The following is a 1,153,433-nucleotide window of genomic DNA, read 5'->3' as shown; positions in this document are numbered from 1 at the left end:
TGGGGGCACAAGAAATAAATATATAATTCATCATCTATATTCATACGCTAATCAAGTTTGTCAGTTTTATTACGTCCATGCAACCTACATGCTAATAGGTAAAGATAGGTCCTAATCCCACCCAAGTATGTGTAGACTAGGTTCATTTTCCCATGCTCTGCTCCAGATGCGACGCAGAATTTCGGCAGCACCTCCCCGCTGTTCTCCTGATACACGTCTCGGCAATAAGCAGAGAGGATGTGTACTCGGAGAACAACACGGGAGGCACTGACGAAATTCTGCATCGGATCCGGAGCACAGCATACGGGAAAACAAACCCAATCTACACATACTCGGGCTGTCCATGGATAATGTTGGACAATTCAAAAGGATGGCGGTTATAAATATGCAAAGAAATGCATATTTATAGATGTCACCCTTTCGAACGGGAGACGCATACTGGTCACGCATACTCATGATTGAAGAAACCTATAGCTAGCAAGTTTCATCGGCACGAAGACCGGGACAGAGCAAATTAAGGGGGTAGGAGGAGAAGTCATTTGTGCTCATCAACAAACGCAAGGGCGGAGCTCGTCCAACGCATGTGGAGGTCGTCGAACAACTACACATTGAAATTCACACGGTCAACACAAATACGATGTTTTTATAATTAACATAATCGGAAAATATGTGACCTAACTCATAATTTACAAAACTATGACCTCGTGGGCCTCTGGAAGGCCGAAAAGCACCTTCTCGTTCAAAAGAAGGCAGAAGAGGTGCCGGGGGTCGGGGCTTAGTGGCGTCGGGAGTTAGTGCCGTCGAGGGTCGGTGGCATCGGGGGTCGGGGGGTTAGTGGCGTCGGTTGTGGGGGGTCAGTGGCGTCGGGGGTCCAGGGTCAGTGACGTTGGGTGTCAGTGGCGTCGAGGGTCGGGGGTTGGTGGCGTCGAGCGTCGGGGGTCGGGAGTCGTGGGCCGAGGGTCTGGGTCGGGGGTTAGTGGCGTCGGGGGTCGAGGGTTAGTGGCGTCGGGGGTCGGGGGTCGGGGGTCAGTGGCGTCGGGGGTCGATGGTCGGGGGTCAGTGGCGTCGGGCGTCAGGGGTCGGGGGTCGAGGGTCAGTTTCGGGGTGTCGGGGTTCCCTTTTCCTCTTCTTTCTTCTTCTCCACTCTCCTCTTTTTCTTCTTCTTCTTCTTTTCTTCTTCTTCTTCTTCTTCTTCTTCTTCTTCTTCTTTTTTCTCCTCCTCCTCCCCTCCTCTTTTTCTCCTCCTATTCTTTTTCTTCTTCTTCTTGTTCTTGTTCTTGTTCTTCTTCTTCTTCTTCTTCTTTCTCCTCCTCTTCCTCCTCCTCCTCCTCCTCCTCCTCCTCTTCTTCTTCTTCTTCTTCTTCTTCTTCTTCTTCTTCTTCTTCTTCTTCTTCTTCTTCTTCTTCTTCTTCTTCTTCTTCTTCTTCTTTCTCCTCCTCCTGCTCCTCCTCCTCCCCCTCTTCTTCTTCTTCTCCTTCTTTTCGTTCTTCTTCTAATTATTTTCTTCTTTTCCTTTTTTCTTTTTCATTTTTTTCCTTCTGCTTTTCCTCTTTTTTTCTTCTAACCTAACTAACTAACCTAATTAGCCTAATAATCTAACCAAATAAACTAACTAAATTACCCTATATATAATAAAAAACTAACCTAATAAACTAAATAAAGTAATTAACTTTTTTAAAAAGAAAAAGAAGAAGAACTCATCGCGGTGGACGACGGCAGGGGGGGCAGGGGGCGCGCGGCAGGGGGCTCGCCGCAGGGGTGGGTCGCCGCGGGGGTGGGCTCTCGCGGGGAGGGGCTCTCACAGGGAGGGGGGCGCTGTGGAGAGAGACAGAGCGAGACAGTGGCCGGGGGAGAGAGAGACAGTGAGGAGGAGGGGGTTAACGGCCGTTATAGGGCGGCCCCTTTTCCATCCGCCCCCGACGGCAAAGGGCCCCATGGAAGACGACAAAGGCCCCCGAACGGCAAAGGCCCCCCTGATTTCGGACATGGCAGGCATGGGACCCACCCATCCTCTTTGCCGTCTGCCCTTGGTCTCTTTGCCGTCCGCTGGCAGACGGCAAAGGGCCGACACATGGCAAACAATATTTTTGCCATGTGTCAGTCCTTTGTCGTCTGCCTTGTGTCAACTGATGGCAAAGAGGTTCTTTGCCGTCAGCCAGCAGACGGCAAAGAACTGGCTGACGGCAAAGGGTCAGGGCTCATAGATAGAAAGGGATCCTTGATACTTCTCTCTTTGATAAGGGTTCCTTGAACATGAAATAAGAGTTCATTTAAATTTCTCCCCCTTAGATGGTAGGTGAGGGTTCATTGAATGTTCTCCCCCTTTGATATGGGTAAGAGTTCCTTGGACTATCTCCCCCTATGTTAGGGATCCTAGATGATTCTCCCTCTTATATTGTGGGATCATTTAGGTTTTCTCCCCCTAGAGAAGTTTTCTCCCCCTAGAAAAATAATGCTAAAACTGATTTTGTTTCTTAAAATTCTCAATAAGATCTTAGAAGGAAATGAAAGATGGGATCATTGATAAGATTTCTCCCCCTAAGGCAAAAGTCCAAAATATTTCAAAAAAACAACGGCAATGATAATATCGGAGTCACCGAGGCAAAGTGGTTCGGTAGAACCGAGAATGAAAATCAAGCCTCTAGGACAAATCGGTTGGACCGAGTTTCACACATCAGTGAGACCGAGTTGCAATGAACATCAACTCCCTAACTGAAAATAGATAAAAAAAATCTAAAGATACCAATTGAGAAAGGAAATCAAGACAAGAAACAATACCAAATATTTCATTTTTTTATTTTGAAATATACATACATATAGATGATAGTTGAATGGTTCCAAGAAGGTATGCAATGAAAATTGTGAACCATACATGAATCTCCATCTAGATGTGGGGCGGTGACTATGTCATCTCTATTAGAGTATTTGACTTGAGTAGTCAAGCAAGAATGCTTGATCATAGGGCATACTCATTGTTAAGCACAAAATGGGGTTACCATTTTTTGATTAAGCTTTTTAATGCATTCATATCTCTTGAGTTGCTTTACGTCATGACTTGGTGCAAAGCTTTATCAAGAATATGAGTACATACATTCGAATGATGTTGATGATGTGGCATGTAGGTGAACTTGTCGTGGATGCTCCAAGTTGATGAAGATCATCTTGAGTTGGGAGCTATCCTTGTTGTTTTGGTTCACTTTTCACCTACAATGGTTAGTCATGCAAGGAAGGACATAATATATCCAAATGACATGAGTGAATTTCATTTTCATACAATTCTCAAGGATATGATTTTGTTGTCTTCTTCCTCCATCTCCGAAGAAGGGATTGTTGATACTTGTCTATGTTAAGATTGCTTTTGATGTGAGTTGATGGCAATCTTGTGAGGTGTATTTCTTCCAAGTACCTACAAAAGGTTAGAGACAATACAAGGGAGCATAGTTTTCCAAGATATAAGACAGTGTCAAATCAATAGCATCAAGGAATAGAAAATCAAGTTCATTCCCTTGCATGCATCTGAGTGAGTCTAGCTCAAGTTTGAAGCATCAACGATGTTCAACTCACTCCTCAAATGACAAAATACTTTCTCACCAAGTGGTTTGGTAAAGATACCAGCTAATTGTTTGTTGGTACAAACATGCGTAAGATCTATATCTCCTTTACCAACATGATCACGAATGAAATAATGTCGCACTTGATATGTTTTGTTCGAGAATGTTGCACAAGATTATAGTAAATTTTAATAGCACTTCCATTGTCACACAATAATGGAACATTTCTAACATTAATGCCATAATCCTTAGGAGTTTGAGTCATCCATAGTAACTGCGCACAGCATGATCCGGCGGCTATATATTCAACTTCAGAAGTAGATAAGGATACAAAGTTTGTTTCTTGGATGACCAAGATACAAGAGATCTCCCAAGAAATTGACATGTACCCGAGGTGGATTTTCCATCAACCTTGTCTCCCACATAGTCCGAGTTGGAATAGCCAACAAGATTAAAAGAAGACCCCTTGGGATACTGATGACCCACAAGTATAGGGGATCAATCGTAGTCCTTTCGATAAGTAAGAGTGTCGAACCCAACGCGGAGCAGAAGGCTCTGATAAACGGATTTCAGCAAGGTAATAATAGCAAGCACTGAAAGTAGCGGTAACAAGTGATTGTGTAGCGAGGTGAAACGTAGCAAGCAAAGAGTAACAAGTAACAAGTATTAGCAACGGTGCAGCAAGTGGCCCAGTCCCTTTTGTAGCAAGGGACAAGCCTGAACAAAGTCTTATAGGAGGAAAAACGCTCCCGAGGACACACGGGAATTTCTGTCATGCTAGTTTCATCATGTTCATATGATTCGCGTTCGTTACTTTGATAGTTTGATATGTGGGTGGACCGGCGCTTGGGTACTGCCCTTACTTGGACAAGCATCCCACTTATTATTAACCTCTCTCGCAAGCATCCACAACTACAAAAGAAGAATTAAGACAAAGTCTAACCATAGCATTAAACTAGTGGATCCAAATCAGCCCCTCACGAAGCAACGCATAGACTGGTGTTTAAGCTTCTGTCACTCCAACAACCCATCATCTACTTACTACTTCCCAATGCCCTCCTCTAGGCCCAAATATGGTGAAGTGTTATGTAGTCGATGTTCACATAACACCACTAGAGGAAAAGACAACATACAACATATCAAAATACCGAACGAATATCAAATTCACATGACTATTATTTGTAACATCCCAAAATTATAAATTTTGGAATGTTAATATAATTATTAGATTGATTGTTTGTTTGTTTGCTGAGTGACTGAAACTTGTGTGAAATTTGAAACTTTTCAAAACTTTTGAATGAGAGGGAATAAAATGACTTTCCCCTTCTCCGGTGAATTCAAATTCAAGCTTTTAAAAACAAAGAGAGAAGATGACATGACTTCTTTGATTATAAAGAATTTGAACGGAGATATTTGCATTGAGTTCTTTTGCATTTCCTAGCGCGAGAAAAGCCCGGAGAAAAATACTCTATTGCACGCAAGAGAGAGAGAGAGCGGAGGAAAATGACACTCCAAAACTGCGGGCAATTTATTGGAGTGGAGATAATATGACTTCTCCCCTGTCGAATTAACGTGCATAATGTTTTGAATATTATTGGAAGTTATCTCACTGGGTTTGGAAACTTTATAATCTTTCAAATTATTTTAGTGGGGTTTTTAAATGTGCTTTGTGTGGCCTATTGCATAAAAGCTATTTTCAAAAGTTTGCATTAGGTGGAACTAGGTTTCCTTTAGTATTTATTAGGGGATTTATTTTAATATATATATATATATATCTATATGTGTATATAAATATATATATTGCTATATGCGTATGCATTTTTTTATATACATATGTATATTTTTGTGTACGTATATCATTATTTTTTTTCTGTTTGTTTTTCTTAAAAAAATATATTATTTAGTTTTACATTTTGTGGTATTTAAAAAAAATAGAAACCAGCTGGCCAGGCCGAGCCAGGGCTCAGCCCAGCCAGCACCACGTACCAGCACCGAGCCTAGCTCCCCACGTCTCTTTCCTTTCTTCTCTCCTCTCCTTCCTTCTTCTCCCAGCAGCCCGAGACCTGCACCACCACGCAACGATTTCTTTCCCAGTACTCCCTCTCCTCCTTCCTTTCTACTCCCTCCACCCAGCCTATATATACCCCCCCCCTCGGCCACCCCTTCCCAACCCTAGCCGCCGCCGCCTCCACGAGCTGCCGCCGCCACGAGCCTCGCCGGAGCAGCAGCAGCAGCCCGAGGCTGCCACCTTCGGTAGCCCTGGGAGCCACCTCCCCGGAGCCCCGAGTCCCCCGACCGCCACCCCGCGGAGGAGAAGGACCCCGGCGTCGCCTCCCCGACGCCACTGCCGCCCCGGAGCTCCCCCTCCCCCTCGCCGGCGACACCATCTTCTCCCTCGCCGGTGCAAGCACTGCCCAGCCACGGTCAGCCAAGGTAGCTCCCTCCTCTCTCTTTTATTCTATGTCCTCTTTTGATAGCCATTAGATCTTAAATGGATGGTTAGATTAGAACCCAGAATACCCCTTCGTCCAACTCAGAAAACCAACGTTTCTTTTGTTCACTTAAGATTTAGCCAGTGGTTTTGCTAGCCTTAGGACGTTTGCTCCAAACCAAGAAACAAACGTTCTCCGCAGCCAACCGTAGCTTGCCACGTGTACGCCTTTGTAGTACTAGTTAGCTGCAGTTTTTCTGTCAAAAATTACAAAAACAGCAACTTTCAATCTTGTTTTGGCCACAACTTTTTATCCCAAAGTCCAATGACATTGATTCTTTTTCCAGTAGCTCACAAATTTCTGTAGTTTTTAAAAATATATAATTTGCTATGTTTGAAAATTTTAAATATAAGTTACATCAGATTTAGTTTAAACCTTGTTTTGCCTATTCCAGGAGTTTAAAAATAGCTTTTAATTTGATTCTTTTTGGTACTGATCACTAGTGATCTTAAGTATCAGTGGTAAAAATTTCAGATTTGTTTGAGTATTTTAACTCCTTATTTCATGTGAAACAATTTCTGTTTCACCGATTTTAGGTTTTCGGCTAATTCATTTTTTCTATCTTTGTTTTAAAATATTTTCTTTATTATTTCAGAAAGATTATTATTGTTTGTTTATGTTAGTTAACAGTAGTTTTTCAACAAGGTTTTATTTTATATTTATTTGTTTTCATGAAATCATTTCTAGCTCCGTAGTAACGTGCGATTGTTTTCACCGTTGTTTCAAATCCCGTTTGGGAATACTTTCAAAAGATTTTGTGAAAAACACTTTACTTTGTCTTAGTTAGATTTATATATTAGTTCTTTGTTAATATTTTCTGTTAGACAAAACTATTTAGTGTTTGACGTAGTAGAAGACTCCCTAGTCTTATTTGAAGTTTCTCTCGGATTTCCTATTCGCTCTCTCTTTTGTTTTGATTGCTAGAATGATTGCTAGTATGAGTGCTTATGTGAATGATATGTTTGCTATATAGATTTCATCGGAGAGTGACGAGTAGTCTATCAAGTTATTTTCTCGAGGAATTCTTCTTCGTCAACATCATAGGCAAGTCACTTTGATCATACTACCACCTATGTTTTATGCATCATAGTTCTACCATCCTATGCCCAATTGCATGCTGCTTAGGTACTTGGAAATTTTAGTATATATTGTAGTATCATGTGGTAGGCACACAACAACCCCGATACTTGGCCCCAGGACGACAAATTTCATATTGCTATGCTTGAGTAAACGGGAATTCGGTTGAGTGCATAACACGAGTGATGCGAGGTTGATTAATTAATCAAGACCGGTTAAGACAAGATTTTCAAGACCTCAGATGCAATGCAACTCTGGGTGAAGGACGGTTGATCGGCTCCCTGGAGAACCCAGTGGATGACCCGGGATGCTGGAGAGGCCATGACATCCTGCGGAAAGCTTCACCCAGGCTCAAAGAGACGGACGGATATTTTCAAGACCCTAGGCTTACCTGCACAGCCACAAGTCATTATGGGCTCTGGCTTGGTTGGACAACGCGGCGACTCTGGACAGGCAGTGCTAGCAGATGTAGAAGAACGGTAGGATTGGATGGGCACCGACAGGGATTCAAAGGGACCCGTTGAAAGACCATGTTTTGATCATCCGGTCTTCAAACACCCTGAAGTGCGAGGACATACACGGAGGCGATCAAATCTTGTGGGGAACGTGTGCAAAACTCTGCAGAGTACTCAAACCTAATCGATTAGCCGTGTCCACGGTCATGGACAACTTGAGCCAAAGGAACTGAAGTTATCTGGATTTCTCAACACCATTTAATATATTTGATGAGGGTAATTATTGACAACTCGGGTACGAGAACTGGTTGGCGGAACCATCTCGTTAACAACCAACCTTCATAGTAATATTTTGCTTTTAGCCTCTCTTGATGTAGGAATTTTTTTTTGCTTTACGCTAAAACTTATAGCCCCACCTGCCATATATGCATATAGTATAGATGATTACTTTTCACCCCTCTCTTATGTGACTTGCCAGCATATTCAATATGCTGACCTACACGGCTGCAACGTCTTATGTTGCAGATATTTTTCTTCGACGAGTAAGAGTACGATTCAGGGTTACAGTCTACACTCAACTTGCCGTTGGTGTTTATTGGGACTCCACTCCCTTGACTGCTTCCGCTGAGATATTTAAGGTATATATCAGTTTTACGCTACTTACATGTGATTGCACTTTGATATATACATTGATGTACTGTGTGTGCCAGCATACTGATCCAGGGATGGCACAGATACACAGAGGCTTGACTCGTCTTGAGTCGGGTCGCTACATTATTAACATGACTTATCCCATGTCCTCAGGAACAAAAGTAACTACTCACAAAACATAATCATAATCATGATCAGAGGTGTAATGTATAGCATCAAGGATCTGAACATAAACTCTTCCACCAAGTAATCGAACTAGCATCAACTACAAAGAGTAATCAACACTACTAGCAACCTTACAAGTACCAATCGGAGTTGCGAGACGAAGATTGGTTACAAGAGATGAACTAGGGATTGGAGAGGAGATGGTGCTGATGAAGATGTTGATGAAGATGCCTCCCCTCCGACGAGAGGAGTGTTGGTGATGACGATGGCGACGATTTCTCCCTCTGGGAGGGAAGTTTCCCCGGCACGATCGTCCTGCCGGAGCTCTAGATTGGATCTGCTCAAGTTCCGCCTCGTGCGGCGGCAAAACCACGAAAAAGCTCCCTTCTGATTTTTTCTGGACCAGGACGCTTCATATAGCAAAAGAGGGGGGCTAGTGGGCCGTCAGGGAGCCCACAAGCCCCCACTCCGCCACCAGGGGGAGGCGGTGTGAGGGCTTGTGGCGCCCTGGCAGCCCCCCTGCAGTAGTTCTTTCACCCAGTATTTTTTATATAATCCAAAAATATCCACGTAACTTTTCAGGGCATTTGGAGATGTGCAGAATAGTGGAATAGGATTTGCTCCTTCTCCAGTCCAGAATTCCAGCTGCCTGAATTCTCCCTCTTCAAATAAACCTTGCAAAATAAGAGAGAAAAGGCATAACTATGGTACCACAAGTGATATAACAGCCCAAAAAGCAATAAATATCAACATGAAAGCATGATGCAAAATGGACGTATCAACTCCCTCAAGCTTATACCTCGCTTGTCCTCAAGCGAAAACCAAGTCCAATAAACATGTCCACATGTTTGGGGACGAAGGTGTCAATAAAACATAATACGGACATGAGGGCATCATGATCACACAAAGGACAACAATACATCATAAAGATTCTTATGGGAAAGTAACAATTCCTTCACAGAGCAAAGCATGAAGCAAAAAAACTTACCAAGAAGTAACCAACAATAAACCATAGTCACTGAAGCAATTGCAATTTATCACAACATCAAAAAGAGTCAAATAAGAGCTTGTAAGGCAAACCCACATACTCAATCATCTCTTTTGTTTCCCACAATTGTTACAACTCACGTGGTACTCATGGTGTCGAAGTTTCAGCTGGACACAGAGGAAGATAGGGGCTTATAGTTTTGCCTCCCAACCATTTACCTCAAGGGTAAAGTCAACAACAATAAAGCATAAGTACTCAACTCCAAATTTATATATGAATATAGATCTTTCCCAAGCATGTGACGGTAGCCAAGACAAAGGCAAAAATAGGGAATTGGTGATGATCACCATGACTCTTACAAGGGCAAAAAGTAAAGGTACAAGATAGGCCCTTCGCAGAGGGAAGCAGAGGTTGTCATGCGCTTTTGAGGTTTGAATGCGTGTCCTCTTAGTGCGGAGGAACATCACTTTATATTGCCTCGCGTGATAAAGAAATTTATTATGCAGTCTGTCTCTTTTATGTCTTGCTCATCACAGGTTCGTACAAAGCTTATTTTCCACACACTAATAGATCATACATATTAGAGAGCAATTTTTATTGCTTGCACCGATGACAACTTACTTGAAGGATCTTATTCAATCCATAGGTAGGTATGGTGGACTCTCATCGCAAAACTGGGTTGGAGGTTTATGGATGCACAAGTAGTATCTCTACTTGGTGCGGGAGTTTTGGCTAATATGAGGTGGAAGAAATCGTCACATGCTAAGGGATCTCTAATCATATAACATTGTTTGGAACCAAGCAAACACAATTCATTATGTTGTCTTCCTTGTCCAACATCTACTCCTAAGCATGTAATAGTTTGGTGAGTGCTCACAATTGTAAAAAGTGTCTAAGATGATATATTTATATGTGAACCTCTCTTTCCTTATTACTTGTTATGAATTGTAACAATGACTGAGGTCTGTGTTGATTTATTTTCAACAAGTTTCAATCATCATACGTGTCATAAGTGAAGTTATCACTTTCCATAAGATCGTCTCATGATATTTCATGCTATCGTTCTTTTCATACTTTTGATCATGGCACAAAGAAAAGCCCTTAACTGAGACACTCTTTATTATATAGCTCGTAAGCTCGAATACATCGGGGGAGAGACAAAAGCAAAAGACTCAAACTAAACACTAAAGACTTATTCCTCTAAAAGAAGAAATAAAAATTGAAAAGGAAAGAACTAGAACAAAGGTAAAAGCAAAAGATATAAAGGTGATACGATACCAGGGCAACTCCCCCAAGCTTGGCAGAAGCCAAGGGGATTGCCCATACCAATGCTTAGTTGTCTTCCTTTGGTGGTGATGGTGGTGTAGTTGCTGCCGCCTTTGATTCCGAGAGAGCTATCAATCTTTGATTTATACCTTTGAGATCTGTGACATGGTTTTCCAGCAAAACAACTTCACGAGAAAGAGAAATATTGCGAGCACGAGTTGTTTCGCAAAACCTCAAGAGTTCAATCAAGGATGGAGACAACACGTGGAGGAAGGGTTGGAGAAAGTCTACCCTTTCAACGTCTTCAATGTTGAACATGGGTTGAACCTCCTCCCTAGCTTGGGTTTTCTCCTTAGCTTGGTCCCTCGCTTCCGTAACTTCTACTCTTTTCAGATCAGCATCTACTTCCTCATGACTTGGTGAAGATCATTCTCCCCAACAGATTCCTGAGACATCTTTGCTCTAAATTTGCGGCAGACAACAAGCTCGAAACGAAAACAGAGGAAAACTGCGCGATAGGGAGATCAAAACCTTCGGGCGACTATATATTGATTTTTCTGGGCCAGAAGGAGACCTCCGCAAGAAAACAGAGTCCGGGAGGCACACGAAGTGCCCACAAGCTTGCCCTCCGCCACCAGGGCGGTAGGGGGCGGTGGCAGGGCTTGTGGCCGCCTCGTTCACTCGCCGGACTGCTTTTTATTTTCCTAATTTTCCAAAAATTCCAAAACGGAGGAAATTTCCTATTGGAAAAGCATCGGAGTCCAATTTCTTACCAAAACAGATACGTCTTCGTTTTCAAGGTCTGAAACAGGCTGATAAACATCCCTTATGTACTCCTCGGGAGTTATGACATTGATGATATTGGTCTCAACATTTATGGGAGTACCAGAGATGTAATGCTTGATTCTTTGCCCATTTACCACTCTAGGAAAATTTCCTTCCGTGTTATTGATTTTGATGGCATCGGAACGATATACTTCCTCGATAACATATGGACCTTCCCATTTAGAGAGAAGCTTGCCTGCAAAGAATCTCAAATGAGAATTGTATATCAGGACATAATCACCTACATTGAACTCTCATTTCTGTATTCGTTTGTCATGCCATCTCTTAACCTTTTCCTTGAACAACCTGGCATTCTCATATGCCTAGGCTCTCCATTCATCTAATGAGCTGATATCAAACAACCACTTCTCACCGACAAGTTTGAAATCAAAGTTGAGCTCTTTGATTGCCCAATAAGCTTTGTGTTCCAGCTCAAGAGGCAAATGATAGGCGTTACCGTAAACCATTTTATACGGTGACATGCCCATAGGATTCTTATAAGCAGTCCTATAAGCCCATAGTGCATCGTCAAGTTTGCTAGACCAATTCTTTCGAGATCTATTGACGGTCTTTTGTAGGATCAACTTGATCTCCCTATTACTCAACTCCACTTGACCACTAGACTGAGGATGATAAGGATATGCAACTCTATGGTTGACATCATACTTAGCTAGCATCTTGCAGAAAACACCATGAATGAAGTGTGAACCGCCATCAGTCATCAAGTATCTAGGGACTCCAAATCTTGGGAATATGACTTCTTTAAGCATCTTAATAGAGGTGTGGTGATCAACATTTTTAGTGGGGATAGCTTCTACCCACTTACTAATGTAATCCACAACAACTAAGATGTGAGTGTAACCATTGGAACTTGGGAAGGGTCCCATATAATCAAAGCCCCAGACATCAAATGGTTCAATGACAAGTGAATAGTTCATAGGCATTTACTGACGCTTACTGATGTTCCCTATTCTTTGGCATTCGTCACAAGACAAGACAAACTTACGGGCATCCTTGAAGAGAGTGGGCCAATAGAAACCTGATTGCAATACCTTATGGGCAGTTCTATCTCCAGCGTGGTGTCCTCCGTAGGCTTCAGAATGACACTTCTGCAAGATCTGTCCCTGTTCATGTTCAGGCACACTACGTCTAATAACACCATCTACTCCTTCCTTATAAAGGTGAGGATCATCCCAAAAGTAATATCTCAAATCAAAGAAGAATTTCTTCTTTTGCTGATAGGTGAAACTGGGTGGTATGTATTTGGCTACGATATAGTTTGCATAATCTACATACCACGGTGCACTATGTGAAGTGCGGATGACAATTAATTGCTCATCAGGAAAGCTATCATCAATAGGTAGTGGGTCATCAAGGACATTCTCTAGCCTAGACAAGTTATCTGCTACAGGGTTATCAACACCCTTTCAGTCAACGACGTGCAAATCAAATTCCTGTAGCAGGAGAACCCATTTTATCAGCCTAGGCTTAGCGTCCTTCTTCTCCATGAGGTACTTAATAGCAGCATGATCAGAGTGAATAGTGACCTTGGAGTCAACTATGTAAGATCTGAACTTTTCACATGAAAACACGACTGCTAAAAATTCCTTCTCCGTAGTGGCATAGTTTCTTTGGGCACTGTCTAGAGCTTTACTAGCATAGTGAATGACATTCAACTTCTTGTCAACTATTTGTCCTAGAACAGCACCAACAGCATAATCACTAGCGTCACACATGATTTCAAAGGGCAAGTTCCAGTCAGGTGGTTGAACAATAGGTGCGGTTATCAAAGCCTTCTTAAGTATTTCGAAGGCTTCCTCAAAATCCTCATAAAAAACAAAAGGAACATCCTTCTGCAAGAGGTTGGTAAGAGGCCTAGAAATCTTAGAGAAGTCTTTAATGAACCTTCTATAGAAACCACCATGACCTAGGAAACTTTGTATACCTCTGATATCTGTGGGGCAAGGCATTTTCTCAATTGCATCAACCTTAGCCTTATCAACTTCAATGCCTCTTTCAGAGATTTTGTGTCCTAAGACGATACCTTAATTAACCATAAAGTGGCACTTCTCCCAATTCAAGACGAGGTTGGTTTCTTCGCATCTGTGTAAGACTCGATCAAGGTTGTTGAGGCAATCATCAAAGGAAGACCCGTAAACGGAGAAGTCATCCATGAAAACCTCGACAATCTTTTCACAAAAGTCAGAGAATATAACCATCATACATCTTTGAAAGGTGGCAGGTGCGTTACATAAGCCAAAAGGCATACGTCTATAGGCAAAGGTACCGAAAGGGCAGGTGAAAGTGGTTTTCTCCTGATCAGATTGTGCAACAGGTATTTGCGAGAAACCTGAATAACCGTCTAGAAAGTAGAAGTGTGTGTGCTTTGATAGCCTTTCTAGCATTTGGTCGATAAACGACAAAGGATAATGATCTTTCCTGGTTGCCTTGTTCAGTTTCCAGAAGTCTATCACCATCCTATAGCCGGTAATAATCCTTTGTGGGATTAATCCATCCTTATCATTAGAACGACGGTGATACCTCCCTTCTTAGGTACGCAATGTACTGGACTTACCCAATCACTATGAGCAACATGATAAATGATTCCTGCTTGCAGAAGCTTTAATATTTATTTTATAACGACCTCTTTCATCTTAGGATTTAATCTCCTTTGATGATCAGCAACTGGTTTAAAGTCAGGATCGGTTTTAATCTTGTGCTGACATAGAGTAGGACTAATACCCTTAAGATCATCAAGAGTATATCCAATTGCAGCACGGTGCTTCCTCAGAGTTCTTAGTAACTTCTTCTCTTCGTGCTCTAAGAGGAGAGCACTAATAATGACAGGATATATCTCCTTCTCATCAAGATAGGCATACTTAAGAGTATCAGACAACTATTTAAGCTCGAAAACAGGATCACCTTTTGGTGGGGGAGGATCCCCAAGCAGTTCAACAGGCAGATTATTCTTGAGAATAGGATATTGTTCTAAGACAATTTTATCTATATCATCTCTCTCCTCCATATGCATATCATTTTCATGCTCAAGCAGATATTGCTCTAAAGGATCCGTAGGAGGTACGACAATAGAGGCAAGAGCAATAATTTCATCTCTACCAGACGACTCTCTTTCATGGGGTTGTCTTCCAAACTTGGAGAAGTTAAATTCATGAGACACACCCTCGAAACTTACTATGACAGTCTGCTTAATGCAATCAATGTGAGCATTGACAGTGTTGAGAAAGGGTCTACCGAATATGATGGGACAAAAGCTATCTTGTGCAGTACCAAGGACGAGGAAATCAATAGGATACTTCGTCTTACCACACAGGACTTCTACGTCTCTCACAATTCCCAGAGGGCAGATAGTGTCTCTATTAGCTAGCGTAATAGTGATATCAATGGGTTCTAACTCAGCAGGTGCAATCTCATCTTTGATTTCATCATATAGAGAACGGGGTATTGCACTAACACTAGCTCCCATATCACATAAACCATGGTAACAATGATCTCCTATCTTGACAGAAACTATGGGCAGGCCAACTACAGGTCCGTGCTTGTCTTTCGCGTGAGGTTTAGCAATTCTAGCGGAGTCCTCACAGAATTTGATAACATGCCCATCTATGTCTTTGGCTAATAGATCTTTGATAATAGCAACATTAGGTTCAACTCTAATTTCCTCAGGGGGTGCAAGTGGTCTAATGTAACCCCTACGTATCACAGTTGGAGCTTTAGAATAATCCTTTATCCTAGCAGGGTATGGTGGTTTCTCAGTGTAAGCACAAGGAACAACAAGATCACTAAAAGCAATGATTTTCTCCTCAACTAGATTGGTTTTGGCTATGTTGCTTTCTACAGGAGGATGATATTTAAACCACTTCTCTTTGGGAAGATCAACATGAGCAGCAAAAGATTCACATAGAGAAGCTACTATCTCAGAGTCAAGTCCATACTTAGCGCTAAAATCTCTAGAAGTGTTTGTCTCAACAAAAGATTTAACTCAGTCAAACTGGAAATACATACCTGAATCCTTACCTTCCTCCAGCTCCCAATCTTCAGAGTTGCATTTGATTCTTTCCAATAAATTCCACTTGTGATCAATATCCTTCTTCATAAAAGAACTGGTACACGAAGTGTCAAGCATGGTATGATCTTCATGAGAAAGCCGAGCATAAAAGTTTTGAGTGATGATTTCTCTCGAGAGCTCATGATTGGGGCATTAATATAGCATTGATTTAAGCCTCCCCCAAGCTTGAGCTATGATTTCCCTATCACGAGACCAAAAGTTATAAATAAAGTTTCGATCACGATGTACTAAATGCATAGGATAGAACTTTTGATGAAGTTCCAATTTCAACCGATTGTAGCCCCATGATCGAGTATCATCACATAGCCTATACCATGTCAACGCGTTATCCTTCAAAGATAAAGGAAATACTTTCTTCTTTACCTCATCCTCGGGCAAACCTGCAAGCTTAAATAAACCACAAACTTCATCTACATAGACTAGATGCAAGTCTGGATGTGAAGATCCATCTCCCGTGAAAGGATTAGCCAGCAGTTTCTCAAGCATACCCGAAGGAATTTCATAAAAGATATTTTCAGTAGGTACCTCAGGTTGAGGAACAACTCCTCGTGCTTCCGTTCGTGGTGAAGATACCCCGAACAAACTCCTCAAAGGAACAGTTTCCATAGTGACAAGTGACAATAAATTTCAGCACATAATATAAATGTTTCCTTACCAATTTCCACTTACCAAAGGCGCTTCACTGCCCGACAATGGCGCCACAAAAGAGTCCTGATGACCCACAAGTATAGGGGATCAATCGTAGTCCTTTCGATAAGTAAGAGTGTCGAACCCAACGCGGAGCAGAAGGCTGTGATAAACGGATTTCAGCAAGGTAATAACTGCAAGCACTGAAAGTAGCGGTAACAAGTGATTGTGTAGCGAGGTGAAACGTAGCAAGCAAAGAGTAACGAGTAACAAGTAGTAGAAACGGTGCAGCAAGTGGCCCAATCCCTTTTGTAGCAAGGGACAAGCCTAAACAAAGTCTTATAGGAGGAAAAATGCTCCCGAGGACACACGGGAATTTCTGTCATGCTAGTTTCATCATGTTCATATGATTCGCGTTCGTTACTTTGATAGTTTGATATGTGGGTGGACCGGCGCTTGGGTACTTCCCTTACTTGGACAAGCACCCCACTTATGATTAACCTCTCTCACAAGCATCCGCAACTACAAAAGAAGAATTAAGACAAAATCTAACCATAACGTTAAACTAGTGGATCCAAATCAGCCCCTCACGAAGCAACGCATAGACTGGGGTTTAAGCTTCTGTCACTCCAGCAACCCATCATCTACTTACTACTTCCCAATGCCTTTCTCTAGGACCAAATATGGTGAAGTGTTATGTAGTCGACGTTCACATAACACCACTAGAGGAAAGGACAACATACAACATATCAAAATACCGAACGAATATCAAATTCGCATGACTATTATTAACATGACTTATCCCATGTCCTCAGGAACAAAAGTAACTACTCACAAAACATAATCATAATCATGATCAGAGGTGTAATGAATAGCATCAAGGATCTGAACATAAACTCTTCCACCAAGTAATCCAACAAGCATCAACTACAAAGAGTAATCAACAGTACTAGCAACCTTACAAGTACCAATCGGAGTTGCGAGACGAAGATTGGTTACAAGAGATGAACTAGGGATTAGAGAGGAGATGGTGCTGATGAAGATGTTGATGAAGATTCCTCCCCTCCGACGAGAGGAGTGTTGGTGATGACGATGGTGACAATTTCCCCCTCCGGGAGGGAAGTTTCCCCGGCAGGATCGTCCTGCCGGAGCTCTAGATTGGATATGTTCAAGTTCCGCCTCGTGGCAGCAGAGAAACCATGAAAAAGCTCCCTTCTGATTTTTTCTGGACCAGGACGCTTCATATAGCAAAAGAGGGGGCTAGTGGGCCGTCAGGGAGCCCACAAGCCCCCACTCCGCCACCAGGGGGGTGGCGGTGTCAGGGCTTGTGGCGCCCTGGCAGCCCCTCCGGTAGTTCTTTCGCCCAGTATTTTTTATATAATCCCAAAAAAATCCACGTAACTTTTCAGGGCATTTGGAGATGTGCAGAATAGTGGACTAGGGTTTGCTCCTTTTCCAGTCCAGAATTCCAGCTGCCTGAATTCTCTCTCTTCAAATAAACCTTGCAAAATAAGAGAGAAAAGGCATAAATATGGTACCACATGTGATATAACAGCCGAAAAAGCAATACATATCAAAATGAAAGCATGATGCAAAATGGACGTATCAGATACCATATGCCAAAATTTGGTGTATGTATTAGGTATCTCACGATTCTTTTAACAGTCAATAAATGACACTCTTTGGGTGCCGCTTGGTATCGGGCACACATGCAAACACTCAACATGATATCAGGACGGGAGGCACATAGATATAGCAATGAACCAATCATTAATCAATAAACTCTTCGATCAACTGTTTGTCCTCCTTAGTGAGGTCAATATGTCCACTAGTACGCATGGGGGTTATCATACTGATACGTCTCAAACGTATCTATAATTTTTGATGGTTTCATGCTATTATCTTGTCAAACTTTGGATGTTTTGCATGCCTTTTATATATTTTTTGGGACCAACTTATTAAGTTAGTGCCAAGTGCCAGTTCCTGTTTTTCCATGTTTTTGACCCCTTTCACAGGAGATTTTGAAACGAAGTTCAAACGGAAGAAAATCCCCGAAAAGATTTTTTCTGGAACGGAAGAAGATCGGAGAACTTGGGAGCCAAGCTAGAGGAGCTCTAGGGGCCCCACAAGACCCCACCCCGCGGCCAGGGGGCCGCGCCATCCAGGCTTGTGGGCCCCCTGGAGGTCCCTTGACCTAGGTCTTTCGCCTATATAATCCCATAAATTCCAGAAAAAAATCAAGAGATCATCGCAATCACTTTTCCGCCGCCGCAAGCTTCTCTCTCCGCAAGATCCCATCTGGGGCACGTCCTGGTGCCCTACCGGAGGGGGATTCATATACGGAGGGCTTCTTCATCAACACCATGACCTCTCCGATGATGCGTGAGTAGTTCACCATAGACCTACGGGTCCATAGCTAGTAGCTAGATGGCTTGTTCTCTCTCTTGGATCTTCAATACAATGTTCTCCATGATCTTCATGGAGATCTATCCGATGTAATCTTCTTTTGCGGTGTGTTTGTCGAGATCCGATGAATTGCGGATTTATGATCAGATTATCTATGAATCTTATTTGAGTTTCTTCTGATCTCTCTTATGCATGATTTCATATCCTTGTAATTCTCTTCGAGTTGTGGGTTTTGTTTGGCCAACTAGATCTATGATTCTTGCAATGGGAGAAGTGCTTGGTTTTGGGTTCATACCGTGCGATGACCTCACCTAGTGACAGAAGGGGTAGCAAGGCACGCATCGTGTTGTTGCCATCAAGGGTAAAAAGTTGGGGTTTTCATCATCGGTTTGAAATTATCCCTCTACATCATGTCATCTTGCTTAAAGCGTTACTCTGTTCGTCATGAACTCAATACACTAGATGCATGCTGGATAGCGGTCGATGTGTGCAGTAATAGTAGTAGATGCAGAAAGTATCGGTCTACTTGTCTCGGACGTGATGCCTATATGCATGATCATTGCCTTAGATATCGTCATGACTTTGCGCGGTTCTATCAATTGCTCGACAGTAATTTGTTCACCCACCGTGATATTTGCTATTATGAGAGAAGCCTCTAGTCAACACTAGGGCCCTCAGGGTCTACTCCACACCATATTTTCAGCCTTACACTTTTTACTTTGTTGCACTTTCCGCCTTCAGATCTCACTTTGCAAACAATCTTGAAGGGATTGACAACCCCTTTGAAGCGTTGGGTGCAAGCTTGCTTGTGTTTGCGCAGGTACTCTGGACTTAAAGAGGCCCTCCTTCTGGATCGATACCTTGGTTCTCAAACTGATGGAAATACTTACTGCTCCTGTGCTGCATCACCCTTTCCTCTTCAAGAAAAAACCGACGCAAACCAGAGAAGTAACAAGAAGAATTCCTAGCGCCAAGGAATGACTTTTGTTGCCGCAACAGAAGAATTTCTGGCACCGTTGCCGGGGAGGAAGATTAATTCAAGAACTCATCCAAGTAGGTGTCGCAAACTCATCTCTCGCATTTACTTTGTTTGCCAGTTGCCTCTCGTTTTCCTCTCCCCCACTTCACCAATTTGCCTTTTTCGTTCGCCTTTACGTTCGCCCTTTCGTTCGCCCTTTTTCTCGCCTGCTCTTTGTTTGCTTGTGTGTTGCTTGCTTGCTGAAGTCACCATGAATGAAAACACCAAACTTTTTGACTTCTCGAATACTAATAATAATGATTTTATTAGTACTCCGATTGGTCCCGCCACTAGTGCGGAGTCATACGAAATCAATGCCGCTTTGCTGAATCTTGTTATGAAAGACCAATTCTCTGGCCTTCCTAGTGAATATGCCGCATCCCATCTCAATACCTTCATTGAGCTTTGCGATATGCAAAAGAAAAAAGATGTGGATAATGACGTGATTAAATTGAAGCTTTTTTCCTTTCTCGTTGCGAGATCGCGCAAAAACTTGGTTTTCTTCTTTGCCCCAAAATAGTATCGATTCTTGGGATAAGTGCAAAGATGCTTATATATCCAAGTATTTTCCACCGGCTAAGATCATCTCTATCCGTAATGATATCATGAATTTCAAGCAACTTGACCATGAACATGTTGCACAAGCTTGGGAGAGAATGAAATTAATGATTAGAAATTGTCCCGCTCATGGCTTGAGTCTTTGCATGATTATTCAAATCTTTTATGCTGGCTTGAATTTCGCTTCTAGAAATATCTTGGACTCCGCCTCAGGTGGAACGTTCATGGAAATGACGTTAGGGGAAGCCACAAAGCTCTTAGACAACATCATGACGAACTACTCCGAGTGGCACACTGAAAGGTCACCTACTAGTGAGAAGGTACATGCTATAGAAGAAATTAACTCGTTGAGTGCTAAGATGGATGAGTTAATGAATTTGGTTGCTAGTAGAAGTGCTCCTTTGGATCCTAATGATATGTCTTTGTCTTCTTTGGTTGAGAGTAGCAACGCTAGCTTGGACGTTAATTTTGTTGGTAGGAATAACTTTGGCAACAACAACACTTTTAGAGGAAACTATGTTCCTAGGCCTTTTCCTAGTAACTCCTCTAATAACTTTGGCAACTCCTACAACAATACTCATGGAAATTAGAATAGATTACCCTCTGATCTAGAGAGTAATATCAAAGAGTTCATCAACTCTCAAAAGATTTTCAATGCGTCCATAGAGGAAAAACTACTCAAAATTGACGATTTGGCTAAGAGCGTGGATAGGATTTCTTGTGATGTTGATGCTTTGAAAGTTAGATGTGCTCCTCCCAAAATCAACATGGATGAAACTTTGAAAGCTATGCGTGTCTCCATGATTGAGAGCCAAGAAAGAACCGCCCAAATTCGTGCTAGACATGAATGGCTTAAAAAGGCGTGTTCTCGTGATGAGAATCACGAAGATCTTAAAGTGCTTGGTGTGACTCCCATTGAATCTTTGTTTTCTTGTGTCAAATCTAATGATTATGGGGATGGATATGAATCCACTTTGGCTGAAAAGTTCCCCAATGATTTGGAGTCCATCTATCTTGATGCTAAAAGCATTAAAAGTGGAGTAGAAGACGTTAAAACATTGAGTAGTAATGAACTTACTACCGTGGATTTCAAGGAATTCAATTATGATAGTTGCTCCTTGATTGAATGCATTTCTTTGATGCAATCCATGCTTGTAGCCAAAATAAGGCCTTTACCAATCATATCGTTGAAGCTATGATAAAAGCTCTTGAAGAGAAACTTGAATTGGAAGTCTCTATCCCTAGAAAGTTTCATGATGAGTGGGAACCTACCATCAAAATCAAAATAAAAAACTATGAGTGCAATGCTTTGTGTGATTTGGGTGCTAGTGTTTCTGCGATTCCAAAGTCTTTATGTGATGTTCTCGGTTTTAATGAGATTGAAGAGTATTCTCTTAATTTGCATCTTGCTGATTCTACTGTCAAGAAACCCATGGGAAGGATCAATGATGTTCTTATTGTTGCAAATAGGAACTATGTACCCATGGATTTCATTGTGCTTGACATTGATTGCAATCCTACATGCCCCATTATTCTTGGTAGACCTTTCCTAAGGACTATCGGTGCTATCATCATTATGAAGGAAGGGAATATTAGATTTCAATTTCATTTAAGGAAGGGCATGGAACACTTTCCTAGAAAGAAAATAAGATTGCCTTATGAATCCATGATGAGGGCCACTTATGGTTTGAGCACCAAAGACGACGATACGTGATTCTATCGCTCCTATGCCTAGCTAAGGGCGTTAAACAATAGCGCTTGTTGGGAGGCAACCCAATGAATTTATCTTTTAATTTCTGTTTTGTTGCGTCCACGCTTTCACAATTCTGTTGTGATTGTGTTTTTTGTGTTTGAGCCAAGCAAAGCCTTTATGACTAGTCTTGGTAATGGTTGTTTGATCCTGCTGGAATAAGATACAAAATTTTCGCTCACGAGATGATTTTTCATTTTTATTCAGAAAGAGATTTTGAGTTGATTCTTCTTGTTGCTGATTGATATGCGTTTTCCCGAGGCCATCGTAATTGATCAGATTTTTGAGGTACCACAAGTATACGAAGTATACAGATTGCTACAGACTGGTCTGTTTTTGACAGATTCTGTTTTTATTGAGTTGGTTGCTTGTTTTGATAAAACTATGGTTAGTATCGGGGAGTACTAGCCATGGAAAAGTGAGAATACAGTATCCCATCATCAATATAGATGGAATTCAAGTTTGCTACAGTACCAAAAGAAGTGGTAGTTTGTTTTCTTGTACTAATGTTATCACAAGTTTCTGTTTAAGTTTTGTGTTGTGAAGTTTTCAAGTTTTGGGTGATGTTCTCATGGACAAAGAGATAAGGAGTGGAAAGAGCTCACCTGGGAAGGCATCCCCTCTTTCATCTTCAATCCATCGGTAACATTACTTGGAGCTATATTTTTATTCACCACATGATATGTGTTTTGCTTGGAGCGTCTTGTATCTTAGGAGTCTTTTATTTTTGTTGTGTCACAATCATCCTTGCTGCACACCTTTTTTAGAGAGAGAGAGACATGCACTCATCGTGATTTTGCTAGAATGCTCATAGTGCTTCACTTATATCTTTTGAGCTAGATACTTTTGCTCTAGTGCTTCACTTATATCTTTTGAGCTAGATACTTTTGCTCTTGTGCTTCACTTATATCTTTAGAGCATGGCGGTGCATGACTTGGTAGTTGGCTTATGCTATGAAAGTAGTCCCAAATGTGCTAGGTACCCAAAGAGGATGCAAAAACCTCCATCTTCATGTGTATTGAGTAGAAAGAGAAGTTTCGATTCCTGTCAATTAGTTCTGAGACGTGGATTCGGTAATATTGGGAGTTATGTTAGTAGGGCGTTGTGAATCTAGAAATACTTGTGTTGAAGTTAGTGATTCCCGTAGCATGCACGTATGGTGAACCGCTATGTTAGGAATTCGGAGCATAATTGATCTATTGATTATCATCCGTTGTGTTGAGGTCGGGATCGCGCGATGGTTTACACCTACCAACCCTTCCCCTCGGAGTATGCGTTTAGCACTTTGTTTCGATTACTAATAAAAACTTTCGCAATAAGTATGTGAGTTCTTCATGACTAATGTGATCCCATGGTATAGATGCACTTTCACCTTTCACCATTTCTAGCCTCTCTAGTGCCGCGCAATTCTCGCCGGTGCACAAACCCACCAAATTCCTTCCTCAAAACAGCCACCATACCTACCTACTATGGCATTTTCATAGCCGTTCCGAGATATATTGCCACGCAACTCCCATCGTCCGTCTCATGACTTGTGCCGTCACTCTCATATTGTCATTGTATGATCGTAAGATAGCTAGCGAGATATTTCAACGTCATACGCATGCTAGATCGTTGCAAATCCCGGCACACTGCCGGAGGCATTTCCTATGGAGTCATCATCATTGTGATCTTTGAGCTGTGAGTAAATAAAAGTGTGATGATCATCATTATTAGAGCATTGTCCCATGTGAGAAAAAAGAGAGGCCAAAGAGCCCAAAAAAAGAGAAAAAAAGAGGCCTAAGAGCCCAAATGAAAAAAAGAAAAGAGAGAAAAAGAGAGAAGGGACAATGCTACTATCTTTTTCCACACTTGTGCTTCATGTTAGCACCATGTTCTTCATGATTGAGAGCTTCTTGCTTTGTCACTACCATATACTAGTGGGAATTTTCGTTTTATAACTTGGCTTGTATATTCCAATGATGGGCTTCCTTAAAATTGCCCTAGGTCTTCGTGAGCAAGCAAGTTGGATGCACACCCACTAGTTTCCCTCTTGAGCTTTCACATTCTTATAGCTCTAGTGCATCTCTTGTATGGCAATCCCTACTCATTCACATTGATATCTATTAATGGGCATCTCCATAGCCTATTGATACGCCGAGTCAATGTGACCATCTCCTCCTTTTTGTCTCACAACCACCACCACACTCTATTCCACCTATAGTGCTATATCTATGGCTCGCGCTCATGTATTGCGTGATAGTTATAAAAGGTTTGATAAAGTAAGAGTGCGAAAACAATTACTTGGCCAATTCCGGGGTTGTGCATGATTTACATTAGTTGAGTGAGGATGATGGAGCATAGCCAGACTATATGATTTTGTAGGGATAACTTTCTTTGGCCTTGTTATTTTGAAAGTTCATGATTACTTTGATAGTTTGCTTGAAGTATGAATATTACGGATCTAAACATTCATGTCACGTGAAAGAAGTTGCAAAGGACAACTATGCTAGGTAGCATTCCACATCAAAAATTCATTCTTTATCACTTCCCTACTCGAGGACAAGCAGGAGTTAAGCTTGGGGATGCTTGATACGTCTCCAACGTATCTATAATTTTTGATGGTTTCATGCAATTATCTTGTCAAACTTTGGATGTTTTGCATGCCTTTTATATTTTTTTGGGACTAACTTATTAACTTAGTGCCAAGTGCCAGTTCCTGTTTTTTTCCATGTTTTTGACCCCTTTCACAGGAGATTTTGAAACGGAGTCCTAACGGAAGAAAATCCCCGAAAAGATTTTTTCTAAAACGGAAGAAGATCGAAGAACTTGGGAGCCAAGCCAGAGGAGCTCCAGGGGCCCCACAAGCCCGCACCCCGCGTCCAGGGGGCCCGCGCCATCCAGGCTTGTGAGCCCCTTGGAGGTCCCCTGACCTAGGTCTTTCGCCTATATAATCCCATAAATTCCAGAAAAAATCAAGAGATCATCACAATCGCTTTTCCGCCGCCGCAAGCTTCTGTCTCTGCAAAATCCCATCTGGGGCACGTCCTGGTGCCCTGTCGGAGGGGAGGATTCGGATACGGAGGGCTTCTTCATCAACACCATGATCTTTCCGATGATGCGTGAGTAGTTCACCATAGACCCACGGGTCCATAGCTAGTAGCTAGATGGCTTATTCTCTCTCTTGGATCTTCAATACAAAGTTCTCCATGATCTTCATGGAGATCTATCCGATGTAATCTTCTTTTGTGGTGTGTTTGTCGAGATCCGATGAATTGTCGATTTATGATCAGATTATCTATGAATCTTATTTGAGTTTCTTCTAATTTCTCTTATGCATGATTTCATATCCTTTTAATTCTCTTCGAGTTGTGGGTTTTGTTTGGCCAACTAGATCTATGATTCTTGCAATGGGAGAAGTGCTTGGTTTTGGGTTCATACCGTGCGGTGACCTCACCCAGTGACAGAAGGGGTAGCGAGGCACGCATCGTGTTGTTGCCATCAAGGGTAAAAAGATGGGGTTGTCATCATTGGTTTGAGATTATCCCTCTACATCATGTCATCTTGCTTAAAGTGTTACTCGGTTCGTCATGAACTCAATACACTAGATGCATGCTGGATAGCGGTCGATGTGTGAAGTAATAGTAGTAGATGCAGAAAGTATCAGTCTACTTGTCTTGGATGTGATGCCTATATGCATGATCATTGCCTTAGATATCGTCATGACTTTGCGCGATTCTATCAATTGCTCGACAGTAATTTGTTCGCCCACCGTGATATTTGCTATTATGAGAGAAGCCTCTAGTGAACACTATGGCCCCCAGGGTCTACTCCACACCATATTTTCAGCCTTACATCACTACAACAGGAACCCCCCTTCTGCAACGCATCAATGTGTTGTCGAATGTCAATATAAGTGTTGCTAAGGTCCACACCAACGGATTTAGATGCGTTGCCATAGGTGGCATTGGAAGAGGCTACAACAACACATATACATGCGTTGGTAAACAACATGATTAAGTGTTGTAATGTAGCAACGTATAGAATTAGACTACAACAACAATTCAGATGCATTGGTGGTGATCCCACAAAAAAGGCACTATAATACCTAGAAAAACCGACACATTGTTTGAAATGAATGGCGACATGTATATCGACGTCTAGAAATATTATGTCAACGTTGATAGTGTATAGGAGACACAACATAATAATGAGAAAGATCGTGTATATTAAAGCAACTCGAATGTTTACAAAGGACATGATTCAGAGATTACAATATGTGAAAATATATAGTAGTATGATTCTTCTAAAAAATAATGTTTGCAACATTGAGCCAAAAATGAACCTAAACCATAATCTTAAACTATCTAATAGTAGCCATCTTCTTGACCTTGCAATCAGCTTGTGAGCCATGCATCAACAATTTATGTTGGCAATCTATAGAAACAAAGAAATGAGAACAATAAGGTACGATCAAACAAAATAAGGCCAATAGGGCAGTAAAATCTAAACAACGAGCAACATACAAATGTTGAAGCGCATGCTATAAGTAATTTTGCTATATCTCCTATAGTTTTGACCTTTCTACTTGTTGTATAGACTTATGAGATTTAGCTACTATAACATCGACCCGCATTACCATCAATAAGTTACCAAGTTTGACACCCTCAATTTTAGTTTTGTATTTTCTGTCACTACTTTAGTGTGTAGCAAGAGAAAAAAATGTTGCTTTGCAAGATGAGCAAGAACTATAATACACATTCATATCACACAACTGCAATAAACATTCGTATCGCAAAACCTAAAAGCAATAATAATTTGTTACCCAACCATGTTCGTCTCCAAACGATATAGGAATGCGCATACATTATCTGTGGTTGGATTTTTGTTTGATGCTTGCATCTCCATATCTTAGAGAAAGATTCACTTCTGATACAATGTGTTGTATACCTGAACACATCAGTTGTAGTCTCATTTCTTTGAACACACATGTCAAAGGACGAACCACAATAATAATCGTCCCATCATCCAAAAAGTCATCACCTGTTATAAATTTGTTCAAAACTATTATTTACAGTCTCGAACCATAGCACTAAACTCCAAAGATAGGGAAAACACAACAATGTCTTACATCTTCTATTACCCTTGATATTTGTCTTCTTATAAACAGGCCAGGCACATGTTAATAGACTTAAGCACCTCATAGAAAATAAAATGAAGGTATAGTGGAGGTACATGGCCAAGAAAAATGTATCTTTCAGACTAGGCTATTCTCAACAAAAATGTATATATAAATGCAGGGATTTTAAAATTTACAAAAGTACTAGAAGTTGGGACAAAATAGTAGAAAGCTAAACCGAGATGTATATCGTAGGCACTAGCTAGTATCATTATTCAGAAACTCAAGACTTGCGTACTAGGAGAATGAACAAACACACATGTTGGTTGAAGCAAAGTCAATTTCAGAGCCTGTGAGAGAAGCTGAAATTAAGGATTATATAGTAACCAGAAATATTAGGACGTATACATGCATTATTCATATAGTATTAGACATGGTGTGACAAGGACATCGGTAACGATTCATAACATTGATAAGAAGATATATTTTTCTCTCCTTGAAATAAACATGATGTCGTAGATTTATGTAAATCAGAGGCAATGAAATCAGTAAGGATTCATAGCACATTCAGATTGTGCAAATGATACTAGCTAGTGTCATTATCATTGAGAACCTCAGGGTTTGCGTAATAACAGAAAGAAACATACACATACACACATGTTAGCTGAAGAAGAGTTAATTTCAGAGCCGATGAGGGAAGATAAAATTAAGGACCAGACAATAAGGGCATCTCCAATGCAAAATGCTTACACATGCGCTCAAGTAATTATGGACAATTTATTCACGTTTAGTGTCCATCTAAGAGTCTCACGCTCCAACACAAACACCATCTACATGCGCTACAGAATTTGTCTAGAGCTCATGTCCTTCAACGCATGTAGGTACCTTGGTGATTTTCTCCCCTAATAATAAAGCACCCAGCGCTTCTGCCATCCGTCGTGGGTCATTTTGCAGAAAAGCCCTCGCAGTTTCAATTAATTAACCCGCAGTCCAATTTTAAGTCAGAACGAACCGTTTTCTGGCGTTTTGCAGAAACTCCTCACAGTTTTAGATAATCAACCCGCGATCCATCTTTTAGTCAGAGCCGAGCCGTTTTTTTTCATTTTACAGAAAACTCCCTAATGTTTCAGGTAATCAACCCGCCGTCCCTATTTAAGTCAGCCGAAACGTTTTTTGTTCTAACAAAAACAACCCTGACTTTTCAGTTAATCAATCCATATTTTATCTAAAACAAAATTATCCATATCTTTTAAACCGTAACTCCGATTTTAACATGTTATATATGAACATATTTTATCTAAAATAAAATTATCCATATCTTTTAAACCGTAACTCCGATTTTAACATGTTATATATGAAATTTGATTGAAAAAATGTGTAGAATCTAAATAGAATGTTATTTTAGCTGTTGAATACTTCTTAAATATTATTGTTGATGCAAACTTAATCTGTAGTGCACGGTCTTTTTTTTCTCTCTTTCCGACGACCATACGAATTGCAATAAATATCCATTAAATTAAAACCAAATTGAGAGGAAAGAAAACATCGTTAACCACACATGCACACCTTTGGAAAATCTCGTGGGGAGAAACAACATATTTCTCATCTTATTCCGAGTTATTGTACATTCAAACGCGTTTTCGTTGTGTGAGCGCTGAGGCTATCGTCGACAACACAAATGTGATGCCATGTGAAAATATATTACGTTCAAAGCGTGTGTTATTTTCTCTTCCGTTGCAACACACGGGCTTTTTTGCTAGTAGAATATAAAAGATCTATTCCCTCTATCCAAAATTACTTGTCATAAAAATGAATACCAATGGATGTATCTAAAAATAAAATACATCTAGATACATTCATTTCTATGACAAGTGTTTCCGGACGGAGGGAGTATGTACTAAGTAGTGGATTGCATGGAATTTTTAGCGCCTTTGGTAGCGCCCACTGCTAATCAAACCATTGCGCGAGGGAAAAAAGCGCTTGAGCGCCTGATGGCAGGATTTGCGTCGACGCAAAGTTGAATCCAGGGATCGAATGGGAAGCCGACATAACGACTGGGAAATCTGTCCTGGCGCCCAGCCTTAGCGCCCTCGTTGGACATGCCCTTAAGAGAAATATTGGGATGAGAAGATGCATGTGGTTATTGTGCACATAGTATTACACAATGTAACAAGAAATTCTTTAAGTATTCATAATACTGGTACGAAGATATTTTTTCTCTCCTTGAAATAATCATGATGTCATAGATAATATTACTCAGTACACACTGATTAACACATAGTAGAAACAGTGTTCTTAACTGGCCACGTGCTCACAACTAGGATATCCAGAGATACTATCAGCTAATTTAACTGATCTACAAGGGTCACCTTCACAAAAAGTATTGATTAATTATCCACGCACATAGCGGCAAGAAAAATTAAAGCCCGAAACTAAAATACCTAGAAAGGTAAAGTGGGATTCTTGGGCCTCCAGCAAGGTCACTCGCCATGACGAGTTGTTGTCCAACCTTCATCTAATTTCAATGCATAAATGACGATAATGATGAACACAGACCATGTTGGGATGTCGATTCCAATGAAAGCGAGCACCAATAGCAATGGATCAGGTAAGTGATCAATGTACCATAGATCATCTCCACAATGGCCTGCAAACAATCATTGATGGCATGATGGTCATAGCACACAAAGCCCGAGAGAAGGTAAGAGCAGAGGGGAAGAGTGCCTTACTGAACCATCCCTGTCAGAGTATAGGTAGCCGAGGTATAGAAACACCTTCGATTCCTAGCCAACAACCACGAGCGTAGAGAAACGGGGGGTATTTCTCGACGAGGCGCCGGATCCACGCCTGCGACCATGGCGCCTGGGGTTTCTGTGACGGACCGTGCAGGGGCGTGAGGACGTCGCAATGGTGTGGGATCAGAGGTGAACTGTATGGGGGGGGGGGTGCGCCGGTGAGGAGCGGCGCAATGGAGCGCCGGAGCTGCCTGGAATCAGTGGTGGCGGCTGCAGCGTTGTGTTGATGGAGATCGGATGATAGATATGAAACGGCGGAGAGAACAATTTTTTTCCATTCTCTCGTTGCGTAGTATTTACACGAGGAGGTGGAAGTGGGTTGGAAGAGGTTATCCTTTCGTGGGAGGTGGGAGATGCGGGTTTAACACAAAACAACACAAGCTGCTTCTTAGTTGCTGCCCATGCGTTGCAATATGTAGGTTTTTGTTGTAGTGTACACTTTTTACTTCGTTGCACTTTCCACCTTCAGATCTCACTTTGCAAATAATCTTGAAGGGATTGACAACCCCTTTGAAGCGTTGGGTGCAATCTTGTTTGTGTTTGCGCAGGTACACTGGACTTGACGAGGCCCTCCTTATGGATCAATACCTTGGTTCTTAAACTGAGGGAAATACTTACTGCTCCTGTGCTGCATCACCCTTTCCTCTTCAAGGGAAAAACCGACACAAACCAGAGAAGTAACAAGAAGAATTCCTAGCGCCAAGGAAGGACTTTTGTTGCCGCATCACATACCTTTACACTCTTGCATATTGAACTTCCTGATTAAGTCCTTGGCGTACTTGGTTTGATAGATAAACGTACCTTCTCTCGATTGTTTGATTTGCAATCCAAGGTAGAATTTCAGCTCGCACATCACTAACATGTCATATTTCTCTGACATCAACTTTCCAAATTTCTCACTAAAATGTGGGTTAGTGGAACCAAAGGTAATATCATCCACATATATTTGGCATACAAATAGTTCACCGTTAACTCTTTTAGTGAATAAGGTTGCATCAATTTTACCAATTTCAAAACACTTTTCAATGAGAAACTTTGTTAGACATTTGTACCAAGCTCTAGGGGCTTGTTTAAGGCTATATAAAGTTGTACGAAGTTTGTAAACATGATTAGCTTTCTTAGGGTTCACAAATCCGGGAGGTTGTTTGACACAAACCTCCTCCTCAATTTCACCATTTAGAAAAGCACTTTTGATATCCATTTGGTAAATAGTAATATCATGGTGATTGGCATAAGCCAGAAGAATGTGAATGACTTCAAGTATAGCAATGGGGGCATAAGTCTCACCATAGTCCATACCTTCAACTTGCGTATATCCTTGGGCAATGAGATGCCCCTTGTTGCGTGCAACTTTTTCAACTTCATCTTGCTTGTTCTAAAACACCCCCGTCTTGTACCAATGATATTTTTCTCACCTTCGGGCTTTTCAACAAGTGTCCACACTTGATTCCTTTCGAAATTGTGTAGCTCTTCGTGCATGGCATTCACCCAATCCGGGTCTTGAATGGCTTCTTCTACCTTCAAAGGCTCAACACTAGAGATGAAAGAATAATGCTCGCAAAATTTAGCTAAACGATATTTAGAGCGAGTAATTCTCCTGGTTTGTATGTCACCAATGATTTGATTCAACGGATGATATTTGTCCACTCTTTCTCGAACTCGTGATAGCTTATTCTTGTTGGATGGTGGAGCTTATTCATCATCATCATCTTCTTGCACGTTGTCGTTGACGGTGTCAACTCCTTGAGGTGGTGGTGAGGAAGGTTGAGGTGGATTATTGCTACCTCAAAAAGATCCCCAGCAACGGGCCGGAAATACTTCCCCGGCAACGGCGCCACAAATAGGCACGTTGTCGGGAGAATATTCTTGAAGATCCTCCTCCCCGGCAACGGTGCCAGAAATACTTCTGCTACCTCAAAAAGATCCCCGGCAACGGGCCAGAAATACTTCTCATTGTTCTGCTGTGTATCGCTTGCAACGACGCCAGGAAGTAGTTGTGTCGACGACACCAGGAATCCTTCAGCTACGGCTACGCCTTAAGGGACTTCCTAGGCAAGTATGCAAAGGATTTCCCCCGTGGCCACGGAGCCTTGCGTTGGTGTTCCCTCGAAGCGGAAAGGGTGATGTAGCACAGCGACGGTAAGTATTTCCCTCAGTTTGAGAACCAAGGTATCAATCCGGCGGAACAGTATCTCAAGATCCTGCACAAACACAAAAGCTTGCACCCAACGCTATGAGGGGGTTGTCAATCCCTTATAGATTGTTTGCCAAGTGAGAACTGAAAGCAACAAAGTAACAAAGCAAAGTAAAAGCGGAGATGTAAACGATGGATGTGAATAGACCCGGGGGCCGTAGTGTTTACTAGTGGCTTCTCTCATGAAAGCAAGTAGACGGTGGGTGAACAAATTACTGTCGAGCAATTGATAGAACTGTGCAGAGTCGTGACGATATCTATGCAACGATTATTTCTATAGGCATCACGTCCGAAACAAGTAGACCGATACTTTCTGCATCTACTACTATTACTCCACACGTCGACCGCTATCCAGCATGCATCAAGTGTATTAAGTCCATAAGAACAGAGTAACGCCTTAAGCAAGATAACATGATGTAGAGGGATAATCTCAAACCAATGATAAAACCCCCATCTTTTTACCCTTGATGGAAACTGCTTGATGTATGCCTTGCTGCCCCTACTGTTACTGGGAAAGGTCACCACATGGCAGAACCCGAAACCAAGCACTTCTCCCATTGCAAGAATCATAGATCTAGTTGGCCAAACAAAACCCAAGACTCGGAGAGACTTACAAGGATATCAAATCATGCATATAAGAAATCAGCAAAGACTCAAATATATATCATAGATAATCTGATCACAAGTCCACAATTCATCGGATCTCGACAAACACACCGCCAAAGAAGATTACATCAGATAGATCTCCATGAAGATCATGGAGAACTTTGTATTGAAGATCCAAGAGAGAGAAGAAGCCATCTAGCTACTAACTACGGACCCGTAGGTCTGAAGTGAACTACTCACGAGTCATTGGAGGGGCGATGATGATGATGAAGAAGCCCTCCACCTCCAAAGTCCCCTCCGGCAGGGTGCCGGGAAGGGTCTCCAGATGAGATCTCGCGGAAACGGAAGCTTGCGGTAGCGGAAAATTATTTTTGAGGCTCCCCCGATTTTTTGCAGAATATTTGGGAATATATAGGCGCAAGATCTAGGTCAGGGGGTGGCAAGGGTGGCCACAAGCTTGCCCACCGCCGCCTCCCCCCTGGTGGCGTGGTGGGAGCTTGTGGGCTCCCTGGGACCCGCCTGGCTTGGCCCAAAGGCTCCGTGGTCTTCTTTCGTTCAGGAAAGAAATCATTTTGGGGTTTTTATTCCATTTGGACTCCGTTCCAAAATCAGATCTGAAAAGAGTCAAAAACACGGAAAAAACAGGAACTGGCACTTGGCACTGAATTAATAAGTTAGTCCCAAAAAGATATAAAAAGGTACACAAAACATACAAAGAAGGCAAGATAACAGCGTGAAACCATAAAAAAATTATAGATACGTTTGAGACGTATCAATCATCATGATGTACTTCTTCTTTTTCGCCATGTCGTGTACCACTTGTGGATACCTCCATGTCATTTTGTGGTTCAACTTGACACGAAGTAGGGGCTTCCACTTGAGTTGATGAAGTACTTTCCTTCACCTCCATGGGACGAATCTTTTCGATAGGTAGATCTTGGATGGCTTCCGAAGGTTCCTTATCTCCTACATCTTTTGGCAATTGTTCGACTTGCGAACCATTACATTCATCAAACTTCACATCTACCGTATCTTCAAATTTTCAAGTGAAGCTGTTGTAGACACGGTAAGTGTGAGAGTTTGATGTGTAACCAAGTAGGAAACCTTCATGATATTTAGGAGCAAATTTAGCGCGGCGATGCTTATCAAGAATGTAGCACTTTGAGACGAATACTCGAAAGTATCCAACTTGGGGTTTGTTACTGGTGAGTAGCTCGTATGCCATTTTACCGAGAACCTTGTGTAAGTAGAGTTAGTTTATGGCATGTCAAGCTGTTTCCACGGCTTATGCCCAAAAGCGTCTTGGCGTCTTGTATTCGTCAACCATCATTCTAGCCATCACTATGAGAGTCCGGTTCTTCCTCTCAACAACTCCATTTTGTTGAGGTGTGTACATCACTAAGAACTCATGTGAGATACCTTCTTCATCAAGAAAATTATCTACAATAGTGTTCTTGAACTCCGTTCCATTGTCGCTCCGAACCTTCTTGATCTTCACTTCAAACTGATTTTGAGCTTTCCGATCGAAGTTCTTGAAGATCTGTTGTACCTGCGACTTATCATCAAGAAAGAATACCCATGTAAATCTGGAAAAATCATCAACAATGACTAGACCATAAGAATTTCCACCGAGGCTCTTGTAAGCATTGGGACCAAAAAGATCCATGTGTAGCAGCTCGAGTGGCCTTCTTGTAGTCATGATGTTCTTCACGGCATGACTTCCACCAACTTGTTTTCCTGCTTGACAAGCAGTACAAAGTCTATCTGTGTCAAAGATAACATCTCTAACACCAAGAATATGATCACCTTTGATAATCTTGTCAAGGTTACACATACCTACATGTCCTAACCTTCTATGTCATAACCAACCTTTAGATGATTTAGCAATAAGACATGTACGGGGTTTGGATTTTTTTATTGAAATCAACATTGTATAGGTCACCTCTACGGAACCTAGTAAAGACCATGTTACGATTATCACGGCAAAACACTTGGCAGTCAACTTCCGTACATAGCACATTGAAACCAAAATCTGCTAGTCTAGATACAGAAAGAAGATTGTAACCAAGGGATTCAATAAGCATGACATTTTGAATAGAACTATCATGAGATATGGCCACCTTACCAAGACCAGGTACCTTACCCTTGGAGTTGTCTCCAAAAGTCACATACCTTCGAGGTCCATGGTTTGGTGTGATCTCATGGAACATGTCTTTATCTCCGGTCATGTGATTGGTGCACCACTGTCGAGAACCCACTCCTTTCCACCACCCATGTAGCCTCTAAGGTTAGCCATAAGACTAAGGTTCCTCATGGTCTTTTCATACTCGATGTCAAACTCTTCATCTTCATCGTAGTAGCCATGCTCTACATTGTCGTCGTCGGACAAAATACCCTCGCCATAAGAAACAAGAATTTCATGAGAATTTTGACTATGACAATGTTCATATTTATGCATACGAATGACTTCAACAATGACATAGATAATGGTAATGACATCTCCTTTGGCACGCATGAGGTCAGGAAGATCAAAAAGGCATTTATCTAAATTGGGATTGGTTGGCTTTATTTTGTGAAATGGAATGCATTTATGTAAAACGATCTCAAGATTTTTGAGAGAATAATCGGGATATCTTTTTGATAACCCACAAGTATAAGGGATCGCAACAATTTTTGAGGATAGAGTATTCAACCCAAATTTATTGATTCGGCACAATGGGAGCCAAAGAATATTCTCAAGTATTAGCAGCTGAGTTGTCAATTCAACCACACCTGAAAGACTTAATATCCGCAACAAAGTATTTAGTAGCAAGGTAATATGGAAGTAACGGTAACTGTGGCAAGCGTGACAGTAGCAGTCTTGTAGTGATTGTAACGGTAGCAACGGAAAAGTAACTTAGCAAAGGTCAATATGTGGAAAGCTCGTAGGCAATTGATCAGTGATGGATAATTATATTGGATGGCATTCATCATGCAATAGTTATAAGAGAGGGTGATACAGAACTAGCTCCAATTCATTAATGTAATGTATGCATGTATTCCATCTATAGTCATACATGCTTATGGAAAAGAACTTGCATGACAACTTTTGTCCTACCCTTCTGTGGCAGCGGGGTCCTAATGGAAACTAAGGTATATTAAGGCCTCCTTTTAACAAAGAACCGGACCAAAGCATTAACGCTTAGTGAATACATGAACTCCTCAAACTACGGTAATCACCGGAAAGAATCCTAGTTATTGTCACCCTAGGGGATGGGGATCATAACTCGTAGTAGGTGTGTGTAACTTGCAAGATAGGATCAATGTCTCATATATATTCATGAAAACATAATAGGTTCAGATCTGAAATCATGGCACTCAGGCCCTAGTGACAAGCATTAAGCATAGCAAAGTCATATCAACATCAATCTCAGAACATAATTGATACTAGGGATCAAACCCTAACAAAACTAACTCGATTACATGATAGATCTAATCCAAGCCATCACGGTCCGGCAAGCCTACGATGGAATTAATCACGAACGACGGAGAGCATCATGAAATTGGTGATGACGGATGGTTAGTGATGACGATGGCATCAATTTCCCCTCTCCGGAGCCCAAATCACGCTCCAGATCTGCCCTCCCGAGGAAGAACTAGAGGTGGCGGCGGCTCCGTATCGTAAAACGCGATGAACTCTTCTCCTTGATTTTTTTCTCCCCGAATAGGAATATATAGGAGTGGAAGGAGGTCGGTGGAGCCACAGGGGCCCCACAAGCCAGGGGCACGACCTAGGGGGCGTCCTGCAGGCTTGTAGCCAGGCGGTGGCCCCTCTCCGGTTGATTCTTTTGCTAATATTTTTTATTAAATCCAGAAATATTCTTCATAAATTTTCAGGTCAATCCGAGAACTTTTATTTCTACTCAAAAATGACACCAAGGAAATTATGCTGAAAACAACGTCAGTCCGGGTAGTCATATTCTAATCATGCAAATTAGAGTCCAAAACAAGGACAAAAGTAGATATGTTGGAGACGTATCAACTCCCCCAAGCTTAAACCTTTGCTTGTCCTCAAGCACTTTAGTTGATAAACTGAAAGTGATAAAGAAAAACTTTTACAAACTGTGTTGATCTTGCTGTTGTAAATATGTCTAACTGATGTTCAGATTTTCAGCAAAGATTATAGTCTAACCACATTCACAATAACTTTTAGGTCTCATATTTACTTATATCAATGGCATAATCAACTAGCGAGCAATAATAATAAGTCTCAAATGACAACAATTTTATCAAAACAATCATAATACAATATGATATAATGGTATCTTGCTAGCCCTTTCTAAGACCGCAAAACATAAATGTAGAGCACCTATGAAGAACAAGGACTAACTAGACATTGTAATTCATGGTAAAAGAGATCCAGTAATACTCGTACTCAATATCAATTAGTAACAAAGCATACAAATGACGGAGGTGCTCTCTAACTGGTGCCTTTTGATAAGATGAGGATGACTCAACAGTAAAGTAAAATAGATAGGCCCTTCGCAGAGGGAATCATTGATTTACAAAGGTGCCACAACTTGAGCTTTTAAAACAGGGATGAATCAAAATTTTGGGTGATATGCCTTCATTGTCAACATAACAACTAAGAGATCTCAATATTTTCCATGCTGGATACATTATAGGTAGTTACCAAAGAGAATAGTAAAGTTTTTACTCCCCCTCGACCAATCGATCACACTTCACGGTGGGTCGTATCCACGGGTACTGTCCATACAAACAACAATCCCTGGGGAGTTTTGTTTCATTATACTTTGATTTGATTTTTGAGCATGGAACCGGGCATCTCGAATACCAGCCACTTTCTCGTCAATGATAGTGAATCAACACACATCGTGAGAATAACCTACCTAACATGGAAGATACGGACACCCCCTAGTCACTACATGAGCGATTCAGGCATACAAAACATAATATTTATTTGAAGATTTAGAGTATGGCACATGCAAATTTACTTGGGACAGCAGGTAAATACCACATATAGGTATGTATGGTGGACTCATAAGGAACAACTTTGGGTTTATGGAAGTGGATGCACAAGTAGTATTCCCGCTTAGTACAAGTGGAGGCTAGCAAGATACTAGGAAGCGACCAAATAGAAAGCAACAACAGTCATAAACATGCTTTGAGATTAACCAACTGTTATGACCAGAGGCCCAGTTAGCCAAACTGGCCCAATTATTCTAATAATATTAGGGGCTTAACCCAGTTTATTATAGCCTAGGGAACTTATATATAGTCATGTAATCAGCGCTTTTGAGATTAAGCAAATATCAATCTATTTTGATCGGCTCCAACTAGGAGCCGGTGCCCTAACCCTAGCCGCCTCTTCCATCGCGCCGCCCCCCATCCGTGCGAGACGGGGCCCCTGCGTCAGCGACCACAGCCGATCCCGTCTTTCCCCTACAACCTCCGGCCAAGACCCGGTAGAACCCTAGTTTCTACCAGTTTGGTATCAGATAGCTTCGGTGCGATCATGTCTTCGCCACTGATACATCTCTGTCGTATCTACTTTTCCGAACTCTTTTGCCCTTGTTTTGGACTCTAATTTGCATGATTGGAATGGAACTAACCTGGACTGACGCTGTTTTCAGTAGAATTGCCATGGTGTTGTTTTTGCGCAGAAATAAAAGTTCTCAGAATGACCTGGAAATCTACGTGGATTTTTTTGGAATATATAAGAAATACTGGCGCAAGAATCAACTAGAGGGACGGAGCCAGGAGGTCACAAGCCCACCAGGCCCGGCCCCCCTGGCCGGGGCTGGCAGACTTGTGAGCCCCTCGGAGCACTGCCGCCCCCAATTCCAGCTCTATATAACCTCTTTCGTCCAGAAAAAAAATCAGGGAGAAGAGTTCATCGCGTTTTAAGATACGGAGGCGCCGCCACCTCCTGTTCTTCCTCTGGAGGGCAGATCTGGAGTCCGTTCTAGGTTCCGGAGAGGGGAGATCATCGCCATCGTCATCATCAACCTTCCTTCGTGGCCAATTCCATGATGCTCTTCACCGTTCGTGAGTAATCTCATTGCTGGCTTGCTGGACGGTGATGAGTTGGATGAGATCTATCATGTAATCGAGTTAGTTTTGACGGGGATTGATCCCTAGTATCCACTATGTTCCGAGATTGATGTTGCTACTACTTTGCCATGCTTAATGCTTGTCACTAGGGCATGAGTGCCATGATTTCAGATGTGAACCTATTATGTTGTCGCCAATATATGTGTGTTTTAGATCCTATCTTGCAAGTTGTACTCACCTACTATGTGTTATGACCCGGCAACCCCGGAGTGACAATAGCCGGAACCACTCCCGGAGATGACCATAGTATGAGGAGTTCATGTATTCACCAAGTGTTAATGGGTTGGTCCGGTTCTTTATTAAAAGGAGAACCTTAATATCCTGTAGTTTCCATTAGGACCCCGCTGCCACGAGAGGGATGGACAATAGATGTCATGCAAGTTCTTTTCCCTAAGCACGTATGACTACATACATAATACATGCCTACATTAGATTGACGAATGGGAGGTAGTTACTTATCTCTCCGTGTTATAGCTGTTACATGATGAATCACATCCGGCATAATCATCCATCACCGATCCAATGCCTATGAGTTTTTCCTACTGGTCCTTGCTATGTTACTTTGCCGCTACTGCTGTCACTGCTCCTACTGTTACTCTGTTGCCACTGCTGTTACTTTGCTGCTACTGGTTACTGTTGCTACTGCTGCTATCATACTACTTTGCTACTGATACTTTGCCGCAGACACTAAATCTTTCAGGTGTGGTTGAATTGAAAACTCAACTACTAATACTTGAGAATATTCTTTCGCTTTCCCTTGAGTCGAATCAATAAATTTGGGTTGAATACTCTACCCTAGAAAATTGTTGCGATCCCCTATACTTGTGGGTTATGAAGACCTTTTTCTGGCGCCGTTGCCAGGGAAGCACAACTATATTCTCTGAGTCACTTGGGATTTACGTCTGCTGGTCACTATGAGGAATCCGATAGATCCAAGAACTAAAGTCTTGCCCTCCACTACGAGGACCGGTAAGGAACTGCCATCTAGTTCTGCACTTGATTCACCTTCAGTTATGATTAAGTTTGCGACATCACCTCCTGCTAGAAATCTTGATATGTCGCTTGTGCTTGATGATGCTACTTCTGCTGCCCATGATGCTTGTGATGATGCTATGCCTGATACTACTTTTCCTGATGATGCTATGCTTGATACTGCTTTGCCTGATGATGCTATGCTTGATACTGCTTTGCCAGTAGGTGCATTCCTTGATGCACAAATTGCTAGAGTTTCTGCTAGATGTGATGATACTTCTGAAACTGCTGATACTATTGAAGTAGAACCTGCTAGTTTTCCTGCTAGAACTTGCTCTCCTAGATGTGAATTGCCTGATATGCCTGAGCGTTATGTTATGGAGGGAGATATAGCTGAGGATTTTCTTGCATGTAAGGATAGCTATGATGTTGAGAAATTACCGCTCACGTGGAAAGAAAAATCTCTGAACGCTAGGATGAAATATGACCCGAAGTTTGCTATTTCGCCTATCTTTGTGACCGATAAGGATTATGAATTCTCTATCGACCCTGAGTTAATCACTCTCGTCGAATCAGATCCTTTTCACGGTTATGAGTCTGAAACGGTTGTAGCCCATCTTACCAAACTGCACGATATAGCCACCCTATTCACTAGTGAGGAAAAGATTCGCCACTAATATATCCTCAAGCTGTTTTCTTTCTCGCTAAAGGATGATGCTAAGACCTGGTTCACTTCTCTTGCTCCTGGTTGTGTGCGTAGCCCCCAGGACATGGTCTACTACTTCTCTGAAAAATATTTCCCTGCCCATAGGAAGCAAGCTGCCTTGCAGGAAATATACAACTTTGCTCAAGCTGAAGAAGAGAGTCTCCCACAAGCTTGGGGGAGGCTCGTCCAGCTACTGAATGCTTTGCCTGACCACCCTCTTGAGAAGAATGAAATACTTGATATCTTCTATAATGGACTTACCGATGCTTCTAGAGACCACCTAGATAGTTGTGCTGGTTGTGTTTTTAGGGAACAGACCGTAGAACAAGCTGAGATCCTATTGAATAACATCTTGTGCAATGAGAACGCTTGGACTATTCCCGAAACACCTCCTAAGCCAACTCCGAAGAAAAGAGGTATTCTATTCCTCAGTCCCGAAGATATGCAAGAAGCTAAGAAATCTATGCGAGAGAAAGGCATTAAATCTGAAGATGTCAAAAATCTACCACCTATCAAAGAGATCCATGGTCTTGATAACCCGATACAAGTAGTAGAAGTAAATTCTCTGCGTAGGTTTGATGAGAGTGATATTTGATACGTCTCCATCGTATCTACTTTTCCAAACTCTTTTGCCCTTGTTTTGGACTCTAATTTGCATGATTTGAATGGAACTAACCTGGACTGACGCTGTTTTCAACAGAATTGACTTGGTGTTATTTTTGTGCAGAAATCAAAGTTCTCCAAACGTCCTGAAAATTGACGGGGAGCAGTTTTGGAAAATATCAAAAATATCTGCGCCAAGCTCCACCTCAGGGGGTGGGCCAATGGGCCACAAGCCCCTGCTCCGCCACCACCCCCCTGGTGGCGGTGGGCAGGCTTGTGGGGCCCACACGGCCCTGCCGCCCCCAACTCCAGCTCTATAAGTTGCCTTTCATCCCAGAAAAAAAAGAGAAGTTTTCGTTTGTTTTCGATACGGAGGCGCCGCCACCACCTGTTCTTCATCTGGAGGGCAGATCTGGAGTCCGTCTTGGGCTCCAGAGAGGGGAAATCGTCGACATCGTCATCATCAAACTTCTTCCCTCTCCAATTCCATGAAGCTCTTCGTCGTTCGTGAGTAATCTATTCATAGGCTCGCTGGGCGGTGATGAGTAGGATGAGATCTATCATGTAATCGAGTTAGTTTTGATGATGATTGATCCCTAGTATCCACTATGTTCTGAGATTGATGTTGCTACTACTTTGCCATGCTTAATGCTTGTCACTAGGGCCCGAGTGCCATGATTTCAGATCTGAAATTATTATGTTGTCACCAATATATGTGTGTTTTAGATCCGATCTTGCAAGTTGTAGTTACCTACTATGTGTTATGATCCGGCAACCCCGAAGTGACAATAACCGGAACCACTCCCCGTGATGACCATAGTTTGAGGAGTTCATGTGTTCACCAAGTGCTAATGCGTTGGTCCGGTTCTTTATTAAAAGGAGAACCTTAATATCCCGTAGTTTCCTTTTGGACCCCACTGCCATGGGAGGGATGGACAATAGATGTCATGCAAGTTCTTTTCCCTAAGCACGTATGACAACACACGGAATGCATGCCTACATCACATTGACGAACGGGAGGTAGCCACATATCTCTCCGTGTTCTAGCTGTTGCATGATGAATATCATCCAAACAAATCACCGACCCATTGCCTACGAGTTTGTCCTACTGCTGTTACTTGTCTTGCTCTGCTGCTGCTGCTACTACTGTTGCTACTGTTGTTACTTGTCTTGCTCTACTGCTGCTGCTACTACTGTTGCTACTACTGTCGCTTGCTACTGTTGCTACTTGCTACTGCTGTCACTACTGTTGTTCCTTGCCACTTCTATTGCTCGTTACACTGCTACTACCTGCTACAGTGTTGATTCGCTAGACGTTGACAGGAACTGACAACTTCCGTCAACGCGGCAACAGAGGCGCCATTGATACAATCGTTAGGAATAGTCTGCCGTCAACAGATCATTTCTGACACTGTTGTTATCTTATTACTTTGCTGTTACTACTGTTCTTGCAAATACTAATCTTTCAGGTGTGGTTGAATCTGACAAATTCAGCTGCTAATACTCGAGAGTATTCTCTCACCTCATGTCTGGTAAACCAACAAATTTGGGTCGAATACTCTACCCTCGAAAACTGCTACGAACCCACGTGCTGGTGGGCCGTCAACAACATTCTTCTAGTTTCATTACTGGGGAGTGCTATCAGCATTCTTCTGGTGCCGTTGCAGGAGAAGGTTTGTTGTCATAAGCATTCGTCTAGCTAACACCAGAGATTGCAGATCAACATTTTTCTGGCGCCGTTGCCGGGGAGGTATTGCTATATTCTCTGAGTCACTTGGGATTTATATCTGCTGATCACTATGAAGAATATGAAGGATCCGAAGACCAAAGTCTTGCCCTCAACTACGATGGGAGGTAAGGAATTGCCATCTAGCTCTGCACTTGATTCACCTTCAGTTATGAGTAAGTTTGCGACTTCACCCCCTGCTAGAAATCTTGACTCGTCGCCTGTGCTTGATGATGCTATGCTTGATACTGCTAGAGATGCTATGCTTGATACTATGCCTGATGATACTGTGCTTGATACTGCTAGAGATGATATGCTTGATACTGCTAGAGATGCTATGCTTGATACTGCTTTGCCTGATGATGCTAGAGATGCTATTTTGCGTGATGATGCTATGCTTGATACTGGTAGAGATACTCCTTTGCCTGATGTTCCACTAGGAGTGTTCCTTGATGCTCATATTGCTAGAGTTACTGCCAATGCTCGTGATGCTCCTGAAACTGCCTATACCATTGAGATAGAACCTGTTTTTGCTCCTGCTAGATCTAGCTCTCCTAGATATGAATTGCCTGATATACCTGAGGGTTTCGTTATGGAGGGAGAGATAGCTGAGGATTTTCTTGCGTGTAAGGATGCCTATGTCGCTGAGAAATTACTTCTCAAGTGGAAGGAAAAATCTCGGGAAGCTAGGATGAAAAATGACCCAAAGTTTTCCACTTCGCCTATCTTTGTCACCGATAAGGATTATGAATTCTCTGTCGACCCTGAGATAATCTCTCTAGTCGAATCTGATCCTTTTCACGGTTATGAGTCTGAGACGGTCATAGCCCATCTTGCCAAACTATTTGAAATAGCCAACCTTTTCACTAATGAGGAGAAGATCCGCCACTACTATATCCTTAAGTTGTTTCGTTTCTCTCTAAAGGATGATGCTAAAGCCTGGTTCACCTCACTTGCTCCTGGATGTGTGCGTAGTCCCCAGGAGATGGCTATTACTTCTGTGAGAAATATTTCCCTGCCCATAAGAAGCAAGCTGCCTTGCAGGAAATATACAACTTTGCTCAACTCCAAGAAGAGAGTCTTCCACAAGCTTGGGGGAGGCTCGTCCAGCTACATGATGCTTTGCCTGATCACCCTCTTAAGAAGAACGAGATACTTGATATCCTCTATAACAGACTTACCGATGCCTCTAGAGACCACCTAGATAGTTGTGCCGGTTGTGTTTTTAGGGAACGAACTGTAGAACAAGCTGAGACCCTACGGAATAACCTCTTGATTAACGATAATGCTTGGACTATTCACGAACCACCTCCTAAGCCAACTCCTAAGAAAAGAGGTATTCTATTCCCCAGTCCCGAAGATAAGCAAGAAGCCAAGAAATCTATGCAAGAGAAAGTCAATAGATCTGTAGATGTCAAAAATCTACCACCTATCGAAGAGATCCATGGTCTGGATAACCCGATACAGGTAGTAGAAGTGAATTCTCTGCGTAGGTTTGATGAGAGTGATATTCCTTTTGATAAACCTGCTAGCCTATGCTTTGATGAATTTGACAACTTTGTTGCCAAACAACATAGTTTCAATGATTAAGTTAGCAGACATTTGGAACAAAGTGCTCGTATGCTTAGCCTTCTAAGTGCTTGTGTAGACAGAAATGTCAATGCTCTGAAGCTTCTGAGTAAACATGCCTCTATGATTACTACTCAGGTAGAACAAGTACTTAAAGCTCAGAATGACTTGCTCAATGAATTAAATGACAACTCTGTCAGAGTCATTACTAGAGGAGGCAAAATGACTCATAAACCTCTCCTGAAGGTCATCCTAAGAGAATTGATCAAGATTATCAAGGAAACAATGCTGATACACCCAGTCATCCTAAGGAGAAGAAGAAGGATGATAGAAACCTGCATGCTAGTTCACCAAATACTATCACACCTAAAGAACCTAATGGTATTTCTGCGTCTGATGCAGGAACACAATCTGGTGATGAACATGAACCTGGTGACAACATGGACAGTGATGTTCATAATAATGCTCAACCTAGCCATGATGAGGATGTGGAGATTGAACCTACGGTTAATCCTGATAATCCACAACCTAAGAGATACGATAAGAATCACTTCACTACTAGGAATCATGGTAAATAAAGAGAGCCATGGGTTCAGAGACCTATGACCTTTCCTCCTAAGCCATCCAAGAAAAAGGATGATGAGGATTTTGAGCGCTTCGTCGAGATGATAAGACCCATCTTTCTGCAGATGCGGTTAACTGATATGCTCAAGATGTCTCCGTATGCCAAGTACTTTAAAGATATCGTAACTAATAAACGGAAGATACCAGATCATGAGATCTCCACCATGCTTGCCAATTACACTTTCAAAGGTGGAACTCCTAAGAAACTTGGTGATCCCGGAGTGCCCACTATACCTTGCTCAATTAAAGGAAACTACGTAAGAACTGCCTTATGTGACCTTGGAGCCGGTGTTAGTGTTATGACGCTCTCTCTTTATCATAGACTTGAGTTGGATAAGTTGACACCCACTGAAATTTCTCTGCAAATGGCCGACAAATCAACTGCTTTCCCTATCGGCATTTGCAAGGATGTGCCTGTTGTGGTTGCTAACACCACTATCTTAACAGACTTTGTTATCTTGGATATTCCCGAGGACGATGCCATGGCTATCATCCTCGGAAGACCCTTTTTAAACACGGCAGGGGCTGTTATAGATTGCAACAAAGGCAATGCCACTTTCCATGTCAACGGTAATGAGCACACCATGCACTTTCCGAAGAAACGATATCCAGTACATTGCATCAATGCTATCGAAAAGACTTCATCGATTCTCATTGGGAGCTTTGAATGCCCTATTCCTCGTGTCAAGATGAAGTATGATTTGCTTGTTGGGGAGATACATATCCCCATTGAGGTGACTTAGTGGCTATTCGAAAATTCTTCGTTCTCTCTTGTGTTTCGAGAAAGTTTTGTCATAAGGACTTGACCAATCCCATTGACGGATTTCTTTCGATGACCATGAAACAGATGAATCAAAGAGTCACATACCTCTATTTTGAGTTTTCCTTTTCTGTTGCTTAGAAGAAAAATGATAGAATTAGTTTAGCTTTTCCTATTTTCTATTTTAGCGTCCCGGAGAAAAATACCTCGAAAATAAAAGTTCTCTGATGGTCCTGAAAATTTAGTATGATTTTTTCTGGAATTTTTGAAAATTTCTGGGCCTGAGAGCTGGCCTGGGGGCCTGACCAGTGGGCCACAAGCCCTTGCTCTGCCACCACCCCCTGGTGGCGTGGTGCAAGCTTGTGGGGCCCACATGCACCCCTCCACTCATTCCAGCTCCCAGCCTCTTCTTCCACCTCCAGAAAAATTGTTTCGCAGCTCAAATCCGTGTTCTTGCTCATTTGGCTATGATTTTCGATCTCCTTGCTCAAAGCACCATTCTCCGAACCGTTTTGGGCAAATTACTCCTTGGTAAGTGACTCCTCCATTGGTCCAATTAGTTTTTGCTCTAGTGCTTTATCCTTCGTGTATTCTTGCTACCTTGGTGACCCTATTCTTGAGCTAGAAATGTTGATTTTAGCTGGTCCCAAGTAGTTTTAGCGCGTGATACGGTCTCTAGGCACTAGTGGGAGTAGTTGCTACAAGTTGGGTTAATCCTTATTCACTTTTCTTTCGAAGTCTCTAAAAATTTCAGAATGTTTTAGAGATAGAAAAAGGAAAAGACGAGGAGGTTCTTGAGAGGCTCTTCAAGCTGTAACCCCAAGGAGGATGAGAAGAACCACCCCAAGTACGTAGTCCCTCGAGTCACAGAAGTTCGAGCGTGTGAGTGGCCAAGTGATGAATTTTTGCGCGCCGCCGGACTTTATGAAGACTTTTATTACTTGGTGGAGAACGCAGGTCTTACTGTGTTCGTTGAAGATAAGTGCCCACAATACCACCTCCTCAACAATATTTTCGTTCAAAGCTTCAACTTTTATCCGAGGAAGAATCCTCCCATGGTTGAGTTCATGATTTATGATGTCCCCCAGTGCATGACGCTGCAGGATTTTTGCAATGTATGCAAATTACCTTATGTTGGGGATATCCGTGACCCTCGTCCATGGGACTTGGAGGATTTCATTGGTTCTATTGCTGTTGGAGAGGAGAGAGGAGTGTCTCGCGCTAGAATTGCTAGCATACATTTTCCTGTGCTTCAGTACTTCTCACTATTTGTGGGAAAATGTTTGATTGGCCGTGGGGAGGCTGGATCACTTAGTTCTCCAGACCTTGCGGTTTTGCGCGAAGGCCTTTATAATGATAAGACTTATAGCTTGGGCGATATAGTAGCTCAACGGTTGAACCTGAACTGTTCTAAAGGTGTTGTCTATGGAGGTATCTATGCTACCCATCTTGCCAGACACTTTGAGATACACATTAGACTGGGAGAGGAAGGAGAGATGCTTCTCCCTCAGAGATATCTGGATTATGACAGCATGGTTCGCCATGATTTTCTGGATAGAGATGCTAGTAGACGGATGATTTATAACCTGGTGTTTAGTCAGGGTACTCGAGAGACTAATACTTTGCCTGCTTCTTCTTTGTTTGATCTTCATGCAGGCAGGTACACTATTATGCCCACGGACATCTACGCATATTGGGGCTTTGCCCAACCACAGGCGCCCGTGCCCGAGCTGCCAGTCGAGTACGAGACGCCAGTTTATCAGTGGGAGCCAGAGGAGCTCACACCGCAGTGGCATCCATAGTTTGCTCTGGAGTATCCTGGAGCTGGCTATTTCCCACCTTGGGAGTAGACCAAGCTAGACCAAAAGCCTAAGCTTGGGGGAGTACGTGTTCTCACCGACTTTACATTCATGCTTATGCTTTCACTCTGTTATCCGGTGATTACACTTTGCCACTGTATTATCCATGCTAGGTTCTTTTCATTTTCTTGTTTTCTTGTTTTGTGTCGTTTTGAGAAAACCCAAAAAGTTTTTTTTTTCTTCTTTTGCTTGTTGGGAGCTTTCCCGTGTAAATAGTTCTCTTTTTCTTTGGGTCAAGGTAGAAGATATTGGTTACAATGTTTAGTGGTTCTTACATGCTTACCTGTTTAGCTTTCAAAAGAGCCATATTACTTTGTCTTCTCCTTTGTGTTTGCCTGCAGATTCAGCTTAGTTCAATGCGCTTATTATAGTTCACATCGTTCGATCGTGCAAATGAAAGGCAACAATGATGATATATGATGAAGTGACTGAGACTGAAAAGCTGGTATGAACTCTATCTATTTTGTTTTTGTAAATATGACTAGCTTGTCGACCCAGATTTAGCTTTGTTGTGAGAGAACCATGTTTGCAATGACAACTTAGAGATCATAATTTCTGATGCCATGCTTATTTAGCTGAGAGCTTGTAATGGTTTGTCTTGAATACCAACATAGATTTTGAGATGACTATGATGTAGTATGATAGGATGGTATTCTCCTTTGAATGTTTCAAGTGGCTTGACTTGGTGCATGTTCATGCATGTAGTTGAAACAAAATCAACATAGCCTCTATGATGTTCATATTCATGGCGATTTATATCATGTTCATGCTTGCATTCAATGTTAGTCAAACGCATTGCATCTTGATGACTGTTGTCGCTCTCTAGTTGGTCGCTTCCCAGTCTTTTGCTAGCCTTCACTTGTACTAAGCGGGATTACTGCTTGTGCATCCACTTCCATAAACCCAAAAGTTTTTCCATGAGAGTCCACCATACGTACCTATTTGCGGTATCTACGTGCCGTTCCAAGTAAATTTGCACGTGCCATTCTCTAAACCTTCAAGAAATAAATCTGTTTTGCATGCCCGAACCGCTCATGTGGTGACAGAGGGCTATTGGTGTCTTCCATGCTAGGAGTGTTATCCTCGACTTGTGTTTATTCACAGTCATTCACGAGAAAGGGGCCGGTATTTGGGATGCAGTTCCACGCTTAAATCGAAAACATAACTGTAAAACAAGACTCCCCCCGGATTGATGTTAGTATGGACGGTACCCGAGGATTCGACTAGCCGTGGAGTGTGATTGATTGGTGGTGGGGGAGTTAAAACTTTACTTTTTTGTTTGGGAACTGCCTATAGCATGAGTAGCATGGAAGGTATTGAGAACTCTTGGTCATTGCATTTACAATGAAAGCATGCCACCCAAAATTATTATCTCTGTTTTCAAAGCTTGAGCTCTGGCAGCTCTGCAAATCAATGCTTCCCTCTGCGAAGGGCCTGTCTATTTATTTTCCTGTTGAGTCATCCTCCTCTTATATAAGCACCAATTAGAGAGCACCTCTGTCATTTTTATGCTTTGCCTTTGATTGATCTTGAGTATGACTATGACTCGATCTTCGTTGCTATGAATTACAATGTTTAGTCAGCCCTTGATCTTTGAAAGTGCTGTGCATTTATCTTTTGCGGTCTCAGAAAGAGCTAGCGAGATACCACCTATTCATATTGCTTCATGCTTGTTTTGATTGAAGTGTTGGTATTTGAAACTCATTATTATTTGCTCGTTAGCTGATTATGCCATTGATATTAGTTTACCGTGAGACCTTTGTGTCATTTGCTTATGTGGTTAACTTGTGATCTTGCTGAAATTCTGGTTATGAGTTAGACATAGTTGCAACAACAAGATCAAACAGAGTTTGTTAAAGTTTTTCTTTCTCTCTCAGTTTGTCAACTGAGTTGCTTGAGAACAAGCAAGGTTTTAAGCTTGGGGGAGTTGATACGTCTCCATCGTATCTACTTTTCCAAACTCTTTTGCCCTTGTTTTGGACTCTAATTTGCATGATTTGAATGGAACTAACCTGGACTGACGCTGTTTTCAACAGAATTGTTTTGGTGTTATTTTTGTGCAGAAATCAAAGTTCTCCAAACGTCCTGAAAATTTACGGGGAGCAGTTTTGGAAAATATCAAAAATATCTGCGCCAAGCTCCACCTCAGGGGGTGGGCCAATGGGCCACAAGCCCCTGCTCCGCCACCACCCCCCTGGTGGCGGTGGGCAGGCTTGTGGGGCCCACACGGCCCTGCCGCCCCCAACTCCAGCTCTATAAGTTGCCTTTCATCCCAGAAAAAATAAAAAGAGAAGTTTTCGTTTGTTTTCGATACGGAGGCGCCGCCACCACCTGTTCTTCATCTGGAGGGCAGATCTGGAGTCCGTCTTGGGCTCCAGAGAGGGGAAATCGTCGCCATCGTCATCATCAACCTTCTTCCCTCTCCAATTCCATGAAGCTCTTCGTCGTTCGTGAGTAATCTATTCGTAGGCTCGTTGGGCGGTGATGAGTAGGATGAGATCTATCATGTAATCGAGTTAGTTTTGATGGGGATTGATCCCTAGTATCCACTATGTTCTGAGATTGATGTTGCTACTACTTTGCCATGCTTAATGCTTGTCACTAGGGCCCGAGTGCCATGATTTCAGATCTGAAATTATTATGTTGTCACCAATATATGTGTGTTTTAGATCCGATCTTGCAAGTTGTAGTTACCTACTATGTGTTATGATCCGGCAACCCCAGAGTGACAATAACCGGAACCACTCCCGGTGATGACCATAGTTTGAGGAGTTCATGTGTTCATCAAGTGCTAATGCGTTGGTCCGGTTCTTTATTAAAAGGAGAACCTTAATATCCCGTAGTTTCCTTTTGGACCCCGCTGCCACGGGAGGGATGGACAATAGATGTCATGCAAGTTCTTTTCCCTAAGCACGTATGACGACACACGAAATGCATGCCTACATCACATTGACGAACGGGAGCTAGCCACATATCTCTCCGTGTTATAGCTGTTGCATGATGAATATCATCCAAACAAATCACCGACCCATTGCCTACGAGTTTGTCCTACTGCTATTACTTGTCTTGCTCTGCTGCTGCTGCTACTACTATTGCTACTGCTGTTACTTGTCTTGCTTTGCTGCTGCTGCTACTACTCTTGCTACTACTGTCGCATGCTACTATTGCTACTTGCTACTGCTGTCACTACTGCCGTTCCTTGCCACTGCTATTGCTCGTTACACTGCTACTACCTGCTACACTGTTGATTTGCTGGACGGTGACGGGAACTGACAACTTCCGTCAACGCGGCAACGGAGGTACCATTGATACAATCGTTAGGTATAGTCTGCCGTCAACAGATTGTTTCTGACACCGTTATTATCATATTACTTTGCTGTTACTACTGTGCTTGACGATACTAATCTTTTAGGTGTGGTTGAATCTGACAAATTCAGCTGCTAATACTCGAGAGTATTCTCTCACCTCCTGTCTGGTAAACCAACAAATTTGGGTCGAATACTCTACCCTCGAAAACTGCTGCGAACCCACGCGCTGGTGGGCCATCAACAACATTCTTCTAGTTTAATTACTGGGGAGTGCTATCAGCATTCTTCTGGTGCCGTTGCAGGAGAAGGTTTGTTGTCATAAGCATTCGTCTAGCTAACGCCAGAGATTGCAGATCAATATTCCTTTTGATAAACCTTCTAGCCTATGCCTGGATGAATTTGATAACTTTGTTGCCAAACAACAGAGTTTCAATGATTATGTTAGCAGACAATTGGAACAAAATGCTCGTATGCTTAGTCATTTAAGTGCTTGTGTGGACATAAACGTCAATGATTTTAAGCTTCTGAGTAAACATGCCTCTATGGTTACTACTCAAGTAGAACAAGTACTTGAAGCTCAGAATGACTTGCTCAATGAGTTGAATGACAATTCTGCCAAGGTCGTTACTGGAGGCGGTAGAATGACTCAGGAACCTTTGTATCTTGAGGGTCATCCAAAGAGAATTGAATAAGATTCTCAAGGAGTTAGCACAGACGCACGCTAGCAAGAAGAAGAAAGATGATAGGAACCTGCACGCTAGCAACCCTGTTGCTGCTACACGTGAGAGTCCAAACGATGCCTCTATTTCAAATGCTGAGACACAATCTGGTGATGAACATGAGCCTAATGATAATATCAATAGTGATGTTCATGATGATGCTCAACCTAGCAATGATAAGGATGTGGAGATTGAACCTGTTGATCTTGATAACTCACAACCTAAGAATAGGAGATACAATAAGAATGACTTCGCTGCTAGGAAGCATGGTAAAGAAAGGGAACCATGGGTTCAGAAACCTATGCCCTTTCCTCCTAAACCGTACAAGAAAAAGGATGATGAGGGTTTTGAGCGATTTGTTGAAATGATTAGACCTGTCTTTCTGCAAATGCGTTTGATGGATATGCTCAAAATGTCTCCGTATGCTAAGTACATGAAGGATATTGTGACTAATAAGAGGAGGATACCTGAGGTTGAGATTTCCACCATGCTTGCTAACTATACCTTCAACGGTGGAACTCCCAAGAAACTAGGTGATCCCGGTGTGCCCACTATACCTTGCTCCATTAAAGGCAACTATGTTAGAACTGCTTTATGCGACCTTGGAGCCGGTGTTAGTGTTTTGCCTCTCTCTTTATCGTAGACTTGAACTGGATACGTTGACACCCACTGAAATCTCTCTGCAAATGGCCGACAAATTAACTTCTTTCCCTATCGGCATTTGCGAGGATGTGCCTGTTGTGGTTGCTAACGTTACTATCTTAATGGACTTTGTTATCTTGGATATTCCCGAGGATGATGCCATGGCAGTCATCCTCGGAAGACCCTTTTTAAACACTGCAGGGGCTGTTATAGATTGCAACAAAGGCAATGTCACTTTCCATGTCAACGGTAATGAGCATACGGTGCACTTTCCGAAGAAACAATATCGAGTACATTGCATCAATGCTATCAAAAAAACTTCATCGATTCTTATTGGGAGCTTTGAATGCCCTATACCTCCTGTTAAGATGAAGTATGATTTTCTTGTTGGGGATATACACATCCCCATTGAGGTGACCTAGTGACTATTCAAAAATTCTCCGTCTTCTTTTGCGATTTGAAAAAGTTTGTCAAGGAGACTTGATCAACCTCGTCGACGGATTTCTTTCGATGATCATGAGACGGATGAATCGAGGAGCCAGAAACCTGTGTTTCAAGCTTTCACCTTCGGTTGCTTAGAAGAAAAATGATAGATTTAGTTTAGTTTTCCCTGTTTTCTGTCTTAGCGTCCCATAGAAAAGTACCCCGAAATAAAAGTTCTCCGAATGTCCTGAAAATCAAGTATGATTTTTTCTAGAATTTTTGAAAAATACTGAGACGAATAGCTAGTCTGGGAGATGCGCCAGTGGGCCACAAGCCCAGGAGGCCCGGACACCCCCCCTCGCCAGGGCTGGCAGGCTTGTGGGCCCCACATGCACCCCTCCACTCATTCTAGCTCTCATCCACTTCTCCTACCTCCAGAAAAATTCATTTCGCAGCTCAAACCCGTGTTCTTGCTCCTCTTGCTGGGATTCTCGATCTCCTTGCTCAAAGCACCATTCTTCGAACTGTTTTGGGGAAATTACTCCTTGGTAAGTGACTCCTCCATTGGTCTAATTAGTTTTTGCTCTAGTGCCTTATACTTCACATATTTTTGGTGCCTTGGTGACCATGTTCTTGAGCTTTGCATGCTAATTTTAGCTGGTCCCAAGTAGTTTTGATGCATAATATGGCCTCTAGGCACTTGTGGGAGTAGTTGCTACAAGTTTTGTTGAGCCTTGTTTACTTTTCCTTAGAATCACTAAAAATTTCAGAAATTTTCAGAGATAGAAAAGGGAAAAGATGAGGAGGTTCTTAAGAGGCTCTTCAAGTCGTGACCCCAAGGATGATGGAAGTGAGAAGAAGCTCAAATATCCGGTCCCTCGAGTTGCAGAAGTTCGAGCGTGCGAGTGGCCAAGCGATGTGTTCTTACACGCCGCCAGACTTTATGAGGACTTTTACTACTTGGTGGAGAACGCAGGACTTACTGCCTTCGTTGAAGATAAGTGTCCGCAATACCTCCTCCTCACTAATATCTTCGTACAAAGCTTTAACTTCTATCCGAGGAAGAATCCTCCTATGGTTGAGTTCAAACTTTATGATATCCCCCAGTGCATGTCACTCCAGGATTTTTGCAATCTTTGCAAATTACCTTACATTGGGGATATTCATGAACCTCGTCCACGGGACTTGGAAGCTTTCATCGACACTATTGTTGTAGGAGAAGAGAGAGGAGTGTCTTGTAGGGTAACGTAGCATAAATTCAAAAAAATTCCAACGCATATTCAGATCTTCCTATGGAGAGACCAACAACGAGAGAGGGGTGAGTGCATCTTCATACCTTTGAAGATCGCTAAGCGGAAGCGTTGCTAGAACGCGGTTGATGGAGTCGTACTTGCGGCGATTCAGATCGCGGTGCGATTCCGATCTAGTGCCGAACCACGGCACCTCCGCGTTCAACACACGTGCAGCCCGGTGACGTCTCCCGCACCTTGATCCAGCAAGGAGGAGGGAGAGGTTGGGGAAGATCTCTGGCAGCACGATGGCATGGTGTCGATGGAGAGACGAGGTCTCCCGGCAGGGCTTCGCCAAGCACCGGCACAGAGGAGGAGAAAGAAGAGCAGGGCTGTGCCGAGGGAGAGGGAAAACCGTGTGTAAAACAGCCCCGAAACCCCCACTGTATATAGGAGGAGGGGAGGGGGGTTGCCACCCCTAGGGTTCCCACCCTAGGAGGTGCGGCAGCCCCTCCAGATGGGAGGTGCGGCGGCCAGGGCAGGGGGAGGGGGTGGCGCACCCCTAGGTGGGCCTTAGGCCCACCAGCGCCTAGGGTTTCCCCCCTCTCCACCTCCCGCGCCTTGGGCTGAGTGTGGGGGGTGCACCAGCCCACCTAGGGGCTGGTTCCCTCCCGCACTAGGCCCATCTAGCCTCCCGGGGTCGTGGCCCCCTTCCGATGGACCCTCGGGACCACTTCCGGTGGTCCCGGTACGTTACCGGCGACGCCCGAAACACTTCCTGTGTCCAAAACCATTCGTCCTATATATCAATCTTTACCTCCGGACCATTCCGGAGCTCCTCGTGACGTCCGGGATCTCATCCGGGACTCCGAGCAACTTTCGGTAACCTCGTATAACAATTCCCTATAACCCTAGCGTCATTGAACCTTAAGTGTGTAGACCCTACGGGTTCGGGAGACACACAGACATGACCGAGACACCTCTCTGGCCAATAACCATCAGTGGGGTCTGGATACCCATGGTGGCTCCCACTTGCTCCACGATGATCTCATCGGATGAACCACGATGTCAAGGATTCAATCAATCCCGTATACAATTCCCTTTGTTTGTCGGTATAGAACTTGCCCGAGATTCGATCGTCGGTATACCTATACCTTGTTCAATCTCGTTACCGGTAAGTCTCTTTACTCGTTCCATAGCACGTCATCGTGTGACTAACTCCTTAGTCACATTGAGCTCATGATGATGTTCTACGGAGTGGGCCCAGAGATACCTCTCCGTTACACGGAGTGACAAATCCCGATCTCGATTCGTACCAACCCAACAGACACTTTCAGAGATACCCGTAGTGCACCTTTATAGTCACCCAGTTACATTGTGATGTTTGATACACCCAAAGCACTCCTACGGTATCCCAGAGTTGCACAATCTCACGGTCGAAGGAAAAGATACTTGACATTGGAAAAGCTTTAGCATACGAACAATACGATCAAGTGCTACGCTTAGGATTGGGTCTTGTCCATCACATCATTCTCCCAATGATGTGATCCCGTTATCAATGACATCTAATGCCCATGACCAGGAAACCATGATCATCTATTGACTAACGAGCTAGCCAAATAGAGGCTTGCTAGGGACACATTGTGATCTATTTATTCACACATGTATTACTGTTTCCTGTTAATACAATTATAGCATGAACAATAGACGATTATCATGAACAAGGAAATATGATAATAACCATTTTATTATTGCCTCTAGGGCATATTTCCAACAAGTCTTGCGCTAGAGCTGCTAGCATACATTTTCCCGTGCTTTAGTACTTCTCACTATTTGTGGGAAAATGTTTGATTGGCCGTGAGAAAGCTGGGTCACTTAGCTCCCCAGATCTTGGGGTCTTGCGCGAAGCCCTTTATAATGATAAAACTTATAGCTTGGGCGCTATAGTAGCTCAACGCTCGAACACGAAATGTTCTAAAGGCATTGTCTATGGAGGTATCTATGCTACTCGTCTTGCTAGACACTTTGAGATACCTATTAGACTGGAGGAGGAAGAAGAGACTCTTCTTCCCGAGAGATATCTAGATTACGATAGCATGGTTCGCCATGACTTTCTTGATAGAGATATAAATAGAAGGAGGATTTATAACCTGGTATTTAGTCAGGGTACTCGTGAGACTATTACTTTGGCTGCTCCTTCTTTGTTCAATCTTCATGCAGGCAGGTACATTATTATGCCCTTGGACATCTACGCATATTGGGGCCTAGCCCAACCACAGGTGCCCGTGCCCGAGCCACCAGTCGAGTACCAAACGCCGGTTTATCAGTGGGAGCCAGAGGAGGTCACACAGCAGTGGCATCCTCAGGCCACTCCGGAGTACCCCTGAGGTGGTTATTTCCCTCCATGGGAGTAGACCAACTTAGGCCAAAAGCCTATTGGGGGAGTACGTGTTTTTCACCAACTTTACATTCTTGCTTATGCTTTCACTTTGTTCGTCAATGTTCACACTTTGCCACTGTATCATCCATGCTAGTTTATTTCTTTTTCTCGTCTCCTTTTCGTGTGTCTATCAAGTTTGAGAAAACCCAAAAAGATTTTCTGGTTCTTCTTTTGCTTGTTGGGAGCTTTCCCGTGTAAATAGTTTTCTTTTTCTTTGGGTCAAGGTAGAAGATCATGGTTACAATGTTTAGGGGCTCTCGCATGCATACCTGTTTATCTATCAAAGAGCCCTATTATTTTGTCTTCTCCTTTGTGTTTGCCTGCAGATTCTAGCGTAGTCCAATGCACGAGCACTCTTATTATTGTTCACATCATTCGGTCGTGCAAGTGAAAGGCAATAATGACGATATGTGATGAAGTGACTGAGCCTGGAAAATCTGGTATGAACTCGATCTATTTTGTTCTTGTAAATATGATTAGCTCATCGTTCCTGATTCAGCTTTGTTGTGAGAGAAACATGTTTGCAATGACAACTTAGAGATCATAGTTGCTTATGTCATGCTTACTTAGCTAGGAGCTTATAATGATTTGTCTTGGATGCCCACATGAATTTTGAGATGACTGTAATGTAGTATGATAGGATGGTATCCTCCTTTGAATGATTCAAGTGGCTTGACTTGGCGCATGTTCACGCATGTAGTTGAAACAAAATCAACATAGCCTCTATGATATTCATGTTCATGGTGATTTATGTCCTACTCATGCTTGCACTCAATGTTGGTTAATCTCAATGCATTTTGATGACTGTTGTCGCTCTCTAGTTGGTCGCTTCCTAGTCTTTTGCTAGCCTTCACTTGTACTAAGCGGGAATACTGCTTGTGCATCCACTTCCCTAAACCCAAAGTTGTTCCATATGAGTCTACCATACTTACCTATATGCGGTATCTACCTGCCGTTCCAAGTAAATTTGCATGTGCCACTCTCTAAATCTTCATGAAATAATCTGTTTTGCATGCCCGAACCGCTCATGTGGTGACAAGGGGCGACCAGTATCTTTCATGTTAGGCGTGTTATCCTCGATATGTGTTTATTCACTGTCACACACGAGAAAGGGGCCGGTAATTGGAATGCCCAGTTCCATGCTCAAATCGAAAAGATAATTGCAAACAAAACTCCCCCTGGATTGTTGTTGGTATGGACTCTAATTTTCCAAACTCTTTTGCCCTTGTTTCGGACTCTAATTTGCATGATTTGAATGGAACTAACCCGGACTGACGCCGTTTTCAGTAGAATTCCCATGGTGTTTTTTTTTGCACAGAAATAAAAGTTCTCGGAATGACCTGGAAATCTACGTGGAATTTTTCTGGAATATATAAAAATACAGGCGCAAGAATCAACTAGAGGGACGGAGCCAGGAGGTCACAAGCCCACCAGGCCCGCCCCCCTGGCCGGGGCTCGCACGCTTATGAGCCCCTCGGAGTTCCGCCGCCCCCAATTCCAGCTCTATATAACCTCTTTCATCCGGAAAAAAAATCAGGGAGAAGAGTTCATCGCGTTTTACGATACGGAGGCGCCGCCACCTCCTGTTCTTCCTCTGAAGGGCAGATCTGGAGTCCGTTCTGGGCTCCGGAGAGGGGAGATCGTCGCCATCGTCATCATCAACCTTCCTTCATCGCCAATTCCATGATGCTCTTCACCGTTCGTGAGTAATCTCATTGTAGGCTTGCTGGACGGTGATGAGTTGGATGAGATCTATCATGTAATCGAGTTAGTTTTGACGGAGATTGATCCCTAGTATCCACTATGTTCTGAGATTGATGTTGCTACTACTTTGCCATGCTTAATGCTTGTCGCTAGGGCCCGAGTGCCATGATTTCAAATGTGAACCTATTATGTTGTCGCCAATATATGTGTGTTTTAGATCCTATCTTGCAAGTTGTAGTCACCTACTATGTGTTATGACCCGGCAACCCCAGAGTGACAATAGCCGGAACCACTCCCGGAGATGACCATAGTATGAGGAGTTCATGTATTCACCAAGTGTTAATGCGTTGGTCTGGTTCTTTATTAAAAGGAGAACCTTAATATCCCGTAGTTTCCATTAGGACCCCGTTGCCAAGGAAGGAATGGACAATAGATGTCATGCAAGTTCTTTTCCCTAAGCACGTATGACTACATACGGAATACATGCCTACATTAGATTGACGAACGGGAGCTAGTTACTTATCTCTCCGTGTTATAGCTGTTACATGATGAATCACATACGACATAATCATCCATCACTGATCCAATGCCTATGAGTTTTTCCTACTGGTCCTTGCTACGTTACTTTGCCGCTACTGCTATCACTGCTGCTACTGTTACTCTATTGCTACTGCTGTTACTTTGCTGCTACTGGTTACTGTTGCTACTGCTGCTATCATACTACTTTGCTACTGATACTTTGCTGCAGACACTAAATCTTTCAGGTGTGGTTGAATTGACAACTCAACTGCTAATACTTGAGAATATTCTTTCGCTTCCCCTTGAGTCGAATCAATAAATTTGGGTTGAATACTCTACCCTCGAAAACTGTTGCGATCCTCTATACTTGTGGGTTATCAGCCGCCGCCCACCTCAACCCTTCCGCTGCCCTCCACCACCGCCACCCCGATGACCACCACGACCGGCGCTCCGCAACTTCCCGTGCCGCCTCTTCTGCTGCGCCGCTTCCTCCTGTCCTCACCCCGGAGGAATTGACCGGCGCGATCCGCGACTTGGCCACCGCCGTTCAGGGTATCCGGCTATACCTGGCCGCCCCCTACGGGCCGTAGCCGGTGGCGCCACCACCAGACCGTGTCGGTCCGTCGTGGCTGCTGTGGCAGCCGCCACAGCTGGCGGCAACCGCCGCGCTCGCCTGGCTGCTGCAACCAACACTGCAGCTGCCTCCGCCACCCTCGGTCGGGCCGCTACAGCCGAACCTGCAACTGCCGCCGCCGCCACAAACCACCTCTGAGCCGGGCCCTACCTCTGCATGGGGGGGTGCCGATCCACCAGCTCAGGTTTCCCCCCTCGCCATCGTCTCTATCGGCCTGGTTGACCGGGTCATCAGAGCCGATGCACGACGGCCTCGGCACCGCCGCACATCCAGCCGTCACCGGCGCCACCCCCGCAGTACGACGTGCCCTCCAGCTTCGCCGGCCCTGATGGGTACCCGGAGTCGACCCCTGCACTACTCCACGCCGGCGAGACATACTGCCAGGGTGGCCCGACCCACACGCCGCCACGCTTCGCCAAACTGGACTTCGCCACCTATGACGGTGATACGTCTCCAACGTATCTATAATTTTTGATGGTTTCATGTTGTTATCTTGTCAAACTTTGGATGTTTTGTATGCCTTGTATATCTTTTTTGGGACTAACTTATTAACTCAGTGCCAAGTGCCAGTTCCTATTTTTTCTGTGTTTTTGACCCTTTTCAGAGGAGGATTTTAAACGGAGTCCAAACGGAACGAAACTTCCAAAAAGATTTTTTCCGAAACAGAAGAAGATCGGGGAACTTGAGAACCACGGCAGGGGGTCACCAGGGACCCCACAAGCCCCCTAGCCGCGGCCAGGGGGGCCCGCGCCTCCCAGGCTTGTGGGCTCCCTGGGCCACCTCTGCCCTAGGTCTTTCGCCTATATATTCCCAAAAATTCCGGAAAAAGTCAGGAGATCATCAAAAGTACTTTTTCGCCGCCGCAGGCTTCTGTCTCCGCAAGATCGCATCTGGGACACGTTCTGGTGCCCTGCCGGAGGGGGGATTCGGATACGGAGGGCTTCTTCATCAACACCATGACCTCTCCGATGATGCGTGAGTAGTTCACCATAGACCTACGGGTCCATAGCTAGTAGCTAGATGGCTTATTCTCTCTCTTGGATCTTCAATACAAAGTTCTCCATGATCTTCATTGAGATCTATCCGATGTAATCTTGTTTTGCGGTGTATTTGTCGAGATCCGATGAATTGTGGATTTATGATCAGATTACCTATGAATCTTATTTGAGTTTCTTCTGGTCTCTTATATGCATGATTTCATATAATTGTAATTCTCATTTAGTTGTGGGTTTTGTTTGGCCAGCTATATCTATGATTCTTGCATTGGGAGAAGTGCTTGGTTTTGGGTTCATACCATGCGGTGACCTCACCCAGTGACAGAAGGGGTAGTGAGGCACGCATCATGTTGTTGCCATCAAGGGTAAAAAGATGGGGGTTTCATCATTGGTTTGAGTTTATCCCTCTACATCATGTCATCTTGCTTAATGCGTTACTCTGTTCGTCATGAACTCAATACACTAGATGCATGCTGGATAGCGGTCGATGTGTGGAGTAATAGTAGTAGATGCGGAAAGTATCGGTCTACTTGTCTCTGAAGTGATGCCTATATGTATGATCATTGCCTTAGATATTGTCACGACTTTGCACGGTTCTATCAATTGATCGGCAGTAATTTGTTCACCCACCGTAATACTTGCTATTTTGTGAGAAGCCTCTAGTGAACACTATGGCCCCCGGGTCTACTCCACACCATATTTTCAGCCTTACACTTTTTACTGCGTTGCACTTTCCGCCTTCAGATCTCACTTTGCAAACAATCTTGAAGGGATTGACAACCCCTTTATAGCGTTGGGTGCAAGCTCGTTTGTGTTTGCGCAGGTACTCTAGACTTGACGAGATTCTCCTACTGGATTTATACCTTGGTTCTCAAACTAAGGGAAATACTTACTGCTCCTGTGCTACATCACCCTTTCCTATTCAAGGGAAAACCAATGCAAGCTCAAGAGACGACAGAAGGTTTTTGTCGACGTAGCAGACGGCACTGAGGACCCCGTGAGCTAGCTCAACCAATGTGACCAGTTTTTTCGGTGTCAACGGACGCCAGTTTCGGATCGCACCTGGCTTGCTTCCTATCACCTCCGAGGCACCGCACAAACGTGGTATTACGCTCTCGAGCAGGAGGAGGGCAGCATGCCTTCATGGGAGCGTTTTCGCGAGCTCTGCCTCCCACGCTTCGGGCCTCCGATCCAAAGGAGCTGGTTGGCGGAGCTTGGCCGCCTACCCTTCACCTCCACGGTGCAGGACTTCGCCGACCGCTTCCAGGCCTTGGTGTGACGACTCGCCAGCGGGCCGAGCTCTTCGTCGAGGGCCTCCCCGACCATATCCACATGGACGTCGAGATGCGCGGACCACAGGACATCCAGACGGCCGTGTACTATGCCCGCGCGTTCGAGCAGCGGGCGGTGGCTATGCGGCAGGCGTTCCCAGCCGAGGCACCTCGCCCACCCCCTCAGCCGGCTATGTCTGCACCCAGCCGGCCTGCCCAGTTGGCGACAAGGACGCCTGCCACTGCAGCAACTCGACCATTCCGTCGGCTAACCCCAACCGAACAAAACGAGCATCGTCGCCAGGAGTTATGTTTCAACTACGATGAGCCCTACGTGCCAGGCCACGTCTGCCCGCGCCTCTTCTACCTCGAGGCGGACGACTATGTCGCAGAGGATACAAGTCCCTCCTAGCTTGCCGAGGCGGCAACCCCGGCGTCAGCCACCGCTCTCGTGGTCTCCCTGCATGCCCTTGCTGGCATACGAGGGGAAACAACGATGCTGTTGCTAGTGACGGTTAATGGGGAGCGCCTCTTAGCTCTCCTAGACACGGGATCTACACACAACTTCCTGCCCGCGTCTATTATGCGTCGCCTGGCCCTTCAACCGACGGGTGGCGAGCAGCTCTGAGTTACCGTGGCTTATGGTGACCGTCTCCGCTGCCACGGAATTGCGCAGCAGTTTCCCATCCTCATCGGCGGCGAGTCCTTCGCCATCACGTGCATCGTCATCGACTTGGGCGACTACGACTTCATCCTCGGCGTCGACTTCTTGCGGACGCTCGGACCCATCCTTTGGGACTTCGACGCACTAACCATGACTTTCTGGCGTCAAGGGCGCATGGTGCAGTGGAAGGGCGAGGGTGGCACTTCTCCTGCAGTTCCCTCTCAGCTGTCGACCACCATAGCACACTCCGAGCCGCCCCTGTTGGCTCATCTCCTGCAGCGGCACGGCGACCTTTTACCGATGCTCCTTGTTCACAAGCCCGAGGTCTCGTGGAGTTTCTGCCTCGATTACCATGCTCTCACTACCACGACGACGAGGATCAATTTTCCTATACCGGTCGTGGAGGAGCTCCGGGAAGAGCCGCCAGGGCCACGCTTATTCCCTACACTCAACTTGCATTCTAGCTACCATCACGATCACTTCGAGTTTTTGTGATGCCTTTCAGTCTCTCCAATGCGTCGGCGACATTCCAGGCCTTGATGCACGATGTACTTCGGACCAGCTCAACCCTCTGAAGGCGCCTTGGGAGCAGCTCAAGGAGTTCCGCCAACATTTTCTAGATGTCTAGCTCGAGGACGAGCTGTTTGCGTAGGCGGGGAGAAATGTTATGACCAGAGGCCCAGTTAGCCAAACTGGCCCAGTTATCCTAATAATATCAGGGGCTGAGCTCAGTTTATTATAGCCTAGGGAACTTATATATAGTCATGTAATCAACTTTTGAGATTAAGCAAAGATCAATCTATTTTGATCGGCTTCAACTAGGAGCCCGTGCCCTAACCCTAGCCGCCTCTTCCATCGCGCCGCCACCCCCATCCGTGCGAGACGGCGCCCTGCGCCGACGACCACAGCCGATCCCCTCTTTCCCCTACAACCTCCGGCCAAGACCCGATAGAACCCTAGTTTCTACCACCGACATTGAATGCAAGCATGAGTAGGATACGAATCACCATGAACATGAATATCATGGAGGCTATGTTGGTTTTGTTTCAACTACATGCGTGAACATGTGCCAAGTCAAGCTAGTGAAATCATTCAGAGGAGGATACCATTCTATAATACTGCATCACAATCATTTTAATATGCATGTTGGCACTCAAGACAAACCATTATTCACTCCTAGATAATTAAGCATGGCATAAGTAACTATAATCTGTAATTGTCATTGCAAACATGTTCAACCCATAACGAGTTGAATCTAGAACGATGAGCTAATCATATTTACAAAAACAAAATAGGTCGAGTTCATACCAACTTTTCTCTATCTCGGTCACTTCATCATATATCGTCATTATTGCCTTTCACTTGCACGACCAAAAGGTGTGAATAATAATAATAACAGTGCACGTGCATTGGACTAAGTTGGAATCGGCAAGCAATAACTCAAAGGAGAGGACAAGGTAATATGGGCTCTCTAATAGATAAACAATAATGCATATGAGAGCCACTCAACATGTCATCGTGGTCTTCTCATTATGACCCAAAGAAGAAATAAAAACTATTTACACGGGAAAACTCCCAGCAAGCAAGAGAAGAACGAGAATTTTTTTTGGGTTTTCTTTTAACACTAGAACTAAACAAACTAGAAGGTAAAGCTAGAACTAGTTTTTTTTTGTATTTTATCAAAGTTAATAAAACACGCAAAAATAAAGCAAAAAGAAGAAATAAACTACCATGGATGGTACAATGAAAAAGTATGAACACCGACAACTAGAATGAGTGTGTTAACATGAATGTAATGTCAGTGAGAAATACACACTCCCCCAAGCTTAGGCTTTTGTACTAAGTTGAACTAGGGCCATGGTTGGAAATAACCCTCTCCTAGATACTCTGGAAGGTACTACAAGTTCCACTGGTTTGCGAGCTCTTGTGGCTCCCACTGAAAAACTGGAGCGTGATACGGATCAAGGGCTGGTGCAGGCTCATGAGTTATTGTTGAGGAAGTCGGTGATGCCTGCATTCTTTGCTAGATAATAGAAATCTTCATAAATTCCGACCGCCCTTAAGAATGCCTCGCTTGGCCATTCAGATGGTCGAACCTCCACGGTGCGAGGATATTGTATCTAGGCTTCTCATTTTCATCTTCTTTGAAACCCTGGCTTGAAGAGCCTCTCAACAATCTCCTCATCATTTCTTTCTTTGAAAGATAACTCTAATTTTTTTAGTGACTTCAAATAAAAATAAACAAAACTCAGGAAAACTTATAGCAACTACTCCCACAAGTGCCTAGAGGCTATATCATGCATCAAAACTACTTGGGACCCTACAAATTTGACATGCAAGTTCAAGAACAGGGTCACCACAGCAGCAAAAATTGGCAATATATAAAACACTAGAACAAAAACTAATTGGACCATTGGAGGAGTCACACACCGATGAACAATCCCCTAAAACAGTTTTGCAAATGGAGCTTTGAGAAAGTGTATCGAAAATGGGTGCAATATGAGCTAGAACACGTGTTTGAACAATGGTGAGATTTTTTATGGAGGAAGACAAACTGGATGGGTACTGGAATAAGTGAAGGGGCCCCACGTGGGACCCACAAGCCATGGGGCGCGCCCATGGGGGTGGTCGTGACCTGCAGGCTTGTGGCCTACTGGTGCACCCCTCTGATGTATTCTTAGTGCCACAAATTCTTAAATATTCTAGAAAAAATCATACTAGATTTTCAGGGCATTCTGAGAACTTTCATTTTCAGGTCATTTTTCTATTACACTGATAAAATAGAAAACAGAGAAATAATAACATTTTTACTAAATTGAAACTAAAGAATAAAAAATAAAAGTTGGGTACAGAAGGTTGTGCCTTCAAAATTCATCCATATCATGCTCGTCAAAAAGAATCCATCAATAAGGTTGGTCAAGTCTTATTGACAAACTTTTTTCGAATGACATGGAACCAGAGAATTTTCGAATAACACTAGGTTACCTGAGTGGGGATATGCATGTCCCCAACAATAAGTATATCATATTTCCTCTTGACTGTAGGGAGAGGGATTTCAAAGTCTCCAATAAGAATCGTTGAAATTTTTTCGATGGAGTTTATACTATAAACTTGAGGTGGTTTCTTTGGAAAGTGTACCGTATGCTCATTACCATTAACATGAAAAGTGACATTGCCTTTGTTGCAGTCAATAACAGCCCGTGCAGTATTGAAAAAGGGTCTACCAAGGATGATCGACATACTATTGTCCTCGGGCATATCAAGAATAACAAAGTCTGTTAGGATAGTAACGTTTGCAACCATAACAGGTACATCCTCACAAACACCGATGGGTAAAGTAGTTGATTTATCAGCCATTTGCAGGGAGATTTCAGTAGGTGTCATCTGATTCAAATCAAGTCTATGATATAAAGAGAAAGGCATAGTATTGACACCGGCTCCAAGATCACATAAGGCTGTTTTAACATAATTTCCTTGAATAGAGCATGGTATAATAGGTACTCCGAGATATCCTAGTTTCTTTGGTATTCCACCCTTAAAATTATAATTAGCAAGCATGGTGGATATCTCAGCTTCTGGTATCTTTATTTTGTTTGTAACAATATCTTTCATATACTTAGCATAAGGAGTCATTTTCAGAATATCAGTCAAGCGCATACGTAAAAAGACAGGTCTCAACATTTCAACAAAGTGCTCAAAATCCTCATCATCCTTCTTCTTGGATGGTTTAGGAGGAAATGGCATGGGTTTCTGAACCCATGATTATCTTTCTCTACCATGCTTCCTAGCAACAAAGTCTCTTTTATCATATCTTCTGCTCTTAGGTTCTGGGTTATCAAGATCAACAACAGGTTCAACCTCCACATCATTATCATTACTAGGTTGAGCATCAACATGAAAATCATCATTAATACTATCACTAGGTTCATGTTCATTACCAAATTGTGTCTGAGCATCAGAAATAGAGATGTCATTTGGGTTTTCATGTGAGTCCACCACAGGTTCACTACCAGCATGCAAAGTCCTATCATCATTCTTTTTCTTTTTATTAGAATGACCAAGTGCATCAATATTAACCCTGTGAGAATCTTGCTCAATTCTCTTAGGATGGCCCTCAGGATACAAAGGTTCCTGAGTCATTCTACCTCCTCTAGTCACAACTCTAATAGAATGATCATTGTTCTTACTAATCATCTCATTGAGCAAATCATTATGTTCCTTAAGTACTTGTTCTACTTGAGTAGTTACCATGGAAGCATGTTTACTAATAAGCCTAAGATCATTGACAATTCTACTCATATTTTTACCCAAGCGATCAAGCATGTAAGTGATACGTTGTTAGGGCATAGTTTATGCCTAAGTAATTTTGGTGATTGATGACAGTACCGCAAAGGACTAACCATGTGTGTTAAGATTTCAGATAACACATGTCAATGGCACAAGACGACTCGCCCTCTCTTTCCATGGAACAGAAGCACGGTGTACTCTACGATTCTCTTTCTTTGAGTCATAGGAACGCCATACTATTAAGAGGGGACCCGTAGTGGAAAGGTTTGGGTGGAATCAATTTTGCACGCACACACTTTATCTCCTTTCCCCTTACCTGCAACTTTGGAGTGGCTCCCGCCTCTGTGTTTATCTCTCTAAGCAAATGGTCCCTCAGCGGTAGTACCGTTGTGCCTAGCGGTAGTACCGCTAGTGCTGGCGGTAGTACCGCTGTGCTGGCGGTAGTACCGCCCCTAGTCAGCGGTAGTACCACTCCAGGAGCTTAGTACCGCCTTCCTAGCGGTTGTACTTCGACAGACCTTTTTGCGAAGATTTTCTTGGCGGTGGTTGGCCCGGTAGTGCTTATGCACTACCATGGGCCCAACGGTAGTACCGCTGCAGCCAGCGGTAGTACCGGTGGAGTGCCAGCGGTAGTATCGCTGCAGCCATCGGTAGTACCACTAGGCTCGGGCTGTGAGTGGGAGAACGGTTGGATTCCCCCCCACTATATAAGGGGTTCTTCTAGCTATGGAACCCTACCTCTGACCCTCCCAAGCTCCATTGTTGCTCCCTAAGCTCAAAAGTGCCCGATCTCTCTCCCTAGCCAATCAAACTTGTTGATTCTTTAGGGATTGGTTGAGAAGGCCTAGATCTACACTTCCACCAAGAGAAAAGTTGATTCCCCACCAATCCCTTGCGGATCTTGTTACTCTCGGGTGTTTGAGCATCCTAGACGGTTGAGGTCACCTCGGAGCCACATTCCATTGTGGTGAAGCTTCATGGTCTTGTTGGGAGCCTCCAAGCTTTGTGTGGCGTTTGCCCCAACCTTGTTTGTAAAGGTTCGGTCGCCACCTTCAAGGGCACCTATAGTGGAATCACGGTACCTTGCATCGTGTGAGGGCGTGAGGAGAATACGGTGGCCCTAGTGGCTTATTGGGGAGCATTGTGCCTCCACACCGCTCCAACGGAGACGTACTTCCTGTCAAAGGGAAGGAACTTCGGTAACACATCCTCGTCTTCATTGGTTCCACTTGTGGTTATCTCTAACCTTTACTTCGTGTATGCTTATGTTGTTGTCTATCTCTTACTTGTAATAATAGTTCTTGTTGTTAGCTTCATATAGGTTCACCCCGTTGTTGCTATTTTTGTGAACCCGTATGTTGCTTACTCTAACTTGCTAAGATTAATTAAAAAGTGGTCGTTGCCTATTCACCCCCCCTCTAGTCAACCATATCGATCCTTTCAATTGGTATCTAACCCACATCTCTTTATTAAGGGTTTAACCACCCGAAGAGTATGGAAGATGATGAGGGAGTTCCCCGTGCACAAACCGAGGGCATGGACTTGACGTCGATCACAAGGGATGACTTGAATACGGCTATGGCCGCACTCAAGACGTCCATGACGAACGAGGTCAAGACCATGCTTAAAGAGTTAATTGAGGGAATTAAAAACTCTCCCAAACCGACATTGGTGGTTAAACCCACCACCACGGATTCGGAGGCCAATTCTGTCAGGGAAACGACTAAAGGTATGTAACCTTCCCATCCTCTTGAAAATGATGGGAATGGGACGTATGCATCTGTTCCACCACCCTTAGTCCATGGAGGACCGGTTCCAACAGCGCGTCTTAATCCTGTTGGTCCTCCTCCTAAGCTTGTAAAAGGTGATTTTGCTAACTAGGTATTTTCTATTAAGTCTCATTTGAATCACAGCTCAACAAATTTGTGGACAATCATCGAGCAAGGATATTATCCCCATGATCCAAGCAACCTCACTCCAAGAGAAGATGCGGACAATCAATACAATCACTCTGTTTTGTTTATTCTCCAGTCCGCGGTGCCACCTGAAGATCTTCCTCACTTGCGTCCCTTCACTTTGGCCAAGGACTGTTGGGAGCACATTATGGTGTTGTACAAGGGCAGCTCAAGAATTCGACGGTCCAACTATGAAGTGATCTTGATAAGGCCGATGAGTTTGTGATGAAGGAAGACGAGGACCCCTGTGATCTCTATCGGAGGGTGACTGCTATTGCTGTGGCATTCAAGGACCATGGGAGCAAGGATGTGGATGATACATGGGTCAAGCGCATGTTTCTCAAAGCCATATGCCTTTCAATAAAGCCATGTCATCTGTCATTCGTCAGCGACCAGACTTCCACTCCTTGTCTTCCAGTGAGGTGTTGGATGAATTCATTGCAATGTCAATCATGAACGAAATAGCTGACAATGCACTTGCTCGTGTTCGCTCAAAGACAACTTCACCCAACCTTGCGTTAAATGCAAAAGCAACTTTTGAAGAAGAAGAAGAGGATGAGGAAGAGGAGAGCTGCCCTGAAGACACGAAGTTTGCCTATCATGAGCACATGGCTCTTGCGTCAAGGCAATTCTGGGGCAACAAGAGGAACTCAAGACCCACCTTCACCAAGAACAACTTGAGTGGGTTCAAACCCAAGCAACGAGTGAGGACATGCTATAACTGTGGTAACGTGAGTCACTTCGTGGCCGAATGTCCCTATGAGAAAAGGGAAGACAACGGGGGCAAGCTCATTCGCAAAGACAAAACCAAGTCATTCCGAATCAAGAACAACTTTGTGAAGAAACCTCACCCAAAGGGCATGGTGGCGCTTGAAGAGTACCCTTCCGATGACGATGATGATGATCATACAATGGCAACGATAACTGTTGCTATTGCCACTCCCTCTCCCCAGAAGGTGTCTCTCTTCAACGCCCCCAACGAGAACCACATCACCAAGTGCCTCATGGCAAAAGGTATCAATCAGGTAACCCCCGTCATTAAGACCAACATCGCTACTGCTCCTTCATTCTTAAATTGTGTTGATGATAGTGATGTTGGGGAACTTAATGAACATGATCTTGACAAGTTTCTGTGCACTATTAAGGGAGAATCCAAGAAGCACTTTGTTGCTCTCTTGGAACAACTGGGTGAGGCCAATGACCTCATCGAGTCTCATGAGGAGACCATCTCCGAGCTTCAGGGACATAGTCGTGACTATGCCGATGAAATTGCTGAATTATCTATTGCTCTAGAAAAGGAGTGCACTCTTCGTTTGGCTCTTGAGGAGTCATACAACGATGATTGCGCTAAAATGCAAAAGAAACTAGATCATGATACTGTTCTTACTCGCATGCTTAAGTCTAAGAAGTATGCTCTTGGGGTTGGCCATGATAGACTCAAAGTGGAGTTTGACACACTTGACAAGGCTCACAAGGTCTTGAAAGGTGTTCATCTCTCTCTGAAAGAGTCTCATGATCAAGTCCAAGCAAAGCTTACCAAGGAGATCTCTACTTGTCCTCCCTTTGTGTTAATTGATAATGCTTGTACAACTAATCCTTGTTGTGAGCATGTACATCTTGTGGAGGAAAATGCCAAGTTAAAGGAGAAACTTGAGAAGGGCCTTGTGGCATGCATACAAGGTGAGAAGAGCCTGAATGACCTCTTGAGCAATCAAAAGGGTGTTGTAGGAAAGGAGGGACTTGGACTTACCTCCAAGTCAAAAAGAAAAAGGAGGAACAGGAACAAACGATCCCTTACCCTGATGGACATCTTTGTCAAAGAGGGCGAAGGGACTCAGGAGGTGAACAGGAACAAGGTGGACGATGGTAACGTCAAGAAGGGCAAAACCATTCCTATTAACATAGCCAGCAAACTCAATTCTTCCTATGTCTTATGTCGTGCTAGTGATGGGCATGTTTACGCCAGATTTGTTGGTTCTTACTATGAGTCCATTGAATGGGCTATTTAGGTTCCTAAGACCCTTCTCTCTAACATTAAAGGACCCATTAAAAAATGGGTACCTAAAACCAAGCCTTGATCTATTGCAGGAGTTTGCTTCCGGTGGGGTGTCATGGTTGCTCGATAGTGGAGCAACAAATCATATCACCGGAAGCAAGGACTTAGTGGTGGATGTGCATCCTTCTCCATCTATGCCCATCCATGTCAAATTCGCCGATGCATCCCCGTCAAAGGTATTGGGATTTGGTAAGGTGGTCATCTCTCAAGATTTATCTATTGAGAAGGTCATGCTTGTTGAGTCTCTTGCCTACAATTTACTTTCGGTTCGTCAACTTGCAATTATGGGTTTTTCCACATTCTTTAATCTTGATACTGTGGTCCTCCTGTGGATCAAGACACTTAAAGTAGCCTATGTTGGATATGTCGAAAATGGTCTTTATGTGGTGAACTTCTCAAAGCGACCCACTAAGACTGCGACGTGTTTAATGGCTAAAGTTGATGTGGGCTGGCTTTGGCATCGCCGACTAGCTCATGTCAATATGAGATCTTTGCAAAGCCTTCTAAAAGGGACCATATTCATGGACTAACAAATGTGAGTTTTGCTAGAGATCGTGCTTGCAGTGCCTGCATTGAAGGAAAGATTCATGAAACTGCTCATCGTCCAACGACTCTCATTTACACTAAGAGGCCATTGGAGCTCCTCCATATGGATCTTTTCGGCCCTCCATCATTTGATAGTCTTGGAGGTAGAAAGTACTGCTTGGTGATTGTTGATGACTACTCAAGATACACCTGGGTATATTTCTTCAAAAGGAAGAGTGCGACTCAACAAACTGTCATCAACTTTGCTAATGAAGCTCAACATCAACATGAAGCAAAGATCTTGATGATTAGAAGTGACAACGGCACCGAGTTCAAGAACTACACCTTGGATGAGTTTCTAGGTGATGAGGGAATAAAACATCAATATTCAGCACCATATACCCCTCAAAAAATGGCCTGGCAGAAAGGAAGAACCAGACCTTGATGGATGCTGCAAGAACAATGATGGCGGAATTCAAATCTCCATATACCTTTTGGGTAGAGGCCATCAACACAACATGTCATGCGTCCAATCGGCTCTATATCCGCAAAGGCTTGAACAAGACTCCATATGAGATTCTCACTGGAAACAAACCCAATCTCAAGTACTTCCGGGTATTCGGTTGTAAGTGTTTCATTCTCAAGAAAGCTGCACGTTTAGCTAAATTTGATTCTAGAGCACATGAGGGCATCTTTGTTGGTTATGCTACAAACTCTCATGCTTACCGTGTCCTCAACAAGTCCACCGGACTCATTGAGGAGACGTGTAACGTGGAGTTTGATGAAAATAACGGCTCCCAAGTGGAGCAAAGTGGTCTTTGTGATGTAGGTGATGAAATTCCTCCCCAAGCCATAAGAAGAATGGGGATTGGTCAAATACTCCCCATTGAGGAACCCCCTTGTGGCCAAAGGAGAAGGACAATGCTCTACTCAAGTGGAGCCATCACGCCCACAAGCCCCACACGCTTGCGATGAACAAAGAGAAGACTCTCAACAAGATGAACAAGCTCAAGGTCAAGATCAATTGCCCAACAATGATGATGTGTCCCATGATACTCAAGCCCTTACCCAAGGTTCCGAGCCTGCTCATCATCAAGATCAAGTGCAACCACAAGATCCAGACCAAGTAGAAGCACAAGATCAAGATCAAGAGCAACCACCAGTACAAGGACAAACAAGTGAACCTGCTCAAGTCGAAAGTCAAGATGATCAGGATACTGTCTCGCAATTCCCTTCTGCAGCACCAACAACCGGTGCCAAGGGAGGTTCAAGACGCAAGGGCAAGCAAAGTAAACAAGTCGATGCTCCCCAGTTATCCAATGAAGAACTCTTGGAGCATCGAGCAACCAAGATTGCGAACAAGCTGAGAGTCAAGTCACATCTTATGAAGAATGTACTTGGCAGTTTAAAAAAGGGAGTATCCACCCGTCAACAGATTTGGAATTATTGTGAGCATCACGCGTTTGTTTCGTATTGTGAACCTCAACAGGTACAGGAAGCGCTCGATGATGAGGATTGGCTTATGGCCATGCATGAAGAACTTAACAACTTCGAGCGTAACCAAGTCTGGGATTTAGTGCCAAGACCAAAGGAGGAACATAATGTCATCGGGACCAAATGGATATTCAAAAACAAGCAAGATGCCAATGGGATTGTGATTCGAAACAAGGCAAGATTGGTGGCTCAAGGCTACTCCCAAGTCGAGGGTATCGACTACGGTGAATCCTTTGCCCCTGTTGCTCGTCTAGAATCTATTCGCATGTTGCTTGCATTTGCTTCTCATCATAATTTCAAATTAAAGCAAATGGATGTGAAAAGTGCCTTTATTAATGGTCCTTTAAATGAGTTGGTCTATGTCAAACAACCCCCGGGATTCGAACATCCCAAGCTCCCCAATCATGTGTACAAACTTAATAAGGCACTCTATGGCCTTAAACAAGCCCCACGTGTGTGGTATGAGTATCTTACTGAGTTGTTACAAGATCGTGGGTTTGAAATTGGGAAGATAGATGCCACTCTTTTTTACTAAGAGGGTTAAAGGGGATTTGTTCATATGCCAACTATATGTTGATGATATTATTTTTGGTTCTCCTAACATTTCCTTCAATGAAGAATTTGATGCACTAATGACCGAGAAATTTGAGATGTCCATGATGGGAGAGTTGAAGTTCTTCCTCGGCTTCGAGATTAAACAAGGCCTAGAAGGGACCTTCATCAAACAAGCCAAGTACACTCAAGACATGCTCAAACGGTTCGAGCTTGAAGATGTCAAGCCGGTCAAGTTCCCCATGCCAACAAGATGAAAGCTTGACAGTGATCCCAATGGTAAAGCAGTGGATCAAAAGGTATATCGCTCCATGATTGGATCCCTCCTTTACCTTTGTGCATCTAGACCAGATATTATGTTGAATGTAGGGATATGTGCACGGTTTCAATCCGCACCAAAAGAAAGTCATTATATGGCTGTTAAGCGAATCTTTTGATATTTGGCTCATACCCCAAACTTTGGTCTATGGTATCCCAAAGGAGCAAACTTCAACCTAGTTGGCTATTCTGACTCAGATTGGGAAGGAGATTGTGTGGAGAGGAAGTCAACTTCTAGAGGATGCCAATTCCTTGGTCGCTCACTGGTAAGTTGGTCTTCAAAGAAGCAGAATTGTGTCTCACTATCATCCACCGAAGCTGAGTATGTGGCAGCTGCAAGTTGTTGTGCACAATTGCTATGGATGAGGCAAACTTTAAAGGATTACGGTGTCACTTGTGATAAAGTGCCTCTTCTGTGTGACAATCAAAGTGCTATCAAGATTTCCCTCAACCCAGTGCAACATAGCAAGACCAAGCATATTGATATTTGCCATCACTTCATTCATGTACATATCAAGCTTGGTGATATTGAGGTTCACTTCATCCACACTGAAGAGAACTTGCAGATATTTTCACTAAGCCCCTAGATGAAGCAAGGTTCCGGGAGTTAAGGCATGAGCTAAATATCATTGATTCAAGTAATGTGGATTGAATCTAGGCACCTTGCACCTCACTATGCATTCGAGCTTGTTCTAGATGTAGGCATGGACATAGGGGGAGTGTTGTTCTCTCAATGAACTCTTCCTCCCCCCATTATGCATAAATTAATCTAGTCTTTCACTTTAGACATTACCAAATGGCACTTGTGCTTCAAAGACGAGCGTTGGTCATGAACCCAAGGATAATTCTTCGCGGTGTCATACCTTTGTCTCAAACATAGGTGGCCTCGGCCACCGCCCCCACCTTTCTCTCATATGGAAGAAAGGATACAAAATGACGAGTCAGTATATCTTGCTGGTGCTATCTTCTTATCTTTCACTGACTTGTCGTTTGCCCACGTCTTTCTCATCTCCTATGTCTCGTTGTGCCATTTGCAGCAGTACTACCGCCAGGACCCCAATCTACCACGACCTAACTAGGACTTTAGGGCTGTCTCAAGGGGGAGCGGTACTACCGCCAGGACCCCAGCGGTACTACCGCTGCAGGCAGCGGTACTACCGCCAGGTAGTGGTACTACCGCCAGGACCATAGCGGTACTACCGCTGGCCCGTACCCCTTGGACTATATAAAGGAGGGGGAGCCCATTTTTTCCTGCCCTCTTTCTTCTTCCTCGTGGCTCTTCCCTCCCCAACCCCGAACTCCCCTTATTTGGATATCTATCTGTGGAGCCCCTTCTCTCCGTTGAGTTGGAGGGTTTGCTCCACTCCTCCTTCCTACACCAAGTGCCATGGACTCCGGTAAAGCTCCTCCCTTTATTCTCTTGGTTGGTGTTTTCTTGTTCTAGGGTTAGGAGCATTGGTGATTTGGATCCATGGCTATGGTTGTGCTTTGTTCTTGGATGGAACGAAGGAGATATTCTAGGGCAGTGTAGGTCCTATGATTCATTGCGTTTATATTGCCATGCTCTAGGTTCTTCATGTTTTAGATCAAGCACTTCTTCTCTTATTTTGGATTAGATCTAAAACTTGAATTCTCTTGACTAGGCATGTCTTTATCTAGATGATTCTTGAGATCCTCATGTGTTTAGGGCTATGGTGGTTTTTGTAGTGATTATATACAGTACCCATGGCCCTCGTAAATCCAATCTAGCTGTTTCTATGGGTCTTTTTTTATTCAGATCTCAAAGTCAACCCCCTAGCGGTACTACCGCCCGGGGTAGCGGTACTACCGCTAGGACCCTAGCGGTACTACCGCCAGGGGTAGCGGTACTACCGTGAGGAGGATATTTTTTTCTTTTCATTTTTCTTGGCAATGTGAGTTTACTTTTATGCCTCTTTTTGTTCATTGCCTTGACTCCTTCTGTCGCTCTTTTTCGGTGTGTGTCTTGTGTGTCACAGGTGGTGCTCGCCGCTCGAATCCTCCAAGGGACACCTACTCGAAACAATATCGCATTCAAGAGACTCCAGAGGGCTCCGCCACTTCCAGTCTGCAACCCAAAAAGAAGTCCTTCAAGAAAGCAGCTCACAAGGACAAGGGGGTCAACGTTCGCACTATGCCCCCTAAGGATTTTCTGCGGTTCCGCACCAAAAATCACTATCTCAAAGATAAGGCTGTGATCAAGGATATCGAGCATGTTTGGTCACGGGATCACTGCAGGATCTATCGCGACATCATCAAGAACTTCAGGAAGAGTTTTGTTCCAGTTCAGTGGATTGACTTGGCTCACCTTCAGCGGAACCCGGATTACTTTGGTGATGCTCTCTCTTTGATTGACAAGCTTGGCATTAAGGAGATCATCTCCTTCAAGAAAGACTTTGATCGAGATGTTGTCGCCCAATTCTATGTCACTGTTCACTTCTCGCCTGATGAAGAGCGCACCATGATTTGGATGACTGGTACTCACAAGATGACAGGTTCCTGGTCTGAATTCATGCAGTTTCTCAAGGTCGACTTTCAGGGAGCTGACAATCCTATTGGGTCGCGTCCTCATGCTCCAACTTCCACTGATAGGGCCCTCGCCGATCTTCCGCAACACTCTCTTTTCTCGCATTGGCAACTTTGACGAGGTGCATGGTTCTCTAGCTCAGATGCTTCTGCTTTGCAAGGAGGCTATGACTAAGGACTTTGCCCCTCTCAATATTTCTGACGTGATGTTTACTGAGCTCTGGAGCTGCATTATGAACCGCAAGGTTCCCATCTACGGGCCCTACTTGTTTGCCTATATTCGCCAGAAGTGGCACGACACCTATTTGATTGAGGAGTTCCACCTTCAGGCCGATTACTTTGTGCACGATCCTATCAGGCTCCGCATCAAGGACAAATGGGCCAACCCATCCACTTCGTCTCAGCACATGGACACTAACACAGAGACTGCTGCTGACAGAGGCACCGCTTCTCAGTCCCACTCTTCTGCTATGCCATCTTGGGCAGTGAAACTGAAGGATAAGATGAAGACTCTCTTCTGTATGCAGGCCAAGGGACAGTATCAGAAGGAGAACCATCAGAGGCACAAGCGTGTCCTGAGGACACTTGATGTTGAGATCTCAAGAGGCTCAGAGGACGACATCACTCCAGAGTCTGCTTGGATGCGGGCTCAAGGTTATCAGTGGTCTGATGCAGAGTAGGAGGCGTCTGAGGAGGACAATGAGGAGGAGCAGGACGATCCGGATGCCACGGACGGGTCTGGGGCTGATGAGGATGAGGATGACCACCTGTGTCATTAGGTGTGCCCCTTTTTGGCGTCTTGTGCCAAAGGGGGAGAGAGTCTGGGAGCTGGATTTGAGATTCGAACTTTTCTTAGCTTTGCTTATCTTATCGTGTTTGCTTTGAACTTGGTTTGCTTTTATTTGTTTCTTTGCTTTGCGTGATGTGAGACTTGAACTAGTGTGAGATTTATTTCCATCATATGCTGTGAGTCATATGCTCCTTATTTTTATATATCACTATCTTTTATGTTCACATGCTATTCACTATGCAAATCCGGTATTGTCATCAATCCACCAAAAAGGGGGAGATTGTTAGGGCATAGTTTATGCCTAAGTAACTTTGGTGATTGATGACAGTACCGCAAAGGACTAACCGTGTGTGTTAAGATTTCAAATAACACATGTCAACGGCACAAGACGACTCGCCCCCTCTTTCCATGGAACACAAGCACGGTGAACTCTACGATTCTCATTCTTTGAGTCATAGGAACGCCGTACTATTAAGAGGGGACCCGTAGTGTAAAGGTTTGGGTGGAATCAATTTTGCACGCACACACTTTATCTCCTTTCCCCTTACCTGCAACTTTGGAGTGGCTCCCGCCTCTGTGTTTATCTCTCTAAGCAAATGGTCCCTCAGAGGTAGTCCGTTGGCCCTAGCGGTAGTACCGCTAGCCCTAGCGGTAGTACCGCTGTGCTGGCGGTAGTACCGCCCCTGGTCAGCGGTAGTACCGCTCCAGGAGCTTAGTACCGCCTTCCTAGCGGTTGTACTTCGACGGACCTTTTTTCGAAGTCTTTCTTGGCGGTGGTTGGCCCGGTAGTGCTTATGCACTACCATGGGCCCATCGGTAGTACCGCTACAGCCAGCGGTAGTACCGCTAGAGTGCCAGCAGTAGTACCGCTAGGCTCGGGCTGTGAGTGGGAAAATGGTTGGATTCCCCCCCCCCACTATATAAGGGGTTCTTCTAGCTGTGGAACCCTACCTTTGACCCTCCCAAGCTCCATTGTTGCTCCCTAAGCTCAAAAGTGCCCGATCTCTCTCCCTAGCCAATCAAACTTGTTGATTCTTTAAGGATTGGTTGAGAAGGCCTAGATCTACACTTCCACCAAGAGAAAAGTTGATTCCCCCACCAATCCCTTGCGGATCTTGTTACTCTTGGGTGTTTGAGCATCCTAGACGGTTGAGGTCACCTCGGAGCCACATTCCATTGTGGTGAAGCGTCGTGGTCTTGTTGGGAGCCTCCAAGCTTTGTGTGGAGTTTGCCCCAACCTTGTTTGTAAAGGTTTGGTCACCGCCTTCAAGGGCACTTATAGTGGAATCACGGTACCTTGCATCGTGTGAGGGCGTGAGGAGAATACGGTGGTCCTAGTGGCTTATTGGGGAGCATTGTGCCTCCACACCGCTCCAACGGAGACGTACTTCCTGTCAAAGGGAAGGAACTTCGGTAACACATCCTCGTCTTCATTGGTTCCACTTGTGGTTATCTCTAACCTTTACTTCGTATATGCTTATGTTGTTGTCTATCTCTTACTTGTCTTAGTAGTTCTTGTTGTTAGCTTCATATAGGTTCACCCCGTTGTTGCTATTTTGTGAACCCGTATGTTGCTTACCCTAACTTGCTAAGATTAATTAAAAAGTGGTCGTTGCCTATTCACCCCCCCCCTCTAGTCAACCAGATCGATCCTTTCATACGTCTCAAACGTATCAATAATTTTTGATGGTTTCACGCTGTTATCCCGTCATCTTTGGATGTTTTATGTACCTTTTATATCTTTTTTGGGACTAACTTATTAATTCAGTGCCAAGTGCCAGTTCCTGTTTTCTGTGTTTTTGGCTCTTTTGAGATCTGATTTTGGAACGGAGTCCAAACGGAATAAAATCCCCAAAATAATTTTTTCCCGAACGGAAGAAGATCAGGGGGCTTGAGGGCCAAGCTAGGAGGGCTACAGGGGGCCCACAAGCCCCCTATCCGCCACCAGGGGGGCGGCGGCCAGCAGGCTTGTGGCCTCCCTGGCGCCCCCTGACCTAGCTCCTTCGCCTATATATTCCCTAAAATACAAAAAAAATTAGGGAATCCTCAAAAACACTTTTCCGCCGCCGCAAGCGTCCGTTTCCACGAGATCTCATCTGGAGACCCTTCCCGGTGCCCTGCCGGAGGGGACTTTGGAGTTGGCGGGCTTGTACATCAACATAATCGCCCCCCCCAATGACTCGTGAGTAGTTCACTTCAGACCTTCGAGTCCGTAGTTAGTAGCTAGATGGCTTCTTCTCTCTCTTGGATCTTCAATACAAAGTTCTCCATGATCATCATGGAGATCTATCCGATGTAATCCTCTTTGGCGGTGTGTTTGTCGAGATCTGATGAATTGTGGATTTGTGATCAGATTATCTATGGTTTATATTTGAGTCTTTGCTGATTTCATATATGCATGATTTGATATCCTTGTAAGTCTCTCCGAGTCTTGGGTTTTTTTTGGCCAACTAGATCTATGATTCTTGCAATGGGAGAAGTGCTTGGTTTTGGGTTCTTACCGTGTGGTGACCTTTCCTAGTGATAGTAGGGGCAGCAAGGCATAGATCGTGTAGTTGCCATCAAGGGTAACAAGGTGGGCTTTGTCGTAGATATGAGATTGTCCATCTACATCGTGTCATCTTGCTTAAGACGTTACTCTGTTCTTTTGGACTTAATACACTAGATGCATGCTCGATAGCGGTCGACGTGTGGAGTAATAGTAGTAGATACAGAAAGTATCGGTCTACTTGTTTTGGACGTGAGGCCTATAGATATAATCATTGGCATAGATGACGTCACGACTTTACGCGGTTCTATCAATTGCTCGACAGTAATTTGTTCACCCACCGTCTACTTGCTTTCATGAGAGAAGCCACTAGTAAACACTACGCCCCCTAGGTCTATTCACACCTATCGTTTCCACTTCGCTTTTACTTCACTTTGTTACTTTGTTGCTTTCAGTTCTCAATTGGCAAACAATCTATAAGGGATTGACAACCCCTTCATAGCGTTGGGAGCAAGCTTTTTGTGTTTGTGCAGGCACTTGTGATACTTCTTCACTTGAACGATACCTTGGTTCTCAAAACTGAGGGAAATACTTACCACCGCTGCGCTACATCACCCTTTCCGCTTCGAGGGAACACCAACACAAGGCTCCAAGGCCATGGGGAAATCCTTTGCATATTTTCCTAGGAAGTCCGTAAAGGCTTTGTCGTAGCAGAAGGATTCCTGGTGCCGTTGCTACAGAGAATCAAGACGTCTCTCGTCAGCACGTGTTTCTGGCGCCGTTGGAAGGTCTTTTGTTGCAGTAGCAGAAGTATTTCTGGCGCCGTTGCCAGAGAAGGAGAGATCTATCCAAGTAGGTCTCACAAACTCATCTCTTGCATTTAATTTTTTGCTAGTTGCCTCTCATTTTCCTCTCCCCCACTTCACATTTTCCGTTTCCATTTGCCTTTCTCCTTTGCCGTTTTCTTTTGCCTTTGTCGTTTTCCTTTGCCCGTTTTCTTGCTTGCTTGTGTGCTTGTTTGTTTGTTGAATTCATCATGGCTGAAAACACCAAACTTTGCGACTTTTCGAGCACTAATAATAATTATTTTATTAGTACTCCGATTGCTCCCGCCACTAGTGCGGAATCGTATGAAATCAACGCAGTTTTGCTGAATCTTGTTATGAAAGAGCACTTCTCTGGCCTTCCTAGTGAAGATGCCGCATCCCATCTCAATACCTTCATTGAGCTTTGAGATATGCAAAAGAAAATAGATGTGGATAATTACGTGATTAAGTTGAAGCTTTTTCCTTTCTCGTTGCGAGATCGCGCAAAAACTTGGTTTTCTTCTTTGCCTAAAAATAGTATCGATTCTTGGGATAAGTGCAAAGATGCTTACATATCCAAGTATTTTCCGCCGGCTAAAATCATCTCCTTACGTAACGATATCATTAATTTCAAGCAACTTGATCATGAACACGTTGCACAATCTTGGGAGAGGATGAAGCTTATGATTAGAAATTGTGCCGCTCATGGCTTGAGTTTGTGGATGATTATACAAATCTTTTACGCTCGCTTAAATTTCGCTTCTCGCAATATCTTGGAATCTGCCTCAGGTGGAACATTCATGGAAATCACGTTAGGAGACGCTACAAAACTCCTAGACAATATCATGACCAACTACTTTGAGTGGCACACTGAAAGGTCACCTGCTAGCAAAAAGGTACACGTTATAGAAGAAATTAACTCACTTAGTGCTAAGATGGACGAGTTGATGAATTTGGTTGCTAGTAGAAACGCTACTGTAGATCCTAATGACATGCCACTATCTTCTTTGATTGAGAGTAGCAACGCTATTTTGGACATGAATTTTGTTGGTAGGAACAATTTTGGCAACAACAACGCTTTTAGAGGAAACTATGTTCCTATGCCTTTTCCTAGTAACTCCTCTAACAATTATGGCAATTCCCACATCAACTCTTGTGGAAATCACAACAAATTACCCTCTGATTTACAGACTAATATCAAAGAGTTCATCAACTCTCAAAAGATTTTCAATGCGTCCATAGAGGAAAAACTACTCAAACTAGACGATTTGGCTAAGAGCGTTGATAGGATGTCTTGTGATATTGATGCTTTGAAAGTTAGATGTGCTCCTCCCAAGGTCAACTTGGATGAAACTTTGAAAGCTATGCGTGTCTCCATGAATGAGAGCAAAGAAAGAACCACCCAAATTCGCGCTAGGCATGAATGGTTTAAAAGGGTGCGTTCTAGTGATGCAAATCACGAAGATCTTAAAATGCTTGGTGTGTCTCCTCTTGAATCTTTGTTTTCGCGTGTCAAACCTATTGATGAAGGGGCTGGATATGAATCCACTTTGGTTGAAAAACGCCCCAATGATTCGGAGTCCACCTATCTTGATGATAAAGGTGTGAAGAGTGGAGTAGAAGAAATCAAAATTTTGGGTAGTAATGAAACTCCCACTTTGGATTTCAAGGAATTCAATTATGATAATTGCTCCTTGTTTGAATGCATTTCTTTGATGCCATCCATTGCAAACTCTCCACATGCTTATAGCCAAAGCAAAGCTTTTACCGCGCATATCGTAGATGCTATGATGAAATCTCTTGAAGAGAAGCTCGAATTAGAAGTCTCTATACCTAGAAAACTTCATGATGAGTGGGAACCTACTATCAAAATCAAGATCAAAAACTATGAGTGCAATTCTTTGTGTGATTTGGGTGCTAGTGTTTCCGCGATTCCAAAGTCTTTATGTGATATTCTTGGTTTTCATGAGATTGAAGAGTGTTGTCTTAATTTGCATCTTGCGGATTCTACTGTCAAGAAACCCATGGGAAGGATCAATGATGTTCTTATTGTTGCAAATAAGAACTATGTACCCGTGGATTTCATTGTGCTTGACATAGATTGCAATCCTTCATGTCCCATTATTCTTGGTAGACCTTTCCTAAGGACTATTGGTGCTATCATCGATATGAAGGAAGGGAATATTAGATTTCAATTTCCTTTAAATAAGTGCATGGAAAGAAACTAAGATTGCCTTATGAATCTATGATGGGGGCTACTTATGGTTTGAGCACCAAAGATGACTATACATGATTCCATCACCTTTTGCCTAGCTAAGGGCGTTAAACAAAAGCGCTTATTGAGAGGCAACCCAACGAATCTATCCTTTTTCTTTCTGTTTTGTGTTTTCCACACTTTCAAAATTATGTTATGATTGTGTTTTTTGTGTTTCTTTTTGCGTTTGTGCCAAGCAAAACCGTTATGATTAGTCTTGGGGATGATCGTTTGGTAATGCTGGAAAAGACAGAAACTTTCTTCTCACGAAAAGAATTTTCATTTTTTTGTGTAAGATCTTTTGAGTTCATTCTTTTTTGCTTCTGATTTCTACACAAATTCTTCAGACTGTAGTAAATTTTCAGAATTTTTGAAGTACCAGAAGTATACGAAATATACAGATTGCTACAGACTGGTATGCTGTTAACAGATTCTGTTTTTGTTGTGTTGGTTGCTTATTTTGATGAAACTATGGATAGTATCGGGGGGGTATTAGCCATGAAAGATTGAAAATACAGTAACCCAACATCAGCATAAGTAGAATTTAAGTTTGCTACAGTACCTAAGGATGTGGTGGTTTGCTTTCTCATACTAATGTTATCACGAGTTTCTGTTTAAGTTTCGTGTTGTGAAGTTTTCAAGTTTTGGGTGAAGTTCTTATGGACAAAGAGATAAAGAGTGGCAAGAGCTCAAGCTTGGGGATGCCCAAGGCACCCCAAGAGATTCAAGGATGCCGTAAAAGCCTAACCTTGGGGATGCCCTAGGAAGGCATCCCCTCTCTCATCTTCAATCCATCGGTAACGTTACTTGGGGCTATATTTTTATTCACCACATGTTATGTGTTTTTGCTTGGAGCGTCTTGTATCGTAGGAGTCTTTTATTTTTGTTGTGTAACAATCATCCTTGTTGCACACCTAGAGAGAGAGACATGCACTCACCGTGATTTTGTCGAGCTTCACTTATATCCTTTGGTAGACAATTCAGCTCACATGTGCTTCACTTATATCTTTTGAGCTAGATAATTTTGCTCCATGTGCTTCACTTATATCTTTTAGAGCACAGCGGTGCGTGGCTTGGTAGTTGATCTATTCTTTGAAAGTAGTCTCAAAAGGGGTAGTTATCCAAAGGGATACGAAAACTTCCACCTTCATGTGCATTGAATAGTTAGAGAAGTTTGATTCATCTCAATTAGTTTTGAGTTCTGGTTGTGGTAATATTGAAGTTATGCTATAAGGTTTTGTGGATCTAGAAATACTTGTTTTGAAATTAGTGATTCCTTTAGCATGCACGTATGGTGAACCGCTATGTGATGGAGTCTGAGCATGATTAGTCTATTGCTTGTCATCCTTTGTGTGGCGGTCCGGATCGCGCGATGGTTTATACCTACCAACCCTTCCCCTAGGAGTATGCATTGAATGCTTTGTTTCAATTACTAATAAAACTTTTGCAAGAAGTATATGAGTTCTTCATGACTAATGTTGATTCCATGGTTTAGATGGACTTTCACCTTCCACCATCACTATCTTCTTAGTGCCGTGCAACTTTTGCCGGTGCACAAAGCCCACCATTAGCCTCCCTCAAAACAGTCACCATACCTACCTACTATGGATTTTTCAAAGTCATTCCGAGATATATTGCCATGCAACTACGACCATGAATTGTGACACCACGTCTACATTGCCATTGCATGATCGTAAGATATCTAGCATGATGTTTCCATTAATGTCTATGCCATGCTAGATCATTGTCACGGTACACTACCGAAGGCATTCCATATAGAGTCATCGTTGCTCTAAGTTTTGAGTTGAAAGTGTGATGATCATCATTGATGGAGAATTTTCCCATGTGAGGAAATAAAAGAGGCCAAAGATGCCCACCAAAATAAAAAAAATAAAAAAAAGAGGCCAAATAGCCCACCAAAAAAATATATAAAAAAAGGAGAGAGAAAGAAAGAAGGGACAATGCTACCACCTTTCCACACTTGTGGATATTAAGCACCATGATCTTCATGATTGAGAGTCTCTCGTTTTGTCGCCACCATATAGCTAGTGGGAAATTTTCATTATATAACTTGGCTTGTATATTACAATGATAGTCTTCCTCAAAATTGCCTTAGGTCTTCGTGAGCAAGCAAGTTGGATGCACACCCACTAGTTTTCTTTAAGAGCATTCACATACTCTTAGCTCTAGTGCATCACTTGTATGGCAACCCCTACTCATTCACGTTCATATCTATTGATGAGCATCTCCATAGCTCATTGATATGCCTAATCAATGTGACCATCTTCTCCTTGTTTGTCTTGCAACCTCCACCACACTCCACACCACTTATAGTGCTAAAACCATGGCTCACGCTCATGTATTGCATGCGAGTTGAAAAAGTTTGAGAAAGTGAAGGTGTGAAAACAATTACTTGGCCAATACCGGGGTTGTGCATGATTTAAATTCGTTGTGCAATGATGATAGAGCATAGCCAGACTATATGCTTTTGTAGGGATAACTTTCTTTTGGCCTTGTTATTTTGAAAGTTCATGATTACCTTGCTAGTTTGCTTGAATTTTTATTGTTTCCACGTCAATAGCAAACTATTGTTTTGAATCTAATGGATCTGAACATTCACGTCACATAAGAGGAGTTACAAAGGACATCTATGCTAAGTAGCATGAAAGCATCAAAAATTCATTCTTTATCACTTCCCTACTCGAGGACGAGCAGGAGTTAAGCTTGGGGATGCTTGATACATCTCAAACGTATCTATAATTTTTGATGGTTTCATGCTGTTATCTTGTCATCTTTGGATGTTTTATGTACCTTTTATATCTTTTTTGGGACTAACTTATTAATTCAGTGCCAAGTGCCAGTTCCTGTTTTTCTGTGTTTTTGGCTCTTTTCATATCTGATTTTGGAACGGAGTCCAAATGGAATAAAATCCCTGAAATAAAATTTTCCCGAACGAAAGAAGATGAGCGGGCTTGAGGGCCAAGCCAGGAGGACTACACGGGCCCACAAGCCCCCTATCCGCCACTAGGGGGGCGGCGGCCAGCAGGCTTGTGGCCTCCCTAGCGTCCCCCTGACCTAGCTCCTTCGCCTATATATTCCCTAAAATACAGAAAAAAGGGAATCCTCGAAAACACTTTTCCGCCGCCGCAAGCTTCCATTTCCGCGAGATCTCATCTGGAGACCCTTCCCGGTACCCTGCCGGAGGGGACTTTGGAGTTGGAGGGCTTGTACATCAACATCATCGCCCCTCCAATGACTCGTGAGTAGTTCGCTTCAGACCTACGGGTCCGTAGTTAGTAGCTAGATGGCTTCTTCTCTCTCTTGGATCTTCAATACAAAGTTCTCCATGATCATCATGGAGATCTATCCGATGTAATCCTCTTTGGCGGTGTGTTTGTCGAGATCCGATGAATTGTGGATTGGTGATCAGATTATCTATGCTTTATATTTGAGTCTTTGCTGATTTCTTATATGCATGATTTGATATCCTTGTAAGTCTCTCCGAGTCTTGGGTTTTGTTTGGCCAACTAGATCTATGATTCTTGGAATGGGAGAAGTGCTTGGTCTTGGGTTCTTACCGTGTGGTGACCTTTCCCAGTGACAGAAGGGGAAGCAAGGCACACATCGTGTTGTTGCCATCAAGGGTAACAAGGTGGGCTTTGTCGTAGATATAAGATTGTCCATCTACATCATGTCATCTTGCTTAAGGTGTTACTCTGTTCTTTTGGACTTAATACACTAGATGCATGCTGGATAGCGGTCGACGTGTGGAGTAATAGTAGTAGATGCAGAAAGTATCGGTCTACTTGTTTTGGACGTGATGCCTATAGATATAATCATTGCCATCGATGATGTCACGACTTTGCACGGTTCTATCAATTGCTCGACAGTAATTTGTTCACCCACCGTCTACTTGCTTTCATGAGAAAGCCACTAGTAAACACTACGGCCCCCGGGTCTATTCACACCTATCGTTTCCACTTTGCTTTTACTTCGCTCTGTTACTTTGTTGCTTTCAGTTCTCACTTGGCAAACAATCTATAAGGGATTGACAACCCCTTCATAGCGTTGGGAGCAAGCTTTTTGTGTTTATGCAGGCACTTGTGATACTCCTTCAGTGGATCGATACCTTGGTTCTCAAAACTGAGGGAAATACTTACCACCGCTGCGCTACATCACCCTTTCCGCTTCGAGGGAACACCAACGCAAGGCTCCAAGGCCGCGGGGAAATCCTTTGCATATTTTCCTAGGAAGTCCCTAAAGGCGTAGCCGTAGCAGAAGGATTCCTGGTGCCGTTGCTAAGGAGAATCAAGACGTCTCCCGTCAGCACGTGTTTCTGGCGACGTTGGAAGGTCTTTTGTTGCAGTAGCAGTAAGCATTATGTTCCAATTGTCTACTAACATAAGCATTGAAATATTCGTGCTTAACAATGAAGTTATCAAATTCATCCAAGTATTGGCTAGGAGACTTATTATAAGGAATATCGCCTTCATCACATCTACGGAGAGATTTTACCTCTACTACCTGTGCCGGGTTATCAAGACCATGTACTTATTCAATAGGTGGTAGATTCTTAACATCTTCAACTTTAAGACCTTTTTATTTCATAGATTTATTTGCCTCTTGCATATCTTTGATACTAAGAAATAGAATACCTATTTCCTTCGGAGTTGGTTTAGGAGGTAGTTCGAGAATAGTACAATCATTATCATTACTCAATATATTATTCAACAATAGTTCAACTTGTTCAATAGTTCGTTCCCTGGAAACACAACCAACACAAGTATCTAGGTGGTCCCTAGAAGCATCGGTTAGTCCATTATAAAAGATATCAACTATTTCATTTTTCTTGAGAGGGTTATTAGGCAAAGCATTAAGTAAGTGGACAAGCCTCCCCCAAGCTTGTGGGAGACTCTCTTCTTCAATTTGCACAAAGTTAAATATTTCCTGCAAGGTAGCCTGTTTCTTATGGGCAGGAAAATATTTTTCAGAGAAGTAATATATCATATCCTGGGGACTACGCACACAACCAGGAGCAAGAGAATTAAACCATATCTTAGCATCACCCTTTAATGAGAACGGAACAACTTAAGAACATAGTAATAACGAATTTTTTCCTCATGAGTGAATAGGGTGGCTATATCATTCAATTTAGTAAGGTGTTCCACAATAGTTTCAAATTCATAACCATGGAAACGATTAGATTCTACCAAAGTAATTAACTCAGGATCAACAGCGAATTCATAATCCTTATCAGTAACATAGATAGGTTAAGTAGCAAACTTGGGATCATGTTGCGGTCTAGCATTCAAAGATTTTTTCCTTCCACTTGCATATCAATTTCTTAAGATCATCTCTATCCTTACAAGCAAGAAAGTCCCAAGCTACTTCTCCTTCCATAACATAACCCATAGGTATATTAGGCAATTCAAATCTAGGAGAGCTAGATCTACCAGGTGTACCATAGTGTCCAGTTCCAATAATTTCATCAGATTCAGCAATATCATGAGTTTCAACATTCACTCTAGCAATTTGTTCATCAAGAAATTCACCAATTGGCACAGTAGTATCAAGCAAAGTATCATCATAACCATCTGCTACTGCGACAACAGACCTTCCCTGGTACGACACCAGGAATCCCGCTGCTACGGCTACGCCTTTAGGGACTTCTTTGGCAAATATGCAAAGGACCTCCCCGTGGCCTTGGAGCCTTGCGTTGGTGTTCCCTTGAAGAGGAAAGGGTGATGTAGCACAGCGGCGGTAAGTATTTCCCTTAGTTTTGAGAATCAAGGTATTGAACCATTAGAAGATCTCGTCAAGACACAAGTACCTGCACAAACACGAAGAGCTTGCACCCAATGCTATGAAGGGGTTTTCAATCCCTTATGGATTGTTTACAAAGTGAGAACTGAAAGAAACAAAGTAAACAAGCAAAGTAAAAGTGAAAGTGGAAACGATAGGTGTGAATAGACCCGGGGGCCATAGTGTTCACTAGTGGCTTCTCTCATGAAAGCAAGTAGACGGTGGGCGAACGAATTACTGTCGAGCAATTGATAGAACCGCGCAAAGTCGTGACGTTATCTAAGGCGATGATTATATCTATAGGCATCACGTCCAAAACAAGTAGACCGATACTTTCTGCATCTACTACTATTACTCCACACGTCGACCGCTATCCAGCATGCATGTAGTGTATTAAGTCCAAAAGAACAGAGTAACGCCTTAAGCAAGATGACATGATGTAGATGGACAATCTCATATCTACGATAAAAGCCCATCTTGTTACCCTTGATGGCAACAACACGATGTGTGCCTTGCTTCCCCTTCTGTCACTGGGAAAGGTCACCACACGGTATGAACCCAAAACCAAGCACTTCTCCCATTGCAAGAATCATAGATCTAGTTGGCCAAACAAAACCCAAGACTCGGAGAGACTTACAAGGATATCAAATCATGCATATAAGAAATAAGCAAAGACTCAAATATAATTCATAGATAATCTGATCACAAATCCACAATTCATCGGATCTCGACAAACACACCGCCAAAGAGGATTACATCGGATAGATCTCCATGAAGATCATGGAGAACTTTGTATTGAAGATCCAAGAGAGAGAAGAAGCCATCTAGCTACTAACTACGGACCCGTAGGTCTGAAGTGAACTACTCATGAGTCATTGGAGGGGCGATGATGTTGATGAAGAAGCCCTCCAACTCCAAAGTCCCCTCCGGCAGGGCATCGGGAAGGGTCTCCAGATGAGATCTCACGGAAACGGAAGCTTGCGGCGGCGGAAAAGTGTTTTCGTGGATGCCCTGATTTTTTCTGGAATTTTAGGGAATTATTAGGCCAAATACCTAGGGCAGGGGAGCGCCATGGGGGCTACAAGCTTGGTTGCCCCGGCCTCCCCCCTGGCCACGGCAACAGGGCTTGTGGGCCCCCTGTCGGCCCACTTGCTTGGCCCTCAAGCCTCCCGATCTTCTTCTGTTCTGGAAAAATTTATTTCGGGGATTTTATTCCGTTTGGACTCCGTTCCAAAATCAGATCTGAAAAGAGTCAAAAACACAGAAAATACAGGAACTGGCGCTTGGCACTGAATTAATAATTTAGTCCCAACAAAGATATAAAGGTAAACAAAACATCCAAAATTGATAAGATAACAGCGTGAAACCATCAAAAATTATAGATACGTTTTAGACGTATCAAGCATCCCCAAGCTTAACTCCTGCTCGTCCTTGAGTAGGGAAGTGATAAAGAATGAATTTTTGATTCTTTCATGCTGTCTAACATAGATGTCCATTGTAACTCGTCTTATGTGAGGTGAATGTTCAGATCCATTAGATTCAAAACAATAGCTTGTTATTTACATGGAGACAGTAATAATTCAAGCAAACTAGCAAGGTAATCATGAACTTTCAAAATAACAAGGCCAAAAGAAAGTTATCCCTACGAAATCATATAGTGTGGCTATGCTCTATCATCATTGCACAACGACTTTAAATCATGCACAACCCCGGTATTGGCCAAGTAATTGTTTTCACACCTTTACTTTCTCAAACTCTTTCAACTCTCATGCAATACATGAGCGTGTGCCATGGTTTTAGCACTATAAGTGGTGTGGAGTGTGGTGGAGGTTGCAAGACAAACAAGGAGAAGATGGTCACATTGACTAGGCATATCAATGAGCTATGGAGATGCTCATCAATAGATATCAACTTGAATGAGTAGGGATTGCTATACAAATGATGCACTAGAGCTAAGAGTATGTGAAAGCTCTTAAAGAAAACGACTGGGTGTGCATCCAACATGCTTGCTCACGAAGACCTAAGGCAATTTTGAGGAAGCCTATCATTGGAATATACAAGCCAAGTTATATAATGAGAATTTCCCACTAGCTATATGGTGGTGACAAAACAAGAGACTCTCAATCATGAAGATCATGGTGCTTAATATGCACAAGTGTGGAAAGGTGGTAGCATTGTCCCTTCTCTCTTTTTCTCTCATTTTTTTGGTGGGCTCTTTGGCCTCTTTTTTTTTGTTGGTGGACATCTTTGGCCTCTTTTTGTATATGGGCTTTGTTGGCCTCTTTTATTTCCTCACATGGGACAATGCTCCATCAATGATGATCATCACACTTACAACTCAAAGCTTAGAACAATGATGACTCTATATGGAATGCCTTCGGTAGTGTACCGTGACAATGATCTAGCATGGCATAGACATAAATGGAAACATCATGCTAGCTATCTTATGATCATGCAATGGCAAAGTAGAAGTGGTGGCACATGTCATGGTGGTAGTTTCATGGCATATCTCGGAATGACTTTGAAAAAGCCATAGTAGGTAGGTATGGTGGCTGTTTTGAGGGAGGCTAATGGTGGGTTTTGTGCACTCGCGAAAGTTGCACGGCACTAAAGAAGATAGTGATGGTGGAAGGTAAAAGTGCATCTAAACCATGGACTCAACATTAGTCATGAAGAACTCATATACTTGTTGCAAAAGTTTTATTAGTAATCGAAACAAAGCATTCAACGCATACTCCTAGGGGAAGGGTTGGTAGGTATAAACCATCGCGCGATCCCGACCGACACACAAAGGATCACAATCAATAGACTAATTATGCTCAAACTTCATCACATAGCGGTTCACCATACGTGCATGCTACGTGAATCACTAACTTCAACACAAGTATTTCTAGATCCACAACACCTTACTAATATAACTTCAATATTACCATAACCACAACTCAAAACTAATTGAGATGAATCAAACTTCTCTAACTATTCAATGCACATGAAGGTGGAAGTTTTCATTTCCCTTTGGATAACTACCCCTTTTGAGACTATTTTCATAGCATAGATCAACTAGCAAGCGACGCACCGCCGTGCACTAAAGATATAAGTGAAGCACACAGAGCAAAAGCAACTAGCTCAAAAGATATAAGTGAAGCACATGTGTAGCGACCCGACTCAAAACGAGTCAAGCCTCTGTGTTTCCTGTGCCATCCCTGGATCAGTATGCTGGCACACACAGTACATCAATGTATATATCAAAGTGCAATCACATGTAAATAACGTAAAACTGATATATACCTTAAATATCTCAGCGGAAGCAGTCAAGGGAGTGGAGTCCCAATAAACACCAACGGCAAGTTGAGTGTAGACCGTAACCCTGAATCGTACTCTTACTCGTCGAAGAAAAATATCTGCAACATAAGACGTTGCAGCCGTGTAGGTCAGCATATTGAATATGCCGGCAAGTCACATAAGAGAGGGGTGAAAAGTAGTCATCTATACTATATGCATATATGGCAGGTGGGGCTATAAGTTTTTAGCGTAAAGCAAGTTTTCTCCTACATCAAGAGGGGGATAAAATCAAAATGTTACTACAAAAGTTGGTTGTTAACGAGATGGTTCCGCCAACCAGTTCTCGTACCCGAGTTGTCAATAATTACCCTCATCAAAATATATTTAATGGTGTTGAGAAATCCAGATAACTCCAGTTCCTTTGGCTCAAGTTGTCCATGACCGTGGACACGGCTAATCGATTAGGTTTGAGTACTCTGCAGAGTTTTGCACACATTCCCCACAAGATTTGATCGCCTCCGTGTATGTCCTCGCACTTCAGGGTGTTTGAAGACCGGATGATCAAAACATGGTCTTTCAACGGGTCCCTCTGAATCCCTGTCGGTGCCCATCCAATCCTACCGTTCTTCTACATCTGCTAGCACCGCCTGTCCAGAGTCGCCGCGTTGTCCAACCAAGCCAGAGCCCATAATGACTTGTGGCTGTGCAGGTAAGCCTTGGGTCTTGAAATTATTCGTCCGTCTATTTGAGCCTGGGTGAAGCTTTCCGCAGGATGTCATGGTCGTCCCCAGCATCCCGAGCATCCACTGGGTTCTCCAGGGAGCCGATCAACCGTCCTTCACCCAGAGTTGCATTGCGTCCAAGGTCTTGAAAATCTTGTCTTAACCGGTCTAGATTATTTAATCAACCTCGCATCACTCGTGTTATGCACTCAACCGAAATCCCGTCTACTCAAGCATAGCAATATGAAATTTGTCGTCCCGGGGCCAAGTATCGCGGTTGTTGTGTGCCTACCACATGATACTACAATCTATACTAAAATTTCCAAGTACCTAAGCAGCATGCAATTGGGCATAGGATGGTAGAACTACGATGCATAAAACATAGGTGATAGTATGATCAAAGTGACTTGCCTGGTGATGTTGACGAAGAAGAATTTCTCGAGAAAATAACTTGATAGACTACTCGTCACTCTCCGATGAAATCTATATAACAAACATATCATTCACATAAGCACTCATACTAGCAATCATTCTAGCAATCAAAACAAAAGAGAGAGCGAATAGGAATCCGAAAGAAACTTCAAATAAGACTAGGGAGTCTTCTACTACGTCAAACACTAAATAGTTTTTGTCTAACAGAAAATAATAACAAGGAACTAATATATAAGTTTAACTAAGATAAAATAAAGTATTTTTCACAAAACTTTTTGGAAGTATTCCCAAACGGGATTTGAAACAATGGTGAAAACAATTGCAAGTTACTAAGGAACTAGAATTGATTTCATGAAAACAAATAAATCTAAAATAAAAACTTGTTGCAAAACTACTGTTTAACTAACAGAAACAAAACTTAATATTTCTGAAATAATAAAGAAAATATTTTAAAACAAAGATAGAAAAGGAATTAGCCAAAATCCTAAAAGAGGTGAAACAGAAATTGTTTCACATGAAACAGTGAGCTAATATAATCAAACAAATCTGAAATGTTTACCACTGATAAATAAGATCACTAGTGATCAGTACCAAAAGGAATCAAATTAAAAGCTATTTTTAAACTCCTGGAATAGGCAAACTAAGGTTTAAACTAAATCTGATCTAACTTATATTTGCAAATTCGAAATATAGACAAATTATATGTTTTTAAAAACTACAGGAAATTTGTGAGCTACTGGAAAAATAATCAACTCTATTGGACTTCGGGATCAAAAGTTATGATCAAAAGCAAATTGAAACTTTCTCTGTTTTGGAATTAAAACAGAAAAAGGGAAAAAAAACTGATTTGTGGACAGGGGTCCACATGGCATTTTCTAATTGGCTAAGGGGGTGAGTACTGCGGGGATAACTAACAAACGACCGCCATTTAACTAATTCGCTTCGGCTAAACTTAAGTGAAAGAAAAACCGATCGGTTTTTATCTAAAAGACCGAAGGGGTAAGTACCTCCTAATCTACACCGTTGGAAATAGATCTAAGGGCTAAACCTAAAAAAACAAGTAAAAAAAGAAAGGAGGGAGGGACCTTACCATGGCAAGGAAGAGCTCCCTCGCTGGCACTGGTGGCCGATGGGGTGGGGCTTCGGTGGGGGGGGTCGCCGGCGAGGGGTGGGGTGGCAAGGGGGCGGTGGGGCTCCAGGGAGGGGAGGGAGGCGAGGTGGAGGGAGGGCTCCACGGGGAGGGGCCGAAGGGTGAGAAGCTCCTGGCGATATGGGGATGGGCAGTAGCTCCGTGGGGATGGGGAGGGGCCGACGGGAGGGTGGTGGAGGAGGTGCAAGGAGGTGGCGAAGGGTGCAGGGAGGTGGGGTGGTGGAGGACTCGGCAGGGAGGGGTGGGGAGGTGCAGGGGCGTTGGGAGAAGCTCCGGTGAGCTCACTGGTGACCGACTCCGGCGAGGGTGGCGCACGAGCTAGAGGCGAGGAGAGGGGATGGTTTCAACGGGAATGGAACGAGGAGGTGCAGGGGGTTCTTATAGAGGCGACGGGAGGCGCTGGGAGGGAAGGTACTTCGCGAATCCCGGAGGTGGAGATCCTCTGTCCATGGATGGCAAGTTCCTGTGACGTGAGGGAGAGAGGAGGAAGAAGATGATCTTCTTGGTCCAGTGAAAGGAAAGTGCTTAATGGGCCAGCAGGTGTTTCCTAATAAAAGGGATTCCTTTCCTATTTCTAAAACTAGGAAACTAAAACGATAAAAAGGAAATCAAATCAATTCGGAATAAAGAGTTTTTTATATAATAAAATTATCAGAAAAATAAAATATAGATGATGGGCATTTTTCCACGGCAAAAATAAAAACTTGAGAATAATTTATTTTCACAAAATTTCCCAAAAGGTTTATTTTCTCTTGCAAATAATTTTCAAATGACCCTCTAAGTTTGAGGGTTCAAGTAACTTTCAAAATGCACGTGGGTTCGAGGGTCATGTTCCTCCTCTCTAGAATTTATATCCCGGCATTTCTTGCACGAAGAAAACGAATGGAAATGCAAAAGAATTCAATGCAAATATCTCCGTTCAAATTCTTTATAGTTGAAGAAGTCATGTCATCTTCTCTCTTTGCTTTTTTTAAAAGATTGAATTTGAATTCATCGGAGAAGGGGGAAAGTCATTTTATTCCCTCTCATTCAAAAGTTTCGAAAAGTTTCAAATTTCACACAAGTCTCAATCACTCAGCAAACAAACAAACAATCAATCTAATTATTATATTAACATTCCAAAATTTATAATTTTGGGATGTTACAAACTACCACACTTAAAATGAATCTCGTCCTCGAGATTCGAAGAGGCTAGAAAGAAAGGTTAGGGTTTTGGGTCTTTTAACAAATCCAATCTCCGGCAAGGTGGGATGCTACAACACTTAAAATGAGAGATACTAGTCCCTTAAGATTTTAACAATCCTCTGGGGTTTTGGCAACTGACATCGCACGGTCTTCATATTAAATCCTTTGGTGATGCTCTCCCGTTATATTCATAACGTTTCCATTAAAACGAGGGTCCTTCTGTTGATATAAGCTTCTTCCTTTACTGGGTCTTCTTAGGTGATAGTCTCGTGATCAATTCTCAATAACCTATCGATGATTCTCATGGTGGTCTACCATTTGTGGTTATCCTGCAGAGAGAGGGGTCTTGGTTTCATTCTCACCGTAAAATTTCCTACGCGTGACAACAAGTGCCATGTACATGGGCTTTTCTTATACCACTCTAAGGCTTAAAACAAAGCTTCAAAGAACGTCGTCTCTCACTATGGGTAAGTCTCTCAGATTTACCATTCCGAATAGCAAGATAAATGATAAGAGTAAGTCGTCATGGTGATCAATCCATTCCGCACCCAAATCATTTCTCTGTATAAGGTTTAGCGAATCTCGCATTCTAACACTTGGGCATCCTCACAAGCGTTGCTGAATTTCTCTCGTCCACGAACGAAGTTCGGATAATCCATTGGTTCTGCAAGCTGAACGAAACATCTATCGTATCTTCACAACTCTGAGGTTTTCGTATGCTCCTAAGAAAACGTTTGCTGATCCATCATAGTTTGTTTCCATAAATCATATTCATTTCATAATCAATCCTTTATTACATCCTTAATTCATCCTCAAAAACTCCAATTCAAAAGTACTCTATTACAAATGCTGCCATCCACATTGTTCGGTATGGTCGAGCATTTCTGCCAACTTTATTCATCTGCCTCTCTTGGAGGTACTTTAGTTCCACTCGAACTTTCCGAGGTGCTCCTTGAAATCATCCATCTTTTGCTTCATCATGGTGGTCATGAGCTTCATCTCCATCATCTCTGCATGCACTTCACTCAGGTATTCCTGGGTATGACGGAGTCTTGCTTCAAGTATTTCTCCAATCTGACGTATGGCTTCCATGGCAGCTTCACGAACAGCATCAAAGAAGGTTGCTCGTGGTACACGTGAAATGAAAAAGTATTGCCCCATAGTCTTTGGACAAACTCCTTTCACATGGTGGAGATGTACTTCCACATACCAAAGTTCTACTCCACTTTCCATGAATGGGTAGCCTTTGTAGACTGCATCACCTTCAAGATGAATGTGCTTCATCATGTCCTTCAGGATTTTCGGGTAATCATGATCATTGGTCAGGGTCATGATCGTTTCTGGGCCCTTGAGGAATGACTCGTAGAGAGTTGCCATCTGCAGGTGTCAGTAAATAGGTACTCACAGGAATGTATGTGTCTCCTTGGTAATCATGGTACATTCCTACTCAGTGGATCCTGTGGGTTTACCGATTACTACCACACTTAAATGAATTATAATCATGCCTGCATAGACCATATTTTCTCTTATCCTCCTAAATGTTCAGAGATCTTTGCTCGTAGAGAAGCAACGCATACATTTTCAACATAGGAAATCGTGAGACAATAAATTCCATTTATTCATGATGTCATTACAATCTCAGGAACTTCTGTTACAAAAAATTTCACTCCGTGATCTCATGAAAAACAAGAGTTCTTCAGATTACACTAATTGCCACGGTCAAAACTTAACTACTCCTTTTTAGCTTTCTTCCTTTGTGGACAATCGCTAGCAAAATGTCCTGCTTCCTTGCAACGAAAGCAATTGAGTTCTGACAAGTCTCGAGGCTTCTTAGCTTTTGCTTTTGCTCCTAGGATTTCCGGCTTCCTTCCTGAGCACATGTATTTGTGGTGGCCAAATTCCATACACTTGTAACATCTGACATGACTCAGGTCTATGTATGCAGAGATTTGGCTCTTCCGAGGGTACTTTTTCTTCTTTCCGGACTCCTTTATTTTGGCCAGTTCTTCTATTTCAAGTGGATCAAACTCCACTTCTTCCGTCGGGAAGTTTCCCATATACTCTTGGCTTCTCTTCATGCAGTCCTGTGAATAATGTCCTTCTTCTCCACATGAGTAGCATGCATTGGAGAAAAATCTGGTCAGACCTTGTCCATCAGGGTCTTCAATATATTCGTTCATCACCGGTTCTTCTAGAATCTTCTTCTTGAGGGTTTCCTTCACTCCTTCTTTCTGCTGCTTGACAACTTGTTGCACCTTGGGGTAAATGTGACACTGAGCTGGGTAGTGGGTGGTCCCTTCACAAAGGAAACAAGTCACCTGACTACTTGGGCACTCCTCAGCTGGGTGATTTTCTTCACAATGAGTGCATCCATCCTTGTGTTCTTCTTGGGTGTGTCCTATTTCTCCACAGATCTTGCATGCACAAGTCTTCTCCTTCGGATTGTCATAGCACTTCTGAATAAGTCGGGATCTTAACAAAGTCTTCTTGAATTCGTCCCAAGTTTCTGCTCCACTAAATCCTTGTATGGCATGGTGCATTTTCCACCATATTGTAGGACTTTGGGTAAAGTACTGGAGAGCGTGTTCCACTTCATACTTCCTTGAGATCAAGTTGCTCCCGAAGTGGTTCTCCATGTTCTGAATCCATATTTCAGCTTCCAGTTGGGTCATTGGTCCAGAGACTACAAGTCCAGCTTCATACTCCATCTGCTAGGGTTGAGGTTTTGGGGATGAGACGGGTAAGAGAGGGAGGGAGATACACACAATACAAACAATATTTTTGAGAATAAGTTTTATTTGTGGCCGTCGGAAAACACATACCAATGACGGCTCACTAATCATCGTATCTAACGTGGGTATATAACAGGGGTTTGGACTTCTAATGGTCATATAAATATTCGAACGCTTCAGGGTCTTTGAGCTCTTTGGGTCTTGAGAGTCTTCTGTTGGTGTAGCTTCAATTCTTCAAACGCGTGGTGAAATCCTCTTTATTTTGAAATAGAACTCCGTTGATTCTTCATGAGGTCAAAGGGGAAAGGGCATTGTCTAACTATCTGAGGTGAGAGGGAACATTCGATGAAATCAGAAGAGATGAGAAGTAAAAGGTGTTGTTGAAAATAAATTTTTTGAGAGATCCTTTCCTAAGAAATTTCCAGTTTCTAGAGTCACGTCCTATAGTCAACATGTGCTCTGATACCATTTCTGTAGCGACCCGACTCAAAACGAGTCAAGCCTCTATGTTTCCTGTGCCATCCCTGGATCAGTATGCTGGCACACACAGTACATCAATGTATATATCAAAGTGCAATCACATGTAAATAGCATAAAACTGATATATACCTTAAATATCTCAGCGGAAGCAGTCAAGGGAGTGGAGTCCCAATAAACACCAACGGCAAGTTGAGTGTAGACCGTAACCCTGAATCGTACTCTTACTCGTCGAAGAAAAATATCTGCAACATAAGACGTTGCAGCCGTGTAGGTCAGCATATTGAATATGCCGGCAAGTCACATAAGAGAGGGGTGAAAAGTAGTCATCTATACTATATGCATATATGGCAGGTGGGGCTATAAGTTTTTAGCGTAAAGCAAGTTTTCTCCTACATCAAGAGGGGGATAAAATCAAAATGTTACTACAAAAGTTGGTTGTTAACGAGATGGTTCCGCCAACCAGTTCTCGTACCCGAGTTGTCAATAATTACCCTCATCAAAATATATTTAATGGTGTTGAGAAATCCAGATAACTCCAGTTCCTTTGGCTCAAGTTGTCCATGACCGTGGACACGGCTAATCGATTAGGTTTGAGTACTCTGCAGAGTTTTGCACACATTCCCCACAAGATTTGATCGCCTCCGTGTATGTCCTCGCACTTCAGGGTGTTTGAAGACCGGATGATCAAAACATGGTCTTTCAACGGGTCCCTCTGAATCCCTGTCGGTGCCCATCCAATCCTACCGTTCTTCTACATCTGCTAGCACCGCCTGTCCAGAGTCGTCGCGTTGTCCAACCAAGCCAGAGCCCATAATGACTTGTGGCTGTGCAGGTAAGCCTTGGGTCTTGAAATTATCCGTCCGTCTATTTGAGCCTGGGTGAAGCTTTCCGCAGGATGTCATGGTCGTCCCCAGCATCCCGAGCATCCACTGGGTTCTCCAGGGAGCCGATCAACCGTCCTTCACCCAGAGTTGCATTGCGTCCAAGGTCTTGAAAATCTTGTCTTAACCGGTCTAGATTATTTAATCAACCTCGCATCACTCGTGTTATGCACTCAACCGATATCCCGTCCACTCAAGCATAGCAATATGAAATTTGTCGTCTCGGGGCCAAGTATCGGGGTTGTTGTGTGCCTACCACATGATACTACAATCTATACTAAAATTTCCAAGTACCTAAGCAGCATGCAATTGGGCATAGGATGGTAGAACTACGATGCATAAAACATAGGTGATAGTATGATCAAAGTGACTTGCCTGGTGATGTCGACGAAGAAGAATTTCTCGAGAAAATAACTTGATAGACTACTCGTCACTCTCCGATGAAATCTATATAACAAAAATATCATTCACATAAGCACTCATACTAGCAATCATTCTAGCAATCAAAACAAAAGAGAGAGCGAATAGGAATCCGAAAGAAACTTCAAATAAGACTAGGGAGTCTTCTACTACGTCAAACACTAAATAGTTTTTGTCTAACAGAAAATAATAACAAGGAACTAATATATAAGTTTAACTAAGATAAAATAAAGTATTTTTCACAAAACTTTTTGAAAGTATTCCCAAACGGGATTTGAAACAATGGTGAAAACAATTGCAAGTTACTAAGGAACTAGAATTGATTTCATGAAAACAAATAAATCTAAAATAAAAACTTGTTGCAAAACTACTGTTTAACTAACAGAAACAAAACTTAATATTTCTGAAATAATAAAGAAAATATTTTAAAACAAAGATAGAAAAGGAATTAGCCGAAATCCTAAAAGAGGTGAAACAGAAATTGTTTCACATGAAACAGTGAGCTAATATAATCAAACAAATCTTAAATGTTTACCACTGATAAATAAGATCACTAGTGATCAGTACCAAAAGGAATCAAATTAAAAGCTATTTTTAAACTCCTGGAATAGGCAAACTAAGGTTTAAACTAAATCTGATCTAACTTATATTTGCAAATTCCAAATATAGACAAATTATATGTTTTTAAAAACTACAGGAAATTTGTGAGCTACTGGAAAAAGAATCAACTCTATTGGACTTCGGGATCAAAAGTTATGATCAAAAGCAAATTAAAACTTTCTCTGTTTTGGAATTAAAACAGAAAAAGGGAAAAAAACTGATTTGTGGACAGGGGTCCACATGGCATTTTCTAATTGGCTAAGGGGGTGAGTGCTGCGGGGATAACTAACAAACGACCGCCATTTAACTAATTCGCTTCGGCTAAACTTAAGTGAAAGAAAACCGATCGGTTTTTATCTAAAAGACCGAAGGGGTAAGTACCTCCTAATCTACACCGTTGGAAATAGATCTAAGGGCTAAACCTAAAAAAAACAAGTAAAAAAAGAAAGGAGGGAGGGACCTTACCGTGGCAGGGAAGAGCTCCCTCGCTGGCACTGGTGGCCGATGGGGTGGGGCTTCGGTGGGGGGGTCGCCGGCGAGGGGTGGGGTGGCAGGGGGGCGGTGGGGCTCCAGGGAGGGGAGGGAGGCGAGGTGGAGGGAGGGCTCCACGGGGAGGGGCCGAAGGGTGAGAAGCTCCTGGCGATATGGGGATGGGAAGTAGCTCCGTGGGGATGGGGAGGGGCCGACGGGAGGGTGGTGGAGGAGGTGCAAGGAGGTGGCGAAGGGTGCAGCGAGGTGGGGTGGTGGAGGACTCGGCAGGGAGGGGTGGGGAGGTGCAGGGGCGTTGGGAGAAGCTCCGGTGAGCTCACTGGTGACCGACTCTGGCGAGGGTGGCGCACGAGCTAGAGGCGAGGAGAGGGGATGGTTTCAACGGGAATGGAACGAGGAGGTGCAGGGGGTTCTTATAGAGGCGACGGGAGGCGCTGGGAGGGAAGGTACTTCGCGAATCCCGGAGGTGGAGATCCTCTGTCCATGGATGGCAAGTTCCTGTGATGTGAGGGAGAGAGGAGGAAGAAGATGATCTTCTTGGGCCAGTGAAAGGAAAGTGCTTAATGGGCCAGCAGGTTTTTCCTAATAAAAGGGATTCCTTTCCTATTTTTAAAACTAGGAAACTAAAACGATAAAAAGGAAATCAAATCAATTCGGAATAAAGACTTTTTTATATACTAAAATTATCAGAAAAATAAAATATAGATGATGGGCATTTTCCACGGCAAAAATAAAAACTTCAGAATAATTTATTTTCACAAAATTTCCCAAAAGGTTTATTTTCTCTTGCAAATAATTTTCAAATGACCCTCTAAGTTTGAGGGTTCAAGTAACTTTCAAAATGCCCGTGGTTCGAGGGTCATGTTCCTCCTCTCTAGAATGTATTTCCCGGCATTTCTTGCACGAAGAAAACGAATGGAAATGCAAAAGAATTGAATGCAAATATGTCCGTTGAAATTCTTTATAGTTGAAGAAGTCATGTCATCTTCTCTCTTTGCTTTTTTTAAAAGATTGAATTTGAATTCACCGGAGAAGGGGGAAAGTCATTTTATTCCCTGTCATTCAAAAGTTTCGAAAAGTTTCAAATTTCACACAAGTCTCAATCACTCAGCAAACAAACAAACAATCAATCTAATTATTATATTAACATTCCAAAATTTATAATTTTGGGATGTTGCAACATGTGAGCTGAATTGTCTAACCAAAGGATATAAGTGAAGCTCGACAAAATCACGGTGAGTGCATTTCTCTCTCTCTAGGTGTGCAGCAAGGATGATTGTGACACAACAAAAATAAAAGACTCCTACGATACAAGACGCTCCAAGCAAAACACATAACATGTGGTGAATAAAAATATAGCCCCAAGTAGCGTTACCGGTGGATTGAAGACGAAAGAGGGGATGCCTTCTCGGGGCATCCCCAAGCTTAGGCTTTTACGGCATCCTTGAATCAACTTGGGGTGCCTTGGGAATCCCCAAGCTTGAGCCCTTGCCACTCTTTATCTTTTTGTCCATAAGAACTTCACCCAAAACTTGAAAACTTCACAACACGAAACTTAAACAGAAACTCGTGATAACATTAGTATAAGAAAGCAAACCACCACTTCCTTAGGTATTGTAGCAAACTTAAATTCTACTTATGTTGATGTTGGGTTACTGTATTTTCAATCTTCCATGGCTAATACCCCCCGATACTATCCATAGTTTCCTCAAAATAAGCAACCAACTCAACAAAAACAAAATCTGTTAACAGCAGACCAGTCTGTAGCAATCTGTATACTTCAAAAATTCTGAAAAATTACGACAGTCTGAAGAATTTGCATAGCAATCAGAAGCAAGAAGAATCAACTCAAAAGCTCTTACAGAAAACAAATGAAAATTCTTTATGTGAGCAGAAAGTTTATGTCTTTTCCAGCATGACAAAACGATCATCCCCAAGACTAATCATAACGGTTTTGATTGGCACAAACGCAAAAAGAAACACAAAAATCACAATCATAACAGAATTATGAAAGTGCGGAAAACACAAAACAGAAAGAAAAATGATAGATTCGTTAGGTTGCCTCCCAACAAGCGCTATTGTTTAACGCCCTTAGCTAGGCATAAGGTGATGGAATCACGTATAGTCATCCTTGGTGCTCAAACCATAAGTAGCCCTCAGCATAGATTCATAAGGAAATCTTATTTTCTTTCTAGGAAAATGCTCCATCCCCTTCTTTAGGGGAAATTGAAATCTAATATTCCCTTCCTTCATATCGATGATAGCACCAATAGTCCTTAGGAAAGGTCTACCAAGAATAATTGGACATGAAGGATTGCAATCTATGTCAAGTACAATGAAATCCACGGGTACATAGTTCTTATTTGCAACAATAAGAACATTATCGATCCTTCCCATGGGTTTCTTGACAGTAGAATCCGCAAGATGCAAATTAAGAGAACACTCTTCAATCTCATGAAAAGCAAGAATATCACATAAAGACTTTGGAATCGCGGAAACACTAGCACCCAAATCGCACAAAGCATTGCATTCATAGTTTTTTATTTTGATTTTGATAGTAGGTTCCCACTCATCTTGAAGTTTTCTAGGTATAGAGACTTCTAATTCGAGCTTCCCTTCAAGAGATTTCATCATAGCATCTACGATATGTACGGTAAAGGCTTTGCTTTGGCTATAAGCATGTGGAGAGTTTGCAATGGATTGCATCAAAGAAATGCATTCAAACAAGGAGCAACTATCATAATTGAATTCCTTGAAATCCAAAGTGGGAGTTTCATTACTACCCAAAATTTTGATTTCTTCTACTCCACTCTCCACACCTTTATCATCAAGATAGGTGGGCTCCGAATCATTGGGGCGTTTTTAACCAAAGTTGATTCATATCCAGCCCCTTCATCAATAGGTTTGATACGCGAAAACAAAGATTCAAGAGGAGTTAGACCAAGCACTTTAAGATCTTTGTGATTTGCATCACTAGAACGCACCCTTTTAAACCATTCATGCCTAACGCGAATTTGGGCGGTTCTTTCTTTACTCTCATTCATGGAGACACGCATAGCTTTCAAAGTTTCATCCAAGTTGACCTTGGGAGGAGCACATCTAACTTTCAAATCATCAATATCACAAGACATCCTATCAACGCTCTTAGCCAAATCGTCTATTTTGAGTAGTTTTTCCTCTATGGACGCATTGAAAATATTTTGAGAATTGATGAACTCTTTGATATTACTCTCTAAATCAGAGGGTAATTTGTTATGATTTCCATAAGTGTTGTTTTAGGAATTGCCATAATTGTTAGAGGAGTTACTAGGAAAAGGCCTAGGAACATAGTTTCCTCTAAAAGCATTGTTGTTGCCAAAATTGTTCCTACCAACAAAGTTAACGTCCAAACTAGCGTTGCTACTCTCAATCAAGGAAGATAGTGGCATGTCATTAGGATCTAAAGGAGCGTTTATACTAGCAACCAAATTCGTTAACTCGTCCATCTTAGCACTAAGCGAGTTAATTTCTTCTATAGCGTGTACCTTTTTGCTAGCAGGTGACCTTTCAGTGTGCCACTCAGAGTAGTTGGTCATGATATTGTCTAGGAGTTTTGTAGCGTCTCCTAACGTGATTTCCATGAACGTTCCACCTGAGTCAGAGTCCGAGATATTGCGAGAAGCGAAATTCAAACCAGCGTAAAAGATTTGTATAATCATCCACAAACTCAAGCCATGAGCGGGACACTTTCTAATCATTAACTTCATCCTCTCCCAAGATTGTGCAACGTGTTCATGATCAAGTTGCTTTAAATTCATGATATTGTTACGTAAGGAGATAATTTTAGCCGGCGGAAAATACTTGTATATGTAAGCATATTTGCACTTATCCCAAGAATCGATACTATTTTTAGGCAAAGAAGAAAACCAAGTTTTTGCGCGATCTCGCAACGAGAAAGGAAAAAGCTTCAACTTAATCACGTCATTGTCCACATCTCTTTTCTTTTGCATATCGCAAAGCTCAATGAACGTATTGAGATGGGATGCGACATCTTCACTAGGAAGGCCAGAGAATTACTATTTCATAACAAGATTCAGCAAAGTTGCGTTGATTTCATACGATTCCCCACTAGTGGCGGGAGCAATCGGAGTACTAATAAAATCATTATTATTGGTACTCGAGAAGTCGCAAAGTTTGGTGTTTTCATCCATGATGACTTCAACAACAAACAAGCACACAAGCAAGCAAGAAAACCGGCAAAAAGGCAAAAGAAAACGGCAAAGGAAAATGGCAAATAGGCAAAAGGAAACGGCAAGGGAGAAAGGCAAGTGAAAACGGCAATGTGATGTGGGGGAGAGGAAAACGAGAGGCAACTGGCAAAAAAAAGTAAATGCAAGAGATGAGTTTGTGACACCTACTTGGATAGATGACTTGATCTCTCCTCCTTGCGCCAGAAATTAGCACATTGAAGAGAGACTATTCTTGACTTGATCTCCCCGACAACGGTCCCAGAAATCCTTCTGCTACTGCGACAACACACCTTCCCTGGTACGGCGCCAGGAATCCTGCTGCTACGGCTACGCCTTTAGGGACTTCCTTGGCAAATATGCAAAGGATCTCCCCGCGGCCTTGGAGCCTTGCGTTGGTGTTCCCTTGAAGAGGAAAGGGTGATGTAGCACAGCTGTGGTAAGTATTTCCCTCAGTTTTGAGAACCAAGGTATCGAACCAGTAGAAGATCTCATCAAGACACAAGTACCTGCACAAACACAAAGAGCTTGCACCCAACGCTATGAAGGGGTTGTCAATCCCTTATAGATTGTTTGCAAAGCGAGAACTGAAAGCAACGAAGTAAACAAGCAAAGTAAAAGTGAAAGTGGAAACGATAGGTGTGAATAGACCCGGGAGCCATAGTGTTCACTAGTGGCTTCTCTCATGAAAGCAAGTAGACGGTGGGTGAACAAATTATTGTCGAGCAATTGATAGAACCATGCAAAGTCATGACATTATCTAAGGAAATGATTATATCTATAGGCATCACGTCCAAAACAAGTAGACCGATACTTTCTGCATCTACTACTATTACTCCACACGTCAACCGCTATCCAGCATGCATCTAGTGTATTAAGTCCAAAAGAACAGAGTAACGCCTTAAGCAAGATGACATGATGTAGATGGACAATCTCATATCTACGATAAAAGCCCATCTTGTTACCCTTGATGGCAACAACACGATGTGTGCCTTGCTGCCCCTTCTGTCACTGGGAAAGGTCACCACACGGTATGAACCCAAAACCAAGCACTTCTCCCATTGCAAGAATCATAGATCTAGTTGGCCAAACAAAACCCAAGACTCGGAGAGACTTACAAGGATATCAAATCATGCATATAAGAAATCAGCAAAGACTCAAATATAATTCATAGATAATCTGATCACAAATCCACAATTCCTCGGATCTCGACAAACACACCGCCAAAGAGGATTACATCGGATAGATCGCCATGAAGATCATGGAGAACTTTGTATTGAAGATCCAAGAGAGAGAAGAAACCATCTAGCTACTAACTACGGACCCGTAGGTCTGAAGTGAACTACTCACGAGTCATTGGAGGGGCGATGATGTTGATGAAGAAGCCCTCCAACTCCAAAGTCCCCTTCGGCAGGGCACCGGGAAGGGTCTCCAGATGACATCTCGCGGAAACGGAAGCTTGCGGCGGCGGAAAAGTGTTTTCGTGGATGCCCTGATTTTTTCTGGATTTTTAGGGAATTTATAGGCCAAAGACCTAGGGCAGGGGAGCGCCAGGGGGGCACAAGCTTGGTTGCCATGACCTCCCCCCTGGCCACGACAACAGGGCTTGTGGGCCCCATGTGGGCCCACTTGCTTGGACTCCCGATCTTCTTCCGTTCTGGAAAAAATTATTTCGGGGATTTTATTCCGTTTGGACTCCGTTCCAAAATCAGATCCGAAAAGAGTCAAAAACACAGAAAAAACAGGAAATGGCGCTTGCCACTGAATTAATAAGTTAGTCCCAGAAAAGATATAAAAGGTAAACAAAACATCCAAAGTTGACAAGATAACAGCGTGAAACCATCAAAAATTATATATACGTTTGAGACGTATCACCATCGTGCATGGCAGAAGTAGCATCATCAACTACTTGCGACATATCAGATTCAGTAATAGGTGGTGGTGTCGCAAATTTACACATAACAAAAGGTGAATCAAGTGCGGAGCTAGATGGCAGTTCCTTACATATCCTCGTAGTTGAGGGGTAGATCTTGGTTTTAGCGTCTTTCAAATTCTTCATAGTGATCAAGAGATATAAATTCCAAGTGACTTAGAGAATAGAGCTATGCTCCCCGCAACGGTGCCACCAAAAGGTCTTGATAACCCACAAGTATAGGGGATCACAACAATTTTCGAGGGTAGAGTATTCAACCCAAATTTATTTATTCGACACAAGGGGATCCAAACAATATTCTTGAGCATTAGCAGCTGAGTTGTCATTTCAACCGCACCTGAAAGACTTAATAGCTGCAGCAAAGTATATAGTGTTGGGGAATGTTGCATGGGAAACAAAATATTTCCTACGCACACGAAGACCTATCATGGTGATGTTCATCTATGAGAGGGAGATTGGATCCACATAACCTTGAAGATCGCTAAGCGGGAAGCATTAAGAAACGTGGTTGATTTAGTGGTCCAGCTTCGTGATTCAAATCATCGTCGTCCCACGATCCGTTCCGATCTAGCTCCGAACGGATGGCACCTCCGCGTTCAGCACACGTACAACTCGATGATGATCTCGTCCTTCTTGATCCAGCAAGAGAGACGGTGAAGTAAATGAGTTCTCCGGCAGTGTGACGGAGCGCCGGTGTTGGTGATGATCTATTCCTGCAGGGCTCCGCCCGAGCTCCGCAGAAATCTAATCTAGAGGAAGAACTACGAGGTGTAGGTTTGAGTTGCACGTCACAAAGTTGTGTCTCAAAAGCCCTAAACCTCTGGTATATATAGGAGGAGGGGAGAGGCAGCCTTGGGAAGCCTTGGTGCACCAAGGAAACCCTCCTTGGGTCGGCCGAAGTGGGAGGGAGGAGTCCTTCTCCAATCCCACTTGGATTAGGACTCCTTCCTTATTTTCCCACCTCTTTTGGTTTTTCCATGTTTTCCTCATGGGATCTCCTTGGATGACTTTGTCAGCCCATTATAACTTATTGTACATACAATAAACCCACGTGGGCCCCTTGGGGCATGGTGGGCCCACCCAGTAGGCCCCCGGAACCCATTCATCACTCCGGGTACACTGCGGGTAATGCCCAAAAACTTTCCGGAATCCAAACACCAACTTCCTATATATAAATCTTCATTTTCGGACCATTCCGGAAACCCTCGTGACGTCCGTGATCTCATCCGGGACTCTGAACAACCTTCGGTCACCAACACATGTAACTCAACTATACTAAACCATCATCGAATCTTAAGTGTGTAGACCCTGCGGGTTCAAGAACTATGGAGACATGACCCGAGACACATCTCGGTCAATATCCAATAGCGGGACCTCGATGCCCATATTGGATCCTACATATTCTACGAAGATCTTATCGGTTGAACCTCTGTGCCAAGGATTCATATAATCCCGTATAACATTCCCTTTGTCCTTCGGTATGTTACTTGCCCGAGATTTGATCGTCGGTATCCCTATACCTATTTTAATCTTGTTACCGGCAAGTCTCTTTATTCGTTCTGTAATACAAGATCCTGTACCTCATACTTGAGTCACATTGCTTGCAAGGCTTGTGTGTGATGTTGTATTACCGAGTGGGCCCCGAGATACCTCTCTGTCACACAGAGTGACAAATCCCAGTCTTGATCCATGCTAACTCAACGGATACCTTCGGAGATACCTATAGAGCACCTTTACAGTCACCGAGTTACGTTGTGATGTTTGATACACACAAGGTATTCCTCCGGTGTTAGTAAGTTACATGATCTCATGGTCACAGGAATGAATACTTGACACGCAGAAAATAATAGCACCAAAATGACACGATCACATGCTACGTTTATAATTTGTGTCTTGTCCATCACATGATTCTCCTAATGATGTGATCCTGTTATCAAGTGACAAGACTTGCCTATGGCCAGGAAACCTTGACCATCTTTGATCAACGAGCTAGTCAACTAGAGGCTTACTAGGGACAGTGTTTTGTCTATATATCCACACATGCATTCGTGTTTCCAATCAATACAATTATAGCATGGATAATAAACGATTATCATGAACAACAAAATATAATAATAACTAATTTATTATTGCCACTAGGGCATATTTCCAACAGTCTCCCACTTGCACTAGAGTCAATAATCTAGTTCACATCACTATGTGATTTTAATGAATCCAACACCCATACAGTTCTGGGGTTTGATCACGTCTTGCTTGTGAGAGAGGTTTTAGTCAACAGTTCTGAACCATTCAAATCTGTATGAGCTTTACAAATCTTTATGTCATCTTTATAGATGCTGCTACTATGTGCTATTCGGAAATATAGCAAATATCTACTCTACTATACGAATCCGTTTTACTACGTAGAGTTATTCGGATTAGTGTCAAAGCTTGCATTGACATAACCCTTTACGACGAACTCTTTAACCACCTCCATAATCGAGAAAAACTCCTTAGTCCACTTGCTATTAAGGATAACTTTGACTGCTATTTAGTGAATCAATCCTGGATCACTCCTTGTACCCCTTGACATATTCATGGCAAGGCACACATCAGGTGCGGTACACAGCATGGCGTTTACGGCTAAGGCATAGAATACGACCTTCGTCCATTTTCTTTATTCTGCCGTGGTCGGGCTTTGAGTCTTACTCAAATTCACACCTTACAACACAGCCAAGAACTCCTTCTTTGTTGATTTATTTTGAACTCCTTCAAAAACCTATCAAGGCATGCATTTTATTGAAGGTTGTATTAAGCGTTTTGATCTATCTTTATAGATCTTGATGCTCAATGTTCAAATAGCTCTATCTAGGTTTTCCTTTGAAAAACTCCTTTCAAACAACCCTTTATGCTTTACAGAAATTCTACATTACTTTCGATCATCAATATGTCAACCAGATATGCTTATCAGAAATTCTATAGTGCTCCCACTCACTTCTTTGGAAATACAAATTTCTCATAAACCTTGTATAAACCCAAAAGCTTTGATCATCTTATCAAAGCGTATATTCCAACTCCGAGATGCTTGCACCAGTCCATAGAAGGATCGCAGGAGCTTGCATACTTGTTAGCATCCTTAGGATCGACAAAACCTTCTGGTTGTATCACATACAACCTTTCCTCAAGGAAACCGTCGAGGAAACAATGTTTTGACATCCCATGTGCAATATGTCATAAATAATGCAACAACTGCTAACATAATTCCAACAAACTTTGAGCATCGCTATGAGTGAGAAAGTCTCATCATAGTCAACTCTTTGATCTTGTCGGAAACATGTTTGCGACAAGTCAAGCTTTTCTCAATGGTGACTTTTCACCATCATCGTCTGTCTTCCTTTTAAAGATCCGTATGTACTTAATAGTCTTATGACCATCAAGTAGTTTTTCCAAAGTGTGCTGATACGTCCATTTTGCATCATGCTTTCATGTTGATATTTATCGCTTTATGGGCTGTTATTACACTTCATGGTACATTACTTATGCCTTTTCTCCCTTATTTTGCAAGGTTTACATGAAGAGGGAGAATGCCGGCAGCTGGAATTCTGGCCTGAAAAAGGAGCAAGTTTGAGATACCTATTCTTCGCAACTCCAAATGCCGTGAAAAGCAATGAGGATTTATTTTTGGAATTTATAAAAAATACTGGGCCGAAGAAGTACCAGAGGGGTGCCAGCAGGAAGCCACAAGCCTGCTAGGCACGGCCTCCCCCGTGGTCGCGCCTAGGGGGATTGTGGGCTCCCTGGTGGCCCTCTGGCCTCCCTCTTTTTAGATAAGAAGGGTTTTGTTCCAGAAAAAATCAAGAGGAGGCTTTCGAGAGGAATCGCCACCGCCACGAGGCGAAACTTGAGTAGAACCAATCTAGAGCTCCGGCAGGACGATCTTGCTGGGGAAACTTCCCTCCCGGGGGGGGGGAATCGTCTCCATCGCCATCACCAACACTCCTCTCATTGGAGGGGACTCGTCACCATCAACATCTTCATCAACACCATCTCATCTCCAAACCCTAGTTCATCTCTTGTAACCAATCTCCGTCTCACGACTCCGATTGGTACTTGTAAGGTTGTTAGTAGTGTTAATTACTCTTTGTAGTTGATGCTAGTTGGATTACTTGGTGGAAGATTATATGTTCAGATCCTTGATGCTACTCATTACCTCTCTAGTCATGAATATGATTATGCTTTGTGAGTAGTTACTTCTGTTCGTGAGGACATGGGATAAGTCTTGCTATAAGTAGTCATGTGAATTTGGTATTCGTTCGATATTTTGATGTGTTGTATGTTGTTTTTCCTCTAGTGGTGTTATGTGAACGTCGACTACATAACACTTCACCATTATTTGGGCCTAGAGGGAGGCATTGGGAAGTAGTAAGTAGATGATGGGTTGCTAGAGTGATAGAAGCTTAAACCCTAGTTTATGTGTTGCTTCGCAAGGGGCTGATTTGGATCCACTAGTTTAATGCTATGGTTAGACTTTGTCTTAATTTTTCTTTCGTAGTTACGGATGCTTGCGAGAGGGGTTAATCATAAGTGCTATGCTTGTCCAATTAAGGGCAGTACCCAAGCGCCGGTCCACCCACATATCAAACTATCAAAGTAGCGAACGCGAATCATATGAACATGATGAAAACTAGCTTGACAGAAATTCCCATGTGTCCTCGGGAGCGCTTTACCTCCTATAAGAGTTTGTCCAGGCTTGTCCTTGCTACAAAATGGATTGGGCCACTTTGCTGCACCTTTGCTACTTGCTACTTGTTACTTGCTCCTTGTTACGAATCATCTTATCACACAACTATCTGTTACCGACAATTTTAGTGCTTGCACAGATTACCTTGCTGAAAACCACTTGTCAGATCCTTCTGCTCCTCGTTGGGTTTGACACTCTTACTTATCGAAAGGACTATGATAGATACCCTATACTTGTGGGTCATCATCTACACTTTGTTTTATATACGGATCCTCTCTCGGATTTAATGGCCTCCAGCCATTTGTCGGAATCCAGGCCCACCATCGCTTCTTCATAGCTCGTAGGTTCATTGTTGTTCAACAACATGACCTCCAAGACAGGTTTACCGTACCGCTCTATAGTAGTACGTGACCTTGTCGACCTACGAGGTTTGTAGTAACTTAATTCGAAGCTCAATGATCACCATCATCAGTTTCCACTTCAGTTGGTGTAGGCGCCACAGGAACAACTTCCTGCACCCTGCTACACACTGGTTGAAGTGACGGTTCAATAACCTCATCAAGTTCCACCACCCTCCCACTCAATTCTTTCTAGAGAAACCTTTCCTCGAGAAAGGACCCATTTCTAGAAAAAAACCACTTTGCTTCTGGATCTGAGATAGGAGATGTACCCAACTATTTTGGATATCCTATGAAGATGCATTTATCCGCTTGGGGTTCAAGCTTATCAGACTGTAGCTTTTTCACATAAGCGTCGCAGCCCCAAACTTTCAAGAAACGACAGCTTAGCTTTCTCCAAACCATAGTTCATACTGTGTCATCTCAACGGAAATACGCGGTGCCCTATTTAAAGTGAATGCGGTTGTCTCTAATGCATAACCCATAAACGCTAGTGGTAATTTGATAAGAGACATCATAGTATGCAACATATCAAATAGGGCGCGGCTATGACGTTTGGATACACCACCACACTATGTAGTTCTAGGTGGCATGAATTGCGAAACAATTTCCACATTGTCTTACCTGTGTACCAAAACTCGCAACTCAGATATTCATATCTATGATCACATCATAGATAGTTTATCCTCTTGTCACGGCGATATTCACTCTGAAATAGCCTTGAACTTTTCAATATTTCAGACTTGTGATTCATCAAGTAAATACTCATGTATCTACTCAAGTCGTCAGCGAAGTAAGAACATAACGATATCCACTGCGTGCTTCTGCACTCATTGGACTGTGCACATCAAAAATGTATTACTTCCAACAAGTTACTCTCTTGTTTCATGTGGTATGTTTTGCATGTCTCGAGTGATTCAAAAATCAAGTGAGTCCAAACGATCCATCTACATAGAGTTTCTTCATGCGTTTGTACCAACAGGTATGGTTTGCATGTCTCAAACGTTTCAAAAATGAGTGAGTATAAAGATCCATCAGTATGGAGCTTCTTCATGCATTTTACATCGACATGACTCAAGTGGCAGTGCCACAAGTAAGTGGTACTATCATTATTACTTTGTATCTTTTTGGCACCAATATTATGAACATGTGTAACACTACGATCGAGATTCAATAAACCATTGAGGGTAATTATTCAAGCAAATAGAATAACTATTATTCTCTTTAAATGAATAATTGTATTGCAATAAACACGATCTAATCATGTTCATGCTCAACGCAAACACCAAATAACAATTATTTAGGTTTAACACCAATCCCGATGGTAGAGGGAGCGTGCGATGTTTGATCACATCAACCTTGGAAACACTTCCAACACGTATTGTCACCTCGCCTTTAGCTAGTCTCCGTTTATTCCGTAGGTTTCATTTCGAGTTACTAATCACTTAGCAACCGAACTGGTATCCAATACCCTCGTGCTGCTAGGAGTACTAGTAAACTACACATCAATATCATGTATATCAAATATACTTATGTCGACTTTGCGAGCCTTCTCATCTACCAAGTATCTAGGGTAGTCCCCCCTTAGTGACCGTTTTCCTCATAACAGAAGCACTTAGTCTCGGGTTTGGGTTCAACCCTGGGTTTCTTCACTAGAGCACCAACTTGTTTGTCATTTCACAAAGTATCCCTTCTAGCCCTTGCCCTTCCTAAAACTAGTGGTTTTACTAACCATCAACAATTGATACTCCTATTTGATTTCTACTTTCGCAGTGTCAAACATTGCGAATCGCTCAAGGATCATCATGTCTATCCTTGACATGTTATACTTCATCACTACACTCTAGCAGCTTGGTGGCAGTGACTTTGGAGAACCATCACTATCTCATCTGGAAGATTAACTCATCTTAATTCAAGCGATTGTTGTACTCAGACAATCTGAGCACATGCTCAACGATTGAGCTTTCCTCCTTTACTTTGTAGACAAAGAATCTTGTCGAAGGTCTCATACCTCTCAATAAGACCACGAGCATGAAATCTCAATTTCATCTCTTAGAACATATCTTATGTTCCGTGACGTTTCAAAACATCTTCGGTGCCTTGCTTCTAAGCCATTAAGTCTTACGCACTGAACTATCACGTAGTTATGAAAAAAGTGTATGTCAGATGTTCGCAACATCCACGAACGATGCTCGAGGTGCAGCACACCGAGTGGTGCATTAAGGACATAAGCCTTCTGCGCAACAATGAGGACAATCCTCAGTTTTACGGACTCAGTCCACAAAGTTGCTACTTATCATCTTTGAACTAAATTTTCTTTAGGAACATATAAAAAAAGTAGAGCTATAGCGCAAGCTACATCATAATTCGCAAAGACCTTTTGACTATGTTCATGATAATTAGTTCAATTACTCATATTACTTAAGAACTCCCACTCAAAAAGTACACCCCTCTAGTCATTTGAGTGGTGCATGATCCAAATCCACTAACTCAAGTCCGATCATCACGTGAGTTGAGTATATTTTCAGTGGTCAACATCTCTATGTTAATCATATCAACTATACGATTCATGCTCGACCTTTCGGTCTCTTGTGTTCCGAGGCCATGTGTGCACATTCTAGGCTCGTGAAGTTTAACCTGAGTGTTCCGCGTGTGCAACTGTTTTGCACCCGTTGTATGTGAACGTTGAGTCTATCATCACGTGGTGTCTCGAAATGATGAACTATCGCAACGGTACACAATCGGAAAGAACACAATTTCATCTTGAAATTTCAGGGAGGGATCACCTTATAATGCTACCGTCGTTCTAAGCAAGATAAGGTGCATAAAAGGATTAACATCACATGCAATTCATAAGTGACATGATATGGCCATGATCTTGTGCTTCTTGATCTCCATCACCAAGGAACTGGCATGATCTTCATCGTCATTGGCGCCACACCATGATATCCATCATCGTGCTACCATCGAGGTTCTCGTGCTATCTATGCTATTACTACTAAAGCTACAACCTAGCAATATAGTAAACGCATCTTCAAACACAAACACTAGTTTAAAGACAACCCTATGGCTCCTGTCGGTTGTTGTAGCATCATGTGCAAGTCGATGTTAACTATTACAACATGATCATCTCATACATCCAATATATCACATCATGTCTTTGGCCATATCACATCACAAGCATACCGTGCAAAAACAAGTTAGACGTCCTCTAATTTGTTGTTGCATGTTTTACGTGGCTGCTATGGGTATCTAGTATGATCGCATCTTACTTACGCAAACACCACAATGATGATGTGCAAATTGCTGTTTAACCCCTCTCCAAGGACCGCCTCGGTCAAATCCAATTCAACTAGAGTTGAAGAAACACGCACCCGCCAGTCATCTTTATGCAACGAGTTGCATGTTAGTCGATGAAACCACTCTCTCGTAAGCGTACGAGTAATGTCGGTCTGGGTCGCTTCAATCCAACAATACCGCTGAATTGAGAAAAGAATAAGGAGGGCAGCAAATCAAACATCAACGCCCACAAAAACTTTTGTGTTCTACTCGGTACATCTTAACCTCTCTGGAGGGAAACAGTCGTACGTTTCCGGGTGCATTTATTAGCATTTAGAGCATACGTTACATGTAATGTACGCATTCAATCCCCACTACTCCACCCCTGTACCGGAACCGTTGTGGAGGGCAGCGCACTCTATATAAGCCGCCCTCCCCCACTGGTAGAGGGGTTAGCAAATCATTGTATTCCATATTACACTCGACAACAAGCTCCGAGAGCACTGAGATGTAGGGCTGTTACCTCCACCGCAGAGGGGCCTGAACTCATACAACCTCGCCGTAGCTAGGACTCTGCCCATCTCATTCGTACCCTACACATCTACTGTCAGGCTTATACCCACGACAGTTGGCGCCCACCGTGGGGCAGGCGTCTAAGCGACTTCCGGCGAGTTTGCGACTACTTCCTTTCGTCATGTCGTCCGGTGGAGATTCGAGCATGGGTCACCAGATCCTCTTCGGCGCTCTCTCCTTCTTCGTCGACGATTCGGCATGGCTTCAGGATGCGCCCCTCGACGTCGAGGCGCTTCCCCGTCGCAGGGCTACACACTTCCGTGCCGGCGCTCGCGGCATCCTTCTTCTCCAACAATCGACTCCGGTGTCGACCTGCACCGCCGCCACGTGCCGCAGCAAGCGGTCCTGCCGTCCGCGGCTCCAGCGTTGGGTGCTACACGCCCAGGCGCGCCAGAACGCGTCTTCGCAAGTGGCGGTTCTTGAGTCCGTTGTGGTTGCCCCGCCGTCCCAGCGCTCGGACTCGGTTCCGACTGAGTTTCCTTCCGAGTATGCGGGTCGCGGGCCCGCAGCAGAAGTACACATGGCCAACTCCCATGAAGATCCCCGTCAGGCTGGCCGGAACGAGCACGAGATCGGCGAAGCGTCCGGCGTACGTCGTCCACCTCGCCGTTCCGCTAGTCGGCACACTCAGCGGAGCAACGTGGAGCTGTTCCGCACACCCCTCCTCAACTTGGCTGCAGCTGCCAAAATAGCCGATTCCCTCCAGCCGACTGATTCAGAGGCTGGTAGAGGGATCGAGCAGATTCGAGCCCTGTTGCACATGGTGCAGCAGCAGAATTCGGCAGTCTCCCAGTCGCACAACCGGATCTATAATAGTTCCGTCCACGTGAATACGCATCGGTCGGTTCATAGCCCTGGTTCCCATCAGCGCCACAGGGGAGGCAGTCGTTCCATGATTCACGAAGATCGTCGCCGCTCACGCACCCCTCCGTGAGGTGGGCCCTATGGGTCCCGACATCATGATGATCGGCGTTCAGTCGGCAACACTTACGACCCAAGACCCGACGCAAGAGGACGTATCGCCCAGCGAAGAGTCGACAGAGGTCGAGCCCACCGCGATGGTCGCGATATCGACCGTCCGAGTGGAAGCAGGGCCACCGTGTCTGGTCCCGAGTGTTTCAGTCGAGCCATCCGTTTGGCTGACATCCCTCCCAACTTCCGATTGGCGACGGGAATTAGCAAGTTCATAGGAGAGTCCAAGCCAGAAACGTGGCTGGATGACTACCGAGTGGCAGTCCAGATCGGAGGAGGGGACGACCATGTCGCCATGAAGCACCTCCCTCTGATGCTCGACGGCTCGGCGCGAGCGTGGCTGAACCAGTTGGCCCCCTCAAGCATCTACAGTTGGGCAGATCTGGCCCGAGTGTTCATCAAGACCTTTGAAGGGACGTGCAAGCGCCCCACTGGCCTTGTGGAGCTCCAGCACTGCGTCCAGAAGCAGAATGAGCCCCTGCGTGACTTCATCCAGCGCTGGACAACTCTCTATCACACAGTGGAGAACGTCACCGAGCATCAAGCAGTCTGCGCCTTCAAGGCAGGCGTGTGGTACAGGGATCTGTACCTGAAGTTCGGTCGAACAGGTGACATCTCCATGAGCAAGATGATGGAGATAGCAACGCGCTACGCGAATGGCGAAGAAGAGGACCGCATCCGAAGCGGCAAACACAAAACAGTCGCTGATGGCGATGGGGGCAACACTCGAAAGCAGAAGCAGAAAGCTCCGACCGCTCCGCAAGCAGAAAGCTCCGACCGCTCCGCAAGCAGAAGCTGCAGCCGTAACCAATGCCAAGTTCAAGGGCAAAGGGAAGGCGCAGTTTACCCCCAAGAAGAAGCAGTTGAATAATCCCATCTTGGACCAGCCTTGTCCGGTTCACACGAAGATGGACGAAGAAGGCAACCCCATATATGCGAAGCATACCACTCGACAGTGTCGCCTCCTGATCCAGGGGTTCACCGAAGGGCAACCAGGTGAGAAGGATCATGAACAGGATGAGGAGGATAAGGAGGATCCGTTCCCCCAAGTCCATGCAACCCTGATGATCTTTGCTGACATCGAGAGCAAGAGCCGACTGAAGCTGGTGAACAGAGAGGTGAACATGGCCACCCCTTCCAACCCCAAGTTCCTCAAATGGTCTCAGACGGCGAGCACCTTCGACCAGTCGGATCATCCGGCACATGTACCCACCCCGAGAAGACAGGCCCTGGTCGTCGACCCGGTGGTAGAAGGAGTCCGACTGCGCAAAGTCCTCATGGATGGCGGGAGCGGCTTGAACATCATGTACGCCGACACCCTCAAGGGGATGGGCATCCCGATGTCCAAACTCAGCGAGAGCAGCATGCAGTTCCACGGAGTCGTCCCTGGACGGAAGGCCAAATCACTCGGCCAGATCGCGTTGGACGTCGTTTTCGGCTCCGACAAGAACTTCCGCAAGGAAAAGCTGACGTTCGAAGTGGTTGACTTCCAGAGCGCTTATCACGCAATTCTGGGTCGCCCAGCGTATGCGCACTTCATGGCCCGTCCATGTTACGTATACCTGAAGCTGAAGATGCCAGGCCCGAAGGGCGTGATCACCATCACAGGAAATCGGCAGCGGGCTGAAGAGTGTCTGCAGCAGGGATCAAGAATCACCGACCAGCAGATGGCCGTCCTCGAGCTGGACGAGTACAAGAAAACAGTCGACCCCGCCGACCTGATGCGCTCAAAGAAGCTAGCTTCAGAATCTGCATTTCAGTCGGCGGGGGAGACGAAGAAAGTCAGGATCCACCCGACGGACGCCACTGCTGCCCCGACGAACATCTCCACCACCCTCGATCCTAAATAGGAAGCCGAGCTCACCCAATTCCTCCGTGAGAACTGGGACATCTTCGCATGGAAACACTCTGACATGCCAGGTGTACCCAGGGAGTTGGCTGAGCACCGACTGCACGTGGATTCCACGACTCGGCCTGTCCGGGAGCACCTGCGCCGGTCCACCGCGCACAAGAGGAAGGCAATCGAAGAAGAGGTGGCCAAGCTGCTGGCAGCCAACTTCATTCGCGAGGTTCACCACTCCGAGTGGCTCGCCAATGTTGTCATGGTGCCCAAAAAGGACAAGTCGCTCCGAATGTGCATCAACTTCAAGCATCTCAATAAGGTCTGCCCGAAGGACCATTTTCCGCTCCCCCGCATAGATCAAATTGTCGATTCGACTGCGGGTTGCGAGCGTCTGTCGTTTCTCGATGCCTGCTCGGGCTATCATCAGATCCGTCTGTATGGTCCCGATGAGTTAAAAAGAGCCTTCATCACCCCATTCGGGTGCTTCTGCTACATCACTATGCCATTCGGTCTGAAGAATGCAGGAGCTACCTTTATGCGCATGATCCAAAAATGTCTCCTCGATCAGATCGGTCGGAATGTGGAGGCATATATGGATGATATCATAGTCAAGTCACGCAAAGGTTCCGACCTGCTGACTGACTTGGCAGAAACATTCGCCAACCTTCGTAGGTACGATATCAAGCTCAACCCCGCCAAATGTTCATTCGGCGTTCCCAGCGGAAAGTTACTCGGTTTCTTCGTTTCCGAACGAGGGATCGACGTCAACCCCGAAAAGATCGGGACCATTGTCCGAATGGAGAGGCCGGTCAGAATACACGATGTTCAACGACTCACAGGTTGCCTAGCGGCTTTGAGCAGGTTCATCAGTCGACTCGGCGAAAAAGCACTTCCTCTGTACCAACTCATGAAGAAATCAGATACTTTCGAGTGGTCAGATGAAGCCCAAGTCGCATTCGACGACCTCAAAGTCCTACTTTCCACCCAGCCGGTTCTTACTGCTCCGCTCAGTAAAGAACCCCTTCTTCTGTATATCGCGGCTACAAATCAAGTCGTCAGTATTGTTCTTACAGTCGAACGAGAAGAAGAAGGCAAAGCATACAAAGTTCAGTGGCCAGTGTACTACGTCTCTGAAGTCCTGACTCCTTCCAAGCAGAGGTATCCCCACTATCAAAAACTTATCTACGGGATTTACATGACTGCGAAGAAGGTGACCCTTTATTTCCAAGACCACTCGGTGTTTGTCGTTTCTGATGCTCCATTGTCGGAAATTCTCCACAATCGAGATGCGTCAGGCCGAGTGGCGAAGTGGGCGATGGAGATGCTGTACTACGATATCAAGTTCGAGGCCAAGAAAGCTATTAAGTCTCAAGCTCTGGCTGACTTCATAGCAGAATGGGTAGAACAACAGCAACCGACCCACATCTACTTGGCCCATTGGACAATGTTCTTCGATGGGTCCAAGATGTTGAATGGCTCCGGCGCTGGCGTTGTGATCATATCACCAAAGGGCGACAAGCTCAAGTACGTGCTACAGATACACTTCGATTCCTCCAACAACGAGGCAGAGTATGAAGCTCTCCTCTACGGGTTGCGTATGGCCATCTCACTCGGCGTCCGTCGCCTGATGGTCTACGGCAATTCGGATTTGGTGGTCAATCAAGTGATGAAAGAGTGGGACGTCAGGAACCCCACCATGACCACATACTGCAATGCAGTGAGGAAGCTTGAGAAGAAGTTTGAAGGTCTAGAACTTCACCAAGTTCCAAGACTGAAGAACCAGGCAGCTGACGAGTTAGCAAAACTCGGATCCACTCGGAGACCAGTCCCGAGTGACGTCTGCCTCGAGCACCTCCACCTTCCCTCAGTCAAAGAATATCCTTTTACAGAGGAACCAGTACAACCAAAGAGTTCAACAGATCCGACTGAAGTCGATGTACCTGATGTGGTTGATCTGGCCATGGAGATTCTGGCTGTCATTCCCGATTGGACTGTGCCGATCATTGCATATATCTTGAGGCAAGAACTTCCAGAAGACGAAGTCCAAGCCAGGCAGATAGTCCGCAGGTCGAAGTCATTCACTGTCATCGATGGCCAATTATACAAGGGAAGCGTATCGGGTGTTCTTCAACGATGCATCTCCCCAGAAGAGGGACGGCTGATTCTAGAGGATATTCACTCGGGAACCTGCGGTCATCAAGGTTCTTCGAGAGCAATCGTCGCCAAGGCGTTCAGAGCCGGTTTCTTTTGGCTGCAGGCAAGCGAGATGGCTAAAGATATGGTCGACCGATGTGAAGGCTGTCAGTTCTACTCCAACAAGTCCCACAAGCCGACATCTGCGTTGAAGACGATCCCTCTTGTGTGGCCGTTTGTAGTGTGGGGATTAGATACAGTCGGCCCATTCAAGACAGGCCAAGGTGGATACACACATCTGTTGGTGGCAGTCGACAAGTTCACGAAATGGATCGAAGTGAAGCCCATCAAGAAGCTCAACGCCTCAACGGCCGTCAAGTTTGTCAGGGACATCATCTTCAGATTCGGTGTACCTCACAGCATAATCACAGACAACGGGACAAACTTCGACTCGGACAGATTCAAAGGTTTCTGTTCAAGACAAGGCATCCGAGTGGATTTTGCTTCCGTAGCACATCCCCAGTCCAATGGACAAGCAGAGCGGGCAAACAGACTTATTTTGCAAGGTTTGAAGCCCCGACTCCTGCGAGAGATAGGACATGCCGCTGGTGCTTGGGTTACCGAGCTACCTTCAGTGCTTTGGGGACTTCGCACAACCCCGACTAGATCGACAGGGCGATCGTCCTTCTTCCTCGTTTATGGAGCAGAAGCGGTCCTTCCGAGTGACTTGCTTCACAATGCGCCATGAGTCGAACTCTTCTCCGAAGCCGAAGCAGAACAAGCAAGGCAAGACGGAGTGGATCTCCTGGAGGAGGAGCGCGAGATGGCACTAACTCGCTCGACCATTTATCAACAAAATCTGCGGCGTTTTCATGCACGCCACGTCAGAAGTCGGACGTTCCAAGCAGGCGACCTGGTGCTCCGAGTGGATCAACAAAGACCTCACAAGTTGGCTCCGGCTTGGGAAGGACCCTTCATCATCTCCAAGGTGCTGAACAACGGAGCATACAGACTCTACAACATCGAGAGGGAGACACACGAGCCGCGCGCATGGAACGGAGATCTCCTGAAGCGCTTCTACACGTGACCGTCGACTGAAGCGATGTAAAGAACAAGTATTGGCGAAACAATATAAAGCAGATTGAGTTTTTTGCAGGTTCAAAGTTCTTCCGCGGTCCCAGACTCCGGTCTCAAAAAAAAACTTAGCTGCGATCTAGAATCGCCTAAGTATTAACTTTCTCTGAGTGTGCACTTAACGTCACACTCGGAGGCTTAGCTACGATCCAGCATCGCCTAAGTATTAACTTTCTCCGAGTGTGCACTTAACGTCACACTCGGGGGCTTAGCTGCGATCCAGCATCGCCTAAGTATTAACTTTCTCCGAGTGTGCACTTAATGTCACACTCGGGGGCTTAGCTGCGATCCAGCATCGCCTAAGTATTAACTTTCTCCAAGTGTGCACTTCACGTCACACTCGAGGACTTAGCTGCGATCCAGCATCGCCTAAGTATTAACTTTCTCCGAGTGTGCACTTAACGTCACACTCGGAGACTTAGCTGTGATCCAGCATCGCCTAAGTATTAACTTTCTTCGAGTGTGCACTTCACGTCACACTCGGGGGCTTAACTGCGATCCAGCATCGCCTAAGTATTAAACTTCTCCGAGTGTGCATTTAACGTCACACTCGGGGGCTTAGCTGCGATCCAGCATCGCCTAAGTATTAACTTTCTTCGAGTGTGCACTTCACGTCACACTCGGGGGCTTAGCTGCGATCCAGCATCGCCTAAGTATTAACCTTCTCCGAGTGTGCACTTCACGTCACACTCGGGGGCTTAGCCGCGATCCAGCATCGACTGTTTGCCTTTGGCTTCACCAAGAAACGCCAAACAAAAACTCGAATCAACATTGCAACAGAAGAGCAAAAATCGGATTCCACAATTCTCGCAAAGATAGCTAACTCGGTGCGTATCAAGCTTACCCGCACCGATTTAAAAGTGTGATGGCCAACAGAAGTGGCCAAAGTACCTTACAGATAAACACTCGGCATACCGAGGATAAAGTTTCTTACGCGTCAGCTGGGCCGGCGCCAGGACTGGAGGGCTCCACGAAAGTGTCCAAGTCGATTCCGTCAGCGATGCGGGTAGCACTCTCAAGGAACGTCTCCATGAAGTCTTCGAATCGAAGCTTCTTCGTGTTGGCGACCTTCAGCGTCTTCAGTTTTTCCTCACGCACCTCCTTGCAATGGACTCGGACCAAGGACAGAGCAACATCTGCACCACAACGAGCTGCAGATTTCTTCCACGACTGCACTCTGTTGGGAATCTCCTCCAGTCGGGTCATCAGGTTCTCCATCTCCTGCCGCGACTCATCTTCTGGCCGATTCGGCTGACGACTTCTCTCACTCGACCGATGAAAGGACCAACTTTGCCCACGCGGATGTGCGCACGGAGCAGATCCCGATTGGCGTCGTCGCCGAGTGGAACGTTCTCAAGAATCGAACGCTCCACGTCAGCCGCTTCAGCTTCGGCGTCAAAGCAAAAATCTGCGACAATAGGACAAACAGACAATAAGCGCCGAGTGTTACGCGCATAGCACAACCACTCGGAAAAAGAAGGACTTACCAGCCAGACGCGTCATCATCTGCCGAGCCCAGTCGCTGACATATTTCTCTTGTGCTCTGCATCATTTGTTCAGCACATCCATCTGACTCATCAGCGCAGTCCTCTGTTTCCCCATCTTTTCCACTTCCTCCGTCAACACCTTGTTCACTTCACGCGCCTGCTCCAATGACTTCTCCCGTTCCGCCAGAGCATCCTTCATGCCGGCCATTGCAAGCATGGCCGCATCAAGTTCACCAACGAACTGATTCCTCTCCGCCTTGAGAATCTCATAGGCTGATCCCATTTCACAGGTTTTCTGCCACCAAACACCAAGAGACAATCAGAAAGTTCAACAGTTAAAAGTCTAAGTTCTTCAGACCCCTGCCGACGCAAGCAGTCGACAGCGGTCTCGGGGACTACACCCAGTGGGTTCACTAAGAGTGACCCCACTGGCATGCAGCTCAAGCAGGCCTGCCCTATTGAGATGCATGTTATCACCTACGCCTATGAGGCAAATGCTACCCACCTGAGTACAACTTACTCTCGTAGACTCTTATAGTAAATGCACTCCGAGTGCCACAACTGCTAGCAGCCGGTCATATTATTTACAGACACGACCAAAGCAAAGACAATATGTATAAAGACAACTGTCGGTGCAAGCACTCGACAGAAGTCTCGGGGACTACACCCACTGGGTTCACTCAGAGTGAACCCATTGCAAACAATAACTGCTATTCAAGAACATCCAGTGGGTTACAGGAGAAAAGTAAATACTTGCTAGACCACTTACTCGGATATCATCGCGCAGCTCCAAGCTCCGCTGGTACAAGGCCGCAACGGAGTCGTAGGCCCTCTTGGCTTTTCCAGCCATTAGCTCCGCCTGCACCATAGCCCCCTTGGCCACTCCCACCTGCTCCTCCGGAAGACTTGGATGCTGAATTCAGCATTCGACGAACCTGGAATCGTCGGAGGTTCCTGAGGCATCCCAAGGTCCGCCCCAGTCGGCTCCTCATCCACCAGCACTGGTTCAGTCTGTGGCAGCGCCTCAGTCGGCAGCACGTCGGCAGCGAGAGCGGCAGCAAGAGGAGCAGCCTCGAGAACAGGCTCCACAGCTGGGTCGGCTCTCCCCTGATCGCCCTCATCCAGGCAAATCGCCCCTGACAGACCGAATGACACGAGGTCTGAGAAAAAGAAAGAAGCACCTGACTGGGACACGATAGTATAAAACACTCGACGTCCCTACAACGCACCTAGCTGGGACGAGACGACGTTGTCCGTGTCCATGGGGTCGTCTTCCTGACGCGCCGGAGAGGTGGAAGAAGTAGCGACCCTGTCGAGTGAGACCCATTCGGCCAGTAAACAGAAGTTCACCCGGATATCAGAAAGAATTGAAAGCTGAGTACACTTACGTGGAGGTGACAGGGACAGCAACCCTCATTCGCGGCAGAGCCTTCCGAGGCTTAGGCCCACTCGGCTTGGCCGCCTTAGAAGACTGAACCGCAGGCTCAGCGGCGGCATCCCTGGTCCTCTTAGTGCTTCGAACACTCGGGACCGCCGGAGCAGCAGGCGGAGCACTCGAAGACGCAGGAGAAGCCGAGGGGACGGCGGGCTCGTGTCGGCGCTTGGTCTGATGCTCTGGGTTTGGAGGTGGCGAGTCTTGCTCTTCGTCTTCTTCCTCCTCCTCGCTGGTCTCCTCCTCCGATTCCCCGCTGTCGGAGACGTATTCGGCGCTCTCCATGCTGCCCTCTTGGCTGCCTTCTTCCTCTTCCTCCGCCGGATTCCCGTTCGAGACATGGGAGAACCAGTTGGTCCACTCCTGCATAAATTTCAGTCGGCAACATCATACATCACACAGAGATATAGACAAACGACAAGAATTGGAACAGTTCAGTGCACTCGGCAATGTCACTCACCTGATTCGGTGGAGGATGATCCGCGCTGTAAGGCCTCACTCGCCGAGATCCTTTGGGATTCTCGCAGGGGCCCGTGATTTGGAGCACCCACGAGGTCACCCTCTCCTCAGTCACGGCCACCACGTTGGTCCGAGTGGAGTCCTCGGGGCCTGTGTAATGGCATGGTCGCGAGCCTGCAGAGGCTGGATCCGTCGACCAAGAAAGACCTCCAGCAAGTCTATGTCGGTGACCCCCCTCCTGACGACGTCCTCGAGTGCCTCAACCAAGGGCTGGACGTCATTCTTCTCCGCCCTCGTGAGCGCGAGTTGCTTAGGTGGGGCAGGCCGATCCAGACTTAAGGGAGGCAGCCCTGTCGAAGCATTCGGACAGGCGATATCCTGGCAGTAGAACCACGTCGATTGCCAGTTCCTGACCGACTCACATAGCTAGAGAGCAGGATAACTGCTCTGACTCTTTTTCTGGAAACCTAGACCCCCGCAGAGCTGGAGAAGATGTGTTTTATCATCTGACTGACTAAGTCGTTTGATGGTCTGGGATCTAGCAGAAAATATGTGCTTGAACAGCCCCCAATGGGGGGGACAGCCAATGAAACACTCGCACAAGACTATAAAGGCAGAAAGGTGGGCGATGGCATTCGGAGGGAAATGGTGAAGTTGGGCACCGAAGTGATTCATGATGCCCTTGAAGAAAGGATGCGGGGGCAAAGAAAAACCTCGATAGACGTGGCTGAGGAGCAAGACGCGCTCCCCCTCCCGGGGCGCCGGCTCGACCTCGTTCTCCGCCGACAACCTCCAGGACTTATGCACGATCATTCCATGCTCCACCAGCTGCAGCAGATCCCCCTCCGTCACCGTGGAGGGGAGGAAATCGCCTTGAATCCACCCCGCCGGCAGCGGCCGCTGTCGCGGCTGAGCAGGCGCCGCCGCCTTGCCCTTCTTCTTCCTCGCCTCCATATTGTTGGTCTGACCCTTGGTCATAGAGGCGACGGCGAACCCTCGGGAGGAAGGAGAAGGAAGGAGTGTAGGAGCGCTGGAGGTGGCGAGGAAGACGAAGCAGGCGAGAGCGAAAGATTCGGCGAGCGTAACGAAGAAGCCTCGCCGCCCAGATTTAAATAGGGTTCCGACTGGGCCACTGGCGGGTGGCCCCGAAACCTTATCCGCCCGACCGGCCGCGGCGATATCAGTGGAGGAGTTGAAGGCGCGAGAATCGAGGCGTCAGGCGCTACTCGAGTGTGCTGGCATCATCCCCGCTGAGCGCGTGGAACCCGAAATTTGAGATCCCGGAAAATCCGCCGCTGTCAGTTGACCAGTCGCGTCAAAAGATGCCGCGAAAGCACTCGGCTTCCGACAGTCTATTTCGCGAGCACTTCCACTCGGATCGTTGGTCAGAAAAGATAAAATGGATCGAGGCAAGCAACGCCCAAGCCAAATCTAATCCAGTCGGATCCAAACTTCAAGCACCGCTTCGTCGTTCCAAACCCAATCCATTCGGGGACTAATGATGGGGTCATAGTCCTAGGGTAGGGTCATAGGCCTGCCATGCAGGTCCTACCCAAGGACTACCCCTCACAAAGGACAGGGCCCTTAGTCAGTCCCGACTGAATTAAGGAGTCCCCATCATCCAGTCGGTAACAGGTCCTCAATCATCCAGTCGGAGACTAGCATTCGGAGGATACCAAGCTAACCGACTGGCTACACTCGGTACATCGTAACCTCTCTGGAGGGAAACGGTCGTACGTTTCCGGGTGCATTTATTAGCATTTAGAGCATACGTTACCTGTAACGTACGCATTCAATCCCCACTACTCCACCCCTGTACCGGAACCGTTGTGGAGGGCAGCGCACTCTATATAAGCCACCCTCCCCCACTGGTAGAGGGGTTAGCAAATCATTGTATTCCATATTACACTCGACAACAAGCTCCGAGAGCACTGAGACGTAGGGATGTTACCTCCACCGCAGAGGGGCCTGAACTCATACAACCTCGCCATAGCTAGGACTCTGCCCATCTCATTCGCACCCTAACATCTACTGTCAGGCTTATACCCACGACAGGCCCCACAAGCCAGGGGCGCGACCTAGGGGGGCGCCCTGCAGGCTTGTGGCCAGGTGGTGGCCCCTCTCTGGTTGATTCTTCCGCCAATATTTTTTACTAAATCCAGAAAACTTCTCCATAAATGTAGAGGTCAATCGGAGAACTTTTATTTCTGCACAAAAATAACACCAAGGCAATTCTGCTAAAAAGAGCGCCAGTCTGTGTTAGTTCTATTCAAATCATGCAAATTAGAGGCCAAAACAAGGGCAAAGGAGTTTGGAAAAGTAGATACGTTGGAGAAGTATCACTTTTCTCTAAGTTTTTCCACATATTGTGAGCACACTCAAAATTTTGCATTTGATTAAGCACATTACTTGGCAGTCCTCTAATGATTATATTTATAGTTTGAGATTACCAAGCATATCAAGTTCTTCATCATGAGAAGGATGCAAAGGATCAATGGGAGGCTCATAGGTATATTTAACACACTTGCATAAATGGAATTTATCAAACATATCAAGCATTTCATGTTTCCATTGTCTAAAATATTCCCCATCAAGACACTCTAAACCTAATATTCCTCCAATGGCGATTAAACCAAGGTTTAGGAGACCTTGCTTTGATACCAATTGAGAGATCGAGAGAAGAGGTGTCTAGAGGGGGGTGAATAGACTACTTGCATAATTAAAATCCTAGCCTTTTCTTAATTTAATGGTCCACAGATTTTAGCGATTCTAACAAGTCTAATGCACCCTACACATGCTAGTCAACAAATATGGCATCGGAAAGTAAAGACTTTGCACATGTAGTAAGGAGTAGAGTTTAGGAAGATCAAACGCGAAGAAGTTGACACAATGATTTTTGGCATGGTTGTGATAGGTGGCGCTATCGTACGTCCATGTTAGTGAAGACTTCAACCCATGAAGGGTAACGGGTGCAAGAGTCGACAGAGGGCTCCACCCACAAGGGGTCCACGAAGAAGCGGCCTTGTCTATTCCACCATGGTTTCTGTCCACACATGACTAGCCTCACTAGTGGTAGATATTAACGAAGTAGGCGATCTCCTTTCCCTTACAAACATCTTGGTTCGACTCCACAACACAAAGTAGGAGGCTCCCAAGCGACAACTAACCAATCTAGGAGGCACCACCCTCCAAAAGGTAATAGATGTGGTAGAATGATGAACTCCTTACTCTTGTGCTTCTGAAGATAGTCTCCTCAACACTTAATCACTCTCTCTCAGATTTGGCATGAGTAGGAGAGATTGATCTTGTGGAAATCAACTTGGGGAGGCTAGAAATCAAGGTTCAAATGGTTGGAATGGAATCTCTTGATCTCAACACATGAGTAGGTGGCTCTCTCTCAGAAAAATGAATCTGGCAATGAAGTGTGTGTTCTGAGTGCATCCTCTGCGAATGGGAGGTAGGTGGAGGGGTATATATAGGCAGCACACAAAATCCAACTATTACACCATGATTGACCAACTCAGTGACACCAAAGTTACAAACTCGGTGGTACCGACTTGCTCAAAAGGTAGCAACTTTGAATCTCGGTGGAACCGATATACACAACTCGGTGGCACCGAAAAGGTGACTAACGATCAAATAGAGTGGTAGTGAATTTTCTTTGAGGCGAGGAATGAAATGGCTTAAAGCCACCACACAACCTGCCAGTTTTTGTACGAGTTTTTACTCCGTCGGGATCGCTGGCTGGGATAGAGCTTGGATTTTTGCCGGATTTGCTTTTATTCCTCTATGGGAGACGATGAAACCAAGGAGTTTGCATGCGAGAACGCCGAAGTCACACTTCTCTGTATTGAGTTATATGTCATATTTTCGGAGATTGTCAAAGGTTTGTCGAAGGTCGTACACTATATGACTGACGTGTTTAGTCTTGATGACCATGTCATCCATGTATGCCTCGACTGTTTTGCCGATTTGTTTTCCTAAGCATGTCTGAATCATGCGTTGACATGTGGCGCCTGCATTTTTACCCAAAGGGCATTGTGTTGAAGCATAATGGCCCTTAGGGAGTGATGAAAGTAGTTGCGGCTTGATCGGATTCCTTCATCTTCATTCTATGGTATCCGAAGTAGGCGTCAAGGAAACATAGCGAGTCGTGTCCGGCGGTGGCATCAAAGAATTGGTATTTGCGAGGTAAAGGAAATGGATCCTTAGGGAAGGATTTATTGAGATCTTTGAATTTGACGCATAACTGTCAGTATTTTTTCCTTCTTCGGAACCATGACCAAATTTGTGAGCCACTCGAGGTGTTTGATGTCTTGAATGAATCTGACTTCGAGCAATTTTGCTAGTTTGGTACCCATGGCTTGACGCTTGGGCTCGGTGAAGCGACATAACGTCTGATTGACGGGATTGAAGCCATTGGTTATGTTTAAGTTGTGCTCGGCCAAACTTCATGGGATTCCTGGCATGTCTGAAGGGTGCCAGGTGAATATATCCCAATTTTCTTGTAAGAAAGTGTGCAATGCTTCATCGACCGCAGGGTCGAGTTGTGCTCCGATGGATGTTGTTTCTTGGGATCTGTCGGGTGCACTTGAAATTTGTTTATTTCGTCAGCGGGCTTGAAGAATGTAGACTTGGTATCTTGCTAAGAATTACATCGTCCTTGTCGACCACCGATGGTAGTTCGGTGAGCTTCTCCGCCCCAAGGGTTTCTTGAAGTGCCTCGAGAGCGAGCGCTGCAATTTTATTCTCGACTCGCAGATCCCTATCCAGGTCACTTGTGAGGGTAATGAGACCGTTGGGCCCGGGCATTTTGACTTTCATGTACCCATAATGCGATATGGCCTGAAATCTTGTGAAGTCCTCCCATTCCAAAAGAGCGTGATAGCTGCTTTTAAAGGGGGGCAATATGAAAGATGAGTTCTTCGAACCTCTAATTCTCGTAGGTGCCGAATACCACATCAAGGGAGACTCGGCCTGTGCACCTCGAAAGGTTTTGCTACTCCGTTCGACGAGATATTTGTCGAACTGCATTTTATCTAAAGTATCCTCATAAATCAGGTTTAAACCGCTGCCGACATCCATCAGTACCTTGGATAGTTTGAAACCATCTATAATGGGATTGAGGACTAGTGCGGGAGGTGTTCGGTTAGAACGTATTCTAGGCTGGTCCTCCTCAGTAAAATGTGTAGGCATGTTTGTCCGGGAGTTTGTTGCTGCCACCCGAGTACGTGTTCGGTTTCTCGAAAAGCTCTTTTCCTTTGATTGTCTGAGAAGAAAGTTTCGTAAATTGTGAGGACGTCGACACTATTGTGTTGCAGTTCAGATGAATGCTTCTGTAGTGGTCAGGTCCCGAGGATAACCTCTCCTCTTTTGGCCACCTGTCTGATGACCCAACAAGCTCGAAGGATGTGAGTTGAGTCAGTGTTGGGTAATGCAGAATGTATAGGACATGGGTTGTTGATGACCCACAAGTATAGGGGATCAATCATAGTCCTTTCAATAAGTAAGAGTGTCGAACGAAACGAGGAGCAGAAGGCTCTGATAAACGGTTTTCAGCAAGGTAATAACTCCAAGCACTGAAAGTAGCGGTAACAAGTAATGGTGTAGTGAGGTGAAACGTAGCAGGTGAAAAGTGACAAGTAACAAGTAATAGCAACGGTGCACAAAGTGGCCCAATCCCTTTTGTAGCAAGGGACAAGCCTGAACAAAGTCTTATAGGAGGAAAAACACTCCTGAGGACACACGGGAATTTATGTCATGCTAGTTTTCATCATGTTCATAAGATTCGCGTTCGTTACTTTGATAGTTTGACATGTGGGTGGACCAGCGCTTGGGTACTGCCCTTACTTGGACAAGCATCCCACATATGATTAACCCCTCTCGCAAGCATCCGCAACTACGAAATAAGAATTAAGACAAAGTCTAACCATAGCATTAAACTAGTGGATCCAAATCAGCCCCTTACGAAGCAACACATAGACTGGGGTTTAAGCTTCTGTCACAATAGCAACCCATCATCTACTTACTACTCCCCAATGCCTTCCTCTAGGCCCAAATAATGGTGAAGTGTTATGTAGTCGACGTTCACATAACACCACTAGAGGAAAAACAACATACAACATATCAAATTACCGAACGAATACCAAATTCACATGACTACTATTAGCATGACTTATCCCATGTCCTGAGGAACAAAAGTAACTACTCACAAAGCATAATCATATTCATGACCAGAGAGGTAATGAGTAGCATCAAGGATCTGAACATAAACTCTTCCACCAAGTAATCCAACTAGCATCAACTACAAAGAGTAATCCACACTACTAGCAACCTTACAAGTACCAATCGAAGTCGCGAGACGGACATTGGTTACAACTGATGAACTAGGGTTTGGAGATGAGATGGTGCTGATGAAGATGTTGATGGAGACGAGTCCCCTCTGATGAGAGGAGTGTTGGTGATGACGATGGCGACGATTTCCCCCTCCGGGAGGGAAGTTTCCCCGACAGGATCGTCCTCCCGGATCTCTAGATTGGTTCTGCTCAAGTTCCGCCTCGTGGCGGCGGCGCCTCCTCGAAAAAGCTCCACCCTGATTTTTTCCCGGACGAAACCCTTCATATAGCAAAATAGGGGGGCCAGTGGGCCACCAGGGTGCCCACAAGCCCTGTAGCCGTGGCCAGGGGGCAGGCCGTGGCTACCAGGCTTGTGGGCCCCTGGAAGCTCCCCTCTAACACTTCTTTTTCCAAGTATATCTTATATATTCCCAAAAAAATCCACGTTGATTTTCAGGGCATTTGGAGTTGCACAGAATAGAGGACTCAGACTTGCTCCTTTTCTAGTCCAGAATTCCACCTGCCGGTATTCTCCCTCTTCAAATAAACTTTGCAAAATAAGAGAGAAAAGGAATAAGTATGGTAACACAAAGTATAATAACAATCCATAAAGCGATAAATATCAACATGAAAGCATGATGCAAAATGGACGTATCAACTCCCCCAAGCTTAAACCTCGCTTGTCCTCAAGCGAAAACCAAGATCCATAAACATGTCCACATGTTTTGGGATGAAGGTTTCGATAAAACATAATACGGACATGAAGGCATCATGATCACACATAGAACAGCAATACATCATAAATATTCTTATGGGAAAGTAAAAATTCCTTCACAAAGCAAAGTATGAATCAAAAACCTTACCGAGAAGTAGCCAACAACAGTCCATAGTCATTGAAGCAATTGCAATTTATCATAACATCAGAAATAGTCAAATAAGAGCTTGTAAAGCAAATCCACATACTCAATCATCTCTTTTTTTTTCCACAGTTGTTACAACTCACGTGGTACTCATAGCATCAAAGTTTCAGTTGGAAACAGAGAAAGATAGGGGCTTATAATTTTGCCTCCCAACCATTTACCTCAAGGGTAATGTCAACAATAATAAAGCATAAGTACTCATCTCCAAGTTGATATATGAATATAGATCTTTCCCTAGCATATGACGTTCACCAAGATGAAGACGGAATAGGGAATTGGTGTTGATCACCATGACTTTCACAAGGACAAAAGGTAAAGGTACAAGATAGGCCCTTCGCAGAGGGAAGCAGAGGTTGTCATGCACTTTTGAGGTTTGGATGCGTGTCCTCTTAGTGCAGAGGAACGTCACTTTATATTGCCTCCTGTGATAAAGAACTTTATTATGCACTCTGTCACTTTTATGTCTTCCTCATCACAGGTTCATATAAAGCTTATTTTCCACACACTAATAGATCATACATATTAGAGAGCAATTGTTATTGCTTGCACCGATGATAACTTACTTGAGGGATCTTATTCAATCCATAGGTAGGTATGGTGGACACTCATGGCAAGACTGGTTTGAAGGTTTATGGATGCACAAGTAGTATATCTACTTGGTGCCGGAGTTTTGGCTAATATGAGGTGGAAGCAATCGTCACATGCTAAGGGATCTCTAGACATATAACATTGTTTGGAATCAAGCAAACACAATTCATTATGTTGTCTTCCTTGTCCAACATCTACTTCTAAGCATGTAATAGTTTGGTGAGTGCTCACAATTGTAAAAAGTGTCTAAGATGATATATTTATACGTGAACCTCTCTTTCCTTATTACTTCTTATTAATTGCAACAATGACTGGGGTCTATGTTGGTCTATTCTCAACAAGTTTCAATCATCATACTTGTTATATGTGAAGCTATCACTTTCCATAAGATCATCTCATGATCTTTCATGCTATCGTTCTTTTCATACTTTTGATCACGACAAAAAACAAAGCCCTTGACTAAGATACTCTTTATTATATAGCTCGCAAGCTCGAATACATCGGGGGAGACACAAGGCAAAAGACTCAAACTAAACACTAACGACTTATCCCACTAAGAGAAGAAAGTAAAAGCTGAAAAAGAAAGAACTAAAACAAAGGTAAAAGCAAAAGATATAAAGGTGATACGATACCATGGCAACTCCCCCAAGCTTGGCACAAGCCAAGGGAGTTGCCCATACCAATGCTTAGTTGTCTTCCTTTGGTGGTGATGGTGGTGGAGTCTTTGCCTTTGATTCCAAGAGAGCTATCAATCTTTGATTTATACCTTGGAGATCTGCGACATGATTCTCCAGCAAAACAACTTCACGAGAAAGGGAAATATTGCGAGCACGAGTTGTTTCACAAAACCTCAAGAGTCCAATCAAGGATGGAGACAGCACGTGGAGGAAGGGTTGGAGAAAATCCACTCCTTCAACGTCTTCAATGTTGAACATAGGTTGAACTTCCTCCCTAGCTTGGGTTTTCTCCTTAGCTTTGTCCTTGGCTTCCGTGACTTCTACTCTTTTCAGATCAGCATCTACTTGTTCATGAACTTGAGGGAGATTATTCTCCCCGACATATTCATGAGACACCTTTGCTCTAAATCTGCGGCAGACAACAGGCTTGAAACGAAAACAGAGAAAACTGCGTGATACGGAGATCAAAACCCTCGGGCGTATATATAATTATTTTTTCTGGACCAGAAGGAGTGCTCCGCATGAAAATGGAGTCCGGGAGGCACACGAGGTGCCCACAAGCCCTGTAGCCGCGACCAGGGGGAGGCCACGGCTACCAAGCTTGTGGCCGCCTCGTGCGCTCTCCGGACTGCTTTTTATTTTTCTATTTTTCCATAAATTCCGAAACGGAGAAAATTTCCTACTGGAAAAGTTTTGGAGTCCAATTACGTACCGAAACACATACCTCTTCGTTTTCAGAGTCTGAAACAGGCTGATAAGCATCCCTTATGTACTCCTCTGGAGTTATGATATTGATGATATTGCTCTCAACATTTATGGGAGTACCAGAGATATAATGCTTGATTCTTTGCCCATTTACCACTCTAGTGAAATTACCTTCCGTGTTATTGATTTTGATGGCACCGGAACGATATACTTCCTCGACAACGTAGGGACCTTCCCATTTAGAGAGAAGCTTGCCTGCGAAGAATCTTAAGCGAGAATTGCATAGCAGGACATAATCACCTACATTGAACTCACGTTTTTTGTATTCTTTTATCGTGCCATCTCTTAACCTTTTCCTTGAACAACTTGGCATTCTCATATGCCTGGGCCCTCCATTCATCTAATGAGCTGATATCAAACAACCGCTTCTCACCGGCAAGTTTGAAATCGAAGTTGAGCTCTTTGATTGCCCAATAAGCTTTGTGTTCTAGCTCAAGAGGTAAATGACAGGCCTTACCGTAAACCATTTTATACGGTGACATGCCCATGGGATTCTTATAAGCAGTCCTATAAGCCCATAGTGCATCGTCAAGTTTTCTAGACCAATTCTTTTGAGATCTATTGACAGTCTTTTGTAAGATTAATTTGATCTCCCTATTACTCAACTCCACTTGACCACTAGACTGAGGATGATAAGGAGATGCAACTCTATGGTTGACATCTACTTAGCGAGCATCTTGCGGAAAACACCATGAATGAAGTGTGAACCGCCATCAGTCATCAGATATCTAGGGACTCCGAATCTTGGGAAAATGACTTCTTTAAGCATCTTAATAGAGGTGTGGTGATTAGCATTTCTAATGGGGATAGCTTCTACCCACTTAGTGACGTAATCAACAGCAACTAAGATGTGAGTATACCCATTGGAACTCGGGAAGGGTCCCATATAATCAAAGCCCCAGACATCAAATGGTTCAATGACAAGTGAATAGTTCATAGGCATTTCCTGATGTTTACTGATGTTCCCTATTCTTTGGCATTCGTCACAAGACAAGACAAACTTACAGGCATCCTTGAAGAGAGTGGGCCAATAGAAACCTGATTGCAATACCTTATGAGCAGTTCTATCTCCAGCATGGTGTCCTCCGTAGGCTTCAGAATGACACTTCTGCAGGATCTTTCCCTGTTCATGTTCAGGCACACAACGTCTAATAACACCATCTACTCCTTCCTTATAAAGTTGAGGATCATCCCAAAAGTAGTGTCTCAAATCAAAGAAGAATTTCTTCTTTTGCTGGTAGGTGAAACTAGGTGGTATGTATTTGGCTATGATATAGTTTGCGTAATCAGCATACCACGGTGCACTATGTGAAGTGCGGATGACATTCAATTGCTCATCGGGAAAGTTGTCATCAATAGGTCGTGGGTCGTCAAGTACATTCTCTAGCCTGGACAAGTTATCTGCTATAGGGTTATCAGCACCCTTTCGGTCAACAACGTGCAAATCAAATTCATGTAGCAGGAGAACCCATCTGATTATCCTAGGCTTAGCATCCTTCTTCTCCATAAGGTACTTAATAGCAGCATGATCGGAGTGAATAATGACTTTGGAGTCAACTATTCTAAGATGTGAACTTTTCACATGCAAACACGACTGCTAAAAATTCCTTCTCCGTAGTGGCATAGTTTCTTTGGGCACTGTCTAGAGTTTTACTAGCATGGTGAATGAAATTCAACTTCTTGTCAACTCTTTGTCCTAGAACATCACCAACAGCATAATCACTAGCATCGCACATGATTTCAAAGGGCAAGTTCCAATCAGGTGGTTGAACAATAGGTGCGGTTATCAAGGCCTTCTTAAGTATTTCGAAAGCTTCCTCACAATCCTCATAAAAAACAAAAGGAACATCCTTTTGCAAGAGGTTGGTAAGAGGCCTAGAAATCTTAGAGAAGTCTTTAATGAACCTTCTATAGAAACCAGCATGACCTAGGAAACTTCTTATACCTCTGATATCTGTGGGGCAAGGCAATTTCTCAATTGCATCAACCTTAGCCTTATTAACTTCAATGCCTTTCTCAGAGATTTTGTGTCCTAAGACGATGCCTTCATTAACCATGAAGTGGCACTTCTCCCAGTTCAAGACGAGGTTGGTATCTTTGCATCTCTGTAAGACTCGATCAAGGTTGCTGAGGCAATCGTCAAAGGAAGAACCGTAAACGGAGAAATCATCCATGAAAACCTCAACAATCTTTTCAAAAAAGTCAGAGAATATTTCCATCAAACATCTTTGAAAGGTGGCAGGTGCATTGCATAAGCCAAAAGGCATACGTCTATAAGCAAAGGTACCAAAGGGGCAGGTGAAAGTGGTTTTCTCCTAATCAGATTGTGCAACAGGTATTTGCGAGAAACCTGAATAACCGTCTAGAAAGTAGAAGTGTGTGTGTTTAGATAGCCTTTCTAGCATTTGGTCGATAAACGGCAAAGGATAATGGTCTTTCCTGGTTGCCTTGTTCAGTTTCCGAAAGTCTATCACCATCCTATAGCTAGTAATAATCCTGTGTGGGATTAGTTCATTCTTATCATTAGGAACGATGGTGATACCTCCCTTCTTAGGTACGCAATGTACTGGACTTACCCAATCGCTATGAGCAACAAGATAAATGATTCCTGCTTCCAGAAGCTTTAATATTTATTTTCTCACGACCTCTTTCATCCTAGGATTTAACCTCCGTTGATGATCGACGACTGGCTTAGAATCAGGATTTAATATTGTGCGGACATAGAGTGGGACTAATACCCTTAAGATCATCAAGAGTATATCCAATAGCAGCACGGTGCTTCCTCAAAGTTTTTAATAACTTCTTCTCTTCGTGATTCGAGAGGTGAGCACTAATTATAACAGGATATATCTCCTTTTCATCAAGATAGGCATACTTAAGTGTATCTGGTAACTGTTTTAGCTCGAACACAGGATCACCCTTTGGTGGGGGAGGATCCCCAAGCAGTTCAACAGGCAGATTATTCTTAAGAATAGGATATTGTTCTAAAACAATTTTATCTATCTCATCTCTTTCATCCATATGCATATCATTTTCATGCTCAAGCAGATATTGCTCTAAAGGATCCGTAGGAGGCATGAGAATAGAGGCAAGAGCAATGATTTCATCCCTACCAGACGACTCTTTTTCATGGGGTTGTCTTCCAAACTTGGAGAAGTTAAATTCATGAGACACACCCTCAAAACTAGCAGTGACAGTCTGTTTAATGCAATCAATATGAGCATTGACAGTGTTGAGAAAGGGTCTACCAAATATGATGGGACAAAAGCTATCTTGTGCAGTAGCAAGGACGAAGAAATCAGTAGGATACTTCGTCTTACCGCACAGGACTTCTGCGTCTCTCACAATTCCCACACAGCAGATAGTGTCTCTATTAGCTAGCGTAATAGTGACATCAATGGGTTCTAACTCAGCAGGTGCAATCTCATCTTTGATTTCATCATATAGGGACAGGGGTATTGCACTAACACTAGCACCCATATCACATAAACCATGATAACAGTGATCTCCTATCTTGACAGAAACAATGGGCAGGCCAACTACAGGTCCGTATTTGTCTTTCGCGTGAGGTTTAGCAATTCTAGCGGAGTCCTCACAGAATTTGATAACATGCCCGTCTATGTCTTCGGCTAAGAGATATTTGATAATAGCAACACTAGGTTCAACTCTAATTTCCTCAGGGGGTGCAAGTGGTCTAATGTAACCCCTACGTATCACACTTGGAGCTTTAGAATAATCCTTTTTCCTAGCAGGGTAAGGTGGTTTCTCAGTGTAGGCACAAGGAACAATAGGATCATTATAGGCAATGACTTTCTCTTCAACTAGATTGGGTTTAACTATGTTGACTTGTACAGGAGGATGATACTTAAACCACTTCTCTTTGGGAAGATCAATATGAGCAGCAAAATATTCACATAGAGAAGATACTATCTCAGAGTCAAGTCCATACTTAGCGCTAAAATATCTAGAAGTGTTTGTTTCAACAAAAGATTTAACGCAATCAAACTGGAAATTCATACCTGACTCCTTACCTTCTTCAAGCTCCCAATCTTTAGTTACGTTTGATTCTTTCCAATAAATTCCACTTGTGGTCAATATCCTTCTTCATAAACGAACCGGTACAAGAAGTCTCAAGCATGGTACGATCTTCATGAGAAAGCCGAGCATAAAAGTTTTGAGTGATAATTTCTCTCAAGAGCTCATGATTGGGGCATGAATATAGCATTTATTTAAGCTTCCCCCAAGCTTGAGCTATGCTTTCCCTGTCACGAGGCCAAAAGTTATAAATATAATTCCGATCACGATGTACTAAATGCATAGGATAAAACTTTTGATGAAATTCCAATTTCAACCGATTATAGTCCCATGACCCAGTATCATCACATAGCCTATACCATGTCAACGCCTTATCCTTCGAAGATAAAGGAAAGACTTTATTATTTACCTCATCCTCGGGTAAACCTGCAAGCTTAAATAAACCACAAACTTCATCTACATAGATTAGATGCAAGTGTGGATGTGAAGATCCATCTCCTGTAAAAGGATTAGCCAACAGTTTCTAGAGCATACCTGAAGGAATTTCATAAAATATATTTTCAGTAGGTACCTTAGGTTTAGGAGAAACTCCTCGTGCTTACGTTCGTGGTGAAGATACCCCAAAGAAATTCCTCAAAGGAACAGTTTCCATAGTGACAAGTTACAATAAATTTCAGCACAGTATATAAATGTTTCCTTACCAAAGGCGCTTCCCTCCCCGGCAACGGCGCCAGAAAAGAGTCTTGATGACCCACAAGTATAGGGGATCAATCGTATTCCTTTCGGTAAGTAAGAGTCTCGAACCCAACGAGGAGCAGAAGGCTCTGATAAACGGTTTTCAGCAAGGTAATAACTGCAAGCACTGAAAGTAGCGGTAACAAGTGATGGTGTAGTGAGGTGAAACGTAGCAAGTGAAAAGTAACAAGTAACAAGTAATAGCAACGGTGCAGCAAAGTGGCCCAATCCATTTTGTAGCAAGGGACAAGCCTGAACAAAGTCTTATAGGAGGAAAAACGCTCCCGAGGACACACGGGAATTTTGTCATGCTAGTTTTCATCATGTTCATATGATTCGCGTTCGTTACTTTGATAGTTTGACATGTGGGTGGACCAGCGCTTGGGTACTGCCCTTACTTGGACAAGCATCCCACTTATGATTAACCCCTCTCTCAAGCATCCGCAACTACGAAAGAAGAATTAAGACAAAGTCTAACCATAGCATTAAACTAGTGGATCCAAATCAGCCCCTTACGAAGCAACGCATAGACTGGGGTTTAAGCTTCTGTCACTCTAGCAACCCATCATATACTTAATACTCCCCAGTGCCTTCCTCTAGGCCCAAATATGGTGAAGTGTTATGTAGTCGACGTTCACATAACACCACTGGAGGAAAAACAACATACAACATATCAAATTACCGAACAAATACCAAATTCACATGACTACTATTAGCATGACTTATCCCATGTCCTCAGGAACAAAATTAACTACTCACAAAGCATAATCATATTCATGACCAGAGAGGTAATGAGTAGCATCAAGGATGTGGACATAAACTCTTCCACCAAGTAATCCAACTAGCATCAACTACAAAGAGTAATCAACACTACTAGCAACCTTACAAGTACCAATCGGAGTCGCGAGACGGAGATTGGTTACAAGTGATGAACTAGGGTTTGGAGATGAGATGGTGCTGATGAAGATGTTGATGGAGACGAGTCCCCTTTGATGAGAGGAGTGTTGGTGATGACGATGGCGACGATTTCCCCCTCCGGGAGGGAAGTTTCCCCGACAGGATCGTCCTGCCGGAGCTCTAGATTGGTTCTGCTCAAGTTCCGCCTCGTGGCGGCGGCGCCTCCTCGAAGAAGCTCCGCCCTGATTTTTTCCCGGACGAAACCCTTCATATAGCAAAAGAGGGGGGCCAGTGGGTCACTAGGGTGCCCACAAGCCCTGTAGCCGCGGCCAGGGGGGCAGGCCGCGGCTACCAGGCTTGTGGGCCCCTGGCAGCTCCCCTCTGACACTTCTTTCGCCCAGTATATTTTATATATTCCCAAAAAAATCCACGTTGATTTTCCGGGCATTTGGAGTTGCACAGAATAGAGGACTCAGACTTGCTCCTTTTCCAGTCCAGAATTACAGCTGTCGGTATTCTCCCTCTTCAAATAAACCTTGCAAAATAAGAGAGAAAAGTCATAAGTATGTTACCACAAAGTATAATACCAGTCCATAAAGCGATAAATATCAACATGAAAGCATGATGCAAAATGGACGTATCAGTTGCCCAATAGTTTATCAAGTGCGATTGGGGATTTATTCTTATGTGTACAAAGCTATCTAACAAGTACTTTTCAAGTTTTGTGTGGATGAAGTTTTTGAGACTTAGGTGAAACTGGGATATAAGTGCATTAAACGAGATACAAAAGCTCAATATTAGGGATGTCCAAGGCACCAAAAGTAAATGTTACAAGAATTCTCAAGCATCTAAGCTTGGGGAGGCTACACATCCCACCTCTGTTTGTCAACAAATATCGGTTATCCTATGTTGATACTAAGTTTTTATTTGTTCACATGATATGTGCTATTCTTGAAGTGTGTTTTGTTTTCCCTGTTGTTTGAAATAAATATAAGATCTGAAAAATATTTATTAAGAGAGAGTCCTCACATAGCTACTCAATTGTTTGACTACTCATTGATCTTCACTTATATCTTTTGAGAGTAGTTTGATGTTTACTCTTGTGCTTCCCTTATATCCTAAGGGTAAATTATTGATACATCTCTAAAGTATCTATAATTTTTTATTGTTCAATGATGATATATTATCATTTTTTGGGTATTTATTTACCAATTTATATTATTTTTGAGCACTAAATTATTGACCCAGTGCCTAGTGCCACTTGTTGTTTTCTACATGTATTCACTTTTCAGGTTTTCCATACCAAAGGAAGCCCAATTGACGTGAAACTTTTTGGTGATTTTTTATGGACCGGAAGAAGACCGAGGAGTATCGGAAGAAGGTTGGAGGCCGCACGAGGGGCCCACAAGGAAATAGGGCGCGACTTGGGGGCGCACCCTGATGGCTTGTGCCTCCCTAGTGGCCCTCCCAACTCCGTTCTTTGGCTTATAAATTCTCTTTTACCCTAGAAACAACAAAGGAGTCCCGAAACACTTTTTACGACACCACAAGTCTCTGTTCCGATGGGAGGCCATCTAGAGCTCTGTTCCGACACCTTGTCGGAGGGGGATCAATCACAAAGGGCCTCTTCATCAACCTGGTTGCCTTCACGATGATGTGTGAGTAGTTCAGCATAGATGGGTCCATGGTGACTACCTAGATGGCAATCTCTCTCTCTCTTTATCTTCAATACAATGATCATCGCATCTTCGCTTTGATCCACATGATGTAATTCCTTCTGCACGGTGCGTTTGTTGGGATCCGATGAATTGTGGGCTTATGTTTAGATTATTCATGATAAATATTTGAGTCACCTATAAATAATTATATTTTTCTTATGTGCATGATTATGATAGCCTCGTAATTCTCTTCAATCTATTGAAGTAGTTTTCCCAACTACATTGATATTTCTTTGGCGAGAGAGGTGTGTTGTAATAGGTTCAACTTGGCGAATTTCTATATCCCAGTGATAGAAGGGGACAAGATGCGTCTTTGTGTTGTTTCTACTAAGGATAAAATGATGGGGTTTATTCATATTGCTTGAGTTTACTTTGTCTACATCAGGTCATTGTTCTTCATGCATTAATCTGTTTTACTTAATACTCTAGATGCATGCTCGATAGCGGTCGATGAGTGGAGTAAGAGTAAGAGGTGCAGGTAGGAGACGGCCTATTGTTTATGGACGTGATGCCTCTATACACAAGATCATTGTTTTGAATATCGCATAACTATCCGTTTTTCTGTAAATTGCCCAACAATAATTTGCTTACCCACCGTATGTTATTTTTCATGAGAGATGCCATTAGGGAAAACTATGGCCCCCGAGTGTATTCACAACATATTGATAAAACCTTCAATACCTTGTTGCCTTTTACTTGTTTTATTTTTTCTTTCTATCTACAATTATCTAAACACCTTACTTGCTTGCAAATCACAAGAACAAGAGGATTGACAACCCTCCTGCCCGCGTTGGGTGCAAGGTGTTTGTTCATTCATGTGCAGCCATTGAAGACGGTTGTGGTTGATATTCCTATTGGTTCAATAAACCTTGGTTTCATAACTAAGGGAAATACTTACCCACATTGTGCTGCGATAACCTGTTCCTCTTCATGGAAAACCCAACACAGGTCACAAGTATCAGGAAGGATTTCTGGCATCGTTTCTGGGGATATCATCACCAACTACCAAGTAATTCCTTCATTCACTTTTTCCTATTTTTATTTTTATTTATATTTAGCTTGTCTCATAAAAAATAACAAAAAAATATTTACCTTTCCTTGCTTAGCTTGTCACTAGGTTGCATCTTCGCTCTCTAGTTTGCTTGAAAGTTGCTACCATGTTTGAATTTGAGAAAGTTATTGTTGAAAATGCTAATGAAGATAACACTAGTGACTTGGATGAACGGGGAGTAAAAGTTATTGATTCCACGCATGACACTCCTATGGATCAAGTCCCTACCACTAACACTCACACAACTCTAAATTCTAAAATTTATCATGTGGGTAATGGGAACCTTATTGGAAAGCATGTCATCCAAGAATTCTTTGAGAATTCGTTAGCTTCCCCTCTCATTAAAAGATCTATACTGAAGGAAACAAATTTTTATTTGGATGCTATCACCATGCTTATATTGAAAATGGAAAGAAAATTTGTGCACCTCCATCCTATGCTTCAAAAGATATTCTTGGGACTCTCTAGCTTGCATGATCCCGAGATAAAGAAATTTTCCACCACCATGCTTATGCATGAATTTGACTATATTTTGTGTGAATAAAAGGAATTTTTTATCTTCTACGGAATAAAACTTGAATGTCCTCCCATAGAAGATATTCTCCATAATAAAGACGCTATGCGTAGGTTGGAATCTAATGACTATCACGTATTTGACATGAATATGATGAGGAATATGCTTCTCGAAGAGTTAACACAATATTTGTTTCTCCATACATGTGATAAAATTTTAATGGATTGATAAAGAAATTAATGAAGGGTTTAGTGAAGATTGGCAAGAAAACACTATTAGGGAACCTAATAGTGATGAAATCCATGTCTTATATGAAGAACCCTTAGATGATAGTAATGTTAGGAATGATTGTATAAAACCCTTTGAGTACTTAAATACTTCAACCAGGTTGTACAAGGGTGGTTTATGAAATAAAAAATTTGAGGAACTAATTTTGAAAGATATGAAGGGATCCAACACTTGAAACTATGCAATATGAATAGCTAGGGGCATAAAACAATAACGCTTGTTGGGAGGCAACCCAATAGTTATCTTTTTTTTATGTTGGTTTGTGATAACATGGTTATTTCCTATGTAATGATTGTGTTTTTATGTTTTCATTAGTGTTTGTGCCAAGTAAAGCCTTTTCGATGATTTGCATGATGAGTAGAATTGATACGGTGCAAAAGCAGAAACTTTGACGTCTAGCGCATAATTTCTCTAATTTTACTGGAACATCTTTTTAAACTGAAATGTTTACACGGTAGTATTGCCATACAAATTCCTCAGGTCGTTCTGATTTTTAAGAATTTTTGGAATTACATAAGTATATGTTCATTACATATTACTAAATATTGTTTTGTTTTGGTCAGAATTTGTTTTTGCTTGTGTAGTTTGCTTGTTTTGATGATGTTATGGATTGTATCACGGGGTATAAGCCATGGAGAAGTTACAATTGAGTACCCTATGTTAAAATAAAATAAGAATCAACTTATAATAGCACCAGAAAGTATTTGATATATTGCTTATACTAACGGATCTCACGAAGTTTTGTTGAGTTTTATGTGATTGAAGTTTTCAAGTTTTGGGTATTATCCCGATGGACAAAGGATTCAGGAAGAGAAAAATCCTAAGCTTGGGGATTCCCGAGGCATGCCAAGGTAATATTCTAGGAAGACTTAAGTGTCTAAGCTTGGGGATGCCCCGGAAGGCAACCCCTCTTTTCGTCTCAATCCATCGGTATGTCACTTGGAGCTATGTTTTTATTCATCACATGATATGAGTTTTGCTTGGAGCATCGTTTTCTTTTGTTTGCTTTTACTTTCAGTTTGCCACAATGCTACTTCTCAAACAACAACGCCAGAAATTGACACGTTGACGGAGACTTGCTTGCGTTGGTTTTTCCCTTGAAGAGGAAAGGGTGATGCAACACAGGAGCAGTAAGTATTTCCCTCAGTTTGAGAACCAAGGTATCGATCCAGTAGGAGGGTCTCGTCAAGTCCACAGTACCTGCACGAACACAAACGAGCTTGCACCCAACGCTTCAAAGGGGTTGTCAATACCTTCAATATTGTTTGCAAAGTGAGATCTGAAGGCGGAAAGTGCAACGAAGTAAAAAGTGAAAGGCTGAAAATATGGTGTGGAGTAGACCCGGGGGCCATAGTGTTCACTAGAGGCTTCTCTCAAAATAGCAAATATCACGGTGGGTGAACAAATTACTGTCGAGCAATTGATAGAACCGCGCAAAGTCATGACGATATATAAGGCAATGATCATACATATAGGCATCACGTCCGAGACAAGTAGACGGATACTTTCTGCATCTACTACTATTACTCCACACATCGACCGCTATCCAGCATGCATCTAGTGTATTGAGTTCATGACGAACAGAGTAACGCTTTAAGCAAGATGACATGATGTACAGGGATAATCTCAAACCAATGATGAAAACCCCATCTTTTTACCCTTGATGGCAACAACATGATGCGTGCCTCGCTACCCCTTCCTTCACTGGGTGAGGTCACCACATGGTATGGACCCAAAACCAAGCACTTCTCCCATTGCGAGAATCGTAGATATAGTTGGCCAAACAAAACCCACAACTCGAAGAGAATTACAAGGGTATGAAATCATGCATAAGAGAGATCAGAAGAAACTCAAATAAGATTCATAGATAATCTGATCATAAATCCACAATTCATCGGATCTCGACAAACACACTGCAAAAGAAGACTACATCGGATAGATCTCCATGAAGATCATGGAGAACTTTGTATTGAAGATCCAAGAGAGAGAAGAAGCCATCTAGTTACAAGCTATGGACTCGTAGGTCTATGGTGAACTACTCACGCATCATCGGAGAGGTCATGGTGTTGATGAACAAGCCCTCTGTATCCGAATCCCCCTCCGACAGGGCACCAGAACGTGCCCCGGATGGGACCTTGCGGAGACAGAAGCTTGCGGCGGCGGAAAAGTACTTTCGATGATCTCCTGATTTTTTGTGGAATTTTTGGGGATATATAGGCACAAAACCTAGGGCAAACGGGCCTCAGGGAGCCCACAAGCCAGTGGGACGCGGTCCCCCCTAGCCGCGCCTTGAGGGCTTGTGGGGTCCCTGCTGGCCCCCTGCCCTGATTCTCTGGCTGTCCGATCCTTTTCTGTTCCGGAAAAAATCTTTTTGGCAGTTTCATTCCGTTTGGACTCCGTTCAAAATCCTCCTATGAAAGGGGTCGAAAAACATGGAAAAAATAGGAACTGGCACTTGGCACTGAGTTAATAAATTAGTCCCAAAAATTATATAAAAGGCATGCAAAGCATCCAAAGTTTGACAAGATAATAGCATGAAACCATCAAAAATTATAGATACGTTGGAGACGTATCACACAACCATTCTTGCTGGATACATCTATTTGAGAGAGATACCACATCATCACAATTTATTAGAATACTCTATGTGCTTCACTTATATCTTTTGAGCTTAGTAGTTGCTCTAGTACTTCATTATATCTTTTTGAGGACAATAGCGTGTAGATTTTATAGAAATAATATGCTCTCGTTCTTCACTTATATTTGTTTGAGAGGTAGATAAATAGTAACGGTAATTTGCATGGGTCATAAGACTAGATAAAAAATAATGGGTATTCAATGAGTGATAATTGAAACCATCATGTAGCACGTATAGAGAAATTGTGGGTTAATGATATTGATGAGGTGATATGAAAAAGGTGTGAGTGCATTATTATTAATTCAGAGAGGTGTTGATATTAAGAGATGTTAATCTTCTTCTTCATCCAAAAAATTAAAAGTGCATGGTGATGGTGTGTGAGCATTTCTATTTCTCGTTGAAATCCTAGTGTTGTTTTGAGTCGGAGTCGTGCGATGGTTAATATCCACCAACCCTCACCCTCGGGGCATGCGAGTAGTACTTTGATTTGTGATAAAACTAATAAAACTTTGCAATAAGTACAGGAGTTCTTCATGGATAATGTGACACCATGGACATACAAAATCTCACCTCCTCATATATGCTAGCCTCTTCGGTACCATGCATCGCCCTTCTCACCTTGAGGATCGGTGCAACTTTCATCGGTGCATCCAAACCCCGTGACATGACACGCTCTCTTGCACATAAACCTTTTTGTATCCGCCTCAAAACAGCCACCATACCTACCTATCATGGCATTTCTATAGCCATTTCGAGACACATTGCCATGCAAATGTCATCATCAGTTCACATGACTAGTTCGTTCATCATCATAATGCTTTGCATGATCATACAGAGTAGAAATAGTATTAGTGGAAAAGCCACCGTTCATCATATTTTTGATACATGTCACGCTAGGTCTTTGCACATCCTAGTACACTGCTAGAAGCATTCATGCGTAGTCATATAGTCCTATCAGTTTTCATATTGAGTTTTAAGTAAATAAAAGTGTGATGATCATCATTATTAGAGCATTATCTCAGTGAGGAAATAAAAATGAGGGAGGCCAAATGAGCCCACCATAATAAAAAATGAATGAGATAAAAAGAGAGAAGGGAATTTTCTACTATTCTTTACCACACTTGCGCCTCAAAGTGGCACCTTGTTCTTCATATAGAGAGTCTCATGTTATATCATTCATATGCTAGTGGGAATCACTTTTTCATAAACTTGGCTTGTATATTCCGATGACGGGCTTCCTCAAATGCCCGTGGCCTTCATGAGCAAGCAATTTGGATGCACACTCCACTTAGCTTCAGTGGAGCTTTCATACACTTATAGCTCTAGTGAATCATTTGCATGGCAATCCCTACTCCTTGCATCAATATCTATCTACGGGCATCTCCATAGCCCGTTCATACGCCTAGTTGATGTGAGACTATCTTCTCCACTTTTACCCCTTTGAAACCTACCACCATATTCTATTCCACCTTTATGTCATGTCCAATGGTTCACGTTCATGTATTGCATGAAGAATAAAAAGTTTATGCCTATTAAAAAGTACAATCCAATTGCTTGACTTGGTCACCATGGTGCTTGACATTTGTATTAATGTGGTGAACATGGAGCCATGTCTTGCTAATATAATAAGATGGATAGGGGTAAAACAACCTTTGAGGATCCTATACTTTAAAAGATTAATGATTTTGCTGATTATACCTATAAGTATTGTTGTGTTAATATTTATTAGTTCATCGTTTCTTAATGAGCATACATGCATAAGGTTACATCATGGATAGCATGTCACATCAAAAATTCTGTTTTTATCATATACCAACTCGAGGACGAGCACGAATTAAGTTTGGGGATGCTTGATACGTCTCCAACATATCTATAATTTTTATTGTTCCATGATAATATATTATCATTTTGTAATACTTTTGGGATATTTATTTACCAATTTGTATCACTTTTGAGCACTAACCTATTGACCTAGTGCCCAGTAACAGTTGTTCTTTTCTGCATGTTTTTCACTTCTCAGGTTTTCCATACCAAACGAAACCCAATTGACTTGTAACTTTTTGGTGATTTTTCTAGACCAAAAGAAGACCCAGGAGTGTGAAAATAAGGCTGGAAGCTACATGAGGGTCCCACAAGCCAACAGGGCACGGCTTGGGGGCGCACCCTCATGGCTTGTGCCTCCCTCATGGCCCTCCCGACTCCTTCCTCTGCTTATAAATTCTTTTTTACCCTAGAAACACCAAAATGTGTCCCAAAACACTTTTTGCACCGCCCCAAGTCTCTATTCTAACGGGAGGTCCTCTGGAGCTCCATTCCGGCACCCTGTCGGAGGGGGATCGATCATGGAGGGTCTCTTCATTAACCTTACTGCCCTCATGATGATGTGTGAGTAGTTCACCATAGACCTATGGGTCCATGGCCAGTACCTAGATGGCAATCTCTCTCTCCCTTGATCTTCAATACAATGATCATCGCATCTTCGCTTTGATCCACATGATGTAATTCAATTTGTTCAATGTTTGTTGGGATCCGAAGAATTGTGGGTTTACGTTCAGATTATTCATGAGAAATAGTGGACTCTCCTGTGAATAATTATATGATTCTTATGTGCATGATTAGGATAGCTTCGTAATTCTCTCAATCTATTGAAATAGTTTGCCCAACTAGATTGATACTTCTTCGGTGAGAGAGGTGTGTTCTAGTAGGTTCAACCTGGCGAATTTCTATATCCCAGTGACATAAGGGGACAAGATGAATCTTTGTGTTGCTGCTTCTGAGGATAAAATGATGGGGTTTATTCACATTGCATGAGTTTACTTTGTTTACATCATGTCATTGTTCTGCATACATTACTTTGTTTTACTTAATACTCTAGATGCATGCTGGATTGCGGTTGATGAACGGAGTAATAGTAATAGGTGCAGGTCGGAGTTGGCCTATCTGTGACATGATGCCTATATGCACATGATTATTGTCATGAATATCGCATAACTATACGATTTTCTATCAATTGCCCAAGAGTAATTTATTTACCTACCGTATGCTATTTTTAATCAGAGATGCTATTAGGGAAAACTATGCCCCCTGTGTCTATTCAAAAAATACTGATAAAACCTTCAATGCCTTGCTGTCATTTACTTTTTTTTATTTTATCTTGCTATCTACAATTATCTACACACCTTACTCACTTGAAAATAACAAGAACAAGAGGATTGACAACCCTCTTTCCCGCCTTAGGTGCAAGTTGTTTATTCTTCTGTGTGCAGCCGCTGAAGATGGTTGTGGTTGATATTCCTATTTGTTCTATAAACCTTGGTTTCATAATTGATAGAAATACTTACCCACATTGTGTTGCGATAATCTATTCCTATTCACGGAAAACCCAACGCAGATCACAAGTATCAATTATGAATGAATCATATATCATAAACCCAAAATCATCAATGTGCTTTACGCTTAGTAGTAGTTTCACATTTGGTTTAAAAAGTAAAATCTATTGAAGTTTGACAATCACAATATTGGACATACAAGCAATTCATGAATGGTTAGTATAAGAAAGAGAGTTTTTGCATCCAAATATATTATCTAGGACATCTTTTATGTTTGTGAATACCCTTCAATTATTTTCAACCTTGATCAAATTGTTAAAGTTGGACAAGGAAGAAAACATAATGGTTGTGTTTGGGTATATTTGCATGGAAGTTCTATTATTATGGATCCTCCAACATGTGGTTATTGTTTAGAAACTTTTGCTAGCCAAAACTTCGTACGCAGTAGAGATACTACATGTGCATCCAAATCTTTGAGCCAAGTTTCTTCCATGATAGTCCACCATACCTACCTATATATGGTATTTCACTGGCATTCCAAGTAAATTTGCATGTGCCGCCTCTAAAACCTTCAAATAAACATCTATTTTGTGTGCACGTACCGCTCATGGAGCGATCGGGGCGTTCAGTATCTTCCATGCTAAGCGGGTTATTCTCATGATGAGTGTTTATTCACTTGTCATTGCATGAGAGAGTCTAGTAAAAAGTATTCCCATTCCTTCATAATACAATAATAAATGAACAAGAACTACCCCTAGAAAGTTGATTGTTTGGAGGCACCCTTGGATACGGCTAGCCATGGAAAGTGTTTCAAATGTTGAGGGGGAGTAAAATTTCAATTCTATTTGAGAACCGCCAATAATGTGATTAGCATGGAACATATTGAAATTGATTGTCGTAATATTGATAGGAAAGGCACACCACCCAAAATATATCCATCTCTCTTTTAAACAATCAGCTCTCGCACCTTTGCTAATCCATGCTTCCCTCTACGACGGGATAATCTATTTAATTTTATGTTATTTACTTTCATGTTACTTATTTTTCATGTTGAGTCAACTTGTTATTCCAACCTATTGGCAAGAAGATCCAAACACATATATCCTGTCAAATATATTTGATCATGATTCATTATTGTTGACAATTATCGATAAGTACATTGGGAGGCAAAACATTAAGCCCCTATCTTTCTATGTGTTCCGTGGATATTGTTTATTCTAAAAATATGCTTTGAGTATTAGAAATCATAGAAGACTATATGATAATTGAATATGTAGATCTCTTACTTAGACTTTGTTGAAAATAAGATGCTTTGAAATTGTTTGGTGACTAAGAACATAGGTTGGTTAGTTTCAAAAGAATGCATTGTTTGAACCATAACATGTGAACTGATTGCTACTTTATCACGGGAAGTTTTATGATAAAACAACTGATGTTTATGATGCTAGAAAAATGATTGGAATTATCATTGATCAAACTTATATACTATGCTAGCATTCACACTTCGTAAATTATTTCTTTTACCATTTACCTACTCAAGGACGAGTAGGAATTAAGATTGGGGATGTTGATTCATCTCCAACGTATTGATAATTTATGAAGTATTCACGCCATATTTACCCATGTTTGCAATACTTCTATATGGTTTTGATGTACTTTATATGCTTTAATTAGAACTAATCCGGACTAACGTTGTTTTCAGCACAATTACCGTTGTGTTGTTTTTTATGCAGAAAATAAAAGTTCTCAAAATCGTCCGAAACTCTTTGATGTTTTTTCTTGAAGAAATAAGAAATATTGGAGCGAAGAACCACCGAAGGGGGCACCAGGTGGCCCCAAGCCATCCGGGCGCGACCCCCACCCCCCCCCCCCCCACCCCCGGAATGCTGTGATAGCTTGGGACCACCTCGTGGATCCGTGTGATGTTATTCCAACGCTGAAAAATCCTATATACACACAAACCGTCAAAAATAAACCTAGAACTTCCGCTCCGCTACCGCAACTATCTATATAGAAGAAATCTCATCCGGAGCCTTTTCCGTTACCCTGCCAGAGGGGGCAATCCTCAGCGGAAGCCATCTTCATCATCCCGGCAGTGACCATGACGAGGAGGGAGTAGTTCACCCTCAAGGCTGATGGTATGTACTAGTAGCTATGTGTTTGATCTCTCTCTCTCTCTCTCTCTCGTGATCTTCAGATTTCACGATCTTGATGTATCATGGGCTTTGTTAATATAGTTGGATCATATCGTGTTTATCCCTTGCTATCTTGATGTGATGAATTTAATCTTTCCCTTTGAGATTTTGTTATGTCAGACTGAATATTGGACTTGAGATCACTTTATGTATGTCTTGCATGTGGATACCCGTGGTGACAATGGGGTGTTCTACTGATTCACTTGATATATGTTTGGTACTCAACTTATGAATTCCTGAGGTGACATTGGGGTAATCTATGCATAGGGGTTGATACATGTTCTTGTCCTACTTTCTGTGATAGAAATCTTAGGGTACTCTTTGAAGTTCTCTGTGTTGTATTGAATATGATGAATCTGAAATTGTTTGATGCATGTCGAATAATTAACCCATGATACTTGAGGTGACATTCGAGTATCTAGGTGACATTAGGGTTGACTCATATGTATCATAGGTGTTATTATAGTATGAACTCTAGGGTTGTTTGTGACACTTATAGGAATACCTCAATGGATTGTTCAGAAAGGATAACTTTGAGGTGGTTCGCTGCCTACAACAATTTCTTCTTGTGTTCTCTGCTAATAGGAACTTTGGATTGATTCTTTTTCACACGTTGAGGGATAATCATATGATTCTATTATGTTAGCAATTTTGACAGATTGCACTAGTGAAAGTATGAACCATATGCCTTATTTCCAAGCATTTATACAAGGTGTTGCTCGATGTTTGCCACTTGCTACCTTGCTGTTTTTATATTTTCATATTACAAAAACCTATATCTACTATCCATATTGCACTTGCATCACCATCTCTTCACCGAACTAGTACACCTACATAATCTGTCATTGTATTGGGTGTGTTGGGACACAAGAGATTTCTTGTATTTGATTGCATGGTTGGTTGAGAGAGGCCATCTTCATCCTACACTTCCACAGATTGATAAACCTTAGGTCATCCCCTCGAGGAAAAAATGCTACTGTCCTACAAAACTCTGTGCTTGGAGGACCAACAAAGTCTACAAGAATAAAGTTGTGCTATAGACATCATCCGACACATAATAATAGGTTTCTTGTAGTCCTCACATACAAGAAATTAGAACATAGTGTGACACATAATAATAAGTTTCTTCATACTCCTCACATACGACAAATTAAAACATATTATATAGCTTGTGAGTAATTTCTTCGTATCCGTTTGGTCGGTCCTTCACGATGGCAATGTTCACTTGCTTGAGAAACCATACCGAGCTCAAAAAGTTCTCACCATCCACATGACATAACATGTGGGATGATTTTACACTACTAGGGAAAAGCTTATACACAGAATCTTACGAGGAGCACATGTTAAAACAAAGCGCTACTGCTAATTACCCGTAGGTAGTGCATGTGAACCGCGCTACAAATACGTGTGTAGCAGTAGCGCATGTTCTTGGGAAGCGCTACTACTAAAATTCCCACTACTAAGCCGGTAGGCTACGAATAGCAGTAGCGATCTTTGAAAACTCGCGCTACCGCTGAGATTATTGCAGCAGCGCGTTTTTTGAGAAAAGCGCTACTGCTAATGAAAAAATACAATGAAAAACAAATAGAAAAAGTAAATGAAAATGAAAGAAATGGAAAAGTAGAAAGGAAAAAATAAAATGTAAAGAAAAAGAAAAATAAAGGAGAAAGGCATAGTAGTAGCTCTATTTAGAACATGTGCTATAGATAATGTAGCAGCAACACGTTTTGTAAACCCCCGCTATAGAAAGGGAAAAGTAAAAAAGAAAAGAAAAAGGAAAATAAATAGCTATAGCAGTAGCGCGTTGTGCAAAAAGCGCTATAGCTAACTTAGCTATAGCGTTGTTTGTCTACACTTAACCCCCGTGCGGTTTCTCCCCCCCCCCCCCCCGGCCACCACTTCTTCCCCAAATCTCGTGCCCCATTTCGCTGTCGTCTCCCCACTTCGCCGTCGTCCCACTTCGCCACCGTCTCCTGCCCACGTCGACGCCCCCGGAGCCACCAGAGCCGCACGCCGTCGATGCCACCGAAGCCGCCCTAACGCCACCGGAGCTGCGCGGCCTCATCAACGCCACCGGAGCCGCCCTCGCCTCCACCGGAGCCACCCTCTACGCCCCTGCCTCCCTCGCCATCACCGGAGACGCCCCTCCCTCCCTCGCCGCCACTTCCTCCCTTGCCACCACCGGAGCCATCCTCTGTAAGCCCCCACCCCTCCTCTCTCTCTCATGCATAGCACAAACTAGCTAGGTTAAATAGTTTAATTAGGTTAATTATCTAGGTTAGTGCAAAATTTTAGTTAGGGCTTTGACAGAGAACTAGCTAGGTTAACTAGTTTAATTAGGTTAATTATCTCGGTTAGTGCAAAAATTCAGTTAGGGCTTTGACATAGAACTAGCTAGGTTAACTAGTTTAATTAGGTTAATTATCTAGGTAAACTAGGTTAACTAGCTAGGTTAACTAGCAAAAATTATTTGGACTATGGACCTGAATCTGGTCCAAATTTCATTCAAATGAAATTTGAATTATTTGGACTATGGAAATTTTGGTGAGGTCAGAAGGCTTAGAGAAATGGAGTTACTTTGCAATTTTATTGGGTTCTGTCCTAGGCAGAGAAGGGTTAGGGAAAATAATGTGTGTGTGTGAGAGAGAGCAATAGCTAGAACAGAATTTGGGTTTTGTCCTAGGCACAGAAGTGTTTAGTGAGGTCATTTTGCAAAGGTTTTTGATTTTTGAAAAGACCACTATTTTTCAAGGAAAAGAATTTAGGCAAGTTTTATTTTAAAGATGATCCCTTCCTAGAATTTTAGCTTTAAACAAAAAACAAAAGCATTTAGTTAAAAATAAAAAACAGTAGCTATGGCATTTAGCTATAAGCAAAAAAACAGAATTCATGTTATATGATATATGTCATTAATGTTCATTTGCATATTCCATTATTGTTGATTATATCTTTTCATTTAAGTGGTCATGTTATATCTTTTCATTGAAGTGGTTCGATTGTGCCCAAGTGGCCTTTTGTTGTTTGCAGGGAATGATTCCGAGTGGCCTATGTTTTGCCGGAGTGCTGATTCATTTCCGTTCCGACAAATTTCAGGCGCTCTATTTGTCCAGTTTGTAGCAAAGGTCATGCGAAATTTTCCATGAATTTCGGCATGACTTGTGCTACAAATTAGGAAATAACGAGTGCCCGAGATTTGCCGCAATGGGAATGAATCAACATTCCTGCAAAACATTAGCCTTTTTTATGTCATTATTCATTTTATTAGGTCTAGAATTAATTGACTAGATTTAATTATAGGAAACATGGCTAGCAACGATGAAGGACAGGGTTCTAGTGATTGCAACGTCTACGCAGCGGCAGACGCATATTTGAACCTTCTCGATGAGAAACGGTTGTTGCAGTGCCCACCTATCACATCCGAGACTGAGACCGACATCGAAACTGATGACCCACAAGTATAGGGGATCAATTGTAGTCCTTTCGATAAGTAAGAGTGTCGAACCCAACGAGGAGGAGAAGGCTGTGATAAACGGTTTTCAGCAAGGTAATAACTACAAGCACTGAAAGTAGCTGTAACAAGTGATGGTGTAGTGAGGGGAAACGTAGCAAGGGAAAAGTAACAAGTAACAAGTAGTAGCAACGGTGCAGCAAGTGGCCCAATCCCTTCTGTACCAAGGGACAAGCCTGAACAAAGTCTTATAAGAGAAAAAACGCTCCCGAGGACACACGGGAATTTCTGTCATGCTAGTTTCATCATGTTCATATGATTCGCGTTCGTTACTTTGATAGTTTGATATGTGGGTGGACCGGCGCTTGGGTACTGCCCTTACTTGGACAAGCATCCCACTTATGATTAACCCCTCTCGCAAGCATCCGCAACTACGAAAGAAGAATTAAGACAAGGTCTAACCATAGCATTAAACTAGTGGATCCAAATCAGCCCCTTATGAAGCAACGCATAGACTGGGGTTTAAGCTTCTGTCACTCCAGCAACTCATCATCTACTTACTACTCCCCAATGCCTTCCTCTAGACCCAAATATGGTGAAGTGTTATGTAGTCGACGTTCACATAACACCACTAGAGGAAAAACAACATACAGCATATCAAAATACCGAACGAATACCAAATTCACATGACTATTATTAGCATGACTTATCCCATGTCCTCAGGAACAAAAGTAACTACTCACAAAGCATAATCATAATCATGATCAGAGGTGTAATGAATAGCATCAAGGATCTGAACATAAACTCTTCCACCAAGTAATCCAACTAGCATCAACTACAAAGAGTAATCAACACTACTAGCAACCTTACAAGTACCAATCGGAGTCGCGAGACGGAGATTGGTTACAAGAGATGAACTAGGGTTTGGAAAGGAGATGGTGCTGATGAAGATGTTGATGGAGATGCCTCCCCTCCGACGAGAGGAGTGTTGGTGATGACGATGGCGACGATTTCCCCCTCCGGGAGGGAAGTTTCCTCGGCAAGATCGTCCTGCCGGAGCTCTAGATTGGATCTGCTCAAGTACAGCCTCGTGGCGACGGCGAATCCACGAAAAAGCTCCACCCTGATTTTTTTCCGGACGAAACCCTTCATATAGCAAAAGAGGGGGGCCAGTGGGCCACCAGGGTGCCCACAAGCCCTGTTGTCGCGGCCAGGGGGTAGGCCGCAGCAACCAGGCTTGTGGGCCCCTGGTTGCTCCCCTCTGACACTTCTTTCACCCAGTATTTTTTGTATATTCCCAAAAAAATCACCGTTGAAAGGTTCCACAAAGTATAATAATAGTCCATAAAGCGTTAAATATCAACATGAAAGCATGATGCAAAATGGACGTATCAACTCCCCCAAGCTTAGACCTCGCTTGTCCTCAAGCAAAAACCAAGACCCAAAACATGTCCACATGTTTAGGGATGAAGGTGTCGATAAAACGTAATATGGACATGAGGGCACCATGATCACACATAGAACAACAATACATCATAGAGATTCTTATGGGAAAGTAACAATTCCTTCACAAAGCAAAGTATGAAACAAAAACCTTACCGAGAAGTAGCCAACACCAGTCCATAGTCATTGAGGCAATTGAAATTTATCATAACATCAGAAAGAGTCAAATAAGAGCTTACAAAGAAAATCCACATACTCAATCATCTCTTTTGTTTTCCACAATAGTCACAACTCACGTGGTACTCATGGTATCAAAGTTTTAATTGGACACAGAGAAAGATAGGGGCTTATAGTTTTGCCTCCCAACCATTTACCTCAAGGGTAAAGTCAACAATAATAAAGAATAAGTACTCAGCTCCAAGTTGATATGTGAATATAGATCTTTCCCATGCATATGAAGTTCACCAAGAAAAAGGCTAAATAAGGAATTGGTGAAGATCACCATGACTCTTACAAGGGCAAAAAGGAAAGGTACAAGATAGGCCCTTCGCAGAGGGAAGCAGAGGTTGTCATGCGCTTTTGAGGTTTGGATGCGTGTCCTCTTAGTGTGGAGGAACGTCACTTTATATTGCCTCCTGTGATAAAGAATTTTATTATGCAGTTTGTCGCTTTTATGTCTTCCTCATCACAGGTTCGTACAAAGCTTATTTTCCACACACTAATAGATCATACATATTAGAGAGCAATTTTTATTGCTTGCACCGATGACAACTTACTTGAGGGATCTTATTCAATCCATAGGTATGTATGGTGGACACTCATGGCAAAACTGGTTTGAAGGTTTATGGATGCACAAGTAGTATCTCGACTTGGTGCGGGAGTTTTGGCTAATATGAGGTGGAAGCAATCGTCACATGCTAAGCGATCTCTAATCATATAACATTGTTTGGAACCAAGCAGACACAATTCATTATGTTGTCTTCCTTGTCCAACATCTACTTCTAAGCATGTAATAGTTTGGTGAGTGCTCACAATTATAGAAGGTGTCTAAGATGATATATTTATATGTGAACCTCTCTTTTCTTATTACTTCTTATTAATTGCAACAATGACTGTGGTCTATGTTGGTCTATTCTCAACAAGTTTCCATCATCATACTTGTTATATGTGAAGCTATCACTTTCCATAGGATCATCTCATGATCTTTCATGCTATCGTTCTTTTCATACTTTTGATCACGGCACAAAACAAAGCCCTTGACTAAGATACTCTTTATATAGCTCGCAAGCTCGAATACATCGGGGGAGACACAAGGCAAAAGACTCAAACTAAACACTAAAGACGCATTCCACCAAGAGAAGAAATAAAAACTGAAAAGGAAAGAACTAAAAACAAAGGTAAAAGCAAAAAATATATAAAGGTGATACGATACCAGGGCAACTCCCCCAAGCTTGGCAAAAGCCAAGGGGATTGCCCATACCAATGCTTAGTTATCTTCCTTTGGTGGTGATGGTGGTGGTGTTGTTGAAGTAGTCTTGAGCTTGTCTAATTTCCACTTGAGCAAAAAGTTCTGCTCCCTCAGATCATCATTTTCCTCCTCAAGCTTCAACACTCTATGGCAAAGTTCCTGCTTACTCTCCTGCAAGAAACGAGAAGGGATAAACAAGGTCTTAGGCTTCTTCCTTTGGTCAGCGAGGCTTGACTTCTTGAACTCCACATGAGTGCGTCCAAGTTGGGGTAGAGGAGCCTCCTCTTCATCGGAACTCGTTTGTTCCTTCCCCTTGGGCTCATAGTCCTCTTCCTCGTCAGTGGTCCAGCCATAAGGTTCCAAGTCCCCATTAATCCTGGAGTTAGCACGATCATCGGCCACATAGATCGCTTGTTCTGAATGAGAAGAAATCTTGACCTAAAACTGCGGCGAACAACAGGCTCGAAACGAAAATAGAGGAAAACTGCGCGATACGGAGATCAAAACCCTCGGGCGTATATATAATGATTTTTTCTGGACCAGAAGGAGTGCTCCGCAAGAAAACGGAGTCCGGGAGGCACACGAGGTGCCCACAAGCCCTGTTGCCGTGGCCAGGGGGAGGCCGCGGCAACCAAGCTTGTGGCCGCCTCGTGCGCTCTCCGGACTGCTTTTTATTTTTCTAATTTTCTAAAAACTCCAAAACGGAGAAAATTTCTTATTGGAAAAATTTCAGAGTCCAATTACTTACCGAAATAGATTCCTCTTGGTTTTCAGGGTCTGAAATAGGCTGATAAACATCCCTTATGTACTCCTCTGGAGTTATGATATTGATGATATTGGTCTCAACCATCCTAGGAAAATTACCTTCTGTGTTATTGATTTTCATGGCACCGGAACGATATACTTCCTCGACAACGTAGGGACCTTCCCATTTGGAGAGAAGCTTGCCTGCGAAGAATCTTAAACGAGAATTGTATAGTAGGACATAATCACCTACATTGAACTCTCGTTTTTGTATTCTTTTGTCGTGCCACCTCTTAACCTTTTCCTTGAACAACTTGGCATTCTCATATGCATGGGCCCTCCATTCATCTAATGAGTTGATATCAAACAACCGCTTCTCACCGGCACGTTTGAAATCAAAGTTCAACTCTTTGATTGCCCAATAAGCTTTGTGTTCCAGCTCAAGAGGTAAATGGCAGGCCTTACCGTAAATCATTTTATACGGCGACATGCCCATGGGATTCTTATAAGCAGTCCTATAAGCCCATAGTGCATTGTCAAGTTTGCTAGACCAATTCTTCCGAGATCTATTGACGGTCTTTTGTAAGATCAATTTGATCTCCCTATTACTCAACTCCACTCGACCACTAGACTGAGGATGGTAAGGAGATGCAACTCTATGGTTGACATCGTACTTAGCGAGCATCTTGCGGTAAACACCATGAATGAAGTGTGAACCGCCATCAGTCATCAGATATCTAGGGACTCCAAATCTTGGGAAAATGACTTCTTTAAGCATCTTAATAGAGGTGTGGTGATCAGCATTTTTAGTGGGGATAGCCTCTACCCACTTAGTGACATAATTCGTAGCAACTAAGATGTGAGTATACCCATTGGAACTCGGGAAAGGTCCCATATAACCAAAGCCCCAGACATCAAATGGTTCAATGACAAGTGAATAGTTCATAGGCATTTCCTGACGCTTACTGATATTCCCTATTATTTCGCATTCGTCACAAGACAAGACAAACTTACGGGCATCCTTGAAGAGAGTGGGCCAATAGAAACCTGATTGCAATACCTTATGAGTAGTTCTGTCTCCAGCATGGTGTCCTCCGTAGGCTTAGGAATGACACTTCTGCAGGATCTGTCCCTGTTCATGTTCAGGCACACAACGTCTAATAACACCATCTACTCCTTCCTTATAAAGGTGAGGATCATCCCAAAAGTAGTGTCTCAAATCAAAGAAGAATTTCTTCTTTTGCTGGTAGGTGAAACTAGGTGGTATGTATTTGGCTACGATATAGTTTGCGTAATCAGCATACCACGGTGCACTATGTGAAGTGCGGATGACATTCAATTACTCATCGGGAAAGTTGTCATCAATAGGTCGTGGGTCATCAAGGACATTCTCTAGCCTAGACAAGTTATCTGCTACACGGTTATCAGCACCCTTTCGGTCAACAACGTGCAAATCAACTTCCTGTAGTAGGAGAACCCATCTGATTAGTCTAGGCTTAGCGTCCTTCTTCTCCATGAGGTACTTAATAGCAGCATGATTAGAGTGAATAGTGACTTTGGAGTCAACTATATAAGATCTGAACTTTTCACATGCAAACACGACTGCTAAAAACTCCTTCTCTGTAGTGGCGTAGTTTCTTTGGGCACTGTCTAGTGTTTTACTAGCATAGTGAATGACATTCAATTTCTTGTCAACTCTTTGTCCTAGAACAGCACCAACAGCATAATCACTAGCATCGCACATGATTTCAACGGGCGAGTGCCAATCAGGTGGTTGAACAATAGATGCGGTTATCAAGGCCTTCTTAAGTATTTCGAAAGCTTCCTCACAATCCTCATCAAAAACAAAGGGAACATCCTTCTGCAAGAGGTTGGTAAGAGGCCTAGAAATCTTAGAGAAGTATTTAATGAACCTTCTATAGAAACCAGCATGACCTAGGAAACTTCGTATACCTCTGATATCTGTGGGGTAATGCATTTTCTCAATTGCATAAACCTTAGCCTTATCAACTTCAATGCCTTTCTCACAGATTTTGTGTCCTAAGACGATGCCTTCATTAACCATGAAGTGGCACTTCTCCCAGTTCAAGACGAGGTTGGTATATTTGCATCTCTGTAAGACTAGATCAAGTTTGCTGAGGCAATCGTCAAAGGAAGAACCCTAGACTGAGAAATCATCCATGAAAACCTCAACAATCTTTTCACAAAAGTCAAAGAATATTGCCATCATACATCTTTGAAAGGTGGCAGGTGCATTGCACAAGCCAAAAGGCATATGTCTATAAGCAAAGGTACCGAAGGGGCATGTGAAGGTGGTTTTCTCTTGATCATATTGTGCAACAGGTATTTGCGAGAAACCTGAATAACCGTCTAGAAAGTAGAAGTGTGTGTGTTTAGATAGCCTTTCTAGCATCTGGTCGATAAACGGCAAAGCATAATGGTCTTTCCTGGTTGCCTTGTTCAGTTTCCGGAAGTCTATCACCATCCTATAGCCAGTAATAATCCTACGCGGGATTAGTTCATTCTTATCATTAGGAACGACGGTGATACCTGCCTTCTTAGGTACGCAATGTACTGGACTTACCCAATCACTATGAGCGATAGGATAAATGATTCCTGCTTCGAGAAGCTTCAATATTTCTTTTCTCACGGCCTCTTTCATCCTCGGATTTAATCTCTGTTGATGATCAGCAACTGGCTTAGAATCAGGATCGGTTTTAATCTTATGCTGGCATAGAGTGGGACTAATACCCTTAAGATCATCAAGAGTATATCCAATAGCAGCATGGTGCTTCCTCAAAGTTTTCAATAACTTCTTCTCTTCGTGACTCGAGAGGTGAGCACTAATAATAACAGGATATATCTCCTTCTCATCAAGATAGGCATACTTAAGAGTGTCTAGTAACTGTTTTAGCTCGAACACAGGATCACGCTTTGGTGGGGGAGGATCCCTAAGCAGTTCAACAGGCAGATTATTCTTGAGAATAGGATATTGTTCTAAGACAATTTTATCTATCTCATCTCTTTCATCCATATGCATAGCATTTTCATGCTCAAGCAGATATTGCTCTAAAGGATCCGCAGGAGGTACGGCAATAGAGGCAAGAGCAATGATTTCATCCCTACCAGACGACTCTTTTTCATGGGGTTGTCTTCCAAACTTGGAGAAGTTAAATTAATGAGACACACCCTCGAAACTAACAGTGACAGTTTGTTTAATGCAATCAATATGAGCATTGATAGTGTTGAGAAAGGGTCTACCAAATATGATGGGGCAGAAGCTATCTTGTGCATTAGCAAGGACGAAGAAATCAGTAGGATACTTCGTCTTACCACACAGGACTTCTACATCTCTGTCGGGACCCCGATCCTAAGTCATAGGAATCCAGCCTGTAACACATCGCATCTCTTTGCGGTCTCACGCACGGTTATCCCCACGGCTGCAGCCTTACCTTAGCCGGGACCATTTGCGCCTTTTGACTCGCGTTCGCAATTGTGTCGCTGGCAATCCAGTGACAGAGAACCCGGATCGACATGTCTAGTCATAAACCAAAGCGGCAGTTCCGCACAGGGACGGGCATACATGACCCAGCAAAGCAGGTGTCGGTCACCAGCGAATGTAGACGGTCGTAGCAAGCTACAAGGACTCCATTACATCGCGTGACATTTCCCCAGCGGGGACAGACACAGCAGCTAAGAAGGACACATGCCGGTCAACCAATGTGTCCGAAGCAGTAGCGAACTACCATGGCTCGTTGGATCACAAAGGGGCATTTCCATGTAAGGAATGCTACTAAAGCCTACGGCTAGGTAATCGAACCCCATACATATCAAGTACAACACACGTACGCATGGCATACCGATATGTATAGATACATCGATGGCATCACAACATAACCATAAATATACAAACTTTATTTAGAAGGCTCGGAAGAGCCACACACATAATATTACAAGGTAGGGGTCTCACGACCCATCATCACAAGTCATACACATAATTCTTACAAACCAGCGGAAGAGTAAGGTTGTCTGAGTACAGACAGATGGAAAGATAAAGGCGCATGGCCTGACTATCTACAGACCCACCCTAGGGCCAGATCGTAGCTGGGATACCAGCTACTCGTCATCGTCGATGTCTAGGTAGAACCCTCCATTAGGGTCATTAACAACCTCTGCAACAAATTATTAAGCAAACGTGAGTACAGAGGTACTCAGCAAAACTTTAGGATAACTATCTACTCATGCAATGTATCAATAAGGAATTGTGGGGTTTCATGCGGAAAGCCAGCATTTGACTCGTGGCTAGACAACTTGCATTTTTAAATAATTTTTACAACTTGATTTCTCGCACACGAGTCCACTAACACCACAACAATACTCCATCGTGGAATCATGCCGTCTCCATACAGAAATGTCGTCCACGACACTCACGCTTATCTTGACAATTTTATGAGTAGCCATTAAAGTTATCTATGAACAACATATGTCTCCAAGTAGTCCATATCTGCGGACGCGGCTATTCGAATAGATCATAACCCTGAAGGGGTTTACTTCTTCACACACGCTCTCGCCACTTATCGTCATGTGCACGTCATGCACCTCGGCAACCTTCAAGCGGAAGCCCAGCGAGGGAGTCGGCCATGACCGTTAACCACGCTAATACTTAGTCCAGGTCTATCGCCTATCTGAGGGTAACCCGCACGGAAGTCCAGCCGAGGTTTCCGCCACGGACCCAAATGATGTGCGCAGGGTTCCCAAGCCCACCATCCGGGTGCCACTTGGTACACCGTGCCACTGCCTACCGCATCATAGCCCACCTCTAAGGTCAGCGCTATGCACGGCGTCCAGCATGACTATAAACACCAGAAACTACTTGCAACTCCTGGACCGAGTACTAGGCGATTAATAAGTCGAGCAGGGTCATATTTCAGGGCCCAGCATGTGGTAGTATCTCATCTTGTATTACATACACGGAACTCAGTTCCTAAGGATGGTTCCAATGAAACAACCTCCTACATAGCCTTTCACTGGTACCTTTACCAAATCAGGTTCAACACACAACCTTTACTTACTGAACACATTCTCGCAATTCTGTTCATCACCCAGATGACATACCATTCACAACTCTAAGCATAGCATGCATAGCAGGATAAGGTACATCATGGCTCAAGCATCTACCAGGTATGCTATGTTGCAAGGTTCAGCTATTTACTGTGACAAATACATGTCATGCAAAGGAAGTGGGTTCAACTAATGTGGCAAAAGCATTCGAAGCATTTGATCCTAATGCAATAAGTAAGTGCAGGAGCGAGAACATGGGATTTATCGGGATGATCAAAATGGTTGCTTGCCTTATTGCTCAGCAGAGGGACAATATCCGTCAGTCGGATATTCGGTGGAATCCGGAGGAGTGGAGCCTACCGATAGAAATGACATCAATCAATAACAATCATATCCAACAAAATGATGCACGAGCATGGCAGGAAGATGCAAGGTGGTATGCTAATATAGCTACCATTTATTAAGTTGAAGTTGATTTGATTCGGGATTCAAATTATTACTTCGAACGAGGTATTTTCAAATACCCTTTTAATTGATTCGACCTGATGCTCAGATCATCTTGTTTTAGCATGCATGGAAATGGTATGATGGGTTGCTGGTTGTTATTGAACATTGTTTGATCATAGCATTTGAAGTGGAATTCAAATGATTTTCAAATTCCAATTCCAAAGCATTTATTAAATTTAACCTATTCATCATTTTACATGTTTGAAAATATGAAAATCAGATTCCTTGGATTTTTCTGATACTTTTTCATATATAAATTATTTTCATTGGAGTTACAGATTATTTTCTATGATTTTTAGAAGTTTTGCGCATTTTTTGGAATTCTTTTAAATCAGAAACTCTTTACTGCATCAGCATGACATCAGCAGGTCCAATCTGGCCATTGAAAGTCAAACTTGACCAGTGGGACCCGGTGGTCAGTGACTCAGGCTAGATTTTAAATTAGATTTAAGTTAACTAGTTAATTAACAGGTTAGGACCCACCTGTCGGTGTGTGATTAGATTAATTATTTTTATTTTTATTAACTCTAATCATCCAGAGGCTGGCCCCACGTGTCACTGGCTCAGGCCAGCTGAGATCCACCGGCGGCGAGGTGGTTCTCGCAGGCGGTGAGCCTCCGGCAACCACTGAAACGGCGCACAGACAGCCAAACTCCGCGTTGAGTGCACCAGAAGAACGCCACGACTCGCGCAGGTCCATTTTTCCACTCAGGCGAGGAAGATCTGGCCGGAGAAGGCACCGGCGACGAGCTTGGCGGTGGCCGAAGCTCGGGCATCGTCGGGCTAGTCAAATCCGAAGGAGAAAAGCACGGGACTGAGCACCTACGACATCTACTCGGCGGCCTGAAGCTACTGGTGGCCTCAGAAGGACGAGCCGTTCACCGGAGAGCAACCAGCAACGAGCTCCCGCGGCAGATCTCGTCGGGCTCCGGTGAAAACAGAGCTAGAGGAAGGGATCGATGGGGAAAAGTGAGGGGAAAGCTGCGCAAGCTCACGGGGAGTGCAGGGGTAGCGCTAGTTTGCTCGGGGGTGGCCTGTAGAGAGAGAACGTCGGCGACGAGTGTCGGTGACCCGAGGAAGAAGACGGTGGCTCCTCGTCGACTCACGGCTTCCTGGCGTCGGGCTCGTAGCTGGAGAGCTTCAGGAGGATGTGGTGGAGCTATTGCGGGGCTCGGGAGAGAAGGAGGTAGGCTAGAACGATGGCGAGCTCGAGCTGTGCTCGGGCTCCAATGGCGGCCGAGAGGAAACGAAGCAAAGGGGGAGAATGAGGAGGGATTGGGCTCGGGCACGTCTGCGGGGAGGTTATCCTCACCTTGCCAGCGCACCGAGGCGTCCAGGCAGGCAGGGAGCTACGTGGAGGCGCCGGACGTCACGGCGGCCAGCTCCTGCTGCCCACTAGCGAGGAGGAAGACGACAAAGGAGCTGCTGGGCTGGGCTGAGGTGAGCGACACGTAAGCTCTTCTTCATTTTTTCTGTTTTGTTTTCTGGTTTGCTAACTAATTTGATTTGCTATTTATTTTAGCTCCAAAATAGTTTATAAAAATATTTTGAACACACCATAATATTAGTTGGAATATTTCCAACCATTCCTGAAGTTTTCAACATTTTTGAAAACTTAAAAGTTTTTGAATTCAAATTTAAACTTGAATTCAGTGGCTTTTTGCATTCAAACAAAATTCCAAATCTGTTTTAAAAATAGTTTTCTTCCCTGATTATTTGTTTTCATGAATTATCAGAAAAGTTGAACTTTTCTTGAGGCCATTTTGGGTTCATTGATTTTGACAAGTTTTTGAATTTCCTTTAAATTCAGAAGTGGCTAGGGTTTTTGGGTTTTGCTTCACCACTTGCTTTGATCTTGTTGCAATTTTCTTGGATGCAATGCAAAGAAGATATGAGCACAATGCTAAACCTTGGTTAGGGTTCCACGGATGTGAGAACTCACCCCCACTCAAAAGAATCTCGTCCCGAGATTTAGAAGTCGTTGGGAATAGCGCGGGATACTCTTGTCGAAGACGATCCTCTCTTTCCCATGTTGCCTCCTTTTCAGAATGATTTGACCATTGAACTTTAAGAAAGTTGAGGTTTCGACATCGAGTGGTACGCTCAGCTTGATCAAGAATACGCACAGGGTATTCTCGGTATGAAAGGTTATCTTGGAGATCAAGCGTTTCGTGGTCCACTTCACGGATAGGATCCGAAAAACAACGCCTGAGTTGCGAGACGTGGAAGACATCATGAACCTTGGAAAGATGCGGAGGAAGTTCCAACTGGTAGGCAACGTATCCTCGTTTGGCAAGAATGCGAGAAGGACCAATGTAACGAGGAGCCAACTTGCCCTTGATACCGAATCGATGGGTACCCTTCAAAGGTGTAACCCGGAGGTAAGCCTTCTCATCAACTTCAAAGGTCACAGCCTTATGATGACGATCATATTGGCTCTTTTGACGAGATTGGGCTATTTTCAACTTTTCACGAATAATGCGAACCTACTCTTCTGCATCCTGGATCATATCCGGGCCAAAGAGTTGTCTCTCTCCGGTTTCTGACCAATTAAGAGGTGTTCGACATCTTCGTCCATAGAGAACTTCAAAAGGAGCTTTGCCCAAACTTGATTGATAACTATTGTTATAAGCAAATTCGGCGAATGGAAGGCACTTCTCCCAATTCATACCAAACGATATAACACAAGCTCGGAGCATATCTTCTAGGACTTGATTACTCTTTCTACTTGACCACTTGATTGAGGATGGAAAGCAGTGCTAAAAGATAAGTGAGTCCCCATAGCATCCTGAAAACTTTCCCAGAAATGAGAAGTAAAGATACTCCCATGGTCTGAGTTAATCTCGAGGGGAACACCATGAAGAGACACTATTCGAGAGATATATAACTCTGCTAGCTGGCTAGCTATTATACTCTCACGAACTGGAAGAAAATGAGCTACTTTGGAGAGATGGTCAATGACCACAAAGATAGCATTATTTCCTTTCTTGGTCTTGTGAAATCCAGTAATGAAATCCATACTGACTTTATCCCATTTCCATTCAGGAATAGCTAAAGGTTGAAGGGTGCCAGCAGGCCTTTGATGTTCTGCCTTAACTCGACGACAAACGTCGCAGTTAGCAACGAACTCAGCAATTTCTCTCTTCATCCTAGTCCACCAAAACCTCTGGCGTAGGTCCTGATACATCTTAGTACTACCAGGATGAATGGTGAGAGGAGAATCATGAACTTCCTTAAGGATTAACTGCCTTAGATGTGGATTCTTAGGAACCACTAGACGATTCTGGAAGAACACAACACCTTGATCATTCATGGAGAATTCATTAGCTTTTCCGCTATTAATATTCTCCTTGATCCGTGATATACCCTTATCACGCTTTTGGCCAGCTATAATTTGATCCTTAAGGGTAGGCTTCGCCACCAGGGTAGAAAGGAACCCTTGAGGAACAATATGGAGATTTAACTTTCGAAATTCCTCATAGAGATGTGGTTGACCTCGTTGTAGCATCAAATTGTTACAATAAGACTTACGACTTAGTGCATCAGCCATAACATTGGCCTTCCCCTGGGTGTAAGTTATCCCTAAGTCATAATATGTGACCAACTCAACCCACCGTCTTTGCCTCAGATTCAAATCCGACTGGGTGAAGATATATTTCAGACTTTGGTGATCAGTGAATATTTCGCAACGATTACCAAGAAGGTAATGTCACCAGGTTTTAAGTGCATGGACTACAGCTGCAAGCTCAAGATCATGTGTGGGATAATTATCCTCATGTGGACGCAACTGTCGAGATGCGTATGCAATCACATGACGATCTTGCATGAGAATGCAACCTAATCCTTGTCGCGAGGCGTCGCAATAGATAACAAAGTCCTTAGAAAAATCTGGTGGTAGCAACACAGGTGCGGAAGTCGGGCGTCTTTTCAGTTCCTGAAAACTATGCTCACACTGTGGTGTCCACTCGAACTTTTTATCTTTCTTGAGGAGTTCAGTTAGAGGCTTTGCAACCTTGGAGAAATTCTCGACAAAGCGGCGGCAATAGCTCGCTAGACCAAGAAAACTCCTAACTTGCTTAACCGATTCAGGTTGAGTCCAATCATGGACACCTTGAACTCTCTCGGGATTGACAGCAATACCCTTACCAGAGATTACGTGACCTAAATAGGTCACTTCTCGTAACCAAAATTCACATTTTGAAAACTTGGCATAAAGGCGATGCTCTCGAAGTTTCATCAATACCAGGCTTAGATGCTCGGCATGCTCTTGTTCGTTCTTCGAGTAGATGAGAATATCATCGAGGTATACCACGACGAATTTATCCAAATACTCCATGAAGATTGAATTCATCAAGCGAGAGAAGGTGGCTGGGGCATTGGTTAAACCGAAGGACATGACGGTGTACTCGTATTGGCCATAACGAGTGACAAAAGCCGTTTTTGGAATGTACCCGTTCTTGATCTTGATTTGATGGTATCCCAACCTCAAATCCATTTTTTAAAAGACTGAGGATCCAGCGAGCTGATCATACAGGTCGTTGATCCTGGCGAGCGGATACTTGTTCTTTATGCTGACCAGATTAACTAGTCGGTAATCTACAACCATTTGATCCGTTCCGTCTTTCTTCTTGACGAAGAGGACGGGACAAGCCCAAGGAGAAGAGCTAGGACGAATGAAACCCTTATTCAAGGCCTCATCTAGTTGCTTCTTAAGTTTGGCTAGCTCCAGAGGTGCCATCTTATATGGTCTTCTGGCTATTGGAACAGTTCCCGGAACAAGATCTATCACAAACTCTACATCTCTGTCAGGTGGAATTCCTGGAAGTTCCTCTAGAAAAACATTCGGGAAGTCACGGACTACCGGAATGTCTTCAAGTTCTGGAAGAGGGTTGGCATTGAGGGAATAGAGTTGGCATTTGGCAACTCGAGTAGAGACATTGACTATCTCACCCGAGGGATGGGTAAGTTGAACATCTCTGGTATGAGTATCAATCTTGGCATAGTGAGCTGACATCCAGTCCATACCCAAGATGATATTAATATCCGAAGATTTCACGGCTATCAATGATGCTAGAAAAACTAGCCTGTCAACTAGAATTTCATTGTCATAGGTTATCCTGGAGGTTTGCCACTTACTTCCAGGGGTTTGGACAACCAATGGGATTGGCATATCACAGAAAGACATGTTATGCAACTTTGCATAACTTTCTGAAATGAAGGAATGAGAAGACTCAGTGTCAAAAAGAACAGACGCTGGGTGATGGTTAACAAGAAGCATACCCAGTATGACGTCGGGATCCTCTGTAGCTTGTTGTGCTGAAACATAGTTCACACGGCCACGTGCAGGAGTTGGCTTCACATAGTAAGCTTTGCCCGACTTGCCTTGCCCGACGGACTTTCAAGGTTGCTTGGCACCCACATTCTGAGGACACTCACGGAAATAGTGCCCTGGTTCTCCACACTTGTAACAGATCACCTGATTGGCACGTGGTGCTGCATTGCTAGCTGGACCACCATAGGTTTTTGCCGGAGGGTTGGTTTGATTCGTCTGAGGCGCCACATAGGATGGCCTCGGAGTGTATCTTGGCGGCAGAGAACTGTTTGGAACCCACAGCCTGCGTTTTGGAAACGCGGAACCAGACGACAAGCCAGAGTCACGGGAGTGCTTCTTTGTGGCTTCATAGTCGGTATGACCAGTCTCAGCACTGATCGCCTTGTTGACCAGGGCTTGGAAGCTTGTAGACTCATGGAGGCGCAAATCACGACGAAGCTCAGGGCTCAGACCCTTACGGAATCTTGCTTGCTTCTTGGCATCAGTAGACACCTCCTCTATTGCATAGCGGGCGAGGTTACCGAACTCGCGGCTATAGGCATCCACGGTCAACTTTCCCTGGGTGAATGCACAGAACTCCTCTCTCTTTCTGTCCATCAGGCCCTCTGGAATATGGTGCAGATGGAAGGCTGCACTAAAGTCTGCCCATGTGGCTGCTGGTTCAGCAGGACGCACAGTTTCAAAGTTCTCCCACCACAGATTGGCGGGTCCTTCCAGAAAATACGCCGCAAAGGTCACCTTGTCGGCCTCAGAAACATTCGCAGAGCGAATCTTACGTGAAATACTGCACAGCCAATCATCAGCGTCGAGGGGATCGACGGAGTGATGGAACTTTGGAGGATTTAGCTTCACAAAGTCATTGAGGGACACTGCAGCATTCCTAGGCTGACGAGCCGTATTTTTCTCAATACGCTCTAACAGTCAGTTGGTCTCCCTTTTCTTTCTCTCTGCCTCAAGCATAACTTTTGCCAGAGAGGGCGGGTGAGGCAGTTCTTCCTGCGACGCTTGACTACCCTCGCCTTGCCCATGAGCAAGGGCACGGTTCAACCTGGTGAACACCATCCTGACAAACAAACTCACAGCTTAGACCAATATCCTCATCAATACTAGCTGTGGATTAAGAATGCACTGAACACATGGAATGCGGAAATGAATATCCGAACAGCATCGTAACAAGCAACTACTATATATACACCATGGTCCATACACACCATTACATAGTTCAGTACAACCTTAACCGAAGAGCAAACTACTGAAGTTATGAAACTACTCCTCAGAGGCTTACAAGCTTCCTATACATTATTTATCTGTGCCTCTGGAATTCATTTCACAACACAAGCATACTTCACAAGTCTCACAGGACTATGAAAGTACAGCTACTACCATACTATCCTTCCACTCACGATTCAGGCATCCGCATAGAACATCTCATAAAGATTGCCTCCATGGCCTGGAAGCTCAACCTGCGGATCAGGAAATACTCTAGCCTGAGATCCCTGGGATCCATAAGGACACGGATGTGGCCTTGGTCCCCTGACTGGTGGTAGTAGAGGTCCCCGAAGAGGGGTGACTCCTCCTATAGAAGGCCAGTCAACATGAGCCGGAAGATGGGTTCTAACAGGGTTCAGCATCTCCATATCTCCATACCCTGTCTGTACTACTGGTGCCAGTTGCGTCAAAGCCGTCCACAGATGGGCACATGTAGCATAAAGCTCCATCGGGAGGGCACGAGCATCCCTGTCTCTATTCTCTAGCATCTCAGAAGTGGACTACAGCAACGGATCCTCCATAGAGGAATCAAATTAGACCCCGCTGAGGTACCCTTCTTCACCTGGCTGAGAGGCAGGAACATAGCAGAACTCTGAATTCTGCAGCAGTGCATGTATAGCCCTCATGGTGGTCAGCATTGAATAGGCAACATCTTGTACTGCCATGTCAACAGTGACTCCAAATCCATAAGACCAATGGATTGGCTCCTCGGCTCAAGGGTAATTGGGAATACCCTAACAGTGCAGAGGCACTGCCTCTGATTAAAATCCCGGTACTGCTCTTCCACTGTGTACTCTGGGTACCAGCGGTAACCGGACACTGACATCATCCTGACTAGCATGGCCGTATGACCTAGCACATCAATGCACCTAGTCAGACGAACCACCTGACGAGAAGGACGGCCAAGTATCTAAAAATAGAGAGTAATGCAAAAGCATTAGAGCTCTGAATGCAAAATTGGACAGCATAACGGCTGTAAATGCTCAAAAAATATTTTGAGACAACCCAAAAATAGAATAGCGTAACCACTCAACTATCAAGTTCAATTCTCTGATCATCAAACTTACTTCCTTTTCCTAGGGATAAAAGAAACCCAAAATAACTCTTGACCCGTTGTGCTAAAATCTACCGATCAGAAACACGAGCCTAAAAGAAGATGAGTAACCTAGTCCTTAATCCCAGCAGAAAAGACGAGGATGACCAGAATAGAATAACTTGAGAAGAGAACAAGAGTCTTACGTTCCCTTCCACAAACAATTCCCTTATATTTAACTAAAGCAATTCTAGACTCAACTTCGACCAGTTTGGCTTAGTAATCCTCCAGTCAGTCTGGCTCTGATACCAACGCTGTCGGGACCCCGATCCTAAGTCATAGGAATCCAGCTTCTAACACATCGCATCTCTTTGCGGTCTCACGCACGGTTATCCCCACGGCTGCAGCCTTACCTTAGCTGGGACCGTTTGCGCCTTTTGACTCGCGTATGCAATTGTGTCGCTAGCAATCCAGTGACAGAGAACCCGGATCGACATGTCTAGTCATAAACCAAAGCGGCAGTTCTGCACAAGGACAGGCATACATGACCCAGCAAAGCAGGTGTCGGTCACCAGCGAATGTAGACGAGTCGTAGCAAGCTACAAGGACTCCATTACATCGCGTGACATTTCCCTAGCGGGGACAAACACAGCAGATAAGAAGGACACATGCTGGTAAACCAATGTGTCCGGAGCAGTAGCGAACTACCATGGCTCGTTGGATCACAAAGGGGCATTTCCCTGTAAGGAATGCTACTAAAGCCTACGGCTAGGTAATCGAACCCCATACATATCAAGTACAACACACATACGCATGGCATACCGATATGTATAGATACATCGATGGCATCACAACATAACCATAAACATACAAACTTTATTTAGAAGGCTCGGAAGAGCCACACACATAATATTACAAGGTAGGGGTCTCATGACCCATCATCACAAGTCGTACACATAATTCTTACAAACCAGCGGAAGAGTAAGGTTGTCTGAGTACAGACAGATGGAAAGATAAAGGCGCATGGCCTGACTATCTACAGACCCACCCTAGGGCCAGATCGTAGCCGGGATACCAGCTACTCGTTTTCGTCGATGTCTAGGTAGAACCCTCCATTAGGGTCATTAACAACCTCTGCAACAAATTATTAAGCAAACCTGAGTACAGAGATACTCAGCAAGACTTTAGGATGACTATCTACTGATGCAATGTATCAATAAGGAATTGTGGGGTTTCATGCGGAAAGCCACCATTTGACTCGTGGCTAGACAACTTGCATTTTTAAATAATTTTTACAACTTGATTTCTCGCACACGAGTCCAGTAACACCACAAAAATACTCCATCGTGGAATCATTCCGTCTCCATACGGAAATGCTGTCCACGACACTCACGCTTATCTTGACAATTTTATGAGTAGCCATTAAAGTTATCTATGAACAACATATGTCTCCAAGTAGTCCATATCCGCGGACGCGGCTATTCGAATAGATCATAACCCTGCAGGGGTGTACTTCTTCACACACGCTCTCGCCACTTATCGCCATGTGCATGTCATGCACCTCGGCAACCTTCAAGTGGAAGCCCAGCGAGGGAGTCGGCCACGACTGTTAACCACGCTAATACTTAGTCCAGGTCTATCGCCTATCTCAGGGTAACCCGCACAGAAGTCCGGCCGAGGTTCCCACCGCGGCCCCGAACGATGTGCGCAGGGTTCCCAAGCCCACCATCCGGGTGCCACTTGGTACACTGTGCCGCTGCCTACCGCATCATAGCCCACCTCTAAGCTCTGCGTTACGCACGGCCGACAACATGACTATAAACACCAGAAACTAATTGCAACTCCTGGACCGAGTACTAGGCGATTAATAAGTCGAGCAGGGTCATATTTCAGGGCCCAGCATGTGGTAGTATCTCATCTTGTATTACATACACGGAACTCAGTTCCTAAGGATGGTTCCAATGAAACAACCTCCTACATAGCCTTTCACTGGTACCTTTACCAAATCAGGTTCAACACACAACCTTTACTTACTGAACACATTCTCACAATTCTGTTCATCACCCAGATGACATACCATTCACAACTCTAAGCATAGCATGCATAGCAGGATAAGGTACATCATGGCTCAAGCATCTACCAGGTATGCTAGGTTGCAAGGTTCAGCTATTTACTGTGACAAATACATGTCATGCAAAGGAAGTGGGTTCAACTAATGTGGCAAAAGCATTCGAAGCATTTGATCCTAATGCAATAAGTAAGTGCAGGAGCGAGAACATGGGATTTATCGGGATGATCAAAATGGTTGCTTGCCTTGTTGCTCAGCAGAGGGACAATATCCGTCAGTCAGATATTCGGTGGAATCCGGAGGAGTGGAGCCTACCGATAGAAATGACATCAATCAATAACAATCATATCCAACAAAATGATGCACGAGCATGGCAGGAAGATGCAAGGTGGTATGCTAATATAGCTACCATTTATTAAGTTGAAGTTGATTTGATTCGGGATTCAAATTATTACTTCGAACGAGGTATTTTCAAATACCCTTTTAATTGATTCGACCTGATGCTCAGATCATCTTGTTTTAGCATGCATGGAAATGGTATGATGGGTTGCTGGTTGTTATTGAACATTGTTTGATCATAGCATTTGAAGTGGAATTCAAATGATTTTCAAATTCCAATTCCAAAGCATTTATTAAATTTAACCTATTCATCATTTTACATGTTTGAAAATATCAAAATCAGATTCCTTGGATTTTTCTAATACTTTTTCATATATAAAATATTTTCTTTGGAGTTACAAATTATTTTCAATGAGTTTTAGAAGTTTTGGGCATTTTTGGAATTCTTTTAAATCAGAAACTCTTTACTGCATCAGCATGACATCAGCAGGTCCAATCTAGCCATTGAAAGTCAAACCTGACCAGTGGGACCCACTGGTCAGTGACTCAAGCTAGATTTTAAATTAGATTTAAGTGAACTAGTTAATTAACAGGGTAGGACCCACCTGTCAGTGTGTGATTAGATTGATTTATTTTATTTTTATTAACTCTAATCATCGAGAGGCTGGCCCCACGTGTCAGTGGCTCAGGCCAGCTGAGATCCACCGGCGGCAAGGTGGTTCTCGCAGGTGGTGAGCCTCCCGCAACCACCGAGACGGCGGAGGGGCTCGGAAACGGCGCACATGCAGCGAAACTCCGCGCTGAGTGCACCAGAAGAACGCCACGACTCGCGCAGGTCCATTTTTGCACTCAGGCGAGGAAGATCTGGCCGGAGAAGGCATTGGCGACGAGTTTGGCGGCGGCCGAAGCTCGGGCATCGTCGGGCTAGTCGAATCCGAAGGAGAAAAGCACGGGACTGAGCACCTACGGCATCTACTCGACGGCCTGAAGCTACTGGTGGCCTCAGAAGGACGACGGCGAGCTCGAGCTCTGCTCGGGCTCCAATGGCGGTCGGGAGGAAACGAAGCACAGGGGGAGAATGAGGAGGGATTGGGCTCGGGCACGTCTGCGGGGAGGTTATCCTCGCCTTGCCAGCGCACCGAGGCATCCAGGAAGGCAGGGAGCTGCGTGGAGGCGCCGAACGTCGCGGCGGCCAGCTCCTGCTGCCCACTGGCGAGGAGGAAGACGACAGAGGAGCTGCTGGGCTGGGCTCAGGTGAGCGACACGTAAGCTCTTCTTCATTTTTTCCTGTTTTGTTTTCTGGTTTGCTAACTAATTTGATTTGCTATTTATTTTAGCTCCAAAATAGTTTATAAAAATATTTTGAACACACCAGAATATTAGTTGGAATATTTCCAACCATTCCTGAAGTTTTCAACATTTTTGAAAACTTAAAAGTTTTTTAATTCAAATTTAAACTTGAATTCAGTGGCTTTTTTGCATTTAAACAAAATTCCAAATCTGTTTTAAAAATAGTTTTCTTCCCTGATTATTTGTTTTCATGAATTATCAGAAAAGTTGAACTTTTCTTGAGGCCATTTTGGGTTCATTGATTTTGACAAGTTTTTGAATTTCCTTTAAATTGAGAAGTGGCTAGGGTTTTTGGGTTTTGCTTCACCACTTGCTTTGATATTGTTGCAAGCAATGCAAACAAGGTATGAGCACAATGCAAAACCTTGGTTAGGGTTCCAGGGATGTGACAGTCTCTCACAATTCCCAGAGGGCAGATAGTGTCTCTATTAGCTAGCGTAATGGTGACATTAATGGGTTCTAACTCAGCAGGTGCAATCTCATCCTTGATTTCATCATATAGGGACCGGGGTATTGCACTAACACTAGCACCCATATCACATAAACCATGGTAAAAGTGATCTCCTATCTTGATAGAAACAACGGGCAGGCCAACTACAGGTCCGTATTTGTCTTTCGCGTGAGGTTTGGCTCTTCTAGTGGAGTCCTCACAGAATTTGATAACATGCCCATCTATGTCTTCGGCTAAGAGATCTTTGATGATAGCAACACTAGGTTCAACCCTAATTTCCTCAGGGGGTGCAAGTGGTCTAATGTAACCTCTACGTATCACAGTTGGAGCTTTAGAATAATCCTTTTTCCTAGCAGGGTAAGGTGGTTTCTCAGCGTAGGCACAAGGAACAATAGGATCACTAAAGGCAATGACTTTCTCCTCAACTAGATTGGGTTTAACTATGTTGATTTCTACAGGAGGATGACACTTAAACTACTTCTTTTGGGAAGATCAACATGAGCAGCAAAAGATTCACACAGAGAAGCTACTATCTCAGAGTCAAGTCCATACTTAACGCTAAAATATCTAGAAGTGTTTGTTTCAACAAAAGATTTAACGCAATCAAACTGGAAATTCATACCTGACTCCTTACCTTCTTCAAGCTCCCAGTATTCAGAGTTACATTTGATTCTTTCCAGTAAATTCCACTTGTGGTCAATATCCTTCTTCATAAAAGAACCGGTACAAGAAGTGTTAAGCATGGTACGATCTTCATGAGAAAGTCGAGCATAAAAGTTTTGAGTGATAATTTCTCTCGAGAGCTCATGATTAGGGCATGAATATAGCATTGATTTAAGCCTCCCCCAAGCTTGACCTATGCTTTCCCTGTCACGAGGCCAAAAGTTATAAATATAATTCCGATCACGATGTACTAAATGCATAGGATAAAACTTTTGATGAAATTCCAATTTCAACCGATTGTAGTCCCATGATCCATTATCATCACATAGCCTATACCATGTCAACGCCTTATCCTTCAAAGATAAAGGAGAGACTTTCTTCTTTACCTCATCCTCGGGCAAACCTGCAAGCTTAAATAAACCACAAACTTCATCTACATAGATTAGATGCAAGTCTGGATGTGAAGATCCATCTCCTGTAAAAGGATTAGCCAGCAGTTTCTCAAGCATACCGAAGGAATTTCATAAAAGATATTTTCAGTAGGTACCTCAGGTTGAGGAACAACTCCTCGTGCTTCTGTTCGTGGTGAAGTACCCCGAACAAACTCCTCAAAGGAATAGTTTCCATAGTGACAAGTAACAATAAATTTCAGCACAGTATATAAATGTTTCCTTACCAAATTCCACTTACCAAAGGCACTTCCCTCCCCGGCAACGGCGCCAGAAATGAGTCTTGATGACCCACAAGTATAGGGGATCAATTATAGTCCTTTAGATAAGTAATAGTGTCGAACCAAGCGAGGAGGAGAAGGCTCTGATAAACGGTTTTCAGCAAGGTAATAACTGCAAGCACTGAAAGTAGCGGTAACAAGTGATGGTGTAGTGAGGTGAAACGTAGCAAGCGAAAAGTAACAAGTAACAAGTAGTAGCAACGATGCAGCAAGTGGCCCAATCCCTTTAGTAGCAAGGGACAAGCCTGAACAAAGCCTTATAAGAGGAAAAACGCTCCCGAGGACACACGGGAATTTCTGTCATGCTAGTTTCATCATGTTCATATGATTCGTGTTCGTTACTTTGATAGTTTGATATGTGGGTGGACAGGCGCTTGGGTACTTCCCTTACTTGGACAAGCATACCACTTATGATTAACCCCTCTCGCAAGCATCCGCAACTACGAAAGAAGAATTAAGACAACGTCTAACCATAGCATTAAACTAGTGGATCCAAATTAGCCCCTTACGAAGCAACGCATAGACTAGGGTTTAAGCTTCTGTCACTCCAGCAACCCATCATCTACTTACTACTCCCCAATGCCTTCCTCTAGGCTCAAATATGGTGAAGTGTTATGTAGTCGACGTTCACATAACACAACTAGAGGAAAAACAACATACAGCATATCAAAATACCGAATGAATACCAAATTCACATGACTATTATTAGCATGACTTATCCCATGTCCTCAGGAACAAAAGTAACTACTCACAAAGCATAATCATAATCATGATCATAGGTGTAATGAATAGCATCAAGGATCTGAACATAAACTCTTCCACCAAGTAATCCAACTAGCATCAACTACAAAGAGTAATCAACACTACTAGCAACCTTACAAGTACCAATCGGAGTCGCGAGACGGAGATTGGTTACAAGAGATGAACTAGGGTTTGGAGAGGAGATGGTACTGATGAAGATGTTTATGGAGATGCCTCCCCTCCGATGAGAGAAGTGTTGGTGATGACGATGGCGACGATTTCCCCCTCCGGGAGGGAAGTTTCCCCGGCAGGATCGTCCTGCCGGAGCTCTAGATTGGATCTGCTCAAGTTCCGCCTCGTGGCGGCGGCGAATCCATGAAAAAGCTCCACCCTGATTTTTTCCAGGATGAAACCCTTCATATAGCAAAAGATGGTGGCCAGTGGGCCACCAGGGTGCCCACAAGCCCTGTTGCCGCGGCCAGGGGGCTAGGCCGCGGCAACCAGGCTTGTGGGCCCCTGGTTGCTCCCCTCTGACACTTCTTTCGCCCAGTATTTTTTATATATTCCCAAAAAATCACAGTTGATTTTCAGGGCATTTGGAGTTGCGCAGAATAGAGGACTCAGACTTGCTCCTTTCCAATCCAGAATTCCAGCTGCGTGTATTCTCCCTCTTCAAATAAACCTTGCAAAATAAGAGAGAAAAGGCATAAATAAGGTTCCACAAAGTATAATAACAGTCCATAAAGCGTTAAATATCAACATGAAAGCATGATGCAAAATGGACGTATCAGAGACCAGCGCTGAGACTGACATCGGTGCCGAGACCGGCGCTGAGACTGACACCGGCGCCGAGACCGACGCTGAGACTGACACCGGCGCCGAGACCGGCACCAAGACTGGCGAAGCTGGTATAGAACCGAAACCAAAGAGGCAACGGCACCCAAACCAGCTCATCTCTACTAGACTGGTGGTCACGGAGGTGGATGGCAGCAATTTTGAGCCAAAAGAGCCTGCGGAAGCACGCGCGTGCTTCGCCAATCAAATAAGTTGCATCCTACGGGAAACCGCCACCATCAATGATGTGAAACTATGGAAGATACCATATATGAAGCAGTCCCTCCTAACGAAGCTGCACCAGGTGTTCTTGTTCCCGGGCCGGGATGAAATCAATTATAAAAATCCACATAAAAGACCCGACAATGAAGAAGATAAACAAACGCGCCATGGGCTAGTTTAGCGGCGCGTTGTCCGCCTGGAAAGTAAGGGTGAAAGCAAGGATCATCGACAAAAAGGAACCCTAATCCGAGATTGTAAAGGATAATCTGACAATTACGGAAGAGCAGTTTGAAATATTCAAGGCAGCTTGCCTTGCCGAAGCTGCCAAAGAAAAGCTGTAGTACATGAAGGGGCTTCAAGAGAGGAACATGGGGTGCCACTATTGGAAATATGCCCTAGAGGCAATACTAAATTGGTTATTATTATATTTCCTTGTTCATGATGATCGTTTATTATCCATGCTAGAATTGTATTAATTGGAAACTCAAATACATGTGTGGATACATAGACAACACATTGTCCCTAGTGAGCCTCTAGTTGACTAGCTCGTTGATCAAAGATGGTCAAGGTTTCCTGGCCATAGGCAAGTTTTGTCACTTGATAACGGGATCACATGATTAGGAGAATGATGTGATGGACAAGACCCAAACTATAAACGTAGCATATGATCATGTCAGTTTATTGCAATTGTTTTTCTACAGGTCAATGTATTTGTTCCTATGACCATGAGATCATGCAACTCCTGGACACCGGAAGAATACCTTGTGTGTATCAAACGTCGCAACGTTACTGGGTGACTATAAAGGTGCTCTACAGGTATCTCCAAAGGTGTCTGTTGGGTTGGCATGGATCAAGACTGGGATTTGTCACTCCGTGTGATGGAGAGGTATCTCGGGGCCCACGTGGTAATACAACATCGCAACAAGCCTATCAAGCAATGTGACTAAGGAGTTAGTTACGAGATCTTGTATTATGGAACGAGTAAAGAGACTTGCCAGTAACGAGATTGAACTAGGTATGGAGATACCAACGATCGAATCTCGGGCAAGTAACATACCGAAGGACAAAGAGAACAGCATACGGGATTAACTGGATCCTTGATGTAGAGGTTCAACAAATAGAGTTCTTCATAGAATATGTAGGAGCCAATATGGACATCTAGGTCCCGCTATTGGTTATTGACCAGATAATGTCTCAGGTCATGTCTGCACAGTTCTCGAACCCGTAGGGTCTGCACACTTAAGGTTCGGTGACGTTTCGGTATAGTTGATTTATAGGTGTAGGTAACCAGAAGTTGTTCGGAGTCTCGGATGAGATCACGGACGTCACGAAGAGCACTGGAATGGTTCGGAGGTAAAGAATGATATATGGGAAGTCCTGCTTTAGTCACCGGAAAAGTTTCGGGCTCATCGGTAGTTTACCGGGAGTGCCGGGAGGGTACCGGGGGCCATCGGGAGGGGTGTCCTGTCCCGAGGGGCCTTATGGGCTATGGGAGGATATAAACCATCCCCTAGTGGGCTTACATAAGCTCCCACTAAGGCCCATGAGGTTTGAGAGGCAAAAACCCCAAAGGTGGAAAGGGTTTCCAAGTGGAAAGGAGGAATCCTACTCCTAGTGAGATTGGAGTAGGACTCCTCCACCTCCAATTTCGGCCAAACCTTGAGGGTTTGAGGCTGCCTCCTCCCCTCCCTCACTCCTATATATAATAGAGGTATTGAGGGTTTTTGGAACACAGAAAACAGCCACGAGCTCCCTCTACTTCTCCCTAGATCTGTTCTTCCTCCAGATCGGTTTCTCAGCAGCGCTTAGGCGAAGCCCTGCTGGAATAGATCCACCACCACCACCATGCCGCCGTGCTGGAGAACTCATCTACCTATCCTCCCCTCTTGCTATACCAAGAAGGTGGAGATCGTCATCGAGGGGTAAGTGTGCTGAACGCGAAGGGGCCGTCCATTCGGCACTAGATTGGGATGGATCATGATGGGATCGCGAGACGGATCGTGATGAGATCGCGGTACGGGCTGTGATTTGGATTGCGAAGATGTTCCACTACATCAACCACGTTATATATGCTTCCGCTTAGCGATTTACAAGGGTATGTAGATTCAATCTCCCTCTCGTAGATGACCATCACCATGGATAGGTATTGCGTGTGCGTAGGAATTTTTTTGTTTCCCGTTCAACATTCCCCAACAGTGGCATCATGAGCTAGGTTCATGCGTAGATGATATCTCGAGTAGAACACAAAAGAGTTTGTGGGCGTTGATGTTCGATTTGCTGCCCTCCTTAGTCTTTTCTCGATTCGGCGGTATTGTTGGATTGAAGCGGCCCGGACCAACATTACTCGTACGCTTACGAGAGGACGGTTTCATCGACTAACATGCAACTTGATGCATAAAGATGACTAGCGGGTGTCTGTTTCTTCAAATTTAGTTGAATCGGATTTGACCGAGGCAGTCCTTGGAGAAGGTTAAATAGCAAATTGCATATCACCGTTGTGGCTTTGCGTAAGTTAGATGCGATCATACTAGATACCCATAGCAGTCACGTAAAACATGCAACAACAAATTAGAGGACGTCTAATTTGTTTTTGCAGGGTATGATATGGCCAAAGACATGATATGATATATTGGATGTATGAGATGATCATGTTGTAATAATTAAATATCGACTTGCACGTCGATGCTACGACAACCGGCAGGAGCCATAGGGTTGTCTTTAAACTAACGTTTGTGCTTGCAGATGCGTTTACTATATTGCTAGGTAGTAGCTTTAGTAGTAATATCATAGATAGCATGACAACCTCGATGGCGGCACAATGATGGAGATCATGATGATGGAGATCATGGTGTGGCACCGATGACAATGAAGATCATGTCGGTGCTTTCGTGATGGAGATCAAGAAGCACAAGATCATGGCCATATCATACCATTTATGATTTGCATGTGATGTTAATCCTTTTATGCACCTTATTTTTCTTAGAACGACGGTAGCATTATAAGGTGATCCCTCACTAAAATTTCAAGATAAAATTGTGTTCTCCCCGACTGTGCACCATCGAGACAGTTCGTCGTTTCGAGACACCACGTGATGATCGGGTGTGATAGACTCAACGTTCACATACAACGGGTGCAAAACAGTTGCACTCGCGGAACACTCGGGTTAAACTTGACGAGCCTAGCATGTACAGACATGGCCTTGGAACACAAGAGACCTAAGGGCCGAGCATGAATCATATAGTTGATATGATCAACATGGAGATGTTCACCACTGAAACTATAGTCAACTCACGCGATGATCGGACTTGAGTTAGTGGAGTTGGATCATGCGTCACTCGAATGACTAGAGGGATGTCTACTTTGAGTGGGAGTTATTAGTAATATGATTAGCTAAACTCCATTATCATGAACATAGTCAAAAGGTCTTTGCAAATTACGTTGTAGCTTGCATTGTAGCTCTACTGTTTTTGATATATTCCTAGAGAAAATTTAGTTGAAAGATGATTGATGGGGTCATAGTCCTAGGGTAGGGTCATAGGCCTATCCTACAAGTCCTACCCAAGGACTACCCCACGCAAGGGACAGGACCTTAAGTATGCCCGACTGTATTAAGGTGCCCCCATCATCCAGTCGGTAACGGGCCCAGGATCATCCAGTCGGAGACTAAGACTCGGAGGACACCGGACCTACCGACTGGATACACTCGGTGCGTCGTAACCTCCCTGGAGGGAAACTGCCGTACGTTTCCGGGTGCATTAACTAGCATTTATAGCATACGTTACCTGTAACGCATGCATTAAATCGCCACTACTCCACCCTTGAATCAGAACCATTGTGGAGGGCAGCACACTCTATATAAGCCGCCCTCCCCCACTGGTAAAAGGGTTAGAAAAACATTGTACTCCATATTACACTCGGTAACAAGCTCCAGGAGCACTGAGACGTAGGGCTATTACCTCCACCGTAGAGGGGCCTGAACTCATACAACCTCACCGTAGCTAGTACTCTGCCCATCTCATTCGTACCCTACACATCTACTGTCAGGCTTATACCCACGACAGTTGGCGCCCACCGTGGGGCAGGCGTCTAAGCGACTTCCGGCGAGTTTGCGACTACTTCCTTTCGTCATGTCGTCCGGTGGAGTTTCGAGCATGGGTCACCAGATCCTCTTCGGTGCTCTCTCCTTCGTCGTCGACGATTCGGCGTGGCTTCGGGAGGCACCCCTTGACGTCGAGGCGCTTCCCCGTCGCGGGGCCACGCACTTCCGTGCCGGCGCTCACGGCGTTCTTCTTCTCCAACAATCGGCTCCATTTCCGGATTACACCCTCGTCACTCGCCGCAGTAAGCGGTCCCGCAGTCCGCGTCTCCAACGTTGGGTGCAGCATGCCCGAGCGCGCCAGATCGCGTCCTCTCAGGTGGCAGTTCTGGAGTCTGTTGTAGTAGCCCCACGCTCCAAGTGCTCGGACTCGGTTCCGACTGAGCTTCATACCGAGTATGTGGGTCGTGGGCCTGCAGCAGAAGTACACATGGCCAACTCCCATGAATATCCTCGTCAGGCCAACCGAGGTGAAGTTAGCGAAGCATCCGGTGCACGTCGTCCGCCTCGTCGTTCTGCCAGCCGACACACTCGGCGGAACAACGTGGAGGTGTTCCGCACGCCTCTCCTCAACCTGGCCGCGGCTGCCCAGATTGCCGATTCCCTCCAGCCGACTGATTCAGAGGCAGGAAGGGGAATCGAACAAATCCGAGCCCTGTTGCGCACGGCGCGCAGCAAAATTCGGCAGTCTCCCAGTCACATAATCGGATCCACAATAGTTTCGTCCATGCAAACACGCATAGATCGGTTCACAACCCTGGATCTCATCAGTATCGCCGTCGCTCATGCACCCCTCCGCGGGGTGGGCCCTGCGGGTCCCGGCATCATGATGATCGGCATTCAGTCGGCGACACTTACGACCCAAGACCCGACGCAAGGGGCCGAAGCGCTCAGCGAAGAGTCGACAGGGGTCGAGCCCACCGCGATGGCCGCGATATGGACCGTCCGAGTGGAAGCAGGGCCATCGTATCTGGCCCTAAGTGTTTTAGTCGAGCCATCCGCTCGGCTGATATCCCGCCCAACTTTCGATTGGCTACGGGAATCGGTAAATTCTCAGGAGAGTCCAAGCCCGAAACATGGCTAGACGACTACCGAGTGGCGGTCCAGATCGGAGGAGGAGACGACCATGTCGCTATGAAGCACCTCCCTCTGATGCTCGACGGCTCGGCCCGAGCTTGACTGAACCAGTTGGCCCCCTCAAGCATTTACAGTTGGGCAGATCTAGCCCGAGTGTTCATCAGAACCTTCAAAGGAACGTGCAAGCGCCCTGCAGGTCTTGTGGAGCTTCAGCACTGTGTCCAGAAGCCGAATGAGCCCTTGCGCGACTTCATCCAGCGATGGACGACTCTTTACCACACGGTGGAGAACGTCACCGAGCATCAAGCAGTTTGCGCCTTCAAGGCAGGCGTGCGGTATAGGGAGCTGTACTTGAAGTTTGGTCGAACCGGCGACATCTCCATGAGCAAGATGATGGAGATAGAAACTCGCTATGCAAATGGCAAAGAAGAGGACCGCATCCGGAGCGGTAAACACAAGACAGTCGGCGATGCCGACGGAGGTAACACTCGGAAGCAGAAACGAAGGTTCCGCCCACACCGCAAGCAGAAGCTGCAGCTGTAACCAGCGCCAAATTCAAGGGTAAAGGGAAAGCGCAGTTCACCCCCAAGAAAAAGCCTTTCAACAATCCCATCCTGGACCGGCCTTGTCCAATCCATACGAAGATGGATGAGGAAGGTAACCCCATATACGCAAAGCACACCACTCGGCAGTGCCGTCTCCTGATCCAGGGGTTCAGCGAAGGGCAGCCGAGTGAGAAGAATCCTGAACAGGATGAGGAGGACAAGGAGGATCCGTTCCCCCAAGTCCATGCAACCCTCATGATCTTCGCTGACGTTGAAAGCAAGAGTCGACTGAAGCTAGTGAACAGAGAAGTCAACATGGCCGTTCCGACTGCCCCCAAGTTTCTCAAATGGTCTCAGACTGCGATTACCTTCGATCAATCAGATCATCCAACACATGTCCCCACCCCAGGAAGGCAGGCTCTGGTCGTCGACCCAGTGGTGGAAGGAGTCCGACTGCGCAAAGTCCTAATGGACGGCGCCAGCGGGTTGAATATTATGTATGCCGACACTCTCAAGGGGATGGGCATTCCGATGTCCAGACTCAGCGAGAGCAATATGCAGTTCCACGGAGTCGTCCCAGGGCGGAAGGCCAAATCACTCGGCCAGATCGCATTGGAGGTCATCTTCGGCTCCGACAAGAACTTTCGCAAGGAGAAGCTCACGTTTGAGGTGGTGGACTTCTAGAGCGCTTACCATGCAATTCTGGGCCGCCCGGCATATGTGAGTTTCATGGCACGACCGTGTTGTGTGTACTTGAAGTTGAAAATGCCCGGTCCAAAAGGCGTTATCACCATCACCGGCAACCGCCAGCGAGCCGAGGAGTGTCTGCAAGAGGGGTCGAGGATCGCCGACCAGCAGATGGCTGTACTCGAGCTCGAAGAGTACAAGAAGACAGTCGACCCCGCCGACTTAATGCGCTCAAAGAAGCCAGCTTCTGAGTCCGCGTTCCAGTCGGCGGGAGAGACTAAGAAGGTCAGCATCCACCCGACGGATGAGTCTGCCGCCCCGACGAACATCTCTACCACCCTGGATCCCAAATAGGAAGCCGAGCTCACCCAATTCCTCCGTGAGAACTAGGACATCTTCGCATGGAAGCCATCTGACATGCCGAGTGTACCTAGGGAGTTGGCTGAGCACCGACTGCATGTGGATCCCGCTGCTCGGCCCGTCCGAGAGCGCCTGCGCCGGTCCGCTGCGCACAAGAGGAAGGCAATCGGAGAAGAGGTGGCTAAGCTGCTAGCTGCCAGATTCATTCGCGAGGTTCACCACTCCGAGTGGCTCGCCAATGTAGTCATGCTGCCCAAGAAGGACAAGTCACTCCGAATGTGCATTGACTTCAAGCACCTCAATAAGGTCTACCCGAAAGACCATTTTCCGCTCCCCCGCATAGATCAAATTGTCGATTCGACTGCGGGGTGCGAGCGTTTATCATTTCTTGATGCCTACTCGGGTTATCATCAGATCCGTCTGTATGGTCCCGATGAGTTGAAAACAGCTTTCATCACCCCGTTTGGGTGCTTTTGCTACATCACCATGCCTTTCGGTCTGAAGAATGCAGCAGCTACCTTTATGCGCATGATCCAAAAATGTCTCCTCGACCAGATCGGTCGCAATGTGGAGGCATACATGGATGATATCGTAGTCAAGTCCCGCAAAGGTTCCGACCTGCTGACTGACTTGGCAAAAACATTCGCCAACCTTCGTAGGTACGATATCAAGCTAAATCCTGCCAAGTGTTCATTCGGTGTTCCTAGCGGAAAGTTACTCGGTTTCTTCGTTTCCGAACGAGGGATCGATGTTAACCCCGAAAAGATCGGGACCATCGTCTGAATGGAGAGGCCGGTCAGAATACACGATGTTCAACGACTCACAGGTTGCTTAGCAGCTTTGAGCAGGTTCATCAGTCGACTCGACGAAAAAGCACTTCCTCTGTACCGACTCATGAAGAAATCAGATACCTTCGAGTGGACAGACGAAGCCCAAGTCGCGTTCGACGACCTCAAAGTCCTACTTTCCACCCAGCCGGTTCTTACTGCTCCGCTCAGTAAAGAGCCCCTTCTTCTGTATATCGCGACTACAAATCAAGTCATCAGTACTGTTCTTACAGTCGAGCGAGAAGAAGAAGGCAAAGCATACAAAGTTCAGCGACCAGTGTACTACGTCTCTGAAGTCCTGACACCTTCCAAGCAGAGGTATCCCCATTATCAAAAGCTTATCTATGGGATCTATATGACTGCAAAGAAGGTGGCTCATTATTTCCAAGACCACTCGGTATCTGTCGCTTCTGATGCTCCGTTGTCAGAAATTCTCCACAATCGGGACGCATCAGGCCGAGTGGTGAAGTGGGCGATGGAGATGCTGTACTGCGACATCAAGTTCGAGGCCAAGAAAGCTATTAAGTCTCAAGCCCTGGCTGACTTTATAGCATAATGGGTAGAACAACAGCAACCGACTCACATCTACTCGGCTCATTGGACAATGTTCTTCGATGGGTCTAAGATGTTGAATGGATCCGGCGCTGGTGTTGTGATCATATCACCAAAGTGTGACAAGCTCAAGTATGTGCTTCAGATACACTTTGATTCCTCTAACAATGAGGCAGAGTATGAAGCTCTTCTCTACGGATTGCGCATGGCCATCTCACTCGGCGCCCGTCGCCTGATGGTCTACGGCGATTCAGACTTGGTGGTCAACCAAGTGATGAAAGAGTGGGACGTAAGGAACCCCACTATGACAACCTACTGCAATGCAGTCAGGAAGCTGGAGAAGAAGTTTGACGGTCTAGAACTTCATCATGTTCCAAGACTGAAGAACCAAGCGGCGGACGAGTTGGCGAAGCTCGGATCCACTCGGAGACCCGTCTCGAGTGATGTCTGCCTCGAGCACCTCCATCTTCCTTCAGTCAAAGAAGATCCCTTCACGGAAGAGCCAGTACAACCCAAGAGCGCAACAGACCCGACTGAAGTCGATGTGCCTGCTATGGTTGATCTGGTCACAGAGATTCTGGTAATCATTCCCGATTGGACTGTGCCGATTATGGCATATATCCTAAGGCAAGAACTTCCAGAAGATGAAGTCCAAGCCCGACAAATAGTTCGCAGGTCGAAGGCGTTCACTGTCATTGACGGTCAATTGTATAAGGAGAGTGTTTCAGGCGTTCTCCAACGTTGCATTTCCCCAGAGGAAGGGCAGTTGATCCTAGAGGATATCCACTCGGGAACCTGCGGCCATCATGCTTCTTTAAGAGCAATCATCGCCAAGGCGTTCAGGGCTGGATTCTTCTGGCTGCAGGCTAACGAAATGGCCAAAGCTAGAGTCGATCGATGCGAAGGCTGTCAGTTCTACTCCAACAAGTCCCACAAGCCAACATCTGCACTAAAGACAATCCCACTTGCGTGGCCGTTTGCAGTTTGGGGATTAGACACAGTCGGACCATTCAAGACAGGCCAAGGAGGCTACACACATCTGTTGGTGGCAGTCCACAAGTTTACAAAGTGGATAGAAGCCAAGCCCATCAAGAAACTCGACACCTCCACAGCCGTGAAGTTTGTCAGAGACATCATCTCCAGATTCGGAGTGCCTCACAACATAATCACGGACAATGGGACAAACTTCGACTCGGACAGATTCAAAGGTTTCTGCGCGAGTCAAGGTATCTGAGTGGATTTTGCTTCCGTAGCACATCCGCAATCCAATGGACAAGCTGAGCGTGCAAATGGACTTATCCTTCAAGGTTTGAAGCCACGACTCTTGCGAGAGATAGGACATGCTGCTGGTGCATGGGTAACCGAGTTACCTTCAGTACTTTGGGGCCTCCGCACCACCCGAACAGATCAACAGGGCGATCACCGTTCTTCCTCGACTATGGAGCAGAAGCGGTCCTTCCGAGTGACCTGCTTCACAATGCCCCGCGAGTCGAACTCTTCTCCGAAGCCGAAGCAGAACAAGCAAGGCAAGATGGAGTCGATCTTCTAGAGGAGGAGCGCGAGATGGCACTTACTCGCTCAACAATTTATCAGCAAGATCTGCGACGTTTTCATGCACGACATGTCAGAAGCCGCACGTTCCAGGCTGGCGATTTGGTGCTCCGAGTGGATCAGCAAAGACCACACAAGTTGGCTCCGGCCTGGGAAGGTCCTTTCATCATTTCAAAGGTGCTGAACAACGGGGCATATAGACTCTACAACATTCAGAAGGAGACCGACGAACCCCGCGCGTGGAACGGAGACCTCCTCAAGCGTTTCTATACGTGATCGCCGACTGAAGCAGTGTAACGAACAAGTTTTGGAGAAATAATATACAACAGTTTCAATTTCTTTTGCAGATTCAGAGTTCTTCCGTGGTTGCAGTCTACGGTCACACACAAAAAAAAAACCTTAGCTGCGATCCCGAATCGCCTAAGTAACACCTACCTTCGAGTGTGCACTTCACGTCGCACTCGGGGACTTAGCTGCGATCCTGCATCGCCTAAGTATTAACTTCCTCCGAGTGTGCACTTTACGTCACACTCGGGGACTTAGCTGCGATCCTGCATCGCCTAAGTATTAACTTCCTTCGAGTGTGCACTTCATGTCGCACTCGGGGACTTAGCTGCGATCCCGAATCGCCTAAGTAACATCTTCCTTCGAGTGTGCACTTTACGTCACACTCGGGGACTTAGCTGCGATCCTGCATCGCCTAAGTATTAACTTCCTCCGAGTGTGCACTTTACGTTGCACTCGGGGACTTAGCTGCGATCCTGCATCGCCTAAGTATTAACTATCTTCGAGTGTGCACTTCACGTCGCACTCGGGGACTTAGCTGCAATCCCGAATCGCCTAAGTAACACCTTCCTTCGAGTGTGCACTTCACGTCACACTCGGGGACTTAGCTGCGATCCTGCATCGCCTAAGTATTAACTTCCTCCGAGTGTGCACTTTATGTCGCACTCGGGATTAGCTGCGATCCTGCATCGCCTAAGTATTAACTTCCTTCGAGTGTGCACTTCACGTCGCACTCGGGGACTTAGCTGCGATCCCGAATCGCCTAAGTAACACCTTCCTCCGAGTGTGCACTTCACGTCGCACTCGGGGACTTAGCTGCGATCCTGCATCGCCTAAGTATTAACTATCTCCGAGTGTGCACTTCACGTCGCACTCGGGGGCTTAGCTGCGATCCTGCATCGCCTAAGTTTTAACTTCCTCCGAGTGTGCACTTTACGTCGCACTCGGGGACTTAGCTGCGATCCTGCATCGCCTAAGTATTAACTATCTCCGAGTGCGCACTTCACGTCGCACTCAGGGGCTTAGCTACGATCCTGCATCGCCTAAGTATTAACTTCCTCCGAGTGTGCACTTTACGTCGCACTCGGGGGCTTAGCTGCATCCTGCATCGCCTAAGTATTAACTTCCTCCGAGTGTGCACTTTACCTCGCACTCGGGGGCTTAGCTGCGATCCGGCATCGCCTAAGTATTAACTTCCTCCGAGTGTGCACTTCACGTCGCACTCGGAGACTTAGCTGCGATCCTGCATCGCCTAAGTATTAACTACCTTCGAGTGTGCACTTCACGTCGCACTCGGGGACTTAGCTGCGATCCCGCATTGCCTAAGTACTAATCTTCCTTCGAGTGTGCACTTCACGTCACACTCGAGGACTTAGCTGCGATCCTGCATCGTCTAAGTACTAATCGCTCCTCCGAGTGTGCTCTATACGTTACACTCGGGACCTTAGCACTGATCATGAATCACCTAAGTCCTAATATTCTACGAGTACACATTAAGTGTTCAACTCCAAACAGCATTCAAGCAAAAGAATAAGTGTTTTCATTGTGACTACCAGCAGTCTAGAAACGATAACGGACTCGATGCGGATCAAGCTTACCCGCACCGATCTAAAAGTATGACGGCCAACAGAAGTGGCCAGAATATCTTACAGACAAACACTCGGCATACCGAGGATAGAGTTCGATCATGAGTCAGCTGGGCCCGCGTCAGGACTGGAGGGTTCCACAAAGGTATCCAGGTCGATTCCATCAGCAATGCGGGTCGCAGTCTCCAGGAATGTCTCCATGAAGTCTTCGAATTGAAGCTTCTTCGTGTTGGCGACTTTCAAGGCTTTCAGCTTATCTTCCCGCACTTCTTTGCAATGGACTCGGACCAAGGACAGTGCCACATCAGCACCGCAACGCGCTGCCGATTTCTTCCAAGATTGCACTCGGGCCGGAATCTCCCCCAGTCGCCCCAACAGAGTCTCCATCTTCTCCCGCGACTCGTCTTCCGGCCAAAGCTCCTTCTCAATGCGGCCGAAGATTTCTTTCAGTCGGTTGATGAACGGACCCACTTTGCCTACGCGGATATGAGCCCAGAGTAGATTCCGGTTGGCGTCCTCGCTGAGTGGCGCATTGCCCTTCATGGATCGCTCCACGGCCGCCGCTTCAGCTTCGGTGTCACCACAAAAATCTGCAATAAACGAGCAAATAGAAATTACAAAGCGAGTGTTCGTCACAAGATACAATCACTCAACAAATCATCAGACTTACCAGCCAGACGACTCATCATCTGGACAGCCCAGTCGTTCACATACTTCTCCTGAGTTGTCCATCGTTTGTTCCGAGCAGCCATTTGATCATACACTTCGGTCCTCTGTTTCTTCAGCCTCTCCACCTCCGCCACCAATGCCCTGTTTGCCTCCAGTGCCTCCTCCAAGGATTTCTCTCGAACTTCCAGCGCGTTCTTCATGCCAGCCATGGCGAGCGTTGCGGCTTCTAGTTCACCAGCATATTGGTTCTTCTCAGCCCTCAAGGCTTCATAAGCGGTCCCCATATCACAAGTTTTCTACAACACGAAACAAAGGGTTATCAGCAACTTTCTCAATACACACTACGTTCTTCAGACCCCTACCGACACAAGCAGTCGACAGCGGTCTCGAGGACTACACCAAGTGGGTTCACTAAGAGTGACCCCACTGGCATGCACCTCAAGCAGGTCTGCCCTATTGAGGTGCACGTTTTCACCTACGCCTCCGAGGCTAAAGCTACTCCACCTGTGTGCAGTTTACTCTAGGGAACTCTTACCGCAAGAGTGCTCCGACTGCAGTAAGTACTTGCACTCAGAAATCTTGTCTATGGACACGACAAAAATAAAGACCAAATGTATAAAGACAACTGTCGGTGCAAGCACTCGACAGAAGTCTCGGGGACTACACCCACTGGGTTCACTCGGAGTGAACCCATTGCAAACAACAGACTACGACAACACCTAGTGGGTTACAAAATAAAAGTAAGTACTTACTAGACTACTTACTCGGATGTCGTCGTGCAGCTCCAAGCTCCGTTGGTACAAAGCCGCAACGGAGTCATAAGCCCTCTTGGCCTCCACGGTCATCAGCTCCGCTTGGACCATGGCTCCCTTGTCCGCTCCCACCTGCTCCTCTGGGACACACCGAATGCTGAATTCAACATTCGACGAACCGGGAATCGTGGGAAGATCCTGGGGCATCCCAAGATTCGCCCCAGTCGGTTCGTCGCCCACCGGCACTGGTTCGGTCGGTGGAGGCACTTCAGTCGGCGGAGCGTCGACGGCAGGGGCAGCAGCAGGAGGAGCAGCCTCAAGGACAGGCTCCACGACAGGCTCCGCGGCCGGGTCGGCTCTCCCTTGCCCGTCTTCGTCCGGGTGAATCGCCCCTGACAAGCCGAATGACACGACGATTCATAAAAAGAAAAGGATAGTACAGTCTACAGGAATAAAATACCCGGCTCTCTTACAACATACCCGGCTGGGACGAGACGACGTTGTCTGTGTCCATGGTGTTGGAATTATGCCCTAGAGGCAATAATAAATGTATAGTTGTTATTATAATTCCTGTATCAAGATAATAGTTTATTATCCATGCTATAATTGTATTGAATGAAGACTCATTTACATGTGTGGATATATAGACAAAACACCGTCCCTAGCATGCCTCTAGTTGGCTAGCCAGTTGATCAATGATAGTCAGTGTCTTTTGATTATGAACAAGGTGTTGTTGCTTGATAACTGGATCACGTCATTGGGAGAATCACGTGATGGACTAGACCCAAACTAATAGACGTAGCATGTTGATCGTGTCATTTTGTTGCTACTGTTTTTTGCGTGTCAAGTATTTATTCCTATGACCATGAGATCATATAACTCACTGACACCGGAGGAATGCTTTGTGTGTATCAAACGTCGCAACGTAACTGGGTGACTATAAAGATGCTCTACAGGTATCTCCGAAGGTGTTAGTTGAGTTAGTATGGATCAAGACTGGGATTTGTCGCTCCGTGTGACGGAGAGGTATCTCGGGGCCCACTCGGTAATACAACATCACACACAAGCCTTGCAAGCAATGTACCTTAGTGTAAGTTGCGGGATCTTGTATTACGGAACGAGTAAAGAGAGTTGCCGGTAAACGAGATTGAAATAGGTATGCGGATACTGACGATCGAATCTCGGGCAAGTAACATACCGAAGGACAAAGGGAATGACATACGGGATTATACGAATCCTTGGCACTGAGGTTCAAACGATAAGATCTTCGTAGAATATGTAGGATCCAATATGGGCATCCAGGTCCCGCTATTGGATATTGACCGAGGAGTCTCTCGGGTCATGTCTACATAGTTCTCGAACCCGCAGGGTCTGCACACTTAAGGTTCGACGTTGTTTTATGCGTATTTGAGTATATGGTTGGTTACGGAATGTTGTTCAGAGTCCCGGATGAGATCACGGACGTCACGAGGGTTTCCAGAATGGTCCGGAAACGAAGATTGATATATAGGATGACCTCATTTGATTACCGGAAGGTTTTCGGAGTTACCGGGAATGTACCGGGAATGACGAATGGGTTCCGGGAGTTCACCGGGGGGGCAACCCACCCCGGGGAAGCCCATAGGTATTTGGGGAGCCACACCAGCCCTTAGTGGGCTGGTGGGACAGCCCACAAGTGACCAATGCACCAAGAGAAGAAAAATCAAGAGGAAAGAAAAAAAAAGGGAAGGAGGTGGGAAGGGAGGGGGACTCCTCCCACCAAACCAAGTCCAACTCGGTTTGGGGGGGGAGTCCTCCCCCCCTTGGCTCGGCCGACTCCTTGGGGGTCCTTGGACCCCAAGGCAAGGCCCCCCCTCCCTCCTCCTATATATATGGAGCAATTAGGGCTGATTTGAGACGACTTTCTCACGGCTGCCCGACCACATACCTCCACGGTTTTTCCTCTAGATCGCGTTTCTGCGGAGCTCGGGCGGAGCCCTGCTGAGACAAGGTCATCACCAACCTCCGGAGCGCCGTCACGCTGCCGAAGAACTCTTCTACCTCTCCGTCTCTCTTGCTGGATCAAGAAGGCCGAGATCATCGTCGAGCTGTACGTGTGCTGAACGCGGAGGTGCCGTCCGTTCGGTACTAGATCGTGGGACTGATCGCGGGATTGTTCGCGGGGCGGATCGAGGGACGTGAGGACGTTCCACTACATCAACCGCGTTCTCTAACGCTTCTGTTGTACGATCTACAAGGGTACGTAGATCACTCATCCCCTCTCGTAGATGGACATCACCATGATAGGTCTTCGTGCGCGTAGGAAAATTTTTGTTTCCCATGCGACGTTCCCCAACACATGGGGTCATCCCCTTGGCGGACCGGAGAGGTTGTAGAAGTGGCGACCCTGTCAAGTGAAGCCCATTCGACTTGTAAAGCGGGAGTTCACTCGGGTAACATAAAAAGCCGAGAGTTGGATTCACTTACGTGGATGTGACGGGGATGGCAACCCTCATGCGCGGCAGAGCCCTCCGAGGTTTGGGCCCATTCGGTTTGGGCACCCTGGAAGATTGGCCTGCAGGCTCAGCGGGGGCGTCCCTGGACCTCTTCGTGCCTCCAGCACTCGGGACCGCCGGAGCGGCAGGTGGAGCACTCGACAACGCGGGGGGAGCCGAAGGGACGACAGGCTCATGTCGACGCTTACTCCGTTGTTCTGGTGGTGGGGGCGGTGAGTCGCGCTCTTCGTCTTCTTCCTCCTCCTCGCTGTCCTCCTCCTCCGACTCTCTGCTGTCGGAGACATATTCAGCGCTCTCCACGCTCCCCTCCTGGCTATCTTCTTCCTCCTCCTCCTCCGGATCCCCGTTCGAGACAGGGGAGGACCAGTTGGTCCATTCCTACATAAGATTCAGTCAGAAACATTAAGCATCACACAAGGATATAAATGAACGACTGAAATCGAAACAGTTCGATATATTCGGCTAATGCCACTCACCTGATTCGGTGGCGGGTTGTCCGCGCTGTAAGGCGCCACTCGGCGAGCTCCTTTAGGGTTCTCGCAAGGTCCCGTGATTTGGAGCACTATCGAGGTCACCTTCTCCTCGAGTATGCCCACCGCGACAGTCCGAGTGGAATCCTCGGGCCCTATGTAGAGCCACATAGCATGGTGGCGAGCTTGTAGAGGCTGGATCCGCCGACCGATGAAGACTTCCAGCAGGTCAATACCGGAGACCCCCCTTTTGACAACATCCACGAGTGCCTCGACCAAAGGCTGGATGTCGTTCTTCTCAGTTTTCGAGAGGGCGAGTTGCTTGGGCGGAGCAGGACGGTCTAGACTAAATGGAGGCAGCCCAGTCGACGCGTTCGGGCAGGCTATATCCTGGCAGTAGAACCACGTCGACTGCCAGTTCCTAACCGACTCACTCAACTGCAGAGCAGGGTAGCTGCTCCGACTCTTCTTTTGGAACCCTAAACCCCCGCAGAGCTGGAGGAGATGCGTCTTGTCATCCGACTGACTAAGGCGTTTTATGGTTTAGGAGCGGGCGGAGAAGATGTATTTGAATAAACCCCAATGGGGAGGACAACCAATAAAGCATTCGCACAAGACAATGAATGCTGAAAGGTGGGCGGTGGCGTTCGGAGGGAAATGATGGAGTTGTGCACCAAAATGATTCATGATACCCTTGAAGAAAGGGTGGGGGGCAGAGAGAAACCTCGGTGCACGTGGCTGAGGAGCAAGACGCGCTCCCCCTCTCGTGGCGCCGGCTCAACCTCGTCGTCCGCCGGTAACCTCCAAGACTTATGCACGAGCTGGCCGTGCTCTACCAGCTCCAGCAGGTCCCCCTCCGTCACTGTGGAGGGGAGAAAGTCTCCCTGGATCCATCCCGCTGGCAATGGCCGCTGCCGCCGCTGAGCAGCCGCCGCCTTGCCCTTCTTCTTCCTTGCCTCCATCTTGCTGGTCTGACCCTTGGTCATGGCGGCGATGGCGAGTTTTCGAGAAGGATGGGAAGGGAAAGGTGTATGAGCGCAAGAGGTGGCGAGGAAGACGGAGCAAGCAAGAGCAGAGGATTCGGCGAGCGTAACCGAAGGGTCTCGTCGGCCAGAGTTAAATAGAACACCGACTAGGTCGCTGGCGAGCGGGCCCGAAATCTTATCCGCCCAACCAGCCGCGGCGATATCGGCGGAAGAGTTGAAGGCGCGAGGATCGAGGAGTCAGGCGCTACTCGAGCGCCCTGACGTCGCCCCCGCTAAGCGCGCGGACCCCGAAATTTGAGATCCCGGAAAATCCGCCGTTGTCAGTTGACCGGTCGTGTCAAAAGATGCTGCGAAGGCACTCGGTTCCCGACAGTCCGTTCCGCAAAACACATTCACTCGGATCATTGGCCAGGAGAGATAGAATGGATAGAGGCAAGCAACGCCCAAGCCGAACCTAGTCCAGTCGGATCTGAGCATCGAGCACTGCTTTGACGTTTCAACCCCAATCCATTCAGGGACTAATGATGGGGTCATAGTCCTAGGGTAGGGTCATAGGCCTGTCCTACAAGTCCTACCCAAGGACTACCCCACGCAAGGGACAGGACCTTAAGTATGCCCGACTGTATTAAGGTGCCCCCATCATCCAGTCGGTAATGGGCCCAGAATCATCCAGTCGGAGACTAAGACTCGGAGGACACCGGACCTACCGACTGGATACACTCGGTGCGTCGTAACCTCCCTGGAGGGAAACTGCCGTACGTTTCCGGGTGCATTAACTAGCATTTATAGCATACGTTACCTGTAACGCATGCATTAAATCGCCACTACTCCACCCTTGAATCAGAACCATTGTGGAGGGCAGCGCACTCTATATAAGCCGCCCTCCCCCACTGGTAAAAGGGTTAGAAAAACATTGTACTCCATATTACACTCGGTAGCAAGCTCCAGGAGCACTGAGACGTAGGGCTATTACCTCCACCGTAGAGGGGCCTGAACTCATACAACCTCGCCGTAGCTAGGACTCTGCCCATCTCATTCATACCCTACACATCTACTGTCAGGCTTATACCCACGACAATGATAGTAGCAATTATGCGAACTCGGTCCATAAACTGAGGATTGTCCTCATTGCTGCGCAGAAGGCTTGTGTCCTTAATGCACCGCTCGGTGTACTGAACCTCGAGCGTCATCTGTCGATGTTGCGAACATCTGACATACACGTTTTCTGATGACTACATGATAGTTCAGTGTGTAATGCTTAAACGACTTAGAATTAAGGCACCGAAGACGTTTTGAACGTCACGGAACAAGCGAGATGTTCCAAGAGATGAAATTGGGATTTCATGCTCGTGCCCTTGTTGAGAGGTATGAGACCTCCAACAAGATTCTTAGTCTACAAAGTAAGGGAGAAAAGCTCAATCGTTGAGCATGTGCTCAGATTGTCTGAGTGCTACAATCGCTTGAATCGAGTGGGAGTTAATCTTCCAGATGAAATAGTGATGGTTCTCCAAAGTCACTGCCACCAAGCTACTAGAGCATCGTGATGAACTATAATATATCATGGATAGATATGATGATCCTTGAGCTATTCACAATGTTTGACATCACGAAAGTAGAAATAAAATAGGAGCATCAATTGTTGATGGCTAGTAAAACCACTAGTTTCAAGAAGGGCAAGGGCAAGAATGGATACTTCATGAAACAGCAAACCAGTTGCTGCTCTAGTGAAGAAACCCAAGGTTGAACCCAAACCCGAGACTAAGTGCTTCTGTTGTGAGGGGAACAGTCACTAAGGAGGAACTACCCTAGATACTTGGTAGATGAGAAGGCTCGCAAAGTCGACAAAAGTATATTGGATATACCTGATATTGATGTGTACCTTACTAGTACTCCTAGTAGCACCAGGGTATTAGATATCGGTTCAGTTGCTAAGTAACTCAAAATTATAGCTACGGATAAAATGGATACTAGCAAGGGTGAGGTGATGATGTGTGTTGGAAGTAATTCTAAGGTTGATGTGATCAAACATCGCACGCTCCCTCTACCATCGGGATTAGTGTTAAACCTAAATAATTGTTATTTGGTGTTTGCGTTGAGCATGAACATGATTAGATCGTGTTTATTGCAATACGATTATTCATTTAAAGAGAATAATGGTTATTCTATTTGCTTGAATAAATACCTACAATGGTTTATTGAATCTCGATCGCAGTGCTACACATGTTCATAATATTGATGCCAAAAGATACAAAGTAGTAATGATAGTACCACTTACTTGTGGAACTGCCGCTTGAGTCATGTTGGTATAAAATGCATGAAGAAGCTCCATGCTGATGGATCTTTGTACTCACTCATTTTTGAAACGTTTGAGACGTGCAAACCATACCTATTGGTATAAACGCATGAAGAAACTCCATGCAGATGGATCGTTTGGACTCACTCGATTTTGAATCGCTTGAGACATGCAAATCATACCACATGGGCAAGATGACTGAAGGCCTCGTTTTCCAGTGAGAAGGAACTAGAAAGTAACATATTGGAAGTGATACATTTGGATGTATGCAGTCCAATGAGTGTTGAGGCACGCAGTGGATATCGTTATGTTCTTACTTCACAGATGATTTGAGTAGATACTAGTGTACTTGCTTGATGAAACACACGTCTGAATTATTGAAAGGTTCAAGTAGTTTTAGAGTGAAGTTGAAGATCGTCGTGACAAGAGGGTAACATGTCTACAATATGATCATAGAGATGAATATCTGAGTTGCGAGTTTGGTACACAATTAAGACAAATGTGAAAATTGTTTCACATCTCATGCCACCTAGAACACCATAGTGTGATGGTGTGTCCGAACGTCATAGTCGCATCCTATTTGATATGGTGCATACAATGATGTCTCTTATCGAATTACCACTATCGTTTATGGGTTATGCATTAGAGACAACCGCATTCACTTTAAATAGGGCACCACGTATTTCTGTTGAGATGACACCGTATGAACTATGGTTTGGAGAAACCTAAGTTGTCGTTTCTTAAAAGTTTGGGGCTGCAATGCTTATGTGGAAAAGTTTCAGCATGATAAGCTCGAACCCAAAGTGGATAAATGCATCTTCATAGGACACCCAAAACAGTTGGGTATACCTCCTATCTCAGATCCGGAAGCAAAGTGTTTGTTTCTAGAAACGGGTCCTTTCTCGAGGAAAAGTTTCTCTCAAAAGAATTGAGTGGGAGGGTGGTGGAACTTGATGAGGTTATTGAACCATCACTTGAACCAGTGTGTAGGAGGGCGCATGAAGTTGTTCCTGTGGCGCCTACGCCAATTGAAGTGGAAACTGGTGATAGTGATCATTAAGCTTCGGATCAAGTTACTACAAACCTCGTAGGTTGACAAGGTCGCGTACTGCTACAGAGTGGTACGGTAACCCTGTCTTGGAGGTCATGTTGAACAACAATGAACCTATGAGCTATGGAGAAGCGATGGTGGGCCCGGATTCTGGCAAATGACTGGAGGCCATGAAATCCGAGAGAGGATCCGTGTATAAAAACAAAGTGTGGACTTTGGAAGAACTACTTGATGTTCATAAGACTATTAAGTACATATGGATCTTTAAAAAGAAGACAAACGATGATGGTGAAAAGTCACCATTAAGAAAAGCTCGACTTGTCGCAGAGATGTCTCCAACAAGTTCAAAAATTGACTATGATGAGACTTTATCACTCGTAGCGATGCTAAAAGTCTGTTGGAATTATGTTAGTAGTTGCTGCATGCCTGCATTATTTATGAAATATTGCACATAGGATGTCAAAACATTGTTTCCTCGAATTGTTTCCTCGGCGGTTTCCTTGAGGAAAGGTTGTATGTGATACAACCAAAAGGTTTTGTCGATCCTAGGGATGCTAACAAGTATGCAAGCTCCAGCGATCCTTCTATGGACTGGTGCAAGCATCTCGGAGTTGGAATATACGCTTTGATGAGATGATCAAAGCTTTTCGGTTTATACAAGGTTTATGAGAAACTTGTATTTCCAAAGAAGTGAGTGGGAGTACTATAGAATTTCTGATAAGTATAAGTGGTTGAGATATTGTTGGTCGGAAGTAATGTAGAATTTCTGGAAAGCATAAAGGGTTGTTTGAAAGGAGTTTTTCAAAGGAAACCTGGATAGAGCTACTTGAACATTGAGCATCAAGATCTATAGACATAGATCAAAACGCTAGATAGAACTTTCAATGAAATGCATGCCTTGACAAGTTTTTTAAGGAGTTCAAAATAGATCAGCGAAGAAGGAGTTCTTGGATGTGTTGTAAGGTGTGAATTTGAGTAAGACTCAAAGTCCGACCACGACAGAAGAAAGAGAAAGGACGAAGGTCGTCCCCTATGCCTTAGCCGTAGGATCTAAAGTATGCCATGTTGTGTGCCGAACCTGATGTGTGCCTTGCCATGAGTCTGTCAAGGGGTACAAAGAGTGATCCAGGATTGAATCACTGAACAGCGGTCAAAGTTATCCTTAGTAACTAGTGGACTAAGGAATTTTTCTCAATTATGGAGGTAATTAAAGAGTTCGTCGTAAAGGGTTAGGTCGATGCAAGCTTTGACACTAATCCAAATAACTGTGAGTAATAGACCGGATTCGTATAGTGGAGCAGTCATTTGGAATACTTCCAAATGACACGTAGTAGCAACATCTATAGGATGACATAGAGATTTGTAAGCACACACGGATCTGAAAGGTTTGGATCCGTTGACTAAAAACCTCTCTCACAAGCAAGATATGATCGAACCCCAGAATTGTATGGGTGTTAGATTCATTACAAACTAGATTATTGACTCTAGTGCAAGTGGGAGACTGTTGGAAATATGCCCTAGAGGCAATAATAAATTGTTTATTATTATATTTCCTTGTTCATGATAATCGTTTATTATCCATGCTACAATTTTATTGATTGGAAACTTAAATACATGCGTGGATACATAGACAACACACTGTCCCTAGTGAGCCTCTAGTTGACTAGCTCATTGATCAAAGATGGTCAAGGTTTGGCCATAGGAAAGTGTTGTCACTTGATAACGGGATCACATCATTAGGAGAATGATGTGATGGACAAGACCCAAACTATAAACGTTGCATATGATCGTGTGAATCTACTCCTATGACCATGAGATCGTGCAACTCCCGGACACCGGAGGAATACCTTGTGTGTATCAGACGTCGTAGCATTACTGGGTGACTATAAAGGTGCTCTACAGGTATCTCCAAAGTTGTTTGTTGGGTTGCCATGGATCAATACTGGGATTTGTCACTCCGTGTGATGGAGAGGTATCTCGGGGCCCACTCGGTAATACAACATCACAACAAGCCTTGCAAGCAATGTGACTAAGGAGTTAGTTACGGGATCTTGTATTATGGAACGAGTAAAGAGAATTGCCAGTAACGAGATTGAACTAGGTATGAAGATACCGACGATTGAATCTCGTGCAAGTAACATACCGAAGGACAAAGGGAACAACATACGGGATTAACTGAATCATTGACATAGAGGTTCAACCGATAGAGATCTTCGTAGAATATGTAAGAGACAATATGGACATCCAGGTCCCGCTATTGTTTATTGACCAAAGAATGTCTTAGGTCATTTCTGCATAGTTCTCGAACCCGTAGGGTCTGCACACTTAAGGTTCGGTGACGTTTCGGTATAGCTAAGTTATAGGTGTTGGTAACCGAAAGTTGTTCGGAGTCCCAGATGAGATCCCGGACATCACGAGGAGCTCCGGAATGGTCCTGAGGTAAAGATTGATATATAGGAAGTACTGTTTTGGTCACCGGAAAAGTTTTGGGCTCATCGGTAGTGTACCGGGAGTGTCGGGAGGGTACCGGGGACCATCGGGAGGGGTGTCACGCCCCGAGGGGACTTATGGGCAGTGGGAGGATACAAACCAGCCCCTAGTGGGCTGACATAAGCTCCCACTAAGGCCCGTGAGGTTTGAGAGGCAAAAAACCCAAAGGTGGAAAAGGTGGAAAGGGTTTCCAAGTGGAAAGGAGGAATCCTACTCCTAGTAGAATTGGAATAGGAATCCTCCACCTCCAATTTCGGCCAAACCTTGAGGGTTTGATGCTTCCTCCTCCCCTCCCTCCCTCCTATATATACTAGAGGTATTGAGGGTTTTTGGGACACAGAAAAACAGCAACGTGCTCCCTCTACTTCTCTCTAGATTTGTTCTTCCTCTAGATCGGTTTTTCAGCAGCGCTTAGGCGAAGCCCTGCTGGAATAGATCCACCACATCCACCACCACCACCATGTTGTCATGCTGGAGAACTCATCTACCTCTCCGCCCCTCTTGATGGATCAATAAGGCAGAGATCGCCATCGAGCTGTACGTGTGCTGGACACGGAGGTGCTGTCCGTTCGGCACTAGATCGGGATGAATCGTGATGGGATCGCGGGACGGATCATGATGACATCGCGGGACGGGCTGCAATTTGGATCGCGAAGATGTTCCACTACATCAACCGCATTATATATGCTTCCTCTTAGCGATCTACAAGGGTATGTATATTCAATCTCCCTCTCGTAGATGATCATCACCATGGATAGGTATTGCGTGTGCGTAGGAAATTTTTTGTTTCCCATCCAACATTCCCCAACAGCCACCACCTCGGAAGCCGTGATTACGCGGGGAAGAGCTCCATGTGGGCCAAGGAGGACGCGGAACGCGAAAGTCTGGGCATCCCAGACCCCTTGGCGGAGTTCACCGTCCCGCAGGAGTGTGACGTCCTCAGGGCCCGGTACCATTGGGACCCAGTGAAGAAGGTTTTTGAGACGGGCGCGGTCACGACGGAGTTCCTGAGACTGCTGGTAATTTTTAGCTTCTGATCAATTCAACTACATGTTTAGTCATATTTGTGAATGATCCTTGTTCCTTTTGCAGAGAGAGCAGCACAGGATCGCGGCCGAAAGTGACTCGCCGTCGATGGCGTTGGCGAGGCCCAAGTGGGGTAACCCATTCAACCGGGCCTTGAACATATTGAAAGGACTCCCGGTGGACACTCGGCCGTTGTATGGACGCGTGCACGGCGTCGGAGATGGTGCCACGTGGAAGAAGTACTACCGTGAGACCACGGAGGAGAGAAAGGAAAGACGGAGGTTAAATGAAGAAAACATCGACAAGAAGGTTGCGATTGCGGTCGCAACAACGGTAGCTGCCGCAAAACAGGAGATTGCAGCTTATGGTGTCTTGGTTCCGGATATCGTCAGTTGGGGTAGGCAAAATCCAAATAAAGAGGCAGCGGACTTTCCCCTTTCGAACTTCTTCGGGAGCAGCTCGACTAGCGTTGCACCAGCACCTGCTCCTGCATCGGCTCCCGCACCTGCTCCGGCACCAACTCTTGCACCGGCTCCCGCACCTACTCCTGCATCGGCTCCCGCACCTGCTCCTGCACCAGCTCTTGCACCGGCTCCCACGCCTGCTCATAGCAGCCCGTCCTCCGTCTCGGACGTGCTCGGCGGTGCTTCGTCTTTGGCTCAGCTCGACGACCTCACGGTACCTGTCACACCCGCCCTCTTAAATAAATGTGTAATCTCCCGTTTCCGTTGCCTTTCAGATGTCTCACGTCGCAGACATGTCTTTGCAGGCCGATGTTACCCCGTGCACCATATTGTACCCCATCAGCGGCCAGAAGGTGGACGTGGGGAAGGCCACGATAGTGAAGCCGAAGGAACACTTGTTCCACAGCCGTTCGATCCCCCTGACGTCTTCAAGGTTTCCGTGGCCAGTGTCAAACTGGGCCATGAGAATTTGCCTCCTCCGTTACTAGGGTGATACGACGAGAGACCCCGCGGCGGCTTGGCGATTGCAAGAGGTGGGTCCTGTTCTGGCCAAAGAGTCTGCTTCGTCTGGAGGCGGCCGGGAGCACGCCCACGACCACGCAGCCTCAGCAAGGTATGAACATCAACACCCCACCTACCTAATTAGCGTCGCGTGTCGTGTCGGGCAATAGCGGACGGGGTGAGGAAGAGGCTCCATTAGTCGCTGATGGCGTCACCGCCACCAAAGAAGCAATGCATGATATTGATGCCATCGATGAGGATAATGATCACACTCTACAATATCTCAATACTGGCGCCTATGACGATGGAGGATTGGTGGCTCAGCAGTATGAGTACTCAGGGTTTGAGCATCATGAGTCGGTGCCTGAATTGCCGCCTCCGGAGGCTGAACATATTATAGACGACCTTCTAGTAGCAAAGAAGCATAGGAAGAGAGCGAGGAAAGGCAACAAAGTTGCTTCTATGATCCAGCCGCCTCTGCAGCCTCGGGTTCAAGACCGTATACCTGTCATGGGTGCGGCGAAATACCATATCCCCGGTGAACCAATCCTACCTAAGGCAGCGTTAGAGGCCATATACGACAATCTCAGGAGACTTCATGACGATGTGCTGCGAAGAGAGAAAAGCCTGATCGCCTCGCAAAATCCAGGATACCCACTCTACGTGGTTAATGTGCCGCAGCAAAGGTTGTATGTCGACACATTCCCCACGGAAAAGTTCTTCCTTTGATTCGATTACATCTTCGACATGTTTCACGTGAAAAAGCTGGATTTTACGTTTGTCCGCCTTTTTTGCCTTGCACATGAACTACATCATTAGGATTGAGAAGATACCTTATATCAGTGTCGCTGACCCGTACTTCATGCACGACAGCTTCTTGGCAGTCTGCAAAGAGCACCGTGAGTACACGAGTAACTACATCGTCGATTTCATGGTCGGCAATAAGGACACGGAGACGATTCTCGTGCCTTATCATCCCATGTAAGTCATCTGCGCGGATATCCTTCCTTCGATTTCAATCATTTCATTTGCACGCGTGGAGGCTAATTTGACGTGTACTTATTTTGTGCTGTGACGGGCGCGCCGTCCTCATCATGCTTTACCCCCGAGTCTCCCACGCTCTTTACTTGGACTCGTCGAAGAACATGAAGAAAAAGGATTACACGCACATCAAGTCTATTCTCGACGGTGCTATCTTTACGTATGGCGTACGGGGTGGAGAGATCTCGCACAGAAAGACAAGGAACCGCGCGCCCTGCTTCGGCCATAAGACTGACTTCTGCTGCATCCAGCAACCGAGTGGTACTATCAGTGATGGATTCTATGTCTTACACCACATGTAGGAGTTCACACGGGATCAGTAGAACCTTCGCATGTAACCTAGATCCGGCAATGCCCATATTCTGCAATGGGCAAAGAACCTAGGAGATATCCCTGATCATCGACACCGAGTTGAGTCCTATCACATCCAGCGTGAACTTGCGCAAATCATCATGAAGGAGGTCCTCTAAAAAACAGGGATGTTCTACGAAGAAGGGCAAATGTCGCGGGAAGACGTCCGAACACGCGTAGCCGCTCAGCGTCTCGACCTGAAGCCTTTCACCGCGCTCAGGGACTATCTCCCTGACATGCATGGATGGCACGACATGTTGGAGTGATTGACGATATATGACTATGTGTCCATTTAGTCCATACTTTCTCTATGACGAAACTTTGAGTTATGCACGACGAAACTTTATTTGTGATGTAATTAATCTATCCTCCTCAACTAGCGAAGATCACTCTAGTTAGGGCATTTTTGGTACGATGAACTTTGTATGCTTATGATATGTTGCTTCTATTTTTGCCAAGTCTGTCTCTTTCTGTTGCTCAACTACATATGTTGCATATCATCAACTCATGTGACGATGCAGGTGCATAGATCATCGATGGCGAAGAGTGCTACGCCGGGAGTATACGACGAGTGGCCGGAGTGTCAGGCCCAGGTGTACCAGTTTCCGGTTTCCGAGCGACAGACAGTAGTTAGTTTAGGTTCACGCTAGTGCGAGAGAGGGATACAAACCAACGCCTCAAGAAGTACTACATTATGTATGATGAGACATGTTATGTAACTTGTATAGCTATATCGTGATTATGACGTGACGACATGATTTGTGTTGGATGATATGATGAGACTATTATGTGTATGATATGATGAGAATATTGCATGTTTATGATATGATTAGAATATTGTATGAAACCTGTACAGAAACATTGCAAATACGTAGAAAAAAAAAGATATGAGAAAATATAGTAGTAGCGCTCTTTAGCGTTGGACAGGAAAACGTTGTTGCTGAAGTAACAGTAGCGCGTGTCAAAACATGCTACTGATACACTTAGCAGTAGCGCCGGTACAGAAAGCGCTACTGCTAAGTATGGATAGCAGCAGTGCGCGTCAAGACACGCTACTGATAAACTTTAGTTATAGCGTCGTATCCGTAGCGTGGTTACCCGCGCTACTGATACACCAAATACCCACGCTACTGCTAGGGTTTTCCCTAGTAGTGTTATCATTCCCATCCACACCGATAGCAGTAAGGATTTGCCCTTCGTACTGACCGGACAGGAATGTACCATCAACAAACATCACAGCAGTATGCCGAAGTGGAATATCCACTAAGTTGTCACTCATATGTCCACTAGGGCATACGGGTGGATTATTCGATCTCTGCAACGCCTTAACAGGGTCAACTACTTCTGGTTCGTATCTATTAGCATCAACTCCTGTGATACATTTTCACACGATTTGGTCCACAATGCATGAATATTGACGGAATGTACTTCAGGATCCAACCCAAAACTAGTAGTCAAGCACTACTTCAACTGTTTAATGTCCAGTCTTTCTAGGTCTGGAAGTGTCATCACGTAATATTTATACTCACTAAGATCAACCCCCAACTCAGTATATCGAACATTACCAGGGCCATACTAAACGGTCAAATTAACCGATTCGGACATGTAAGACATTTTCATTTTCTAATCAATCAGAACGGAAAAATAATCTGTCCTAACACCCATAATTTTTCATGCACATGAATGTAACAAAACATAACAAAACTAGAAACTAGGGACGCTTATTAAGCAAACCATAACTACTATCAAAAAATACTAAACCATAATTAAGGGATAAAAACATAGAGTTAATGGTATACCCTTGATGCGTGCGTTTTCAGCTTCAATCCGTTGTCTCCCTCCTACCAAGCTCTTCCTCCTTGCAAATGGAGTTTGCGTCGACGACCTCCGCACGACCACCACCTCCCCGTAGCACGTGGTCGAGATCCTCCTCCTCCCCACGAACTACACCCTTATCGAGCTTCTCCTCCTTTAATAGACATGTTGCCCCCAATAGGCCTCCACCTCTCCTCTATCCTACCCACGCCTCCACCTCTCCTCAATCCTCCCTCGCACCTCCACTCCACCCCACACTCTACCCCATGGATAGATCGAAGGCTAGGCCGTCGGGAATACTTCTCCTCTAGTGGAGTTGGTAGGTGGGGCGTTTAGAGGGCGAAAGTTGGCTGGATCGAGTGAAAATGAGGAAGAACGGAGAGAGAGGAAGAAAGGGGGTCGGGAGGAAGAAGATGGTCGTGGGAGCCTTAGAGCATCTCTAGCATACCCCGTAAACTGGTCAAACCCGTAAAAGAACGAGGTGTTTACAGTTTCGGTCGGAAAAACGGCGCGGAGCACACCCGGTAAAACTTGTTTGACCCGTAAACTTTTTAAGGGGCACGGTAAATCCATCCGCAAAAACCTTATATGTGCAGTTTTGGAGGCAGTATACTGTTCAACCCGTATATTGGTCAAACCTCGTCGGAGCAAACGCACCGCCGTGGCCGGAACTGGATGGAATATACCTGGAAATCATTGAATCCATCGCCGCATGTCGGAAGAAGCCACCGCACACCGGAATTTGTCGCCGCCGTTCTGAATTGCGGCCAGCTCGACCTCCACTGCCGAGACGAGGCCGTCCACGGGCGGGATGGAGCAGGCCACCGGCAGCGTAAATCAGGGCGGGGAGCCACCAGAGAAGAGCGGGCAGGGTGAGGAGCTCGCGCGGCCACGACGGGGAACGCACACCGGCGGCGGGCAGTGTCGAGCTCAATCGGGGGCGGGCGACGCAGGGCTCCTCCACTGCATGCATGGCTGGGAACAGGCGGCGCCATGACGAGGCGGCGGCGAGGCGGGTGGCGCCACAACGAGGCATGCTGTGGTCGCAGACGGCTCACCGGGACGGGAGGAAAAAAAGAGAAGAAAAAAAAGGAGCTATAGTAAAATACAGTTCCATTTACGAGGTATGTTTTGTCCGGACAATTTCACACCATAAAAACGGTTTACGGTGCCCCTTATATGCGTTTTTAAGGGTCGGTTTTTATGGAGTTTGCTAGAGATACTTTTATGTTGAAGTCTTAGGGCCCTTGTTGGCCGAAGACTGCTCTTCAGCCGGGGGCTAGCTGTAGACTTGCTCTTCGGTCATGGGCTACACGAAGACGAGTTCTTCGGTCGCGGACTGGCCGAAGTTAATTATTTCGGCCGCTGATCCACCAACGGCCACTCCTCGACCCGTATCGGCCTCTCTTCGGTCGCGTCTAAACTAAAGACATCTCTTCGACCAATGGATGACCGAAAAGTGGCTCTTCGCACATAGCTAGGCTGATGGGGTCATAGATTCGAAAATTTTGATTAGAGCATATATTTCTCGAATTTGTTATAAAAAAGTAATATTTTAAAATATCCTTTGTAGTATCAAATTGTTGAACGTCGTGGATTCCTATTTTCTGGCAATTAAAGGCCCGAGTCAAGGTTCGACACTGGCATGTGGATCATTTGGATGCATAAAAATTCAAGCTTACCGACAACTCGTTTGACAGTATCAGTAGCAGGTAGTGTAAAAAACATTTTTATATTATGATACGGACGGAGTACAAGATGCTTAGGAAGGTGCTTGATAAATTAAGCCAAGTTTTTCTCAAGCATCAATGCTTATGTCTATAAAACCCTATACAAATAAGCATCGATACTTCAAAAAATTGATTATTTTTCTGAGCAACTCGTTTAAGTACCTTGCATTGTACAAGGCCTCGTTGGCAATGACTTTCCGAGCAGCACGCAGAATTTGATATCAAGCACGTAGAATTTGATGCACACAGGTGCTCAAGCCGTCATGATACACGTGCGCAGTTTACGCCGTTCATCGCACCTCGTTCTTCGTCATTTCCATCGCTGCCCCGCCATTAACTCCCGTCCTTTATCAGTGAAGAGCTTGTCGGGCCACTTTCCAAGCACCGGTACGGCAGTACACTTGCTTGCTGCTCACTACCTCTTTCCTCTCGTCTCTCCACAGTTTGGATTTAATGCTCGACGCAGGAAGCCATAGATCTCCCTTAGAACTGCGAGAACTTGCCTTCCTTGGTGCCCAACTAGCAACCACAGTCGGGCCATTTTCTCTGTTTCTTTGATCGGCCAGGTGCTTGCTGCTCTAGCTAGCTAGCAGTATGGCAATGGTAAAGAGATGCCTTTGCAGATCCGAGGAAGACTTCAGAGGTAACGGTCGAACAATTAAGTTATTTTCTAAGAGCACCTTTGTTTCTCTCTCTCTCTCTCTCTCTTTCTTTTACTGAATTATTGAGCAGGACTGTTGAGGACAACCAATATCCACCTTTTCTCCTACAAAGAGATCAGAAGAGCAACGAACAGCTTCGACCATGGCAACAAGCTAGGCAGAGGTGGTTTCGGAACTGTATACAAGGTACTAGTATTGTTGTTACCTCTTGGCGCTTGTTCGGTTAAACTGGGAAAAATCGAACAATGGAGACGTGTTTACATGCAGGGAACCTTCGGAGACGGCACCGCATTTGCCGCCAAGGTTCTATCTTGCGAATCTGAACAAGGGATCAAGGAATTCCTGACAGAAATCGAAAGCATCAGCGAGGCCAAGCATGCGAACCTCGTCAGCTTGTTGGGCTGCTGTGTCCAGAAGCAAAATAGGATCCTGGTCTATGAGTACGCGGAGAACAACAGCCTCGATCATGCACTGAAAGGTGGTTAGTTCACACCACATACCACCTGTATATCGGAACGTAGGGTCTCCACTCCACTGACACTTGGTAGCGCGTATTTCAGCTCTGGGTTCAGCGAGCGGAGCAACGATTCTCCCATGGAGCGTGAGATCGGGCATCTGCATGGGCACGGCCAAGGGGCTGAGCTACCTACACGAGGAGCACGAGCCCAACATCGTGCACAGAGACATCAAGGCAAGCAACGTCCTTCTCGGCAGAGGCTACAGCCCCAAGATCGGGGACTTCGGCCTGGCGAAGCTGTTCCCGGACAACGTCACTCATGTCACCACGCGCGTGGTCGGGACGACGTGCGTGAGCCCTTGTTCCTCCTCCAGAGTCCACACACGGAGCCGTTTCGTTTCCTGAGCCGAACAAAGACACCGGTGGTTGATGTCTGTGCATGTGCATGTCTGCAGTGGGTACCTGGCGCCTGAATACGTGGTGCACGGGCAGCTGACCAAGAAGGCCGACGTCTACAGCTTCGGGGTCCTCGTCCTCGAGATCATCAGTGGCCGGAGGGTCTCGGAGACGATTCGATCGGACACGTTCCTCGTGAGACAGGTTGTTTAGCTTCGGTTTTCCGATCCCCTGAATAGCGCAAATGTGTGCGCTGCTCATGTTGATCTTTTTTGCAGTGCAGGCATGGCTGCTCTACGAGCAGGGAAAGCCGCTGGACATGGTGGACGCCAGAGTCAAGGACTACCCGGAGGCAGAGGTGCTGAGATACATCAAGGTGGGCCTGGCGTGCACGCAGGCGGCGCCCAGCGGGAGGCCTACGATGCAGCAGGTGGTGAAGATGCTGTCGCGGCCCGCCGCGCTCCGCGTGCTGGAGATGAACTTTGCCGACCATGACTGCTCCGCTGCCATCACACGTCCTGGCATGAGCTTGTCGCCTCTTTCCTCCATGGCAACAACTAGTATGAATTCCGCCTCTGCCACTTACAGCCAAATTGTACCTAGGTAGATGGACTGGTTTTCGAAACAAAACCATGCTCTAAAAACGCCACTTTTGAAAGCACTGACTTTTGTTTCAGAGCATTGGGTATGTTTTTCGTACACAGAATTTTGTATGTACGTCGAACATTCAACAATGCTTGTTGCCTTTCCAAACAAATTATTTGTTGTGAAAAATGTTTTTTTTTAACTTTGTTTACTGTTTCTGGTTGGTGCATTCGCTCATAAGCAAAAGAACTAGTATTGCACACCCCTCGCACCTTAAAATTGCAGAAACCAACAGCATGCCCTCTGTGACATGCACCTGATTGACAAGGCCGTACGAAATTTGCGCAGCCCCAAAGCTTCGCCAAAATCATCTAGGACCACAGAACAAGCATTAATATCCAGCTTCTGTGGCATGGTAAATATCATCAGGTCATAAGCCAAGATCGATAACCTCTACTCAATCAGATCTATCTACACATTCATTCGAAGAGTGCATGAACATACAATGCAAAATTTCAATCAACGACAAAGATTAGCAATTTTGAAGATGGAGTTCTTATTTTTTCACAAAGGATGCCCATATTGATGATTTTTGTACTATAACTGCTTTTTAAGCATTTTCGAGTGTCCCCCTGCATCCCTATCACAGTAGATGCTTGTGGAACTTATGTTTATTTCCATTCCACTTTTTCCTTAAAAAAACTAGAAGACATTGGCAATAAAAAAAATCATGGCCTCTGGACCAAGATCTTTCAATTCAAATAAACAGCATACTAATAAAATGACTAAACAGAGAAATAATTAGCTACATGATGGCTAACCTAATGATAATTAAACACCTACTGGCATCATGCCACAACCTAAAATCTATACTACAGCCGCTGATAAAAACATAGCTCTACAACTTCAACCCCCATCTACAACCTTGTACAACATTCAACTGAACCTCCGCGCCATGGCAAATAAAGCCACCTGTGCTCATCGATCTGCCGGGTTCCATGGCAAATCCAAACTGAAACTGTAGCGGCTCAGAATATTGTGGCGTACCAACTGGGGTAGGACCACGCTAATACCATGAGGGCAAAGGTCTGCACGACTTACCAGCTCATCACCTTCCAATTTCTCTGCGCTTCGGAAACCATCTTGTTCCAGTAGCCAGGAAAGCCTTGGCAGTCCACCAGATGGAAGAATTAGCTTATAGGTCTCCAACTCAAAACCCCAATGTCCACACACATCCATTTTGTGACTCTGCTCAACCAAAATGGCCTTTGATCCTGGAATATGTACCATGGCAATACACATCCTTTCTCGAAAACACTGCTCAAGGAACATGGCCTTTGATTTCTCTGAAACTCTGCTCAAGGAACACGGCCTTCAATCCTGGAATATCTACCATAAGGAGGCCTATGCACTACCCGGGGGAAATCTGGCTTGAAGCGCTTATTATAATTAGGCGCCAAAGACCTGCAGACATAGTACACATCTAAGCATACGAAAATAGAACACAAAATGCATAGACGAGACTAAACAATGAAAGAAAACACAATGAAAACTTAAATTAGGAAAGCTGCGAAACTAATATGAACGATCATCATACCAGAACAGTGATTCATGCTAGTTTGATATATCTGAGTAAGCTAAGCAGCAATAATAATTCCTCACATTTTCTAGGCCTTAGCACGCTACTGCCACCATGATCCAACTGATAAAGATAAATCATGAAGAAATCATCTTTGTCTATGAAAGGACTTAACTAAGCATGCACCCGCACAGAGCTTACTTCAGGAACTGGACTACCACTTTGTTACATGCTTACCGTATGCATAGTAGTACTTTAATGGCAACAAATCTAACAAAATGTGGATACCATAGATACAAATCTAATTAGCCGAGTTAAAGTCTCCCAACTACAAAGGCAAAAACATCTAGCAAGTCCACCTAGCATCATAAAGTTCATTTAACACGTAGAGTACATCAAAAGCAAAGAAGGTACTTCTAATGACCAAACATTAGATATATGGCATGCAAAGGCCAACAAACAATCACCTTGGAGAGATAGACCTTTTCTGAGAAAGTTGACCAAGCATGGATCTCAAAGTTCCAAGAGCCTCATCAGCGGCCTACAAGATGTCAAAGTATGTAAACCTAATTCAGATATACAGCATGTGGCAAACAAAACCATAAAAGTTCTCAATTGATTAAGAAATGTGTTTACGCTGAAACACCGCAAAGTGAACCTGGGTCTACAGACTACAGGACCCCCGTCTTTTAAAGAAATGGTAAGCACATTTTAAAGTTGAAAGCAATTCTGAAGTTTTTAGACGCGCACATAGCTATCATAGAAATATAAATCCACTGCCCTAAAGCTTGCTACCAAAAGCAAGTGTAAAGAGCAGTAAACCCCACCTCTAAGAAACTTTAATACAATTTGTTTGGAACAGAATTTTTTGTGCGAGACGGAAGTATAGTTACATATCCAAACTTTTGTGACGTACTAATATTCAATCTGAACTTAAAACACACAAAAAAAACTAATTTCTTCACTATGTGAGGTATATAACCTGAAGCTTAGCTTCTTCCCATGTTATTCCAATTCCTTTGCCAAGAGTTTGCCCACCAACTTCTACCTGAATATCCAAAGGCCAAGCAGTTAAGTATGCTGCACAAGTTAATGTTATTTGTCCAAACACAACGTCTATAGTGGTAATCAACAAAAGAGAAAAAGCTACCTGACAAGCCTATCAGAAAGGAGCATTTCTATATAAGATCAGTTCTATACACAGTAATTAGCAAGGACAAAAAACTGGCTGGCAACCCTAATGGAGAGGAACATTTTCTATATAAGATCAGTCCTATAAATAGGGATCAGCAAGAGACAAGAAACTGCTTGAGATCCTACTGGCTCACAACAAAAGAATTATACCACGAGACACGCGCCAATTGTGCTACATGATACATCAGGGTGCACCAGATACTAAAAAACGGACAGGACTTCACACATTTCCAGCATGAAATAACTTGACTGCAATGTGAATACTTTATACTCCCTCCGTTTCTAAATATAAGTCTTTTTAGAGATTTCACTAGGGGACTACATACGGAGCAAAATGAGTGAATCTACACTCTAAATTATGTCTATATACATCCTTATGTAGTCCCCCTAGTAAAACCTCTAAAAAGACTTATATTTAGGAACGGAGGGAGTACAATAATGTGTATGCTGCCAACACTACAGATATCAGGACAAACAACTCGAAGAAACAAAAGCTGCTAACTGACCTGAGCATAAGTCTCCTTGCCTCCTGAACCATCTAGAGGACTTGGCCGAGCTTGGAAAACTAAGTTATATCCCTCCACTGTGCACTGCAGTATGTTTTCACACATCTTCATTACCAGTTTAATGAGCAGAGAGTCAAACGACCAATAAGCAGGTAGGTACTTACAAGTTGCTTAAGAGCAGCAATAGAACCTCCTGTTATTCTGGAATTGCTCTCCCCTGTTTTCATAAATCGGGATTCCTCTGAAGTGCTTGCAACTTGCAACATATCGTTCCTGGTATTTTCAGAGTATCCAAAAAAGTTTGGATTGCTACCGAAACCATCTTCGTTCACATCAGTCATCTTATTTGGATCAGACAACAGGTATTTATCTGCAAGTGAATTTGACACACCAAATCAGTAAAAAAGGTTGTCAATGTAAGAATGCGCCAGACGATGAGCACAACAACACTTGAGGGTCCGACTATTGACTATTCATTACCCTGGGTCCTTAAGATAAAAGAAACAAAGCTCTACCGACAAGTTATCATGCAATTAACTAAAATGCAAATTATTCACGTGCACATGCGAGGACAAGGCTATCCAGCACCATAATGTGCCAACTCATGCAACTTGTTGACCTGTTCCAAGATATTGGATGGTGCTAAAAAGAGAAAAATCAACTCCATGCAGAAGAACATATATGCCCCAAGTAAACATAAAAATAATTCAAATTTAAAATGAATCTCTTGGTTGCCATAACATACCATCTTATATTCGTGAAAACTAAACTGGACAGGTTAATGGAAATATGCAACAGCACAAACTTACTGGCCAAATTTCTTAAAGATATTTCCGCAGCTTGACGCTGTGCTTCTTTCCTTGTACTACCAATGCCTTCACCCACTTTTTCTCCCACTATCCAAACCTGAATAAATAAAGCACGCTCAAGCACACTAAAGTAATAAATAAAGCACGCTCAAGCACACTAAAGAAGTTCTGGTTCAGACAGCCGATGAGAATTGCACACAGTAATAAACTTTGGTGCGTGCTGAGAATTGTTAGTCTCTCTCCAGAGAATTATGTTATATTACAGGTGTAGGCAATCCTATGAGCTTTAAAAATTCAGATAGATTCAAGAGAGAAATTTGTTTTGTTATTAAATTCAAACGTGAAAAATATATGAACATACCAACCAAGAACTGAAGTTCCAACCTTACCTCAATAGAAAACTGCAATTCTGCAGTATCACATAATGTTGACCTATACTCCACCTAATTAAGGTAAAAAATAATAATCAGAACTGACTACTAGAATAGGTATTCAGAACCGGCCCTGTTTGATAACGAAGAATTTTCGTAGTATTTTTAGAATACTGCAGTTTTGGAGATTATCATAGTTTTATTTACAGTGAGGTGTTTGGTTGCCTCTAAGAATTGTGATTTTAAAACTGCAGTATTAGAAAAACTGTGGTTTTTTCTCTGCATAAAAAAAAGAACCCCAGACCTCTTTTTAAAAAACAGAGAAGGCAGCTAGCTAGCTAGCTACGAATGCATGCACCATCAACGGCTAGCTGGTAAATTTTACAGTAATATGTGGCGTAATCAAACGGTTTCTCTATATTGTGAATACTGCAAAAAATATTGTTATATTAAAACCATGGTATTTTCTATCTACACGTAAAATTACTGCAGTTTTTAATACTTTAGTTTTTTTACTACTTTGTTATCAAACAGGGCCTAATATTGGTAGCTCAAAAATACCTTAGATCCAGACTTCAGGGCAATCTCCTCTAGTATGCCAACAGAGGTACCTACATTCCGTGCATAGCTTTGTCCAGACTCAATCAAGTTGTTTCTCTGACCTGATGAAACATGCCAAGTTCAGTTAAGAACAGACCATACCAAAAGAATAATCCAATTTATTTCTAACATAATAAGATCAGTAAAGCACACAACAGACATAATGCCAAACATGACAAGCCGAGCAGTAAGTGTTAAACACAATGTTGCTGCGCAAGTTTTAAAGTCAATTTTGCTCCTCCCATTGTGGGTAAAATGAAATCAATTAAAATCATATGCAAATTTTTAATGCAGAAGCAGGGCCCTTTTGAATTCATATGTACATTTTGAAAACGAATTCAGGGTTTGTTTGGCATTTAAAATGCAAAAGTATGAGGTACTAATAGACCTGCACCCCAACCCAGCATCTGTTCTCACTTCTCAGACCAAAGGCAGTGATAAGCCTGATAAAGCCTAACAAAAGATAATGTTCTATACTGAGAATAATTCCAAATGATATATATTTCGTAAAATAACAAAAAAATGCAGAAAGATTCTTCAGGTCTTGACTTAATTTTACAGGCCATGACAGGCAGGACTGGCCTTTCAAGGCTATAGTTTTCTCATGCCCTGGCCAGCTGGCCTTGAATAATACTACATCCCTGATGCTAATCCAAAGGTTCTTGAGTTGAATTATGTAATTTGTAGCAACAATACATGAGTATGATAAAAGAAAAGTACGACCTGAAAATAGCATGCTGATCATGCACAACACACAGAAATTAACAATATCTTAAACTTTGTTCAATGAGTGCTGTAGGAGGACATGATAATTGCCCAATTCTCTTCATCACCCCATCAAACAAAAATCAAATTTCCAAAATGAGTGCACATACATACCAGGAAAGGATCTGTATCTTGGAGGTACATTGTTCTGAAGCATGCGGTGATCCTCAGTATGGGCTACCTGAATGAAGCAAATGTTTTGTCACCTCATGGTATAGATATGTCTTATTAGCAAACACATACATTGCACATATTTGAATCATCACCTACCTGAGAGGGAAACCTCTGGCTCTGATAACTAAATCTGTCAGAGGACACCAGGTTATTATCGCCACCATGGAAGTAAGATGGATGTGGTGGTTGCTTTTCATCAAAATGCATGGTATCAGATTCTGAAGGGAACCCAGCTGAGCCCCTGTTTGAATTATTTGAGTTCATGCCATCCTCAACTGGGAACCAATTCCCATGAGATTGCACCGGAGGAACTGAAACTTGCACAGGAGGTACTGCCGGAAGAGGTGGTGTAGGATCTCTTGTGTCTTGGCCATGTTGTAATATGAGAAGCCTTCTCCTTGTGTCAGGATCTAACTCAGACTCTGGAACTTCACCCTCTTCTCTACCTGGAGAAGCTTGCAGTGGATCTAAGAGACCTGGTTGAACGACTGGTTGGCTGAATGGAGGTGGTGGAACCTGATTGTTACTCAAAGGCATCATGCCAAGAGGTGGAGCAAATGGCGCTACTGAAGATGGAACAAAACTTTGACTAGGGGCTACAGGCATCACCAAGTTAGCCATTGTTGGATTCAAAGCACTGCCACTGCCAGATGCTTCCTGAAAACAGGAGAGAAGCACTGCCACATAAGTAAAAACAAGGCAAACATAAAAAACAAATCCACCCACAAAGTAGCATGCAAGGATATATGCAATTAATTGTAGTTTCCATTTTCTGTACAAAATGACACAAGAGAAGCATTTCAAGCTAAAACTATGGTATTATACTATTATACGGTAATGCATAGAGACACGGTTGGCTGTGAGAGGGGGTAGAAAGTAGAAACCCTACTTAGGGAGACAACGGGGGCAGCAGCAGCTGGTAGCTGGCTAAGAATGAAAAACAGTACGGGACTGTCACACGGGCTCCAGTGTGTCATAACTTTTTGACACATCATGATGGAAATTTGATTGACACAACTTAATTTGCTAAGTGATTCCATGATGGAAACATCACAATCCACACAAGCATAACCACCCTAAAAGCCACCTTAGGTGTTAGTTACCCTGATTTTATAGGTTTAGGTGAGTTCAACTGTTGAAGTAGGCGGTTTTGTAGTCCAGGTAGGTTAACTAGATGCACCCCATGGCTAAGGATGTAAAAAGGCAAACCTTCATTCTCCTCTCAACCTCAGCATCAGCCATACCATCAAAAGCCAGTGAATCTCTGTTCCCATTCACTACTGCAACATTCTCGTCCTGATGAAGATAAATAGAACTGTTAATTGCTGAGATAAAAACATGTAAACATCAGCTTTTACCAGACCCACCTCTGAAATCAAATAATTGCCCACATCCGGGGCTGATGAGATATCCTGTATTTCGTCCTCATAAAGAACACTGGTAATCCTTGGCAAGAGGCCTTCATCAAAGTCCCTGTCAATTGAACCATGAAGTTCTATGTTAAGAGGCCAGAAGGCCTCAGATGTTGTATAATAAGCACACACACAAAAAACGAACATGGCAGCCCAGAGTGGCCTTGGTTTGATAGTTGAGAATGTCATAACAGTTAAACTGAATCATATTAACAAATATGGCAATCTTACTTGAAGAAGCCGCCCCTAACATTACACGCGACATTTCTGGCAACACACAGAACTGGGATAGAACAGTTTGCCTATAGGAAAGACATCCATTAGTAACCAAAGAGTAATGTAATTTTGTATCGATACCCATCTAATACGACCATTACCTCAGCTTGAGGTGCATAGTATGGGGTGAAAGCAGGAACCACATGAACTCTAGATTGGTCTTTCTCATCCCAAACTTTCAGACGATCATCAATTACTAATGCCATTCCAGGATGGCAAGATCCATCATGGAAAACATTCAGCAAGGACTTTTTTAAGCCTAGAAATAATAAATAAGATATTAACTTCAAACAATGGAATGAAAAACAAACAACAAATAATGTGCGCAAAGGAGAATGAAAGCTTCAAAGATGCATCTGACAGCATCTAATTACAGGAACATCTGAAAGATCATACTGTGTATTAAGCTCTTAGTACTTGGTCCAGAAAGGAAACAGTTCACTTACCAGATTTTACACACACCATTCTGTCACTAAGTTGAACAGAGTTAATCAATTTTGAGTCTGGATCAAGCAATCTCCACATTTCTAAAGCATAGTCTCTCTCCGCCATTGTACACACATAGACCTCAAAACGCTTGCGGCCTCTTGCAATCAAGTAGCTTCGGAGATCCTCCCATGCTGGCCTTAACCGAACAAGAACACTCGTGTCCCTTATCTACAAAAATAAAACAGAATTCCGCCTGTCAGTTCTGGACTTTTTTTGCAACCATATAAGGCATGTAAATCATAGTGTAGAAACTTAATGATTTGCCAATATATAACACATGCAGATTCATTATAAAAACTTCCATGTTACGAAGAGAGAAAGCAGAAGCAGGTCCACAACATTCCAGGCAGTACAAATGTAAGACTCTTAAGAGGCCTGGTGTGCAACAGAAATCCAAATAAACACCATAAAGTAAACTAGAATTATAATGCATCTATAAACACCATATCTAAACTAGAATTATAATTCATCTACAAGCGTATTAAGAACTCCTGTTAACAAAGATGCAAAGCATATTTAAGCAACGGATCACATACCAAAGGATTTATTCTGGTCAAGATAATATTTTTCTCTTGTAATCTTATAACTGGGCGTGTCAATGATTGATGGTTATCAGACAATGGTGGAACAATCTCAGGTTGCACTTTATACATTTTTCCATCATCATAGACCTGATCACCTTCTATATACTGCTTTAGGATAGACTTATCATCTTGGTACCTCTTGATCTCTGCTAACATACCATTCATGCGTTGTGGATCAGTCTCATTACTCAGCTTTCTTTGAAGTGAATCAATTCTGTCCTCAAAAGACCGTGTGGTATTGGCAACAATCAATGTCTCATCAAGGTCAAACACAATACCGAGGCAGCGGAGATTTAACATGGTCAAGCAAGAATTATACAGACCAAAGGGCACTTTATAGCCCCAGAAACATGCATGGTTCATCAAGTTTCTCCTTGATGTCATTGCCACTAAATGCAATTCTTCCTCCCCTAACGGAACAACTGCAGTCTGCAAGCACAAACAAATAGAAGGAGCAATATTCAATAATAGAAGTATATACATATAAATGTATTTTTGGTAAAAACAGAAAATAAATAAAGGTAAATGGAATGTGGAAAATGAAGATGGGTATTTTAAAACAGAACAAACTAAGTATTTAAGTTCCTAGGGAAACAGGAGTTCAAGAATTTGATTCGGAGTTATTAAATATATATAATGTAAGGTTCCTATTCCTGCCTATGAAACAAACTTGCTAACCAAAAACTTCTCCTGCTGCTAATAACTCTGATATGTGATGTTGACACATTTTTTTACTATTTTTTGAAAGTATGATGATAATTACACTTGTGTGTCTCTAAGACAGTAAGTTGAGGATGCAAATATTCATATCCAAGCAACAACACCTCTCAACTTTAAAGCTAACACAAAACATCAACATTAAGCACAGATTCTGATAAAGTTTTTTGCCGTGAGAAACCGGCAGAACGTTATTGGACTGGATGCCTATGAAAGTTCATACGTCCTTGAAATTCTTTCCAAAAACGATAAATCAAAGTTCAAATTGAATTAGAGTGATCAACTGATTGTAGCAATTTTAGCAACTGATGTGACGTCCAAGTAATTGAAGTCCATGAGTATCAGACAAAATAACTGTTTCACAAGCCATAAGACTTTATGTTCCAACTCATCAGTAATCAAACTGGCAAGTTGAGATTCTATTTATGTAAGGAATTAAAAGCAAGTCCAAGTCCACAAAACATCGTGCCATAAAGTGATTCCTTCGAGTCAGTATCAGAAATGGAAAAAATATCAGGGCATTTTGAGTCATGAGTCCACTTCCTGTCAAAAAATCCTTGTCGGCTGACTTATTCACGAGTCCACATACATACATACATACATATCCATGCAGTAATAAATGTTAAGGTTATGTCCTGGTGAACTTGTCCATGCAAGATTAAAAAGATTTTTCAAAACGTCCATGTAATAAGATTAAGAGCTTTTCTTGAAATTTCATGTAAAATTAGAGAGTTTCCTTGAAACTTTCCGTGTAAAATTAGAGAGTTTCCTTGTAAGATTACAGAGATTCCTCAATCTGTTGTCGGTGATCTTTGTTTTTTTTTATGTCGGGGATGATTTAGATACCTTATTGTCCCTGAGGCAAGCAGCGTGCATGGCGACGAGTGGCGGTGGTGGCTCGTCGGCGGTGGGCGGCCTGGACTCCATGACGAGGCAGCGAGCCCCAACCGCCACGGTGTGCATGACGGCGAGCGGCAGGCAGCGCTCGCTGGGCGGGGAAAGGCGGTCCACGCGGATCTCTCGCGCCCACGCCGCCGCGCCCAGGTTCGTGTCGCCCTTGGGCCACACCTCCACCTCCCCAATGGAGGTGTTCCCGTAATAAACCATGGACTTGATCATTCTCTCCAACGAAACCAACAAAACAGACAAACAGATCTCGAAGGAACGAATCCCTTCCTCTAGGTTAAAAGTTTCGTTCGACGCGTCCGAAATCAAAGTGGCCTGGTTCACACACAGGTAGATCTGCAACTTGCAGATCTGTTCTTATCAAGCGTCCAGAACGAAAAAGTAGAATTGAGACGGATAGAGGGGGGAATAGATGCGTGCGCGTGTGGTCTTAGTAAAACGATGGTGCTTCAGATCGTGCCCGAACTCTTCACCGTTTCTAACCCAGATTTGGGGGTGGATTGGTCAGATCTGGGGGAGCGTTTCTAACCCAGATTTGGGGGTGGATTGGCCAGATCTGGGGGAGTTCGTGCGCTACCGCGTCAATGGCGGACGCGTGAGAAGAGGGGTGGAGGAGGCGGGGAGAAGCTTGAAACCCTAGGCGTCTGATCCGATCGAGGGAGAGGAGAGGGATTTATTTGGTAGGTTGCGGCGAAGGCCTGGTGGTGGTGGTGGTGCGTGGTGGGCAGAGGAGAGGCCGAGAGGGTGCGCGCGCGGGATATGGTGGCGTTAATTAAGCATCGGTTTTAGTTTTGCGCTTCTTCTATTCTGGACGAGAACACGAGGCTGTCACGTCTTGTGCGTCAGACAGTGGCTGCTGAGCTTTTTATTATGGTGGGTGGGTGGGTGGATGGGTGGGTAGTTGGGAGGGAGTCCCACGAACCACCAAATATTGGTGCTGAATTTTGCACAAAACGCCGGTTTTATAGGATTATTTCCTAATATAGTGCAGACGATATAGGTATACATATATATACACACGATACATATATTCATCCATATAAAATATGAACCCATGCACGTGCATCTTATCCGTATGAGTAACTTCGAGAGATCTTGAGATTAATAAAATCATCACAGAACGTCCCTTTTATTGAAGCACATCGTCGAATGACTTGAAATAAATTCAGAAATATATGAGCATCGGTGTTCAAGTCCTAGACTTAAACACTAATGAGCCGAGATACCATTGTCCTCTTATAACCATCCAATTACAACTTGATTCTCCAACTATCCTACAAGTCTGCTGCACGTAACCTCATATATTGATGTAATTCGTCATAACTATGTCTAATTTAACACTCAAACACGTTTATATGATTGTTAACAGGGGGCTCCTTGCAAGTGCGGCCAAAACAACCGGACCACAATAGCCAACACAATAAGATGGTCAATTCCCAAACCTTTAGTCCGACTAAGCTTAAAGTTTCTAAGATTAGTATTGAGTACATGGAAGATTTACTGAACTTTTGTATTTTTCAAAAATGTTAAATTTTAAATAAAAATTCAACAAGAGTAACTAAAATTGCAATATCACCTAAACATCTAGTCCAAATAAGAGTTGAGATATTTCCAGACTAGTGGTGGATATACTTTATGGTTTATTGAATTTTCCACATTTTTGTGAAAATATTGAATTTTGAACCAAAATTTCAATGAAACAAGTAAAACTTTCAATATCTACCAAACCATTAGTCCAAATGACTTGTGTTTTTTTCTAAAGAACTATCGGATACACGTGTTTTGCTAGATTTTCTTAAGTTTTTTGAAAATGTGAAATCTTAAGTGAAAAATTGAATGGGCAATAGAAATCGTGGTCCCAAGTCCTTGGTTTGACCTGTTGCTTGATGTGACCAATTTTCTTTGTCATGCGTTCACTTACAAGCAGGATTCACCCGTCAGAAAATCACATCAAAATACCTAAATACTTAATTAGACCTGACTGCAATGAATTACACCAATATATGATTTTTGTGCAACAAACTCGTAGAGTAGTTGTTATGTGCAAAATCAACACCAATGGTTGATGGTTTCTGTAAAAAAAATGGGTGGTTAGCAACATCTCCACGACTCCGGTTGCATAGACCATCTAATAAAAAAGACTTCAAAAATAGGAGTAGCCTTATGTGACAGCCCGAGACCGACGCTCCAGAAGATTCTCCTTTTATTCCATTGACGTCGTGTTATTATTTGTCTGTCGCATTCATCATCGCATTCATGCACATCATCTACATTGCATCGGCACTCCGTTGCCGCTAGTTTTCAAAACTTGCATCCGTTATTTCTTGTCGGCTGATGGGGTTATAGTCCCAGGATAGGGTCATAGGTCTGCCCTATAGGTCCTACCCAAGGAATACCCTTCATAGGGGACAAGGCCCTTAGACAGTTCCGACTGAACTAAGGACGCCCCCATCATCCAGTCGGCGACGATCCACTCGGAGCATATCTAACGTACCGACTGGAATCCACTCTGTACATCGTAACCTCCCAGGAGGGCAACGGTCATACGTTTTCACACACCATAACTAGCATTTAAGGCTTACGTTACCAGTAACGCCAGCGTTTACTCGCCACTACTCCACCCCTGTCCATCGGACCATTATAAAGGGCAGCGCACTCTATATAAGCCGCCCTTCACCACCGGTACAGGGGTTGGCACTTGCTGTAATCCCTACACCAACAAGAATGCTATAATACCACCTCAAAGGATAAAGGAAGAACAAATGCACTTGGAAATGCAAGAGAAATAATAGTTGAGGTTCTCCAACAAGAATCTTGAAGAAGACTTGAGAATAAATTGAAACCTTGATGAACCACCATGAAGGACCACCATATACAAATGAATGATACAAAGATATCAAGGTAGAAAATAATAAGATTATGGCCTTACCAAAATTAAGATGAAGCCTCACAAAAAGATACTTGAGAAAACTTGGAACTCCGGAAAAGAAAAGATAAGAACACTTGAGAAAAGGAATTGATATCATGCCACTCCGGAAGAAGAATTGAAATCTGTTGGAAGAAGGAAGAACAAGAACAAGAATTATGTTAAGCTCATCCTTCATCAAATTAAATTGATGACAAGCAACGGATTTAGCATACAACTTATTCTTCTTGAAATGATCTTGAAGAGACAGAGAGATAAGCACCATTTGAGGCACAATTGAAGGCAGCACCGGTTAGAATTCACAATTGAATGGGAACACCACGAATTAATGGAGATGCAAGATAACTAAGAGATCATGAGCCACCTGAAAGAAAACTAGAACAAGGCACCAGAATAACTGAGAGACGAACGAAGAGACAACAATTGAGAAGAATCGAGGATGAAAGCTAAAAGCTGAGAACGAAGAAGTCTTCTGAAATGATGGCCTTCGGAGGAAAGAAAAATAAAAACAACTCACAGAAGCACCGGATAGCACGAAAGGGATTACTCATGATTGACAACAAACGAGAGGATACACGAAGCTGAGATGACAGTCTTCACAAGAATGGAACAAGACTGAGAGAAACACTTCTTCGAATTTGCAAGCTGAGAATGATGACGAGAACAACACCACCAAGAATTAATGAGACACTCCGGAATAAAAAGAATGCAAGGTTGAGCCAAAATTATGAGAATTAACTCAAATAGATCTTGAAGAAGGGATATGACTGATGAAATTCATACTTACGTCATAGTTGAAAGAATTAGAGATCTCCGGGAAGGAATTAAAAGAGCCAGGAAAGATCCTGGGAAAGAACCTGTGGGTTATGGGCCCACTCAAAGAAACCACCGTTGAAGAGATTACTAGAACGGGAGATATTGCACCGGTAAAAAGAAAACTAGATGAGGTTGAGCACCTCGAAAGAACTAAAAGAATTGAAAACACGAAACTTCCGAGATATCTTCAACACTCCGGATGAAAAGAGAGGAATGAATAACCAAGATAGCCTGAAAGAATCTCCAACATAGGAAAGAATTACAATGATGAAAAGGATATGATGAACACGGACAATTGAATTAAATTCACCGGTAAGGATGACAAGAATGAATAAAGATGAACACGAATCTCCTGAGAATCTTCACAACGAATCATCGGTTATGAAAGAAAGAAGAGATAGCGGAAGCATCACTGAAATGAAATGCAGTTCGATGAAATCCAACCACTGAAGAAAAAGGGCGGGAGGGTGGGGAAAAACAAAGACAACTGGGGACGGATGAGATGAACTCCGGAATAAAATGAGAGAAAGATCTTGCAAATTGGAGAGGGTTGAATTCACTTAAGAGAAGCACACCGGTAGGAAAAGAATTGATATGACAACTCCGGTAGACAAGAATTGATTTGACAATTTGAACGAACAAAAGAATTTGCATTCCAACATAAAAATATGAGAACACCTCTTAAAAAGGTCTGAAATCACCACTTGACATCGAAGCAACTGAATTACCATATTTCAACAAAACAAAGGGTGCGGCTTATGAAACAAGCCAGAACAAACTCATGAGAAAGATTTCCGTTCGATATTTTCGTGGACAGGATCGCACGGGCTCGATTTTACAGTAGCCATCAAGTGCAAGGCAGTGCACCCGAGATACGAAGCGTCCCCGAGTCGTAGCAAGCTACAAGGACTCTTTAAGACACAACGTGTACCGCTGTAAGTCGACCGTGAACAAACGAATCCACTAGATGTCGAACCCCAACCTAACATCATGCATTTGTTGTAAGAATGCCCTATAAGTAACTACTTGAATTCCCACCTATGAATTCCTGAAATATCTGGTCATGCAATCTGGTACACGGATACAAGGAGTGATATCACACAACTCCTATACTAACCCGTCACTTGTATCACATCCGTCAACACACAACCAGAATCTTGGACCTTCATCTACAACAGACCCTCGTGATCACAACGATACAAAGTATGGCAGTACTCCCGAACAATCTGCACCAGTACTGGGGACATCGGGGTTATCTCGCCACTACTAGTATTGAAGCAATTACGAACATCCTTCGTTCTGAGATACTAAGAAATCTGAATGATAACGATGTGCTCAAGAATCCCCTGGAGCTCAACTCCCCGGAAGAAAATCAAGTCAGACAGGAGGCACCAAGACAGAACTCCGTCACATCGGCATCATATAGATTCCAACAGTATCCGCGTGATCCAAAAAAAAAATTTGAGTGGGAAGAGGAGTAGAGTAAATTATTACGTCAAGATTCCTCACCAGAGCATAGAAGAGGAGAAAAAAGAATCCTACTCTCCGATATATAACTAAGACTCAAATAGTTTTTCACTAGACTCGACTCGGCCAAGTTTGATCAATCAAGGGGGCTCCTAGGTCGGTCCTTGCTCTGATACCAACTTGTCACACCCAAGATGCGACCCTATCCTCAATTTGGCACGGGGGCCTCGTTAGGGATAGAAGCGCATCTCGTCGTGTCGCAAGAATGGATATCGTTACAAGTACATGTACTGAAAAGAAGAGATAAATAAAGAGTTGGCTTACACTCGCCACAAGCTACATCAGAGTCACATCAGTACATTACATAATCATCAAGAGTAAGAGCAGGGTCCGACTACGGACGAAAACAAACGACAAAAGAAGAACGACGTCCATCCTTCCTATCCCAGGCTGCCGGCCTGGAACCCATCCTAGATCGATGAAGAAGAAGAAGAAGAAGAAGAAGAAGAAGCAACTCCAAATGAACAATCAACGCACTCATGTCGAGTAACCTTTACATGTACCTGCAACTCGTGTTGTAGTAATCTATGAGCCACAGGGGACTCAACAATCTCATTTCCAAAGGTATCAAGACTAGCAAACCTTAATGGGTGAGGTATGGTTAAGTGGTGAGGCTGCAGCAGCGACTAAGCATATATTTGGTGGCTAAACTTACGAGTACAAGAATAAGAGGGGGAAGATCTACGCATAACGGACATGAACTACTGATGATCAGATGGATGATCCTGAACACCTACCTACGTGAGACATAACCCCACCGTGTCCTCGAATTGGAGAAGGAACTCACGAAAGAGACAATCACGGTTACGCACACAGTTGGCACGTTTTAGTTAAGTTAACTTCAAGTTATCTAGAACCAGTGTTAAACAAAGTTTCCACATTGCCACATAACCGCGGGCACGGCTTTCCGAAAAGATTTAACCCTGCAGGGATGCTCCAACTAGTCCATCACAAATTACCACAAGCCTCATAGAAATCCTCAATCACGAAGCTCGCGATCTCGTCGGATTCCCTAGTGGAAAACCTCAACTCTGAGATTACCCAAAGCATCACCGGAATCCCGATGCATAAGATATCTCGTCAAAGGTAAAACTAATCCAGCAAGGCCGCCCGACGTGTCGACGATCCCAATAGGAGTCGCGTACCTCGTTCTCAGGACACAACGGATAAGCGACGCGTACAAGTGCCAAACCTCGAGTTTCCTCGTGGTGGCCCCGCACAATGCTCTGTTTTGGACCAACACTCATGAGGAGCACTGGCCCGGGGGTTGATTAAATTTCCTCGGGTTAATTACTCCCTATGCAGTTTATTAGTGATTAGGCAAATGTAGTACCAAAGTTGGGCCTTGCCAGACCAGCTTTAATCTAAAACGAATTACCAAGGGGGTCCCCATAATGACCCCGATCGTGTTAGGAGCGCTCGTTTATGGAACATAACACCGGTAGCTGGAAACTAAGGGGGCAAAGGTGGAACAAAACACCAGGCTAGAAAAGGCCGAGCCTTCCACCTTTTACCAAGTATATAGGTGCATTAAATTATATAGCATTAATATGGTGATATGACAAGGAACCCATGTTATCACATGGAAGCATCTACACCTGCAACTAACAACGCTATCAACAGGGTTAAGCAAGCAGTAACATAGCCAAACAGTGGTTTGCTAGGTCGAATAGGTTGAGGGTAATCATGGCATTGTTGAGAGGTTGGTAATTAACATGTGGTAGGCAACGAGACATAAACGGTAGCAACGGTAAAACTAGCATGGCAATGATAGTAATGGTATCTGAGGAAATGATCATCTTGCCTGAGATCCCGCTTGGAAGAAGAACCACTCGGAGAAGTCGGCGAACCAACGTAGTCGAACGGGTCCTCACATTCCGACACGCTTGCGGAACTCTATCGAGACGGAGCAAATCGGAAACAAACATCAACACAAGTATTCACCACAACAAGAGCAAGACATGATGCATACCCTAATATGATGCATGAACAGTTCAAAGATGCAAGGCATGGCATGACAATTCACCTCACGCAAACACCACACATTAAGTGAAGCTCGATATGCAACGGGTTGCATATCGACGAAACCCCACGTTTAATTATTTAATTCACTCCCGTTTATTTACACGACAATATTAAATTGTAGTTAACATGGCAAGGGTGAAACGACGGTCCTACATGGCATCCTAGTCGGTTAACAAACGGAGCATGGAACGTAGCTACGGGAACAAGAGACGTGCAACACACGATATATATGCCATGAATGCTTCATGCATGCAAGTTACAACATCACCACGGCAAGAAGAGAAGGAAACAAGTGTCGCCACGGCGCGCGAGGGGGGACCATGGCGGCAAGAAGGAAACGATACCACGGCAACGTACCCATCCCGACACTCGACGAGATATCGGTGCCACTATATAGAAGCGTGTGCGGAAACGTTAAATAAAGGTGGGGTGTTCCCGATTACCGGGTTCCCATGTGTCGAGCACAGCATAGAGGGACAACGTGCAACGGTCAATCACACGGTGCATACATGCATTCAACTCAAACAACTCATACATTCGTACATCACTAGCACACGGTACACGACATGTCCCCTCGGTATACCTTTGAAGCGTGCATATCGGAGCGGAACGGGTCGTTGAAGGAGATCATCGATCGTCGTGGTCGTCGTGGAAGTAGTCGTACACGCACCGGTAGTTTAAGTAGTGGCACACGGTCTCATCGACGGTAGTCGTTCGCTCGGCGTCGTGGTTCCCGGTCTTCGGCGTCGGTAGTCGAACTCGGATTCCGAAGATGGTCGGGGTCATCGAGGATGTCGTGGTACACGCGGTCTTCACGGTTCCACAGCGCGGGGATGGGCACGCGGTCTTGGCGACGGTAGCACAAGCAAGCAACTAGCTAGCTAGCAGGCATGCAAACTACAGCAACAGAAGCTAAGCAGCAAGTAACTACATCTAACTGACAAAGCAACCAGCAAACAAATATGCGGCTAGCATCTAACAGCACATACAGAGAGCATGCCAAGCATCGAACAGTAGCTGGCCTCGGCAACGCAACTATCAACTACAGCCCGACAACTACAGAACGGCAACAACACGACAAGGCAGAGGAGGTCGGCACCTGCAGGGGAGCGCGGGCAGCAGCAAGAGCAACAGGCAACGACGAGCTAGCAAAACTAGCAGCAGCAGGAGCTGGCACAGCACTAGGCAACGGCAACGCGGCAACAGCAACAGGCACATGCAGCGGCTCGGCACACCGGCAGGGATCGCGGGGAACGGCAAGCAGCATCAGGCGCGACAGCAACAACAGCAGCAGGCGGCACCATCACAGACAGCAGCAAGGCAAGGCATCTACTCGGCAGTAGGCGACAGGGGTCCTGGAGGGAGCTTGGCGCGAGCACAGCTCCGGCACAGTAACTAGCAGCAGTGACAGCAAGCAGCTGGAGAGGCCATGGCACAGCGGCGACGACGGGGCCTCGGGCCGGGGTCCTGGAGGGAGCTCGGGACCTGCACGCACCGCGGCGAGCTCGGCTACCGGAGGCGGGGGAGGCCACAGCGCGGCAACGGGGCGGACGAGGCGACCATGCGGCGCAGGGTGGCGCTGGAACCAGCAACCGACGAGGACGAGGGACAGCCATGGCGAGCGGGGCCGGCAGGGCGCGGCGACCGGCGCGGGCGGCGTGGCGACCTTGACGGGGAGGCCTGGAGGCGAGGGCGCAGGCTCTTGGGCAGGGGAGGCCAGGGCGCAGGGAACGGTAGCACGGGCTCGAGGAGGGAGAAGCACGCGGCTGCAGGGCACCGGGCGGCGAGCGGGATCGAAGGGACGGGGAGCAGAGAGCCGGCTCGCGAGGAGGGAGGTGGCCGGCGGGGCTGCCGAGCACGGCGACCTAGGGCTCAGGAGGAGGAGGCCGGGCTGGCGCGAGAGGGGCGCGGCGACGGACGGCCAGTGAGGCGGCGTGATGATGGGAGGAGGAGGCGGCGGCAGGAGGGGGCGCTGGAGTGGTCGCTAGGAGGACGAGAGGCACGGGACGGGGGCGAGCACGACGCTAGGGTTGGAGGGGGCCTGGGCCTTGGCCTGGGTCCTCTCCTATTGGGTTTTTCTAAAACCTATAAAAACAACAAGTTTAACTAAAGAAAAAAAGGCTTTTAACAAAGGAAAGGAAAAATAATAATAATAAATAATAAAATGAAGAAAATGCATTTTCTCCTTTTAAAATAAACCCCAACTCTAAAAAAATAGATTGGGCTTTCTTTTAAAGAAATAAAGATGAAACCTTTTTAAGAATTAAAATAAAACCCTTTTCAAAAGAATTTAAAAAAATCAAAACCTTTTTTTTTAAGAATTAAAAATCAAAACCCTTTTATTTAAAGTATGAAATAAAAAGCTCTTTACAGAAGAAAAGAAAATGAGACTATTTTAAAATAAAACAAAAGGAAGAATAAAATAAAAAACCCAAGGGTTAACCCCACATTTAATAAAAGGACCCTTTTAATGAAAAGAAGAAGATGACCCCTTTTAAAATAGAGGTTTAAAACGGGAAATCTTAGCAACCGCAAAAAACAAATAAGAGAGGAGAGGAGAGGAGAAAAGGTTTTAAGTCCTCGGTGCAACGGGGTTTAGCGGTGGCTCTCGTGCAACCTCTCTCAACGCTCCAATAAAACAACGCCACTTACAAGGCACTAACACCCAACAACACGGCAACAAACAACACCGACAAAACACAGCTGACGTGATGCCATGCATGATGCAATGATGCAAACTACATGACGATGCAACGAATAAGTCTAATCACACGACGGAAACGGAATAGAAGGGGGAATCTTCTGGAACGTCGGCATCGGGCTGCCACAACTCTCCTACACTACAAGAAGATCTCGCCCCGAGATCCAAGAATGAAAGGGGGAGAGGATGAGAAAGAACAAGAGGTAAAAACTTAGTCGCTTCTTGACAAACGAGTGAAACCAACGATCCTTGAAAGTTGCAAGGCGATGAGGAATGATATGAGAAGGAAGCAAGAATTTACGGAAAATTTCGGCAGCACTTCGGTAGGAAAATGGGACAAAAAAAATCGATAAGAAGAGAGAATTACACAATATACACAACAAACAACTAAGTAGAGCAAGGGAACACCATGATCTTGGTAGAACAGCAAGATTGACCCAAAAGAGCAATAACACAAGGCCTTCGGACCAAGAGAATATGAACTAGCTCATACGGAAGAAGAGAATGAAGAGAGAATGACCACTACTAACTCAAATGAACTTGGCAAGCATCCTTGCGAGAAGAATTGGACGGAGTTGTTGGACAAACAACAACGAAAAGAACAAGATAGTAGTGGGCTTACGGAAATCATCACAACATATATGAGGTGACAGCCAACCACTAAAAGAAACAAGGGTTGATTGGGAGAAACAAGATGTGAACAAATCTTACACCAAGAGGATACATCGAGAACTTGGATTAATGACAAGCACCATGATAGCAACAATCCATAGGAAAGGCTTTAGGTGGACCAAGATAGCTCAATGAGGAAATCGTGGGTTGAAATCTCTCATGATCAGAGAATTGGTGGGTTTAATTATCTCATTCTTGAAATAAAATCTCTTCGAGACTCCTACACCAACAAGAATGCTATAATACCACCTCAAAGGATAAAGGAAGAACGAATGCACTTGGAAATGCAAGAGAAAGAATAGTTGAGGTTCTCCAACAAGAATCTTGAAGAAGACTTGAGAATAAATTGAAACCTTGATGAACCACCATGAAGGACCACCGTATACAAATGAATGATGCAAATATATCAAGGTAGAAAAGAATAAGATTATGACCTTACCAAAATTAAGATGAAGCCTCACAGAAAGATACTTGAGAAAACTTGGAACTCCGGAAAAGAAAAGATAAGAACACTTGAGAAAAGGAATTGATATCATGCCACTCCGGAAGAAGAATTGAAATCTGTTGGAAGAAGGAAGAACAAGAATAAGAATTATGTTAAGCTCATCCTTCATCAAATTAAATTGATGACAAGCAACGGATTTAGCATACAACTTATTCTTCTTGAAATGATCTTGAAGAGACAGAGAGATAAGCACCATTTGAGGCACAATTGAAGGCAGCACCGGTTAGAATTCACAATTGAATGGGAACACCACGAATTAATGGAGATGCAAGATAACTAAGAGATCATGAGCCACCTGAAAGAAAACTAGAACAAGGCACCAGAATAACTGAGAGACGAACGAAGAGACAACAATTGAGAAGAATCGAGGATGAAAGCTGAAAGCTGAGAACGAAGAAGTCTTCTGAAATGATGTCCTTCGGAGGAACGAAAAATAAAAACAATTCAGAGAAGCACCGGATAGCACGAAAGGGATTACTCATGATTGACAACAAACGAGAGGATACACGAAGCTGAGATGACAGTCTTCACAAGAATGGAACAAGACTGAGAGAAACACTTCTTCGAATTTGCAAGCTGAGAATGATGACGAGAACACCACCACCAAAAATTAATGAGACACTCCGGAATAAAAAGAATGCAAGGTTGAGCCAAAATTATGAGAATTAACTCAAATAGATCTTGAAGAAGGGATATGACTGATGAAATTCATACTTACGTCATAGTTGAAAGAATTAGAGATCTCCGGGAAGGAATTAAAAGAGCCAGGAAAGATCCTCGGAAAGAACCTGTGGGTTATGGGCCCACTCAAAGAAACCACCGTTGAAGAGATTACTAGAACGGGAGATATTGCACCGGTAAAAAGAAAACTAGATGAGGTTGAGCACCTCGAAAGAACTAAAAGAATTGAAAACACGAAACTTCCGAGATATCTTCAACACTCCGGATGAAAAGAGAGGAATGAATAACCAAGATAGCCTGAAAGAATCTCCAACATAGGAAAGAATTACAATGATGAAAAGGATATGATGAACACGGACAATTGAATTAAATTCACCGGTAAGGATGACAAGAATGAATAAAGATGAACACAAATCTCCTGAGAATCTTCACAACGAATCACCGGTTATGAAAGAAAGAAGAGATAGCGAAAGCATCACTGAAATGAAATGCAGTTCGATGAAATCCAACCACTGAAGAAAAAGGGCGGGAGGGTGGGGAAAAACAAAGACAACTGGGGACGGATGAGATGAACTCCGGAATAAAATGAGAGAAAGATCTTGCAAATTGGAGAGGGTTGAATTCACTTAAGACAAGCACACCGGTAGGAAAAGAATTGATATGACAACTCCGGTAGACAAGAATTGATTTGACAATTTGAACGAACAAAAGAATTTGCATTCCAACATAAAAATATGAGAGCACCTCTTAAAAAGGTCTGAAATCACCACTTGACATCGAAGCAACTGAATTACCATATTTCAACAAAACAAAGGGTGCGGCTTATGAAACAAGCCAGAACAAACTCATGAGAAAGATTTCCGTTCGATATTTTCGTGGACAGGATCGCACGGGCTCGATTTTACAGTAGCCATCAAGTGAAAGGCAGTGCACCCGAGATACGAAGCGTCCCCGAGTCGTAGCAAGCTACAAGGACTCTTTAAGACACAACGTGTACCGCTGTAAGTCGACCGTGAACAAACGAATCCACTAGATGTCGAACCCCAACCTAACATCATGCATTTGTTGTAAGAATGCCCTATAAGTAACTACTTGAATTCCCACCTATGAATTCCCGAAATATCTGGTCATGCAATCTGGTACACGGATACAAGGAGTAATATCACACAACTCCTATACTAACCCGTCACTTGTATCACATCCGTCAACACACAACCAGAATCTTGGACCTTCATCTACAACAGACCCTCGTGATCACAATGATACAAAGTATGGCAGTACTCCCGAACAATCTGCACCAGTACTGGGGACATCGGGGTTATCTCGCCACTACTAGTATTTAAGCAATTACAAACATCCTTCGTTCTGAGATACTAAGAAATATGAATGATAACGATGTGCTCAAGAATCCCGTGGAGCTCAACTCCCCGGAAGAAAATCAAGTCAGACAGGAGGCACCAAGACAGAACTCCGTCACATCGGCATCATATAGATTCCAACAGTATCCGCGTGATCCTAAAAAAAATTTGAGTGGGAAGAGGAGTAGAGTAAATTATTACGTCAAGATTCCTCACCAGAGCATAGAAGAGGAGAAAAAAGAATCCTACTCTCCGATATATAACTAAGACTCAAATAGTTTTTCACTAGACTCGACTCGGCCAAGTTTGATCAATCAAGGGGGCTCCTAGGTCGGTCCTTGCTCTGATACCAACTTGTCACGCCCAAGATGCGACCCTATCCTCAATTTGGCATGGGGGCCTCGTCAGGGATAGAAGCGCATCTCGTCGTGTCGCAAGAATGGATATCGTTACAAGTACATGTACTGAAAAGAAGAGATAAATAAAGAGTTGGCTTACACTCGCCACAAGCTACATCACAGTCACATCAGTACATTACATAATCATCAAGAGTAAGAGCAGGGTCCGACTACGGACGAAAACAAACGACAAAAGAAGAACGACGTCCATCCTTGCTATCCCAGGCTGCCGGCCTGGAACCCATCCTAGATCGATGAAGAAGAAGAAGAAGAAGAAGAAGAAGCAACTCCAAATGAACAATCAACACGCTCATGTCGAGTAACCTTTACCTGTACCTGCAACTGGTGTTGTAGTAATCTGTGAGCCACAGGGGACTCAGCAATCTCATTTCCAAAGGTATCAAGACTAGCAAAGCTTAATGGGTGAGGTATGGTTAAGTGGTGAGGCTGCAGCAGCGACTAAGCATATATTTGGTGGCTAAACTTACGATTACAAGAATAAGAGGGGGAAGATCTACGCATAACGGACGTGAACTACTGATGATCAGATGGATGATCCTAAACACCTACCTACGTGAGACATAACCCCACCGTGTCCTCGATCGGAGAAGGAACTCACGAAAGAGACAGCCACGGTTATGCACACAGTTGGCATGTTTTAGTTAAGTTAACTTCAAGTTATCTAGAACCAGTGTTAAACAAAGTTTCCACGTTGCCACATAACCGCGGGCACGGCTTTCCGAAAAGATTTAACCCTGCACGGATGCTCCAACTAGTCCATCACAAATTACCACAAGCCGCATAGAAATCCTCAATCACGAAGCTCGCGATCTCGTCGGATTCCCTAGTGGAAAACCTCAACTCTGAGATTACCCAAAGCATCACCGGAATCCCGATGCACAAGATATCTCGTCAAAGGTAAAACTAATCCAGCAAGGCCGCCCGACGTGTCGACGATCCCGATAGGAGTCGCGTACCTCGTTCTTAGGACACGACGAATAAGCGACGCGTACAAGTGCCAAACCTCGAGTTTCCTCGTGGTGGCCCCGCACAATGCTCTGTTTTGGACCAACACTCATGAGGAGCACTGGCCCGGGGGTTGATTAAATTTCCTCGGGTTAATTACTCCCTATGCATTTTATTAGTGATTAGGCAAATGTAGTACCAAAGTTGGGCCTTGCCAGACCAGCTTTAATCTAAAACGAATTACCAAGGGGGTCCCCATAACGACCCCGATCGTGTTAGGAGCGCTCATTTATGGAACATAACACCGGTAGCCGGAAACTAAGGGGGCAAAGGTGGAACAAAATACCAGGCTAGAAAAGGCCGAGCCTTCCACCTTTTACCAAGTATATAGGTGCATTAAATTAAATAGCATTAATATGGTGATATGACAAGGAACCCATGTTATCACATGGAAGCATCTACACCTGCAACTAACAACGCTATCAACAGGGTTAAGCAAGCAGTAACATAGCCAAACGATGGTTTGCTAGGTCGAACAGGTTGAGGGTAATCATGGCATTGTTGAGAGGCTGGTAATTAACATGTGGTAGGCAACGAGACATAAACGGTAGCAACGGTAAAACTAGCATGGCAATGATAGTAATGGTATCTGAGGAAATGATCATCTTGCCTGAGATCCCGCTTGGAAGAAGAACAACTCGGAGCAGTCGGCGAACCAAGGTAGTCGAACGGGTCCTCACATTCCGACACGCTTGCGGAACTCTATCGAGACGGAGCAAACCGGAAACAAACATCAACACAAGTATTCACCACAACAAGAGCAAAACATGATGCATACCCTAATATGATGCATGAACAGTTCAAAGATGCAAGGCATGGCATGACAATTCACCTCACGCAAACACCACACATTAAGTGAAGCTCGATATGCAACGGGTTGCATATCGACGAAACCCCACGTTTAATTATTTAATTCACTCCCGTTTATTTATACGACAATATTAAATTGTAGTTAACATGGCAAGGGTGAAACGACGGTCCTACATGGCATCCTAGTCTGTTAACAAACGGAGCATGGAACGTAGCTACGAGAACAAGAGACGTGCAACACACGATATATATGCCATGAATGCTTCATGCATGCAAGTTACAACATCACCACGGCAAGAAGAGAAGGAAACAAGTGTCGCCACGGCGCGCGAGGGGGGACCATGGCAGCAAGACAGAAACGATACCACGACAACGTACCTATCCCGACACTCAACGAGATATCGGTGCCACTATATAGAAGCATGTGCGGAAACGTTAAATAAAGGTGGGGTGTTCCCGATTACCGGGTTCCCATGTGTCGAGCACAACATAGAGGGACAACGTGCAACGGTCAATCACACGGTGCATACATTCGGTGCATACATGCATTCAACTCAAACAACTCATACATTCGTACATCACTAGCACACGGTACACGACATGTCCCCTCGGTATACCTTTGAAGCGTGCATATCGGAGCGGAGCTGGTCGTTGAAGGAGATCATCGATCGTCGTGGTCGTCGTGGAAGTAGTCATACACGCACCGGTAGTTTAAGTAGTGGCACACGATCTCATCGACGGTAGTCGTTCGCTCGGCGTCGTGGTTCCCGGTCTTCGGCGTCGGTAGTCGAACTCGGATTCCGAAGATGGTCGGGGTCGTCGAGGACGTCGTGGTACACGCGGTCTTGACGGTTCCACATCGCGGAGATGGGCACGCGGTCTTGGCGACGGTAGCACAAGCAAGCAACTAGCTAGCTAGCAGGCATGCAAACTACAGCAACAGAAGCTAAGCAGCAAGTAACTACATCTAACTGACAAAGCAACCAGCAAACAAATATGCGGCTAGCATCTAACAACACATACAGCGAGCATGCCAAGCATCCAACAGTAGCTGGCCTCGGCAACGCAACTATCAACTACAGCCCGACAGCTACAGAACGACAACAACACGACAAGGCAGAGGAGGTCGGCACCTGCAGGGGAGCGCGGGCAGCAGCAAGAGCAACATGCAACGACAAGCTAGCACAACTAGCAGCAGCAGGAGCTGGCACAGGACTAGGCAACGGCAACGCGGCAACAACAACAGGCACATGCAGCGGCTCGGCACACCGGCAGGGATCGCGGGGAACGGCAAGCAACATCAGGCGCGACAGCAACAGCAGCAGCATGCGGCACCATCACAGATAGCAGCAAGGCAAGGCATCTACTTGGCAGCACGCGACCGGGGTCCTGGAGGGAGCTTGGCGCGAGCACAGCTCCGACAGAGTAAATAGCAGCAGCGTAGCAGCGACAGCAAGCAGCTGGAGAGGCCATGGCACAGCGGCGACGACGGGGCCTCGGGCCGGGGTCCTGGAGGGAGCTCGGGACCTGCACGCACCGCGGCGAGCTCGGCTACCGGAGGCGGGGGAGGCCACAGCGCGGCAATGGGGCAGACGAGGCGACCACGCGGCGCAGGGTGGCGCTGGAACCAGCAACCGACGAGGACGAGGGACGGCCATGGCGAGCGGGGCCGGCAGGGCGCGACGACCGGCGCGGGCGACGCGGCGACCTTGACGGGGAGGCCTGGAGGCGAGGGCGTAGGCGCTCGGGCAAGGGAGGCCAGGGCGCAGGGAACAGCAGCACGGGCTCGAGGAGGGAGAAGCCCCGGCTGCAGGGCACCGGGCGGCGAGCGGGATCGAAGGGACGGGGAGCAGAGAGCCGGCTCGCGAGGAGGGAGGCGGCCGGCGGGGCTACCGAGCACGGCGGCCTAGGGCTCAGGAGGAGGAGGCCGGGCTGGCGCGAGAGGGGCGCGACGACGGACGGCCAGCGAGGCGGTGCGATGACGGGAGGAGGAGGCGGCGGCAGGAGGGGGCGCTGGGGTGGTCGCTAGGAGGACGAGAGGCACGGGACGGGGGCGAGCACGACGCTAGGGTTGGAGGGGGCCTGGGCCTGGGTCCTCTCCTATTGTTTTTTTAAACCTATAAAATAGCAAGTTTAACTAAACAAAAAAAAGGCTTTTAACAAAGGAAAGGAAAAAAAACAATAATAAATAATAAAATGAAGAAAATGGATTTTCTCCTTTTAAAATAAACCCCAACTCTAAGAAAAATAGATTGGGCTTTTTTCTAAAGAAATAAAAATGAAACCTTTTTAAGAATTAAAATAAAACCCTTTTCAAAAGAATTTAAAAAAAATCAAAACCTTTTTAAAAAAAAAAAGAATTAAAAATCAAAACCCTTTTATTTAAAGTATGAAATAAAAGCTCTTTACAGAAGAAAAGAAAATGAGACTATTTTAAAATAAAACAAAAGGAAGAATAAAATAAAAAACCCAAGGGTTAACCCCACATTTAATAAAAGGACCCTTTTAATGAAAAGAAGAAGATGACCCCTTTTAAAATAGAGGTTTAAAACGGGAAATCTTAGCAACCGCAAAAACAAATAAGAGAGGAGAGGAGGGGAGAAAAGGTTTTAAGTCCTGGGTGCAACGGGGTTTAGCGGTGGCTCTCGCGCAACCTCTCTCAACGCTCCAATAAAACAACGCCACTCACAAGGCACTAACACCCAACAACACGGCAACAAACAACACCGACAAAACACAGTTGACGTGATGCCATGCATGATGCGATGATGCAAACTACATGACGATGCAACGAATAAGTCTAATCACACGACGGAAACGAAATAGAAGGGGGAATCTTTTGGAACGTCGGCATCGGGCTGCCACATCAAAGGCCTGATGCAAGAGGGTATATCACACAGAAGAAGGTTGATAGAAGTTGAGCCCACCGTGATGGCCACGATAGAGACCGTCCGAGTGGAAGCAGGACCGTCGTTTCTGGTCCCGAGTGTTTCAGTCGGGCCATGCGCTCGGCTGACATCCCTGCCAACTTCCGATTAGCGATGGGAATCAGCAAATTCACAGGAGAGTCCAAACCAGAAACTTGGTTAGACGACTACAGAGTGGCAGTCCAGATCGGCGGCGGAGATGACCATGTTGCCATGAAACATCTCCCACTAATGCTCGACGGTTCGGCTCGAGCTTGGCTAAACCAGTTAGCTCCATCAAGCATTTACAGTTGGGCAGATCTGTCCCGAGTCTTCATCAGGACCTTCGAGGGTATGTGCAAACGCCCTGCTGGTCTCACAGAGCTTCAACACTATGTCCAAAAGCAAAATGAGCCCCTGCGCGATTTCATCCAGCGCTGGACAACCCTCTACCACACGGTGGAGAACGTTACAGAACACCAAGCAGTCTGCGCCTTCAAGGCAGGCGTTCGATATAGAGATCTATACCTGAAGTTTGGTCGTACAGGCGACATCTCCATGAGCAAGATGGTGGAGATAGCCGCGCTCTATGCAAATGGCGAAGAGGAGGACCGCATACGTAGCGGCAAGCATAAGTCAGTCGCCGACGGAGATGGGAGCAGCAGTCGGAAGCAGAAACAGAAGGCCCAATCCACTCCGCAAGCAGAGGCAGCAGTCGTTACAAACGCTAAGTTCAAAGGCAAGGGGAAACCACAGTACACCCCCAAGAAGAAACAGTCAGGAAATTCCATCCTAGATCAACCGTGTCCAATCCACACAAAGACGGATGAAGAGGGTAATGTCATATTGCCGAAACATACCACTCGGCAGTGTCGCCTCCTGATCCAAGGATTCGGTGAAGGACAGCTGAGTGAGAAAGACACCGAGCAAGATGATGAGGACAAGGAGGATCCGTTCCCTCAAGTCCATGCAACGTTAATGATTTTTGCTGATGTAGAAAGCAAAAGTCGACTGAAGCTGGTCAACAGGGAGGTAAACATGGCAACCCCATCCACTCCCACGTTCCTCAAGTGGTCACAGACTGCAATCACTTTTGATCAGTCAGACCACCCAGCACACGTACCCACCCCAGGGAGGCAAGCTCTGGTCGTCGACCCGGTGGTGGAAGGAGTTAGGTTGCGCAAAGTCCTCATGGACGGCGGCAGCGGCTTGAATATCATGTACGCCGATACTCTCAAGGAAATGGGCATTCCGATGTCCAGACTTAGCGAGAGCAGTATGCAGTTCCATGGAGTCGTCCCAGGAAGAAAGGCCAAATCACTCGGCCATATTGCGTTGGATGTCGTTTTCGGCTCTGACAAGAACTTCCGCAAAGAGAAGTTAACATTCGAGGTGGTAGACTCCCAGAGTGCATACCATGCCATTCTGGGTCGTCCAGCATATGTACGTTTCATGGCCCGTCCATGTTACGTATATTTGAAGCTGAAGATGCCTGGTCCCAAAGGTGTGATTACTATCACAGGCAATCGGCAGCGGACCGAGGAATGTCTGCAGTAGGGGTCGAGAATTGCAGACCATCAGATGGCTGTACTCGAGTTGGATGAGTACAAGAAGATTGCCGACCCCGCCGACCTGATGCGTTCAAAGAAGCCAGCTTCCGAGTCCGCATTCCAGTCGGCAGGAGACACGAAGAAAGTAAGCATCCACCCGACGGATGCCACCGTCGCCCCAACAAACATCTCCACCACCCTTGATCCAAAATAGGAAGCCGAGCTCATCCAATTCCTCCGTGAGAACTGGGACATTTCTGCATGGAAGCCTGCTGACATGCCAGGTGTACCCAGAGAGTTGGCTGAGCACTGACTGCATGTGGATCCTGCCGCTCGGCCCATCCGAGAACGCCTACGTCGGTCCGCCGCGCACAAGAGAAAAGCAATCGGAGAGGAGGTAGCTAAACTCCTGGCAGCCAAATTCATTCGCGAGGTACACCACTCCGAGTGGCTCGCTAATGTTGTCATGGTGCCCAAGAAGGACAAGTCTCTCCGTATGTGCATCGATTTAAAGCACCTTAATAAGGTCTGTCCGAAAGACCACTTCCCGCTCCCCCGCATTGATCAAATCATTGATTCGACTGCGGGTTGCGAGCGCTTATCCTTCCTTGATGCCTATTCGGGCTATCATCAGATCCGTCTATATGGTCGAGATGAATTAAAGACATCTTTCATCACCCCATTCGGGTGTTTCTGTTACATCACTATGCCATTCGGTTTGAAAAATGCAGGAGCAACTTTTATGCGAATGATCCAAAAATGCCTCCTAGAACAGATTGGTCGAAATGTGGAGGCATATATGGACGATATCGTAGTCAAGTCACGCAAAGGTTCCGACCTGCTGACTGACTTGGCAGAAACATTCGCCAACCTACGAAGGTACGATATCAAGCTCAACTCAGCCAAGTGTTCATTCGGCGTTCCCAGCGGGAAGTTACTCGGTTTCTTCGTTTCCGAACGAGGAATAAATGTCAACCCCGAAAAGATCGGGACCATTGTTCAAATGGAGCGACCGGTAAGAGTACATGACGTACAAAAACTCAGAGGTTGCCTAGCGGCTTTGAGCAGGTTTATCACTCGACTCGGCGAGAAGCGTTACCTCTGTATCGACTCATGAAGAAGTCGAATACCTTCGAGTGGACAGACCAAGCCCAAACCGCATTCGACGACCTCAAAGCCCTGCTTTCCACCCAGCCAGTTCTTACTGCCCCACTCAGTAAAGAACCCCTTCTTCTGTACATCGTAGCTACAAATCAAGTCGTCAGCACTGTTCTGACAGTCGAACGCGAAGAAGAATGCAAAGCGTACAAGGTTCAACGGCCAGTATATTATGTTTCCGAAGTCCTGACTCCTTCCAAGCAGAGGTATCCCCATTATCAGAAGCTTATTTATGGGATCTACATGACTGCAAAGAAGGTGGCTCATTATTTCCAAGACCACTCGGTATCTGTCATATCTGATGCTCCGTTGGAGGAAATTCTCCACAATCGGGACGCATCAGGCCGAGTGGCAAAGTGGGCAATGGAGATGCTATACTGCGACATCAAGTTCGAAGCCAAGAAAGCTATAAAGTCTCAAGCTCTTGCTGACTTCATAGCAGAATGGGTAGAACAACAGCAACCGACTCACATCTACTCAGCTCATTGGACCATGTTCTTCGATGGGTCCAATATGTTGAATGGCTCCGGCGCCGGCGTAGTGCTCATATCCCCGAAAGGTGACAAACTCAAGTATGTGTTGCAGATCCATTTTGATTCTTCCAACAACGAAGCAGAGTACGAAGCTCTCCTTTACGGGTTACGCATGGCCATCACACTCGGCGTCCGTCGCCTGATGGTCTATGGCGACTCGGATCTAGTGGTTAATCAAGTAATGAAGGAGTGGGATGTAAGGAACCCCACCATGACTGCATACTGCAACGCAATAAGAAAGCTCGAAAAGAAGTTCGAAGGTCTGGAACTTCACCATGTTCCCCGATTGAAAAACCAAGCAGCAGATGAATTGGCAAAACTTGGATCCACACGGAGACCTGTCCCGAGTGATGTCTGCCTCGAGCACTTACACCTCCCCTCGGTAAAAGAAAATCCTTTTACAGAAGAACCTGTGCAACCGAAGAGCTCAACAGATCAGACTGAAGTCGAGGTTCCTGCTGTGGTCGACCTGGTCATGGAGATTCTAGCTGTCATTCCCGAATGGACTGTGCCATTCATTGCGTACATCCTGAGGCAAGAGTTACCGGAAGACGAGGTCCAAGCTAAGAAGATCGTTCACAGGTCGAATTCCTTCACCGTCATTGATGACCAGTTATACAGAGAAAGTGTTTCAGGCGTCCTTCAGCGGTGTATCTCTCCTGAGGAGGGTCGGTTAATTTTGGAAGAAATTCACTCGGGAACTTGCGGCCATCATGCCTCCTCAAGGGAAATCGTCGCCAAAGCATTCAGAGCTGGTTTCTTCTGGTTGCAGGCAAATGAAATGGCAAAAGATATAGTCGACCATTGCGAAGGTTGTCAGTTCTATTCAAACAAGTCCCACAAGCCAACATCCGCGCTGAAGACAATTCCCCTTTCTTGGCCATTCGCCGTGTGGGGATTAGATACAGTCGGACCATTCAGAATAGGCCAAGGAGGATTCACCCATCTGCTGGTAACAGTCGACAAGTTTACCAAGTGGATTGAAGCCAAGCCAATCAAGAAGCTTGATGCCCTTACGGCCATCAAGTTCATCAGAGACATCATCGCCAGATACGGGGTTCCACACAGCATAATCACCGAGAATGGCACAAACTTTGACTCGGACAGGTTCAAAGGTTTTTGCGCAGGCCAAGGTATCCGAGTGGATTTTGCATCCGTCGCGCACCCCCAAACAAACGGACAAGCGGAGCGGGCGAATGGACTCATTCATTAAGGGTTGAAGCCTCGACTCCTGCGGGAAGTTGGGCATGCCGCCGGCACATGGGTCACCGAGCTGCCTTCGGTTCTGTGGGGCCTCCGAACAATTCCGAATAGATCGACAGGACTATCCCCGTTTTTCCTCGTTTATGGAGCAGAGGCAGTCCTTCCGAGTGACTTGCTTCACAACTCTCCACGAGTCGAACTCTTCTCCGAAGCCGAAGCAGAGCAAGCCAGGCAAGACGGAGTGGACCTTTTAGAAGAGGAGCGCGAGATGGCATTGATCCGTTCAACAATTTATCAACAAGATCTGTGGCGATTTCATGTGCGGCACGTCAGGAGCCGCATGTTCCAAGCAGGCGACCTGGTGCTCCGAGTGGATCAACAGAGACCACACAAGTTGGCTCCCGCCTGGGAAGGACCGTTCATCATTTCTAAGGTGCTGAACAATGGAGCGTATCGACTCTACAACCTTGACAGGGAGACGGACGAGCCGCGAGCATGGAATGGAGATCTACTGAAGCGCTTCTACACATAACCGCCGACAGAGACAATGTAAAGAACAAATGTCATCGAAGTAATACAAAGCGGATTAATTTCTTGCCGATTCAAAATTCTTTCGTGTTTGCAGACTCCGGTCTAAAAAACTAACTCCGAGTGTGCACCAAAAGTCACACTCGGGGACTTGCCTGTGACCCAGAGTCGCCTAAGTAAACAACTCGCTCCGAGTGTGCACTAAAAGTCACACTGGGGGACTTAGCTGCGACCCAGAGTCGCCTAAGTAAACAACTCGCTCTGAGTGTGCACGAAAAGTCACACTCGGAGACTTAGCTGCGACCCAAAGTCGCCTAAGTAAAAACTCGCTCTGAGTGTGCACTAAAAGTCACACTCGGGGACTTAGCTGCGACCCAGAGTCGCTTAAGTAAAAAACTAACTCCGAGTGTGCACCAAAAGTCATACTCGGGGACTTAGCTGCGACCCAGAGTCGCCTAAGTAAACAACTTGCTCCGAGTGTGCACTAAAAGTCACACTCCGGGACTTAGCTGCGACCCAGAGTTGCCTAAGTAAACAACTCGCTCCGAGTGTGCACGAAAAGTCACACTCGGAGACTTAGCTGCGACCGAGAGTCACCTAAGTAAAAACTCGCTCCGAGTGTGCACCAAAAGTCACACTCGGGGACTTAGCTGCGACCCAGAGTCGCCTAAGTAAAAACTCACTCCGAGAGTGCACCAAAAGTCACACTCGGGGACTTAGCTGCGACCCAGAGTCGCCTAAGTAACAACTCGCTCCGAGTGTGCACGAAAAGTCACACTCGGAGACTTAGCTGCGACCCAGAGTCGCCTAAGTAAAAACTCGCTCCGAGTGTGCACCAAAAGTCACACTCGGGGACTTGGCTGCGACCCAGAGTCGCCTAAGTCAAAACTCGCTCCGAGTGTGCACGGAAAGTCACACTCGGAGACTTACTGCGACACAGAGTCGCCTAAGTAACAACTTGCTCCGAGTGTGCACCAAAAGTCACACTCGGGGACTTAGCTGCGACCCAGAGTCGCCTAAGTAACAACTTGCTCCGAGTGTGTACCAAAAGTCACACTCGGGGACTTAGCTGCGACCCAGAGTCGCCAAAGTAAAAACTCGCTCCGAGTGTGCACCAAAAGTCACACTCGGGGACTTAGCTGCGACCCAGAGTCGCCTAAGTAAACAACTTGCTGCGAGTGTGCACCAAAAGTCACACTCGGAGACTTAGCTGCGAACCAGAGTTGCGTAAGTAAAAAGCTTCCTCCGAGTGGGCACACAAGTTACACTCGGAGGCTTAGCTGAGTCGCCTAAACAAAAACCACGAGCCAAAATCGTGTCAAAAAAAGAAAACTCGGCGAAAGAAGAGCAAAAGATCCGGTTCGAATTCAAATTGACTTCAACGATCAGTCGGCTCGGTGTGAATCAAGTTTATCCACACTGAGCCACGAATGTACCGGCCAATAGCAGTGGCCAAAGTTTAATACAAACTCCACTCGACATACAGAGGTAAATGCGCGTTCAGCATAAAGTCAATCAAGCATCGCCGGGGCTGGCAGGCTCCACGAAGGTGTCGAGGTCGATCCCATCCCATCTGCAATCCGAGTGGACGTGTCGAGGAAGGTCTCCATGAAGTCTTCAAATCGAAGCTTCTTGGTGTTGGCGACCTGCAACGTCTTGAGCTTGTCTTCGCGGGCTTCCTTACAATGCACTCGGACCAGAGACAGCGCCACGTCCGTGCCACACCGAGCGACAGACTTCTTCCATGCCTGCACTCTGCTTGGAACATCCTCCAGTCGAGTCATCAACCCCTCTATCTCATCCTGGGAGTCATCTTCAGGCCACAGCTCTTTGTCAATTCGGCCGACAACTCCTCTCAGGCGACCAATGAAAGGACCCACCTTGTTAAGGCGGGAATTCACTCGGAACATGTCCCGTTAGCTTCATCACCGAGTGGAACATTCGGTTTCCCAAGTGACCGTTCAATTTCGGCAGTTTCGGCTTCAACGCCCCGACAGAAATCTGCAAAGAAAAGACAGGGAGAAAATAAGCGCGGAGTGAACTCTAAAGTCAAAGAGCACTCGACAAGCAACTTACCACCAAGCAGTGCGACCATCTTCTTCGCCCAGTCGCCGACGTAGTTCTCCTGCGCTCTGCACCAAGTGTTCATTAACTTCAGCTGGCCCATCCATTCAGATCTCTCCTTCTTCATTTTTTCTACCTCGGCTAGCAGTGCCTTGTTAGTCCCCCGAGATTCCTCCAAAGATACTTCTCGCTCAGCGAGAGCCTTCTTCATGCCAGCCAGATCATTCGCAGCTACCTCTAAGTCGGCAGCAAGTTGAGTCTTCTCAGCCTTCAGAGCATTATAGGCCGATCCCATTTCACAAGTCTTCTATCAAAGAGACACAAAGGGAGGATCAGCCAGGTTCAACAAGGAAAAAGTCTCGACAGATTCTTCAGACCCCTGCCGATGCAGGCAATCGACAGTGGTCTCGGGGACTACACCCAGTGGGTTCACTGAGAGTGACCCCACTGGTATGAAGCTCGAACAGGTCGGTCCCATTGAGCTCCATAGCAAACCAACAACACTATGCGATTACTCTTACTCGACCCGAGTAACACTACTCTCGGGGACTACACGCAGCGGGTGCACTCGGCGTGCCCCCACTGGTACCATTCGAGCAGATCAGCTCTGATCTGTAGAGATTATGGAAAATACATATAAAGACAACTGTCGGTGCAAGCACTCGGCAGAAGTCTCGGGGACTACACCCACTGGGTTCAAACGGAGTGAACCCACTGGAAAATTGACCTACTATATCCGAGTATCTCGCCAAAACCCCCAGTGGGCACCAAGAGGAATGTAAACACTTACTAGCGCACTTACTCGAATATCACCCCGAAGCTCCAACTCTTCTGGTACAGGGACGCAACGGAGTCATATGCTCCCTTGGCTTCGCCCACCATCAGCTTCACTTGTACCATGGCGTCCTTGGCGGCTCCTACTTGATCTTCCGGGAGGCGTTGGGCATCATATTGAGTAGTCGACGGACCCGACGTAGCAGAAGGCGCCCTAGGTATCCCGAGCTCCCTGGGCATCCCGAGCTCTGCTCCAGTCGGCTCCGCCGTGAAGACCACCGTATCGGTCGGCGGCACGCTCATGGCGGGGTTGGCAGTAGGTTGGATAACCCCAAGGACAGGTGCGAAAGCTAGTTCCGACCTCCTTTGGTCGTCGTCGTCCAGATGGATCACCTCTGAAGGAAGCCCGACTGAACAAAATAAAAATAGAGAAAAAGATCAAGATCAAAGACAACACTCATGAAACAGAAATACAACTCTCGGAGTCGTGACAACGTACCTTGCTGGGACGTGGCGGCGTTATCAGTGTCCATGGGATCGTCACCCTGACGCGACAGAGAGGTAGCAGCTCTGTTGAGTGAAATCCATTCGACGGGTAAACATGAATTCCCAAAAAGAAGAGTCCAATCGGATATTGAAGGAAGATGGAAGAGCAAAGATACTTACGTTGAGGCGACCGGAACAACGATCCTCATCCGAGGCAAAGCTTTCGGAGGTTTAGACACGCTGGGTTTAGCCACCTTGGACGGCTGATCCACGGGCTCGGCAGAAGAACCCCTGGTCCTCTTCACACTCCGAGAACTCGGGACCATGGGAGGAGCCGGCGTAATAGCGGGGTCATGACGGTGCTTGGTTCAGTGTTCTGGTGGTGAGGGTGACGAGCTCTGCTCTTCACTCTCCTCCTCCTCCTCTTTTGTTTCCTCCTCCGTCTCCCTACTGTCAAAGACGTACTCGGCACTACCCGCGCTACCCTCCATGCTGCCTTCTTCTTCCTCGACCGGATTCCCATTTGAGACTGCAGAATGCCAGTTCATCCACTTCTGCACAAAACGCAGCTGGCAACGTCAGTCAGCGAGACAAGAAAAGCAATAAAACTAAGAAGGTTAAAAGCACTCGACAACATGTACTCACCTCATTCGGAGGAGGATTTTGGGCGTGGAAGGCCCTCACCCGCCGAGCTCCCACGGGGTTATCACATGTGCCCGTGATGCTGTGGACCCACGCACTCACGGTCTCCTCGCTCACGTCTTCAGGGTGGGATCGAGTGGTATCCAAAGGCCCCGTGTAATGCCACATTGCGTGGTCTCGGGCCTGGAGCGGATGGATGCATCGACCCAGAAAAGTCTCCAACAGGTCCATGCCGGTGACTCCCTTCCGGACGACGGCTATCAGCGCGTCGATCAAAGGCTGGATCTGGATTCTTTCTCCCTTAGAGAGCGCTAGCTTCCTGGGAGGGCCCGGGCGGTCTAAACTGAAGGGTGGTAACCCATCGAAGCATTCGGGCAGGCAATGTCCTGGCAATAGAACCAGGACGATTGCCAGTTCCTAACCGACTCGGATAGCTGAAGGGAGGGATAACTACTTTTTGTTTTCTTCTAAAATCCTAAACCCCCGCAGAGCTGGAGGATGTTTGTCTTATCATCAGACTGGCTAAGCTTCTTAACAGTTTGAGATCTAGCGGAGAAAACATATTTGAAGAGCCCCCAGTGGGGAGGACATCCTATGAAGCACTCGCACAAGGTGATGAATGCGGAAAGATGAGCTATCGCATTCAGCGGAAAGTGATGGAGCTGCGCCCTGAAGTAATTCATGATACCTTGGAAGAAAGGATGGGGAGGCAGGGAGAAGCCTCTGGCCACGTGGCTGAGCAGCAGAACGCGCTCCCCCTCCTTCGGCGCCGGCTCCATCTCGCCTTCCGGCAGCCTCCAAGACTTGTTGATGACCATGTCGTGCTCCACCAGCTCCAGCACGTCGTTCTCCCTCACCGTGGAGGGGAGGAAGTCCCTTTGGATCCAGCCCGCCGGCAACGCCCGCTGCCGCTGCTGAGTGGAGGTCACCCCCTTCTTCTTCTTCTTCGCCTCAAGCTTGCTGGTCTGCCCTTTCGTCATGGTGAGGGCGACGGATCCGCAGAGGAGGAGGGGAAGGAGGTGGCTTGAGGTGTGCAGGGAGTTGCGGGGGGGGGGGCGAGATCAATGGGAGGAGGACGAGCATCACAACAGGAAGGTCCGCCGGGAAGGCTTTAATAGGCCTCCAACTGAGTCACCTACAGGTGGGCCTAAGATCTTATCCTCCCAACCGGCTGCTGCAAGATTAGTGGAGGAGATCGCGACGCGGTAATCGAGGAGGCGAAATCTACTCGATGGCGATGTCGTCATCCCCGCTGAGCGCGCGGCAACCGAAATTTGAGGATCCCGGAAAATCCGACGCTGTCAGTAAGACCAGTCACGTCGAAAGATTCTGCGGAAGCAATCGGTCCCTCACGGTTCGTTTCGCTTGCATATTCACTCGGATCATTAGCCGCAGAGATAAAATGGATCGAGGCAGACAACGCTAAGATCACCTCAATACCAGTCGGCTCCAAACTCCGGACATCACTTCATCGTTCCAACCCCGATCCATTCGGGGACTAATGATGGGGTTATAGTCCGAGGGTAGGGTCATAGGTCTGCCCTATAGGTCCTACCCAAGGACTACCCTTCATAGGGGACAAGGCCCTTAGACAGTTTTGACTGAACTAAGGACACCCCCATCATCTAGTCGGCGACGATCCACTCGGAGCATATCTAACGTACCGACTGGAATCCACTCTATACATCGTAACCTCCCACGAGGGCAACGGTCATACGTTTTCACACACCATAACTAGCATTTAAGGCTTACGTTACCAGTAACGCCAGCGTTTACTCGCCACTACTCCACCCCTGTCCACCGGACCATTATGAAGGGCAGCACACTCTATATAAGCCACCCTTCAGCACTGGTACAGGGGTTGGCACTTGCTGTAATCCCTTAATACACTCGACACAAAGCTCCCAAGAGCACTCAGACGTAGGGCTTTTACCTCCACCGTAGAGGGGCCTGAACTCATACATCCTCACCGTAGCTAAGGCTCTGCCCATATACTTTCGTACCCCGTACTTCTAATGTCAGACTTATACCCACGACATCGGCTCTCTCTGTTTTGATTGTTTACCGTTTTGAGACCAACCACACTCGCACGCGCCGGCGACATCGTTAATATTTTGTTTTTAAAGGTGTTCAGAAAATATTCTTGGATTGGGTTGAAACTTGGCGTGCGGTCTTTATATGTCGTACGTAGGCCACCTGCCAATTTTCGTCGCAATCGTAGCTCGTTTGATACACGTACCGTTTATTATATAACGACACTATAATCGGTTTAAATTGTCGGACGTTCGATGTTTTAAAAACTCTGTCACGGGCTGTACCATTTCCCTCTCATCCTTATATAGCCCAACTACACAACCGATTAGATCCATCTAGCCACTTCCTCTGTTCGTGGTCGTTGGATCGCGATCGGACGGACGAGGTCCATCCCACCATAGACCAAACCCTATATAAGAACCACCCCATGGTGGAGCTCTCTCACTCCACTAGGGTTTCCCCTACCATTTTAGCAGCTGATACGTCCATTTTGCATCATGCTTTCATGTTGATATTTATTGCTTTTTGGGCTGTTATATTACTTGTGGTACCATATTTATGCCTTCTCTCTCTTATTTTGCAAGGTTTATTTGAAGAGGGAGAATTCAGGCAGCTGGAATTCTGGACTGGAAAAGGAGCAAATCCTAGTCCACTATTCTGCACATCTCCAAATGCCCTGAAAATTTACGTGGAATTTTTTGGGAATATATAAAAAATAATGGGCGAAAGAACTACCGGAGGGGGGCCACCAGGGCTCCACAAGCTTGCCCACCACTACCACCCCCCTGGTGGCGCAGGGCAGGCTTGTGGGCTGCCTGACGGCCCACTAGCCCCCCTCTTTTGCTATATGAAGCGTCCTGGTCTGGAAAAAATCAAGAGGGAGCTTTTTCGTGGTTTCGCCGCGGCCACGAGGCGGAACTTGAGCAGATCCAATCTAGAGCTCCCGCAGGATGATCCTACCGGGGAAACTTCCCTCCCGGAGGGGGGAATCGTCGCCATCGTCATCACCAACACTCCTCTCGTCGAAGGGGAGGCATCTTCATCAGCACCATCTCCTCTCCAATCCCTAGTTCATCTCTTGTAACCAATCTTCGTCTCGCAACTCCGATTGGTACTTGTAAGGTTGCTAGTAGTGTTGATTACTCTTTGTAGTTGATGCTAGTTGGATTACTTGGTGGAAGAGTTTATGTTCAGATCCTTGATGCTATTCATTACACCTCTGATCATGATTATGATTATGTCTTGTGAGTAGTTACTTTTGTTCCTGAGGACATGGGATAAGTCATGTTAATAATAGTCATGGGAATTTGATATTCGTTCGGTATTTTGATATGTTGTATGTTGTTTTTCCTCTAGTGGTGTTATGTGAACGTCGACTACATAACACTTCACCATATTTGGGCCTAGAGGAAGGCATTGGGAAGTAGTAAGTAGATGATGGGTTGCTGGAGTGACAGAAGCTTAAACCCCAGTCTATGCGTTGCTTCGTGAGGGGCTGATTTGGATCCACTAGTTTAATGCTATGGTTAGACTTTGTCTTAATTATTCTTTTGTAGTTGCAGATGCTTGTGAGAGAGGTTAATCATAAGTGGGATGCTTGTCCAATTAAGGGCAGTACCCAAGCGCCGGTCCACCCACATATAAAACTATCAAAGTAACGAACGCGAATCATATGAACATGATGAAACTAGCATGACAGAAATTCTCGTGTGTCCTCGGGAGCGTTTTTCCTCCTTTAAGACTTTGTTCAGTCTTGTCCCTTGATACAAAAGGGATTGGGCCACTTTATGCACCATTGCTACTATTTGTTACTTGTTACTTTTTGCTCACTATGTTTCACCGCGCTACACAATCACTTGTTACCGCTACTATCATTGCTTGTAGTTATTACCTTGCTGAAATCCGTTTATCAGAGCCTTCTGCTCCTCGTTGGGTTCGACACTCTTACTTATCGAAAGGACTACGATTGATCCCCAATACTTGTGGGTCATCAGGACTCTTTTCTGGCGCCGTTGCCGGGGAGTGAAGCGCCTTTGGTAAGTGGAAATTGGTAAGGAAACATTTTTATACTGTGCTGAAATTTATTGTCACTTGTCACTATGGAAACTGTTCCTTTGAGGAGTTTGTTCGGGGTATCTTCACCACGAAAGGAAGTACGAGGAGTTGCTCCTCAACCTGATGTACCTACTGAAAATATCTTTTATTAAATTCCTTCGGGTATGCTTGAGAAACTGCTGGCTAATCCTTTCACAGGAGATGGATCTTCACATCTAGACTTGCATCTAATCTATGTAGATGAAGTTTGTGGTTTATTTAAGCTTGCAAGTTTGCCCGAGGATGAGGTAAAGAAGAAAGTATTTCCTTTATCTTTGAAGGATAAGGCGTTGACATGGTATAGGCTATGTGATGGTACTGGATCATGGGGCTACAATCTGTTGAAATTGGAACTTTATTTATAACTTTTGGCCTCGTGACAGGGAAAGCATAGCTCAAGCTTGGGGGAGGCTTAAATCAATGCTATATTCATGCCCCAATCATGAGCTCTCGAGAGAAATCATCACTCAAAACTTTTATGCTCGGCTTTCTCATGAAGATCGTACCATGCTTGACACTTCTTGTGCTGGTTCTTTTATGAAGAAGGATATTGATCACAAGTGGAATTTATTGGAGAGAATTAAATGCAACTCTGAAGATTGGGAGCTGGAGGAAGGTAAGGAGTCAGGTATGAATTTCCAGTTTGATTGCGTTAAATCTTTTGTTGAGACAAACACTTCTAGAGATTTTAGCGCTAAGTATGGACTTGACTCTGAGATAGTAGCTTCTCTATGTGAATCTTTTGCTGCTCAGGTTGATCTTCCCAAAGAGAAGTGGTTTAAATTGTTGGAATTATGCCCTAGAGGCAATAATAAATATAGTTATTATTATAATTCCTGTATCAAGATAATCGTTTATTATCCATGCTATAATTGTATTGAATGAAGACTTATATACATGTGTGGATACATAGACAAAACACTGTCCCTAGCAAGCCTCTAGTTGGCTAGCCAGTTGATCAAAGATAGTTAGGGTCTTCTGATTATGAACAAGGTGTTGTTGCTTGATAACTGGATCACGTCATTAGGAGAATCACGTGATGGACTAGACCCAAACTAATAGACGTAGCATGTTGATCGTGTCATTTTGTTGCTACTGTTTTCTGCGTGTCAAGTATTTGTTCCTATGACCATGAGATCATATAACTCACTGACACCGGAGGAATGCTTTGTGTGTATCAAACATCGCAACGTAACTGGGTGACTATAAAGATGCTCTACAGGTATCTCCAAAGGTGCTCGTTGAGTTAGTATGGATCGAGACAGGGATTTGTCACTCCGTGTGACGGAGAGGTATCTCGGGGCCCACTCGGTAAAACAACATCACACACAAGCCTTGCAAGCAATGTGACTTAGTGTAAGTTGCGGGATCTTATATTACAGAACGAGTAAAGAGACTTGCCGGTAAACGAGATTGAAATAGATAAGCGGATACTGACGATCGAATCTCGGGCAAGTAACATACCGAAGGACAAAGGGAATGACATACGGGATTATATGAATCCTTGGCACTGAGGTTCAAACGATAAGATCTTCATAGAATATGTGGGATCTAATATGGGCATCCAGGTTCCGCTATTGGATATTGACCGAGGAGTCACTCGGGTCATGTCTACATAGTTCTCGAACCCGCAGGGTCTGCACACTTAAGGTTCGACGTTGTTTTATGCGTATTTGAGTTATATGGTTGGTTACCGAATGTTGTTCGGAGTCACGGATGAGATCACGGACTTCACGAGGGTTTCTGGAATGGTCCGGAAATGAAGATTGATATATAGGATGACCTCATTTGATTACCGGAAGGTTTTCGGAGTTACCGGGAATGTACCGAGAATGACGAATGGGTTCCGGGTGTTCACCGGGGGGGGGGGGGGCAACCCACCCCTGGGAAGCCCATAGGCCTTGGGGGTGGCGCACCAGCCCTTAGTGGGCTGGTGGGACAGCCCAAGAAGGCCCTATGCGCCATAGGAAGAAAATCTAAGAGAAAAAAAAGAGGAGGTGGGAAAAAGGGGAAGGACTCCTCCTTCCAAACCTAGTTGGATTCGGTTTGGAAGGGGAGGACTCCCCCCCTTGGCTCGGGCGACCCCCTTGGGGCTCCTTGAGCCCCAAGGCAAGGCTCCCCCTCTCCCACCTATATATACGGAGGTTTTAGGGCTGATTTGAGACAACTTTGCCACGGCAGCCCGACCACATATCTCCACGGTTTTACCTCTAGATCGCGTTTCTGTGGAGCTCGGGCGGACCCCTGCTGAGATTAGATCACCACCAACCTCCGGAGCACCGTCACGCTATCGGAAAACTCATCTACCTCTCCGTCTCTCTTGCTGGATCAAGAAGGCCGAGATCATTGTCGAGCTGTACGTGTGCTGAACGCGGAGGTGCCGTCCGTTCGGCACTAGATCGTGGGACTGATCGCGGGACGGTTCGCGGGGCGGATCGAGGGACGTGAGGACGTTCTACTACATCAACCGCGTTCACTAACGCTTCTGCTGTGCGATCTACAAGGGTACGTAGATCGAATATCCCCTTTCGTAGATGGACATCACCATGATAGGTCTTCTTGCGCGTAGGAAAATTTTTGTTTCCCATGCGGCGTTCCCCAACAGTGGCATCATGAGCTAGGTTCATGCGTAGATGTCTTCTCGAGTAGAACACAAAAGTTTTTGTGGGCGGTGATGTGCGTTTTGCTGCCCTCCTTAGTCTTTTCTTGATTCCGCGGTATTGCTGGATTGAAGCGGCTTGGACCGACATTACTCGTACGCTTACGAGAGACTGGTTTCATCGCTACGAGTAACCCCGTTGCTCAAAGATGACTGGCAAGTGTCAGTTTCTCCAACTTTAGTTGAATCGGATTTGACCGAGGAGGTCCTTGTATAAGGTTAAATAGCAATTCATATATCTCCGTTGTGGTGTTTGCGTAAGTAAGATGCGATCCTACTAGATACCCATGGTCACCACGTAAAACATGCAACAACAAAATTAGAGGACGTCTAACTTGTTTTTGCAGCGTATGCTTGTGATGTGATATGGCCAACGATGTGATGTGATATATTGGATGTATGAGATGATCATGTTGTAATAGATAATATCGACTTGCACGTCGATGGTACGGCAACCGGCAGGAGCCATAGGGTTGTCTTTAAACTAACGTTTGTGCTTGCAGATGCGTTTACTATTTAGCTAGGGTGTAGCTTTAGTAGTAATAGCATGAGTAGCACGACAACCCCGATGGCGACACGTTGATGGAGATCATGGTGTGGCGCCGGTGACAAGAAGATCATGCCGGTGTTTTGGTGATGGAGATCAAGGAGCACGTGATGATGGCCATATCATGTCACTTATGAATTGCATGTGATGTTAATCCTTTTATGCACCTTATTTTGCTTAGAACGACGGTAGCATTATGAGGTGATCTCTCACTAAAATTTCAAGACGAAATTGTGTTCTCCCCGACTGTGCACCGTTGCTACAGTTCGTCGTTTTGAGACACCACGTGATGATCGGGTGTGATAGACTCAACGTTCACATACAAAGGGTGCAAAACAGTTGCACACGCGGAACACTCGGGTTAAGCTTGACGAGCCTAGCATGTGCAGACATGGCCTCGGAACACATGAGACCGAAAGGTCGATCATGAATCATATAGATGATATGATTAGCATAGGGATGCTTACCACTGAAACTATACTCAACTCACGTGATGATCGGACTTGAGCTAGTGTAAGTGGATCATGAACCACTCAAATGACTAGAGAGATGTACTTTTTGAGTGGGAGTTTAGCAAGTAATTTGATTAAGTTAAACGCTAATTATCTTGAACATAGTCTAAGTCCACTTTGAATATATTTGTGTTGTAGATCATGGCTCACGCGACAGTCACCCTGAATTTTAGTATGTTCCTAGAGAAAGCTAAGTTGAAAGATGATGGAAGCAACTTTGTAGACTGGGCTCGTAATCTTAAGCTAATCTTACAAGCTGGGAAGAAGGATTATGTACTTAATGCTGCGCTAGGAGATGAACCACCCGCTACGGCTGACCAGGATGTTAAGAACGCTTGGTTAACACGTAAGGAGGACTACTCAGTAGTTCAATGTGCAGTCTTGTATGGCTTAGAACCGGGACTTCAACGTCACTTTGAGCGTCATGGAGCATATGAGATGTTCCAGGAGTTGAAGTTTATCTTTCAGAAGAACGCCCGGATCGAGAGGTATGAGACCTCCGATAAATTCTATGCTTGCAAGATGGAGGAGAATTCGTGTGTCAGTGAACATGTGCTCAAAATGTTTGGGTACTCAAACCGTCTAGCTGAGCTGGGGATTGAACTCCCGCAAGAGGCTATCACTGACATAATCCTTCAATCACTGCCGCCAAGCTATAAGGGCTTTGTGTTGAACTACAACATGCAAGGGATGAACAAGTCACCCGGCGAGTTGTTTGCGATGCTGAAAGTCGCAGAGTCTGAACTCCGTAAAGAGCATCAAGTGTTGATGGTGAATAAGACCACTAGTTTCAAGAGAAACGACAAAGGCAAGAAGGGTAATTCAAAGAAGAGAGGCAAGCCTGTTGCCAATCCGACGAAGAAACCCAAAGCTGGACCTAAGCCTGAAACAGAGTGCTACTATTGCAAGGGTATGGGTCACTGGAAGCGCAACTGCCCCAAGTATCTGGCTGATAAGAAGGCGGCCAAAGAAAAATCAGGTATATTTGATATACATGTTATTGATGTGTACTTAACTGGCTCTCGTAGTAGTGCGTGGGTATTCGATACTGGTTCTGTTGCTCATATTTGCAACTCGAAATAGGAACTGCGGAATAGACGAAGGCTGGCGAAAGATGAAGTGACGATGCGTGTAGGAAATGGTTCCAAGGTTGATGCAATCGCCGTCGGCACAGTTTCACTTCAGCTACCATCAGGATTAGTTATGAACTTGACTCATTGTTATTTAGTGCCTGCGTTGAGCATGAACATTATATCTGGATCTTGTTTATTGCGAGATGGTTACTCTTTTAAGTCAGAGAATAATGGTTGTTCTATTTCTATGAGTAACATCTTTTATGGTCATGCACCCAATGTGAGAGGATTGTTCATATTAAATCTTGATTGTGATACACATATACATAACATTGAGACCAAAAGAGTTAGAGTTAACAATGATAGCGCCATATTTTTGTGGCACTGCCGCTTAGGTCATATTGGTGTAAAATGCATGAAGAAACTCCATGTCGATGGACTTTTGGAGTCACTTGACTTTGATTCACTTGACACGTGCGAACCATGCCTCATGGGCAAGATGACTAAAACTCCGTTCTCCGGAACAATGGAGCGTGCCAGTGACTTGTTGGAAATCATACATACCGATGTGTGCGGTCCGATGAGCGTAGAGGCACGCGACGGATATCGTTATTTTCTCACCTTCACTAACGATTTCAGTAGATATGGTTATGTCTACTTAATGAAGCACAAGTCTGAAACATTTGAAAAGTTCAAGCAATTTCAGAGTGAAGTTGAAAATCATCGTAACAAGAAGATCAAGTTCCTATGGTCTGATCGTGGGGGTGAGTATCTGAGTTTCGAGTTTCGTGCTCACTTAAGACAATGTGGAATTGTTTCACAGTTGACACCGCCTGGAACACCACAGCGTAATGGTGTGTTCGAACGTCGTAATCGTACTTTATTAGAGATGGTGCGATCTATGATGTCTCTTACCGATTTGCCGTTATCGTTTTGGGGTTATGCATTAGACACAGCTGCATTCACTTTAAATAGGACACCATAAAAATCCGTTGAGACGACACCATACGAACTGTGGTATGGAAAAAGGCCAAAGTTGTAGTTTCTTAAAGTTTGGGGATGTGATGCTTATGTCAAAAAGCTTCAGCCTGAAAAGCTGGAACCCAAAGCGGAAAAGTGCATCTTCATAGGTTACCCAAAAGAGATAGTTGGGTACACCTTCTATCTCAAATCCGAGGGCAAAGTGTTTGTTTCTAAAAACGGAGCTTTTCTCGAGAAGGAGTTTCTCTCGAGAGAATTGAGTGGGAGGAAGATAGAACTTTATGAGGTTGTCGAACCTCTCATCCCTTTAGATGGTGGCGCAGGGCAAGGGGAAACCTCTGTCGTTGCGACGCCGGTTGAGGAGGAAGTTAATGATGATGATCATGAAACTCCGGTTCAAGTTCCTGTCGAACCACGCAGGTCGACGAGACCACGTGCTGCTCCAGAGTGGTACGGTAATCCCGTCATGTCAATCATGTTGTTAGACAACAATGAACCTGCAAATTATGAAGAAGCAATGGTGGGCCCAGATTCCAACAAATGGCTAGAGGCCATGAAGTCCGAGATAGGATCCATGTATGAAAACAAAGTGTGGACTTTGGAAGTACTACCTAAGGGCCGCAAGTCTATTCAAAACAAATGGATCTTTAAGTAGAAGACGGACGCTGACGGCTATGTGACCGTTTATAAAGCTCGACTTGTGGCAAAGGGTTTTCCACAAGTTCAAGGAGTTGACTACGACGAGACATTCTCACCCGTAGCGATGCTTAAGTCCGTCAGAATCATGTTAGCAATAGCTGCATTTTTCGATTATGAAATCTGGCAGATGGATGTCAAAACGGCGTTCCTTAACGGTTTCCTTAAGGAAGAGTTGTATATGATGCAACCCGAAGGTTTTGTCGATCCTAAGAATGCTACCAAGGTGTGCAAGCTCCAGCGATCCATTTATGGACTGGTGCAAGCATCTCGGAGTTGGAGCAAACGCTTTGATGAGGTGATCAAAGCATTTGGGCTTATACAAGTGGTTGGAGAATCTTGTATTTATAAGAAAGTGAGTGGGAGCTCTGTGGCGTTTCTAATATTATATGTGGATGACATATTGCTGATTGGAAACAACGTAGAGTTTTTGGAGAGCATAAAGGATTACTTGAATAAAAGTTTCTCTATGAAGGACCTACGAGAAGCTGCTGACATTCTAGGCATTAAGATCTACAGGGATAGATCGAAACGCCTGATAGGACTTTCACAAAGCACATACCTTGATAAAGTTTTGAAGAGGTTCAAAATGGAACAGTCCAAGAAAGGGTTCTTGCCAGTTTTACAAGGTACGAGATTAAGTAAGACTCAATGCCCAGCAACTGATGAGGATAGAGAGCATATGAGCACCGTCCCCTATGCTTCAACCATAGGTTCTATCATGTATGCAATGCTGTGCACTAGACCGGACGTTAGCCTGGCCATAAGTATGGCACGCAGGTTCCAGAGTAATCCAGGAGTGAATCACTGGACGGCGGTCAAGAATATCCTGAAGTACCTGAAAAGGACTAAGGAGATGTTTCTCGTGTATGGAGGTGACGAAGAGCTCACCGTAAAGGGTTACGTCGATGCAAGCTTTGACATAGATCCGGACGACTCTAAGTCGCAGACCGAATACATATTTATTCTTAATGGGGGTGCGGTAAGCTGGTGCAGTTCCAAGCAAAGCGTCGTAGCAGATTCTACATGTGAAGCGGAGTACATGGCTGCCTCGGAGGCGGCTAAGGAGGGTGTCTGGATGAAGCAGTTCATGACGGATCTTGGAGTGGTGCCAAGCGCACTGAATCCAATAACCTTGTTCTGTGATAACACGGGTGCCATTGCCTTAGCAAAGGAACCACGGTTTCACAAGAAGACCAGACACATTAAACAATGCTTCAACCTCATCCGCGACTACGTCGAAGGGGAGGACGTAAATATATGCAAAGTGCACACGGATCTGAATGTAGCAGACCCGCTGACTAAACCTCTTCCATGGGCAAAGCATGATCAACACCAGAACTGTATGGGGGTTAGATTTATTACAATGTAATTCGCATGATGATGTGAGGGCTAGATTATTGACTCTAGTGCAAGTGGGAGACTGTTGGAATTATGCCCTAGAGGCAATAATAAATATAGTTATTATTATAATTCCTGTATCAAGATAATCGTTTATTATCCATGCTATAATTGTATTGAATGAAGACTTATATACATGTGTGGATACATAGACAAAACACTGTCCCTAGCAAGCCTCTAGTTGGCTAGCCAGTTGATCAAAGATAGTTAGGGTCTTCTGATTATGAACAAGGTGTTGTTGCTTGATAACTGGATCACGTCATTAGGAGAATCACGTGATGGACTAGACCCAAACTAATAGACATAGCATGTTGATCGTGTCATTTTGTTGCTACTGTTTTCTGCGTGTCAAGTATTTGTTCCTATGACCATGATATCATATAACTCACTGACACCGGAGGAATGCTTTGTGTGTATCAAACGTCGCAACGTAACTGGGTGACTATAAAGATGCTCTACAGGTATCTCCGAAGGTGTTCGTTGAGTTAGTATGGATCGAGACTGGGATTTGTCACTCCGTGTGACGGAGAGGTATCTCGGGGCCCACTCGGTAATACAACATCACACACAAGCCTTGCAAGAAATGTGACTTAGTGTAAGTTGGGGATCTTGTATTACGGAGCGAGTAAAGAGACTTGCCGGTAAACGAGATTGAAATAGGTATGCGGATACTGACGATCGAATCTCGGGCAAGTAACGTACCGAAGGACAAAGGGAATGACATACGGGATTATATGAATCCTTGGTACTGAGGTTCAAACGATAAGATCTTCGTAGAATATGTGGGATCCAATATGGGCATCCAGGTCCCGCTATTGGATATGGACCGAGGAGTCACTCGGGTCATGTCTACATAGTTCTCGAACCCGCAGGGTCTGCACACTTAAGGTTCGACGTTGTTTTATGCGTATTTGAGTTATATGGTTGGTTACCGAATGTTGTTCGGAGTCCCGGATGAGATCACGGACGTCATGAGGGTTTCCGGAATGGTCCGGAAATGAAGATTGATATATAGGATGACCTCATTTGATTACCGGAAGGTTTTCAGAGTTACCGGGAATGTACCAGGAATGACGAATGGGTTCCGGGTGTTCACCGGGGGGGGGGCAACCCACCCCGAAGAAGCCCATAGGCCTTGGGGGTGGCGCGCCAGCCCTTAGTGGGCTGGTGGGACAGCCCAAGAAGGCCCTATGCGCCATAGGAAGAAAATCAAAGAGAAAAAAAAGAGGAGGTGGGAAAAAGGGGAAGGACTCCTCCTTCCAAACCTAGTTGGATTCGGTTTTGAAGGGGAGGACTCCGCCCTTGGCTCGGCCGACCCCCTTGGGACTCCTTGAGCCCCAAGGCAAGGCTCCTCCTCTCCCACCTATATATACGAAGGTTTTAGGGCTGATTTGAGACAACTTTGCCACGGCAGCCCGACCACATATCTCCACGGTTTTACCTCTAGATCGCGTTTCTGTGGAGCTCGGGCGGAGCCCTGCTGAGATTAGATCACCACCAACCTTCGGAGCACCGTCACGCTGCCGGAGAACTCATCTACCTCTCTGTCTCTCTTGCTGGATCAAGAAGGCCGAGATCATCGTCGAGCTGTACGTGTGCTGAACGCGGAGGTGCCGTCCGTTCGGCACTAGATCGTGGGACTGATCACGGGACGGTTCGTGGGGCGGATCGAGGGACGTGAGGACGTTCCACTACATCAACCGCGTTCACTAACGCTTCTGCTGTGCGATCTACAAGGGTACGTAGATCGAATATCCCCTCTCGTAGATGGACATCACCATGATAGGTCTTCATGCGCGTAGGAAATTTTTTGTTTCCCATGCGGCGTTCCCCAACATAAATATCATCCTCCTGTAGAAAGCAACATAGCCAAAACCAATCTAGTTGAGGAGAAAGTCATTGCTTTTAGTGATCATGTTGTTCCTTGTGCTTACACTGAGAAACCACCATACCCTGCTAGGATAAAGTATTATTCTAAAGCTCCAACTGTGATACGTAGGGGTTACATTAGACCACTTGCACCCCCTGAAGAGATTAGAGTTGAACCTAGTGTTGCTATTATCAAAGATCTCTTAGCCGAAGATATGGACGGGCATTTTACAAAATTCTGTGAGGACTCCGCTAGAATTGCTAAACCTCACGCGAAAGACAAGCACAGACCTATAGTTGGCCTGCCCGTTGTTTCTGTTAAGATAGGAGATCACTGTTACCATGGTTTATGTGATATGGGAGCTAGTGTTAGTGCAATACCCCGTTCTCTATATGATGAAATCAAATATGAGATTGCACCTGCTGAGTTAGAACCCATTGATGTCACTATTACGCTAGCTAATAGAGACACTATCTGCCCTCTGGGAATTGTGAGAGACGTAGAAGTCCTGTGTGGTAAGACGAAGTATCCTACTGATTTCCTCGTCCTTGGTACTGCACAAGATAGCTTTTGTCCCATCATATTAGGTAGACCCTTTCTCAACACTGTCAATGCTCACATTGATTGCATTAAACAGACTGTCACAGTTAGTTTCGAGGGTGTGTCTCATGAATTTAACTTCTCCAAGTTTGGAAGACAAACCCATGAAAGAGAGTCGTCTGGTAGAGATGAAATCATTGCTCTTGCCTCTATTGCCGTACCTCCTACGGATCCTTTAGAGCAATATCTGCTTGAGCATGAAAATGATATGCATATGGAGGAGAGAGATGAGATAGATAAAATTGTCTTAGAACAATATCCTATTCTCAAGAATAATATGCCTATTGAACTGCTTGGGGATCCTCCCCCACCAAAGGGTGATCCTATGTTCGAGCTTAAACAGTTGCCTGATACTCTTAAGTATGCCTATCTTGATGAGAAGGAGATATATCATGTCATTATTAGCGCTCTCCTCTCAGAGCGCGAAGAGAAGAAGTTACTAAAAACTCTGAGGAAGCACCACGCTGCTATTGGATATACTCTTGATGATCTTAAGGGTATTAGTCCTACACTATGTCAACACAAGATTAAAACCGATCCTGACTTTAAACCAGTTGCTAATCATCAAAGGAGATTAAATCCTAAGATGAAAGAGGTTGTTAGAAAAGAAATGTTAAAGCTTCTGGAAGCAGGAATCATTTATCCTGTTGCTCATAGTGATTGGGTAAGTCCAGTACATTGCGTACCTAAGAAGGGAGGTCTCACCGTCGTTCCTAATGATAAGGATGAACTAATCCCACAAAGGATTATTACCGGCTATAGAATGGTGATAGACTTTCGGAAACTAAACAAGGCAACCAGGAAAGATCATTATCCTTTGTTGTTCATCGACCAAATGCTAGAAAGGCTATCAAAGCACACACACTTCTGTTTTCTAGACGGTTATTCATGTTTCTCACAAATACCTGTTGCGCAATCTGATCAAGAGAAAACCACTTTCACCTGCCCTTTTGGTACCTTTTCCTATAGACGTATGCCTTTTGGCTTATGTAATGCACCTGCCACCTTCCAAAGATGTATGATGGCTATATTCTCTGACTTTTGTGAAAAGATTGTCGAGGTTTTCATGGATGACTTCTCCGTTTACGGGTCTTCCTGTGATGATTGCCTCAACAACCTTGATCGAGTCTTATAGAGATGCGAAGAAACCAACCTCGTCTTGAATTGGGAGAAGTGCCACTTTATGGTTAATGAAGGTATCGTCTTAGGACACAAAATTTCTGAGAGAGGCATTGAAGTTGATAAGGCTAAGGTTGATGCAATTGATAAAATGCCTTGCCCCATAGATATCAGAGGTATACGAAGTTTCTTAGGTCATGCTGGTTTCTATAGAAGGTTCATTAAAGACTTCTCTAAGATTTCTAGGCCTCTTACCAACCTCTTGCAGAAGGATGTTCCTTTTGTTTTTGATGAGGATTGTGAGGAAGCTTTCGAAATACTTAAGAGGGCTTTGATAACCGCACCTATTGTTCAACCACCTGACTGGAACTTGCCCTTTGAAATCATGTGCGACGCTAGTGATTATGCTGTTGGTGCTGTTCTAGGACAAAGAGTTGACAAGAAGTTGAATGTCATTCACTACGCTAGTAAAACTCTAGACAGTGCCCAAAGAAACTATGCCACTACGGAGAAGGAATTTTTAGCAGTCGTGTTTGCATGTGAAAAGTTCAAATCTTACATAGTTGACTCCAAAGTCACTATTCACTCTGATCATGCTGCTATTAAGTACCTCATGGAGAAGAAGGACTCTAAGCCTAGGTTGATCAGATGGGTTCTCCTGCTACAGGAATTTGATTTGCACGTCGTTGACCGAAAGGGTGTTGATAACCCTGTAGCAGATAACTTGTCTAGGCTAGAGAATGTCCTTGATGACCCACTACCTATTGATGACAGCTTTCCTGATGAGGAATTAAATGTCATCCGCACTTCACAGAGTGCATCGTGGTATGCCGATTATGCAAACTATTTCGTAGCCAAATACATACCACCCTGTTTCACCTATCAACAAAAGAAGAAATTCTTCTTTGATTTGAGACACTACTTTTGGGATGATCCTCACCTTTATAAGGAAGGAGTAGATGGTGTTATTAGACGTTGTGTGCCTGAACATGAACAGGGACAGATCCTGTAGAAGTGTCATTCCGAAGCCTACGGATGACACCATGCTGGAGATAGAACTGCCCATAAGGTATTGCAATCAGGTTTCTATTGGCCCACTCTCTTCAAGGATGCCCGTAAGTTTGTCTTGTCTTGTGACGAATGCCAAAGGATAGGGAACATCAGTAAGCGTCAGGAAATGCCTATGAACTATTCACTTGTCATTGAACCATTTGATGTTTGGGGCTTTGATTATATGGGACCCTTCCTGAGTTCCAATGGGTACACTCACATCTTAGTTGCTGTGGATTACGTTACTAAGTGGGTAGAAGCTATCCCCACTAAAAATGCTGATCACCACACCTCTGTTGAGATGCTTAAAGAAGTCATATTCCCAAGATTTGGAGTCCCTAGATACTTGATGACTGATGGCGGTTCACACTTCATTCATGGTGTTTTCCGCAAGATGGTAGCTAAGTATGATGTCAACCATAGAGTTGCATCTCCTTATCATCCTCAGTCTAGTGGTCAAGTGGAGTTGAGTAATAGGGAGATCAAGTTGATCCTACAAAAGACCGTCAATAGATCTCGAAAGAACTGGTCTAGCAAACTTGACGATGCACTATGGGCTTATAGGACTGCTTATAAGAAAACCCATGGGCATGTCACTGTATAAAATGGTTTACGGTAAGGCCTGTCATCTACCTCTTGAGCTGGGACACAAAGCTTATTGGGCAATCAAAGAGCTCAACTTTGATTTCAAACTTGCCGGTGAGAAGCGGTTGTTTGATATCAGCTCGTTAGATGAATGGAGAGCCCAGGCATATGAGAATGCCAGGTTGTTCAAGGAAAAGGTTAAGAGATGGCATGACAAATGAATACAAAAACGAGAGTTCAATGTAGGTGATTATGTCTTGCTATACAATTCTCGTTTGAGATTCTTTGCAGGCAAGCTTTTCTCTAAATGGGATGGTCCCTATGTTATTGAGGAAGTATATCGTTCCGGTGCCATCAAAATCAATAACACGGAAGGAAATTTTCCTAGAGTGGTAAATGGGCAAAGAATCAAGCATTACATCTCTGGTGCTCCCATAAATGTTGAGACCAATATCATCAATGTCATAACTCCAGAGGAGTACATAAGGGATGTTTATCAGCCTGTTTCAGACCTTGAAAACGAAGATGTATCTGTGTCGGTAAGAAATTGGACTCCGATACTTTTCCAATAGGAAATTTCTTCCGTTTTGGAATTTTTGGAAAATTAGAAAAATTAAAAGCAGTCTGGAGAGCGAACGAGGCTGCCACAAGGCCCCACTCCGCCACCACCCCCCTGGTGGCGGTGGGCAAGCTTGTGGGCACCTCGTGTGCCTCCCGGACTCCATTTTCTTGCGGAGGACTCCTTCTGGCCCAGAAAAAATCAATATATAGTCGCCCGAAGGTTTTGATCTCCGTATCGTGCAGTTTTCCTCTGTTTTCGTTTCGAGCTTGTTTCTGCCGTAGATCTAGATCATCATGACTTCCCCAAATGCTCCTAAGGACAAGATCTCCGAGAAGGTCATCAATCCCTACCTCACGGAAGTGATGAAACAGCCTCGATCTATCAAGATGAGCGAGGGGATGTTGCACATCCGTGATGTTGAGGGGCCTAAGAAGACCGGAAGTGTGGAGACGAGGCTCGAAGCAATGGAGCAACAAGTCTTCAAGTGCCAAGGGATGGTGGAGCGTGGACTCAACGCCAACCACACGATGATCACGGAGTTCACTAGCAATCACAAGATGGATGCCATTGATATTGGGAAACACCTCTCCAGGCTCTACGATAGGGTTGACCAACTTCAGGGCCAAATCTATGACCTGCATAATCAAAACTGTGAGTATGAGTACAGATTTAAATCAATAAGGTTGGCTATAGATTTGAGGATTCCGGCGACTCGTTCATCCTGCCATGATGGAGCACCTATGCCTTGGAAGACGGAGGATCAGACTACTCCGACAACACCACCATCACCACCAAAGGAAGACAACTAAGCATGGGTATGGGCAATCCCCTTGGCTTCTGCCAAGCATGGGGGAGTTGCCCTGGTATCGTATCACCTTTATATCTTTTGCTTTTACCTTTGTTTTAGTTCTTTACTTTTCAGTTTTTATTTCTTCTCTTAGAGGAATAAGTCTTTAGTTTTGAGTTTGAGTCTTTTGCTTTTGTCTCTCCCCCGATGTATTCGAGCTTACGAGCTATATAATAAAGAGTGTCTTAGTTAAGGGCTTTGCTTTGTGCCATGATCAAAAAGTATGAAAAGAACATTAGCATGAAAGATCATGAGACGATCTTATGGAAAGTGATAACTTCACTTATGGCACGTATGATGATTGAAACTTGTTGAGAATAAATCAACATAGACCTCAGTCATTGTTGCAATTAATAAGAAGTAATAAGGAAAGAGAGGTTCACATATAAATATATCATCTTAGACCCTTTTTACAATTGTGGGCACTCACCAAACTATTACATGCTTAGGAGTAGATGTTGGACAAGGAAGACAACATAATGAATTGTGTTTGCTTGGTTCCAAACAATGTTATATGATTAGAGATCCCTTAGCATGTGACGATTGCTTCCACCTCATATTAGCCAAAACTCCCGCACCAAGTAGAGATACTACTTGTGCATCCATAAACCTCCAACCCAGTTTTGCCATGAGAGTCCATCATACCTACCTATGGATTGAATAAGATCCTTCAAGTAAGTTGTCATCGGTGCAAGCAATAAAAATTGCTCTCTAATATGTATGATCTATTAGTGTGTGGAAAATAAGCTTTGTACGAACCTGTGATGAGGAAGACATAAAAGCGTCAGACTGCATAATAAAGTTCTTTATCACACGAGGCAATATAAAGTGACGTTCCTCCGCACTAAGAGGACACGCATTCAAACCTCAAAAGCGCATGACAACCTCTGCTTCCCTCTGTGAAGGGCCTATCTTGTACCTTTACTTTTTGCCCTTGTAAGAGTCATGGTGATCTTCACCAATTCCCTTTTTGCCTTTGTCTTGGCTACCGTCACATGTTTGGGAAAGATCTATATTCATATATCAACTTGGAGTTGAGTACTTATGCTTTATTGTTGTTCACTTTACCCTTGAGGTAAATGGTTGGGAGGCAAAAATATAAGCCCATATCTTCCTCTGTGTCCAGCTGAAACTTTGACACCATGAGTACCACGTGAGTTGTAACAATTGTGGAAAACAAAAGAGATGATTGAGTATGTGGGTTTGCCTTACAAACTCTTATTTGACTCTTTCTGATGTTGTGATAAATTGAAATTGCTTCAATGACTATGGACTATTGTTGGTTACTTCTCGGTAAGGTTTTTGCTTCATGCTTTGCTTTGTGAAGGAATTATTACTTTCCCATAAGAATCTTTATGATATATTGCTGTCCTAAGTGTGATCATGAAGCCCTCATGTCCGTATTATGTTTTATCGACACCTTCGTCCCTCAACATGTGGACATGTTTATGGAACTTGGTTTTCGCTTGAGGACAAGCGAGGTCAAAGCTTGGGGAAGTTGATACGTCCATTTTGCATCATGCTTTCATGTTGATATTTATTGCTTTTTGGGTTGTTATATTACTTGTGGTACCATATTTATGCCTTTTCTCTCTTATTTTGCAAGGTTTATTTGAAGAGGGAGAATTCAGGCAGCTGGAATTCTGGACTGGAAAAGGAGCAAATCCTAGTCCACTATTCTGCACATCTCCAAATGCCCTGAAAATTTACGTGGAATTTTTTGGGAATATATAAAAAATACTAGGCGAAAGAACTGCCGGAGGGGGCCACCAAGGCTCCACAAGCTTGCCCACCGCCACCACCCCCCTGGTGGCGCAGGGCAGGCTTGTGGGCTGCCTGAAGGCCCACTAGCCCCCCTCTTTTGCTATATGAAGCGTCTTGGTCTGGAAAAAAAATTCAAGAGGGAGCTTTTTCGTGGTTTCGCCGCCGCCACGAGGTGGAACTTGAGCAGATCCAATCTAGAGCTTCGGCAGGACGATCCTGCCGGGGAAACTTCCCTCCCGGAGGGGGGAATCGTTGCCGTCGTCATCACCAACACTCCTCTCATCGGAGGGGAGGCATCTTAATCAACACCATCTCCTCTCCAATCCCTAGTTCATCTCCTGTAACCAATCTTCGTCTCGCAACTCCGATTGGTACTTGTAAGGTTGTTAGTAGTGTTGATTACTCTTTGTAGTTGATGCTAGTTGGATTACTTGGTGGAAGAGTTTATGTTCAGATCCTTGATGCTATTCATTACACCTCTGATCATGATTATGATTATGTCTTGTGAGTAGTTACTTTTGTTCCTGTGGACATGGGATAAGTCATGCTAATAGTAGTCATGTGAATTTGGTATTCGTTCGGTAATTTGATATGTTGTATGTTGTTTTTCCTCTAGTGGTGTTATGTGAACGTCGACTACATAACACTTCACCATTATTTGGGCCTAGAGGAAGGCATTGGGGAGTAGTAAGTAGATGATGGGTTGCTTGAGTGATAGAAGCTTAAACCCCAGTCTATGCGTTGCTTCGTAAGGGGCTGATTTGGATCCACTAGTTTAATGCTATGGTTAGACTTTGTCTTAATTCTTCTTTCGTAGTTGCGGATGCTTGCGAGAGGGGTTAATCATATGTGGGATGCTTGTCCAAGTAAGGGAAGTACCCAAGCGCTGGTCCACCCACATGTCAAACTATCAAAGTAACGAACGCGAATCATATGAACATGATGAAAACTAGCATGACATAAATTCCCGTGTGTCCTCAGGAGTGTTTTTCCTCCTATAAGACTTTGTTCAGGCTTGTCCCTTGCTACAAAAGGGATTGGGCCACTTTGTGCACCGTTGTTATTACTTGTTACTTGTCACTTTTCACCTGCTACGTTTCACCGCGCTACACAATCACTTGTTACCGCTACTTTCATTGCTTGTAGTTATTACCTTGCTGAAATCCGTTTATCAGAGCCTTCTGCTCCTTGTTGGGTTCGACACTCTTACTTATCGAAAGGACTACGATTGATCCCCTATACGTGTGGGTCATCAGCAGCCACCGCCTAGAAAACCCCACCTGCTAGGCCAAACCCTCTAAATCCCGCAGCCCTAGCCTCCTCAGCCCATCTCATCCATCAGATCTTGATCTAAGGGCTCAGATCGCCCAGTTTCCCACCTACTGGACATGTCCGCGGTCAAACGGGACACATTCGGTGACCATAGTGCTCCCGAGTAGCCCCGCTGCACCGATCTCCTCCCGATCTAGAGACCATCGCCGCCCGATGCCCTTGCTGCGGCAACAAAAGTCCTTCCCTGGCACGTAGGAATTCTTCTTGTTACTTCTCTGGTTTGCGTCGGTTTTTCCCTTGAAGAGGAAAGGGTGATGCAACACAGGAGCAGTAAGTATTTCCCTCAGTTTGAGAACCAAGGTATCGAACCAAAAGGAGGGCCTCGTCAAGTCCAAAGTACCTGCGCAAAAACAAACAACTTGCACCCAACTCTTCAAAGGGGTTGTCAATCCCTTCAAGATTGTTTGCAAAAGTGAGATCTGAAGGCGGGAAGTGCAACAAAGTAAAAAGTGTAAGGCTGGAAATATGGTGTGGAGTAGACCCTGGGGCCATAGTGTTCACTAGAGGCTTCTCTCAAAATAGTGAATATCACGGTGGGTGAACAAATTACTGTCGAGAAATTGATAGAACCGCGCAAAGTCATGACGATATCTAAGGCAATGATGTAGCATATAGGCATCACGTCCGAGACAAGTAGACCAATAGTTTCTGCATCTACTACTATTACTCCACACATCGACCGCTATCCAGCATGCATCTAGTGTATTGAGTTCATGACGAACAGAGTAACGCTTTAAGCAAGATGACATGATGTAGAGGGATAATCTCAAACCAATGATGCAAACCCCATCTTTTTACCCTTGATGGCAACAACAGATAAATGGCTCGCTACCCCTTCTGTCACTGGGTGAGGTCACCGCATGGTATGAACCCAAAACCAAGCACTTCTCCCATTGCAAGAATCATAGATCTAGTTGGCCAAACAAAACCCACAACTCGAAGGGAAATACAAGGATATGAAATCATGCATAAGAGAGATCAGAAGAAACTCAAATAAGATTCATAGATAATATGATCATAAATCCACAATTCATCGGATCTCGACAAACACACCGCAAAAGAAGATTACATTGGATAGATCTCCATGAAGATCATGGAGAAGTTTGTATTGAAGATCCAAGAGAGAGAAGAAGCCATCAAGTTACTAGCTATGGACCCGTAGGTCTATGGTGAACTACTCACGCATCATCGGAGAGGTCATGGTGTTGATGGAGAAGCCTTCCGTGTCTGAATCCCCCCTCCGGCAAGGCACCAGGACGTGCCCCAAATGGGATCTTGCGGAGACAGAAGCTTGCGGCGGCGAAAAAGTGATTACGATGCTCCCTTGATTTTTTTGGGAATATTTGGGAATATATAGGCGCAAGATCTAGGTCAGGGGACCTCCAGGGGGCCCACAAGCCTGGATGGCGCGACCCCCTGGCCGCGGGGTGGGGGCTTGTGGGGCCCCTGGTGCTCCTCTGGCTTGGCCCCCAAGTCCTCCGATCTTCTTCCGTTCCAGAAAAAATCTTTTCGGGGATTTTCTTCCGTTTGGACTCCGTTTCAAAATCTCCTCTGAAAGGGGTCAAAAACATGGAAAAAAGAGGAATTGGCACTTGGCACTTAGTTAATAAGTTATTCCCAGAAAATAAATAAAAGGCATGCAAAACATCCCAAGTTTGACAAGATAATAGCATGAAACCATCAAAAATTATAGATACGTTGGAGACGTATCAGCCCGCCCTTCGCTGGAGCCCCTAGAGGTTGCCGCCTCACCGGACGAGGCCAGGACCTCTCCTCCCTCTCCTTCCTTCTCTTCCTCCTCCTTCCTCCCCGCCTTTCTCTCAGCTCTCTTGCCTCGTGATCTCTTCCCGCAGGGAACCGCCATGGATGGCCCCAAGTAGCTCCGCCCGACCCTCCTCGCATGGATCAAGGACCGCCGGATCTGCACGAGCCCGCGCTGACGGTGCAGCCCCCGCCGGCAGCTCTCCCTCCCTGTTGGCCCTGTTGTTTCTCTCGAGGCAGCGTCGTGGCCTCGCTCCAGCAGCGACGGGAGGGAGACGAGGCTCCTCGTTGTTGGAAATATGCCCTAGAGGCAATAATAAATTAGTTATTATTATATTTCTTTGTTCATGATAATCGTTTATTATCCATGCTATAATTGTATTGATTGGAAACTCAAATACATGTGTGGATACATAGACAACACACTGTCCCTAGTGAGCCTCTAGTTGACTAGTTCGTTGATCAAAATATGGTCAAGGTTTCCTGGCCATAGGCAAGTGTTGTTACTTGATAACGGGATCACATCATTAGGAGAATGATGTGATGGACAAGACCCAAACTGTAAACGTAGTATATGATCGTGTCAGTTTATTGCTACTGTTTTCTGCATGTCAATGCATCTGTTCCTATGACCATGAGATCATGCAACTACCGGACACCGGAGGAATACCTTGTTGGTTATCAAACGTCACAACGTAACTGGGTGACTATAAAGGTTCTCTACAGGTATGTCCAAAGGTGTCTGTTGGGTTGGCATGGATCAAGACTGGGATTTGTCACTCCGTGTGACGGAGAGGTATCTCGGGGCCCACTCGGTAATACAACATCACAACAAGCCTTGCAAGCAATGTGACTAAGGAGTTAGTTATGGGATCTTGTATTACAAAACGAGTAAAGAGACTTGCCGGTAACGAGATTGAACTAGGTATAAAGATAGGTATGCGGATACCGACGATCGAATCTCGGGCAAGTAACATACCGAAGAACAAAGGGAATAGTATACGAGATTATATGAATCCTTGACATAGCGGTTCAAACGATGGAGATCTTCATAGAATATGTGGGAGTCAATATGTACATCCAGGTCCCGCTATTGGTTATTGACCGGAGAGTGTCTCAGGTCATGTCTGCATAGTTCTCGAACCCGCAGGGTCTGCACACTTAAGGTTCAGTGACATTTTAGTATAGCTGAGTTATATGTGTTGGTGACCGAAGGTTGTTAGGGGTCCCGGATAAGATCACGGATGTCACGAGGGTTTCCGAAATGGTCCAGATACGAAGATTGATATATATGAAGTTGGTGTTTGGATTCCGGAAGGTTTTCGGGCATTGCCCGTAGTGTACCGGGAGTGACGAATGGGTTCCGGGGGTCCACTTGGGTTTATTGGATACTAAATAAGGCATAATGGGCTGACAAAGTCATCCAAGGAAATCTCATGAGGAAAAAGTGGAAAATCCAGAAGAGCTGGGAAATTAACGAAGGAGTCCTAATCCAAGTGGAGTTGGAGGAGGACTCCTCCCTCCTCTAGTCCGGCCAACACAAGGGAGCCTCCCTTGTGGCGCCAAGGCTGCCCCTCCCTCCTCCTATATATACTAGAGGTTTAGGGCTTTTTGAGACACAACTTTGCCATGTGCAACTCAAACCTATACCTCATAGTTCTACCTCTAGATCGGTTTTCTGCGGAGCTCGGGCGGAGCCCTGCAGGAATAGATCATGACCATCACCGGCGTGCCGTCACGCTGTCGCAGAACTCATCTACATCCCCGTCTCTCTTGCTGGATCAAGAAGGCGGAGATCGTCATCGAGCTGTACGTGTGCGGGACGCGGAGGTGCCGTCCATTCGGCACTTGATCGAAACGGATCGTGGGACGGATCGCAAGACGGTTCGTGGGACGGATCGCAAGATGGTTCGTGGGACGGATCGCAAGATGGTTCGTGGGACAGATCGTGGGACGGTTCGTGGGACGGATCGTGAAGACGTACCACTACATCAACCTCGTGTATTAGTGCTTCCTCTTAGCGATCTACAAGGGTATGTGGATCCGATCTCCCTCTCGTAGATGAACATCACCATGATAGGTCTTCGTGTGCGTATGATTTTTTTTGTTTCCCATGCAACGTTCCCCAACAGTGGCATCATGAGCTAGGCTCATGCGTAGATTTTATCTCGGGTAAAACATAAAAGATTTTGTGGGCGTTGATGTTCGATTTGCTACCCTCCTTAGTCTTTTCTCGATTCGGCGGTATTGTTGGATTGAAGCGGCCCGGACCGACATTACTCGTACGCTTACGAGAGACTGGTTTCACCGACCAATATGCAACTCGTTGCATAAAGATGACTGGCGGGTGCTTGTTTCTTCAACTTCAGTTGAATTGGATTTGACCGAGGCGGTCCTTGGAGAGAGGTTAAATAGCATTTTGCACATCTCCGTTGTGGTTTTGCATAAGTAAGATGCGATCATACTAGATACCCATAGCAGCCACGTAAAACATGGAACAACAAATTAGAGGACGTCTAACTTGTTCTTACAAGGTATGCTTGTGATATGATATGGCCAAAAACATGATGTGATATATTGGATGTATGAGATGATCATGTTGTAATAGTTAATATCGACTTGCACATCGATGCTACGACAACTGGCAGGAGCCATAGGGTTGTCTTTAAACTAACGTTTGTGTTTGCAGATGTGTTTACTATATTGCTAGGTTGTAGATTTCGTAGTAATAACATAGGTAGCACGACAACCTCGATGGCGGCATGATGATGGAGATCATGATGATGGGGATCATGGTGTGGCGCTGGTGACAAGAAGATCATGCTGGTGCTTTGGTGATGGAGGTCAAGAAGCACAAGATCATGGCCGTATCATGTCACTTATGAATTGCATGTGATGTTAATCCTTTTATGCACCTTATCTTGCCTAGAACGACGGTAGCATTATAAGGTGATCCCTCACTAAAATTTTAAGATAAAATTGTGTTCTCCCCGACTGTGCACCGTTGCGTCAGTTCATCGTTTCGAGACACCATGTGATGATCGGGTGTGATAGACTCAACGTTCACATACAACGGGTGCAAAACAGTTGCACACACGGAACACTCGGGTTAAACTTGACGAGCCTAGCATGTGCATACATGGCCTCGGTACATAAGAGACCGAAAGGTCGAGCATGAATCGTATAGTTGATATGATTAGCATAGAGATGTTTACCACTGAAACTATACTCAACTCACGTGATGATCGGACTTGAGTTAGTGGATTTGGATCATGCGCCACTCAAATGACTAGAGGGATGTATTTTTTGAGTGGGATTTATTAAGTAATATGATTAGTTGAACTAATTATCATGAACACAGTCAAAAGGTCTTTGCGAATTATGATGTAGCTTGCGCTATAGCTCTACTGTTTTTTCGATGTTCCTAGAGAAAATTTAGTTGAAAGAAGATAGTAGCAACTTTGCGGTCTGAGTCCGTAAAACTGAGGATTGTCCTCATTGCTGCACAGAAGGCTTATGTCCTTAATGCACCAATCGGTGTGCTGCACCTCGAGCGTCGTCTGTGGATGTTGCGAACATTTGACATACACGTTTTTGATGACTACGTGATAGTTTAGTGTGTAATACTTAATGGCTTTGAAGCAAGGCGCCACAGACGTTTTGAAACGTCACGGAACATAAGAGATGTTCTAAGAGATGAAATTGAGATTTCATGCTCGTGCCCTTGTTGAGAGGTATGAGACCTCCGACAAGATTCTTTGTCTAGAAGGTAAAGGAGAAAAGCTCAATCGTTGAGCATGTGCTCAGATTGTCTGAGTACAACAATCGCTTGAATCAAGTGGGAGTTAATCTTCTAGATGAGATAGTGATGATTCTCCAAAGTCACTGCCACCAAGCTGCTGGAGCTTCGTGATGAACTATAACATATGAAAGATAGATATGATGATCCTTGAGCGACTCGTAATGTTTGACACTGCGAAAGTAGAAATCAAGAAGGAGCATCAATTGTTGATGGTTAGTAAAACCACTAGTTTCAAAAGGGGCAAGGGCTAGAAGGGATACTTCATGAAATGGCAAACCAGTTGCTGCTCTAATGAAGAAACCCAAGATTGAACCGAAACCCGAGACTAAGTGCTTCTGTTATGAGGGGAACAGTCACTAAGGTAGGGCTACCCTAGATACTTGGTAGATAAGAAGGCTGGCAACATCGACAGAAGTATATTTGATATACATGATATTGATGTTTATTTACTAGTACTCCTAGTAGCACGAGGGTATTAGATACCGGTTCGGTTGCTAAGTGTTAGTAACTTGAAATAAAAGCTACGGAATAAATGAAGACTAGCTAAAGGCGAGGTGACGATATGTGTTGGAAGTGTTTCCAAGGTTCATATGATCAAACATCGCACCCTCCCTCTACCATCGGGATTGGTGTTAAACCTAAATAATTGTTATTTGGTGTTTGCGTTGAGCATGAACATGATTGGATCGTGTTTATTGCAATTATTCATTTAAAGAGAATAATGGTTATTCTATTTGCTTGAATAATACCTTCAATGGTTTATTGAATCTCGATCGTAGTGATACACATGTTCATAATATTGATGCCAAAAGATACAAAGTAATAATGATAGTACTACTTATTTGTGGCACTGCCACTTGAGTCATGTTGGTGTAAAATGCATGAAGAAGCTCCATGTTGATGGATCTTTGTACTCACTCATTTTTGAAACGTTTGATACATGCAAGCCATACTTGTTGGTATAAACGCATGAAGAAACTCCATGTAGATGGATCGTTTGGACTCACTTGATTTTGAATCACTTGAGACATGCAAAACATACCACATGGAACAAGAGAGTAACTTGTTAGAAGTAATACATTTTTGATGTGTGCAGTCCAATGAGTGTTGAGGCACGTAGTGGATATCGTTATGTTCTTACTTCAATGACGACTTGAGTAGATACAGGAGTATTTACTTGATGAATCACAAGTCTGAAATATTGAAATGTTCAAGGCTATTTCAGAGTGAAGATCGTCATAACAAGAGGATAAACTGTCTACGATATGATCATAGAGATAAATATCTGAGTTGCGAGTTTTGGTACACAATTAAGACAATGTGGAAATTGTTTCACAATTCATGCCACCTAGAACACCATAGTGTGATGGTGTGTCCGAACGTCATAGTCGCGCCCTATTTGATATGGTGCAGACTATGATGTCTCTTATCAAATTACCACTATCGTTTATGGGTTATGCATTAAGAGATAACCACATTCACTTTAAATAGGGCACCACACATTTCTGTTGAGATGACAAAGTATGAAATATGTTTTGGAGAAACCTGAACTGTCGTTTCTTGAAAGTTTGGGGCTGCGACACTTATGTGAAAAAGTTTCAGTCTGATAAGCTTGAACCCAAAGCGGATAAATGCATCCTCATAGGATATCTAAAACAGTTGGGTACATCTCCTATCTTAGATCCGGAAGCAAAGTGTTTGTTTCTAGAAACGGGTCCTTTCTTGAGGAAAAGTTTCTCTTGAAACAATTGAGTGGGAGAGTAGTGGAACTTGATGAGGTTATGAACCGTCACTTGAAACAGTGTGTAGCACGGCACATGAAGTTGTTCCTGTGGCGCCTACACCAATTGAAGTGGAAACTGATGATAGTAATCATTAAGCTTCAGATCAAGTTACTACAAACCACGTAGGTCCACAAGGTCACGTACTACTACAGAGTGGTATGGTAACCCTATCTTGGAGGTCATCTTGTTGAACAACAATGAACCTACGAGCTATGGAGAAGCGATGGTGGGCCCGGGTTCTGGCAAATGGCTGGAGGCCATGAAATCCGAGAAAGGATCCATGTATGAAAACAAAGTGTAGACTTTGTAAGAACTACTTGATGGTCGTAAGACTATTAAGTAAAGATGGATCTTCGAAAGGAAGACAGACGATGATGGTGAAAAGTCACCATTAAGAAAAGCTCGACTTGTCGCAAGGATGTTTCCGACAAGATCAAAGAGTTAACTATGATGAGACTTTCTCACTCGTAGCGATGCCAAAAGTCTGTTGGAATTATGTTAGCAGCTGCTGCATTATTTATGAAATATTGCACATAGGATGTCAAGACATTGTTTCCTCGACGGTTTCCTTGAGGAAAGGTTGTACGTAATACAACCAGAAGGTTTTGTCGATCCTAAGGATGCTAACAAGTATGTAAGCTCCAGTGATCCTTCTATGGACTGGTGCAAGCATCTCGAAGTTGGAATATACGCTTTGATGAGATGATATAAGCTTTTGGGTTTGTACAAGGTTTATGAGAAACTTGTATTTCCAAATAAGTGAGTGGGAGAACTATAGAATTTCTGATAAGTATATGTGGTTGACATATTGTTGATCGGAAGTAATGTAGAATTTCTGTAAAGCATAAAGGTTTGTTTGAAAGGAGTTTTTCAAAGGAAAACCTGGATAGAGCTACTTGAAACATTGAGCATCAAGATCTATAGAGATAGATCAAAACGCTTAATAGAACTTTCAATGAAATGCATACCTTGACAAGTTTTTGAAGGAGTTCAAGATAGATCAGCAAAGTAGGAGTTCTTGGCTGTGTTGTAAGGTGTGAATTTGAGTAAGACTCAAAAGCCCGACCACGGCAAAAGAAAGAGAAAGGACAAAGGTCGTCCCCTATGCCTTAGCCGTAGACTCTAGAGTATGTCAAGCTGTGTACCGCACCTGATGTGTGCCTTGCCATGAGTCTGTCAAGGGGTACAAAGAGTGATCAAAGATTGGATCACTGAACGACGGTCAAAGTTATCCTTAGTAACTAATGGACCAAGGAATTTTTCTCGATTATGGAGGTGCTTGAAGAGTTCGTCGTAAAGGGTTACGTCGATGCAAGCTTTGACACTAATCCGAATAAACTCTGAGCAGTAATACAGATTCCTATAGTAGAGTAGACATTTGGATTATTTCCGAATAACACGTAGTAGCAGCATCTATAAGATGACATAAGGATTTGTACATCACACGGATCTGAAAGGTTCAGAACCGTTGACTAAAACCTCTCTCACAAGCAAGACGTGATCAAACCCCAGAACTGTATGTGTGTTGGATTCGTTAAAATCACATAGTGATGCGAACTAGATTATTGACTCTAGTGCAAGTGGGAGACTGTTGGAAATATGCCCTAGAGGCAATAATAAATTAGTTATTATTATATTTCTTTGTTCATGATAATCGTTTATTATCCATGCTATAATTTATTGATTGGAAACTCAAATACATGTGTGGATACATAGAAAACACACTGTCCCTAGTGAGCCTCTAGTTGACTAGTTCGTTGATCAAAAGATGGTCAAGGTTTCCTGGCCATAGGCAAGTGTTGTCACTTGATAACGGGATCACATCATTAGGAGAATGATGTGATGGATAAGACCCAAACTGTAAACGCAGTATATGATCGTGTCAGTTTATTGCTACTGTTTTCTGCACGTCAATGTATCTGTTCCTATGACCATGAGATCATGCAACTCCCGGACACCGGAGGAATACCTTGTGGATTATCAAACGTCACAACGTAACTGCATGACTATAAAGGTGATCTATAGGTATCTCCAAAGGTGTCTGTTGGGTTGGCATGGATCAAGACTGGGATTTGTCACTCCGTGTGACGGAGAGGTATCTCAGGGCCCACTCGGTAATACAACATCACAACAAGCCTTGCAAGCAATGTGACTAAGGAGTTAGTTATGGGGTCTTGTATTATGGAACGAGTAAAGAGACTTGTCGGTAATGAGATTGAACTAGGTATAAAGATACCGACGATCGAATCTCGGGCAAGTAACATACCGAAGGACAAAGGGAATAGTATACGGGATTATATGAATCCTTGACATAGAGGTTCAATCGATGGAGATCTTCGTAGAATATGTGGGAGTAAATATGGACATCCAGGTCCTGTTGTTGGTTATTGACCGGAGAGTGTCTCAGGTCATGTCTCCATAGTTCTCGAACCCGCAGGGTCTGCACACTTAAGGTTCCATGACATTTTAGTATAGTTGAGTTATATGTGTTGGTGACCGAAGGTTGTTCGGAGTCCCGGAGGAGATCACGGACGTCACGAGGGTTTCCGGAATGGTCCAGAAATGAAGATTGATATATGATACGTCTCCGTCATATCTATAATTTTTGATTGTTTCATGCCAATATTCTACAACTTTCATATACTTTCGGCAACTTTTTATACTATTTTTAGGACTAACATATTGATCCAGTGCCCAGTGCCAGTTCCTGTTTGTTGCATGTTTTTTGTTTCGCAGAATATCCATACCAAACGAAGTCCAAACGTAACAAAAACTTACGGGGATTTTTTTGGAATATTTATGATTTTTGGGAAGAAGAATCAACGCGAGACGATGCACGGAGTGCCCACAAGCCGTGTCGCCGTGGCCAGGGGGTGGGCCCACGGCAGGCAGGCTTGTGGACACTCCTTAAGGCGGTTGGATCCCTTCTTTCTCTGCAAGAAAGATAATATCCGGAAGAAAATCGTGTTAAATTTCATCCCAATCGGAGTTACGGTTCTCCGGGAATTTAAGAAACGGTGAAACGCAGAATCTGGGAGCGCAGAAACAGAAGGACACACAGAGAGAGATCCAATCTAGGAGGGGCTCTCGCCCCTCCGCCGCCATGGAGACCATGGACCAGAGGGGAAACCCTTCTCCCATCTAGGGAAGAGGTCAAGGAAGAAGAAGAAGGAGGGGGGCTCTCCCCCCCTCTCTCCCGGCGGCACCGGAACACCACCCGGGACATCATCGTATGACGGCGATCTACACCAACACCTCCGTCATATTCACCAACATCTCCATCATCTTGCCCATCTATATTCAGCGGTTCACTCTCCCGCAACCCGTTTTACCCGCTACTTGAACATGGTGCTTTATGTTACATATTATTATCCAATGATGTGTTGCTATCCTATGATGTCTGAGTAGATTATCGTTGTCCTGTCGGTGATTGATGAATTGCTATGATTGGTTTAATTTGCTTGTGGTTATGTTGCTGTCCTTTGGTGTCCATCATATGATCGCGCACGTGGATCACACCATAGGGTTATTTGTATGTTGATAGGACTATGTATTGGCAGGCTAGAGTGACAGAAGCTTCAAACCTAGCATAGAAATTGATGCATATGGGATTGAAGGGGGACCAATATATCTTATTGCTATGGTTGGGTTTTACCTTAATGAATGTTAGTAGTTGCGGACGCTTGCTAATAGTTCCAATCGTAAGTGCATAGAATTCCAAGTAAGGGATGACATGCTAGCAGAGGCCTCTCCCACATGATACTTGCTATCGATCTAGTAACGTAGTCAATTGCTTAGGGACAATTCCGCAACTCCTACCACCACTTTTCCACACTCGATAGACACTCGTAGTTGTTTCTTTATCTTACCAGCCCCTAGTTTTATTTACGTGTTCTTTACTTTCTTGCAAGCCTATCCTATCACTCCTACAAAGTACTTCTAGTTTCATACTTGTTCTAGGTAAAGCGAACGTAAAGTGTGCATAGAGTTGTATCGGTGGTCGATAGAACTTGAGGGAATATTTGTCCTACCTTTAGCTCCTCGTTGTGTTCGACACTCTTACTTATCGAGAAAGGCTACAATTGACCCCCTATACTTGTGGGTTATCAAGACCTTTTTCTGGCGCCGTTGCCGGGGAGCAATAGCGTGGGGTGAATATCCTCCTGTGTGCTTGTTTGCTTTATCACTAAGTAGATTTATTTGCTGTTCTAAGTTGTTCTCTATCTTTAGTTATGGATATGGAATAGGAAATACCAAAAAAATTAGGTGTACTTGCTACTCATGGAGATGGGGAACCTTCTAAAACCCTCGAGGCTCGTTATGTGGAAAATATTATGCACTTCTTTAATAATCCTGAGAAATCCCCATTCAATTATATAATGGGATACACGTTGGATCAACATGAATACTTTAGGGATTATCGCTTGACTCAAAAAGGGAAACTTTTATGGGATCAAATCCATTTGTTGAAATGGTATGCTTGGGAACTATGCAAGAGATATGGTGTTACTTGTTGCTCTAGGATGAAGGCTCCACACCTTCCCTTTTCTTGTGAATTTAATGATCATAGAACCTTGGCTTCTTATGCTAATGGTATATATGATTACTATGATGTGGATCAAATAGAAGAGTTTGTTGCTTTTATGGGTGCTTATGAAATTGACGCTCTGTTTAAAAGGTGTGATGATAATGATGATGCTCCTTACCGATCTGAAAATTTGGCTATGCTTCGTTATTGTTATACTAATTATGAATATAATGCCCATATTGAACGATTTAAGGAGAAATCCTATGCTTCCCAAGAAAAGACTATTATTTTGGAGGAAACTATGGAAGAAGAAAATGCTGAAATTGTGAGCTCATTAGATGAAAAAGATGAAGAGGAGAGCGAATAACAAAAGGAGGAAGAGCGGACTAGCTACCCGTGTCCACCTTCTAACGAGAGTAACTCTTCTACTCATACATTATTTAATTTCCCTTCGTTCTTACCGAAGGATGAATGCTATGATCCCTTGGATTCGTTTGAAATATCCCTTTTTGATGAACTTGATGCTTGCTATGCTTGTGGCCATGATGCCATTATGAATGATGCTTATGAAGATGAGCTAGCTATAGTTACTTATGTTACACATGATGATTTTGATGAATATAATATGCATGTGCTTGCTGCTCCTACTTGCAATTATTATGATAGAGGTACTACATCTCCACCTCTCTATGTTTCCAATACGATAAAATTGCAAGAAACTGCTTAAGCTATGTATTGGCCTTTAATTGATGTGCATGAATTGTTCTTTTATGACACGCCAATGCATAGGAAGAGAGTTAAACTTCGTAATTGCATGATATATGTTACCTTGTGCTCACTACTAAATTTCAAATCATTGCTAATTAAAATTGGCTTTGATATACCTTGGGATCCGGGTGGATCCATTACTTGAGCACTTTATGCCTAGCTTAATGGCTTTAAAGAAAGCGCTGCCTGGGAGACAACCCGGAAGTTTTAGAGAGTCATTTATTTATGTTGAGTGCTTTTATTTAGTTTAAAAACAAAAAAATATAGAGGGGAACTTAAAACTTTTTCAAAAAGAGAAGTAATTGAAAGGTGATGCATTGTGGAAGTGAGGGTCGAACTTGAACACTTGTGTTCATGCTCATGGAAACAATGTAGATTTTTTCATGGAAGTTTCTCACAAAAATAATTATCCCCTTGTACAATTCCTTTGTGTTTCTAAAAATAATGTGCCAAGTAAAGCCTTTACGATTAGTTTGGGTGATAGTTGTTTGATCACGCTGAGAAAAGACAGAAACTTTCTGCTCACAAAATTAATTTTCATTTTTATTCTGGAAGAGATTTTGAGTTGATTCTTTTTGCTGCTGATTGATATGCAAATGTTCCAGACGTTCGTAATTTTTCTGATTTTTTGAGATATCAGAAGTATACGGAATATACAGATTGCTACAGACTGTTCTCTTTTGACAGATTCTGTTTTCTATGCATTGTTCTCTTATTTTGATGAATCTATGGGTAGTATCAGGGGGTATGAACCATGGTGAAGTTGGATTACAGTAGATATAATGCTAATATAAATTTAGAATGAGTTCACAACAGTACTTGAAGTGGTGATTTATTTTATTGTACTAACGGATCTCACGAAGTTTTGTTGAGTTTTGTGTGATTGAAGTTCTCAAGTTTTGGGTGAGAGCACGATGGATGAAGGAATAAGGAGAGGCAAGAGCCTAAGCTTGGGGATGCCCGAGGCACCCCAAGGTAATATTCAAGGAATACTCAAGCGTCTAAGCTTGGGGATGCCCCGGAAGGCATCCCCTCTTTCGTCTACAGTCTATCGGTAATTTTACTCACATCTATATTTTAATTCGTCACATGATATGTGCAAATGCTTGGAGCGTCTTTTGTGTCTATTTTTCCCTTTTCTTTTTTGCACCATGCTGGTACGAGATAGTCCTTGGTTTGCTTTATAGAATGCTTCTTATGCTTCACTTATACCTTTTGAAGTTTGGATTGCCTGTTTCCCTACACATAGAAAACCGCCATTTGTAGAATACTCTTTTGCTTCACTTATATTTGTTAGAGCGGGGCATATATTTTGTAGAAAGAATTAAACTCTCATGCTTCACTTATACCTATTTAGAGAGTTAATAGGACTTGGCCATTCACATGGTTAGTCATAAAATCCTACATAAAACTTGTAGATCACTGAATATGATATGTTTGATTCCTTGCAATAGTTTTGCGACATGAATATGTGATATTAGAGTCATGCTAGTGAGTAATTCTGTATTCGTAGAAATACTTGTGTTAAGGTTTGTGATTCCCGTAGCATGCACGTATGGTGAACCGTTATGTGATGAAGTCGGAGCATGATTTATTTATTGATTGTCATCCTTTGTGTGGAGGTCGGGATCGCGCGATGGTTAACTCCTACCAACCTTTCCCCTAGAAGCATGCGTGTAGTACCTTGTTTCGATGACTAATATACTTTTGCAATAAGTATGTGAGTTCTTTATGACTAATGTTGAGTCCATGGATTATACACACTCTCACCCTTCCACCATTGCTAGCCTCTCTAGTACCGCGCAATTTTCGCCGGTGCATTACACCCACCATATAGCCTCCCTCAAAACAGCCACCATACCTACCTATTATGGCATTTTCATAGCCATTCTGAGATATATTGTCATGCAACTACCACTGTTCCGTATCATGACATGTGCCACCACTTCCATATTGCCATTGCATGATCGTAAGATAGCTAGCATGATGTTTCCATGGCTTGTCAATTTTTTGATGTCATTGCTATGCTAGATCATTGTCACGGTACACTACCGAAGGCATTTCATATAGAGTCATCATTGCTCTAAGTATTGAGTTGTAAGTGTGATGATCATTATTAATAGAGCATTGTCCCATGTGAGGAAATAAAAGAAGCGAGCGAAGCCCATTTACAAAAAAGAGGCCAAAGATGCCCACTAAAAAAAGAGAGGCCAAAGAGCCCACAAAAAAAATGAGAGAAAAGAGAGAAGGGACAATTGCTACTATCCTCTTTCCACACTTGTGCTTCAAATAGCACTATGATCTTCATGACAGAGAGTCTCCTATGTTGTCACTTCCATATACTAGTGGGAATTTTTCATTATATAACTTGTCTTGTATATTTCAATGATGGGCTTCCTCAAAATTGCCCTAGGTCTTCGTGAGCAAGCAAGTTGGGTGCACACCCACTAGTTTCTTTTGTGAGCTTTCATACACTTATAAGCTCTAGTGCATCCATTGCATGGCAATCCCTACTCACTCACATTGATATCTATTGATGGGCATCTCCATAGCCCGTTGATACACCTAGTTGATGTGAGAATATCTCCTCCTTTTTGTCTTCTCCACAACCACCATATTCTATTCCACCTATAGTGCTATGTCCATGGCCCACGCTCATGTATTGCGTGAAAGTTGAAAAAGTTTGAGAACACTAAAGTATGAAACAATTGCTTGGCTAAAACCGGGGTTGTGCATGATTTTAATACGTTGTGTGGGGAAGATGGAGCATAGCCAGACTATATGATTTTGTAGGGATAACTTTCTTTGGCCATGATATTTTCAGAAGACATGATTGCTTTGTTAGTATGCTTGCAATATTATTGTCTTTATGTCAAATGATAGACTATTGCTTCGAATCACTCGTGTTTTAGTATTCATGCCATGATTAGATTATATGATTAAGATTATGCTAGGTAGCATTCCACATCAAAAAATATCTTTTTTATCATTTACCTACTCGAGGACGAGAAGGAATTAAGCTTGGGGATGCTCATACGTCTCCGTCGTATCTATAATTTTTGATTGTTTCATGCCAATATTCTACACCTTTCATATACTTTTGGCAAATTTTCATACTATTTTTGGGACTACATATTGATCCAGTGCCCAGTGCCAGTTCCTGTTTGTTGCATGTTTTTTGTTTCGTAGAATATCCATACCAAACGAAGTCCAAACGTAATAAAAACTTACGGGGATTTTTTTGGAATATTTATAATTTTTGGGAAGAAGAATCAACGCGAGGCGATGCACGGAGCACCCACAAGCCCTGTCGCCGCGGCCAGGGGGTGGGCCCGCGGCAGGCAGGCTTGTGGCCACTCCTTAAGGCGGTTGGAGCCCTTCTTTTGCTGCAAGAAAGATAATATCTGGAAGAAAATCGTGTTAGAATTTCAGCCCAATCAGAGTTACGGATCTCCAGGAATTTAAGAAACGATGAAACGCAGAATCTGGGAGCGCAGAAACAGAAGGACACAAAGAGAGAGGTCCGATCTAGGAGGGGCTCTCGCCCCTCCGCCGCCATGGAGACCATGGACCAGAGGGGAAACCCTTCTCCCATCTAGGGAGGAGGTCAAGGAAGAAGAATAAGGATGGGGGCTCTCTCCCCCTCTCTCCCGGCGGCGCCGGAACGCCGCCCGGGACATCATCGTGTGACGGCGATCTAGACCAACACCTCCGTCATCTTCACCAACATCTCCATCATCTTCCCCATCTATATTCAGCGGTTCACTGTCCCGCAACCCGCTGTACCCTCTACTTGAACATGGTGCTTTATGCTACATATTATTATCCAATGATGTGTTGCTATCCTATGATGTCTGAGTAGATTATCGTTTTCCTGTCGGTGATTGATGAATTGCTACGATTGGTTTAATTTGCTTGTGGTTATGTTGCTGTCCTTTAGTGCCCATCATATGATCGCGCGTGTGGATCACACCATAGGGTTAGTTGTATGTTGATAGGACTATGTATTGGCAGGCTAGAGTGACAGAAGCTTCAAACCTAGCATAGAAATTGATGCATATGGGATTGAAGGGGGACCAATATATCTTATTGCTATGGTTGGGTTTTACCTTAATGAACGTTAGTAGTTGCGGACGCTTGCTAATAGTTCCAATCATAAGTGCATAGAATTCCAAATAAGGGATGACATGCTAGCAGAGGCCTCTCCCACATGATACTTGCTATCGATCTAGTAACGTAGTCAATTGCTTAGGGACAATTCCGAAACTCCTACCACCACTTTTCCACACTCGTTAGACACTCGTAGTTGTTTCTTTATCTAACCAGCCCCTAATTTTATTTACATGTTCTTTACTTGCTTGCAAGCCTATCCTATCACTCCTACAAAGTACTTCTAGTTTCATACTTGTTCTAGGTAAAGCGAACGTAAAGTGTGCGTAGAGTTGTATCGGTGGTCGATAGAACTTGAGGGAATATTTGTCCTACCTTTAGCTCCTCGTTGGGTTCGACACTCTTACTTATCGAGAAAGGCTACAATTTATCCCCTATACTTGCGGGTTGTCAAGAATATTTAGGAAGTTGGTCTTTGGATTCCGGAAGGTTTTCGGGCATTGCCGGGAGTGTACCGGGAGTGACGAATGGGTTCCAGGGGCCCACTGGGTGGGCCCACCACGCCCCAAGGGGTCCACATGGGTCTATTGGATGCGAAATAAGGCATAATGGGCTGACAAAGTCATCCAAGGAAAGCCCATGAGGAAAAAGTGGAAAATCCAAAAGAGGTGGGAAATTAAGGAAGGCGTCCTAATCCAAGTGGAGTTGGAGGAGGACTCCTCCCTTCTCTAGTTTGGCCGACACAAGGGAGCCTCCCTTGTGGTGCCAAGGCTGCCCCCTCCCTCCTCCTATACACACTAGAGATTTAGGGCTTTTTGAGACACAACTTTGCCACATGCAACTCAAACCTATACCTCGTAGTTCTACCTCTAGATCGGTTTTCTGCGGAGCTCGGGCGGAGCCGTGCAGGAATAGATCATCACCATCACCGGCGCGCCGTCACGTTGCCGGAGAACTCATCTACTTCCCCGTCTCTCTTGCTGGATCAAGAAGGCGGAGATCGTCATCGAGTTGTACGTGTTCGGGACGCGGAGGTGCTGTCTGTTGGGGATGTAACCAGTGGATGACCCGCCCTAGTTGGGCCGGGTTATCCATTGGGCGATTCATCTAAACTTTTAGTTGGGCCTCGTTTGGGTCGAATCAAGGTCGTACGACGAGTATGGCTCTTGGCGGGTTTCCCAGCTTTGGAAGATGATGATTTAGAGACCGCAATGGTCACGAGTTGTAGAAAGGAAGGACTCCTTGTAAACCCTAGGGAATGGACCTATATATAAAGGCGAAGTCCTGGGGGACAGGGGTGGGGTTAGAAATCATCGAGTGCTAGGTTTATGCGAGTTACGCCTTCCTTGTAATCGAATCCATATCAATACACACAAAAGCAGGACGTAGGCTATTACCTCCTCCCGAGGCGCCGAACCTGGGTAAATCGCCGTGTCTCTCCCGCTTAACCCCTTTGAGTCACCACCAAGGTGCGATGGCTCCAGTATTAAGTCCTTTCACGAGGACATCTGCCGTGAAAAAACCACGACAGTTGGCGCCCACCGTGGGGCCTACGCACGGTGGAGTTGAGTTCTCAAAGGGAGCCCTACCAGGGTTTGGGAGTTACGCGACGACGCTCATGACTCGGAGCCGCCGCGGGATAACCTACATCGACAACCAGCGATTGGGACCTGAAGCGAATTCGATTGAATCTGGCTACAGGGTCCCCTTCGGCAAGATCAACATCTTCATTGGCATGATCGGATCATCCGTTTCTGAGCCGGACATCTCCACCGACATCGTCGAGCTGACCAGGTACGTCCGCCCAATCATAACGCAAAATTTAACTCGCCCGGTCTTTGTGGGGTTCACGTAGGGATCGGAGGAGCCAGAGCACTTGGCGACTCAGGAAACTACCCCGGTCAACTCGGATGATGAATCGTCCATGGGCGACTCAGATTCCATCCGGTCTCTTCATGGGGATGGTCTCGGAGGCTTGTCGCTGGCCATGGATCCGGAAGTCCTTGACCGAACCCGCCGCCAGATCGCCATCTACATGGCTGGGGCGACTCAGCCCACACAAAACCTTACTGGAGGCGATGGGACCGGCGAGACGTCCAGAAGTCCAGCCGCAGTCCTGGTGGATTTCGCGGCGGAAATCACGAGACTAATGGAGACTCCCCTCACGCCAGAGAATCAAGAGGAGGTAAACGCAGAGTTAGCAAAGCTCAGAGAGGCGGTGGCAAAGGCCCACCTGGATGCTGAGATGGAGTCCGCCAGGATCGAGACTCGACAAGCCCAAATTGCGGCCGAAAGGATGCGCTTAAACACTGACAACTGGCGGCTCGAGAGACAGCAGTGCGCGTCCGACGCCGTCCATCAGCGGAGACACCAGGGTCACCTGCCCCATGACCTCAATCCAACCCGTCTGTTCGACACTCCACGAACCCCCGGGATGGGAGCCGCCCCGGCAGGAGGACCGGGCCACCCACCCAACCTGCCGGTTCAGCCGATTGAGGGTCAAATTCCTCGTTTCCGGACGCCTCAAGGCCACTTCTCCAATCCGGTGGATAACGTGCTTGCCGCAACTCGCCACCTAGAGTCTCTTCCGATTCACGGCAACACCCCAGCTGGGATTGAAGCAAGGAATGCCATCAAGATGTTGAAGACGGCGATGGTTCAAAACGCCCAGTTCTCGCATAGCCTCGAGAGGTTGCACTCCACTCCTCAGGCAAGTTATACCAAGAGCAGGCCAGAGGACTAGCCTGCCGTAAACAGTGGGCCGCGACACTTCCCGCAGGACAACCCGCCCGAACGGAACCCGCCGGGCCGAGATCTCCCGAACATCCAAGACGCCCCGGCCCCCCTTGTCGGGGCGGAGGGCGAGTCGGGGTACCATGCTTGTCCCCGTCCCTTCGGAACGAAAGGATGCCCAAGGATTTTAAGGGACCAAGGAAAGTGCCTAATTATACACCAGACCTCGAACCAACGTCATGGATCGAGGGTTATGAGATTGCCATGGACATGCTCGACGTAAACGAGGCGGTTTGCGCCAGATACTTCACGATGATGCTCGAGGGGTCGGCACGCACTTGGTTGAAAAACTTGCCTCCCAATTCCATCCAGTCCTAGGCCGAGTTGAAAGAGCGTTTTATCAAAAACTTCCGGGGAACCTGCAAACGTCCGATGACGATTGTCGATCTACAACACTGTGTTCAGCGCCCGGATGAATCGACCCACCATTGGTCACGGCGGGTTGCAGAAATTATTCATTCGTCAGATGGTATTACGGCGGCTCAAGCTGTGCTTATCCTCGAGCACAATTGTCATTACGAGCCCTTAGTGCAGAAGTTGGGGCGACTCAAACGGAAGGTCCAGGACATGGGCGAGCTGATGGACACCCTCACTATATATGCCGAGGCCGATGATACTAAGGATCCCGGCGAGGATGGTAAGGTTAACTCACCCAAAAAGGGCGAGTCATCCAAAAATCATACCCGTTTCCAGGGGTGCAACCGTCACAATCAGGGGACCAATGGCAAACGTAGACCGCAGGAGGAGCCCTCGGACTTGGTCGCCAACACCAATGCTAATGACGGCAAAAAGAAGAATCGAGGTTTCAGTGGGAAAAGACCGCGGAACTATGAAGAGCTACTCAAGGGCCCTTGCCCACACCACGCCACGGCTGACGGCCCGGCGAGTCATTCTTGGGAAAACTGTTTCGTGATGCGAGAGTTTCAGGCGGAGGCAATCAAGAAGAGCCAAAACAAAGATCCAGACCGGCGCCAGGACCAACTCGCCGCGTCCAACCAAAGACAGAACCCCTTCGGTGGCTTTCCCGAACAGGGGGCTCAGGGAGGCCCGCAGCCAGGCGGCGGCCAGTACCCGGTGCACCACCAGCGGCGGTACAACCTGCCGGGAGCTTTCCAGCAGCCGCCTCCACAGGGGGCTCCGCGGGACCAGGATGATAATGGGGGCTTCCGCAGCAACCCCAAACAGCTAAGTAATGGGCAGTACCACGTTTGCACTACTAATGCTTGCAGGCGAGATAAAAAGGTAAGTCACCGGGCGTACATTGTATCTGAGCCGGCGATCCCCAGATATCTCCATTGGTCTGAGCAGACCATAACATGGAGCAGGGAGGATCACCCGCCAAGAGTAGATAACCCGGGCGATCTGGCGTTGGTCGTGGCTCCCCAAGTGGGGGGTTACACCCTGTCAAAGGTATTAATGTATGGTGGCAGCAGCATCAATATCCTATACTTCGACACCTTCCAGAGGATGAATCTATTGGATAAAGACTTGATGCCTTCAACCACGGTTTTCCACGGAATTGTCCCGGGCAAGTCGGCTTATCCCATTGGCCGGGTCAGGCTCACAGTGGCATTTGGAACTGCGCAGAATTACAGGTCGGAGTCTCTAATCTTCGAGGTGGTCAAACTGAAAAGCCCCTACCATGCGCTGTTCGGGCGACCAGCTTACGCCCGCTTCATGGCCCGCCCATGCTATGTCTACCTCAAGCTCAAAATGCCTGGTCCCAAAGGACCCATCACAGTTGATGGAGATAGAAGGATCGCACAGGAATGTGAAGAAGGGGATGCGGCTTATGCGGAAGTCGCTTGTGCGGCGGAAGAGCTCAAACACCATCGGGCCAATGTTGACCTGGCGGACATGTGACCACTCAAGAAGCCAACTACAGATTCTGAGTCGCCCCTCAAGTTCAAGCCGCGGATGACACTAAGACAATCAATTTCGTGCCTGGCGATTCATCCAAGCAGTTCACCATTGGGACGGGTCTGGACCCCAAATAGGAAAGCGCGCTCATCGAATTCATCCGTGAGAATCGAGACATCTTCGCATGGAAACCTTCTGACATGCCTGGTGTACCGAGAGAATTCGCTGAGCACCATCTTAACGTTGACCCAAAATGCAAACCTGTACAGCAGTACCTTCGCAGATTCAACGAGGAACGACGCAAGGCGATTGGAGAAGAAGTCGCCCGTCTTTTAGCCGTCGGGTTCATCGTGGAAGTTTTTCACCCCAAATGGCTGGCTAACCCGGTGTTGGTACTCAAGAAGAATGGCACTTTCCGTATGTGTATTGAATATACAGATCTCAACAGAGCTTGTCCCAAAGATCCCTTCGCTCTTCCCCGCATCGATCAAATCATTGACTCGGTGGCGGGATGCGAACGATCGTGTTTTCTGGACGCCTATTCAGGATATCACCAGATCAAAATGGCCGTAGAGGATCAGGAGAAGACGGCCTTCATAACCCCCTTCGGGGCCTTTTGCTATGTGTCCATGCCTTTCGGACTCAAAAGCGCGGGGGCGACTTATCAACGCTGCATCCAGAATTGTCTTCGTAACCAAATTGGTCGCAACGTCCATGCCTATGTCGACAATATTGTGATCAAGACCCGCTAGGGGGATACACTATTGGAAGACCTTAAGGAGACTTTTGATAATTTATGGGTATATCAGATGAAGCTAAATCCTACCAAGTGCGTTTTTGGTGTACTTGCAGGAAAATTGCTGGGTTTCTTGGTATCGGAGCGCGGCATCGAGGCTAACCCGGACAAGATCGAAGCGGTTACCTCTCTCGGAAAGCCGGCGAATGTTAATCAAGTTCAACGACTGGCGGGTTGCATTGCGGCTTTAAGTCGTTTTGTGAGTCGCCTAGGGGAAAAGGCGATTCCTCTTTATCAATTATTGAGGAAGTCCGATCGATTCGTGTGGACAAATGAGGCAGACGAGGCGCTCGAGGCCCTGAAACGCCAATTGGTTAACCCGCCGGTCCTGGCAGCCCCGACTGAAAAGGAGCCTATGCTTCTGTATATCGCGGCAAATTCCAAGGCAGTAAGTGTGGCTGTGGTCGTTGAAAGAAAGGAAGAAGGGAAGGAATACCCAGTGCAATGCCTAGTATATTTTATCAGCGAGGTGTTAACTCTTTCCAAACAGCGATACCCGCATTGGCAAAAACTGGTCTATGGGGTGTTTATGGCGAGTCAAAAACTTAAGCATTATTTCCAGGAGCACCCGATCACAGTGGTTAGTTTTGCTCCCCTTGGTGACAACATCCAGAATCGGGAGGCAACAGGGCGAATCGCCAAATGGGTGATAGAGCTTGGGTCTCATCACATACAATATACTCCCGGCACAGCTATCAAGTCCCAGGCACTAGTTGATTTCGTTAACGACTGGACAGAGCTACAGGCTCCGGAAGACCGGCCTGACCTTACCTACTGGACTATTTACTTTGATGGATCCAGGCAGCTGGAAGGCTCGGGAGCTGGTGTGGTGTTAGTATCCCCTCAAGGAGATAAGTTCTGTTACGTTCTCCGACTCATGTTTCCCTGCACTAATAATGCAGCGAAATATGAGGCTTTGCTTCACGGCTTGCGACTTGCAAAAGATATGAACCTAACACGAGTCAGGTGTTTTGGTGACTCCGATTTGGTGGCGCAACAAGTTTCGGGTACCTGGGACTCTCGGGATCCCATGATGGCGGCTTACAGACGAGCTGTGTCTGATGTGGCGGGTCATTTTCATGGCTATCAGGTGGACCATATTGACCGGTGCCTCAACGAGGCAGCTGATGCCCTCTCGCGACTCGGCTCTCAGAGAAAACCGGTTCCCCCTAATGTTTTTCTGGATATCTTGCATAAACCATCCGTGGTTCTACCCTCAGAGGAGGAATTGGCGATACCAGATCCCGAGTCTCAGCTCGTGGCGGCTCTCCGTGTCACTCCGGATTGGGTTCTCCCTCATCTGGCTTATCTCACTCGCGGCGAGTTACCCACCGACGAAGTTTTGGCTCGCCAGATCGTTCGGCGCAGCAAATCCATGGTCATCATTAATGGCGAGTTATATAAACGGAGCGCTTCTGGGGTTTTTCAGCGATGTGTTTCCCTCGAAGAAGGATGCACGATCCTAAATGACATTCATTCCAGAGATTGTGGACATCACGCCGGGTCACGTTCTTTGGTATCAAAGGCTTTTCTTCATGGTTTCTTTTGGCTGACGGCTCATGCAGATGGAGAAGACATAGTTCGTCGGTGCGAGGGGTGCCAACGTTATGGGAGGCAGGCTCATGTGCCGGCTCAAGAATTAAGAATGATTCCCATTACTTGGCCTTTTACAGTCTGGGGACTGGACATGGTTGGTTCCTTTAAAATGTCCTCCAACAAGAAGACCCACCTATTGGTGGCAGTTGATAAATTCACCAAGTGGGTTGAGGCGGAACCTGTTGGAGCTTGCGATGCGGAGACAACGGTCAAATTTTTGAAGAAGCTGATTTTCCGATTTGGATATCCGCACAGTATTATCACTGATAATGGTACTAACTTGTCCCAAGGGGCAATGCAGGATTTTTGTCGTCGAGAACATATCCGACTTGATATTTCTGCAGTCGCTCACCTGCAATCCAACGGGCAAGCAAAGCGGGCGAATCAGTAGGTCTTGCGAGGGATCAAGCCCCGACTCATGGTTCCCCTGGAAAGGACTCCAGGGTGTTGGGTTGAAGAGTTACCTTTGGTACTGTGGAGTATTCGGACCACCCCGAACTGGTCCACGGGATTCACCCCTTTCTTTTTGGTCTATGGAGCAGAGGCTGTTCTCCCTACTGACATAAGGCATGACTCTCTTAGAGTCGCCGCATATGTGGAGCAAGATAATGAGCTGGCGCGTCAAGATTCTTTGGATGCCTTGGAGGAGGCGCGTGACCTGGCTGCGGCCCGTTTGGCTATCTATCAGCAAGATCTGCGGTGTTATCATAGTCGCCGGGTTAAGAGTCGGACCTTTCAGGAAGGCGACTTAGTGCTTCGTCTAATACAAGATCGAGCAGGCATGCACAAGTTGTCACCCCCTTGGGAAGGGCCGTTCGTCGTCAGCAAGAACCTCCGCAATGGCTCTTATTATTTGGTGGATCTTCGGCCTAATCGACCGACCATGAAGGCTGAGTCAACTCGCCCGTGGAATATTGCCCATTTGCGGCCTTACTACACTTGAGCTCTTAAGCTCTACACTTTGTAAGTTTTTCAGTTTCGTTATGAAGTAATAAAATACTCCCCGACTTGGGGGCTTCTTCATTAAAAAGCAAATTGTGTCATCCTGTCATGACCTTATGAGCCGACGAAACCTGCATTTAGGGTGGGTGCACGAGCTTTCTGACTCGCCTCCCCCTGTCGCGACCTTATGAGCCGACGAAACCTGCATTTAGGGTGGGTGCACGAGCTTTCTGACTCGCCTCCCCCTGTCGTGACCTTAGGAGCCGACAAAACCTGCATTTAGGGTGGGTGTACGAGCTTTCTGACTCGCCTCCCCCTGTTGCGACCTTATGAGCCGGCGAAACCTGCATTTAGGGTGGGTGCACAAGCTTTCTCACTCGCCTCCCCCTGTCGCGACCTTATGAGCCGACGAAACCTGCATTTAGGGTGGGTGCACGAGCTTTCTGACTCGCCTCCCCCTGTCGCGACCTTATGAGCCGACGAAACCTGCATTTAGGGTGGGTGCACGAGCTTTCTGACTCGCCTCCCCCTGTCGCGACCTTATGAGCCGACGAAACCTGCATTTAGGGTGGGTGCACGAGCTTTCTGACTCGCCTCCCCCTGTCGCGACCTTATGAGCCGACGAAACCTGCATTTAGGGTGGGTACACGAGCTTTTTGACTCGCCTCCCCCTGTCGCGACCTTATGAGCCGACGAAACCTGCATTTAGGGTGGGTGCACGAGCTTTCTGACTCGCCTCCCCCTGTCGCGACCTTATGAGCCGACGAAACCTGCATTTAGGGTGGGTGCACGAGCTTTCTGACTCGCCTCCCCGTGTCGCGACCTTATGAGCCGACGAAACTGCATTTAGGGTGGGTGTACGAGCTTTCTGACTCGCCTCCCCCTGTCGTGACCTTATGAGCCGACGAAACCTGCATTTAGGGTGGGTGCACGAGCTTTCTGACTCGCCTCCCCCTGTCGCGACCTTATGAGCCGACGAAACCTGCATTTAGGGTGGGTGCACGAGCTTTCTGACTCGCCTCCTCCTGTCGCGACCTTATGAGGCGACGAGACCTGCATTTAGGGTGGGTGCACGAGCTTTCTGACTCGCCTCCCCCTGTTGCGACCTTAAGAGCCGACGAAACCTGCATTTAGGGTGGGTGCACGAGCTTTCTGACTCGCCTCCCCCTGTCGCGACCTTATGAGCCGACGAAACCTGCATTTAGGGTGGGTGCACGAGCTTTCTGACTCGCCTCCCCCTGTCGCGACCTTATGAGCCGACGAAACTGCATTTAGGGTGGGTGCACGAGCTTTCTGACTCGCCTCCCCCTGTCGCAACCTTATGAGCCGACGAAACCTGCATTTAGGGTGGGTGCACGAGCTTTCTGACTCTCCTCCCCCTGTCGCGACCTTATGAGCCGACAAAATTACTGTTGCTATTTTTCGTCATGGCATAGCCCTGAAGGTTTTAAGCCTTTTCTTTCTGATGCTTGTTGAAAATATCTATAGTTTGTTTGTTTTCACATATGCTATTCTCAAAGCTTAAGACAGGAGGGTGATAAGAATTGTTTCATCCATGGCAAATTAAGCGTTATAGAAGACTCTTATAAAGGCAGGTCAAATATTTCAAATCGCCTTAAGGGCGATATAAAGGTTCTTGCAAAAGGTATTATCAAAAACAGTACTGACTTACGGAAAAAGGACCTATTACATTGCTCTCAGGCCAAATTCAATAAAGTTTACTTTGCTGGCGCCTCGGGATCATCCTGATGTGAGCTCTGTCCGACTTCGATTTGCAAGTCACCCAATACCCAATTGCACTTGGCCAAAGCAGCAAAGTCATCTTCATCAGTCAGAATTGATGCCAAGTCTGCTTCCAAGTCGAAAGGATTCTTGGGTCGCTGAGGAGTTAGGTTGGTCGTCACGAAGGTTGGCGGGCTGGCCTTCTTGTTTCTGCTATCATAAGCCGCCTGGTATTTTTTTAAATCAAGGCTTGCGGCAAGTTGAGTTGCAGCCAGCCAAGAGTCCTTGACGACTCGCTGATAGTCCTCTTCAACAAATTCCGACCCATCGTCCTTGAGCTGAGGAAAGCCTGCGGCTACTTCTTCTAAGTTGATTTCTGGAGCATACGCCAAACAGCGACTCAGGGCAGTCAGAACACCTTTCCGGGCGGCTGACCGAGTTAACTCGCCAATCTGAGGGGGAAGTGTGGACAAGCAGCCAAGCACCTTCTTGATGGAAGTGATAGGTTCTTTGGTACCCATCACAACTTTAATAGTCAAAACACTGCCTGTGTACAATTGCTCTGTCAGCGTGTAAATCGCCTTCAGCATCAACACACAGTCTTCTTGAAGGTTGACGGCTCTCGCACCTGAATCATGATGATTAGCGACTTATCATAAGTGTTATTTAAAAAAAGGAGAGGAGGAGATCAAAGGTTTAAGTAAAGCTTACCAAAGACGGCTTGCGTCATGTTGGAGATATGACGCTTTAAGCCGGACAATTCCTGTTGTACAGTGGTCAGCCTAGCTTCAGCCTTCTCTGCTCTCTTCAAGGCGGCATTTTGGTCAGCCTGAGATTTTTTCAACTCGGCCTTGAGTTTTACCAGTTCGGCCAAGGCCAATTGACATTTTTCCTCCGACTAATTAGCTCGGGCGTCTTGTTGTCCAGCTAAGTTTTTCCTTAAATCGCCCAGCGCCGATTCGGTCTGAGCAATGTTTTCCTATTGAAAGTTTAAAATAAGGGAAAGTCTCAGAACTACTGCAAAGAAATATCCCTGACACTTGGGGGCTAATGTATAATTTTTTTCAGATGAAATTATACAAAAATCATGACTCGGCTCATCTTTTTACTGATGACCCGGCCCTTGGGGGTTACTGGTCGCGAAGTTTTTTCTAAATTTTCAAGACCCGGCTCATCTTTTTACTAATGACCCGGCCCTTGGGGGTTAATGGGAATAATATAGTATAACAAAATTTACCTCATGTTTGTTGTTTAACATCTGCAGCAGTTTTTTCTCCATCTCATAGCTCGTTTCCAGGCGACTTGCAAAACCAGAGCAGAGTTCCTTAAACTCCAAATTTGCATATTCGGAAAGTTTCGCCTTGGAGAGCCCAGACTCGGGAATGGCTTGAGAGGAGGATGCTACATGTTTGGACAAAACTGTCGCCGCCGGCTTAGAAAAGCCAGAACCATTAATAACCACAGCATCTGGGTCTTCTGTTGTCGTCAATGGGCTCAGCGGCTTAGGGGCATCCATTGTTTCCTTCGGCGACTCAGGAAGATCCACTTGAGTCGTAGGCTCAGTTTGATCCGGATTGTCTTGAGTCGGAGTTGATTCTTTCGTGGGTTCTGAAGTTGTGTCAGGAGTTGATCCACTGGTTTTCCTCTTCTTGGCCTGTGCCCTGAAAAAAAGGGAATAAGCACGTTAAGGAATTGAAAGCTCGTTATTCTCAAAAGTCAAGGCAAGGTTATCAAAAGACTTACCCCGGAACTCGAATCATTGGTGGAAGTGTCGACATCACTGAGTCGCCAGAAGTGGGAGGAGAGTTCTGTAAGAATTAGACGTCAATAATACAGGCGGGTTACAAGCGTGATCCAAAGAGACATGAAGAATGGTTACTCATAAGAGTACCTCGCTTGGTTTTCTTTTGTTCGTTGCTGGTAAGCCAGATACCAGATCGCCGGAGTGACTTCATGTTTTCCGATTTGAGGCATGCTGTGCTTTCTTCAGTAGGAAATTTGGGTCCAAATAAGCATTTGGATGTGAGAAGGGAACTTTCCCACAAATTCGCCTGGCCGGCTTAGGTGGAGAAGGAGATGAATCAGAGGAAATAGAAATTACCTCAACAGAGTCCTCCTGGCTTTCGTTATCTTCATTCTATTTCAAGGAAAGGGAGAGATATAAATACAAAGGTTAACAGTAATAGATGGCAAGTGAAAAGAGGACGAATTTTTACCTCCGAAAGTGCATCGCCGACTTGAGATTCGTCAACTTCGGATGGTTCAGCTACATCAGATTTGCCCTTACCCTTGGTTTTCTTTGAGGGCGGCTTGACATTTTTCATGGCTTGCCTTTTGGGCTTCCTGGACCAGAACTTATCGCCTTTCTGAAATGGCATATGTTACGAAATCACAATACAAATGAAGCATAAAGAATAAAGACCAAAGGCGGGTTAGGTTTGTTTACCTTGGGCGCCGGGTTGATTTTGCAGAAAGGCTTAAGGCCGATCTGGCCGCATTTTCCCGCAGGCTCGCCAGTGAGCTTTTTGATAATGGTAACAATATCCTTTTCCGTTAAAGCTGTGCGAAAATAGCATTGAGGATGATCCAAGGTGCCATGAAATTCACACATCAGGCCATCCCGGCGGCTCAGAGGGAGGATACGCCATTCAACCCAGCAGCAGATTAGGTCGACCCCGGTAAGGCCGTTGTTCGTCAAAGATCTTAATTCAGATAGTATTGGGATGAATTCCGATTCCTCCTCCTCGGTGAGCTTGTCTGGAAGCTTGAAGTTGGTCGGAAGGCGAGTTGGCCTATAACCCAGAAGCTTGTTCTCGCTAGCAGGAGACGTCTCTTGACAGTAAAACCAAGACTCGCCCCAGCCTTTGGGATGGCTAGGCATGGTGAGTGAGGGGAATGGGCTATCCCTGCGGTGCTGGACATTGACGCCACCAAGTTCCAAGCTGGGGCCGTTATGGAATTCCGTTTGGCGATTCAGATGGAAAAAATGCCAGAATAAAGAGAAAGAAGGCTCGATCCGCAGATAAGCCTCACAAAGAACTTGGAATTGGCACAAATTACTTATGGAATTGGGTCCCAGATCCTGGAGACGGATGTTCATGAAAGTCAAGGCGTCCCTAAGAAACTTTGATCCGGGCGGCTTAAAACCTCGCTCGAGGTGTTCAACAAAAACGATTATTTTCCCCTTCTTTGGGGTTAGGGAGATCTTCTCCGAACCCGGTGCGCCAGCCAATAACGTCCTGAGGATCCAAAGAGCCCGTTTTCACATAATCGGCTAATATGGAGTCATCAACCTTGGTAGGAAGCCAGTCACTCTTGAAGACGGCGCCCATGCTACAAATGAGTAAAGTATGATATTACATGCCTTGGACACCTACTGTATGGGATGAAATCAGTTCATTTAACCTGCCGAGTATTTTGATTAAGGAAAGGTTTGACTCGCCAGATCAAAGGGGCGAGTTGGGTCACTATGGCGACTTATGGAAGTGAGGTTATTCTCAAGGGCTACGTTCTGAAGACGGTAAAAGCGTTTCATTTGAAGTACCAGGAGATGAGGACTACAAACAACTTTTTGCAAACAGTAAATAAGGAATGGATCTACCAGACAGAAGAGAAAACCTAAAGAAAATGACCGGTCGCGATAGTTTATTATCGGATGACGCCCTTCGCTTGGCGGAAACATTATTTTCAAAGATTCACGAGTAAAGACGGATAAGTAAAAGTATTCAGAACATTAGCTATCCTACCAACGCTCGTGTTAATTGATTCAGAGCAGGTAGTGTCTATATGCAAGGAGCTTCAAGAACACGACAATGGCGGGAGTTCAAGCGGAAAGTGAATCTACTCCTAAAATTAGGTGGAGGCCTAACCTGATGCTGTCGGGGAAGAAGAGCCGATGGTGATGGGGTTTGTTGGAGAAGCACTGGCGTCCCGTCGGGCGAAGAGGTTTTCGGCGGCGGCGAAGTTCGTGGTAAATGGCGAGGTGACCGACGGCGAAGCAGTCGACGATGACGACGGCAGATGTGTTGGTTGCGGCGCAAGAATGGACGACGACGAAAGCCCACAGGCGGCACCGAAGCTCCTCGTGTGAAGGCCGAAAAGCACGGTCGGCGGAGGATTCCTCGGGGCGATGAGTTTTTCTCGCTGCGCCGGTGGGGAGGAAGGTGACAGGACTGGTAGGTGGGAAGCGCCAGTTCTGTCCCCCCTGGCCTATTTATCAAGGCAGGTGCTGGAATCGAGGCGCCATGAGCGGGAACCACCGGGGGGTAAAAGATTCGCTATAAATGTGCGCCGAAGATTTCGGGATAACAATGCGCTAAAGATCCGTTGGAGTTGTGGCGGTCTTCCCGAAAAAAGAGGAATAAGAAAAGGCCAGTTAGTAATGATCTGGCGACTTAAGGGATTTTCAGTGCCCAAAGGCAATGGCGGGTGTACAATTTTTTGACAGACGAAGAAAGGTAGGGAATGAATCGCCTTCATTGAAGCAGAGGTATTGGCATGAAGAAGAAAGGTTCAAGTCAATTCGGGGCCTAATGTTGGGGATGTAACTAGTGGATGACCCGCCCTAGTTGGGCCGGGTTATCCATTGGGCGATTCATCTAAACGTTTAGTTGGGCCTCGTTTGGGTCGAATCAAGGTCGTGCGACGAGTATGGCTCTTGGCGGGTTTCCCAGCTTTGGAAGATGGCGATTTAGAGACCGCAATGGTCACGAGTTGTAGAAAGGAAGGACTCCTTGTAAACCCTAGGGAATCGACCTATATATAAAGGCGAAGTCCCGGGGGAGAGGGGGGTTAGAAATCATCGAGTGCTAGGTTTAGGCGAGTTACGCCTTCCTTGTAATCGAATCCATATCAATACACACAAAAGCAGGACGTAGGCTATTACCTCCTCCCGAGGGGCCGAACCTGGGTAAATCGCCGTGTCTCTCCCGCTTAACCCCTTTGAGTTACCACCAAGGTGCGATGGCTCCAGTATTAAGTCCTTTCACGAGGACATCTGCCGTGAAAAAACCACGACACCGTCCGTTCGGCACTTGATCGGAACGGATCATGGGATGGATCGCGAGACGGTACGTGGGACGGTTCGTGGGACGGATCGTGAAGACGTACCACTACATCAACCGTGTTTATTAACGCTTCCGCTTAGCGAACTACAAGGGTATGTGGATCCGATCTCCCTCTCGTAGATGAACATCACCATGATAGGTCTTCATGTGCGTAGGAATTTTTTTGTTTCCCATGCAACATTCCTCAACACTTGCATGGGCCTCCTGTCCGAGCGGCCTAGTTGACCGACTCCATCCTGCGGCCCAGTGCGTGAGCGCCTCCTCTCGGCCTGCTGGGAAGCCAACCCTAGCCGGCCCGCTTCACCCCTTTTGGCCTAGGTCCAAGCCAGCGAGCCCACCTCCGAGCCTGGGTCCGAGGCCCACCGAGGTGAGCTCCCCCTCGCCTATCCCTCGCCCACGGGCATGTTTTGCTAAATTGCGCCCATGTCCTGTTTTGGGCCAGATCTAGATTCGACAATAGTTTTTTTTCTTTTACCTGCGATTTTATTTTATTTTCAGAAAATAGCATTACTTTAAAAACGCCATAGCTTTTAATCCGCGCGCCAAATTGCGACAAGTTATATATGTAACTTGGCCAGAATTTTGCGTAGATTAATATTTTGCAACTCTCATGCATATTTAAGGCTGTTAGTTGTGTTGTTTGCAACGGTTTGCGTGTCGACGTGATAGAAACGGTTTAGGTCGTAATTAATTAACCGTAGCTCCATTGGAGATGAGCCATATATGTAAATGGACTAGAACGACGCGTAGTTTCACGAGAACCACTTTTTTGCCGTTTAACAAACATAAAATGCGATTAGGACAAATCTGGACAGAATTAGAATGTAACACATGGGGTCATTTTGGAGATGTTATATGTCGTTTCCAGCCTCATTTAAAATGCCTAGATGGGTAGATTATTTGTACTTCACCCCTTGCCATGTTTAACAACATTTAATGTTATCGTGTTCCTAAACGAGAGTGAACTAAATATTTGAATGTGGAGTTTCATCAATAGGCAACTCGTTGCATATTGAGCTTCACTTAATGCGTAGTGTTGGACTGTTGTGATTTGCCATGCCTTGCATATTTGAAACTGGTCGTGCATCATATTGTTGCGTCATAGCGTGCATGTGTCGTGGTGCATATCGTTTGTTGATTCTTGTTTCTAGTTTGCTTCTTCTCGATAGAGTTCCGCAAGCGTGTCAGAATATGAGGATCCGTTCGACTACTTCGGTTCGTCTGCTTCACAGAGTCATTCTTCTTCCAAGCAGGATCTCAGGCAAGATGATCACTTCCCTAGATACCATTACTATCATTACCATGCTAGTTGTTTTGTTTCTATCGTTATGTCTCACTGCCTACCACCAGTTAAATATCAGCCTCCCAACATTGCCATGAAAACCTTCAACCTTTCTACAACCTAGCAAACCATCGATTGGCTATGTTACTGCTTGCTTAACCATTGGATAGCATTGCTAGTTGCAGGTGCAGTTGCTTCCATGTGCAAACATGGGTTCCTTGTTATATCACCTATTAAATGTTATTTAATTTAATGCACCTATATACTTGGTAAAAGGTGGAAGGCTCGGCCTTTCTAGCCTGGTGCTTTGTTTCACCTTTGCCGCCTTAGTTTCGGCTACCGGTGTTATGTTCCATAAATGGGCGCTCCTAACATGCTTGGGGTTGTTATGGGACCCCCTAGATTCTCGTTTCGGGATAAAGCTCATTTGGCAAGGTCCAGCATTGCTACTATATTTTCCTAACATAATAATTTTGTTAATACTGAAAAACATAGGGTGTCATGAACCGGAGGAGTAATTCAACATAATACAGGGAGGCCCAACATAATAATTTTGTTAATACTGAAAAACATAGGGTGTCATGAACCCGAGGAGTAATTCAACATAATACAGGGAGGGCCAGTGTTGATGGTGCTGGTCTGAAACATAGCACCGTGCGGGGCCAACACGGGGCAACTCGGGTGATGTCTATCAGGCCATCGTATGCTTCGCTTATCCGTCGTGTCCTGAGAACGAGATACGCGGCTCCTATCGGGATCGTCGACACGTCGGGTGGCCTTGCTGGACTTGTTTTACCTTTCTCGAGCGTCTTGTGCGAGGGATTCCGAGGATACTTTGGGCTATCTCAAGGTTGAGGTTTCCAATAGGAACCCGAGGAGATCACGGGTTTCCCTGATCAAGGTCATTCCGTCGCAGCATGTGGTAGTTTGTGATGGTCTAGTTGGAGCACCCATGGAGGCTTAAATCTTTCGGAAAGCCGTGCCCACCATTATGTGGCAATGTGGAAACTTTGTTTAACATCCGGTTCTAGTTAACTTGAAGTAAGCTTAATTAAAAACTTGCCAACTGAGTGCGGAACCGTGACTATCTCTTTTGTGAGGTCCTTCTCCGATCGAGGACTCGGTGGGGTTATGTCTGACGTAAGTAGGTGTTCATGATCATTCATTTGATCATTAGTAGTTCATGTTCGCTATGCGTAGATCATCCATGTGACAGCCTGATGACGAGTTGATGGATATACTTCTCGCCCCTCGTTGGTTACCCCAAGTGGAAGGTGGAGATGTAGTCAGCAGCAGATTTCCCTTACATGGAGACTGTAAGGTTTATCGAACCAAGAGGACTCCTAGGCTCAACAAGTAGGTGTCTCCCACCCTGGCTCTAGCAGAAGATGTGGACCTGCACACACAACAAATAACTTTGCTCCCAATGAGTACATAGAGGTTGTCAATCTCTCCGGCCTTGTAGTTTGCAAAGGATCAAAACACAAGCGAGAAAGTAATAGTGATTGCAATGGAAAAGTAAATGAAATCGGTAAATGATGGAGGTGTAAACAATGATGGTGATATGGACCGGAGTAACATGATGTTCAATAGTGATGTCTCTCTCCCAAAAGACGATAAGCAACTATGCTAGGGTAAACAAATTACAGTTGGGCAATTGAAAGAATTATGATCGCACCGCAATGCTAATTATGCTCCTTGATAGTTAGAGATTCAATAGTAATGGGCAGCACACCAAGACAAGTAGACCATTTATTCATCGACATCTACTTACTAATCATCCACCTTGAGATATATATCCAGAACATCTCTCCGGTATTAAGTTGCGAGCCCCACCCAAAGTGTAAACTCAAAGCAACGGACAACTTTATTAACGAACTATGCGTAAGGTAAACAATCCTCGCAATCGTGGTCACAAGCACCGTTGTTTTCTCCCTGGTGGCAACAAGTACATCCCCTAGTCTCATGTTTCTGTCACTCAAGCTAGACATCGAGGGGCATGAACCCACAAGCATGCATAACGCTCCCTCTTGGAGTTACAATCTACTACTTGGCCAAAGCAATAAATATCAAAGGAGAACATGCAAGAATCACTAAGGAACATAATATAAAAGGATAATCAAATATATAACTCATAACAATCTGAACATAATCTCATAATCCATCAGATCCCAACAAATCGAGCATAGCAATAGCAAGATAATTACATAGATGCCTTGATCATGTAGGGCAGCTCATAAGGACTAACCATTGAAGCACAATATTGGAGAGAAGACATCACATAGCTACTGGTCATGGACTCATGGTCCAAGGAGGACTACTCAAGACACGTTCGGGAAGCTTCCATGGCGGTGGAGAAGCTCCCGGAGGTTAATCCTCCCTCCGATAGGGTACCGGGAAGAGGTCTCTTGACGCTCCCGATCTCGGAAGCGCTGCGGCGGCGGAACAATGGAGAAATTCGTGATTCCAGAAAGTCTGATAGGGTTTCCTCTAGAGACTCTAAGTATAGGCCAAAGGAGGGCACCAGAGGAGGTGGGACCCACCCAGGTGACCTCCTGGCGCGGCCTAGGGCCTGGTCGCGCCAGCAGGTCGCCTAGGAGGCCCTTGGCCCCCTATGGCCCTCCTTCGGTGATCCGGAAGCTTCTGTTTCGCTGATTTATTTATATATTTTTTCGGGCTTCGGAAAATTGGGTAAAAGCCCCTGCAAAATAGACATCAGCAGACAGAAACTGGAACTGGGTGCACTGAGTTAGTAGGTTAGTCCAAATATGTGTAAAAAGTTATAAAAGTGTGGCAAAACATATAACAATGTCACCCAAAAGATCATGGAACAAGCAGAAATTATAGATTCGTTTGGGACGTATCAACAGCCCCAAGCTTAATTTCTGCTCATCCTCGAGTTCATAAATGATAACACAATAATTTCTATGGCGACATGCTAACACACATATAAGAACTTCAAAGTAAAGCAAGTAAGATATGCAATTCAAGTCAAGACAATGACAAACAAGAGTCTATATCTATTATTGAATTTAGCAAAGTAAGAACTTAAAGGTGCAAGAGCTCTCACTGTCCGTGGCTCGAATGTCTCCAAATGGTGTTTGCGTGCAAGAAGTGGGAGATGGGTTGAGATCATAATATATATATATATATATATATATTTTAATTGAGAATTCAATCTACTAAAATTTTACACTTGATCTCCTTCGGGATCTTATTTTGACTCATTCCCAGACCACTAGTCAGACACAAGTCAAAATGATCCTCTCCCTTTCGACTTTGAGCACTCATGCAATGGATGAGCGTAAGCAAGCTATGTTGGCACTTAGGTTGGCAAATAGAATAATGATGGGTAAGGAAGAGAAAAAGGTGTGAAAGGCTCACATCAATGAGGACAACCATAGGCGAGAGAAAGGCAAATGATAGATATGATGTGAGGAGTAGGGATTGCCATGTAACGGATGCACATATGAGCTAAGGTATGCTCTCCAATGGAACTAGTGGGGGTGCATCCAGCTTGTTTGCTCATGAAGACCTAGAGCTCATTTGAGGAGGTTCATCATGGGAATATGCAAACCAAGTTCTATAGTGTATGGGTCCCCACATAGTTATGCATGAATGATAATCTCTATGTAGTACCAATATAGCAATGGAGTACGTGTGTGGATCTTTCAAAAGGAATAGTAGTGTTGCCCCCTTCTCTCTTTTTATTTCTTTTTCTTTTTCTTTTTTTATTTTTTGTGGCCTCTTTGGCTCTTTCTTTTTATCTCTCATTTGTCCTCTTTGGGATCTTTTGTTTGTCCACTTTGGGATCTTTTCCTCACTTAAGGGCAACACTCTATGTTTTACATGAATAAAAAGAAAAATCACCACACTTTATAAGAAGTACTCACATAAAGACAAGTGAAAACTATCATGATGTATGCAAATGTATGCCTCTGCTAGTGTAGCAGGATATGTAATGATACTAGCGCGTCATGTAGCAGTAATAAGGGCAAGGCCCAACTAGCATGCGTCTCTCTGATCAAGCAAAAGCATGTATGACATGAAGATCAAGTCACGAGATGGTGGATGTTGCATGACAATGTATCTCGAAAAGGCTATGGAAATGCCATAATAGGTAGGTATGGTGGCTGTTTTGAGGAAAGATATAATGAGGCTTATGTATGACAGGGCGTATCATGTCATGGGTTTGGATGCACCGTTGGAGTTTGCACCAACTCTCAATGTGAGAAAGGGCAATGCACGATACCAAAGAGGCTAGCAAAATATGGATGGTGGAAGTGCCAACAATCGAATACTCACATTAGTCCGAAGAACTCATACACTTATTATCGGTAACTCTCTATTTAGTTAGGAGATTCACAAAGAGACAAGTACCCCGAGGAGGAGTGTTTGGGGGTTTGGTTATCCTTGCGCATCCTTGACTCATGGTAACGTGACGGTACTCTATGTATTCCAACCCCTCCAGAGGTTAGCGATCAATTTAGTAGCTAAAGTTCTCAACTAATTTTTAGTTTTTAAAAAACACACGGATTTCCCAAAATACGACACCTATCACTAATAGGCTCAAGCTCTTGGCACCAATAGTCCAAACATTACTCAAATCAATACCTTGAAACTATTGCAAGTTACTACTATACTTAAATAGCAATCTCAATTACCTAGTCATGCAAGACACGCAACTCAATGCAACGAGCCAACTCTCTAAACAAGATAAGCATGGTAACTCAAGTGAGTTCCAAAATCAACCTAAATAATAGCTCTTAAAAAGATAAGCATGAAAACTAAGAGCTAAGCATGACAGTACCTACGAAAAGATGAAGAACACACAAAAAAGATAAGAATGAAAACCTATGTTGTGTTCTAGAGTGGAATAGAGCGTGTCTCTCTCCCAAACAAGGCAGGCTAGGTTCCGACTTGTATGAACAGCAAACAAAACTAAAACAAAGTACAAAGTAAAGAGCGAGATGCCCTAAGCATAACACATATCATATGAAGTGATAAAAATATAGCATGGAGATGGACAAACTGGTCATTATTGATAGAGAAGGGGATGCACGGGGCATCCCCAAGCTTAGACGCTTGAGTCTCCTTGAATATTTCTTGGGGTGCATGGGGGCATCCCCAAGATGGAGTGCTTGACACTCCTGTATTGTGACAACCCGAGACCGACGCTCCAGAAGATTCCCCTTTTCTTTCCATTTTCATCGTGTGTTTACTTTATTTGTCGCATCATCATCGCATCATTCACATCATCCGCATTGCACCGGCATCCCGTTGCCGCCAGTTTTCAAACTTGCATCCGTTAGTAGTTGTTGGTTCTTGTCGTTGCCCGTTCTGAGCCCGACCACACACGCGCGCGCGTGCGGCATCGTCAAACCTTGTTTTTAAAAGTGTCTATAAAAATTTCTCTGGTTGTGTTAAAACTTGGTGTGCGGTATTATTTTAATATAGGTAGGCCGCGTGCCAATTTTCCTCGCAATCGGAGTCCGTGTGGTACCCGAACGGTCGACCGTAGCGGCACCGTATTCGGTCTATCGTCCGACATTTTTTGGTGTTTAAAAAGCACGTTGCCGGGTGCCGTTTCCCTCTCTTCCCCCGGCTAGCCTACTCTACACGGTCACTTAGCCATCCCCGCATTCGAGATCGTTCGATTCCTATCGCGTGGTGGAAAACGGGTCTGGATTCGGATAACCCTAGCTCCGTGTCTATAAATAGACAACCTCCCCTTCCATTTTTAGCCTCTCCCTAACCCTGCCTCGTTATCCGCGCCACCAAACCCTAGCCACAACCCCCAGCTCCCTCCTCTCTCCTCCTCAGCCGTCGAGGCCCGCTTGGCCCAGATCCGGCCCGCCGGGCCCGGATTGATAGAGCCACCGCTGGCTCCCCGCTCGCTCCTGTAGCCCGAACCCCTCGCCCGTGGTGCCCCAGCCAAGAGGAGGGCTCCTCCTCGATCTGGATTGGGAGGGAGCCTCGAGCTCGGCCTCCCTCGTCGTCCGCCGCGAGCCACACTTGCTCCTACGCCCCTCGGCAACCCGAGCCGTCGCCGGCTCTGTCTCAGCCGCCGTGTACCGCAGCTCGTCGCCATCCCGTGCCCCACCGCCATGCGCCGCTCACCACAGCTGCCCACCGCCGTTCGCCGCCCCGCGCCACCCTGGATCCGGCCATCCCCGCCGCCGCGAGGACCTCGCCCGGCCCTGCCCTGCCGGTTCGCGCCGCCATGGCCCTGGCCTCGCCCGACGGGAGGGAGACGAAGGCTCCTGCTCGAGCCGCCTGGGCCGCAGTGCCCGAGGCCAGCTTGGCCTCCCCACGGCCCAGTTGCCGCGCTAGCCGGCCTAGCTCGGCAGCGCCGCCTCGCCCCTAGGCCGAGGCCCAGCGCCATATCGAGGTCCGCCCTAGGCCTGCCTCGCCCTAGCTCCTCCTCTCCCGGGCCGAGCCCAAGGTGAGCAGCCCCGAGACCCCCTCTATCCCCCGCTTAAGCATCTCTTAGTTATCTTGCGCCCTCATATTAGGCCCGGTAGTTATATTTTTTAGGGATTTTCGGAATTATTAATTCCAGAAAATTGTCAGATTTTAGAATGCCCGTAGATTTTAAACCGTGTATCGGATCGCGAGGTATTGTATATGAAACTTGATTAGTTTTCCGCGTAGATTATTATTTTGCAACTTGCATGCATGTTTGAAGTGATTTGACTTAACATATGCCTAGTTTTGCGTGTTGTCTTAATAGGGGATTATCCCGTATTTATTTTCGTGCGTGTCCAGATTGCTCAAACCCCGTAGATGAAATGCTCATGTTTTTAGGGACCTTTTGCCATGTACTTTAGAGTAGTTGTTGGTATTTATACATGTAGTATTCCGTCGCTAGTTTGCTATATCATGTTTAGGACATATTCTCGCATATTCGTGTGGCGATATTATTATTTTGCAACCCCACATATTATATATGTTTTCGGGGTAGAAAACTCCATAGAATTTAACTGTGCATTTAGTTTTAGCTTTTGAGCAAGTTAGCACACGTGATATTTTGCCGTGTTGCCCTTTTGCTTATATTGTGGGATTTATTCTGTGCATAATTTGAAGGAGATGTCAACTAGAGACATGCCCTTGGATGTGTAGGCTAGACTCTGGTAATTATGGTTGCAATAGAAATCCATGTTTAGGTGTCATTTGCTTGCTCTCAACATGCTAGAAAATAGTGCTGATTTGGAGATGCTGAATTATTTCTAAGTCTGAAATCTGTTATATTTTGTTGCTGTCTTTCCATGAGTTTATATGGTGATCTGTAGCTCTTTTGAGGTTGGTGCAAGGGAGTTAGTTGTAGACTTTAAGATTCTCTAGCATGCTATCAATTTTCATGCCATTTGGAGTCCTCTAGCTTATAGTTTTGCTGTTGTCAATATGCCTTCAGATCAAAAACTGCACTGTCTAAAACTGATATTTTCACTAAGTCTGAAACTGTGTGTGAGATGACATTTTGTGAGCTCTTTTCCTAGTGATCGATGCTTCCATGCTAAATATTATTAGTAGTTTGTGTTAGTGCATCTTGCCCTCTACTGTCTCATGCCTTGGTTGAGCCTTTTGGATTTGTGTAGCTAGTTGTTCGAGGGCGTATAAAATGCTATGTGGCTGATTTTGGCAGATTGTAGTGATTTCTTGTTTAGCTCGTGTTGTTGAACCGTTGCTCCGTTTTGATCGTGCCCTATATGAAACTTGCTTAGAATCTCGTGTAGTTTCATATTATCTTGCTGGTTGTATGACTTGGGATGCTTGTGACTATCATTGCACACATATTGCATTCATGCCATCATATCTTGCAGTGTTCGTATCTTTTGAACCGTAGCTCTGTTGGAGATGTTCTCTATGTGTAAATTGATTGAAACAACATGTAGAATCATGTGAACCTATTTATTTTGCTGTTTAACAAATATTTAAAAGTTTTAGTTCAGATCTGGACAGAATTATAAATTAGCGTATGAGGTCATCTCAGAGATGCTATATGTCATTTCTGACCTCATTTAAAATGCCTAGATAGATAGTTTAATTATGCTTCACCACTTGCCATGTTTAACCACATTTAATAATGCCGTGTACCTAATCGAGAGTGAACTAAATAATTCGTATGTGGAGTTTCGTCAATATGCAACTCGTTGCATATTGAACTTCACTTAATGTGTAGTGTTTGAGTGTTGTGATTTGATATGTCATGTCTTGCATATATTCAGCTGATCATGCATCATGTGTGGATTGCATCTTGTCGTGCATGTGCCGTGGTGAATATCGTGTGTTGATTCTTATTTCTGGTTTGCTTCGTCTCGATAGAGTTCCGCGAGCGTGTCGGGAAGTGAGGACTGATTGCAATCTCTGGCTATGGCTAGACGAATGCTGATGACAACAAACCTTCCCCTGCAACAGCACCAGAAGAATGCTGCTAGCACTCCCCGGCAATGAAACTAGAAGAATGTTGTTGATGGCCCACTAGCGAGTGGGTTCGCAGCAGTTTTCGAGGGTAGAGTATTCGACCCAAATTTGTTGATTCGCCTATAGGAGGTGAGAGGATACTCTCAAGTATTAGCAGCTGAATATGTCAGATTCAACCACACCTGGAATATTAGTATCTGCAAGCAAAGTATCAGTAGCAAAGTAGTATGATAACAACGATGTCAGAAACGATCTGTTGACGGCAGACTATTCCTAACGATTGTATCAATGGCGCCAAGTTGCCTCGTTGACGGAAATTGTCAGTTCCCGTCAACGATCAGCGAATCATGATTGTAGAAGGTAGCAGCAGTGTAATGAGCAATAGCAGCGGAAAGGAACAACAGTAGTGACAACAGTAGCAGCAGAGCAAAACAAGTAACAGCAGTAGGACAAACTCGTAGGCAATGGGTCGGTGATTTGTTTGGATGATATTCATCATCCAACATCTATAACACGGAGAGATATGTTGCTAGCTCCCGTTCGTCAATGTGATGTAGGCATGCATTTCGCGTGTCGTCATACGTGCTTAGGGAAAAGAACTTGCATGGCATCTATTGTACATCCCTCCCCTGGCAGCGGGGTCCAAAAGCAAACTACGGGATATTAAGGGTCTCCTTTTAATAAAGAACCGGACCAACGCATTAGCACTTGGTGAACACATGAACTCCTCAAACTATGGTCATCATCGGGAGTGGTTCCGGTTATTGTCACTCCGGGGTTGCCGGATCATAACACATAGTAGGTAACTACAACTTGCAAGATCGGATCTAAAACACACATATATTGGTGACAACATAATAATTTCAGATCTGAAATCATGGCATTCGGGCCCTAGTGACAAGCATTAAGCATGGCAAAGTAGTAGCAACATCAATCTCAGAACATAGTGGATACTAGGGATCAATCCCCATCAAAACTAACTCGATTACATGATAGATCTCATCCTACTCATCACCGCCCAACGAGCCTACGAATAGATTACTCACGAACGACGAAGAGCTTCATGGAATTGGAGAGGGAAGAAGGTTGATGATGACGATGGCGATGATTTCCCCTCTCCGGAGCCCAAGACGGACTCCAGATCTGCCCTCCAGATGAAGAACAGGTGGTGGCGGCGCCTCCATATCGAAAACGCGACAAAAACTTCTCTTTTTATTTTTTCTGGGACGAAAGGGATCTTATAGAGCTGGAATTGGGGGCGACAGAGCCCCTGTGGGCCCCACAAGCCTGCCCACCGCCACCACGGGGGGTGGTGGCGGAGCCAGGGCTTGTGGCCCACTGGCCCACCCCCTGAGGTGGAACTTGGCGCAAATATTTTTCTGATTTTCCAAAACCGCTCCCCGTAAATTTTCAGGATGTTTGGAGAACTTTGATTTCTGCACAAAAATAACACCAAGGCAATTCTGCTGAAAACAGCATTAGTCCAGGTTAGTTATATTCAAATCATGCAAATTAGAGTCTAAAACAAGGGAAAAAGAGTTTGGGAAAGTAGATACGATGGAGACGTATCAAGGACCCGTTCGACTATGTCGGTTCGTCTGCTTCACGGAGTCATTCTTCTTCCAAGCGGGATCTCAGGCAAGATGACCATTTCCCCAGATACCATTACTATCATTGCCAAGCCAGTTTTACCGTTTCTATCGTTATGTCTCGTTGCCTACCACGTGTTAAATGTCAGCCTCTCAACATTGCCATGAGGACCTTCTACCTGTTCACAACCTAGCAAACCACTGATTGGCCATGTTATCATTGCTTAACCATGTGTTAGCGTTGCTAGTTGCAGGTGCAATTGCTTCCATGTGATAACATGGGTTCCTTGTTATATCACCCTATTAAATGCTATTTAATTAATGCACCTATACACTTGGTAAAAGGTGGAAGGCTTGGCCTTTCTAGCCTAGTGTTTTGTTCCACCTTTGCCCCCTTAGTTTCGGCTACCGGTGTTATGTTCCATATTTGAGCGCTCCTAACATGACCATGTTTGTTATGGGGAACCCTTGATAATTCGTTTTAGATTAAAGCTAGTCTGGCAAGACCCAACATTGGTTCTACTTTTTCCCAACATAATAATTTTGTTAATACTGAAAGCATAGAGCGTCATGAACCCGAGCAGTAATTCTACATAATATAGGGAGGGCCTGTGCTGATGGTGCTGGTCCAAAACAAAGCACCGTGCGGGGCCAACCCGAGGCAACTCGGGAGATGTCTATCAGGCCAACGTACGCTTCGCTTATCCATCTTGTCCTGAGAACGAGATATGCGGCTCCTATCGGGATCGTCGACACGTCGGGCGGCCTTGCTGGATTAGTTTTACCTTTGACGAATGTCTTGTGCATCGGGATTCCGGTCATGCTTTGGGTAATCTCAGAGTTGAGGTTTTCCACTAAGGAGTCAGACGAGATCGCGAGCTTCGTGATCGAGGATTTCTATGCGGCTTGTGGTAATTTGTGATGGATTAGTTGGAGCACCCCTGCAGGGTTAAATCTTTCGAAAAGGCATGCCCGCGGTTATGTGGCAACGTGGAAACTTTGTTTAACACTGGTTCTAGACAACTTGAAGGTAACTTAATTAAAATATGCCAACTGAGTGAGTAATCGTGACTGTGTCTTTCGCGAGCTCCTTCCCCGATCGAGGAGACAGTGGGGTTATGTCTGACGTAAGTAGGTGTTTAGGATCATTCATTTGATCACCAGTAGTTCACGTCCGCTATGCGTAGATCTTCCCCCTCTTTATTCTTGTACTCATAAGTTAGCCACCAGATAAATGCTTAGTCGCTTCCTGTAGCCTCACCACTTATCCATACCTCACCTATTAAGCTTTGCTAGTCTTGATACCTTTGGAAATGAGATTGCTGAGTCCCCTGTGGCTCACAGATTACTATAACACGAGTTGCAGGTACAGGTAAAGGGTTACTTGACGCGAGCGCATTGATTGTCCATTTGGAGTTGCTTCTTCTTCTTCTTCGTCGATCTAGGATGGGTTCCAGGACGGCAGCCTAGGATAGCAAGGATAGACGCCGTTTTCTTTTTTCGTTTGTTTTCGTCCATGGTCGGACCCTCCTCTTCTTCATGATGTTTATGTATTATACTGCTGTGACTCTGATGTAGCTTGTGGTGAGTGTAAGCCAATTCCATATATCTCATCTTTTCAGTACATGTACTTGTAACGATATCCATTCTTGCGAAACGACGAGATGCGCTTCTATCCCTGATGAGGCCCTCATGCCAAATTGAGGATAGGATCGCATCTTGGGTGTTACAAGTTGGTATCAGAGCAGTACCGACATAGGAGCCCCCTTGATTGATCGAACTTGGCCGAGTCGAGTCTAGTGAAAAACTGCTTTGAGTCTAGTTATATATCGGAGAGTAGGATTTTATTTTTTCCTCTTCTATGCTCTGGTGAGGTTCACGACTTAGGAATTTTAATTCAACTCCTCTTCTCACTCAATTTTTTTAGGATGACGCGGATATTTGTGGAACCTATATGATGTCGATGTGAAGGAGATCTGTCTTGGTGCCTCCTGTCTGACTTGATTTCTTCCGGGGATTTGAGCTCCACGCACATCGCTATCATTCAGATTTCTTAGTATCTCAGGACGAAGGATGTTCGAAATTGCTTCAATACTAGTAGTGGCGAGAGGAGTCCAGCTTCCCCAGTACTCGTGTAGAGAGTTCCGGATGTATCTCCATACTTTGTATCGTTGTGATTACGAGTGTCTCACATAGATGAAGTTCCAAGATTCTGGTTATGTATTGACGGATGTGATACACTGCACGGGTTAGTATAGGAGTTGAGTGATATATTACTCCTTGTATCCGTGGACCAGATTGCATGACCATAAATTTCGGGAGTTCTTAGGTGGGAATTCAGGTATTTACTTATAGGACAATCTTCCAACAAATGCATGATGTTAGGTTGGGGTTCGACATCTAGTGGATTCGTTTGTTCACGGTCGTCGTACAACGGTTCTCGTTGTGTCTTAAAGAGTCCTTGTAGCTTGCTATGACTCAGGGACGCTTCGTATGTCGTGTGCACTGCCTTGCACAGGATGGCTACTGTAAGGATCAAGCCCGTGCGATCCTGTCCACGAAAATATCGGACGAAATCTTTCTCGTGAGTTTGTTCTAGCTAATTGCAAGCCACGTATTGGAAATATGCCCTAGAGGCAATAATAAATTAGTTATTATTATATTTCCTTGTTCATAATAATCGTTTATTATCCATGCTAGAATTATATTGATTGGAAACTCAAATACATGTGTGGATACATAGACAAAACACTGTCCCTAGTAAGCCTCTAGTTGACTAGCTCGTTGATCAAAGATGGTCAAGGTTTCCTAACCATAGACAAGTGTTGTCACTTGATAACGGGATCACATCATTAGGAGAATCATGTGATGGACAAGACCCAAACTATGAATGTCGCATATTGATCGTGTCGTTTTATTGCTATTGTTTTCTACGTGTCAAGTATTTGTTCCTATGACCATGAGATCATATAACTCACTAGCACCGGAGGAATACCTTGTGTGCATCAAACGTCACAACATAACTGGGTGACTATAAAGGTGCTCTACAGGTATCTCCGAAGGTGTCCGTTGAGTTAGTATGGATTAAGACTCGGATTTGTCACTCCGTGTGACGGAGAGGTATCTCGGGGCCCACTCGGTAATACAACATCACACACAAGCCTTGCAAGCAATGTGACTAAGTGTAAGTCACGGGATCTTGTATTACGGAACGAGTAAAGGGACTTGTTGGTAATGAGATTGAAATAGGTATGCGGATACCGACGATCGAATCTCGCGCAAGGAACATACCGAAGGACAAAGGGAATGACATACGAGATTATATGAATCCTTGACACTGAGGTTCAACCGATAAGTTATTCGGAGGATATGTAGGATCAAATATGGGCATCCAGGTCCCGCTATTGGATATTGACCGAGGAGTACCTCGGGGCATGTCTACATAGTTCTCGAACCAGATGGGTCTGCACACTTAAGGTTCAATGATGTTTTAGTACAGTTGAGTTATATGTGTGGTTACCGAATGTTGTTCGGAGTCCCGGATGAGATCACGGACATCACTAGGTTTTACGGAATGGTCTGGAGACGAAGATTGATATATAGGATGACCTCATTTGATTGCCGGAAGGTTTTCGGGCATTACTGGGAATGTACCGGGAGTGACGAATGGGTTCCGGATGTTCACCGGGAGGGGGCCAACCCATCCGGGGAAGCCCATAGGCCCTAGGGGTGGTGCACCAGCCCTTGGTGGGCTGGTGGGACAGCCCAATAAGGCCTATGCGCAAGGGATAAGAAAATCAAAGAGAAAAGAAAAAAAAGAGGTAGGAAGGAAGGGAAGGACTCCACCTTCCAATCCTAGTTGGACTAGGATTGGAGGTGGACTCCTCCACCTGCTTAGCCAGCACACCCTTGGGGTCTTGGACCCCAAGGCAAGCCTCCCCTCCCCTCCTCCTATATATAGTGGAGTTTTAGGGCTGATTTGAGACAACTTTTGCCAAGGCAGCCCGACCACAAACACCACGGTTTTTCCTCTAGATCGTATTTCTGCGGAGCTCGGGCGGAGCCCTGCAGGAGTAGATCCTTTACCACCACCGGAGCGCCGTCACGCTGCCGGAGAACTCATCTACTTCTCTGTCTTGCTTGCTAGATCAAGAAGGCCGAGATAATCGTCGAGCTGTACGTGTGCTGAACGCGGAGGTGCCGTCCGTTCGGCACTAGATCGGAGCGGATCGTGGGACGGATCACGGGACGGTTCGTGGGATGGTTCGCGGGGCGGATTGAGGGACGTGAGGATGTTCCACTACATCAACCGCGGTTCTTAACGCTTCCTGTTGTGCGATGTACAAGGGTACGTAGATCCAAATCTCCTCTCATAGATGGACATCACCATGATAGGTCTTCGTGCGTGTAGGGCATTTTTTGTTTGCCATGCGACGTTCCCCGACAATGGCATCATGAGCTAGGTTCATGCGTAGATGTAATCTAGAGTAGAACACAAAGGGTTTTGTGGACGGTGATGTTCGATTTTCTGACCTCCTTAGTCTTTTATCAATTCAACGGTATTGTTGGATTGAGGCGGCCCGTATCAACATTATTCGTACGCTTACGAAAGACTGGTTTCATCGATTGACATGAAACCTCGTTGCATAAAGATTACTGGCGGGTGTCGGTTTCTTCAACTTTAGTTGAATTGGTTTTGGCCGAGGCGGTCCTTGGAGAGGTTAAATAGCAATTTTCACATCTCTGTTGTGATTTTTGCGTAAGTAAGATGCGATCTACTAGATACCCACTGCAACCACGTAAAACATGCAACAACAATTAGAGGATGTCTAACTTGTTTTTGCAGGGTATGCTTGTGATATGATATGGCCAATGACGTGATATGATATATTGGATGTATGAGATGATCATGTTGTAATAGTTAAATATCGACTTGCACGTCGATGGTACGGCAACCGGCAGGAGCCATAGGGTTGTATTTAAACTAACGTTTGTGCTTGCAGATCCGTTTACTATATTGCTAGGACATAGCTTTAGTAGTAATAGCATGAGTAGCACGACAACCCCGATGGTGACACGTTGATGGAGATCATGGTGTGGCGCCGGTCACAAAAATATCGTGCCGGTGCTTTGGTGATGGAGATCAAGAAGCACATGATGATGGCTATATCATGTTACTTATGAATTGCATGTGATGTTAATCCTTTTATGCACCTTATTTTTCTTAGAACGAGGTAGCATTATGAGGTGATCTCTCACTAAAATTTCAAGACAAAATTGTGTTCTCCCCGACTGTGCACCGTTGCTACAGTTCATCGTTTTGAGACACCACATGATGATCGGGTGTGATAGACTGATACATCCATTTTGCATCATGCTTTCATGTTGATATTTATTGCTTTATGGGCTGTTTTATTACTTTGTGGTACCATATTTATGCCTTTTCTCTCTTATTTTGCAAGGTTTATTTGAAGAGGGAGAATTCAGGCAGCTGGAATTCTGGACTGGAAAAGGAGCAAATCTTAGTCCACTATTCTGCACATCTCCAAATGCCCTGAAAAGTTACGTGGATTTTTTTGGGATCATATAAAAAATACTGGGCGAAAGAAGTACCGGAGGGGGGCTGCCAGGGCGCCACAAGCCCTGGCACCGCCACCCCCTGGTGGCGGAGTGGGGGCTTGTGGGCTCCCTGATGGCCCACTAGCTAACCCCTTTTGCTATATGAAGGGTTTAATTCCAGAAAAAAAATCATTAGGGAGCTTTTTCGTGGTTTCGCCGCCGCCACGAGGCGGAACTTGAGCAGATCCAATCTAGAGCTCTGGCAGGACGATCCTGCCGGAGAAACTTCCCTCCTAGAGGGGGAAATCGTCGCCATCGTCATCACCAACACTCCTCTCGTCGGAGGGGAGGCATCTTCATCAACATCTTCATCAGCACCATCTCCTCTCCAATCCCTAGTTCATCTCTTGTAACCAATCTTCATCTCACGACTCCGATTGGTACTTGTAAGGTTACTAGTAGTGTTGATTACTCTTTGTAGTAGATGCTAGTTGGATTACTTGGTGGAAGAGTTTATGTTCAGATCCTTGATTCTATTCATTACACCTCTGATCATGATTATGATTATGTTTTGTGAGTAGTTACTTTTGTTCCCGAGGACATGGGATAAGTCATGTTAATAATAGTCATGTGAATTTGATATTCGTTCGGTATTTTGATATGATGTATCTTGTCTTTTCCTCTAGTGGTGTTATGTGAACGTCGACTACATAACACTTCACCATATTTGGGTCTAGAGGAAGGCATTGGGGAGTAGTAAGTAGATGATGGGTTGCTGGAGTGACAGAAGCTTAAACCCCAGTCTATGCGTTGCTTCGTAAGAGGCTGATTTGGATCCACTAGTTTAATGCTATGGTTAGACTTTGTCTTAATTCTTCTTTTGTAGTTGCGGATGCTTGCGAGAGAGGTTAATCATAAGTGGGATGCTTGTCCAAGTAAGGGCAGTACCCAAGCGCCGGTGCACCCACATATCAAACTATCAAAGTAACGAACACGAATCATATGAACATGATGAAACTAGCTTGACAGAAATTCCCGTGTGTCCTCGGGAGCGTTTTTCCTCCTATAAGACTTTGTTCAGGCTTGTCCCTTGCTACAAAAGGGATTGGGCCACTTGCTGCACCGTTGCTACTACTTGTCACTTTTTGCTTGCTACGTTTCACCTCGCTACACAATCACTTGTTACCGCTAGTTTCAGTGCTTGCAGTTATTACCTTGCTGAAATCCGTTTATCAAAGCCTTCTGCTCCTCGTTGGGTTCGACATTCTTACTTATCGAAAGGACTACGATTGATCCCCTATACTTGTGGGTCATCATAGACTCAACGTTCACATACAACGGGTGCAAAACAGTTGCACACGCGGAAGACTCGGGTTAAACTTGACGAGCCTAGCATGTGCAGACATGGCCTCGGAACACAAGAGACCGAAAGGTCGAGCATGAATCGTATAGTTGATATGATTAGCATAGAGATGCTTACCACTAAAACTATTCTCGACTCACGTGATGATCGGACTTGAGATAGTGGATTTCGATCATGTACCACTCAAATGACTAGAGAGATGTACTTTTTGAGTGGGGGTTCTTAAGTAATATGATTAATCGAACTAATTATCACGAACATAGTCTAATGGTCTTTGTGAATTACGATGTAGCTTATGCTATAGCTCTACTGTTTTTATATGTTCCTAGAGAAAATTTAGTTGAAAGTTTATAGTAGCAACTTTGCGGACTGAGTCCGTAAAACTGAGGATTGTCCTCATTGCTGCGCAGAAGGCTTATGTCCTTAATGCACCACTCGGTGTACTGCACCTCGAGCATCATCTCTGGATGTTGTGCCATCTGACATACACATTTTCATGACTACATGATAATTCAGTGCGTAATACTTAATGGCTTAGAAACACGGCGCCGAAGACGTTTTTGAAAACGTCGTGGAACATAAGAGATGTTCTAAGAGATGAAATTGAGATTTCATGCTCGTGCCCTTGTTGAGAGTTATAAGACCTCCGACAAGATTCTTTGCCTACAATGTAAAGGAGAAAAGCTCAAATCGTTGAGCATGTTCTCAGATTGTCGGAGTACAACGATCGCTTGAATCAAGTGGGAGTTAATCTTCCAGATGAGATAGTGATGGTTCTCCAAAGTCACTGCCACCAAGCTGCTAGTGCTTCGTGATGAACTATAAACATATCAAGGATATGATGATCCTTGAAGTGATTCGCAATGTTTGACACTGCGAAAGTAGAAATCAAGAAGGAGCATCAATTATTGATGGTTAGTAAAACCACTAGTTTCAATAAGGGCAAGGGCTAGAAGGGATACTTCATGAAACAACAAACCAGTTGCTGCTTGCTACGACAACAAAAGTCCTTCCCCGACAGTGGTGCCAGAGATCCTTCTGTCGTCTCTTGAGCTTGCGTTGGTTTTTCCCTTGATGAGGAAAGGGTGATGCAGCATAGGAGCACTAAGTATTTCCCTCAGTTTGAGAACCAAGGTATCAATCCAGTAGGAGAATCTCGTCAAGTCCAGAGTACTTGCGCAAACACAAAAGAGCTTGCACCCAAAACTTTAAAGGGGTTGTCAATCCCTTCAAGATTGATTGCAAAGTGAGATCTGAAGGCGGAAAGTGCAACGAAGTAAAAAGTTTAAGGCTGAAAATATGGTGTGGAGTAGACCCGGGGGCCATAGTGTTCACTAGAGGCTTCTCTCAAAATAGAAAATATCATGGTGGGTGAACAAATTACTGTCGAGCAATTGATAGAACCGCACAAAGTCATGACGATATCTAAGGCAATGATCATACATATAGGCATCACATCCGAGACAAGTAGACCGACACTTTCAGCATCTACTACTATTACTCCACTCATCGACCACTATCCAGCATGCATCTAGTGTATTGAGTTCATGACGAACAGAGTAACGCCTTAAGAAATATGATATGATGTAGAGGGATAATCTGAAACCAATGATGAAAACCCCATCTTTTTACCCTTGATGGCAACAACACGATGCGTGCCTTGCTACCCCTACTGTCACTGGGTGAGATCACCGCACGGTATGAACCCAAAATCAAGCACTTCTCCCATTGCAAGAAGCATAGATCTAGTTGGCCAAACAAAACCCACAACTCGAAGAGAATTACAAGGATATGAAATCATGCATAAGAGAGATCTGAAGTAACTCAAATAAGATTCATAGATAATCTGATCATAAATCCACAATTCACCGTATCTCGACAAACACACCGCAAAAGAAGATTACATCGGATAGATCTCCATGAAGATAATGGAGAACTTTGTATTGAAGATCCAAGAGAGAGAAGAAGCAATCTAGTTACTAGCTATGGACCCGTAGGTCTATGGTGAACTACTCACGCATCATCGGAGAGGTCATGGTGTTGATGAAGAAGCCCTCCGTATCCGAATCCCCCCTCCGGCAGGGCACCAGAACGTGCCCTAGATGGGATCTGTCGGAGAGAGAAGCTTGCGGCGGCGGAAAAGTACTTTCGATGATCTCCTAATTTTTATGGAATTTTAGGGAATATATAGGCGCAAAACCTAGGGAAACGGAGCCTGAGGGAGCCCACAAGCCAGGGGGCCGCGGGCCCCCTAGCCGCGCCATGAGGGCTTGTGGGGTCCCTAGTGGCCCCTGCCCTGATTCTCCGGCTCCCTGATCTTTTTCTCTTCCGGAAAAAATCTTTTTGGAAGTTTCATTCCGTTTGGACTCCGTTCAAAATCCTCCTTTGAAAGGGGTAAAAAACATGGAAAAACAGGAACTGGCACTTGGCACTGAGTTAATAAGTTAGTCCCAAAAAAATATATAAAAGGCATGCAAAACATCCAAAGTTTGACAAGATAATAGCATGAAACCATCAAAAATTATAGATACGTTGGAGACGTGTCACTGCTCCAATGAAGAAACTCAAGATTGAACCCAAACCCGAGACAAAGTGCTTTTGTCATGAGGGGAACAGTCACTGAGACGAAGCTACCCTAGATACTTGGTAGATAAGAAGGTTGGCAAAGTCGAAAGATGTATATTTGATATACAAGATATTGATATGTACTTTAGTAGTACTCCTAGTAGCATGAGGGTATTAGATACTGGTTTGGTTCCTAAGTGATTAGTAACTCGAAATAAAAGCTACGGAGTAAATGGAGACTAGCTAAAGGCAAGGTGACGATACGTGTTGGAAGTGTTTCCATGGTTGATGTGATCAAACATCACACGCTCCCTCTACCATCGGGATTGGTGTTAAACCTAAATAATTGTTATTTGGTGTTTGCGTTGAGCATGAGCATGATTGGATCGTGTTTATTGCAATACGATTATTCATTTAAAGAGAATAATGATTATTCTATTTGCTTGAATAATTACCTTCAATGGTTTATTTAATCTTGATCGTAGTGTTACACATGTTCATAATATTGGTGCCAAAAGATACAAAGTAATAATGGTAGTACCACTTACTTGTGGCACTGTCGCTTGAGTCATATTGGTGTAAAATGCATGAAGAAACTCCATGTTGATGGATCTTTGTACTCACTCATTTTTGAAACGTTTGAGGCATGCAAACCATACCTGTTGGTATAAACGCATGAAGAAACTCCATGCGGATGGATTGTTTGGATTCACTTGATTTTGAATCACTTGAGACATGCAAAATTCATACCACATGGAACAAGTAAGTGACTTGTTGGAATCAAATGAATTTTGATGTGTGCAGTCCAATGAGTACTGAGGCACACAGTGGATATCATTATGTTCTTACTTCACTGACGATTTGAGTAGATACGGGAGTATTTACTTGATGAATCACAAGTCTGAAATATTGAAAACTTCAAAGCTATTTCAGAGTGAAGATCGTCGTGACAAGAGGATAAACCGTCTACGATCTGATCATAGAGATGAATATCTGAGTTACGAGTTTTTGGTACATAGTTAAGACAATGTGGAAATTGCTTTGCAATTCATGCCACCTAGAACACCATAGTGTGATGATGTGTCTGAACATCATAGCCACGCCCTATTTTCATATGGTGCATACTATGATGTCTCTTATTGAATTACCACTATCGTTTATGGGTTATGCATTAGAGAGAATCGCATTCACTTAAAATAGGGCACCACATATTTCCGTTGAGATGACACAGTATAGACTATGTGTAGCGACCCGACTCAAAACGAGTCAAGCCTCTGTGTTTCTGTGCCATCCCTGGATCAGTATGCTGGCACACACAGTACATCAATGTATATATCAAAGTGCAATCACATGTAAATAGCGTAAAACTGATATATACCTTAAATATTTCAGCGGAAGCAGTCAAGGGAGTGGAGTCCCAATAAACACCAAAGGCAAGTTGAGTGTAGACCGTAACCCTGAATCGTACTCTTACTCGTCGAAGAAAAATATCTGCAACATAAGACGTTGCAACCGTGTAGGTCAGCATATTGAATATGCCGGCAAGTCACATAAGAGAGGGGTGAAAAGTAATCATCTATACTATATGCATATATGGCAGGTGGGGCTATAAGTTTTTAGCGAAAAGCAAGTTTTCTCCTACAACAAGAGGGGCTAAAAGCAAAATATTACTAGGTTGTTGGTTGTTAATGAGATGGTTCCGCCAACCAGTTCTCATACCCATGTTATAAATATTACCCTCATCAAATATATATAATGGTGTTGAGAATTTCAGATAACTTCAGTTCCTTTGGCTCAAGTTGTCCATGACCGTGGACACGGCTAATCGATTAGGTTTGAGTACTCTGCAGAGTTTTGCACACGTTCCCCACAAGATTTGATCGCCTCCGAGTATGTCTTCACACTTCAGGGTGTTTGAAGACCGGATGATCAAAACATGGTCTTTCAACGGGTCCCTCTGAATCCCTCTCGGTGCCCATCCATTCCTACCGTTCTTCTACATCTGCTAGCACCGCCTGTCCAGAGTCGCCGCGTTGTCCAACCAAGCCAGAGCCCATAATGACTTGTGGCTATGCAGGTAAGCCTTGGATCTTGAAAATATCCGTCCGTCTCTTTGAGCCTGGGTGAAGCTTTCCGCAAGATGTCATGGCCGTCTCCAGCATCCCGGGTCATCCACTGGTTTCTCCAGGGAGCCGATCAACCGTCCTTCACCCAGAGTTGCATTGCATCATGAGGTCTTGAAAAATCTTGACTTAACCGGTCTTGGTTATTAAATTATTCTCGCATCACTCGTGGTAAACTCTCAACCAGAATCCCGTCTACTCAAGCATAGCAGTATGAAATTTGTCGTCCCGGGCCAAGTAACGGGGTTGTTGGGTGCCTACCACATGATACTACAATATGTAACCATAATTTCCAAGTACCTACTCAGCATGCAATTGGGCATAGGATGGTAGAACTACGATGCATAAAACATAGGTGATACATGATCAAATGACTTGCCTGGTGAGGTTGACGAAGAAGAATTTTCGTTCTCGGGAAATACGTGATAGAACTATTCGTCACTCTCCGATGAAATCTATATAATCAAACATAGTATTCACATAAGCACTCACAGTAGCAATCATTCTAGCAATCAATTCACAAACATCAATAAAAGTTGATGCAATCAAAAATCAATAAGAGAGAGCGGATAAAAATCCAAAGGAAACTTCAAAGAAGCTAGGAAGCCTTCTACTACATCAAACACTATATAGTTTTTGTTCTAACTGAAAATAAAACATGAAAATAGAAAAAATAACAGAAAACAAAATATAAAATAACTAAGATAAAAGAAGTAAAATTTACAAAACAATATTATTTTATAAGTATTTTCAAAATAGGAAATCAAACTAGCAATGCAATCAATTCGCAAGTTAGTATAGAACTAGAATTGATTCCATGCAAACAAATAAGAATAAATAAAATAAAATTTTGTTGTTTTTGAAAAGTTACTGGTAAATATCAGAAAACAAAATATAACTTGTCACAATTACAAAAAAAAATTAAGAACAATTAATACAAAAGAAATAGCAAGAAAACAAAAAAGGCTAAAACAGAATCTGTTTTGCTTAAAACCCTAAGTAAAGTTATTTAAAAAATTGAAACTTAAACTACTGAAATATATGAGCAATAGGAAACAGTAGCAAAAAGAATTAATTTAAAAGCTATTTTTAAACTCCCGGTATAAGCAAAACAAGCTTTAAATCAAATCTGATCTAATTCACATTTTATAAATCCAAACATAGCCAAATTATATATCTACAGAAACTACATAAAATTTGTGATCCAACGCAAAAAGAATCACCTAATTCGGAGTTATAGTCTAATAAATATGAATTTTCTAATATTGCAATTTTCTGAAGAAAAAAAACTGTGACGGGATTTCTATGAAGCTCACCGTGGCTGACACAGAGGAAGAACTCCGGCGAGGTGGCTGCTCTGGCGAGCTGGGGAGGTCGCCGGCGGGGTGGGGAATCGGCTGAGGAGTAGCACGGCAAGGGGTGGGGCGCTGGAGAGGCTCGGCAGGGGTAATGGGGAAGCGCCACGAGACCTACTGTACTCCGTTCTTGACAGGAAGATGAGGATGGTGGCGCCGTGGCTACGAGCAGGGAGAAGGCGAGGTGATGGGGAAAATGGAACGAGGAGAGTCGGGGCTCTCTTATAGGGGTGGTGGGAGGCGAGGGGAGGCAACATATATCGCGAATCGGGGGAGGGAAGCTTCCAGGAAGCTTCTGCCATTGCCTGGGAAGGAAGGGAACAATAGGAGGAAGAAGAAGGGGTATCTCGGCCTGATGCGTTTCCTAACGTGGCCCAAGTACATTCTTAAAATAAGAGATCTCTTTCCCTTTTTATCAAGACATGAATTAATACGATTAAAAGGAAATAGAATATCCTCGGAATATAGAGGTATAATATATTAAAATTTTCAGAAAAATAAATCCAAAAAGATGAGCATTTTTCCACTACCAAAATAAATACTTAAATTTTTTTTTTTAGAAAATCCCTAAATGCTTTATTTCTTTTTGCAAATATTTTCTCAAATAAATCTTGGGTTTCATAGCTCAAATATTTCAAAGAATATCCCCGGGTTTTGGAGGGTCATGTTTCTCCTCTCTTTTTCTTGCTTGACAAGATATGGTTCCGGCATTCCGTGAGTGAGGAAGAAACAAAATGCAAAGCAAAATCGAAAGGAATTCCAATGCCACCTTGATTCAAATTCTTTATAGTTGAAGAAGTCATGCTATCTCCTCTCGCTGATTTTTAAAAAAGATGAATTTGAATTCACAGGAAAAAGGGGAAAGTCATTTTATTCCCTCTCATTCAAAAGTTTTGAAAAGTTTTCAAATTTCACTCAAGCTTTCAATCAATCAAGCGAACAAACAATCAATCTAATAATTTTATTAACATTCCAAAATTTGGGATGTTACACTATGGTTTAGAGAAACCTAAGCTGTCGTTTCTTGAAAGTTTGGGGCTGCGATACTTATGTGAAAAGGTTTGAGTCTGATAAGCTCGAACCCAAAGCGGATAAATGCATCTTCATAGGATATCCAAAACAATTGGATACATGTCCTATCTCATATCCGGAAGCAAAGTGTTTGTTTCTAGAAAGAGATCCTTTCTCGAGGAAAGGTTTCTCTTGAAAGAATTGAGTGGGATAGTGGTGGAACTTGATGAGGTTATTGAACCGTCACTTCAACTAGTGTGTAGCAGGGTGCAGGAAGTTGTTCCTGTGGCGCCTACACCAATTGAAGTGGAAGCTGATGATAGTGATCATTAGAGCTTCGGATCAAGTTACTACAAACCTCATAGGTCGACAAAGGTCGCGTACTACTACAGAGTGGTACGGTAACCCTGTCTTGGAGGTCATGTTGTTGAGCAACAATGAACCTACGAGTTATGGAGAAGTAATGGTGGGCCCGGATTCCGACAAATGGCTGGAGGCCATGAAATCCGAGAGAGGATCCATGTATAAAACAAAGTATAGACTTTGGAAGAACTACTTGATGGTAGTAAGACTATTAAGTAAAGATGGATCTTTAAAAGGAAGACACACGATGATGGTGATAAGTCACTATTAAGAAACGCTTGACTTGTCGCAAAGATGTTTTCGACAAGATCAAAGAGTTGACTATGATGTGACTTTCTCACTCGTAGCGATGCTAAAAGTCTGTTGGAATTATGTTAGTAGTTGCTGCATTATTTGTGAAATATTGCACATAGGAAGACAAAACATTGTTTCCTCGACGGTTTCCTCGAGGAAAGATTGTATGAAATACAATCAAAAGGTTTTGTCGATCCTAAGGATACTAACAAGTATGCAAGCTCCAGCGATCCTTTTATGGACTAGTGCAAACATCTCGGAGTTGGAATATACGCTTTGATGAGATGATCAAAGATTTTGGGTTTGTACAAGGTTTATGAGAAACTTGTATTTCCAAAGAAGTGAGTGGGAGCACTATAGTTTTTCTGATAAAGTATATGTGGTTGACATATTGTTGATCAGAAGTAATGTAGAATTTCTGTAAAGCATAAAGGTTGTTTGAAAGGGTTTTTTCAAAGGAAGACCTGGATAGAACTACTTAAAACATTAAGCATCAAGATCCATGGAGATAGATCAAAATGCTGAAACAGAACTTTCAAATGAAATGCATACCTTGACAAGGTTTTTAAGGAGTTCAAAAATAGATCAGCAAAGAAGGAGTTCTTGGCTGTATTGTAAGGTGTGAATATGAGTAAGACTCAAAAGCCTGACCATGCAGAAGAAAGAGAAAGGACGAAGGTCGTCCCCTATGCCTTAGCTGTAGACTCTATAGTATGCCATGCTGTGTACCGCACCTGATATGTGCCTTGCCACAAGTCTTTTAAGAGGTACACAGAGTAATCAGGGATTAAATCACTGAACAACGGTCAACACTATCCTTAGTAACTAATGGACTAAGGAATTTTTCTCGATTATGGAGGTGGTTGAACAGTTCGTCGTAAAGGGTTACATCGATGCAAGCTTTGACACTAATCCGAATAACTATGAGTAGTGAAAAGGATTCGTATAGTAGAGTAGATATTTGGAGTATTTCTGAATAGCACGTAGTAGCAGCATCTATAAGATGACATAAAGATTTGTAAAGAACACACGGATCTGAAAGTTTCAGAACCGTTGACTAAAAGCTCTCTTACGAGCAAGACGTGATCAGACCCCAAAACTATATGGGTGCTGGATTCGTTGAAATCACATGGTTATGTGAACTAGATTATTGACTCTACTACAAGTGGGAGAGTGTTGGAAATATGCCCTAGAGGCAATAATAAATTAGTTAATATTATATTTCCTTGTTCATAATAATCGTTTATTATCCATGCTAGAATTGTATTGATTGGAAACTCAAATACATGTGTGGATACATAGACAAAACATTGTCCCTAGTAAGCCTCTAGTTGACTAGCTCGTTGATCAAAGATGGTCAAGGTTTCCTAACCATAGACAAGTGTTGTCACTTGATAACGGGATCACATCATTAGGAGAATCATGTGATGGACAAGACCCAAACTATGAACGTAGCATATTGATCATGTCATTTTATTGCTATTGTTTTCTGCATTTCAAGTATTTGTTCCTATGACCATGAGATCATATAACTCACTGGCACCGGAGGAATACCTTGTGTGCATCAAACATCACAAGTAACTGGGTGACTATAAAGGTGCTCTACAGGTATCTCCGAAGGTGTCCGTTGAGTTAGTATGGATTAAGACTGGGATTTGTCACTCCGTGTGGTGGAGAGGTATCTCGGGGCCCACTCGGTAATACAACATCACACACAAGCCTTGCAAACAATGTGACTAAGTGTAAGTCACTGGATCTTGTATTACGGAACGAGTAAAGAGACTTGGTGGTAACGAGATTGAAATAGGTATACGGATACCGACGATCGAATCTCGGGCAAGTAACATACCGAAGGACAAAGGGAATGACATACATGATTATATGAATCCTTGACACTGAGGTTCAACCGATAAGTTATTCGGAGGATATGTAGGATCCAATATGGGCATCCAGGTCCCGCTATTGTATATTGACCGAGGAGTACCTCGGGGCATGTCTACATAGTTCTCGAACCCGCAGGGTCTGCACACTTATGGTTCAACGATGTTTTAGTATAGTTGAGTTATATGTGTGATTACCGAATGTTGTTCGGAGTCCCGGATGAGATGAGATCACGGACGTCACGAGGGTTTACGGAATGGTCCGGAGACGGATATTGATATATAGGATGACCTCATTTGATTGCCGGAAGGTTTTCGGGCATTACCGGGAATGTACCGGGAGTGACGAATGGGTTTCGGATGTTCACGGGGAGGGGGCTAACACATTCGGGGAAGCCCATAGGCCCTAGGGGTGGCTCACCAGCCCTTGGAGGTCTGGTGGGACAGCCCAACAAGGCCTATGCACAAGGGATAAGAAAATCAAAGAGAAAAGAAAAAAAAGAGGTGGGAAGGAAGGGAAGGACTCCACCTTCCAATCCTAGTTGGCCTAGGATTGGAGGTGGACTCCTCCACCTCCTTAGCCGGCGCACCCTTGGGGTCTTGGACCCCAAGGCAAGCCTCCCCTCCCCTCCTCCTATATATAGTGGAGTTTTAGGGCTGATTTGAGACAACTTTTGCCACGGCAGCCCGACCACAAACACCACGGCTTTTCCTCTAGATCGTATTTCTGCGGAGCTCGGGCGGAGCCCTGCAGGAGTAGATCCTTTACCACCACTGGAGTGCCGTCACGCTGCCGGAGAACTCATCTACTTCTCGGTCTTGCTTGCTGGATCAAGAAGGCCAAGATCATCGTCGAGCTGTACGTGTGCTGAACGTGGAGGTGCCGTCCGTTCGGCACTAGATCGGAGCAGCTCGTGGGACGGATTGCGGGACTGTTCGCGGGGCGGATCGAGGGACGTTAGGACGTTCCACTACATCAACCGCGTTTCTTAACGCTTCCCACTGTGCGATCTACAAGGGTATGTAGATCCAAATCTCCTCTCGTAGATGGACATCACCACGATAGGTCTTCGTGCGCGTAGGAAATTTTTTGTTTCCCATGCGACATTCCCAACACTGCATTCTTTGTTTTGTTGGATATGGTAATTCGAGTTGCTTCGATGTGAAGTGGTGAATTTATATCCTTTCAGGAGGTGTTCTCGTGTTTCATGGGAATGCATATTCTTTTGCTCTATCAATTGTCTTATCAATTCTTGTCAACCAGAGTTGTTATGTCAATTCTTTTCAACCGGTGTGTTTCTCTTCAAGTGAATTCCATCCTCTCCAATTTTGCAAGATCAATCTCTCTCTTTTCTTTCCGGAGTTGTCTCATCTGCCCCAAGTTGTCTTTGTTTTTCCCGCTGTCCCGCCCTTTTTCTTCAGTGATTATTTATCATCCAAGTGTGTTCCATTTCATTATAGCTTTCGCTATCCTTTTCTTTTCTCTCTTACCCGGTGATTCATTGTGAAGATTCTCAGGAGCTTCATGTTCATCCTTATTCAATATTGTTATCTTTCCGGTGAATTCAATTCAGTTACCGTGTTTATCATATCCTTTTCATCCTTTAAATTCTTTCCCATGTTGGAAATTCTCTTCAAGCCTCTCTTGTCATTCGTCAATTTCTTTTCTATCCGTAGTGCTGAAGATATCTCAGAGTTCCTTGTTTTCAATTCTTTCAATTATTTCAAGGGCCTGACCTCATCTAGTTTTCATTTGTACCGGTGCAATATCTCTCTTTCTGAGCAATCTTTTCAACGGTGGTTCCTTTTTGAGTGGGCCATAACCCACAGGTTCTTCCCAGGATCTTATCTAGCTCTTGTAATATTTTCCATAGATCTCTAATTCTTTGCAACTGTGACGTAAGTATGAATCTCATCAGTCATATCCCTTCTCCAAGTTCTATTCGAATTAATTCATTCTTTGGATCAACCTTTCATTCTTCTTTATTCCGGAGTGTCTCATTAATTCTTGGTGGTGTTCTCCTCATCATTCTCAGCTTGGAAGACTGAAGGAGTGTTTCTCTCAAATCTTGGTTCATTCTCTTGGAGATTCATCATTTTAGCCTTGTGGCATCATCTTGAATTGTTGTCAATAATGAGTATTCCTTCCATACTATCCGGTGCATTTCAATGTTGTGTTCATTTCTGAATCCTCCGAAGGCCATCATTTTAGAAAATTCGTCGGTTCTCCGCTTTCAGCTTTCGTTCTCAAATTCTTCTCAATTGTTGTCTCTTCGTTCGTCTCTCAATTATTCCGGTGTCTCCTTCAAGACTCCTTTAGTTTGTGCTCTATCTATCTCCTCAATCTTTTCTAAAAGAATAAGTGGTACGCTAAATCCGTTGCTTGTCATCAGTTGAACTTGATGAATGATAAGCTTAACATAATTCTTATTCTTGTTCATAGTATTTTGAATTCTTCTTCCGGAGTGGCTCATGATATCAATTCTTTTCTCAAGGTGTTCTTCATGTTTCTTGTGGTACTAGTTCTCAATTTCTTCTTCGTTCATTTCTTGCCAATAGCTAGTTTCTATTCTTTCTAACGGAGGCCTTGCGATGTTGCTCTCTTCAATCTATCATCTTGTTGTATCAAGATCATGTTGTTCCCTTGTTCAATTTAGTTAGGTTGTTGTGAATTTTCTCAAGATCTGTCCATCTTTATCGAATTTTTTGTCCCCTTGTCCTACCGAAGTGCTGCCGAAATTTTCTGTGAAATCTTGCTTGTTTCTCGTATCATTCGTCGTCTCTTTGCAACCTTCAAGGATCGTTGGTTTCACTCGTTGTCAAAGAAGCGACTAGGATTTACCTCTTCCTTTCTCATCCTCTTCCCCTTTCATTCTTGGATCTCGGGTCAAGATCCTCTTGTAGTGTAGGAGAGTTGTGACAGCCCGAGACCAACGCTCCAGAACATTCCCCTTTTCTTTCCGTTTTCGTCGTGTGTTTATTTTATTTGTCGCATCATCATCGCATCATTCGCATCATCCGCATTGCATCGGCATCCCGTTGCCGCCAGTTTTCAAACTTGCATCCGTTAGTAGTTGCCGGTTCTCGTCGTTGCTTGTTCTGAGCCTGACCACACACGCACGCGCCCGCGACATCGTTAAACCTTGTTTTTAAAAGTGCGTATAAAACTTTCTCTGGTTGTGTTGAAACTTGGTGTGCGGTCTTATTTTAATATAGGTAGGTCGCCTGCCAATTTTCTTCGCAATCGGAGTCCGTCTGGTACCCGAACGGTCGACCGTAGCGGCACCGTATTCGGTCTATCGTCGGACGTTTTTCGGTGTTCAAAAAGCACATTGCCGGGTGCCGTTTCCCTCTCTTCCCTCGGCTAGCCTACTCTATATGGTCACTTAGCCGTCCCCGCGTTCGAGATCATTCAATTCCGATCCCGTGGTCGAAAACGGGGCTCGATTCGGATAACCCTAGCCCCGTGTCTATAAATAGACAAGCTCCCCTTCCATTTTTAGCCTCTCCCTAACCTTTCCTCGTTATCCGTGCCACCAAACCCTAGCCACAGCCCCCAGCTCCCTCTTCTCTCCTCCTGAGCTGTTGAGGCCCGCTTGGCCCAGATCCGGCCCGGCGGCCCCGGATCGCCTGAGCCGCCGGCGGCTCCCTGCTCGCTCGGGCAGCCCGAACCCCTCGTCCATGGCGCCCCAGCCAGGAGGAGGGATCCTCCTCGATCTGGATCAGGAGGGAGCCTCGAGCTCGGCCTCCCTCGCCGTCCGCCGCGAGCCGTGCTCGCTCCTGCGCTCCTCGGCTGCCCGAGCCGTCGCCGACTCTGTCTCAGCCGCCGTCCGCCGCCGTGCACCGCAGCTCGTCGCCATGCCCTGCCCCGCCGCCATGCGCTGCTGGCCACAGCTGCCCACCGCGTTAGCCTCCCCGTGCCGCCCTGGAACCGACCATCCCTGCCGCCGCGAGGACCTCGCCCGGCCCTGCCCTGCCGGATCGCGCCGCCATGGCCCTGGCCTCGCCCGATGGGAGGGAGACGAAGGCTCCCGCTCGAGCCGCCTGGGCCGCAACGCCCTAGGCCAGCTCGGCCCTTCCTGCGGCCCAGCTGTCGCGCCAGCCGGCCCAGCTGCCGCGCCCCCAGGCCGAGGCCCAGCGCCGCTCCGACGTCCGCCCCAGGCGTGCCTCGCCCCAACTCCTCCTCTCCCGGGCCGAGCTCAAGGTGAGCAGCCCCGAGACCCCTTCTATCCCTTCCTAAGCATCTCTTAGTTATCTTGCGCCCTCATATTAGGCCCGGAAGTTATATTTTGTAGGGATTTTCGGAATTATTAATTCCAGAAAATTGTCGGATTTTAGAATCCCCGTAGATTTTAAACCGTGTATCGGATTGCGACATATTGTATATGAAACTTGATTAGTTTTCCACGTATATTATTATTTTGCAACTTACATGCATGTTTGAAGTGATTTGACTTGCCATATGCCTAGTTTTGCATGCTGTCCTAATAGGGGATTATCCCGTATTTATTTTCGTGCGTGTCCGGATTATTCAAACCTCGTAGATTAAATACTCATGTTTTTAGGGACCTTCTGCCATGTATTTTAGAGTAGTTGTTGGTATTCTTGCATGTAGGATTCTGTCGCTAGTTTGCTATATCATGTTTAGGACATATTCTCGCATATTTGTGTGGCGATATTATTATTTTGCAACCCCACATATTATATATGTTTTTGGGGTAGAAAAATCCATAGAATTTAACTGTGCATTTAGTTTTAGCTTTTGAGCAAGTTAGTGCTCGTGATATTTTGCCCTATTGCCCTTTTGCTTATTTTGTGGGATTTGTTCCGTGCATAATTTGAAGGAGTTGTCAACTAGAGACATGCCCTTGGATGTGTAGGCTAGCCTCTAGTAATTTTGGTTGGAATAGAAATACATGTTTAGGTGTAATTTGCTTGCTCTGAACATGCTAGAAAATAGTGCTGATTTGGAGATGCTGAAATATTTCTAAGTCTGAAATCTGTTATATTTTATTGCTGCCTTTCCATGAGTTTATATGGTGATCTGTAGCTCTTTTGAGGTTGGTGCAATGGATTTAGTTGTAGACTTTAAGATTCTATAGCACGCTATCAATTTTCATGCCATTTGGAGTCCTCTAGATTATAGTTTTGCTTCTATCAATATGCCTTCAGATCAAAAACTGCACTGTCTAAAACTGATATTTTCACTAAGTCTGAAACTGTGTGTGAGATGACATTTTGTGAGTTCTTTCCCTAGTGATCCATGCTTCCATGCTAAATGTTATTAGTAGTTTGTGGTAGTGAATCTTTCCCTCTACTGCCCCATGCCTTGGTTGAGCCTTTTGGATTTGTGTAGCTAGTTGTTCGAGGGCTTATAAAATGCTATGTGGCTGATTTTGGCAGATTGTAATGATTTCTTGTTTAGCTCATAGTTGTTGTACCGCTGCTCCGTTTTGATCGTGCCTTATATAAAACTTGCTTAGAATCTCGTGTAGTTTCATATTATCTTGCTGGTTGTATGACTTGGGATGCTTGTGATTGTCATTACACACATATTGCATTCATGCCATCATATCTTGCGGTGTTCGTATCTTTTGAACCGTAGCTCCGTTGGAGATGTTCTCTATGTGTAAATTGAATGAAACGACGCGTAGAATCACGTGAACCTATTTATTTTGCTGTTTAACAAATATTTAAAAGTGTTAGTTCAGATCTGGACAGAATTATAAATTAGCGTATGAGGTCATCTCGAAGATGCTATATGTCATTTCCGACCTCATTTAAAATGCCTAGATAGATAGTTTAATTACGCTTCACCACTTGCCATGTTTAACCACATTTAATATTGCCGTGTACCTAATCAAGAGTGAACTAAATAATTCGTATGTGGAGTTTCGTCAATATGCAACTCGTTGCATATTGAACTTCACTTTATGTGTAGTGTTTGAGTGTTGTGATTTGACATGTCATGTCTTGCATATATTCAACTGATCATGCATCATTTGTGGATTGCATCTTGTCGTGCATGTGCCGTGGTGAATATCGTGTGTTGATTCTTGTTTCCGGGTTGCTTCGTCTCGATAGAGTTATGCAAGCATGTCGGAAAGTGAGGACCCGTTCGACTACGTCGGTTCGTCTACTTCACGGAGTCATTCTTCTTCCAAGCGGGATCTCAGGCAAGATGACCATTTCCCCAGATACCATTACTATCATTGCCAAGCTAGTTTTACCCTTTCTATCGTTATGTCTCGTTGCCTACCACCTGTTAAATATCAGCCTCTCAACATTGCCATGAAAACCTTCAACTTGTTCACAACCTAGCAAACCACTGATTGGCTATGTTACCGCTGCTTAACCATGTGTTAGCATTGCTAGTTGCAGGTGCAATTGCTTCCATGTGATAACATGGTTTCCTTGTTATATCACCCTATTAAATGCTATTTAATTAATGCACCTATACACTTGGTATAAGGTGGAAGGATTGGCCTTTCTAGCCTACTGTTTTGTTCCACCTTTGCCCCCTTAGTTGGGTTACCGGTGTTATGTTCCATATTTGAGCGCTCCTAACACAACCGGGGTTTTTCTGGGGACCCCGTTGATAATTCGTTTTAGATTGAAGCTGGTCTGGCAAGGCCCAACATTGGTTCTACTTTTTCCCAACATAATAATTTTGTTAATACTGAAAGCATAGGGCGTCATGAACCCGAGGAGTAATTCTACATAATATAGGGAGGGCGAGTGCTGATGGTGCTGGTCCAAAACAGAGCACTGTGCGGGGCCAACCCGAGGCAACTCGGGAGATGTTTATCAGGCCACCGTACGATTCGCTTATCCATCATGTCCTGAGAACGAGATACACGACACCTATCGGGATCGTCGACACGTCGGGCGGCCTTGCTGGATTAGTTTTACCTTTGACGAATGTCTTGTGCAACGGGATTTCGGTGATGCTTTGGGTAATCTCAGAGTTGAGGTTTTCCACTAAGGAGTCACGACGAGACAGCGAGCTTCGTGATCGAGGATTTCTATGCGGCTTGTGGTAATTTGTGATGGATTAGTTGGAGCACCCCTGCATGGTTAAATATTTTGAAAAGTCGTGCCCGCGGTTATGTGGCAACGTGGAAACTTTTTTTAACACTGGTTCTAGACAACTTGAAGTTAACTTAATTAAAATATGCCAACTGAGTGCGTAACCGTGACTGTCTCTTTTGCGAGCTCCTTCTTAGATCGAGGACACGGTGGGGTTATGTCTGACATAAGTAGGTGTTCAGGATCATTCATTTGATCACCAGTAGTTCATGTCCGCTATGCGTAGACCTTCCCCCTCTTTATTCTTGTACTCGTAAGTTATCCACCAAATAAATGCTTAGTCGCTTTCTGTAGCCTCACCACTTATCCATACCTCACCTATTCAGCTTTGCTAGTCTTGATACCTTTGGAAATGAGATTGCTGAGTCCCCTATAGCTCACAGATTACTACAACACCAGTTGCAGGTACATGTAAAGGGTTACTTGACGCGAGTGCGTTGATTGATCATTTGGAGTTGCATCTTCTTCTTCTTCATCGATCTAGGATGGGTTCCAGACCGGTAGCCTGGGATAGCAAGGATGGACGTCATTTTCTGTTCTCGTTTGTCTTCGTCCGTAGTCAGACCTTTCTCTTCTTCATGATGTTTATGTATTATACTGCTGTGACTCTGATGTAGCTTGTGGTGAGTGTAAGCCAATTCCATATATCTCATCTTTTCAGTACATGTACTTGTAACGATATCCATTCTTGCGAAACGACGAGATGCACTTCTATCCCTGACGAGGCCCTCATGCCAAATTGAGGATAGGATCGCATCTTGGGCGTTACATGTATCTTCTTTCATCATCTCCCATCGCATACTTGAAAACTCCCTTCATACGAAAATCATCATAAGCTGATTAGAGTGGTTAGTTCCCTTAATAAAATAATTCATTACCTTCTTCTTATGAATGCCAAAAGGTTTTTGCAAATAAAAAGCAAGCTTAAGATTTGCAAAACAATGAAAACACAAAGCATGGCCGAATCTATGAAAAACAGAACAACAGGTAGTAAATAATTTATTCGGGGCACTTCTGCAACTCAAATAGAAAAAACTCAGAACACATGACATAAATGCAATTATATAGAGCATGTTGTAGAAACAATTCAGATCAAAAAGATGATCTGGTTATTTTTGGCCAATTTTTCCGTCAAGCAGACAGAATCTGTTTCTGGACAGCATGTCACAATTTTTGAACTTTCTTGCAATCGAAGGCTATAACTTGGCACAAAGCTTAAAAAGAAAGATAAAATGATGTTGCTACAGTAGTAACAAGAATCAAGACCACTAAAACTGAAAGTAAAAAACTCCAAGTGAAGATAACAAGGGTTGTATCCCTAGAGCTCTTTCTTTATAGCCATAAAGATAGGCTTAACATTTTAATGATGCTCTCGTAGGAATAAGAGTTGTAGAACAAATGAGAGCATGAATAAGCAAATACCAAACACATTTAAGTCTAACATCCTTCCTATGCATAGGAATATTGCAATAGAATAATTCATTGAAGCACAAAGCAATAAGCATAGGAAGGCAAAACAAGTGCAACTTCAAAACCTTCGACATAAAGAGAGGGAACTTGATATTATTGAAATATCTACAAGCATATGTTCCCTTATCATAATAATTTTCAGTGGAATCATGAATAAACTCAACAATATAAGTATCACATGAAGCATTGTTACCATGATCCACATGGACTTCATGAAGAGGATAAAACTTGGAATAAAAGAGAGACTGCATCTCTTCCCAATCCCATAGGTGAGAATCATATAGTAGCCTATACCATTCCAATGCTTTTCCTTTCAGTGACAAGGCAAATAATTTCCTCATGACTCCATCTCTTGTCAAACCTGAAATCTTAAACAAGTCACAAAGTTCTGTAAGTTTCAACAAATGAATACTACGATTGACTGTTTCATCTCCCGCTTAACAATCATTCCTAATTATTTCAATTATCCCAAGTGGTATTTTGAATGGGATACATTCAGTAGGTGGAGGAGACTTCTCTACCACGGGTGTGGTAGAGCGGCCTTCCCCAAGCAGCGAACTAAGAGTGCAGTTTTCCATAAGCCTAACTAGTGAAGTCACACAACTTAGTGTTCTCAGAGGAACCCATAGCAGCAACAACAAAAAAGAACAAAGTAACTAATTTTTTGTGGTTTTTGGTATAAGACTCTAAAGAAAAAACTAAAAAGCAAACTAACAAGACTAAAAAGCAAAGGTAAAAGATAGCGTGCAACTCCCCTATCTTTAAGACTAGAGTCCCTGGCAACGGCGCCAGAAATTCGCTTGATGACGAGTTGATGGATATACTTCTCGCCCCTTGTTGGTTACCCCAAGTGGAAGGTGGAGATGTAGTCAACAGCAGATTTCCCTTACACAGAGACTGTAAGGTTTATTGAACCAAGAGGACTCCTAGGCTCAACAAGTAGGTGTCTCCCACCCTGGCGCTAGCAGATGACGTGGACCTGCACACACAACAAATAACTTTGCTCCCAATGAGTACAGAGAGGTTGTCTATCTCTCCGGCCTTGTAGTTTGCAAAGGATCAAAACACAAGCGGGAAAGTAATAGTGATTGCAACGGAAAAGTAAATGAAAGCGGTAAATGATGGAGGTGTAAACGATGATGGTGATATGGACCGGAGTCACATGATGTTCACTAGTGATGTCTCTCTCCCAAAAGACGATAAACAACTATGCTAGGGTAAACAAATCACAGTTGGGCAATTGACAGAATTATGATTGCACCACAATGCTAATTATGCTCCTTGATAGTTAGAGGTTCAATAGTAATGGACAGTATGCCAAGACAAGTATACCGTTTATTCATCAGCATCTACTTACTAATCATCCACCTTGAGATATCTATCCAGAACATCTCTCCGGTATTAAGTTGCGAGCCCCACCCAAAGTGTAAACTCAAAGCAACGGACAACTGCATTAACGAACTATGCATAAGGTAAACAATCCTTGCAACCGTGGTCACAAGCACCGTTGTTTTCTCCTTGGTGGCAACAAGCACATCCCCTAGTCTCATGTTTCTGTCACTCAAGCTAGACATCGAGGGTCATGAACCCACAATCATGCATAACGCTCCCTCTTGGAGTTACAATCTACTACTTGGCCAAAGCAATATATAACAACGGAGAACATGCAAGAATCACTAACGGACATAATATAAAAGGATAATCAAATATATAACTCATAACAATCTGAACATAATCTCATAATCCATCGGATCCCAACAAACCGAATATAGCAATAGCAAGAGAATTACATAGATGCCTTGATCATGTAGAACAACTCACAAGGACTAACCATTGAAGCACAAGATTGGATAGAAGACATCACATAGCTACTCGTCATGGACTCATGGTCCAAGGAGGACTACTCACGACACGTCCGGGAAGCGTCCATGGCGGTGGAGAAGCTCCCGGAGGTCAATCCTCCCTCCCACAGGGTGCCGGGAAGAGGTCTCCTGATACTCCCGGTCTCGGAAGCTTTGTGGCGGTGGGATGATGGAGAAATTCGCCATTCCAGAAAGTCTGCGAGGGTTTCCTCCCGGGACTCTAAATATAGGCCAAAGGAGGACACCGGAGGAGGTGGGAGCCACCCGGGAGACCTCCTGGCACGGCCTAGGGCCTAGCCACGCCAGCAGGCTGCCTCGGAGGCCCCTGGCCCCACTCTGGCCCTCCTTCGGTGATCCGGAAGCTTCTGTTTCTCTGATTTTTATACATTTTTTCTGGATTTTATCGGGTTTGGAAAATTGGGTAAAATCCCCTGCAAAATAGACATCAACAGAAAGAAACTGGCACTGGGTGCACTGAGTTAGTAGGTTAGTACAAATATGTGTAAAATGATATAGAAGTGTGGCAAAACATATAACAATGTCACCCAAAAGATCATGGAACAAACAGAAATTATAGATACGTTTGGGACGTATCATAGCCCGAGACCGACGCTCTTGAAGATTCCCCTTTTATTCCATTTTCGTCGTCTGACTTATTTGTGTGTCGCACTCATCATTGCATCATTCGCATTATCAGTATTGCATTGGCACTCCGTTGCCGTCAGTTTTGAAAACTTGCATCCGTTATAAGCTGCCGGTTCTCTTTGTTTTTGTCGTTTGCCATTTTGAGACCAACCATACACGCACACGCGTGTGGCATCATTTAAATCTTGCTTTTAAAGTGTGTATAAAACTTTCTCGGATTGGGTTGAAACCTGGTGTGCTGTCTTTATATGTGGTAGGTAGGCCACCCGACAATTTTCGTCGCAATCGGAGTTCGTTTGATACCCGTACCGTTTATTATATAGTGGCACTATAGCCGGTTTATCGCCGGACGTGTTGTCGATGCCGTTGACGTGCTGCAACCCTCATGTACGGACACATCTCTTTCTCAGGTCCAGTTACATCGTTTTCAATCTTGTTCAGACCCGCGGCTGTGTTTGTTCATTATGCGAGATCCATTGTTTTTAGCATAACCGAGTAGCCAGCCTTGCTGGTTAGCGTCACGCCTTTATATCCACGAGTTCGTGGGATCAAATCCCTAGTGCCCTCCTTTTTTTGCTTTGGACATATTCTTTTAGTTTTTTTTGAAAACCCATATAAAATCAACCATGCACCAGACTAAAAAACTTCATATATGTACAACGTGTAGAATATCACGTAGAATAACATTTTCCAACTGTCGTGCATATTTAAAACTGTTTAGCGTGTTGTTTGCATCGGTTTGCGTGTCGACGTGTTGAAAACGGTTTAGGTCGTAGTTATTTAACCGTAGCTCCGTTGGAGATGTGACATATATGTAAATGGACTAGAACGACGGGTAGATTCACGTGAACAACTTTGTTTTGCCGTTTAACAAACATAAAATATGATTAGGACAAATCTGGACAGAATTAGAATTTAACGCGTGGGGTCATTTCGGAGATACTATATGTCGTTTCCGTCCTCATTTAAAATGCCTAGATAGGTAGATTATTTGTGCTTCACCCCCTTGCCATGTCTAACAACATTTAATATTGTCGTGTACATAACGGGAGTGAAATAAATAATTAAGCGTGGAGTTTCATCAATATGCAACTCGTTGCATATTGAGCTTCACTTAATGTGTAGTGTTGCGTGTTGTGAATTACCATGCCATGCCTTGCATATTTGATCTGCTCATGCATCATATTAGGATGTGCGTCATATCGTGCTTTTGTGGTGGTGTTACCGTGTGTTGATTCTTGTTTCTGTTTTGCTTCGTATCAATAGAGTTTCGCAAGCATGTCGAAATGTGAGGACCCATTCGACTATGTTGGTTTGTGTGGTTCACGGAATCGTTATTCTTCCAAGCGGGATCTCAGGCAAGATGACCATTTACCTAGATACCATTACTATCATTGTCATGCTAGTTGTTTCGTTTCTATCATTATGTCTCGCTGCCTACCACCTATTAAATATCAGCCTCTCAACATTGCCATGAAACCTTCAACCTGATCACAACCTAGCAAACCACTCATTGGCTATGTTACCGCTTGCTTAACCATTGGATAACATTGCTAGTTGCAGGTGAAGTTGTTTCCATGTATTAACATGGGTTCCTTGTTATATCACCATATTATTCCTAATTAATTTAATGCACCTATATACTTGGTAAAAGGTGGACGGCTCGGCCTTTCTAGCCTGGTGTTTTGTTCCACCTTTCCCGCCTTAGCTTCGGCTATCGGTCTTATGTTCCATAAATGAGCGCTCCTAACATGCTTGGGGTTGTTATGGGGAACCCCTAGATTCTCGTGTTGGGATAAAGCTCGTCTGGTAAGGCCCAACATTGGTACTGTATTTGCCCATCATAATAATTCTGTTAATACTAAAAAACATAGGGCATCATGAACCCGAGGACTAATCCAACATAATACAGGGAGGGCCAGTGCTGATGGTGCAGGTACAAAATAGAGCAGCTTATTAACACTACCCGGGGCAACTCGGCGTTTGGCGTGGTAACCATCGCTCATCCGTCGTGTCCTGAGAACGAAATACGCGGCTCCTATCAGGATATCGGCACGTCGGGCGGCCTTGCTAGACTTGTTTTATCTTTCTCGAGCGTCTTGTGCGAGGGATTCCGAGGATGCTTTGGGTTATCTCGAGGTTGAGGTTTTCCAATAGGAACACGAGGAGATCACGGGTTTCCCTGATCGATGTCATTCCGTCGCAGTGTGTGGTAGTTTGTGATGGACTAGTTGGACCACCCCTGCAGGGTTAAATCTTTGGGAAAGCCATTCCCGCGGTTACGTGGCAACGTGGAAACTTTGTTTAACATCCGGTTCTAGATAACTTGGAGTAAACTTAATTAAAACTTGACAACTGAGTGCGTAACCATGACTGTCTCTTTCATGAGCTCCTTCTCCGATCGAGGACACGGTGGGGTTATGTCTGACATAAGTAGGTGTTCAGGATCATTCATTTGATCATCAATAGTTCACGTCCGCTATGCCTATATCACCCCCTCTTTTATTGTTGTACTCGTAAGTTAGCCACCTCAAATAAATGCTTAGTCGCTTGCTGCAGCTTCACCACTTAACCTTACCTCACCCATTAAGCTTTGCTAGTCTTGATACCTTTGTAAATGAGATTGTTGAGTCCCTTGTGGCTCATAGATTACTACAACACCAGTTGCAGGTACAGGTAAAGAGTTACTTTGACGTGAGCGCGCTCATTGTGCTATTTGGAGTTTCTTCTTCCTCTTCATCGATCTATGATGGGTTCCAGACCGGCAGCCTGGGATTGTAAGGATGGACGTCATTCTTTTATCGTTTGTTTTAGTCCGTAGACGGTGCATGCCCTTCTTCATGATGATTGTATGTATTGTACTGATGCGACTCTGAAGTAGCTTGTGGCGAGTGTAAGCCAACTCTTTATACTCATCTTTACAGTACATATACTTGTAACGATATCCATTCTTGCGAAACGACGAGATGGGTTTCTATCCTTATCGAGGCCCTCGTGCCAAAATAAGGATAGGACTGCATCTTGGGCGTCACAAGTTGGTATCTAAGCAGTACCGACCTAGGAGCCCCCTTGATTGATCGAACTTGGTCGAGTCGAGTCTAGTGAAAAAATTGCTTTGAGTCTAGTTATATATCGGAGAGTAGGATTCTTTTTCTCCTCTTCTATGCTCTGGTGAGGAATCTTGACGTAAGAATTTTACTTCTACTCCTTTTCTCACTCATATTTTTTTAGGATCACGCAGATATTTTTGGAATCTATATGATGTCGATGTGACGGAGTTCTGACTTGGTGCCTCGTATATGACTTGATTTCTTTCGGAGAGTTGAGCTCTAGGGGATTCTCGAGCACATCGTTATCATTCAGATTTCTTAGTATCTCATGACAGAGGATGTTCGAAATTGCTTCAATACTAGTAGTGGCGAGAGGAGTCCGGTTTCCCCAGTACTGGTGCAGATAGGTCCGGATGTATCGCCATACTTAATATCGTTGTGATTACGAGGATCTGAGATAGATGAGTTTCTGAGATTCTCGTTATGTGTTGAAGGATGTAATACAGTGGACGGGTTAGATGCTAGGAGCTGAGTGAAATTTTACTCCCTGTATCCGTGGACCCGATTGCATGACTAGAAAATTTCGAGAGTTCTTAGGTGGGAATTCAAGTAGTTACTTATAGGCCAATCTTCCAACAAATGCATCATGTGAGGTTGGGGTTCTACATCTAGTGGATTCGTTTGTTCACGGTCGTCTTACAGCGGCTCTCGTTGTGTCTTAAAGAGTCCTTCTAGCTTGCTACGACTCGGGGACGCTTCATATGTCGTGTGCACTGCCTTTTACATGACGACTACTGTAGGATAGAGCCCATATGATCATATCCATGAAAATATCGGGCGTAATCTGTGTCATGAATTTGTTCAGGCTAGTTTCGTAAGCCTCATCCTCTTTTTGTTGGAGTATGGTAATTCGAGTTGCTTCGATGTCAAATAGTGATTCATAACTTTACAAGAGGTGTTCTCATATTTTTATGGAAATGCAAATTCTTCTGCTCAATCAAGTTGTCTTTTCAATTCTTTTCAACCGGAGTCATCATGTCAATTCTTTTCAACCGGTGTGTGATACGTCCAAAACGTATCTATTATTTTTGATGGTTTCATGGTACTTTTATGCTTTTGATAATTGTTTTTATATTAAGTTTATGATTTATTTGGACTAACCTACTAATAGTTGCAAAAGTTCACAATGTTCTTGTTTTACACTTTGATGTGTAGGACTATCAAAAATAGAAAAGGAAACCTTGTTGGAGTGGGACTCCGACTTTCCTGAAATTTGTCCCCCTACATATTTTAGAGATCGACTATTTCCGCCTCGAAGATGACATCAAATGGAAAAAATAATAGATGCGAAAGTTGTGGGTAATTTTATTCTGATAATTCTAGACATAAAATTCGGCCCATTTGGAGTTCGGACGCTCCAGGAAAGCCTGTTTTACTGGAGGACAAATATTTGATTACAGGATTATGGGAATCGGTGACGTGATTGAGTCCAACTCTTACCATATTAGATGGATTCGGCCAAGCCACGACTTGGGGACCTCATTAGGGCTGAGAGGGTTCCTAGGAAGGTTCTAGAGGTTCCCAAGAGCCCTTGGATCAAAGGGGCGAGCTACGAGATTTACTCTTCCCAGGTAGCCGCCTTAGGGTGGAGAACCACCTCCATACCAGCACCATCTCCAAGGAAGAAGGGGGGCCAAGGGCCGCCACCCCAAGGGCCGTGGCCGCCGTCTCCTCTCCGGGCTGCATCTCTCCATCAACCTCTTGCTCACCATGGCCATGTGTGAGTAGTCTCCCTCGGGACTGAGGTCTTCTACGTGTAGCTATGTGGTCATCTCTCTCTCCCATGATGTGATCTTGATTGTGATCATAGGCTATGTTAATCTAGGGTGATCCCACGATGTTTCCCCTTCTTCTATGTATTGGATTGATGTACTTACTTGATATTATCTAGTATATTCCCCGAGACCATGGTGATAGCGATCTATTAGACATGTATTAGAAGAATATTTTCATGAGTGATTTCCTTTTTTGTGAATTATTGAAGATTGAGGGTCTCTTGGTGCTTGTCTTCGACTATCCTTGAGATATATTGTGGTGATTGGGTACTCTCTTTGGATGGCCGTGGTGACATTGGAAAATCCATAGATGAAAACTACGAACTCCGAGGTGTGCTTTTGTAGCCCTACATAATTCTTGCCCTCTCTTGATCACAAAGGAATAACCCCCAAGAACGTCTTCATTGCATGTTTTAGTGGAAATATCATGTGATTAGATTATGTTAATGTTGTTGGGAGTTGCCACTAGTTAAAGTATGAAGCCTAGGCCCTGTTTTCCACCATTCAACACCGTTTACTTTCAGTTTTTTCATGTTTGCTTGCTGCCATTTTTTATTTCAGATTTATATTACCTTGCTTTGCCACAACTATCACTCATATTTTACCATCTCTTCGCCAAACTAGTGCACCTATACAATTTACCATTGTATTAGGTGTGTTGGGGACACAAGAGACTTCTCATTTCTTAATTGCAGGGTTGCTTGAGAGAGACCATCTTCAACCTCTACTTCCCTGAGTTCGATAAACCTTAGGTCATCCACTTGAGGGAAATTGTTGCTGTCCTAAAAACCTCTGTGCTTGGAGGCCCAACATAGTCTACAATAATAGAAGCGTGCGTAGACATCAGTGTGCTTCTCTTCAAGTGGATTCAATCCTCTCCAATTTTGCAATATCAATCCCTCATTTCTTCCGGAGTTCATCTCATCTGTCCCAAGTTGTCTTTGTTTTCCCCGCCCTCCCGCCCTTTGTCTTCAGTGATTCAATTCTCATCCAAGTGCCTTTCTTTTCATTAATGCTTCCGCTCTCTTTTCCTCCGTATTGTTTCCGGTGATTCATTGTGAAGATTCTCAGGATTTCTAAGTTCATCATTGTTCATTCTTGGACTTTTTTCCGATGAACTCAATTCAAGCTTTCCATGTTCATCATATCCTTTTCATCCTCTAAATTCTTTTCCATGTTGAAAATTCTTATCAAGCCTCTCTTGTTATTCATCCATCTCTGTTCTATCCGGTGTGTTGAAGATTTTCAGAAGTTTCTTGTTTTCAATCCTTGCAATTATTTCGAGGTCCCAACCTCATCAAGTTTTCTTTATACCGGTGCAATATCTCTCTTTTCTAATTAATTGCTTCAATGCTGTTTCTTTTGAGTGGGCCCATAACCCACAGGTTTTCCCAGGATCTTTCGTGGCTCTTCTAATTTTTTCCCGGAGATCCCTAGTTCTTTTAAACTATGACGTACGTATGAATTTCATCAATCTTATTCCTTCTTCAAGATCGCTTCAAATTTATTTTTCATCGTTGGCTCAATTTTTCATATTCTTATTCCGGAGTGTCTCAGTAATTCTTGATGGTGCTTCTTGCCATCTTTCTCAGCTTGGAAGACCGAAGAAGTGGTTCTCTTAAATCTTGCTCCATTATTTTGAAGATTTTCATCTCAGTTTGTGTCTCCTCTCATTGTTTTCAATCATGAGTCATTCCTTCCATGTCTATCCGGTGCATTTTTGAGTTGTATTCATGTCTTGATCCTCCGAAGGCCATCATTTCAGAAGATTTCTTCGTTCTCAGCTTTGAGCTTTCGTTCTCAAATTCTTCTCAATTGTTGTCTCTTCGTTCGTCCCTCAATTATTTCGATGCATTGTTCAAGTTTTTCTCTCAGGTGGCTCATGATCTCTTCATTCTCATGTATCTCCATTCATTCTTGTTATCCCCATTCATTCCAATTCTTACCGGTGTCTCCATCAAGACTTCTTCAAGCTTGTGCTATGCTACTTCTCAAACAACAGCGCCAGAAATTGACACGCTGACGGAGATTGGGCTTGCGTTGGTTTTTTCCCTTGAAGAGGAAAGGGTGATGCAGCACAGGAGCAGTAAGTATTTCCCTCAGTTTGAGAACCAAGGTATCGATCCAGAAGGAGGGCCTCGTCAAGTCCAGAGTACCTACGCAAACACAAACAAGCTTGCACCCAACGCTTCAAAGGGGTTGTCAATCCCTTCAAGATTGTTTGCAAAGTGAGATCTGAAGGCGGAAAGTGCAACGAAGTAGAAAGTGTAAGGCTGAAAATATGGTGTGGAGTAGACCCTGGGGGCCATAGTGTTCACTAGAGGCTTCTCTCAAAATAGCAAGTAATACGGTGGGTGAACAAATTACTGCCGAGCAATTGATAGAACCGCGCAAAGTCATGATGATATCTAAGGCAATGATCACTCATATAGGCATCATGTCCGAGACAAGTAGGAATATACAAGCCAAGTTATAAAACGAAGATTCCCACTAGCATATGGTAGTGACAAAGCAAGAAGCTCTCAATCATGAAGAACATGGTGCTAACATGAAGCACAAGCATGGAAAAAGATAGTAGCATTGTCCCTTCTCTCTTTTTCTCTCATTTCTCTTTTTTTGGGCTCTTTGGCCTCTTTTTTCTTTTCTTTTCTTTTCTCTCCTTTTTTTGTTTTTGGGCTCTTTGGACTTTTATTTATTTCCTCACATGGGACAATGCTCTAATAATGTTGATCATCACACTTTTATTTACTCACAACTCAAAGATCACATGATGATGACTCCATAGGAAATGCCTCCCGCAGTGTACCGAGATGTGCAACGATCTAGTACGATCATGCAATGGCAATATGAGAGTGATGACACAAGTCATGAGACGGAACGGTGGGAGTTGCATGGCAATATATCTCGGAATGGCTATGAAAATGCCATAGTAGGTAGGTATGGTGGCTGTTTTGAGGAAGGAATTTGGTGGGTTTGAGTACCGGCGAGAATTGTGCGGCACAAGAGAGGCTAGAAATGGTGGAAGGTGAAAGTGCATCTATACCATGGACTCACATTAGTCAGGAAGAACTCACATACTTGTTGCGAAAGTTTTTATTAGTAATCGAAACAAAGTGCTAAACGCATACTCCGAGGGGAAGGGTTGGTAGGTGTAAACCATCGCGCGATCCCGACCTCAACACAAAGGATGACAATCAATAGATCAGTTATGCTCCGACTTCCTAACATAGCGGTTCACCATACGTGCATGCTACGGGAATCACTAACTCCAACACAAGTATCTCTAGATTCACAACACCCTACTAACATAACTCTCAATATTACCGAATCTATATCTCAAAACTAATTGAGAGGAATTGAAACATTTCTTTCTACTCAATGCACTAGAAGATGGAGGTTTTTTGCATCCTCTTTGGGTACCTATCACATTTGGGACTACTTTCATAGCATAAGCCACCTACCAAGTCACGCACCGCCGTGCTCTAAAGATATAAGTGAAGCACAAGAGCAAAAGTATCTAGCTCAAAAGATATAAGTGAAGCACTATGAGCAAAAGTATCTAGCTCAAAAGATATAAGTGAAGCACTAGAGCAAAAGTATCTAGCTCAAAATATATAAGTGAAGCACTATGAGCATTCTAGCAAAATCACAATGAGTGCATGTCTCTCTCTCACAAAAAGGTGTGCAGCAAGGATGATTGTGACACAACAAAAATAAAGACTCCTAAGATACAAGACGCTCCAAGCAAAACACATATCATGTGGTGAATAAAAATATAGCTCCAAGTAATGTTACCGATGGATTGAAGACGAAAGAGGGGATGCCTTCCCGGGGCATCCCCAAGCTTAGGCTTTTTGGTGTCTTTGAATTTGTCTTGGGATGCCTTGGGCATCCCCAAGCTTGAGCTCTTTCCACTCCTTATCTCTTTGTCCATGAGAACATCACCCAAAACTTGAAAACTCCACAACACAAAACTTAAACAGAAACTTGTGATAACATTAGTACAAGAAAACAAACTACCATTTCTTTTGGTACTGTAGCAAACTTGAATTCCATCTATATTGATGATGGGCTAATGTATTCTCACTTTCCCATGGCTAGTACCCCCTGATACTAACCATAGTCTCATCAAAACAAGCAACCAACTCAACAAAAACAGAATCTGTCAAAAACAGACCAGTCTGTAGCAATATGTATACTTCGTATACTTATGGTACCTCAAAAAATCTAAACAATTATGACAGTCTGGGGAAAAAGCATATCAATCAGCAGAAAAAAGAATCAACTCAAAAGCTCTTTATGAATAAAAATGAAAAATCATCTCGTGAGCGAAAAGTTTCTGTCTTTTTTCAGCAGGATCAAACAACCATTACCAAGACTAATCATAAAGGTTTTGCTTGGCTCAAACACAAAAAGAAACACAAAAAACACAATAACAACATAATTATGAAAGTGTGGACACAACAAAACAGAAAGAAAAATATAAATTCATTGGGTTGCCTCCCAACAAGCGCTATTGTTTAACTCCCTTAGCTAGGCATAGAAGCGATAGAATCACGTATCGTCGTCTTTAGGGCTCAAACCATAAGTGGCCCTCATCATGGATTCATAAGGCAATCTTATTTTATTTCTAGGAAAGTGTTCCATGCCCTTCCTTAAAGGAAATTGAAATCTAATATTCCCTTCCTTCATATCGATGATAGCACCAATAGTCCTTAGGAAAGGTCTACCAAGAATAATAGGGCATGTAGGATTGCAATCAATGTCAAGTACAATAAAATCCACGGGTACATAGTTCCTATTTGCAATAATAACAACATCATCGATCCTTCCCATGGGTTTCTTGACAGTAGAATTAGCAAGATGCAAATTAAGAGAACACTCTTCAATCTCATTAAAACCCAGAACATCACATAAAGACTTTGGAATCGTAGAAACACTAGCACCCAAATCACACAAAGCATTGCACTCATAGTTTTTGATTTTGATTTTGATGGTAGGTTCCCACTCATCATGAAGCTTTCTAGGGATAGAGACTTCCAATTCAAGTTTCTCTTCAAGAGCTTTTATCATAGCTTCGACGATATGATTGGTAAAGGCTTTGTTTTGGCTATAAGCGTGTGGAGAGTTCAACATGGATTGCATCAGAGAAATGCATTCAATCAAGGAGCAACTATCATAATTGAATTCCTTGGAATCCACGGTAGTAATTTCATTACTACTCAAAGTTTTAGTGCCTTCTACTCCACTTTTAATGCTTTTAGCATCAAGATAGATGGATTCCGAATCATTGGGGCACTTTTCAACCAAAGTGGATTCATATCAAGTCCATAATCATTAGGTTTGACACAAGAAAACAAAGATTCAATGGGAGTCACACCAAGAACTTTAAGATCTTCGTGATCTCATCACGAGAACACGCCTTTTTAAGCCATTCATGTCTAGCACGAATTTGGCCGGTTCTTTCTTGGCTCTCAATCATGGAAACACACATAGCTTTGAAAGTTTCATCCATGTTGATTTTGGGAGGAGCACATCTAACTTTCAAAGCATCAACATCATAAGAAATCCTATCCACACTTTTAGCCAAATCATCAATTTTGAGTAGTTTTTCCTCTATGGACGCATTGAAAATCTTTTGAGAGTTGATGAACTCTTTGATATTACTATCTAGATCAGAGGGTAATCGATTGTAATTTCCATGAGTATTGTTGTAGGAGTTACCAAAATTATTAGAGGAGTTACTAGGAAAAGGCCTAGGAACATAGTTTCCTCTAAAAGCGTTCTTGTTGCCAAAGTTATTCCTACCAACAAAATTAACGTCCAAGCTAGCGTTGCTACTCTCAACCAAAGAAGACAAAGGCATATCATTAGGATCCAAAGGAGCACTTCTACTAGCAACCAAATTCATTAAATCATCCATCTTAGCACTCAACGAGTTAATTTCTTCTATAGTGTGTACCTTCTTACTAGTAGGAGACCTTTCAGTGTGCCATTGAGAGTAGTTTGTCATGATGTTGTCTAAGAGCTTTGTGGCTTCTCCTAACGTGATTTCCATGAATGTTCCACCTGAGGCGGAGTCCAAGATATTTCTAGAAGCGAAATTCAAGCCAGCATAGAAGATTTGAATAATCATCCAAAGGCTCAACCATGAGTGGGACAATTTCTAATCATTAATTTCATTCTCTCCGAAGCTTGTGCAACATGTTCATGATCAAGTTGCTTGAAATTCATGATATCATTATGGAGAGAGATGATCTTAGCCGACGGAAAATACTTGCATATATAAGCATCTTTGCACTTATCCCAAGAATCGATACTATTTTTGGGCAAAGAAGAAAACCAAGTTTTTGCGCGATCTCGTAACCTGAAAGGAAAAAAGCTTCAATTTAATCACGTCATTATCCACATCTTTTTTATTTTGCATATCGCAAAGCTCAATGAAGGTATTGACATGGGATGCGGCATCTTCACTAGGAAGGCCAGAGAATTGCTCTTTCATAACAAGATTCAGCAAAGCGGCATTGATTTCGTATGACTCCGCAGTAGTGGCGGGAGCAATCGGAGTAGTAATAAAATCATTATTATTAGTATTCGAGAAGTCACAAAGTTTGGTGTTTTCGTTCATGGTGACTTCAGCAAGCAAGCAAGCACACAAGCAAACAAAGAGCAGGCGAGAAAAAGGGCGAACGAAAAGGGCGAACGAAAAGGCGAACCAAAAAGGCAAATTGGTGAACTGGGGGAGAGGAAAACGTGAGGCAACTGGCAAACAAAGTAAATGCAAGAGATGAGTTTGCGACACCTACTTGGATGAGTTCTTGACTTGATCTTCCTCCCCGGCAACGGTGCCAGGAATCCTTTTGCTACTTCTCAAACAACAGCGCCAGAAATTGACACGTTAAAGGAGATTGGGCTTGCGTTGATTTTTTTCCCTTGAAGAGGAAAGGGTGATGCAGCACAGGACCAATAAGTATTTCCCTCAGTTTGAGGACCAAGGTATCGATCCAGAAGGAGGGTCTCGTCAAGTCCAGAGTACCTGCGCAAACACAAACAAGCTTGCACCCAACGCTTCAAAGGGGTTGTCAATCCCTTCAAGATTGTTTGCAAAGTGAGATCTGAAGGCGGAAAGTGCAACGAAGTAGAAAGTGTAAGGCTGAAAATATGGTGTGGAGTAGACCCTGGGGGGCATAGTGTTCACTAGAGGCTTCTCCCAAAATAGCAAGTAATACAATGGGTGAACAAATTATTGCCGAGCAATTGATAGAACCGCGCAAAGTCATGATGATATCTAAGGCAATGATCATACATATAGGCATCACGTCCGAGACAAGTAGACCGATACTTTCTGCATCTACTACTATTACTCCACACATAGACCACTATCGAGCATGCATCTAGTGTATTGAGTTCATGACGAACAGAGTAACGCTTTAAGCAAGATGACATGATGTAGAGGGATAATCTCAAACCAATGATGAAAACCCCATGTTTTTACCCTTGATGGCAACAACCCGATGCGTGCCTCGCTACCCCTTCTATCACTGGGTGAGGTCACCGCACGGTATGAACCCAAAACCAAGCACTTCTCCCATTGCAAGAATCATAGATCTAGTTGGCCAGACAAAACCCACAACTCGAAGAGAATTACAAGGATATGAAATCATGCATAAGAGAGATCAGAAGAAAATCAAATAAGATTCATATATAATCTGATCATAAATCCACAATTCATCGGATCTCGACAAACGCGCAGCAAAAGAAGATTACATCGGATAGATCTCCATGAAGATCATGGAGAACTTTGTATTGAAGATCCAAGAGAGAGAAGAAGCCATCTAGTTACTAGCTATGGACCCGTAGGTCTATGGTGAACTACTCACAAATTATCGAAGAGGTCATGGTGTTGATGAAGAAGCCCTCCGTGTCCGAATCCCCCCTCCGGCAGGGCACGAGAACGTGCCCCAGATGGGATCTTACGGAGACAGAAGCTTGCAGCGGCGAAAAAGTGATTGCGATCGTCTCTTGATTTTTTTGGGAATATTTGGGAATATATAGGCGCAAGATCTAGGTCAGGGGACCTCCAGGGGGCCCACAAGCCTGCATGGCGTGACCCCCTAGCCGCGGGGTGGGGGCTTGTGGGGCCCGTGGGGCTCTTCTGGCTTGGCTCCGAAGTCCTCCGATCTTCTTCCGTTCCAGAAAAAATCTTTTCGGGGATTTTCTTCCATTTGGACTTTGTTTCAAAATCTCCTCTGAAAGGGGTAAAAACATGGAAAAAACAGGAACTGGCACTTGGCACTGAGTTAATAAGTTAGTCCCAGAAAATAAATAAGAAGCATGCAAAACATCCAAAGTTTGACAAGATAATAGCATGAAACCATAAAAAATATAGATACGTTGGAGACGTATCAAACATCCCCAAGCTTAACTCCCGCTCATCCTCGAGTAGGGAAGTGATAAAGAATGAATTTTTGATGTGGAATGCTACCTAGCATAGTTGTCCTTTGCAACTTCTTTCACGTGACATGAATGTTCAGATCCGTAAGATTCAAAACAATAGTTTGCTATTGACATGAAAACGGTAATACTTCAAGCAAACTAGCAAAGTAATCATGAACTTCCAAAATAACAAGGCCAAAGAAAGTTATCCCTACAAAATCATATAGTCTCGCTATGCTCCATCATCCTCACACAACTAATGTAAATCATGCACAACCCCAGAATTGGCCAAGTAATTGTTTTTGCACTCTTACTTTCTCAAACCTTTTATAACTATCACGCAATACATGAGCGCGAGCCATGGATATAGCACTATAGGTGGCATAAAGTGTGGTGGTGGTTGTGAGACAAAAAGGAGGAGATGGTCACACTGACTCGGTGTATCAATAGTCTATGAAGATGCCCATTAATAGATGTCAATGTGAATGAGTAGGGATTTCCATACAAGAGATGCACTAGATCTATAAGTATGTGAAAGCTCAAGAGGAAAACTAGTGGGTGTGCATCAACCTTTCTTGCTCACGAAGAGCTAGGGCAATATTGAGGAAGCCCATCATTGGAATATACAAGCCAAGTTATAAAACGAAGATTCCCACTAGCATATGGTAGTGACAAAGCAAGAAGCTCTAAATCATGAAGAACATGGTGCTAACATGAAGCACAAGTGTGGAAAAAGATAGTAGCATTGTCCCTTCTCTCTTTTTCTCTCATTTCTCTTTTTTTTGGGCTCTTAGGCCACTTTTTTTCTTTTCTTTTCTTTTCTCTCCTTTTTTTTGTTTTTGGGCTCTTTGGCCTCTTTTTTTATTTATTTCCTCACATGGGACAATGCTCTAATAATGATGATCATCACACTTTTATTTACTCACAGCTCAAAGATCACAATGATGATGACTCCATAGGAAATGCCTCCGACAGTGTACCGGGATGTGCAACGATCTAGTACGATCATGCAATGGCAATATGAGAGTGACAACACAAGTCATGAGACGAAACAGTGGGAGTTGCATGGCAATATATCTCGGAATGGCTATGAAAAATGCCATAGTAGGTAGGTATGGTAGCTATTTTGAGGAAGGAATTTGGTGGGTTTGAGTACCGGCGAGAATTGCGCGACACTAGAGAGGCTAGCAATGGTGGAAGGTGAAAGTGCATATATACCATGGACTCACATTAGTCATGAAGAACTCACATACTTGTTGCGAAAGTTTTTATTAGTAATCGAAACAAAGTGCTAGACGCATACTCCGAGGGGAAGGGTTGGTCGGTTAAACCATCGCGCGATCCCGACCTCAACACAAAGGATGACAATCAATAGATCAATTATGCTCCGACTTCCTAACATAGCGGTTCACCATACGTGCATGCTATGGGAATCACTAACTCCAACACAAGTATCTCTAGATTCACAACACCGTACTAACATAACTCTCAATATTAATGAATCTATATCTCAAAACTAATTGAGAGGAATTGAAACTTCTCTTTCTATTCAATGCACATGAAGATGGAGGTTTTTGCATCCTCTTTGGGTACCTATCACATTTGGGACTACTTTCAGAGCATAAGCCAACTACAAAGTCACGCACTGCCGTGCTCTAAAGATATAAGTGAAGCACAAGAGAAAAAGTATCTAGCTCAAAAGATATAAGTGAAGCACTATGAGCAAAAGTATCTAGCTCAAAAGATATAAGTGAATCACTAGAGCAAAAGTATCTAGCTCAAAAGATATAAGGGAAGCACTATGCGCATTCTAGCAAAATCATGATGAGTACATGTCTCTCTCTCTCAAAAAGGTGTGCAGAAAGGATGATTGTGACACAACAAAAAGAAAAGACTGCTAAGATACAAGACGGTCCAAGCAAAACACATATCATGTGGTGAATAAAAATATAGCTCCAAGTAATGTTACCGATGGATTGAAGACGAAAGAGGGGATGCCTTCCCAGGGCATCCCCAAGCTTAGGCTTTTTGGTGTCCTTGAATTTGGCTTGGGATGCCTTGGGCATCCCCAAGCTTGAGCTCTTTCCACTCCTTATCTCTTTGTCCATGAGAACATCACCCAAAACTTGAAAACTTCAGAACACAAAACTTAAACAGAAACTTGTGATAACATTAGTACAAGAAACCAAACTACCACTTCTTTTGGTACTGTAGCAAACTTGAATTACATCTATATTGATGATGGGCTATTGTATTCTCACTTTCCCATGGCTAGTACCCCCTGATACTAACCATAGTTTCATCAAAACAAGCAACCAACTCAACAAAAACAGAATTTGTCAAAAACAGACCAGTCTGTAGCAGTATGTATACTTCGTATACTTCTGATACCTCACAAAATCTAAAAAATTACGACGGTCTGGGGAAAAAGCATATCAATCAGCAGAAAAAATAATCAACTCAAAAGCTCTTTATGAATAAAAATGAAAAATCATCTCATGAGCGAAAAGTTTCTGTCTTTTTCCACCAGGATCAAACAACCATTACCAAGACTAATCATAGAGGTTTTGCTTGGCTCAAACACAAAAAGAAACACAAAAAACACAATCACAATATAATTATGAAAGTGTGGACACAAAAAAAACAGAAGGGAAAAAGATAAATTCATTGGGTTGCCTCCCAACAAGCGCTATTGTTTAACGCCCTTAGCTAGGCATAGGAGCGATAGAATCACGTATCGTCGTATTTGGTGCTCAAACCATAAGTGGCCCTCATCATGTATTCATAAGGCAATCTTATTTTATTTCTAGGAAAGTGTTCCATGCCCTTCCTTAAAGGAAATTGAAATCTAATATTCCCTTCCTTCATATCAATGATAGCACCAATAGTCCTTACGAAAGGTCTACCAAGAATAATAGGGCATGTAGGATTGCAATCAATGTCAAGTACCATGAAATCCATGGGTACATAGTTCCTATTTGCAATAAGAACACCATTGATCCTTTCCATGGGTTTCTTCACAGTAGAATCAGCAAGATGCAAATTAAGAGAAGACTCTTCAATCTCATTAAAATCCAGAACATCACATAAAGACTTTGGAATCGCAGAAACACTAGCACCCAAATCACACAAAGCATTGCACTCATAGTTTTTGATTTTGATGGTAGGTTCCCACTCATCATGAAGCTTTCTAGGGATAGAGACTTCCCATTCAAGTTTCTCTTCAAGAGCTTTTATCATAGCTTAGATGATATGATTGGTAAAGGCTTTGTTTTGGCTATAAGCATGTGGAGAGTTCAACATGGATTGCATCAAAGAAATGAATTCAATCAAGGAGCAACTATCATAATTGAATTCATTGAAATCCACGGTAGTAATTTCATTACTACTCAAAGTTTTAACGCCTTCTACTCCACTTTTAATGCTTTTAGCATCAAGATAGATGGACTTCGAATCATTGGGGCACTTTTCAACCAAAGTGGATTCATATCCAGACCCATAATCATTAGGTTTGACACAAGATAACAAAGATTCAATGGGAGTCACACCAAGAACTTTAAGATCTTCGTGATTCACATCACGAGAACACGCCTTTTTAAGCCATTCAAGTCTAACACGAATTTGGGCAGTTCTTTCTTGGCTCTCAATCATGGAAACACGCATAGCTTCCAAAGTTTCATCCATGTTGATTTTGGGAGGAGCACATTTAACTTTCAAAGCATCAACATCACAAGAAATCCTATCCACACTTTTAGCCAAATCGTCAATTTTGACTAGTTTTTCCTCTATGGACGCATTGAAAATCTTTTGAGAGTTGATGAACTCTTTGATAGTACTATCTAGATCAGAGGGTAATCTATTGTAATTTCCATGAGTATTGTTGTAGGAGTTGCCAAAATTATTAGAGGAGTTACTTGGAAAAGGCCTAGGAACATAGTTTCCTGTAAAAGCGTTGTTGTTGCCAAAGTTATTCCTACCAACAAAATTAATATCCAAGCTAGCGTTGCTACTCTCAATCAAAGAAGACAAAGGCATATCATTAGGATCCAAAGGAGCACTTCTACTAGCAACTAAATTCATTAACTCATCCATCTTAGCACTCAACGAGTTAATTTCTTCTATAGCGTGTACCTTCTTACTAGTAGGTGACCTTTCAGTCTGCCATTGAGAGTAGTTTGTCAGGATGTTGTCTACGAGCTTTGTGGTTTCTCCTAACGCGATTTCCATGAACGTTCCACCTGAGGCAGAGTCCAAGATATTTCTAGAAGAGAAATTCAAGCGAGCGTAAAAGATTTGAATAATCATCCAAAGGCTCAAGCCATGAGTGGGACAATTTCTAATCATTAATTTCATTCTCTCCCAAGCTTGTGCAACAAGTTCACGATCAAGTTGCTTCAAATTCATGATATCATTACGGAGAGAGATGATCTTAGCCAACGGAAAATACTTGGATATATAAGCATCTTTGCACTTATCCCAAGAATCGATACTATTTTTGGGCAAACAAGAAAACCATGTTTTTGCGCGATCTCGTAACGAGAAAGGAAAAAGCAATTTAATCAGGTCATTATCCACATCTTTTTTATTTTGCATATCGCAAATCTCAATGAAGGTATTAGATGGGATGCGACATCTTCACTAGGAAGGCCAGAGAATTGCTCTTTCATAACAAGATTCAGCAGAGCGGCATTGATTTCGTATGACTCCGCACTAGTGGCGGGAGCAATCGGAGTACTAATAAAATCATTATTATTAGTATTCGAGAAGTCACAATGTTTGGTGTTTTCGTTCATGGTGACTTCAGCAAGCAAGCAAGCACACAAGCAAACAAAGAGCAGGCGAGAAAAAGGGCGAACGAAAAGGCGAACGAAAAAGGCAAATTGGTGAAGTGGGGGAGAGGAAAACGAGAGGCAACTGGCAAACAAAGTAAATGCAAGAGATGAGTTTGCGACACCTACTTGGATGAGTTCTTGACTTGATCTTCCTCCCCGGCAATAGATCTCCATGAAGATCATGGAGAACTTTGTATTGAAGATCCAAGAGAGAGAAGAAGCCATCTAGTTACTAGCTATGGACCCGTAGCTCTATGGTGAACTACTCACGCATTATCGGAGAGGTCATGGTGTTGATGAAGAAGCCCTCCGTGTCTGAATCCCCCCTCCGGCAGGGCACCAGAACGTGCCCCAGATGGGATCTTGCGGAGACAGAAGCTTGCGGCGGCGGAAAAGTGATTGCGATCGTCTCTTGATTTTTTTGGGAATATATAGGCGCAAGATCTAGGTCAGGGGACCTCTAGGGGGCCCACAATCCTGGATGGCGCGCCCCCTGGCCGCGGGGTGGGGGCTTGTGGGGCCCCTGGGGCTCTTTTGGCTTGGCTCCCAAGTCCTCCGATCTTCTTCCGTTCCAGAAAAAATCTTTTTGGGGATTTTCTTCCGTTTGGACTTCATTTCAAAATCTCCTCTGAAAGGGGTAAAAAACATGGAAAACAGGAACTGGCACTTGGCCCTGAGTTAATAAGTTAGTCCCAGAAAATACATAAAAAGCATGCAGAACATCCAAAGTTTAACAAGATAATAGCATGAAACCATCAGAAATTATAGATATGTTGGAGACGTATCATGCTCATATCTTTGTCTATCCCTAATCTTTTCAATAAGAATAAGTGGTATGCTAAATTTGTTGATGTTCATCAATTTAACTTGGTGAAGTATAGGCATAAGATAATTCTTATTCTTGTTCATAGTGATTTCAATTCTTCTTTCAGAGTGGCTCATGATATCAATTCTTTTCCCAACTGCTCCATCTTTTCCTTTTTTCTTTATCCTTGAAGGTGGTGTTATAACGTTCTTGCTAGTGGAGGAGTCTCGAAGAAAAGTTGTTTCAAGAATGAAATATTTAAACCCACCAATTCCTTCAATCATGAGATATTTTCAACCCTTGATTCCTTCATTGAGCTATCTTGGTTTGGGTGTCACCTAAAGCTTTTCCTATGGATTGTTGCTATTATGGTGATTATTGTTAATCCAAGTTCTCCATTTAGCCTTTTGGTGTAAGAAGTTGTGTATATCTTGTTGCTTCCAATCAATCCTTGCTTCTGTTAGTGGGTGGTTGTCACCTCATTATTTTGGGATGGTTTTCGTAAGTCCACTACAAGCTTGTTCTTTCCGTTATTGGTTTGCCAACAACTCCATTCAATCCTTCTTGCAAGGCTGCTTGTCAAATTCAATTGTGGTAGAAGTTGTCATTTTCTTCTTCTTTAGTTCTTCTCGATGATCTAGTTTCTATTCTCTCGTTCAGGAGTTGTGGTGATGTTGTTCTCTTCAATCTATCAACTTGTTCTATCAAGATCATGTTCTCTCATGTCTTAATTTAGTTAGCGTGTTGTGAATCTTCTCAAGATCTTCTATTTTATCAAAAAAATAGTTCCCTTTTCCTACCGAAGTGCTGCCGAAATTTGTTTGAATTCTTGCCTGTTTCTCTTATCATTCTTCATCTCTTTGCAACCTTCAAGATTCATTGGTTTCACTCGTTTCTCAAAGAAGCAACTAGGTTTTACCTCTTGCTTTCTCATCCTCTTCCTCTTTTCATTCTTGGATCTCGGGTCGAGATCCTCATGTAGTGTAGGAGAGTTGTGATAGCCCGAGACCGACGCTCCAGAAGATTCCCCTTTTATTCTGTTTTCGTCGTGTGACTTATTTGTGTGTCACACGCATCATCGCATCATTTTTTTGAGTGTAAAACAGTAGGAAAGGCTCCCACTGCATGTATATATTAGACCAACATCTTTACATGTACACAAGTGGGGCGGGGGGGGGGGGGGGGTGGTGTGAGTGGTGAAGATGGGGGGGGGAGATTTCAACTTAGGAGGGGTCAACTAGAGGTGCAACAATGGTATCTATGAGTTGTATCTTGCTAGCAGGCACCCTAAACCTAAGATTGGAAAAGTCTTTTATGAACCTACGTCGCCAAGAGTCCAGAGAAGGGGTTACATTCTCAAAAGACTTGTTGTTGCGTTCTTTCCACATACTCCAAGCCGCCACGAGGAAGACCTCCATGAACATTTTTCGGGGGTGTGCCGTCTTCTGATGTTGCAGCTTATCTAGCCTATGTTGGTGAGCAACCCAGTTGATGTTCAACACATCCCAACATCGTTGGCTAAATCATCATTCGAAGAAGAGGTGTTCAAGCGTCTCCTCAACATGTTGACCACACAACAGGCAATCCAATGTAGACCCGATATTGTAGTGTCTTCTTTTGAGCATGTTTCTCGTGTTAAGCATATCCATCATCAGGAACCAGCCGAACACCTTGATTTTAGGGACACACTTTGACTTCCACAGCCAGCCAAACGTAGCGTGAGCAATGACCCCAAAGAAGCAAAATCGGTGATACGCTGCTATCGTGAAAGTATCAGCGCCCCAAGCACATTTCCATTCATCTCCACTAGGGTTGAACTCAATCCCTTGCATTTCCTGCTGCAACAGCTTGACTTCTTCATGGGCTTGTTCCGATAGCGGCAGCGAGAATATGCTTTGCAGCGAGTGCGTTCCCAGGAAGGTTTGGACCGAGGCATCTTCAGAACTAGCGAAAGAGAATGCCCTCGGAAATTTGTCGGTGTAGATGACATTGTTCCAATTGTCCTTCCAAAACAGAGCCGAAAGACCATTGTTTACCTTTACCTGGGTCACCCCTCGAAGCACCAGCCTGAGCTTAACGAGCACCCGCCACCAGAAAGAGCCACATTGATCCCGTACATGCGGTACTGCATTAGTATAATGTGTGTTCCAGATCAGCGATACCCACGTGATATCCCTTCGGTTATAGAATTTTGCAGCATTTTCAGAAGCATGACATTGTTCTGTAGCTTAAGGTTTAAGACCCCCAATCCACCATTTTCCTTGGGGCGGCACACCGAATCCCAGGCCGCTAGCGCATTGCTCTTAATCCCATCATTCGTCTTCTTCCTCCAAATACACCTCCTCTGAATCTTATGAAACTGTTCCACGATTTTCGGAGGGATTCTGAGAGTCCCCATCGAGAACACGAGCAACGACCTAATGAGAGAGTTCATTAGAGCTAGTTTCCCCGCGTACGACATCATCGACATGGCTGATGTGATCTTCCTCTCTGCTTTGCAGACCAGCGGTGTCATGTCCAATCCCATGGGTTGGACGTGCCAAGCAGGAGCCCTAAGTATGTGAACGGCATGGAAGCTTGTGTGCAGCCAAAGATCGCCTTGATGGTGTTGCATGCGTCGGGGGACATGTTTATGGGGACCAGTGTTGATTTTTGGTAGTTGATCTTAAGGCCGATGGTCGCAGCATAGTCATCGAGTATCCCTTTCATTCTTGTAGCTTGAACGGGACAAGGTGGCATGATAATGATGGTGTCGTCTGCGTACCGAATCACTGGGAAATCAGTATGACCCCTGGGATCGATAGGATGTGAAAGGGCTCCTTCACTTAGCGCTTTATTGAAACCAGTTTGAAGGAGATCCGCAGCTAGAACAAAAATCAATGGGAAGAGGGGGTCCCCTTGCCTGACACCACATCTACACGGAAACTGTCTTCCACGGATTCCATTTAACAGTACCGACGATTTCCCTGAAGAAAAGATGCAGTTGTTCCATCCAATCGACCTCGAATTAAATCCCATATGCTGCATGATCTTAATCATTGTTGAATGCTCAACAGTGTCAAATGCCTTTGCGAAGTCAAGCTTAAGGAGAACTATATCCTTTCGAGAGTTTTGGCATTGATGAATGTATTCAAATGCCCACGCCAAGCAGTCATGTATTGATCTACCCCTGAGGAAACCATACTGGTTGCGATGAACAATCTGCAGAACGACTTTCTGAAGCCGTTGCGCCAAAATCTTGGTGATCATCTTGAGGCAACAGTTAAGCAGCATGATGGGGCGATAGTCATTCACTGTCTCACGCGAACCCGTCTTTGGAATCATTGTTATATAGCCGTAGTTAAGGGACTCCAAATTAAGCGTACCTTTGTGAAATTCATCACAGAGATCATAGAAATCAGCTTTGATGATTGGCCAGCAAGCTTTCAGAAAAGCTCTGTTAAACCCATCTGGTCCTAGCGCTCGATCAGCTGGCATCTCTTTTACAACAGCATCAATTTCGGATCTTTCAAAAGGGGTAGTGAGGGCCTCAAAGTTGATCCCTAGTCGCAATAACGAAGCTAGATCAGAGCGTATGCGAGGCGATTTTGATGTACCCATCCTCTCTCTGTAGGTGTCGAACAACACATACTCTTTACCCTCGTGGCTCTCAACCACGATGCCATCAGTAGTTTTAAGTGTAGCAACACAGTTACGCCTCTAACGTTCAGTCGCCACCATTTGAAAAAACTTAGTATTTTCATCCCCGAATTTGATCCATCTGATCGTACACCTTTTGCTCGAGTAAGCTTTCTGATATTGCACCAATCTGATGAGGTGCTTTTTGAGGACATTCCTGAAGTTCTTTTCCGGTGTTGTGAGTGTCGTGGTTTCGTCACGGCATATATCCTCGTGAGAGAACTTAGGTGTGAGGCCATCGCAACCATGTGACGACTTGAAGGGGTTGGTCAGAATCGAGAGACGCGAGTTTACCCAGGTTCGCCCCTCAGATTGAGGTAAAAGCCTACGTGCTTCTTGTGCTTCATTGATGAAGATGAGGATCTTGATTACGAAGGGGCAGACTCGGCACCTCTAATCTCGTGGGTGTTTAATCTGTCTATCTCCAGATTTGTCTTGTCTAGACCTAAGTTGTGTATATTGTCCCTCTTGGGGCGCCTTACCCCTCCTTATATAGGTGGAAGGGGTAGGTTTACATGTAGAGTCCTACTAGGAGTAGGAATAGGACTAGTCTCTCTTGAATCCTAATCCGGGTCTTGTTTCCTTCTTGTGGGAGTCTTTCCTCTTCTTGGGCCTTATCTTGTGAGCCGGCCCTCCTGGCCTCTCTATGAGTCGCCTTATGCCAGGGTGCACGCTGGGCCTTGGGCCTTTGTCGTTTGTGTGAGTCGCGTGTTGGGTCATGTATGACCCGCCCGCCAGGTTACTGCTGAGTCGCCAAGTCTTGGCGGGTCATACTTCAAGCCGGGTTACACCGTGGGGTATATCCCCAACATCATCCCCCAGGTTAGGTTGAATTTATTCAAGGTAAGCTCATGAAATCAGAATAATAAATATGTCAAGGGACTAGCTTGCTCCACTGGCCGACTTGATTTATTGAAGTGGCTCTTTGAAAAATCCGGGTTTCTTCGAGCCGCCTTCAATCATCTCGTAGGTACGTGTCCTCCATAATACATATGCCACTGAGTCGGCCTCCAATGCTTTGGCTTGATGAAAATTTGGGAAATAAGAAATCCACACAATGTTGAATCAGCTTCTCTTGCTTCGACGGGTTATGATTGACAATGGCGGGTCATGATTGCTAATGGCGGGTCATGATTATTGGTGGTGCCCCGTCAAACAACTGAACTCCAATTGACTATGTCGAATTATTGGGGATAAAGAAATCTGTGTGATGTTGAGCCGGTCTTTCAATGCTTCAACTAGATAAAAATATGTTGAACCGGTCTCCCAATACTTCACCTCCATGACGAAATGAAATGTGCTCTTCAATTTTTTGATATATCCATATTACCTGTAGCCCCCAAGGGCCGGGTCATCAGTGTGTGATGGGCCGGGTCTTCAATTTGAACCTCATGATTAGTGAAACAACTTAGGCTGTAGCCCCCAAGTGTTGGGTTGTCTTGCGTGCGGCAACCTGGGACTTTACAAATTGTGATCTGAATAGTGTAGCCCCCAAGTGACGGGTCGATTGCTTGCAGCGACTCGGGACTTCCACGTTCTTCTCCTTTGAAAATAAACCATCATATGATGTAGCCCCCAAGGGCCGGGTCATTATGCAATAATGAGCAGGGACTTTGTAAATCTGACTATGTAAATTTGAGCGGCAATGTGTAGCCCCCAAGGGCCGGGTCATTATAAAAATGATGAGCCGGTTCTTCCTTGAATCCATACTTGATAATGACGATCCGGCTTACCTCCTTGAGGTAGCCGGGTCTGATGATGATGTGATGATTTGAAAGAGCCGGTTCTTCCTTGCAGCAACTCGGGACTATTCCTTCCATTGTAGAATAAAATCACATCCACTCCGTGAGCTGATGATGCCTTTGTGATAAAAGAAATCCTTGACCGTGGTTAGCAATGTAACCTGGCAAATATATCCTTGAGAAATCCATATGTTTGAGAAATCCATAAGTGTTGTAGTTTACTACAGAGCACAATGTTGAAGAAATCCAAGGGCCGATCAATTAGATGACTCGACATTATATGTGATAGGGCGGCTCTTCGACAATAGTCAATTCTTCCGAGCTGGCCTAAAAACCCCAATCATTTAACATTGGTTATGATAAACCATGATGAAAATCCAGCCAAATTGGCTATCCAAAGATTTATTTGCACCTGCAAGAATTTATGCTTTGACCCGGTTTGAAAACCGGCATGATATGTATTTATGATGCATGATGTAATGCAAGATGATGCATGTATATGACTGAATAGTGTTGGTTACACCATCGACGACTCAGTGAGTCTCGGCGGGTAAGACGAGCTCTCAAGGCTCTAGTGGTACCCAAAAGAAGTTAAGCCGTCTCAGTGAGTCACAGCGGCCGGCTCAGTGAGTCGCGGCGAGTTACAAAACTTTTTATGAAAACTTTATGGTAGTGCGACAAAGATAATCATAAAATTCGTCAGCTCGATGAGTCGCGACAAGACAAGACGAGTTTGCAAAACTCTAGTGTTACCCCAAGAAGGCTTTTGCAACAGTCTGAATTATTTAGACCGGCTGATCAGGCGCGAGTCAAGCTTCAGTGAAGCAGGTTCAGTGAACCAATGGTTTGTCTATTTTCCATGCGTTGGCTCTTGCCGGTACCTATCATGTTTTAACCAAGGCAAGTTCAGGGTCCAGAAACGGATTGACTCGCCAAGAGTACATGGGACCACAGGGCGATTTGTCCAACACACAGTCCAATATAACCATTGTAATGCGTTAATTTTTCGCTAGCCAAGAGGGTATTCAGGCTGATCTCAGTGAGAGGAAGCCCCCAAGTGACCTATGATTAAGGAAAAAAGCAGACATAGGATTGCAGAAGCGTATACGCTCTTACTGCAAAACGACTTGGGAGCTAGTAGCCCCCAAGTAAGTCGGTTTCATTCTCAGAATCATATAGGGCGCCCATGTTTGAACCGTGCAACGTGGCAACTTTGGTCCTCTTTGGCTTACCAGTACCCATGTTTGAACAAGTGCATCGTGGCGACTTATCCTCTTTGATACTGATAGCGTCCATGCTTGAACGACTTTTAAATCATCCGCCAATAAGGTCGGGCACCCATGTTTGGGCGGTCGCATCATGGCGACTTGTCTTCTTAGGCACCTTATGAATCACCCGCTAATGAGGCAGCAGCCCCCGGGACCGGCTTAACTTTCCTGTAAAGATCCGGATTTTTTGAATTATTTAGCCTGGTTGAATCTGCCGAGTCATGTCCATGTAGCCCCGAGTCTTAAGTCGACTCAAAGAGGCGGCTTGAGATTCTCCATAACTGATTGTGGCATAAACCGACATAAGGTTTGACAGTTGATGATGGATTTTTGACCCATGCTTAATTCTCGGGTGGTCTGGCTCTCGTGGTTCCACCAGGTCCACTGTCCTTTTCCTTTGCTGCTTGTTTGAACTGTCGGCTCTATGATGGCCGGCTCAAATTGTAGCTTCACCGGGAATGTTTCCATGATGAAAAACTCTCCTGTTTTTTTTTATATGTTGAAGTAAATAGTATTGGACAATGCGTCATGGGGATGGCGGCTTGCACGCGTCCGTCGGGCGGCTCGTATAGGCGAGCACTGCACCGATATGTTGATGTGGATTGGACCGGGGGGTACGACGGCTTGCACGCGTCTATTGGGCAGCTCGTGTAAGAGAGCACTGCACCGGCGGGTTGATGTCGTCCGGACCGCGAGGGCGGCTTCTTGCATCCGTCTGTTGTCTGTCGTTTTGACATGGACTCGAGAATCGGCCGTGGCGTTGTAAACCTCCTTGGTGCGCGGGCGTGAGAGTTGGTCGCGTCATTGTAAATCGGCACTGATGGCGAGTTGATCACTGCGTTGGAAACCGACGTGGACGACAAATTGACAACGCCGTTTTTAAACCGGTGTAGATGGCGAGTTGGCCACCGGGTTGATGTAGTGTGGATGGATTTCTGCACATGATTCACGCGAGCTCTATATCCACACTATTATATCGCCTTTGTAATGAGTAATTGTCCTGCATAGAAATAATATTGCAAACAAAGTAATTGTTCTCGGAAATAAAAATTACACTGACAGAATAAATAAGGTAGATAGCACCTCGTATTTATCACGGATGAGCGTCCGAAATTCCTGTGACATATTTGATATAGACCCGGCCGTGGGGCGGCGGTTCACGCGCACTCATTGGGCGACTTGAGCGGGCATACATGACACCGACGTGACGATGTAGACTGGACCGCGAGGGCGGTTTACGTGCGTCCTTTGAGCGGCTCGACCGAAAAGATATGGGAGTCGACCGCAACTCGAAAACCCAGTGCGGATGCAAGACGGCCACAACGTTATAACCCGGAGTGATCGCACGAGTTGGCCGCGGCATGGTTGATGTTTGACTGGGCTCCGTACGTGTAATAACGCCTCTTTCGCACTGAATAATTATCTTGCATAAAATACACGCTGCAATGCAGAGTAATTGTCTTGGATAAATAACGTGTGCTGGAAACATGGATAGAAAAAATAACACCTGATTCTTTTCGTGTAGCGTGCAGAATGCCATCGAAACTGTCTAGGCCTTCGCTCATTGGTAAGGGCATCTCCAACAGTTTGTTGGTTAGGTTGTTGGTAAAATATGCCATGTCATCAACCAACACCTTAACATACAACTACTCCAATGGGTTGTATCTAGTTTGCCCAATAAGATGTGATGTAATAAATAAGGTGCTCTCTCATTCTACATTGGAGCTTGTGCAAGGGTGTTGGTTAATTTACATACAACCTTGCTCTCTTTCCTCATTTATTGCATGACACATCATCAAAAATCCTATGTGTCAAAATTACCAACAACTATCTTACAACCATTGGAGATGCCCTAATCTTGTCGTCGTCATACGTTTTGCTGTTGATATGGCACGCATGCACATAGGTGTACTTCTCTCCATGTAGTGCGCATAGTTTTCAGTACACAGATCAATGAAACAACCCTGGTAGGTGTACTCTGGACGATACACCATTAATTTCTAGTGACATTTCAAAGAATACCAGCGCCTCATCTTCTCTCCGCATCTGTCTTTTCTCTGTTTTCCTTTGGCTGCATCATCCTTGCTCGACGCCATGTTTCCTCCGAGCCGCTGGTGAATCATGCCACCACCGGGCAATTGCTGCCATCGTTGGTCTATTTTCAACAACGAACACAAACTTCCTCGTTCCTCCATCATCTCCTGGCTGCATCGAAAACGGAACTGACACGAACATAGGCTCACACAAGGTTTGAAGTGCAGCAAGAAGGACGAGGCGAAGCCAGCCGGAGGCAGGGCGCATGGCGTGGCGGCTCCCAGCGTCTTAACTGTGCGGAAGTGCTGCGGAGCACGTTTAGCAAGGGTGCGGCAGACGCAGGAGGGGAGTAGGCGTGTTTTGACATTAGAGAGGCGAAGGCGAAGGTGGACGGCGACTCGCGCGGGCACAACACAGGAGGAGGTAGGCGCGCTCGACACGAGGAGGCGGTCGAGGTGGACGGCGGCTTGCGTGGGCGCAACGGAGGTGGAGGTAGGCATGCTCGACGCGAGGAGGCTGTCGAGGTGGACGGCGGCTCGCGTGGGCGCAACGGAGGTGTAGGTAAGCGGGTGTGCCGGCGATGTCGAAGAAGGCATCGGGAGCCGAAGATCGGCGATGACAGGCGGTTTGGCGTGCACGACGTGAGCTGCAAGGCTGAAATCTGAAACTAACTCATTGTGTTCGGTAGTTTTCGTGCCGCAACTCGGTTCTTTATCGAGACGTAAAAAGCACACCAGGTTGACTTCACGTAAATCCAATCGATCCCATTGACAAGCCACATCGTACCAAGTCAATTGATCCGGTTTCAGATTGGACCTCTAGTCGATTTTGTCATCCCGGCGACTAGGCGTCGATGCAACTATTGTAACCCTAATTTCTTGAACTCGTCTCAATCTCATATCTACTAGATCCAAAGCTTAATCGTGATTTTGACCACCAAACGATGAGTTTGCCAGCTCTTTTTCATCCGATCCATCGCGAGCTTCTTGATCCCTAAAAATTTTCCTTCAAGAAGACAATTTCATCGTGCGATCAGCCCCACGGTGGGCGCCAAATGTCGTGGTTTCGTCACAGCATATGTCCTGATGAGAGAACTTAGGTGTGAGGCCATCGTCACCATGTGACGGCTTGAAGGGGTTGGTCGGAATCGAGAGACGCGAGTTTACCCAGGTTCGGCCCCTCAGATTGAGGTAAAAGCCTACGTCCTACTTGTGTTTCATTGATGAAGATGAGGATCTTTATTACAAAGGGGCAGACTCGGCACCTCTAATCTCGTGGGTGTTTAATCTGTCTATCTCCAGATTTGTCTTGTCTAGACCTAAGTTGTGTATCTTGTCCCTCTTGGGGCGCCTTACCCCTCCTTATATAGGTGGAAGGGGTAGGTTTACATGTAGAGTCCTACTAGGAGTAGGAATAGGACTAGTCTCTCTTGAATCCTAATCCGGGTCTTGTTTCCTTCTTGTGGGAGTCTTTCCTCTTCTTGGGCCTTATCTTGTGAGCCGGCCCTCCTGGCCTCTCTATGAGTCGCCTTATGCCAGGGTGCACGCTGGGCCTTGGGCCTTTGTCGTTTGTGTGAGTCGCCTGCCGGGTCATGTATGACCCGCCCGCCAGGTTGCTGCTGAGTCACCGGTGAGTCGCCAAGTCTTGGCGGGTCATACTTCAAGCCGGGTCACACCGTGGGGTATATCCCCAACAGTGAGCGTTCTTTTGTCCTCGATCGCATCGATCTCAAGCAGAGCTTTGTTGGTGTTGTCAATGGCTACTTTGAGGCGAGAGATTTTTTTTGCTCCAGTGTTTTAATGCAAATCGGACCGCTTTCAGTTTCTGACAAACGATCGAAGCCGCATTGCAATCTTTGTCGTGCTTGATGGGTTTTTTCTATGCTTGTGAAACCGTATCCATGAATCCTGGGTGGGCAATCCAGTACGTTTCAAAATGAAAGTTTTTGTTTCTAGGGATGTTTGTTTGGATCACCAGGGAGCACGGGATATGGTCCGAGGCAGGGCGAGCTAGGGGGTGCACCAGGGTGTTGGGAAAGGACGAGGTCCAGTTCAGAGAGGTAAAAAACCAATCCAGTTGTTCTAGTAGGGGAGTTTGTTGCATATTAGACCAGGTGTACGATCTGCCCTTGATTGGAATCTTAGTCAACGCTTGCTCGCTGATGAAGTCATTGAACGTGAACATGTCTTGCACATCACCCCCAGGGAGGTTACGGTTTGCTGGAGCTCTTATATAATTGAAGTCCCCAAGGATTAGCCAATCTTCGGATGCATATATGTCAAGATCGAAGAGCTAGTTTGTGAGGAGAACACGTTGTTCCCCCTGACAGGGGCCATATGTTGAGCAACTTCCATTAATGAACTGATTGTGTTGATTTAAACTGAACCCCAAGGGCATAATCTTCTTCTATGAAAAGTATCCCCTGTGAACATATTGATGTTCCCGATCGTAACTAGGCCTCCTAATGCACCTCTAGAGGGGATATAGACGAATTTATCAAAGCGTTTAGGGCACAAAGATTTTAAAGTATCATCATCGAACACTGGCATTTTAGTTTCTTGCAAGCAAATAATAGAGCATCCGCCGTCACGGATAGCATTCGAGAGAGCTAAATGCTTTTTGGGAGAATTGAGACCACGTATGTTCGAACATAACACATTCCAATGTTTCAAAAGGACCATATTTAAAGATTAAGTTACAACAAAGACAAGCTTAAGCGTGATCTTCTTCAGATCCTGTCGCCTCTTTGAGTAGCTCACTAGCAACTAGCTCTTCTTCAGGGATGGCACAGAGTTGAGTCCCAATGGCTTGCATAGTGCCAATGGCAGTAGGGGGGCACATCCACCTCTAGAGAACGGGCACCATCATAGATTGAAATGTGAGGTATCACCCTGGGCTTGACTTTGGACTTGCTAACCCGTCCATCCGCCATAGGTTGAACCTTAAAGCCATCGTACTTGTTTGAGTGAGAGCTGCGGCGAAGATTAGTAGTGTCAACATGAGTCTTCATTTTACGTTTACCCTTCCGGGAGATCCTGTCCTCCCCGAGCTTAGCAGAAATAGTCAAACGTGACTGAATATCCCCGCCAATATCAACAGAAACCTCTGCCACTACACCCCCCGTGGTATGCTGACACACATCCATAGTTTGATTCAGGTTGAGCTCTGGGTCCACTTGGGTAACCATATAGTTCAGCCTTGGAGGCGTACTGTGCTCAGAAGATAATTCTTCGATCACTATGGTAGATGCTGATCTGGTCGATGGTAAGTCAGAGCAAGTGTTACTGAGGATCAGACCCTCCTCTCCAATTGCAACAACAAACCCCACATTCACACACTCATGTTTGAACCCATAGCCATTGATCCAAGGCCCTCGAGAAGCAATAAGATGTCGGGACCCCGATCCTAAGCCATAGGAATCCAGCCTGTAACACATCACATCTCTTTGCGGTCTCACGCACGGTTAACCCCACGGCTGCAACCTTACCTTAGTCGGGACCGTTTGCGCCTTTTGACTCGCGTATGCAATTGTGTCGCTAGCAATCCAATGACAAAGAACCCGGATCGACATGTCTAGTCATAAACCAAAGTGGCAGTTCTGCACAGGGACATGCATACATGACCCAGCAAAGCAGGTGTCGGTCACCAGCGAATGTATACGAGTCGTAGCAAGCTACAAGGACTCCATTACATCGCGTGACATTTCCCCAAAGGGGACAGACACAACAGCTAAGAAGGACACATGCCGGTCAACCAATGTGTCCGGAGCAGTAGTGAACTACCATGGCTCATTGGATCACAAAGGGGCATTTCCCTGTACGGAATGCTACTTAAGCCTACGACTAGGTAATCGAACCCCATACATATCAAGTACGACACACGTACACATGGCATACTGATATGTATAGATACATCGATGGCATCACAACATAACCATAAACATACAAGCTTTATTTAAAAGGCTTGGAAGAGCCTCACACATAATATTACACAGTAGGGGTCTCACGACCCATCATAACAGTCATTCAAGTTACAAGCCAGCGGAAGTAGATAAACTGTCTCAGTACAGACAAATGAAACTAGAAGGCACATGGCCTGACTATACTACAGACCCACCCTAGGGCCAGATCGTAGCTGGGATACCAGCTACTCGTCATCGTCGATGTCTAGGAAGAACCCTCCATTAGGGTCATTAACAACCTCTGCAACAAATTATTAAACAAACATGAGTACAAGAGTACTCAGCAAGACTTTAGGATAACTATCTACTCATGCAATGTATCAATAAGGAATTGTGGGGTTCATGCGGAAAGCCAGCATTTGACTCGTGGCTAGACAACTTGCATTTTAAAATAATTTTTGACAATTTGATTTCTCGCACACGAGTCCACTAACACCACAACAATACCCCATCGTGGAATCATTTCGTCTCCATACAGGAATGCCGTCCACGACACTCACGCTTATCTTGACAATTTTATGAGTAGCCATTGAAGTTATCTATGAACAACATATGTCTCCAAGTAGTCCATATCCGCGGACGCGGCTATTCGAATAGATCATAACCCTGCAGGGGTGTACTTTTTCACACACGCTCTCGCCACTTATCGCCATGTGCACGTCATGCACCTCGGCAACCTTCAAGTGGAAGCCCAGCGAGGGAGTTGGCCACGACCGTTAACCACGCTAATACGTAGTCCAGGTCTATCGCCTATCTGAGGGTAACCCGCACGGAAGTCCGGCCGAGGTTTCCGCCACGGACCCAAACGATGTGCGCAGGGTTCCCAAGCCCACCATCCGGATGCCACTTGGTACACCGTGCCACTGCCTACCACATCACATCCCACCTCTTAGGTCAGCGCTATGCACGGCCTCCAGCATGACTATAAACACCAGAAACTACTTGCAACTCCTGGACCGAGTACTAGGCGATTAATAAGTCGAGCGGGGTCATATTTCAGGGCCCAGCATGTGGTAGTATCTCGTCTTGGATTACATACATGGAACTCAGTTCCTAAGGACGATTCCAATGAAACAACCCGCCATGTACTACATAGCCTTTCACCGGTACCTTTACCAAATCAGGTTCAACACACAACCTTTACTTACTGAACACATTCTCACAATTCTGTTCATCTCCCAGATGACAGACCATACACAACTCTAAGCATAGCATGCATAGCAGGATAAGGCACATCATGGCTCAAGCATCTACCAGGTATGCTAGGTTGCAAGGTTCAGCTATTTACTGTGACAAAGACAGGTCATGCAAAGGAAGTGGGTTCAACTAAGGTGGCAAAAGCATTTGAAGCATTAGATCCTAATGCAATAAATAAGTCCAGGAGCGAGAACATGGGATTTATCGGGATGATCAAAATGGTTGCTTGCCTTGTTGCTCAGAAGAAGGACAATATCCGTCAGTCGAATATTCGGTGGAATCCGGAGGAGCGGAGCCTACCGATAGAAATGACATCAACCAATAACAATCATATGCAACAAAATGATGCATGAGCATGGCATGAAGATGCATGGTGGTATGCTAATGTAGCTATCATTTATTAAGTTTGTAGTTGATTTGAATCATATTCAAATATCACTTCAAACGAGGTATTCTTGAATACCATTTTAATTGATTCAACCTGATGCTCAGATCAACTTGTTTTTAACATGCATGGGAATGATATGTTAAGTTGCTGGTTGTGATTGAACAATGTTTGATCATAGCACTTGAAGTGGAATTCAAATGATTTTAAAATTCCAACTCCAAAGCATTTATTAAATTTAACCTGTTCATTATTCTACATGTTTGGTCGAGTAACATTTCCAAACATGTTTAAAAATGACATATTCAGATTCCTTGGATTTTTCTAATACTTTTTCATATATAAATTATTTTCATTGGAGTTAGAGATTAATTTCTATGATTTTTAGAAGTTTTGGGCATTTTCTGGAATTCTTTTAAATCACAAAATCTTTATTGCATCAGCATGACATCAGCAGGTCCAACTGGCCGTTGAAAGTCAAACCTGATGAGTGGGACCCACTGGTCAGTGACTCTGGTCAGTTTTGGATGAGTTTTAAACTTAATTAGCTAATTAACAGCACTGGACCCACATGTCAGTGACTTATTAGTTTAATTACTTTTATTTTTATTAACTAAAATCATCCAGAAGCTCGCCCCACGCGTCAGTGGCTCAGGCCAGCTGAGATCCATCGGCGGCGAGGTCGTCCTCGCCGGCGGTGAGCCTCCGGCGACCACCAGAACGACGGAGGGGCTCGGAAACGGCGCACAGGCGGCCAAACTCTAGGCGGAGTGCACCAGAGGAACGACATGTCTCCCGCAGGTTCATTTTTGCACCTAGCCGGGGCTGATCTGGCCGGAGATGACGCCGGTGACGAGCTTGGCGGCGGCCAAAGCTCGGGCATCGTCGGGCTAGTCGAATCCGAAGGAGATATGCACGGGGCTGAGCACCTACGACATCTACTCGACGGCCTGAAGCTACTGGTGGCCTCAGAGGGACGAGTCGTTCACCGGAGAGCTACCGGCGACGAGCTCCTGAGGAGGATTTCGTTGGGCTCCGGTGAAATCAGGGCTAGAGGAAGAGATCGAAGGGGGAAGCTTGGGGGAAAGCTTGCTAGGCTCACGGGGAGTGCAGTGGTGGCGCTAGCTTGCTCGTGGACCTGCACACACAACAAATAACTTTGCTCCCAACGAGTACAGAGAGGTTGTCAATCTCTGCGGTCTTGTAGTTTGCAAAGGATCAAAACCCAAGCGGGAATAGTGATAGTGATTGCAACGGAAAAATAAATAAAAGCAGTAAATGGTGGAGGTGTAAACAATGGTGGTAATATGGACCAGAGTCACATGATGCTCACTATTTATGTCTCTCTCCCAAAATACGATAAACAACTATGCTGGGTAAACAAATTACAGCTCGACAATTGACGGAATTATAAACGCAACGCAATGCTAATCATGCTACTAGAAAGTTAGAGGCTCAAAAGTAATGGGCAGTACACCAAGACAAATAGAACGTTTATCCATCAGCATGTACTCTCTAATCATCCACCTTGAGATATCTATCCAGAACATCTCGCTGGTATTAAGTTGCGAGCCCCACCCAAAGTGTAAACTCAAAGGAACGGACAACTACATTAACGAACTTTGCGTAAGGTAAACAATCCTTGCAACCGTGGTCACAAGCACACTTGTTTTATCCCTGGTGGCAACAACACATCGCCTAGTCTCATGTTTCTGTCACTCAAGATAGACATCACGGGGCATGAACCCACAATCATGCATAACACTCCCATTAAAGTTACAATCTACTACTCGGCCAAAGCAATAAAAAGCAATGGAGAACATGCATGAATTACTCAAGAACATAATATAAAAGGATAAACAAATATATAACTCATCACAATCTAAACATAATCTCATAATCCATCAGATCCCAGCAAACCAAGCATAGCAACAATACCTAAATTACATATATGCCTTGATGATGTAGGGCGACTCACAAGGGTAAACACTGAAGCACAAGATTGGAGAGAAGACATCACATAGCTACTGGTCATGGACTCATGGTCCAAGGGAAACTACTCAAGACACATCCGGGAAGCATCCATGGTGGTGGAGAAGCTCCCGGAGGTCAATCCTCCCACTGGCAGGGTGCCGAGAAGAGGTCTCCCGACGCTCCCGATCTTGGAAGCGCTGTGGCGGTGGAACAATGGAGAAACTCATGATTCCAGAAAGCCTGCGAGGGTTTCCTCACGGAACACTAAATATAGGCCAAAGGAGGTGGGCCCCACCCAGACGACCTCCTAGCGCGACCTGGACCCTGGCCGCTTGGGAGGCCCGTAGCCCCCCTCTCGCCCTCCTTCGGTGATCCCGAAGCTTCTGTTTCGCTGATTTTTTATATATTTTTCTGGATTTTTTCGGGCTTCGGAAAATTGGGTAAAAGCCAGTGCAAAAAAGACACCGGCAGACAGAAACTGGCACTGGGTGCACTAAGTTAGTAGGTTAGTCCAAATATGTGTAAAATGACATAAAAGTGTAAAACATGTAACAATATCACCCAAAAGATCATGGAACAAGAAGGAATTATAGATACGTATGGGACATATCAAGAAGCTCCCGGAGGTCAATCCTCCGATCGACAGGGTGCCGGGAAGAGATTTTCTGACGCTCCCGATCTCGGGAGCGCTGCGGCGGCGGAACGATGGAGAAATTCGCGATTTTGAATCTCCTGGAAGGGTTTTCTCTCGGAGAGGTAAATATAGGCCGAAGGAGGGCACCAGAGGAGGTGGGACCCACCCAGGCGACCTGGTGGCGCGGCCAATAGGAGGGCCACGCACGGAGGCTGCCTGGGCAGGCCCTGGCTCCCCTCTGGACCACCTTTGGTGCTCGTGAAGCTTCTGTCATGCTGATTTTTATATATTTTTCCCAGGATTTTTTTGGCTCTATAAATTGTGGTAAAAGTCCCTGCAAAAAAGACGTCAGCAGACAGAAACTGGCACTGAGTGCACTGAGTTAGTAGGTTAGTCCAAATATGTGTAAAAAGGTATAAAAGTGTAGCAAAACATATAACAATGTCACCCAAAAGAGCATGGAACAAACAAAAATTATAGATACGTTTGGGACGTACCATTTGCCTGTCGCATTCATCATTGCATCATGCGCATCATCTGCAATGCATCGACACTCCGTTGCCGCCAGTTTTCAAAACTTGCATCCGTTATTAGTTGCCGGCTCTCTCCATTTTCATCATTGACCATTTTGAGACCAACCACACTCGCACGCGCCCGCGACATCGTTAATATTTTTTTTTTAAAGGTGTCCGGAAAATATTCTCGGATTGGGTTGAAACTTGGCGTGTGGTCTATATGTGTTGTAGGTAGGCCACCTGCCAATTTTCATCGCAATCGGAGCTCGTTTGATACCCGTACCGTTTATTATATAGCGGCACTATAACCGGTTTAAATTGTCGGACGTTAGGTGTTTTAAAAACTCTATCACGGGCCGCACCATTTCCCTCTCCTCCCTACATAGCCCAACTACACAGCCCATTAGAGCCATCTAGCCACTTCCCCGTTCGTGGTCATTGGATCGCGATTGGATGAACGAGGTCCATCCCACCATAGACCAAACCCTATATAAGAACCACCCCATGGTGAAGCTCTATCACTCCACTAGGGTTTCCCACTAGCCATTTTTGCACCCACCCCCTAGAAAACCCCACCCGCTAGGCCAAACCCTCTAAATCTCGCAGCCTTAGCATCCCCAGCCCATCTCAGCCATTAGATCTTGATCTAAGGGCTCAGATCGCCTAGTTTTCCCACCTACCGGACATGTCCGCGGTCAAACTGGACATGTGCGGCGACCAAAGTGCTCCTGAGCAGCCCCACTGCCCCGATCTCCTCCCGATCTAGAGATCGTCGCCGCCCGATGCCCTGTGTCGTGGTTTTGTCACGACAGATGTCCTCGTGAAAGGACTTAGTGATGGAGCCATCGCAACTATGTGGCGACTCTAAGGGGTTGATCGGGAAACGGGAGATGCTGTTTACCCAGGTTCGGCCCCTCAGATTGAGGTAAAAGCCTATGTCCTGCTTTGTGTATATTGCTGTGGGAATCGATTACAAGGGTGCAGATTCTCCTGACCTAGCTCTCGATTGATGTTAACTTAACCCCTCAACTCTACAGACTCGCCTTTATATATAGGTCGAGGCTCTAGGTTTACAAGAGTCCAACTCTCCTTACAATTCATAAGCCAGCTTATCTCTAACTCGCCTTGTCTCCCACGCAAGTAAGCTTCTGGCGTCTCTTTCCTTACGTGGATCGTAAGTCACTTTCTCTGAATCTTGGGCCAACCATCTCTTCACAGCCCATCTTGTTCATCGAGGTAGAGCCACCATTATCCTGACCCGACCTTATAAGGCGGGTCTTATAACGGGGTAATATCCCCAACATTAGGCCCCACATTGACTTGAATTTATTCACGTCAATAAACCTCTCCTTAATTCTTGGCGGCTCACTTGAATCGCCATCTTACTTCCAACAGAAACATTGCCGGTTTGTGAACTTTTTTCGATTTTCCGCCACATGGAATGATGATGTCATTCACTCCGTCATCCCAGGATCTTCATGACGTCACCCAACGGCTCCTTTCGATCTTATCCATACAGTTCGAAAATCGAGGCACCATCGATTCCGAATTTGCAGTGCCTCCTTGTTTCCCGCGCGTGCTGTTTCCATTTCCCCCTTCGGTCCTTAAATACCGACGGGGAATCTTTTTTTACTTTTTAGCCTAGCTCATCTTCCTCCTCCTCGAGCTGCTCGACCCTCGACACGCCACCGCAGCATCTTCTCCGGCGATCCCCTCCAAAGCATGGATTCCTTCTTTGTTCATCTGTGCGCCCAACTTCGATCTTTCTCCTCCGCCAGTCGACACCGTCAGGTACACCTTTATATCCTTGTAAAGATCTACTCAAATCACGTGTCGTAGTTTGCCGGAGCTTCTCTAGGGTTCTTCGCACCTCCATTAGAAGCGCTAGTTGATGTACTCCTTTAGACGTAGCGAAACTCCCTTAGCAAGTAGTGGAAGTTGATGTGGGATGAATCTAGCAAAAACTTTAATGATATCTCTGCATGAAAAATCCATCGCCTTTTAGTTGTTGTCGCCGCTGTTCTTCATTGTTTTTATTTCATCCATAAACTTTTCTTTTCTGCACTGCTAGTAGATCCAAACGGTTATGTAGTTTTGATAAAAAGTTGTTCTTCCAACACTTAGCAAGATTCAATCATTTGGGGTCCTTCATGACCTAATGGCGACTTACCATGACATCGGCCTAGCCATTTTCGTGACTCGCCATTATCATATGCCCTCCCATTCTTAGGCAACTTAGAACATTGCAATGTCCCTTCTTGCTAGTCTTTTCAGAATAACCCGTCATTTATATCTATGCAGCTCACCTTTTTTTCCGGCTTGGGACATTATGTCAAAACCATCAAAATGCGACTGGTTACCTTCTGATATTGACGAAGCCGCCTTACAACGTTTTGTGTCAACGGGGATCTTGCTTCCTAAATAGGTGATTAAATGGAGGGCTCCTGCCAAAGAAACTCGGCCTCAACCCACCGAAGGGGAAGTAGTAGTCTTTGCAGACCACTTAGAATGAGGCTTCTAGCCCCCTGGCTCAAAGTTCTTTTGAGACGTCGTCAACTTTTCCAATCTCCACCCCCAAGATCTGGGTCCCAATTCAGTTAGTAACCTATGCCAATTCCAGGTTTATTGTGAAGCATATTTAGAAATAGAACCCACCATTTCTCTGTTTACAGAATTTTTTCTATTTAAATCGCCAAACGGAATGTTCTGATGGTCCTAGCTTGGAGCTTGGCGGATTACCTTCCAGAGGCGTTGTGAAACTGGCTTCCGTGCTGCCGCCTTACCGAGCCATCCTAAAGTTTGGGGAAAGACCTGGTTCTACTGCAAAAACACCGCTCCAGATAACGAGAATCCCCTACCAGGTTACAGATAAGATCACCTTCCAATGGACTTTCAAGTCCTCGAACCTCTGACTTCAGAAGAACACACCGCCAACAAATCCATTTGGCCCTGGCTGAGGGCTGTGAATGCCAATGGTTTGACTGGCGTTGACTTGATCCGATGCTGGATTGAATGGCGGATCATGCCTCTAAGTTGCCGCGAGGGTCTGATGTGTAGGTATGATGGTAAGTTGAACAATGCCCAACATTTCACGAAAGTCATGCTGGACACTGAAGAAATCAATAGTCTTGTGAAAAGCTATGTGGTGAAACCAAAGAGGCTTGCTCCAAAATTGGTGTAAAACTGTTCTGTCGTACCAACCCTGCTCCTGAGGTACATAATTTTACCTCTCATCTATTTGATTTGATGCCTTCTTATGTTCTTTGGTAGAACTAACTTTCACTCTTTACAGAAAAATGCACCCTTCTAGAAAGATAAGGTCGTCAAGCCACCTGTAAAAAGAGTGAAGACCCTTGCTAAGAAGAAGAAAAGCAAACCCGGCTTGGTCGAGTCATCCGTTGTGGGCGAGTCACCACATGTTGTAGACGTGTCTGAGGTAAATACCTGGACCGTCTCATTAAGGAATCATAGATCTGTTCTAACCATGTGCTTTAACTTCCAAGGATAAGACGGGGAAGTGATGCTGAAAAGGTTGAGGTAATTTCCATTTCTTGTGATTCAAGTTTTTCCTTGGAAAGACCTCAGAGGCGGGTTTGTAGGAAAGTCCCTATGAGTCACCCTGATGCTCACTTGGATCCTAACTTCCTTTTGAAAAAGGCCTTATATACTCCAAAACGCCACATCGTAGCTCTTCGGGTGATCTTATGGCGGGTTTACCTGAAAAAACATCCAGACGCAAACGTCGAACTGAGGTACTTTCTCATTTCCTGTCAATTTTTATTCATAGCCTTTGCCTACATTCATCAAACCCTATAACTATAACAGGTGTCTCCTCCTTCATCTGGTGAATCAACATCTTCCAAACTACCACCTCTTGTCCGTCTCCCAGGGTATGCCATCAATTGATGTATGCATTTTTCCTTATGATGTTCAATTAAGTGTGTCTTGACCTTTCATCTTTGTAGAGGTTAAGCTAAGAAATGGAAAACAGGTGGGTCAACTCTAAACGTTGACATGCCTGGAATGGATGAAGCAGATGTTCTTGTCCCTGATATTCCGGATGAAGATATTGGGGCTTATGCTGGTCCTCGTGAAGGCGCCACCACAGATAACATCCCTGATGCCCAAGTTACTCCATCCAGAACTGATAATAAGGTGGTGAACCCGAGTCACAAGGAGAAACTCAAGCCGCCAAGTTCCATTAAGTCAACCAAAGGTGCTTTACCGAAAGATGATGTTGTCGCTATCACTGGGACGGGATATACAACCCCTGTCCGCAATGTGTTGGCAAATCACACTGCCGGAGACGTCTCCACCAAGATGACGGCAGGAAAATCTGTACTTGACCTTCCAAACATCGAGAAGTTAAACTTCGAAGAGCTTCACGCAGGATATTTGAACCGCTTCGCGTCGAGCCAAGATTTTGAAGCCGGCTTAGTAAATATGATGAAGAGAAGATACGAGGTATTTATGGAACAAACTGTCTTATATATCTTCCTTTAGCCCCCAAGGGCGGGGTCATGTTCTTGAATATGAGTCGGATCTTGTGCAATAATCCTTGAAAAACTTCAACCTGTATCCCCCAAGGGCCGGGTCATCTTCGTGAAGATGAGCCGGATCTTGTGCAATAATCTTTGAAAAACTTCAACCTGTAGCCCCCAAGGGTCGGGTCATCTTCATGAAGATGAGCCAGATCTTGTGCAATAATCTTTGAAAAACTTCAACCTATAGCCCCCAAGGGTCGGGTCATCTCCGTGAATATGAGTCGGGTCTTATTGAATAACTTGTGGAAAACATCAACCTGTAGCCCCAAGGGCCGGGTCATCTTCTTGGAGATGAGCCAGATCTGACTTAATAATCCATGGATAGCTTTTAACATGTAGCCTCCAAGGGCCGGGTCATCTTCTTGAGGATGAGCCGGGTCTTACTTAGTAGTATTTGAAAAGCTTCAACCTGTAGCCCCCAAGGGTCGGGTCATCTTCTTGAAGATGAGCTGGGTCTTACTTAGTAGTCTTTGAAAAACTTCAACCTGTAGCCCCCAAGGTCCGGGGTCATCTTCTTGAAGATGAGTCGGGTCTTGCTTAATAAAAATGAAAAACTTATCTTCCCTGTTAGAAAAAACAAGTATATTGCTTGCAATATGCTTGAGACTTGTGTGTCCACCTTTAAAAGCAACCCCATAATATTAAGGTCACTGATCTTGCCTGTCTGATTTTGTAGGAGACAATTAGGCAAACTGACGTATCCCTAAGCGAGATGCAAAAGGGCCTGGGATGCCAACAACACGCTAGGGCCATCCTAGAAGAAAAACTCCGGGCCACGATGGCAGAGCTTGGACAAGTCAGAGGTGAATATCTGAAGTATAAGGAGTCAACCACGATGGAACAAGTCGCCCTTGAAAAATGAGCACAGAAAGCCAAGGGTCAACTTGCAGAAGCTACAACAGAATTGTCTGGCCTGCATCAGCATATCTCCAAGATGACCAATGTTATTTTTGGTAAGTATTTTATAAAACCTGTTATCTCTATGACAAGGGATAGGAGGTGCTCGGCGACGTATATATCCCTTGTTCCTTTGTAGGCCCTCGATCCGCCAACCTTCAAGATGATTCAGTTTTGAAGCTGAAAGCCATATACACTCTGACGGAGCAACTTTATGCTAGTGGCTTGCTGACTGTCAAGGTTGTGTGGGGAGATAAAGACCTAGTAAAGTACATCAAAGACATGCTGAGGCGACTCTCAACTATCGCTCAACATATAGGTGAAATAAGGAAATCATTTGCGCGCAAGGGAGTCATGGTGGCCATGAGCCGGGCACTGATTTGCAATCTCTGGCGTTAGCTAGACGAATGCTTATGACAAAAAACCTTCTTCTGCAACGGCACCAGAAGAATGCTGCTAGCACTCCCCGGCAATGAAACTAGAAGAATGTTGTTGATGGCCCACCAGCGCGTGGGTTCGCAGCAGTTTTTGAGGGTAGAGTATTCGACCCAATTTGTTGGTTTGCATGACGGGAGGTGAGAGAATACTCTCAAGTATTAGCAGCTGAATTTGTCAGATTCAACCACACCTGAAAGATTAGTATCTGCAAGCACAGTAGTAATAGCAAAGTAGCGAGTAACGGCAGTGTAACGAGCAATAGCAGCGGCATGGAACAACAGTAGTCCAAGCAGTAGCAAGTAGCAACAGTAGCAAGCGACAGTAGCAGCAGAGCAAAACAACTAAAAGCAGTAGCAACAGTAGTAGCAGCTACAAAGGAAGACAAGTAACAGCAGTAGCAACAGTAGTAGCAGCAGTAGGACAAACTCGTAGGCAATGGGTCGGTGATTTGTTTGGATGATATTCATCACGCAACAGCTATAACACGGAGAGATATGTGGCTAGCTCCCGTTCATCAATGTGATGTAGGCATGCATTCCGTGTGTCATCATACGTGCTTAGGGAAAAGAACTTGCATGACATCTATTGTCCATCCCTCCCGTGGCAGCGGGGTCCAAAAGGAAACTACGGGATATTAAAGTTCTCCTTTTAATAAAGAACCGGACCAACGCATTAGCACTTGGTGAACACATGAACTCCTCAAAATATGGTCATCACCGGGAGTGGTTCCGGTTATTGTCACTCCGGGGTTGCCGGATCATAACACATAGTAGGTAACTACAACTTGCAAGATCGGATCTAAAACACACATATATTGGTGACAACATAATAATTTCAGATATGAAATCATGGCACTCGGGCCCTATGGAACTCGGGCCCTAGTGACAAGCATTAAGCATGGCAAAGTAGTAGCAACATCAATCTCAGAACATAGTGGATACTAGGGATCCATCCCCATCAAAACTAACTCGATTACATGATAGATCTCATCCTACTCATCACCGCCCAGCGAGCCTACGAATATATTACTCATGAACGACGAAGAGCTTCATGGAATTGGAGTGGGAAGAAGGTTGATGATGACGATGGTGACGATTTCCCCTCTCCGGAGCCCAAGACGGACTCCAGATCAGCCCTCCAGATGAAGAACAGGTGGTGGCGGCGCCTCCGTATCATAAACGCGACGAGAACTTCTCTTTTTATTTTTCTAGGACGAAAGGGATCTTATAGACCTGAGATTGGGGGCGGCAGAGCCGTGTGGGCCCCACAAGCTTGCCCACCGCCACTAGGGGGGTGGTGGCGGAGCCAGGGCTTGTGGCCCACTGGCCCACCCCCTGAGGTGGAACTTGGCGCAGATATTTTTGATATTTTCCAAAACTGCCCCCCGTAAATTTTCAGGACATTTGGAGAACTTTGATTTCTGCACAAAAATAACACCAAGGCAATTCTGCTGAAAACAACATCAGTCCAGGTTTGTTCCATTCAAATCATGCAAGTTAGAGTCCAAAACAAGGGCAAAAGAGTTTGGAAAAGTAGATACGATGGAGACGTATCAACTCCCCCAAGCTTAAAACCTTGCTTGTCCTCAAGTAACTCAGTTGAAAAACTGAGAGAGAAAGAAAAACTTTGACAAACTCTGTTTGATCTTGTTGTTGCAACTATGTCTAACTCATAACCAGAATTTCAGCAAGATCACAAGTTAACCACATAAGCAAATGACACAAAGGTCTCACGGTCAACTAATATCAATGGCATAATCAGCTAACGAGCAAATAATAATGAGTTTCAAATACCAACACTTCAATCAAAACAAGCATGAAGCAATATGAATAGGTGGTATCTCGCTAGCTCTTTCTGAGACCGCAAAACATAAATGCAGAGCAATATCAAAGATCAAAGGCTGACTAAACATTGTAATTCATAGCAACGAAGAACCAGTCATAGTCATACTCAATATCAATCAAAAGCAAAGCATAAAAATGACAAAGGTGCTCTCTAATTGGTGCTTATATAAGAGGAGGATGACTCAACAGGAAAATAAATAGACAGGCCCTTCGCAGAGGGAAGCATTGATTTGCAGAGGTGCCAGAGCTCAAGCTTTGAAAACAGAGATAATAATTTTGGGTGGCATGCTTTCATTCTCAATGCAATGACCAAGAGTTCTGAATATCTTCCATGCTACTCATGCTATAGGCGGTTCCCAAACAGAAAAGTAAAGCTTTCACTCCCCCACCACCAATCAATCACACTCCACGGCTAGCCGAATCCTCGGGTACCGTCCATACTAACATCAATCCAGGGGGAGTCTTGTTTTACAGTTATGTTTTCGATTTAAGCGTGGAACTGGGCATTCCAATTACCGGCCCCTTTCTCGTGAATGACTGTGAATAAACACATGTCAAGGATAACACTCCTAGCATGGAAGATACCAATAGCCCTCTGTCACCACATCAGCGGTTCGGGTATGCGAAACAGATTATTTCTTGAAGGTTTAGAGAATGGCACATGCAAATTTACATGGAACGGCAGGTAGATACCGCAAATAGGTAGGTATGGTGGACTCTCATGGAAAAACTTTTGGGTTTATGGAAGTGGATGCACAAGCAGTATTCCGCTTAGTACAAGTGAAGGCTAGCAAAGGACTAGGAAGCGACCAACTAGAGAGCGACAACAATCATCAAGATGCAATGAGTTTGACTAACATTGAATGCAAGCATGAACATGATATAAATCACCATGAACATGGACATCATAGAGGCTATGTTGATTTTGTTTCAACTACATGCATGAACATGCGCCAAGTCAAGCCACTTGAAACATTCAAAGGAGAATACCATCCTATGATACTACATCATAGTCATCTCAAAATCTATGTTGGCATTCAAGACAAACCATTATAAGCTCTCAGCTAAATAAGCATGGCATCAGAAACTATGATCTCTAAGTTGTCATTGCAAACATGGTTCTCTCACAACAAAGCTAAATCTGGCTCGACGAGCTAGTCATATTTACAAAAACAAAATAGATAGAGTTCATACCAGCTTTTCAGTCTCAGTGACTTCATCATATATCATCATTGTTGCCTTCCATTTGCACGATCGAACGATGTGAACAATAATAAGCGCATTGGACTAAGCTTAATCTGCAGGCAAACACAAAGGAGAAGACAAAGTAATATGGCTCTTTGAAAGCTAAACAGGTAAGCATGTAAGAACCACTAAACATTGTAACCAATATCTTCTACCTTGACACAAAGAAAAAGAAAATTATTTACACGGGAAAGCTCCCAACAAGCAAAAGAAGAAAGAAAAATCTTTTTGGGTTTTCTCAAAAGGACACAAAACAAAAAAACAAGAAAACGAAAAGAAACTAGCATGGATAATACAGTGGCAAAGTGTAAGCACCGACTAACAGAGTGAAAGCATAAGCATGAATGTGAAGTCGGTAAGAACACGTACTCCCCCAAGCTTAGGCTTTTGGCCTAGCTTGGTCTACTCCCATGGATGATCCTGGCGAAACCCAAAGTCATAATGGGTGTTATACGGGAGTGCTACAGCCACTGCCTGAATAGCTGCCTCACGAAGTCGAGCAGCCGTCGCCTCCCTCTCATACTCCTCTGCCTCTCATATGGTTATGTAGTATCTTCGTTTTACCTGAAAGTCAAAGAAAGCAGGAGCAAGAAGGGTAATATGGAAAACACGCTGCCGGTTAAATATCAAGCGGTATAGGAGGGATCCATGATCTCTCTCAAGGAACTGGTAGCGTGTTAGAGCGACACGATCAAGGTAGGCTGTACAGAGAGGAGGGTCTTCTGGACGGATGGATACTCCCAGAAAATTTGCTAAGCGTGTAGCATAAACTCCACCAAAGAAATCCCCCGAGTGGCATTTTTATTCAGCCTCCTTGCTATAATAGCTCTCATATTGAAGCTCCTGTCACCTGTTACTGCGCTCTTAAGGATACTAAGGTCGGAAGCGCATAGGTGACAATGTGCACCCTTGCCGTTAATGCACCTACCTATGAAGAGGGCAAGGTAGTGCAAGGCAGGGAAATGGATGCTTCCTATGGTGGCTTGCGTGATACCTCTGGTTTCTCCAATAGTTATACTGGAGACAAAGTCTCTGACCGAAGACTTAGGAGGATCATTAAGACTACCCCAATTGGGTATCTTGCAAATCCTATTGAAATCCTCCAGATCCACGGTATAGGATTTATCGTACAGATCAAACAGTATGGATGAGTCACGGCGAGCTAAAAATTTAAATCTACGCACGAAAGAGGCAGTGAGCATAGCATACTGTTCACATTTATCTAAGAGGAATTCTTCTAACCCGACATTGCGGACAAGTGCATCAAACTCATCCTTGAAACCTGCTTCGATCATGAACTCATCGGAAGGCCATTCACATGGTTGTACCGGTGCATCCCTTAGTTGAAAAGGTTCGGGCTCCCGAAAGGAGAGACGAGGACCCTTCTTACTTGAGGAACCACCATGAAACTTCCTCCTGAACATAATTTCCTTATGCTGAAATTTTTGAAGTTCAAGAGAAAAGTGAATAAAGACCCACCACACCTTGTAGCAACTACTCCTACTAGTGCCTAGAGACCGTATCATGCGCTAAAACTACTTGGTACCAGCTAAAATCAACTTTTCTAGCTCAAGAACAGGGTCACCAAGGTAGCAAGAATTCGTGAAGGATAAAGCACTAGAGAAAAAACTAATTGGACCAATGGAGGAGTCACTTACCAAGGAGTAATTTCCCCAAAATGGTTTGGAGAATGGTGCTTTGAGCAAGGAGATCGAAAATCACAGCCGAATGAGCAAGAACACGGGTTTGAGCTGCGAAACAATTTTTTCTGGAGGTGGAAGAAGAGGCTCAGAGCTGGAATGAGTGGAGGGGGTTCCTGTGGGCCCCACAAGCTTGCACCCCGCCACCAGGGGGGTAGGTGGCGGTGGCAGGGCTTGTGGCCCACTAGTCTGGCCCCCAGGCCAGCTCTCAGGCCCAGAATTTTTTGAAAATTCCATAAAAAATCATACTAAATTTTCAGGACCATCGGAGAACTTTTATTTTCGAGGTATTTTTCTCCGGGACGCTAAAACAGTAAACAGGAAAAACTAAACTAATTCTATCATTTTTCTTCTAAGCAACGGAAAAGGAAAACTCAAAATAGAGGTATGTGACTTCTTGATTCATTTATTTCATGGTCATCGAAAGAAATCCGTCAATGGGATTGATCAAGTCCTTATGATAAAACCTTCTCGAATCGCAAGAGAGAACGAAGAATTTTTGAATAGACACTAAGTCACCTCAATGGGGATATGTATCTCCCCAACAAGCAAATAATACTTCATCTTGACACGAGGAATAGGGCATTCAAAGCTCCCAATGAGAATCGATGAAGTCTTTTCGATAGCATTGATGCAATGTACTGGATATCGTTTCTTCGGAAAGTGCACTGTGTGCTCATTACCGTTGACATGGAAAGTGACATTGCCTTTGTTGCAATCTATAACAGCCCCTGCAGTGTTTAAAAAGGGTCTTCCGAGGATGATAGCCATGGCATCGTCCTCGGGAATATCCAAGATAACAAAGTCTGTTAAGATAGTGGTATTAGCAACCACAACAGGCACATCCTTGCAAACGTCGATAGGGAAAGCAGTTGATTTGTCGGCCATTTGCAGAGAAATTTTTGTGGGTGTCAACTTATCCAACTCAAGTCTACGATAAAGAGAGAGTGGCATAACACTAACACCGGCTCCAAGGTCACATAAGGCAGTTCTTACGTAGTTTCCTTTAATAGAGCAAGGTATAGGGGGCACTCCGGGATCACCAAGTTTCTTAGGAGTTCCACCTTTAAAAGTGTAGTTGGCAAGCATGGTGGAGATCTCAAGATCTGGTATCTTCCGTTTATTAGTCACGATATCTTTCATGTACTTGGCTTACGGAGACATCTTGAGCATATCAGTTAACCGCATCTGTAGAAAGCGGGTCTTATCATCTCAACGAAGCGCTCAAAATCCTCATCATCCTTTTTCTTGGATGGCTTAGGAGGGAAGGGCATTGGTCTCTGAACCCATGGCTCTCTTTCTTTACCATGCTTCCTAGAAGTGAAGTCATTCTTGTCGTATCTCTTAGGTTGTGAATTATTAGGATTAACCGTAGGTTCAATCTCCACATCATCGTCACGGCTAGGTTGAGCATTATTATGACTATCACTGTCCATATTGTCACCAGGTTCATGTTCATCACCTGATTGTGTTTCTGCATCAGACGCAGAAATATCATTAGGTTGTTCAGGTGTGACAGTATTTGGTGAACTGGCATGTAGGTTTCTATCATCCTTTTTCTTCTCCTTAGGATGACTGGGTGTATCAGCATTGATTCCTTGAGAATCTTGATCAATTCTCTTAGGATGACCTTCAGGATACAAAGGTCCCTGAGTCATTTTGCCTCCTCTAGTAATGACTCTGACAGAGTTGTCATTTAATTCATTGAGCAGGTCATTCTGAGCTTTAAGTACTTGTTCTACCTGAGTAGTAATCATAGAGGCATGTTTACTCAGAAGCTTCAGATCATTGACATTTCTGTGTACACAAGCACTTAAATGGCTAAGCATACGAGTATTTTGTTCCAAATGTCTGCTAACATAATCATTGAAACTCTGTTGTTTGGCAACAAAGTTTTCAAATTCATCAAAGCATAGGCTAGTAGGTTTATCAAAAGGAATATCACTCTCATCAAACCTACGAAAAGAATTCACCTCTAATACCTGTATCGGGTTATCGAGACCATGGATCTCTTCGATCGGTGGTAGATTTTTGACATCTTCGGATCTAATGCCTTTCTCTTGCATAGATTTCTTGGCTTCTTGCATATCTTCGGGACTGAGGAATAGAATACCACTTTTCTTAGGAGTTGGCTTAGGAGGTGGTTCAGGAATAGTCCAAGCATTATCGTTGATCAAGAGGTTATTCAGTAGGGTCTTAGCTTGTTCTACAGTTCGTTCCCTAAAAACACAACCGGCACAACTATCTAGGTGGTGTCTAGAGGCATCGGTAAGTCCGTTATAGATGATATCTAGTATCTCATTCTTCTTAAAAGGGTGATCAGGCTAAGCATTCTGTAGCTGGACGAGCCTCCCCCTAGCTTGTGGAAGAATCTCTTCTTGGAGTTGAGCAAAGTTGTATATTTCCTGCAAGGCAGCTTGCTTCTTATGGGCAGGAAAATATTTCTCTCAGAAGTAATAGACCATCTCCTGGGGACTACGCACACATCCAGGAGCAAGAGAGGTGAACCAGGCTTTAGCATCATCCTTTAGAGAGAAAGGAAATAGCTTAAGGATATAGTAGTGGTGGATCTTCTCCTCATTAGTGAAGAGGTTGGCTATTTTGGATAGTTTGGCAAGATGGGCTATGACCGTCTCAGACTCATAACCGTGAAAAGGATCAGATTCGATTAGAGAGATTATCTCAGGGTCGACAAAGAATTCGTAATCCTTATCGGTGACAAAGATAGGTGAAGTGGCAAACTTCGGGTCATATTTCATCTTAGCTTCCCGAGATTTTTCCTTCCACTTGAGAAGTAATTTCTCAGCGTCATAGGCATCCTTACACGCAAGAAAATCCTCAGCTATCTCTCCCTCCATAACGTAACCCTCAGGTATATCAGGCAATTCATATCTAGGAGAGCTAGATCTAGGAGGAGCAAATGCAGGTTCTATCTCAATAGTATCGGCGGTTTCAGAAGCATCACGAGCATTGGCAGTAACTCTAGCAATATGAGCATCAAGGAACACTCCTAGTGGAACATCAGGCAAAGTAGTATCTCTAGCAGTATCAAGCATAGCATCATCAGGCAAAATAGCATCTCTAGCATCATCAGGCAAAGCAGTATCAAGCACATCATCTCTAGCAGTATCAGGCATAGTATCAAGCATAGAATCTCTAGCAGTATCAGGCATAGTATCATCAGACATAGTATCAAGCATAGAATCTCTAGCAGTAGTATCACAAGCATCATCAAGCACAGGCGACATATCAAGATTTCTAGTAGGAGGTGATGTCGCAAACTTACTCATAACTGAAGGTGAATCAAGTGCAGGGCCAGATGGCAATTCCTTACCTCCCCTCGTAGTTGAGGGCAAGACTTTGGTCTTCGGATCCTTCAGATTCTTCATAGTAATCAAGAGATATAAATCCCAAGTGACTCAGAGAATATAGCAATACCTCCTTGGCAGCGGCACCAGAAAAATGATGATTTGCAATCTCTGGCGTTATCTAGACGAATGCTTATGACAACAAGCCTTCTCCTGCAACGACACCAGAAGAATGCTGCTAGCAATCCCCGCCAATGAAACTAGAAGAATGTTGTTGATGGCCCACCATCAAGTAGGTTCGCAACAGTTTTCGAGGGTAGAGTATTCGACCCAATTTGTTGGTTTGCACGAGGGAGGTGAGAGAATACTCTCAAGTATCAGCAGCTGAATTTGTCAGATTCAACCACACCTGAAAGATTAGTATCTGCAAGCACAGTAGTAACAGCAAAGTAGCGAGTAACGACAGTGTAACGAGAAATAGCAGCGGCAAGGAACAGTAGTGACAGCAGTAGCAAGTAGCAACTGTAGCAAGTGACAGTAATAGCAACAGTAGCAGGAGAGCAAAACAAGTAACAGCAGTAGCAACAGTAGTAGTAGCAGCAGAGCAAGACAAGTAACAGCAGTAGCAACAGTAGTAGCAGCAGTAGGACAAACTCGTAGGCAATGGGTCGGTCATTTGTTTGGATGATATTCATCATGCAACAACTATAACACGGAGAGATATGTGGCTAGCTCCCGTTCTTCAATGTGATGTAGGCATGCATGCCGTGTGTCGTCATACGTGCTTAGGGAAAAGAACTTGCATGACATCTATTGTCCATCCCTCCCGTGGCAGCAGGGTCCAAAAGGAAACTATGGGATATTAAGGTTCTCCTTTTAATAAAGAACCGGACCAACGCATTAGCACTTGGTGAACACATGAAGTCCCCAAACTATGGTCATCACCGGGAGTGGTTCCGGTTACAGTCCCTCCGGGGTTGCCGGATCATAACACATAGTAGGTAACTACAACTTGCAAGATCAGATCTAAAACACACATATATTGGTGACAACATAATAATTTCAGATCTGAAATCATGGCACTCGGGCCCTAGTGAAAAGCATTAAGCATGGAAAAGTAGTAGCAACATCAATCTCAAAACATAGTGGATACTAGGGATCAATCCCCATCAAAACTAACTCGATTACATGATAGATATCATCCTACTCATCACCGCCCAGCGAGCCTACAAATAGATTACTCACGAACGACGAAGAGCTTCATGGAATTGGAGAGGGAAGAAGGTTGGTGATGACGATGGTGACGATTTCCCCTCTCCAGAGCCCAAGACGGACTCCAGATCTGCCCTCCAGATGAAGAACAGGCGGTGGCGGCGCCTCCGTATCGTAAACGCGACGAAAACTTCTCTTTTTATTTTTTCTGGGACGAAAGGGATCTTATAGACCTGAGATTGGGGACGGCAGAGCCGTGTGGGACCCACAAGCCTGCCCACCGCCACTAGTGGGGTGGTGGCGGAGCCAGGGCTTGTGGCCCACTGGCCCACCCCGTGAGGTGGAACTTGGCGCATATATTTTTGATATTTTCCAAAACTGCTCCCCGTAAATTTTCAGGACGTTTGGAGAACTTTGATTTCTGCATAGAAATAACACCAAGGCAATTCTGCTGAAAACAGCGTCAGTCTAGGTTAGTTCCATTCAAATCATGCAAATTAGAGTCCAAAACAAGGGCAAAAGAGTTTGGAAAAGTAGATACGACGGAGACGTATGAGACACTTGCTTATGCTCCAGAACTCAAGCCGGATGGAATAGCTGGTGGCTTCCCTGAATATAAGGATGACGGTTCAGAATTCACAGAAGAAGACTACACGCAATGCGTAAAGGACGTTCGCCCTGCAGCAAGCCACCTTGCTGAAAGCCTTGATCTCCGGAAATATCAATCAGCTTATGATGATGAAGGGAAACTATTGGGGATATTACCTGCGGTATGACTCGCCCTAATGGGCCGAGTCATGAAAGTGGCGACTCATACATACATGACCAATATAAGCCTTGGTTTGGGCCTGGGGCGTGTTGAGAGATCTTGTAAGAAGACCGCCACGGCCCATGAGCCGGATGGTTGTTCAAGGATGACAAAGAAGATAAACCGCCAAGGAGTTTCCCTTGACTTGACGAACACGACGACTTAGAGATAAGGAAGGCCACGATTTGTAACATGGCCGGGACTTTGGAAACCCTGGGGCCTCGACCTGTATATAAAGGTGAGTCTCTGGGACAGATATATTAGGTTTGAAATCATCGAGAGCTAGGTCAAGCGAGTTACGCCCTCCTTGTAAAAGAAACCACCATCAATATAGACAAAGCAGGACGTACGCTTTTACCTCTACACGAGGGGCCGAACCTGGGTAAATCTGAGTCTCGCCTCCACTCACCCCCTTTGAGTCGCCACCAAGGTGCGATGGCTCCTTCACTAAGTCCTTTCACGAGGACATCTGCCGTGACAAAACCACGACAGTTGGCGCCCACCGTGGGGCTAGCGCACGGTGGAGTTGAGTTCTCAAAGGGAGCCCTTCCAGGGTCACGAAGCTATGCGGTCGGCATCATGACGAAGAGCCGTCGTGGAAAATACTACATCGACAACTCGTAGTGGGGGCCTGAAGCCGATTCAATCGAATCTGGATACAGGGTCCCCTTCTGCAAGATCCACGTCTTCATTGGCAAGTTTGGTGCGCCCGTACCTGAGCCAGACACCTTCACCGACATCGTCGAGCCGGCCCGATACGCCCACCCCACCGAACATCGGGTCAGGGGATGCCACATTTTCGTTGGTTTTACGCAGGGAACCGACCTACCGGTCAAGCTGGCAGTCCAGGAGATCACCCCCGTTAACTCGGATGACGAGTCATCCATGGGCGACACAGATTCAATCTACCCTCTCTACGAGGGAAAACTCAGAGGGTTACCATGGGCGGCAAACTCTGAGGACTTTGCGGGACTGCATCGACAAGTCGCCATCTACATGGCGGAGGCAGCACCGCCTCAGCCAAACCCGGCGGGCAACAACAAAGATGGCGGGTCGTCGAAAGCTCTGGCTCAGGCCATGGAAGACTTGGCAGCAGAGACAACCAAACTCATGGTGATCGCTGTGACGGCGGAGAACCAGGAAACAATCAATGCCGAACTGGCGAAACTAAGGGAGGAGATGGCCAAGATTCAGCAGGCCATGGAAGCGGAAGCCGCCAGGATGGCAACACAGCAGGCCCAAATCACCATGGAGACAAAGCGTTTGAATACTGAAGGCTGGTGGCTTGAGCGACAGCAGCGTGCCTCCGATGCGATCCACCAGAGGAGACATCATGGCCACCTCCTGACCGATCTAAACCCGACTCGCCTCTTCGACAGCCCGCATACCCCCGGGATGGGACCCCATTGGCCTTGGCAGGCCGCTCCAGGAGACTCATGCGCCCCGTTTCTAAACACCACGGGGTAACTTCTCGAATCCCGTGGATAACATGCTGGTGGCAACCCACTACCTGGAGTCTCTCCCAATTTACAGAAACTCCCCGGCTAAAGTGGAGGCGAGAAACGCCATCGAGATGTTGAAAACAGCGGTGGTACAACATGCGCAATATTCACATAGCCAAGACCGGTTACACTCCACGCCCCAGGCGAGTCACACCAGGAGTCGCCATGATGACCTGCGTGCGGTAACCAGCGAGCAATGGCACCTGCGGCAGACCAACCCGCCCGGGATGCCCGATACATGGGCTCAAGATCTTGTGGATGCGGCATGAGCCGCCCGCCTGATGGAAACGGCAGCTGCTGTGGGTCAAGGCTATCCGGCTTACGCCCAGCCTCCTCGCACGTTGGTCGAGACAGGCGGCAGGCACGTCGGGGTGCCCTGTCTAACGCCCGCCCTCCGCAACGAGCGTATGCAGAAGGATTTCAAAGGACCAAGAAAGGTGCCCAATTAAATACCAGATCTCGAGCCACGGTCATGGATCGAAAGTTACGATCTTGGAATGGATATGCTCGATGTAAATGAGGCGGTCTGCGTTAAGTACTTCACCATGATGCTCGAGGGAACGGCGCGCACGTGGTTGAAAAACCTTCCGCCAAATTCCATCAACACTTGGGCCGAGTTGAAGGAACGTTTCGTAAAAAATTTCCGAGGAACCTGTAAACGCACGATGACCATCGTTGACCTATAACATTGTGTCCAACGCCCGGATGAGTCGACCCATCATTGGACGCGGCGGGTTGCAGAAGTCATCCATTCATCAGATGGCATCTGGGCGGCTCAGGCGGTACTAATTTTGGAGAAAAATTGTCATTACGAACCTTTGGTGCTGAAGCTTGGGCGACTCAATCATAAGGTGCAGGACATGGGCGAGTTGATGGACACCCTGAACAGGTACGCCGAGTCAGACGACACCAAAGATCCCGGGGAAGATGACGACAAGGTCAGCACCACCAGGAGAGGCGAGTCATCAAAAGGCCACTCCCAATTCCAGGGGCGGAGCAACCACAACCACGCAGGCCAAAGTAAAAGGAGACAGCAGGAAGGCGCCATAGACTTCGTCGCTAATACTAATGCTCGCAATGGGAACTAACGCCAGAAGAAAAGGGGCTTTAGCGGGAAGAAACCACCCAACTATCATGAGATTCTCAAAGGCCCCTGCCCACAGCACACCACCATGGAAGGGCCGCCTACCCACTCTTGGGAGGATTGCTATGTGATGCGGGAATTCCGAGCCGAGGCGCTCAAGAATGGTCAAGGAGGTGACCAAGGTGGGCGTTAGGAACAGTTCGGCTCGCTTCTACTTCTTGAGCTTGCGTTGGTTTTTCCCTTGAAGAGGAAAGGGTGATGCAGAAAAGTAGAGATAAGTATTTCCCTCAGTTTGAGAACCAAGGTATCAATCTAGTAGGAGTATCAAGATGAGGCACCAATGAACCTGCGCAAAAACAAACAAACTTGCACCGAACGCGATAAAGGGGTTGTCAATCCCTTCATGATTACTTGCAAGGTGAGATCTGATAGTGATGAAAGGTAAATAGATAAAAGTGCAGCAAGGTATTTTTGGTATTTTTGTATGTAGATCTGAATATATAATGTGTAAAATAGACCCGGGGGCCATAGTGTTCACTAGAGATTTCTCTCATGATAGCAAGTATTACTGTGGTTGAACGAATTACTGTCGAGCAATTGATAGAATCGCACAAAGTCATGACGATATCTAAAGCAATGATCATGCATATAAGCATCACGTCCGAGACAAGTAGATCGATACTTTTGGCATCTACGACTATTACTCCACACATCGACCGCTATCCAGCATGCATCTAGTGTATTAAGTTCATATCAAATAGAGTAACGCCTTAAGCAAGATGACATGATGCAGAGGGATAAATTCATGCAATATGATATAAACCCCATCTTTTTACCCTTGATGGCAACAACATGATGTGTGCCTCGCTCCCCCTTCTGCCACTAGGTGAGGACACCGCATGGTATGAACCCAAAACCAAGCACTTCTCCCATTGCAAGAATTATAGATCAAGTTGGCCAAAGGAAACCCACAACTCGAAGAGAATTACAAGGATACGAAATCATGCATATAAGACATCAGAGGAGACTCAAATAATATTCATAGATAATCTGATCATAAATCCACAATTCATCGGATCTCGACAAACACACCGCGAAATAAAGTTACATCAGATAGATCTCCATGAAAATCATGGAGAACTTTGTATCGAAGATCCAAGAGAGAGAAGAAGCCATCTAGCTACTAGGTATGGACCCGAAGGTCTGTGGTGAACTACTCACGCATCATCAGAGAGGCAATGGTGTTGATGAAGAAGCCCTCCGTGTCCAAATCCCCCTCCGGTAGGGCACGAGAACGGTCCCCAGATGGGATCTCCTGGAGACAGAAGCTTGCGGCGGCGGAAAAGTATTTTCGTGGCTCTCTCTATTTGTTTCGGGATTTTTGGGAATTTATAGCTGAAAGAGGTAGGGCAAAGGAGGCAAGGGGGGCCCATGAGCCTGCTAGGCATGCCCCCCTAGGGCGTGCCTAGCGGGCTCGTGACCTCCCACGAGACCTCCTGCCTTGGTTCTCAAGTCTTCTAGGTATCTTCTGTTATGGAAAAATCACCCCGCATGTTTTATTCCCTTTGGACTCCGTTTAATATTTTTTCTAAAAAAGGTCAAAAACACAGAAAAAACGCAAACTGGCACTAGGCACTGAGTTAATAGGTTAGTCCCAAAAATGATATAAAAGGGCATATAAATGCATATAAGACATCCCAAATTGATAATATAATATCATGGAACAATCAAAAATTATAGATACGTTGGAGACGTATCACACGCTCGGGTCACACCGAAGCTCGTTCGGTGGGTTCCCTAACCCGGGCCCGCAGGGCGGGTCACAGTCTAATGCCGGGCAATACCAGGTTCACAATCAACAACGGTATAACACGCAGGGCGTGTTTCAGCAACCGCCCCCGCAAGGTGATCCCCAGCGGCAGGATGACAATGGCGGCTTTCAGAAGAATCCTAAGCAGTTGAACAGCGGGCAATATCACGTGTTCACCACCAGCACTTGCAAACGAGACCAAAAAGTGAAACACAGAGCTTTTAGCGTGGTTGAGCCGGCGCTCCCTAGGTACCTCAATTGGTCTGAACATCCCATTATCTGGAGTAGGGAATATCACCCGCCCCGAGTTGATAATCCCGGCGACTTGTCTTTGGTGGTGACTCCCAGGTCAGAGGTTACACCGTGTCCAAAGTCCTTATGGATGGCGGCAGCAACATTAACATCTTATATTTCGATACCTTTCGGCGGATGAATTTCTCATAAAAAGACTTGATGCCATCTTCCACGGTCTTCCACGGTATTGTTCCGGGTAAGTCGGCATACCCTATTGGGCGAATCAAACTTAACGTAGCTTTTGGCATGGAGTATAATTATAGGAGCGAGTCCCTCATGTTTGAGGTGGTCAAGATCAAGAGCCCTTACCATGCGTTGTTCGGAAGACCGGCTTACGCTCGGTTCATCGCTCTCCCATGTTATGTTTACCTCAAGCTCAAAATGCCTGGCCCTAAGGGGACTATTACGATCAATGGGGATAGGAAAATAGCCCGAGAATGCACGGAAGGAGACGCGGCTTATGCCGAGTCAGCTCGCGTGGCCGAGGAGCTCAAGTTTCACCAAGACAATGTTGACCCGACAGATATAACACCACTCAAGAGACCCATAATCAACTCAGAGCCGACACTCAAGTTTAAACCGACGGATGACACGAAGGTGATAGACTTCACGCCTGGCGACTCAACCAAGTAGTTCACCATTGGTACGGGTCTGGATCCCAAATAGGAAAGCGCACTCATCGAATTCATCCGTGAGAATCGGGAAATCTTCACGTGGAAACCTTCAGACATGTCAGGTGTGTCAAGAGAATTCGCTGAGCACCATCTTAATATTGATCCTAAAATAAAGCTGGTTCGACAGTATCTTCGCCGGTTTAATGAAGAACGGCGTAAGGCAATTGGGGAGGAAGTCGCTCGACTTTTAGCCACTTGGTTCATCATTGAGGTTTTCCATCCTGAATGGTTGGCTAACCCGGTCTTGGTGCTCAAGAAGAATGGCACCTTCCGCATGTGCATCAACTTCACCGACCTCAACAGGGCCTGCCCAAAGGACCCCTTCGCCCTTCCCCGCATTGATCAAATCATTGACTCTACGGTGGGCTGCGAGCGGTTGTGTTTTTTGGATGCTTACTCAGGATACCACCAGATCAACATGGCTATGGCGGACCAGGAGAAACCGTCCTTCATAACCCCCTTTGGAGCCTTTTGTTACGTGTCCATGCTGTTCGGGTTCAAGAGTGCGGGGGCGACTTATCAACGTTGCATCCAGAATTGCCTGCACAGCCAGATCGGACGCAATGTTGACGCCTACATTGACGATATCATGGTCAGGTCCTAGAAGAAGGAATCACTTTTGGAGGACCTCAGGGAGACTTTTGACAATTTGCGCGTGTACCTGATGAGACTTAACCTTACCAATTGTGTTTTTGGTGTCCCTGCAGGAAAGTTATTGGGTTTTCTGGTGTCACAGCGAGGCATTGAAGCTAACCTGGATAAAATTGAAGTGATCACTTCGCTAGGCAAGCCGGCCAAATTCAAGTTTAGAGTCGCATCGCGGCTCTAAATCATTTCATATGTCGCCTTGGGGAGAAAGCCATCCCTCTTTATCAGCTTCTCAAGAAAACTAATCGTTTTGTTTGGACGGATGAGGCAACGAAGCCTTCGAAGCCCTGAAGCAACAGTTAGCTAAGCCGCCTTTATTGGCTGCTCCAATTGACAAGGAGCCTATGCTCTTGTACATCGCGGCCAATTCTAAAGAGGTAAGTGTGGCAGTGGTCGTCGAGCGCAAATAAGAAGGGAAGGAATACCCGGTTCAACAACCAGTCAACTTTATCATCGAAGTCCTAACCCGCTCCAAACAACGCTATCCACATTGGTAGAAGCTGGTCTTTGGGGTGTTTATGGCGAGTCGGAAGTTGAAACACTACTTTCAAGAGCATCCTTGTTGGGGCATAGTTTATGCCTAAGTAATTTTGGTGATTGATGACAGTCCCGTAAAGGACTAACCGTGTGTGTTAAGGTTTCAGATAACACACGTCAACGGCACAAGACGACTCGCCTCCTCATTCATGGAACGGAAGCACGACGCTCTCTACGACTCTCTTTATTTGAGTCATAGGAAAGCCGTACTATTAAGAGGGGAACCGTAGTGGAAAGGTGTTGGTGGAATCTATCTTTGCACGCGCACACTTCACATATTCTCCCTTGCCTTCATCTTTGGAGCGGCCCCCGCCACTGTGTTTCTTTCCTCCTTACAAAATGGTCCCCAGCGGTAGTACCGCTGGCCCTAGCGGTAGTACCGCTGGAATGCTAGCGGTAGTACCGCTGCAGCCAGCGGTAGTACCGCTGGCTGGCGGTAGTACCACCGCTGGTCAGCGGTAGTACCGCTCCACGAGCTTAGTACCGCCTGCCTAGTGGTTGTTCGTGGACGGACTTTTTTGCGAAGACTTTCTTGGCGGTGGTAGTGTTTTAGCACTACGAGGGCCAGCGGTAGTACCGCTGGAGTGCCAACGGTAGTACCGCTGCAACCAGCGGTAGTAACGCTAGTTGGCGGTAGTACCGCCCCTGGTCAGCGGTAGTACCGCTGGAGTGCCAGCGGTAGTACAGCTGCAGCCAGCGGTAGTACCGCTGGAGCTCGGGCAGAGAGTGGGAAAACGGTTGGATTTTTTCCCCCACTATACAAAGGGTTCTTCTAGCTATGGAACCTTATCTCTTACCCTCCCAAGCTCCATTGTTGCATCCTAAGTTCAAAAGTGCCCGATCTCTCTCCCTAGCCAATCAAACCTGTTGATTCTTTAGGGATTGGTTGAGAAGGCCTAGATCCACACTTACACCAAGAGAAAAGTTGATTCCCCCACCAATCCCTTGCGGATCTTGTTACTCTTGGGTGTTTGAGCATCCTAGACGGTTGAGGTCACCTCGAAGCCATAGTCCATTGTGGTGAAGCTTGCTGGTTCAGTTGGGAGCCTCCAAGCTTTGTGTGGAGTTGCCCCAACCTTGTTTGTAAAGGTTCAGTCGCCGCCTTCAAGGGCACCTATAGTGGAATCACGGTACCTTGCATCGTGCGAGGGCGTGAGGAGAATACGGTGGCCTTAGTGGCTTATTGGGGAGCATTGTGCCTCCACACCGCTCCAACGGAGACGTACTTCCTGTCAAAGGGAAGGAACTTCGGTATCACATCCTCGTCTCCATCGGTTCCACTTGTGGTTATCTCTATCCTTTACTTTGTATATGCTTATGTTTGTGGCTATATCTTACTTGTCTTAATAGCTCTCGTTGTTAGCTTCATTAGGGTTCACCTCATTGTCGTAATATTTGTGAACCCGTATGTTGTTTACCTTAACTTGCTAAGATTAATTAAAAAGTGGTCGTTGTCTATTCACCCCCCTCTAGTCAACCATATCGATCCTTTCAATTGGTATCAGAGCCACGTCTCTTTATTAAGGGTTTAACCACCCGAAGAGTATGGAAGGCGAAGAGGGAATAAACCATGGGCAACCCGAGGCCATGGACTTGACTTCGGTCACAAGGGACGACTTGAATACGGCTATGGCCGCCCTCAAGACGTCCTTGAAGACCGAATTCAAGACCATGCTTAAAGAGTTAATTGAGGGATTTAAAAGTTCACCCGAACCGGCTATAGTGGTTAAACCCACCGTCACCGATTCGGAGGCGAACTCCTCTAAGGAAGCGACTAAAGGTATGCGACCTTCCTCATCTCACAAAAAGGATGGGATTGGAACATATGCCTCAGTTCCACCCCCCATGGTCTATGGAAGATCCGTTCCCGCACCTCGTCTTAATCCTGTTGGTCCTCCTCCTAAGCTTGTGAAAGGTGACTTTGCTAACTTGGTATTTTCTATTAAGTCTCATTTGAATCACAGCTCAACAAACTTGTGGAGAATCATCGAGCAAGGATATTATCCCCGTGATCCAAGCAACCTCACTCCAAGAGAAGATGCACACAATCAATACAATCACTCTGCTTTGTTTATTCTCTAGTCTGCAGTGCCACCTGAAGATCTTCCTCACTTGCGTCCCTTCACTTTGGCGAAGGATTGTTGGGAGCATATTATGGTGTTGTACAAGGGAAGGTCAAGCATTCAACGATCCAACTATGAAGTGATACTTGATAAGGCCGATGAGTTTGTGATGAAGGAAGACGAGGACCCTCGTGATCTCTATCGGAGGGTGACCGCTATTGCTGTGGCACTCAAGGATCATGGAAGCAAGGATGTGGATGATACATGGGTCAAGCGCAAGTTCCTTAAAGCCATCATGCCATTCAACAAAGCCATGTCATCTGTCATTCGTCAGCGGCCAGACTTCCACTCCTTGTCTTCCAGTGAGGTGTTGGATGAATTCATTGCAATGTCAATCATGAACGAAACAGCCGACAATGCACTTGCTCGTGTTCGATCAAAGACAACTTCACCCAACCTTGCGTTGAAAGCAAAAGCAATGCTTGAAGAAGAAGAAGAAGAAGAGGAAGAGGAGGGCTGCCCTGAAGACACAAAGTATGCCTATCATGAGCACATGGCTCTTGCATCAAGGCAATTCTGGGGCAACAAGAGGAACTCAAGACCCACCTTCACCAAGAACAACTCGAGTGGATTCAAACCCAAACAACGAGTAAGGACATGTTATAACTGTGGTAACGTGAGTCACTTCGTGGCCGAATGTCCCTATGAGAAAAGGGAAGACAACGGAGGCAAGCTCATTCGCAAAGACAAAACCAAATCATTTCCGATCAAGAACAACTTTGTGAAGAAACCTCACCCAAAAAGGATGGTGGCCCTTGAAGAGTACCCTTCCGATGATGATGATGATGATGATACAGTGGCAACGACAACTATTGCTATTGCCACTACCTCTCCCCAGAAGGTGTCTCTCTTCAACGCCCCCAACGAGAACCACACCACCAAGTGCCTCATGGCAAAAGGTATCAATCAGGTAACTCCCATCATTAAGACCAGCATTGCTTCCGCCCCTTCATTGTTAAATTGTGTTGAAGATAGTCATGTTGGGGAACTTAATGAGCATGATCTTGACAAGTTTCTGTGCACTATTAAGGGAGAACCCAAGAAGCACTTTGTTGCTCTCTTGGAACAACTGGGTGAGGCCACTGACCTCATTGAGTCCCATGAGGAGACCATCTCCGAACTTCAGGGACACAGTCGTGACTACGCCGATGAAATTTCCGAATTATCTAATGCTCTAGAAAAGGAGCACACTCTTCGTTTGGCTCTTGAGGAGTCATATAACGATGACTGCGCTAAAATGCAAAAGAAACTAGATCATGATGTTGTTCTTACTCGTATGCTTAAGTCTGAAAAGTATGCTCTTGGGGTTGGCCATGACAGACTCAAAGAGGAGTTTGACATACTTGACAAGGCCCACAAGGCCTTGAAAGGTGCTCATTTCTCTCTGAAAGAGTCTCATGATCAACTCCAAGCAAAGCTTACCAAGGAGATCTCTACTTGTCCTCCCTTTGTGTTAATTGATAATGCTTGTGCAACTAACCCCTGTTGTGAGCATGTACATCTTGTGGAGGAAAATGCCAAGTTAAAGGAGAAACTTGAGAAGGGCCTTGTGGCATGCATACAAGGTGAGAAGAGTCTGAACGACATCTTGAGCACTCAAAAGGGTGTTGTAGGAAAGGAAGGACTTGTACTTACCTCCAAGTCAAAAGGTAAAAGGAGAAACAGGAACAAACGATCTCCCACCCTCATGGACATCTTTGTCAAAGAGGGTGAGGGGACTCAGAATGTGAACAGGGACAAGGTGGACTATGGAAACCTCAAGAAGGGAAAAACCATTCCGACTAACGCAGCCGGCAAATTCAATTCTTCTTATGTATTATGTTGTGCTAGTAATGGGCATGTTTATGCCAGATTTGTTGGTTCCTACGATGTGGATATTGAATGGGCTATCTGGGTTCCTAAGACCCTTATATCTAACATGAAAGGACCCATTAAAAAATGGGTACCTAAGACCAAGCCTTGATCTATTGCAGGAGTTTGCTTCCGGTGGGGTGTCATGGTTGCTCGATAGTGGAGCAACAAATCATATGACTGGAAGCAAGGACTTAGTGGTGGATGTGCATCCTTCTCCATCTATGCCCACCCATGTCCAATTCGCCGATGCATCCTCTTCAAAGGTATTGGGATTTGGTAAGGTGGTCGTCTCTCAAGATTTATCTATTGAGAAGGTCATGCTTGTTGAGTCACTTGCCTACAATTTACTTTCGGTTCGTCAACTCGCAATTATGGGTTTTTCCACATTCTTTAATCTTGATACTATGGTCCTCCTGAGGAGCAAGACTCTTAAAGTAGCCTATGTTGGATATGTCGAAAATGGTCTTTATGTGGTGAACTTCTCAAAGCGACCCACTAAGACTGCGACATGTTTAATGGCTAAAGTTGACGTGGGCTGGCTTTGGCATCGCCGTTTAACTCATGTCAATATGAGATCTTTGCAAAGTCTTCTGGCAGGGGACCATATTTGTGGACTAACAAATGTGAGTTTTGCTAAAGATCGTGTTTGCAGTGCCTGCATTGAAGGAAAGATTCATGAAACTGCTCATCGTCCAACGACTCTTATCTACACTAAGAGGCCATTGGAACTTCTCCATATGGATCTGTTTGGTCCTCCATCATTTGATAGTCTTGGAGGCAGAAAGTATTGCTTAGTGATTGTTGACGACTACTCAAGATATACCTGGGTATATTTCTTTAAAAAGAAGAGTGAAACTAAACAAACGGTCATCAACTTTGCTAATGAAGCGCAACGTCAACATGAAGCAAAGATCTTGATGATTAGAAGTGACAACGGCACCGAGTTCAAGAACTAAACCTTAGATGAGTTTCTAGGTGGTGAGGGAATAAAACATCAATATTCTGCACCATATACCCCTCAACAAAACGGCGTGTCAGAAAGGAAGAACCGGACCTTGATAGACGCTGCAAGGACAATGATGGCAGAATTCGAATCTCCATATAACTTCTGGGCAGAGGCCATCAACATAGCATGTCATGCATCCAATCGGCTCTACATCCGCAAAGGCTTGAACAAGACTCCGAATGAGATTCTAACTGGAAACAAACCCAATCTCAAGTACTTCTGGGTATTCGGTTGTAAGTGTTTCATTCTCAAGAAAGGTGCACGGTTAGCTAAATTTGATTCTAGAGCACATGAGGGTATCTTTGTTGGTTATGCTACAAACTCTCATGCTTACCGTGTCCTCAACAAGTCCACCGGACTAATTGAGGAGACGTGTAACGTAGAGTTTGATGAAAATAATGGCTCCCAAGTGGAGCAAAGCGGTCTTTGTGATGTAGGTGATGAAATTCCTCCTCAAGCCATAAGAAGAATGGGGATTGGTCAAATATTCCCCATTGAGGAACCCCTTGTGGCCGAAGGAGAAGGACAATTCTCTACTCAAGTGGAGCCATCACCTCCACAAGCCCCACACGCTTCCGATGAACAAAGAGAAGACTCTCAACAAAATAAACAAGCTCAAGGTCAAGATAAATTGCCCAACAATGATGATGTGTCTCAGGATATTCAAGCACTACCCCAAGACTCCGAACCTGCTCATGATCAAGATCAAGTGCAACCCCGAGATCCAGACCAAGTAGAAGCACAAGATCAAGATCAAGAGCAACCACAAATACAAGAAAAAACTAGTGAACCTGCTCAAGTCGAAGGACAAGATGATCAGGAGACTGTCTCACAATTCCCTTCTAGAGCACCAACAGCCGGCTCAAGACGCAAGGGCAAGAAAAGTAAACAAGTCGATGCTCCCCTGTTATCAAATGAAGAACTCTTGGAGCGTCGAGCAGCCAAGATTGCGAACAAGCTGAGAGTCAAGTCACATCTTATGAAGAATGTACTTGGCAGTTTAAAAAGGGGAGTATCCACCCGTCAGCAGATTTGGAATTATTGTGAGCATCACGCATTTGTTTCGTATTGTGAACCTCAACAGGTACAGGAAGCGCTCGATGATTAGGGTTGGCTTATGGCCATGCACGAAGAACTTAACAACTTCGAGCGCAACCAAGTCTGGGATTTAGTGCCTAGGCCAACGGAGGAACATAATGTCATCGGGACCAAATGGATATTCAAGAACAAGCAAGATGCCAATGGGATTGTGATTCGAAACAAGGCAAGATTGGTGGCTAAAGGCTACTCCCAAGTCGAGGGTATCGACTACGGTGAAACCTTTGCCCCTGTTGCTCGTCTAGAATCTATTAGCATGTTGCTTGCATTTGCTTCTCATCATAACTTCAAATTACAACAAATGGATGTGAAAAGTGCCTTTCTTAATGGTCCTATAAATGAGTTGGTCTATTTCAAAAAACCCCCAGGATTCGAACATCCCAAGCTCCCCAATCATGTGTACAAACTTAATAAGGCACTCTATGGCCTTAAACAAGCCCCACGCGCATGATATGAGTATCTTACTGAGTTGTTACAAGATCGTGGGTTTGAAATTGGGAAGATAGATCCCACTCTTTTTACTAAGAGGGTTAAAGGGGATTTGTTCATATGCCAACTATATGTTGATGATTTTATCTTTGGCTCTCCTAACATTTCCTTCAATGAAGAATTTGCTGCACTAATGACTGAGAAGTTTGAGATGTCCATGATGGCAGAGTTGAAGTTCTTCCTCGGGTTCGAGATTAAACAAGGTCTAGAAGGGACATTCATCAAACAAGCCAAGTACACTCAAGACATGCTCAAACGGTTCGAGCTCGAAGATGTCAAACCGGTCAAGTTTCCCATGCCAACAAGATGCAAGCTTGACAGTGATCCCAATGGTAAAGCAGTGGATCAAAAGGTATATCGCTCCATGATTGGATCCCTCCTTTACCTTTGTGCATCTAGACCGGATATTATGTTGAGTGTAGGGATATGTGCACGGTTTCAATGCACACCAAAAGAAAACCATTACATGGCTGTTAAGCGAATCTTTCGACATTTGGCTCATACCCCAAACTTTGGCCTTTGGTATCCCAAAGGAGCAAACTTCAATCCAGTTGGCTATTCTGACTCAGATTGGGCAGGAGATTGTGTGGAGAGGAAGTCAACGTCTGGAGTATGTCAATTCCTTGGTCGCTCATTGGTAAGTTGGTCGTCAAAGAAGCAGAATTGCGTCTCCTTATCATCCACCGAAGCTGAGTATGTGGCAGCTGCTAGTTGTTGTGCACAATTGCTATGGATGAGGCAAACTTTAAAGGGTTATGGTGTCACTTGTGACAAAGTGCCTCTTCTATGTGACAATCAAAGTGCTATCAAGATTTCCCTCAACCCAGTGCAACATAGCAAAACCAAACATATTGATATTCGCCATCACTTCATTCGTGAACATATCAAGCTAGATGATATTGAGGTACACTTCATCCACACCGAAGAGCAACTTGTAGATATTCTCACTAAGCCTCTAGATGAAGCAAGGTTCCGGGAGTTAAGGCATGAGCTAAATATCGTTGATTCAAGTAATGTGGATTGAAACTAGGCATGTTGCACCTCTCTTTGCATTCCATCTTGGTCTAGATGTAGGCATGGACATAGGGGGAGTGTTGTTCTCTCAATGAACTTTCCCTCCCCCCATTATGCATAAATCAATCTAGTCTTTCACTTTAGCCATTGTCAAATGGCACTTGTGCTTCAAAGACGAGCATTGGTCATGAACCCAAGGATAATTCTTCGCGGTGTCATACCATTGTCTCAAACATAGGTGGCCTCGGCCACCGCCCCTCCCACCTTTCTTTCGTATAGAAGAAAGGATATACAATGACAAGTCAGTACATATTTCGAGGTGCTATCTCTTTTTTACTTACTGGTCATTTGCCCAAGTTCTTCTCTTATCCTAGGCCGCGTTGTGTCATTTGGAGCGGTACTACCGCCAGGGGTAGCGGTACTACCGCCAGGACCCCAGCGGTACTACCGCTAGGGATAGCGGTACTACCGCCAGGATTCCCATCTAACACGACCTGCTAGGAAATTTTTAGGGCTGTCTCAAGGGGGAGCGGTACTACCGCCAGGACCCCAGCGGTACTACCGCTGCATCCAGCGGTACTACCGCCAGGTAGCGGTACTATCGCCAGGTCCACAGCGGTACTACCGCCAGGCCCGTACCCCTTGGGCTATATAAAGGAGGGGGAGCCCGTTTTTCCCAGGCTCTTTCTTCTTCCTCGCGGCTCCTCCCTCCCCTAGCCCGAAATCCCCCTTTTTTGATCTCTATTCGTGGAGCTCCTTCTCTCCGTTGGATTGGAGGGGTTGCTCCACTTCTCCTTCCTCCTCCAAGGGCCATGGATCCCGGTAAAGCTCCTCCCCTTCTTCTATTGGTTGATGTTCTTGTTCTAGGGTTAGGAGCATTGGTGGTTTGGATTCATGTCTTTGATCTTGTGTCCTGCTCTTGGATGGCATGAAGGAGATATTTGAGGGGAGTGTAGGTCCTATGAACCTTTGCCGTTTATTTTTGCCATGCCCTAGGATTTACATGTTTTAGATCAAGTACTTGAACTATTTGGATTAGATCTAAAACTTGCTCTCTCTTGCCTAGGCATGCACTTATTTCGGTGGTACTTGTGATTCTCATGTGTGTAGGGCTGTGGTGGAGTTCTTAGTGTTCATACACAGCCCATGCCCTCGTAAAAAAATTCGTGTAGCCATATCCATGAGGTCTATTTTATCTGTCAGATCTGAAAATCAAACCCCAGCGGTACTACCGCTAGGACCCCCAGCGGTACTACCACCAGGGGTAGCGGTACTACCACTAGGACCCCAGCGGTACTACCGCCATGGGTAGCGGTACTACCGCCAGGAGGATTCACTGTGCATTCTTTTCATGTGCTTGGCAATGAGTGTTTATTGTTGTGCCCTTTCCAGTTCTTTGCCTTGACTCTTTTTGTCGCTTCTTTTCGCTGTGTGTTTTGGTGTCACATGTGGTTCTCGCCGTTCAAACCCCCCACGGGACATGTAGTCAAAGCATTATCGCAACCCAGAGGCTCCCGAGGGTTCTGCCACTTCAGGTCTGCAACCCAAAAAGCAGTCCTTCAAGAAGACCGTGAACAAGGATAAGGGGATCAATGTCCGAACAATGCCCCCCAAGGACTTTTTGCGGTTTCGCACTCAGAACCATTATCTCAAAGAGAAGGCTATGATTAAGAATGTTGACCATGTTTGGGTAAAGGATCACTGCAGGATCTACCGTGATATTGTCATGCATTTCAAGAAGAACTTTGTCCCCGTTCAGTGGATTGACCTAGCTCATCTTCAGCGGAACCTAGACTATTTTGGTGATGCCCTCTCTCTGATTGACAAACTGGGCATCAAGGACATCATCACTTTCAAGACAGATTTTGACCCCACTGCTGTTGCCCAGTTCTATGTCACGGTTCACTTCTCTCCTGATGAAGAGCGCTCTATGGTGTGGATGACTGGGACTCAGAAGATGACCGGTACCTGGCGTGAATTCATGACATTCCTCAAGGTTGACTTCCAGGGAGCTGACACTCCACTTGGGTCGCGTCCTCATGATGCAGCTCCCACCGATAGGCCCCCCACAAAGGAAAGATTGCAGCAACTCTATGTGAGGAAGGGTCTACTTGCCAAGCATCTTTACATCATGCATCGGATCTTCCATAACACCCTCTTCCCTCGCATTGGTAACTCCGACGAGGTTCATGGCTCTTTGGCTGAGATGCTGCTGCTTTGTGAGGAGGCTATGACTAAGGAGTCTGCCCATCTTGATATTTCTGATGTGATGTTCACGGAGCTCTGGAACTGCATCATCATGCGTAAGGTTCCCATCTACGGACCCTATTTGTTCGCTTATATTCGTCAGAAGTGGCAAGATACTTATCCGCATGAGGTGCTCTATGTTCAGTCTGACTACATTGTGCACGGCCCGGTCAAGCTTCGCGTCAAGGATAAATGGGCCAACCCATCAACTTCCTCCCAGCACATGGATACTGACACAGAGACTGCTGCTGACAGAGGAACCGCCTCTCAGTCCCGCTCTTCTGCCATGCCATCTTGGGCCATCAAACTGCAGGATAAGATGAAGACTCTATTCTGTATGCAGGCTAAGGGTCAGTACCAGACGCACGTGGCTCAGAAGGAGAGCCGCCAGAGGCACAAGCGTGTTCTAAGGACTCTTGATGTGTACATCTCCAGCGGATCAGAGGACGACATCACTCCAGAGGCTACTTGGATGCAGGCTCAAGGTTACCAGTGGTCTGACGATGAGGAGGAAGACGAGGAGTAGGACGATCAGGAGGGTACCGACGAGTCTGGCGATGCTGAGGATGAGGAGTAACCACCTGTGGCGTTAGGTGTGCCCCTTTTTGGTGTCTTGTGCGAAAGGGGGAGAGAGTCTAGGAGCTGGATTTTCATTCAGAGTCGAACTTTGCTTTGCTTTGCTTTCTTTCGTGGTTTGCTTCGAACTTGGTTTGCTTCTAGTTTGCTATCGCTTGTGAGACATGAACTTATGTGAGATTTATTTCCATCATATGTTGTGAGTCATATACCCCGTACTGTCATATATCTCTATCTTTTTTTGTTCTCATATTTCTTACTGTGCAAATTCGGTATTGTCATCAATCCACCAAAAAGGGGGAGATTGTTGGGGCATAGTTTATGCCTAAGTAATTTTGGTGATTGATGATAGTACCGTAAAGGACTAACAGTGTGTGTTAAGGTTTCAGATAACACACGTCAATGGCACAAGACGACTCGCCTCCTCATTCATGGAACGGAAGCACGACGCTCTCTACGATTCTCTTTATTTGAGTCATAGGAAAGTCGTACTATTAAGAGGGGAACCGTAGTGGAAAGGTTTGGGTGGAATCTATCTTTGCACGCGCACACTTCACATATTCTCCCTTGCCTTCATCTTTGGAGCGGCCCCCGCCACTGTGTTTCTTTCCTCCTTGCAAAATGGTCCCCAGCGGTAGTACCGCTGGCCCTAGCGGTAGTACAACTGGAATGCTAGCGGTAGTACCGCTGCAGCCAGCGGTAGTACCGCTGGCTGGCGGTAGTACCGCCCCTGGTCAGCGGTAGTACCGCTCCAGGAGCTTAGTACCGCCTGCCTAGCGGTTGTTCGTGGACGGACTTTTTTGCGAAGACTTTCTTGGCGGTGGTAGTGTTTTAGCACTACCAGGGGCCCAGCGGTAGTACCCCTCGGGCCAGCGGTAGTACCGCTGGAGTGCTAGCGGTAGTACCGCTGCAGCCAGCGGTAGTACCGTTGGAGCTCGGGCAGAGAGTGGGAAAACGGTTGGATTTCCCCCCCCACTATATAAAGGGTTCTTCTAGCTGTGGAACCTTATCTCTTACCCTCCCAAGCTCCATTGTTGCGTCCTAGGCTCAATAGTGCCCGATCTCTCTCCCTAGCCAATCAAACCTGTTGATTCTTTAGGGATTGGTTGAGAAGGCCTAGATCCACACTTCCACCAGGAGAAAAGTTGATTCCCCCACCAATCCCTTGCGGATCTGGTTACTCTTGGGTGTTTGAGCATCCTAGACGGTTGAGGTCACCTCGAAGCCATAGTCCATTGTGGTGAAGCTTCGTGGTCTAGTTGGGAGCCTCCAAGCTTTGTGTGGAGTTTCCCCAACCTTGTTTGTAAAGGTTCGGTCGCCGCCTTCAAGGGCACCTATAGTGGAATCACGGTACCTTGCATCGTGCGAGGGCGTGAGGAGAATACGGTGGCCTTAGTGGCTTATTGGGGAGCATTGTGCCTCCACACCGCTCCAACGGAGACGTACTTCCTGTCAAAGGGAAGGAACTTCGGTAACACATCCTCGTCTCCATCGATTCCACTTGTGGTTATCTCTATCCTTTACTTTGTATATGCTTATGTTTGGGACTATATCTTACTTGTCTTAATAGCTCTCGTTGTTAGCTTCATTACGGTTCACCTCATTGTCATATTTTTTGTGAACCCGTATGTTGTTTACCTTAACTTGCTAAGATTAATTAAAAAGTGGTCGTTGTCTATTCACCCCCCCCTCTAGTCAACCGTATCGATCCTTTCAATCCTATCACGATGGTTAGTTCTGCCCCCCTCGGTGATATTATACAGAATTGAGAAGCCACTGGACGGATTGCTAAGTGGGCCATTGAGCTAGGACCTCACCATGTGCGATATACCCCTCACACAGCCATTAAATATCAAGCACTAGTGGATTTCATCAACGATTGGACCTAGTTGCAGATTCCAGAAGACATACCTGATCACACATACTGGACCATCCATTTTGACGGGTCTAGGCAGCTGGAAGGATCAGGGCTGGCGTGGTGTTGACTTCGCCTCAGGGTGACAAGTTTTGCTATGTCCTCCGACTCATGTTCCCACGTACCAACAATGCGGCGAAGTATGAAGCTCTGCTCCATGGGTTAAGACTCGCCAAACAGATGAATCTCAGCCGAGTCACACGTTTGGGCGACTCAGATCTAGTAGCACAACAAGTTTCTGGCACGTGGGATTCCAGAGATCCCTTGACGGCGGCTTATGGGCGAGCCGTGTCAGAAGTGGCGGGTCATTTTCATGTCTATCAGGTGGATCACATTGATCTCGACTTAATGAGGCGACGGATGCTCTTTCACAACTCAGTTCACAGCGTAAGCCGGTTCCCCCTAATGTCTTTTTGGATGTATTGCATAACCCATCGGTAAGGCTGCCTTCAGAGGAAGACTTGGGGGTTCCTGATCCTGAGTCTCAACTTGTGGCGGCTCTCCGTGCTACCCTAGATTCGGCCATCCCCTACATGGCGTATCTGGCATGAGGCGAGTCACCTACTGATGAGTTGTTGGCCCGCCAAAACATTCATCGATGCAAGTCCATGGTCATACATAAAGGTGAGTTACACAAGCGAAGCACTTTCGGGGTATTTCAAAGGTGTGTCTCTTGTGAGGAAGGGTTGAGATTCTTAACGAGATTCATGCAGGCGACTGTGGTCATCATGCCGGGTCACGCTCCCTGGTATCCAAAGCCTTTAGGCATGGGTTTTACTGGTTGACGGCTCATGCGGATGCTGAGGATATAGTTCACCGATGTGATGGTTGCCAAACATTTGGGCGTCAGATGCATGTGCCGGCTCAGGAATTACGGATGATCCCAATAACATGGCCATTTGCGGTTTGGGGGCTGGACATGGTTGGTCCTTTCAAAATGTCATCCAATAAAAAGACTCACCTGTAGGTGGCGGTTGACAAGTTTACCAAGTGGGTTGAAGCAGAACCGGTTAATAGGTGTGATTCAGACACGACCATCAAGTTCCTCAAGAAGTTGATTTTTCTCTTCGGGTATCCTCATAGTATCATTACTGATAATGGTACTAACTTATCAAATGGCGCCATGCAAGATTTTTTTGCAAGGGAGCACATCCGTCTTGACGTTTCTGCAGTTGCACACCCTCAGTCCAATGGACAGGCAGAGAGGGAGAATCAAGAAATACTGCGAGGAATCAAGCCCCGGCTTATGTTACCTCTGGAACGTAGCCCAGGATGTTGGGTTGAAGAACTGCCTTCAGTTTTATAGAGCATCAGAACCACCCCAAATCGATCTACTGGTTTTACTCCATTTTTCTTGGTCTACGGGGCAGAAGCAATATTGCCAAGTGACATCACACACGATTCGCCACGAGTCGCCGCTTATGTGGAACAAGACAACGAGTTAGCACTTCAAGATTCGTTAGTCGCCTTGGAGGAGGAGCGTGACTTGGCCGCGTCATGATCGGCGATTTATCAACAAGACTTGCGACGCTATCACAGCCGTTGGGTCAAGAGCCGAGCTTTTCAAGGGGGCGACTTAGTGCTCCGGTTGATTCAAGATCATACTCGTATGGATAAGTTATCCTCTCCATGGGAAGGACCATTTGTCATCAGCAAGAATCTCTGTAATGGTTCATATTACTTGGTGGATATTCGCCCGGATAGGCCAGCGACAGAGGTTGAGACAACTCACCCATGGAACATCGCCCACTTGCGGCCATACTATACTTAGAGCCACTGGCTCCTTACCTATGTTTACAATTTTGAATTTGTAATCTTTTATTTTATTTATAAAGCAATAAAGCCGATGCCCATGAACTTCAGTGTCCTTTGCCATTTCAGCTTCTTGAAAGCATGAGTATTTATTGTTCTAGAAGTCGTCCAAGCATGGACGCTATCATCATCAAAGAGCATAAGTCGCCACGCCACACTTATTTCAAAACTGAATGTTGATCCGCCAAAGAGGACCAAAGTAGCCACGCTGCACGGTTCAAACGTGGGCACCTAGCTCATGTTTTGAGAATTAAGTCGGCTTACTTGGGGGCTACTAGCTCCCAAGTCTTTTTGCAATAAGAGCGTATACGCTTCGGCAATCCTAGGACTGGTTTTTTCCCTAATCATAGGTCATTTGGGGGCTTCCACTCACCGAGTTCAGCCTGAATACCCTCTTGGCTACCGAAAAATTAACGCATTACAATGGTTATACTGGACTGTGTGTTTGACGACTCGCCCTATGGTCCCATGTACTCTTGGCGAGTCAATCCACTTATGGACCCTGAACTTGCCTTGGTTAAAACATGGAAGGTACTAGCGAGAGTCGACACATGGAAAATAAACAAACCATGGCTTCACTGAACCTGCTTCACTGAAGATTGACTTGCGCCTGATCAACCGGTCTAAACAACTAAAGGCTGTTGCAAAAGCCTTCTTGGGGTAGCACTAGAGTTTTGCAAACTCGTCCTATCCCGTCGTAACTCATCGAGCCGACGAACTTTATGACTATCTTTGTGGCATCGCCCAAAGGTTTCATAAAGTTTCTATAACCCACCGCGACTCACTGAACCGGCTTATTGTCTATAACCCGCCGCGACTCACTGAGCTGGCTTATTGTTTTCTCTGATAAAACAGGGTAAAGGACATTTTTTGTCAAGACATGATAAAGCATTGGGAAAGACGATTCATATTAATGAAGGCTGAAATTTCCAAACACCAGTCGCAAGGTACGGTTATCATACTGTTTTCCTGAATCCTAAGACTAATACATGGCTCACCAGGCCATACCGGGCATCATACACCGGTCAGAAAGGAATCAAAATGTTCTTGGAGAAGCAATTTCATGACAAGTTGGTTCAAGCCGCCTTCGGGTCATCCTGCTTTGAGCTTTCGCCGTCTTCGATCTGTAAGTCGCCCAGTTTCCAATTGCAATTCGTCAAGGCGACGAACTCGTCTTCATCACTGAACATGGCGGACAAATCAACGTCAATGTCAAAGGGATTCTTACGACATCGTGGAGTCAGGCTAGTAACTTCATATGAGGGAGGAGTTACCTTTTTGTTGGTTTCATCATAATCCACCTGGTATTTGCCTAAGTCCAGGTTGGCTGCTAGTTGAGTCGTCGCAGAGCGAGACTCTTTCACACAACAATGGTAATCCTCCTCGGTGAACTCCAATGCATCATCATTTAATTCATGAAAGCCAACAGCTACTTCCTCCGACTTAAGTTCAGGAGCATAGGCCACACACCGGCTTAGGGTGGTCAGTGCTCCTTTACGGGCGACTGACCTTTTTAATTCTTCTACTTGAGGCGGCAATGTTGACAGGCAACCCAACATGTGCTTGATGGATTTTATGGTCTCCTTGTTGCCCATCACAGCCTTCATAGTCATCATGCCTCCCGTGTATAACTGCTCTGTGAAAGTATAAATCGCCTTCAGCTTCAGAACGCAGTCATTCTGTAGAGTCGTGGCTCGCGGACCTACGCAGGACAAAACGAGATAATTAGCATTTATAATACGCTTTGCAGCACTTTTCAGAAAAAGGGAATTGACTCTTACCAAAGATAGCTTGGGTCATATTGGAGAAATGGTGCTTTAAGCCGGAGAGTTCTTGAAGAGCGGCTTTTAGTTTTTCTTCGGCTTGTTCCGCCCGCTTCAAGATGGCGGCTTGTTCATCATGGGCTTTCTCTTCAAACTTTTGGTGTTCATCTTTCATCATCTCCATGTCAGCAAGGACCAGGTGAAATTTTTGTTCAGACCTCACCCGAGCATCCTGTTGTTCGGCTAAGTTTTCTTTTAAAGGTCAAGGTTGAGTCGGCCCGAAACAAGGATTCCTGTAAACAAAAATTGGGGAAGCAAGTTTCAAGACCATTGCAAGCAATATCCCTGACACTTGGGGGCTAATGTATGACTTAATTATTTTTAAGTCATACCTTCATTCAAGACCCGACTCATCTTTCAAAAGATGACCCGGCCCTTGGGGGCTACAGGTTGAAGAAATTTTATATTCAAAGACCCTGCTCATCTTTCTAAAGTTGACCTGACCCTTGGGGGCTACAGGTTGAAGAAATTTTATATTCAAAGACCCGGCTCATCTTTAAAAAGATGACCCGGCCCTTGGGGGCTACAGGTTGGAGAAATTTTATATTCAAAGACCCGACTCATCTTTCAAAAGATGACCCGGCCCTTGGGGGCTACAGGTTGAAGTAATTTTATATTCAAAGACCCAACTCATCTTTCTAAAGTTGACCCGACCCTTGGGGGCTACAGGTTGAAGAAATTTTATATTCAAAGACCCGGCTCATCTTTAAAAAGATGACCCGGCCCTTGGGGGCTACAGGTTGGAGAAATTTTATATTCAAAGACCCGACTCATCTTTCAAAAGATGACCCGGCCGTTGGGGGCTACAGGTTGAAGAAATTTTATATTCAAAGATCCGACTCATCTTTCAAAAGATGACCCGGCCCTTGGGGGCTACATGTCAAAGAAATTTTATATTCCAAGACCCAACTCATCTTTCAAAAGATGACCCGGCCCTTGGGGGCTACATGTTGAAGAAATTCTATATTCAAAGACCCGGCTCATCTTTCAAAAGATGACCCGGTCCTTGGGGGCTACAGGTTGAAGAAATTATATATTCCAAGACGCGGCTCATCTTTCAAAAGATGACTTGGCCCTCGGGGGATACACATGGCTGAATAATGCACAAGTACGATTCATCATGGATGACCCACCCTTTCGAGGGCTAATGGGAGGATATATTCATAAAAATAAAGATGTCATACCTCATGTTTGACTCGCATCAAGTTGGCCAGACTTTTCTCCATCTCATGGCTTTCTTCCAGGCGGCTCACAAAACCAGAATATAACTCTTCAAACTCCAATTTTTCATAATGAGTAAGCTTCAGCTTGGTGATATCTTTCTATGCAAATGTTTGGGCATATTTTGGAGTATGTCTGGTTAACACCGCGGTTGCAGGCTTAGAGTAACCAGTGCCAGTAACAATGACTGCGTCTGGATCTTCGGGCGTCTTAGCAGAACTGGGCGGGTTGATGTTTTCAATCACCTCCTTCTCAGGCTTCAAGGCTCGACCCGGATATCAGGAATATCATCAAAAGTACCGCCATGGATTTCAATTGGATCTTCTGGAGCCTCTGGGATGGAGCCGCCTTTACCAGACATTTCAGCTACTTTGGGAGCTGAGGATGAGTCGCGTGTCTTCCTCTTCTTTGCTTGTGCTTTGAGAAACAAAGGTACCAATGTTGGAACAAAAAGCGTTGATGATTGAAAGAACATGTTAGTAAAGAAATCTACCCTTGAACGCGAATCATCGGGGGGGGGGGGAGAATCGACATTACTGAGTCACCGGACGAAGGAGGTGAGACCTGATGAAACAAGAATCCAATGAATGAATAAATTATGAGAATATTTTACACAAGAAGGAAAGGATGTTCGCGGAAACATACCTCGCTTTGCCGTTTTTGACCAATTGTTCTTTCGGGTAAGCCGGACACTAGGTCTCCAGAATGGCTTCGATTACGGCGTTTAGGTGTGTAACTCGCCTTCTTCAAAAGGAAATTGGGGTCCAGATGAGCATCCGGGTGAGACATAGGAACTTTCTTACGAATTCGCCTGGCCGGCTTGGGAGGAGAAGAAGTTGAGTCGGAAGAAACGGAAATTACCTCGACATCTTCATCCTGGCTCTCATAGTCATCGTCCTATAAACAAAAGGTGGTAAAAGCATAAGCACAAGTCAAAATGAAGCAATAAAGATGAGAATTTTACCTCTAAATGCTCTTCAACAACACGAGACTCGCCAGCGAGAGATGAATCTTTGGCGACAGCTTTGCCTTTGCTCTTCTTCTTCTTCTTCTTCTTCTTTGTCTTGGAGGGATGTTTGGTTGTCTTCTTGACGATAGTCTTGGGTCTCCGGGTCCAGAATGCCGAATCCCTCTGATTAAATATGATGGAAGGTTCAGGACTAGAAATATAGATGAGTATATGAAAGAGTTACGTTATGGAGCCGGGTTGTTTACCTCTGGAGCCGGGTTGGTGATGCAGAAGGGTTTGAGCCCAATTTTGGAGCAATTTTCAATAGGCTCGCCACATAGCGTTTTTATGATATTGACAATGTCTTCTTCTGAGAGCCTCGCATTGAAATAGCATTGGGGGTGGTTCAAGTCGCCATCATACTCAGACATCAAACCATTCCAACGGCTTAAGGGCAGAATCCTCCATTCTACCAACAACAGATCAAGTCGATGCGAGTAAGACCGTTGGTGGTGAGTGCCCCCAGCTTTCCAAAGATAGGAACGAATGTGGCTTCTTCTTCTTCAGTCAACTTTTTAGGAAATTCAAAGTCCATAGGTAGGTGATCTTCCGTGAAGCCCGACACAGGTTTCTCGTTGGGTGGAGAAGTGTCGCGGCAGTAAAACCAAGTCTTTGCCCAGCCTTTGGGATGGCTTGGCAAAGTGACTGCCGGAAACCAACATTCACGACGCCGCTGAATGTTGACTCCCCCCAGCTCTAAGCTAGGTCCATGGGAAAATTCTGTTTGGCAGTTTAGATAAAAAAAATTCCGATATAACAGCATGATCGGCTCGATTTGCAGATAAGCTTCACAGAAAACTTGAAATTGGCAAAAATTACTGATGGAATTTGGTCCCAAGTCTTGAGGATGAAGGCGGAAGAAATGCAGGGCGCCTCTGAAAAACTTTGAGTTGGGCGGCTTGAAACCTCGTTCCAAGTGATGAGCAAACATGACTACCTCTCCTTCAGCGGGTTGGGGAATTGTTTCCCCAAAGGCAGTCCGCCACCCAATAACTTCCTTTGGATCTAAATTACCCGTTTTTACAAAATTGTCAAGATAGGTATCATTGACCTCTGTTGGCAGCCAGTTGCATTTCGAGATAGTACTCATAACTACAAAAGGAAAAAGCAGGGCGGGTTGTCAGGAACTACGGAATGGCGACTTGCCAGCCAAAATGATCTATGGTGTATCTACTGGGATATTACAACTCGCCAGCTAAATGGTCTATGGTGTATCTATTGAGATATTACAACTCGCCAGCTAAATAAGCAACAATGTATCTACTGGAGTATCCTAACTCGCCATGGCAAAAGGAGACATTTTATGACTCTAAGAGGGTTTTTTCCTTAGGGATATTCTCGATTGGAGGACAAACATGTTTCTAACGTCAGGTGATAATTTACGGATCTACGGGCAGTGTCAATGGAAAAATAATGCTGGGTGGGGGTTTGAATGCAAAACAAAAATAGAGCGTAGGTCCATGAGCAACGAAGGAACGACGGATTAATAGGGAATGTAATAGGAACTACCGCCATTACAGTTTCCTATATGGGTCCACGATACCACATCCAAATGGGCTAAAAAGCAAGGAGGATGCGACGTTCATGGAGTTTGGGTGCTGACCTAAAAAGCATGCGGATTCGGATTGTCACACCCTGTTTTTCACCCCAAGTATTCTATGTTGCAAAAATCGGAGCTTGTTAAAACTTTTTCAAATAATGTTGTGAGTGCAATGTGAACCCTTGTTTGAGTGTGTGCTTGTTTGTTTGATGACTCAAATCTATGAAAACTTATTATTTTGCTCTCTTCAAAAACCCTTTCTCCTTTATATCAAGATCACCTTCATCATGTTGGGATACACTACTAGCTCATGAAGCCAAGTGGCACTTCCAACCAAAGTTGGTGATCTGATCCAAATATTATTTTCATTCATTAAAAATATTAATTGGTGATTTAAAATATTATTTTCCTATTTTATATCTATGTCTGTTTCTAAGGCCAGTAATGATATTCCCACAATGAAAATTGCTTTCCTGCCTTAGAAAATTCTGAGTAAATTCATGGAAGCTCAGAAGGACATACATTTTCCATATATAAGATTTTCAACCCTATTTTATATTAATATTATTTGAGTAAAACCCTGAAAACCATTTCTGTCTGTTTTAGCTTTTTGAGATGTTTCCAAAGGACATTATCTCAATAAAATCCCATAAAATTACACGAGCCCTTCCAAGCCATATTAGGTGCTCACCTAAAATATCACCTTGATCCAAGGTGGGAAAGTGCACTAATGAGCCCAAAACCCTCTCTGTCCAGAGTAGAGTTGGAACAACTCTACATTGCAAAGTTTCTCCAATAGAGTTGAAACTTTGCAGAGGTGTTTAACACCCCAAACGAGGACTCCACACCAAAGATGGGATTTGTGAGACTCTGTTTGGCCACACTCCCTTTGTAAAGGACAGTACTGGTCATTTTGAGACATTTGCAAGTTTACAAAGCCAAACTTGTCCAATGGAGCTCAGATTTGGTGGAACCCCATGTTTTTACCCCAAGGCCAAACCGGTTAAGTCTCATTTACACTGGTGGAGTGGAAGCACCCCAAGTCACTGTCGAACACCTACTGACAGGATGGTAAAAACCCTCCTAGCCACTGTTTTACCCAATGTCAAGGCCCCAAACTTGGTGGGTTAGAGCACCAGAACACCCTGAGCACCCAGTCAATCAGCCCCTCCCCAACTCCAAGCACAAGTGACAAGAACTCCAATTTGAGCTGCAGGGCAGTACTGGGAACACTAGTGTTCCTTGCTCCCTTGACCAGCTCGAGCTCCCACTAAACCTCAACGGCTAGGGACACTCCCAGCAACACTCAGGACATGGAGGACACGTCCCAAGTGCCCCAGAGCGAGCCAGCATGCCGTGGCATGCCAAAACTGCGCTCTGGCGCGCTACAGAGAGCCACCAGCAAGGGGACGACGCTCCGGCCGGTCCCAACCTCCCCAGTTATGTCCAAACGCTCCCCCGACAACCATTCAGGGCAAAGCTACCCCAGGGACCCTCTCCCCCTTGCGCAAGAGCTGATGCGACACGTGCCCATGCGCGCCCGACGCGGTCGAGCATGCACGGTTGCTGCGGCTCGACCCCACTCGCTTTCCCTCTGCGGCCGTTGCACCAGGAGGTCCTAAACCACGTCCCGAACCCGTGGTTTCACGGCCAGCACCTCACTGTGCCCGCACGTGCACCACGGTGAGTCACCGGCGCGCCCGAGTCGGGTCACCATCGATGGCCTATAAATAGGTCCCCCCGGCGCCCCAGCACCCTCCAAGCAGCTTCAGCACAACCAGTAGACACTCCCTAGCCAACCAATCGAGCTCGCAGAGCCCTGGTGCTCGAGATCGACCGAGGCCCCTCCGCCTCGGAGCTCCGGTCGATCTCCGGCTACACGTCGGCTCCTGCGCTGCCCGACCTCCCATTACACTCCCCTTGACACCAGGAACATTTCCCTAACTTTCCCGAGCGAATCCGTACCCCTAGCCCCTAGTTCAACACCAACCCGAAAAACTTCCGCCACGGGCACCTCGTCGCCGGCGACCCAGACCACCCCCGGTGATGTCTCGACCATGAGCAGGTAGGCCGAGGCACGAGGGACCCGTTCCCGTTCTTAGTTTGGCCTGAGGACGATGGCAGCCTCGCCGCCGTCCATCTCCACCTCTCTGGCTGGAGGTAGGAGAAGGACCCGACAGGTGGAGCCCACCTGTCGGTGTCCTGGGGCAGCCAGCGCGCGCAGCCGCTGACGCTGACCCCAGGGGCCCGCAGGTCAGGTTTGAACCTGGCCCGCGCGCGCCTGGTGGCCAGGCTTGCTGGCTGGGCCGGCTGGATCTGTTCCCTGGCCTTTTCCTTTTATTTTTAATCCAGTAACCTAAATGATTTTTATAAAAATATTTAGCCAGTAGAAAAATATAATTCTTCCACCAGTAATTTTCTAAAAATGAGTAGTATTTCATTCTGCTATAGTTGACATTTAACAAAAACAAAAACTATTTTGATATAATAAAATGATATTAAAAAGCACTTGTTTGCTTCTGTTTGCTTTTAAATAAATATGCTTAGCTAATAAAACTATAGCAAACATTTTCCAAAATAATAAACTAAATTTATTCAAGCCTTGCAACATTTTTAAAAGCACTTTGTGATCTATTTTAGTGAGAGCTAGTATTTATTTATTCCTTTTCCGACGGTAGAGTTACCGAGTGACGGAGGATCCGGAGCGGAAGACCTCGAAGACCCCGGATACCTAGCTGACCAAGGCAAGCAGCCCTTTTGCCATGACTTAAGTATATAATATGATGCATGCTAGTATAGCAAGTATTTTCCGTTGCATGTGATCACGATGCCGGTTCATCATTGATCTGATGGTACCGAAGGCTTCTTGGAAGCACTTGCATTGATGGGGCTTTGTTGATTACTCTGGTCGATACTAGCAAAGAGCCACATTACTAGTGGCGGGAGTGATCGGTGTCACTCTCGTGATGGGGCCGTGCCAGGTAGGACGACTATGCCATTATTATGAGTTTCAGGCACACCGTTGGTCCCTGCATGGTTGATACAGTCCAGAGTCGGTGCTCGTAAGATGTACAACATGTGGGCTGGGTATCAATCGAGTGGACCTCTTTGTCTAGTATCGTCAGGGGAAAGATGATGATCGAGTACTTACCTCGGGTATATGTGATATACCGCGAGTCGTGGATGACACGGAAGTTTCCCGTTTCTCGTGGGTCCAGCGTACTACCTGTGCAGAGTGTAAACTATTCGAATAGCCGTGTCCACGGTCAAGGACAGTTGGGTGGTGCTGCTTAAACTACGTCCAGTGTTTCCGCATAAACCAAAAGAGTGTGTGTGTGTGTGTGTGTGTGGTGTTAAAAAGGTGTTGTTATGATAATCACAATAATATGATCAAGTTCGGTGACTTGACATATAGGGTAAACCCGGATGGTTTAGCCCTCATTGATACCTTGAGGTTATGACAAGTCCGATGACTTGGCTTACAGGGTGAACCCGGTGTGTTCAACCCTTGTCAGATATGTCAATATCTGTAACCTATTCTTCAAAAGTAATTCTTTAACTTGTTGCATATACCTGATCATGCCACCACATTGCATTCCACTAAAGATACATGTTAGTGTTATTCCTTACCATATATATTCATATCATGGGCTGTTTGCGAGTACATTCAAAGTACTCATTGGCTTGCCACTAGTTATGTTATTGACCAGACATGGAAGGACCGGAGTTTGGCGATGAGTACGCCGTTGGAGACGAACCTGTGATCTAGGACGCTTCCAAGTCAGCATGCCTGTCGGTGTAGGCTTGATGGCATGGGCACCGCTCAGCCTTACGAGTTTCCGCTACTCGATGTATCCGTTTAATTGGGTTTAGGCCTTGCTCTTGAACCCGACCTTCTGGTCGTTCAATGTAATAATTTCGGTACTTGGATGTAAGACTCTATTATTCAGTATCTGTGTTCAGTGAACATTGATCCTTGGGGTTACTGGGCACGGCGAACTCGACTTGCTAGTCCGGGTCCCCACACAGATCTACTCTTAATGGTAGAAAGGGATTTACCTGAAGGAAGGTGATGCCGGGCGAGGATTGACGGAGTCCTACGACGGCAGCCGCGCCTTCGACAGGTTTGTGAAGCGACTGGACGACGATGAACTACGGCGAGGCTTCAGCGGCGACGAGGTGATCGAGGTTCGGCTGGAGAAGACGATGCGTCTGGAAGAAGAAAGTGGGGATAGGTGGCGTTGCCCTCCCACTCCCCCGTGGCTATTTAAAGGCTGAGGCAAGACAAGGAAAAGACGGCAGGTGCGGGAATCAAGGCGACGGATTGAAATCTGGAGATGATGGCGCCTAAATTTTCGGGATGATAAGATAAGGACGAAAAAGGATCCGTTGGCAGTGATGTCATTGGAATTCCTGGAATAGTGGAGAAGGTGACATCATCAACAAATGACCAGCGACTCAAGCAAATTGAGGAAGCTGGCGGCTTGTCATTCATTGAAGGAAAGATGGGAATGAGATGAGTCACCAAAAATAGGAGAGAAGATATGTTGGGATGAATAAATTCAAGTCAAACTGGGGCCTAATGTTGGGGATATAACCTGCGGTATGACCCGCCCTAATGGGCCGGGTCACGAAAGTGACGACTCATACATACATGACCAATATAAGCCTTGGTTTAGGCCTGGGGCGTGTTGAGAGATCTTGTAAGAAGACCGCCACGGCCCATGAGCCGGATGACGGTTCAAGGATGACAAAGAAGATAAACCGCCAAGGAGTTTCCCTTGACTTGATGAACACAGCGACTTAGAGATAAGGAAGGCCATGATTTGTAACGTGGCTAGGACTTTGTAAACCGTGGGGCCTCGACCTGTATATGAAGGCGAGTCTCTAGGAGAGATAGATCAGGTTACAAATCATCGAGAGCTAGGTCAGGCGAGTTACGCCCTCCTTGTAATCGAAACCACCATCAATATACACAAAGTAGGACGTAGGCTTTTACCTCTACACGAGGGGCCGAACCTGGGTAAATTTGAGTCTTGCCTCTGCTCACCCCCTTTGAGTCGCCACCAAGGTGCAATGGCTCCTTCACTAAGTCCTTTCACGAGGACATCTGCTGTGACAAAACCATGACAGAAACGCATGGCAACTCCCAGCTTCGCGCCTTTGGACTCAACACCTCAGCGCCGTAAGCCTCCTTTTGCCCCTGACGCTGACCCATCAACCATATTAACGGACAAAGCTGAATTTCATGCCTTAATGAATTGCACCTGGGATGTGGACAACTTCCAGATCCAAGACCCCGAAACCTCAGCACAGGATGAGCCGGTGGCGACTCTTGGAAGCTTCAGGCTGTAGAAGAGACTGAACCCGGTGAAATCTTGCCACCAGATTGTAACATAGAAAACCTCTGGCCTTAAAGAGCCATGTAATCGTTGTTTCAGAACATGCCCAACAACTTCTTTTGTCTATGCACGAAATTTTTAAATTTTCATGACATTACCTTTGTAATAGAAGTCGCCTTGATTGGGCGAGCTGAAGAAGTGTTATACTCCCTCTTTCACCACCACCTCTTTGGATGAGTTTAGTCTTTGCTATTGAATCTTCTACTTGAAAACATAATCAGCATATAAGGTGTAAAATGAGCCGGCTCTGTGAGTCACGGCAGGTAGATGGGCTTGCAAGGCTCTAATCATACCCAAAGAGGTTTTTGCAAAAACCTTTATGTCTTTAGACTGGCTGATCAGGCTCAAGTCAAGCTTCAGTGAAGCACGTTTAGTGAACCCATTGTTTGTTTATTTTCCATATGCTGGCTCTCGCAAGTACGTCAATGTTTTAACCATGGGAGTTCAGGGTCCAATACTTGGATTGACTCGCCAAGAGTACATGGGTCTAATGGGCGAGTCGCAAAACATACAGTCCAGTATAACCATTCAGTAATGCGTTAATTTTTCGCTGGCCAAGAGGGTGTTAAGGCGGGACTCAATGAGTCAGAAGCCCCCAAATGACCTATGATCAAGGAAAAACGAGCATAGGATAGCACAAGATAATGCTATTACTGCTAAACTACTTGGGAACTAGTAGCCCCCAAGTAAGCCAATTTTTATCGTTCATGATCATATATAGGCGCCTAAGTTTGAACCATGCATCATGGCACTTGATCCTCTTTGGCTTTACTGGTACCTATGTTTGAGTGGTCGCATCAAGGCGACTTACTCTCTTTGATACCAGTAGCGTCCATGTTTGAATAGCCTCCCCAATGGTGGCTTATCCTCTTGGGCAACTTAATTTTAATCAATAAAGACTCATGCTCACATGTGGGCTGAAACGGCACAGACCCCGAATTTCATGGGTGCCAGCTTTATTAATACGATGTAAAGAGTACACAATCATTGAAATATGTACATAGATAAGGAGCCAATGTCTCTAAGTATAGTAAGGCCGCAGATGAGCAATGTGTTGGGGAACGTTGCATGGGAAACAAAAATATTCCTATGCACACAAAGACCTATCATGGTGATGTCCATCTACGAGAGGAGATTTGGATCTACATACCCTTGTAGATCGCACATCAGGAAGCGTTAAGAAATGCGGTTGATGTAGTGGAACGTCTTCACGTCCCTCGAACCGTCCCATGAACCGTCCCACGATCCATGCCATGATCCTTTCCGATCTAGTGCCGAACGGACGACACCTTCACGTTCAGCACACGTACAGCTCGACGATGATCTCGGCCTTCTTGATCCAGCAAGAAAGACGGAGAACTAGATGAGTTCTCTGGTAGCGTGACAGAGTTCCGGTGGTGGTGATGATCTACTCCTGCAGGGCTCCGCCCGAGCTCCGTAGAAATCCAATCTGGAGGTAGAACTATGTGGTCTAGGGTTGAGTTGCACGTGACAAAAGTTGTCTCAAGTCAGCCCTAAAATACCACTATATATAGGAGGGAGGGGGAGGGGCTTTCCTTGAGGGACAAGCCCTCAAGGGGTGCACCGCCTCTACGGAGGAGGAGGACTCCTCCTCCAATTCGGTTTGGGGAAGGAGGAGTCCTCCCCTTCCTTCCCACCTCCCCTTTTTCCTTTTTCCTTTTATTTTCTTTTGGTATTTGTTTATGTGGCGCCATGGGCCCTTTGGGCTGACTCCACCAGCACACTAGGGACTTGTGGCTCCACCCTAACGCCTTGGGCTCACTCCCGGGTGGGAGAGGCCCTCCGGGTGAACTCCTAGAACCCATTCGTCACTCTTGGTACACTGCCAGAATTGCCTGACACTTTCCGGTGACCAAATGAAACCATCCTATATATCAATCTTAGTTTCCGGACCATTCCGGAAACCCTCATGACATCCATGATCTTATCCGGGACTCCAAACAACATTCGGTAACCACACATATAACTCAACTATATTAAAACATCATCGAACCTTTAAGTGTGCAGACCCTGCAGGTTCGAGAACTATGTAGACATGCCTCGAGGCACTCCCTGGTCAATATCCAATAGCGGGACCTGGATGCCCATATTGGACCCTACATATTATCAGAAGATCTTATCAGTTGAACCTCAGTGTCAAGGATTCATATAATGTCGTATGTTATTCCCTTTGTCCTTCGGTATGTTACTTGCCCGAGATTTGATCGTCGGTATCCGTATACCTATTTCAATCTCGTTACCGGAAAGTCTCTTTACTCGTTCCGTAATACAAGATACCGTGACTTACACTTAGTCACATTGCTTGCAAGGCTTGTGTGTGATCTTGTATTACCGAGTGGGCCCCTAGATACCTCTCCGTCACACGGAGTGACAAATTCCAGTCTTGATCCATACTAACTCAACGAACACCTTCGGAGATACCTCTAGAACATCTTTATAGTCACCCAGTTACATTGTGACGTTTGATGCACACAAGGTGTTCCTCCGATGCCAGTGAGTTATATGATCTCATGGTCATAGAAACAAATACTTGAGACGCAGAAAACAATAGCAATAAAACGACATGATCAATATGCTATGGTCATAGTTTGGGTCTAGTCCATCACATGATTCTCCTAATGATGTGATCCAGTTATCAAGTGACAACACTTGCACATAGCCAGAAAACCTTGACTATCATTGATCAACTGGCTAGCCAACTAGAGGCTTGCCAGGGACATTGTTTTGTCTATGTATCCACACATGTATCTATGTTTTCATTCAATACAATTGTAGCATGGATAATAAACGATTAGCTTTAAACAGGAAATGTAATAATAACTATTTAACATTGCCTCTAGGGCATATTTCCAGCAGTCTCCCACTTGCACTAGAGTCAATAATCTAGTCCTCACATCACCATGCGATTTACATTGTAATAAATCGAACACCCATACAGTTCTGGTGTTGATCATGTTTTGCCCGTGGAAGAGGTTTAGTCGGCGGGTCTGCTACATTCAGATCCGTGTGCACTTTGCAAATATTCAGGTCCTCTCCTTCGACGTAGTCGCGGATGAGGTTGAAGCGTCGTTTGATGTGTCTGGTCTTCTTGTGAAACCTTGGTTTCTTTGCTGAGGCAATGGCACCAGTGCTGTCACATAACAGAGTTATTGGATTTGGTGCGCTCGGCACAACTCCAAGATCTGTCATGAAGTGCTTCATCCAGACACCCTCCTTTGCTGCCTCCGAGGCAGCCATGTACTCCGCTTCACATGTAGAATCTGCTACGACGCTTTGCTTGGAACTGCACCAGCTTACCGCACCCCCATTAGTAATAAATACGTATCCGGTTTGCGACTTAGAGTCATCCGTATCGATGTCAAAACTTGCGTCGACGTAACCTTTTACGATGAGTTCTTTGTCACCTCCATAAACGACAAACATTTCCTTAGTCCTTTTCAGGTGCTTCAGAATATTCTTGACCGCCGTCCAGTGATCCACTCCTAGATTACTCTAAAACCTGCTTGTCATACTTATGTCCAAGCTGACGTCTGGTCTAGTGCACAACATTGCATACATGATAGAACCTACGGCTGAAGTGTAGGGGACGGAACTCATTTGTTCTCTATCTTCCGCAGTTGCTGGGCACTGAGTCTTACTCAATTTTATACCTTGTAATACTGGCAAGAACCCTTTCTTGGACTGATCCATTTTGAACTTCTTCAAAACTTTATCAAGGTATGTGCTTTGTGAAAGTCCTATCAGGCGTCTCGATCTATCCATAAAGATCTTAATGCCTAGAATGTAGGCAACTTATCCTAGGTCCTTCATAGAGAAAATTTTATTCAAGTAATCCTTTATGCTCTCCAAAAGCTCCACGTTGTTTCCAAGTAGCAATATGTCATCCACATATAATATTTGAAATGCCACAGAGCTCCCACTCACTTTCTTGTAAATACAAGATTCTCCAACCACTTGTATAAACCCAAATGCTTTGATCACCTCATCAAAGCGCTTATTCCAACTCCGAGATGCTTGCACCAGTCCATAAATGGATCGTTGGAGCTTGCAAACTTTCTTAGCATTCTTTGGACCGACAAAACCTTCGGGTTGCATCATATACAACTCTTCCTTAAGAAAACCATTAAGGAACACCATTTTGACATCCATCTGCCAGATTTCATAATCGAAAAATGCAGCTATTGCTAACATAATTCGGATGGACTTAAGCATCGCTACCGGTGAGAACGTCTCATCGTAGTCAACTCCTTGAACTTGTGAAAAAACCTTTGCCACAAGTCGAGCTTTATAAACGATCACATTACCGTCTGCGTCCGTCTTCTTCTTAAAGATCCATTTGTTCTGAATAGCCTTGCGGCCTTCAGGTAGCACTTCCAAAGTCCACACTTTGTTCTCGTACATGGATCCTATCTCCGACTTCATGGCCTCCAGCCATTTGTTGGAATCAGGGCCCACCATTGTTTCTTCATAATTCGCATGTTCATTGTTGTCTAACAACATAATTGATAAGACATGATTACCGTACCACTCAGGAGTAGTACGTGATCTTGTCGACCTGCGAGGTCCGATAGGAACTTGATCCGAAGTTTCATGATCATCATCGTCAACTTCCTCCTCAACCGGCGTCGCAATGACAAGGCTTTCCCCTTGCCCTATGCCACCATCCAGAGGGATTAGATGTTCGACAACCTCATCAAGTTCTATCTCCCTCCCACTCAATTCTTTCGAGAGAAATTCCTTCTCAAGAAAAGCTCTGTTTTTAGCAACAAACAATTTGCCCTCGGATTTGAGATAGAAGGTATACCCAACTGTCTCTTTTGGGTAACCTATGAAGACGCACTTTTCCGCTTTGGGTTCCAGCTTTTCAGGCTAAAGATTTTTGACATAAGCATCACATCCCCAAACTTTAAGAAACAAAAATTTTGGTCTTTTGGCATACCATAGTTCGTATGGTGTCGTCTCAATTGATTTTGATGGTGCCCTATTTAAAGTGAATGCAGCTATCTCTAATGCATAACCCCAAAACAATAACGGCAAATCAGTAAGAGACATCATAGATCGCACCATCTCTAATAAAGTACGATTACGACGTTCCGACACACCATTACGCTGTTGTGTTCCATGCGGTGTCAACTGTGAAATAATTCCACATTGTCTTAAGTGAGCACCAAACTCGAAACTCACATATTCACCCCCACAATCAGACCGTAGGAACTTGATCTTCTTGTTATGATGATTTTCAACTTCACTCTGAAATTGCTTGAACTTCTCAAACGTTTCAGACTTGTGCTTCATCAAGTAGACATAACCATATCTACTCAAATCGTGAGTGAAGGTGAGAAAATAACGATATCCGCCGCGCACCTCCACACTCATTGGACCGCACACATCGGTATGTATGATTTCCAACAAGTCACTTGCACGCTCCATTGTTCCAGAGAACTGAGTCTTAGTCATCTTGCCCATGAGGCATGGTTCGCACGTGTCAAGTGAATCAAATTCAAGTGACTCCAAAAGTCCATCGGAATGGAGTTTTTTCATGCGCTTCACACCAATATTACCTAAGCGGCAGTGCCATTAAAACATGGTGCTATCATTGTTAAGTGTAACTCTTTTGGTCTCAGTGTTATGTATATGTGTATCATCGCTATCAAGATTCAATATGAACAATCCTCTCACATTGGGTGCATGACCATAAAAGATATTACTCATAGAAATAGAACAACCATTATTCTCTGACTTAAACGAGTAACCGTCTCGCAATAAACAAGATCCAGATATAATGTTCATGCTTAACGCATACACTAAATAACAATTATTTAAGTTCATAACTAATCCTGATGGTAACTGAAGTGAAACTGTGCCGACGGCGATTGCATCAACCTTGGAACCATTTCCCACATGCATCGTCACTTCATCCTTCGCCAGCCTTCACTTATTCCGTAGTTCCTGTTTCGAGTTGCAAATATGAGCAACAGAACCGGTATCGAATATCCATGCACTACTACGAGAGCTGGTTAAGTACACATCAATAACATGTATATCAAATATACCTTATTTTTCCTTCGCCGCCTTCTTATCAGCCAAATACTTGGGGCAGTTGCGCTTCCAGTGACCGAGTCCCTTGCAATAATAACACTCTGTTTCAGGCTTAGGTCCAACCTTGGGTTTCTTCGTCGGATTGGCAACAGGCTTGCCGCTCTTCTTGGAGTTACCCTTCTTGTCTTTTTCGTTTCTCTTGAAACCAGCGGTATAATTGACCATCAACACTTGATGCTCTTTCCGGAGTTCTGACTCTGCGACTTTCAGCATCGCGAATAACTCGCCGGGTGACTTGTTCATCCCTCGCATGTTATAATTCCACACAAAGCTTTTATAGCTACGTGGCAGTGATTGAAGAATTTTGTAAGTGATAGCCTCTTGCGGGAGTTCAATCCCCAGCTCAGCTAGACGGTTTGAGTACCCACACATTTTGAGCACATGTTCACTGACAGACGAATTCTCCTCCATCTTGCAAGCATAGAATTTATCGGAGGTCCCATACCTCTCGATCCGGGCATTCTTCTGAAAGATAAACTTCAACTCCTGGAACATGTCATATGCTCCATGACGCTCAAAGCAACGTTGAAGTCCCGTCTCTAAGCCATACAAGACTGCACATTGAACTACTGAGTAGTCCTCCTTACGTGTTAACCAGACGTTCAAAACATCATGGCTAGATGTAGCGAGTGGTTCTTCTCCTAGCGCAGCATTAGGGACATAATCCTTCTTCCCAGCTTGTAGGACCAGTTTTAGATTACGAGCCCAGTCTACAAAGTTGCTTCCATCATCTTTTAACTTAGCTTTCTCTAGGAACATATTAAAATTCGAGGTTGCTACCGCGTGAGCCATTGATCTACACCACAAATATTTCAAAGTGGACTTAGACTATGTTCAAGATAATTAGAGTTTAACTAATCAAATTACTTGTTAAACTCCCACTCAAAAAGTAAATCTCTCTAGTCATATGAGTGGTACATGATCCAAATTCACTAACTCAAGTACGGTCATCACGTGAGTTGAGAATAGATTCAGTGGTAAGCATCTCTATGCTAATCATATCAACTATACGATTCATGCTCGACCTTTCAGTCTCATGTGTTTCGACACCATGTCTGCACATGCTAGACTCTTCAAGCTTAACTCGAGTGTTCTGCTTGTGCAACTGTTTTGCACCTGTTGTATGTGAACATTGAGTCTATCACACCCGATCATCACGTGGGGTCTCGAAACGACGAACTGTAGCAACGGTGCACAGTCGGGGAGAACACAATTTAGTCTTGAAATTTTAGTGAGAGATCACCTCATAATGCTACCGTCGTTCTAAGAAAAATAAGGTGCATAAAAGGATTAACATCACACGCAATTCATAAGTGACATGATATGGCCATCATCTTCTTCTTCTTGATCTCCATCACCAAAGCACCGGCCCGATCTTCTTGTCACCAGAGCCACACCATGATCTCCATCATCATGATGTCCATCAACATGTCGCCATCGAGGTTGTCGTGTTAACTATGCTGTTACTACTAAAGCTACGTCCTAGCAATATAGTAAACGCACCTGCAAACACAAACGTTAGTTTCAAGACAACCCTATGGCTCCTGCCGGTTGCCGTACCATCACGTGCAAGTCGATATTAACTATTACAACATGATCATCTCATACATCCAATATATCACATAACGTCATTGGGCATATCATATCACAAGCATACCCTGCAATAACAAGTTACACGTCCTCTAATTTGTTATTGCATGTTTTACATGGCTCCTATGGGTATCTAGTATGATCGCATCTTACTTACGAAAAAACCACAACGGAGATGTGCAAATTGCTATTTAAACTCTCCAAGGACCGCCTCGGTCAAAACCAACTCAAGTAAAGTTGAAGAAACTGACACCCGCTAGTCATCTTTATGCAATGAGGTTGCATGTTAGTCGATGAAACCAGTCTCTCATAAGCGTACGAGTAATGTCGGTCCGGGCTGCTTCAATCCAACACTACCGCCGGATCGAGAAAAGACTAAGGAGGGCAGCAAATCGAACATCACCATCCACAAAACCTTTTGTGTTCTACTCGAGATAACGTCTAAGAATGAACCTAGCTCATGATGGCACTGTTAGGGAACGTTGCATGGGAAACAAAAATTTTCCTACGCACACGAAGACCTATCATGGTGATATCCATCTACGAGAGGAGATTTGGATGTATGTAACCTTGTAGATCGCTCAGAAGGAAGCGTTAAGGAACGCGGTTGATGTAATGGAACATCTTCACGTCCCTCGAACCGTCCCATGAACCGTCCCGCGATTCGTCCCACGACCCGTTCCGATCTAGTGCGGAACGGATGGCACCTCCACGTTCAGCACACGTACAACTCGAGGATGATATCGGCCTTCTTGATCCAGCAAGCAAGATGGAGAAGTAGATGAGTTCTCCGGTAGTGTGACGACGCTCCGGTGGTGGTGATGATCTACTCCTGCAAGGCTTCGCCCGAGCTCCGTAGAAATCCGATCTAGAGGTAGAACTATGTGGTCTAGGGTTGAGTTGCACGTGGCAAAAGTTGTCTCAAATCAGCCCTAAAATACCACTATATATAGGAGGGAGGGGGAGGGGCTTGCCTTGATGGACAAGCCCTAAAGGGGTGCCCCGGCACTAGGGAGGAGGAGGACTCCTCCTCCAATTCGGTTTGGGGAAGGAGGAGTCCTCCCCTTCCTTCCCACCTCCACTTTTTCCTTTTATTTTCTTTTGGTATTTCTTTATGTGGCGCCTTGGGCCCTTTGGGATGACTCCACCAGCCCACTAGGGACTTGTGGCGCCACCCTAATGCCTTGGGCTCACTCCCGGGTGGGTGGGCCGCTCCCGGTGAACTCCCGGAACCCATTCATCACTCCCGGTACACTGCCGGAATTGCCCGAAACTTTCTGGCGACCAAATGATACCATTCTATATATCAATCTTCCTTTCCAGACCATTCCGGAAACTCTTGTGATGTCTGTGATCTCATCCGGGACTCCTAACAACATTCGGTAGCCACACATATAACTCAACTATACTAAAACATCATCGAACCTTAAGTTTGCAGACCCTGCGGGTTCGAGAACTATGTAGACATGCCCCGAGGCACTCCTCGGTCAATACCCAATAGTGGGACCTGGATGCCCATATTGGATTCTACATATTCTCCGAAGATCTTATCGGTTGATCCTCAATGTCAAGGATTCATATAATCCCGTACATTATTCCCATTGTCCTTCGGTATGTTACTTGCCCAAGATTTGATCGTCGGTATCCGTATACCTATTTCAATCTCGTTACCGGCAAGTCTCTTTACTCGTTGTGTAATACAAGATCCTGTGACTTACACTTAATCACATTGCTTGCAAGCCTTGTGTGTGATGTTGTATTACGGAGTGGGCCCGAGATACTTCTCCATCACACGGAGTGACAAATCCCAGTCTTGATCCATACTAACTTGACGGACACCTTCGGAGATACCTGTAGAACACCTCTATAGTCACCCAGTTACGTTGTGATGTTTGATGCACACAAGGTATTCCTCTGGTGCCAGTGAGTTATATGATCTCATGGTCATAGGAACAAATACTTGTCACGCAGAAAACAATAGCAATAAAACGACACGATCAATATGCTACGTTCATAGTTTGGGTCTAGTCCATCACATGATTCTCCTAATGATGTGATCCAGTTATCAAGTGACAACACTTGCACATAGCCAGAAAACCTTGACTATCATTGATCAACTGGCTAGCCAACTAGAGGCTTGCTAGGGACATTGTTTTGTATATGTATCCACACATGTATCTATGGTTTCATTCAATACAATTATAGCATGGATAATAAACAATTATATTTAAATTGGAAATATAATAATAACTATTTATCATTGTCTCTAGGGCATATTTCCAACACAATGTTCCAGGGGCGGGTTGTCTCTTCCTCCGTGGTTGGTTTGTCGGGGTGTAGATCTATTACGTAGTATGAGCCGTTGCGGAGTTTCCTGCTGACGATGAAAGGCCCCTCCCAATAAGGGAAAGCTTGTGCATACCCATATGATCTTGAATCAACCAAAGCACCAAGTCACCCTCCTGGAAGACCCGACTTTTAACATGTCGACTATGATAACGACGTAAGTCTTGCTGGTAAATCGCTGATCGTGCACCAGCCAAATCAGACTTCTCTTCCAGGGCATCCAAAGAATCCTGACATGCCTGCTCATTATTAGCTTCAACATATGCGGCGACTCTGGGAGAATCGTGCTTCATATAGCTTGGAAGAACCGCCTCTGCCCCATAGACAAGGAAAAAAGGAGTGTACCCAGTTGACCTATGAGGCGTTGTCCTGATACTCCATAACATAAAGGGTAGCTCTTGAACCCAACAACCTGGAGTGCGCCGCAAAGGAACCTTGAGTCGGGGCTTGATCCCACGCAATATCGCGTGGTTAGCCCGCTCAGTCTGACCATTAGATTGTGGATGAGCAACTGCAGACACATCAAGCCGGATGTGCTCTCGCTGAGAAAAATCCTTCATTGCCCCCTTAGATAAATTAGTACCATTGTCGGTGATGATGCTATGAGGGTAGCCAAAACAAAAGATCAGCTTCTTGAGGAATTTGACTGCCGTTTCTGCTTCAGTATTACTAACTGGTTCCACTTCAACCCACTTGGTAAATTTGTCAACCACAACCAGCAGATGTGTCTTCATGTCCGAAGATCTTTTAAATGGGCCAACCATGTCAAGCCCCCAAACTGCAAAAGGCCACGTAATGGGAATCATGCGCAACTCCTCAGGCGGCACGTGTACCCGACGTCTGAACTTCTGACATCGATTGCATCGACGTACTATGTCTTCAGCATCGGCATGAGCCGTGAACCAGTAAAAACCATGACGAAAAGCCTTTGACACCACAGACCGTGACCCGACATGATGTCCATAGTCGCCCGCTGATATGTCCCAAACGTATCTATAATTTCTGCTTGTTCTATGATCTTTTGGGTGACATTGTTATATGTTTTGCTACACTTTTATATCATTTTACACATATTTGGACTAAGCTACTAACTCAATGCACCCAGTGCTAGTTTCTGTCTACTGATGTCTATTTTGCACGGGCTTTTACCCAATTTTCCGAAGCACAAAAAATCCTGAGAAAAATATATAAAATCAGCGTACCGGAAGCTTCGAGATCACCGAACATGGGCCAGCGGGGGGGCCACGGGCCGCCCAGGCGACCTGTGGGCACGGCCTACCCCCTCGCCACGCCAAGTGGCCGCCTGGGTGGGTCCCACCTCCTCCTGTGCCCTCCTTTGTCCTATATTTACTCCTCCGCGAGAAAACCCTTCTATCACATCCATAATCGTGAATTTCTCCATCGTTCCACCGCCACAGTGCTTCCGAGGTCGGGAGTGTCAGGAGACCTCTTCCCGACACCCTGTCGGAGGGAGGATTGATCTCCTAGAGCTTCTCCACCGCCATGGACGCTTTCCAGACGTGCCATGAGTAGTCCTCCTTGGACCATGGGTCCATGACCAGTAGCTATGTGATGTCTTCTCTCCAATCTTCTGCTTCAGTGGTTAGTGCTTGTGAGATGCCCTACATGATCAAGGCATCTATGTAATTCTCTTGCTATTGCTATGCTCGGTTTGTTGGGATCCGATGTATTATGAGATTTTGTTCAGATTGTTATGAGTTACAGATTTGATTATCCTTTTATATTATGTTCCTTAGTGATTCATGCATGTTCTCCATTGCTATTTATTGCTTTGGCCGAGTAGTAGATTGTAACTCCAAGAGGGAGCGTTATGCATGATTGTGGGTTCATGCCCCTCGATGTCTAGCTTGAGTGACAGTAACATGAGACTAGAGGATGTGCTGTTGCCACCAGGGAGAAAACAACAGTGCTTGTGACCACGGTTGCAAGGATTGTTTAATTTACGCATAGTTCATAAATGCAGTTGTCTGTTGCTTTGAGTTTACACTTTGGGAGGGGCTCGCAACTTAATACCGGCGAGATGTTCTAGATAGATATCTCAAGGTCTATGATTAGTAAGTAGATGCTGATGAATAAACGATATACTTGTCTTGGCATGCTGCCAATTACTATTGAACCTCTAACTATCAAGTAGCATAATTAGCATTGTGGTGCGTTCATAATTCTGTCAATTGCCCAACTGTAATTTGTTTACCCAAGCATAGTTGTTTATTGTCTTTTGGGAGAGAAACATCACTAGTGAACATCATGTGACTCCGGTCCATATCACCACCATTGTTTACACATCCACTATTTACCGTTTTCATTTACTTTTCTGTTGCAATCACTATTAGTTTTCCTGCTTGTGTTTTGATCCTTTGCAAACTACAAGGCCTGAGAGATTGACAACCTCTGTGTACTCGTTGGGAGCCAAGTTGTTTGTTGTGTGTGCAGGTCCACGTTGTTGGAAATATGCCCTAGAGGCAATGATAAATGGTTATTATTATATTTCCTGTTTAAATATAATCGTTTATTATCCATGCTATAATTGTATTGAATGAAAATATAGATACATGTGTGGATACATAGACAAAACAATGTCCCTAGCAAGCCTCTAGTTGGCTGGCCAGTTGATCAATGGTAGTCAAGGTTTTTTGACTATGTGCAAGTGTTGTCACTTGATAACTGGATCACATCATTAGGAGAATCATGTGATGGACTAGACCCAAACTATGAACGTAGCATATTGATCGTGTCGTTTTATTGCTATTGTTTTCTGCGTGTCAAGTATTTGTTCCTATGACCATGAGATCATATAACTTACTAGCACCGGAGGAATACCTTGTGTGTATCAAACGTCACAACATAACTGGGTGACTACAAAAGGTGCTCTATAGGTATGTCCGAAGGTGTCCGTTGAGATAGTATGGATCAAGATTGGGATTTGTCACTTCATGTGACGGAGAGGTATCTCGGGGCCTACTCGGTAATACAACATCACACACAAGCCTTGCAAGCAATGTGACTAATGTAAGTCACGGGATCTTGTATTATGGAACGAGTAAAGAAACTTGCAGCTAACGAGATTGAAATAGGTATGCGGATACCGACGATAGAATCTCAGGCAAGTAACATACCGAAGGACAAAGGGAATGACATACGGGATTATATGAATCCTTGACACCGAGGTTCAACCGATAAGATATTCAAAGAAGATGTAGGATCCAATATGGGCATCCAGGTCCCTCTATTGGATATTGACTGAGGAGTGCTTCGGGACATGTCTACATAGTTCTCGAACCCGCAGGGTGTGCACACTTAAGGTTTGATGATGTTTTAGTATAGTTGAGTTATATGTGTGGTTACTGAATGTTGTTCGGAGTCCTGGATAAGATCACGGACGTCACATGGGTTTCCGGAATGGTACAGAAACGAAGATTGATATATAGGATGGCTTCATTTGGTTACCGGGAGGTTTTCGGGCATTACCAGGAATGTACCGGGAGTGACGAATGGGTTCCGGAAGTTCACCGGGAGGGGGCAACCCACCGGGCGGAAGCCCAATGGCCCTAGGGGTGGTGCACCAGCCCTTAGTGGGCTTGTGGGACAGCCCAAGAGGGCATTGGCGCCAAGGAAAGAAAACCAAAGAAAAAAAGAGAGATGGGAAGGAAGAGAACGACTCCACTTTCCAATCCTAATTGGAGTAGGACTCCTCCACTACCTTGGCCGGCGCACCCTTGAGGGCTTGGCCCTCAACGCAAGCCTCCTTCCCCTACCTCCTATATATAGTGGTGATTTAGGGCTGATTTGATACAACTTTTGCCATGTGCAACTCAGATCTAGACACCATAGTTTTACCTCTAGATCGTATTTCTGCGGAGCTCGGGCGGAGCCCTGCAGGAGTAGATCCTCACCACCACCGGAGCGCCGTCACGCTGCCGGAGAACTCATCTACTTCTCCGTCTTGCTTGCTGGATCAAGAATGCCGAAATCATCGTCGAGCTGTACGTGTGCTGAACGCGGAGGTGCCGTCCGTTCGACACTAGACCGGAATGGATCGTGGGACGGATCGCGGGACGGTTCGTGGGACGGTTTGCGGGGCGGATCGAGGGATGTGAGGATGTTCCACTACATCAACCACGTTTCTTAACGCTTCCTGTTGTGCGATCTACAAGGGTACGTAGATCCAAATCTCCTCTCATAGATGGACATCACCATGATAGGTCTTCGTGTGCGTAGGATATTTTTTGTTTCCCATGCAACATTCTTCAACAGTGGCATCATGAGCTAGGTTCATGCGTAGATGTTATCTCAAGTAGAACACAAAGGGTTTTGTGGACGGTGATGTTCGATTTGCTTCCCTCCTTAGTCTTTTCTCAATTCGACGGTATTGTTGGATTAAAGCGGCCGGGACCGACATTATTCGTACTCTTACGAAAGACTGGTTTCATCGATTGACATGCAACCTCGTTGCATAAAGATGACTGGCGGGTGTCGGTTTCTTCAACTTTAGTTGAATTGGTTCTGACCGTGGCGGTCCTTGGAGAGGTTAAATAGCAATTTGCACATCTCCGTTGTGGTTTTTGTGTAAGTAAGATGCGATCATACTAGATACCCATAGCAGCCACGTAAAACATGCAACAACAAATTAGAGGACGTCTAACTTGTTTTTGCAGGGTATGCTTGTGATATGATATGGCCAATGACGTGATGTGATATATTGGATGTATGAGATGATCATGTTGTAATAGTTAATATCGACTTGTATGTCTATGATACGGCAACCGGCATGAGCCGTAGGGTTGTCTTTAAACTAACGTTTGTGTTTGCAGATGCGTTTACTATATTGCTAGGATGTATATTTAGTAGTAATAGCATAAGTAGCACAACAACCCCGATGGCGACACATTGATGGAGATCATGGTGTGGCACCGGTGACAAGAAGATTGTGCCGGTGCTTTGGTGATGGCGATCAAGAAGCACAAGATGATGGCGATATCATGTCACTTATGAATTGCATGTGATGGTAATCCTTTTATGCACCTTATTTTGCTTAGAACGATGGTAGCATTATAAGGTGATATCTCACTAAAATTTCAAGATGAAATTGTGTTTTCCCCGACGAAATTGTGTTCTCCCCGACTGTGCACCGTTGCTACAGTTCGTCGTTTCGAGACACCACGTGATGATCGGGTGTGATAGACTCAACGTTCACATACAATGGGTGCAATAAAATTGCACACGCGGAACACTCGGGTTAAGCTTGACGAGCCTAGCATGTGCAGACATGGCCTTGGAACACATGAGACCGAAAGGTCGAGCATGAATCGTATAGTTGATATGATTAGCATAGAGATGCTTACCACTGAAACTATTCTCAACTCACGTGATGATTGACTTGAGTTAGTGAATTTGGATCGTGTACCACTCAAATGACTAGAGAGATGTAGTTTTTGAGTGGGAGTTTAGCAAGTAATTTGATTAAGTTAAACTCTAATTATCTTGAACATAGTCTAAGTCCACTTTGAAATATTTGTATTGTAGATCAATGGCTCACGCGATAGTCACCCTGAATTTTAATACGTTCCTAGAGAAAGCTTAGTTGAAATATGATGGAAGCAACTTTGTAGACTGGGCTCGTAATCTTAAGTTGCTCCTGCAAGCTGGGAAGAAGGGTTATGTCCTTAATGCTGCGCTAGGAGATGAACCACATGCTATGGCTGACCAAGATGTTAAGAACGCTTGGTTAACACATAAGGAGGACTACTCAGTAGTTCAATGTGCAGTCTTGTATGGCTTAGAGACGGGACTTGAATGTCACTTTGAGCGTCATGGAGCATTTGAGATGTTCCAGGAGTTGAAGTTTATCTTTCAGAACAACGCCCGGATCGAGAGGTATGAGACCTTCGATAAATTCTATGCTTGCAAGATGGAGGAGAATTCGTCTGTCAGTGAACATGTGCTCAAAAATGTGTGGGTAGTCAAACCGTCTAGCTGAGCTGGGGATTGAACTCCCGCAAGAGGCTATCGCTGACAGAATTCTTCAATCACTGCCACCAAGCTACAAGAGCTTTGTATTGAACTATAACATGCAAGGGATGAACAAGTCACCCAGCGAGTTATTCGCGATGCTGAAAGTCGCAGAGTTAGAACTCCGTAAAGAGCATCAAGTGTTGATGGTGAATAAGACCACTAGTTTCAACAGAAACGGCAAAGGAAAGAAGGGTAATTCCAAGAAGAGCGGTGCTACTGCAACAAATGACCTTCCAACGGCGCCAGAAACAAGCGTGTTGACGGGAGACTATTCTTGTCTTGATACTCCTCAGCAACGGCACCAGGAATCCTTCTGCTACGGCTACGCCTTTAGGGACTTCCTAGGCAAATATGCAAAGGATTCCCCCGTCGCCTTGGAGCCTTGCATTGGTGTTCCCTCGAAGCGGAAAGGGTGATATAGCACAGCGGTGGTAAGTATTTCCCTCAGTTTTGAGAACCAAGGTATCGATCGAGTGAAGGAATATCACAAGTACCTGGACAAACACAAAGATCTTGCCCCCAACGCTATGAAGGGGTTGTTAATCCCTTATAGATTTGTTTGCCAAGTGAGAACTGAAAGCAACAAAGTAACAAAGCAAAGTAAAAGCGAAAGTGGAAACGATAGGTGTGAATAGACCCGGGGCCGTAGTGTTCACTAGTGGCTTCTCTCATGAAAGAAAGTAGACGGTGGGTGAACGAATTACTGTCGAGCAATTGATAGAACCGCGCAAAGTCGTGACGTTATCTATGGCAATGATTATATCTATAGGCATCATGTCCAAAACAAGTGGACCGATACTTTCTTCATCTACTACTATTACTCCACACGTCGACCGCTCTCCAGCATGCATCTAGTGTATTAAGTTCATGAGAACAGAGTAACGCCTTAAGCAAGATGACATGATGTAGATGGACAATCTCATATCTACGATAAAATCCCATCTTGTTACCCTTGATGGCAACAACATGATGCGTGCCTTGCTGCCCTTTCTGTCACTGGAAAGGTCACCACACGGTATGAACCCAAAACCAAGCACTTCTCCCATTGCAAGAATCATAGATCTAGTTGGCCAAACAAAACCCAAGACTCAGAGAGACTTACAAGGATATGAAATCATGCATATAAGAAATCAGCAAAGACTCAAATATATATCATAGATAATCTGATCACAAATCCACAATTCATCGGATCTCGACAAACACACCGCCAAAGAGGATTACATCGGATAGATCTCCATGAAGATCATGGAGAACTTTGAATTGAAGATCCAAGAGAGAGAAGAAGCCATCTAGCTACTAACTACGGACCCGTAGGTCTGAAGTGAACTACTCACGAGTCATTGGAGGGGCGATGATGTTGATGAAGAAGCCCTCCAACTCGAAAGTCCCAGAAAGGCTCTCCAGATGCGATCTCGTGGAAACGGAAGCTTGCGGCGGCGGAAAAGTGTTTTCGTGGACGCCCTAATTTTTATGGATTTTTAGGGAATTTATAGGCCAAAGACCTAGGGGAGGGGAGCGCCAGGGGTGCCATAAGTTTGGTTGCCGCGGCCTCCCCCCTTGGCCGCGGCAACAGAGCTTGTGGCCCCCCTGTGGGCCCACTTGCTTGGCCCCCAAGCCTCCTGATCTTCTTCTGTTCTGGAAAAATTCATTTCGGGGATTTTATTCCGTTTGGACTCTGTTCCAAAATCAGATCTGAAAAGAGTCAAAAACACAGAAAAAACAGGAACTAACACTTGGCACTGAGTTAATAAGTTAGTCCCAAAATAGATATAAAAGGTAAACAAAACATCCAAAGTTGACAAGATAACAACGTGAAACCATAAAAAATTATAGATACGTTTGAGACATATCAAGCGGCAAGCCTGTTGCCAATCCGACGAAGAAACTCAAAGCTGGACCTAATCCTGAAACGAAGTGTTATTATTGCAAGGGTATGGGTCACTTGAAGCGCAAGTGCCCCAAGTATTTGGCTGATAAGAAGGCGGCCAAGGAAAAACCAGGTATATTCGATATACATGTTATTGATGTGTACTTAACAAGCTCTCGTAGTAGTGCCTGGGTATTCGATACAGGTTGTGTTGCTCATATTTGCAACTCAAAACAAGAACTGCGGAATAAGCGAAGGCTGGCGAAGGATGAAGTGACGATGCGCGTGGGAAATGGTTCCAAGGTTGATGCAATCGCCGTCGGCATAGTTTCACTTTAGTTACCAAGGAGTTGTCTTAATTTATTGTATGAGATGCAACGCCATGTTGATTGCTTAACTTTATCGCTAACGATTATCTATAGTAGTAGAAGTAATAGTTGGCGTGACGACTTCACGGAAACACAATGATGGAGATCATGATCATGGAGATCATGGGGTCATGCCGGTGACAATGATGATCATGGTGCCCCGAAGATGGAGATGAAAGGAGCAAGATGATATTGGCCATATCATGTCACTATATGATTGCATGTGATGTTTATCATGTTTTTCATCTTATTGCTTAGAACGACGGTAGCAAAGATAAGATGATCCCTCATTAAAATTTTGAGATGTGTATTCCCCTAAGTGTGCACCGTTGCAAAGGATCATTGTCTCGAAGCACCACGTAATGATCGGGTGTGATAGATTCTAACGTTCACATACAACGGGTGTAAGCTAGTTTACACACGCAAAACACTTAGGTTGACTCGACGAGCCGAGCATGTATAGACATGGCCTCGAATACAGGAGACCGAAAGGTCGAACATGAGTCGTATGGTTGATACGATAAGCATGGAGATGCTCACCATCAATGACTAGTCCGTCTCACGTGGTGATCGGACACGGCCTAGTCGACGTGTATCATGTAACACTTGGATGACTAGAGGGATGTCGATCTAAGTGGGAGTTCATTAGTAATTTGATTAGATGAACTTAATTATCATGAACTTAGTCTTAAATTGTCTTTACAAATATTGTAGATCCAGTGGCCAACGCAAATGTCTCATTCAACTTCAACGTGTTCCTAGAGAAAACCAAGCTGAAAGATGATGGGAGAAACTATGCGGATTGGGCTCATAACTTAAAGCTCACCCTCACTGCTTCCAAGAAGGCATATGTCCTTAATGCACCACTAGGTGATCCTCCCGTTCCCGCGGTAGATGAGGACGCTAGGAACGCCTGGCAGTCGCGGAGTGATGACTACTCTCTCGTTCAGTGCGATATGCTTTATAGTTTAGAACCGGGGCTCCAAAGGCGTTTTGAGAAATGTTGCTAGCAGTCCCCGGTAACGACACTAGAAAAGTTTTGTTGACGTGTTCCTGACTTGATGCCTCCGCGGCAACAGAGCCGGAACTGCTCCCAGTTACTCAACAATTAGCAATTGTCTTGCAATGGCCCACCAGCGCGTGGGTTCACGGCAGTTTTCGAGGGTAGAGTATTCAACCCAAATTTGTTGGTTCGCCCGTCAGGATGTGAAAGGATACTCTCAAGTATTAGCAGCTGAATGTGTCAGATTCAACCGCACCTGAAAGATTAGTATCTGCAAGCAAAGTATCAACAGCAAAGTAGTATGATAACAACGGTGTCAGAAACGATCTGTTGACGGCAGACTATTCCTAACGATTGTATCAATGGCGCCAGAAGTTGCCCGTGGACGAGAAATATTCTTTTCTGTCAACATCGTGCGAACTAGTATTGTAGCAGGTAGTAGTAGTGTAACGAGTAGCAGTAGTGGCAAGGAACATCAGTAGTGACAACAGTAGCAAGTAGCAACAGTAGCAAGTAACAGCAGTAGCAACAGTAGTAACAGCAGCAGAGCAAAACAAGTAACAACAACAGCAACAGTAGTAACAGCAGCTGAGCAAAACAATTAACAACAGCAGTGGGACAAACTCGTAGGCAATGGGTCGGTGATTTTTTTGGATGATATTCATCATGCAACAGTTATAACACGGAGAGGTATGTCGCTAGCTCCCCTTCGTCAATGTGATGTAGGCATGCATCCCGTGTGTCGTCATACATGCTTTGGGAAAATAACTTGAATGACATCTATTGTCCATCCCTCCCGTGGCAGCGGGGTCCAAAAGGAAACTACGGGATATTAAGGTTCTTCTTTTAATAAAGAACCGGACCAACCCATTAGCACTTGGTGAACACATGAACTCCTCAAACTATGGTCATCACTGGGAGTGGTTCCGGTTATTGTCACTCCGGGGTTGCCGGGTCATAACACATAGTAGGTAACTACAACTTGCAAGATCGGATCTAAAACACACATATATTGGTGACAACATAATAATTTCAGATATGAAATCATGGCACTCGGGCCCTAGTGACAAGCATTAAGCATGGCAAAGTAGTAGCAACATCAATCTCAGAACATAGTGGATACTAGGGATCAATCCCCGTCAAAACTAACTCGATTACATGATAGATCTCATTCTACTCATCACCGCCCAGCGAGCCTACGAATAGATTATTCACGAACGATGAAGAGCATCATGGAATTGGAGAGGGAAGAAGGTTGATGATGACGATGGCGATGATTTCCCCTCTCTGGAGCCCAAAACGGACTCCAGGTCTGCCCTCCAGATGAAGAACAGGATGTGGCGGCGCCTCCATATCGCAAACGCGATGAAATCTTCTCTCTTCTGATTTTTTTCGGGATGAAAGTGAATTTATAGAGCTGGAGTTGGGGGCGTCAGACCCACGTGGGCCCCACAAGCTTGGTTGCTGTGGCCAGGGGGTGGCCGCGGCAACAGGGCTTGTGGCCCACTCGCCCGTCCCCTCCGGTGGATCTTTGCGCAAGTATTTTTCATATTTTCTAGAAATATTCCCCGTAAATTTTCAGGATGTTCCGAGAACTTTCATTTCTGCACAAAAACAACACCATGGCAATTCTGCTAAAAACAGCGTCAGTCCGGGTTAGTTCCATTCAAATCATGCAAATTAGAGTCCAAAACAAGGGCAAAAGAGTTTGGATAAGTAGATACGATGGAGACGTATCAACTCCCCCAAGCTTAAAACCTTGCTTGTCCTCAAGCAACTCAGTTGACTAACTAAAAGGGAAAGAAAAACTTTGACAAACTCTGTTTGATCTTGTTGTTGCAACTATGTCTAACTCATAACCAGAATTTCAGCAAGATCACAAGTTAGCGACATAAGCAAGTGACACAAAGGTCTCACGGTAAACTAATAGCAATGGCATAATCAGCTAGCGAACAAATAATAATGAGTTTCAGATACCAACAATTCAATCAAAACAAGCATGAAGCAATATGAATAGGTGGTATCTCGCTAGCTCTTTCTGAGACCGCAAAACATAAATGCAGAGCACTTTCAAAGATCAAGGGCTGACTAAACATTGTAATTCATAGCAACGAAGATCCAGTCATAGTCATACTCAATATCAATCAAAAGCAATGCATAAAAATGATAGAGGTGCTCTCTAATTGGTGCTTATATAATAAGAGGATGACTCAACAGGAACATAAATAGACAGGCCCTTCGCAGAGGGAAGCATTCATTTGGAGAGGTGCCAGAGCTCAAGCTTTGAAAACAGAGATAATAATTTTGGGTGGCATGCTTTCATTGTCAACGCAATGACCAAGAGTTCTCAATATCTTCCATGCTACTCATGCTATAGGCGGTTCCCAAATAGAAGAGTAAAGTTTTAACTCCCCCACCACCAATCAATCACACTCCACGGCTAGCCGAATCCTCGAGTACCGTCCATACTAACATCAATCCGGGGGGAGTCTTGTTTTACAGTTATGTTTTCGATTTAAGCGTGGAACTGGGCATTCCAATTACTGGCCCCTTTCTCGTGAATGACAGTGAATAAACACATGTCGAGGATAACACGCCTAACGTGGAAGATACCAATAGCCCCCTGTCACCACATGAGTGGTTCGGGCATGCAAAACAGATTATTTCTTGAAGGTTTAGGGAATGGCACATGCAAATTTACTTGGAATGGCAGGTAAATACCACAAATTGGTAGGTATCATGGAAAAACTTTTGGGTTTATGGAAGTGGATGCACTAGTAGTATTCCGCTTAGTACAAGTGAAGGCTAGCAAAAGACTGGGAAGCGACCAACTAGAGAGCGACAACAGTCATCAAGATGCAATGAGTTTGACTAACATGGAGTGCAAGCATGAACAGGATATAAATCACCATGAACACGGACATCATAGAGGCTATGTTGATTTTGTTTCAAGTACATGCATGAACATGCGCCAAGTCAAGCCACTTGAATCATTCAAAGGAGAATACCATCCTATCATACTACATCATAATCATCTCAAAATCTATGTTGGCATTCAAGACAAACCATTATAAGCTCCTAGCTAAATAAGCATGGCATCAGAAACTATGATCTCTAAGTTGTCATTGTAAACATGGTTCTCTCACAAAAAGATGAATCTGGGACGACAAGCTAGTCATATTTACAAAAACAAAATAGATAGAGTTCATACCAGCTTTTCCAGTCTCAGTCACTTCATCATATATCATCATTATTGCCTTTCACTTGCACGATCGAACGATGTGAACAATAATAAGAGTGCTCGTGCATTGGACTAAGCTGAATTTGCAGGCAAACACAAAGGAGAAGACAAAGTAATATGGTTCTTTGAAAGCTAAACAGGTATGCATGCAAAAGCCACTAAACATTGTAACCAATACCTTCTACCTTGACCCAAAGAAAAAGAAAACTATTTACACGGGAAAGCTCCCAACAAGCAAAAGAAGAAATGAAAAATATTTTTGGGTTTTCTCAAAAGGACACAAAACAAGAAAACAAGAAAATGAAAATAAACTAGCATGGATAATACAGTGGCAAAGTGTGAACACCGACTAACAAAGTGAAATCATAAGCATGAATGTAAGGACGGTGAGAACACGTACTCCCCCAAGCTTCGGCTTTTGGCCTAGCTTGGTCTACTCCCAAGGCGGGAAATAACCAGCTCTGGGATACTACGGAGCGGACTGTGGATGCCACTGTTGTGTGAGATCCTCTGGCTCCCACTGATAAACCGGCGTCTTGTAATCGACTGGAGGCTCGGGCACGGGCACCTGTGGTTGGGCTAAGCCCCAATATGCGTAGATGTCTGAGGGCATAATAATGTACCTGCCTGCATGAAGATCGAACAAACAAGGAGCATGCAAAGTAATAGTCTCTCGAGTACCCTGACTAAATACCAGGTTATAAATCATCCGTCTACTTGCATCTCTATCCAGAAATCATGGCGAACCATGTTGTCATAATCCAGATATTTCTCAGGAAGAAGCATCTCTTCTTCCTCGCGAAGTCTAATAGGTATCTCAAAGTGTCTAGCAAGACGAGTAGCATAGATACCTCCATAGACGACACCTTTGGAACGGTTTGTGTTCAACCGCTGCGCTACTATAGCACCTAGGCTATAAGTCTTAGTGCTATAAAGGCCTTCGCGCAAAACCGCAAGGTCTAGGGAGCTAAGTGATCCAGCCTCCCCACGGCCAATCAACCATTTTCCCACAAATAATGAGAAGTACCGAAGCACAGGAAAATGTATGCTAGCAATTCTAGCGCGAGACACTCCTCTCTCCTGTCCAACATCAATAGTACCTATGAAATCCTCCAAGTCCCGTGGACGAGGATCATGAATATCCCCAACATAAGGTAATTTGCATGCATTTCAAAAATCGTGTAGTGTCATGCACTCGGGGATATCGTACAACATGAACTCAATCATGGGAGGATTCTTCCTCGGATAAAAGTTGAAGCTTTGAACGAAAATATTGGTGAGGAGGAGGTATTGTGAGCACTTATCTTCAACGAACGAGGTAAGACATGCGTTCTCCACCAAGTAATAAAAGTCTTCATAAAGCCCGGCGGTGCGCAAAAATTCATCACTTGGCCACTCGCACGCTCGAACTTCTGTGACTCAAGGAACCACGTACTTGGGGTGGTTCTTCTCATCCTCCTTGGGGTTACGGCTTGAAGAGCCTCTCAAGAACCTCCTCATCTTTTTCCTTTTCTAGCTCTGAAAAATTCTGAAATTTTTAGAGACTTCAAAAGAAAAGTGAATAAAGATTAACCCAACTCGTAGCAACTACTCCTACTAGTGCCTAGAGACCGTATCACGCGCTAAAACTACTTGGGACCAGCCAAAATCAACATTTCAAGCTCAAGAAGAGGGTCACCAAGGTAGCAAGAATACGCGAAGGTTAAAGCACTAGAGCAAAAACTAATTGGACCAATGGAGGAGTCACTTACCAAGGAGTAATTTCCCCAAAACGGTTCAGAGAATGGTGCTTTGAGCAAGGAGATCGAAAATCATAGCCAAATGAGCAAGAACACGGGTTTGAGCTGCGAAACGATTTTTTCTGGAGGTAGAAGAAGAGGATGGGAGCTGGAATGAGTGGAGAGGGTCCCAGTGGGCCCCACAAGCTTGCTTGCCGTGGCCAGGGGGTGGTCGCGGTGACAGGGCTTGTGGTCCACTGGTGTGGCCCCCAGGCCAGCTCTCAGTCCCAGTATTTTTCAAATATTCCAAAAAAATCATATTAGATTTTCAGGACCATCGGAGAACTTTTATTTTCGGGGTATTATTCTACCGGACGCTAAAACAGGAAACAGGGAAAACTAAACTAAATCTATCATTTTTCTTCTAAGCAACAGAAAGTGAAAGCTTAAAACAGAGGTATGTGACTCTTTGATTCATCCATTTCATGGTCATCGAAAGATATCCGTCAATGGGGTTGATCAAATCCTGAAGACAAAATTTTCTCGAATCGCAAAAGAGAACAGAGAATTTTCGAATAGCCACTAAGTCACCTCAATGGGGATATGTATCTCCCCAACAAGCAAATCATACTTCATCTTGACACGAGGAATAGGGCATTCAAAGCTCCCATTAAGAATCGATGAAGTTTTTTCGATAGCATTGATGCAATATACTTGATATCGTTTCTTCGGAAAGTGCACAGTATGCTCATTACCGTTGACATGGAAAGTGACATTGCCTTTGTTGCAATCTATAACAGCCCCTGCAGTGTTTAAAAAGGGTTTTCCAAGGATGACAGCCATGGCATCGTCCTCGAGAATATCCAAGATAACAAAGTCTGTTAAGATAGTGGTGTTAGCAACCACAACAGGCACATCCTCACAAATGCCGACAGGGAAAGCAGTTGATTTGTCGGCCATTTGCAGAGAGATTTTAGTGGGTGTCAACTTATCCAGTTCAAGTCAACGATAAAGAGAGAGATCACCAAGTTTCCTTTAATGGGTGGCATAACACTAACACTGGCTCCAAGGTCACATAAGGCAGTTCTTACGTAGTTTCCTTTAATGGAGCAAGGTATAGTGGGCACTCCGGGATCACCAAGTTTCTTAGGAGTTCCACCTTTGAAAGTGTAATTGGCAAGCATGGTGGAGATCTCAAGATCTGGTATCTTCCGTTTATTGGTCACGATATCTTTCATGTAATTGGCATATGGAGACATTTTGAGCATATCAACTAACCGCATCTGTAGAAAGACGGGTCTTATCATTTCAATAAAGCGCTCAAAATCCTCATCATCCTTTTTCTTGGATGCCTTAGGAGGAAAGGGCATAGGTCTCTGAACCCATGGCTCCCTTTCTTTACCATGCTTCCTAGCAGTGAAGTCATTCTTATTGTATCTCTTAGGTTATGGGTTATCAGGATTAACCGTAGGTACAATCTCCACATCCTTATCATTGCTAGGTTGAGCATCATTATGAACATCGCTGTCCATATTGTCACCAGGTTCATGTTCATCACCAGATTGTGTTTCTGCATCAGACGCAGAAATATCATTTGGTCCTTTAGGTGTGACAGTATTTGGTGAACTAACATGTATTTCTATCATCCTTCTTCTTCTCCTTAGGATGACTGGGTGTATCAGCATTAATTCCTTGAGAATCTTGATCAATTCTCTTAGGATGACCTTCAGGATACAAAGGTTCTTGAGTCATTTTGCCTCCTCTAGTAATGACTTTGACAGAGTTATCATTTAATTCATTGAGCAAGTCATTCTGAGCTTTAAGTACTTGTTCTACCTGGGTAGTAATCATAGAGGCATGTTTACTCAGAAGCTTCAGATCATTGACATTTCTGTCTACACAAGCACTTAAATGACTAAGCATACGAGTACTTTGTTCCAAATGTCTGCTAACATAATAATTGAAACTCTGTTGTTTGGCAACAAAGTTGTCAAATTCATCAAAGCATAAGCTAGCAGGTTTATCAAAAGGAATATCACTCTCGTCAAACCTACGCAGAGAATATTCTTCTACTACCTGTATCAGGTTGTCGAGACCATGGATCTCTTTGATAGGTGGTAGATTTTTGACATCTTCAGATCTAATGCCTTTCTCTTGCATAGATTTCTGGGCTTCTTGCATATCTTCGGGACTGAAGAATAGAATACCTCTTTTCTTCGGAGTTGGCTTAGGAGGTGGTTCAGGAATAGTCCAAGCATTATCGTTGATCAAGATGTTATTCAGTAGGATCTCAGCTTGTTCTATAGTTCGTTCCCTAAAAACACAACCGGCACAACTATCTAGGTGGTCTTTAGAAGCATCAGTAAGTCCGTTATAGAAGATATCAAGTATCTCGTTCTTCTTAAGAGGGTGATCAGGCAAATCATTCTGTAGCTGGATGAGCCTCCCCCAAGCTTGTGGGAGACTCTCTTCTCTGAGTTGAGCAAAGTTGTATATTTCCTGCAAGGCAGCTTGCTTCTTATGGGCAGGGAAATATTTATCACAAAAGTAGTAGACCATATCCTGGGGACTACTCACACATCCAGGAGCAAGAGAAGTGAACCAGGCTTTAGCGTCATCCTTTAGAGAGAAAGGAAACAGCTTAAGGATATAGTAGTAGCGGATCTTCTCCTCACTAGTGAAAAGGGTGGCTATATCGTGTAGTTTGGTAAGATGGGCCATGACCGTCTCAGACTCATAACCGTGGAAAGGATCAGATTCGACTAGAGAGATTATCTCAGGGTCGACAGAGAATTCATAATCCTTATCGGTGATAAAGATAGGTGAAGTGGCAAACTTCGGGTCGTATTTCATCCTAGCTTTCAGAGAAGTAATTTCTCAGCGTCATAGGCATTCTTACACGCAATAAAATCCTCAGCTATCTCTCCCTCCATAACGTAACCCTGAGGTATATCAGGCAATTCATATCTAGGAGAGCTAGATCTAGGAGGAGCAAAAGCAGGTTCTATCTCAATAGTATCAGCAGTTTCAGAAGCATCACGAGCATTGGCAGTAACTCTTGCAATATGAGCATCAAGGAATACCCCCAGTGGCACATCAGGCAAAGTAGTATCTCTAGCAGTATCAAGCATAGCATCATCAGGCAAAATAGCATCTCTAGCATCATCAGGCAAAGCAGTATCAGGCATAGCATCTCTAGCAATATCAGGCATAGCATCTCTAGCAGTATGAGGCATAGTAGCATCATAAGCATCATCAAGCACAGGCGACATATCAAGATTTCTAGCAGGAGGTGATGTCGCAAACTTACTCATAACTGAAGGTGAATCAAGTGTAGAGCTAGATGGCAGTTCCTTACCTCCCCTCGTAGTTGTGGGCAATACTTTGGTTTTTGGATCTTTCAGATTCTTCATAGTGATTAGCAGATATAAATCCCAAGTGACTTAGAGAATATAGCAATCCTTCCCCGGCAACGGCGCCAGAAAAAGTTGCTGCTAGCAGTCCCCGGCAACGACACTAGAAAAGGGTTGTTGACGTGTTCCTTACTTGATGGCTCCGCGGCAACAGAGCGAGAACTCCTCCCAGTTGGTCAACAATTAGCAATTGTCTTGCAATGGCCCACCAGCGCGTGGGTTCGGGCAGTTTTCGAGGGTAGAGTATTCGACCCAAATTTGTTGGTTCGCCCGTCAGGAAGTGAAAAGATACTCTCAAGTATTAGCAGCTGAATGTGTCAGATTTAACCGCACCTGAAATATTAGTATCTGCAAGCAAAGTATCAGTAGCAAAGTAGTATGATAGCAACAGTGCGAGAAACAATTTGTTGACAAGGCAGGCTATTCCTAACTATCATATCAATGGCGCCAGAAGTTGACCATGGGCGGAAAATATTCTTTCCTGTCAACGGCGCGAGAAAAAGTATTGTAGAAGGTAGCAGCAGTGTAACGAGTAACAGCAGTGGCAAGGATCAACAGTAGTGGCAGCAGTAGCAAGTATCAACAGTAGCAAGGAACAGCAGTAGCAAGTAGCAACAGTAGCAAGTAACAGCAGCAGAGCAAAACAAGTAACAGCAGCAGAGAAAAACAAGTAACAACAACAGTGGGACAAACTCATAGGCCATGGGTCAGTGATTCATTTGGATGACATTCATCATGCAACAGTTATAACACGGAGAGATATGTGGCTAGCTCCCGTTCGTCAATGTGATGTACGCATGCATTCCGTGTGTAGTCATACGTGCTTAGGGAAAAGAACTTGCATGACATCTATTGTCCATCCCTCCCGTGGAAGCGGGGTCCAAAAGGATACTACGGGATATTAAGGTTCTCCTTCTAATAAAGAACCGGAACAAAGCATTAGCACTTGGTGAACACATGAACTCCTCAAACTATGGTCATCACCGGGAGTGGTTCTGGTTGTTGTCACTCCGGGGTTGCCGGGTCATAACACATAGTAGGTAACTACAACTTGCAAGATCGGATCTAAAACACACATATATTGATGACAACAAAATAATTTCCGATCTGAAATCATGGCACTCGGGCCCTAGTGAAAAGCATTAAGCATGGCAAACTAGTAGCAACATCAATCTTAGAACATAGTGGATACTACGGATCAATCCCCGTCAAAACTAACTCGATTACATGCTAGATCTTATCCTACTCATCACCGCCCAGCGAGCCTACGAATAGATTACTCACGAATGATCAAGAGCTTCATGGAATTGGAGAGGGAAGAAGGTTGACGATGACGATGGCGACGATTTCCCCTCTCTGGAGCCCAAAACGGACTCCAGATCTGCCCTCCAGATGAAGAACCGGATGTGGCGGCGCCTCCGTATCGCAAACGCGATGAAATCTCCTCTCTTCTGATTTTTTCAGGATGAAAGTGAATTTATAGAGCTGGAGTTGAGGGTGACAGACCCACGTGGGCCCCACAAGCTTCGTTGCTGCGGCTAGGGGGGTGGCCGCGGCAACCTGGCTTGTGGCCCACTGGCCCGTCCCCTCCGGTGGATCTTTGTGCAGGTATTTTTCATATTTTCCAGAAATATTCTCCGTAAATTTTCAGGACGTTTCGAGAACTTTCATTTCTGCACAAAACAACACCATGGCAATTCTGTTGAAAACAACGTCAGTCCGTGTTAGTTCCATTCAAATCATGCAAATTAGAGTCCGAAACAAGGGCAAAAGAGTTTGGAAAAGTTGATACGATGGAGACGTATCAAGCAACACGGAGCATATGAGATGTTCGATGAGCTGCAACTTGTTTTTCAAGCTCATGCCCGGGTCGGGAGATATGAAGTCTCCGACAAGTTCTTTAGGTGCAAGATGGAGGAGAATAGTTCTGTGTGTGAGCACATACTCAGAATGTCTGGGTTGCACAACCGCTTGACTCAACTGGGAGTTGAACTTCCGGATGATGCGGTCATTGACAGAATCCTCCAGTTGCTTCCACCTAGCTATAAAGGGTTTGTGATGAATTACAACATGCAAGGGATGGAAAAGACTATTCCCGAGTTGTATTCAGTGCTGAAATCTTTGGAGGTAGAGATCAAGAAAGAGCAGCAAGTGTTGATGGTCAATTAGACCACCAGTTTCAAGAAAGGCAAGGGTAAGAAAAGCTTCAAGAAAGATGGCAAAGAAGTTGTCGCGCCTGGTAAACCAGTTGCCGGGAAGAAGGCAAAGAAAGGACCCAAGCCCGGGACTGAATGTTATTACTGCAAGGGAACCAGTCGCTGGAAGCGGAATTGCCCTAAGTACTTAGCGGACAAGAAGGCCGGCAACGTCAAAGGTATATGTGATATACTTGTTATTGATGTGTACCTTACCAGTGCTCGTAGTAGCTCCTGGGTATTTGATACGGGTGTTGTTGCTCACATTTGCAACTCTAAGAAGGAACTGTGGAACAAGCGTAGGATGCCTAAGGACGAGGTGACGATGCGCGTCGGGAATGGTTCCAAGGTCGATGTGATCGCCGTCGGCATGCTACCTCTACATCTACCTTCGGGATTAGTTTTAAACCTTAATAATTGTTATTTAGTACCAGCTTTGAGCATGAACATTGTATCGGGATCTCAATTGATGCAAGATGGCTACTCATTTAAATCTGAGAATAATGGTTGTTCTATTTATATGAGTAGTATGTTTTATGGTCATGCCCCGCTGGTCAATGGTTTACTCCTCATGAATCTCGACCATGATGTTACACATATTCATAGTGTGAGTACCAAAATATGTAAGGTTGATAATGATAGTCCCACATACTTGTGGCACTGACACCTTGGTCATATCGGCGTAAATCGCATGAAGAAACTCCATACATATAGAATTTTGTAGTCACTTGATTTTGAATCATTTGACACATGCGAACCGTGCCTCATCGGCAAGATGACCAAGACTCCGTTCTCTGTAACAATGGAGCGAGCAACCAACTTATTGGAAATAATACATAGCGATGTATGCGGTCCAATGAGTGTTGAGGCTCGCGGTGGCTATCGTTATGTTCTCACCCTCACTGATGATTTGAGTAGATATGGGTATGTCTACTTAATGAAGCACAAGTCTGAAACCTTTGAAAAGTTCAAGGAATTTCAGAGTGAGGTGGAGAACCAACATGACAAGAAAATGAAGTTTCTACGATCTGATCTGGAGGAGAATATTCCAGTCACAAGTTTGGCACGCACCTAAGGAAATGTGGAATTGTTTCACAACTCACGCCGCCTGGTACACCGCAGCGTAACGGTGTGGCTGAACGTCGTAATTGCACTTTATTGGATATGGTGCGATCTATGATGTCTCTTACCGATTTACCGCTATCATTTTGGGGATATGCATTGTTAACTGCCGCATTCACTTTAAATAGGGCACCGTCTAAATCAGTTGAGACGACACCGTATGAATTATGGTTTGACAAGAAACCTAAGATGTCGTTTCTTAAAGTTTGGGGCTGCAATGCTTATGTGAAGAAAGTTCAACCAGAGAATCTTGAACCCAAAGCGAAAAAATGCGTCTTCAAAGGATACCCTAAGGAAACTATTGGGTACACCTTCTATCTTAGATCCGAAGGCAAGATCTTTGTTGCCAAGAATGGATCCTTTCCTAGAGAAATAATTTCTCTCAAAAGAAGTAAGTGGGAGGAAAATAGAACTTTATGAAGTAATTGTACCTCCTCTTGAACCGTAGAGTAGCGCAACGCAAGAAAATTTTCTGAGGCACCTGCACCGGCTAGAGAAGAAGTTAATGATGATGATCATGAAACTTCGGATCAAGTTGCTATTGAACCTTGAAGGTCCACAAGGGTACGTTCCACACAAGAGTGGTATGGGAACCCTGTCATGGAAATCATGTTGTTGGACAACAATGAACCTTCGAACTATGAAGAAGCGATGGCGGGCCCAGTTTCCAATAAATGGCTTGAGGCCATGAAATCCGAGATAGAATCCATGTATGAGAACAAAGTATGGACTTTGGTGGACTTGCCCGATGATCAGCGAGCCATAGAAAATAAATGAATTTTTAAGTAGAAGACTCACGCGGATGGTAACGTGACCATCTATAAGGCTCGACTTGTCGCTAAGGGTTATCGACAAGTTCAAGGGATTGACTACAATGAGACCTTCTCACCCGTAGCGATGCTGAAGTCGGTCCGAATCATGTTAGGAATTGCCGCATTTTATGATTATGAAATATGGCAAATGAACGTCAAAACGGCATTCCTGAACGGCTTTCTTAAAGAAGAGTTGTATATGATACAGCCAGAAGGTTTTGTCAATCCTAGCAATGCTAACAAGGTATGCAAGCTCCAGCGCTCCATCAATGGGCTGGTGCAAGCATCTCGGAGTTGGAACATTCACTTTGATGAGGTGATCAAAGCGTTTGGGTTTGTACAGACTTAGGGAGAAGCCTGTATTTACAAGAAAGTGAGTGGGAGCTCTGTACCATTTCTCATATTATATGTGGATGACATATTGTTGATGGGAAATGATATAGAACTATTGGAAAACATCAAGGCCTATTTGAATAAGAATTTTTCAATGAAGGACCTTGGAGAAGATGCTTACATATTAGGCATCAAGATCTATGGAGATAGATCACAACGCCACATAGGTCTTTCACAAAGCACATACCTTGACAAGATATTGAAGAAGTTCAATATGGATAAGTATAAGAAGGGGTTCTTGCCTATATTACAAGGTGTGAGGTTGAGTACGACTCAACGCCCGACCACGGCGGAAGATAGAGAAAAGATGAGTACCATCCCCTATGCTTCAGCCATAGGCTCTATCATGTTTGCCATGCCGTGTACCAGACCTGATGTGAACCTTGCCATAAGTTTGGTAGGGAGGTGCCAGAGTGATCCAGGAGTGGATAACTGGAGAGCGGTCAAGAACATCCTTAAGTACCTGAAAAGGACTAAAGATATGTTTCTTATTTATGGAGGTGCCGAAGATCTCGTCGTAAAGGGTTACGTCGATGCTAGCTTTGACATAGATCCGGATGACTCCAAGTCACAAACTGGGTACGTGTATATTTTGAATAATGGGGCGGTTAGCTGGTGCAGTTGCAAGCAAAGCGTCATGGCGGTATCTACATGTGAAGTGGAGTACATAGCTGCTTTGGAAGCAGCAGATGAAGGAGTCACGATGAAGGAGTTCATCACCGACCTAGGAGTAATTCCAAGTGCGTCGGGCCCGATGACTCTGTTTTGTGACAACACTGGAGCTATTGCTATTGCAAAGGAGCCCAGGTTTCGCAAGAAGACCAAGCACATCATGCGCCGGTCAACTCCATTCGTGGATACATCCATGATGGAGATATAGATATTTGTAAAGTACATACGGATCTGAATGTTGCAGATCCGTTGACTATACCTCTTCCACAAGCAAAACATGATCAACACCAGAACTCTATGGGTGTTCGATTCATCACAATGTAACTAGATTATTGACTCTAGTGCAAGTGGGAGACTGTTGGAAATATGCCCTAGAGGCAATAATAAAGTGGTAATTATTATATTTCCTAGTACATCATTATTGTCTATTATTCATGCTATTATTGTATTAACCGGAAATCGGAATACATGTGTGGATATATAGATCACAATGTGTCCCTACTGAGCCTCTAGTTGGCTAGCTCATTGATCAATAGATGATCATGGTTTCCTGAACATGGACATTGATGTCATTGATAATGGGATCACATCATTGGGGAATGATATGATGGAGAAGACCCAATCCTAAGCATAGCACTAGATCGTATTGTTCGTCTGCTAAAGCTTTTCTAATGTCTAGTATCATTTCCTTAGACCATGAGATTGTGCAACTCCCGGATACCGTAGGAGTGCTTTGGGTGTATCAAATGTCAAAATGTAACTGGGTGACGATAAAGGTGCACTACATGTATTTCTGAAAGTATCTGTTGGGTTGTACAAATCAAGACTGTAATTTGTCACTCCGTGTGACGGAGAGGTATCTCTAGGCCCACTTGGTAATCTATTATCATATTGAGATCAGTGTGACTAAGGAGTTAGCCATGGGATGATGTGTTACGGAACGAGTAAAGAGACTTGCCGATAATGAGATTGAACAAGGTATAGGGATACCGACGATTGAATCTCGGGAAAGTATCATATTGATAGACAAAGGGAATTGCATACGGGATTGATTGCATCCCCGACATCGTGGTTCATCCGATGAGATCGTGGTGGAACAGGTGGGAACCAACATGGATATCCAAACCGCGTTGTTGGTTATTGACTAGACAGGTGTCTCGATCATGTTTGCATGTCTCCCGAAGTTGTAGGGTCTACACACTTAAGGTTTGATGATGCTAGGGTTATAGGGAATAGTTTACATGGTTGCCGAAGGTTGTTCGGAGCCGCATATGAGATCGTGGATGTCACGAGGAGTTACGGAATGGTCCGGAGGTAAAGAATTATATATAGGAAGTGAGGATTTGGTCAGCGGAATTGTTTTGGGCAACACTAGTAATGTACCGGGACCACCGGAAGGGTTCTGGGGTCCACCGGGAAGGGCCTACAACCACGAAAGGATATTTGGGCCAAAAGGTGGATGAGAACTAGCCCATATGTGGGCTGGTGCACCACCACCAGCAGCCCAAGGTGCAAGAGAGAGGGTGGTGGGCTAACCCTAGGCGTGGTGGGCAAGCCCACCCTAGGGCGCCACCACCTCTCCACCCTTGGACGCCGCCCCTTGCCCTAGATGGGTTGTCGCACCCCTTAGGGTGGGAAACCCTAAGGGTTGGCACCCTCCTCCCTCTCCTCCTATAAAACTGGAGGCTTTGGGGCTGATTTGGGAAAACTTCTCTCTCTCTCTCTCTCGGCGCGGTCCTACACCTCCTCCTCCTCGTCTGTCGTAGTGCTTGGCGAAGCCCTGTCGGAGTTGCCACGTAGCACCACCGTCACCGCGCCGTCATGCTGCCGGAGCTCTCCCTCAACCTCTCCTCCCTCCTAGCTGGATCAAGGCGTTGGAGACGTCACCGGGCCGCATGTGTGTTGAACGCAGAGGCGCCGACGTTCGGCGCATAGATCGGAATCCACCGTGATCTGAATCGCTGCGAGTACGACTCCATCAACCGCATTCTAGCAACGCTTCCGCTTAGCGATCTTCAAAGGTATGAATATGCTCTACTCCTTGACTCATTGCTGGTTTCTCCATAGATAGATCTTTGTATGGCGTAGGAATTTTTCTAAATTACTACGATCCCCAACACTCTTAACCTTTTCTTTAAACAATTTAGCATTCTCATAGGCCTGGGTTCTCCATTCATCAATTGAGCTAATGTCAAATAACCTGTTTTCACCAGCAAGTTTGAAATCATAGTTAATCTCTTTCATTGCTAATATGCTTTATGTTCTAGCTCTAGAGGTAAGTGACATGCTTTACCATAAACCATTTTATACGGAGACATACCCATAGGGCTTTTGTAAGCGGTTCTATAAGCCCATAATGCATTGTCAACTTTCTTAGACTAATTCTTTCTAGATCTATTAACAGTCTTTTGCAAGCTCAATTTAATTTATCTATTGTTCAATTCTACTTGACTACTAGTCTCAGGATGATAAGGAGATGCAATTCTATGATTAACATCATACCTAACAAGCAATTTACGGAAGGCACCATGAATAAAGTGCGAACTGATAACCTACAAGTGTCGGGGATCGCAATAGTTTTCGAGGGTAGAGTATTCAACCCAAATTTCTTGATTCGACACAAAGGGAAGCGAAAGAATATTCTCAAGTATTAGCCGCTGAGTTGTCAATTCAACCACACCTGAAAGATTAGTGTCTGCAAGCAAAGTATCAGTAGCAAACTCGTATGATAGCAACGGTGCCAGAAATAGATCTGTTGATGGCAGACTATTCCTAACTTGTTGTATCAATGGCGCCAGTAAAGTGTTGCAGCTAGTAACAGCCAATTAGGAAGTAACAGCAGTAGTGAAAACAGTAGCAAGTAACAGCAGTAGCAGTAGAGTAACAAGTAATAGCAGTAGCAGCAAAGTAACAACAGTAGCAACAGTAACAGAAGTGACAACAGAGTAACGTAGCAAGGACCAGTATTAAAATTCTCGTAGGCAGTGGATCGGTGATGGATGAGTATGCCGGTTGTGATTAATCATGTAACAGCTATAACACGGAGAGATATGTAACTAGCTCCTGTTCGTCAATGTAATGTAGGCATGTATTCCATATGTAGTCATACGTGCTTAGGGAGAAGAACTTGCATGACATATATTGTCCATCCCTCCCGTGGCAGCGGGGTCCTAACGGAAACTACGGGATAATAAGGTTCTCCTTTTAATAAAGAACCGGACCAACGCATTAACACGTGGTGAATACATGAACTCCTCATACTATGGTCATCTTCGGGAGTGGTTCCGACTATTGTCACTCCGGGGTTGACGGGTCATAACACATAGTAGGTGACTACAACTTGCAAGATAAGATCTAAAACACACATATATTGGCGACAACATAATAGGTATAGATCTGAAATCATGGCACTCGGGCCCTAGTGACAACATTAAGCATGGCAAAGTAGTAGCAACATCAATCTCGGAACATGGTGGATACTAGGGATCAATCCCTGTCAAAACTAACTCGATTACATGATAGATTTCATCCAGCTCATCACCGTCCAGAAAGCCTACGATGAGATTACTCACGAACGGTGAAGAGCATCATGGAATTGTCGATGGAGGAAGGTTGATGATGACGATGGCGATGATTTCCCCTGTCCGGAGCCCCGAACGGACTCCAGATCTGCCCTCCAGATGAAGATTAGGAGGTGGCGGCGCCTCCGTATCGTAAAACGCGATGAATCCTTCTCTCCGATTTTTACTGGGCGAGACGGAATAAATAGAGCTGAGTTTGGAGGCAGTGGCGCCACGTGGGCCCCACAAGCCCTCACGGCGCGGCCAGGGGATGGTCGCGGCCTGTTGGCACGTGGCCCACTGGTTCACCTCCAACGGTGGATCTTTGCGCAGGTATTTGTCATTAATTCCAGAAAAATTCTCCGTAAATTTTTAGGTCATTCCGAGAACTTCTATTTCTGCACAAAAACAAAACCATGGCAATTCTGCTGAAAACAACGTTAGTCCGGGTTAGTTCCATTCAAATCATGCAAGTTAGAGTTCAAAACATGGGCAAAAGAGTTCGGAAAAGTATATACAACGGAGATGTATCAACTCCTCCAAGCTTAAATCCTTGCTTGTTGTCGTGGTTTTGTCACGGCAGATGTCCTCGTGAAAGGACTTAAAGATGTTGCCATCGCACCTTGGTGGCGACTCAAAGGGGGTGAGCGAAAGCGAGACTCAGATTTACCCAGGTTCAGCCACTCGTGAGGAGGTAAAAGCCTACGTCCTGCTTTGTGTATATTAATGGTGGTTTCGATTACAAGGAGGGCGTAACTCGCCTGACCTAGCTCTCGGTTCTCTCTAACTCGCCTGACCTTTCCCCGGGACTTGCCTTTATATACAGGTCGAGGCCCTAGGGTTTACAAAGTCCTGTTATCCCACTCCTGGTAATTTTCCTTATCTCTAAGTCGCCGTGTTCCCCACGACCAGGAGCCGCCTTGACGTTCCATCATCCACATTGTCGTGGTTTTGTCACGGCAGATGTCCTCGTCAAAGGACTTAGTACTGGAGCCATCGCACCTTGGTGGCGAATCAAAGGGGTTAAGCAGGAGAGACACGGCGATTTACCCAGGTTCGGCCCCTCGTGAGGAGGTAAAAGCCTACGTCCTGCTTTGGTGTGTAATGATATGGTTTCGATTACAAGGAGGGCGTAACTCGCCGAACCTAGCACTCGATGATTTCTAACCTGCCCTTTCCGTCCCCTGGGACTCGCCTTTATATACAGGTCGAACCCCTAGGGCTTACAAGGATACTTTCCTTCCTACAACTCGTGACCCCCGTGGTCTCTAAGTCGCCATCTTCCGAAGCTTGGAGACCTTCCCGGAGCTGCAAACCGTCATACGACCTTGATTCTCCCAAGACGAGGCCCAACTAAATGTTTGGGTGAATCGCCTAATGGATAACCCGGCCCAACTAGGGAGGGTCATCCACAGGTAATATCCCCAACATTAGGCCCCAAATTGACTTGAACTTTTCTTTTTCATGCCAATACCTCTGCTCCATTGAAGGCAATTCATCCCTCATTTTTCTTCATATGTCAGAAATTGTACACCCGCCATTGGGCACTGAAAATTCTTTAAGTCGCCAAACCATTACTGATTAGCCTCTTCTTATTCCTCGATTTTCGGGAAGACAGTCACAATCCCAACGGATCTTAACGCATTGTTATCCCAAAATCTTCGGCACGCATTTATAGCGAATATTTTTATCCCCCGACGGTTCCCGCTCATGGCGCCTCGATTCCAGCACCCGCTTTGATAAATAGACCAGGAGGGACAGAACCGGCGCTTCCCACCTACCAGTCTCGTAAACCTCCCCCCCATCCTTGCAGCGAGAAAATCTCATCGCCGCCGAGGAATCCGGCGCCGACCGTGCTTTCGGCCTGCACGCGAGGAGCTTCGGTGCCGCCTGTAGGCCTTCGCCGTCGTCCAGTCTCGCGCCGCAGCCGACCCGTCCGCCGTCGTCGTCGTCCACTGCATCATCATCGACCATCTTGCCATTCACCACGAACTCTGCCACCGCCGAAGACCTGTTCGCTCGATGGGACTCCCGTGCTTCTTCAACAAACTCCATCACCGTCGGCTTCTTTCACCCGAAAGCATCAGGTTAGGCCTCCGCCCATTTTTAGGAATAAATTCAATCTCTGCTTGAAGCTCCAGCCACTGCCATGTTCTTGATGTTCCTCGCGTACAGGCGCCGCCTACCCTGAACTGGTTAGCATGAATGTCGATAGGATAGCTAACGCTTTGAATACCTTTACTTATCCGCCTTTACTTGTGAATCTTTTAAAATAATGTTTTCACCAAGCGAAGGGCGTCATCTGGCAATAAATTGTTGCGTCCAGTCATTTTTCTTAGGTTTTCTCATCTGCCTAGTAGATCCATTCTTTACCTACTGTTTGCAAAAAGTTGTTTATACTCTTCATACTCTGATACTTCAAACGAACGCCTTTTACCATTTTTAGAACGTAGCCCTTGTGAGTAGCCACACTCCGTAAGTCGTCATAGTAACCCAACTCGGCCCTTTGATCTGGCGGGTCAAAACCCTTCCCTTAGTCAAAGTACTCGATGAGTTAAATGAACTGATTTCATCCCATGCAGTAGATGTTCGAGGCATGTAATTTCATACTTTACTTATTTGTAGCATGGGCGCCGTCTTCAAAAGTGACTGGCTTCCTACCAAGGTCGATGACAGCATATTAGCTGATTATGTGAAAACGGGCAGCTTGGATCCTCAGGATGTTATTGGCTGGCGCACCGGGTTCGGAGAAGATCTCCCTAACCCCAAAGAAGGGGAAATAGTCGTTTTTGTTGAACACCTGGAGCGAGGTTTTAAGCCGCCCAGATCAAAGTTTCTTAGGGATGCCATGACTTTCATGAACGTCCGCCTCCAGGATCTGGGACCCAATTCCATAAGTAACTTGTGCCAATTCCAAGTTTTCTGTGAAGCTTATCTGCGGACTGAGCCCTCTGTTCCTTTATTCTGGCATTTTTTCCATCTGAATCGCCAAACGGAATTCCATAACGGCCCCAGCTTGGAACTTGGCAGCGTCAATGTCCAACGCCGCAGGGATAGCTCGTTTCCCTCACCCGCCATGCCTAGCCATCCCAAAGGTTGGGGTGAGTCTTGGTTCTACTGTGAAGAGACTTCTCCTGCATGAGAAAACAAGCTTCTGTGCTACAGGCCAACTCGCCTTCCGACCAACTTCAAGCTCCCAGACAAGCTCACCGAGGAAGAAGAATCAGAATTCATCCCGATACTGTCTGAATTAAGATCCTTGACGAACAACGGCCTTAACGGGGTTGACCTAATCCGCTGTTGGGTCGAATGGCGTATCCTCCCTCTGAGCCGCCGGGACGGTCTGATGTGTGAATTTGATGGCACCCTGGATCACCCTCAATGTTATTTCCATACGGCTTTAACAGAAAAGGACATCGTTACCATTATCAAAAAGCTCACTGGCGAGCCTGCGGGAAAATGCGGCCAAATCGGCCTCAAACCTTTGTGCAAAATTAACCCGGCGCCCAAGGTGAACAAACCTAACCCGCCTTTGGCCCTTACTCTTTATGCCTCATTTGCATTGTGGTTTCGTAACATATGTTATTTCAGAAAGGCGATAAGTTCTGGTCTAGGAAACCCAAAAGGCCAGGCATGAAAAATGTTAGGCCGCCCTCAAAGAAAACCAAGGGTAAGGGCAAATCTGCTGTGGCTGAGCCATCCGAAGTCGACGAACCTCAAGTCGGCGATGCACTTTCGGAGGTAAAAATTCGTCCTCTTTTCACTCGCCATTCATTACTGTTAACCTTTGTATTTATATCTCCCCCTCTCCTTGTAATAGAATGAAGACAACGAAAGCCAGGAGGACTCTGTTGAGGTAATTTCTGTTTCCTCCGATTCATCTCCTTCTCCTCCTAAGCCGGCCAGGCGAATTTGTGGGAAAGTTCCCTTCTCACATCCAAATGCTTGTTTGGACCCAAATTTCCTACTAAAGAAAGCACAACATACTTCAAATCGGAAGACATGAAGTCACTCCGGCGATCTGGTATCCGGCTTACCAGCAACGAACAAAAGGAAACCAAATGAGGTACTTTATGAATAACAATTCTTCATGTCTCTTTGGATCACGCTTGTAACCCGCCTGTATTATTGACGTATAATTCTTGCAGAATTCTCCTCCCACATCTGGCGACTCAGTGATGTCGACACTTCCACAAATGATTCGAGTTCCAGGGTAAGTCTTTTGATAACCTTGCTTTGAATCGTGAGAGTAATGAACTTTCAGTTCCTTAATGTGCTTATTCCCTCTTTTTTAGGGCACAAGCCAAGAAAAGGAAAACCAGTGGATCAACTCCTGTCGCAACTTCAGAACCCATTAAAGAATCAACTCCGATTCAAGACAACCCGGATCAAGCCGAGACTGAAAAACAAATGGATCTTCCTGAGTCGCCGAAGGAAAGAATGGATACCCCTAAGCCGCCAAGTCCATTGACGACAACAGAAGACCCAGATGTTGTGGTTATTACTAGTACCGACTTCTCTAAGCCGGTGGCGACAGTTTTGTCCAAACATGTAGCATCCTCCTCTCAAGCCATTCCCGAGTCTGGGCTCTCCAAAGCCAAGCTTTCCGAATATGAAAATCTGGAGTTTAAGGAACTCTGCTATGGTTTTGCAAGTCGCCTGAAGGCGAGCTATGAGATGGAGAAAAGCCTGCTGCGGATGTTAAAAAACAAACATGAGGTAAGTTTTGTTATACTATATTACTCCCATTAACCCCCAAGGGCCTGGTCATCAGTAAAAAGATGAGCCGGGTCTTAAAAAATTTAGAAAACTTTGCGACCAGTAACCCCCAAGGGCCGGGTCATCAGTAAAAAGATGAGCCGGGTCTTAAAAAATTTAGAAAACTTTGCAACCAGTAACCCCCAAGGGCCGGGTCATCAGTAAAAAGATGAGTCGGGTCTTAAAAAATTTAGAAAACTTTGCGACATGTAACCCCCAAGGGCCGGGTCTTTTAAAAAAATTAGAAAAACTTTGCGACCAGTAACCCCCAAGGGCCGGGTCAGCAGTAAAAAGATGAGCCGGGTCTTGATTCTGTATAATTTCATCTGAAAAGAAAAAATTATACATTATCCCCCAAGTGTCAGGAATATTGCTTGAAATAGTTCTGAGACTTGCCCTTATTTTGTACTTTCAACAGGAAACTCTTGCTCAGACCGAATCGGCGCTTGGCGATTTAAAGAAAAACTTATCTGGTCAACAAGACGCCCGAGCTAAGTCGGAGGAGAAATGTCAATTGGCCTTGGCTGAACTGGAGAAACTCAAGGCCGAGTTGAAAAGAGCTCAAGTTGACCAAGATGCCGCCACAAAAAGAGCATAGAAGGCTGAAGCCAGGCTGGCTACTGTACAACAGGAATTGTCCGGCTTGAAGTGTCATATCTCCAACATGACACAAGCCATCTTTGATAAGCTTACTTAAACTTTTGATCTCCTCTCATTTTATAAATAATTCTTATCATAAGTCGTTGATCATCATGACTCCTTGCTCAGGTCAGAGAGCCGCCAACCTTCAAGAAGACTGTGTGCTGATGCTGAAGGCGATTTACACGCTGACAGAGCAACTGTACACCGGCAGTGTCTTGACTGTTAAAGCTGTGATGGGTGCCAAAGAACCTATCACTTCCATAAAGAAGGTGCTTGGCTGCTTATCCACACTTCCCCCTCAGATTGGCGAGCTAACTCGGTCAGCCGCCCGAAAGGGTGTTCTGATTGCCCTGAGTCGCTGCTTGGCGTATGCTCCAGAGATCAACCTGGAAGAGGTAGCAGCAGGCTTTCCTTAGCTTAAAGACGATGGGTCAGTATTCGTTGAAGAGGACTATCAACATGTCGTCAAGGACTCCCGGCTGGCAGCAACCCAACTTGCAGCAAGTCTTGATTTATCAAAGTATCAGGCGCCTTATGATAGCAAAAACAAGAAGGTCAACCCGCCAACCTTTGTGACGACTAGTCTAACTCCTCAGCGACCCAAGAACCCTTTTGACTTGGAAGCAAACCTGGCATCAATCCTGACTAATGAAGATGACTCCGCAGCTTTGGCTAAGTGCAACTGGGTACTGGGCGACTTGTAAATCGAAGTTGGCCAAAGCTCGCAGCAGAATGATCCTAAGGCGCTAACAGAATAAACCTTATTGATTTTGGCCTGAGAGCCATGTAACAGGTCTTTTTTTCATAAGTCGGTACTGTTTTGGTGATACCCTTTGCAAGAATCTTTATATCGCCCTTAAGGCGATTTGAAATATTTGACCCGCCTTTTTAAGAATCCTTTATGATGCTTAATTTGCCATGGATGAAACAATTCTGATCATCCTCCTGACTTAAGCTTTGAAAATAGCATATGTGAAATCAAAGAAATGATAACAAATATTTTCAATAGGCGTCAGAAAGAAAAGTTAAAAACCCTCGAGGCTATGCCATGAAGAAAAAATAGCAACAGCAATTTCGTCGGCTCATAAGGTCGCGACAGGATGAGGCGAGTCAGAAAGCTCGTACACACACCCTAAATGCAGGTTTCGTCGGCTCATAAGGTCGTCACAGGATGAGGCGAGTCAGAAAGCTCGAGCACACACCCTAAACGGAGGTTTCGTCGGCTCATAAGGTCGCGACAGGATGAGGCGAGTCAGAAAGCTCGTGCACACACCCTAAATGCAGGTTTCGTCGGCTCATAAGGTCGCGACGGGATGAGGCGAGTCAGAAAGCTCGAGCACACACCCTAAATGCAGGTTTCGTCGGCTCATAAGGTCGCGACAGGATGAGGCGAGTCAGAAAGCTCGAGCACACACCCTAAATGCAGGTTTCGTCGGCTCATAAGGTCGCGACAGGATGAGGCGAGTCAGAAAGCTCGAGCACACACCCTAAATGCAGGTTTCGTCGGCTCATAAGGTCGCGACAGGATGAGGCGAGTCAGAAAGCTCGAGCACACACCCTAAATTCAGGTTTCGTCGGCTCATAAGGTCGCGACAGGATGAGGCGAGTCACAAAGCTCGAGCACACACCCTAAATGCATGATTCTGTCGGCTCATAAGGTCGCAACAGGATGACACAATTGCTCTGTAATGAAGAAGCCCCCAAGCCAGGGAGTATTTGTAACTTTATTACTTCATAATGAAATTGAAAAACTTACAAAGTGTAGAGCTTAAGAGCTCAAGTGTAATAAGGCCGCAGATGGGAAATATTCCAGGGGCGAGTTGACTCAGCCTCCGTGGTTGGCCTATTAGGCCGGAGATCCACCAAATAATAAGAGCCATTGCGGAGATTCTTGCTGATGACGAACGGCCCTTCCCAAGGTGGTGACAGCTTGTGCATGCCGGCTCGATCTTGTATCAACCGAAGAACCAAGTCGCCTTCCTGAAAGGTCCGACTCTTAACCCGGCGACTATGGTAACGCCGTAGATCCTGCTGGTAGATAGCCGAACGAGCCACCGCCAGGTCACGCGCCTCCTCTAAGGCGTCCAAAGAGTCTTGACGCGCCAGCTCATTGTCTTGTTCCACATATGCGGCGACTCTAAGTGAGTCATGCCTTATGTCAGTAGGGAGAACAACCTCTGCTCCGTAGACCAGAAAGAAAGGGGTGAAACCCGTGGATCAGTTCGGGGTGGTCCCAATACTCCACAACACCGAAGGTAATTCTTCAACCCAACACCCTGGGGGTTTTTCCAGGGGAACCATGAGTCGGGGCTTAATCCCTCGCAAAACCTCCTGATTCGCCCTCTCTGCCTGCCCATTAGATTGTGGGTGAGCGACTGCAGAAACATCAAGTCGGATATGTTCTCGATGACAAAACTCCTGCATCGCCCCTTGGGACAAGTTAGTACCATTATCAGTAATGATACTATGCGGATATCCAAACCGGAAAATCAGCCTTTTCAAAAATTTGACCGTCGTTTCCGCATCGCAAGCTCCAACAGGTTCCGCCTCAACCCACTTGCTGAACTTATCAACCACCACCAACAGGTGGGTCTTCTTGTTAGAGGACAATTTAAAGGGGCCGACCATATCAAGCCCCCAGACTGCAAAAGGCCAAGTAATGGGAATCATTCTTAATTCTTGAGCCGGCACATGAGCCTGCCTCCCATAACGATGGCAACCTTCGCACCGACGAACTATATCTTCTGCATCTGCATGAGCCGTCAGCCAAAAGAAACCATGACGGAAAGCCTTCGATACCAAAGAACGTGACCCGGCGTGATGCCCACAGTCTCCGGAATGAATGTCATTTCAGATTATGCATCCTTCTTCGGAGGAAACACATCGCTGAAAAACTCCAGAGGCGCTCCGTTTATATAACTCGCCATTGATGATGACCATGGATTTGCTGCGCCGAACGATCTGGCGAGCCAAAACTTCGTCAGCCGGTAACTCGCCCCGAGCGATATAAGCCAGATAAGGGAGAACCCAATCCGGAGTGACATGGAGAGCCGCCACGAGCTGAGACTCGGGATCTGGTATCGCCAATTCCTCCTCTGATGGTAAAATCACGGATGGTTTATGTAAGATATCCAGAAAAACATTAGGAGGAACCGGCTTTCTCTGGGAGCCAAGTCGTGAGAGGGCGTCAGTTGCCTCGTTGAGGCGCCGATCAATATGGTCCACCTGATAGCCATGAAAATGACCCACCACATCAGACACAGCCCGCCTGTAGGCCGCCATCATAGGGTCCCGAGAATCCCAGGTACCCGAAACTTGCTGCGCCACCAAATCAGAGTCGCCAAAACATCTGACCCGTGTTAGATTCATCTCCTTGGCGAGTTGCAAGCCGTGAAGCAGAGCTTCGTATTCCGCTGCATTGTTGGTGCACGGAAACATGAGTCGGAAAACATAACATAACTTATCTCCTTGAGGGGATACCAACACCACACCAGCCCCCGAGCCTTCCAGCTGCCTAGACCCATCAAAATAAATTGTCCAGTAAGTGAGATCGGGCCGGTCTTCCGGAGCCTGCAACTCCATCTAGTCGTTGACGAAATCAACTAATGCCTGGGACTTGATGGCTGTGCGGGGAGTATACTGTATGTGATGGGGCCCAAGTTCTATTGCCCACTTGGCGATTCGCCCTGTCGCCTCCCGATTCTGGATGATGTCCCCAAGGGGGGCAGAACTAACCACTGTGATAGGGTGTTCATGGAAATAATGCTTAAGTTTTTGGCTCGCCATAAACACCCCATACACCAATTTCTGCCAGTGTGGGTACCGCTGCTTGGAAAGAGTTAGCACCTCGCTGATAAAATTACCGGGCATTGCACTGAGTATTCCTTCCCTTCCTCCTTTCTCTCAACGACCACTGCCACACTTACTGCTTTGGAATTTGCCGCGATATACAGAAGCATGGGCTCTTTTTCAGTCGGGGCGGCCAGGACTGACGGGTTGACCAATTGGCGTTTCAGGGCTTCGAACTCCTCGTCTGCCTCGTTTGTCCAAACAAATCGAACGGATTTCCTCAATAACTGATAAAGAGGGATCGCCTTCTCCCCCAGGCGACTCACAAAACGACTTAGGGCCGCACTGCGACCCGGGAGTTGTTGAACCTGATTAACGTTCACCGACTTTCCAAGGGACGTAACCGCTTCGATCTTGTCCGGATTAGCTTCAATGCCGCGCTCCGATACCAGGAAACCCAGCAATTTCCCTACAGGCACACCAAAAACACACTTGGTGGGATTTAGCTTCATCTGATATACCCGTAGATTATCGAATGTTTCCTTGAGGTCCTCTAGTAGTGTCTCCCCCTGGCGGGTCTTGATCACAATATCGTCGACATAAGCATGGACGTTGCGACCAGTTTGGTTACGAAGACAATTCTGGATACAGCGTTGATAAGTCGCCCCCACACTCTTGAGTCCAAAGGGCATGGACACATAACAAAAGGCCCCGAAGGGGGTTATGAAGGCCGTTTTCTCTTGATCTTCCACGGCCATCTTGATTTGGTGATATCCTGAATAGGCGTCCAGAAAGCACAATCGTTTGCATCCCGCCACCGAGTCAATGATTTGGTCGATGCGGGGAAGAGCGAAGGGATCTTTTGGACAAGCTTTGTTGAGGTCCGTGTATTCAATACACATACGAAAAGTACCATTCTTCTTGAGTACCAAAACCGGGTTAGCCAGCCATTTGGGGTGAAAAACTTCCACGATGAACCGGGCGGCTAAAAGGCGGGCGACTTCTTCCCCAATCGCCTTGCGTCGCTCCTCGTTAAATCTGCGAAGGTACTGCTGGATGGGTTTGCACTTTGGGTCAACATTAAGATGGTGCTCAGCGAATTCTCTCGGCACACCAGGCATGTCAGAAGGTTTCCATGCAAAGATGTCCCGATTCTCACGGATGAATTCGATGAGTGCGCTTTCCTATTTGGGGTCCAGACCCGTCCCAATGGTGAACTGCTTGGATGAATCGCCAGGCACGAAATCGATTGTATTAGTGTCATCCATTGGTTTGAACTTGAGGGGCGACTCAGAGTCTGTAGTTGGCTTCTTCAGGGGTGACATATCCGCCGGGTCAACATTATCCCGATGGTGTTTGAGCTCTTCCGCAGCACAGGCAACTTCCGCATAAGCCGCGTCCCCTTCTTCACATTCCTTTGCGATCCTTCTATCTCCATCAACCGTGATGGGTCCTTCGGGACCAGGCATTTTGAGCTTGAGGTAGACATAGCACGGGCGAGCCATGAAGCGGGCGTAAGCCGGTCGCCCAAACAACGCATGGTACAGGCTTTTCAATTTGACCACCTCGAAGATTAGAGACTCCAACCTATAATTTTGCGCAGTTCCACACGCCACTGTGAGCCTGACCCGGCCTATGGGATAAGCTGACTTGCCTGGGACAATTCCGTGGAAAACCGTGGTTGAAGGCATCATGTCTCTTTCCAATAGATTCATCCTTTGGAAGGTGTCGAAGTATAGGATATTGATGCTGCTACCACCATCCATTAGTACTTTTGATAGGGTGTAATCCCCAACTTGGGGAGCCACGACCAACGCCAGATCGCCCGGGTTATCCACTCTCGGCGGGTGATCCTCCCTGCTCCACGTTATGGTCTGCTCAGACCAATGGAGGTATCTGGGAATCGCCGGTTCAGATACACTGTACGCCCGGTGACTCACCTTCTTATCACGTCTGCAAGCATTAGTGGTGAAAACGTGATACTGCCCATTACTTAACTGTTTGGGGTTGCTGCGGAAGCCCCCATTATCGTCCTGACCCTGCGGAGCCCCCTGTGAGGGTGGCTGCTGGAAAGCTCCTGGCGGGTTGTACCGCCGCTGGTGGTGCACCGGGTATTGGCCGCCACCTGGCTGCGGGCCTCCCTGAGCCCCCTGTTCGGGAAAGCCGCCGAAGGGGTTCTGTCTTTGGTTGGGCGCGGCGAATTGCTCCTGGCGCTGGTCCGGGTCATCGTTTTGACTCTTCTTGATCGCCTCCGCCCGAAAGTCTCGCATCACGAAGCAGTTTTCCCAAGAGTGACTCGCCGGGCCATCTGCCGTGGCATGGTGCGGGAAGGGGCCCTTGAGTAGCTCTTCATAGTTACGTGGCCTCTTCCCGCTGAATCCCCAATTCTTCTTTTTGCCGTTGTTGACATTGGTGTTGGCGACTAAGTCCGAGGGCTCCTCCTGCGATCTCCGCTTGCCATTGGTCCCTTGATTGTGACGGTTACGCCCCTGGAACCGGGGGTGATTTTTGGATGACTCACCCTTCTTAGGCGAATTGGCCTTACCATCCTCGTCGGGATCTTTGATATCATCGGCCTCGGCATATCTAGTGAGGGTGTCTATCAGTTCGCCCATGTCTTGGACCTTTCGTTTGAGTCGCCCCAATTTTTGCACCAAGGGTTCGTAGTGGCAATTGTGCTCGAGGATGAGCACAGCTTGAGCCGCCGTAATCCCATCTAATGAATGAATAATTTCTGCAACCCGCCATGACCAATGGTGGGCCGACTCATCCGGGCGCTGAACACAGTGTTGTAGATCGACGATCGTCATCGGGCGTTTGCAAGTTCCTCGGAAGTTTTTGATGAAACGCTCTTTTAACTCGGCCCAGGACTGGATGGAATTGGGAGGCAAGTTTTTCAACCAACTACATGCTGACCCCTCGAGCATCATCGTGAAGTATCTGGCGCAAACCGCCTCGTTTACGTCGAGCATGTCCATGGCGATTTCATAACTCTCGATACACGACGCCGGCTCGAGGTCTGGTGTATAATTAGGCACTTTCCTTGGTCCCTTGAAGTCTTTGGGCATCTTTTCGTTCCGAAGGGCCGGGGACAAGCATGGTACCCCAACTCGCCCTCCGCCCCCGACGAGGGGGGCCGGGGCGTCTTGGATGTTCGGGAGATCCCGGCCCGACGGGTTCCGTTCAGGCGGGTTGTCCTGTGGGACGTGTTGCGGCCCGCTGTTTACGGCGGGCTGGTGCTCTGGCCTGCTCCTGGTATAACTTGCCTGAGGGGTGTAATGCAACCTCTCAAGGCTATGTGAGAACTGGGAGTTTTGAACCACCGCCGTCTTCAACATCTCGATGGCATTCCTTGCTTCTATCTCGGCTGGGGTGTTGTCGTGAATCGGAAGAGACTCCAGATGGCGATATGCGGCAAGCACGTTATCCGCCGGGTTGGAAAAGTTGCCTTGAGGCGTCCGGAACCGGGGAATGTGATCCTCAACCGGCTGAGCCGGCGGGTTAGGTGGGCGGCCCGGTCCTCCTGCCGGGGTGGCTCCCGTCCCAGGGGTTCGTGGAGTATCGAACAGGCGCGTCGGATTGAGGTCATGGGGCAGGCGACCCTGGTGTCTCCGCTGATGGACAGCGTTGGATGCGCGCTGCTGTCTCTCGAGCCGCCAGTTGTCAGTGTTTAAACGCATCCTTTCGGCCATAATTTGAGCTTGCCGAGTCTCGATCCTGGCGGACTCCATCTCGGCGTCCCAATGAGCCTTTGCCACCGCCTCTCTGAGTTTCGCCAGCTCCGTGTTTACCTCCTCTTGGTTCTCTGGTGTGAGGGGAGTCGCCATTAGCCTTGTGATCTCCGCCGCTAAATCCACCAGGACTGCAGCCGGACTCCTGGACGTCTCGCCGGTTCCATCGCCTCCAGTAGGGTTTTGTGTGGGTTGAGTCGCCCCAGCCATGTAGATGGCGATCTGGCGGCGGGTTCGGTCAAGGATTTCTGGGTCCATGACCAGCGACAAGCCCCCGGTACAATCCCCATGAAGAGACCGGATTGAATCTGAGCCGCCCATGGATGATTCGTCATCAGAGTTGACCGCTGTAGTTTCCTGAGTCGCCGAGTGATCTGGCTCCTCCGATCCCTGCGTGAACCCCACAAAGACAGGCCGAGTCAGGTTTAGCGTTATGACTTGGCGGACGTACCTGTCCGGCTCGACAATGTCGGTGGAGGTGTCTGGCTCAGGCACGGATGATCCGATCATGCCGATGAAGATGTTGATCTTGCCGAAGGGTACCATGTAGCCAGATTCAATCGAATCCGCTTCAGGTCCCCATTGCTGGTTGTCGATGTAGTTTATCCCACGGTGGCTCTGAGTCATGAGCGCCGTCGCGTAACTCCCAAACCCTGGTAGGGCTCCCTTTGAGAACTCAACTCCACCGTGCGTAGTCCCCATGGTGGGCGCCAACTGTCGTGGTTTTGTCACGGCAGATGTCCTCGTGAAAGGACTTAGTACTGGAGCCATCGCACCTTGGTGGCGACTCAAAGGGGTTAAGCGGGATAGACACGGCGATTTATCCAGGTTCGGCCCCTCGTGAGGAGGTAAAAGCCTACGTCCTGCTTTGGTGTGTATTGATATGGTTTCGATTACAAGGAGGGCTTAACTCGCCGAACCTAGCACTCGATGATTTCTAACCTGCCCTTTCCGTCCCCTGGGACTCGCCTTTATATACAGGTCGAACCCCTAGGGTTTACAAGGATACTTTCCTTCCTACAACTCGTGACCCCCGTGGTCTCTAAGTCGCCATCTTCCGAAGCTTGGAGACCTTCCCGGAGCTGCAAACCGTCATACGACCTTGATTCGGCCAAGACGAGGCCCAACTAAATGTTTGGGTGAATCGCCTAATGGATAACCCGGCCCAACTAGGGCGGGTCATCCACAGGTAATATCCCCAACACACATTGTCCTTTTGAGCCGCCCTACAATTCCTGGGCCACTGGATGCATAATCAAAGGTGAGTCGCCCCTTTGGTGACCCGGCCAATCAAGGGCGAGTTACCCACAGGTAACATCCCCAACATTAGGTCCCAGATTGTCATGAATTCATTCGTGCCAATAAACTCCCATCAATCTTGGGGCGAATCTCCTCATTTCCAGCCTTCGACGAACATTGAGCCGCCATCCGTGGCACTCTAGCCTGAGTCGCCATATAGTATTTAAAGGGTGTCGCCTCAGCTCCTCGGTTCGAGTCCCCAAACACTATAACTGTCAGCGAATCTTTCGCCCATAATTGCTTATCCCGAAAATTTAGGCGCCATTATTGCGTTTACTGACTTGTCGCCTCAATCCCCGCCTTGACAACCTCGTTTTCTGTTCCTGCCCTTGAAATAGTAAGAGAAATGGGGGGAGAGAAACCTCGTCACCAACCCCCATCTCATCTTTGTCTTCGTCTTCGTCTCTGCGCACCGACGTCCCGGCACCATCTCCGAGCTCCAGCGCCCCGGCGTCGTCCCTGGCTCCCGGAGTCTTTCTCCATCTACCGTGGCTCTCCGAGCGGCAAGGAACACGAAGCTCCGAGCCTTCGCTCCCAGCGGCGATCTCCTGTTGTCAGGTACACACCTTCCCTCTCTTAGGTCTAGACCGAGAACACCATGACCGTAGCTCTCTCGCTAGCTAGCTCCATAACAGGATGAACACCTCAAACTAATTTAGATCTGCTCCCCGCTTCGAGTGATTAGCTTTAGGTAGCAACAGGCGTCAGCCATTTTAATCACGTCCTCCGGCTAGTTTAAACCCATGTTCTGTTGCCCAACACTGTACTTGTACTATATGCGCAGTTCATCGCCATTAGTTCAGGCGATATCTTCTTGTTTTAATCTGTCTGTAGATCCATAGCTTACCGCCTGCCCGTAGAAACATGTTTATTCACCCATTGAGAATATCTCTAAGGACAAGAACATTTCTGCGAGTCGCCTTTTAACTTCAGCCTTCATGGTGACTCAGTTTCATTACTGTAGTTAGGACGCCCTTTCTTCCAGTCTGGAGGGTGAGTCAGAACAACCCCCGACGATATACTCGTAGATCGCCCAGATAACGGGCTACGATGCACGTCAACTGTTTTGCCAGTTATCAAACCCTTTGCGAACACCACAGGCCCGTACCAGCGGGTTAGAATACTTTGGCGAGTTATCAAACCCTTTGAGAACACCATAGGCCCGTACCAGCGGGTTAGAATATTTTGGCGAGTTATCAAATCCTTTGTGAACACCATAGGCCCGTATCAGCGGGTTAGAATATTTTTTAATCTTTTGTTGAGTTGCCCCGTACTACGTTTTTTGTAGTCATGGCCATTCCGAAATGTGACTGGTTGCCGACAAAAGTCGACGATGCCATGCTCGAGAAATATGTTAAGGCGGGTCTCCTTGACAGTAAGGAGACTATCAGTTGGAGAACCGTCCCGAGCGAGCTGATTCCCAACCCCGCTCGAGGAGAAGTAGGGATGTTCACCGATTATCTTGAGCGTGGATTCAAGCCGCCTGGGTCAAAGTTTTTATGCGACGTCCTGCATTTTCTCAACCTCCATCCTCAAGACCTAGGACCCAATTCCATCAGCAATTTATGCCAGTTCCAGGTCTTCTGTGAAGTGTATTTGTAGAGAGAACCCATGATCCCCCTGTTCTGGAACGTCTTCCACTTAAACCGCCAGACCGAGTTCCCCAATGGTCCCAACCACAAGCTTGGAGGAGTTAACATCTAGAGACGTCGCGAGCGTGGATTCCCGGCAGTCCTTTTGCCCAGCCATCCCAAAGGATGGGCCGAGTCATGGTTCTATTGCCGAAACACTTCTACACCAGGCGAGAACCCTCTTTCGGGTTTCAGAGGAGACCGTTTGCCAATGGATTTCAAATTCCCTAACAAGCTCATCGAAGAAGAAGAGTCGGAGTTCATCCCACTCTTTTCAGATCTGAAATTCCAGAACAACAACGGGCTCATCGGGATCGACCTGTTCCGCTGCTGGATAGAGTGGAATGTCCTTCCCTTGAGCTGTCGCGACGGGTTGATGTATGATTATGATGGCACTTTAGAGCATCCACAGCGCGCTAGTAGCCGCCAACTCTCAGAGAGCGAAATCGTTGGTGTCATCAAGAAATTGACCGGTGAGTCTCTGGAAGAGTGCGCCAAGATCGGCCTTAAAGGCTTCTGCCATGCCAACCCGGTGCCACGAGTAAGAATCTAAGCCGCCACTTGTCTTGTTTATGCTTAACAACCTTTGTGGTTAAAGACCTGCCTCTGTTTAGCAAAAAACCGATGTGTTTTGGCGGAGGGGCCCCAAAACCGTCGCCCCAAAGTCCACCAAGGTGCCCACCAATAAGAAGAAAACGACGAGCAAGAAGAAAACCGCCACAAAAGATTCATCTTTTTTTGGTGACTCTCATGCAGACGAAGCACATTCTGAGGTAAGGCTTTTTCCTTGTCCCTTCTCTGTATGTTCTGACTTAAGCTTATACCATATATCCTTACATGTAGGGCGATGATGATGAGAGCAAGAATGATGAAGTCGAGGTAATTTCCATTTCTTCCGACTCACCTTCTTCTTCCCCTAGACCAGCCAGGCGGATCTGCGGAAAAGTGCCCATGTCTCACCCTCATGCTTATATGGACCCTAATTTCCTTTTGAAGAAAGCAAGATTCACCCCTCTCGCAAGACCCGCAGTCGCTCTGGCGACTTGATCACTGGACTGCCCGAGAAGACAACCAGTCGGAAACGGACTAGTGAGGTACACCTTTGTCTTGTTATATCTTCTGCCGTGTGAAATATAACCCGCCATTTTTGTGAACTTCAAGTCTTTGTCCTGTCAGACTTCTCCTCCCACATCTGGCGACTCGGCCATCTCTGCTATCCTGCCGATGATCCGTGTACAAGGGTAAGTGTTCTTTGTTCACCCAAGCTTTCTAAACAAGAACATGTGCTTTTAACCTTGGTGCTTTCATCGCAGGGCACAAGCAACGAGGAGGAAAACCGGCGACTCTCCGTCTGCACACCAAACATCTGATGCCTTAGGTACGGGCACCTCTGTTCCTGAGGCTAAAGAGGAGCAAAAGGAGGCTTGCGACATTCCTGCAGGCGATATTCCCGACGCCTGGGATGACTCGCCTGTCATTTTGAAGGAGACCGCTGACCAGACTAATCCGCCAAGCCCTCTCAAGGCGACCGACGATCCAAACGTCGTGGTTACGAGCTTTGGCTACTCTACTCCCCCAACTGCCGTGCTCTCCAAACATACTTCGAAGGAAAGTCGCCTTTCCCCGGATGGCGAGGCAAAACCCCTCAAACTCCCCCAATACGAGAAGCTGGAATTCGACCAGTTGGTCTCCGGCTTCACAACTCACCTGAAGAAGGATTTTGAGCTGAACAAAAGCCTGCTCCGCCTTATGAGGACCAAACATGAGGTATGCGGATATATCTCCCTATACTCATTAGCCTTCCAAGGGCCGGGTCTTCTTTTTTGCAGATGAGCCGGGTCTTTGCATTAGAAAACTTCAATCTGTAGCCCCCAAGGTCCGAGTCATCTTTTTAGAAGATGAGTCGGGTCTTGTATTAGAAAACTTTAACCTGTAGCCCCCAAGGGCCGGGTCATCTTTTTAGAAGATGAGCCGGGTCTTGTATTAGAAAACTTCAACCTGTAGCCCCCAAGGGCCCGATCATCTTTTTTGAAGATGATCCGGGTCTTGTATTAGAAAACTTCAACCTGTAGCCCCCAAGGGCCGGGCCATTTTTTTGAAGATGAGCCGGGTCTTGTATTAGAAAACTTCAACTTGTAGCCCCCAAGGGCCGGGTCATCTTTTTAGAAGATGAGCCGGGTCTTGTATTAGAAAACTTCAACCTGTAGCCCCCAAGGGCCGGGTCATCTTTTTAGAAGATGATCCGGGTCTTGTATGTGGTATGACTTTTTGATAAAAATCATACATTAGCCCCAAAGTGTCAGGAGTATTGCTTGCAAAAATTCTGAGACTTGTCTCCCCAAATATTATGTGCAGGAGTCTATGGCCCAGAGTGAGGCGGCGGTAGCCGACTTAAAGAAGAACTTGGCTGGTCAACAGGATGCTTACTCCGGGCAGGAGGCTAAATTCCGCTTGCTGCAGGCCTATTTAGAAAAAATGAAGGCTGACCAGAATTTTTTTTGAGAAGAAAGCCAATGCCGACCAAGCCGCCATCTTGAAGTGTGCTGAGCAAGCAGAAGAGAAGCTGGAAGCCGCCCAACAGGAGTTGACTGGCTTAAAAAAGCATGTGTCCAATATGACAGTCGCCATGTTTGGTAAGCTTGACCGTTGAACTCTTTTGACTAACCAGGTTGGGATCAAAAATTACCCAATACTTATGTCCCCTTTGCAGGTGCCCAAGCTGTCGATGTGCCACACGACTGCCAGCTTAAATTGAGAGCCATATACACCTTTGCTGAGCAGCTGTACACCGGAGGTGTGCTATCAATCAAGGCAGTGATGGGCAGTAAGGGACCAATAATGACCATCAAGCAAATGCTTGGTTTCTTGTCCACGCTGCATCCTCAAATATAAGAATTGAAGAGTTCAGCCACCCAAACAGGAGTTTTGAACACCCTAAGTCGGTGCCTAGCATACGCCCCGGAGCTCAAAATCGAGGAAATAGTCGCCGGCTACCCTGAGCTGAAGGTCGATCGGTCAGAATTCACCGAGGTGGATTATCAGCGGACCATCGTAGAATCTCGCTATGCGGCCACTCAACTGGCAGCCAGTTTGGATCTGAAGAAATATGAAGCCGCCTATGAAGAAAACACATAGAAGGTGACGCCTCCTTCATATCAAATTGCTAGCCTGGTTCCCAGCCGCCCCAAGAATCCTTTTGATCTTGACTTGGACCTGTCTCACTTCCTAGCTGAGGAAGACGAGTTCATCGCCTTGTCCAAGTGTAAATGGAAGCTGGGCGACTTACGAATTGAAGGCAGAGAAAGCTCAAGGCAAGGCGACTCGGCGGCGGCCTGACTCACCCATGGATCCTTCTTTTGCTGGGGAATGATACCCATTCTGGCCGTGCGAGCCATGTAATTATCTTGCTAGTGTGTGTGTAACACCAAACATGACGTATTGTCTTTTGGATAAAACCATTTGTAGTCCTTGAATCCTATGCATGACTCGCCTGCAACCTTTTGGTAAACCGAGGAATGTCTCAAAAAATTTCCTGGTATGTTTAAGAACAATAGCAGCCGAGTCAGTAAAGTCATGACCAGGAATAAACCAGCCCCGTGGATCATAGCAAAAGATAGATTAGCCCCCAGGATATGGCGAGAAATAAATCAGCCCCTGGGTTACGATGAGAAATATGAGCCGGGGTGAGTTATAATCAAAGCCGGCTGAAAGTAAAAAATTCATCGACTCAATGAGTTTCGATAGGATAAGCCGTGTTTGCAAAACTCTAGTGTTACCCTTAGGAAGCTTTTGCAAAAAAGCCTTGTTGTTTTAGACCGGCTGATCAGGCGCGAGTCAAGCTTCTGTGAAGCAGGTTCAATGAACCAATGGTTTCTCTATTTTCCATGTGTGACTCTGGCCGGTACCTTCTATGTTTTCACCAATGCGAGTTCAGGGTCCAAATAACGGATTGACTCGCCTCGAGTACATAGGTCCAAGTGGCGACTTGTTCAACACATAGTCCAGTATAACCATATGTAATGCGGTAATTTTTCGCTAGCCAAGAGGGTATTCAGGTTGAACTCAATGAGTGGAACCCCCAAGTGACTTATGGTTGAGGAAGAAACCAGGCATAGGATTACAGAAGCGTATACGCTCTTACTGCAAAACGACTTGGGGACTTGTAGCCCCCAAGTAAGCCGGTTTACTTCTCAAAAACCATATAAGGCGCCTATGTTTGAACCGTGCGATGTGGAAACTTTGGTCCTCTTTGGCTTACCAGTATCCAGTTTTGAAATAAGTGCAGCATGGCGACTTCTGCTCTTTGATACTCATAGCGTCCATGTTTGGGCAACTTATAGAACAATAAAGACTCATGCTTTCAAAAGATGAAACGGCAAAGGACCCCGAAGTTCGTGGGTGCCGGCTTTATTGATTTCATAATTCATGGGTTACAAAAAACTTGATAAAAGAAAGAAAAGGAGCTCATGGCTCTATGTATAGAAAGGCGGCAGATGGGCTATGTTCCACGGGCGAGTTGTCACAACCTTCGTAGTTGGCCGATCTGGACGAAGATCCATCAAATAGTAGCAGACGTTCCGAAGATTCTTACTGACGACAAACGGTCCCTCCCATGCAGGTGACAGCTTGTGCATACCGGTATGATCTTGAATCAAATGGAGCACTAAGTTGACTTCTTGGAAAGCTCGGCTCTTGACCCGCCGACTATGATAACGGCGTAAATCCTGTTGGTAAATCGCCGATTGTGACGCGGCCAAGTCACGTTCCTCCTCCAAGGCGTCCAGCGAGTCCTGCCGCGCTGTCTCGCTGTCCTGCTCCACGTAAGCGGCGACTCGGGGGGAATCATGTTTGATGTCACTTGGTAACACTGCCTCCACCCTGTAGACCAGAAAGAAAGGAGTAAAACCCGTGGAACGGTTTGGAGTCGTCCTGATACTCCACAGAACTGACGGCAACTCCTCAACCCAACATCTGGGCCTGCGTTCCAAAGGTACCATGACTCGAGGCTTAATCCATCGTAATATTCCCTGATTCGCCCTCTCTGCCTGTCCATTAGACTGGGGATGTGCCACCGCAGACACATCAAGTCGGATATGCTCTTGCGAGCAGAACTCTTGCATTGCTCCTTTGGATAGGTTAGTACCATTGTCTGTAATGATACTATGTGGATATCCGAACCGGAAAATTAGCTTCTTCAAGAATTTGACGGCCGTATCAGCATCACAACTGCTAACAGGTTCTGCTTCCACCCATTTGGTAAATTTGTCAACCGCCACCAACAAATTAGTCTTTTTATTAGAAGACATTTTGAAAGGGCCAACCATATCGAGCCCCCAGACTGCAAACGGCCAAGTGATTGGTATCATCCGCAATTCCTTAGCCAGTACATGCATCTGACGTCCAAACTTTTGGCAGCCATCACATCGGCGGACGATCTCCTCCGCGTCTGCGTGAGCCGTCAACCAATAAAACCCATGCCTGAAGGCTTTAGAAACGAAGGATCGGGATCCATCATGATGACCACAGTCGCACGCATGAATCTCATTGAGGATCATACATCCTTCCTCAGAAGAAACACATATTTGAAATACCCCGGAGGTGCTTTGCTTGTGTAACTCGCCATTGTGTATGACCATGATTTGCACCGGCGGACAACTTGGCGAGCTAACAGCTCGTCGACAGGTAACTCGCCTTTGGTGAGATACGCCATGTAGGGAATCGCCGAGTCCAGGGTAGCGTGAAGAGCCGCCACGAGTTGAGATTCGGGGTCTGGTACCGCTAGGTCTTCTTCCGAAGGCAGTTTTACTAAAGGGTTATACAATATATCCAAAAAGACATTGGGAGGAACCGGCTTACGCTGAGAACCAAGGCGGGAAGGAGCGTCCGCTGCTTCGTTAAGCCGCTGATCAATGTGATCCACTTGATAGCCATTGAAATGACCCGCCACATCTGACACAGCCCGTCTGTAAGCCGCCATCAAAGGGTCTCGTGAATCCCAGGTGCTAGAAACCTGCTGCGCCACCAAATCGGAATCGCCCAAGCATCTCACTCTCGTGAGGTTCATCTCCTTGGCGAGTCGCAAACCATGAAGCAGAGCTTCGTATTCTGTTGCATTGTTAGTACATGGGAACATGAGTCGGAGGACATAGCAAAACTTGTCACCATGAGGCGAAGTTATCACCACGCCAGCCCCCGAGCCTTCCAACTGTCTGGACCCGTCAAAATAGATGGTCCAATATGTAAGATCTGGTCTTTCCTCAGGGATTTGTAACTCGGTCCAATCATTGATGAAGTCCACGAGCGCTTGACACTTGATAGTTGTCCGAGGCGTATACCGCGCCTGATGGGGACCCAGCTCGATGGCCCATTTGGCAATCCGTCCAATGGCCTCTCGGTTATGTATGATATCACCGAGGGGAGTGGAGCTGACGACCGTGATCGGGTGTTCCTGAAAATAATGCTTCAACTTTTGACTCGCCATGAATACCCCAAAATTAAATTTTGCCAATGCGGGTAACGTTGCTTGGAGAGGGTAAGGACCTCGCTGATGAAATACACCGGTCTTTGGACGGGGTATTCCATCCCTTCCCCCTTTCGCTCGACAACTACTGCCACGCTGACTGCTTTGGAATTGGCCGCAATGTACAGGAGCATAGGTTCTTTGTCTGTCAGAGCCGCCAGCACCGGCGGGTTAGCTAATTGCTGCTTCAAGGCTTCAAAGGCGTCGTTGGCCTCATCTGTCCATACGAACCGATCGGTCTTCTTGAGAAGCTGATAGAGAGGGATGGCCTTCTCCCCAAGGCGACTTATGAAACGGCTCAAGGCCACGATTCGACCCGCCATGCGATGTACTTGGTTAACATTGGCTGGTTTCCCAAGCAAAGTAATTGCTTCAATCTTCTCCGGGTTGGCCTCGATTCCTCGTTCTGACACCAAGAAACCCAATAGCTTCCCCGCGGGACACCGAATACGCACTTGGTGGGGTTAAGCCTCATCTGGTAAACACACAGGTTGTCGAATGTTTCTTTGAGATCCTCCAACAACGACTCCTTGCGGTGAGATCTGACCACGATGTCGTCCACATAAGCGTGGACATTACGGCCTATCTGGCTATGTAAGCTGTTTTGGATGCAGCGCTGGTAAGTAGCCCCCGCAATCTTAAGCCCAAACGGCATGGACACATAACAGAAAGCTCCGAACGGGGTTATAAAGGATGTCTTCTCCTGATCCGCCACCTCCATTTTTATCTGGTGGTATCCAGAATAGGCATCCAAGAAACACAGACGTTCGCAACCCGCCGTCGAATCTATAATCTGATCAATGCGGGGAAGGGCGAACGGATCATTCGGGCAGGCTCTATTAAGGTTTGTGTAATCAATGCACATGCGGAAAGTGTCGTTCTTCTTGAGTACCAAGACCGGGTTAGCCAACCATTTTGGGTGAAAAACCTCGATGATGAACCCGACGGTGAGGAGCCGGGCTACTTCTTCTCCAATCGCCTTACGACGCTCTTCGTTAAACCTGCGAAGGTACTGCCTTACCGGCTTAACTTTGGGGTCAGTATTGAGATGGTGCTCAGCGAATTCTCTCGGGACACCCGGCATGTCAGAAGGTTTCCAGGCAAAAATGTCCCGATTCTCACGGATGAATTCGATGAGCGCGCTTTCCTATTTGGGGTCAAGACCCGCCCCAATAGTGAATTGCTTGGTGGAGTCGCCCGGCGTAAAATCAATGACTTTGGTGTCGTCCGCTGGTTTGAACTTGAGGGGCGGCTCAGAATCGATAGTTGACCTTTTGAGTGGCGTCATGTCTGCTGGGTCGATGTGGGGTTGGTGAAACTTAAGTTCCTCGGCCGCACAAGCTGACTCGGCATAGGTCGCATCCCGTTCTTCGCACTCTTGGGCTATTTTCCTGTCACCATGGACAGTGATGGGACCCTTAGGTCCAGGCATCTTGAGCTTGAGATAAACATAGCATGGGTGGGCCATGAACTTGGCGTAAGCTGGTCGTCCAAACAGCGCATGGTAGGGGCATTTGATCTTGACTACCTCGAACAAGAGAGACTCGCTCCTGTAGTTTGATTTCGTGCCAAAAGCCACATTAAGCTTGACCCACCCAAAGGGGTATGCCGACTTACCAGGCACAATACCATGGAAAACCGTGGATGATGGCATCAGGTCCTTCTCGAGGAGATTCATCCGCCAGAAAGTGTCAAAGTATAGGATGTTGATGCTGCTGCCCCCGTCCATAAGGACTTTGGAGAGGGTGTACCCCCTGACTTGGGGAGCCACGACCAGGGCTATGTCGCCGGGGTTGTTGACTCGGGGCGGATGGTCTTCCCGGCTCCATGTTATGGGTTGCTCTGACCAGTGAAGGTACCGAGGGAGCGCCAGCTCAGCTACGAAAGTTCTGTGCTTTACCTTGCGGTCCCGTTTACAGGTGTTAGTGGTGAACACGTGGTACTGCCCGTTGTTCAACTGTTCGGGGTTGTTTTGGAACCCGCCCCGGTCCTCCTGCTACTGGGGGTCCCCTTGCGGGGGGGGGGGGGGGTTGGAATATTCCCGGTGGGTGGTATTGCTGGTTATGAACTTGGTATTGACCGGCATTGTGCTCCGACCTGCCCTGTGGTCCTTGGTTGGGGAAACCCCCGAATGTGACCTGTCGCGACCCAGACGGGCCGGGTTGCTCCTGCCGCTGGCCCTGCTCGCCACCTTGACTCCTTTTGAGCGCCTCGGCCCGGAACTCTTGCATCACATAGCAATCCTCCCATGAGTGAGTCGCCGGTCCGTCAGCTGTGGCATGCTGGGGACACGGGCCTTTAAGCTTTCATGGTAGTTACGCGGTTTCTTCCCACTGAAGCCCCATTTCTTCTGACGCGGGTTTGCGTTGCCAGTATTAGTATTAGCAACAAAATTCCATAGGACCTTCCTGTTGCCGCTTCTTGCCATGCCCGCCATGGTGGTTATTGCCCCGGTTTTGGAACTGGGATTGGCCCTTTTGTAACTCGCCCTTGCGGGAAGCTCCAGTTTTATCGTTGCCCTCTCCGGGATCCTTGGTGTCATCCGACTCAGCGTATCTGGTAAAGGCGTCCATCAGCTCGCCCATATCCTATACCTTTCGCTTAAGTCTCCCTAGTTTCAGCACCAGAGGCTCGTAATGGCAATTTTTCTCCAGGATCAACACCGCCTGAGCCGCCGAAATACTTTCCGATGAATGAATGACTTCCGCAACTCGCCGGGTCCAGTGGTGGGCCGACTCATCTGGTCGCTGTACGCAGTGCTGTAAGTCGACATAGCCATTGGGCGCTTGCAGGTCCCTCTGAAGTACTTGATGAAGCGCTCCTTCAGTTCCTCCCAAGTGTTGATGGAGTTGGGCAGCAGGTTTTTTAACCAAGTACGTGTCGTCCCTTCGAGCATCATGGTGAAGTATTTCGCGCAAACCGCCTCGCTAACGTCCAGCATATCCATCGCGAGTTCATAGCTCTCGATCCATGACCCGAGCTCAAGATCCGGCGAGTAGTTGGGAACCTTCTTGGGCCCTTTGAAGTCCTTCGGCATGCGCTCGTTGCGCAAAGCCGGCGCGAGACATGATACTCCAATGTGTTTGCCCCCACCATCCAGGGGTGCGGGTGACGGTGGTATGTAGGCCGGATAGGCTTGACCCGCCACGGCCATTGGCTCCATGTGCCGCGCGGCCCGAGCTGCGTCCACAATATCATGGGCTCGTGTGTCAGGCATCCCAAGCAGATCGTGTTGGGGGAGCCGCCGCGGCCCGCTGGTCACTACGGGGAAACCCTCGTGGCGACTTCTGGTGTAACTCGCCTGAGGCATAGAGTGGTGCCAATCAAGGCTATGGGAATACTATGCGTGCTGAACCACGACCGTTTTTAGCATCGCAATGGCGTTTCTAGCTTCTATCTCAGCCGGGGTGTTTCCGTAAATCGGAAGCGACTCCAGGTGGCAGGTTGCAGCCAGCACGTTGTCGACGGGGTTTGAGAAGTGACCCCGCGGTGTCTTGAATCGAGTCGCATGAGCGTCCATGAGCTGAACGGTCGGCGGATTGGGTGGTGGAATCGTTCCTCCCCTCGGGGCGGCTTGCACAGGCCGGTCAGGACCCGCCCCGGGGGTGCGCGGAGTGTCAAAGAGGCGAGTTGGGTGTAAGTCGGCCGGGACGTGCCCATCGTGTCTCCTTTGATGGACGGCGTCAGACGCGCGTTGCAGTATCCCAAGCCGCCAGCCTTCGGTGTTCAGCCGATCGGTCTCTGCGGCGACCGCAACTCGCTGTGTCTCGATCCTGGTAGCTTCTGCCTCCATGTCTCGCTGTGCTTTGCCCATTGCCTCCCGCAGTTTGGTTAGCTCGGCATTGACCGACTCTTGATTTTCATATGTAACCGGGGTTACCATAAGGCCGGCTATCTCCGCCACTAGTTCCGTCATGGTTTGTGCTGGAGGCTTGGATGTTCCTCCGGTATCGTTGTTGCGAGTCAGGTTCTGAGGAGGCTCGGCCGACCCCGCCTTGTAGATGGCGATTTGCCTGCGAGATCTCTCGAGGACTTCGTGGTCCATCACCAGCGATAGCCCCCCAAGCTGCCCTTCCTCAAGAGGGTGGATCGACACGGTCTCGCCCATGGATGACTCGCCATCGGAATTGATGGGGGTGATCTCCTGGCCCGCCTCTTCATCTTGCATGTTGCCTCCCCGCGTAAAGCCAACGAAAACCTAGCGGCTCTTGTTCTGTCTTGTAACGGGGAGGACGTAGCTGGCCGGCTCGACGATGTCAGTGGAGGTGTCCGACTCATGAACAAGCGTCACGATCATGCCGATGAAGATGAACTCGGTAGCCAGATTCGACGGAATCGGCCTCCGATTCCCATAGTGAGTTGTCGATGTAGTACTTCCCGCGGAGGCTCTTGGTCATGATGCCAACCGTATAGCTTTCTAACCCTGATAGAGCTCCCTTTGAGAACTCAACTCCACCGTGCGCTAGCCCCAGGGTGGGCGCCAACTATCGTGGTTTTGTCATGGCAGATGTCCTCATGAAAGGACTTAAAGGTGGAGCCATCGCACCTTGGTGGCGACTCAAAGGGGGTGAGCGAAAGCGAGATACAGATTTACCCAGGTTCGGCCCCTCGTGAGGAGGTAAAATCCTACGTCCTGCTTTGTGTAGATTAATGGTGGTTTCGATTACAAGGAGGGCGTAACTCGCCTGACCTAGCTCCCGATTCTATCTAACTCGCCTGACCTTTCCCCGGGACTCGCCTTTATATACGGGTCGAGGCCCTAGGGTTTACAAAGTCTTGCTATCCCACTCTTGGTAATTTGCCTTATCTCTAAGTCGTCGTGTTCCCCAAGACCAGGAGCCGCCTTGACATTCCATCATCCACATGGTCCTTTTGAGCCGCCCTACAACTCGTGGGCCACTGGATGCATAATCAAAGGTGAGTCGCCCCTTTGGTGACCCGGCCCATCAAGGGCGGGTTACCCACAGGTAACATCCCCAACACTTGTCCTCAAGCAATTCAGTTGACAAACTGAAAGAGACAAAATAAAAACTTTGACGAACTCTATTTGATATTGTGGTTGCAACTATGTCTAACTCATAACTAGAATTTCAGCAAGATCACAAGCAAACCACATAAGCAAATGACATCTAGGTCTCACGGTAAACTCATATCAATGGCATAATCAACTAGCGAGCAAATAATAATAAGTCTCAAACGTCAACACTTCAATCAAAACAATCTTGAAGCAGTACAAAAAGATGGTATCTCGCTAGCTCTTTCTGAGTCTGCAAAACATAAATGCAGAGCACTTTCAAAGACCAAGGGCTGACTAATCATTGCAACTCATGGGAAAGAAGATCCAGTCATAGTCATACTCAACACAGTTAAAAGCAAAGCATAAAAACGACAGAGGTCCTCTCTAATTGGTGATTTTATAAGAGGAGGATGACCCAACAGGAACATAAATAGACATGCCCTTCGCAGAGGGAAGCATTGATTTGCAGAGGTGATAGAGCTCAAGCTTTGAAAATAGAGATAATAATTTTGGGTGGCATGCTTTCATTGTCAACGCAATGAGTAAGAGTTCTCAACATCTTCCATGCTACACATGCTATGGGCGGTTCCCAAACATAAAAGTAAAGTTTTGACTCCCGCACCACCAATCAATCACACTCCACGGCTATCCGAATCCTCGGGTACCGTCCATACCAACATCAATCCTGGGGGAGTTTTGTTTGCAAATATCTTTTCGATTTGAGCATGGAATTGGGAATTCCAATTACCGGCCCCTTTCTCGTGAATGGTAGTGAATAAACACATATCGAGGACAACCCGCCTAGCATGGAAGATACCAATAGCCCCCTGTCACCACATGAGCGGTTCGGGCATGCAAAACAGATTATTTCTTGAAGATTTAGAGAGTGTCACATGCAAATTTACTTGGAACGGAAGGTAGATACCGCAAATCGGTAGGTATGGTGGACTCACATGGAACAACTTTGGGTTTATGGAAGTGGATGCACAAGTAGTATTCCCGCTTGGTGCAAGTGAAGGCTAGCAAAATACTGGGAGGCGACCAACTAGAGAGCGACAACAGTCATCAAAATGCATTGAGATTAACTAACATTGAGTGCAAGCATGAGTAGGACATAAATCACCATGAACATGAACATCATAGAGGCTATGTTGATTTTGTTTGAACTACGTGCGTGAACATGCGCCAAGTCAGGCCACTTGAATCACTCAAAGGAGGATACCATCCTATCATACTACAACGCAGTCATCTCAAAATTCATGTAGGCATCCAAGACAAACCATTATAAGCTCCTAGCTAAGTAAGCATGGCATAAGAAACTATGATCTCTAAGTTGTCATTGCAAATATGTTTCTCTCACAAGAAAGCTGAATCAGGCATGATGAGCTAGTCATATTTACAAAAAACAAAATAGATCGAGTTCATACCAGCTTTTCCATGCTCAGTCACTTCATTATATATCGTCATTATTGCCTTTCACTTGCACGACCGAACGGTGTGAACTATAATAAGAGTGCTCGTGCATTGGACTAAAGCTGGAATCTGCAGGCAAAACAAAGGAGAATACAAAGTAATATGGCTCTTTGAAAGCTAAACAGGTATGCATGCAAGAGCCACTAAACATTGTAACTAATATCTTCTACCTTGACCCAAAGAAAAAGAAAACTATTTACACGGGAAAGCTCCCAACAAGAAAAAGAAGAAAAAGAAAATCTTTTTGGGTTTTCTCAAACTAGACAGACACACGAAAAGAAAAACGAGAAAAAGAAAATAAACTAGCATGGATGATACAGTGGCAAAGTGTGAACACCGGCTAACAAAGTGAAAGCATAAGCAAGAATGTAAAGTCGGCAAGAACACATACTCCCCCAAGATTAGGATTTTGGCCTAAGTTGGTCTACTCCCAAGGAGGGAAATAACCAGCTCCGGGATACTCCGGAGTGGACTGAGGATACCACTGCTGTGTGAGCTCCTCCGGCTCCCATGATAAACTGGTGTCTGGTACTCGACTGGTGGCTCGGGCACGGGCATCTGTGGTTATCCTAGGCCCCAATATGCATAGATGTCCGAGGGCATTATAATGTACCCACCTGTCCTCATAGTGGAAGGCAAGATTTCAGTTCTTGGATCTTTCGGATTCCTCATAGTGATCAACAGACGTTAATCCTAAGTGACTCAAAGAATATAGTTGTGCTTCCCCGGCAACGGCGCCAGAAAAAGGTCTTGATAACCCACAAGTGTAGGGGGTCGCAACAGTTTTCGAGGGTAGAGTATGCAACCCAAATTTGTTGATTCGACACAAAGGGAAGCGAAAGAATATTCTCAAGTATTAGCAGCTGAGTTGTCAATTCAACCACTCCTCAAAGATTAGTGTCTGCAAACAAAGTATCAGTACCAAAGTGGTATGATAGCAACGGTGCCAGAAACAGATCTGTTGACAGCAGACTATTCCTAACTTGTTGTGTCAATGGCGCCAGTAAAGTGTTACAGCAAATAACAACCAAGTAGCACGTAACAGCAGTAGTGACAGCAGTAGCAAGTAACAGCTGTAGCAGCAGAGTAACAAGTAACAACAGTAGCAGCAAAGTAACAACAGTAGCAACAGAGCAAAAATAACAACAGTGACAGCAGAGTAACGTAGCAAGGACCAGTATTAAAAGTCTCGTAGGCAGTGGATCGGTGATGGATGAGTATGCCGGATGTGATTCATAATGTAACAGCTATAACACGGAGAGATATGTAACTAGCTCATGTTCGTCAATCTAATGTAGGCATGTATTCTGTATGTAGTCATACGTGCTTAGGGAAAAGAACTTGCATGACATCTATTGTCCATCCCTCCCGTGGCAGTGGGGTCCTAATTGAAACTACGGGATATTAAGGTTCTCCTTTTAATAAAGAACCGGACCAACGCATTAACACGTGGTGAATACATGAACTCCTCATACTATGGTCATCTCCGGGAGTGGTTCCGGCTGTTGTCACTCTGGGGTTGCCGGGTCATAACACATAGTAGGTGACTACAACTTGCAAGATAGGATCTAAAACACACATATATTGGCGACAACATAATAGGTTCAGATCTGAAATCATGGCACTCGGGCCCTAGTGATAAGCATTAAGCATGGCAAAGTAGTAGCAACATCAATCTCAGAACATAGTGGATACTAGGGATCAATCCCCATCAAAACTAAATCGATTACATGATAGATCTCATCCAACTCATCACCGTCGAGCAAGCCTACGATGAGATTACTCACAAACGGTGAAGAGCATCATGGAATTGTCGATGGAGGAAGGTTGATGATGACGATGGCGACGATTTCCCCTCTTCAGAGCCCCGAACGGACTCCAGATCTTCCATCCAGATGAAGAACAGGAGGTGGCGGCGCCTCCGTATCGTAAAACGCGATGAATCCTTCTCTCTGATTTTTTCCGGGCGAGACATAATAAATAGAGCTGAGTTTGGAGGCGGTGCTGCCACGTGGGCCCCACAAGCCCTCACGGCACGGCTAGGGGGGTGGCCGCGGCCTGTGGGCTTGTGGCCCACTGGTTCTCCTCCTCTGGTGGATCTTTGCGCAGGTATTTTTCATTAATTCCAGAAAAATTCTCCGTAAATTTTTAGGTCATTCCAAGAACTTTTATTTCTGCACAAAAACAACACCATGGCAATTCTGCTGAAAACAGCGTTAGTCCGGGTTAGTTCCATTCAAATCATGCAAGTTAGAATCCAAAACAAGGGCAAAAGAGTTCGGAAAAGTAGATACGACGGAGACGTATCATGTACCACCATCATCCATTGAATATCTAGGGACTCCAAATCTAGGGAAAATAACTTCTTTCAGCATTTTAGTAGAAGTGTTATGATCAACACTACTAGTTGGAATAGCTTCCACCCACTTAGTAACATAATCAACACCAACTAGAATATGAGTATACCCATTGGACTTTGGAAAAGGTCCCATATAATAAAAACCCCAAACATCAAATGGTTCCATAACAAGAGAGTAATTCATAGGCATTTCTTGACATCTACTAATATTACCAATTCTTTCACATTCATCACAAGACAAGACAAACTTACGAGCATCCTTGAAGAGAGTAGGCCAATAAAAACCAGATTACAATACCTTGTGTGCAGTTCTATCTCCAGCGTGATGTCCTCCGTAGGCCTCGGAGTGACACTTGTATAGGATCTTTCCTTCTCCATGCTCAGGTACACAACGTATAATAATTCCATCCACTCCTTCGTTATAAAGGCGTCGATCGTCCCAAAAGTATTGTCTTAAATCATGGAAGAACTTTTTATTTTGTTGGTATGTGAAGCTAGGCGGTATACATTTAGCAACAATCTAGTTAGCATAATCAACATACCAAGGAGCACTGCGTGAAGCATTTATGACAACTAGTTGTTCAGCAGGGAAGCTATCATCAATAGGTAGTGTGTCATCAAGAACATTCTCTAGTCTAGACAAGTTATCTGTTACGGGGTTATGAGCGCCCTTTCTATCAATAATATGCAGATCAAATTCTTGTAGCACAAGAACCTATCTAATAAGTCTAGGTTTAGCATCTTTATTTTCCATAAGGTACTTAATAGCAGCGAGATCAGTGTGAACATTTACTTTGGAATCAACAACATAAGGTCTAAAGATATCGCAAGCAAACACAACTCCTAAAAATTCCTTTTCAGTGGTAGCGTAGTTTCTTTGAGCACTGTTTAGAGTTTTACTAGCATAATGGATGCCATTTAATTTCTTATAAAATCTTTTCCCTAGAACAACACCAACAACATAATCACTAGCATCACACATAATTTCAAAGAGTAGGTTCCAATCAGGTGGTTGAAAAACAGGTGCAGTGATTAAGGCTCTCTTAAGAATTTCAAATGCTTCTACACAACCATCATCAAAAACGAATGGAACATCCTTTTGCAAAAGACTAGTGAGAGGTTTAGAAATCTTATAGAAGTCTTTAATAAATCTTCTATAGAAACCAGCATGACCAATGGAACTTCTTATACCTTTGATATCTGTTGGACATGACATTTTTTCAGTAGCATCAACTTTAGCTTTATAAACTTCAATACCTCTTTCCGAGATTTTGTTTCCCAATAAAATGCCTTCATTAACCATAAAGTGGCACTTGTCCCAGAACAAGACAAGATTCGTTTCTTCTCATCTCTGCAAAACTCGATCAAGGTTGCTCAAGCAATCATCAAAAGAAGTTCCGTAAACGGAAAAATCATCCATGAAAACCTGAACAATCTTTTCACAAAAGTCAGAGAATATAGTCATCATACATCTTTGAAAGGTAGCAGGTGCATTGCATAAACCAAAAGGCACACATCTATAAGCAAAGGTACCAAAAGGGCAAGTAAAAGTGGTCTTCTCTTGATCCTCTTTGGACACAAGTATTTGAGAGAAACTAGAATAACCGTCTAGAAAGCAAAAAATGTGTATGTTTGGATAGTCTTTCTAGCATTTGATCAATAAAAGGTAGTCGGTAATGATCTTTCCTTGTAGCCTTATTTAATTTCCTAAAGTCAATTACCATTCTATTTTCTGTAACAATTCTTTGCGGGATCAATTCATCTTTATCATTAGGAACAACGGTAATACCTCCCTTTTTAGGGACACAATGAACGGGACTAACCCATCTACTATCAGCAATAGGATAAATTATACCTGCCTCGAGAAGCTTTAGTATTTCATTACTTACCACTTCCTTCATTTTAGGATTTAATCGTCGTTGGTGATCAACAACTGGTTTAGCATTAGGCTCCATATTGATTTTGTGCTCACATAGAGTGGGACTAATGCCCTTAAGATCATCAAGAGTGTATCCAATAGCGACACCGTGCTTCCTCTAAGTTTTCAATAATCTCTTTTCTTCATGCTCTGAAAGGTTAGCACTAATCATAACATGATATATCTCCTTCTCATCAAGATAAGCATACTTGAGAGTATCAGGTAATTGTTTAAGCTCAAACACGGGATCACCCTTGGGTGTAGGAGGATCCCCAAGTATTTCAAAAGACAGCCTTTGTTTCAAAATAGGTTGTTGATCAAAGAAAATCTTATCTATTTCATTCCTTTCATTCATATGCATATCATTTTCATGGTCTAGCAAATTTTGTTCTAAGGGATCAGTAGGAGGCACAACGATAGAAGCTACACCAATAATTTCATCTTTACTAGACAATTATTTGTCATGGGGTTGTCTATGAAATTTAGAGAAATTGAACTCATCAGATGCATCCCCAAAACTCAAAGTAATTGTTTCTTTTTCACAATCAATCCTAGCATTAACACTATTCAAGAAGGGTATACCGAATATAACTGGACAAAAATCATCTTCTGGGGAACCAAGAACAAAAAAATCAGTAGGATTCTTTATTTTCCCACACAAGACTTCAACATCTCTAATAATCCCAATTGGTGCAATAGTATCTCTATTATCAAGCTTGATGGTAACATCAATTTCCTCTAATTCGGCTGGTGCAATTTCATTCATAATTTCTTGGTATAAGGTAAAGGTAATTGCACTCACACTAGCACCCACATCACATAAGCCATGATAACAATGATCTCCTATTTTAACAGAAACAACAGGCATGCCAACAATAGGTCTATATTTACCTTTAGTATCACGTCTAGCAATTCTAGCAGCTTCATCACAGAAATGTATGACATGCCCATCAATATTACGAACCAAGAGATCTTTAACCATAACAATGTTAGGTTCTACATAAATTTCCTCAGGAGGTACAGGTGTTCTAGCACAACTCTTACGAACCACGGTTGAAGCTTTAGCATGATCCTTTATTTTAACAGGGAAGGGTGGTTTCTCAATATAAGAAGTAGGAATAACATGATCAACATTATAAATAATAGTTTCTTCTTCAACTTTAATAGGTTCAACTACTTTAACTTCAATGGGAGGATGATATTTAAACCACTTATCCTTGGGGAGATCAACATGGGTAGCAAAATATTCACAGAATGAAGCTACTACCTCACAGTCAAGTTCATATTTAGTGCTAAAATCACGAAAAACATCGGTGTCTATAAAGGATTTAACACAATCAAACTTAAGGCTTATACCTCACTCATTACCTTCATCGAGTTGCCAATCTTCAGAGTTGCATTTAATTCTTTCGAATAAGTCCCATTTCAATTCAATATCTTTCTTCATAAAGGAACCATCACAAGAAGTATTGAGCATGGATTGATCATTACGAGAGAGACGAGCATAAAAATTCTGAATAATAATTTCTCTCGGTAGCTCATGATTGGGGCATCAATATAACATGGACTTAAGCCTCCCACAAGCTTGAGCGATTCTTTCTCCTTCACGAGACCAACAATTATAAATATAATTCCGATCACGATGAATCAGATGCATAGGATAAAACTTCTGATGAAATTCCAATTTCGATCGGTTGTAATTCCATGACCCAATATCATCACATAGCCTATACCATGTCAACGTCGTTTCCTTCAAAGACAAAGGAAAGACCTTCTTCTTGACATCATCCTCGGGCAGACTTGCTAGCTTAAATAATCCACAAACCTCATCCACATAGATTAGATGCAAATCAGGATGTAGTGTTCCATCTCCTACATAAGGATTAGCCAGCAGTTTTTCTATCATACCCAAAGGAATTCCATAATAAATATTCTCAGTAGGTGCAGCAAATTGAGGAGCATCTCTTTGTGCTTCCGGTCTGGGTGAAGATACCCCGAACAAGCCCCCAAAGGATTATTTTTCCATAGTGACAAGTGACAGTAAATTTCAGCGGAGTATATAAATTTTTCCTTGGCAAGTTACACTCACCAAAGGCGCTTTAGTCCCCGGCAACGATGCCAGAAAAGAGTCTTGATGACCCAGAAGTATAGGGGATCTAGCGTAGTCCTTTCAATAACTAAGAGTTTCGAACCCAACGAGGAGCAGAAGGAAATGACAAGCCGTTTTCAGTAAGGTATTCTCTGCAAGCATAGAAATTATAGGTAAGAGATAGTTTTGTGATAAAGTAATTCATAATGGGTAGCAAGTAACCAATGTAAGAAAGGTGAATCAAGGTGGCCCAATTCTTTTTGTAGGAAAGGACAAGCCTGGACAAACTCTTACATAAAGCAAAGTGCTCCCGAGGACACATGGGAATTGATGTCAAGCTAGTTTTCATCATGCTCATATGATCCGCGTTCGTTACTTTGATAATTTGGTATGTGGGTCGACTGGTTCTTGGGTTATTCCCTTACTTGGAGAAACATCCCACTTATGATTAACCTCTCTTTCAAGCATCTGCAACTACAAAAGAAGAATTAAGATAAATCTAACTACAACATGAAACATATGGATCCAAATCAGCCCCTTACGAAGCAACGCATAAACTAGGGTTTAAGCTCCTGTCACTCTAGCAACCCATAATCTACTTATTACTTCCCAATGCCTTCCCCTAGGCCCAAATAATGGTGAAGTGTCATGTAGTCGACGTTCACATGACCACTAGAGGAGAGACAACATACATCTTATCAAAATATCGAACGAATACCAAATTCACATGATTACTTATAACAAGACTTATCCCACGTCCCGAGGAACAAACGTAACTACTCACAAAGCATATTCATGTTCATAATCGTAGGATTATTAATAATCATTAAGGATCCGAACATATGATCTTCCACCAAATAAGCCAACAAGCATCAATTACAAGGAGTAATCAACACTACTAGCGACCCACACGTACCAATATGAGATTTTGAGACAAAGCCATATACAAGAGATGAACTAGGGTTTGAAGAGGAGACGGTGCTGATGATGATGTTGATGGATATTGACCCCCTCTTGATCAGAGGATTGTTGGTGATGACGATGGCTTCGATTTCCCCATCCGGGAGGGAAGTTTCCCCGCAGAATAGCTCCGCCGGAGTTCTAGATTGGTTCTGTCGAAGTTCCGCCTCAAAACGGCGGCGCTACGTCCCGAAAATTTGATACTATTTTTTCCAGGTCAAAACCCTTAATATAGCAGAAGATGGGAACCGGAGGCCTGCCAGGGGGCTCACAAGCCGCACGGGCGCAGCCAGGGGTGTACGCCGCGGCCAGCAGGCTTGTGACCTCCTGGTGGGTCCCCTCTGGTATTTATTTCGCCAAATATTTTTTATATATTCCAAAACAATTCTCTGTAACTCTTCAGGACTTTTGGAGTTGTGCAGAACAGGTCTCTTGGATTTGCTCCTTTTTCGGTCCAGAATTTGAGTTGCCCGCATTCTCCCTCTTCATGTAAACCTTGTAAAAGAAGAGACAAAAGGCATAGTATTGTACCATAATGTGTATTAACAGCCCATAATGCAATAAATATCAATATAAAAGCATGATGCAAAATGGACGTATCAACTAATTGCAAAAGAACCTCTATATAACCGTCGGCGAACTTCTTTTTATGAAACGAATCGCTCCGATGTGATAAAATGAACCTCTAGTAGATACAAATTTTAGAACTTAAAAAAAGTGCATCCACCAACCACACATCCTATGACATAGCAAAAATAGAAAAAATGCAGCTCGTGAGCTGCACTCACACACATGCAGAACTGCACGACACATGCCCGTGACGTAGGAGTTCTCTATGGACGAGGGTAGTTGTACAGGCCGATGGCCACGTGTTTAGGGTCGTACTTGCTGCCGTCGATGTTGTGTGTGAGGTCGCGTACCTTGGCGACGATGATGGCAGAAGAAAAGCACCCCCCGTCACCGATGTGCGCCTTGGATGATTCCAGGGCCTTTAGTACCTTCCCGGGCTCATTGGCCAGCTGAGGGTGAGGCATCTCTATAACGTAGTAGTCATCGGCATCGCTTGGACTTTGGCCTACAGTCCATGTTGGTCAGTCAACAACGAAGGTATATTAGTCACCTGGGCAATAGTTTGAATCTGATTAGAACAAGACAAAATTGAACAGGATAAGCTGTTTGTCAGTGCACGATGGCAGCTCCCAGTCTGATCCGTCGATGAACCGCATGACATTGCCGGATGCACTGTACGCACTCGACAGTCGAACTGCATGGCGGCATTGTTCATATGCTGCACTCCCACTGAGCTGCACCGCGAGCGCCATTGAACTGCAGAGAGGCCTAATAGCTTCATCACATGGAAGTTCAGCTAGCACAGGTGGGAGGTGCTCCCTTTGCGAGCCATTAGTTTCATCGAGTCGCACATCCAAAGTCTCAAAAAATTTATTATGAAAAATGTTGAAGACTTTGTAGGTGTGCGAAAACTTTCCCTAACCACGCATGAAACCCTCATGTTCTTTCGGTGCAAACATAGATGTGTGGTGTGGATCTCTAATCCAATATCTTGCATCAAAGACTTTGAAATAACTTACATTAGGTTTCTTACCAACAAGTATCTCGTATGAGGTTTTCTTGAGGAACTTCTGAAGATATACCCTGTTGATGACGTGGCATGCAGTGTCAATGGCTTCATGCAAGTACTTTCGTGGAGTCTTGTACGCATCAAGCATAGTGCAAGCCATCTCTACGAGCATCCTATTCTTGCGCTCCACAATGCCGTTCTGTTGTGGTGTGTACGGTGCACAGAACTCACGAGTGACACCAAGGGAGTCAAGATAGGTATCCAGATTCGTGTGCTTGAACTCTGTGCTATTGTAACTCTTGTGCTTGATATGGATGTTGTAGTCGATCATGCACGTGTTTGCAGAGCGCCTGAAGATATCGTGTACTTCGGTATATGTAGAGTAATCATCAACAATTATGAAGCCATATAGATTTGCAGTGGTAGAGAAACTGGAATAGTGAGTAGGGCCAAGTAAGTCCATGTTGGGAAGCTCGAAGGAACTAGAAGTCATCATGATAGTCTTCGAGGGGGTGTTTGGCCCTAGTCATCTTCCTGGCTTCTCAGGCACCACACAAGTGATCCTTCTTGAACCTGACACCCTTGACGCCAATGATGTGATTCTTCTTGGCAAATGTATGCAAGTTCCTCATACCAGCATGTCCTAGCCTTCGATGCTCTAGCCGGCATTCTGAAGCTTTTGCTAGAAGACATGTGGTGACCTACAGTCCTATAGAGAAGTGTACCATTTATAGATCACATCTTCAAAGACTTTCGAAGACTTTGGTTTTTTCAGAGGCCATTAGTACAACACATTGGAATTCGCCAAAAATGACAAGCATGTCAAGATCACAAAGCATTGAGACAAACATTAAGTTGTAACCAAGGTATTCGACAAGAATCACATTTTCCATGTGCCTATCCCTTGTGATAGCAACACTACCTAGTGCCAATACTTTGCTATTTCTTTTTTCAGCAAAGAAGATGTGATCTTTCATTGGAGGTCAAAGAGTTGTTTCCATCAATATGCTTCAATCAGTAGTCATGTGACTAGTGCATCCACTATCCATGATTCATTCAGTTGGACTGGATTTTTCTTCCTGCACTGAGAATTAGTCTGGTTCACCAAGGCATGCAACAACATCATGCACTGATGAAGATATTGCAGTGTAAGTAACAGTAACACTACACGATACAAATGGTAACACCATTTTCATTTGTTTTCTTGCATAGAGACAAGAATATTTTTGGGTCTCCACAGATAGTATTTGAGTTAGGATTCATCCTCTCTAGAGATCCGATGCCACATGAAGATATTAGTTCTTCTTAACCACCCACATCCTAAGGGGTGGATTAGAAGCAATAAGAAGTAAAGTAGCATCAGAGAATTTTGGCAATCTTGCCCTAATAGCACCTTTTACAAGAGAGTTGGACCACTAAAACGAATATGCAAAAAAATTCTTAGATGGGTGAACATAATGGTTCATGCCGTAGTGTTCATACTCATGAGTCTTTTGAGTCCTTCCCTATGAAACATAGTTTTTAGTGCGATCATATGAAAACCTTTGTCTTCTCGAAGATATTGATCTAGGGAATGTCTTATTCTTGGGAGATGTCATCGTGACATTCACATGAAGATTCTCAAGAAGACATTTAGGAACCCAGATCTCCTTCATGGATGAACCATTCCTATAGTTAGTGCCAATGTACCTAGCAAATACTTCACCATTTTGACATTTGAACAATTTATAGTTGGAATCGAAGGATTCGTCAATAATGATAGGCCTAGCACACTTAAAGCCAGATAATGTGGATGGATCAACTGAGGGGTCCTTTGAAGTAACCCATGTGGTTTTGGGGTACTTGTGATAGCATGGCTTATTAGGGATGATAGGTGATACGTCTCCATCGTATCTACTTTTCCAAACTCTTTTGCCCTTGTTTTGGACTCTAATTTGCATGATTTGAATGCAACTAACCTGGACTGACGCTGTTTTCAGCAGAATTGCCTTGGTGTTGTTTTTGTGCAGAAATGTAAGTTCTCGGAACGTCCTGAAAATTTACGGAAAATATTTCTGGAAAAATATGAAAAATACCTGCGCAAAGATCTACCGGAAGGGATGGGCCAGTGGGCCACAAGCCCTGTAGCCGCCACCCCCCTGGTGGTGGCTAGCAAGCTTGTGGGGCCCATGTGGCTCTGCCGCCCCAAAACTCAGCTCTATAAATTCACTTTCGTCCTAGAAAAAATCAAGAGAGAAGATTTCGTCGCGTTTGCGATACGGAGGCGCCGCCACATCCTGTTCTTCATCTGGAGGGCAGATCTGGAGTCCGTTTTGGGCTCCGGAGAGGGGAAATCGTCACCATCGTCATCATCAACCTTCTTCCCTATCCAATTCCATGAAGCTATTCATCGTTCGTGAGTAATCTATTCGTAGGCTCGCTGGGCGGTGATGAGTAGGATGAGATCTATCATGTAATCGAGTTAGTTTTGACGGGGATTGATCCCTAGTATCCACTATGTTCTTAGATTGATGTTGCTACTACTTTGCCATGCTTAATGCTTGTCACTAGGGCCCGAGTGCCATGATTTCAGATCTGAAATTATTATGTTGTCACCAATATATGTGTGTTTTAGATCCGATCTTGCAAGTTGTAGTTACCTACTATGTGTTATGACCCGGCAACCCCGGAGTGACAATAACCGGAACCACTCCCGGTGATGACCATAGTTTGAGGAGTTCATGTGTTCACCAAGTGCTAATGCGTTGGTCCGCATCTTTATTAAAAGGAGAACCTTAATATCCCGTAGTTTCCTTTTGGACCCCGCTGCCACGGGAGGGATGGACAATAGATGTCATGCATGTTCTTTTCCCTAAGCACGTATGACGACACACGGAATGCATGCCTACATCACATTGACGAATGGGAGCTAGCCACATATCTCTCCGTGTTATAACTGTTGCATGATGAATATCATCCAAACAAATCACCGACACATTGCCTACGAGTTTGTCCCACTGCTGTTGTTACTTGTTTTGCTCTGCTGGTGTTACTATTGTTGCTGCTGATGTTACTTGTTTTGCTATGCTGCTGTTACTACTGTTGCTACTGCTGTTACTTGCTACTATTTCTACTTGCTACTGCTGTCACTACTGCTGTTCCTTGCCACTTCTCCTACTCGTTACACTGCTGCTACCTGCTACAATACTGGTTCGCATGACGTTGACAGGAAAGAATATTTCCTGTCCACGGGCAACTTCTGGCGCCATTGATACAATCGTTAGGAATAGTCTGCCGTCAACAGATCGTTTCTGACACCATTGTTATCATACTACTTTGTTGTTGATACTTCGCTTGCAGATACTAATCTTTCAGGTGTGGTTGAATCTGACACATTCAACTGCTAATACTTGAGAGTATCCTCTCACTTCTTGTCCGGCGAACCAACAAAATTGGGTTGAATACTGTACCCTCGAAAACTGCCTCGATCCCACGCGCTGGTGGGTCATTGCAAGACAATTTCTAATTGTTGAGCAATCGAGAATAGCATTTTTCTAGCCATTGCGAGGGATCTGCTAAACAACATTTTTCTGGCGCCGTTGCCGAGGAAGCGATTGCTATATTCTCTGAGTCACTTGGGATTTATAACTGTTGATCACTATGAAGAATCTGAAAGATCCAAAAACCAAAGTTTTGCCCTCCACTACGAGGGGAGGTAAGGAACTGCCATCTAGCTCTGCACTTGATTCAGCTTCAGTTATGAGTAAGTTTGCGACATCACCTCCTGCTAGAGATGCTATCCCTGATGATGCTAGAGATGCTATGCCTGATACTGCATGATGCTATGCTTGATACTTCTAGAGATACTACCTTGCCTGATGTGCCACTAGGGGTATTCCTTGATGCTCATATTGCTAGAGTTACTGCCAATGCTCGTGATGCTTCTGAAACTACTGATACTATTGAGATAGAACCTGCTTTTGCTCCTTCAAGATCTAGCTCTCCTAGATATGAATTGCCCGATATACCTGAGGGTTACGTTATGGAGGGAGAGATAGCTGAGGATTTTCTTGCATGTAAGGATGCCTATGACGCTGAGAAATTACTTCTCAAGTGGAAGGAAAAATCTCTTAAAGCTAGGATGAAATACGACCCGAAGTTTGCCACTTCACCTATCTTTATCACCGATAAGGATTATGAATTCTCTGTCGACCCTGAGATAATCTCTCTAGTCGAATCTGATCCTTTCCACGGTTATGAGTCTGAGACGGTCGTAGCCCATCTTACCAAACTACACGATATAGCCACCCTTTTCACTAGTGAGGAGAAGATCCGCTACTACTATATCCTTAAGTTGTTTCCTTTCTCTCTAAAGGATGAAGCTAAAGCCTGGTTCACTTCTCTTGCTTCTGGATGTGTGAGTAGTCCCCAGGATATGGTCTATTACTTCTGTGAGAAATATTTCCCTGCCCATAAGAAGCAAGCTGCCTTGCAGGAAATATACAACTTTGCTCAACTCAAAGAAGAGAGTCTCCCACAAGCTTGGGGGAGGCTCATCCAGCTACAGAATGCTTTGCCTGATCACCCTCTTAAGAAGAACGAGATACTTGATATATTCCATAATGGACTTACCGATGCTTCTAGAGACCACCTAGATAGTTGTGTCGGTTGCGTTTTTAGGGAACAAACTATCAAACAAGCTGAGGTCCTTCTGAATAACATCTTGATCAACGATAATGCTTGGACCATTCCTGAACCACCTCCTAAGACAACTCCTAAGAAAAGAGGTATTCTATTCCTCAGTCCCGAAGGTATGCAAGAAGCCAAGAAATCTATGCAAGAGAAAGGCATTAGATCTTAAGATGTCAAAAATCTACCACCTATCAAAGAGATCCATGGTCTCGATAACCCGATACAAGTAGTAGAAGTGAATTCTCTGTGTAGGTTTGATGAGAGTGATATTCCTTTTGACAAACCTGCTAGCTTATGCTTTGATGAATTTGACAAGTTCGTTGCCAAACAACAGAGTTTCAATGATTATGTTAGCAGACATTTGGAATAAAGTACTCGTATGCTTAGCCATTTAAGTGCTTGTGTAGACATAAATGTCAATGATCTAAAGCTTCTGAGTAAACATGCAAAATGACTCAGGAACCTTTGTATCCTAAAGGCCATCCTAAGAGAATTGATCAAGATTCTCAAGGAATTAATGCTGACACACCCAGTCATCCTAAGAAGAAGAAGGATGATAGAAACCTACATGCCAGTTCAACAAATACTGTCACACCTGAAGAACCTAATGATATTTCTGCGTCTGATGCAGAAACACAATCTGGTGATGAACATGAACCTGGTGACAATATGGACAACGTTTTTCATAATAATGCTCAACCTAACAATGATGAGGATGTGGAGATTGAACCTACGGTTAATCCTGATACCCCAAAACCTAAGAGCTACGATAAGAATGACTTCACTACTAGGAAGCATGGTAAAGAAAGGGAGCCATTGGTTCAGAGACGTATGCCCTTTCCTCCTAAGCCATCCAAGAAAAAGGATGATGAGGATTTTGAGCGCTTCATTGAGATGATAAGACCCATCTTTCTGCAGATGCGGTTAACTGATATGCTCAAAATGTCTCCATATGCCAAGTACATGAAAGATATCGTGACCAATAAACGGAAGATACCAGATCTTGAGATCTCCACCATGCTTGCCAATTACACTTTCAAAGGTGGAACTCCTAAAAAACTTGGTGATCCCGGAGTGCCCACTATACATTGCTCCATTAAAGGAAACTACGTAAGAACTGCCTTGTGTGACCTTGGAGCCGGTGTTAGTGTTATGCCGCTCTCTCTTTATCGTAGACTTGAACTGGATAAGTTTACACCCACTGAAAGTTCTCTGCAAGTGGCCGACAAATCAACTGCTTTCCCTATCGGCATTTGCGAGGATGTGCCTGTTGTGGTTGCTAATACCACTATCTTAACAGACTTTGTTATCTTGGATATTCCCGAGGACAATGCCATGGCTGTCATCCTCGGAAGACCCTTTTTAAACACGGCAGGGGCTGTTATAGATTGCAACAAAGGAAATGTCACTTTCCATGTCAACGGTAATGAGCATACAGTGCACTTTCTGAAGAAACGATATCAAGTACATTGCATCAATGCTATCGAAAAGACTTCTTCGATTCTTATTGGGAGCTTTGAATGCCCTATTCCTCGTGTCAAGATGAAGTATGATTTGCTTGTTGGGGAGATACATATCCCCATTGAGGTGACTTAGTGGCTATTCGACAATTCTCCGTTTCTTCTTGCGATTCGAAAAGGTTTTGTCATGAGGATTTGATCAACCCCATTCATGGATTTCTTTCATTGACCACGAAATGGATGAATCAAGGAGTCACATACCTCTGTTTTAAGCTTTCACTTTCTGTTGCTTAGAAGAAAAATGATAGATTTAGTTTAGTTTTTCCTGTTTTTTGTTTTAGCGTCCCGGAGAAAAATACCCCGAAAATAAAAGTTCTCTGATGGTCCTGAAAATCTAATATGATTTTTTCTGGAATATTTGAAAAATACTGGGACTGAGAGCTGGCCTGGGGGCCAAACCAGTGGGCCACAAGCCCTGTAGCCGCCGCCCCCTGGTGGCGGCTAGCAAGCTTGTGGGGCCCACAGGGACCCCCTCCACTCATTCCAGCTCCCATCCTCTTCTTCTACCTCCAGAAAAAAAAATTCACAGCTCAAACCCGTGGTCTTGCTCATTTAGCTGTGATTTTCGATCTCCTTGCTCAAAGCACCATTTTCCGAACCATTTTGGGGAAATTACTCCTTGGTAAGTGACTCCTCCATTGGTCCAATTAGTTTTTACTCTAGTGCTTTATCCTTCGCGTATTCTTGCTACCTTGGTGACTCTGTTCTTGAGCTAGAAATGTTGATTTTAGTTGGTTGTAAGTAGTTTTAGTGCGTGATACAGTCTCTAGGCACTAGTAGGATTAGTTGCTATGAGTTGGGTTAATTCTTACTCACTTTTCTTCCGAAGTCTCTAAAAATTTCAGAATTTTTCAGAGCTAGAAAAGGAAAAAGATGAGGAGGTTCTTGAGAGGCTCTTCAAGCCGTAACTCCAAGGAGGATGAGAAGAACCACCCCAAGTACGTGGTTCCTCGAGTCACAGAAGTTCGAGCGTGCGAGTGGCCAAGTGATGATTTTTTGCGCGCCGGTGGGCTTTATGAAGACTTTTATTACTTGGTGGAGAACGCAGGCCTTACTGCAATTATTGAAGATAAGTGCTCACAATACCTCCTCCTCACCAATATTTTCGTTCAAAGCTTCAACTTTTATCCGAGGAAGAATCTTGCCATGGTTGAGTTCATGTTATACGACATCCCCCAGTGCATGACACTAGAGGATTTTTGCAATGTATGCAAATTACCTTATGTTGGGGATATCTGTGACCCTCATCCACGGGACTTGAAGGATTTCATAGGTACTGTTGTTGTTGGAGAGGAGAGAGGAGTGTCTCGCGCTAGAATTGCTAGCATACATTTTCCTGTGCTTCGGTACTTCTCATTATTTGTGGGAAAATGTTTGATTGGCCGTGGGGAGGCTGGATCACTTAGCTCTCCAGACCTTGCGGTTTTGCGCGAAGGCCTTTATAACGATAAGACTTATAGCCTAGGTGCTATAGTAGCCCAGTGGTTGAACACCAACCGTTCCAAGGGTGTCGTCTATGGAGGTATCTATGCTACCCGTCTTGCCAGACACTTTGAGATACCCGTTAGACTGAGGGAGGAAGGAGAGATGCTTCTCCCTGAGAAATATCTGGATTATGACAGCATGGTTCGCCATGATTTTCTGGATAGAAACGCTAGTAGACGGATGATTTATAACCTGGTATTTAGTCAGGGTACTCGAGAGACTATTACTTTGCCTGCTCCTTCTTTGTTCGATCTTCATGCAGGCAGGTACACTATTATGCCCTCGGACATCTACACATATTGGGGCTTGGCCCAACCACAGGTGCCCGTTCCCGAGCCGCCAGTCGAGTACTAGACGCCAGTTTATCAGTGGGAGCTAGAGGAGCTCACACAGCAGTGGCATCCACAATCTGCTTCGGAGTATCCTGGAGCTGGTTATTTCCCGCCTTTGGAGTAGACCAAGCTAGGCCAAAAGTCTAAGCTTGGGGGAGTACGTGTTCTCACCTACCTTATATTCATGCTTATGCTTTCACTTTGTTAGCCGGTGTTTACACTTTGCCACTGTATTATCCATGCTAGTTTATTTTTGTTTTCTTGTTTTCTTGCTTTGTGTCCTTTTGAGAAAACCCCAAAAGATTTTTCTTTCTTCTTTTTCTTGTTGGGAGCTTTCCCGTGTAAATAGTTTTCTTTTTCTTTGGGTCAAGGTAGAAGATATTGGTTACAATGTTTAGTGGCTCTTGCATGCATACCTATTTAGCTTTCAAAGAGCCATATTACTTTGTCTTCTCCTTTGTGTTTGCCTGCAGATTCAGCTTAGTCCATTGCATGAGCACTCTTATTATTGTTCACATCGTTCGATCGTGCAAATGAAAGGCAATAATGATGATATATGAAGAAGTGACTGAGACTGGAAAAGCTGGTATGAACTCTATCTATTTTGTTTTTGTAAATATGACTAGCTTGTCATGCCAGATTCAGCTTTGTTGTGAGAGAACCATGTTTGCATTGACAACTTAGAGATCATAGTTTCTGATGCCATGCTTAATTAGCTGAGAGCTTATAATGGTTTGTCTTGAATGCCAACATAGATTTTGAGATGACTGTGATGTAGTATGATAGGATGGTATTCTCCTTTGAATGATTCAAGTGGCTTGACTTGGTGCATGTTCATGCATGTAGTTGAAACAAAATCAACATAGCCTCTATGATGTTCGTGTTCATGGTGATTTATATCCTGTTCATGCTTGCATTCAATGTTAGCCAAACTCGTTGCATCTTGATGACTGTTGTTGCTCTCTAGTCGGTCACTTCCTAGTCTTTTGCTAGCCTTCACTTGTACTAAGCCGAATACCGCTTGTGCATCCACTTCCATAAACTCAAAAGTTTTTCCATGAGAGTCCACCATACCTACCTATTTAAGGTATCTACATGCCGTTCCAAGTAAATTTGCATGTGCCATTCTCTAAACCTTCAAGAAATAATCTGTTTTGCATGCCCGAACCGCTCATGTGGTGACAGGGGGCTATTGGTATCTTCCATGCTAGGCGTGTTATCCTCGACATGTGTTTATTCACTGTCATTCACGAGAAAGGGGCCGGTAATTGGAATGCCCAGTTCCACGCTTAAATCGAAAACATAACTATAAAACAAGACTCCCCCGGATTGATGTTAGTATGGACGGTACCCGAGGATTTGGCTCGTCGTGGAGTGTGATTGATTGGTGGTGGGGGAATTAAAACTTTACTTTTCTGTTTGCGAACCTCCTATAGCATGAGTAGCATGGAAGATATTGAGAACTCTTTGTCATTGCCGTTGACAATGAAAGCATGCCACCTAAAATTATTATCTCTGTTTGCAAAGCTTGAGCTCTGGCACCTCTGCAAATCAATGCTTCCCTCTGCGAAGGGCCTATCTATTTATTTTCCTCTTGAGTCATCATCTTCTTATATAAGCACCAATTAGAGAGCACCTCTGTCATTTTTATGCTTTTCTTTCGATTGATATTGAGTATGACTATGACTGGATCTTCGTTGCTATGAATTACAATGTTTAGTCAGACCTTGATCTTTGAAAGTGTTGTGCATTTATGTTTTGCGGTCTCAGAAAGAGCTAGCGAGATACCACCTATTCATATTGCTTCATGCTTGTTTTGATTGAATTGTTGGTATATGAAACTCATTAGTATTTGCTCGTTAGCTGATTATGCCATTGATATTAGTTTACCGTGAGACCTTTGTGTCACTTGCTTATGTGGTTAACTTGTGATCTTGCTGAAATTCTGGTTATGAGTTAGACATAGTTGCAACAACAAGATCAAACAGAGTTTGTCAAAGTTTTCTCTTTCTCTCTCAGTTTGTCAACTGAGTTGCTTGAGGACAAGCAATGTTTTAAGCTTGGGGGAGTTGATACGTCTCCATCGTATCTACTTTTCCAAACTCTTTTGCCCTTGTTTTGGACTCTAATTTGCATGATTTGAATGGAACTAACCTGGACTAACGCTGTTTTCAGCAGAATTGCCTTGGTGTTGTTTTTGTGCAGAAATGAAAGTTCTCGGAACGTCCTGAAAATTTACGGAGAATATTTCTAGAAAATATGAAAAATACCTGCGCAAAGATCCACCGGAGAGGTGGCGGCTAGCAAGCTTGTGGCGCCCACGTGGCTTTGCCGCCCCCAAACTCAGCTCTATAAATTCACTTTCGTCCTAGAAAAAATCAAGAGAGAAGATTTCGTCGCGTTTGCGATACGGAGGCGCCGCCACATCCTGTTCTTCATCTGGAGGGCAGATTTGGAATCCATTTTGGGCTCCTGAGAGGGGAAATCATCGCCATCGTCATCATCAACCTTCTTCCCTCTCCAATTCCATGAAGCTCTTCATCGTTCGTGAGTAATCTATTCGTAGGCTCGCTGGGCGGTGATGAGTAGGATGAGATCTATCATGTGATCGAGTTAGTTTTGACGGGGATTGATCCCTAGTATCCACTATGTTCTGAGATTGATGTTGCTATTACTTTGCCATGCTTAATTCTTGTCACTAGGGCCGGAGTGCCATGATTTCAGATCTGAAATTATTATGTTGTCACCAATATATGTGTCTTTTAGATCCGATCTTGCAAGTTGTAGTTACCTACTATGTGTTATGACCCGGCAACCCCGGAGTGACAATAACCAGAACCACTCCCGGTGATGACCATAGTTTGAGGAGTTCATGTGTTCACCAAGTGCTAATGCGCTGGTCCGGTTCTTTATTAAAAGGAGAACCTTAATATCCCGTAGTTTCCTTTTGGAACCCGCTGCCACGGGAGGGATGGACAATAGATGTCATGCAAGTTCTTTTCCCTAAGCACGTATGACGACACACGGAATGCATGCCTACATCCTACTTGCGTAACGCTGAGATGGGCCGCTTTCCCCTTTTGAGGCCTCCCCCGCAAATAAGGAAAGGGCCACATCTTTGTCATTACAAGTTGGTATCACAGCCGACCCTCGCGGTTACATGGATGTTTGCGGACATGTGTGCGGTCATGTTGTTCATGACGTTTGTGACCCGTCATCACACACGGCATGGTACATGTACTTGACTGGATGTACAAACATTTGTGCCAAGAGGGAACGCTCGAGTGGCCCGACGAGGACGTCGGTTCCTCTGAGTGGTGGTGTATATGATAGCCTGGCTTATTAGGATGATAGAATACTCATATAAATAAGGAATTCCTTCTTTTCTGGGAGCCCATTCGAAGAGAACTCCCAGATTAAGCGTGCTCATCTTGGAGTAGTTCTAGGATGGGTGACCGACCGGGAAGTTGATCCCGGGTGCGCGTGAGTGAGGACAAAGTGCGTAGAAAACACTAGTACTGATATGTGGGGCCAGTCTAGATCCCGCCAGGAGTAATGACCGCCGGTGGGTGTGTGTGAGGCATTGCAGTACTGCTCATGCTTCCACTAAGATCGATCACATATATAGTTGAAGATAATGCACTTTCACAAGCATTCGAACATTCAGTAGTGGAGTCATTACCTTCATGAGCAAGGCATTTTAAGCACGGAGCATCAAATTCATCCTAAGTGGTACTGATCTGTTCAGCAAGGAATGAGTCATTTTCCTTTCGAAGATCCTCATGAGCCTGTATTATATGCTCAAGATCAAGCTTTGTTTGAAGATATTCAAGAGAAACCTTCTCATGATCAGTTGAGAGAGAATCATGAAGATTTTGGAGATCCTCAAATCTTGAACAAAGATCATGCATATCTTTTGCTATAGCTTCGTTCAGACTCATCTCATTGCGTAATAGTTCATCCTTTTCTCTAGAATTGTTGCATTTTTTCAAAGCATTTTGTTGCTTAGTAGCAATTTTGAGAAGTTTAGAATAGCTAGGTTTCAAGTCATCATCAGATTCAGCTTCGCTATCAGAGTCATAGCATGTTGATTTTGAGGATACCTTGGAGCCTTTTGCCATGAAGCAGTAGGCTGGAGCATTGTCGTCGTCACTCGCTTCAGTTTTGCTGATGTGACCATTATCTTCAGTGTCAAACACATATGAGGCAACAAATGCAGAAGCCATAACAAAACTAGCAACTTTAGAATCAGTCTCCTCCTTAGAGTCCTCTTCAGCTTCAGACCCAGATTCAGCGTCAGAATCCATCTCCTTGCCAATGAAAGCATGTGCCTTAGATCTCTTCTTATGAGACGAAGACTTGGATGAAGTCTTGTGCGGATTTTTCTTCTTGTTGTCATCAGAATCATAGTTCTTGCTCTTCTTCTTTGATTCCTTCTCCCATCGAGGACAATCAGCGATGAAGTGACCTACTTTCTTGCACTTGTGACAAGATTGCTTCTTGATGTCATGCAAAGACATTTCACCAGATTTCTTAGAGTCACACCTTGAAGACTTTCCAAAGTGTTTTAACTTGGAAAACTTCTGGAACTTTCATAGAAGCAGAGCGAGATCTTTTCCAAAGACTTCGGCACAATCGGAACTTGAAAGGATGTGGATGTCGCCTAGAGGGGGGGTGAATAGGCGCTTTAAAATAATTACAGTTTAGGCTTGAACAAATGCGGAATAAAACTAACATTTAATTTTTCAAGCACAAAACCTAAAACAACTAGGCTCACCTATGTGCACCAACAACTTATGCTAAGGAAGATAAACAACTAAGTGATAGAAAGATATTTGACAAGAAACAATATGGCTATCACAAAGTAAAGTTCATAAGTAAAGGGTTCAAGTAAGAGATAACTGAGACATGCAGAGACGATGATGTATCCCTAAGTTCACACCCTTGCCGATGCTAATCTCCGTTTGGAGCGGTGTGGAGGCACAATGTTCCCCAAGATGCCACTAAGGCCACCATAATCTCCTCATGCCCTCGCACAATGCAAGATGCCGTGATTACACTAAGGGACCCTTGAGGGCGGTCACCGAACCCGTACAAACAAGGTTGGGGCAATCTCCACAACTTAATTGGAGGCTCCCAACAACACCACGAAGCTTCACCACAATGGCATATGGCTTCGAGGTGACCACAAATGCTCGGGGCAATCTCTACAACTTAATTGGAGACCCCGATGCTTGCCCGGAGATTTACACCACAATTATTGAGCTCCGAGGCACCACCAAGCTTCTAGGGGTACCAAGTACCCAAGGGTAATAAGCTTCTCAACTTCTCACTTCCGCGTATCACCGTGGAGAACTCAAACCGATGCAACTAATGCAATGGCAAGAAGACATGAAGTGGTCAAGTCCCTCACACTCAAATCCCTCCACAACAAAAAAAGCTATGGAGAAATATGAGAAGAAGAACAAGGAGCTCACAAAGAACTCCAAGATCAAGATCCAAGGGGTTCCCTAACATAGAGGAGAAAGTGATTGTTGAAGATGTGGATCTAGATCTGCTCTCTCTTTTCCCTCAAGAACTAGCAAGAATCATTGGAGGGATTGAGAGTTAGAAAGCTCTAAGAAGGTAAACAATGGGGGAAGAACACGAGCTCAATGGATAGATAAGGTCCAATGGGGAAGAATACCTCCTTTATAAAGTTGGGAATGAATCCAACCGTTACCCCCACTCACAGCCCGACTCGAGCGGTACCACCGTTGCCCAGAGAGGTACTACCGCTCCCAGAACGTCCGAGGGAGCAGTACTACCGCCCGGGAGCGGTAGTAAAAAATTACTACCGCTCCGGGGGTGGTACTACCGCTCGCACCAGGAGCGGTACTGCCGCTGGATACTAAAACTTCTCTAACTTTTGCATACGAACTCCAAATCGAACAAACTCAAGCTTGTTGATTTCAAAATGACAAGAGCTATCCAACAACGACATAAAATTATTAAGAACATGCAGTTAGAAAATGCCAATGATATAGAGAAGTGAGACCTCTATGATTGAAGAACCAACAAAAGCTTCCAACATCGAAAACATGATAGAAGATGCATATGGATTCCGTTTTCAATGAACTCGAGTTTGTCATGAAGATGGCCATAAGATCTAAAACTCACAAGGAGAAACACCAGACAAGAACCAAGAAATATGATCCAAGGATGCAAGTGGTTTGAGCTCTCAATGAACGACACGATCAAGCTACTCACTTGAGATCCCCCCTTGACACTACGTCAATCTATCCTAAAATAGAAAACCTATCACGGGCAAACATATACCTTGCACCTAGTCCTCTTGAGATAGATGATGATGATCTTGGCTTACTCAAGATGGACTACCTTTCTTGATTGTCGTGGTTTGACGAAGACTAGTTGATTGCTCCCCCCATACTCACTATGGGTGAGCCACTCTTCAGCATATCTTCACAAGTCCATTGCCACCACAATGAACGGCAAGCTTCAAGCATGATATCTTCGTGATGCTCCACTTGAACTTGCAGACCAAAATCTTGATGACAATCACCACTTGATGTCATCCTTGATAGGTTGAATGAGATCTTCCTCTTGACACAAACCCATGGAGACACACCTAACCCCACATAGAACTCTCACAAGGACCATGGGTTAGTACACAAAAGCATTATGGACAATGCTTACGATACCATGGGATCACTTGATCCCTCTCGGGACATCTTGTACACTTTGTGTGTTGATCATCTTGATTTACTCTTTGCTTAGTGTTGATTAACCTTGTGTCTTTATGACCAATCTTTGGATAATACCTTGAATACCACCTTGGTCATCATATAAACTCCTTTACACCAACAGTTGGACTTCAAGAAGTGCCTATGGACAAATCGTTCGAATATAACTTAAGGCAACCATTAGTCCATAGGGATTGTCATCAATTACCAAAACCACATATGGAGAAATATGCTCTAACAATCTCCCCCATTTTGGTAATTGATGACAATCAATACAAGAGAGTTTACATAAGGAAATAAGCATAACCAAGCGCACACATACAAAGCTATAATGCATGCGTACAAGATGTAAATGCTTAAGGAATAAAAGCAAAACCCTCTATGCATAACCAAACTAAAATCTCTAAACTTCTCACCCATTGGCATCGATTGCCAAAATGGACAAAAAGTTTAGGAAGCCAATATAGTAGGTGGTCCTCCAAAAAGTGTGTACTTCTCAACAATAGTGCAAACAAATACACAAATACAATGATAAACGTTGGAGGAAAACGAACTATATCGAGGACCCAAAGATTGCAAGAAGGATCGTATGTCACAAAGACATACAACTGAGAGAAGCACACAATCAAAAGATACCAATAGGAACAAGCAATCATATGATCCTTCGAACCACATGAATAAAATATATTATGATAAGGACAATAGTGTGTTTTATCAACACTAGAGAAGCTCCCCATGAGTTGTGCACTAATAAATTATTTTTGTATTTGATACAAGTGCACAAAATAGGACCGTTGCTCCCCCAAAGTTAATAAAAGCACACAACAAGTGCAAGAAAATAGATGAGACAATAAGTATATCACTTGCACAAAACATATGGTTGAGCAACATGTAAAAGAGGCAACTTAAGAGTAGGTTCAACCAAAATGATGTGTGTGAGTCATGGCAAGGCACTTGAGAAGACTAAGGTGAGGATGAGCATTACTCATCAATATAGTCTTGAAGAAATAAGAACAAAGTGCAAGACATATCCTTCCCACAAACACACTACTAGAAAATAGGTTCACAATCTTACAAATAAACAAATTGAGAACCAATGCTTGTGAAAACCCATGGTGAAGAAAGGAAATAATAACCTTGTCAAGAGAACGGATACTAACAAAAATGTCAACACCCTTGTCAAGACATGTATGAGGAAAAATAATCTTCACCACCAACAAGTGCATCAAGATGCAAGGATAAAAGATCCGCACTCAAGACAAATCCTTTCACGAAGCCACCAAAAATTTAAAAATGAAATGCAACGGTGGACTTGAAAGAACAGACGATATCAACTAGATGTAACTTCTCTCATGTGTAAAACATTCTAGGTAGAAGGAAATTATGATGATATATATCCAGAAAGAAAGATGTACATGTCGTGGGAATAAACCTGAGAGTAGAGGTGTAGGGTACCAATGGAGAGGGCAGAATACTAGCTACGGCAAGCGTGTACGCAAGATGTATGAGTTCAGGCCCCTCTCTTGGAGGTAACAGCCCTACGTCTCAGGTGCTCGGGAGCTCTTGCAGTGCGGATTGTGTAATACAGGGGGTGCGAACCATTGTGCGAGAGGAGAGGGGTGGCTTATATAGAGTGCGCCACCCCTCATCAAGGCCTCGGCATCTAAGGGCTCGATCAATATGAGTTAAAGATATACGTTATTGATAACGTATGCAGGTAATAAATGCTACTAAAGACCATTGGTTGAACGTATGCACGTTGGCCCTTGTGGGTGACTTCTGGTCTTCAATGTTGACCGGAATGCTTTCGAGTGGATACACATCGTCGAGTGGATGGGAACATAGTCTGAGTGTTTACGTACTGAGTTACTTTTTAGGTGCCATCTTCATCCAATCGGAATCTTCTGTCTGACCCTTGGCCTAATAATTAGGTACCCTTGGGTAGGACATTTAGGTCAGGCCTATGACCCTACCCTAGGTACATATCCCCATCAGTACACACGAAATGGTTACAAGAAAGAACAAACAAGATATCCAAAAGGAAGTCATAAATATACCAATAACATCTTTGCTTGAAAGCATAGCACATGGCCTAATATTTTATTATTGTAAAATATGAACTTCCAACTTATGAACATCAAAGATATCCCAACTAGCAATAAGACAGCATCATTCCTATGCTTTGAGGAAGGAAACAAGTACCACAAGAATGAATGAAGAAATTCATGCCATGATGCAACCTACAAAAGGTTGAATGCAAGAAATGTATGCATAAAGTAGATACTTGTTACCGAGATAGCACTGGATTGATGTAGTAGATAGTTGTTCGTTGATCATCCTAACTTGGCTCCAATAATCACATGGTGTTAACACCTTCCTTGTAGGTGAGCCGAGCATCCAATGCCTCTCTAGTTGTTCCTAGAACAACAAAACAAACAAAATGGTGCCCAAACTCATTGGGACCAAAGAGTTAGAAAACCAACAATACATAGGACAAACTCCACAGAAATATGTGCATATAGATATGAAATTAAATTTCATGCACACTTTAGCTAATTTATGACAAGGTGGAGTTTCCCCTATATATCGGGTGAAGGAAAGAAAGCATCCAAAAGAAACTATCTGTATATAGTAAATATGCATGCTCAAGGTATTCAAAAATCAAATCAACACGTAGTTGATAAGACACCAAAAGACAAGGTATCAAGTGAAAATTAAATACCAAACTAAAAATTATCACTTTAAGGATACTAATTAAAAGATACATCAAAGAAGGATATCCATTGACACATGCCAGAGAAAAGGAAACAACATACCAATTGAAGGAAAACAAACACAAGATATCTAGTTTCCAAAAGAGCTAGGTTCCAAACAAACCAAACCCTCTACAAATTTTCATGATGGCACAAAGCATCATAAAGAGCAAGACTTGCCTCCCATCAACACACACTTGATGGGGAACAAAATATTTTATGATAGAAGTATAAAGAGCGTGTTCCAAAGAAAATAGGATAGCTCCCCCAAGGGATGTGCATTATATAGAATTTCCATTTGAATACAAAATGCACAAGATGGTATCATCACTTTCTTTATATCTGTAGAAACAAAAGACATGTTTTCCACAAGAGGCAAGGAAGACAAACGATACATAAAATCCAATGTATAGATGACTAGCAATTTTTACCACATGAAGGGAATACCAGTTGTCAAAGGACAAGAAGTATTTTGAAACAATTTCCATTGGTAGATTGCAAAAATATCCAACATCATCTTTACTCCTAAAACGCAAGCAAATGGCACTTGTAGAGCTAACATGCCACCTAGGAACAAGATAATTTACAATATCAACACTAAGTGGCAATACCTCAAATATACACATTTTCTAGGCTTGTAATATGCACATAGCATATTACTCTCCCATAATGCGACAACCTAACGTTATTAACAAGTGGCAAATGAAACCCAACAAGAGATAATTGATGGACCATTTAGAATCTGAATTTCTCATGAGCAGGACATACCAGCTAGAGACTAGATATACTTGTAATATCAATACTAAGTGGTATTACTCATGTATACACATTTATAGGATTTTGAGGTGCGTAGAGCACATCACTCCCCACAATGGGATAATCCATTAAACTCTCAAAAGATCCAACAAAGATACAAACAAGATGCAAAGAGGCTCAATACAAGACTCACATGTACATGATGTGCAAACCGATATACACATACTTGATTACTCAAGATAAGTAACTTGGAAGCACAACATATACAAACATATGCATGGTACAAAACCACATTATGCAAAGGGGAAAGTAACTAACAATGTAACCAATTTAAGTACAAGTTACCGTAAGGAGGCACATTGGATATAAGATAGAAAGTTGATACTCCAAATGACTTGACTTGAGATAATATGAATTATGAAGGTCCCTTAATTCTTCAAGATGAAACCAAGTCTCCAATGTCCTCCACGATCACCGATTGATCAAGTTTGAGCTTGTTGGTCCCCAACCACGTTGGGTCTTAAGAGGTTAGTCACAATAGGCTTGGCTACCCAAATGGTTCTTTTCTTGACACCACATTGAGTACCAACAAACTTGGCAAACACATTGCCAACCTTATCCTTCCCAAGAGAATAGATATCATCAATAATGATTGGGTTGGATAAATTACCTCTCGTGCAAGAAGAAGCGAAGTGACCCTTCTCACGACATAAGTAGCAACATCTACCCTTTACTTTCTTCCGAATTGATTTCTCAACTTGGGTCTTATTGGGAAGAGGCCTTTCTTCAACTTGTTGCTTGTGACTTTGGGGCTTCTTCTTTAATGGGAAAGATCTAACATGGCGCCCTTCAATTTTGCACTTGAAGCAAACAATCTTGGGAGAATTCTTGACTTGTTCTTGGCCCTTCTTCTTGAAGCTTTTGGACTTGTTCTTCTCGTTAGAGTTGAACCCAAGTCCACCTTTGTCAATTGGAGATTTTTCCCACACAAGACATTGTTGAGTGTGGACATCCCTTCCTGACTCTTTTCCAAATATTTCTTCAATGAAGTGACTTGGGCCTTGAGCTCTTCGATTTCCTCTACATGGTTAGTATAAACACAAGTACTAGAGGAAGTATAAGCTTCATTGTTAGAGCAACAAGGCAAAGAAAGTAATTCATCACAAGATGTACCAGCATTATGAGTTGTTGAATTATGATGACTAGCACATGTCAATATATCATTTTGACTAGAGGTAGTGCTAACGTCCACATGAGGCTTACTTGATCTTACCTTGGTAGTAGTAGCCTCATGAGCTAATTTTTGCACATCATGGGATACTAGAAGATCACCATGAGAGCTTGTGAGCACTACATGACTTTCTTCCAATTTCCCATAGTGGTAGATGTGTGACAAAGAATATGGTAGATAGTCTTCGGTAGATATTTAAGATCATCAACAAAGAATATTGTGGGTAAATAAGAATATGGCAAAGAATGTTGTGGACACCTAACCAATCTAGGAGGCACCACCCTCCAAAAGGTAATAGATGCGGTAGAACGATGAACTCCTAGCTCTTGTGCTTCAACATATAGTCTCCTCAACACTCAATCACTCTTTCACAGATTTGGCATGGGTAGGAGAGATTGATTAAGTGGAAAGAAACTTGGAGGGGCTAGATATCAAGTTTCAAATGGTTGGATTGGTGTCGATGTTTACTCATGACATAAGCCATGGGTAGGCTAAAGATATGAGGTGGAGACCGAAAGGACACCGATGGGCTCTGGGAATGGGGTTGGTACAAGCGAGGAACTCATGATGTACCCAGGTTCGGGGCTCTCCGTAGAGATAATACCCATAGTCCTGCCGGAATGTATAATGCACCAGAGTGGTTACAATGTGCTCCTTGAGCTGTTCGACGGAAGAGGAAGACGGAGCTGTCGGCTCGCTACTACCTCTCCTATATGGGTGTGTGTGTGAAGGATTGACCGACCCTGTGCATGGAGGGGGTTGGGGGGTTTTATAGACGAACCCACCGACCTACAATAAGGATAAAAGTACAAAGGTGGGACCTGGATGGCAGCTTCGCCGGCTGGCTAGGGTCTCGATAGTGGTCTTGTCTTGTCGCTGGAGGGGCCCGCCGGCTGGTTAAGGTACCCACCGACCAGCCAATGAAGCTCTCGCGTAAGGCCGACGCAGGACACGTGTAGTACGTCCGGTGTTGTCTTGCGAGATTCGTAATAGGTTACCAGTACGGTCGTCTCCACTATTCCCACACCGAGTGTGGTAATGGAGTGGGTGTTTGACGGGCTGACACTATGCCGGGATGATGGATCGGAGCCAGAGTAGGTCAGCGGCATGGCTGCTGACACTGTACCTGCCGTGCGCTCCAATCCTGTACCCTTCCTGACGCGTATTCAGCTTTAATCGTAGGGTCTCGTCATGACCTACGATCTGATGTGACTTGAGCTCCCTGGCCGGCTAGCATCCTCGCTAGCCGGCCTAGGAACGGCCGTCTTGCCTCTAGCCGACAGATGCCTCTCAGACAGCAAGAAAGAGGTAGCCGTCTCGCCCCTAGCCGGCATTTGATTCCTAGCCGGCCAAGAGAATTTACCGTCTCGCCCTTAGCTGGTAGAAGCTTCCTAGCCGGCCAGGGGGTTTCGGCTGCATGGAACAAGTTGTGCCTTTCCTTCAATATAGAAGGCAAAGCAGAAGGTTCGATGAGCCTACCCCGGGGTTATCCCCCCGTCAGTAGTCCTCGAAGAAGGGGATGCCCACCGCCTTGGAGCAGGAGGCCTCTCCAGCTTGAGTTCTTTGCTGATGATCTTCTTAAGCCACCTGCGGCAGGAGACGGCGGATCGGAAGTCGGCTGGCTTCCAAGGGATGCCTAGGCTTCGTCGAAAGTTGCGTTGTTGCGCCACGTGCCAGGCCCTGGCGTGATGTGATGATGAATTGATCAGATGACGAGACTGTACCTGAGCCCTAGGTCCCGCCACGACGCCCCCTCGGCCCCCGTGTGAAGGTTCCTCTCTCGATTACTCCGTGACGGTTGCGCCCCGGATCCCCTCCCCACGATCTATCGTGGGGGTTTAAATAGGGTGCAGGAGCATCGAGGAGACCATTCGCCCCCTTCTCGCCCCACACCAGCGCCCCTTCCTTCCATGAGCTTAGAGAAATAAGAATTCCTTCTTCGTCCTTGCAACGCACAAGATATCGCCGCCAACCGCTTCCAGGATCGTCCTAGCCCTCGCCGTCAGCCACCATGTCCAACAGTGCCCCTATGAAGGGGCAGAACAGCGTCGCTTGGGTAGGCAATAACATCTGCGACGACAATGTTGAGGCGCTCCGCCATTGCCGCATGTTGCCTCCTGCAACCCTTGTGGCGGCACGGGTGCCCGGAGCTGAAGCAGCCCTGACTCCGGGGGAAGGCGAGGTAGTGGTGTTTGAGGAACACTTCTACCGTGGCTTCGGGCTCCCGGCGAGCGACTTCTTCGCCCGCTTCCTCACCTTCTTCGGCCTGCAGCCGCATCATCTGGCGCCCAACACCATTCTCCAGCTAGCTTCCTTCATTGTCTTGTGCGAAGGTTTCCTGTGGATTGAGCCCCGCCTCGACCTCTGGCAGAAGTTGTTCTTCTTCAAACAGCAGTCCGTGAAGATGGACAAGGCCAAGGCGACAAAGCTTAAGGGCCCCGGGCCGATGACCCCATGCGGCGCAGCGGTGGTGCATCACCGGACGACGTCCGGCTTACCCCAAATGCAGCTGCAAGACTCCATCAAGATGTGGCAGAGGGGGTTTTTCTACGTGAAGAACCTCGACCCCTCCCACGACTGCATCAATCTGCCCCGCTTCGCCATCGCTCCTCCAACGGCGAAGAGGAACTGTAAGGCGACGCTTCCAAAGCCGATTGCCGAGGTGGCGCAGATATGCGCCCACCTCGAAAATATGAAGATTTGCGGCCTTCTGGGCCGTGACCTGCTCACCACCATGATGTCCCGCCGGGTCATGCCTCTGCAGAGACGACCGCATCTGATTTGCCATATGGGCGGCCGATGCAATCCCAGCCGGCTCTCCACCAAGAACTTTCGACCCGGCGAGGTGGCCCAGAATGTGAACATGATCTCCTCCGCCAACATGGATGAAGGCGGAGACTGGGAATGGGGAATGGCCCCCTACAACCGAGCCCATCTGGCTCCGGTGTTGAGTACCTCCCCAAACCCCCTTTACTTATTTTGAACTTGTTGTTCTCTTTTTTGAGCCGGACGCCGACTCCACTATCCAGATGTTCGAGCGCCTGCAAGCGCTTGATCCGCCAGCCGACAAAGTGGAGGCGTCGGACCCTTCGGAGATTGGGGATGAAGGGGTGATAGAGCCACGGGCCGCCGCCTCCGAAGATTCGGAGGATGCGTTGGAGTCGGAGGGCTCCGAGTCACCTGGTGAGCACCTAGATCCTTCCCTTCTTGACTGGACGGATGATGACGAGATGCTGCCTACTCTACATCGTGCAGCCTTCGGGGAGGACCAGGAGGACTTGGAGGAAGTCTCCAGCCCTCCCCTGACGCGAGGCCGCCATAATGTTGGCAAGACGGCAGCGCCTGGCGAGGCGGCCCGACATAAGGGCAAGGGGGTCCCCACAGCCAAAGCTGGCTCTCAAGCGTGCCGCAACGGGACCTCCAGCCAGAGGCCGAGGCGGCAGCACTAAGAAGCACTGTGCCGCCGCCGGCACGAAGCGGGTGCCCGTCGTGGCTGGGTAAGAGATCTTTATTACCCTCTTTTGAATTCTTGTGGGAGGATAGATTCCTCATTATTTTGTACTTGGAAGGATGCCGAAGAGGTGGAGGAGGACACTCCCTCCACCACCGAGCGAGCCACCTGGGCGGCTGCTGATGCTGCCAAGAAGGCGCTAGACGATGAATTCGCCCTTCGCTGGGAGACAGCAGCTCGGAAGGCGACCGAAGGACAATCTCAGCCCAGCCGGGCCGAAAGGCCCCCCAAGCAGAAGCGGTCAAAGGCAAAGCACAACCCCGCTAAGCGGGCGCGTGTGGAAAGCCAACTAGCGAGGAGGCGCTGAACCGTACCCAAGGATCCGAGCCAGCTAAGTCCGCCGAGCCGGCCGCCTCTAAGCCGGTGGATCTTGTCGTGATCCCCGATGTGCTTGAAGCTGATGTAGACGGCCCATCCACCTATGGCTGCGGAGACGATGCCGGCCGGAACGTCAAGGGAGCCGGCCGCAAACCCACCACCCAGAGATTGCACCATTATCGTGGTCAACCGTGGCCCGGCCGCTCCAGGAGCAGCCCCATCTTCGGGAGTTGGCCCATGAAGACCTGGCGCACGGACAATGCCGTAAGCGCGACACTGCCTCCACGCACCGAGCTCAGTGGCATCCTGGCGCTGGTGGCATTGTTCTCTCGCAGCTGCGACAATGTGTCGCAGGCAGCCCTGGTGGCCAAGTGCGACCTGGACCGCCTTGAAGACCAGACCAGGGTGAGTCTTCAAACCTTTTGCGTTTTCTTTGCTTTGTTTCGGGTTTTCTCCTTTGTTCTTGAACCATTGGGGGCACGCCAGTGCACCCACTGTGTGCTGCTCCCGTGAATCGGGCCGTCCAAGCAATGGTCAGCCGAATCTCACTGTGATATGCTCACAGTTGCTTTTTTAGTGGGGGCGCGCTAGCGCACCCACTGGGTGTAGCCCTCGAGAATCGGGCCGACTGAAGGTTAGCCGGGTCGAATCTTACTTTTTTCATTATTTTATATTGTTCGTAGGAGCTTCATGATGGCCAAGTGCAGGTGTATAACACACTGCAGGCCCAGATCCTGGTGGCCGAAGTTCGAACGTGCGATCTTCAGAGCCTGTTGGATGCTGCTGTCTCGCAGCGAGACGCCTTGCGCGAAGCGGACAAGCAGCTCCACCTACTGCTGGATCTTCTCCAGACGGAGAAGAAGGACACCGAGGCGGCCCACCAGGCAGAGCTAGAACAGCTGCATGCCACCCTTCAGGAGAGGGGCACCCCCCACACTGCCGACATGGAACGCCAGAAGACGGTCCATCTCGAAGAAATGGAGCATAAGGACGCTGCCTTGAGGGGGAAGGAGGCTGCCCTGATCTAACTGCAGGCGTAGCTGGCAAAGAGACGGAGGTGGCCTAGGCCCTCCAAGGCGATCTCTCCCGCATGGCTCAAGAGAGCATGACACGGGAGCGTGAGGCCTTGCAAGAGGCTCGCGAGACCGACATCCATTTTAATTGTAAGTTTCCTTCTTCTTGATTTGATCTTTCTCTTTTGTTGGCATCTTTCCTCATTTCTCTTCATACTCCCCCACTCTCCAGGGTTCTTCCCTGGGACACGGGAACCAGCGGAAACGGCTGTGGAAACCATTCACAAAGAGCGTCGCACCGCTGGTGAAGAGGTGGACGCCGAAGTCGGCTGGTTCGTCGAAGAGATCGCCACCGACGTCAAGGCCCGCCTGCACAGAGTGGCCCGCTCCCTGGATCCGCTCCAGAGCGCAGCATTAGAGATGGTGAGGGCACTGTGGCCCAACGCCATGGAGCCGGCGTCCATGAGTCGGCTGTCCCGTTGGCTTGAGGCCGGTAGCTCCCGCCTCGACGCCTGGCGCGCCTCAGCCGCGTGCGTTGGCGCATACGTGGTGCTTCACTTGGCCAAGTCCTAGTACCGAAACCTGGACGTAGGTAAGCTTGCAGCACAGCGTGCCGGCTCGGAGGAGGAGCTGGTGGCTCTGGAGTGCCAACTACAAGAAACATAATATCTCGAAGAAAATCGTGTTAAAATTTCATCCCAATCAGAGTTACAGATCTCCGGGAATTTAAGAAACGGTGAAACGCATAATCTGGGAGCGCAGAAACAGAAGGACACACAGAGAGAGAGATCCAATCTCGGAGGGGCTCTCGCCCCTCCGCCGCCATGGAGACCATGGACCAGAGGGGAAACCCTTCTCCCATCTAGGGAGGAGGTCAAGGAAGAAGAAGAAGGAGGGAGGCTCTCTCCCCCTCTCTCCCGGTGGCGCAGGAACGCTGCCCGGGACATCATCGTGTGACGGCGATCTACACCAACACCTCCGTCATCTTCACCAACATCTCCATCATCTTCCCCCATCTATATTCAGCAGTTCACTCTCCTGCAACCGGCTGTACCCTCTACTTGAACATGGTGCTTTATGCTACATATTATTATCCAATGATGTGTTGGTATCCTATGATGTCTGAGTAGATTATCGTTGTCCTATCGGTGATTGATGAATTGCCATGATTGGTTTAATTTGCTTGTGGTTATGTTGATGTCCTTTGGTGCCCATCATATGATCACGCGCGTGGATCACACCATAGGGTTAGTTGTATGTTGATAGGACTATGTATTGGCAGGCTAGAGTGATAGAAGCTTCAAACCTAGCATAGAAATTGATGCATATGGGATTGAAGGGGGACCAATATATCTTATTGCTATGGTTGGGTTTTACCTTAATGAACGTTAGTAGTTGCGGACGCTTGCTATTAGTTCCAATCATATGTGCATAGAATTCCAAGTAAGGGATGACATGCTAACAGAGGCCTCTCCCACATGATACTTGCTATCGATCTAGTAACATAGTCAATTCCTTAGGGACAATTCCGCAACTTCTACCACCACTTTTCCACACTCGTTAGACACTGGTAGTTGTTTCTTTATCTAACCAGCCCCTAGTTTTCGTATCACTCGTACAAAGTACTTCTAGTTTCATACTTGTTCTAGGTAAAGTGAACGTAAAGTGTGCGTAGAGTTGTATCGGTGGTCGATAGAACTTGAGGGAATAGTTGTCCTACCTTTAGCTCCTCGTTGGGTTCGACACTCTTACTTATTGAGAAAGGCTACAATTGATCCCCTATACTTTTGGGTTATCAAGATCTTTTTCTAGCGCCGTTGCCGGGGAGCAATAGTGTGGGGTGAATATCCTCGTGTGTGCTTGTTTGCTTTATCACTAAGTAGATTTATTTGTTGTTCTAAGTTCTTCTCTATCTTTAGTTATGGATGTGGAACACGAAATACCAAAAAAATTAGGAGTACTTGCTACTCATGGAGATGGGGCACCTCCTAAAACCCTCAAGGCTCGTTATGTGGAAAATATTATGCACTTCTTTAATAAACCCTGCCTCTTCTCGTCAGCAATCACAAGGGCGTCGGCCAGACGGCTGCTGTCTTGTGCACACTCGAGCTACTTCTTGTAGTCACCAGCGATGGTGATGATGCCCTTTGGACACGGCATCTTCATCTTGAGGTAGGCATAGTGGGGGATGGCCATGAATTTGGCCAGAGCCGACCTACCCAGCAGCGCGTGGTAGGGACTGTTGAGATCCACCACCTCGAACCAGATTGTTTCTCGGCGGAAGTGTGCCTTGTCGCCGAAGAGGACGTCGAGCTAGATTTTGCCGATCGGCGAGCAGGACTGTCCCGGCACGATGCCATGGAAGACAGTGCTGGTTGGGTGGAGGTCCTTCTCCTTTAGCCCAAGCTTGAGCAAGGTGTCGCGGTAGAGGATGTTTATGTTGCTGCCGCTGTCGACTAACACCCGGGAGAATCGGCAAGTGACCCTCTTCGAGGCGAAGGTGGGGTCGAGGACGAGTGTGTATGAGCCAGGGTTTGGTCAGCCCGGCTCCACGTAATTGGCTTTTCAGACCAATGCATGAATTGGGGAACCGGGGGGACCGTGGCGTTCACCTCACGCTGGCGTTGCCGCTGGCTATGCTTGTGGTCACCCTCGCTGGTGAAGACGATGTAAGCTCCGTCTTGGTGGGGGTACTCGTCATGGAGACAGTCGTCGTTGTGAGGCGGCAGTGGTGGAGCCGGAGCACGAGGCGCAGCAACTGCCGCCGGGGGAGCCGACAAATCCTCTCCTCGCGACAGTCGTTGTGCAAAGCTGCACTGTCGGAGGGTATGAGTGGTCGGCTTCGCCCTAATATGCATCTCGCATGGCGCGTCGAGCATTTGCTCGAATGTACGCTTGGGCAGCCAGTTGTTCTTGCCGGTTTGCTGCCGCTGAGAGCCGGCTTGAGTAGCCGGCGCATCTTCCTCCATGCTAGCCACCTGCTTGCTTGTGGAGCGCAAATCAAGTTGATCCGCCTTGCGCTTGTTGTTCTGGCCGCCTCGGTTGTCGCCAGCCGGCTTGGGAGTAGACGGCGTGTGGATAATTTTGTCCAAGGAGGTGACCTTGACCCGTGCTACTACAACAAAAGACCTTCCAACGGCGCTAGAAACAGGTGTGTTGACGGCACTAGGAATCCTTCTGCTACGGCTACGCCTTAAGGGATTTCCTAGGAAAATATGCAAAGGATTCCCCCCATGGCCTTGGAGACTTGCGTTGGTGTTCCCTCGAAGCGGAAAGGGTGATGTAGCGCAGCGGTGGTAATTATTTCCCTCTATTTTGAGAACCAAGGTATCGATCCAGTGAAGGAGTATCTCAAGTGCCTGCACAAACACAAAAAGCTTGCTCCCAACGCTATGAAGGGGTTGTCAATCCCTTATAGATTGTTCGCCAAGTGATAACTGAAAGCAAAAAAGTAACAAAGCAGAGTAAAAGCGAAAGTGGAAACGATAGGTGTGAATAGACCCGACGGCCGTAGTGTTTACTAGTGGCTTCTCTCATGAAAGCAACTAGACGGTGGGTGAACAAATTACTGTCGAGCAATTGATAGAACCGCGCAAAGTCGTGATGTCATCTATGGCAATGATTATATCTATAGGCATCACGTCCAAAACAAGTAGATCGATACTTTCTGCATCTACTACTATTACTCCACACGTCGACCGCTATCCAGCATGCATCTAGTGTATTATGTCCAAAAGAACAAAGTAACGCCTTAAGCAAGATGACATGATTTAGATGGACAATCTCATATCTACGACAGAGCCCACCTTGTTACCCTTGATATCAACTACATGATGTGTGCCTTGCTGCCCCTACAGTCACTGGGAAAGGTCACCACACGGTAAGAACCCAAAACCAAGCACTTCTCCCATTGCAAGAATCATAGATCTAGTTGGCCAGAAAAAACCAAAGACTCAGAGAGACTTACAAGGATATCAAATCATGCATATAAGAAATCAGCAAAGACTCAAATATATATCATAGATAATCTGATCACAAATCCACAATTCATCAGATCTCGACAAACACACCACCAAAGAAGATTACATCGGATAGATCTCCATGAAGATCATGGAGAACTTTGTATTGAAGATCCAAGAGAGAGAAGAACCCATCTAGCTACTAACTACGAACCCGTAGGTCTGAAGTGAACTACTCACGAGTCATTGGAGGGGAGATGATGTTGATGTAGAAGCCCTCCAACTCCAAAGTCCCCTCCGACAGGGCACCGGGAAGGGTCTCCAGATGAGATCTCGCGGAAACGGAAGCTTGCGGCGGCGGAAAAGTATTTTCGTGGATCCCTTGATTATTTTTTGTATTTTAGGGAATATATAGGCGAAAGATCTAGGTCAGGGGGCGCCAGGGAGGCCACAAGCCTACCCACCGCTGCCCCCTGGTGGCGGATGGGGGGCTTGTGGGCTCCCCGTAGCCCTCCTGGCTTGGCCCACAAGCCCCCTGATCTTCTTTCATTCGGGAAAAAATCATTTCGGGGATTTTATTCCGTTTGGACTCCGTTCCAAAATCAGATCTGAAAAGAGCCAAAAACACAGAAAAAACAGGAACTGGCACTTCGCACTGAATTAATAAGTTAGTCCCAAAAAAGATATAAAAGGTACATAAAACATCCAAAGATGACAAGATAACAGCATGAAACCATAAAAATTATAGATAAGTTTGAGACGTATCAACCCGCATCGGAGAGTCTGCCGTGGCGTACTTGTCCGCCTTGGCCATGAGCACCGCCAGAGAGGTGGGCTCGGAGCACATGAGCTTGTGCTTGAGCAGAGTGCTGTCTCGGCAGCCGTCAATGAAATATTGAATGGCTTGTACCTCATGAACTCTTTCGCATGAGTTGCGCAGCTCTGTCCAACGTGTGACGTAGTCACGAAGGGGTTTGTCAGGCCTCTGGATGCACATGGCCAGCTCGCGAGGCCGGACATGGCGCTTGTAGGTGCCAGTGAAGTTGCGGACGAACGCGTCCTCGAAGTCAACCCAAGAGTTGACGCTGCCGGCTGGAAGGCTGTTGAGCCATGTCCTGGCTGAGCCGTCCAGCATGAGAGGCACATAGCAGACTGCTACGCGCTTGTTGCCCCGAGCGATGCCAACTACGGTGGTGTACTCGATTAGCCAGTCTTCTGGCTTGGCTGTGCCATTGTACTTGGGGCTGTCTCGAGGGAGAGTGAAGCCTCTGGGAAATTTCTCCCCTCGGATCCGGGGACCAAAGCACGCCGACCCAATGGGACCATCCTCCTCAAGAAGGGCCGACTGCGCCAGGAGGTTGAGGCGTCTGCGAGCATCGTTGTCGCTGTGCGGGACGCGAGGGCCAATCCGGGCCGAGATCAGAAGGGTTTCCTGGGAGCTTGTGGCATTGGCCCCCTCCCGATGCCTCGGAGGAGGAACCTCACGCACCGAATCCCCCTCGTCGCCAGCATCTCTATGATGTCGGCCTGAAGATGGCTCGCTCTGGCGTAGAGAACGCCTGTCTCGACTGCCCTCGCCCTTCTGGCCGGAAGTGCGATGCGAAGAATAACCCTCGGCATGATGACGACCCCTGGGGTTGTGGTGTGCTCCGGGGTTGGCTCCCGGAGACACCGACTGTGCATGATAAGGCTCAAGAAGAAACTGCTGCTCATTAGCGGCGTCAAGAAGATACTTGACCCGCTTTTCCTGAAGGACGCGCTCCTTGCCCTCCAAGCTTGGCATTTTTGCCATAGACGCGTGAGCAGCCCGCAAGTTGGCAGCGGGGGTATTGTAGATGGGCTCCTTGCCACCTAAGATGTTGGCAATGATCCCGGCCGTGGCCACGGACCGCGCCAAGCCGGCTAGGACCATCAGCAGCCGGAGTGAGGTCGTAAGCGGAGTTATACTCGCGCTGCGCGGCCTCCATCCGGCGCTTGGCAGCGGCGATGACAATGCCCTCCTCCAAGATCTGCCTGCGGGCCTCCTCGAGCGAGGTCCGAGCATCGGTGGGGTTTGCAGAGGTGGCGATAGGCGTCTTCAAGCCAGCAAGGGCAGCATGAAGCATGTCGGAAGCACCCGCAGCGGGGTCAGCCGCCTCTGGTGACGCCTTGCCGTGAGGCTTGCTGGTGCCGCCGCCAATGACCATCACCTCCATGAGGTTGGAGACGACAACGACATGGTGCGGGGCAAGACACGATGATGGAGGTCCATCGAAGACGAGCACCTCGCTAGGGTACTCATCATGCGCAGGCGCCTCCTCATGGGAGAGCCTATTGAAGGTAGCACAAAGCGCGTCGATGTCGATGCCCTCGCCGAGGTAGCGAGGCTCATCGTCGAGGCGCAAGTTGTTGAAGAGGACGTCGAGGTTCGCAACCGCAGGGATGATGACACTGGGGAGTGACTCGTCGACAGACTCCTCGTTCGAGTCCATGAGACGGACTGGAACATCAACGAGCGTCACAGAAACCTCCTCAAGGACAGGCTCCACGGGCATGCTGATGGATCCGGACGCGAGGTATCCGACGGTGTTGGCGAAGGGCCCTTCCCAGAGCGTGCTTCGGCCGATGCCGTAGACGGCCCCATAGTGGGCGCCAAATGCCGGTGTTTACTCATGACATAAGCCATGGGTAGGCTAAAGATATGAGGTGGAGACCGAAAGGACACTGACGGGCTCTGGGAACTGGGTTGGTACAAGCAGTAACGCACGATGTACCCAGGTTCGGGGCTCTCCATAGAGATAATACCCCTAGTCCTGTCGGAATGTATAATGCACCAGAGTGGTTACAATGTGCTCCTTGAGCTGTTCGACGAAGGAGGAAGAAGGAGTTGTCTGCTCGCTACTACCTCTCGTATATGGGTGTGTGTGTGAAGGATTGACTGACCCTCTGCATGGTGGGAGGTCGGGGGTTTTATAAACGAACCCACCGACCTACGATAAGGATAAAAGTACAACGCTGGGACCCACCTGGCAGCCTCGCCGGCTGGACAGGGGGTCAACAGTGGTCTTGTCTTGTCGCTGGAGAGGCCCGCTGGCTGCAAGGTCCCATCTGGTTGAGGGATCCGCCGGCCAGCCAATGAAGCTCTCACGTAAGCCCGATGCAGGACACGTGTAGTACTTTCGGTGTTGTTTTGCGAGATTCGTCATGCGTAGCGAGTACGGCGCCTCCACTACTCCCACGCCAAGTGTGGTAATGGAGTGGGTGTTTGACGGGCTGACACTGTGCGGGGATGATGGATCGGCGCCGGAGTAGGTCAGCGGCATGGCCGCTGACACTGTACCTGCCGTGCGCTCCAATCTTGTACCCTTGCTGACGTGCATTCAGCTTTAATCGTAGGGTCTCGTTATGACCTACGATCTGATGTGACTTGAGCTCCCTGGCTGGCTAGCGTCCTCGCTAGCCGGCCTAGGAACGGCCATCTCGCCTCTAGCCGGCAGATGCCTCTAAGACGTCCAGAAAGAGGTAGCCATCTTGCCCCTAGCCAGCACGTGATTCCTAGTCGGCCAGGAGAAGTTGACCGTCTTGCCCATAGCTGGCAGGAGCTTCCTAGCCGCGGTTGCATGGAACAAGTTGTGCCTTTCCTTCAATATAGAAGGGAAAGGATTATGTTCGATGAGCCTACCCCGGGGTTATCCCCCCGTCAATTGGTATCTCTTGATCTCAACACATGAGTAGGTGGCTCTCTCTCAGAAAAAATGGATCTCACAAGATTATGTGTGTTCTGAGTGCTCTCTCTGCGAATGAGAGGAGGTGGAGGGGTATATATAGGCACCCCCCAAAATCCAACTGTTACAATATTATTGCCTAAATCGATGACACCGAACTGAATCTCGATGATATAGAGTTGCACTAAATGTGGTAACTTTTGAATTCTCGGTGAGACTCATATATCAATATGTGTGGTACCGATACAATGACCTTGAGCAGTTTCCAAATCTTGGTGAGACTGATTCCAATCTTGGAAATTCTGATTGTTGGAATTGAGACACCAACAACTTGGTCACTGATCTCGGTGGCACCAATATGAAAGTTGGTGGTACCGAGCAGTTAGGGTTTGGCAAAGGTTCTATCACAAGGAAAATCGATAGGGCCAAGTGGAAAATATTGGTGGCACCGATGTTGCTGTTTAGGCTTGGGACAGAGATATTTGTATGAGAATGGGTGAGTATTTTTGGTGGCTATCTCTAAGCATTTGAGCAATCAATTCATCATAATACTTCAGCCCCTTTTAATAGTATTGGCTTTCCTATGGACTCACAAGTGATTTCTTACAAATGTAAAAGCCAAAGCATCTTTGAACTTTTCTGAAATATACTTGGATAAGATCATTAGTTCAATGATACATATGTTGTTATTAATTACCAAAACCGCCTTAGGGAGCAATTTTTCTTTCAATCTCCCCCTTTTTGGTAATTGATGACAACATATATATCAAAGCTTCGACATAGGATATAATCAATAATTAACATCTACGCTTTGAGAAGTATGTGAAAAACAAGAGCTCCCCCTAAATTCATGCATATTTTAAATTTGTGTTTGAATGCAAATGCACAATCGATTAGGATCATGGGGCCACTCTTCCATGTCACATACACCCTGGTGGTGCGCATGAATGATATGAATGAATAGTAATGCACATAACACCATAAAAATAAGTAAATGATCATCATGTGGATAGCTCAAAGGTATAACATAGTAGCATCAATCAACCAAAGCATATGATCAACCACATCTCACAAAAGATGAAGTCATCCAAAAGACCAAATGTTTTGAAAAAACAAACGAGGGCAAATGAAAAGCAAATCTCTCTCTCTCTCGAAGCCCTAATTGATCTATACAGTTCTCCCCCTTTGGCAACAACTTAACAAAAAGTTCAAAGGTCTAGAACTAATCGTCTCTATAGGCTCGATCTCCTCCGATGGCAGCCGGTGGAGTGGACAGGAGGGCGTCGATGAAGGCTTCTGTGGATATCCGTGGAGCTAGAGGTGTTGACACTAGAGGTGCAGGAGCTGGAGTTGGAGCTGACGCTTGAGGTGAGGAAGTTTGCCTTGCTTCCATCACTAGCACATCTGCAGACCTACGCTTGGTACTGAACTGAGTAGTCGTAGGAGGAGGCGACTCATCATCATCACTGCTAGAACGAGGTGTATGCAGTGCATCAACTTCATGCTTGAGCTGCTCAACACTAGTAGTCAACTCACTTACTTTGACATCCAGATTGTGGAATTTTGTTTCCACAATCCTAGTAATACTCAATCCCTTAGATGGTACTGACAAGAAACGACATTTTCTCCTCTATAGTTGTGAGCTATGGAGCTCGCGCTGGAGCATTCCTAGCTGCCTCTCCCTTTGCAGCCTCTCCTACCTCACACGCTGTAGCAGAGCTCGGATGGTTGGGTCCATCACAACTACACTATCTTCGAACTCTCGTTGTAGTGGCTGCTGTGGACGATCAAGTAGACATGCATACTTGCCAATCTTGGCATTGATGAGTGCTACTTCTCAAACAACAGCGCCAGAAATTGACATGTTGACGGAGACATGCTTGTGTTGGTTTTTCCCTTGAAGAAGAAAGGGTGATGCAGCACAGGAGCAGTAAGTATTTCCATCTGTTTGAGAACCAAGGTATCAATCCAGTAGGAGAATCTTGTCAAGTCTAGAATACCTGCGCAAACACAAACGATCTTGCACCCAATGCTATAAAGGGGTTGTCAATCCCTTGAAGATTGTTTGCAAAGTGAGATCTGAAGGCGGAAAGTGCAACGAAGTAAAAGAGTGTAAGGCTGAAAATATGGTGTGGAGTAGACCCGGGGGCCATAGTGTTCACTAGAGGCTTCTCTCAAAATAGCAAATATCACCATGGGTGGACAAATTACTGTCGAGCAATTGATAGAACCGTGCAAAGTCATGACGATATCTAAGGCAATGATCATACATATAGGCATCACGTCCGAGACAAGTAGACCAATACTTTTTGCATCTACTACTATTACTCCACACATCGACCGCTATCCAGCATGCATCTAGTGTATTGAGTTCATGACGAACAGAGTAACGCCTTAAGCAAGATGACATGATGTAGAGGGATAAACTCAAACCAATGATGAAAACCCCATCTTTTTACCCTTGACGGCAACAAAATGATGCGTGCCTCGCTACCCCTTCTGTCACTGGGTGAGGTCACCGCACGGTATGAATCCAAAACCAAGCACTTCTTCCATTGGAAGAATCATAGATGTAGTTGGACAAACAAAACCCACAACTCGAAGAGCATTACAAGGATATGAAATCATGCATAAGAGAGATCAGAAGGAACTCAAATAAGATTCAAAGATAATTTGATCATAAATCCACAATTCATCAGATCTCGACAAACACACCACAAAAGAAGATTACATCGGATAGATCTCCATGAAGATCATGGAGAACTTTGTATTGAAGATCCAAGAGAGAGAAGAAGCCATCTAGTTACTAGCTATGGACCCGTAGGTCTATGGTGAACTACTCACGCATCATCGGAGAGGTCATGGTATTGATGAAGAAGCCCTCCGTATCCGAATCCCCCCTCCGGCAGGGCACCAGAACGTGGCCCAGATGGGATCTTGTGGAGACAGAAGCTTGCACCGGCGGAAAAGTACTTTCAATGATCTCCTGATTTTTTTATGGGATTTTAGGGAATATATAGGCTCAAAACCTAGGGCAAAGGAGCCTCAGGGAGCCCACAACCCAGGGGGCACGGGCCCCCCTAGCCACGCCATGAGGGCTTGTGGGGTCCGTGGTGCCCCCGTGCCCTTATTCTCCGGCTTCCCGGTCTTTTTATGCTCCAGAAAAAATATTTTTGGCAGTTTTATTCCGTTTGGACTCCGTTCAAAATCCTCCTCTGAAAGGGGTCGAAAACATGGAAAAAAAACTGGAACTGGCTCTTGGCACTGAGTTAATAAGTTAGTCCCAAAATAATATATAAAAGGCATGCAAAACATCCAAAGTTTGACAATGTAATAGCATGAAACCATTAAAAATTATAGATACGTTGGAGACGTATCAATGAGTATGTGAATATAAGGTGCATATCCACAAGATCTCTTCTGATCTGCAGCAGTCCTCCTGACAGTCTCTAAAATCAAAACATCACTCTGAGCCGGGTGTGGGTGTCTAAGTGGTGCAACATGTTAGTGGAATAGCATGTGATCATCTTATCATCTCTTGACTTGGGCATCCGGGTGTATCTCATAATGGTGTTCATTGTAGGTATTCATGTTTGCAGAAAATAAACAGAGCCAAATTTATGTGTCTTCGGATATTGATGGGGCACTCGATTGTACATGTTTGCCATGGAGTTGTGATTCATCTTGGATTCTAATTACACATCCAAGTCTCCCTCTTGTGCCTCTCGGGCACCAATGATAGTGGCCCACTCATCAACTCTGGCCTCATACCGGTGCCTAATGTCTACTACACAACGTTCTTCTTGTAGACTCATGTTCGCCTCCAAGCACAGAGTTTTGTAGGACAATACCAAGTTTCCCTCAAGTGGATGCCATAAGGTTTATCAATCCGTGGGAGGCATAGGATGAAGATGGTCTCTCTCAAGCAACCTTGCAATCAAATAACAATGAGTCTCTTGTGTCCCCAATGATGTCTACTACGCAACCTTCTCCTTGTAGACATTGTTGGGCCTCCAAGTACAGAGGTTTCTAGGACAGTAGCAATTTTCTCTCAAGTGGGTGACCTAAGGTTTGTCAATCCATGGGAGGCATAGGATGAAGATGGTCTCTCTCAAGCAACCCTACAAGCAAATAACAAAGAGTCTCTTGTGTCCCCAACACACCCAATACAATGGTAAATTGTATAGGTCCACTAGTTCAGCGAAGAGATGGTGATATAAGTGCAAAGTGGATAGTAGATATACGTTTTTGTAATCTGAAATTACAAAAACAGCAAGGTAACTAATAGTAAAAGCGAGCACGAACGGTATTGCAATGCGTGGAAACAAGGCCTAGGGTTCATACTTTCACTAGTGAAGTTCTCTCAACAATGATAACATAATTGGATCATATAACTAGCCCTCAACATGCAACAAAGAGTCACTGCAAATTCACTAATAGCGGGGAACAAACGAAGAGATTATTGTTGGGTACGAAACTACCACAAAGTTATTCTTTCTGATCGATCTATTCAAGAGTCCGTAGTAAAATAATACGAAGCTATTCTTTCCGTTCAATCTATCCTAGAGTTCGTACTAGAATAACACCTTAAGACACACATCAACCAAGACCCTAATGTCACCTACATACTCCATTGTCACCTCAAGTATCCGTGGGCATGATTATACGATATGCATCACATAATCTCAGAATCATCTATTCATCCAACACATAGAACTTCAAAGAGTGCCCCGAAGTTTCTACTGGAGAGTCAAAACGTGTGCGAACCCATATGCATAGGTTCCCGAGGTCACGAAACCAGCAAGTTGATCACCAAAACATACATCAAGTACTCACATGAGTATCCCATTGTCACCACAGATAGACACGTGCAAGACATACATCAAGTGTTCTTAAAGACTCAATCCGATAAGGTAACTTCAAAGGGGAAACTCAATTCATTACAAGAAGGGAGAGGGGGAAGAACATCATAAGATCCAACTAAAGTAGCAAAGCCCGTGATACATCGAGATCAAGACATCTCAAGAAGACGAGAGAGAGAGAGATCAAACACATAGCTTCTGGTACATACCCTCAGCCCCGAGGGTGAACTACTCCCTCCTCGTCATGGAGATCGCCGTGATGATGAAGATGGCCACCGGAGATGGATTCTCCCTCCAGCAGGGTGCCGGAACGGGCTCCTGATTGGTTTTTGGTGGCTACAGAGGCTTGCGGCGGCGGAACTCCCGATATAGGTTTCTTTTGGGGGGTTTCTGAATTTATAGAAATTTATGGCGGTGGAACTACGTCGGTTGGGCCCACTAGGAGGTCACAAGCCTGGTAGGTGCAGCCTAGGGGGGCGCCTCCTGGGCATGTGACTCTCTTGTGGCTCTTTTGTCCTTCTTCCAAAGCTTCGGGGGTCTCTTTTGGTCCAAAAAAATCACCGCGAAAGTTTTATTCCATTTGGACTCCGTTCTGAAAAAGGTCAATAACTCGGAAAAACAGAAACTGGCACTAGGCAGTGAGTTAATAGGTTAGTCCAAAAAATGATATAAAATGGCATATTCATGCATATAAAAAATCCAAAATTGACAATATAATAGCATGGAACCATACAAAATTATAGATACGTTGGAGACGTATCAAGCATCCCCAAGCTTAACTCCTGCTCGTCCTCGAGTAGGGAAGTGATAATGACTGAATTTTTGATGTGGAATGCTACCTAACATATTTGTCCTTTGTAACTTCTTTATTGTGGCATGAATGTTCAGATCCGTAAGATTCAAAACAATAGTTTACTATTGACATGAGAGCAATAATACTTCAAGCATACTAGCAAAGTAATCATGAACTTTTGAAATAACAAGGCCAAAGAAAGTTATCCCTACAAAATCATATAGTCTAGCTATGCTCCATCATCCCCACACAACGAATTTAAATCATGCACAACCCCAGTATTGGCCAAGTAATTGTTTTTGCACTCTTACTTTCTCAAACTTTTTCAACTCTCACGGAATACATGAGCGTGAGTCATGGATATAGCACTATAGGTGGAATAGAGTGTGGTGGAGGTTGTGAGGCAAAAAGGAGGATATGGTCACATTGACTCGGCGCATCAATGTGCTATGGAGATGCCCATCAATAGATATCAATGTGAATGTGTAGGGATTGACATGCAACAGAGGCACTAGAGCTATAAGTGTGTGAAAGCTCAAAAGAAAAACTAGTGGGTGTGCACCCAACTTGCTTGCTCACGAAGACCTAGGGCAATTTTGAGGAAGACCATCATTGGAATATACAAGCCAAGTTATATAATGAAAGTTTCCGCTAGTATATGGAAGTTCCAAAACAAGAGACTCTCTGTCATGAAGAACATGGTGCTATTTTGAAGCACAAGTGTGGAAAAAGATAGTAGCATTGTCCCTTCTCTCTTTTTCTCTCATTTTTTTTGTTTGGGCTCTTTGGCCTCTTTTCATTTTTTTTGGTGGGCATCTTTGGCGTCTTTTATTTTTTTTATTTCCTCACATGGTACAATGCTCTAATAATGATGATCATCACACTTTTATTTACTCACAACGCAATACTTAGAACAATGATGACTCTATAGGAAATGCCTCCGGCAGTGTACCGGGATGTGCATCGATTTAGCTTAGCGTATGCCGTTGAAACATCTCGCTAGCAATCTTAAGATCATTCAATGGAAATATGAAAGTGATGGCACATGTCATGAGACGGAACGGTGGGAGTTGCATGGCAATATATCTCGGAATGGCTATGAAAATGCCATAATAGGTAGGTATGGTGGCTGTTTTGAGGAAGGTATACGGTGGGTTTGTGCACCGGCGAAAGTTGCGCGGTACTAGAGAGTCTAGAAATGGTGGAATGTAAAAGTGCACCTATACCATGGACTCACATTAGTCATGAAGAACTCCTATACTTACTGCGAAAGTTTTTATTAGTAATCGATACAAAGTGCTAAATGCATACTCCTAGGGGAAGGGTTGGTAGGTGTTAACCATCGCGCGATCCCAACCGCCACACAAAGGATGACAATCAATAAATCAATCACGCTCCGACTTCCTAACATAGTGGTTCACCATACATGCATGCTACAGGAATAACTAACCTCAACAAAAGTATTTCTAGATTCACAGAACCCTACTAAGATGACTCTAATATTACCATATCCATATCTCAAAACTAATTGTGAGGAATCAAACATCCCTTACTAATCAAAGCACTTGAATATGGAAGTTTTTATTATATCCTCTTTGGATTCCTATCATATTTAGGACTAATTTCATAGCACACGCCAATTACCATGTTGTTTAAGACTCTCAAAATGATATAAGTGAAGCATGAGAGTAAAATACAAACTACTCCAAAAGATATAAGTGAAGATCAATGAGTAGTTGAATAATTATTTGGCTATGTGAAGACTCTCCCATCTAATAATTTTAGATCCTAAGTACCTTATTCAAACAAAATAAAATGACGCTCCAAGAGAAACACATATCATGTGGTGAATAAAAATATAGCCGCAAGTAAAGTTACCGATGGATTGAAGACGAAAGAGTGGATGCCTTCCCGGGGCATCCCCAAGCTTAGGCTCTTTGGTGTCCTTGAATATGGATTTGGGGTGCCTTGGGAATCCCCAAGCTTAGTCTACTGCCACTCCTTGTTCCATAGTCCATCGAAACTCTACCCAAAACTTGAAAACTTCACAACACAAAACTTAACGGAACTTCGTGAGATGGGTTAGTATGATAACGAGCAAATCAATCACTCGCGTACTATCAAAACAAGACTCATAATTATTTTCACACAATTCCTACTGTATCTTAATATTTCCACAATTTATATTACTCAATATAATCTATGGAAACACTAAAACAAGGAAACTATGCATTGAAAAACAGAATCTGTCAAAAACAGAACAATTTGTAATGATCTGAATGCTAACCATACTTATGCACTTCCAAAAATTCTGAAAATTTAATAAAATTAAGGAAATTTGTATATCAATCAGAATAAAAAAGAATGAACCTAAAATCTCTCTCTGGATAGAAATTAGAAATGATTTCGCAAGTGCAAAGTTTCTGTCTTTTTCAGCATGATCAAACAACTATCACCCAAACTAATCATAAAGGCTTTACTTGGCACTTTATTGAAACTAAGGCAATAAAACATGATTAATACAGTATCTCAATCATGTGAACAAACAAAAACAGTAAGGATACATATTGGGTTGTCTCCCAACAAGCACTTTTCTTTAATGCCTTTCAAGCTAGGCATGACGATTTCAATGATGCTCACATAAAAGATAAGGATTGAAACATAATGGAAGCATCATGGAGCATATGACTAGCACATTTAAGTCGAACCCACTTCCTATGCATAGGGATTTTGTGATCAAACAATTTATTGGAGCAAGAATCAACTAGCATAGGAAGATAAAACAAGCATGACTTCAAAAGTTTCAACACATGGAGAGGAAGCTTGACATTATTGCAATACGTAGAAGCATATGATCCTCTCTCATAATAATTTTCAGTAGCATCATGAATGAATTCAACAATATAACCAGCACCTAAAGCATTCTTTTAATGATCTACAAGCATAGAAATTTTACTACTCTCCAGATAAGGAAATTTATTCTCATCAATAGTAGTGGGAGTATCGTAAAAGACTTGAACACTACGAATTGTTTCCACATTAAAAGAGTAATGTTCAGTAAGAGGGTACTCAAGAGTATGACAAGTTTTATCATCCCTCTTCTTTATAGCATAAGTATCATCACAATAATCATCATAGATAGGGGGCATGCTTTCATCATAATAATTTTGATCATTCAAAGTGGGGGAACTAAAAATATCATCTTCATCAAACATAGCATCCCCAAGATTGTGGCTTTGCATATCATTAGCATCATGGATATTCAAAGTATTCATACTAACAACATTCAATCATTCTCATCATTCACATATATTATGCCAAGCATTCTATGTAATTCTTCTTCTAGCACTTGAGCACAATTTTCCTTCCCATCATTTTCACGAAAGACATAGAAAAGATTGAGCATATAAGGCAACCTCAATTCTATTTTTTTGTAGTTTTCTTTTATAGACTAAACCAGTGATAAAACAATAAACTAAAAGATTCGATTGCAAGATCTAAAGATATACCTTCAAGCACTAACCACCTCGGCAACGGCGCCAGAAAAGAGCTTGATGTCTACTACGGAACCTTCTCCTTGTAGACGTTTTTGGGCCTCCAAGTGCAGAGGTTTGTAGGACAGTAGCAATTTCTCCTCAAGTGCGTGACCTAAGGTTTGTCAATCCGTGGGAGGCGTAGGATGAAGATGGTATCTCTCAAGCAACCCTGCAACCAAATAACAAAGAGTCTCTTGTGTCCCCAACACACCCAATACAATGGTAAATTGTATAGGTGCACTAGTTCGGCGAAGAGATGGTGATACAAGTGCAAAGTGGATAGTAGATCTAGGTTTTCGTAATCTGAAATTACAAAAACAGCAAGGTAACTAATAGTAAAAGCAAGCAAGAACGGTATTGCAATGCGTGGAAACAAGGCCTAGGGTTCATACTTTCACTAGTGAAGTTCTCTCAACAATGATAACATAATTGGATCATATAACTAGCCCTCAACATGAAACAAAGAGTCACTCCAAAGTCACTAATAGCGGAGAACAAACGAAGAGATTATTTTCGAGTATGAAACCACCACAAAGTTATTCTTTCTGATCAATCTATTCAAGAGTCTGTAGTAAAATAACATGAAGCTATTCTTTCCGTTCAATCTATCCTAGAGTTTGTACTAGAATAACACCTTAAGACACACATCAACCAAGACCCTAATGTCACCTAGATACTCCATTGTCACCTCAAGTATCCGTGGGCATGATCATACGATATGCATTACACAATCTCAGAATCATCTATTCATCCAACACATAGAACTTCAAAGAGTGCCCCGAAGTTTCTACCGGAGAGTCAAAATGTGTGCCAACCCATATGCATAGGTTCCCGAGGTCAAGAAACCCGCAAGTTGATCACCAAAACATACATCAAGTACTCACATGAATATCCCATTGTCACCACAGATAGACACGTGCAAGACATACATCAAGTGTTCTTAAAGACTCAATCCGATAAGATAACTTCAAAGGGGAAACTCATTTCATTACAAGAAGGGAGAGGGGGAAGAACATCATAAGATCAAACTATAGTAGCAAAGCCCGTGATACATCGAGATCCAAGACATCTCAAGAAAACGAGAGAGAGAGATCAAACACATAGCTACTGGTACATACCCTCAGCCCCGAGGGTGAACTACTCCCTCCTCGTCATGGAGATCGCCGGGATGATGAAGATGGCCACCGGAGATGGATTCCCCCTCCGGCAGGGTGCGGAACGGGCTCCCAATTGGTTTTTGGTGGCTATAGAGGCTTGCGGCAGCGGAACTCCCGATCTAGGTTTCTTTTTTGGTGTTTATGAATTTATAGGAATTTATGGCGGTGGAATTACATCGGTTGGGACCACGAGGAGGTCACAAGCCTGGTAGGTGCAGCCTAGGGGGCCGCGCCTCCTGGGATTGTGACTCCCTCGTGGCTCTTTTTGCCTTCTTCCAAAGCTTTGGGGGTCTCTTTTGGTCCAAAAAAAATCATCACGAAAGTTTTATTCCATTTGGACTCCGTTCTGAAAAAGGTCAAAAACTCAGAAAAACAGAAACTCGCACTAGGCACTAAGTTAATAGGTTAGTCCCAAAAATGATATAAAATGGCATATTCATGCATATAAAACATCCAAAGTTGACAATATAATAGCATGGAACCATCAAAAATTATAGATACGTTGGAGACGTATCACCCAACACACCCAATACAATGGTAAATTGTACAGGTGCACTAGTTCGGCGAACAGATGGTGATACAAGTGTAATATGGACGACAAATATAGGTTTTTGTAATATTAAAATATAAAAACACGAAGGTAACAAATAGTAAACAACAAGCAAAACATTGTATAAATGCTTGGAAACAAGGCCTAGGGTTCATACTTTCACTAGTGCAAGTTCTCTCAAAAATACTAACATAGTTCAATCATATATAAATCCCTCGCGTGCAACAAAGAGTTCACTCCAAAGTCGCAAATAGCGGAGAACAAACGAATAAATTATTGTAGGGCACGAAACCACCTCAAAGTTATCTTTTCTGATCAATCTTATGAGCTATCCCTATAAGTGTCACGAATAGCCCTAGAGCTCGTACTAAAATAACACCTTAAGATACACATCAACCAAAACCCTAATGTCACCTAGATACTCTAATGTCACCACAAGTACCAATGGGCATGATTATACTACATGCATCACATAATTTCAGATTCATCATGTTCAATCCAACACAAAGAACTTCAAAGAGTGCCCCAAAGTTTCTACCGGAAAGTCAAGATGAAAACATGTGCCAACCCCTATGCATAGATTCCCAAGGTCACGAAACCCGCAAGTTGATCACCTAAACATACATCAAGTGAATCAATAGAATATCCCATTGTCACCACAAATATCCCATCGCAAGACATACATCAAGTGTTCTCAAATCCTTAAAGACTCAATCCAATAAGAAAGCTTCAAACGAAAAACTCAATTCATCACAAGAACATAGAGAGGGGAAAACTCCATATGATTTATCTATATTAATAAAGCTCGCGATACATCAAGATCGTGCCATCTCAAGAACACGAGAGAGAGAGATCAAACAGATAGCTACTCGTACATACCCTCAACCCCGAGGGTGAATTACTCCCTCCTCGTCATGCAGACCGCCGGGATGATGAAGATGGCCTCCGGTGATGGTTTCCCCCTACGGCAGGGTGCCAAAACGGGCTCCCGATTGGTTTTTCATTGCACTGGAGGCTTGCGGCGGCGGAACTTCCGATCTACATTTCTTTCTGGGGGTTTTGGTATTTATAGCAATTTTTGGTGTTGGTCTCACGCCAGGAAGGTTCTCGAGGAGGTCACAAGCCACAGGGGCGCGACCTAGGGTGGTGTCCGCGCCCAGCAGGCTTGCGGCTTCCTCATCCACTTCCTGGCCCAGCTATGGTGCTTCGGGGTCTCTTTTGGTCCATAAAAATTTACCTTAAATTTTCAGCCCATTCCGAGAACTTCTATTTCTGCACAAAAAACGACACCATGGTAGTTGTGCGGAAAACATCGTCAGTCCGGGTTAGTTCTAATAAAATCATACAAAAATCATATATAATTATTATAAACATGGCATGAATACTTCATAAATTATTGATACGTTGGAGATGTATTAGTGACCTTCCGTCATCCATACTATCCTTCCATCTGGATAAAAATGAGCAGTTGAATAGAATTGCATGATCATCTCATTGTTCGAGGCACCCATCTCTCTGCCAATAAAATCTTTAATGTCAACTAGCCTGAAGTTCTCTCTCACATGAATAAAGTAATACTCATTGGACTTGATGTAATCCTAATCAACATATCTCATGTCACTAACTCCAGGACTCTTGTCAAGCAACATTATCTCATAGAAATCTTGTTGCTCCTTAGTGTGGAATTGGGGATCAACAACAGTTCTCCTTCTGATCTCATATGGATCAACAGACATCCACTGTCTCAATCCTTGATCCTTCTCTTCTTCATGTCTTCAGCAACAGGATGAGTAGCATTGTGCAATGGCAAGTGAGCTCTCGACTTCGTTAGCATAGTTGCATCTTCTTCCTCCTGTGCAGCAAACTCTCTGGATGCAGAGCCTTTGTTATTATCTGCTGCAGGTATGTCCTTGCTAGTTCTCTTGAGCACTACTAGCTTCTTAGGCTTGGGTGCTGAAGGCCTGGGTGCAGTCTTATTCGGCATAACATCAGCCATAAGCTTCTTTTTCTTAGCATGAAGGGCATCAGCTACAATTTCTCCCTCCCATTCTTCACCCTACTCAAGATTTCTTACCATAGAAACTGGCCTTCGAGTCACATAGATAGTTGTCTTCCCCTGTCTCTTCTTAGTGGGCCTCTTGACAAGTCTAGAAGAGGGTCTCTCAAGAGTGAGTGTCATCCCTTGCATAACAGACTCTAGAGCTCTCATATCAGCTGGTCTGGCATACTCCTTCCTTATAGTTTTCTTGACTGTGGTCTTCTCTTTCTGCTTCTCGGGAACAACTCTTCCTCATCTTAATTTAGTTTCTTCCTAGACCTGATAGCTTCCTTGGGAAAACCATGGGAGGTAGGTGTACCTGGGTCGGAAGTTGTCCTCTCTAGACTAGTGCTTCAATCCATCTCAGCATTGGGCTCACTGAAGTTGTTTTAACTATCCACTGGTCCTGACATACTGACAAATAGCCAAGCACACAAGCAGACAAGCAGACCGTGTGAAAATAGTTAGAAGAGCTAGAATGGATGAGCATCACAAAATTAAGAAGTTCTTGAAAGTTTTGAACTCTGAAATATTAGGTTTAACTTTCAGCTAAAAGGGATTTCGGTTCCACCAAGGCAAAAATTTCGGAGCCACCGAGACTGACATTCTGTTTAACAGAAACTTGACAACCCTTTTTTGTTTCATTGAAAAGAGAAACTCAGTTTCTCCAAGAATGTTCTCAGTAGCCCTCAATCCAAAATGGGTAAGACTTATTTTTCTGACTCGGTGACACCGAGAATTCGGTTTTGCGGACGGCTAAACCTGAGCTCTTCTTTGTTCTCTAATCTACGGGAATAATTTTTTGGATGGAGTCATTGCAATTGAGAACAGATTTGAACAAAACCAATTTATGCATGATTTGGAGATGGGAGCACAAAGATGGGTCGGATCCATACCCTAGCTTGGTGATGGATCCGCTACTACGGCAACGGCAACGAAGATTCCCGTCGACAATGAGGACTCCAGTGGCTAGGGCGCATGGGAGAATCAAGGCGACATCCTCAGGACTAGGGCACGATATCGAGGAGGTGCAGGAGGCAAGGTTTGAAGAAGTATTTCAAACATGGGGTCCGGAGAATATATACCCCCTAGCTATCGGTGACACCGAGTTCCATAACTGTCAGTAGACAGTTAAACTCTGTGAGGCCGAAAAGAACAACTCGCTGGTACCAAGATAAGAAAACATGTACAACCCTAGGCTTCATTTGGATTGGGTTTTTATGGTTGGTCACACCGAGATGCACCTTGGGAGGTTTTGGAAGTTAGCCTTGTCGAGACAGATCTCCGAGTTCTCCTCACACAGAGTGTCCCTAAAGTGCCTGCTAAAATTTTGTGATGTAGCATGTATACAATTTGATACGAGAAAGCATAGATAGCTAGAGAGGGGTACTTTGGCATTCTTGCATATCCGATTCGCCAAATAAAACAGAAAGCCAAATAACAACAATTGGATATCCTCGAATGAGCAAAATATGTATACCAACATGCTCACTCAATAAGATGTCAAATAAAACATGGTGAACATGTACAATCACTCTTGTATTTACCAAGCACTTTGTCGATGATAAAGTCATCTATATACGAGTATATCAACTTAGGAGCCATGCAAGAATACTTGATCATAGGCCATACTCATTGTTAAAGCACAAGTGGGGTTACCACTTTTACATAAATCTTTTAATGTGTTCACATCTTTAGGAGGTGCTTATACTCAAGTATTTGAGCAAAGCTCCCCTTTGATGTGGCATCTCCCCTAAGAGGGATAAACAAATCTTGGGTTTGTTGGAAATATGGCCTAGAGGCTATAATAAATTAGTTATTATCATATTTCCTTATTAATGATAATCGTTTATTATCCATGCTATAATTGTATTGATTGGAAACTCAAATACATGTATGGGTACATAGACAACACACCGTCCCTAGTGAGCCTCTAAGGACTAGCTCGTTAATCAAAGATGGTCAAGATTTCCTAACCATAGACATGATTGTCATTTAATAACGGGATCACATCATTAGCAGAATGATGTGGTGGACAAGACCCAAACTATGAACATAGCATGTGATCGTCTCAGTTTATTGCTACTATTTTCTGCATGTCAAGTATTGATGTCTGCTAGAACTACGTCGGTATTTCCCCAAAGAGGAAGGGATGATGCAGTATAGCGACCGTATGTATTTCCCCTAGTGTTGAGACCTAGGTTATCGAACTAGTAGGAGAACCTCCTCATACCACGTAAACAGCACCTGCACACTAATAACAAATACTCACAACCCGACGTGTTAAAGGGGTTGTCAATCCCTCACCAGCAATAGCGCCAGAAATTGACACGTTGGTTGGAGACTATCTTGAGTTGATCTTCCCCAGCAACGGCGCTAGAAATTCCTTTTGGGTACGGCGCCTCAAGATAGGCAAATAACGTGAGGTAAAAGTGGTAGATAGGATAAATAGATCGGGGACCAAATAAATTGTAGCAAGGTTTTTTTTGGATTAATAGATAAAAAATAGAATTAAAGGAAAATAGATCGCAAAGGAAAATATGATGAAAAGAGACCCAGGGGCCGTAGGTTTCATTAGTGGCTTCTCTCGAGAAAAATAGGAAACGGTGGAAAACAATTACTGTTGGGCAATTGATAGAACTTCAAATAATCATGACGATATCCGGGAAATGATCATTATATAGGCATCACGTCCAAGATTAGTAGACAGACTCCTGCCTGCATCTACTACTATTACTCCACACAGCGACCGGTATCCATCATGCATCTAGCGTATTAAGTTCATGGAAAAATGGAGTAATGCAATAAGAACAAAATCATGATGTAGACAAGATCTATTTATGTAGAAATAGACCCCATCTTGTTATCCTTAATAGCAACGATACATACGTGTTGTTTCCCTTGCTGTCATTGGGATCAAGCACCGTAAGATCGAACCCATCACAAAGCACCTCTTCCCATTGCAAGATAAATAGATCAAGTTGGCCAAACAAAACCAAAATATTTGAGAAGACATACGAGGCTATAATCAATCACGCATATATGAGATCGAAGAAGACTCAAATAACTTTCATGGATAAAAACATAGATCTGATCATAAACTCAAAGTTCATCGGATCCCAACAAACACACCGCAAAAAGACTTACATCATATGGATCTCCAAGAGGCCATTGTATTGATAATCAAGACAAAGAGAGAGAAAGCCATCTAGCTACTAACTCGGACCCGTAGGTCAACAAAGAACTACTCACACATCATCAGAGAGGTACCAATGGACATGATGAACCCCTCCATAATGGTGCCTAGATTGGATCTGGTGTTTCTGGACTCTGCGGCGGCTGGAATTGATTTTCGTCCCCCCCTTTACATTTTCTGTAATATTGGGGTATTTATAGAGCAAAGAGGCGGTGCGCGAGGCCAACGAGGAGGGCACAACCCATCGAGGCACGCCTAGGCCACAGGTGCGCCCTGGTGGGTTGTGCTCCCATCGGAGCTCCCCTCAGGTGCGTTCCTCGCCCACTGGATGTCTTCTGGCCCAAAAAAATCCACAAAAAGTTTCAGTGCGTTTGGACTCCGTTTGGTATTGATTTCTTGTGATGTAAAAAAACATGCAGAAAACAACAACTCGCACTAGGCACTATGTCAATAGGTTAGTACCAAAAAATGATATAAAATGATTGTAAAACATCCAAGAATGATAATATAACAACATGGAACAATCAAAAATTATAGATACGTTGGAGACGTATTAAGTATCTCTTCCGATGACCATGAGATCATGCAAATCCCGAACACTGGAGGAATGCCTTGTGTGTATCAAACGTCACAACGTAACTAGGTGACTATAAAGGTGCTCTACAGGTATCTCCGAGGGTGTCTGTTGGGTTGGCCTGAATCAAAACTGGGATTTGTCACTCCATATGACGGAGAGGTATCTCTAGGGCCCACTCGGTAATACAACATCACAAGAAGCTTGCAAGCAATGTGACTAAGGAGTTAGTCACAAGATCTTGTATTACACAACGAGTAAAGAGACTTGCCGGTAACAAGATTGAACTAGGTATAGAGATACCGATGATCGACTCTCGGGCAAGTAACATACCGATAAACAAAGGGAATAGTATACGGGATTGATTGAATCCTTGACATTGTGGTTCGACCGATAAAGATCTTCGTAGAATATGTAGGAGGCAATATGGACATCCATGCTCCGCTATTGGTTATTGGTCGGAGAGTGTCTCGGTCATGTGTGGTAGTAACCGAAAGTTGTTCGGAGTCCCGCATGAGATCCCGGACTTCATGTGGAGTTCCAGAATGGTTCGTAGGTTAAGATTTATATATGGGAAGTCATATTTTGGCTCCGGAGAAGTTTTGGGTTTTTCTGGTATTGTGCCGCAAAGCTTCTAGAAGGTGACGGAAACTTTCGGAGGAGCTCGGAAGTCCACCAAGGGTCTCACCACGTCCCAAGGGTTTGCATGGGCTGAGGGGAGATGTCGTGGCCTTAGTGGACCAAGGGCACAAGTCCCTCAAGGCCCATGCATTTGGGAAAGGTGGAAAGTCCACCTTTGTATGGAAGGGAAGGAATGGGACTAGGATTCCACCTCCCCCCCGTTGGCTGCACCCTAGGGCTTCGAGGGGCTGTTCCCCATGCTCCTTCACCTATATATAGAGAAGAGGGGGCACCCCAAGAGGATACATGAATGTAGCGACCCGACTCAAAACGAGTCAAGCCTCTGTGTATTTGTGCCATCCCTGGATCAGTATGCTGGCACACACAGTACATCAATGTATTTATCAAAGTGCAATCACATGGACATAGCGTAAAACTGATATACACCTTAAATATCTCAGCGGAAGCAGTCAAGGGAGTGGAGTCCCAAAAAACACCAACGGCAAGTTGAGTGTAGATCGTAACCCTGAATCGTACTCTTACTCGTCGAAGAAAGTATCTGCAACATAAGACGTTGCAGCCGTGTAGGTCAGCATATTGAATATGCTGGCAAGTCACAAAAGAGAGGGGTAAAAATAACATCTATACTATATGCATATATGGCAGGTGGTGTTGTAAGTTTTAGCGTAAAGCAAATTTTCTCCTACAACAAGAGAGGGGCTAAAAGCAAAATATTACTACATAGTTGGTTGTCAATGAGATGGTTCCGCCAACCAGTTCTCATACCCAAGTTATCAATATTACCCTCATCAAGTATTTATAATGGTGTTAAGAATTTTAGATAACTTCATTTCCTTTGGCTCAAGTTGTCCATGACCGTGGACACGGCTAATCGATTACGTTTGAGTACTCTGCAGAGTTTTGCACACGTTCCCCACAAGATTTGATCGCCTCCGAGTATGTCCTCGCACTTCAGGGTGTTTGAAGACCGGATGATCAAAACATGGTCTTTCAACGGGTCCCTCTAAATCCCTGTCGGTGCCCATCCAATCCTACCGTTCTTCTACATCTGCTAGCACCGCCTGTCCAGAGTCGCCACGTTGTCCAACCAAGGCAGAGCCCATAATGACTTGTGGCTGTGCAGGTAAGCCTTGGGTCTTGAAAATATCCGTCCGTCTCTTTGAGCCTCGGTGAAGCTTTCCGCAAGATGTCATGGCCGTCACCAGCATCTCGGGTCATCCACTGGTTTCTCTAGGGAGCCGATCAACCGTCCTTCACCCAGAGTTGCATTGCATCACGAGGTCATGAAAAGTCTTGACTTAACCAGGCTTGGTTATTAAATTATTCTCGCATCACTCGTGATAAACTCTCAACCAGAATCTCGTCTACTCAAGCATAGCAATATGAAATTTGTCGTCCCGGGCCAAGTAACGCGGTGTTGGGTGCCTACCACATGATACTACAATATGTAACCATAATTTCCAAGTACCTACTCAGCATGCAATTGGGCATAGGATGGTAGAACTACGATGCATAAAACATAGGTGATACATGATCAAATGACTTGCCTTGTGATGTTGACGAAGAAGAATTTTCGTTCTCGAGGAATAACTTGATAGACTACTCGTCACTCTCCGATGAAATCTATATAACAACCATATCGTTCATGTAAGCACTCATACTAGCAATCATTCTAGCAATCAAAACAAAGTAGAGAGCAAATAAGAATCCGAAGGAAACTTCAACTAAAACTAGGAGTCTTCTTCTACATCAAACACTAAATAGTTTTTTTTTGTTCTAACTGAAAATAAATCATTAAATAACAGAGAACTAACATATAAATTTAACCAAGATAAAATAAAGTATTTTACATAAAACTATTTTGAAAATATTTTCAAATGGGAGTTAAACAATAGAGAAATCAATTGCAAGTTATTAGGGAACTAGAATTGATTTCCTTGATAACAAAATAAAAATAAAAACTTGTTGCAAATCTACTGTTAACTAACAGAAACAAAACATAAACTTTCTGAAATATAAAATAAAATAATTTAAAAACAACTGAAGAAAGAAAATTAGTCACAATCCTAAAAGAGGTGAAACAGAAATTGTTTCACAAGAAACAATGAGCTAAAATACTCAAACAATTCTGAAATTTTTACCACTGATAAATAAGATCACTAGTGATCAGTAGAAAAAGGAATTCAATTAAAATCTATTTTTAAACTCCTAGAATAAGCAAAACAAAGTTTAAACTAAATCTGATCTAATTCAAATTTGAAAATCGCAAACGTAGACAAATAATATGTTTTTGAAAACTACAGGAAAATTGTGATCTACTGGAAAAAAAATCAACCCCAGTGGAGTTATGGATCAAAAGTTCTAGAAGAAACAAGATTGAAACTGCCTCTGTTTTTGAATTAACACTGGAAAAAAACTGAGTAGCTAATCAGTGAACGGGGGTCCACGTGGCGCGTCCTGAGTGGCTAGGAAGTGTGCGCTGCGAAAGCTAACGGGCAAGCGGCCGCATATTAAGTAAAAGTCCTCCGGCTAATCTTAAGTGAATAAAAAGCCGTGCCGGTTTTTTTGTCTAAAGCCGAAGGGGTATGGCTATCTAATCACATGCATCGAAATCAAATCGGACGGCTACGGGGAGAGATGGGGTTGCTCACAGGGGAGGTTGCCGGCGTGTTCCTCTTCTCCGGCGAGGCCGAGATGAGGTGCTGGTCGGGGCAGGCTCTCCGGCGATCTCCGGCGATGCCCGAGGGTTGGAGGAGACTGCGGCGGGTCTCCCGCGTCGGTTGGAGGCGGCGAAGAGGGGGTTCGGGGGCCGGGGAAGGAGCAGCAGGGCGCCGGGGTTCGGGCGAAGCTCGGCTCCGGCGAGCTCGGGTAGAGGGCGGCGGGGGCTTGGACGGGGGGCGGCGACTAGGGGAATGGGGTGCGGGGGGAGGTGGGCTTATATAGGGGGAGAGGGGAGGGCTCGAGAGGGAAGCAGGAGGGAGATTGGGGCAACTCCGGCGAGGGGGGCTCGGCCGGCTGAGAGAAAGGAAAGGGAGGGAGATCGGGGGTTGGGGGTGACCGAGGGAGGGGGGCCGTCGGACAAGCGGGGCCCACTAGCAGCGAGGGGGGCGGGAGGTGGCTCCGGTCGGTTGACCGAAAAGGAAAGGAGGGAGGGATCCCGGGCCAGGGGGATCTGGGCCGAGCTAAATCGCGCTGAGGGTGCTTTCCTATTTTAAAAATTCCTTTCCCGATTTTGATCTTTTTGAAAAACAGAAACTAAAAGGAATTAAAAGGAAACAAAATGAAATAATTAATATAGGGTATTATATACCAAAATTGTGAGAAAAAAAATCTCTACACGATTAACATTTTTCCAAGGCAAAAATAAAAACTTAAAAAAATATTTTTTTTCAGAAAATCCCTAAAGGCTCTATTTCCTTTTGCAATTATTTTCTCCATAAACTTGGTTTTTGTTGGCTCAAAGATTTTCAAAAACACCCCTGGCTTGGGAGGGTCATTTTCCTCCGCCTTTTCTTGCGTGCAAGAATTATCTTTGGGGTATTTTCTCGGGGAAGAAAAAAATAGAAAAGCAAAGCAAATATTTTAAGAATTCAAATGCAAACTCCATTCAAATTATTTATAGTTGAAGAAGTCATGTCATCTTCTCTCATTGATTTTAAATGGATGAATTTGCATTCACCGGAGAAGGGGAAAGTCATTTTATTCCCTCTCATTCAAAAGTTTTGAAAAGTTTCAAATTTCACTCAAGTTTCAATCACTCAAGCAAACAAACAAACAATATAATAATTATATTAACATTCCAAAATTTGGGATATTACAAACCTACCACACTTAAAATGAATCTCGTCGTCGAGATTCGGAAGGGCTAGCAAGAAAAGGTTAGGGTTTGGGGGTCTTCGAACAAATCCAACCTCCAGCAAAGCGGGATGCTACCACACTTAAAAGGAGAGCTACTGGTCCCTTAAAACTTTAACAATCCCCTGGGGTTTTATCATCTGACTCCTCACAGTCTTCATATCTTTCGCTATATTCATAACATCTCCATCAAAATGAGGGTCCTTCTGTTGATATAAGCTTCTTCCTTTACTGGGTCTTCTTAACTGACAGTCTTGTGATCAATTCTAAATAACCTATCGATGATTCTCATGGTGGTCTACCATTTGTGGTTATCCTGTAGAGAGAGAGGTCTTGTCTTCATCCTCACCGTAAAATTTCCTACGCGTGACAACAAGTGCCATGTACATGGGCTTTCTTATACCATTCTAAGGCTTAAATAAAAGCTTCAAAGAACGTCGTCTCTCACTATGGGTAAGTCTCTCAGATTTACCATTCCGAATAGCAAGAGAATGATAATAGTAAGTCGTCATGGTGGCCAAGCCATGTCGCACTGAAATCATTACCTTGTATAAGGCTTAGTGAATCTCATATTCTAACACTTGGGCATCCTCATAAGCGTTGAATAATTTCTCTTGTACACGAACGAAGTTCGGATAAATCCAATGATTCTGCAAGCTGAACAAAACATCTATCGTAACTTCACAACTCTCAGGTTTTTGTATGCTCCTAGGGAAAACGTTTTCTGAAACAAGTTTCCTTCTCCAAAAAGATAGTACTTGATCCTTAGTAGGTCCCGGGGTCTGTGGGTTTCACGCATACTTGGAATTACTCTGTCTTTAAATTCCATAGTGTTTCATTCCATCATATTCTTGGGGTAACCATCATATAATAATAATCATCAGACTTATTTTTGGTTCACACGCCACTGTGTGGGATACCATAAGAAGGTATTGCTTCATCTATAAATCATATTTATTTCATACTCAATCCTTTATTACATCCTTAATTCCTTCTCAAAATCCCAATTCAGAAGTAATTTATTACAAATGCTGCCATCCACATTGTTCGGCATGGTCGAGCATTTCTGCCAACTTTATTCATTTGTCTCTCTTGGAGGTACTTTAGTTCCACTGGAACTTTCCGAGGTGCTCCTTGAAATCATCCACCTTTTTCTTCATCATGGTGGCCATGAGCTTCATCTCCATCATCTCTGCATGCACTTCACTCAGGTATTCCTGGGTATGAGAGAGTCTTGCTTCAAGTATTTCTCCAATCTGACGTATGGCTTCCATGGCAGCTTCACGAACAGCATCAAAGAAGGTTGCTCGTGGTACACGTGAAATGAAAAAGTAATGCCCCATAGTCTTTGGACAAACTCCTTTCACATGGTGGAGGTGTACTTCCACATACCAAAGTTCTACTCCACTTTCCATGAATGGGTAGCCTTTGTAGACTACATCTCCTTCAAGATGAATGTGCTTCATCATGTCCTTCAGGATTTTAGGGTAATCATGATCACTGGTCAGGGTCATGATCGTTTCTGGGCCCTTGAGGAATGACTCGTAGAGAGTTGTCATCTGCAGGTGTGACTAAATAGGTACGGAGAGGAATGTATATGTCTCCTTGGTAGTTATGGTACATTCCTACTCACTGTATCCTGTGGGTTTACCGATTACTACCACACTTAAAATGAATTATACTCATGCCTGCATAGACCATATTTGTCGGGACCCCGATCCTAAGCCATAGGAATCCAGCCTGTAACACATCGCATCCCTTTGTGGTCTCACACACGGTTAACTCCACGGCTGCAGCCTTACCTTAGCCGGGACCGTTTGCATCTTTTGACTTACGTATGCGATAGTGTCGCTAGCAATCCAATGTCAAAGAACCCGGATCGACATGTCTAGTCATAAACCAAAGTGGCAGTACCGCACAAGGACAGGTATACATGACCCAACAAAGCAGGTGTCGGTCATCAACGAACGTAGACGAGTCGTAGCAAGCTACAAGGACTCCATTACGTCGCGTGACATTTCCCCAAAGGGGACAGACACAGCAGTTAAGAAGGACACATGCCGGTCAACCAATGTGTCCGGAGCAGTAGCGAACTACCAAGGCTCGTTGGATCACAAAGGGGCATTTCCTTGTAAGGAGTGCTACTAAAGTTCACGACTAGGTATTCGAACCCCATACATATCAAGTAAGACACAAGTCCGCATGGCATACCGATATGTATAGATACATCGATGGCATCACAACATAACCATAAACATACAAGCTTTATTTAAGAGGCTCGGAAGAGCCACACACATAATATTACACATTAAGGGTCTCTCGACCCATAATAGCAGTCATACAATTACAAGCCAGCGGAAGAGTTATAAATTGTCTGGGTACAGACAGGGCAACTAGAAGGCACAAGGCCTAACTATACTACAGAGCCAACGTAGGGCCAGATCGTAGCTGGGACACCAGCTACTCGTTGTCATCGATGTCTACGAAGAACCCTCCATTAGGGTCATTAGCAACCTCTGCAACATTTATTAAGCAAACATGAGTACGAAGGTACTCAGCAAGACTTTAGGATGACTAACTACTCATGCAAGGTATCAAAAGGTATTGTGGGGTTTCATGCGGAAATCCACCATTTGACTCGTGGCTAGACAACTTGCATTTTGAAATTAGTTTTGACAACTTGATTTCTCGCACACGAGTCCACTAACACCACAACAATACACTATCGTGGAATCATTCCGTCTCCGTACGGAAATGCCGTCCACGACACTCACGCTTATCTTGGCAATTTTATGAGTAGCCATTGAAGTTCTCTATGAACAACATATGTCTCCAAGTAGTCCATATCCGCGGACGCGGCTATTCGAATAGATCATAACCCTGCAGGGGTGTACTTCGTCACACACGCTCTCGCCACTTATCGCCATGTGCACGTCATGCACCTCGGCAACCTTCAAACGGAAGCCCAGCGAGGGAGTCGGCCACGACCGTTAACCACACTAGTATCTAGTCCAGGTTTATCGCCTATCTGAGAGTAACCCGTACGGAAGTCCAGCCGAGGTTTCCGCCACGGCCTCAAACGATGTGCGCAGGGTTCCCAAGCCCACCATCCGGGTGCCACTTGGTACACCGTGCCACTGCCTACCGCATCACGGCCCACCTCTCAGGTCAGCACCATGCACGGCCTCCAGCATTACTATAAACACCAGAAACTACTTGTAACTCCTGGACCGGGTACTACGCGATTAATAGGCCGAGCGGGGTCATATTTCAGGGCCCAGCATGTGGTAGTATCTAGTCTTAGAATACATACACGGAACTCAGTTCCTAAGGACGGTTCCAATGAAACAACCCACCATGTACTCCTACACGGCCTTTCACCGGTACCTTTACCAACTCAAGTTCAACACACAACCTTTGCTCACCAAACACGTTCCACAATTCTGTTCATCTCCCAGATGACAGACCATACGCAACTCTAAGCATAGCATGCATAGCAGGATAAGGCACATCACAGCTCAAGCAACTACCAGGTATGCTAGGTTGCAAGGTTTGGCTATTTACTGTGACAAGGTTAAGTCATGCAAAGGAAGTGGGTTCAACTATCGCGGCAAAAGCAGTTGAAGCATTTGATCTTAAATGCAATAATTAGGTGCAGGTGCAAGAACAAGGGATTTATCGGGATGATCAAAAGGGTTGCTTGCCTTGTTGCTCAGAGGAGGAACGATATCCGTCAGACGGATATTCGGTGGAATCTGGGGGTGCGGAGCCTACCGAAATGAATGGAAACATTCAATAACAATCATATGCACTCAAAATGATGCATGAGCATGGCAAGAGAATGCAAGGTGATAAGTTATTATTTTCAACATGTATTAGGTTTAGAGTTGATTTGAATCACATTCGAATAGCAATTCAAACGGGTATTCTCGGATACCGGTTTAATTGATTCGACCTGATACTCAGATCAACTTGATGTTAACATGCATGAAATGTCATGTTATGATGCTGATTTGTAATTAGGACAGTGGTGAACATTGTATATATAATGGAATTTGAATATTTTTGCAATTTCCATTTAAAAGTGATTATAAGAATTGAATTATTCCTTATTCCACAATTTAGGGTGCTGTAACTTTTTCAAACATAGTTGAAAATAGCATAATCAGAATCCTTGAATTTTTCTGATACTTTTTCATATATAAATTATTTTCATTGGAGTTACAGATTAATTTTTATGATTTTTACAAGTTTTAGCAATTTCCTGGAATTAGTTTTATACTGGAAATTCTAATTATTGCATCAGACTGACGTCAGGAGGTCAGCCGACCTGTTCAGGTCAAACCTGACAGGGGGGCCCCACTGGTCAGCCTCTCTGGGACTAATTTCGCGCTGACCAGCCCTAATTGAGGTTTGACTTGGCCTTGGGCCCACTTGTCAGCGAGTGATTAAGTCCTGAGCTGCTGGGTTAGCTTTGCCACGTCGACCCCCACCGGAGGGTTGTCGCCGGCGACCAGGCCCGCGGCGGAGGGCTCGCCGGAGGCGACCTAAATGGCGCTGCACAGCACCAAAACGCACGCGGTTTGCAGCTACGACACGCTGGCGAAGTGGCCAATCTGGCAGGAGCATCAGGGGAGGCTAGGGTCGCCGGAAAAGGCGCCGGCGACGAGCCGGAGCGGCGGCCGAAGCTCGGCCTTCTATGAGAGACGGCTCTAGGGCACGGGGAGGGCAGCTAGAGGGCTCGACACGCTCCTAGAGGCTCCAGGAGCTCGAATCCTAGCTCGAGTGCGTGGATCGTACATCACAGCGACGGCGACGACATGACCGGCGGCAAGAAGCTCTCGGCCTTGGTGGGGAACTAGGCTACGATGCACGGGAGAGCATGGCGCAAGAGGGGAAACGACGACGAGCTCACGGCGGTTCCGATGGTGCTGAAGAGGGGCTCGGGGATGCGCCGGAGGGAGCGAATCGACGGGAGAGGTCCGGCGGCCGGAGTTGGAAGACGACGGCGTTGGGGGCGATGCAAAGCTTGGGGAAGCTTCGGCTTCTGCAGAGATGACCAGGGCGACGAGGCGGAGCTAACATACTACTCGGAGGCGGGATCCCATGGCTAGAGGTGCTGCGGCTCGAGCTCGAGCTCGGCTCCAATGGCGGCAGCAAGGAGGAGGAAGAGATCCGGGAGGAGGGAGAGAGCCGATGCGGGGAATGGATAGGGGAGGCCTCAGGGGGCTTATCCCCGGCCTTGCCAGCGCGAGGCGGTGACCACCTCCTGCTGCCGACTGGCGCGAGGGAGGGGACGAGCGAGGGAGATGGGCCGGGCCAGGCTAGGCGACAGGTAAGGGTTTTCCCATTTTTTTTCTGTTTTTGTTTTTCTGTTTTGCTAACTATTGTTTTGCTAATTATTTCAGCTCCAAAACAAAAAGTAAAAACTATTTTAGACCTCCTGAAATATTGTTATAACATTCCCAACCATTTCCGAAGTTTTCAACATTTTTGGAAATTTATAGATTCTAATTTCAAATTTAAAACTTGAAACCAGTAGCCTTTTGCATTTATTTAAAACGCTTAAAGTGTCAAGAAAATAGTTTTCTCCAATGCTCATTTACTTTCATGATTTATCAGAAAGTTTGAACATTTCTTGAGGCCATTTTGGGTTCATTGATTTGAACTAGTTTGAGATTTTCTTTAATTGAAACGGTGGCTAGGGTTTTGAGTTTTTCCTTTGCCACTTTGTTGTTTTTGTTGAAACTACTTAGATGCAAATGCAAAGAAGACATGAGCACAAGACTAACTTGCTTAAGGGTTAGGGATGTGACAACTCACCCCCACTCAAAAGAATCTCATCCCGAGATTTAGAAGTCGTCGGGAATAACGCAGGGTATTCAAGTCAGAGACGATCCTCTCTTTCCCAAGTTGCCTCCTTTTCAGAATGATTTGACCATTGAACTTTAAGAAACTTGAGGTTTCGACGTCGAGTGGTACACTCAGCTTGATCAAGAATACGCACGGGGTATTCTCGGTATGAAAGGTTATCTTGTAGATCAAGCGTTTCGTGGTCCACTTCACGGATAGGATCCGAAAAGCAACGCCTGAGTTGCGAGACGTGGAAAACATCATGAACCTTGGAAAGATGCGGAGGAAGTTCCAACTGGTAGGCAACTTCTCCTCGTTTGGCAAGAATGCAAAAAGGACCAATGTAACGAGGAGCCAATTTGCCCTTGATACCGAATCGATGGGTACCCTTCAAAGGTGTAACCCAAAGGTAAGCCTTCTCGTCAACTTCAAAGGTCACAGCCTTATGATGACGATCATATTGGCTCTTTTGACGAGACTGGGCTGTTTTCAACTTTTCACGAATAATGCGAACCTGCTCTTCTGCATCCTGGATCATATCCAGGCCAAAGAGTTGCCTCTCTCCGGTTTCTAACCAATTAAGAGGTGTTCGACATCTTCGTCCATAGAGAACTTCAAAAGGGGCTTTGCCCAAGCTTGATTGATAACTATTGTTATAAGCGAATTCGGTGAATGGAAGGCACTTCTCCCAATTCATACCGAACGAAATAACACAAGCACGAAGCATATCTTCTAGGATTTGATTCACTCTTTCTACTTGACCACTTGATTGAGGATGGAAAGCAGTGCTAAAAGATAAGTCCCCATAGCATTCTGAAAACTTTCCCAGAAGCGAGAAGTAAAGATACTTCCACGGTCCGAGTTAATTTCCAGGGGAACACCATGAAGAGACACTATTCGAGAGATATATAACTCTGCTAGCTGGCTAGCTGTTATACTCTCACGAACAGGAAGAAAATGAGCCACTTTGGAAAGACGAACAATGACCACAAAGATAGCATTATTTCCTTTCTTGGTCTTGGGAAATACGGTAATGAAATCCATGCTAACTTTATCCCATTTCCATTCAGGAATAGCTAGAGGTTGAAGGGTGCCAGCAAGCCTTTGATGTTCTGCCTTAACTCGACGACAAACGTCGCAGTTAGCAACGAACTCAGCAATTTCTCTCTTCATCCTAGTCCACCAGAACCACTGGCGTAGGTCCTGATACATCTTAGTATTACCGGGATGAATGGTGAGAGGAGAATCATGAGCCTCCTTAAGGATTAACTGCCTTAGATGTGGGTTCTTAGGAACCACTAAACGATTCTGGAAGAACACAACACCTTGATCGTTCATGGAAAATTCTTTAGCGTTTCCGCTAAAAATATTCTCCTTGATCCGTGATATACCCTTGTCACGCTTTTGTCCAGCTATAATTTGATCCTTAAGAGTAGGCTTCGCCACCAGGGTAGAAAGGAATCCTTGGGGAACAATATGAAGATTCAACTTCCGAAAGCCCTCATGGAGATGTGGTTGACCTTGTTGTAGCATCAAATTGTTACAATAAGATTTACGACTTAGCGCATCGGCCATAACATTGGCCTATCCCGGGGTGTAAGTTATCCCTAAGTCATAATCCGAGATCAACTCAACCCACCGTCTTTGCCTGAGATTCAAATCCGGCTGGGTGAAAATATATTTCAGACTTTGGTGATCAGTGAATATTTCGCAACGATTACCCAGAAGGTAATGTCGCCAGGTTTTTAGTGCATGGACCACAGCTGCAAGCTCAAGGTCATGTGTGGGATAATTATCCTCATGTGGACGCAACTGTCGAGATGCGTATGCGATCACATGACGATCTTGCATGAGAATGCAACCCAATCCTTGTCGCGAGGCGTCGCAATAGATAACGAAGTCCTTAGAAAAATCTGGTGGTAGCAACACAGGTGCGGAAGTCAGGCGTCTTTTTAGTTCCTGAAAACTATGCTCGCACTGTGGTGTCCACTCGAACTTTTTATCTTTCTTGAGGAGTTCAGTTAGAGGCTTTGCAACCTTGGAGAAATTCTTGACGAAGCGGCGACAATAGCTCGCTAAACCAAGAAAACTCCTAACTTGCTTAACGGATTCAGGTTGAGTCCAATCAAGGACAGCTTGAACTCTCTCGGGATTGACAGCAATACCCTTACCAGAGATTACGTGTCCTAGATAGGTCACTTCCGGTAACCAGAATTCACATTTTGAAAACTTGGCATAAAGGCGATGCTCTCGAAGTTTCATCAATACCAGCCTTAGATGCTCGGCATGTTCTTGTTCATTCTTCGAGTAGATGAGAATATCATCGAGGTATACCACGACGAATTTATCCAAATACTCCATGAAGATTGAATTCATCAGTCGAGAGAAGGTGGCTGGGGCATTGGTTAAGCCGAAGGACATAACGGTGTACTCATATTAGCCATAACAAGTAACAAAAGCCGTTTTTGGAATGTCCCCGTTCTTAATCTTGATTTGATGGTATCGCAACCTCAAATCCATTTTGGAGAAGACTGAGGATCCAGCGAGCTAATCGTACAGATCGTTGATCCTGGGGAGCGGATACTTGTTCTTAATGGTGACCAGATTAACTGGTCGGTAATCTACAACCATCCGATCCGTTCCGTATTTCTTCTTGACGAAGAGGACGGGGCAAGCCCAAGGAGAAGAGCTAGGACGAATGAAACCCTTGTTCAAGGCCTCATCTAATTGCTTCATAAGTTCGGCTAGCTCCAGGGGTGCCATCTTATAAGGTCTTCTGGCTATTGGGACAGTTCCCGGAACAAGATCTATCACAAACTCTACATCCCTGTCAGGTGGAATTCCTGGCACTTCCTCTGGAAAAACATCCGGGAAGTCACGGACTACCGGAATGTCTTCAAGTTCCGGAAGAGGGTTGGCATTTAGGGAATAGAGTTGGCATTTGGCAACTCGAGTAGAGACATTTACTATCTCACCCGAGGTATGGGTAAGTTGGATATTTCTAGAATGAGTATCAATCTTGGCATAGTGAGCTGACATCCAGTCCATGCCCAAGATGATATTAATATCCGAAGATTTCAAGGCTATCAATGAGGCTAGAAAAACTAGCCTATCTACTAGAATTTCATTGTCGTAGGTTATCCTAGAGGTTTGCCATTTACTACCAGGGGTTTGGACAACCAATGGGATTGGCATATCACAAAATGACATGTTATGCAACTGTGCATAACTTTCTGAAATGAAGGAATGAGAAGACCCAGTGTCAAAGAGGACGGACGTTGGGTGATGATTAACAAGAAGCGTACCCAGCATGACGTCGGGATCCTCTGCAGCTTCTTCTGCTGACACATAGTTCACACGGCCACGTGCAGGAGTTGGCTTCACATAGAACGCTTTGCCCGACTTGGCCTGCCCGACGGACTTTCCGGGTTGCTTGGCACCCACATTCTGAGGACACTCACGGGAATAGTGCCCTGGTTCTCCACACTTGTAGCATATCACCTGGTTGGCACCTGGTGCAGCATTGCTAGCTGGACCACCATAAGCTTTTGTTGGAGGGTTGGCCTGATTCGTCTGAGGCGCCACGTAGGATGGCCTCGGAGTGTATCTTGGCGGCAGAGAACTGTTTGGAACCCACAGCCTGCGTTTTGGAAACGCGGAACCAGAAGACGGGCCAAAGTCACGGGAGTGCTTCCTTGTGGCTTCGAAGTCAGTATGACCGGTCTCGACACTGATCGCTTTGTTGACTAGGACTTGAAAACTTGCACACTCATGGAGGCGCAGATCACGACGGAGCTCAGGGCTCAGACCCTTACGAAACCTTGCTTGCTTCTTGGCGTCAGTAGACACCTCCTCTGTTGCATAGCGGGCGAGGTTACCGAACTCGCGGCTATAGGCATCCACAGACAACTTGCCTTGAGTGAAGGCACAGAACTCCTCTCTCTTTCTGTCCATCAGGCCCTCTGGAATATGGTGCAGACCAAAAGCTGTACTGAAGTCTGCCCATGTGGCCACTGGTTCAGCGGGACGCATAGCTTCAAAATTCTCCCACCACAGATTGGCGGGTCCTTCCAGGAAATACGCCGCAAAGGTGACCTTGTCGGCCTCAGACACATTCGCAGAGCGAATCTTGCGTGAGATGCTGCACAGCCAGTCATCAGCGTCGAGGGGATCGACGGAATGATGAAACTTTGGAAGATTCAGCTTCACAAAGTCATTGAGGGACACTACGGCATTCCTAGGCTGTTGAGCCGTATTCTGCTCAATACGCTCTAGCAGTCGATCGGTCTCCCTTTTGTTTCTTTCTGCCTCAAGCATCACTTCCACCAGAGAAGGCGAGTGAGGCAGGTCTTCCTGCGACGCTTGACTACCCTCACCTTGCTCATGAGTAGGGGCACGGTTCAACCTGGTGAACACCATCCTGACAAACAACCTCATAGCTTAGACCAATATCATATCAATACTAACTATGGATTAAGAATGTACTGAACACACGAAATGCGGAAATGAATATCCGAACAGCATGGTAACAAGCAACTGATATATATACACCATGGTTCATACACACCCTTACATAGTTCAGTACACCCTTAACCGAAGAGCAAACTACTGAAATTGTGAAACTATGCATCAGAGGCTTACAAGCTTCCTATACATTATTTATCTAGGCCTCCGGAATTCATTTCACAGTACAACCATACTTCACAAGTCACGCAGAACTGTGAACGTACGGCTACTACCATACTATCCTTCCGCTCACACCTCAGGCATCCGCATAAAACATCTCGTAGAGATTACCTCCATGGCCTGGAAGCTCAACCTGCGGATTAGGAAACACTCTAGCCTGAGATTCCTGGGATCCATAAGGACACGGATGTGGCCTTGGTCCCCTGACTGGTGGTAAGAGGGGTCCCTGAAGAGGTGTGACTCCTCCTATGGTTGGCCAGTCAACGTGGGCCGGAAGATGGTTCCTAACAGGGTTCAGCATCTCCATCTCTCCATACCCTGTCTGGACTACCAGTGCCAGCTGCGTCAAAACTGTCCACAGACGGGCACGGGTAGCATAAAGCTCCATGCGGAGAGCACGAGGATCCCTGTCTCTGTTCTCTAGCATCTCAACAGTGGACTGCAGAAGTGGATCCTCCATAGAAGAATCAAAATAGACTCCACTGAGGTATCCCTCTTCACCAGACTGAGAGGCCGGAACATAGCAGAACTCTGAATTCTGCAGCAGTGCATGTCTCGCTCTCATAATAGTCAACATTGAATAGGCAGCATCCTGTACTGCCATGTCAACGGTGACCCCCAACCCATAGGACCAATGGATTGGCTTCTCAGCTCCAGGGTAGTCTGGAAAATACCCTAACAGTGTAGATGTACTGGCTCTGGTTCAAGTCTCGGTACTGTTCCTCCACTGTGTACTCGGGGTACCAGCGGTAACCGCACACCGACATCATCCTGACCAGCATGGCCGTATGACCCGGTACATCAATGCACCTAGTCAGACGTACCACCTGACGAGAAGGACGGCCAGGCATCTGTAAATAGAGAGTAATGCAAAAGCATTAGAGCTCTGAATGCAAAATTGGGCAGCATAACGGCTGTAAATGCTCAAAAACAAATTTTGAGACAACCCAAAAATGGAATAGAGTAACCACTCAACTATCAAGTTCAACTCTCTGATCATCAAACTTACTTCCTGCTTCCTAGGAATAAAAGAAACCCAATATCTCTTGACCCGTAGTCCTATAATCTACCGATCAGAACACGAGCCTAGAAGAAGATGATTAACCTAGTCCTTAATTCCCGCAGAAAAGACGTGGATGACCAGAATAGAATAACTTGAGAAGAGAACAAGAGTCTTACGTTCCCTTCCACAAACAATTCCCTTATATATAACTGAAGCAATTCTAGACTCAACTTCGACCAGTTTGGCTTAGTAATCCTACAGTCAGTCAGGCTCTGATACCAACGCTGTCGGGACCCCGATCCTAAGCCATAGGAATCCAGCCTGTAACACATCGCATCCCTTTGTGGTCTCACGCACGGTTAACTCCACGGCTGCAGCCTTACCTTAGCCGGGACCGTTTGCGTCTTTTGACTCACGTATGCGATAGTGTCGCTAGCAATCCAATGTCAAAGAACCCGGATCGACATGTCTAGTCATAAACCAAAGTGGCAGTACCGCACAAGGACAGGCATACATGACCCAACAAAGCAGGTGTCGGTCATCAGCGAACGTAGACGAGTCGTAGCAAGCTACAAGGACTCCATTACGTCGCGTGACATTTCCCCAAAGGGGACAGACACAGCAGCTAAGAAGGACACATGCCGGTCAACCAATGTGTCCGGAGCAGTAGCGAACTACCAAGGCTCGTTGGATCACAAAGGGGGCATTTCCTTGTAAGGAGTGCTACTAAAGTTCACGACTAGGTATTCGAACCCCATACATATCAAGTAAGACACAAGTACGCATGGCATACCGATATGTATAGATACATCGATGGCATCACAACATAACCATAAACATACAAGCTTTATTTAAGAGGCTCGGAAGAGCCACACACATAATATTACACATTAAGGGTCTCTCGACCCATAATAGCAGTCATACAATTACAAGCCAGCGGAAGAGTTATAAATTGTCTGGGTACAGACAGGGCAACTAGAAGGCACAAGGCCTGACTATACTACAGAGCCAACGTAGGGCCAGATCGTAGCTGGGACACCAGCTACTCGTCGTCGTCGATGTCTACGAAGAACCCTCCATTAGGGTCATTAGCAACCTCTGCAACATTTATTAAGCAAACATGAGTACGAAGGTACTCAGCAAGACTTTAGGATGACTAACTACTCATGCAAGGTATCAAAAGGTATTGTGGGGTTTCATGCGGAAAGCCAGCATTTGACTCGTGGCTAGACAACTTGCATTTTGAAATTAGTTTTGACAACTTGATTTCTCGCACACGAGTCCACTAACACCACAACAATACACTATCGTGGAATCATTCCGTCTCCGTACGGAAATGCCATCCGCGACACTCACGCTTATCTTGGCAATTTTATGAGTAGCCATTGAAGTTATCTATGAACAACATATGTCTCCAAGTAGTCCATATCCGCGGACGCGGCTATTCGAATAGATCATAACCCTGCAGGGGTGTACTTCGTCACACACGCTCTCGCCACTTATCGCCATGTGCACGTCATGCACCTCGTCAACCTTCAAACGGAAGCCCAGCGAGGGAGTCGGCCACGACCGTTAACCGCACTAGTACCTAGTCCAGGTTTATCGCCTATCTGAGAGTAACCTGTACGGAAGTCCGGCCGAGGTTTCCGCCACGGCCTCAAACGATGTGCGCAGGGTTCCCAAGCCCACCATCCGGGTGCCACTTGGTACACCGTGCCACTGCCTACCGCATCACGGCCCACCTCTCAGGTCAACACCATGCACGGCCTCCAGCATTACTATAAACACCAGAAACTACTTGCAACTCTTGGACCGGGTACTACGCGATTAATAGGCCGAGCGGGGTCATATTTCAGGGCCCAACATGTGGTAGTATCTAGTCTTGGAATACATACACGGAACTCAGTTCCTAAGGACGGTTCCAATGAAACAACCCGCCATGTACTCCTACACGGCCTTTCACCGGTACCTTTACCAACTCAAGTTCAACACACAACCTTTGCTCACCAAACACGTTCCACAATTCTGTTCATCTCCCAGATGACAGACCATACGCAACTCTAAGCATAGCATGCATAGCAGGATAAGGCACATCACAGCTCAAGCAACTACCAGGTATGCTAGGTTGCAAGGTTTGGCTATTTACTGTGACAAGGTTAAGTCATGCAAAGGAAGTGGGTTCAACTATCGTGGCAAAAGCAGTTGAAGCATTTGATCTTAAATGCAATAATTAGGTGCAGGAGCAAGAACAAGGGATTTATCGGGATGATCAAAAGGGTTGCTTGCCTTGTTGCTCACAGGAGGAACGATATCCGTCAGACGGATATTCGGTGGAATCCGGGGGTGCGGAGCCTACCAAAATGAATGGCAACATTCAATAACAATCATATGCACTCAAAATGATGCATGAGCATGGCATGAGAATGCAAGGTGATAAGTTATTATTTTCAACATGTATTAGGTTTAGAGTTGATTTGAATCACATTCGAATAGCAATTCAAACGGGTATTCTCGGATACCGGTTTAATTGATTCGACCTGATGCTGAGATCAACTTGATGTTAACATGCATGAAATGTCATGTTATGATACTGATTTGTAATTAGGATAGTGGTGAACATTGTATATATAATGGAATTTGAATATTTTTGCAATTTCCATTTAAAAGTGATTATAAGAATTGAATTATTCTTATTCCACAATTTAGGGTTCTGTAACTTTTTCAAACATAGTTGAAAATAGCATAATCAGAATCCTTGAATTTTTCTGATACTTTTTCATATATAAATTATTTTCATTGGAGTTACAGATTAATTTTTATGATTTTTACAAGTTTTAGCAATTTCCTGGAATTAGTTTTATACTGGAAATTCTAATTATTGCATCAGACTGACGTCAGCAGGTCAGCCGACCTGTTCTGGTCAAACCTGACAGGGGGGCCCCACTGGTCAGCCTCTCTCGGACTAATCCCGCGCTGACCAGCCCTAATTGAGGTTTGACTTGGCCTTGGGCCCACTTGTCAGTGAGTGATTAAGTCCTGAGCTGGAGGGTTAGCTTTGCCACGTCGACCCCCACCGAAGGGTGGTCGCCGGCGACCAGGCCCGCGGCGGAGGGCTCGCCGGAGGCGACCTAAACGGCGCTGCACAGCACCAAAACGCACGCGGTTTGCAGCTACGGCACGCTGGCGAAGTGGCCGATCTGGCAGGAGCATCAGGGGAGGCTAGGGTCGCCGGAAAAGGCGCAGGCGACGAGCCGGAGCGGCGGCCGAAGCTCGGCCTTCTATGAGAGACGGCTCTAGGGCACGGGGAGGGCAGCTGGAGGGCTCGACACGCTCCTGGAGGCTCCAGGAGCTCGAATCCTAGCTCGAGCGCATGGATCGGACATCACAGCGACGGCGACGACATGACCGGCGGCGAGAAGCTCTCGGCCTTGGTGGGGAACTAGGCTACGATGCACGGGAGAGCGTGGGGCGAGAGGGGAAACAACGACGAGCTCACGGCGGTTCCGATGGTGCTGAAGAGGGGATCGGGGATGCGCCGGAGGGAGCGAATCGACGGGAGAGGTCCGGCGGCCGGAGGTGGAAGACGATGGCGTTGGGGGCGATGCAGAGCTTGGGGAAGCTTTGGCTTCTGCAGAGATGACCAGGGCGACGAGGCGGAGCTAACAGACTACTCGGAGGTGGGATCCCATGGCTAGAGGTGCTGCGGCTCGAGCTCGAGCTTGGCTCCAATGGCGGCAGCAAGGAGGAGGAAGAGATCCGGGAGGAGGGAGAGAGCCGATGCGGGTAATGGATAGGGGAGGCCTGAGGGGGCTTATCCCCGGCCTTGCCAGCGCGCGGCGCCGGCCAGGCAGGCGCACAGGTGCGTGGCCGCGCCAGAGGAGGCGGTGGCCACCTCCTGCTGCCTATTGGCGCGAGGGAGGGGACGAGCGAGGGAGATGGGCCGGGCCAGGCTAGGCGACAGGTAAGGGTTTTCCCATTTTTTCTGTTTTTGTTTTTCTGTTTTGCTAACTATTGTTTTGCTAATTATTTCAGCTCCAAAACAAAAAGTAAAAACTATTTTAGACCTCCTGAAATATTGTTATAACATTCCCAACCATTTCCAAAGTTTTCAACATTTTTGGAAATTTATAGATTCTGATTTCTAATTTAAAACTTGAAACCAGTAGCCTTTTGCATTTATTTAAAATGCTTAAAGTGTCAAGAAAATAGTTTTCTCCAATGCTCATTTACTTTCATGATTTATCAAAAAGTTTGAACATTTCTTGAGGCCATTTTGGGTTCATTGATTTGAACTAGTTTGAGATTTTCTTTAATTGAAATGGTGGCTAGGGTTTTGAGTTTTTCCTTTGCCACTTTTTTGTTTTTGTTGAAACTTCTTAGATGCAAATGCAAAGAAGACATGAGCACAAGACTAACTTGCTTAAGGGTTAGGGATGTGACAATATTTTCTCATATCCTCATAATTGTTCAGAGATCTTTGTTCGAAGATAAACAATGCATACAGTTTCAACATAGGCAATCATGAGACAATAAATTCCATTTATTCATGATGTTATTACAATCTCAGGGACTTCTGTTACAAAAAAAATTCACTCCATGATCTCATGAAAAACAAGAGTTCTTCAGATTACACTAATTGCCGCGGTCAAAACATAAGAGTTATAACGAAAGCAAAAAACAAGCTTTCTTCCTTTGTGGACAATCGTTAGCAAAATGTCATGCTTCCTTGCAACGAAAGCAAATGAGTTCTGACAAGTCTCGAGGCGTCTTAGTGTTTGCTTTTTCTCCTTGGGTTTCCGGCTTCCTTCCTGAGCACATGTATATGTGGTGGCCAAATTCCATACACTTGTAACATCTGACATGACTCACGTCTATATTTGCATAGATTTGGCTCTTCCGAGGGTATTTTTTCTTTTCTTTCCGAATTCCTTTATTTTCGCCAGTTCTTCTATTTCAAGTGGATCAAACTCCACTTTTTCCATCGGGAAGTTTCCCAGATACTCTTGGCTTCCCTTCGTGCAATCTCATGAATAATGTCCTTCTCCACATGACTAGCATGCATTGGAGAAAAATCTGGTTAGACCTTGTCCATCAGGGTCTTCAATATTTTCGTTCATCACCAGCTCTTCTAGAATCTTCTTCTTGAGTGTTTCCTTCATTGCTTCTTTCTGTTGCTAGACAACTTGTTGTACCTTGGGGTAAATGTGACACTGAGTTGGATAGTGGTTGGTTCCTTCACAAAGGAAACAAGTCACCTAACTACTTGGGCACTCCTCAGCTAGGTGATTTTCTTCACAATGAGTGCATCCATCCGTGTGTTCTTCCTGGGTGTGTCCTATTTCTCCATAGATCTTGCATGCACAAGTCTTCTCCTTCGGATTATCATAGCACTTCTGAATAAGACGGGATCTTAACAAAGTCTTCTTGAATTCGTCCCAGGTTTCTGCTCCACTAAATCCTTGTATGGCATGATGCATTTTCCACCAGATTGCAACACTTTGTGTAAAGTACTGAAGAGCGTGTTCCACTTCATACTTCCTTGAGATCAAGTTGCTCCTGAAGTGGTTCTCCATGTTTTGCATCCATATATCAACCTCCAGCTGGGTCATTGGTCTAGAGACTACAAGTCCAGCTTCATACTCCATCTGGTAGGGTTGAGGTTTTGGGGATGAGACGGGTAAGAGAGAGGGAGATACACACAATACAAACAATATTTTTTGAGAATAGGTTTTATTTGTGGCTGTCGGAAAACACACACCAATGACGGCTCACAAATCATCGTAACTAACGTGGGTATATAACAGGGGTTTGGACTTCTAATGGTCATATAAATATTCGAACGCTTCAGGGTCTTTGAATTCTTCGGGTCTTGAGAGTCTTCAATGGGTGTAGCTTCAATGCTTCAATTGCATGATGAAATCCTTTTTACTTTCAAGTGGGAGTCGGTTGATCCTTCATGTGGTCAAAGGGGTAAGGGTATTGTCTAACTATTTGAGGTGAGAGGGAACATTCGATGAAATCAGAAGAGATGAGAAGTAAAAGGTGTTGTTGAAAATAATTTTTTTGAGAGATCCTTTCCTAAGAAATTTCCAGTTTCTAGGGTCACGTCCTACTATCAACATGTGCTCTGATACCATTTCTGTAGCGACCCAACTCAAAATGAGTCAAGCCTCTGTGTATCTGTGCCATCCCTGGATCAGTATGTTGGCACACACAATACATTAATGTATATATCAAAGTGCAATCACACGGAAATAGCGTAAAACTGATATATACCTTAAATATCTGAGCGGAAGCAGTCAAGGGAGTGGAGTCCCAATAAACACCAACGGCAAGTTGAGTGTAGACCGTAACCCTGAACCGTACTCTTACTCGTTGAAGAAAGTATCTGCAACATAAGACGTTGCAGCCGTGTAGGTCAGCATATTGAATATGCCGGCAAGTCACAAAAGAGAGGGGTAAAAATAACATCTATACTATATGCATATATGGCAGGTGTTGTTGTAAGTTTTAGCGTAAAGCAAATTTTCTCCTACAACAAGAGAGGGGCTAAAAGCAAAATATTACTACATAGTTGGTTGTTAATGAGATGGTTCCGCCAACCAGTTCTCATACCCAAGTTATCAATATTACCCTCATCAAGTATTTATAATGGTGTTGAGAATTTCAGATAACTTCATTTCCTTTGGCTCAAGTTGTTCATGACCATGGACACGGCTAATCGATTAGGTTTGAGTACTCTACAGAGTTTTGCACACATTCCCCACAAGATTTGATCGCCTCCGAGTATGTCCTCGCACTTTAGGGTGTTTGAAGACCGGATGATCAAAACATGGTCTTTCCACGGGTCCCTCTGAATCCCTGTCGGTGCCCATCCTATCCTACTGTTGTTCTACATCTGCTAGCACCGCTTGTCCAGAGTCGCCGCGTTGTCCAACCAAGCCAGAGCCCATAATGACTTGTGGCTGTGCAGGTAAGCCTTGGGTCTTGAAAATATCCGTCCGTCTCTTTGAGCCTGGGTGAAGCTTTCCGCAAGATGTCATGGCCGTCTCCAGCATCCCGGGTCATCCACTGGTTTCTCTAGGGAGCCGATCAACCGTCCTTCACCCAGAGTTGCATTGCATCACGAGGTCTTGAAAAGTCTTGACCTAACCAGTCTTGGTTATTAAATTATTCTCGCATCACTCGTGATAAACTCTCAACCAGAATCCCGTCTACTCAAGCATAGCAATATGAAATTTGTCGTCCCGGGCCAAGTAACGGGGTGTTGGGTGCCTACCACATGATACTACAATATGAACCATAATTTCCAAGTACCTACTCAGCATGCAATTGGGCATAGGATGGTAGAACTACGATGCATAAAACATAGGTGATACATGATCAAATGACTTGCCTGGTGATGTTGACGAAGAAGAATTTTCATTCTCGAGGAATAACTTGATAGACTACTCGTCACTCTCTAATGAAATCTATATAACAACCATATCATTCACGTAAGCACTCATACTAGCAATCATTCTATCAATCAAAACAAAGTAGAGAGCGAATAAGAATCGAAGGAAACTTCAACTAAAACTAGGAGTCTTCTTCTACATCAAACACTAAATAGTTTTTTTGTTCTAACTGAAAAAACATTAAATAACAGAGAACTAACATATAAATTTATCCAAGATAAAATAAAGTATTTTACATAAAACTATTTTGAAAATATTTTCAAATGGGACTTGAAACAGTAGAGAAATCAATTGCAAGTTATTAGGGAACTAGAATTGATTTCCTTGATAACAAAATAAAAATAAAAACTTGATGCAAATCTACTGTTAACTAACATAAACAACACATAAACTTTTTGAAATATAAAAGAAAATAATTTAAAAACAACTAAAGAAAGAAAATTAGTCACAATCCTAAAAGAGGTGAAACAGAAATTGTTTCACAAGAAACAATGAGCTAAAAAACTCAATCAATTCTGCAATTTATTAACTCCCAGAATAAGCAAAAAGATCACTAGTGGTCAGTAGCAAAAAGAATTAAATTAAAAGCTATTTTTAAACTCCCAGAATAAGCAAAACAAGGTTTAAACTAAATCTGATCTAATTCAAATTTGAAAATTTGAAACATAGACAAATAATATGTTTTTGAAAACTACAGGAACATTGTGATCTACTGGAAAAAGAATCAACCCCTGTGGAGTTATGGATCAAAAGTTCTAAAAGAAGCAAGATTGAAACTGCCTCTGTTTTTGAATTAACACTGAAAAAAAACTGAGTAGCTAATCAATGAACGAGGGTCCACGTGGCGCGTCCTGAGTGGCTAGGAAGTGTGCGCTGCGAAAGCTAACGGGCAAGCGGCCGCATATTAAGTAAAAGTCCTCCGGCTAATCTTAAGTGAATAAAAAGCCGTGTCGGTTTTATTGTCTAAAGCCAAAGGGGTATGGCTATCTAATCACATGCATCGAAATCAAATCGGACGGCTACGGGGAGAGATGGATTTGCTCACATGGGAGGTTGCCGGCTTGTTCCTCTTCTCCGGCGAGGCCGAGAGGAGGCGCTGGTAGGGTCGGGCTCTCCAGCGATCTCCGGCAATGCCCGAGGGTTGGAGGAGACGGCGGTGGTTCTCCCGCATCGGTTGGAGGCGGCGAAGAGGGGGTTCGGGGGCCGGGGAAGGAGGAGCAGGGCGCCGGGGTTCGGGCGGAGGTCGGCTCTGGCGAGCTCGGGCAGAGGGCGGCGGGGGCTTGGACAGGGGGCGGCGACTAGGGGAACGGGGTGCGGGGGGAGGTGGGCTTATATAGGGGGAGAGAGGAGGGCTCCAGAGGGAAGGAGGAGGGAGATTGGGGCAACTCCGGCGAGGGGGGGCTCGACCGGCTGAGAGAAAGGAAAGGGAGGGAGATCGGGGGTTGGGGGTGACCAAGGGAGGGGGGCGGTCGGACGAGCGGGGCCCACTGGCAGTGAGGGGGGCGGGAGGTGGCTCCGGTCGGTTGACCGAAAAGGAAAGGAGGGAGGGATCCCGGGCCAGGGGGATCTTGGCCGAGCTAAATCGCGCCCAGGGCGCTTTCCTATTTTAAAATTTCCTTTCCCGATTTTGATCTTTTTCAAAAACAGAAACTAAAAGGAATTAAAAGGAAACAGAATGAAATAATTAATATAGGGTATTATATACCAAAATTTTCAGAAAAAAAATCTCTACACGATTAACATTTTTCCAAGGCAAAAATAAAAACTTAAAAAAATATTTTTTTCAGAAAATCCCTAAAGGCTTTGTTTCCTTTTGCAATTATTTTCTCCATAAACTTGGTTTTTCTTGGCTCAAAGATTTTCAAAAACACCCTTGGCTTGGGAGGGTCATTTTCCTCCGCTCTTTCTTGCGTGCAAGAATTATCTTTGGGGTATTTTCTCGGGGAAGAAAAAAATAGAAAGGGAAAGCAAATATTTGAAGAATTCAAATTCTTTATAGTTGAAGAAGTCATGTCATCTTCTCTCATTGATTTTAAATGGATGAATTTGCATTCACTCGAGAAGGGGAAAGTCATTTTATTCCCTCTCATTCAAAAGTTTTGAAATGTTTCAAATTTCACTCAAGTTTCAATCACTCAAGCAAACAAACAAACAATATAATAATTATATTAACATTCCAAAATTTGGGATGTTACAATGAAGCCCTTGGCCCTCCTCTCTCTCCCTAGATCGTTTTCTCCTCCATTGATGGTTTCGGTAGCGCTAGGCGTAGCCCTGCCGGGATAGGACCACCACCACCACAGCCACCACGCCTTCGTGTTGCCGGAGAACTCACATACTAGTCCGCCCTCGCTTGCTGCATCGAGGAGGCGGAGATGTCATCGAGTTGTACGTGTGTTGAACACGGAGGTGCCATCCGTTAGGCACTTGCTTGGGAGTTCGCAAGACGGATCGTGATAGGATCGCGAATACGTTCGAGTACATCAACCGCGTTTCTTAACGCTTCCGCTAAGCGATCTACAAGGGTATGTAGATACAACCTCTCCTATCGTAGGTGTGCATCTCTTAGACTGATCTTGGTGAGTGTAGGAAATTTTTTGTTTCCCATGCGATGTTCTCCAACAGTGGCATCATGAGCTAGGTCTATGCATAGATGACATCTCGAGTAGAACACAAAGGAGTTTGTGGGCGCTGATATTCAGATTGCTGCCGTCCTTAGTCTTTTTTTGATTCGGCGGTATTTTCGGATGAAGTGGCCCAGACCAACTTACTCGTACGCTTACGAGAGACCGGTTCCATCGACCGAGATGCAACTTGTTGCATAAAGATGGTTGACGGGTGTCTGTTTCTCCTACTTTAGTTGAATCGGATTTGACAAAGGCGGTCCTTGGAGAAGATTAAATAGCAACTTGTGTATCACCATTGTGGTTTTGCGTAGGTAAGAATCGTTCTTGCTAGATACCCATAACATCCACATAAACACATGCAACAACAAATTAGAGGACGTCTAACTTGTTTTTGCAGGGTATGTATGTGATGTGATATGGCCAATGATATGATGTGATATATTTGATGTATGAGATGATCATGTTGTAATAGTTAAACATTGACTTGCATGTCGATGCTACGGCAACCGACAGGAGCCATAGGATTGTCTTTAATTATTTTGCGTTTGGTGATGCTTTACTTTATCGCTAAGAGGTAGCAATAGTAGTACAAGCATAGTTGGCGCGACAATCTCAATGGCAGCACGATGAAGGAGATCATGTTGATGGAGATCATGGTATTGTGTCGGTGATGATGGAGATCATGTCGGTGCTTTGGAGATGGAGATCAAAAGCGCAAGATCATGGCCATATCATGTCACTTATGATTTGCATGTGATGTTAATCCTTTTTATGCACCTTGTTTTGCTTAGGACGATGTTAGCATTACAAGGTGATACCTCATTAAAATTACAAGATAAAATTGTGTTCTCCCCGAGTGTGCACCATTGCGAAAGTTCATGGTTTAGAGACACCACGTGATGATCGGGTGTGATATACTCTACGCTCACATACAACGGGTTTAAGGCAGTTTTGCACATGCGGAACACTCGGGTTAAACTTGACGATCCTAGCATGTACGGACATGGCCTCAGAACACAGACCGAAATGTCGAACATGAGTCATATAGTATATATGATCAACATAGAGATGTTCACCATTGAATCCAACTCATCTCACGTGATGATCGGACTTGGGTTGGTGAATTTGGATCATGTACCACTCGAATGACCAAAGGGATGTCAATTTGAGTGGGAGTTCTTAAGTAATATGATTAATTGAATTCATTATCATGAACATAGTCAAAATGTCCTTGCAAATTATGTAGTAGATGATTAGCTTGCGTTGTAGCTCCTTGTATTTTGATATGTTCCTAGAGAAAACTAAGTTGAAAGATGATAGTAGCAATTATGCGGACTGGGTCCGTAAACTGAAGATTGTCCTCATTGCTGCATAGAAGGTGTTGGAATTATGCCCTAGAGGCAATAATAAATGTATAGTTATTATTATAATTCCTGTATCAAGATAATAGTTTATTATCCATGCTATAATTGTATTGAATGAAGACTCATTTACATGTGTGGATACATAGACAAAACACCGTCCCTAGCATGCCTCTAGTTGGCTAGCCAGTTGATCGATGATAGTCAGTGTCTTCTGATTATGAACAAGGTGTTGTTGCTTGATAACTGGATCACGTCATTGGGAGAATCACGTGATGGACTAGACCCAAACTAATAGACGTAGCATGTTGATCGTGTCATTTTGTTGCTACTGTTTTCTGCGTGTCAAGTATTTATTCCTATGACCATGAGATCATATAACTCACTGACACCGGAGGAATGCTTTTTGTGTATCAAACGTCGCAACGTAACTGGGTGACTATAAAGATGCTCTACAGGTACCACCGAAGGTGTTAGTTGAGTTAGTATGGATCAAGACTGGGATTTGTCACTCCGTATGACGGAGAGGTATCTCAGGGCCCACTCGGTAATACAACATCACACACAAGCCTTGCAAGCAATGTAACTTAGTGTAAGTTGCGGGATCTTGTATTACGGAACGAGTAAAGAGACTTGCCGGTAAACGAGATTGAAATAGGTATGCGGATACTGACGATCGAATCTCGGGCAAGTAACATACCGAAGGACAAAGGGAATGACATACGGGATTATACGAATCCTTGGCACTGAGGTTCAAACGATAAGATATTCGTAGAATATGTAGGATCCAATATGGGCATCCAGGTCCCGCTATTGGATATTGACCGAGGAGTCTCTCGGGTCATGTCTACATAGTTCTCGAACCCGCAGGGTCTGCACACTTAAGGTTCGACGTTGTTTTATGCGTATTTGAGTTATATGGTTGGTTACCGAATGTTGTTCGGAGTCCCGGATGAGATCACGGACGTCACGAGGGTTTCCGGAATGGTCCGGAAACGAAGATTCATATATAGGATGACCTCATTTTATTACCGGAAGGTTTTCGGAGTTACCGGGAATGTACCGGGAATGACGAATGGGTTCCGGGAGTTCACCAGGGGGGGCAACCCACCCCGGGGAAGCCCATAGGCTTTGGGGAGACACACCAGCCCTTAGTGGGCTGGTGGGACAGCCCCAAGGGGGCCTATGCGCCAAGAAAAAGAAATCAAAGGAAAAGAAAAAAAAAAGAGGGAGGAAGTGGCAAGGGAGGGGGACTCCTCCCACCAAACCAAGTCCAACTCGGTTTGGGGGGGAGTCCTCCCCCCCTTGGCTCGGCCGACCCCTTGAGGGTCCCTTGGACCTCAAGGCAAGGTCCCCCTCCCTCCTCCTATATATATGGAGCAATTAGGGCTGATTTGAGACGACTTTCTCACGGCTGCCCGACCACATACCTCCATAGTTTTTCCTCTAGATTGCGTTTCTGCGGAGCTCGGGCGGAGCCCTGCTGAGACAAGATCATCACCAACCTCCGGAGTGTCGTCACGCTGCCGGGGAACTCTTCTACCTCTCCGTCTCTCTTGCTGGTTCTTGCTGGATCAAGAAGGCCAAGATCATCGTCGAGCTGTACATGTGCTGAACGCGGAGGTGCCGTCCGTTCGGTACTAGATCGTGGGACTGATCGCGGGATTGTTCGCGGGGCGGATCGAGGGACGTGAGGACGTTCCACTACATCAACCGCATTCTCTAACGCTTCTGTTGTACGATCTACAAGGGTACGTAGATCACTCATCCCCTCTCATAGATGGACATCACCATGATAGGTCTTCGTGCGCGTAGGAAAATTTTTGTTTCCCATGCGACGTTCCCCAAAAGTGGCATCATGAGCTAGGTTCATGCGTAGATGTCTTCTCGAGTAGAACACAAAAGTTTTTGTGGGTGGTGATGTGCGTTTTGCTGCCCTCCTTAGTCTTTTCTTGATTCCGTGGTATTGTTGGACTGAAGCGGCTTGGACCGACATTACTCGTACGCTTACGAGAGACTGGTTTCATCGTTACGAGTAACCCCCTTTGCTCAAAGATGACTGGCAAGTGACGGTTTCTCCAACTTTAGTTGAATCGGATTTGACCGAGGAGGTCCTTGGATGAGGTTAAATAGCAACTCATATATCTCCGTTGTGGTGTTTGCGTAAGTAAGATGCGATCCTGCTAGATACCCTTGGTCACCACGTAAAACATGCAACAACAAAATTAGAGGACGTCTAACTTGTTTTTGCAGGGTATGATTGTGATGTGATATGGCCAATGATGTGATGTGATATATTGGATGTATGAGATGATCATGTTGTAATAGAAATATCGACTTGCACGTCGATGGTACGGCAACCGGCAGGAGCCATAGGGTTATCTTTATACTAACATATGTGCTTGCAGATGCGTTTACTATTTTGCTAGGATGTAGCTTTAGTAGTAATAGCATAAGTAGCACGACAACCCCGATGGCAACATGTTGATGGATGATCATGGTGTGGAGCCGGTGACAAGAAGATCGTGCCGGTGCTTTGGTGATGGAGATCAAGAAGCACGTGATGATGGCCATATCATGTCACTTATGAATTGCATGTGATGTTAATCCTTTTATGCACCTTATTTTGCTTAGAACGATGGTAGCATTATGAGGTGATCTCTCACTAAAATTTCAAGACGAAATTGTGTTCTCCCCGACTGTGCACCGTTGCTACAGTTCGTCGTTTCGAGACACCACGTGATGATCGGGTGTGATAGACTCAACCTTCACATACAACGGGTGCAAAACAGTTGCGCACGCGGAACACTCGGGTTAAGCTTGACGAGCCTAGCATGTGCAGACATGGCTTCGGAACACATGAGACCGAAAGGTCGATCATGAATCATATAGTTGATATGATTAGCATAGGGATGCTTACCACTGAAACTATACTCAACTCACGTGATGATCGGACTTGGGATAGTGTAAGTGGATCATGAACCACTCAAATGACTAGAGAGATGTACTTTTTGAGTGGGAGTTTAGCATATAATTTGATTAAGTTAAACTCTAATTATCTTGAACATAGTCTAAGTCCACTTTGAATATATTTGTGTTGTAGATCATGGCTCACGCGAGTGTCATCCTGAATTTTAATACGTTCCTAGAGAAAGCTAAGTTGAAATATGATGGAAGCAACTTTGTAGACTGGGCTCGTAATCTTTAGCTAATCTTACAAGCTGGGAAGAAGGATTATGTCCTTAATGCTGCGCTAGGAGATGAACCACCCGCTACGGCTGATCAGGATGTTAAGAACGCTTGGTTAGCGCGTAAGGAGGACTACTCAATAGTTCAATGTGCAGTCTTGTATGGCTTAGAACCGGGACTTCAACGTCGCTTTGAGCGTCATGGAGCATTTGAGATGTTCCAGGAGTTGAAGTTTATCTTTCAGAAGAATGCCCGGATCGAGAGGTATGAGACCTCCGATAAATTCTATGCTTGCAAGATGGAGGAAAACTCGTTTGTCAGTGAACATGTGCTCAAAATGTCTGGGTACTCAAACCGTCTGGCTGAGCTGGGGATTGAACTCCCTCAAGAGGCTATCACTGACAGAATCCTTCAATCACTGCCGCCAAGCTATAAAGGCTTTGTGTTGAACTACAACATGCAAGGGATGAACAAGTCTCCCGGCGAGTTGTTTGCGATGCTGAAAGTCGCAGAGTCTGAACTCCGTAAAGAGCATCAAGTGTTGATGGTGAGCAAGACCACTAGTTTCAAGAGAAACGGCAAAGGCAAGAAGGGCAATTCGAAGAAGAGCGGAAAGCCTGTTGCCAATCCGCCGAAGAAACCCAAGGCTGGACCTAAGCCTGAAACAGAGTGCTTCTATTGCAAGGGTATGGGTCACTGGAAGCGCAATTGCCCCAAGTATCTGGCAGATAAGAAGGCGGGCAAAGAAAAATCAGGTATATTTGATATACATGTTATTGATGTGTACTTAAACCGGCTCTCGTAGTAGTGCTTGGGTATTCGATACCGGTTCTGTTGCTCACATTTGCAACTCGAAACAGGAACTGCGGAATAGACGAAGGCTGGCGAAAGACGAAGTGACGATGCGCGTAGGAAATGGTTCCAAGGTTGATGCAATCGCCGTCGGCACAGTGTCACTTCAGCTACCATCGGGATTAGTGATGAACTTAAATCATTGTTATTTAGTGCCTGCGTTGAGCATGAACATTATATCTGGATCTTGTTTATTGCGAGACGGTTACTCTTTTAAGTCTGAGAATAATGGTTGTTCTATTTCTATGAGTAACATCTTTTATGGTCATGCACCGAATGTGAGAGGATTGTTCATATTGAATCTTGATAGCGATACGCATATACATAACATTGAGACCAAAAGAGTTAGAGTAAACAATGATAGCACCATATTTTTGTGGCACTGCCGCTTAGGTCATATTGGTGTAAAGCGCATGAAGAAACTCCATGTTGATGGGCTTTTGGAGTCACTTGACTTTGATTCACTTGACACGTGCGAACCATGCCTCATGGGCAAGATGACTAAGACTCCGTTCTCCGGAACAATGGAGCGTGCAAGTGACTTGTTGGAAATCATACATACCGATGTGTGTGGTCCAATGAGCGTGGAGGCACGCGGCGGATATCGTTATTTCCTCACCTTCACTGACGACTTAAGTAGATATGGTTATGTCTACTTGATGAAGCACAAGTCTGAAACATTTGAAAAGTTCAAGCAATTTCAGAGTGAAGTGGAAAATCATCGTAACAAGAAGATCAAGTTCCTACGGTCTGATCGTGGGGGTGAATATCTGAGTTTCGAGTTTGGTACTCACTTAAGACAATGTGGAATTGTTTCGCAGTTAACACCGCCTGGAACACCACAGTGTAATGGTGTGTACGAACGTCGTAATCGTACTTTGTTAGAGATGGTGCGATCTATGATGTCTCTTACTGATTTGCCGTTATCATTTTGGGGTTATGCATTAGAAACAGCTGCATTCACTTTAAATAGGGCACCATCAAAATCCGTTGAGACGACACCATACGAACTGTGGTATGGCAAAAGGCCAAAGTTGTCGTTTCTTAAAGTTTGGGGATGTGATGCTTATGTCAAAAAGCTTCAGCCTGAAAAGCTGGAACCCAAAGCGGAAAAATGCGTCTTCATAGGTTACCCAAAAGAGACAGTTGGGTACACCTTCTATCTCAAATCCGAGGGCAAAGTGTTTGTTGCTAAGAACGGAAATTTTCTCGAGAAGGAGTTTCTCTCGAGAGAATTGAGTGGGAGGAAGATAGAACTTGACGAGGTTGTCGAACCTATCATCCCTCTGGATGGTGGTGCAGGGCAAGGGGAAACCTCTGTCGTTGCGACGCCGGTTGAGGAGGAAGTTAATGATGATGATCATGAAACTCCAGTTCAAGTTTCTGTTGAACCCCGCAGGTCGACGAGATCACGCGCTGCTCCAGAGTGGTACGGTAATCCCGTCTTATCAATCATGTTGTTAGACAACAATGAACCTGCAAATTATGAAGAAGCAATGGTGGGCCCAGATTCCAACAAATGGCTAGAAGCCATGAAATCCGAGATAGGACCATGTATGAGAACAAACTGTGGACTTTGGAGATACTACCTGAGGGCCGCAAGGCTATTCAGAACAAATGGATCTTTAAGAAGAAGACGGACGCTGACGGTAATGTGACCGTTTATAAAGCTCGACTTGTGGCAAAGGGTTTTTCACAAGTTCCAGGAGTTGACTACGATGAGACCTTCTCACCCGTAGCGATGCTTAAGTCCGTCAGAATCATGTTAGCAATAGCTGCATTTTTCGATTATGAAATCTGGCAGATGGATGTCAAAACAGCGTTCCTTAACGGTTTCCTTAAGGAAGAGTTGTATATGATGCAACCCGAAGGTTTTGTCGATCCTAAAAATGCTGACAAGGTGTGCAAGCTCCAGCGATCCATTTATGGACTGGTGCAAGCATCTCGGAGTTGGAACAAACGCTTTGATGAGGTGATCAAAGCATTTGGGTTTATACAAGTGGTTGGAGAATCTTGTATTTACAAGAAAGTGAGTGGGAGCTCTGTGGCGTTTCTAATATTATATGTGGATGACATATTACTGATTGGAAACAACGTAGAGCTTTTGGAGAGCATAAAAGGTTACTTGAATAAAAGTTTCTCTATGAAGGACCTAGGAGAAGCTGCTTAAATTCTAGGCATTAAGATCTATAGGGATAGATCAAAACGCCTGATAGGACTTTCACAAAGCACATACCTTGATAAAGTTTTGAAGAGGTTCAAAATGGAACAGTCCAAGAAAGGGTTCTTGCCAGTTTTACAAGGTACGAGATTGAGTAAGACTCAGTGCCCAGCAACTGATGAAGATAGAGAGCATATGCGCTCCATCCCCTATGCTTCAGCCATAGGTTCTATCATGTATGCGATGTTGTGCACTAGACCGGATGTTAGCCTGGCCATAAGTATGGCAGGTAGGTTCCAGAGTAATCCAGGAGTGGATCACTGGACAGCGGTCAAGAATATCCTGAAGTACCTGAAAAGGACTAAGGAGATGTTTCTCGTGTATGGAGGTGACAAAGAGCTCGCCGTAAAAGGTTACGTCGATGCAAGCTTTGACACAGATCCGGACGACTCTAAGTCACAAACCGGATACGTATTTATTCTTAATGGGGGTGTAGTAAGCTGGTGCAGTTCCAAGCAAAGCGTCGTAGCAGATTCTACATGTGAAGCAGAGTACATGGCTGCCTCGGAGGCGGCTAAGGAGGGTGTCTGGATGAAGCAGTTCATGACGGATCTTGGAGTGGTGCCAAGTGCACGGATCCAATAACCTTGTTCTGTGACAACACTGGTGCCATTGCCCTGGCAAAGGAACCAAGGTTTCACAAGAAGACCAGACACATCAAACGACGCTTCAACCTCATCCGCGACTACGTCGAGGAGGACGACGTAAATATATGCAAGGTGCACATGGATCTGAATGTAGCAGACCCGCTGACTAAACCTCTTCCACGGCCAAAACATGATCGACACCAGAACTGTATGGGTGTTAGATTTATTACAATGTAATTCACATGGTGATGTGAGGGCTAGATTATTGACTCTAGTGCAAGTGGGAGACTGTTGGAATTATGCCCTAGAGGCAATAATAAATGTATAGTTATTATTATAATTCCTGTATCAAGATAATAGTTTATTATCCATGCTATAATTGTATTGAATGAAGACTCATTTACATGTGTGGATACATAGACAAAACACCGTCCCTAGCATGCCTCTAGTTGGCTAGCCAGTTGATCGATGATAGTCAGTGTCTTCTGATTATGAACAAGGTGTTGTTGCTTGATAACTGGATCACGTCATTGGGAGAATCACGTGATGGACTAGACCCAAACTAATAGACGTAGCATGTTGATCGTGTCATTTTGTTGCTACTGTTTTCTGCGTGTCAAGTATTTATTCCTATGACCATGAGATCATATAACTCACTGACACCGGAGGAATGCTTTGTGTGTATCAAACATCGCAACGTAACTGGGTGACTATAAAGATGCTCTACAGGTATCACCGAAGGTGTTAGTTGAGTTACTATGGATCAAGACTGGGATTTGTCACTCCGTATGATGGAGAGGTATCTCAGGGCCCACTCGGTAATACAACATCACACACAAGCCTTGCAAGCAATGTAACTTAGTGTAAGTTGCGGGATCTTGTATTACGGAACGAGTAAAGAGACTTGCCGGTAAACGAGATTGAAATAGGTATGCGGATACTGACGATCGAATCTCGGGCAAGTAACATACCGAAGGACAAAGGGAATGACATACGGGATTATACGAATCCTTGGCACTGAGGTTCAAATGATAAGATCTTCGTAGAATAGGTAGGATCCAATATGGGCATCCAGGTCCCGCTATTGGATATTGACCGAGGAGTCTCTCGGGTCATGTCTACATAGTTCTCGAACCCGCAGGGTCTGCACACTTAAGGTTCGACGTTGTTTTATGCGTATTTGAGTTATATGGTTGGTTACCGAATGTTGTTCGGAGTCCCGGATGAGATCACGGACGTCACGAGGGTTTCTGGAATGGTCCGGAAATGAAGATTGATATATAGGATGACCTCATTTGATTACCGGAAGGTTTTCGGAGTTACCGGGAATGTACCGGGAATGACGAATGGGTTCCGGGAGTTCACCGGTGGGCAACCCACCCCGGGGAAGACCATAGGCTTTGGGGAGACACACCAGCCCTTAGTGGGCTGGTGGGACAGCCCCAAGGGGGCCTATGCGCCAAGAAAAAGAAATCAAAGGAAAAGAAAAAAAAAGAGGGAGGAAGTGGGAAGGCAGGGGGACTCCTCCCACCAAACCAAGTCCAACTCGGTTTGGGGGGGGGGGGAGTCCTCCCCCCCTTGGCTCGGCCGACCCCTTGAGGGTCCCTTGGACCTCAAGGCAAGGTCCCCCTCCCTCCTCCTATATATATGGAGCAATTAGGGCTGATTTGAGACGACTTTCTCACGGCTGCCCGACCACATACCTCCATAGTTTTTCCTCTATATTGCGTTTCTGCGGAGCTCGGGCGGAGCCCTCCTGAGACAAGATCATCACCAACCTCCGGAGCGTCGTCACGCTGCCGGAGAACTCTTCTACCTCTCCGTCTCTCTTGCTGGATCAAGAAGGCCGAGATCATCGTCGAGCTGTACGTGTGCTGAACGCGGAGGTGCCGTCCGTTCGGTACTAGATCGTGGGACTGATCGCGGGATTGTTCGCGGGGCGGATAGAGGGACGTGAGGACGTTCCACTACATCAACCGCGTTCTCTAACGCTTCTACTGTACGATCTACAAGGGTACGTAGATCACTCATCCCCTCTCGTAGATGGACATCACCATGATAGGTCTTCGTGCGCGTAGGAAAATTTTTATTTCCCATGCGACGTTCCCCAAAAGAAGGCTTATGTCCTTGATGCATCACTCGGTGTGCTACCCCCCAGCGTCATGTGTGGACATTGCGTACATCTGACATACACCTTTTTGATGACTACTTGATAGTTCAGTGTGTCATGCTTTATGGCTTAGAATTGAGGCTCCCAAGACGTTTTGAATGTCACGGGACATATGAGATGTTCCAAGAGCTGAAATTAGGATTTCAGGCTCATGCCCGTGTTGAGAGGTATGACACCTCTGACAAGATTCTTTGCTTGCAAAGTAAGGGAGAAAAGCTAAGTCATTGAGCATGTGCTCAGATTGTCTGGGTGCTACAATCGCTTGAATCGAGTGGGAGTTGATCTTCCACATAAGATAGTGATTGACATAGTTCTCCAAAGTCACTGCCACAAAGCTACTAGAGCTTTGTGATGAACTATAGCATATCAGGGATGAACAAGATGATCCTTGAATTATTCATGATATTTGACACCGCGAAAATGGAAATCAAGTAGGAGCATCAAGTGTTGATGGTTAGTAAAACCACTAGTTTCGATAAGGGCAAGGGTAAAAAGGGATACTTCATGAAATGGCACACTAGTTGCCACTCTAAAAGAAGAAACCCAAGGTTGATCCCAAACCCGAGACTATGTGCTTCTAATATGAGGGGAACGATCACTGAAGCAACACTACCCTAGATACTTGGTAGATGAGAAGGCTCGCAAAAGTCGACAAAAGTATATTGGATATACGTGATATTGGTGTGTACCTTACTAGTACTCCTAGTAGCACCGGGGTATTAGATACCGGTTCAGTTGCTACTTGTTAGTAACTCAAATTATAGCTACGGAATAAAAAGATACTAGCAAGGGTGAGGAGACAATGTGTCTTTGAAGTAATTCCAAGGTTGATATGATCAAACATCACTCGCTCCCTCTACCATCGGGATTAGTGTCGAACCTAAATAAATGTTATTTGGTGTTTGCGTTGAGCATGGACATGATTAGATCGTGTTTATTGCAATACGATTATTCATTTAAAGTGAATAATTGTTATTTTGTTTACTTGAATAATACCTTCAATGGTCATGCACCTAATATGAATGGTTTATTGAATCTCAATCGTAGTGATACACATGTTCATAATATTGATGCCAAAATATAAAAAGTAGTAATGATAGTACCAATTACTTGTGGCACTGTCTCTTATGTCATATTTTTATAAAATGCATGAAGAAGCTCCATGCTGATGGATCTTTGGACTCACTCGTTTTTGAATCGTTTGAGACATGAGAACCATGCCTATTGGTGTATACGTATGAAGAAACTCCATGCAGATGGATCTTTTGGACTCACCTGATTTTGAATCACTTGATACATGCAAATCATGCCACATGGGCAAGATGACTCAAGGCCTCATTTTCCTAGTGAGATTGAACGAGCAAGTGACTTGTTGGAAAAAATACATTTTGATTTATGCCGTCCAGTGAGTGCTGAGGCACGCAGTGGATATCGTTATGTTCTTACTTCACCTATGATTTGAATAGATACAAGTGTATTTGTTTGATGCATCAAAAGTCTGAAATATTGAGAAGTTCAAGCAATTTCAGAGTGAAGTTGAAGATTGTCGTGACAAGAGGATAATATGTCTACGATGTGATCGTGAAGGTAAATATATATCTGAGTTGCAAGTTTTGTATACATTTAAGACAATATGAAAATTGTTTCACAACTCATGCCACCTGAAACACCATAGTGTGATGGTGTGTTCGAACGTCATAGCCGCGCCCTATTGGATATGGTGCATACTATGATGTCTCTTATCGAATTACCACCATCAATTTGGGATTAGGCATTAGAGACAACCACATTCACTTTAATAGGGCACCACATAATTACTTTGAGATGATAATGTATGAACTATGGTTTGGAGAAACCTAAGTTGTCGCTTCTAAAAGTTTGGGGCTACATGCTTATGTCAAAAGGCTTTAGCATGATAAGCTCGAACCCAAAGTGGATAAATGCATATTCATAGGACACCCAAAACAGTTGGGAATACCTCCTATCTCAGATTCGAAAACAAAGTGTTTGTTTCTGGAAACGGGTCCTTTCTCGAGAAAGAGTTTCTCTCGAAAGAATTGAGTGGGAGGATGGTGGAACTTGATGAGGTTGTTGAACCGTCACTTCAAACAGAGTGTAGCAGGGCACAGGAAGTTGTTCCTGTGGCGCCTACACCAAATTAAAGAGGAAGCCAATGATGATGATCATGAAGCTTCCGATCAAGTTACTTACAAACCTCGTAGGTCGACAAGGACACGAACTACTCCAAAGTGATACGGTAATCCTATCTTGGAGGTCATGTTGTTGGACAACAATGAATCTACGAGCTATGGAGAAGGAATGGTGGGCCTGGATTCCAAAAAATGGTTGGACGCCATGAAATCCGAGATAGGATCCATGTATGAAAACAAAGTGTAGACTTTGGAACAACTACTTGATGGTTATAAGGCTATTAAGTAGAAGTGGATTTTTAAAAGGAAGACAAACGATGATGGTGAATGTCACCATTTAGAAAGCTCGACTAATGTCTACTACACAACCTTCTTCTTGTAGACTCGTGTTCAGCCTCCGAGCGCAGAGTTTTGTAGGAGAGTAGCAAATTTCTTTCAAGTGGATGACCTAAGGTTTATCAATCCGTGGGATGCATAGGATGAAGATGGTCTCTCTCAAGCAACCCTGCAATCAAATAACAAAGAGTCTCTTGTGTCTCCAACACACCCAATACAATGGTAAATTGTATAGGTGCACTAGTTCGGCGAAGAAATGGTGATACAAGTGTAATATGGATGGTAGATATAGGTTTTTGTAATCCGAAAATATAAAAACAGCAAGGTAACAAATAGTAAACAATGAGAAAAACATTGTATAAATGTTTGGAAACAAGGCCTAGGGTCCATACTTTCACTAGTGCAAGTTCTCTCAACAATACTAACATAATTGAATCATATATAAATCCCTCACGTGCAACAAAGAGTTCACTCCAAAGTCACAAATAGCGGAGAACAAACAAAGAAATTACTGTAGGGTATGAAACCACCTCAAAGTTATTTTTCCTGATCAATCTTATGAGCTATCCCTATAATTGTCACGAACAGCCCTAGAGTTAGTACTAAAATAACACCTTAAGATACACATCAACCAAAACCCTAATGTCACCTAGATACTCCAATGTCACCACAAGTACCCATGGGCATGATTATACGATGTGCATCACATAATTTCAGATTCATCATGTTCAGTCCAACACAAAAAACTTCAAAAGGGTGCCCCAAAGTTTCTATCGGAAAGTCGAGACGAAAACATGTGCCAACCCCTATGCATAGATTCCCAAGGTCACGAAACCTGCAAGTTGATCTCCAGAACATACATCAAGTGGAACATACCATTGTCATCACAGATATCCCATCGAATACATATATCAAGTGTTCTGAAATCCTTAAATACTCAATCTGACAAGAAAACTTCAAAGGGAAAACTCAATTCATCATAAGAAGATAGAGAGGGAATACTCCATATGATTCATCTATATTAATAAAGCTCACGATACATCAAGATCGTGTCATCTCAAGAACATGAGAGAGATATCTAAGACATAGCTTTTAGTACATACTCTCAGCCCCGAGGAGGATTACTCACATATTATCATGGTGAGAAAGTGAGATTTGTTGATGGAGAGGTGCAGCCCCGAAGAGATGGAGGCGATGGCGGCCACGACACCGGCAACGGGCGATGGCCCCTTGCCCCTCCTTCTTCCTTGGTCTTGGTGCTGCAGTGGAGGAGCCTCTAACCTACTTGGCGACTGCCAAGGGAGAGGCAACTTCGTGGCTCTTGGTGGATCTACCAAAATTAGGGTTTTTCTCTCCTTATATGTGCCTTTGTGGTGCTATATGGCCCTCCGATGGATGGACCCTTTGATCTAATGACTCTCGGGCACCTCTAGAACCTTCCGAGGGGCTCCGCACAGTCCTCATGAGTCTCCGAAGTTGTGGCTTGGCCGAATATATCACATATTTTAAGTGCTGGACTCAATCACGTCAACGATTCTCGTGATCCCTTAATCATATATTTTCCTTAATTAAAACGGGTCTCCAGATCGCATAAAAACTCCGTTTTGGACGAATTCGTAGTCCAGAATCATTGCCATAAAACTCTCCACACTTTTATAGTTTTAGGTTTTCCATTTGACACCGTCTTTGGGGGTCAAACCGACGATCGCTAAAAACTGTTTGTGGACAGATTTCAGGAGAGTCATAGTCCTCCTCCAACGAGGCTCCTTTTACATTTTTTTCGTTAATTTCTAATTAATTCCTACGAATCAAAGCGTGACCCAAGAACTTGTGAAATTTTGTAACCATTAATATGTTAGTCCCAAAAAATAATATAAAGTTGTAGTAAAATGATTGTAAAACATCCAAGAATGATAATATTACAGTATGGAACAAGCAAAAAGTATGGATACGTTGAAGACATATCAGCATCCCCAGGACGAGCAGGTAAATGATAAAAATACAATTTTTTATGTGGAATACTGCATAACATGTTCATCAAATTGTTTTATTCTTTGTATAGCATGGACATTTGGACTTGTAAGTGATTCAAAGCAATAGTCTAGTTTTAACATAATGACTTCAATACTCAAGCATTGTCAACAAGCAACCATGTCTTTCAAAATTTCAACACTAAAGAAAGTTATCCCTATCCCATCATGCTCAATCATTGATCCCTTAAATAAACACACTCAATATTAGCTATGCCCAATGCTCAAGTACGATCATAGTGTTCCCTAGTTGGTGCTTATAAGAGAAGATGAAGACTCAAAGAAAAAATAAAAATTGCATAGAGTAAATAGATAGGCCCTTCGCAGAGGAAAGTAGGTATTTGTAGAGGTGGGAGAGCTCAAGGTTTAAATTGAGAGAGAAAATTTATTTTGAGTAGCGTGATTTTCCTGTGATCGAAAACGACAAAGTAGCTCACAATACTTTCCATGCTAGATACATTATAGGCAGTTCCCAAACAGAACGGTAAAGTTTTTTACTTCCCCTCCACCAATCAATCACACTCCATGGCGAGCCGAACCCACGGGTACCGTCCATACAAACAACAATCTTTGGAGAGTTTTTGTTCATTATATTATGATTTGATTTTTTAGTATGGAACTGGGCATCCCAAATACCAGCCACTTTCTTGTGAATGATAGTGAAACAATACATATCGTGAGAATAACCCACTTAGCATGGAAAAATATTGGATACTCCCCACCGTTTCATGAGCGGTACCGGCACACAAAATAGAAATTTTATTTTGAAAATTTAGAGATGGCACATGCAAATTTGCTTGGAACGGCATGGACATACCGCATATAGGTATGATGAACTCATGAGGCAAAACTTGGTTTAAGGATTTTGGATGCACAAGTAGTATTTCTACTTAGTACAAATGAAGGCTAGATAATAGATTGGGAAGAAATCAAACCAAGAAACGAAAATTCACATAAGTGAGCATTGATTCATAACTAACACCGAATAATGCACCACAGTAGGATGTAATTTCATTGCATAACTATTGACTTTCATGCATGCATAGGGAATTACAAACCTTAACACTAATATTCCTACTTAAAGCATAATTAATCACTAACATGACTCACAGTTAAACCCTAAACCCTAAACCATGCTCACGAGAGGAAAATTTGTGGTTATTGGTGGCTCTACCAAAATTAGTGTTTTTCTCTTCTTATATGTGCCTCTGTGGTGCTCTATGGCCCTCCGATGGATGGACCCTTGATTTAATGGCTCTCAGGAACCTCTTGAACTTTCCTAGGGGCTTCTCATAGTCCTCATGAGTCTCCTAAGTCATGGCTTGGCCGAATATATCACATATGTTAAGAGTTGGACTTAATCACGTCAACATTTCTCGTGATCCCGTAATCAGATAGTTGCCTTCAGTAAAACGGGTCTTTAGATCATATAAACACTTCGTTTTGAACGAATTTGTAGTCCCGAATCATTCCCATAAAATTCCCCACACTTTCCTAGTTTTATTTTTTTCCATTTGACGCTGTCTTCGGGGGTCAAACTGACTACTTCTAAAAACTGTTTGTGGAAAGATTTTAGGAGAGTCAGAGTCTTCCTCCAACAAGGCTCATTTTGCGTTTTTTTCGACAATTCCTAATTAATTCCTACCAATCAAAGTGTGAAACAAGAACTTGTGAAATTTTGCAACCATTAATAGGTTAGTCCCAAAAAATAATGTAAATTTGTAGTAAAATGATTGTAAAACATCCAAGAATGGTAATATAACTTAATGGAACAAGCAAAAATTATAGATACGTTGGAGACGTATCATTGACTTGCTGCAAAGAGATTCTGACAAGTTCGGGGAGTTGACTACGATGAGACTTTCTCACCCGTAGCGATGCTAAAGTCTGTTGGAATTATGTTAGTAGTTGCTGCATTTTTCAATTATGAAATCTTGGAGATGGATGTCAAAACATTGTTTCCTCGATGGTTTCCTTGAGAAAAGGCTGTATGTGATACAACCATAAGGTTTTGTCGATCCTAAGGATGATGACAAGTATGAAATCTCTAGCAATCCTTCTATGGACTCGAGCAAGCATCTCGGAGTTGGAATATACGCTTTGATGAGATGATCAAAGTTTTTGGTTTATACAAAGTTTATGAGAAACTTGTATTTAAAAAGGGTGAGTGGGAGCACTATAGAATTTCTGATAAGTATATGTAGTTGACATATTATTTATCGAAAATTATGTAGAATTTCTGAAAAACATATAGTGTTGTTTGAAAGGTGATTTTCAAAGGAAAATCTGGAGTAAGCTACTTGAACATTGAGCATCAAGATCTATAGAGATAGATCAAAACGCTCAATAGAACTTTCAATGAATACATACTGTGGCAAGATTTTGAATGAGTTCAAAATAGATCAGTCAAAGAAGGAGTTCTTGGTTGTGTTTTAAGGTGTTAATTTGAGTAAGACTCAAAGATGGACCACTATAGAAGAAAGAGAAAGGACGATGGACGTCCCCTATGCATTAGCCGTATGCTATGTTGTGTACCGCACGTGATGTGTGCCTTACCATGAATCTGTCAAGGGGTACAAGAGTGATCCAGGAATGGATTACTAGACATCGGTCAAAATTATCCTTAGTAACTTGAGGACTAAGGAAATGTTTCTCGATTATGGAGTTGATAAAAAAGTTCGTCGTAAAGGGTTACGTTGATGCAAGCTTTGACACCAATCCGGGTGACTCTGAGTAGCACACCGAATTCGTATAATGGAGCAGACCTTTGGAATAGTCCCAAATGAGTCATGGCAGCAGCATCTATAGTTAGACATAGAGTTTTGTAAAGCACACACGGATCTCAAAGGTTCACACCCGTTGACTAAAACCTCTCTCACAAGCAGAACTTGATAAAACACAGAACTTATTGGGTGTGAATCACATAGTGATGCGAACTAGATTATTGACTCTAGAGCGAGTGGGAGACTGTTGGAAATATGCCCTAGAGGCAATAATAAATTAGTTATTATTATATTTCCTTATTCATGATAATCGTTTATTATCCATGCTATAATTGTATTGATTGGAAACTCAAATACATGTGTGGGTACATAGACAACACACTGTCCCTAGTGAGCCTCTAAGGACTAACTCGTTGATCAAAGATGGTCAAGGTTTCCTGACCATGGACATGAGTTTTCATTTGATAATGGGATCACATCATTAGGAGAATAATGTGATGGACAAGACCCAAACTATGAACATAGCATGTGATCCTGTGAGTTTATTGCTACTGTTTTCTACATGTCAAGTATCTGTTCCTATTACCATGAGATCATGCAACTCCCGGACATTGGAGGAATGCCTTGTGTGTATCAAATGTCACAACGTACCTGGGTGACTATAAAGATCCTCTATAGGTATCTCCGAGGGTGTTTGTTGGGTTGGCGTGAATCAAGACTGGGATTTGTCACTCCATATGACGCAGAGGTATCTCTAGGGCCCACTCGGTAATACAACATCACAAGAAGCTTGCAAGCAATATGACTAAGGAGTTAGTCATGATATCTTGTATTATGGAATGAGTAAAGAGACTTTCTGATAACGAGATTGAACTAGGTATAGAGATACCGACGATCGAATCTCGGGCAAGTGACATACTGATAGAAAAATGGAATAGTTATGGGATTGATTGAATCCTTGACATCGTGGTTCGGACGATAAACGGGTTTTTTCGGTATTGTACCGGGAAGCTTCTAGAAGGTTCTTGAAACTTCCAAAGGAGTCCGGAAGTCCACCAAGGGTTAAACCACGTCCCAAAGGTTTGCATGGGCTGAGGAGAGACATCGTGGCCTTATTGGGCCAAGCACACAAGTCCCTCCAGACCCATGCAGTTGGGAAAGGTGGAAAGTCCACCTTTGTATGGAAGGGAAGGAAGGAGACTAGGATTCCACCTCCTCCCCCCTTGGCTTTGCGCTAGGGCTTGGAGGGGCTGTTCCCCACGCCCCTCCACCTATTTATAGAGAGGAGGGGGTTCCCCAAGAGGACACATCAAGCCCTTGCCGCTCCTCTCTATCCCTAGATCGTTTTCTCCTCCATTCACGGATTCGGTAGCGCTAGGCGTAGCCTTGTCGAGATAACACCACCACCGCCGCCACCACACCATCGTGTTGCTGGAGAACTCTTCTACTAATCCGCCCTCACTCGCTGGATCGAGGAGGTAGAGACGTCATCGAGCTGTACGTCTGCTCAATGCGGAGGTGCCGTCCGTTCGACACTTCATCGGGAGTTCGCGGGACGGATCGTAATAGGATCGCGAAGACGTTCGACTACATGAACTGCGTTTCTTGACACTTCCACTAAGCGATCTACAAGGGTATGTAGATACAACCTCTCCTCTTGTAGATGTGCATCTCCTAGATTGATCTTGGTGAGCGTAGGAATTTTTTTGTTTCCCATGCGACGTTCCCCAACAGGGTTTTGTTGTAGAAGACTTCAAGTAGGTCTAGTAGTGGTGGATTATCATTGTTGATGAATATCATCTTGATTTAGGAGCAATCCTTGTTGGTTCTTACTCTTGTCACCTACATAGGTTAGTCCCAAAGCAAAAGGAACATATACAAGAATATCTATGGACATGGAATGAAATACATGTGAGGTGATGTCCAAAGATACATTGATTACCTTGTCCCTTGCTTATCTTTGAGGAAATGTGTGACTCCTTGAACTAATGCATATGGTTGGAGTTGATTGCATATAGTTCTTTCCAAAATGAATAAGAGTGAATTTCATTGGCGGAGTCACCCATCAAGAACTTCCATAGTTCTTCTTCTTGGGGACCCACATCAACTTGATGGGGATCCTTGGAGTTGTCGTAGCACTAGATGAGTGGTGCTAGTAGTGTCCTTGGGAATCCACTTGACCTTGGCTTGGGGTTCTTCCTCAAATGAGTCAATCTCCTCTTGAAGCTTTCCCTAGCCCTTGTGTTCTTGTGGTAGAAGGTCATCTTGAGAGCTTTTTCCCTTGGGGAGAGTAGGGTCATACTTTTCCTTTTGAGGAACATACTTCAGGATGGGATAATGACCTTCTTCCCATTCAACTCCGTTGGCATTGAAGTAGACAAAACCTTGCTTCTTCCGATTTCCTCCTTGGTTGCGCACAATTTCATCGACTTGCTGAGTTCAGGCAAGACTCTTGAAGACACCTCTCTCTATAATTCCTTTCAATAAATCATTTCCTTTCTCAAGTGTAACTTGGCAAATATAATCATTAGTGGAATCAAGAGAGCTACTAGTAACAACATCATTTGATTTTACATTAGAATTGTTGTTACTAGATGAAGACACTTTATTGCCTTTGTTACTAGTGTTCTTAGGTTTAACTTGTGGAACAAAAGTAGACAAGAGTAATCATTTGTCTAGATAAGAAGAACTCTTCTTTCGAAGATCATCATTGATTTCTTTTAGAAGCTCATGCTCTTGCTCTAAATTTAGCTTCTCGAAGCATAGCTTCTCATGAGATCTTTCAAGCTCTCTATGATCTTTTAGAGTAGTTTCATGAGCTAATTTAAGAGTGTTTAATTCTTTAGTTAGTCATTCAATCTCTTTATTATCATCATCATTCGACTTCTCTTGACTAGCATGATTATTATCAAGTTCATTTTCAATGTTATCATTAGTTTTATCGAAGAGCAAGTCATATTCTCCTAACAAATCATCCTCATCACTATCAAAATCAAGATACTCGGGGTGTGATACCTTGGGGCCTTGTGCCATGAAGCATTTTCCAATCCCTTCATTTGGTGAATTGAATAAGTCATAAGAGTTGGAGGAAACGAGTTCAAGACCGGCAACACCTTCATATTGACTATAGTCGGAGTTGAGTGGTAGCTTCTCTCAGATTTTTTGTCGGACATGGAGCCTTAAACCCATTGACCAACATGAGCTTGATGTCTTCTTCTTGAGCTGCTCTTTGTGTACTTGTCATGCTTCTCCGATTCCTTGCTTCTTCGGGAGTATCTTCGTTCATAGCGATCTTCTGTACTCCTTGTCTCTCAGTGAGGTGACTCATCTCTTGAGCTTCGTCTTCTAGGTGAATCTTCTCTTTGTTTTTGGGGTGCCGAGGACTCATTAGATAAGTGTCGAGGCTTTCCACAATTGTACCAGTTTCGGTCACGACTAGATGTACGCTTCTCTTCATATCTTGAGTTTGAGATTATCTCTTTGCCTGTACTCTTGTAGAACTTGTTGAATTTTCTGACCATGAGGCTTATCTCTTCATTGGTAACAAGGTTGTCATTCGAGGTAGCAGGAGTATCACTTGAAACTTTGTAAGCATCGCTAGACTTGTTGTGCAACTCATCTTTGTCCTTGAGTGACATTTTATGAGTGACAATCCTTGCAATGACTTCCGTTGGCTTCAGATCCTTTTAATTTGGCATCATTTGGATTATTGTGCACACGGTGTCATATCTTCCATCCAAGGCTCTAAGTATCATCTTGATGATGAATTTGTCGGTCATCCCTTCGCTTCCTAAGGCAGCAATCTCATTTGTGATGAGAGCTAGCCTAGAATACATCTCAGTGACTCCTTCACCATCCTTCATCTTGAACTTATCAAGTTGACTTTGAAGCACATCCAACTTAGATTCCGTGACCGATTTGTTACCTTCATGCATATCAACCAAAGTATCCCAAATTTATTTTGCATTCTCAAGGCGGATGGTTTTGTTGAATTCTTCGGGGCACAAGAAGTTGAACAAGATGTCGTAGGCATGAGCATTGTATTGCGACATCTTCAATTCTTCCCCTGTCGCATCGCGATCCGGTTCTCTTCCTTCTCCGAAGAAATCACCTTGCACACCAACACGAACAACAACCCAGACGACGGGGTTATGACCAAGAATAAGCATTTTCATCTTATGCTTCCAACTAGCAAAGTTTGTACCATCAAAATATGGACCTTGATATGTCCCTTTTGCATCATGCTTTCATGTTGATATTTATTGCTTTATGGGCTGTTATATTACTTTGTGGTACCATATTTATGCCTTTTCTCTCTTATTTTGCAAGGTTTATTTGAAGAGGGAGAATTCAGGCAGCTGGAATTCTGGACTGGAAAAGGAGCAAATCTTAGCCCACTATTCTGCACATCTCCAAATGCCCTGAAAATTTACGTGGATTTTTTTCGGATTATATAAAAAATACCGGGCGAAAGAACAACCGGAGGGGGGCTGCCAGAGTGCCACAAGCCCTGACACCGCCACACCCTGGTGGCGGAGTGGGGGCTTGTGGGCTCCCTAACGACCCACTAGCCCCCCTCTTTTGCTATATGAAGGGTCTTGGTCCAGAAAAAATCAGAAGGGAGCTTTTTCGTGGTTTCACCGCCGCCACGAGGCGGAACTTGAGCAGATCCAATCTAGAGCTCCGGCAGGACGATCCTGCCGGGGAACTTCCCTCCCGGAGGGGGAAATCGTCGCCATCGTCATCACCAACACTCCTCTCGTCGGAGGGGAGGCATCTTCATCAACATCTTCATCAGCACCATCTCCTCTCCAATCCCTAGTTCATCTCTTGTAATCAATCTCCGTCTCACGACTCCGATTGGTACTTGTAAGGTTACTAGTGGTGTTGATTACTCTTTGTAGTTGATGCTAGTTGGATTACTTGGTGGAAGAGTTTATGTTCAGATCCTTGATGCTATTCATTACACCTCTGATCATGATTATGATTATGCTTTGTGAGTAGTTACTTTTGTTCCTGAGGACATGGGATAAGTCATGTTAATCATAGTCATGTGAATTTGATATTCGTTCGGTATTTTGATATGTTGTATGTTGTCTTTTCCTCTAGTGGTGTTATGTGAACGTTGACTCCATAACACTTCACCATATTTGGGCGTAGAGGAAGGCATTGGGGAGTAGTAAGTAGATGATGGGTTGCAGGAGTGACAGAAGCTTAAACCCCAGTCTATGTGTTGCTTCGTTAGGGGCTGATTTGGATCCACTAGTTTAATGCTATGGTTAGACTTTGTTGTAATTCTTCTTTTGTAGTTTCGGATGCTTGCAAGAGAGGTTAATCATAAGTGGGATGCTTGTCCAAGTAAGGGCAGTACCCAAGCTCCGGTCCACCCACATATCAAACTATCAAAGTAACGAATGCGAATCATATGAACATGATGAAACTAGCATGACAGAAATTTCTGTGTGTCCTCGGGAGCGTTTTTCCTCCTATAAGAATTTGTTCAGGCTTGTCCCTTGCTACAAAAGGGATTGGGCCACTTGCTGCACCGTTGCTACTACTTGTTACTTGTTACTCTTTGCTTGCTACGTTTCACCTCGCTACACAATCACTTGTTACCGCTACTTTCAGTGCTTGCAGTTATTACCTTGCCGAAATCCGTTTATCACAGCCTTCTGCTCCTCGTTGGGTTCGACACTCTTACTTATCTAAAGGACTACGATTGAGCCCCTATCCTTGTGGGTCATCAAGACTTTTTTCGGGCACCATTGCCGGGGAGTGAAGCGCCTTTGGTAAGTGGAAATTGGTAAGGAAACATTTTTATACTGTGCTGAAATTTATTGTCACTTGTCACTATGGAAATTGTTCCTTTGAGGAGTTTGTTCGGGGTATCTTCACCACGAATGGAAGCACGAGGAGTTTTTCCTCAACCTGAGGTACCTACTGAAAATATCTTTTATGATGAATCTTCACATCCAGACTTACATCTAATCTATGTAGATGAAGTTTGTGGTTTGTTTAAGCTTGCAGGTTTGCCCGAGGATGAGGTAAAGAAGAAAGTATTTCCTTTATCTTTGAAGGATAAGGCGTTGACATGGTATAGGCTATGTGATGATACTGGATCATCGGGCTACAATCGGTTGAAATTGGAATTTCATCAAAAGTTCTATCCTATGCATTTAGTACATCGTGATCGGAACTTTATTTATAACTTTTGGCCTCGTGACAGGGAAAGCATAGCTCAAGCTTGGGGAGGCTTAAATAAATGCTATATTCATGCCCCAATCATGAGCTCTCGAGAGAAATCATCACTCAAAACTTTTATGCTCAGCTTTCTCATGAAGATCGTACCATGCTTTACACTTCTTGTACCGGTTCTTTTATGAAGAAGGATATTGATCACAAGTGGAATTTATTGGAAACAATCAAACGCAACTCTGAAGATTGGGAGCTGGAGGAACGTAGGGAGTCAGGTATGAATTTCCAGTTTAATTGCGTTAAATATTTTGTTGAGACAAACACTTCTAGAGATTTTAGCGCTAAGTATGGACTTGACTCTGAGATAGTAGCTTCTCTATGTGAATCTTTTGCTGCTCATGTTGATCTTCCCAAAGAGAAGTGGTTTAAATATCATCCTCCTATAGAAAGCAACATAGCCAAAACCAATCTAGTTGAGGAGAAAGTCATTGCTTTTAGTGATCCTGTTGTTCCTTGTGCTTACACTCAGAAACCACCATACCCTGCTAAGATAAAGGATTATTCTAAAGCTCCAACTGTGATACGTAGGGGTTACATTAGACCACTTGCACCCCGTGAGGATATTAGAGTTGAACCTAGTGTTTCTATTATCACAGATCTCTTAGACGAAGACATAGATGGGCATGTTATCAAATTTTGTGAGGACTCCACTAGAATTGCTAAACCTCACGCGAAAGACAAATACGGACCTGTAGTTGGCCTGCCCGTTGTTTCTGTTAAGATAGGAGATCACTTTTACCATGGTTTATGTGATATGGGAGCTAGTGTTAGTGCAATACCCCGTTCTCTATATGATGAAATCAAAGATGAGATTGCACCTGCTGAGTTAGAACCCACTGATGTCACTATTACGTTGGCTAATAGAGACACTATCTGCCCTCTGGGAATAGTGAGAGACGTAGAAGTCATGTGTGGTAAGACGAAGTATCCTACTGATTTCCTCATCCTTGGTACTGCACAAGATAGCTTTTGTCCCATCATATTTGGTAGACCCTTTCTCAACACTGTCAATGCTCACATTGATTGCATTAAGCAGACTGTCATAGTTAGTTTCGAGGGTGTGTCTCATGAATTTAACTTCTCCAAGTTTGGAAGACAACCCCATGAAAAAGAGTCGTGTGGAAGGGATGAAATTATTGCTCTTGCCCCTATTGTCGTACCTCCTACGGATCCTTTAGAGCAATATCTGCTTGAGCATGAAAATGATATGCATATGGAGGAGAGAGATGAGATAGATAAAATTGTCTTAGAACAATATCATATTCTCAAGAATAATCTTCCTGTTGAACTCCTTGGAGATCCTCCCCCACCAAAGGGAGATCCTGTGTTCGAGCTTAAACAGTTGCCTAATACTATTAAGTATGCCTATATTGATTAGAAGGAGATATATCCTGTCATTATTAGTGCTCTCCTCTCAGAGCACGAAGAGAAGAAGTTACTAAAGACTCTGAGGAAGCACCATGTTGCTATTGGATATACTCTTGATGATCTTAAGGGTATTAATCCCACTCTATGTCAGCACAAGATTAAAACCTATCCCGACTTTAAACCAGTTGCTGATCATCAAAGGAGATTAAATCCTAAGATGAAAGAGGTCGTTAGAAAAGAAATATTAAAGCTTCTCGAAGCAGGAATCATTTATCCTGTTGCTCATAGTGAATGGGTAAGTCTAGTACATTGCGTACCTAAGAAGGGAGGTATCACCGTCGTTCCTAATGATAAGGATGAACTAATCCCACAAAGGATTATTACCGGCTATAGGATGGTGATAGACTTCCGGAAACTAAACAAGGCAACCAGGAAAGATCATTATCCTTTGTCGTTTATCGACCAAATGCTAGAAAGACTATCAAAGCACACACACTTCTGCTTTCTAGACGGTTATTCAGGTTTCTCGCAGATACCTGTTGCACAATCTGGTCAAGAGAAAACCACTTTCACCTGCCCTTTCGGTACCTTTGCCTATAGATGTATGCCTTTTGGCTTATGCAATGCACCTGCCACCTTCCAAAGATGTATGATGGCTATATTCTCCGACTTTTGTGAAAAGATTGTCGAGGTTTTCATGGATGACTTCTCCGTTTACGGGTCTTCCTTTGATGATTGCCTCAGCAACTTTGATCGAGTCTTATAGAGATGCGAAGAAACCAACCTCGTCTTGAATTGGGAGAAGTGCCACTTTATGGTTAATGAAGGTATCGTCTTAGGACACAAAATTTCTGAGAGAGGCATTGAAGTTGATAAGGCTAAGGTTGATGCAATTGAGAAAATGCCTTGCCCCACAGATATCAGAGGCATACGAAGTTTCCTAGGTCATGCTGGTTTCTATAGAAGGTTCATTAAAGACTTCTCTAAGATTTCTAGGCCTCTTACCAACCTCTTGCAGAAGGATGTTCCTTTTGTTTTTGATGAGGATTGTGAGGAAGCTTTCGAAATACTTAAGAAGGCTTTGATAACCGCACCTATTGTTCAACCACCTGACTGGAACTTGCCCTTTGAAATCATGTGTGATGCTAGTGATTATGCTGTTGGTGTTGTTCTAGGACAAAGAGTTGACAAGAAGTTGAATGTTATTCACTATGCTAGTAAAACTCTAGACAGTGCTCAAAGAAACTATGCCACTACGGAGAAGGAATTTTTAGGAGTCTTTTTTGCATGTGAAAAAATCAGATCTTATATAGTTGACTCCAAAGTCACTATTCACTCAGGTCATGCTGCTATTAAGTACCTTATGGAGAAGAAGGACGCTAAGCCTAGGCTGATCAGATGGGCTCTCCTGCTACAAGAATTTGATTTGCATGTCGTTGACCGAAAGGGTGCTGATAACCCTGTAGCAGATAACTTGTCTAGGCTAGAGAATGTCCTTGATGACCCACTACCTATTGATGACAGCTTTCCTGATGAGCAATTAAATGTCATCCGCACTTCACATAGTGCACCGTGGTATGCCGATTACGCAAATTATATCGTAGCCAAATACATACCACCCAGTTTCACCTATCAGCAAAAGAAGAAATTATTCTTTGATTTGAGACACTACTTTTGGGATGATCCTCACCTTTATAAGGAAGGAGTAGATGGTGTTATTAGACGTTGTGTGCCTGAACATGAACAGGGACAGATCTTGCAGAAGTATCATTCCGAAGCCTACGGAGGACACCACGCTAGAGATAGAACTGCCCATAAGGTATTGCAATCAGGTTTCTATTGGCCCGCTCTCTTCAAGGACGCCCGTAAGTTTGTCTTGTCATGTGACAAATGCCAAAGAATAGGGAACATCAGTAAGCGTCAGGAAATGCCTATGAACTATTCACTTGTCATTGAACCATTTGATGTCTGGGGCTTTGATTATATGGGACCCTTCCCGAGTTCCAATGGGTACACTCACATCTTAGTCGTTGTGGATTACGTCACTAAGTGGGTAGAAGCTATCCCCACTAAAAATGTTGATCACCACACCTCTATTAAGATGCTTAAAGAAGTCATATTCCCAAGATTTGGAGTCTCTAGATACTTGATGACTGATGGCGGTTCACACTTCATTCATGGTGTTTTCCGCAAGATGCTAGCTAAGTATGATGTCAACCATAGAATTGCATCTCCTTATCATCCTCAGTCTAGTGGTCAAGTGGAGTTGAGTATTAGGGAGATCAAGTTGATCCTACAAAAGACCGTCAATAGATCTCGAAAGAATTGGTCTAGCAAAATTGATGATGCACTATGGGCTTATAGGATTACTTATAAAAATCCCATGGGCATGTCACCGTATAAAATGGTTTACGGTAAGGCCTGTCATTTACCTCTTGAGCTCGAACACAAAGCTTATTGGGCAATCAAAGAGCTCAACTTTGATTTCAAACTTGCCGGTGAGAAGCGGTTGTTTGATATCAGCTCGTTAGATGAATGGAGGGCCCAGGCATACGAGAATGCCAAGTTGTTCAAGGAAAAAGTTAAGAGATGGCACGACAAACGAATACAGAAACGAGAGTTCAATGTAGGTGATTATGTCTTGCTATACAATTCTTCTTTGAGATTCTTTTCAGGCAAGCTTCTCTCTAAATGGGAAGATCCTATGTCATCGAGGAAGTATATCATTCCGGTGCCATCAAAATAAATAACACGGAAGGAAATTTTCATAGAGTGGTAAATGGGCAAAGAATCAAGCATTACATCTCTGGTACTCCCATAAATGTTGAGACCAATATCTTCAATGTCATAACTCCAGAGGAGTACATAAGGGATGTTTATCAGCCTGTTTCAGACCCTGAAAACGAAGAGGTATCTGTTTCGGTAAGAAATTGGACTCCGATGCTTTTCCAATAGGAAATTTCCTCCGTTTTGGAATTTTTGGAAAATTAGGAAAATAAAAAGCAGTCCGGAGAGCGAACGAGGTGGCCACAAGCCCTGCCACCGCCCCTACCCCCTCGTGGCGGAGGGCAAGCTTGTGGGCACCTCGTGTGCCTCCCGGACTCCATTTTCTTGTGGAGCACTCCTTTTGGTGTAGAGAAAATCAATATATATTCGCCCAAAGGTTTTGATCTCCGTATCGCGTAGTTTTCCTCTGTTTTCATTTCGAGCTTGTTTTCTGCCGCAGATATAGAGCAAAGATGTCTCAGGAATCTGTTGGGGAGAATGATCTTCACCAAGTTCATGAGGAAGTAGATGCTGATCTGAAAAGAGTAGAAGTCACGGAAGCCAGGGACCAAGCTAAGGAGAAAACCCAAGCTAGGGAGGAAGTTCAACCTATGTTCAACATTGGAGACGTTGAAGGAGTAGATTTTCTCCAACCCTTCCTCCACGTGTTGTCTCCATCCTTGATTGAACCCTTGAGGTTTTGCGAAACAACTCGTGCTCGTAATATTTCCCTTTCTCGTGAAGTTTTTGCTGGAAAACCATGTCACATATCTCAAAGGTATAAATCAAAGATTGATAGCTCTCTTGGAATCAAAGGCGACAACAACAACACCATCACCATCGAAGGAAGACAACTAAGCATTGGTATGGGCAATCCCCTTGGCTTCTGCCAAGCTTGGGGGAGTTGCCCTGGTATCATATCACCTTTATATCTTTTGCTATTACCTTTGTTTTAGTTCGTAACTTTTCAGTTTTTATTTCTTTTCTTAGAGGAATAAGTCTTTAGTTTTTAGTTTGAGTCTTTTGCTTTTGTCTCTCCCCCGATGTATTCAAGCTTACGCGCCATATAATAAAGAGTATCTTAGTCAAGGGCTTTGCTTTGTGCCATGATCAAAAGTATGAAAAAAATGATAGCATGAAAGATCATGAGACGATCTTATGGAAAGTGATAACTTCACTTATGACACGTATGATGATTGAAACTTGTTGAGAATAGATCAACATAGACCTCAGTCATTGTTGCAATTAATAAGAAGTAATAAGGAAAGAGAGGTTCACATATAAATATATCATCTTAGACACTTTTTACAATTGTGAGCACTCACCAAACTAATACATGCCTAGGAGTAGATGTTGGACAAGGAAGACAACATAATCAATTGTGTTTGCTTGGTTCCAAACAATGTTATATGATTATAGATCCCTTAGCATGTGACGATTGCTTCCACCTCATATTAGCCAAAAACTCCCGCACCAAGTAGAGATACTACTTGTGCATCCATAAACCTCTAACCCAGTTTTGCCATGAGAGTCCACCATACCTACCTATGGATTGAATAAGATCCTTCAAGTAAGTTGTCATCGGTGCAAGCAATAAAAATTGTTGTGTAATATGTATGATATATTAGTGTGTGGAACATAAGCTTTGTACGAACCTGTGATGAGGAAGACATAAAAGCAACAGACTGCATAATAAAGTTCTTTATTACAGGAGGTAATATAAAGTGACGTTCCTCCGCACTAAGAGGACACACATTCAAACCTCAAAAGCGCATGAGAACCTCTGCTTCCCTCTGCGAAGGGCCTATCTTGTACCTTTACTTTTTGTCCTTGTAAGAGTCATGGTGATCATCACCAATTCCCTATTTTTGCCTTTGTCTTGGCTACAATCACATGTTTGGGAAAGATCTATATTCATATATGAACTTGGAATTGAGTACTTATGCTTTATTGTTGTTGAGTTTACCCTTGAGGTAAACCGTTGGGAGGCAAAACTATAAGCCCCTATCTTCCTGTGTGTCCAACTGAAACTTTGACACCATGAGTACCACGTGAGTTGTAACAATTGTGAAAAACAAAAGAGATGATTGAGTATGTGGATTTGCCATACAAGCTCTTATTTGACTCTTTCTGATGTTGTGATAAATTCCAATTGCCTCAATGACTATGGTTTATTGTTGGTTACTTCTCGGTAAGGTTTTTGCTTCATGCTTTGATTTGTGAAGGAATTGTTACTTTCCCATAAGAATCTTTATGATGTATTGCTGTTCTATGTGTGATCATGATGACCTCATGTTCGTATTATGTTTTATTGACACCTTCGTCCCCAAACATGTGGACATGTGTATGGAACTTGGTTTTCGCTTGAGGACAAGCGAGGTCTAAGCTTGGGGGAGTTGATACGTCCATTTTGCATCATGCTTTCATGTTGATATTTATTGCTTTATGGGCTGTTATATTACTTTGTGGTACCATATTTATGCCTTTCCCTCTTATTTTGCAAGGTTTATTTGAAGAGGGAGAATTCAGGCAGCTGGAATTCTGGACTCGAAAAGGAGCAAATCTTAGTCCACTATTCTGCACATCTCCAAATGCCTTGAAAAGTTACGTGGATTTTTTTCGGATTATATAAAAAATACTGGGCGAAAGAACTACCGGAGGGGGACTGCCAAGGCGCCACAAGCCCTGACACCGCCACCCCCTGGTGGCGGAGTAGGGGCTTGTGGGCTCCCTGACGACCCACTAGCCCCCCTCTTTTGCTATATGAAGGGTCTTGGTCCAGAAAAAATCAGAAGGGAGCTTTTTCGTGGTTTCACCACCGCCACAAGGCGGAACTTGAGCAGATCCAATCTAGAGCTCCGTCAGGACGATCCTGCTGGGGAAACTTCCCTCCCGGAGGAGGAAATCGTCGCCATCGTCATCACGAACACTCCTCTCCTCGGAGGGGAGGCATCTTCATCAACATCTTCATCAACACCATCTCCTCTCCAATCCCTATATCATCTCTTGTAATCAATCTCCGTCTCACGACTCCGATTGGTACCTGTAAGGTTACTAGTAGTGTTGATTACTCTTTGTAGTTGATGCTAGTTGGATTACTTGGTGGAAGAGTTTATGTTCAGATCCTTGATGCTATTCATTACACCTCTGATCATGATTATGACTGTGCTTTGCGAGTAGTTACTTTTGTTCCTGAGGGCATGGGATAAGTCATGTTAATCATAGTCATGTGAATTTGATATTCGTTCGGTATTTTGATATGATGTATGTTGTATTTTCCTCTAGTGGTGTTATGTGAACGTCGACTACATAACACTTCACCATATTTGGGCCTAGAGGAAGGCATTGGGGAGTAGTAAGTAGATGATGGGTTGTTGGAGTGATAGAAGCTTAAACCCCAGTCTATGCGTTGCTTCGTGAGGGGTTGATTTGGATCCACTAGTTTAATGCTATGGTTAGACTTTGTCTTAATTCTTATTTTGTAGTTGCGGATGCCTGCAAGAGAGTTTAATCATAAGTGGGATGCTTGTCCAAGTAAGGGCAGTACCCAAGCGCCGGTCCACCCACATATCAAACTATCAAAGTAACGAACGCGAATCATATGAACATGATGAAGCTAGCATGACAGAAATTCCCGTGTGTCCTCGGGAGCGTTTTTCCTCCTATAAGACTTTGTGCAGGCTTGTCCCTTGCTACAAAAGGTATTGGGACACTTGCTGCACCGTTGCTACTACTTGTTACTTGTTACTCTTTGCTTGCTACGTTTCACCTCACTACACAATCACTTGTTACCGCTACTTTTAGTGCTTGCAGTTATTACCTTGCTGAAATCCGTTTATCAGAGCCTTCTGCTCCTCGTTGGGTTCGACACTCTTACTTATCGAAAGGACTATGATTGATCCCCTATACTTGTGGGTCATCAGAACTCTACGATGATAATTTCTCTCACTATACATTATACTCTCCCAGGTTGTGAAACGAATGCAATGGTACCAAAGCTTTGATGCCACTTGTAGGATCGGAAGTATGTCTAGAGGGGGATGATTACACTACTTGACCAAATAAAGCTTAGCCTTTCCCAATTTTAATTGTTGGACAATTTTAGCAGTTATGACTAGTCAAGTTCACCCTACACATGCATATCTAAGAGTATAGAAGTGGAAAGTAAATACATGCAAATGTAATTTAGATGGTAGGGAAGAAAGATCAAATGCAAAGGTTGACACGACGATTTTTGGTGTGGCTCTCATAGGTGGTGCTATCATACGTCCATGCTAGTCGAGAATTCAACCCATGGATGGTAAAGACCGTGAGAGTCCACGGAGGGCTCCACCCACAAGGGTTCCACGGAGAAGCGTCCTTGTCTATTCTACCATGGCTTACGTCCACACAGGACTAGCCTCATTCATGGTAGATCTTCACGAATTAGGTGATCTCCTTGCCCGTACAAACTTCTTGGTTCAACTCCACAACACAAAGTAGGAGGCGCCCAAGCGACACAAAACCAATCTAGGAGGCACCACCCTCCAAAAGGTAATAGACACGGTAGAACGATGAACTCCTTGCTCTTTTGCTTCAACAGATAGTCTCCTCAACACTCAATCACTCTCTCACAGATTTGGCATGGGTAGAAGAGACTGATTTGGTGGAAAGCAACTTGGGGGGGACTAGAGATCAAGTTTCAATTGGTTGGATTGGAATCTCTTGATCTCAACACATGAGTAGGTGTCTCTCTCTCTCGCAAATATGGATATGGCATGTGTGTGTGTTTTTTGAGTGCCCAACTCGGTGACACCGAAATGAATCTTGGTTGTACCGAGTTCCACCAAATGTGGCAATTTTTTAATTCTTGGTGAGACCGATATATGAATTTCGATGGTACCGATACGATGACCTAGAGTAGTTTCCAAATCTCGGTGAGACTGATTCCAATCTTAAAAATTCCAATTCTTGGAATTGAGACACCACAAAATTGGTCATTGATCTCGGTGGCACCAATATGAAAATTGATGGTACCGATAGATTAGTGTTTGGCAAAGGTTCTGTTACTCGGAAAATCGGTAGGTCGGAGTGGAAAATACTGCTCGCACCGATGTTGTTGTTTTGGCCTGGGACAGAGATATTTGTGGGAGAATGGTTGAGTATTTTTGGTGGATATATCTAAGCACTTGAGCAACCAATTCATCATAATGCTTCACCCCCTTTTAATAGTATTGGCTTTCCTATGGACACAAAAATGATTTCTCACAAATGTAAAATGTAGAGTCTTCTTGCTTGAAGCTTGTGCCAATGCTATTCCTTTCCTTCCATCAAGGGGTTTCTCCTCACAACCCTTTAACCAATGTATCTTTGAACTTTTCTGAAATATACTAGGATAAGATCATTAGTTCAATGATACATATGTTGTTATTAATTACAAAAACAACCTTAGGGAGCAATTGTGCTTTCAATAACACACATATATAGTATGTGCATTGTGGTGCACTCCAGAAGCGATCAGGTTGAATATTTTTTCGCCTATAGGGATTCCTGTCTGAATAAAGGAAGGGATTCAAGTGTAGTATGGATAGTAGATATATGTTTTTGTAATATGAAAATTGAAAAACCGCAAGGTAACAAGTAGTAAAAGTGAGCATAAACGGTATTGCAATGCTTGGATATGAGGCCTAAGGTTCATACTTTCACTTTTTTAATATCTCAACAATGCTAAGATAGTAGAATCATATGATCATCCCTCAACGTGTGACAAAGAATCACTCCAAAGTTCATAAGTTGTGGAGAACATAAAATGAAATTTTTGTAGGTAGTAGAACCACCTCAGAGCTATTCTTTCCGATCAATCCATTGAGCTATTCCTATAAGTGACACAAACAACCCTAGAGTTCAAACGAGGATAAGACTTATGATACACATCAATCAACGCTAATGTCAGCTAGATACTCCTATGTCACCTCAAGTATGTGGATTCATCATATTCAATTAAAGACAAAGAACTTCAAAGAGTACCCCCAAGATTTTTATCGGAGAAAATAGAACAAGAATGTGTATCAACCCATATGCATATATTACCCCATTGTCGCCATGAGAATCCGCAAGTTGAGTACCAAAACATATATCAAGAGAATCAATAGAACACCCCATTGTCACCACGGGTATCCACATGCAAGACATACATCAAGTGATCTCAAATCCATTATTCAATATGACATAACAAAAACTCAAGGGAAAGATTCAATACATCACATCAAGATAACAATGGATAAACACTATGTGATTCAACTATATTAACAAAGCTCATGATACATAAAGATCATGACATCTCAAGAACAAGAGAGAGAGAGAGAGATCAGACACATAGCTATTGGTCGTACCCTTAGCACCGAGGGTGAACTACTCCCTCCTTGTCATGGAGACCGTCCGGTTTATGAAGATGGCCACTCGTGATGTTTCCCCCCTTTGACAGGGTGCCGGAACAGGGCTCCGGATGAGATCACTTCAGAATAGAGGCTTGTGGTGGCGGACCAGAAGTTCTGCGGGGTTGCTCAATATATAGGATTTTTCAGCGTTGGAATCACACGAAACGGAGCCACAAGGGGGACACAAGGCACCAGGGTATTCCCTAGGGGATGGGTGCCCTGTTGCCTTGTGGGTAACTCGTGGCCCCCTCCGGTGTTTATTCCCTCCAATATTTTTATATCTTCCATAAAAAATCTCCAAAAAGTTTTATCCAATTATGAGAACTTTTATTTCCTACACAAAAACAACACCAAGGTAATTCTGTTAAAAAGAGTGTTAGTCAAAACCATATAAAAGTATTGTAAACATGGGTTAATATGGCATGAATACTTCATAAATTATCGATACGTTGGAAACGTATCAATATTCCACGAAGATCTTTATCGGGCAAACCATGATGTACAGGATTCGGTTAATCGCGTATGCAATTCCCTTTATCAACTGATATGTTACCTCCGTGAGATTCGATCGTCGGTATCTTTTGACACCCTTGTTTTTCAATTTTTCTTTTTATTTGGATTTAATAAATATTGTCATTTAAATTTGGATTTCCCATCAACTTTTTTGGACTTATCCCTTGGACTTATTTTTTATTTTCTTCCAAGTGGACCCCAACATCTTGAAAACAGGGCCGGGCCGGCAAAATCTGGGGCCTAGTGCGGAACGAAAAAATGGGGCCCTATCTCACAAAAATATGAACTAACGAGCAATTATAATGTATATATGTCTCGCAGAAAAAAGTATAATATATATAATATAATATCTTACATAAAAGTTGGACATATAAAAAAGTCATACCTATGCAACTCCCGATTGCTATTTGTTTGAACATCCTCATTCTTGTAGTATTCTTTGAAATAAAATCTTCAATGATATCCTCGTAATCAATCTTCTCCAAGACTTAACTCTCAGGTGCTATTGTGGCCAAATCATTGAGGTTTTGTTGTGTCATAGTAGTACGCATATAGGACTTCAATAGTTTCAATTTAGAAAAAACTTCTTTCTACCGATGCAACTGTCACACGAATGGTCAACAGAACTCTATATGCAATACTTGCATTGGGAAAAAATCATGCCCCTTTAAAAAATTCAGAATTTCAAGAGGTCCGATATTTTCTTTTGGCATGAAATTTTGAAGACACTTCAACTCAACAAATAGTTCATTGGCATCAATATCAGATTGTTTATCCTTCATAAGGGAATCCTCAAGATTAACACAAGAAGATTTCAAACTATCCTTATCCAATGAACGCGATTTTTGAGCGGTAAATAAGAAAGCAAATATTTTCTGGTAACCTTCATATTGCTCAAATCTCCTTGTGAGTGAGGAAATTGCTTGATCAACAACACATATGAAAGAGTTGACTCTAAATGATTCCTCTGCAGACTGTGTGGCAATATTTGTGTCATCTGGGTTCTCATCAAACTGTTTCTTTCTTTTAATTTCTCTTCTTTTACAAAATGTTGCATCAATATTCATCTCAAGTGCAATTTCTTTGGCTATCTCCAATACTTCTAAGAAACCAGTTTCTCTGTACCCCTCAAACAAAGAAATAAGCCCTTTCACTTCCTCAATTGCAACATCGACAAGCATATCCTTTGTTTGCAAGTTCTTGCTTACTAAATTAATAGCAGACAATACCTCATACCAAATGACAATTTTCAGGATAAATTCATACTCTCCAAGTTCATTGTTTGCCAAACCTAGAGCCTCACTGCTTGCCTTTGGATCACTATCAGTTTCAGATACTTGAAATTAAAAGAATGTTCATAAATGTTATGGCTTGATCTAGTCAAAGCCTGAATGAATTACATCATTATCAATATGAACACATTGGTTACCTGAAGTAGAGCCTCCCGAATGTCTGAACATTGAAATCTAATTGGTTTAACACTTTCAACACGACTCTCCCAATGCGTAGCTGACACAAACTTGAGAGTCAATCCTGATATGTTTTCTTTCAAAATGTGCCATTTCTTAGTAGAATTTGCAAAAATTGTATAGATGCGTTGGACGATCCCAAAAAAGTCTTTTGCTCTACCACAAGTCTTGGCCATATCACAAAGTGTTAAATTAAGGCTATGACAACCACAAGTAGAACAAAAATGTCTAGGATTTACATCCAAAAGTTTTCTTTATACCCCTTGATGCGTTCCTTTCATATTTGATCCATTATCATAACCTTGTCCTCGCACATCATTTATACCAAGATCAAGAATTCTTAGCTCATTTTGTAGCATCTCAAAAAGTCCTTGGCTAGTTGTATTATTTACATCAAGAAATCCTAGAAAGGACTATTCTATGCAAACTTGACTTGAAGATGAATCCACATATCTTATAATTAAAGACATTTGCTCTTGGTGACTTGCATCAGAGGTACAATAAAGTATGAAAGAGAAATACTTTGCGCTCTTTATTTTGTTGATAATTTCAGACCTAATACAAGAAGCAAGCAAGTGTAGCAATTCATTCTGAATCTTATGATCAAGATAATGAGCATGAGTTTCTTCATTTGTAATACGACGAACATGCTCCTGAACAATGGGGTCAAATTCAGCCAACATCTCTACCAAACCCAAGAAACTACCATTGCTATCTTCATACAACTTGCCATTAGTACCACGGAATGCTAGATTATGCTTGGCAAGAAATTTTACAATGCAAACAATTCTGAATAATACCTTTCTCCAATGGTCCTTCTCTTTCTCAAGTTGTCGTTGAGCTGCTTTATCAATAGTTTGATGTTTTTCCAATCTACTGCGAAACTAATACCAATTGGTCATACTCAAAACATGATCCCCATTTGTCTCATGGTCTTTCAGTCTATTGGTCATATGTGACCAATCATTACAACCCTCATTTGCCAATTGACCTTTCTGATGACTTTTTCTAAATAACTTACAAGCAAAGCAAAAGACTCTATCAAGTTGTTTAGAATAGACAAACCAGTCTCTATCACAACACTCTCCATTTTATAGAAATCTAGTATAGAATACTGCGGCAAACCTTTTACGATATCTATCTTTAGGACCTTTCTTAGTTGAATTGTGTCTTTTTGGACCCTTTTGTGCTAAGATATCAATCTGTTTAGAATCAAGAGAATCCCAGTTTCTTGGATCAAATATATCAGACTTAGAAGAATTATCAACATCCTCACGAGGTGAACTATTCAAGTTAACATAAATATGATCTTCCTCTACCTCCATATTATCTCTCTCTGTCTGGCCATCTATAGCATCATTGTAAGGAACAATTGCAAGGGTAGAAGGATCAACAGACTGATACCGGATGACACTTGCGGTGCTTCTTTTCTAACAAATTTGTCCATGTCGTCTTTATAAGATTTATTAATTAAATTTTGTTCTTTCGCTTTTTTGTTGCGCTTATAGGCACCAGACTGATGTTTCCTCATGATGACTCAAAACTATATTATTAAAACATAAGATTAAAAAGTTGAATACAATGAAATTGAAGTTATAGAGTAGCATATATCAATACGAACTGTCTAACTGACCTAGTTTCGGGTCTTGCACGGCTGAACTTGGATCGATACGATGAGACGACGAGTCTCGGCGGCGGCCTGAATCGGATCGCGGGATCGATCTGATGAACATATGAAGTGATCAGTGATGGTGCGAACGACGGAGGCGACGAGCAAACGAGATATTCTTTTCTTACCGAAATATAGATGGGGGTGCTACTCGTACATGCGCAGTTGCGCACGCATGGCGTCAACGGCAGAGACGAGCTGCTCTGGCTCGCGATCCGAGGTGGACGGCGCCACGGCGGCACGACACGTATCATCTCTGTATAGAGGTGGACTAGCTTCTCTCACGAGAGATCTGATGGGATCATGCGATCAGGAGCCCAGCGGCCAGGCAATCACGTTTACCAGCCTACCAGACAGGCAGGCACTAGGCCTGACGATCACGCCCAGGTCGCTCATGCTCAAGCAGTCAAGCCTCGAGGCAACGACCCACTGGCCCAAACGCCCAGCGGCCAGCTCGCTCGAGGCGCCCATGATGCGGAGGCGAGCCACGACGCGAGGCCAGGACGCCTAGTCGCCCATGACCGCACGATTGGTTTTTTTAATAAAAATATATGCTATATTATATATATATTTTGGGCCCCCAAAATCATGGACCCTATGCGGGCTACACATGTGGCACCACTGTGGGCCCGGGCCTGCTTGAAAACATTTCCTCACCTCATCGCTCTCCCGAAACTTGCCATGACATAATTTTCTCTAATTGGAAAATATTCATTTTCTTTGTGAAAATGAATATTTTCTCTCTATGCTATGAAGCAACCTTCATTTTTTCTTGCTAAAAAATCCCAAATACATTCTTAAATATTCTTTGGATCATGCCTCACCTCCCCATGTAAACATATGCAATATTCATCTGTAGAATTTCAGCTGCAAAAAACATTTTTGCTTCTGGTGAGAAATGGCAGTTTGTGTAGCAAGTATATTTTCTTTGCTCCTCTTGAGGTGAAATTTTTAACACATTAGTACCTTCCTAGGAGATAGTTAAACCCCATGTTGCACCATTTAACTCCAAGTATTTTTTTCTCAGCTTCCTCCCCAAGTTTCTGTCTAGAAACTTTTCTTCTTGCTCATGTCTTATCTATTGAGCTAGGTGTCGAGCTGAGAGTACCTAGGAGCACCGCGTTGAAGGGACAACACCCTAGACATGGTCTAGCTTCGCGTACAGTCCCGCGTGTGCCAGTGCAAGCGGTGACCGCGCGAGTGCAAGGTGTTCGACATGCAATCGGCGTGCTGTGGACATCAGGGCCCTCTAACGCTGCTCGTTCGCTCTCCTCACGCCACTGCAGCTTTCCCGTGCCACTCAGCATGCTCAGGACCTTCCACCTAGCACCTCTCTGCTCGTTCCCGACGCTGGCAAACTGCACGCTGAGGGCGGACACGGCGCGTCCATTCAGAATAGTGCGCATGCATGCGTGCTCTATCGCGCTTAGTACGATGCAACCTTGCTTGTGTGCATGCACTGTTCTTGGCATTGTCTACGTCGTCTCTGAGTCATGCCCGAGCTCTTTCCCCATCCCATTCCTTCTGCAGTTCATCTCGGGCGGAGCTCCAGCCTTCCCAACTCGCCATCTATAAATAGGGTCACCCCGAGCCGTTTTAGCCACCCCCACCACTACCCCTGGCCAAAAATCGATGACCACAACTCGGGGCAAGGCAGAGTGGGCCTCCATCCTTTGATCATCACCAAAGTTGGCCACAGATCCCCCTTGTCTATTCTCTCTCCGGTGCCCTTGTCTTCGCCCTCCACCTCATGCATGTTCGTGCTGACCTCCTGAGAACGATGGAGTCACTGGTTCGTCGGATTGACACCATCTTCATCAACTCAAACGAGCTCTGCCACCCATCATATCGAGAGAAGAACGTTCCGATGTTGACCGTTCACCTCAGCCGTCAAGTCGGGTATGTATGTGCTAGTGTCGATGCACTGGATCCATTCCCCTCCTTTCCAGCCACCGTTGTGGCCTCCTCGCCGGAGAAACACCGGCGACAAAGCCGCTATGCTTTGTTTCCCTCCCTCTCTCTCTTTAACCCCGAAAGTGGGACCCCTTGTCAGTCTCTCTCTCTCTCGCCCGAAGCGGTATGAGTGGAGGATCCCGCTGAAAATACGTCTTTGACGTGGCCGCCTCTGGAGTTTTCTAATTTCATATCAAATTCATACATTTGACCAGAACTTTGACCATATTTATCTTTTTAACCATAAGTCCAAATGAGTTTACACTTTTTACATTAGTTTTGTCTTGAGCTAAACTTTTTGGCTGCAAAGTTTGAGAATTTTTCTTGTTGTTTAGAATTTTGGTGTAATAAAATACTTTTTGTGACATTTTTTGCATTTATATTATTTTTCAAAAGAAACTAATTTCCTTGGAGAGGACCAGGAGTATTGTGACTCTCCTCTCAACTATGGCAGGCCACAACATTCAATTGCAAAGATGGCATTGCAATGGCACTCGTTTATTTCAATTAAATTCATTTTTCATGCATAATTATTTAAATGGTTCGTATTATTATACTTGCTGTATTCTACTCATATCATGTCATATTTTTATGCTAGTCATGTAGAATTCATGATACATGTCATGATCAAGATGGATGCATTAGTTGATTATATTCATATTGTTATGATTAAGATGGATGCATTATCATCAAGACCCATGCACCATACTTCATACTATGAATCTAATAGTCGGAGTCAGCACCTGCTACTTACCCGCACCTGCTTTGCAACGTGTGGCACGACTCTACCCCAATGGCTATGACCGTGTGTTCCAGGTGTACCGAGAGTAGCTTGTAGACGGTGTGTACGAGTATCACGCCGAGGTCTTTATGCACAACATCACCTTGGTGGGCACCTATACTCACTCAACCAAGGGCGGAATGGCTTCTACACCTGGCTAGGCGATCCAGTTTGCTGCATTTGAGGCACTTAGTGACTTGCGCTACAACCAGATTCAGATGTAGACTCACCCAAGTTTCTTCTTCTACCCACCCCTGTTCGACACACGACGAGTCCACTTTCCTAACATCCATCCAGAGTGTGATTGTTCATCCAATCATGTGCCTCGGTACATAACAGTTGGATACCTCTTGATCCACAACTTATCCATGGAGCTGAACCGCACTCGAGAGGCAGTTGCAGCCGCTCGAACTTCGTTTGCTCCACCTTCTCTTTCATATGTATCACTCGTTCCTCCAGTCCCCATCCCTACACCTACACCTATTACATCTACATCCACCCATAGTAACTTACATACCTCAACAGTAACTCCTCATAAGTCTTCCGCTGAATGGACTTTACTCCTTGCTACTCTAACCGCCCCTATGGTACATAGTCATCCTGCTCCAGACCCTGAGGGAGAACCATCCTGTCAGCATCACCGTGTTTCCTTTGCCTCGGAAGTCTCGGTTAACATTATCAAATCTGAGTCTGAGTCTGAGTTCAAGGAGATACTAGCAGGACCTTCAGACAACCAGTGTGATGCCTGCACGCGCGAGTAGACGAGTATGACATTGATGTATGGTTGTATGCGTGTAGTGGAGTAATATTATCCATGATGTAGTATTTCCATGTATTTTGTGTGATGTTATGTATAATTATGTTGTTGTCTTTTATTCGCTTTGGTTTTCCTTGTTCTTCTTTTTGGGATTGTTGCTTTGGCTTCTCATTTTCCTTATGGATGTTGCTCATCTCGATGTGTCATATTGGGAAACAAATATAGGATGACTAGGTATGGCAGCAACACTCATGGTGGTGATGATACCCAAGTTCATCGATCCGCCAGGCAAGTCAGACATTCCCCAGAACCATATCATCCACCCCCTCCTCCACCTCAAGCAACCAGCGTAGAACATATTATGCGGATGTTTGAAGAAAAGAGGCGCCAAGGTCTGATAGAATTCATGAGAAATATGTAGACTATGGTTTGGTAGAACAACAATAATCATAACGGTTCACACTCTAAGTTGTCAGACTTTCATAGGACCAAGCCACCAAGTTTCAACAAGCTAGCAGATCCGATGGAAGCCGATGATTCGATAAGGACTATTGAAAAGAAGCTGAAAATTGCATGCACTGAAGGATTTGAAAAAGTACGTTTTGCTACCCATTATTTGTTAGGGCCAAGTGCTATATGGTGGGACTATACCAAAATCATGTGGCCTGCTAATGATGAAATTACCTGGGATAAGTTCAAGGATAAACTCCGCAAGTATTATATTCCTGTCGGCATTATGAAGGTCAACCAACGCGAGTTCTTTTCTCTTCTTGAAGGGAACTCCACCATAAGTGAGTATCTGAACAAGTTCAATGACTTGGTCCATTATTCCATTCATGATGTAGCCACCGAAGAACGGAATATAGATCATTTCCTAGGATGGCTTAACCATACCCTCTGATGCACACTCAGTATGTTGGATTTCCCCAACTTCCAAACATTGGTAAACAAAGCAATCATTGCAGAAAGGGAACCCAAGCTTGCAAATGATCATAAGCCTCCATATGAAGACCGCAAAAACAAGTTTGAACCCAAGAAGGAAGTACAAGCTTTTCACAAGGTTCATACTTTGCAACAACCGCAGTTCGAATTTAAGCCGACGTGGAAACAAAGGGATACCAAGACGGAGAATAAATTACAGACCATGGTTACAAAACGAGTGAAGGTAGATTGTTAGTATACCAATGCATGCTACTATTGTGGTCAAATTGGACATTATGCCACACAGTGTCCCCAGAGCGGAAAGTCACCATCAAATTTGAATCCTTAAGTCAATCATGTGGGGTTGTACCCCAACCCAAGTATATTCAAGGGCAAGTTCACCATATCACCGCAGAAGAAGCCCAAGAAGCACCTGAAGTGTTCATTGTTACGTTCTTTGTTAATAACATACCTGCAACAATTTTATTCGATTCCGGGGTTTCCCATTCTTTTATTTCATGGACTTTTGTTGCCCAGCATCAGCTTTCCTACACTCTTTTGGACAAAGTTATGGGGGTACAATCCCCTGGATCCATGCTCGGGAAAAATATTGTATGCCAAGGATTAGAAATATCCATCAATGGGATTATTTTTCCCGCATCTCTGTTATCCATTGAATCCTCAAAATTGAATGTCATTTTGGGAATGATTGGTTGAAAAACACCAAGTCTGTATCAACCGCGAACCCAAAGAAGTCACTTTAATAAATCCCTCGGGGCAACCATCTCGGTTCTTTGCCGGAAGAGCCATGCCAAAGAAGGGAATGGTTTATGCAGCGATTGCTATGGATATGAATTTAATCCTGGTGGTTTGCGAATTCTGAGACATGTTTCCAAAATAATTGCCACGTGTACCAACCGACCGGGAGCTCGAGTTTTCTATTGATCTGGTACTCGGGACAACCCCGATTTACAAGAAATACTATCATATGCCTTCATCAGAATTAGCGGAACTGAAGAAACTGCTGAATGAAATGCTTCAAAAATATTATATTTTCCCCAATTCGTCTCCTTGGAGTGCACCCGCCATATTTGTGGGCAATAAATATGATAGCCTTTGCATGCGGGTTGACTATCGCGCTCTCAGTGATGTCACGATCAAGAATAAATAGCCGCTTCCTAGGATCGATGATCTGTTTGATCAACTCCGTGGAGCTCAAGTGCTCTCCAAGATTGATTTGCAAACCTGGTATCACCAACTGAAAATTATAGAAGAATGCATTCCCAATATGACCTTCACTACCCGATATGGATTGTGTGAGTATACATTCATTTCATTTGGACTAACTAATGCCCCTCCCTTCTTCATGCACATGACGAACAAGGAGTTCATGGACTTCTTGGAGAAGATTGTGGTGGTGTTCATCGATGATATTCTTATATATTCCAAATGCTAAGAAGAGCACAAACAACATCTCCATGCAGTATTGGAGCGATTACGAGCCTAGGAACTATACCCCAAATTTAACAAGTGTGAATTTTGGCTTAAGGAAGTGGGATTCCTTGAGCATATGCTTTCAGCTCAAGGAGTGTCCATGGACCAAAGCAAGGTCACAAAAGTATTAAATTGGAAGACACCTGCCTCCATGACAGAAATCATAAGTTTCTTGGGTCTGGCATGGTATTACCATTTCTTCATTGAAGTTTTCTCAAAGATTTCCAAGCCAATGATGGAATTGCTTCAGAAGAATCAAAAGTTTATATGGACGAAACCATGTGAGAACAGTTTCAATGAGGCGACGACTCGTTTAATCACAACTAGAGTATTGGCTCTACGTACCAAACGTCTATGAAAGCTTCGACATCTATTGCGACACATCGAGACGTGACATTGAGTGTGTACTTATGCAAGATGGAAAGATCATGGCCTATGCATCTAGACAGCTATGGCCACACGAGGAAAACTACCTAACACATGACCTGGAAATGGCAACCGTAATGCTTTCCCTAAAAATATGGAGTCATTACATCATTGGGAAGAGATGTCAAATCTACACCTACCACAAGAGTCTCAAGTATATATTCACCCAACCGTACTTAAATCTCCGAAAAAGAAGATGGCTGGAGTTGATCAAAGATTAGGTCCTTGGTATCAACTATCATCGAGGACAAGTTAATGTGGTCGTAGATGCTCTTAGTCATAAACCAACCACAACAAACTCTCTAATTGAGTCCTTTCACTCATCTCTTCAAGAGGAGATAACACAACTCAACATGGTCATTTGTGAGGCTACAACTAATTTGGAGATCACTCCGACAACTGAAGACGATATTCGAAAGGCTTAGCATGGTGACACATCGCTACTTCATATAAGAGGCAAAGTGCATAAAGGGAAACACAAGAATTTAACATAGATGCTCAAGATACCCTACGATTCCGGAATCGAATCTATGTGCCTAACCATGGGGAACTGAAACAGTGTATTTTGAGAGAATCCCATGAATCCACATATTCTATTCATCCCGGAGGCACAAAAATGTACCTGGATTTGAAGCAGACATTCTAGTGGAAGGGTATGAAGTAGGATATAGCATATTATGTCGTGTGTTGCAATAAATGCAACAAGGCGAAGGCTGAACATTAGAAACCCGCCGGTTTACTCCAACCCCTGCCAGTTCCACAATGTAAATTGGATGACATTTGTATGGACTTCATTGTGGGATTGCCTAAGACCCCACGAGGAAATGATGCGGTATGGGTCATGGTCGATATGCTTACAAAGGTAGCTTAGTTTATTCCAGTTAAGACCACCTAGTGTGCCAACCAGCTTGCTCAACTATACATATCTAGGATTGTGAGCCTACATGGACTACCCCCAAATAACCACTTCAGACCGAGGATCCTTGTTTACCTCGGCATTCTAGCTACAACTCCACAAAGCCTTGGGGACGGCCCTAAAACACAACACGACATACCATCCACAGATAGATGGACAGACATAATGGGTTAACCAAATCATGGAATATATGTTGCAAGCCTACGTTCTTGTCTATGGATCCATGTGGGAATATAGTCTACCTTACGCTGAGTTTTATTACAACAATGGTTACCAAACCAGTCTCAAGATGTCACCTTTAGAGGCACTATATGGACGGAAATGTCACACTCCACTGAACTAGTCTCAAACTGGAGACACACGAATCTTTGGGCATGATGTGATGATGGAAGTGGACCTCCAAGTCAAGGAAATTCATGGCACATTACAGGCAGCAAAATCACATAAAAAGAGTTACTATGATCCCAAGCATAGACATATCAGCTTTGAACCTGGTGAATATGCTTATCTCCGAGTTACCCGCATGAAAGGAATTAAGAGGTTTCATACTTGGGGCAAGCCCACAACTCGATACATTGGTCCATTTCTAGTTACGAGAAGGGTTGGTAAAGTGGCATATCAACAAGAGTTACTGCCAGAACTATCAGATGTGCATGATGTCTTTCACATGCCTCGGCTATGTAAATGCATCGCACCACCCGCAAAACAGAAAAACATGACGGGATTAGAGCTCCATAAAGATTTAACCTATGAGGCGAGACCCTTAAGGATCTTGGATGAAATGGACACGGTCACTCGAACCCTCATTATAAGATTTTACAAAGTGTTGTGGGAGCATCATACCGAGGAATGAGGCCACCACGGAAAGAGAGGATTACTTAAGGACAACATATCCATATTTGTTTTCTAACCAACCGAATCTCAAGGACGAGATTCATCCTAAGGGGGAAGGTTTGTGACACCATGGGTTTCCCATTTTTCTTTTAATTTGGATTTACTGAATATTTTCATTTGAATTTGGATTTCACCCCAGCATCTTGAAAACCTTTCTTCACCTCATATCTCTCTCAAACTTGCCATGGCATAATTTTCTTTAATTGGAAAATATTCATTTTCTCTCCATGCTATGAAGAAACCTTCATTTTTCTTTCTCAGGAAATCCCAAATTAATTCCTAAACATTCTTTGGATCATGCCTCACCTCCACATGAAAATATGCTATAGTCATTTGGAGAATTTTAGCTACAGAAAATAATTTTGCTTTTGGCCAGAAATGGCAGTTTGCGAAGCAAGTATATTTTTCCTTGCTCCTCTTGAGATGAAAGTTTTACCACATGACTAGCTTCCTAGGAGAATCTTAAACCCAAAGTTTCACCATTTAAACCCAAGTATTTTTTTCTCAGCTTCCTGCCCAAGTTTCTATCCAGAAACTTTCCTGCTTACTCATGTCTTGTCCATTGAGATAGGTGTCGAGCTGAGAGCACCAAGTAAAACCGTGTTGAAGGTAGAACACCCTAGATATAGTCTGGCTTCGCCTAAAGTCCCACATGTGCCAGTGCAGGTGGTGACCGCACGTGTGCAAGGTCTTCGACATGCAGTCGGCGCTCTCGACATTTGGCCCCTCTGCTGTCACCCATTCGCCCACCGCACCACCACAACTTTCCCATTGAGGGAGTCCTCGACTAAGGGGTCAAACCGGCCTGACAATGTTTTTCCAAGGCTTTCGAGTTGTGCCAACATCGACTACATTGCCGCTCTACTGAGCCAACGACAACCATCTCGGATCATCATCTCGGACAGCTGACCAAGAGTTTGGCATCACAAGGCCGAATAATCATTAAGATAACCTCGTCACCAACGGGGTGCATGGGTCGGGCGTGTCATTGCTTCATCAAGCCAACGTTGACTATGTCCCAAATACCGACCTGCGTCGGCATCGCTGCGCCGTTGCTTTCTTCAAACCGATGTTTAACACGCCGACCTATTCCGACACATCGGCTGGCATGGGGGCTCCAAAGTCACCAGACCGACCTCCTTCGTCAACCCAGTAAGACCGGGGGCTTCACCATCTCTTCATCAACGTACTTTGGCATCATCAGCCGACCAATTTCGTCATGATAGCTGGACCGGGAGCTTTGCCTCGCCACATCGACCGTACTGCGTTGCCACTTAATCAATCCTAGCTCTTCACTCGGGCACCTCAGGACCGGCTTGGGGGCTGGGAGCTTGACCCGCTACATGCTCGGCCCACGTGACACCGAGTACATTAACCAGCTAAGTCGGTTTCATGCTCAATCTTTAATTTTTTTTAATTTATGTGCGGTTCAACCAAGCATTATATTTGTGTTAAACAAAAAATTTGTTTGTCAAAAACTTAGCTTGTTAAGAGCGTTGTTAAAAATACTTACTTTGCCCATGTTACCCCGGGGCTCTTAAAAGTTTATAGGAGCCGTTTTATAATAAATGTTTTCTTCTTGGTTGTTGCAAAGTCTTTTTCCACCGCCCCTTTTATGACTCGAGTGTGTGGTCGATAGACGGATTGCCTGGTTTCTTTCTAAAGACGCTCGAGTTTAGTTTGACAAACTGGCCTCGGAGAAACACTCTACCTTTGGGATTTGGAGGTTGAAGCCAAAGGCTGGTTCGCTTGAAATATTGAGTTCAACATCTTTAAGACCAATTTTTGGATTGGCACCAAGAAACTTGATTTAGTTCAGACGTAAAGTTTATGCTAAAGGTTTTTGGTTTTTCAGGCTTATGGCACCTTTAACCTATTTTTATGTTTTTCCTTTCAGGAGGCATGACATCCTCTTGTTTGAGGTGTTTGTCTTGATAGTTTTCTAGGGAAATCTTTTCCAACGTGTAGTTCAACATCTTTCCCGCTGATCTGTACTTCAGCGTTGTCAAAACGTACACAACAAGTGCAGAAAAGTTTCCGAGGAGATTATGATCCTTAGGTTGGTTGGCTACACCCAACCTGAGTCTCGAGGACTATGCACATTGCATTTACGTTCCTAAGTATGTTGCCGAGCTAGGAGATTGATCCCTAGGCCGATTTCACAAATCAACCTGGGTTTCAAGGGCTACTAGGATCAGAGGTTTTTATACCTCAAGTCCATCCCGGGTTTTAGACCGATACGCGCCTTGAGGGCTATTGGTATACATCTCGGCAGAGAATAAATGGCACCAACTGGAAAAATCCAAAAAAATCAGCTGGCAGCCGAGGTGGTGCACCACCTGGGAAGCAGTCCGGCATAAAGCTTGGATCCAAGTGGCTTGCTGCATAGAGGGAAAATCTAGCGTTGGAGCTCGGCTGCAAAAATACACCTCACATGCAGTCCGGCATTGGAGCTCGGATGCAAGAGGAAACCGCTACATGGGAAAACCCGAGGTGTGTTATAAAAATAATGAGGCATTAATGAAGAGCAAAATATTAAAGGGCTCCTCGGATGCTGGATGTGTGAATTCTTCAGATTCAGTTCGGCGATCCTTAAGATCGAAGATGGGAAGATTTGTCAAACCAGTTTTCAAGACTAACGGCTGAAGACGAAGAACAGTTCGGAAGAACCGAGGAGCGTCCCCAACTTGAAGACAGAAATCAGGAAGTCATCGACGGCCGAACTGGTGTTGGCCGAACATAAATGGGGAGAAGAAGTCGCCCTGCAACAAGACCTTGGACGCGTGAAGATGCTAAGGATCAAGACTACAACATTGGTGGCCAGTCCGGGGGCTACTAAGGGAGTCTGGGACTAAGGGGTCCTCGGCACACCGACCTATATCTATGGGACGGACTCGTGGGCCACTTTAGGTAGCCGATAACATATACGAGGAAGATACCACCAAACTTTCTGATCAAGACAAGGAATTCTCTACACCAACGTAGCTCACTAGGGCTCTTGTTATCCTAGGCCTATAGTGAAATATATAAACCGAGGCTAGGCTAGTTGATAGACAATCTCATATTGAGACAAGTTAAGATCATTATTCATAGGGTTTTAGACCACAACATCTGATCTCGAGGTATATCAACTCTGTATTCGATACCACATCATCAGTATAAACAAGAGCAGGATGCAGAGTTTTACCTCCATCTAGAGGGCCCGAACCTGGGTAAACATCGTCTACTTCATCCCTTGTTACCTTTCGATCAAAGATCCATAGTTCGGGACCCCCTACACGAGATCCGTCAGTTTTGACACCAACACCCGTGCCACTCAGCATGCTCCGCTCCTTCCATCTAGCAACCCTCTGCTCCTCCCCAATGTCAGTAGGCCGCACACCGAGCGTGAACACGACGCCTCTATTCAGAATAGTGCACCTGCATGCATGCCCTATTCCACTTAGTGTGTTGGATCCTTGCTCGCGTGCATGCACTATTCTTTGCATCGTCTCCATCGTCTTTGAGTAACACCCGAGCACTTTCCCCCTGCCATTCCTTCTGCAGTTCGTCTCCGGCGGAGCTCGATCTTGGCCACCTCGGCATCTATAAATAGGGCTACCCCCGAGCCATTCTATCCATCCCCACCACTTCACGTGGCCATAAACCGATCACTACAGCTTGGGGCAAGGCCGAGAGGGCCTCCAGTCTCTTATCATTACCAGAGTTGGTTGTGGACCCCCCTCGATCGCTCTCTCTCCAGTGCCCTCATCTTCACGCTCCTCCTTAGGCGTGCTCGTGGTGGACTCCTGAGCATGAGGGAGTCGCTGGTTCATCGGATTGACACAATCTTCATCAACTCCTTTGAGATCCGCCACTTGCCTTCTTTGGAGAACATTCCGACATCGACCATTCATCTCAGTTGTCAAGTCGGGTACATATGTGCTCGTCTCGATGCGCTAGATCCATTCCCCTCCTTTTCGACGACCGTCGTGACGTCCTCGCCAGAGAAACACCAGCGATAGAGCCGCCATGTTGTGTTCCTTCCCTCTCTCTCTTTAACCTTGAAAATGGGACCCCCCCCCATTAGTCTCTCTCTCGCCCGAAGCGGTATGCATGGAGGCGCCCGCTAAAAATACATTGATACGTCCATTTTGCATCATGAATCTTTATTGATACTTGTATTATTATTGTCCATTATTCCCTGTTATTATGTAATTCTTATGTCTTTTCTCTTTGAATATGCAAGGTACATTATGAAGAGGAAAGTTTCTCGAAACTAGAATTGTGGACAAAGAAACTGAGAAAAAAGCAGAAAAATCAAGTTGCTCCAAATGACCTGAAACTTCAAGAGATTTTTTTGGAATATATAAGAATTATTGGGCCAAGAATACACTGCAGAGGGGCACCACCTGGGCAAAAGCCATTATCCCCCCACGCCACGACCTGATAGCTTGTGGGGCCCCTATAGGTCCTCCAACGCCCTCTTCTCCTATATGGTGTGTTTTACCCTAGAGAAAAATGAAGACATAAATTTTGGGAGGAAGCGCCGCTGTAGCGAGGCGGAAACCTGTGCAAGGGCCCTTTTGCTCTTCGGCAGAGCTATTCTGCTCGGGTAATTCCTCTCTGGGAGGGGGAAATCGAAGCTACCATCATCACCAGTACTTCTTCCTTCATGGGAGGTCCAATCTTCCTCAACATCCTCACCATCACCATATCATCTCCAAACTTATTTCATCTCGTGTATTAAATCTTTGTCTCAAACCCTTAGGTTGGTACCTGTAGGTTGCTAGTTGTGTTAATTACAGCTAGTAGTTTATGCTAGTTGCATTACTTGGTGGAAGATATAATGTTTAGATCCTTAATCACATTTGTTGCACCTCTGATGTTGAACATGTTGTGAGAACCTGGAATTTACTTCCAGACCCTCCTGTGTATATTTGTCAACCCCACGATTATTGTTGACAACACAGCGAAATGGTATCATTGCACGATAAGTAAAAATTATTTTATTACATATTGCCCCAAGGCATACATTGACAAATGTCTCATGACATTTAATACAACCAGAAAACAGCGGAAAATACAATGCGTAGCGACTCCATCTCAGCCACAGGCAGTCGATGTAGTCCACGTGACCTCACTCCTACGGATCACCATAGTGGTCGTAGTCATCACCTTCATCTTCATGTAACTCTGTTGTCAACAAAAGTGTTTCCATGAGTACATTACGTACTCAGCATGCCTCCTTTGGAGAAGGTCCTAATAGCTACACGTGGCTTGAAAGGAAGGCTATATGGCTCATTTGTATAAAAGCTAATTTTATTTGAAAACAATAGCATTTGGATAAAGGCAGTTTTTGATGAGAACATGTTTATATCGAAAGTAACTTTCATCAAAGTGAGGATCCTCGATCAACTCACACTCATCATAGGTTCCAACAATTGAGGCAAAGAGGGAATAAGCAAGACAGGTCCTTTATGTCAAGAAAGATTCATGTGTCGTCCATGACCGTGGACACGGCTATTCGAATAGTTTTACACTCTGCAGAGGTTATACACTTTACCTACACGACACAATCTCGTCTTGATGCCACTAGTGGCCGCTGGTCTAGTACACCATTTGGTATACCGGCGGGGAGATTGTGACGAGGTCTTTAGACTAGATCCCCCAAAGATGTGACATGCCCACCGGGTCTGGCGCACGGAACTAAGAGTACGTCCTCAAACCGGTCCCCCCATCTGTGCCGAGGATACTCCTCACAAGGCAGCTATCCCATCTGCGATACAGCGACATCGACACCTAAGGCTGACTAGCTTAGTTGACCAAGCCAGTGCCCATATAGCATGTGGTTGTACTGTTTACACAATCTTCAAATCCAAGACTTATTAGGCCTCATGCGGCACGGATGACTGATTGCTCCCTTCACCTTGGGCAGCCAATCGCTCCTTCAATCCTTGATTCAGCTGTCGCCCGCGCCAGTATTCAGATGGTAATTTTCACCCAGAGTAGAAGAGGATAGAGAAGGTCAACAAGGCCAACTGGCCAACTCAGCTATAAGTTTCAGGTGTCAATGACTCAAAGGTCAAACAACAAGCACCTATAGGGTAATAAGCATGGCTAAGCATTTCTACTCTACCGGATACTGTATACTTCTACTCAGGTGTCAAATGGATAGGCGACAAGCGGATCAAGGTAATGTGTCAATCGACACACTAGATACGAGATTAAAAACATGCATGGTGTAACCATAAAACTCAATGCAATTTATAAAACATAGGATAAGTATGATCAAAGAAGGAGGCATGCCTTCGTTGTTGAGTCCTTCTTCAATAACCTGTTTCTGTCCATGTCCAACATCGTCACTCCCTACTCGTCGTAACGATAGCAAAAGACAAACAATAAATACCAAAGCAATAGCAAATCCAAATAACATCCAAAACAACAATAAGACTGGATGGATAGCAAGATATTGATCGGATGAAGATTCCAAAATGAGGTATCATGATGGCGAAGGTGAGAGATGGGATTTAATGAAGTGATACGGTTAGGTTGACACTGCTAAAGAAGGTTTGGTGATCAAGACCAATGTTTTGATACGAAATATACTACTAACACTAGTAGTGCCCACTACACCTCAGCCAACTCTATAGGAAACTACCGCATGACAAACACAACGACAACAAACACACATGGAATGGAATCATCCTATGCATTTAACCACACAATCACAACATGACATGATAATGTAAAAGTTGAACTCAAATAAATACAATTTATGATTGTTAAAGCATCCTAACATTTTCATTACCTATATAATCATTCAAAAGAAAGTAATCTATATGACAACCAAATCAACATTATAAACTATGCTAGTTAAGCAATCAAACATCATTGAATAACAAGAATTGAAATGATCTCGGTCTAGCCCTAACCATACTAAACCATATATCTCCAATATGACAAACCAGACATATGTCGATTACTATAACAAGTTAAACAACACATATGATCAAAACACAACTCTACTAACATGACATATGACTCGTCCTAAGCGTACGATGAGTCATAGCAACATGTACACGCATAAAACTAGCATGAGATGAAATTTAACATATGAAAGCAACAAGTACTAGGCAACTATAATACATAGATCATCATAAAACAAGAAATATATCTTGCATGGATGATGGTTATACATGCAATAATAGATACACATGTATAACTCTAAGCATGGATGATTATCACACGATATGCTAAAGTATGATACTAGTAGAATACAACTCTCAACAATGAGATACCTTAGTTGATATCACCTAACATGATGATCAAGCAAGGCAGTATCACCAACCCTACATACTACTTACTAGATCGTTGATGGCGTGCGTTGCCGCGCCTGTCTATATTTAATGTTATGAGAGTGTTAGGAATTTATGTAAGAACATAGAGTTCATGTTAGTTTATACATATAATAATGTGTTAGTACAAAGTGATAAGCGTCTTCCATGAAGCTGACTACAGCTGGTCCAAAGGCATGCAAGTGACTTTATATGTCACTAAAGTAATGTGTTTGATTTCAGTTTTTGGTACAACTGAAGTTGAACTATTGATGATGCAATAAATTTGTCACGTCAACTGTAGTATAGTATCTTATTGTCTGGAGTAAATTGATTCGCACATGAAGCTATAGCTTCACATAGGCTTTTTTGGTCATTTTAAAAGAAACAAATGCTTGTATGGAGGACCAACAGGAGAGAAAATATGTTTGGTTATCAATGTTTGTAAATTTTTATAGGTAGCTTACCAAGCTGACTGCTTGGTGTGTTTGGTTATCAAAATGTTGTATTGCTTAAAGCAACTTTATCTTTTTGCCCAATGAAGCACGCTTTTTCGCGTATAAGATTACATTTGACAAATCAGATTCAAGGTCCCTAAATCGTTATAGTGAATTCATACATGAAACGAGTGAGTACCTCATATAAGGCAGGACATGTTCAAAGATTTGCAAAAAGTAGCATTAGAAGAACATAAATAACTTCACATGCATGGTGTCTTAATAATGTGGGAATATATGATCTGATACAATACACTCATATTTAGGTGGATAAAATGCTAAGTATTTGGGTAAATTACAAAATTTGTAGCCTTTGGGCAACACAAATGTTAAAGGGTTTATATATTAGTGCACTCCAAGATCATATATGTACGACTAAAGGAACCAGGGGCATCAGAATAAAAATCCCTAATATTAGTGCACTCCAAGATGCTACAGTTAATCTTCTTCTTGGAAAACTTCACAAATATCGAAGGCCTTGAGCTCAAAGCTTTATTAAAAGTGCAATCCAAAAGGCCGCTGTCAATCTTGTTCTTGCAAACAAAATCGACTTAAGAAGTAAGAAATCATGTGAAAATCGACCACATGAACTTTATGTTCGCTTGCATCTACAAGGACTTCCCGTTCTCCAGTCCTGGTATTGTGAATGAAACTAATAAAAGTGCTTTGGCAAAATTGCCCTAAATCTAGCACTCCAGTTGGCCAACTCCTCCTCGAGGTCCTTGTCCCTCAGGTCGCAACTAAAATAGTCCCTGCCGTGCAAAAAGGACGGTTGTTATGATGATCTTATTTTATGGACACATGTTACAGGTAATGCACTTATTTATACACACAAAGCGGATCACAGACACAACGGAGAGCACTGAAAAGAACACCAACATTATCTGTCCCATGGTCTGCCCCTTCCCTTATAAGAAAAAAATGAGATACATACTGCACTTACTTAACTCTTCCAATAATTTGCTGACATCACTGCCCCAGGTTGAACCAAGTGTATCTTGCCTGAATGAACATTATAAGATTAAATTTCCCATACACGTACATCATACAAATGGAAACAAACAAAACCAAAAAATTTGTAGATAATGAGAATGTCAAGAATTCAGAGATGATAGCAGAGTATACTGAGAGTTTTGTCTCCGATGGTTAAATCATTATTGATGGGAACATAACATGGTCCAGACAAATTTGATGGATATTTTTGTTACCCATTCGTGCATGGTATGGAAAATAGAAGAGGAATGTGAGTTGCTACTATTTAGTAGTATGTGTAACTGAAGACTAAACAACTTAATTTTGCTACCCATTCATGCATGCTATGAAAAAAATAGAGGACTCTCTCCCCCATTTTCATAATTGTTGATTCCATCAATGATAAATTGATGAATACTCAATTATGTAAATTAGAGAGACCTTCACATGAACATCCATCAAAGTATAGGCTGCATTTACATGGAAGGTGAAAAAACGTAAGCAAATTGTTAAGTAAGCGTGTCAAGAATTGATAAGTTTCAGTTTTAGGCATGGATATGAGGAATCTTGAATTGAAGTTCCTTGCACCTTAATTCGAATTCTGTTCACAATATTAATCCAGAAAGAAACTCACCTTATGCTTGGAATGACACAAAGCCTGTCTTGAAAATCCACACGCATACTTGCAAATTTAGGACAGTAAATCCACCTCCTAGTATGAACAACACCTGCAGAAAATTTATATTGGGTGGAAGAAGAAAATCATACATGGATGATAAAAAATAAAGGTAGAGGGAAACCTAGAAGAGCACCATGCTGATGGATGTTCAGTCGCCGGAGTTAGAAGAGTAAGCGGAGAGTAAGCATATATACACGGCGGAAGAACGAGAAACAAAGTGCTAGGCATCAATTAATCACCGCGAGAGGAGCATATCACACCCTGAATGCTTGGAGAGAAACTGAAGAGTGATTACTTCCTTCAAATCCCTGGGAAGCAGTTTCATGAGACGAATAGCCGAACAGCCGGACGGCGATTACGTCGACTCGTGATGGCCTGAAACAGCCCTACCGCGGGGCGTTTGGCCGTGACGGGTCGTCTGCGTCACGGGACGGCTGGCATGTCCAACCGCTTCCCCTCACAACCATGAAGCGACCGAACTCCCTCGTCCTCCGCCCGCTCTCTCGATGGAAATCTGGGCAGAGCGAAGGGCAGGTCACCTGATCCCCTCGACCTCCCTCTCTCGATGAAAGAAAACGTGGGACGAGCGACGCTGGAGAATTCTGGAGGCCCAACACTTGTGGACCGCTCCTGGGTTTAAAAAATGGGCTAGATAAGAAGCCCAGTTTACCAGATAGCTCAGATTTTTCCTGTGGAGCAGCAGCCCCTTAGGACATTTGGCTTAGTAAAAATAATATGTGATGGCGGACGAAACAGAGAGCAGATTCACGGTCAAGATCTTTCGAACGACGCAAATGGACGGTCAGAAATGGATAAATCATGAGAGAGCTCGCTTTAGGTCCAGTTTTACTGTCCTAAATAACATGTACAAACATGGAAGCATGCAATTAGCACATGACAATAGCATGCTAGTTATGACATATAACACTACGACATCGCATACTATGCATGTAGGGAGGTTAAACAATTGAATCATGCCATCAACAATATGAGGAAGTATACTATAATAACATAAGTAACAAGATGACATGCATTTCTATGTAGTACAACCTAAACTTGTGAATACATAGATAAACAACTTAAGATTGATCTAATACATGAAATAACAACATCATGGCAAGATTGTACTCAAGCAAAAGAATTTATGCTTAATTAAAATATATGAGATCATAAACTATTATCATGTAAATCTACAAAGTGAAGCCTACCTCATAATATAGTATAAACTATCAATTTGAACACATTGTAATATATAACCAAAATATGAATTCTACTTTGAGCACGTGCTAACACATACATGATCATTACAAAGAACATGTGTCACAAGAATAAATTCTATACAAATATAAGGCGGTCCATAAAACAACCAACCATGCATAATGGATAGCAAACATCTATAAAACTACATGATCAAATAGACGATAATATCTATGCAACGAACTATAATGTAGTCACCTCCAATAACAAAGCATCTCGTTTGATATCTATCATAAGTAACATATGCAAAACACATGAAATAATACAACTAACCTATACTAGACATGCATGACTAAATGTTAGCCAACCAAGATAAATATTTAGATCAGTCTAAATATTTGTAAAGATTAAATGACAATTAACTATACGCAAAAACCAATGATTAACCTTGGCTTCGTTTAGCTTATAGCAACTCTAAAACAATATCAACTTACTTAAAAATCTAATGTAACATAACATGCTCATGATAACTAGTAAATAAAAAATTAAATATATAACACGTATGATTAGATAAGCGCTAACCTACAACATGCCATGACTTCACACATAAAAAATCACATAAGCAACATGATTGAGAAAGAATATATGGAACAATCTAATATATTTGCCATGTTAAACAAAAATAAATTACTCCATGTGATTAAACAAAGCAAAAAAAAATGAAAATTCTATGCACCTATAAGCATGACGAACATTGTCAAAGTTGTGTGCGCATGCACAAGTGAGGACTACAAAACTAAAATAAATAAATAAATAAAATCCTTACAAACATGGTAATAATTCACAACACGTGTACGTACATATATCCTACGACTACTTATAGCATAAAAAATAATACTTGAAATAATATGTTCAACTATTTTCAAAAAACTATAACCGGTAAAATAATCTAACAAATCATTTGCCGCATCAAAAATTATGAGACACATAAAATGCACTCCTAGGCATAAACAAACTTATGAACAATAACATATTCACGCAAAATTAACCGATCAATACATTCCGTAAATCTTAACCAAACGACTACACGGATATATATTTTACAATACAATTATCAAACAAGTAATCCAGTTAATTTATGTAGCTCTTAGAACATCACACGAGTGAAAAAAATAAATAGTGCAAGAAACTTGCACTTAGTGAAATTCTTATGTGAACTAAACAAACATGTAATATGATATATATGCAAAATCTAAACCCACAAACGGGGTCCTCTGACCACTTAAAAAGTCTCATCTATTGATAGCTAGATCAAGCAATGAACAAATGAAAAACAATGGAAAAAGTCTATAATATTTGGTTCATGCGACCGATAGCATCGACGCGCCCAACGGCCAAACTAGGAGGAACTATGATGTCTACGAGATAAGACCCGTGATGTTGAGACGGTGTGCAAGAGGAATTGGATAGAGACTCACCGAGCATGAAGATACAAAGCGATGAACTCGACGAACAGTGTACGCGGACATGCATAATTCTTCGTGTGTGGTGGATGGATCGCGTTCTTTCTTCTCTAAATGGAGCTGCAGCATGGAGTAGGATGGAGATGGTCCGAGTCATCGGAATCGCGACCTCACATCCATGGAGCTTCGAAGTTCAGGGAGCTTTCACGGGGAGAGGAGGAATGGAATATGCATGAGCTTCCACGGAATTGGAAGAGGAGGTAGAGGGGCCTCTACTGGTGCCTTCGGTTTTGCAAACGATGAAGAGTTAGGGAATTATGGAAGGGCAGTGGAGTGGCTATAGGTTTCTTCCTGTAGGTTTATATGAGCCATAGAATACGTCCTCGTTTGCATGCACATGCGAGAGAAAGACGAAGGAGAAAAGGCCCTCGTTGGAAGAGATGGTGAGTGGAGAGAATAGGAACGGAGGGAGAACTTAAGGAAGGTCGAGTGGTTTCTTTTGTTGTGTAATTGCAAATGGCTGTTACTTACAGGTACTTGTGAGCATACAGAACAAGGAGAGGAAAGGCTCGCTAGTTGGAAGAGATGGGCCAGATCAATCAAGCCCATGAAAAAAAAATTAAGATGGGAAAAGGAAAAGAAAAGCAAACAAATGTGTAGCCCATTCATTTGTAGGAAAAGATTGAGTCGGGTTGCGCCTAGAAAAATAGATAGCAAAAAGAGTTGACCTTTTACGTGGATGAAACAAAGTAATATAGACACATAAAATAAATATGATTGAGGCGGGGAAATTCTGTCCAGAGTTTAATTGACGAAAAGAATTGATTTTCCTTCAAGGAAAATATAGAGAATTAGCAGAAGCTCGAACAGATATCAAACGAAATCTAGAAACCCAAGAAAAAAAAATTAGATGCACATAACTAAATATGCTCACAACAAAATCCAAGTAAAAGCAGAGAACAAAACATCAATTTAAATTTAAGTTGGTTTTAAATCTAATTAAAATCTCCAAACCATAAAACTTAATTCCTGCTTTTATGAAAATATAAAACAAACGAAATTTTCTTGCCCTGATTTTTGAAAAACTTTTCTCAACCTTTCCGAGAATTGGGATGTTACACATGTTGATGAGGTGTGAGTAGTTAATATTGTTCCCGAGGACATGGGATAAGTCTGATTATAAGTAATCATATAAAGTTGGCATTCGTTTGATATTTCGATGATATGTATGTTGTTACTTCCTTTAGTGGTGTCATGTGAACGTCGACTACATGACACTTCACCATGATATGGGCCTAGAGAAAGTGATTGTGGAGTAATAAGTAGATGATGGGTTGCGAAAGTGACAGAATCCTAAACCCCAGTTTATGCGTTGCTTCATAAGGGGCTGATTTGGATCCTCATGTTTCATGCTATGGTTAGATTTATCTTAATTGTTATTTCGTAGTTGCGGAAGATTGCAAGAGGGGCTAATCATAAGTAGGTTGTTAGTTCAAGTAAGAACAACACCTTGGCATCGGTCGACCCACATATCAAATTATAAAACTAGCAAAGCGAATCAACTTAATATGATGAACATGACTAGATAGAAATTCCCATGTGTCCTCGAGAGCACTTGCTTTCTATAAGAGTACTTTCAGGCCTGTCCTTTTCTATACAAAGGATTGGGCTACCTTGCTGCACCTTTGCTACTATTGTTACTTGTCAATTGTTAAAAATTACCTTGCTACAAAACTATCAATCGTTGCTACTTACAACACTTGCACACAATACCTTGCTGAAAATTGCTTATCATTTCTGCTCCTCATTGGGTTCGACACTCTTGTGGGTCATGAAGACTCTTTTCTCGTGCCGTTGCCGGGGAGTGAGGCGCATGTGGTAAGTGGAAATTGGTACGGAAACATTTTCGGTACATGCTGAAATTTATTGTTACTTGTCACTATGAACGGTCACCCTTTGAGTGCCTTGTTTGGGCCATCTTCGCCTCGAACGGAAGTTGAGGAAATCATCCCTCAACCTGCTGAACCTACTAAAAATATTTATTATGAGATTCCTTCGAGTATGGTAGAAATATTGTTGGCTAAACCTTATAATGGTTCAACTCATCTTGATTATCATTTAATATATGTCAATGAGATTTTTGGATTGTTTAAGCTTTCAGGTATACCCAGAAACCAAGTCAACAATAAAGTTTTCCGTTTATCTTTGGAGGAAAAATCATTATTGTGGTACAGGCTATTGGATGATATTGGATCATGGGATTGACATCGCTTGAAATTGAAATTTCATGAGAAGTTTTATCCTATGCATTTGATTCATCATGATCAGAATTTTATTTTTAATTGATTCATATCTCAAGCTTGGGGGAGGCTTAACTCTATGACGCACACTTGCCCCAATCATGAGCTCTAAAGGGAATTGATCATAAAAAAGTTTTATGCTCGGCTTTCTCATGATGATCAAACATTGCTCGACGCTTGTGCGGTTGGCTCCTACATGAAGGAGACTATTGAATTTAGATGGAATCTTCTAGAAAATACTGAACACAAGTTTGAATATTTAAAACACGATAGAGGTAAGGCGTTAGGTATAAAATTTAAGTTTGATTGTGTTAAATCTTTCATGGAGACTTCTGCTTTTCATGAGTTCATCATCAAATATGGCCTTGATCCTGAGATAATAGCTACTTTTGTGAAACTTTTGCCACTTACGTTGATCTCCCTAAGGAAAAGTGGTTTAAATTCCATCCTCCTACTGAAAAACTACAAGATGAACTTGTTGAAATAAAGAAGAAATAATTATTAACCATGTAGACACACTTGTTCCCACTGCTTACATTGAGAAACCCCATTTTCCTGTTAAGATTAGAGAGCATGCTAGGGCTGCAAAAGTGATTAATAAAAGTCATATTAGGACACCTACACCTTTTGAATAAAATTAATGTTGAGGCTAAGGCTTCCCTAGTTAAAGATCTCTTAACTGATAACATTGATAGACAAGTTATTTACCTTTGTGATGAAGCTGCTACAATTGCAAAGCGTGTTAGAAATAAATAGAATGACCTTGATAAGAATAAACAAGTGGTAGGCACAACTATTATCTTAGTTAAGATTGGAGAACACTGTTATCATGGCCTCTGTAATCTAGGTGCTACCGTTAATGCTATACCTTTTGCTTTATATAAAGAAATTATTCATGTTATAGCACTTGTTTCCATTGAAGAAATAGATGTTACTATTAAACTTGCAAACCGAGATACTATATTGCCAATTGGGACTATTAGAGATGTTGAAGTATTGTGTGGAAACGTCAAATATGCCACTGATTTCTTAGTACTTGGTTCAGAATAAGATAAGTTTTGCCCCAGAATATTTGGTAGACCTTTCTTGAATACTGTTAATGGTGAAATTAATTGTGCTGGTGAAAAGGTTAAAGTTACCTTCGGAGATATATCACATGAGTTATATTTTTCAAAGTTTGGTAAACAATCGCATGAAAAGGAATTGTCTAATAAATATGAAAAAATTGGTCTTGCTTATATTGTTGTACCTCCTAGATACTCATTAAAACAGTACCCCTTGATCATTAGAATGATATGCACTTGAATGAAAGAAATGAATTAGATATGATACTTCTTGATGAGCAACCTATTCTTAAGCACAACTTACTAGTTGAAATTTTAGGCAATCCTCCTCCACCCAAAGAAGACCCAGTGTTCGAGCTCAAAGCTTTAGCTGATACTCTGAAATATTCTTATCTTGATGACACGAAGATATATCTTGTTATTATTAGTGCTAACCTTTTAGAACATGAAGAAAGGAGATTACTCAAAACCTTAAAGAAGCACAAGGATGCTATTGGCTATACTCTTGATGATCTTAAAGGCATATGCCCTACTCTCTATCACCGCAAGATCAATATGGAACCAGATGCCAAACCAGTTGTTGATCATAAACTCCTCCTGAATCCTAAAATGAAGGAGGTGGTAAGAACTGAAATACTAAAACTTTTGGAAGCAGGTATAATTTATCCTATTGCTGACAGTAGATGGGTAAGTCATGTTCATTGTGTTCCTAAGAAAGGTGGTATAACTGTTGTTCCCAATGATAAAAATGAACTCATTCCACAAAGGATAGTAACTTGTTATAGGATGGTACTTGATTTTAGGAAATTGAATAAAGCCACTAGGAAAGATCACTACCCTTTGCCTTTTATTGATCAAATGTTAGAAAGGCTATATAAGCACATACACTTTTTCTTTCTTGATGGTTATTCTGGATTTTCTCAAATTCCTGCGTCAAAAGAGGACCTATAGAAAACTTCCTTTACATCCCCTTTTGGAACTTACGCTTATAGGTGTATGCCTTTTGGTCTATGTAACACACCTGCTACCTTCCAAAAAATGTATGACTTCTATATTCTCTAACTTTCGTGAAAAGATTATTGAGGCCTTCATGGATGATTAGAAAGCACAATTGCCCCCTAGGGTGGTTTTTATAATAGATCACAACATATGCATCATTGGACTAATGTGTTTTCCAAGTATATTTCAGAAAAGTTCAAAAGATGTTATGGCTTAAGGTTTTTTTGGAGATGCCCGTGGATGCAAGAAAGGAATAATATTGGCTCAAGCTTCAAGCTAGTAGACTCTTCCTTTTATATTTGTGAGAAATAACTTTTGAGTCCATAGGAAAGCCAATACTATTAAAAGGGGCTGAGGTAGTAAAATGAACTGATTGCTCAAATGCTCAAAGTTAGCCGCTAAAACACTCAGTCATTTTTCCCCACATATCGGCTCTGTCAAGTTCCACATTCACAAACTCGGTGTCACCAACATTGCCACATCGGACCCACCAAGTTTGAACCTAAGATAGAACCCTAGCCATTCCCACCAAATCGATGCAACCGAAACTGCATCGGTGCTACCGAGTTCAGTGTGACCAACATTCTGTTGCCAAGATACACAAAATCGGATTTTTTGAGTTTGAGTATCGGTGCCACCGAGTTTGGCCATCTAAATCTTAGTTACATTTATGGTGCCACCTAGTTCTATATATCGGTCTCACCGGAATACAAAAGTTCACCACTTAAGTGCTAATCGGTACCACCGAGTTGTCCACTTCGATGTCACCGAGTTTGCTCTTTTGTGTGTAACGGTTGGATTTTGGCTGCTGCCTATATATACCCCTTCACCCACCTCTCATTCGTGGGAGAAGCACTCAGAACACACACTTCATTTCCAGATCCATTTTCTGAGAGAGAACCACCTAATCATGTGTTGAGACCAAGATATTCCAATCCAATCATTTGAATCTTGATCTCTAGCCTCCCCAAACTTCTTTCCACCAAATCAACCTCTCCTACCCATGCATATTTTGTGTGAGAGAGATAGATGTTGAGGAGACTATCTTTAGAAGCACAAGAGCAAGGAGTTCATTGATCTACCCCATCTATTACCTTTTGGAGGGTGGTGCCTCCTAGATTGTTTAGGTGTCTCTTGGGAGCCTCCTACTTCATATTGTGGAGTTTAACCAAGATGTCTGTGAGGGCAAGGTGATCGCCTACTTCGTGAAGATCTACCATGAGTAAGGCTAGTACTCCGTAGACGGAAGCCGTGGTGGGATAGACAAGGCCGCTTCTTTGTGGACCCTCAGTGAGTGGAGCCCTCCATGGACTCTCGCAGCCATTAGCCTCCGTCGGTTGAAGTCTCCACTAACATGGACGTACGATAGTGCCACCTATCGGAACCATGCCAAAAATCATCGTGTCAACCTCATGCGTTGATCTCCCTACCTTACTCCTCTACTTTACACTTGCATGTTTTACTTTCCGGTGCTATACTATTAGAACTGCATGTGTAGGGTGTACTTGACTTGTGATAAGTGTCGTAGCTGCCTCCCAATTAAAATTGGAAAAGGGCAAAAAAAATATGTTGTCAAGTAGTCTAATAACTCCCCCTCTAGACATACTTACGATCCTACAAGTGGTATTAGAGCTTTTGTCTCCATTTCATTGGTTTAGCAACCTAGGAGAGTATGGCATCTAGTGAGGGAAATTATCATTATAGAGGTCCTAACTTCGATGGCGCTAATTTTGCTAGTTGGAAGCATAAGATAAAAATGCATATACTTGGCTTTAATCCTCATGTTTGGGTTGTTATTCTTGTTGGTGTGTAAGGTAACTTCTTTGGAGAACGGCATGAACCAGATCGTGACGCGACAACTGATGAACTGAATATGTTGCAACTTATTTCTCAAGCCTGCAATATCATCTTCAACTGCCTATGCCCCAAACAATTCAACAAAATCAGTCGTCTTGAGAATGCAAAAGAGATTTGGGATACTTTGTTTGATATGCACGAAGGTACTGATTCTATCAGAGAATCTAAGTTAGTTGTGCTTCAAAGTCAACTTGACAGGTTCAAGATGAAGATGGTGAAGGAGTCGTTGAAATGTACTCTAGGCTAGCTCTCATCACCAATGAGATTGCCGGCTTAGGAAGCGAAGAGATGACCGACAAGTTTATCATCAAGAAGATACTTAGATCTCTTAATGGCAAGTACTCCCTCCGTTCCTAAATATAAGTCTTTCTAGTGATTCTATTAAAGGGCTACATACAGATGTATATAGACATCCTTTAAAGTGTAGATTCATTCATTTTGCTTCGTATATAGTCTCCTAATGAAATCTCTTAAAAGACTTATATTTAGGAACGGAGGGAGTATGACACAGTGTGTACATTGATCCAAATGATGCGAAATTACAAAGATCTCAAGCCAACTAAAGTCATTGGTAGGATTGTTGCTCATGAGATGTCACTCAAAGACAAAGATGAGTTGCACAACAAGTCAAGAGGTGCCTATAAAGCTTCATGTGATGCTCCCGCTAATTCAAAAGACAATCTTGTCACTAATCAAGAGATAAGCATGATGGTCAGAAAATTCAACAAGTTCTACAAGAGTAGAGGCAAAGGTAGAAGCTCAAGTTCAAGACATGATGAGAAGCGTTCGTCCAGTCGTGACCAAAACTGCTACAATTGTGGGAAACCGGGACACTGCTGAAATGAGTGCTCGTCTCCCTACAAAAAAAGAGAAGAATCACCTCGAAGATGAATCTCAAGAGATGAGTCACCTTACATAGAGAGAAGGAGTAGAGAAGATCACTATGAACGAAGACACTCATGGAGAGGCAAGGAATCGGAGAAGAATGACAAATACACCAAGAGCAGTTCAAGAAGAAGACATCAAGCTCATGTTGGTGAATGAGTTTCTGGCTTCGAATCTGATCACCACTCCGACATAAGCTATCACTCCCTGTCAGACTATGTCAAGATGAAGGTGTTGCCAGCATTGCACTTGTTTCCTCCAACTCCTACGACTTATTTTATTCACCAAATCAGGGAGCCGGAAACTGCTTCATGGCTAAAGCCCCCAAGGTATCACACCCCGAGTATCTTGATTTCAATAGTGATGATGATGATTTGTTAGGAGAAGATGACTTGCTTCTAGATAAAAGTAGTGTTTGCACTGAAAATAAACTTGCTACTTATCATGCTAGTCAAGATAAAATCGAATGATGACGATAAGAAAGAGATTGAACGTGTAAGTGCATCTAGTGCCCCTTAGTGATTTTGGTGGTTTGAAGACTTATAGGTTAAGTATGTAATGTGTTTATGAGTGTACACAGGATCTATAAGTCACTGAGGAGTTTGAGATATCTCATGAATATCGACCCCTAAAAATGTATATCTTCGGCTGAAGAAATTGGTCTGAAGCTGAAGAATTGAATCGCTAAGAATCTGCGATGAAATTGATATTCCTCATGAAGATACTGAAATTGAGGAATTCCGTGTGTTATGAAGAAAATCATTTTGAAGACTTTGAAGCATGAAGATTTACTCTTTCTGTTTTATTTTCTTCATGCTTGAGTAGTAGGAACACCGTACTGTTAAAGGGGGTCGAAGTTACACTTTGGAATGAATTTCCTCATGATGCTCAACCCAAGCCTAATCCTACCAAAAGCCTCAAGTGAGGAATACGAGTGACATGAGGACTCTCACAGTTGAGGGTTTTGACCGCTTCGATAGCCACGCCACATCATTGGTCTTATCCACAACAACGGTCATACTATTTAAGGGCATTAGTGACAAATCATGTCGGGATGCTCCCAGGCTATAAATAGCCGCCCCCACAACCATTAGCTGGTTGGCTGCTCCGTTAGAAACTGACACTTGTCATAAGAGCAACCCAATTCCTCAAAGTTCTCGAAAGTAATTCATCAGTGAGGAAATACCCCATACATCGAAACCACAAACCAAACCTAGTGATTGAGCATCACTGAAGAATTTGTTCTTGTGTGGGACTGAAGCCTTTTACCATTGAGGACTGTGCATCCTCGAGACGATTAGGCGTCATGGTCTAGAGCTTTCCAGCAGTCAATTATGGATCGCCGGGTGACCAAGTTTGTGAGGATTTGGGAGTCTGCCCTGAAGACTTACCACGAGTGTTGGGCGAGGACTGTGTGTTCTTGGCCCAAGGAGAACAAGGTAGGGACTGTGTGTCCCGGGACTGTGTGTCCTTTGGTTTCAATACCAAGCCGCTCCAAACCAGATGTACGACTGTCACAACAGTTGGAACTGGGTCATCAACTACTGTCTTCGCTGAGAAACGGGTTCTAATTCCTCAACTCCTTACTTTCCTCAGATTATGTGTTGATGCCTTTCACTGCTACTGTTTGAAGAATTTGCTGAAGACTTTCTCTGAAATTTCTCAACCCCAAATTCTTCACGCTAGTTAATCCTCATCTGTTTTCTGCGTGCCTGCTCACTGTGCAATCTGTTTTCACATTCCTCACTGTGAAAAACTGCTGTTGTGAAACTTTACAATTCTGATCCTTTACTGTTTCCGCTGTACGTTAGTCATGAGTGAGGAATTTCCTCAAAAGGAATTTCCTCAATGATGAAATTCTAAAAATCTCCTATTCACCCCCTCTAGTCGATATGACGCACTTTCAATTGGTATTAGAGCAAGGTACTCCCTTGTTATGTGTGATTTTGTTTTAACCACCTGGAGTTTTAGTTATGTCGACTGCAGGCATGTTTAAGGTGACTGCAGCATGTCCTACCTTCGAAGGAAAGAACTTTCCCTTCTGGAAGAACAAGATGCAAATGCATCTACAAGCTATTGATACTGATCTCTGGTATATTGTGGTACATGGCGTCCCCATCATCTCTGCTAGTGTCTCTGCTGCTGATGTGAAGAAATCCAAGCAACTCGATTCTCAAGCAAAGAATATCATCTATGGCCATCTGAGCCCAGGTCAGTTTGGAAGAGTGAGTGCTTTGGGATCTGCAACACTGATCTGGGAGAGACTGTGCAAAGTAAATGAAGGAGTATCAACCCAGCGTGACTCTCGTGTTGATATTCTTCGCAATCTCTTCAATCGCTTCAAGAGGCATGACAATGAAAGCTGCCAAGACACCTTTGATCGCCTCACTGACATATCAAATGAACTGCAAGCACTGGGAGCTCGAGACAATACTGATCACGAAGTTGTGAAGAAACTGTTGAGATCTTTGGACTCTTCATTTGATACTTTAGTTCCGATGATTCAAGAAAGACCAGACTACAAGATGCTTGACCGAGCTGATATACTCGAAAGACTCAATACTCATGAATTCCAGCTAGAAGAAAAGAAAGATCTATATGGACCAAGCTATTCCAGACCACGTGCACTGAAGGCAAGAGCAATTTCCTCATCTGAAGAAGAAGACTCAGATGACAGCATTGGTGACCCTGAAGAATTTGGACAGGAGCATGCAATGCTCGTGAGGAAATTCCAGAGGTTTACACGACGTGGCCAGTTCGGTAAATCTTCAAGAAGATACATGTGGAAATCAGAATCTTCATCTGAGGACTGCAAGAAAAGAACCTGCCACAAATGCAAGAAATCAGGTCATTACATTGCTGATTGTCCCCGTTGGGAAAGGAATCAAAGAAGAAGAAATATAAGGATGACAGTTCTGATGACTCGAAGAAGAAGAAGAAATCTTCAAAATCCTCATCTTCAGAGCCCTCATCGCACAAGAAGACTAGCTTCAGAAAGGCTCGGGCACTTATTGGGAAGGAAATGGATTCCGAGGCAGAATCAGAGGAATGTGATGAAGAAGAGGGTTCTGATGAAGACTCAGAATCCGGACAGGCTAGTCTTGCACTGGAAACCACTTTCGTTAGCAAGTCAATCTTCAATCTTGAAGAAGATGATAACACCATCCACACTGATGACTATGCTGATGACTTCGCTCCAACCTATTGCTTCATGGCAAAAGGTTCAAAGTTACCAAATGATGCCTCCTCCTCTGATTCAAGTGACTGTGAACCTGATGATTATAAAAAACCCAGTTACAGTAATCTTGCTATCATTGCCACTAAACAACAAACTGCCCTCGAAAAGCTTCAGAAACTGCTAGATAGAAGTGATGATCTGTTGAATGATGAAATGAACCTTACCCAAATCCTCACTGAAGATGTGAAAAGTCTTCAGTCTAGATTTGATAATCTTCAAGATCGTTATGATACACTCCTCGCTGATCATGAGAAGCTTTCCTTTGAATTTCTTCAAAGGAAGCTTGATCTAGAGAAGCTGAGGATGTCCCATGATGATCTTCGTATGGAAAATGATTCATTACTAGCTCAACAGATCAGCGCTGGTCAAGTTGAATTCATTCTCCAGAATCATCAAATGCTTCTATTGCTACAAATTCTTCAACTGCACCTGTAGTGTCTATTTCCTCACTTGAGGAAAACACAAATGTTACTGATGAAAATGCAGGGTTGAAGGAATTGTATGTGACATGCATATACAAAAGTCTCAAAGGACATCAAACCCTTTGTGATGTGCTCAAAAGGAAGATCTTGAACAGGAACCCGAGGAAAGAAGGAATTGCCTTTGAGAGGAAATTAAATGCTGATGGATCTTATTGGAAACCTGAGCAGTATCCCAAAACCTAATGGGTTACTGCTACTAGGCCTCCTTTTGATCCATCCAATCTAACTGGCTTTTCATGTGAATTATCCTACTCCTCAGATGAGTCATTTGAATCCAACTATAAACTGTTCAAAAATCAGTCTGGTGAAGTATTTGCTCGATATGTTGGAACTAACTGCAGGAATGGTCCTCCCTTGAGGAAAATCTGGGTTCCCAAAAGCTGTCTTGAAAATCTTCAGGTAAATGTCCTCGTGACACCACCGATGAAGAATCTGAACCCCAGATCAAATTCCTCAGGAGGACCAAAATCTTCAAGAGGATCAAAATCCTCAACTGGTCAAAATTATGCTCGTACCCGTGCTAATGCGTCTAACATGCAGGGAAACTACAAGGAATATGAATATGAGCGTTACTCTTCAAATCATTATGTTCATAAATCCTCAAACCAGTTCTCTGCATATTCATATGAGTACTTTAACCCCCTACTATTAAGAGAAGTGCATTAGCTTCAATGCCACCTTTCTCATATGGTGCTCGCAGGATGATGAATGCTTTACCACCCCTTCAGATGTGGGTGGTGAAGAAATCGAACTAATCACTTCTGCAGGACAGGTCTCCAGATGAAAATCATCATCTGAAGAATTTGCTGGAGACCTGAGGAAATGCTTGATAGGACGCAAGCTAATATTGATGAAATAGAAATATTTCACACGTCCTTATAATTCTGTTGTGATGAAATTATTATCTGATGAAACTGATATCATATTCTTCAAACTTGAAGCATTTGAGATGGTAAGCTGTACTAATTCATCTGCAGGATGATAAACCCAAGAATACTGAGTGGGTTCTTGATAGTGGCTGCACACATCACATGACTGGTGATAAAAGCTTGCTGATGAATATGCCCCTAACTCCATCACCTTTGAAGCAAATCACATATGTTGACAAAGGTAAAAGCAAGGTATTGGGACTTGGCAAAGTGGCTATTTCCAAGGATAGGCATATGGACAAAGTGATGCTTGTTGAATCCCTTGGTTTTAACCTCATGTCAGTCTCGATGCTTTGTGATCTTGATATGAGTGTTATCTTTGGTAGATATATATGTGTAGTCATCATGGAATCTGATAGATCCAAAGTCTTGGAAGGTGTAAGAAGAGGGGATTTGTACATTGTTGATTTCTCTACAGGTCCTCAACCAACCACTTGCTTACTAGCAAAAACCTCAGAAGGATGGCTGTGGCACCGAAGACTAGGTCATGCAGGCATGAGGAATTTGCACACGCTTTCGAAGAAGAAGCATGTCATCGGCATCGAATCAGTCAAATTCCTCAAAGATCATCTCTGTGGTGCATGTGAATCTGGGAAAATGACCAGATCCAAGCATACCTCGAAGACTATCATGACCACTACACGTCCATTCGAATTGCTTCATATGTATCTATTTGGACCTACTCACTATGCCACACTAACCAATGCAACATCTTTATATGGCTTCGTCATAGTTGATGATTATTCCAGATATACATGGGTGCATATCATATTGTATAAAACTGAAGTGCAGGAAATCTTGAAACGATTTTCTTCAAGAGCCTCGACGAACTTTGGCATCAAGATCAAACATATCAGGAGTGATAATGGAACAGAGTTCAAAAATACTGGTCTTGATGATTATCTGGATGAACTTGGTATTACTCACGAATTATCTGCTCCTTATACTCCTCAGATGAATGGTGTCGTCGAAAGGAAGAACAGGACTCTGGTTGAGATGGCAAGAACTATGCTTGAAGAATATCAGACTCCTCGCCGCTTTTGGCCTGAAGCAATCAACACTGCATGCCATATCATCAACAGGGTATATCTTCACAAATTCCTCAAAAAACCTCATATGAACTCCTCACTGATAAGAAACCCAATGTAAGTTATTTCAAAGTCTTCGGTGCAAAATGTTGGATTAGAGATCCTCATCACAGCTCAAAATTTACACCTAAGGCACATGAAGGTTTTATGCTCGGTTATGGAAAGGACTCTCACACCTATAGAGTCTTCAACAACTATCACAACAAAGTTGTTGAGATTGTAGTTTTGGGTAACGTCGCATGGGAAACGAAAATTTCCTACGCGCACGAAGACCTATCATGGTGATGTCCATCTATGAGAGGGGATATTCGATCTACGTACCCTTGTAAACCGCACAGCAGAAGCGTTAGGGAACGCGGTTGATGTAGTGGAACGTCCTCACGTCCCTCGATCCGCCCCGCGAACCGTCCCGCGATCAGTCCCACGATCTAGTGCCGAACGGACGGCACCTCCGCGTTCAGCACACGTGCAGCTCGACGTTGATCTCGGCCTTCTTGATCCAGCAAGAGAGACGGAGAGGTAGATGAGTTCTCCGGCAGCGTGATGGCGCTCCGGAGGTTGGTGGTGATCTTATCTCAGCAGGGCTCCGCCTGAGCTTCGCAGAAACGCGATCTAGAGGCAAAACCGTGGAGATATGTGGTCGGGCTGCCGTGGCAAAGTTGTGTCAAATCAGCCCTAAAACCTTCGTATATATAGGGGGAGGAGGGGGAGCCTTGCCTTGGGGTCCAAGGACCCCCAAGGAGTTCGGCCGAGCCAAGGGGGGCAACCCTCCCCTTCCAAACCGAGTCCAACTAGGTTTGCAAGGAGGAGTCCTTCCCCCTTTTCCCACCTCCTCTCTTTTTTTTCCTCTTTTCTTTTCTTCCTATGGTGCATAGGGCCTTCTTGGGCTGTCCCACCAGCCCACTAAGGGCTGGTGCGCCACCCCAAGGCCTATGGGCTTCCCCGGGGTGGGTTGCCCCCCCCGGTGAACACCCGGAACCCATTCGTCATTCCCGGTACATTCCCGATAACTCCGAAAACCTTCCGGTAATCAAATGAGGTCATCCTATATATCAATCTTCGTTTCCGGAACATTCCGGAAACCCTCGTGACGTCCGTGATCTCATCCGGGACTCCGAACAACATTCGGTAACCAACCATATAACTCAAATATGCATAAAACAACGTCGAACCTTAAGTGTGCAGACCTTGCGGGTTCGAGAACTATGTAGACATGACCCGAGAGACTCCTCGGTCAATATCCAGTAGCGGGACCTGGATGCCCATATTGGATCCTACATATTCTACGAAGATCTTATCGTTTGAACCTCAGTGCCAAGGATTCATATAATCCCGTATGTCATTCCCTTTGTCCTTCGGTATGTTACTTGCCCGAGATTCGATCGTCAGTATCCGCATACCTATTTCAATCTCGTTTACCGGCAAGTCTCTTTACTCGTTCCGTAATACAAGATCCCGCAACTTACACTAAGTCACATTGCTTGCAAGGCTTGTGTGTGATGTTGTATTACCGACTGGGCCCCGAGATACCTCTCCATCACACGGAGTGACAAATCCCAGTCTCGATCCATACTAACTCAACGAATACCTTCGGAGATACCTGTAGAGCATCTTTATAGTCACCCAGTTACGTTGCGACGTTTGATACACACAAAGTATTCCTCCGGTGTCAGTGAGTTATATGATCTCATGGTCATAGAAACAAATACTTGACACGCAGAAAACAGTAGTAACAAAATGACACGGTCAACATGCTACGTCTATTAGTTTGGGTCTAGTCCATCACGTGATTCTCCTAATGATGTGATCCAGTTATCAAGCAACAACACCTTGTTCATAATCAGAAGACACTGACTATCTTTGATCAACTGGCTAGCCAACTACAGGCTTGCTAGGGACAGTGTTTTGTCTATGTATCCACACATGTATATAAGTCTTCATTCAATACAATTATAGCATGGATAATAAACGATTATCTTTTTATAGGAATTATAATAATAGCTATATTTATTATTGCCTCTAGGGCATAATTCCAACAGTCTCCAACTTGCACTAGAGTCAATAATCTAGCCCTCACATCATCATGCGAATCACATTGTAATAAATCTAACACCCATACAGTTCTGGTGTTGATCATGCTTTGCCCATGGAAGAGGTTTAGTCAGCGGGTCTGCTACATTCAGATCCGTGTGCACTTTGCATATATTTAAGTCCTCCCCTTCGACGTGTCGCGGATGAGGTTGAAGCGTCGTTTGATGTGTCTGGACTTTTTGTGAAACCGTGGTTCCTTTGCTAGGGCAATGGCACCCGTGTTGTCACAGAACAAGGTTATTGGATTCAGTGCGCTTGGCACTACTCCAAGATCCGTCATGAACTGCTTCATCTAGACACCCTCCTTAGCCGCCTCCGAGGCAGCCATGTACTCTGCTTCACATGTAGAATCTGCTACGACGCTTTGCTTGGAACTGCACCAGCTTACTGCACCCCCATTAAGAATAAATACGTATCCGGTTTGCGACTTAGAGTCGTCCGGATCTGTGTCAAAGCTTGCATCGACGTAACCTTTTACGGCGAGCCCTTCGTCACATCCATACACGAGAAACATCTGTTTAGTCCTCTTCAGGTTCTTCAGGATATTCTTGACCGCTGTCCAGTGATCCACTCCTGGATTACTCTGGAACCTACCTGCCATACTTATGGCCAGGCTAACGTCCGGTCTAGTGCACAACATCGCATACATGATAGAACCTATGGCTGAAGCATAGGGGACGGAGCGCATATGCTCTCTATCTTCATCAGTTGCTGGGCACTGATTCTTACTCAATCTCGTACCTTGTAAAACTGGCAAGAACCCTTTCTTGGACTGTTCCATTTTGAACCTCTTCAAAACTTTATCAAGGTATGTGCTTTGTGAAAGTTCTATCAGGCGTTTTGATCTATCCCTGTAGATCTTAATGCCTAGAATGTAAGCAGCTTCTCCTAGGTCCTTCATAGAGAAACTTTTATTCAAGTAATCCTTTATGCTCTCCAAAAACTCTATGTTGTTTCCAATCAGCAATATGTCATCCACATATAATATTAGAAACGCCACAGACCTCCCACTCACTTTCTTGTAAATACAAGATTCTCCAACCACTTGTATAAACCCAAATGCTTTGATCACCTCATCAAAGCGTTTGATCCAACTCCGAGATGCTTGCACCAGTCCATAAATGGATCGCTGGAGCTTGCACACCTTGTTAGCATTCTTAGGATTGAAAAAAACCTTCGGGTTGCATCATATACAACTCTTCCTTAAGGAAACCGTTAAGGAACGCCGTTTTGACATCCATCTGCCATATTTCATAATCGAAAAATGCAGCTATTGCTAACAGGATTCTGATGGACTTAAGCATCGCTACGGGTGAGAATGTCTCGTCGTAGTCAACTCCTTGAACTTGTGAAAAACCCTTTGCCACAAGTCGAGCTTTATAAACGGTCACATTGCCATCAGCGTCCGTCTTCTTCTTAAAGATCCATTTGTTCTGAATAGCCTTGCGGCCCTCAGGTAGTATTTCCAAAGTCCACACTTTGTTCTCATACATGGATCCTATCTCGGACTTCATGGCCTCTAGCCATTTGTTGGAATCTGGGCCCACCATTGCTTCTTCATAATTTGCAGGTTCATTGTTGTCTAACAACATGATTGACATGACGGGATTACCGTACCACTCTGGAGCAGCACGTGGTCTCGTCGACCTGCGTGGTTCGACAGGAACTTGAACCGGAGTTTCATGATCATCATCATTAACTTCCTCCTCAACCGGCGTCGCAACGACATAGGTTTCCCCTTGCCCTGCGCCACCATCTAGAGGGATGAGAGGTTCGACAACCTCATCAAGTTCTATCTTCCTCCCACTCAATTCTCTCGAGAGAAACTCCTTCTCGAGAAAAGCTCTGTTTTTAGCAACAAACACTTTGCCCTCGGATTTGAGATAGAAGGTGTACCCAACTGTCTCTTTTGGGTAACCTATGAAGATGCACTTTTCCGCTTTGGGCTCCAGCTTTTCAGGCTGAAGCTTTTTGACATAAGCATCACATCCCCAAACTTTAAGAAATGACAACTTTGGCCTTTTGCCATACCACAGTTCGTATGGTGTCATCTCAACGGATTTTGATGGTGCCCTATTTAAAGTGAATGCAGCTGTTTCTAATGCATAGCCCCAAAATGATAACGGCAAATCGGTAAGAGACATCATAGATCGCACCATCTCTAATAAAGTACGATTACGACATTCAGACACACCATTACGCTGTGGTGTTCCAGGCGGTGTCAATTGTGAAACAATTCCACATTGTCTTAAGTGAGCACCAAACTCGAAACGCAGATATTCACCCCCACGATCAGACCGTAGGAACTTGATCTTCTTGTTACGATGATTTTCAACTTCACTCTGAAATTGCTTGAACTTTTCAAATGTTTCAGACTTGTGCTTCATTAAGTAGACATAACCATATCTACTCAAATCGTCAGTGAAGGTGAGAAAATAACGATATCCGCCGCGTGCCTCTACGCTCATCGGACCGCACACATCGGTATGTATGATTTCCAACAAGTCACTTGCACGCTCCATTGTTCCGGAGAACGGAGTTTTAGTCATCTTACCCATGAGGCATGGTTCGCACGTGTCAAGTGAATCAAAGTCAAGTGACTCCAAAAGTCCATCGGCATGGAGTTTCTTCATGCGCTTTACACCAATATGACCTAAGCGGCAGTGCCACAAAAATATGGCACTATCATTGTTAACTCTAACTCTTTTGGTCTCAATGTTATGTATGTGTGTATCACTATCAAGATTCAATATGAACAATCCTCTCACATTGGGTGCATGACCATAAAAGATGTTACTCATAGAAATAGAACAACCATTATTGTCTGACTTAAAAGAGTAACCGTCTCGCAATAAACAAGATCCAGATATAATGTTCATGCTCAACACTGGCACTAAATAACAATGATTCAAGTTCATAACTAATCCTGATGGTAACTGAAGTGAAACTGTGCCGACGGCGATTGCATCAACCTTGGAACCATTTCCTACGCGCATCGTCACTTCATCTTTCGCCAGCCTTCGTCTATTCCGCAGTTTCTGATTCGAGTTGCAAATATGAGCAACAGAACCGGTATCGAATACCCAGGCACTACTACGAGAGCCGGTTAAGTACACATCAATAACATGTATATCAAATATACCTGATTTTTCTTTGGCCGCCTTCTTATCAGCCAGATACTTGGGGCAATTGCGCTTCCAGTGACCCACACCCTTGCCATAGTAACACTCTGTTTCAGGCTTAGGTCCAGCTTTGGGTTTCTTCGTCGGATTGGCCACAGGCTTGCCGCTCTTCTTTGAATTACCCTTCTTGCCTTTGCCGTTTCTCTTGAAACTAGTGGTCTTATTCACCATCAACACTTGATGCTCTTTACGGAGTTCAGACTCTGCGACTTTCAGCATCGCAAACAACTCGCCGGGTGACTTGTTCATCCCTTGCATGTTGTAGTTCAACACAAAGCCTTTATAGCTTGGCGGCAGTGATTGAAGGATTCTTTCAGTGATAGCCTCTTGCGGGAGTTCAATCCCCAGCTCAGCTAGACGGTTCGAGTACGCAGACATTTTGAGCACATGTTCACTGACAGACAAGTTTTCCTCCATCTTGCAAGCATAGAATTTATCGGAGGTCTCATACCTCTCGATCCGGGCGTTCTTCTGAAAGATGAACTTCAACTCCTTGAACATCTCAAATGCTCCATGACGCTCAAAGAGACGTTGAAGTCCCGGTTCTAAGCCATACAAGACTGCACATTGAACTACCGAGTAGTCCTCCTTACGTGCTAACCAAGCGTTCTTAACATCATGGTCAGCCATAGCGGGTGGTTCATTTCCTGGCGCAGCATTAAGGACATAATTCGTCTTCCGAGCTTGTAAGATTAGTTTAAGATTACGAGCCAGTATACAAAGTTGCCTCCATCATCTTTCAACTTAGCTTTCTCTAGGAACGTATTAAAATTCAGGGTGACTGTCGCGTGAGCCATGATCTACAACACAAATATATTCAAAATGGACTTAGACTATGTTCAAGATAATTAGAGTTTAACTTAATCAAATTACTCGCTAAACTCCCACTCAAAAAGTACATCTCTCTAGTCATTTGAGTGGTTCATGATCCACTTACACTAGCTCAAGTCCGATCATCACGTGAGTTGAGTATAGTTTCAGTGGTAAGCATCCCTATGCTAATCATATCATCTATATGATTCATGATAGACCTTTCGGTCTCATGTGTTCCGAGGCCATGTCTGCACATGCTAGGCTCGTCAAGCTTAACCCGAGTGTTCCGCGTGCGCAACTGTTTTGCACCCGTTGTATGTGAACGTTGAGTCTATCACACCCGATCATCACGTGGCGTCTCGAAACGACGAACTGTAGCAACGGTGCACAGTCGGGGGGAACACAATTTCGTCTTGAAATTTTAGTGAGAGATCACCTCATAATGCTACCGTCGTTCTAAGCAAAATAAGGTGCATAAAAGGATTAACATCACATGCAATTCATAAGTGACATGATATGGCCATCATCACGTGCTCCTTGATCTCCATCACCAAAGCACCGGCACGATCTTCTTGTCACTGGCGCCACACCATGATCTCCATCAACGTGTCGCCATCGGGGTTGTCGTGCTACTCATGCTATTACTACTAAAGCTACATCCTAGCAAAATAGTAAACGCATCTGCAAGCACAAACGTTAGTTTAAAGACAATCCTATGGCTCCTGCCGGTTGCCGTACCATCGACGTGCAAGTCGATATTATCTATTACAACATGATCATCTCATACATCCAATATATCACATCACATCGTTGTCCATATCACATCACAAGCATACCCTACAAAAACAAGTTAGACGTCCTCTAATTTTGTTGTTGCATGTTTTACGTGGTGACCATGGGTATCTAGTAGGATCGCATCTTACTTACGCAAACACCACAACGGAGATATATGAGTTGCTATTTAACCTCATCCAAGGACCTCCTCGGTCAAATCCGATTCAACTAAAGTTGGAGAAACTGACACTTGCCAGTCATCTTTGAGCAACGGGGTTACTCGTAGCGATGAAACAAGTCTCTCGTAAGCGTACGAGTAATGTCGGTCCAAGCCGCTTCAATCCAAGAATTCCGCGGAATCAAGAAAAGACTAAGGAGGGCAGCAAAACGCACATCACCGCCCACAAAAACTTTTGTGTTCTACTCGAGAAGACATCTATGCATGAACCTAGCTCATGATGCCATTGTTGGGTAACGTCGCATGGGAAACGAAAATTTCCTACGCGCACGAAGACCTATCATGGTGATGTCCATCTACGAGAGGGGATATTCGATCTACGTACCCTTGTAGACCGCACAGCAGAAGCATTAGTGAACGCGGTTGATGTAGTGGAACGTCCTCACGTCCCTCGATCCGCCCCGCGATCAGTCCCACGATCTAGTGCCGAACGAACGACACCTCCGCGTTCAGCACACGTACAGCTCGGCGATGATCTCGGCCTTCTTGATCCAGCAAGAGAGACGGAGAGGTAGATGAGTTCTCCGGCAGCGTGATGGTGCTCCGGAGGTTGGTGGTGATCTTATCTCAGTAGGGCTCCGCCCGAGCTCCGCACAAACGCGATCTAGAGGCAAAACCGTGGAGATATGTGGTCGGGCTGTCGTGGCAAAGTTGTGTCAAATCAGCCCTAAAACCTCCGTATATATAGGGGGAAGAGGGGGAGCCTTGCCTTGGGGTCCAAGGACCCCCAAGGAGTTCGGCCGAGCCAAGGGGGGCAACCCTCCCCTTCCAAACCGAGTCCAACTAGGTTTGGAAGGAGGAGTCCTTCCCCCTTTTCCCACCTCCTCTTTTTTTTTCTTTTCTCTTTTCTTTTCTTCCTATGGCGCATAGGGCCTTCTTGGGCTGTCCCACCAGACCACTAAGGGCTGGTGCGCCACCCCCAAGGCCTATGGGCTTCCCCGGGGTGGGTTGCCCCCCCGGTGAACACCCGAAACCCATTCGTCATTCCCGGTACATTCCCGCTAACTTCGAAAACCTTCCGGTAAACAAATGAGGTCATCCTATATATCAATCTTCGTTTCCGGACCATTCCGGAAACCCTCGGGACGTCCGTGATCTCATCCGGGACTCCGAACAACATTCGGTAACCAACCATATAACTCAAATACGCATAAAACAACGTCGAACCTTAAGTGTGCAGACCCTGCGGGTTCGAGAACTATGTAGACATGACCCGGGAGACTCGTCGGTCAATATCCAATAGCGGGACCTGGATGCCCATATTGGATCCTACATATTCTACGAAGATCTTATCGTTTGAACCTCAGTGCCAAGGATTCATATAATCCCGTATGTCATTCCCTTTGTCCTTCGGTATGTTACTTGCCCGAGATTCGATCGTCAGTATCCGCATACCTATTTCAATCTCGTTTACCGGCAAGTCTCTTTACTCGTTCTGTAATACAAGATCCCGCAACTTACACTAAGTCACATTGCTTGCAAGGCTTGTGTGTGATGTTGTATTACCGAGTGGGCCCCGAGATACCTCTCCGTCACACGGAGTGACAAATCCCAGTCTCGATCCATACTAACTCAACGAACACCTTCGGAGATACCTGTAGAGCATCTTTATAGTCACCCAGTTACGTTGCGACGTTTGATACACACAAAGTATTCCTCCGGTGTCAGTGAGTTATATGATCTCATGGTCATAGGAACAAATACTTGACACGCAGAAAACAGTAGCAACAAAATGACACGATCAACATGCTACGTCTATTAGTTTGGGTCTAGTCCATCACGTGATTCTCCTAATGATGTGATCCAGTTATCAAGCAACAACACCTTGTTCATAATCAGAAGACACTGACTATCTTTGATCAACTGGCTAGCCAACTAGAGGCTTGCTAGGGACAGTGTTTTGTCTATGTATCCACACATGTATATAAGTCTTCATTCAATACAATTATAGCATCGATAATAAACGATTATCTTGATACAGGAATTATAATAATAACTATATTTATTATTGCCTCTAGGGCATAATTCCAACATGTAGGTGTGCGGTTCGATGAAACTAGTGGCTCGCAAAGAGAGCAATTGCCTTCTGATCCAGATAAGTTGTCTCGTGAGGAAGCAATAAAGCTCAAACCTACTGAAGACATTGTCCCCACTGAAGAAATTGGTGAAGAAACGATCCCCATCACTGATGAAAATCAAGAAGATGCTCCTGAGGAAATTGCACCAGAACCACTTCCTTAGCCGAGACAAAATCCTAAACCAGCTCATCCGAGGATTGCAAATGAAGTAGAACTTGACAAAATCCTCAATGACATCAACGCGCCAGGTCCTCTCACTCTCTCAAAAGCTTCACACTTAGTTAACTTTTGTGGGCATTTCTCCTTTGTATCCATCACAGAACCCTCAAAAGTTGCTGAGGCTTTTCTGGAACCGGAGTGGATCCAAGCTATGCAAGACGAACTTCTTCAATTCAAGTTGAATGACGTATGGGAGCTCGTCAAACGACCAGATCCTCGCAAGCACAACATCATCGACACCAAGTGGATTTTCCGAAACAAGCAAGATGAGGACGGTCAAGTGGTGAGGAACAAGGCACGACTTGTAGCCCAAGGCTACACCCAGGTTGGAGGAATAGATTTCGATGAAACTTTTGCACCTGTTGCTTGACTTGAAGCTATTCGAATACTACTTGCTTATGCTAATCATCATAACATCATCTTATATCAAATGGATGTGAAAAGTGCATTCCTCAATGGTAAGCTTGAGGAAGAAGTATATGTTGCTCAGCCCCCAGGTTTTGAGGATCCAAAGAATCCAGACAAAGTCTTCAGACTCGAAAAGGCTCTCTATGGTCTCAAGCAAGCCCCTCGGGCATGGTATGATACATTGACGGAATTCCTCATGAAGAAAGGCTTCAAACCTGGTTCACTCGATCCAACTCTTTTCACTAAATCCTATGATAATGAGCTATTTGTGTGTCAAATATATGTCGATGATATCATATTTGGCTATACTGACAAACGATACGGTGATGAATTTGCTTACATGATGAGTGAAGAATATCAGATGGCTATGATGGGGGAGCTGAAATTCTTCTTAGGTCTTCAAATTCGTCAACAACGCAATGGAATCTTCATATCATATGAGAAATACCTCAAGGATGTTCTGAGGAAATTTGACAGGCATGAATGCAAAGGTTCCAAGACTCCAATGCCTACCAACGGCCACCTCGGGACTGATGAAAATGGTAAAGATTTCGATCAACAGGTATATCGCTCTATGATTGGCTCTTTATTGTATCTATGTGCATCTAGGCCAGATATAATGCTTAGTATTTGCATGTGTGCATCTCTTCAAGCAAAACCGAAGGAATCACACCATAAGGCTGTGAAGCATATTCTTTGATACTTAGCTCACACACCAACACTAGGATTATGGTATCCCAAGGGCTCAAATCTTCATCTGGTAGGGTATTCTGATTCTGACTATGCTGGTGACCGTGTGGATCGCAAGCCAACTTCTGGCACATGCCATTTCCTCGGAAGATCACTAGTCTGTTGGTCCTCAAAGAAGCAGAGCTACGTATCACTCTCCACTGCCGAAGTTGAGTACATTGCTGCTGGTTCATGCTGTGCTCAATTACTATGGATGAAGCAAACCCTCAAGGACTACGGCATCAACATGAAGAATGTGCCCATCTACTGCGACAATGAGAGCGCAATCAAGATTGCATACAACCCAGTACAACACTCGAAGACTAAGCACATCCATATACGTCATCATTTTCTTCGGGACCATGTCCTCAAGGGCAATATCCTCATCGACCATGTGAAGACTGATGATCAACTGGCAGATATCTTCACTAAGCCCTTGGATGAGAAAAGGTTTTGCAAGTTGCGGTGTGAGCTAAATATCTTAGAATCTTCAAATGTTTTGTAAAAACATGCACACATCCTAACACTTATGCTAAATTGATGACTTAGATGTGCAACACATGATGAATCGATTTTCTTCAAATGATGAAGAATATCACTCAGAATGTGAAGAAATCAACGAACAAATTGATTCTCAGGGCCCTACGACAATCGTACGCGGCGTCTGTAATCAACATTCTTATATGGTGGGTCACGCCACCGCCCAACGTGAAATTCCTCAAGTTGTTTTTCTTCAAATGTTCCATTTCCTCAAAATTTGTTTTTCTTCAAAACAGTTGTTCTTCATTGTGACGATTTATCACAAAACCCTCAAGTTACTCAAATCTTCAAAAACACTTGATGACTTTCGTTTGACTCTATAGACTATGATTTCAAGTCCTCAACACCATTCACTTATAGATATTTCTTCAAGTTGATATTTCTTGTAAGTGAATGTGATCGGACCCTACTTTCCCTCTATGCTATTCTCATCCAGTCTATTCGATTCTTCATATGCGTTCTACTTGAAACTTTGTTCAAAATCCTCACTGCGTCCTTGTCAGCTGATGATTTTGTAACTAAAATCCTCAAATCTTCAAAAAATTGTTTCTTTAATGCATAGTAACTGAACACCACTTCCAAAGTTCGGATAACCACGATCTCCACTATCTCCACCGCCTTGCTCGGGAACTACACGTGTCCTGCGGAGACGTAGAGGCAGGGGCTCTTTGGTCCGAATTCTTCACGCCAACAGTAACTGTCTGACTATAAATATGTCCTTATCCCCCTCGGCAAACACTTCTTCGCCCCATCGCTCTCCTGCTACAGCAAAAAGCACCGAACCCTAGCGCCACCGCTGGAAGTCTCGTCGCCGGTGAAGAAGAGCTTCACTGCCTCGACTTCTCCATCGCCGGAACCATGCCGGAGTCGGACCATCTTCGTCCGCCGCCGCCGTAGACGTCCTTTGCCGCCGGGTTAGGGCGCATTGGACACGCGACCGAAGAGCTTCTCTACACAAATTTTCTGTGTTCTTCGTGCGCGCCTTCAAGGGTAAATAAAATCCCATTTTTACAGCAAGTTAGATCTACTATTTTGCATCTCCTATGTGAAATCTGTTTTTCCTCAAGAATCAATATGCACTTGATTCCTCAAACACTGCCTATCACCACACCATTGATGAACTTCACTAAGCATCTAAGATTTTCACGAGATTCCTCAATTGTGGGAATTTTCGGATCTGTACAACTCTGGAACCCATGAACAGTATGCTTTGGCAAATTCCTCAACCACTGGTTAAATTCCTCAACTGTCAAACTTTTTAATTTTCTTGAAATCTGAGAACGCATATGACCTTTCCAAATTCCTTGCAACTATACTCTGTTCACAGGTACACACATGTCAGCTGATGAATCTCTCGGTTCTCATCACATTAACTCATTTGCAGCGTTTCTTGAAGAAAATCTTCAAGTCTCATCAGAATCCTCAAGAGTTCAATCTCATCAGCAAAATCCTCAGCTGAAGAAAATGAAGGATGACAGAAAGTAGAAGGGAGGAAAGAAACTTGAGCAAAACACAGCTTTGGATATACCCGAGGATATTTACTTGGACTATTGCACACCAGATGAAAATGAAACAATGGCCAAGAGAAAGATTCAGCTACAGAAAATAGAACGCCGATGGGCTAAGGAATGGAAGGAATACATGTTTGTAACTGCCAAGTATGCGAAGAAATTCGCCCTGAAGCCTCCTGGCAAACGGGCCCCACTTGAGGCTCATCAAGTAGCACATCCCTCAAGCGTCAAGACCATTGATGACTATCCATATGAGAAGGAAAAGCATCTGGCTAAGCTCAAGAAGCAGGCAGATGCTGCAGTGAGGAAATTCAATGAATCCTCAGCTGATGCCTCAACTACAGCTACTTCCTCTGCCGCTGAGACCTCTGGTTCAGCAATTCCTCAACCACAGTTTGTGCCGTCAAAATCAAGGGCTCCAAAGCCTCAAGAGAAGTCTGCTCAGGCATCAGTTACAAAACCCTCAGCGCCAAAACCCTCAGCACCACCACCAAAGCATCAAGAGATACCAGTACAGAAGCCGGTCATGAAGCCACTGACCGCCACCTCCAGCTCCTCACTCCCGGCTACAACCAGCTCGGAGACAAAGTCTTCACCACCTCCTGTGAAGACTCAGGTGTCTGCTGAAAAAGCAACTCTGCCAAGTGTCGGGACCCCGATCCTAAGCCATAGGAATCCAGCCTGTAACACATCGCATCCCTTTGCGGTCTCACGCACGGTTAACTCCACGGCTGCAGCCTTACCTTAGCCGGGACCGTTTGCGTCTTTTGACTCACGTATGCAATAGTGTCTCTAGCATTCCAATGTCAGAGAACCCGGATCGACATGTCTAGTCATAAACCAAAGTGGCAATACCGCACAAGGACAGGCATACATGACCCAACAAAGCAGGTGTCGGTCACCAGCGATTGTAGACGAGTCTTAGCAAGCTACAAGGACTCCATTACATCGCGTGACATTTCCCCAAAGGGGACAGACACAACAGCTAAGAAGGACACATGCCGGTCAATCGATGTGTCCGGAGCAGTAGCGACCTACCAAGGCTCGTTGGATCACAAAGGGGCATTTCCTTGTAAGGGGTGCTACTAAAGTTCACGACTAGGTAATCGAACCCCATACATATCAAGTACGACACACGTACGCTTGGCGTACCGATATGTATAGATACATCGATGGCATCACAACATAACCATAACATACAAGCTTTATTTAAGAGGCTCGGAAGAGCCACGCACATAATATTACACATTAAGGGTCTCACGACCCATAATAGCAGTCATTCAGTTACAAGCCAGCGGAAGAGTTTAAACTGTCTGAGTACAGACAGGGCAACTAGAAGGCACATTTCCTGACTATACTAAAGATCCAACGTAGGGCCAGATCGTAGCTGGGACACCAGCTACTCGTCGTCGTCGATGTCTACGAAGAACCCTCCATTAGGGTCATTAGCAACCTCTGCAACATTTATTAAGCAAACGTGAGTACGAAGGTACTCAGCAAGACTTTAGGATAACTATCTACTCATGCAAGGTATCAATAAGGTATTGTGGGGTTTCATGCGGAAAGCCAGCATTTGACTCGTGGCTAGACAACTTGCAATTTTAAATAATTTTGACAACTTGATTTCTCGCACACGAGTCCACTAACACCACAACAATACACCATCGTGGAATCATTCCGTCTCCATACGGAAATGCCGTCCACGACACTCACACTTATCTTGACAATTTTATGAGTAGCCATTGAAGTTATCTATGAACAACATATGCCGGCTATTCGAATAGATCATAACCCTGTAGGGGTGTACTTCGTCACACACGCTCTCGCCACTTATCTCCATGTGCACGTTCAAGCGGAAGCCCAGCGAGGGAGTCGACCACGACCGTTAACCACACTAGTACCTAGTCCAGGTTTATCGCCTATCTGAGAGTAACCCGTACGAAAGTCCGGCCGAGGTTTCCGCCACGGCCTCAAACGATGTGCGCAGGGTTCCCAAGCCCACCATCCGGGTGCCACTTGGTACACCGTGGCACTGCCTACCGCATCATAGCCCACCTCTGAGGTCAGCACTATGCACGGCCTCCAGCATGACTATAAACACCAGAAACTACTTGCAACTCCTCGACCGAGTACTAAGCGATTAATAGGCCGAGCGGGGTCATATTTCAGGGCCCAGCATGTGGTAGTATCTAGTCTTGGATTACATACACGGAACTCAGTTCCTAAGGACGGTTCCAATGAAACAACCCGCCATGTACTCCTACACAGCCTTTCACCGGTACCTTTACCAAATCAGATTCAACACACAACCTTTGCTTACCGAACGCATTCTCACAATTCTGTTCATCTCCCAGATGACAGACCATACACAACTCTAAGCATAGCATGCATAGCAGGATAAGGCACATCATGGCTCAAGCAACTACCAGGTATGCTAGGTTGCAAGGTTCGGCTATTTACTGTGACAAGGATAGGTCATGCAAAGGAAGTGGGTTCAACTAACGTGGCAAAAGCAGTTGAAGCATTTGATCCTAATGCAATAAACAAGTGCAGGAGCAAGAACATGGGATTTATCGGGATGATCAAAATGGTTGCTTGCCTTGTTGCTCAGAGGAGGGCCAATATCCGTCAGACGGATATTCGATGGAATCCGGGGGTGCGGAGCCTACCGAAATGAATGGCAACAATCAATAACAATCATATGCAAACAAGATGATGCATGAGCATGGCATGAGAATGCAATGTGATAAACTAATATAATCAACATGTATTAGGTTTGAAGTTGATTTGAATTAAATTCAAATATCACCTCAAATGAGGTATTCTCGGATACCGATTTAATTGATTCGACCTGATGCTCAGATCAACTTGATGTTAACGTTTTTCTTCGTATGCTTATTCCTCAAGTTTTAATGCACGCATGCTGGAATTCGTCAGATACCATTTGTCATCATGCATCTTCATTTTCTTCATACGATATATTACATGTATGCATGATTTACAAGACTCAGGGGGAGATCTCCATGATATATATCCTCAATGTGCATTTGCTGTGAAAAGCAAAATCCTCAAGATATGCACATCTTCAGGGGGAGTCTCTCTGAATCTTGACTTCAAATTCCTCAAATGAGTATTTACATTTCATATTTTTTGATCCCTGTTGAAGACATAACCTAATTGTCATCAACCACCAAAAAGGGGGAGATTTTAAGTGCATCTAGTACCCCTTAGTGATTTTGGTGGTTTGAAGACTTATAGGTTAAGTATCTAATGTGTTTATGAGTGTACACAGGATCTACAAGTCACTGAGGAGTTTGGGATATCTCATGAATATCGACCCCTAAAAATGTATATCTTCGGCTGAAGAAATTGGTCTGAAGCTGAAGAATTGAATCGCGAAGAATCTGCGATGAAATTGATATTCCTCATGAAGATACTGAAATTGAGGAATTCCGTGTGTTCTGAAGAAAATCATTTTGAAGACTTTGAAGCCTGAAGATTTACTGTTTCTGTTTTATTTTCTTCACGCTTGAGTAGTAGGAACATCGTACTGTTAAAGGGGGTCGAAGTTACACTTTTGAATGAATTTCCTCATGATGCTCAACCCAAGCCTAATCCTACCAAAAGCCTCAAGTGAGGAATACGAGTGACATGAGGACTCTCACAGTTGAGGGTTCTGACCGCTTCGATAGCCACGCCACATCATTGGTCTTATCCACACCAACGGTCATATTATTTAAGGGCATTAGTGTCAAATCATGTCGGGATGCTCCCAGGCTATAAATAGCCGCCCCCACAACCATTAGCTGGTTGGCTGCTTCGTTAGAAACTGACACTTGTCATAAGAGCAACCCAATTCCTCAAAGTTCTCGAGAGTAATTCATCAGTGAGGAAATACCCCATACACCGAAACGACAAACCAAACCTAGTGATTGAGCATCACTCAAGAAGTTGTTCCTGTGTGGGACTGAAGCCTTTTACCTTTGAGGACTGTGCATCCTCTAGACGGTTAGGCGTCATGGTCTAGAGCTTTCCAGCAGTCAACTGTGGATCGTCGGGTGACCAAGTTTGTGAGGGTTTGGAAGTCTGCCCTGAAGACTTACCACGAGTGTTGGGCGAGGACTGTGTGTTCTTAGCACAAGGAGAACACGGTAGGGACTGTGTGTGCCGGGACTGTGTGTCCTTTGGTTTCAATACCAAGCCGCTCCAAACCAGATGTACGACTGTCACAGCAGTTGGAACTGGGTCATCGACTACTGTCTTCGCTGAGAAACGGGTTCTAATTCCTCAACTCCTTACTTTCCTCAGATTATGTGTTGATGACTTTCACTGCTACTGTTTAAAGAATTTGCTGAAGACTTTCTATGAAATTCCTCAACCCCAAATTCTTCACGCTAGTTAATCCTCATCTATTTTCTGTATGCCTGCTCACTGTGCAATCTGTTTTCACATTGCTCACTCTGAAAAACTGTTGTTGTGAAACTTTGCACTTCTGATCCTTTACTGTTTCCGTTGTACGTTAGTCATCAGTGAAGAATTTCCTCAAAAGGAATTTCCTCAGTGATGAAATTCTAAAAATCTCCTATTCACCCCCTCTAGTCGATATAACGCACTTTTAGAACGACTAACTCAAGAATTAAAAACTCTTAAGTTAGCTCATGAGACTACTCTAGAATATCATATAGATCTTGCAAGAACCCATGAGAAGCTACGCTTCAAGAAGCTCAACTTGGAGCAAGAGCATGACTTCTTAAAAGCAATCAATGATGACCTTCGAAAGAAGAGTTCTTCTTATCTAGCCAAACGATTACTCTTGTCTAATTTTGTTCCACAAGTTAAGCCTAAGAACACTAGTAACAAACGCAAGAAGGTTTCTTCATCTAGTAACAACAATGCTAAAGCTAAATCCAATAATGTTGTTGCTAGTACCTCTATTGATTCCACTAACGATTCTCTTAGACAAGTTACACTTGAGCAAGAAAATGATTTATTGAAAGGGATTATAGAGAGAGGCGTCTTCAAGAGTCTTGCCGGAAGTAAGCAATTCGAGGAAATTGTTCTCAAGCAAGGAGGACATTTGAAGAAACAAGGGGTTGGCTATTTGAACATCAACGGAGATGTTTGGGAAGAAGGTCCATATCCCACTCCCAAGTTTGTTCCCCAAGTGGAGAAGTCCACTCCTTCCGAAGAAACAAGCTCACAAGATGACCTTACACCACAAGACCACAAAGGAAAGGGAAAGCTTCAAGATGATATTGACCTATTTGAAGAAGAACCCCAAGCCAAGGTCGAGTGGGTTCCCAATGATACTACTAGATCTACCTCAACAAGTGCTACAACAACTCCAAGGATTCCCATCAATTTGATGTGGATTCCCAATAGGAAGAACTAGAAGTTCTTAAGGGGTGACACTGCCAATGAAATTCACTCTTGTTCATTTTGACAAGAACTATATGCAATCAACCTCAACCTTATGCGTTAGTTCAAGGAGTCACACATTCCCTCAAAGGTAAGCAAGGAACTAGGTAATCAATGCATCTTTGGACATCATCCCATTTGTGCTTCACTCCATGTCCATAGATATACTTGCATATGTTCCTTTTTGCTTTGGGACTAACCCATGTAGGAGAGATCTTCATCAACATGGAGCATCCACCACTACTTCACCTACTTGAAGTCTTCCACGAAAAAACCCATGGTTAGTTGATCCCTCTTTGTGGGGATATCATATCAAGGGGGAGCTTTACTCTAATACTTGAGTATAAGCATCTCCTAAGGATATGAACACATTAATTCTTCTGTAAAAGTGGTAACCCCACTTGTGCTTAACAATGAGTATGACCTATGATCAAGTATTCTTGCTTGGCTCCTATGTCAATATACTCATATATAGATGACCTTGTCATCTCCCAAGTGCTCGATTGCAGCTAGGATGTTTGTGCATGTTCACCATGTTTGTATCATCATTCTTATTGTGTGAGCATGTTGGTCTGCATGAATTTAATCATTCGAGGACATCCAATTGTTGTTATATAGATTTTGTTTTATCTTTTGCCAATTGGATGGACGAGAATGCCTAGGACCCTTCTCTAGCTATCTGTGCTAGCTCATCTCAAGTTCTATTCATGCTTAATCACAAAACTTGAACAAGCACTTGTCGATCCCTCTGTGTGAAGTTGCACTCGGAGTTCAGTATCGTTAAAGGCTGCCTTCCAAAACCTCTTTGAAAAACTCGGTGTGACCAACTCCACAAACTCGGAGCCACCGATTTCCAAATTTGATCAAGTTTTCTCATCTCGGTACCACTGGAATCGCCAACTCAGTTACACCGAGTTTCCCTATCCACTGATAGTTGAGGAACTCGGTGACACCGATTTTGCCATCTCGGTGAGACCGACAGCGCACAGGTATATATACCCTCGGATCGTACCTTTTGATTTCACTTCGTCAAAATGGTTCTTTCGCAAAACCCTCGTTGCCCCCAAGACCCGAGGTCATCGTCTTGAGTCCCCGAGCGTCGCCGCCGCTGGGACTTGCCGTCGTCGATGAAATCTGCTCCTTCATCATCGTCGCCGAACCGCCACCAAGCTAGGGTACGGTTCGATCCACTTTGTGTTCCCCGTTTGTTTCTCTCGCATTGGATCTTTTAATTCTTCTTTCCACTTTGTGCAGACCTCCTGACCACCAGATAAAATCAGTAGATTAGAAGAAGTAGGAAATTTCGGATCTGATCTACCGCAAAATGCAACTCGGTGAGACCGAGTTTGTAAAATCGGTTCCACCGATTCCTGTTTTAGGGTTCCTGAGAAGCAACTCGCATAGACCGAGCAGCTATTTTTGGTGCCACCGAAAATGACTACCAAATTTATGTTAAGCGAGTTTGTTTTCTCGGTAACTCCAAAAATGCCAACTCGGTGCCACCGATTTACATCCTGCAGAAGATCATACCCTAAGTTTCAAACTTCAAATTTTCAAAAAATATCTGAATTTTGTGATGCTCATCCATTCTGTCTTTCCTATAACCACTTCAAAGGTTCTGTTGTTTGCTGTTGTGCTTGTCTGTCAGTATGTCAGGATCACATGACAGTCAGAATGATTTCAGAGAGCAGAGTGTCGAGATGGACTCAGGCACTAGTCCGGAGGAGACTCCTTCAGAGCCAAGTTCTCCTAGTTCCCATGGCTTGCCCAAGGCAGCCACCAGGCAGAGAAGGAAGCTAGTTTCTGATGAGGAAGACTCGGACTTTTAGCCAGAAGAATCTTGAGAGGGTCGTGGAAACTAAGTTCCACAACATGGATGTGAAGGTAATTGAGTTAACCACCATTGTTAGACAGCTTCAACATGAAGTTCACTCTATGGAGATTCCACACTCAGAGGATGAAGATGAAGATGATGATGACGAGGATGAGTCTACTCCTCCCACTACTCCACAGTGCATCACTAGCCCTCGGTCGGCTGCTGTTCCTGTTCAGGAGACAGGTCACACATCTTCAGCACAAGCTTCAACACCTTCGGCACTAGCTCCAGCTAAAGCACCTCTAGTATCAACTTCTCTGGCTCCAAGGACTTTAGCAGACGTCTTTGCAGATGCCATTCTATCGACTCCATCATCAGCTGCCCAGAGAGATGAGTAGTTCTATACTTTTGAACTTTTTGGTAACTTGTTGCCAAATGGGGAGAAATGTATAGATCATAGACTTCGTGTGTGAGTGAGCTTTTGCCTTTATTTGCTCTCGTTTGGTTTTAGAAACTTTGTTTGTTAGATGACTTTATCCTATCTGTGTATGATCATACGCTTTATCCTGTGTGATGCTACGATATTATCTTTTAGCTATCCATGTGATGATCATTCACTTATCTTATTGATGTCATGTGCATTGTTATTCTTTTTACGCACCACCAAGATGTATGTGACATGGAAGAGTAACCCATGATCCTAATCGATTGTGCATTTGCATTCAAACGCAAATTTTAAATAATGCACAAATTTAGGGGGAGCTCTTGCTTTTCACATACTTCTCAAAACGTCGATGCTAATCATTGATTATATCTTTTGTCGAAGCTTTGATCTATATGTTGTCATCAATTACCAAAAGGGGGTTGATATAAAGCACAATTGCTCCCTAGGGTGGTTTTGATAATTGATCATCATATGCATCATTGGACTAACGTGTTTTCCAAGTATATTTTAGAAAACTTCAAAAGATGCCATGGCTTAAGGTTTATGTGGAGATGCCCCTGGATGCAAGAAAGGAATAATATTGGCTCAAGCTTCAAGCTAGAAGACTCTTCATTTTATATTTGTGAGAAATCACTTTTGATTCCATAGGAAAGGCAATACTATTAAAAGGGGGTGGGGTAGTAAAATGAACTGGTTGCTCAAGTGCTCAAAGTTACCCACCAAAACACTCAGTCATTTTTCCCCACATATCCGCTCTGTCAAGTTCCACATGCACAAATTTGGTGTCACCAACATTGCCACATCGGACCCACCGAGTTTGAACCTAAGACTAAACACTAGCCATTCCCACCGAGTTCTATATATCGGTCTCATCGAGATTCAAAAGTTCACTACTTTAGTGCTAATCGGTACCACCGAGTTGTCCACTTTGGTGTCACTGAGTTTGCTCTTTTGTGTGTAGCGGTTGGATTTTGGCTGCTTCCTATATATACCCCTTCACCCACCTCATTCGTGGGAGAAGCACTCGGGACACACACTTCATTTCCAGATCCATTTTCTGAGAGAGAACCACCTACTCATGTGTTCAGACAAAGATATTCCCATCCAATCATTTAAATCTTGATCTTTAGCCTCCCCAAACCGTTTTCCATGAAATCAACCTCTCCTACCCATGCATATTCTGTGTGAGAGAGATTTGTGTTGAGGAGACTAACTTTAGAAGCACAAGAGCAAGAGTTCATTGATCTAACCCATCTATTAGCTTTTGGAGGGTGGTGCCTCCTAGATTGGTTAGGTGTCGCTTGGGAGCCTCCTATTTCATGTTGTGGAGTTGAACCAAGATGTTTGTAAGGGCAAGGAGATCGCGTGCTTCGTGAAGATCTACCGTGAGTAAGGCTAGTCCTTCGTGGATGGAAGCCGTGGTGGGATAGACAAGGCCGCTTCTTTGTGGACCCTCCATGGGTGGAGCCCTCCGTGGACTCTCAAAGTTGTTACCCTCCGTGGGTTGAAGTATCCACTAAGATGGACGTACGATAGTGCCACCTATCGGAACCACGGCAAAAAACGTCGTGCCAACCTCATGCGTTTGATCTCCCTACCTTACTCCTCTACTTTACACTTGCATGTTTTACTTTCCGCTGCTATACTATTAGAACTGCATGTGTAGGGTATACTTAACTTGTGATAACTGTCGTAGCTGCCTGTCAAGTAAAATTGGGAACAGGCAAAAAATTTATCTTGTGAAGTAGTTTAATCACCCCCCTTCTAGACATACTTTCGATCCTACATGTTTTTTTCGGTTATGGGACTTACTTTGATGATTTCTTAAACAACCTTGAGTGAGTTTTGCAAAATTGTGAAGAAACTAATCTTGTCCTAAATTGGGAGAAGTGCCACTTTATGGTGAATGAAGGTATATTGCTTGGGCACAAAATCTTCGAACGAGGTAGTGGGGTGGATAAAGCCAAAGTTGATGCAATAGAAAAAATGCCTTGCCCAAAAGACATCAAAGGTATAAGAAGTTTCCTTGGTCATGCTGGTTTCTATAGGCCATTAAAGATTTCTCAAAGATTTCTAGGCCATTAACTTATCATCTACAAAAGGATGCTCCTTTTATTTTTGACGATGATTGTGTAGAAGCTTTCGAAATAGTTAAGAAATCCTTAATTTCTGCACCTATTTTTCAACCACCTCATTGGAACCTACCCTTTGAAATTATGTGTGATGCTAGTGATTATGTTGTTGGCGCTGTTCTAGGGCAAAGATTAGACAAGAAATCAAATGGTATTCATTATCTTAGTAAGACCCTAGAGACCGCTCAAAGGAATTATGCTACTACTGAAAAGGAATTTCTAGGTGTTCTGTTTGCATGTGATAAGTTTAGACCTTACATTGTTGATTCTAAAGTAAGTATTCACGCTGCTCATGCTGCTATTAAGTACCTTATGAAAAATAAGGATGCTAAACCTAGACTTATTATATGGGTGTTACTACTCCAAGAGTTTGACCTGCATATCGTTGATAGAAAAGGAGTTGGTAACCCTGTAGCAGATAACTTGTCTAGGATGGAAAATGTTTTTGATGACCCACTATCGATTGATGATAATTTCCGTGATGAGCAACTTGCTGCTATCAACAATTCATGTAGTACTCCTTGGTATGCTGATTATGCTAATTACATTGTTGTTAAATATATTCCGCCTTGTTTCACCTATCAACAAAAGAAAAAAAATCTTCTATGCTTTACGACACTACTTTTGGTATGACCCACATCTGCAAAAAGGAGTAGATGGTGTTATTAGATGTTGTATACCGGAGCATGAACAGGAATAGATCCTAAGGAAATGACATTCTGATGCTTATGGAGGACATCACGCTGGTGAAAGAACGGCACACAAGGTACTACAATCCGGTTTTTATTGGCCTATTATTTTTAAGATGCTCGTTAGTTTGTCCTTTGTTGTGATGAATTCCAAAGAGTTGGTAATATTGGTAAACATCAGGAAATTATTCACAACTCATTGAGGCATTTGATGTTTGGGGTTTTGACTTTATGGGACCTTTTCCTTCCTCGAATGGATATACTCATATTCTAGTTGTTGATTATGTTACTAAATGGTAGAAGCTATTCCCACTAGTAGCGCCGATGATAAAACTTATATTAAAATGCTTAAATACATTATCGTTCCAAGGTTTGGTGTCCCTAGATACTTAATGACTGATGGTGGTTCACATTTTGTTCATGGTGCTTTACATAAACTTCTACCTAAAGATGATGTTAACCATATGATTGCATCACCTTATCATCCTAAGTATAGTGTACAAGTTGAACTGGGCAATCGTGAAATAAAATTAATCTTGCACAAGACTGTCAATAGATCCAGAAAGAATTGGTGTAAGAAACTTGATGATGCTTTGTGGGCTTATAGGACTGCTTATAAGAATCCAATGGGGATGTGCCAATATAAAATGTTATATGGAAAGGCTTGTCATTTACCTCTGGAGCTAGAACATAAGGCATATTTGGCAATTAAAGAACTTAACTATGATTTTCAAACTTGCCCGTGAAAAAATGTTGTTTAATATTAGCTCAATAGATGAATGGAGGAAGAAAGCTTACGAAAATGCTAAGTTATTTAAAGAGAAAGTTAAAAGATGGCATGACAAGAAAATTCAAAAATGAGAATTTAATGTAGGATACCCAGTGCTTTTGTACAATTCTCGTTTCATATTTTTTTGCAGGCATACTCCTCTCCAAATGGGAAGGACCCTATGTTCTCAAGGAGTTTATCGCTCCGGTGCCATAAAAATAAATAACTTCAAAGGTAAAAACCCGAGAGTGGTGAATGGTGAAAGAATCAAACACTATATTTTAGGTGCACCCGTTAATGAGGAGACCAACATCATCCAAGTCATAACACCGGAAGAGCACATAAAGAAGTCTTCCGGGACACCCTAGAAACCTGAAGAAGGGGTAGGTATTTGGTACGGTAAGTAAACCGACTCCAAAAATTCCAAAACAATAATTTTTGTAGGTTTTTGTATTTTAGAAAAAATATAAAAATAAAAAGGAGTCCAGGGGACCCACGAGGGAGACACAAGACATCAGGTCGCGACGTGATAGCTTGTGAGGCCCTCGTGTGCCTCCTGGGCTCCGACTTCTTCGCGAACACGTATTCTGGTCCAGAAAAATCATTATATATACTCCCGGTTGTTTTGACTATCCCATAGCGGGATTTTCCTCTGTTCTTGTTTCGAGCTGTTTTCTTGCAGGCCTGAGAAAATAAAAATGTGACTACCTTTGTAAGGGCTACATCTCCCATAAATTGGAGACGTAAATTGGAAAAGAAGAATGCGACTACACCACCACCATCAAGTAAGAAGGATGCTTGAGTAGTTGGGTAAGGGCACCACCCTTGGCTTGTTCCAAGCTTGGGGGAGGTGCCCCGGTATCATATCACCATCACTCCCACCGTCATTAATGTCTATTTTAGTTCGATCCTTAATTGTTTCGTGATTTAGAGAAATAAATTTCAGGTTTGCTTTGCTTAGTATTTTGAATTTAGTCCCATCTACCCTTGTAATCAAGTATGTGAGATATATATATATATATAATAAATGTTAGTTGAGTCTTTGTTGTTTACCCATGGGCACCTATCATCATAACATGTCCATAAAAGAGGAAATATATAGCTCATATGTTTATCCTATGAGGACTAATGAATTCATATAGTAAAGAGTATAAGTGATGAATATTGTTGAAAATAAACAAACATAGTATTCGTCATGGTTACAATCTAAGAAAGGCTATGAAGGAGGAGAGGAGATTCCCATATAATACACTATCGTGAACATCTTTTGTGATTGTGAGCTCTCATCAAATATTATCTATACTAATAATAAAGCGGCTATTGCTTCCGTCGGAAAACCCACCACATCATTTTTATAAAAAAGCCCCAGTATTTTTTATTATTCAACCCGCGCTTCATTTTCTCATTATGGTGGAATTAAAATGGACGGGTTGATTTTTCAACAAAATAGGATAGGACTAACTACATTAGTTAGTTAGCTTATTATTTTCATAAATCAAAATAATTATAAAAAGATTAAAAGCGTGTGGTATTTTTTTCTTCCGTTGCAACGCACGGGCTATTTTGCTAGTATAATGATCAAATGTTGACGTAGGACATGGAACAAAACATAATGGTGATGGTATTTAACATTCATATAGAAGTTATATGGTGATGGATCCCTTAACATGTGATGCTTGCTTTAGATCTTTTGCTAGCCCACAAACTTTCCATTAAGTAGAAATACTAGTTGTGCATCCAAAACCCTGAAACCCAGTTTCTTGCCATGAGAGTCCACTATACCTACCAATGGATTGAGTAAGATCCTTCAAGTAAGTTATCATCAGTGCACCTTTCGTCAGAAAGGTTGTTGGATAAGGGACTGTTCACACCTGGGCTTTTAAGGCCTTTAGATTAAGACGACGCACTGCATGCTGATCCAACTAGCCATCTCGACGAGATCGGAGGCTTCGCCCCTGGTGAGCAAATAAGGTTTGGAGATATCGAATTCTTTGTCGACTCCCGGGGCAGTATGTTCCCCACCAAGATCACGACTTCGACAGATGACCGTGAAAATCCCAAAGCCTTGACTTCGGGTCTCTTGTCCGGCCATGGCTTCGGTTCCCTCTTTGTCGAAGAGTCGGCTTTGAGCTTGGACCCGACCTCTGTGCCCAGGCAACAGCGAATGGACAATATTGAACATGTGCCCCTCGTGAAAGCCACGGAGATCAACTCCAAAAACCACCAACAGATCGATCAGGACAACCTCTCGATATTAAACGAGACGCTCGACTAGATCCGATCGGTGCAAATCTCAGATGGACTTAGCCCGACCTATTCTCAGATCGGCTCAGAGGAGGATTATGACGACTTTTACGGCACACCCACCACCCACTTCGTAGCCACCATCGAATACTTAACCGACGCATTGGACTACACCTCCGAGGAACTCAAAGAGATGGACGACGAGACCGATGATCCCATCCCTGCAAATACCGGGTGGTGAACTGCAATGTCCACCTAGAACGTCTACATGGTAGACACACCCGATGATAAGTGCGACCTTAGCCCCAAAATAATGGCGATAAGTCCGGGGAGGAGCTATCAAAGCGCAAAAGGCAGCGTAAGCGTGCTAAGGCAAATAAGGGAAGGGCATCCATACTGGGCACGGGGGAAAACACAACCCTAGAGGACCGAGGTAACCTCGAAGCTCCCAAGCAGCCACCAGAGGACCTGGACATGCCCGAAAACCAGAATGACCCCGACGACCTCAGTGACTCGGACGATGACAACTAAATCCCCGTGTCGATGACCAAAACGGCTTGGAGGCTGAAGACTTCACAATTCCCGAGGACCTTGAAGGTCAGGAACAGTTCAGGCAGCAGCTTATAGCTATAGCCCGAAGCCTAAAAGTGAGGCAATGGCAGCTCCAGGACGAACAAGATACCATTAACAATTGGTGGAGCAAAGTAATGGCCGCCGAAGAATGATACGCACCGAGTGGCTGGATCAAAAGAAAAGCTACCCATGTCGGCGCATGTTGCCTCAGTTCGACGATGAGGCTCCAGAGTCCGTGTCCCCGAAGCGCACAGACTACGACCAGCCTGATCACCCACCCCGAGGGCGCGACATAGCGGTCGGAGAAGCCGAGCATAGACCCGAGCCTCCCCGCATAAAAGGAAAGGAACATGTGCGCCCCATGGGCAAACACGACCTACAACATGACTTGGATAATAAAACATGTCGCAACAGGTCCATCTATGGATCCAGGAGGTACTCCCCCACTCGATAGGGTGGACAACCACTTTAGGTTGCCTACAACAAAAGAGACGGGGAACCATATCGGACCCAACCAAAGCCGATCTCCGGCATAATATAGCCCGGGTTAGAGGCGCCGCTTACCTACTGTGCTTCACAGACGATGTCATGCAACACCAATTCTCGAAAGGGTTTAAACCCATGAACATAGAACAATACGACGGGACAATAGACCCCAATGTGTGGATAGAGGATTTTCTTCTCCACATCCATATGGCCACGGGAGACGATCTCCACGCCATCAAGTACTTACCCCAAAAGGTGAAAGGACCGGCTTGACACTGGCTAAATAGCTTACCCGAAGATTCCATCACAAGCTGGGAAGAGCTCGAGGAGGCCTTCTTGTCCAATTTCCAAGGAACCTATGTCCGGCTATCGGATTCCTCCGACCTAAGCAATGTCATCCAAAAGGTGGGCGAATTGACCAGAGAATTCTGGAATCAGTTCCTAACCAAGAAGAACCAAATTGTGGACTGTCCATATGCCGAGGCAATAGCCTCTTTCAGGCATAATATCCGGGATGAATGGTTGGCTCGGCGGCTCGGCTAGGACAGGCCAAGAACAATGTCCGCCCTCACTTCCCTCATGACCCTCTTTTGCACGGGCGAGGACAATTGGCTAGCTCGGTGCAGCAACAATGCAGATGAACCCGAAACCTTTGAAGTTTGGGACAGAAATGGAAAGCCAAGATGAAAAAGGAACAAACGCTGCCACCGTAACGGTGACGCCGACAACACAACAGTAAATGCTGGATTCCGCAGCTCAAAACCCGGATAGCGGAAGAAACCCTTTAAAGGGAACATGGATGGACCGACTTCATTGGACAAAATTATGGAAAGGCCCTGCTAGATCCACGACACCCAAGCCAAGCCCGCCACCCACACAAACAGTAACTATTGGGTGTTTAAACAAGCTGGCAAGCCAGCTGCTGAGGATCAAAGCAGGGGCCCACAAAGTGAAGACAGCGAGGAGCCCCATGGCCCGAACGCTGGGGCTAGAAACAGTTCCCTCCTGAGGTAAAAATAGTGAATGTGATATATATCACACATACCAAAGAAGGAGAGGAAGCGAGCCCTTCGAGAGGTATACACCTTAGAGCCCGTAGCCCCGAAATACAAACCATGGTCGGTTTGCCTGATCACCTTCGACCGTAGGGATCATCCTACCAGTATCCATCATGGAGGGTCGTCCGCCCTCGTCCTAGATCCCATTATAGATGGGTACCACCTCACTTGAGTACTCATAGATGGAGGAAGTAGCCTTAACCTGATTTACTCAGATATAGTGAAAAAGATGGGCATAGACACATCAAGAATCAAACCCGGCAAACCCTAGTTTAAAGGAGTGATACTAGGTATCAAAGCTCACTGCTTCGGTACGGTAACGCTGGAGGTCGTGTTCATCTCACCCGACAACTTCTTTGGCGAGGACTGATCTTTGACATAGTCCCCTTCTGCAGTGGGTATCATGCACTGCTCGGCCGGACAGTTTCGCCCGCTTTAACGTTCTGCCTCACTACGCCTACCTAAAGCTCAAGATGCCTGGACCCAGGGGAGTCATCACCTTCAACAGCAAGACAAAGTGCTCCCTCCGGACCGAGGAACACAGAGCCACCTTAGCGGTTGAATGCCAACATGACAGTGAAGCTTCAAGCCATAAGCCGGTAACCAAGGCGCGGCAAGCAAGCAAGCGATCCCGAGCTCAAGCAGATCCCCGGAGACACCTTTGGCTCAGAGTAAATAAGGATAATCCCCCCATGGCAATGCCCGAACACCTGCAATGTATGTCCCTCGTAGACACAGTTTCATTCTCAAAATACAATGGGTAGCTATTCGGGCCCATCACTAAGAATCATATGTCAGGCTCGACCGAGCTATGGTCCAACCGTCTTCACGGATAAAAGCGGGATGTCATGAAGAATCTCCCAAGCGTCAATCTCATCAATGTCATCGGCAACCTCTCAAGACCCTCTATTTAAGGTTTGTCTGCTGATAGCAACCACCTCTCAAGGATATTACCCCTCCCTTCTAACAAGAATAGGAGAAATCGCACAGTCGAAACCAGGGCGGACGTCAAGTCACCCGTGGAAGTCCGCGGGGAAAATATTGCCTTCAAATATGTAGCTCAAAAAACAATAGTTACCTGTAACAGCTGCCTTGGTGCCACGAATTATAAAAATTCCAAGCACATGTTATTTACAAACTCTTTTACAACATCTTTGCATGAACATGTTTAATACTCATCGGCGCTGACAAACCAAATTTGCCTTATACATATCAAGTGCGGTCAACTAATAGATCGGGGGCTTGGACAATGATACCGCCCCAAGCACTGCCGTGTCACTACTTTCTAAGTGTTCGGTTTATCGGATTTTTCTTTATATGCGTCAATTCCGAATTATGTCTTGGGCCAATAGTTGGGTTGCCCCGCTCTTGTGCTTACCCCCTTACATTCCGCTAGTTCGGCTACAGTGGTAAAGAGAGAATCACTTCGATTATATTCCCAGCTAGCCTGGCTAAAAATACCTCAGTGGAGAAAGCCAAAAACTAGTCGTCATAATAGGCTAGAACTCGTCTACAATCCCAGCTTATGTACAAAAATCGATGGAGGTTATTCCGTGTCATACGGGGGGTTTGCACCTGTGCGAACCTTGTGGTAATTATTTTGAAATTCGATCTATCTGATTACCACAAAAAACTAGGGGCTTGTAACCACGCCCCGAATTAAAGCTCCTAAGGCTAAGTGAAATCAATAAAACAACATAGTCTGATTGCCTCGTTTCGTTCCACACTACCACCTTCGGGCACCGATACAGCGACTAAGGGTCACAGTGTGGATGTTGAAACACCCCGAGGAGTCTCTACATGGGGGTTGAAGGTGACGACTGGTAACTTTCAGATTAGAACAGCCAAAAATGAGTCAAAATAATACAATGTACATTTCACTTGGGAGAAGCATTATAAAATATAAATTGTTCCGAGGCACACTACAACACATTCACTCAAAAATTACATCTTTTGAGCACTGAGCTTAGATAACCCGAGCAACCTCTATTGCGGTAGGGAAAAATAACTCGGGAAGCCTGTGCTCCTTTCCGACGGGCGGAGGATCGATTGCCATCTTAAGGGGCTTCACCCTCGGCCGGTGAATTACGTCCTTGCAAAGGCCATCCGAGATCCTTCTATCCAAGGGGCGCTTCAAGACCTCGATCCGGGGCACGACATCGACCAACTTACGCACTAAGCCGAAGTAGCTGCTCAATAATGGCTAAACAGGACATAGCTAGACACAAAGACCCTTCATGGCCGGCTCCGACATCCTATGAAACTCCATGAGTCGTTTCATTTGATAGCTCAAACTTGGGTTGGGCTCAGGAGTTTGAAACTGCGCCTAGAATAGCCTCCGCTTGACATCCCAGTCTTGGGCAGTGTTGTGCTTGGCCGCGTCTAGTGCACTCCACGGAAGGTCCGTGAAGGCACCCGGGGAATGCCATGACTGTGTATGAAAGGCAAACCTGTTTCCACCAAAGGCACATTGCACTAAGTATAGTTTACCATTCACCATTAGCTTGGCTTGGCGCATATCTTCTTTGAAGAACATCCTATCTACCCGCTCTGATTTGAGCTTGGTGGATAGCTTGGAGAGCTCAGCTACTTGTTCTTGGGATTTTCACTCCAAGGCCTCACACTTAGCACTGGCTTCTTGAAGCTCTTGCTGAATTTCAGCCACCCTAGCCTCATGCTATTTGGTGTCAACTTCGAGGGTGTTCAGCTCGATAGCTGCTTGTTCGGCCGCCACCTTGGCAGTGGAGGCCACCTGCTTGGCCTTCTCTGGTCCAACCATGATCTTCTCAAATTCTTGGTCCTGGGTTGATGAAAAAATGAAAATCAATGAGTGAGATTATAAAAATCCAGGATCATCCTTAACTACTACGGGTAGTAAGAATTTTTGCGGAACACATGAAAACTTACCATGCTTTTTGTTGAGCTGATTATTTACACGGTCTAGCTCCTCATCGGAAATTTTGAGTTTCCGGTTCATCTCGGCAATCTCAAGAGTGTTGGCATCGGCAGTAGAGGACGAGGCCCACGAAGACAAATCTGTTTATTAGTACGATTCTGAGTTATCGGGACTAAGGACACTCGACTAAAGTACTCCGACGAGCTGTTATAATTCAAGAGTCCCCAGACTATTTTTCTTCATGTCTATGAATTGTTTTGAGCCATGGGTATGTGTTTCAAATCACCCATGGCTCAGGGGCTGTTATACCTAGAAGACACATAAAACCTTATAAATAAACTCAAACACTGCATGGCTTACCTTGAAGCCCGTCAGCAAGACTCGTAGGCAGTGGATCAGTGATGGATGAGTATGACAGATGTGATTCATCATGTAACAACTATAACACGGAGAGATATGTGGCTAGCTCCCATTCGTCAATCTAATGTAGGCATGTATTCCGTATGTAGTCATATGTGCTTAGGGAAAAGAACTTGCATGACATCTATTGTCCATCCCTCCCATGGCGGCGGGGTTCTAATGGAAACTATGGGATATTAAGGTTCTCCTTTTAATAAAGAACCGGACCAATGCATTAACACTTGGTGAATACATGAACTCCTCATACTATGGTCATCTCCGAGAGTGGTTCCGGCTATTGTCACTCCGGGGTTGCCGGGTCATAACACATAGTAGGTGACTACAACTTGCAAGATAGGATCTAAAACACACATATATTGGCGACAACATAATAGGTTCAGATCTGAAATCATGGCACTCGGGCCCTAGTGACAAGCATTAAGCATAGCCAAGTAGTAGCAACATCAATCTAGAACATAGTGGATACTAGGGATCAATCCCTGTCAAAACTAACTCGATTACATGATAGATCTCATCCAACTCATCACCGTCCAGCAAGCCTATGATGAGATTACTCACAAACGATGAAGAGCATCATGGAATTGTCGATGGAGAAAGGTTGATGATGACGATGGCGATGATTTCCCCTCTCTGGTGCCCAAAACAGACTCCAGATCTTCCCTCCAGATGAAGAACAGGATGTGGCGGCGCCTCCGTATTGCAAAACGCGATGAAACCTTCTCTCTAATTTTTTTCCGGGCGAGACGGAAGATATAGAGCTGAGTTTGGGGGCGGTGGATCCACATGAGCCCCACAAGCCCTCACGGCGCGGCCAGGGGGGTGGCCGCGGCCTGTAGGCTTGTGGCCCACTGGTCCACCTCCTGTGGTGGATATTTGCACAGGTATTCTTCTTTTACTCCAGAAAAAATCTCCGTAAATTTTCAGGACATTCTGAGAACTTTTATTTCTGCACAAAAACAACACCATTGCAATTCTGCTGAAAACAACGTCACTCCGGGTTAGTTCCATTCTAATTATGCAAATTAGAGTCCAAAACAAGGGCCAAAGATTTTGGAAAAGTAGATACGACGGAGACGTATCAACTCCCCCAAGCTTAAAGCCTTGCTTGTCCTCAAGCAATTCAGTTGACAAACTGAAGGAGACAAAAGAAAAACTTTGACGAACTCTGTTTGATCTTGTTGTTGCAACCATGTCTAACTCATAACCAGAATTTCAACAAGATCACAAGCAAACCACATAAGCAAATGACGTCTAGGTCTCACGGTAAACTCATATCAATGGCATAATCAACTAGCGAGCAAATAATAATAAGTCTCAAACGTCAACACTTCAATCAAAACAACATGAAGTAGTACGGATAGATGGTATCTCGCTAGCTCTTTCTGAGACCGCAAAACATAAATGCAGAGCACCTTTAAAGACCAAGGGCTGACTAAACATTGTAATTCATGGCAATGAAGATCCAGTCACAGTCATACTCAACACAGTTAAAAGCAAAGCATAAAAATGACAGAGGTGCTCTCTAATTGGTGCTTTTGTAAGAGGAGGATGACTCAACAGGAACATAAATAGACAGGCCCTTCGCAGAGGGAAGCATTGATTTGCAGAGGTACCAGAGCTCAAGCTTTTAAAACAGAGATAATAATTTTGGGTGGCATGCTTTCATTGTCAACGCAATGACTATGAGTTCTCAACATCTTCCACACTACACATGCTATAAGCAGTTCCCAAACAGAAAAATAAAGTTTTGACTCCCCCACCACCAATCAATCACACTCCACGGCCAGCTGAATCCTCGGGTACCGTCCATACCAACATCGATCCTGGGGGAGTTTTTTTTTGCAATTATCTTTTTGATTTGAGCATGGAACTGGGAGTTCCAATTACCGGCACCTTTCTCGTGAATGATAGTGAATAAACACATATCGAGCATAACACACCTACCATGGAAGATACCATAGCCCCCTGTCACCACATGAGCGGTTCGGGCATGCAAAACAAATTATTTCTTGAAGGTTTAGAGAGTGGCACATGCAAATTTACTTGGAACGGCAGGTAGATACCGCACATAGGTAGGTATGGTGGACTCACATGGAACAACTTTGGGTTTATGGGAGGTGGATGCACAAGCAGTATTCCCGCTTAGTACAAGTGAAGGCTAGCAAAAGACTGGGAACCGACCAACTAGAGAGCGACAACAGTCATCAAAATGCATTGAGATTAACTAGCATTGAGTGCAAGCATGAGTAGGACATAAATCACCATGAACATGAACATCATAGAGGCTATGTTGATTTTATTTCAACTACATGCGTGAACATGCGCCAAGTCAAGCCACTTGAAACATTCAAAGGAGGATACCATCCTATCATACTACATCATAGTCATCTCAACATTCATGTTGGCAACCAAGACAAACCATTATAAGCTCCTAGCAAAGTAAGCATGGCGTAAGCAACTATGATCTCTAAGTTGTCATTGCAAACATGTTTCTCTCACAACAAAGCTGAATCAGGCATGATGAGCTAGTCATATTTACAAAAACAAAATAGATCGAGTTCATACCAGCTTTTCCAGGCTCAGTCACTTCATCATATATCGTCATTATTGCCTTTCACTTGCACGACCGAACGATGTGAACAATAATAAGAGTGCTCGTGCATTGGACTACGCTGGAATCTGCAGGCAAACACAACGGAGAAGACAAAGTAATATGGATCTATGAAAGCTAAGTAGGTATGCATGCAAGAGCCACTAAACATTGTAACCAATATCTTCTACCTTGACCCAAAGAAAAAGAAAACTATCTACACGGGAAAGCTCCCAACAAGCAAAATAAGAAAAGAAAATATTTTTGGTTTTTCTCAAACTAGACAGACACACGAAAAGAAAACGAGAAAAAGAAAATAAACTAGCATGAATGATACAGTGGCAAAGTGTGAACACCGGCTAACAAAGTGAAAGCATAAGCAAGAATGTAAAGTCGGTGAGAACACATACTCTCCCAAGCTTAGGCTTTTGGCCTAAGTTGGTATACTCCCATGGATGGTCCTGGCAAAACCCAAAATCATAATGGGGGTTATACGAGAGCGCTGCAGCCACTACCTGAATAGCTGCCTCACGGAGACGAGCAGCCTTTGCCTCCCTCTCATACTCCTCTGCCTCTCCTGTGGTTATGTAATATCTCCATTTTAACTGAAAGTCAAAGAAGGCAGGAGTAGGAAGGGTAATATGGAAAACACGCTGCCTGTTAAATATCAAACGGTATAGGAGGGATTCGTCATCCCTCTCAAGGAACTGGTAGCGTGTCAAAGCGTCACGATCAAGGAATGTTGTATGGAGCGGGGGATCTCCTTTGTGTATGGGTGCTCCAAGAAAATTTGCTATGCGAGTGGCATAGATCCCACCAAAGAAATCCCCTTCAATTGCATTCTTATTCAGCCTCCTTGCTATAATAGCTCCCATGTTGAAGCTTTTGTCACCTGTCACTGCGCTCTTAAGGATACTAAGGTCGGGTGTGCAGAGGTGACAATGCTCATTCTTGGCATCAATGCATCTGCCTATGAAGAGGGCAAAGTAATGGAAGGCAGGAAAATGAATACTCCCCATGGTAGCTTGCGTAATGTCTCTAGTTTCTCCAACCGTAATACCAGAGCAAAAATCTCTAACCGAAGATTTAGGAGGATCATTGAGGCTACCCGAAGTAGGTATTTTGGAAATTCTATTGAAATCCTCTACATCCATGGTATACGATTTATCATAGAGATCAAACAGTACCGATGGCTCACGGCCAGCTGGAAATTTGAATCTACGAACAAAAGAGGCAGTGAGAGCAACATACTGTTCACATTTATCAAAGATGAATTCTTCGAGTCCGATGTTGTGAACAAGTACATCAAACTCATCTTTGAAACCTGCCTCAATCATAAATTCATCAGAAGGCCATTCACATGGTTGTAACTGCGCGTCCCTAGGTTGATAAGGATCAGGCTCCCGAATCGCAAGACGGGGACCTCTCTTGCTTAAGGAACCACCATGAAAGTTTCTCCTGAACATCTTCCTTTTTCTGAAATTTTCAATGACCCAAAGGAAAAATGAACAAGGTTCAACTAAACTCGTAGCAACCACTCCCACAAGTGCCTAGAGGCAATATTACACATTAAAACTACTTGGGACCAGCTAGAATCAGCATGCAAAGCTCAAGAACAAGGTCACCAAGGCAGCAAAAATACGCGGAGTATAAGTCACTAGAGCAAAAACTAATTGGACCAATGGAGGAGTCACTTACCAAGGAGTAATTTCCCCAAAACAGTTCGGAGAACGATGATTTGAGCAAAGAGATCGAAAATCCCAGCAAGAGGAGCAAGAACACGGGTTTGAGCTGCGAAACGATTTTTTCTGGAGGTAGGAGAACCAGATGAGAGCAAGAATGAGTGGACAGGGTGCCTATGGGCCCCACAAGCCTGGGTGGCACGGGCAGGGGGGTGCCCATGCCCCTAGGGCTTGTGGCCCACTGGTGTGGCCCCCAGACAGACTCATTGCCCCAGTATTTTTAAAAAAATTCAGAAAAAATCATACTTGATTTTTAGGACGTTCGGAGAAATTTTATTTTTGGGGTACTTTGCTACGGGACGCTAAAACAGAAAATAGGGAAAACTAAACTAAATCTATCATTTTTCTTCTAAGCAACCTAAAGTGAAAGCTTGGAATAGAGGTTTGTGACTCCTTGATTCATCCATCTCATGGTCATTGAAAGAAATCCATCAATGGGGTTAATCAAATCCCCTCAACAAAACTTCCTCGAATCGCAAAAGTAGACGGAGAATTTTCGAATAGTCACTAGGTCACCTCAATGTGGATGTGTATCTCCCCAACAAGCAAATCATACTTCATCTTGACACGAGGAATAGGGCATTCAAATCTCCCAATAAGAATCGATGAAGTCTTTTCGATAGCATTGATGCAATGTACTCGATATTGTTTCTTCGGGAAGTGCACTGTATGCTCATTACCGTTGACATGGAAAGTGACATTGCCTTTGTTGCAATCTATAACACCCCCTACGGTGTTTAAAAAGGGTCTTCCGAGGATGATAGCCATGGCATCATCCTCGGGAATATCCAAGATAACAAAGTCTGTTAAGATAGTGGTGTTAGCAACCACAACAGTCACATCCTCGCAAATGCCGATAGGGAAAGCAGTTGATTTGTCGGCCATTTGTAGAGAGATTTCAATGGGTGTCAACTGGTCCAGTTCAAGTCTACGATAAAGAGAGAGAGGCATAGCACTAACACCGGCTCCAAGGTCGCATAACGCAGTTTTAATGTAGTTGCCTTTAATGGAGCAAGGTATAGTGGGCACACCGGGATCACCTAGTTTCTTCGGAGTTCCACCCTTGAAAGTATAGTTAGAGAGCATGGTGGAAATGTCAGCCTCAGATATCCTCCTCTTATTAGTCACAATATCTTTCATGTACTTAGCATACGGAGACATCTTGAGCATATCCGTCAAACGCATCTGCAGAAAGACAGGTCTGATAATTTCAACAAAGCGCTCAAAATCCTCATCATCCTTTTTCTTGGATGGTTTGGGAGGAACGGGCATACGTTTCTGAACCCATGGTTCCCTTTCTTTACCATGCTTCCTAGCAGCGAATTCATTCTTATCATATCTCTTAGTCTTAGGCTGTGGGTTATCAAGATCAACACTAGGTTCAATCTCCACATCCTTTTCATTGCTAGGTTGAGCATCATCATGAACATCACTATTGATATTATCATTACGCTCAAGTTCCTCACCAGATTGTGTTTCAGCATCAGAGACAGAGGAAACGTTTGGACTCTCAGGTGTATTAGCAACAGGGTTGCTAGCGTGCAGGTTCCTATCATCTTTGTTTTTCTTTCTAGAATGACTAGGTGCATCAGTGCTAACTCCTTGAGAATCTTGTTCAAATCTCTTCGGATGACCTTCAGGATACAGAGGTTCCTGGGTCATTCTACCGCCTCTAGTAACGACTCTAACGGAATTGTCATTCAACTCATTGAGCAAGTCATTCTGAGCTTTAAGTACTTGTTCTACCTGAGTAGTAACTATAGAAGCATGTTTACTTAGAAGCTAAAGATCATTGACATTTCTGTCCACACAAGCACTTAAATGACTAAGCATACGCGCATTCTTTTCCAATTGTCTGCTAACATAATCATTGAAAATTTGTTGTTTGGCAACAAAGTTATGAAATTCATCCAGGCATAGGCTAGCAGGTTTATCAAAAGGAATATCACTCTCATCAATCCTACGCAGAGAATTTACTTCTACTACCTCTATCGGGTTATCGAGACCATGGATCTCTTCGATAGGTGGTAGATTTTTGACATCTTCAGATTTAATGCCTTTCTCTCACATAGATTTCTTGGCGTCTTGCATATCTTCAGGACTGAGGAATAGAATACCTCTTTTCTTTGGAGTTGGCTTAGGAGGTGGTTCGGGAATAGTCCAAGCATTCTCATTGCACAAGATGTTGTTCAATAGAATCTCAGCTTGTTCTACAGTTCGTTCCCTAAAAACACTACCGGCACAACTATCTAAGTGGTCTTTGGAAGCATCGGTAAGTCCATTATAGAAGATATCAAGTATTTCGTTCATCTCAAGAGGGTGATTAGGCAAAGCATTCAGTAGCTGGATGAGCCTCCCCAAGCTTGTGGGAGACTCTCTTCTTCAGCTTGAGCAAAGTTGTATATTTCCTGCAAGGCAGCTTGCTTCTTATGGGCAGGGAAATATTTTTCAGAGAAGTAGTAGACCATGTCCTGGGGGCTATGCACACAACCAGGAGCAAGAGAAGTGAACCAGGTCTTAGCATCATCGTTTAGCGAAAAAAGGAAACAACTTGAGGATATAGTAGTGGCGGATCTTTTCCTCACTAGTGAATAGGGTGGCTATATCGTGCAGCTTGGTAAGATGGGCTACAACCGTTTCAGACTCATAACCATGAAAAGGATCAGATTCCACCAGAGTGATTAACTCAGGGTCGATAGAGAATTCATAATCCTTATCGGTCACAAAGATAGGTGAAGTGGCAAACTTCAGGTCGTATTTCATCCTAGCGTTCAGAGATTTTTCTTTCCACTTGCACAGTAATTTCTCAACATCATATCTATCCTTACACGCAAGAAAGTCCTCAGCTATCTCTCCCTCCATAACATAGCGCGTATCAGGCATAATAGGCAATTCAGGCATAGTAGCAGGCTCTACTTCAATAGTATCAGCAGTTTCAGAAGTATCATCACGTTTAGCAGCAACTCTAGCAATTTGTGCATCAAGGGCACCTAGTGGCAAAGCAGTATCAGGCATAACAGGCATTGTATCAAGCATAGCATCATCAGGCATAGTATCTAGCATGGCATCATCACGCATAGTATCAAGCATAGCATCATCATAATCATCATGGGCAGCAGAAGTAGCATCATCAAGCACAGGCGACATATCATGATTTCTAGCAGGAGGTGATGTCGCAAACTAACTCAAAACTGAAGGTGAATCAAGTGCAGAGCTAGATGGAAATTCCTTACCTCTCATCGTAGTGGAAGGCAAGATTTTAGTTCTTGGATCTTTCGGATTCCTCATAGTGATCAGTAGACGTCAATCCCAAGTGACTTAGAGAATATAGTTGTGCCTCCCCGGCAACGGCGCTAGAAAAAGACTTGATAACCCACAGGTGTAGGGGATCGCAACAGTTTTCGAGGGTAGAGTATTCAACCCAAATTCATTGGTTCACCAAAAGGGAAGCGAAAGAATATTCTCAAGTATTAGCAGCTGAGTTTATCAGATTCAACCACACCTGAAAGATTAGTGTCTGCAAGCAAAGTATCAGTAGCAAAGTAGTATGATAACAACGGTACCAGAAAAGATCTGTTGACGGCACACTATTCCTAACTGTTGTATCAATGGCACCAGTAAGTTGCATGTGGACGGGGAACTATTCTTCCCCGGCAATGGTGTCGGAAAAGGGTCTTGCAACAAGTAACAGGGGAGTAGCAAGGAACAACAGTAGCCGTACCAGCAAAGTAACAGCAGTAGCAATAGTAATAGAAAAGTGACAACAACAATAACAGAGTGGCCGAATCCCTTTTGTAGCAAGGGACAAGCCTAGACAAAGTAACATAGCGAGGACCAGTAGTAAAAGACTCGTAGGCAGTGGATCGGTGATGGATGAGTATGACGGATGTGATTCATCATGTAACAGCTATAACACGGAGAGATATGTGACTAGCTCCCGTTCGTCAATCTAATGTAGGCATGTATTCCGTATGTAGTCATACGTACTTAGGGAAAAGAACTTGCATGGCATCTATTGTCCATCCCTCCCGTGGCAGCGGGGTCCTAATTGAAACTGCGGGATATTAAGGTTCTCCTTTTAATAAAGAACCGGACCAACGTATTAACACTTGGTGAATACATGAACTCCTCATACTATGGTCATCTCCGGGAGTGGTTCCGTCTATTGTCACTCCGGGGTTGCCGGGTCATAACACATAGTAGGTGATTACAACTTGCAAGATAGGATCTAAAACACACATATATTGGCGACGACATAATAGGTTCAGATCTGAAATCATGGAACTCGGGCCCTAGTGACAAGCATTAAGCATAGCCAAGTAGTAGCAACATCAATCTAGAACATAGTGGATACTAGGGAACAATCCCCGTCAAAACTAACTCGATTACATGATAGATCTCGTCCAACTCATCACTGTCCAGCAAGCCTATGATGAGATTACTCATGAAGGATGAAGAGAATCATGGTATTGTCGATGGAGAAAGGTTGATGATGACGATGGCGACGATTTCCCCTCTCCAGAGCCCAAAGCGGACTCCAGATCTGTCCTCCAGATGAAGAACAGGATGTGGTGGCGCCTCCGTATCGCAAAACGTGATGAAACCTTCTCTTTGATTTTTTTCTAGGCGAGTCGGAAGATATAGAGCTGAGTTTGGGGGCGGTGGATCCACATGAGCCCCACAAGCCCTCACGGCGCGGCCAGGGGGGTGGCCGCGGCCTGTAGGCTTGTGGCCCACTGGTCCACCTGCTCCGGTGGATATTTGCGCAGGTATTCTTCTTTTACTCCAGAAAAAATCTCCGTAAATTTTCAGGACATTCCGAGAACTTTTATTTCTGCACAAAAACAACACCATGGCAATTCTGCTGAAAACAGCGTCACTCCGGGTTAGTTCCATTCAAATCATGCAAATTAGAGTCCAAAACAAGGGCAAAAGAGTTCGGCAAAGTAGATACGACGGAGACGTATCAGGACCTCTCGGTCTTTGGTGTTCGTTGTTTCCACCCTGGCCATCATCACCTCGTCACTCGTGCCTAGCAGGGCCTGGTGGGACACCACCTGTGCCGCCTCATTTGAGGCCTGGCGAAGGGCAGTGCGGGACGCATTCCCGCTCTCCAACATCTTGGCTGGCGGTGAACCCCCCTCTCAGACCTGGTCCGTTGGGAAGTCTCGGACAGGGTTGCGACAAGAAAAGCGCATGTCTATTTATTAACAGAACCCGGTGTAAGTCCGCTAAATAAAAAGACCGGATGTCATACCCTAGGGGTTCATCGGAGAACCATCTCAAAGGCCTCTAACTCCTCATCGGAATCCTGGGCTTCGTCAGGCAGGACGACCTTGCTCCTGCACGGTCTCTTTAGAGCCTGAGTAGGCAAGCCCTCCTTGGCCTCCTCTGGCACCGTCCTTTTCCTCATTCAGGAGGAGTCTTTCTCATCCTCATCTTGTAGGATAAAAGTATGTCTAGAGGGGGGGTGATTAGACTACTTGACAAGATAATTTTTTTGCCTTTTCCAAATTTTAGTTGAGAGGCAGCTTTTGGCAGTTATAGCAAGTCAAGTACACCCTACACATGCAGTTCTAAGAGTGTAGTAGCGGAAAGTTAAACATGCAAGTGTAATGTAAATGAGTAAGGTAGGGAAATCAAATGCATGAGGTTGACACGACGATTTTTGCCATGGTTCCGATAGGTGGCGCTATCGTACGTCCATGTTAGTGGAGACTTCAACCCACGGAGGGTAACGGCTGCGAGAGTCCACGGAGGGCTCCACCCATGAAGGGCCCACAAAGAAGCGGCCTTGTCCATTCCACCATGTCTTCCATCCACGGAGGACTAGCCTTACTCACGGTAGATCTTGATGAAGTAGGCGATCTCCTTGCCCCTACAAACATCTTGGTTCAACTCCACAACGCGAAGTAGGAGGCTCCCAAGCAACACCTAACCAATCCAGGAGGCACCACCCTCCGAAAGGTAATAGATGTTGTAGATTAATGAACTCCTTGCTCTTGTGCTTCTAATGATAGTATCCTCAACACAAAATCACTCTCTCACAAAATATGTATGGGTAGGAAAGGTTAATTTTGTGGAAAGCGCTTTCGGAGGCTAGAGATCAGGATTCAAATGATTGGATTGGAATATCTTGGTCTCAACACATGTGTAGGTGATTCTCTCTTAGAAAATGGATCTGGATATGAAGTGTGTGTTCTGAGTGCCTCTCCCACGAATGACAGGTGGGAGAAGAGGTATATATAGGCAGCAACCAAAATCCAATCGTTACACCCAAAGTGGCAAACTCGGTGGCACCAAAGTTGAAAACTTAGTGGTACCGACTAGCACAAAGGAGTGAACTTTTGAATCTCGGTGAGACCGATATATGCAACTCGGTGGCACCAAAAAGGTAGATAATGGTCACATGGCCAAACTCGGTGGCATCGATACTCAAACTCGGAAATTCCGATTTTGTATATCGAGGCACCCGAAAGTTGGTCACCCAAACTCGGTAGCACCGATATGGATTCGGTTGCACCGATTTGGTGGTACTGGCCTGGGTTTCTTTCTCTGGTCAAACTCGATGGGTCTAAAATACGAAATTTGGTGACACCAAATTTTTGTATGTGGATTTTGACAGAATGGTTATGTGGGAAAAATGACTAAGTATTTTGATGGCTAACTTAGATAACTTGAGTAATTACTTCATTTTACTACCTCGCCCCCTTTTAAAAGTATTTACTTTCCTATGGACTCAAATGTGATTTCTCACAAATAGAAAATAAAGAGGCTTCTAGCTTGAAGCTAGAGCGAGTCCTATTCCTTTCTTGCATCAAGGGGCATCTCCACATAAGCCTTCAGCCAAAGCATCTTTTGAAATTTTCTGAAATATACTTGAAAAAACATATTAGTTCAATGATGCATATGTTGTGATCAATTATCGAAACCACCCTAGGGAGCAATTGTGCTTTCAAATCTTTCACATCCTCCCCCTCATGGGTAGAGGAAGCACGGGTGTCCCTGGACATGGTATTCAGAGGACCCCTTGAACGGAGGCCTCCGCGGGTCTCCTTCTTCTTGTTCTCTCGTGTCATGTACGGTGCCACAACTAGCATTGCGGTCAGCAATGCCGATCTGGGTTCCTCGGGCAGGGGAGCTGGGTCATTAATTTTTACTTTAGCCAGCCAATCCTGGAGGGATAGTAGGGGAAATGATAAGACCTTGTTAAAAGTTGAAGATTTAATTAAGAATTTGAGCTCTAACATACCTCAAGAGGAGGGTTTTTAGCATCCAAGTCGGCGTCTTCCTCCTCGGTCGGCATTCCTGCTGAGGTTTGAACAGCACCCTCGATAGTTTTCATGGGTTGTGTGTTATAACTCCTGGAAAACCCAGGGGACCACATCGAGGTTGCCCGACGCTAGCAGGGAAGGATGCGTCGGTGAAGCACGACCTGAACCACGTTGGTCAACTCGATGTTTGCCTCCACCATCTAATTGATGCGCTTTTGTAGCGCCTTCACATCTTTGGACAATCCCCAGTATAGGACTTTTCTAACCCACGAGTCTAGCCTTTCGGGGGTCCGGATCTGAATTCGACAGGCGCTGGCCAGTTTGCTTATCGTGGCTCGGTGATGTAGGACCACTCCTTCTGCCGGTCCTTGATGGTGTCAATGAAGGTGCCCCTTGGCCATGCCACACAACAGAGCTTGCTTATCAAAACTCCACCACAGTCGACGTGTTGACTGTTGACCATCTTCGGCTTGACATTAAAGGTCTTGAGCCAAAGGCTAAAGTGCAGATGAACTCGTAGGAAGGCCTCACAGACAATAATGATGGTGGAGATGTGCATGAAGGAGTTCAGGGGAAGATTGTGAAAATCTAACCCATAATAGAACATGAGGGCCCTAACAAAGGGGTGGAGCGGGAAGCCCAGTCCTCGGATGAAGTGGGGGACGAACACCATCCTCTCACCAGTCCATGGTGTAGGCATCGCCTAGCCTTCCTCCGGAGCAGGTGGGCGATGTTGGTCAAAAGGTAGCCGGAGCGCTTTAGCTCTTGGATGTCCTCGTTGGAGATGCTCGAGATCTCCCACAGTCCCACTTTCTCTGAGAGCCCGAGCCGGCCATTTCTAGGCTTGAGAAGGGCTAGTTTGAAGGGACTAGAAGACGAAAAGGATCTGGGCGCTTGAGCTTGGAGGGAAGGGGAGTCGAGGCTGGAATGCCTGTGGTAGGCTTTGAGGATCTTTTACCTTTTTATGGGACGTAAACCCAAGGGTTCTAGTTTACTACACCGCTGGCTCCGCCATTTCCCAAAATGACCGTATCGTTGAACGCGTGTGGGCTAACCTAGGCCGTTTTTCGTATCCCCTTAAATGCAGAGCACGTTCTCCTCGCTGATAAGACGTGACCGAGGCAAAGTGACTTTGAGCCGCGGCTCGTGTTTTTTATAATTGATTACCGCAACCTTTCGTCAAAAAGGTTGTTGGATAAGGGAGTGTTCAGACATGGTCTTTTAAGGACTTTAGATTAAGACGACGCCTGTTTTGAGGGCGTGATGTCACCAGAACATCCAAGTCTAAACCAGCCAATCATAAAAAGAATTCACCTTGCAAGTTGATTACTCTGGACATATGGAGCTGCGGAAGACCATACACATCAGCTTGAAGGCTAGTTTGGGGGATACTGAGGGAGTCCGGGACTAAGTGGTTCTCGGACGGTAAACCCATCTCTTGTGGGCCGACCATATGGGTCATATCTTTGAAGATCGAATTGTCTGACGACCTTATGATCAAGCAGGAATGTTTCGAAGACTCGCATGTACTCCAAGCTGAGAAGACTAGATCGTCCCATCTATCCCTGGGTGAGGTCGATAATATGTAATCCTAGGAACCCTGGTGTGTATATAAACCAGAGGTTCTCATCCGTATTGACATGTTGACTCATCTAGGGTTTAGCTCATACGATCTCGAGGTAGATAAACTCTGTAATCATCATCCACATCAATATAATTGAGCAGGATGTAGGGTTTTACCTCATCAAGAGGGCCCAAACCTGGGTAAATATTGTGTCCTTAGTCTCCTCCAATCGATCAATCCAAGGTCCACAGCTCGGGACCCCCACCCAAGATCTATCGGGTTTGACATCGACACCTAGCAATAAAAAGTTGCATCTAAATATGTATGATCTTTTATTGCAAGGGAGAATAAACTTTGTACGATCTTCAGATGGCAGATAAATAAAAGCGACAGATTGCATAATAAAGTTTACTATCACAAGGGGCAATATAAAGTGACGTTCCTTTGCATTAAGAGTTTGCACAATCAAAAACTTAAAAGCACATGACAACCTGTGCTTCCCACGAAGGGCCTATCTTTTATCTTTGAAGTTCAAGCTTATGCGGGAGTCACTAAATTCATTTTCCCTCTACCTATTAATTCTATAGTGGCAAGCATCATGTGTTGATGAAAGATTCATATTTATATATCCAAGTGAATGTAGATTATCCTGATTTATTTTTGTTGACATTATCCTCGAGGTAAATGAGATGGGTGGGAAATCATTTAGGCCCCTATCTTCCAATGTGTCCTATGAAAACATGAGCTCTAAGAATATGACTTGAGTATGAGCAATCATAGAAGAATAAATGATAATTGAGTATTATAACGTGCGAATAAGAAATCTCTTACATAGAATCTCCTCTGAAATATGTTCAAATATGATTATCCCAATGACTCAGAAGATAGTTTGTTGATTGTTAATAGAATGTATGCTTCATACTCCAAGATTTGTGATTGGATCATTAATTGTTTATGAGAAGGTATGTGAAAAAATAGTTGCTAATATATATGATAATATTCATGATGTTGTCATGTTCGTATTTTATTTTTATCGACTTCTCCCTCTCAAATCATGTGGCCATTTTTCTCGAGCTCGGCTTTCGCATGAGGAAAAGCAAGACCTAAGCTTGAGGGAGTTGATACGTCCATTTTGCATTATGAATATTTATTGATATTTGTCTTATTATTGTCCATTATTCGCTGTTATTATCTAATTCTTATGTCTTTTCTCTCTGAATATGCAAGGTACATTATGAAGAGGAAAGTATGTGGAAACTGGAATTCTGGACAAAGAAACCGAGAAAAAGGCAAAAAAATCAAGTTGCTCCAAATTATGTCAAACTTCACGCAGATTTTTTATGGAATATATAAGAATTATTGGGCCAAAAATACATCGTAGAGGGGCAGCCACCTGGGCACAAGCCATCACCCCCATTCCGCGGCCTGATAGCTTATGGGGCCCTGTTGATCCTCTGATGCCCCTCTTCTCCTATATGGCATGTTTTACCCTAGAAAAATCAAGACATAACTTTTGGGAGTAAGCGCCACCGTCTCGAGGCAAAAACCTGGGCAGAGGCCCTTTTGCTCTCCGGAAGAGCGATTTTGCTGGAGTAATTCCTGTGCGGGAGGGGGGAATCGAAGCCATCATTGTCACCAACTCTTCCTCCTTCCTGGGAGGTCCAATCTTCATCAACATCTTCACTAGCACCATCTCATCTCCAACCCTAGTTCATCTCGTGTATTCAATCTCTGTCTCAAACCCTTGGATTGGTACCCGTAGGTTGCTAGTTGTGTTACTTACATCTTGTAGTTGATGCTAGTTGGATTGCTTGGTGGAAGATACAATGTTCAGATCCTTAATCAGATTTGTTACACCTTTAATTTTGAACATGTTGATGAGGTGTGAGTAGTTAATATTGTTCCTAAGGACATAGGATAAGTCTGGTTATAAGTAATCATATAAAGTTGACATTCGTTCAATATTTTGATGATATGTATGTTGTTACTTCCTTTAGTGGTGTCATGTGAACATCGACTACATCACACTTCACCATGTTATGGGCCTAGAGGAATTCGTTATGGATTAGCAAGTATATGATGGGTTGCGAGAGCGACAGAAGCTTAAACCCCAGTTTACGCGTTGCTTCATAAGGGGCTGATTTTGATCCTCATGTTTCTTGGTATGGTTAGATTGATCTTAATTCTTCTTTCGTAGTTGCGGATGCTTGTGAGAGGGGTTAATCATAAGTAAGTTGTTAGTTCAAATAATAACAACACCTTAGCATCAGTACACCCACATATCAAATTATCAAAGTAGCGAACGCGAATCAACTTAATATGATGAACATGACTAGAGAGAAATTCCCATGTGTCCTCGGGAGCACTTCCTTTCTATAAGAGTACTTTCATGCATGTCATTTTCTATAAAAATGATTGGGCTACCTTGCTCCACCTTTTATACTATTGTTACTTGTCACTTTGTACAAATTACCTTGCTACAAAACTATCTATCACTGCTACTTACAACACTTGTAGAGAATATCTTGGTGAAAATTGCTTATCATGTCCTTGTTGGGTTCGACACTCTTACTTATAAAAAGGACTATGATTGATCCCCTATACTTGTGGGTCATCATACGTCTTCCACGTGTCCGCCTCTGGATTTTTCTAATTTTAGTTTAAATTCATACTCCCTTCGTCCCAAAATAAGTGACTCAAAAATGAATCAATTTTGTACTAACTTTAGTACAAAGTAGAGTCACTTTTGAGTCACTTATTTTGGGACGGAGGGAGTATATTTCACTAGAAATTTGACCATCTTTATCTTTTTAACCATAAGTCCAAATGAGTTGAAACTTTTTGCATTAGTTTTGTCTTGAGCTAAACTTTCTGGCCCCAAAGTTTGAGAATTTTCTGTGTTGTTTAGAATTTCTGGTGCAACAAAATGCTTTATGTGAGATTTTGTTTTTGCATTTATGTTATTTTCGAAATAAACTAATTGTCTTGGAGAGGACCAGGAGTATTATGACACTCCTTTGAACTAAGGCAAGCCACAACATTCAATTGCAAAGATGGCATTGCAGTGGCGATGGTTTATTTGAATTGTAAGTGCATCTAGTGCCCCTTAGTGATTTTGGTGGATTGAAGACTTATAGGTTGAGAGACTCATGTTTTTATGAGTGTACAAAGGCTCTATAAGTCGCTGAGGAATTTGTGTCATTCGAAGAATATAGACCCCTAAAAATGAATGTCCTCGGGTGAAGACTTTGGTAATTTCCTGAGGACTTTGATAGCGAAGAAATTGTAATTCGTTGAAGACTTTGAAAATGAGGAATTTGATATATCCCAAAGAAAATGTTCTTAAGACTTTGAAGTTGAAGATCTATTTTTTCTATTTCATTTTCTTCCTTCTTGAGTGATAGGAACACTGTACTGTTAAAGGGGGTCAAGGTAATACTGAGGAAAAATTCCTCATGATGCTCAACTCAAAGCCTACAACACCTAATCCTTTGAGGGAAGCATTTGAAAATCTCTCACAGTTTAATCAAAGTCTTCAGTGACATAGACAAAGTTCTTCTGGTCTCTGAAGAAATTGAACTAACCGAGGAGTTAGGATTTCGCGAGTGCGAATTGCCTACCAGTGAGGAATACGAGAGACGTGAGGATTTCCACAGTTGAAAGATCCGACCGTTGCCGCACCGCGCGCCACATGTCCCCAACCTCATCCACATAACGGTCATATTAGTGGGGGCATTTATGTCATATCATGTCGGGATTGCTCGAGGCTATAAATAGACACCCCCCACAACCACTAGTTGGTTGCCTGCTCTGAGAGAAACTGACACTTGTCATTGAGAGCAACCCATTCCTCAAGGACTTTGTGAGAAAATCATCGTTAAGGAGAAAACCCAAACACCCAAAACAAAAAAAATCAAAGTGATTGAGCATCACTGAAGAGACTGTTCCTGCGTGTTACCTTTGAGGACTGTGCATCCTCGAGACGGTTTGGCATCACAGGTCTAGAGCATCCAGGAGTCAATTGTGGATCGTCGGGTGACCACGTTTGTGAAGGTTTGGAAGTATGCCCTGAAGACTTACCATGAGTGTTCAGCGAGGACTGTGTGTCCTTAGATCAAGGAGAATACGGTAAGGACTTAGTGTCCTTGGACTGTATGTTCTTTGGTTTAAATACCAAGCCGCTCCAAACCAGACGTACGACTGTCACAATAGTTGTAACTGGGTGATCAAATCATTGTCTTCACCGAGTACGTGGTTCTAATTTCTCAACTCTTTTATTTCTTCACTTGTATGTTGATGAAATTGCTTGTTACTGTTTGAAGAATTTTCCTGAAGACTTTCTCAATTTCCTCACCCCAAATTCTTCACTTCACTTGTTCTTCACCTGCTTATCCTTTACAAGCCATTAATGCAAACAAAATGTTTCAATTCATCATGAAGACAATGTCGTCAGTGTTTTGCATGCTTATTTGACTACTTTATCCGCTGCTAGCTGTTCGCTTCTGTGGAATTTCCTAACGAGAAATTTCCTTAGTGACGAATTTATAAAAATGGTGTATTCACCCCCTCTAGTCTATATAACAGACTTTCAATTGGTATCAGAGCAAGGTACTCCCTTGTTCTGTTTGATTTTGGTTTAACCACCTCGAGTTTTAGTTATGTCTACCACAGGCTGTCCTACCTTTGAAGGGACGGACTACCCCTACTGGAAGAACAAGATGTGGATGCACCTTGAAGCAATTGACAACGATCTCTTGTATGTTGTGGAAAATTCTGTTCCCTCTCTCACTTCAACTATCACTGCTGCTGATGTGAAGGGATTCAAGAAACTTGACTCCCAAGCAAAAAATATCATCTATGGCCATCTGAGCAAAGGTTAGTATGGAAAAGTGAGTGCTTTGGCATGTGTAAAACTTATCTCGGAAAGGCTGTCCAAAGTAAATGAAGGTGTGTCCACTCAACGTGACTCTCAGATTGATGTTCTTTGCAATATCTTCAACCGCTTCAAAAGATTTGATAATGAAAGTTGCCAGCAAACCTTCGATCACCTCACAGATATTTCAAATGAGCTACACGCTCTTGGAGCCAGAAACATCACTGACCATGAGGAGGTGAAGAAACTGCTAAGATCTCTTGACTCCTTATTTGATACACTGGTTCTCATGATTCAAGAGAGAAGAGATTACAAGCTACTGGATTCTGTTGATATTCTTGAGAGGCTAAATAGTCATGAATTCCAACAAGTTGAGGAAAGAGATCTCTATGGACCAAGCTATGGAAGACCTCGTGCACTGAAAGCAAATGCTATTTTCTCATGTGTAGAAGAAGACTCTGATTGCAGCTTGGGGGCCCTGAAGAACTTGGTCAAGAACTTGCTATGCCAGTGAGAAAATTCCAGAAGTTCTCCAAGCAAGGCTAGTATGGAAAGTACTCAAAAACAGATACGTGGAAATCAGAATCTTCATATGAGGACTACAAGAAAAGAACCTGTGATAAATGCAAGAAGTCTAGTCACTACATTGTTGATTGTCCTCGCTAGGTGAAGGAATCAAAGAAGAAGAAGTACAAAGATGACACTTCTGATGAATCGAAGAAAAATAAGAAATCTTCAAAGTCCTCATCGCAGAAGAAGACAAACTTTAGAAAGCTCGGGCTATCATTGGCAAGCAAATCGATTCTGAGGAAGAATCCGAAGAATGTGAGGAAGATGAAGGATCTGAGGAAGAGTCAGAGTCGGGCGCGGCAAGTCTAGACCTTGCTACCACATTCGTCATCAATTCTATCTTCAACCCTGAAGAAAATAACAATGTCAACAACACTGATGACTCTAATGACGACTTTGCTCCTGCCTTTTGCTTTATGGCAAAAGGTGCCAAAGTACCCAAACAAACTTCCTCTTGTGAATCTAGTAACTATGATCCTGATGAATATGAGAAACCTAGTTACTACCAGCTTGCCAACATTGCCACTAAGCAACAAAATGCACTTGAAAAGCTTCAGAAACTGCTAGACAAAAGCGATGACCTGTTGAATGACAAAGTGGATCGAACTCAAATCTTGACTCGTGATCTTCAAAGTCTTCAGTCTAGCTTTGATAGTCTTAAAGATCATCACACCACACTCTTGGCTGATCATGATAATCTTTCTTATAAATTTATTCAAATAAAGCAAGATCTTGAGAAGCTAAGAATGTCTCATGATGATCTTCGAAGTGAAAATGATTCTTTGCTCGCTCAACAAATCAGTACCGCTCAGGAAAAATTTATTCCACAATGCATGAAATGCATTGAACGTGAAACTACAAATTCTTCACCTGAAAATTCAAATGCTTCTATTGTTGCAAATTCTTCAACTGTATTTGTGGTCCCAAATTCTCCACTTGAGGAAACCGCAAATGTCACTCACAAAAATGCAGGATTGAAGGAATTGTATGTGACAGGCATATATGCAGAAAAGCCTCAAAGGGCACCAGGCCCTTTGTGGTGTGCTAAAAAAGCATATTCTGAACAGAAACCCTAGGAAAGAGTGCATTGCATATCAAAGGAAATTGAATGCTGATGGATCATGCTGGAAACTTGAGCAGTATCCAAAACCTCATGCGTTGCTGCAAAAGGACCTCGTGTTGATGCATTTACGTTATCAGGCTTTGCATGTGAAACTTCATACCCTTCCGATAAGTCATTTGACACCAACTATAAATTGTTCAAAAATCAGAATGGACAAGTATTTGTTAGATATGTTGGAACTAACTGTAGGAATGGACCACCCTTGAAGAAAATTTGGGTTCCCCAAAACAACTTGGAAAGTCTTCAGGTGAATGTCCTCATGACACCACCCATGAAGAAGAGGAACCCGGGATAAAATTTCTCAAGTGGACCAAAGTCTTCACGAGGATCAAATTCCTCATATGGTGAAAATTCTGCTCATACTCATGCTAATGCCTCTGACATGCAGGGAAACTACAAGGGTTATGAATATGTATATTATTCCTCAAATCATTATCTTCATAAGTCCTCAAGGAATTTCTCTGCATATTCATTTGAGTACTCTAACCCCCCTCTTGTGAAAAGATGTGCATTAGCTTCAATGCAAAAATTCTCATATGGCGCTCGCAGGATGATGAACTCTTTGCCAACCCTTTAGATGTGGGTGGTGAAGAACTTGAACTAATCTCTTATGAAATCAGGTCTCCACATAAAATTAACCATGTGAAGAATTTGCTGGATACCTGTGGAAAATGCTTGAAAGGAAACAAGCTAATCAGGACGAAATGATTATCATTTCACACATCCTCATATTCCTCTAACTTTATACTATGTGATGAAATTAAAGTCTAATGAATTTGATATCATATTCTTCATACTGAAGTATATGAGATGGTAAGCGGTACTAATTAATCTGCACGATGACAACCCCAAAACCAGAGAGTGGGTTCTTGACAGTGGATGTACAAATCAGATGATTGGTGACAAAAGCTTATTGATGAATATTACATTGACTCCATCAACACTAAAGCATATCACTTACGCAGACAAAGGAAAAAAAAGGAATTGGGTCTTGGTAAGGTGGATATATCCAAGGACTGACACATGGACAAAGTCATGCTTCTGGAATCCCTTAGGTTTAACCTCATGTCAGTATCAATGCTTTGTGATCTTGATATGATTTTCATCTTTGGAAAATATTATTGTGTAGTCATCATGGAATCTCACAAATCCAAAGTCTTTGAAGGCTTTAGGAGAGGAGACTTGTAGATTGTTGATTTCTCTATAGGTCCACAGCCGGCCATGTGTCTACTAGAAAAGTCCTCCGTGTGCTGGCTATGGCATCGACGACTTGGTCATGCGGGCATGAGGTTTCTGCACACACTTGCGAAGAATAAGCATGTCATAGGAATCAATGCTGTGAAATTCCTCAAGGATCATCTCTGTGGGGCTTGTGAGTCTGGAAAGATGACCAGATCCAAGCAGCCCTCAAAGACTATCATGACCACAACTCATCCCTTTGAATTGCTTCACATGGACCTCTTTGGACCTACTCAATATGCCACTCTAACAAATACAGATTCACTATATGGCTTTTTCATTGTTGATGATTATTCACGTTACATTTGGGAGCATATTATCTACTACAAAACTGAAGTGCGGGAAGTCTTCAAACGATTTTCCTCAAGGGCCTTGACAAGTTTCGGCGTGAAGACCAAGCACACGAGGAGTGATAATGGGACTGAGTTCAGAACACATGTATTGATGACTATCTTGATGAACTTGGTATCACTCATGAGCTTTCTGCCCCCTATACTCCTCAACAGAATGGCGTCGTGGAGCACAAGATCAAAACTCTTGTTTAGATGGCTCACACTATGCTTGAAGAATATCATACTCCTCGTTGCTTCTGTCCTGAGGCAATCAACACTTCTTGCCGCATCATCAACAGGATATATCTTCACAAATTCCTCAAGAAAACATCATATGAAGTCCTCACTGATAAGAAACCCATTGTAAGTTATTTCAAAGTCTTCGGTGCAAGATGCTAGATTAGAGATCCTCGCCACAGTTCTAAATTTGCACCGAAAGCACATGAAGGCTTTATGCTTGGTTATGGAAAGGACTGGCATACCTATAGAGTCTTCAACAACTTTCACAACAAAGTTGTTGAAACTGTAGATATGTGGTTCGTTGAAACTAATGGCTCGCAAAGAGAGCACCTACATCCCATTCTAGATGAAATGCCTCCCGAGGAAAATCCATTAGGTTCAAGGCCACTGAAGATATCATTTCTACTAAAGAACCAATGCCTGCTAAAGAAGTCATCCCAAACAATGAATAAATTCAGAGTGGTGCACCTCAGGAATTTGCTCCTGATCAAAATCCTCAACCCGATCAAAGTCTTCAACATACTCATCCAAGGATTGCAAATGAAGTGCAAATCGACAAAATCCTCCATGACATCAATGCCCAAGGTCGTCTCACTCGCTCAAAATCTTCACATTTAGCTAACTTTTGTGGGCACTCTTCCTTTGTGTCTATCACAGAACCCTCAAAAGTTGACGAAGCTTTCATGGAACCTGAGTGGATTCAAGCGATGTGAGATGAACTTCATCAATTCAAGATTAACAATGTGTGGGAATTAGTTAAGTGGCCCGATCCTCGTAAGCACAATGCCATCAGTAGTAAGTGGATTTACCAAAACAAGCAAGAGGAAGATGGTCAGATAGTGAGGAACAAGGCACGACTTGTAGCACAAGGCTACACCAAGGTTGAAGGAATTGACTTTGATGAAACTTTTGCACCTGTTTCTAGACATGAAGCTATTCGCATACTACTTGCTTATGCTAAGCATCACAATATTTCTCTCTATCAAATGGATGTGAAAAGTGCATTCCTCAATGGTAAGCTTGAGGAAGAAGTATATGTTACTCAACCCCCACGTTCTGAAGACCCAAAGCTTGCTGACAAAGTCTTCTGACTCAACGAGGCTTTGTATGTCCTCAAGCAAGCCCCTCGGGCGTGGTATGACACATTGAAGGAATTCCTCATGAAGAAAGGCTTCAAACCCGGTTCACTCGACCCAAATCTTTTCACAAAATCCTATGACAATGAACTATTTCTATGCCAAATATATGTGGACGATATTATCTTTGGTTGTACTAACAAACGTTACAGTGACGAATTTGCCTACATGCTGAGTGAAGAATATCAACTGTCCATGATGGGGGAGCTGAAATTTTTCCTACGTCTTCAAATTCGTCAACAACACAAAGGAATCTTCATATCTCAAGAGAAATACCTCAAGGATGTCGTGAAATTTTTTGGCATGAATGAATGCAAAGGCGTCAAAATTCCAATGCCTACCAACGACCACCACTGCACTAACTAAAATGGTAAAGAATCCGATCAGAAGGTATATCGCTCCATGATTGGCTCTATTGTACCTATGTGCATTTGGGCCAGACATTATGCTTAGTGTTTGCATGTGTGCCCGTTTCCAAGCAACACCAAAGGAATCACACCATAAGGCTATGAAGCATATTCTTCGATATCTAGCTCACACGCCAACGCTTGGATTATGGTACCCCAAGGGCTCAAATATTCATCTCGTTGGATAATGTGACTCCGAATATGCTGGTGATAGAGTAGATTGCAAGTCTACATCACGCACCTACCGTTTCCTCGGACGATCCTTAGTCTGTTGGTCCTCAAAGAAGCGGAACTGCATGTCACTTTCCACTATTGAAACTGAGTACATTGCCGTTGGTTCGTGTTGTGCTCAACTACTGTGGATGAAACAAACCCTCAAGGACTATGACATAAATGTGAAGAATGTGCCACTCTACTACGGCACTGAGAGTGTAATCAAGATTACATACAATCCAGTTCAACACTAGAAAACTGAGCACATCCAAATTCGTCATCATATTCTTCGTAATCATGTATCAAGGGAAACATCTTCCTCGACCAAGTGAAGACTGGAGAACAACTGGACGGTATCTTCACTAAACCCTTGGATGAAAAGAGATTTTGCAAGTTGCGGTGTGAGCTAAATATCCTAGAATCTTCAAATGTTCTCTGAAAAGACACACATGCTAACACTTATGCAAAATTGATGACTTAGATGTGCAACATACGAAGCAACATTTTTCTTTAATCAATGAAGAATAACACTCTAAGTGTGAAGATATCAATGAAGAATTTGGTTCTGAGGGTCCTACGACAATTGTACGCGGTGACTAAAATCATCATTCTTACATCAGGGTAAAGCCACCAACCCTTGTTGCGATTCTTCAAGGTTAAAATTCTTCAATGCTGTAATTCTTCATATTGAGATTATTTTTGCAAATTCTTCAAATTTTCAAATTCCTCAAAGCTTGCAAATTCTTCAAACCTTTCAACGTGTGTTCTTCATAGACTATATATATATATATATGTATATATGTATATATATATACATGTATATATATATACATATGTATATATATATATTAGCTTTCAACGTCTTCAACAACATTCACTTATTGCTAAGTCTTCAAGTTTCTTTTTCCTCTAAGTGAATGTGTCCGGACCCATCTCCCCTCTATGCTAATCTCAATCCAGTGTGTTCTTAAAATTCTTCATATGCGTTCTATTTCAAACTCGTTCAAAGTCTTCACTGGGTCCTTGTCAGCTGAAGAATTTGCTAACAAAGTCCTCAATTTTTTTATCAAAAATAAAAAAAATTGGTCGTTGCCGCTCAAACCGCACCCACTACTCAAAATTGGATAAGCACGATATCCACTAAATCCACCACTTAATAAATGGGTGACGTGTGTCGATCGGAGAGAAAGGGCCAGGGGCATTTCAGTCTGAAACTTCCGCACTATACCGTTTTCACGTGAGCTATAAATAGCCCCCTCTCCCCCTTTAGTAAAATTCCTTCCTCTCACTCTCATCTCACCACTGGTGCTCTAACCTAGCGTCGGCGCCGCCACTGGAAATCCTCGTCGCCGGTGAGGAAAAGCTTCGTTGCCTTGACCTCGCCATCGCAGAACTCCTGTCGGCCATGGAAATCTTCCTTCCGCCGCTACCGTAGCCGTCTTTAGTTGCCAAGTTAGGGCAGTGAAGATCAAACTCGACGAACTACTCTCTAAACTGCCTCCTGTCCGTCGTGTTCTTCGACAAGGGTAAATTAAGCTTCATTTTTACTGCCCTTGTAGATCTTTGATTTCTCATAACATCAGCAAAACTTGTTACCTCCGCAAATTCGTTATACATACACATCTCTACTTAGATCACTTGATGAATTTCTCTAAGCACTTTTATTCTTCAAACGATTCCTCAACTGTGTGAATTTTCAAATCTGCACAAATCTGGAACCAAGGCCAAGAACACTTAGTGAAATTCCTCAAGACACCTTATTGGTCAAATTCCTCACCTTAATTTACTTTTGAAAATCTTTTGAGAACACATATGACCTCTTCAAATTCCTCGAACCTATACTCTCTTAACAGGTAAAAAATGTCTGCTGGCAAATCACTAGGTTCTCATCAACTTAACTCATTTGCAGCGTTTCTTGAAGAAAATTTGCATATCTCATCATATTCCTCAAGATTTCAAATTCCTCCGCATATTCCTCAAGTGAAGAAAATGGCTGAGGAAAAGAAACAACACAAAGGTGGGAAGAAGGTAGAGTCCAACACTGCATTTGAGATCCCTGAAGACATATATGATGAATATTGAACACCTGATGAGGAAATATATGGGAAAGAGACCAAGGAGAAGTGCAAAACGTGTTTGCAGAAAATTGAAAGGAGATGGGCTAAAGAGTGGAAGGATTACAAATATGTGACTCCTAAGTACATGAAGAAATTCGCTGTGAAGCCTCCTTGCAAAAGACATCCTCTGCGCACTCAACAAATGGCTGATCCTACCAGTCTTGCAACAGTTGAAGACTTTCCTGATGAAAAGGCAAAGTATGAGGCTAAATTCCAGAAAATGGAAAAACAAGTCGTGAAGACTTTCAATGAGGACTCTATTGTAGCAGCTGCTGCCTCCACCTCTATTGTTGAGGCCTCTGGCACTGAAACAGTTCCTAAGCAGGCACTGATGAAGAAATCGCGTGTCAACCCCAAGTCCTCAACTATTATGTCTTCACAGCAAAACCCTCAGACAGCCCCAAATGTGGCTGTGAAGTCTTCAACTGCCACAAAGTCCTCACTTCTAGTGCAACCATAGTCAAGTCAGCGTCCAAGAGGGACCTCAATTCCCTCAGGACCATCTGCTTCTTGCTTTGCACATAATTCTTTAAGTGTAATCTTGAAGAAAAAGATGACTGCTGGGAGAGGAAAAAGGCCCAACCCAAGAAAAGAAATCCTCAATGTTCCCTCTGCCCTCAGGAAGATGAAGCAGATGATGAAGAACTATTTGCCATCATCAGAAAAAATCAAGAAAGAGTTGCACGGGACAAACGTACCACCATTCCCCTCGCACTGGACCCAAAGGTGGTACTGGACTTCATCGATCTCTCCTACAAAGATCCTCAACACACCAGTTGATGATTTGAAGCTTCCACCGGGGCCAAATCACATGGTGACAACCTTCATTAATGAAGAAAATTGGAAGAACTAGAAAGCCAAACAAGCTCAGCAGGAAAAGCCTCGGAAAGAGAAGTTTTTACAGAAAAATATTCTGTCCTTAACTCCTGAGCAGCTTGTCTTCACTGAAACTGAGATTAAAAACCTCAGTGAAGAATACAATCGCTTTCATGCTAACTGGAAGGGAGCCAAAGTCGGATTCGTCAACGTGGTTACACAAGCCGTCGAAGAGTATAACTCCAGGGTTGCAGTCTAAGTGCAGCCTCAAGTTCCTCAGGCCAGCTACATCATTGAACTACGTGAAGACTCTGATGAAGAACCTGCACCCGACGAACCTGTGAGGCCAGCTGAGAAAATTGTTGTGCCTGTAGAACCTTCTTCTACAAGGACGACTGCATTAGCCGTGCCTGAAGAAATTGCTCTAGCACCAAAGTCATCAGAGGTGAATAAAACAAATCTTCCTTCTACATCAGAAGTGAATAAAACCAAAGCTGCTGAGAAGGAAGCCAAGAAGAGGAAGGCATCGACAACTTCAGAGTCTTCTGAAGCAAAATGCTTGAGGACATTGACAAGTTCCTCAAGTACTCCACTTGATGTCACACCAATCAACACTGCACCTGCTTATGTGATAGTACCCTATGGTGTCGAACATGTCATCCCAGAAGAGGATGAAGAAATGGAAGAAACTCGATCTGCTCCTTCCACAAAGCAACTCAATGAAGAAATTGAAGCTGAACCTCAATCTTCAATTCCTCTAACCTCATCTCCCCAGCCACAACAAACAACTCACATGGGAGATGAAAAAAAAGATGAAGAAATGGACATTGGTAGCACAACGCGAGTCATCAATGATGAATATTGGGAACAGGCTCATCACAACTTTCCACTGGCCACTCCACTAATCATAAATCCTCAATCCCGAGGAGTCACTGAAGAAATTTAGACTGGGTCTGATGAAAGAACACTCCAAAGAAATCTATTCCGAGGAAGAATTAGCTGCATCAACCGAGAAAATGAGAAAGTTGAGGAAACTGCTGCACCAGAACTAGATACATATGCACAACACATTCCTCACACTGAAGAACGTGTGGTTGAAGAAACAACACCTTCTCAAAGTGAAGACACTGCTGCTGAGCCTCATGTTGCAAATCCTCAGTCTACAATGGTTGTGGCTGAAATTCCTCGGGATGAAAATCCTCGAAGCCATGCTGGTTCTCTTTAGCCAAATCTTCAACCAAAGCCTCTTCGGCCTTACTCCAAAATGCCAAAGTTTCATAAGGAAAGGTTCTTTGATGAACATCACTATTTCATCGACGCGAGTCATTTTGACACTCAAAGAATTAGGTGCAAGAGGTTCTAGACAACATCTCAGATCAGTTATTACGGTGATGTGCTTTTTGACAAGAACAAAATCTTTCAGCACGAGCAAATTGCTCATGCAAACATGGAAGAACTTCCATGCTTCACCCCAGTTCTGAGTGTTCTTCAAGATGCTGGGTTACTTCAATTCTGCACAGACATCAGTGACTGGAAGGAAGAGCTTATTCTTCAATTTTATGCCACATTGCAGATCTCTAGTGAACCCAAAGACATCTACACTTGGGTATGGGACTGGCTGACTAAGAACACACACTATACTACTCCAGCTACTGAATTGCTTCGAGCTCTACCAGTCCCAATTCCCTCAGAAGGAGCAAGGTGTATATATGATGAAAAAGAGTTGCCAAATCACCTGATGCAAGTGCTCATGAAGCCTTTGGCTCCTGGCAAGCCTCCGAGGACTCAATTCCTCATGAAGGAATTGCTATATGTGCCCAGCATAGTCTATAGGATCTTAGCCAAAACCTTCTGTCCAATCAAAGGTCACAACTCTGAAGAAGAAGATGTTGTGGGGATCATGAAGAATTTGCTCTTTAACATCATTCATGGGATTCCAATAAATCTTCACAATTTCTTCACGAGGACTTTGGCCAACAATGCCTTGTCACGTTTTGAGCTGAAGCTATATGCGCCATGGATTATGTGGGGACCCCGACTTATGAGTCGAGATCATCGAATGAACGTGCTCAGTGATCCCAGAGATCAATTCTCATTGAACACATAGATACTGAATATTAAGAGTTTAACATCCAACATACCGAAATAATACATCAAATGACCATCAAGTTCAAGTTCACATAGGTAGGGACTATAAGGCCAAGTCACACCGACACATCTACTAGCGGAAATCTTGGGGCTAAAGGGGTGCCCATGCCATCAGCCTACACCAACAAGCATTCTGAGTGGGAAGCGTCCTAGTTCGCAAGTCCGTCTCTGATGAAAAATTCTTCTCCAAACTCCGGTCCTTCCATGTCTAGTCAATAACATCACAAGTGGCAAGCCAGTGAGTACTTTGAATGTACTCGCAAATAGCCCATGATATGGATAATGCAGTTGGTATGGTAACAAGTAATATGCAGCATTGGTGGATATCAGCTTAACTGTAAATAAGCTAGATGGATGTGCAACATAATCTAGATGGTATTTAAAAAGAACAGGTTACATATATCATCATATCTGTTATGGGTTGAACACTTCGGGTTCACCCAGTATGCCAAGTCACCAAACTTGGTCATATCATCTCTTACTCCGATAACTCCTTGAACACACACACACACACACACTTGGTTTATGCGGAAACGACTGGACGTAGTTTAAGCAGGATTACCCAAATGTCCTTGACAGTGGACACGACTATTCGAATAGTTTTACACTCCGCAGAGGTTGTACTCTGTACCCACGAGATCTGGGAAACTTCCGTGTCGTCCACAACTCACGGTATATAACATACCCGAGGTAGGTACCCGATCAATGCATTTCCCCTGACGATACTATACAAAGAGTTCCATTCGATTGGTACACAACCCACAAGATGTACGTCTTACGAGCACCAACTCTGGACAGTATCATCCATGCGGGGACCAACAGTGTGCCCGGAACACATAAAAACAGCAAAGTCGACCTACCTGGTACGACCCCGTCACCAGCGTGACCACATATCACTCCCGCCACTGGTAATGTGGCTCTTTGCTAGCACCGACCAAAGTAATCAACAAGCCCCGTCCCATAAAGGGGTAACGTGGTCGCACATGTAAGGTTGGGACGGTTGACACATCATAAATCTAATCCTGTTTATGAAACCATTCACACCAAAATATATTTTCCCGGTGCACCACTTCTCCACAAGTGGTCACCTATCTCATCATCACCCTCGGGCATTAGTGGCACCCGGCGGGGTTTTCATAAAACCTTTGATGTATACCATCATCATGCTCATGCTTCTACTATGCATAGCACTATTGTCTACTTGTCAACATGATATTAGCATGAACCTCATAGGTCCAAGATCATGCTTAAATGCAAGTGCTCCGGAGGTGCCGTCGGTAACATCATATCGACGATTTACCGAATTCTCGTGATCATATGCAACGGGAATAACTGCTCTACTTAGCATGCAAATAATACTTTGCTCAAACATGGTCAAAGGATTGCTTGCCTTGATCAGCTAAGTATCCGGGGTCTTCGGGGTTGAGTCCAACTCCTTCGTCAAACGTGGAATCTATCGTTGTAGTAATAATAATAAAATAAGTACCTCACTAAAAAAACACAAACTCGCTTTAAAAATGTTAACCTATTCTGATAAATCTATATTATTGTTTTTAAAATATTTTTCTTTGGTTTTGGTGAAAAATTATTTTTAAATCAATTTAACACAAGCTAAAGTATTCAAAATAAGCACTTTTAATTATAACTATACAGAAAAGTTGTCATAAAAATTTGTTCAATAGCTCCATTATATTCTACTCATTTTTAGAAGAATTATGGTGGAAAAATAATTAAATTCAATTAAACAACAAATTCGACAAAAATCTTTTAAAACATAAATAAAACAAAAATGAAAAAGCGCTCAGCCCTGGCCTGGCTCGGCCAGTAGCTCGGCCGGCCCAACTGGCCAGCCAGCCAGCTAGCAGCCCACGCGCGCGCGCCGCCAGTTTCAAACCTTACGTGCGGGCCCCTGCGGTCAGTGGCACAGAGAGGAGAGAGGGTGAGAGATGAGCCACCGACAGCTGGGGCACACCTGTCGGGGTCGTCTTCCTCCTCTGGACAGAGGGAGGGGAGGCACACTGGGGGCCTCACGCCCCAACAATGGTAGGAAAGGGAGCAACACATCACCGCCTACCTGCTGATGGTCGAAGGAACAACGGAGAGGCCCTGGGTCATCGACGGCGAGGTGCCGCGCTGGAGATGCTATGGGAGGTGGTGGAACTGGGTGCTACAGGTAGGGATTCGCTCGGGGGAGTGGTGGAGAAGCTCCCTGAGCTCACTACGGTCACAGAGGAGGAGAGAGGAACGCGAGAGCTGGCCTGTAGCCCGAGATTGACGGAGCTCCAAAGCGGCGGGTGTTGGGGAACGTTGCATGGGAAACAAAAAAATTCTTATGCACACACAATACCTATGCATGGTGATGATCATCTACGAGATGGGAGAGTGAATCTACATACCCTTGTAGATTTATAAGCGGAAGCGTATATAATGTGGTTGATGTAGTGGAACATCTTCGCAATTCAAATTGCAACCCGTCCCACGATCCCATTACGATCCATCCCGATCTAGTGCCGAATGGACGGTACCTCCGCGTTCAGCACACATACAGCTCGATGACGATCCCCGCCTTCTTGATCCAGCAAGAGGGGTAGAGAGGTAGATGAGTTCTCCAGCACGGTGGTGTGGTGGTGGTGGTGGTGAACTAATCCAGCAGGGCTTCGCCTAAGCACCGCCGAATTAAACTAGAGGAGAAACAGATATTGAGAGAAGTAGAGGGAGAACGTGGCAATTAGGATTAGATCTTCCCTCTAAATCCTCTAGTATATATAGAGGGAGGGAGGGGAGGAGGCAGCCCAAAAACCCACTAGGAGTTCGACCGAACTAGGAGGAGGTGGAAGATTCCACCTCCAATCCTACTCCAAGTAGGATTCCTTTCCTACTTGGACTCCTTCCCTTCATTTCCTTTGGGTTTTTCCCACCTCCAGCCACATGGACTTAGTGGTTGGTTTGGCCAGCCCTCAAGGGGCTGGTTTGACTCCTCCCACAGCCCATGAGGCCTTTTGGGTCGAGACACCCCTCCCGATGGCCCCCCGGTACCCTCCCAGCACTCCCACTACACTACCCCATGAGCCCGAAACTTTTCTGGTGAACAAAACAGGACTTCCTATATATCAATCTTTACCTCCGCACCATTCCGGAGCTCCTCGCGACATCTAGGATCTCATCCGGGACTCCGAACAACCTTCGGTCACCAACACCTATAACTCAACTATACCGAAACGTCACCGAACCTTAAGTGTGCAGACCCTGCGGGTTCGAGAACTATGCTAACATGACCTGAGACACTCTCCGGTCGATAACCAATAGCGGGACCTGGATGTCCATATTGTCTCCTACATATTCTACGAAGATCTCTATCGGTTGAATCTCTATGTCAAGGATTCAATTAATCCCGTACGACGTTCACTTTGTCCTTCGGTATGTTACTTTCCCGAGATTCGATCGTCGGTATCTCCATACCTACTTCAATCTCGTTACCGGCAAGTATCTTTACTCGTTCTGTAATACAAGATCCCATAACTAACTCCTTAGTCACATTGCTTGCAAGGCTTGTTGTGATGTTGTGTTACCGAGTGGGCCCCGAGATACCTCTCCATCACATGGAGTGACAAATCCCAGTCTTGATCCATGCCAACCCAACAGACACCTTTGGAGATACCTGTAGAGCACCTTTATAGTCACCTAGTAACTTGCGACATTTGATACACACAAGGTATTCCTCTGGTGTCCGGGAGTTGCATGATCTCATGGTCATAAGAACAGATACATTCACATGCAGAAAACAGTAGCAATGAACTGACACGATCATATGCTACGTTTATAGTTTGGGTCTTGTCTATCACATCATTCTCCTAATGATGTGATCCCGTTATCAAGTGATAACACTTGTCTATGCCCAGGAAACCTTGACCATCTTTGATCAACGAGCTAGTCAACTAGAGGCTCACTGGGACAATGTGTTTTCTATGTATCCACACATGTATTTGAGTTTCCAATCAATACAATTCTAGCATGGATAATAAACGATTACTATGAACAAGGAAATATAATAATAACCAATTTATTATTGCCTCTAGGGCATATTTCCAACAGTCTCCCACTTGCACTAGAGTCAATAATCTAGTTCACATCAATATGTGATTGTAATGAATCTAACGCCCATACAGTTTTGGGGTTTGATCGTGTCTTGCTTGTGAGAGAGGTTTTTAGTCAACGGGTCTGAACCTTTCAGATCCGTGTGTGCTATACAAATATCTATGTGATCCTATAGATGTTGCTTGCATGCGCCATTTGGAACTATTCCAAATGACTGCTCCACTATACGAATCAGGTTTGCTACTCAGAGTGATCCGGATTAGCGTCAAAGCTTGCATCGACGTAACCTTTATGACGAACTCTTCTATCACCTCCATAATAAAGAAAATTCCTTAGTCCACTAATTACTAAGGATAACTTTTGACCGCTGTCTAGTAATCCATTCCTGGATCACTTCTGTACCCCTTGATAGATTCATGACAAGGCACACATGAGGTGCGGTACACATCATAGCATACTATTGAGCCTATGGCTAAGGCATAGGGGACGACCTTCGTCCTTTCTTTTTCTTTTGCCATGGTCAGGTTTTTGAGTCCTACTTAAAATCACACCTTACAACACCGACAATAACTCCTTCTTCGCCGATCTATTTTGAACTCCTTCGAAAACTTGTCAAGGCATGCATTTCGTTGGAAGTTCTATTAAGCGTTTTGATCTATCTCCATAGATCTTGATGCTCAATGTTCAAGTAGCTTAATCCAGGCTTTCCTTTGAAAAACTCCTTTCAAACAACCCTTTATGCTTTCCATAAATTCTACATTACTTCTGATCAAAAATATGTCAACCACATATACTTATCAGAAATTCTATAGTCCTCCACTCACTTCTTCGGAAATACAAGTTTCTCGTAAACCTTGTACAAACCTAAAAGCTCTGATCATCTCATCAAAGCGTATATTCCAACTCTGAGATGCTTGCACCAGTCCATAGAAGGATCGCTGGAGCTTGCATACTTGTTAGCATCCTTAGGCTCGACAAAACCTTTTGGTTGTATCACATACAACCTTTCCTCACGGAAACCGTCGAGGAAACAATGTTTTTTGACATCCTGTGTGCAATATTTCATAAAAATGTAGCAACTGCTAACATAATTCCGTCAGACTTGTAGCATTGCTACGAGTGTGAAAGTATCATCATAGTCAAATCTTTGAACTTGTCAGAAACATCTTTGCGACAAGTCGAGCTATCTTAATGGTGACTTTTCACCATCATCGCATGTCTTCCTTTTAAAGATACATGTGTACTTAACAGTCTTACGATCATCAAGTAGTTCTTCCAAAGTCCACACTTTGTTTTCATACATGGATCCTCTCTCTGATTTCATGGGCTCCAGCCATTTGTAGGAATCTGGGCCCACCATCACTTCTCCATAGCTCGTATGTTCATTGTTGTCCAACAACATGACCTCCAAGATAGGGTTACCATACCACTCAGTAGCAGTACATGACCTTGTTGACCTACGAGGTTTGTAGTAACTTGATACGAAGTTTCATGATCAGTATCATCATCTTCCACTTCAATTGGTGTAGGCGCCACAGGAACAACTTCCTGCGCCCTGCTACACCCTGGTTGATGTGACGGTTCAGTAACCTCATCAAGTTTCCACCATCCTCCCACTCAATTCTTTCGGGAGAAATTTTTTCTCGAGAAAGGACCACTTTCTAGAAACAAACACTTTGCTTCCGGATCTGAGATAGGAGGTATACCCAACTATTTTGGGTGTCCTATGAAGATGTATTTATCCGCTTTGGGTTCGAGCTTATCAGGCTAAAACTTTTTCACATAAGTGTCGCAGCCCCAAACTTTTAAGAAACGACAGCTTAGGTTTCTCCAAACCATAGTTCATATGGTGTCATCTCAACAAAATTACGTGATGCCCTATTTAAAGTGAATGCGGTTGTCTCTAATGCCTAACCCAAAAACGACAGTGATAATTCAATAAGAGACATCATAGTATGCACCATATCCAATAGGGCGCAGCTATGATGTTCGGACACACCATCCCACCATGGTGTTCCAGGTGGCATTAGTTGTGAAACAATTTCCACATTGTCTTAACTGCGTACCAAACTCGCAACTGAGATATTGATCTATATGATCATATCGTAGACATTTTATCCTCTTGTCACGGCGATCTTCACTGTGAAATAGCTTGAACTTTTCAATATTTCAGACTTTTGATTCATCAAGTAAATACTCATGTATTTACTCAAAATGTCAGTGAAGTAAGAACATAACGATATCCACTGTGTGCCTCAACACTCATTGGACTGCACACATCAAAATGTATTACTTCCAACAAGTTACTTTCTTGTTCTATCTCACTAGAAAAACGAGGCGTTCAGTCATCTCAGCCATGTGGTATGATTTGCATGTCTCAAGTGATTCAAAATCAAGTGACTCCAAACGATCCATCTGCATGGAGTTCCTTCATGCGTTTATAACAATAGGTATGGTTTGCATGTCTCAAATGTTTCAAAAATGAGTGAGTACAAAGATCCATCAACATGGAGCTTCTTCATGCATTTAATACCAATATGACTCCAGCGGCAGTGCCACAAGTAAGTGGTATTATCATTACTACTTTGTATCTTTTGGCATCAATAATATGACCATGTGTATCACTACGATCGAGATTCAATAAACCATTCATTTTATGTGCAAGACCATTGAAGGTATTATTCAAATGAACAGAGTAACCATTATTATCTTTAAATGAATAATCGTATTGCGATCAACAGAATCTAATCACGTCTATGCTCAACGCAAACACCAAATAACAATTATTTAGGTTTAACACTAATCCTGATGGTAGAGGAAGCGTGTGATGTTGATCACATCAACCTTGGAATTACTTCCAACACACATCGTCACCTCACCCTTGCTTGTATCCGTGTAATCCGTAGCTATAGTTCCGAGTTACTAACACTTAGCAATTGAACTAGTATCAAATACCCTGGTGCTACTAGGAGTACTAGTAAGGTACACATCAATATCATGTATATCCAATATACTTTTGTCGACTTTGCCATCCTACTCATCTACCAAGTATCTATGGTATTTCCTCTTTAGTGACTGTTCCCCTCATAATAGAAGCACTTAGTCTCGGGTTTGGGTTCAACCTTGGGTTTCTTCACTAGAGAAGCAACTGGTTTGCCATTTCGTGAAGTATCCCTTCTTGCCCTCGCCCTTCTTGAAACTAGTAATTTTACTAACCATCAACAATTGATTCTCCTACTTGATTTCTACTTTTGCGGTGTCAAACATCGCGAATAACTCAACGATCATCATATCTATCCTTGATATGTTATAGTTCATCATGAAACTCTAGTAGCTTGGTGGCAGTGACTTTGGAGAACCATCACTATCTCATCTAGAAGATCAAGTCTCACTCGATTCAAGCGATTGTAGCACTCAGACAATCTGAGAACATGCTCAACGATTGAGCTTTTCTCCCTCACTTTGTAGAAATAGAATCTTGTCGGATGTATCATACCTATCAACAAGGGCACGAGCCTGAAATCCCAATTTCATCTCTTGGAACATCTCATATGTTTCGTGACGTTCAAAATGTCTTCTACGCCTTAATTCTAAGCTGTTAAGCATTACGCACTGAACAATCACGTAGTCATCAAAACGTGTATGTCATATGTTCGCAACATCCATAGACGACACTCGAGGTTCAGCACACCGAGCTGTGCATTAAGGACATAAGCCTTCTACGCAGCAATGAGGACAATCCTCAGTTTACGGACCTAGTCCGCATAATTGCTACTATCAACTTTCACCTAATTTTCTCTATGAACATATCTAAAATAGTAGAGCTACAGCGCAAGCTACAACATAATTTGCAAAGACATTTTGACTATGTTCATGATAATGAGTTCAATTAATCATATTACTTAAGAACTCCCACTCAAATACACATCCCTCTAGTCATTCGATCGACGCATGATCCAAATCCACTAACTCAAGTCCGATCATCACGTGAGTTGAGTTTAGCTTCAGTGGTGAACATCTCCATGTTGATCATATCAACTATATGATTCATGCTCAAACTTTCGGTCTCTTGTGTTCTGAGGCCATGTTTGTACATGCTAGGCTCGTCAAGTTTAACCCGAGTGTTCTGTGTGTGCAACTGTTTTGCACTCGTTGTATGTGAACGTTGAGTCTATCACACCCGATCATCACGTGGTGTCTCGAAACGACGAAATGTCGCAAGGGTGCATAGTCGGGGAGAACACAATTTTACCTTGAAATTTTAGTGAGGGATCACCTTATAATGCTACCGTCGTCCTAAGCAAAATAAGGTGCATAAAAGGATTAACATCACAAAAAAATCATAAGTGACATGATATGGCCATGAACTTGTGCTTCTTGATCTCCATCACCAAAGCACCGGCATGATCTCCATTATCACCGGCGCCGCACCAAGATCTCCATCATCGTGCCGCCATCGAGGTTGTCGCGCTATCTATGCTATTACTACTAAAGCTACAACCTAGCGATATAGTAAAAGCATCTGCAAGCACAAACGTTAGTTTAAAAACAACCCTATGGATCCTGCCGGTTGCCGTAGCATCGACGTGCAAGTCGATATTTAACTATTACAACATGATCATCTTATACATCGAATATAGCATATCATGTCTTTGGCCATATCATATCACATGCATACCCTTCAAAAACAAGTTAGACGTCCTCTAATTTGTTGTTGCATGTTCTACATGGCTGCTATGAGTATCTAGTATGATCGCATCTTACTTACACAAACACACAACGGTGATATGCAAATTGCTATTTAAGCTTCTCCAAGGACCACCTCGGTTAAATCCGATTCAACTGAAGTTGAAGAAACAGACACCTGCCAGTCATCTCTATGCAAAAAGTTGCATGTCAGTCGATGAAACCGGTCTCCCGTAAGCGTACGAGTAAACTTGGTCTGGGCCGCTTCAATCCAACAATACCGCCAAATCAAGAAAAGACTAAGGAGGGAAGAAAATCGAGCATCAACGCCCACAAACTCTTTTTTGTTCTACTCGATATATCATCTACGCATGAACCTAGCTCATGATGCCAATGTTGGGGAATGTTGCATGGGAAACAAAAAAATTCCTACGCACACGCAAGACCTATCCATGGTGATGATCATCTACGAGAGGGGAGAGTGAATCTACATACCCTTGTAGATTGCGAAGCGGAAGCGTATATAACGCGGTTGATGTAGTAGAACATCTTGACGATTCAAATCGCAGCCCTTCCCACAATATCATCATGATCCGTCCCGCGATCCCATCACGATCCATCCTGATCTAGTGTCGAACGGACGGTACCTCCGCTTTCAGCACCCGTACAGCTCGATGACGATCCCCACCTTCTTGATGCAGCAAGAGGAACGGAGAGGTATATGAGATCTCCACAACGGCAGCGTGGTGGTGGTGGTGGTGAACTAATCCAGCAGGGCTTCACCTAAGCCCCGCCGAATTAGACTAGGGGAGAAACAGGTCTAGAGAAAACTAGAGGGAGCACGTGGCAATTAGGGTAAGCTCTTCCCTCTAAATCCTCTAGTATATATAGGAGGGAGGGAGGGGAGGAGGCAGACCAAAAACTATCTAGGTGTTCGGCCGAACTAGGAGGAGGTGGAAGAGTCCACCTCCAATCGTACTCCAAGTAGGATTCCTTTCCTACTTGGACTCCTTCCCTTCCTTTCCTTTGGTTTTTCCCACCTCTAGCCGCATCAGCCTTAGTGGTTGGTTTGGCCAGCCGACTAGGGGCTGGTTTGACTCCTCCCACACCTCATGAGACCTTTTGGGTCGAGACACCCCTCCCGATGGCCCCCCGGTACACTCCCGGCACTCCGAGTACACTACCGATGAGCCCAAAACTTTTTTGGTGACCAAAACAGGACTTCCTATATATCAATCTTTACCTCCAGACCATTCTGGAGCTCCTCGCAACGTCCAAGATCTCATCTGATACTCCGAACAACCTTCGGTCACCAACACCTATAACTCAACTATACCTAAACGTCACCGAACCTTAAGTGTGCAGACCCTGCGGGTTCGAGAACTATACCGACATGACCTGAGACACTCTCCGGTCAATAACCAATAGCGGCACGTGGATGTCCATATTGGCTCTACATATTCTATGAAGATCTCTATCGGTTGAACCTCTATGTCAAGGATTCAATTAATCCCGTACGACGTTCACTTTGTCCTTCGGTATGTTACTTGCCCGAGATTCGATCGTCGGTATCTCCATACCTAGTTCAATCTCGTTACCGGCAAGTATCTTTACTCGTTCTGTAATACAAGATCCTGTAACTAGCTCCTTAGTCACATTGCTTGCACGGCTTGTTGTGATGTTGTATTACCGAGTGGGCCCCGAGATACCTCTCCATCACATTGAGTGACAAATCCCAGCCTTGATCCATGCCAACCCAACAGACACCTTTGGAGATACATGTAGAGCACCTTTATAGTAACCCAGTAACATTGCGACATTTGATACACACAAGGTATTCCTCCGGTGTCTGGGAGTTGCATGATATCATGGTCATAAGAACATATACATTCACATGTAGAAAACAGTAGCAATAAACTAAGACGATCATATGCTACGTTTATAGTTTGGGTCTTGTCCATCACATCATTCTCCTAATGATGTGATGCTGTTATCAAGTGACGACACTTGTCTATGTCTAGGAAACATTGACCATCTTTGATCAACGAGCTAGTCAACTAGAGGCTCACTAGGGCTAGTGTGTGGTCTATATATCCACACATGTATTTGAGTTTCCAATCAATACAATTGTAGCATGGATAATAAACGATTATTATGAACAAGGAAATATAATAATAACCAATTTATTATTGCCTCTAGGGCATATTTCCAACAGCGAGGCCTCGGTCGATCTCGAGCATCAGAGCTCGCTGTGCTCGAATGGGGTGGCTAGGGGCTCGATAGAGGCTCTCGAGGAGTGCGGTGAGGGTGTTGGAGCGAGGGGGGCTATTTACAGGCCATCGAATGTGCACCGAGCAAGAAGCGCCGGTGGTTTCACCATGGCTCGCGGGAGAGGCATAGAGATCTCGGGGTCGAAACCATGGTATTGCGGACGTGGTTTAGGACCCCAGTGACTCACTGAGAGGGAGAGAGTAAGGAGCGCGGAAGCTACGTGGCCGCGTTCTTCTGGCTGGATCTGGCGCGCGCTGGCATGCGTGTCTTCGGTCAACAAAGAGGGGAAGGAGGGGCCCTCAGGCTGTCCTGATGCAGGAGCGTTGTCGGGGACGTGGAGAGGCATCGAGGGGAGGCTTGAACCGGCCGGGGCTAGGCACCTTTATCTCGACTCCGCCGTGTAGCGCACCTAGAGCGCAGTTTTGGCATGCCACGACATCCTGGCGCGCTGTGGTTGATTTGGCCATGTTTGGTGTGTCCTAGGGTGGGGTTAGATGATCCCTAGCCGTTTGAGAGCCGAGAGACTCACTGTGGGTCAAAGGGAGTGATTGAAGAGACGATGCCAGACTTGAGCCAGAAACTAAAATGGAGATTTTGGCTCTTTTTCTTGGAACCAGAGGGGGGCATTCATCTGAAGTTGAGGACTGGTGTTGGCTGCTTAGACTATGAGTTTGGAGGAAAGTGTATGGGTGTAGAGTGAGTTAAGAGCTGATTTACCAAGATGGCCGAAGGTGTTCGACATGTGTTTGGGGTAACTACACTTCACCACTGGTCATGAAAGTTAACATGATTCGGTTTGATGCAAAAATAGGGTGCTCCACCAAATTTGAGCTCCATTAGACAAGTTTGGCAGCTTTGTCCATTCGAAAGGGAATGTTGGTAAATTAATGCCTACAAATCCAATTTTTGGTAGGGACCTCATTTGGGGTGTTGGCACTCCTGCAAAGTATCAAGCCATTTGGACAAACTTTGCTACGTAGAGTTGCATCAACTTGATTCTAGACACACAGGGTTTTGAGATTATGTGGTGAACCAAATCACCTTGGAATGAGGTAGAACTTGGCATGAACACCAAATATGGCTCGGGAATGTTGCTGGAGTTTTCTGGGAATTTATTGGAAATATTTCAAAAGGTCAAAATAGACATAATAGGTTTTCAAGGATTTTTTCAAATATTTTGAACATAAACACGGGTTGAAAATCTTATGTATGGAAAATATATGTCCTCTGAGTATCTCCAAATTTTCTTAGATTTTTCTATGGCAGAAACGTAATTTTTCATATAGAAATATCATTTCTGGCGTGAGAAATGGACATGCAAATAAAATAGGATAATATTTTATAAAATAATTATTTTATGATTTTGGAGAGAAAAAATAGTGCTAGAACGAGAGTACAATCTTTGGGTGAAGGCACTCCCTTGAAATCAGGGACTTGAAGTGCAAACCCAAAGCAAGGTTTTGAAATAGTCAAAATGAGAAAAAGGTTTTTGGTGAAAATATCATGCTATAAAATATGTTTTTTGGATCCACTCATTCAAGCATACATACAAACAATAGCATTCATGGCACTCATATCACTTGCTTAAAAAGTTTTTATAAACTCAGGTTTGAAAAGGCTACAGTTGAAGTGAGCTAAAAACAGGGTGTGATAGATTATGAGATTCATCACGACGAGCTGATCCTCAATACACTACCAACCTGACTTTCAGAATCACCTCAACTATTTTCCTCCTCTTGAAGTCATCAAGAAATCTTTCGAGCTGGTTGGAGGAAAAGGAAAATATTTGACTGATGAGGGATCTCGGCCCCTTGATGGCCAATTTTGTTAGGCAACATCATATTCTACGAATGATGAAACTGCCCCGCAAGACCGTGATGCAAAAGCAAAATCCACACGCGAGCCTGCCCCACGAGTGATGACTGGCCGTGAGTTACTCCACAGTCTTCATCAGAAGGTTGATCAAAACTACAAGTGGGTTAAGCGTCAGTTTGGATCCATTGTGCGAAGCATAAATGCCTCACAAACCCCTATGAATAAAAAACACTATTATCTTCACAAAGTCTTTGACCGCACATGGGCCATTCTGTCTCACCTCAAGAATCCTGAGGAACTCGTTGTAATGGAGTTTCAGCAAGACTTTGATTGGTCCTGGCCAGCCAACAAGAAATTCAAGAAGATCCCAGTTCCTCATCTTGTGGCAAGTTCATACTCCTCATCACGCACCAATCATGACAATGAAGATCTTGATGACACAGCTGCCGGCCCAAGAACGACAAACGACCCCAACAATGCTGGTGCTCCTCCATCAATAATTTGATATTCTTGAGGGGCGTTAGTCCTTAGTTTGTCCCTTTTAATCATTCGATGACAAAGGGGGAGAAAATTAGAGTTAGTCTTCAAGAGGGTCTACTTTATGGGCTATTATAAACTTTGTTAAGTTACAACTCTCATTCTTCTGAAGTTTTTGATGTATGAGTTGTAAACTTAAGCCCGGTGGTGGTCTGACACTTTTGAATGTTTTCTTCTCATGCATGCATGCTGAAATTCGTCAGACACCACTTTTCATCATGCATTTCAAATTCATCACTTTATATGTTAAATGCGTGTATGAATTACCACATATAGGGGGATATCTCCATGGTATAAATCCTCAATGTGCATTTGTAGTCCAAAGCAAATTCCTCAATATGCACATGTTCAGGGGGAGTTTCTCTATATCTTGCAAACAAATCCCTAAAACTTAGTATTTACACTTCATATTTTTATCGCGTTGAAAACTTAACCTGATTGTCATCAACCACCAAAAAGGGGGAGATTATAAGTACATCTGATGCCCCTTAGTGATTTTGGTGGATTGAAGACTTATAGGTTAAGGGACTAGTGTGTTTACGAGTGTACACAAACTCTATAAGTCGTTGAGGAGTTTGAGTCTTTCGAAGAATATCGACCCCTAAAAATGAATGTCTTCAGGTGAAGACTTTTGTAATTCGTCGAAGAATTTGATAGCGAAGAAATTTTAATTCCTTGAAGATTTGAAAATGAGGAATTTTGTATATCCCTAAGAAAATGTTCTAAAGACTTTGAAGCTTGAAGATTTACTTTTTCTGTTTCATTTTCTTCTTTCTTGAGTCATAGGAACACCGTACTGTTAAAGGGGGTCGAGGTAATGCTAAGGAAAAGTTTCCACATCATGCTCAACTCAAAGCCTACAACACCTAATCCTTCGAGTGAAACATTTAAAAATCTCTCACAGTTTAGTCAAAGTCTTCACTGATAGAGACAAAGTTCTTCTAGGCTATGAAGAAATTGCACTAACTGAGAAGTTAGGATTTCACTAGTGTGAATTGCCTATGAGTGAGGAATACGAGAGACATGAGGACTTCCACAGTTGAAAGATACGAACATTGCCGCGCCGCGCGCCACATGTCCCCAACCTTATCTATATAACGGTCATATTATTGGGGGCATTAATGTCATATCATGTCGGGATTGCTCCATGTTGAAAATAGCTGCCCCCACAACCACTAGCTGGTTGGCTGCTCCGAGAGAAACTGACACTTGTCATTGAGAGCAACCCATTCCTCAAAGACTTTGAAAGAAAATCATCAGTAAGGAAAAACCCCAAACAACCAAATAAAAAACAAAGTGATTGAGCATCACTAAAGAGATTGTTCCTGTGTGGAATCGATGTGTGTTACATTTGAGGACTGTGCATCCTCCAAACGGTTTGGCGCCACTGGTCTAGAGCATACAGGAGTCAATTGTGGATCCTCGGGTGACCAAGTTTGTGAGGGTTTGGAAGTCTACCCTGAAGACTTACCACGAGTGTTGGGCGAGGACTGTGTGTCCTTATCTCAAGGATAATACGGTAAGGACTTAGTTTCTTGGGACTGTATGTCCTTTGGTTTAAATACCAAGATGCTCCAAACCAGACGTACGACTGTCACAACAGTTGGTACTCGGTTACCAAATCATTGTGTTCATAGAGCACCTGGTTCTAATTCCTCAACCCTTTCATTTGTTCACTTGTACATTGATGAAATTTCTTGTTACTGTTTGAAGAATTTGACTGAAGACTTTTGTCAATTTCCTCACCCCAAATTCTTCACTTCACTTGTTTTTCACGTGCTTATCCTGTACAAGCCATTAATGCAAACAAAATGTTTCAATTCACCATGAAGACTATGTTGTCGCTGTTTTGCATGTTTATTTGAGTACTTTATCCAATACTAGTTGTTCGCTTCTGGGAAATTTCACCGTGAGGAATTTCATGAGTGACGAATTTATAGAAATCGCCTATTCACCCCCTCTAGACGATATAACGCACTTCCATGAATTAGATTAGTTTTTCATGTACAACTATTTAAATAGTTCATATTATTATACTTAATGTATTCCACTCATATCATGTCATATTTATATGCTAGTCATGTAGAACTCATGATACATGTCATGATCAAGATGGATGCATTAGTTGCTTACATTCCTATTGTTATGATTAATATGGATGCATTATCATCATGACCTGCGCACCACACTTGATACTATGACTCAAATCATTTTACTTTCAAGTTAAACCTTATGATAACTCAACCTAAACAAGTTGCTGATCAAGTCATTATGCCACTGAATCGAGCTCACCAGTGCAACCACATGTGCGTGGATGGGAGTCCCTAATGTGGTCTACTATCATGCCTCTTGCCGGTGCCTCCAACTAGGGAAGGTTGTGCACTTGCGCTACCTTGGCTCCATGGGAAGGAATAACCTTGTGTGCCCATAGTTGTATGGTACCGATGTACCCATTTGTGACGAGTTTGTTTGACCACAAAGGTAGAGGATGTCACGAGTTGACATGAGGGCCACCCATGGCATAGCCCAAAGGGGAGTTTGTTGGAATCATTGGTTTTGTTGGAATCATTGGTCCACCAGAATGGGAGCATCAGGCCATGATTTCCATGGTGTGGGTATAGTGTACTAATGTCTGAAGAGTGTATAATCTATCGATAGCCGCGTCCTCGAATATGGACACAGCTCGTGGTAGGACACACTATGGGTCAACAATAATAATAACCAGCACACTTAATAACTCTGAGATGGCACATGGTGATCGTTTGAGGATCACGATGCTAAGTTATTGACGGTGGTTACAAGGTAACTCTCAGAGGGTAACTTGGTCTGAGGGACCATGATCATATCCACATGCACAACAATATCATGTTCATACTCATGCATTAACGTGTTAAATGCATTATTATTGCTTATCGTATTTGCTTTGTTTTATGTGAGATTGATAGTACATTCAAAGTACTCACCTCGCTTATCATGCCAGATGCAGAAGTCGTGTAAGGCATTGAGGTCGATCGGTTTGACAAAATCTAGGACCGTGTTCCAGCAGTGTCCCGATGGAGTGGAGTTCCACAACTTCGTTGTTCTGCTCTCACGTTGTAGTTTCCTTATCATCGAGGCCCCTAAGTTGTCTACTAAATAAAGTACATAAGTGCAGCCGCATCGTGTGCGCCGCTTGGCCTCGTTTACCATGTAATATTCGAACATTTCTATTCACAAGAGATCAATAAAGCGCTTGTTTTCTGTACCAAGTTGTTGTGTGTTGCCAAAATACTTGATCTCTAGGCTGGCAATGCAAGGTAAACCGGTTGCTTTCAGTGAGGGTGCCACATATCTCCATGCCTAGTTCATTTTTGTTACCAGCAAGTCTCTTTACTCATTATGTAATACACGATCCCGTGACTAACTCATTAGTCACATTGCTTGCAATCTTCTTATGATATTGTCTTACTAAGAGGGACCAGAGATACCCCTCCATCATATGAAGTGACAAATCCCTGTCTTGGTCCACGCCAACACAACAGACACCATCAGAGATAATTGCACAACACCTTTATAATCACCCAATTACGATGTAAGGTTTGATAGCACATAAGGCATTCCTCCGGTGTAAGGGAGTTGCATGATCTCATGGTCTTAGGAACACATACTTTGACATGAAGAAAGGAGTAACAATAAACTTAAGTGATACAATTGTATGCTCAGCTTACAATTGTGACTTGTCCATCACATCATTCTCCCAATGATGTGGTCCTTCTATCAAATGGCAACTTATGTCCGTGGTTGGGAAACCATAAGCATATTTTGATCAACGATATAGTCTAGTAGATGCTCACTAGGGACACATTGTTGCTTATATATCTACACATGTATCCGAGTTTCCGATCAATACAATTATAGCGCGGATAATAAACAATTATCATGAACATGTAAATACGTTAATAACCAATTTATTGTTGCCTCTAGGGCATATTTACAACAACATAGACTCTCCTTGTAAAAATGATGAATGGCACTTGCTTCAGTGACTAAGAACATTGTTTGTTAGTTTTCAAGAAAGTTTATTGTTTATAATTTTGAAGTTATAGATGGATTGTCACTTTAATATGAGAATCTTATGATGATTAGTTGTTGTTATAATAATGATCATGATCCGACTATGTCTGTATTTTGTATATCAACTTCTCTCTCTCTCTCTCTCTCTCTCTCTTTGTGTGTGTGAACATGTGGTCGTGATTGTCGAGTTTGGTATTCGCTTGAGGAAAAGCGACGTCTAAGCTTGGGGTGTTGACATTTACATTATGCATCATGATATCCTACTATTAATTATATTTTTTTCATCATTATGATGCAATTATTATGCCTTTTCTCTCTTAATTTTCAATAATTATCAAAAGGGTAAATAACCGGGAGCTGGAATTCTAGACCTAAAAAAGCTACAAAACGGATGGATATTGTCCGGAGCTGTGAATGACCTGAAATTTTACGGAGGATTATTTTAGAATAAATAAAAATTCTGGAAGAAGAATCATCGGAAGGAGTGTTGCGAGTGGGCCACGAGCCCCATGCGAGCTTGTGGGACCCCTAATATGCCTCTATGGTGTCCCTTCTCCTATATGGTGGCATTTACCCTATAAAAAATCAAGAGATCACTTTCGGGACAAAGCACCGCCGTCTCGAGGCGGAACCTCGATTGGAGCACTTTTGCTCTCTCATGAAGCAATCTCGTCGGGGATACTTCCCTCCCAGAGGGGGAAATCAAAGTCATCGTCATAACCAATGATTCATCCATCATGGGAGGACTCATCTCCATCAATATCTCATCTCAAACCCTAGTTCATCTCTTGTATTCAATCTTTGCCTATAAACCTCATATTGTTACTTGTGGGTTCCTAGTAGTGTTGATTACATCTTGTAGTTGATGCTAGTTGGTTTACTTGGTGAGAGAGTACATGTTCAGATCCTTAAGCATATTCAATACCCCTCTGATCTTGAACATGAATGTCATTTGTGAGTGGTTACTCTTGTTCTTGAGGACATTTGAGAAGTCTTCTTATAAACTACCATATGAAGTTGGTAATGTTTCAATATTTTGATGACATGCATGTTGTGTTTCCTCTAGTGGTGTCGTGTGAACCTCGCTACATGATAGTTCACCATATTTGGGCCTAGGGTAAATCATTGTGGAACAGAAAGTAGATGATGGGTTGTGAGAGTGATAGAAACTTAAACCCTAGTTTATGTACTATTCTGTAAGGGGCTAATTTGGATCCATATGTTTCATGCTATGATCAGATTTATCTTAATTCTTCGTTCGTAGTTGCAGATGCTTGCAGAAGGGGTTAATCATAAGTAGGTTGCTTGTTCAAGTAAAAACAACACCTTAGTATCGGTACACCCACATTATAATTTTTCAAAGTAGTGAGCGTGAATCAACTAAAACTTGATAGGCAAGATTAGAAAATATTCCCATGTGTCCTCGGGAACGCTTGCTCACTACAAGAAACACTTTTTGTTTGTACTTTTTCTAATAAGGATTGGACTACATTGTTACACCTTCTTACTATTGTTACTTTCTACTTGCTATGAATTATCTTGCTATCAAGCTACACACTACTACCACTTTTAGTGTTTGCAGAGAATACTATGCTGAAAACCACTTATCATTTCCTTCTGTTCCTCGTTGGGTTCGACTTTTCATACTTATTGAAGGGACTACAATTGACCCCCATACTTGTTAGTCATTAGTGTGTGGTAGAAAATTTTATTTGGTGCTACTATAGCATATCGCGTGTTCCAGCAATGGTATCAGAGCCTCCGTTGTGTGGTGTTAGATTCGGGATGAAATTGCACATGATGATATGTAGATTGATTTATGTATTGGCGATGAGATCGGATGTCGATATGATCGACTGTACATGGTGTTAGACGTTTGGGATTGTGGCATGTTTTTCCATGATCATGGTGTGAAGGTCGTGACATGACATACACCTACTGGTGGACAGCGGTGTCCCGGATTAAGGGGTGCATGCCACGTCATCCTATCATCCATGGGTTGGGCCGAAGGCCCACCAACCATTGAAGGACGACGAAAGCACAATTGCTCCCTAAGGTCGTTTTGATAATCGATCACAACATATACATCATTGGACTAATGATCTTATCCAAGTATATTTCAGAAAAATTCAAAAATGCCTTGGCATATAGGATTGTGAGGAGAAACCCCTTGATGCAAGGAAGGAATAGGATTGGCTCAAGCTTCAAGCAAGAAGACTCTACATTTTATATTTGTGAGAAATCACCTTGAGTACATAGGAAATCCAATACTATTAAAAGGGGGTGAGGTGTTATGATGAATTGGTTTCTCTAGTGCTTAGAGATAGCCACGAAAAAGATGCACTCATTCTCCCACAAAATACATCTATCCAAAGCCAAACCAGCAAAATCGGTGCCACCAACAAATTCCACTTGGCCCTACCGATTTTACACTTATACAGATCCTAAGCCAAACCACCATCTCGGTACCACCAACATTCACATCGGTGCCACCGAAATGAGTGACCAAGTTGCTGGTATCTCTAGTTTCAAACTCTGAATTTCTGAGATTGGTATCATTCTCACCAAGATTTGGAATCTCGTCTAGGTCATCTTTTTGGTACCACCGAGATTCATGTATCGGTCTCACCGAGAATTCCGAAGTTGCCACATTTAGTGCAACTCGGTACCAGCAATATTTATTTCGGTGTCACGGAGTTGTACATTAATGTTCTAACAGTTCTATTTTGGGCGATACATATATATACCCATCCACTACCTCTCATTCGTAGAGGAAACACTCAAAACACACATACACTTGCCATATCTATTTTTCTGAGAGAAAGCTACCTACTAATGTATTGAGATCAAGAGATTCCAATCCAACCATGTGGAACTTGATCTCTAGCCTCTCCAAGTTGCTTTCCACATACTCAATCTCTCCTACCCATAACAAATCTGTGTGAGAGTGATTGAGTTTTTGTTTGGAACCAAACCAAGGAGTTCATCTTTCTACCGCATCTATTACCTTTTGGAGGGTGGTGCCTCCTAGATTGGTTAGGTGTCACTTGGGACCCTCCTACTTCGTGTTGTGGAGTTGAATCAAGAATTTTGTAAGGGCAAGGAGATCGCCTAATTCATCAAGATCTACCTTGAGTGAGGCTAGTCCTTCGTGTACGTAAGACATGGTGGAATAGACAAGGCCGCTTCTTTGTGGACCCCTTATGGGTGGAGCCCTCCATGGACTCTCGTAGTTGTTACCCTCTGTGGGTTGATCTTATCGGAAGCACGCCAAAAATTTCCATGTCAACCTTCGCGTTTGATCTTCCTACCCTTCCCTCTACATTACATTTGCATGTATTTATTTTCCGTTGTTGTACTCTTAGATGTGTATGTGTAGGGTGAACTTGACTAGTCATAATTTCTAATAACTGGTCCACAACTAAAATTGGGAAAAGTCTAAGTTTTTATTTGGTCAAGTAATCTAATCACCCCCCTTTAGACATACTTCTGATCCTACAACTGGTATCGGATCTTTGGTCTCCATTGCATTGGTTTCACAACCTAGGTGAGTATGGCCTCTAGCGAGGGAAATTATCACAGTAGAGGTCCTTATTTTGATGGTACAAATTTCGCTAGTTGGAAGCATAAAATAAAAATGCATATTCTTGGTCATAATCTTGCCATTTAGGCTATTATTAGTGTTGGTGTGCAAGGTGACTTCTTTGTAGAAGTAAGAGAACCGGATCGCGATGCAACAGCGGAAGAACTGAAGATGTTGCAATACGAAGTAAAGCCTACGACATTTTATTCAACTGCTTATGCCCCGAAGAATTCAACAAAATCAGCCGCCTTGAAAATGCAAAGGAAATTTGTGATACTTCGGTTAATATGCACGAAGGTACTGATTCTATCAGGGAATCTAAGTTGGATGTGCTTCAAAGTCTACTTGACAAGTTCAAGATGAAGGATGGTGAAGGAGTCGCTGGAATGTACTCTAGGCTAGCTCTCATCAAAAATGAGATTGTCGGCTTAGGAAGCGAAGATAGGTGTCACAAATTCATCATCAAGAAGATACTTAGATTCTTGGATGGAAGATATGACAAGGTGTGCACATTAGTCCACATGATGCCAAGCTACAAGGATCTCAAGCCAATGGAAGTCATTGGAAGGATTGTTGCTCATGAAATGTCACTCAAGGACAACGACGAGTTGCACAACAAGTCAAGTGGTTCTTACAAAGATTCAAGTGGTGCTCCAGCTGCCACAAAGGACAATCTAGTTACTAATGAAGAAATCAACCTCATAGTCAGAAAATTCAACAAGTTCTACAAGAGTAGAGGCAAAGAGAGAAGCTCAAGCTCAAGACATGATGAGAAGCGTTCTCTAGTGGTGACATAAACTGCTACAACTATGGGAAGCCTGGACACTACTTGCAAGCACAATTTCTCCCCCGGATGATTTTGATTATTGATCACAACATATGCATCATTGGACTAATGTGTTTCCGATTTTATTTCAGAAATGTTCAAAAGATGATATGGCTTAAGGTTTATGTGGAGTTGCCCCTGGATGAAAGAAAGGAATAATATTGGCTCAAGCTTCACGATAGAAGACTCTTCATTTTATATTTGTGAGAAATCACTTATGAATACATAAGAAAGCCAATTCTATTAAAAGGGGGTGAGGTAGTAAAATGAACTAATTGCTCAAATGCTCAACGTTTGCCACCAAAATACTCAGTCATTTTTCCCGCATATCCACTCTCTCAAGTTACACATTCACAAAATCGGTGTCACTAACATTGCCACATCGGACCCACCGAGTTTGAACCTAAGACAGAACCCTAGCCATTCCCACCAAATTGGTGCAACCGAAACTGCATCGGTGCTACTGAGTTTAGTGTGACCAACATTATGTTGCCAAGATACATAAAATCGGAATTTCTGAGTTTGAGTATCGGTGCCACCGAGTTTGGCCATCTGATCGTTAGTCACCTTTTCAATGCCACCGAGTTTTATATATCGGTCTCACTGAGATTACACATTTCACCACTTTTGTGCTAATCAGTACCACCGAGTTGTCCACTTCGGTGTCACCGAGTTGGATTTTTTGTGCGTAATGGTTGGATTTCGGTGGCTGCCTATATATACCCCATCACCACCTCTCATTCGTGGGAGAAGCACTCAAAACACACACTTCATTTCCAGATCCATTTTCTAAGAGAGAACCACCTACTCATGTGTTGAGACCACGATATTCCAATCCAATCATTTGAAACTTGATCTCTAGCCTCCCCAAACTACTTTCCACCAAATTGAAAGTGTGCTGTATCGACTAGAGGGGGTGAATAGGCGATTTTTAGAATTTCATAGCTGAGGAAATTCCTTTTGATGAAATTCCTTGCTGATGAATTACGTGCAGTGGAAATAGCGCAGGATCAAAGGTGCAAAGATTACAACAACAGATTACTTGGTGAAGATTATGATAATCGGTTTGCACAGTACGCAGGTACACAGAATGCAGGTGAAGATTAACTAGATTGGAGAATTTGAGGTTGAGGAAATTCAGAGAAAGTCTTTAGACAAAATCTTTAAACAGTACAAATGAAAGTCTTCAACATACAATTCTGGGGAAATGAAAAAGTTGAAGAAATAGAACCCGTACCATGATGAAGACAGTTGTTGATGACCCAGTTCCCACTGTTGTGACAGTTGTACGTCTGGTTTGGAGCGGCTTGGTAGTGAAACCAAAGGACACACAGTCCCTACCGTATTCTCCTTGTGCTAAGGACACACAGTCCCTACCGTATTCTCCTTGAGCTAAGGACACACAGTCCTCGCCCAACACTCATGGTAAGTCTTCAGGGTAGACTTCCAAAACCTCACAAACTCGGTCACCTGGCGATCCATAATTGACTGCTGGATGCTCTAGACCATGACGCCTAACCTCTTGGAGGATGCATAGTCCTCAAAGGTAAAAGGCTTCAGTTCCACATAGGAACAAATTCTTAAGTGATGCTCAATCACTTGGTTTTTGGTTTGTGGTTCGGTGTTTGGGGAATTTCCTCACTTGATGATTTCCTCTCGAAGCCTCAGAGGAATTTGGGTTGCTCTAAATGACAAGTGTCGGTTTCTCGTGGAGTAGCCAACCAGCTAGTGGTTGTGGGGGCGGCTATTTAAAGCCTGAGAGCATCCCGACATGATTTGACATAAATACCCTTAACTCTTGTGACCGTTGGGTGGATAGGATCCGTGAGGTGGCGCGTGTCGTGGCAACGGTCGGAACTTTCTACTGTGAAAGTCCTCATGTCTCTCAAATTCCTCACTTGAGGTTTTTGTAGGATTAGGCTTGGATTGAGCATCATGAGGAAATTCTTTTTGTATTATTACTTCAACCCCCTTTAACAGTACAGTGTTCCTAAGACTCAAGAGTAAAGAAAACAAAACAGAAAGAGTAAGTCTTTACACTTCGAAGTCTTCAGACTGTTTTTCTTCAGGACTCACGGAATTCCTCATCTTAAATATCTTCATGAGGAATATCAGTTTCATCGCAATTTCTTTGCAATCAAAGTTTTCAAGCTTAGGCCAATTTCTTCAACCGAAGACATACATTTTTAGGGGTCGACATTCATTGTATAACTCAAACTCCTCAGCAGCTTATAGAGCCTGTGTACACTTATAAACACATTAGTTTCTTAACCTATAAGTCTTCAAACCACCAAAATCACTAAGGGCACTAGATGCACTTACATAAATCAACCTCTCCTACCCATGCATATTCCGTGCGAGGAAGATTTGTGTTGAGGAGACTATCTTTAGAAGCACAAGAGCAAGGAGTTCATTGATCTACCACATATATTACCTTTTGGAGGGTGGTGCCTCCTAGATTGGTTAGGTGTCTCTTGGGAGCCTCCTACTTTGTGTTGTGGAGCTGAACTAAGATGTTTGTAAGGGCAAGGAGATAGCCTACTTCGTGAAGATCTACCGTGAGTAAAGCTAGTCCTCCGTGGACGGAATCCGTGGTGCAATAGACAAGGACGTTTCTTTGTGGACCCTCCATGGACTCTCGCAGCCGTTACCCTCTATGGGTTGGAGTCTCCACTAACATGGACATACGATAGCGCCACCTATCGGAACCATGCCAAAAATCGCCATGTCAACCTCAAGCGTCCCTACCTTACTCCTCTACTTTACACTTGCATGTTTTACTTTCCGCTCCAATACTATTAGAACTGCATGTGTAGGGTGTACTTGACTTGGTATAATTGTCGTAGCTGCCTCTCAAGTAAAATTGGTAAAAGACAAAAAAATTATCTTGTCAAGTAGTCTAATCCCCTCTCTAGACATACTTTCGATCCTACATATGGTATCAAAGCATTGGTCTCCATTTCATTTGTTTAGTAACCTAGGAGAGTGGGGCATCTAGTGATGGAAATTATCATCGTAGAGGTCCTTACTTTGATGCCACTAATTTTGTTAGCTGGAAGCATAAAATGAAGATGCACATCCTTGGCTTTAATCCTCATGTTTGGGTTGTTATTCGTGTTGGTGTGCAAGGTAACTTCTTTGGAGAAGGGCATGAACCAGATCGTGATGCGACAGCTGATGAACTGAAGATGTTGCAACTCAATGCTCAAGCCTGCGATATCATCTTCAACTACCTTTGCCCCGAAGAATTCAACAAAATCAGTCGTCTTGAGAATGCAAAAGAGATTCCGGATACTTTGGTTGATATGCACAAAGGTACTGATTCTATCAGAGAATCTAAGTTGGATGTGCTTCAAAGTCAACTTGACAAGTACAAGATGAATGATGGTGAAGGAGTCGTTGAAATGTACTCTAGGCTAGCTCTCATCACCAATGAGATTGTCAGTTTAGGAAGCGAAGAGATGACCAACAAATTCATCACCAAGAAGATACTTAGAGCTCTTGATGGCAAGTATGACACAAATGTGCACATTGATCCAAATGACGCCAAATTACAAATATCTCAAGCCAACTAAAGTCATTGGTAGGATTGTTGCTCATGAGATGTCACTCGAAGACAAAGATGAGCTGCACAACAAGTCAAGCGGTGCTTATAAAGCTTCATGAGATGCTCCCGCTACTTCAAAAGACAATCTTATAACTAATGAAGAGATAAGCCTCATGGTCAGAAAATTCAACAAGTTCTACAAGCGTTGAGGCAAAGATAGAAGCTCAAGTTCAAGACATGATGAGAAGCGTCCGTCCAGTCGTGACCGAAACTGCTACAATTCTGGGAAACCCGGACACTACTCAAATGAGTGATCGGCTCCCTACAAAACAAGAGAAGGGTCACCTCGAAGACGAAGCTCAAGAGATGAGTCACCTTGCAGAGAGAGAAGGAGTAGAGAAGATCACTATGAACGAAGATACTCATGGAGAGGCAAGGAATCAGAGAAGAAGGACAAATACACCAAGAGCAGTTCAAGAAAAAGACATCAAGCTCATGTTGGTGAATGGGTTTCTCGCTCCGTATATGATCACCACTCCGAGAGAAGCTATCACTCCCACTCCGACTATAGTCAAGATGAAGGTGTTGCCGGCATTGCACTTGTTTCCTCCGACTCCCACGACTTATTTGATTCACCAAATGAGGGAGTCTGAAACTGCTTCATGGCTAAAGGCCCCAAGGTATCACACCCCGAGTACCTTGATTTCAATAGTGATGAGGATGACTTGTTAGGAGAAGATGACTTGCTTCTAGATAAAACTAGTGATTGCACTGAAAATGAACTTGATAATTATCATGCTAGTCAAGCGAAATTGAATAATGACGGTAAGAAAGAGATTGAACGACTAACTCAAGAAATAAAAACTCTCAAGTTAGCTCATGACACTACTCTAGAAGACCATAGAGAGCTTGCAAGAACCCATGAGAAGCTACGCTTCGAGAAGCTCAACTTGGAGCAAGAGCATGAGTTCTTAAATGCAATCAATGATGACCTTCGAAAGAAGAGTTCTTCTTATCTAGCCGGACGATCACTCTTGTCTAATTTTGTTCCACAAGTTAAGCCTAAGAACACTAGTAACAAAGGCAAGAAGGTTTCTTCATCTAGTAACAACAATGCTAAAGCTAAATCCAATAATGTTGTTACTAGTACCTCTATTTATTCCACTAACGATTCTCTTATCCAAGTTACACTTGAGCGAGAAAATGATTTATTGAAAGGGATTATATAGAGAGGTCTCTTCAAGAGTCTTGTCGGAAGTAAGCAATTCGAGGAAATTGTGCGCAATCAAGGAGGACATCAGAAGAAACAAGGTGTTGGCTATTTCAACATCAATGGAGATGTTTGGGAAGAAGGTCCATATCCCATTCCCAAGTTTGTTCCCCAGGAGGAGAAGTGTGATTCCACTCGTTCCGAAGGAACGAGCTCGCAAGATGGCCTTCTACCACAAGACCACAAAGGCAAGGGAAAGCTTCAAGATGACATTGACCTATTTGAATAAGAACCCCAAGCCAAGGTCAAGTTGGTTCCCAAGGATAACACTAGCTCTACCTCAACAAGTGCTACAACAACTCCAAGGATTCCCATCAATTTGGTGTGGATTCCCAAGAGGAAGAACTAGAAGTTCTTGAGGGGTGACTCTGCCAATGAAATTCACACTTATTCATTTTGGCAAGAACTATATGAAATCAACCTCAATCTTATGCATTAGTTCAAGGAGTCACACATTCCCTCAAAGGTAAGCAAGGAACTAGGTAATCAATGCATCTTTGGACATCATCCCATTTGTGCTTCACTCCATGTCCATAGATATGCTTGCATATGTTCCTTTTTGCTTTGGGACTAACCCATGTAGGTGAGAAGAGTATGAAAACAACAAGGATTACTCCCAACTCAAGATGATCTTCATCAACTTTGAGCATCCACCACTACTTCACCTACTTGAAGTCTTCCATGACAAAACCCAAGCTTAGTTGATCCCTCTTTGTGGGGATATCATATCAAGGGGGAGCTTTAGTCTAATACTTAAGTATAAGCATGTCCTAAGGATATGAACACATTAATGCTTATGTAAAAGTGGTAACCCCACTTGTCCTTAACGATGAGTATGACCTATGATCAAGTATTCTTGCTTGGCTCCTATGTCAATATACTCATACATAGATGACTTTGTGTGCTTGATAGCTGCTAGAATGTGTGCATGTTGACCTTGTTTGTATCATCATTCTTATTGTGTGAGCATGTTCGTCTGCATGAATTTAATCATTCGAGGACATCCGATTGTTGTTATATGGCTTTTGTTTTATCTTTTGCCAATTGGATGGACAAGAATGCCTAGGTCCCTTCTCTATCTATCTATACTATCTCATCTCAAGTTCTATTCATGCTTCATCGAAAAACTTGAACAAGCACTTCTCAATCCCTCTGTGTGAAGGTGCATTCGAAGTTTAGTATCGTCAAAGGCTGCCTTCCAAAACATCTTTGAAAAACCCAGTGTGACCAATTCCACAAACTCGGATCCACCCATTTTCCAAAGTTGATTAAGTTTCCTCATCTCGGTACCACCGGAATTGCCAACTCAGTTACACCTAGTTTCCCTATCTACTAACAGTTGAGGAACTCGGTGACACCGATTTTGCCATCTCGGTAATACCGACAAAGCACATGTATATATAACTATGGACCGGACCTTTTGATTTCACGTCTTCGAAACGGTCTATTCCTCAAACCCTCGCTGCCCCACGAGACCCCAGATTATTGCCTTGACTCCCCGAGCGCCGGCGCCACTGGGACTCACCGTCATCGACGAAATCTGCTCCCTCATCGTTCCCATAGCCGAACCGCCACTGAGCTAGGGTACGGCTCGATCCCATGTGCATTCCTCGTATGATTCTTACACATTGGGACAATATTTTGTTCTTTCCACCTTGTGCAAACCTCCTGTCCACCAGATAAATCTCGTACAGTAGAAGAAGTAGCAAATGTCGCATCTGATCTGCCGCAGAATGCAACTCGGTAAGACCGAGTTTGTAAAATTGGTTCCCCGATTCCTGTTTTCGGGTTCTTGAGAAGCAACTCGGTGAGACCAAGCAGCTATTTTCGGTGTCACCGAAAATGACTGCCAAGTTTCTGTTAAGCGAATCTGTTTTCTCGATGACTCCAAAAATGCCAATTGGGTGCCACCGATTTACATCCTGCAGAAGATCATACCCTGAGTTTCAGACTTCAAATTTTCAAAAAACATCTGAATTTTGTGATGCTCATCTAGTCTATCTTTCCTACAATCACTTAACAGGTTCTGTTGTTTGCTGCTGTGCTTGTGTCTCAGTATGTCAGGATCAGATGACAGTTAGAATGATTTCATAGATTAGTGTGTTGAGATGGATTCACGCACTAGTCCGGAGAAGACTGCTTCAGAGCCAATTTCTCCCAGTTCCCATGGCTTGCCCTAGGCATCCACTAGGCAATGTAGGAAGCTAAATTCTAATGAGGATTCAGACTTTGTGATTGAAGAAACTTCAGCTCCTCCTAAGGCTCCTCCAAGGAAAGTTGTCAGGAAGATATTTGTGAGTGTTGCTGATCTGAGAGCATGTGATTATGCCAAGAAGGGCAAAGCTATTGCCAAGGATGCACCTGCAAAGAAGGCTGGTGTGAAGAGGCCCAGGAAGAGAACTATCCATTTTGTTGGGAGAAAGACTTCTATGTTTGAAGACTCAGAAGAAGTTGAGGAAGAAGCTCTTGAGGAGATCCCAGTTCCTCCCAAGAAGAAGAAGCTGATGGGCGAAGCAATGAAGCCTGCTCCAAAGACTGTTGCTAAAGCAAAGAAGGATGTAGGTTCTAGGAAGACCACCAAAGATATACCTGCACCTGCTAAGAGCAAAGGCCCTGCATCCAGTGCCCCTGCTGCAGAAGAGGAAGAAGATGAGAATGCTCCAGTTCTCAGGAAGCTCAGACTATACGTACCACTCCACAACGATGCTCATCCTGTAGCAGAAGACATGAAGAAGAGGAAGGATGCTGGATTAAGAAAATGGAGAACTAGTGATCCATATGTTGTCCGAAGAAGAACTGTCGTTGATCCAAGGTTTCACACCAAGGAACAACAAGATTTTTATGAGTCTGTCTTGTATATCAAGAGTCCTACTGTCAGTGATATGAGGTATGTCGACTCGGCATACATCAAGGAGAATGAGAATTTCTTTCCACATGTTCAAGAGAACTTCAGGATAGTTGACATAGAAGATTTTGTTGGGAAGGAGATGACCCCGTGGAATGACTATCTAATCATGCAATTCTATGCAACTGTGCACTTCTATGAAGACTCCCTGGTCTGGATGACAGATGGCCACAAATATGAAGCCACAATTCCTGAATGGGATGCTACCATTGGTGGACCCAAGCAAGAAAATTTAGATGTAGATGTGTATGCAGATACTAAGCAGAATCACAACTCCATGGCCAACATGTACAAGACCATTCCACATGAGTACTTGGCCAGTCACAAGGTTGGTTCAGTGTATTTTCTACAAGCTGGTATTCCCACGACAAACACTATATTGCGATACACTCTCATGCCTAAGTCAGGAGACGAGAAGAGTATCATAGGATATTCAATCAACCTGCTGCACCTGCTTGATACACAGATTTAGAGTGATGGACTTGATAGTTGAGACTATCCGAAGGACTGCTACAGATCAGAAGAGATCTTGTGGATATGCATCTTATATTCAGATGCTCATCAATGCCAAGCTAGGCAAGCATGCATATCTACTTGATCGTCCCCATCTTCCTCTTCAGCGTGAATTTGAAGATAATGAGGTTGTGATGGATGACAATGCTCCCAACTCAGCTGTAGCAAGAATGGCAACAGAGGCAACAAAGGTTGAAGCTGCTAGAAACATGCCACCTCTAGTTCCACACTTCAGAACTCAAGCTGAGCAAATGGCATTTCTAGTGTGTGTTGTCCAATGCATAGAGAAGAACATTCAGGAGATTATGCAAAATCAGAAGAACCTTGAGAGAGTTATGGAGACAAAATTAAACAACATGGATGTGAAGGTAACTGAGTTGACCACTATTGTCAGACAGCTTCAACATGAAGTTGACTCTATGGAGATTCCACGCTCACAAGATGAAGATGAAGATGAAGATGATGATGAGGAGGAAGAGTCTCCTCCTCCCACTACCAAAAGGTTCAGGACCCAGCCCCGGTAAGTTGTTGTTCGTGCTCCAGAGACAAGACACACATCTTCAGCACAAGCTTCGGCACCTTCAGCACGAGCTCTAGCTCAAGCTCCTTCAGTATCAACTCCTTCGACTCCAAGGACATCATCAGAAGCCTTCGCCCACGTTGTCTTCTCGACTCCATCATCAGCTGCCCACAGAGACGAGTAGTTCTATACTTTTGAACTCTTTGGTAACTTGTTGCCAAAGGGGGAGAAATGTATAGATCATAGACTTCGTGTGAGAGAGAGCTTTTGACTTTATTATATCTTATTTGATTTTAGAAACTTTTTTTTGGATGACTTTATCCTATTTATGTGTGATCATATGCTTTATCCTGTGTGATGCTATGATATTATCTTTTAGCTATCCATGTGATGATCACTCACTTATCTTGTTGGTGTCATGGGCATTGCTATTCTTTTTATGGACCACCAAGATGTATGTGATATGGAAAATTAACCCATGATCCTAATCGATTATGCATTTGCATTCAAACACAAACTTTAAATAATGCACAAATTTTGGGGGAGCTCTTGCTTTTCAAATACTTCTCAAAGCGTCGATGCTAACCATTGATTATATCTTTTGTCGAAGCTTCGATCTATATGTTGTCATCAATTACCAAAAAGGGGGAGATTGAAAGCACAATTGCTCCCTAGGGTGGTTTTGATAATCGATCACAACATATGAATCATTGGACTAATGTGTCTTCCAAGTATATTTCAGAAAAGTTCAAAAGATGCTATGGCCTAAGGTATACGTGGAGATGCCCCTGGATGCAAGAAAGGCATAATGTTGGCTCAAGCTTCAAGCTAGAAGACTCTTCATTTTATATTTGTGGTAAATCACTTTTGAGTCCATAGGAAAGCCCATATTATAAAAAGGGGGTGAGGTAATAAAATAAACTGATTGCTCAAATGCTCAAAGTTATCCACCAAAACACTCAGTCATCTTTCCCACATATCCACTCTGTCAAGTTCCACATTCACAAATTCGGTATCACCAACAATTGCCACATCGGACCCACTGAGTTTGAACCTAAGACAGAACATTAGACATTCCCACCAAATCGGTGCAACCGAAACTACATAGGTGCTATCAAGTTCAGTGTGACCAACATTATATTGCCAAGATACACAAAATCAGAATTTCTAAATTTGAGTATTGGTGCCACCGAGTTTGGCCATCTGACCGTTAGTCACCTTTTCGGTGCCACCGAGTTCTATATATTGGTCTCACCGAGATTCAAAAGTTCACCACTTGAGTGCTAATCGGTACCACCGAGTTGTCCACTTTGGTGTCACCGAGTTTTCTCCTTTGTGTGTAATGGCGGTGTCCCCTTCGCCCACCTCTCATTCATGGGAGAAGCACTCAGAACACACACTTCATTTCCAGATCCATTTTCTGAGAGAGAACCACCTAGTCATCTGTAGAGACCAAGATATTCCAATCCAGTCATTTGAAACTTGATCTCTAGCCTCCCCAAACTGCTTTCCAGCAAATCAACCTCTCCTACCCATGCATATTTTGTGAGAGGAGAGGTTTGTGTTGAGGAGACTATCTTTATAAGCACAAGAGCAAGGAGTTCATTGATCTACCACATCTATTACCTTTTGGAGGGTGGTGCCTCCTAGATTGGTTAGGTGTCACTTGGAAGCCTCCTACTTCGTGTTGTGGAATTGAACCAAGATGTTTGTAAGGGCAAGGCGATTGCCTACTTCGTGAAGATCTACCGTAAGTAAGGCTAGTCCTACGTGGACGGAAGCTGCGATGGGATAGACAAGGCCGCTTCTTTGTGGACCCTCCGTGGACTCTCGCAGCTTTTACCCTCCGTGGGTTGAAGTCTCCACTAACGTGGACGTACGATAGCGCCACCTATCGGAACCATGCCAAAAATCGTCGTGCCAACCTGTTAGAGCATATATCTCCATATGTGGTTTTGGTAATTGATGACAATTCATATGGACTAATGGTTTCCTTAAGTTATATTTATAGGATTTGTCCATAGGCACTTCTTGAAGTCCATCTATTGGGTTCAAGGAGTTTATATGATGACCAAGAAGGTATTCAAGGTATTATCCAAAGAATGGTCATAGAGACACAAGGTTGATCAAGATCTCAGACAAAGAGTAAATCAAGATGATCAACACACAAAGCGTACAAGATGTACCGAGAGGGATCAAGTGATCCCATGGTATGGTAAGCATTGTCCATTACGTGTTTGTGTACTAACCCATGGTCTTTGTGAGAGTTCTATGTGGGGGTTAGGTGTGTTTCCATGGGCTTGCGTCAAAAGTAAGATCTCATACAACCCATGAAGGATGACGTCAAGTGGTGATCGTCATCAAGATTGCGATGTGCAAGTTCATGTGGATCAGCACGAATATATCATGCTTGAAGCTTGCCATCCATTGTGGTGGCAATGGACTTGTGAAGATTTGATAAAGAGTGGCTCACCTATAGTGAGTATGGGGGAGCAATCAACTAGTCTTCATCAAGCCAACGCAATCAAGAAAGGTGATCCATCTTAAGGAAGCCAAGATCATCATCATCTACCTCAAGAGGTCGAGGTGCAAGGTATAGGTTTGCCCTTGATAGGTTTTCTGTTTTAGAATAGATTGTTGTACTGTCAAGGGGGGCACTCAAGTGAGTAGATTGATCGTATCGTTCGTTGAGAGCTCAAACCATTTGCATCCTTGCATTATACTTCTTGGTTCTTATTTGGTGTTTCTCTTTGTGAGTTCTAGATCTTATGGTCATCTTCATGTCAAGCTCGAGTTCATTGAAAACAGACTCCATATGCATCTACTATGATGTTTTTGATGATGGATTTTTTGCCGGTTATTCATTCATAGAGGTCTCACATCTCTATATCATTGGCATTTTCATATCTTAAGGTTTCGGAGCTCGTATGCGAAAGTTATGGTTGTTTCAGTGTCGAGCGGTAGTACTGCTGGCCCTAACGGTGGTACCAATGTCCCTAGCGGTAGTACCGCTCCAGGACTTTAGTACCGTCATCCTTGTGGCTGTACTACGTCGGAATTTTTGCGAAGAGTTTCTTGGCGGTGGTTGGCCCGGTAGTATCTTTGCACTACCAAGGGCTCAGCGCTAGTACCGCTGGAGAGTCAGCGGTAGTACCGCTGCAGCTAGCGGTAGTACCGCTGGAGGGTCAGCGGTAGTACTGCTGCAGCCAGCGGTACTACCGTTGGGCTCGAGGTGTAAGTGGGGGTAACGGTCTGATTTCTTCCCCCACTATATCAATGGGGTCTTCTTCCCCCTTGGTCTTAACTTATCTGTTGAGCTCATGTTCTTCCCCCATTGTTGACCTTCTTGGAGCTTGCATACTCTCAATCTCTCCAATGATTCTTGCTTGTTCTTGAGGGAAAAGAGAGAGGAGATCTAGATCCACATCTCCACCAATCACTTCCTCCTCTATGTGAGGGAACCCCTTGGATCTAGATCTTGGAGTTCTTTGTGATTTCCTTGTTCTTCCTCTCATATTTCTCCATAGCTTTTGTTGTTGTGGAGGGATTTGAGTGTGAGGGACTTGACCACTTCGTGTGTTCTTGCCATTGCATTAGTTCCATTGGTTTGAGTTCTCCACGGTGATACGTGGAAGTGAGAAGTTGAGAAACTTATTACCCTTTGGTACTTAGTACCATAGAGATTGTTCTTCGTGGATGCTTAGGAGTCCTAGAATCTTGGTGGTGTTTTGGAGCTCAATCATTGTGGTGTAAAGCTCTGGGCAAGCGTTGGGGTCTCCAATTAGGTTGTGGAGATTACCCCGAGCAATTTGTACGGGTATCGGTGACCGCCCCCAAGGTTTTTCATTTGTACGGGTTTGGTGACCGCCCTCAAGGGTCCCTTAGTGGAATCACGGCATCTTGCATTGTGCGAGAGCGTCAGGAGATTACGGTGGCCTTAGTGGCATCTTGGGGAGCATTGTGCCTCCACACCGCTCCAATGGAGATTAGCATCTACAAGGGTGTGAACTTCGGGATACATCATCGCCTTCGCGTGCCTCGGTTATCTCTTACCCAAACCCTTTACTTATGCACTTTACTTTGTGATAGCCATGTTGTTTATTGTCATATATCTTGCTATCATTTAGTTGTTTATCTTGCTTAGCATAAATTGTTGGTGCACATAGGTGAGCCTAGTTGGTGTAGGTTTTGTGCTTGACAAATTAAACGTTTGTTTTATTCCGCATTTTTTCAAGCCTAAACCATTATTATTTTAAAGCGCCTACTCACCCCCCCCCTCTAGGCGACATCCACGTCCTTTCACAACCTCATGTGTCCCTACCTTACTCCTCTACTTTACACTTGCATGTTTTACTTTCCGCTGCAATACTATTAGAACTGCATGTGTAGGGTGTACTTGACTTGTTATAACTGTCGTAGCTGCCTCTCAAGTAAAATTGGGAAAAGGAAAAACAATATCTTGTCAAGTAGTCTAATCCCCCCCTCTAGACATACTTTCGATCCTACACTACTCCAATGAGTGCTTGGCTCTCTACAAACTAAGAGAAGAGTCACCTCGAAGACGAAGCTCAAGAGATGGGTCACCTTATAGACAGAGAAGGAGTAGAGAAGATTGTTATGAACGAAGACACTCCCACAGAGGCAAGAAATCCTAGAAGAAGGACAAGTATACCAAGAGCAGCTCTAGAAGAAGACATCAGGCTCATGTTGGTGAATGGGTTTCTAGTTCCGAGTCTGACAACCAATCCTAGAGAAGGTACCACTCCAACTCCGACTGTAGTCAAGATGAAGGTGTTGCCGGCATTGCACTCGTTTTCTCCAACTCCTACGACTTATTTGATTCACCCAATGAGGGGTTTGGAAACTTGTAACATCCCAAATTTTTGGAATGTTATAATAAATAGTTGACTGATGGTTTGATTGATTGAGTGATTTAATTTGAATCAAAATTTGAAAATTTTAAATTTTTTGATTGAGAGGGAATAAAATGACTTTCCCCTTTTCCTATGAATTCAAATTCATCCATTTAAAATCAGTGAGAGAAGATAACATGACTTCTTCAACTATAAAGAATTTGAAAGGTGGATTTGAAAACTAATAAAAGTTTTCCTATTTCGGTTTCATTTTTGTATTTGATCCCATTGCTATTTCAAAGTTTGAAAGAATTCAATTTTTCTTCCAAAACAAAAACTCAAAAAAATATGAGAGGAGGTAATATGACACCACAAAAGTTAGAGGAAATGAGTACCGTTTTATTTAAAAGTCAACTTTGGTTTTAGTTGACCTTTTAGAAAGAAAAAAAATTCTAAAGTTTTTATTTTGGGTAAAAGAAAATGTCCACGTTGTGGGAAATATTTTTCTGATCATTTTGATATATTATACTTATATTTTTGGAGTACGATTTATTTCCTTTTCCTAGGTTTTCTTTCCTGTTGTCGAATAATAGGAAAAACTTCGTTTTTTTAGGAAACCGTCTGGGCCCGTTAGGAAACAGATCTAGCCCATATATTCCTTCTTCTTCCTCTTGAGCTCATCCTTCCTTCTACCGTGCGCGAGAACGCCACGAGAGAACTCGCCAGATCCGAGGGGATCTCCCTGCCCCTTCCATCTTAGCCCCTCCCGAGCCCCTATAAGTACTCCTCTCGTCCCCCTCTCTCTGTTCCCCATGAGAACCGCCCCTCCTCATCGCCGGAACGCTGCCCCTGCCACCTTTCCAGAGCTCACCTCCAACCGAAGCTCTGAGCTTCTCGTGCAGCCCCTCCATCGCCCCCAAGCCCCATCCGCTGCCACCTTCGGACGCCGTCGGAACTCCCCCATCGCCTGGACCCATCCGCCGCCGTCTGCACCCACCAGAGCCACCCCCAACCGCCTCCAACTTCGGCCGGAGAATAGGCTCGCCGAAGATGTCCCTCCAGCCAACGGCGAGCCACACCTTTCTCCCTCCACCATTAGATCTAGGATCTATGCTAGAGATTAAATAGTAGATAACTCGTCGGTTCAGTGAAAGAAAACCATGGTTTTCTGTTAGTAATATTTAGCCAAAGGGTTTTGTTTTAGTCTGCGACCATTCATTAGTTAGCCTCATCAGCGCTCACCCTCTAAGCGCTCACCCTCTAACACAATAGGAATCTGCCACGTAGCACCCCCTTTCACTAGATAGGAATCTGCCATTATTTCAAAACCAGAAAGTTTCTGTTTTGTTTTGGCTTTAACTTTTATTATATAACTCCAAATTAGATGATTCTTATTGCATTGGATCAAAAAAATTATGTAGTTTCTGTGGATATAAAATTTGACCATGTTTGAATATTTAAAATTCGACTTTAAGAACATTTGAGTTAAACCTTGTTTTGTGATTATCTGGAGTTTAAAAATAGGTTGTGAGTTGATTCTTTTTGCTATTGATAACTAGTAATGTTATTTATCAGTAGGTAAAATTTGAGAATATTTAGAATATTTTAAATCATGGTTTTAAGCAAAACAGATTCTGTTTTAGCCCTTTTTAGTTTTCTTGCTATTTCTTCTGTATTAATTGCTCTTAATTTGTTTTCTTTTGTATTTGTGACATGTTATATTTTGTTTTCTGATATTTACCAATAACTTTTCAACAACAACAAAATATTAATTTTATTTATTCTTATTTGTTGCATGGAATCAATTCTAGTTCAGTAATAACTTGCGAATTGATTTCATTGCCAAATTACATTCTTATTTGAAAATACTTTATATATTTTGTTTTATGAGTTCTATTCTTTGTTAACTTTTTATTAGATCAGCAACAATTTGTATTGAAGTTGAAATTGTTTTGATTTAATTTCAAGTTAACCTTGTTTAGTTCGTAAGTAGAGTTGGAGAAAAGAATTTTCCTTTAGTTCTTTTACTAAAAAATTTGATAAAAAAATACTTTCTGTTATCTTAGTTATTTTATATTTTTATTTTCTGTTGTTTTACTATTTAGTGTTGTACTTGCTGTTAAGTTTAAATAGGACAAAAACTATCTTGTGTTGTTATAGTAGAAGGCTCCAGAGATTTCTTTGAAGCTTCTTTTGGATTCTCGTTTGATTTGATTTATTGGACAAATTTTGTTGTTGTTCTCATATTGATTGTTAGAATGCTTGCTGGTATAATTTCTTATGTGAATACTATGTTTGATTATATAGATTTCACCAGAGAGTGACGAATAGTTCTATCCAGTTTTTCCTCTGAGCGATATCTATCTTCATCAACCCTACCAGGTAAGTTCACATTGATCATATTTTTACCTATGTTTTATTTGCATTAGTTTCAACCTTCTCCACCATTGCATGCAAATTAGGTACTTGGAAAAATTGGATTTTTTGAGTATAGGCACCCATAAACCCTTGTTACTTTGGCTGGGACGTTAATTTGCTATGCTCCTAGTAGACGGGGTTTGGTTCAATGTTTATCATGAGAGTTGTGAGAACTTAATAATCAAGACCTGAAGATTACAAGACTTTCAAGACCTCATGATGCAATATACGTATGGGTGAAGGGCGGCTCAGATGGGTACCCTGGGGAAACCAGTGGATTACCCGGGATGCATGGGGAAGCGCCATGAGATCTTGCGGAAAGCTTCACCGAGGCACAAAGAGATGGATGTATAATTCAAGACCTGAAGCTTACCTGCACAGCCATAAGTAATTATGTGCTCCGGCTTTGTTGGACATTGTGGTGACTCTAGACGGGCGGTTCTACGAGATGTAGAAGAACGGTAGGATTGGATGGGCACTGACATTGTCTCAGAGAAACCCTTTGAAAGACCATGTTTTGATCATCATGTTCTCAAACACCCTGAAGTGCAGGACTTCAACGGAGGCGATCAAATCTTGTGGGGAACGTGTGCAAAACTTTGCAGAGATGGATGGACAACTTGAGCCAAAGGAACTGAGGCCATCAGGAATTCTCAACACCATTAACTTATTGATGTGGGTAATATTGATAACTTGGGTATGAGAAATGGTTGGTGGGACCTTCTCATTAACAACCAACAATGTAGTATATTTTGCTTTTACCCTCTCTCTTGTTGTAGGAAAAAATTGATTTACGCTAAACATACAGTACAGCCCCACCTGCCATATATGCATATAGTATAGATGATATTTTCACCCCTCTTTTTTGTGACTTGTCGGCATATTCAATATGTTGACCTACACGGCTGCAATGTCATATGTTGCAGATACTTTCTACGACGAGTAAGAGTACGATTCAGGGTTACAGCCTGCACTCAACCTGCCGTTGGTGTTTATTGGGACTCCACTCCCTTGACTGTTTCCGCTGAGATTTTGAGGTATATATCAATTTTACGTTATTTACATGTGATTGCAATTTGATATATACATTGATGTACTATGTGTGCCAGCATACTGATCCAGGGATGTCACATATACACAGAGGCTTGACTCATTTTGAGTCGGGTCGCTACAAAACTGCCTCATGGCTAAAGGACCCAAGGTATCACACCCCGAATATCTTGATTTTGATAGTGATGAGGATGAATTGTTAGGAGAAGATAACTTGCTATTTGATAAGAGTAGTGATAACATTGAGAATGAACTTGATAGTAATCATGCTAGTCAAGAGAAGTCGAATGATGATGATAAGAAATAGATCGAACGACTAACTAAAGAATTAAACACTCTTAAGTTACCTCCTGAAACTACTCTAAAAGGTCATAGAAAGATTGGAAGAACACATGAGAAGCTACGCTTTGAGAAGCTAAATTTAGAGCAAGAGCATTGATGACCCACAAGTGTATGGGATCTATCGTAGACTTTTTGATAAGTAAGAGTGTCGAACCCAACGAGGAGCAGAAGGTATTAACAAGTGATCTTGAGCAAGGCATAATTGCAAGTACTGAAAGGTAACTTTTTACGGGTTTTCGAGTATAAGCAACAAGGAAATAAACGCAAGTAAAGTAAATGGCGCCAAGGTGCAGCAGGTTACGCAATCCTTTTGAACACAAAGGATAAGTCGAGGGACTAAACTTATAGACTAAGGCATTCTTGAGGACACAAGGGAAAGATAGTCAAGTGCTTTCACCATACTCTGTCTAGTACTATGTTTTGTATTGATAAATGTTATGTGGGTGGATCTTAACTAGTCCACGGTCTAGGCTAAGACAAGTACACTCTTATGATTAATCCCTCTTGCAAGCATCCGCAAATAGTAGAGAGAAATTAAGGCAAAGCCTAACCATAGCAATGAGTTTTAGGATCCAATACTCCCTCATGCAAAAGTATGCAAAGAGGGGTTCAGGTTTCTGTCACTCCGGCAACCCACCATAAGTATTCTTTATACACGATGCATTCCCCTAGGTCCTTAAAAAGGCGAAGTGTTATGTACTAGACCTTCACATAACACAACTGGAAGAATAACGCCATAACTTAAATATCAATCAACACATATTATTTCAACATCATATGACTACTAACATCTAGACTTTTCCCATGTCCTCAAGAACTAATGGAACTACTCACAAGAAATAAAATAGATCATGATCAGAGGTGATGATAATATGATTAAAAATCTGGTCATAAGAATAATTCTCCAACAAAACTCAATAGCATTCACCACAAAAGAGTAATCAACACCGGTAGAGTAGAGGGGATGAATAGTGCAAGGTACAACTCCAATTGCAATGGTAAAGTAGATGGGATGAAGATGGAGATGGTGTTGGTGTTGGTGATGATGGTGATGATGATGTCGATGATGCCGGTGACGATGGTGATGACGATGACGACGATCTCCCCTTCCGGGAAGAGTTCTCCCCGGCGGAATCTACCCACCAGAAAGATCTTTTCTTCTCTGTAGGTTTCCACTGCAGAGCGGCGGTGGAATCGCTAAAACTCTTCTGTCCCCAGGATTTTTAGGTCAAGAGAATAGGCCAAAGGAGAGTGTTGGAGGTGGGGCCCGTCACTCAGGCGGCCTCCTGGCGCGGCCTAGGGGGCGCGCCATCAGGTCGCCTGGGTGACGTGTGGCCCCCTTACGACCATTCTTTGGCCTGCCTTCGGGACCCGTTCGAAAACTACTTCTCTCAAAATTTCAGCTCAATTGGAGATGTTCTATATTGCAACTATTCGAGCTATTTTCTCCGCTGAATCCTGTGTCTGCTGTTTCGGCATCGGAAAGTTGGACACTGTGTAAAATAAGTCAAAACACTATAAGTACATCATCAATAATTGAAATATATCAATGAATAGAGATAAATTATGATACAAAATATTGATGCATTTTGGACGTATCAACTCCCCCAAGCTTAGACCTCGCTTGTCCCCAAGCGAATACCGAGCTTAGTAAACCTGTCCACAAGATTAGAGAGTGAAGTGTCGATAAATAAGAATACGGACAAGAAGCATCATAATTTCTCTACTAAACTCAACCATCCTCAACATCAATCTCAACTCATAAGGCCCTTATGAAATAGTAATATCAATTACAATCAAAAGTAGAGCTAAGAAAACTCATCAAACCATGGCAAACATGTCCTTGGTCAAAGAACAACTAATAACTTTTAACTTTTGCTCTTCCTCTTATTGTTTGATGAGATCAATTGAAGCTTTTTTAAAGAACATGTTATTAGTCAAGAAGTGAAAATGCTAACACAAAGGAATATGTTTGTTTTAGCTAAGATTTAACAAACAACCCACTTATCTTAATGATAACATCAACAAAGGTGTGATATGAAAACTCTCAATGAAAAGATATAAATGTATGCATCTTTGTCAACATAAGGTGTCTACTCTTTTCAGGATAGAAAGAAGTAGGTTTTACTGACTCAACATAAAAGTAAAAATTGTCCCTTCGCAGAGGGAATAGGGAAAACTCATGTGCTAGAGATTTTAGTGATTTTGAAATCAACGAGATTGTAAAACAAGCGTTTGAGAGGTGCATAATTTGTCAATGAATGCTAGTAGATAACCAAATACTTATCATGCTAGACAAGTTTTGTGGAACGGCTCCCAAAGTGGGGATGATCACATCCCCTTAGTCTCCTTTGTTTATCACTACCAAAGTTTTCTGATTTCTCATCAACAAAGTGTGAAGGAGGTTTTGTTTGTCATTATTATCTTTTACGAGCTGGGCGCGCTCATGCCAGTCCCTCATCGTATTAGGGGTGCGCAGATCACATGCAAACCCAAGATAAAACTTGTTTAGTAGGAGAAGATCATGAATTATCTACTACTTCCTCATGAGCTAAAATAGAGGCACAAAACAGGGAGTAATATTTGAAGGTTTAAAGATAGCACATGAGTAATATACTTTAGGAGTGGCGGTGAAATACCACGTTAGGAAGATATGGTGGACTATTGGGAAGGTTGAGGTTGTAGGGTATGGATGCACAAGCAGTATTCCCGCTTAGTGCAAGGGTTGGCTAGCAAAGGCTTTTAAGAGGAGACGAATAATGTTGACTTTGATGCAAAACAGTATACAGTTTAACACAAATAATTGGCATAAAACATCAAGTTGTCTTCCTTGTCACCATAACACTTCAAGCATAAGAACATAAAGGTTTTGGCTATGTTGCTACTTAGAAAAACTCATGCTTGTTGTTATGACCAATGCTATGTTTGCCAAGATTAAATAAAGTTTTCAAAGCCATACCTGATATGTAAGATCAATACGCCCATAAGAATCAGCATATAAGATCGATTCCGTGAAGAGAATACCAAGTGCAGCAAAGAAACCAATAGACTTCTCATTAATATTCCATCATAGACACTACATGCTCACGGATACAAACTCTCCACACAGGAGCGATAGACCTCAATGCAAACACCTATTTCATAAGATAACTTCCCTAGACATGATACAACACTAAACTTGACCAAAAAAAGTAAAGGATAAAAAATAAAGATACCGGCACTCCCCCAAGCTTGGAACAAGATAAGGGAATGCCATTACCCATGAAGATTTCACTCTTTATCCTTGTTCTTGTTCCTCAGGTAATCCTTAGCGAAATGCTTCCATGGCAGAGGTCCTCCTTCCACACACGATGCTTTGGTCTCCAGGATCCTGCTTTCGGCAGCTAAGCTCATGCGCAAAAACTTAAGTTCATACTCACAGTTCTGGTTTTGAAGTTCATAGATGTGCCCTTGAAGCTCGACCACTTTGGTTTCTAGAGCGGATATGATTGATTGCACTTCCTTCATCTCCTCCTCATGTTCCCTCTTCAGCTCAGCGATGATATCATAGTTGGCCTCGACACCACGCTCGATCATCAACTTGTACTTGAAGACTTCTTGCTCCACTTCTTCTAGCATGGCCCTGGTGCTCCCCTCCTTGACAGGTCCCTTCAAATCCTCTTTGTGGAGGACACCATCCTCCACCCAAAGGGTTTGAGGGTGTCTTTTTACCTCTACGAGATAAGGGTTGATGACATTGACGAGGAACCTATCCTTGGGAGACTCTGGGGAAGCCATGGCACCTAAATTTCCTGAAAGTTCTCCTAGCACAAACAACCATGGCACCTAAATTTCCTGCAAGATACAAAGCCGGGACGATCCGGGAAAATATATAGGAAACATTTATGCACCGAAAGGAAGGTAACAAGCCAAAGTGGAGTCGGAGATGGACTACAGGTTGTCCAGGCGGCCTCCTGGCGCGCCCAACGGCCAGCCCACGCCAGCAGGTTGCCTGGGCGACCTGGAGATCTTCTCCGGCTCCACTTCGGCTCAGAATTTTCCTAATTTTGCAAAAGCATATAATCTGGAACTTTTATTGATGTTCGCGAAGTTTCCTTATCGTATTTCATACCTTTTCTTATTCTGCTTCTGCCGGTGTCTGATACAGTGTTGCAATATGTTCTTCGTGAGTGTCTACCTGTATCACATCCACCTCTACATTGATGGGATCTCCAGCCATGTAATGCTTGAGTCTTTGCCCATTCACAACATGCGGTTTTGTGCCTTCAAAATTATTAATCTTGATTGCACCGGAGCGGTAGACCTTTTTGATATGGTACGGTCCTTCCCACTTGGAAAGTAATTTACGTGGAGAAAACCTGAAACGAGATCTATACAACAAAACTTTGTCACCAACATTAAATTCACGTTTCAAAATTCTCTTGTCATGCCACTTCTTTACCTTTTCTTTGAACATTTTTGCGCTCTCGTAACCTTCACTTCTCCACTCATCTAGAGAAGTCAAGTTCATGAGACACTTTTCACCAGCAAGCTTTGGATCAACATTAAGCTCTCTAACAGCCCAGAAAGATTTGTGCTCTAACTCTAGAGGTAGATGACATGCCTTGACATAAACCATCTTATAAGGAGACATCCCATGGGATTTTTGTAAGCAGTTCTATATGCCCACAAGGCATCTCCTAACTTGTTGGACCAGTCCTTCCTAGAATTGTTCACTGTCTTTTGCAAGATCAACTTGATCTCTCTATTTGTTAGCTCAACTTGCCCACTAGTTTGAGGGTGGTAAGGTGAAGCAATTCTATGATTAACATCATATTTGGCTAGAGCTTTTCTAAAAGCACCGTGTGTAAAATGTGATCCTCCGTCGGTCATGAGGTACCTAGGTACACCAAACCTAGGGAAGATTACATCCTTGAGCATTTTCAAAGATGTCTTATGATCAACACTTTCAGTGGATATTGCTTCAACCCACTTGGTCACATAATCTACCGCTACTAAGATGTGAGTGTATTTGTGTGAAGGAGGGAAAGGACCCATAAAATCAAAACCCCAGCAATCAAAAGGCTCAATGACTAGCAAATAATTCATAGGCATCTCATTCCTCCTACTAATATTACCAACTCTCTGGCATTATCACACGATAAAACATAATTTCTAGCATCTTTAAAGAGAGTAGGCCAATAAAAACCTGATTGGAGAACCTTGTGTGCGGTCCTCTCACTGGCATGATGTCCTCCATAAGGACTGGTATGACATTGTCTCAAGATATCCTTCTGCTCATACTCCGGTATGCATCTCCTCACAATTCCATCCGCACATTCTCTAGAAAGATGTGGGTCATCCCAAAAGTAATACCTCAAGTCGTGGAAGAACTTCTTTCGCTACTGGAATATTAAACCTGGAGGCAAAAACTTTGCAACAATAAAGTTAGCATAATCTGCATACCACGGATCTGAATTAGATTTCACCTACAAAATAGCTAACTGTTCATCAGGAAAACTATCGTTGACTGGAATAGGATCATGTGGTATGTCCTACATCTTGGAAAGGTTGTCTGATACACGGTTGTTTGCTCCTTTCCTATCGACAATCTGCAAATCAAATTTTTTAAGGAGGACCCATCTGATAAGCCTTGGTTTGGCATCCTTCTTTTCCATAAGATAATTAATAGCAGCATGATCAGTATGAATGATAACTTTAGAATCAACAATGTAAGGCCTAAACTTATCACAAGCAAACACTACTTCTAATTTTTTTTCTCAATAGTAGTATAATTCTTTTGAGCTGTGTCAAGGGCTTTGCTAGCATAATGGATAACATTCAATTTCTTATCAACCCTTTGTCCTATCACAGCTCCAACAGCAAAATCACTAGCATCGCACATGATTTCAACAGGCAAATTCCAATTAGGTGGTTGGACTATAGGGGCGGTTATCAATGCTTTCTTAAGAACTTTGAAGGCTTCCTTACAATCTTCATCAAACACAAAAGTAATATCCTTCTGGAGAAGATTAGTAAGGGATTTCGATGTTTTAGAAAAGTCATTAATAAATCTCCTATAGAAACCAGCATGACCGAGGAAACTACGAATACCTCTGATGTCTTTTGGATAAGGCATTCTCTTGATTGCTTCAATATTTGCCCTGTCCACCTCGATTCCTCTTTCAGAAATCTTGTGGCCAAGAACAATTCCCTCATTGACCATGAAGTGGCACTTCTCCCAGTTGAGTACCAAGTTTGTCTACTCACATCTCTGCAAAACTTTATTAAGGTTGTGGAGACAATGATCAAAACAGGTTCCGTAGACGGAGAAATCGTCCATGAAGACCTCCAAAATTTCCTCACAAAAACCATGAAAGATAGCGGACATACACCTTTGAAAAGTAGCAGGAGCATTACATAAACCAAAAGGCATATGTCTATAAGCATAAGTACCAAAGGGACAAGTAAAAGTGGTCTTCTCTTGATCGATAGTGTTAACAGGAATTCGAGAGAAGCCAGAGTACCCATCAAGATAGCAAAAGTGAGTGTTTTTGGATAACCTTCGAGCATTTGGTCGATGAACGACAGTGGGTAATGGTCCTTCCTGGTTGCCTTGTTCAGCTTCCTGTATTCAATACACATTCTGTATCCAATAATAATTATTTGAGGTGTTAGTTCATTCTTATCATTAGGAACCACTGTCGTACCTCCTTTCTTGGGAACACAATGTACTGGACTTACCCACTTACTATCAGCTATAGGGTAGATAATACCTGCGGCTAGAAGTATGAGGATTTTGGTCCTCACAACATCCTTCATCTTCGGGTTTAATCATCGTTGATGATCAACAACCGGTTTAGCATCAGGCTCAAGATTGATAGTATGCTGACAAATAGATGGATTAATCCCCTTAAGATCATCAAGGGTATAGCCAATAGCTCCTCAGTGTTTATGAAGAACTTCCAATAATCGTTCTTCTTCATATCCTGAAAGGTTAGAATTGATAATAACAGGATATACTTTATTTTCATCTAAATAAGCACACTTGAGCGTACCGGGAAGAGGTTTGAGATCAAACACCGGGTCTTCTTTTTTGTTTCAATAAAATTCCCAAAGGCTCAACCGGAAGGTTGTGCTTCAGGATAGGAGGTTGTCTCAAGAATATATCATCTAGCTCAATCATTTCCTGCATATGCATATCATTCTCGTGGTTTTCCATAAATTGCTACAAATGATCGTTAGGAGGAATAGCAATAGAAGCAATCTCTTCAGTAATTTTATCATTACTAGGTAGATCAGTACCACGAGTTTGCTTCGAGAATTTAGAAAAGTTAAACTCATATGGCTCACCATTAAATTCAACAGATACTTTTCCTTCCCTGCAATCTATAATAGCTCCACAAGTTTTGAGAGAAGGCCTACCAAAGATAATAGGGAAAAACTATCTTGTACTGAACCAAGTACTAGAAAGTCAGTAGGATATTTTACCTTTCCACATAGAACATCAACATCTCACACAATTCCAATTAGAAAGATAGTTTCTTTGTTTGTGAGATGAATACTAACATCATCTTCTTCAATTTCACATGGTAGAATCTCATTCATGATCTCATGATAAAGTGAAAAAGGAATAGCACTAGCACTGGATCCCAAATCACATAGCCCATAATAATTATGATCTCCTATTTTACCAGATACAACGGGAGTACCTGAAATTGGGCATTTATTCTTGGTTGTAACAAGGTTAGTGGAAACATCACAAAAATTTATATTACAATCCTCAATATTACTAGTAACAAGATCCTTGACTAATGCAACTTGAGGATCGACTTTAGTCGGGTCCTCATGCTCATTGGTCGTTCGTTCACTTTTATTCAGGATGCGTGTGACAAAAGAATGATCCCTCATCCCTACGGGAAAAGGGGCTATTCATATTCAATTGCACGCAAGATAGGGTCAACAACATTAATATCAACAGGTAATTCCTTAAAAGGTTTATGATGTTGATCCTCCTCTTTCTCAGAAGAGTCAATATGAGAGGCAAAGTCTTCACAAAAATCAATCAGAAGCTGGGAATCAAGACCAATTTTAGCGCAAAAGGTATTGAAGTAATCGGTTTTCACATAGCTCTTAATGTAATCATGCTCGTAATTTATAACGGGTTCAATACCTTTATCAATCTCCTAGTATTCAGTGTTCTTCTGGATCCTTTCAATAAGATCCCACTTAGCTTCAGTGCTTTTGTTGGATAATGCCCCACTAGAGGAAGCATTAAGCATCTCTTTATCTTGACGAGAAAGCCTTGCATAAAAATTTGTGAGAATAATTTATTTGGAGAGCTCATGATTGGGACATTTGAGCATTAAGGATTTCAATCTCCCCCAAGCTTGAGCGATGCTTTATCCGTCACGAGACCAAAAGTTATAAATATAATTCCCGTCTTGATGTATTTCATGAAGAGGATAAAACTTTGCATAGAAGAGAGGCGTAAGATCTTGCCAATTTAGTAAATGGGAGTCATCAAGAAGCCTATACCAATCCAAAGCCTTATCTTTTCATGATAGAGATAATAACTTTCTCATAAAAAAATCATCGATATACCTCCGAGCTTAAATAAGGAGAATAGTTGTGAAAGATATATCAAGTGTTCACCTGGATGTCTATCTCCTGCATATCGATTAACCAAAACACAATCAATAGTACCAGTTGGTATTTTAAAAGGCAAAATTTCATTAGGTGGGGGAGGCCTCTCCACCACAATAGCATTGGGGAGGTTCCCCTCAAGAAACAAACCAAGAGCAGAGTTGTCCATAGGGACAAAAAGCAGGAACAGTAAAACAAAAACAGCATGTATAGTGTAAAGGTTTCGTTCACAATTTTCCTTACCAATAGCGCTACACTCCCCGACAATGACGCCAGAAAATGCTCTTGATGACCCACAAGTGTAGGGGATCTATCATAGCATTTTGGATAAGTAAGAGTGTCGAACCCAATCAGGAGCAGAAGGTATTGACAAGCGGACTTGAGCAAGGAATAGCTTCAAGTACTGAAAGATAACTTCTTATGGGTTTTCTAGTATAAGCAACAAGGAAATAAACGCAAGTAAAGTAAATGGTGCCGAGGTGCAGCAAGTGGACCAATCCTTGTGAACACAAAGGATAAGCCGAGGGACTAAACTTATAAAGACTAAGGCATTCCCGAGGAAACATGGGAAAGATAGTCAAGTGCTTTCACCATACTTTGTCTAGTACTACGTTTTGTATTGATAAGTGTTATGTGGGTGGATCTTAACTAGTGCACCGTCTAGGCTAAGACAAGTACACACTTATGGTTAATCCCTCTTGCAAGCATCCGCAAACACAATAGAGAAATTAAGGCAAAGCCTAACCATAACAATAAGTTTTAGGATCCAATACTCCCTCATGCAAAAGTATGCAAACTAGGGTTGAGGTTTGTGTCACTCCGGCAACCCACCATAAGCATTCTTTATACACGATGCATTACCCTAGGTCCTTAAAAAGGCCAAATGTTATGTAGTCAACGTTCACATAACACCACTAGAAGAATAACACCATAACTTAAATATCAATCAACACATATTACTTCAACATCATATGACTACTAACATCTAGACTTTTCCCATGTCCTCAAGAACTAATGGAACTACTCACAAGACACAAAAGATATCATGATCAGAGGTGATGAGAATATGATTAACAATCTGGTCATAACAATAATTCACCAACAAAACTCAGTAGCATTCACCACTAAAGAGTAATCAACACCGGTAGAGTAGAGGGGATGAATAGTGCAAGGTACAACTCCGATTGCAATGCTGAAGTAGATGGGATGAAGATGGAGATGGTGCTGGTGTTGGTGATGATGGTGATGATGATCTCGATGATGCCGGTGACGATGGTGATGATGATGAGGACGATCTCCCCTTATGGGAGGAGTTCTCCCCTGCGGAATCTGCCCGCCGGAAAGGTATTTTCTTCAATGTAGGTTTCCGCCACGGAGCGGCGGCGGAATCGCGAAAACTCTTCTTTCCCCAAAAATTTTAGGTCAAGAGAGACATATAGGCTAAAGGAGAGTGCCGGAGGTGGGGCCCGTCACTCACGCGGCCTCCTGGCACGGCCTGGGGGCGCCATCAGGTCGCGTGGGTGACCTGTGGCCCCCCTCCGGCCCTTCTTTGGCCTGTCTTCGGGACCTGTTCGGAAACTTCTTCCCTCAAATTTTCAGCTCAATTGGAGATGTTCTGATATTGCAACTCTTCGTGCTATTTTCTCTGGTGAATCCTGCGTCTGCTGTTTCGGCACCGGAAATTTGGACACTGGGTAAAATAAGCCAAAACACTATAAGTACATCATCAAAAAGTGAAATATATCAATGAATAGAGATAAATTATGATACGAAATAGTGATGCATTTTGGATGTATCAAGCTTGAGTTCCTAAAAGCAATCAATGATGATCTTCAAAAGAATAATTCTTCTTATCTAGCCAAACTCTTACTCTTGTACACTTTTGTTCCATAAGTTAAAACTAAGAACACTATTAACAAAGGCAAGATAGTTTCTTCATCTAGTAACAACAATGCTAAAGTTAAATCTAATGACGTTGTTGCTAGGTGCTATCTTGATTCCACTAATTATTCTCTTAGCCAACTTACGCTTGAGCAAGAAAACGATTTATTGAAACGGATTATAGAGAGAGGTGTCTTCAAGAGTCTTGCCGGAAGTTAGCAATTCGATGAAATTGTGAACAAGCAAGGAGGACATTGCAAGAAGCAAGTTGTTGGCTACTTCAATGCCAACGGAGTTGAACGGGAAGAAGTTCCATATCCCACTCCAAAGTTTTGTTCCCCAAGAGGAGAAGTATGATCCTACTCTCCCCAAGGGAACAAGCTTTCAAGATGACCTTTATACACAAGACCACAAGGTCAAGGACAAGCTTCAAGAGGACATTAACTTATTTGAATAAGAACCCCAAGTCAAGGTCAAGTGGGTTCCCAAGGACACTACTAGGACTACCTCATCTAGTTCTACCACAACTCCAAGGATCCCCATCAAGTTGATGTGGAATCCCCAAGAGGACGAGGTGACTCCGCCAATGAAATTCACTCTTATTTATTTTGGCAAGAACTATATGCAATCAACCTCAACTATACGCATTAGTTCAAGGAGTCACACATTCCCTTAAATGTATGCAAGGGACAAGGTAATTAATACATATTTGGACATCATCCCACATCTATTTCATTCCATGTCCATAGATATTATCGCATATGTTGCTTGTGCTTTGGGACTAACCCATATAGCTGATAAGAGTAAGAAACAACAAGGATTGCTCCAAACTCAAGATGATATTCATCAACAATGAGTATCCACCACTACGTCACCTACTTATAGTCTTCTATGACAAAACACGCGGTTAGTTTATCCCTCTTAGGGGTGATGTCATATTAAGGGAGGGATTCACTCTATATCTTGAGTGTAAGCATCACATAAAGATATGAACACATTAATGCTTTATGTAAAAGTGATAACCCCACTTGTGCTTATACGATGAGTATGACCTATGATGAAGTATTCTTACTTGACTCCTATGTCAATATACTCATATATAGATGACTTCGTCATCGCCAGCGTGCTTGATAGACGCTAGGGTGTTTGTGCATGTTCTCCATGTTTTATTTTAAACTTATTGTGTGAGCATGTTAGTATGCATATTTTGCTCATTCAAGGATATCCAATCGTTGTTATTTGGCATTCTATTTTATTTGGCCAATTGGATATACAAGAATGCCAAAGTACCGTTCTCTAGCTATCTACGATTTCCCGTCTCAAATTCTATTCATGCTAAATCACAAAATTTGAGCAAGAACTTTAGGGACACTCTGTGTGAGGAGCACTCGCAGAGCAGTCTTGACAAGGGCTGAATTCTAAAACCTCCCAAAGTGCATCTCGGTGTGACCAACCCCAAAGTTCCGGTCCCATGGAAGCCTAGGGTTGATCATGTTACATCATCTCAGTGCAACCGGGTTGTTCTTTTCGGTCTCACCGAGTTTCACTGTCAGCTGACAGTTGAGGAACTCGATGGCACTGAAAATCTCATCCCGTTATCACCGACAGCCAGGAGATATATATATCTAGCGGAACCCGACGGTTGAAAAAACCCTTCAATCGTCATTGGCCGCACCTCCTCGCTATCGTGCCCTAGTCCCTTGGACTTCAACTTGATTCTCCCGTGCGCTGAGGGAGTTTGGAACTAAGGGATCCTCGGGCGGTCCGCCCGTTTCTTAGAGGTCAACCTAATGGGTCGTATCAATTGAAGACCGGACTGCATGGTCACCTCGTATTCAGGAAGGAAAGCACCGAAGACTGGCGTGACATCCAAATAAGGTAGTCTAGGTCAGCCCATCTGTCCCCGGCTTAAGGTCGGTTGTGTGTAACCCTAGGAACCCTGGTGTCTATATAAACCTGAGGTTCCCATCCGTAGAGGGAGGTTGTCTCATCTAGGGTTTAGCTCGTACGATCTCGAGGTATATCAACTTTGTAATCATCATCCACATCCATATAATCAAGCATGGAGTAGGGTTTCACCTCGTCAAGAGGGCCCGAACCTGAGAAAATACTATCTCCTTAGTCTCCTGTAATCCATCGATCCAAGGTCCACGACTCGGGACCCCCTACCCGAGATCTTTCGGTTTTGACACCAACATTGGTGCTTTCATTGAGAGTTCCGCTGTTAGGATCGCCGAAACGATTGATGGCGCACCTAGTCATCATCGAAGAGATCCACAATAAGGACATTTTCTTCCCCGGACAGGTCTTCGTGTTCGGAAGCATCGTCCTGCATGTCAATATGGTCGGCCGACTTGGTGAGGTCAGAATCTTTATCCCTAGTGAGAAAGTCAGGTTTGGGAGCCTAGAGTTCACCACTGACCCCCGGGGAGACCTTGTGTTATCAAGGCTTCTAGCTCCTTTTGAGGAGCCCACGAACCCCGACGTTTCAACTTCAAAGACCGTGGATCTCGCTATTCGGACTACCCTTACCCCTGATTCGGCCTTAAAGCCCGACGGGGTCAACACGCCCAAATTTGCCTCGGCCGAGCACACCTCGGGAACAACCTTGAGTGTCACCGGAACATCAGTGACACAGGTTAACCTCGAACACACCAACCGTATGAACTCCACCGAGATGCGAGTACTGCACGAATTACTTGACTAGATTCCAGATCCAAGCCAGGGGCATGATAGAAAGTGAGTTTACGGTCTACGACCAAATCGGGCTTAAACCCGACGACAGGGAAATTTACGTCCCACCTTTCACGCATCTGGTCACCACTTTTGAGTGCATGGTTAAGGTCTCCCCGCGCCAACTACCAGAGTTAAGGACGATATATGTCGTGATCCCCAATCATCCAGACTTACCCGATAATCCGGAGACTCTACCTCACCCCGGGAATAGTACAAGGCCAATGGTTGATCCGGTACGTGACCCAGCCGGGGTCACGGCCACCGAGATCTCAAACCAACAACTCACGGGAACTAAAAAAATTATCCCACCCACCACCCTACTCAAGCATCCCTCGGTAAAAGCGAAATAGCTAGGTTTAGCAGTCCCGAACGAAGTCATACAACGGCCAGGGGAATCACTACACCACTTCTGGGCCATATTCCTCCTAAACAACACGGGACAGGGCTGTGATACGTCTCAAACATATCTATAATTTTTGATGGTTTCACGCTGTTATCTTGTCTTCTTTGTATGTTTTATGTACCTTTTTATATCTTTTTGGGACTAACTTATTAATTCAGTGCCAAGTGCCAGTTCCTATTTTTTCCGTGTTTTTGACTCTTTTTAGATATGATTTTGGAACGGAGTCCAAACGGAATAAAAACCCTGAAATGATTTTTTCCTGAACGAAAGAAGACCAGGGAGCCTTTGGGCCAAGCCAGGTGGGCCCCAGGGAGCCCACAAGCTTCCACCATGGCACCAGGGGGTGGTGGCGGTGGGCAAGCTTGTGGCCACCCTAGTCGCCCCTGACCAAGATCTTGCGCCTATATATTCCCAAATATTCCACAAAAAAACAGGGGAGCCTCGAAAATACTTTTCCGCCACCGCAAGCTTCCGTTTCCGCGAGATCTCATCTGGAGACCCTTCCTGGCACCCTGACGGAGGGGACTTTGGAGGTGGAGGGCTTCTTCATCATCATCATCGCCCCTCCAATGACTCGTGAGTAGTTCACTTTAGACCTACAGGTCCGTAGTTAGTAGCTAGATGGCTTCTTCTCTCTCTTGGATCTTCAGTACAAAGTTCTCCATGATCTTCATGAAGATCTATTCGATGTAATCTTCTTTGGCGGTGTGTTTGTCGAGATCCCATGAATTGTGGACTTGTGATTAGATTATCTGTGATATATATTTGAGTCTTTGCTGATTTCTTCTATGCATGATTTGATATCCTTGTAAGTCTCTCTGAGTCTTGGGTTTTGTTTGGCCAACTAGATCTATGATTCTTGTAATGGGAGAAGTGCTTGGTTTTGGGTTCTACCATGTGGTGACCTTTCCCAGTGACAATAGGGGCAACAAGGCACACATCAAGCAGTTGCCATCAAGGGTAAAAAAGATGGGGTTTTTATCATTTGTTTGAGATTTTCCCTCTACATCATGTCATCTTGCTTAAGGCGTTACTCTGTTCTTATGGACTTAATACACTAGATGCATGTTGGATAGCGGTTGACGTGTGGAGTAATAGTAGTAGATGTAGACAGTATCGGTCTACTTGTTTCGGACGTGATGCCTATAGAAATAATAATTGCATAGATATCATCACGACTCTGCATAGTTCTATCAATTGCACGATAGTAATTTGTTCACCCACCGTCTACTTTCTTTCATGAGAGAAGCCACTAGTAAACACTACGGCCCCCGGGTCTATTCACATCCATCGTTTACAACTCTGCTTTTACTTTGCTTTGTTACTTTGTTGCTTTCAGTTCTCACTTGGCAAACAATCTATGAGGGATTGACAACCCGTTCATAGCGTTGGGTGCAAGCTTTTGTGTTTGTGCAGGATCTTGAGATACTCCTCCGCCGGATAGATACCTTGGTTCTCAAACTGAGGGAAATACTTACCGTCGTAGTGCTACATCACCCTTTCCGCTTCGAGGGAACACCAACGCAGAAAGGTCAAGCCAAGTATTCTCCCGTCGACGTGCCTATCTCTGGCACCATTGGAAGTTCTTTTGTGCAGTAGCAGAAGTATTTCTGGCACTATTGCCAGGGATACACATCAGACATCAGAAGTATTTCTGGCGCCGTTGCCGGGGAGGAGAAATCAAGATTATCCAAGTAGGTCTCACAAACTCTTCTCTTGCATTTACTTCTGTTGCCAGTTGCCTCTCGATTTCCTCTCCCCCACTTCACCTTTGCTGTTTTCATTTGCCTTTTTTTTCGTTCGCCCTTTTCTCTCGCTTGCTTTCTGTTCGCTTGTGTGCCATGTGCCCTCAATATGCTTGCATCTTTGCTTGCTGAAAATCTGGTGATATGGATCCTCATCCACTTGCTAGTCTCTTTAAGAGACCCACTCGTGTGGAAAAAATTGCTAGTGAGTTGAGGGCAATTGACTATTTCTTTGAATTGTGAGGAAGAAATTCATGAAGTGATTCACGAGGGCTCCTTGGATGAAAAGCATGATTGCAATGATTTCACTATAAATCCTATTAGTGACAATCATGCTAAAATTATGCAAAACCCTAAGCTTGGGGATGCTAGCTTTTCTATGTCCACTACTTGTTGCAATAATCATGATTGGGGTGATGATATTTCTTATGATCTTGAAAATTTGTTCAAACCTCATGATGAATATGATATTTGCAACAATACTGAAAGTGGGATTGGAGAAGTCATGACTTTATTTGATGATAATCCCACTATTTTTAAGAGCGTCAACCTTGCATGCATGTGGATCATGAAAAGAATATCCTATGGGATAGCTATATTGTTGAATTTGAATATGGTCCCACATGTAATTGCTATGAGAGAGGAAAATATGTTGGTAGAAACTTTCGTGTTACCAAATCACCTCTCGTGATGTTGAGATTGCTCTTGTCTATTTCTTCTTCCTTGCATATGGCAGCTATTGGTTGTCTTGACAATTTGTTTTCCTATAAAATGCCTATGCATAGGAAGTATGTTAGACTTAGATGTGATTTTCACATGCTTTAGGATGCTCTCGTTGTGCTTGAATTCTTGTCTTTTGGGAGAGCATCATTGAATGCCTAGCTAAGGGCGTTAAGCAATAGCGCTTGTTGGGAGGCAACCCAACGAATTTATCCTTTTTCTTTTTGTTTTGTGTTTTCCACACTTTCATAATTCTGTTATGATTCTGTTTTTTGTGTTTCTTTTTGCGTTTGTGCCAAGCAAAACCGTTATGATTAGTCTTGAGGATGATCGTTTGGTCATGCTGGAAAAGACAGAAACTTTCGGCTCACGAAAAGAATTTTCATTGCTTTTCTGTAAGAGCTTTTGAGTTGATTCTTTTTTCTGCTGATTTCTACGCAAATTCTTCAGACTGTCTTAATTTTTCAGAATTGTTTAAGTACCAAAGGTATACGAAACATAAATATTTCTACAGACTGGTCTGTTGTTGACAGATTCTGTTTTTGTTGTGTTGGTTCCTTATTTTGATGAAACTTTGGATAATATCGGGGGGTATTAGCCATGGAAGATTGAAATTACAGTAACTCAACATCAGCACAAGTAGAATTTGAGTTTTCTACAGTACCTAAGGAAGTGGTGATTTGCTTTCTTGTACTAATGTTATCACGAATTTCTGTTTAAGTTTCGTGTTGTGAAGTTTTCAAGTTTTGGGTGAAGTTCTTATGGACAAAGATATAAAGAGTGGCAAGAGCTCAATATTGGGGATTCCCAAGGCACCCCAAGAGATTAAAGGATGCCGTAAAAGCCAAAGCTTGGGGATGCCCCGGGAAGGCATCCCCTCTCTCGTCTTCAATCCATCGGTAACGTTACTTGGGGCTATATTTTTATTCACCACATGTTATGTGTTTTTGCATGGAGCGTCTTGTATCGTAGGAGTCTTTTATTTTTGTTGTGACACAATCATCCTTGCTTCACACCTAGAGAGAGAGACATGCACACACCGTGATTTTGTCGAGCTTCACTTATATCTTTTGGTAGACAATTCAACTCACATGTTCTTCACTTATATCTTTTGAGCTAGATACTTTTGCTCTATGTGCTTCACTTATATATTTTAGAGCACAGCGGTGCGTGGCTTGGTAGTTGATCTATGCTTTGAAAGTAGTCTCAAATGGGGTAGTTATCCAAAGGGATACGAAAACTTCCACCTTCATGTGTATTGAATAGTTAGAGAAGTTTGATTCATCTCAATAAGTTTTGAGTTGTGGTTATGGTAATATTGAAGTCATGCTAGTAAGGTGTTGTGGATCTTGAAATACTTGTGTTGAAGTTAGTGATTCGCGTAGCATACACGTATGGTGAACCGCTATGTGATGAAATCTGAGCATGGTTAGTATATTGATTGTCATCCTTTGCGTGGCGGTCGGGATCGCGCGATGGTTTATACCTACCAACCCTTCCCCTAGGAGTATGCGTTGAATGCTTTGTTTCGATTACTAATAAAACTTTTGCAACAAGTATATGAGTTATTCATGACTCACGTTGGGTCCATGGTTTAGATGCACTTTCACCTTCCACCATCACTATCTTCTTAATGCCGCGCAACTTTCGCCGATGCACAAAACCCACCATTAGCCTCCCTCAAAACAGCCATCATACCTACCTACTATGGCTTTTTCAAAGTCATTCTGAGATATATTGGCATGCAACTACCACCATGATATGTGCCACCATGTCTACATTGCCTTTGCACGATCGTAAGATAGCTAGCATGATGTTTCCATTGATGTCTATGCCATGCTAGATCATTGCCACGGTACACTACCGAAGGCATTCCATATAGAGTCATAATTGCTCTAAGTTTTGAGTTGAAAATGTGATGATCATCATTATTGGAGCATTTTCCCATGTGAGGAAATAAAAGAGGCCAAATAATCCCATAAAAAAAGAGGCCAAAGAGCAAGCAAGTTGGATGCACACCCACTAGTTTTCTTTAAGAGCTTTCACATACTTGTAGCTCTAGTGCATCATTTGTATGGCAATCCCTACTCATTCACATTGATATCTATTGATGAGCATCTCCACAGCTCATTGATATGCCTAGTTAATGTGACTATCTTCTCCTTTTTGTCTTGCAACCCCCACCACATTCCACACCATCTATAGTGCTATAACCATGGCTCGCGCTCATGTATTGCGTGAGAGTTGAAAATGTTTGAGAAAGTAAAGGTGTGAAACAATTACTTGGCCAATACCGGGGTTGTGCATGATTTAAATTCGTTGTGCAATTATGATAGAGCATAGCCAGACTATATGCTTTTGTAGGGATAACTTTCTTTTGGCCTTGTTATTTTGAAAGTTCATGATTACTTTGCTAGTTTGCTTGAATCATTATTGTTTCCACGTCAATAGCAAACTATTGTTTTGAATCTAATGGATCTGAACATTCACGTCACATAAGAGGAATTAGAAAGGACACCTATGCTAGGTAGCATGAAAGCTTCAAAAATTCATTCTTATCACTTCCCTACTCGAGTTAAGCTTGGGGATGCTTGATACGTCTCAAAAGTATCTATAAATTTTGATGGTTTCACGCTATTATCTTGTCTTCTTTGTATGTTTTATGTACCTTTTTATATCTTTTTGGGACTACCTTATTAATTTAGTGCCAAGTGCCAGTTCCTGTTTTTTCCGTGTTTTTGACTCATTTCAGATCTGATTTTGGAATGGAGTCCAAACGGAATAAAAACCCTGAAATGATTTTTTCCCGAACGAAAGAAGACCAGGGAGCCTTTGGGCCAAGCCAGGTGGGCCCCAGGGAGCCCACAAGCTTCCACCACACCACCAGGGGGTGGCGGCGGTGGGCAAGCTTGTGGCCACCCTGGCCGCCCACTGACCTAGATCTTGTGCCTATATATTCTCAAATATTCCGCAAAAAAATCAGGGGAGCCTCGAAAATACCTTTCCACCGCCGCAAGCTTCCGTTTCCACGAGATCTCATCTGGAGACCCTTCCCGGCAACCTGCCGGAGGTGAGTTTGGAGTTGGAGGGCTTCTACATCAACATCATCGCCTCTCCAATGACTCGTGAGTAGTCCACTTCAGACCTACGGGTCCGTAGTTAGTAGCTACATGGCTTCTTCTCTCTCTTGGATCTTCAATACAAAGTTCTCCATGATCTTCATGGAGATCTATCCGATGTAATCCCCTTTGGCGGTGTGTTTGTCGAGATCCGATGAATTGTGGATTTGTGATTAGATTATCTATGAATTATATTTGAGTCTTTGCTGATTTCTTATATGCATGATTTGATATCCTTGTAAGTCTCTCCGAGTCTTGGGTTTTGTTTGGCCAACTAGATCTATGATTCTTGCAATGGGAGAAGTGCTTTGTTTTGGGTTCTGCCATGTGGTGACCTTTCCCAGTGACAGTAGGGGCAGCAACGCACACATCAAGCAGTTTCCATCAAGGGTAAAAAGATGGGGTTTATATCATTGATTTGAGGTTTTCCCTCTACATCATGTCATCTTGCTTAAGGCGTTACTCTGTTCTTATGGACTTAATAAACTAGATGCATGTTGGATAGCGGTCTACGTGTGGAGTAATAGTAGTAGATGCAGACAATATCGGTCTACTTGTTTCGGACGTGATGCCTATAGAAATAATCATTGCATAGATATCGTCACGACTCTGCACAGTTCTATCAATTGCTCGACAGTAATTTGTTCACCCACCGTTTACTTGCTTTCATGAGAGAAGCCACTAGTAAACACTACGGCCCCCGGGTCTATTCACATCCATCATTTACAACTCCGCTTTTACTTTACTTTGTTACTTTGTTGCTTTCAGTTCTCACTTGGCAAACAATCTATATGGGATTGAGAACCCCTTCATAGCGTTGGAGGCAAGCTTTTGTGTTTGTGCAGGATCTTGAGACACTCTTCCGCCGAATTGATACCTTGGTTCTCAAACTGAGGGAAATACTTACCGTCGCTGTGCTACATCACCCTTTCCGCTTCGAGGGAACACCAACGCAGAAAGATCAAGCCAAGTATTCTCCCGTCGACGTGCCTATCTCTGGCGCCGTTGGAAGGTATTTTGTGCAGTAGCAGAAGTATTTCTCGCACTATTGCCAGGGATACACAACAAACATCAGGCTGCGGCGAGCAGGATATGATTAGTGCCTTTCGGCATTACTGTCGTCATGAGGGCATCCTCAACACCCTCGCCTGTCTACGAGTTCAAACCTTCACCAAGTTGTCAAGCCTAGTGCTAAAATACTGCGACATGGAAAGCACTTCAAATACAGCAAATGAGCACCGAGACCGACCATATCGAGCAAACGAGACAAATCTGAAGAAGGCGCTTACCTCCACTCACGGGGCCGATTACTTATGGGCCCACAGAAAAAGACACAAAACTCAGATGAGAACCAGGTCGGTCCTCGACGTACTACTAGACAAGCCATTTCCCATACAATGTGCCCTACTAGACTCAATTTCCACCCGCAACCTTCGGGCATGTTGGGTCATCAAGCAAGTTGCAAAAAGTGGGGAAGGCATCCTCAAGGAACCACCTATGGAGGAACGGCCAAGAGCACCACCAGATAGCATCTCGGAGATCCTAACGATCTACAAAAATTCTCCTCGAAAAATCAAAGAAAGAGAGCCTTCCGTGACCTCCATCAAGTCCACCATGTAGTGGTGGCAAACCTATGGTCGAACACTCCAATTACTTTCGACGAAGATGACAAGCGAATGGCTAGCATCAGTCGAACACCTGTCGCCCTAGTTCTGAATCCCATAGTCGACGGCTTGAGACTTAACAAGGTGCTAATGGATGGGGGCAGTGGCCTCAACCTCATTTATGAGGACACACTCAAAAAATGCAGTTTGACCGATCTCGAATCAAGAAAAGCAAAACCACCTTCTGAGGCATTGTCCCCGGGAGAGAGACCAGCTGCACCGGAGAAGTAATGCTCGATGTGGTATTCGGTACACCCGAGAACTACCGATCCGAAGAGATCCTTTTTCATATTGTCCCATTTCGTAGTGGTTATGATGCCCTGTTAGGATGTGAAGCTTTCACAAGATTCCAGACCATACCACACTACAGATGCATGAAGCTCAAAATGTCGGGGCCAAATGGTGTGATCACTGTCATAAGTGACCAGAACAGAACCCTCCGAGCTGAAAACAAATCGACATCCCTTGCCCTGGAGGTACTAGCGGAGACCCTCATCAGAGAAGAACTAACGACACTACATTCCATGGTGGAAAAGGACAATGTGATCCTCGGTAAATGGCCCAAGTCCACATCTTTCAAACCTGCGGACGAGATCACTAAATTTCAGGTGCACCCAATGAATCCGAATAAAACTACATCCATTGGAGCCCAGTTGGAGCCCACAGTCGACGAAGCATTGCGCGCCTTCTTATGCGAAAATTGGGACATATTATCTTGGCACCCCTCAGACATGCCAGGAATCCCCCGGGAGCTAGCAGAACACAGCCTGAACATAATAGCATGCTTTAAGCCTATCAAATAGGCCCTGCGCCGATTTTCTGAACCAAAGCATCAAGCTATGAGTTAAGAACTTGCCAAGCTACTGGAAGTCGGGTTCATCAAAGCCATTAAACAACCCGACTGGTTGGAAAACCTGGTAATGGTACCAAAGAAGGACAAATATTGGCGTCCATGTGTCGATTTCAAAGACCTCAATAAGGTCTGCCCTAAGGATCCTTTTCCCTTACACCAAATAGACTAAATTATCTATGCAACGGACGAACATGACTCCCTCTATTTCCTCGATGCCTACTCCGGATACCACCAGATTATAATGAAGGAATCTGATCACGTGCTGATGACGAGATGATGTATATACTTCTCGCTCCTCATTGGTTACCTCGAGTGGACGGTTGAGATGTACTCAGCAGCCAGCTTTCCCTTACATGGAGACTGTAAGGTTTATCGAACCAGGAGGACTCCTAGGATCAACAAGTAGGTGTCTCCCACCCTGGCGCTAGCAGAAGACGTGTACCTGCACACACACAAATAACTTTGCTCCCAACGAGTACAGAGAGGTTATCAATCTCTTCGGCCTTGTAGTTTGCAAAGGATCAAAACACAAGCAGGAAAAGTGATAGAGATTGCAATGGAAAAGTAAATAAAGCAGTAAATGATGGAGGTGTAAACAATGATGATGATATGGCCGGAGTCACATGATGTTCACTAGTGATGTCTCTCTCCCAAAAGACGATAAACAACTATGCTTGGGTAAACAAATTACAGTTGGGCAATTGACAAAATTATGAATGCACCGCAATGCTAATTAAGAGTATCAATAGTAATGGGCAGTACGCCAAGACAAGTACACAGTTTATTCATCAGCATTTACTTAGTAATCATCCACCTTGAGATATATATCCAGAACATCTCGCCGGTATTAAGTTGCGAGCCCCACCCAAAGTGTAAACTCAAAGCAATGGACAACTGCATTAACGAACTATGCGTAAGGTAAACAATCCTTGCAACCGTGGTCACAAGCATCGTTGTTTTCTTCCTGGTGGCAACATCACATCCCCTAGTCTCATGTTGCTGTCACTCAAGCTAGACATCGAGGGGCATGAACCCACAATCATGCATAACGCTCCCTCTTGGAGTTACAATCTACTACTCGGCCAAAGCAATAAATAGCAATGGAGAACATGCATGAATCACTAAGGAACATAATATAAAAGGATAATCAAATATATAACTCATAAAAATCTATACATAATCTCATAACCCATCAGATCCCAACAAACCGAGCATAGCAATACCAAGAGAATTACATAGATGCCTTGATCATGTAGGGCAGCTCACAAGGACTAACCACTGAAGCACGAGATTGGAGAGAACATGTCACATAGCTACCGGTCATGGACTCATGGTCCAAGGAGGACTACTCATGGCAGGTCCGGGAAGCGTCCATGGCGGTGGAGAAGCTCCCGAAGGTCAATCCTCCCTCCAGCAAGGTGGCGGGAAGAGGTCTCCTCATGCTCCCTATCTCGGAAGCGCTGTGGCGGCGGAACGATGGAGAAATTCGTGATTCTCGATCCCGTGTAGGGTATTCCTCGTCAAGGGGTAAATATAGGCGAAGGAAGGGCACCAGAGGGCGTGGGACCCACTCAGGCGGCCTCCCAGCGCGGCCTGGGGGTGGGTCGCGCCCACGGGTCGTCTGGGCAGCCATTGGCCCCCATGTGGCCTCCTTTCGTGCTTCGTGAAACTTCTGGTGCGCTGATTTTTTATATATTTTTCTCGGGATTTTTCGGGCTTCGGAAAACTGGGTAAAAGCCCCTGCAAAATAGACATCAACAAAGAGAAATTGGTACTGGGTGCACTGAGTTAGTAAGTTAGTCCAAATATGTGTAAAATGATACAAAAGTGTAGCAAAACATAAAACAATGTCACCCAAAAGATCATGGAACAAGTAGAAATTATAGATACGTTTGGGACGTATCAACATCCCCAAGCTTAATTTCTGCTCGTCCTCGAGTAGATAAATGATAACACAATAATTTCTGTGGTGACATGCTAACACTTCAAAGTAAAGCAAGTAAGATATGCAATTCAAGTCAAGATAATAACAAGTAAGTGTGTATATTTAGTATTGAGTTTAGCAATGTAAGTACATAAAGGTGCAAGAGCTCTCGTTGTCCGTGACTCGAATGTCTCCAAATGGTGTTTGCGTGCAAGAAGTGGGAGATGGGTTGAGATCATAAAATATATATTTTTTAATTGAGAACTCAATCTACTAAAACTCACACTTGGTCTCCTTCGGAATCTTATTTTGACTCATCCCCAGACCACTAGTCAGGCACAAGTCAAAATGATCATCTCCCTTTCGACTTTTAGCACTCATGCAACGGATGAGCGTAAGCAAGATATGTTGGCACTTAGGATGGAAAATAGAATAATGATGGAGAAGGAAGACAAAAGGGTGTGAAAGTCTCACATCAATGAGGACAATCATACGCGAGAGAAAGCCAAATGATAGATATGATGTGAGGAGTAGGGATTGCCATGTAGCGGATGCACATATGAGCTAAGGTAAGCTCTCAAACGGAACTAGTGGGGGTGCATCCAACTTGTTTGATCATGAAGACCTATTGCTCATTTGAGGAGGCTCATCATGGGAATATGCAAGCCAAGTTTTATAGTGTAAGGGTCCCCACATAGTTATGCATGAATGATAATCTCTATCTAGTACAAATATAGCAATGGAGTACGAGTGTGGATCTTTCAAATGGAATAGTAGTATTGCCCCTTCTCTCTTTTTATTTCTCTTTTTCTTTTTATCTTTTTATTTTTGTGTGGGCTCTTTGGCTCTTTCTATTTATCTCTCATTTGTCCTGTTTGGGATCTTTCCCTCACTTAAGGGCAACACTCTATGTTTTACATGAATAAAAAGAGGATCATCACACTTTATAAGAAGTACTCAACATAAAGACAAATGAAAAACTATGATGATGTATGCAAATGTATGCCTCTGCGAGTGTAGCAGGATATGCAATGATACTAGCGCGTCATGTAGCAATAATTTGGGCAAGGCCCAACTATCATGCGGCTCTACGATCAAGCAAAAGCATGTATGACATGAAGATCAAGTCATGATATGGTGGATGTTGCATGGCAATATATCTCGGAAAGGCTATGGAAATGCCTTAATAGGTAGGTATGGTGGCTGTTTTGATGAAAGATATAATGAGGCTTATGTATGACAGAGTGTACCATGTCATGGGTTTGGATGCACCGGCGAAGTTTGCACCAACTCTCAAGATGAGAAAGGGCAATCCACAGTACCGAATAGGCTAGCAAAATATGAATGGTGGAAGTGCCAACAATCGAATACTCACATTAGTCCGAAGAACTCATACACTTATTATCGATAACTCTCTATATAGTTAGGAAATTCACAAAGAGACAAGTACCTCGAGGAGGAGTGTTTGGGGGTTTGGTTATCCTTGCCCATCCTCGACTCATGGTAACGTGAGGGTATTCTATATATTCCAACCCCTATCACTAATTTTTAGTTTTTGAAAGACACACGGATTTTCCAAAATACGACACCTATCACTAATAGGCTCAAACTCTTGGCACCAATAGTTCCAACATTACTCAAATCAATACCTCAAAACTATTGCAAGTTACTACTATACTTAAATAGCAATCTTAATTACCTACTCATGCAAGACACACAACTCAATGCAACAAGCCAACTCTCTAGACAAGATAAGCATGATAACTCAAGAGAGTTCCAAAAGCAACCTAAATAAAAGCTCTTAAAAAGATAAGCATGAAAACTAAGAGCTAAGCATGAGAGCAGCTATGGAAAGATAAATAACACACAAGAAAGATAAGCATGAAAACCTATGTTTTTTCTAGAGTGGAATGGAGCATGTTTCTCTCCCAAACAAGGTAGGCTGGGTTCCGACTTGTTATGACCAGCAAGAAAAACTAAAACAAACTAAAAAGTAAAGAGCGGGACGCTCCAAGCATAGCACATAACATATGAAGTGATAAAAATATAGCATGGAGATGGACGAACTGATGATTGTAGATAGAGAAAGGGATGCACGGGGGCATCCCCAAGCTTAGACGCTTGAGTCTCCTTGAATATTTCTTGGGGTGCATGGGGGCAACCCCAAGCTTGAGCGCTTGATACTCCTATATCTTCTTTCATCATCTCCCATCACATACTTGAAAACTCCCTTCTTACGAAACTCATCATAAGCTGATTAGAGTGGTTAGTACCCTTAATAAAATAATTTATTACCTACTGGAAATAAATATTTTCATGAATAGCTAATGTTTCTCATGATTGCCAAAAGGTTTTTGCAAATAAAAAGAAAACTCAGGATTTGCAAAACAATGAAAACGCAAAACAGGGCAGAATCTTTGAAAAACAGAACAACGGGTAGTAAATAATTTATTAGGGGCACTTCTGCAACTCAAATCAAAAAACTCAGAACAGGTGCCAGAAATGCAATTATATAGAGCATGTTGTCAAAACAATTCAGATCAAAAAGATGATCTGGTGATTTTTGGCGAATTTTTCCGTCAGGAAGACAGAATCTGTTTTTGGACAGCATGTCACAATTTTTGAACTTTCTTGCAATCAGAGGCTATAACTTGGCACAAAGCTTAAAAATAAAGATACAATGATGTTGCTACAGTAGTAACAAGAATCAAAACCACTAAAACTGAAGGTAAAAACAAATTGGGTTGCCTCCCGACAAGCGCTTTCTTTTATGCCTTTGAGTTGGGCTTAATGCAAAAAGGAGGATCATAATTCTCCGAGGTCATCGGAGTCATAAAAACCTTCAAACAGATCCTCAACAAGTTCATCCTTATTTTTCCTAGGGAACGGGTACATACCTTTCGCTTTCCCATGTAAGCGTATGTGTCCTTTACCTATATCAATGAAGCCTCTCATGGCTCGGAGGAAGTCCCTTCCAAGCACTATGTTTTCTTGGCTTGGCTTCATGATGAAGAAATCAACCATTGCATTCCTTTTAGAGAATGTAAACTGGACATCTTTTACCTTTCCCTGTATTTCAATAATATCCCCATTATCATGTTCATGATAAGATGAAAACTTGTCCATGTCTAACCAGAGAGAATCATAAACATTTTTTGGCATTGTAGAAAACATGGATCCAACATCACAAAAAGCAAGGAAGTCTTGGTTAGAGATGCTAATTCTAACAAAAGGCTGACAGTCATCATCTATTTTCAAAATGTGTTTCTTATCAACCATGGGTTTCCCTTTTTCTCTTAAGTCGAGAGCATCTATTCTTCTTTCAATGATAGCAAGTTTATCTATAATAGTGTCAAATCCATGATCATAAACAAAATAATTAGGTAGACCATGTATAATATCAAGAGCTCTAGCCTCATCACACTCTAAAAAATTTCCTTCAGCTTTAATATCAAGAGAGTGTTGACACCACCTAAAAAGACCATGATAAAAAATTTCTAAGCACAATTTTGATAGGGATTCAAGGCATAATTCTTTTATGTGCTTCAGAAATTCTATCCCAAGCTTTCTTCACATCTTCTTCAACCCTTTGATGGAAATCTAGGACCTCACATTCCCTCAAAGCATCAAATCCTAACATGCTTGACAACTAAAAGCAAAGGAACTAGTTTTTTGTGGTTTTTGGTATAAGACTAAAGCAAAAAATAGAAAGCAAACTAACAAGACTAAAAAGCAAAAGTAAAAGATAGCGTGCAACTCCCCTATCTTGAAGACTGGAGTCCCCGGCAACGGCGCCAGAAATCTTTGCTTGATGACGAGATGATGTATATACTTCTCGCTCCTCGTTGGTTACCCCAAGGGAAAGGTTGAGATGTAGTCAGCAGCAAGTTTTCACTTGCACGGAGACTATAAGGTTTATCGAACTAGGATGACTCCAAGGATCAACAAGTAGGTGTCTCCCACCCTGGCGCTAGCAGAAGACATGGACCTGCACTCACACAAATAACTTTGCTCCCAACGAGTACAGAGAGGTTGTCAATCTCTCCGGTCTTGTAGTTTGCAAAGGATCAAAACACAAGCGGGAAAAGTGATAGCGATTGCAACGTAAAAGTAAATAAAGCAATAAATGATGGAGGTGTAAACAATGATGATGATATGGACCGGAGTCACATGATGTTCACTAGTGATGTCTCTCTCCCAAAGGACAATAAACAACTATGCCTGGGTAAACAAATTACAGTTCGGCAATTGGCAGAATTATGAACGCATCGCAATGCTAATTATGCTACTTGATAGTTAGAGGCTCAATAGTAATGGGTAGTACACCAAGACAAGTAGATCATTTATTCATCAGCATCTACTTACTAATCATCCACTGCTACTTCTTGAGCTTGCGTTGGTTTTTCCCTTGAAGAGGAAAGGGTGATGCAGCAAAGTAGAGATAAGTATTTCCCTCAGTTTGAGAACCAAGGTATCAATCCAGTAGGAGTATCAAGATGGGGCACCAATGAACCTGCGCAAAAACAAACAAACTTGCACCCAACGCGATAAAGGGGTTGTCAATCCCATCACGATTACTTGCAAGGTGAGATCTGATAGTCATAAAAGGTAAATATAAATAAAAGTGCAGCAAGGTATTTTTGGTATTTTTGTATGTAGATCTGAATATATAATATTTAAATAGACCCGGGGACCATAGTGTTCACTAGAGGCTTCTCTCATGATAGCAAGTATTACGGTGCGTGAACGAATTATTGTCGAGCAATTGACAGAATCGCGCAAAGTCATGACAATATCTAAGGCAATGATCATACATATAGGCATCACGTCTGAGACAAGTAGACCGATACTTTCTGCATCTACTACTATTACTCCACACATCGACCGCTATCCAGCATGCATCTAGTGTATTAAGTTCATAACAAACAGAGTAACGCCTTAAGCAAGATGACATGATGTAGAGGGATAAATTCATGCAATATGATATAAACCCCATCCTTTTACCCTTGATGGCAACAACACGATGCGTGCCTCGCTATCCCTTCTGTCACTAGGTGAGGACACCGCACGGTATGAACCCAAAACTAAGCACTTCTCCCATCATAGAATTATAGATCAAGTTGGCCAAATGAAACCCATAACTCGAAGAGAATTACAAGGATACGAAATCATGCATTTAAGAAATCAGAGGAGACTCAAATAATATTCATAGATAATCTGATCATAAATCCACAATTCATCAGATCTCGACAAACACACCGCAAAAGAAAGTTACATCGGATAGATCTCCATGAAGCTCATGGAGAACTTTGTTTTGAAGATCCAGGAGAGAGAAGAAGCCATCTAGCTACTAGCTATGGACCCGAAGGTCTGTGGTGAACTACTCACGCATCATCGGAGAGGCAATGGTGTTGATGAAGAAGCCCTCCGCGTCCGAATCCCCCTCCGGCAGGGCACCAGAACGGTCCCCAGATGGGATCTCGGGGATACAGAAGCTTGCGGCGGCAGAAAAGTATTTTCGTGGCTCTCCCTGTTGGTTTTGGGATTTTTGGGAATTTATAGGCGAAAGAGGTAGGTCAAAGGAGGCAAGGGGGCCCACAAGCCTGCTAGGGCCCCCCTGGGGAACGGCTAGTGGGCTCGTGACCTCCCACGAGACTCCCTGCCTTGGTTCTCAAGTCTTCTGGGTATCTTCTGTTATGGAAAAAATCATCCCGCAGGTTTTATTCCGTTTGGACTTCGTTTAATATTCTTTTCTGAAAAATCTGAAAAACACGGAAAAAACAGAAACAGTCGCTAGGAACTGAGTTAATAGGTCAGTCCCAGAAATGATATAAAATGGCATATAAATGCATATAATACATCCCAAGTTGATAATATAATAACATGAAACAATCAAAAATTATAGATACGTTGGAGACGTATCATCCACCTTGGGATATCTATCTAGAACATCTCGCCGGTATTAAGTTGCGAGCCCCACCCAAAGTGTAAACTCAAAGCAACGGACAACTGCATTAATGAACTATGCGTAAGGTAAATAATCCTTATAACCGTGGTCACAAGCACCGCTGTTTTCTCCCTGGTGGCAACAGCACATCCCCTAGTCTCATGTTTCTGTCACTCAAGCTAGACATCGAGGGGCATGAACCCACAATCATGCATAACGCTCCCTCTTGGAGTTAGAATCTACTACTCGGCCAAAGCAATAAATATCAACAGAGAACATGCATGAATCACTAAGGAACATAATATAAAAGTACAATCAAATATATAACTCATAACAATCTGAACATAATCTCATAATCCATCAGATCCCAACAAACCGAGCATAGCAATAGCAAGAGAATTACATAGATGCCTTGATCATATAGGGCATCTCACAAGGACTAACAATTGAAGCACAATATTGGAGAGAAGACATCACATAGCTATTGGTCATGGACTGATGGTCCAAGGAGGACTACTCACGGCAGGTCCAGGAAGCGTCCATGGCGGTGGAGAAGCTCCCGGAGGTCAATCATCCCTCCGGCAGGGTGTCGGATAGAGGTCTCGTGACGCTCCCAATCTTGGAAGCGCTACGGCGGCGGAACGATGGAGAAATTCGTGATTCTCGATCCCATATAGGGTTTTCCTCATCAAGGGGGTAAATATAGGCGAAAGGAGGGCACCAGAGGGCGTGGGACCCACCCAGGCGGCCTCCCGGTGCGGCCTGGGGGTGGGCCGCACCCTCAGGTCTCCCGGGCGCCCCCGGCCCCCCTCTGGCCCCCTTTCGTGCTTCGTGAAGCTTTTGGTGCGCTGATTTTTTTTATATTTTTCTCAGGATTTTTTGGGCTTCGAAAAATTGGGTAAAAGCCCTTGCAAAATAGAAATCGGCACACAGAAACTGGCACTAGGTGCACTGAGTTAGTAGGTTAGTCCAGATATGTGTAAAATGATATAAAGTGTAGCAAAACATATAACAATGTCACCCAAAAGATCATGGAACAAGCAGAAATTATAGGTACGTTTGGGACGTATCACACGGGAACCTTGTTCATAAGCCCCTATGGGCCATTTGGCTTTGACAGAATGCCCTGCGGGTTAAAAATGCGGGTGCCACTTACCAGCGCATGATCCATACATGCTTGAAGAAGTAGATTGTAACATCCCAAATTTTGGAATGTTAAAATAATTATTAGATTGTTTGTTTGTTTGTTTGAGTGATTGAAACTTGAGTGAAATTTGAAACTTTTCAAAACTTTTGAATGAGAGGGAATAAAATGACTTTCCCCTTCTTCGGTGAATGCAAATTCATCCATTTAAAATCAATGAGAGAAGATGACATGACTTCTTCAACTATAAAGAATTTGAATGGATTTTGCATTTGAATTCTTCAAATATTTGCTTTTCTATTTTTTCTTCCCCGAGAAAATATCCCAAAGATAATTCTTGCACGCAAGAAAGAGCGGAGGAATATGACCCTCCAAAACCAGGGGCATTTTTGAAATATTTTGAGCCAAGAAAACCAAAATTTATATTGAGAAAATAATTGCAAAAAGAAATAAAACTTTTAGGGATTTTCTGAAAAAAAACATTTTTTTAAGTTTTTATTTTTTGCCTTGGAGAAATGTTAATTTTGTAGGGTTTTTTTTCTGAAAATTTTGGTATATAATACCCCTATTTTAGGATTTTATTTACTTACCTTTTATTTTGATTTAGTTTCTATTTTTGAAAAATAGGAAAAATCCTATATTTTAGGAAATCGCCCGAGCATCTTTTAACTGATTTGGGCCGAATCCCCACTTCCGCATCCGAAGGGATTTCAGATCGGCCGCCCGATCGCCCGCGCCTCTCCCCGCTCTCGCTGCCACCCGGGCCCACTGGCCGACGAGACCTCCCCACCGGCCACCTTCCTTCTTCCCTCCCCTCTCTTTCCTTAGCCCGCCGGAGCCTCGCCGGGATTTCCCCGATCTCCCTCCTCCTCCCTTCCCGAGACCACCCCGACCCCCTATATAAACCCCGCACCCCTCCGCACCCCAATCCCCTCGCCACCACTCCGTCTCGTCGCCCCCAGCCGCCCCTGCAACCACCTCGCTGGAGCCCGACCTCCACCCGAAGGCCCCGAGCTCGAGGAGCTCGCCCTCGTCGCCCACGCGCCCCGCCGAGGCTGCCAACTGACGCAGGAGGCCCCCCGCCATCGCCTGGTCCTCTTCGTTGCTGTCCCCGACCACCGGAACCCCGTCCCCGTCCGCCTCCCCGCCGTGGCCTCGCCGGAGATATCACCGGAGTCCACCAACCCCGTATGAGCTCCCCCTCCCGTTAATAACCGTCCGATCTAGATCTTACGCGCACGATTAGAAGTAGGATAACCCTTCGGTTTTTAAACAAAAACCGAACGGTTTTCTTCACTTATTATTTAGCCAGAGAGCTTTTGTTTAATTTGCGGCCGTCCGCTAGTTTGTCACCGCAGCGCACACCCCCTGACCAATCAGGAGCTGCCACGTACCCCCTTTGTTCGTTAGGTTAGTTTTTCTTTTTCTGTTTTAGATTTCAAAACAAAGACAGTTTCAATTTTGTTTCGTTTATAACTTTTATTCTATAGATCCAATGGAGTTGATTCTTTTTCCAGTAGATCACAATTTTTCTGTAGTGTTTAAAAATATATAATTTGTCTATGTTTGAAATTTTCAAATTTGAATTAGATCAGATTTAGTTTAAACCTTGTTTTGCCTATTCCAGGAGTTTAAAAATAGCTTTGAATTTGATTCCTTTTGCTACTGATCACTAGTGATCTTATTTATCAGTGGTAAAAATTTCAGATTTGTTTGAGTATTTTACCTCATTGTTTCTTGTGAAACAATTTCTGTTTCACCTCTTTTAGGATTACGGCTAATTCCTTTTTCTATAATTGTTTTTAAATTATTTTCTTTTATATTTCAGAAAGATTATGTTTTGTTTCTCTTAGTTAACAGTAGTTTTGCAACAAATTTTATTTTGATTTTTAGATGTTATCATGAAATCAATTCTAGTTCCCTAATAACTTGCAATTGGTTTCTCCACTATTTCAAATCCCGTTGGAAATACTTTCAAAAAGTTTTGTGAAAAATACTCTATTTTATCTTAGTTAAATTTATATCTTAGTTCCCTGTTACTGTTTTCTGTTAGACAAAAACTATTTTATTGTTTGATGTAGTAGAAGACTCCCTAGTCTTATTTGAACTTTCCTTCGGATTCCTATTCGCTCTCTCTTTTGTTTTGATTGCTAGAATGATTGCTAGTATGAGTGCTTATGTGAATGATATGTTTGTTATATAGATTTCATCGGAGAGTGACGAGTAGTCTATCAAGTTATTTCTCGAGAAAATTCTTCTTCGTCAACATCACCAGGCAAGTCACTTTGATCATACTATCACCTATGTTTTATGCATCGTAGTTCTACCATCCTATGCCCAATTGCATGCTGAGTAGGTACTTGGAAATTATGGTTACATATTGTAGTATCATGTGGTAGGCACCCAACAACCCCGTTACTTGGCCCGGGACGACAAATTTCATATTGCTATGCTTGAGTAGACGGGATTCTGGTTGAGAGTTTATCACGAGTGATGCGAGAATAATTTAATAACCAAGACCGGTTAAGTCAAGACTTTTCAAGACCTCAGGATGCAATGCAACTCTGGGTGAAGGACGGTTGATCGGCTCCCTGGAGAACCCAGTGGATGACCCGGGATGCTGGAGACGGCCATGACATCCTGCGGAAAGCTTCACCCAGGCTCAAAGAGACGGACGGATATTTTCAAGACCCAAGGCTTACTTGCACAGCCACAAGTCATTATGGGCTCTGGTTTGGTTGGACAACGCGGCGACTCTGGACAGGCGGTGCTAGCAGATGTAGAAGAACGGTAGGAATGGATGGGCACCGACAGGGATTCAGAGGGACCCGTTGAAAGGCCATGTTTTGATCATCCGGTCTTCAAACACCCTGAAGTGCGAGGACATACACGGAGGCGATCAAATCTTGTGGGGAACGTGTGCAAAACTCTGTAGAGTACTCAAACCTAATCGATTAGCCGTGTCCACGGTCATGGACAACTTGAGCCAAAGGAACTGAAGTTATCTGAAATTCTCAACACAAATAATAATATTGATGTGGGTATTATTGACAACATGGGTACGAGAATTGGTTGGTGGAACCATCTCGTTAACAACCAACAATGTAGTAATATTTTGCTTTTAGCCCTCTCTTGATGTACGAGAAAACCTGCTTTTCGCTAAAAACTTATAGCCCCACCTTCCATATATGCATATAGTATAGATGATTACTTTTCACCCCTCTCTCATGTGACTTGCCGGCATATTCAATATGCTGACCTACACGGCTGCAACGTCTTATGTTGCAGATGTTTTTTCTTCGACGAGTAAGAGTACGATTCAGGGTTACGGTCTACACTCAACTTGCCGTTGGTGTTTATTGGGACTCCACTCCCTTGACTGCTTCCGCTGAGATATTTCAGGTATATATCAGTTTTACGCTATTTACATGTGATTCCACTTTGATATATACATTGATGTACTGTGTGTGCCAGCATACTGATCCAGGGATGGCACAGAAACACAGAGGCTTGACTCGTTTTGAGTCGGGTCGCTACATAGATCGACAAAATTGTGGAGGCATACGTGGATGACGTGGTCGTCAAGACGAGACACGTGAGCCAGCTGGTAGACGACCATAGGGAAACCTTCACCAACCTCCGGGCATACGACATACAACTTAATCCAGACAAATGTCTCTTCGGAGTACCAGCTGGCAAACTCCTCAGATTCATCATGTCCCAAAGAGGAATATAGTCCAATCCGGCCAAAATCCAAGCATTGTCACAACTCGCGGTCCTAGCAGAGCTGAAGCACATCCAAAAATTGTCACGCTGCATGGCGACTTTAAGCCAGTTTATCTCTCACCTCGGCGAGAAAGCACTCCCACTTTATAGGTTGTTGTCGAAGATTAAGAACATAAAATGGACACAGGAGGCCACGATGGCTCTAGAGGAAATCAAAACGCTGTTGGCCAGGAACCTCATTCTAGCAGCACCCAACGCAGGGGAGCCGATGTTGCTATACATCTCAGCCACCAATCAAGTGGTGAGCATGGTCCTCGTCGTAGAACGAGAAGCCGAGGGTCACCAACTCCGGATACAAAGGCCAGTTTATTACGTATCCGAGGCTCATACACTATTTCCAAGAGTGCACGGTCACTGTAACATCAGAAGTACCCCTGAACAACATCATTAACAATAACGACACCACTGACCGAATATCCAAATGGGTCATCGAGCTCCTTCCGTTTGAGATCACCTACAAGCCACGATGAGCAATCAAATCTCAAGTACTGGTCGACTTCGTCACTGAAGGGCCAGAGGCAGAACCCCCTACAGAGTATAGCACTTACGCTCATTAGACCATGTACTTCGACGGGTCCAAAACTCTCGCCGGACTGGGGGCTTAGGTGATCCTCACATCCCCTACCGAGGAAAATTTCCGGTACGTGCTATAGATCATCTATGCCAACTCGAATAACACAACCGAGCACGAGGTGCTACTACACGGTCTTTGGATGGCATTCTCAATGGGTATACAATGGCTCAAGGTACGAAGAGACTCTAACCTCTCCATCCCGCAAATCAATGGCAAATTTGATGCAAAAATCCAAAAATGGTAGCATATAGAAACGCCATCCTCAAGATATCAGCGCAGGTTGAGGGATTGGAATTCCACCACGTCTCAAGAGATAACAACCAAGCCACGGACGTTCTCTCCCACTTAGGTGCAAAGCGCGACCCCGTCCCCAGCAACACATTCCTAGAAATGAGTTCTAAGCCATCCATGGTATGGCAGGACGAAGTTGGTAGCGCACGAGCTGATGGTGTGGAGCAGATTATACCCCCCACAGCCGAGCAAGATGATCAAATCATCGGAAGAACTTCAATCGAAGAAATACCCTTGGCCCACGAGGTCATGGCAGTGATGGGGCCATGGACCAAACCTTTCCTTGCCTATCTCATGTGTAAGGAACTCCCCGTCGACCAGACTAAGGCGTGACGAATCGTTCGCCAATCAAAGGCTTACAAGGTCCACGAGGGTGAGATATATAAAAAGAGCACCGCATGTGTCCTCCAGCGGTGCATATCCAAGGAAGAAGGGAGGCAACTTTTGGCTGAAGTACATGCAGGTATGGGAGGCCACCATGTAGTGGCACGAGCCATGGTCAGCGAGGCCTTTCGAGCCGGTTTCTTCTAGCCCACAACCCGAGAGGATGCCCACACACTCGTACAGCATTGTGCAGGGTGTCAACTCTTTGCTAATCAAAGCCATGAGCCCCCAACGGCTCTTCACACAACTCCGATCACATGGCCCTTTGTGGTCTGGGGTCTGGATATGGGACCAAGGAAAAGAAATACATCCTCGTTATGGTTGACAAGTTCACTACATTGATCGAAGCAAAGTCGGTCAGTTCCGCCAAAGCCAAGCTGGTCATTCACTTCATATCCGGTGTCGTACACCGTTATGGTGTCCCGCATAGCATAATAATAGACAATAGATCCAATTTCACCGCCCAAGAGGTAAACATTGGTGCGCAAATTTGGGCATCAAGCTCAATTGTGCCTCAGTATGTCATCCATAGACCAATGCACAAGTCGAATGAGCTAATGGACTCATCATGAGTGGTATTAAACCGTGGCTGGTCCGCTCTCTTAAAGATTCCGACTGTTAATGGGTGGAGGAGCTCGACTCTGTACTATGGGGCTTGTGCACTACCTCGAATCGTTCTACAGGGTACACACCATTTCTCATGGTGTACGGGGCCGAAGCGGTCCTCCGCTGTGATATCATGCACGATGCACCTCGGGTGCGCATATACGAGGAAAAAGAGGCCGAGTTAGATCGGCAAGATGACTTAGACACATTGGAAGGCGAGAGTGACATAGCTTGGGCCCGATCTACCTTTTATCAACACCAAGCTCAGTGCTATCAGAGCAGAGAAGTTCGGGCAAAGGCATACAACATGGGCGAACTCGTCCTACGCCTCCCAAAGAAGCAGAAGCATAAACTTCACCGAAGTGGGAAGGCCCTTTTATAATTGATAAAGTCCTAACAGGAGGAGCTTATCGTCTGCGCAACTCAGAGGACAACCGCCTCAAGCCGAACCCGTGGAATGCAGCTCGTCTTCGGCGTTTCTACAGCTAGACCAACATCGTTACCTTCTTTACACCATTGCCTTTTTTATTTTTTTTCCAAAATTTCATTGTTTAATTTTGTGGAATTAATTAGACTGTCTAAGGATGTGTTCGGCTTAACCGAACTTCTTTTAGCATTTACCAGAACATTCATGCTAAATGAAATGTTCGAATAGCACCTAGGGGCTTTGTAAAGAAGCAATTCAATGTATTCATCATTCCTACATGTTTATATATATATATATATATACACACACACACGCCTCAATTCAACATCATTTCACGCCACTATATGCATCAATTGGACTTAAGATCCTTGCAATGTTGGGTTGCCTCGCTCCTGTGTTCACCCACTACGTTCCCGATATGTTTGGCTAGGGGGTAAAGGGAGCACCTGTGTGATAGTTACGACCGGTTCGCTTGGATACGTACCTCATACACGTGAAGTCAAAAGCCACCGTTTCTTACGAAACTGTAAGTGCATCTAGTGCCCCAGAGTGATTTTGGTGGTTTGAAGACTTATAGGTTAAGTATCTAATGTGTTTATGAGTGTACACATGATCTATAAGTCATTGAGGAGTTTGAGATATTTGAAGAATATCGACCCCTAAAAATATATATCTTTGGTTGAAGAAATTGGTCTGAAGCTGAAGAAATGAATCGCGAGGAATCTGCGATGAAATTGATATTCCTCATGAAGATACTGAAATTGAGGAATTCGATGTGTCCTGAAGAAAATCACTCTGAAGAATTTGAAGCATGAAGATTTACTCTTTCTGTTTTTGTTTTCTTCACATTTGAGTAATAGCAACACCGTACTGTTAAAGGGGGTTGAAGTTACACTTCGGAATGAATTTCCTCATGATGCTCAACCCAAGCCTAATCCTACCAAAAGCCTCAAGTAAGGAATACGAGTGACATGAGGACTCTCACAGTTGAGGGTTCCGACCGTTTCGATAGCCACGCCAAGTCATTGGTCTTATCCACTCCAACGGTCATATTATTTAAAGGGCATTAGTGTCAAATCATGTCGGGATGCTCCCAGGCTATAAATTGCTACCCCCCACAACCATTAGCTGGTTGGCTGCTCCGTTAGAATCTGACACTTGTCATAAGAGCAACCCAATTCCTCAGAGTCTTCGAGAGTAATACACCATACACCGAAACCACAAACCAAACCTAGTGATTGAGCATCACTGAAGAAGTTGTTCCTGTGTGGGACTGAAGCCTTTTACCTTTGAGGACTGTGCATCCTCCAGACGGTTAGGAATCATGGTCTAGAGCTTTCCAGCAGTCAATTGTGGATCGCCGGGTGACCAAGTTTGTGAGGGTTTGGAAGTCTGCCCTGAAGACTTACCACGAGTCTTGGGTGAGGACTGTGTGTTCTTAGCCCCAGGAGAACACGGTAGGGACTGTGTGTCCCGGGACTGTGTGTCCTTTGGTTTCAATACCAAGCCGCTCCAAACCAGATGTACGACTGTCACAACAGTTGGAACTGGGTCATCAATGACTGTCTTCACTGAGAAACGGGTTCTAATTCCTCCACTCCTTACTTTCCTCGTATTATGTGTTGATGACTTTCACTGCTGCTGTTTGAAGAATTTGCTGAAGACTTTCTCTGAATTTCCTCAACCCCAAATTATTCACGTCAGTTAATCCGCATCTGTATTCTGCGTGCCTACTCACAGTGCAATCTGTTTTCACATTCCTCATTCCGAAAAACTGCTGTTGTGAAACTTTGCACTTCTGATCCTTTACTGTTTCCGCTCTAAGTTAGTCATCAGTGAGGAATTTCCTCAAAAGGAATTTCCTCAGTGATGAAATTCTAAAAATCTCCTATTCACCGCCCATCTAGTCGATATAACGCACTTTCAATTGGTATCAGAGCAAGGTACTCCCTTGTTCTGTGTGATTTTGTTTTAACCACCTGGAGTTTTAGTTATGTTGACTACAGGCATGTTTAAGGTGACTGCAGCATGTCCTACCTTCGAAGGAAAGAACTTTCCCTTCTGGAGGAACAAAATGCAAATGCATCTACAAGCTATTGATAATGATCTCTCGTATATTGTGGAACATGGCGTCCCCATCATCTCTTCTAGTGTCTCTGCTGCTGATGTGAAGAAATTCAAGCAACTCGATTCTCAAGCGAAGAATATCATCTGTGGCCATCTGAGCCCATGCCAGTTTGGAAGAGTAAGTGCTTTGGGCTCAGCGACACTGATCTGGGAGAGACTGTGCAAGGTAAATGAAGGAGTATCAACCCAGCGTGACTCTCGTTTTGATATTCTTCGCAATCTCTTCAATCGTTTCAAGAGACATGACAATGAAAGCTGCCAAGACACCTTTGATCACCTCACTCACATATCAAATGAACTGCAAGCACTGGGAGCTCGAGACATCACTGATCACGAAGTTGTGAAGAAACTACTGAGATCTTTGGATTCTTCATTTGATACTTTAGTTCTGATGATTCAAGAAAGACCAGACTATAAGATGCTTGATCCAGCTGATATACTCGAAAGGATAAATACTCATGAATTCCAGCTAGAAGAAAAGAAAGATCTATATGGACCAAGCTATTCCAGACCACGTGCACTAAAGGCTAGAGCAATTTCCTCTTCTGAAGAAGAAGACACAGATGACAGCATTGGTGACCCTGAAGAATTTGGACAGGAGCTTGCAATGCTCGTGAGGAAATTCCGGAGATTTACACGACGTGGCCAGTTCGGTAAATCTTCAAGAAGAGACATGAGGAAATCAGAATCTTCATCTGAGGACTACAAGAAACGAACCTGCCACAAGTGCAAGAAATCAGGTCATTACATTGCTGATTGTCCCCGTTGGAGAAAGGAATCAAAGAAGAAGAAATACAAGGATGTCAGTTCTGATGACTCGAAGAAGAAGAAGAAATCATCAAAATCCTCATCTTCAAAGCCCTCATCGCACAAGAAGACTAGTTTCAGAAAGGCTCGGGCACTTATTGGCAAGGAAATGGACTCCGAGGCAGAATCAGAAGAATGTGATGAAGAAGAGGGTTCTGATGAAGACTCAGAATCCGGACAGGCTAGTCTTGCACTGGCAACCACTTTCGTCAGCACGTCAATCTTCAATCTTGAAGAAAATGATTGCACCATCCACACTGATGACTATGCTGATGACTTCGCTCCAACCTATTGCTTCATGGCAAAAGGTTCAAAGGTACCAAATAATGCCTCCTCCCCTGATTCAAGTGACTGTGAACCTGATGATTATAAGAAACCCAGTTACAGTAAACTTGCTATCATTGCCACTAAACAACAAACTGCCTTGGAAAAGCTTCAGAAACTGCTAGATAAAAGTGATGATCTGTTGAATGATGAAATGAACCGTACCCAAATCCTCACTGAAGATGTGAAAAGTATTCAGTCTAGATTTTATAATCTTCAGGATCATTATGATACACTCCTCACTCATCATGATAAGCTTTCCTATGAATTTCTTCAAAGGAAGCTTGATCTTGAGAAGCTGAGGATGTCTCATGATGATCTTCGTATGGAAAATGATTCATTACTAGCTCAACAGATCAGCACTGGTCAAGTTGAATTCATTCCTCCATGTCTTCAATGCATTGAACGCGAAACTGCTAATTCCTCACCAGAATCATCAAACGCTACTATTACTACAAATTCTTCAACTGCACATGTTGTGTCTATTTCCTCACTTGAGGAAAACACAAATGTTACTGATGAAAATGTAGGGTTGAAGGAATTGTACGTGACAGGCATATACAAAATCCTCAAAGGACATCAAACCCTTTGTGATGTGCTCAAAAAGAAGATCTTGAACAGGAACCCGAGGAAAGAAGGAATTGCCTTTGCGAGGAAATTAAATGCTGATGGATCTTATTGGAAACCTGAGCAGTATCCCAAAACCTCATGGGTTGCTGCTACTGGGCCTCCTTTTGATCCATCTAATCTAACTGGCTTTTCATGTGAATTATCCTATTCCTCAGATGAGTCATTTGACTCCAACTATAAACTGTTCAAAAATCAATTTGGTGAACTTTTTGCTCGATGTGTTGGAACTAACTGCAGGAATGGCCCTCCCTTGAGGAAAATCTGGGTTCCCAAAAGCTGTCTTGAAAATCTTCAGGTGAATGTCCTCATGACACCACCACTGAAGAATCTGAATCCTAGATCAAATACCTCAGGAGGACCAAAGTCTTCAAGAGGATCAAAATCCTCAACTGGTCAAAACTATGCGCGTACCCGTGCTAATGCATCTAACATGCACGGAAACTACAAGGAATATGAATATGAGCGTTACTCCTCAAATCATTATGTTCATAAATCCTCAAACCAGTTCTCTGCATATTCATATGAGTACTTTAACCCCCTACTGTTAAGAGAAGTGCATTGGCTTCAATGCCACCTTTCTCATATGGTGCTCGCAGGATGATGAATGCTTTGCCACCCCTTCAGATGTGGGTGGTGAAGAAATCGAACTAATCACTTCTACAGGTCAGGTCTCCAGATGAAAATCATCATCTGAGGAATTTGCTGGAGACGTGAGGAAATGCTTGATAGGACGCAAGCTAATGATTGATGAAATAGAAATATTTCACACGTCCTTATATTTCTGTTGCGATGAAATACTTATCTGATGAAATTGATATCATATTCTTCAAATTTGAAGCATATGAGATGGTAAGTTGTACTAATTCATCTGCAGGATGACAAACCCAAGAATACTGAGTGGGTTCTTGATAGTGGCTGCACACATCACATGACTGGTGATAAAAGCTTACTGATGAATATGCCACTAACTCCATCACCTCTGAAGCAAATCATATATGCTAACAAAGGTAAAAGCAAGGTATTGAGACTTGGCAACGTGGCTATTTCCAAGGATAGGCATATGGACAAAGTGATGCTTGTTGAATCCCTTGGTTTTAACCTCATGTCTGTCTCGATGCTTTGTGATCTTGATATGATTGTTATCTTTGGTAGATATAGATGTGTAGTCATCATGGAATCTGACAGATCCAAAGTCTTCGAAGGTGTAAGAAGAGGGGATTTGTACATTGTTGATTTCTCTACAGGTCCTCAACCAGCCACTTTCTTACTAGCAAAAACCTCAGAAGGATGGTTGTGGCACCGAAGACTAGGTCATGCAGGCATGAGGAATTTGCACACGCTCGCGAAGAAGAAGCATGTCATCGGCATCGAATCAGTCAAATTCCTCAAGGATCATCTCTGCGGTGCTTTTGAATCTGGGAAAATGACCAGATCCAAGCATCCCTCGAAGACTATCATGACCACTACACGTCCATTCGAATTGCTTCATATGGATCTATTTGGACCTACTCACTATGCCACACTAACCAATGCAGCATCTTTATATGGCTTCGTCATAGTTGATGATTATTCCAGATATACTTGGGTGCATATCATAGTATATAAAACTGAAGTGCAGGAAATCTTCAAACGATTTTCTTCAAGGGCCTCGACGAACTTTGGCATCAAGATCAAACATATCAGGAGTGATAATGGAACCGAGTTCAAAAGCACTGGTCTTGATGATTATCTTGATGAACTTGGTATTACTCACGAATTATCTGCTCCTTATACTCCTCAGCAGAATGGTGTCGTCGAAAGGAAGAACAGGACTCTGGTTGAAATGGCAAGAACTATGCTTGAAGAATATTAGACTCCTCGTCGCTTTTGGCCTGAAGCAATCAACACTGTATGCCATATCATCAACAGGGTATATATTCACAAATTCCTCAAGAAAACCTCATATGAACTCCTCACTGACAAGAAACCCAATGTAAGTTATTTCAAAGTCTTCGGTGCAAAATGCTGGATTAGAGATCCTCACCATAGCTCAAAATTTGCACCTAACGCACATGAAGGTTTTATGCTTGGTTATGGAAAGGACTCGCACACTTACAGAGTCTTCAACAACTATCACAACAAAGTAGTTGAGACTGTAGATGTGCGGTTCGATGAAACTAATGGCTCGCAAAGAGAGCAATTGCCTTTTGATCCAGATAAGTTGTCTCCTGAGGAAGCAATAAAGCTCAAACCTACTGAAGATAAGTTGGTGAAGAAACGATCCCCATCACTGATGAAAATCAAGAAGATGCTCCTGAGGAAATTGCACCAGAACCACTTCCTCAGCCCAGATGAAATCCTCAACCAGCTCATCCGAGGATTGCAAATGAAGTAGAACTTGACAAAATCCTCAATGACATCAACGCGCCAGGTCCTCTCACTCACTCAAAAGCTTCACACTTAGTTAACTTTTGTGGGCATTTTTCCTTTGTATCCATCACAGAACCCTCAAAAGTTGCTGAGGCTTTTCTGGAACCGGAGTGGATCCAAGCTATGCAAGACGAACTTCTTCAATTCAAGCTGAATGACGTATGGGAGCTCGTCAAACGACCACATCCTCGCAACATAACATCATCGGCACCAAGTGGATTTTCCGAAACAAGTAAGATGAGGACGGTCAAATGGTGAGGAACAAGGCACGACTTGTAGCCCAAGGCTACACCCAGGTTGAAGGAGTAGATTTCGATGAAACTTTTGCACCTGTTGCTAGACTTGAAGCTATTCGAATACTACTTGCTTATGCTAATCGTCATAACATCATCTTATATCAAATGGATGTGAAAAGTGCATTCCTCAATGGTAAGCTTGAGGAAGAAGTATATGTTGCTCAGCCCCCATGTTTTGAGGATCCAAAGAATCCAGACAAAGTCTTCAGACTGAAAAAGGCTCTTTATGGTCTCAAGCAAGCCCCTCGGGCATGGTATGATACATTGAAGGAATTCCTCATGAAGAAAGGCTTCAAACCTGGTTCACTCGGTCCAACTCTTTTCACTAAATCCTATGATAATGAGCTATTTGTGTGTCAAATATATGTCAATGATATCATATTTGGCTGTACTGACAAAAGATATAGTGATGAATTTGCCTACATGATGAGTGAAGAATATCAGATGTCCATGATGGGGGAGCTGAAATTCTTCTTAGGTCTTCAAATTCGTCAACAAAGCAATGGAATCTTCATATCAAAGGAGAAATACCTCAAGGATGTTTTCAGGAAATTCGACATGCATGAATGCAAAGGTGCCAAGACTCCAATGCCCACCAACGGCCACCTTGGCACTGATGAAAATGGTAAAGATTTCGATCAGCAGGTATATCGTTCTATGATTGGTTCTTTATTGTATCTATGTGCATCTAAGCCAGATATAATGCTTAGTGTTTGCATCTGTGCATGTTTTCAAGCAAAACCGAAGGAATCACACCATAAGGCTGTGAAGCATATTCTTCGATACTTAGCTCACACACCAACACTAGGATTATGGTATCCCAAGGGCTCAAATCTTCATCTGGTAGGGTATTCTGATTCTAACTATGCTGGTGACCGTGTGGATCGCAAGTCAACTTCTGGCACATGCCATTTCCTCGGAAGATCACTAGTTTGCTGGTCCTCAAAGAAGCAGAACTGCGTATCACTCTCCACTTCCGAAGCTGAGTACAATGCTGCTGGTTCATGCTGTGCACAATTACTATGGATGAAGCAAACCCTCAAGGACTATGGCATCAACATGAAGAATGTGTCTCTCTACTGTGAAAATGAGAGTGCTATCAAGATTGCATACAACCCAGTACAGCACTCAAAGACCAAGCACATCCAAATTCGTCATCATTTTCTTTGGGACCATGTCCTCAAGGGCAATATCCTCATCGACCATGTGAAGACTGATGATCAACTGGCAGATATCTTCACTAAGCCCTTGGATGAGAAAAGGTTTTGCAAGTTGCGGTGTGAGCTAAATATCTTAGAATCTTCAAATGTTTTGTAAAAACATGCACACATCCTAACACTTATGCAAAATTGATGACTTAGATGTGGAACACATGATGAATCGATTTTCTTCAACTGATGTAGAATGTCACTCTGAATGTGAAGAAATCAACGAAGAAATTGATTCTCAGGGCCCTACGACAATTGTACGCAGCGTCTGTAATCAACATTCTTATATGGTGGGTCACGCCACCGCCCAATGTGAAATTCCTCAAGTTGATTTTCTTCAAATGTTCCATTTCCTCAAAATGTGTTTTTCTTCAAAACAGTTGTTCTTCATTGTGACGACTTATCACAAAATCTTCAAAAACACCTGATGACTTTCATTTGACTAGATAGACTGTGATTTCAAGTTCTCAACAGCATTCACTTATAGCTATTTCTTCAAGCTGATATTTCTGCTAAGTGAATGTGATCGGACCCTACTTTCCCTCTATGCTATACTCATCCACTCTGTTCAATTCTTCATACGCATTCTACTTGAAACTTTGTTCAAAATCCTCACTGCATCCTTGTCACCTGATGATTTTGTAACGAAAATCCTCAAATCTTCAAAAATTGTTTCTTTAATGAACAGTAACTGAACCCCACTTCCCACGATCGGATAACAACGATCTCCACTATCTCCACCGCCTCGTTTGGGAACTACACGTGTCCTGCGAAGACGTAGAGGCACGGGCTGTTTGGTCCGAAATCTTCGCGCCAACAGTAACTGTCTGGCTATAAATATGTCCCTATCCCCCTCGGCAAACTCTTCTTTGCTCCATTGCTCTCCTGCTACAGCAAACACCACCGAACCCTAGCGCCATCGCTGGTAGTCTCGTCGCCGGTGAGGAAGAGCTTCACTGCCTCGACTTCCCCGTCGCCGGAACCACGCCGGAGTCGGACCATCTTCGTCCGCCGCCGCCGTAGACGTCCTCTGTCGCCGGTTTAGGGTGCATTGGACACGCGACCGAAGAGCCTCTCTACACAACCTCCATGTGTTCTTCGTGTGCTCCTTCAAGGCGTTTCTGGAAGAAAATCTTCAAGTCTCATCAGAATCCTCAAGAGTTCAATCTCATCAGCAAAATCCTCAGCTGAAGAAAATGGAGGATGACAGAAAACAGAAGGGAGAAAAGAAACTTGAGCAAAACACAGCTGTGGATATCCTTCAGGATATTTACTTGGACTATTGCACGCCTAATGAAAATGAGACAATGGCAAAGAGAAAGATACGGCTGCAGAAGATAGAACGCCGATGGGCGAAGGAATGGAAGGAATACAGGTTTGTGACTCCCAAGTATGCGAAGAAATTCGCTCTGAAGCCCCCTGGCAGACGGGCCCCACTTGAAGATCATCAAGTAGAACATCCCTCAAGCCTCAAGACCATTGATGACTATCCAGATGAGAAGGAAAAGCATCTGGCTAAGCTCAAGAAGCAGGCAGAAACTGCAGTGAGGAAATTCAATGAATCCTCAGCTGCTGCTACTTCCTCTACCACTGAGACCTCTGGCTCAGAAATTCCTCAAATGCAGTATGTACCGTCAAAACCAAGGGCTCCAAAGCCTCAAGAGAAGTCAACTCAGGGTTCAGTCACAAAACCCTCAGCACCAAAACCTTCAGCACCAAAACCATCAGCGCCAAAGCCCTCAGTACCAATCTCCTCAGCTCCAAAATCCTCAGCACCACCACCAAAGCCTCAAGAGAAACCAGTACAGAAGCAAGTCATGAATCCTATGACCGCCAGCTCCAGCTCCTCACTCCTAGATGCAACTAGCTCGGAGAAAAAGTCTTCAACACCTCCTACGAAGACTCAGGTATCCGCTGAACGTGCAACTCTACCAAGCCCCAGCAAAATCATCACCGTCCCGTCTGCATCACAGGGCAGTGATGAATATGATGATAAAACCCTACAAGCCATCATCAGAAACAAGCAGGAAAGAGTAGCTCAAGAATCAGGCAGTGTCATTCCTCTGGCCATGGACCCTAAGGTCCTCCTTCACTACATCAACATCTGGTATGAGGACCCAAACACTCCTCTTGATGATTTGAAACTTCCCCCTGGCATTAGCCACATGGTGGCCACTTTCATCAATGAAGCCAAGTGGAAAGAACAGCAGGCCAAGCAGGCCAAAGTTGCAAAGCTTAAAAAGGAGAAATTCCTCAAACAGAATCTCCTCAACTTGACTCCTGATGCACTGGTATCAACACAGGCAGAGCTGAAGAAATTGACTGACAAGTACTCCAAGCTGTCAGATCGTAAGAGTCTCAAGAGCAATTTCATCAAGCTGGCCACTAAAGATGTTGATGACTACAACAAGAAGGTTGCACCCCCAGCACCAACTTCTCAGCCCTTGATTGAGGAGCCAGCAGACGAATCTCCTCAGGATGACGAAACTCCTCAAGCTGCGGAAGTACACCAAGAGAGCCGTGCAGATGCACCGGCTATTGAAGAAATCATCATGGAAGCTCTAGCTGATGAATCTGCTGCAGCTGATGAGACTGCCCCTGACCCAGCTGCTTCATCAAAGCAAGCTGATGACTCTGTTCCAGCTGGTTCCTCAATACCAGCTGAAGAATCTGTCGAGAGAACCCCTTCACCAAAAGCTTCAAAGGTGAAGAAGATGACTCCGTCTGCATCAAACGTGAAGAAAACCAGGGCTGCTGAGAAGGAAGCCAAAAAGAGAAAGGCCTCCTCAGCAGAAGAAGCAACAGAGGCCAAACGCCTCAAAGCAATTGAAGAAACTGCTCCTCTGGACCCAATGCCCCTGAATGTCGCTCCTTCCTATGAAATGGTCATCATTGATGATCCAGCGAAAAAGGCAGATGAGGAAATGAAGGATGCCGCCTCTGAGGAACACACTGATGAAGAAATTCGAATTGACGACAGTCCTCAGCCCGTCATTCCTCAGAAAGATACTGCTCAAGGATCAGCTGCACCAGCTGATGAAACTTCGTCTACTACCAAGCCAGCTGAGGAAGAACAAACTGAAAATCCTCAAGCTGATGAAATTCAAAGCTCTGAGGAAAATCTTCACGATGAGGAACAGGCTGACCCAACTCCTCTAGCTGAGCAAGATGAAACTATTCCTCAGCTTGATGCACAGCCAGAGCAAGCTCCTCAGCCTGACACCCAGCAAGAACCATCTCCTCAGCCTGAAGTCCCAGCTGCTGAAATTCCTCACCCTGAGGAAAATGCACCTGACCAAGACAATGCATTCGTCGTGCTCAAACCCAAGACTGCAATTGTTGTCTCCCCTCCTGTTCCTGAGCAAAATCTTCAGCCAGTTCAGCGTCAGCCATTCTCCAAGCATCCAAAGTTTCAAAAGGAGAATTTCTTTGAAGAACGCATGTACTTCATTGGAGAGAACCCCTATGACAAGCCTCAAATGAGGCATCTGAAGTTTTGGACTAGGACCCAGATGAATTACTATGCCTCTGTGTTGTGTGGAAGAAACAAGATATTCTAGCACAGGCATATTCGTCACGTTGAACTTGAAGCTATACCGTGCTTAGAGCCAGTCCTCAGTGTACTCCATGATGCTGGTTTACTACCAATGTGCTCCGACATCTCTGACTGGAACAGCGAGCTAATTCTTCAGTTCTATGCCACTCTTCACATATCTGGCAACCCTGAAGACATTAACACTTGGGTGTTTGATTGGATGACACAAAACACTCACTACAAGGCTCCTGCTACTGAACTCCTTCGTGAACTGCCTGTACCAATTCCCTCAGATGAGGCTGTGAAGCTTTATGGTGAGCGTGAGCTACCAAATGGGATGATGGAAGTACTCATGAAGCCTTTGGCTGAAGGAAAATCTCCGAGAACAACCTTCCTCGTCCACGAGCTCAAGTACACACCCAGGTCTGTCTACAGAATCCTCTGCAGTGTGCTCGCGCTGATCAAAGGCCATGATGATGAAGAAGATGTCGTAGGCCTCATGAAGAATATCCTCTTCAACATCATCCATGGTATTCCTATCAACATCCATGATTTCTTCTTGAGTACTTTGGCCGACAATGCTATGTGTCCTTTTGATCACAAGATATATGCCCCATGGATCATGAGATTCATCAGGACAAGGACAGGCATCAACTTTCTCGCTCAGTGCCAAAACCATGTTGGTTATATGCCTCCTATCCGGGTCAACAAGAAGACTTTCGAGCCCATTGAAGGAAAAGGCAAATCAGTGATTGAAGAAGGCAGTAGGCCGCTTGATGGCCAGTTCAGAGAGCCAGAAGCTTATTCTTCATGGGATGATACCGAGACTCGTCCGGCAAGCCCCGTTCCTCCTCGCGTGATGAATACAAGAGAGCTCCTCCTCAGTCTTCACCAGAAGGTGGATCGCAATCACAAGTGGGTCAAATGCCAGTTTGGCGCCATTGTGAAAACCCTCACTGAAACACAGAACTCTGTGAAGCTCAACCATCACTATCTGCATGAGGTTTTTGATCGCACCTGGGATACACTTGCACATCTGAAGACTCAGACTGAGCTTGAAGAAATGGACTTTGAGCGAGACTTTGACTGGTCGTGGCCTCCCAAGAAGAAGTTCAGGCCCATTCCAATTCCAGACCTTGAAGACAACTCCTTTTCTTCATTTCGCACTGCTGAAACTGATGAAGAACAGCTCGACACTGCTACCGGTCCAAGGAAGAAGACTACTCCCAAGAAGTGTCACGGCTCTTCCTCAACCGCCAAGAAGTGAAGTCTTCACGAGTGTTAGTCCTCAGTTTGTCCCTTTTTGTCACTTGATGACAAAGGGGGAGAAACCTGAGAGTTAGTCTTCAAGCGGGATATTTTTGGGGCTTATGAACTATATTTAAGTTACAAACTCTTGGCTCTTCTGAAGTTTTTATGTAATGAGTTGTAACTTAAGCCCGATGGTACTCTGACGCTTTTGAACATTTTTCTTCGCATGCTTATTCCTCAAGTTTTAATGCACGCATGCTGGAATTCGTCAGATACCATTTGTCATCATGCATTTTCATTTTCTTCATATGATATGTTACATGTATGCATGATTTACAAGACTCAGGGGGAGATCTCCATGATATAAATCATCAATGTGCATTTGCTGTGAAAAGAAAAATCCTCACGATATGCACATCTTCAGGGGGAGTTTCTCTGAATCTTGATTTCAAATTCCTCAAATGAGTATTTACACTTCATATTTTTGATCCCTGTTGAAGACTTAACCTAATTGTCATCAACCACCAAAAAGGGGGAGATTGTAAGTGCATCTAGTGCCCCTTAGTGATTTTGGTGGTTTGAAGACTTATAGGTTAAGTATCTAATGTGTTTATGAGTGTACACAGGATCTATAAGTCATTGAGGAGTTTGAGATATTTGAAGAATATCGACCCCTAAAAATATATATCTTTGGTTGAAGAAATTGGTCTGAAGCTGAAGAAATGAATCGCGAGGAATCTGCAATGAAATTGATATTCCTCATGAAGATACTGAAATTGAGGAATTCGATGTGTCCTGAAGAAAATCACTATGAAGAATTTGAAGCATGAAGATTTACTCTTTCTGTTTTTGTTTTCTTCACATTTGAGTAATAGGAACACCGTACTGTTAAAGGGGGTCGAAGTTACACTTCGGAATGAATTTCCTCATGATGCTCAACCCAAGCCTAATCCTACCAAAAGCCTCAAGTAAGGAATACGAGTGACATGAGGACTCTCACAGTTGAGGGTTCCGACCGTTTCGATAGCCACGCCAAGTCATTGGTCTTATCCACTCCAACGGTCATATTATTTAAAGGGCATTAGTGTCAAATCATGGCGGGATGCTCCCAGGCTATAAATAGCCACCCCCCACAACCATTAGCTGGTTGGCTTCTCCGTTAGAATCTGACACTTGTCATAAGAGCAACCCAATTCCTCAGAGACTTCGAGAGTAATTCATCAGTGAGGAAATAGACCATACACCGAAACCACAAACCAAACCTAGTGATTGAGCATCACTGAAGAAGTTGTTCCTGTGTGGGACTGAAGCCTTTTACCTTTGAGGACTGTGCATCCTCCAGACGGTTAGGTGTCATGGTCTAGAGCTTTCCAGCAGTCAATTGTGGATCGCCGGGTGACCAAGTTTGTCACAGTTTGGAAGTCTGCCCTGAAGACTTACCACGAGTGTTGGGTGAGGACTGTGTGTTCTTAGCCCAAGGAGAACACGGTAGGGACTGTGTGTCCCAGGACTGTGTGTCCCGGGACTGTGTGTCCTTTGGTTTCAATACCAAGCCGCTCCAAACCAGATGTACGACTGTCACAACAGTTGGAACTGGGTCATCAACGACTGTATTCACTGAGAAACGGGTTCTAATTCCTCAACTCCTTACTTTCCTCGTATTATGTGTTGATGACTTTCACTGCTGCTGTTTGAAGAATTTGCTGAAGACTTTCTCTGAATTTCCTCAACCCTAAATTCTTCCCGTCAGTTAATCCTCATCTGTATTCTGCGTGCCTGCTCACCGTGCAATCTGTTTTCACATTCCTCACTCCGAAAAACTGTTGTGAAACTTTGCACTTCTGATCCTTTACTGTTTCCGTTGTAAGTTAGTCATCGGTGAGGAATTTCCTCAAAAGGTATTTCCTTAGTGATGAAATTCTAAAAATCTCCTATTCACCCCCCTCTAGTCGATATAACGCACTTTGAGAAACAACTTGGTCGGCTCCGAACGAGGTTCATGTAATCGGTGATCATTCGCCGCACATAGCAACTATCCGTAGTACACGGCGACATAGCTACAACGGCTACATTTATGTAGTAGCCTAAAAAAAGGAACCCATCGAGGAACTATTTTTTCTGGAAGATGTTTCTTACGCATTGTAATATAACATATTCCCCCGTGTGCTCTTTGTCTATTAGTAGCATATGGCTGGATTACCTGGTTATCAGAAATTATTTCCTCTTATCACAGGGCACACAGTACGAAACACTCCCGAGTTTTTAACAAGGGAGGTAGAAGCTGAGGGCCGGTTTAAGACAAAATTTTCCAAAACACGAAGGGAAGTGTCTTAAATACACGAATACAACATTATACATGATCATGCTCTTGGCAGCTGATCGAGATGATCTATTATAGCATCTAAAGTGCAGTCTTGTTGCGACAGGCGGGCGGCTGGCATCGCTTGATCATAAACCAGGTGAAGAGCAATCTCCTTTCCATCTAGCCCCGCCGGCCCAACCCGGGGCATGTGTTTAGGATCAAGTCGGGTGAAGCGGGTCTTCACCACATCCCACGCCTCCCGAGCTCCTTGTCGGGAAGCCAAAGTCTTACATAACTTCAAGTGGCTCCAAGCTCCTTTGAATAGCTCAGCAAGCGCAGTCATCAATTGCGGAAGAATTTGGTTTGGCCATAGAGCTCGGATCATACTTCTCTATGCCTTTGGAGCCTGCTCATGCATGACGGAAAGTTCCTTCAGCACGTCATTGATACATCTCCAACGTATCTAGTTTTCCAAACTCTTTCGCCCTTGTTTTGGACTCTAATTTGCATGATTTGAATGGAACTAACCCGGACTGACGCCGTTTTCAGCAGAATTGCCTTGGTGTTATTTTTGTGCAGAAATAAAAGTTCTCGGATTGACATAAAAATTTACGAAGAACATTTCCGGAATTAATAAAAAAGACTAGCGAAAGAATCTACCGGAGAGGGGCCACCACCAGGCCACAAGCCTACAGGGCAGGCGCCCCCTGGCTTGTGGGGCCCCTGTAGCTCCACCGACCTCGTTGCCACTCCTATATATTCCTATCCAGGGAGAAAAAAATCAGAGAGATGAGTTCACCTCGTTTTGCGATAAAGAGCAGCCGCCACCTCCTGTTCTTCCTCGGGAGGGCATATCTGGAGTCAGATTTGGGCTCCGGAGAGGGGAAATCGACGTCGTCGTCATCACCAACCATCCTTCGTCAGCAATTTCATGATGTTCTCCATCATTCATGAGTAATTTCATCGTAGGCTTGCTGGATGGTGATGGGTTGGATGAGATCTATCATGTAGTCGAGATAGTTTTGTTAGGGTTTGATCCCTAGTATCGATTATGTTCTAAGATTGATGTTGCTATGAATTTGCTATGCCTAATGCTTGTCGCTAGGGTCCGATTACCATGATTTCAGATCTGAACCTATTATTTTTTCATGAATATATATGTATTCTTCATCCTATCTTGCAAGTTATAGACACCTATTACGAGTTATGATCCGCATCGCCCAGGGTGACAATAACTGGGATTCTTTCCGGTGATTACCGTAGTTTGAGGAGTTCATGTATTCACTAAGTGTTAATGCTTTGGTCTGGTTCTCTATTAAAAGGAGGCCTTAATATCTCTTAGTTTCCATTAGGACCCCGTTGCCACGGGAGGGTAGGACAAAAGATGTCATGCAAGTTCTTTTCCATAAGCACGTATGACTATATATGGAATACATGCCTACATTACATTGATGAATTGGAGCTAGTTCTGTATCACCCTATGTTATGACTGTTGGATAATGAATGCCATCCGACATAATTATCCATCAATGATCCATTGCCTACGAGCTTTCCACATATTGATCTTTGCTAACTTACTTTCCCGTTGCTATTGTTACAATCAATACAAAACTGCTACTATCACATTTTCCACCATTACCGTTACTTTGATAGTACTTTGCTAATAAATACTTTGCTGCAGATATTAAGTCTTTCGGGTGTGGTTGAATTGAAAACTCAGCTGCTAATGCTCGAGAATATTCTTTGGCTCCCCTTGAGTTGAATCAATAAATTTGGGTTGAATAATCTACCATCGAAAACTGTTGTGATCCCCTATACTTGTGGGTTATCAAGACCTTTTCCTGGTACCGTTGCTGGGGAGCGTAACTTTATTCTCTGAGTGACTTGGAATTTATATATGTTGATCACTATGAAGAATCTGAAAGACACTAAAACCAAGATATTCCCTTCAACTACGAGGGCGGGTAAGGAACTGTCATCTAGCTCTGCACTTGATTCACCGTCTGTTATGAGTAAATTTGCGACACCACCACCTACTACTGAATCTAATATGTCGCAAGTAATTGATGATGCTACTTCTGCTATGCATGATGCTTATGATGATACTTTGCTTGATACTATTGTGCCACTTGGTGAATTTCTTGATGAACAAATTGCTAGAGTGAATGCTGAAACTGATAATATTTCTGAATCTGATGAAATTATTGAAACTGAACATCATGATGCACCTACTAGACCTAGCTCTCCTAGATATGAATTGCCTAATATACCTAAGGGTTATGTTATGAAAAAAAAGTAGCTAGGGACTTTCTTACTTGTAAGGACAGAGATGATCTTAAGAAATTGCTATGCAAGTGGAAGGAAAAATCTTTGAATGCTAGAATGCAATATGATCCCAAGTTTGCTACTTCACCTATCAGTGTTACTAATAAGGATTATGAATTCTTGGTCGATCCCGAGTTAATTAGTTTGGTAGATTATGATCCTTTTTATGGTTATGAATGTGAAACTATCATGGCACACCTTACTAAATTGAATGATATCGCCACCCTATTTACTCACGAGGGAAAAAATCGTTATTACTTTATTCTCAAGTTGTTTTCGTTCTCATTAAAGGGTGATGCTAAGATATGGTTTAATTCTCTTGCTCCTGGTTGTGTGCATAGTCCCCAGGATATGATTTATTACTTCCTTGGGAAATATTTTCCTGCCCATAAGAAACAAGCTGCCTTGCAGGAAATATTTAACTTTGTGCAAATTGAAGAAGAGAGTCTCCCACAAGCTTGGGGAGGCTTCTCCAGTTACTTAATGCCTTGCCTGATCACCCTCTCAAGAAAAATGAAATACTTGATATCTTTTATAATGTACTAACCGATGCTTCTAGGGACCACCTAGATAGTTGTGCTGGTTGTGTTTTCAGGGAACGAGCCGTTGAACAAGCTGAACTACTATTGAATAATATATTGAGCAATGATAATGATTGGACTATTCCTGAATCACCTCCAAAACCAACTCCGAAGAAAAGAGGTATTCTATTCCTCATTCCTCAAGATATGCAAGAGGCAAAGCAATCTATGAAATAAATAGGTATTAAAGATGAAGATGTTAAGAATCTACCACCTATTGAAGAAATACATGGTCTTGATAACCCAACGCAGGTAGTAGAGGTAAATTCTCTTCGTAGATTTGATGAAGGTGATATTCATTATAATAACTCTGCTAGCCAATGCTTGGATGAATTTGATAACTTTGTTGCTAAACAAGAAAATTTCAATGCTTATGTTAGTAGACAATTGAAGCATAATGCTTACATACTTGATCGCTTGGGTGATTATATGAGTAGGACTGTTGATGAAATTAGGCTTATTAGTAAACATGCTTCCATGGTAACTACTCAAGTAGGACGGGTACTTAAAGCACAAAATGATTTGCTCAATGAGATGATTAGTAAGAACAATGATCATTCTATTAGAGTTGTGACTAGAGGTGGTAGAATGACTCAGGAACCTTTGTATCCTGAGGGCCATCCTAAGAGAATTGAGCCAGAATCTTAGAGTTAATATCGATGTACCTGGTCCTTCTAATAAAAGAAAAGGAATGATGATAGGACTTTGCATGCTGCTAGTGAACCTGATATAGAGTCACATGCAAACCCAAATGATATCTCTATTTCTGATGCTGAGACACAATATGATGTTCATGTCAATGCTCAAACTAGTAATGACAATGATGTGGAGATTGAACCTGCTGCTGATCTTGATAACCCACAACCTAAGAATAAGAGATACGATAAAAGAGATTTTGTTGCTAGGGATCTTGGTAGATAAAGGGAACCATGGGTTCAGAAACCCATGCCCTTTCCTCCTAAACCATCCAAGAAAAAGGATGATGAGGATTTTGAGTGCTTTGCTGAAATGTTGAGACATGTTTTCTTACGTATGCGCTTAACTGATATTCTAAAAATGTCTCCTTATGCTAAGTACATGAAAGATATTGTTACTAATAAAAGAAAGATACTGGAAGATGAGATCTCCACCATGCTTGCTAATTACACTTTTAAGGGTGGAATACCAAAGAAATTAGGAGATCCCAAAATACCCACTATACCATGCTCTATTAAAGGAAATTATGTTAAAACTGCTTTATGTGACCTGGAGCTGGTGTTAGTGTTATGTCGTTCTCTTTATATCGTATGCTTGACTTGAATAAGCTGACACCTACTGAAATCTCTCTTCAAATGGCTGATAAATCAACTGCTTTACCTATCGGTATTTGTGAGGATGTGCCTGTTGTGGTTGCAAACGTTACTATCTTAACGGGCTTTGTTATTCTTGATATTCCCGTGGATGATAGTTTGTCGATCATCCTTGGAAGACCCTTTTTGGATACTACAGGGGCTGTTATTGATTGCAACAAAGGCAATGTCACTTTTCATGTCAATGGTAATGAGCATACGGTACACTTTCTGAAGAAACAATCTCAAGTTCATAGCATCAACTCCATTGAAAAAATTCCAACGTTTACTATTGGAGACTTTGAATTTCCTCTCCCTACTATCAAGAAGAAATATGATATACTTATTGTTGGGGACATGCATATCCCCATTGAGGTAACCTAGTGTTATTCGAAAGTTCTCCGGTTCCATGTAATTCGAAAAAAGTGTGTCAATAAGACTTCATCAACCTTATTGATGGATTCTTTTTTATGGGCACGAGATGGGTGAATTTAGAAATCACAACCTTTTGTACCCAACTTTTATTTCATGTCGTTTAGTTTCAATTTATTAAAAAAATATTATTTCTCTGTTTTCCATTTTATCCGTACAGTAGAAAAATGTCCTCAAAAATAAAAGTTCTCAGAACTCCCTGGAAATTTAGTATGATTTTTTCTGGAATATTTAAGAATTCCTGGTACTAAGAACACATCAAGGGGCTGCACTAGTGGGCCACATGCCTGTAGGGCGCGGCCACCCCCCTGGGTGCGCCCCCTGGCTTGTGGGTCCCACGTGGGGCCCCTTCACTTATTCCAATACCCATCCACTCCTTCTTCCTCCAGAAAAAATCCCACCATTGCTCAAACCCGTGTTTTAGCTCATCTTGCTACCATTTTCGATCTCCTTGCTCAAAGCCCCATTTGCAAAACTATTTTAGGGGATTGATCATCGGTGTGTAACTCCTCCAATAGTCCAATTAGTTTGTGTTCTAGTGATTTATATATTGCAAAATCTTGCTGTTGTGGTGACCTTGTTCCTGAGCTTGCATGTCAAATTTGTAGGGTCCCAAGTAGTTTTGATGCATGATATAGCTTCTAGGCACTTGAGGGAGTAGTTTCTATAAGTGTTGATTGAGTTTTGTTCATTTCTATGTGGAGTCACTAAAAATATCAGATTTATTTTTCACAGAAAGAAAAGATGAGAAGATTGTTTAGAGGCTCTTCAAGCCGGGGTTTTAAAGAAAATGAAAATGAGAAGCCTCGATATAATATTCCTCGCACTTCGGAAGTTTGACCATGTGAATGGCCAAGTTAGGCATTCTTGAGGGCAATCAAAAAATTTATGAAGATTTTTACTATCTAGGAGAAAATGCATGCATCACCGACTTCCTCAATGATAAGTGTGACCAGTATCTCCTACTTACTAATACTTTCGTGCAAAATTTTCAGTTTTATCGTAGGAAGAATCCTCCCATGGTAGAATTTCATTTATATGATGTGCCTAAGGAAATGTCACTATATGATTTCTGAAATGTTTGCAAAATACCTTTTGAGGGCAGCATCAGTGAACCACGTCCTAGAGACATGGAGGATTTTATTCCCGCAATCACTGTAGGGGAAGAAAGAGGGGTGTCAAAGGAAAGAGCGGACATTGTACATTTTCCTGTTCTATGTTATTACTCACTATTTGCAGGGAGATGTTTAGTTGGTCACGGCGAGAGTGGAAGCATCAATGCTCCCGACCTCACTATTCTGCGCCACACTTTACTTGCTGATAGAACTTTTAGTCTCGCGCTATAGTGGCTCAATGGTTGAACTTAAACCGTTCGAAGGGCCCTATATTCGAAGGTATCTATGCATATTGTTTAGCTAAACACTTTGAGATACCTATTAGGCTTGACGAGGAATAGGAAATGCTACTTCCTACAAGATATTTAGATTATGATAGGATGGTAGCACATGATTTTATTAAGAAAGACAATGATAAGAGGCTGCTTTAGAACTTAGTATTTAGTTAGGGTACCTGTGCGATTATTTCTTTGCCTACTCCTTCTTTGTTTGATATCCATGCAGGAAGGTACACTATTATGCCTGAGGACATTTACAAATATTGGGGCTTATTGCAACGCCCAGCATGTGAGCCTGCACTAGCCCACGATTTGTATGAGGTTCCAGTTTTTCAGTGGGAGCCGCACGAGCTTGCAAACTAGTGGAACCCTCAGTATCCTCTGGAGTATCCACGAGAGGGTTACTTCTAGCCATGTCCTTATACCAACTGAGGCCAAAAGCCTAAGCTTGTGGGAGTACGCATTTCTCACCGACATTACATTCATGTTCACACACTCATTCAAGTTGTGAGTGTTCACACTTTTTCAATGTACTATTCATGGTAGTTTATTTCTTCTTTTTGTGTTCTTCTTGTGAGTTTAATTAACCTTGAGAAAACCCCAAAAAATAGTTCTATCTTTACCTTCTAGTGTGCAAAGTGTAGTGTTAAAAGAAAACCCAAAAAGATGTTTCGTTCTTCTTTTGCTTGTTGGGGGCTTCCCCGTGTAAATAGTTTTTCTTTCTTCTTTGGATCGTAAGGAGAAGGCCACGATGACATGCTGAGTGGCTATCATATGTATTATTGTTTATCTATCAGAGAGCCCACATTACCTTGTCTTCTCCTTTGAGTTATTTTTTGCAGATTCCAGCTTAGTCCAATGCACGGATACTCTTATTATTTTTCACATCGTTCGGTCGTGCAAGTGAAAGGCAATAATGACGATATATGATGAAATAAAGGAGCTGGAGAAAAGCTGGTATGAACTCGACCTATTTTGTTTTTCTAAATATGATTAGCTCATCGTTCTAGAATCACCTCATTATGAGTTGAACATGTTTGCAATGACAATTAGAGATTATAGTTACTTATGCCATGCTTAATTAGTTAGGAGTGAATAATGGTTTATCTTGAGTGCCAACATGCATACTAAAATGGTTGTGATGTAGTATGATAGAATGGCATCCTGCTCTGAATGATTCGAGTGGCTTGACTTGGCACATGTTCACGCATGTAGTTGAAACAAAACCAACATAGCCTACAAGATGTTTATATTCATGGTTATTTATGTCCTACTCATGCTTGCACTCAAAGTTGGTTAGTCTCAAAGCATGTTTATGACTGTTGTCGCTCTCTAGCTGGTCGCTTCCCAGTCTCTTGCTAGCCTCCACTTGTACTAAGCAGGAATACTGCTTGTGCATCCATTTCCATAAACCCAAAGTTGTTCCATATGAGTTCACCATATCTACCTATATGCGGTATTCACCTGCTGTCCTAAGTAAATTTGGATGTGCCATACTCTAAACCTTCAAATAGATATTCTGTTTTGTATGCCTGAATCGCTCATGTGGTGACTAGGGGCTATCAGTATCTTCCACGCTAGGTGGGTTATTCTCAAGATATGTGTTGATTCACTATCATTCACAAGAAAGTGGCTGGTAATCGGGATGCCCAATTCCATGCTCAAAATTCAAATCAAATTTAATGAAATAAAACTCCCCCAGGACTGTTGTTTGTATGGACGGTACCCGTGGATTCGACCCGCCGTGGAATGTGATTGATTGGTGGAGGGGAGTAAAAACCTTACTATTCTGTTTGGGAACCGCCTATAATGTATTTAGCATGGAAGATATTTAGAACTCTTAGTTTTTATGTTGACAATGAAATCATACCACCCAAAGGTTTGATTCATCCCTGTTTTAAAAGCTCGAGCTCTCGCACCTCTGCAAATAGATGCTTCCCTCTACGAAGGGCCTATCTATTTTACTTTATTGTTGAGTCATCCTCTTCTTATAAAAAGGCACCAGTTAAAGAGCACCCCATCATCTGTATGCTTTGCTATTAATTGATATTGAGTATGAGTATGACTAGATCTCTTTTACCATAAATTACAATGTCTATTCAGTCCTTGTTCTTCGGAGGTGCTCTGCACTTATGTTTTGCGGTCTCACAAAGGGCTAACGAGATACCAGTTTATCATATTGTATTATGATTGTTTTGATAAAAAAAATTGTCATCCGAGACTTATTATTATTGCTTGCTAGTTGATTATGTCATTGATATAAGTAAATATGAGACCTAGATATTATTGTGAATATGGTTAGTCTATAATCTTAGCTGAAGATCTGAACATAAGTTACACATATTTACAACAGCAAGATCAAATAGAGTTTGTAAAAGATTTTCCTTATCACTTTCAGTTTATCAACAGAATTGCTTAAGGACAAGCAAAAGTTTAAGCATGGGGGAGTTGATACGTCTCCAACGTATCTACTTGTCCAAACTCTTTTGCCCTTGTTATGGACTCTAATTTGCATGATTTGAATGGAACTAACCCGGACTGACGTTGTTTTTAGCAGAATTGCATTGGTTTTATTTTTTTGCAGAAATAAAAGTTCTTGGATTAACCTAAAAATTTACAGAGAATATTTCAAGAATTAATAAAAAATACTAGAGAAAGAATCTACTAGAGAGGGGGCACCACCAGGCCACAAGCCTGTAGCCCCCCCCCCCCCCCAGGGCGCGCCCCCTGGCTTATGGGGCCCGTGTAACTCCACCGACCTCGTTTCCACTCCTATATATTCCTATCCGGGGAGAAAATATCAGAGAGAAGAGTTCATCGCGTTTTACGATACAAAGCTGCCGCCACCTCCTGTTCTTCCTCGGGAGGACAGATCTGGAGTCTAATTCGGGCCCCGAAGAGGGGAATTTGACGCCGTCGTCATCACCAACCATCCTTCATCACCAATTTCATGATGCTCTCCATTGTTCGTGAGTAATTCCATCATAGGCTTGGTGGATGGTGATGGGTTGGATGAGATCTATCATGTCATCGAGTTAGTTTTGTTAGGGTTTGATCCCTAGTATCCATTATGTTTTGAGATTGATGTTGCTATGACTTTGCTATGCTTAATGCTTGTCACTACGGCCCGAGTGCCATAATTTCAGATCTGGACCTATTATGGTTTCATGAATATATATGTGTTCTTGATCCTATCTTGCAAGTTATAGACAACTATTACGAGTTATGCTCCGCATCCCCAGGGTGACAATAACTAGGATTCTTTCTGGTGATTACCGTTGTTTGAGGAGTTCATGTATTCACTAAGTGTTAATGCTTTGGTCCAGTTCTCTAATAAAACGAGGCCTTAATATCCCTTAGTCTCCATTAGGACCCCGCTGCCACGGGAGGGTAGGACAAAAGCTGGCATGCAAGTTATTTTCCATAAACACATATGACTATATATGGAATACATGCCTACATTACATTGATGAATTGGACCTAGTTCTTCATCACCCTATGTTATGACTTTTGAATGATGAATACCATCCCACATAATTATCGATCACTGATCCATTGCCTACGAGCTTTCCAAATATTGATCTTTGCTAAGTTACTTTCCCGTTGCTATTGTTACAATCACTACAAAACTGCTATTGCCACGTTTGCCACCATTATCGTTAGTTCCATACTACTTTGCTACTAAATACTTTGCTACATATATTAAGTATTTTAGGTGTGGTTGAGTTGACAACTCAACTGCTAATATTCGAGAATATTCTTTGGCTCCCCTTGAGTCGAATCAATAAATTTGGGTTGAATACTCTACCCTCGAAAATTGTTGTGATCCCCTATACTTGTGGGTTATCAGTCCTCTCTGAAGGAGCCGACTTCTTCCTCGGGATGCCTACTCAAGAGACCTAGTCAAAAGGAGACGCGCATTTTTACGATCAAAACAATAAAACATTGATTTGTCACATACCAGGTTGGGATTTTACTTACAAAATATGCCAGCCTTTAATTTCTGATTCTCTTCTCGGTTTTGCGCCAATTGAGTTTTCAAATTCTCACTTTCTTCAGGTTGCCTTTTATTTCCATGAGTTGGGTATTTTCCTCGTGACATCACTTCAATACGCGATGACCAACTTCAAGCTGAGATTCGGCATACCTCTGAGAATCTCGGGATGCATCTAAATCATTTTGTAATTGACCTATTGATTCGCCTGCTATAAACAATTCTTGGTTATAAAGGCAATCCCACTGAAATTTAGCACACCTCAAATACTTTTCCTTACCATGTGCTTCTCTCGTAAAAAAATTCACCTCCTCCTGTTTGGGCCTGCTCGCTTGAAGGTCAGCTTGGCTTAGAGGGAAATCCTTGGATAGTCTTTCATTATCCTGCTTTAGAGCATGTAGGATTGGCAAATTGTACTGGGTCCGAACTTATATTCGGTTATCAAAACACCGATGACTCACCTATAGATTGGCACACATCTGCCTAGCCACTTCTTTAAGGCTGTCTCTTACAGCCCCAAGGTATGCATCAGCCGAGTTGAGAGTATTAAACTCCTTCCGTTGCCGATGATCTATCGCACCTTCAATTTTGGAGTTAGTCGCCGAAAACCCTTCAGAACCTTCAAGGAGCGGGCTCGTATTCGGGACTCCTGCATAAGCCGAAGACCTTGGGTTTTGTTGACTCCCCAATACCTCGACAACGACTTCGGACGAGGAGGGTTGCTCGTGTTTCCTGAATTTTTCGGCTAGGGATCATTAAAAAATAAAAAGCAATCACTATGATAACCCACAAGTGTAGGGGATCGCAACGGTCTTCGCAGGTAAGTTAAACCAATTTATTGATTCGACACAAGGGGAGCCAAAGTATATTTATAATCTTTAACAGTTCAGTTGTCAATTCAACCGCACCTGAAAGATACTCGCTAGGCAATGAAATATTAGTAGCAATGGTGATATGGAAGTGATGGTGGCAACGGAAATAATGGCAACAAAGCAACGAAAGTAAAACAGCGAAAGTAAAGCTACTTGTTACCAGCAGGATTAAAACAATGTAGGCTAATGAGATGGATGGTTGGTCATGGATGAGAAATATCATGTATTTAACTTGGGGCAAGGCACATAGAAAATTAATGATCATCTGGGCATATATCAAACATTAGGCATATATCCCGAGGTAGTCGTACGTGCTTGCAATAATAACTTGCACGACATCTTTTGTCCTACCATCCCGCTATCAACGGGGCCAAAAGGAACTTATGGATATTAAGGTGCTCCTGTCAAAGAGCATCATAACAAAGCATTAACAGTCAATGGATACATGGAATACTCAAACTATAGCCCATCCCCTTTGGGGTCCCAAGCTGTCACCATTGAGATCGCCGATTCCGAACTATAATAGGTGCATACTACTCATAGATAGGATCTAGAACACAAATATATTCATGAAAACATAAGGTATTCAGATCTGAAATCATGGCACTCGGGCCCAAAGTGACAAGCATTAAGAGTAACAAGTAGTACCAACGATGATAAACACCATAGTAGATGATAGGCAACATGCCCCCAACAATCCAACGAACTATTACCTGATCTGACTCATCCAATCTCTCCCATCCCCTTCACCTACACCATGTAATTACTCACACATGATGGGAGAAACCATGGAAGGATGATGGAGTGGTGATGGTGATGACGATGGCGACGATTTCCCCTCTTCGGAGGCCAAAACAGGCTCCCGATTAGCTCTCCGCAAGAAGAACTGAGGGTGGCGGCGGCTTCGCGTTGAGAACTTGCAAAACGACTTCTGTTCTACAGTTTCCTCGTCATGGGTAAAAATAGGAGCCAAAGTAGGGCACCAGAGGGGGTGGGCCCCGCCCAGACGGCCTCCTTGCGCGGCTAGGGGGCAGGCCACACCAGCAGGTCGCCTGGGGGCCCTGTGGCTCCCCTCTGGCCCATCTTCTGTCCATGCTTTCCCCCGGTGCGTGGATTTTCTCTATTTTTTCTAGTAATTTTCCAAGACGTCTAAATATCCATTTTTCGGCATGGAAGAAAACCATACAGGCAGCTCTGCTGATAACAACATCACTCCGGGTTAGTTTCATTCAAATCATGCAAGAATGAGGCCGAAACAATAGAAAAAGTGTTTGGAAAAGTCGATGCGTTTGAGACGTATAACTCCCCCAAGCTTAGCATATTGCTTGTCCTCAAGCAATTCAGTTCAACGAACTGAACGCGACAAAGAAAACTTGACAAACTCTTTTGTTTCATCAGATGTATATAAGCGTGCACTACAAACAAGTCCAACAAGTATTGAAGTAATGCAACAAAGACAATGCACGAAGCAATCATGCAATCATGTGAAAAGTTTCAAACAACTAACAATGAATAATATGTAACTGAAAAACATAACGGGATCACAATGCACATGACTTGGATATACTAGAGTGGTATCTCGCTAGCCCCCATGAGTGAAGCAAAACATAAATACAGACGCTCCTTCGGAGTATTAAAGGAGACTAGAAATAAATATTTTACAATAAGCAATATCACAATCATGCAGAAGACAATGTAGTGCTTTGGGACAATGCACATTACACTCAGAATGACAATTATGCTCTCTATAGTTGGTGCTTTTATGAGAAGAGGACGACTCAACAGAAAAGTAAAATAGATAGGCCCTTCGCAGAGGGAAGCATTGATTTGTAGAGGTGCCAGAGCTTGAGCTTTAAAACAGAGATAAATCAAATTTTTGGTCGGTATGCTTTCATTGTCAACGTAACAACTAAGAGATCTCAATATCTTCCATGCTAAATACATTATAGGCGGTTCCCAAACAGAAAAGTAAAGTTTTAACTCCCCCTCCACCAATCGATCACACTCCACGGCGGGCCGAATCCACGGGCACCGTCCATACAAACAACAATCATGGGGGAGTATTGTTTCATTAAATTTGATTTGACTTTGAGCATGGAACTGGGCATCCCGGTTACCAGCCACTTTCTCGTGAATGATAGTGAATCAACATATATCTTGGGAATAACCTACTTAGCATGGAAGATACTGATAGCCCCTAGTCACTACATGAGAGGTTCAGGCATACAAAACAAAATATTTATTTGAAAATTTAGAACACGGCACATGCAAATTTACTTAGGACGGCACATAAATATCGCATATAGATAGGTATGGTGGACTCACATGGCGCAACTGGTTTTAAGGATTTTGGATGCACAAGCAGTCTGTCTGCTTAGTACAGGTGAAGGCTAGCAAAAGACGGGGAAGCGACCAACTAGAGAGCAATAACGGTCATAATCATGTAGAGCGACAAAGCAACATTGTATCGAACATGCAAGCGATATAACTATTCTGAAATAAAAAGATCATCAAGGCTTGATAGACTTCTAGTCATAAACATGTGTAAGCATGTGCCAAGTCAATCCAAAAACTCTCCGAAGGGAAATACCACTCTAATATGCCAAACCATGAACAGTGCAATGCATGCTAAACATTTCAGTAACACATTATGCACTCCAGCTATTTGAGACTAGTCACAAAGAAAGCATGAATTACTGGGACAACATTATAATCATAGCACTATGTCCCTACAAGTCGGTCTTTAGATCATAAGTACATGCATATGTACAAAAGTAGAAACAAATAGAGTTCATACCGACTTTCCTTGTTGCATTCCTTTCGTCGATCTTCATCATTATTGCATCGTCACTTACACGATCGAATGTAGAAAAATATAATCAAGCGCAATTGCAATCATGGACGTGAGTTGAACTCTGCAAACAAATCAAACTAAATAAAGAAAAGAAATCTTTTTGGGTTTTCCAAAGGTTAAACGAAAGCAAAAGAAAAGAGAAACCTTGTTGTTGTATTTGCAAAGAGAGAACAAAGAAGAACACACAAGAACTCTGAAAAGATTTACAAAGGATACTACATAAGATACAATGAAAGGGGAGAAGGATGCATACTCTCCCAAGCTTAGGCTTTTGGCCTAAGTTAAGCTCGGCTAGTGCGAGCTCCAAGAGCTTCCTCCGGCTCCGAAGTGGTAATGGTGGTTCCAAGAATCATACGAGGCCTCGGGCGTGTACACTGATGCCTGTCTTGCCTCCCAAGGAGAAGGCTCTTCTTCCTCGGGAACAACCTCCTCCATGGGGTTGTGGAACTACTGCTGGATGACGAACTCGTCCAGCTCAGTTGAGGTGAAAAACCACCCGTTCCTGCTAGCATAATCAAACAAAAGTGGTGGAGGTAGACGGATCTCGCGAGTAGTAAGCTCGCCAAACCTCATAATATAAACAAGGTTACCAAACTCGAAAGTCCTAGTAACAAACTCATGCCTCTTCATAGTGGTAAGATCAAGTTTATGTATGGAAAAGACACATCATCCGCACGTACAGTGCGCTCAAGATGCTCGAGGATAAGAGTGGCACAAATGCCACCAAAGTGAGGCCCTTTGCCGCTGTTAGCGATGAGGCGACGAGCAATCAAAGCACCAATATTATACGTGTTATCTCCTAAGAGGGCGACTGCCAAGATAGCGAAATCCGGAGCCGAAATGTTGCTCGTGTTGTCACGAGCTAACACCCCTCTAGCAATATAGTATGCTTAATACCTGATGTGAGGAAACAAGATGCTGGAGATTTTCCCCCGATGAATTTATCGTGGGTCCTTACTGCAAAGGGAAGCGAATAGGGATTTCAGCTCGTAGGTCTGAACGTTCATTTTGGTTGTTTTCCCAACATTCCGCACACCTATAACATCACAAAATTCTGCCAAAGACATGGTAAAGACATCCTCATATAATCTGAACTCAATCATGGAAGTTTTATCATTATATCTAAACAAGTTGACAAAATAATATGTGAGTTTTGGATATTGTTGCACACGTCGTGTTACGAGATGTGTCAAACCTGCAGCTGCACAGAGGTTATCAAACTTATCCTTAATACATGCCGCCATAAGGAAATCTGAACACGGGTATGCCATGGCACGTGACGTGTCCGTCTCGTGAAACAACTTCGGTGGCACGATATCATCATTGTAACTTGTCCTCACAGTATAGGATGAAGTTGCAGCTCTAGTAATCTATCGGTAGGCCCGGGTCTCTTCTTCCCAAGCCATCCCTTTGCTTTTCCAAACAAGCTCATTTCTGAAATTTTTGGTTCAAGCAAAAATGAGTTGGAGCAAACTATTCTACTCACTTCCTTCATGCATAAGCTTGCATCAAAACTTCACAAATAAATTTCTAAGCATGCATGCAAGCTCATATGAACAGCACCAAGAGCTCCTAAATACTCACAAATAAGACCACCAATCAAAATTTTAATTGGAGGAGTGGAGGAGTCACTTACCAGGGACCAAATGCTCAAATTCTCAATGCAGATGATGGGCTGTAGAGAGAGATCGAAATTTTCCACCAAGAACGGCAAAAACTCGAGCTACAGGGAAAAATCGGGACTTTTGGAGTGAGAGAGAGAAGGGAGGAAGAAGTACCTTGAAAGGGGCCCGGGTGGGCCCAAGCGACTGGTCGGTGCGACTAGCGGGCAGGCCGAGCCAGCTGGCCGCCTAGACACAGGGTGCCCGTGCGTCACTTTTTCAATGGAAATTTTCATTTTAAATTCTCTGGAATTTTTCTGACAACTTCACTTTTGAAAAAAAAATGAAATACCGAAAGCTGCAAAACTTCCGGTGAGCTATAAACAAAGGTTAAGCATATGAAGTTTCATAAACATAAAAACTTTAGTACAACAAGGATGATGAAAGATAAAGGAAATGAAAACATAACAAGCTACTCTTTTTACTCATATAAAACATATTTGTTAGCAAGGTTGATCAAGTCTTACTACCAAATAGGTGTTATATTTGAGCAAAAAGTTTCACTTCTTATAAAGCAATCATGGTACCTTTATTTCAATGGATATTGTCCCCACCACAATGGTTTTGTATTTGTGGTGCACATGTAGAGGACAGTCCCACTCTCCAACCATCACGGTCTCAATATTCTCAATAGAATTAAGGCCATGCCTTTTATCAATCTTCTTCAGAAAACATACCGTGTGCTCCTTCTCGTTAACATTGAAAGTCACCTTTCCTTTATTGCAATCAATAATAGCACCTACGGTGTTAAGAAAAGTTCTACCAATAACAATAGACATGCTCCCATCCTCGGGCATGTCAAGCACAACAAAGTCAGTAAGGATCAAGCAATTAGCAACTTCAATGGGAACATCCTCGCAAATACCTACAGGAACGGCCCTTGACCTATCAGCCATTTGAAGAGACATATTTGTAGGGATTAGTTTATCTAGACAAAGCCTTTTGTAGAGAGAAAAGGGCATAACACTCACTCCTGTACCAAGATCACATAAAGCAGTTCTCACATAATTATTTTTTATGGAGAAAGGAATGGTGGGTATACCTGGATCACCAAGCTTCTCAGGAATCTTGCCACTGAAAGAATAATTAGCAAGCATAGTAGATATTGCCTCATTAGGAACTTTTCTTTTATTAGTGACAATATGTTTCATATATCTCGAGTACGGAGGAAACTTAATAGCATCAGTCAAAGAAATTTGAAGAAAAAGAGGTTTCATCCATTCACAAAATTTATTGTAATGCTCTTCTTCTTTGGTTTTGAAAGACTTACCTGGAAAGGGCATTGATTTTTGTACCCATGGTTCTCTTTCCTTCCCATGTTTTCTTGCAACAAAATCTTCTCTAGTATACCTCTTGCGCTTGTCGGGTGCTTCTTCTTCTCGTATCTCAGGAGGATCAATCTTCTCATTATCTTTATGAGGTTCAGCACCATCTTCAGTTTTAGCATCGGAAATCGATATACTATTAGGATCAACAATAGGTTCTTCATCAATTATTGGATCATTGGAGTTGTGAGCCTCCTTGTGTTTCTTCTTCTTCTTCGGAGAGGTGACAATTTCTTCTTCCTGCAATTGAGAATGTTGCTCGATCCTCTTTGGATGCCCCTCCGGATAAAGGGGGTCTTGGGTACGTGTACCTCCTCGGGTCTTTATACCGTATACCTGTGTATCAACTTGTTTGGCATTGTTAGCAAGAAAATCTTTTTGCACATTAGAAATTTGTTCAAGCTGGGTTTGAACCATATGAAAGTGTTTAACAAGACCTTTAACATCATTAACAGTTCTACTTAAAACATCAAGCAAACTTTTGATAGAAAGGGAATTATCATGCAATTGGCTTTGAATCCTCTCATTAAAGTGATTTTGCTTGACAATGAAATTATCAAGCTCATCTAAGCATTGATCGGGAGGCTTACCATGAGGGACGTCACTTGCATTGAATTCTAAAAGAGAGTGTACCTCTACCATAGGTGGGTGAGTGGTAGGCTCACATAATTGCTCAATAGGAGGTAGATTCTTCACATCTTCAGTTTTAATACCTCTCTCTTTCATAGACTTCTTGGCTTCTTGCATAACTTTTGGGCTCAAGAAAAGCATACCTCTCTTCTTGGGTGGTGGAGGTGGTTCAGTAACGGACCAATCATCATGATTCTTAGCGATCTTTCCCATTAATTCTTCGGCATCGTCTCGTGGTCTTTCCCTGAAAAAACAACCAGCACAATTATCCAGATAGGTTCTACATTCATCAGTTAGACCAACATAAAATATATCAAGCAATTCATTCTGAGGAATTCCATGTACCGATCTAGCCTTAAGCAAAGTGCAATACCTCCCCCAAGCTTTAGGGAGGTGTTCATCATGCAACTCTTTAAAGTTATAAATTCTTTGTAAAGCAGCATGTTGCTTATGAGCGGGAAAATATTTAGCAACAAAAGATTGAGCTAAATCTTGAGGACTCTTAATATAACCACATGGTAGTGCATCATAACATGCTTTAGCGTCTTCCTTCAAAGAGAAAGGAAGTAGCTTAGTAACATAATAATTTCTCTTCTTGTCCTTTGTAGTGAAGAAGCCATCCAACTCAGTGAGTTTGGTAAGGTGTGCAATAGCATCCTCATCTTCTCTGCCATAAAAAGGATCAGCTTCAACTATGGGTATAAGTGAAAGATCGACAGAGAAATCAAAATCAGCATCCTCAATGCAAATAGGAGATGAAGCAAACTTAGGATCAGGAGTGAACTTGTTCTTCATACAATGTTTTTCAAGCAGCTTCTTAACAGAAGCAGGGTCAGAGTCAGCACACTCTATAAGCTCCCTGCATAAATCATCATCAAGTTCAATATAATCATCATCAAGAATTCTTTCCTTGAGACCACTCAAGTCTGGGTAACCAAAAGATCTACCAATGGGGTAGCGTATAACAGGAAGTTCAATTCTAGACTGCTTAGCAGCCTTAGCATCTGAGACTCAATAACATAACGAAGTAAACCAGACTCATCAATAGTAGTGGAAGCATCATCAAAAGTATCAGGCATAGTAACAAACTCAGTAGAAGCAGCATGTGGTGGTGGTGAAGCAAATTTACTTATAACAGAAGGTGAATCAAGTGTAGCGCTAGTGCTGAGAACAGTACCTTTTCTCATAGTGGATAGTAAACTTGGAACCTTGGGGTCTCCTTTCTTACCCATAGTGAATAAATCACAGCAAAAAATCACTCCAAGTAGACTTGTAAATAAAGCTATGCTCCCCGGCAACGGTGCCAGAAAAAGGTCTTAATAACCCACAAGTGTAGGGGATCACAACAGTCTTCGCGTGTAAATTAAACAAATTTATTAATTCAACACAAGGGGAGCCAAAGAATATTTATAAGCTTTAACAGTTGAGTTGTCAATTCAACCTCACCTGAAAGATACTCGCTTGGCAACGAAATATTAGTAGAAAAAGTGATATGGAAGTGATGGTGGCAACTGAAATAATAGCGGCAAAGCAACGAAGGTAAAACAACGAAAGTAAAGCTACTTGTGACCAGTAGGATTAAAACATTGTAGGCTAAGGAGATGGATGGTTGGTCATGGATGAGAGATATAATGTATTTAACTTGGGGCAAGGCACATAGAAAAGTAATGATCATCTAGGCATACATCAAACATTAGGCATGTATCCCGAGGTAGTTGTACGTGCTTGCAATAAGATATTGCACGACATCTTTTGTCCTACCATCCGGCTATCAACGGGGCCAAAAGGAACTTATGGATATTAAGGTGCTCCTGTCAAAGAGCACCGGAACAAAGCATTACCAATCAATGGATACATGGAATCCTCAAACTATAGCCCATCCCCTTTGGTGTCCCAACCTGTCACCATTGGGATCGCCGGTTCCGGGCTATAATAGGTGCATACTACTCATTGATAGGATCTAGATCACAAATATATTCATGAAAACATAAGGTATTCAGATCTGAAATCATGGCACTCGGGCCCAAAGTGACAAGCATTAAGAGTAACAAGTAGTAGCAAAGATGATAAACACCATAGTAGATGATAGGCAACATGCCCCCAACAATCTGACGAACTATTACATGATCTAACTCATCCAATCTCTCACATCCCCTTCACCTATAGCAGAGAATTAATCATACATGATGGGAGAAGCAATGGAAGGATGATGGAGTGGTGATGGTGATGACGATGGCGACGATTTCCCCTCTTTGGAGGCCAAAACAGCCTCCAGATTAGCTCTCCCAAAGAAGAACCGATGGTGACGGCGGCTCCGCGTCAAGAACTTGCAAAACGACTTATGTTCTACAATTTCCTCGTCACGGGTAAAAATAGGAGCCAAAGTATGGCACCAGAGGGGGTGGGCCCTGCCCAGGCGGCCTCCCGGCGCGGCTAGGGGCAGGCCGCGCCAGCAGCTCGCCTGGGGGCCCTATGGCTCCCCTCTGGCCCATCTTCTGGCCCATGGTTTCCACGAGTGTGTGGATTTTCTATATTTTTTCTCGGAATTTGCCGGGACTTCTAAATATCCATTTTCCTGCACGCAAGAAAACGCTACATGCAGCTCTGCTGAAAACAGCGTTAGTGAGGGTTAGTTTCATTCAAATCATGCAAGAATGAGGCCAAAACAATAACCAGTTGACAAAACAGCGTTTGAGATGTATCACACTACCGTAATGAATAAGGATTGATATATGTATCCCTTGGCCGAAGGGACGGTCGATACATTTTTCGCCGCCACCTCTTTTTCGGGGATTCTGTTCTCGTTCAGCGCGGCCCTGGCTGGCACAGCCTGAGAACGAGTTCGAAGCATGTTCCGACGACCCCTAGGCACAGTCCCTCGTCGGGTATTTGTCTTCCTCTTTCCCGCGGAAGATGGAAGAGACCTAGGGTTGTTGCCAGAAGGGCCACCTTTTGTTCATCGACACTCTCTTGATAAAACGCCCCGTCTTCAAAGCTAATCGAAATCTCCAGATCTTCGTGAAATCGGGGGTCATCATTGAGGGAGAAGTTCTTGGGCTGGGGGGCGGACGGTTGAACGTCTCAATCCAGCACCTCCAAGTGTGCCAAGGAGGATTACGAGGTATTGGTTAGCAATAATAAACATAAAAAATTTGAGCTATGTATATGATCACACTTACCCATTCGATAGGGTTATACACCGAAAAGCCGTCCTTAAGAGTGAGACGGGCGAAATCTTCTTTTTCCCCCTTGAAAATTCGGCTAGAACGGCGAAAAATGCTTCCTGATTGTCTGGTCCCTACCGTCTGGAATTGGTGGAGTCACTCGTCCCGCTATAGCGCCACAAAAGGGTGTGTATGCTATTGAAGCGGTTGGACTCACCGGAGAATCGCCGCGGCCATCACTTCAATGATGCACAGCCTAGTAGGAGAAAGTAGCCTAACATTGGAGGATAGGCACTTTACTTTGGATCTCTCTTCTTGGGAATAAATCTTCAACCGCTAGCTGAATCGCTTCTTAAAAGGGGCCTCGGAGTATTCGGGAAGACCCCTCTGAATTGGGTTGAATAGGGGAACATCTTCGATGTAAAACCATTCCGAGGACCACTCGTTGGTCTCCTTCTTCGATGTCCCAACCGGGTATCCTATACCAGCTATATGACATAGTTCGGCTCCGCCCACTTCCTGATTTGACGTTCCCCTAGTTTGGGGGGACAAGATAGAAGTACTTTCTCCATAAGTCAAAGTGGGGCTCGCAACCCAGGAACATCTCGCATAAAGCCACAAAGCATGAGATGTGAAGGATGGAGCCAGGGGTAAGGTTGTGAACTTGCAGCCTGCAGAACTACAACAAACCCCTCGGAAGGGGTGAATTAGGAATCCCAGCCTTCACAGCAGGAAACAAACAAAGCAAACCCTTTCCCCCTTTTGAGGGGTAGGGAAATTCTGTGTGAAGGCTTCGCCGTTGGCAGAGGTCAATCTGGCGCGAGTAGGCATGAGATCCGACATGGGGTGATACCCTTTAGTTTCGAGATCGTGCAACTCAAGCAGGGAGACGAAGCAACTTGCCCAGTCCCCCAGGAGGGGGCCAATCGGATGCGAGGAGGAACCCGCCATGGCGCTTAGTGCCAAAGCTTTAGGGTTTCCTATTGGCGCTTGGAAGGTGATGGTACCCAAGAACGGATTTTTGACTTGTTTATAAAGGGTGTTACCTCTTATTAGAAACGGTTCCATGAGGGACGGCTGAGGTGTTTGTCTTCATCAAAGTGCATGAGGATCGAGTTTTGTTATTGATCTTTGGGCGAAGTTAAAATCTATGGGCCGTGTAACGCTTCAATAATCGTGAGCTAGTCGAAGACTAAGTCGTCATTCTACAAATCAGAGGGAATAGAGGAACTCGCCTTGCAAGCCGAACACTTTGGATACAATGTGCCGATGACTGCTACCTCTTGAGCTTGCGTTGGTTTTTCCCTTGAAGAGGAAAGGGTGATGCAGCACAGTAGCAGTAAGTATTTCCCTCAGTTTGAGAACCAAGGTATCAATCCAGTAGGAGTATCAAGGCAAGTCTCCAAAGTACCTGCACAAGAACAACAAGCTTGCACCCAACACTATAAAGGGGTTGTCAATCCCTTCACGATTGATTGCAAAGTGAGATATGAAGGCGGAAAGTGCAACAAAGTAAAAGTGTAGAGCTGAAAATATGATGTGAAGTAGACCCGGGGGCCACAATGTTCACTACAGGATTCTCTCATGATAGCAAGAATTGCGGTGGGTGAACGAATTACTGTCGAGCAATTGATAGATCCGCGCAAAGTCATGACGATATCTAAGGCAATGATCATACATATAGGCATCACGTCCGAGACAAGTAGACCGATATTGTCTGCATCTACTACTATTACTCCATACATCGACCGCTATACAACATGCATCTAGTGTATTAAGTTCATGACAAACGGAGTAACGCCTTAAGCAAGATGACATGATGTAGAGGGATCAATTCATGCAATAGATATAAATCCCATCTTTTTACCCTTGATGGCAACAACATGATGCGTGCCTCGCTACCCCTTATGTCACTGGGTGAGGACACCGCACGGTATGAACCCAAAATCAGGCACTTCTCCCATTGCAAGAATTATAGATCAAGTTGGCCAAACGAAACCCACAACTCGAAAAGAATTACAAGGATACGAAATCATGCATATAAGAGATCAGAGAAGACTCAAATAATCATAGATAATATGATCATAAATCCACAATTCATCGGATCTCGACAAACACACCGCAAAACAAGATTACATCGAATAGATATCCATAAAGATCATGGAGAACTTTGTATTGAAGATCCAAGAGAGAGAAGAAGCCATCTAGCTACTAGCTATGGACCCCAAGGTCTATGGTGAACTACTCACGCATCATCGAAGAGGAAATGGTGTTGATGAAGAAGCCCTCCGCGTCCGAATCCCCCCTCCGACAGGGCACCAGAACGTGCCCCAGATGGGATCTTGCGAAGACAGAAGCTTGCGGCGGCGGAAAAGTATTTTCAGGGCTCTCTCTCGTGGTTTCAGATTTTTATGGAATTTATAGGCGGAAGAAGTAGGGCAAAGGAGCCACGGGGGGCCACAAGCCTGCTAGGCGCCCCCCCAGGCCGCGGCTAGGGGGCTTGTGGCCTCCCCCGGGGCCCTTTGCCTTGGTTATCAAGCTCCCTGCGTATCTTCTGTTCTGGAAAAAATCATTCCGAAGATTTTTTTTCTGTTTGGACTCCGTTTAAAATTCTTCTCTGAAAAGGATCAATAACACGGAAAAAATAGGAACTGGCACTTGGCACTAAGTTAATAGGTTAGTCCCAAAAAAGATATAAAATGCATACAAAACATCCAAAGTTGACAAGATAATAGCATGGAACCATCAAAAATTATAGATACGTTGGAGACGTATCAAGCATCCCCAAGCTTAACTCCTGCTCATCCTCGAGTAGGGAAGTGATAAAGACTGAATTTTTTATGTGGAATGCTACCTAACATATTTGTCCTTTGCAACTTCTTTCATGTGACATGAATGTTCAGATCCGTCAGATTCAAAACAATAGTTTGCTATTGACATGAAAACAATAATACTTCAAGCAAACTAGTAAGGTGATCATGAACTTTCGAAATAACAAGGCCAAAGAAAGTTATCCCTACAAAATCATATAGTCTCTCTATGCTCCATCATCCCCAAGCAACGAATTTAAATCATGCACAACCCCGGTATTGGCCAAGTAATTGTTTTTGCACTCTTACTTTCACAAACCTTTTCAATTCTCACGCAATACATGAGCGTGAGCCATGGATATAGCACTATAGGCGGAATAGAGTGTGGTGGAGGTTGTGAGGCAAAAAGGAGGAGATGGTCACATCAACTCGGCGTATTAATGGGCTATAGAGATGCCCATCAATAGATATTAATGTGAATGAGGAGGGATTACCATGCAACGGATGCACTTAGAGCTATAAGTATGTGAAAGCTCAAAAGGAGAACTAGTGGTTGTGCATCCAACTTGCTTTCTCATGAAGATCTAGGGCAATTTTGAGGAAGCCCATCATTGGAATATAGAAGCCAAGTTATATAATGAAAATTCCCGCTAGTATATGGAAGTGTCGAAACAAGACACTCTCTATCATGAAGAACATGGTGCTATTATGAAGCACAAGTGTGGAAAACGATAGTAGCATTGTCCCTTCTCTCTTTTTTTCTCCCTCTCTCTCTTTTATTTCGGCACTTTGGCCTCTTTTCATTCTCTTTTTTTTGTGGGCAACTTTGGCCTCTTTTCATTTTTCCTCACATGGGACAATGCTCTAATAATGCTAATCATCACACTTTTATTTACTCACATCTCATTGCTTAGAGCAATGATGACTCTATAGGAAATGCCTCCGGCAGTGTACCGGGATGTGCAATGATCTAGCTTAGTGTATGACATTAAAACATCTCGCTAGCTATCTTACGATCATGCAATGGCAATCTGAAAGTGACAGCACAAGTCATGAGACGGAACGGTGGGAGTTGCATGGCAATATATCTCGGAATGGCTATGAAAATGCCATAACAGGTAGGTATGGTGGCTGTTTTGAGGAAGGTATATGGTGGGTTTGTGCACCGGCAAAAGTTGCGCAGCACTAGAGAAGCTAGCAACGATGGAAGGTGAAAGTGCATCTATACCATGGACTCACATTAGTCATGAAGAATTCATATACTTATTGCGAAAGTTCTATTAGTAATCGAAACAAAGTGCTAAACGCATACTCCTAGGGGAAGGGTTGGTAGGTGTTAACCATCGCGCGATCCCGACCGCCACACAAAGGATGACAATCAATAAATCAATTATGCTCCAACTTCCTAACATAGCAGTTCACCATACGTGCATGCTACGGGAATCACTAACTTCAACACAAGTATTTGTAATTCACGACACCCTACTAACATAACTCTAATATCACCAAATCCATGTCTCAAAACTAATTTTTAGGAATCAAACTTCTCTTGCTAATCAATGCACATGAATATGGAAGTTTTTATTGTATCCTCTTTGGATGCCTATCAACTTTAGGACTACTTTCATAGCACAAGCCAACTGCCAAGTTACTCAGAGAGAGCACTCTCAAAAAGATATAAGTGAAGATCGAGAGTTCTTATTTCTCCAAAATATAACACCGTCATGCTCTAAAAATATCTAAGTGAAGCACTAGAGCAAAGTTATCTAGCTCAAAAGATATAGGTGAAGCACATGCGAGCTAAATTGCCTAACTCAAAAGATATAAGCGAAGCTCAAAGAGTATTCTAGCAAATTCACAATGAGTGCATGTCTCTCTCAAAAAGGTGTGCAGCAAGGATGATTGTGACACAACAAAAAGAAAAGACTCCTATAATACCCGACGCTCCAAGCAAAACACATATCATGTGGTGAATAAAAATATAGCTCCAAGTAATGTTACCGATGGATTGAAGACGAAAGAGGGGATGCTTTCCCGGGGCATCCCCAAGCTTAGGATTTTTGGTGTCCTTGAATTTGGCTTGGGATGCCTTGGGTATCCCCAAGCTTGAGCTCTTTCCACTCTTTATCCCATTGTCCATGAGAACATCACCCAAAACTTGAAAACTTCACAACACAAAACTTAAACAGAAACTCGTGATATCATTAGCATAAGAAAACAAACCACCACCTCTTTAGGTACTGTAGCAAACTTGATTTCTATTTATATTGGTGTTAGATTACCGTATCCTCACTTTTCCATGGCTAGTACCCCCTGATACTATCCATAGTTTCATCAAAATAAGCAATCAACACAGCAAAAACAGAATCTGTCAAAAACAGACAAGTTTGTAGCAATCTGTATACTTTGTATACTTATGGTATCTCAAATTTTGAAACATTATGACAATTAGGGAAATTGGCATATCAACCAGCAGCAAAAAAATAATCAACTAAAAAGCTCTTTCCGGATAGGAATTAAAAATAATTTCATGAGCGCAAAGTTTTTGTCTTTTTCAGCAAGATCAAACAACCATCACCAAAACTAGTCATAAAGGTTTTACTTGGAACAAACACAAAAAGAAACACAAAAAATAAATCATAACAGAATTATGATGGTGTGGACACAATAAAACAGAAAGCAAAAAGCAAAGATAAATTCATTGGGTTGCCTCCCAACAAGCGCTATTGTTTAACGCCCTTAGCTAGGCATAAGGCGATAGAATCGCGTATCATCGTCTTTGGTGCTCAAACCATAAGTAGCCCTCATCATGGATTCATAAGGCAATCTTATTTTCTTTCTAGGAAAGTGTTCCATGCCATTCTTTAATGGAAATTGAAATCTAATATTCCCTTCCTTCATATCGATGACAGCACCAATAGTCCTTAGGAAAGGTCTACCAAGAATGATAGGACATGTCGGATTGCAATCAATATCAAGCACAATGAAATCTACGGGTACATAGTTCCTATTTGCAATAATAAGAACATCATTGATCCTTCCCATAGGTTTCTTAACAGTAGAATCCGCAAGATGCAAATTAAGAGAGCACTCATCAATCTCATTGAAGCCTAGAACATCACATAAAGACTTTGGAATAGCGGAAACACTAGCACCCAAATCACACAAACCATTGCATTCATAGTTTTTTATCTTGATTTAGATAGTAGGTTCCCACTCATCATGAAGCTTTCTAGGAATAGAAACTTCCAACTCAAATTTCTCTTCAAGAGATTTCATCATAGCATCGACGATATGATCGGTAAAGGCCTTGTTTTGGCTATAAGTGTGTGGAGAGTCTAGCATGGATTGCATCAAGGAAATACATTCAATCAAATAGCAACTATCATAATTGAATTCCTTGAAATACAAAGTAGTAATTTCCTTACTACTCAAAGTTTTGATATCCTCTACTCCACTTTCAATGCTTTTAGCATCAAGATAGATAGACTCTGAATCATTGGGGCGTTTCTTAACCAAGGTGGATTCATATCCATCCCCATCATCATTAGGTTTGACATTAGAAAACAAGGATTCAATGGGAGTCACACCAAGAACTTTAAGATCTTCGTGATTCTCATCACGAGAACACGCCTTTTTAAGCCATTCATGTCTAGCACGAATTTGAGCGGTTCTTTCCTTAATCTCATTCATGGAAACACGCATAGCTTTCAAAGTTTCATACATATTGATCTTGGGAGGAGCACATCTCAATTTCAAAGCATCAATATCAAGAGACATTCTATCAACGTTCCTAGCCAAGTCATCAATTTTGAGCAGTTTTTCTTCTATGGATGCATTGAAAATCTTTTGCGAGTTGATAAACTCTTTAATATTAATCTCTAGATCAGAGGGTAATTTACTGTAATTTCCATGAGCATTGTTGTAGGAATTGCCAAAGTTATTAGAGGGATTACTAGGAAAAGGCCTAGGAATATAGTTTCCTCTAAAAGCATTGTTGTTGCCAAAATTATTCCTACCAACAAAATTAACATCCAAGCTCTCATTGCTACTCTCAATCAAGGAAGACAAGGGCATATCATTTGGATATAAAGGAGCACCTTTACAAGCAAACAATTTCTTTAACTCGTCCATCTTAGCACTCAGAGAGTAAATTTCTTCTATAGCATGCACTTTTTTACTAGTAGGTGACCTTTCAGTGTGTCATTGAGAATAGTTTGTCATTATATTGTCTAGGAGTTTTGTAGCTTCTCCTAATGTGATTTCCATGAAAGTTCCACCGAAGGCGGAATCCAAGATATTTCTAGAAGCAAAATTCAAACCAGCATAGAGGATTTGTATAATCATCCAAAGACTCAAGCCATGAGCGGGACAATTTCTAATCATCAATTTCATTCTCTCCCAAGATTGTGCAACATGTTCATGATCTACTTGCATAAAATTCATGATATCATTACGGAGAGAGATAATCTTAGCCGGTGGAAAATACTTGGATATATAAACATCTTTGCACTTGTTCCAAGAATCAATACTATTTTTGGGCAAAGATGAAAACCAAGTTTTTGCTCGATCTCGCAATGAGAACGGAAATAGCTTCAATTTAATCACATCATTATCCACATCTTTCTTCTTTTGCATATCGCATAACTCAATGAAGGTATTAAGATGGGATGCGACATCTTCACTAGGAAGGCCGGAAAATTGCTCTTTCATAACAAGATTCAGCAAAGCAGCATTGATTTCATAAGATTCCGCACTAGTGGCGGGAGAAATCGGAGTACTAATAAAATCATTATTATTAGTATTCGAGAAGTCACAAAGTTTTGTGTTTTCAGTCATGGTGACTTCAGCAAGCACACAAGCACACAAGCGAACAGAAATCAAGAGAAAGAAAAGGGCGAACGAAAAAGGCAAATATTTTTTGTAATTTTTGTTTTTCAGAAGTGCGGGAGAGGAAAACGAGAGGCAAAAAAGTAAATGCAAGAGATGAGTTTGTGACAGTTACTTGGATAAGCTTCACTTAGAATAGTCCCCAGTGCCAGAAATTGACACGTTGAAGGAAGACTATTCTTGAGTTGATACTCCCCGGCAACAGCGCCAGAAATCCTTCTTGCTACCTCTTGAGCTTGCGTTGGTTTTTCCCTTGAAGAGGAAAGGGTGATGCAGCACAGTAGCACTAAGTATTTCCCTCAGTTTGAGAACCAAGGTATCAATCCAGTAGGAGTATCAAGGCAAGTCTCCCAAGTACCTGCGCAAAAACAACAAGCTTGCACCCAATGCTATAAAGGGGTTGTCAATCCCTTCACGATTGATTGCAAAGTGAGATCTGAAGGCGGAAAGTGCAACAAAGTAAAAGTGTAGAGCTGAAAATATGATGTGAAGTAGACCCGGGGGCCATGGTGTTCACTACAGGCTTCTCTCATAATCGCAAGAATTACGGTGGGTGAACGAATTACTGTCGAGCAATTGATAGAACCGCGCAAAGTCATGACGATATCTAAGGAAATGATCATACATATGGGCATCACGTCCGAGACAAGTAGACCGGTACTGTCTGCATTTACTACTATTACTCCACACATCGACCGCTATCCAGCATGCATCTAGTGTATTAAGTTCATGACAAACGGAGTAACGCCTTAAGTAAGATGACATGATGTAGAGGGATAAATTCCTGCAATAGATATAAACCCCATCTTTTTACCCTTGACGGCAACAACACGATGCATGCCTCGCTACCCCTTCTGTCACTGGGTGAGGACACCACACGGTAAGAACCCAAAACCAAGCACTTCTCCCATTGCAAGAATTATAGATCACGTTAGCCAAACGAAACCCACAACTCGAAGAGAATTACAAGGATAGGAAATCATGCATATAAGAGATTAGAGAAGACTCAAATAATCATAGATAATCTGATCATAAATCCACAATTCATCGGATCTCGACAAACACACCATAAAAGAAGATTACATCGGATAGCTCTCCATGAAGATCATGGAGAACTTTGTATTGAACATCCAAGAGAGAGAAGAAGCCATCTAGCTACTAGCTATGGACCCAAAGGTCTATGGGGAACTACTCACGCATCATCGGAGAGGCAAAGGTGTTGATGAAGAAGCCCTTCGTGTCCAAATCCCCCCTCCGGCAGGGCACCAGAAAGTGCCCCAGATGGGATCTTAGGGAGAGAGAAGCTTGCGGCGGCGGAGAAGTATTTTCGGGGCTCTCTCTCGTGGTTTCAGAATTTTAGGGAATTTATAGGCGGAAGAGGTAGGGAAAAGGAGCCACGGGGGGCCACAAGCCTGCTAGGCGCCCCCACCCCCCCCCCCCCAGGCCACGCCTAGGGGGCTTGTGGCCTCCCCGGGACCCTTTGCCTTGGTTCTCAAGCTCCGTGCGTATCTTCTGTTCCGAAAAAAATCATTCCGAAGATTTTTTTTCCGTTTGGACTCCGTTTAAAATACTTCTTTGAAAAGGGTCAAAAACACGGCAAAACAGGAACTAGCACTTGGCACTGAGTTAATAGGTTGGTCCCAAGAAATATATAAAATGCATACAAAACATCCAAAGTTGACAAGATAATAGCATGGAACCATCAAAAGTTATAGATACGTTGGAGACGTACCAATGACCATATACATCGGCATTGAAGGCCAGTCCGAGGGCTACCGAGGGAGGCCGGGACTAAGGGGTCCTCGGACGATCGGCCCATCTCTTAGGGGCTGACCTAATGGGCCATATTGATTAAAGATCAGGTTGCATGCTCACCTCATATTCAAGAACGAAAACACCAAAGAGTGATGTGACATCCAAGTAAGGTAGTCTAGGTCGGCCCATCTGTCCTCGGCTAAAGGTTAGTTGTGTGTAACCCTAGGAACCCTCGTGTATATATAAACTAGAGGTTCTCATCCATAAAGGGAGGTTGACTCATCTAGGGTTTAGCTCGTACGATCTCGAGGTAGATCAACTCTGTAATAATCATCCACAACAATATAATCAAGCACGGCATAGGGTTTTACCTCGTCAAGAGGACCCGAACCTGGCTAAATATTATCTCCTTAGTGTCCTGCAATCCATCGATCCAAGGTCCATAGCTCGGGACCCCCTACCCGAGATCTGTCGGTTTTGACACCAACACGCACCCTCGCCACCGGAGTCCTCGCCGCCGACGGAATCTTCACGGCGTCGTCGCCGTAGCGGATCCTCGCCAAGTTAGGGTACGGATCTGATTCCATTTGCGCCCCAATCTAATTATTGCACAAATAGGTACTGCCAGTATCTATCCATTATTTCTACTATTCTATATAGGAGAAAATTCCCTTAGATTAGCGAGCAAAGAAAAATTTAGCTTTAACAGTCCACCAAATTGAATCTCGGTATCACCGAGTTGCAAAAATCGGTCGTACCAATTTTGGTTTTAAGGTTACTCAGAACATTCTCGGTGGAACCGAGTTTTCCTAATATTTGGCTCGGTGGAATCGAAATCCCTTTTTGCTGAATGTCAAAAATATTTTTTTCAGAGTTCAAATTTTCAAGACTTCTCAACCTTTTGATGCTCATCCATCCAGCTCTTTTATATCTTTTAAGAGGGTCTGCTTGACTGCTTGATTGTTGACAGGATGTTAGGATCAGAGGACAGTCAGAACAACTTCAGTGATCCCAGGGCTGACATGGACTCAGGCACTAGTCTGGACAGGACACCTTTTGACCCACGTACTCCCATCTCTCATGGATTTCCAAAGGCAGCTACCGGGACAAGGAGGAAGGTCAATTTAGATGAGGAAGATGATGACTTTGTTCCACAGGAAACTGCTCCTCAGAAGCAGAAAGAGAAGACTATTGTCACGAAGCTAGTGCGAAAGGAGTATGCCAGGCCAGCGAATGCTAGAGCCCTAGAGTTTGCAAGGCAAGGGATGATACTTACCCTTGAGAGATCCTCTCCCAGGCGAGGAAAACAGCCTACTAAGAAGAGAGAGAGGAAGACAATTGTCTTTGTAACTCGAAGGCCAACTTCCATGGTAAGAGCTCCAGAGCAGAGTGAGGAGGAGGAAGAAGAAAATCCAGTTGATGCCCCTCCTTCTAAGAAGAAGAAGCTTATGGCTGATGCTATGCCCAAGAAGACTGCACCCAAGCCTTTAGCACCTAAGGCTAAGAAGCATGTAGTACCCAAGAGGACTACCAAGGACATACCTGCAGCTGATAAAAACAAAGGCATTGCTTCTAGAGTCTTTGCTGCATAGGAGGAAGAAGAAGATGATGCACCTGTGCTAATGAAGTTGGGAGCTCATTTTCCACTACACAATGAATCCCATCCTATTGCTGAGTATATGAAATAGAGAAGGGATGTAGGTATGAGGAAGTGGAGGTTAGTTGATCCATATGCCAACAGAAAGAGAACTGATGTTGATCCTCGTTTTCACACAAAGGAGCAACAAGATTTCTATGAGACTTCGTTGCTTGACAAGAGTCCTGGAGTCAGTGACATGGGATATGTTGATTGGGAATATATCAAGGCTAATGAACATTATTTTCCCCATGTGATAGAAAACTTCAGGCTTGTTGATATTCAAGACTTTCTTGGAAAGAAGATGACTGCATGGAACAACGAGATGATCATGCAATTCGATTCTACTTTTCATTTCTATCTAGATGGCACAATTGTATGAATGACTGATGGCCACAGATAGGAAGCCACAATTGAATAGTGGGACACTATCAGTGGTGTCCGAAAGGAGAAAGAGGGAGATTTGGATGTGTATTCAAAATCCAAGATGAATCATAACTCCACGGCTAACACGTACAAGACAGTGCCCTATAAGTATGTGCAAACGCACAAGTTTGGCTCTGTCTACTTTTTGCAAGCAGGAATCCCTACTACAAACATTATCATGAGATACACCTTGATGCCCAAATCAGGTGATGACAAGATGATTAGAGGTTATTCCATCAATATGTTGCATCATCTAGACACCCACACTTGGTTCAAAGAGATGGACTTGCTAGTTGAAACTGTTGGAAGGACTACTGCAAATCAGAAGAGATCATGTGGATATGCTCCATACATTCAGATGCTCATCAATGCCAAGATTGGAAAGCATACATATCTACTTGATCGTCCCCACCTACCACTTCAGTCGGACTTCGAGGATAATTAAGTTGTGATGGATGCGAGCCATCCCATCTCAGCTACAGCTCAAGAGGTAGCAGAGGCAGCTAGGAATGCTACACCACCAGCTCCATAGCTCAGAACCAGAGATGAGCACATGTCATTCCTATCAGCACCATCCAAGGGATGGAGAAGAACATTACAGAGATTATGCAGTATATGTTGACCTTTATCACCTTGCTAAATCGCATGCCATGAAACTTGTTGTACCTTAGTGTTTTGTTGCTATCAACATGCTATCAGATTATAAACTGCTAATGCAAACTGTGATTTTTACTAAGTCTGAATATGTAATATTTTTTTGCCATGTTTAGGGCTTCGTTGTCATTGATTCATGCACTTGTCTATGTTGCTGTTAGTAAGGTGTTGTTGTACTGTTTTATAGCTTCATATTCATGCCTTGGTTGAACTTGATGGGTGGTTGTAGCTACCAGGTTTCTATTGATCAAAGTGGTATGTTGCTGTTAGTGGACAGATTGCTTGTTGTTTTGTTTTGTGCATTGTGTGAGTTGTGCTTGATCGATTTGCATGATTTTTAGGTCTATTCCACCTAGAATTTTGTGCCCAATCTAGTGGCATCCTTGGAACACCAAGAAAACTCCCATAGCCTCTGGTATATTGCTGGTTAGTCTCCGTTGCCTTCTGTATCTTTTTTTGTGAATTTTGAGAGATCTGTAACTCAGTTCGCGGCGTTCTTTATATGTTTTGCACAGATTTCTCATGATGCATGCATTTCTGACATGTTCATGCATGTACAAATAAGTTAACTTGAGGTTCTTTCCAGAATGTTAATAACTTAATAAATGCATGAAAAGATGATTAGTGTAGCAATGCCATGTTTTTATTCATGCCACACTCATGCATCATGTTGTTTGAAGCATTGTTACTTCTTGTGTGTTCATTGGATGTATATTTATTTTGGTTAGCATCAGTGTAGAGAATGAGTGCGATGATTATGTTGAGCACGTTCAAAAGAGCAAGAACACTTCCAGTCTGAAGATCCAACAGGCAAGATGATTGCGACCTGATATCATTTCTAAAAATGTTATGCCTAGTTGAATCGTTTCGGTCATTACTTACCGCTACCTACCACTTGAATATTAAGCCTCCAAACATTCCCATGAAAACCTCTAACCCTCCACCTCCTAGCAAAACATTGATTGGCTAAGATAGCGCTTGCTCAACCATCTTATAGCATTGCTAGTTGCAGGTGCAAGCTGGTCCATGTGATAACATGGGCATTTTGATTATCATAATATTTTATACTATTTAATTAATGCACATATATACTTGGTAAAAGGAGGAAGTCTTGGCATTTTGCTCGGTGAGTTGTTCCACCTTTGATGCCCTAGTTTCGGTTACCGGTGTTTTATTCCATAATTAAGCGCTCCTAACACGCTCGGGGTTGTTATGGGGACCCCTTGATAAATTGTTTAGGCTTAAGACTTGTCTGGCAAGACCCAACTTTGGTACTGTATTTGGTAATAACTTAATAATAAAAATCATAGGGAATAGCTACCCCAAGGATAATTTCATCAACCCCCGGGCCAGTGCTCCTCATGAGTGTTGGTCCAACCTAGAGCCGTTTTAGGGGCCAACCCGGGGAAACTCAGGAGATTTCTATCAGGCCACCGTACGTTGTGCTTATCCGTCGTGTCCTGAGACTAAGATATGTGGCTCTTATCGGGTTCACCGACACGTCGGGTGGTCTTGCTCGACCTTTTTTTACCTTAACAATATATCTTGTGCATCGGGATTCCAGTGATGCTTTGGGTTATCTCAGAGTTGAGGTTTTCCACTAAGGAATCCGAGGAGATCACGGGTTTCGTGATCGAGGATTTCTATGCAGCTTCTAGTAGTTTCTGATGGACTAGTTGGAGCACCCCTGTAAGATTAAATCTTTCGGAAAGTCGTGCCCACAGTTATGTGGCAACATAGAAAACTTTGTTTAACATCTGGTTCTAGATAACTTGAAATAACTTAATTAAAACCTGCCAATTGCGTGCGTAACCGTCACTGTTTCTTTTGGAGCTCCTTCTCCGATCAAGAACACGGTGGGGTTATGACTAATGTAAGTAGGTGTTCAAGATCACTTAGTGATTATTTCTAGCTCACAACGGTCATGCATTGACGACTCAATTTACTTCATGTTCTCGTAAGTTAGCCACCATAAATGCTTAGTGCTGCTACAAACTCAAACACATACCCCCTCCTCACCTAATTAATTGGTTAGACTCACTATCATGCTCATAAGATTGTTGAGTCCTCGTGGCTCATGGATTACTACACCACCACAGGTCCAGGTGCAGCAGATCCAGATGCTTTTGATGCTACTCAGTTGTAGTGGGAGTTCGATGAGGGTAGTGGGCGTATGTACGTGACGTACCCTGACGACTAGAGGACCTTGGTCGTCTCTTGGGCCTAGCAAGACACACGCATTTCTATTTTGTTGTTTATCTTGTCCGTAGCTGGGCCCTGCCTTATGCATGGTGAATAAATTGTTGAGTGGATTGGTAACTTGATTTTTGGCGAGTGTAAGCCAACTCATTTACTCATCCCTTCTTGTATGTAATGCAATGATTTATGTACTTGCGAAACACTAAGATCTGCATCTTTCCCTATTGAGGCCTCGTCTCCAAATAAGGAAAGTGTCACATCTTGGACGTTACAAGTTGGTAATCAGAGCCTTACGACCGTAGGAGCCTTTGCTTGATCGAACTTGGCCGAGTCGAGTCTAGTGAAAAACTATTTTGAGTCTTAGTTATATCGAAGAGTAGATTTGTTTATACTCCTCTTCCCTGCTCCGGTGAGGTTCACGATTTAGGAATTTTAATTCTACTCCTCTTCTTGCTCAAAAAAATTTAGGATCCCGCTGATATTTTCAAATCAATATGATACCAATGTGACAGAGTTCTGTCTTGGTGCCTCCTGTCTAACACGATTTCTTTCGTGGAGTTGAGCTCCACGGGATTCTTGTGCACATCATTATCATTCAGATTTCTTATTATCTTAGAATGGAGGATGTTCAAAATTGCTCCAACACTAGTAGTGGCGAGAGGAGTCCGGCATCCCCGGTACTAATCGAGAGAGTTCGGATGTACTGACATACTTAGTATCATTGTGTTTTCGAGGGTCCGAGGTAGATGAATTTGCAGATCTTCTCGGCTGTGTTTGGAAAAGTTGCGGGAAAGGTGTAGCTGATTACACTCAGTACGTTCCTGGACCCGCAACCAGATTGCACAATCAAGAAAGTTTTTAGAAGTTCTTAGGTGGGAATTCCATTAGTAACTTCGGAAATTCTTTCATCAGGTGTATGTTGGAATATACATTTGTTTCGAGCAATTCTAGCTCATACTTGTCAATTGCAAGTGGCTTTTGAATCATATGTTGTCGACAATAATTTTGTGGAAGCATTCTTACTAATTTTAGTTCGAGTGCAATTGCTAAGACTTCATGTTGCTATATTTCAATCATTTGATTCAGCTTCATCTTTAATCTTTCATCTGTGGGCTAATGTTGTTGTCCATCTCCAAGATGGCTCCAGCAACTCGCTAGAACTCGGGTCGTGAGGGTGAGCAGTCAAACCCTCCACCACCGCCTCCGCCTCAAGAGGCATGGCAAGCTTTGATGGGTGCAACCAATGCAAACACTCAGCTGCTGTTGGAGATCATGCAAGAAAGGAACCAAGGCCAGCAGGGGAATTTCAACAACCAGCAGCAGTTTGCTTCCCTCAATCTGTTTCTAGCAAATCAGCCCAAGTCCTTCACCTGCTATGACCATCCATTTCATGCGGGTGATTGGCTTCGTGACATGAACAAGCATTTTGAGTGCAGTAATGTCAGGCCTGAGGACTATGTCAGATTTGCTACTTTCCAGCTCAAGGGTCAAGCAGCAGAGAGGTGGCAGCAACTGAAAGATTCCAGAGGTGAGAGATTGATCCATTGGGATGATTTTTGTCGTGATTTCAGGGCTCATCATATTCCATCTAGCTTTGTGGAGGGCATGCACGAGAAGTTCAGGTGTTTGAAGCAAGAAAGCTTATCGGTGTATGATTACAACTTTGAGTTCCAGAACCTTGCACGCTATGCCAAGCAGGATGTTCTAGATGAGAAGAGCAGGATCTATCAGTTCCGTGGTGGTCTCAAAGAAGATTTGCAACTTTCCCTTGCCTTGCACGAACCTCCTGAGTTCGACCAGTTCTACAACTTGGCTCTCAGAGATGAGTCAGCTTTTATCAGGGTCGAAAACTCAAGGAAGCGTTTCAAGGACTCTAGTTCTTCCTCATCCTCAGCTCAAATTGTTCCGAAGGAGCAGAAGTTATGGGTTTTCCCTCTGCCTCGTTAGTATCAGCAGTTCAAGCAGTCTGGTGGTCGTGGATTTTCCCACCCACCCAACCCAGCCTTCCAGCAGAAGTTTCAACAGCTGAAGTCAGGAGCTCCTCGAGATCACTTCTGTCCACTATCAAAGGTTACTTGTCACAAGTGTGGTCAGAAGGGTCACTACTCAAACAAGTGTACCAGCCAGCGGCGTCTTATGCCTCATCCTCCAATCAGGCCCCCAGGCAATGCAATGGTGAAGCATAATCCCACGCAAGCAAGAGTGAACATGGTGAATGCAGCTGAAGCGGAGGAGTCATCACATATGATCATGGGTAATCTCTTGATTAATTCTATTCCTGCAAGAGTTTTGTTTGATTCAGGTGCATCGCATTGCTTTATATCTCGTCCATTCTTCTCAAATCGTGAATTTGTTTGTCGAGATTTCTTAAGTCAGTAGCAGTGGTTTCCCCTGGGAAGTTGATGAATTCCAATTGCTTAGTTCCTGATGTCTCTATCAAGATGGGCAGTTATTCCTTTCTGGCTTCTCCAATTGTTCTTGGCAATTCCGATATTAATCTTATCCTTGGCATAGATTTTCTGGCGATGAACAAGGCGTTCATTGATTTTGAAGCCAAAGAAGTCAAGTTGACTCATCCTTCAGAGGACGCGATAATTTTCGCCGCTCGCAATGATACGACCCATATCTTTTCTCTCAATGAGAAGGGTGAAATCTCAGCCATTTCTCAAGTTCCCGTTGTCTATGGGTATGAAGATATTTTTGTTGAAGAACTGTTACGAATGGCTCCTCACCGGCTAGTTGAGTTTGAGATTGAACTCGAGCCTGGAACTGAACCGGTTTGCAAGCGTCCTTATAAGCTTGGTCCCGAAAAGCTGAAAGAGTTGAAGAAGCAGATTGATGAGCAAGAACGGCTTGGTCTAATGAGACCAAGTTCTTCTCCTTGGGGTTGTGGTGTTCTGTTTGTCAAAAAGAAGGATGGCACGGAACGTCTTTGTGTCGATTACTGCCCATTAAATAAAAAGACAATCAAGAAAAATTATCTGATACGTCTCAAGCGTATTTATAATTTTTGATGGTTTCACGATGTTATCTTGTCATCTTTGGATCTTTTATGTACCTTTGATATATTTTTTGGAACTAACTTATTAATTCAGTGCCAAGTGTCAGTTCCTGTTTTTTTTGTGTTTTTGTCTCTTTTTAGATCTGATTTTGTAACGGAATCCAAACGGAATAAAATCCCCGTAATGATTTTTTTCCCGAACGGAAGAAGATCAGGGGTCCTGTGGGCCAAGCCAGGAGGGCTCCGAGGAGCCCACAAGCCCCCACTCCGCCACCAGGGGAGGCGGCGGTGGCAGGGTTTGTGGCCTCCCTGGCCACCCCCTGACCTAGATCTTTGGCCTATATATTCCCTAAAATACAACAAAAAATCAGGGGAGCCTCAAAAATACTTTTCCGCCGCTGCAAGCTTCCGTTTCCACGAGATCTCATCTGGAGACCCTTCCCGGCACCCTCTCGGAGGGGACTTTGGAGTTGGAGGGCTTCTTCATCATCATCGTCGCCCCTCCAATGACTCGTGAGTAGTTCACTTCAGACCTACGGGTCCGTAGTTAGTAGCTAGATGTCTTCTTCTGTCTCTTGGATCTTCAATACAAAGTTCTCCATGATCTTCATGGAGATCTATCCGATGTAATCTTCTTTGGTGGTGTGTTTGTCGAGATCCGATGAATTGTGGATTTGTGATCATTTTATCTATGATATATATTTGAGTCTTTGCTGAGTTCTTATATGCATGATTTGATATCCTTGTAAGTCTCTCCGACTCTTGGGTTTTGTTTGGCCAACTAGATCTATGATTCTTGCAATGGGAGAAGTGCTTGGTTTTGGGTTCTACCATGTAGTGACCTTTCCCAGTGACAGTAGGGGCAGCAAGGCACACATTAAGTAGTTTCCATCAAGTGTAACAAGATGGGCTCTGTCGTTGATATGAGATTGTCCATCTACATCATGTCATCTTGCTTAAGGCGTTACTCTGTTCTTTTGGACTTAATACACTAGATGCATGCTGGATAGCGGTCGACGTGTGGAGTAATAGTAGTAGATGCAGAAAGTATCGGTCTATTTGTTTTGGACATGATTCCTCTAGATATAATCATTGCCATAGATATCGTCACGACTTTGTGCGGTTCTATCAATTGCTCGACAGTAATTTGTTCACCCACCGTCTAATTGCTTTCATGAGAGAAGCCACTAGTAAACACTACGGCCCCCGGGTCTATTCACATCCATCTTTTACACCTCCACTTTAACTTTGCTTTATTACTTTGTTGTTTTCAGTTCTCACTTGGCAAACAATCTATAAGGGATTGACAACCCCTTCATAGCGTTGGATGTAAGTTCTTTGTGTTTGTGTTTGTGCAGGATTCATAGTGTTGGAAGAATTTCTCGAGAAAATAACTTGATAGACTACTCGTCACTCTCCGATGAAATCTATATAACAAACATATCATTCACATAAGCACTCATACTAGCAATCATTCTAGCAATCAAAACAAAAGAGAGAACGAATAGGAAATCCGAAAGAAACTTCAAATAAGACTAGGGAGTCTTCTACTACGTCAAACACTAAATAGTTTTGTCTAACAGAAAATAATAACAAGGAACTAAGATATAAATCTAACTAAGATAAAATAAAGTATTTTTCACAAAACTTTTTGAAAGTATTCCCAAACGGAATTTGAAACAATGCGGAAACCAATTGCAAGTTACCAATGAACAAGAATTCATTTAAATAAATATAAAATAAAAACTTGTTGCAAAACTACTGTTTAACTAACAGAAACAAAACATAATATTACTGAAATAATAAATAAAATATTTTAAAACAAAAGTAGAAAAGGAATTAGCCGAAATCCTAAAAGAGGTGAAACAGAAATTGTTTGACATGAAACAGTGAGCTAAAATACTTAAACAAATCTGAACTTTTTACCACCGATACATAAGATCACTAGTGATGAGTACCAAAAGGAATCAAATTAAAAGCTATTTTTAAACTCCTGTAATAGGCAAAACAAGGTTTAAACTAAATCTGATCTAACTTATATTTGAAAATTTCAAACATAGACAAATTATATGTTTTTAAAAACTACAGGAAATTTGTGAGCTACTGGAAAAAGAATCACTATCATTGGACTTAGGGATCAAAAGTTGTGGCCAAAACAAAACAGAAACTTTTCTGTTTTTGCAAATAGGCAGAAAAAAGAAAATAACTAGCTAACTAATGGGGGGTAGACGTGGCGTGTTGTGATAGGCTACGGGGGCGTTTGTTGCAAGGTTAGGAGCAAACGGCCGAGGACTAGCAAAACTTGCTGGCTAAATGAATAAGTGAAATAAAACCGCCGGTTTTCTACTCTAAACCGAAGAGGTATCCTAAGATCTAATCTAAACCATTGAATAAAGATCTAAGGGCTACAAAACAAGAAAAGAGAAATAACAGAGAGAAAAGAAAGTCTACCGGCAGTGCGGGCAGCTCCGGCGAGGTGGCGTCGCCGGCGAGGGTGAGGGGGCTCCGGGGGGGCGGTGGAGAGACGGGGAGGCGGCGGCGGTGGTCCTCCTCCGAGGGGAGGCGTCGGGCGGAGCGGGGGCGGCTCGGGTGCTGCTCCTAGGGGGGCCGAAAGTTGCAGGAGCTCGGGCTCCGGTGAGGGTGATGGGGCGGCGCTGCGATGGCGTGGAGCTTCGTGTGGTCGGGGAAACAGGGTGCGGCGGCGGCGGCAGAGCCTCTGGTGGCGTCGGTGAGGCGAGTGGGGCGACGGGGCGAGCAGAGGAGCTCGGGGAGACAGCGGCGGTCCTCGGCTCTGGCGAGGTGATGCGCGCAGGGCGGCGGCGAGGGGTGGGGAAGGGCGTCGGCGGGGAAGGGGTGCTTGGGGCCGGCCTTAAATAGGGAGGGAAGGGGAGGCAGAGGGGAAGGAGATCGGGGGAGCAAGGAAAGTCCCAGCAATGGTGGGCTCGGCTCGGGAAGAAGGAAGGTGGAGGGAGGCGCGGGGGAGGGGTGACCGGTGTGGGGCTCGGGTCGGCCAGGTGGGGCCTACTGGCAGCGAGGGGGGCGGGGCTGGCTCGGTCGGTTGACCGAGAAGGAAGGAGGGAGGGATCCCGGGCCAGGGGGGATCTGGGCCGAGGTAAATCGCGCCCACGGCGCTTTCCTAATAAAAAAATATCTTGCCCGATTTTGCATTTTTTCAAAAACAGAAAGTAAAGATAATAAGAATAAAATAAAATCCAAATATAGGGGTATTATATACCAAAAATTTCAGAAAAATATCCTCTACTCGGTTAACATTTTTCCAAGGCAAAAATAAATACTTCAGAAAAAATTATTTTCACAAAATTGCCTAAAAGATTTATTTTCTTTTGCAAATAATTTTCAAATGACCCTCTAAGTTTGAGGGTTCAAATAACTTTCAAAATGCCCGTGGGTTTGAGGGTCATGTTCCTCCTCTCTTTTCTATTTGACAGAAAGTATTTCCCGGCATTTCTTGCACGAAGAAAACGAATGGAAATGCAAAAGAATTCGATGCAAATATCTCCGCTCAAATTATTTATAGTTGAAGAAGTCATGTCATCTTCTCTCTTTCCTTTTAAAAGCTTGAATTTGAATTCACCGGAGAAGGGGAAAGTCATTTTATTCCCTCTCATTCAAAAGTTTCGAAAAGTTTCAAATTTCACACAAGTTTCAGTCACTCAGCAAACAAACAAACAATCAATCTAATAATTATATTAACATTCCAAAATTTATAATTTTGGGATGTTACATTCTTGCAATGGGAGAAGTGATTGGTTTTGGGTTCTACCATGTGGTGACCTTTCCCAGTGACAGTAGGGGCAGCAAGGCACACATTAAGTAGTTGCCATCAAGGGTAACAAGATGGGCTCTATCGTTGAGATGAGATTGTCCATCTACATCATGTCATCCTGCTTAAGGCGTTACTCTGTTCTTTTGGACTTAATACACTAGATGCATGCTGGATAGCGGTCGACGTGTGGAGTAATAGTAGTAGATGCAGAAAGTATCGGTCTACTTGTTTTGGACGTTATGCCTATAGATATAATCATTGCCATAGATATCATCATGACTTTGCGCGGTTCTATCAATTGCTCGACAGTAATTTGTTCACCCACCGTCTACTTGCTTTCATGAGAGAAGCCACTAGTAAACACTACGGCCCTCGGGTCTATTCACATCCATCGTTTACACCTCCGCTTTCACTTTGCTTTGTTACTTTGTTGGTTTCAGTTCTCACTTGGCAAACAATCTATAAGGTATTGACAACCCCTTCATAGTGTTGGGAGCAAGCTCTTTGTGTTTGTGCAGGATCTTGTGATACTCCTCCACTGGATTGATACCTTGGTTCTCAAACTAAGGGAATACTTACCACCGCTGTGCTACATCAACCTTTCCGCTTCGAGGGAACACCAACACAAGGCTCCAAGGCCACGGGGGAAATCCTTTGCATATTTTCCTAGGAAGTCCCTTAAGGCGTAGCCGCAACAGAAGGATTCCTGGTGTCGTCAACACGACTATTCTTGGCGCCGTTGCCAGGGAAGCACAGCTGACATGAGTATCCACTTCCCAACATCAATGAGTTGTTTGAGCAATTGAAAGGGGCCAAGATTTTCTCTAAGCCTGGTCTTCGGATGGGCTATCATCAAACCCGCATTCGCAAAGAAGATATTCCCAAGACTGCTTTCAGGACAAGCTTTGGCTCTTATGAGTACATAGTAATGTCTTTTGGTCTCGCCAATGCTCCCCCGACTTTCTCTCAAGTGATGAATTATGTCTTCTCTCCCTTCAAGAATGAGTTTGTCTTTATTTATCTTGATGACATCCTGGTCTTTTCTGAAACTAAGGAAGAGCATGTAGAACATCTCCGGCTTGTGCTTGACAAGCTAAGAGAGCATAAATTATATGCTAAGTTTTCAAAATGTGAATTCTAGCTTAATGAAGTGGTGTACCTTGGGCATATCATCTCTGCGGAGGGCATCAAGGTGGATCCTGAAAAGGTTCAAGCCATTGTTCAGTGGGAGCCTCCTCGGAATGTGAAGCAGCTTCGAAGCTTTCTCGGGCTTGCAAGCTATTGCAGAAGGTTCATTGGGAACTTCTCCAAGATTGCTAAGCCCCTGTCCAATCTTCTTAAGAAGAGCATGAAATATGCCTGGACTCCAGAGTGTGAATTGGCATTCAATACACTCAAGGAGAACCTCACCTCAACTCCAGTTTTGACTCCTCCTGATGATTCCAAGCCTTTCCAAGTTTTATATAATGCCTCTCTCCAAGGTCTTGGTGCGGTTCTGATGCAAGAGAATAAAGTGGTAACTTATACCTCTAGGTAGTTGAAGCCAAGTGAGAAAAATTACCCGACTCATGATCTTGAGTTGGCGGCACTGGTCCATGCTTTGATCACTTGGAGACACCTCTTGTTGGGAAGACAAGTTGAAGTCTACACCGATCACAAGAGTTTGTAATAATCTTCACTCAACCGAATCTCAATCTTCGTCAAACTCGTTGGGGGGAGATGATCCAAGATTATAATCCAAGCATTGACTATACTCCAGGTAAAGAAAATGTGATTGCAAATGCTTTAAGCAGAAAGGCTACTGCAATAGTCTCATCCTCAAGCCATTCCAGCCTGATCTTCGTGAATCTTTCAGGAAGCTCAACCTTCAAGTAGTGCCTCACGGATTTCTTGCTAATCTTCAGATTTCTCCTACCTTCGAAGCCCAAGTCCGCCAAGCTGAACTTCTTGATGCTATGGTGAAGAAAGTGAAGATAGGCTTGGCAAAGAGCATTCCAAAGTATAAGTGCTATCGTCTTGATGACAAAGATACTTTGTTCTTCGAGGATCGCCTTATGGTTCGGAAAGGAGATCTCAGGGAAGTTACCATGGATGAAGCCCACAATTCTCTTCTCTCGATACATCCAGACAACTCTAAGATGTATCAATATCTGAAGAAAACCTTCTGGTGGACTTGCATGAAACGTGAGATTGCTCAGTTTGTGAACAAGTGAGATGTGTGTCGCAGAGTGAAGGCGGAACATCAACGTCCAGCAGGTATCCTTCATCCTTTGCCTATACCCGAGTGGAAATTCGATCATGTGGAGATGGATTTTGTCACTGGGTTTCCTAAGTTGAAGAGGGTCAACGATGTCATCTTTGTGGTCATCGACAAGTTGACTAAAGTTTCTCATTTCCTTCCGGTCAAAGAATCTATCTCGGCAGCTCAGCTGGCAGAGCTGTACACTTCATGGATAGTTTCTTTCAAGGTTGTCAAAATCATGATCATGAATCAGATCGGAGATGTTCACATAGGATCGCAAATCGTAGAATCAACGTAGGATCTAAGATTCTACCTGATTATATCAAAAAATACGTTTTTATTATTTCCCACTTATTAAATAGGTTGGATGAGTATATATGTTATCAGTTGTAACCTATTTTCATTAATGAATGTCTATCCTTTTACATGAACACGTTATCTATAATAAAAGGTTGGATGAGTATATATGACATTGATGATGTTTCTTCTCATGATGAATGGATAACTGAAAAAGAAGAGCCCATCCTTCCTCCACAAAAGGAATGGATCCGTTCTCTTGATAGGATTGCTCATAACAAAGTTGCGGTGGACAAAGAAAATGAAAGTGACAATGAAAATGATGTAGAAAATATTGTTAACAACCTGGCTGAAGAGCGTACGAGAAGTTCTTTTGATGAAGCAAAGTTGATTATTCTTCCATGTTCCTTCTAAATAGTTACTAACTATTATTTTGAACTTTTTATAGGTGATGGTGATGTCGGAGTGGATCAAGATCTTGATGCATATACTTACGAAGAAGCTGATGGTGAAAACAACAATGCCAACGAGGAAAATGTTCTTGGCGGCAACAATATATGACCTTCCTGTGGGAGTTCTAGTGCTCCAGTACCACCCATGAACGATGATATCAACTTAGACGACCTGTACTAATCAAGTTATCTTCTATTTCTAGTGGGTTAAACCTTTGTGTTTCCCAAGAAATTGGATTATATGCCCTTTGTTTGCTTTTGGACATGTCAGTATGCCACTTTTAATTTGAGGATTATTATATGTTGCTATTTTATTCCGTGTCTTGAGTTTGTCAATTTAATATAGATAACATGTTCATATAAAAGGATAGGCATTCATTATTCAAAATAGGTTACAACTGATAACACATATACTCATCCAACCTTTTAAATAAGTGGGAAATAATAAAAAATGTATTTTTTGATAGAATCAGGTAGAATCTTAGATCCTATGTCGATTCTACGATTTGCGATCCTATGTAAACACCTCCGATCCGATTCAGGATCACGATTTTGACAACCTTGGCTGGTCCAACCTAGAACCATTTGTGGGGCCAGCCCGGGGCAACTAGGGGATTTCTATCAGGCCATCGTACGCTATTCTTATCCGCCGTGTCCTGAGACTGAGATACGCGACTCTTATCGGGTTCGTTGACACGTCGGGTGGCCTTGCTGGACTTGTTTTTACCTTAACGATATATCTTGTGCATCGGGAATCGGGATTCCAGTGATGCTTTGGTTATCTCAGAGCTGAGGTTTTCCACTAAGGAATCCGAGGAGATCACGAGTTTCATGATCGAGGATTTCCATGCATCTTGTGGTAGTTTGTGATGGACTAGTTGGAGCACCCCTGCACGGTTAAATATTTCGGAAAGCCATGCGAGCTTTTATGTGGCAACATGGAAAACTTTATTTAACATCCGGTTCTAGATAACTTGAAATAACTTAAATAAAACCTGCCAACTGTTTGCGTAACCGTGACTATTTAGCTCCTTCTCCGATTGAGAACACTATGGGATTATGACTGACATAAGTAGGTGTTCTGGATCACTTAGTGGTTATTACTAGCTCACGACTGTCATGCGTAGACCACTCAATTTACTTCATGTTCATGTAAGTTAGACACCATAAATGCTTAGTGATGCTGCAAACTCAAACACGTACCCCCCTCCTCACCTAATAACTTGGTTAGACTCGCTATCATGGTCATAAGATTGTTGTGTCCTCGTGGCTCACAGAGTACTACACCACCACAGATCCAGGTGCAGTAGATCCAAATGCTTTTGATGCTACTCAGTTGCAGTTGGAGTTCGATGAGGGCACTGGGCGTATGTATGTGAGGTACCCCGACGACTAGAGGACATTGGTCGTCTCTTGGGCCCAGCAAGACATACTCATTGCTATTTTGTTGTTTATCTTGACCATAGCCGGACCCTGCCTTATGCATGCTGAATAAATTGTTGAGTGGATTGGTAACTTAACTTGTGGTGAGTGTAAGCCAACTCATATACTCGTCCCTTCGTGTATGTAATGCAATGATTTGTGTACTTGCGAAACGCTAAGATGCATCTCTTTCCCTATTGAGGCCTCGTCCCGAAATAAGGAAAGGGTCGCATCTTATACGTTACACTGGATGTCAAGGTGACAGAGTTGACTACCACTGTTGAGCGGCTCCAGCATTAAGTTGATTCTGTGAAGATTCCCTGCTCCATTAGTGATGTTGATAAAGAGTCGCCTCCTCGCAGAACCACTCAGTTCAGTACCCAACTTACGTCAGCAGTTGTGTCAGTGACGGAACCAAGACCATCTTCATCAGCTCAAGCCTCAGCACCTTCAGCTTTAGCCACAGCTCCAGCTCCTCTAGTGTCTACACCTCCAGCTCGAGGGAATTCTGCCGAAGCCTTCGTCAATGCTCTCATGTCCACTCCATCATCAACCGAAGGAGATCGAGCCCAGAGAGACGATTAGTTCTAGACCTTTGAACTTTTTGGTAACTTGTTGCAAAAGGGGAGAAGTGTATAGATCATTAGGGCTGAGAGAGAGAGAGAGAGAGAGCTTTGGTTTTTATTTCCTCTCATTTGGTTTTTTAAAAAAATTGGTCTCTTTTGATGACTTTATCTTTTGGAGGAGTGTTTGATCATATGCTTTGATTGGTTGATGCTACTACGTTATTACTTTTAAGCTATCTACATGATGATCATTCATTCATTTGTTTGGTGTTATGTGCATTACTATTCATTCATATCGTTTATGCGCACCACCAAGTTGTATGTGACATGGAAGAGTGACCCATGATCCTAATCAATTGTGCATTTGCATTCAAACGCAAATTATAAATAATGCACAAATATAGGGGGGAGCTCTTGCTTTTCACATACTTCTCAAAGCATCGATGCTAATCATTGATTATATCTTTTGTTGAAGTTTTGATCTATATGTTGTCATCAATTACCAAAACGGGGAAGATTGAAAGCACAATTGCTCCCTAAGGTGGTTTTGATAATTGATCACAACATATGCATCATTGGACTAATGATCTTATCCAAGTATATTTCACAAAAGTTCAAAGATGCCTTGGCATATAGGATTGTGAGGAGAAACCCCTTGATGCAAGGAAGGAATAGGATTGGCTCAAACTTGAAGCAAGAAGACTCTACATTTTATATTTGTGAGAAATCACCTTGAGTCCATATGAAAGCCAATACTATTAAAAGGGGATGAGGTGTTATGATGAATTGGTTGCTCAAGTGCCTAGAGATAGCCACCAAAAATATTCACTCATTCTCCCACAAAATACATATGTCCAAAGCCAAACCACCAAAATCGGTGCCACCAACAAATTCCACTCGGCCCTACCGATTTTACACTTAGACAGATCCTAAGCCAAACCACCATCTCGGTACCACCAACATTCACATTGGTGCCACCAAGATCAGCGACCAAGTTGTTGGTGTCTCTAGTTTAAAAATTGGGATTTCCGAGATTGAAATCGGTTTCACCGAGATTCGGAATCTGGTCTAGGTCATCGTTTCGGTACCACCGAGAATTCAAAAGTTGCCACATTTAGTGCAACTCGGTACCACCGAGATTTATTTCGGTGTCACCGAGTTGGACAACAATATTGTAAGGGTTGGATTTTGGGCGATGCCTATATACCCCCCATCGACTACCTCTCATTCGGAGAGTGAAAGGACCAATATGGTTGAGTAGAGGGGGGTGAATAGGCAACTACCAATTTTAGCTTTTCTTAACAAGTTAGGGTTAGCAACATAAAGGTTCTATAAAATAATAACTAGGTGAGCAACCTATATGATGCTACCAACTATAACCGCTAAAGCAAGTAAGAAATACTCTACAACAATAACATACACAATGTAAAGGTAAGAGATAACCACAAGTGGAACCGATGAAGACGAGGATGTGTTATCGAAGTTCCTTCCCTTTGACAAGAAGTACGTCTCCGTTGGAGCGGTGTGGAGGCACATTGCCCCCCCAATAAGCCACTAGGGCCACCGTATTCTCCTCCCGCCCTCACACAATGCAAGGTGTCGTGATTCCACTATAGGTGCCCTTGAAGGCGGCGACCGAACCCTTACAAACAAGGTTGGGGCAATCTCCACACAAAGCTTGGAGGCTCCCAACAATACCACGGAGCTTCACCACAATGGAATGTGGCTCCAAGGTGACCTCAACCGTATAGGGTGCTCAAACACCCAAGACTAACAAGATCCGCAAGGGATTAGTGGGGGGAATCAAGTTTCTCTTGGTGGAAGTGTAGATCTTGGCCTTCTCAACCAATCCCAAGGAAATCAACAAGTTTGATTGGCTAGGGAGAGAGATCGGGCACATATGAGCTTAGGGAGGAACAATGCAGTCTTGGAGGATCAAAGGTAGGGTTTGTGAGGTAGGTGAACCCTTTATATAGTGGGGGAACAAGTCCAACTGTTACCCTCACTGTCAGCACGCCCCTGGCGGTACTACCACTGGGGAGCAGCAGTATTACCGCTGCCCTGGCGGTACTACCGCCTGGAGGAAGAGGTACTACCGCAAGCCCTAGCGGTACTACCGCTAGGCTAACACAAAGCCACAGTAGTAGAAGAACTACTACCTAGCCTACCACTGCTAGAAAAGTCTTCGCTAAAAGTCCAACGAAGTACAACCTCTAGGACAGATATGTACTACCTTCCCCTAGTGGTACTACCGCTCGGCTGTAGCGGTCCTACCGCTCAGCTAGCGGTACTACCGCTCCCTTTGCAAAAGCTCCAAAAGACTTAGCGGGTGCTCCATTGTCGCAAGGAGAAAGTGGTGGAAAGAAAATGTGTGTGTGAGAGAGTTGATTCCACCCAAACCTTTCCAACGCGGACCCCCTCTTAATAATACGGCTTTCCTATTACTCAACACTACCAAAGAGAGCCGTAGGAAACACCGTGCTCCAACAACACCGAGGGGCGACGAATCATCTTGTGCCCTATGATGTATTATCTAAAATGCTCAATTGATACGTCTCAAACGTATCTATAATTTTTGATGGTTTCATGCTGTTATCTTGTCATCTTTGGATGTTTTATGTACCTTTTATATCTTTTCTGGGACTAACTTATTAATTCAGTGCCAAGTGCCAGTTCCTGTTTTTTCTGTGTTTTTGGCTCTTTTCAGATCTGATTTTGGAACGGAGTCCAAACGGAATAAAATCCCCAAAACGATTTTTTCCCGAACGAAATAAGATTAGGGGGCTTGTGGGCCAAGCCAGGAGGGCTACAGGGAGCCCACAAGCCCCCCATCCGCCACCAGGGGTGGCGGTGGGCAGGCTTGTGGCCTCCCTGGCACCCCCCTGACCTAGATCTTTCGCCTATATATTCCCAAAAATACAGAAAAAAATCAAGGGATCCACAAAAATAATTTTCCGCCGCCGCAAGCTTCTGTTTCCGCGAGATCTCATCTAGAGACCCTTCCTGGTGGCCTGTCGGAGGGGACTTTGGAGTTGGAGGGCTTCTACATCAACATCATCGACCCTCCAATGACTCGTGAGTAGTTCACTTCAGACCTACGGGTCCGTAGTTAGTAGCTAGATGGCTTCTTCTCTCTCTTTGATCTTCAATACAAAGTTCTCCATGATCTTCATGGAGATCTATCCGAAGTAATCTTCTTTGACGGTGTGTTTGTCGAGATCCGATGAATTGTGGATTTGTGATCAGATTATCTATGATATGTATTTGAGTCTTTGCTTATTTCTTATATGCATGATTTGATATCCTTGTAAGTCTCTCCGAGTCTTGGGTTTTTTCTGGCCAACTAGATCTACGATTCTTGCAATGGGAGAAGTGCTTGGTTTTGGGTTCTTATCGTGTGGTGACCTTTCCCAATGACAGTAGGGGCAGCAAGGCACACATTGTGTAGTTGCCATCAAGGGTAACAAGGTGGGCTCTGTCGTAGATATGAGATTGTCCATCTACATCATGTCATCTTGCTTAAGGCGTTACTCTGTTATTTTGGACTTAATACACTAGATGCATGCTGGATAGCGGTCGACGTGTGGAGTAATAGTAGTAGATGCAGAAAGTATCAATCTACTTGTTTTGGACGTGATGCCTATAGATATAATCATTGCCATAGATGACGTCACGACTTTGCGCGGTTCTATCAATTGCTTGACAGTAATTTATTCACCCACCGTCTACTTGCTTTCATGAGAGAAGCCACTAGTAAACACTACGGCCCCCGGGTCTATTCACACCTATCGTTTCCACTTTCGCTTTTACTTTGCTTTGTTACTTTGTTGCTTTAAGTTCTCACTTGGTGAACAATCTATAAGGGATTGACAACCCCTTCATAGCGTTGGGAGCAAGCTTTTTGTGTTTGTGCAGGCACTTGAGATACTCCTTCACTGGATCGATACCTTGGTTCTCAAAACTGAGGGAAATACTTACCACCGCTGCGCTACATCACCCTTTCCGCTTCGAGGGAACACCAACGCAAGGCTCCAAGGCCAGGGGGAAATTCTCTGCATATTTGCCTAGGAAGTCGCTTAAGGCGTAGCCATAGTAGAAGGATTCCTGGTGCCGTCAACACACCTATTTCTGGCGCCATTGGAAGGTCTTTTGTTGCGGTAGTAGAAGTATTTCTGGCGCCGTTGCCGGGCAAGGAGAGATCTATCCAAGTAGGTCTCACAAACTCATCTCTTGCATTTACTTTTTGCCAGTTGCCTCTCGTTTTCCTCTCCCCCACTTCACATTTGCCGTTTTCATTTGCCTTTCTCCTTTGCCTTTTTCTTTTGCCTTTTGCCTTTTGCCGTTTTCCTTTGCCGGTTTTCTTGATTGCTTGTGTGCTTGTTTGTTTGTTGAAGTCATCATGGCTGAAAACACCAAACTTTGTGACTTCTCGAGTACCAATAATAATGATTTTATTAGTACTCTGATTGCTCTCGCCACTAGTGCGGAATCGTATGAAATCAACGCAGCTTTGCTGAATCTTGTTATGAAAGAGCAATTCTCAGGCCTTCCTAGTGAAGATGTCGCATCCCATCTCAATAACTTCATTGAGCTTTGTGGTATGCAAAAGAAAAGATATGTGGATAATGACGTGATTAAGTTGAAACTTTTTCCTTTCTCGTTGTGAGATCGCGCAAAAACATGGTTTTCTTCTTTGCCTAAAAATAGTATCGATTCTTGGGATAAGTGCAAAGATGCTTACATATCCAAGTATTTTCCGCCGGCTAAGATCATCTCCTTACGTAACGATATCATGAATTTCAAGCAACTTGATCATGAACACGTTACACAATCTTGGGATAGGATGAAGCTTATGATTAGAAATTGTCCCGCTCATGGCTTGAGTTTGTGGATGATTATACAAATCTTTTACACTGGCTTGAATTTTGCTTCTCGCGATATCTTGGACTCCGCCTCAGGTGGAACGTTCATGGAAATCACGTTAGGAGACGCTACAAAACTCCTAGACAATATCATGACCAACTACTCTCAGTGGCACACTGAAAGGTCACCTGCTAGCGAAAAGGTGCACGCTATAGAACAAATTAACTCGCTTAGTGCTAAGATGGACGAGTTGATGAATTTGGTTGCTAGTAGAAACGCTACTGTAGATCCTAATGACATGCCACTATCTTCTTTGATTGAGAGTAGCAACGCTAGTTTGGACGTGAATTTTGTTGGTAGGAACAATTTTGGATACAACAATGCTTTTAGAGGAAACTATGTTCCTAGGCCTTTTCCTAGTAACTCCTCTAATAACTATGGCAATTCCTACAACAACACTTATGGAAATCACAACAAATTACCCTCTGATTTAGAGAGTAATATCAAAGAGTTCATCAACTCTCAAGAGATTTTCAATGCGTCCATAGAGGAAAAACTACTCAAAATTGACGATTTGGCTAAGAGCGTTGATAGGCTGTCGTGATATTGATGCTTTGAAATCCGGATGCGCTCCTCCCAAGGTCAACTTGGATGAAACTTTGAAAGCTATGCGTGTCTCCATGAATGAGAGCAAAGAAAGAACCGCCCAAATTCGCGCTAGGCATGAATGGTTTAAAAGGGTGCGTTCTAGTGATGCAAATCACGAAGATCTTAAAGTGCTTGGTGTGTCTCCTCTTGAATCTTTGTTTTCGCGTGTCAAACCTATTTATGGAGGGGCTGGATATGAATCCACTTTGGTTGAAAAACGTCCCAATGATTCGGACTCCACCCATCTTGATGATAAAGGTGTGGAGAGTGGAGTAGAAGAAATCAAAATTTTGGGTAGTAATGAAACTCCCACTTTGGATTTCAGGGAATTCAATTATGATAATTGCTCCTTGTTTGAATGCATTTCTTTGATGCAACCCATTGCAAACTCTCCACACGCTTATAGCCAAAGCAAAGCCTTTACCGCGCATATCGTAGATTCTATGATGAAATCTCTTGAAGAGAAGCTCGAACTAGAAGTCTCTATACCTAGAAAAATTCATGATGAGTGGGAACCTACTATCAAAATCAAGATCAAAAACTATGAGTGCAATGCTTTGTGTGATTTGGGTGCTAGTGTTTCCGCGATTCCAAAGTCTTTATGTGATATTCTTCGTTTTCATGAGATTGAAGAGTGTTCTCTTAATTTGCATCTTGCGGATTCTACTGTCAAGAAACCCATGGGAAGGATCGATGATGTTCTTATTGTTGCAAATAAGAACTATGTACCCGTGGATTTCATTATACTTGACATTGATTGCAATCCTTCATGTCCCATTATTCTTGGTAGACCTTTCCTAAGAACTATTGGTGTTATCATCGATATGAAGGAAGGGAATATTAGATTTCAATTTCCTTTAAAGAAGGGCATGGAGCACTTTCCTAGAAAGAAAATAAGATTGCCTTATGAATCTATGAAGAGGGCTACTTTTGATTTGAGCACCAAAGATGACTATAGGTGATTCCATCACCTTTTGCCTAGCTAAGGGCGTTAAACAAAAGCGCTTGTTGGGAGCCAACCCAATGAATCTATCCTTTTTCTTTCTGTTTTGTGTTTTCCACACTTTCATAATTATGTTATGATTGTGTTTTTGTTGTTTCTTTTTGCGTTTGTGCCAAGCAAAACCGTTAGGATTAGTCTTGGGGATGATCGTTTGGTCATGCTAGAAAAGACAGAAACTTTCTGCTCACGAGAAGAATTTTCATTTTTTTCTGTAAGAGCTTTTGAGTTGATTCGTTTTGCTGCTGATTTCTATGCAAATTCTTCAGACTGTCGTAATTTTTCAGAATTTTGTAAGTACCATAAGTATACAAAATATACAGACTGGTCTGCTGTTAACAGATTCTGTTTTTGTTGTGTTGGTTGCTTATTTTGATGAAACTATGGATAGTATCGGGGGGTATTAGCCATGGAAGATTAAAAATATAGTAACCAAACATCATCATAAGTATAATTTAAGTTTGCTACAGTACCTAAGGAAGTGGTGGTTTGCTTTCTCATACTAATGTTATCACGAGTTTCTGTTTAAGTTTCGTGTTGTGAAGTTTTCAAGTTTTGGGTGAAGTTCTTATGGACAAAGAGATAAAGAGTGTCAAGAGCTCAAGCTTGGGGATTCCCAAGGCACCGCAAGAGATTCAAGGATGTCGTAAAAACCTAAGCTTGGGGATGCCCCGGGAAGGCATCCCCTCTCTCATCTTCAATCCATCGATAATGTTACTTGGGGCTATATTTTTATTCACCACATGTTATGTGTTTTTGCTTGGAGCGTCTTATATCGTAGGAGTCTTTTTTTTGTGTCACAATCATCCTTGCTGCACACCCAGAGAGAGAGAGACATGCACTCACCGTGATTTTTTCGAGCTTCACTTATATCTTTTGGTAGACAATTCAGCTCACATGTGCTTCACTTATATGTTTTGAGCTAGATACTTTTGCTCTATGTGCTTCACTTATATATTTTAGAGCACAGCGGTGTGTGGCTTGGTAGTTGATCTATGCTTTGAAAGTAGTCTCAAAAGGGGTAGTTATCCAAAGTGATACGAAAACTTCCACCTTCATGTACATTGAATAGTTAGAGAAGTTTGATTCATCTCAATTAGTTTTGAGTTGTGGTTTTGGTAATATTGAAGTCATGCTAGTAAGGTGTTGTGGATCAGGAAATACTTGTGTTGAAGTTAGTTATTCCCGTAGCATGCACGTATGGTGAACCGCTATGTGATGAAATCTGAGCATGATTAGTCTATTGATTGTCATCCTTTGCGTGGCGGTCGGGATCGCGCGATGGTTTATACCTACCAACCTTTCCCCTAGGAGTATGCGTTGAATGCTTTGTTTCCATTACTAATAAAACTTTTGCAACAAGAATATGAGTTCTTCATGACTAATGTTGAGTCCATGGTTTAGATGCACTTTCATCTTCCACCATCACTATCTTCTTAGTGTCGTGCAACTTTCACCGGTGCACAAAACCCACCATTAGCCTCCCTCAAAACAGCCACCATACCTACCTACTATGGCTTTTTCAAAGTCATTCTGAGATATATTGCCATGCAACTACCACCATGACATGTTCCATCACGTTTACATTGTCATTGCATGACCGTAAGATAGCTAGCATGATGTTTCCATTAATGTCTATGTCATCCTAGATCATTGCCACGGTACACTACCGAAGGCATTCCATATAGAGTCGTTGTTGCTCTAAGTTTTGAGTTGAAAGTGTGATGATCATCATTGATGGAGCATTGTCCCATGTGACGAAATAAAAGAGGCCAAAGAAGCCCACCAAAAAAAAGAGGCCAAAGAGCCCACCAAAAAAATGAGAGAAAAAGAGAGAAGGGACAATGTTACCACTTTTCCACACTTGTGCATATTAAGCACCATGATCTTCATGATTGAGAGTCTCTCGTTTTGTCACCACCATATAGCTAGTGGGAAATTTTCATTATATAACTTGGCTTGTATATTCCAATGATAAGCTTCCTCAAAATTTCCTTAGGTCTTCGTGAGCAAGCATGTTGGATGCACACCCACTAGTTTTCTTTAAGAGCTTTCACATACTCTTAGCTCTAGTGCATCATTTGTATGGCAATCCTTACTCATTCACATTGATATCTATTGATGAGCATCTCCACAGCTCATTGATAAGCCTAGTTAATGTGACCATCTTCTCCTTGTTTTGTCTTGCAACCTCCACCACACTCCACACCATCTATAGTGCTAAAACCATGGCTCACGCTCATGTATTGCGTGAGAGTTGAAAAGGTTTGAGAAAGTAAAGGTGTGAAACAATTACTTGGCCAATACCGGGGTTGTGCATGATTTAAATTCGTTGTGCAATGATGATAGAGCATAGCCAGACTATATGCTTTTGTAGGGATAACTTTCTTTTGGCCTTGTTATTTTGAAAGTTCATGATTACCTTGCTAGTTTGCTTGAATTATTATTGTTTCCACGTCAATAAAAAACTATTTTTTGAATCTAATGGATCTGAACATTCACGTCACATAAGAGGAGTTACAAAGGACATCTATGCTAGGTAGCATGAAAGCATCAAAATTTCATTCTATATCACTTCCCTACTCGAGGACGAGCAGGAGTTAAGCTTGAGGATGCTTGATACGTCTCAAACATATCTACAATTTTTGATGGTTTCATGCTGTTATATTGTCATCTTTGGATGTTTTATGTACCTTTTATATCTTTTTTTGGACTAACTTATTAATTCAGTGCCAATTGCCAGTTCCTGTTTTTTCTGTGTTTTTGGCTCTTTTCAGATCAGATTTTGGAACGGAGTGCAAACGGACTAAAATCCCCGAAATGATTTTTTCCCGAACGAAAGAAGATCACGGGGCTTGTGGACCAAGCCAGGAGGGCTACAGGGAGCCCACAAGCCCCCATCCGCCACCAGGGGGCGACGGTGGGCAGTCTTGTGGCCTCCCTCGCGCCCCCGGACCTAGATATTTTGCCTATATATTCCCTAAAATATAGAAAAAAAAAATCAAGGGATCCACGAAAATACTTTCCCGCCGCCGCAAGCTTCCGTTTCCGCGAGATCTCATTGGGAGACCCTTCCCGGTGCCCTGTCGGAGGGGACTTTGGAGTTGGAGGGCTTCTACATCAACATCATCGCCCCTCCAATGACTCGTGAGTAGTTCACTTCAGACCTACGGGTCCGTAGTTAGTAGCTAGATGGCTTCTTCTCTCTCTTGGATCTTCAATACAAAGTTCTCCATGGTCTTCATGGAGATCTATCCGAAGTAATCTTCTTTGACGGTGTGTTTGTCGAGATCCGATGAATTGTGGATTTGTGATCAGATTATCTATGATATGTATTTGAGTCTTTGCTTATTTCTTATATGCATGATTTTATATCCTTGTAAGTCTCTCCGAGTCTTGGGTTTTTTCTGGCCAACTAGATCTACGATTCTTGCAATGGGAGAAGTGCTTGGTTTTGGGTTCTTATCGTGTGGTGACCTTTCCCAATGACAGTAGGGGCAGCAAGGCACACATTGTGTAGTTGCCATCAAGGGTAACAAGGTGGGCTCTGTCGTAGATATGAGATTGTCCATCTACATCATGTCATCTTGCTTAAGGCGTTACTCTGTTATTTTGGACTTAATACACTAGATGCATGCTGGATAGCGGTCGACGTGTGGAGTAATAGTAGTAGATGCAGAAAGTATCAATCTACTTGTTTTGGACGTGATGCCTATAGATATAATCATTGCCATAGATGACGTCACGACTTTGCGCGGTTCTATCAATTGCTTGACAGTAATTTATTCACCCACCGTCTACTTGCTTTCATGAGAGAAGCCATTAGTAAACACTACGGCCCCCGGGTCTATTCACACCTATCGTTTCCACTTTCGCTTTTACTTTGCTTTGTTACTTTGTTGCTTTAAGTTCCCACTTGGTGAACAATCTATAAGGGATTGACAACCCCTTCATAGCGTTGGGAGCAAGCTTTTTGTGTTTGTGCAGGCACTTGAGATACTCCTTCACTGGATCGATACCTTGGTTCTCAAAATTGAGGGAAATACTTACCACCGCTGCGCTACATGACCCTTTCCGCTTCGAGGGAACACCAACGCAAGGCTCCGAGGCCACGGGGGGAATCCTTTGCATATTTTCCTAGGAAGTCCCTTAAGGCGTAGCCGTATCAGAAGGATTCTTGGTGCCGTCAACACACCTATTCCTGGCGCCGTTGGAAGGTCTTTTGTTGTAGTAGCATCAATGCACACGATTAGTCCACAGATGTGATGTCATCAATCACCAAAACTACTTAGAACAAAATATGCCTTAACAATCTCCCCCTTTTTGGTGGATTTATGACAACGCGTGATTTGCACAAAAACATAATAATGAAATCATAGACATGTGAGCATAAAGATAAAGGCACAAGATAAATGATCTCGTAGGCTAAGTATAGAGAGAGATGTTAGAGATAATATAAGGATAGCATATGTCTCACACCATACGAGGAAGAGTCTTCACACACATAATAAGATATCCAATAGACTTAAACCAACCAAGTTCAGAAAAGAAAGACTCAAACACGAACGAAAAAACAAAAGCAAATCTCTAACACTCTCTCCCCCTTTGGCATCAGGACACCAAAAAGGCAGAGAGAACGCGAACACAGGTGGTAGCTCATTCATCCTCAGAAGACTCATCCGTAGCGTCCTCATCGTCCTCATCATCATGTTTCTGCTCCTCGTGATCAGACTGTGCTGTAGCTTCTTCGTCAGACACCTCCTGATCAGTCCCGTCCCACTGGTAGTCTCTAGCCTACATCCAGGCAGCCTCTGGAGTGATGACATCCTCAGAACCACTATAGACGTGCACATCAAGTGTCCTCAGCATGCGCTTATTCATCTGACGGTTCTCCTTCTGAGCCACATGAGTTTGATATTGTCCTTTTGCCTGCATGCAAAACAAGGTCCTCATCTGGTCCTGCAGGGACCCCATCTGTGCCTTCAGCTTCATGGCCCAAGATGGCTCAGCAGAAGAACGGGTCTGTGAAGCAGGGCCGCCCTCAGCCCGAGCAGCAGCGGTCTCCTCCTCAGCCTCCATGTGAGCAGTAGAGCATGAAGTGGAGGTGTTGTCCCACCTCTCTTTGTGGCGCAGCTTGATGGGATCATGGTTGACGAGCTATGTGGGTGCAGGAAAAGCCCAGTCAGGGAAGGTCTGAGCCCATTTAGTCTTGATATATTAGTACAAGTAAGGCCCATAGATGGGGACCCTACGGTTGTACATGACCATCTGAAGCTTGCAAAACATCATATTTGCCACATCGAGTGGCCCATTTGGCTTCTCCCGTCCTTCCTGACACATAAGGAGCATGTCCACCAGATAGGAGTGAACTTCGTGTTTGTTACCAACCCGACGGAAGAAAGTGTTGCGGAAGACCCGATGCATGATATCCAAGAAGGGAATGAGCACACCCTTCCGAACATAGAGGGGCATCAGCTTGTCCTTGGGGGTATTGTTAGGGTTGCGATGAGGGAGCGGGCCAAGAGAATTATGCAGCCCAGTGAAATTGATCCTCAAAAGCTTCATGAACTCAACCCAAGAGCCAGTCAACATCTCGCCATGGGTCATCCAAGTCAAAGAGATATTCTCATCATTGTCGAAGAAGACAGAGGTATAAAATTGAGCCACTACCTCTGCATCGAAGTCACAGTGAAAGGTGATGACATCCTCAATGCCCAGCTGCTCAATCATACGCAGGGCCTCGCCAAAATAATCAGCATCCTTCTGGAGATGATTGAGATCAATCCATTGCACGAGAACGAACTTCTTCTTCTTAGTCAGGACGATATCTTGATAAATCATGAGCTGCTGCTTGGCCAGTACATCTCTCCGCCCTTGAACTCCTCCCTCTCATTGACATAAGGGTTTTGCTTTCGGCGCCTCGAAAACTCCTTGGGAGCCATAGTGTCAAAGTCAATGGTGGACGCCTTGTCCTTTGAGACAGTCTTCTTGACGGGGCGCTTTTGAGGACACGAACCTTCCGGTTCTTCAGGGTTGCAGTACATCTTGGACTCGGTGTTGTGAACTGGGTTGGAACGACGAGAGCTACCACCTGAGACACGCAACACAAACACGCGAAAACGACAAGAGAAGTCATGGCTATATCCAGAACAAGGAGAAAACACAAAAGAATCCAAATAGTAGCAATCATATGCAGCAAATCGAGTGCTAGCGGTAGTACCACTCGGCCAGGGCGGTAGTACCGCTCCACGAGCTAGAGGTAGTACCGCTCGATCAGGGCGGTAGTACCGTGAGCTGGCGGTAGTACTGCTCGGGGTAGGGCGGTAGTACCGCGTGGTTACAGATCTGGAGTAACAAGAACGAATCTAACCACAAAGCTGCATATTTGAAAACATAAGAGACCAAAACTAGGGATCTAAGCCCAAAACTATGCATATCCTATGCAACAACGCAAATAGAGGCAATTCCCAACATCTCTCCTCCAATCCATGTGCAAAACAAAATCATGCCACAACAATGGAGCCAATACATCTATCCCTAACCCTAGAACCAAGAACACCAACATAACACAAGGGGATAGGGGTAGTACCGGAGTCCATGGCACACGGGGGAGGAAGGAGGAGGAGGATCAATCCCTCCAACTCGAACGGGAAGAGAAGCACCGCGGAGGAAGATCGAATCTAAGGGAACTCGGGGCACGGAGGGAGAGCTCCAGGAAGAAGAAGCAAATGGGGAAAAAACTACCCCGCCTCTCTTTATATACCCCAGGGCACGGCAGGGCGGTAGTACCGCTCGTGCCCTAGCAGTAGTACCGCTCGAGACTTAGCGGTAGTACCGCTGGGATCATAGCGGTAGTACCGCATGAGGCAGTAGTACTGCTCCTCCTCGGGATTATCGGACACCAGCCCTAGGCAGCGGTAGTACCACTCGGTTCATCGCGGTAGTACCGCTCCCCCTGGCGGTAGTACTGCTCCCCCTGGCGGTAGTATCGCTTCCCCTAGCGGTAGTACCGCTCCAGAACATGCAGAAAAATCCAGAATTTGCGAGAACAACGAGAAAACACCACGGACACATACCAGTTAGTACCGGAGAAACGATAGAGGCAAAATATACTGACTGGCAATATTATAACCCTCCTTTACCAGGAGGGAGAGGGGCGGTGGCCGGAGCCACCTATGTTTGAGACAAAAGGTATGACACCGCAAAGAATTATCCTTGGGTTCATGACCAATGCTCATCTTTGAAGCACAAGTGACATCAATAATGGCCAATGTGAAAGACTTGATCGCTTTATGCATAATGGGGGAGGGAAAGTTCATTGAGAGAACAACACTCCCCCTATGTCCATGCCTACACCTAGAACGAGACATAATGCGGAATGAGGTGCAGAGTGCCTAGTTTCAATCCACATTACTTGAATCAATGATATTTAGCTCATGTCTTAACTCCCCGAACATTGCTTCATCTAGGGGCTTAGTGAAAATATCTGCAAGTTGCTCTTCAGTGTTGATGAAGTGAACCTCAATATCACCACGCTTGATATGCTCATGAATGAAGTGATGGAGAAAGTCAATGTGCTTGGTCTTGCTATGTTGCACCGGATTGAGGGAAATCTTGATAGCACTTTGATTGTCACATAGAAGAGGCACTTTGTCACAAGTGACACCGTAATCCTTTAAAGTTTGCCTCATCCATAGCAACTGTGCACAGCAACTCACAGCTGCAACATACTCAGCTTCGGTGGAAGACAATGCGACACAATTCTGCTTCTTTGAAGACCAACTTACCAGTGAACGACCAAGAAATTGACATCCTCCAGAAGTTGACTTCCTCTCCACATAGTCTCCCGCCTAATCTGAGTCAGAATAGCCCACTAGGTTGAAGCTTTCTCCTTTGGGATACCATAGGCCAAAGTTTGGGGTATGAGCCAAATATCGAAAGATTCGTTTGACAGCCATAAAATGACTTTCCTTTGGTGTAGATTGAAACCGTGCACAAATCCCTACACTCAACATGATATCCGGTCTAGATGCACAAAGGTAAAGAAGGGATCCAATCATGGAGCGATATACCTTTTAATCCACTGCTTTACCAATGCGATCACTGTCAAGCTTGCATCTGGTTGGCATGGGAAACTTGACCGGCTTGACATCCTCTAGCTCGAACCTCTTGAGCATGTCTTGGGTGTACTTGGCTTGTTTGATGAAGCTTCCTTCTAAACCTTGTTTAATCTCGAACCCGAGGAAGAACTTCAACTCACCCATCATTGACATCTCAAATTTCTCGGTCATTAGTGCAGCAAATTCTTCATTGAAAGATTCGTTAGGGAACCAAAAATAATATCATCAACATATAGTTGGCATACGAACAACTCCCCTCTGACCTTCTTGGTAAAAAGAGTGTGATCAATCTTCCCAATTTCAAACCCACGATCTTGTAATAACTCAGTAAGGTACTCATACCACACACATGGGGCTTTTTTAAGGCCATAGAGTGCCTTATTAAGTTTATGTACATGATTGGGGATCTTGGGATGTTCGAATCTCGGGGGTTGTTTGACATATACCAACTCATTGAAAGGACCATTAAGAAAAGCACTTTTCACATCCATTTGTTGTAATTTGAAATCATGATGAGATGCAAATGCAAGCAGCATGCGAATAGGTTCTATACGAGCAACAAGGACAAAGGTTTCACCGTAGTTGATACCCTCGACTTGAGAGTAGCCTTGAGCCACCAATCTTGCCTTGTTTCGAACCACAATCCCATTGGCATCTTGCTTGTTTTTGAAGATCCATTTGGTCCCGATGACATTATGTTCCTCCTTTGGTCTTGGCACTAATTTCCAGACTTGATTACGCTCGAAGTTGTTGAGTTCTTCGTGCATGGCCATAAGCCAATCCTCATCATCGAGTGCTTCCTGTACCTGTTGAGGTTCACAATACGAAAAAAACGCGTGGTGCTCACAATAATTTAAAATTTGTTGACGAGGGGATACTCCCCTTTTTAAACTTCCAAGCATGTTCTTCATAAGATGTGATTTGACTCTCACCTTGGATGCAATCTTGGATGCGCGACGCTCCAAGAGTTTTGTGCTTGATAATTGGGGAGCATCAACTTGATCGCATTTCTTGGCCTTGAGTTTTGATCCTTCCTTGGCACCGCGGCCCCTCTTAGGTGCTGCAGAAGGAAATTGAGAAGCAACATCCTGATCAACTTGATTTTCGTCTTGAGCAGGCTCACCGGTTTGGTCTTGATCTTGTGGATGCTCTTGATCTTGATCTTGTGGCTGCACTTGATCTTGATCTTGAGCAGATTCGGAACCTTGTGCAAGAACTTGGACATCATGTGGTGCATCACCATCTTCGAGTGGTTGATCTTTCCCTTGCTCTTGATCAGCTGGTTGAGGGTTTTCTCTTTGTTCATCGGAAGCGTATGCGGCTTGCGAGGGTGATGGCTCCACTTGAGTAGAGCTTTGTCCTTCTCCTTCGGCCACAAGGGGTTACTAAATGGGGAGTATTTGACCAATCCCCATTCTTCTTATGGCTTGGGGAGGAAATTCATCACCTACATCACAAAGACCACTTTGCTCCACTTGGGAGCCATTATTTTCATCAAACTCCACGTTACATCTTTCCTCAATGAGCTCGGTGGACTTGTTGAGGACACGGTAAGCATGAGAGTTTGTGGCATAACCAACAAAAATGCCCTCTTGAGCTCTAGAATCAAATTTAGCTAAACGTGCACCTTTCTTGAGAATGAAACACGTACACCCGAATACCCTGAAGTACTTGAGATTGGGTTTGTTTCCGGTGAGAATCTCATATGGGGTCTTGTTCAAGCCTTTGCGGATATAGAGCCGATTGGATGCATGACATGCTGTGTTGATGGCTTCGGCCCAAAAGTTATACGGAGATTTGAATTCCGCCATCACTGTTCTTGTCGCGTCCATCAACGTCCGGTTCTTCCTCTCCGCCACACCATTTTGTTGAGGGGTGTATGGTGCTGAATATTGATGCTTGATTCCCTCATCACTAAGAAACTCATCCAAGGTGTAGTTCTTGAACTCGGTGCCGTTGTCACTTTTAATCATCAAAATCTCAAGTGTATCTTGAGTAATCATCAACAATCACCAAGCAGTACTTTCTGCCCCCAAGACTATCAAAAGATGGAGGTCCAAAGAGATCCATATGAAGGAGCTCCAAAGGCCTCTTAGTGTAAATGAGAGTCGTTGGACGATGAGCGGTTTCGTGAATCTTCCCTTCAATACAGGCACTGCAAGCACGATCTCTGGCAAAACTCACATTCGTTAGTCCACGAACATGGTCCCCTTTGAGGAGACTTTGCAAAGATCTCATATTGACATGAGCTAGTCGGCGATGCCAAAGCCAGCCCACATCAACTTTAGCCATTAGACAAGTCGCAGTCTTAGTGGGTCGCTGTGAAAAGTTCACCACATAGAGACCATTTTTGACATATCCAACATAGGCTACTTTAAGAGTCTTGCTCCACAAAAGGACCACGGTATCAAGATTAAAGAATGTGGCAAAGCCCATAATTGCAAGTTGACGAACAGAAAGTAAATTGTAAGCAAGGGACTCAACAAGCATGACCTTCTCAATAGATAACTCTTGAGAGATGACCACCTTACCAAATCCCAATACCTTGGACGTTGAAGCATCAGCAAATTGGACATGGGTGGGCATAGATGGGGAAGGATGCACGTCCACCACTAAGTCCTTGCTTCCGGTCATATGATTTGTTGCTCCACTATCGAGCAAGCATGACACCCCACCGGAAGCAAACTCCTGCAATAGATCAAGGCTTGGTTTTAGGTACCCATTTTTGAATGGGTCCTTTGATGTTAGAAACAAGGGTCTTAGGAACCAAAATAGCCCATTCAATGGACTCATAGTAAGAACCAACAAATCTGGCATAAACATGCCCATCACCAGCACAACATAAAACATAAGATGGATTAAATTTGTCGGCTATGTTGGTAGGAATGGTTTTGCCCTTATTGACGCTACCATCCTCCACCTTGTTCATGTTCTCCTTCTGAGTCCCTTCGCCCTCTTTGACAAAGATGTCCATGAGGGTAGGAGATCGCTTGTTCCTGTTCTTCCTTTTCCTTTTCGACTTGGATGTAAGTCCAAGTCCCTCCTTTCCTACAACTCCCTTTTGATTACTCAAAAGGTCATTTAGGTTCTTCTCGCCTTGGATGCATGACACAAGGCCCTTCTCAAGTTGATCCTTCAAATTAGCATTTTCCTTCACAAGATGTATATGCTCACAACAAGGGTTAGTTGCACAAGCATTATCAATTATAACAAAAGGAGGACAGGTAGAGATCTCCTTGGTAAGCTTTGCTTGGAGTTGATCATTAGACTCTTTCAAGGAGAAATGAGCACCTTTCAAGACCTTGTGAGCCTTGTCAAGTGTATAAAACTCCTCCTTGAGTCTGTCATGGCCAACCCCAAGTGCAGCCTTTTCAGACTTAAGCACACGTGTAAGGACAATAGCGTGATCTAGCTCCTTTTGTAATTTAGCACAATCATCGTTGTGTGACTCCTCAAGAACCAAACGAAGATTGCGCTCTTTTTCTAGAGCAATAGTAATTCAGCAATCTCATCGGCATAGTCACGACTATGCCCTTGCAGCTCGGAGATAGTCTCCTCAAGAGACTCGACGAGGTCATTAGCCTCACCCAGTTGTTCCAAAAGAGCAACAAGGTGCTTCTTGGATTCTTCTTTGATTTTACACAGAAATTTGTCAACATTGTGCTCATTAAGTTCCACAACATCACTATCATCAACACAGTTTAACAATGAGGGAGCAGTAGTGATGGTGGTCTTAATGTTGGGTGTTGCATGATCGATACCTTTGGCCATAAGGCACTTGGCGATGTGGTTATCATTGGGGGCGCCGAAGAGAGACACCTTGGGAGAGGGGGTGGAAATGGCTACAGTAGTCGTTGCCACCATATCATCATCATCATCATCATCATCATCATCATCGGGGGGGTACTCTTCAAGTGCCACCATACCCTTTGGATGGGGTTTCTTGACAAAGTTGTTCTTGTTTGGGAAAGACTTGGCTTTGTCTTCGTGAATGAGCTTGCCCCCGTTGTCTTCCCTCTTCTCATAGGGACACTCTGCCACGAAGTGACTCACAATGTCGCAGTTATAGCATGGTCTCACACACCGCTTGGTTTTGAACCCACTTGAGTTATTCTTAGAGAAATTGGGCCTTGAGTTTCTCTTGTTGCCCCAGAATTGCCTTGACGCAAGAGCCATGTGCTCGTGATAAGCATACTTAGTGTCTTCAGGGCAACCTTCCTTTCTTCCTCCTCTTCTTCTTCTTCAGAAGCAGCCTTGGCTTTTAAGGCAAGGTTGGGTGAAGCTGTCTTTGACCGAACGCGAGCAAGAGCATTATCAGCAGTCTTGTTCATGATAGACATTGCAATGAACTCATCCAACACCTCACTGGAGGACAAGGAGTGGAAATCTGGCCGTTGGCGAATGACGGATGACATGGTTTTGTTGAATGACATGATGGCTTTGAGAAACTTGCGCTTGATCCATGTGTCATCCACATCCTTGCTTCCATGATCCTTGAGGGAAACAACAATAGCAGTCACCCTTCGGTAGAGATCTCGAGGGTCCTCATCTTCCTTCATCACAAACTGATCGGCCTCATCAAGAACCACTTCATAGTTGGATCGTTGAATGCTTGAGCTTCCCTTGTACAGCACCATGATATGCTCCCAACAGTCCTTAGCCTGAGTGAAGGGGCGCAAGTGAGGAAGATCTTCAAGAGGCACTGCGGACTGGAGAATGAATAATGCGGAGTGATTATATTGATTGTCCGCTTCTTCTCTTGAAGTGAGTTTGCTTGGGTCATGCGGATAGTAGCCTTGCTCAATGATTCTCCATAAGTTTGTTGTAGCGACCCGACTCAAAACGAGTCAAGCCTCTATGTTTCTGTGCCATCCCTGGATCAGTATGCTGGCACACACAGTACATCAATGTATATATCAAAGTGCAATCACATGTAAATAGCGTAAAACTGATATATACCTTAAATATCTCAGCGGAAGCAGTCAAGGGAGTGGAGTCCCAATAAACACCAACGGCAAGTTGAGTGTAGACCGTAACCCTGAATCGTACTCTTACTCGTCGAAGAAAAATATCTGCAACATAAGACGTTGCGGCCGTGTAGGTCAGCATATTGAATATGCCGGCAAGTCACATATGAGAGGGGGTAAAATATCATCTATACTATATGCATATATGGCATGTGGGGCTATAAGTTTTTAGCAAAAAGCAAGTTTTCTCCTACATCAAGAGAGGGTTAAAAGCAAAATGTTACTACGTTGTTTGTTCTTAACGAGATGGTTCCGCCAACCAATTCTCGTATCCGAGTTGTCAATAATACCCACATCAATATTGTTATTTGTGTTGAGAATTTCAGATAACTTCAGTTCCTTTGGCTCAAGTTGTTCATGACCGTGGACACGGCTAATCGATTAGGTTTGAGTACTCTGCAGAGTTTTGCACACGTTCCCCACAAGATTTGATCGCCTCCGTGTATGTCCTCGCACTTCAGGGTGTTTGAAGACGGGATGATCAAAACATGGTATTTCAACGGGTCCCTCTGAATCCCTGTCGGTGCCCATCCATTCCTACCGTTCTTCTACATCTGCTAGCACGGCCTGTCCAGACTCGCTGCGTTGTCCAACCAAGCCAGAGCCCATAATGACTTGTGGTTGTGCAGGTAAGCCTTAGGTCTTGAAAATATCCGTCCGTCTCTTTGATCCTGGGTGAAGCTTTCCGCAGGATGTCATGGTCGTCTCCAGCATCCCGGGTCATCCACTGGTTTCTCCAGGGAGCCGATCAACCATCCTTCACCCAGAGTTGCATTGCATCCGAGGTCTTGAAAATCTTGTCTTAACCGGTCTTGATTATTTAATCAACCTCGCATCACTCGTGTTATGCACTCAAACGAAATCCCGTCTACTCAAGCATAGCAATATGAAATTTGTCGTCCCGGGGCCAAGTATCGGGGTTGTTGGGTGTCTACCACATGATACTACAATATGTAACCATAATTTCCAAGTACCTACTCAGCATACAATTGGGCATAAGATGGTAGAACTACGATGCATAAAACATAAGTGATACATGATCAAATGACTTGCCTGGTGATGTTGACGAAGAAGAATTTCGAGAAATAACTTGATAGACTACTCGTCACTCTCCGATGAAATCTATATAAAAAAATATCATTCACATAAGCACTCATACTAGCAATCATTCTAGCAATCAAAACAAAAGAGAGAGCGAATAGGAATCCGAAGGAAACTTCAAATAAGACTAGGGAGTCTTCTACTACATCAAACACTAAATAGTTTTTGTCCAACGGAAAATAATAACAGGGAATTAAGATATAAATTTAACTAATATAAACTAGAGTATTTTTTTACAAAACTTTTTGAAAGTATTTCCAAACGGGATTTGAAACAGTGGAGAAACCAATTGCAAGTTATTAGAGAACTAGAATTGATTTCATGATAACATATAAAAATCAAAATCAAAACTTGTTGCAAACCTACTGTTAACTAACAGAAACAAAACATAATCTTTCTGAAATATAAAAGAAAATAATTTAAAAACAATTATAGAAAAGGAATTAGCCGTAATCCTAAAAGAGGTGAAATAGAAATTGTTTCACAAGAAACAATGAGCTAAAATACTCAAACAAACCTGAAATTTTTACCACTGATAACTAAGATCACTAGTGATCAGCAAAAAGAATCAAATTAAAATCTATTTTTAAACTCCTGGAATAGGCAAAACAAGGTTTAAATTAATCTGATCTAATTCAAATTTGAAAATTTCAAACATAGACAAATTATATGTTTTTAAAAACTACAGAAAAATTGTGATCTACTGGAAAAAGAATCAACTCCATTGGAGTTGTGGATCAAAAGTTATGATCAAAAGAAAATTGAATATGCCTCTGTTTTTGAATTAAACTGAGAATAGAAAAAATGCAACTAGTGAACAGAGGGTCCACGTGGCGCGTTGTGGTTGGCTCTGGGGTGTGAGCTGCGTAGCTAATCCAACAAACGGCCGCAATTTAACTAAAACAGCTCGGCTAAAGTTAAGTGGAATAAAAACGTTTTGGTTTTTCCGATTAAACCGAAAGGGTAACTTAGATCTAATCTAGCGCGTTGAAATCAGATCGGACGGCTCAGGGAGGAGGAGGGTGCTCACAGTGAGGTGGTGGTGCTCCGGCGAGGTCGCCGGCGAGGCCGAGGCAGAGCTGGCGATGGGGAGGGGCTCCGGTGATCTCTGGCGGCGTCTGGAGGGTCCAGGACGTGGAGGAATTCCTCCTCCTTCGTTCGGTGGTGGCGGAGAGGAGCTCGGGGCGATGGAGCTCGAGCCCCTGGAGCTTCTGGTGGCGGCCGATACTCCGGCGAGGGGGAGGCGCGGTGGCGTGGGGCGGCGAGGGTGGCGAGGGGAATGGAGTGCGGGGGTGGCGGCGAGGTTATGGGTGGCGTCGGGGGTGTGGGGAGGCGAGGATGGCGAGGCAGGGCGAGGGGGCTCCTGTGGAGTTCCGGCTCCGGCGAGCAGGGGCCTCGGATGCACGGGCGGCGAGGAGTGGAGGCTACGGGGGGAGGGGCGAGGTGCGGTGGAGGGCCGGCCTTAAATAGGGGCTAGGGGAGGCGAGGCAGGGAAGGGGATCGGGGGAGAGAGATCCGGCGAGTAGGGGGGAGCTCGGTCGGCTGGGAGAAGGAAGGAGGGGACGAGGAAGGAAGGAGATGACCGGCTCGGGGTGGGGATCGGGCGCGGGCCCCACTGGCAGGGAGAGGAGGACGCGGGCGCACGGCTCGGTCGACCCGATCCTAAGGGATCCGGTCCCGGGCTAAAAAGGTATGGGCCGATTCGGCTATAAAGCGCCCGAGGCGCTTTCCTAATTAAAAAAAACCTTCCCGATTTTGTATTTTTGTAAAAACAGAAAGTAAATAAAATTAAAAGGAAATAAATAAGCAATAAATATAGGGGTATTATATACCAAATCGATCAGAAAAATATTTCCTAATTGATTATCATTTTTCCAAAACCAAAATAAAAACTTTTAAAAAATGTTTTTTCAGAAAAATCCCTTACGCTATATTTTCTTTTGGCAAAATATTTTCCCCATAAACTTGGGTTTTTCTTGGCTCTAAATATTTCAAGAATGCCCCTGGTTTTGGAGGGTCATATTCCTCCGCTCTTTCTTGCGTGCAAGAATTATCTTTGGGGTATTTTCTCGGGGAAGAAAAAAATAGAAAACAAAAGCAAATATTTGAAGAATTCAAATGCAAACTCCATTCAAATTCTTTATAGTTGAAGAAGTCATGTCATCTTCTCTCTTTGCTTTTAAAAGATTGAATTTGAATTCATCGAGGATGGGGAAAGTCATTTTATTCCCTCTCATTCAAAAGTTTTTGAAAAGTTTCAAATTTCACACAAGTTTCAATCACTCAAGCAAACAAGCAAACAATCTAATAATTATTTTAACATTCCAAAATTTGGGATGTTACAAACCTACCACACTTAAAATAAATCTCGTCCTCGAGATTCGAAGAGGCTAGAAAGAAAGGCTAGGGTTTGCGGGTCTTCTAACAAATCCAACTCCTGGCAAGGTGGGATGCTACCACACTTAAAATGAGAACTACTGGTCCCTCAAAATGTTTTAACGATCCTCTGGGTTTTGGCAACTAACTTCTCACAGTCTTCATACCTTCCGATATATTCATAACGTTTCCATTAAAACGAGGGTCCTCCTGTTGATATAAGCTTCTTCCTTTACTGGGTCTTCTTAACTGACAGTCTCGTGGTCAATTCTAAATAACATATCGATGGCTCTCATGGTGGTCTACCATTTGTGGTTATCCTGTAGAGAGAGAGGCCTTGTCTTCATCCTCACCGTAAAATTTTCTACGCGTGACAGCAACTACCATGTACATGGGCTTTTCTTACACCATTCTAAGGCTTAAACAAAAGCTTCAAAGAATGTCATCTCTCACTATGGGTAAGTCTCTCAGATTTACCATTCCGAATAGCAAGATAAATGATAAGAGTAAGTCGTCATGGTGATCAATCCATTCCGCACCCAAATCATTTCTCTGTATAAGGTTTAGCGAATCTCGCATTCTAACACTTGGGCATCCTCACAAGCGTTGCAGAATTTCTCTTGTCCACGAACGAAGTTCGGATAATCCATTGGTTCTGCAAGCTAAACGAAACATCTATCGTATCTTCACAACTCTCAGGTTTTCGTATGATCCTAAGAAAACGTTTGCTGATCCATCATAGCTTCTTCCATAAATCATATTCATTTCATAATCAATCCTTTATTACATCCTTGCTTTCTTCAAAATTCTAACTCAAAAGTAATTTCTTACAAATGCTGCCATCCACATTGTTCGGTATGGTCAAGCATTTCTGCCAACTTTATTCATCTGCCTCTCTTGGAGGTACTTTAGTTCCACTCGAACTTTCCGATGTGCTCCTTGAAATCATCCATCTTTTGCTTCATCATGGTGGTCATGAGCTTCATCTCCATCATCTCTGCATGCACTTCACTCAGGTATTCCTGGGTATGACAGAGTCTTGCTTCAAGTATTTCTCCAATCTGACGTATGGCTTCCATGGCAGCTTCATGAACAGCATCAAAGAAGGTTGCTCGTGGTACACGTGAAATGAAAAAGTATTGCCCCATAGTCTTTGGACAAACTCCTTTCACCTGGTGGAGGTGTACTTCCACATACCAAAGTTCTACTCCACTTCCCATGAATGGGTAGCCTTTGTAGACTGCATCTCCTTCAAGATGAATGTGCTTCATCATGTCCTTCAGAATTTTCGGTAATCATGGCCATTGGTCAGGGTCATGATCATTTCGGGGCCCTTGAGGAATGACTCGTACAGAGTTGTCATCTGTAGGTGTCAGTAAATAGGTACTCACAGGAATGTATGTGTCTCCTTGGTAAAGCATGGTACACTCCTACTCAATGGATCCTGTGGGGTTGCCGATTACTACCATACTTAAAATAAATTATACTCATGCATGCATTGACCATATTTTCTCATATCCTCATAATTGTTCAGAGATCTTTGTTCGAAGAGAAACAACGCATATACTTTCAACATAGGCAATCATGATACAATAAATTCCATTTATTCATGATGTTATTACAATCTCGGGGACTTCTGTTACAAAAAAATTCACTCCATGATCTCATGAAAAACAAGAGTTCTTCATATTACACTAATTGTCGCGGCCAAAACTTAACTACTCCTTCTTAGCTTTCTTCCTTTGTGGACAATCGCTAGCAAAATGTCCTGCTTCCTTACAACGAAAGCAAATGAGTTCTGACATGTCTCGAGGCTTCTTAGCTTTTGCTTTTGCTCCTTGGATTTCCGGCTTCCTTCCTGAGCACATGTATTTGTGGTGGCCAAATTCCATACACTTGTGACATCTGACATGACTCAGGTCTATGTCTGCAGAGATTTGGCTCTTTCGAGGGTACTTTTTCTTCTTTCCGGACTCCTTTATTTTGGCCAGTTCTTCTATTTCAAGTGGATCAAACTCCACTTTTTCCGTCGGGATGTTTCCCAGATACTCTTGGCTTCTTTTCGTGCAATCCTGTGAATAATGTCCTTCTCCTCCACATGAGTAGCATGCATTGGAGAAAAATATGGTCAGACCTTGTTCATCAGGGTCTTCTATATTTTCAATCATCACAGGTTCTTCTAGAATCTTCTTCTTGAGGGTTTCCTTCACTGCATCTTTCTGCTTCTTGACAACCTGTTGCACCTTGGGGTAAATGTGACACTGAGCTGGGTAGTGGGTGGTTCCTTCACAAAGGAAACAAGTCACCTGACTATTAGGGCACTTCTCAGCTGGGTGATTTTCTTCACAATGAGTGCATCCATCCTTGTGTTCTTCCTGGGTGTGTCCTATTTCTCCACAGATCTTGCATGCACAAGTCTTCTCCTTCGGATTATCATAGCACTTCCAAATGAGAAGGGATCTTAACAGAGTCTTCTTGAATTCGTCCCAAGTTTCTGCTCCACTAAATCCTTGTATGGCATGGTGCATTTTCCACCAGATTGCAGCACTTTGTGTAAAGTACTGAAGAGCGTGTTCCACTTCATACTTCCTTGAGATCAAGTTCCTCCCGAAGTGGTTCTCCATGTTCTGAATCCATATTTCAGCCTCCAGCTGGGTCATTGGTCCAGAGACTACAAGTCCAGCTTCATACTCCATCTGGTAGGGTTGAGGTTTTGGGGATGAGACGGGTAAGAGAGGGAGGGAGATACACGCAATACAAACAATATTTTTGAGAATATGTTTTATTTGTGGCCGTCGGAAAACACACACCAATGACGGCTCACAAATCATCGTATCTAACGTGAGTATATAAAAGGGGTTTGGACTACTAATGGTCATATAATTATTCGAACACTTCAGGGTCTTCGAGTTCTTCGGGTCTTGAGAGTCTTCAATTGGTGCAGCTTCAATTCTTCAATTGCATGGTGATATCCACTTTACTTTGAAGTGGGAGTCGGTTGATCCTTCATGTGGTCAAAAGGGAAAGGGCATTGTCTAACTATTTGAGGTGAGAGAGAACGTTTTATGAAATCAGAAAAGATGAGAAGTGAAAGGTGTTCTCGAAAAAAAGATTTTTTTGAGAGATCCTATCCTAAGAAATTCCAGTTTCTAGGGTCACGTCCTACAGTCAACATGTGCTCTGATACCATTTCTGTAGCAACCCGACTCAAAACGAGTCAAGCCTCTATGTTTCTGTGACATCCCTAGATCAGTATGCTGGCACACACAGTACATCAATGTATATATCAAAGTGCAATCACATGTAAATAGCGTAAAACTGATATATACCTTAAATATCTCAGCGGAAGCAGTCAAGGGAGTGGAGTCCCAATAAACACCAACGGCAAGTTGAGTGTAGACCGTAACCCTGAATCGTACTCTTACTCGTCGAAGAAAAATATCTGTAACATAAGACGTTGCGGCCGTGTAGGTCAGCATATTGAATATGCCGGCAAGTCACATATGAGAGGGGGTAAAATATCATCTATACTATATGCATATATGGCATGTGGGGCTATAAGTTTTTAGCGAAAAGCAAGTTTTCTCCTACATCAAGAGAGGGTTAAAAGCAAAATGTTACTACGTTGTTTGTTGTTAACGAGATGGTTCCGCCAACCAATTCTCGTACCCGAGTTGTCAATAATACCCACATCAATATTGTTATTTGTGTTGAGAATTTTAGATAACTTCAGTTCCTTTGGCTCAAGTTGTCCATGACCATGGACACGGCTAATCGATTAGGTTTGAGTACTCTGCGGAGTTTTGCACACGTTCCCCACAAGATTTGATCACCTCCGTGTATGTCCTCGCACTTCAGGGTGTTTGAAGACCGGATGATCAAAACATGGTCTTTCAACGGGTCCCTCTGAATCCGTGTCGGTGCCCATCCATTCCTACCATTCTTCTACATCTGCTAGCACCGCCTGTCCAGAGTCGCTGCATTGTCCAACCAAGCCAGAGCCCATAATGACTTGTGGCTGTGCAGGTAAGCCTTGGGTCTTGAAAATATACGTCCGTCTCTTTGAGCCTGGGTGAAGCTTTCCGCAGGATGTCATGGCCGTCTCCAGCATCCCGGGTCATCCACTGGTTTCTCCAGGAAGCCGATCAACCGTCCTTCACCTAGAGTTGCATTGCATCCGAGGTCTTGAAAATCTTGTCTTAACCGGTCTTGATTATTTAATCAACCTCGCATCACTCGTGTTATGCACTCAACCGAAATCCCGTCTACTCAAGCATAGCAATATGAAATTTGTCGTCCCGGGGCCACGTATAGGGGTTGTTGGGTGTCTACCACATGATATTACAATATGTAACCACAATTTCCAAGTACCTACTCAGCATGCAATTGGGCATAGGATGGTAGAACTACGATGCATAAAACATAGGTGATACATGATCAAATGACTTGCCTGGTGATGTTGACGAAGAAGAATTTTCGAGAAATAACTTGATAGACTACTCGTCACTCTCCGATGAAATCTATATAACAAACATATCATTCACATAAGCACTCATACTAGCAATCATTCTAGCAATCAAAACAAAAGAGAGAGCGAATAGGAATCCGAAGGAAACTTCAAATAAGACTAGGGAGTCTTCTACTACATCAAACACTAAATAGTTTTTGTCCAACGGAAAATAATAACAGGGAATTAAGATATAAATTTAACTAATATAAACTAGAGTATTTTTTTACAAAACTTTTTGAAAGTATTTCCAAACGGGATTTGAAACAGTGGAGAAACCAATTGCAAGTTATTAGAGAACTAGAATTGATTTCATGATAACATATAAAAATCAAAATCAAAACTTGTTGCGAACCTACTGTTAACTAACAGAAACAAAACATAATCTTTCTGAAATATAAAATAAAATAATTTAAAAACAATTATAGAAAAGGAATTAGCCGTAATCCTAAAAGAGGTGAAACAGAAATTGTTTCACAAGAAACAATGAGCTAAAATACTCAAACAAACCTGAAATTTTTACCACTGATAACTAAGATCACTAGTGATCAGTAGCAAAAAGAATCAAATTAAAATCTATTTTTAAACTCCTGGAATAGGCAAAACAAGGTTTAAATTAATCTGATCTAATTCAAATTTGAAAATTTCAAACATAGACAAATTATATGTTTTTAAAAACTACAGAAAAATTGTGATCTACTGGAAAAAGAATCAACTCCATTGGAGTTGTGGATCAAAAGTTATGATCAAAAGAAAATTGAATATGCCTCTGTTTTTGAATTAAACTGAGAATAGAAAAAATGCAACTAGTGAACAGAGGGTCCACGTGGCGCGTTGTGGTTGGCTCTGGGGTGTGAGCTGCGTAGCTAATCCAACAAACGGCCGCAATTTAACTAAAACAGCTCGGCTAAAGTTAAGTGGAATAAAAACGTTTTGGTTTTTCCGATTAAACCGAAAGGGTAACTTAGATCTAATCTAGCGCGTTGAAATCAGATCGGACGGCTCAGGGAGGAGGAGGGTGCTCACAATGAGGTGGTGGTGCTCCGGCGAGGTCGCCGGCGAGGCCGAGGCAGAGCTGGCGATGGGGAGGGGCTCCGGTGATCTTTGGCGACGTCTGGAGGGTCCAGGAGGTGGTGGAATCCCTCCTCCTTCGTTCGGTGGTGGCGGAGAGGAGCTCGGGGCGATGGAGCTCGAGCCCGTGGAGCTTCTGGTGGCGGCCGATACTCTGGCGAGGGGGAGGCGCGGTGGCGTGGGGCGGCGAGGGTGGCGAGGGGAATGGAGTGCGGGGGTGGCGGCGAGGTTATGGGTGGCGTCGGGGGTGTGGGGAGGTGAGGGTGGCGAGGCAGGGCGAGGGGGCTCCTCTGGAGTTTCGGCTCCGGCGAGCAGGGGGCTCGGATGCGGGGGCGGCGAGGTGTGGAGGCTACGGGGGGGAGGGGCGAGGTGCGGTGGAGGGCCGGCCTTAAATAGGGGCTAGGGGAGGCGAGGCAGGGAAGGGGATCGGGAGAGAGAGATCCGGCGAGCAGGGGGGAGCTCGGTCGGCTGGGAGAAGGAAGGAGGGGACGAGGAAGGAAGGGGATGACCGGCTCGGGGTGGGGATCGGGCGTGGGCCCCACTGGCAGGGAGAGGAGGACGCGGGCGCAGGGCTCGGTCGACCGGATCCTAAGGGATTCGGTCCCGGGCTAAAAAGGTATGGGCCGATTCGGCTATAAAGCGCCCGAGGCGCTTTCCTAATTAAAAAAAACCTTCCCGATTTTGTATTTTTGTAAAAACAGAAAGTAAATAAAATTAAAAGGAAATAAATAAGTAATAAATATAGGGGTATTATATACCAAATGATCAGAAAATTATTTCCTAATTGATTATCATTTTTCCAAAACCAAAATAAAAACTTTTAAAAAATGTTTTTTCAGAAAAATCCCTTATGATATATTTTCTTTTGGCAAAATATTTTCCCCATAAACTTGGGTTTTTCTTGGCTCAAAATATTTCAAGAATGCCCCTGGTTTTGGAGGGTCATATTTCTCCGCTCTTTCTTGCGTGCAAGAATTATCTTTGGGGTATTTTCTCGGGGAAGAAAAAAATAGAAAACAAAAGCAAATATTTGAAGAATTCAAATAAAAACTCCATTCAAATTCTTTATAGTTGAAGAAGTCATGTCATCTTCTCTCTTTGCTTTTAAAAGATTGAATTTGAATTCATCGGAGATGGGGAAAGTCATTTTATTCCCTCTCATTCAAAAGTTTTTGAAAAGTTTCAAATTTCACACAAGTTTCAATCACTCAAGCAAACAAGCAAACAATCTAATAATTATTTTAACATTCCAAAATTTGGGATGTTGCATTTGTTGAGCTGTGATTCAAATGAGACTTAATGGAAAACACCCAGTTAGCAACATCACCCTTAAAAGGCTTAGGAGGAGGACCAACAGGATTGATACGCGGTGTAGGAACCGGTCCTCCATAGACCAGGGGAGGTGGAACTGAGGCATAGGTTCCAGTCCCATTATTGTCGAGAGGGGAAGAAGGTCGCATACCTTTAGCCACTTCCTTGGAGGAATTGGCCTCTGAATCCGTGTTGGCGGGTTTAACCACCAACGCCGGTTCAGAAGAACTTTTAATCCCCTCAATTAACTCTTTAAGCATGGTCTTGACTTCGTTCGTCAAGGACGTCCTGAGGTTGGCCATAGCCGCATTCAAGTCGTCCCTTGTGACCGAAGTCAAGGCCACGGCCTCGTGTGTTCCATGGACTCCCCCTTCATCGTCATCCATACTCTTCGGGTGGTGAAACCCTTAATAAAGGGACGTGGCTCTGATACCAATTGAAATGATCGATATGGTTGACTAGAGGGGGGTGAATAGGCAACTACCAATTTTTAGCTTTTCTTAACAAGTTAGGGTTAGCAACATAAAGGTTCTCTAAAATAATAACTAGGTGAGCAACCTATATGATGCTACCAACTATAACCGCTAAAGCAAGTAAGAAATACTCTACAACAATAACATACACAATGTAAAGGTAAGAGATAACCACAAGTGGAACACATGAAGACGAGGATGTGTTATCGAAGTTCCTTCCCTTTGACAGGAAGTACGTCTACGTTGGAGCAGTGTGGAGGCACAATGCTCCCCAATAAGCCACTGGGGCCACCGTATTCTCCTCACGCCCTCACACAATGCAAGGTGTCGTGATTCCACTATAGGTGCCCTTGAAGGCGGCGACCGAACCCTTACAAACAAGGTTGGGGCTATCTCCACACAAAGCTTGGAGGCTCCCAACAAGACCACGGAGCTTCACCACAATGGAATGTGGCTCTGAGGTGACCTCAACCGTCTAGGATGCTCAAACACCCAAGAGTAACAAGATCCGCAAGGGGTTAGTGGGGGGAATCAATTTTCTCTTGGTGGAAGTGTAGATCTTGGCCTTCTCAACCAATCCCTAGGAAATCAACAAGTTTGATTGGCTAAGGAGAGAGATCGGGCACATATGAGCTTAGGGAGCAACAATGGAGTCTTGGAGGGTCAAAGGTGGGGTTTGTGAGGTAGGTGAACCCTTTATATAGTGGGGGAACAAGTCCAGCCGTTACCCTCACTGTCAGCACACCCCTGACGGTACTACCGCTGGGGAGCAGCGGTACTACCATTGCCCCTGGTGGTACTACCGCCAGGAGGAAGCGGTACTACCGCAAGCCCCAACGATACTACCCCCAGGACTAAGCGGTACTACCGCTAGGCTGACACAAAGCCACGGTAGTAGAAAAACTACTACCGAGCCTACCACCGCTGGAAAAGTCTTTGCAAAAAGTCCGACGAAGTACAACCGCTAGGAGAGGTATGTACTACCATCCCTAGCAGTACTACCGCTCATCTGGAGCGGTACTACCGCTAGCGAGTGGTACTACCGCTCAGCTTGAGCGGTACTACCGCTGGACCCTTTGCAAAAGCTCCGAAAGACTTAGCGGGTGCTGCATTGCCGCAAGGAGAAAGTGGTGGAAAGAAAATGTGTGTGTGAGAGAGTTGATTCCACCCAAACCTTTCCAATGAGGACCCCCTCTAAATAGTACGGCTTTCCTACTACTCAACACTACCAAAGAGAGTCGTAGGAAACACCGTGCTCCAACAACACCGAGGGACGACGAATCATCTTGTGCCCTATGATGTATTATCTGAAATGCTCAATGCACACGATTAGTCCGCAGATGTGCTGCCATCAATCACCAAAACTACTTAGAACAAAATATGCCCTAACATAGAGGAAGCACTCACAACACACATACACTTGACATGTCTATTTTTCTCAGAGAGAGCCGCCTACTCATGTGTTGAGATCAAGTGATTCATATCCAACCATTTGAAACTTGATCTCTAGCCTTCCCAAGTTGCTTTCCACAAAATCAATCTCTCCTACCCATGCCAAATCTGTGAGAGAGTGATTGAGTGTCGAGGAGACTATCTTTTGAACCACAAGAGCAAGGATTTCATCGTTCTACAACATCTATTACCTTTTGGGGGGTGGTGCCTCCTAGATTGGTTATGTGTCGCTTGGGAGACTCCTACTTTGTGTTGTGGGGTCGAATCAAGAAGTTTGTAAGGGCAAGGAGATCGCCTACTTCGTGAAGATATACCGTGACTGAGGCTAGTCCTTCGTGGACATAAGCCATGGTGTAATAGACAAGGCCACTTCTTCATGTACCCCTTGTGGGTGGAGCCCTCCGTGGACTCTCGCAGTTGTTACCCTCCGTGGATTGAAGTCTCCACTAACGTGGATGTACGATAGCACCACCTATGGGAACCACGCCAAAATCGCCATGTCAACCTTTGCGTTTGATCTTCCTACCCTTCCCTCTACATTACATTTGCATGTCTTTACTTTCCGTTGCTATACTCTTAGATGTGCATGTGTAGGGTGAACTTGGCTAGTCATAATTGCTAAAATTGGTCCACAACTAAAATTGGGAAAAGGCTAAGTTTTTATTTGGTCAAGTAGTCTAATCACCCCCTCTAGACATACTTCGGATCCTATAGACGGGCCACGTAAACTGTGGCCCTCATCGTGCTCAAGATGGAATCCGCCAAAGACTGTGTATGCTCCACGATGAATTTGAATGGTCAAGGTGTTTATCCCTAGATTGTAACTGGCCATATGTAAACCCTAGATACCCCCGGTGCATATATAAGTCTAGGGGTTTAGTCTTTAGAGGGACGCTTCCAAGGTTTAGAGCTTAGAACACAATCATACGATCTCAAGGTAGATCATCTTGTACTTTGTACCCCATCCACGATCAATATAATACAAGCATGCCATAGAGTTTTACCTCTTCGAGGGGGCCCGAACCTTTGTAAAATTGTGTCCCTTTACGTCATGTTCATCATCGTTCCACGATCACCAGCTCGGGACCTGATACATCTCCTATGTATTTATAATTTATGAAATATTCATGCCATGTTTACTATAATTTTACAATTTTATATGGTTTTGGTGCACTGATGGACTAACCTATTAACTTAATGCCCAGTGACAGCTCCTTTTTTCTAGCATTTCTATGTTTCGTAGAAAAATCATACCTAACGAAGTCCCAATGCAATGAAAATTTATAGTGATTTTTTTGGAACATAAAAGACCCATGAAGCTTCAAGGACCAGAAGACCCACGAGGCAGTCACAAGCTCACCCCGTATGCTGAGAGGGGTGGGAGGGCCACCCGAGCTTGTGGGCCCCTCGTAATTTCAATTGACGTGATTGCAGAGCTGAAAACCCCTAAAAATTAAGAAATCCCATAAAGAAACCTAGAACTTTTACGTTGCCGCCGCAAGCCGCTCCCTACACCCCCTCATCAACGGAACCGGTGGACGAGGAGGGGCGGCGACCTGCCTACAGAGGAGGGGCGGCAACGCATCATGCTCAAAAAATCCTCTCTCTGGGGTTTCGAGAGGAGAGAACGGTTCTTCTAGGAGATATGTTTTGTTACTGAACACACTTTTTTGTTTCTGTTTTTCCATGGCACGGATGCATCATGAGATATAACGCCATGCTAATTTGATCCATGTAGGACTGAGCTTGCACTAAAGCTATGAAAAAATGCAAAAGATCTGCATGTTAAAATAATCCCCTGAAATACTAACTACCCACTCAATCCCATAATATAAGAGTGTTTCTGACACTACACACTAATGTTATTATGGGACGAAGAGAGTAGTTAATACATTGTAGAAAACGAATGAAAATCTTGAGTCAAGAGGTCGTGCGGGAATTGTAGATTCCATTTTGGTATAGTGATGTTATAATAATTGAGTGGTGTGAAATGACTTTTTTTTTCGGGGCGAAATAATATTCTCATTACTCATGGAGGCTTCTCAGGCAAACGAGAGGTACTACGGCCATACGACAGCCAACACATGACTAACATTATTTTGCAAGCGTCTACGATGACTAAAACAAATCTCACTGACATCGAGATTAGCCAATCTACGAATCTCCTATATGAGTACAGTGTTGCGATCTGTCTGTCGAGTGTGCATTGTGCTTTTCTGACAGAAGAACTTTTGTTTTCCTGTATGCTTTTATGAAAGACGGCAAAAACACAGTTCATGGTGATAGTTAATTAAACTTGGATCGATTAAACTTTGATTTGGGCAAACAGGAGACAGCTATCTAAAGAAAATGATTATGATTATGACGGCAAAAACACAGTTCATGATTATTTTTTTCGTGGTTATTTTTTTATTTTCGTGATTATTTTTTGTAAATATTTGGTACGTACTCATGATCATATATTTTTATTTGCATGTGTTGAAAATAGAAAGAAAATGTTGCTGAAAATTTAAATTATAGGCTTGTCAAATGCAAAGAACTCTATTTGTTCAGAAATGTAATCTCATCATTTATATCGAAGAGGTGAGTGGCATTAGATTCTTCTCTTTTCATCTCTTCAACTAAACACCGGGACGGAACCAACCCATCCATGACATTTTTTATCATCAACTGAACACAAGGATAAAACCAACCCATGACTTTGGGACGAAACCATGACATTCCATGACTTTCAGTCCTCAAACCAAACACACCCTTACATTTGTGAAGAGTAGCTCATTCTGAGTTTTGGGTCATAGGGCGGGCAGTGCGAACTCAAGACATAGTAGAAATGAACAAACAAGTAGGACTAGTATTTTTTAAGGCTCATAAATACTTCAGATAAAGCAACAAAAGAAAAATGCCTTTCATGGAATGGTCTAAAAGCTACAGTAAGATAATTTTCTACTTCTACCTACATTCAGAGGAAAGGAAAACCAGCAGAACGATTTCTGCCACCCTATGTGTAACTCTTTTGATTTTCTCGTTTTTGTAGCACTGAGATTTTTCTTTCTTACAAAAAATATATAACATAAAGAAGAGAAATATGGAAAGGGCGAATAGACAATTGCTACAAGGTCGAAGCTGCTGGATGAGAGGAGCAAGATATCACTCCAACCAGCTGACAGGCGTCACTCTAGGGCTTCACTTTCATGTACAATTTAGAGTAAATGAATGTCATACCGAATCGAAGTAGCTGCGCCCTGACAATATGTTAGTCGAAGATTCCGAAATTCTGAAGCAGGCGCACCAAGGAGCAACCTCAGTCAATCCTTCAATGCTGTGCAACTCACCCGTTATCTCCATCTATGTACACAAAACTATAGTCCTGCAATGCAATGTCTACGAGTACTCAGATGGATGTTATACTTGGAAAACCGAAGTTCTGATATGTTCTGATTTGACCATCATGGCCTGCTGTCACGATCACCAAGCCCCAGGCCGGCGGACTCGGAGCTTGATCTACATCACCGGGATGGGTTGTATTAGACCTGGGGCTTTGTTTTGTTTTTGTCATTAACTCTTCGGGCCAAGTCGCAAATGCCCTGTCACCATTGTTGCTCTGGTGCTGAACAGCAGGAGAATCATCCTCTTTAACAGGTTCAAATCCAAGTATATGGCCATTACCAGACACACAGTCCAGGTTATCTTGCTTCCTGGAGTTGGCTCTAGAAGTCATTCTGGCGCCGGCGCAAGGCCAAGCAACAGCAACTGTTACTCTCTCGCAGTGGAAGTTCTCATGGGTATTTGTGACAGGAACAATGTTCTTCTTTCTGCTTGGTTTGGAATCATCACTGTATCTCCAGATATATACACGTGAATCCTCACTTGCAGAAATGATGTACCTCCCGTTTGCAGCCGAACAAGCTGAGATTTGGCTGCTGGTGTTCTGAAACCCTGAAAAACAATAATAGTAACCAACTGGCGGAATAGAAAAAGGTTCATTTTGTTGAAAGTTGAAACAGATAGCGAGTCTTGTAAAGGGAAAGATTGTGTGGAAGTCAGGCTCATCAACAGCACGCAGGGGATGGGGTGGGTGGATGCAGTGCTATTGGACCAAACCAATTATCGCAGGAAGCGGAATCAATATGATATGCACCAATGTGGACATTGCCAAGCTCAGTATTACCTACCTTTAAACTTGTGAAGTAGTTCAAAGCCATCAACGACTCGGATTCTTGAGTCTGCAGATGTGACAATGACCTTTGAAGAACTTCCTGGGATAAACTATTGAGGAACTATTATTCAGTGTCAGTACATAATGGGACAGGATAAATATCTCAAGCATGTCAGGTGCAGTATGATTCATATTGTATTTAAAATTTATTCTTGAGAGTAAGCACCTGGAATCCTGTGATTTTCTTCTGACTGGATCTCTTTTTCTTGAGTTGCAGGTCAATTTGTTTCTTGTAAGAAAGCATATTATCTAGTCACAAAATATAAAAATGTTAAGCATGTAAAGCATATAAGTTCAGTTTGCACAAATGGATAACAACAGCTCCAGCTACAGAGCAATACAATCTTTAGATAACAGCGCTAGCTGAGTCCTCGGAAAAAAAGGGGTCACAGAAGCAAAACAATGCAACTAAATGAGAGAGAGACAGATATATACCAGATGTGTCATACACATGGCAATTGCCCTTATGGGAGCCAATGAGTGCACTCTGCAGAAAATATAAAAACGTGTTAGCATAACATGCAATAAGCCAATAACCCTTGTTGACCAATTACCGAACTATGAAATAAGTCAAACCTGTCCATCAGGGGAATAACATGCAGCAGTAATCATTTCGTGTAGATCGACCCAATCAACAATTTCACGTTTCGGTATACTCCAGATTCGAACCTTTTCATCCAGGGAACCACTAATGAAGTATCTATCATCAACAGGGTTGAACTGGATGCAAGTCACTGAATCAAGGAATGATATGAGAAATCTCAGGACAGTGCCATCAGTGTGTTTAAGCGCACATGGAGAGAAGTCTTCTGAAAGTATAGTTCTTAGTTCTTACCATAGTCGCTGTGGGAGAAGGCTTTAAAACAGTAAGTGCTTGACATATGCCACAACCGTACAGTTTTATCCATTGATGATGAAAGCAAGTACTGCACATCAGTTACAAAAGGAAGCTCAGGGACTGAAATAACTGGAACGAAAAAAAAGACATAACAAATTGTGCTGCTACATGCCTAGAATTATAGTTTGGATAGATGAGTAGAGTAAGTTCCTGATTTCAAATTTAGTTGTGGTCCTAAATTTGTCATGGAGTATCTATGAGCTCTTAACCTCCACAACGTCATCAAACAGAGTATGGAGTCAAAGAACAACAAAGTGTAAAGTAAGGGGTTGCTCAAAACAAAGTGCTTCAATAAATGCAACCAATTGGAACAATGGATACATAACAAATAATGCCATTTGCTAGAGCTTAAGGGTTTACCTGTGGTTGATTCTCATTAAGTCTTAATGTGATAAATGAGCAAGAGATAATGCAAACAGCGAGCCGACATTGCAAAACAGATGAGATAAGGTTTGTTAACTGCTTATATTCTTCATCGAACCATGTTAAATCTATTATGTAGTCTTCCAGCTAGGCTCTGGACATGGTTATTTTCAAATAATTCCATAGATTAATGTGTATTTGTTATGTATGCGTAGTACATGACCCGGCACCAAGTTAGGTACAAGATCCTCATATTTTATCAATTAGGTAGAGTCCAGATAAGACAGAACTGGGGTAGTGTATTCTCTAACTAAGAATAATCCAGATGATAAGACTGAGAGTTCAAATCTCATATCCATCTTGTGGATCAATTAAGTCATCTTATACAATAGGACTACCGTACACCCTTGAAATCAAGCAAGAAAGTAGAAGAACAGTCCTTCTACCTAGCCCCCCGGAGTGGCCACAGTCCCTACCTCTCTCAAAAATCCTAGTACATAAGTTTTTTGCTTCAACGTCAGATTGCCTAATCCTGAACCAGCTAGTTTTACATTTCTAATACCAGCATTGTACGCCAGGTTAGGATGCCAAGTTGACAAGGTAAGACGACGTGGCGTCCCTAGTCTGATAACTATGTCTGGTTTTCCATTTCTAAATACAGAAATGTAGTTATTATCTAAGCACTGAGACTATTGTCCATTCTGAACTTTATTCTACTCAAAGCACAATCTGCATCTTGAGATTACACTCGAAACTAGTATTCACACACTGGAACTGAAGAAAGACTACAACGCGTGTTAGTATTACCTGAGATTTGGACCAGCAGAGATCAAGCACATCCTTTGAATGCCCTGCGAAGGTTATAACAGGCTTCTCTGACAGTGCAAACACATGCTCTGGCACCATCAATCTGTCCGAGGTCACAGATCTAGGACTGTGCAGAGCCTTTGCCGGCAGCTTCTTCTCCCAATGGCTGCCCTCTGCAGGACCCGATGCTAACATTAGCTCTGGTGACTCATCGTGTACCATGGCATTGAAAGGATTGCAGGTCCCATTATCCTCCACCTCCCTCTCCTCCTTCATCAGTCCGGACTGCAACACCTCCCAAACATGGATCACACAATCCTCCCCAGCAGTTGCAAGGTATCGCCCATCAGGACTAAACTTGATGCTCCAGATGGACCCTTTGTGCCCATGTATCTGCTGGTTCATGAACAGGCCACTGAGCTCCTTGTATGACTTCCCATTGTGGCGCACCTTGACACGGTCTGGGCCATGGCGTGCAACACCATCCTGGCTGTCTTCCGTAGCCGAGCTGGAGTGGCGGCCACCCTTCTCTGAGGACGTGTCTTTGTCGTCGCTGCGGCGGTCACGTGAATAGGTGACCATGGAGCCAGCCGCACTGCGGATGGTGCGGAGCCAGCTGCTGCGCCGCCTAGAACGCGCCCCGCCATTGCTGGAGCCGGAGCTGGACCTCTCCATGGGGGTGGAGGCGCCACTTTGGGAATTGGAGTTTGGGTTGGAGTGGGTGACGCTTTGGCGGCGCATGAGCTCCTGGACGATGGGGGAGCGGCCGATGAATAGCTCGAACTCCTCCACGGTAAGCTGGCGGCCGGTACCAACCTCGCGCAGACCGAACTCCTCCCTCACCACGAACTCGCTACCGTCGTCGAGGTTTCTGATCAAGCAGCTTGGGTCCTCCTCGACCGCCTCCAGCGTGGCACTGGCATCTGACGCGTCGGACGAGGTGGAGCGCAAGCGCCCGCCTCCAATCGGAGGCTTCGCGGTGGAGGCACCGTCCGATCTGGGCCGCGAGACGGGAGAATCCCCCACATCGTCGTAGGAGGCAGATCGGCCCATCTGGAATCGCGCGAGGGAAGGGTCCCCCGCGAGCCCCATCAGCTGGAGCAGCCGGTGGCGGCGCTCCTGGATGGGCGCCGGCTGGGAGGTCCAGAGGTCGAGCGCCGCGTCATCGTAGCCGCGTCTGCGGCGCGGGTGGTCGCCGCCGCCGTCGTCGTCCGAGGCGGAGGTGGAGGAGGCCGAGGAGGAGAGGATGCGGTCGAGCGACTCGTAGAAGAGCTCCTCCGTGTCCTCCGCCTCCTCCTCCCCCAGCACCTCGTCTTCCACGCTCATCGCGCCGCCGGCATTGGCCGCAGCCGCGGAGATCGGGGCCGCGCGCCCGCGGTGCTCGACGAATTGCGAGGGGGGGCGGCGTGGGCGAGGCAAGGGGGGAGGGATGGCGAAGTCGTAGCAGCAAAGTGGCGTCAGATCCAGCAGTTGGCCACTCCCTGCCGCGCGCGACAGCTTAATCGCGACCCACTGTTGCCTCCCTCCCCTTTCCTTTCCCCCGCCGTCTTACTTAAGGGTGGTTGGTGCTCGTGTCGCCGTCGCTGCTGTCATCGCGGTAAAATGTCCTCTCCTCTCCTCTCCTCTCCCTCGCCTGCGCCGCGCTCATGGTGATGGTGTCGTTACTGCCTGCCGGTTTCTACTGTGTACTGTCCGGTGGTAACTGGCGGAGGCTGAGGCGGAGCGTTCTCCGCTGTGGACGGGCGAGTTAAATTCGGGTGCCGTGGGGCCGGGCTGCCAGTGAGGAGGTAAATTTTGTTCCGTCCGGTCCGACAGGGGTAACAACCGCCCGCGCCGTTTCGGATCGCAGCCGCGTCGCTGGTGTTTTTATGACGCCGCTCTCTGGACAAGGTGACGAGATGATTGCGTTCACGGCTCTCCACGTAGTACAAGTGGCCAAGGCCGCAAAATTTCATGTTTTGAATTTTTTTTAAAGTTGATCCATGTCTGATCCTGTTTGCAAAATTTTAAGATCTGGTCATTTTCTACCGTCAAGTTCGTCGACACTAGAGGGGCTAGCGGTAACATGTGCAACCATACCGTCAAGATGTTTGGCGGTAGGTGTGTACGTGTACTATATTTGAAACTTAAAAAAAATATGGTAGGACTTGCAACCCTATTGTCAGGGACCTCGACGGTAGGTTGCTATACCCTATTGTCATGAACTCCAGCGGCAGGAAAAGGATCAGATTCTGAAATTTTTGCCAACTAGGATAAGATCTGGATCTACTTCTCCAAAAGGTCAAGACATAAAATTTAGCCGGCCAATGCATCTCCAAGCCCGCAAAACGGACACCACATCGTTCACGGAGAGAAGGACCGGTCCGTAAATAGGGATATGTAAGAGCAACTTTGACTCCGACTTAAATCGTGTGCATGCCTGATCGCAACCAAAAAAAGGCAAGTATGCAAATATGCTTAGTTTTTTTAAGGAAATATATTAATATCAAGCAGATAACAATTACACCCAGACTCTGCACGAATAAGATGTAAAAAAACATTCAGAATGCACATGACCAAAAAAAAGGAAAAAAAGATCCTATCACGATGATCCATCACCCATAGTAGCAGCATTATAACTACCACCAAAAAAGCAACCGGACTACAAAGAAGGTTCTCCAAAGCAACACCTCTAGGAAGGAAATAATGCACAAGCGATGTCGTGCCAACCTCTAGAAAGGAAACAATGCACATGTGTTGTTGTTGCCAGACCAAATATTGTAGGTTATCACGTGAAGAAAAGACCATGTTCCCAAAAACAATGCCAACAACAAGGCCACTCCGAGGCACCACCAATAAAGGCCGAACCTTGGGTTTTCACCCTAAAAACCATGACTAGATACTCAAAGGAGCACCACCAACAAAGTAGTCTTCCAAAGCTGCAACCCCCACTTGCGGAGGCTACTACTACAAGTCACATACCACCAGACTCACATGAACTCTTATCCGGTCTGGACGGGAACATATCGCGAAATTCAAGTCTAAATAACTACATGTGAAGCAAAGTCTTCATCATATCCAAGACCTCGCCTTCTCCACTTGCAGGACCTCAAATCACACTATGGCATTCTCCCCATGTGTTGATCCCTTGGACATCTTAGGCTTTGTTTGGTTAGCAGGTAAACCAAGTAGTTTGCCTAGGATCTCGGCCCAATCCACGTGGGTCGTTTCAGCACAGGAACTGTTCCACGTGGGTTTTATTTTGTTGTTTGGTTTGGGCCACGGTGGGAAAGATCTCGGCCCAAACCACGTCGGTCCGCTACATTCCACGGGGTCTAGAAGAATCGTCTCAAAGGCGTGGAACGAAACCACGAGACGAGCGCACGAAACCTAGGGTTTGACGAGGCGAAAGTGGCGGCGGCGACACGTTGTCTCCGGCAATGACAACGAACGGTGACGCAGTGCCTCCGGTGACCACAACGGCTTCCTTCTCTCTGGTAAGTCCTCTCCTTTTTCTTGCCCGATCTGCTGCATCTTAACTCCGCCGCCGGTGCCGGACAAAGTCGCCGTGGGGCTCGTCGACTGGGCGCACCCCTACCTGCGCCGCGTCGACGACCGGCTGCACCGCGTCATGGACCCCGGCATGGAGTCGCGGTACTCGACGCGGGCAGCCCGGGCGCGGCGGTCGTGGCGCACTGCTGCGTGCAGAGGTTTGGGCGGCGTCAGTCATCGAAAGGCATGGAGGCGCACTCAGTGTGCACCTTCTTCTTGGTAGGGAACCCGATCCTGACCCAGTCCTCAACAAAGTGGTTGACCAAGACCAATCAAATAGGCAGAGAGCTTCAGTCACAAATAGATCAAACAGACTATATCACTAGTGGGAATAGGATTTGAGCCATTTTACTCTACTTACAAGGAGTCGTCTGCGCCATCCTTGAGTGAGAGCAGAGCCTTGATTCCACCACAACGGTTGTGGACAATCACGACGATGACCTCAACCTACAGCCAAAGTCTATGTTCAGGCCATGCTCTAGAATGCAGTGAGTGCCCATGTTCACATGTTCTTACTACCACTAACTGGGATGACAGCAAAGTCCACTAGTGCAATAATGCACTCCTATTCTAGATTATTTCTTATTATATATTGGACCTAGTCAGATGATCCAGCAATTGATGAAGTATTCTTTTCTAGTAGATTCAGACTATTTGTAGTAGATTGATGACATTGTACATGATGATTTAGACTGTTTGTAGTAGATTGTGTAGTAGTTGAGTATCTTTGTAGCAAAATCTGATTAATTGTTATCTTTTATTCACTTTTTTGTTTTTTAGATCGCCTTCTTTGCAGGTCGAGTGGAAGAGGACGAATTACCTCCGTCGTGGGATCTAGTTAAGACACAAGTTCATCGTCTAGATAAGCGACATAAGCAACAACATCGAAAAAATCAAGTCAAAAATTCAGGTTTGATGCATCCAACCTTTACCCTTGTCATTGATTTATGTGTGTGTTGTCATATATGATATGCATTACAATGATGAATTTTATAGTCCTTGATCTAAACAGATTTCTCTACATAATGTCATATATGATATGCATTACATTGATGAAAAATTGACATCCTGTTGGTTACATTTTTTTATTTGATGGTTACTTAGTGCTAATATGAATTCGACAAGTGTGGATGGAAAGAGGATGAGGAAGGAGGAAGAAGATGATATTATGCTTTTCTTGTTGCATGCATTGCACCTCTTGGGTCGTAGTGTACCCAAAAGCGTCGGCATACATCGATACTGTCCGGCAAGAAGCGCCTATGAGAAATACTTGAAGGTCACGTGATGGATTGCTGAGTAGCATTCCGTATGGAACCAGAGATCTTCAAGTCATTGGCTAACTATCTTAGATGAGAGAATCTGATGCGTGATACAAGAGTGAAGGTAGAGGAAAAACTTGGGTTCTTCTTGTACATGCTTTCACACAATGCATCGTTTGAAGATCTATAACTCCAGTTCAAGTACAGCGGCGAGACATTACATCGCCATATCAAGGCATTTTTCAACATAGTCCCTGCTCTCACCTATAGGTTTCTAAAACTTCCCAATGTTCAACACACCCATCAGACGATTAGTACAAATCCACGCTTCTTCCCCTACTTCAAGGTACCTTATTAGGTATTAGCTATGAAGTAGTTATTTTTTTCTCAGAAGATCACAAAATCATTCTTCATCCTTTTCTTTGCAGAATTGCATTGGAGCAATCGATGGTTCCCATATCCCTATTACTATAAGAGGAGACAAAGCTGCTCCATATAGGAATAGAAAGGGCACACTAAGTCACAATGTGATGTTGGCTTGCGACATTGATTTAAATTTCACTTTCATCTCATGTGGCTGGGAGGGATCTGCAACGGATACGAAAGCCCTTATATCGTCTTTGAATAATGGGTTTCAAGTTCCTGAAGGAAAATTCTTCCTTGTTGGTGGTGGCTATGCAAATACACCATCATTTCTTGCTCCATATCGTGGAGTTAGATATCACTTGAAAGAGTTCCAGAGTGGTCAACGTCGACCAAGGAACTACAAGGAATTATTCAACCTTCGTCATGCTATATTAAGGAATAGAGATAGCTTTGGGGTTTTTGAAAAAACGATTCCCTATCCTCAAAGTTGGTACATTTCATCGCATAGAGAACCAAGTCAAGATACCGGCAGCTGCTGCGGTTTTTCATAATATCATTCGAATGCATAAAGGTGACGAGGAGTGGTTAGACAATCAGCCCAATAACATACCAGCGAGGGATTTTGTTGATCTCCCGGGAGGTGATAATCAATACCACAATGATGTGGAGTCGTTGAGTAATCAAATAGTTCATGGAGATAATGATAGAGACACAATTGCAATAAAGATGTGTGAAGATTATGTCATTTATCGGCAACAGTAGCAAGGAAGATGTGGGGAGGAGTGAGGATGTAGAAAGAGTTAGTAATCTGAACTCTTTGTTTCTTTCCATAATTGTTAGCACATAATTTTTTTCATGGCTAAGTTAGATAACAATGTTACTAACATTATTGTGCTCAACAACTATGATGTTTGGAATAGGTTCTCCGAAGTTCGTGGCTCCGTCCAAGAAGTTGTCACCAAAAGCTTGTAGTACAAAAAGGAAAGGGGCATCTCCAAAAGGTTGTACCTCAAAAAGGAAAGGGGCATCTCCAAAAGCAAGAGCATCATGGACTTTTGAACAAGAGAAGACTCTAGTTGAGTTGTTTCATGAGCATAACAACCCATCATTTAGGGGAGACAATGGATGGTCTACTGAAGCATGGAACAAGATAACAAGAGAAATGAACGAGAAGCATCCATATGCTTTATTCACAAAGTTGCAAATACAAAATAAGGAAAAGGATATCAAAAGGGTCTATGGCTTCCTCAAAGAAGCAAGGATGCAAAGAGGAATCTCATGGGATGACTCAAGGAAGATGGTGGTGGCTGAACCTGCATTGTGGGAAAATATTCTCATGGTAAGTTACTTCTGTCCTCATCTAGCCGTCTGAGAGATAAATTCTTGTGTGGCTATTCACCAATTAATTTCTTCTCTTTTTAGTCATTTCCTAAAGCGAAGAAGTTCCGCTCCAACAGGGCTTCCTTCCCATTGTTTGATGTTGTAGGAGAGCTACATGATGGCGAGTGAACTTATTTATACTGAGTTATGCAGGTTGTCACATTTATGTTTAATTGATCTCTTATGTCATTTTCCTTGTGTAGGACAAACAACTGAAGGAACTTTCAACTTCACATCATCTGAACCTTCTCAACATCCTATTCTTACTCAAGTTGATAATGTCGATGAGCCTTTCGAAAAGTGAGAGCACATTTCTGGATATTGAAGAGAGAGTGGATGATGATGACAACGGCGATGAGATAAGCATCTCTACCCAGCAACCAGAAAAAACGGTTGGAAAAGATCCTATGGAGGTTCAAGGTACTGTGGGGAAGCGAGTGGAGAAGGAGCCAAAGAAACGCAAGAAAGCTGATGTTGCAGGGATGATGGAGAGCTATATTGCCATGAAGACCAAGCAAGCTGAAGAGGAAGCTGTAGCAAGGGAGAGAGCCAAGGCTGATGTAGATGAGTTTTCAATCAAGAAATGCATCGCTGTGGAGAACGAAATTGAAGAGCTAACCACTGAAGAAAAAGTAGATGACTTTGATGTTCTCATGAATGAACAAAAGAAAGAGATTTTCCTCAGCGTTGATCCATCAAGTCGCATCATGTGGTTAAGGAGGCAGTTGGCTAGACTAGCTTGAGTCGGGTATACTATAATATCTTGCATCTAGCAGTGGCACATGATTTAATTTCTCTGCTTGCTTACTTAGGCTCTAGCAGTCTAGTCGTAACACAAAGTTTTGAACTTTTTATTCAGCAAACCTGAAGCTTCAGCTAGTCTTCTATTTTTCTGCTAGCTAAGCTGCTAAGTGCTAACAAACAGTACACGGCAGCGTGTTCTAGGATATCGAATGGGGTTGTTGTTTATTGAGTTGTGCTCTTCTTGCTCACTAATATGAGATGCTAAGTTTGCCATTAAGAAGAATGATCTGCTACCATGCCTTCCTTGTTATTGACTAGCTTTTGGTCACTTTATTAATCCTTTGTTCCTGTGTTGTGCTTGTGGGTTCTTCAGTTTTGTTTCAAGCTTTGGTCTGATTCAGTATCCTGTAGTTTTGCAAATATATGGGTCGTGTAGTATCCTGTAGTTCCACAAATATATTCAGTATCCTGTAGTTCCACAAATATTCAGTATCATGTACTCCCACATGTGGATATGGATTATATCCACATATAATCCATATCTACAAGTATTACCGTACTGCAGTTTTGCAAATATATTAACACAGGGCAGTCAAAGTTGTACATAATATAGAAGTGTTTCTCCAACTACTAGTTGCATCACATGCATACACTAATTAATTGGGTCTAGAAGTCAAAATTATTCAGTAAATCTGAATCTGGCTCTAGCAGTCTAGTCGTAACACAAAGCTGTTGGAAATATGCTCTAGAGGCAATGATAAATAGTTATTATTATATTTCCTGTTTAAAGATAATCGTTTATTATCCATGCTATAATTGTATTGAATGAAAACATAGATACACGTGTGGATACATAGACAAAACAATGTCCCTAGCAAGCCTCTAGTTGGCTAGCCAGTTGTTCAATGATAGTCAAGGTTTTCTGACTATATGCAAGTGTTGTCACTTGATAACTGGATCACATCATTAGGAGAATCATGTGATGGACTAGACCCAAACTATGAACATAGCATATTGATCGTGTCATTTTATGGCTATTGTTTTCCGCGTGTCAAGTATTTATTCCTATGACCATGAGATCATATAACTCACTGGCACCGGAAGAATACCTTGTGTGTATCAACCGTCGCAACGTAACTGGGTGACTATAAAGGTGCTCTACAGGTATCTCTGAAGGTGTCTGTTTAGTTAGTATGGATCAAGACTCGGATTTGTCACTCCGTCTGACGGAGAGGTATCTCGGGGCCTACTCGGTAATACAACATCACACACAAGCCTTGCAAGCAATGTGACTAAGTGTAAGTCACGGGGTCTTGTATTACGAAATGAGTAAAGAGACTTGCCGGTAACGAGTTTGAAATAGGTATGCGGATACCAACGATCAAATTTCGAGCAAGTAACATACCGAAGGACAAACGGAATGACATATGGGATTATATGAATCCTTGGCACAGAGGTTCAACCAATAAGATCTTCGGATAATATGTAGGATCCAATATGGGCAACTAGGTCCCGCTATTGGATATTGACCAAGGAGTGTCTCGGGTCATGTCTACATAGTTCTCGAACCCGCATGATCTGCACACTTAAGGTTCGATGATGTTTTAGTATAGTTGAGTTATATGTGTGGTTACCGAATGTTGTTCGGAGTCCCGGATGAGATCACGGACATCATGAGGGTTTCCGGAATGGTCCAGAAATGAATATTGATATATAGGATTGGTTCATTTGGTCACCGGAAAGTTTTGGGCAATTCCGGCAGTGTACCAGGAGTGACGAATGGGTTCCGGGTGTTTACCGGGAGGGGCCCACCCACCCGGGAGTGAGCCCAAGGCCCTAGGGTGGCGCACCAAGTCCTTAGTGGGCTGGTGGAGTCATCCCAAGAGGGCTATTGCGCCACATGTAAAAATACCAAAGGAAAAGAAGAAGAAAAGGAAAGAGGGAGCTGGGAAGGAAGAGGAGGACTCCTCCTTCCCAAACCGAATTGGAGGAGGAGTCCTCCTCCTCCCTGGCAGCCGGCGCACCTTGGGGACCTTGTGCCTCAAGGCTCACCCCTCCTCTCCTCCTATATATATTGGTGGTTTAGGGCTTTTTTTGAGACACAACTTTGCCACGTGCAACTCAAAGCTATCCCACATATATAGTTTTACCTCTATATCGGATTTCTGCGGAGCTCGGGCGGAGCCCTGCAGGAGTAGATCGTCACCACCACCGAAGCGCCGTCACGCTGCCGGAGAACTCATCCACTTCTCTGTCTAGCTTGCTAGATCAAGAAGGCTGAGATCATCGTCGAGCTGTACGTGTGCTGAACACGAAGGTGCCGTCCATTCGGCGCTAGATCGGAACCGTTCGTGGGACGAATCGTGGGACGACGGTGATTTGAATCATGAAGTTGTACCACTACATCAACCGCGTTTCTTAAATGCTTCCCGCTGAGCGATCTACAAGGGTACGTAGATCTAATCTCCCCTCATAGATGGACATCACCATGATAGGTCTTCGTGTGCGTAGGAATTTTTTTGTTTCCCATGCAAAGTTCCCCAACAGTGGCATCATGAGCTAGGTTCATGCGTAGATGTTATCTTGAGTAGAACACAAAAGGTTTTTTGGATGGTGATGTTCGATTTGCTGCCCTCCTTAGCCTTTTCTCGATTCGGCGGTATTGTTGGATTGAAGCGTCCCGGACCGACATAACTCGTACGCTTACGAGAGACTGGTTTCATCGATTGACATGCAACCTCGTTGCATAAAGATGACTGGCGGGTGTTGGTTTGTTTAACTTTAGTTGAATTGGTTTTGACCGAGGCGGTCCTTGGAAAGGTTAAATAGCAATTTGCACATCTCCGTTTGTTGGGTAACGTAGCATAAATTCAAAATTTTCCTACGCATATTCAGATCTTCCTATGGAGAGACCAGCAACGAGAGAAGGGTGAGAGCATCTTCATACCTTTGAAGATCGCTAAGCGGAAGCGTTACTAGAACGCGGTTGATGGAGTCGTACTCGCGGCGATTCAGATCGCGGTGTGATTCCGATCTAGTGCCGAACTACGACACCTCCGCGTTCAACACACGTGCAGCCAGGTGACGTCTCCCGCACCTTGATCCAGCAAGGAGGAGGGACAGGTTGGGGAAGAACTCTAGCAACACGACGGCGTGGTGTCGATGGAGAGGCGAGGTCTCCCGGCAGGGCTTCGCCAAGCACCGGCACAGAGGAGGAGAAAGAAGGGCAGGGCTGCGCCGAGGGTGAGGGAAAAGTGTGTCTCCAAAAGCCCAAAAGTGCCCACTATATATAGGAGGAGGGGAAGGGGGGTGCCACCCCTAGGGTTCCCACCCTAGGTGGTGCAGCAGCCCCCCCAGATGGGAGGTACGGTGGCCAGGGCAGGGAGGAGGGGTGGCGCACCCCTCTGGTGGGCCTTAGGCCCACCTGCGCTAGGGTTCCCCCCTCTCCCCTCTTCCCGCGCCATGGGCTGAGTGGGGGGCGCACCAGCCCACCTAGGGGCTGGTTCCCTTCCCCACTTGGCCCATCTAGCCTCCCGGGGTGTAGCAACCCGACTCAAAACGAGTCAAGCCTCTGTGTATCTGTGCCATCCCTGGATCAGTATGCTGGCACACACAGTACATCAATGTATATATCAAAGTGCAATCACATGTAAATAGCGTAAAACTGATATATACCTTAAATATCTCAGCATATACGTTAAATATCTCAGCATATCTCAGCATGTAAATGTATATATCAAAGTGCAATCAATGTATATAAGACGTTGCAGCCGTGTAGGTCAGCATATTGAATATGCTGGCAAGTCACATATGAGAGGGTGAAAAGTAATCATCTATACTATATGCATATATGGCAGATGGGGCTATAAGTTTTTAGCGTAAAACAAGTTTTCTCCTACATCAAGAGAGGGCTAAAAGCAAAATGTTACTACATTGTTGGTTGTTAACGAGATGGTTCCACCAACCAATTCTCGTACCCGTGTTGTCAATAATTCCCACATCAATATTATTATTTGTGTTGAGAATTTCAGATAACTTCGGTTCCTTTGGCTCAAGTTGTCCATGACCGTGGACACGGCTAATCGATTAGGTTTGAGTACTCTGCAGAGTTTTGCACACGTTCCCCATAAAATTTGATCGCCTCCGTGTATGTCCTCACACTTCAGGATGTTTGAAGACCGGATGATCAAAACATGGTCTTTCAACGGGTCCCTCTGAATCCCTGTCGGTGCCCATCCAATCCTACCGTTCTTCTACATCTGCTAGCACCGCCTGTCCAGAGTCGCCGCGTTGTCCAACCAAGCTAGAGCCCATAATGACTTGTGGCTGTGCAGGTAAGCCTTGGGTCTTGAAAATATCCTTCCGTCTCTTTGAGCCTGGGTGAAGCTTTCCGCAGGATGTCATGGCCTCTCCAGCATCCCGGGTCATCCACTGGGTTCTCCAGGGAGCCGATCAACCGTCCTTCACCCAGAGTTGCATTGCGTCCGAGGTCTTGAAAATCTTGTCTTAACCGGTCTTGATTATTTAAGCAACCTTGCATCACTCGTGTTATGCACTCAACCGAAATCCCGTCTACTCAAGCATAGCAATATGAAATTTGTCATCCCGGGGCCAAGTATCGTGGTTGTTGTGTGCCTACCACATGATACTACAACTTATACTAAAATTTCCAAGTACCTAAGCAGCATGCAATTTGGGCATAGGATGGTAGAACTACGATGCATAAAACATAGGTGATAGTATGATCAAAGTGACTTGCCTGGTATTACTTGATGAAGATAGTCGCTCTCAAAATCCTGATAATTCTACTCGCCACACTCCGAGCAATCTATCGTAAATGAATAGCATTCAATAAACATTCATGCCAAAAAGGAAGAACCAATAGAACATAAGAACAAAGCATGTCTTGGTGCAAAATAACAACGTACTAAGGTTTAATAAAAAGGTCCTAAGTGTGTTGTAAAGTGAAGGTGCATGAATGAGATCAAAAGAGGTAATGGACGATAAACTATTGCTATATAAGCTCGACTTGCATACACTATGGGAGATGATAAAAAATATTGGGAGAACAACATGAATGTTGTTTGACAAATAGTATAAGACATAAGAATTTATTTGTAGAAAGAATTTCTTGAAATGGAGCACTACAACGCAGGTTATAGTGAATTGAAGTATGAATTGAATTTGCATTCAAAAGGTCAAGATAAGTTGAACTGAAGTACGATGGTTACGTACAAAAATATATGACATGAGTGTTTAGGGGTAAAAGGAATCAATTGAAAAGGTGGTACGATTTGCAAGATAAGATCAAATGAATGTTCGAATACAAATTTGAATCGCTCAGATTTGTAAGGTTCAAAGGTCGAAACTAATGATGCTACTGGGTATAGGAGATCAATATGAGCGTGTAGAAAAAAGAATTACTAGATTTGAACTAGCGGATCAAAAGATACAAATAAGTCAATATAACATTGAATCGGCTTAAAACGATGTGAACACTTTTGGGCACTAATAGATAAATCTGATTTGATCAAAGTTATAAGTTGAAAAGTTAAAACTAATGATACAAACGGAAAGATTACTTTGATACGAATCCGACGCAATTGAATTCATCTAAAACGAAGCTACGGATAAAAAGATATGATCAAAAGAACTTTGAATATGAATATGAACAAATTTCGAAATTTGAAAATTTCAAAAAAGTTGATATGATAGGTTCATCGGATAGGTGGGATCAAGACGAAACTCTAGGCGTTGGTTTCATCTAATTCGGATAAACGAGTAAAAAGTTATGGCTATTTGAAAAATCAGGGCCAAGCTGTTTTACGGAAGAAAAGTGCTATGTCTAAAAGAATTCTAGTACTAATGTGTAAATATGAAGACTAAATAATATATCTAATTACTCTACCGTATACTAGTGTAGGAATACTAGTCTAGAAATAATAAACTACGGGAGTGTAAAAAAATACGAAGAGAAATACCTTTAGAATGCAGAGTAAGAATTAATTCCAATGAGGAGACGACTTCGAGAAATCCCGCCGAAGAGAAGAAAAAATATTTTTATTTAATAAATCTAGTTAAACCAAAAGATTGATTTAACCCGAAAAAGATGATTTTTTGGATGCTCCTATGGATCTATATTTATAGGTGGAAGGGAGGTCTAATGGTCCATAGATAGGCAATGTGGGACTAAACATATACGTAACGTGGAGAGAAAAGAAAAAGAAAGGAAGAGGGGTGCCGCATGGGCCAAAGAGTTTCGGCCAAGCCGCGTGTAGCGCACTTCCGGCCAACCGTTTTTTTTATTTTTATTTTATTTTGTATTAATTTTTGAAAAAAAAACAACGAAGAAAAAATATATTTATAAACGAAATTAAGAAAATATTTTATATAGGCATATTATATATCAAAATTTTCAGAATAAAATTTTCTAAAACATGAACATATTTTCAAAACCAAAAAAAATATTTTTTAAAAAAAATTATTTTTTTGCAATAACTTTAAAATGAAAAGGAATTTCAATTTCAAATAAATTGCAAATACTTAAAATTTGAATCAAGACATTGTCTCTGATTTTGGAGGGTCATTTTCCTCCTCTCGTTTGATTTTTTTTTAATCAAAGGGTTTTGAAAATATTCAAACTCAAAATTGAGAAGGGATTCAAAATAATTTTTTTTGGGAAAGTCATTTTATTCCCTCTCATTTTTTTGAGAAGTTTCAAATTCCACTCAAGTTTCAATCACTGAAACAAACAAACAATCAATCTAATAATTATATTAACATTCCAAAATTTATAATTTTGGGATGTTACACGGGGTCGTTGCCCCCTTTCGGTGGACCCCCCGGGCCACCTCCGGTGGTCCTGGTGGTCCTGGTACGTTACCGGTGACGCCTGAAACACTTCCGGTGTCCGAAACCACCCGTCCTATATATCAATCTTTACCTCCAGACCATTCCGGAGCTCCTCGTGACGTCCGGGATCTCATCCGGGACTCTGAACAACTTTCGATAACCTCGTATAACAATTCCCTATAACCCTAGCGTCATCGAACCTTACACTACAACAAAAGTGTTAATCCGTGACGGATTTCTGATGACGTTCTCGTAATCTGTCATGGAAACCGTCACTGATTACCTAGATGCTAATGGGCCTTAGAATGCGAGGCCCTTACATCGAGGGTCTGTCACGGATCAATCAACTCGGACTAATAGGGCGTAGTTTTTTTTGTTTATGCACCATTTAGACCGACATGGATGACTCTTGTTGATATGTCTTGCATGTCTTTTTGTTTGACCCATCTGTGAGTTGCATGCAATCAATATTACACATACATAAAAAAACAAGACCAAAACTGAGAGAGAGAGAGAGCGTGCGATGGCGCGCAAACAAAATTTATAAGTCTCCATCACGGAGGTTGGGGCGAATTTTTTTAGCCAGCTTATTTAAATAGAGAGTCCATACAAGCCTAACCCTAAATATCCTTATCCCATCTTCTCTCGTCCCCAACTATCAGCCGCCGCCGCCGCTCCACCTATCCTCCCCGCCGCTCTCCATGCCGTCGCGTGTGGTGCCAGCACCCCGCGCCACGCTCTCCCCTTCCCCTTCCCTCGTCTCGAAACCGAGATCTAACAAGACCTCGCCTCACATCCGAGATCCAGCAGGACCTCGCCTCGCAACCGAGATCCAGCAAGACCTCGCTGTGAAGATGCACCCCAGATCCACGGCTGGGCGATGGGAGAGGAGCTTCTTGCGCCGACGTGGAGGGGCGTCTCTTGGGCGCCTCCTGCATCGACGCGCCCACTGACGGGGAGCACCGGATGGGCACCACCATCATGGGCGTCTTCTACGACGACGGCGGCGTCCTCGTCGCCAAGTCCAGGACCAACAACGGTAAGGGTTGATGCGCCCCGCCCCGTGGATCCACCAGCGGCGACTAGGTAAGGGTTGGAGATGGCGCATCGGCCGTCCGATTCCGCCGTGAGGGAAGAACCGAGGGATGCGGCTGGTGCCATTGGCCATGTTATTATACGATGCGAGACGCCCCTCCTAATTCAGTCTTCTTTCCCGGGGTATTCTAGTTGTGAGATGAAGGGAAACCCATGATATGATAGTTTTTATTGGGTCGTTGAGGAAATCAGATATCTGATGCCTCCTTTTGCTTGGAGAGCAGTGCGGTGCTGTGTTTTGTCAAGTCTGAAGCCTTCTACCATTGTCACAATGTTCCCACCGACTGGAAGGAAAATATGGCTCCCCTTAGGGAGTAGGTCTGCGGATTTTTTATGTTTTATGTTATTACTATTTGAGACCTAATGAGAAAGTACATCCTAGAATTTCTGGGAACTTTGATGATGTGCTTTTTTTTTAGTTTCGGACCTATGTATTACTTGGATGGGTAGAATTTTTCGGTGCTATACAATCTAATTAGGGATTCAATTCACCAAATGTGGAGGTATTTCTACACAGGGAACTAAAGAAGCTCTTCTAATCTTTTAGGAAAGTGGATTAGTCATTTTAGGGCATCACATGATTTATTCAATTTACTTATCTCTGTTTCTTACAAGCATAAAATGTGCATTTTTTTAATTTGATCTATTTGCAATTGCTCTATTTTGCATAACCTAGAAACATGTCTCTGTTTTGCAATTGCTGCACTCAATATTTGATTTGTATGGACATGGACGGACCAACATCATTGATTCCCTAAATTCTCTTCTTGTTTGTTGGACAATGAATTGTTGGATTGTATTCTGCCTACTACAGGGACATGGACTACGAGGACATAGCCATGAGATGATGAGCAACAATGCACGCCATGCTCCAGCTCTTCACATCATGTTTAGTAACGCACCTAGGTGAAAACCGAACCCCTTTCTTACTTCGCTCTACATATATCTTTATGATTGAGAAGTATGCCAAATGTCAACTATAAATTTTTGTGAGAAAACATATCTTCTTCTTGGGACATGATCACGTGAACAAATTGTGGTTTTCAGGAGTTATTGGTTTGTAGCATCAAACATTTGTATTATTGATTGCTTCCATAGTGTTTACCTGTCGAATTCATCATACAGTAAATTCAGAGATTGCTTTTAAAACATCAGATTTGAAAGTTAAAGCATAGGAGAAATAACTAAGTCTGCTAGTGTAGACAATTTCATATTCTAAGACCAAGTTAGTTGTAACTGTGAAAACATTGTAGAGTAAACCATTGAAATCTGTACTCAAAATTCAGCTAAGTAAAATCAATCTTTAGAAAATATTAGAGGTCGTGGACGTTAGCGAGTGTATTCGTATTTGTGCTTTTGCTAATAGTTTTTGGACACCACCAACCATTACACTTAAGGGATACATTTTCCATTGCCCACTAATTCATCTACATAAGCCATTCATGTAGAGAATATTTCTGTGTATAATTATTCATCTACAAAAGCAATGTTATTATTTTGAAAATCCAATGTAAATTATGCTCTAGAGAAAACTTCAGTGTATATGTATGGCGTGTTTTAGTATTTACTGACAATTTGTCCCAACATCTAAAATAGGCCGATAGACATTCTTTTGTTTTTACTGATATGTATTGCTGTCATACAAACAGAGAAACTAAATTTCGTTGAAAGCAAGGTATTACTATGACCATGAAGTACACCCATTTTTGTTGGATGGTTGTTTGAATGTTGGGCAAATTCTGCTTGTTCATGTACGTGTGCTATGTACAAGAGGGCTAGGCTTTGTAATATATCTCCTTGTAGGTAAGAAGATTTTTTAGCATTATGTTGATTGATTTTCTAGTAGCATAGTTATATCCGAGAACTTATTGTATGTTTGTACAACACACGTAATGATGGCAAGTGTCTTCTTTTTTGCGAAGAAATGGCAAGTTTCCTTCCATATGTATTTTGTTTTGCACTTCTCAATCATAGGCATCATTTGATAAATTTTGTTTGAACACAACCATTCCTTTTAGCTCTTTTATTGTTACATCTATGCCGTTTGGTTTGTATCATTTTATAATTATATAATAGATTTTCTGTTTACATTTGTTACAGTTTTCATGTTTCTACTATTTATTCCTACCTACAAATATCTAATTGTGTTGTAAATTTACTAGGTATGATTGTGGACTCGGCTACTTGGTGCTGTCATCACAATTTGGATGACGTGATAGTTTCCATCAAGGTTTCCATCAGGAGGGCCGACGACAAGAACTTCAATAGTTTAAGTGTCTGAACTGGATTGCACTATTTTCTAAATCGTTGAGTGATATATTTTATTAATCTATGTTGTAAATTATCATTTCATGGATGATTTTGTAAACTACTATGTTATCGATACTTGCGGATGACTACATATTTATTCATACGTGTACACATGAAACTTTGTAAATACCTTTCTTTGGTCTAAAATTGTCACTACAATTTGAGTAATGCATTATGCTTAAAAATGTACTTGGTGAAAATTGGGTTGAATGAAATAGGCTAACGGGCTGAATTAAATTTAAAAGGTTTTGAAATCCATGACGATTTCTATGACGAAAATAGTGTCCATGTAGGCTGCCACGTCATTCAAGTTGGTCAATTGAAAATCCAACGTGGCATTGGTCCATGACGGTCTATTCCGTCACCATGGTTTGGGCCTTGGGCGGGCTTGTGACACATCCATGACGGACAAGAACCGTCGTGGACGGCATGAAGTCAAATTTTGACACGATATACATGAGGGATTCTCAATCTGTCATGATTGTGCACCCATGACAGTTTTGGGATAACCCGTGATGGATTAGAACCGTCATGTATTAACAGATTTTTTGTAGTGTTAAGTGTGTAGACCCTACGGGTTCGGGACACAGGCAGACATAACCGAGACACCTCTCCGGCCAATAACCATCAGCGGGGTCTAGATACCCATGGTGGCTCCCACTTGCTCCACGACGATCTCATCGGATGAACCATGATGTCAAGGATTCAATCAATCCCGTATACATTTCCCTTTGTCTGTCCATATAGAACTTGCCCGAGATTCGATCGTCGGTATACCTATACCTTGTTCAATCTCGTTACCGGTAAGTCTCTTTACTCGTTCCATAGCACGTCATCGTGTGAGTAACTCCTTAGTCACATTGAGCTCATGATGATGTTCTACCGAGTGGGCCCAGAGATACCTCTCCGTCACACGGAGTGACAAATGCCGATCTCAATTCGTACCAACCCAACAGACACTTTCGGAGGTACCCGTAGTGCACCTTTATAGTCACTCAGTTACGTTGTGACGTTTGATACACCCAAAGCACTCCTACGGTATCCGGGAGTTGCACAATCTCATGGTCGAAGGAAAAGACACTTGACATTAGAAAAGCTTTAGCATACGAACAATACGATCTAGTGCTATGCTTAGGATTGGGTCTTGTCCATCACATCATTCTCCCAATGATGTGATCCCGTTATCAAGGACATCTAATTCCCATGATCATGAAACCATGATCATCTATTGACTAACGAGCTAGCCAACTAGAGGTTTGCTAGGGACACATTGTGATCTATTTATTCACACATGTATTACTGTTTCGTGTTAATACAATTATAGCATGAACAATAGACGATTATCATGAACAAGGAAATACGATAATAACCCTTTTATTATTGCCTCTAGGGCATATTTCCAACAGTCTCTCACTTGCACTAGAGTCAATAATCTAGTTACATTGTGATGTATCGAACACCCATAGCATTATGGTGTTGGTCATGTTTTGCTCGTGGAAGAGGTTTAGTCAACGGGTCTGCAACATTCAGATCCGTGTGTACTTTACAAATATCTATCACTCCACTCTGGACATGGTCCTGGATGGAGTTGTAGCGGCGTTTGATGTGCTTCGTCTTTCGGTGAAACCTGGGCTCCTTGGCTATGGCAATGGCCCCAGTGTTATCACAAAAGAGTGTCATTGGACCCGACGCACTTGGAACTACTCCAAGGTCGGTGATGAGCTCCTTCATCCAAATTCCTTCATGAGCCGCTTCTGAAGCAGCTATGTACTCCGCTTCTGAAGCAGCTATGTACTCCGCTTCACATGTAGATGCTGCCACGACTTCTTGCTTGCTGCTGCACCAGCTCACTGCCCCACCATTCAAAACATATACGTATCCGGTCTGTGACTTAGAGTCATCCGGATCTATGTTGAAGCTAGCGTAGACGTAACCCTTTACGACGAGCTCTTCGTCACCTCCATAAATGAGAAACATTTCCTTAGTCCTTTTAAGGTACTTAAGGATATTCTTGACCGATGTCCAGTGTTCCATACCGGGATCACTTTGGTACCTCCCTACCAAACTTATGGCAAGGTTTATATCAGGTCTGGTACACAGCATGGCATACATAAGAGAGCCTACGGCTGAAGCGTAGGGGACAGAACTCATCTTCTCTCTATCTGCTGCTTTGGTCGGCGACTGAGTCTTACTCAATCTCATACCTTGCAAAACTGGCAAGAACCCTTTCTTTGAGTTTTCCATATTGAACTTCTTCAATATCTTGTCAAGGTATGTACTTTGCGAAAAACCTATGAGGCGTCTCGACCTATCTCTATAGATCTTGATGCCTGATATGTATGCAGCTTCTCCAAGGTCCTTCATTGAAAAACTCTTGTTCAAATAGGCCTTTATGCTCTCCAACATCTCTATATTATTCCCCATCAATAATATGTCATCCACATACAGTATGAGAAAAGCTACAGAGCTCCCACTCACTTTCTTGTACAAACATGCTTCTCCGTAAACCTGTATGAACCCAGACGCTTTAATCACCTCATTAAAGCGAATGTTCCAACTCCGAGTTGCTTGCACCAGCCCATAGATGGAGCGCTGGAGCTTGCACACTTTGTTAGCACCCTTAGGGTCGACAAAACATTCTGGTTGCATCATATACAACTCTTCCTTAAGGTTCCTGTTAAGGAACGTTGTTTTGACGTCCATTTGCCAAATTTCATAATCATAAAAGGCGGCAATCGCTAACATGATTTGGACTGATTTCAGCTTCGCTATGGGAGAGAAAGTCTCTTCGTAGTCAACTCCTTGAATTTGTCGAAAACCCTTTGTGACAAGTCGAGCTTTATAAATGGTTACATTACCGTTTGCATCAGTCTTCTTCTTGAAGATCCATTTATTTTCTATGGCTCGCCGGTCATCGGGCAAGTCCACCAAAGTCCATACTTTGTTCTCATACATGGATCCGATCTCGGATTTCATAGCTTCAAGCCATTTGTTGGAATCCGGGCCCGCCATCGCTTCTTCATAGTTCGAAGGTTCACCGTTGTCTAACAACATGATTTCCATCACAGGGTTGCCGTACCACTCTGGTGCGGAGCGTGCCCTCATGGACCTTCGCGGTTCAGTAGTAACTTGATCCGAAGCTTCATGATCATTATCATTAACTTCCTCTTAAGTTGGTGTAGGTGCCACATGAACAACTTCCCGCTCCGCGCTACTATCCTGTTCGAGAGGGGGTGTAATTACCTCATCAAGTTCTACCTTCCTCCCACTTACTTATTTTGAGAGAAACTCTTTCTCTAGAAAGGATCCGTTCTTGGCAACAAAGGTTTTACCTTCGGATCTAAGATAGAAGGTATACCCAATAGTTTCCTTAGGGTATCCTATGAATACGCATTTCTCCGCTTTGGGTTCAAGCTTTTCTGGTTGAGGTTTCTTCACATAAGCATCACAGCCCCAAACTTTAAAAAACGACAACTTAGGTTTCTTGCCAAACCATAGTTCATACGGTGTCGTCTCAACGTATTTAGATGGTGCCCTATTTAAAGTGAATGCTGCAGTTTCTAATGCGTATCCCCAAAATGATAGCGGTAAGTCGGTAAGAGACATCATAGATCGTACCATATCTAATAAAGTGTGATTACGATGTTCAGACACTCCGTTGAGTTGCGGTGTCCAGGGGGCGTCAGTTGTGAAACGATTCCACACTTCCTTAGGCGTGTGCCAAACTCGTGACTCAAATATTCTCCTCCACGATCAAATCGTAGACACTTAATTTTTCTGTCACGTTGATTCTTGACCTCACTCTGAAATTCCTTGAACTTTTCAAATGTCTCAGATTTGTGCTTCATCAAGTAGATATACCCATACCTACTCAAATCATCGGTGAGAGTGAGAACATAACGATAGCCACCGCGAGCTTCAACGTTCATTGGACCACACACATCAGTATGTATTATTTCCAATAAGTTGGTTGCTCTCTCCATTATTCCTGAGAATGGAGTCTTAGTCATCTTGCCCATGAGGCACGGTTCGCATGTGTCAAATTATTCAAAGTCAAGAGACTCTAATAGTCCATCAGTATGGAGCTTCTTCATGCGCTTAACGCCGATATGACCAAGGCGGCAGTGCCACAAGTATGTGGGACTATCATTATCAACTTCACATCTTTTGGTACTTATACTATGAATACGCGTAACATCACGATCGAGATTCATCAAGAATAAACCATTCACCAGCGGAGCATGACCATAAAACATATCACTCATATAAATAGAACAACCATTATTCTCTGACTTAAATGAGTAGCCATCTCGCATTAAGAAAGACCCTGATACAATGTTCGTGCTTAAAGCTGGTACTAAATAACAATTATTAAGGTCTAAAACTAATCCCGACGGTAGATGTAGAGGTAGCGTGCCGACGACGATCACATCGACCTTGGAGCCATTCCCGACGCGCATCGTCACCTTGTCCTTTGCCAGTCTCCGCTTATTCCGTAGTTCCTGCTTTGAGTTGCAAATGTGAGCAACAACACCGGTATCAAATACCAAGGAGCTACTATGAGCGCTGGTAAGGTACACATCAATAACGTGTATATCACATATACCTTTAACGTTGCCAGCCTTCTTGTCCGCTAAGTATTTGGGGCAGTTCCGCTTCGAGTGACCTTTTACCTTGCAATAGAAGCACTCAGTCTCAGGCTTGGATCCATTCTTTTTCTTCTTCCCGGCATCTGGCTTACCGGGCGCGGCAACGGCTTTGCCGTCTTTCTTGAAGTTCTTCTTACCCTTGCCCTTCTTGAAACTAGTGGTCTTGTTGACCATCAACACTTGATGCTCTTTCTTGATTTCTACTTCTGCAGACTTGAGCATCGAGTACAACTCGGGAATGGTTTTCTCCATCCCTTGCATGTTGTAGTTCAGCACAAAACCTTTGTAGCTTGGTGGGAGAGACTGGAGGATTCTGTCAATTATAGCATCATCCGGAAGTTCGACTCCAAGTGAAGTCAGACGACCGTGTAACCCAGACATTTTGAGTATGTGCTCACTGACAGAACTGTTCTCCTCCATCTTACAGCTAAAGAACTTGCCGGAGACTTCATATCTCTCGACACGGGCATGATATTGAAAAACTAGCTTCAGCTCTTGGAACATCTCATATGCACCGTGTTGCTCAAAATGCCTTTGGAGCCCCGTTTCCAAACTGTATAACATGCCACACCTAACCAGAGAGTAGTCATCACTCCGCGTTTGCCAGACGTTCAGAATGTCCTGGGCTGCTGCGGGAGCGGGAGGGTCACCTAGCGGCGCATCAAGGACATAAGCCTTTTTAGCTGCTTCAAGGATGAGCTTCAAGTTGCGGACCCAGTCCGCATAGTTGCTACCATCATCTTTCAGCTTGTTTTTCTCTAGGAATGCATTGAAATTGAGGTTGACGTTGGCCATCTACAATATTTATAAAGACAACTTTTAGACTAAGTTCATGACAATTAAGTTCATTTAATCAAATTAAGTATGAACTCCCACTTAAATCGACATCCCTCTAGTCATCTAAGTGATACATGATCCATGTTGACTAACCCGTGTCCGATCATCACGTGAGACGGACTAGTCACCATGGTGAGCAACTTCATGCTGATCGTATTCAACCATACGACTCATGTTCGACCTTTCGGTCTGTTGTATTCGAGGTCATGTCTGTACATGCTAAGCTCGTCGAGTCAACCTAGGTGTTTCGCGTGTGTAAATCTGGCTTACACCCGTTGTATGCGAACGTTAGAATCTATCACACCCGATCATCACGTGGTGTTTCGAGACAATGATCCTTCGCAACGGTACACACTTAGGGGAATACGTTCTCGAAATTTTAAGAGGGATCATCTTATTATGCTAGCGTCGTTCTAAGCAATAAGATGAAAAACATGATAAACATCCATTGTTGAGGAAATCGTTAACTGGTAACTGCTCGGTTGGCTAGTGAGTAGGGGATTAATGGGCTAATCGGCAAGTTAATCGGCCATTTAATCCATTAATCGGGCGATTTATCAATTAATCGGCTACTCGATGACCCTGCGAGTAGGGATTAATCGGCAAGTTAACTGGTTAACTGGACGATTTCTTGAACAGGTAAAACATCACAATGCAATCATATAGTGACATGATATGGCCATTACCATCTTTGCTCTTTCGATCTCCATCTTCAGGCATCGCATGATCATCATCGTCACCGGCGTGACACCATGACCTCCATCATCATGATCTCCATCATCGTGTCTCCGTGAAGTCATCACGCCAACTACTACTATCACTACTACTATAGCTAACCGTTAGCAATGAAGTAAAAGTAGTAAGCACATGGCGTTGCATCTCATACAATAAATTAAGACAACTCCTATGGATCATGCCAGTTGTCATACTCATCGACATGCAAGTCGTGAAACCTATTACAATAACATGATCATCTCATACATCATACATGCAACATCACAACTTTGGCCATATCACATCACATGTCAAACCCTGCAAAAACAAGTTAGACGTCCTCTATTTGTTGTTGCAAGTTTTACGTGGCTGATTTGGGTTTCTAGCAAGAACGCTTTCTTACCTACGTGACAGCCACAACAATGATATGCCAAAGCTATTTACCCTTCATAAGGACCCTTTTCATCAAATCCAATCCGACTAGAGTGGGAGAGACACACACCCGCTAGCCACCGTTATGCACGGTGTGCATGTCTGTCTGTGGAACCAGTCTCACGTAAGCGTACATGTAAGGTTGGTCCAGGCTGCTTCATCCCACAATACCGCCGGAAAAGAATAATACTAGTAGCGGCAAGCAATTGACAAATCATCGCCCACAACCTTTTGTGTTCTACTCGTGCATAGAATCTACGCATAGAAAACCTGGCTCGGATGCCACTGTTGGGTAACGTAGCATAAATTCAAAATTTTCCTACGCATATTCAGATCTTCCTATGGAGAGACCAGCAACGAGAGAAGGGTGAGAGCATCTCCATACCTTTGAAGATTGCTAAGCGGAAGCGTTACTAGAGCGCGGTTGATGGAGTCGTACTTGCGGCGATTCAAATCGCGGTGTGATTCTGATCTAGTGCCGAACTACGGCACCTCCGCGTTCAACACACGTGCAGCTCGGTGACGTCTCCCGCACCTTGATCCAGCAAGGAGGAGGGAGACATTGGGGAAGAACTCCAGCAGCACGACGGCGTGGTGTCGATGGAGTGACGAGGTCTCCCGGCAGGGCTTCGCCAAGCACCGGCAAAGAGGAGGAGAAAGAAGGGCAGGGCTACGCCGAGGGAGAGGGAAAAGTGTGTCTCCAAAAGACCAAAAGTGCCCACTATATATAGGAGGAGGGGAAGGGGGTGCCACCCCTAGGGTTCCCACCCTAGGTGGTGCGGCAGCCCCCCCAGATGGGAGGTGCCGTGGCCAGGACAGGGAGGAGGGGTGGCGCACCCCTGTGGTGGGCCTTAGGCCCACCTCCGCTAGGGTTCCCCCCTCTCCCCTCTTCCTGCGCCATGTGCTGAGTGGGGGCGCACCAGCCCACCTAGGGGCTGGTTCCCTTCCCCACTTGGCCCATCTAGCCTCCCGGGGTCATTGCCCCCCTTTCGGTGGACCCCCGGGGCCACCTCCGGTGGTCCCGGTGGTCCCGCTACGTTACCGGTGACGCCCGAAACACTTCCGGTGTCCGAAACCATCCGTCCTATATATCAATCTTTACCTCCGGACCATTCCGGAGCTCCTCGTGATGTCCGGGATCTCATCCGGGACTCCAAACAACTTTCTATAACCTCGTATAACAATTCCCTATAACCCTAGCGTCATCGAACCTTAAGTGTGTAGACCCTACGAGTTCGAGAGACAGGCAGACATGACCGAGACACCTCTCTGGCCAATAACCATCAGCGGGGTCAAGATACCCATGGTGGCTCCCACTTGCTCCACGATGATCTCATCAGATGAACCACGATGTCAAGGATTCAATCAATCCCGTATACAATTCCCTTTGTCTGTCGGTATAGAACTTGCCCGAGATTCGATCGTCGGTATACCTATACCATGTTCAATCTCGTTACCGGTAAGTCTCTTTACTCGTTCCCTAGCATGTCATCGTGTGAATAACTCCTTAGTCACATTGAGCTCATGATGATCTTCTACCGAGTGGGCCCAGAGATACCTCTCTGTCACACGGAGTGACAAATCCCGATCTCGATTCGTACCAACCCAACAGACACTTTCGGAGGTACCCGTAGTGCACCTTTATAGTCACCCAGTTATGTTGTGATGTTTGATACACCAAAAGAACTCCTACGGTATCCGGGAGTTGCACAATCTCACGGTCGAAGGAAAAGACACTTGACATTAGAAAAGCTTTAGCATACGAACAATATGATCTAGTGCTATGCTTAGGATTGGGTCTTGTCCATCACATCATTCTCCCAATGATGTGATCCCGTTATCAATGACATCTAATGCCCATGATCAGGAAACCATGATCATCTATTGACTAACGAGCTAGCCAACTAGAGGCTTGCTAGGGACACGTTGTGATTTATTTATTCACACATGTATTACTGTTTTCTGTTAATACAATTATAGCATGAACAATAGACGATTATCATGAACAAGGAAATATGATAATAACCATTTTATTATTGCCTCTAGGGCATATTTCCAACACTGTTGTGATTTTTGCGTAACTAAGATGCGATCATACTAGATATCCATAGCAGCCACGTAAAACATGCAACAACAAATTAGAAGACGGCTAACTTGTTTTTGCAGGGTATGATCTGGCCAATGACGTGATGTGATATATTGGATGTATGATATGATCATGTTGTAATAGATAATATCAACTTGCACGTCGATGCTACGGCAACCGGCAGGAGCCATAGGGTTGTCTTTAAACTAACTTTGTGTTTGCAGATGCGTTTACTATATTGCTAGGTCGTAGCTTTACTAGTAATAGCATAGATAGCACGACAACCTCGATGGCGACACGTTGATGGAGATCATGATGATGGATATCATAGTGTGGCGCCGATGACAAGAAGATCATGCTGGTGCTGAAGTGATGGAGATCAAGAAGCACAAGATGATGGCCATATCATGTCACTTGTGAATTGCATGTGATGTTATTCCTTTTATGCACCTTATTTTGCTTAGAACGACAGTAGCATTATAAGGTGATCTCTCACTAAAATTTCAAGACGAAATTGTGTTCTCCTCGACTGTACACCGTTGCGACAGTTCGTCATTTCGAGACACCATGTGATGATCGGGTGTGATAGACTCAACGTTCACATATAACGAGTGCAAAACAGTTGCACATGCGGAACACTCGGGTTAAACTTGACGAGCCTAGCATGTGGAGACATGGCCTCAGAACACATGAGACTGAAAGGTCGAGCATGAATTGTATAGTTGATATGATTAGCACAGAGATGCTTACCGCTGAAACTATTCTGAACTGACGTGATGATCGGAATTGAGTTAGTGAATTTGGATCATGAACCACTCAAATGACTAGAGAGATGTAGTTTTTGAGTGGGAGTTTATTAGTAATTTGATTAATTAAACTCTAATTATCTTAAACATAGTCTAAGTCCACTTTGCAATATTTGTGTTGTAGATCAATGGCTCACGCAACAGTCACCCTGAATATTAATACATTCCTAGAGAAAGCTAAGTTGAAAGATGATGGAAGCAACTTTGTAGACTGGGCTCATAATCTTAAGTTGCTCCTGCAAGTTGGGAAGAAGGATTATGTCCTTAATGCTGCGCTAGGAGATGAATCACCCGCAACGGCTGACCAAGATGTTAAGAACGCCTGGTTAACACGTAAGGAGGACTACTCAGTAGTTCAATGTGTAGTCTTGTATGGCTTAGAGTCGGGACTTCAACGTTGCTTTGAGCGTCATGGAGCATATGAGATGTTCGAGGAGTTGAAGTTTATCTTTCAGAAGAACTCCCGGATCGAGAGGTATGGGACCTCCGGTAAATTCTATCCTTGCAAGATGGAGGAGAATTCGTCTGTCAGTGAACATGTGCTCAAAATGTCTGGGTACTCAAACCGTCTAGCTGAGCTAGGGATTGAACTCCCGCAAGAAGATGTCACTGACAGAATTCTTCAATCACTGCCACCAAGCTACAAGAACTTTGTGTCGAACTATAACATGCAAGGGATGAACAAGTCACCCGGCGAGTTATTCGCGATATTGAAAGTCGCAGAGTGTTGACGTGCAACTATTCCTGACTTGATGCCTCCACGGCAATGGAGCCAGATAAGAGCTGCTCCCAATTGATCAACAATTACAAATTGTCTTGCAATAGCCCACCAGCGCGTGGGATCGAGGCAGTTTTCGAGGGTAGAGTATTCAATCCAAATTTGTTGGTTCGCGCGACAGGAGGTGAAAGTATATTCTCAAGTATTAGCAGCTGAATGCGTCAGGTTCAACCACACCTGAAAGATTAGTGTCTGCAAGCAAAGTGTCAACAACAAAATAGTATGATAACAACGGTGCCCGAAATGATCTGGTGACTAGGCAGACTATTCCTAACCGTCGTATCAATGGCGCCAGAAGTTGCCCGTGGACGGGAAATATTCTTTCCCGGCAAGGTGCGAGAAAAAGTATTGTAGCAGGTAGCAGCAGTGTAACGAGTATCAGCAGTGGCAAGGAACAACAGTAGTGACAGCAGTAGCAAGTAGCAACAGTAGCAAGTAGCAGCAGTAGCAAGTAACAATAGCAGCAACAGTAGTAACAACAGTAGCAGGAGAGCAAGTAACAGTGGCAGCAAGTAATAGTAGCAGTGGGACAAACTCGTAGGCAATGGATCGGTGATTTGTCGGATGACATTCATCATGCAACAGTTATAACACGGAGAGATATGTAGCTAGCTCCCGTTCGTCAATGTGATGTAGGCATGCATTCCGTGTGTAGTCATACGTGCTTAGGGAAAAGAACTTGCATGACATCTATTGTCCATCCCTCCCGTGGCAGCGGGGTCCATATGGATACTACGGGATATTAAGGTTCTCCTTTTAATAAAGAACCGGAACAATGCATTAGCAGTTCGTGAACACATGAACTCCTCAAACTATGGTCATCACCGGGAGTGGTTCCGGTTATTGTCACTCCAGGGTTGCCGGATCATAACACATAGTAGGTAACTACAACTTGCAAGATCGGATCTAAAACACACATATAATGGTGACGACATAATAATTTCAGATCTGAAATCATGGCACTCGGGCCCTAGTGACAAGCATTAAGCATGGCAAAGTAGTAGCAACATCAATCTCAGAACATAGTGGATACTAGGGATCAATCCCCGTCAAAACTAACTTGATTACATGATAGATCTCATCCTACTCATCACCGCCCAGCAAGCCTACGAATAGATTGCTCACGAGCCATGAAGAGCTTCATGAAATTGGAGAGGGAAGAAGGTTGATGATGACGATGGCGACGATTTCCTTGATCCGGAGCCCAAAACGGACTCCAGATCTGCCCTCCAGATGAAGAACGGGATGTGGCGGCGCCTCTGGATCGAAAACGCGATGAGATCTTCTCTCCTTATTTTTCTGGGACGAAAGGGAATAAATAGCGCTGGAATTGGGGGCGGCAGAGCCACGTGGGCCCCACAAGCTTGGTAGCCGCCGCGAGGGGGGAGGCCGCGGCTACAGGGCTTGTGGCCCACTGGCCCGTCCCCTCCGGTGTATCTTTGCGCATGTATTTTTCATATTTTCCAAAAATATTCTCCGTAAATTTTCAGGACGTTCCGAAAAGTTTTATTTCTGCACGAAAACAACACCATGGCAATTCTGCTAAAAACAACGTTAGTCCGGGTTAGTTCCATTCAAATCATGCAAATTAGAGTCCAAATCAAAGGCAAAAGAGTTTGGAAAAGTAGATACAATGGAGACGTATCAACTCCCCAAGCTTAAAACCTTGCTTGTCCTCAAGAAACTCAGTTGACAAACTGAAAGAGAAAGAAAAACTATGTTTGATCTTGTTGTTGTTGCAACTATGTCTAACTCATAACCAAAATTTCAGCAGGATCACAAGTTAACCACATAAGCAAGTGACACAAAGGTCTCACGGTAAACTAATATCAATGGCATAATTACATAGCGAGCAAATAATAATGAGTTTCAGATACCAACAATTCAATCAAAACAAGCAGGAATCAATATGAATAGGTGGTATCTCGCTAGCTATTTTTGAGACCGCAAAACATAAATGCAGAGCACTTTCAAAGATCAAGGGCTAACTAAACATTGTAATTCGTAGCAACGAAGATCCAGTCATAGTCATACTCAATATCAATCAAAAGCAAAGCATAAAAATGACAGAGGTGCTCTCTAATTGGTGCTTATACAAGAGGAGGATGTCTCAACAGGAAAATAAATAGACAGGCCCTTCGCAGAGGGAAGCATTGATTTGCAGAGGTGCCAGAGCTCAAGCTTTGAAAACAGAGATAATAATTTTGGGTGGCATGCTTTCATTGTTAACGCAATGACCAAGAGTTCTCAATATCTTCCATGCTATTCATGCTATAGGCGGTTCCCAAACAGAAAAGTAAAGTTTTAACTCCCCCACCACTAATCAATCACACTCCACGGCGAGCCGAATCCTCGGGTACCATCCATACTAACATCAATCCGGGGGGAGTCTTGTTTTACAGTTATGTTTTCGATTTAAGTGTGGAACTGAGCATTCCAATTACCGCCCCCTTTCTCGTCAATGACAGTGAATAGACACATGTCGAGGATAACACGCCTAACATGGAACATACCAATAGCCCCCTGTCACCACATGAGCGGTTCGGGCATGCAAAACAGATTATTTCTTGAATGTTTAGAGAATGGCACATGCAAATTTACTTGGAACGGCAGGTAGATACCGCACATAGGTAGGTATGGTGGACTCATAAGGCACAACTTTTGGGTTCATGGAAGTGGATGGACAAACAATATTCCGCTTAGTACAAGTGAAGGCTAGCAAAAGACTGGGAAGCGACCAACTAGAGAGCGACAATAGTCATCAAGATGCAATGAGTTTGACTAATATTGAGTGCAAGCATGAGCAGGATATAAATCACCACGAATACGAACATCATAGAGGCTATGTTGATTTTGTTTCAACTACATGCATGAACATGCGCCAAGTCAAGCCACTTGAATCATTCAAAGGAGAATACCATCCTATCATACTACATCATAGTCATCTCAAAATCTATGTTGGCATTCAAGACAAACCATTATAAGCTCCTAGCTAAATAAGCATGGCATCAGAAACTATGATCTCTAAGTTGTCATTGCAAACATGGTTCTCTCACAACAAAGCTCAATCTGGGACGACAAGCTAGTCATATTTACAAAAAAAAATAGATAGAGTTCATACCAACTTTTCCAGTCTCAGTCACTTCATCATATATCATCATTATTGCCTTTCACTTGCACGATTGAACGATATGAACAATAATAAGAGTGCTCGTGCATTGGACTAAGCTGAATCTGCAGGCAAACACAAAGGAGAAGACAAAGTAATATGGCTCTTTGAAAGCTAAACAGTTATGCATGCAAGAGCCACTAAACATTGTAACCAATATCTTCTACCTTGACCCAAAGAAAAAGAAAACTATTTACACGGGAAAGCTCCAAACAAGCAAAAGAAGAAAGGAAAATCTTTTTGGGTTTTCTCAAAAGGACACAAAACAAGAAAACAAGAAAACGTAAATAAACTAGCATGGATAATAGAGTGGCAAAGTGTAAACATCGGCTAACAAAGTGAAAGCATAAGCATGAATGTAAAGTCGGTGAGAACACGTACTCCCCCAAGCTTAGGCTTTTGTCCTAGCTTGGTCTACTCCCATGGATTGTCCTGGCGAAACCCAAAATCATAATGTATGTTATACGGGAGTGCTGCAGCCACTGCCTGAATAGCTGCCTCACGGAGATGAGCAGCCTTTGCCTCCCTCTCATACTCATGTGCCTCTCCTCTGGTTATGTAATATCTCCGTTTTACCTGAAAGTCAAAGAGGGCAGGAGCAGGAAGGGTAATATGGAAAACACGCCGCCGGTTAAATATCAAACGGTATAGGAGGGATTCATCATCCTTCTCAAGGAACTGGTAGCGTGTTAGAGCGACACGATCAAGGTAGGCTGTACGGAGAGGGGGTTCTCCTGAACGGATGGGTACTCCAAGAAAATTTGTTAAGCGCGTAGCATAAATTCCACCAAAGAAATCCCCATCAATGGCATTATTATTCAGCATCCTTGCTATTATAGCATAAATTCCACCAAAGAAATCCCCATCAATGGCATTATTATTCAGCCTCCTTGCTATTATAGCTCCCATGTTGAAGCTCCTGTCACCTGTTACTGCGCTCTTAAGGATACTAAGGTCGGCTGCGCATAGGTGACAATGTGCAACCTTGCCGTTAATGCATCTACCTATGAAGAGGGCAAAGTAGTGCAAGGCAGGGAAATGAATGCTTCCTATGGTAGCTTGCGTGATGTCTCTAGTTTCTCCAACAGTTATACTAGAGACAAAATCTCTAACCGAAGAGTTAGCAGGGTCATTAAGACTACCCCCATCGGGTATCTTGCAAATCCTATCGAAATCCTCCAAATCCATGGTGTAGGATTTATCATACAGATCAAACAGTATGGATGAGTCACGGCCAACTGAAAATTTAAATCTACGCACGAAAGAGGCAGTGAGCATAGCATACTGTTCACATTTATCTGAGAGGAATTCTTCTAACCCGGCATTGCGGACAAGTGTATCAAACTCATCCTTGAAGCCTGCTTCGATCATGAACTCATCGGAAGGCCATTCACATGGTTGTACCGGTGCATCCATTAATAAGGATCGGGCTCCCGAATAGAAAGACGGGGACCCTTCTTACTTGAGGAACCACCATGAAACTTCCTCCTGAACATAATTTCCTTTTGCTGAAATTTTTGAAGTTCAAGGGAAAATTGAATAAAGACCAACCACACCTTGTAGCAACTACTCCTACTAGTGCCTAGAGACCGTATCACGCGCTAAAACTACTTGGGACCAGCTAAAATCAACATTTCAAGCTCAAGAATAGGGTCACCAAGTTAGCAAGAATACGCGAAGGATAAAGCACTAGAGTAGAAACTAATTGGACCAATGGGGGAGTCACTTATCAAGGAGTAATTTCCCCAAAATGGTTCGGAGAATGGTGCTTTGAGCAAGGAGATCAAAAATCTCAGCCAAATGAGCAAGAACACGGGTTTGAGCTGTGAAACGATTTTTTCTGGAGGTAGAAGAAGAGGATGGGAGCTGGAATGAGTGGAGGGGATCCCTGTGGGCCCCACAAGCTTGGTAGCCGCCGCCAGGGGGAGGCCGCGGCTACAGGGCTTGTGGCCCACTGGTGTGGCCCCCAGGCCAGCTCTCAGTCCTAGTAATTTTCAAAAATTCAAGAAAAAATCATATTTGATTTTCAGGACCATCGGAGAACTTTTATTTTCGGGGTACTTTTCTCCGGGACGCTAAAACAGGAAACAGGGAAAACTAAACTAAATCTATCATTTTTCTTCTAAGCAACAGAAAGTGAAAGCTTAAAATAGAGGTATGTGACTCCTTGATTCATCCATCTCATGGTCATCGAAAGAAATCCATCAATGGGTTGATCAAATCCTCATGACAAAAACTTTTTCGAATCGCAAAAGGAAACAGAGAATTGTCGAATAGCCACTAAGTCACCTCAATGGGGATAAGAATCTCCCCAACAAGCAAATCATACTTCATCTTAACACAAGGAATAGGGCATTCAAAGCTCCCAAAAAAATCGATGAAGTTTTTTCGATAGCATTGATGCAATGTACTTGATACCGTTTCTTCGGAAAGTGCACTGTATGCTCATTACCGTTGACATGGAAAGTGACATTGCCTTTGTTGCAATCTATAACAGCCCTTGCAGTGTTTAAGAATGGTCTTCCGAGGATGACAGCCATGGCATCGTCCTCGGGAATATCCAAGATAACAAAGTCTGTTAAGATAGTGGTGTTAGCAACCACAACAGGCACATCCTCGCAAATGCCGATAGGGAAAGCAGTTGATTTGTCGGCCATTTGCAGAGAAATTTCAGTGGGTGTCACCTTATCCAGTTCAAGTCTACGATAAAGAGAGAGAGGCATAACACTAACACCGGCTCGAAGGTCACATAAGGCAGTTCTTACGTAGTTTCCTTTAATGGAGCAAGGTATAGTGGGCACTCCGGGATCACCACGTTTTTAGGAGTTCCACCTTTGAAAGTGTAATTGGCAAGCATGGTGGAGATCTCAAGATCTGGTATCTTCCGTTTATTAGTCATGATATCTTTCATGTACTTGGCATATGGAGACATTTTGAGCATATCAATTAACCGCATTTGCAGAAAGACAGGTCTGATCATCTCAACGAAGCGCTCAAAATCCTCATCATCCTTTTTCTTGGATGGCTTAGGAGGAAAGGGCATAGGTCTCTGAACCCATGGCCCCCTTTCTTTACCATGCTTCCTAGCAGTGAAGTCATTCTTATCGTATCTCTTAGGTTGTGGGTTATCAGGATTAACCGTAGGTTCAATCTCCACATCCTTATTGTTGCTAGGTTGAGCATTATTATGAACATCGCTGTCCATATTATCACCAGGTTCATGTTCATCACTAGATTGTGTTTCTGCATGAGACGCAGAAATATCATTTGGTTCTTCAGGTGTGACAGTATTTGGTGAACTGACATGTAGGTTTCTATCATCCTTCTTCTTCTTCTTAGGATGACTGGGTGTATCAGCATTAATTCCTTGAGAATCTTGATCAATTCTCTTAGGATGTCCTTCAGGATACAAAGGTTCGTGAGTCATTTTGCCTCCTCTAATAATGACTTTGACAGAGTTGTCATTTAATTCATTGAGCAAGTCATTCTGAGCTTTAAGTACTTGTTCTACCTGAGTAGTAATCATAGAGGCATGTTTACTCAGAAGCTTCAGATCATTGACATTTCTGTCTACACAAGCACTTAAATGACTAAGCATTCGAGTACTTTGTTCCAATTGTCTGCTAACATAATCATTGAAACTCTGTTGTTTGGCAACAAAGTTGTCAAATTCATCAAAGCATAGGCTAGCAGGTTTATCAAAAGGAATATCACTCTCATCAAACCTATGCAGATAATTTACTTCTACTACCTGTATCGGGTTATCGAGACCATGGATCTCTTCGATAAGTGGTAGATTTTTGACATATTCAGATCTAATGCCTTTCTCTTGCATAGATTTCTTGGTTTCTTGCATATCTTCGGGACTGAGGAATAGAATACCCCTTTTCTTAGGAGTTGTCTTAGGCGGTGGTTCGGGAATAATCCAAGCATTATCGTAGAAAAAGATGTTATTCAGTAGAATCTCAGCTTGTTCTATAGTTCGTTCCCTAAAAACACAACCGGCACAACTATCTAGGTGGTCTCCAGAAGCATCGGTGAGTCCGTTATAGAAGATATCCAATATCTCGTTCTTCTTAAGAGGGTGAACAGGCAAAGCATTCTGTAGCTGGATGAGCCTCCCCCAAGCTTGTGGGAGACTCTCTTCTTTGAGTTGAGCAAAGTTGTATATTTCCTGCAAGGCAGCTTTCTACTTATGGGCAGGGAAATATTTCTCACAGAAGTAATAGACCATATCCTGGGGACTACTCACACATCCAGGAGCAAGAGAAGTGAACCAGGCTTTAGCGTCATCCTTTAGAGAGAAAGGAAACAGCTTAAGGATATAGTAGTAGCGGATCTTCTCCTCATTAGTGAAAAGGGTGGCTATATCGTGTAGTTTGGTAAGATGGGTTACGACCGTCTCACACTTGTAACCATGGAAAGGATCATATTCGACTAGAGAGATTATCTCAGGGTCGACAGAGAATTCATAATCCTCATCGGTGATAAAGATAGGTGAAGTGGCAAACTTCGGGTCGTATTTCATCCTAGCTTTCAGAGATTTTTCCTTCCACTTGAGAAGTAATTTCTGAGTGTCATAGGCATCCTTACACGCAAGAAAAATCCTCAGCTATCTCTCCCTCCATAACATAACCCTCGGGTATATCAGGCAATTCATATCTAGGAGAGCTAGATCTAGCAGGAGCAAAAGCAGGTTCTATCTCAATAGTATCGTCAGTTTCAGAAGCATCGCGAGCATTGGCAGTAACTCTAGCAATATGAGCATCAAGGAATACCCCTAGTGGCATATCAGGCAAAGTAGTATCTCTAGCAGTATCAAGCATATCATCATCAGGGAAAATAGCATCTCTAGCATCATCAAGCAAAGCAGTATCACGCATAGCATCTCTAGCAGTATCAGGCATAGCATCTCTAACACTATCAGGCATAGAATCTCTAGCAGTATCAGGCACAGGCGACATATCAAGATTTCTAGCAGGAGGTGGTGTCGCAAACTTACTCATAACTGAAGGTGAATCAAGTGCAGAGCTAGATGGCAGTTCCTTACCTCCCCTCGTAGTTGAGGGCAAAACTTTGGTTCTTGGATCTTTCGGATTCTTCATAGTGATTAGCAGATATAAATCCCAAGTGACTCAGAGAATATAGCTATCATCCCCGGCAACGGCGCCAGAAAAATGTTGTTGACGTGAAACTATTCCTGACTTGATGCCTCCACGGCAACGGAGCCAGAAAAGAGCTGCTCCCAATTGCTCAACAATTAGAAATTGTCTTGCAATATCCCACCAGCGCATGGGATCGAGGAAGTTTTCGAGGGTAGAGTATTCAACCCAAATTTGTTGGTTCGCGCGACGGGAGGTGAAAGTATATATTCAAGTATTAGCAGCTGAATGCGTCAGGTTCAACCACACCTGAAAGATTAGTGTCTGCAAGCAAAGTGTCAACAACAAAATAGTATGATAACAACGGTGCTAGAAACGATCTGGTGACTAGGCAGACTATTCCTAACTGTCGTATCAATGGCGCCAGAAGTTGACCGTGGACGGGAAATATTCTTTCCCGGCAACGGTGCAAGAAAAACTATTGTAGCAGGTAGCAGCAGTGTAACGAGTATCAGCAGTGGCAAGGAACAACAGTAGTGATAGCAGTAGCGAGTAGCAACAATAGCAAGTAGGAGCACTAGCAAGTAACAATAGCAGCAACAATAGTAACAGCAGAGCAAGTAACAGTGGCATCAAGTAATAGTAGTAGTGGGACAAACTCGTAAGCAATGGATCGGTGATTTGTTGGATGACATTCATCATGCAACGGTTATAACACGGAGAGATATGTGGCTAGCTCCCGTTCGTCAATGTGATGTAGGCATGCATTCCGTGTGTAGTCATACGTGCATAGGGAAAAGAACTTGCATGACATCTATTGTCCATCCCTCCCGTGGCAGTGGGGTCCATATGGATACTACGGGATATTAAGGTTCTCCTTTTAATAAAGAACCGGAACAACGCATTAGCACTTGGTGAACACATGAACTCCTCAAACTATGGTCATCACCGGGAGTGGTTCCGGTTATTGTCACTCCGGGGTTGCCGGATCATAACACATAGTAGGTAACTACAACTTGCAAGATCGGATCTAAAACACACATATAATGGTGACAACATAATAATTTCAGATCTGAAATCATGGCACTCGGGCCCTAGTGACAAGCATTAAGCATGGCAAAGTAGTAGCAACATCAATCTCAGAACATAGTGGATACTAGGGATCAATCCCCGTCAAAACTAACTCGATTACATGATAGATCTCATCCTACTCATCACTGCCCAACGAGCCTACGAATAGATTACTCACGAACGATGAAGAGCTTCATGGAATTGGAGAGGGAAGAAGGTTGATGATGATGATGATGACAATTTCCTTGATCCGGAGCCCAAAACGGACTCCAGATCTGCCCTCCAGATGAAGAACGGGATGTGGCGGCGCCTCTGGATCGAAAACGCGATGAAATCTTCTCTCCTTATTTTTTCCGGGACGAGAGGGAATAAATAGCAATGGAATTGGGGGCGGCAGAGCCACATGGGCCCCACAAGCTTGGTAGCCGCCGCCAGGGGGGAGGCTGCGGCTACAGGGCTTGTGGCCCACTGGCTTGTCCCCTCTGGTGGATCTTTGCGCAGGTATTTTTCATATTTTCCAGAAATATTCTCTGTAAATTTTCAGGACGTTTCGAGAACTTTTATTTCTGCACAAAATAACACCATGGCAATTCTGCTGAAAACAGCGTCAGTCCGGGTTAGTTCCATTCAAATCCTGCAAATTAGAGTCCAAAACAAGGGCAAAAGAGTTTGGAAAAGTAGATACGATGGAGATGTATCACAGAGTCAGAACTCCGGAAAGAGCATCAAGTGTTGATGGTCAATAAGACCACTAGTTTCAAGAGAAACGACAAAGGCAAGAAGGGTAACTCCAAGAATAGCGACAAGCCTGTTGCGAATCCGATGAAGAAACCCAAGGCTGGACCTAAGCCTAAAACAGAGTGTTATTATTGCAAGGGACTGGGTCACTGGAAGCGCAACTGCCCCAAGTATTTGGCTGATAAGAAGGCGGCCAAGGAAAAATCAAGTATATTCGATATACATGTTATTGATGTGTACTTAACCAACTCTCGTAGTAGTGCCTGGGTATTTGATACCGCTTCTGTTGCTCATATTTGCAACTCGAAGTAGGAACTACGGAATAAACGAAGGCTGGTGAAAGATGAAGTGACGATGCGCGTGGGAAATGGTTCCAAGGTTGATGCAATCGCCATCGACACAGTTTCACTTCAGTTACCATCAGGATTAGTTATGAACTTAAATAATTGTTATTTAGTGTCTGCGTTAAGCATGAGCATTATATCTGGATCTTGTTTATTGCGAGATGGTTACTCATTTAAGTCAGAGAATAATGGTTGTTCTATTTCTATGAGTAATATCTTTTATGGTCATGCACCCAATGTGAGAGGATTGTTAATATTGAATCTTGATATCGATGATACACATATACATAACATTGAGACCAAAAGATGTAGAGTTAACAATGATAGCGCCATGTTTTTATGGCACTGTTGCTTAGGTCATATTGGTGTAAAGCACATGAAGAAACTCCATTCCGATGGACTTTTGGAGTCACTTGACTTTGAATTGCTTGACACGTGCGAACCATGCCTCACGGGCAAGATGACTAAGACTCCGTTCTCCGGAACAATGGAGCGTGCAACTGACTTGTTGGAAATCATACATACCGATGTGTGCGGTCCGATGAGTGTGGAAGCGCGTGACGGATATCGTTATTTTCTCACCTTCATAGACGATTTGAGTAGGTATGGATATAACTACTTGATGAAGCACAAGTGTGAAACGTTTGAGAAGTTCAAACAATTTTAGAGTGAATTTGAAAATCATCGTAACAAGAAGATCAAGTTCCTACGGTCTGATCATGGGGGTGAATATCTGAGTTTCGAGTTTGGTGCTCACTTAATACAATGTGGAATTGTTTCACAGTTGACACCACCTGGAACACTACAGCGTAATGGTGTGTCCGAACATCGTAATCGTACATTGTTTGAAATGGTGCGATCTATGATGTCTCTTACCAATTTGCCGTTATCGTTTTCGGGTTATGCATTAGACAAGTGCATTCACTTTAAATAGGGCACCGTTGAAATTCATTGAGACAACAACATACGAACTGTGGTACGGAAAAAGACCAAAGTTGTTGTTTCTTAAAGTTTGGGGATGTGATGCTTGATACGTCTCAAACATATCTATAATTTTTGATGGTTTCATGCTGTTATCTTGTCAACTTTGGATGTTTTATATACCTTTTATATCTTTTTTGGGACTAACTTATTAATTCAGTGCCAAGTGCCAGTTCCTGTTTTCTCTGTGTTTTTGACTCTTTTTAGATATGATTTTGGAACGGATTCCAAACGGAATAAAATCCCCGAAATGAATTTTTCCAGAACGGAAGAAGATCAGGGGACTTGAGGGCCAAGGTAGAAGGCCCACAGGGAGCCCACAAGCCATGACGCCGTGGCCAGGGGGGCCGTGGCGACCAGGCTTGTGGCCTCCCTGGCGCTCCCCTGCCCTAGCTCTTTGGCCTATAAATTCCCTAAAATCCCAGAAAAAATGAGGGCATCCACAAAACCACTTTTCCGCCGCCGCAAGATTCCGTTTGCACGAGATCTCATCTGGAGACTCTTCCCGGTGCCCTGCCGGAGGGGACTTTGGAGCTGGAGGGCTTCTACATCAACATCGTTGCCTCTCCGATGACTCGTGAGTAGTCTACTTCAGACCTACGGGTCCGTAGTTAGTAGCTAGATGGCTTCTTCTCTCTCTTGGATCTTCAATACAAAGTTCTCCATGATCTTCATGGAGATCTATCCTATGTAATTCTCTTTGGCGGTGTGTTTGTCGAGATCCGATGAATTGTGGATTTGTGATTAGATTATCTATGATTTATATTTGAGTCTTTGCTGATTTCTTATATGCATGATTTGATATCCTTGTAAGTCTCTCCGAGTCTTGGGTTTTGTTTGGCCAACTAGATCTATGATTCTTGCAATGGGAGAAGTGCTTGGTTTTGGGTTCATACCGTGCGGTGACCTTTCCCAGTGAAAGAAGGGGCGGCAAGGCACACATCGTGTTGTTGCCATCAAGGGTAACAAGATGGGCTTTCATCATAGATTTGAGATTGTCCATCTACATCATGTCATCTTGCTTAAGGCGTTACTCTGTTCTTTTGAACTCAATACACTAGATGCATGCTGGATAGCGGTCGACGTGTGGAGTAATAATAGTAGATGCAGAAAGTATCGGTCTACTTGTTTTGGATGTGATGCCTATAGATATGATCATTGCCACAGATAAAGTCATGACTTTGCGCGGTTCTATCAATTGCTCGACAGTAATTCGTTCACCCACCGTCTACTTGCTTTCATGAGAGAAGCCACTAGTGAACACTACGACCCCCTGGTCTATTCACAACTATCGTCTGCACTTTAACTTTTACTTTGCTTTGTTTACTTTTTGCTTTCAGTTCTCACTTTGCAAACAATCTATAAGGGATTGACAACCCCTTCATAGTGTTGGGTGCAAGCTCTTTGTGTTTGTGCAGGTACTTGTGACTTGACGCGATCCTCCTACTGGATCGATGCCTTGGTTCTCAAACTGAGGGAAATACTTACTGCTTCTGTGCTGCATCACCCTTTCCTCTTCAAGGGAACTCCAACTCAAGGCTCCAAGGCCGCAGGGGAATCCTTTGCATATTTGCCAAGGAAATCCCTATAGGAGTAGCCAGCAGCACAAGGACCTCTGACGCCGTTGCCGGGGAAGGTCTTTTGTTGCCGTAGCAGAAGGATTTCTGGCGCCGTTGCCGGGGAGGATCAAGTCAAGAACTCATCCAAGTAGGTGTCGCAAACTCATCTCTTGCATTTACTTTGTTTGCTAGTTGCCTCTCGTTTTCCTCTCCCCCACTTAACCAATTTGCCTTTTTTGTTTGCCTTTTTCGTTCGCCCTTTTCTCTCGCTTGCCTTTCCTTTGCTTGTGTGCTATGTGCCTTCAATGTGCTTGCATCTTCGCTTGCTGAAAATCTAGTGATATGGATCCTCATCCACTTGCTAATCTCTTTAAGAGATCCAATTATGTTGATCCAATTGTTAGAGAGTTGAGTGCACTTGACTTTCTCTATGGAGTTTTGCTTGAGATGCGTGAATTTGACAATTGGGATGAATAAATTTATGAAGTGATTCACGAGGGCTCCTTGGATGAAAAGCATGATTGCAATGGTTTCACTATAAATTCTATTAGTGATAATCATGCTAAAAATATGCAAAACCCTAAGCTTGGGGATGCTAGTTTTGCTATGTCCACTACTTGTTGCAATAATCATGATTGGGGCGATGATTTTTCTTATGATCTTGAAAATTTGTTTAATCCCCATGATGAATATGATATTTGCCATAAGATTGAAAGTGGGTTTGGAGAAGTCATGACTGTAGTTGATGATAATCCCACTATTTTTGAAGAGCGTCAACTTTGCATGCATGTGGATCATGAAAAGAATATCCTATGTGATAGTTACATTGTTGAATTCGAATATGATCGCACATGTAATTATTATGAGAGAGGAAAATATGGTGGTAGAAACTTTCATATCACTAAGTCACCTCTCGTTATGTTGAGATTGCTCTTGTCTCTTTCTTATTCCTTGCATTTGGTAGTTATTGATTGTTTTGACAATCTGTTTTCCTATAAAATGCCTATGCATAGGAAGTATGTTAGACTTAGATGTGATTTTCACATGCTTTATGATCCTCTCATTGTGCTTCAATTCTTGTCTTTTGTGTGAACATCATTGAATTACCAATGCCTAGCTAAGGGCGTTAAACAATAGCGCTTGTTGGGAGGCAACGCAACGAATTTATCCTTTTTCTTTCTGTTTTGTGTTTTCCACACTTTCATAATTCTGTTATGATTGTGTTTTTTGTGTTTCTTTTGCGTTTGTGCTAAGTAAAACCGTTATGATTAGTCTAGGAGATGATCGTTTGGTCATGCTGGAAAAAGACAGAAACTTTCTGCTCACGAAAGGAATTTTTTTTTTCTGTGAGAGCTTTTGAGTTGATTCTTTTTGATACTGATTGCTACACAAATTATTCAGACTGTCGTAATTGTTCAGAAGTTTTGAAGTACCAGAAGTATACAAAGTATACAGATTGCTACAGACTGGTCTGCTGTTAACAGATTCTGTTTTTGTTGAGTTGGTTGCTTATTTTGATGAAACTATGGATAGTGTCGGGGGGTATTAGCCATGGAAGATTGAAAATACAGTAACCCAACATCAACATAAGTAGGATTTAAGTTTGCTACAGTACCTAAGGAAGTGGTGGTTTGCTTTCTTATACTAATGTTATCACGAGTTTCTGTTTAAGTTTCGTGTTGTGAAGTTCTCAAGTTTTGGGTGAAGTTCTTATGGACAAAGAGATAAAGAGTGGCAAGAGCTCAAGCTTGGGGCTGCCCAAGGCACCCCAAGTTGATTCAAGGATGTCGTAAAAGCCTAAGATTGGGGATGCCCCGGGAAGGCATCCCCTCTTTCGTCTTCAATCCATCGGTAACGTTACTTTGGGGCTATATTTTCATTCACCACATGTTATGTGTTTTGCTTGGAGCGTCTTGTATCGTAGGAGTCTTTTATTTTTGTTGTGTCACAATCTTTCTTGCTGCACACCTAGAGAGACAGACATGCACTCACCGTGATTTTGTCGAGCTTCACTTATATCCTTTGATTGGGCAATTCAGCTCACATGTGTTTCACTTATATCTTTTGAGCTAGTTGATTTTGCTCTATGTGTTTCACTTCTATCTTTTAGAGCACGGAAGCGCGTGGCGTGGTAGTTGATCTATGCTATGAAAGTAGTCTCAAAATGGGTAGTTATCCAAAGGGATATGAAAACTTCCACCTTCATGTGCATTGAGTAGTTAGAGAAGTTTGATTCATCTCAATTAGTTTTGAGTTGTGGTTGTGGTAATATTAAAATTATATCAGTAAGGTGTTGTGGATCTAGAAATACTTGTGTTGAAGTTAGTGATTCCCGTAGCATGCACATATGGTGAACCGCTATGTGATGAAGTCTGAGCATGATTAGTTTATTGATTGTCATCCTTTGTGTGGCGGTCGGGATCGCGCGATGGTTTATACCTACCAACCCTTCCCCTAGGAGTATGCGTTGAATGCTTTGTTTCGATTACTACTAAAACTTCTGCAACAAGTATATGAGTTCTTCATGACTAATGTTGAGTCCACGGTTTAGATGCACTTTCACCTTCCACCATCACTATCTTCTTTAGTGCCGTGCAACTTTCGCCGGTGCACAAAACCCACCATTAGCCTCCCTCAAAACAGCCACCATACCTACCTACTATGGCTTTTTCAAAGCCATTCCGAGATATATTGCCATACAACTACCACCATGACATGTGCCACCACTTCTACATCGCCATTGCATGATCATAAGATAGCTAGCATGATGTTTCCATTGATGTCTATGCCATGCTAGATCACTGTCACGGTACACTACCGAAGGCATTTCATATAGAGTCATCATTGCTCTAAGTTTCGAGTTGTAAGTGTGATGATCATCATTGATGTAGCATTGTCCCATGTGAGGAAATAAAAGAGGCCAGCGAAGCCCATTTACAAAAAGAGGCCAAAGATGCCCACCAAAATAAAAAAAATAAAAAAAAGAGGCCGAAGAGCCCACCAAAAAAATGAGAGAAAAAGAGAGAAGGGACAGTGCTACTATCTTTCCACACTTGTGCTTATTAAGCACCATGATCTTCATGATTGAGAGTCTCTCGTTTTGTCACCAACATATAGCTAGTGGGAAATTTTCATTATATAACTTGGCTTGTATATTCCAATGATAGGCTTCCTCAAAATTGCCTTAGGTCTTCGTGAGCAAGCAAGTTGGATGCACACCCACTAGTTTTCTTTAAGAGCTTTCACATACTCTTAGCTCTAGTGCATCATTTGTATGGGAATCCCTACTCATTCACGTTGATATCTATTGATGAGCATCTCCATAGCTCATTGATATGCCTAGTCAATGTGACCATCTTCTCGTTGTTTGCCTTGCAACCTCCACCACACTCCATTCCACTTATAGTGTTAAAACCATGGCTCACGCTCATGTATTGCGTGAGAGTTGAAAAAGTTTGAGAAAGTAAAGGTGTGAAAACAATTACTTGGCCAATACCGAGGTTGTGCATGATTTAAATTCGTTGTGCAAGGATGATAGAGCATAGCCAGACTATATGATTTTGTAGGGATAACTTGCTTTTGGCCTTGATATTTTGAAAGTTCATGATTACCTTGCTAGTTTGCTTGAAGTATTATTGTCTCCACGTCAATAGGCAAACTATTGTTTTGAATCTAATGGATCTGAACATTCACGTCACATAAGAGGAGTTACAAAGGAAATCTATTCTAGGTAGCATGAAAGCATAAAAAAATCATTCTTTATCACTGCCCTACTCGAGGACGAGCAGGGGTTAAGCTTGGGGATGCTTGATACGTCTCAAACGTATCTATAATTTTTGATGGTTTCATGCTGTTATCTTGTCAACTTTGGATGTTTTATATACCTTTTATATGTTTTTTGGGACTAACTTATTAATTCAGTGCCTGTTTTTTCTGTGTTTTTGACTCTTTTCAGATCTGATTTTGGAACGGAGTCCAAACGGAATAAAATCCCCAAAATGATTTTTTCTAGAACGGAAGAAGATCGGGGGACTTGAGGGCCAAGGCAGAAGGCCCACAGGGAGCCCACAAGCCCTGACGCTGTGGCCAGGGGGGCCCGTGGCGACCAGGCTTGTGGCCTCCCTGACGCTCCCCTACCCTAGCTCTTTGGCCTATAAATTCCCTAAAATCCCAAAAAAAATGAGGGCGTCCACGAAACAACTTTTCTGCCGCCGCAAGCTTTCGTTTCCGCGAGATCTCATCTGGAGACCCTTCCCGGTGCCCTGCCGGAGGGGACTTTGGAGCTAGAGGGCTTCTACATCAACATTGTTGCCTCTCCGATGACTCGTGAGTAGTCTACTTTAGACCTACGTGTCCGTAGTTAGTAGCTAGATGGCTTGTTCTCTCTCTTGGATCTTCAATACAAAGTTCTCCATGATCTTCATGGATATCTATCCGATGTAATCCTTTTTGGCGGTGTGTTTGTCGAGATCCGATGAATTGTGGATTTGTGATCAGATTATCTATGATTTATATTTGAGTCTTTGCCGATTTCTTATATGCATGAGTTGATATCCTTGTAAGTCTCTCTGAGTCTTGGGTTTTGTTTGGCCAACTAGATCTATGATTCTTGCAATGGGAGAAGTGCTTAGTTTTGGGTTCATACCGTGCGGTGACCTTTCCAAGTGACAAAAGGGGCAGCAAGGCACACATCGTGTTGTTGCCATCAAGGGTAAAGAGATGGGCTTTCATCATAGATTTGAGATTGTCCATCTACATCATGTCATCTTGCTTAAGGCGTTACTCTATTCTTTTGAACTCAATACACTAGATGCATGCTGGATAGCGGTCGACGTGTGGAGTAATAGTAGTAGATGCAGAAAGTATCGGTCTACTTGTTTTGGATGTGATGCCTATAGATATGATCATTGCCATAGATAATGTCATGACTTTGCACGGTTCTATCAATTGCTCGACAGTAATTTGTTCACCCACCGTCTACTTGCTTTCAGGAGAGAAGCCACTAGGGAACACTAGGGCCCCCGGGTCTATTCACAACTATCGTCTCCACTTTCACTTGTACTTTGCTTTGTTTACTTTTTTGCTTTCAGTTCTCACTTTGCAAACAATCTATAAGGGATTGACAAACCCTTCATAGCGTTGGGTGCAAGCTCTTTGTGTTTGTGCAGGACCTTGTGACTTGACGCGATCCTCCTACTGGATCGATACCTTGGTTCTCAAACTGAGGGAAATACTTATTGCTTCTGTGCTGCATCACCCTTTCCTCTTCAAGGGAACACCAACACAAGGTTCCAAGGCCGTGGGGGAATACTTTGCATATTTGCCAAGGAAATCCCTATTGGCGTAGCCAGCAGCACAAGGACCTCTGACGCCGTTGCCGAGGAAGGTTTTTGTTGCCGTAGTAATGCTTATATAAAAAGATTCAGCCTGAAAAGCTGGAACCCAAAGCGGAAAAGTGCGTCTTCATAGGTTACCCAAAGGAGACAGTTGGGTACACCTTCTATCTCAAATCGGAGGGCAAAGTGTTTGTTGCTAAAAACGGAGCTTTTCTTTAGAAGGAGTTTCTCTCGAAAGAATTGAGTGGGAGGAAGATAGAACTTGATGAGGTTGTCGAACCTCTAGTCCCTCTAGATGGTGGCACGGGGCAAGGGGAAACCCCTGTCGTTGCGACGCCTGTTGAGGAGGAAGTTGATGATGATGATCATGAAACTTCGGATCAAGTTCCTATCGGACCTCGCAGGTCGACAAGATCACGTACTACTCCTGAGTGGTATCGTAATACTGTCTTATTAATCATGTTGTTAGACAACAATGAGCCTGCGAATTATAAAGAAGCAAATGGTGGGCCCGGATTCCAACAAATGGTGGAGGCCATGAAGTCCGAGATAGGATCTATGTACAAAAACAAAGTGTGGACTTTGGAAGTACTACCCGAAGGCCGCAGGGCTATTCAGAACAAATGGATCTTTATGAAGAAGAGTGACGGAGATGGTAATGTGACCGTTTATAAATTTCGACTTGTGGCAAAGGGTTTTTCACAAGTTCAAGGAGTTGACTACGATGAGACATTCTCACTAGTAGCGATGCTTAAGTCTGTCTGAATCATGTTAGCAATAGCTGCATTTTTCGATTATGAAATCTGGCAGATGGGTGTCAAAATGGCGTTCCTTAACGGTTTTCTTAAGGAAGAGTTGTATATGATGCAACCCGAAGGTTTTGTCGATCCAAAGAATGCTAAAAAGTTTGCAAGCTCCAGCGATCCATTTATGGACTGGTGCAAGCATCTCGGAGTTGGAATAAGTGATTTGATGAGGTGACCAAAGCATTTGGGTTTATACAAGTGGTTGGAGAATCTTGTATTTACAAGAAAGTGAGTGGGAGCTCTGTGACGTTTCTAATATTATATGTGGATGACATATTGCTGATTGGAAACAATGTGGAGTTTTTGGAGAGCGTAAAGGATTACTTGAATAAAAGTTTCTCTATGAAGGACCTAGGAGAAGCTGCTTACATTCTAGGCATTAATATCTATAGGGATAGATCAGGATGCCTGATAGGACTTTCACAAAGCACATACCTTGATAAAGTTTTGAAGAAGTTCAAAATGGAACAGTCCGAGAAAGGGTTCTTGCTAGTGTTACAAGGTATAAAATTGAGTAAGACTCAGTGCCGAGCACGTGCGGAAGATAGAGAACAAACGAGTTTCGTCTCCTATGCTTCAACCATAGGTTCTAGCATGTATGCAATGTTGTGCACTGGACCAGACGTCAGCTTGGCCATAAGTATGGCAGGCAGGTTTCAGAGTAATCCAGGAGTGGATCACTTGGCGGCGGTCAAGAATATTCTGAAGTACCTGAAAAGGACTAAGGAAATGTTTCTCATTTATGGAGGTGACGAAGAGCTCGTCGTAAAGGGTTATGTCGACGCAAGCTTTGACACTGATCCGGATGACTCTAAGTCGCAAACCGGATACATATTTATTCTTAATGGGGGTGCGGTAAGCTGGTGCAGTTCCAAGCAAAGTGTCATAGCAGATTCTACATGTGAAGCGGAGTACATGGGTGCCTCGTAGGCAGCAAAGGAGGGTGTCTGGATGAAGCAGTTCATGAAGGATCTTGGAGTTGTGCCGAGCGCACTAAATCCAATAACTCTGTTCTGTGACAACACTGGTGCCATTGCTCTAGCAAAGGAACCAAGGTTTCACAAGAAGACCAGGCACATCAAACGACGCTTCAACCTCATCTGCGACTACGTCGAAGGAGAGGATGTAAATATTTGCAAAGTGCACACGGATCTGAATGTAGCAGACCCGCTGACTAAACCTCTTCCATGGGAAAAACATGATCAACACCAGAACTATATGGGTGTTAGATTTATTACAATGTAAATCGCATGGCGATGTGAGGACTAGATTATTGACTCAAGTGCAAGTGGGAGACTATTGAAATATGCCCTAGAGGCAATGATAAATAGTTATTATTATATTTCATGTTTAAAGATAATCATTTATTATCCATGCTATAATTGTATTGGACGAAAACATAGATACATGTGTGGATACATAGACAAAACAATGTCCCTAGCAAGCCTCTAGTTGGCTAGCCAGTTGTTCAATGATAGTCAAGGTTTTCTGACTATATGCAAGTGTTAGCACTTGATAACTGGATCACATCATTAGGAGAATCATGTGATAGACTAGACCCAAACTATGAACGTAGCATATTGATCGTGTCATTTTATTGCTATTGTTTTCTGCGTGTCAAGTATTTATTCCTATGACCATGAGATCGTATAACTCACTTGCACCGGAGGAATACCTTGTGTGTATCAAACGTCGCAACGTAACTGGGTGACTATAAAGGTGCACGACAGGTATCTCTGAAGGTGTCCGTTGAGTTAGTATGGATCAAGACTATGATTTGTCACTCCGTGTGAAGGAGAGGTATCTCGGGGCCCACTCGGTAATACAACATCACACACAAGCCTTGCAAGCAATGTGACTAAGTGTAAGTCACGGGATATTGTATTACGGAATGAGTAAAGAGACTTGCCGGTAACGAGATTGAAATAGGCATGCGGATACCGACGATCGATCTCGGGCAAGTAACATACCGAAGGACAAAGGGAATGACATACGCGATTATATGAATACTTGGCACTGAGGTTCAACCGATAAGATCTTCAGAGAATATGTAGCATCCAATATGGGCATCCAAGTCCCGCTATTGGATATTGACCAAGGAGTGTCTCGGGTCATGTCTACATAGTTCTCGAACCCGCAGGGTGTGCACACTTAAGGTTCGATGATGTTTTAGTATAGTTGAGTTACATGTGTGGTTATAGAATGTTGTTCGGAGTCCCGGATGAGATCATGGACGTCACGAGGGTTTCCGGAATGGTCCGTAAATTAAGATTGATATATAGGATGGTTTCATTTGGTCACCGGAAAGTTTTGGGCAATTCCGGCAGTGTACTGGGAGTGATGAATGGGTTTCAGGTGTTTACCGGGAGGGGCTCACCCACCCGGGAGTAAGCCCAAGGCCCTAGCGTGGCGCACCAAGTCCTTAATGGTCTGGTGGAGTCAGCCAAATAGGGCTGTGGCGCCACATGTAAAAATACCAAAGGAAAAGAAAAAAAGGAAAGAAGGAGGTGGGAAGGAAGAGGAGTACTCCTCGTTCCCAAACCGAATTGGAGGAGCAGTCCTCCTCCTCCGTGGCGGCCAACACACCTTGGGGCCCTTGTGCCCCAAGGCTAGCCCCTCCTCTCCTCCTATATATATTGGTGGTTTAGGGATTTTTTGAGACACAACTTTGCCACGTGCAACTCAAGGCTATTCCACATAGTTTTACCTCTAGATCGAATTTCTGCGGAGCTCGGGCGGAGCCCTGCAGGAGTATATCGTCACCACCACCGGAGCGTTGTCACGCTGCCAGAGAACTCATCTACTTCTCCATCTTTCTTGCTGGATCAAGAAGGCCGAGATCATCGTCGAGCTGTACGTGTGCTGAACGTGGAGGTGCCGTACGTTCGGCGCTAGATCGGAACCGTTCATGGGACGAATCGTGGGACGATGGTGATTTGAATCACGAAGCTGTACCACTAGATCAACCTCGTTTCTTAAACGCTTCTCGCTGAGCGATCTACAATGGTACGTAGATCTAATCTCCTCTCATAGATGGACATCACCATGATAGGTCTTCGTGTGCGTAGGAATTTTTTTGTTTCCCATGCAACATTCCCCAACAAAAGCTTGCTTAATTAGGTCTTTGTTTAATGATGAGTTCATGACCCTTATTATGTCTTGCTTGAACCAGAAATGCCAGCTGGAGAACATGGATATGAGTAGGCCCATCGGCGAGAAGTGCACAATCGAGGAACAAGTGTTGTTTATTTATTTTTTGAATGAATCGCAAAAGTTCGGAGTAGTTTATACTAAATTATCAAGTATGATATGTAATTTGTGCTGAATTATCACAAAAGTTCTTGCTTATATATGCTAGTGCTGCATTCAAATGCTATGTTGCACACCATTTTTTGTATGATTATCAAGGATTTTTGTTTATCTTGTTATACGGTGCACATCAATTTTGTATGGTTATCTAAGATGTTTGTTTTTGTTGAAATTGATGGGTCATTAATAACTGAACCAAACCCACCTTTTAGTTTGAGAGAACCAAATGAGTCTGAAGAGAAGGGGTTTGACATGGATGAGCTATGAAGTGGATTGGTGACAGTCAGGGATCAAATCGATCCCCTAGTGGATTAGTTCCACTAGGGGATTAGTTCTCCTAGAACCAAATAAGGCCTTAGTGTAGACATGTCCCAAGGTATCAACAAAAATAGAGCTTCGCGATTCCCCGATGAAGTTGTTTATGCTCATGGTGCGAATGCACACAGTCGGCCCCTATCCATTCAAGGAGTCCAAAGAGTGCCATATACGCCACTCTTTGTTTTCCTTTGAAGGAGAGGTCTATCCATCTTTTACATGCCCAGTCATAAAAAAATATCAGTACAATAGTCCGTGTAAATAAAATCTGCCCCGTCGGGCCGGTAATCCGAGCCTTCGCGCTCAAGGTGTCGTCGTCACCGCGTAGGCAGGCTTCTCCGCCTCCTCCCCCACCCGCTCCTTATCTGCTGCGTCCAACTCATTTTTATGCAGCTACAACATCTTATAAAGGACGGTTTGCATGATCATTCTTGTGTCGGCATCCAAAGACTCCAAATTCAAGGACAACATCTTGGCATCCTCCGCATCAGCTGCGATCTTCACCTTGTTTTCGTTGAGAAGAGACTTCTTTTCCTCGAGCATAGCCTTCTTCTCTTCGAGCGTGTCCCTCTTCTCTTCAAGGCTAGCTTATTCTTGGTCGTCTCCATCAACAATTTCAACCTCTTTGTCTTTTTTCCTCCCTGATGTTCGAGCGCTTGATGTATGCCTCCTCCTTCTCACACAAGATGTCATGGAACCCCTTCATAATCTTCATCGACGCACCTTCTCGCTTTGCCCTCTTCTCCTCCCACTTCTTTCCTCGGAACCATCTTCTAACCTTCTTGGGTGTTCTTTTGTAGGATCGCTTGGGCCATCGGTTTCTTCCCCGATGGCTTAGGCGTTGTCTTAGCTATGTATACATTCTACTTCAGTGGCACATTGATGTCCCACAAGCGTATGAGATCGCAACAGTTTTCGAGGGTAGAGTATTCAACCCAAATTTATTGATTCGCTCACAAGGGGAAGCTAAAGAATATTCTCAAGTATTAGCAGCTGAGTTGTCAATTCAACCACACCTGAAAGATTAGTGTCTACAAGCAAAGTATTAGTAGCAAGGTAGTGCGATAGCAACAGTGCTAGAAAAAGCTTTGACAATCCCCGACAACGGTGCTAGAAAAAGCCTTGTTGAGGGTATCTTAGCGCCAACAAAGTCCTGCAACAAGTAACAACGGAGTAGCAAGTAACAGAAGTAGAAGCAACAGCAAAGTAACAAGTAATAGCAGTAGTGACAACAACAGCAAAGTGGCCCAATCCCTCTTGTAGCAAGGGACAAGCCTAGGCAAAGTAACGTTGCGAGGACCAGTAGCAAAAGACTCGTAGGAAGTGGATCGGTGATGGATGAGTGTGACGGATGTGATTCATCATGTAATACCTATAACACGGAGAGATATGTGGCTAGCTCCCATTCGTCAATCTAATGTAGGCATGTATTCCGTATGTAGTCATACGTGCTTAGGGAAAAGAACTTGCATGACATCTATTGTCCATCCCTCCCGTGGCAGCGGGGTCCTAATGGAAACTATGGGATATTAAGGTTCTCCTTTTAATAAAGAACTGGACCAACGCATTAACACGTGGTGAATACATGAACTCCTCATACTATGATCATCTCCGGGAGTGGTTCCAGCTATTGTCACTCCGGGGTTACTGGGTCGTAACACATAGTAGGTGACTACAACTTGCAAGATAGGATCTAAAACACACATATATTAGCGACAACATAATAGGTTCAGATCTGAAATCATGGCACTCGAGCCCTAGTGACAAGAATTAAGCATAGCCAAGTAGTAGCAACATCAATCTAGAACATAGTGGATACTAGGGATCAATCCCCGTCAAGAACTAACTCGATTACATGATAGATCTCATCCAACTCATCACCGTCCAGCAAGCCTACGATGAGATTACTCACGAACGATGAAGAGCATCATGGAATTGTCGATGGAGAAAGGTTGATGATGACGATGGCGACGATTTCCCCTCTCCGGAGCCCGAAACGGACTCTAGATCTGCCCTCCAGATGAAGAACAGGATGTGGCGGCGCCTCCGTATTGCAAAACGCGATAAAACCTTCTCTCTGTTTTTTTCCAGGCGAAACGGAAGATATAGAACTGAGATTGGGGGCGGTGCTGCCACGTGAGCCCCACAAGCCCTCATGGTGCGACCATAGGTTGGCCGCGACCCAGGGGCTTGTGGCCCACTCGCACGCCCCCTCACGTGGATCTTTGAGCAGGTATTTTTCTTTTATTCCAGAAAAAATCTCCATAAATTTTCAGGACGTTCCGAGAACTTTTATTTCTACACAAAAACAACACCATGGCAATTCTGCTGAAAACATCGTCAGTCCGGGTTAGTTCCATTCAAATCATGCAAATTAGAGTCCAAAACAAGGGCAAAAGAGTTCGGAAAAGTAGATACGACGGAGACGTATCAACTCCCCCAAGCTTAAAGCCTTGCTTGTCCTCAAGCAACTCAGTTGACAAACTGAGAGAGACAAAAAAAACTTTTTCTGTTTGATCTTGTTGTTGCAACTATGTCTAACTCACAACCAGAATTTCAGCAACATCACAAGCAAACCACATAAGCAAATGACATCTAGGTCTCACGGTAAACTGATATCAATGGCATAATGATGACCCACAAGTATAGGGGATCAATCATAGTCCTTTCGATAGGTAAGAGTGTCGAACCCAACGAGGAGCGAAAGGCTCTGATAGTCGGTTTTCAGCAAGGTAATAGTGTTTCACCTCGCTACATCATCACTATGCCATTGATATCAGTTTACCGTGAGACCTAGATGCCATTGATATCAGTTTACCGTCGGGGAGCCCACAAGCCGTGTAGCCGCCACCAGGGGGGTGGTGGCTACCAGGCTTGTGGGGCCGTGGTTGCTCCCCTCTGGTACTTCTTTCTCCCAGTATTTCTTATATATTCCCAAAAAATTGCACGTAAATTTTCAGGGCATTTGGAGTTGTGCAGAATAGAGGACTCAGATTTGCTCCTTTTCCAGTCCAGAATTCCAGCTGCGTGAATTCTCCCTCTTCAAATAAACCTTGCAAAATAAGAGAGAAAAGGCATAAATATGGTACCACATAGTAATATAACAGCCCATAAAGCGATAAATATCAACATGAAAGCATGATGCAAAATGGACGTATCAACTCCCCCAAGCTTAGACCTCGCTTGTCCTCAAGCGAAAACAAAGTTCCATAAACATGTCCACATGTTTAGGGACGAAGGTGTCGATAAAACATAATACAGACATGAGGGCATCATGATCACACTTAGAACAACAATACATCATAAAGATTCTTATGGGAAAGTAACAATTCCTTCACAAAGCAAAGTATGAAGCAAAAAACCTTACCGAGAAGTAACCAACAACAGTCCAAAGTCATTGAAGCAATTGCAATTTATCATAACATCAGAAAGAGTCAAATAAGAGCTTGTAAGGCAAACCCACATACTCAATCATCTCTTTTATTTTCCACAATTGTTACAACTCATGTGGTACTCATGGTATCAAAGTTTCAGTTGGACACAAAGGAAGATAGGGGCTTATAGTTTTGCCTCCTAACTATTTACCTCAAGGGTAAAGTCAACAATAATAAAGCATAAGTACTCAACTCCAAGTTGATATATGAATATAGATCTTTCCCAAGCATGTGACGGTAGCCAAGACAAAGGCAAAAATAGGGAATTGGTGAAGATCACCATGACTCTTACAAGGGCAAAAAGTAAAGGTACAAGATAGGCCCTTCGCAGAGGGAAGCAGAGGTTGTCATGCGCTTTTGAGGTTTGAATGCGTGTCCTCTTAGTGCGGAGGAACGTCACTTTATATTGCCTCCTGTGATAAAGAACTTTATTATGCAGTCTGTCGCTTTTATGTCTTCCTCATCACAGGTTCGTACAAAGCTTATTTTCCACACACTAATAGATCATACATATTAGAGAGAAATTTTTATTGCTTGCACCGATGACAATTTACTTGAAGGATCTTACTCAATCCATAGGTAGGTATGGTGGACTCTCATGGCAAAACTGTGTTGAAGGTTTATGGATGCACAAGTAGTATCTCTACTTGGTGCGGGAGTTTTGGCTAATATGAGGTGGAAGCAATCGTCACATGCTAAGGGATCTCTAATCATATAACATTGTTTGGAACCAAGCAAACACAATTCATTATGTTGTCTTACTTGTCCAACATCTACTCCTAAGCATGTAATAGTTTGGTGAGTGCTCACAATTGTAAAAAGTGTCTAAGATGATATATTTATATGTGAACCTCTCTTTCCTTATTACTTCTTATTAGTTGCAACAATGACTGATGTCTATGTTGATTTATTGTCAACAAGTTTCAATCATCATACGTGTCATATGTGAAGCTATCACTTTCCATAAGATCATCTCATGATCTTTCATGCTATCGTTCTTTTCATACTTTTGATCATGACACAAAGCAAAGCCCTTGAATAAAATACTCTTTATTATATAGCTCGCAATCTCGAATACATTGGGGGAGACACAAGGCAAAAGACTCAAACTAAACACTAAAGACTTATTCCTCTAAGAGAAGAAATAAAAGCTGAAAAGGAAAGAACTAAAACAAAGGTAAAAGCAAAAGATATAAAGGTGATACGATACCAGGGCAACTCCCCCAAGCTTGGCACAAGCAAAGGTGATTGCCCATACCAATGCTTAGTTGTCTTCCTTTGGTGGTGATGGTGGTGGAGTTGTTGCCTTTGATTCCAAGATAGTTATCAATCTTTTATTTATACCTTTGAGATCTGCGACATAGTTTTCCAGCAAAACAACTTCACGAGAAAGGGAAATATTACGAGCACGAGTTGTTTCGCAAAACCTCAAGAGTTCAATCAAGGATGGAGACAGCACGTGGAGGAAGGGCTGGAGAAAATCTACTCCTTCAACGTCTTCAATGTTGAACATAGGTTGAACTTCCTGCCTAGCTTGGGTTTTCTCCTTAGCTTTGTCCCTGGCTTCTGTGACTTCTACTCTTTTCAGATCAACATCTACTTCTTCATGAACTTGGGGAAGATCATTCTCCCCAACAGATTCCTGAGACATCTTTGCTCTAAATCTGCGGCAGACAACAAGCTCGAAACGAAAACAGAGGAAAACTGCGCGATACAGAGATCAAAACCTTCGGGGGTATATATAATGATTTTGCTGGACCAGAAGGAGTGCTCCGCAAGAAAACGGAGTCCGGGAGGCACACGAGGTGCCCACAAGCCGTGTAGCCGCCGCCAGGGGGGTAGGTGGAGGCTACCATGCTTTTGGCCGCCTCGTGCGCTCTTTGGACTGCTTTTTATTTTTCTAATTTTCCAAAAATTCCAAAACGCAGGAAATTTCCTATTGGAAAAGCTTAGGACTCCAATTACTTATTGAAACAGATACCTCTTCGTTTTCAGGGTGTGAAACAGGCTGATAAACATCCCTTATGTACTCCTCTGGATTTATGATATTGGTCTCAACATTTATGGGAGTACCGGAGATATAATGCTTGATTCTTTGCCCATTTACCACTCTAGGAAAATTTCCTTCCGTGTTATTGATTTTGATGGCACCGGAGCGATATACTTCCTCGATAACGTAAGGACCTTCCCATTTAGAGAGAAGCTTGCCTGCAAAGAATCTTAAGCGAGAATTGTATAGCAGGACATAATCACCTACATTGAACTCTCGTTTCTGTATTCGTTTATCGTGCCATCTCTTAACCTTTTCCTTGATCAACTTGGCATTGTCATATGCCTGGGTCCTCCATTCATCTAATGAGCTGATATCAAACAACCGCTTCTCACCGGCAAGTTTGAAATCGAAGTTGAGCTCTTTGATTGCCCAATAAGCTTTGTGTTCCAGCTCAAGAGGTAAATGACAGGCCTTACCGTAAACCATTTTATACGGCGACATGCCCATGGGATTCTTATAAGCAGTCCTATAAGCCCATAGTGCATTGTCAAGTTTGCTAGACCAATTCTTTCGAGATCTATTGACGGTCTTTTGTAGAATGAATTTGATCTCCCTATTACTCAACTCCACTTGACCACTAGACTGAGGATGATAAGGAGATGCAACTCTATGGTTGACATCATACTTAGCGAGCATCTTGCGGAAAACACCATGAATGAAGTGTGAACCGCCATCAGTCATCAAATATCTAGGGACTCCAAATCTTGGGAAAATGACTTCTTTAAGCATCTTAATAGAGGTGTGGTCATCAGCATTTTTAGTGGGGATAGCTTCTACCCACTTAGTGACGTAATCCACAGCAACTAAGATGTGAGTGTACCCATTGGAACTCGGGAAGGGTCAAAGCCCCAAACATCGAACGGTTCAAAGACAAGTGAATAGTTCATAGGCATTTCCTGACGCTTACTGATGTTCCCTATTCTTTGGCATTCGTCACAAGACAAAACAAACTTACGGGCATCCTTGAAGAGAGTGGGCCAATAGAAACCTGATTGCAATACCTTATGAGAAGTTCTATCTCCAGCATGGTGTCCTCCGTAGGCTTCAGAATGACACTTCTACAAGATCTGTCCCTGTCCATGTTCACGCACACAACGTCTAATAACACCATCTACTCCTTCCTTATAAAGGTGAGGATCATCCCAAAAGTAGTGTCTCAAATCAAAGAAGAATTTCTTATTTTGCTGATAAGTGAAACTGGGTGGTATGTATTTGGCTACGATATAGTTTGCGTAATCAGCATACCACGGTGCACTATGTGAAGTGCGGATGACATTTAATTGCTCATGAGGAAAGCTGTCATCAATAGGTCGTGGGTCATCAAGGACATTCTCTAGCCTGGACAGGTTATCTGCTACAAGGTTATCAGCACCCTTTCGGTCAACAACATGCAAATCAAATTCCTGTAGGAGGAGAACCCATCTGATCAGCCTCGGCTTAACATCCTTCTTCTCCATAAGGTACTTAATAGCAGCATGATCAGAGTGAATAGTGACTTTGGAATCAACTATATAAGATCTATACTTTTCACATGCAAACACGACTGCTAAAAACTCCTTTTCCGTAGTGGCATAGTTTCTTTGGGCACTGTCTAGAGTTTTACTAGCGTAGTGAATAACATTCAACTTCTTGTCAACTCTTTGTCCTAGAACAACACCAACAGCATAATCACTAGCGTTGCACATGATTTCAAAGGGCAAGTTCCAGTCAGGTGGTTGAACAATAGGTGCAGTTATCAAAGCCTTCTTAAGTATTTCGAAAGCTTCCTCACAATCCTCATCAAAAACAAAAGGAACATCCTTCTGCAAGAGGCCTAGAAATCTTAGAGAAGTCTTTAATGAACCTTCTATAGAAACCAGCATGACCTAGGAAACTTCGTATACCTCTGATATCTGTTGGGCAAGGCATTTTCTCAATTGCATCAACCTTAGCCTTATCAACTTCAATGCCTCTTTCAGAAATTTTGTGTCCTAAGATGATGCCTTCATTAACCTTAAAGTGGCACTTCTCCCAATTCAAGACGAGGTTGGTAACTTTCCATCTCTGTAAGACTCGATCAAGGTTGCTGAGGCAATCATCAAAGGAAGACCCATAAACGGAGAAGTCATCCATGAAAACCTCGACAATATTTTCACAAAAGTTAGAGAATATAGCCATCATACATCTTTGAAAGGTGGCAGGTGCATTGCATAAGCCAAAAGGCATACGTCTATAGGCAAAGGCACCGAAGGGGCAGGTGAAAGTGGTTTTCTCCTCTTCAGATTGTGCAACAGGTATTTGCGAGAAACTTGAGTAACGTCTAGAAAGAAGAAGTGTGTGTGTGTTTGGATAGCCTTTCTAGCATTTGGTCGATAAACGACAAAGGATAATGGTCTTTATTGGTTGCCTTGTTTAGTTTTCGGAAGTCTATCACTATCCTATAGCCAGTAATAATCCTTTGTGGGATTAATTCATTCTTATCATTAGGAACGACGATGATACCTCCCTTCTTAGGTACGAAATGTACTGGACTTACTCAAACACTATGAGCAACAGGATAAATGATTCCTGCTTCCAGAAGCTTTAATATTTCTTTTCTAACGACCTCTTTCATCTTAGGATTTAATCTCCTTTGATGATCAGCAACTGGTTTAGAATCAGAATCGGTTTTAATCTTGTGCTGGCATAGAGTGGGACTAATACCCTTAAGATCATCAAGAGTATATCCAATAGCAGCACAGTGCTTCCTCAGAGTTTTATTAACTTCTTCTCTTCATGCTCTGAGAGGAGAGCACTAATAATAACAGGATATATCTCCTTCTCATCAAGATAGGCATATTTAAGAGTATCAGGCAACTGTTTAAGCTCGAACACAGGATCACCCTTCGGTGGGGGAGGATCCCCAAGCAGTTCAACAGGCAGATTATTCTTGAGAATAGGATATTGTTCTAAGACAATTTTATCTATCTCATCTCTTTCATCCATATGCATATCATTTTCATGCTCAAGAAGATATTGCTCTAAAGGATATGTAGGAGGTACGGCAATAGAGGCAATAGCAATGATTTCATCCCTACTAGACGACTCTTTTTCATGGGGTTGTCTTCCAAACTTGGAGAAGTTAAATTCATGAGACACACCCTCGAAACTAACTGTGACAGTCTGCTTAATGCAATCAATGTGAGCATTGACAGTGTTGAGAAAGGGTCTACCGAATATGATGGGACAAAAGCTATCTTGTGCAGTTCCAAGGATGAGGAAATCAGTAGGATACTTCGTCTTACCACACAGGACTTCTACGTCTCTCACAATTCCCAGAGGGCACATAGTGTCTCTATTAGCTAGCGTAATAGTGACATCAATGGGCTCTAGCTCAGCAGGTGCAATCTCATCTTTGATTTCATCATATAAGGAATGGGGTATTGCACTAACACTAGCTCCCATATCACATAAACCGTGGTAAGAGTGATCTCCTATCTTGATAGAAACAATGGGCAGGCCAACTACATGTCCGTATTTGTCTTTCGCGTGAGGTTTAGCAATTCTAGCGGAGGCCTGACAGAATTTGATAACATGCTCATCTATGTCTTCGGCTAAGAGATCTTTGATAATAGCAACACTAGGTTCAACTCTAATCTCCTCAGGGGGTGCAAGTGGTCTAATGTAACCCCTACGTATCACAGTTGGAGCTTTAGAATAATCCTTTTTCCTAGCAGGGTTAGGTGGTTTCTCAGCGTAGGCACAAGGAACAACAGGATCACTAAAAGCAATGACTTTCTCCTCACTAGATTGGTTTTGACTATGTTGCTTTCTACAGGAGGATGATACTTAAACCACTTCTCTTTGGGAAGATCAACATGAGCAGCAAAAGATTCACATAGAGAAGCTACTATCTCAGAGTCAAGTCCATACTTATCGCTAAAATCTCTAGAAGTGTTTGTCTCAACAAAAGATTTAACACAATCAAACTGGAAATTCATACCTGACTCCTTACCTTCCTCCAGCTCCCAATCTTCAGAGTTACGTTTGATTCTTTCCAATAAATTCCACTTGTGGTCAATATCCTTCTTCATAAAAGAACCGGTACAAGAAGTGTCAAGCATGGTACGATCTTCATGAGAAAGCCGAGCATAAAAGTTTTGAGTGATAATTTCTATCAAGAGCTCATGATTGGGGCATGAATATAGCATTTATTTAAGCCTCCCCCAAGCTTGAGCTATGCTTTCCCTGTCACGAGGCCAAAAAGTTATAAATATAATTCCGATCACGATGTACTAAATGCATAGGATAAAACTTTTGATGAAATTCCAATTTCAACCAATTGTAGTCCCATGATCCAGTATCATCACATAGCCTATACCATGTCAACGCCTTATCCTTCAAAATAAAGGAAAGACTTTCTTCTTTACCTCATCCTCGGGCAAACCTGCAAGCTTAAATAAACCACAAACTTCATCTACATAGATCAGATGCAAGTCTGGATGTGAAGATCCATCTCCTTTAAAAGGATTAGCCAGCAGTTTCTCAAGCATACCCGAAGGAATTTCATAAAAGATATTTTCAGTAGGTACCTCAGGTTGAGGAACAACTCCTCGTGCTTCTGTTCGTGGTGAAGATACCCCGAACAAACTCCTCAAAGGAACAGTTTCTATAGTGACAAGTGACAATAACTTTCAGCACAACATATAAATGTTTCCTTACCAAATTCCACTTACCAAAGGCGCTTCACTCCCCGGCAACGGCACCAGAAAAGAGTCTTGATGACCCACAAGTATAGGGGATCAATCATAGTCCTTTCGATAACTAAGAGTGTCGAACCCAACGAGGAGCGGAAGGCTCTGATAGACGGTTTTCAGCAAGGTAATAACTGCAAGGAGTGAAAGTAGCGGTAACAAGTGATGATATAGTGAGGTGAAACATAGCAAGTGAAAAGTAACAAGTAACAAGTAGTAGCAATGGTGTAGCAAGTGGCCCAATCCCTTTTATAGCAAGGGACAAGCATGAACAAAGTCTTATAGGAGGAAAAACGCTCCCGAGGACACACGGGAATTTTTGTCATGCTAGTTTCATCATGTTCATGTGATTTGCGTTCGTTACTTTGATAATTTGATATGTGGGTGGACCGACGCTTGGGTACTGCCCTTACTTTCACAAGAATCCCACTTATGATTAACCCCTCTCGCAAGCATCCGCAACTACAAAAGAAGAATTAAGACAACGTCTAACCATACCATTAAACTAGTGGATCCAAATCAGCCCCTTACGAAGCAACGCATAGACTGGGGTTTAAGCTTCTGTCACTCCAGCAACCCATCATCTACTTACTACTCCCCAATGCCTTCCTCTAGGCCCAAGTATGGTGAAGTGTTATGTAGTCGACGTTCACATAACACCACTAGAGGAAAAACAACATACAACATATCAAAATACTGAACGGATATCAAATTCACATGACTATTATTAGCATGACTTATCCCATGTCCCCAGGAACAAAAGTAACTACTCACAAAGCATAATCATAATCGTGATCACAGGTGTAATGAATAGCATCAAGGATCTGAACATAAACTCTTCCACCAAGTAATCCAACTAGCATCAACTACAAAGAGTAATCAACACTACTAGCAACCTTACAAGTACCAATCGGAGTCGCGAGATGGAGATTGGTTACAAGAGATGAACTAGGGATTGGCGAGGAGATGGTGCTGATGAAGATGCCTCCCCTCCGACGAGAGGAGTGTTGGTGATGACGATGGCGATGATTTCCCCTCCGGGAGGGAAGTTTCCCCAGCAGGATCGTCCTGCCGGAGCTCTAGATCGGATCTGCTCAAGTTCCGCCTCGTGGCGGCGGCGAAACCACGAAAAAGCACCCTCTTGATTTTTTCTGGAACGAAACCCTTCATATGGAAAAAGAGGGGGGCCAGTGGGCCATCAGGGAGCCCACAAGCCGTGTAGCCGCCACCAGGGGGGGTGGCGGCTACCAGGCTTCTGGGGCCCTGGTAGCTCCCCTCTGGTACTTCTTTAGCCCAGTATTTTTTATATATTCCCAAAAAATTCCACGTAAATTTTCAGGGTATTTGGAGTTGTGCAGAATAGAGGACTCAGATTTGCTCCTTTTCCAGTCCAGAATTCCAGCTGCCTGAATTCTCCCTCTTCAAATAAACCTTGCAAAATAAGAGAGAAAAGGCATAAATATGGTACCACAAAGTAATATAACATCCCATAAAGCGATAAATATCAACATGAAAGCATGATGCAAAATGGACGTGTCACATAATCAACTAGCGAGAAAACAATAATAAGCCTCAAGTGTCAACACTTCAATCAAAACATCATGAAGCAATACGAATAGATGGTATCTCGCCAGCTCTTTCTGAGACCGCAAAACATAAATGGAGAGCACCTTAAAAGACCAAGGGCTGACTAAACATTGTAATTCAAGGCAATGAAAATCCAGTCATAGTCATACTCAACATAGTTAAAAGCAAAGCATAAAAATGACAGAGGTGCTCTCTAATTGGTGCTTTTATAAGAGGAGGATGACTCAACAGGAACATAAATAGACATGCCCTTCGCAGAGGGAAGCAGTGATTTGCAGAGGTGCCAGAGCTCAAGCTTTTAAAAGAGAGATAATAATTTTGGGTGGCATGCTTTCATTGTCAACGCAATGACTAAGAGTTCTCAACATCTTCCACGCTACACATGCCATAGGTGGTTCCCAAACAGAAAAGTAAAGTTTTGACTCCCCCACCACCAATCAATCACACTCCACGGCTAGCCGAATCCTCGGGTACCGTCCAAACCAACATCAATCCTGTGGGAGTTTTGTTTGCAATTATCTTTTCGATTTGAGCATGGAACTGGGAATTCCAATTACCGGCCCCTTTCTCGTGAATGATAGTGAATAAACACATATCGAGGATAACACACCTAGCATGGAAGATACCAATATCCCCCTGTCACCACATGAGCGGTTCGGGCATGCAAAACAGATTATTTCTTGAAGGCTTAGAGAATGGCACATGCAAATTTACTTGGAACTGCAAGTAGATACCGCACATAGGTAGGTATGGTGGACTCATATGGAACAACTTTGGGTTTATGGAGGTGGATGCACAAGAAATATTCCCGCTTAGTACAAGTGAAGGCTAGCAAAAGACTGGGAAGCGACCAACTAGAGAGCGACAACAGTTATCAAAATGCATTGAGATTAACCAGCATTGAGTGCAAGCATGAGTAGGACATAAATCACCATGAATATGAATATCATAGAGGCTATGTTAATTTTGTTTCAACTACATGTGTGAACATACGCCAAGTCAAGCCACTTGAATCATTCAAAGGAGGATACCATCCTATCATACTACACTATAGTCATCTCAACATTCATGTGGGCATCCAAGACAAACCATTATAAGCTCCTAGCTAACTAAGCATGACATAAGCAACTATGATCTCTAAGTTGTCATTGCAAACATGTTTCTCTCACAACAGAGCTGAATCAGGCATGATGAGCTAGTCATATTTACAAAAACAAAATATATCGAGTTCATACCAGCTTTTCCAGGCTCAGTCACTTCATCACATATCATCATTATTGCCTTTCACTTGCACGACCGAATGATGTGAACAATAATAAGCGTGCTCATGCATTGGACTACGCTGGAATCTGCACGCAAACACAAAGGAGAAGACAAAGTAATATGGCTCTTTGAAAGCTAAACAAGTATGCATGCAAGAGCCACTAAACATTGTAACCAATATCTTCTACCTTGACCCAAAGAAAAAGAAAACTATCTACACGGGAAAGCTCCCAACAAGCAAAAGAAGAAAAAGAAAATATTTTTGGTTTTTCTCTAACTAGACAGACACACGAAAATAAAATGAGAAAAAGAAAATAAACTATAATGGATGATACAGTGGTAAAGTGTGAACACCGGCTAACAAGTGAAAGCATAAGCAAGAATGTAAAGTCGGTGAGAAACACGTACTCCCCCAAGCTTAGGCTTTTGGCCTAACTTGGTCTACTCCCAAGGAGGGAAATAACCAGCTCCGGGGTACTCTGGAGTGTACTGAGGATGCCACTGGTGTGTGAGCTGCGAAACGATTTTTTCTGGACGTAGGAGAACCAGATGAGAGCAAGAATGAGTGGAGGGGGTGCCTGTGGGCCCCACAAGCCTGGGTGGCATGGCCAGGGGGGTGCCCGTGCCCCAAGGGCTTGTGTCCCACTAGTGTGGCCCCCAGACAGACTCTTTGTCCCAGTATTTTTCAAATATTCCAGAAAAAATCATACTAGATATTCACAGTGTTCGGAGAATTTTGATTTTCGGGGTATTTTTCCACCGGACGCTAAGACAGAAAACAGGGAAAACTAAACTAAACCTATCATTTTTCTTCTAAGAAACCTAAAGTGAAAGCTTGGAACAGAGGTTTGTGACTCCTCGATTCATCCATCTCATGGTCATCGAAATAAATCCGTCAATGGGGTTGATCAAATCCCCTCGACAAAACTTTCTCGAATCGCAAAAGAAGACGGAGAATTTTCGAATAGTCACTAAGTCACCTCAATGGGGATGTGTATCTCCCCAACAAGCAAATCATACTTCATCTTGACACGAGGAATAGGGCATTCAAAGCTCCCAATAAGAATCGATGAAGTTTTTTCGATAGCATTGATGCAATGTACTCGATATTGTTTCTTCGGAAAGTGCACCGTATGCTCATTACTGTTGACATGGAAGGTGACATTGCCTTTGTTGCAATCTATAACAGCCCCTGTGGTGTTTAAAAAGGGTCTTCCGAGGATGACAGCCATGGCATCGTCCTTAGGAATATCCAAGATAATAAAGTCTGTTAAGATAGTGGTGTTAGCAACCACAACAGGCACATCCTCGCAAATGCCGATAGGGAAAGCAGTTTATTTGTCGGCCATTTGCAGAGAGATTTCAGTGGGTGTCAACTTATCCAGTTCAAGTCTACGATAAAGAGAGAGAGGCATAACACTAACACCGGCTCCAAGGTCGCATAACGCAGTTCTAACGTAGTTGCCTTTATTGGGGCAAGGTATAGTGGGCACACCGAGATCACCTAGTTTCTTGGAAGTTCCACCCTTGAAGGTGTAATTAGCAAGCATGGTGGAAATCTCAACCTCAGGTATCCTCCTCTTATTAGTCACAATATCTTTCATGTACTTAGCATACGGAGAGATCTTGAGCATATCCGTCAAAGGCATTTGCAGAAATACAGGTCTGATCATTTCAATGAAGCGCTCAAAATCCTCATCATCCTTTTTCTTGGATGGTTTGGGAGGAAAGGGCATAGGTTTCTGAACCCATGGTTCCCTTTCTTTACCTTGCTTCCTAGCAGTGAAGTCATTCTTATCGCATCTTCTAGTCTTAGGGTGTGGGTTGTCAAGATCAACATGTTCAATCTCCACATCCTTTTCATTGCTAGGTTGAGCATCATCATGAACATCACTATTGATATTATCATTAGGCTCATGTTCATCACTAGATTGTGTTTCAGCATCAGAGATAGAGGCATCGTTTGGACTCTCAGGTGTAGCAGCATCTGGGTTGCTAGCGTGCAAATCCCTATCATCTTTCTTCTTCTTTCTAGGATGACTAGGTGCATCAATGCTAACTCCTTGAGAATCTTTTTCAACTCTCTTCGGATGACCCTCAGGGTACAAAGGTTCCTGGGTCATTCTACCGCCTCTAGTGACGACTCTAACGGAATTGTCATTCAACTCATTGAGCAAGTCATTCTGAGCTTTAAGTACTTGTTCTACTTGAGTAGTAACCATAGAGGCATGTTTACTCACAAGCTTAAGATCATTGACATTTCTGTCCACACAAGTGATACGTCTCAAACGTATCTATAATTTTTGATGATTTCATGCTGTTATCTTGCCTTCTTTGTATGTTTTATGTACCTTTTTATATCTTTTTGGGACTAACTTATTAATTCAGTGCCAAGTGCCAGTTCCTGTTTTTTTTCCGTGTTTTTGACTCTTTTCAGATCTGATTTTGGAACGGAGTCCAAACGGAAGAAAAACCTCGAAATGATTTTTTCCCGAACGAAAAAGTCCAGGGGGCTTTTGGGCCAAGCCAGGTGGGCTCCAGGGAGCCCACAAGCCCCCACTCCGCCACCAGGGGGGAGGCGGCGGTGGGCAGGCTTGTGGCCTCCCTGGCCGCCCCCTGACCTAGGTCTTTGGCCTATAAATTCCCAAATATTCCGCAAAAAATCAGGGGAGCCTCGAAAATACTTTTCCGCCGCCTCAAGCTTCCGTTTCCGCGAGATCTCATCTGGACACCCTTCCCGGCGCCCTGCCGGAGGGGACTTTGGAGTTGGAGGGCTTCTTCATCATCATCATCGCCCCTCCAACGACTCGTGAGTAGTTCACTTCAGACCTACGGGTCCGTAGTTAGTAGCTAGATGGCTTCTTCTCTCTCTTGGATCTTCAGTAAAAAGTTCTCCATGATCTTCATGGAGATCTATCCGATGTAATCTTCTTTGGCGGTGTGTTTGTCGAGATCCGATGAATTGTGGACTTGTGATCAGATTATCTATGATATATATTCGAGTCTTTGCTTATTTCTTATATGCATGATTTGATATCCTTGTAAGTCTCTCTGAGTCTTGGGTTTTGTTTGGCCAACTAGATATATGATTCTTGCAATGGGAGAAGTGCTTGGTTTTGGGTTCTGCCATGTGGTGACCTTTCCTAGTGACAGTAGGGGAAGCAAGGCACACATCAAGCAGTTGCCATCAAGGGTAAAAAGATGGGGGTTTTTATCATTGGTTTGAGATTATCCCTCTACATCATGTCATCTTGCTTAAGGCGTTACTCTGTTCTTATGGACTTAATACACTAGATGCATGCTGGATAGCGGTTGACGTGTGGAGTAATAGTAGTAGATGCAGAAAGTATCGGTCTACTTGTTTCAGACGTGATGCCTATATAAATAATCATTGCATAGATATCGACACGACTCTGCACAGTTCAATCAATTGCTCGACAGTAATTTGTTCACCTTCCGTGTACTTGCTTTCATGAGACAGCCACTGGTAAACACTACGGCCCCCGGGTCTATTCACATCCGTTGTTTACAACTCCGCTTTTACTTTGCTTTGTTACTTTGTTGCTTTCAGTTCTCACTTGGCAAACAATCTATAAGGTATTGACAACCCCTTCATAGCGTTGGGTGCAAGCTTTTGTGTTTGTGCAGGATCTTGAGATACTCCTCCGCCGGATTGATACCTTGGTTCTCAAACTGAGGGAAATACTTACCTCCGCTGTGGTACATCATCCTCTCCGCTTCGAGGGAATACCAACGCAGAAGGATTCCTGGTGTCGTCAACGTGCCCATTTCTGGCGCCACTGGAAGGTCTTTTGTGCAGTAGCATAACGGACATCAACAAGCACTTAAATGACTGAGCATACGAGCATTCTTTTCCAATTGTCTGCTAACATAATCATTGAAACTCTGTTTTTTGACAACGAAGTTATCAAATTCATCCATGCATAGGCTAGCAGGTTTATCAAAAGGAAAATCACTCTCATCAAACCTACACAAAGAATTTACTTCTACTACCTGTATCGGGGTATCGAGACCATGGATCTCTTCGATAGGTGGTAGATTTTGACATCTTCAGATTTAATGCCTTTCTCTCGCATAGATTTCTTGGCTTCTTGCATATCTTCAGGACTGAGGAATAGAATACGTATTTTCTTCGGAGTTGGCTTAGGAGGTGGTTCGGAAATAGTCCAAGCGTTCTCATTGCACAAGATGTTATTCAGTAGAATCTCAGCTTGTTCTACAGTTCGTACCCTAAAAATACTACCGGCACAACTATCTAGGTGGTCTTTCTAAGCATCGGTAAGTCCATTATAGAAGTTATCAAGTATCTCATTCTTCTCAAGAGGGTGATCAGGCAAAGCATTGAGTAGCTGGATGAGCCTCCCCCAAGATTGTGGGAGACTCTCTTCTTCAGCTTGAGCAAAGTTGTATATTTCCTGCAAGGCAGCTTGTTTCTTATGGGCAGGGAAATATTTTTCAGAGAAGTAGTAGACCATATCCTGGGGGCTACGCACACAACGAGGAGCAAGAGAAGTGAACCAGGTCTTAGCATCATCCTTTAGTGAGAAAGGAAACATCTTGAGCATATAGTTGTGGCGGATCTTTTCCTCACTAGTGAATAGGGTGGCTATATCGTGCAGTTTGGTAAGATGGACTACAACCGTTTCAGACTCGTAACCGTGAAAAGGATCAGATTCGACCAGAGTGATTAACTCAGGGTCGACAGAGAATTCATAATCCTTATCGACAAAGATAGGCGAAGTGGCAAACTTCGGGTCGTATTTCATCATAGCGTTCAAAGATTTTTCTTTCCACTTGCGCAGAAGTTTTTCAACATCATATCTATCCTTACACGCATGAAAATCCTTAGCTATCTCTCCCTCCATAATATAGCGCGTATCAGGCATAACAGGCAATTCAGGCATAATAGCAGGTTCTACTTCAATAGTATGAGGAGTTTCAGAAGCATCATCACATCTAGCAGCAACTCTAGCAATATGTGCATCAAGGGCACCAAGTGGCAAAGCAGTATCAGGCATAGCATCAAGCAAAGCATCATCATAAGCATCATGGGCAGAATAAGTAGCATCATCAAGCACACGCGACATATCAAGATTTCTAGCAAGAGGCGAAGTCGCAAACTTACTCAAAACTGAAGGTGAATCAAGTGTAGAGCTAGATGGCAGTTCCTTACCTCTCCTCGTAATGGAAGGTAGTATTTTAGTTCTTGGATCTTTCGGATTCCTCATAGTGATTAGCAGACGAAAACCCCAAGTGACTCAGAGAATATAGCTGTGCCTCCCCGGCAACGGCGCTAGAAAAAGCCTTGATGCCCCACAAGCGTATGGGATCGCAACAGTTTTCGAGGGTAGAGTATTCAACCCAAATTTATTGATTCGCTCACAAGGGGAAGCTAAAGAATATTCTCAAGTATTAGCAGTTGAGTTGTCAATTCAACCAGACCTGAAAGATTAGTGTCTGCAAGCAAAGTATGAGTAGCAAGGTAGTGCGATAGCAACGGTGCCAGAAAAAGCTTTGAAAATCCCCGACAACGGCGCTAGAAAAAGCCTTGTTGACGAGATGTTAGCGCCAACAAAGTCTTGCAACAAGTAACAGCAGAGTAGCAAGTAACAACAGTAGCAGCAGTAGAAAAGTAACAAGTAACCGCAGTAGTGACAGCGGCAACAAAGTGTCCCAATCCCTCTTGTAGCAAGGGACAAGCCTAGGCAAAGTAACATAGCGAGGACCAGTAGTAAAAGACTCGTAGGCAGTGGATCGGTGATGGATGAGTGTGACGGATGTGATTCATCATGTAACAACTATAACACGGAGAGATATGTGGCTAGCTCCCGTTCGTCAATCTAATGTAGGCATGTATTCCGTATGTAGTCATACGTGCTTAGGGAAAAGAACTTGCATGACATCTATTGTCCATCCCTCCCGTGGCAGCGGGGTCCTAATGGAAACTACAGGATATTAAGTTCTCCTTTTAATAAAGAACCGGACCAACGCATTAACATGCGGTGAATACATGAACTCCTCATACTATGGTCATCTCCGGGAGTGGTTCCGGCTATTGTCACTCCGGGGTTGCCGGGTCATAACACATAGTAGGTGACTACAACTTAAAAGATAGGATCTAAAACACACATATATTGGCGACAACATAATAGGCTCAGATCTGAAATCATGGCACTCGGGCCCTACTGACAAGCATTAATCATAGCCAAGTAGTAGCAACATCAATCTAGAACATAGTGGATACTAGGGATCAATCCTCGTCAAGAACTAACTCGATTACATGATAGATCGCATCCAACTCACCACCGTCCAGCAAGCCTACGATGAGATTACTCACGAACGATGAAGAGCATCATGGAATTGTCGATGGAGAAAGGTTGATGATGACGATGGAGACGATTTCCCCTCTCCGGAGCCCGAAACGGACTCCAGATCTGCCCTCCAGATGAAGAACATGATGTGGCGGCGCCTCCGTATCGCAAAACGCGATAAAACCGTCTCTCTGATTTTTTTCCAGGCGAAACGGAAGATATAGAACTGAGATTGGGGGCGGTGGTGCCACATGGGCCCCACAAGCCCTCATGGCGCGACCAAAGGGGGTGGCCGCGGCCTAGGGGCTTGTGGCCCACTGGCACGGCCCCTCATGTGGATCTTTGCGCAGGTATTTTTCTTTTATTCCAGAAAAAATCTCCGTAAATTTTTAGGACGTTCCGAGAACTTTTATTTCTGCACAAAAAACAACACCATGGCAATTCTGCTGAAAACAGCATCAGTCCGGGTTAGTTCCATTCAAATCATGCAAATTAGAGTCCAAAACAAGGGCAAAAGAGTTCGGAAAAAGTAGATACGACGGAGACATATCACACATTCAATTTCAACATACAGTGCATGACGTTGAAGTATTTCTTCTCCAACTCCTTGAACATCGTACAAGGATTAGATGGCTACAAAATAAAATATTGAAACTAAACTATGCATATCCGGCCACGGAACTATGCATATTTGGCCAGTGATCAACGTAACTGTGCATATTCGGCTAGTGATCAACAAAACTATGCATATATGGCCAATGGTCAACAAAACTATGCATAACTGGCCACAAAATTATGCATATTCGGCTAGTGATCAACAAACTATGCATATCTGGCTACTGATCAACAAACTATTCATATCTGGCTAGTGATCAACAAAATTATGCATATCCGTGTAGTGATCATCTAAACTATGCATATACGACTAGTGATCAACTAAACTAGGCATATCCAGCTAGTGATCAACTAAACTATGCATATCATGCCAAATGAACTTACTTGCTAAATGATTTGCACACCACTAGGCCACTGTGCGATGAGATCTGCCGAGTGGCTGCAATACTTCGACATGGCCTCTTGGATGGTGTATCATTGTTGTTTGAGTGATTTTGGTTCAAGGTTGCGGATGGCTGCAGCGGAGTATGGTGCGAAATACTTGTGTTCATGGAACCATGTGTGAGTGTTTTCCCAAAAAGTTATGCCATTCTTCTCCGTGCAATGGATCGGATCAAGGTTAATGGCTAACCATGCATCACACAACAACTCATCCTCCCGCATGTTGAAGCTTTCTCCTCTACCCTTCTTCTTTGTATCATCAATAAAATTATTTGGATCATCGTCCTCGCCATCCTCCTCCTCCTCCTCCACATGTATCTCGGCCCAATCCTACCGTTGTGTGCCCATGTGTGTTTGGGTGTAGTACTGTGTGGCAATCTAGGTGTAGACCTGTTGCGTGTGGGTGTAGTTGTCGGATAAGGTGGGATCAGAGTCTTCCACCTGCCCGTCCCCATAACCACAACCTCCCGCACCTCCATCATGGATGATGTCGAACATCTCCCTCTCCCCATCTTCATACCTCTTCTCCCCCACTATAGGCACAATACCAAACATCGTGTGAGCACCCATAGGCTCCCAGCTTGCCGTCTATGCCCGACCGAGTTCTGGCGAAGAAGTCTCCGAGAAGACCAGTGACGTCGCATTTAAGTCGGTGATGTAAGGCACTTGTTTGGTGGCGGTTGAAAGGATCGATATGGTCGACTGGTAGAGGGGATACAAGACTAATTTTTTTAACCTCTTTGCAAATTATATATTCAACAAGAAGATAGGTTGTCTAAATATGAAACTAGGTGGGCAACCTGTTGATAACCCACAAGTATAGGGGATCACAACAGTTTTTGAGGGTAGTATTTCACCCAAATTTATCGATTCAATACAAATGTAGCCAAACGATATTTATGAGCCTTAAAAGTTGAGTTGTAAATTCAACCACACCTGGAAATATATCTTTCTGTAGCAGAGTATTTAGTAGCACGGTAGTTTGATAGTTTTGATAATAGCGGTAATGGTAACGGTAGTAACAAATTTTTTTTATAGTGATTGTAACAACAATAGCAGCAATAGTAACTTAGCAATGACGATAATAGCAAAGTGTAGGCATTGGATTAGTGATGGATAATTGAATGGATGGCATATATCATGTAACAATCACAACTTAGAGCGGCATAGAACTAGCTCCAATTCATCAATTCAATTTAGGCATGTATTTTGTATATAGTTGTATGTGCTTATGATAAGAAGTTCTATAACATATTTTGTCCAACCCTCCCATGGCAGCGGGGTCCTAATGGAAATCTAAGGGTTATTAAGGTCTCCTTTTATAGAGAACCGGAACGAAGCATTAACACATAGTGAATACATGAACTCCTCATACTATGATCATGACCGGAGATGATTCCAATTTCTGTCACTTTGGGGTCTACGGATCATAACACATAATAGGTGCATAAAACTTGCAATATAGGATCTAAAACACTCTCATGATCATAGAAACATAATAGGTTCAAATCTGAAATCATGGCACCCAGGCGCTAAGGATATTAAGCATAACAAAGTCATAACGACATCAACCTCAGAACATAGTGAATACTAGGGATCAAGCCCTAACAAATTGACTCGATTACATGAGAAATATAATCCAATCCCATCACCGTCCAACAAGCCTACAAAGGAATAACCCGCTCTCGGCGGTTAGCATCATGGAATTGTTGATGGAGAAGGTTTGTTGGTGACGAATTCCCCTCTCCAGACCCAGATCGGACTCCAGATGAACCCTCCTGAAGAAGACCAGGAGGTGGTGGAGACTCTATATTGTAAAACATGATGCAATATTTTCTCCTATTTTTTCCACAAGATGGTACTTATGGAGTTGGAGTTAGGGCTATCGGAGGCTCGTGGGACCCGCGAGCTCACGAGGCGCGCCCTGGGGGGCTTGACCTTGTGGCTTCCTAGCGCCCCCCTCCAATGTTGGAAATATGCCCTAGAGGCAACAATGTTGTATTGTTATATTTCCATATTCTTAATTAAGGGTTTATATTCTATGCTATAATGACTATGATCGTGGAATGTGCGATTCAATGGAAAACTCATATGCACGTGTGGAATGATAAACGGTAAAATAAGATTCCTAGTCCTGCCTTTAAGATTGGATCAAGTGTTGTCGGTGGTTACGTTTTCTGGATCTTAGGATATCGTTAAGTGGAAGGAGAGTCCTAAAACAACATTGAGAGTGTGACGTTAGATGAACGATCATATTGAATCAACCCAAACTTGTTTGTTATACTTTGAGATAATATCACGTGAAATCAATTGTTATAAAAAGGAGTGTTAATGTGTGTTCTATGTTCCTTTGACCATGAGTGTATCATAGTCACCTCATACTATACAGTGAGATTTGCGGTTGCTCAAACATCACGTGTAACTAGGTGATGATAACGACAACTTATAGGCTCATCTGAAAGTTTAACAAGGGACTAGATAGCTTGAGAGTGGGATTTTCTCCTTTGATGATGGAGAGATATTCTCATGTCCCTCTCAGTGTGATGACATCCATCATCGTCTGGCCAAACACATGTGACTATGTCATGGGATGCCGGAACACATCAACAAGAAAAAAGAATAAATCAGAAAACTAGGATAATGGTATAATGAGCATGTGAATGACTCAAGAGGATACATATGCGTCCTGGGTTTTCTAAAGTATCACGAAGCAAAGGGAATATCACATGGTAACGAATGGTTCACTCGAATACCATTTATGTACTCATAGGGATCGATATGGACGTCCATGGTTCTGCTATCGGTCATTGGAAGAAGGAGTTTCGTTCATGTCTATGAGTTACCAAACCTACGGGGTCACAAGATTAGGGTAATAACGATCTTTTTAGAGTTAGTAGGACAAGAGTATTGAGGATTTATTTGTGGAATTGTTTCATTAATATTCAGGATAGTTTTTAGAGGATCCGGAAACATTTCAGAGTCAGAGGAAAGGGTTTCGAATAGTATCGGGTAATACCTGGTATTACCGGTAAATATATATAGGAGCAAAATGTTTATGTAGATGTTAAATTATATATAAAATGGTATGGAAGTATTTAGAACAATTTTATATTTAATTAAATATCCATGGGCCTAAAAATCCCAAGTCAAGGAGAGCAACTTGGAACAAAAGGGCCCATATGGGGAGGCGCCCCCTTCCCTTTGGAAGAGGCCGAGTTTTGGGAAGAGAAGGACTCCCCTTCCCTCCTTGGTTGTCTCAAGGGGAGGGGAGTCCTTCTGGTCCTCTTGGTTTCCCCCTCTCCTCTCCCACATATATATACTTGAGGTATTGGTACCCTTTAGACACAAGTTTTTGAGCCTACTCCAGTCCTCCTAGTTCTAGTTCTAGTTGGTCCTAGTTGACTAATTAGAGCTAGGTATAGTTCCTCTAATCCTCATATTTAGAAGCCCATTGTGGTTCTAATCTCCTCCCTCTAATTCTGAGGTGATGATTAGATCTGGACGGTGAAGCGCTGCCCGATTGTGAAGACCGTACACTTTTCAATCTGTAGAGAGGTCATGCTTTCGGTCTGACATTCGAGGGGCCGTTTGTGGGCGGTTCACAAGATCGTTCATCTACCATTCGAGGGACTCCAAGTATGATCTAAATCATCATGCTCTTCGCCCACCACAACTCGATGATAGTAACGACCGTGATCCCAACTGTTATTGTACCTTCATAGTGTTCCTGGTTGATCATAGGGCGATATTGTTTTGTTTTCTACTACGTTTCCTAACAATGACGTCATGAGTGGTTCTATGAGTAGATACAGGTTGTGATATAGATCACATGTGGACATGAGGTTTGATGTTCTTGCTATGCTTCCCTCAGGTGTTGCTTTGGTTTGGTTCATTAATGGCATGATGAGGCTTTGTACAAAGTTCTCATAATTGCCCGGCTCTGGCTGTCAACGATCTGCTAATCATTCTTTGGGTCATATCATAGTCAAGAATAGTGAACTTTCACGTACACAAGAGGGTGATGAAGATGGAAGATCTTCTAGGGGGTCACACATAATGGCGATGTTTTGTGTGGGGCTAGAGATTTTTAAATAAGTCAATTCCCTCACACACCTCGAAACTTAATCTAGCAACAACGATTATAGACATAATGGTGGACGTAGGTAGCTAGTGTCATCATAAAATCCTAGAAACCACATAATTAAAATTTTCCAAACCAATTAGAGGACGTCTAACTTGGTTTTGCAGGATTGCATGTGATGTGATATAGCCTCCGTCATGATAATTCATTTATGTATGAGATGGTTATATGTTGTAACGCTAAGTGACATGCCGTCACAATACGACATGATGGTTAGAGCCAAAGGATTGTCACTTTAATGACCCGCGTGTCAAACTCATTGATTTATTATCGACAAACATAATAAACAATGCTATGGAGAACCCCGAAGCAAGGTGGCTTCAACCGGCGCAGGAGATCATGGTGGTGGGTGACGAATCATCCCGAAGAAGCATCCCTGGTGACCAATGCTATTCATATCATGCTATTATGAATTTCTTGAGATGTTTATCCCTTTATTACTTTCACCCTTGATTGTGCAATAGTCAATTATTAGGGTGATCTCTCATAAAAATATCAATTTAAAGGTGCTCTTCCCGGTGTTGCTATCGTCTATAACACGTAGCATTCTAGAGTATGCCATGTCCATATGAGTGCACACAGTGTGTGAGGCGTAAGACACGTAAATGGTCAGACCATATAGAAGATAACACTCGGTTGTCTTGAAGCTATAGGAGAACAGTTCTGAGCTCGGAGCACGAAGCATCAAAGGATGAACAAGAGTCATATTGATATATGAACGGCAAAAGGTTGCCTGCTGTTTGAGTTCACGCCATCAGTGATGTTCACATTAGTGTTTATGAATAAGATCAATATCTTGAATCACTTAAAGTCAATTATGAAATATATCGATTTGAGTGGGAGCGCAACTGATTAAGTTTAGTCACTAGTGCAATTAATTTTGAACAATGTATATGTGTAGCTTGCATTAAAGTTGTAGAATAATGGTTCACGGTTCCACCTTCTGGTGATATTGATTAGCTATTTTATTATCTGGTTGAATCTTTACGATTGGTAAACGTAATGAGATGATCTTCCTCTAGAGTTCCAAGAAGGATTTTTTCCTACTGCATGCTTACAATCAAAGTTGTCAGAATCGAGATTCTGAATCGGATCGAAGGTGTGTTTGTAGGATCGTGAATCATAGAATCTTAAGTACAAGGATCGTAGAAACTTATATTCTATGAGCAAAATCGTAGAATCGGAGCAGCTAGTATGGATTGTAAGGTCATAAGATTCTAATAATGGAGCCACAATTCTAACAACTTTGCTTACAATATTCCCATATTGAAGCTATGGATGATGAGACTCACGTCCTTTGATCCAAAAGCTAGAATTACATTATGGTTTGCTTGCTTTGGAGAAACCAGAACTTCATAATGATTGGGATAGTTATGTGATATTCTTGGAACTATTTTTCCAGAAACAAACAAAGATCAAAAGATAAATTATATTTAAATAAATACTTTTTTTGCAAGTTCTACTGAAGTGTTCCACTATGTATAAGATTAAAATGTATAGGATCCGGAAGAACTCCAATCATGAGTTGATGGAGAGAACTTGAAAAGAAAGAAAAAATATGAAGGATATAATGATATTTGTAAAGTTCGGAGCTCACACCACTCTTAAAGTTGGATGATTCGTGTCTGAATAGGAGAAATATTGGAACTAAAACTTAAGAGATAAAAGCCAAAAGAGAAAAGAAGACTGGAATGTCCAGCTCAGGTATGAATGTCACAGAAGTTATGAGATGTAAACAAAATTGGTAAAATAAAGTATAATTCCTTAGAATTATGATGAAAAAATTATCACTTAAATTCTTCGGTATTGTGGTTAGAAGTTGATCAAAATAATACTGACTCGATTGCATGTTATTGGAATCAATGCAAGAACTACTAAGACCTAAATGATCAAATAATGAGGTTAAAGTATCTACTGGAAATTATGTAAAATTTACACTACTTCACATCAACATATTATCTTTGTAGAGTGGTGCCGCTGTAGGAGCGGCTGCACCGGATGTGCGACATGAGTGGCCGCAAGGACCCAAGCCGGCTGTCGACAGCGGACCTGCCGTTGAGCAAGCTTGCCCCCAGGGTGAACAAAATCACCAGCTTCCGGCTGGACGTGGAGTAGTGGGGATTCGGCATGGCGCCGTTCCATCGTGGCAATCGTGCACCGACGGTGAGTTTTCGTCCGACTGAAGTTGTTTCCTTTTTCTTTCTCACCGTGTGTGACGCGTGGTCGCGATTTTCCTCATCTTTTTGTTCGTGAGAACACGCCTAACGACACGAATCCGAAGAATTTCACCCCTGACCGGGACGATTCCGATGTCGAGGATTACGAGTCAGACGGGGACGACCGTGAAGGCCCCGAAGATCCGGACGGGTCGAAGGCGATGGAGGTGGAAGAGGAGGATGAGGAGGACGAGGAGGACCCAGCCGACGATGCGGCGGCGGAGCCAGGACGTCGTGCAACCCTCCCGACGGGTCCGAGAGGGATTGTACCGATGATGATGGTGATGACGACGTGGACATGCTGGAGGCATCATCGACTGTGATGGGGCCGCCTCATGGCCACCTTCGAGGGAGGAGCATGAAGCTGCCGGCTGGGGGTCGGCCGGTTGTCACCCAGCCGGCTCATCGCCACACGACGGAGGAATGCCGTAAGGACAATCGGCCGGCCGAGAGTCTGCTTGGCGCCCCGGCCGCTAAGAGGGTTTGGTCTGCGGAGCTGCCGGCGGGCGTCCCTCTGCCGGTGCGGAGGAGGCTTAGGCGGGGGAACCGCGAGATTCCCCTTGATGCGGGGTAAGTTTTCTTTGAGGATCGTGCCCCTTTCTTTTCTCTTTATCTTTTTGCCATATGGCGTTGAGCTCGTGCTCTTGTTTCTTTGGCAGAGAGGCCATCCAACTGCCGACGCCGGAGGTTTCGGACCTGGGGTCTGAAAACATCTTGCCGCTTGCCGCGGAACACGCGGCAACGGTGTAGCTCGAACGAGAGCATGCCATCCAGCTTCGTGCGGCTAAGGCAAAGGCCCTGCCGGCTGCGACGACCGGCTCAACGAGTGACACCCTGGCGCCAACGGTCCCTATTCCCTTGGGCCTGAAAACATCGTGCCGCTTGCCGCGGAGCACGGGGAACGACGTATCTCGAACGGGAGCGCGCCATCCAGCTTCGTGCAGCTAAGGCAAAGCCGCGCCGTCTGTGACGACCGGCTCGACGAGTGATGCCCTAGCGCCAACGGTCCCCGAGGCTCCTGCCGCAGGGGCCTTGCCTGCGGGCGTGGAGGTGCATCAGGAGCCACCCGAGAGGTGGCGGCACTACCGGCTTGGGAGCGAGTGGCCGAGGTGGTGCCGCGTTCATGTCTGGCCTGGGACGCTTGAACAAGTTGGAGGCAAAGAGCGGTGACGACCGAGCCATGGTCGGTTCACTGGCGCATGAGAATCCGGCCGTGCCAACGGTGCCTCGCACTGCTGGGGCGGGCCGGGTGACCCGGTCACTATCCCATTTTATGGAGGAGTGGGCAGCTAAGATATGCCCCGACTGCGATCGGGGTGAGGTCTTCAACCCGCAGACAGCCCGCCGTGCTGTCGACGACCACTAATGCGTTGGCCCGGTACCATCAGGGGATAGCCAGCTTCGCCCAGTCGGCGGTGAACAACCTCAAGCTGGTTGAGAAGGCGGTTCGGGTAAGTTCTTCATGGAGCCTTTCTTTTTTGTCTATCTGTGGTGGGTGCATGCCAGCGCACCCACTCGGTGTAGTCCCCGAGATTTGGGCCGGTTGTGCGGCTGTGTAGCAATCGGGTCAAATCTTCTTTCTTTTGATCTCCTTCATTCTTTCCTTAGGCCGACCGAGCAAAGCGAGAAACACTTTTCTAGGAGGTGGTCGCGTTGTGTCTTTACAACAAGAGCTCTTACTTTAAGAACCGCGAGGAGCTCGAGACTCGAAAGACCGAGCTGGAGGCAGCTAAGGGTGAGTTTTGATTATGGTGGGTGCACGCGAGCGCACCCACTAGTTGTAGTCCCTGATATTCAGGCCGCAACGCGACTTGGTGGCAGCCAGGCCAAATCATATCTGCTTTATATTATTGTTGCCGAGCCGACTGCTGACTTGATTTTGTGCAGCGACGACCCTCCTGGCACCCGAGGTGGAGGAGTTGTATCGCATGCTTGCCGATGTTTGGGGCAAGCGCGAAGAGATTGCTGGGGAGAACGACCGGCTGGGGAAGGAGCGGGGTGCCGAGCAGCCAGCCACGGCGTTGCTGAAGGCGGAGGTGGAGCGGTTTGCCGGAGCGGTCCGGGACGAGGAGGCGGCGAAGGAGGCGACGTTGCACGCGTTAGTCTCCAGCGAGGAGGGGGCGAAAACTCTTTGCGCTGAGGTTGCTTGGCTCAGAGAGGAGGTACGCCAGGCGATGGCGCTCAAGGCAAGAACGGAGCGGGAGGCGACCGACGTGCTCAATCTTTTCCGCGGGGTGGAAAACACTTTTTCCTGTAAGGATCGTTGTTCTTCTTTGTCATGTTTTGCCGGCTCCTTTTCTCATCGTCTTTATTTGGGCCAGCTTGCTTCTCAGAGGTGCAGGCGCGGGCGTAGTGGGCCGTCGAGGCCCATCGGGAGGAGCAGCGCCAGGCCGGCTGCGAGTCGGACGCCGACGCGTGCTAGACGGTGGAGGAGATGGCCGACGCCTCTTAGACACGGGTGGACTTCCTGCGGGTCCTTTACGACCGGCTCCAGACAGCGGGCATGAACGTCGTCCGGGACCTTTGGCCCGACCGGGCGGAGGGGGTTCCCGTCAGCCAGGTTGTGGCATGATTGGAGCACACTATCGATCGCTTCTACACGTGGAGGGCATCGACTGCGAGGGGCGGGGCCAGGATCGCAGTGACCTTCGCCCTGTCCTGGTACTCAGGTATTAACATGCACTAGCTGGCCACCATGCAAGCGGCATCGCCGGTGGACCTGACGCGGTCCGAGGAGGCCATCTGCTTCCGGGCCCACAAACTCGCCACCTACTCCACACTGGATGTACTACCCCGAGCTGGGTGAGGACGGCGCGCCCCTCCTGAAGAATGAGTACAGTGTCCTGCTACTTTTCAAACAACAGCGCCATAAATTGGCACGTTGATGGAGACTTGGCTTGCGTTGGTTTTTCCCTTGAAGAGGAAAGGGTGATGCAGCACAGGAGCAGTAAGTATTTTCCTCAGTTTGAGAACGAAGGTATCAATCCAGTAGGAGAATCTCGTCAAGTGCAGAGTACCTGCGCAAACACAAAAGAGCCTCCACCCAACGCTAGGAAGGGGTTGTCAATCCCTTCAAGATTGATTGCAAAGTGAGATCTGAAGGCGGGAAGTGCAACAAAGTAAAAAGTGTAAGGCTGAAAATATGACGTGAAGTTGATCCGGGGGCCATAGTGTTCACTAGAGGCTTCTCTCAAGATAGCAAATATTACGGTGGGTGAACAAATTACTGTCGAGCAATTGATAGAACCACACAAAGTCATGACGATATCTAAGGCAATGATCATACATATAGGCATCACGTCAGAGACAAGTAGACCGATACTTTCTGCATCTACTACTATTACTCCACACATCGACCGCTGTCCAGCATGCATCTAGTGTATTGAGTTCATGACGAACAGAGTAATGCCTTAAGCAAGATGACATGATGTAGAGGGATAAACTCAAACCAATGATGAAAACCCCATATTTTTACCCTTGATGGCAACAACACGATGCGTGCGTCGCTACCCCTTCTGTCACTGGGTGAGGTCACCGCACGGTATGAACCCAAAACCAAGCACTTCTCCCATTGCAAGAATCATAGATCAAGTTGGCCAAACAATACCCACAACTCGAAGAGAATTACAAGGATATGAAATCATGCATATAAGAGATCAGAAGAAACTCAAATAAGATTCATAGATAATCTGATCATAAATTCACAATTCATCGGATGTCGACAAACACACCGGAAAAGAAGATTACATCGGATAGATCTCCATGAAGATCATGGAGAACTTTGTATTGAAGATCCAAGAGAGAGAAGAAGCCATCGAGCTACTAGGTATGGACCCGTAGATCTATGGTGAACTACTCACGCATCATCAGAGAGGTCATGGTGTTGATGAAGAAGCCCTCCGTATTCGAATCTCCCCTCCGGCAGGGCACCAGAACATGCCCCAGATGGGATCTTGCGGAGAGAAAAGCTTGCGGCGGCGGAAAAGTATTTTCCTTGATCTCTTGTTCTTTTTTGGGTTTTTAGGGAATTTATAGGCGAAGGAGCTAGGGCAGGGGAGGCCCAGGGAGCCCACAAGCCTGGGAGGCGCGGGCCCCCCTGGCCGTGCCATGAGGACTTGTGGCCTCCCTCGGGACTCCCTGCCTTGGTTCCCAAGCTTTCTACGTATCTTCCGTTCCGGAAAAAAATCTTTTCGGAAGTTTTATTCCGTTTGGACTCCGTTTAATATCCTCCTCTGAAAAGGGTCAAAAAAAACGGAAAAAACAGGAACTGGCACTTGGCACTGAGTTAATAAGTTAGTCCCAAAAAATATATAAAAGGCATACTAAACATCCAAAGTTTTACAAGATAGTATCATGAAACCATCAAAAATCATAGATACGTTGGAGACATATCAAGCATCCCCAAGCTTAACTCCTGCTCGTCCTCGAGTAGGGAAGTGATAAAGACTGAACTTTTGATGTGGAATGCTACCTAGAATAGTTGTCCTTTGTAACTTCTTTCATGTAACATGAATGTTCAGATCCGTAAGATTCAAAACAATAGTTGGCTATTGACATGAAAATAATGATACTTCAAGCAAACTAGCAAGGTAATCATGAACTTTCGAAATAACAAGGCCGAAGAAACTTATCCTACAAAATCATATAGTATGGCTATGCTCCATCATCCCCACACAACTAATTTAAATCATGCACAATCCCGGTATTGGACAAGTAATTGTTTTTGCACTCTTACTTTCTCAAACCTTTTACAACTATCACGCATTACATGAGCGTGAGCCATGGATATAGCACTATAGGTGGAATAGAGTGTGGTGGTGGTTGTGAGAGAAAAAAGGGAGGAGATGGTCACATTGAATCGGCATATTAAAGGGTTATGTAGATGCCCATTAATAGATATCAATTTGAATGAGTAGAGATTGCCATACAAAGGATGCACTAGAGCTATAAGTATGTGAAAGCTCAAAAGGAGAACTAGTGGGTGTGCATCCAACTTGATTGCTCATGAAGACCTAGGGCAATTTGAGGAAGCCCATCATTGGAATATACAATCCAAGTTATATAATAAAGATTCCCACTAGCATATGGTGGTGACGAAACGAGAGGCTCTCAATCATGAAGAACATGGTGCTATTATGAAGCACATATGTGGAAAAAGATAGTAGCATTGTCCCTTCTCTCTTTTTCTCTCTTTTTATTTTATTTTTATTTGGGCTCTTTGGCCTCTTTTTTTATTTCCTCACATGGGACAATGATGTAATAATGATGATCATCACACTTTTATTTACTCTCATCTCAAAGCTCAGAACGATGATGACTCTATAGGAAATACCTCCGGCAGTGTGCCGGGATGTGCAACGATCTTGCTTGGCGTATGACGTTGAAACATCTCGCTAGCTATCTTATGATCATGCAATGGCAATATGAGAGTGAAGACACAAGTCATGAGATGGAACGGTGGGAGTTGCATGGCAATATATCTCAGAATGGCTATGAAAATGCCATAGTAGGTAGGTATGGTGGCTGTTCTGAGGAAGACATATGGTGGGTTTGTGCACCGGCGAAAGTTGCACGGCACTAGAGAGGCTAGCAATGGTGGAAGGTGAAAGTGCATCTATACCATGGAGTCACATTAGTCATGAAGAACTCACATACTTCTTGCGAAAGTTTTTATTAGTAATCGAAACAAAGTGCTAAACGCATACTCCTAGGGGAAGGGTTGGTAGGTGTTAACCATCGCGCGATCCCAACCGCAACACAAAGGATGACAATCAATAGATCAATTATGCTCAGACTTCCTAACGTAGCGGTTCACCATACGTGCATGTTACGGGAATCACTAACTTCAAGACAAGTATTTATAGATTCACAACACCCTACTAACATAACTCTTAATATTACCAAATCCACGTCTCAAAACTAATTGAGAGGAATCAAAACTTCTCTTTCTAATCAATGCACATGAAGATGGAGGTTTTTTATCCTCTTTGGGTACCTATCACCTTTGGGACTACTTTCATAGCACAAGCCAACTACCAAGTTACGCACCGCCGTGCTCTAAATATCTAAGTGAAGCACATAGAGCAAAATTATCTAGCTCAAAAGATATAAGTGAAGCACGATGAGCATTCTAGCAAAATCACGATGAGTGCATGTCTCTCTCAAAAGGTGTGCAGCAAGGAAGATTGTGAAACAACAAAAAGAAAAGACTCCTACGATACAAGACGCTCCAAGCAAAACACATATCATGTGGTGAATAAAAATATAGCTCCAAGTAATGTTACCGATGGATTGAAGACGAAAGAGGGGATGCCTTCCCGGGGCATCCCCAAGCTTAGGTTTTTTGGTGTCCTTGAATTTGGCTTGGGATGCGTTGGGCATCCCTAAGCTTGAGCTCTTTCCACTCTTTATCCCTTTGTCCATGAGAACATCACCCAAAACTTGAAAACTTCACAACACAAAACTTAAAGAGAAACTCGTGATATCATTAGCACAAGAAAACAAACTACCACCTCTTTAAGTACTGTAGCAATCTTGATTTCTATTTATATTGGTGTTATATTAATGTATTCTCACTTTTCTATGGCTAGTACGCCCCGATACTATCCATAGTTTCATCAAAACAAGCAACCAACTCAACAAAAATAGAATCTGTCAAAAACAGACCAGTCTGTAGCAATCTGTATACTTCGTATAATTCTGTTACCTCAAAAATTCTGAAAAATTACGACTGCCTGGGAAAAAGGCATATAAACCAGCAGCAAAAAGAATCATCTCAAAATATCTTTCTTAATAAAAATGAAAAATAATCTCGTCAGCAAAAAGTTTCTGTCTTTTTCCAGCACGATCAAACAACCATCACCAAGACTAGTCATAAAGGTTTTGCTTTGTTCAAACACAAAAAGAAACACAAAAGACACAATCATAACAGAATTATGATGGTGTGGATGCAAAAAAACATAAATAAAAAGATAAATTCATTGGGTTGCCTCCCAACAAGCGCTATTGTTTAACGCCCTTAGCTAGACATAAAGCGATAGAATCACGTATCGTCGTCTTTGGTGCTCAAACCATAAGTAGCCCTCATCATGAATTCATAAGGCAATCTTATTTTATTTCTAGGAAAATGCTCCATGCCTTTCTTTAAAGGAAATTGAAATCTAATATTCCCTTCCTTCATATCGATGATAGCACCGATAGTCCTTAGGAAAGGTCTACCAAGAATGATAGGGCCTGTAGGATTGCAATCAATGTCAAGCACAATGAAATCCACGGGTACATAGTTCATATTTGCAATATAAGAACATCATTGATCCTTCCCATGGGTTTCTTGACAGTAGAATTCACAAGATGCAAATTAAGAGAACACTCCTAAATCTCATTAAAACCCAGAACATCACATAAAGACTTTGGAATCGCGGAAACACTAGCACCCAAATCACACAAAGCATTGCATTGATAGTTCTTGATTTTGATTTTGATAGTAGGTTCCCACTCATCATGAAGCTTTCTAGTGATAGAAACTTCCAACTCAAGTTTCTCTTCAAGAGATTTTATCATAGCTTCGACGATGTGATCGGTAGAGGCCTTGTTTTCGCTATAAGCGTGTGGAGAGTTTAGCATGGATTGCATCAAGGAAATGCATTCAATCAAGGAGAAACTATCATAATTGAATTCCTTGAAATCCAAAGTAGTAATTTCATTACTACTCAAGGTTTTAATATCTTCTACTCCACTTTCAATGCTTTTAGCATCAAGATAGACGGACTCCGAATCATTGGGGCGTTTTTCAACCAAAGTGGATTCATATCCAGCCCCATCATCATTAGGTTTGACACAAGAAAACAAAGATTCAATGGGAGTCACACCAAGCACTTTAATATCTTGGTGATTCTTATCACGAGAACACGCTCTTTTAAGCCATTCATGTCTAGCACGAATTTGGGCGGTTCTTTCTTTGCTCTCACTCATGGAAACACTCATAGCTTTCAAAGTTTCATCCATATTGATCTTGGAAGAGCACATCTAACTTTCAAAGAATCAATGTCACTAGACATTCTATCAACGCTCCTAGCCAAATCATCAATTTTGACTAGTTTTTCCTCTATGGACGCATTTAAAATCTTTTGTGAGTTGATAAACTCTTTGATATTACTGTCCAGATCACAGGGTAATCTATTGTAATTTACATGAGTATTGTTGTAGGAGTTGTCAAAGTTATTAGAGGGGTTACTAGGAAAAGGCCTAGGAACATAGTTTCCTCTAAAAGCATTGTTGTTGCCAAAACTATTCCTACCAACAAAATTAACGTCCAAGCTAGCGTTGCTACTCTCAATCAAGGAAGACAAGGGCATATCTTTAGGATCTGAAGGAGCACTTCTACTAGCAACCAAATTCATTAACTCATCCATCTTAGCACTCAACGAGTTAATTTCTTGTATAGCGTGTACCTTCTTACTAGTAGGTGACCTTTCAGTGTGCCACTGAGAGTAGTTCGTCATGATATTGTCTAGGAGTTTTGTGTCTTCTCCTAACGTGATTTCCATGAACGTTCCACCTGAGGCGGAGTCCAAGATGTTTCTAGAAGCGAAATTCAAGCCAGCGTAAAAGATTTGTATAATCATCCAAAGACTCAAGCCATGAGCGGGACAATTTCTAATCATCAACTTCATTCTCTCCCAAGATTGTGCAACATGTTCATGATCAAGTTGCTTAAAATTCATGATATCATTACGGAGAGAGATAATCTTAGCCGGCGGAAAATACTTGGATATATAAGCAACTTTGCACTTGTTCCAAGAATCAATACTATTTTTGGGCAAAGACGAAAACCAAGTTGTTGCTTGATCTCGCAACGAGAACGGAAAAAGCTTCAATTTAATCACATCATTATCCACATATTTCTTCTTTTGCATATCACAAAGCTCAACGAAGGTATTAAGATGGGATGCGACATCTTCACTAGGAAGGCCGGAGAATTGCTCTTTCATAACAAGATTCAGCAAAGCAGCATTGATTTCGTATGATTCCGCACTAGTGGCGGGAGCAATCGGAGTACTAATAAAATCATTATTATTAGAATTCGAGAAGTCACAAGCTTTGGTGTTTTTAGTCATGGTGACTTCAGCAAGCAAGCAAGCATGCAAGCACACAAGCGAACAGAAAGCAAGCAAGAGAAAAGGGCGACCGAAAAAGGCAAACGAAAAAGGCAAACAAAAAAGGCAAATATATTTGAAATTTTTTGTTTTGCAGAAGCGGGGGAGAGGAAAACGAGAGGCAAAAAAGTAAATGCAAGAGATGAGTTTGCAACACTTACTTGGATGAGTTCTTGACTTGATCCTCCCCGGCAACGGCGCCAGAAATCCTTCTGCTACTTCTCAAACAACAGCGCCAGAAATTGTCACGTTGACGGAGACTTAGCTTGCGTTTGTTTTTCCCTTGAAGAGGAAAGGGTGAAAAAGCACATGAGCACTAAGTATTTCCCTCAGTTTGAGAACCTAGGTATCAATCCAGTAGGAGAATCTCGTCAAGTCCAGAGTACCTGCGCAAACACAAAAGAGCTTGCACCCAACGCTATAAAGGGGTTGTCAATCCCTTCAAGATTGATTACAAAGTGAGATCTGAAGGCGGAAAGTGCAACAAAGTAATAAGTGTAAGGCTGAAAATATGATGTGAAGTAGACCCGGGGGCCATAGTGTTCACTAGAGGCTTCTCACAAAATAGTAAATATTACGTTGGGTAAACAAATTACTGTCGAGCAATTGATAGAACCACGCAAAGTCATGACGATATCTAAGGCAAGGATCATACATATAGGCATCACGTCCGAGACAAGTAGACTGATACTTTCTGCATCTACTACTATTACTCCACACATCGACCGCTATCCAGCATGCATCTAGTGTATTGAGTTCATGACGAACAGAGTAACACCTTAAGCAAGATGACATGATGTAGAGGGATAAACTCAAACCAATGATGAAAACCCCATCTTTTTACCCTTGATGGCAACAACACGATGCGTGCCTCGCTACCCCTTCTGTCACTGGGTGAGCTCACCGCACGGTATGAACCCAAAACCAAGCACTTCTCCCATTGCAAGAATCATAGATCAAGTTGGCCAAACAAAACCCACAACTCGAAGAGAATTACAAGCATATGAAATCATGCATATAAGAGATCAGAAGAAACTCAAATAAGATTCATAGATAATCTGATCATAAATCCACAATTCATTGGATCTCGACAAACACACCGCAAAAGAAGATTACATCGTATAGATCTCCATGAAGATCATGGAGAACTTTGTATTGAAGATCCAAGTTAGAGAAGAAGCCATCTAGATACTAGCTATGGACCCGTAGGTCTATGGTGAACTACTCATGCATCATTGGAAAGGTTATGGTGTTGATGAAGAAGCCCTCCGTATCCAAAACTCCCCTTTGTGAGGGCACCAGAACGTGCCCCAGATGGGATCTTGCGGAGACAGAAGCTTGCGGCGGCGGAAAAGTATTTTCGTTGATCTCCTATTTTTTTTGGGTTTTTAGGGAATTTATAGGGGAAGGAGCTAGGGCAGGGGAGGCCCAGGGAGCCCACAAGCCTGGGAGGCGCGGGCCCCCTGGCCGCGCCATGTGGGCTTGTGGCCTCCCCCCGGGCTCCCTGCCTTGGTTCCCAAGCTTTCTGCGTATCTTCCGTTCCGGAAAAAATCTTTTCGGAAGTTTTATTCCGTTTGGACTCCGTTTAAAATCCTCCTTTCAAATGGGTCAAAAACACGGAAAAAACTGGAACTGGCACTTGGCACTGAGTTAATAAGTTAGTCCCAAGAAAGATATAAAAGGCATACAAAACATCCAAAGTTTGATAAGATAATAGCATGAAACCATAAAAAATTATAGATACGTTGGAGACGTATCACGTCCCCATTTCTGCCAGCGAGGAGGAAGTAGGGTCCAACTCGGAGGAGCGTGGAGGCGATGGTGGAGATGGCGAGGCGACCACCGGAGGTGCATCCGAATCTTCTGTGGAAGGGACGGAGCCACTTGCTGGTGATGGCGAGGCGATCGAGATGGCAACGCCGCCAACTGTAGATGTCAAAGTGCCACCGACTGGCGACGCGGAGGCTGGCCGAGAGGCCAGGCCGGCCCCCGCTGCTTAGACAGGTCCGACGACTCCTCCGTATGGGACCAGGAGGCGGCACTGTTGGAGCCGTCTGTTACTTGTATCTTCCTGCTTTTCTTACTCGTAGTTTGTTATGGTGACCCGTGGAGTGCAAGTTTTATTGTAATGCACTCTTGGCCTTGTGCCGATATCTTTGAATTATGCACTGCAGTTTTTGTTTAACTTGTTGTCGTCTATTAGTTTGCTCGGTAATTTTCCTTTGTTTAGACGTTTTCCCATGTGCTCGCTCCTTTGCCTTTTTCCTGTCGGCCAGCGGACTTGCTGATTGTGGCCGGCTAAGGAGTAGGCTGCCGGAGGCGGGGTGTCGGTACTCTGGCTTTTGCAAGTTGGGTTTTGAGCGAAAAAGAGCTGCGTGGCCGGACCCGGCGTGCCCCTTGTCAACATTTCCCATGTGTTCCACCCTTTTGCCTACGGGCCCGTCGGCTAGACATCTAGGTTGTGGTTTGTAGCCGACAGGGGCTAAGCCACCGAGGAGGAGGTATGGTACTTGGCCGAGCCGGGGTGGGACTTGGGTGATCCGGTAGTCCCCGAGCCGGCTGGGCCGATTCAGGGGCGGGCGAAGAAAGAATAATGGAGCCATAGATAGGATGGAAAAGGCAGTCCCCGAGTCCTACTCTCGGGTGCTGGCCGCTCATTGATTGAAAATAGGGAAGATACATACATACATACACTTGTTTAACTCTAAAATGGGCGGAGGAGTTCCGCGTTCCACGGTCGCCATGGTAGCGGCGCAAGCCTTGCTGGTAGATGGCTGTGCTAGACAACGCCAGCATGAGTGCCTCCTCGAGGAGGTCGATGCAATCTTCTATGGCTTCTTCGGTGTCGGCCTCGTTGTATAGGGTGACCCGTGGAGAGTCGAACTCGAAGCTGGTAAAGATAGTTGCCTCGGCCCCATACACCAAAAAGAATGGGGTGAAACCGGTCAACCGGTTGGGTGTGGTTCGCTAGCTCCATAGCACAGTGAGCAGTTCCTCGACCAAGGCGCCAACCAAGTGCTCGAGCGGCTCGACCAGCCTCAGTTTAAGGCCGACCAGGATGAGGCTGTTTGCCCGCTCCGCCTGGTTGTTTCACTGCAGGTGGCCCACAAATGCGAGGTCCATCCAGATTCCTTGCCCGTTGGAGTAGCACGCGAGTGCACCTTTGGCGAACTTGGTCCCGTTTTCGGTGATGATGCTATTGGGGACGCCGTAGCGGATGGTGATGTCCTCGATGAATGTGACGGCCGTGGCGCCGTCAAGCTTTTTGATTGGCCTTGCCTCGATCCATTTCATGAACTTGTCGACAACCACTAGGAGATGTGTCACGTCGCCTCGGGCAGATTTGAATGGACCAACCTTGTCCAGGCCCCATGTAGGAAATGGCCATGAGTGGGGAATGGTTTGCACGGCCGTAGCTAGCTGGTGCTGCATGCTTTGGAGCGCTGTCAGTCGTTGCACTTGTCGACCAACTCCTTGGCGTCTTTTAGGGCAGGCGGACAGTAGAACCCGTGGAGGAATGTCTTGGCCACCAGGGAGCGCGAGGTGGCGTGTGGCCGCACTCAACCTGGTGGATGTCGAGGAGGATCTTGCGGCCCTTGTCCGCCTCGACGCAGTGCTGGAAAAACCAAGACACGTTGCACTTGATGATCTCATTGTTGATGATGGTGTAGGTGGCGCAATGCCTTTTGATTTATAGAGCCTCAGCTTGGTTGGCAGGCAGAGTGACATTCTCAGGGTATTCGAGGAAGGGTTGTGCCCAAGACAGGGCCATGACCACTCTTAACACGACCGCTGTGACTGGGCTTGTTGGGGCGGGGGCTGCAGGCCAGTTGCCACAGTCCCTGAGTCGGGTGGGAGGGACGCCGAGGGAGGGACCGCAGCCGCAGGCGGTGAGGTGGCGGGATCGGCTGGCTCATCCTCATCATCCGAAAAGAAAACAGAGACAAAACAGATTTGTTTCAATGACATATCTAATCAGAATGAAATTGATGTCGAAGACACGATCATTCACATCAATTGAAGCAGGCAGGAAGGGCGCGGAAGCCACCGTTTAACGAATGCAATGCAATCAAGGTAGCTTGCTTACTCTCCATCTAGCGTGCATTGGCGGCAAGGAAGGAGGCATTGGAAAGACTAGACAGTTGTGACCTTCTCTGAATTCAAGAAATATTTTTATGCTTCAGCAATCAAGGAGTTCTATGCCACAGTGCACATCCCTAAGAATTGCTCCAACATGCAATGGATTACAAGAGGGCCACATGAGCCATCTCTCTCCCTTTTGCATCCTCTACATGACATGACCAATGAGGAGAAGAATCCTACTTCAAAGAAGCAAGGAGGAGAAGAATCAATACTTCAAAGAAGGGTGTAGCTGAGAAAGACATGCATAAAGATGGTGTAGCTGAGAAAGACATGCATCTTCTACCCCAAAGAAAGTGAACAAGCTTGTAAGAGCATCTGTGCAGAGGAAATCAGGATGCAATCTACGAAAGCCAATCATTTCAGAAGATGATGACCCTCTTGTACTCCTACGTTCCTGCTAGTTGGTGGATGAAGAATAGGAGAGAGCTTTGGAGAAGTTGAGTAGCACCCTCGTATTCTAGTTTGTGAGTAATCTAAAAAGGAAAGGCTGCTGGAGCGAAGGATAGCATGGTTCAGTGGGATTTAGAAGGTATGCCTTTTTCTTCTTATTTACTGGCTCGGACACAGGAATTCTCGAGGAAGAAAAGCAAATGTCATTTCTCCTACTCTCAAACCAACCAAGACAGCAACAAGTTCCTATCGAGAACAAGATGACAGATCAATATGACCAATTTCTATAATAACTCGGGTGAATAAGTGAAAAAGTGTTGTTTAGCTCAGTGAAATGGAATAAGGAAGAGAAAGTGTAGTGTGATAAGAGAAGAGGCAAGTCAATTTTTAGGTTTTCAAGCAAGGGCTGAGATAGATATACAAACCACAAGAATTCACATCAGAACCCTTTCCTGCTTCCCCTTTTTACCCATCGAACTCGACTCACATTTTGATCTTCTATGCTAGCTTTCACAGCCCCCTTACGAGCAGCCCGGAATCAATGAAGGAGTTCATTCAGCACCGAGCCGAGCGAGCGTACACACAAGGTTTTTAATCCATCTCCCCTGCTAATGGCAGTAAGGGGAAGTAGCGATATTCCGATTCCTTCATGGGGAATCAACGAAGGCAGCTGCTCTAGCAGCTTTAGTACTTAAGTTAATGCCCCAGCCCTTATCCCGCGATGATGGTATCTGGGGAAGGTGAAAAGTTCAAGTTCATTCCTCGCTCTAATTCCATCTCAGCCTATCCGCCACTGAACAAGGGTGGGCTATTTCTTCTTGTTCTTGGGCAGTAGCGCATGGGATTGTCTGAAACATAGGCAGAATTGGCTGTTTTTCTCCATCGAATGCGAGATGGAGTCCCTGCTGAATGGAATTGACATCCTTGGGGACATCTGTGTAAGACTTAATTTAGCGTAAAATTGGACAGAAAAACTACTACAAAGATCACAAGAAACCGAGCTCAAAGTGAATGGAGATAGAACCCCTACGCCTTGGAACGATCTGAAGCTGTTCGGACACTCATAGACAAGTGAACTCCAATCCAGGATCCCTCGAAAAGTGAAGTGAAATAGCCAGGTAGAACAATCAGGTTAGGAAAAGAGTCTTTCATGTCAAGGTGAACATAGACACACAAGGTTAGTTTGTTTTCTAGTCCCCGAGCCAGCGCCGGCAGCCCCCGGGACTGGCGGCACAACCCTCGGGTCTGTCGAGATGAAGATGGACTCGGATTCTGGAGAAGGCATGATGGAGGGCTTGCACAGGTGCTCCAAGGATATGCCGGCTAGGATGGGCTACCGGGTGGAGCCGATCTTTGCCAGGGTGTCAGCGGCCTCGTTGTCGGCTCGAAGGATGTGGTGTCGAAACCGCCGGTTAGCTGCTGGACCAGGAAACAGTAGGTGGCCATGTTTGTGTCTGTGGTGTCCCATTCGCTAGTGACTTGCTGCACCACCAGGTCGGAGTCACCGAAGCAGAGGATGCGTCGGATGTCGATTTCCTGGCCAGCCGAAGGCCGTGGGTGAGCGCTTTGTACTCTGACATGTTGTTCAACGCAGAGAAGTGGATCTACAAGACGCACTGTAGCCGGTCCCCTTGGGAGAGGACAGAATGATGCCCGCTCTGAGGCCAGTGCGCATCTTCAAGCCATCGACGTGCATGCGCCAATGGGTGGAACCATTAGGTGGCGCCAGGTATTCCGTTTGTGCCCAGTCGGTGAGGAAGTCCGCCAAAGCTTGAGACTTGATGATGGTGCAGGACTCGTAGGGGATGTCGGGGTCGCCCAGGTGGAGGGCCCACTTGGCGATTCGGCCAGCCGCGTCCTGGTTGCCAATGACCTGCGGAGGGGAGCTGTGCTCACCACCATGACCGGATGTTCCTCGAACTAGGGCTTGAGCTTCCGGGCCACCAGGAAAATGTCGTAGCACATCTTCTGGTAGTGCGGATAGTTTTTCTTCGAGGCAGACAACACCTCGCTGACATAGTAGACCAGTCATTGGACCGGCTGGGCTCGGCCCGGCTCCGAGCGCTCGACGACCATGATGAAGCTGACGACGCGACTATTTCCATGATGTAGAACAACATCGGTTCTTTCTGCCGGAGCAGCCAACACGGGCACGGTGGTCAGCGCGCGCTTGAGGTCGCGTAGGGCCTCGTCAGCTTCGACGTTCCAGACAAAGCAATTTTCCTTTTTGAGCACGCGGTAGAGTGGGAGGGCCTTTTCTCCGAGCCGGCTGATGAAGCGATTGAGTGAAGCGAGGCAGTCGGTGCTTTTCTCCATGCCGACCAGGTTGGTCGTCAGGGCAATCTGCTTGATGACCCGAATCTTGTCCGGGTTGGCCTCGATCCCTCGCTCGAAAATGAGGAAACCGAGGTGCTTGCCTGTGATACGTACATTTTGCCTCATGCTTTTATATCGATATTTATTGCATTATGGGCTGTTAATACACATTATGGTACAATGTGTATGCCTTTTCTCTCTTATTTTACAAGGTTTACATGAAGAGGGAGAATGCCGACATCTGGAATTGTGGACCGGAAAAGGAGCAAATCAAATAGACCTATTCTGCACAGCTCCAAAAGTCCTGAAAACTTACAGAGAATTATTTTGGAATATATAAAAATTATTGGGCGAAGGAAATATATCAGGGGACCCACCAGGTGGCCACAAGCCAAGGGGCGCGGCCTACCCCCTAGGCGCGCCCTGCAGGCTTGTGGGCCCCCTGGAAGGACTCCGGTGCCTATCGTGTGCTATATGAAGGGTTTTGACCTGAAAAATCATATCACAGCCTTCGAGACAAAGCACCGCCGTCTCGAGGCGGAACTTCGACAGAACCAATCTAGAGCTTCGGAGGAGCTATTCTGCCGGGGAAACTTCCCTCCCATAGGGGGAAATCGAAGCCATTGTCATCACCAACGATCCTCTCATTGAGAGGGGGTCAATCTCCGTCAACATCTTCATCAACACCATCTCCTCTCCAAACCCTAGTTCATCTCTTGTATCCGATCTTTGTCACAAAACCTCAGATTGGTACCTGAAGGTTGCTATAAGTGTTGATTACTCCTTGTAGTTGATGCTAGTTGGTTTACTCAATGGAAGATCATGAGTTTTGATCCTTAATGATTATTAATACTCCTCTGATTATGAACATGAATATTCTTTGCGAGTAATTACGTTTGTTCCTCAGGACATGGGATAAGTCTTGTTATAAGTAATCATGTGAATTTGGTATTTGTTCGATATTTTGATGAGATATATGTTGTCTCTCCTCTAGTGGTGTCATGTGAACATTGACTAGATGACACTTCACCATTATTTGGCCTATGGGAAGTCATTGGGAAGTAATAAGTAGATGATCGGTTGCTAGAGTGATAGAAGCTTAAATCCTAGTTTATGCGTTGCTTCATAAGGGGCTGATTTGGGCCCATATGTTCCATGCTATCGTTAGATTTATCTTAATTCTTCTTTCATAGTTGCGGATGCTTCCGAGAGAGGTTAATCATAAGTGGTATGTTTGTCCAAGTAAGGGAAGCACCCAAGCACCGGTCCACCCACATACCAAATTATCAAAGTAACAAACGTGAACCATATGAGCATGATGAAAACTAGCTTGATAGAAATTCACATGTGTCCTCGGGAGCACTTTTCTTTATATAAGTGTTTGTCCAGGTTTGTCCTTTTCTACAAAAAGGATTGGGCCACTTTGCTGCACCATTACTACATTTGTTACTTGCTACCCATTACGAATTACCTTATAATAAAACTATCTATTGCCGATAATTTCAGTGCTTGCAGAGAATACCTTACTCAGAACTACTTGTCATTTCCTTCTGCTCCTCGTTGGGTTCGACACTCTTAATTATCAAAAGGACTACGATAGATCCCCTACACTTGTGGGTCATCAAGACTATTTTTTGCGCCGTTGCCGGGGATTGAAGCGCCTTTGGTAAGTGGAACTTGGTAATGAAAAAATTATATACTGCGCTAAAATTTGTTGTCACTTGTCATGATGGAAAACAATCCTTTGAGGGGATTGATCGGGGTATATTCACCCCAATCGGAAGCACAAACAGATGCTCCTCAACCTGATGCACCTACTTAAAATATTTACTATGAAATCCCTTCGGGTATGATAGAAAAACTGCTAGCTAATCCTTATGCAGGAGATGGAACACTACATCCTGATTTGCATCTAATCTATGTGGGTGAAGTTTGTGGATTATTCAAGCTTGCACGTCTGCCCGAGGATGATGTCAAGAAGAAGGTCTTTCCTTTATATTTGAAGGAGAAGGCATTGCGTGGTATAGGCTATGTGATTATATTGGATCATGCAACTACAACCGATTGAAATTCGAATTTCATCAGAAGGTTTATCCTATGCATTTGGTTCATCGTGATCGGAATTATATTTATAATTTTGGGCCTCGTGAAGGAGAAAGAATCGCTCAAACTTGGGGGAGGCTTAAGTCAATTTTATATTCATGCCCCAATCATGAGCTCTCGAGAGAAATTATTATTCAGAATTTTTAAGCTCGACTCTCTCGTAATGATCAATCCATGCTCGATACTTCTTGTGTTGGTTCCTTTATGTAGAAAGATATTGAATTCAAATGGGACTTATTGGAAAGAATTAAATGTAACTTTGAAGATTGGGAACTTGACGAAGGTAATTAGTCAGGTATAAGCCTTAAGTTTGATTGTGTTAAGTCCTTTATAAACATCGATGCTTTTCGTGATTTAGCACTAAATATGGACTTGACTCTAAGGTAGTAGCTTTATTCTGTGAATCTTTTGCTGCTCATGTTGATCTCCCCAAGGAGACGCGGCTTAAATATCATCCTCCCATTGAAGTTAAAGTAGTTGAAACCTATGAAAGTTGAAGAAGAAACTGTTATTTATAATGCTGATCCTGTTATACCTCCTGCTTATATTGAGAAACCACCCTTTCATGTTAGAATAATGGAGCATGCTAAAGATTCAACTGTGGTTAGGAAGAGTTGTGCTAGAACACCTATACCTCCTGAACAAATTAAAGTTGAACCTAATATTGCGATGGTTAAAGATCTATTGGTTGATAATATTGATGGGCATGTCATTCATTTCTGTGATGAAGATGCTAGATTTGCTAGACCTGATACTAAAGGTAAACATAGACCTATTGTTGGTGTGCGTGTTGTTTCTATTAAAATAGGAGATCATCGCTATCATGGCTTATGTGATGTAGGTTCTAGTGTGAGTGCAATTTCCTATACCTTATACCAAGAAATTATGAATGATATTGCACCAGCTGAGTTAGAATAAATTGATGTTACCATCAAGCTTGCTAATAGAGATACTATTGCACCAATTGGGATTGCTAGAGATGTTGAAATCTTGTGTGGGAAAATAAAGTATCCTACTTATTTTCTTGTTCTTGGTTCCCAACAAGATGATTTTTGTCCCATTATATTCGGTAGACCCTTCTTGAATACTGTTAATGCTAGGATTGATTGTGAAAAAGAAATGTTTACTGTAAGTTTTAGGGATATGTCTCATGAGTTCAATTTAAATTTCATAGACAACACCATGACGAAGAATTGCCTAGCAAAGATGAAATTATTGGTCTCGCTTCTATCTCTGTGCCTCCTACTGATCCCTTAGAAAAATATTTGCTAGACCACAAAAATGATATGCATATGAATGAAAGGAATGAAATAGATAAGATTTTCTTTGATCAACATCCTATTTTGAAACACAACCTGCGTGTTGAAATACTTGGGGATCCTCCTCCACCCAAGGGTGATCCCGTGTTTGAGCTAAAACAATTACCTGATACTCTGAAGTATGCTTATCTTGATGAAAAGGAGATATATCCTGTTATTATTAGTGCTAACCTTTCAAAGCACGAAGAAAAGAGATTATTGAAAACCTCGAGGAAGCACAACACTGCTATTGGATATACTCTTGATAATCTTAAGGGCATTAGTCCCACTCTACGTGAGCACAAAATCAATATGGAGCCTGATGCTAAACCAGTTGTTGATCACCAAGGACGATTAAATCCTAAAATGAAGGAAGTGGTAAGAAATGAAATACTAAACCTTCTAGAGGCAGGTATAATTTACCCTATTGGTGATAGTAGATGGGTTAGTCCCATTCATTGTGTCCCTAAAAAGGGAGGTATTACCGTTGTTCCTAATGGAAAAAATGAATTGATCCCACAAAGAATTGTTACAGGAGATAGAATGGTAATTGATTTTAGGAATTTAAATAAATCTAGTAGGAAAGATCATTACCTCCTACCTTTAATTGATCAAATTCTAGAAAGACTATGCAAACATACACATTTTTGCTTTCTAGACTGTTATTTTGGTTTCTCTCAAATACGTGTGTCGAAAGAGGATCAAGAAAAGATCACTTTTACTTGCCCTTTCGGTACCTTTTCTTATATACGTGTGCCTTTTGGTTTATGCAATGCACCTGCTACCTTTCAAAGATGTATGATGGCTAAATTCTCTGACTTTTGTGAAAAGATTGTTGAGGTTTTCATGGATGATTTTTTCATTTACGAAACTTCTTTTGATCATTGCTTAAGCAACCTTCATCGAGTTTTGCAGAGATGTGATGAAACTAATCTTGTCTTGAATCAGGAGAAGTGCCACTTTATGGTTAATGAAAGGCATTGTCTTGGGACACAAAATCTCTAAAAGAGGTATTGAAGTTGATAAAGCTAAACTTGATGCTATTGAATAAATGTCATGTGCAACACATACCAAAGGTATAAGAAGTTTCCTTGGTCATGCTAGTTTCTATAGGAGATTTATTAAAGACTTCTCTAAGATTTCTAAGCCTCTCACTGATCTTTTGCAAAAGGATGTTCCATTCATTTTTGATGATGATTGTGTAGAAGCATTTGTAATTCTTAAGAGAGCCTTGATCTCTGCACCTATTATTCAACCACCTGGTTGGAACCTACCCTTTGTAATTATGTGTGATGCCACTGATTATGCTATTGGTGCTGTTCTAGGGCAAAGAGATGATAAGAAATGAAATATCATCCATTATGCTACTAAAACTCTAGACAGTGCCCAAAGAAAGTACGTTGCTGCTGAAAAGGAATTTTTAGCAGTGGTGTTTGCTTGTGATAAGTTTGGACCTTATATTGTTGATTCCAAAGTAACTGTTCACACTGATCACGCTGCTATTAATAACTCATGGAAAAGAAAGATGCTAAACCTAGACTTATTAGATGGGTTCTTCTGCTACAAGAATTTGATCTGCATATTATTGATAGAAAGGGCGCTGATAACCCCGTAGAAGATAACTTGTATAGACTATAGAACGTTCATGATGACCCACTACCTATTGATGGTAGCTTCCTTGATGAATAATTAACTATCATAAATGCTTCATGCAGTGCTCCTTGGTATGCTGATTATGCTAACTACATTGTTGCTAAATTTATACCACCTAGTTTCACATACCAACAAAAGAAAAAGTTCTTCTATGATTTAATACACTACTTTTGGGACGATCCACACCTTTATATAGAAGGAGTAGATGGTATTATTAGACGTTGTGTACCTGAGCGTGAACATGGACAGATCCTACACAAGTGTCACTCCGAGGCCTACAGAGGACATCACGCTGGAGATAGAACTGCACACAAGGTATTACAATTTGGTTTTTATTGGCCTACTCTCTTAAAAGATGCTCGTAAGTTTGTCTTATCTTGGGTGTTGAATGTCAAAGAATTGGTAATATTAGTAGATGTCAGGAAATGCGTGTGAATTACTCTCTTGTTATTGAACCATTTGATGTTTGGGGTATTGATTATATGGGACCTTAGATTGGAGTCCCTAGATATTTAATGACTGATGGTGGTTCACACTTTATTCATGGTGCTTTCTGTAAATTGCTTGCTAGGTATGATGTTAATCATAGGATTGTATCTCCTTATCATCCTCAGTCTAGTGGCCAAGTATAATTGAGCTATAGAGAAATTAAATTGATCTTGCAAAAGACCGTTAATAGACCTAGAAAGACACTACTGAAATTCAGAAATTTGCCGTCTGCCAAGGCGGACGGCAAAGGGGGCAACCACTTACGACAAAGGCTTTGCCGTCTGCCCCCTCATGGCAAAGTAGACGGCAAAAAAAAATCCGGTGAAGAGGCTCTTTGCCGTTTGCTTTCACAAAGCGGACGGCAAAGAATCTTTGCCATGAGGGGGCAGACGACAAAATAAATGGGACGTCATATATTGCAACGTCCTCGTTAAGTGTTAATGGCAGGCCTCCTCTCTTTGCCGTCTGCCTTACCCCCTTTGCCATGTGGGGGCCGACGGCAAAGAGGGGAGAGAGAGGGGGCAGATTCCCCCTTTGCCATGTGCCTTCCCCCCTTTGCCATGTGGGGGCAGACGGCAAAGAGGGGAGAGAGAGAGGGGGCAGATTCCCCCTTTGCCATGTGCCTTCCCCCCTTTGCCATGTGTTGGGAGACGGCAAAGATGGGAGAGAGAGGGGGCAGATTCCCCCTTTGCCATGTGCCTTCCCCCCTTTGCCATGTGTTGGCAGACGGCAAAGAGGGGAGAGAGAGGGGGCAGATTCCCCCTTTGCCATGTGCCTTCCCCCCTTTGCCATGTGTTGGCAGACGGCAAAGAGGTGAGAGAGAGGGGGCAGATTCCCCCTTTGCCATGTGCCTCCCCCCCTTTGCCATGTGTTGGCAGACGGCAAAGAGGGGAACCAGCCCCTTTTTTATTTATTTTTTGTTATATCCAACATTTTTAACAATAATCAGGATATATATATATATATATTTGACATAAATAAATTTCTTTCCATACTCATAACCATATTAAAATAACTCTCATCCATAGTGCATACATATTATGCAAGTTACATCCGTACCAAACCATATATTACACCAGTTTCATCCACGTGCATACAAAGTTTCATATATTCATATACTACAATAGTTTCAATACAACCCATGGTACAAGAAATCATCTTCAAGCATTCCATCAACCAAGCTTCCCGTGAAGTGAAGGTAATCTGCAAAATGACAAATAAGAAAGCTAGAAAAATAATACTAGATGAAGTAGTGTATATATAGGTTATCTCGGAGAGAAATTAGCTAAGTATAGACCATTTAGGAGCTAACTAAGCTAATTATGTCATTTAGGTGGAACCCTAGCTAACTATAGGAGAAGAGAAAGAGAAGAATAAGTAAAAGAAGGAGGAGGAGGAGGAGGAGGAGGAGGAGAAGGAGAAGGAAGAGGAGAAGAAGAAGAAAAAGGAGGAGGAGGAGGAGGAGGAGGAGAAGGAGAAGGAAGAGGAGAAGAAGAAGAAGGAGAAGAAGAAGGAGAAGAAGGAGAAGAAGAAGGAGAAGGAGCGGGAGCACAAATGTGTACAAATGTGTACAATACCAACATGAGTAATAAAATGTATATAAATACCAATATGCATACAACATGAGTACAACATAAATACCAACATGAATACAACGTGTACCTTTAGTGCCTCTCGGCTTCGCGGGTGGTCGACCTCCTCTCACGGGGGGCGCTCCTTGCATAGTAGAGAGCAACACTCTCCGAAGAGGCGAGGCAGGAATGGAAGTACCCATCCCATCACCCGCCGACGAAGAAGCAACCGCGGCGTGCTTTCGACCCTTTCCCACCATCTTTCAACACCTGTCATGACAAAGAGTAAATGAAATTAGTACAACATAAATACCAACATGACTAATAAAAATTGAATACCTAACATGAACTCAAAATTAATATATAGTATAATAGTTGAATACCTGACATGAACTAATAACAATCGTCCTCGTCTATATATGCTTCGGGGTCAATAAATGCATCATGATCATCACTATCATCAATAAATGCATCATCATCATCACTATCTAGAAGAACATGTGGAAGGCCACCATTATGTAATCGGTCAAGAAGTGATAGGTCATCCGCAGCAGTAAGCTCTTCTTCTTCCAGCTCTTCCTGTTCGGGCTCAGGGGTTAAGACGGATTCACTGTCGCTGTCTACTTCAATGTTCTGGGGTGAAGTAGAGCGGTTCTTGAAACGTTTCTTGGACATACGTGTTTCTTGAAAGAATTCTCCTTCATATGTGTCTGGGTTAATGTGAGGTTCGTAATCCTCTTCATTGAGGGTAGGTGGTCTAAAATGTGGTGGCACTTCATAAACGACATCCCAACCTTTGAGATTTGGATCAGTTTGGTAGGCCCACGGTAGATAGAAAACTTCCGTGCTGATGGCAACTCTAGGTTGCCTTGGATCTTCCGATTTATCCTTATGTAATGCATCGAAGTGCCTCCACGCAAAACCATCTGAAGTGTGTACCAGCATCTTGTTCCCATCCGCATCTAGTTCGGTTCTTTTGCCCAATTTGTGCCATGTCATTTGTCTGGCTGTCTCTTCGACCATGAAAAGACGTTGAAGTCTTGGTACGATTGGCAGATATTGAAGAACACTAATGGGGATTTTGGTCCGGTTCTTCTCACCCATGCCGTTGTCTACCACAATATACCTGGAAGAATTGCAAATGGGGCAATAGTTCAAGGCCGCATACTCAAGCCTAAATAAGGCACATCCATTCTCACAGGCATGTATCTTCTCATAGGGCATCTTAAGTACACGGAGGATTTTCTCTGACTGGTACAGGTTTGCAGGCAGTACATGGCCTTTGGGTAGAAAGCGTCCAAATATCGTCATCATCGCGTCGTAGCATTCTCTGCCTAGGTTGAATTGAGCCTTCAGAGCCATTACTTGCGCGATGGCATCCAGCTGACAAAGCTCAGTCCGCTCGTGGAGAGGACGTTTTGAAGACTCCAACATTTCATAGAAGGCCTTTGCAGATTCCTCCATCTCATCGTCCGAATCACGAGCATCATCAAAGTCTTGCACCATGTCTTCAATCCCGGTACCATGCTCGTCGGTGCGATGACGAATCACCTCAGCTCTGGCACGTTGGTCAGACTCACCATGAAAAGTCCACACCGTATAATTAGGCGTAAAACCCCACTTCTGCAGGTGTTTACCCATTTCAAACTCTGTCTGCTTTTTCCAGTTGTCGCAGTTGGGACAGGGGCACCATGTTTTATGCTGGCCATTTGCAAATGCGGCTCTCACAAACCCCCTGGTTTTTGTTAACCATTCATGGGTCATGTCTTTCTGACTAGGGTGACCAGTGTACATCCAAGCACGATCACTCATGTTGCCTAGCTACCTATGGGGGCACAAGAAATAAATATATAATTCATCATCTATATTAATACGATAATCAAGTTTGTCAGTTTTATTACGTCCATGCAACCTACACGCTAATAGGTAAAGATAGGTCCTAATCCCACCCGAGTATGTGTAGACTGGGTTCGTTTTCCCATGCTCTGCTCCAGATGCGACGCAGAATTTCGACAGCACCTCCCCGCTGTTCTCCTGATACACGTCTCGGCAATAAGCAGAGATGATGTGTACCCGGAGAACAACAGGGGAGGAACTGAAGAAATTCCTCATCGGATCCGGAGCACAGCATACGGGAAGACAAACCCAATCTACACATACTCGGGCTGTCCATGGATAATGTTGGACAATTCGAAAGGATGTCGGTTATAAATATGCGAAGAAATGCATATTTATAGATGTCGCCCTTTCGAATGGGAGACGCATACTCGTCAGGCATACTCATGATTGAAGAAACCTATAGCTAGCAAGTTTCATCGGCACGAAGACCGGGACAGAGCAAATTAAGGGGGTAGGAGGAGAAGTCATTTGTGCTCACCAACAAACGCAAGGGCGGAGCTCGTCCAACGCACGTGGAGGTCGTCGAACAACTGCACATTGAAATTCACCCGATCAACACAAATATGATGTTTTTATAATTAACATAACTATATGACCTAACTCATAACTATGTGGGTCAGTGTCATCGGGGGTCGAAGGTCACTGGCGTCGGGGATTGGGGTCTTTTCGGTCAAAAAGAGGCCGAAGAGGTGTCGGGGCTCGGGGGTTGGGGGTCAGTGGCGTCGGGGGTCAGGGTAGGGGGTCGGGGGTCGAGGGTGAGTGTTGTCGGGGGTCGGGGGTCGAGGGTCAGTGGTGTCGGGCGTCGGGGGTCGGGGGTCAGTGGCGTCGGGGGTCGGGGGTCGAGGGTGAGTGTTGTCGGGGGTCGGGGGTCGAGGTTACCAATAAAACTTTCCAGGTTACCTATAAAACTTTCCAGGTTACCTATACTACTTTTCAGGTTACCTATAAAACTTTTCAGGTTACCTATAAGTCTACTCCTGCTAAGTACACTAGCAGGCCCATCTGTCCATGGGCACCTTTCCTTATATGCCTGAATATTTTGGGGTTGGTGGCAGCGAGATCAACGAGGAGCACGACGCAGTTCAGCAGGATGGGCAAGGACAGTGCAGCAACGGGGTGGAGGTGGGTTACACACGAGGATTGGGGGATTGAGGAGAGACGATGGTGGAGGCAGCGACAGTTTACAGCAAATAAATGTCCATCATTACTTGCAGGAGTGAGGATAACTACCCGCAGGACATGTTTCAGAATCCCCCTTTTCAAGCTTCTCTCCCCCACAGATTAAACACGTACTACCTCCGTCCGGAAATACTTGTCCTAGAGATGAATGTATCTAGACTTATTTTAATTGTAGATACATCCATTATATGCATTTTTAGAACAAGTATTTTCGGACGGAGGGAGTATGTTTTTTCTAACCCCCTCCCCCGGTTAATACTTTTTGTCTGCTAATTTGTACACAATTCCGTTTTTCCTTGGTTCATTTACAGGAGGAGAATTGTGCTGACGATCTTTTCTGCAATGTCTGGATTTAGGGTTTATTCATGGAAAGGGTGTAAGATAATAGGCAACTGCAATTACTTTGTTTCCGTGAAAACTTCCAGGTTTGGCTGATTGCTCTCATGATGAGTTTTCATAATCCGCACAAGAAATATGAAAGAAAAGTAAGCTGGACTAGATGTACATATTTCTTGAAGTGATAACAATATGTAATAACCTTGCTACACAATTTAATGTTAAAGCGATGACACGGTCCATTTGGTTTGGCATTTTGAAGGCACATATAGAAACAAGTTGAAGGCACATATAGAAACAAGGACACCATATATGCTCTATAAGGTCTGTTCTTCCAATAGTTTGGGTTTAAAATCACTTGATGTGTCCCCGTGATTTATATTTGATGAAGTGCATGACACTTTCAACAGAAAAAGTAAAACAAATTCTAGGCACAAATTAAGTCTTCCCACCCATGTACAGAGATAACCACAACACTCTTGTCACGTTTTGTAAGAGAAAATGTATATGCTGATTGCTGAACCTGGCAATGTGTGTGCATAACTTGACACTGTATATTTTATGTTTCAAGTAGAGCCCCATCTAGCTTAGCTTGTTTGCAGTATTGGACATAAAAATAAATATTTTTACTTTAATAAATTAGGAGAAGTCCGTCTCAATAGTGTTGTGGTTATGTTAAATTTACTCTTGTGCGCAAGATTTTCTCAGTGTCCCCAGCTCTGTACATTGTCCCTAGGAGTTGTTCCTGTTGTTTAATAAAACTTATAATGATGCATTGTAGTTCATTTCATTTTGTTAGTCTTTTCGATATGTCGTGTAACAACCTTGCAGCGAGGCTTTGTTTTTCAAGCTGTGTTATTAGAGGTAATGCTTCATGATATTGATTGATATTGTGAGTGTTGATATCTTTGCATTTTATTTGTAGGAAGATCTTTGGAAGTTTGTCTGGGCGGAGAAGATGGTTCTCAAGTATGCTACTCTCTTTGATGTTGTGTGGGAATGTTAAAGACCTGTAAAACTGCTCGCTAAAATCTTACTTATACCTGCAATTATTTTTATACAACACAGAGCGATGCCGTTTCGGTGGTGCTAAGATAAACCTGGGGAAGGGTATAAGATTCATCGCTTCAGATTCTTACGTAAGCTTGTGTGCCCATATTGTTAGTGCGCAGCGAATGAAATAAGTAGAAGTTTGCTAAAATTGTGTTGCACATTCTTTGAGGGCACCCAAAATCAGGTCTTCCTTTTGTCCCAAATCAAAGTGCAAGCACTATTTCCACAACCATCTCAAGCCTGCTAAGCTTACATGGACTAACATGTATTGGAAGAAGCACAAGAACGTACATGGTAAGAAGCCAATTCCCTTAAATGGTATATTCCATGACTTCAACACATGTTCCATAATCTTAATAGTATCTCCTATTAGAGTGATCTGATTAGGCAGTTTAAGTACAATGATCTGGTAGGTAATTGGGCTACATAAATATTTCCTCTGATTAATTGTTTCATTTACCAATAGCTACTGGCAGTCAAAGAAATGAATCTCACCGTTTTTGCTAGCAGGGGAGAGGAGTTCCTCCGGGGAGGTGGCTGCTCCGGGCTAGGTGGCGAAGTAGCCGGCGGGATGGGGCGGCGGAGGAGGGTGCGGGCGACGGAGGGGGGTGGCAACGAGGCTCCAGGGCGTCCGGGGCGAGGAGGAGCGTCAGGGGGGCTGCTCGTGCTCCTGACGGCGTGGCCGGATCGGAGGAGAGGTGCGGCCTGCAGGGGGGAGCCGATGGGGAGGGGGGTGGCGACGGTGGGGAGGGCAGGGAGGCGCCGGCCGGTGGGGGGGGGGGCGGGGAGGCGCCGGCCGGTGGGGGAGGAGGTGGCGACGGTGGGGAGGGCGGGGAGGCGCCGGCCGGTGGGGAGGGCGGGGAGGCGCCGGCCGGTGGGCGCAAGCTGGATGGGGGAGGGAGCGTGCGGGAGGAGGGCGACGAGGTGGGTTTTTTCTTGAAACAACGAGGTGGGGTTGGAGCGTTACAGTGGGCAGCCGTTAGTGGGTTGATGTCTTTGCCGTCCGCTGTGCTCCCAGGCAGACGGCAAAGGAGCTTTTTGCGGACGGCAAAGAGCCGGCAGATGGCAAACGTAATGGCTACAACTGCGATTTTTCTTTGCCGTCTGCATGGGTCATCTTTGCCGTCAGCCATGTCTTTGCCATCAGCTTGGTCCATCTTTGTCGTCCGCTTGCTGACGGCAAAGAAGCGACTCATGGCAAAGCACTTCTTTGCCATCTGTCAGATCTTTGCCATCAATTTTTTGTAGCTGACGGCAAAGAGCTTCTTTGCCATCAGCCAGCAGACGGCAAAGACCCGGCAGATGGCAAATTCTCTGATTCCAGTAGTGAGAGTTGGTCTAAGAAAGTTGAGATGCATTATGGGCTTATAGAACCGCTTACAAAAACCCTATGGGTATGTGTCCGTATAAAATGGTTTATGGTAAAGCAAGTCACTTACCTCTAGAGCTAGAACATAAAGCTTATTGGGTAATTAAAGAGCTTAACTATGATTTCAAATTTGCTGGTGAGAAGAGGTTATTTAACCTTAGCTCACTTGATTAATGGAGAATTCAAGCCTATGAGAATGCTAAGTTATTTAAAGAAAATGTTAAGAGATGGCATGCTAGAAGGATACAAAAGTGTGAATTCAATGTAGGTGATCACGTCTTGCTATACAACTCTCATTTAAGATTTTTTGTAGGAAAACTTCTCTCTGAATGGGAAGGGCCTTACATTATCTAGGAAGTATATCGTTTCGTGCCATCAATATCAACAACGCTGAAGGCACAAATTCAAAGGTGGTAAATGGGCAAAGAACCAAACATTATATCTTAGGTAGTCCCATAAATGTTGAAACCAATATTATCAAAACCATAACTCCGGAGGAGAACATTAGGGAGACCTATCAGAACGTTAGAGACTCCGAAAAGGAATAGGTATGTGTTACGGTAAGCATACCGACTCCAAAACATTTCCAATGGCAATTTTTATCGATTTGGGAATATTTAAAAAATTAGGAAAATTTAAAGCAGTTCGAAAAGTGCACGAGGAGGCGACAAGCCAGGGGGCGCGGCCTACCCCCTGGGCGCGCCCTGCAGGCTTGTGGCCACCTCGTGTAACCTCCGAACTCTGTTTTCTTGTGAAATACTCTTTCGGGTTGGCAAAAATTCATTATATAATCTCCCAAAGGTTTGGACCTTCGAATCACGACAATATCTCCTGTTTTCATTTTGAGTTGTTTTTGCAGCAGATTTAGATCAAGATGACATCTTCAATTGCTTTGAAGGACAAGTTCTTCGAGAGGGTCATCAACCCCTACCTTGCAGAGGTGCTGCAACACCCTCAAACCATTGAGATGCATGAGGGGGTGCTGCACATCCGTGATGTTGAGGGGACAAAGTAGATCGGAAGCATGGAGACAAGGCTCGAAGCAATGGAGCAACAAGTCTTCAAGTGCCAAGGGGTGGTGGAAAGAGGACTCAATGCCAATCACCTGATGATCGCGGAGTTTACCCAAAAGAACAAGCTAGACACCAAGGACCTCTAGGATCACGTCTTCAATATTTACGAGAAAATCGAGCACCTCCACGCCCAGATCTATGACCTGTAGAACCAAAACTATGAGTATGAATACAAATTTATGAAAATGAGTTTGGCTGCATACCTGAGGATTCGGGAGACTCGTTCATATTTTAAAAATGGTGAGACCATGCCTTGGAATATGGAGTACAAGCCTTCAACCCCACCAACAACTCCGACATCACTACCTCCGAAGAAAGACAACTAAACACATGGTTAAGGGCACTTCCCTTGGCTTGTGCCAAGCTTGGGGGAGGTGCCCCGGTATCGTATCACCATCACACCTTTTACTTTCTTCGTTTTTCTTTGTTAGATCCTTTTGATTATATCTTGATCTAGTAGAATAAAATTTTAGTGTGATCTAGTTTTGAGTTTTGCTTTACGTTCCCCCTATGTAAGTGATACGTCTCCAACGTATCTATAATTTTTGATGGTTTCATGCTATTATCTTGTCAAACTTTGGATGTTTTGTATGCCCTTTATATATTTTTGGGACTAACTTATTAACTCAGTGCCAAGTGCCAGTTCCTGTTTTTTCCATGTTTTTGACCCCTATCAAAGGAGATTTTGAAACGGAGTCCAAACGGAAGAAAATCCCTGAAAAGATTTTTTTTGGAACGAAAGAAGATCGGGGAACTTGAGAGCCAAGGCAGGGGAGACCCAGGGGCCCCACAAGCCCCCACCCCACGGCTAGGGGGGCGCGCCATCCAGGCTTGTGGGCCCCTTGGAGGTTCCCTGACCTAGGTCTTTCGCCTATATAATCCCATAAATTCCAGAAAAAATCAAGAGATCATCGCAATCGCTTTTCCGCCGCCGCAAGCTTCTGTCTCCGCAAGATCCCATCTGGGGCACATCCTGGTGCCCTGCCGGAGGGGGGATTCGGACATGGAGGGCTTCTTCATCAACACCATGACCTCTCCGATGATGCATGAGTAGTTCACCATAGACCTACGGGTCCATAGCTAGTAACTAGATGGCTTCTTCTCTCTCTCTTGGATCTTCAATACAAAGTTCTCCGTGATCTTCATGGAGATCTATCCGATGTACTCTTCTTCTACGGTGTGTTTGTCGAGATCCGATGAATTGTGGATTTATGATCAGATTATCTATGAATCTTATTTGATTTTCTTCTGATCTCTCTTATGCATGATTTCATATCCTTGTAATTCTCTTCGAGTTGTCGGTTTTGTTTGGCCAACTAGATCTATGATTCTTGCAATGGGAGAAGTGCTTGGTTTTGGGTTCATAACATGAGGTGACCTCACCCAGTGACAGAAGGGGTAGCGAGGCACGCATCATGTTGTTGTCATCAAGGGTAAAAAGATGGGGTTTTCATCATTGGTTTGAGATTATCCCTCTACATCATGTCATCTTGCTTAAAGCGTTGTTGTGTTCATCATGAATTCAATACACTAGATGCATGCTGGATAGCGGTCGATGTGTGGAGTAATAGTAGTAGATGCAGAAAGTATCGGTGTACTTGTCTCGGACGTGATGCCTATATGCATGATCATTGCCTTAGATATCGTCATGACTTTGCGCGGTTCTATCAATTGCTCGACAGTAATTTGTTCAACCACCGTGATACTTGCTATTTTGAGAGAAGCCTCTAGTGAACATTATGGCCCCCAGGGTCTACTCCACACCATATTTTCAGCCTTACACTTTTTACTTCGTTGCACTTTCTGCCTTCAGATCTCACTTTGCAAACAATCTTGAAGGGATTGACAACCCCTTTGAAGCGTTGGGTGCAAGCTTGTTTGTGTTTGCACAGGTACTCTGGACTAGACGACATCCTGTTTCTAGATCGATACCTTGGTTCTCAAACTGACGGAAATACTTACTGCTCCTGTGCTGCATCACCCTTTCCTCTTCAAGGCAAGAAACAACGCAAGCCCAGCCTCTGTCAACGTGTCAATTTCTGGTGCTGTTGTCTGTGGGATAGCAGAAGAATTTCTGGCGCTGTTGCCGGGGAGGAAGATCAAGTCAAGAACTCATCCAAGTAGGTGTCACAAACTCATCTCTTGCATTTACTTTGTTTGCCAGTTGCGTCTCGTTTTCCTCTCCCCACTTCACCAATTTGCCTTTTTCGTTCGCCTTTTCGTTCGCCCTTTTCGTTCGTCCTTTTTCTCGCCTGCTCTTTGTTTGCTTGTGTGCTTGCTTGCTTGCTGAAGTCACCATGAACGAAAACACCAAACTTTGTGACTTCTCGAATACTAATAATAATGATTTTATTAGTACTCCGATTTCTCCCGCCACTAGTGCGGAGTCATACGAAATCAATGCCGCTTTGCTGAATCTTGTTATGAAAGAGCAATTCTCTGGCCTTCCTAGTGAAGATGCCGCATCCCATCTCAATAGCTTCATTGAGCTTTGCGATATGCAAAAGAAAAAAGATGTGGATAATGACATGATTAAATTGAATCTTTTTTCCTTTCTCGTTGCGAGATCACGCGAAAACTTGGTTTTGTTCTTTGCCCAAAAATAATATCGATTCTTGGGATAAGTGCAAAGATACTTATATATCCAAGTATTTTCCGCCGGCTAAGATCATCTCTCTCAGTAATGATATCATGAATCTCAAGCAACTTGATCATGAACATGTTGCACAAGCTTGGGAGAGAATGAAATTAATGATTAGAAATTGTCCCGCTCATGGCTTGAGTCTTTGGATGTTTATTCAAATCTTTTACGCTGGCCTGAATTTCGCTTCTAGATATCTTGGACTCCGCCTCAGGTGGAACGTTCATGGAAACCACGTTAGGGGAAGCCACAAAGCTCTTAGACAACATCATGACAAACTACTCTCAATGGCACACTGAAAGGTCACCTACTAGTAAGAAGGTACACGCTATAGAACAAATTAACTCGTTGAGTGCTAAGATGGATGAGTTAATGAATTTGGTTGCTAGTAGAAGTTCTCCTTTGGATCCTAATGATATGCCTTTGTCTTCTTTGATTGAGAGTAGCAATGCTAGCTTGGACGTTAATTTTGTTGGTAGGATTAACTTTGGCAACAACAATCCTTTTAGAGGAAACTATGTTCCTAGGCCTTTTCCTAGTAACTCCTCTAATAACTTTGGCAACTCCTACAACAATACTCATGGAAATTACAATAGATTACCCTCTGATCTAGAGAGTAATATCAAAGAGTTCATCAACTCTCAAAAGATTTTCAATGCGTCCATAGAGGAAAAACTACTCAGAATTGACGATTTGGATAAGAGCGTGGATAGGATTTCTTGTGATGTTGATGCTTTGAAAGTTAGATGTGCTCCTCCCAAAATCAACATGGATGAAACTTTGAAAGCTATGCGTGTCTCCATGATTGAGAGCCAAGAAAGAACCGCCCAAATTCGTGCTAGACATGAATGGCTTAAAAAGGCGTGTTCTCGTGATGAGAATCACGAAGATCTTAAAGTTCTTGGTGTGAATCCCATTGAATCTTTGTTTTCTTGTGTCAAACCTAATGATTATGGGGCTGGATATGAATCCACTTTGGTTGAAAACTGCCCCAATGACAGAGTCCATCTATCTTGATGCTAAAAGCATTAAAACTGGAGTAGAAGACGTGAAAACTTTGAGTAGTAATGAAATTACTACTGTTTATTTCAAGGAATTCAATTATGATAGTTGCTCCTTGATTGAATGCATTTCTTTGATGCAATCCATGTTAAACTCTCCACACGCTTATAGCCAAAACAAAGCCTTTACCGATCATATTGTCGAAGCTATGATAAAAGCTCTTGAAGAGAAACTTGAAATGGAAGTCTCTATCTCTAGAAAGCTTCATGATGAGTGGGAACCTACCATCAAAATCAAAATCAAAAACTATGAGCGCAATGCTTTGTGTGATTTGGCTGTTAGTGTTTCTGTGATTCCAAAGTCTTTATGTGATGTTCTAGGTTTTAATGAGATTGAAGAGTGTTCTCTTAATTTGCATCTTGCTGATTCTAGTGTCAAGAAACCCTTGGGAAGGATCAACGGTGTTCTTATTGTTGCAAATAGGAACTATGTACCCGTGGATTTCATTGTGCTTGACATTGATTGCAATCCTACATACCCCATTATTCTTGGTAGACCTTTCCTAAGGACTATCGGTGCTATCATCGATATGAAGGAAGGGTATATTAGATTTCAATTTCCTTTAAGGAAGGGCATGGAACAATTTCCTATAAAGAAAATAAGATTGCCTTATGAATCCATGATGAGGGCCACTTATGGTTTGAGCACCAAAGACTACGATACGTGATTCTATCGCTTCTATGCCTAGCTAAGGGCGTTAAACAATAGCGCTTGTTGGGAGGCAACCCAATGAATTTATATTTTTCTTTCTGTTTTGTTGCGTACACGCTTTCACAATTCTGTTGTCATTGTGTTTTTTGTGTTTCTTTTTGTGTTTGACCGAAGCAAAGCCTTTATGACTAGTCTTGGTAATGGTTGTTTGATCTTGCTGGAAAAAGGCAGAAACTTTTCGCTCATGAGATGATTTTTAATTTTTATTAAGAAATAGATTTTGAGTTGATCCTTTTTGCTGCTGATTGATATGCTTTTTTCCTAGGCCGTCGTAATTTTTAAGAGTTTTTGAGGTACCAGAAGTATACGAAGTATACAGATTTCAACAGACTCGTCTGTTTTTGACAGATTCTATTTTTGTTGAGTTGGTTGCTTGTTTTTATAAAATATGGTTAGTATCGGGGGGGGGGGGTACTAGCCATGGAAAAGTGAGAATACAGTAGCCCATCATCAATATAGATGGAGTTCAAGTTTTCTACAGTACCAAAAGAAGTGGTAGTTTGTTTTCTTCTACTAATGTTATCACAAGTTTCTGTTTAAGTTTTGTGTTGTGAAGTTTTCAAGTTTTGGGCGATGTTCTCATGGACAAAGAGATAAGGAGTGGGAAGAGCTCAAGCTTGGGGATGCCCAAGGCATTCCAAGGCATATTCAAGGACACCAAAAAGCCTAAGCTTGGGGATGCCCCGAGAAGGCATCCCCTCTTTCGTCTTCAATCCATCGGTAACATTACTTGGAGCTATATTTTTATTCACCACATGATATGTGTTTTGCTTGGAGCATCTTGTATCTTAGGAGTCTTTTCTTTTTGTTGTGTCACAATCATCCTTTCTGCACATCATTTTGAGAGAGAGAGACATGCACTCATCATGATTTTGCTAGAATGCTCATAGTGCTTCACTTATATCTTTTGAGCTAGATACTTTTGCTCTAGTGCTTCACTTATATCTTTTGAGCTAGATACTTTTGCTCTTGTGCTTCACTTATATCTTTAGAGCACGGCGGTGCATGACTTGGTAGTTGGCCTATGCTATGAAAGTAGTCCAAATGTGCTAGGTACCCAAAGAGGATGTAAAAACCTCCATCTTCATGTGCATTGAGTAGAAAGAGAAGTTTCGATTCCTCTCAATTAGTTTCGAGACGTGGATTCGGTAATATTGAGAGTTATGTTAGTAGGGTGTTGTGAATCTAGAAATACTTGTGTTGAAGTTAGTGATTCCCGTAGCATGCACGTATGGTGAACCACTATGTTAGGAAGTCGGAGCATAATTGATGTATTGATTGTCATCCTTTGTGTTGAGGTCGGGATCGCGCGATGGTTTACACCTACCAACCCTTCCCCTCGGAGTATGCGTTTAGCACTTTGTTTCGATTACTAATAAAAACTTTCGCAATAAGTATGTGAGTTCTTCATGACTAATGTGAGCCCATGGTATAGATGCACTTTCACCTTCCACCATTGCTAGCCTCTCTAGTGCCGCGCAATTCTCGCCGGTGCACAAACCCACCAAATTCCTTCCTCAAAACATCCACCATACCTACCTACTATGGAATTTTCATAGCCATTCCGAGATATACTGCCATGCAACTCCCACCGTTCCGTCTCATGACTTATGTCGTCACTCTCATATTGCCATTGCATGATCGTAAGATAGCTAGCGAGATGTTTCGACGTCATACGCCATGCTAGATCGTTGCACATCCCGATACACTGCCGGAGGCATTTCCTATGGAGTCATCATCAATGTGATCTTTGAGCTGTGAGTAAATAAAAGTGTGATGATCATTGATACGTCTCAAACGTATCTATAATTTTTGATGGTTTCATGCTGTTATCTTGTCCTCTTTGGATGTTTTTTGTACCTTTTATATCTTTTTTGGGACTAACTTATTAATTCAGCGCCAAGTGCGAGTTCCTGCTTTTTCTGTGTTTTTGGCTGTTTTCATATCTGATTTTGGAACGGAGTCCAAACGGAATAAAATCCCCGAAATGATTTTTTCCCGAACGGAAGAAGATCAGGGGGCATGTGGGCCAAGCCAGGAGGGCTACAGGGAACCCACAAGCCCACACTCCGCCACTAGGGGGAGGCGGCGGTGGGCAGGCTTGTGGCCTCCCTGGCGCCCCCTGCCCTAGATCTTGCGCCTATATATTCCTTAAAATCAGAAAAAAAATCAGGGGAGCCTCGAAATCACTTTTTCGCTGCCGCAAGCTTCCGTTTCTGCGAGATCTCATCTGGAGACCCTACCCGGCGCCCTGCCGGAGGGGACTTTGGAGTTGGAGGGCTTCTTCATCAACATCATCGCCCCTCCAATGACTCGTGAGTAGTTCACTTCAGACCTACGGGTCCGTAGTTAGTAGCTAGATGGCTTCTTCTCTCTTGGATCTTCAATACAAATTTCTCCATGATCTTCATGGAGATCTATCCGATGTAATCTTCTTTGGCGGTGTGTTTGTCGAGATCCGATGAATTGTGGATTTGTGATCAGATTATCTATGATATATATTTGAGTCTTTGCTGATTTCTTATATGCATGATTTGATATCCTTGTAAGTCTCTCCGAGTCTTGGGTTTTGTTTGGCCAACTAGATCTATGATACTTGCAATGGGAGAAGTGCTTGGTTTTGGGTTCTCACCATGTGGTGACCTTTCCCAGTGATAGTAGGGGCAACAAGGCACACATTGAGTAGTTGCCATCAAGGGTAACAAGGTGGGCTCTGTCGTTGATATGAGATTTTCCATCTACATCATGTCATCTTGCTTAAGGCGTTACTCTGTTCTTTTGGACTTAATACTCTAGATGCATGCTGGATAGCGGTCGATGTGTGGAGTAATAGTAGTAGATGCAGAAAGTATCGGTCTACTTGTTTTGGACGTGATGCCTATAGATATAATCATTGCCATAGATGACGTCACGACTTTGCGCGGTTCTATCAATTGCTCGACAGTAATTTGTTCACCCACCGTCTACTTGCTTGCATGAGAGAAGCCACTAGTAAACACTACGGCCACCGGGTCTATTCACATCTATCGTTTACACCTCGAGTTTTACTTTGCTTTGTTACTTTGTTGCTTTCAGTTCTCACTTTGCGAACAATCTATAAGGGATTGACAACCCCTTCATAGTGTTGGGAGCAGGTTCTTTGTGTTTGTGCACGCACTTGTGATACTCCTTCACTGGATCGATACCTTGCTTCTCAAAACTGAGGGAAATACTTACCACCGCTGCGCTACATAACCCTTTCCACTTCGCGGGAACACCAACGCAAGGCTCCAAGGCCACGGGGAAATCCTTTGCATATTTTCCTAGGAAGTTCCTAAAGGCGTAGCCGTAGCAGAAGGATTCCTCGTGCCGTTGCTGAGGAGAATCAAGACAAGAACAGTCTTCCGACAGCACATGTTTCTGGCGCCGTTGGAAGGTCTTTTGTTGCAGTAGCAGAAGTATTTCTGGCGCCGTTGCTGGGGAGGAGAGATCTATCCAAGTAGGTCTCACAAACTCATCTACTGCATTTACTTTTTTGCGAGTTGCCTCTCGTTTTCCTCTCCCCCACTTCACATTTGCCATTTTCGTTTGCCTTTCTCCTTTGCCATTTTCTTTTGGCTTTGTCGTTTTCCTTTGCCGGTTCTCTTGCTTGTCTGTGTGCTTGTTTGTTTGTTGAAGTCATCATGGCTGACAACACCAAACTTTGCGACTTCTTGATTACTAATAATAATGATTTTATTAGTACTCCGATTGCTCCCGCCACTAGTGCGGAATCGTATGAAACAAACACAGCTCTACTGAATCTTGTTATGAAAGAGCAATTCTCTGGCCTTCCTAGTGAAGATGCCTCATCCCATCTCAATACCTTCATTGAGCTTTGTGATATGGAAAAGAAAAGAGATGTGGATAATGATGTGATTAAGTTGAAAATTTTCCTTTCTCGTTGCGAGATCGTGCAAAAACTTGGTTTTCTTCTTTGCCTAAAAATAGTATCGATTCTTGGGATAAGTGCAAAGATGCTTACATATCCAAGTATTTTCCGCCGGCAAAGATCATCTCCTTATGTAACGATATCATGAATTTCAAGCAACTTGATCATGAACACGTTGCACAATCTTGGGAGAGGATGAAGCTTATGATTAGAAATTGTCCCGCTCGTGGCTTGAGTTTGTGGATGATTATACAAATCTTTTATGCTGGCTTGAGTTTCGCTTCTCGCAATATCTTAGACTCCACCTCAGGTGGAATGTTCATGGAAATCACGTTAGGAGACGCTACAAAACTCCTAGACAATATCATGAGCAACTACTCTCAGTGGCACACTGAAAGGTCGCCTGCTAGCAAAAAGGTACACGCTATAGAAGAGATTAACTCGCTTAGTGCTTAGATGGACGAGTTGATGAATTTGGTTGCTAGTAGAAACGTTACCGTAGATCCTAATGACATGCCACTATCTTCCTTGATTGAGAGTATCAACGCTAGTTTGGACGTGAATTTTGTTGGTAGGAACAATTTTGGCAACAACAATGCTTTTAGAGGAAACTATGTTCCTAGGCCTTTTCCTGGTAACTCCTCTAACAATTATGGAAATTCCTACAACAACGCTTATGGAAATCACAAGAAATTACCCTCTGATTTAGAGAGTAATATCAAAGAGTTCATCAACTCTCAAAAGATTTTCAATGCGTCCATAGAGGAAAAACTACTCAAAATTGACGATTTGGCTAAAAGCGTTGATAGGATGTCTTGTGATATTGATGCTTTGAAAGTTAGATGCGCTCTTCCCAAGGTCAACTTGGATGAAACTTTGAAAGCTATGCGTCTCTATATGAATGAGAGCAAAGAAAGAACTTCCCAAATTCGCGCTAGGCATGAATGGTTTAAAAGGGTGCGTTCTAGTGATGCAAATCACGAAGATCTTAAAGTGCTTGGTGTGTCTCCTCTTGAATCTTTGTTTCGGCGTGTCAAACCTATTTATGGAGGGGCTGGATATGAATACAATTTGGTTGAAAAACTCCCCAATGATTCAGAGTCCACCTATCTTGATGATAAAGGTGTGGAGAGTGGAGTAGAAGAAACCAAAATTTTGGGTAGTAATGAAACTCCCACTTTGGATTTCAAGGAATTCAATTATGATAATTGCTCCTTGTTTGAATGCATTTCCTTGATGCAATACATTGCAAACTCTCCACATGCTTATAGCCAAAGCAAAGCCTTTACCGCGCATATCGTAGATGCTATGATGAAATCTCTTGAAGAGAAGCTCGAACTAGAAGTCTCTACACCTAGAAAACTTCATGATGAGTGGGAACCTACTATCAAAATCAAGATAAAAAACTATGAGTGCAATGATTTGTGTGATTTGGGTGCTAGTGTTTCCGCGATTCCAAAGTCTTTATGTGATATTCTTGGTTTTCATGAGATTGAAGAGTGTTGTCTTAATTTGCATCTTGCGGATTCTACTGTCAAGAAACCCATGGGAAGGATCGATGATGTTCTTATTGTTGCAAATAAGAACTATGTACCCGTGGATTTCATTGTACTTGTCATAGATTGCAATCCTTCATGTCCCATTATTCTTGGTAGACCTTTCCTAAGGACTATTGCTGCTATCATCGAATGAAGGAAGGGAATATTAGATTTCAATTTCCTTTGAAGAAGGGCATGGAGCACTTTCCTAGAAAGAAAATAAGATTGCCTTATGAATCTATGATGAGGGCTACCTATGGTTTGAGCACCAAAGATGACTATTCGTGATTCCTTCACCTTTTGCCTAGCTAAGGGCGTTAAACAAAAGCGCTTGTTGGGAGGCAACCCAACGAATCTATCCTTTTTCTTTCTGTTTTATGTTTTCCATACTTCCATAATTCTGTTATGATTGTGTCTTTTGTGTTTCTTTTTGTGTTTGTGCCAAGCAAAACCGTTATGATTAGTCTTGGGGATGATCGTTTGGTCATGCTGGAAAAGACAGAAACTTTCTGATCACGAAAATAGTTTTTTTTTCTGTAAGAGCTTTTGAGTTGATTCGTTTTGCTGCTGATTCCTACGCAAATTCTTCAGACTGTCGTAAGTTTTCAGAATTTTTGAAGTACCAGAGGTATACGAAATATACAAATTGCTACAGACTGGTCTGCTGTTAACAGATTCTGTTTTTGTTGTGTTGGTTGCTTATTTTGATGAAACTATGGATAGTATCGGGGGGGGGGGTATTAGCCATGGAATATTGAAAATACCGTAACCCAACATCAGCACAAGTAGAATTTAAGTTTGCTACAGTACCTAAGGAAGTGGTGGTTTGCTTTCTCATACTAATGTTATCACGAGTTTCTGTTTTAGTTTTGTGTTGTGAAGTTTTCAAGTTTTGGGTGAAGTTCTTGTTGGAAATATTCCCTAGAGGCAATAATAAAATGGTTATTATCATATTTTCTTGTTCATGATAATCGTCTACTGTTCATGCTATAATTGTATTAACAGGAAACAGTAATACATGTGTGAATAAATAGATCACAATGTGTCCCTAGGAAGCCTCTAGTTGGCTAGCTCGTTAGTCAATAGATGATCATGGTTTCCTGGTCATGGACATTAGATGTCATTGATAACGGGATCACATCATTGGTAGAATGATGTGATGGACAAGACCCAATCCTAAGCGTAGCACTAGATCGTAGTGTTCGTATGCTAAAGCTTTTCTAATCTCAAGTGTCTTTTCCTTCGCCGTGAGATTGTGCAACTCCCGGATACTGTAGGAGTGCTTTGGGTGTATCAAATGTCACAACGTATCTGGGTGACTATAAAGGTGAACTACGGGTACCTCTGAAAGTGTCTGTTGGGTTGGTACGAATCGAGATCGGGATTTGTCACTCCGCGTGACGGAGAGGTATCTCTGGGCCCACTCGGTAGAACATCATCATGAGCTCAATGTGACTAAGGAGTTAGTCACACGATGACGTACTACGGAATGAGTAAAGAGACTTACCGGTAACGAGATTGAACAACGTACATGTATACCGATGATCGAATCTCGGGCAAGTTCTATACCGACAGACAAAGGGAATTGTATACGGGATTGATTGAATCCTTGACATCGTGGTTCATCCGATGAGATCATCATGAAGCAAGTGGGACCCACCATAGGTATCCAGACCCCGCTGATGGTTATTGGCCGGAGAGGTGTCTCGGTCATGTCTACCTATCTCCCGAACCCGTAGGGGTCTACACACTTAAGGTGCGATGACGCTAGGGTTATAGGGAATTGTTATACGAGGTTACCGAAAGTTTTTCGGAGTCCCGGATGAGATCCCGGACGTCACGAAGAGCTCTGGAATGGTCAGGAGGTAAAGATTGGTATATAGGACGGATGGTTTTGTACACCGGAAGTGTTTCAGGCGTAACCGGTAATGTACCGGGACCACCGGAAGTGGCCCCGGGGTCCACCGGGAGGGGCACTAGCCCCGAGAGGCTAGATGGGCCAAGTGCGGGAGGGAACCAGCCCCTATGTGGGTTGATGCGCCTCCCACACCCAGCCCAAGGTGCAGATGGTGGGGAGAGGGGGCAACCCTAGGCGCCACACCACCTCCCAGCCTGGCCGCCGCTCCCCCTCTCCCATCTGGTGGCCGCCGGCCCCTAGGGAGGGAACCCTAGGGGTGGCGCAGCCCTTCCCCCTGCTCCTATAAATAGAGAGGGGTTTTGGCCATTGGGTGACACGGTTTTCCATCTCCCTCGGCGCAGCCCTGCCCTTCTTTCTCCTCCTCTCTGTCGGTGCTTGGCGAAGCCCTGCCGGGAGACCTCGTCTCTCCATCGACACCACGCCGTCATGCTGCTGGAGTTCTTCCCCAACCTCTCCCTCCTCCTTGCTGGATCAAGGTGCGGGAGACGTCACCGGGCTGCACGTGTGTTGAACGCGGAGGTGCCGTAGTTCGGAATCACACCGCGATCTGAATCGCCGCGAGTATGACTCCATCAACCGCGTTCTAGTAACACTTCCGCTTAGCAATCTTCAATGGTATGAAGATGCACTCACCCCTCTCTCGTTTCTGGTCTCTCCATAGGAAGATCTGAATATGCATAGGAATTTTTTTGAATTTATGCTACGTTACCCAACAGTGGCATCTGAGCCAGGTTTTCTATGCATAGATTCTATGCACGAGTAGAACACAAAAGGTTGTGGGCGATGATTTGTCAATTGCTTGCCGCTACTAGTCTTATTCGTTTCCGGCGGTATTGTGGGATGAAGCGGCCTGGACCGAAATTACACGTACGCTTACGTGAGACTGGTTCCACCGACAGACATACACACCGTGCATAAAGGTGGCTAGCGGGTGTCTGTCTCTCCTACTCTAGTCGGATTGGATTTGATGAAAAGGGTCCTTATGAAGGGTAAATATCTTTGGCATATCATCGTTTTGGCTGTTACGTAGGTAAGAAAGCGTTGTTGCTAGAAACCCAAATCAGCCACGTAAAACTTGCAACAACAATTAGAGGACGTCTAACTTGTTTTTGCAGGGTTTGACATGTGATGTGATATGGCCAAAGTTGTGATGTTGCATGTATGATGTATGAGATGATCATGTTATTGTAATAGGTTTCACGACTTGCATGTCGATGAGTATGACAACCGGCAGGAGCCATAGGAGTTGTCTTAATTTACTGTATGAGATGCAACGCCATGTGCTTACTACTTTTACTTCATTGCTAACGGTTAGCTTTAGTAGTAGTGATAGTAGTAGTTGGCGTGACGACTTCACGGAGACACGTTGATGGAGATCATGGTGTCACGCCGGTGACGATGATGATCATGCGATGCGTGAAGATGGAGATCAAAAGAGCAAAGATGATAATGGCCATATCATGTCACTATATGATTGCATTGCGATGTTTATCATGTTTTTCATCTTATTGCTTAGAACGAAGGTAGCATAATAAGATTATCCCTCTTAAAATTTCGAGAACGTATTGCCCTAAGTGTGCACCGTTGCGAAGGATCGTTGTCTCGAAGCACCACGTGATGATCGGGTGTGATAGATTCTAACGTTCGCATACAACGGGTGTAAGCCTGATTTACACACGCGAAACACCTAGGTTGACTCGACGAGCTTAGCATGTACAGACATGACCTCGAATACAAGAGATCGAAAGGTCGAACATGAGTCGTATGGTTGAATACGATCAGCATGAAGTTGCTCACCATGGTGACTAGTCCGTCTCACGTGATGATCGGACACGGGTTAGTCAACATGGACCATGTATCACTTAGATGACTAGAGGGATGTCGATTTAAGTGGGAGTTCATACTTAATTTGATTAAATGAACTTAATTGTCATGAACTTAGTCTAAAAGTTGTCTTTATAAATATTGTAGATGGCCAACGTCAACCTCAATTTCAACGCATTCCTAGAGAAAAACAAGCTGAAAGATGATGGTAGCAACTATGCGGACTTGGTTCACAACTTGAAGCTCATCCTTGAAGCAGCTAAAAAGGCTTATGTCCTTGATGCACCGCTAGGTGACCCTCCCGCTCCCACAGTAGCCCAGGACATTCTGAACGTCTGGCAAACGCGGAGTGATGACTACTCTGTGGTTAGGTGTGGCATGTTATACAGTTTAGAAATGGGGCTCCAAAGGCATTTTGAGCAACACGGTGCATATGAGATGTTCCAAGAGCTGAAGCTAGTTTTTCAAGCTCATGCCCGTGTCGAGAGATATGAAGCCTCCGACAAGTTTTTTAGCTGTAAGATGGAGGAGAACAGTTCTGTCAGTGAGCACATACTCAAAATGTCTGGGTTACACGATCGTCTGACTTCACTTGGAGTCGAACTTCCGGATGATGCTATAATTGACAGAATCCTCCAGTCTCTCCCACCAAGCTACAAAGCTTTTGTGCTGAACTACAACATGCAAGGGATGGAGAAGACCATTCCCGAGCTGTACTCGATGCTCAAGTCTGCAGAAGTAGAAATCAAGAAAGAGCATCAAGTGTTGATGGTCAACAAGACCACTAGTTTCAAGAAGGGCAAGGGTAAGACGAACTGCAAGAAAGACGACAAAGCCGTTGCCGCGCCCGGTAAGCCAGATGCCGGGAAGAAGAAAAAGAACGGACCCAAGCCTGAGACCGAGTGCTTCTATTGCAAGGGAAAGGGTCCCTGTAAGCGAAACTGCCCCAAATACTTTGCGGACAAGAAGGCCGTAAACGTTAAAGGTATATGTGATATACATGTTATTGATGTGTACCTTACCAGCGCTCATAGTAGCTCCTGGGTATTTGATACCGGTGTTGTTGCTCACATTTGCAACTCAAAGCAGGAACTGCGGAATAAGCGGAGACTGGCCAAGGACGAGGTGACGATGCGCGTCGGTAATGGCTCCAAGGTCGATGTGATCGCCGTCGGCACGCTACCTCTACATCTACCGTCGGGATTAGTTTTAAACCTTAATAATTGTTATTTAGTACCAGCTTTGAGCATGAATATAGTATCAGGGTCTTGCTTAATGCGAGACGGCTACTCATTTAAGTCAGAGAATAATGGTTGTTCTATTTATACGAGTGATATGTTTTATGGTCATGCTCCGCTGGTGAATGGTTTATTCTTGATGAATCTCGATCGTGATGTTACGCATATTCATAGTGTGAGTACCAAAAGATGTAAAGTTGATAATGATAGTCCCACATACTTGTGGCACTACCGCCTTGGTCATATCGGCGTTAAGCGCATGAAGAAGCTCCATACTGATGGACTATTATAGTCTCTTGACTTTGAATCATTTGACACATGCGAACCGTGCCTCATGGGCAAGATGACTAAGACTCCATTCTCAGGAATAATGGAGAGAGCAACCGACTTATTGGAAATAATACATACTGATGTGTGTGGTTCAATGAACGTTGAAGCTCGCGGTGGCTATCGTTATGTTCTCACTCTCACCGATGATTTGAGTAGGTATGGGTATATCTACTTGATGAAGCACAAACCTGAGACGTTTGAAAAGTTCAAGGAATTTCAGAGTGAGGTCGAGAATCAACGTGACAGAAAAATTAAGTGTCTACAATCTGATCGTGGAGGAGAATATTTGAGTCACGAGTTTGGCACCCACCTAAGGAAGTGTGAAATCGTTTCACAACTGACGCCGCCTGGCACACCGCAACGCAACGGAGTGTCCAAACGTCGTAATCGCACTTTATTAGATATGGTACGATCTATGATGTCTCTTACCGACTTACTGCTATCATTTTGGGGATACGCATTAGAAACTGCAGCATTCACTTTAAATAGGGCACCGTCTAAATCCGTTGAGATGACACCGTATGAACTATGGTTTGGCAAGAAACCTAAGTTGTCGTTTCTTAAAGTTTGGAGCTGCGATGCTTATGTGAATAAACTTCAACCAGAGAAGCTCGAACCCAAAGCGGAGAAATGCGTATTCATAGGATACCCTAAGGAAACTATTGGGTATATCTTCTATCTTAGATCCGAAGGTAAAACCTTTGTTGCCAAGAACGGATCCTTTCTAGAGAAAGAGTTTCTCTCGAAAGAAGTAAGTGGGACGAAGCTAGAACTTGATGAGGTAATTACACCCCCTCTCGATTAGGATAGTAGCGCAGCGCGGGAAGTTGTTCATGTGGCGCCTGCACCAACTGAAGAGGAAGTTAATGATGATGATCATGAAGCTTCGGATCAAGTTACTCCTGAACCGCGAAGGTCCACAAGGGCACGCTCCGCACCAGAGTGGTACGGCAACCCTGTGATGGAAATCATGTTGTTGGACAACGGGGAACCTTCGAACTATGAAGAAGCGATGGCGGGCCCGGATTCCAACAAATGGCTTGAAGCTATGAAATCCGAGATAGGATCCATGTATGAGAATAAAGTATGGACTTTGATGGACTTGCCCGATGACCGGCGAGCCATAGAAAATAAATGGATCTTCAAGAAGAAGACTGATGCAAACGGTAATGTAACCGTTTATAAAGCTCGACTTGTCGCAAAGGGTTTTCAATTTATTCAAGGAATTGAATACATAGAGACTTTCTCTCCCGTAGCGAAGCTGAAATCAGTCCGAATCATGTTAGCGATTAACGCCTTTTATGATTATGAAATTTGGCAGATGGACTTCAAATCAACGTTCCTTAACGGGAACCTTAAGGAAGAGTTGTATATGATGCAACCAGAAGGTTTTGTCGACCCTAAGGGTGCTAACAAAGTGTGCAAGCTCCAGCGCTCCATCTATGGGCTGGTGCAAGCATCTCGGAGTTGGAACATTCACTTTAATGAGGTGATTAAAGCGTTTTGGTTCATATAGGTTTACGGAGAAGCCTGTCTGTACAAGAAAGTGAGTGGGAGCTATCTAGCTTTCCTCATACTGTATGTGGATGACATATTATTGATGGGGAACAATATAGAGATGTTGGAGAGCATAAAGGCCTATCTGAACAAGAGTTTTTCAACGAAGGACCTTGGAGAAGCTGCATACATATTAGGCATCAAGATCTATAGAGATAGGTCGAGACGCCTCATAGGTCTTTCGCAAAGTACATACCTTGACAAGATATTGAAGAAGTTCAATATGGAAAACTCAAAGAAAGGGTTATTGCCAGTTTTGCAAGGTATGAGATTGAGTAAGACTCAGTCACCGACCACGGCAGTAGATAGAGAGAAGATGAGTTCTGTCCCCTACGCTTCAGCCATAGGCTCTCTTATGTATGCCATGCTGTGTACCAGACCTGATATAAACCTTGCCATAATTTTGGTAGGGAGGGACCAAAGTGATCCCGGTATGGAACACTGGACAGCGGTTAAGAATATCCTTAAGTACCTAAAAAGGACTAAGGAAATGTTTCTCGTTTATGGAGGTGACGAAGAGCTCGTCGTAAAGGGTTACGTCGACGCTAGCTTCGACACAGATCCGTATGACTCTAAGTCACAGACTGGATACATATATGTTTTTAATGGTCGGCAGTGAGCTGGTGCAGCAGCAAGCAAGAAGTCGTGGTAGCATCAACATGTGAAGCGGAGTACATAGCTGCTTCAGAAGCGGCTCATGAAGGAATTTGGATGAAGGAGCTCATCAACGACCTTGGAGTGGTTCCAAGCGCGTCGGGTCCAATGACACTCTTTTGTGATAACACTGGGGCCATCGCCATAGCCAAGGAGCCCAGGTTTCACCGAAAGATGAAGCACATCAAACGCCGCTACAACTCCATCCAGGACCATGTCCAGAGTGGAGTAATAGAGATTTGTAAAGTACACACGGATCTGAATGTTGCAGACCCGTTGACTAAACCTCTTCCACGAGCAAAACATGATCGACACCATAATGCTATGGGTGTTCGATACATCACAATGTAACTAGATTATTGACTCTAGTGCAAGTGGGAGACTGTTGGAAATATGCCCTAGAGGCAATGATAAAATGGTTATTATCATATTTCCTTGTTCATGATAATCGTCTATTGTTCATGCTATAATTGTATTAACAGGAAACAGTAATACATGTGTGAATAAATAGATCACAATGTGTCCCTAGCAAGCCTCTAGTTGGCTAGCTCGGTAGTCAATAGATGATCATGGTATCCTGGTCATGGGCATTAGATGTCATTGATAACGGGATCACATCATTGGGAGAATGATGTGATGGACAAGACCCAATCCTAAGCGTAGCACTAGATCGTATTGTTCGTATGCTAAAGCTTTTCTAATGTCAAGTGTCTTTTCCTTCGACCGTGAGATTGTGCAACTCCCGGATACCGTAGGAGTGCTTTGGGTGTATCAAACGTCACAACGTAACCGGGTGACTATAAAGGTGCACTACGGGTACCTCTGAAAGTGTCTGTTGGGTTGGTACGAATCGAGATCGGGATTTGTCACTCCGCGTGATGGAGAGGTATCTCTGGACCCACTCGGTAGAACATCATCATGAGCTCAATGTGACTAAGGAGTTAGTCACACAATGACGTACTACTGAATGAGTAAAGAGACTTACCGGTAACGAGATTGAACAAGGTACAAGTATACCGACGATCGAATCTCGGGCAAGTTCTATACCGGCAGACAAAGGGAATTGTATACGGGATTGATTGAAACCTTGACATTGTGGTTCATCCGATGAGATCATCGTGGAGCAAGTGAGATCCACCAAGGGTATCCAGACCCCGCTGATGGTTATTGGCCGGAGAGTTGTCTCAGTCATGTCTACCTGTCTCCCGAACCGGTAGGGTCTACACACTTAAGGTTCGATGATGCTAGGGTTATAGGGAATTGTTTTATGAGGTTACCGAAAGTTGTTCGGAGTCCCGGATGAGATCCCGGACATCACGAGGAGCTCCAGAATGGTCCAGAGGTAAAGATTGATATATATGACGGATGGTTTTGGAGCCCGAAAGTGTTTCGGGCGTCGCTGGTAACGTACCGGGACCACCGGAAGTGGCCCCGGGGTCCACCGGGAGGGGTCACCAGCCCCGAGAGTCTAGATGGGCCAAGTGCGGGAGGGAACCAGCCCCTAGGTGGGCTGGTGCGCCTCCCACACCCAGCACAAGGCGTAGGTGGTGGGGAGAGGGGGCAATCCTAGGCGCAGGTGGGCCTTAGGCCCACCAAGTGGTGTGCCACACCTCCTCCCACCCTCGCCGCCGCCCCCCTATCCCATATGGTGGCCGCCGGCCCCTAGGGAGGGGACCCTAGGGGTGGCGCAGCCCTTCCCCCTCCTCCTATAAATAGAGAGGGGTTTGGGCCATTGGGTGACAAGGTTTTCCATCTCCCTCGGCGCAGCCCTGCCCTTCTTTCTCCTCCTCTCTGCCGGTGCTTGGCGAAGCCCTTCCGGGAGACCTCGTCTATCCATCGACACGACGCCGTCGTGCTGCTGGAGTTCTTCCCCAACCTCTCCCTCCTCCTTGCTGGATCAAGGTGCGGGAGACGTCACCGGGCTGCACGTGTGTTGAACGTGGAGGTGCCGTAGTTCGACACTAGATCGGAATCACACCGCGATCTGAATCACCGCGAGTACGACTCCATCAACCGCATTCTAGTAACTCTTCTGCTTAGCGATCTTCGAAGGTATGAAGATGGACTCACCCCTGTCTCATTGCTGGTCTCTCCATAGGAAGATCTGAATATGCCTAGGAAAAGTTTTGAATTTATGCTACATTACCCAACAGTTCTTATGGACAAAGAGATAAAGAGTGGCAAGAGCTCAAGCTTGGGGATGCCCAAGGCACCCCAAGAGATTCAAGGATGCCGTAAAAGCCTAATCTTGGGGATGCCCCGGGAAGGCATCCCCTCTCTCGTCTTCAATCCATCGGTAACGTTACTTGGGGCTATATTTTTATTCACCACATGTTATGTGTTTTTGCTTGGAGCATCTTGTATCGTAGGAGTCTTTTATTTTTTTGTGTCACAATCATCCTTGCTGCACACCTAGAGAGAGATACATGCACACACCGTGATTTTGTCGAGCTTCACTTATATCCTTCGGTAGACAATTCAGCTCACATGTGCTTCACTTATATCTTTTGAGCTAGATACTTTTGCTCTATGTTCTTCACTTATATCTTTTAGAGCACAGCGGTGCGTGGCTTGGTAGTTGATCTATGCTTTGAAAGTAGTCTCAAAAGGGGTAGTTATCCAAAGGGATACGAAAACTTCCACCTTCATGTGCATTGAATAGTTAGAGAAGTTTGATTCATCTCAATTAGTTTTGAGTTGTGGTTATGGTAATATTGAAGTCATGCTAGTAAGGTGTTGTGGATCTAGAAATACTTATGTTGAAGTTAGTGATTCCCGTGGCATGCACGTATGGTGAACCGCTATGTGATGAAATCTGAGCATGGTTAGTCTATTGATTGTCATACTTTGTTTGGTGGTCGGGATCGCTCGATGGTTTATACCTACCAACCCTTCCCCTAGGAGTATGCGTTGAATGCTTTCTTTCGATTACTAATAAAACTTTTGCAACAAGTATATGAGTTCTTCATGACTAATGTTGAGTCCATGGTTTAGATGCACTTTCACCTTCCACCATCACTATCTTCTTAGTGTCGTGCAACTTTCGCCGGTGCACAAAACCCACCATTAGCCTCCCTCAAAACAGCCACCATACCTACCTACTATGGCTTTTTCAATGTCATTCCGAGATATATTGCCATGCAACTACCACCATGACATGTTCCATCACGTTTACATTGTCATTGCATGACCGTAAGATAGCTAGCATGATGTTTCCATTAATGTCTATGTCATCCTAGATCATTGCCACGGTACACTACCGAAGGCATTCCATATAGAGTCGTTGTTGCTCTAAGTTTTGAGTTGAAAGTGTGATGATCATCATTGATGGAGCATTGTCCCATGTGACGAAATAAAAGAGGCCAAAGAAGCCCACCAAAAAAAAGAGGCCAAAGAGCCCACCAAAAAAATGAGAGAAAAAGAGAGAAGGGACAATGTTACCACTTTTCCACACTTGTGCATATTAAGCACCATGATCTTCATGATTGAGAGTCTCTGGTTTTGCCACCACCATATAGCTAGTGGGAAATTTTCATTATATAACTTGGCTTGTATCTTCCAATGATAGGCTTCCTCAAAATTGCCTTAGGTCTTCGTGAGCAAGCAAGTTGGATGCACACCCACTAGTTTTCTTTAAGAGCTTTCACATACTCTTAGCTCTAGTGCATCATTTGTATAGGCAATCCCTACTCATCCACATTGATATCTATTGATGAGCATCTCCATAACTCATTGATATGCCTAGTTAATGTGACTATCTTCTTTTTTTTGTCTTGCAACCTCCACCACACTCCACACCATCTATAGTGCTATAACCATGGCTCACGCTCATGTATTGCTTGAGAGTTGAAAATGTTTGAGAAAGTAAAGATGTGAAACAATTACTTGGCCAATACCGGGGTTGTGCATGATTTAAATTTGTTTTGCAATGATGATAGAGCATAGCCAGACTATATGCTTTTGTAGGGATAATTTTCTTTTGGCCTTGTTATTTTGAAAGTTCATGATTACCTTGCTAGTTTGCTTGAATTAATTTTTTTCCACGTCAATAGCAAACTATTGTTTTAAATCTAATGGATCCGAACATTCACGTCACATAAGAGGAGTTACAAAGGACATCTATGCTTGGTAGCATGAAAGCATCAAAAATTCATTCTTTATCACTTCCCTACTCGAGGACGAGCAGGAGTTAAGCTTGGGGATGATTGATACGTCTCAAACGTATCTATAATTTTTGATGGTTTCATGTTGTTATCTTGTCATCTTTGGATGTTTTATGTACGTTTTATATCTTTTTTGGGACTAACTTATTAATTCAGTGCCAAGTGCGAGTTCCTTTTTTTTCTGTGTTTTTGGCTCTTTTCAGATCTGATTTTGGAACGGAGTCCAAATGGAATAATATCCCCGAAATGATTTATTCCCGAACGGAAGAAGATCAGGGGCCTGTGAGCCAAGCCAGGAGGGCTACAGGGAGCCCACAAGCCCCCACTCCGCCACCAGGGGGGAGGCGGCGGTGGGCAGGCTTGTGGCCTCCCTGGCGCTCTCCTGACCTAGATCTTGCGCCTATATATTCCCTAAAAATCAGAAAAAAATCAGGGGAGCCTCGAAAATACTTTTCCGCTGCCGCAAGCTTCCGCTTCCGCGAGATCTCATCTGGAGACCCTTCCCGGTGCCCTGCCGGAGGGGACTTTGGAGTTGGAGGGCTTCTTCATCTACATCATCGCCCCTCCAATGACTCGTGAGTAGTTCACTTCAGACCTACGGGTCCGTAGTTAGTAGCTAGATGGCTTCTTCTCTCTCTTGGATCTTCAATAGAAAGTTCTCAATGATCTTCATGGAGATCTATCCAATGTAATCTTCTTTGGCGGTGTGTTTGTCGAGATCCGATGAATTGTGGATTTGTGATCAGATTATCTATGATATATATTTGAGTCTTTGCTGATTTCTTATATGCATGATTTGATATCCTTGTAAGTCTCTCCAAGTCTTGGGTTTTGTTTGGCCAACTAGATTATGATTCTTGCAATGGGAGCAGTGCTTGGTTTTGGGTTCTTACCATGTGGTGACCTTTCCCGGTGACAGTAGGGGCAGCAAGGCAGACATTGAGTAGTTGCCATCAAGGGTAGCAAGGTGGGCTCTGTCGTTGATATGAGATTGTCCATCTACATCATGTCATCTTGCTTAAGGCGTTACTCTGTTCTTTTGGACTTAATACACTAGATGCATGCTGGATAGCGGTCGACGTGTGGAGTAATAGTAGTAGATGCAGAAAGTATCGGTCTACTTGTTTTGGACGTGATGCATATAGATATAATCATTGCCATAGATGACGTCACGACTTTGCGCGGTTCTATCAATTGCTCTACAGTAATATGTTCACCCACCGTCTACTTGCTTTCATGAGAAAAGCCACTAGTAAACACTACGGCCCCGGGGACCTTTCACATCTATCGTTTACACCTCCGCTTTTACTTTGCTTTGTTACTTTGTTGCTTTCAGTTCTCACTTTGCGAACAATCTATAAGGGATTGACAACCCCTTCATAGCGTTGGGAGCAGGTTCTTTGTGTTTGTGCTGGCACTTGTGATACTCCTTCACTGGATCGATGCCTTGGTTCCCAAAACTGAGGGAAATACTTACCACCGCTGCGCTACATCACCCTTTCCGCTTCGAGGGAAGACCAACACAAGGCTCCATGACCACGGGGAAATCCTTTGCATATTTGCCTAGGAAGTCCCTAAAGGCGTAACCGTAGCAGAAGGATTCCTGGTGCCATTGCTGAGGAGAATCAAGACAAGAACAGTCTCCCGACAACACATGTTTCTCGCGCCGTTGGAAGGTCTTTTGTTGCAGTAGCAATCATCATTATTAGAGCATTGTCCCATGTGAGGAGATAAAAAAAAAGAGGCCAAAGAGCCCAAAAACAAAAAAAAAGAAAAGAAAAGAAAAAAAAAGAAAAAAAAGAGGCCTAAGAGCCCAAAGGAAAAAAGAAAAGAGAGAAAAAGAGAGAAGGAACAATGCTACTATCTTTCTCCACACTTGTGCTTCATAATAGCACCATGTTCTTCATGATTGAGAGCTTCTTGCTTTGTCACTACCATATGCTAGTGGGAATCTTCGTTTTATTACTTGGCTTGTATATTCCAATGATGGGCTTCCTCAAAATTGCCCTAGGTCTTCGTGAGCAAGCAAGTTGGATGCACACCCACTAGTTTTCCTCTTGAGCTTTCACATTCTTATAGCTCTAGTGCATCTCTTGTATGACAATCCCTACTCATTCACATTGATATCTATTAATGGGCATCTCCATAGCCTATTGATACGTCGAGTCAATGTGACCATCTTATCCCTTTTTGTCTCACAACCACCACCACACTCTATTCCACCTATAGTGCTATATCCATGGCTTGCGCTCATGTATTGCGTGATAGTCCTAAAAGGTTTGAGAAAGTAAGAGTGTGAAAACAATTACTTGGCCAATTCCGGGGTTGTGCATGATTTACATTAGTTGTGTGAGGATTATGGAGCATAGCCAGACTATATGATTTTGTATGGATAACTTTCTTTGGCCTTGTTATTTTGAAAGTCCATGATTACTTTGCTAGTTTGCTTGAAGTATTACTGTTTTCATGTCAATAGCAAACTATTGTTTTGAATCTTACGGATCTGAACATTCATGTCATGTGAAAGAAGTTGCAAAGGACAACTATGCTAGGTAGCATTCCACATCAAAAGTTCATTCTTTATCACTTCCCTACTCGAGGACGAGCAGGAGTTCAGCTTGGGGATGCTTGATACGTCTCCAACATATCTATAATTTTTGATGGCTTCATGCTATTATCTTGTCAAACTTTGGATGTTTTGTATGCCTTTTATATATTTTTTGGGACTAACTTATTAACTCAGTGCCAAGTGCCAGTTCCTGTTTTTTCCGTGTTTTCGACCCCTTTCAGAGGAGATTTTGAAATGGAGTACAAACGGAAGAAAATCCCCGAAAAGATTTTTTTGGGAACGGAAGAAGATCGGGGAACTTGGGAGCCAAGGCAGGGGGTGCGACATACAGGCTTGTGGGCCCCCTGGAGGTCCCCTGACCTAGGTCTTTCGCCTATATAATCCCATAAATTCCAGAAAAAATCAAGAGATCATCGCAATCGCTTTTCCGCCGCCGCAATCTTCTGTCTCCGCAAGATCTCATCTGGGGCACGTCCTGGTGCCCTGTCGGAGGGGGGATTCGGACACGGAGGGCTTCTTCATCAACACCATGACCTCTCCGATGATGCGTGAGTAGTTCACCATAGACCTACGGGTCCATATCTAGTAACTAGATGGCTTCTTCTCTCTCTTGAATCTTCAATACGAAGTTCTCCATGATCTTCATGGAGATCTATCCGATGTAATCTTCTTTTGCGGTGTGTTTGTCGAGATCCGATGAATTGTGGATTTATGATCAGATTATCTATGAATCTTATTTGAGTTTCTTCTGATCTCTCTTATGCATGATTTCATATCCTTGTAATTCTCTTCGTGTTGTGGGTTTTGTTTGGCCAACTAGATCTATGATTCTTGCAATGGGAGAAATGCTTGGTTTTGGGTTCATACCGTGCGGTGACCTCACCCAGTGACAGAAGGGGTAGCGAGGCACGCATCATGTTGTTGCCATCAAGGGTAAAAAGATGGGGTTTTCATCATTGGTTTGAGATTATCCCTCTACATCATGTCATCTTGCTTAAAGCGTTACTGTGTTTGTCATGAACTCAATACACTAGATGCATGCTGGATAGTGGTTGATGTGTGGAGTAATAGTAGTAGATGCACAAAGTATCGGTCTACTTGTCTCGGACGTGATGCCTATATGCATGATCATTGCCTTAGATATCGTCATGACTTTGCGCGGTTCTATCAATTGCTCGACAGTAATTTGTTCACCCACCGTGATACTTGCTATTTTGAGAGAAGCCTCTAGTGAACACTATGGCCCCCAGGGTCTACTCCACACCATATTTTTAACCTTACACTTTTTACTTCGTTGCACTTTCCACCTTCAGATCTCACTTTGCAAACAATATTGAAGGGATTGACAACCCCTTTGAAGCGTTGGGTGCAAGCTTGTTTGTGTTTGCGCAGGTACTCTGGACTTGACGACACCCTCCTTCTGGATCGATACCTTGGTTCTCAAACTGAGGGAAATACTTACTGCTCCTGTGCTGCATCACCCTTTCCTCTTCAAGGGAAGAACCAACACAAGCCCAGCCTCTGTCAACGTGTCAATTTCTCGCGTTGTTGTCTGTGGGATAGCAGTAAGCAAGTCTGAGAATTATATAATAAAGAGTAGTTTTGAGTTGAGGGCTTTGCTTGCTTGTTATGATCTTGAGAAATAGTAATAGAAAGAAGTATAGAATAAAAGCAAAAGAGTATACATCATGATCTTATGGGGAGTGATGACTTCACATATAAAAAGTATGTCGATTGAATTTTTTTTTTGAGTTGACAAACAAAGCTATTGGTCCTTGTTGCAATTAAAAGGAAGTAATAAAGAAAGATAGGTTCACATATAAATATAATATCTTAGACATCTTTTGTGATTGTAAGCACTCATTAAAATATTATATGTTAAGAAGTTGATGTTGGACAAGGAAGAGAACATAATGCATTATGTTTTCTTATCTCCGAATAGTAGTTATATGGTTATAGATCCTTCAACATGTGTTGCTTGCTTCCACCCCATATTAGCCAATAATTTCCGCACCAAGTAGAGATACTACTTGTGCATCCAAACACCTTTAACCCAGTTTTGCCTTGAGAGTCCACCATACCTACCTATGGATTGAGTAAGATCCTTCAAGTAAGTTGTCATCGGTGCAAGCAATAAAAATTGCTCTCTGAATATGTGTGATTTATTAGTGTGAGGAAAACAAACTTTATACGAACTTGTGATATAAAAGAAATAAAAGTGACAGACTTCATAATAAAGTTCTTTATCACAAGGGGCAATATAAAGTGATGTTCTTTTGCATTAAGGGATTGCGCATCCAACTATAAAAGCGCATGACAACCTCTGCTTCCCAATGCGAAGGGCCTATCTGTTACCTTTACTTTCTAGTTTTTACCTTTATGCAAGAGTCGTGGTGATATTCACCATTTCCTTTATTCCGCCTTTATCTTTTAGCAAGCGTCATGTGTTGGGGAATGATCTAGACAAATATATACACTCGGATGTGGGTGACTATGAGTTATTATTGTTGACATTGCCCTTGAGGTAAATAGTTCGGAGGCAAAACTGCAAGCCCCTATCTTTCTCTGTGTCCAATTGAAGCTTTGACCTCACAGGTACCGCATGAGTGTTAGCAATTATGAAAGACCATAAGATGATTGAGTATGTGGATTTGCTTTACAAGATCTTATATTGACTCTTTCCTACGTTGCAATAAATTGGAGTTGCTTCAATGACTGAAGTCATAGTTTGTTAGTTCTCAATAGAGTTATGGAATCATATTTTACCTTGTGAATGAATTGTTACTCTAGCATAAGATATTCTATGTCATTATGTGTTGATGTCCTAAAGATAACCATGATGCCTTCATGTCCGTATTTTAATTTTATCGACACCTCTATCTCTAAACATGTGCGCATTTTTATTGCTTGAGGACATGCGAGGTCTAAGCTTGCGGGAGTTGATACGTCCATTTTGCATCATGCTTTTATATAGATATTTATTGCATTATGGGCTATTAATACACATTATGGCACAATAGTTATGCCTTTTCTCTCTTATTTTACAAGGGTCACATGAAGAGGGAGAATGCCGGCAGCTGGAACTCTGGTCCAGAAAAGGAGCAAATGTGAGAGACCTATTCTGCACAGCTCCAAAAGTCCTGAAAACTTACGGAGAATTATTTTGGAATATATAAAAATATTGGGCGAAGGAAATACATAAGGGGACACACCAGGTGGCCACAAGCCAGGGGCGCGACCTCCCCCCTTAGGCGCGCCCTGCAGGCTTGTGGGCCCCCTGACAGGCCTCCGGTGCCCATCTTGTGCTATATGAAGGGTTTTGACCTGGAAAAATCATATCAGAGCTTTCGGGATGAAGCGTCACCATCTCGAGACGGAACTTCGACAGAACGAATCTAGAGCTCCGGCGAAGCTATTCTGTCGGGGAAACTTCCCTCCCGGAGGGGGAAATCGAAGCCATCGTCATCACCAACGATCCTCTCATCGAGAGGGGTTCAATCTCCATCAACATCTTGATCAGCACCATCTCCTATCCAAACACTAGTTCATCTCTTGTATCCAATCTTTGTCTCAAAACCTCAGATTGGTACCTAGGGGTTGCTAGTAGTGTTGATTACTCCTTGTACTTGATGCTAGTTGGTTTACTTGTTGGAAGATCATATGTTCATATCCTTAATGATTCTTAATACTCCTCTGATTACGAACATGAATATGCTTTCTGAGTAATTACGTTTGTTCCTCAGGACATGGGATAAGTCTTGTTATAATTAATCATGCGAATTTGGTATTCGTTCGATATTTTGATGAGATGTATGTTGTCTCTCCTCTAGTGGTGTCATGTGAACGCTGACTACATGACACTTCACCATTATTTCGGCCTTGGGAAAGGCATTGGGAAGTAATAAGTAGATGATGGGTTGCTAGAGTGATAGAAGCTTAAATCCTAGTTTATGTGTTGCTTCATAAGGGGCTGATTTGGATCCATATGTTTCATGCTATGGTTAGATTTATCTTAATTCTTCTTTCGTAGTTGCGGATGCTTGTGAGAGAGGTTAGTCATAAGTGGGATGTTTGTCCAAGTAAGGGAAGCACCCAAGCACCGGTCCACCCACATACCAAATTATCAAAGTAACGAATGCGAATTATATGAGCATGACGAAAAGTAGCTTGATAGAAATTCCCATGTGTCCTCGGGAACACTTGGCTTTATATAAGAGTTTGTCCAGGTTTGTCCTTTGCTACAAAAAGTATTGGGCCACTTTGTTGCACCATTACTACATTTGTTACTTGCTACCCGTTACGAATTACCTTATCACAAAACTATTTATTACCGATAATTTCAGTGCTTGCAGAGAATACCTTACTGAGAACCGCTTGTCATTTCCTTCTGCTCTTGTTGGGTTCGACAGTCTCACTTATCGAAAGGACAGTGATAGATCCCCTACACTTGTGGGTCATCAAGACTCTTTTATGGCGCCGTTGCCGGGGAGTGAAGCGCCTTTCGTAAGTGGAACTTGGTAAGGAAAAGTTTATATACTGTGCTGAAATTTACTGTCACTTGTCACTATGGAAAATAATCCTTTGAGGGGCTTGTTCGGGGTATCTTCACCCCGACCGGAAGCACAACCTGCTGGTCCTACTGAAAATATTTATTATGAAATCCCTTCGGGTATGATAGAAAAACTGCTATCTAATACTTTTGCACGAGATGGAACACTCATGACGAGTTGATGTACATACTTCTCGCCCCTCGTTGGACCCCAAGTGGAAGGTGGAGATGTAGTCAACAAGAAATTTCCCTCACACAGAAATGTAAGGTTTATCGAACCAAGAGGACTCCTAGGCTCAACAAGTAGGTGTCTTCCACCCTGGTGCTAGCAGAAGACGTGGACCTGCACACACAACAAATAACTTTGCTCCCATCGAGTACAGAGAGGTTGTCAACCTCTCCGGCCTTGTAGTTTGCAAAGGATCAAAACACAAGCAGGAAGGTAATAGTGATTGCAATGGAAAAATAAATGAAACGGTAAATAGTGAAGGTGTAAGCAATGATGGTGATATGATCTGGAGTCACATGATGTTCACTAGAGATGTATCTCTCCCAAAAGACGATAAACAACTATGCTAGGGTAAACAAATCATAGTTGGGCAATTGACAGAATTATGATCGCACCGCAATGCTAATTATGCTCCTTGATAGTTAGAGGTTCAATAGTAATGGGCAGTACGCCAAGACAAGTCGACTGATTATTCATCAGCATCTACTTACTAATCATCCACCCTGAGATATCTATCCAGAACGTCTCTCCGGTATTGAATTGCGAGCCCCACCCAAAGTGTAAACTCAAAGCAACGGAAAACTGCATTAACGAACTATGCGTAAGGTAAACAATCCTTGCAACCGTGGTCACAAGCACCATTATTATCTCCCTGGTGGCAACAAGCACATCCCCTAGTCTCATGTTTCTGTCACTCAAGCTAGACATCGAGGGGCCTGAACCCACAATCTTGCATAACGCTCCCTCTTGGAGTTATGATCTACTACTTGGCCAAATCAATAAAAAGGAATGGAGAACATGGAAGAATCACTAAGGAACATAATATAAAAGGATAATCAAATATATAACTCATAACAATCTAAACATTATCTCATAATCCATCGGATCCCAACAAACCGAGCATAGCAAAAGAAAGAGTATTACATAGATGCCTTGATCATGTACGGTGATACGTCTCAAACGTATCTATAATTTTTGATGGTTTCATGTTGTTATCTTGTCATCTTTGGATGTTTTATGTACCTTTTATATCTTTTTGGGACTAACTTATTAATTCAGTGCCAAGTGCCAGTTCCTGTTTTTTCTTTGTTTTGGCTCTTTTCAGATCTGATTTTGGAACGAAGTCCAAACGGAATAAAATCCCCGAAATAAATTTTTCCTGAACGGAAGAAGATCAGGGGGCTTGAGGGCCAAGCCAGGGCAGCTACACGGGGCCCACAAGCCCTATAGCCGCCACCAGGGGGGCGGCTAGCAGGCTTGTGGCCTCCCTGGCGCCCCTTGACCTAGATCCTTCGCCTATATATTCCCCAAAATACAGAAAAAATCAGGGAATCCACGAAAATACTTTTCCGCCGCCGCAAGCTTCCGTTTCTGCGAGATCGCATCTGGAGACCCTTCCCGGTGCCCTGCCGGAGGTGACTTTGGTGTTGGAGGGCTTCTACATCAACATCATCGCCCCTCCAATGACTCATGAGTAGTTCACTTCAGACCTACGGGTCCGTAGTTAGTAGCTAGATGGCTTCTTCTCTCTCTTGGATCTTCAATACAAAGTTCTCCATGATCTTCATGGAGATCTATCCGATGTAATCTTCTTTGGCGGTGTGTTTGTCGAGATCCGATGAATTGTGGATTTGTGATCAGAATATCTATGATATATATTTGAGTCTTTGTTGATTTCTTATCTGCATGATTTGATATCCTTGTAAGTCTCTCCGAGTCTTGGGTTTTGTTTGGCCAACTAGATCTATGATTCTTGCAATGGGAGAAGTGCTTGGTTTTGGGTTCTTACCATGTGGTGACCTTTCCCAGTGACAGTAGGGGCAGCAAGGCACACATTGTGTAGTTGCCATTGATGACCCACAAGTATAGGATCAATCGTAGTCCTTTCGATAAGTAAGAGTGTCGAACCCAACGAGGAGCAGAAGGCTCTGATAAAAGGTTTTCAGCAAAGTAATAACTGCAAGCACTGAAAGTAGCGGTAACAAGTGAAGGTGTAGTGAGGTGAAACGTAGCAAGCGAAAAGTAACAAGTAGTAGCAATGGTGCAGCAAGTGTCCCAATCCCTTTTGCAGCCAGGGACAAGCCTGAACAAAGTCTTATAGGAGGAAAAACGCTCCCGAGGACACACGGGAATTTCTGTCATGCTAGTTTCATCATGTTCATGTGATTCGCGTTCGTTACTTTGATAGTTTGATATGTGGGTGGACCGGCGCTTGGGTACTGCCCTTACTTGGACAAGCATCCCACTTATGATTAACCCCTCTCGCAAGCATCCGCAACTACAAAAGAATAATTAAGACAACGTCTAACCATAGCATTAAACTAGTGGATCCAAATCGGCCCCATACGAAGCAACGCATAGACAGGGGTTTAAGCTTCTGTCACTCCAGCAACCCATCGTCTACTTACTACTCCCCAATGCCTTCCTCTAGGCCCAAGTATGGTGAAGTGTTATGTAGTCGACATTCACATAACACCACTAGAGGAAAAGACAACATACATCATATCAAAATACAGAACGAATACCAAATTCACATGACTATTATTAGCATGACTTATCCCATGTCCTCTGGAACAATAGTAACTACTCACAAAGCATAATCATAATCATGATCAGAGGTGTAACGAATAGCATCAAGGATCTGAACATAAACTCTTCCACCAAGTAATCCAACTAGCATCAACTACAAAGAGTAATCAACACTACTAGCAACCTTACAAGTACCAATCGGAGTCGCGAGACAGAGATTGGTTACAAGAGATGAACTAGGGATTGGAGAGGAGATGGTGCTGATGAAGATGTTGATGAAGATGCCTCCCCTCCGACGAGAGGAGTGCTGGTTATGACGATGGCGACGATTTCCCCCTCCAGGAGCAAAGTTTCCCCAGCAGGATCCTCCTTGCGGAGCTCTAGATTGGATTTGCTCAAGTTCCGCATCGTGGCGGCGGCGAAACCACGAAAAAGCTCTCGATTGATCTTTTCTGGAACGAAACCCTTCATATAGAAAAAGAGGGAGGCCAGTGGGCCGTCAGGGAGCCCACAAGCTTGCTAACGCCACCAGGGGGTGGCGGCTACCAGGCTTGTGGCGCCCTGGTAGCTCCCCTCTGGTACTTCTTTCGGCCTGTAATTTTTATTGAATCCCAAAAAATTCCACGTAAATTTTCAGGGCATTTGGAGTTGTGCAGAATAATGGACTAAGATTTGCTCCTTTTCCGGTCCAGAATTCCAGCTGCCTGAATTCTCCCTCTTCAAATAAACCTTGCAAAATAAGAGAGAAAAGGCATAAATATGGTACCACAAAGTAATATAACAGCCCATAAAGCAATAAATATCAACATGAAAGCATGATGCAAAATGGACATATCAGCCATCAAGGGTAACAAGTTGGGCTTTGTCGTAGATATGAGATTGTCCATCTACATCATGTCATCTTGCCTAAGGCGTTACTCTGTTCTTTTGGACTTAAAACATTAGATGCATGTTGGATATCGGTCGATGTGTGGAGTAATAGTAGTAGATGCAGAAAGTATCGGTCTACTTGTTTTGGACATGATGGCTATTGATATAATCATTGCCATAGATGACGTCATCACTTTGCGCGGTTCTATCAATTGCTCGACAGTAATTTGTTCACCCACCGTTTACTTGCTTTCATGAGAGAAGCCACTAGTGAACACTACGGCCCCCGGGTCTATTCACACCTATCGTTTCCACTTTCGTTTTGCCTTGTTACTTTGTTGCTTTCAGTTCTCACTTGGCAAACAATCTATAAGGGATTGACAACCCCTTCATAGCGTTGGGAGCAAGCTTTTTGTGTTTGTGCACGTACTTGTGATACTCCTTCACTGGATCGATACCTTGGTTCTCAAAACTGAGGGAAATACTTACCACCGCTGCGCTACATCACCCTTTTCGCTTCGAGGGAACACCAACGCAAGGCTCCAAGGCCACGGCGGAAATCCTTTGCATATTTTCCTAGGAAGTCCCTTAAGGCGTAGCCGTAGGAGAAGGATTCCTGGTGCCGTTGCTAAGGAGTATCAAGACAAGAACAGTCTCCCGTCATCACGTGTTTCTCGCGCCGTTAGAAGGTCTTTTGTTGCAGTAGCATAGGGCAGCTCACAAGGACTAACCATTGAAGCACAAGATTGGAGAGAAGACATCACATAGCTACTGGTCATGGACTCATTGTCCAAGGGAAACTACTCACGGCACATCCGAGAAGCATCCATGGCGGTGGGGAAGCTCCCGGAGGTCAATCTTCCCTCTGGCAGGGTGCCGGGAAGAGGTCTCCTGACGCTCCCGATCTTGGAAGCGCTGCGGCGGCGGAACGATGGAGAAATTCGCAATTCCAGAAAGTGTGTGAGGGTTTCCTCACAGAACACTAAATATAGGCCAAAAGAAGGCCACCGGATGAGGTAGGGCTACTCAGGCGACCTCCTGGCGTGGCCTAGGGCTTGTTCGCACTTGTAGGCCTCCTGGGAGGCCCCTGGCCCCCCTGTGGCCCTCCTTCGGTGATCCAGAAGCTTTTGTTTCGCTGATTTTTTTATATATTTTTCTGGATTTTTTCGGGCTTTGGAAAATTGGGTAAAAGCCCCTGCAAAAAAGACATCAGCAGACAGAAACTGGCACTGGGTGCACTGCGTTAGTAGGTTAGTCCAAATATGTGTAAAATTATATAAAACTGTGGCAAAACATGTAACAATGTCACCCAAAAGATCATGGAATAAGCAAAAATTATAGATATGTTTGGGACGTATCAAACACTACATCCTGATTTGCATCTAATCTATGTGGGTGATGTTTGAGGATTATTTAAGCTTGCAGGTCTGCCCGAGGATGATGTTAAGAAGAAGGACTTTCCTTTATCCTTGAAGGAGAAGGCATTGACGTGGTATAGGCTATGTGATTATATTGGATCATGGAATTACAACCGACTGAATTTGGAATTTCATCATAAGTTTTATCCTATGCATCTAGTTCATCCTGATTGGAATTATATTTATAATTTTTGGCCTCGTGAAGGAGAAAGAATCGCTCAAGCTTGGGGGAGGCTTAAGTCAATGTTATATTCATGCCCCAATCATCAGCTCCCGAGAGAAATTATTATTCAAATTTTTTATGCGTGACTCTCTTGTAATGATCAATCCATGCTCGATACTTCTTGTGTTGGTTCCTTTATGAAGAAAGATATTGAATTCCAATGGGACTTATTGGAAAGAATTAAAGGCAACTCTGAAGATTGGGAAATCGAGGAAGGTAATGAGTCAGGTATAAGCCTTAAGTTTGATTGTGTTAAGTCCTTTATAAACACTAATGCTTTTCATGATTTTAGCACTAAATATGGACTTGACTCTGAGATAGTAGATTCATTATGTGAATCTTTTGCTACTCATCTTGATCTCCCCAAGGAGAAGTGTTTTAAATATGATCCTCCCATTGAAGTTAAAGTAGTTGAACCTATGAAAGTTGAAGAAGAAGGTGTTATTTATAATGTTGATCCTCTTATTCCTACGGCTTATATTGAGAAACCACCCTTTCCTGTTAGAATAGAGGATCATGCTAAAGCTTCAACCGTGGTTCGTAAGAGTTGTGCTAGAACACCTATACCTCCTGAACAAATTAAAGTTCATACTAATATTGCTATGGTTAAAGAACTCTTGGTTGATAATATTGATGGGTATGTCATTCATTTCTGTGATGAAGCTGATGGAACATGGTGCCGACGTTTTTCAGCCCGAACGCTATCGTAACATAACAAAACGCCTAGAAGGGTGTTATGAAGGTCATCTTGATCCGGTCGACCAGATTTAGCCTGATCTAGAGCTCAGACTCCAGAATGACGAGCTTCTCCATGGTGTCGCGGTAGAGGATGTTAATGTTGCTACCGCCGTCCAAGAGCATCCGCATGAAGCTGCATGTGCAACATCGAGAGACGAAAGTGGGGTCGAGGACCAACGCATAGCCGCCTTGTGTCGTCATCACTGCCGGATGATCCTTGCGGGCCCAAGTGATTGGCTTCTCCGACTAGTGCATGTACTCGGGGACCAGCGGAACGATGACGTCGACCTCCAGCGCACGCTTGCGCTGGCTATGCTTGTCGTCATCCTCGGTGATGAAGATGACGTAGGTCGTGTCCTACTCGGGGTAGTTGTCGCGGGCACCACCGGCTCCCGGCGCGGGTGGCAGGGCGTCGCCACCCGCGATCTTAGTGAACCAGCTGCACCGATGGGTTGTGTCCGTTGTCGGCTTGGCCTAGTTGTGGAATTTGCACGTCCCATCGAGCATGGCCTCGAAGGTGTACTTGGCTTGCCACGACTCCTTCTCGTCGTTGGTGCGCTCGTGCCGGCTCGAGCCTTGGTCGTCGGACATCCGGCCATCCTCGACGGCCGTGCCCTGCTGACTACCTTGGTGGGTGATACGTCTCAAATGTATCTATAATTTTTGATGGTTTCATGCTGTTATCTTGTCATCTTTGGATGTTTTATGTACCTTTTATATCTTTTTTGGGACTAACTTATTAATTCAGTGCCAAGTGCTAGTTCCTGTTTTTTCTGTGTTTTTTTGGCTCTTTTCAGATCTGATTTTGGAATGGAGACCAAACGGAATAAAATCCCCGAAATGATTTTTTCCAGAACGGAAGAAGATCGGGGGGCGTGTGGGCTAAGCCAGGAGGGCTCCACAGAGCCCAGAAGCCCCCACTCCGCCACCAGGGGGAGGCGGCGGTGGCAGGTCTTGTGGCCTCCCTGGTCGCCCCCTGACCTAGATATTTGGCCTATATATTCCCTAAAATACAACAAAAAATCAGGGGAGCCTCGAAAATACTTTTCTGCCGCCGCAAGCTTCCGTTTCCGCGAGATCTCATTTGGAGACCCTTCCCGGCGCCCTGCTGGAGGGGACATTGGAGTTGGAGGGCTTCTTCATCATCATCATCGCCCCGCCAATGACTCGTGAGTAGTTCACTTGAGACCTACGGGTCCGTAGTTAGTAGCTAGATGGCTTCTTCTCTCTCTTGGATCTTCAATACAAAGTTCTCCATGATCTTCATGGAGATCTATCCGATGTAATCTTCTTTGGCGGTGTGTTTGTCGAGATCCGATGAATTGTCGATTTGTGATCAGATTATCTATGATATATATTTGAGTCTTTGCTGATTTCTTATATGCATGATTTGATATCCTTGTAAGTCTCTCCGAGTCTTGGGTTTTGTTTGGCCAACTAGATCTATGATTCTTGCAATGGGAGAAGTGCTTGGTTTTGGGTTCTACCATGTGGTGACCTTTCCTAGTGACTGTAGGGGCAACAAGGCACACATTAAGTAGTTGCCATCAACGGTAACAAGATGGGCTCTGTCGTTGATATGAGATTGTCCATCTACATCATGTCATCTTGCTTATGGCATTACTCTGTTCTTTTGGACTTAATACACAAGATGCATGATGGATAGTGGTCGACGCGTGGAGTAATAGTAGTAGATGCAGACAGTATCGGTCTACTTGTTCTGGACGTGATGCCTATAGATATAATCATTGCCATAGATATCGTCACGACTCTGCGCGGTTCTATCAATTGCTTGACAGTAATTTGTTCACCCACCGTCTACTTGCTTTCATGAGAGAAGCCACTAGTAAACACTACGGCCCCCGGGTCTATTCACATCCATTGTTTACACCTCCGCTTTTACTTTGCTTTGTTAGTTTGTTGCTTTCAGTTCTCACTTGGCAAACAATCTATAAGGGATTGACAACCCCTTCATAGCGTTGGGAGCAAGCTTTTTGTGTTTGTGCAGGATCTTGTGATACTCCTCCACTGGATTGATACCTTGGTTCTCAAACTGAGGGAAATACTTACCACCGCTGTGCTTCGATGGAACACCAACGCAAGGCTCCATAGCCGTAGCAGAAGGATTCCTGGTGCCGTCGACAAGACTATTCCTGTCGCCGTTGCCGGGGAAGCACACTGACATGAGAAGTATTTCTGGCGCCGTTGCCGGGGAGGATAGATCAAGATCTATCCAAGTAGGTCTCTCAAACTCATCTCTTACATTTACTTTTGTTGCCAGTTGCTTCTAGTTTTCCTCTCCCCCACTTCACATTTGCCATTTTCATTTGCCTTTCTCCTTTGCCGTTTTCTTTTGCCTTTGCCGTTTTTCTTTGCCGGTTTTCTTGCTTGCTTGTGTGCTTGTTTGTTTGTTGAAGCCATCATGGCTGAAAACACCAAACTTTGCGACTTCTCGAGCACTAATAATAATGATTTTATTAGTACTCCGATTGCTCCCGCCACTAGTGCGGAATCGTATGAAATCAACGCAGCTTTGCCGAATCTTGTTACGAAAGAGCAATTCTATGGACTTCCTAGTAAAGATGCCGCATCCCATCTCAATACCTTCATTGAGCTTTGTGATATGAAAAATAAAAGAAATGTGGATAATGACGTGATTAAATTGAAACTTTTTCCTTTCTCGTTGCGAGATCGCGCAAAAACTTGGTTTTCTTCTTTGCCTAAAAATAGTATCGATTCTTGGGATAAGTGTAAAGATGCTTACGTATTCAAGTATTTTCCGCCGGCTAAGATCATGTCCTTACGTAACAATATCATGAATTTCAAGCAACTTGATCATGAACACGTTGCACAATCTTGGGAGAGGATGAAGCTTATGATTAGAAATTGTCCCGCTCATGGCTTGAGTTTGTGGATGATTATACAAATCTTTTACGCTGGCTTGAATTTCGCTTCTCGCAATATGTTGGACTCCGCCTCTGGTGGAACGTTCATGGAAATCACGTTAGGAGACGCTAGAAAACTCCTAGACAATATCATGACCAACTACTCTCAGTGGCACACTGAAAGGTCACCTGCTAGCAAAAAGGTGCATGCTATAGAAGAAATTAACTCGCTTAGTGCTAAGATGGACGAGTTGATGAGTTTGGTTGCTAGTAGAAATGCTACCATAGATCCTAATGACATGCCACTATCTTCTTTGATTGATAGTAGCAACGCTAGTTTGGACGTGAATTTTGTTGGTAGGAACAATTTTGGCAACAACAATGCTTTTAGAGGAAACTATGTTCCTAGGCCTTTTCCTAGTAACTCCTCTAACAATTATGGCAATTCCTACAACAACACTTATGGAAATCACAACAAATTACCCTCTGATTTAGAGAGTAATAGCAAAGAGTTCATTAACTCTCAAAAGATTTTCAATGTGTCCGTAGAGGAAAAACTACTCAAAATAGACGATTTGGCTAAGAGCGTTGATAGGATGTATTGTGATATTGATGCTTTGAAAGTTAGCCACGCTCCTCCCAAGGTCAACTTGGATGAAACTTTGAAAGCTATGCGTGTCTCCATGAATGAGAGCAAAGATAGAACCGCCCAAATTCACGCTAGGCCTGAATGGTTTAAAAGGGCGCGTTCTAGTGATGCAAATCACGAAGATCTTAAAGTGCTTGGTGTGTCAAACCTATTTATGGAGGGGCTGGATATGAATCCACTTTGGTTGAAAAACGCCCCAATGATTCGGAGTTCACCTATCTTGATGATAAAGGTGTGGAGAGTGGAGTAGAAGAAGTCAAAATTTTGGGTAGTAATGAAACTCCCACTTTGGATTTCAAGGAATTCAATTATGATAATTGCTCCTTGTTTGAATGCATTTCCTTGATGCAATACATTGCAAACTCTCCACATGCTTGTAGCCAAAGCAAAGCCTTTACCGCGCATATCGTAGATGCTATGATTAAATCTCTTGAAGAGAAGCTCGAACTAGAAGTCTCCACACCTAGAAAACTTCATGATGAGTGGGAACCTACTATCAAAATCAAGACCAAAAACTATGAGTGCAATGCTTTGTGTGCTTTGGGAGCTAGTGTTTCTGCGATTCCAAAGTCTTCATGTGATATTCTTGGTTTTCATGAGACTGAAGAGTGTTCTCTTAATTTGCATCTTGCGGATTCTACTGTCAAGAAACCCATGGGAAGGATCGATGATGTTCTTATTGTTGCAAATAAGAACTATGTACCCGTGGATTTCATTGTACTTGACATAGATTGCAATCCTTCATGTCCCATTATTCTTGGTAGATCTTTCCTAAGGACTATTGGTGCTATCATCAATATGAAGGAAGGGAATATTAGATTTCAATTTCCTTTAAAGAAGGGCATGGAGCACTTTCCTAGAAAGAAAATAAGATTGCCTTATGAATCTATGATGAGGGCTACTTATGGTTTGGGCACCAAAGATGACTCTACGAGATTCCATCACTTTTTGCTTAGCTAAGGGCGTTAAACAAAAGAGCTTGTTGGGAGGCAACCCAACGAATCTATCCTTTTTCTTTCTGTTTTGTGTTTCCCACACTTTCATAATTCTGTTATGATTGTGTTTTTTGAGTTTCTTTTTGCGTTTGTTCCAAGCAAAACCGTTATGATTAGTCTTGGGGATGATCGTTTGGTCATGTTGGAAAAGACAGAAACTTTCTGCTCAAGAAAAGAATTTTCATTTTTTTATGTAAGAGCTTTTGAGTTGATTCTTTCTGCTTCTGATTTCTACGCAAATTCTTCAGATTGTCGTAATTGTTCAGAATTTTTGAAGTACCAGAGGTATACAAAATATACAGATTGCTACAGACTGGTGTGTTGTTAACAGATTCTGTTTTTGTTGTGTTGGTTGCATATTTTGATGAAACTATGGATAGTATCGGGGGGGGGGTATTAACCATGCAAGATTGAAAATACAGTAATCCAACATCAGCATAAGTAGAATTTAAGTTTGCTACAGTACCTAAGGAAGTGGTGGTTTGCTTTCTCATACTAATGTTATCATGAGTTTCTGTTTAAGTTTCGTGTTGTGAAGTTTTCAAGTTTTGGGTGAAGTTCTTATGGACAAAAGGATAAAGAGTGGCAAGAGCTAAAGCATGGGGATGCCCAAGGCACCCCAAGAGATTCAAGGATGCCGTAAAAGCCTAAGCTTGGGGACGCCCCGGGAAGGCATCCCCGCTCTCGTCTTCAATCCATCAGTAACATTACTTGGGGCTATATTTTTATTCACCACATGTTATGTGTTTTTGCTTGGAACGTCTTGTATCGTAGGAGTCTTTTATTTTTTGTGTCACAATCATCCTTGCTACACACCTAGAGAGAGACATGCACACACCATGATTTTGTCGAGCTTTACTTATATCTTTTGGTAGACAATTCAACTCACATGTGCTTCACTTATATCTTTTGAGCTAGATACTTTTGCTGTATGTGCTTCACTTATATCTTTTAGAGCACAATGGTGCGTGGCTTGGTAGTTGATCTATGCTTTGAAAGTAGTCTCAAAAGGGGTAGTTATCCAAAGGGATACGAAAACTTCCACCTTCATGTGCATTGAATAGTTAGAGAAGTTTGATTCATCTCAGTTAGTTTTGAGTTGTGGTTATGGTGATATTGAAGTCATGCTAGTAAGGTGTTGTGGATCTAGAAATACTTATGTTGTAGTTAGTGGTTCCCGTAGCATGCATGTATGGTGAACCGCTATGTGATGAAATCTGAGCATGATTAGTATATTCATTGTCATCCTTTCCGTGGCGGTCGGGATCGCGCGATGGTTTATACCTACCAACCCTTTCCCTAGGAGTATGCGTTGAATGCTTTGTTTCGATTACTAATAAAAATTTTGCAACAAGTATATGAGTTCTTCATGACTAATGTTAAGTCCATGGTTTAGATGCACTTTCACCTTCCACCATCACTATCTTCTTAGTGTCGTGCAACTTTCGCCGGTGCACAAAACCCACCATTAGCCTCCCTCAAAACAGCGACCATACCTACCTACTATGGCTTTTTCAAAGTCATTCCGAGATATATTGCCATGCAACTACCACCATGACATGTGCCACCACGTCAACATTGCCATTGCATGATCGTAAGATAGCTAGCATGATGTTTCCATTAATGTCTATGCCATGCTAGATCATTGTCACGGTACACTACCGAAGGCATTCCATATAGAGTCATTGTTGCTCTAAGTTTTGAGTTGAAAGTGTGATGATAATCACTAATGAAGCATTGTCCCATGTGAGGAAATAAAAGAGGCCAAAGAAGCCCACCAAAATAAAAAAATAAAAAAAGAGGCCAAAGAGCCCACCAAAAAAATAAAAAAAATGAGAGAAAAAGAGAGAAGGGACAATGCTACCACTTTTTCCACACTTGTGCACCATGATCTTCATGATTGAGAGTCTCTCGTTTTGTCACCACCATATAGCTAGTGGGAAATTTTCATTATATAACTTGGCTTGTATATTCCAATGATAGGCTTCCTCAAAATTGCCTTAGGTCTTCGTGAGCAAGCAAGTTGGATGCACACCCACTAGTTTTCTTTAAGAGCTTTCACATACTCTTAGCTCTAGTGCATCGTTTGTATGGCAATCCGTACTCATTCACATTGATATCTATTGATGAGCATCTCCACAACTCATTGATATGCCTAGTTAATGTGACTATCTTCTCCTTTTTTGTCTTGCAACCTCCACCAAATTCCACACCATCTATAGTGCTAAAACCATGGCTCACGCTCATGTATTGCATGAGAGTTGAAAAGGTTTGAGAAAGTAAAGGTGTGAAACAATTACTTGGCCAATACCGGGGTTGTGCATGATTTAAATTCATTGTGCAATGATGATAGAGCATAGCCAGACTATATGCTTTTGTAGGGATAACTTTATTTTGGCCTTGTTATTTTGAAAGTTCATGATTACCTTGCTAGTTTGCTTGAATTATTATTGTTTCCACGTCAATAGCAAAATATTGTTTTGAATGTAATGGAGCTGAACATTCACGTCACATAAGAGGAGTTACAAAGGACATCTATGCTAGGTAGCATGAAAGCATCAAAAATTCATTCTTTTTCACTTCCCTAGTCGAGGACGAGCTGGAGTTAAGCTTGGGGATGCTTGATACGTCTCAAACGTATCTATAATTTTTGATGGTTTCATGTTGTTATCTTGTCATCTTTGGATGTTTTATGTACCTTTTATATCTTTTTTGGGACTAACTTATTAGTTCAGTGCCAAGTCCTAGTTCCTGTTTTTTCTGTATTTTTTTGGCTCTTTTCAGATCTGATTTTGGAATGGAGACCAAACGGACTAAAGTCCCCGAAATGATTTTTTCCCGAATGGAAGAAGATCAGGGGGCCTGTGGGCCAAGCCAGGAGGGCTCCACGGAGCCCACAAGCCCCCACTCCGCCACCTCGGGGAGGCGGCGGTGGCAGGGCTTGTGGCCTCCCTGGCCGCCCCCTGACCTAGATCTTTGGCCTATATATTCCCTAAAATACAACAAAAAATCAGGGGAGCCTCGAAAATACTTTTCCGCCGCCGCAAGCTTCCGTTTCCGTGAGATCTCATCTGGAGACCTTTCCCAGCGCCCTGCCGGAGGGGACTACCATGTATGTCTCTCCGAGTCTTGGGTTTTGTTTGGCCAACTAGATCTATGATTCTTGTAATGGGAGAAGTGCTTGGTTTTGGGTTCTACCATGTGGTGACCTTTCCCAGTGACAGTAGGGGCATCAAGGCACACATTAAGTAGTTGCCATCAAGGGTAAGTAGATGGGCTCTGTCGTTGATATGAGATTGTCCATCTACATCATGTCATCTTGCTTAATGCGTTACTCTGTTCTTTTGTACTTAATACACTAGATGCATGCTGGATAGCGGCCGACGTGTGGAGTAATAGTAGAAGATGCAGACAGTATCGGTTTACTTGTTTTGGATCTGATGCCTATAGATATAATCATTGCCATAGATATCGTCACGACTTTGTGCGGTTCTATCAATTGCTCGACAGTAATTTGTTCACCCACCGTCTACTTGCTTTCTTAAGAGAAGCCACTAGTCAACACTACGGCCCCCGGGTCTATTCACATCCATCGTTTACACCTCCGTTTTTTACTTTGCTTTGTTACTTTGTTGCTTTCAGTTCTCACTTGGCAAACAATCTATAAGGGATTGACAACCCCTTCATAGTGTTGGGAGCAAGCTTTTTGTGTTTGTGCAGGATCTTGTGATACTCCTCCACTTGATTGATACCTTGGTTCTCAAACTAAGGGAAATACTTACCACCGCTGTGCTACATCTCCCTTTCCGCTTTGATGGAACACCAACGCAAGGCTCCTTAGCCGTAGCAGAAGGATTCCTGGTGCCGTCGACAAGACTATTCCTGTCGCCGTTGCCGAGGACGCACAGCTGACATCAGCGGGCATCCGACTGGTCGACCTTACGCTTGCCCTGATCCGACTTGGATCATCCGGGTACAGGGGCGGCAGCCGGCTTGGCCATGGTTGGCTTGTCGGCCACTTCGACGAGCACTCGGAGCTGCATGGATGACTTGGCCACGAAGTACTGGTCGACGACGGCCATCAGTTGCGCCAGGGTTGACGGTTCCTGGTGCATGAGCTTGTGCTTGAGGAGGGTGACGTCTCGGCAACCGTCGATGAAGTACCGAATCACCTGTACTTCATGGACGCCCTCGTAGGAGTTTTGGATCTCGGTCCATCGTGTGAGGTAGTCGCGGAGGGGTTTGGTCGGGCCCTATATGCACAGGGCGAGTTGCCGGGGTCGTCCAGGGCGCTTGTATATGCCGATGAAGTTGCACACAAACACCTCTTGGAAGTCCAGCCAGCCGTTGACGCTGCTAGCCAGCACGCTGTTGAGCCAGGCCTGGGTCGAGCCGAGCAGCATGAGGGGCGCGTAGTGTTGGGGATATTACTTGCAGTATGACCCGCCCTTTGGGCCGGGTCAGGAAAGAGGCGACTCATTTATACACGGCCAATATAAGCCTTGGTTCGGGCCTGAGGCGTGTTGAGAGATCCTTGTGAGAAGGACGCCAGGGCCCACGAGTCAGATGGCGGTTCAAGATTGACGAAGAAGATAAGTCTCCAAGGAGTTTCCTTGGCTTGGCGAACACGACGATTAGAGATAAGGAAGGCCACGATTTGTAACGTGGCCAAGACTTTGTAAACCCTAGGGCCTCGACTTGTATATAAAGGCGAGTCTGTGGGGCACATAGATCAAGTTAGAAATCATCGAGAGCTAGGTCAGGCGATTTACGCCCTCCTTGTAATCGAATCCACCATCAATACACATAAAGTAGGACATAGGCTTTTACCTCCACACGAGGGGCCGAACCTGGGTAAATCTGAGTATCGCTTCCGCTCACCCCCTTTGAGTCGCCACCAAGGTGCAATGGATCCTTCAATAAGTCGTTTCACTAGGACATCTGCCATGACAAAACCACGACAGTTGGTGCCCACCGTGGGGCCTGCGCACGGTGGAGTTGAGTTCTCACAGGGAGCCCTTCCAGGGTCAGGAAGCTATGTGGTCGGCATCATGACGAAGAGCCGCCGTGGAAAGTACTACATCGACAACTCGTAGTGGGGACCTGAGGCAGATTCAATCGAATCTGGGAATAGGGTCCCCTTCGGCAAGATCCACTTTTCATCGGCAAGATTGGGCAGGAGTACTTGAGCCAGACACCTTCACCGACATCATTGAGTCGGCCCGGTACGCCCATACCACCAAACATCGGGTTAGGAAATGCCATGTTTTCGTTGGTTTTACGCAGGGAACCGACCTACCGGACGGGCCGGTAATCCAGGAGATCACCCCCGTCAATTCAGATGACGAGTCATCCATGGGCGACACACATTCAATCTACCCTCTCCATGAGGGACAGCTCGGAGGGTTGCCACACGCAGTAACCTCTGAGGACTTTACGGGGCCGCACCGACAAGTCGCCATCTACATGGCAGGGGCAGCGCCGCCTCAACAAAACCCGATGGGCAACAATGAAGCAGACACGTCGGGGAAGACTCCGGCTCAAGCCATGGATGACCTGGCAGCAGAGACAACCAAAATCATGGCAATCACTGTGACCGCACAGAACCAGGAAATGGTGAACGCCGAACTTACGAAGCTAAGGGAGGAGATGGCCAAAATTTAGCGGGACGTAGAAGTGGAAGCCGCCAGGATGGCAACACAGCAGGCCAAGATCGCCGTGGAGACAGAGCGTTTGAATACTAAAGGCTGGCGGCTAGAGCGATAGCAGCGTGCCTCCGATGCGATCCACCAAAGGAGACATCACGACTGCCTTCAGGTCAATTTAAACCCGACTCGCCTCTTCGATAGCCCGCATACCCACGGGATGGAACCCAATTGGCCTTGGCAGGCAGCCCAGGAGGCGATCCGGCTTGGCCATCATTTAACCCGCAGCCGCCTCAGCCAATGGAGGCTCGTGCGCCCCGTTTTCAAACGCCACACAGTCACTTCTCGAACCCCATGGATAACGTGCTCGCGGCAACCCGCCACATGGAATCTCTCCCTATCCATGGAAACTCCCTGGCTGAGGTGGAGGCGAGAAACGCCATCGAGATGTTGAAAACGGCGATGGTGCAACATGCGCAGTACTCACATAGCCGCGAGCGGCTACACTCCACGCCCCAGGCGAGCCACACCGCGAGTCGCCATGATGACCTACCCGCGGTGACCAGCGAGCAAGGACGCTTGCCGTAGACCAATCCGCCCGGGATGCTCGATACACGGGCTTAAGATCTTGTGGATGCGGCGTGAGCCGCCCGCTTGATGGAAATAGCGGCTGCGGCGGGTCAGGGCTATCCGGCTTACGCCCTGACTCCTCCCACGTTGACCGAGACAGGTGGTAGGCACGTCGGGGTGCCCTGTCTAACGCCCGCCCTTCGCAACGAGCGTATGCCGAAAGATTTCAAAGGACCGCGAAAGGTACCCAATTACACATGAGACCTCAAGCCAGGGTCGTGGATCGAAAGTTATGAGCTTGCAATGGAGATGCTCGACGTGAACGAGGCGGTCTGTGCTAAGTATTTCACCATGATGCTCGAGGGAACGGCCCGCACGTGGCTGAAAAACCTACCGCCCAATTCCATCAACACCTGGGCTGAGTTGAAGGAGCGCTTCGTAGAAAATTTCCGAGGAACCTGTAAACGCCCGATGACCATCGTTGACCTACAGCACTGCATCCAACGCCTGGATGAGTCGGCCCATCATTGGACGCGGCGAGTTGCAGAAGTCATTCATTCATCATATGGCATCTCGGCGGCTCAGGCCGTGCTAATTCTAGAGATAAATTATCATTACGAGCCTTTGGTGCTGAAGCTTGGGCGACTCAAGCCTAAGGTGCAAGACATGGGCGAGTTGATGGACACCCTGACCAGGTACACCAAGTCGGACGACACTAAAGATCCTGGGGAAGATGACAACAAAGTCAACACTGCCAGAAGAGGAGAGTCGTCAAAAGGCCATTCCAGTTCCAAGGGTGGAGCAACCACAACCACAAAGGACAAAGTAAAAGGAGACAGCAGGAAGGCGTCACGGACTTCGTCGCTAACACTAACGTTGGCAGCGGGAAACAATGCTAGAAGAGAAGGGGATTCAGCGGGAAGAAACCACGCAACTATCACGAGCTGCTCAAAGGCCCTTGCCCACAACACGCCACTGCCGAAGGTCCGTCTACCCACTCTTGGGAGGATTGCTATGTGATGCAGGAGTTCCGAGCTGAGGCGCTCAAAAAGGTCAAGGAGGTAACCAAGGTGGACATCAGACAGTTCGGCACGCGCGGGTCACACAGAAGCCCGTTCGGTTGGTTTCCTAACCCGAGCCCGCAGGACGGGTCACAGTCTAATGCCGGGCAGTACCAGGTTGACAACAATTAGCGGTACATCATGCAGGTCTTGTTTCAGCAACCGCCCCCGCAAGGTGATCCCACTGGCAGGATGACAATGGCGGCTTTCAGAATAATCCTAAGCAGTTGAACAGTGGGCAATATCACGTGTTCATCACCAGCACTTGCAAACGATACCGAAAGGTGAAACACAGAGCTTTTAGCGTGGTTGAGCCGGCGCTCCCTAGGTACCTCAATTGGTGTGAACAACCCATTATCTAGAGTAGGGAGGATCACCCGCCCCGGGTTGATAATCGCGGCGACTTGGCTTTGGTCATGGCTCCCCAGGTCAGAGGTTACACCCTTTCAAAAGTCCTTATGGACGGTGGCAGCAACATTAACATCTTATATTTTGATACCTTTCAGCAGATGAATTTCTCAGAAAGCGACTTGATGCCATCCTCCACGGTCTTTCACGGCATTGTTCTGGGTAAGTCGGCATACCCTGTTGGGCGAATCAAGCTTAACATAGCTTTTGGCACAGAATCCAATTACATGAGTGAATCCCTCATGTTTGAGGTGGTCAAGATCAAGAGCCCTTACCACGCGCTGTTCGGAAGGCCGACTTATGCACGGTTCATGGCCCGCCCATGTTATGTTTACCTCAATCTCAAAATGCCTGGCCCTAAGGGGACTATCACGATCAACGGGGACAGGAAGATAGCTCAAGAATGCGAGGAACAAGACATGGCTTATGCCGAGTCGGCTTGCGCGGCCGAGGAGCTCAAGGTTCACCAAGCCAATGTTGACCCAATAGATATGACACCACTCAAGAGACCCACCATCGACTCAGATCTGCCCCTCAAGTTTAAACCGACGGATGACAAGAAGGTTATAAATTTCACGCTTGGTGACTCAACCAAGCAGTTCACCATTGGGACGGGTCTGGATCCCAAATAGGAAAGCGCGCTCATCGGATTCATCCGTGAGAATCGGGACATCTTCGCATGGAAGCCTTCAGACATGCCAGGTGTACCGAGAGAATTCGCTGAGCACCATCTTAATATTGATCCAAAAATAAGCCGGTTCGGCAGTATCTTCCCTGGTTTAATGAGGAACGACGTAAGGCAATTGGGGAGGAAGTCGCCCGGCTTTTGGCCGCTAGGTTCATCATTGAGGTTTTTCATCCTGAATGGTTGGCTAACCCCGTCTTGGTGCTCAAGAAGAATGGCACTTTCCGCATGTGCATTGGCTACACCGACCTCAACAGGGCCTGCCCAAAGGACCCTTTCGCCCTCCCTCGCCTTGATCAAATCATCGACTCTACGGCGGGTTGCGAGCGATTGTGTTTTCTGGACACTTACTCAGGATACCACCAAATCAAGATGGCTATGGCGGATCAGGAGAAAACGTCATTCATAACCCCCTTTGGAGCCTTTTTCTACATGTCCAGACCGTTCAGACTCAAGAGCGCGGGGGCGACTTATCAACGTTCCATCCAGAATTGCCTACACAGCCAGATCGGGTGCAATGTTCACGCCAACGTTGACGATATCGTGGTCAGATCCCAGAGGAAAGAATCACTTTTGGAGGACCTCAGGGAGACTTTTGACAATTTGCACATGTACCAGATGAAGCTTAACCCTACCAAGTGTGTTTTTGGTGTTCCCGCAGGAAAGTTATTGGGTTCCTGGTGTCAGAACAAGGCATCAAAACTAACCCGGATAAAATTGAGGCGATCACTTCGCTGGGTAAGCCGACCAATATCAATCAAGTTTAGTGCATGGCCGGTTGCATTGCAGCTTTAAGTCGGTTCATAAGTCGCCTTGGGGAGAAAGCCATCCCTCTTTATTAGCTGCTCAAGAAGACTGATCGCTTTGTTTGGACGGATGAAGCCAACGTAGCTTTCGAAGCCTTGAAGCAACAAATGGCTAAGCCGCCTGTGATGGCTGCTCCAACTGACAAAGAGCCTATGCTCCTGTACATCGCGGCCAATTCTAAAGCGGTAAGCGTGGTAGTGTTCGTCAATCATAAAGAAGAAGGGAAGGAGTACCCGGTTCAACGACCAGTCTACTTTATCAGCGAAGTCCTAACCCTCTCCAAACAGCGCTATCCACATTGGCAGAAGTTGGTCTTCGGGTTGTTTATGGAAAGTCAGAAGTGGAAACACTACTTTCAGGAGCATCCTATCACGGTGGTTAGTTCTGCCCCCCTCGGTGATATCATACAGAATCGAGAGGCGACTGGATGGATTGCTAAGTGGGCCATCGAGCTAGGACCTCACCACGTGCGATATACCCCTCGCACAACCAATAAGTCTCAAGCACTAGTGGATTTCATCAACGATTGGACCGAGTTGCAGATTCCGGAAGATAGACGTGATCACACGTATTGGACTATCCATTTCGACGGGTCTAGGCAGCTGGAAGGCTCGGGGGCTGGCATGGTGTTGACTTCGCTCATGGGCTGGCATGGTGTTGACTTCGCTCATGGATGACAAGTTCTGCTATGTCCTCCGACTCATGTTCCCATGTACCAACAATGCGATAGAGTATGAAGCTTTTCCCCATGGGTTGCGAATCACCAAAGAGATAAACCTTAGCCGAGTTAGATGTCTGGGCGACTCAGATCTAGTAGCACAACAAGTTTGTACCACGTGGGATTCCAGAGTTCCCGTGATGGCGGCTTACAGGCGAGCCGTGTCGGACGTGGCGGGTCATTTTCATGGCTATCAAGTGGATCATATTGATCGACGACTCAATGAGGCGGCGGACGCTCTTTCACGACTCGGTTCACGATGTAAGCCGGTTCCCCTAATGTCTTTTTGGATGTCTTGCATAACCCGTCAGTAAGACTGCCTTCAGAGGAAGACTTGGCGGTTCCTGATCCTGAGTCTCAACTGGTGGCAGCCCTCCGTGCTACCCCGGATTGGGCAATCCCCTACATGGCGTATCTGGCGCGAGGCGAGTTACCTGCGGATGAGTTGTTGGCCCGCCAAATCGTCCGTCCATCCAAGTCCATGGTCATACATAAAGGCGAGTTACACAAGCGAAGCACTTCTAGAGTTTTTCAAAGGTGTGTGTCTTCTGAGAAAGGGTGTGCGATTCCCAACGAGATTCATGCAGGCGACTGTGGTCATCACGCCGAGTCATGCTCTCTGGTATCCAAAGCATTTAGGCATGGGGTTTACTGGTTGACAGCTCATGCGGATGCTGAGGATATAGTTCGTCGATGTTATGGTTGCCAAAAATTTGGACGTCAGATGTATGTGCCGGCTCAGGAATTACAGATGATCCCAATTACATGGCCGTTTGCGGTCTGGGGGTTCAACATGGTTGGTCCTTTCAAGACGTCGTCCAATAAAAAGACTCACCTATTGGTGGCGGTTGACAAGTTTACCAAGTGGGTTGAAGCAGAGCCGGTTAGCAGCTGTGATGCAGACATGGCTGCCAAGTTCCTCAAGAAGTTGATTTTCCACTTCGGGTATCCTCACAGTATTATCACTGATAATGGTACTAACTTGTCAAAGGGTGCCATGCAAGAGTTTTGCGCAAAGGAGCACATCCGGCTTGACGTTTCTGCAGTTGCACACCCCTAGTCCAATGGACAGGCTAAAAGGGAGAATCAAGAAATATTGCGAGGAATGAAGCCCCGACTTATGGTACCTCTGGAACGTACCCCGGGATGTTGGGTTGAAGAATTTCCTTCAGTTTTATGGAGCATCAGAACCACCCCAAATCAATCTACTGGTTTCACACCCTTTTTCCTGGTCTACGGTGCAGAGGCAGTATTACCAAGTGACATCGGACACGATTCACCACGAGTCGCCGCCTATGTGGAACAACACAACGAGTTAGCACGTCAAGATTCATTGGACGCCTTGGAGGAGGAGCGTGATTTGGCCGCGTCATGATAGGCGATTTATCAACAAGACTTGTGACGCTATCACAACCGCCGAGTCAGGAGCTGAGCTTTTCAAGAGGGCATCTTAGTGCTCCGGTTGATTCAAGATCATACTGGTATGCATAAGTTATCCCCTCGATGGGAAGGACCTTTTGTCATCGGCAATAATATCCACAACGGTTCATATTACTTGGTGGATCTTCACCCGGATAGGCCAAAAACAGAGGTTGAGACAACCCGCCCATGGAACATCGCCCACTTGTGGTCATACTACACTTAGATCCACTCGCTCCTTACTTATGTTTACAATTTTGAATTTGTAATCTTTTTATTTGTAAAGCAATAAAGACGGCGCCCATGAACTTCGGGTCTTTTGCTGTTTCAGCTTCTTGAAAGCACGAGCCTCTATTGTTCTATAAGTCGTCCAAGCATGGACACTATCAGCATCAAAGAGCATAATTCGCCATGTTGCGCTTATTTCAAAACTGGATGTCGATACGCCCAAGAGTACCAAAGTTGCCATGCTGCATGGTTCAAACATGGGCACCTTATATGGTTTTGAGAATTAAGCCAGCTTACTTGGGGGCTACTAGCTCCCGAGCCGTTTTGCAGTAAGAGCGTATACGCTTCTGCAATCCTTTGTCTGGTTTTTCCCTAATCATAGGTCACTTGGGGGCTTCCACTCACCGAGTTCAGCCTGAATACCCTCTTGGCTAGCGAAAAATTAACGCATTACAATGGTTATACTCGACTGTGTGCTTGGCAACTCGCCCTATGGTCCCATGTTCTCTTGGCGAGTCAATCCACTGTTGGACCCTAAACTTGCCTTGGTTAAAACATGAAAGGTACTGGCGAGAGCCGGCACATGGAAAATAGACAAACCATGGGTTCACTGAACCTTCTTCACTGAAGCCTGACTTGGGCCTGATCAGCCGGTCTAAACAACTAGGGCAGTGTAAAAGCCTTCTTGGGGTAGCACTAGAGTTTTGCAAACTCGTCCTGTCCCGTCGCAACTCATCAAGCCGACGAACTTTATGACTATCTTTGTGGCATCGCCCAAAGGTTTCATAAAAAACTTCTATAACCCACCGCGACTCACTGAGCCGGGTTATTGTTTTTCTCTGATAAACAGGGCAGAGAACATTGTTGTCAAAACATGACAAAGCTTTGGGAAAGGCAATTCATACTAATGAAGGCTGAAAATTCCAAACACAAATCACAAGGTACAGTTATCATACTGTTTTCGTGAATCCTAAGACTATTACATGGCTCACGAGGCCATACTGGGCATCATATCCTGGTCAGAAAGGGATCAAAGTAATCTTGGAGGATCAACTTCATGACAATTCAGTTCACCCTCCTCCGGGTCACCCTGCTTCGAGCTTTCGCCGTCTTCGATCTGTAAGTCGTCCAGTTTCCAATTGCAATTGGTCAAGGCGACGAACTCATCTTCATCAGTCAAGATGGCGGACAGATCAACGTCAAAGTCGAAAGGATTCTTACGGCGTCGAGGAGTCAGGCTGGTGACTTCATATGAAGGAGGAGTCACCCTTTTGTTGTGTTCATTATAAGCCGCCTGGCATTTTCCTAAGTCCAGGCCGACTGCTAGCTAAGTCGCCGCAGAGCGAGACTCTTTCACACAATGATGGTAGTCCTCCTCGGTGAAATCTGACGCATCATCTTTTAACTCTGGAAAGCCAGCAGCTACCTCCTCCGGCTTAAGTTCGGGAGCATAGGCCAGACACCAGCTTAGGGTGGTCAGTGCTCCTTTACGGGTGGCTGAGCTTTTTAACTCTTCTACCTGAGGCGGCAATGTTGAAAGGCAACCCAGCATGTGCTTGATGGATTTTATGGGCTCCCTGTTGCCCATCACGGCCTTCACAGTCATCATGCCTCCCGTGTATAACTGCTGTGTGAAAGTATAAATCGCTTTCAGCTTTGGAATGCAGTCATTCTGCAGGGTGGCAGCTTGTGGACCTAAGAATGGCAAAACAAGATAATTAGCATTTGCAATATGCTTTGAAGCACTTTTCAGAAGAAGGGAATTGACCCTTACCAAATATAGCTTGGGTCATGTTGGAGATATGATGCTTCAAGCCAGAGAGTTCTTGAAGAGCGGCTTTCATCTTTTCTTCGGCTTGTTCCTCCCGTTTCAACATGGCGGCTTGTTCAGCATGGGCCTTATCTTCAAAAATTTTGTGTTCATCTTTCATTTTTTCCAAGTCAGAAAGAGCCAACTGAAATTTTTCTTCATACTTAGCCCGAGCATCCTATTGTTCAGCTAAGCTTTCTTTTAAACCAGCCACGATTGAGTCGGCCCGAGTCAAGGATTCCTGCAAACAAAAAATTGGGGAAGCAAGTTTCAGGACAATTGCAAGCAACAACCCTGACACTTGGGGCTAATGTATGACTTAATTATTTTCAAGTCATACCTTCATTCAAGACCCGGACCATCTTTCCAAAGATGACCCGGCCCTTGGGGGCTACAGGCTGAAGAAATTTTATATTACAAATTCAAGACCTGAATCATCTTTCAAAAGATGACCCGGCCCTTGGGGGCTACAGGTTGAAGAAATTTTATATTCAAAGACTCGGATCATCTTTCAAAAGATGACCCGACCCTTGGGGGATACATGTTGAAGAAATTTCATATTCAAAGACCCGGATCATATTTCAAAAGATGACCCGACCCTTGGGGGATACAGGTTGAAGAAATTTTATATTAAAGACCCGACTCATCTTTCAAAAGATGACCCGGCCCTTGGGGGCTACACATTGTTGAATGATGCAAAAGTACGATTCATCATGGATGACCCGCCCTTTCGAGGGCTAATGGGAGGATATATTAACAAAGATAAAGATGGCATACCTCATGTTTGACTCGCATCAAGTTGGCCAGGATTTTCTCCATCTCACGGCTTGCTTCCAGGCAGCTCACAAAACCGGAATATAATTCTTCGAACTCCAATTTTTGATAATGGGGAAGCTTCAGCTTGGTGACATCCTTCTCTGCAAATGTTTGGGCATCTTTTGGCGTATGTCTGGTTAACACCGCGGTTGCAGGCTTAGAATAACAATGGGGAAGCTTTAGCTTGGTAACAATGAATGTGTCTGGATCTTGAGGCGTCTTAGGAGGACTGGGTCGGTTGATGTTTTTAGTCACCTCCTTTAGAGGGCTTGAAGGCTCGACCCGGATATCAGGAATATCATCAAAAGTATCGCCCTGGATTTCAGCTGGATCTTCTGGAGCCTCTGGGATGGAGGCACCTTTACCAGACATTTCAGCCACTTTGGGAGCTGAAGATGAGTCACCTGATTTCCTTTTCTTTGCTTGCGCTCTGAGAAACAAAGGTACCAATGTTGGAACAAAAGAAATTGATGATTAAAAGAACATGTTAGTAAGGAAACTTACCCTTGAACACGAATCATTGGGGGAAGAGTCGACATTGCTGAGTCGCCGGACGAAGGAGGTGAGACCTGATGAACAAGAATTCAAGGGTTGAACAAATTGCGAGATTATCTTACACAAGAAGGAAAGGATGCTCACGGAAACATACCTCGCTTTGTCGTTTTTTGACCAGTTGTTCTTTCTGGTAAGCCAGACACTAGGTCTCCAGAATGGCTTCGAGTATGGCGTTTTGGTGTGTAACTTGCCTTCTTAAAAAGGAAATTGGGGTCCAGATGAGCATTCGGGTGAGACATGGGAACTTTCTTACAAATTCGCCTGGCCGGCTTGGGGAGAGAAGAAGTTGAGTCGGAAGAAAATGAAATTACCTCGACATCTTCATCTTGGCTCTCATAGTCATCATACTATAAACAAAGGCGGTAAAGCATAAGTGCAAGTCAAAATGAAGCAATAAAGACGAGAAATTTTACCTCTGACTGCGCCTCAATAGCACGAGACTCGCCAACGATGGATGACCCTTTGATTGCAACTTTACCTTTGCTCTTCTTCTTCTTCATCTTGGAGGGAGGTTTGGTTGTCTTATTGACAATCGTCTTAGTTCTTCGGGTCCAGAGCACCGAATCCCTCTGATTAAACATGATGAACGGCTTAAGACCAGAAACATAAATGAGTATATGAAAAAGTTACATTTTGGAGTCGGGTTGTTTACCTATGGAGCCGGATTGGTGATGCAGAAGGGTTTGAGCCCAATTTTGGAGCAATTTTCAATAGGATCGCCACATAGCGTCTTTATGATATTGACAATGTCTTCTTCCAAGAGCCTCACATTGTAAAAGTATTGGGGGTGGTTCAAGTCGCCATCATACTCACACATCAAACCATTTCGGTGGCTTAATGGCAAAATCCTCCATTCTACCCAACAGCGGATCAGGTCAATCCCGGTAAGACCGTTGGTGGTAAGGGCCCTTAGCTTTCCAAATATGGGGACGAATGTGGCTTCTTCTTCTTCAGTCAACTTTTCAGGCAACTCGAAGTCCATAGGTAGGTGATCTTCCCTGAAGCCTAGTAGAGGGTTCTCATTGGGTGGAGAAGTGTCGCGGCAGTAGAACCAAGTCCTTGCCCAACCTTTGGGATGACTAGGCAAACTGACAGCCGGAAACCTGCATTCACGACGCCACTGAATATTGACTCCCCCCAGCTCTAAGCTACGTCCATAGGCAAATTCTGTCTCGTGGTTCAGCTAGAAAAACTTCCGGAACAATAGCACGATGGGCTCGATTTGCAGATAAGCATCACAGAAAACTTGAAACTGGCAAAGATTACTGATGGAATTTGGTCCCAAATCTTGAGGATGAAGGTTGAAGAAATGCAGGGCATCTCTAAAAAACTTTGAGCCGGGCGGCTTGAAACCTCGCTCCAGGTGGTCAGCAAACACGACTACCTCCCCTTCGACGGGTTGGAGAATTGTTTCCCCAAAGGCAGTCCGCCACCCAATGACTTCCTTGGGATCTAGATTACCCGTTTTTAAAAATTTATCAAGATAGGCATCATTGACCTCTGTTGGCAGCCAGTTGCATTTTGAGATAGTGCCCATAACTACAAAATGAAAGAGCAGGGCGGGTTGTCAGGGACTACGGAGTGGCGATTCGCCAGCTAAATGATCTAAGGTGTATCTACAAGGATATTACAACTCGCCAGCTAAATGATCAAAGGTGCATCTACAGGGATATTCTAACTCGCCATGACGAAAGGAGGCGAGTTACGGCTCTATAAAGGTTTTCCTTAGGGATATTCTTGATTAAGGACAAACATGTTTCTAACATCAATGATAAATTATGGATCTACGGGCGATTCCGATGGAGAAAATGATGCTAGCTGAAAGATCGAACACTAAAGAACGCAAAAGAACACTATGAGAAATGGTGGGTAGATCTATGAGCAACAGAGGAACAACGGATTGCTGGGAAACATGACAGGAACTACCGCGACTATCATTTCATATATGGGTCTACGATACTGCATCTAGATGGGCTAAAAGGCAAGGGGATGCTGTGTTCATGGAGCTTTGCTGCTGCCCTAAGAAGTGCAAAGATTTGGGATCTACTCCAAATGGGAGAAGGAGATTTACCTGAAGGAAGAAGGAGATGTCGGGCGAGGATTGAGGAAGTACCGCGACAGCGGCCGCACCCTCGATGGGCTCGGGAAGCAGCTGTACCGCGGCGACCTGCGACGGCTCTTCGACGGCGACCAGGTGGTCGAGGTACGGGCTAGTAGAAGGCGACGCGGCCGAGAGGAAGAATTGGGGGTAGGTGGCGTTGCCCTCCCACTCCCTCGCAGCTATTTAAAGGCCTTGGGCAAGCCAGAAGAAACGGCAGGCGGGGGAATCGAGGCGACAGATTGAAAACCGGAAATGATGGCGCCTAAATTTTTGGGATGACTGGATAAGGACGAAAAGGATCCGTTAGGAAGTGATGTCACGAGAATTCCTGGAATAGTGGAGAAGGTGACGTCATCAACAAATGACCTGGCGACACAAGCAAATTGAGGAAGTTGGTGGCTTGTCATTCATTGAAGGAAGGATGGAGGTGATATGAGTCACCGAAGATAAGAGTAAAGGTTTGTTGGCATGAATAAATTCAAGTTAAACTGGGGCCTAATGTTGGGGATATTACCTGCGGTATGATCCACCCTATTGGGCCGGGTCAGGAAAGCGACGACTCATACATACACGGCCAATATAAGCCTTGGTTCGGGCCTGAGGCGTGTTGAGAGATCCTTGTCAGAAGGCCGCCAGGGCCCATTAGCCGGATGGTTGTTCAAGATTCACAAAGAAGATAAGTCATCAAGGAGTTTCCTTGGCTTGGTGAACACGGCGACTTAGAGATAAGGAAGGCCACGATTTGTAACGTGGCCAGGACTTTATAAACCTTGGTGCCTCGACCTGTATATAAAGGCGAGTCTCTGGGCAGATAGATCAAGTTAGAAATCATCCAGAGCTAGGTCAGGCGAGTTACGACCTCCTTATAATCAAATCCACCATCAATACACACAAAGCAAGACGTAGGCTTTTACCTCCACACGAGGCGCCAAAACTGGATAAATCTGAGTCTCACTTCTGCTCATCCCCTTTGAGTCGCGACCAAGGTGTGATGGCTCCTTCACTAAGTCCTTTCACGAGGACATCTGCCGTGACAAAACCACGACAAGTAGCATACTGCTACGCGCTTGTTGCCGGCGGTGATAACGACGACGGTGGTGTAGTCGGTCAACCATTCCTCGGGCTTGGTTGAGCCGTTGTACTTGGGGGTGTCACGCGCCAAGGTGAAGCCCTTGGGGAACGTCTCTTTGAGGATGCGCGGCCCGAAAAACGGTAGGCCGACAGTGCTCTCGTCCTCGGTGGCTTGGGATTTCGCGAGGCGCTCCAGGCGGAAGAGAGCGCCCTGGTCGTGAAGTTGACGTGTGCCGATGCGTTCAAACGATGGCGGACAAGGTACCGGCGGCATGACTGTCCGATCGCGCTCCTCGTGCTGGCTGCTTCGTGTCGGCTAGTGGTCGCCTTGGCCAGCCCGCTTCCTAACATGGTTGTTAACAGTCGATGGGTTGCGGTCTTGTCGGTCGTGGCTGCCCGCTTGTCGGCTGTCGCGGCGCTGGTGGGCATTCTGCGAGGGTTGTCGTAGATGCCTGGTTTGTCTCCCGCCGGCCAGTCACGGGCCGGCGAGGGTCGTCTTAGGTCCTCGAACAGGAACCAACCAGGTCGCGGTACAATTCTACCGGCTCGGCCTACTGCGCGTTGGCAGCATCCATGAGGATGGGGATGCGCTCTTGCTATGCGTTGCAGGCCGACCCCTCGAGCCGTGCTTGCTCGCGGAGGGCGGCCTGCGCAGCGCGCATGTTCTTGATGGGCGTGTCGTAGATAGGACGGCATCTGACGGTGTCGCCATGGAGTCGCATGTCCACTAGCCGGCTGGACTTGTGGGCAGCCGGCGTAAGGCCGTGGGCCGCGTTGGACTCGTGCCGAGTGGCCTGGAACTCACGCTGGGTTACCTCCAGCACCTCCACCTCACGGAGCAGCTGTTGCTGGTGGCTGTCGAGCTCCTCGGTGGTGACATCGGGGTTGGCCACCAGAGGGATAGGTGCACGCAGTGTGTCCACCACTTTGCGAAGCGGGGTCCGGTATACGGAGGCACTGCCTAGCGAGATGGTGGTGAGCACCTCCACGTGGTCGCAGAGGTCATCGATGTCGATGGAGAGGTCGCCGTCACCAGGCGGCGGCAGCTCGTCGCAGTTCAGGACCTCGACAGGGTACTTGTCCGCGAGGACCGTGACGTAGATGCGGTGCGAGCCGAACGAGACTATGGAGCCGTCGACAGGGAAGTTTACATCCTTGAGATGGTGGGCGTTTTCATTGATGCAGTCGAGCGCGCCGTAGCGCATGACCAAGCCATGCGCCATGCGCTCGCTAGAAGGGGTGAAGGGTCCCGCCTGGAACTTTACTCCGGCCGGCGTCGCTGCCGGCACCATGGTGGGCGCCAACTATCGTGGTATTTCCACGACATATGCCACGGGGTGGTTTTAGTCGTGGTTTGAGGCTGACGGGCGCGTGCGGCGTCTGGGAACAGGTCTAGGCGCAACACACATGACGCTGATCTACCCAGGTTCAGGGCCCTGCGGTGAGGTAAAACCCCTAGTCCTGCATGTGTGACAATATGGGATCACAGTACAAATGGTGCTCCTTGAGCTGTTCGTGAGGAGGGATACATAGCTCTAGCTAGCGGCCTCGCTACCTCGATGGTGTGTGGATGTTTCTATAGCGTGTCTTGTGTGTGAATCCGATCGGCCTCTCCTCTCTCTCGGGGCTAAGTTGAGGCTTTATAGTGCAGCCTGAAGGGTACTGTGGTGAGGATAAGATCGTAGCTGGGACCCGACTGCCAGCCTCTCTGGCTGGCCACGGGCCTCATTGGCTGTCGGGTCTTGTCTTGGCGCAGCGCCTGTCGTCCGTGTGGCTCAGCGGCCGATGCACCAGTCGTCAGGGAGCAGGTAGGGGTGAGCGTGGCTATAGGCTCGTCTCGCTCAGTGAGCCTTAGTGGTGACTGGTGTTTTGTAGCCTCGCTAACCCCCACATCATTGCGCCCGTGGCCAAGCCGAGCATGTGAGTGCGTACTACTGCCACAAGCGCTTCTACGTCATGCGTGTGGTCTTGTCGTCGTTCGGGAGTATGGTCGTATGGGACGGGAGCCGGCCGTCCGGCTAGCGACGGGCCAACTAGCTAGGCCGAATCCCACCAGTCGGCTTGGCGCGTGTCAGCCAGATGGGCCGGCTGCAGCGAGTCGGCCCGGGGGGCAGTCGGCCCCAAATGTCTTGGAGATGGATTATCTCTGCTTTAATATACCGAGGGGTACTATCCCCATCACTATGTTTACAATACTTTTATATGGTTTTGATGCACTATATATGATTTATTTCAAACTGTAAAATCCATTTGGGGTCTATCAAGTACCCTGTCGGAGATGGGAAATCATCTTCGGTAGCCATCTTCATCATCCCGATGGAGGCCAGGACGAGGAGGGAGTAGTTCACCCTCGGGGCTGAGGGTATATACCAGTAGCTATGCCTACAATCTCTCTCAGCTGTGTTCTTGAGATGGCACGATCTTGATGTATCATGGGCCTTGTTAATCTACTTGGATCATATGATGTTATTCCTTTGCTACCTTGTTGTGATGAATTGAATCTTTCCCATTAAGATCTCATTATGTTGGATTGAATATTTTGATTTGAGAACACTTGATGTATGTCTTGCATGCTATACCCATAGTGACGTTGGGGTATTAAAGTGACTCACTTAATATATGTTATGCCATCAACTTGTGGATTCCGGTGACCTAGGGGTTCTATGCATGGGGGTTGATTGCATGTTTTCAAACTATGTTCTCCGATAGAAATCTTGCGGTGCTCGTTGAAGTTCTTTGTGTTGGATTGAATATGATAAATCTGATATTGTTTCATGCATGTCACATAACTTAGCTACAGATACTTGAGGTGACATTGGAGTATCTTGGTGACATTAGGGTTGATTGATATGTATCATGGGTGTTGTTCTAGTACGAACTCTAGGGATGTTTGTGACACTTATAGGAATAGCTCAAAAGATTGATAAAAAAGAATAACTTTGAGATGTTTCTACTACTTGCACCAATTTGATCTTATTGTTCTCCGCTAGATAGGAACTTTGGAGTGATTCTTTCTTGCACGTTGAGGGGTGATCACATGCTTCTACTATGTAAGCATTGTTGAGAGATTGCAATAGTGAAAGTATGAACCCTAGGCCTTATTACCAAGCATCTATGCAATGTTTTTCTCGCTTTTGTACACTTCTACCTTGTTGTTTTTATATTTTAAGATTACAAAAACCTATATCTACTATCCATACTACACTTGTATCACCATCTCTTCGCCGAACTAGTGCACCTATACAAATTTCCATTGTATTCGATGTGTTAGGGACACAAGAGATTTTTGTATTTGATTGCAGGGTTGTTTGAGAGAGACCATCTTCATCCTACACCTCCCACAGGTTCATACAACTTAGGTCATCTAATTGAGGGAAAACTGCTATTGTCCTACAAAACTATGTGTTTGGAGGCCCAACATAGTCTACAAGAATAAAGTTGTGTAGTAGACATCAAGCTATTTTTGTGGTGCCATTGTCGGGGAGGTGAGTGCGTGAATGTATCTCTTTAGATCTTGCAATTAAATCTTTTAGTTTCTTGTTTTCCACTAGTTTGGTTTTGTAAAAGAAAATTACAAAAATGAAATTTAGGTTGCCTCATTTGCTTCGTCTCTATAATGTCTTTCGTGAAATGATGGTTTGGAAAATTATGCTCATTTGCTAGAGGAAGAATTTATGAAAAATGCTTAATGTTAAATCCTTGAATGATGGGCATGATGTCAACATAGTTGGTATGATTCTATGAATATCCATGATGCTAATGATATGCAAGGCGACAAGCTTGGGGATGCTATGCTTGATGAAGATGCTATTTTTAGTCCCCCATGTTTTGATGAGAAAAATTATTATTATGAAATCATGCCTCCTATCTATGGTGATTATTATGATGAAATTTATCCTATAAAGAATAAGGATAACCATGAAACTTGTCATCAACATTTTAATTTTCACATGGATTATAACAATCAAGTATCTCATGATAGTTATTTTGTTGAGTTTTCTTTCACTACTATGAATGATAAGAATTTTCCTTGTCTGGTAGTAAAACAAATTATGTGCTTGTGCATCATGAAAATAATGCTTTATGTGATAGTTATATTGTTGAATTACTTCATTATGCTATTGAAATGTTTTATGAGGCATGAACATATGCTTGTAGGAATTGCAATAATATCAAGTTTCCTCCTTATGTGTTCAAAGTTTTGAAGTCATGCTTGTTTTGCCTTCCTATGCACGTTGCTTATTGCTACAATAAATTGCTTGCTTGCAAAATCCCTATGCATATTAAGTGGGTTAGACTTAAATGTTCTTGTCATGTGATTCATGATGCTCTCTTGCATGCCTCAAAATACTACTTTTTATACGAGCATCATTGAAATCATCATGCCTAGCTAAAAGGCATTAAAGAAAACTGTTTGTTGGGAGACAAACCAACACTTTTACTTTTTTTTGTTCACATAATTAAGCTACTTTGTTTATCATATTTTATAGCTTCTATTTTTATAAAGTGCCAAGTAAAGCCTTTAGGATAGTGTGGATACTTGTTTGTTTGATTCTATGCAAAAAATGTGTCGAGTATATGAAATATGTGATTTTACAGGAGAGTCAAAAAATTCTGACTTTTTTATGCAAAATCATTATGCTAATTATCTTCACTTTACTAATTTTTCAGAATCTTTAGAGTCACGGAAGTATTGTGTCCATTCAGATCTTCACACAGTGTTGTATTTTTTATTGATTCTGTTTGGATGCATAGTTTTCTTATTTTAATGTTTCCATAACTTATATTTGGTAATATAAATAATGTGACTGCAAGAATACAATAGGTATCACGTGAGAACAATTATGAATCTTATCTTGACGGTACCTAAGAGAATGATCCATCTTTTATCACACTAACACATCTCATGAAGTTCTGTTCTGTTTTGTGTGATTGAAGCTTTCAAGTTTTGGGTGAGATATCAATATGAGGTGAATGAGGAGCAGCAGGAACCTAAGATTGGGGATGACCAATGCATGCGCAAGGTAATATCTAAGGAAGACTCAAGTGTCTAAGATTGGGGATGCCCCGGAAGGCAGCCCCTCTTTCACCCCCAGCATTATCGGTATATCTTATTTGGATCTATACTTTTATTCATCACATGATATGTAGTTTTCTTTGATTATAATTTTATTTTGTCTCCCTAGTTTATAGGTTCTATATAATCTTGTTTTGCAATAAAAAATTCCAAGAATTGCCTTCAGAAGGCTTGAATTGCATGTGTGATGTGTTCTGCACAAAAACTTATTCTATAGTATTTGAATTATGTGATTTTACTAGACCATGGAAAGTTTCTAAAATTTTCACACAACACAATTATAAAAATTATTTATCATTTCCAAAAATGTCATAATTTTTGGAGTTACATAAGTACACTGTTTTGATAGATTGCTACACATTGTTTTGTTTGGATAGATTGTTGTTATAGTTTTGTTATCTACTATTCCTAGAGTTTTCATGGCTTATATTGGTAGATATAAATTTGGGAAATGATATTATACAATACCTAATGTTTGAAAATTATTATGAAACTTGTCTTGGTAGTACATGAAGTGTTGATTTACTTTTATGTGTACTAACCTATCTCACGAGTTCTTTTCAAGTTTTGTGTGGATAAAGTCTTTGAGACTTAGGAAAAACCGGGAAATGAGAGGATTCAAAACGATACAAAAGCTCAAGCTTGGGGATGCGCAAGGAATCCAAGTATATATTTCTAGAACTCTCACGCATCTAACCTTGGGGATGCTACACATCCCACCTCTTCTCATCGACAAATATCGGTTAGCCTATGTTGAGACTAAGTTTTACTCTTTCACATAATATGTGCTATTCTTTGACTGCATTTTCATTTTATTTTCTGTTTGAAATAAAATATCTCATCTTAAAATCTTTATTGATAGAGAGTGCTCACACAACTACTTGATTGTTTAACTACTTAATGATCTTCAGTTATATCCTTGGAGAGTAGTTTGATGTTTACTCGTGTGCTTCACTTATATCCTAAGAGTAAATTGTGAATGAATGAAATATCATAAATATGAAATTATCGATGATCTATGTTCTTAGCAGTAATTTAAGATTTGATTCTAGAAAGTAAAATCTATTAAAGTTTGACAATAATAGTGTTGGTCATACAAGCAATTCATGAATGACTAGTAAGAAAGAGAACTTCCACATACAAATATATTATCTTGGACATCTTTTATGATTGTGAATAACCATTAATTATTTTCAAACATGATAAAATAGTTGAAGTTGGACAAGGAATACAACGTAATGGTTATGTTTGGGTATATTTGCATAGAAGTTATATTGTTATGGATCCTCCAACATGTGGTGCTTGTTTAGAACCTTTTGCTAGCCAAAACTTCGTAATAAGTAGAGATACAACTTGTGCATCCAAACCCCTGAGCCAAGTTTCTTCCATGAGATTCCACCATACCTACGTACATATGGTATTTGACTACCATTCCAAGTAAATTTGCATGTGCCACCTCTAACCATTCAAATAAACATCCGTTTTTGTGCCGGTACCGCTCTTGGAGCAACGGGGCAGTCATTATCTTTCATGCTAAGCGTGTTATTCTCAAGATGACTGTTTATTCTCAAGATGCCCAGTCCTACATAAATACAAAAATAAATAAACAAGAACTGCCCCTAGAAAGTTGATTGTTTAGAGGGCACCCGTGGATACAGTTAGCCATGGAATGTGTTTGAATGGTTGGGTGGAGTAAAATTTCAATTCTATTTTGGAACTGCCAATAATGTGATTAGGATGGAAGACATTGAATTTTTTTTGTGATGTTGATAGGAAAGGCACACCACCGAAAATTACATATTTGTATCTATTTTCAAACAGTGAGCTCTCGCACCTTTGCAAATCCTGCTTCCCTCTGTGAAGGGACAATCTATTTACTTTCATGTTACTTACTTTTCATGTTGAGTCAACTACTTATTCCAACCTTGGTCTATTAGTTGGAAAGCACCATGTGGTGGGGAAAGATCCAAACATATATATCCACTCAAATATATTTGGTCATGATTCATTATTGTTGAAAGTTGTCGGAATACGAGAAACTTTTTTATGGTGAGAAATATTGGACCAAAGAACCACAGGAGGGGAGCCACGTGTGGGCCACAAGCCAGCACGACGCCCCTAGACCGTGCCCTCATGGATTGTGGGACCCACATTGCTCCATTTGGCGTGATTCCAAGGCTGAAAATCCAATATATACCAGAAACCCCAGAAATAAAGTGAGAACTTCCGCTCCGCCGCCGCAACTCTATGTATTGATAAAAAACCCATCTGGAGCCATTCCAGTACCCTGTCAGAGAGGGGAAATCATCTCCGGTGGCCATCTTCATCATCCCGGCACAGTTCGTGATGAGGAGGAAGAAGTTCATCCTTAGGGGTGAGCGTATGTACCAGTAGCTATGTGTCCAATCTCTCTTTCTCGTGTTCTTGAGATGGCACGATCTTGATGTATCACGGGCCTTGTTAATCTAGTAGGATCATATGATGTTCCCATGCTACCTTGTTGTGATGAATTGAATCTTTCCCTTTAAGATCTCGTTATGTTGGATTGAATATTTTGGTTTGAGAACACTTGATGTATGTCTTCCATGCGGGTACCCGTAGTGACATTGGGGTGTTCAAGTGATTCACTTGATATATGTTATCATTTTGTAGCCATCTAGATCAACAATGCTGAAGGAAATACTTTGAAGGTGGTTAGCGGAAAAATAATTAAACATTATATTGCAGGCACACCCATTAATGTTGAAACCAAAATTATTCAAGTAATTACAACAAAGGAACATCTAGAAGAGACCTTCTAGAACGCTCCGGAATGCTAAAAGAGGAATAGGTATGTGATGCGATTAGTAAAACAACTCCAAATTTTTTATAGAACTAATATATCAGTTTTGGATTATTAAAAAAAAGGAAAATAGGAAGAAATGAGAAGGTTCACAAGGAGGCCACAAGGCACGTCGTGCGCCCTACCACCCTTGGCGCGCCCTGCTCCCAATGGGCCCCTCGTACTCCTTCCATACTGTGTATTCCTCCAATATGTTTATCCTACAAGACAAAAGTCCATTACATATACTCCTCGTTGTTTTGACCATTGTACCACAAGTATCTCATATGTTCTTGTTTTGGTATATTTTCTGTCAGGAATTCTAGGTCTTTGAGGTCCTCATTGCTCCACGAAGGTTCCGTACCAAGGATCACATAGTCTGACCTACTCTAGTTAAATCCCCTTTAGCGAGGTCTACTATACGTGGTCTTCAAGGGGGGAAGATACACCTAATAATGGGGATATTACAAAGACAAACAAATAACAGATCAAGGGAGTTGGAGGAGAATATGCAGTGTCCATCTTCAAGGATATAGAAAAGTGAGATGCTTTTCACACCCTCTAGTCTATTCTTACTTTATCTAACATTAATGTATTGAAGGTTGTTGATGCAAACTATGCTCAAAACAGGGCACACACTCATAAAGTAATTGCATTGCATTAACAAAATGTGCTCTTTGCAGGATCATCAATGAGTTGAGATCATTATCAATAACAGACGACAAGTCCACCGCTTCATCACCACCATCACCGAAGAAGGAAACTTGAGTGCACGTATGGACATCATCCTTAGCTAGTTCCAAGCTTAGGGGAGGTGCCCCGGTATACTACCACCATCACCTTTACCATCCTTAGCTATCTTAGTTTGACACTTGCTACTTGTAAACTGCATTGGATTTTTATCCCCGAAGAGGAGAGGATGATGCAGCACAGTAGAGTAAGTATTTCCCCGAGTTAAGAAACCAAGGCAATCAATCCACTAGGAGAACCAAGCAACACTGGCACCTGCACACACAACGCAAACCTTCGCACCCAATGCACACGAGAGGTTGTCAATCTTTCGGCGGTCAAGAAGCAAGATTAAATGATATATGATAGATTGATAATTAAATAAAAGATAAAAAAGGTGCATCAAGTATTTTTGGTATTTTTGTATAAGTAAACGAGATTGATATAATAATAAAAGTAGACCCGGGGGCCTTAGGTTCACTAGTGTCATCTCTCTCAAGAAAATAGCATATGGTGGGTAAACAAATTACTGTTGGGCAACTCATAGAAAAGAAAATAATTATGATGCTATCCAACGCAATGATCATGATATATGCATTACATCCAAATCAAGTAGACCGACTCCTGCCTGCATCTACTTCTATTACTTCACACATCGACCGCTATGGACCATGCATCTAGTGCATTAAGTTCATAAGAACAAACTAATGTATTAAGAATGATGACATGATGTAGTCAAGACAAAATTATATAAGAATTCATCCTAACTTGTTATCCTTAATGACAACAACACATGCATATCAACTCCCCTTCCGTCACTAGGACTGAACACCGCAAGATCAAACCCATTATCGTGCACCTCTTCCCATTGCAAGAATATCTAATCTAGTTGTCCAAACCAAACCAAAACTTCGGATGAGAAATACAAGGCCATACTAAATCATGCATAAAAGAGATCAGCAAAGAACTCAAATAAAACAAGGATAGATCTGATCATAAACTCACAATTCATCGGATCCCAACAAACACACCACACAAAGTCATTACATCAAATCGATCTCCATGAAGATCATGGAGAACATTGTATTGAGATATAGAGATACAGAGAGAGAGAGAGAGAGAGAGAGCCATGTAGCTACTACCTACGGACCCATAGGTCTGTGTTGAACTACTCATGCATCATGAGAGAGGTGGCAAGGTTGATCTAGAGCCCCTCCGTGATGATTTCCCCCTCCTACGGAGTACTGGAAAAGGCCTCCAGATGGGATCTAGCGAGAACAGAGGCTTGCGTAGGCGGAAAAAGTATTTCGTGGACTCCTTTGACGATTTTGGAATTTTTCTGAATTTATAGTGGAGGGGGTAAGGCAAATGGAGCGTTAGGGGCCCACACAACATCAGGGCGCCCCCTCAGGGCACGCCCTGGTGTTGTGTGGGGCCCTCCGGCTAGATCTTCCTTGGCCTCCAAGTTCTAGGTGATCCTTATCTTCAATAAAAAAACTCAAAAAGTTTCAGGACGATTTGATCTTATCTGATATTGATTTCCTACGAAACAAAAACAGGGGAGAAAACAGGAACTGGCACTTGGCACTAAGTTAATAGGTCAGTCAAAAAAATGATATAAAAAGGTATAAAATGGTAATAAAAACATCCAAGAATAATAATATCAGAGCATGGAACAAGAAAAATAATAGATATCTTGGAGACGTATCAAGCATCCCAAAGCTAAACTCCTGCTCGTCCTCGAGTAGTAAAGTGATAAACATATTTTTGATTGTGGAATGCTACCCAACATACTTCAAGTTATTTTCATAGCATAGACGTGAGGACTTAGATGATTCAAAGCAATAGTCTATATTTAACATGAAGACATAGATACTCAAGTGATACTAACAAGCAACCATGCCTTTCAAAATAACAATGTTAAAGTAAATTATCCCTAACCCATTATGCTCAGTCATTGATCCATTCATGATGCACACTCGAATATCAATCATACTCCATGCACACACATAACCACATGACCCCCTAGTTGGTGCTTTTAAAGAGAAGGATGAGAGTCAACATAAAAATTAAATAGAAAGGCCCTCTCCACAAGCAATCATTGATTTACACAGGTGCCAGAGCTCAAGTTTTAAAAGAAATGAAATTTTTATTTTGGGTGGCATGCTTTTCTCATCAACGAGAACGACTTAAGGTTCCCAACACTTCTCACATTGGATACATCATAGGTGGTTCCCAAACAGAAAGTACATATATTTTTTGTATCTCTATTCCCTCATCACTGTTTTAGTGTCATGATGACTTTGGTATTTCTACTGTCACATCCAAGGGAAAAAAAATGTTTTTGTGTTCACCATTACGTTTCACAATCCATGGCTAACCGAATTCACGGTTTCTTCCATACCATCACATACAATTTATTTTTGGGACTGGTCATCCCTTTTACCACCACACTCTGGTGCAATGACAAGTGAATAACACTCATCGTGAGAATGACATATCCAACACAAAAAATCTCGGCCACCCCTCACCGCTTCATGAGTGATACGGGCATACAAAAGAGAAAAAAAATTCAGATTTTTTACAGATGGAACATGCAAATTTACTTGGAACGGTAATGAAATACTGCATATAGGTAGGTATGGTGGACAAAAGTGGCAAAACAAGGTTTAAGGATAATGGATGCACAAACAGTATTCCCGCTTACTACAAATGAAGGCTAGCAAAAATATTGAGAAGCCCCCAACTAGAAAATCATAATGATGCACATGCAGACATAAAACATAACCAACATCAAATAATACACCACAAGTAGGATATAACTTCATTGCATAACTATTAACTTTTCGTGCTTGCATAGGAATAATAAACCTTAACATCAGTATTCATACTAGAGCATAATTGACTCACTAACATAACTCACATATAATCATCTACATATCTCAAAACTATTACAAAGAATAAAGTTTTTCATGTCCGATAAAATTTTTGTATGCTAGTTTTAATTCTTCTACTTGAATATTCATCACAAAGAGACCAAACATCATATCTTGTACCAATTACCAAGACTATTTTCACACTCTGAAAAAAATATAAGTGAAGCAAGAGAGTGGATTTCTTAAAAACATATAGCGTTCTAAAAAAGGTATAAGTGAATCATGAGAAAAAGTTTCTTCAAACATTGGCACCACCGTGCTCAAAAAGATATAAGTTAACCCCTAGATCAACCGCCTAGCTTAACAAATTTAAGTGAAGTACCAGAAGCAATTCTAACAAATTGTGATGCCGTGAGGCCATCTCAAGCAAATGTGTTCAGAGGTGATGATTGTGACAAACTAATAAGCAAAGAATCATATCATACAAGATGCTTCAAGCAAAACAAATATCATGTGACGAATAAAAATACAGCCTCAAATCTGTTACCGATAATCGTTAGAAGAAAGAGGGGATGCCTTCTGGGCATCCCCAAGCTTAGACGCTTGAGTATCCTTAGATATTACCTTGGGGTGCCTTGTGCATACCCAAGCTTTGGGTTTTGCATTTCTTCATTCCTTCATCCATCGACATCACACCCAAAACTTGAAAACTTCAATCACACAAAACTCAACAAAACCTTCTTGAGATCCGTTAGTATAACCAAACAAATTACTACTACAAGTACTCTTGCAAACCCATTCAAATTTTATAGTTACATTATAGGTACTATATTCTAACTTCCCATGGATTGCACCCCCTGATACAATCCAGAGATTCATCAAAATAAGCAAACAATGCAACGAAAACAGAATCTCTCAAAAACAGAATAGTCTCTAGCAATTTGTCGAAATGCCATAGTGATCAAAATCCAAACAATCTGAAAAAATAGGACAACATGGAAAATTTGAATATAAATCACATGAAAAAAACTCAGACACATTCGACGCTCTGATGAATTATGAAATTCCTGGACTAGGCGTCAAAGTTTCTGTTTTTCACAGAATTGCATTCACAAGCATCCATATCATCCCAAAGGTCTTACTTGGCACAAGCACTAATTAAAATATGTAAAACCAACTAAAAAAGAACCAAATAAAGGAAAATAGAAAGAACTTAAACAAAAAGCAAAAAATTATTTTATTCGTTGGGTTGCCTCCCAACAAGCGCTACGTTTTATGCCCCTAGCTAGGCATGATGATTTCAATGATGGCTCGCATAAAGGTAAGGAATTTAAAAATAAAGAGAGAATCATGAATCACATGGCAACCATATTTAAGTCTAACCCACTTCCTATGCATAGGGATTTTGTGAGCAAACAAATTATAGGAACAAGAATCAATTAGCATATGAAGGCAAAACAAGTATAACTTCAAAATTTTCATCACATAGAGAAGAAACTTGATATTATTGCAATATGTAAAAGCATATGTTCCTATCTCATAGTAATTTTCAGTAGCATTATGAATAAATTCAACAATATAACTATCAGATAAAGTATTATTTTCATGATCCAAATGCATAAAAGTCTTACAATGTTCCAAGGTAGTGGGATTAACATTAACTAAAGTCTTGACCTCTCCAAACCCACTTTTATCAAAAAAATCATAAGATTGAACACTCTCCAAATATGTGGGATTCCATTTACTTAAAGTTGACACTCTTCCAAACCCATTTTTGATACTATTGCAAACCTTGTTATCAATAACATATTCATCATGAGGATTAAATAAATTTTCAACATCATAAGAAGCGTCACCCCAATCATGATCATTACAATGAGTAGTGGACATGACAAAATTATCATACCCAAGCTTGTAGTTTTACATATCATTAACATAATTGACATTAGAAGAATTTATAGTAATGTCATTGCAATCATGCTTTTCAATCAAGGAGCTATCATGAATCACTTTATAAATTTCTTCTTTCAACACTTCTTCAAAAAATTCAGGTTCATGATTTTGAAACAAAACTTTATAGATATAATCAAGTGCACTCAACTCACTAGCAATTGGTTCATCATAATTTTGCCTTTTGAAAACATTAGCAAGTGGATGAGGATCCATATCAATAGATTTTTAGCAAGCGAAGATGCAAGCAAATAGAAGACACATGGCAACACAAGCAAAGATAGCAAACAAGAAAAGAGGCAAATGGCGAATGATGTAAATTCAAAGATGAGAGTTGATAGTGTATGTACGTGGTAGTGGCGCCAAAGATTGGCAAGTTGATGATGTTGGCTTGATCCTCCCTGGCAACAGCGCCAGAAATTCTTCCTGCTACTTGTAAACTGCGTTGGATTTTTATCAAGGAAGAGGAGAGGATGATGCAGCACAGTAGAGTAAGTATTTCCCTCAATTAAGAAACCAAGGTTATCAATCCATTAGGAGAACCAAGCAACAACGCACCTGCACACACAACGCAAACCTTCGCACCCAACACGGACGAGAGGTTGTCAATCTCTCGGCCGTCAAGAAGCGAGATTAAATGATATATGATAGATTGATAGACTGATAAATCAATAAAAGATAAAAAAGTGCATCAAGTATTTTTGGTATTTTTGTGTAAGTAAACAAGATTGATCTAATAATAAAAGTAGACTTAGGGGCTTTAGAATTCACTAGTGGCATCTCTCTCAAAAAAATAACATAGGTGGGTAAACAAATTACTGTTGGGAAATTGATAGAAAACCAAATAATTATGACACTATCCAAGGCAATGATCATGATATAGGCATCACATCCACATCAAGTAGACCAACTCCTACATGCATCTACTACTAGTACTTCACACATTGACCGCTATCCAGCATGCATCTAGTGTATTAAGTTCATAAGGCATTAAGAACGATGACATGATGTAGTCAAGACAAAAGCATATAAGAATTCATCCCAACTCGTTATACTTAATGGCAACAACACATGCGTATCAACTCCCCTTCTGTAACTAGGATTGAACACCGCAAGATCGAACCCATTATCGAGCACCTCTTCCCATTGCAAGAATATCTAATCTAGTTGGCCAACCCAAACCAAAACTTCGTAGACGAAATACAACGCTATACTAAATCATGCATAAAAGAGATCAGCAAAGAACTCAAATGAAACAAGGATATATCTGATCATAAACTCACAATTCATCGGATCCCAACAAACACACCACACAAAGTCATTACATCAAATGGATCTCCATGAAGATCATGGAGATCGTTGTATTGAGATACAAAGAGAGAGAGAGAGAGAGAGAGATCTAGATACTACCTACGGACCCGTAGGTCTGTGGTGAACTACTCACACATCATTGGAGAGGCGGCAAGGTTGATGTAGAGAGGATCCGTGATGAGTTCCCCCTCCAGCGTAGTACCGAAAAAGGCCTCCAGATGGGATCTGGCAAGAACAGGGGCTTGCGATGGCGGAAAAAGTACTTCGTGGTCTCCCTTGAGGGTTTTGGAATATTGCTGAACTTATAGTGGAGGAGGTAGGGCAAATGGAACGTGGAGGGGCCCACACAACATCAGGGCACCCCCCTTGGGGCGCGCCCTGGTAATGTGTGCGACCCTCCGACAAGATCTTCCTTGGCCTCCAAGTTCCACATGATCCTTATCTTCAATAAAAAATCCTCAAAAAGTTTTGGGACATTTTGATCTTATCTAATATTGATTTCCTGCGAAACAAAAACACGGTAGAAAACGGGAACTAGCACTTGGCACTAAGTTAATAGGTTAGTCCCCAAAAATGATATAAAAAGGTATAAAATGATAATAAAAACATCATATCATAGCTTGGAAGAAGCAAAAATAATTGATATGTTGGAGACGTATCAACCCTTAATTATTTTGTGATTTAGAAGCATAAAGTATTAGTAGGAAGTAGTTTTCGCTTGCTTGTTTTGTGAACGTTCTATCTTTGTAATCATGTCTGAGTGTTATATAATAAAGAGTAGTACGAGTTTTATTGTCATACTTTCTTGCATAAATCCTAGCAAAAAAATACATATGCTAATCCCATGGGGAGTAATGACATCACATATAAGAAGTATAATTGGTGAAATTAATTGGAAGTTAACAAACATAGTGATGACCCACAAGTATAGGGGATCAATTGTAGTCCTTTCGATAAGTAAGAGGGTTGAACCCAACGAGGAGCGGAAGGAAATGATAAGTTGTTTTCACCAAGGTATTCTCTCTAAATGTTGTAACTAACAGTGATACATAGTTTTGTAGCAAGATAACTCATAACAAGTGACAAATAACAATAGTAGAAAGTGTGCAGCAACATAGCTGAATCCTTTTTGTAGCAAAGGGCGGGCTTAAAATACTTTTATATGAAGCAAAGGGCTCCCGAGTAAACATGGGAATTTCCGTATAGTCATTTACATAATGTTGAGTTGATTTGCGTTCATTACTTTGATAATTTGATATGTGGGTGGACTGGTACTAAGGTGTTGTTCTTACTTGAACAAGCAACCCAGTTATGATTACCGCCTCGCAAGCGTCCACAACTATGGAAGAAGAATTACGATAAATCTAACCATAGGACGAAACATGTGGATCCGAATCAGCCCCTTCTGAAATAACGCATAAACTAGGGTTTAAGCTTCTATCACTCTAGCAACCCATCATCTACTTATTAGTCCACAATGTCTTTCCTTAGGCCCAGAATATGGTGAAGTGTCGTGTAGTCCACTTTCACACGTCACCACTAAGAGAAGCAACAACATACATATCAATAAAATATCAAACGAATACCGACTTCACATGATTACTTATAACAATGCTTCTCCCATGTCCTCGGGAATAAAAGCAACTACTCACAAATCATCACCATGTTCAAGATCATGGGTGTAATAATTATGAATAAGGATCTGGACATATTATCTTCCACCAAATAAACCAACAAGCATTAACTACAAGATGAATCAACACTACTAGTAACCCACATGTACCAATCTGAGGTTTTGAGACTAAGGGTGAATACAAGAGATGACCTAAGGTTTGAGATGAGATGGTGCTCCTGAGATCATCCCGCGAAGGAGGAAGCGCTAGTGATGACGATGGCTTCGATTCCACCTCCCCGACAGAATCTCTCCGTCGGAGAGCAAAAGGGCCTCTACCCAAGTTTTCGCTTCGACACGGCGGTGCTTCATCCCAAAAGTATCTTATTATCTTTTTTCTAGGTGAAAACCCAACTTATAGCAGAAGAGGTAGGCTAGAGCACCTCGGAGGTGGCCCCAAGCATAAGGGCGTGCACTGGTGGCTTGGTACCAACATGTGTCCCCCCTCTAGAATATTGTTTCTCCATAAATTCATATATATTCCACAAAAATTCCTCGTGAAGTGTCATGTCATTTGGATTCTAGTGAATTTCAACCATTTTCCTGGTTTTCAGGTCCAGAATTCCAGTTTCCACCAATTTCCCTCTTTATGATGTACCATTTAAATCCAGAGAGAAAAGTCATAAGAATTGTATCGTAAAGTGGAAAAATGATCAATACTTATATAAATACTAATAAAAAATCTTGACGCAAAATGGACGTATCAACTCCCCCCAAGCTTAGACATCGCTTGTCCTCAAGCGAAATCCAAACTAGATAATAATTAGCACATAACTTGAGAGAGAGGTGTCGATGAAAAAAGAATACGGACATGAGACCATCATGAATATTAACATAGCAGCAAGTTCATCATTATATAACTTCTCATAAACAAGTAAAAATCTATCCACAATTATTGAAGTTGGAAGCATAAATTTATTGACAATCAACAAACTTTGTTCTTAGGCATTGAGACAATCACAATTCATCATATTTCATAGAAGAATATATGTAAGATCTTTCATTTTAGCAAGTTTAGATACTCAACTATCATTTAGTCTTCTATGATTTCTCACACTTAACACATATTTTTAGAGCTAATGTTTCCATCGGACACATGGGAAGATAGGGGATTTATTGTGTTCGCCACCCAACTTATTTACCTCAAAAATAATGTCAACAATAGTGACTCATGATCACCTACATCCAACTCGATATATATCTGGACCTTTCCCGAACGCATGACGCTTACCAAATAAAGAATTAATAGATTGGAATACGGATAAACAATATTGACTGTTTCATAAAAGTACATACTCGAAAGTAAAAGATAGGCCTTTCGGGGAGGGAAGCAGAGGTTGTCATGCTCTTTTTAATTTAGGAATGTGTAAGTTTCTAATGTAAAGTAATGTAACTTTATATTTCCCCTTATGATGGCAACCTTTATTATGAAGTCTGTCGCTTTTATTTATTTGCCATTACAAGTTCATGCCAAGCTTATTTTTCCTTACAATAAAGGATAATACATGTTTAGGAGAAATTTCTATTGATGTATGCACCGATTACAACTTACTTGAAGGATCTTATTCAATTCATAGGTAGCTATGATGGACTCTCATGGCAAGAAACTGGGTTTAAGGGTTATGAATGCACAAGTAGTATCTCTACTTAGTGCGAATATTTGGGCTAGCAAACGATCCTAAGTAAGCACCACATGTTAGAGGATCCATGACAATATAACTTCTATATGAATGTAAACGAACATAACACATAACAATTCGGTCATTATATAATATTTTATGACGGATCACAATCATAAAAGATGTCCAAGATCGTATATTTGTATGTGAATCTCCTCTCCTCTTTCATAATTTTCCATGGACTGTATCAATGATTCATGGTATGTTTGTTAACTCCCAACAACTTTTATCAATCATAGTTTTTCTATTTGAAGCATTACTCGTCATGGGATTAGCATATGATTTTTCTGTTTGTTTTATTTCATTGCTATGGTTGATGCATGAGAGTAAAACAAGCAAACTCAAACTAATATTTATTATATAAATCTCACACTCGATTACAAAGATAGATATATCTAAAAGCAAACACTCTAAGCAAAGCAATACTGAAATTTATTTATATAAATCATGAAATAACTAAGGATCGAACTAAGATAGATGATAATGGTAAAAATGATGGTTATACGATACCGGTGCATCTCCCCAAAGCTTGGAACAAGCTAAGGGTAGTGCCCATACCCATGTACTCAGGTGTCCTTCTTGGGTGATGGTGGTGATGATGTAATGTTCTTAGTGATGATGCTCCTTTGGATACAAATTTCCTCATTAAGCTTGCCAACTAGTCTCTTAAGGTCTAGATTCTCCTTGCAAAGTTTGTTGGTGACGATCATGGCTCCTTCCATAAAAGCATGGGCTTTTCTATAGTAGGCAGCGGTAGTGTCTACCTTCATATGACGATAGGGGGTAAATCGTGTATTGGAAGGTGTAACCCTATTTCGTAAGCTTGACTTTTTGAACTCCATGTGCATATCTCCGGGTTGACACAGAGGTGCATCCTCTTCTTCCTCATCACTTGAAGGATCGATACTTTTTAGGTCAGCATTCACCTCTTCCTCCATTGACCACCCATGAGAGTCCATATCCCCATAAACTTAGGGATTGGCAATGAGATATGAAATTTAGCTTTCTCCCTCTCATCTTGTGATGACATGTTGTGTGTAAATCTATCAAAAGAATCATCCTGAAACAAGAACATAGGAGAAACTTGTGATGTGGCGGTCAAAACATATGAGAGTATATATAGTGCTTTTTTTCTAGGTCAGTATAAGTGTGTAGGAAGACAATGGAGTCTTTGAGGCACACGAGGTGCAACCAAGCCATCAGGGCGCGCCGAGGGGGTGGTCGCGCCGTGTTGGCTTGGGAGTCCATCGTGTGTCCCCATGGCTAGTTTTTTTCTAAAATAATAAAACCAACAACAAAAACATTTAGATGGAATTTTTGGAGTTGGTTTACTTACCGTATCACATACCTACCCCTTATTCAGGTTTATGGGGTGTTCTGGAAGGTCTCTCTTATGTGTTGTTCCCGTGTCAAAACTTGAATAATATTAGTTTCAATATTAATGAGCGTACATGAGATGTAATGTTTAATAATTTGCCCATTTACCACTCTCGGATTCATGCCTTCAACATTATTGCTCTTGATAGCACCAGAGCAACAAATCTCTTCGATGATAGAAGGTCCTTCCCATCTGAAGAGAAGCTTACGTGCAAAGTTGTAATGAGAATTGTATAAAAGAACTAGGTATCCTACATTGAATTCCCATTTTTTGGATTCTTTTGTCATGCCATTTTTTAACCTTTTCTTTAAACAACTTGGCATTTTCATAAGCTTGTGTCCTCCATTCATCTAAGGATCTAATATCAAATAGCCTATTTTCACCAGCAAGTTTGAAATCATAATTAAGTTCTTTATTTTCCCAATAAGCTTTATATTCTACGGATTATTACTCATGTGCCCCTGGTTCCTTAACCTTACTCAGCCATCCCCACGTTCTAAAATTTAGCTCAGTTTTCCCCACTCTCTTGTCCGAAACCCTCACAATAGCCCAAACTGGTCGTTTGCCGTGGAGTCAAGCTTTGACCATTAACTCCGACGAATGGGGTCGGCCATTGGACCTGACACGTGGGGTCGCATTGAAGGGTGCTTCTTTGACCATTGGCCAGTCGTTGGACCTGATAGGTGGGGCCCCGTCGAAGGGTACTTCTTTGACCATTGATTTTTTTTATCGTTGCTTACTTTCATGTGGGCTTGGATCTGCAACTGAAACCAGATCGAGCCACACCGCTGCCGGTGCAGCCTCCGCCGTCGTCGTGTCGCCTCAGTAGTAGTCGTGCCGCATCCATCACCGTCGTGCCATATCCTCCGCTGTCGCGCAGCCTCCGCCGCCATCGTGCCTGTTGGAATTATGCCCTAGAGGCAATAATAAATATAGTTATTATTATAATTCCTGTATCAAGATAATCGTTTATTATCCATGCTATAATTGTATTGAATGAAGACTCATTTACATGTGTGGATAGATAGACAAAACACTGTCCCTAGCAAGCCTCTAGTTGGCTAGCCAGTTGATCAAAGATAGTCAGTGTCTTCTGATAATGAACAAGGTGATGTTGCTTGATAACTGGATCACTTCATTAGGAGAATCACGTGATCGACTAGACCCAAACTAATAGACGTAGCATGTTGATCGTGTCATTTTGTTGCTACTGTTTTCTGCGTGTCAAGTATTTGTTCCTATGACCATGAGATCATATAACTCACTAACACAGGAGGAATACTTTGTGTATCAAACGTCGCAACGTAACTCGGTGACTATAAAGATGCTCTACAGGTATCTCCGAAGGTGTTCGTTGAGTTAGTATGGATCAAGACTGGGATTTGTCACTCCGTGTGACGGAGAGGTATCTCGGGGCCCACTCGGTAATACAACATCACACATAAGCCTTGCAAGCAATGTGACTTAGTGTAAGTTGCGGGATCTTGTATTACGGAACGAGTAAAGGGACTTGCCGGTAAACGAGATTGAAATAGGTATGCGGATACTGACGATCGAATCTCGGGCAAGTAACATACCGAAGAACAAAGGGAATGACATACGGGATTATATGAATCCTTGGCACTGAGGTTCAAACGATAAGATCTTCGTAGAATATGTAGGATCCAATATGGGCATCCAGGTCCCGCTATTGGATATTGACCGAGGAGTCTCTCGGGTCGTGTTTAAAAAGTTCTCGAACCCGCAGGGTCTGCACACTTAAGGTTCGACGTTGTTTTAAGCGTATTTGAGTTATATGGTTGGTTACCGAATGTTGTTCGGAGTCCCGGATGAGATCACGGACGTCACGAGGGTTTCCGGAATGGTTCGGAAACAAAGATTGATATATAGGATGACCTCATTTGATTACCGGAAGGTTTTCGGAGTTACCGGGAATGTACCGGGAATGACGAATGGGTTCCGGGAGTTCACCGGGGGGGGGGCAACCCACGCCGGGGAAGCCCATAGGCCTTGAGGGTGGCGCACCAGCCCTTAGTGGGCTGGTGGGACAGCCCAAAAGGGCCCTATGCGCATTGGAAGAAAAATCAAAGAGAAAAAAAAAGAGGAGGTGGGAAAGGAAAGAGGGACTCCACCCACCAAACCAAGTAGGACTCGGTTTCGGGGGGAGTCCTTCCCCCCTTTGGCTCGGCCGACCCCCTTGGGGCTCCTTGAGCCCCAAGGCAAGGTCCCCTCTCTCCCACCTATATATATGGAGGTTTTAGGGATGATTTGAGACGACTTTTCCACGGCAGACCGACCACATACCTCCACGGTTTTTCCTCTAGATCGCGTTTGTGCGGAACTCGGGCGGAGCCCTGCTGAGACGAGATCATCACCAACCTCCAGAGCGCCGTCACACTGCCGGAGAACTCTTCTACCTCTCCATCTCTCTTGCTGGATCAACAAGTCCGAGATCATCGTCGAGCTGTACGTGTGCTGAACGCGGAGGTGCCGTCCGTTCGATACTAGATCGTGGGACTGATCGCGGAATTGTTCGCGGGGCGGATCGAGGGACGTGAGGACGTTCCACTACATCAACCGCGTTCACTAATGCTTCTGTTGTACGGTCTACAAGGGTACGTAGATCACTCATCCCCTCTCGTAGATGGACATCACCATGATAGGCCTTCGTGCTCGTAGGAAATTTTTTGTTTCCCATGCGACATTCCCCAACAGTGGCATCATGAGCTAGGTTCATGCGTAGATGTCTTCTCGAGTAGAACACAAAAGTTTTTGTGGGCGGTGATGTGCGTTTTGCTGCCCTCCTTAGTCTTTTCTTGATTCCGCGGTATTGTTTGATTGAAGCGGCTTGGACCGACATTACTCGTACGCTTACGAGAGACTGGTTTCATCGCTACAAGTAACCCGGTTGCTCAAAGATGGCTGGCAAGTGTCGGTTTCTCCAACTTTAGTTGAATCGGATTTGACCGAGGAGGTCCTTGGATGAGGTTAAATAGCAACTCATATATCTCTGTTGTGGTGTTTACGTAAGTAAGATGCGATCCTACTAGATACCCATGGTCACCACGTAAAACATGCAACAACAAAATTAGAGGACGTCTAACTTGTTTTTGCAGGGTATGCTTGTGATGTGATATGGCCAACGATGTGATGTGATATATTGGATGTATGAGATGATCATGTTGTAATAGATAATATCGACTTGCACGTCGATGGTACGGTAACCGGCAGGAGCCATAGGGTTGTCTTTATACTAATGTTTGTGCTTGCAGATGCGTTTACTATTTTGCTAGGATGTAGCTTTAGTAGTAATAGCACGAGTAGCACGACAACCCCAATGGCAACACGTTGATGGAGATCATGGTGTGGCGCCGGTGACAAGAAGATCGTGCCGGTACTTTGGTGATGGAGATCAAGAAGCACGTGATGATGGCCATATCATGTCACTTATGAATTGCATGTGATGTTAATCCTTTTATGCACCTTATTTTGCTTAGAATGACGGTAGCATTATGAGGTGATCTCTCACTAAAATTTCAAGACGAAACTGTGTTCTCCCCGACTGTGCACCGTTGCTACAGTTCGTCGTTTCGGGACACCACGTGATGATCGGGTGTGATAGACTCAATGTTCACATACAACGGGTGCAAAACAGTTGCGCACGCGGAACACTCGGGTTAAGCTTGACGAGCCTAGCATGTGCAGACATGGCCTCGGAACACATGAGACCGAAGGGTCGATCATGAGTCATATAGATGATATGATTAGCATAGGGATGCTTACCACTGAAACTATACTCAACTCACGTGATGATCGGACTTGAGCTAGTGTAAGTGGATCATGAACCACTCAAATGACTAGATAGATGTACTTTTTGAGTGGGAGTTTAGCGTATAATTTTGATTAAGTTAAACTCTAATTATCTTGAACATAGTCTAAGTCCACTTTGAATATATTTGTGTTGTAGATCATGGCTCACGCGACAGTCACCCTGAATTTTAATACGTTCCTAGAGAAAGCTAAGTTGAAAGATGATGGAAGCAACTTTGTAGACTGGGCTCGTAATCTTAAGCTAATCTTACAAGCTGGGAAGAAGGATTATGTCCTTAATGGTGCGCTAGAAGATGAACCACCCGCTACGGCTGATCAGGATGTTAAGAACGCTTGGTTAGCACGTAAGGAGGACTACTCAGTAGTTCAATGTGCAGTCTTGTATGGCTTAGAACCGGGACTTCAATGTCGCTTTGAGCGTCATGGAGCATTTGAGATGTTCCAGGAGTTGAAGTTTATCTTTCAGAAGAACGCCCGGATCAAGAGGTATGAGACCTCCGATGAATTCTATGCTTGCAAGATGGAGGAAAACTCGTCTGTCAGTGAACATGTGCTCAAAATGTCTGGGTACTCAAACCGTCTAGCTGAGCTGGGGATTGAACTCCCGCAAGAGGCTATCACTGACAGAATCCTTCAATCACTGTCGCCAAGCTATAAAGGCTTTGTGTTGAACTACAACATGCAAGGGATGAACAAGTCTCCCGGCGAGTTGTTTGCGATGCTGAAAGTCGCAGAGTCTGAACTCCGTAAAGAGCATCAAGTGTTGATGGTGAATAAGACCACTAGTTTCAAGAGAAACGGCAAAGGCAAGAAGGGTAATTCAAAGAAGAGCGGCAAGCCTGTTGCCAATCCGACGAAGAAACCCAAAGCTGGACCTAAGCCTGAAACAGAGTGTTACTATTGCAAGGGTATGGGTCACTGGAAGCGCAATTGCCCCAAGTATCTGGCAGATAAGAAGGCGGCCAAAGAAAAATCAGGTATATTTGATATACAAGTTATTGATGTGTACTTAACCGGCTCTCGTAGTAGTGACTGGGTATTCGATACCGGTTTTGTTTCTCATATTTGCAACTCGAAACAGGAACTGCGGAATAGACGAAGGCTGGCGAAAGATGAAGTGACGATGCGCGTAGGAAATGGTTCCAAGGTTGATGCAATCGCCGTCGGCACAGTTTCACTTCAGTTACCATCAGGATTAGTTATGAACTTAAATCATTGTTATTTAGTGCCTGCGTTGAGCATGAACATTATATCTGGATCTTGTTTATTGCGAGACGGTTACTCTTTTAAGTCAGAGAATAATGGTTGTTCTATTTCTATGAGTAACATCTTTTATGGTCATGCACCCAATGTGAGAGGATTGTTCATATTAAATCTTGACAGCGATACACACATACATAACATTGAGACCAAAAGAGTTAGAGTTAACAATGATAGCGCCATATTTTTGTGGCACTTCCGCTTAGGTCATATTGGTGTAAAGCGCATGAAGAAACTCCATGCTGATGGACTTTTGGAGTCAGTTGACTTTGATTCACTTGACACGTGCGAACCATGCCTCATGGGCAAGATGACTAAGACTCCGTTCTCCAGAACAATGGAGCGTGCAAGTGACTTGTTGGAAATCATACATGCCGATGTGTGTGGTCCGATGAGTGTGGAGGCACGCGGCGGATATCGTTATTTTCTCACCTTCACTGACGATTTGAGTAGATATGGTTATGTCTACTTGATGAAGCACAAGTCTGAAACATTTGAAAAGTTTAAGCAATTTCAGAGTGAAGTTGAAAATCATCGTAACCAAAAGATCAAGTTCCTACGGTCTGATCGTGGGGGTGAATATCTGAGTTTCGAGTCTGGTGCTCACTTAAGACAATGTGGAATTGTTTCACAGTTGACACCGCCTGGAACACCACAGCATAATGGTGCGATGGTGCGATCTATGATGTCTCTTACCGATTTGCCGTTATCATTTTGGGGTTATGCATTAGAAACAGCTGCATTCACTTTAAATAGGGCACCATCAAAATCCGTTGAGACGACACCATACGAACTGTGGTATGGAAAAAGACCAAAGTTGTCGTTTCTTAAAGTTTGGGGATGTGATGCTTATGTCAAAAAGCTTCAGCCTGAAAAGCTGGAACCCAAAGCGGAAAAGTGCGTCTTCATAGGTTACCCAAAAGAGACAGTTGGGTACACCTTCTATCTCAAATCCGAGGTCAAAGTGTTTGTTGCTAAAAACGGAGCTTTTCTCGAGAAGGAGTTTCTCTCGAGAGAATTGAGTGGGAGGAAGATAGAACTTGACGAGGTTGTCGAACCTCTCATCCCTCTGGATGGTGGCGCAGGGCAAGGGGAGACCTCTGTCGTTGCGACGCCGGTTGAGGAGGAAGTTAATGATGATAATCATGAAACTCCCGTTCAAGTTTCTGTCGAACCACGCAGGTCGACAAGACCACGTGTTGCTCCAGAGTGGTACGGTAATCCCGTCTTGTCAATCATGTTGTTGGACAACAATGAACCTGCAAATTATGAAGAAGCAATGGTGGGCCTAGATTCCAACAAATGGCTAGAAGCCATGAAGTCCGAGATAGGATCCATGTATGAGAACAAAGTGTGGACTTTGGAGGTACTGCGTGAGGGCCGCAACGCTATTCAGAACAAATGGATCTTCAAGAGGAAGACGGACGCTGACGGCAATGTGACCGTTTATAAAGCTCGACTTGTGGCAAAGGGTTTTTCACAAGTTCAAGGAGTTGACTACGATGAGACATTCTCACCCGTAGCGATGCTTAAGTCCGTCAGAATCATGTTAGCAATAGCTGCGTTTTTCGATTATGAAATCTGGCAGATGGATGTCAAAACGGTGTTCCTTAACGGTTTCCTTAAGGAAGAATTGTATATGATGCAACCCGAAGGTTTTCTCGATCCTAAGAATGCTAACAAGGTGTGCAAGCTCCAGCGATCCATTTATGGACTGGTGCAAGCATCTCGGAGTTGGAACAAACGCTTTGATGAGGTGATCAAAGCATTTGGGTTTATACAAGTGGTTGGAGAATCTTGTATTCACAAGAAAGTGAGTGGGACCTCTGTGGCGTTTCTAATATTATATGTGGATGACATATTGCTGATTGGAAACAACGTAGAGTTTTTGGAGAGCATAAAGGATTACTTGAATAAAAGTTTCTCTATGAAGGACCTAGGAGAAGCTGCTTACATTCTAGGCATTAAGATCTATAGGGATAGATCAAAACGCCTGATAGGACTTTCACAAAGCACATACCTTGATAAAGTTTTGAAGAGGTTCAAAATGGAACAGTCCAAGAAGGGGTTCTTGCCAGTTTTACAAGGTACGAGATTGAGTAAGACTCAGTGCCCAGCAACTGATGAGGATAGAGAGCATATGCGCTCCGTCCCCTATGCTTCAGCCATAGGTTCTATCATGTATGCAATGCCGTGCACTAGACCGGACGTTAGCCTGGCCATATGTATGGCAGGTATGTTCCAGAGTAATCCAAGAGTGGATCACTGGACGGCGGTCAAAAATATCCTGAAGTAACTGAAAAGGACTAAGGAGATGTTTCTCGTGTATGGAGGTGACGAAGAGCTCGCCGTAAAAGGTTACGTTGATGCAAGCTTTGACACAGATCCGGACGACTCTAAGTCGCAAACCGGATACGTATTTATTCTTAATGGGGGTGCGGTAAGCTGGTGCAGTTCCAAGCAAAGCGTCGTAGCAGATTCTACATGTGAAGCGGAATACATGGCTGCCTCGGAGGCGTCTAAGGAGGGTGTCTGGATGAAGGAGTTCATGACGGATCTTGGAGTGGTGCCAAGCGCACTGAATCCAATAACCTTGTTTTGTGACAACACGGGTGCCATTGCCTTAGCAAAGGAACCACGGTTTCACAAGAAGTCCAGACACATCAAACGACGCTTCAACCTCATCCGCGACTACGTCGAAGGAGAGGACGTAAATATATGCAAAGTGCACACGGATCTGAATGTAGCAGACCCGCTGACTAAACCTCTTCCACGGCCAAAGCATGATCAACACCAGAACTGTATGGGTGTTAGATTTATTACAATGTAATTCGCATGATGATGTGAGGGCTAGATTATTGACTCTAGTGCAAGTGGGAGACTGTTGGAATTATGCCCTAGAGGCAATAATAAATATAGTTATTATTATAATTCCTTTATCAAGATAATCGTTTATTATCCACGCTATAATTGTATTGAATGAAGACTCATTTACATGTGTGGATACATAGACAAAACACTGTCCCTAGCAAGCCTCTAGTTGGCTAGCCAGTTGATCAAAGATAGTCAGTGTCTTCTGATTATGAACAAGGTGTTGTTTCTTGATAACTGGATCACGTCATTAGGAGAATCACGTGATGGACTAGACCCAAACTAATAGACGTAGCATGTTGATCGTGTCATTTTGTTGCTACTGTTTTCTGCGTGTCAAGTATTTGTTCCTATGACCATGAGATCATATAACTCACTAACACCGGAGGAATACTTTCTGTGTATCTAACGTTGCAACGTAACTGGGTGACTATAAAGGTGCTCTACAGGTATCTCCGAAGGTGTTCGTTGAGCTAGTATGGATCAAGACTGGGATTTGTCACTCCGTGTGACGGAGAGGTATCTCGGGGCCCACTCGGTAATACAACATCACACATAAGCCTTGCAAGCAATGTGACTTAGTGTAAGTTGCGGGATCTTGTATTACGGAATGAGTAAAGAGACTTGTCGGTAAACGAGATTGAAATAGGTATGCGGATACTGACGATCGAATCTCGGGCAAGTAACATACCGAAGGACAAAGGGAATGACATACGGGATTATATGAATCCTTGGCAGTGAGGTTCAAACGATAGGATCTTCGTAGAATATGTAGGATCCAATATGGGCATCCAGGTCCCGCTATTGGATATTGACCGAGGAGTCTCTCGGGTCATGTCTACATAGTTCTCGAACCCGTAGGGTCTGCACACTTAAGGTTCGACGTTGTTTTATGCGTATTTGAGTTATATGGTTGGTTACCCGAGTGTTATTCGGAGTCCCGGATGAGATCACAGACGTCACGAGGGTTTCCGGAATGGTCCGGAAACGAAGATTGATATATAGGATGACCTCATTTTATTACCGGAAGGTTTTCGGAGTTACCGGGAATGTACCGGGAATGACGAATGGGTTCCGGGAGTTCACCGTGGGGGGGGGGGCAACCCACCCCGGGGAAGCCCATAGGCCTTGAGGGTGGTGCAGCAGCCCTTAGTGGGCTGGTGGGACAGCCCAAAAGGGCCCTATGCGCATTGGAAGAAAAATCAAAGAAAAAAAAGAGGAGGTGGGAAAGGAAAGAGGGACTCCAACCACCAAACCAAGTAGGACTCGGTTTGGGGGGTAAGTCCTTCCCCCCTTTGGCTCGGCCGACCCCCTTGGGGCTCCTTGATCCCCAAGGCAAGGTCCCCTCTCTCCCACCTATATATATGGAGGTTTTAGGGCTGATTTGAGAAGACTTTTCCACGGCAGCCCGACCACATACCTCCACGGTTTTTCCTCTAGATCGCGTTTCTGCGGAGCTCGGGCGGAGCTCGGGCAGAGCCCTGCTGAGACGAGATCATCACCAACCTCCGGAGCGCCGTCACGCTGCCGGAGAACTCTTCTACCTCTCCGTCTCTCTTGCTGGATCAAGAAGGCCGAGATCATCGTCGAGCTGTACGTGTGCTGAACGCGGAGGTGCCGTCCGTTCGGTACTAGATCGTGGGACTGATCGCGGAATTGTTCGCGGGGCGGATCGAGGGACGTGAGGACGTTCCACTACATCAACCGCATTCACTAACGCTTCTGCTGTATGGTCTACAAGGGTACGTAGATCACTCATCCCCTCTCGTAGATGGACATCACCATGATAGGTCTTCGTGCGCGTAGGAAAATTTTTGTTTCCCATGCGACGTTCCCCAACAGTGCCTCCTTCACCACCATCGTGCCGCCTCCACCGCCGTCATGCAGCCTCCGCCACTGTCGTGCCGCCTCCACCACTGTCGTGCCGCATCCACCGTCATCGTGCGCTGCACCTACCCTAGTCCACCCCCGATGCTGTCGTGACCTCCACCACATTTACCTCCACCCCCGATTTGGATGGATATAGGAGAGGATTAGGTGGAATCGACGGCGGATAATTCGTGGATTACCCGTGGGTAAGCATCATTTCCTCTTTAAGTGATGTGTTGATTCGTTTGTTAGGTCGTATTTGGCCGGTGGTCGCGTGAATTTTTCCAATTTTTCTCGCCTAACTCCCACCTTTATTTGCTAATCCAATAGGATTGATCCTGAACTTGCTTTCTGTCTGGCGGTTATAATGGAAGTCAGTGTGCTATGTGGTAGAAAACAACATTTGATGACATTTATCTATCCGAAGGTGGTAGAAACCAGCATTTCTTTCAAAGCTTTGCAGGATGCAATCAGTTATCCTCCATATGGGTGGACTCACCACGATGTTGTTGAACTCAAATATTTCAACAGTATCAAGGAAAAAAATTGTCCCACTAACTTGCGACGAGCATGTGGGATTGCTATTCACTTTGAATTCTCAAAGCCGCTTTGGTAAAATTCTTGTCGAGGTACTTCAGCCACGGGGCAATGACCGGGATAGTGGGAAGGGTGTTGGGAAATCTTGTGTCTCTACTAATAGTGATCGCCTCGACATTCCTTGTAGGTCGAAACCAAGCAAAGCTATTGGTTCTAAAAGTCACAACATGAACAAAAGATTCATACTTTGTTTGCTCTTTTTGCAAGGCACACTCAACTTCTCATTACAAGGGTTGGAATGGGTAAACAATAGACTAGACATTAGAGAATGTGCTAAGGGCATATACATTGTTGTCTACTCATTTTTCTGTAATGCACGCCACGTGAGATTTTTATCTAGATGGAGGAAAGAGATTAACATTAAAGAGGCAGTCCGTTTACAGAATTAAAGAACGTCTATTCCCATAAAAATCGCCAGTTAACGACATGTTCTCTCCCATTGTACAAGAAGAGTCTAGAATAAACCCTTTATCTCTCTAGATAATTTAATTTTTTGTGTCTTGATGCCCTCTCTTCGTACGGGTCTGCCGTCGCAAATATCAATTACTTATAGACAACCATATAGACGGTGCATTGTAAGGTGTGTTGATAGTTCAGCCTATATGTGATATGACATGGTATTACAGACAAATATTGTCTAAACAATTGTACATGCCCTAAGATGGGCTAGGAACTAATAGTAACTTTTCACACAAGCATATTTTCATGGGAAGGAACCTGATAGTAGAGGTGAGGGGTACGAAAGGAGATGGCAGAGTCCTAGCTACGACAAGCTTGTACACATGATGTATGAGTTCAGGCCCCTCTCGTGGAGGTAACAGCCCTACGTCTCAGTGCTCGGGAGCTCTTGTAGTGTGGAGTGTGTGTTACAGGGGGTGCGAACCCTTGTGCTAGAGGGGAGTGGTGGCTTATATAGAGTGCTCTACCCCTCATCCAGGCCCAGACAACCAAGGGTTTGAGTAATGAAGATAAAGGTGTGCGTTACTTATAACGTACGTAATAAATGCTACTTATGGTGACCAACCGAATGCTTGCCCTTTGGTATCCCTAGAGTGACTTCTGAGCTTCTGCGGTCGACTGGCTTCATATTGTTCCGAGTGGAAGTCTTCTATCGGGTGGATAGAGGAAATCTCCGAGTGGTGCTTTACCGAGTGACTCATGGAGAATCAGTCGAAATCTTCTTTGAAATCTTTGAGTCCTTAATTATGTGCCCTTGGGTAGGACCTGTAGGTCAGGCCTATGACCCTACCTAAGTACATATCCCCATCATTAACCCCCGAATGGAGCGGGGTTCGAGTGGAAAGGAGTCGATGCAGATTCTGTTGGACATGCCAAACTCCGAACGCATATCAAGGCTTGGCAAAAATGGGCGTCTATTGAAATATTGGCCATTCGCCCCAATCGATTTTGTCTTAAAATACTTCTGAGTAGATTGGAAAGAGAAAACTGGTCCGAGTGATCAACACAACCTTTTGATGTGACGGATCGCTTCGTCACGTCCGGATTTCACGGGATTCGAACATTTAGTAAGCGCACGACGAACGGTGTTGACGGAACAACCAGGGTAATTGAGAGCCCGACTCCTCGATTGTCGCTCCGCCCTTATCGCCACATATCATGCTTCCTCTGATACCGGGATATACAGAGATCTACGGGACCATAGGTCAGGGACTCACTCGTGTGGCTATAAAGCAAACCGGCGCTAGGGTTGGAACGCTGCCCCTACTCAATCCCCCCTTTTCTCCATCTCCTATGCCTCTCGAGCTTCGCTCAGATTTGTCTCTACCATCGCCGTCAAGATGAGGAAATCGAAGATGAGCAAACTCCAGCGGGCCAAGAAGGGAGTCAGCGCCATGAAGATGTCGGGAGCTCGGGCTGCGATCCCACCAGGCTGGATCCACAGGGATTTTCTCCCATCATCCGTCAAGGAGATTGATGTTTTGAACGTCGTCCACGACTGGGTGATAGTCGCCAATTCCTGGAGGTTACTGGTGGGGGAGGTCGAGCCAGAGTCACGCGAACGTGAGAGAGTCGTTCTCACCACCATTGTAGAGCGAGGTTTTTATTTGCCTCCCCAGTCATTCATCCGCGGGTTCTTGAAATTTTTTGGTGCTCAACTCCATCACCTTCCTCAGAATGCTATTGCGCACATCATTGCGTTCATCATGTTGTGCGAGTGTTTCTTGGGTTGTTCTCCTCACTGGGAACTGTTCAAGCATATCTTCATTGTTCGTTCCTAGTCGGTTAAGAAAGCCAAACGCAAGGATAGTAGAACCAACGTCATCCAACTGTGTGGCAGTTTGGGGATCCAGAAAAGGAGTAAGGGTGTGTATCCACAAATGACTCTCCCTGAATCTGTCCTAGGCTCGCAATCGCCCTGGTTCTATTGCAAGGATATCGCAGCCCAAACATGTTGACTTGTCTTCCCCCCTTCACTTTGGAGCGACCTGTTGCTCCCAAGACGCTGATTGTGTGACCCAAGTAGGAAGTCTGGTGAATGCGTTAGTACATCTGATCCGTGGCGGGGTGACTGGAATGGATCTGCTTGAGACATTTCTCAGCCGGCGCATCCAACCTCTCAAAGCGAGAGATCACGCCATGTGGCATTATTCAGGCACTAAGGGTTCCACTCTGTCGCACCCAGAGGAGGTTTCTGAAGAAACGGTGGCTCAGTGGCTTAGAGGCATCACTAGAGCCTGTGACAATCCATTAGGAGCCAAGCGCGTCTTGCCTTCCTCTGCTGAGAACAAGCCACGGAACATGGTGAGTTATTTCCTTGCCAATTACATTCATATCTTTTTTGAGTGATTGAATCTTCAGCCGGCTGATTTTGCGGTTATTACATCTTGTAGAAGTGGACAAACATGCATTCACCCATGCCGAATGGGGATCAACTTGTCGTCGGTGGGAAAAACGAAGGTGGCAGCCCCGACAGTGACTATGGTGAGGACAGCGAGGGGAGGGAAGATGACTCGGAGGAGAGTGAGGAAGAGATCTAGTCTCCTCCATGCACCGAGTCTCGATCCAAGCATCGCCATGATCCAGAGGCTACCCAAAACAAGACCTTGGTGTCAAGCACAAGGAATGGGAAGCGTGACCGAGCTGCCACAACTGAGTCGGCAGAGAAGGCTGCCAAACAACCCAAACCTGACGCTCCGAAGCCTCGGAAGGCTCTTCCCCAAATGAGGATTGATGTGCCAGTCGCTTTATCATGAGTGTTTACCTATTTCTTTCTTTTGTCGTTGTGAAATTTCATGCCTTTGATGTGCAAGTGGAATTTGCTTGCCAGAGCTGCTACCTCAGTGACGTCGCCTCCTGGAGATGAAGATCCCATGGACTTGGATGGTGCACATGTGGTCACCTCCCAACGAGGTATAATAAATCTTCATTTTGTTCTGCTTTCTGGATAAAATTGGTCGGTTGGACCGAATCATGTTACTGACTCACAACTACCAATGTCATCTATGTGGAAGATGGTGAAGAACCACGCGAGTCGACTACTGAATTGCCTCGGGAACTTGGAGATCCGCCTCGAGTGATCACCGGGCCAGAGATCCTGCCGTCGAGTGCCCCTCTAACGACTTCAACTGTTGTGACTCCTGTGTCTATTGAACAACCTACAACAACTCTTGCGACCTTAGCCATTGTGTCAACTCCTCCAATGTCTGCGTTCACTCTGCAACACGTTCCAGAAGACCAAACTGGAGCAGGGAAGGAGGCCATGATCTAGGCAGAGCAGATGATGATGTGAACCAAGGAGGCGTATGAAGCCAGCAGGTTGGCGTACGACGCTAGCTCGGCACTTCATGCTAATGTCGATTAAGATTGTAAGTTCATTTCCGATTGTATTTCGTCCATCTTGACTTTACACCCACTGGGTGTTTTCTTTCGGTGTATACATGCCTGTTTTTTATGCAGTGGGGGCTCGCTGAGTGCACCCACTAGGTGTAGTCCCCGAGGCCACTGTCAAATGATGAAGACATCGGCAGGGGCCTTTGATTGGTTTTAGATAATAATTAACACTCGACAGGGCAGACCTGCGCGAGCGATGATAAGTCCAGTGGGGGCACTCTGAGTGAACCCTTTGGCTGTAGTCCCCGAGACCGCCGTCGAGTGCTTGAATCTAGGGGGTCTGATTGAAACTGTTCCAGATAGGACGGACCTGGTCGAGTGCTCTCGTATCCAGTGGGTGCACGCTAAGTGCACCCAGTGGGTGTAGTCCCCGAGACTATTGTCGATCGTGTACGATGATAGTAGTGTTAAGAACTTGGACTCGGGGTCCCTTTTTGTACTTGAGTACTTTTAGCACTCGGTCTGCCGAGTGGATGGAAGTGTCCGAACCAGTAAGGTTTATCTTTCTGGTTTCATGGACATAATTTCCATCAAGTATGATATGGCGTTTTGAAGGGTGTGAGGTGGGGCGGTGGGCTGCTATCCAGTCGACTTAACTGTTATTCTTCACTCGGGAGTGGCGAAATACTAGTGTTGACTGAATTACTTGTTTGATGGTTTCAGAAATCTTGTGATCTTGGAACCAAGTACATACACTTGGAAAAGGAGAATAACCAACTCCAGCTGGACTTGGAGGTGACCACGAACAATCTGAATCACCAGAGGCAGGCTCTTGTAGGCAAGGACAAAGCACTCGCTGAAGCTAAGGAGAAAACTGAGTCCGTGGAAAGGAAACTCGTAGCAGCTGGCAAATTGGAGGAGGAGAATACTAAGCTGAAGCAAGAACGGGCCGACTGGATAAAGAGGCTGGAACAGATGACCAAAAGAAGCAACGGCTTGGAGAACTACTTGGGCAACTTCGCAAAGAAGATGTTCGGCATGCTAACATGTAATTTCCTTCCATTGAGTGGATTTCTTCCAATTTTGCTGAATGAAAATGTGACCCACTATTTGTTTTCCCTTTGTTCAGACTTCTGCCAGGACTTCGACAAGGATACCGAAGAGCTCGAGCCGAATCTGGACCCTGTCAAGTTCCTGTTGGAGATGTGGTGTCCATGAATATGATCTGCGTCGATGCTCGCCTCAGGAAAGTCCAAGAATACGTTGCCCGACTGAGAACTGCCCTCGAGAAGATTGACAAGGAGCTGTGGCCACAAGACACTCTCCAAAACGATCTTGAGTCAATGATGGGCCGCCTTAACCAGATCCTGGATCGAGTGCAGGCTTGGAAGAAATTTTCTGTGCATTGTGGAGCCGATGTGGCTCTTTCACTTGTTCAGGTCCATGTTAAGGAGGCTAAAGAAGAAAAGCTAAAGGTGCTCCAGGTCACCAACACGAAGAAGCTTCAGTTCGAGAACTTCATGGAGACTTTCATCGACGAGGCTACCCGTATTGCTGATGGGATCGACTTGGATACCTTCGTTGAGCCTGCGAGTCATGGCGCGCCTTAAAAAAACTTTGATTATGATTAAATTTTGCCTCGGTATGCCGAGAGATGGTGTAACCAATTTAAACTTTGTTCGGGCCTTAAGTCCAAGTACTTACGTTCGTGAAAACAGCTTTAACCTGAGTTGGAGATCTTGAGTTTTATCTGTATTCGAGTTTCCAATCTTTTGCTTGATTGAATTTATTTGGTTTCTGAATGAACCCGGCGTTCATTGCTTGGGGGAACTTTACTTAGGCGAGGACTGGTTCGCCGCTAAGTCTCCGAGTGGAAGGATTGCCCTGCACTCATTGTATGTTTAACTTAGGCGACCGACTCGCGGCTAAGTTCACGAGTGAGAGGATTGCTAGCCACTCAAAATGTTTTTAGATCCTTAGGCGAAATCTAGTTCACAGCTAGGTCTGTGAGTGAGAGGATTGCCCACCACTCGGAGTGTGTTTTAACTTAGGCAATTAATTCACAACTAAGTCCTCGAGTGAGAGGATTGCTCAGCACTCGGAGTGTGTTTTTTTAACTTAGGCGATCAATTCACAGCTAAGCCTCCGAGTAAGAGGATTGCTCACCACTCGGAGTATTTTTTAACTTAGGCGATTGATTTGCAGCTAAGCCCTGGAGTGAGAGGGTTGCTCACCACTCGGAGTATTTTTTTAACTTAGGCGATCGATTCGCAGCTAAGCCCCCGAGTGAGAGGATTGCTCACCACTTGGAGTATTTTTTTTAACTTAGGCGATTGCTTCAGAGCTAAGCCTCCGAGTGAGAGGATTGCTCGCCACTCGGAGTGTTTTTTTAACTTAGGCGATTGATTCGCACCTAAGCCCCTGAGTGAGAGGATTTCTCGCCACTCGAAGTGTGTATTTTAACTTAGGTGATTGATTCGCAGCTAAGCCCCAGAGTGAGAGGATTGCTCACCACTCGAAGTACTTTTTAACTTAGGCGATTGATTCGCAGCTAAGCCCCCGATTGATAGGATTGCTCACCACTCGGAGTAGGTTTGAATTTGGGATTGCACAATTGGAATCGGCAAAGACTGTGGGAGTCATAGCTTTGATAAGAACATTGTCCAGTACACTCTTATTACATCGAATCACACGGTCGTCAAGGGTAAAATCATCACAACAAATCTGTATTCCATCCACGTGGTTCGTCGATTCTTTTCTTGAGATTGAAGAGGTGGTAGGCTCCATTGTTCAGCACCTTGGTAATGACGAAAGGTCCTTCCCATGCAGGGGCGAGCTTGTGTGGCCGTTATTGATCTACTTAGAGTAACAGATCACCTTCGTGAAACAACCGGCTCCTAACATGTCTTGCATGAAAACGGCGCAAATCTTGTTGGTAGACTATCAACCTAGTCAGAGCTAGTTCGCGTCATTCTTCCAGAAGGTTTATGCCGTCCTATCGCACCTGTTCTGCTTCAGCCTCAGAATAATGTTGCACTCGGGGAGAATTGTGAAGGAGGTCAATCGGTAAAACAACTTCAGCTCCATAAACCAAGAAGAAAGGAGTGCGTCCACTCGACCGATTGGGTGTCGTCCTGAAGCCCCACAGAAATGATGGTAGCTCGGTAACCCAAGCTCCGGCTGCATGTTCCATGTCCCGCATGAGTCGAGGCTCCAACCCTTGAAGGATAAAGCCATTCACCCGCTCTGCTTGACCATTAGTTTGGGGGTGCGCGACAGACGCGTAATCAACTCGGGTGCCTTGGGCGGAGCAAAAGTATCTGAATTCTTCCGAGTCGAAGTTAGAACCATTGTCTGTAATAATAATGTGGGGCACTCCGTACCGGAATGTTATTACCTTTATGTACTTGATAGCAGTGCGAGAATCCAGCTTTTTATGGGTTTGGCTTCGATCCACTTGGTGAACTTGTCGACTGCCACAAGCAAATGAGTAAACCCACTCTGGCATGTCTGGAGAGGACCGACCATATCCAAACCCCACATGGCAAACGGCCATATGAGTGGAATTGTCTTCAAAGCAGACGCAGGTTTTTGTGACAAATTTGAGTAAAACTGGCATCAGAGCGATCCACGATTTCCTTGGCCATCTCATTAGCACGTGGCCGGAAAAAGCCAGCTCGGTATGCTTTGGCAACAATTGTGCGAGAGGACGCATGATGGCCACATGTCCCCAAGTGGATTTCATCCAGAATCAATCGACCTTCTTCAGGAGAGATGCACCGCTGAGCTACACCAGTCACACTTTCTCTGAAAAGTTGTTCATTCATTATAGCAAACGCTTTATATCTGCGGACAATCTGTCGGGTTCAACCTCATCTTCTCGGAGTTCTTGCCTCAACATATATGCAATGTATGGGACTATCGAATCTGGCGTAATGACTAGAATCTCCATGACCAGATCAATAACTGCTTGAACATCAAGCTCGGAAAGGGTTGTTCCTGTACTGAAGGAGAATATAAGTGTTCGAGAAACACATTGCTGGGTACAGGTTTCCGAGTGGATCCAATCTTGGCTAGGTCGTCGGCAGCTTGATTTTTCACTAGGGGAATATGATGAAGTTCCAAACCTTCAAACTTCTTATCCAACTTTCTCACTGCACTGCAATACCCGGTCATGGCAGGGTTCTTAACATCCCATTCTTTGATCACTTGATTGACCACCAAATCCGAGTCACCGTATACCATCAGGCGTCGGACGCCAGTGAGATGGCCATACGTAGCTCGTAGAGGAGTGCCTCGTATTCAGCTTCAATATTAGAGTAATCAAAGTGAATCTGGAGGACGTAGCTGAGCTTGTCACCTTTTGGAGATACCAAAACCACGCCTGCCCGAGAAGCATTCAACATTCTAGAACCATCAAAGAACATGGTCCAGTGTGGCGAGTGGATTTGGTTAGGTTGTTGCTGTTGTATCCACTTGGCCATGAAATCAGCAAGCGCTTGAGACTTGATTGCCTTCTTTGCTTCAAATTTGATATCAAAGTATAACAGTTCAATGGCCCATTTGGCCACTCGACCAGCCGTGTCTCGGTTGTTGAGAATCTCAGGCAACAGAGCATCACTGACGGCTGAGACCAAGTGATCTTGGAAGTAGTGTGCCACCTTCTTCGATGATACATATATGCCATGGAGGAGCTTCTGATAATGGGGGTACCTTTGCTTGTAAGGAGTCAACACTTCAGAAATATAGTATACTAGGCGTTGGACTTTGTAATCCTTGCCCTCTTCTTCACGCTCAACAGTTAGAACTGTGCCGACGACTTGATTTGTCGTTATGATGTATAAGCGCAGGGATCTTTGCTGTGCGGAGCAGCAAGCACCAGCTGGGTGGAAAGTAGGGCTTTTAGCTCGACAAATGCTGCTTCTGCCTCGTCATTCCACTCGAACACATCGGACTTCTTCATGAGTCGGTACATAGGCAATGCCTTCTCACTGAGACGAGAAATAAACCAACTCAACGCCGCCAGGCAGCCTATGAGCCTCTGGACATCGTGTACACGCACAAGGCTTTTCATTCAGACGATGCCGCCGATATTCTCGGGGTTGACGTCGATCCCACGTTCGGAAACGAGGAAACCGAGTAACTTGCCGCTAGGAACTCCGAAAGTGCACTTAGCTGGATTCAACTTGATATCATATCTTCTCAGATTGGCGAATGTTTGTGTCAAGTCAGTCAGTAGGTCAGAACCTTTGCGAGACTTTACTATGATATCATCGATATAGGCTTTGACATTCCGACTGATTTGATCAAGCAAGCACTTCTGAATCATACACATGAAATTAGCGCCAACATTTTCAAACTAAAAGGCATGGTGATATAGCAGAAACACCCGAAAGGGGTGATGACGGCCGTTTTTGTTCCATCTGGACCAAACAGACGGATCTGATGGTAGCCAGAATACGCATCAAGAAAGGATAAACGCTCACACCGTGCAGTCGAGTCGACAATTTGATCGATGCGGGGGAGTGGAAAGTGATATTTCGGGCAGACCTTATTGATATTCTTGAAATCGATACGCATACGAAGTGACTTGTCCTTCTTGGGGACCATGACGACGTTTGCGAGCCAATCGGAGTGGTAAACCTCGCGTATGAACTTTGCCTCCAAGAGTCGAGCCACCTCCTCACCGATTGCTTTACGTTTTTGTGCTGCACACCGACGCAAATGCTCTTTAACATGCTTTTCCTTTGGATCCACTTTCAATCAGTTCTCAGCCAGTTCCTTAGGCACACCCGGCATATCAGCATGCTTCCATGCAAACATGTCCCAGTTCTCACGGAGGAACTGGATGAGCTTGGCTTCCTATTTTCTGTCGATTGTTGTTGAGATGTTGGCCAAGACACCATCAGGATGTGTCGGGTGGATGTTCACTTTTTTGACTTCACCTGTCGACTGAAAAAAGCACACTCAAAGCGGGCTTCTTGGAGCACATCAGGTCGGTAGGATCACTGGTCTTCCGATATTCCTCCAACTCAACCACAGCCATCTGCTGATCAATGATCTTGGAGCATTGTTGTAAGCACTCTTCAGCTCTCTGTCGATTGCCTGTGACAGTGATGATGCCCTTGGGCCCTGGCATCTTCATCTTAATATACACGTAACATGGGTGTGCCATGAAACGTGCATAGGCTGGGAGACCAAGCATGGCATGGTAGGCACTTTGAAAGTCCACAACTTCGAACGTTAGCTTCTCCTTGCGAAAGTTCTTGTTTGTGCCAAATACCACATCCAGTGCAATCTGGCCGATTGACCTGGCCTTTTTTCCTAGGATGACCCCATGGAACTGCATATTGCTTTCACTCAGTCAAGACATCGGAATACCCATTCCCTTAAGGGTATCGGCATACAAAATGTTCAACCCACTCCCTCCATCCATCAAAACCTTGCGAAGGCGAATGCCTCCCACAACTGGCTCTACCACCAAAGCTTGTCGACCAGGGGTAGTGACGTGAGCAGGGTGATCTGATTAATCAAATTTTATGGGAGTCTGAGACCACTTGAGGTATGATGGGGTGGTCGGAACTGCCATGTTGACCTCTGTGTTTATGACCTTCAATCGACTTTTGCTCTCTACATCAGCAAAAATCATCAGAGTAGCATTAACCTCTGGGAAATCTTCTTTATCTTCTGCATCCTCCTTCTCAGGAGTCTTCTCACTTGACGAATTATCTTTGAACTGTTGGATCAATAATCTGCACTGACGAGTAGTGTGTTTGGGCAATTTCAGATTGCCATCTCAATATTTCTTCGTGTGGATTGCACATGGTAAATCTAGGACATGTGACTCATTCTTCAACTTTTTGGGAGGGAATTTCCCATTGGGATTTCCCTTGAACTTTCCTTGTGCCGCTAGGGCGGATGCTTCTGTCGGAGCGGAACCATCAGCCTTGCGTTTCTGTTTCCGATTGGAATTGCCGCCAGCGTCATTGTCGACTGCTTTTCCTTTACCGATGCCGAGGCGGTCTTGTTCTTCACCATTTGTGTATCGGGCGGCAATCTCCATCATCTTGCTCATAGACATGTCACCTGTCCGACCAAACTTTAGATATAATTCTCCATACCTGACACCAGCCTTGAAAGCGCAGACTGTCTGGTGCTCAGAAATGTTTTCCACCGTGTGATGAAGGGTGGTCCAACGCTGGATATAATCTCTCAAAGACTTACTCAGATTTTACACGTAATGCTGCAACTCGGTCAAACCAGCAGGGTGCTCGTAGGTGCCCTCGAATGTTTTTATGAACACCCGGGCGAGATCCTCCCGGCAGTAGATGCTAGAAGGAGCCAACTGATTCAGCCACGCCCTAGCCGAATCATCCAACACCGAAGACATGCTTTATGACAACATTGTCGTTACCTGCGCCAATCTGCACTGTCAGTTGGTAGTCATCAACCACATTTCAGGATTAGATTCTCCTATAAATTTACTTATTCCAGCAGCCAACCTGAAGTTGGGGGGTGGGGTTATCAGTAGAACGAATTGCTCTACTTAAACACTCGGGACCGGAGACCACGGTGCCGCTTCCACTTGGGCGTTCTGTGTCAAAACTATATCTGTGAGATCTGCCCCTGTCAATCCCTCTCTCCACGAGTACATTCCTCGCATCAAACCCAGGACTTTGCTCATCGCCGAACGAGCGTCTATCGTCGTAGTGTTGGGAGACATATGAACCACTACACGGAGGAGAATGCGCCCGACGCCGGTCATCATGGTGGTAACAGGGAGCAAACTAATTTCGCCCGTTATCTTTGTGTTGATCCTCTCGGTAACCCCCACCTCTACGACGCTGAGATGACCCTGGACTATAAACTGAACGAACTATATCTGCTCTGGTGAATTACCATGCAATCTATTGAGTGATTGCGATACACCTGAGTTTTGCTGCTACGCCAGTTGAAGCAATGTACGAATCTACTCTAAGCCTGTGCCAGCCTCTGAATTTGACGGCTGAATAGAATCTGCTATCTTAGCGGCCGCTGCAACATTTAAAACCGGAGTACGAAATACATTGACATTGTTCTGTGGTCCACTCGAAAACAGCTGTTCCTGACGCCGAAAGGAAACTGGAGGACGTTGGTAGGTGTGTCCACTCGACGGCTCTCCAGCCTTGCGCCCGGTGCAACCGAACCCAGGCGAGCTCTCCATAGAACCCGCCATGAAGACCTCTGCTATAGGATTGCAGCTCTCGCACTGGGAGGGAACATCAGACTGATGTGACGCCGAGTTGAATGTGCCGCGAAGGGGTTCGACGGGCTCGATTGCCGGAATCTATGGAGACGACGCCTAGCGAGCCACTGCCTGTTTCACCCATCGCTGGAGTCGCAAGCGACCGGATCGCTTGTGGAGACGAGCAGCGGGGCGAACAGTCGACACCGGGGTCGATGGCTGTCGAAGGAGAACGTCGCAGGAACTTGCAGGGAAGTGCATTGCCCCGCGGACCGAATGCGCCTTAATGTCGAGAGGAGCCTCCTGAAGCCACGATGAGTCATCGGTGACGAAGACGAGTGCGCCGAGATGGATCTCGCGGCCCAAAAACAAATTCTCACCGGAAGACATGACGGAGAATGAAAATCGCAAACTTGCCGGAAGTCGCTTAGAGGCCTGCCCCACGGTGGGCGCCAACTTTCGTGGGAATGAACCTGATAGTAGAGGTTAGGGGTACGAAAGGAGAGGGCAGAGTCGTATCTATGGGAAGCTTGTACACACGATGTATGAGTTCAGGCCCCTCTCGTGGAGGTAACAGTCCTACGTCTCAGTGCTCGGGAGCTCTTGAAGTGTGGAGTGTGTGTTACAGGGATGCGAACCCTTGTGCAAGAGGGGATGGGGTGGCTTATATAGAGTGCACTACCCGTCATCCAGGCCCAGGCAACCAAGGGTTCGAGTAACGAAGACAAAAGTGTGTGTTACTGATAACGTACATAATAAATGCTACTTATGGTGGCCAACCGAATGCCTGCCCTTTGGTTTCCCTGGAGTGACTTCTGAGCTTTTGTGGTCGACTTGCTTTATATTCTTTGAAGTGGAAGTCTTCTGTTGGGTGGATAGAGCAAATCTCCGAGTGGATGCTCTATCGAGTGACTCATGGCGAATCAGTCGGAATCTTCTTTGAAATCTTTGAGTCCTTAATGTTGTGCCCTTCGGTAGGACCTGTTGGTCAGGCCTATGACCCTATCCTAGGTACATATCCCCATCACATATAGCATAATATAACACAAGCAAATAGCATAATATAACACAACATATACAACAATTAAGATAAGGGATAAAGGGAACGCCAAGTACATGGTACAACTTTAAAACAATACAATAATAATGGAAATTAAAGGCCCTCACAAACTAGGGGGACAAACCAGAGGAACACCAGGGCAACACCATCTCCACGACAAACCAGCCTGCCTTGAGCGCCATCTTCAGCAGTCCTCCTCCATGTTGTTCTCACCGATGTAGTAGGGGAGGTTGTGCATAGCGTTGATGGTGGGAAAGATGCTCTCGACGTCGGTGAAGATGTTGTAGGATGTGAATGTGATGAACTCGCAGCCACACCAAAACACCTTCCCGAGAATATAGAAAGCGTCGAAGCGGTTGGTGAAGTTCGCGAGCACTGCGGTTGGCGGAGAGGATGCATTCGGACGCATCTCTTCCCGGTGGAACATGACCGGCGAGCCTGTCGGGAGGTTGCCAAAGCCCGTACGGAGGAACGCCTCGGCCAACTCCTAGAACCCCTCCACCTTGAGATCGCCCACACACACAGCATGGTCTCCACGAGGACGCCGGCGGCGTACCACCTATCTGATACAGTGGTTGCGAAGCGGAAGGTGGGGCCGTTGTAGTTCATATTCTCTACTCGCCTCACTTCGAAACTGCTTTGGGGATGAAGAAGAGAAGGAGCGGCGGAGATGGAAGTTGTGGCGAAGAGATGGAGGGGTGGGTGGTTGAAATATGGGCTCGGTATGCCATGGGATTTAATTGGCAACTGACTAGCTGTGAGCCACTGAATCAACGTCGGCCATTGAATCGACACGAGCGGACCGAGGAGATGCGAGACGCGTGTGCCCTAGCGTGGCTGCGTGCGGCCTAGCGAGACATGGCTGTGTGCGACCAGACGCGTGCGCCGTAGAGATGTTGCCGCTCTGAAATGATGCAACTCTGAACCGAGGAGACGCGAGACGCGTGTGAATGTTGGTTCGTGGCAACATGTCAGTCCGTGGAAAGGAAATGCCTGTTTGTGGTGGCGCCTGCACCCTGCCGTTGCACGCGTGATGCAGTGGTGGTTCTTGCACCCTGTCGTCGCACGCGTGATTAAGAAATGGTAGGCTACATCGTTGGAGGCGCGGGAGACATGAGGCAAGGAGACGCGAGCGAGACGATGCAAGTCTACGTCCCTGGCGGCGCACACATGCATGCAGAAAACAGGTACATCGTGCGCATGCATAATAAGCCAAGGCTGCATCGGCGGCATAACACATGCTGCATGCAATTAAGAGCGGACCAATAGTGATCATAAGCCCACCGGTCCAACCAGTGCAACGACCCAGCTGTCAAGTGAACACAATCCACTTCCAACATGTGCCCACTCGTTAGAGTTAACGGTCAAAGCTTAACTTGCCGGTGAACTGAGGTAAACTTTAGAGTGGGAAAAACTAAGGTAAACTTTAGAGTGTGAGGTTGAGTGAGTAAGACTAAGGAACAAGGGGCGGAGATGTAAATAACCTTATATTCTAACTCTAGAGGTAACTGACATGCTTTTCCATAGACCATTTTATACGGGGACATTCCCATATGATTTTTATAAGCAGTTTCGCTATCCTTGTTTCTATTTCTATTGCATTCTATTCTATAAGCCCTTAAAGCATCATCAAGTTTCTTAGACCAATTCTTTCTAGATCTACTAATAGTCTTTTGCAAGATCAATTTTATTTCTTGGTTACACAACTCAACTTGACTGCTGGACTGAGTATGATAAGGTGATGGAACTCTATGGTTAACATCATATTTAGCTAGAAGTTTACTAAAAGCACCAAGAATAAAATGTGAACCACCATCAGTCATTAAAAATCTAGGAACTCCAAACCTCGGGAAAATAACATCTTTAAGCATTTTAGTAGAAGCACTATGATCAACATTACTAGTTGGAATAGCTTCTACCCACTTAGTAACGTAATCAACATTAACTAAGATACGAGTATACCCATTAGAGGAAGGAACATGTCCCATATAATCAAAACCCCAAACACCAAATAGTTCGATAGCAAGTGAATAATTCATAGGCATTTCCTAATTCCTACCAATGTTACCAATTCTTTGACATTCATCACAATAAAGGACATACTTACGAGCATCTTTGAACAGTGTAGGCCAACAAAAACCAGTGTGTAGTACCTGGTGTAGTTCTATCACCAGCTTGGTGCCCTCCGTAGGACTCGGAATGACACTTCCGTAAGATCTATTCATGTTCGTGCTCAGGCACACAACATCTAATAACACCATCTACTCCTTTATAAATATGTGGGTCATCCCAAAAGTAATGTCTTAAATCATAGAAGAGCCTTTTGTTTTGATGCAAGGTGAAACTAGGTGGTATATATTCAGCAACAATGTAATTAGGATAATCTGCATACCAAGGAGTACCCCGGGAAGCATCTATAATAGCTAATTTCTCATGAGGAAAATTATCTTCAATAAGAAGTGTGTCATCAAGAACATTTTCCATTCTATACGAATTAGCTGCTATCACGTTTTCAGCACCCTTTCTTTTAACAATATGCAAATCAAACTCTTGAAGTAAAATCACCCACATAATCAGTCTAGGTTTCACATCTCTCTTTTCCATAAACTTTTTAATAGCAGCATGATCAGTGTGAATAGTAACTTTGGAATCAACAATATAAGGTCTAAACATATAACATGCAAACACAACTCCTAAATATTCTTTCTCGGTAGTAGCATAATTTCTTTGGGAACTGTCAAGATTTTTACTAGCATAATAGTTAACATTCTATTTCTTGTCTATTCTTTGCCCTAGAATAGCACCGACAACATAGTCACTAGCATTACACACAATTTCAAATGGTAAATTACAATAAGGTGGTTTAATAATAGGTGTAGAAATTAAGGCTTTCTTAAGTATTTCAAAGGCTTCTACGCAATCATCATAAAAAACAAATGGGATATATTTTTGAAGAAGATTAATTAATGGCCTAAAAATATTTGAGAAATCTTTAATGAAATGCCTATAGAAACCAACATGACCAAGAAAGCTTCTTATACATTTAACATCTTGAGGACATGACATTTTCTCTGTTGCGTCAACTTTAGCTTTGTCTACCTCAATACCTTGTTCATAAATTTTACTATACCTTCATTCACCATAAAGTGGTACTTCTCCAAATTCAAGACAAGATTAGTTTCTTTGCATCTCTGCAAAACTAGATCAAGGTTGCTTAAGGAATCATCAAAAGAAGTCTAGTAAATGGAAAAATCATCCATGAGCACCTCTATAATCTTTTCAAAAAAGTTAGAGAATATAGCAGTTATACATCTTTGAAAGGTACCAAGTGCATTGCATAAACCATAAGGTAGAAATCTATAAGCATAAGTTCCAAATGGGCATGTGAAAACAGGTTTCTCTTGGTCTTCCTTTGACACACGCATTTGAGAAAAAACAAAATATCCATCAAGAAAGCAAAAGTGTGTCTGCTTAGATAATCTTTCAACATTTTATCAATAAAAGGCAAGGGGAAATGATCTTTTCTAGTAGTTTAGTTTAATTTCCTGAAATCAATTACCATCCTATAACAAGTTAGAATCCTTTGTGGGATGAGTTCATATTTATCATTAGGAAAAAAAGCTATACCTCCTTTCTTTGGAATACAATGAACATGACTTACCCATCTACTCTCAGCAACAGGATAAATTATACATGCCTCCAGAAACATTAATATTTCAGTTCTTACCACTTCCTTCATCATAGGGTCCAAACGACATTAATGATAAACGGAAGGTTTAGCATCCGGTTCCATATTTATCTTGTACTAACCTAGAGTGGGACTAATGCCCTTAAGATCATCAAGAGTATATCCAATAGCAGCTTAGTGGTTCCTCATAGTTTTTTTGTAATCTCTTTTCTTCATGCTCTAAAAGGTTAACATTAATAATAAGCGGATATTTCTTATTTTCATAAAGATAAGCATATTTTGAAGTATCGAGTAATTTATTTAGCTCAAAAACGGGATCTCCCTTAGGTGGAGAAGGATCCCCTAAAATGTCAACATGCGAGTTGTTTTTAAGAATAGGTGTTTGTCTAAAGAATATCTCATCTATTTCATTTCTTTCATTAATATGCATATCATTCTTGTGGTATAGCAAATATTGTTCTAACGGATCAGTGGGTGACACGGCAATATAAGAAAGACCAATAACTTCATCTTTACTATATAGTTCTTTCTCATGTGGTTGTGTACCAAACCTAAAAAACTAAATCCATGAGACACATGAGTAAATCTTACTTTAACCTTGTGTGTAGCACAATTAATTTCAGCATTAATGGTATTTGACAAAGGTCTACCAAATATAACGGGACATAAAATATCTTGTTGTGAACCAAGTACTAAGAAATCAGTTGGGTACTTAATTTTTCACACAAGACTTCAACATCTCTAACAATCCCAAGTGGTGAAATAGTGTCTTTGTTTGCAAGTTAAATAGTGACATCAGTATCTTCAATCTCAGAGGGTGTTATGTCATTCATAATTTCCTGATATAAGGTAAAAGGTATAGAACTAACACTAGCACCCATGTCACACAAGCCATGATAACACTGATCTCCAATATTAATAGAAACAACATGCATGCCAACAACTAGTTTATTTTTATCTAACTCATCCTGCTTGTTTCTAACAGGTTTTGCAATTCTAGCAGCTTCATCACAGAAGTAAATAACCTGTCCATAAATATTTTCAACTAGGAGATCTTTAACCATATCAATATAAGGTTCTACCTTAATTTATTCAGAAGGTTTAGGTGTCCTAATATGGCTTTTGTTGACCGTAGTTGCATCTTTAGCATGTTCCTTAATCTAAACATGAAAAGGTGGTTTCTCAATATAGGGAGTAGGCACAACTCGATCAACATGGTAAATGTTTTTTTCTTTCTTAACTTTAATGGATTCTTCTAATAATTTTTTAATATGGGGATGAAATTTAAACAGCTTCTCCTTTGAAGATCAACATGAGTGGAAAATGATTCATAGAAATAAACTATTATCTCAGAGTCAAACCCATATTTATTGCCAAACTTATGAAAAGTTTCAATTTTCATAAAAGATTTAACACAATCAAACTCAAGCTTCATACCTGACTATTTACCTTTGCCGAGTCCCCAATCTTCAGAGTTACGTTTAATTCTTTTGAGAAGATCCCATTTGAATTCAATAGTTCTCTTCATTTAGGAACTAGTAGACGAAGAATCAAGTATTAATTAATTATCACGAGAAAGTTGAGCTTAAAAGTTTTGTATAATCATTTCTCTTAAGATCTCTTAGCTGGCGTAGTGTGCTTCATAGATTTAATCCTCTCCCAAGCTTGAGTGTTGCTTTCTCCTTCACGAGGTCAGAAACTATATATATAGTTCCGATCACGATGAACTAGATGCTCAGGATAAAACTTCTCATGAAATTCCAACTTCAAGCGATTCCAGTCCCATGATCCAATATCATCCAATAGCTTGTACCAAATAAATGTTTTTTCCTCCAAAGATAAAGGGAAAACCTTCTTCTTGACTTTTTCCTCGGATAAACCTGCAAGCTCAAATAATCCACAAATCTCATCTACATATATCCAGTGGTAATTAGGATGAGTTGTATCGTCTCCTGCATAAGGATTAGCTGGTAGTTTCTCTAACATACCTGAAGGAGTCTCATAATATATTTTCAGAAATTTCACTAGGTTGAGGGGCAAGTTTTTCCACTTCTAGTTGGGGTGAAGATAGCCCAAACAGGCCCTTCAAAGGATTACTATGCATAGTAACAAGCAATAGTAAATTTTAGCACTTGCCAAAAATGTTTTCTTACCAAAGACGCTTCACTCCCCGGTAACGGTGCCAGAAAATATTCTTGATGACCCACAAGTAAAGGTAATCAATCATAGTCCTTCCAATAAGTAAGAGTGTCAAACCGAACAAGGAGCAGAAGGAAATGATATGGAATTTTTAGACAAGTAATAGTAATAGATAGTTCTGTAGAAAGATAATTTGCAACAAGTGACTATAAATAGTAGGAAGTGTGCATCAAGATATTCCAATCCTTTTGTAGAGTATGGGCCTGAAAGTACTCTTATATGAAGCAAAGCGCTCCTCCGGAAACATGGGAATTTCTGCCTAGTCATGTTCATCATGTTGAGTTGACCCGCATTTGTTACTTTGATAATTTGATATGTGGGTGGATTGGTGCTAAGGTGTTGTTATTACTTGAAAAATCAACCCACTTATGATTACCCTCTCTCACAAGCTCCCGCAACTATGAAAGAAGAATTAAGATAAATCTAACCATAGCATGAAACATGTGGATCCAAATCAGCCCCTTATGAAACAACACATAAACCAGGGTTTAAGCTTCTGTCACTCTAGCAACCCATCATCTACTTATTACTACACAATGTATTCCCTTAGGTTAATAATATGGTGAACTGTCGTGTAGTTGACGTTCACACAACACCACTAAAAGAATAAGAACATACATATTAGCAAAATATCAAACGGATACCAACTTCACATGATTACTTATAACAAGACTTCTCCCATGTCCTCGGGAACAAAAGTAACTACTCACAAATCATCACCATGTTCAAGATCATAGGTGTAATGATTATCAATAGGGATATGAACATATTAGCTTCCACCAAATAAACCAACAAGCATCAACTACAAGATGTAATCAACACAACTAGTAACCCACATGTAGCAATCTGAGGTTTTGAGACAAAGATTGAATACAAGTGATGAACTAGGGCTTGATATGAGATGGTTTTGGTGAAGATGTTGATGAATATTGGTACTAACACGAAGGAGGAAGTGTTGGTGATGATGATGGCTTCGATCCCCCCCCCCCCTCCCAGAGGGAAGTTTCCCCGGTAGAATCGCTCTACATGAGAGCAAACAGGCATGTGCCCAGGTTTACGCCTCGAGAAGTTGCCACTTCATCCTGAAAGTATGTTCTTAATTTTTTAGGTGAAAACCCAACTAATAGTAGAAGATGAAGGCCATAACACCTTGGAGGTGTCCCCAAGACATCAGGGCGCGCCTAGGGGGTGGGTGCGCCATGTTGGCTTAGCACCAACAAGTGGCCCCCTTATTGTATATTTTTGCTCCATAAATTCATATATATTCCACAAAAATTCCTCGTGAAGTTTAAGGTCATTTGGAGTCCAGTGAATTTTCAGCCCTTTTCTTGGTTTTCTAGTCTAAATTCCTAGTTTCCAGCAATTTTCCTCTTTGTGAGGTAGCTTGTAAATTGAGAGAGAAAACATATTAGAATTGTATCTTAAGGTGGAATAATGATCAAGAATCATATAAATACTAATAAGAAATCACGATGCAAAATGGACGTATCAACTCCACCAAGCTTAGACCTTGCTTGTCCTCAAGTGAAATTTGAAGTCCATAATAAGGACCACCTGATTTGAGAAAGAGAGAGTTGTCGATAAAAACAGAATACAGACATGTGTGCATCATGAATATTAACATAGCAACAAGTTTTCCATCATATAACTCTTCATAAACAAGTAAAAGTCTATCCGCAATTATTGAAGTATGAAGTGTAAACTTTATTACCCATCAACAAACTATGTTCTTAGTCATTGAGACAATCACAATTCATCATATTTCAAAGAAGATTCTATGTAAGAGTTTTAGTTTTACTAAGTTCACATACTCAACTATCATTTAGTCTTCTATGATTGCTAACACGCAACACATATTTTTGGAGCTAATGTTTCCATCGGACACATAAGAAGATAGGGGCTTCATCATTTTCGCCACCCAGATTATTTACCCCAGGGATAATGTTAACAATAATGACTCATGATCACCTACATTCAACTAGATATATATATCTCAAACTTTCCCCAACACATGATGCTTGCCAACTAAAAATTATTAGATTGGAATAGGGGTAATGTTTATTGAATCTTGCATAAAAGTAAGTACATGAAAGTAAAAGATAGGCCCTTCGCAGGGATACTACTTGTGTATCGAAAAACCCATAAGCCTAGTATATTGTCATGATAGTCCACCATACCTACGTATGGATTGAATAAGATCCTTCAAGTAAGTTGTCATGGATGCAAAGCAATAAAAAATTGCTCCTCAATATGTATGATCTTGTATTGTAAGGAAAATAAGCTTTGTACGAACTTCTGATGGTGACGCAATAAAAGCGAGAGACTGTATAATAAAGATTGCTATCACGAGGGGCAATATAAAGTTACATTCCTTTACACTAAGATCTTGCACATCACAAAATAAAAAATGCATGTCAACCTCTGTTTTCTATGCGAAGGGCATATCTTTTAATGTTTAATTCTTTATAATTATGCAAGAGTCAATAGTATTTATTAGTATTCCAACCTCAGTCCTTCTCTACTTGACAAGCATCATGTCTTGGGGAAAGATCGAGGAACATATATCCAGTTGGATATGAGTGATCGTGAGTTATTGTTGTCTGGTTCAAACCATTTGATCTAAAAATATACTTTGAGTGTCGGCAATCATGGAAGACTATATGATAGTTGAGTATGGGGAATATTCTAAACCAAAAGCTCTTATATAGACTTTTCCTAGAAATATGATGAATTTTAATTGCTTTGATTACTAACAACATAGTTTGTTAGTTGCCGCTTATAATTTAAGTTGTGAATGAATTGCTACTTGATCATGAGAATTTTTACGATGAATATTTGTTGTTATAATAATGACTGTGTTTATATCATGTTTGTGTTTTTTATTGGCATGTCTTTATATAAACATGTGGTGATGATTATTGAGTTCAATATTTTCTTGAGGACAAACAAGGTCTGAGCTTGGGAGAGGTGATACATCCATTTTGCATCATGTTTTTTCATATGTCTCCAACATATCTACAGTTTTTGATTGCTTCATGCTAATATTTTCTCAGTCTTGTGTTCTTTATATGCCATTTTATATCATTTTTTGGAATTAACCTATTAACTCAGTTCCCAGTGCCAATTGCTATTTTCTGCGTGTTTTTGGTTTTTCAGAAAATCAGTACCAAACGGATTCCAAACACGACGAAACTTTTTAATGATTTTTATGGACCAAACGAAGACCTGGAAGCTTCGGGAGGAGACCAGATGCCGCTCAAGGGAGTAACAAGGGTAGGGGGCATGCCCTATGCCCTCGTGGCGCCCTTGTGGGTCCCATGCATCGCCTCTTTATTCAATAAATTTCAAAATATTCCAAGGGAGCATAGAAACAATTTTTTCACCGCCACAAGTCTGTGATCTTTGTCAGTCCGAGCTGGAGGCTTTTTCCGATACTCTGTCGGAGGGGGAATCCATCACGAAGGGTATCGTCATCAACCTTGCTGCCTCCGACATGATTTGTGAGTAGTTCTTGGAGGACCTATGGGTCCATAGTTGTAGCTAGATCTCTCCCTCTCTCTCTCTCTCTACATCTCACTCCCTCCCCCCGCCTCGCCCTCTCTCCCTCCCTCTCTCTCTCTCTCTCTCTCTCTCTCTCTCTCTCTCTCTCGTGCACGTGCGCGCTCTTGATCTTCAATACAATGATCTCTTCGGAGACCTATTCAATGTAATCTTCGCGGTGTGTTTGTTAGGATCCAATGAATTGCGAGTCTATGTTCAGATTATCGTTGAAAGTAATTGATCCAATGTGAGGTTTATTATGTGTGATTTCATATAGCTTTGCATATTTTCCGATCTATGAGTTTGATTTCTCCAAGTAGATAAGTAGATCATTAGAGTGAGTGGTGCATAGTTGTAGGTTCAATCTTACGGTGTCCTCACTCTGAGGTAGGAGTAGTAGTAAGACACGTATTTATATTGTTGCTACTAAGGATAAAAATATGGGGTGCGAACATATTATTTGGTCTTACTTTGTATACATTATGTCATCTTGCTTAAGGTGTTACTCTATTTGTCATGAAGTTAATAGCATAGATGCAGGCACGAGTCGAGTGGCGGAGCTTGCTAGGAATAACTGAGTGGGAAAATGGAGAAATATATTTTTCTAAAGGTGCAAAACACTCTATTTCTCTTAATTTGAGCTACCAAAAACAATATTTCTTCACAAAATATCCAGCCATGAGTCGATCGATTGGTGGAGTAATAGTAGTAGATGCACGTAGGAGTTAGTCTACTTGTCACATACGTAATTCCTATATATTGATCATGCTATGAATAATGATATAATTATTTGCTTTTCTATCAATTGTCCAACAGTAATTTGTGCACCCACCATTACTATGCCATGAAAGACACGCCTCTAGTGAATGATATGGCCCTCGGGACCATCTTTATATTCTGTATATCAAAAGCGTACAAAATTATTTGTTGTTATTTACTTACTTCTCATTTGTATTTATATATACTTTACAATAAGATTTAATCCTTGCAATTAATGAGTACAAGGGGCTTAACAACCTTCTTGCATGTGTTGGGTGCAATTATTTGCTCTTGTGTGCACACGAACTGTTGATCGTGCATCTCGATAACTTCCTATTGGTTCGATAACCTTGGTTCTTTACTGAGGGGAATACTTGTTGCTACTCTACTACATCATCCCTTCCTCTTAGGGAAACAGTCAATGCATCCAAAGTAGCATTATCCTACTATTATTATAATGTTCTTATCAATATTTTACTTTATGATATAATTCTTATGTCTTTTATCTCTTAATTTGCAAGGTACACATGAAATTGTCGACAACTGGTATTCGAGACCTAAAACAGCCACATCATAGATAGCTATTCTTCGTATATTCAAATTTCTTGAAATTTCACGAAGATTTATTTTGGAATATATAAAAAATACCAGAATAAAGAAGTGCCAGAAAAGACCAACTATGGGCCCACAAGGCAAGGGGCGCGCCCTGTCCCTTGTGGAGCCCATGAAGGCACTCTAGTGCCATGTTCTGTTATATTAAGCCATTTTCCCAAGAGGAAAATCCGTGAGAACCATTTCAGGACTAAGAGGCGCCGCCTCTAGGCGGAAACTAGGGACGAACGCTTTTGATCTCAAGTGGAGCAATTCTGCCGGGAAAACTTCCCTCCAAAGGAGGAAATCAAAGCTATCATCATCAGTAACACTCCTATCATCATTGGAGGACTCATCTCCATCAACATCTTCACCAATGCCATCCCATCCCTAAACCCTATTTCATCTCTTTATTCAATCTTTGTCGAAAACCTCAGATTGGTACCTATGTGTTGCTAGTGGTGTTGATTACATCTTGTAGTTGATGCTAGTTGGTTTATTTGCTAGAAGATCATATATTTACATTGATAATCATATATTTATCTCCTCTGATCATGCTTACAAATATGATTTGTGAGTAGTTGTGTTTGTTCTTGAGGACATGGGAGAAGTCTTCTTATAAATTCTCATGTGAAGTTGGTATTCGATCAATATTTTGATGACATGTATGTTGTTCTTTCTCTGGTGGTGTTATGTGAACATCGACATAACACTTCATAATATTTGGGCCAAGGGGAAGGCATTATGGAGTATTAAGTAGATGATGGTTTACCAAGTGACAGAAGCTTAAACCATGTTCTATGCACTATTTCATAAGGGGTTAATTTTTGATCCTTATGTTTCGTGCTATGGTTAGATTGATCTTAATTCTTCTTTCATATATACGGATGCTTGCGAGTGGGATAATAATAAGATGGTTGTTTGTTAAAGTAAGAGAAACACCCTAGCACCGGTCCACCCACGTAACAATTTATTAAATAGTGAAAATGAATCAACTAAAACATGATGAGCATGACTAGACGAAATTCCCATGTGTCCTCAAGAATGGTTTGATCACTACAAGAAATACGTTTGGCATGTCCTTTGCAATATGCGGATTGGGCTAACTTGTTGCATCTTGTTACTTGCTACAAATTAACTTGATATCAAGCTATTTGCTCCTACTCTTTTACAACACTTGCAGAGAATACCTTGCTGAAACCGCTTAGCAAATTTGTCTCCTCCTTGTTGTGTTTCACACTTGATACGTCCCAAACGTATCTATAATTTCTGTTTGTTCCATGCTCTTTTGGGTCAAATTGTTATATGTTTTGCTAAACTTTTATACCTTTTTACACATCTTTGGACTAACCTACTAACACAATGCACCCGGTGCCAGTTTCTGTCTACTGATGTCTTTTAATTGCACGGACTTTACCCCAATTTTCACAGCCCCAAAAATCCTGAGAAAAATATATAAAAATCAGCGTGACGGAAGCTTCATGAAGCACCAAAGGTGGGCCAGAGGGGATCCAGGGACTTCCCAAGCGTCCACCCTATGCAGCCCCCTCCTCGCCGCGCCACCAGGCCGCCTGGGTGGAGGGTCCACCCCCTGGCACCCTCCTTTGGCCCAGATTGACCCCTCGAATGGAAAACCCTGAGAACCGATCCAGAATCGCAAATTTCTCCACCGTTCCGCCGTTGCAGCGCTTCCGAGATCGGGAGCGCCAGAAGACCTCTTCCCGACACCGTGCTAGAGGGAGGATTGACCTCCGGGAGCTTCTCCACCACCATGGATACCTCCCGGACGTGTCGTGAGTAGTCCTCCATGGACCATGAGTCCATGACCAGTAGCTATGTGTTATCCCACAGACAACAGCGCCAGAAGTTGACACGTTGACACAGGTTGGGCTTGCGTTGGTTCTTCCCTTGAAGAGGAAAGGGTGATGCAGTACATGAGTAGTAAGTATTTCCCTCAGTTTGAGAACCAAGGTATCGATACAGAAGGAGGGTCTCGTCAAGTCCAAATTACCTGCGCAAACACAAACAAGCTTGCACCCAACGCTTCAAAGAGGTTGTCAATCCCTTCAAGATTGTTTGCAAAGTGATATCTGAAGGCGGAAAGTGCAACGAAGTAAAAAGTGTAAGGCTGAAAATATGGTGTGGAGTAGACCCTGGGTTCCTAGCACATTTGGGACTACTTTCATAGCATAAGCCAACTACCAAATCACGCACCGCCGTGCTCTAAAGATATAAGTGAAGCACAAGAGCAAAAGTATCTAGCTCAAAAGATATAAGTGAAGCACTAGAGCAAAAGTATCTAACTCAAAAGATATAAGTGAAGCACTATGAGCATTCTAACAAAATCATGATGAGTGCATGTCTCTCTCTCAAAAAGGTGTGCAGCAAGGATGATTGTGACACAACAAAAAGAAAAGACTCCTAAGATACAAGATTCTCCAAGAAAAACACATATCATGTGGTGAATAAAAATATAACACCAAGTAATGTTACCGATGGATTGAAGACGAAAGAGGGGATACCTTCCCGGGGCATCCCCAAGCTTAGGCTTTTTGGTGTCCTTGAATTTGGCTTGGGATGCCTTGGGCATACCCAAGCTTGAGCTATTTCCACTCCTTATCTCTTTGTCCATGAGAATATCACCCAAAACTTGAAAACTTCACAACACAAAACTTAAGCAGAAACTTGTGATAACATTAGTACAAGAAAACAAACTACCAATTCTTTTGGTACTGTAGCAAACTTGAATTCCATCTATATTGATGATGGGCTACTAAATTCTCACTTTTCCATGGCTAGTACCCCCCGATACTAACCATAGTTTCATCAAAACAAGCAACCAAGTCAACAAAAATAGAATCTGTCAAAAACAGACCAGTCTGTAGCAATCTGTATACTTCGTATACTTCTGGTACATCAAAAAATCTGAAACATTACGATGGCCTAGGAAAAAAGCATATAAATCAGCATCAGAAAGAATCAACTCCAAAGCTCTTTCTGAATAAAAATGAAAAATCATCTCGTGAGCGAAAAGTTTCTGTCTTTTTGCAGCAAGATCAAACAACCATTACCAAGACTAGTCACAAAGGCTTTGCTTGGCTCAAACACAAAAAGAAACACAAAAAACACAATAACAACAGAATTATGAAAGTGTGGACGCAACAAAATAGAAATAAAAAGATAAATTCATTGGGTTGCCTCCCAACAAGCGCTATTGTTTAACGCCCTTAGCTAGGCATAGAAGCGATAGAATCACATATCGTCGTCTTTGGTTCTTAAACCATAAGTGGCCCTCATCATGGATTCATAAGGCAATCTTATTTTCTTTCGAGGAAAGTGTTCCATGCCCTTCCTTAAAGGAAATTTAAATCGAATATTCCCTTCCTTCATATCGATGACAGCACCGATAGTCCTTAGGAAAGGTCTACCAAGAATAATAGACTTTGGAATCGCAGAAACAGTAGCACCCAAATCACACAAAGCATTGCACTCATAGTTTTGATTTTGATTTTGATGGTAGGTTCCCACTCATCATGAAGCTTTCTAGGGATAGAGACTTCCAATTCATGTTTCTCTTCAAGAGATTTTATCATAGCTTCGACGATATGATCGGTAAAGGCTTTGTTTTGGCTATAAGCGCGTGGAGAGTTCAACATCTATTGCATCAAATAAATGCATTCAATCAAGGAGCAACTATCATAATTGAATTCCTCGAAATCCACGGTAGTAATTTCATTACTACTCAAAGTTTTAACGTCTTCTACTCCACTTTTAATGCTTTTATCAACAAGATAGATGGACTCCGAATCATTGGGGCACTTTTCAACCAAAGTGGATTCATATCCAGCCCCATAATCATTAGGTTTGACACAAGAAAACAAAGATTCAATGGGAGTCACACCAAGCACTTTAAGATCTTCGTGATTCTCATCACGAGAACACTACTTTTTAAGCCATTCATGTCTAGCACGAATTTGGGCGGTTCTTTCTTGGCTCTCAATCAAGGAAACATGCATAGCTTTCAAAGTTTCATCCATGTTGATTTTGGGAGGATCACATTTAACTTTCAAAGCATAAACGTCACAAGAAATCCTATCCACGCTCTTAGCCAAATCGTCAATTTTGAGTAATTTTTCCTCTATGGACGCATTGAAAATCTTTTGAGAGTTGATGAACTCTTTGATATTACTCTCTAGATCAGAGGTAATCTATTGTAATTTCCATGAGTATTGTTGTAGGAGTTGCCAAAGTTATTAGGAAAAGGCCTAGGAACATAGTTTCCTCTAAAGGCATTGTTGTTGCCAAAGTTATTCCTCACAACAAAGTTAACGTCCAAGCTAGCGTTGATACTCTCAGTCAAAGAAGACAAAGGAATACCATTAGGATCCAAAGGAGCACTTCTACTAGCAACCAAATTCATTAACTCGTCCATCTTAGCACTCAACGAGTTAATTTCTTCTATAGCGTGTACCTTCTTACTAGTAGGTGACCTTTCAGTGTGCCACTAAGAGTAGTTTGCCATGATGTTGTCTAAGAGCTTTGTGGCTTCTCCTAACGTGATTTCCATGAACGTTCCACCTGAGGCGGAGTCCAAGATATTTCTAGAAGAGAAATTCAAGTCAGCGTAAAAGGTTTGAATAATCATCCAGAGACTCAAGCCATGAGCGGGACAATTTCTAATCATTAATTTCATTCTCTCCCAAGCTTGTGCAACATGTTCATGATCAAGTTGCTTGAAATTCGTGATATCATTAAAGAGAGAGATGATCTTAGCCGGCGGAAAATACTTGGATATATAAGGATCTTTGCACTCATCCCAAGAATCGATACTATTTTTGGGCAAAGAAGAAAACCAAGTTTTTGCGCGATCTCGCAACGAGAAAGGAAAAAAGCTTCAATTTAATGACGTCATTATCCACATCTTTTTTATTTTGCATATCACAAAGCTCAATGAAGGTATTGAGATGGGATGCGGCATCTTCACTAGGAAGGCCAGAGAATTGCTCTTTCATAACAAGATTCAGCAAAGCGGCATTCATTTCGTATGACTCCGCACTAGTGGCAGGAGCAATCGGAGTACTAATAAAATCATTATTATTAGTATTTGAGAAGTCACAAAGTTTGGTATTTTCGTTCGTGGTGACTTCAGCAAGCAAGCAAGCACACAAGCAAACAAAAAGCAGGCGAGAAAAAGGGCGAACGAAAGGGCGAACGAAAAGGCGAACGAAAAAGGCAAATTGGTGAAGTGGGGGAGAGGAAAACGAGAGGCAACTGGCAAACAAAGTAAATGCAAGAGATGAGTTTGCGACACCTACTTGGGTGAGTTCTTGACTTGATCTTCCTCCCCGGCAACGGCGCTAGAAATTCTTCTGCTATCCCACAAACAACAGCGCCAGAAGTTGACACGTTGACTGAGGCTGAGCTTGCGTTGGTTCTTCCCTTGATGAGGAAAGGGTGATGCAGCACATGAGTAGTAAGTATTTCCCTCAGTTTGAGAATCAAGGTATCGATCCAGAAGGAGGGTCTCGTCAAGTCCAAAGTACCTACGCAAACACAAACAAGCTTGCACCCAACGCTTCAAAGGGGTTGTCAATCCCTTCAAGATTGTGTGCAAAGTGAGATCTGAAGGCGGAAAATGCAACGAAGTAAAAAGTATAAGGCTGAAAATATGGTGTGGAGTAGACCCTGGGGGCCTGATACGTCTCAAACGTATCTATAATTTTTTATGGTTTCATGCTCTTATCTTGTCATCTTTGGATGTTTTATGTTCCTTTTATATCTTTTTTGGGACTAACTTATTAATTCACTGCCAAGTGCCAGTTCCTGTTTTTTCTGTGTTTTTGGCTCTTTTCAGATCTGATTTTGGAACGGAGTCCAAACGGAATAAATCCCCGAAATAAATTTTTTCCGAACGGAAGAAGATCAGGGGGCTTGAGGGCCAAGCCAGGGGAGCTACAGGGGGCCCACAAGCCCTGTAGCCGCCACCAGGGGGCGGCGGCTAGTAGGCTTGTGGCCTCCCTGGCACCCCCCTGACCTAGATCCCTCGCCTATATATTCCCTCAAATATAGAAAAAATAAGGGAATCCACGAAAATACTTTTCCGCCGCCGCAAGCTTCCGTTTCTGCGAGATCTCATCTGGAGACCCTTCCCGGTGCCCTGCCGGAGGGGACTTTGGAGTTGGAGGGATTCTACATAAACATCATCGCCCCTCCAATGACTCCTGAGTAGTTCACTTCAGACCTAAGGGTCCGTAGTTAGTAGCTAGATGGCTTCTTCTCTCTCTTGGATCTTCAATACAAAGTTCTCCATGATCTTCATGGAGATCTATCCGATGTAATCTTCTTTGGCGGTGTTTTTGTCGAGATCCGATGAATTGTGGATTTGTGATCAGATTATCTATGATATATATTTGAGTCTTTGTTGATTTCTTATATGCATGATTTGATATCCTTGTAAGTCTCTCTTAGTCTTGGGTTTTGTTTGGCCAACTAGATCTATGATTCTTGCAATGGGAGAAGTGCTTGGTTTTGGGTTATTACCTTGTGGTGACCTTTCCGAGTGACAGTAGGGGCAGCAAGGCATACATTGTGTAGTTGCCATCAACGGTAACAAGATGGGCTTTGTCGTAGATATGAGATTGTCCATCTACATCATGTCATCTTTCTTAAGGCGTTACTCTGTTCTTTTGGACTTAATACACTAGATGCATGCTGGATAGCGGTTGACGTGTGGAGTAATAGTAGTAGATCCTGAAAGTATCGGTCTACTTGTTTTGGACGTGATGCCTATAGATATAATCATTGCCATAAATAATGTCACGACTTTGCACGGTTCTATCAATTGCTCGACAGTAATTTGTTCACCAACCGTCTACTTGCTTTCATGAGAGAAGCCACTAGTGAACACTACGGCCCCCGGGTCTATTCACACCTATCGTTTCCACTTTTGCTTTTACCTTGTTTTTAACTTTGTTGCTTTCATTTCACACTTGGCAAACGATCTATAAGGGATTGACAACCCCATCATAGCGTCGGGAGCAAGCTTTTTGTGTTTGTGCAGGTACTTGTGATACTCCTTCACTGGATCGATACCTTGGTTCTCAAAACTGAGCGAAATACTTACCACCGCTGCGTTACATCACCCTTTCCGCTTCGAGGGAACACCAACGCAAGGCTCCAAGGCCATGGGGGAAATCTTTTGCATATTTGCCTCGGAAGTCCCTTAAGGCGTAGCCGTAGCAGAAGGATTCCTGGTGTCGTTGTTGAGGAGTATCAAGACAAGAACAGTCTCCCGTCAGCACGTGTTTCTGGCGCCGTTGGAAGGTCTTTTGTTGCAGTAGCAGAAGTATTTGTGGCGCCGTTGCCGGGTAAGGACAGATCTATCCAAGTAGGTCTCACAAACTCATCTCTTGCATTTACTTTTTTGCCAGTTGCCTCTCATTTTCCTCTCCCCCACTTCACATTTGCCGTTTTCATTTGCCTTTCTCCTTTGCCGTTTTCTTTTGCTTTTTGCCTTTTTGCCGTTTTCCTTTGCCGGTTTTCTTGCTTGCTTGTGTGCTTGTTTGTTTGTTGAAGTCATCATGGATGAAAACACAAAACTTTGCGACTTCTCGAGTACCAATAATAATGATTTTATTAGTACTCCGATTGCTCCCACCACTAGTGCGGAATCGTATGAAATCAACGAAGCTTTGCTGAATCTTGTTATGAAAGAGCAATTCTCTGGCCTTCCTAGTGAAGATGCTGCATCCCATCTCAATACCTTCATTGAGCTTTGCGATATGCAAAAGAAAAGAGATGTGGATAATGTCGTGATTAAGTTGAAGCTTTTTCCTTTCTCATTGCGAGATCGCACAAAAACTTGGTTTTCTTCTTTGCCTAAAAATATTATCGGTTCTTGGGATAAGTGCAAAGATGCTTACATATCCAAGTATTTTCCATCGGCTAAGATCATCTCCTTACGTAACGATATCATGAATTTCAAGCAACTTGATCATGAACATGTTGCACAATCTTGGGAGAGGATGAAGCTGATGATTAGAAATTGTCCCGCTCATGGCTTGAGTTTGTGGATGATTATATAAATCTTTTACGATGGCTTCTCGCAATATCTTGGACTCCGCCTCAGGTGGAACATTCATGGAAATCACGTTAGGAGACGCTACAAAACTCTTAGACAATATCATGACATACTACTCTCAGTGGCACACTGAAAGGTCACCTCCTAGCAAAAAGTTACACGCTATAGAAGAAATTAACTCGCTTAGTGCTAAGATGGACGAGTTGATTAATTTGGTTGCGAGTAGAAACGCTCCTTTAGATCCTAATGACATGCCACTATCTTCCTTGATTGGGAGTAGCAACGCTAGTTTGGACGTTAATTTTGTTGGTAGGAACAATTTTGGCAACAACAATGCTTTTAGAGGAAACTAGATTCCTAGGCCTTTTCCTAGTAACTCCTCTAAAAATTATGGCAATTCCTACAACAACACTTATGGAAATCACAACAAATTATCCTATTATTTAGTGAGTAATATCAAAGAGTTCATCAACTCTCAAAAGATTTTCAATGCGTCCATAGAGGAAAAACTACTCAAAATAGATGATTTGGCTAAGAGCGTTGATAGAATGTCTTGTGATATTGATGCTTTGAAAGTTAGATGTGCTCCTCCCAAGGTCAACTTGGATGAAACTTTGAAAGCTATGCGTGTCTCCATGAATGAGAGCAAAGAAAGAACCGCCCAAATTCGCGCTAGGCATGAATGGTTTAAAAGGGTGCGTTCTAGTGATGCAAATCACGAAGATCTTAAAGTGCTTGGTGTGACTCCTCTTGAATCTTTGTTTTTGCGTGTCAAACCTATTGATGAAGGGGCTGGATATGAATCCACTGTGGTTGAAAAACGCCCCAATGATTCGGAGTCTACCCATCTTGATGATCAAGGCGTGGAGAGTGGAGTAGAAGAAATCAAAATTTTGGGTAGTAATGAAACTCCCACTTTGGATTTCAAGGAATTCAATTATGATAATTTCTCCTTGTTTGAATGCATTTCTTTGATGCAATCCATTGCAAACTCTCCACATGCTTATAGCCAAAGCAAAGCCTTTACCGCGCATATCGTAGATGCTATGATGAAATCTCTTGAAGAGAAGCTTGAATTAGAAGTCTCTACCTCTAGAAAACTTCATGATGAGTGGGAACCTACTATCAAAATCAAGATCAAAAACTATGAGTGCAATGCTTTGTGTGATTTGGGTGCTAGTATTTCCGCGATTCCAAAGTCTTTATGTGATATTCTTGGTTTTCAAAGAGTGTTCTCTTAATTTGCATCATGCGGATTCTACTGTCAAGAAACCCATGGGAAGGATCGCTGATGTTCTTATTGTTGCAAATAAGAACTATGTACCCGTGGATTTTATTGTACTGTACATAGATTGCAATCCTTCATGTCCCATTATTCTTGGTAGACCTTTCCTAAGGACTATTGGTGCTATCATCGATATGAAGGAAGGGAATATTAGATTTCAATTTCCTTTAAAGAAGAGCATGGAGCATTTTCCAAGAAAGAAAATAAGATTGCCTTATGAATCTATGATGAGGGCTACTTATGGTTTGAGCACCAAAGATGACTTTACGTGATTCCATCACCTTTTGCCTAGATAAGGGCGTTAAACAAAAGCGTTTGTTGGGAGGCAACCCAACAAATCTATCCCTTTTCTTTCTCTTTTGTGTTTTCCACACTTTCATAATTCTGTTATTATTGTGTTTTTTGTGTTTCTTTTTGCGTTTTTGCCAAGCAAAACCGTTATGATTAGTCTTGGGGATCATCATTTGGTCATGCTGGAAAAGACAGAAACTTTCTGCTCACGAAATGAATTTTCCTTTTTTCTGTAGGAGATTTTGAGTTGATTCTTTTTGCTGCTGATTTCTACGCAAATTATTCAGACGTTCGTAATTTTTCAGAATTTTTGAATTACCAGAAGTATACGAAGTATATAGATTGCTACAGACTGGTCTGATGTTAACAAATTCTGTTTTTGTTGTGTTGGTTGCTTCTTTTGATGAAACTATGGATAGTATCGGGGGGTATTGGCCATGGACGATTGATAATACTGTAACCCAACATCAGCATAAGTAGAATTTAAGGTTGCTACAGTACCTAAGGAAGTGGTGGTTTGCTTTCTTATACTAATGTTATCATGAGTTTCTGTTTAAGTTTCGTGTTGTGAAGTTTTCAAGTTTTGGGTGAAGTTCTTATGGACAAAGAGATAAAGAGTGGCAAGAGCTCAAGCTTGGGGATGCCCAAGGCACCCCAAGAGATTCAAGGATGCCGTAAAAGCCTAAGCTTGGGGATGCCCCGGGAAGGCATCCCCTCTCTCGGCTTCAATCCATCAGTAACGTTACTTGGGGCTATATTTTTATTCACCACATGTTATGTGTTTTTCTTGGAGCGTCTTTTATCGTAGGAGTCTTTTATTTTTGTTGTGTCACAATCATCCTTGCTGCACACCTAGAGAGAGAGACATGCACTCACCGTGATTTTGTCAAGCTTCACTTATATCCTTTGGTAGACAATTCAGCTCACATGTGCTTCACTTATATCTTTTGAGCTAGTCGATTTTTCTCTATGTGCTTCACTTATATCTTTTAGAGCACAGCGGTGTGTGGCTTGGTAGTTGATCTATGCTTTGAAAGTAGTCTCAAAAGGGGTAGTTATCCAAAGGGATACGAAAACTTCCACCTTCATGTGCATTGAATTGTTAGAGAAGTTTCATTCATCTCAATTAGTTTTGAGTTGTGGTTTTGGTAACATTGAAGTTATGCTAGTAAGGTGTTGTGGATCTAGAAATACTTGTGTTGAAGTTAGTGATTCCCGTAGCATGCACTTATGGTGAATCGCTATGTGGTGAAGTCTGAGCATGATTAGTCTTTTGATTGTCATCCTTTGTGTGGCGGTCGGGATCGCGTGATGGTTTATACCTACCAACCCTTCCCCTAGGAGTATGCGTTGAATGCTTTGTTTCGATTGCTAATAAAACTTTTGCAACAAGTATATGAGTTCTTCATGACTAATGTTGAGTCCATGGTTTATATGCACTTTCACCTTCCACCATCACTATCTTCTTTAGTGTCGTGTAACTTTCGCGAGTGCACAAAACCCACCATTAGCCTCCCTCAAAACAGCCACCATACCTACCTATTATGGCTTTTTCAAAGTCATCCCGAGATATATTGCCATGCAACTACAACCATGACATGTGCCACCACTTCTACATTGCCATTGCATGATCGTAAGATAGCTAGCATGATGTTTCCATTAATGTCTATGCCATGCTAGATCATTGTCACGGTACACTACCGAAGGCATTCCATATAGAGTCATCGTTGCTCTAAGTTTTGAGTTGAAAGTGTGATGATCATCATTGATGGAGAGTTGTCCCATGTGAGGAAATAAAAGAGGCCAAAGATGCCCACCAAAAAAAAGAGGCCAAAGAGCCCACCAAAAAAATGATGAGAGAAAAAGAGAGAAGGGACAATGCTACTATCCTTCCACACTTGTGCTTATTAAGCACCATGATGTTCATGATTGAGAGTCTCTCATTTTGTCACCACCATATAGCTAGTGGGAAATTTTCATTACATAACTTCGCTTGTATATTCCAATGATAGGCTTCCTCAAAATTTCCTTAGGTCTTCGTGAGCAAGCAAGTTGGATGCACACCCACTAGTTTTCTTTAAGAGCTTTCACATACTCTTAGCTCTAGTGCATAATTTGTATGGCAATCCCTACTCATTCACATTGATATCTATTGATGAGCATCTCCACAGCTCATTGATATGCCTAGTTAATGTGATTATCTTCTCCTTGTTTTTCTTGCAACCTCCACCACACACCACACCACTTATAGTGCTAAAACCATGGCTCACGCTCATGTATTGCATGAGAGTTGAAAAGGTTTGAGAAAGTAAAGGTGTGAAAACAATTACTTGGCCAATACCGGGGTTGTGTATGATTTAAATTTGTTGTGCAATGATGATAGAGCATAGCCAGACTATATGCTTTTGTACGGATTACTTTCTTTTGGCCTTGTTATTTTGAAAGTTCATGATTACCTTGCTAGTTTGCTTGAATTATTATTGTTTCCACGTCAATAGCAAACTATTGTTTTGAATCTAATGGATCTGAACATTCACGTCACATAAGAGGAGTTACAAAGGACATCTATGCTAGGTAGCATGAAAGCATCAAAAATTCATTCTTTATCACTTCCCTACTCGAGGACGAGCAGGAGTTAAGCTTGGGGATGCTTGATACGTCTCAAACGTATCTATAATTTTTTATGGTTTCATGTTGTTATCTTGTCATCTTCGGATGTTTTATGTACCTTTTATATCTCTTTTGGGACTAAGTTATTAATTCAGTGCCAAGTGCCAGTTAATGTTTTTTCTATGTTTTTGGCTCTTTTCAGATCTGATTTTGGAACGGAGTCCAAATGGAATAAAATCCCCGAAATAAATTTTTCCCGAACGGAAGAAGACCAGGGGGCTTGAGGGCCAAGCCAGGGGAGCTAGATGGGGCCCACAAGCTATGTAGCCGCCACCAGGGGGCGGCGGCTAGCAGGCTTGTGGCCTCCCTGGCGCCCCCGTGACCTAGATCCTTCGCCTATATATTCCCCAAAATACAGGAAAAAAAAGGGAATCCACGAAAATACTTTTCCGCCGCCGCAAGCTTCCGTTTCCGCGAGATCTCATCTGGAGACCCTTCCCGGTGCCCTGCCGGAGGGGACTTTGGAGTTGGAGGGCTTCTACATCAACATCATCGCCCCTCCAATGACTCGTGAGTAGTTCACTTCATACCTACGGGTCCGTAGTTAGTAGCTAGATGGCTTGTTCTCTCTCTTTTATCTTCAATACAAAGTTCTCCATATTCTTCATGGAGATCTATCCGATGTAATCTTCTTTGGCGGTGTGTTTGTCGAGATCCAATGAATTGTGGATTTGTGATCAGATTATCTATGATATATATTTGAGTCTTTGCTGATTTCTTATATGCATGATTTGATATCCTTGTAAGCCTCTCCGAGTCTTGGGTTTTGTTTGGCCAACTAGATCTATGATTATTGCAATGGGAGAAGTGCTTGGTTTTGGGTTCTTACCGTGTGGTGACCTTTCCCAGTGATAGTAGGCGCAGCAAGGCACACATTGTGTAATTGCCATCAAGGGTAACAAGTTGGGCTTTGTCGTAGATATGAGATTGTCCATCTACATCATGTCATCTTTCTTAAGGCGTTACTCTGTTCTTTTGGACTTAATACACTAGATGCATGCTGGATAGCGGTTGACGTGTGGAGTAATAGTAGTAGATACAGAAAGTATCGGTCAACTTGTTTTGGACGTGATGCCTATAGATATAATCATTGCCATAGATGACGTCACGACTTTGCACGGTTCTATCAATTGCTCGACAGTAATTTGTTCACCCACCGTCTACTTGCTTTCATGAGAGAAGCAACTAGTGAACACTATGGCCCCCGGGTCTATTCACACCTATCGTTTCCACTTTCGCTTTTACTTTGCTTTGTTACTTTGTTGCTTTCAGTTCTCACTTGGCAAACAATCTATAAGGGATTGATAACCCCTTCATAGCATTGGGAGCAAGCTTTTTGTGTTTGTGCAGGTACTTGTGATACTCCTTCACTGGATCGATACCTTGGTTCTCAAAACTGAGGGAAATACTTACCAACGCTATGCTACATCACCCTTTCTGCTTCGAGGGAACACCAACGCAAGGCTCCAAGGCCACGGGGAAAATCCTTTGCATATTTGCCTAGGAAGTCCCTTAAGGCGTAGCCGTAGCAGAAGGATTCCTGGTGTCGTTGCTGAGGAGTATCAAGACAAGAACAGTCTCCCGTCAGCACGTGTTTCTCACGCCGTTGGAAGGTTTTTTGTTGCAGTAGGAGGGCCATAGTGTTCACTAGAGGCTTCTCTCAAAATAGCAAGTATTACGGTGGGTGAACAAATTAGTGTCGAGCAATTGATAGAACCGCGCAAAGTCATGATGATAGCTAAGGCAATGGTCATGCATATAGGCATCAAGTCCGAGAGAAGTAGACCGATACTTTCTGCATCTACTACTATTACTGCACACATCGACCGCTATCCAGCATGCATCTAGTGTATTGAGTTCGTGACGAACAGAGTAACTCTTTAAGCAATATGACATGATGTAGAGGGATAATCTCAAACCAATGATGTAAACCTCATATTTTTACCCCTGATGGCAACAACATGATGCGTGCCTTGCTACCCCTTCTGTCACTGGGTGAGGTCACCGCACGGTATGAACCCAAAACCAAGCACTTCTCCCATTGCAAGAATCATAGATCTAGTTGGCCAGACAAAACCCACAACTCGAAGAGAATTACAAGGATATGAAATCATGCATAAAAGAGATCAGAAGAAACTCAAATAAGATTCATAGATAATCTGATCATAAATCCACAATTCATCGGATCTCGACAAACACACCGCAAAAAAAGATTACATTGGATAGATCTCCATGAAGATCATGGAGAACTTTGTATTGAAGATCCAAGAGAGAGAAGAAGCCATCTAGCTACTAGCTATGGACCCGTAGGTCTATGGTGAACTACTCACGAATCATCGGAGAGGTCATGGTGTTGATGAAGAAGCCCTCCGTGTCTGAATCCCCCCTTCTGGCAGGGCACCAGGACGTGCCCCAGATGGGATCTTGCGGAGACAGAAGCTTGCGGCGGCGGCAAAGCGATGGGTCAAAAACATGGGACGTCCAGGCGGGCCGCAAGCCTAGATGGCGCCCCCCTGGCTGCGGTGTGGGGGCTTGTGGGGCCCCTCGGGCTCCCCTGCCTTGGCTCCCAAGTTCCCCGATCTTCTTCTGTTCCAAAAAAAATCTTTTCGGGGATTTTGTTCCGTTTGGACTCCGTTTCAAAATCTCCTCTGAAAGGGGTCAAAAACATGGAAAAATAGGAACTGGCACTTGGTACTGAGTTAATAAGTTAGTCCCAAAAAATATATAAAAGACATGCAAAACATCCAAAGTTTGACAAGATAATAGCATGAAACCATCAAAAATTATAGATACGTTGGAGACGTATCACTATGTAATGTCTTCTCTCCAATGTTGTGCTTCAATGCTTAGCCCTTGTGAGCTGCCCTACATGATCAATGCATCTATGTAATTTACCTATTGCTGCTATGCTGCATTTTCTGGGATCCGATGGATTATGAGATTATGTTCAGATTGTGATGAGTTATATATTTGGTTCTCCTTTTATATTATGTTCGTGAGTAATTCATGCTTGTTCTCCGTTGCTTTTTATTGCTTTGGCCCAGTAGTAGATTGTAACTCCAAGAGGGAGCGTTATGCATGATTGTGGGTTCATGCCCCCTGATGTCTAGCTTGAGTGATAGAAACATGAGACTAGGGGATGTGTTGTTGCCACCAGGGAGAAAACAACGGTGCTTGTGACCACGGTTGCAAGGATTGTTTACCTTACGCAAAGTTTGTTAATGTGGTTGTCCGTTGCTTTGAGTTTACACTTTGGGTGGGGCTCGCAACTTAATACCAGCGAGATGTTCTGGATAGATATCTCAAGGTGGATGATTACAGAGTAGATGCTAATGGATAAACGGTCTACTTGTCTTGGCATACTGCCCATTACTTTTGAGCCTCTAACTTTCTAGTAGCATGATTAGCATTGCGGTGCGTTTATAATTCTGTCAATTGCACAACTCTAATTTGTTTACCCAGCATAGTGGTTTATCGTCTTTTGGGAGGGAGACATCACTAGTGAACAGCATGTGACTCTGGTCCATATTACTACCATTGTTTACACCTCCACCGTTTACTGCTTTTATTTACTTTTCTGTAGCAATCACTATCGCTATCCCTGCTTGTGTTTTGATCCTTTGCAAACTACAAGGCCGGAGAGACTGATAACCTCTCTGAACTCGTTGGGAGAAAAGTTATTTGTTGTGTGTGCAGGTCCACGTCTTCTGCTAGCGCCAGAGCAGCGGACACCTACTTGTTGATCCTCGGAGTCCTCCTGGTTTGATAAACCTTACAGTCCCCGTGTAAGGGAAATCTGCTGCTGACAACATCTCCACCTTCGAGTTGGGGTAACCAACGAGGGGCGAGAATTATACCCATCAACTATTCATCAAGCAAATTTCTAGCGCCGTTGTCGGGGACTCCAGTCTTCAAGATAGGGGAGTTGCACACTATCTTTTACCTTTGCTATTGGTCTTGTTAGTTTGCTTTCTAGTTTTTTGCTTTAGATTCTTATACCAAAAACCACAAAAAAAATTGTTGATTTGCTTTTTAGTTGTCCTTTCTGCTTAGTCCATCATGTTAGGGTTTCATGCTTTGAGGGAATCTGAGGTCCTAGATTTACATCAAAGGAATGGAGAAAATATGAAGAAGGCTTGGGATAGAATTTCTGAAGTACATAAAAGAATTATGCCTTGGATGCCTATCAAAATTGTGCTTAGAAATTTTTATCTTGGTCTTTTTATATGGTGTAAACACTCTCTTGATATTATAGCTGAAGGAGATTTTTTAAAGTGTGATGAGGCTAGAGCTCTTGATATTATCCATGGTCTATCTAATTACCTTGTTTATGATCGTGGATTTGACACTATTATAGATAGACTTGCTACCATTGAAAGAAGAATAGATGCTCTAGACTTAGGAGAAAGAGAGAAACCCATGGTTGATAAGAAACATATTTTGAAAATAGATGATGACTGGGAGCCTTTTGTTAGAATTAGCATCTCTAACCAAGACTTCCTTGCTTATTGTGATATTGGATCCATGATTTCTACAATGCCAAAAGTTGTTTATGATTCTCTAAGCCTTTTAAACATGGACAATTTTTCATATTATCATGAACATGCTAATGGGGATATTCCTGAGATCCAGGGAAAGGTAAAAGATGTCCAGGTTACATTCTCTAAAAGGATTGCATCGGTTGATTTCTTCATCACGAAGCCAAACCAAGGAAACATAGTGCTTGGACGGGACTTCCTCCGAGCCAGGAAATGCTTCATTGATACAGGTAAAGGACACATACGCTTACATGGGAAAGCGATAGGTACGTACCCGTTCCCTAGGAAAAATAAGGATGAACTTGTTGAGGATCCATTTGAAGGTATTGATGATTCCAATGACTTTGGTGAATTTTGATCCTTCTTTTTTGCAGCATGCCTAGCTCAAAGGCATAAAAGAAAGCGCTTCTTGGGAGGCAACCAATTTTTTTTTACTTTCAGTTTTAGTGGTCTTGATGCTTGTTACTACTGTAGCAACATCATTGTATCTTTATTTCAAGCTTTGTGCCAAGTTTTAGCCTCCGATTGCAAGAAAGTTCAAAACTTGTGACATGTTGTCCAGAAACAGATTTTGTCTGCTTGATGGAAAAAATTGCCAAAAATCACCAGCTCATCTTTTTTATCTCAATTGTTTTGACAGTATGATCTATATAATTGTCTTTCTGGCGTATGTTCTAAGGTTTTTGATTTGAGTTGCAGAAGTGCCCCGAAAAAATTATTTACTACATGTTGTTCTGTTTTTCCAGATTCTGCCCCGTTTTGCATTTTCATTGTTTTGCAAATCTTAAGCTTGTTTTTTATTTTCATAAACCATTTGAAATCTTGAGAAACAGTAGCTCTTCCTGAAAATATTTATTTCCAGTAGAGAATAAATAATTTTATTATGGGCACTAACCACTCTAATAAGCTTATGATGAGTTTCGTATGAAGGGAGTTTTCAAGTATGTGATGGAAGATGATGAAAAAAGATCCAGGAGTGTCAAGCGCTGAAGCTTGGGGATTCCCCCGTGCACCCCCAAGAAATATTCAAGGAGACTCAAGCGTCTAAGCTAGGGGATGCCCCATGCATCCACTTGTCCATCAACAATCATCAGTTCGCCCATTTCCATGCTATATTTTTATCACTTCATATGTCATGTGCTGTGCTTTGAGCATCCCACTCTTTACTTCTTAGTTTGTTTTAGTTTTTCTTGCTTTTCATAACAATTTGGACCCTACCCTTTTTTGGGAGAGAAACACGCTCCACTCCACCCTAGAACACAACATAGGTTTTCATGCTTATCTTTTTGTGTGTTCTTTATCTTTCCATAGCTGATGTAATGCTTAGATCTTAGTTTTCATGCTTTATCTTTTTAAGAGCTTTTATTTAGGTTGCTTTTGTAACTCTCTTGAGTTATCATTCTTATCTTGCTTAGAGAGTTGGCTTATTGCACTGAGTTGTGTGTCTTGCATGAGTAGGTAATTGAGGTTGCTATTTAAGTATAGTAGTAACTTGCAATAGTTTTGAGGTATTGATTTGAGTAATGTTTGGACTATTGGTGTCAAGAGCTTGAGCCTATTAGTGATAGGTGTCGTATTTTGGGAAATCCGTGTGTATTTTCCAAAACTATAAAAAATAGTTGAGAACTCTAGCCACTATATGGATCGCTAACCTTTGGAGGGGTTGGAATATATAGAGTACCCTCACATTATCATGGGTCGAGGATGAGCAAGGATAACCAAACCCCCAAACACTCCTCCTCAGGGTACTTGTCTCTTTGTGAATCTCCTGACTAGATAGAGAGTTACCGATAATAAGTGCATGAGTTCTTCGGACTAATGTGAGTATTCGATTGTTGGCACTTCCACCATCCATATTTTTCTAGCCTCTTTGGTACCGTGCATTGCCCTTTCTCATCTTGAGAGTTGGTGCAAACTTCGCCGGTGCATCCAAACCCTTGGCACGATACGCTCTATCATAATAAGCCTCATTAAATCCTTCCTCGAAACAGCCACCATACCTACCTATTAAGGCATTACCATAGCCTTTCCGAGATACATTGCCATGCAACATCCACCATCGCATGACTTGATCTTCATGTCATACATGCTTTTGCTTGATCGAGGAGCCGCATGCTAGTTGGGCCTTGCCTTATTATTGCTACATGACGCGCTAGTTTCATCGCATATCCTGCTACATTGGCAGAGGCATACATTCGCATACATCATGACAGCTTTCATTTGTCTTTATGTTGAGTACTTCTTATAAAGTGTGAAGATCTTCTTTTTATTCTTGTAAAATATAGAGTGTTTCCCTTAAGTGAGGAAAAGATCCCAAAGAGGACAAATTAAAAGATCCCAAAACAGGACACATGAAAAGATCCCAAAGAGGACAAACGAGAGATAAATAGAAAGAGCCAAAGAGGCCACAAAAAAGAAAGAAAAAGAGAGAAGGGGGCAACACTACTATTCCTTTTGAAAGATCCACACTCGTACTCCATTGTTATATTTGTACCCCATAGAAATTTTCATTCATGCATAACTATGTGGGGACCCTTACACTATAGAACTTGGCTTGTATATTCCAATGATGAGCCTCCTCAAATGAGCTCTAGGTCTTCATGAGCAAGCAAGTTGGATGCACCCCCACTAGTTCCATTGGAGAGCTTACCTTAGATCATATGTGCATACGTTGCATGGCAATCCCTACTCCTCACATCATATCTATCATTTGGATTTCTCTCACCTATGGTTGTCCTCATTGATGTGAGCCTTTAATACCTTTTTTGTCTTCCTTCCCCATCATTATTCTCTTTGCCATCCTAAGTGCCCACATACCTTGCTTGCGCTCATCCATTGCATGAGTGCTCAAAGTCAAAAGGGAGAGGATGACTTGTGCCTGACTAGTGATCTGGGGATGAGTCAAAATAAGATTCCGAAGGAGACCAAGTGTGAAATTTTTGTAGATTGAGTTCTCAATTAAACTATATAATATTTTTATGCTCTAAACTCATCTCCCACTTCTTGCACGCAAACACCATTTGGAGACATTCGAGTCACGGACAGCGAGAGCTCTTGCACCTTTATGTTCTTACTTTGCTATTTTCAATACTAAATATAGACTCTTCCTTGTTATTGTCTTGACTTGAATTGCATATCTTACTTGCTTTACTTTGAAGTTCTTATATGTGTGTTAGCATGTCACCACATAAATTATTTGTGTTATCATTTACCTACTCGAGGACGAGCAGGAATTAAGCTTGGGGATGTTGATACGTCCCAAACGTATCTATAATTTATGTTTGTTCCATGCTCTTTTGGGTGATATTGGTATATGTTTTGCTACACTTTTATACCTTTTTACACATATTTGTACTAACCTACTAACTCAGTGCACCCAGTGTCTGTTTCTGTCTACTTATGTCTTTTAATTGCAGGGACTTTACCCCAATTTTCACAGCCCCAAAAATCCCAAGAAAAATATATAAAAATCAGCGTGACGGAAGCTTCATGAAGCACCAAAGGTGGGCCACAGGGGAGCCAGGGCCTGCCCAGGCAGCCACCCTGCACGGCCCCCCTCCTGGTCGCGCAATCAGGCCGCCTAGATGGAGGGTCCACCCCCTGGCGCCCTCCTTTGGCCTATATTTACCCCTCGGACGGAAAACCCTGAGGGCATATCTAGAATCATGAATTTCTCCACCGTTCCACTGTCGTAGCATTTCCGATATCGGGAGCGCCAGAAGACCTCTTCCCGACACCCTGCCGGAGGGAGGATTGACCTCCGGGAGCTTCTCCACCACCATGGATGCTTCCCGGATGTGTCATGAGTAGTCCTCCTTGGACCATGAGTCCATGACCAGTATCTATGTAATGTCTTCTCTCCAATCTTGTGCTTCAATGTTTAGCCCTTGTGAGCTGCCTGTAACATCCCAAAATTATAAATTTTGGAATGTTAATATAACTATTAGATTGATTGTTTGTTTGTTTGCTGAGTGACTGAAACTTGTGTGAAATTTGAAACTTTTTGAAACTTTAGAATGAGAGGGAATAAAATGACTTTCATATTGGTATATGTAGGTACTTGGAAATTTTAGTATAGTTTGTAGTGTCATGTGGTAGGCACCCAACAACCCCGATACTTGGCCCCGGGACTACAAATTTCATATTGCTATGCTTGAGTAGACGGGATTTCGATTGAGTGCATAACACGAGTGATGCGAGGTTGATTAATAATCAAGACCGGTTAAGACAAGATTTTCAAGACCTCGGACGCAATTCAACTCTGGGTGAAGGACGATTGATCGGCTCCCTGGAGAACCCAGTGGATGACCCGGGATGCTGGAGAGGCCATGACATCCTGCGGAAAGCTTCACCCAGGCTCAAAGAGACGGACAGATATATTCAAGACCCAAGGCTTACCTGCATAGCCACAAGTCATTATGGGCTCTGGCTTGGTTGGACAACGCGGCGACTCTGGACAGGCGGTGCTAGCAGATGTAGAAGAACGGTAGGATTGGATGGGCACCGTCAGGGATTCAGAGGGACCCGTTGAAAGACCATGTTTCGATCATCCGGTCTTCAAACACCCTGAAGTGCGAGGACAAACACGGAGGCGATCAAATCTTGTGGGGAACGTGTGCAAAACTCTGCAGAGTACTCAAACCTAATCGATTAGCCGTGTCCACGCTCATGGACAACTTGAGCCAAAGGAACTGAAGTTATCTGAAATTCTCAACACAAATAATAATATTGATGTGGGAATTATTGACAACTCGGGTACGAGAATTGGTTGGCGGAACCATCTCGTTAACAACCAACAATGTAGTAACATTTTGCTTTTAACCCTCTCTTGATGTAGGAGAAAACTTGCTTTTCGCTAAAAACTTATAGCCCCACCCGCCATATATGCATATAGTATAGATGATTACTTTTCACCCCTCTCTTATGTGACTTGCCGGCATATTCAATATGCTGACCTACACGGCTGCAACGTCTTATGTTGCAGATATTTTTCTTCGACGAGTAAGAGTACGATTCAGGGTTACGGTCTACACTCAACTTGCCGTTGGTGTTTATTGGGACTCCACTCCCTTGACTGCTTCCGCTGAAATATTTAAGGTATATATCAGTTTTACGCTATTTACATGTGATTGCACTTTGATATATACATTGATGTATTGTGTGTGCCAGCATACTGATCCAGGGATGGCACAGAAACACAGAGGCTTGACTCGTCTTGAGTCGGGTCGCTACACTGCCATACATGATCAAGGCATCTATGTAATTTACATGCTATTGCTATGTTGCGTTCGCTAGGATCCGATGGATTATGAGATTATGTTCATATTGTGATGAGTTATATATTTGGTTCTCCTTTTATATTATGTTCTTGAGTAATTCATGCATGTTCTTCGTTGCATTTTATTGCTTTGGCCGAGTAGTAGATTGTAACTCCAAGAGGGAGCGTTACTCATGATTGTGGGTTCATGCCCCCTGATGTCTAGCTTGAGTGACAGAAACATGAGACTAGGGGATCTGTTGTTGCCACGAGGGAGAAAACAACGGTGTTTGTGACGATGGTTGCAAGGATTCTTTACTTTACGCAAAGTTTGTTAATGTCGTTGTCCGTTGCTTTGAGTTTACACTTTGGGTGGGGCTCGCAACTTAATACCAGCGAGATGTTCTGGATAGATATCTCAAGGTGGATGATTAGAGAGTAGATGCTGATGGATAAACGGTCTACTTGTCTTGGCGTACTGCACATTACTTTTGAGCCTCTAACTTTCTAGTAGCATGATTAGCATTGCGGTGCATTTATAATTCTATCAATTGCCCAGCTCTAATTTGTTTACCAAGCATAGTTATTTATCATCTTTTGGGAGAGAGACATCACTAGTGAACATCATGTGACTCTGGTCCATATTAACACCATTTTTTACACCCCCACCATTTACTGCTTTTATGTACTTTTCCGTTGCAATAACTATCGTTATTCCCGCTTGTGTTTTGATCCTTTGCAAACTACAAGGCCAGAGAGATTGACAACCTCTCTGAACTCGTTGGGAGCAAAGTTTTTTGTTGTGTGTGCAGATCTACGTCTTCTGCTAGCGCCAGAGCAGCGGACACCTACTTGTTGATCCTCGGAGTCCTCCTGGTTCAATAAACCTTACAGTCCCCGCGTAAGGGAAATCTGTTGCTGACTACATATCCACCTTCCACCTGGGTAACCAACTAGGGGCGAGAAGTATATCCATCAACTCGTCATCAACACTCTTACTTATTGGAAGTACTATAATTGATCCCCTATACTTGTGGGTCATCAAGGCTCCAGATGGGATCACAGAGGAATAGAGGCTTGCGGCGGCGATAAAATTGTTTCGGGTCTCGCTCACAGGGTTTCACAATATTGTGAAATTTATAGGCCAATAATTACAGAGACCGAGTGACGAGGTGGCCACAAGTCTCCCCCCAATGGCGCACCATCCTGGGTTGTGGGCCAATCGAGAGTCTTCTCATCCTCCCCCGAAGCTTCTAGATTTTTTGACATTCTAGAAATCACCAAAAAGTATCGTCGTGTTTGGACTTAGGTAGGTATGATTTTTGTGCAAAACAAAAAACATTTAGAAAACGGAAATTGACACTAGGCACTAAATTAGTAGGTAAAATAACATATGATATATACAAAGGTGATAATATAACAGTATTTAACAAACAATAATAAAAGGTTTGTTGGAGACGTATCAGGGGTGATAGGGAGATGTGGCCCAATGTGTTGGAGAAAGTTGCATGGGAAACAAAAAATTTCCTACGCTCACCAAGATCAATCTATGGAGATCAACATCTACGAGAGTGGGGATTGAATCCACATAACCTTGTAGATCGCTAAGAGGAAGCTTATGTGACGCAGTTGATGTAGTTGAACGTCTTCACCATCCAATAACGATTCGTCCCGCGATCTCATCACGATCTGTCCCGCGATCCCATCACGATCCGTCCCGATCTAGTGCCGAACGAATGGCACCTCCATGTTCAGGACATGTACAGCTCAATGACAATCTCCGCCTCCTTGATCCAACAAGCAAGGGTGGAGAGTTATATGAATTCTCCGTCAGCACGACGACATGGCGGTGGTGGTGGTGGAGGTGTTCCGTCAGGGCTTCGCCATGAAATACCGAAACCAGTCTAGTGGAGAAAACTGTTCTATGGGAGAGATAGGGTTGCATCGTGGAATAGGTGTGTTGCACCCCTCTCTCTCACCATATATATATAGGGGGAAGGGAGAGGAGGGATGCACCCTAGGGTTTTCTCCTAGGGGCGGCGGCCAAGAGAGGGAGGGGCGGCGACCCATGGGGTGGCTTGCCACCCAAGTAAGGGTGGCGCCACCTCCTAGGGTTGGCCCTCCACCAGCCCAGCGGCACACACCTTAGGTGGGGAGGTGTGCCCAGCCCACCAAGGGCTCGTGCGAATCCCTCACAGATAATGTGGCCCCTACGGAGCTCGTGACCCCTTCCGCTAGACCTTGACAACCCTTCCGGCACCCCCCGTACGCTACCGGTGACGCCTGAACTTTTTCCCATGACCAACACGGAACTTCCCATATATCAATCTTTACCTGCAAACCATTACGGATCTCCTCGTGATGTTCGGGATCTCATCCATAACTACGAACAACATTCGGCCACCGTCATTCATAACACAACAATACCTAATCGTCACTTAACCTTAAGTGTGCAAACCCTGCGGGTTCGAGAACAATGCAGACATGACCCAAGACACTCTCCAGTCAATAACCAATAGCGGGACCTGGATGCCCATATTGGCTCCTACATATTCTACAAAGATCTTTATCGGTCGAACCACGATGTCAAGGATTCAAGCAATCTTGTATATAGTTCCCTTTGTCCATCGGTATGTCACTTGCCCGAGATTCGATTGTCGGTATATCCATACCTAGTTCAATATCGTTACCTTAAAGTCTCATTACTCGTTATGTAATACAAGATCCCTTTACTAACACCGTAGTTACATTGCTTGCAAGCTCATAATGATGTTGTATTACTGAGTGGGCCCAGAGATACCTCTCCGTCATACGGAGTGACAAATCCTAGTCTCGATTCACGCCAACCCAAAAACACCTTCGGAGATACCTGTGGAGCATCATTATATTCACCCAGTTACATTGTGACGTTTGATACACACAAGGCATTCCTCAGGTGCGTGGGGGTTGCATGATCTCATGGTCATAGAAACACATACTTGACATGCAGAAAACAGTAGCAATAAACGGACATGATCACATGCTATGTTCATAGTTTGGGACTTGTCCATCACATCATTATCCTAATGATGCGATCCGTTATCAAATGACAACTCATGTCTATGGCCACGAAACCTTGACCATCTTTGATCAACGAGCTAGTCCTTAGAGGCTCACTAGGGACAGTGTGTTGTCTATGTACCCACACATGTATTTGAGTTTCCAATCAATATAATTATAGCATGGATAATAAACGATTATCATGAACAAGAAAATATAATAATAACTAATATATTATTGCCTCTAGGGCATATTTCCAATAGTCTCCCACTTGCACTAGAGTCAATAATCAAGTTCACATCACTGTGTGATTCACACCCAATGATTTCTAGGGTTTAATTATGTTTTGCTCGTGAGAGAGGTTTTTAGTCTACGGGTCTGAACCTTTCAGATCTGTGTCTTTTTTAAAAAATTTGTGTGTCATCCTGTAGATGTTTCTATCACACTCCATTTGGAACTATTCCAAATGACTACTCGATTATACGAATCCGGTTTTCTACTCAGAGTCATCCGAATTGGTGTCAAAGCTTGCATCGACGTAACCCTTTACAACGGACTCTTTTATCACCTCCATTATCGAGAAACATTTCTTTAGTCCTGAAGTTACTAAGGATAATTTTCACCGTTGTCCAGTGATCTATTCCTTGATCATTGTTGCACCCCTTGACACATTCATGGCAAGGCACACATGAGGTGTGGTACACAACATGACATACTATAGAGCCTATAGCTAAGGCATAGGGGCCGACCTTCGTCCTTTCTCTTTCTTCTGTCATGGTCGATCTTTGAGTCTTGCTTAAATTCACACCTTACAATACAACCAAGAAATCCTTCTTTGACCGATCTATTTTGAACTCCTTCAAAATCTTGTCAAGGTATGTACTCATTGAAATTTCTATCAAGCATCTTGATCTATCTCTATAGATCTTGATGCTCAATGTTCAAGTAGCTTATTGCAGGTTTTCCTTTGAAAAACTCCTTTCAAACAGCCCTATATGCTTTCCAAAAATCCTACATCATTTCTGATCAACAGTATGTCAAACACATACACTCATCACAAATTCTATCGTGTTCCCACTCACTTTCTTGGAAATAAAAGTTTCTCATAAACTTTGTAAAAACCCAAAAGATTTGATCATCACATCAAAACGTGTATTCCAACTCCAAGATGCTTGCTCTAGTCCATAGAAGGATTGTTGGATCTTGCATACTTGTTAGCATCCTTAGGATCATCAAAACCTTCTCGTTTTATCACATACAACCTTTCCTCAAGGAAACCATCGAAGAAACAATGTTTTGACATCCATCTGCCAGATTTCATAATTGAAAATGCATCAACTGCTAACATAATTCCAATAGACTTTACCATCGCTACGAGTGAGAAAGTCTCGTTGTAGTCAACTCCTTGAACTTGTCGGAAACCTCTTTGCGACAAGTCGAGCTTTCTAAATCATGACATTTACCATGATTGTATGTCTTCCTTTTAAAGATCCATTTGTATTTAATAACCTTATGACCATCAAGTAGTTCTTCCAAAGTCAACACTTTGTTTTCATACATGGATCCTATATCGTATTTCATGGCCTCTAGCCATTTCTCAAAATCCGAGCCCAACATTGCTTCTACATAGCTCGTAGGTTCATTGTTTTCCAGCAACATGACCTCCAAGACAAGATTATCGTACCACTTTGGAGCAGTACGTGTCCTTGTCGACCTACGAGGTTTGATAGTAACTTGATCTAAAGCTTCATGATTACCCTCATCGGCTTCCACTTCAACTGGTATAGATTCCAAAGGAACAATTTCCCGCGCCCTTCTACCCTGTGGTTGAAGTGAAGATTCAAAAACCTCATCAAGTTCCACCATCCTCCCACTCAATTATTTCGAGAGAAACTCTTTCTTGAGAAAGGACCCGTTTTAATCAACAAACACTTTGCTTTCGGATCTATGATAGGAGGTATACCCAATTTATTACTTTGGTTATCCTATGAAGATGCAATTATCTGCTTCGTGTTCGAGCTTATAAGGCTAAAGCCTTTTGACCTAACCATCACAACCACAAACTTTCAGAAATGACATCTTAGGTTTCTCTAAACCACAGTTCATACGGTGTCATCTCAACACAATTAAATGGTGCCCCATATAAGGTGAATGTGGTTATCTCTAATGCCTGACACCAAAACGATAGTGGTAATTCGATAAGAGACATTATAGTATGCACCATATCCAATAGGGCGCGGCTATGACATTCGGACACACCATCACACTTATAGTGTTCCACATTGCATGAGTTGTGAAACAATTTCCACATTGTCTTAAATGTGTATCAAAGTCGCAACTTAGATATTTACCTCCACGGTCACATCGTAGACATATTATTCTCTTGTCACGACGATCTAACTTCACTCTAAAATTGTTTGAACTTTTCAATATTTCAGACTTGTGATTCATCAAGCAAATACACATGTATCTACTCAAATCATCGGTGAAGTAACAACATAACGATATCCACTGCGTGCCTCAGCACTCATTCGTCTACATACATCAAATGTATTATTTCCAACAAGTCACTTGCTCGTTCCATCTCACTCGTAAGCGAGGACTTTAGTCATCTTGCCCATGTGGCATGATTTGCATGTCTCGAGCGATTCAAAATCAATTGAGTCCAAAAGATCCATTTGCATGGAGTTTCTTCATGTGTTTACACAATAGGCATGGTTCGCATGTCTCAAACGATTCAAAAATGAGTGAGTCCAAAGATCCATCAACATGGAGCTTCTTCATGTGTTTTATACCAATATGACTTAAGCGTCGGTGCCACAAGTAAGTGGTACTATCATTACTACTTTGTATCTTTTGGCATAAATATTATGAAAATGTGTATCACTATGATCGAGATTCAATAAACCATTCGTATTAGGTGCATGACCATTGAAGGTATTATTCAAGTAAACAGAGTAACCATTATTCTCTTTAAATGAATAATCGTATTGCAATAAACACGATCCAATCATGTTCATGCTCAATGCGAACACCAAACAACATTTAGGTTTAACACTAATCCTGAAGGTAGAGGGGGTGTGCGATGGTGATCACATCAACCATGGAAACACTTCCAACACACATCGTCACCTTGCCTTTAGCTAGTCTCCGTCTATTCCGTAGCTTCTATTTCGAGTTACTAACATTTAGCAACTGAACTGGTATCTAATACCCATGTGCTACTAGGAGTACTAGTAAAGTACACATCGATAACACATATATCTAATATACTTCTGCTGACGTAGCAAGCCTTCTTATCTACCAAGTGTCTAGGGCAGTTCCGCCTCAGTGATCATTCCCCTCATCATAGATGCACACAATCTCGGGTTTTGGTTCAACCTTGGGTTTCTTCATTGGAGTGACAACTGACTTGTCATTCTTGAAGTTTCCCTTCTTTCCCTTGCTCTTCTTGAAACTAGTGGCTTTACTAACCATCAACACTTGATGCTCCTTCTTGATTTCTAACTTCGCGGTGTCAAACATTGTGAATAGCCCAAGGATCATCTTCTCCATCCCTGGTATGCTATATTTCATCACGAAGCTCAGTAGTTTGGTGGTAGTGACTTTGGAGAACTATGTCAATCACTATCTCATGTGGAAGATCAACTCCCACTCGATTCAAGTGATTGTAGGACCAAGACAATCTGATCACATGCTCAACGATTGAGCTTTTCTCCTTTACTTTGCAGGCAAAGAATCTTGTGAGAGGTCTCATACCGCTTAACATGGGCACGATCCTGAAATCCTAATTTCATCTCTTGGAACATCTCATATGTTCCTTGATGTTCAAAACGTCTTGTGTGCCTCAATTCTAAGCCGTAAAGCATCACACACTAAACTATCATGTAGTCATCAAAACGTGTATGTCAGATGTTCGCAACATCCACAAACTATGCTTGGGGTACCTCACTGAGCGGTGCATTAAGGATGTAAGCCTTCTACGCAGCAATGAGGACAATCCTCAATTTACGGACCCAGTTTGCATAATTGCTACTATCATCTTTCAACTTAGTTTTCTCTAGGAACATATCGAAAACATGGGAGCTACAGTGCAAGCTAATCATCTACAACATAATTTGCAAAGACATTTTTGACTTTGTTCATGACAATGAGTTCAATTAATCATATTACTAAAGAACTCCCACTCAAATTGACATCCCTCTGGTCATTCGAATGGTACATGACCCAAATTCACCAACCCATTTCCAATTATCACGTGAGATGAGGTGGCTTCAATGGTGAACATCTCCATGTTGATCATATCTACTATATGAATCATGTTCGACCTTTCGGTCTCCTGTGTTCTGAGGCCATGTCTATACATGCGAGGCTCGTTAAGTTTAACCCGAGTGTTCCATGTGTGCAAAACTGTCTTGCACCCGTTTTATGTGAACGTAGAGTCTATCACACCCGATCATCACGTGGTGTCTCGAAACGACGAACTATCGCAATAGTGCACACTCGGGGAGAACACAATTTTGTCTTGAAATTTTAGTGAGGGATCACCTTATAATGCTACCGTCATCTAAGAAAAACAAGGTGCATAAAAAGGATTAACATCACATGCAAATCATAAGTGACATGATATGGCCATGAACTTGTGCCTTTTAATCTCCATCTTCAAAGCATCGACATGATCTCCATCGTCACCGGCACCACACCATGATATTCATCATTGTGTTTCCATCGAGGTTGTCGCACCAACCATTCTTGTACTACTATTGCTACCATTTACCAATAAAGTAAAGCATTACATAGCACTTAATGAGTGACAAGAAGGTCATACAATAATTAAAGACAACCCTATGTCTCTTGGCGGTTGTCGTAGCATCGACATGCAAATCGATATTAACTATTACGACATGATCATCTCATACATCAAATATATATCATCATGTCTTTGGCCATATCATATCACAACATACCCTACAAAAACAAGTTAGACGTCCTCTAATTTGTTGTTGCATGTTTTACGTGCCTGCTATGGGTATCTAGTAAGAATGCTTCTTACCTACGCAAAACCACAACGGTGATATGCAAGTTTCTATTTAACATTCTACAAGGACCGCCTCTATCGAATCCGATTCAACTAAAGTGGGAGAGATAGACACCCGCCAGCCATCTTTATGACACAAGTTGCATGTCAGCCGATGTAACCGGTCTCTCGTACGTGAACGAGTAAAGTTGGTCCGGGCCGCTTCATCCCACAATACCGCTGAGTCAAGAAAAGACTAAGGAGAGAAGCAATCTGAAAATCAACGCCCACAAACTCCTTCGTGTTCTATTCATGATGCCATCTACGCATAGACCTAGCTCTGATACCACTACTGGGGAACGTTGCATGAGAAACAAAAAAATTCCTACGCTCACCAAGATCAATCTATGGCGATCAACATCTACGAGATGGGGGAGTGCATCTACATATGTAACATACCCTTGTAGATCTCTAAGAGGAAGCATATATAACGTGATTGATGTAGTTGAACGTCTTCGTGATCCAATCACAATCCGTCCCGCGATCTCATCACGATCTGTCCCGCGATCCCATCACGATCCGTCCCGATCTAGTGCCGAACGGACGTCACCTCCGAGTTCAGCACACGTATAGCTCGATGACGATATTCACCTCATTGATCCCGCAAGCGAGGGCGGAGAGGTAGATCATTTATCCATCAGCACGGCGGCATGGCGGCGGCGGTGGTGGAGCTGTTCCGTCAGGGCTTCGCCAAGCAATAGCGAAACCGATCTAGTGGAGAAAACTGATATACGGGAGAGATAGGGTTGCGCCATGGCATAGGTGTGTTGGAGCCCTCTCTCCCCATATATATATATATATATATATATATATATATATATATATGGGGAGAAGGGAGAGGAATGTTGCACCCTAGGGTTTTCCCCTAGGGGGCGGCGGCCAAGAGAAGGAGGGGCGGCGCCCATGGGGTGGCTTGCCACCCAAGTCAGGGTGGTGCCACCACCTAGGGTTGGCCCACCACCAGCCCAACCGCGTGGGCCTTAGGTGGGGAGGTGTTCCCAGCCCACCAGGTGCTGGTGCGCATCCCTCGTAGCCCATGTGGCACCTCCGAGGCTGGTGACCCCTTCCGGTGGACCCCGAGAACACCTGTGGCACCCCCGGTACGCTACCGGTGACGCTCGGACTTTTTTCGGTGACCAACATGGAACTTCCCATATATAAATATTTACCCCCGGACCATTCCGGAACTCCTTGTGACGTTAGTGATCTCATCCGGGACTCCAAACAACCTTCGGTCACCATCATTCATAACTCAACAATACCAAATCGTAACCAAACCTTAAGTGTGCATACCCAACGGGTTCGAGAACTATGCACACATGACATGAAACACTCTCCGGTCAATAACAATAGCGGGAACTCGATGCCCATATTGTCTCCTACATATTCTACGAAGATCTTTATCGGTCGAACCACGATATCAAGGATTCAATCAATCTCGTATACTGTTCCCTTTGTCCATCCGTATGTTACTTGCTCGAGATTCGATCGTCGGTATCTCCGTACCTAGTTCAATCTCGTTACCGGCAAGTCTCTTTACTCGTTCCGTAATACAAGATCACATGACTAACTCCTTAGCCACATTGCTTGCAAGCTCATTATGATGTTGTACTACCGAGTGGGACCAAAGACACCTCTCCATCATACGGAGTGACAAATCTCAGTCTTGATTCACGCCAACCAAAAAGACACCTTCGGATATACCTGTAGAGCACCTTTATAGTCACCGAGTTACGTTGTGACGTTTGATACACACAAGGCATTCATCCAATACCCGAGAGTTGCATGATCTCTTGGTCATAGAAACAGATACTTGACATGTAGAAAATAGTAGCAATAAACTAACACGATCACATTCTACGTTCATAGTTTGGGTCTTGTCCATCACATCATTCTCCTAATGATGTGATTCCGTTATCAAATGACAACTCATGTCCATGGCCAGGAAACCCGGACCATCTTTGATCAACGAGCTAGTCCTTAGAGGCTCTCTAGGGACAGTGTGTTGTCTATGTACCCACACATGTAATCAATACAATTATAGCATGGATAATAAATGATTATCTTGAAAAAGGAAATATAATAATAATTAATTTATCATTGCCTCTAGGGCATATTTAACACAATGAGCGTCCTTGGATCTCGAGAGATCCAAAGATCTGCGTGCGACCAAAGAAAACACTCTGCTGGTCGACCGTATGGCATCATTTTCCATATATTCCAGCCCCTAAACGGAATCCACCACTAACACATACCCCTAATTTCAAATTGTGCTCCCTCTATTGTTATGTGCCCTATGAGTTGTCTCAAACATATATATAATTTATGATTGTTTCATTCTACTTTGGACAACAATTGTATCAAAACCTACTTACTTCTTGTGATTGTGATGCCATAGGTAATGAAGTTAACCTCAAATATGAAGCATCACTCAAACAAAATGATGAGTCCGGGTTAGTCCATAAATAGTAATAAATAGTATAACTCATTTATGTAAATCATGACAACTTGGTATAAAATTAGATACAATCAAGAACACAATCATAGCCCCCTTGATCAAGGAACAATTAAAAACTATGCAATTTATAGCAAATACAACATTTGCACTAGAATTTGTCAAAATAGGTAAAAACATAATTAATCGAGACACTTTCAGTATTAATTATTTTTCCAAAAACATTAGGATAAATTCTATATGTATGATTCTATGTTAATTACAAATTCCAAGTTAAAATCATATTCCAATAAGCCTCACATTTTTTGCAAAAACAACAAAAAATAGAACAACATTCACCACAAAGCCTAAACATTTAAACTAGTTGCATAACTTTACACTTTATTCAAGGAAAACAACTTTGCCATAGTAAGGTAGCAAGTTCTGCATTATTCAAACCAAAATAAAAAGAAGTGTGGGTCACCTCCAAGAAGATCATTCTTTATTTTCTTCAAAATAGTCATGTTACTTTTCAACGATAATCAACTTTTGTCATTGCTTCTTCTCGACTAGGAAGGTGTTAGGCACCCAAGTGCAAGGTTTATAGCAAACAAACATTTTTCTTCAAAGTGTACGACCTTATGGTTTATCAAACTAGTAGGAGTTTCCTAATCAACCAATGAGAACTACCCGCACACACAATTAAAAAACTACCTTGGTCCCAAATGAAATTATCAAGATTGATAGTCTTACTAGACTTTCTACTTACAAGCTTAAAGGTAAGTGTATATGGAAGACTGATTGCAAGGAAATAAAAGCGGCCAATTCTATAGAGCATTGATCGAGGTTGGAAGAAATAGGAAGGAGATTGGACCAGGAACCATAGGTGAAAGTGTATATGGAATATTGTTTGCAATTGTAAACATGGCAAGGTGTAGTGAACAAACTATAGTTGCACATGGGATAAATTATAGTTTTTATGAGTATGATTATATCTAACATAATTGCATATGAGCATCACGTACAAACATCTATAGACCATTATCCAACTGCGTCTATAAAAAATACTCCACCCCAAGATTGTTATACAACATGCCTCTCATAGTATTAAGTGACAAAGCACAGTATTGCATTAAGTATGATGACATGAAGTAGATGCTAAATTGTTTTCACCATGTGTTGAAAGGATAACTACGAAATCATATTTTCATCCCTAGTGGGAACAATAAATGCAAGTTTTTTCTAGTTTATTTGCAAGATTGAACCAATCTAACATACACAACTCCCACTTGGAGATCATAAATCAATATTCATCAAAGAAAGATAAGTAGTCTCAGATCATATGTGTATAAGAATTATGCAGCAGAGAAACCAAGTTGATCTCAAAAGAATTCATCGATAGACATGATCATAAAGTGACAATTCATCACATCAGAGAAAACACATCAACATATTATACCATATGGATCACAATCACGTAGGGAAGCTCATGTGATCTTCGTATTGAGCAAAAAGGAAGAGAAAATCATCTATCTACTCCTATAGATCCATGGTCCAAAGAAAACTACCCATGAATGATAATGGTGTCCTTCAAGTTGATGAAGATGGCCACCAAGATGTTCCCCCTCTAACAGAGTATCAGAAAAGACACTCATATTGGATCATTTCCAAATAGAGAGGTGTGATCTGTGGAAGCAAAACACTCCTCAATATTTGCAGTTTTTGGAGCGAATGTGAAATATAGACATCAAGAAGCGGTGTAGCAGAACCCTATGGACCACACGCTGGGGAACCATACGACCACCCCACTGGTTGTGTGGTGGTTGTGCGATCATTTCAAAGTTTCTCGATGAAAAAGATTTTTGGATTTTTTCAACATTTTGGAGCTTCGTAAATTCGATTTTCCTGAAAGTCAAAAAACATGCAGAAAACAACAACTCACACTCAACATGGAGTTAATAGGTTAGTCTTTAACAATAATAATAATAGTAAGAATAATTGATTTCAAAACTATTCCAAAGTGATATAAGCATAAACAATAATATATATATATATATATATATATATATATATAGGGATTGACTATTTGTCACCATGGGTGAGGAATAGTTATTCTTCACCCCCTCTATTTTCTTATCAATGCACCATAATTTTATGTTCCAATTTTTTTGTCTTATTTCATACGTAAAAAGACACCGTGTGAAAATATGTAGTCACCATAAAAAATATTATATGTCATGTAAAATTACAAAAAAGAAAACATAGTGTAAATTATACATAATATGCGATTTTTCTGGTCTTATAACCTATATTTTTTTCTTATATCAAACTTTACGTAGTTAATCATTATAAATGTAACTATTTGCATTTCAAATGTAATTTATTTATGAAACGACCGTAAGATTACCTCGGGCGAAGAATAACTTATTCTGCACCCTCGGTGATGAATAGACTTTCTCTCTCTCTCTTTCTCTCTCTCCCTCTCTCTCTCTTTCTCTCTCTCTCTCTCTATATATATATATATATATATACATACATACATATATATTTATATATATATGTATATACATACACACACATATGTATATATATATATACATACATACACAAACGCGCACACACACACACATACACACACACACACACACACATATATATATATATGTTTGAGAGGTATCAGTCATCATCACTTCCCTTCTTCTCGAGAGGTGGGTCATTCTTGACCACTAGGTTTCTCACACTATTTTAAACATACATAACAATATGGATTTGTGGAGGTGCTCCCTTTTTCAGTTTTAGTTCAAAAACCATCACTAAATATTTTCATTGTTGTTTCTAGTTTTCCAATACACGGGGTAACTAAAGTTCCATTCAAATGCATCATGATCAACCTTTTTTCATTTTACTCAAGGCGTTCAAGTTATTCCCAAAGTAGGTGTCGGACCTATCAATTCTTCTTAAGTTTTATAGTAGTTTTGTTTACTTGTTCCATACTAGGCATGCTTTCACCTAATTTCTCAACCTTTTCAAAAGTCATGGTATATTCCTTTGCCACTTTAGGTTCTTTTTCCTTGGGTGATGAACCAACTAGACTCTCTATAACATTGTATCAATCCAAAGTGTTCCTACACACAAACAATCGTCCAAAAAGAGTGTACACTAGACTTTTGAACCAAGTTGGGAGACCTATATAGAATTTCCCCGTGAGTAAAGTTGTTGAGAAATTGGTTCTACCCCAAGCATTTTTCAAACTCGCTCCTGCCGTTAGTTTAAAGGTAAATATTTTCATCTCAGGGATGGTGATCTAGCCTAAATTCTCCATTACAACTATAGAACAAAAGCAACTAGGAATTGTTTTTTTTAGTTTTTGATATTTTTGCAAGATAAAAACATTAACAAGGATAGAACAAAACTACACCTAAGCAAGATATAACACAACGAAGATAATAAAGTGCCATAGAACCTAGATAATCTCCTCCCCAACAACAACACCGAAAAAGGGCTTGACCCCCCTATAAACAACACGAGTGTTGGGCTCCCAAGTGAGCAAGCGGTATTTCCCCCTTAGTGAGAAACCAAGGTATTCACCTATGAAGGTAATTGTGTTCTGCAACAGGGGTGTTCTCCTTTAACACAAATAATAGTTGACTTGTCTCCCCAAAAGTGCTAACAAGGGTGTGAACCTTGCTAGTCTTGCAAGTTGTACGAGTTAATTAAAATATAAGGCGGTAGATGATTTTTTTTGAAATTTCAAATAAAAGTGCATATGAAAGTTGGTGGAAGATGATCTTTATGTTGGTTCATAATTTCATCCAGTGTAACTCTATAATACATAAAAGTACATTAGATAACATAATCATGTAAAACGTATACAATAAAATATTTAATGCTCATACCAAACATATGAGACATGTTGACTATATATGCAATACATTCAAATTCGATAGACCGATATACCCTCTCCATCTTATGGCTAATAGTTTGTTTATTGGTCCAGATTCTCTCACCACTATCTAAACTTTAAGTATAAAAACAGATAATTGCATTAAGCATGATGACACACTGTTGTCTATATATATGACTCATTTTAGTCCTCCTATGCACATTTATCTTTGGTGGCAACTATACACTACATGTCTTTTTCACATTGTCTCACTCTCGTAGTTTACCCGAAAGATTAAACACAACTAATGCATCTCCTAACCACCAACCTAAACTGGCCTAGCATAAACATGCAACCAATGGGGCCTCTCCTGGTGTTGGGCCTTCCCCTAGTCCTCTTTCAACACATAAACTCATCTCCTACTTTTTCTTATTTTTTAGGGACTTTATACGTGATGATTACCTGAAATTACGAAACAACAACCAAACATGAATTGGACACTTAATTAATACGTTAGAGCATTTGTAGTCGAATCCATCAAATGACCACTCATACGTCTGTGGACGCGCCCTATCAGTGACCGGACAGGATATAGAAGAAAAAAATTGACCCAATCGGACCCCTCATATCATCCCTATATGTTCGGGCTGTCCGCGAACCCTCATATCCATCCCAAATATGGAAAGGATATGAGGGATCGCGGACGCGCCTGGTCAGTCCGTCGCATAGCACGCAACCTCATCCCGGACCATCTTTTTCTTTTCTTTCTCTTTCTTCCTCTCACCAATCACGTGCAAGTGACCGGACATATGAGGAAGAAAATGAGGAGTGTGGCTGCATGGACAGACAAATAGGGGACACGCCCGGCCCATGATCAAGCGCGTACACAGGCGTTTGAGGGACCGAATTTGCAAGGTCCGGATGTAGATGCTCTTAGTCCCTCACAACATGTTAAGAACATTCCACACTTAAAAGATTTTAAGAACATTGCAAACTTATAAGATAACATGCATACACATACAAACATAATAAATACATTGGAGAAATATACCCTGGATGGTAATCTACAATTATTAACGAAAAAAGTTGCAACCTCCAAATGGTGATGCTGGAAAGAGTGTTGGTTAAAGCTCTGACAGGGGTTCCAACACGCGGCGACAGAAACCCGCAACCATGAGATCGAGAGCTGCCAACATCGACAGTTGTACTGCAACCAATGTTGGGCACTTGGCGAGGGCATAAGACCATGGTTAATAGTATAGCCAACTGCTCGCTATAAGGATTTGCCATGTCATATATAGTGGACCTAACAGTTAACACGTATAGTAATAAGTTGCTAAGAAATACCACTTTATTAATACATGACCCACCTTACATCCTCACAATGTTTCTTGGAGCCCGTGTTATTAATAAGCAACCCGCTTCCCTTCTCTCTCCTCTTTTCTCTCATCCAATTCAGCAAAAATATAATACTTTAATCCTTACAACCTGCTGACTATACCTTATTATACTTGCTCTAAGATCGCAACACGGAGAGGTTTGGCGGCACTGCAATCGAAATGCGATGGGACTGATAGAAAAGGGCGAGGAGGTCAGCGCATGCGCGTGGGATGTGATAGTTAGGCAGGGGAAAAAATACAATCCCATGTAAAGGGAAGACGCATCACGCATGATGCGCAGCTATAGAAAGATGTGACATCAAATGATATGCTAGGGGGGTCGAACGGTGCGGGAGCAGGCCGGTCAGGGCTTCCCGTTAATCGATCGAAACCTGGAATTGCCCATTATAAGTTAGAGCAACTCCGATGGGGCGACCCATTTCGTCCGCTGGGGTCCATTTGGGTCGGCACGGATGATGACGAGTTGATGTATATACTTCTCGCCCCTCGTTGGAACCTAAGTGGAAGGTGGAGATGTAGTCAGCATCAAATTTCCCTCACACTGAACTATAAGGTTTATCGAACCAAGAGAACTCCTAGGCTCAACAAGTAGGTGTCTTCCACCCTGCCGTTAGCAGAAGACGTGGACCTGCACACACAACAAATAACTTTGCTCCCAACGCGTACAGAGAGGTTGTCAATCTCTCCGGCCTTGTACTTTGCAAAGGATCAAAACACAAGTGGGAAGGTAATAGTGATTGCAACGGAAATGTAAATGAAAGCGGTAAATAGTCGAGGTGTAAGCAATGATGGCGATATGGACCGGAGTCACATGATGTTCACTAGTGATGTCTCTCTCCCAAAAGACGGTAAACAAATATGTTAGGGTAAACAAATCACACTTGGGCAATTGACAGAATTATGATTGCACCGCGATGCTAATTATGCTCCTTGATAGTTAGAGGTCCAATAGTACTGGGCAGTACGTCAAGACAAATAGACCGTTTATTCATCAACATCTACTTACTAATCATCCACCTTGAGATATCTATCTAGAACATCTCTCCGGTATTAAGTTGCGAGCTGCACCCAAAGTGTAAACTCAAAGCAATGGACAACTGCATTAACGAACTATGCGTAAGGTAAACAATCCTTGCAACCGTGGTCACAAGCACCATTTTTTTCTCCCTGGTGGCAACAAGCACATCCCCTAGTCTCATGTTTCTGTCACTCAAGCCAGACATCGAGGGGCCCAAACCCACAATCATGCATAACGCTCTCTCTTGGAGTTACGATTTACTACTTGGCCAAAGCAATAAAAAGCAATGGAGAACATTCGAGAATCACTAAGGAACATAATATAAAAAGATAATCAAATATATAACTCATAACAATCTAAACGTAATCTCATAATCCATCGGATCCCAACAAACCGAGCATAGCAAAAGCAATAGGATTACATAGATGCCTTGATCATGTAGGGCAGCTCACAAGGACTAACCATTGAAGCAGAAGATTGGAGAGAAGACATCACATAGCTACTGGTCATGGATTCATGGTCCAAGGGAAACTACTCACGACACATCCAGGAAGCGTCCATGGCTGTGGAGAAGCTCCCGGAGGTTAATCCTCCCTCCGACAGGGTGCCGGGAAGAGGTCTCTTGACGCTCCCGATCCCGGAAGCGCTGCGGCGGCGGAACGATGGAGGAATTCGTGATTCCAGAAAGTCTGCGAGGGTTTCCTCACGGAACACTAAATATAGGCCAAAGGAGCGCACTGGAGGAGGTGAAGCCCACCCAGGCGACCTCCTGGCGCGGCCTAGGGCCTGGCCGCGCCAGCATGCCTCTTGGGAGGCCCCTGGCCCCCCTCTAGTCCTCCTTCGGTGCTCTCGAAGCTTCTGTTTTGCTGATTTTTTATATATTTTTCTGGATTTTTTCGGGCTTCAGAAAATTGGGTAAAAACCCTACAAAAAAGACATCAGCAGATAGAAACCGGCACTGGGTGCACTGAGTTAGTAGGTTAGTCCATATATGTGTAAAATGGTATGAAAGTGTAGCAAAACATGTAACAATGTCACCCAAAAGATCATGGAACAAGAAGAAATTATAGATACGTTTGGGACGTATCAGCGGACACAAAAGTAAGTCCAACGCGTCGACCCAAATGGACACGCGTCCGCTTTTCGTCCGCGGGTGACCCATTCCCGGTCCATTTTTGAGCTGGATTTGCGTCGGCACAAACACGAGACGGACGCGAGCAAACTCGCCTTCTCCTCCCCACGGGCCCGTTGGTCGGTGCACATTGGCCTTCCCCCATCCAACAGCAACCCTCGCCCCCTTCGTTGTCAATGTTGTCGCCCATTTTTTCCGGTGACTCTGCGAGCTACCGGCGCCGCAACATCCGCTCAGCAACGCCGCCACCTCCCACGTCGCCCGCCACTGACGCCTTGCCGCAGGGGAACCAACTGCTTCCCACCCTCGCCCCCCCGACACAGCTGCAACCACGACCAAGAAGCCGCCTCGCCGCCCCGGTCAGATCCTCACTGACACGCTCGTTGGGCAGCAAGCTGGTCCATGCGCACCACGACCTTCGTCGGCTGTCTCCTTCGTCAATGCTCGCAAGCTGTTCGACAGTTTGCCAAGGTACAAAATGGACTCCGTCAACGAGTTCTTTTTTCACAATTTCCATTGCGACTCCGACGATTCGTCGTTTGATGATGATGAGGAGATATTGGCTGCCGTGTTGGTGCGTCTCCAGCTCAATAGCGAGCGGCCGTTGTTTCGTGGCTCCATTCCGGGCCACCTTCCGGCATTGAATCACAACCGAGAGAGCGGGCATCTCCTTCTTTGGAAGGACTACTTTGATACAACAAATCCGTTGTTCAAACATCAGAAATTCCGCTGCCATTTCCGTATGATTAGGCATCTTTTCAATCGTATTAGAAAGGGGGTGGTCGGTTACGATGACTATTTCGAGTGCAAAGAGGATGCCATTGGAAATATTGGTTTCTCCTCCTATCAGAAATGTACTGCCGCCATCAGAATGCTTGCATACAGAGTGCTCGGTGATCTCATTGACGAGTACGTCCGTATGAGCGATTCTACATGCCTAGAGTCCATGTATAAGTTCTACAAGACGGTTATTGTTGCGTTTGGCCCCGAGTACTTCAGAGAGCCGAATCTTGAAGATATAACTCGTTAATTGGCGATGAATGCCAGCAGGGGCTTCCCAGGGATGCTTGGCACCATAGACTGCATGCACTGGGAGTGAAAGAACTGCCCTTCTGCTTGGCAAGGGCAGTATAAGGGTCATGTCAGGGCTTGCACTGTCATACTAGAGGACGTGGCGTCTCAAGATCTTTGGATGTGGCACTCTTTCTTTGGCATGGCGAATCACACAATGATATCAACGTGCTTCAGCGCTCGCCGATGTATGCTAGGCTTGCCAAAGGCAACAGCCCACGGGTCAACTTTACTACCAACAACCACAACTACGACAAGGGATACTACATGGGTGACGGTATCTATCCTAAGTGGACCACTATTGTCAAGACAATCCCCAACCCTGTCGGAGAGAAGAGGAAAAGATTTTCCCAAGAGCAAGAGAGTGCTAGGAAGGATGTCGAGCGTGCCTTTGGTGTTTTGCAATCTCGATGGGGCATCGTTCGGTATCCCGCTAATATCTGGAGCGCACAGAAACTATGGAAGGTGATGATTGCTTGTGTGATCATGCACAATATGATAGTAGAAGATGAACGTCCGGAACGTTTGTACGATCAAGGGTTTCAGTTTCAGGATGAGAATGTTGTCGTGAGCATGGAGGAGCGGCAAGTTTGAACAGTTCATCCAATTTCATCATGACATGCATGATTGGAAAATTCACATGCAACTGCAAAATGATTTGGTTGGGCATATGTGGGCTTATGTTGGCAACCAAAACTCACGTGCAACGTTATTCGGCTTGTAAAACTATGTTATTTTATTCAATTGAAACTATGTTATTCGACTATATGTCTGAATGCAAAAGCAATGCAAAAATGAGCTATTTGTTTAAATAAGACGGTCAGCCGACCACGCCGGCACATATGGATTCGCGGGTTGGACGGAGTGCTAATTCAAATCTAAAACAAAACGGACGCCGGGCGGGCGAACGAATAAAATGCGGACAAAATCGCTCTCCGTTTGAATCGGTCCGTTGAAGTTGCTCTTATGCAGTAAACACAGTCCATTCGTCCCAAAAAAAAAGAAGAAGCAAATTCCGAAACCGCAGCAAATTCCTTTGAACGTCTGCATCGTCTACTATCGTGTGCATGAGACACACTAGACTTTCATGGCATCATCTACTACCGTGTGTGCAGTGTGCATGAGAGAAACCACACCACACTCGGTAAAACCGAACTGAAAAAAGAAAGAGTAAAATAGCAACAGAGATCTAGGTACTAGGTAAGCAGGCTATGGAGACGATGCTCTGCTAGCCTGTGCCTTGGCCAAGCACGCAAAGACCACATGATACGCCCACATGCACGACACGCGGCCGGTCAGGACTCAGGACCACAGCAAAGCACGGGAAAGAAGAAAGGCCCGGGCGGCTCGATCGAGTGACCTCTCAGCGTGCCCCCAAACGACGCAGACGGCCTCGTATCTGCCCATACAACACTTGAGCGTTGGAAACCAACCGCCGCCGAGTTGAACCGCGCGCCGACGCTCACCAACGGCACACCGTACTTACACGCCCCTTGCCCGGTCGCGCGTCCTGCACGGCGGGGTTAAATTTTATGTTTTGATCCTTTTAATAAGTTGATTAAGATCTGATCCTACTTTATAAAAAGAATAGGTTCTTACCCTTTTTCTACCATCGGTTGACGATAGGATAGGATATAACAACCTATAGTCGAGGTCTTTGACGGTAAGGTTAAACACAGTGCACGTGCGCACCTATTGTCGAGCATCTTGATGATAGGATTGCATGGAACACTAGTGGGGACAGGGCCTATAGCATCGGCCCGTAAGGGGCTTTAGTTCCGGTTCATCAACCGGGACTAAAGGGGCGACCCGACCCTGTTCCAAGCCAGGACCAAAGGTGCTCTACGTGGGCGCCTCGGAGCGTCCTCAGGGGCAGCCCCTTTAGTCCCGGGTCTTAACACGGACCGGGACTAAATAGTTTCTGCAGATTTTGTTTATTTTTAGGTTTTAGGGTTTTAAGGTTTAGGTGTTCGGGAGAATAACGTGATGCCTCGTTTGGTGTTCGTGAATTAGTTTTCATATAATTTTAAATAGAAATAATTATGCATATATATATATATATAAGATTAACTTATCTTACAAGCGAGCATATATATACAATTATATGGAGATCTGAATTATCGGGACTAGAGCCCGTCTATTCGATTACATGGACCAACATCAGTAATGCCCCCTAGCTACACTAAATCGTCCTTTGTCATCTATAGCTTCCGTCCTCAGAAAGGTCGCAAGCTCATATGCAACAGCAATCGCGCGTTGCTCTGGTAGGGACTTCTCCCTCATGGTCGTGTACTATATAAGAAGAGGAGATGAATATGAATATCAATCATGATAACAAAGAATGACGGGTAAAAATAGAGGTGTGAATGTTCATTGCCTACGTCGTATCTGTGATGTATAGTCATCAGGCTTATGGTGTAAGTCATACTGTGATGGAAGGTTCGTGAAGTATTTTGCAAATGCTATTTGCTTCTCGGTGTATTCCGGGCGGGGCTCGGGTTCCTTCTTTTTCATCTGCGCATCATGATGTTCCTTTGCTATCCTGGCGTTTTCCTCGGCTATACGATCATAAGGTATGATAGGAAGATTAGCATGAGGTACCTTTGGGAGGGGCGACAGTTTGCGCTTTGGGGAGCTCTGTTGCTTAGAAATCATCGGCGGAGCGTTCTTGCTGGCACGCTTCCGCTTAGTATCCGGAGCGGGTGGTGGCGGAGACGGACGACCAAGTCCGGCGGCGGTGATCGAGATGGACTCGTGTTGTGTTGGCCGTCGTCATGTGGAGGGCTTGGAGGTGATGGAGGCGTAGGTGACCTGCGATGACTCGGAGGCGGTGTCGTCCTTGGGGCCGAGCCTGGAAGCTTGATGTTGTTCTTGTCCCATAGGATGACTCCACCCAGTACTTCTCCGAGTGTCCTCTCATCTTCGGGTCCAGCTATGTCGAGCTCCATATCATGAAACCCCGCCATGATTTCATCCACCCCGACTTTAGCAAAGCCAGCTAGAATCTCACGGCCATGCCAGCGTGCATCAGGGCCAGAAGGTAAAGCTTGTCCGACGGCCACCTTCATGGATATGTTCTTGAATTTCTGATGGAGTTCACATGATGTTGACTCCTTGATTCCATCCACGTGGTAGCCGGGACCGCCCTCTATCATTCTTCGTGCATCGTCGGGCGGGGCCTCAGATTCAGCCACGCTGCTTTTTGCTTAGATGGGGCGCCGGTAATATCGAGTGCAGGATCTTCCTGGCGCGCTACTCCTCTAAGCTCATCAATCTGCTTCTGTTGCTCGTTAATCCTGGCAAGCAACTGGTTGAACTTGTCATTCTCCTCATCCTACTGTCACTTCTTTGCTCTCGCTCGGCTTCTGTAAGCGTCTTGGTCTCTGGCAAACCCAAGCCACCACGGGTAAGAAGGACCGAAGCCTCGCGTTCGTCCTCCATGTTCGTCATTGCCGAGGACCAGTGTGAGCAAATCTTTCTCTCTATCTGCAGTGAACTGTCTTTTTCCCTCCTTAATTTCTTTCACTATCTTTTTCCAATTCTCCCTGGGTATCCTAAGACCGTCACTGCAGATGAGGTCCCCTGTTTCTTCGTCGTACGAACCACCATGCGCAAGGAACCAATTTCTTGCTCTCAATTCCCACTCATCACGGAGTGGTTGAGGTATGATGCCTTTAGCTAGCAGATCTTGCTCTTTCTTATCCCACTTTGGGATGGCAGTCTCATAGCCCCCTGGCCCCAGCTTGTGGTGATATTTCTTCTTATCGTCATTTTTCTTGTTCTTTTCTGATAATGCCTGGGCATCTTCTGACTCCTTCTACTCTTGAAATGCCTTCCAGTGATTCGCCTGCTTGGCTAGATACCCCTCGAATACTGGCACTTTCTTTGTCTTCAGATAGTTTTTCCATAGCTTCTTCTTCCAGCTACGGAACAGTTCGACCATCTTCTTTAGAGTCCACTGCTTGACTTCGGCCCTCAGTTTTTTGCGGCATCTTCATTCTCACATTCTGGCAGGTTGAAATGTGACATGAGATCATTCCAAAGATTATCTTTATACCTTTCGGCGACATAGTCACTATCGGCTGCCCCTTTGCGCTTGTTCCACTCCCGAACGCTGATCGGGACGTGATCCCTAACGAGAACTCCGCATTGCTTCTTGAATGTGTCAGCAACATTCTTAGGAAGCTTGGGTTTGCCCGTGGGAAATATCACCTCAAAGGTGTAATGCGTCCGTGCATCCAACTTTCTAGTCGGGCCTCGTTTCATAGCTTTGCTCGATGTGGAGGCCTAAGAGGGATAAACATTCGTCAAATGAATGTATATGTATACAATATAGAGCTATCTCCAATATTTTTCACATATTACAAGTGATTGTCGAACTTCATATGTATACCTCGCCGGACTTTATTATTTCTCTACCGGCTTCTCCATCGGCTTCTCCATCAGTGGAGCTATCACCTTCTCCGTCATTGGACCTATCTCCTGCCCCATCGGATTCATCTTCGTGTCGGTCGACCTCCATTCCATATCCGGAGGGGTTTAGATATGATGACGGAGATTCAGCTGGTTCAACGTCGGGGCCGTCTTTGATTATATCTTCGAGAAGTTCTTCCTCTTCGAGGTTCCTGATATGTGGATCCATAGTTCTGCAAAAAATGGACATTTTATTAACTAATAAACTAACAAACTATATAAGAGGGGTTGGAAACTTCAAAGTGTCGTTTTATATAGGAGGACCTTTAGTCCCGGGTCTTGGCTAGAACCTAAACTCTAAAATATGTCTAGCGGATTCTCTTAACCTTTAAGGATTTAACAAAATGGCGACATTCTAGATATGTAGAAAATGATCCTATTTTTCCTGATCTCATCTACCCTTCTATATGTCACATTGTCTAGTGTCAAAGGACTTTGTTGAACTTTGTACCAAAAAAGAATTATTCTATCAGGAACTCCGTTCCAAAACAACTTTAGTCCCGGGTCGTGGATCCACCTGGGCCTCCTAGATTTCTGCATAGTATTCAAAGTAGGAGTACTTTTTCCAATTTGAGCATTCAATAAGCAAAACCAAATCGTAAAATAAAGTAGTATTCAAATTAGCATGCATTCAATTATAAGCAAAACTACATCATCTCTTTTGTCCGTACATCGTCGAATATTATCACTAATACTCCTCGAATACTATCATACATATAGCATCACTCATATAGCTAGAACCGTAGCGCCCAACGGGTATCATCGCGGGCGGTGGACACCCAAAGAGAAGGAACCATCACATGATCATAGCTCCAGTGAGATCCCTGAAGAACCTACCAGATATGCTCGAACCTGCCCTCCAATGCAACCATGTAGCGACAGACGTGCTCATCCTCCTCGCAGACACGGTGACGTACCACCTCCGCGGTGTCCGGAAGCCTCGGCACCATCACTGGCCCACGCGACCGCCACCAAACAAGGATCGGGTCAACAACGGGCTGGCTCCTCACCAACCTACGCCCCCGGAAGGTAGCACCTTCCAATACCAGCCGGGCGGAGCCCAGTCCTGGACATGGCCCCTCTGATCAAGCAGGTGTCCTCTGCCGAGTCGGCGACGAGGATGCGGGATAGGCATCGTAAAATGAACTAAAAAATAAACTAGTTCTATTAATTTTCTTTCTAAAAATAAACTAATTGTATATATAGTAAAATAAACTATTAACACTTAGCAAAATTAAGCAATAATCTAAGAAACACTAATTAAGCATCTATATACGTAGAAATGTCTTCTTCTTCTTCTTTCTTATTTTCTTCTCCGCTTCTTCTTCAACTTCTCTTCTTCTACTTATCCTCTTCTTCTATTTTTCCTCTTCTTCTCCTCTCCTCCTCTTCTTATTCTCCTTTTTCTTTTTTTCTTCTCCTCCTCTTCTTATTTTCCTTTTTCCTAATCTTATTTTCTTATTTTTGTTCATCTTTCTTCTTCTTGTAACCCTAACCTAATTCTAAATATTACTAACCCTAATAATCTAGCACAAACCTAATAACAATAGGAATTAAATGACAAAAAAATCTTTTCTTCTCCTTTTTCTTCTTTTCTTCTCCTTTTTCTTCTTTTCTTCCCTTTTTCTTCTTTTCTGCTCCTTTTTCTTCTTTTCTTCTCCTTTTTCTTCTTTTCTTCTCCTTTTTCCTAATCTTATTTTCTTATTTTTGTTCATCTTTCCTCTTCTTGTAACCCTAACCTAATTCTAAATATTACTAACCCTAATAATCTAGCACAAACCTAATAACAATAGGAATTAAATGACAAAAAAAATCTTTTCTTCTCCTTTTTCTTCTTTTCTTCTCCTTTTTCTTCTTTTCTTCCCTTTTTCTTCTTTTCTGCTCCTTTTTCTTCTTTTCTTCTCCTTTTTCTTCTTTTCTTCTCCTTTTTCTTCTTTTCTTCTCACTACAGGAAAACAGACCTTTGGTAACACCGTCTTGTGTTACTACAGGCCCAAAAGTGTGTTGCTAGGTCAGAGAGTAACACAATTTGAAATGTGTTACATTATCCCGTGTTACTAAATGATGTCAACTGTTACACATAGTAATTGTTACCATATGTTAAAAATAGTGATACAATTATAATATAGTAACACGCATATTATGTGTTACCAAAAACAGTGGTAACACATTTTTGTAGTTATAGTAACACCCAGAGTAACATATTTTCACAGACGTACAACATCGGTGGTAACATATTTTTCTAACTCTAGTAACACAAGCGGTACACATCAACTAGTAACATAATATCGGACGATTGTAACACTATGATTTATAGTTGTTAAGTACTGTAGTAACAAAATTTTGTAACTATAGTAACACTATTATATCAATATGGTAACGTAATTGGTGTATTTTTTATTATTAATCACAAAATTCAGTACCCCTTTTATGGAATATAAATTTATTTAATAAAGTGGATGCAATTGCGCAAGTGGTTGATCATTTTATCATTATGCTGGCAACATCAAAATGGTACAGAAATAAAAGCACAACACACATAGAAATCCTCAATATGAAGATACTGATTAAGAATATACAAGTGTATGGTACATATGCATTACAATAAAGATATCATTCATATCATTTTGAGCATAGGAAACACAACTATGAAGAATATTACACCATAGAATTTGCATCAACTGGACGAAAGAAAAAGATCTTGTGGTTCATATTACATTTTTCAATCTATCAATGTAAACTACGACTATTGGTAGATAAAATCTTCAGATTTTATTTGCTTCCACATCCAAGAATTCAACCGTAACTCAATTATCCTTCTCTCAAATCTGTAAACTAAAATTGCACGTTAGATATATGTGATTAAATGCACACAAATATGATTTGAGAATGTTGAAGAGAAGATTTAATTTACAAAAGCTGAAGGCCATGCAATTAAGTATCCTGAAGAGAATGCTTCACCAATTGTCTTGCAATCAGAAACTTCCCTTACCAACTACTCATTATCAAGCAAAGGTTGATCTATGCGCACAAGGGCAAAGTCAGCACCTAACTCAATACCACACGCCTTAGTTCTTGGATCAGTACTACGAATAGTACCATACGCAATATTCCTCTTGTTGGGATATGTTGAAGTCTTCAAAACTACTTTGGAACCAGCCTATATTATGATCAATATTAGCATTCAATGACAATGATACTATAATTTACATGAACAATGTGAACACTTATAATGTCAGCCCAGCTTTTTGGAAATAACTAGCATGATGCCCGTGCTTTGCTAAAGAGCTATGAAAAAAATAGAAAAGTAACTTGCATGTATTTTAATTATGGAGCAATGCAAAAAAAACATGGCTTCCCAAGTATAAACACTGCCAATGCATAAAAAGTAACATCCTACGGGATGAATAGTAGCATCCTATTTACCCATAAAAAATCTATTGCCACAATTTTTTATACGTGTGCCATGCCATAGTACTCTTTGGGTCTATTGTACGCAGCCTTTCCCTACATTTCTGCAAGAGGCTGTTTCCAGGACTTGCACTGATCTAGTGTAACATTATGCAAAACACTTTTCATAGAGTAACTCTCAGGGAGAGTAAATGTGGTCTGCACTGCTCCATAAGGAATCTAAAATAGTAGAAAACATTGTAAAAAAATCTCATGCTCTCTTGAAAAATAGATGTTGAATTTGTTCATGGACATCTTTGCATAGCATAAACTAATTTTCAGTGAAATACTACCATGACATATATGCAGTTTGATTTGCCTCATCTATAGTGCTAGCAATGTTACATTTGAGTACTATGGATGTTATTTAAGCAAGTCTAATCATTAAAAAAATACTTATAAAAATAGACCGACGTTTTGGGTTCTTTTGGACCTGACTATTGCATATTTACATTGTAATTTTGAACAGTGGCTTCATAATAATTAATCAGTAATGGTTTGGTGTGTTTCTTATACTCGCTTCTTATGAGTGCAGACACATTTTGAGGAAGCCTTGTGTGTACGAGATAGAACAATTGAGGCTACAAAATTGGTATCACGGATAGGTCGCAATAAGAGTGCTTCAGAAAAACTAACTCGAGAGATGATAATGAAGTTTTCTACCAGAGTTTCCTATCAGGTGAGAAAATTGTCAAGGAAGATAAATTATTGGGAAAACATGGCTTATTTCCCTTCTATAATGTTTTTTGTTCATGTTTGAGACTGTTTCTCTGGGACCCAACTATCATTATAAACCAACGTGCATGTAGTTTTTTCTAGCTCTGCACTGATTTGATGCCCATTTTTAGACATTGGTAGGCTAATCGAGTTGCATATGTTGAAAACATAGATGGATGTTGTGAAGGCCCTCAACAATGTAGATGGGCCTCAGTGGAAGACCTCCCTTTTTGGAAATCCAACTGATCCTGAAACTGTGAGGTTTGTGCTACTTCTTTGCCCTTTAAGGTTAAATATATTTTAACTGCTCTTGAAGGAGGGTACACTCTTACACATGTTATCTGAAAGTACACCCCTCCTGGATGATTGCTATTATTGCATGGTCATGTCCAGTTCACATTTTCCCATCATGATTTAGCTTTAAATATTGATATTAAATACTTTGAAGTGTTTTGCCTTAAAAACTTACTGTATTTTAAGTTACTGTGGTATATCTTATACTGAAGTTTTCTAAAACAGAACCAAGAGAAATCATTACCTTGATGGATTTAAGTTATTGTATTTTAAGGAATTTGGCTGTAGTAAACTATGGCCCTTAGCGGATCTTTACCTTGATGGTAGAAGTATGCCTTTTTCTTGAGCGAGCGGGCGGATGTTCAGTTCTAGTACCATGCTGGTTCTGTCTTGAAAAAGATTCACAATTAAGATCCCTCATTTTCCTCACCTACCAAGAGACAATATATTAGATGGAAGGGTATTGATATCTTGAAGCTACAGAAACTTGCAACTTCAAACTCAAAAGCACACACAGAAATAACCTCTGGCACGGAATCAATAACAAGGTCCTGCGGCAATGATGAATTTTGTTGAATTTGCAATTGGGTAACATCATGGTCGCCAGCCTAGTTCCATGATACAACAACGGTAAGCAAGTAACAATCTTATATTCTGTCTTTGTGATATTAGTGGGAGTAAGTGTAGGTATAACCTTTTGGTGCAAACGAGATAAATTATTATCCTCAGAAATGTCGTCTTGCATAGACGAACGCGCCTCAACAGGTTCATTGCATTGTATTCTCTACAAATTGAAATATTAATACAAAGGTTTCAATTGACAAGCAATGATATAGCCATGTATTAACATTACCTTTCTTTGACCATGTAGTATTGGTAACCGTGAAATACCATTAGCATTTGATTCGAGGTTTTCCTACAGAACTAACAAATCTGAGTAAACTATTGACAGAAATGCATACAAAATGTGGGATAAAGAAGTCCTTTACCTCTTCTGCTTCATTATTCACATGGCCTTCTTTGTTTTTCATATGTTCAATAATTTGGTCTTGCCTTTTAATATGTTCCTTCATCTTTGTTATTTCCTCCCAAACATCATGTTCAACTTCATATGGTGATCCATCAGTTGTAGTCATATTTATGTTCTTTAGATATCGTGGTGTCCAACCATATACCTATTTAGGAGTTGGAAGCAAACCCATGCCATGCACTTGTCCAATCTTTTCTTTCCCTAATACTTCCTGCAGGGCATCACCTTCCCATGCAACTCTTCCATTCAAATTTTGTGCCAACTCTGGTTGCTCAGTTATTAGATTCTTCAATCGATCCTATAAGACAAGAATCATTCATATACTGCTTGTTAGATTGAACTATAAGTTGATCCCAAGAGCAATTAGATAATATCTATATTAATTCTGTACCAGACGCTCATTTCTATCTATATTTTCAGCATTAGCACCATCCTTCTTCTTGTGAGTTGCTAAATAAACCTGTGATCTGTGTGGTCGTTTCTTTACAGGATCAGCTTGCCTCTACAAAACATAAAGAACACCCATATGACAGAAGTGACAGAGAAAAACAATTCAAGAATGAAGATTACTCACCATGTCTTCACTCCAACAAGCAAAACTCTTTGTGCCAGCACTATGTGAATTCTTCACGAGGGAACGACTAATTATATTCTTCTCAGCAAGGACCTGTTACGATGCAATCATATCATAAGTGCAACTTATAAGATCAGCCCAATAACTCACATTTAAATTTCAAGACAAGAAAGTACAGTATCACATTCATTACCCTTCCTTTTTTCGACTTCCAAAATTTAACAAGCCCACGCCATTGATCGATGTCCACATCTTCTGGACAGAGCTTATAAAAAGCCTTACGCTTGATGTTTGGATTTTTGCCAATGACGGGTTTGAAGAAAGCATCTTTCAAACTAGACTTATATTTCCTCCAGTCTCTTCCAATCGATTTGAGTATCCATTTTTCACATGACCTAGGATATACAAACTTTGTCTGAAAGTACAAAATAAAGAATGAATGTAAATAGACATGTAAACCACATTACAACTAAAGTGGACAAATTAGATATAAATAGAAGGATAACAAATATCATATTTGTTTCCTTGTCAATTGTGAAGTACCTGTACACACTGAAGTATTGTTTCCTCACCACTATTCTTCTTGACAACACGCCAATCATTTATGTTTAGTGGGCAAAATCCTTCATTTCTAGCTATCGTGCCGAGAAACTTCCCCAAGATTGCACCTTCATCTCCTATAGGCTGGATATTTTCATTGCATTTTACAACTATTCTTTGCCCCTTTGGCATGTTCGAGACAATTGGTAAGCTTGTTCTCTTGCGCTTGCATACTTCCTTGTCTACTACAAGATTAATGAAGAAAAGTAGTAATTAAATGATGCCCGCCATTTATTCTATCGATACTCAGCATATACAAGTTAATTAATAGAAGTAAAATATGTAATAGGTAGTTACCTTGATTGTGATCTTGACCTTGTTCATTGTCCAATGCTTCTGCTTCATGACCTGGTACAAATTGCTCACAATTGTTGTAGTCCCCACCATCATCATCACACTGGTCAGTAACCTGAATCACATTCAACCTTTTTGACCTACGCAACGGTCCTGCAGAACAACCATTCAACTTTTGTTCCAACAATTATAACATTCAATACAGCTATGTAATAAATATGGTTCAAGAGGGATACTTTGCGGATGGTTAGATGGAGCAATATCACTCTCATTCGGATGGTCAGATGGAGCAATATCAAATTGCTTGCTAGGTGGAGCAACATCATGACCAGCCTTCTCCTTAGACACATACAGATGGACATCTTTCACAATCTCAGGGTCAGACAACATCTTCATTACATGACCTTGATCATACATGTGAACAAAGTAGGGGCTACCTAGTCGGGTTTTTTTCACATAATACAGAAAATCAATTTCCTGAAAGCCAACTTCCTCGATCATCAAGATTAAGTCATAATACGAGACATCACGCCTCATCATGGATCTTTGTAAAATTTTGGTTTCCTGGTTTGCATCTTCATAGTGCAGGTATATGGCCAACATGTCCCTCGCCATCCTAGATATATATTAACATGTCAATTAAACTATTAGAAGTAAAGACAAATTAAGTGATGACATAACAGAGTCTAATAGTCTTGACACGTGAGTTTACCAGTCAATATATGTTTCAATAGACAAAAACAACACTACATGCTTATGGTCCATAATTAATCTAAGACTTTTAGTGTCCATATCAACACTTGATGTGTTCGCTACGGAGCTATGTTTCATACTAAAACTGCAACCACCAAGCTATTCCATAGAAGGGTCTAAACTTGCTTATTATTTTCAACAGAAAGGTTGAGCTTGCTGGTTTAACCATCATTCAGAAACTGTCAAAAACTTGCTCAAAGCCTATGTTTACCATGTCAGGTCTGATTTAATTGAATTTCAACCCAAATAGATCATTAATCCTTCTGACCACCTCTATATGGACATCCTATAGTAAGCTAAACTAGCACAACAAATCTGTCTACCATGGCTTCAGCGACATCAGTTAGCTACTGTCAAAAAATTCAGTTAGCTACTGTCAAAAAATTCAGTTATCTAGTGCCAAAAAATTCAGTTATCTACTGTCAAAAAATTCAGTTAGCTACTGTCAAAAAATTCAGTTATCTACCTTCAAAAAATTCAGTTAGCTACTGTCAAAAAATTCAGTTAACTATAGTTCATAAAAATTACAAACTTTTGTACCCAATCCAATGTTTTGGTAGGAGCAAAAATGTTCTAACAATCTTGAGAAGAATACAAGAAAAAGATCATCCTCATGGGGAGAATAAGAACTACACAATACATATGTACGCATACCCTGATGCTTGTCTTGCCGTGCGGCAAATATACAGCAACAGGATCAGATTACACAAGGGGGCGTTCGGATCAGAGAAGGGGGAGACATTCGAATCAATACCAGCCAGGAGAGGAGTCGGAGCTGAAGATGCACGAAGTTGTAGCCGCAACGATCCAAATGA

General features: G+C 43.9%; 4 protein-coding genes across 10 annotated transcripts; 2 read left to right on the top strand and 2 right to left on the bottom strand.

Annotated features, from left to right (window-relative positions):
* Positions 1–209,014: 209,014 nt before the first annotated feature.
* LOC123404657 (cold-responsive protein kinase 1-like) lies at positions 209,015–212,002 on the top strand. Of its 3 annotated transcripts, none has more exons than XM_045098596.1 (6): positions 209,016–209,654; positions 209,744–209,859; positions 209,941–210,154; positions 210,234–210,477; positions 210,586–210,730; positions 210,810–212,002. In XM_045098596.1, exons 1-6 carry the CDS (start codon positions 209,606–209,608, stop codon positions 211,131–211,133), a joined length of 1,092 nt encoding a protein of 363 aa, XP_044954531.1. In that variant the 5' UTR covers positions 209,016–209,605; the 3' UTR covers positions 211,134–212,002. The 3 variants fall into 3 exon arrangements, with proteins under 3 accessions (XP_044954530.1, XP_044954531.1, XP_044954533.1); XM_045098598.1 differs by having other exon boundaries at positions 209,017–209,654; positions 209,941–210,151; XM_045098595.1 differs by having other exon boundaries at positions 209,015–209,654; positions 209,744–210,151.
* LOC123404656 (RNA polymerase II C-terminal domain phosphatase-like 1) lies at positions 211,831–222,269 on the bottom strand. Of its 2 annotated transcripts, XM_045098593.1 has the most exons (17): positions 221,434–222,267; positions 219,823–220,299; positions 219,244–219,454; positions 218,899–219,056; positions 218,753–218,823; positions 218,477–218,582; positions 218,319–218,405; positions 217,206–217,766; positions 217,050–217,116; positions 216,132–216,232; positions 215,589–215,642; positions 215,200–215,296; positions 214,555–214,760; positions 214,391–214,474; positions 213,673–213,738; positions 213,158–213,231; positions 211,831–212,575 (listed from the first exon to the last, which is right to left on the bottom strand). In XM_045098593.1, exons 1-17 carry the CDS (start codon positions 221,704–221,706, stop codon positions 212,470–212,472), a joined length of 2,799 nt encoding a protein of 932 aa, XP_044954528.1. In that variant the 5' UTR covers positions 221,707–222,267; the 3' UTR covers positions 211,831–212,469. The 2 variants fall into 2 exon arrangements, with proteins under 2 accessions (XP_044954528.1, XP_044954529.1); XM_045098594.1 differs by lacking the exon at positions 215,589–215,642 and having other exon boundaries at positions 221,434–222,269.
* Positions 222,270–877,399: 655,130 nt separating this feature from the next.
* LOC123401719 (WD repeat-containing protein 44-like) lies at positions 877,400–882,973 on the bottom strand. 3 transcript variants are annotated; one of them, XM_045095576.1, is made up of 7 exons: positions 881,001–882,973; positions 879,768–879,858; positions 879,509–879,666; positions 879,368–879,419; positions 879,099–879,181; positions 878,889–878,972; positions 877,400–878,652 (listed from the first exon to the last, which is right to left on the bottom strand). In XM_045095576.1, the coding sequence occupies exons 1-7, from the start codon at positions 882,324–882,326 to the stop codon at positions 878,470–878,472; spliced, it is 1,977 nt and encodes a 658-aa protein (XP_044951511.1). In that variant the 5' UTR covers positions 882,327–882,973; the 3' UTR covers positions 877,400–878,469. The 3 variants fall into 3 exon arrangements, with proteins under 3 accessions (XP_044951511.1, XP_044951509.1, XP_044951508.1); XM_045095574.1 differs by having other exon boundaries at positions 878,889–878,993; positions 881,001–882,972; XM_045095573.1 differs by having other exon boundaries at positions 878,889–878,982; positions 881,001–882,843.
* A 1,383-nt stretch (positions 882,974–884,356) lies between these two features.
* Positions 884,357–888,576, top strand: LOC123403615. 2 transcript variants are annotated; one of them, XM_045097537.1, is made up of 4 exons: positions 884,357–884,476; positions 885,312–885,441; positions 887,077–887,495; positions 887,740–888,576. In XM_045097537.1, the coding sequence occupies exons 1-4, from the start codon at positions 884,420–884,422 to the stop codon at positions 888,277–888,279; spliced, it is 1,146 nt and encodes a 381-aa protein (XP_044953472.1). In that variant the 5' UTR covers positions 884,357–884,419; the 3' UTR covers positions 888,280–888,576. The 2 variants fall into 2 exon arrangements, 1 of the variants encoding a protein (XP_044953472.1); XR_006611515.1 differs by lacking the exons at positions 884,357–884,476; positions 887,740–888,576 and adding exons at positions 885,636–886,136; positions 886,219–886,955 and having other exon boundaries at positions 885,364–885,441; positions 887,077–887,167.
* The last annotated feature ends 264,857 nt before the right edge of the window (positions 888,577–1,153,433 follow it).

Source organism: Hordeum vulgare, chromosome 6H, assembly GCF_904849725.1.
Source record: "Hordeum vulgare subsp. vulgare chromosome 6H, MorexV3_pseudomolecules_assembly, whole genome shotgun sequence".
Taxonomy (NCBI): domain Eukaryota; kingdom Viridiplantae; phylum Streptophyta; class Magnoliopsida; order Poales; family Poaceae; genus Hordeum; species Hordeum vulgare.
This window is presented reverse-complemented; position numbering and strand designations above follow the sequence as displayed.

What these genes read in the sequence shown, in the direction of transcription:
- LOC123404657 (XM_045098595.1), top strand. Translation starts at nt 209,606, where the DNA reads ATGGCAATGGTAAAGAGATGCCTTTGCAGATCCGAGGAAGACTTCAGA. An exon ending in ACGCGCGTGGTCGGGACGAC is followed by an intron (nt 210,478 to 210,585) that starts GTGCGTGAGCCC and finishes GCATGTCTGCAG; the next exon opens with TGGGTACCTGGCGCCTGAAT. An exon ending in ACACGTTCCTCGTGAGACAG is followed by an intron (nt 210,731 to 210,809) that starts GTTGTTTAGCTT and finishes TTTGCAGTGCAG; the next exon opens with GCATGGCTGCTCTACGAGCA.
- LOC123404656 (XM_045098593.1), bottom strand. Translation starts at nt 221,706, where the DNA reads ATGATCAAGTCCATGGTTTATTACGGGAACACCTCCATTGGGGAGGTG. An exon ending in GCCAGAGGTTTCCCTCTCAG is followed by an intron (nt 217,117 to 217,205) that starts GTAGGTGATGAT and finishes TGCTTCATTCAG; the next exon opens with GTAGCCCATACTGAGGATCA. An exon ending in AAGATACAGATCCTTTCCTG is followed by an intron (nt 216,233 to 217,049) that starts GTATGTATGTGC and finishes ATGTTTCATCAG; the next exon opens with GTCAGAGAAACAACTTGATT.
- LOC123401719 (XM_045095573.1), bottom strand. Translation starts at nt 882,326, where the DNA reads ATGAGCGTGGAAGACGAGGTGCTGGGGGAGGAGGAGGCGGAGGACACG. An exon ending in CTTCTCCCACAGCGACTATG is followed by an intron (nt 879,667 to 879,767) that starts GTAAGAACTAAG and finishes TCCTTGATTCAG; the next exon opens with TGACTTGCATCCAGTTCAAC. An exon ending in ACTACTTCACAAGTTTAAAG is followed by an intron (nt 878,653 to 878,888) that starts GTAGGTAATACT and finishes ATTGTTTTTCAG; the next exon opens with GGTTTCAGAACACCAGCAGC.
- LOC123403615 (XM_045097537.1), top strand. Translation starts at nt 884,420, where the DNA reads ATGACAACGAACGGTGACGCAGTGCCTCCGGTGACCACAACGGCTTCC. An exon ending in CAACGGCTTCCTTCTCTCTG is followed by an intron (nt 884,477 to 885,311) that starts GTAAGTCCTCTC and finishes TTTGTTTTTTAG; the next exon opens with ATCGCCTTCTTTGCAGGTCG. An exon ending in AAATCAAGTCAAAAATTCAG is followed by an intron (nt 885,442 to 887,076) that starts GTTTGATGCATC and finishes TGTTTGGAATAG; the next exon opens with GTTCTCCGAAGTTCGTGGCT.